We start from the raw sequence: 1,153,433 nt of genomic DNA on the forward strand, positions 1-1,153,433 counted from the left end.
TTCATGCTTTGGAGAAGAAAATGGCAACCCACTCCAATGTTCTTGCCTGGAGAATCCCAGGGACCAAGGAGCCTGGTGGGCTGCCAGCTATGGGGTCACACAGAGTCGGACACGACTGAAGTGACTTAGCAGCAGCAGCAATACATCCATGAATCACTGACTCAATGAATGTTAATATTGATTAACTATAGATTGGTTTCTATGTAGTCAGCCTCTGTGTAATGTGACTACATGCTCTCTCATTTGCTTTTCCATTCTAGTCACCGTCTGTCCTGTTACTGGATTTCCTCTAGGAGTACTATATATAAGCCAGAATCAGGAGAAGAATATAGTATCAGAAGATAATTTAAATAATTTAAAATTTAAAGAACACGTATTTTGTAAAGAGTTGCCTTTGCAATAAGAGAAAACACCTGATGGTCATGGGGGCTCATCACCTCTTTTCTGGAGCAGTCAACATGAGCTGGTTTTGCTAGACTACCAGGTCACAGAAAACAGAAGAGGGAGAGAGGGTTTCTTCAATAACATGACTAAAATTTCTATGAAATACACCTGGTTGAGCAACGAAGCTTCTGCAGTGTTGCTTCCTGGGCTAAGAACTCCCTTTAGTTATTTAGAAAACCTGGTGCTCATATACTCAGATGATAAATACATGGTCGTGTGGGGATGAATTTCCCTCTGCTAGGGTAAGAGTACTCCAGGCTGTATGTTCAGACTTGAAGCCAAAGGAATAACTATGGAGGCCTAAGAAAAGCTGTGCTTTTAGACATATCTTTGCTTATACATTGTTTTAATAAATTTATCTTATATCTTAATGCATCTTGTTCCATGTGCATTGCACAGCATTGTACTTGAATGATGATCATATTTTATAAAAATCTGTTTTAATGAACAGTTTTCAGACATACTCTGAGAGAAATTTTTGTATTCTTAAAAAAAAAAACTATAAATAAACTGTATGAAATTCGCTTATAACTGAAATACTTTGCATTTCAGATTATCTTTCCTGAACAAATGTAACTGGAAAATGCCTACAAACTGATGCTAGACTTTACATCACTGGCTCTCAAACCAATTATTGTAAGTACCACCTTGACTATTAAAGCAAATTCATTTCCTCTTATTTAGTTGTGTTATTTTTGCATCTGGGACAGTGCTGTTCAGTTCAGGAAGGAAAGTCACTCAATTGAATTAAATTTGAATTAAAACTGAATTAAATTCAATTGAATTAAATTTGAAATGAAAATAATACACAATGTCATTTTCTGAAATATTTACCGTGTCTTCTGACATTTAATGAATAATATATGCTAACAAAATATTTAACTATTTGGGAATCCCTGAAAGACTTGGTTGTGAAATATCAAGCCTGGCTCTGAAATTTGATATGCCGCTTTTTATCTATATGATTTTTGGCAGCTCACGTAGTAACTTTCAGAGCTTACAGTGTTTTGTTTTGTTTTTTTTTCATTCGGTTAAATGTGTGTAGGTAAACCCACCCCATGGGTGGTTCTAAGAGGTGTATGAAATTATATGTGATTTACAAGTATCATGATGGGGCTTCCCAGGTGGTGCTAGTGTTAAAGAATCCATCTGTCAAAGCAGGTTAGATGTTAGAGACTTGACTTCGATTCCTGAGTTTAGAAGATCCCCTGGAGGAGAGCATGGCAACCCACTCCAGTATTCTTACCTGGAGAGTGCAAGGACAGAAGAGCCTGGTGGGCTACAGTCCACGAGGTTGCAAAGAGTTAGATATAACTGGCAATCTGTAAATGCTCAAAGTTAATTTTTAAATTATCATGGATAACTGCTAGAACAAAATATGATAATGTTTGTGGTCTCAAAAACTGTCTATACAGAAGATACAAACAGTTGTATTTGATGTAAAAAGAATAGCTGGCTAGTCACTAATGAGTCTTCAGCTTTCTCTTTTAACCATCTTGATGCTGGCATGTGGGAGGTACCCCACTTTACTGTATAACTCTGCATAACTTAAAAGATCAGTTAAGACTGGCACTCATTCACTTTGCTGATAGGCTAATGAGAGGGAAAAAAAAAAGAAGTCAAAGAACTTCATATGATGCAATTAAACATAATCTTTTTGGCATTCTTCTAACCAAAGCTGTCAGGAAAGAAGCCTTAAAAATAATAGAAGTCACTTGAGATAAATACTTCATAATGCTTGTGAAATCCCACATGAAGGAAACATCCCCAAGATGTAAAATTATCAAAACTTAAATGTCCTTTCACTTTTTAAAACTTTTTCAGATTGTAATTTTTTTGGTACTATTTAACCAGTGACTTATTAAAACATAAATAGAGACTCCCTTGGTGGTCCAGTGATGGGGAATCCACCTGCCAGTGCAGAGGACATGGGTTCAATCCCTGGTCTGGAAAGATCCCACATGCTGTGGGGCACCTAAACCTGCACACCATAATTACCGAGCCCATGCTCTAGAGCCTGTGGCAAGCCACAACTACTAAAAGAAAAATTTAATGTGATATTTGAACCACAGTAAAAATCAACCCGGAGAAGGCAATGGCACCCCACTCCAGTACTCTTGCCTGGAAAATCCCATGGATGGAGGAGCCTGGTGGGCTGCAGTTCACGGGGTTGCTAAGAGTTGGACACAACTGAGCGACTTCACTTTCACTTTTCACTTTCATGCATTGGAGAAGGAAATGGCAACCCGCTTCAGTGTTCTTACCTGGAGAATCCCAGGGATGGTGGAGCCTGATGGGCTGCCGTCTATGGGGTTGCACAGAGTCGGACACAACTGAAGCGACTTAGCAGCAGCAGCAAAAATCAAGCAAGCACAGGGAAGAAAAAGGCTTCTATAAAAGAAAGTCAAGTTGAGCGTAAACATTGAGAAGGTTTCAGAATTGTGCCAAACCCTTGTTTCTTCCCTTTCTCCATGTCAAATCAGTGTTGACTCTAGATTATTATTACATATGCACATGGTCTTGCCTGTCATGCTTCTGGGCATCATTATCTGAAATGATCATAGCCTGGGAAGAGGCAGGAGCTCTAACTAACACCCTATGAAGGTTAGCCTAAATTCACATCCTCCAAAATGACTGTTACTTAGATTAGCCTCCTTTTTACTTCAGTTGAAAGAAGAGTGAAAACAACAAAAATAATAAAAGATGTCATATTGTTACAGGGCCGCAATCTCTTATTTCAAATTGTTGGACAAAATGTGATTGAAGATCTAATAGTTTCAGATTTTAGAAAAAATATGATGCATAATACATTGTTGTTCTTCAGTCACTAAGTTGTGTCTGACTCTTTGCATCCTCTTGGACTGCAGAACACCAGGCTTCTCTGTCTTTCACTATCTTCTAGAGTTTGCTAAAATTCATGTCCATTGAGTCAGTGATGCTATCTAACCATTTTATAAATGTAATGTATAATACATTGCATGTATCACATAAGTATAGTATATAGCAAGTTTAATGCTGAAGCTAGGCCTGAACTCCATAACTAAACAAATATTTCCATAGAATGTGTAGGGATATTTACAAAATAAATATATGTATATATACATTTTTTTTCTCAGACACCACCCTACCTAAATGTGTATTTATATATGTGTGTATACATATACACATAAATGTATATGCATGAATATATATACATATATATGTATAAATGTATATACATGTATAAATATATATATCTGATTTTGATACTAAACATACCCTTCCAAACTATTAGTTTTCAAAAATTTCTGAATTTCGCATGTTGAAACAGATATTTTACTTTCACAATATAATTGTATTAGTATTATAATTATCATCGAATCTTTAAATAACTTAGTGAGTTAGTTATTATTATTCCCCTTTTATAGATGTGGGGATAAACCTGAGAGTTTATAAAACTTGCTTGTGGTCTATTGCTAATAAATTTTGTGGGAGAAAAACTAAAAATGAGTCAGAAATCATACCAATGTAAGTCAAATCTAAACATCAGCATGAAAGTAGCTATTGGCTAAACACATCATTCTGTTATAGGGACATTTCTGAAACCATTTATTGCCTTGACTGGATGGTTTCAGAACCACTAAGTTTCCACACTTGTTGGATTCCAACACCTTCCTTTTTTGTAAAGGTTGTATTAACTTTTCTAAGATTCACTGCTTATAAATATTATCCTTGAACAACTGCAAGATCCTTCTACCTTAAAGAAACAATGATCTTCACAGTATGTGCACTGCTCAAACCTGAGTAGATCAACAAATATCATTAAAGTACAACAGTATCTCCATTTTCTGTCTTCATATTATAGTCTTATCCTACTTGAACCATTAAACAAAACCTAACTTAACTCCCTCTCATATCACCCTCTTCAAATTGTGATGATCATCCAGGGTTCAGTATTTCAGTAAATGGTACGGCCATTCTTCCTATTTCTCAGTCTAAAAACTCAGGCATCAATCTTTAAAAGGTCATCTTCTAGTGATTTTGTTTAAGACAGTAAGAAATTTGAAGTTTACATTGTGATTTAAATGGGCCATTGGAGAGTTTTGAAAAAGAAGGTGTTATTACTTCTCTTTTAAACAAAATATCTTAGTGACTTAAAAAAGAGCGGCTAAAAAACATATATATATATATAATATTTAAAACATACGGTGGTGGTTTATATATATATATATATGCTGCTGCTGCTAAGTCGCTTCAGTTGTGTCCAACTCTGTGCGACCCTACAGATGGCAGCCTACCAGGCTCCCCCGTCCCTGGGATTCTCCAGGCAAGAACACTGGAGTGGGTTGCCATTTCCTTCTCCAATGCATGAAAGTGAAAAGTGAAAGTGAAGTCACTCAGTCGTGTCCAACCCTCAGCGACCCCATGGACCGCAGCTTTCCAGGCTCCTCCATCCATGGGATTTTCCAGGCAAGAGTACTGGAGTGGGGTGCCACTTCCTTCTCCATATATTACATATAGTGATGGTTTATATATATATATAATATATAATTAATATATAGTTAGTAGTTTATATTTTACATATATATGGTGGTTGTTTAGTCTCTAAGTCATGTCCAACTCTTGCGGCCCCATGAACTGTAGCCCGCCAGGCTTCTCTGTCCAGTAAATTTTCCAGGCAAGAATACTGGAGTGGATTGCCATTTCCTTCTCCTGGGGATCTTCCCAACCCAAGGATCGAACCCGGGTCTCCTGCACTGCAGGAGGATTCCTGACTGACTGATGTGCCAGGGAAGCCCAGGTTCTAGTGCTTGATTGTGTCTCAGATTAATAGCATATGGTGATGTTCTGAGACTTAGAAGTTTAAGTCCTGTGATGCCTAGAAGATTCTGATGAGTTTCTTTCGATGGTCCTTCTTTGAACCAAACTTCCATATTGGGAGAAAAGACCATGAAATAGGTTATTGGAGGCCACAGTTGGTGGCCAGCCTTAATTGACAGCCATGTGGCTGAACTATCACAGAAGTCTAGCCCAGCCAATTGTACAGATGACTTTAGCTACAGTAAAAAATCTGACAGTAATTACGCTTGGGACCCAAGCAAGATCTACCAAGTTAAATTCAGTTAACCCAGAGAATGAGGGGAGATAATAATAAAGTTCTGTTTTTAAATTGTTTAGTGTTTTGTCAAACAACAATAGATAATAAGAAAAATGTCCTTCACAGAGATTGAAATTGCTAGGTATTTTTCTTTCTTCATATTTATCTAGATAGTGTCATTGAATAATTCTTTGTATATTTTTCCTTGTGTGCAGACTTTTATAAATTCCATTAGTCACATTGCAAGGAGGGGTGCAGTGTTCTACTGTGCAAATATATGCTTCTTTTGAAATACCCAGGCTTGCCCTCAACCTTAGTTTTCTTGAACCATGGACCACCTACCAAGAGAAATTCCATGAGTCAAAGTTAGAGATGACAGGACACAGCATGGCTTGAATCTGAAGATCCTCAAAGACTCTTGCTAAATATGTGGGCTTTTTCAATGTGAAAACACACTTGTTACAAGTTTTATATAACTTTATGTTAAGGTTAAGAAATATGGTCCTAGAGACTGGACCTGAGATGGATTTCATGTCAGTAAAGTTAGAAAAAGCTAAAATATAAAAGCAATTTTCAGAGACTTGAGCCTAAAAGCCATATTGGGACATCAGCAGAAATGGAGGATCAAGAATTTCCAAAATGATGCTGCTGCCTAAAAACAACGAGAACACTGGGGTGGGGGTGGGGGAAGTGTTCGAAATCAGATTTTAAAATACTCAGGAAATAACCAAAAGCTTGTAACAATCAGAGACATCCTTGTTCAAGGGGAAAAAAACAAAAACAAACAAACAAACAAACAAAAAAAAAAACCTCAATCTTGGTAAAAACATTATATTTCCATTCTCTCATCCCACCTCTGAAATAACCTTAAAAGCCAACAAACAGCTCCTCTATCAGGGTGAAAAATGGCAGCCTAGCAGCTACTGGAAATAACAAACAAGTCTGGAGATCCCTAAAAGGCATCATTTTCAGAGAATTGTCATTATTTGGCTTGTCTGGCATTCACTTGAAAATCTTCCTCATGATGGGCTGCTGTCCAAGTGGTTGCAGAGTCAGACACAACTGAAGAGACTTAGCATGCATTGGAGAAGGAAATGGCAACCCACTCCAGTATTCTTGCCTGGAGAATCCCAGGGATGGAGGAGCCTGGTGGGCTGCCATCTATGGGGTTGCACATAGTTGGACATGACTGAAGCAACTTAGCAGCAGCAGCAGCAACAGCGCATATTTACCTGAAAATCTTCTTCATAAGCCTTGTCTGTATTTGACCTAATTGAGAAATTAGTTACTGCATGCATCTTTGAGTGTATTTGTCTTAAAAAAAAAAAAAGAGAGAGAGAGAGAGAGAAGCAGCAATCTCTTAATATTGCAACTGTCTGTAGCAAAGATAAGGATTGGAGCTAACAAAAAAACGCCAAAAGATAAAAAGGAAAACTCTGGGATTCAGATGTCCATTGAGAGTTTTGAAAAGCTCTAGTACATTCCAGCGAATCTAGAAGGCCACACACATGGATAAGATTGCGCCTGTGTCCAAAGTTGTTTATATTCCCAAGAAAGAAGACATTTCAACCTTTCACTTCTGGTTGACCTTGAGGCTCTATACACGCAGAAAGTGGTGACTGAAACAGAGTTGTAAACTACCTGTCTGAACATTGTACATGTGCCAAAACACATGCCCAGCCCCACAGCAAAGAATGGGGGATTTATTGATGTCAGTTATTTAGGGCAAAAGCCTAGGAATTGGACTTTGTCAGGATTCAAATTTTCTGCTGTTAGGAGTCTGGAAAATAAGTCACAGGTTAGGAGAAAATATTTGCAAATCACATATATGAGAAAGAATTTGCATCTAGAATATATAAGGAAAATTCAAAACTCAATAAGGAAAAAAAAAAAAAACAGACAAAAATTTTGAATGCTTTACCAAAGAAGATATGTGGATGGCAAGTAAGCGACTGGTGAATAAACAAACATTTGTACATTCAAGTAGTGACATACATCTAAGCAAAAAAAGAAATGAATTATCATTGTTACATGCTACAACAGGAGTAAAGCTCAAACATATTGCGCTGTGATGTAGAGTCAGAGTTTATGTATTGTAGAATTACATTTATAGGATGTTCTTGCAAAGGCAAAAAAATAAAATAAAATAAAACAATGTAACAACAGAAAACAGGTTGAGTGGTTGCTGCCGAGGATTGGACATAGAGGGAAATTGATTATAGTCCATGAAGGAGTTTTGAAGGGTGCTGCAACCATTCTGTTTTTTGTTATGCATTTGTCAAAACTCTCTGACCTATAAAATAAAATGGTGTATTTTTACTGTGTTTAAATTATGCCATAATAAAAAATGGGGGAAGAAAATCCACTGTCATCTGCATTTGAATAATTTTTATATAACATCTTTGGTATAGTGGAAGGCAGATGGAATATTATTGAATTCAGTGTTTATTCCATAATATTGAAAGATATTATTATAGTATAGTATATAAATTCAAGAAATTCTTGAATTCTGTTCACTTTTGAACAGTGGGTGCATCCCACAGACATAGATAACTTTTAATAGGTGGTTTCGTGCATTCCATGATGAAACATTTATTTTTCTGAAAGGCAGTACTTTGCAAAGCCAGTCAAATTAAATAGAATATTACACATTTGAGTTATTATCAGCAGTGAATGAGAATAGCTAACCATGTTTTCCACAGCAGAGACAATGGTTGTTTATTAGATAATTTTGAAATTTGTCTCTTCTGCTACTTTTTGGCACACTATATAATGATTTTTTAAGTAGTTCTATATTTTCCTAAGTGCTCAGAGCTTAGTGTTTAATGATATTTCAACCCACATAGATCATTCTTCAAGTTCAAGAGTCATAGACATGGATATGAATAATTTTTACACTTGAACTATTTAGTTCAATGTAAAAACTGTTTCTACTCCTCTTATACTGGAATTACTGAAATGGAAGCCCTTTCATCTCATGATCTTAGCACTAAGGAAAGTTCTGTCCTTCAACTAGAAAGCTATACACTGACTGCTGCTTGTCATTTGCCTGGAAATAAGACAGTATTGTTTTATGGTGCCTTTTCTTCTGTTTCACTTATCTATTCCTATTCTCCCCCAGTTTAGCTATTTAATTTGTGGCTTAATAATAGCACTAGATTCCTGGATTAGGGCGTGGCAACCTACTCCAGTATTCTCACCTGGAGAATCCCATGGACAGAGGAGCCTGGCAGGCTACAGTCTGTGGGGTTGCAACGAGTCGGACGCGGCTGAAGCAGCTGGGCGTGCACACAATAGCGCTAGATTAAGAGATCACTTGTCTTCCCAGGTGGCGCTAGTGGTAAAGACCATGCCTGCCAATGCAGGAGATGCAAGAAATGCAGGCTTAATCCCTGGGTGAGGAAGGTCCCCTGGAGAAGGGCATGGCAAACCACTCCAATATTCTTACCTGGAGAATCCCATGGACTAAGGAACGTAGCAGCTACATCCATAAGGTCACAAAGAGTCGGACACAACTGAAGCGACTTAGCACATGCACCAGGGAGCACTTGATTGTGTTTGTGTGTGCCACTACTTGACAGTGTGGTCCAGGTCTATAAGTTTCTTTTGTCTACCCACGGGGTCACGTAAACAAACAAACAAAAAAATCACCTATTTATAGGATTATTTTACTTAATTCTCACAAAACTTCCTTGAAAATGTACTTTTATTGTCCACAATTTAATGATATGGAAAATGAAACAGATATTGAGGACTGTCCAAATTCAGGCAGGTTGCAAATGATTACAGAGGCAAGCTCTACATTTTACTTAATTTAAAAGAAATGTAAACACAAAATTATATTACTTTCTCTTTAATCAATGAAAATTGGAAATGTCAAGTGAATCTCATATTAAGCATTCTTATCATACAGGCACATATGCAAGCAAATACACATGGCAGGGGCAGAAGGAGCTTTTGGGTGGGATATAGGCTTCCCTGATGGCTCAGATGGTAAGGAATCCTGCAATCCAGGAGACCCAGATTTGATCCCTGGGTCTGGAAGATCGCCTGGAGAAGGGAATGGCAACCCACTCCAGTATTCTTACCTGGGAAATCCCATAGACAGAGGAATGTGGCAGGCTACAGTCCATGAGGTTACAAAAGAGTACAACATGACTTGGACTAAGCAACAGCAACAACATACTGACATTGTACACAGGCTGATTTCCACTCTCTGTGTCCCCTGTGTTTAACGTATGGCATTTATGAAAGAGTTGTTCCATTTTGGGGGCTTCAACTTTTCTAAGCTCGTTTAACTATTTTTTTTTAAAAATCAGGTATTCTTGAACTTAATAAAAATAGAGTAAAACCATAGGGTTTTCAACTTGGTTGAAAATGTCCATAGTGAATTCACGTGATTCAGTGCCATGTAAACATGAAGTGCAACTTGGACTGTCAAATTAAAGTAATATTTTTATATTTCAAATTCTGCTTTGCAAAACTACTTACAAGTCATCTGAAATTATTGTATCATGAGGTAAAGAAATTCTTTTAATTTCCCCAGAGGTAATTGTGAATTTGTTCCTCCATGTCCATTCGTTGAACATCTGGAGATTCAACCAATCCCAGGTTACAAACATTTAGAATAAAATTCTAGAAATTTCCAAAAAAGCAAAACTTGAATTTTGCACTTACGTTTTGCATTTAAATGGATCTGGCATTACAAACATATACACAAAAAAGTTTTTCAGATAGATAATTGAACTCATTTTTCTCAAAAAATTTAGAATTTATATTACAGAGAATGCATGCATTTTAAGTTATTACTGTTCATTAAATTAGTTGATATTTTTAAATAAAGAGATAGCATTTTTTCAATTATTGAGGGAAGGACTTAATCATTTCAAATGTTTTTTTTTTATCTTTGTTAGTTCTTTATAACTAGGGGAATAAATATTTAAGGCATGGATTAGCCATTAGAAAACTGGCCATTGGAACACTGGCATAGTATTCAGATATGTCATTATAATATTTTATAAAATGTGTAACAGATTTAATGCAATTTAACTAAATTCTCATTAACTTTTTACTAATAGTTTAATGCTGAGCACTAATACAATAGAAAAACTTATGACAAATATACTAATTAAACTGTCATTTTCAAGAGTAGGTAATTTTTTATTCCACTTAATTTTTTATGCCAGATTTACTTTTTAGCTCCCAACAGTGAAGAAACCAAAGGCATAATGGTCAATATCATTGTGTTCATAATCTATTTTTTACCCACATTCCCAAGCTTAATTACTTTTGTCTCAGAATCACATTACCAAAGTACGCAGGTTATGAGAGGAAGCTCTTGGTCCTTGCATCTCAACTCTGAATCTTCCTGCCATATAAAATTTTTTAATGAAGTGAGCTTGTGGTAAGTTCTTGTATAGGAAAACAATGAAAATATCCCCTAATACTCTGAATTCTAACAAGCCAATTCGCTAACAATTATGTTGTGCCTCTAATATTTAAGCAACCAAAAAATTGGTTGCTTATACCTTAAAAATGGCATACATCTATATTCACTATACAAAGCACATGGCATATTTTCAGGTACGTTTATGTTATAATTCTTCTGTTACTATTTAACTCATAAAAGTCTGGTTGTATGTTGCCACTGTTGACTGCATTTCCATTCGCCTACCCAATCAGCCCCGCAAGGACATTTTGAATTTTAAATTGCTCAAACACAGGTGGGAAATCAGTTTAAAAGAAGAGATGATATTCTGTTCCAGAAAATCCTGTTAAGCAAATGAATCTGCAGCTGGGATCTTTTTGATTTTCACATCTAAAGCCAACTGTGTGTTTTAAGCCAGTCTTTTAAAATAAGTATACTCTCTCTGCTAATTAATAACCCATTAATGTTAACTACATTTGCCAGGTTAATTTTCACTTAGAACTGAATTGCAGGAAAAGTTCAAATGTGATAAATATTCTGTCATTTGAAGAGTCACTTGTAAAACAAAGAGAGAACTATAAGAATTTTGCGATGTTAATAACTTTTTCCAAGGCTTGGAGTCAACCTTGAGAATCTGACACTTCCTCGAGAAAATTGCTTGCACAGGATTTGGTTCCAGCCTGCTCAATTTATCTTTTCTTTAAAAGGAGTGATTTTATTTATCTGATCTCTACTCCATAAATACAATTATTGGAGTTTAATCGATGTTTTAATATTTAAATTGTACAATTTGCTAAATTTTTATGTACACATGTAAAACTTTTGTAATAATCAGTATAGCTATCACACCCAAATTTTGCTCCTTTACAGTCTCTGCCTTTCACACTACCATGCTTCATTCCATCCCCGAATACTTATAGGTTTCATTGTGTTGTTAAAAATTAGGTACTCTTTGGTCTTTTTATTCTCTTAGCATAATCATTTTGAGAACCATAGATATTATGCTGTGTATCAATATTTTATTCTTTGTATTTCTAAGTAGTATTCCATTGTATAAATATAATAATTAATTCATCTATTCACCTGATAGTGAATATTCAAGTTGTTTTTTGGTTTTGGCTATTATAGATACAATTATTATGAATACTGGTGTGAAGACTTTTATGTACACGTGCTTTCAGATATCTGGGTAAACACTTAGAAGTGAAATGGCTGAAACATATGGTAAGTGTATGTTAATTTTTTCAGACAAATGCAAAACTTTCACCCAAAGTGTTTGTGTCATTTTGCATTCCCACGAGAACTTGATGACAGTTTCGGTTGCTCCACATCCCGATTAATACCATGTGAGGTAAAACTTAGCCTTTTTCAAATGTGTGGGTAATATGCATTTGTGGTTTTAATATACACTTCTCTTAAGACTAGTGGTGTCAAGCATCTTGTCGTGGGCTTATTTGTCATCATTATCTCTTCATTGCTAAAGCGTGCTGCTTTTGTGAATATTTTCAAATTTCTATATCTGGTTGTTTGTTGCTATTATATACAAATAAAATTAGTTTCATAAGTTAATATAATATCCCACAGCCTTGCTAAACTAATTAATTCAAGTAGGTGTTTTTTTTTTTTAATTCTCTCCAAAACATTATATTAAGGGAACATACTTTGAACATGATTTATTACTGTTGATATTGTCTTCATTAATCTAGCTGAAGAAGTGTTTGTCAGATTTTTTTTTTCTTTTTCCTGTAAAGTGATCTTTCTATCCCTATTTCCACTATGTACATTTTTGCTAGTGGTAAAGAGCCTGCCTGCTGATGCAGGAGACATAAGAGACATGGTTCAATCCCTGGGTGGGAAAGATCCCCTGGAGGAAGGCATGGCAACCCACTCCAGTATTCTTGCCTGGAAAATCCCATGAACAGAGAAGCCTGGCGGGCTACAGTCCATAGCACTGCAAAGAGTCAGACATGACTGAAATGACTTACCACCTGTGCCTGTACCCTTGAAAAGAAGTCACAGGCACATCTTACCCTTAAGAAATGGGGATTATGAGCAAGATGACAGAAGTTTTCCATCTCTGTCTCCCCATGCGTGCATGCTAAGTCACTTCAATCATGTTTGGCTCTTTGCGGCCTTATGGACCATAGCCTGCCAGGCTCCTCTGTCCATGGGATTCTCTAGGCAAAAATACTGCAGTGGGTTGCCATGCCCTCCTCTAGGGGATTTTCCCAACCCAGGAATCCAACCACATCTCTTCTGTATCCTGCATTGGCAGGTGGGTTCTTGACCACTAGTGCCACTTGGGAAGTCCCTCATCTCCACACAGTAACATCAGTTTTGACAAACACCCACAGACTAGAACACCTTTGTGGGAGTATAGAAGTATAGCAGAGAGGTTCCAGCAAACCACCAGAGAAAAAATAATGTACATGACCTTCAAGAAGGTAAGAACAATTTCACTAGAGTGAAGAGTACTCTCCACTACTCATGGAGAGTAACGGCAGAGGCAACGCTTGGACAAAGAGCTTCTGGCCTGTGCGCCAGGGCTTCCTCTTGGACATTCCCAAGTGTCATTATATCTAAACAAGTACAACTGAATTTTCAGTCATTTTCAATTTCTTGAACTGCTTATTTCAATGTAGCAAAGGTTTAAATAATCAGAAAATTATATATAGTTGACCTGATGATTATATATAGTTGTACTTACCTTACATGATTAACTTTAATGAAGACTTGTGGTAGAAGAAGGTGTTCTTATTTAGATTGGGCAGTTAACTACTCCCTACTAGTAGTTATTATAACAACAAAGTCAACAACAACTAGCATTATGTTGTTTTTATCTGCACATGCTTCATTTCTTCTGACAAGAGCACCTCTATTTTGCTTTGAGAATCCATCCTTCTGGCCTTACATGCCTTGGCTTGTGAAAATACATAATTGAAACCCATCACTAGGAACATTAACTAATACAGTTTGTATGGTAAATAGTACTATCATTTTCTTTCTGTTTTGCTGAAGGAAGTTGATAGAGAGTTGAAACACCTTGCCCTGATATCTTGCCGCTAGTAAGTGGTGAAGCAGATGTGAAACATGGGGAGTCGGAATAAAAATTGTCCCAGACAAATAAACAGGCAAGGGAGACTTGTTCAAAACCATTCCAAAATGAGAGAGAGACTGAACTGAACTTCACTGAAGCAAAAAGCAGGAGGGTTTTAAGCACTGAGTGAGCTAGTGGAAAAGTACTGAAGATGTTGGGAAGACTGGGAAGGGATTGATTATAGGGATGTACTGAGCACATTGTGAGTTTGCAAACTAGGCCATCTGTGCTTGTTAATTGTTACTTATTGATGTTAGGCTCCTACCCTTTATGGAAACTGGAAGATAGGAGTGTTTTCTCCTTCAGTGCTGACATTTCAAAGAAACAACTCCTCACGTTCTTGAGAAAGACATTTCCTAGGTTGTAAAACTGAAGAAAAACTGGGAGAACATTTATATATATTCCAAAGAATCTGAGAAAGAATTTACAACTGCAAGCTTTCTAAAGTATTAATGAATGCCCTGTAAAAAGGGATGTTAGGGGTCTATTTAGTCCAAAAAAAAAAAAAAAAAACTTGTGTCTAAAGTGTAGGCACATTGACGAGAATATTAAGGAATGCAGGTCAAGGTTTACTGCACACTGAAACCCATTTTGTTAACCATATCACGTTTGGGGTTTTGTTTTGTTTTGTTTTGTTTTTACCATTTTCAATGGTCCTCTGTTTGTGTTAGGAAAACAAATCTCTGCTCTGTTTGAAAGTAAGTTAGAAGAAGCTGTGTCCTCAGGACATGTGTAAAGCTGAGTCAGGTAGATTGCTTCTCAAAGGTATGGAAATCTTTTTGCTTCAGATTCAGAGGAGGTGACCTCTTTTAACTGCCTTTTATAGAAGAAAGACTTGTTCACATTTATTTTTAAGTAATAAATCAGCCTATCTTTAAAAAATATTAAAAGTTTTGTGTAATTTTAAGTATAAGTTATAAAAATATTTTTTTAAGAAACCAGAATAAAAATGAAATAAAAACCCTTGGAGACAGCATTGAGATCTGTTCTAAAGGATTGTTAATTGAGGGAATCCTCATACTCTTAGAGGACTAGTTTTCAAATTTGGCTGCACAGTGGACTCACTGGGGAACTTTAAAAACTACCAATGCCTTCGTGCCATATGCAGAGATTGTTATTTAGTTGATTTAGTGTGAAGCCTGGGAATGGAATTTTAAAATCTCTCTATGTGTTTCTAATGGGCAGCCAAAGTTGAGAACCATAGTCTGAGAGGGATAATCTCTAGAATCCAAGAAAAATTGTATCTGGAGCATTTTCTCTTGCATAAAAACATTTGGCAAAGCCAATTTACCCCTGAAAAGTATTGTGAATTGTACTTTTTTCCTATTCCTCTGTGGTCCCAGCACTCATCTAATGAAGTGATTTAGCCAACCAGCAAGCAGTGTGTTTGGCCCAACCTTATAATAATTCAAGTGGGGCTCGTATGACCTAGTTTTAGTTATTACATAACTTTTTATAACTCACATGTAGTTGGACATTTTTCTACCATTTCATCCATGATGATTATTAAAATAAAAATATTTATTTTTCTCTATATAAACAACTGATCTATTATAGACAGAAATAAAATACCATCTGATAATTCAGAAAATTAGGTTGTAACTTTATATCTACTTTTCACGAAATAAAACTTTAGAAGATGATATTTCCCCATCTTAAATTTCTTAGAACCATAGCAAAATTAATATTCTCAAAGACCACTCTGTACTATATTACATTTTGAGAACAAACTAATTTTCAGCTAGTTCATGGTTAATTAATATCATTTAATTGGAGACTTTTAAGGCATGCAAATACAGAGGAGTAGATTTCATGACATTAACTTAAGGCATTTTCCCCAAGGACTCAATTAAATATCAGCCAATGAAAAAAAGTTAATCGTATTTCATGTTTCTTTTTGTGATTGTATTTTTATACTTAATATTTCAAAATCAATCAACTTTTCTTTTGAAGGAGGCTAGATTTGCATTTTAAATGAGAGTCAAACCAGTTTCCCCAGCGGATTGTCCTGTTTTTCAGAACACTTTGTTCAGGGCTCAGCAGAAATCAAACGGGTGAAAAACTCTCATTACCAGCTCATCATCAACCTGCAAGTGCTCTTGTTGTTTGCCTCGCCTTTTCAAACGGGATTATAAACTTCAGTTTCTGGATGATGTCTTGATAATTTTATTAACTACACTGCACATAGAAGTAGGCACAGAAAAAAACATTAAAAAAAATCTTCTTTGATGAATTTTGTATATCTCCTTTACCAGACTAATAAATCTCCTTCTTATATCATCCTGCATTAAACATTCAGGGTCTAATTCTCACCCATCCTCCCCTTCAGAGTATTATCATTCAAAAAAACTGAAAAGGCATAGGATACATAGTTGCTCAAATCTCAACATAGGTTTTTTTTTTTTTTTTTCCTGAAAAAGAACTGACAAGTAGAACATGGCTTAGGCTTGGGGCCAAATTAAATTTTTATTTCTTCTGAACTTGATGGGAGAGCAACTTGTACAAAAACTGCCTTGACTGCTTCCTTTTAGGCAGAGAAGCTGAGAGGGAGTTAGGAAAGCAGGAAGAGTAAGAGAGAGAGAAAGAGAGGGAGAGGGAGGCAGAGAAAAATGCCGGAAATCTAGTTGCTGACAAGAACCAGAGGAGAATCTGATCAAAGACCAAGGCACATTTTCTGCCACTGAGGTGTGATATCCGAGAGGACCAGTAAAGTAAGCAGTAACAGATGGGCAGAATGTTACCAATCTAATTTGCTTTTCTTTTTTCCTCGTGCTTAAGAAGAAAACTAGAAGTGTTCAATCATCTGCTCTCATCCAAAGGACATATGGTGCATGCCCAGTCGTATTTGACTCTTTGGACTATAGCTCACCAGGTTCCTCTGACCATGCAATTTTCCCAGCAAGAGTACTGAGTGGGCTGCCACATCCCACTGCAGGGGATCTTCGAGACCCAGGGATCAAACTGGCGTCTCCTGTGTCTCCGACATTAGCAACTGGATTATTCTACCACTGAGCTACCTGGGAAGCCCTGAGAGGGCATACAGAGGCCCATTAAATAAACCATATTTATCCCTTTGGAATTATTATATGATAAGAAAAATACAGAAGTTTCCAAAGAACCAGTTTGTTAATTGCTTAGGAAAAAGACACATTAAAATAATTATTTGAAATACAAATAACAAATGCTTATATGTCGAGCTTACAAGGGTAAGATTATACTCAAATATTATGTAGATTGATTGAATTTTCTACAGTTAAATTTTCTACATAGTAAAAGCAAGAAGGTTATTATAAATTAGAAAATGGAAAAATGGAGAAGACTTTATAAACAAACTGATGTAGGGAAATTAAGGTTATTTTTTAAAACTTCAGATCACACTCTAAAGTGACAGTCTGTTCTCAGTATAATCCTTGAAATAAAATGCTACAAGTTACCAAGAAAGTAATTAAGCCAAAGAAAAAAAATAAAGAATTAGGGAAACATCATCTCACCAAGACTTCAATATGCCAAGTCTTAAATCTGACAGTGATCTTTCTTAAACCCCCAAGAATTTTAATTCAATACAATTAAATGCCCAGGTTAATTGTCTTATCTCTGAATATATTAAAAGTTAATAATAAGACATTTATCTTATCATGCCGGTGGTTTTCTAAAAATATTAATTTCATTGGAAGTTTTACCTCTCAGTTTAGAGACCAAACCTTTTGTGAAATAGTCCTTGAACCACCACCTGTTTCGTTTCTCTTCCTATGCTTCCAATCTTAGTTACTTGATTGAATGCTCCACATTACTAGGCTTCTTCAGGAGTGCCATGCTTATCATTGCATTCTTAGTAGCTAGCATAATACCTGCTACAAAATATGTTTTAATCACTAAAATATAAATGGATTGCTCCACATGATAAAGCACAACAGTTGTCATGCTATACCTCACATTTCTTTACCTACAAGTAAATAAACAACTCTAAAAACAATGTATTAATCAATATCAAGTTGGATAAAGAAGAAAGTAGGGCCTTTCCTTGTGGCTCAGGGGTTAAGATTCAGTGCAGATGGTGTAGGTTCAGTCCCTGATTAAGGAACTAAGATCCCATATGCCACCACAGTGCAGCCAAAAGAAAAATAAAGCTCTGTTTCTTGATGGAACTGAAAAAAATTAAAATTTAAAAAGAAATTAGTGAGTAAACATTTAATTAAAGATATAAAACTTTTGTTAACTTGAGTTTCCTAGAACAACTTCTGTCTGAACTAAACTAGATGTATTAATAATAACCTTTTAATTATTGTTTTATTTTTAATAATAATAGCAATTATTATCTCCAGGGACAAAATTAAGCTAGACTAAAAAAACTTCATTATTTAAAAGGTCAGTGTACATGCATTAAAAAAAAAAAAACTATTTTCAAAATTTAAGCTTATTTTAATATAAAAACATTCTTAAGACAATTGTAATTCATTTCATAAACCAGAGGAAAAGATAATGCTTAGCCTAGGTGTTCCTGAGAAAAAATCAAAGACAAAAGTTTATTCTTGAGAAATTATTAACAATTTGGGAATTTGAGGCTAAGAAGCAAGAGTGAAATTAGGGCAGTGAAATAGCCAATATAAGACTGTGTTTCTAAGTTACCCATAGTGATAGTTAACTTGTTGCTTGATCACCAAGACCTTCCTAAATGGCTTACAAAATGCACCTCTGAAATAGTTGTTCAAGGAAGAAAGGACATAGGTCTATCAACTGATTCCTTTTCTCCACTGGACAAATGTTGTCCTAGGGGCATTAACTGTCTAACAATTCCAGCTTGTTGATGAGTGAAGGCTAAGCACATTTCCAGGATTCAGACTGGCTAGAACATCATAAAAGCCTCTGGTCAAGAAGCAGCTGTACCTGCTCCAGACTAGCCAAGCCTAGTGAGCTAGTTGCCATAGCTACGAGTGGAATAAGAGGTAAAACCACAGGGATTTAAAGTGACACAAAAGGAATAATCAATGCTAGTAGCTAGCTTCTTTTTATTTTATTTTTTATTTTTTCAATGCTAGTAGCTAGCTTCTAATTCAAGTCTTATTTTTTACTTTCTTTTTTTTATTTCTCTACTGAATTTTCTGAACTCTGAAAACGATTTTCATTTTCTTTTATATTTCTTGCTTGCCCCTACATCAAGCTATCTTTCCTATCTTGCTTCTTCTGTGACTTTTTATATTTTGCTTTATTATTGTCACAGCTATGATTGTATCATTTCCCATTCACAACCCTCTTTCCATATATATATACACACACACACACACATAGATAGATAGATAGTTGGTTAAAAACCTCTTGAAAGTCTTTGTCGTTTAGTTGCTAAGTCACATCTGACTCTTTTGAGAGTCCGTGGACTTGGACTACAGCCTGCCAGGCCCCTCCGTCCATGGAATTTCCCCAGCAATAAAACTGTATTGGGTTGTCATTTCCTTCTCCAAGGGATCTTCTGCATCCAGGGATCAAACCTGCATCTCCTGCATTCCTGGCTTTATTTTATCACCAAGACCCTTGGGAAGCCTTTGAAAGACCCTTGAAAGTTGCCTTTGTGCAATTAGAAATATATGTATACTAGCAGAGTTAAAGACATACATGCAAACCAAGACAACAAAATGGAATATAATGTGATCACTTCAAGAGTGTGTCCAAACAAACATGACACGATTTGGAAAGTGCTTTTATGCTAATGTATAGATCATAAATAATTCTAGCCCATTGATGGAAATGATTATTCATCCTATGACCTTCAGTGGAAGAGGATTTTTTTCCTAATCTTTTTGAACGGAAATATTGAAAGGAAATTACTTGAATGTGGTATATCTGTTATTTTAGTATTACCCACTTAATTGTAGTGCATTTAATATCAGCCCTCAAAAAGACATGTCCAAGTCCCACCCTCAGTACCTGCGAATGTAACCTCATATGGAAAGAGAGTTTTCAGGTATAATCAAGTTAAGGATCTCAAGAAGAGCTCATTGTGGATTAGTCAGGTGAGTCCTGAATTCAATGTGTCCCTATAAGCAAAGGGGAAGACATATATAGAAGGGGAGAACTACGGGGAAAGAGTATGTGAAGCTGGAGGCAGAGACTGACGTTATGCAACTATAAGCCACGGAGCATCACAGACTGCAGGCTGTCGCCAGAGGCTAGGATGGTAGAGTAGAGTATGGAGTATTGAGTAACATGGAGTATGGAGTAGGAGTATGGAGTATACACCTCAGAGCCTCTAGGAGGAATGACCTTACTGACACAGTGATTTCAGACTGCCAGTCTCCACAACTGGATGATAATAAATTTCTGTTGTTTTAAGCCACTCAGATTGTAGGGATTTGTCACAGGAATTCGATAGATTAATGGAGAGAAAATGGGTCACAATTGTTCCAAAAATAATTGCAATTTGCTATGAAATACATTAATAAATCCCCTTTAAAGTGAATTACTCTAGGTGTATCTTCAAAATAAAATTTGATTTGGCTAGTATAGAAATTTATATGGACTTTAATACAGTTTGATCAATGGCAAAATTGACACCTGAAATGGTAAAGGGACTACTCATTTATAATGAAATTATTTCAAATTGCAAATGTAATCATCAGCATGTAATTAATAGACTTAACTGTTTTATACTTGTGTACTTATGAGAATGTGTAGGTTATGTGAGAGTTGAATGCAAGACTGAGTTTGTAGAGTCACTTTATTACCATTTCTTTATCAATGGTAATATCTTTATCTTTCTTTATCAAAGTCTTTGTTGTTTAGTTGCTAAGTCACATCTGACTCTTTTGAGAGTCCGTGGACTTGGACTGCAGCCTGCCAGGCTCCTCCGTCCATGGAATTTCCCCAGCAATAAAACTGTATTGGGTTGTCATTTCCTTCTCCAAGGGATCTTCTGCATCCAGGGATCAAACCTGCATCTCCTGCATTCCTGGCTGATATTTTATCACCAAGACCCTTGGGAAGCCTTTGAAAGACCCTTGAAAGTTGCCTTTGTGCAATTAGAAATATATGTATACTAGCAGAGTTAAAGACATACATGCAAACCAAGACAACAAAATGGAATATAATGTGATCATTTCAAGAGTGTGTCCAAACAAACATGACACGATTTGGAAAATGCTTTTATGCTAATGTATAGATCATAAATAATTCTAGCCCATTGATGGAAATGATTATTCATCCTATAACCTTTGGTTTGGCCTTTGGTTTTTCCAGGATTTGAAAAAGTAACAGAATGTCTTCATAACTTGCGTGTGCGCATGTGTGCTTGGTCAGTTGCTCAGTCGTGGCTGACTCTTTACGACCTCATGGACTGTAGCCCGCCAGGTTTCTCTATACATGGAATTTCCCAGGCAAGAACACTGGAGCGGGTTGCCATTTCCTACTCCAAGGGATCTTCCTGATCTAGGGATCGAAGGCACATCTCCTACATTGACAAGTGGTTTTTATACCACTGTGCCACCTGAAAACCCACATAGAAAATTGTACTTTTCAAGATAATAGTATTATTTTACCCACCTCTCTCATTGATTCTTATTGAATGGCAATCAATAAGACTTCTAAAGTCTTCTAAAGAATGAAGATATAATATATAGAACATGGGTGACTTATGTGCACCGAGTATGCTTAGTTCCTCAGTCATATCTGACTCTTTGTGACTCCATGGACTCTTGCCCTCCAAGCTCCTCTGTCGATGGAATTTTCCAGGCAAGAGCACTGGAGCTGGTTGCCATTTCTGACTCCTGGGAATCGTCCCAATCCAGGGGATTGAACTTGTGTCTCTTGCAGCTCCTGCATTGACAAGCAGATTCTTTATCACCATGCTACCTGGGAAGCCCCACTGGTCTAGAAATATGAGTATTAGTTGCTTCAAAGGCAACCAACCAATGTGAGGTGCAGTGCTTTTGGCAAAAGACAGTTCATTTAAGTTTCAATTAACATTTCTAGTTGTTATTGAAAGTCCTCAGAGCTCATGTATTCATTAAACCCATAGAATAGTTGTACAAATCTCTTATCCTAAAATGCATTAACTCGTGAAGCTGAATGATTCATACAGAGAAATTACCCATGGTCAATGTACTTTGAACAATCATATATCACAAGTTAACTTATTTTTTCCTTGGTGTTAGCATTAGTAAAGAGAGCCAGTATTTGATTTAAAACTTAGCACTTATATCAGCTTTATGTAGTTAGCACCTTACATTCAAGAGATCAAAATTATTTCCATGTCCTCAAATTATCAGCAATTATCTTCCATATTTGGTAGTAGATTCATACAGAGCTTATTTATCTTCATCTTGTGTATGTGTGCCTACATTTCTTTTATATGTTTTATTCTGAGAGCTTCTCTACTGTGGCTTGTTTTCCTAAAGGAACCCATAAGCAGACCCTCCTGTTATAAGCTCTGCTAGTTAGGCTCTGGGTGTGCAAGGATGAGATTGAATTCCACCCTCACTCCAGGATCCATTCTACCCACAAGCAACCACACTGAGAACTCAATTTGTCTCTTGATGACTTGATACCCTCTCTGAAGAAAATGTCTGTAGTCCAGTATAGAGTAATCTAAATACAAGTTCGGGGTATTATTTAACTCAGAAATGCCAAATTTTAACTTTGAAGCTGCTGCATCTTTTCAGTGCCTTATTAAGTTATTAAAGATTTTTACAGAAGTTTGGCAAGAAGGGAGATAAATAATATTCTACCTTACTGAATATATAAATTATTTTATTATAATAAATATATTTAGCTCTATTACTTTTGGTGATTAATATGTCTGAGATGAAAATGTGATATTCATCAACAGAAAAGATTTTGGTGTAGTTCTCAAAGTTCGACTTTGGAATCAGGAGTCCAGATTCAAATCTTCTCTTTACTGTTTATCACCCATGTAAGCTTGGAGGAAATTGCCTGAGTTCTTCATCCTCAGAAGGTAGACCCACTCCCTATGTCACAAGGTATGTCGTAAGGATGAATTAGATAAACAGTATGCTTATGCTAAAGCCAAATGCGTGACACATGCTGAATAAATAGTCAGGATGGAACTGTGGCTTTGGACTTTCTTTTTAGGTACTAGGGAACCAGAAGTAGGAAAAAAGATTATCGTTATTTTATTCAGAAAAAATGGTTCAGTTCAATTCAGTCAATTCAGTCACTCAACTGTGTCTGAGCAACCCCATTGGACTGCAGCACACCAGGTTTCCCTGCCCATCACCAACTCACGGAGCTTACTCAAACTCATGTCCATCAGGTCGGTGATGCCATCTAACCATCTCATCCTCTGTCATCCCCTTCTCCTCCTGCCTTCAATCTTTCTCAGCATCAGGGTCTTTTCAAACGAGTCAGTTCTTTGTATCAGGTGGCCAAAGTATTGGAGTTTCAGCTTCAGCATCAGTCCTTCCAATGAACACCCAGGACTGATTTCCTTTAGGACGGACTGGTAGGATCTCCTTGCAGTCCAGGGGACTCTCAAGAATCTTCTCCAACACTACATTTCAAAACCATCAATTCTTCGGTGCTCAGCTTTCTTTATAGTCCAACTCTCACATCAATACATGACTACTGGAAAAATCATAGCTTTGACTAGACGGACCTTAGTCGGCAAAGTAATGTCTCTGCTTTTTAATATGCTGTATAGGTTGGACTAGAAAAAGAAAAAGAAAATTAATGTAAAAGAAAAAGAGTAAAATCAGATCATGCATTCCATCTCATTGTGGTTATGATCTGTATTTCTCTAGTGAATTTGAGCATCTTTTCAGGTGCTTATTGGTCATTTTTATACCTTCTTTAAATGTCTTTAAATGTCTACTCAAGTCCTTTGCTCATTTTGTTTTGTTTTTGCTGCTGTGGAGTTACATCCACAGATGATTCTGATGGAAGGCAAAGTGGATTGAGAAGATGAGCCCTTCATGGAGTGTTAAGGGCCCTCTGTGAGGTGGCCTTGACCACCTTCTGTCTCAATATCTGCTTTTCCCAGCAAGAATAGTCTAGCTATGTGTTTCCAGGTTCTGGCCTTTGTTTCTACCATTCAAACAACTTGGACAGTTGAAGCAGAAATAATTTTTCATGTGTTCATAAGAACCACTCTCCTCTGTATCCTAAAGAGAGAATTCTGGTGTTTCTGTAAATCAGAGTGTACCTTCCATTTCTGGCCACACTGGTGGCACGTGACTGATCTTAGTGCTCTTATCACTTTGGAATCAGGGTTGGCTCATGTGATGGACATAGAATCCAAGCCATTCTGCATGCTCTTAAAGAAGTACCTCTTTCTGTTTGGCTTGCCTGGCTTCTTTCTTGACAGTGTAGACCATTTGAAGGAAGAAAAAAAAAAAAAAAGGTCAACACATAAATATAAGACAGGTTAAGACAAGGAAAGTAAAGAGAGAATGCTAGGAACATAGAGGATGATATTATTGTTTGGGTCTCGGAATCCAGCCACACTTGACACTCAATTCCCCCACTGGATATTCCAGATACTTAAGCCGAAAGACTCTCTTTTGCCAAAACTGGCCAGAATTCCATTTTTATCACAGGAAACAGAGAAATTTCTCACTAATGCAAACTGCCCTTCGCAGTTCTTGTATCTGCCCCTCCATGCATCAGCCCACTCACACTTAAGCCTTTCATCCCATCCAACACAGAAACAACCTCTTTTCTTTCATGCCTGGCCCAAAGGACTCTTTCCTCTAGGGATCTCCAGTAGTCAGGGAGCAAGGAGATGGCTTGCCAAGTGTTTTGATGCCCAACCCGCTGTTTGCCCTGCCCCTTAAGACTGTTTTACACTCCTTGTCTGTACCTTGTGTCACAGCATGAGTTTCTATGAGAAAATAATCCTTGTGGTGGCTGGTGTGGGCTTGACAGGGAAACACCCAGCATCTGCACCTCCCCTCCAATACCTTGGGGCAGTGTCCAGGCAGAAACTCAGCCCCAGCTAAGGAACACCAGGCCTGCAGAGACTTACAGAGGCAGGGAGTAAAAAGGTGAAGAATGGCAGAAAATATGACCTGGGGGCTCCTTGTTGTAGGTGTTGAGAGTGTGGCTTTTTCCTTTTGGAGCTGTCCTCTCCATAGAGCATTTCCTAGACCCACCCCAGGACATGGAAGCTGCCCACACCTCCCCACTAACCCGTGCAGTGTTGGAAAGAGCCAGGCTATTCCCATAAGGGAGCCACTGGCCTTTGTGTTTCCATCCTGCCTGGTGCCTGGTGCTGGGCTTGTATCTCAAGACGTGCTCAGGTATGACCTGCTCATGGACAATTTTTCTTTAGAAATTTTTATTTGAAAAATAAAGTATTTCTTTACCCTAGGCACAAGCTTTTATGTGCTACAAATTAATATATCCGTCAATCATGTGTACCTTGCTTTGCTTCTGCTGCTGCCGTTTGGAAGACTTGTTATGCACTTGCACTGTTGATTCAGGGAAGTTCAGGTCCATTTCTCCGGTAGTGCCTCTACAGTCCTGCTTCCACCTCTTGAAGTACTCTCAGCATCCAGAGTACAGCCTGTGAGAAACCCTCGAAAGGCGTGAAACTGATGATAATGGCTAACATTTACAGAGGGCCTATAGTATGAATCGGGTACTGGTTTAGGTAATTTACAAGTGTTATTTCATTAAGAGTTGATATTGAGACAGAACCCAATTTTGTCAGCTACAGACATGTGTGGACTGTAATCTGCTCACCTAATGCTCAGCATTCCCTCAGAAAGTAGTGAGCTGCCTCTAGGAGCCTGTGGGTCTATTCACAATATTGTTTATGCCAGTTTCACTTGTTATAATAAGGCTGCAATCTAATCAACTATGATACAAGCTGATGGGATATGAAGGAAATAAGAATGATTCATTGTTTCTACAATATGTGAATTGAATGCTTTAGAAACAGTTGATATAGGTGATGGGGGCTTCCCAGTTGGCACTAGCAGTAAAGATTTCGCCTGTCAATGCACGAGACATTAGAGAGGCAGGTTCTATCCCTGGGTCAGGAAGACCCCCTGGAGGAGGGCATGGCAACCCACTCAGTACTCTTGCCCGGGAAGCTCCATGGACAGAGAAGCCTGGTGCGCTACAGTCCACGGGGTCACAAAGAGTCAGAGACGACTGAAGTGACAGCACACACAGTGAAGGCGAGCCATTTTAATAAACCCGGCTGCAGCTTGGTGGCATAGTGTGAAGTCAGCGAACTCGATTCCTTCAGCTCCATTTTCTCTTTCTCAAGATCCCTGTGGCTGTATGGGGTCTTTGGTGTTTCCATATAAATTGTACAATTTTTTGTTCTAACTCTGTGAAAAATGTCATTGGTAACTTGATAGGGATTACATTGAATCTAAAAGACGCTTACTCCTTGGAAGAAAAGCTATGACCAACCTAGATAGCATATTCAAAAGCAGAGATATTACTTTGCCGACTAAGGTCTATCTAGTCAAGGCTATGGTTTTTCCTGTGGTCATGGATGGATGTGAGAGTTGGACTGTGAAGAAGGCTGAGCACCGAACAATTGATGTTTGATCTGTGGTGTTGGAGAAGACTCTTGAGGGTCCCTTGGACTGCAAGGAGATCCAACCAGTCCATTCTGAAGGAGATCAACCCTGGGATTTCTTTGGAAGGACTGATGCTAAAGCTGAAACTCCAGTACTTTGGCCACCTCATGCGAAGAGTTGACTCATTGGAAAAGACTGATGCTGGGAGGAATTGGGGGCAGGAGGAGAAGGGGACGACAGAGGATGAAATGGCTGGATGGCATCACGGACACGGTGGACGTGAATCTGAGTGAACTCTGGGAGATGGTGATGGACAGGGAGGGCTGGCGGGCTGCAATTCATGGGGTCACAAAGAGTCGGACACGACTGAGCGACTGAACTGAACTGAATAGATTGCTTTGGGTAGTGTAGTCATTTTTACAATATTGATTAATCTAATCCAAGAACATGGTATATCTCTCCATTTATGTTGTCTTTGATCTCTTTCATAAGTATTTTAGAGTTTTCTGAGTACAGATCTTTTGCCTCTTTAGGTAGGTTTATTCCTAGGTTTTTTATCCTTTTTGTTGCAATGGTAAATGGGATGGTTTTCCTAATCTTTCTTTCTAATCTTTAAACATTGCTTTCAAATTAGATGTGGAGAAAGCAGCTATCAAGGTTAAGAAAAACTTTTCGTGGGATTTTGCTGAAAATGTGAGGACAATTTAGCCCTTGAAATTGGCTTCTGGAGTGTTGGCTCTGTTTTGAATTCATTTTTGATTGTCTGCTGCCGCGAAGTCACTTCAGTCGTGTCCAACTCTGTGCGACCCCATAGATGGCAGCCCATCAGGCTCCCCTGTCCCTGGGATTCTCCAGGCAAGAATACTGAAATGGGTTGCCATTTCCTTCTCCAATGCATGAAAGTGAAAAGTGAAAATGAATTCACTCAGTCTTGTCCAACTCTTAGCAACCCCATGGACTGCAGCCCACCAGGCTCCTCTGTCCCTGGGATTCTCCAGGCAAGAACACTGGAGTGGGTTGCCATTTCCTTCTCCAATGAATGAAAGTGAAAAGTGAAATTGAAGTCGCTCAGTCATGTCTAACTGTTAGCAACCCCATGGATAATTCTTGATGCCAAAGGTCATTTGCAACCCCTCTGGCTTGTGGATATTAAATATGTAGAGGAGATGGTTTTAAAGCCGTCGTTATGAGAAATGGCCACCAGACAGCAGCATTTCTTCATGCCCCACTCTGGTAACTCCCAGAACTACAGCTTTAGAGAAAACTGTGTTTGGGGGTTGTAAATTAGAGTGGAAAATGGCCTGAACAAACACCCAAGTGCTTGTATCTCATTCCCTCTTCCCCCTTACCCTGCACCCCCACCCCTAGAGATCCCAAATCCTACAAAAGTGGACACTAAATTCAAGATGTGCCACCACCCTAAATCACAGAGGCCTGGATGCAATAGAACAGCTATTCCTTTCTTTCTTTCCTTTTTAATGTAATTTTTCTAATATAATGTAGTTCGTATACATTGCTGTGTTTGTTTTCATACAGTAGCAACTTGATTCACTCATACATATACCTGTACTTGTTTCTTTCTTCAGATTCTATTCCCACATAGTTACAGACATGCAGTAGAGTTCTCTGTGCTGATCCAGTAGGTTCTCTTTGTCTGTTCAATGAAATTTGTGGTTCTGTGTTAATCCCAACCTTCTAATTTCTTCTCTTCCCATCCTCAACTTTCTATTTTGGGAGCTAATTTATTTTTGAAGTCTGTGAGTCTGTTTTTGTTTGGCAATTAGTTCATTTGTATGAGTTTTCGAGTCCATGTGTGAGTGATAACACATGACATTTGTCTTTCTCTCTGTCACTACTTGAATTTAGTGTGGTGTCCACCCATGTTGCTGCAAATGACATCATTTTCTTCTGATTTCTGGCTAAGTCATCGTCCACTGAATATATGTAGCACATCTTTTATCTCTGCTCATCTGTGGGTGGACATTTCAGTTGTCCCCATGCTTTGGCTATTATACACACAGCCCCAGCGACTACTGGGATACAAGTGTCTTTCTGAAGGATAGTTTTCTGCAGATATATACCCAGCCAGAAGTGAGATTGCTAGATCTTGATGTGGGTCTCTTTTTCCTTTTTGAAGGAACTTCCCTACTATTGTCCATAGTGGATGTTAGCATTCCCACCAGGGTATAGTAGGGTTCTTTTTCCTTCAAGCTCTCTTTATTATTTATTGTATGCACAGTTTTTGATAACTGGTGCCAGGGGATACTTGGTCGTCATTGTCATGTCCTTTTAATTTGCATTTCTCTAATCATTGGGCTTCCCTTGTGGTTCAGTGGTAAAGAATCCACCTGCCAATGCAGAAAATATGGGTTCAATCACTGGTCCAGGAACATCCCCTGGAAATGGAAATGGCAACCCACTCCAGTATTCTTGCCTGGGAAATCTGATGGACAGAGGATCCTGGCAGACTACAGTCCATGGGGTGGCCAAGAGTTGGACTTGACTGAGTGACTAAACAACAATAAGGCAGCTATGAAAATCAAGAAAACCCAGTTGTGGGTTTTCTTGTGGGTACCCTACCCTTAATTTGCTTGTTTTCCAGGGCCTCCTGGTTTTAGCTTCACTCTAAGGGAAACCAAGCTGAAAATCAATGATGTGCATTATGAATATGATCTATGCGAAATGTTGATACAGAATTTCACCCAGTGGCTCATTCTCAAATGATGACCTGAAACCTACATCAAAGTGTGTTTACTAAGGGTGCTTTCAGTTAGAAGCTCTAGGGGATTCCCTGGTGGTCCACTGGTTAGGACTCTGTGCTTCCATTGCAAGGGGCATGGGTTTGATCCATAGTTAGGCAGTAAGATCCTACAAGCTGTGAGGCACAGCCAAAAGAAAATATAAGAAGCTATAAATTGTAAGACTTCACTGTTCCCCACATTAACTGCCTCTTTCAATTAAGCTACCCATAACTGGCCAGAGGGTTTCAGCCATAGATTTGTGTCCGGCAGCCTGTCACTTGCAGGCTTAGGTCACAGGAGAATCCCCCATCCACCTCCATCCTGTCTGCAGATGACTCCAGCTGGCCCTTGCCACTCCCTTCCAACTCAGAGCCTCTGCCCACACCCATCTACCCTGCAGGCACTTATTCGAATCTCTATGCCCTACTCTTGCACCTTATCTGAGACCTTTGTCAACCTAGAGGAGGGAGGGCTCCCAGGAAATGTGAGAAGGGAGAAAGTTCACAGAAAACACTTAGATTAAAAGCCAGGATTTGGGTGGGTGGACAAACAAATGTGGTCTATGCATTGTGAATACTGGCAGTGTGTGACTTGTGTTCATCTCTTTATTGTGAATTGATAACTGTTCATAATGCAATATGGTCTGATGAATTAGTGTTTCCTTTCTGGTTAATGTTTATTTTATTTGTTTCCTGCTTGAGAAGCCTTCCTCTACTGAGGTCTCAATCCCCCATAGACAGTGGTTCAGATACTTAGGTAAATTGGTGTCTGGTTTCCAACCCAGTCCTATCCATCCAATCCTAAAGAAAGGCAATTCCAACCACACAACTGCACTCATCTCACACACTAGGAAAGTAATGCTCAAAATTCTCCAAGCCAGGCTTCAGGAATATGTGAACCGTGAACTTCCAGATGTTCAAGCTGGTTTTAGAAAAGGTAGAGGAACCAGAGACCAAATGGCCACCATCTGCTGGATCATTGAAAAGGCAAGAGAGTTCCACAAAAACATCTACTTCTGCTTTATTTACTATGCCAAAGGAGAAGGAAATGGCAACCCACTCCAATGTTCTTGCCTGGAGAATCCCAGGGATGGGGGAGCCTGTTGGGCTGCCGTCTATGGGGTCGCAGAGAGTCGGACACGACTGGAGCGACTTAGCAGCAGTAGCAGTAGCAGCAAAGCCTTTGACTGTGTGGATCACAATAAACTGTGGAAAATTCTTCAAGAGATGGAGACCACCTGACCTGGCTCTTGAGAAACCTATATACAGGTTAGCAAGCAACAGTTAGAACTGGGCATGGAACAACAGACTGGTTCCAAATACGAAAAGGAGTACGTCAAGGCTGTATACTGTCACCCTGCTTATTTAACTTCTATGAAGAGTACATCATGAGAAATGCTGGGCTGGAAGAAGCACAAGCTGGAATCAAGATTGCTGGGAGAAATATCAATAACCTCAGATATGCAGATGACACCACCCTTATGGCAGAAAGTAAAGAGGAACTAAAAAGCCTCTTGATGAAAGTGAAAGTGGAGAGTGAAAAAGTTGGCTTAAAGCTGAAAATTGAGAAAATGAAGATCATGGCATCTGGTCCCATCACTTCATTGGAAATAGATAGGAAAACAGTGGAAACAGTATCAGACTTTATTTTTGAGGGCTCCAAAAATCACTGCAGATGGTGATTGCAGCCATGAAATTAAAAGACACTTACTCCTTGGAAGGAAAGTTATGACCAACCTAGATAGCATATTCAAAAGCAGAGACATTACTGTACCAACAAAGGTCCGCCTAAGTCAAGGCTATAGTTTTTCCAGCGGTCATGTATGGATGTGAGAGTTGGACTGTGAAGAAAGCTGAGTGCCAAAGAACTGATGCTTTTGAACTGTGGTGTTGGAGAAGACTCTTGAGAGTGACTTGGACGTCAAGGAGATCCAACCAGTCCATTCTGAAGGAGATCAGCTCTGGGATTTCTTTGGAAGGAATGATGCTAAAGCTGAAACTCCAGTACTTTGGCCACACCGTGTGAAGAATTGACTCATTGGAAAAGACTCTGATGCTGAGAGAGATTAGGGGCAGGAGGAGAAGGGGACAACAGAGGATGAGATGCCTGGATGGCATCACTGACTCGATGGACATGAGTCTGAGTGAACTCTGGGAGTTGGTGATGGACAGGGAGGCCTGGCGTGCTGCGATTCACGGGGTCGCAAAGAGTCGGACACAACTGAGCGACTGAACTGAACTGAACTGATGCTCCTCCTGATGCTTTTTTGTTTGTTTGCTTTGGCTGTGCTGCCTGTGGGTTCCTTTTAAAGACATCTTTTAAAAATTTTTCATCATTTATTTTGATCTGTACTGGGTTTTTGTTGCTGCACAGGCTTTCTCTAGGTACAGCGAGTGGAGGGCTACATTCTAGTCATGGTTCAGGCTTCTCATTGCAGTGATTTCTCTTGTTGTGGAACATGGGCTCTAGAGTGCTCAGTAGTTGTGGCAATGAGTCCTCAGCAGTGGTGGCTCCTGGGCTCTAGAGCACAGGTTCAATAGTTGTAGCTTAAGAGCCTAGTTTTTCCAGTTCATGTGCGATCTTCTCAGAAGAGGGATGGAACCTGTGTCTTTCGCATCAGCAGTCAGAGTCTTTACCTCTGAGATACCAGGGAAGTCCCCACCAGAGGATTTGTCTACATAAGGCAGGCCTCTCAGGGCTAGAGTGAGCCCAGGCAATGTCGGCCCCTTCCCAATCCAGCCAGGAACAGGCTGGGCTCTGATGGTCCCCTATATCCCCCGGGCTCTGATTGTTGTGGTTATTCTATAACTAAGTCATGTCTGATTCTTTGTAGTCCCATCAGCTGCATCACACTCGGCTTCTCTGTCCTTTACTATCTCCTGGAGTTTGCTCAAACTCATGTCCATTGAGTCAGTGATGCCATCCAACCATCTCATCTTCTTTTGTCCCTTTCTCCCTGCCCTCAGTTTTTCCCAGCATCAGGGTTTTTTATTTTATTTTTTTTTCCAATGAGTCAGTTCTTCCAATCAGGTGGGCTTCAGCTTCAGCATCATTCCTTCCAATGAATATTCAGAGTTGATTTCCTATAGGATTGACTGGTTTGATCTCCTTGCAGTCCAAGGGACTCTCAAGAGTCTTCTCCAGCACCATGGTTCAAAAGCATCAATTCTTTGGCACTCAGCCTTCTTTAATGTCCAGCTCTCACATCTGACCACTGGAAAAACCGTAGCTTAGACTATACAGATCTTTGTTGGCAAGTGATGTCTGCATTTTAACATGCTGTTCCGTGGTGGCTCAGAGGTTAAAGCGTCTGCCTGGAATGCAGGAGACCTGGGGTTCAATCCCTGGGTCAGGAAGATCGCCTGGAGAAGGAAATGGCAACCTACTCCAGTACTCTTGCCTGGAGAATCCCATGGAGGGAGGAGCCTGGTAGGCCACAGTCCATGGGGTCACAAAGAGTCGGACATGACTGAGCGACTTCACTTTCTTTCACTTTCGCTAGGTTTGTCAGAACTTTTCTTCCAAGGAGCAGTACCTTTTAATTTCATACCTGCAGTCATCATCTGCAGTGATTCTGGAGCCCCTAAAAATGAAGTCTGTCACTCTTTCCACTTTATACGCATCTATTAGCCATGAAACGATGGGACTGGATGCCATGATCTTAGTTTTCTGAATGTTTAGCTTTAAGCCAGCTTTTTCAGTCTCCTCTTTAACCCTTATCAAGAGGCTCTTCAATTCCTCTTCCCTTTCTGCCATTAATGTGGTATCATCTGTATAGCTGAGATTGTTAATATCTCTCATGGCAATTTTGATTCCAGCTTGTGCTTCATCTTGCCTGGCATTTCACATGATGTACTATGCATATAAGTTAAATAAACAGGGTGACAATACTTGACATACTCCTTTCCCAATTTTGAATCACTGTGTTGTTCCATGTCCAGTTCTAACTATTGCTTCTTGACCTATGTACAGGTTTCTCAGGAAGCAGGTGAGGGAGTCTGGTATTCCCATCCCTTGAAGAATTTTCTACAGTTCATTGTGATCCACAGAGTTCAAAGACTTTAGCATAGTCAATGAAGCAGACATAGACGTTTTCGGGGGGGATTCCCTTGCTTTCTCTATGATCCAGTGGGGGTTGGCAATTTGATCTGCAGTTCTGCTTCCTCTAAATCCAGTTTGTACATCTGGAAGTTCTCGGTTCACATACTATTGAAGCCTAGCTCAGAGAATTTTGAGCATGACCTTGTTAGTGCGTGGAATGAGTGCAATTGTACGGTAGTTTGAACACCCTTTGTCATTGCCCTTCTTTGAGATTGAAATGCAAACTGACTTTTCCAGTCCCGTGGTCAATGCTGAATTTTTCAAATGTGCTGGCATATAGAGTACAACACTTTAAGAGCATCATCTTTAGGATTAGAAATAGCTCAATTAGAGTTCCATCACCTCCACTAGCTCTATTTGTAGGGATGCTTCCTAAGGTTCACTTGGCTTCACACTCTAAGATGTCTGGCTCTAGTATAGTTCTTCTGCGTCTTCTTGCCACCTCTTCTTAATCTCTTCTGCTTCTTTTAGGTCCTTGCCATTTCTGTCCTTCACTGTGCCCATCTTTGCATGATATAGTACCTTACCATCCCTAATTTTCTTGAAGATATTTCTATTCTTTCCCATTTAATATTTTCCTTTGTCTTTGCATTGTTCACTTAAGAAGGCTTTCTTATTTCTCCTTGCTATTCTCTGGAATTCTCCATTCTTTTGAGTATATCTTTCTCTCTCTCATTTGCCTTTGGATTCTCTTCTTTTCTCAGCTATTTGTAAGACCTCCTCAGACAATCACGTTGCCTTCTTGCATTTCTTTTTCTTGGGGATGGTTGATAACAACCCTCAAATACAGTCATCAGTGCCTTCTTTGGCCTTGGATTTTTATTTTTCTGCCTAACATGATTCCTCATAATAAGACTGGCTGGTCTGACTTGTGCTCTGGACATTAAGTCTCCAGGACACATCTGTGACATGATTGTTTTGTGGCACCTTCTTGGGCAGATCTTTCTGAAGCTGCAGTTGCTGGTCAGGGTCTTCTGGAAAATGTGGATTCATCAGAGAGGATATTTAGCATGACTCTAGCTTTGATGACAATGACAATGGTGATGATGACGCTATTTAATCGCTGTTTGGATTCCACTTGGATTGAAAAGAAGAGCAAAATATGGGTACAATGGGGAAAAATAAGCAGTTGGAGGGCACTTCCTCCTCTTTCCTGAGGTCTCTCTTTCCTGCCTCTTGAGGACAGAGAGTAAACCCAATGGCTTTGGTTAAAGGACTTGGTTTCTATCCCTGGTTCAGGAAGATCCCCTGGAGAAGGGAATGGCTACCCAGTCCAATATTCTTGCCTGGAGAATTCCATGGACAGAGGAGCCCAGTGGGTAGCAAAAAAGTCAGATATGACTTAGTGACTAAACAACAATAAAAACACTCAAAATGTGCAAGCCCAAGTGATATTGGCCATGCCAAAGTGTGCCCTGACATAGTGCTAGGGTGGCCTGGCCCTGAGGGATGGACCCCAGGGAAACAATAGGAGGGTTACATACGGAGGCACCTCCGCCCCCAGATATAGCTTTTTCCCCTGGTGGCTGGGCCCTCCCATTGGCAGACACAGACCCATGCCTCAGGGATGAAGGGAACATGTCCCCACAGTGGATGTACCATAGACTCACAGATGACTTCCAACAGAGATGGCTGGCATTTTCACAGGTACCAGTGGCTGAGTCCAGGCCTGTTCTTCTGGTTTCCTCTGAGGGATATCAAGGTCTCAGCAGGGACTTGCCCTGGATGTGACCGTGGGCAGGTTTACTTGCCCTGGGGAGCTAGCTGGGAGGCTCTGTAGGGACAGAGCTTGAGAGGACCTGGACCTGAACACACAGAACAAACCTCAGACAAAACCAAAACCACTTTTTGCAGCGGGAGCAGTGCTGGGGACGAAGGAGTCCTGCTTTCCACCTTTGTGCTTGTCTCCTCTGAGGTAGACTTGTGGGGCTTCAAAGGTTGCCTTCTCCCTTACTACGTCAGCCATGCAGCTTCCATAGTCTCTCCCACCCGCTCTGGCATCATCACCATCAACAACAACAATGAACATAACAAAAGGGCTTCTCATGCGCCAGTCACTGTTCTAAGCGCTCCTCTCATTTCTAGAAACTAAATGTGGAAACTCAAGCATAGAGAGGTTAAGAAACTTGTCCTAGGTCACACACCAGCAAGCAGTGGAATTGGGGATCAGACTGAGGCTGCCTGGCTCACCACACTGTTCCGCTCTTCAGTACTATACATGACAAACCCTCACACACCTGCTCTCCTAAAGAAGCTCACAAGTACCAGCAGCTGGATCTGGGGGCAGAGCTGTGGCTCCAAACATTGACCTGGGATTGGATCCCAGTACCAGGGCTTTCCAGTCAAGCAACTCTGGCTAATGACTCATTTCTCTTAGCCTCAGTTACTTTATCTGTAAAATAGGGGTATAATCCCTACTGCACAGGTGCTTGTGAAGATTAAAGGAGATCTCATCCATGAACATGCACAGCACTATAGACCTCTGGCTATGGTGGACACCTAGGAAATATGGGCTCCTGGCCCTGGTCCTCTTCCTTTTTGTGTGTCCTCTAACTATCCTGGGTGCAGGGCCAGAATCTAGAAACCAGACATGAGTCTATGCATCCTGCCATGCGAGGCTCTTAGGATGCATACAGTGTCTAAGACACTATTGCTCAAGGCTGGCACTTCACGGATAGCCTCTAAAAGCTGTGAGACTATAGGGAAAAACCATGCTTCCCTAACACTTTCCTGACCACTGGAGCCACCTTTGGTTTAGCTGCCTGATGCCCTGCTCTCAATTTCATTGTTCCATCAGATGGCCCTTGGGGACTAGCCTGTCTGTAAGCCCAGGGCACATGTCCCCATTCAGTCATTTAATTCGCCTTCCAGGTTCACCTCTGAATCCCAAAAAGGCTCATCTGGGGACTTACTTATCTTCTTGACCTCCCTATTCAATGGGAAAGTCAGCCAACTGGCCAAAGCAAGAGGGAAATATTTATTAATACTGTAAAAATTTAATGCTGATTTAGATTTCATTTTTATTTTTTGACACCACTTAAATAGATTGGGAGTTGGGAGAAATACAAGCGCATAGCTCATTGCACTGTGAATATCACTGATGGCGCTGCTCCTGCTCCAGATAATGGATGGTATTAGGAAATGCTTGGCAAGGCCATTTGCTTCACTGGCTGCCCTCTCCCTTCCCCTTGTCTTCCGTTCTTCTATCTTCCCCTAGTGCTGTGTGCTCCTCGTCTCGCACTCCTTGCCTTGATTCCTTGAGAGTGGCTCACGGCTGACTTTCTTGCCCAGCTTCTTCTCCCACCCATCACCATTTCACATTTCTCCTTTCTCTCCTAGCCTTCAACATCTCTCTGGCCCCCTCACACTAGTAAATGACATCTCTTTACACCACATAGGCACAAGGTGGTTGCTGCATCTCCAGTATCACATCTCCTTTTCAGGCAAAAAGAGGAGGAAGGAGGGAGAGGCAAAGGAACACAGGCGGGCTCTCTTTGGCAAAGCTTTGACCTTTTGTTTAGAAAGGGTACCTCACTCCATAACTTTTTTTTTTTTTTATCAATTCAGGTCCTTGGACTCTTTAATCCCTAGAAATTGCTAAAAGACCAAACAAGGAATTCAGGCAAGTTTTTCTTGGGACATGTGCTGTAGCACCAGGGAACAAAAGCAAGCTCTCTTGTTGTTTGATTAGGGGCGAGTGCAAACTGGTTCATTAAATCCTATGAGTGTGGGGTATATCAGTGGGTTGGGCCAGAGGGGTGGCCTAAGTGGTCTGCTCACTGCCTTGGTGGTGCAATATGTAGGGATCATGAGAGGGACCCTACTTTTGCTCTCAGCACCTCAGAAATGATAGTTGGTTTGTGGCCTATTTGTTTCTTGCTTATAATTGCTCCAGCTGCACATGTGTGGAGCTATTTTTAGTCTCTTACAACGTCTTTGTATTTTGTTGTGGGAGTAAAGCCTCCCAAGTTCCAGCCTGTCTCATTTTTGCTTACATTTCATTGGCCAGACCTGGGTCATGTGTCTGAGAAGATGAGCATTTTGGAAGGGCACACATATACCCACTTCCAAACCAGGTCACCTAGACCTGACCTACCTGGAAACCACTCCCATTCCAAAGAGCCTGAGCTGGGTATTTGGGAGTTCACTCCCCACTCTGCCACAGCTGCCTGTGGGAACTGTTGAATCCCCAACCACTCTCTGCTGTCAGATCATTCTTCTGCACAATGAAATGTGCGACCTCTTGACAATACAGTGAGCACACTAGGAGCTAGATTCTGGGTTCTAAATCTTGTTCCCACACAGAGGACTGGAGGCTCTTTGGGAAACAGGTTGGTCCTAGGTCTAGGGCAGCGTCAGCATGGGGTGGGTCTGTGACATCTTGTGCCAGAAAGATGGATGTGCTCAAAGATTTCTTGAGCAATCGAAACATCAAAAAGCATAATGACTGTAATAGAGCACTGCTGTTGCTGCTGCTAAGTTGCTTCAGTTGTGTGCAACTCTGTGCGACCCTATAGATGGCAGCCCATCAGGCTCCCCCATCCCTGGGATTCTCCAGGCAAGAACACTGGAGTGGGTTGCCATTTCCTTCTCCAATGCATGAACGTGAAAAGTGAAAGTGAAGTCACTCAGTCGTGTCCGACTCTGTGCGACCCCATAGATGGCAGCCCACCAGGCTTCTCTGTCCATGGGATTTTCCAGGCAAGAGTACTGGAGTGGGGTGCCATTGCCTTCTCTGGTAATAGAGCACAAAAAACGGTATATGTGGCCCATTTTGATTACCAAAAAAAGAAAATAGAAAGACAAGGAATGAAAGAAAGGAAGGAAGGAAGGAAGAAAATAGATGGAAAGAAAAAAAGAAACAGAGAGAGAAGAACACTTCCCACCATCTGAGGCAAGCATGACACCTTATAGATGTATTTGTTCATTCCAGGGGCTTCCCAGGTGGCACTAGTGGTAAAGAAACAGCCTGCCAATGCAGGAGACTTGAGAGATGCGGTTCAGTCTCTGGGTTGGGAAGATCCCCTGGAAGAGGGCATGGCCACCCACTCCAGTATTTTCGCCTGGAAAATTCCATGGACAAGGAGCCTGATGATCTACCATTCATGTGGTCACAAAGATTTGGACATGACTGATGTATTCATCCCAGGGGGTAAGGGAAGCTCTTTCTCAGAGACGAATAGCAGAGCAGAAAGAAGGCGAGAACTGGAAGGTTGATGACCTGCACTGGTCAGTTATTGATTCAGGCTAGGATCATTGGTGGAGGCTAACACCATTCAATGGGAGGCTTATGGGACAGGGAAGCATCACCCTGCAGATAACATGACAGCTGAAAAAGCACAAAAGCCCTTCAGGGAGAGACCTAGTTCTCTTTGCACCCCAGTCTTCCATACCCCTCCCTTGGTCCTCAGGAATGGAGGACAGTGAGTCTAGTCACTCACCATGCCCGAGGGGCAGGATCAGTCCATGCTGGTCGAGACTGAATCTCTGAGAAATGCCTTCTGACAGAGGTGTTTCCTTCGAGAGCTGCGGGCAGCACCCTAGGTGTCTGTCTCTGCATCTGAAGGGGGACCTTGGCTCAGTCTGGACCTCTTGGTCTCCTCTCCTGGAAAAACATCCCTGTCAACTCTGAACAGCATATGCATGGTTTCCCAGCCCTTCTTTTTCTTGAGTGAGGTCTGAGATAATCCAAACACTGCTCAGCTGCTGATGGTTCTGGGAAATTGGGCACTGCCCACAGAAGGTTTTCTGATGGCTGTTGGGAAAAAGAATGCCCACGTCTTGGTGCTAAGTGACAAAAACAAATTGCCTCAATACATGTACTAAAGAAATATTCACACACACAAGTGTGTGCGCGCGCGCACACACACACACACACCACTTGGATGCTAAAGCATATGTGTATCAAGCATAGAAGAATAGGAAGGATCTAGCCCACTCTGCTACCACTCCTGGGGAGGTGGCAGGGGCAGGTGATGGTGATATTATCTTTGTGTGCCTGGCTTGGTCTGTCCTCCTATGTGACTTGTCCAGTTAGAAACATAAAAAGGGAAGTCTGGCCTTCTGGTGTGTGTGTTGGGAGGGGAGGCACGTGGAGAGGCCAGGGTGTCTGATGTCTCTGTCCTGATCAGGCCCTATCTCAGGAAGCTGTGCAGGTGTATGGGTGCCATTTCTTCCCTCCCACACCAACCACGGCAAATGTAGTGACCTGGTTTACACAACACATCCTGCCCTTGGGTTCTTTGATGCCCAGCAATCCTTGGTAGCAGTTGGGCTTGTGATTGTTAGCCCATTTTACAGAGGAGAAAACAGACTTTCAGTATTAGGTGCTGGCAAGGACGTGGAGGAACTGGAACTCCCATAGATTAGTGGAAGTATAAAACAGTAAACCATTTTAGAGAAGCTTGACCATTTCTTACCCACACTGCCTGGTGTCAGCCACGTCATCTCTCTCTGCCGGGGTCCAGCACCGGTGGATCCAGGGTAATTCGAAGTGGGGACAGAGTCAGCGTCTTAGGAATTAATTGCTTAATTAAAGGTATGGAGGGAGATTAGAAAGGAATAGTGTAGTAGGAAAATTAGTGGAGAAAAAGAGGCTGAATAACTTGGTTTATATGGGATACCAATAAATCTTCGAGACAAGAAGCTTGCACCACCTACGTAGGCCATGGGCACCCACTTAAATGGCGGAGAGTGCCCCTCCTTGGCCTCCCTCTCACGTGGATTTTAAAAGCCAGGGCAAAATTAGCAGGCTTGGCGAGCACCCACACTCCAGATTGGAATTCAGCCAGAAAAACGGAGAACAAGAAAGAATGACACAGAGGAATCAGTCTTTCCAGAAACTGATCCTTTTTCTTTATTTTCAGGTTTGCTTATATACCTTTTGTTACACATAGAGACAAATGGAAATTTTAAAGTCACACGGGGGTCAGCAGTCCTGACCTTTATCAAAATCAGGTGCTTCATATAAATATATACAGAAAGGTCTTAGGGATTTTACATCATCTTCTGGCTATGAGGCCTGCTGACATTTTATGATCCTTTCTTTTCTGATAACGGTCAGTCAATCAGAAACTTATTTTCTAAGGGTGATTTTTCTTAAACCAGGCTCTGAAGGTACCAGATAAAGTTGCATTCCTATAGGGTGAGGGTGTAGTGGGTTACAATTAAAAAAGGAATTTACTTAGCCTAAGGTTTAACATGATTAATCTTAAAGGTTAATACTTATTTCTCCTATATGCTAGTTATATATTCATTAACATGTATAAGGGCAGGGGATTTAGCAGTAAACATTGGCCCAATAAATGAAAAACCCTTCACCAACATGATTTTTATCCCTAGAAAAACCCAATGCTAACTAAGACTTTCAAAATACTCCAAACTCTCTGTGCTGTTTATGGTTGAGAGGTTGTAAACAATCATGTACATAGTAGCAAGAGTGTGGATAATCCTGTCACACAAGCTAGTCTGCCAGCAGAGAGGTTTGACTTGAGACACCCTTGTCACGCCCAGGAATTTTTAACTGGAGCTGTAGGTTAACTCCTTCTCCAAGAGAGGTGGTGAGGGACGGCCCCCCATAAAGTTAGAGGTGTAGGTGAGAGCATAAAGCAGTAAAGTAGGCAGACTCTGGTTTTGGGGGTAGATGCTCGGGAACAGGGGGTTTCCTGAGACTCGATCCCTCCTTTGAGTATGCCGAAGCCTCCTTCCTCATGACCTTTGCCACGGGCAGAGTTCCTCACGCTGGCTCCTGGCATCTCTCTAAATGCCCAGGCTTTGGTCTTCGTCCCTACAATCATTGCCCACAGGTAATGTTTGGGAGACCACGGCCCTGGGGCTCAGAAGAATGAGTGACAGTGACCTCCTCCTGAAAGATGCAGTTGGTAGTGATGAGCTGTTTCTAGTTAAGGGACCAGGTCTGCATGCTCTGTGAGCATGTGTGATGCAGGGCTGTTTGGGGCCATTGGAAGAGAAAGGGCAGGTGACAGCGTGGAAACCCTCAGAATCCTGCCAGGGCAGTGGGGACAGTGTCCCGTCGACAGTGGGAATGAGCTGAATTCCATTTGGCAACCTGGGTGAGGGGGATTGTCTGTGAAACCCAGAAGACCTCATTCCAACCTCATGTTTATCTCTAACAATGGGGGCCTAGACATCAGGTTCCAGACTGAAAAGCATTTTTATCAAATTCTGAAAGACTAGATGATAAGATGGAGAAGGAAATGGCAACCCACTGCAGTGTTCTTGCCTGGAGAATCCCAGGAAAGGTGGAGCCTGGTAGGCTGCCATGTATGGGGTCACACAGAGTCGGACAAGACTGAAGTGACTTAATAGCAGCAGCAGCAGACTATAGGAAAGATAATAGTTGACACTGATTTAAAAAAACACATTTATTTATTTATTTTATTTGGCTGTGTTGGGTCTCAGTTGTGGCGCACAGAGTTGTGGTTGCGTTCTGTGGGATCTTTTGTTTTGACACACAGACTCTCTGGTTGCAACACAGAGGCTCCAAAATGCACAGCTAAGCAGTTGTGGCACATGAGCCCAGTTACTTCATGACATATTGGATCTTAGTTCCCTGACCAGGGTTCAAACTCATGTCTCCTACACTGCAAGGTGGATTCTCAAGCACTGGACTACCAGGGAACTCCCTAATACTTAATACTTAATGAGCACTTGCTGTTTGCTTGGCATTGACTGAAAGGTTTACCTGTATTTCCCAATTCATCTTTACTATTTTACCTGTTCAGAGAATTCTGAATTTTTCCCTTTCTAGGCCCCCGTGTGGTTGCCCACCAGAAAGGCAGGTTAGGGGTCATGTCTGGGCTGCAGTCCAAGGCAACCTTTATAGATTTGTTTGACCACTTTTAACCCAAATGGCAGCATAGTATATGTCACGATTTGTACTTTCCTTTATTTTTTTCACTTAACATGTTAATACCATGGAGATTATTTCTTGTGCAGATAGAGCTGCCTCTTAAATTTTCATGGTAACATTGCATTTAACTGTAGCAGTCAGCATTTCTGTTGGACAGTTCCAGGAAGTACCTTCCAGGAAGTACCACAGTATCCCATGTGGCTCTGGATAGACACTCAATAATTTATTTAATCAGTTCAATATTGATGGACGTTTATCTTGGGTAGTCAGCTCAGGCTGCCATAACAAAATGCCAGATATGGGATGTCTTAAATAACAGGCACGTACATTCTCACAGTTCTGGATGCTAGAAGTTCAAGATCAAGGTGCCCTTGGGTTGGTTTCTTGTGAGAGCTCTCTCTTGATTGCAGACACCTGCCTTCTGGCCAGATTAGTCAAAATTGGGTTTTGGCATTCCAACAACTCTTTTGTTACTGATCAGGAGTTCTAGAGCTCCTTAATCAATAGAAATTTATAAGAGGCCAGACGGAAAGTTCAGGCAAGGCTTTATTGGAACGCATGCTGCAGTGTGAAAAAGCAAAAGCAAGTAAGTTTCCCTGGCTTGTTCTCTAAAGGGATGATAAATGGCTCCTTGCATAGGGTGAGGGTAAGGGCAGGTTCAGGGATCAGGCTGGAGGGATGGCTTAGGTGGTCTGCCCACCCCCTTAGTGGTGCTTTGTGGAGGGTGCGTGCATAGCACCCTGCTTTTGCTCCTGACTCTTCAGAAGTGGAAGTTGGGTTTTTAGTCTTTTTGTATCTTGTTTGATTTGCCCCAGCTGCCTGGGCATGTGCAGAACTATTTTTAGTCCCTTACAGTTTCTTTGTATTTTGTTGCAGAGGGTCTCAAGTCCCAGGTTCCAGCCTGTCTCACTTTCTTTATCTGTTCTTCCATTTGAGGGTGCATTTTCTCACTTTACCTGGAGGAGAGCATGGCAATCCACTCCAATATTTTTGCCTGAAGAGTCCCATGGGCAGAAGAGCCTGGTGGACTACAGTCTATAGGGTTGCAAAGAATGGGACATGGCTGAATTGACTTAGCATACACACACACAGACACACACACACACACACACACACACATACACACGACATTCTCTCTTTAACTCAAGCAACCATCACTTATGTGCTCAAGCCAATGTGTTTTCACACTTAGTATTTGATCTTCTATTACCCTTATCCGAATTCCTACCATACTGTTGGGCATCAGAAGGAAACCAGTTTGATTAAAAAATGAGTAGTGAGTTACTGAAAGCTCTACCTTAATGTACTGATGTGCGATTCTAACATGAATAACAGATTACCCAAATGGGATTATATGGCCATACCTGTGAAGATCTTCAGGCATAGAAAATATTTTGAAAACTATAATGACATTTATTTCTTCAGATCTTAAATCTTGACTGACTATAAGACTTGCTCCCTATTCCAGCTCTTTTCATGCTATTTGTCTCTGAGAACCTCTAGCTCTTCTTCCTGTGCTGAACCCTCTCCAATCCTTTTAGATGGATGGTGGGAAAAAACATGGATTGCTAAAGTGGACCACAAGGAAAGCATACAGAAAAAGGTAACTTTCATTTCTCTGCTTCATATTGTTAAGTGAGTGTTCATTACCTTTTCTTGTGACATCTGAGCAGCACTTAATATTGGAGGACAGGCTTTTAGTCCCATCGTACATTTAATAACTCTGCTTAGAGAGGCTTTTTCTTTAAGAATCAAAATGCAGAAATCTTATAAAAATTATTTTAGGTGAAATATATTTTAAAACAAATAGATGGGATAATAGTTAACCACAAAATCACATCTTGAAATAAAGGAGTCTATTTCACCTGTAAAATGATAAAGCTACTTTGTAAACTCATCTCAAGTGAATGAAAATGTTATCCGAAAATTACAAAAGTCCCTGTCAAAACATTTTCCTAAATTTTGCAGAAAATTTCTCATTAGTTCAGTCATTCTTTCTGCAAAACATTTTCAGGTGTTACTCTGTATACAACGTGAATATGACATAGTTCATTCCCTAAAAGAGCTTTCAGTCTGATAGCGGAAAACAGTACATAAAAGAATAATTATAAAATAAGAGTATGTAGGGTCTGAAAGGCTCCTTTTAATTTTTATTCTATGTATTTATGTAGCTGGGGCTGCACTGAGTCTTCACTGCTGGGTGCGGACTTTCTCTGGTTGTGGTAAATAGGGGCTTCTCTCTAGTTGGGTGCACGGGCTTCTCGTTGTGGCAGCTTCTCTTGCTGCAGACCTCAGGCTCTAGAGTGTGGGCTCAGAGGTTGTGGTACATGGGCCCAGTTGCCCATGGCATGTGGAGTCTTCTCAGACCAGGGATTGAGCTTGTGTCCCCTGCCTTGGCAGATGAATTCTTAATCTCTGGACCACCAGGGAAGTCCTAAAAGACTCTAAAGGGAGTACAAGTCTGTTTCTCTCAGAAAGCTTTCTATTAGACGTGATGCTGTGAAGAACCAGTAGAAAGTAGCTAAAAAGGACATTTTCGTATATGGTAGAAACAGAAGCAAGCACACTCATCGAACTTCCCACACAATACAATACATTACTGAGATGATGAGACCTGTAGAAAAATGCCAGTAAGGAGAGCATGGTAGGAATGAGGCTTGCATCAACACTTGAAACTAGTGAATATAAGAACCTTACAGAAATTTTGTCTAACGTCTTCAAGACTGAATGAGGAAATGTCTCAGGATGGCTGCCTACAGAGAGGTAGCTACATAGAAACAACTGTAAACAACAAAAGCATGCTATATAGATGCCTACCAGAGCACAAATGATAAGTCTGTGTTTCCTAAATTCTTCTCTCTACACCAGGGGTTAGCGAAAGACTTTCTTGAAAGAGGGTTAAGGAGGGAACTATAATAATTGTATTGAAGAAAAACTTCTCTTTATATATTGAAAATACCTACATATATTAGAACAATAAATATTTACTGTGAGCCATCTAATTTGCTGATGATTTTAGCCTCACTATCCAATTTGAAACCAAAAAGATTCAAATCAGCTTGTTGTTCAATCCCCAGGAGATACATAAGCTCTAAGCTTGTCAGAGGGTCAGTAACTGTTTCCTTGCCTAAGTTTTGTTCCTGCCAGTTCATGTGTGAATGCATAATCTAACACTGTGAATCCCAGCTGTCACAGAACAATTTGTGAAACTGTTACATTGAAGATTTGTACGTTGGTTTCCTTAATCCTTCCTGACAGTGTGTGAAAAGATACATCTAGCAAATCTCATAATGGGATATAAATGTCTAAATGCAAAAAAGTTAACAGGCAAAAACAGTGCTTATTTACATTTCATGGGGTCAGCCTGAGCATACTTAGCCTCTTTAAAGTAGGCTTCCTTTTCACAGCCAGTCCAGGTGGAATCAGGGAAATCTTAGGCTTCCCTGGTGGCTCAGATGGTAAACTGTCTGCCTACAATGCAGGAGACCCAGGTTCAATTCCTGGGTCGGGAAGATCCTCTGGAAAGGCAATGGCAACCCACTCCAGTACTCTTGCCTGGAAAATCCCATAGACGGAGGAGCCTGGTAGGCTACAGTCTATGGACTCGCAAAAAGTCGGACACGACTGAGTGACTTCACTTAACTTTCGCTTGACCAGGATATCCATGAGTAAGTAGAGGTACTCTGGCTGACACACATGTTGATTAAATTGCACTGGTGTTACAAAGAGTAAGCTCTTATGAGATTTTAATTCCTATAACTATGACAGTGAAAAACATATTAAAGATAATATAAGGATGACGATACACCAGTCCAAACTGGTATTCATCTAAATGTTCAATACATTGACTAATATTATTTTTATACATTATATTAAATTGTAATGACAATCTAAAATATTTTAGTCTCAAGTGATGAATCAATTAATAGAATCACATGAAGTTTTGAAGTGGGTACCATAAAAATTCTCTTTCATGTAGATTATTTTTATGTGTATTCTGAATAAATCAAAAGTAGAATTTGGTATATATCAGCACACACGTCTGATGACCACAGTACTTGGACTGGTTCTGTGTGATATGTGATCTGGATCCCTAGCTGAAAGCCCATTTCCAGGCTGAAGCTGCATTGGTAATACAGAGTCCCTGAAATACAGCTTCCCCTATGAATTAACGTCACACCCTTATAATTTCCATTCCAAGATCTCCCTTCCCCATATCAGCCCAGGTTAGTTTTCTCTGCTGGTAAATTGGTTAAACCTCAGATTTTGGAATCAGACCACTTGCTTCCAAATGCTTGCGTCACCACTCAGTAGATGTGCACGACTGAGTAAAGATGTAACCTCTGATTCCTCTTTTGACTTTCCTTTGTAAAATAGAAATAATAAAGATAGACTTTCCATAGAGTTGAAGGAAAAATTATGTATTTTAATGTGCAGTAACTGGGAGTTCATTTTATGTCCAATAAATGATAAATATTGTTATTGGTGGTGTTTTGGTTTGCTGAACAATGACCACAACAATTCATGGAACCTAGGGGTCAGACAAAGAGAGAGGCGGGACCTGGGAAGTTCAATGAAGAGTGACAAAAAGGATCGATGAAGGGAAGTACTAATTTAGCATGCCCTGAAAGCTAGGACAGTCTGTGAATATACTTATCATAATGGAGGCAAAGTATTTCTGAGTGGAGAGGAAATGTCCATCTGATGGAGAAGTCCATCAGAAGAGGGGAATCACGGAATAAAGAAAGTACTATGAATTTGTTGGTAGGTAAATGATTTATCAAAAGAAATGGGATAATGCGTTTGCAAATGAGCTGTGATACTTCAGAAATTTCCTGGAATCTTTGCCCTTGGATTCTTTTTAAAGGGTATGGTATCAAGGAAGTCACCTGAAGAGCCACCTCAGCATCGTAAGTGAGGCAGATACAAGTGCCAATTTCAGAGGCCACCTTTTCTCCACCAAATACTATGGGGAATATTTTCAAGGAAATCTGAAGGTTTTAAAGCTATTCTATTTGCTATTACAAGTGAGCTTATCGCCAGCTACGGATTTATGCTTGCCCTGACAATAAAATGTATGGCTCAGAGGTTAGTGTGATTCTCTAAGAGACAGATCATTCAAAAGTCAATTGCTCACTTTTAATAAAAGATATATTCAATTGAATAGTTCTGAGCCAAGAAAGTCTGGTACTTCATCAAGCAGCCAGCATATTTTTGCCACTTTACCTATAAATCTATCTATCTGCACCACCTAAGTGATGGATCCCAGTTGATAAATAAGCACATTATGCTAGTTGAGTGGATTTTGGAATAAGATTGGGAAGGTGAAAAATACTCTGATTTGTATATATATACATATATCAAAAGGAATATAAATAGAATTAGTTCCTGAAAATGAAACAATTGGATAGAGAAAAAAAACAGGACAGAATGTGTTCCCTGTAAAATAAAAAATGTGATTTTTTTAATTTTACAGGAAAAGCTCTTAGTCACACCAAATCAATATTAAAAAGTTCACATTTTTTAAAGTATAAATTGTAGGTTTTTTTTTTTTTTTGTGGCAAGGCAATTACTGTGGTTATAGGAATATATACCTAAGAATTTTAATTGGAGGAAGTGAGTTCAGGGAGTGACTAGTTATGGGAGATGAAATAATTTATTTGGAAACAGAGAGGGATGTAAAAACAAAGATACACAGCAAATCTCAGGCAGATGACCATATCAGAAGACTTCTCAAAGTTAAGCAGAAGCCTTCCTTTGAATATCAAAGTCAAGTTAGAAAAACCTCTTAACATCATCTTTCCTTTCACCTCACTTCAGTGACCATTTTCAGAAACCCTCTAAGGTGTATAAAGCAAATTCATTTTGTGAAATCATAAGCATCACCAACATTTTCTAGTGCAGATTATTCCATTTAGTCCTTTGTAATTCCCTTCTGAGTCCCTATCACAAAGTCACATGTGCCTGATTGCTCTCTAACTGGCAGCATTTTCAGATTTACTGGATCTCTAGCTATCTTGCGGCACCAGCCAGCACATCCAACTGAAAGAAGCTTTCTTCTGAAGAGCAAACCCATAAATGTTTCTTCCTACCACACCGGAAATTATGCCCTAAACCCTAACCATGAACTATGTATAACACTTCACTGTTACAACGTTCAGTTCGATTCAATTCAGTCACTCAGTCATGTGCAAGCTTTGCGACCCCATGGACTGCTGCATGCCAGGCTTCCCTGTCCATCACCAACTTCCGGAACTTGCTCAAACTCATGTCCATCGAATCGGTGATGCCATCCAAATATTTCATCCTGTTGTCCTCTTCTCCTCCCACCTTCAATCTTTCCCAGCATCAGGGTCTTTTCTAATGAGTTAGTTCTTTGCATCAGGTGGCCAAAGTATTGGAGCTTCAGCTTCAGCATCAGTCCTTCCAAAGAATATTCAGGATTTATTTCATTTAGGATAGATAGATTTGATCTCCTTGCAGTTCAAGGGATTCTAAAAAGTCTTCTCTAACACCACAGTTCAAAAGCATCAATTCTTCGGTCCTCAGCTTTCTTTATAGTCCAACTCTCACATCTATACATGACTACTGGAAAAAACAAAGCTTTGACTAGACGGACGTCTGTTGGCAAAGTAATGTCTCTGCTTTTTAATATGCTGTCTAGCTTGCTCATAGCTTTTCTTCCAAGGAGCATGTGTCTTTTCATTTCATGGTTACTGTCATCATCTGCAGTGATTCTGGAGCCCAAGAAAATAAAGTCGGTCACTGTTTCCATTGTTTCCTCATCAATTTGCCATGAAGTGATGGGACCGAATGCCATGATCTTTGTTTTCTAAATGTTGAGTTTTAAGCCCGTTTTTTTCATTCTTCTCTTTCATTTTCATCAAGAGGCTCTTTAGTTCCTCTTCACTTTCTGCCATTAATGGTGGTGTCATCTGTGTATCTGAGATTATTGATATTTTTCCTGGCAATCTTGATCCCAGCTTGTGCATCATCCAGCCTAGTGTTTCTCATGATGTACCCTGCATACAAGTTAAATAAGCAGGGTGACAATATACAGCCTGGCATATTCCTTTCCCAATTTGGAACCAGTCCGTTGTTCCATGTCCAGTTCTAACTTTTGCTTTTTGACCTGCATACAGGTTTCTCAAGAGTCAGATAAGATGGTCTGGCATTTTCATCTCTTTAAGAATTTTCCACAGTTCGTGTTGTGATCCACACAGTCGAAGGCTTTACATAGTCAACAAAGCAGAAGTAGATATTTTTATGCAATTCTCTTCCTTTTAATATGATCCAACAAATGTTGACAATTTGAGCTCTGGTTCTTTTGTCTTTTCTAAATCCAGCTTGAACATATGGAAGGTCTTGGTTTACATACTATTGAAGCCTAGGTTGGAGAATTTGGAGCTTTATTTTGCCAGCGAGTGAGATGAGTGCAATTGTGTGGTAGTTTCAGCCATACTTGCTTGTTAAACTTTTAAGAATTTGCCAAGCTGGCAATTAAGCTGGAGATGACTGTGGTAGGAGCATTTACATCACAGAAATCTGAGAACACAACAAATCATTTTGGTTTGCGTTTTTTTTTTTTTTTTTTCCTAGAGAGCTGGTTTACCAGGACATCACTGAAAACGACATTAACTATGCTCATCTCATGCGAAGAGCTAACTCATTGGAAAAGGCTGATGCTGGGAGGGATTGGGGGCAGGAGGAGAAGGGGAACACAGAGGATGAGATGGCTGGATGGCATCACCAACTCGATGGACATGAGTTTGGGTGAACTCCGGGAGCTGTGATGGACAGGGAGGCCTGGCGTGCTGCGGTTCATGGGGTCGCAAAGAGTCGAACATGACTGAACTGAACTGATGCTCATCCTTGTCCAAATATATAAGTATGAAATGCTAATATGCAGGATAATTAGGCTAAATTAGCCAAGCAATTAAGGTGATAGTATGTTCTTCATATTTTTACCTCCCCTAATACAGCTGGATTCGTGTTCTAAAACAATGTTCCCTAAATTCAGGCTTAAACTCCAAGGGGCATAAAACCTATATTCTGAAGAAATAAAGAAATAGGTCTGCGTTTACATATGCCATCATCAGTGAGCAGCACAGCCATAGAGCTGTGAAAACCGCAGATCTTTACAACCACGCTTTTGAGTAATGATTTAATTAAAGTGGGATTAATATACAGCTGTTTGCAAGAAAGAATGCTAGCGAAAGTAGAAAATATTCTGGCAGTTTACTCTTCCAGACTTCAACATAGCAGTCGTTGATAACCCGGTGACAGTCAGTGAACTAAACACTTAAAGATCTCTTAGAAGGAAGGCTGATGTTTGCAAGCTTTGTAAGAGCAAATTGAGAAGCAAAAAAATAAAATATCTTTGGCTACATCTAGGCCAATATATAATATAGTGTACTTTTTCTGAGGACCTTTAGGAAAATTTTGTCTCTGGTCTTGGTAACAGGCAAAGCTGACTTCTCCTTGATAACCGGTTTTTTAACTATATGTGTGCTATGAATCCTGTAACTACTTTCCTTTTTGATCTGACAGCTGGTGAAGATTAGGACTAACTTTGTGGCTGAAATAATTAATGTACAGAACCAAGGCATGCATAAGCCTGAGTGCTAATCTAAGCATTATATTTATTCCCTCCTTATCTTGATCTTCCTTTGTCTCATTCTTTCAACTTTATTTCACCTCTTCTATGCATTTTTGTAAATCATCACGAGATCTTTTGTTCTGAAATGAGGTATAAGTAAATAACATAGGCAGGAGATGGGCGCAGCAGCTGATTCTGTAAAGTACAGCTTACAGATTGTATGGCTTGCTTCTTTCAAACTAATATTTTGCTGGTTATTTCAGCTTCTACTCAAAACGGCCCTAGGAATCCTATATCCAAATTCATTTTGTAGTTATGGAAACTGAACCAGAGAGTTCTGGATGTGACCAGTGTAATATAGTAACAAAAAAATGACTGCAGACAAAATGTATTTATCAAGCTCCCCCCAGGGACAAGCATTGGGAAATGACTACATAATGACATGTTGGTAGCTTAGGGCCCAAATTATTTCAGCCCTAAGGTCTTTGGATAAATTTGCCTCTCAGTAGAAAGAGCTTGATATAACTTAAAAATGCTATTTAGGTACTTATTTCAAGCCTATATTTAAATACTTATCAAGCAAGTTATGGGATGCTATCTCCATTTTATGTTAAATAAACCTTTAAAGCTTAATTTTAAAAGGTGTACAGTATAAATGTCTCCCTTTCCGAAGGCATACATTTGTTGCATGAGGAATACACGTCCCGAGTTTCCACCTCTCCGCCGCTTATATGTCCCAGGTGGCTCAGTGGTAAAGAATCTCCCTGCCAGTGCAGCGGACAGGGCTTTGATCCTGGGTAGAGAAGATCTCCTGGAGAAGGGAATGGTAGCCCACTCCAGTATTCTTGCTTGGAAAATCCCGAGAACAGAGAAGCTTGGTGGACTACAGACCATGTATTCTTACTTGGAAAATCCCAAGAACAGAGAAGCTTGGTGGACTACAGACCACGTATTCTTGCTTGGAAAATCCCAAGAACAGAGAAGCTTGGTGGACTACAGACCACGTATTCTTGCTTGGAAAATCCCAAGAACAGAGAAGCTTGGTGGACTACAGACCATGTATTCTTGCTTGGAAAATCCCAAGAACAGAGAAGCTTGGTGGACTACAGACCATGTATTCTTGCTTGGAAAATCCCAAGAACAGAGAAGCTTGGTGGACTACAGACCACGTATTCTTGCTTGGAAAATCCCAAGAACAGAGAAGCTTGGTGGACTACAGACCACGTATTCTTGCTTGGAAAATCCCAAGAACAGAGAAGCTTGGTGGACTACAGACCACGTATTCTTGCTTGGAAAATCCCAAGAACAGAGAAGCTTGGTGGACTACAGACCACGTATTCTTGCTTGGAAAATCCCAAGAACAGAGAAGCTTGGTGGACTACAGACCACGTATTCTTGCTTGGAAAATCCCAAGAACAGAGAAGCTTGGTGGACTACAGACCATGTATTCTTGCTTGGAAAATCCCAAGAACAGAGAAGCTTGGTGGACTACAGACCATGGGGTGGCAAAAGAGCTGGACATAACTTAGTGCCTAAACAATAGTCACTCTTACCTCCTCCCTGCCAAAAAATGTTTTATTTTTTGAATAGTACTTGTATCTCTGGAAAAAAAAAAAAAACATTTAATGATTGATACTGATGGTAAATTCAGTAGCATAAATAAAGTTATATGACAAAAATCTATAAAAGCAATATTTTGATATGACTTTATATGAATTAAATGTCTATGTAACTAAAGTAAAAATTTAAATATGTGAATATTGGTTCATACCAATTGAATCAATGCCAATTGGTTCATTGGTATTCAAGCTGGCTAAAATTTCATTTTCTTTCTTCATTGTACAAAGATCAATATTTTTGTAGAGTTAGATAATTCAGTATTCTTTGTAGAAAATGGGAAAGTTAAAGAAATCTACTGAGGAATAGATAGTAAAGAGAGTAAGAACACTGAGTCACAGATACTACATTTCCAAACTATCTTCGGTCAGTACTCTCATTTATGTAATCATGCTGTTAAGATTAAGAAAAAGCCTAAATTTCCTAAGCTAACTTAAGGCTAGGTGTTGATCAACATCTCTTTCACAAGAAATTCAGAAGAGCTGTTACTAATTTAGTGTTTACCATACATGAAATGTATATTTAGCGGAAGTATTTAGAGTAAAACGGGACATATTACAGATGAAATTTCTCACTTCTATGCACACTCCTGAAGCGTCTCAACAGTCCTCTTGCAGCTCAGGCTTTGCATAATATTCATTAGCAATGCTTATTTATTTTCACTTTTTTTTGGTTATTATACAAAAGCCCAAGTCATAGGGGAAACATTCTATAGATTTCTTTTATTTCTTTTTAAAAATACAAGTATTTTTCACTACTGCAGAGGAAAGATGTATTTTCTAATAACTTAGAATATCTACTAAGTGTAATAGGTCAACAAAATTTACACTGGTATTTAGCAAATAAAATATAATCTAGATATATTGTGAAGAATTAAAAAAATCTTTCTAATCTGCTATCCTCTTTTCCATCTCTGTATTTTATTATAGAGATAGAAAACTATGTTCAGATCAAATATCTGATATTATCTTTTAATTGAGGTGGACATTATTATTGCCATTTCCTAACGGGGTAAATTGTCAAACGACATACACAAGGTCACAGAGTGACAGAGGTAGAATTAACTCATTCTATTTAATGTGATATTTTTCTGGTGTGAGCATCAGAAACACAGAGATAAATAAAATTCTGTTCCATGTTATGAAGAGCAGAAGGGCAAACGGCCAAGAATTAACTCTATGTTCAAGATAGTATTTTTAGAAAACTTATTCTTCCCAATCCTGATTGTGTGAGATAAAGACAGTTAAAGTTATTACATCATCAGCTGCATTATGAGTTAAAGTAAGCTGCATGTATATAGGGAAATATGAGCATAGCTAGATAGGTGGGTGAATAGCTAGCTAGCTAGAAATAAAAATGTATAAATTATGAATCTGAAACCTCCAACTCAATCATGTTAAAGAGACATAATGTAACTTCATGTTGACTATACTTCTTGATATATTTATGTCATTTAGCATTTGTATGAACATGTTGACTGATTACATAAAAATATTAAAATCTAAGTGTTTATATGATTATACAAATTTAAAAATGAATGGATAGGTGGAATGTTAGGAAACACATTCACTCTTCTTGGAACTTGATAAACACATATACATGGTTGAAATGCATAAGAAAGGATGATCGTTTAAAACACACATCATTTCTCTCCACTGTTCAAAGAGTTTGCAGAGCAGGACTTTGTATGTATTATCAAACTAAAATGCTAGCCACGTAAACAGGAAAATTGTTACTGATGTTTAGCCCCACCTGACAGAATAATGAGAGGTCATTTCTTTTCAAATGGAAAAATTTATTTTTGAAACATTGTGTAGTAGGTAACAATGCATTTTTAACTTAAATTTTCTAATTCATATTCTTCATACAGTAACATAATATTTGTTAAGGAAAAAAAGTAGGCATTTGGATAAAAGAAATTGGGAAAGTAGTGAATGTGCTGATAATTTTCCAAACTATAGACAGTATTCAAATCTTCCATGTTATATCCTTAATTTACCATAAATATAAATTAGTCTGCAATGAAAAAATACCAATCTAAAAAGTAAAGATTGTTATTATAAAGATCAAGGTCAATGAATGCAAAAATAAGAGAGGAAAAAATATAGAATAAAGGAATCCATGTTATCATTTGAGAAGAGAAAGCAACTATCAATAAAAAATAGAGGTTCTCAGTATTATTTGAACTTATCTCTCAGCCTTATCGCTGTGTTATTTGCAGGCACCAGTGGGCATCTGCCCTGAGAACTGATTATTAGAAATTTCTGCCTATTTTCTATTTTACTAATTAACTGAAGTGGTATATAAGTTCCACTCGTGGCTGAAAGTGAAGCAGAGCAAGAGAAAAGGCAAGGCTTATGAAGTAAAAGAAAATAAATGTCTTCCCTCAAGAATTTGATATTCAATTTTTTTCTGGCTCTATAATACATAACTCAATTAATAATATTTTAATAGTGGCTACCATATCCGATTTGGAAGAACCACTTAGCACATATAACATGGTTTAGCATTCCTGTTAACAACATGTTTTAATAACACGAACAACATATCACACACAAAATTCAAGGCAAACATTTTTTCTGTATTTAAAAAGATGCTTTTGGCCAGCCTACAGTTATCATTCAGTGACAACTCTCACAGTTTGTAATTAAGGAAAAAGAGAAGTTGAGAGAGAGAGAGAGAGATTAGCATCTGTGATTTGATGATATTTGAGTCACAAATGTCCTGTGACTGTAACTCATTTTTCATTCTTTTCATTTTTTCATTCTTCCTCACCTTGCCCTTCATGCCCGCAAGACCTTCTCATGAAATCAACAGGTTTACCATACAGTCACATTAGTCTGTTCTCATCTTAATCAGCCGTTTCTTCTGCCTGATTGAAAGCTGGTACTGATTAAGAAAAACCACAGTAAATTGCTATGTCCATCAAAGAAAAATAACTACCACTTTCTTTATAAACATTTGTATAGAAACATCACTTTCATGAAATATTCTTAAGTTTAAATATGCTTGGGTATCTCCCCTGGTTTCCGCAATTTTAATCCTGAGTTTTAAAGTCCTATCAAAGTTTCTATTCAATCAGTCCAGATTTATGCTGTTAGTTGGTAACGCTTTTGATGCAATACATACTTTACCTCAATATATACTGACCAAATATTTGATTTGGTTGCTCTATGTAAATACTGCTTATTTTTATATATGTCCACTAATCTAGGGACATATTAACTTCATGATTGATTTTACTGAAATGGTCAACTTGAAATGGCTGAAATATGTCTGTTAAGCAGCTTGATTTCCTTGTAAAATCTGAACATTAAACTATAGTGATATCTCATATATCAGAGTATTAGTCTTCTGCCAATTTTAGATTTCAAGAACAATGCTCAGATCCCAACAGTGACCTTGAAAAGCTTCCTGGAATCACAAGACTTTTGCTTGAATTCACATACATTATCCCTATCTTAGGTTAAATGATTTTTTTTTTTAAATGACAAGCAAAACAAAGAAAGACACAAACTTTCTCACCAGGAGATTTAAAGTAAGATGGAACATGAATTCTGGAGAGAGGAACAGTGACAAAATTGGTTAAATGTCACAGCCTGAGATTGGAGAAAGAAAAAAAGTATGTATCTATAAGGTATATGCAGAGAGAAAATCAGGATGCTAGTTGTGATGACTCTGGAACATCAGAAAATTATTAACTAATTTAGTGACTTCTGATTGAGAAAGCTGGAAAATATGGTATGCTTAATATATCTTCTATCTGAAATATTTTATACTAAAAAGAGTCACTTTGGTGTTTTTAAAGAGTAAGCCCTAGAGTTCAGTGGTAGGTACTTACTTCTAAAATTTAATATGCATATAAGCCACCTTGCGATCTTGTGAGAACATGGATTCTTGTTTAGCAGACCTAGGGTTGTGAGCAAGATTCTATATTTTTAATAAACTCTGAGATGATGGTGATATGAGATGTTACTATATTTGATCTCAAAAGCTTTTTGAAATTAAACCATACTACTCATGTAAGTTGGTAAGTTTATGTTACATACAATTTGCTCCCTTTGGAAATAAGGAAATTGTATTGCAATAAACAAGTTTTAAAATATGAAACATACAGGAGGGAACTAGATAGTAATGCATTATTCAATCTTTCAACCATATAATAAGCATGCATGAGAAACTTTTATTGAAATCTGAACTTGGTCAATACTGTATAAAATTTGAAGTGAACTACATCTATAAAACACTAAATCATACTCAATAAAATTCTGAATTTTCTTATATCGTTTCATCTTTTTTACATCTAGAAAGAAGGCAGCACCCAAGGCAAGTTTTGGGGGCTTTTTCTGAAAGGATATTTTGTTTTCATTTATGTTAATGGTGAAACACTGTGCTTTGTTCAATGGTGAAAAATCAAGACTGTGTTCTTTGATTAAAAAAAAGGACCCAGGTGGTCATTTTCTGGTCTGTAATTTATGCACATAAGTATGTGCATTAAAATATTTTTAAAATAGACTGGAGCTGGGAAAAGTGAAATACTATAATACATGTGAAGCTATGGATTTATAGCTTTTATTGACATTTCACGTATTATATAAATTCAAGGCCCTGCCAAATTCCTTTACACTGAATTGATAAAACCTTCATGTTCAGTAACATTAAGGCAAGACTTCTTTGTTCTTACTACAGCTTCCATACTGAAATTGTGGTTCTAAATGTATAATTGCCTGTTTGACTCTTTCTAACCTCAAGGAATTTTGCTCTGATGCTCCAAATAATTATTTAATATCTCAAAGGCCTACACTAACTTGCCTGTTATGTTTGGTGTGGCTAAATGGTTTATAGAGAGTATGTGTGCTAACCATGGAAAATTATAAATGCTATTTATAAGAAAGATATGACTTCAGGTGTTATTTAAAAGGTCAACATATACATATGTAAAAATTTGAAAACCTTTCCATTGGACAATAAGGAAAATAGATTCATGATTCTATATAATTTATAGACGATTCCCATTAAATATCACTTTGCAATTCAATCTTTCATTTAAAAAGTCAGGATGATATAGACAGCAACTGTATAAACCTGTTACCTGTAAAATCCTCTAATATAAATTTTTCCCATTTTTTATGAAAAGTACAATTCCATGTACCAAAACAAGTTCCATGAAGCTAGAGATGAAAAATGATCTATGTTAATCAACAAAATATAAATGATTATTTAGTAAATTATTTATTGTTTATTAAAATGAGGAAAAAAAAGACCCAACAAAACAGCAAAATGTTTAAACGATGTTATACAGTGAATTGAGAATTTATCCAAAAAGATTTTTCTGGGAAGAATAATTAATTGATACAAATGTGAGTGCAAATCTGTCTCTTTTTAAGCTTCAAAGCCTATTGTTCAAAGTTGTAGCTTGTGTGCATGATATAAACCCCATATGGTATTTGTCAGTGACAATAAAAAGTGCAGTTTATTAAAAACTGAAGAAAAATTAAAATAACTTTTAAAAAAATCAGTCACAGTTTTGTCATTGGTATATGGAGATTGTTCCAGGGACCCATCCAAAGCTCCTCTTCATCTGACTGCGTGTGGTCACTATGGAATTCCAGAGCCTCCTTGATGTTCTTACTATCAACCATGGACTCCTGTTCAACTGTGCTTTTTAGCCTATTCCCCAAAGACTTCACTGCCGTACTGTCAGTTCCCATGTGGCAAGGAGCAAATGTAACCAGAGTTGGCCTTGTGTTCATTTTCTCAGTAGAAAGTGGCCCCTTTGATAATGTGTTCAGGGGGACGTTCTCCTCATGTGTCACTGCCAACTTGTCTAGTTTCTTAAAGTGTCTCCCCAGTCGAACAGGAGAAGTAACTTTTAAATTATCAGTGAGGCAGGCTCGGCGGGTTCTCACCACAGAACCATTCTGTGCGATGTATATATTGCCATTGACATTACTGTGGATATTAGGATTCTGAAGACGTGTTCTCTGACATTCAGGAGCACTGTCTTCTCCAGTTGAGCTAGTTTCATACTCTCGATCAACAACTAACTTGATCATTCTTTTTCTTGCCCACTGTCAAAAAACAAAAAAAATGAATCATTATCAAAGGAATTAAAAGGGTAAAGATTACAATGCCTGAAAAATTCACAACCTTTGACAGAAAGGTATCAAAGGTAATAACTCAAGAGGTAAAGGGGAGAATCTTATTATCAATTACTTTTCCACAAATTCTTCATTGGTTTGAGAGCTTAATAATTTCTGAAGAAAATTGCTAGATTAGAAAGCAGACATTTCAGGAAGTACTTTTATCTTTTTAAGTAAAATTACTGATCTATCATTAAAAATGTATATTGGTTATATTTAAGTATCTGATCCATTGTTTTACAGTTGCTATACTTTTCAAGAAAGTTAAGTTGAAAGCAATACCCCTCTTTATTAGTATATTCTGTTCATATTCATTCTTGCATTCCTAAAATTTGAAATATATTTTTAAACTTACAATATTCTAATTCCTAATTAATTCTCCATTATTAGCCAAGAATTTTTATAATTTAATGCATTTAATCACTTGCGTCTTGGTTTTCTGCTTTATCCCATTTAAATATATATTAAAATATCTTCCCATCCTGTACAATTTATCTTGTAATACACAAAATAGAAAATTAATGATCCTAAATTTGCCTTTAGTAAGCAGCTGGAACACAATGGAAATTTTCACAATTTTATTTTAACAATCCACATTAGATATTACAAGGTGCAAAGGTTAAAAAGTACTTGGTTATTCTTGAAATAGTATTGCACTTTGGGGATATGTGAACTACCAACATGTTGCACTGAGGAAGCCATAATTTTGGATTTCCAGATTTATATTTCAAAATTATTATGTTATCTACCCCCAAAAAATGTATAACTGTTAAAATTCATTTTTTTTCTAAATCCACTTTAATTCCTATCCACCAGAGAAAGGAAATATTAATAACTTTTGTTTTTAATTTATTTCATTTAAAATCTAATATTTGAAAATGCAAGCTACAAATCTAATTGAACATGTTTATGATGTTTTTGATAATATGTTTGCCAGTTGAAATGTACATACACGCAAAAGTAGACTTGCAGAGATCTCATTTATTGTAACTTGTCCTAAGGATTTACGTTACAAAGATGGTATAAAGACCACTGCATATATTCATAAATTCATTCCAATAGCCAGAGCATCACTGGCAGTACCTAATTCCAAATTGCATTAACAGAAATCACATTATGAAATATTAAATGCTGAGTAACTGATTGTATGTCTTTTGAATTACTAATAGAGAAAAGATCAACCAGATTTACCCTAATATATTATAATATGCAAATCTATTTGGATAGCATATATAGCTGCTTCTCTGGCATGCTTCTAATCTTAAGTCGGATAAAAATCATAATCAATTTCCTCCCTTCAAATGTCATTTCAGAAAATGCACAGAAGGCACTGCACACAAGAGCACTCATCACTGCAAAACTTCCACCTACTGTGATCTCGTTTACAGTGCTGTGTTGTAACCTTCTGAGTTTGCTCCTGGAGACTTCTTGCTTGCATACTTGCTTGGGTCATACTCTGGCACCTGAAAGCCCCAAGGACCTCCAGACTGACTTTCGCTACTACTGCTAATGCTACTTGATTCTGACTCTTCCTCACTTTCAACACCTCCTTCCACTGAAGCTGATTCTGCACTGCCCTCCTCAGTGACGTCGCAAGATTGGAGGTCTGTTGGTTCTTCCACAGGGGCCAGCTCACTTTTCTGTTCTTCTGCTGGGTGTTCCTCCTCTTCTTCCACCTTCAGTTCTTCTGGCTCTTCAGCTGGCTCCTTTTTTCTACCTTTGACTTCCTTGACATCTTCAACAACAGGCCTTCTTCTTGCAATGAAAATATTTTTCCTTGCCTTTTCCCCTTCTGACTCGGTGGATTCTGACTCTTCTGATTCAGGGGTAGAACTTTCTTCCTCCTCAGAGGGTGTCTCTGACTCAGACTCCTCTTCCGTAGTCTCAGACTCACTGAACTCGGATTCCTCTTCACTGTATTCAGTATAGTCACTTGAGGATTCCTCCTCTGATTCTACCGTGCTTTCTGTAGCTTCATCTTGGTCCAGAGTTAGTTTCAAATAATCTTTATCTTCTTCCTCAAGGCGTCGCTGCCACTCTTCCTCCTCAAGGTCAATGATGCCTCTTCTATCAGCCAGTCCTCTAACTTTCTTAAAAATCATGGGGAATATCCTGGCTCTCTTCCATGTTGTGTATGTTGGTTCAGCTGGGGGTGGCTTTTCAATAGTGACAACTACTTCTTCCTCCTCACTAGGCTCTCTAATTTCAACTTTTGGTTTGACTTTCTTTGCCTTTTCCTGAAAATCATGAAAATGCAATTGAAGTGTCAGCTGGGGAAAGGTTATGCTATGACCTTGTCCTACATAAGTTAAAGAGGAGTGAATCTACAGGGCAGTAGCTTCATGCAAATTATAAAACTGCTCTTAGAGAACAATCGTACCATTCCCTACTGTTTACCTGACTGCATATAGATAGAAGACGGTCAAGGACATAACCACTGTAGCTTATACATTATACTACCAAAATTTAAGGTTTTCTTACTTTTTCTTATTCAAAATTTATTTCTCACCTTAGATCAAAAGAGAAAGAAATAAATTAATCATTTCCTATTCTCTCTCCCATTCTTAGACTTTGAATAAATAGTGTTATGCATTTGCTTTAACAAAATTTTAACCCATCTGGAAATTATGATAGCTTATCTGAATAGCTAATGAAATATTTGACCATTTTTAAAATGTTGACCAGAGTAAAACTACAGTGACATTAATTTTTTTGTTGTTTTGTTTTAAATATCTGAATCAGTATTCCAAATGAGGGCTTCCCAGGTGGCAGTAGTGGTAAAGAATCTGCCTGTCAATGCAGGAGATGCAAGCAACTCTGGTTTGATCCCTGGGTTGGGAAGATCTCTTGGAGTAGGAAGTAGTAACCTGTTTCAGTATTCTTGTCTGGAAAATTTCATGGACAGAGGAGCTTAGCAGGCTACAGTGCATGGGACTGCAAAGAGTCACACACCACTGAGTGAGCACAACACATTCCAAGTGAATATTTCAGGCAAAGTATATGGATTTGATATAAATGAATTTGTGGTAATTTAGACTTAAATGACATAATTCCATTAAGAATACTGGTGATACTTTATTTTTCTCTTATAATTAAAAGATGGAGATTGTACTTTTAATGATTTTTAGGTTTGCTAGACTATGTGGGAGCATTTTATTTTGCAAAATATTTTTTAACCTATATGATTATAATATTACCATAATGGAATAACATTTAGAATTTTTTATTTTGGTTTTATTTCAAATTAATATTTATATAATAAATTAATTTTATATATAAATTGATGTCCTTCTATAGACAAGACAATGGAATGGCTGGTGTTATTAAATTTCTATGGAAAACAGGTACTAAATGAATAAGATTTTTGATATCTGAAACATTTTGTAGGCTGCTATTCAAATAGGGCTAAAAATATTCTTCTTGGAAGGTTAAGGTAAAGTCACTCAGTCTTGTCTGACTCTTTGTGACCCCATGGACTGTTGCCTACCAGGCTCCTCAGTCCATGGGATTGTCCAGGCAAGAATACTGGAGTGGGTTGCCATTTCCTTGGAATGTTAACATTACATAAAATAGTATAGCAGTTACCTCTTCCTCCTCATATTCCTCTTCCGCTTCACCAACCACCTCACCATATTCCTCTGGTCCAGCCGGTGGCAACAAACGACGACGGCTTCCATATTGAGGCATTTCATACCTGCAACAGAAACTTACAACTTTAAACATTTCTTCGTGTGATCTGTACAACTATGATTGATCTCTGTGTCCTTCTTTTTCTTCACCAATAAATCACCAGATATTTATACAGCACTTATTTGGCTTCTGGGACACTAGTTACAAAACCATAGGGAAAGAACTACAACCTGAGGACCAGTGACTTTTGCCATAAGGTACCCTGGAATAACAAGACAAGGAAATTAATCTTAAAATTTCAGTTTGTTGTAGGAGAGATAAGCGTGAAGAGAAAGGAATATTTTTCTTAAACTGAACAATTTAAGGCACCAAACAGGTTCTTTCTGAAAGGTAGCTTATTCAGAATACAAACTCTAAGTTTAAATTTCTGCTTCAAATATGATATTGGATCATATTTATTTTGCTCTACTGTAGAAAACGGCTAACTTATGTCTGTAGAAATGACTTTTGAAATGCTCATTTCTGGATTCTAAACTGTGTTTTCTTATGAATTTCTCTTGGGCAAATCTTGAGGCTGACTGGTTAGATAAAATGTTAAATATCTCATATGAAATAAATGGTGAATTCAGGAATTGAGCAAATATGTTTGACTTCTATTCCTCATTGAAATAATTTGAACAATTTTATTGCATTTTTCAAATTGTAGTCAATATCAATATAAACATCAAAACAGAATTCAATATAGAAAAAATGGTTAAACTTGATTGAAGCTAAAACTAGATACATAACTCATTTTCAAACATGAAATGGATGAAATGACACTCATAAAATGCTAATAATAATAATCCCTTAATAACAGCTTATTATTCATATAATATTAAGATACTGGATAAAAAATCTGAAGATGTACCCATGCTCATAACTGTAATAATCTTGTCCATATTCCTGGCCAGGATCAATTCCAGACTCCATGGATAACTCCTATTATTCAAAGAGAGAAATCACATTTGAAAATAAATTCTTATCACATTTCAGCTCAAAGTTTGTTTTCCCAACCTAGTGTTCGATGACTCTCAAAATGCTGCTGCCAAAATAACTTTAGTTACAAATGTTAGTTAAACATACTCAAACATATATATATATAGTCTGTAGCTATTTTACACAAAATTAATTTATGTTATTAGAACTGCAGAGGGGGAAAGTAAAGCTTTTCGAATGGTAAATCTTTCAAAGATCACAGAGAAGCATATATCATTCATTTTTAGATATTTTTTAAAACTATCAATAGACAGTTAATAGTTCAACCTATTTAACATATTAGTAGACTTTAGCCATGAAGAAAATTATAACATTATCTGTTTCATCACTGTTTCATCATCCTAATAACATTTTTCTACTATCAAGAGCTCTTCGGTTCATCAAAAGCTATTCTTAAGAAAGAATTTGAAAATAATCATTTATATATTAATAAAAATGTGCTAATATGTGACATATCTTCAAGGATGATAATTATGAATTTAATTATTTTTCCTAAAAAAAAAAAAAAAAGAAAAGAAAGAAATTTGTCAGACCACAGGCCTTTTCAAGGTTTCCAGTTCTAAATTCCAGACTCTACTGATTTTTGTCATTCTACACTTAATGGAAAGATATTTTTTCCTGAGTCATACATATAAAATTAGCTTTAAATAACTATTAAATTCAGTTTCAGTAAATTTCTCTTTTCATTTCTATGTTAACATTTGAATAAGTTGAACTGTCAAGGTTTTACCAAATTAATTGTCAATGAAGTAAGAAAAAGGAAGAAGAGTTTAGGTATCCACAGGAAAACCAGTGGAATATTATTTCTAATATCATATACTATTTACAAGAACTAATTTTGTTGATCCACGTATAATACGTCAGGAAAACAAGTCCTCTGGGGATGCTAATGTGTTACTTAAAAGTGTGGCTATTCACAGCCTGCATGATTGAAAGGGAGATAGCCTTCATTTGTGCTTTGTTTGGCAAACATCATTTTTAAAAAGTGATTAGTTACCCAATTTATAATCAGAAAATGCTGTTAAAAATCTGGATTTTTGACTTCTTTCCAAAAATATAAAGATAGCAACAGTGGGCTCATATTTTTATATGTCATGAATTTAGTTGGTGGTATTTTCCCCTACAGCAATCATGTTCTTTCCTGGTCACTGCTGTGTTCTCAACCAGACTATTTCACAACTACACTCACAGTCACAATAGGATGCCCCATTACTCTCTCTTTTACATTGAATAAACTCTATTTACTTACATTACCTCCCTAGATTTTTATGAGCTTGCAGCCCCTCTACTAAATGTACTATCTGTTGACTTTGCAGTTAAAATACTTTGTGAATTAATTGCAAAGGAATCCAGTTTTGATGTTAAAATGGATTCAGTTTACTCATAAGACAAGTTAAAAGTAATATGTGTGTGTGTGTGTGTGTGTGTGTGTGTGTGTATCAGCAATACCATGTTGGGTAAGGGACATGGCACAACTGGAACTCTCATATTCTGGAGATTATGAATTAGCAAAACCATTTGGGAAAGGTTTGGGAATAATACCGAAGTAAAATATACATGCTTTTTCACAGAAATTCAATTTAACTTAGTCTATGTTCCCAATATAAATATGTAAAATTGTGCATGAAAATACATAATTTATAACAGCTCCAAACTGGAACTGATACCTAAGGCCATGAGATAAACACACGGCTACATCACAGAATAGAGATGAATCTTCCTTACAGAATGATGAGCAAAAGAAGTCAGGTACAAAATGAAACATATGATTCGATATTATCTTATTTCTATAAACTTCAAAAACAGACAAACCAATTTGGGTGTTGCCACTTAGGTGGAAATTTTTCTATTAGCAATAATCACACTTTGGATAAACCTCATTTGGCTACTGACAAATGGCTATATTTAGAAAAAGAACTCCTGCCATTTGTGATGACAACATGAAATGGATCTTGAAGGCATTATACTCAGTGAAACAAGTCAGGCATACAAAACTATATGGTATTACTTATATTTGGAATCTGAAAGCAATAGAAAACAAATTAAAAACTAAATTCACAGGAACAGTAGGAAAATGATTACTGAGTAGATGAAATGATGAAAGGTTTGTGAAAGTGCACAACTTTTAGCTATAAGGTGTATAAGGTCAAGCATCAAACGTAAAACATGGTGACCACAGTTATAATGCTATACTGTATGATTGACATTTGCTGAGGGGGTACAACTTAAATGATCTCACAAAAAAGTAATGAGTAAAAATATAAGAAATACGTGAGGACAGATATGTTAGTCCTTTTAGAGCGTATGCATGCATGTGTGTGTGCTCAGTCATGCCCTACTCTTTGAGACCCCATGGGCTATAGCCTGCCAGGCTCTTCTGTCCATTGGATTTTTCAGGCAAGAATACTGGAGTGGGTTACCATTTCCTCCTTCAGGGGATCTTCCCAACCCAGGGATCCAACACGCATCTCTTGCAACTCCTGCATTGGCAAGCGGATTGTCTACCACTGAGCCACCTGGGAAGCCCTTTCACAGTGTATACATATATCAAAACACTAGATGTACACTTGAAATATTTTACAATTTAATTTGTCACTTCTACCTTGATAAAGCCAAAATTATCTATACGTATTGAATCCTCCTGCCAATGCAGCAGATGCGGGTTTGGTTTCTGGGTTGCAAAGATCCCCTGGAGAAGAAAATGACATCCAATTCTAGTATTCTTGCCTGGGAAATCCTATGGACAAAGGAGCCTGGTGGGCTATGGTTCATGGGGTCACAAAGAGTTGGGCACAATTTGGTGACTAAACAACAAAAACAGCTAAACTTGGAAACAAAAGCTAGGTGAGTGTGAGTGAAAGGAGAAACAATATCTAAATGTTAATGTGGAGGGCTTCTGGAGAGCTGCTACAGCATGAGTCCTCTGTAAAAGTTTATTTCGCAGCACAATATAATTTTATGTCTGTGTTTTTATTTCAAAAATGTGTATTACAGGAAAAAGTTGTGAAATGAAGTCAATTCTGATATCTGGCATCAAATGACTTAAAAATAACAGAAGGATGGAAGCAACTGGGGAGGAACCCACATACTCAATCGTCAATTTAATCAATCGCTCTATAGTCTATAGGGAGAGATGGGAGCTGGTGGAAGGGAATGCTCTGAAAGGTCCCACCTGGATACTTATATCACCTATTAAAGCATCATCTCTTCAGAAAAAGAGAAAATGGAGGAAGAACTCCACCATTAAGCCTGCCAGTCTCCTCCATTCAAGGGGATTCTCCAGGCAAGAATACTAGACTGGATTGTCATGCCTTTCTCAAGGGGATCTTCCCAACCTAGGGACTGAACCCAGGTCTCCCACATTACAGGCAGATTCTTTACCAACTGAGCCACCAGGGAAGCCCTAAGATCCTGAATCAGACTGAAAAGAAAAGTGGAATGTTGGTCTTTTTTGCAGTTCCATACAGTCCTTGTTGCCATTCCCGTAGCAGGTGAATTATGCCAAGTATCTTACTAAAAGGTGCTTTTATGAGCAGATAAACTGCTTAATGTTATTTTCAAATTTCATTTTTTCTGACCACACAGAGAAGACATATAATCAATCTAGTATCTTACTGACCAAATTGTAAATGTTTGTAATGATGCAGGAAAGTGACAGTGAGAGTCATTCAGTTGTGTTTGACTCTTTGAGACCCGACAGATATATGTTCCATGTAATTCTCCAGGCCAGAATACTGGAGCAGGTAGCCTTTCTCTTCTCTAAGGGATCTTCCCAACACAGGGATCAAACCAAGGTCTCCCACATTACAGGCAGATTTATAACCAGCTGAGCCACCAGGGGAGCCTGCATGGGCACAGGAGGGCCGAGAGAAGCGACTCCACATTCAAGGTCAGGAGGGGTAGCTGCGCTTTGCTCGAGCAGCCATGAAGAGATACCCCATGTCCAGGGTAAGAGAAACCCAAGGAAGATGGTAGGTGTTGTGAGAGGGCATCAGAGGGCAGACACACTGAAACCATGATCACAGAAAACTAGCCAATCTGATCACATGGACCACAGTCTTGTCTAACTCACTGAAACTAAGCCATGCCATGTGGGGCCACCCAGGACTGGTGGGTCATGGTGGAGAGGTCTGACAGAATGTGGCCCACTTGAGAAGGGAATAGCAAACCACTTCAGTTTTCTTGCCTTGAGAACCCCAGGAACAGTATGAAAAGGCAAAATGATAGGATCCTGAAAGAGGAACTCCCCAGGTCTGTAGGTGCCCAATATGCTACTGGAGATCAGTGGAGAAATAATTCCAGAAAGAATGAAGGGATGGAGCCAAAGCAAAAACAATACCCAGCTGTGGATGTGACTGGTGATAGAAGCAAGATCCAGTGCTATAAACAGCAATATTGCATAGGAACCTGGAATGTCAGGTCCATGAATCAAGGCAAATTGGAAGTGGTCAAGTAGGAGATGGCAAGATTGAATGGAAACATTCTAGGAATCAGGGAACTAAAATGGACTGGAATCGGTGAATTTAACTCAGATGACCATTATATCTACTACTGTGGGCAGGAATTCCTTAGAAGAAATGGAGTAGCATTCATGGTCAACAAAAAAGTCTGAAATGCAGTACTTGGATGCAATCTCAAAAATGACAGAATGATTTCTGTTCATTTCCAAGGCAAATCATTAAATATCATGGTAATCCAAGCCTATGCCCCAACCAGTAATGCTGAAGAAGCTGAAGTTGAATGGTTCTATGAAGACCTACAAGACCTTTTAGAACTAACACACAAAAAAGATGTCCCATTCATTATAAGAGACTGGAATGCAAAAGTAATAAGTCAAGAAACACCTGGAGTAACAGGCAAATTTGGCCTTGGAGTACGGAATGAAGCAGGGCAAAAGCTAATAGAGAGATACACACACTTTGCCAAGAGAACGCACTGGTCATAACACCCTTTTCCAACAACACAAAAGAAGACTCTACACATGGACATCACCAGATGGTCAATACTGAAATCAGATTGATTATATTCTTTGCAGCCAAAAATGGAGAAGCTCTATACAGTCAGCAAAAACAAGACTGAGAGCTGACTGTGGCTCAGATCATGAAGTCCTTATTGACAAATTCAGACTTAAATTGAAGAAAGAAGGGAAAACCAATAGACCATTCAGGCATGACCTAAATCAAATCCCTTATGATTATACAGTGGAAGTGAGAAATAGATTTAAGGGACTAGATCTGATAGACAGAGTGCCTGATGAACTATGGAAGGAGGTTCATGACATTGTACAGGCGACAAGGATCAAGACCATCCCCATGGAAAAGAAATGCAAAAAAGCAAAATGGCTGTCTGGGGAGGCCTTACAAATAGCTGTGAAAAGAAGAGAAGCAAAAAGCAAGGGAGAAAAGGAAAGATCTAAGCATCTGAATGCAGAGTTCCAAAGAATAGCAAGGAGAGATAAGAAAGAATTCCTCCGTGATAAATGCAAAGAAATAGAGGAAAACAACATAATGGGAAAGACTAGAGATCTCTTCAAGAAAATTAGAGATACCAAGGGAACATTTCATGCAAAGATGGGCTTGATAAAGGACAGAAATGGTATGGACCTAACAGAAGTAGAAGATATTAATTGATATCTAATTGATATCTATAGGACATTTCACCCCAAAACAATGAATTTCACCCTTTTCTCAAGTGCACATGGACCTTCTCCAGGATAGATCACATCCTGGGCCATAAATCTAGCTTTGGCAAATTCAAAAAAATTTAAATCATTCCAAGCATCTTTTCTGACCAAAATGCAGTAAGATTAGATGTGAATTATAGGAGAAAAAGTATTAAAATTTCCAACATATGGAGGCTGAACAACACGCTGCTGAATAACCAACAAATCACAGAAGAAATCAAAAAGGAAATCAAAATATGCATAGAAACAGATGAAAATGAAAACACAACAACCACAATCCTGTGGGACACTGCAAAAGCAGTGCTAAGGGGAAGGTTTATAGCAACACAGGCTCACCTCAAGAAACAAGAAAGAAGTCAAATAAAAAGCCTAACTCTACACCTAGAGCAACTAGAAAGGGAAGAAATGAAGAACCCCAGGGTTAGTAGAAGGAAGGAAATCTTTAAAACTTGGGCAGAAATAAATGCAAAAGAAACAAAAGATATCATAGCAAAAATCAACAAAGCCAAAAGCTGGTTCTTTGAAAGGATAAATAAAATTGACAAACCATTAGCCAGATTCACCAAGAAACAAAGGGAGAAAAATCAAACCAATAAAATTAGAAATGAAAATGGATTGATCACAACAGACAACACAGAAATACAAAGGATCATAAGAGACTGATATCAGCAATTATATGCCAATAAAATGGACAACTTGGAAGAAATGGACAAATTCTTAGAAAAGTACAACTTTCCAAAACTGAACCAGGAAGAAATAGAAAATCTTAAGACTTATCACAAGCATGGAAATTGAAACTATAATCAGAAAGCTTCCAGCAAACAAAAGCCCAGGTCCAGACGGCTTCACAACTGAAATCTACCAAAAATGTAGTGAAGAGCTAACACCTATCCTACTCAAACTTTTCCAGAAAATTGCAGAGGAAGGTAAATTTCCAAACTCATTCTAGAAGGTCACCATCAGCCTAATATCAAAACCTGGCAAAGATGCCACAAAAAAAGAAAACTACAGACCAAGATAACTGATGAACATGGATGCAAAAATCCTTAACAAAATTCTAGCAAAGAGAATCCAACTACACATTAAAAAGATCATACACCATGACCAAGTGGGCTTTATGCCAAGGATGCAAGGATTCTTCAATATCCACAAATCAATCAATGTAAAACACCACATTAACAAATTGAAAAATAAAAGCCATATGATTATCTCAATAAATGCAGAGAAAGCCTTTGACAAAATTCAACATCCATTTATGATAAAAACTCTCCAGAAAGCAGGAATAGAAGGAACATACCTCAACATAATAAAAGCTATATATGACAAACCCACAGCAAACATTATCCTCAATGGTGAAAAGTTGAAAGCATTTCCCCTAAAGTCAGGAAGAAGACAAGGGCGCCCACTTTCACCACTACTATTCAACATAGTTTTGGAAGTTTTGGCCACAGCAATCAGAGCAGAAAAAGAAAAACAAAAAGGAATCACTTTGGAAAAGAAGAAGTAAAATGCTCACGGTTTGCAGATGACATGATCCTCTACATAGAAAACCCTAAAGACTCCACCAGAAAATTACTAGAACTAATCAATGAATATAGTAGGCTTGCAGGATATAAAATCAACATACAGAAATCCCTTGCATTCCTATGCACTAACAATGAGAAAATAGAGAAATTAAGGAAACAATTCCATTCACCATTGCAATGAAAAGAATAAAATACATAGGAATATATCTACCTAAAGAAACTAAAGACATATATATAGAAAACTATAAAACACTGGTGAAGAAATCAAAGAGGACACTAATAGATGGAGAAATATACTCTGTTCATGGAAAGGAAGAATCAATATATTGAAAAGTAGTATACTACCCAAAGTAATCTATAGATTCAGTGCAATCCCTATCAAACTACCAACAGTATTTTTCACAGAGCTAGAACAAATACTTTCATAATTTGTGTGGAAATACAAAAAAACCTTGAATAGCCAAAGCAATCTTAAGAAAGAAGAATGGAACTAGAGGAATCAACCTGCCTGACTTCAGGCTCTAGTACAAATCCATAGTCATCAAGACAGTATGGTACTGGCACAAAATATAGATCAATGGAACAAAATAGAAAGCTCAGAGATAAATCCATACGCCTATGGACATTTTATCTTTGACAAAGGAGACAAGAATATACAATGGAGAAAAGACAATCTCTTTAACAAGTGGTGCTCGGAAAACTGGTTAACCACTTGTAAAAGACTGAAACTAGATCACTTTCTAACACCACACAAAAAAATAAACTCAAAGTGGATTAAAGATCTAAATGTAAGACCAGAAACTATAAAGCCCCTAGAGGAGAACATAGGCAAAACATTCTCCAACATAAACCACAGCAGGATCCTTTATGACCCACTTCCCAGAATATCGGAAATAAAAGCAAAAATAAACAAATGGGACCAAATTAAAATTAAAAGCTTCTGCACAACAAAGGAAACTATAAGCAATGTGAAAAGACAGTCTTCAGAATGGGAAAAAAATGATAGCAAATGAAGCAACTGACAAATAACTAATCTCAAAAATATACAAGCAACTCCTGCAGCTCAATTCAAGAAAAAAAAAAAAAGACTCAATCAAAAAGTAGGCCAAAGAACTAAACAGACATTTCTCCAAGAAGACATACAGATGGCTAACAAACACATGAAAAAATGTTCATCACTCATCATCAGAGAAATGCAAATCAAAACCACAATGAGGTACCATTTCACACCAGTCAGAATGACTGCTATCCAAAAGTCTACAAGCAATAAATGCTGGAGAGGGTATGGAGAAAAGGGAACTCTCTTACATTGTTGGTGGGAATGCAAACTAGTACAGTCATTATGGAGAACAGTGTGGAGATTCCTTAAAAAACTGGAAATAAAACTGCCTTATGCAGCCATGAAATTAAAAGATGCCTACTCCTTGGAAGGAAAGTTATGACCAACCTAGACAGCATAATCAAAAGCAGAGACATTACTTTACCAACAAAGGTCCGTCTAGTCAAGGCTATGGTTTTTCTGGTGGTCATGTATAGACGTGAGAGTTGGACTGTGAAGAAGGCTGAGCGCCAAAGAATTGATGCTTTTGAACTGTAGTGTTGGAGAAGACTCTTGAAAGTCCTTTGGACTACAGGGAGATCCAACCAGTCCATTCTAAAGGAGATCGGTCCTGGGTGTTCTTTGGAAGGACTGATGCTAAAGCTGAAACTCCAGTATTTTGGCCACCTCATGCGAAGAGTTGACTCTTTGGAAAAGACCCTGATGCTCCGAGGGATTGGGGGCAGGAGGAGAAGGGGATGACAGAGGATGAGATGGCTGGATGGCATCACCGACTCAATGGATGTGAGTTTGAGTGAACTCCAGGAGTTGTTGATGGACAGGGAGGCCAGGCGTGCTGCGATTCATGGGGTTGCAAAGAGTTGGACATGACTGAGCGACTGAACTGAGGACCCAGCAATCCCACTGCTGGGATACACAACCAGGAAACCAGAATTGAAAGAGACACGTGTACCCCAATGTTCATCGCAGTGCTGTTTATAATAGCCAGGACATGAAACCAACCTAGATATCCATCAGCAGACGAATGGATAAGAAATCTGTGGTACATATATACAATGGAGTATTATTCAGCCATTAAAAAGAAGACATTTGAATCCATTTTAATGAGGTGGATGAAACTGGAGCCGATTATATAGAGTGAAGTAAGCCAGAAAGAAAAGCACCAATACAGTATAGTAACACACATATATGGAAAATAGAAAGATGGTAACTATAACCCTGTATGTGAGATAGCAAAAGAGACACAGATGCATAGAACAGTCTTTTGGACTCTGTGGGAGAGGGAGAGCATGGGATGATTTGGGAGAATGTTATTGAAACCTGTATAATATATTATATGAAATGAATCGCCAGTCCAGATTTGATACATGTTACAGGATGCTTGGGACTGGTGCAATGGGATGGCCCAGAGGGATGGTACGGGGAGAGAGTTGGAGGGGGATCAGGATGTGGAACATGTGTATACCCGTGGCAGATTCATGTTGATGTATGGCAAAACCAATACAATATTGTAAAGTAATTTACCTCCAATTAAATAAATTTATATTAAAAAAAGAGTTGACAAGAATACACAGGATAACTGTACAAGAAAGAACTTGACCTAGATAATCATGATGGTGTGATCACTCACCTAGAGCCAGACATCCTGGAATGTGAGGTCAAGTGGGCCTTAAAAAGCAGCACTATGAACAAAGCTAGTGGAGGTGATGGAATTCCAGTTGAGCTATTTCAAATCCTGAAGGATGATGCTGTGAAAGTATTGCGCTCAATATGCCAGGAAATTTGGAAAATGCAGCCGTGGCCACAGGACTGGAAAAGTCAGTTTCATTCCAACCCGAAAGAAAGGCAATGCCAAAGAATGCTCAAACTACAGCACAATTGCACTCATCTCACACGCTAGTAAAATAATGCTCAAAATTCTCTGAGCCAGCCTTCAGCAATATGTGAACTGTGAACTTCCAGATGTTCAAGCTGGTTTTAGAAAAAGCAGAGGAACCAGAGATTAAATTGTCAACATCCGCTGGATCATGGAAAAAGCAAGAGAATTCCAGAAAAACATCTATTTCTGCTTTATTGACTATGCCAAAGTCTTTGGCTGTGTGGATCACAATAAACCGTGGAAAATTCTGAATGAGATGGGAATACCAGACCACCTGACCTGCTTCTTGAGAAGTCTGTATGCAGGTCAGGAAGCAACAGTTAGAACTGGACATGGAACAACAGACTGGTTCAAAATAGGAAAAGGAGTACGCCAAGGCTGTATATTGTCACCCTGCTTATTTAACTTTTATGCAGAGTACATCATGAGACACGCTGGACTGGAAGAAACAGAAGCTGGGAATCAAGATTGCCAGGAGAAATATCAAGAACCTCAGATATGCAGATGACACCACCCTTATAGCAGAAAGTGAAGAGTAACTCAAAAGCCTCTTGATGAAAGTAAAAGAGGAGAGTGAAAAAGTTGGTGTAAAGCTCAACATTCAGAAAATGAAGATCATGGCATCTGGTCCCAACACTTCATGGGAAATAGGTGGGGAAACAGTGGAAACAGTGTCAGACTTTATTTTTTGGGGCTCCAAATTCATTGCAGATGGTGACTGCAGCCATGAAATTAAAAGACACTTACTTTTTGAAAGGAAATTTATGACCAACCTAGACAGTATATTAAAAAGCAGAGACATTCCATTTCCTACAAAAATTTATGTAGTCAAAGTTATGGTTTTTCAGTGGTCATGTATGGATGTAGAGTTGGAATATAAAGAAAGCTGAGCACTGAAGATTTAATGCTTTTGAACTGTGGTGTTGGAGAAGACTCTTTAGAGTCCCTTCAACTGCAAGAAGATCCAACCAGTCTATCCTAAAGGAGACCAGTCCTGGGTGTTCATTGGAAGGAATGATGCCGAAGCTGAAACTCCAATACTTTGGCCACCTCACACGACGAGTTGACTCATTGGAAAAGACCCTGATGCTGGGAGGGATTGAGGGCAGGAAGAGAAGGGGACGACAGAGGATGAGATGGCTAGATGGCATCACTGATTCGATGGACATTAGTCTGAGTGAATTCCGGGAGTCGGTGATGGAAAGGGAGGCCTGTCGTGCTGCGATTCATGGGTTCGCAAAGTGTTCGACACGATTGAGTGACTGAACTCTAATGATGCAAAAAAAACAAAACACAAAAACTACCATTACTGAATTTCTTCCCACTATGCCCCAGTTGCTGAGCTAGAAGTTTATATATTTTATATAACTGCCAACACCCCATAAAAGATGAAATTAATGAGCATAAGGAGGATGTGTAATTTTACTAAAGCTTTATATACAATAACTGGCATTTGGATTTCAACTCTGAGGTATCTGATTCAACAATCTATGGAGAAGTATTTATAGAAATTTTTAATGTATTACTTTTTCAATTTTATGGCATGTGGGATTTTAGTTCCTCGCCCAGTGATTTAACCCAAGTCCCTTGCATTGGAAGGTAGATTCTTAACCCCTGGACCACCACAGAAGTTCTTCCATGGAATTTTTTAAATAAAATTTATAACATTTGAATATTTCTGCCACCAACCTCTAAATTTGGGGAGTGAATTCTAACCACAAAATGCCTGTCTTTAGCTCAGTTAAGATTCTGTTGTTGAGAAGTAACAATAAACGGAGTACTTTTTTAAAGTGGCTATTATAAAATTTTACATTTTCCAAAGGAAGAAGGTATTCAAAATTTGGATTACCTTATTTCTTTCAATTTAGGAAGTATATAAAATAATAAATAAATAAAAATGACACACATTTATTATATAACTCCAAATATATTTTCTCATTGCAGGAGAAAATGTCATAAGGCATTTTAAAGTAGACTGCCTAAAGACAGTCTGCTGAATCACAGTTCAAAGATTAAAGTCTGTTTATCACAACCAAGGTTCTACCTTCGTTATTTCAGCATGGATGTCACCATTATTTCTTCAGATTTTCCCTGGCCTAAATCTGATCTCAAGAACAGTTCTGATGAACCCAGATTCACTAACACACGCAACAGATCAGGTTCATGACTTGTCTCATTTAATGCTTGTTTGCTTTTAATATAAACAAAGGTCTTATTTACCTGATTTCCAGAGAGTGAAGCTAAAAATTTGGAACTTCAGTCACCAGAAAGCAGAAGGGAGGTGAGTTGCTTGCTTATTTGCTTATTTGATCTAATTTAAAACCACCTTTTCTCTGCCTTGTAAAATTATGTCATGCTTGTAGCCACACACTCTGCCCACATGTGAAATAGGCCTCAAAGTCACATTAAGTATGTTGAAGACTCAGTGAAGGTAGAAAAGAAAAAGAAAATTGATACCTCTGGTTTAAGAAGAGAAGGCCTCAGCAGTTGTTGTTGCTGCCAAAGGAAATTAAAATGGAAAAAGGTTTAGGAAATAATTCAGGTGGAAAAAGCAGATTATGATTGAAAAGAGAGAAAAAAAGGTCACAGCTTAAAACTGGTTACCTTGAGATACTATTTATTAGTCATGTGATAGCTATTAACCTTGATGTAACATAGCACCATAAAGCCCTTACCTCTGATACATAGCATTGTGATATTTTGACTATTTATGTTGAAACATAATTAATGTGCTTTAATTTCATCATTTCAATTAACATCAAACTTAATAATCTTAATAAATAAAAATCTATAAATATTTTTTTGGTTTAAGCTACATAGCAAAAGAGTCATTTATGGTTCTGAAGAACTTTAAGCATTACACAATTCATTTTAACAAATTTAACCTTGTTTTAAATTGTCCCTCTTTTTCTCCCCAGTCACATTTATATATAATCAGGTTCATTAGGAAGAAGTGTTGGGCACACAAAAAAATAATATGGTTCTAATGAATTTATCATTATATTCAAGACATGCTCTCATTTTTCATTTTTACAAAACTTGGATTGCTTGAAGTCAAGATTTAAGCATGTTTTCAGAAATTCTTCTGTGATTAAGGAAATTGTTCTTCTTTAGTTTTTGGAGACCACTTCTCACTCCCTCCCCATTTTACCCATATTTTTTTAAATACACTTTCTACTGATCTGTTTCATAATAATCTGTACTATAACTAGATGAAAACATACACAGATTCAAATTTTGGCTTCTCAATTCTTGAAGGGAATGGTTATACAACTTAAGTCCTAAAGTAAGCATTGGGAATGTAGGCAGAGAGGTTCTAGGAAATAACCCTACCGGTGAGCCAACTGCTTAAAATGGCCAACAGAACAACTGTTTGACAGAAGCGATAGATGTGCCACAGTACAGATGTTGGTGTGACAGTACAGTTAAGGTATTCACTTAAAGGGGTAGGAAGTTGAAGTTAGAGATATTCTGATTCAATCTGTTAGCTGTGATAATTATCCCTGAAAATCATTCTTTCTTAAATGCATGCATTTTGATTTCTAAATAATCTAGGACTTATGCATTTTAAACCATTAGCCAATTAGGGCATATGCTTATTTCATTCTGTTTACTGAAGAGCTATATGCTAATTCATACTAAATTTTCAGTAACTCATTGATAGTACCACTTACAGTGTAGTTCACCAAATACTACTGGTCAGAATATCCAGTATCTTCTCTGCAGACCAAGAGTCAAATTAACACAAAAAGCTGTACAATAGTCTGACTTGTTTTTAATTCTAAAAGCGCAAAAGTTGTAGGAGTGAGGCTTGGACTGATTTTTTAAAAGTTTATAAATTAGAAACAGTATTCTAGGTTAGATTTATAGCCTTACAAAAAGGAATTTGGGGGGATGTCACAATATGGAGTGATAATAACTCTAGAAAACAGAAATTTATCTTTGAAAAGTTAATCACAGTTGATCTGTGTTCACTCATTGACTTAAAACGTAGAACAAAGAAGCAACGAACACACAAGAAAATAAATAGCAAAGCATACTTAAAAGTTTAGTTAAAATAAGGGGAAATATCCTAGTCTTGAAAGAATGCAAATCAGTCCTGCCTGTAACATAAATATTTTTCCAGTAACCTTGATGTAACATAGCACCATAAAGCCCTTACCTCTGATGTATAACCTCTCCTGCAAGGCAGAAATGAAGAAATCAGTATTAAACATCCTGAATTTACAGATAAAATAGAATTATAGATGAAGGTAATTTAAGAAAATCATAGAAAAATTGAGAAGGTGATTTTTTCTAAAAAATTGTCTCAGGAGAAATATATTTTATGGCAGTATCAAAATAGGAAGATCAAGATTTTATGCCTGCATTATTAGAAACAATAAACACTCCAGACCCTCATGCCATGTGAAAACTAAACAATGCACAATTTGTTTTATCTCAATGGTGCATAATAACACACATTGACTCTGTTATGATCAGTTAGATTAAAAATATGCTACATCATATCTGTCCTAGACAAGTCTTGATATGTGTGATACTCATTTGGGGAAAAGATATGCTTGATACATGAAAAACATATTGTTACAGGACAAAAAAATATTACCTCCGTGACTAGAACATATTCTTCCAAATGTTTGTAAAGTTTTCTGCTTTGTCAAATTATTCTAAAAATAATAAATGCAAAATATTGACTAGTCTTTAAATATAAATTACATTACTAGACATGATATGAAAAAGTTTCAGAAATATAACAGCCAAGCATTCAACATTACATAGAGATTTATATAGTTAAATGGACTATAAGTTGCTGAAACATTTGACTGTACTTGACAAGGAAAAAAGTATGGAATGTTTTCAATGTCATTAATTATGAAGATTTTTTATTTATTACTCATTAAACACTTGACCTAAAGTATTATACGAATGCTGTTGACCATGCTATATGAAATTAATAAACAATTGCAATGAAAATTTACTATGAACACTCTAAATCCAGCAAAAGAATCTGTATAAAATTTATTTAAAATATTCCAAGGACTTTACAAGATAAATCTGCTTATTTGAATGCATCTTAAGTGATTATAAGGCATTGTTGATTGAATAATGGTAATCTGGTTGGTAATAATGGTAGTCAAATGCTTATACACATATACTGCTGTCAGCAATTTATTGCAATAGTCCTGTCTTATCTGTGGTTATCTATCTGTGGCTTCAGTTACCTGTGGTCAACCATGGTCCAAAAACATTAAATGGAAAATTCTAGAAAAAAAAATTGTATGTTTTAGATTGCATTCTGAGTAGCATTATGAAGTCTCACTCCATTCTTCTGCATCCCTCCCAGAACATGAGTGGTCTCTTGGTCCAGTATTTGAGATTTCAGGCAGCTATTATGGGTCTTGCAGGATGCTTATGTTGTATGGTTAAATAGGGGGATGATAATCTTAAAGCATTTAAAAGTTGAGACATTTTCAACTTTTACTCAATTTGTATCTTTTAGAGATATATAAAGTTGAGAGCTCATACTTAGGTTTTAATAATGACGAGTTGTATCCAATAAAACCTATATTTCATTTTCTAGGATATTTAAATTGCCTCTTTTCATTGTCATTACATTCCATAAGTATAGGAAATAAAATATCCATAGATGAACTATACTATTTCCATTAACCTTTTTGTTGCCTTTTATTTGGTTATTGGCATTGTTTTTTATCTCAAAGGCAAAACATAACTCAGAAAAAGTAAATAACAGAATCAATATGTATAGTTATCTTGTGTTTTCAATTAGCATGACTTTCTATTAATCCCTATAAAACCATTCATATGACACGTGTGCATCTTTTTATGTAGTTTATATCTAATATGTATTACTTTTTCATTTTATACTATTTGTATGTATTATTGTTTATTTTTAACAATAAGGAAAATGTTAACAAGTTATAACTTTTAATAAGGCACCTAATAATTTCTTCTGTACTATTTGAATCATAATAAATGCAGAAGAAAAAATGATGTTCTGTTTTTGGAGGTTTGCTGTCAGGTTGTGTGAGCTTAAGGGTTGTGGAGAGAAATAATATTTTGAGTGTATACCAGAATATTTTTATATCTCAAGTAGAAGATGCTTTAATTGACTTTATGATGAAGGAAACTTCTAAATATAATGTGTTAATGAAAGACTAGATTAAATATAAAACACGGGAATAGATGTTTCATTTGCAAAGTATGAAATAGTAATAATTTAAAATTATAAAAAGGTTATGTAAAAGGACAAAGTAACAATTTAATAAGGCTATATACCTACATAAAATTGTTATTTGGACTTCTTATATTTTTTGGCAATTATTTAGAGATTTAATTATCAAATAATTCTAAGGAATTAACAAGAAATTGCTTTTACATTTCTAAGAGGCTGATACAAAATAGCATGAAGACACACACACTCACATTAAAGGTTTATGCAATTGCGAATAATACCTTGTCAGAGTCCGCCAAATAGCACAAGTTCTCATGCATATGATCAGCTGCCAACAAAAACTCCAACTGAAGTTTTTCAGTGAAAGAGAGAAAAAAATCATGTTCAAGAACCCCAGGTAAAAAATTGCTGTTGATTTGGATGAAAAGAATCTGAAGCAGAGGATCTAATGAAAATAGTTAACTAGATAGTCTTTTATTTGATATTGTTAACTGGGGTGCTAGATCAAATTCTTGAAGAAATGTCACATGATATGAGTTAAATAAAACCTATGAAACGATGCATACATTGTAGGGCTCTGGATATGAATTAATATACTTAAAATGGCAATTATCAAGAGGACTTTGCCTATATTTTGGAGTTGTGTTTTCTCTGTGCAGACGTATCTCCTAAAATATTAAAACTGGAGCATATAATAAACAATTACACTTGTATTCAAAGTGAGGATTTCCAGTAAGTAAAATTTATTCCCTGTGTGAGATGGAAAAAACAAAGTAATTATTTGATGATTGAGGATAGCTCTCATTAGGATAGAAAGATGGTACTTAGCTTAGTTGATGCCTTTAAGAATTTAGCAAGTTGAGCTCTAAAATATAAAAACAACTACTGAAATTTTTTAGAGTATAAATTATTTTATTGCCTAAAATAAAGAGGAAAGACATATATAAAACTGGTGGCAGTTCACCAGATATATTTCTTCTTGATTTCTATTTAAAATTTTTATATTTCATTCATGTTTACAGGCTAAATTTGGATGATTTATCCATAGTAATTAAAAGTAATTAGGAGGGGAATATATGTTTATCTACAGCTGATTCACACTGTTGTACAGCAGAAACTAACACAACACTAAAACAACTATATCTTAATAAAAACTAATTAAAAAAAAAGTACCTAGGAATAAAACCAATTATGAACTTTAAAAACTTTTAGTAGACAATCATGTTTTACATTATTGATAGACAATGAAAAATATAATTTTTAATGATGAAATAGTAACTAAATTCACACTAGATGAACTCTGTAGGTATTCACCTAACTTTCTTTTGATGAAACTGATTGGAATTTATTAAACTAGAGATACAGATTATTTTTGAAGGAGACTCATGATAAAATTATAATCAAGGAATGATATAACAATGTGAACAAGCAAAGCTAAAGAGCAATTTATAAACATTTGTGGAAACAATGAAATGTCTTACAAAAGTCAACAATTCAAGATTTATTTCCATAATAAAGAAAGGAAGAGAAAACACAATGAGAAATAAATAGAATAAGACAGCAATTGAAAAAAGTAAAAGATTTATCAAATGTATAAGCATACTAGTAAGATAAAAGCAAGCCAGAGTAAAGGATGTTCTTATAAGAAAACAGATGTCTACATCTATAGCACCTGAGATTTATTTTGGAATACCATAATGTCTGTCATCTCCTACATTTTTAGATACATAACATTTTATTTTGGTAGTATTTCTTCTTACCAAATACATAGGCTTCAAGGACATAGCAGAACATATGATATCATTTTTTAGCTCATTTGTAACAGCCTGCTGTCTTCCTGGAACACTCATATAAACTATGATCAGAAGTAAATGTAAAACTTGACATGATAAACAAATCACTGGTTTAAACTGGATATCTAACTTTCATGCCCATATATACCAACTGAAAAATAGATTGAAATTACTTACTTTGTAAATAAATGTAGACAAATAATGCTACTTCGTAGTTAAGAAAGTTAAGGGAATTCTATAATATGAGTTAGTAATGATGAGATTAATAATCTTTTAAATTAAAAAAGAGGAAAAACAAGCATTGCATTGAATTTAGGGTAAAAGAATAGTATCTTCTTTAATGTCCAAATTTGCCTCCACTGGAAGGTTATGGTCAAGAAAAGAGTTGTCCATGTAAAACTGAAAAAGAAACATTACAGTGAAGTAGAATGACTGTGAGACTGGTTTTCAATTCCTTCAACAACATTGTGCAGATTCTCCTGGTTTTGTTCAGATGTCATTTCCGTATTTGTTGTCTCTGAAGGACAACTCATTTGAAGTTTTGAGAGTTGTGCTGGTGGATGATTTTTTTCTATTTGGCTGTACATGTTAGCTACTGACTTTTCCAGTTCTGCTAAGTTTTTTATATGCTTGAGAATGCCTTTTGGTTCCCTTTGAGGATTTGTATTACACAGTGTTGCTGATGTTGACGACTGTATCATAGTGGATTTCACTTCCTGGGCTGGTATCACATTGACAGTACGTTCAATAGCTGGTGTAAGCACACACTTGGTGGATGGAACTGACACTGAAGGAGGCAATAAAGAAGGAAGAGGAGGAGATGCTGGAGGAAGAGAGGGAACTGAAGGTAGAAGAGGCGGAGGAGACGTAGAGGAAGGAGGAGAGGGAAGAAAAAGTAGAAGACGTGGAGAAAGAGGAAGAGGAGGTGGATTCGAAGGAGGAGAAGGAGGAAGACTGGACACAGAAAAGGGAGTAAGGATATGAGGCGTAAGAGGAGGAGAAGGAAGAGGAGGAGGAGGAGGGGGAGGACAAGCAGGAGGAGGGGGAGGACAAGGAGGAGGAGGGGGAGGAGAGGTTTTTGGTGGACGGGGAAGATTTTCAAAACTGTCCTTTTTGGTTTCAAAAGTCATCAAACAAGTAGGTGTCTCTCTGCTAAGGAACTCAGAATTTAAAATGCAAGTCATTGAAGGAGAAAGTTCCAAGGAACAGTCAGCAGGAGAAACAACAACATTAGGTTCTGATTTGAGCTCCACAGTTCTTGAAACAGTTGGCAAAGTGGAGAAAGAGCAGTGAGACCAAGGAGAGGAAAGCAAAGAGTCTGAAGATAGAGACTGCAACTGCTCTGTTCCTTTTATAGTCAGTGATCCACTTTCCCTTGTTTCCTCTTTTTCTGTTACATTTGCATCTTCCACTGTAAGCAAGGGATTATTGTTACCTCTTTTGTTTGGATTGGTTCCAGTGCTTTCATTTTCAGCTTTTTGCCTGTTGCTTTGCCACTGCTTTAGAGCTATGGTTTCTGATCTATCAGGAAGTTCCCACATTGGTCTCCTAGGTAAGCAAGTTGGGCGTTTCCACATCCTCTGAATCTTTTCTCTTGGGCCCCTCAGAAACTCATTCTTGGCTTGTGTTTTGGGTAAAAATGACTTACCAAAATCTGTTCTTAGTAAAAAGTCTGAATTTGTTGATCTTTGATCTGTGTATTCCTTGTAAATGGTACTATGGGCATTTAAGTCATCCTCATCAGACATCAGTGTGAATTCTCTTGCAGACTTGGGCCAGCTGTTCTTAAGAGATCCATCTATGTGAGTCTGCTTGTGAGAATCAACAGTGTTGGAAGAAAAGTGCTGATGTTTCCTGTCTTCTGAGACTGATTTATTTTCCCTGCTTTGTTGGAAATGGTAGAGAAGGAAAAGACTTGAAAGAAAAGAAGATAATGAAATGTAAGGAAACAGGTTGTGAAATAGCTTTCATGAGAAAGATGTTTTTATGGTTCTCATTACTACTTCAAATATATAAAAGGCCAAATAACACTAATCTACTGAAGCAAGCCATTACTTTGATGTTTCTGTTCTCAAAAAGGCAGGCCAGGAAAAGCTAGAGAGCTGGGAGTAGCATGAAAAATTTCATTCAAAAAAATGTGTCAATCCATACACTGATTTTCTTTCTCTTTCTTTTTTTTAGCTGGTTTGATACAGAGAAGTTTCCATGACCACACATAAGAGTTCTCTCAAGTATAAATCACATTTCCAAGTTACAGAGCAACATGTTGGGCAGTGGTTTTATATCCTTTGCCTTGGTTAAGGATGATCAGAGTTGACTGTTTTAAGGAAAGGATCCTTAGCTGTATCTGATTCAGTACCTGCCCATTATCTCTCATCTTAGTAATTCTGTCCTGGAGTTAAAAGTACTCTCCTATGTGAGATAAAGCTTGCAAGAGAATACAGAAAGATTTTCTGCTCTCTAGATTAACAGAATTAGTCTCTGAGGACAGATGGGACAGTTTCTCTCATAGAGTTCTAAATCACAATTGAAAAATTTTATTTAAGAATCTTGACAGAGATTATTTTCTTCCATTTTAATTTTATGCTTAATGATTCAAAAAGCACTATAAATATTACAAATAAGAAGGGAGACTTTTGGATTTCTTTTAAACATGATACAGATCAAATTTTAGGCCACACTTTAATGAAAATATATACTATTACAGTGATAGTTCTGATATCACTGAAAGACTTGCTCAGACAAGGTCCCTGAATTACAGTGACTGTGAGGCCTAAATAAAATGGAATAAGTCAAAGAGTACAAATAAATGCCTCCAATGAAAGCACTGGGACCCTTCTCCCAGAAAGACAGGGAGATTTGGGTTTTTAAATAGTCTTTCATTTGACTTTGCTTCTCAAGCTCATGAGTAGCAGCTTCATTTTTATTATCATTTAATATTTATGCACATAGTATAGATGAAATAAAAGGAATTTTTAATTAAAATTTAAAAGCTTCACTGAAAAATCAGGTTTAAAGGTGAGACAATATAATGATATATAATTATTGTGTCATTTGGCAAAAATGCAAACTGAAAGAGAGAATTCTCACAGGTGGTCAGGATCTCCTGAATAATTCAGAAAGTGGAGACAACTTGGATTAAACAAACAGCAACTGCTTTGCAAAATCACAAAACATAGTCTTTAAAAATCTGGTTGACATATAGCAGTTGTTTCTGTGTAAATACATTCTTGGATTTATTTTTCTTGGAAAGAACTATCTATTCAATGATACCACATCATTTTTGATGGAAAGATATCCATAAATATTTTTAACAAAAACAAAGAGAATGTTTAAACTTTTCTTCATAAGCAGACATACTGTCACTGAGAATATATTTAAACTCATGCAATTTCAAGCTATAAAGAAGGAATACAGTACAGAAAACATAACTTTCTTTTTAAAAGTAAATGTACAGTAAAAGATGAAGATTACTGTATATAGAGCAAAACAGCACTTAGTCTATTCTATTGCATCTTTTTTTTTTCTAATGCCCTTGTATTAGAATGATATTATTTACTTACTTATGCCTATGTATCCACAGGTGAGAAAGAGAAAACATGTGATAGAAAAAAAAAGTTTTAACTATAGTTAAATTGAGATGGTTATGAAAATATTAACAAGAATATGCTTTAAATACTTAATACTCATATCAAAAGAGAAAATGTATGTGTCGTATTTTTAATTATTTCTATGAATGATTTTAATAATGCTTTAGATAAATCATATGACATTTATTTGGTTGTCTTATGACATAAAATTACATCTAGCTATCTACATGGTTGGTTGAAAAGTTCATTTGTTTTTTTCCATAACATCCTATAGAAAAATCCAAATGGATTTTTTGCCCAACCCAATATCTCCTATATATAGTTAAATTCACCTCCATTAAATATGGGTGACTTCAACTCTAACACGGAATTTTAAAAATGAGATTCTAAGAATTGCTTCTATGTCCTAAGTGAACAATTAGTCCACATTGATTTATAAAGAAGACTTAAGTCTCATTTAGAAGGAATATGACTTTTACAGAGTTAATATTGAGTCTACATTAAGTTGTTAATTGAAACTTTTGTTTTCAAAGTACCCTCTATCTTTTTAAAAAATAGTTGATTATTATTCATTTGAAGATAGCTTATTTTATAGTAATTTTTGACTAGAATTTTTGCAAAAAGTTTTTGAATAGATAATTTAAACATTTGTCAAAGATCATTAAACATGTAAAACAAAAACTTCATCAAATACAAATAGGAATTGCAAAATCCTCTACTATCTATTACAATTTTTCAAATAAAAATAGTGCCTAAGCATTGCTATTGAAAATTATCACCATCAAACTATACTGATACTGGGTGATGTTATAGTATTCCTGATTTTGTTAAATAAAAATTAGTATATAACCGTCACTAATTTCAAATAAAGCACATTCAACTTTACACATAAATCTTTTTTAGTTTTGAACGTGTTTAGAATCAAATCTTATTGGCTCAATTCCAACATTCACCAATAACTGAAAAAGAAACCATCATTCCAACTTTTACAAAAGGAAAACAAATATTTAAAACATTAATCCTATGTTATTACTCCAGAAGTAACATGTGAGGCAAATAGTATTAATGCAGTTAATAATATTGATACATCGGTTTGAATACAATTTTCCCATTAAAAGATAAATTTCATAATTTTTGAGACTTGCTTTATTCCTACTAGTAAATGCTACAAATGTAACACAGTAGAATGTGTTTTAGTCCCTCAATTCCACCAAATTTCAGTTAATAATAGTTTTCCTGGATTTAATTTAGTCATATTCAAAATTTTATAATATCCTTGGTTGTTTTACATTTCATGTTGATATATCTTGAATTTTATTTTTTAATATGGACAAATTGCTGCTGCTGCTGCTGCTGCTGCTGCTAAGTAGCTTCAGTCATATGCAACTGTGTGTGACTCTATGGACAGCAGCCCTTTAGGCTCCACTGTTCACAGGATTCTCCAGGCAAAAATATTGGAGTAGGTGCCATTTCCTTCTCCCAATATAGACAAGTTAAATATCTTCAAAAGGAATCAGGTTTGAGGTAGCATCATTAAAGACACTATAAAGCCATAAAATCTTTTGGGAATAATTTAAACTCTTTTTCAAAATGATGATTTAATATTGATTAGCGATTCAAAATAGTCTAGGAGAAATACTGTTAAAACAGCATTCTCATTTGAGAGAAATATAATGAAAAGAATATTCCTAAGTGATTATATATGTGATATTAATTCTATATTTTCATTCAGATTTTAGTTCTATTTTATAACATCTTAAAATGGTATCTTAGAAAAGTCTATTATTTTAGACCATACCAAACCAAGAATTACTATTTTATGACTGTGCTTTATTTTCCTCATTTTTTATGAGAAAAATATTTTCAGAATTTTTAATTTGGGGGAAAATCCTTGATTCTGAAGATTTAGAAATTAAACATAATACTCAAGCTACTCATCTGCAAATGTCTCCTCAAACTGAAAACTTATTTCCTGTTACTCAGTTATTATTATTATTATTAATGTTCCTTTGTTAGTTTTTTGGTTATTACTCTCCAATTGAACTTTCTTAGGTCTTCATCTTAACAGTTTTATGTTTAAAAAAGGTAATAATCAAAATAGGCTGTGAGCAGTATTTCCACATCAAGTTGAAATTTAATACTCACCACACAGCATCCATCAAAACCCATTTATTTCTAAAAGGCCCTGAAAGGTCTACTTACATCGTGCTGTCCCCGAGTTCTTCATAGAGATGAGCACCGGGAGGTGGCGGGGGTGGCGGGGGCATGGCCACTGGTGTCGGGGCAGGCGCTGCTGGTTTAGCTGCAGGTAGGGCGGACTGGATTCTAGCTGTCTTGGTGCACTCAGCTTGGCGTCTTTGGTAAAGTAAGGAGGTTTTGTAAAACTTATTTTAGAAATCATATACTTATCAATAAGCTACCTTTCAATAATAAAGTCCAGTTATCAGAGGAACTCAAAATTTTTTACACAAATATTTGAACTTACTAACTAATAAAATTACAAAAGCATTCCCACAGAGTATCATTTACTTAAAACCCCTTCTCCTTAGTTCTTTAAAATGTTTAGTCCTTGAAAAACGGTAAATTCAGTAGAACAATTTGCAAATTAAATTAAATGGTAATATTAAATGGAGAAGGAAAAATATTTATAACATGTTATTTATAATTGGTGGTTGTTTAATGGATCTCTTTCATAATAAGGCATATAAAAGACACGTATGCGTGCCAAGTTACTTCAATCGTGTCCAACTCTTTGCGACCCTGTGGACAGTAGCCCACCTGGTTCCTCTGTCCACGGGATTCTCCAGGCAAGAGTACTGGAGTGGGTTGCCATGCTCTTCTCTAGGGGATTTTCCTGACCAGAGAGTGAACCCAGGTTTCTTATGTCTCCTTCATTGGCAGGTGGGTTCTTTACCACTAGCTCTACTTGGGAGCCCATAGAAGATACACAATTGGCTTTTATTATTGGTCTTCCATCTATTTAAAGAAAAGTTATTTTGTTTAAAAATGATTTTAAACCCATCTTAGATACTACAGGCACTGTGTAGAGGTGCATGTTTAGGAGATATTTAGTTAGCTTTTATTTTCTTTGGATTCCAAGGAATGCCTATGATTCTTGCATTGGAGCAAGGCTGCTCTTTTTGACTTTCCTGGATATTGATTGTTAATTCTTGCCTCAAAACCGAAATCCCAAAGGGTGGCGGATATCAGGGCAAACTGTCTTTTTCACATTTCTTCCTCTTGTATCCATTTGTCTAAAACTAGTTTAATTCTATATACATAAACCATAAAGTCTTCTCTGGTGGCTCAGACAGTAAAGAATCTGCCTAAATGTGGGAAACCTGGGTTCTACCCCTGGGTTGGGAAGATCCGCTGGAGGAGAGCATGGCAACCAACTCCAGTATTCTTGCCTGGAGAACTCCCATGGACTGAGGAACTTGGCAGGTTATAGTCCATAGGGTCACAGAGAGTCAGACACGACTGAGCAACTAAACACACACACACACACACACACACACACCCCAAAGGATGTGCAACTAAAAACTAGTTCAAATGCAAAATACAAATATAAAGTAGAGAAATAATACCTGGTTCTGGGCAGGCTGACTACTTTATTAGCATTATCTGTTTTTTTTTTCTTTTCATATCACATAAAATCATATGCAACATATTAGTAATTATACTTACACTTTAAACCTGTTTGGGAAAGCAAATGAATAGGAACAAATGAATAAGAAAAAAAGAGAAAGCTACATGAGAAATACCGCATTCATAATATTTTAACATCTGAATTAATCTACATTATGAATAATTTATGGGTTAAACTCATAATAACACAGACTTAATGACATTGTAGGAGAATTAAGTCTTTCAATTCAGGAAGTAAAAATGGTAAGCACTTTATTATTACTGTCACCGTCCTACAAGCTGTTAAAACATTTATTGCAAGAAAGCAAAGAAATTAACTAGTTAGAATAGGAAACACTGGATTAAAACATGCATATGTGAGTTTTTCCTCTGATAGAGAAATGGAATATTAAAGATGCTCTGATCTTTATAACTGGCATTTTGGTTTACTGTGCTTGAAGACTATTAAAGAAATGGAATCAGGCAGCAAGCCCCAGTTATACTCATCCTCACTTTGAAGCTGAAGCTAGAATTAGAAGGTAACAATCTTGAATACTAAATTTATGACACTTTCACATTTGCCTCATAGTTTTCCATGCACAGCAAATTTCAAAGAAACATCTTAAAATGAAAGAATAATCATTCATTCCAATCTATTTATAAGCAGAAAATGAAGGTATAAAAAATTAGATTTTAAAATAATAGAATTTTACTTTATAACACATCTACTTTTGTTAATCTACAAAAAGGGAATAACCAAAATTTACTCTTAGATTGTCAAGCTGATTACTGAATTAAAAAACAATAAAATATCTTTAAAATATTTAAATATTAAGGATTTTAATATTTTGTTAAAATTCAGACTATTTAGCATAACATCCAAGATGCTTCAGTTTTGATCACTGCCTTCTATGCCAAGTAAAAGAAGTTTTATCACTTATATTAATGCTAGCAGGATATAATAAATCTCCTTTCAAAAATAGTTGGATGAAAAAATAACTGTGATACAGACATATTTAACATGAAAATTAATATTGGATTGATAGCTTAGTAATCTAAAAATGTGTCCATTATTGTTTGTGTATAGCTGTAGATTTGGCGTATCAACTGATTTAAGCACACACTGAACTCCAATATGTCAACCTAAATGTTATATTTGCAGCTTCTCATTGCTTTTGTGACAGAAAATATTCCTATAGTATGTTTACGCACAGCACATTCTTCAACTTTCAAGTTGGAATTACCTTACCTTATTTAATTCAATAGAAAATCCTCATTATTAGAGAACAAAGATAACAGTTTGAGATTATGTAAGGACTTTTTTAGTCCTTTCCCTGTAGGTATTTTAAATGATGAGTAGCCATTCTACCATTATTTGTTATGTCAAGTAATTTATATGATTTATGATTCCTGTCTGTTAATTATTTTCATTTTGTGGCACCCTCAGGGCTACCTCTCTTCTAAACTTATTCCACAGTTTTTTTTTGTTGTTGTTATTGTTTGTTTTTTAGCACTTATCATCAATAGGGACATACTTAAAAAGCACAACCCTCTATCACAAAGTTCCCCATATCTAGTATCAAATAAAAAAATTGCTTGCTAGACTATTTTAAATATAGATCTTTAAATTAGCTAAAATTTACTTGACTACTATAAAGACCCTAAACAAGAAAAATGAAAAATACAGATATTTTAAATGAATGTATTTGCCTATAGGGACTAGAAAAATGTAAGACTTGTACAGTTACAATATAATGTTAGATGTTACAATATAGACTCTATCAAGGCTACCCAAGAAAGAGGAAATCATACGGGAAACTATATATGGTGTGCTATGATTTTTAAATGATTTTTTCAAACTGTAATATCTGCATAGGGGTAAGTTTGACAGTATGGATAAAGACCTAGCATGGCAGTGCATTGATATTTAGGATATAGAACTTCCTTTGCAACTGTGGTATCTGTATATGACATTCCAGTATTTTTCTTCCCAAAGCTCTTAACCTGATGAAGAGCATAAATGAAATTATAGGAGGTAAGCTCATATTCCTGGCAGATAAGAATATTTTAGCACAGGAACACTGAGAAATCTGTGAAAAATGTATTGAAAGTTTGTAGTTTCCCCTTAAAGGAAGGTTATTTGGCAAAAGAAAAATACCACACTCCCAGAATGTTTGCACCATGAATATTTTACAACTCCAGTGCTATTTTACCAGAAGCAAGTTTTTGATATGCCTTCTCGAGGAGCCGCCGTATTTCGGCAGGTAGCAATACTTACTGTCTGTAGCTGACCAAAACCACCAAGATGGCAGGAATACAGCAGAGGATGATGATGAAAGCCAAAGCCAGCAGGGCCCCTTCGGTATAGCCGAGACTTTCTCCTCGCTTTTTAATGCTGGTCACTGCCTCTGGCGTCCGGATCTCCAAAATGCGTCCTCCTTCCCCATAATATGGCTGAAAGTCTTTATTGATATCAAGCAGTTTGCCATCTAAAAATCTTTATTGTTAGATAAACAGTAAAATCAATATTAACAGAGAAGGCCTTTGAGTAAACAAAATATTTTTGGTAATCTCTTTTAATATTTTGTTTAATTATAAGCTGAGTCAGAAATCTTATTATAAATATGACAAGCGTATATAGAAAGCAAGAGCAATAGAGTAACAGTTCTATGTGAACATATCAAACATACTAATAACAATGACCCTTACTATGCTTATAGACTTGGCAAAAGTAAATAACAATGTTATTGAAATTTATATCACTATGTTGAGATTATTTATAGTAAGTTACTCAGGTGGGATAAAATATAAATTCTGAATTATATAGTATAATTTAAGAACATATTCCTGCATTTCATTTCTGTGGTTCTCAAAATAATTCTGTAAAATAGAGCCTTAATACTGATTTACTATAGACCACAAAGTTACAAAGTTATGGAAACAAATCTGAGATACCAATCCAAGTCTTCATAGTATTTAATTAGGTTTCACCAGACCACCCTAAACGTCGACACTCTCAAATCTCAAACCAAAATATTTTTATGGGAAAGAATGAACAAATTAAAAGGTTTTCTTCTTCCTAGGAACGGAATACTAAATAAATGATGCAGGCAGTGAATCAGTACATTCAGGACGATAAGAATTGGTGGTTGATTTATCTAGTGCATGCCTGCAAAGTCCTTTCAGTCAAGTCTGACTCTGCGACCCAGGCTCTTCCACCTGTGGGATTCTCCAGGCCGGAATACTGGAGTGGGTTGCCATGCCCTCCTCCAGGGGATCTTCCTGACCCAAGGATAGAACCCTCACCTCTATGTCTGCTACACTGGCAGGCAGGTTCTTTACCCACTAGCGCCACCTGGGAAGCCCGATTTATCTAGTAGTTCTTGTAAACCATTTCTCTAAATAATGCATTTCCAACTATGAGTATTGTGTTGGGGAGAAGAATTAAGGAATAATTGTTACTTAATTTAATTAAACTGAACAATTTTGTCACCTATTTTATGCTGTAATTAGCAGACGTTTTTTTTAAAGATTCCTCAGGAACATTTAAATGATCTTTTACATATCCTAAAATATTGATATAACAATTAGGTTCTTAAAACCACAGAACCACAAATGTCTTAAGTTATTTGTATTTTAATTTCTTAAGACTTCTATCCATAAAAAGTGAAATGTCCTACTGTAGAAAATAGAAAAGCAAAATAGTTCAGAAAGCAAAATTACTCAAATGCCCATAACGCAAAGATAACAGCTGCTAATATTTTGGTGCACTAATCTTTTTTTTGCTATTAATAAGCAGTTTTATATATTTGTAATTACATAGCACATACAAAGTGAAAATATCATTTTAGAAACATGTTTTAATATAAAATACCGATGTGAAAAATACAAAGAAATGTGAAAGAAAGATTTAAATGGCTCAAAATTTCACCATCAAATAGTAACTGAAGATTGCTATCCCTGTGCATTTTATAGGCCATTTCTTCTCTTTTGATACTTTTTACTCTAATTTTCCAAGTGACTGTGCTGACTTTAAATCTAGTTAAACATGCTGTTCATAGCTTCTTTACAGAAAAAAAAAAAATAGATGCCTGATATCAGATAGGAATCCTTAAATAGTTTATTAATCTTTCAATTTAGGAAACCTAATGGTTCAGATAACTCGTTTCAGTTTTAAAGCTACACAGGGTCAGGGGGGTTCATGTTTGGGACTGCATGTACACCCGTGGTGGTTTCATGTCAATGTATGGCAAAACCAATACAGTATTGTAAAGTAAAATAAAGTAAAAATAAAAATTAAAAAATTAAAAAAATTAAAAATAATAAATAAAGCTACACAGCTTTTTATTCAAGTTAGCATACTATAATACAAGGCAGTTAGGATGTGTGTTTGTTTTTATTTTTTACAAATATGCTTTTGTAGATGAAAAATACACTTTTCATATCAGTTTTTCCTAGGTCATTTTCAGATATGTTTGGGAATACAATAAAGGTTTTTCCATTTTTCCAAGCACTAACTTGGAATGGAATTGCACAACACTTTGATTGAATGTTTATCAGATAAAATAAGAAATTCCAAATGAAGTACAGATTAAGAGTTACATCACAAGAACTGTATCATTAGACACTGGGAAGGATCAGAAGTAGACAATGAGCATAAACTGCAGGGAAAAATTATTCCTATCATAAGGACAACAGATCACTATTCTATTGGATTTTTACTGGATTCTCACTGATATCCAAATCACATAAAGGGAGATTTATTAGTCTTTTTACACTACAATAATTCCATTATTTAGATATTTATTTTGGTTTGTTTCTCAGTTTAAAAAATCATAAGTATTTTTTTTTTTTTTTACTAGAAGAGAGCATCACATTTGAATCCAAAACTGATTTAGAACAGTTTTTTGCTCTATATATGAGAAAAAATTATCTAGGCAAAAATCCTTGAGGCATAAAATTTTCCTTAAAATATTATGAATTCGATTCCATTGACTTTTGGCATTTTATCATACAGATGGAATTTAAGGCATCAATTTTTGTTCCTTTATGATTAAGTCATCTTTATTTTTGTTTCAATGGTTTAAAAACATACTCAGTTGCTTTTAAAGGACATCTGACTACATTTTCATTGATTCTGCCTGTGATGTAATGAAATCTTTAAATTATACTTTCAGGTTTTGTTTCTGTGATAACTACTACAATTTTTACCTCAGTTCAGTTCAGTTCAGTCGCTCAGTTGTGTCCAACTCTTTGTGACCCTATTGACTGTAGCACTTCAGGTTTCCCAGTCCATCACCAACTTCCAGAGCTTGCTCAAACTCATGTCCATCAAGCTGGTGATGCCATCCAACCATCTCATCCCCTATCATCCCCTTCTCCTGCCTTCAATCTTTCCCAGCATCAGGGGTTTTTTTCAATGAGTCAATACTTCACATCAGGTGGCCAAAGGATTGGAGTTTCAGCTTCAGCATCAGTCCTTCCAATGAATATTCAGAACTGATTTCCTTTAGGGTTGACTGGTTTGATCTCCTTGCAGTCCAAGGGACTCTCAAGAGTCTTCTCCAACACTACAGTTCAAAAGCATAAATTCTTCAGTGCTCAGCTTTCTTTATAGTCCAACTCTCATATCCTTACATGAGTAGTGGAAAAACCATAACTTTGACTAGACAGACCTTTGTTGGCAAAGTAATGTCTCTGCTTTTTAATATGTTGTCTAGGCTGGCCATAACTTTTCTTCCAAGGAGCAAGCATCTTTTAATTTCATGGCTGCAGTCACCATCTGCGGTGATATTGGAGCCCCTCAAAATAGTCTCACACTGTTTCCAGAGATATATGCAATTATCAGGTTGTATCTTGATTGTCCTCTAAGTTTGTTTTTACATCTTTTATCATTTTTTTCTTTCCCTTAATATGCTGTGAGCTTCTTATTTCATTTTGCCAATTTGTTTTTCATATGCCTTTTCATTACAGGCAAGTCCAAATTTGGATAGTCAATGGATTTTAGGAGATTTTCTCTCTAAAGATGGAAAAATGTACCCCAAAGAAAATTCAGGGCTTTTTTTTTTTCATATTTTTTTCTGACTTCAGGACTAAGAGCTCTATTGTCTCCCAAGAGCCATGTCAATCCTTGAAGGTGAAATCTAACTGACTTTATCTGGAATGTACACTAATCCACATGTAGTCAATATGAGAAGAGGAAAGGCATACTCCAAATGGCCTGACGGTTCCAGCCTGCTACCATGTAGAAGAAGGTTGACCACACTATTCTTTTGTGGAACATTTTTTACCAGAAAGAGGTAAAGATTCAGGACATGTAAAACACATATACCATTTGTCTTATGTGGTCTTGTTTTCTGTTGGGAACATTAAACTGTTTTCCAGTGGTTTCTATAAGAGAATTATTTCCAGAGATATATTCTCCTCTGAGTCATCAGAATGTTATTTCATTTATTTTGTTTTTCAGCATTTATTACTGACACTGTTTTTCTCCTTGCTTACTTCTTTTAGGAAGGAAATAAAGCTGTCAGATTCAAGATCAATAAAGATGTGATATTTGTTCTTTATTCTCATCCATAGTCTACTTAGCTGCTTGTCAAAATCCTTTTAACATCTAAGGGTGAAGTGAACAGATCCCTTCTTAGCATTTCAGTTCAATTCAGTCACTTAGTTGTACCCGATTCTTTGTGACCCCATGGACTGTAGCATGCCAGGCTTCCTTTTCCATCACCAACTCCTGGAACTTGCTCAAACTCATATCCATTAAGTCGATGATGCCACCCAAGCATCTCATTCGCTATCATCCCCTTCTCTTCCTGCCTTCAGTCTTTCCCAATGAGTTAGTATTTCACATTAGGTGGCCAAAGTATTGGAGTTTCAGCCTCAGCATCAGTCCTTCCAATGAATATTCAGGACTGATTTCCTCTAGGGTTGACTGGGTTGATCTCCTTGGAATTGAAGGGACTCTCAAGTGTCTTCTCCAACAACACAGTTCAAAAGTATCAATTCTTCGGTGCTCAAGAATTGATATTCTTTATAATTTATATTCTTGATATTTCTTTATAATCCAACTCTCACACCCATATATGATTACTACAAAAACCATACCTTTGACTAGATGGACTTTTGTTGGCAAAGTAATGTCTCTGCTTTCAAGTATGCTATCTAGGTTGCTTATAGCTTTCCTTCCAAAGAGCAAACTCCTTTTAATTTCATGGCTGCAGTTAACCATATGCAGTGATTTTGGAGCCCCAAAATATAAAGTCTGTCACTGTTTCCCCTGTTTCCCCATCTATTTGCCATGAAATGATGGGACCAGATGCCATGGCCTTAGTTTTCTGAATGTTAAGTTTTAAGCCAGATTTTTCATTGTTTTCTTTCACTTTCATCAAGAGGCTCTTTAGTTCTTCTTCACTTTCTGCCATAAGGGTGGTGTCATCTGAACATCTGAGGTTATTGATATTTCTCCCGGCAATCTTGATTCCAGCTTGTGCTGGAATACATATATGTATTCTGCCCTACATATATGTTAAATAAGCACGGTGACAGTATACAACCTTTATGTACTCCTTTCCCTATTTGGAACCAGTCTGTTGTTCCAAGTCCAGTTCTAACTGTTGCTTCTTGACCTGAATACAGATTTCTCAGGAGGCAGGTAAGGTGGTCTTGTATTCCCTTCTCTTTAAGAATTTTCCGCAGTTTGTTGTGATCCACACAATCAAAGGCTTTGGCATAGTCAGTAAAGCAGAAGAAGGTGTTTTTCTGGAACTCTCTTGCTTTTCAAAGATCCAAAGGATATTGGCAATTTTATCTCTGGTTCCTCTGCCTTTTGTAAATCCAGCTTGAACATCGGGAAGTTCACGGTTCAGGTACTGTTGAAGCCTGGCTTGGAGAATTTTGAGCGTTACTTTGCTAGCATGTGAGTGTAATTGTCCTAGCATTTAGTTAAAGTTAAGTCGCTCAGTCATGTCCGACTCTTTGTGACCCTGTGGGCTGTAGCCCACCAGGCTCCTCCATCCATGGGATTCTCCAGGCAAGAATACTGGAGTGTATTGCCATTTCCTTCTCCAGGGGATCTCTCTGACCCAGGGATCCAACCCAGGTCTCCTGCATTGCCAGCAGACGCTTTAACCTCTGATCCACCGGGAAGCCCATATACATTATCATGTGTAAAAGAGATAACTAGCAGGAATCTACTGTCTAGCACAGGGAGCTAAGCTAGGCTCTCTGTGATGACCTAGAGGAGAAAGGGGATTGGGAGGGATGCTTAAGAGGTAGGGGGTATACGTATACATATGGCTGATTCACAATGTTGTAAAGCAAAAAATAACATAACATTGCAAAGTAATTATATTCCAATATTAAAAAAAAAAGAATAATGAATAACTCAGAAAAAAGTACAATATGTAACCATAGACCATCCTTCATTTTACCTTGATGATTCAGTGTCGCAGTGTACATACCAATGTAGAAAAGAGGAGGGTGATCAGGAAAATGTATTTTGTACTTCAAAAGCCCACACCTAAATGGTGGAGGAACGACTGCTTGTTTCCGTGATCAGTAAGCACTGTCGGTCTCTGAAATAGTTTCACGGAGTGGGCAATGGTTCACATATCTGCCCACATCCTTAGCACTTGGATCGGCTTAACTAGTCCACAATTCTTTTAACTAGGTTCTAGTATTTAGTTTTCCGATTATTTGAATTTTCAGTATTTTAACTCTTTTTCCTGGATTTAGGAAGTTGAAAGAAGTTTTGTCAGACCTTGGTAGTTAGATTCATTTAAAAATATGTATTTTTAACCATTGCAATTCTAAATGCAGTTTCTAAAATATACCAGCTTTTTCTACTTTCTTTATCTTTTATTTACTATCTGAACAGGCTAATGTTAAGTAGCCTAGGCATATAAAAAATATGTACAAGCTAAAATTGTATTTGCTTATTTTCAAATTTAATTAAGTTTTGTTTTAAAATAGAATTGTCTGTTTCTGCTCAGGAGGTAGAATGCCACAGGAGAATGTGGCACCCACCCTAATGACTGGAAAGTCTATAAAATTGAAATTATAAATTTTGCAAGCATAAAGAAAAAAACTGAATTGCAAAGGGTAACAGTTAGAAAAAGTAACCCACAAATACACATGGGGTTTGCACTTATTTGCAAACTTTTCCCTATTGACCACCATAAAGATAGATTGGGTGCAAGTCAGGGAAACAGAGAAAATCCTCTATATAGTGAAGGGATATAGGAAGTAATCAGCTAAGGCTGGGGTGCTCTGCTCTCTGCAATTCCCTGGACCTGTATCTCATACAAAGCAAGAGCTACATAGAGAGAGAGGAAAGAAAGCTTAAGTGAAGGTCCACTGCTTCTGGAAAAGAGTTATGAGCAAAATTCACCCCATCTGGGAGAGAAGAAGGAGATTTCTGTAGCCAAAGACCCTGCAAAGTAGAGGTCTACTACCTGTTGGGGAGGGGCAGGGACTCTCTTACACACAAGAACCTCCACAATTATGAAGTAGATTATGGATACCACAAGAAGGAGCAAAAGAAAAGATGAGAAAGCCCTGTCCTGAGTCCTAAGCACACGGACTAGACAATGAAAATAGAACCTCCCAAACCCATCATCACCGCATCCCCACCTTAAGAGTAGAACCATGCAGCAAGCAAGGGCCATTTGCTACATCAGGGGAGTAAGAGAATGGAGAGAAAGCCCTCATCATAGACATTCAGGGACTGCTGAAAGACACAGAAAGCAGGAGAACTAGACAGAGAATTCAGGTATGGGAACCGTCACATAGGGACTCTAACACAACTCTGGTTAATATTTTATGAGATCTAGCGTAAGGTGGAAAACATGCCTGAAATGAGAAATTCAGTAAGGTGGTAGAAACTGAAAAGGAAATAGAAGAGGTAGAAATAGAAAAGGAAAAAACATTTTTTTGAAAGACATAAAAATAAAGAATTCCTTTAATGTGCTTAATGAAAGGCTAACACAGATGAGTCAGAGAACTTGAAAAAAGGGCAACAGAAATTATCCAAACAAAAATATAAAGAGACAAGAATGTTGGGGGAAAGGAGAACAAGAATAAAACACTCAAAAGTTAGGAGGACAAAACAACTTTTAATGGGAGTCTCAGCAAAGGAATAAAGACAGAATAGGGTATAAGATATATTTGAAGATATTTTGTCCAAGAATATTTCAGAAATGAAAACAATAAGAACAAAAACTCCCCAGACAAAAATGCAGATTAAAGATACTCAAAGAACATCAAGAATAAAAGCAAGATAAAAATGATATGCATAAATTGTAAAAAAATCTAAGCAATTCAGATAACTCATATTGAGAAAAATCAAAATACTCATAACCTCATAAAATAAAATATGTAATTAAAGAGTATCAATGTCATTCTAGTTTTCTACACATTTATATGCTTATTTGGATTTTTTGATATAGTTAAATCAGTTTTCAAAAGTTGAAGTGAACACCTTAGCTGAAGTACTTTTTTTGTTTTTTTTTCTAATGTTTTTCCAGCAAATTTTAACATTGTTAGCTTTTAGGATAAGGGAAAATTGAGAGGATAATCCTATTTCCATTGGTCTGGACACTAGGCAACAATCCTAAGTGAAGTTGCTCAGTCATGTCTGACTCTTTGCGACCCCATGGACTGTAGACTACCAGGCTTCTCTATCCATGGAATTTTCCAGGCAAGAACACTGGCGTGGGTTGCCATTTCCTTCTCCAGGAGATCTTCCAAACCCAGGGATTGAATCTGGGTCTCCCACATTGTAGGCAGACACTTTACCATCTGAGCCAACAATCCTAATGTCCTAGTGTATTCGTTCAGTGTTAAAAGTAAATATACAAAACGTTTTATAACTTTAGAATAGATAATAATGTCTGATAATATCTTTGCATTATCAGCCTTGCATTATGTAATATACCTATGTAATTTCATTACAAAACATTTCAAGAAACAATTCTAGGGTTTAAATTAGACCAGTGTTTCACAGCTATTAGTTCAAGGTGAAGACTACTAAGAAAAAATTTTTAGTACTTCACAGATATTCTGTCCTCTCCTCAGTATAATTTTTTTAAGTTTATAGTTACTATATATTTTTTGCTTTCTTCTTGGCTATAATAGTTATTGAACTGAATTTAGAGTTCTATTCTTCACAATATAATATAGGTTTGGGAAAAGTTGTTTAGAATGAAGAACGTGTACCTTATATACTTCATATTGTCAGTTGAAATCTAATTGGCTTCAATTTCCAAATCTTTTATCTCTAAAATATTTGTAAGTACAATTCAAATTATAATCAACATTATTTTACTCTCTAGAGATAGGGTGTCATCCTAAAGAACAGAGATACTTTTAAATTTAAGAAAACAATTTAAATTCAATCTATCATTATATTTTGAAATAAAACCAATATGTATATAAACGAATCCAGATGAATTTAAATAATTGTTAATAATGACAATTAATAGAAAGAACATATATAAATTACTTTTAAAATCATGCAAAGAGTTGACTCATTGGAAAAGACTTTGATGCTGGGAGGGATTGGGGGCAGGAGGAGAAGGGGACGACAGAGGATGAGATGGTTAGATGGCATCACGGACTCGATGGACATGAATGTGAGTGAACTCCGGGAGTTGGTGATGGACAGGGAGGCCTGGCGTGCTGCAATTCATGGGGTCACAAGGAGTCGGACATGACTGAGTGACTGAACTGAACTGAACTGAAAGAACTTTTAAACTAATAAAGTAAGCAAACATTGACTTAGTAGACATGAATGCAGCTTCATTTGGATGATGATTCTAAAGCCCGAGAGGAAGCAATTGCTTCAGTCATTTGTGTTTCCTCACAGTGATTAGTATATTATCTTGCAAATGGCCCAAATATCTATTATATATAAATTTATTTTATCTCAAATATTAATACTTGACAACTATGTCTTTTAAAAAATTAAGTTGATATTAAATCGTATTTTATTATTGTTAAAATAAGAATAGTTGAATGTTGATGAACAGATATAAAGTAAAATTAAATTCAGGATTCATGAGTTTTAATAAATAAATGGATAAACATATGCTTACTAAATAAAAATGTGCACCCATACATGGACATACATGTAAATTTATATATGCATATATTTATTTTTGTGCTGTTTATTATATATAGAGATTAAAAAAACTAAATTCTGAAATAATGTGTTTGGGAGATATATATATATATAGCTTATACATATACACACACATCTCTGAATATTTGGAATATACACATTTTATTATATAATAATATGTATTTTTACTATATGTTTTACTTTGGATAAGAATCACATGCCAAGAATATTTTGAACACTAGGTGTCTCTAAAGTAAAGGAGAAATTAACAACAACAAAAGCTATTCTAGAATAACTTCCAAAGGAGATTCTATAACAGCATTTTGTTTATGATTCTGATAGTTTCCTTATTTTTAGGATTTATAACTCATATACTAAAATTCACACCAGGATGAAATGTCACATGGACTTAGGTGGAAGTGACTATATCCTCTGCTCTCCACCAGCAAGTCAGGGGAAAAATCAGATACTAATTTTTGCCTATACTGGAAGAGCTTGAAGAAATTAGGCTTATTCTTAAAATTCAAGCCTATTAACATCATTGCAGGCAAACTGCCACTTTAAGAATGAATCTGTGCTTTCCCCTCTAAGAGCCAGGTTTGTGGAGTAAGAGTGGAAGAAGATACAAGGTGATCTCATTGAACTGCCCCTTCCTCTTAAGCGTAATGGATCTTCTGACATCTCAAGAGAAAGATCCTCAGAGTCCACTTATCTTACACTCAGACATGAAAATTCTAGGCTTGAGTACCCTAGGCGTAGGTTCTTAGATTATTATTATTATTATTATTTTTGCTCACACTTCACTTTGAAGAACAATTTGGTAGGTTTTAAACTTTTAAGTGGGGATTCCCTTGTAGCTCAGTTGGCAAAGAATCTGCTGGCAATGCAGGAGACCATTCGATTCCTAGGACGGGAAGATCCCCTGGAGAAAGAAAGAAACAGCAACCCACTCCAGTATTTTTGCCTGGAGAATCCCATGGACTGAGGAAACTGGCGAGCTACATGCCATGGGGTCAAAAGAGTAGAAAGCGACTTAGTGACTAACCATCAATCACCACCAAAATTTAAGTACTTAGCCTCACTGTGGTTTTGATTTGCATTTCTCTGATAATGAGTGATGTTGAGCATCTTTTCATGTTGTTGTTAGCCATCTGTATGTCTTCTGTGGATAAATGTCTGTTTAGTTATTAGGCCCATTTTTTGATTGGGTCATTTATTTTTCTGGAATTGAGCTGCAGGAGTTGCTTGTATATTTTTTAGATTAATTCTTTGTCAGTTGCTTCCTTTGCTATTATTTTCTCCCATTCTGAAGGCTGTCTTTTTATTTTGCTTAAAGTTTCCTTTGCTGTGCTGAAGCCTTTAATTTTAATTAGGTCCCATTTGTTTATTTTTGCTTTCATTTCTAATATTCTGGGAGGTGGGTCATAGAGGATCCTGCTGTGATTTATGTCAGAGAGTGTTTTGCCTATGTTCTCCTCTAGGAGTTTTATAGTTCCTGGTCTTACGTTTCGACCTTTAATCCATTTTGAGTTTATTTTTGTGTATGGTGTTAGAAAGTGTTCTAGTTTCATTCTTTTACAAGTGGTTGACCAGTTTTCCCAGCACCACCTATTAAAGAGATTGTCTCACCAGTCAGAATGGCTACTATCCAAAAGTCTACAAACAATAACTGCTGGAGAGGGTGTGGAGAAAAGAGAACCCTCTTACACTGTTGGTGGGAATCCAAACTAGTTCAGCCATTATGGAGAACAGTGTGGAGATTACTTAAAAAACTGGAAATACAACTGCCATATGACCCAGCAATCCCACTGCTGGGCATACACAACAAGGAAACCAGAGTTGAAAGAGATATGTGTACCCAATGTTCATCACAGCACTGTTTATAATAGCCAAAACATGGAAGCAACCTAGATGTCCATCAGCAGACGAATGGATAAGAAAGCTGTGGTACATATACACAATGGAGTATTCGGTTCAGTTCAGTTCAATTGCTCAGTTCACAGCAGGATCCTCTATGATCCACACCCCCCCCTCCCCGGAATTCTGGAAATAAAAGCAAAAATAAACAAATGGGATCTAATTAAAATTAAAAGCTTCTGCACAACAAAGGAAACTATAAGCAAGGTGAAAAGACAGCCTTCGGAATGGGAGAAAATAATAGCAACTGAAGCAACTGACAAACAACTAATCTCAAAAATATACAAGCAACTTAGGCAGCTCAATTCCACAAAAATAAACGACCCAATCAAAAAATGGGCCTAAGAACTAAACAGACATTTCTCCAAAGAAGACATACAGATGGCTAACAAACACATGAAAAGATGCTCAACATCACTCATTATCAGAGAAATGCAAATCAAAACCACAGTGAGGTACCACTTCACACCAGTCAGAATGTCTGCGATCCAAAAGTCTGCAAGCAATAAATGCTGGAGAGGGTGTGGAGAAAAGGGAACCCTCCTACACTGTTGGTGGGAATGCAAACTAGTACAGCCACTATGGAGAACAGTGTGGAGATTCCTTAAAAAATTGCAAATAGAACTGCCTTATGACCCAGCAAACCCACTGCTGGGCATATACACTGAGGAAACTAGAAATGAAAGAGACACATGTACCCCAATGTTCATCACAGCACTGTTTATAATAGCCAGGACATGGAAACAACCTAGATATCCATCAGCAGATGAATGGATAAGAAAGCTGTGGTACATATACACAATGGAGTATTACTCAGCCATTAAAAAGAATACATTTGAATCAGTTCTAATGAGATGGATGAAACTTGAGCCGATTATACAGAGTGACGTAAGCCAGAAAGAAAAATACCAATACAGTATACTAACACATATATATGGAACTTAGAAAGATGGCAATGATGACCCTGTATGCGAGACAGCAAAAGAGACACGGGTGTGTAGAGCGTACTTTTGGACTCAGAGGGAGAGGGAGAGGTGGGATGATTTGGGAGAATGGCATTGAAACATGTATACTATCATGTAAGAAACGAATAGCCAGTCTATGTCCAATGCAGGATACAGCATGCTTGGGGCTGGTGCACAGGGATGACACAGAGAGATATTATAGGGAGGGAGGTGGGAGGTGGGTTCATGTTTGGGAGCGCATGTATACCCGTGGTGGATTCATGTCAAAGTATGGCAAAACCAATACAGTTTTGTAAAGTAAAATAAAATTAAAATTAAAATTAAAAAAAAATAAAGAAAAAAGAAAATGTAAATAAATAAATAAATACTTATAGCATTAAATTAGGATTATCTATGGGGATAGGCAATGGCACCCCATTCCAGTACTCTTGCCTGAAAAATCCATGGATGGAGGAGCCTGGTGGGCTGCAGTCCATGGGGTCGCTAAGAGTCAGACAGGACTGAGTGGCTTCACTTTCACTTTTCACTTTCATGCATTTTCATGGAGAAGGAAATGGCAACCCACTCCAGTGTTCTTGCCTGGAGAATCCCAGGGACGGAGGAGTCTGGTGGGCTGCCGTCTGTAGGGTCCACAGAGTCCGACATGACTAAAGCGGCTTAGTAGCAGCAGCAGCATGGGGTATATTGCAACCATAGTGCTGTTACAAACAATAAAAGTACTCACTTAAAAAGCTCATTTCTGTCGATGGCTCTGTTGGTTTGGGGATCGATTGCATAGACAGTCAAGTCACACTTCGTATAATCTTCTAGAGAAAAGGCATCACCATGCCGGCGAGCACCAATGGACTCCACCACAACCTTTGCACCAGGAATTTGCTCCTGAACATAGCGATCCAAAATCCTATAAATCAAACAAAGCACAAACATGACATTCGGAAAGATTAACAGGGGGAAAAAATCACCCTCATCTTGAAATGCCATTTAGTAAATGAAAAATGATGACAGCCTGGTGTTTGCTAATGCTTAGTGAATACTATGGAGAAGGCGATGGCAACCCACTCCAGTACTCTTGCCTGGAGAATCCCATGGACGGAGGAGCCTGGTAGGCTTCAGTCCATGGGGTCGCGAAGAACTGGACACAACTGAGCGACTTCATTTTCACTTTCATGCATTGGAGAAGGAAATGGCAACCCACTCCAGTGTTCTTGCCTGGAGAATCCCAGGGATGGGGGAACCTGGTAGCCTTCCATCTATGGGGTCACACAGAGTTGGACATAACTGAAGCAACTTAGCAGCAGCAGCAGCAGCAGCAGCAGTGAAAACTAACTCTAAAAAAAAATTCACCATGTATTTAGAACATTTAACTCCCAATGATGCTAGAAGCCGAATAAGGTAGAAAGAGGTCATCAACCATGTCCTCTTTAAGTCTAGACTTAAAATTTATGATACCAATTGAACTTCTACATGGCTCATGAGAAATGCCAACTATGTTGTACAAATAAAGCTGTCTGTGCTTTATAGGAGCCATGGGGTCTTAGAACTCTTGAGTTCATATGGTTGGTGTTATAAATTACACCTTTCACCATATTTTGTGATACATACCATATAGCTATATACCAAGGTGCAAGAGTCAGATACTTGTTTCCCTCAGCGTATAAAGACCCTTAGAAAACTATAGCAGTGGAAGAATGTACATATTTTGCTTTGCCTGATTGATCAGATTATGACAAAATCCTCAGAGGCTATTTAGGGAACACAAATAACTAAAGTGAAAGTGAAATTTTTAGTTACCAAGTCCTGTCCCATTCTGTGTGACTCCATGGACTGTAGCCCACCAGGCTCCTCTGTCCATGGAATTCTCCAGGCAAGAATACTGGAGTGGGTTGCCATTTCCTTCTCCAGGGCATCTTCCCCACCCAGGGATCGAACCTGGGTCTCCTGCATTGCAAGCAGACTACCAGCTGAGCCACCAAATAACTAAAAGATATATCATTTAGTACAGAATTAGTAATATTCAATAGAAAGGAAATAAACAACAGTAATGCATAGGTAATTTTCTGTAAAGTATAATTTTTTTCTAATTAGAAAATGATTTTAATTGAAAGTATAACTTATAGCCAAATAAAGGCAATTTCCTTAATATTCTTTTTCTTATTAAAAACTTCATATTATTAATCCTTGAAGATTAGCTCTAGAATGCAGATTATTAAATATAGACATTTATATGTAAATTAATTAGTTTTAATAACTAAACATGACAAATAGAGTCCAAGCTGTGAAGCATTTGGGGGGGAATGAGGAATAATATATTCTAAAGAATTTTGGTGCACCAGGAAATATCTTTTACTTCAGATGCCAAAATTGACCTGCTTTCTCCTCTATTAAAAAAATATATTGCCTTCAGGGTCTGGTATGTGCTTGGTTTCCCTGTTGAAAGAGAAGCAGGATATGAAACTTTGGAGGAAATGGCTGTACCACTGAGCACAAGTCTACGGTGTCCACACCAGAGGGCATCGCCAGTGTAAATGAAGTGTCTCCTTGTTTACTTTTAAACTGGTGTAGAAGAGCATAGTTGACGTTTCTCTTATTGAAGTACTCCTCATTCTTTTCCTTTTCTCTCATCATCAAGACTTTTTTCCTTAAACATTTAGAGGTATTTTGGGATAAAGTTAAATAAGGTCAGATCTGAAGTCTTTTTTTGAAACTTTTTCTGATAAATATATTAAAACTAAATTTAAGTATTTTAAATATGAACATATTTTCAAAAAATCAATCTTTCTGTTTATCATCTAGGTCCATATACCTAAGCATTTCTATAATATCTGCCTATGATATATATATATATATATAAAACATTAAACATATACATATATAAATATATAGGTGTGATATTCATAATAATGAATTTTTAGACCTTGATCTTCATATGTACATAGATAAAGCGTTGCTTCCAATTTTTTAACCTCATTTTTTTAAATATAACTAACTACTTACTTTGAATTGGCAAATATAAATTAAAGCTATTGTTTACATTGCCCTTATTTATATCACTCCACTTTATTCATTTATTAAGCCAGTTCACACACACATTTTGAAATAAAATTTCATGTGGATTTACAGTTCGTATTTTCATTAAGTAATTCTACCAGTATAAGTATCTGCATGCCCTAGGTCACTGTCAATTTATGATATTATGACTTTGAAGGCTTTAATTATTAGACTTATGCTTAAAGTGAATGTGGAGTGAAAGTGAAAGTCGTTCAGTTGTGTCCAACTCTTTGCCACCCCATCTGGAGTGGGTAGCCTTTCGCTTTTCCAGAGGATCTTCCCAAACTAGGGATCACACCCAAGTCTCCCGCATTGCAGGTGGATTCTTTACCAGCTGAGCCACAAGGGGAGTCCAAGAATACTGGGCAGCCTATCCCTTCTCCAGGGGATCTTCCCAACCCAGGAATTGAACTGAGGTCCCCTTCATTGTCAGAGAAGGCAATGGCACCCCGCTCCAGTACTGTTGCCTGGAAAATCCCATGGACGGAGGAGCCAGGTAGGCTGCAGTCCATGGGGTCACTAGGTGTCAGACACGACTGAGCGACTTCGCTTTCACTTTTCACTTTCATGCATTGGAGAAGGAAATGGCAACCCACTCCAGTGTTCTTGTCTGGAGAAACCTAGGGACAAGGGAGCCTGGTGGGCTGCCATCTATGGGGTTACATAGAGTTGAACCCTATTGAAGTGATTTAGCAGCAGCCTCTTCATTATAGGCAGATTCTTTACCAACTGAGCTATCAGGGAAATCTAACTTTAATAAAGTAAGTTATATAATATATATATATATATATATACACATATATGTATGCATATGCACATACAGGGAGAGAGAGAGGAGGATCTATAATACGCTTTATCAATCTGTAACATCTGTGTCATACACAAACACTGTATCAAGGGAGATGCCTGTGATGATGCTTACATAATGTTAATTGTGCCCTGAATCTAAATTCTTGGAAGCAATACATCAGTTGAAAATATAAGTAGTATAATTGAACATTTGGCAGTATGGTATTTAATTATGGCAACATTTTTCAAAACAACAAACTGTCTGATATGTGAAGAATTAAATACAGTGTGAATGAATTGGTATAATAATTATAATACTTAAAAAATTAAATTTACATTTAGGGTTTATTGTTCTACTTCAGTTTAAAAGATCAGTAGCCTACTCACAATATTTAGTAATAGGTTATTATGTGATCTTTAGACAAAGTTTCAAAGTTTCTATAAAGAAATATGTTAATAAAGTTATATGCATTATATGTTCACATATGTTTATATCTAAATATATGTATCAGCCAGTTCAGTTCAGTTCAGTTCAGTTGCTCAGTCGCGTCCGACTCTTTGCGACCCCATGAATCGCAGCACGCCAGGCCTCCCTGTCCATCACCAGCTCCCAAAGTTCACTCAAACTCATGTTGATCGAGTCAGTGATGCCATCCAGCCATCTCATCCTCTGTTGTCCCCTTCTCCTCCTGCCCCCAATCCCTCCCAGCATCAGGGTCTTTTTCAATGAGTCAACACTTCGCATGAGGTGGACAAAGTACTAGGGTTTCAGCTTCAACATCATTCCTTCCAATGAGCACCCAGGACTAGTCTCCTTTAGGATGGACTGGTTGGATCTCCTTGTAGTCCAAGGGACTAACATTTTACTGTGCTACCACATGACAGCTAATTATTTAAAATTTAAACTAGTTTGTGATTTAAATTAAGAATTGCAATCTATATAGCCTTCTTATAATAAATGTTGAAAGAAAAACTTTTTTTTTATGTGAAACACCTTTTTTTAAATCACAGAGCAAGAGAACTAATAAACTGGCTCAGTTAACTGATTTATTATCAAAGGTAGTTAGTTTTGGTTGATTTCCCTAAATTTTCATTTACAGCAGCACTTGTCCAATTTCTTATATGTGCCTTTCACCAGAAATTGTGTTATAAAAAAATAAGTGTAGCAGCTTTATGGAAATTGTTTTATAACTAAAACAAATATTTACTTACAGCTAGCTTTTCTTTTTTTACACTAAAACTGTTACACCAATCATCTTTTCAGTTACCCATTTGTGTGAATGAGCCACAGTAAAATTGCCATTTGATAGGTTTTTCTGGGCATGTGTTAGAGCAGCTCACTCCTCCTCCACACACACAGCCCCCAAAATAGGTTGGGTTTCTAATTAGGTCTGCCTTCTAAGAAGCATTGTGCAGGAGGAGTGGTTAGGAACCCAACCTGCTGCTAGCTCATAGATGTAGATTCTAATTAAATTTCCACCACTGGCATCTGTATGTTTGTGAAAATTACTGAGCCTCTCAAAATTTTAGGAAACTCTTCTCTGCAAAGGTGAAAATAATAATTTCTACCTCAAAGGCCTCTATGAGGCATTATTTAGATAACATCCAATTAGGCGCACAAAGCCCAGCAAATAAAAAACATGCCACAAATGTTAGCTATTTGTTGTGGTGGTTGTAAAAACTCTTCAGATTTCATGATTGCAAACCCTAGTTAGCCTTTTGTTGAAGTAAATATGTTTTATATTTAACTAGCAACATAGGGAGCTCCACTCCAGGTACCTGTCAATATTTTTTCAAAAGCCTGGCTAAAAGAATCAATAGGCACTGCAGATGGCCAGAGGGATACGCAGCATAGCACAGGCTTTCCTAATATTCTTAACTAATTTTCTCTCATACAACAAACTTGTAGAGACTTCACCCAGACCATATCCTCAGCAATATTCCAGGTTCTATAGAACATCTTGTTAATGACATTAGGAGATATCTTCTCTAAGATGTCCCGCAGGATAAAATCATTCCTCCAATCCTGCATTTCACTCCGAAATAGTTCTGCATTTCCGATGGAAGTGATTTGTTGTTTGTTTGTTAGTCTTTTCTTAATTTTGTAACTGATTTATATTTTTTTCCTTTTTTTGTGTGTGCTTCTTTCAACTTTGGCCTTAAAATGATGAAAACCAAGTTTGTTTCCTACTTTGTAGTGTCTCTGCAGGAGGTTTTAGCCTCTTTATTATCAGTCTCATTTTCATTCTTTCCACAATGTCTTTCTATTCTGTTTGCCATATTCAGTTTCTGACTTATGTTAAATGTTTTTTACCTTGTTTCACTGTATGAACCATTATAAACTGTCTTAATTCTCCTTGTATAAAGTTAAACATTAAAAAAAAAACTAAATGTAACCTCTATTACTTAGATATAAGTGCAATTATAAATAAAATAGTTTGTGTTGCTGCTGATACCAATGGAATTTTCTTATATAAACATGTGGTTGAATTTATTCCACAAGCTAATAAAACAGCAGCACCGAAAGGTAAATTGTATAGAAGTTGGAAAAAGTTAAGAGAAGAGCTACAAAAATGATTAAGGGAATAAAGGCACCAATCATTGCTGATCAGGCATCTGAAATGAGTGGCTGCACAAGAGCACAATATGTTTACCTTGTACCATGGCCTGGAAATAATTACGAGATAATAAGCTGATCTATTTGGCAAAACTTCTGGATCATAAAACGAAAGAATATGAGAGATATAAGTATTTTGAAAGAAAAAAAAATGCCCAGTATGTATCATGGAAATCTTTATAAAGCAGCTGTGATTCATGTTTTTAATGGAATCATAATATCGTGATATCATTTTCATCTTGCAACTGCTTTCTAGTTATGTTCTATTTGGTGCAAGCAAAAACTCTGGAAAATAAACTGAATGATATGATATTTGGGAAAAGTAAATAGAGATTATAACACTTTACTTTTTTTCCCCTCTATTGTTTGCTTTAAAATATTTATTCAAATTCTTCTAAAATATATAGCACAAATAATAAGTTAAATAAAAATATTATAGTCAATATTATGGTACCTTCATTAAAATTGTCTTTTATGAATTAAATTTATTTTTATTTCCTACAATGTAGCTCTGCATATTCTTTACGCTTGCTCTTTTCTTAAGCAGAATATTTGCTCCAGCACTGCTTTATCTTTTAATGTTTATATTCCCCCTACAGGGAAAACAAAAACAATGTAAAACCATCTCTATCAGCCCTAAAACTAAAAAACAGGGGTTTTAAAATGAATATTTTAATTCATTTTCAGTTAAAAAGATTCTACTTATCTCTTTTTGCAAACAATAGCAGTTGCTCAAATATATCAAACATTATTTTTAAATAAAAATGAAATTAAAATGTCCTCAGTGGAATTCTAAAAAAGCACCATGTTTATTTATTTATTTATTTATTCTTTGTTCTCATTGTTTCAGGGGGAAGAAAGCAAAACAATACATAGGAGCAAATGTATTGAATCTGACGAAATATGCAATCTAGATGTAGCAGCTAAGCACCACTCTTTTATATGTGTATATGTGTCTGTTGCTAAGAAAAATGGAAGAGGGACACAATTATGTATTTACATTTTTCTATATCATATATATCAGATGGCAAATATAAATTTAGAACATTCATTTATTATCCTTCAATACTCTTTTCTTTCTCCCAAGAGAAACTGGTAGTTTCGACTATAAGCATTCAGAAATGTGTTGATCAATCAATGGTGAGTATGGACATTAAAATATGAATAAACCTATTGAAAGGAAACACATCAACATGCATGACTCTACTGAATCAATATACAGTAGAATCTAAAGAAAAAGTAAAATCTAGTTGAAAAGACTCTTTGTCAACTATAGCCCACCAGGCTCCTCTGTCCGTGTAATTCTCCCGGCAAGAATATTAGAGTGGGTTGCCATTCCCTTTTCCAGGGAATCTTCCCCACCCAGAGACTGAACCCTGTCTCCCACATTACAGGCAGATTCTTTACCATCTGAGCTACCAGAGAAGTCCTAAAAGTAATTTGCTTTGGTTATTTCTTCAAAGCACATAAGTAACAGCATCACACACTGTTTTGTACAAGTCAAATTATATTCTGGGCTATCTTAATTTTGTAAAATAGTATGAGTTCTTGTAACATAATGAGTTGAAAAATGAGTATTTCTGCTAGGAAAGACAGGAAGTTACTTCTTTCTCTGTGAAAATAAAACCCCAAGCTAGGTATTTTAGAAAAATAGTAGTTGAATCCCTTTTCTCTCATAACAATGAATCACCTAGACTGAATAAAACCAAATTACATTTATCATTTTTTAAAGGAATCATGACATATACTTTGAATATTAAAAAAATTTGGATTTCATTTTATATTGAGCTTATGTTTTATTTTTATGGTTGGCTTCAATTTATTTTACAGCTATTAGCTGCTTATTACAAAAAACATTATTTTCAAAAGTTGTGCTATTGAAATATCTATGCTTAATAATCTGATAAAATTAGATCATTTATAGTCATACTCTGTTGATAACCTCTTCAACTTCATGTTTGTGTTAAGAATACTTGAACAAAATTGGTATGTGATTGGAGATATTTATAGCAATTCAAGGAGATATTTGTAGCAATTCAATTTAGAACATAGTAGATAAGAAAAAACTATACAACTATAAACTTTCAAAACAATAAAATATTTCATGCATCCCAGCTGGGCCTATGTTTTTTTAAACATATTTTCATTGGTTTCATTGGATAGTACCAAACCTAATATCTATAATGTACTCAGTTCGCATGGAATAAATGAGATAAATTAAAAAAAATCTTAATGTAGAGCTAAAAATGTGACTGTAAGGAACAGATAATAGAGCTTTAACCCATTACTAAGTTGGGAAATTAGTATCATGATGGCGAGAGCGGACTGACATCCAGGGCCTTTATTGATATGAATCAAGTATTGTCATATAAAGTCAATCCTTTCCAAGAACACGGCACCATTACTTTTGCATGTATAATTTTTATCAAATTTTTCAGTGTTCAAGTACAGCAAATATTATTTGGCTTCGATTGCTCAGACCCAACACCTAGGAGTCATTACTGTTTCTTACTTTTCCTCATATGTCCAATTTATAACAAATTCTGTACGTTGTATCTTCAAAAATTATATCCTTTACTCCTCCCTGTGTCCATACCTACTATCAGTTCCAAACCACATTGATCCCTCTCTTGGGCTATTGCTCTAGACTCTTAACTGCTCTCCTGATTTCCCACTCAATAACCTTTTAAAACTTAAAGTTACAATGTTATTTCTCTGTGCAAAATATTTAAAGCAAACTGCCCAAAAAAACACAATGCAAGTTATACACATAAATTCAAATTTCCTGTAGCCACATTAAAAATTAAAGATAAAAATGGTGAGGTGAATTCAATATATTTATTTAGCTGTGTATATCCAAAATGGTCATTTCATATGTAATCCATACAAAAACATTAAGGAGCTATTTTACTTATTTTGGTATTAAGTCTTTGAAATCTGGTGTGTATTTTATCCTTGCAGCACCTCTCATTTGGACTTGTCGCTTTTCATGTCCTTGATAACCACATGTAATTAGTAGCTACTATGCATGTGCGTATGCTAAGTTCGCTTCAGCTATGTCTGACTCTTGGTGACCTTATGAACCATAGCCCATTGGGTTCCTCTGTCCATAGGATTCTCCAGGCAAGAATACTGGAATGGGTTGCCATCTCCTTCTCCAGGGAATCTTCCAGACCCAGGGATCAAACTCAAATTTCTTACCTCTCCTGAATTGGCAGGCAGGTTCTTTACCACTAGCTCCATCTGGGAAGCTCAGGACTTTCTATTTTACACAAAGTAAAATGTTAAAATCATTCAGGTAGCCTATGAGATCCTTCATAACTCATTTCCTACATTGACATCTATATCTTGATATGACAAATATATTCCTAACTACGGATTTTCATATATGCAGTGTCCTCTCTCTGGGATAACTTTCTCTATCCTGACTCTATAGTTATTACTGCTTGACATCAAATTATGTATTATTTATTATTCTTATCCTATTTGCTGTTTTTCCCTTACAGAATGTAAGTTTCATGGGAACAAGGACTTTGCTTAAGTTCACTGTTAAATCTTCAGTGCTTACAAGTAAGAACTACTCTTTATTTAATAACTAAACTGCCAGCTTCAGGACATGGATGCATACTCAGTCACTAACTCATGTCGGACACTTTTGCAACCACATGGACTGTAGCCCTCCAGGCTCCTCTGTCCATGGAATTTCCCAGGCAAGAATACTGAAGTGGGTTGCCATTTTCTTCTCCACAGGATCTTCCCAACACAGGGACTGAACCAGCATCTCCTACTTTGGCAGGCAGATTCTCTACCACTGGGTCACCAGGGAAGCCCCAAGATATGGATACTAGGAATCAAAAAGTTTAATTTCCTGGTCCAAGACTTCCTAACCACTAGTGGACCAGGGCTTAAGCGTAGATCCTGTGAATTCAAAAGGAAAAGCCTTCCTAGGAAAAACTGCTAATTTATCAGTTGGAAATTTCACACAAGATTTTCTTCTTATAGGAGTTAGAATAGAAAAAACAAGCATTGTAATTTTTCTCTTTACAAAATATAATGCTCCAAATTAGGATTCACTAATTTAGAGCTCATTAGCAAAATCAGCCTTACCTGCTCTTGAAAATAAAGTTTTATTTACAAAAGGATTTTGCTATGATGATTACTAATTATTTTTAACATTTAAATATTTTAATAACAAAATTAATTTAATGAAACAGCAAAATTTAAATAATATCACTAAAAGTACAAATATTATTTTTAATTTATTATTAGTAAGCTGTTAATATATCCCTTTATAGAAAATTCCCTGAGCTTCCCAACTCTAGAGCAAAATGCAGATAAAAATGATCAACGATAATGTGTTTATTGATTTGCTTTTCAACTCCACCTTACCTCTCAACACTAAGTCTTATGCAGATTTAAGACAATATAAGTGCTGGCTTTTATTTTTTTATTGTTTCCTAGATTTTCTTCTGGAGTGATTTTATAATTCTTACCCCAGAAATACACATTTTGGCTAGATTTCTAAAGTATGTTTTGTAAGCTCTGTTCCAGGAGCTATAATTAATTACACAGACTCATTTCAGATGTTTTGTAAATTTTTTATGGAACTATTAGGCTCCTCCACACCAAAGCAATAACTACATCAATAAAGCCAATAAAGTCCTAATTTCACTGAATTTTCATATTGTATTTAGAAAATAAGAAGCATTTGACCAACTCTGAGACCTAAGTTACCAATTCTGATTTATATTATAACACAATATTTCTAAATTATTTTATCTATATTTTTGAAAATGCCATTTCCACAGATTCTTACCATTTAAATTTTAGAATCCCAAGCATCTTTTATTTATATGAGCTTCATGGTGAAGTGAAAAGAGCAAGGAGGAAGACACAAAATACAAACAATTTTTAGCTTCTTTAGACACTATTGCCAATCATTTGTATGTTATAATAAGATCTCCTTAACCTTACCCTCACAGCTATTTCTCCTATGCCTTAATCTCAAGAATTTGTAACAGAAAACAATGCTCATAAAGAGATAAATACTAAGATGCTTCAAAACACAAACGTGAGGCCACTCGTAAGGGGCAGAGATTCCCAGTATGGGAGAATTTGCTGAATATTTTAATATAATTTAAAAGATATGTGTTTCATAGCAAAAGATCATTTGGTTACTTCTATAAGCATTAGAAAGCAAAGTAAAAAAAAAAAAAAAAAAAAGAGCTACTTAAGCCAGTTCCAAGAAAGTGGGAAGTAATTATTATCATTCCTATAGCAGCTAACATTTACTCTTTGAGCATTCTATTTTCCAGGCATCATGCTCTTAGTTATCAAAGGGCATTGATACCTTATGAAAAATCTTCCCAATTGTGAATGGATTTATTAGATCATTACATTCTTCTTTAATCTACTCTCCCATTTTGTGCTGATTTTGTGCTTTTCAGGAACGCTTTGGATTATGGTCTGGCCACTTCCCTAGTGGTTCAGCAGAAAAGAATCGGCCTGCAATGCAGCAGATGCAGGAGAGGTGAGTTTGATCCCTGGGTCAGTAAGAGCCTCGGAGGAGGAAATGGCAACCCTCCCACATTCTCGCCTGGAAAATCCCATGGAGAGGAGGAGCCTGACAGGCTAACGTCTGGGGTCTCAAGAGTCAGACACAGCTGAGCGACTGCTCAGAGGAGAAAAATAAAAGTGATGATCATATGGAGTTTGTTTTCCCATCTTAAGATAGAGATGTCTCAGGAAATACAGAAGATGCCTTTAAGGTGAGGCGACTTATCTAAGAATACCTACAGGAAACATATATATTGGTTAGTCTGATCATTGAAATAATAAAGTCCTAATTTTAAGTACCTCATTGGCACCCCTCCTGTCTACTTCGTCTAGGTGTATGCTTTCATTATGCCCTCCATTCTTTCACCCCCAGCCCTGGGACATTGGAGCATTTGGGGCCTCATGGTGCTGAATCAGATCTAACATTCTTGATCGCTACTTCCATCTTCTATCTACTAAAGTTGATTTTGAGAGGAATCATAATGACTACAAACTACATGATTCCAAGGATATGATCTTCTGGAAAAGATATAACTATGGAGACAGTAAAATGATCCCTGACTTCTGGGGGTTCGTGGGAAAGGTTTGAATAGTTGGAGCATGGAGGATTTTTTAGAGGAGTGAATCTATTCTGTATGATATTACAATGATAGATACAGTAGTCCAAACCACAGAATATACAACCAAGAGTGAACACTATGTAGACTATGGATTTGAGATGATTATGATATGTCAACATAGCTTTATTTACTGTAACAAATGTACTATGGTGCAAGATATGGATAGTGAGGGAAGCTATGTGGGGGGTGGGGTGGAAGAAGAAGTATATGGGCATTCTCTGTATCTTCTGCTCTATTTTACAATGACATAAAACTTCATGGACAAAGTCTCTTTTTAAAAAGGGATCCAAAATGTTTGTCCTTAAAAATCTCTAAATTAACACATATTATAGAAAACAAACAAGAAAAGACATCTTGTAAAAGGGAATCTGGCATGCACCTGCTATGCTTACTGCACTGGTAAATTTAGGTTTACTTATGTGCTTAGTCACTCAGTCATGCCTGACTCTTTGCGACCCTTTGGACTGTAGCCTGACAGGCTCCTGTGTCCACGGGAGTTTTCAAGCAAGAATTCTGGAGCAGGGTTGCCATTTTCCTCCTCCAGGGTATCTTCCCAGTCCAGGGATCAAAGAGTCTGAGTCATTGTGTCTCCTGCATTGCAGGTGGGTTCTTTACCCACTGAGCCATAAGGGGAGTCCCACAAATTTATGTTTAATTCCATCTAAAGGAACACAAGATCGACACCACACTAGTTTGCTTGAATCCATAATCCATAATCTGACCTCCATTAGTAAATTATATTCTTTGAATAGAACATGCCAAAACTCTGAGATCCCTCTGCCTTACCCTATTGACTTTGGGTCACTAACTTCATTTGCATAGAATATCTATTGTTCATTGAATGTTCACAATTTTCATAGTCCTAGAAGAGTCCTAGATGGCTTATATTATTTAGTTCTCACAATATTCTATGAAAGGAGTTTTATTTTGTCAACAAATGGTGAAATTGAGTCTGGGGAAGATTAAACTATTTGCCCAAGCTTTTGTTTCAAAGACAATATTATATTAAGTCAAAACTTCTTTCAAAGATGCCTGATTTTTCTTTTTAAAATCTTCATATCTATGTAAGAGGAATAAATCATATAATTGCTATGAAATTATACTTTTACATTGCCATTTTCATTTTTTATAAATTTTGTCTCAGAACATCATGATTTTGCTTGCACAAAACTTTCATTCAGGAAAATGCATCAGATGCTTACTATATAACTGGAATTATAGTAGTGAAAAGTAGATTTCCTATCTTTATAAAGCATTTGTTAAGTTGACATATAATATAAATATTAAATATGCTTTGAACAAAAGCAGGTGTTGAAAAGAGTGTCATCTCTTTTGGATGGTGTAATCAGAAAAAGCCTGTTCCAATAGAAGACATTAAAACAGCTAAGAAACAAGCACAATTCTAACTTTTTTCAGGTGTAATCAGCTACTATTTAATAAAAGTTAAGCATATATAAACCACTTTTACAGAAGTAAACAAGATACTCTCTGATCGCTATTTCATGCTTAAATGTTGATAATCACCTCTTTCATAGGATGTTTTATGTGGCAAAGAAAGGATAAATTTTGTGAAGCACCAGGAAGTAATTCTTGCAAAGCACATATGCCTTTATTACAGGAGAGTCACTCATGTGTTAATCCAGTGCCTATTGTATTTTATTTGGCACATAGTTAGTAGCAGGTTATCTGACCATCTACAGTTTCTTCTGGCAACACAGAAATATAAAGATGTTTTACTTGAAAGAGGCAAATTGACAGTAATTGACATCAGTCAAGTTGAATTCAACAGAAGACAAGGAATAACTAATAAGTATCACTATAAAATTATTAAATGATACAAGCTAGGTTAGGGTAGTTAAGGGTGAAATAGTAAAGACATGTTAATATTCCTTGATACTATTTAGAATATTAGGAAATTGTGAATTAATAATCACAGTTTTGAGACAACACTAACATATTCAGCCATGTAGAGTATACACTGGGGATGACCCACAGAGATGTTATGGGGAGGGAGGTGGGAGGGGGGTTCATGTTTGGGAACGCATGTAAGAATTAAAGATTTTAAAATTAAAAAAAATAAAAAACTTAAAAAAAAAAGAAAGAAAAAAAAGGTAGAGGGATGTGACATGTATTTTAGAATGAAAATATGAAAGAATTAACATTCTGTAAAAATTATAAAAGAGTAAGTTTTAGCCATTTAGACACATCGCTCTGAGAAACAGCATTTCCTGGACTAGCTGGATTGCTGAGATAATGAGCTTTTTGAAGACTCTGGAGCCACAAAATAAAGATATGTACTTTCATAGTTATGCTTATTTCTTATGTACAGTATTTTGAGTTTATTTTGACCCATCAGTCAAAACATTCTGAATAATAAGATCTCACATCTAATTTTCATTCTTATTTGAGGAATCTTAGATCATCACAAACTTCAAATGAAGTTACATGTTTCAATAAAAGAATGACCTAAATTTAATTTTGAGATGGTATTTTTAAAAAAATGTGCCTTTAGTCTGAACATTGTAATAATCAAAATGACCTACTTCAGTAAAAAACTGTAGCCATATGAAAACAAATATGGAAGCAAAGAAAAACTCTTACTCTGTAAGGACTTCTATCTTTTTTTCCACTAGAGTAGGGGGCACATTAGAAACAATGACTTGCATATCCAGCTGATTGACCACAGAGACCTGAAAGACAAAAATATAATTCATTTGGCTTTTACTCATTAACATTTCTATAATCAAATTAACATTTTTCTTTCCTACTATGCAAAGACATAGCGGTTTCCAATTTAAGCATAAATGGTATTTCTAACTACATCATATCTGTTCTATATGTTGGAACAGGTTGGGAATGGCAAAATAGTTGCTTACTTAGATGTTATAGAAGCCTGAGTGACTTCGACTATTGTTGGTTTTGCATTTGTTTTCTTGACTTTTAAAAAAGCATAAAACAAACGTGGTTTTGTACATTTTTTAAAACACTTGGTTATTTAAGAACTCTCAGGAAAATGGAAAACTAAGCTTTTAGATTTTATAAACCCTAAGAGATCCTTTATTCACTGTGATTAAGAATCTGGGACATGGAGAGTTAGAATAATTCATTCCATGAGAATCAAATAGAGAATCATGTCTGCATTAGCCAACTTGCTGTAGATAAAGAGGTATATACACATACAAACTCGAGCTTCCCTGGTGGCTCACTGGTAAAGGATACACCTGCCAATGCAGGAGACACAGATCTAATCTCTGGGTCTTGAAGATCCTCTGGAGGAGGAAATGGCAACCCACTCCAGTATTTTTGTCTGGGAAATCCCACAGACAGAGAACCCTGGTGGACTATAGTTCACTAGATCACAAACACTAGATCACACGACTTAGTGACTAAAACAATGACAATATATATAAAAACTTCAGATGGGGCTGAAATAAGCTAATTTAACACTGTTTATGAATCCATTCTTTCATGTGATATTTAGAGTCCCTTCTATGTTCTTATTTAGAAAAATGGAAGAAAAATAATAGCATTTATTCTCTGCTTACAATACATGTTTTACTGTTTCGCTTAAAAGTACAGGAATCAATGGGCTTCCCAGGTAAAGAACCTGCCTGCCAACACAGGAGACTGAAGAGACCTGGGTTCGTTCCCTGGGTCAGGAAGATTCCCCTGGAGCAGGGCTTGGCAACTCACTCTAGTACTTTTGCCAGGAGAATCCCATGGACAGAGGAGCCCAGTGGGCTACAGTCCATAGGGTTGCAAAGAGTTGGACAGAACTGAAAGTACTTAACATAGGCATACACACAGGAATTGACACTGATTTAATTCTATAAATCATTGTATCAGGTAGTCACAGTATCATTCCATTTTTTAAATATGAAAAAATTTTAAATATCCAGTTTTAAAATATGTCTCTAATAAAACAAAGAGACATTAATATATTGGTCCCAATTAAACACAGGCTCCAGAACATGTGCCCTTTTATTACTCAGACATTAAAAAAATGTACCGTCCTGCATGTATATTACACACAAGTGCTGTTGGTCAGTTACCCAGTTGTGTCTGACTCTTTGTGACCCCATGGACTGCAGCAGGCCAGGCCTACCTGTCCCTCACCATCTCCCAGAGCTTGCCCAAGTTCATGTTCATTGCATTGGTGATGCTGTTCAGCCATCTCATCCTCTGATGCCCTCTTCTCCCCTTCTGCCCTCGATCTTTCCAAGCATCAGGGTCTTTCCCAATGAGTTGCCAGTTTGCACCACATGACCAAAATACTGGAGCTTCAGCTTCAGCATCAGTCCTTGCCAGTGAATATTCAGGGTTGATCTTCCTTAAGATTGACTAATTTGATCTCCTTGCTGTCCCAGGGACTTTCAGGAGTCTTCTCCAGCACCGCAGTTCAAAGACATCAATTATTTGGCATTCTGCCTTCTTTACAGTCCAATTCACAAAACCATGCAGGACCACTGGGAAGACCATAGCCTTGACTATATAAAACTTTATCAGTAGAGTAATGTCTTTGCTTTTCAACCTGCTGTCTAGGTTTGTCATTGTTTTCGTGCCAAGAAGCAATTGTCTTCTGATTTCTTGGCTGCAGTCACGGTCCGCAGTGATTTGGAACCCAAGAAGAGGAAATTTGTCACTACGTCCATCTTTACTCCTTCTATTTGCCATGCAGCAATGGCAGTTTGCAATATTAAATTTTAAAATTAAAAATATTTATCTAATATTATACACAATTAACATTTTGTAAATGCATATACACCAGGACTGTTAATTTAATACTCTGGATTAGGCATATTTAGCACTATATATCTGAATATAATTTTGCTAGGGAATAACCATGTCTTGGGCTTCTCTGATAGCTCAGTTGGTAAAGAATCCACCCTCAATGCAGGAGACCCTGTTTGATTCCTGGGTTGGGAGATCCATGGAGAAGGGATAGGCTACTCCAGTATTCATGGGCTTCCCTGGTGGCTCAGTTGGTAAAGAATCTACTTGCAATGAGGGAGACCTGGGTTTGATCCCGGGGTTGGGAAGATCCCCTGGAGCAGGGAAAGGCTACCCACTCCAGTATTCTGGCCTGGAGAATGCCATAGACTATAGAGTCAGTGGGGTCACAAAGAGTCAGACACCACTGAGCGACTTTCACTTTCAACCTCATGTTTACATATATTTTTTATATAAGCTCCAAGTTCCCTGCATATAGTTGCCCATAGATGGCCTATCAGAAGTCATAAGCTCAAACTTCTTCAGGGACAAGGCAGATAACCTAAATGAGGAAAGCTGTCAAAAGTATGAAATAATAGGGAGAATTGGCAGTCTCTCAAATCAGAGAGCATATTACTCTGAAGAACACAGCTACTGCTCATCTCTACTGAATATTGTGATGTGGATAAATAGGTCCAGATCTGCTGGAGTTTTCCATCTTTCAAGGAAAGAGATAAGATGTGAAATATTTACAACTAATTTGAAATCTTTCAAACCATAATGTGGGCCTAATAATTCATGTGTGCAGATAGACTATATTGAGCCAGGAGTCTATCTTATTATCACCTATCAATCAGCGAGTTGCTAACACTGTCAGTTCCAACCTGTATCTCTAACTCACTATAGGTATCTGGGATCAAATGTTTAAATTTTCCTTAAACATATACATGAATCTTGACTGTGTCCTCACACACACACACACAAATCTAAGTTCATTAGGAAAAGGGGATTATCACATTTTTTTTGTAACTCTATTTTATCTTTTTGCATCACTCCTGAATAAAAAGGACTAACATTACATATTACATAGAACATTTTTCTGATATTTGTTTTGCTTTCTGTTTTAGTTTCGAGTAGTAAAAACGGATGATAAAAATCTCTAGAAAAATCTATGAGTTTTGTGAAACTGTGTTTCTTTATTCCTTCCTTCCCTCTCTTTCTTCCTTCGTCTCTTCCTCCCTTCCTTTTTCCTCTTCCAATATTGGGTGAGAGAATGTTAAAAAAAAAAAAAATGATCCAAAACAAAAAGCCTGAAACAAATAGTAATCGTGGACTCTTTTCTAAATAAGATCAGATTTCTCAGCTTCTTTTGGAGTTTGATGGAACCATATGATGATGAAGTTCTGACCAGTGGAAGTCAGTGCAAAAGAAGAAACAAATACTCTTTAATCTATCCCATGTGTCAACCTTCCCTTTCTTTGGCGATATCTGTTTGAATAAAGAAGCCATAAAGCAGGACACAGACACATGATGGAAGGGAACTGAGCCACTGAATCTCAATTTGCAAGAGCTGTCAAGAACATCAGCCGACCACATATGCTCTCATTGTTGGGTCATGCAAAAACAAACCTTGTTAGTTTAAACCACTGAAATTTTGGAGTTTTCTGTTACACAATCAGCCTATCAAAACAAACACCCAGGGATTAATTACACATGGATGAGTGATTTCCACTAATTGTAGATCAATGAAACACTAGAATGTGTTATTCAGTATGGGGTAAAGGTAAAATTTCCCTTTGCATAAATAAGTTCTAAGTTTTGAAGGTTGTTTTACAAGTAAAGTGTTGGAATGCAGTCAATTCATGTGCTGGGTACTCTATTTAGAAGCAATATTTGGCCTTGAAGTTATAAATAACTCTATCATTTATGTTTAGAAGACTGTCAGTACTTTCTCTTTATTCAGAAGGATAAATTACTTCAAAGAGAATTTTTAATTTGTTAAACAAACTGAATCAAGATTTAAAGTCCTCTGGAACATATACATATTAAACTTATAATTTCTCAAAAAGATTTTTTGAAAATGATTGGAAAACATAATGTTGTACACTTAAAATAAAAAAGTAATGCATTTTGAATTCTGAAAAAATAAAAAGTCAGACTGCATTTAACTCTAGAAGTAACTATCTCAGACATATCTACAAACAGATTTAAAAATTAAAATCTCTGTAAATGTATTGACATATACATATTATTTATGTAGAACATATAGACTTTGTGCATATGAAGACAACAAGCTATTATAGTTTAAATTTTGATCTTCCAAAAATTTCCATGTCCTTGAATCATTGGTTTCTTCTATCATCTATAGCAAAGATATTTATGTTTAAGATTATTAGATTTTGTTTATATTACTTTTTCAGTAATGCCTATATGCAAATATTCTTAAAAATGCATTTCAGTTTATTATAGTAAAATTTTTTAAATTCTGCTTTAAAATTGCTTCATTTAATTATTTGTGCCTTAATTACTAATGACACTTTTTCTAAACATCTCTTTTTTTTTTGTGGGGGGGTGATTTTTGTAATGGATTAAAATTACTAGGTACAATCAAGAGAAAAAAAAAGAAAAAGCTAATATTTGTGCAACACATAATTCTAAAAACAAAGATTCTGAATCTTTTAAATTATTTCTCATAAACTTTTGATAATTCTTTTTTTTTCTATTCACTTTTTTTTTCATTTTTTCTTCTGAGCTTTTATTTTTTAATTTTACTTTATTTTACAATACTGTATTGGTTTTGCCATACATCAGCATGAATCCACCACAGATGTACATGAGTTCCCAATTCTGAACCCTTCTCCCACCTCCCTCCCCATACCATCTCTCTGGGTCATCCCAGTACACCAGCCCCAAGCATCCTGTATCCTGCATCAAACCTAGACTGGTGATTCATTTCTTATAATACATTATACATGTTTCAATGACATTCTCCCAAATCATCCTACCTTCTCCCTCTCCCACAGAGTCCAAAAGACTGTTCTATACATCTGTGTCTCTGTTGCTGTCTCGCATACAGGGTTATCGTTATCATCTTTCTAAATTCCTTATATATGTGTTAGTATAAGGTATTGGTGTTTTTCTTTCTGGCTTACTTCACTCTGTATAATAGGCTCCAGTTTCAATACAGTCCAATATAAACATAACGTGAGACCAAAAAAAAAAAAAAAAGCCAGATATGTATAATTTTCAATTTTCTGGTAATCGTAATAGAAAGAGAAAAAATAATAAAATTAATTCAATAATACACTTAACCTAATATAATCATTAGTTTGTCTAGAAAAAGTGAAAATATTAGTGGGTCATTCCTGACTGACTCTTGTGACCTCATTGACTGTAGCCTGCCAGGCTCCTTTGTCCATGGAATTTTTCAGGCCAGAATACTGGATTTGGTTGCCATTCCCTTTTCCATGTGATCTGTCTGACTCAGGGATCGAACCCATGTCTCCTGTATGGCAGGTAGATTCTTTACCATCTGAGCCACCAGGGAAGCTAAAAAACTTATTAAGGAGAGTTTTTATATGTTTTTCATACTAAGTCTTTGAAGTCCAGTGTGTATTCTACACAGTATGTCTAAACGCAACCTAACCACATTTCAAGTGCTCAGAAGCCACATGTAGCAAAGAGTTAGCACCATGGACAGCAAAATTCTAGAGGTTCACATAGTTTCTTGCTTGGTCTGGTCACTGTTTCTTCCTAACTGGTTTCTGGTGCAATCTTACTTTTCTTGAAAAAGAAGAGGTATCTTAAGTACTTTTTCCTTTTTTTTTTTTTTTTTTTTTGCTTTCAAATGATTGTGTATGTTGTTTGCAAACTCGAAACTCAAGTGGTAGTTTCCTCAAGATTAGTTTCAGTGTAAAATCTAAAATCATGTTCAGTTACACTAAAATAACCTTATCTGTCTTGCATTTTGAATGGACCTTTTGCCTATGAATTTTTAAAAACATCTTGCTTTGGTCATTTGGAAAGTATTGGTTCACTGATTATTGCCAGTTTTTCAAATATTGACACATTACATTACACAATACCAAGAAAAAAATCACATTCTTTAACATTACGACTGATCTCATCAGAAAAATCTCTCAGTAAGTAATGGCAAGCTGTCAAACTCACAGTGGTGAACACATGCTTCCCAGTATACTAATTTGTACTTGAAAGCTTGAATGTCATCATTAACAACAAATACTGTCAGTTGTTTTCCCTGAATTGGCAGTCTCACCTCATTTAATTTTTTGTAAATGCCCATCAAAAATTCATATCTGAATAACCATAGTTTATCTCTAAGTTATTTTTTAATAAAAAGCTATTCCTTGAATAAAGCAGCTAATTCAACTTGCATAGAGTTTTTCTCTGAGACAACATGAAACTTTCATACACATCAGAAGTGCTTTATACCTACTTCTTTTTTTATTATAGAAATTTTTTTTAAAAATCTTTAATTCTTACATGCGTTCCCAAACATGAACCCCCCTCCCACCTCCTTCCCCACAACATCTCTCTGGGTCATCCCCATGCACCAGCCCCAAGCAAGCTGCACCCTACGTCAGACATGGACTGGCGATTCAATTCTTACATGACAGTATACATGTTAGAATTCCCATTCTCCCAAATCATCCCACCCTCTCCCTCTCCCTCTGAGTCCAAAAGTCCGTTATACACATCTGTGTCTTTTTTCCTGTCTTGCATACAGGGTCGTCGTTGCCATCTTCCTAAATTCCATATATATGTGTTAGTATACTGTATTGGTGTTTTTCTTTCTGGCTCACTTCACTCTGTATAATTGGCTCCAGTTTCAAAAATGTTTTAGTCAAGAGTTGATATTTATTAAAAGTAACAAGTTTTACAGCCTAAATAAGGGTATTCTTACTTGAAACAGGCTTCCTTTTTTTCCCCCCCTGTTTATGTATGGCTATGAAGCCATAGCCATTTTTGCGGCAGGGCAAATGCAACATGGTAAAAAGGCAAATCATGTCCTAGTATCTTCATGAAAGGAGCTTTGATCTCATGGGCCCTGAAATGATTTGGGGTTTCTCTGGTTCTCATGGTGGAGAAGTAAATGGCAACCCACTCCAGTATCCTTGCCTGGAGAATCCCAAGGACAGAGGAGCCTGGCAGACTACAGTCCATAGGACTGCAAAGAGTCAGACATGACTGAAGTGATTTAGCATGACATACAGGTTTTCATAGACTACCTGTGAGAACTGCTAACTTACACTGCAAGAGATGGGCCATTCATTCACTGAATACATAGGAATTTAGCACTCAATCTATGACAGGAATTATTCTAGGTGCTTGAGATATATTAGGGATTAAATTAAATTAATTTCTTAAAATGTCCTTATAGAGCTTTTCTGAGGAAAAAAAACACTAATATGATAAGCCCTTTATGAAAAAAAAAAACAGCTAAGTATACAGAGATGCAGTATGTTACAGTATTAACTAGGATGATGAGAGTATGCTTCATTGTGAAGTACATTGTTACAAATATTTAGAAGAGATAAGGGAGCTAGTCCTGAACAGTGCAAGGGAAGGATATTGTAGGTAGTGAAAGTGAAAGTCACTCAGTTGTGTCTGACTCTTTGTGACCCTATGGACTATACAGTCCATAGAATTCTCTAGATCAGAATACTGGAGTGGGTAGCTTTTGCGTTCTCCAGGGGATCTTCCCAACCCAGGGATCGAACCCAGATCTCCAGCATTGCAGGTAGATTCTTTACCAGCTGAGCCACCAGGGAAGCACATTATAAAATTCTCTAAATTGAGAGCATTTTTGACTATTGGAGAAATAGCAAACTAGCCATTATCAGGTTTGAAGGAGTTACAGGGAGAAGAGTAGAAAATGGATCATTGGAGGTCAGATTACCAAGGGCCTCATGGTCTTCTATAATCTAAGAATTTCTCTGAAAGAATCAGCTGATATTAGAAAGTTCTAAGCAGATAGATAACAGAACCTGAATTACATTTTAAGATATCACTTTACTTGCTATATTAAAGCCAGACTTTAGCAGGGCAAGAAAGAAAGCATACGAGCAAGTTAGTGAGTTTGTGCAATGATGCAAGTGGGTCATGATGCTTAATCAAACAAACTGCAACAGCAGAAGTATTGAAAAATGTGAAGATAACACACATATGAAGTATGTGTGTGTTACAGTGTATATATACATATATACAACAATATTTACTCAGGAATTAAATGAGTGGTTAAGTAGAGAAAGGAATTAAGAGACTAAGGAAAATACATGGACAGAGGAGCCTGGCGTGATACAGGTCCATGGGGTCACAAAGACTTGGACACGACCAAGCACATTCACACACACACACACACACACACACACACACACACACAAGTTCATTTGGTCATAGAGCAAAAATTGTGAAGACGATTGTGTCCTCTAACACAGGAATGCGGGCGATTGCGATGGCGCACAGAGTGCGGCCAAGAGGAGATACCCCACGTCTGAGGTCAGGGGCAGCGGCCGAGAGTGCCAGGCTGCGACGGTGCAGGAACAGCCAAGAGGATTTACCCCACATCTGAAGTCAGGGGCAACAGCCTGGAGGAGTACCCCCGGGTCAAGGAGCAGTGGCTGCTCAGGCACAGGAGGGCCTAGAGGGGCTATTCCACTTTCAAGGTCAGGAGGGGCACAGTGAGGAGATACTCCTCATCCGAGGTAAGGAGCAGTGGCTGCGCTGTGCTGGAGCAGCCGTGAAGAGACACCCAACGTCCAAGGTAAGAGAAACCCAAGTAAGATGGTAGATGTTGCTAGAGGACATCAGAGGGCAGACACACTGAAACCATAATCACAGAAAACTAGTCAATCTAATCACACTAGGACCACAGCCTTTTCTAACTTGATGAAACTAAGTTATGCCCACGGGGCAACCCAAGATGGGTGGGTCATGGTGGAGAGGTCTGACAGAATGTGGTCCACTGGAGAAGGGAATGGCAAACCACTCTAGTATTTTTGCCTTGAGAACCCCATGAACATTATGAAAAGGCAAACTGATAGGATCCTGAAAGAGGAAGTCCCCAGGTCAGTAGGTGCCCAATATGCTACTGGAGATCAGCGGAGAAATAACTCCAGAAAGAATGAAGGGATGGAGCCAAAACGAAACCAATACCCAGTTGTGGATGTGACTGGTGATAGAAGCAAGGTCCGATGCTGTAAAGAGCAATATTGCATAGGAACCTGGAATGTCAGATCCATGAATCAAGGCAAATTGGAAGTGGTCAAGCAGGAGATGCCAAGAGAGAATATCAACATTCTAGGAAATAGCGAACTAAAATGGACTGGAATGGGTGAATTTAACTCAGATGACCATTATAAGTACTACTGTGGACAGGAATCCCTCAGAAGAAATGGAGTAGCCATCATGGTCAACAAAAGAGTCCAAAATGCAGTACTTGGATGCAATCGCAAAAACGACGGAATGATCTCTGTTCGTTTCCAAGGCAAACCATTCAATATCACCATAATCCAAGTCTATGCCCCAACCAGTAACGCTGAAGAAGCTGAAGTTGAATGGTTCTATGAAGACCTACAAGACATTTAGAACTAACACCCCAAAAAAGATATCCTTTTCATTATAGGGGACTGGAATGCAAAAGTAAGAAGTCAAGAAACACCTGGAGTAACAGGCAAATTTGGCCTTGGAATGCAGAATGGGGCAAAGGCTAATAGAGTTTTGCCAAGAAAATGCACTGGTCATAGCAAACAACCTCTTCCAACAACTCAAGAGAAGACTCTACACATGGACATCACCAGATGGTCAACACCGAAATCAGATTGATTATATTCTTTGCAGCCAAGATGGAGAAGCTCTATACAGTCAACTAAAACAAGACCAGGAGCTGACTGTGGCTCAGATCATGAACTCCTTATTGCCAAATTCAGACTTAAATTGAAGAAAATAGGGAAAACCACTAGACCATTCAGGTATGACCTACATCAAATCCCTTATGATTATATAGTGGAAGTGAGAAATAGATTTAAGGTACTAGATCTGACAGACAGAGTGCCTGATGAACTACAGAATGAGGTTCATGACATTGTACAGGAGACAGAGATCAAGACCATCCCCATGGAAAAGAAATGCAAAAAAGCAAAATGGCTGTCTGAGGAGGTCTTACAAATAGCTGTGAAAAAGAGGAGAAACAAAAAGCAAAGGTGAAAATGAAAGATATAAGCTTCTGAATGCAGAGTTCCAAAGAAGAGCAAGAAGCGTTAAGAAAGCCTTCCTCAGCAATAAATGCAAAGAAATAGAGGGAAAAAAAACAGAATGGGAAAGACTAGAGATCTTGTCAAGAAAATTAGAGCTATCAAGGGAACATTTCATGCAAAGATGGGCTCGATAAAGGAGAGAAATGGTATGGATGTAACAGAAGCAGAAGATATTAAGAAGAGGTGGCAAGAATACACAGAAGCACTACACAAAAAATATCTTCACGACCAAGATAGTCACGATGGTGTGCTCACTCACCTAAAGCCAGACATCCTGGAACATGAAGTCAAGTGGGCCTTAGAAAGCATCACCATGAACAAAGCTGGTGGAGGTGATGGAATTCCAGTTGAGTAATATCTAATCCTGGAAGATGATGCTGTGAAAGTGCTGCACTCAATATGCCAGCAAATTTGGAAAACTCAGCAGTGGCCACAGGACTGGAAAAGGTCAGTTTTCATTCCAATCCCAAAGAAAGGCAATACCAAAGAATGCTCAAACTACTGCACAATTGCACTCATCTCACATGCTAGTAAAGTAATGCTCAAAATTCTCCTAGCCAGGCTTCAGCAATACGTGAACCATGAACTTCAAGATGTTCAAGCTGGTTTTAGAAAAGGCAGAGGAACCAGAGATCAAATTGCCAACATCCACTGGATCATTGAAAAAGCAAGAGAGTTCCAGAAAAAAAAACATCTATTTCTGCTTTATTGACTATGCCAAAGCCTTTGACTTGTGGATCACAATAAACTGTGGAAAATTCTGAAAGAGATGGGAATACCAGACCACCTGACCTGCCTCTTGAGAAACCTTTATGCAGGTCAGGAAGCAACAGTTAGAAAGGGACATGGAACAACAGACTGTTTCCAAATAGGAAAAGGAGTATGTCAAGGCTGTATATTGTCACCCTGCTTATTTAACTTCTATGCAAAGTACATCATGAGAAGCGCTGAATTGGAAGAAACACAAGCTGGAATCGAGACTGCCGGGAGAAATATCAATAACCTCAGATATGCAGATGACACCACCCTTATGGCATAAAATGAAGAGGAACTAAGAAGCCTCTTATTGAAAGTGAAAGAGGAGAGTGAAAAAGTTGGCTTAAAGCTCAACATTCAGAAAACGAAGATCATGGCATCTGGTTCCAATACTTCATGGAAAATAGATGTGGAAACAGTGGAAACAGTGTAAGACTTTATTTTGGGGGGCTCCAAAATCACTGCAGTTGGCGATTGCAGCCATGAACTTAAAAGACGCTTACTCCATGGAAGAAAAGTTATGACCAACCTCAATAGCATATTCAAAGCAGAGACATTACTTTGCCAACAAAGGTCCATCTAGTCGAGGCTATGGTTTTTCCAGTAGTCATGTATGGATGTGAGAGTTGGACTGTGAAGAAAGCTGAGCACCGAAGAATTAAAGCTTTTTAACTGAGGTGTTGGAGAAGACTCTTGAGAGTCCCTTGGACTGCAAGGAGATCCAACCAGTCCATTCTGAAGGAGATCAGTCCTGGTTGTTCTTTGGAAGGAATGATGCTAAAGCTGAAACTCCAGTACTTTGGCCACCTCATGTGAAGAGTTGACTCATTGGAAAAGACTCTGATGCTGGGAAGGATTGGAGGCAGGAGTAGAAGGGGACGACAGAGGATGAAATGGCTGGATGGCATCACTGACTCAATGGATGTGAGTCTGTGTGAACTCTGTGAGTTGATGATGGACAGGGTGGCCTAACATGCTGCGATTCATTGTGTTGCAAAGAGTTGGACACGACTGAGTGACTGAACTGAACTCAACTGATAGGCAGAAGAGATGTGATGAGGAAGAGAAGATTAGCAAACATCAATCAGGTCTTTGGTAGACATTCAAGTATAATTCTGCATGTACATTTTGATACATGAATTTTTTATTCAAGAATGAGCTTCAGAGTGAAGATATAAATTTGATTTTTTAAATATATATAGATAATCTTTTAATGTTGTGGGACTAAATGAGTTTATGAGTCATAGGGTGAAGAGAGAAAAGAGAATTAATATCTGAGCCCTAAGAAACATTGACTAAAAGATCAGGAGAAGAAAATGACATCAAAAAATGACTGAGAAAGACTGAGCAGTGAAGGAAGAAATAAAGAAAATTGAATGGTGACCGGGAAGCCTAGTTAAGGTAATATCAACCAAAGGTAGTTAATTCAAATAAGATGGAGATTCAGATTACCAGTGCTTTTAATAAGTGAAAGTCATTGATGATGTTGGCATAAGCAGTTTTGGATGAGTGTTGGGAGAGAATTTTTGATTTTAAAGGTGTTTAAGAGAGGGCTTCCCTGATGGCTCAGCAGTAAAGAATCTCCTACAATGCAGGAGATTATAGATTTGATCCCTGGGTTGGGAAGATTCCCTGGAGAAGGAAATGATGGTCAAAGAGTGGGTGGTTTGGAATGGAGGCTATAAAAGGAGTGTCATAAGTGGCAATGGCAAAAAATAACTCAGGTTTTAAGCGGTTGCAACAGGATGAAAAGTAAAGCCATTGGAGGAAAGGCATTCAAGCAATTGCGAGTTCAGGATATTGGAAGAATCCTCTTCGTATATAATGAAATTATCAAAATGTAGGAGGATTGTTGGAGAAAGTAATAGTAACTCGGGAGCCAAACTCTTTGAGATATATTTGGGATTGACCAAGGCTTCGGAGTCCCAGGAATGAAGTAAGGCAGTTAGTGACAGCCAGATGATGAAAATCAAGGCTGATTCTGAGGAAGGAAGGAGGGCCTAGAGCAGTGGTGTTGCACACTGAGGATCCTATTCTGCCAGCAGGTAGTATGAAGACTGAAAAAAACAGAAAAAAATACAAACAAAAGCTTCTGCTTGAGGAGGCAGTACCAGAAGTAGTGTCCTCAGGGGAGAATCAGATTTGCACTAAACAAGAAAGTTTTATCAAAGTTAAAAACTGTATCTTCATTCACTCTTACTGAATTTTTTCAATGATTTCCCATAAATTTTAGGGGAAAAGTTCCACTATTTTCAATATGTTCTACACCTTATATACTTCCATCTCCAGCCCTGTCTCATTCACTTTCCCTCCCTCACTGCCAAGCTGAGTAAATATCTGTCAGTTGTTGAGAACTGTCATGATTTCCCTTCCTTCTTGGTTCTAGCACTTGTTGTTTTCTTTGCATAAGTCATTTCTCTCCATGTCTTCCTTCTCTTTTCTGAAAGGATTTCAAATTTTATCATAAATGCATTGTGACCTGATATGAAGAGCTGACTCATTGGAAAACACTCCTGATGCTGGGAAAGACTAAGAGAAGGGAGAGACAGAGGATGAGATAGTTAGATGGCATCATTCGCTCAATGGGCATGAATCTGAGCAAACTCTGGGAGATGGTGAAGCACAGGGAAGCCTGGTTCGCTGCAGTCCATGGGGTCATAAAGAGTCAGACATGACTTAGTGACTGAACAACAACATATTTTGCTAGGAAGATTTCCTTGTATAAATATTGTGATTTACAAATATATCACATTATGATTATTTTGAATTGAATCTTTCTAAATATATTTTGGATAATTTTAGAGGTATATCTTAAATTTCCATACTATAGTGTATACAGTCCAATAAGAAACCCACAAACTTAACATTGCTTATGTACGTATCATATAGATAACTTATATAGTTATATTTTATTTATGTTTTTACAATATTGTAGTAGCCTTATTATTCAGCCTTAATAGGAAGAGAAATGACAATATGACTTTATATAAGGTTTACAGGTCTTATTTTGATTTTAAAGAAATCTATGCCAACCTTTAATACTTTGCATATCAAAAGCTTTTTCATTTACATTGGCCTTTGTTATAAATGAGAATGTTCTGGCCTTCATATCCATCATAATCATGGTGGTTGGTCTTCACCATTATCTAAGAAGAAAAATATTTGATTTATGTTGCATCTGAGTGAGAGAAAGTTGCCCAGTTGTGTCTAACTCTTTGCGACCCCATGGACGGTAGTCCATGGAATTCACCAGACTAGAATACTGGAGTGGATAACCTTTCCTTTCTCCAGGGGATCTTCCCAACCCAGGAGTGGAACCACAGTCTCCGGCATTGTAGGTGGATTCTTTACCAACTGAGCTATTGCATCTATTTGATGTTTAATCTTGTCCTGATAACTAAATGAGAACAGTGGAAATTGAAGATTTAATAAAGTATAAATAGCAAAAGAAAAATTATACTTTATGTGACAAATATTTCCAGTAACAATGATATTTATAACTTTTACTGGTTTTATCAGAAAAAAAAAGTCTAAATAATCTACCCTTCTAAAGTAGCAATTTCATAGGATAGATGCTTTGGTGTTGAGTATTTTGAATAAATGTCAATAGCAGACTGCCTTTGTTAATAACCTACCACTGAGCTTATGTACAGCCCAAGAAACAATAGAGAAGTGATTATTGACTGAAGCCAAATATATTGATAATTTAGTTAAGGGTCGCCAATGTCATTAATGAGGAGTTTGGTAAAAGAAGATCACGTCTGCTGGAACATAAATTTGCTCTAATACATTTTTTGTTTCCTTAATTACAAAAGGCCTAAAAGTAATTTAAATAGTAATGAAAGTTTCATACATTTTAATTTCTACAGCAAAACTCTGTGAAGCATTTTAAAATTGTAAGTAGCTCCAGCCAACTTTATATTAAAAATGAGATCTTCAGACCAAACAGAAAACCAGTGCTTAAGACAATGCTGTCACAGTCATATTCAAAAACATGATTAATTTCTGAAATGTCAAAAAAATAAACCACCATAAAGCTCTAATTTTTTAATATTCTAAACTATATGTAGTAACAACCTGGATGAAAGTTAATCACATTGATGTTTTAGAAAACCTATTTCCAATATTTACAAGTCCTAGGTGTTGAAACATTAACCCCTGGCTAGTACTGCACATACCCCCTTTATCTGAAGTTTTATCTACTCACCAGAACATCTGCTTTGCCACTTAGTCCCTTCCCATAGTTGTCAGTTGCGATGACTTGAAACTTAAAGTAAGAGCGTCTCATGTTATGGAAGAGCATAGCCGTTTTGATAAGCCCTGTGTATGTTTCCACCACGAATCCTTCCTTTCCTTCTTTAATTGGTGGTATTATGAGTCTGTATGCCATGGCGCTATAATTGCCAGTATCTTTATCAGTCGCCTAGGAGGGAAAAAGCACAGGTTATGAATAAGCTGGGAAGAAAGAACCTTTGTGAAAGAGCTTATTTCTGGTTGCAAGACGACTGTTTCTTAGGTAACAATAACACAATAAAGTCCTCCTAAAGTTATATTTTTCTAGGTACCATTATATAGATGTATAGACTTTGTATACACAGGGTTGAACAACTGTTATGAGAAGGATAATGACTACTGAACTGTGAATACAAGGGACAGACACTAACTCAGTCCCACTGATGAACCAAGTGTTTTGATTGGCATGTTTAATGGGATCAGCACTGGGCTGAGATCCAAATTGTTTTAAGGATGGGACTGTTTACCTAACCATTGTCTTGTGTAGTAGGCATAGCATGTAATGGTGTTTTTGATCTATTTCCTAAAAGGAAAAAAAAAAAAAATTAAAGTTATGCACTAAAATATTTCAGATGACACCAGGACAGTATTTAGAGCTTTTATAAGTCTAGAATTATATAAAGAGATCCTGATTAGTAAATGCCATATCATAAGAGAGTATTAAAATACTAATTCAGCTTCTTTTTTCATCAGCTTGTATCCTGATTAACCAGATTTGTCCCTGGTTGTAAGTACTTATGATCTACATGTTAAGGTTTCTTCACACTTAGAAATTAAAAAGAAATAGTTGCTTAAAATAAAGTTGGGAGCATAGTAATATTAGCCTGGTTCTTTTGTTTCTACTTCAGGGAAATTTTTCAGACTGCCAATTTGTCACAGTGAAACATCTGAAAGAGGAATGGTGGATATGATAGTTTTAGTGAATTTATACAAGGCTATATAACTTTATTTGTGATATTAGATATGTAACATTTAAATTTTAATTATATTATTGTTATCTGATTATTCTTATTTTTAAATATTATTATTAAATATCAGATATCAAGCATTTATGATTCATCTTTACAATGCTAAGAATTCCATAAAAATAATTTTGTTTAACAAAAGTAAAACTCTCCAAGGAATATATTATTCTAGTACTTATATTAGTGTTGTCCAACAGAACTTTGGACAATAATGGAAATGCTCTAAATGTCCTCTGTCCAATGCAGTAGTCACAAGCCACTGAACGTCTGAGATGAGGCTAATGTGACTACGGAAATGAAATGTGAATTTTGTATTAAATGTAAAAAGCCAAAGGCTACAAAGTAAGTGGCAAAGTTTGGCTACAAATAATTACAATAATAGTAAATAATAGAAAATGTGTGTTGAGATTCAGAACAAAATTCAAAAGTTTGAATCTCTAACTTTAAATTCTATATATGCGCTTAACAATTTAAAACATGTCAGGATAACTCTGCTAGACAAGGTAACCTGAAATAAAAAAATCCAGATAGTTTCCTTTGGGACAAAATATTTCTTGCAATTTGAAAGTTAAAAATCTCAGTTTTAGAATAGGACAAGGTCTAACTATCAATTCATCTTTTTAAATGTCCTGTATGTTTTACATAATGGCAGAGCTTCATTTCTGTATTAGGGGAATAGGAATTAGATTCCAACATAGGTCACATTATCACTATACAAAGAAGAAAAAGAAAGAAAAAATAGTTATCAAAGTGTTTATTTTAAAGCTTTAAACCCAAGTTTTTATTCATTTAACAAAGTATAGAGTAAGGGAAAAAAAAGAACATTCCCAATTAAAATTAAAATGAGTTTGGATTAAGTAATCAAAGACATTTCTTTCATATACTAGGAGCAAATTTAAGACATACTGAATCACTCAAAAATATGGTTGAATATTATTCTTTCACTTATGATTAACATGAGTATTTTCTTTGAAATAAACTTTTTACCATTAATGAAACTTTACTGAAGTACAAGAAACCTGCACAAAACATGTACAAATCATAAATATACAGTTCAATAAAAAATTTCAGACTATACACATCCAATGAGCCAGCACATACATCAAAAAATAAAACATTACCAGGATCCCAGAATGTTCATCGTATCCTTCCAGCCATACTCTGTTCCCCAGAGAAACCACTACCCTGATTATCAACACCATTGATCAGTTATGCTTATTTTTAAATATTATATTAATGGGATCATAATTTATGGTCTATTTTTTGTCTAACTTCTACATAGCTTTTTATTATAAGATTCCAAACCTTAATATTTTAAAACAAACTCTGTAACACCGTAGAAAAGAATAGAAAAGGCAGTTACGGCAAAATCATTTTGATTGTTTTGATTGCTTTGTATATTAAGCTTCTTTGCACTGTTCTTACTGATTACTTCCAATTTCAATAAACATGTAATTTTGGTTTGCTGTATTGCTAATTTACTAAATTACTATAGTGGCATATTTTGCCTTAACAGATTAAGATGTTTTTAAACATAACTTTCCTGAAACAAATAATCATTTAATGCAAAAGTTTGGGTAACTCAGAAGTATCTTTTAAGCATAACTTTCCCTCATACATTAGCGGCAAATTAACGAAAGTGAGATACAGAATTTTTAAAAAAAATCATGTTTACTGGACTACTTTTTTTAATTGAATGAAAGATTTCTTAAATTCTACAAAAGTTTCACACAGATTATTTTCCATAATCCCATCAGTTCATTTCATTTCAGTTCAGTTGCTCAGTAATATCTGACTCTTTGTGACACCATGGACTACAACACACCAGGCTTCCCTGTTCATCATCAACTTCCAGAGCTTGTTCAAACTCATGTCTGTTGAGTCAGTGATGCTATCCAACCATGTCATCCTCTGTTGTCCCCTTCTCCTTCTGCCTTCAGTCTCTCCCAGCATCAGGGTCTTTTCCAATGAGTCAGTTCTTCACATCAGGTGGCCAAAGTATTGGAGTTTCAGCTTTAGCATCGGTTCTTCCAATGAATATTCAGGACTAATTTACTTTAGGGTTGACTGGTTTGATCTCCTTGCAGTCCAAGGGATTCTCAAGAGTCTTCTCCAACACCACAGTTTAAAATCATCAATTCTTCAGTGCTCAGCTTTCTTTATAGTCCAACTCTCACATCCATACATGACTACTGGAAAAACCTTGACTAGATGGACCTTTGTTGGCAAAGTAATGTCTCTGCTTTTTAATATGCTGTCTAATCAAACTGATCATAAGGACCACAGCCTTATCTAACTCAGTGAAACTATGAGCCATGCCATATAGGGCTACCAAGATGGATAGGTCATGGTGGAGAGTTCTGACAAAACATGGTCCACTGGAGAAGGAAATGGCAAACTACTTCAATATTTTTGCCTTGAGAAGCTCATGAACAGTATGAAAAGGCAAAAAAAAAAAAAAAAAAAAAGAGAGAGAGAGAGAGATAATTCCATAATGATATATTTTTTTCCCTTATACTCCTACATTGGCCTTCTCTCCTTCCCCCTCCCCACTGGTAACCACTGGATTCTTCTCTATATCTGTGAGTCTGCTTCTTTGGTGATTTTTAGTTTCTTTTTTTCAACTATATAAAATCACTGTCATATGTATGCTATTTGTAATGGCTCTGCTTAAAATTTCTGATTCTTTTAATAGATTTGCTCCTCTTTGGAATCTGAAAAGATCTCATTTCAGAATACAGTTATGAGGATAGTTGCCAGGATCATTCGCATTCTTTCAAGTCTCTCACCTCTCTCTCCCATTCAGTTGAAACTAGCAAGTTAAAATGTGAATGATAAAAATTCCAGAAGTACACTACTTGTGACCATTATAAAGAATTTTCCATTTTAACTTTGTCTCTTTAATTTTCAACAAACACATGGTTTTAGACCAAAACTTATATACAGTTGACCCTTGCACAACATGGACTTGAACTACAGAGGGTTCACTTAATGCCAGTGACTGAGGCTGGGTCAGACTGAAAATTAGCAACCAGTAAAGTGGCTGACTTAACTTTTATGGGCTCCAAAATCACTGCAGATGGTGACTGCAGCCATGAAATCAAAACACACTTACTCCTTGGAAGGAAAGTTATGACCAACCTAGACAGCATAAAAAGCAGAGATATTACTTTGTCAACAAAGGTCCATCTAGTCAAGGGTATGGTTTTTCCAGTGGTGGTGTATGGATGTGAGAGTTGGACTATAAAGAAAGCTGAGCACCAAAGTATTGATGCTTTTGAACTGTGGTGTTGGAGAAGACTCTTGAGAGTCACTTGGACTGCAAGGAGATCCAACCAGTCCATCCTAAAGGAGATCAGTCCTGGGTGTTCATTGAAGGGACTGATGTTGAAGCTGAAATTCTAATACTTTGGCCACCTGATGCAAAGAGCTGACTCATTTGAAAACACCTGATGCTGGGAAAGATTGAGGGCAGGAGGAGAAGGAGATAACAGAGGATGAGATGATTGGATGGCATCACCGACTCAATGAACATGGGTTGGATGGACTCCGGGAGTTGGTGATGGACAGGGAGGCCACAAAGAGTTGGACACAACAGAGTGACTGAACTGAACTGATCTGAAAATGCTCTTTAAAACACAAGGTCTATTTATCTTACTTATATAATGTCATGTTATTGCTGCTTTGGTGAGCTAACATTTATTGACCAATTATAGTTGTTCAGGGGCTGTATAAATACATTTCATTCATAACTTCATGTCATCTTTTCTACTGAGCAAGTTTTATTGCTATTAATTCATAGGTGCAGAGATGGAGGCTCAGAGAGATCAGTGATTGGCTCACAATCATAAAGATGTGTGTTAGTTGCTCAGTCGTCTCCAACTCTTTGAGATCCCATGGACTGTAGCCCACCAGGCTCCTCCACCCATGGGATTTTCCAGGTAAAAATACCAGAGTGTGTTTCCATTTCTTTCTCCAGGGGATCTTCCTGACCCAGAGATAGAACCCAGATATCTCACATTGCAGGCAGAATCTACTGTCTGAGCCACCAGGGAAGCCCTCACATCATAAAGATAGTTGATAGCAAAGTTGGGTATATATTACACTAAAGCCTATATTATAATCACTGCATTCAATATGTCAGACTAAGTATCAGAACTAAAATTCCAGTGAAAACAACACTGAAAGCTAGATAATAAGGAAAGGAGTACGTTAAGGCTATATATTGTCACCCTGCTTATTTAACTTATATTCAGAGTACATCATGAGGAACGCTGGGCTGGATGAAGCACAGGCTGAAATCAAGATTGCTGGGAGAAATATCAATAACCTCAGATATGCAGGTGACACCACCCTTATAGCAGAAAGCGAAGAAGAACTAAAGAGCCTCTTGAAAGTGAAAGAGGAGAGTGAAAAAGTTGGCTTAAAACTCAACATTCAGAAAACTAAGATTATGGCATCTGGTCCCATCACTTCATGGCAAATAAATGAGGAAAGAGTAGAAATAGTAACAGACTATTTTTTTGTGCTCCAAAATCACTGCAGCCATGAAATTAAAAGACATTTGAAAGTAAAGTTATGACCAACTTTGACAGCATATTAAAAGGCAGAGAGATTACTTTGCCAACAAAGGTCCATCTAGTCAAGGTTTTTCCAGTAGTCATGTATGGATGTGAGAGCTGGAATATAAAGAAAGTTGAGCACCAAATAATTGATGCCTTTGAACTGTGGTGTTGGAGAAGACTCTTGAGAATCCCTTGGACTGCAAGGAGATCAAACCATGCAACCCTAAAGGAAATCAGTCCTGAATATTCATTGGAAGGACTGATGTTGAAGCTGAAACTCCAATACTTTGGCCACCTGATGTGAAGAACTGCCTCATGGGAAAAGACCCTGATGCTGGGAAAGACTGCAGGCAGAAGGAGAAGGGGACAACAGAGGATGAGATGGCTGGATGGCATCATTGACTCAATTAACATGAGTTTGCATAAACTCTGGGAGTTGGTGATGGACAGGGAGGCCTGGTGTGCTGCGGTCCATGGGGTTGTGAAGAGTCGAACACGACTGAAATACTGAACTGACTGACTGAACTGAAAGGATCTTAATAATTTTTCCTAAACATATCAAGAAGATAAGAAGAAAATAAGTATGAAGGTCAAAAACTAAATGAAAACAAGGATCTAGACAGTTTAGTACTGACAGTAAGTTCACTTATAGGGTTTCTGTTGATCCAAGTGAACTTAAAATTTAATTTATGAGGTCTTGAGTGGCTCAGAGAATAGGAGGCAAGATCAAGGCCCACTCATAGATGTAAGTCTAATAAGACTCCAATCTGAAGAATGCTAAAGGTGGATGAGGTGGCTGGATGGCATCATTAACTCGATGAACATGAGTCTGCATAATCTCTGGGAGTTGGTGATGGACAGGAAGGCTTGGCATGCTGCAGTCCATGGGGTTGTGAATTTTAAAGGTGAATGAGAATTTATTTCCCCTTTCCAGCCACCACTGCCCTGCCACCCAAAAGTAAAAAGAAAACTGCCTTGTTAAACCTTGATGTTGAATGCAGTGGAGAAAAAACAGAAAGCAAAGAAACCCAAACTTTATTGAGACTCAATCTATAACCAACACAAGCCTTCATCAGCATTTGCAACCTTTATTCACACATCACTGATTTCTTCAGCTCAAGGATAAATCATAATGTTATCAATTTGTAAATTCAGTAGTCCTGAATTCTACCTGAATAAACAGAAGAACCGCAACTGTGAATTTGATTTTTAACGATAACAGTCTAACTTTCTCACAGGAGCAAACACTTTTTCAAAAAAGTTATCTACAATCTATGCCTCAAGTAATTCTAACAAATAAACTCCAAGAAAGATGAAAAGTTAAAGTCAGATAGTTCTCAAAATGAACAGGAAACCAAGTATCATGAAAAGAGGGTCCATTGAGATAGAAAATCAAAGTCATGCCCACAAAGGCTTTAGATATCTGAATTAGGAAAACAGTATAATGTAAATGTTCAATATGTTTCATTAAATAATAGATATTTTAAAAATATAAATAAAATGAGATTAGTAGAACATAAGTAAAATGTATCTTCTAGAAGTAAAAAAAATAATAACAAATAAAAAAACCTCATAGATGAAGTTGTTAGAGGCTTATGCATATGGCACAAGAGTATTAGTGTACTGAATGACAGAGAGAAAATTAGGTTTCACATATTCTGGAGGAATAAGAACCAGACTGGAAGGAAATACTTTGCCTAAGATATTGTTAGTGAACTCAAGTATAAATAGAGTAAAACAGCCAAGAGGTATTTTTTTAATAAATAAATTATTAGGAATATAATCTGCATTGTATCCATAAAAACTGGAAAACATTCATAGAAATAGCCTATGAAAGGGAAAAAAACAAAAATTATAAATCTACTCCATCATTTTTTTTACATTGTAGTAAGGGGGCATATAACAAATTTGGCTAATGTCTAAAAGTTAAATCTGATCTATTGTGAAAATTCTAAACGAGTCAAATTTACTAAATAATCAATGCCATGTTATTTATTCCATCAGCTCCTTTATAATAAAAAGTTTATATTGGATTCCTGACAGAGCCATTATTATCTGGAAGAGGTGATACTGGAAGATTTGATTCACTGACTTTCGTGAGTTTCTCTTTATGAGCAAAATCAAGAAAGCAATGTCTACAGCTGTTTTTAAAAATGAAAGTCAGAAATGAATATTATAATTATACTTACTGTAATTATATTTTTAAATGAAAACTAGGACACAGAAAACCACTTAGACATTTCTAAGACCTCATCTGGAAAGTTTAATGCACACAGGTGGCCAACATTAAGAGAAAATCACCAAATAATTGCTTCTATCATACAGGGGAGTAGGTGAGCACATTAATTTTCTCAAAGCCTAAATAACCGTTCTCCTCTGTTGACTAAATGAATACTATAGATGCAGAAATATTAGTAGAATAATTAGTGATGTCCAGAGAACTTCCAAAGCCCATTAAAGTCCAATGATGCTAACTTTAATTTTTGCTTCTCAATTAGACCCCATTTTAACATTTAACATTGAAGGCTTACTCTCCCTGAAATTAGAGTGTAAATATTTTAGATTGTTGGGGTAAAAATACTCAAATCTCACATTACCACCAATGAATGTCAGCATGTCAAGCTGTGTTTGCAAGGGACAAAAAGAACAGAGCTTTGATTTAGATTAGTTGAACTTGGCTTTTGTATTTTTAGGAACTATAAAGAAACCTTCACTTTAAAGCCCTTAAAGGCTATATGCCCAACATATACGAAATATAAACAAGGAAAGTGTCAGATAGATCGATCTATTTAGAAGGTTATTTAAAACTTCTGTAAAAACAACAGCGAAAAAGAGACGAAAAAATTTTTAAGATTTTCTTTTTTTTTTATTTTTTTGTATATTTTTAAAATTTTAAAATCTTTAATTCTTACATGCGTTCCCAAACATGAACCCCCCTCCCACCTCCCTCCCCATAACATCTCTCTGGGTAAGAAAGCTTAGTATTTGATTTTTTATAAGAATGTGAAAAAAAGGACCACCGTCCAATAGAAATAATTCTTAATTTCAATAAGGACATTGCTCCTTTAAGTATAATGTAATTCAGAGACAGTATAATGAGTAAATCACAACTCAGTGTAGAAACAACTGTCTAAAAATGGTTTGCCATATCATGCAACACAGTATTACAGAATTTTCAGGGTTTATTATTATTTTATTATATCAAGAAATTGCCAAAATTTTCACCTAAGTTAAAGAGTGGTGCCAAATAACACACAATAATATCTATTTTGAAAAATTAAATAAAGAAACTGAAGATTAGCAAACTATTCCTTTTATATTTTTTAAAGTTATACACTGAAACATTCTGTATTACAGGAAGCATGAGAGCACAAAATAAAAATGTCTTACATTAACATAATAATTGAAGCATTTTTTTTCATTTTTAGTTCTATTGCCTTGTAAAATATTTTGGAAAATAAATATTATCTCAAAAATAATTTGTTCTTTTCCTCATCATTACTAATATAATGTGATCATATATTCTTCAATGGTGCTTTGAAATGAACTCTGAAATCATTTTTTCTAACTTCTCATTCATGTGGAAAAGAAAGAAATTGCAGTCTACTCCATAGACATAGTATCAAAAGAAAATACATGCACAATTTGAGTCCTCTATTTAAGAGAGGAAACTAACTTCTCAAGTTGATTTTGAACAAAAAAAAACTGTGGATTTTTTTTTTTTGTGCTAATAGTAGCTTATATTTTATTCTATTTTTAATTTAAAAATGTTACTGAAGTATGGTTGATTTATAATCTTTTGTTAGTTTCAGGTATACAGCAAAGTGATTCAGTTATATATTATACATACACATATATACCATATAGATTATTACAAAATATCAGGCATAGTTCCCTGTGCTATATAGTAAGTCCTTGTTGTTTATCTATTTTATATATAGTAGTGTGTATATGTAGTAGCTTATATTTTTTTTTTGTTTTTTTTTTTTGTTTTTTTTTTCTTTTTTTTTTCTTTTTTTTTTTCTTTTTTAAATTTTAAAATCTTTAATTCTTACATGCGTTCCCAAACATGAACCCCCCTCCCACCTCCCTCCCCACAACATCTCTCTGGGTCATCCCCATGTACCAGCCCCAAGCATGCTGCACCCTACGTCAGACATGGACTGGCGATTCAATTCTTACATGACAGTATACATGTTAGAATTCCCATTCTCCCAAATCATCCCACCCTCTCCCTCTCCCTCTGAGTCCAAAAGTCCGTTATACATAACACATATATATGGAATATACAATGACGACCCTGTAGGCAAGACAGGAAAAAAAAAAAAAAACTGTGGATTTTTATAGAAAACTAACATATTAAAGTTTTAAGAAATTTGTACTTTTGTAAGAATTCTATATTTGCAAATCCTAAATCCTTCAGTATTCAAAGGAAATTTAATGACATAACTATTACCTCAAGCTTTCTGGTTCTTCCTTAGTTACACTACATTCAATCAATTCAAACCAAATTTAGTATCTTCTCAGCTCTCACCCTCTAGTCCTTCCTCTGGCTACCATACTTGTTCCTCCTCTGTCTTCTCTTTGCATGGTAAGGGCATTAGCTCATATGGATTGACTGAGCTAAAAATCTCAGTAGGGTCTTCAGCTGTCTCATCTAATCCCTTTCCTTTCTACTCCCAGTCCATCAGCAAGCCCAGTGAGTTCTACTCTGAAATATTTCTCACTTCAGTGACTATCCATCAAGCTGACATCGCCCAATTTCAGGCTCTCCTGTTTCATTTTTAAATTCAACAATAGCTTAAAAATGAATGAGAGCTCCCACCGCCTAGAAGATGAAATTTAAGACAAGTCCATGAAATATTCCCAGTCTAATCCCAGTTTAACATTCCATTTTCTTGCTCTATATTTACTCTGCTTATATTTCTCCAAAACCAACCACATTACCTAGTTTGTTTGTTTGTTTGTTTTCCTTCTGAACAATTTATGTTTTTTCATGTTTCCAGTCGTTTGCACACATAGCTTCTTATCACTGAAAATGTCTCATGTCTGCTGAGCCATATTCACTCCTGAACTACACTATTGCACATGTGTGTGGGCATGTACATACACACACATATTGAATATATGCAACGTTGAATAAGGTACTAAAACAGCTTAAAAGACTGCTTTTCTGCAGGCTATCCCCTAGGGAGTGCTGCATGTTTTCAGTAGTATATTTTACATATTTTTAGTACACTTTTTACCTTGGCATATTCTAATATTTAATTATGTCTTCATTACACATGAAATTTGTCTCCATTTATATCTTTTATTTTGGAATAATGTCCAATAATTGGTCTAATAATATTTGGCTGAAATATCAGTAGATTATCAGAGATTAATATTTAGAAGTGATGAATATGCTTGAGTCTACCACTTAATGGCCGTATGAACCTGGGCAAACAACTCTCTAGAGCTTAGTTCCTCATTATAAATGAGTAAAATAGGACATGCTGAATAGGGTGGCTGTGAGTATTCACTGAGGTATAAAATGCAGTGCCTGGTATAAACAATCGAGTTTAGTTCATTCTTGCCATCTTTGCTATGAATACTCTGGAGCTTTCCAGCTTATCTCTTCTGTTTCTTATTACCTTTTGTACATTGAAAAACACATTACTCTCTATCTTTTGTACTTGGCTATATATTCATTGGGAGCAGGGCTATTTTCTCATTCATCTTTGTATTTCATAATCCCCATTGGCCAATGCCACTACTTTAAAAATTTAAATTTAAAGTATATCTTTGCTCAATCCCTTTGAACATAATTTTTAAAGGTGTTTTTGTTCTCATCATTAGATGATTTAACACAGTATATCCTTAATTTGTGAATTAATTTGGACGACTTGTTCCACAAAAAGATTTGAGTATCTGTTTGTTTAAACTTCATGACATATATTTTTACAATATTAAGGCAGAATTAATGTTAAAAGTTACATAACAGCACTTTTCATTAATGCAAAAAGGTTTAGTATATGAATAATGTACAAGAAGCCTACTTGTCCTTCAATTACTAACTCTAATATAAAGTTAGGGAATAGCCAAGCATTTGAAAATTAAATCAGAATGTTTAACTCTATTCATTCTATTTGGCAATGTTTTATTGCCTATCTAATAAGAAATTAACAAGCACAAACTAAAAGCTTTACTACGAAAAGAAAAATCTTTATTGTCACCTTACAGGAAAAAACGTATGTCAAGGGAAGATAAAATTCAATTTATAAACCTTTTACCTTGGAAAATGAATTGAGAACTTTCAAAAATATATTGATTTAAGGTGCTGTAATAAACTAATGGACACCAAAAGAAAAGCTTTGAATTGTTAAAGTAACACTAAAATAAAGAAGAGTGTATTTCCAGATTGCAATGGTGCTATTTGCAAATGGCACAACAATAAAACGTGTCTCCTTGAATATATATGTGAAATATTTCAACATGAGAAGCTCATTCAACAAAAGAAGTTGGTCTCTGAAATGTTCTCCATTTAATGTTCTTGGTAGTGTTTTGGAACTCTTTCTCTCCACACACACACATATATACACAGGTACATATATATGTATATTTTTGTATTTTATAAAATGATGAATTTTATGTCCATATCTCCCATTTAACAAGTTTGCTAAGGAAATAAACAAAAACAAAAACAAAAACAGCTGTAACACCAAACTAAAATTCCTATAAAATAGTCTTTGTTGAACGAAATTCTGAAGTGAATTGGCTCCAAATCAATATGTTATAAAACATAGCAGTCAACATTAAAATTTCTTCTAGAGATTATACAGCAAAAGGTTAGTATTTCCAAAGCTTGTTTCTGTAACAGCTTTATTCTTTGAGAAACATGGATAGGATGGTGTAAATTTATCAACCTAATTTTATAAAATTATTAAAGTATCTTTATTTTCACTTCTATTTTCCTTCATTTAATTATGATTTGCAATGACCATTTCCCATGTCTAGAATGTCTTTTGCAATCTTACCAATAATGGTTACAACAAAATACCCTTTAAGATCATTTGACCATTGTTTGACATTAAGAATCACTGGAGTTTGAACAGTCACTTTGCTGTACAGAAGAAATTAACTTAGCATTGTAAATCAAATATACCCCAATAAAAATTATTTTAAAGTAAAAAATAAAATAAAATAAAATAAAAATTCCTAAGTCATTTCTGTCTAATTATTCTTACTCTGTGTTATTTGTAAATGTAAAAAGTAATAAATGGCCAATAATAATTTATAATGTGCCTAATATATAAAATATTTTATTACTTCTTGCTTATTAGAGAAATACCAGAAATGCAAATTAATAAAGGCATATTACAAACTACAATGTCATTATTTATTGTTATTATTAATATCTTTGTATATGTCCTTTTGGGCTTTGCTGGTGTCTCAAAAGATAAAGAATCTGCCTGCCATGTGGGAGACCTGTGTTCAATCCCTGAGTTGGGAAGATCTCCTTGGAGCAGGCAACCCACTCCAGTGTTCTTGCCTGGAGAATCCCCAGGGACAGAGAAGTCTAGTGGGCTTCTAGACACAAGACAAGAAGTCTAGTCTTGTGTCCATGGGGTCACAAAGAGTCAGATGTGACTAAGCACAGCACATATGTCTATATATTTACAATGTATATACAAAGTATGTATATATTTATACACACACATACATACATATACAGAATATATATACACCCACATATATACACTTTCTGTAACCAAGGGCATGCCATCTTTGTGACTTTATATCCTAGTATTCTCAGTCATTAACCAGGCATTCAGAATTTTCTTTATTTCAAACAAAAGAGAGTATATCCAGATAAGCATAACATTAAGAGTAGGATAAAAGTTATGATAATCAAGTAAAATTATTAACAAACTAAAAAGAATCTATGAATTGTTTTAAAACCACCTCAGAGAGCATCAAAGTTAAAGTTTGGAAGACATTGAAAGTGAAAGTGTTATTCCCTAAGTCAAGTTTAACTCTTTGTGAGCCCATGGACAGTAGCCCACAAGGCTCCTCTGTTCATGGAATTCTCCAGGCAGCAATACTGGAATGCATAACCATTTCCTTCTCCAGAGGATCTTCCCTCTGGGATTGAATTCAGGTCTCCTGCATTGCAGGCAGATTCTTTACTGACTGAGCCACCAACAAAAATTAGATAGCATTTATTCGTAATAAAATTGCTAGCCTTGTTTGTGTGGTCCTATGTTTGTTTTAGCAAAAAAATAGCACTGGCCAACCTGTCTTTAACCTAATTGCCTTTGACTAGCTTGCTCTAATCTAAATAGTTCTTTAGCCAATGAAGAACTGGCACTGGCAATGATTGAAGTCATTAAATGTAGGTTGACTGTCAGCACTGAAAAAGAGTAATGAATAGAAGATTATACTCAAGAAAAATCTAGGAAAACATGAAAAATAATCTGAAGGTTGCAACCAGTGTCCTTCTTTGGGCTCAGCACTTTATGAATAGAGTATCATTTAATTTTCTTAACTCTGCAAAAGAAAGAAAGAAATTCATTCTGTAAACGGCATTCCAAACTGTGGAGGACCCAGTTGTTGCTGTTTGGTCACACAGTCCTGTTCCACTCTTTGTGACCCCACAATCTATAGCCCTCCAGGCTCCACTGTCCATGGGATTTCCCAGGCAAGAAAAGTGGAGTGAGTTGCCGTTTCCTTCTCCAAGGAATATCCCTCACCCAGGGATTGAACCCATGTCTCCTGCATTGGCAGATGGATTCTTTACCACTGAGCCATCAGGAAAGCCAGAGGACCTGCTAAACGACCTCAGATCAAACAGATGATGAGCAAAACCTTTCATCTTTGACTCTGTCTCATGTAGGATTTGCCTTCAGACTTGTACCTAAAGAAGTATGTGCTGAAGATTATTCCTAGCTGCTTGCTTCAGAGACAGATAGCCCCTGTACTAAACCAATAAATTTCATTAAAAATTACACTTAACAGTCTTCATTTTTTTTCCCTTGTGTGAAGATACTATCAAGGTTCAGTAGGAATTAAATTAAGACAAGTAGCTTCATCTCTACACCTCTCTTTCAGAACAAGCAGAACACAAACACTGGCAGGGAATGGAGTTGTTTATGCCCTTATCCTGGTCTTGCTGCTCCATTAAATGACAGGTTGAAAGAGAATTCAATATTTTAATTGCATTTGGTGTTAATCAGACCCTTATAAATGTAGGTGAGATTACACATTTTCATTGTGTTCTTTTCCTTTTCTCATTAGTTATCCCTAATTTCCATGATTATTAACATAACATTGATATATTCAGGAGGTGCCAGAAAAGATTATGTGTCATGCTGTAATTCATTAAAGCCAGAGAAATGACTGCTTCATTTTTCAACTTTTTAACAGATAGTTCATTTTATAATATTGAAAGATAAATTTTTGCAGTTCAGACTTTTCTATTAATAGTTTTTCTTTGAAAAATCTTTTTTTTTTTTTAACCACATCTATCTCTAAGGGGGAATTTAAGGGATTTCTTTAAGACTCTGAAATTGCTAGTCTTTCCGAATTTGGGTGTTTTTTTGTTTTTAATTATTTTTAAGGTGACTTTAGTACCCTCTTACAGAAAAAACCTATTTTAAAAATTTTACATGTGTAGAGCCTTCTCTTGTGTTGTTGGAAGAAGGTGTTTGCTATGACCAGTGCATTTTCTTGGCAAACCTCTATCAATCTTTGCCCTGCTTCATTCCATATTCCAAGGCCAAATTTGCCTGTTACTCCAGGTGTTTCTTGACTTCCTACTTTTGCATTCCAGTCCCCTATAATGAAAAGGACGTCTTTTTTGGGTGTTAGTTATAAAAGGTCTTGTAGGTCTTCATAGAACGGTTCAACACCAACTTCTGCAGTGTTACTAGTTGGGGCATAGACTTGGATTACTCTGAGTTTTGCCAAGAAAATGCACTGGTCATAGCAAATACCCTCTTCCAACAACAAAAGAGAAGACTCCACACATGGACATCACCAGATGGTCAACACCGAAATCAGATTGATTCTATTCTTTGCAGCCAAAGATGGAGAAGCTCTATACAGTCAGCAAAAACAAGACCAGGAGCTGACTGTGGCTCAGATCATGAACTCCTTATTGCCAAATTCAGACTTAAATTGAAGAAAGTAGGGAAAAACACTAGACCTTTCAGGTATGACCTACATCAAATCCCTTATGATTATACAGTAGAAGTGAGAAATAGATTTAAGGGCCTAGATCTGATAGAGTACCTGATGAACAATGGACAAAGGTTCGTGACATTGTACAGGAGACAGGGATCAAGACCATCCCCATGGAAAAGAAATGCAAATAAGCAAAATGGCTGTCTGGGGAGGCCTTACAAATAGCTATGAAAAGAAGAGAAGTGAAAAGCAAAGGAGAAAAGGAAAGATATAAGCATCTGAATGCAGAGTTCCAAAGAATAGCAAGAAGAGAGAAGAAAGCCTTCCTCAGTGATCAATGCAAAGAAATAGAGGAACTGCTTTTAACTAAGAGCAATTGTCCCTAAGAGTGGGGCTAAGAAGACCCAGCAGATGCACCTTGCAGATCGGTAAAGCCAGAGGTTCCAGGACCCCAGAGAGACTTTTGGAAGGAAATGGCATTGCCACCTGGAGCTGAGGACTGTCACTGGGAGCCATAAAAATATGTCATTGGAAGGATGCAGACTGTTGTCATGTTATGATGATTACTCCTCTACATCCCAACACATATCTCTCCACTGCCCTCCTGCTATCATACAGCTTCACATATATGCACAAACACATGCATACACACAGAAGTGAACTCTGTGGGAGCAGGGTCTTTGTTGGTCTTGGTCAACGTTATCCCTAAGACTCAAAAACTGTGTCTACACAGAGGAAAAGGAGATGGTGGGACAAGTTGAGAGAGTAGGACTGACATACATACGCTGCTGCTGCTGCTGCTAAGTCGCTTCAGTCTGCCCGACTCTGTGTGACCCCATAGACGGCAGCCCACCAGGCTCCCCTGTCCCTGGGATTCTCCAGGCAAGAACACTGGAGTGGGTTGCCATTTCCTTCTCCAATGCATGAAAATGAAATGTGAAAGTGAAGTCGCTCAGTCATGTTCAACTCTTAGCGACCCCATGGACTGCAGCCCCCCAGGCTCCTCCATCAATGGGATTTTCCAGGCAAGAGTACTGGAGTGGGGTGCCATTGCCTTCTCCGATACATACACTACCTACCACATGTAAAATAGATAACTAGTGGGAAGCTGCTATGTAGCACAGAGAGCTCAGCTCAGTGCACTGCAATGAACTAGAGGGGTGGGATGGGCAGCGGAGGGAAGCCCAAGTGGAAAGAATACGCTGATTCACTTCCTTGTACAGCAGAAACTGACACAACATTGTAAAGTAATTGTGCTCCTATTAAAAAATTAATAAAAAACTGCATCTAGAGCAAAAAAAAAATTTTTATACAGATTTCTTGATTATGCTTCTATTTTTTTCTATGAGAACTTCAAGACTTTTTTCCATTTCTCAGACATATGTTAATTGCTGAAGATAAGCTCACCCAATTTTGTGGTTTGCTATCATACGGTATGATAAGGACAAGAACACAAAACAAAAAATAAATATGCCCTTTTAAAAAATGTACTTTTTTAAAGGATAATCTAGAATGTATTGAAGTTATTATATTATAACAAAGTCAGATCACTCATTAATTTAAATAAAAATACATGACCCCCATCCTACAAAGTGATCATTCTAACTTGAAGGTGAATCTCAGCAACTAAACAGCAGTAGCAACAGCAGTCAATAAGTATCTACTTGGAAACTATATACCTAATATCATATTATACCAAAGGTAAGGTTGTTGACCTCGCAGAATATATGAGTCATTAGTAATCAATCAATAGCCTAGTGATTGTCATAAAATATTGAGGAATACTGGAGAACTAACAAATTTCTGTGCACATTGATTATCTTGCCCTTCTGAGAGACTTGGAGAACTAGATGAGATTAGTTGGGAAAAGAGGTCTCATTTTGCCCAGAAAATCTTCGGAATCCAACATAGTTCTGGGCTAATCAGAGGCTAAAGAAACTGTATAAGAAGTAGGTTTGGAAGTCAAGCAGTCTTATTTTAAATTAGCATATTTTAGTAAAAAGTATGGAATTCATGATTAGCAGTCAGTTAGGAATTCCTGTAATGTCCTCTGATGCCAAATGACCACTAACATCCTATTTATTACTATGATTATTCCTTAAAAAGAGGTAGAAGGCATATAGATTTTTGACAGCTATATTATAAATTGTAATCCAATGCCTATGATCTCTAAAAGTAAATCTATTTTTCTTAAATATAAGAACTCACTGAACCAAATGAAGGCTAATTAAAACCAATGTGGTATACATAAAACTGAGGTAAGGTACCTCTTACAAGGGCTCCCCTTGTGCCCCAGCTGGTAAAGAACCCACCTGCAGTGCAGAAGACCCCAGTTTGATTCCTGGGTTGGGAAGATCCCCTGGAGAAGGAAATGGCAACTCACTCCAGTATTCTTGCCTGAGAAATCCCATGGGCAGAGGAGCCTGGCAGGCGATAGTCCATGGGTTTGCAAGAGTTGGACAAATGTGTTGCTCTTTTTCTCTCTGCGAGACACATGCCAGACTTGTGTCCTAAGGATGCAGATTTGGGTGTGAAATCTTCAGTTGCCTCCTGTTCTCTTACTTTGCCCCTGTATCAGGGGCTCCCAACTGAATAGGCTGAGAATCAGGGCACCCTTTCAGGAGGGGTTGCCTCAGTCTCGGCAAAAATTCGAACAGTACCAATTGCAGTCGATACTATCGAGAGGATCCAAAAAGTACATAGAAGCCTTTATGGGACTAACTTTACCTTATGAGCTTTCTTGGAGAAATATAATGTATGTCTTGGGACAGACACTGATTCCTGACTCAAAAACTTGAGTTTTTTGTGGAAGGCTACTACCTTCAGAGATGAATGGTTTGAGCGGGAGTCAGGGGAAAGAGGGAACATGAAATAGCCCTTCTTCCTGCTGGGAGCCAAACGGTTCCCATAACAGAGCCACTTTGCCGGATGTATTCTTGTAGGACTCAAGTGAGCACGTGCTAAGAATTTATGTTAAGTTGGCTGGCATAGAACAGGGAGAGAAGGAAATGCCTGATAAAATCCTAGTATAGACTACAGGAGGCTCTCCACAAGTTTACTGACATTGATCTCAAAATTACAGAGTGAGAAATGATCTTAAAAGATAGGTTTCTCTCTTAGTCAACTCCAGATATCTGCTGTAAGTTACAAAAACGGATGTATGGACCAAATCAGTCTTTAGATAATCTGTTGCAACTGGCTCAGATGGTATATTATGGTAGAGAATATGAGGAGGAAAATAAAAAGAAAAAAGAACCAGATAAAAGACTGAAGCCCCCAAAATGGCTGTTAGACCTGCTCTGAAACAGCTTGAGAAAAATGCCCAGAGGAACCCAGGTGAAAAGGGATGGACTTGTTATTACTGTGGAAAGGAGGGGTGTCTCAAGCGGGATTGCCCTCAGGCATCTAAGCCACCTCCAGCTCCAGGTCCAGTCTGCAAAGGATCTTACTGGAGAAGAGACTGTCCTCTGAGGTGTAAGCCCCAGGGGTCAGACTCTCAAGACAATCAGGACTGAAGGTGCCCAGGGGTCCCCACACAAGCTCCTGTCCTAATTACACCTGAGGAACCCCAGGTATTAATAACTGTGGAGGGCTAATCAGTCTATTTCTTTTGGACACTGGGGCAAATTTCTCCCTGTTCGCTAAAGCCCCTGGTCTGCTTTCCTCCCAGTCCACTACCATAATGGGACTGTCTGGATGAGCCAAAGATTATTATGTCAGCCATCGTTTAAGCTGCAACTGGGATTCTGTGCTGTTTTCTCAGGAGTTTCTAGTCGTGCCAGAGTCTCCCTCACCCCTTCTGGGGAGGGATATACTGAACAATGTCCAGGCCTCTATTTTCACGAATATGGAACCCACTTTTTCATGGAACAAACTGTAAATCCTAGAATGTGGACTGATGGAAAAACTTTGGGTCAAGCACAAAATGCTGTTCTTATCTTTATCAAGCTCAATGACCCTCACCTATTTTCACGTCAAAAGCAGTATCCACTAAAGCCGGAGATTAATGAATGGGCAAAATCTTATTGTACTGACTTCTCATGATGTAAGTGAGATCTTAAACTCTATAAAGTTCAGAGCAACAATGTTCCACATTTAAAGCTGCTGTACCTCAAGGGGTGTCAAAAGCTCTAGGAATAGAATATCATTTACACTGTTTCTGGAGATCCCAATCTTCAGGAAAAGTTATTAAAAGGCACCTGCTTAAGCTAATTCAGGAAACACAAGATAGTTTGTTTACATTCTACCCATAGCTTTAATGAGGGCTCAAACTGCCCCTAAGAAGAAGGGACTGTCAGACTGTTTTTGTGCACAGATATTGTCATAGATCCTGAAGCATTAAAATTAAGAATGTAACTCAGCTTTTCACTTTTCAGCAGACGTTACCAGGAGATTAACTCCTGACCCAGCCTTTGAGTCAAACAAGCTGGTGTTTGAGCCAGGAGCTGAGATGGGCCTGAGAATCTATGTAGGCTTGCTTCTGCTGACTCCAAAAGTCCTGAGTCTGCCATTTGACCCTCAAGACAATGCCTTCCTGTTCTGGGCTTATTCCTATGCTTCATTCTACAATTGGTCTAATTGCTGGGTCTGAGGAGCACTCCCCTCCTCATCAATTGAAGACTTCCCATGGTGGGTTTCCCCACTTTAAGGAAAGGACGTTCTTCAACTCTATGATGACATCTAAGAATCCTAAGATGGATTGATGTAACTATGGACATAATGTGACTTTCAGTTTTGATTTTAACTTGGTTTAATGACTGTTTCGCCTTATATCTGTAACTGTTTAATGGGGTTTGTTCTAACCTTCTGAAAGCTTTAAGTTACAAATGGTTGTCCAGGCTCCTACGAGTGCCACAACCTCCTCTAACTATTACTTGGATCAAAGACCCTCTGAGGGTTAAGAGAATATGTTTCCTTAACAATTTAGGGACCACACCCCTCAACAACAGGAAGTAGTTATGGAGCGAAATCGACGCCCCTTTCCCTTGGCAACACAATTCTCCTAAAAGAAAAGGAAGAAATGAGAGAGTCAATTCCTAGGCAGGTTCATAAGAAGTCCGGTATCCCCGAGGAGGAGATATGGATCTGGGGCTCTCAAAGCCGAGATATGGGTCTGGAATTCTCAAGGAGGAGGAAAGGACAAACATCTCTTTTTTCTCTACATTCCTTAGTCTTAGTCACATAAAACGTTTTTTTCTTTAAGCCTCGAAATGATGATTACACAATGAACAACTCAGTCTAAACTCTGTACTAGGGATTATATAATAATAATGTATTCTGCTTGAGGATAGTTTCTCCTTCCTGAAAGTGAAGTCACTCAGTCGTGGCTGACTCTTTGCAACACCATGGGCTGTAGCCTACCAGGCTCCTCCATCCATGGAATTTTCCAGGCGAGAATACTAGAATGGGTTGCCATTTTCTTCTCCAGGGGAATCTTACCGACCCAGGGATTGGACCCAGGGATTGAACCCAGGTCTCCTGCATTGCAGGCAGATGCTTTACCTTCTGAACCAGCAGGGAAGCTTAGTGAAAACCTTCTGGCTATCCTGTTATCTTAAAATGTAAACTATGGGAGTGGGTCTAGCAAGATCTTTACTACCTTGAGATATTCTTTTGATTTATTGTAATAACTAATTAAAGTATATAACTTCCTTGCTAACACTAGCAAGGGGGGCATTCTCCATCCCCTTCTGATGTCTATATCAGAAGTTTTCTCTGTCCCATTTCTTACTTTAATAAAACTCTGCTACACATAAGCTCTTGAGTGATCAAGCCTGGTCCCTGGTCTCAAAGCTAAATCTTCTTCAGAGATCACGAATCCAACATAGTTCACCATAAGCTATCATCAGCAAGGCTTTTGCCTGTGTTCATGTGTCTTGCAAGGGCCCAGAGTTGGCTGTAATTCCTCTTGTTCTTTTGTGATTATTATCTATTTTATTGAACTTGTTCCTTACCTGTCTGCAGTGAAAAATATTAGACTGTAGAAAATTAAAATTTAAAAAAATTCAGCATGTGTGTTCTATCATTGGTTGATCTAGAACTAAAAGTAAACACTAAGTTGCTAAAATACACATGCCACAGATAATAATCTTTGAAATGAAAATAATCACTTTTGGATCTTATAGGCTTTAAGCCATTGACACTGCTCACCTTGGCTCACATATGGGACAATATAGCAGATATTTATTTTTGTTTACTACAATGTCATGTAGAAGTACTTTTTTATTTAGGTAGGAACTCACTCCACTAAATTTGCACAGAAAATATTGGTCTTTTGATTATAAAAATTTGTCCAAAGGATTTAAAAAATTTTTAAATGCATACAGTAACTAGTATAGCTCTAGTTAACAAAGGCAAACATATAGGACTATACATTTTATGTCTAAGGAGACAGAATTTTCATTGAATAAAACATAAAATTTTGAATTTATGATAAGAATATTAGTCTATTCCATAGCTGAACATAGAATTATTTGGGCTGAACAGATACAAACTAAAAGAGGCCATTTAATGACTGAGCATAAATATAAATATAAATATAAATATAAATCTCTTCACAATAGCAAGAGCTGGCTGACCTTTGTGGACACATTAAAAATCATAATAAGCAAGGATTATTAAAAAAAAAATCATAAGTCCCAAAGACACAGGTCAGATTCTGGAAGAGTCAAGTCATTGTCATTCCCTTAACCCTCCAAAGTTCAGTGTTCAGCAAAAGAAGGAAATGAAAATATATACAATGAAACGCGTATTTTATAGGAAATCTACTTTCATATATTTTAAATGCTATATTTGTTTCTGGCCTATAAATATGATTCACAATTTTAAGGTCCAAATTTTATCTCTCTGTCGTACAATTTTGAATTTTGAAACCAAGAACCGGATAATCTCACATTATTTTTTAAACCAACGTGCATTGTCTTCACCAATCCCATCTGTGAGACCCAACATACCATGTTTGATTACTGGCATTCCTCAAAGCCACCAGTAACATGGTGTCCCATCTTCCCAAAATAAGCTTTCCTGCTAAAAATCAAAGAAAAGTACATGGCTTTGTTTCACTAAGAATTAAAGTTAGGTAATTCCTTATTATTACCTATAACCACAGAGAAAAATATGAGCTCCTCCACTTTGGCCAGAATTATTTTGTATCTTACAAGAAAAATAGCTTGAATTACCAGAAAGATGAATAACTTTCTCCTTTTTATGAATTTAGAACTTTTAAAACATTTAAAACTTTATTTTTCAAATTATATCTCTAGATAGAATCAGCATTGAGATCAAGAAATAGAGCATTATCAGCCCCGCATCCCCCTACCTCCTACCCCCCTGCCAAGAATAGTAACTGTTCTGATTAGTTTTTCCTATTTTTGGAGGTTATATAAATGGACTTAAAGAAATTGTGTTTGATTTTTTTGTGTGTGTAGGAATTCATTTGCTCACATGTATTAATGTATATACTGTTACTGGACATAGAAATTGTTTGCTGATTTTTGATATTGTAAATAATTAACATATCTATAAATAGTGGATTTTTTTAAAAACATATCTCTTATGAACATCTGTATGCAGTTTTACTGGGCAAAACCTTAGGAGTAGAAATAATGAATAGAGGATATATTTATGTTCACACTTAGGGAAGTGAAGTTAAAGTCACTCAGTCTTGTCTCACTCTGTTACGCCATGGACTGTAACGTCAGGCTCTTCTATCCATGGAATTCTCCAGGCAAGAATACTGGAGTGGGTTGCCATTTACCTTTCCAGGTGGTCATCCCAACCCAGGGTTCGAACCTGTGTCTCTTGTGGCTCCTGTATTGCCAGTGAATTCTTTACCATCCGAGCCACCAGGGTAGATGATGTCAAACCATTTCCCCAAATACTGTATTAAATTATATATCATCAGCAATATTTGATAATTCTAGATGTTTTGAAATTTGGTTTTGTCTTTTTTATTTTAGCTATCCTGATGAGCAAGTGTGATTTCATACTGTTTATTCTATAATTCCCTAGTAGTTAACAAAATCGGATGCCTCTTTATACAATTTTTGCCGATTTTTGTGTCGTAATGCAGTGTCTGCTCCAGTCTGATTCCTATCTTTTTGTCTTGAGCTCTTTGCTTTGCTTTCACTCATCCATTTGAAATTGACCTGTAGCATTTCTAGCTTCCTTTGTGTTTCAGCGGTAAAGCATCTGCCTACAATGCAGGAGACCCGGGTTTTGATCCCTGGGTTGGGAAGTTCCCCTGGAGAAGGAAATGGAAACCTCCTCCAATATTCTTGCCTGGAAAATCCCATGGACATGGACGGAGGAACCTGGTAGGCTACATTCCATGGGGTCCCAAAGAGTTGGAGACGACTGAGCCACTTCACCTCATTTGTATCATATTTTAGGGACTATTGGCTTCTGGTGATAATATAGTCTTTCAAATTATTTTGAATCACATTGATTGGATTACTGGGATTTTAAGAGGCCATGACTGCCAGGGGATGGGGCCAGGGGGGCAGAATACAGGGAAGGAATAAAATGAGGCCACATAAAAAAGAGATATAAACTCAAAAAAATTAATGTAGTAACCACATAGATTTTCAGGGTCTATTTGATGAGAATATCTAGAGTTATATTATTCCTATTTATTAGAATATGTTTTTGTTAAGTCAAACATTTTTGTATCTATTTTTGAAAAACAATTTTTGAAAGTCTCTCTGTAATTCTCAGATATACAGTGATTTATATACTAACCAGTGTAAACTATATTCTCTTTTATGCACGTAGTCTTGCTCCAGGCCTGCCAGTTTTCATTAATGTCAATCCATCAGAATTCTTAGGGAGAGTCATTCATTCTTTGTAACTTATTTGAAAATAAATTTTCTTCATAATACATTTTATGGGGATCTAGTACTTTATCACTACAAACAAAGCTAGTGAAGGTGATGGAATTCCAGTTGAGCTGTTTCAAATCCTGAAAGATGATGCTGTGAAAGTGCTGCACTCAATATGCCAGCAAATTTGGAAAACTCAGCAGTGGCCACAGGACTGGAAAAGGTCAGTTTTCATTTCAATCCCAAAGAAAGGCAATGCCAAAGAATGCTCAGACTACCACTCAATTGCACTCATCTCACACACTAGAAAAGTGATGCTCAAAATTCTCCAAGCCAGGCTTCAGCAATATGTGAACCCTGAACTTCCTGATATTCAAGCTGGTTTTAGAAAAGGCACAGGAACCAGAGATCAAATTGTCAACATCCGCTGGATCATGGAAAAAGCAAGAGAGTTCCAGAAAAACATCTATTTCTGCTTTATTGACTATGCCAAAGCCTTTGACTATGGATCACAATAAACTGTGGGAAATTCTGAAAGAGATGGGAATACCAGACCACCTGACCTGCCTCTTGAGAAAACTGTATGTAGGTCAGAAAGCAACAGTTAAAACTGGACATGGAACAATGGACAGGTTCCAAATAGAAAAAAGGCGTATGTCAAGGCTGTATATTGTCACCCTGCTTATTTAACTTCTATGCAGAGTACATCATGAGAAACGCTGGACTGGAAGAAACATAAGCTGGAATCAAGATTGCTGGGAGAAATATCAATAAACTCAGATATGCAGATGACACCACCCTTATGGCAGAAAGTGAAGAGGAACTAAAAAGCCTCTTGATGAACGTGAAAGAGGAGAGCTAAAAAGTTGGTTTAAAGCTCAACATTTTGAAAACGAAGATCATGGCATCCAGTCCCATCACTTCATGGGAAATAGATGGGGAAACAGTGGAAATAGTGTCAGACTTTATTTTTTTGGGCTCCAAAATCACTGCAGATGGTGATTGCAGCCATGAAATTACAAGATGCTTACTCCTTGGAAGAAAAGTTATGACAAACCTAGATACCATATTCAAAAGCAGAGAAATTACTTTGCTGACTAAGGTCCAACTAGTCAAGGCTATGGTTTTTCCAGTAGTCATGTAAGGATGTGAGAGTTGGACTATGAAGAAGGCTGAGCACTGAAGAATTGATGCTTTTGAAGTGTGGTGTTGGAGAAGACTCTTGAGAGTCCCTTGGACTGCAAGGAGATCCAACCAGTCTGTTCTAAAGGAGATCATCCCTGGGGTTTCTTTGGAAGGAATGATGGAGCTGAAGCTCCAGTACTTTGGCCACCTTATGTGAAGAGTTGACTCATTGGAAAAGACTCTGATGCTGGGAGGGATTGGGGGCAGGAGGAGAAGGGGATGACATAGGATGAAATGGCTGGATGGCATCATGGACTCAGTGGACGTGAGTCTGAGTAAACTCTGGGAGTTGGTGATGGACAGGGAGGCCTGGCGTGCTGCGGTTCATGGGGTCGCAAAGAGTTGGACATGATTGAGCAATTCAACTGAACTGAACTGAGTACTTTACCCTTCCTATTGGCAGTGCTGCTGCTAAGTCACTTCAATCGTGTCCGACTCTGTGCAACCGCATAGATGGAAGCCCACCAGGCGCCCCTGTCCCTGGGATTCTCCAGGCAAGCACACTGGAATGGGTTGCCATTTCCTTCTCCACTTATTGGTAGTACTACTAGGTAATTCAAAATTGAAGTGTATTTAGAGAGGTATGAATAAAAACATTTTTTAAAGCTCACTTTTATCTATTTTTGCTAAGATTGGTGTTACAGGTCAGCTGTATCAGGTCAGTACAACACAAAATCAAATGGAGGTTTAAAAAATTTCAGGACAATATGACAAAAGTAACACTTACATGTCTGAATTATCACTGAAATTATATTTTCAATGCATTCCTCACTTTCAGGAGAGTTCTGATTGAATGTCAGTATTCCTACCACGTGGTGGAAGATATGGTCCTTGAAACATAATATAGGAATGTATATATAACCATCACTGCTCAACAACATATATAATTTCCTATGAAAAATTGCAAGCTTGATTCAAAAGATAATATTTCGCACCCATATTTTGAATTGTTAGACATTTAGTCATCTGAAATATATTTCTAATCTCACTAAAGTGTGATCAGACTTTGAAATAGATGGGCCATCAACTAATTTAGGAAAGGCAAATGGCCTAGCAATTCACCAAATACACTATTTTTCTTCATATACATGCCTTTTACAACACATAAAAAGACCTCAAACATTTTATTTTAAGGAAATTTCCAATTATGAGTGCTATTTTATTTTACTTTAAGGACTCAAACTTTTCTCATTCTTAAAACATTTATAACCTGATAAAAATGGTCCCATTCCTATTTTAAGCAATAAAAAGTAAATTCTTAATTAAGCTAAATTTAAACCAACAAGTGTAAATTGAGTTATTATTATGTGAATAAGATGATTTTAGATCTTTCTTCTGGACAATAAAAAGACTGATTTTTTTTAATAGACAGGAAAGAGGAAAATAGTAAAATTTATATATAATTTTTAATACCGAATTATTTTATCTGGATAATCCATTTCTGGCTACAAAGATCAATGTGGCCTTGTTCAGTTATATTACTAGCAGCAACACTATAATTTTGTACTTGTTCAGACCAAAGGGCACAAATGTTATACATCAGAAACTGGTGATAATATTTTATTCATATCTTTCAACTGTACAGGGGGAAAAAGCAGGTTTCCAATGTACAGACCCTTAGAAACAGAGTAGTTAGTTCACATGTACCCCACAGAATCCCAATATAGACATAAGATCTTTCCTAATTATACATAGATACAATAATATAAAAACAGTTAAAGGGAGAAATGACCAGAAATAAGAGTGAAATCGGAGAAGGCTATGGCAAATAGCTCAAGAAAATCACAGAAAACATTAGCATGCCACATATGTATTATATTTATCTTCTAAAATTGCTAATGATGAACCCAACATTTGACTTTGAGACTGATAAATCAACAGGAAAACATTATTAACTGCAGTGTAATCCATTACCATATAACAAAAATACACCAGTTAGGAAAACATAGAAAAAAATAATTGTCTTGATATTTGGTTTCTCCAGAGCAGTTAAATCAATGAAAGACTATGACAGACACATAATGTTGATACAGATATGGCTAAGGCTAAGCTCCAATTGTGGCAAGAAGGGGAATTACCAGAGAAAAGGTGTGTTATATCACTCTCAGGACTGTCATCAAGCCCAAGAGAGTTTGCTTTAAAGTACATTTTTCCTATCTGAAAATTAATAATGCATTCAAGTGTTACACAGAAAGCCTTGACTAAACATGTTAAAAAGCATATATACATGTAAAAATAAATACAATTTCAAACAACAATTTAAGATGTTAAGCACAATGTTCCTATAATGTCATTAAGTTTGTGAGAAAGCATGATACCTGGTTAGATAAAATTTGAATTCTAGGAGAGAAAACAAGCACATAGATATAGGATAACAATATAATGTCTAAATTATATAAATATATAATTATGTATATTAATATACATAGAGAAATTCAGCTATAGGGTTATATACCGAGAAGGCAATGAGTTTTCAGGAATGTATGTGCATTTACTTTGTTCAAGGGTTAAATCATAGAAGGTTAGATAGAAGGTATGGTAATCATGAAAGAAACCAGTGGTTAGTAAGATCTCCTGAGAAATACCACTCTCTCGAAATAATGAATAGTGTTTGCATATTGCAGGGTTTCCCAGTGCTGACAAACGGGAATCCAAATGCTATTTCATGGGACCTTAATTTGGACTGGTACTTGTTTACATCTCTATTATAGAGAGCAACTAGGGATAAAATTGTCATAAAATATTCAATCAGCTTCATAAGATATAAATGTTTCTTTGGATTTCAGAATTAAGTAATCTAGACTATTTGACATTTAAAATATAGTTCTCAAATATGACAATTATCTTAAGGTACTTGGCTATATTTTTTTCCCTGTGCCATTATTTTCCTAAGGTAAATAACATACAAAGCATCGAAAGCAGTTAAACACGTTTAAGGGCACCAAGCCTGGTAGGCTGCAGTCCATGGGGTCGCTCATGCAATGGAGAAGGAAATGGCAACCCACTCCAGTGTTCTTGCCTGGAGAATCCCACAGACAGGGAAGCCTGGTGGGCTGCTGTCTCTGGGGTCGCACAGAGTCAGACACGACTGAAGCGACTTAGCAGCAGCAGCAGCAGCAGTACTAAAGCAGAATTTGCATAAGAGAAGACAACTAAATAAATTTATATTTAAAAGATAAATGAATTAAATTTAATTAAAAGAGAGAGAGCGAGAGAGAGAGAGAGAGAGAGAGAAGACAACCATGGCCCGAAGTGATAAAGTGCGATGTTCCATAGAGTTAAAGGCAGACCTGGGACTGAATCCAAGTGATTTGAGTCCAGTCCAAGTACTTCTACCCAGAAAGTGGCAAAGTACTGTCTCTAGGCCACACTGGCTTCACCAGCTGCACATGTTGGGCAGGCTACATATTATGTCTGTGGCTCCGTAGTCTTATCTGCGAATTGAAAAGAATAATAGTAGCTACCTCATGAGCTTTCTGAGGGGAATACCTGAGTTAATTTCTGACAAGTGTCTAGAGTGCTTAGCATAGGGTAGGCATGGGGTAATGGTTTATTGTTAGTACCATTTTTGATGTAAGCCAGTAAAATATGCTACACTGGTAATACCCATGAAACCCTCATGGGGGTGCTGGAATTGTTTTCTGTCATATCCCTATAAGCAAGCAGAGGCCTAGGGACCAGGATCCCTCAGAGACCCTTATCTTTGTCTAGAAGCAAATTATATTGCTCTCTGCATTGCAGATCTTACATATGTCTATACTTTTAACCGTTAAGGAAATCTGCATTCTCTAACCATGGCTGTGGGCTTCCCTGGTGGCTCAGTGGTAAAGAATCTGCCTACCAATGCAGAAGAGACAGGGGTTCAACCCCTGGGTTGTGAAGATCCCCTGGAGAAGGAACCGGTGGATCGGAATTTTCTGGGGCCTTTTTAAACATATAAGATAAAGTAGATTCTGACATGCTCTCTTTGAAGACTGAGAAGTAATGGTATAGACCCACAGTGAGCATCCTGCCAAACAGTTGTAGCTGATACTGATGATCACTGATGATATGTGGGGAATAAAATATTTTTAAAAACCACAGTTTATAGTCAACAAAAATGAATATACTAACACATCTTTTTTTTTCTAAATCTATATTTGAGATTTACATTTAGATCAACATAACAGGAATGGATATCAATGAAGGGTAGTAGTTTCAAAAATATTTTTTCATATTCTATTAATATTGGTGATGCACCCTGCCTCAGCTTTAAGACTTTCTTTTACTGTGATAAAATATACATTACATAAAATTTATGATTTTAAGCATTTTTTAGTGTTTAGTTCAGTTCAGTTGCTCAGTCGTGTCTGACTCTTTGCGACCCCATGAATCGCAGCACGCCAGGCCTCCCTGTCCATCACCAACTCCGAGTTCACTCAGACTCACATCCGAGTCAGTGATGTCATCCAGCCATCTCATCCACTGTCGTCCCCTTCTCCTCCTGCCCCCAACCCTCTGAGCATCAGAGTCTTTTCCAATAAGTCAACTCTTCACATGAGGTGGCCAAAGTACTGGAGCTTCAGCTTTAGCATCATTCCTTCCAAAGAAATCCCAGGGCAGATCTCCTTCAGAATGGACTGGTTGGATCTCCTTGCAGTCCAAGGGACTCTCAAGAGTCTTCTCCAACACCACACTTCAAAAGCATCAATTCTTCAGCGCTCAGCCTTCTTCACAGTCCAACTCTCACATCCATACATGACTACAGGAAAAACCATAACCTTGAATAGATGGACCTTAGTCGGCAAAGCAATGTCTCTGCTTTTGAATGTACTATCTAGGTTGGTCATAACTTCTCTTCCAAGAAGTAAGCGTCTTTTAATTTCATGGCTGCAATCACCATCTGCAGTGATTTTGGAGCCCCCCAAAATAAAGTCTGACACTGTTTCTACTGTTTCCGCATCTATTTCCCATGAAGTGATGGGACCAGATGCCATTATCTTCGTTTTCTGAATGTTGAGCTTTAAGCCAACATTTTTGCTCCCCTCTTTCACGTTCATCAAGAGGCTTTTTAGTTCCTCTTCACTTTCTGCCATAAGGGTGGTGTCATCTGCATATCTGAGTTTATTGATATTTCTCCCAGCAATCTTGATTCCAGCTTGTGTTTCTTCCAGTCCAGCGTTTCTCATGATGTACTCTGCATAAAAGTTAAATAAGCAGGGTGACAATATACAGCCTTGATGTACTCCTTTTCCTATTTGGAACCAATCTGTTGTTCCATGTCCAGTTCTAACTGTTGTTTCCTGACCTGCATACAGATTTCTCAAGAGGCAGGTCAGGTGGTCTTATATTGCCATCTTTTTCAGAATATCCCATGGTTTATTGTGATCCACACAGTCAAAGGCTTTGGCATAGTCAATAAGGCAGAAATAGATGTTTTTCTGGAACTCGCTTGTTTTTGCCATGATCCAGCGGATGTTGGCAATTTGATCTCTGGTTCCTGTGCCTTTTCTAAAACCAGCTTGAATATCAGGAAGTTCAGGGTTCACATATTGCTGAAGCCTGGCTTGGAGAATTTTGAGCATTAGTTTACATATGTGTGAGATGAGTGTAATTGTGTGGTAGTCTGAGCATTCTTTGGCATTGCCTTTCTTTGGAATTGGAATGAAAACTGACCTTTTCCAGTCCTGTGGCCACTGCTGAGTTTTCCAAATTTGCTGGCATATTGAGTGCAGCACTTTCACAGCATCATCTTTCAGGATTTGAAACAGCTCAACTGGAATTCCATCACCTCCACTAGCTTTGTTCATAGTGATGCTTTCTAAGGTGCACTTGACTTCACATTCCAAGATGTGTCTGGCTCTAGATTAGTGATCACATCATCATGACTATCTGGGTCGTGAAGATCTTTTTTGTACAGTTCTTCTGTGTATTCTTGCCACCTCTTCTTAATATCTTCTGCTTCTGTTAGGTCTAGACCATTTCTGTCCTTTATCGAGCCCATCTTTGCATGAAATGTTCCCTTGGTATCTCTAATTTTCTTGAAGAGATCTCTAGTCTTTCCCATTCTGTTGTTTTCCTCTATTTCTTTGCATTGATCACTGAAGAAGGCTTTCTTATCTCTTCTTGCTATTCTTTGGAACTCTGCATTCAGATGCTTAGATCTTTCCTTTTCTCCTTTGCTTTTCACCTCTCTTCTTTTCACAGCTATTTGTAAGGCCTCCCCAGACAGCCATTTTGCTTTTTTGCATTTCTTTTCCATGGGGATGGTCTTGATCCCTGTCTCTTGTACAGTGTCATGAACCTCAGTCCATAGTTCATCAGGCACTCTATCTATCAGATCTAGGCCCTTAAATCTATTTCTCACTTCCACTATATAATCATAAGGGATTTGGTCAATAACATTAAGTACTTTTACATTGTTCTGCTACCATCACCACTACTTATATCTAGAACTTTTACATCACCCTGAACTGAAACTCTGTAATAAGTAAACAATAAGTCTCTAGTATTCCCTTCTCATAAATTCTGGCAACCACCACTCTATTTTCCTTTTTTATGAACTCCAGGACCCTGATGCTCCTGCTGCTAAGTCACTTCAGTTGTGTCCGACTCTGTGCGACCCCATAGACGGCAGCCCACCAGGCTCCCCCGTCCCTGGGATTCTCCAGGCAAGAACACTGGAGTGGGTTGCCATTTCCTTCTCCAATGCATGAAACTGAAAAGGGAAAGTGAAGTTGCTCAGTAGGGTCTGACTCCTAGCGACCCCATGGACTGAAGCCTACCAGGCTCCTCCATCCATGGGATTTGCCAGGCAAGAGTACTGGAGTGGGTTGCCATTGCCTTCTCCTCCAGGAGCCTAATACAAGTGAAATTATATAGTATCTTTTCTTCTGTGTTGGCCTTACTTAACATCTTGAAGGTGTAGCACATATTATAATTTCCTTCTTTTTTAAGCCAGATAATTTTCCAACATAGCACATTTTGTTTATCCACTTAACCATTAGTGGGTATATAGATTGTTTCCACCTTTAAGCTATTGTGAATAATGCTGCTACCAACACTGATGTACAAATTCCTGTTTGAGTTCCTGCTTTCAATTCTCTTGGGCATATGGGGTGATACATTTAATGCACATTAATTCTTATATTAAGGACTGAAGAGAAAAAATACCGTTTGATTTCCTTCTCCTTCTCTGTCTCTTTGCAATTAAAATTGGTGTGATCAATGAAAATCAATTCAGTAGAATCAGCTGTGATAGAGATACCATCATTCAGTTCAGTTCAGTTCAGTTCAGTTCAGTTCATTTGCTCAGTCATGTCCAACTCTTTGCGACCTCATGAATCGCAGCATGCCAGGCCTCCCTGTCCATCACCAACTCCCATCATTAAACTATAGTAAATGTAGCAGATAGTCCATAATTGATTCTTTTGCTGTTTCCTTTGACATAACCCAAGAGTTACTTTAACATGCTGTGAACATTTGAATTATTGAGCCAGAATCCAAATGTCTACATGCATCCATAAATAAAAGCCTTAATAATTACTTGCTTTTTTGGTCTGGTTTATTAGAATGTTAACTTTATAAGGGCAGAGAGACAGTGTGTTTTTCTTGCCTCTGTATTTCCAGCACACACCAGGTACATGATGTATATTTTCTAAAAAGAACTTTAAATAATTTGTCTGTAAGCAAATAAGATATGCCATTTCAGAACACACATATATCTACATATACAACTTTCTTTCTTATATCACTTATATTTCATAATTAACTTCAATAATGTTCTCACTGCGTTGCCTTTCTCTTAATATATTTTTAGTAATGCTTTTAATCCTTTGTCCATATATGAAATTAGTAAGCATAGTTTTAGACTTGATATTTCAGTCATATTTTTTAGTCAGTCCATAACATGGTTCCTCTTTCTCTCCCTGTACATAATACAATTTTTAAAATTTATTATTTATCTTTATGCATTTCATTAGCAACTACAACAAATGAAGTTGCATGTATGGTACATAAATCTAACATTACCAAATATTATACAATAAGTGGTAAAAAGTATTTTTCACAATCATAGGCTACTTCCCTATATTTTTAAATCATCTTTCTGCCAAGATCAGGGCTTGGCTGGCCCTGATCCAGGGTTATTTCTAATAACATTTTTCTGCTGCTCTAAGTATGAATTGAGAACTGCTCAACTTACTTTCATTCCGATTAAATTCGGAAAGGAGAAACTCCCAGTGTTCAAGGCTAAAGGCAGCATCTGTAAATGGTCACCACTGAAGATTTATTACCCTCATCACTTCCTAAGGTCCCGTCCTCCTATCACTGTTCCGCTCACACACTCTGCACTTCGCTTCTTCTGGGTTGGGCTTTGAGTTTCTTCAGCTTAGACTATCCTACTCATTTGTTGCACTTTGAGAAAGTCCAATTACTCTGTATTTTGTGTGTGTTTAGTCGTGTCCAACTCTGTGGGACCCCATGGACTGTAGCCCACCGGGCTTCTCTGTCAATGGGGTTTTCCAGGCAAGAATACTGGAATGATTCCTAATTTCCTTCTCTAAAATGTACCCTTGTCCCTAGCCTGAATAATCCACTGATCAATTGAAGAAAGGAATGTCCTTACCAGAATTCTTGGTAGTCCTAAAGAAACAATCAATCACATCCCTGCTTACATCATCAAAAGATGTCCATGAGTTCTCTCTATTGCTTCTCTCACCACCCAGATATTTATTCCTATGTAACTCTTCACACAGCCTAATGTGACTCAGTTTCTCATTTCACCTTTTCCACCACCAACATTTTACCAGGATTCCATGGAATTGATTGTCCATCATCATCAATATTCTCTAAATATTCAACTTCCTTCTCCATATTACTATTACTTTTTGATTCCTCCCACCCTGTCCATCTCCTCTACATAAGATACTGTTTTCCAAGACTGTCTCAAAAAGTGACTCCCGTTCTGGACATAACACAATGCCTGGAGGTAGCTAAGTGGCAGGTAGACTTCTGTCTCTGAATCATTGCTTTTAGAACTTTATTTCATCTCCTTTGCCATCTTCCGACTCTTCTGAAGTAAATGCCATCATCAGATAATATCACCCACTTGATTATCTTATTGCTGACATCTACAGGTTCCTTGAATAATCCCCTTTATCAATGGACTCTAAGCATTTAGCTAATTTTTACTCCACTACTATGTACTTCCATTAGCATAAGTGGTCATGTAAAAATCCACAGGGGCATGCTATTCATAGCAGCTCTTGATAGTTGATCACTCCCTCTTTCATCAGCCAGTTCTCATGAGGCTCAGGGACTCTACATTTTCCTTCTATTCCTGCTACCTCACAGCAGCAATTTCTCAGCATCAGTTGCTGAATCCTCTTCCGGATCTCTAAGTGTTGACTTCCCAAGGTTTAGCCTTTGGACTTTTTTCCACCTACACCCATTTTCTTGATATCATGATTTCAATCTGGTCTATGATTTCTTTCCTTACTCTAAATCAATATCTGTAACTGTCCTGCAAGAATCATACTTGCATATAGAAGAAGCCTCAGAAACATACTATTTCCAAAAATGAACTCTTGATTTCTACACCACAATACCTGAGGGAGTAATGGGGACCTGTGTAATGGGGACCTGTTCAGAACAAAATCCTCTGAGTCATCCTTGATTTTCCCGAATGCACCACATATTAATATAATACATCAGCAAATCCTTTTGGCTTTCTTTTCATTTTCTTCTTATCATCTTCATATTCTACCACCATGGTTTAAGCCACTACTAACTCTTGCCTGGACTAGTGATGCATTGGGCTGTTTCTACTCTTATCTAAAAGACTTTGTACCTTTTCCCACTCCTCACCCTGCACAGCATTCAAAATAATCCCTTTGTATTGGATTATGTCACACTTCTAGACAGAACCTTTCAAAACCATTTTGTATTTCATTCAAAATACATCAAGGATAAAAACCATATCCTAGTCCTGGGCTGCATTTCCAGTCTCATCCCCAGCCAGGCTTTTTAGTCACATTGAATTCCTCCATCTTTAGAGACTTTGTATCAGAATGCCCAGAATGCATCTTTCCTAGAAATACACAAGCCTTGCTCTTGACATGACATTGGATCTACAATGTGTTTCTGCTACTAGTTTGTTTGCATGGAGGGTGAGGAATTTGGGGGTCTTTTTTTGTTTGATTATTTTTCAATTGCTCTATGTCCAGCTTCTAGAACAATGCAGACTATAAACATTTTAAAATTATTTACCAACTAAATGGATGGACTGAATCAATCCTTTATAAGACTAAAGTGTAAAATAATATAAACATCATCAACAAAGGACTGTTATTTGTTAATCATAATACAAGTTGGATATAATGTGTTGGCTTAAATCTGTAGACCAATTTTAGTTATAACTGGCGATTCAAATCAAGAGTCAGAATCGGCACTGTGAAAGAGATATTTTGCAAGTACACACACATGCTTTATTTGCGTGATTTTTCTTTCTTATTTAAGAATGTTTGTAAGATGATAAAAATCACATGTAAGAAGAACTCAATCATGATGATCCTGATAACAGGGAAAGAAAGGCAATTATCTACTCATGTGCCAAACTAGAAGCAATCAACAGCTGGATTTTCTTAGAGATATTTTCTTAGCTACACTAATAGCTATTTTAAAATTTGATCATTAGTTTCAGAAAAATAACTCTAATAAAGTCTTATAGCCTATAAATTTCCCTTAGTGTAATGAAATATTTGCAAATTTATTTCTTAGTTATAAAACACTTCACATTTATGTACTGCTAACTATTGAACACATATTTGGTAATTAAATAAATAAAAATTTTAAATCAGCAACTTTAATCTTAGATGTTATATTTTTAAACTACCACAAAATGAGCAAAATATTTTTGACCTATTAAGGTTTTTAAAAATCTGTACTAAAGTACTGATGTTAGTAGCTTATTTTCACATTGATTTAACTAACGTTTTGAATTTTTAAAAATAATTGATAAAAAAATACAAAATTTATCTCATTACTTCTTCAATTAGAAAAGAGCAATTTTATATTTGCTATAAGACTCCATTCTGGGAATCTTGGGAATTATTTTAAATCAAATCTTAATATAAAAGGCATACAAATCTATTAGGAAAACATACATCTTAATATTCTATTCTATGTAAAACATTATAAGAAATTTGTTTCTATTTTTATAGTGAAAATGAAGCACAAAAGTTACTCAGCATTCACCTCATAATTAATATGTATTTAGTTTGACTAATTAAACTCATATATCTGTAAGCTTCAGATTTTCATTTAAACAATACAAGTATGCATTCAATTAATATAAATAATATGGCTATAGTTTATTTGCAAAATGTGAGCTATTTGTTTTCACTTTTAATTCTGTATCTTAACAAATGTTCTCATACCTTAACTCTTAGCACAGAAGCAAACATCCTTGCATCTTCAGACACACCTCCAATGTAGAATTTTTTCTGAAACACTGGGGGATGATCATTTTCATCTTGAATCTCAATATACACTTTAGCTGTATTGCCTGGAAGATAACAAATAATATATATTTTATTTATGGTTACTCTTTGGAAAAAGATGGAGTGGAGTAGACACTTATACTTTTATTTTTTTTATTTTGAACAATGTAAATAACTTAATTCAGATAGTCATTCCTATTTGGCATACTTAATATCCTATACCCACAGAGGACACTGATAATGATGTTTCTGGAATCATAATGTTAACTTGCTGCTATTTCTTTAATTATAATGTCTTCTTAATTTATTTTACTGGATTTAATAGGCAGTAAAGTAGTATGTTTTATTAATTTTAACAAAACAACTCAACCATTCATACTCGCAATTACTTCACACACATTATCGAAATGCATCAAAATGACACAATATATTAACTTATGAAATAATAAAGTCTGCTATAAATTAAAAAAAAATATTCTTCAGCATGTAACTAGCAATGATATTTTCTTAGCTTAAAATACAGCATATAAGGCAGTTCTATTTGCAATTTTTTAAGGAATCTCCACACTGTTCTCCATAGTGGCTGTACTAGTTTGCATTCCCACTAACAGTGTAGGAGGGTTCCCTTTTCTCCACACCCTCTCCAGCATTTATTGCTTGCAGATTTTTGGATCGCAGCCATTCTAACTGGTGTGAAGTGGTACCTCATTGTGGTCTTGATTTGCATTTCTCTAATAATGAGTGATGTTGAGCATCTTTTCATGTGTTTGTTAGCCATCCGTATGTCTTCTTTGGAGAAATGTCTATTCAGTTCTTTGGCCCATTTTTTGATTGGGTCGTTTATTTTTCTGGAATTGAGCTGCAGGAGCTGCTTGTATATTTTTGAGATTAATTCCTTGTCAGTTGCTTCATTTGCTATTATTTTCTCCCATTCCGAAGGCTGTCTTTTCACCTTGCTTATAGTTTCCTTTGTTGTGCAGAAGCTTTTAATTTTAATTAGATCCCATTTGTTTATTTTTGCTTTTATTTCCAGTATTCTGGGAGGTGGATCATAGAGGATCCTGCTGTGGGTTATGTCGGAGAGTGTTTTGCCTATGTTCTCCTCTAGGAGTTTTATAGTTTTTGGTCTTACGTTTAGATCTTTAATCCACTTTGAGTTTATTTTTGTGTGTGGTGTTAGAAAGTGATCTAGTTTTATTCTTTTACAAGTGGTTGACCAGTTTTCCCAGCACCACTTGTTAAAGAGATTGTCTTTACTCCATTGTATATTCTTGCCTCCTTTGTCAAAGATAAGGTGGCCATATGTGTGTGGATTTATCTCTGGGCTTTCTATTTTGTTTCATTGATCTATATTTCTGTCTTTGTGCCAGTACTATAATGACCCAGCAATCCCTCTGCTGGGCATACACACTGAGGAAATCAGAATAAAAAGAGACACATGTACCCCACTGTTCATCATAGCACTGTTTATAATAGCCAGGACATGGAAACAACCTAGATGTCCATCAGCAGATGAATGGATAAGAAAGCTGTGGTACATATACACAATGGAGTATTACTCAGCCATTAAAAAGAATACATTTGAATCAGTTCTAATGAGATGGATGAAACTGGAGCCGATTATACAGAGTGAAGTAAGCCAGAAAGAAAAACACCAATACAGGATACTAACACATATATATGGAATTTAGAAAGATGGTAATGATGACCCTGTATGCAAGACAGCAAAAGAGACACAGATGTGTAGAGTAGACTTTTGGACTCAGAGGGAGAGGGAGAGGGTGGGATGATTTGGGAGAATGGCATTGAAACATGTATAGTATCATATAAGAAACGAATTGCCAGTCTATGTTGGATGCAGGATACAGGATGCTTGGGGCTGGTGCATGGGGATGATCCGGAGGGATGATGTGGGGTGGGAGGTGGGAGGGGGGTTCATGTTTGGGAGCTCATGTACACCCGTGGTGGATTTATGTCAATGTATGTCAAAACCAATACAGTACTGTAAAGTAAAACAAAAGAAAAAGAAAAAAAATGCAGCATATATATGTAGTATGTGTGTGCCTGCTCAGCCATATCCCACTCTGCTACCCTATGAACTATAGCCCACCAGCTCCTCTGCCCATGGGATTCTCCAGGTAAGAATGCTGGAGTAGGTTGCCATGCCCTTCTCTGGGGGATCTTCCTGACCCAGGGATCAAACCCATGTCTCCTGTGTCTCCTGCATTGCAGGGTGGATTCCTTACTGCTGAGCCACCCAGGAAGTCTGTATATAGTATCTGTACATATATATATATATATATATATATATATATATATATAATGTGTATATCTATTTATCTATCTATATAGTATAAAATGGTTAGGTTAGGGACTTATTCCCACCAAGGGAAAACAAGTTTTACTGTGTATCAGAGACTATGCTGCATTTATTGAAAAAGGTATAAGTGGAGAGATGAGTATTATATGACTTATAAATACTGGGTTTATAATTTAAACCACATCAAACATACAGTAAGGGATACATTTCTTCATCACACGTTTAATCTCACTTCTTCAATCATCACACCTTTAAGGAAAAAACTTTTTATTAGTCCACAAATGACCATTTAACAAAAAATCTGATAAAAATAACTTAAAAATTAGTAAAATGAGGACTATGTGGTAAACATTTTGTAAAATGCAGATTTAAATTATAAAAAAAAAATTCTGATGTACCTAAGCAAACTTTTCTTGTGCATTTCATGTAGGATCAAATATAGGGCAAATGACCTACAAACTGTTAGGCACACCTGGCTTTTATTACTTTATTGTATCCTCAACCATAACAAATTAACATGAAGCTACTGGCACAGTGGGTAGATCATACGTGTATAATATTTCTGTGTCAACTGAGTAAATGAATGAATAATCTTTATTATCCTTATAAGAATTTAGAAATGGGCACCTTTTTGCTTGGCTTGGGAAAGATCAGTGAGACAAGAGAATTAATTCCAGAATTTTACCACTGCCTTGCTGCTACTCATTTAGTTTCTCTCTTATTTGTCTCTTTCCCACCATTCCTAAACTGGACAAGCTAGAATCAAAGAGAAAAATGTGCTAGACCAACAGAGAAGGGTACCAGCAAGGAAGTAAGGATGGCAGACTGTGCTTTTCTATCCTGCAGCGCCAGGGCTCTGAATTGCACCCTGGTCAGCCACCAACAGAGTTCATCCAAAATGACACCCATTTTCATCTTAGTAGCAAACAATTTTTAATCTCTAGAATCAAACCTAAGAGTTCTACATTTGATAATTAGAAAAAAAAAATAGTGAATCTTAAACTATAAGTGAAGATCTAATGGTCAACATGGTGATGATACTTAATGATACTATACCATGTACTCATATCTACTAAGAGAGTAGATTTAACATGTTGTTACCACACACACCCACAGAGAGAGAGAGAGAGAGAGAGAGAGAGAGAGAGAGAGAGAACACAAACACTGACTTTGTGAGTTAATGGATGTAATAACTAATTTGTGGTATGCATTTCACAGTATATATGTGGTTCAGTGGTAAATAATCCACCTGCCAATGAAGGAGGCTCTGGCTCAATTCCTGGACTGGGAAGATCCCCTGGAAAAGGAGTGACAAACCACTCCAGTATTCTTGCCAGGAAATCCCATGGACAGAGGAGCCTGGTGAGGTCACAAAGAATTGGACATAATTTGATGACAAAGCAATAGCATTGTATATCAAAACACCACATTTTACAACTTAAATATACACAGTTAAACTTGTCCATTATATCTGAAGAAAGAAGGGGGGTGGAAATTATGATATATCTAATCAAAGAATATAAGATAATTGGTGACAAGTCCAAAAATAACGAAATGCACCCCTACAATTTAATCACTAGGATAGTATTCACTTAGATTTCCTGATTAACTAGCATGCAATATACATGACATGGTAAATTTCCGAAGCTCGCACACTTTGACTGAGTGTGAGAACTAAGGACTGTATCATTATCTTTCATCTAATTTGGTTTTTGATTTATTACTACGGCAGAAATTTGGAAGCAACTCTAATTTAAATTCATTTAAGTCTACTATTTACCTCTATGAGTATTTCCAGAATCTTTTATTTTCTCCATATTATATATTTTATTTAAGGTAGTTATGAAGCACATAACAAAAAAGAAAGATGCAGAAAGGAGTGCAGATGAAGACAGTAAAGTGGTATTGATAAAATGTATAAGAGAATATTGTGAGAACAACACAGATGCATGATGACCTGATACCCTCCTATAGTCTCCCTTCTGGTTGGGTAAGACAATGAGAAACTCCCAATGAGAACTACAGAGGATGAAAAATTATAAGCTGGATGAACGATTTACTTGGCAAGAGATTTGGTTAAAAGACATTGTGGCCCTCGATGTATTTTGGTGCCCAGTGCCTCATTTCCCCTCTTTCACTTACATTCTTTTTCTCCAGTTGTATGAGAGACTATTTTCTTTAGGCATTACCTTTGGGTTCAGCAAGTCAAGAAGTTCCAGACATGATCCTTTATGCAAGGAAACATGAGCTACCTTCATGGGACTTATTAGTTTAAAGAAAGAGAAAACAGAGCTACTAAGAAATAAAGCTAAGAAAAAGAAGTATGAGTCAGAATAGAAAACTCCTTGAACAGATCTTCTGTTCTATTTTAGACATCCTAAATAAGCTGAAACAGGTTCAGAAGAGTAACTGATAGTAAAAATATCACTAATGCTGGGCCTCCCTTGTGGTCCAGTGGTGCAATTCAGAAGACACCCCTTCAATCCCTGGTTCAGGAAAATTCCATATGCCTGAGGGCAACTAAGCCTAAGAGCCACAGGTGCTGAGCCCACACACTATAATTATGAAGCCTCTGTGCCTACAGCCTGTGCTCTGCAACAAGAGAAAGCACTGAAACCAGAAGCCTGTGCACCACAATGAAGAGCAGTCCCCGCTTGCCACAACTAGACTATGTTTTTCAAGACCAAATTTGGTTTGGATTTGCCCCTTTCCTTTGCAATAATTAATTTTGTGCTATTAGCTTTCTCTTGTTGTTATTTAAGTGCTAAGTTGTATCAGACTCTTTTGTGGTCCCATGGGCTGCAACCCACCAGGCTCCTCTGTTTATGGGATTCTCCAGACAAGAACACAGAGTGGGTTGTTATGTCCTCCTCTTCAGAATTTTCCCGACTCAGCGACTGAACCAGAGTGTCCTGCATCTCCTTCACTGGCCAGTTTTTTTTTTTTTTTTTTTTTTTTTTTTTTAACCATTAGTGCCATCTAGGAAGCCCTTCTATCCACATGACAACCTATTGCCTATGTTGCACTGGGTTCTCATAAAATACTTTCTAAATAATGATTTAACGAGTAAAAGCAATGGTTCTTAATTATGATTAATTTTGCCCATCCAGAGATGTTTTTGGTAGTGATATCTGCAGAGGGTGAGGCAGTGGGGAGAGTGATACTAGAATTTAGTTGATAATGGCCAAAGATGCTGAGAAATACCCTGTGATGAATAGGACATGCCTCTATGACAGAAAATTATCTAGCCCAAAATGTGAATAATGATGAGATTGTAAAAAACCTTAATTAAAATGAGAGAGTGAAAGAGATTAGAGGAATGAAAATAAAACGAAAAGTTTTTGCAAATATATAACAAAATCCTCTCCTGAGGCCATGTACATGCACATGTCTTCAATAAAGGACTCAGTTAAAATGGGTAAAATGAGCTGCAATTATTTGATAAAACATTGTTTATCACCATCTTCACTGAGTTCTTTAAAGTCAGAGATTCAATCTTGTTCATCTCCACTCCTATCATTGCTTATTGGTAGTGGCACCTGCTCCTGATATTCTCTCAGTGTGAATGCTCTAGACTTCAACCAAACATCTAATTATTTCTAGCATATATACATCAAAGAGGTATTGATTATCATACTTGGGAATTAAAGAGTTTAGTTTGAAAGAAAACGCACTAGACTAGACTGAATCCAAAGATGGCACTTTTCTTATTGTTAAATATTCTACACGATGTAACACATTAAACTGACTTTTTGAATTGTATCATAATGTAATTCTATTGCAGAGAACTTTAAACAATGGTTGGACTACCATACTTATGTATTTTGTACTTTGTTGGTGCCAAAAGGTCAAAGTTAAATCCTTCTTAAATTGCACACACACACACACACACACACACACTAACTTTTATGCTATTTTTCCTGTAATGCTATTATTGTACTTTATTTACTGTCAAATAAAATTTTAGAAGCACATAATAGGTGTTTAATAAATGTGGAATTAACTAAAATTGTTACCAAATCCCTACCTGGTATTTACTTAAATAAAATTAATCACTATATTTCATCCCCATAAATGAGATGATATATATTTAAGCCCTGAGAAATAATAGTGCCAAACAATTGCATATTGTTTTAAGAATGAGTATCTCTCTTAAAGATTACAGTTGTTTTAGGTTTAATATTAGGAAAATGCTAAATCTAAAGTTGTTGATTCGATTAAGCCATCTCATTCTCTGTCGCCCCTTTATTCTTCGAACCTCAATTTTTCCCAGCATCAGGGTATTTTCCAATAAATCAACTCTTTGCATCAGGTTGCCAAAGTATTGGAGCTTCAGCATTAGTCCTTCCAAAGAATATTCAGGACTGATTTCCTTTGGGATTGACTGGTTGGATCACCCTGCAGTCCAAGACTGCAGTCCAAGACTGCAGTCCAAGGCTCTCAAGAGTCTTCTCCAACACCACAGTTCAAAAGTGTCAATTCTTCAGCGCTCAGCTTTCTTTATCATCCAGCTCTCACATCCATACATGACTACTGGAAAAACCATAGCTTTGACTATATGGATCTTTGTCAGCAAAGTGATGTCTTTGCTTTTAATATGCTGTCTAGGAAGCACTATTACCAAAAAAGCTGCTGGAACGGTGATAGAATTCCAGCTGAGCTATTTCAAATATTAGAAAATTATGTTGTTAAAGGGAAGCACTCAATATGTTAGCAAATTTGGAAAACTGAGTAGTGACCACAGGACTGGAAAAAGTCAGTTTTTGTTTCAATCCCGAAGAAAGGCAATGCCAAGGAATGTTTGAACTACAGCACATTTCAGCTCATTTCACATGCTAGCAAGGTAATGTTCAAAATCCTTCAAGGTAGGCTTTCGCAGTACATGAACCAAAAGCCTTCAGATATATAAGCTGGGCTTTGAAAAGGCAGAGGAACAAGAGGTTAAATTGCCACTCTACATTGGATCATTAAAAAAAAAGGCAAGAGAATTCCAGAGAAACACCTTCTTTTGCTTCATTGACTATGCTAAACTTCTGGCAGTGTGGATCACAACAAACTATGGAAAATTCTTAGAGACAGAACCATCAGACCACTTTACCTGTCTTCTAAGAAACCTGTATACAGGTCAAGAAGCAACAGTTAGAATCAGCCATGGAAAAGCAGACTGGTTCCAAACTGGAAAGAGGTAGAAGGCTGTATATTATCACCCTGCTTATTAGACTTCTATGGAGCAACACCACATCCAAGGAGCAGTGGCTACAAGGGCACAGGAGGGCCTAGAGGGGCTATTCCACTTTCAAGGTCAGGAGAGGCAGCTGTGAGGAGATACCCCTCATACAAGGTACTGAGCAGGGGCTGCACTTTGCTGGAGCAGACGTGAAGAGATACCCCACCCCCAAGGTAAGAGAAACCCAAGTAAGATGGTAGGTGCTGCAAGAGGACATCAGAGGGCAGACAGACTAAAATCATACTCACAGAAAACTAGTCAATCTAATCACACTAGAACCACAGCCTTGTCTAACTCAATGAAACTAAGCCATGCCCGTGGGGCAACCCAAGATGGGCGGGTCATTGTGGAGAGGTCTGACAGAATGTGGTCCACTGGAGAAGGGAATGGTAAACCACTTCAGTATTCCTGCCATGAACAGTATGAAAAGGCAAAATGATAGGATACTGAAAGAGGAACTCCCCAGGTCAGTAGGTGCCCAACACGTTACTGGAGATCAGTGGAGAAATAACTCTAGAAAGAATGAAGGTATGGAGCCAAAGCAAAAACAATACCCAGTTGTGGATGTGACTGGTGATAGAAGTAAGGTCTGATGCTGTAAAGAGCAATGTTGCACAGGAACCTGGAATGTCAAGTCCATGAATCAAGACAAATTGGAAGTGGTCAAACAAGAGATGGGAAGAATGAACGTCAATATTCTAGGAATCAGTGAACTAAAATGGACAGGAAAGGGTGAATTTAACTCAGAGGACCATTATATCTACTACTGCGGGCAGGAATCCCTCAGAAGAAATGGAGTAGCCATCATGGTCAACAAAAGAGTCTGAAATGCAGTACTTGGCTGCAATCTCAAAAATGACAGAATGATCTCTGTTTGTTTCCAATGGAAACCATTCAATATCACAGTTATCCACGGTTATGGCCCAAACAATAATGCTGAAGAAGCTGAAGTTGAACAGTTCTATGAAGACCTACAAGACCTTTTGGAACTAACACCGCAAAAAGATGTCCTTTTCATTATAGGGGACTAGAATGAAAAGTAGGAAGTCAAGAAACACCTGGAGTAACAGGCAAAGTTGGCCTTGGAGTACGGAGTGAAGCAGGGCAAAGGCTAATAGAGTTTGACCAAGAGAACGCACTGGTCATAGCAAACACCTTCTTCCAACAACACAAGAGAAGACTCTACACATGGACATCACCAGATGGTCAATACCGAAATCGGATTGATTCTATTCTTTGCAGCCAAAGATGGAGAAGCTCTATACAGTCAACAAAAACAAGACCAGGAGCTGACTGTGGCTCAGATCATGAACTACTTATTCCAAAATTCAGACTGAAATTGAAGAAAGTAGGGAAAACCACCAGATCATTAGAGTATGACCTAAATCAAATCCCTTATGATTATACAGTGGAAGTTAGAAATAGATTTAAAGGATTAAATCTGATAGAGTGCCTGATGAACTATGGAATGAGGTTCATGACATCGTATAGGAGACAGGGATCAAGACCATCCCCATGGAAAAGAAATGCAAAAAAGCAAAATGGCTGTCTGAGAAGGCCTTAAAAACAGATGCGAAAGAAGAGAAGAGAAGTGAAAAGAAAAGGAGAAAAGGAAAGATATAAGCATCTGAATGCAGAGTGCCAAACAATAGCAAGAAGAGATAAGAAAGCCTTCCTAGGTGATCAATGGAAAGAAATAGATGAAAATAACAGAATGGGAAAGACTAGAGATATCTTCAAGAAAATTAGAGATACCAAGAGAACATTTCATGCAAAGATGGGCTCCATAAAGGACAGAAATCGTATGGACCTAACAGAAGCAGAAGATATTAAGAAGAGGTGGCAAGAATACACAGAAGAACTGTACAAAAAAGATCTTCACGACCAAGATAATTATGATGGTGTGATCACTAACCTAGAGCCAGACATCCTGGAATGTGAAGTCAAGTGGGCCTTAGAAAGCATCACTATGAACAAAGCTAGTGGAGGTGATGAAATTCCAATTGAGCTGTTTCAAATCCTGGAAGATGATGCTGTGAAAGTTCTGCACTCAATATGCCAGAAAATTTGGAAAACTCAGCAGAGGCCACAGGACTGGAAAAGATCATTTTCATTCCAATCCCAAAGAAAGGCAATGCCAAGAATGCTCAAACTACTGCACAATTGCACTCATCTCACACGCTAGTAAAGTAATGCTCAAAATTCTCCAAGCCAGGCTTCAGCAAGATGTGAACCGTGAACTTCCAGATGTTCAAGTGGGTGGATCATGGCAAAAACAAGAGAGTTCCAGAAAAACATCTATTTCAGCTTTATTGATTATGCCAAAGCCTTTGACTGTGTGGATCACAATAAGCTGTGGAAAATTCTAAAAGAGATGGGAATACCAGACCACCTGACCTGCCTCTTGAGAAGCCTATATGCAGCTCAGGAAGGAACAGTTAGAACTGGACATGGAACAACAGACTGGTTCCAAATAGGAAAAGGAGTATGTCAAGGCTATATACGGTCACCCTGCTTATTTAACTTCTATACAGAATACATCATGAGAAATGCTGGACTGGAAGAAACACAAGCTGGAATCAAGATTGCCAGGAGAAATATCAATAACCTCAGATATGCAGATGACGGCACCCTTATGGCAGAAGATGAAGAGGAGCTAAAAAGCCTCTATGAAAGTGAAAGAGGAGAGTGAAAGAGTTGGCTTGAAGCTCAATATTCAGAAAATGAACATCATGGCATCTGGTCCCATCACCTCCTAGGAAGTAGATGGGGAAACAGTGGAAACAGTGTCAGACTTTTTTTCTTTTGTGCTCCCAAATCACTTTAGATGGTGACTGCAGCCATGAAATTAAAAGACACTTACTCCTTGGAAGAAAAGTTATGACCAACCTAGATAGCATATTGAAAAGCACAGACATTACTTTGCCAACAAAGTTCATCTAGTCAAGACTATGGTTTTTCCTGTGGTCATGTATGGATGTGAGAGTTGAACTGTGAAGAAACTGAGTGCCAAAGAATTGCTACTGTTAAACTGTGGTGTTGGAGAAGCCTCTTGAGAGTCTCTTGTACTGCAAGGAGATCCAACCAGTCCATTCTGAAGGAGATCAGCCCTGGGATTTCATTGGAAGGAATGATGCTAAGGCTGAATCTCCAGTACTTTAGCCACCTAGTGCTAAGAGTTGACTCATTGGAAAAGATTCTGATGCTGGGAGGGATTGGGGGCAGGAGGAGTGGTGACAACAGAGGATGAGATGGCTGGATGGCATCACTGACTCGATGGACGTGAGTCTGAGTGAACTCCAGGAGATGGTGGTGGACAGGGAGGCCTGGCGTGCTGCAATTCATGGGGTCACAAGAGTCAGACACGATTGAGTGACTGACTGAACTGAACTGATGCAGAGTACATCATGGGAAATGCTGGGTTGGATGACTCACAAGCTAGAATCAAGATTGATGGGAGAAATATCAATAACCTCAGGTATGCAGATGAATACCACTCTAATGGCAGAAAGCGAAGAGGAACTAAAGAAAGTCTTGATGAATGTAATAGAGGAGAGTGAACAAGGTGGCTGAAAACTCAACGTTCAAGAAAACTAAGATCATGGCATCTGGTTCCACTATTTCATGGCAAATAGAAGGGGATAATATGGAAGCAGTGACAGAATTTTTTCTTGGGCTCCAAAAATCACTTCAGATGTGACTGCAGCCATGAAATTGAAAGACACTTACTCCTTGGATATTCATTGGAAGGACTGATGCTGAAGCTGAAACTCCAATACTTTGGTGACCAGATGGGAAGAACTGACTCATTGGAAAAGACCCTTCTGCTGGGAAAGATTGAAGGCAGGAGGAGAGAGGGATGACAGAGGATGAGATGGTTAGATGGCATCACTGACTCAAAGAACATGAGTTTGAGCAAGCTCTGGGAGTTGGTGATGGACAGGGAAGCCTGGAGTGCTGCAGTCCATGGGGTCGCAAAGTGTCAGACATGACTGAGTGACTGAACTGAACTGAACTCCTTGGAGGGAAAGCTATGATAAAGCTAGACAGCAAGTTAAAAAAACATCACTTTGCCGAGAAAGGTCTGTGTAGTCAAAGCTCTGTTTTTTTTTTTTTTTTTCCCAGTGGTCTGTACACATGTAAGATTTGGAGCATAAAGAAGGCTGAGTGCTTAAGAGTTGATCCTTTTGAATTGTGGTGCTGGAGAACATTCTTAAGAGACCCTTTGACCGCAAGGATATCATACCAATCAACCCTAAAGGAAATCAAATCTGAATATTCATTGGAAGTTCTGATGCTGAAACTTAAGCTCCAAAACTTTGGCCATCTGATGGGAACAGGCGACTCATTGGAAAAAAAAAAAAAAAAAACCTTGATGCTGGGGAAGATTGAAGGCAGGAAGAAAAGAAGGCAACAGAGGGTAAGATGGATGGATGGCATCACTGACTCAATGGGCATGAGTTTGAAAAAAGTCAGGGAGATAGTGAAGGGTAACAAAGTCTGGCATGCTATAGTCCATGGGGTCACAAAGAGTCGGACACTACTTAGCAACTGAACAACGAACAAGTCTAAAATCATTCAGAATTCCATGAACTATAGTAACTTCCTTTTTGTTCCTCTGCCCTAATTTATATTTCAGATAAATGATTGTTTCTAGAGATAAAGTAAGATATAAGAACAAAAGGATCATCTAAGGTCAGCATTTAATCTAACCCTACTAAGGGGTTTATAGTTATTCACTAGGATAATAGAGTTTGAATAAAAAGTATATAGGAAATATGATATAGTTTGTCTATTATATGGAATTAGGAGGAATATAATATATTTATATGATTTTTTGAAAAATAAATTATTAAGTATGTTAGAATGAGAAAAGTCCCTATTTCTTATTTCTCAGCTTTTTTCTCTGCAGGAATTATTCTTAGTTATACTTATATACACTGTTTATTTTAAATAGCTAGGCAGCAAGAGAAACTGAATATTTTAAGATTCATTTGAATAATATTTTAATTTAGCTTGATGTTAATTCACTTTTGCATGATTTTAATTGCTTGTATCTAAAACATACCTTTTTGTGTATGTGTTTGTGAAAGGTTAATAGCTGAACTAAAGTAGTAACAGTATGTAACTACTGGCTTCAAAACCTTGTGCTTGGATTTAACATACACTTGATTTTTAGCTACGTCTTTTAGTGAAGAAAATGATGACATTGATAATTTCACCATAGTGATAAGATAACAGGAGAGTAATATTCTAAATATTAATTACAGTTTGGCTTTGTGTCCATATTAACATAGTTTTCTCATTAGGAAAATTTAATAAACTTATTTTCCCTATAAACTGTAACCATCAACATAGAAGCTAAGAATGCAATATTATTTCTTTTCACTGGTTTTGCTTACAATTTTGTGATAATCTCTGAAAGCAAACTGATGCATTTTAAAGCATTTGCAAGGGAATGATGATGACTTTTAGTTCAGTGTTTTTCCATTCAAAATAAAAAGGCACTATTTTAATTTATTTTTATCTATTAAATTCCAGCTCTCTCCACAAAAGCAGCTTAATAGAGAAGCCATAAGGACCAATAAAACTTCTGTAGTGGTGAACTGGGAAATAAACACATTTAAGCACACGTTGTGGAGCCAGAGCTTGGGTGAGATGCCAGTAATACTCCATGTATACAGTGTGACCTTACATGTGTTATTTACCCTTTATGAGCTAAGTTTCTCAACAATAACAAGGTAGTATATAAAGGCTTCCCTGGTGGCTCAGATGGTAAAGAATCTGCCTGCAATGCAAGAGACCTGAGTTTGGGTCAGGAAGATGCTCTGGAGAAGGGAATGGCAATCAACTCTAGTATTCTTGCCTGGAAAATTCCATGGATGGAGGAAAATTCTATGGATGGAGGAGCCCCAAGGGCTTTACCGTGCACGGGGCGTAAAGAGGCAGACACAACTGAGTGACTTTCACATGCACACATACAATTATATTTAAGTAACTGAATTAAGTAAACAAATATATGTAAAGCATTAAGTACATCAAGGTCTCACTGTATCAAATATGTCTGAGTTTCCTGACTTTCAAGATAGGAGAGAGAAGGTATTATTGTTGTCGTTATTTTCTGAATGAGGAAGAATACCAATTTCATGAAATTGAAAAATAATTCCTAGCATTGAATTACAAAATAAAATTGTTTCATGTGGCATATTATGTAAGAAATATAAAATAATGTAGTGGAAAAATACATATACTTTTACTGCAAATAGAAGTTAAATAGTATAAAAACTCTTGGGAGACAGTAAAAGTGCTATATTAATTATGCATAGTCTTGTTTATATGGCAAGACTATAGATTTGTGAAAAATTCATTTAAAAATGTCAAGTCTTTGAGAAAGACATACATTACAATATTTGATGTAAAAATACTCTGTGGACATACAAACTTAAAAAGGATTACTTTACCCTGAAATGCAAAGTCATAGCTCAGAAAAAAAATAATTATGTTTGAATAGGCCATTAAATGATATTTGTATTTTAGACACGTAGTCAAAAGTATGGGTTTAAGCCCAAAGTTATTTCACTTAAATAGAAGCAACATTTGATGAATTTGGTAAATTATATAAATAAACACTTAATAGATAAGTAAACATTCTTATATAAATAATATATAAATAAACATTCTTAGATGAGCAATGAAAAGAAATAGAGGAAAACAATAGAATGGGAAAGACTAGAGGTCTCTTGAAGAAAACTGGAGATACCAAGGAAACATTTCATGCAAGGATGGCATTATAAAGATAGAAACTGAAGGACCTAATAGAAGCAGAAGAGATTAAGAAGTGACAAGAATATACAGACAAACTATTAAAAAAAAAGTCTTAATGATCCAGGTAACCATAATGATGTGTTCATTCACCTAGAGCCAGATATCCTGGAAAATGAAGTTATGTGGGCCTTAGGAAACATTACTATGAACAAAGCTAATGGAGGTGATAGAATTTCCAGCTGAGTTATTTCAAATCCTAAAAGATGATGCTGTTAAAGTCCTGCATTCAATATGTCAACAAATTTGGAAAACTCAGCAGAGGTCACAGGACTGGAAGTCAGTTTTCATTCCAGTCCCAAAGATGAACAATGACAAAGAATGTTCAAATTACCACACAATTGCACTCATTTCACATGCTAACAAGGTAATGCTCAAAATCCTTCAAGTTAGGCTTCAGTACTACATGAACCAAGAATTCCAGATGTACAAGCTGGGTTTAGAAAAGGCAGAAAAACCAGAGATCAAACTGCCAATATCCGCTAGATTATAGAAAAAGCAAGGGAATTCCAGAAGAAAAAAAAAAAAGTATTTACTTCTGCTTCATTGACTACTCTAGAGACTTTGACTATGTGGATCACAAAATAACTGGAAAATTCTTAAGGAGCTGGGAATACCAGACCACCTTACCTGTCTTATGAGAAACCTGTATGCAAATCAAGAAGCAACAGCTAGAACCAGGCATGGAACACCTGACTGGTTCTAAATTTTGAAAACATTATGATAAGGCTGTATATTGTCACCCTGCTTATTTAACTTATAAGCAGAGTACATCATGAAAAATGTACTACAAATGAGTTAATGTATTAAGTCATAAAATGGACTTAATGAATCTATAAGCTAGGATCAAGATTGCCAGGAGAAATATCAGCAATATTCAGATGTATACCACCCTAAAGGCAAAGAGGAACTAAACAGCCTCTTAATGAAGGTGAAAAAGGAGAGTGAAAAAGCTGACTTGAGACTCAACATGAAAAAAATAAGATCATGGCATCCAGTACCTTCATGGCAAATAGAAGAGGAAAAAGTAGAAGCAGCGACATATTTTGAATCACTTTATGATAACTATAGCCGTGAAATAAAGACACTTGCTCCTTAGCGATGGCACAGCCTGGTGGGCTGCCGTCTATGGGTTAGCACAGAGTCGGACATGACTGAGGCAACTTAGCAGCAGCAGCAGCAGCAGCAGCTTCTTGAGAGGAAAGCGTATTAAAAAACAGTGACATCACTTTTCAAAAAATATTCACATAGTCAAAGCTATGGTTTTTCCAGTAGTCATGTATGGATGTAGAGTTGGACCATAAAGAAGAGTGAATGCTGAAAAACTGATGCTTTTGAATTGTGGTGCTGGAGAAGACACTTGATAGTCCTTTGGACAGCAAGGAGATCAAACCAGTCAATCCTAAGGAAATAAACCCTGAAAATTCACTGGAAAGTTTGCTGCTGAGGCTGAATCTCCAATATTTTGGCCACCTGATTTGAACATCCAAATCTTTGGAAAAGACCCTGATTCCAGGAAAGATTGAAGGTGAAAGGAGCAGCAGGAGATGAGAGGTTCAGATAGTGTCACTGACAAAATGGTCATGAATTTGAGCCAACTCTGGGAGATAGGGGAGGACAGAGGAGACTGACATGTTGCAATCCATGGATTGGCAAAGAGTCAGACACAACTTAAAAATTGAACAGCAACAAAAACAAATGAAACAAGCCAACAAACAAAAAGATTGTATCTTGAAAGTGCAATGTACTAAACACTTGAAAAAGTACATTGACTGTAATGACTAATGTTAAATAGGTGGTCTTGGATCATCGTACAGGTCCCTAAATACACTCGATAGCCCCTTCCCATACCCACAAACACTCAACAGAAAGCAACATTACATTATTTTTTTCTTGAGACTTTACAGGAGTTTTGTCTAAAAACATAGCATAAAATTCATCAAGAAGAAATTAAAAAGTCAACTCTGGCTTACCATATTTTGACAGAAGGAAAGAGAAATGCACTTTTCTTTTTTGAATATTCTCTCTGTATTAGTCCATGTACTGGCTCTTTTGTTTACATGATCTCTTTAAAACCTTTTAAATCATCCATGAAGTAGATTATCATTTCTGCTTTTCAAATAAATTAAAAGTTAATGAAATTAAGTTCTTGTAATAAGGAAGAGCCAGACTTCATACCCAGACTTGGCTAAAATTCATACTCCAGTCTCTTTCCATAACAAAAATAAGACTTTTCATAAAAACAAGACAACTGTCCATTAGAGACCAGAGATCATTTCCCACCAGTTTCCAGAATACAGGCAAGCAGATAGTAGAAACCAAATAAAATGTTTCTGAATAAACAGATAATTCTATTTCAAAGAGCAGGCTATCACAGTCAACCCTTCTATGTCAGTCTGAGTAATGAGTAATGATTTGAAGGATTTATAAATGTCTACAGCGCTGCTGAAGAAAAAGGAAAAAAATAACATTTTGAATAATGTTAAAGCAGCACAGGGAGAAACTTCTTTTTGATGCAAAGAAAGTATGAGCAGCACATTAGTTTCCTATTTCTTCTATAAATTAGTGGCTTAAAACAATCTAAATGTATTATCTTAGAGTTCTACAGGCCAGAGTGATATCATTGGGCTAAAGTTAATATGTGAGCAGGTCTACACTGATTTCTGGAGGCTCCAGGAGTATATCTGTTTTGTTGCCTTTTCTAGCTTCTTAAATCTGCCTGACTGCATGCCTTCGTTCCTGGTCTCTTTCCATCTTCAAAGCTAGTGATGGCTAATTGAGTCCTTCTCATGCTGCATCACTCTGACCCTGACTGTCCTATTTATGTCAGTTATAAGGACTTTTGTATCACATTGGAGTCACCTAGATAACCCAAGATAACTTTACCATCTCAAATCTTTAATCACGCCTAGGAAGTCGTTTGGCCTTTAAAGGTATATGATATATGACATATGACATATGGCTGAAAGTGAAGAGGAACTAAAAAGCCTCTTGATGAGAGTGAAAGAGAAGAGTGAAAAAGCTGGCTTAAAGCTCAACATTCAGAAAACGAAGATCATGGCATCTGGTCAACCACTTCATTGGAAATAGATGGGGAAACAGTGGAAACAGTGTCAGACTTTACTTTTTGGGCTCCAAAATCACTGATGATGGTGACTGCAGCCATGAAATTAAAAGTTGCTTACTCCCTGGAAGAAAAGTTATGACTAACCTAGATAGCATATTGAAAAGCATAGACATTACCTTGCCAACAAATGTCCATCTAGTCAAGGCTATGGTTTTTCCAGTGGTCATGTATGGATGTTAGAGTTGGACTGTGAAGAAAGCTGAGCACTGGAGCATTGATGCTTTTGAACTGTGGTGTTCGAGAAGACTCTTGAGAGTCCCTTGGACTGCAAGGAGATCCAACGAGTCCATTCCGAAGGAGATCAACCCTGGGATTTCTTTGGAAGGAATGATGCTAAAGCTGAAACTCCAGTACTTTGGTCACCTCATGCGAAGAGTTGACTCATTGGAAAAGACTTTGATGCTGGGAGGGATTGGGGGCAGGAGGAGAAGGGGACGACAGAGGATGAGATGGCTGGATGGCATCACTGACTCGATGGACATGAGTCTGAGTGAACCCAGGGAGTTGGTGATGGACAGGGAGGCCTGGTGTGCTGCGATTCATGGGGTCGCAAAGAGTGGGACATGACTGAGCGACTGAACTGAATTGAATGGAACTGATTCAATTAATTCCAAGGATTAAGATATGGTCATGAAGAAGGGAATGTTTTTTCTCTCTACACCAGTCATATTATTGCTTTTGTTAAAAAATATAAAATTCAGAGACTATATTTATGAAACAGAAAATTTTTCGGATGCTTAGAGATGACAAATTTAGGGAAAGCAAAATTCTGTGATATGGCAAACATGAGAGTTGTTTATAATTTTCTTTTATGCACAAACAACATTACTGACTCTGGTAACTAATGGTAGTTATGGACCAAATTGTGTCTTCCCCACATTCCTATGTGGGGACTTAGCTCCTAATATGATTTTGAGACAGGACCATTATGGAAGTAATTCAGGTTAAATGAGGTTGTAAGTGTGGAGCTCTGATCCAAAAGGACTAGTGTCCTTTTAAGAGGAAACACCAGAAAGCTAGTGCTCTTTCTTGCTGCCTTCCTCTCTCTCTCTATCCCTGTCTTTGTCTCTCTATCTCTATTCAACTCTCCCTGTGAGGACACAGAGAGAAGATGGTCATCCACCATCCAGGAAGAGAGGTGACACCAGAAACCAACCCTGGTACACCTTGATCTTGAACTTCCAGCCTCCAGAAATGCGAGGGAAACATTTCCTTTGCTTAAGCCATATAGTCTATGGTATCTCCTTATGGCATTCCAAGCAGACTAGCACAATGATAATAGTAGTTACTTAATAATTGAGAAGTTCCCAAGCTAAAAGTTTTCAGTGCATCATTCCACCTTATACCCATAATGCTCAGTCATTTCAATTGTGTCCAGCTCTTTTCAATCCCATGGGTTGTAGCCTGCCAGGCTCCTCTGTCCATGGGATTTTCCCTCCAATAATACTGGAGTGGGCTGTCATGCCCTCCTCCGGGGGATCTTCCTAGTGCAGCAATCAAAGCCACATCATCTGCATCTTTTGCATTGGAGGAGGATTCTTTACTGTTGAGCCACTGGGGAAGCCCTTATCCCCATAATAATCCAGTGTTATTGATTATCCACATTTTATTGGTGAAGAAACAGGGGTTGGAAGGATTAAATGATATGTCTAAGATTATACAACTAGGAAAAGGCAGAAGACTCTCATCCAAAACTTGTCTTCTTACCAGAGACAATACATATTCTTAACTATTTCACTTTGGGGCCTTCCTTCAGTTTGGCAAAAACATAAAAATATTGTAATTTTCCTCCAATTAAAATAAATAAATTAATTAAAAATAATTAATTGAAAAATTATGCTAAGCATCTAAAAAATCAGGAGAGAAGCCATTTGAAAAAAAAAAAAAATCCAACATAATCCTGTGCTGTGCTTTGCTATGCTGTCACTCAGTCATGTCCAACTCTTTGTGACCTCAACTGTAGCCCATCAGGCTCCTCTGCCCATCAGGATTCTCCAGGCAAGAATATTAGAGTGGGTTGCTATGCCTTCCTCCAGGGGATCTTCCCAACCCAGGAATCAAACCCAGATAACATAATCCTAAGCCTCTCTAAAGTTTGTGATTTGTGGGGAGTGGGTCAGGACAGTTTATGTCAATTAGCATAAAATTTTTCTTTAGGTATTAGGTTTTTAGAAAATTCTATGTGTAAGAACAATGAGAAACTAACATTTTACTAGGAAATTTCTACATTTTAATAAATTCCCTGGAGGCTGAGAATATAGAGTGATAAATGGGAACGGGGTAATCAATCCTACTTTTTAACTACATCAGGAAATTGTTGACAGGCTGTGTAGATAATCTGGCTTAGATTAAAACTGCTCAATAAAGTGCTTCTATATATATATCCCTCCTGAAAATATCCTATCTCCTTACTTCCTAAGAGCTTGAGGCAAAGTAGAAACACCATGGAATTAAAAGGAGAATTTTTTTTCCCCTATACTTTTGTACTTTTGGACTGATTTTGAACAGGGACAAAGACCTGCCTCCTTATCTATAATCTATAAAAATATGATTATTTTGGTGATTAAATGTTATAGTGAATAGATTATATGCTTATCATCACCATAAAAATGTAAAGCATTAGAGTTGTAAAAATTAAAAAGTGATTTGGCATTCACGCTATTTTCAAAATATTTTCATGATGAGCAAACTATGTCAAAGTATACACAATAGTACCCATGTATACACTATATGTACATGTCAGGATAAGTATATGTGAGATAATAAGAAAATATAGATATATAGATCAATACCTGTGCCTGGTTCTTGATGCAGAGCTCCTAAAACTCCTGTAAGTACAGATACTAGGAGAATCATTTGTTCTAACATTCAGTGTTTGATTTTGGTACATGACATACAGCTCCTAAGACCCCTGTAATTTTCTGAGTGATAAGAATCTCTGACACTGAATTCCTAAATCCCTTGGAATTTTCTAGAGGATAAGTGATAGGAATCTGCACTGGTTCTAATGAAGTGACCTTGGTGGTCTCCTGGAAGGACACTGGTCATCAGATAGACCAAGCCACAATTAGAAGCTTGGAACCTAAACCATAATGTACACAAAAATTTAAAAAAAAAATTGAAATGAACTTCATTGGTTCCTTTCATCTCTTGTAGCTAAAATGTCTGGAGAGATACCAAGTGAATCTTCTTTTTCTGCATTAACAAGGCCTGGATGATGCTTATTAAGTCTATACTTTTCCCCCTAAAATCAAATGAGTTTGCTTACTTGTTTGCTTGTTTATCTATGTATTTCTCTAGGTACTATGTGATTTAGTTATGAAGACTTAACCAAAAAGGAATGATCAAAAAGAAAAGTGAACTTGCAAAAGCAGAATCTAATTATTCTTAATCTGTATATCTTTGCTTAGTTTATTGGCCATTTGGTACACAATATATTTAATCACTAGATTTTTTTCAGAAATTGTAGATGAAACAATTTAGCTACAACTACTTAGTGCAATGAACAAGCTAAATTTAGCCCTTAGAAAGTATCTGATAAATATGTGTCAAACAGAGGGTCATAGTTCTTGCAATATGTCACTAAATTCAAGAATTATATTATTCTCCAAAACATCTGATAAGAAAAGGTAATTTTTGCTGCCATATACATTCGTGAACTTTCAAAGTTCAAGTAATCAAACACTTAAATTTTTAAGCAATGTTCATAGTAAAAAGTGAAAATAAATTTTTGTTATGACAGAATATGAAATCTAGCTCTATAAATTACAAATAATGTGCTACTCCTCTATACCTGTCCTCACACTGCCTACCTTAGCATTTCATTTAACCACATTTGGGCCCAAATTGATTTTTGAAAAGCTTAGTAGAATATTCTTGATTTGTCTGCCTAACAGTCCTTCCTCCATTATTTTGGACGTTGAACTCCATCTTTTTCTCCTTGGATGACTGTACCTCCATTTTCTATCTGCTCTTACTGGAACTGTCAACTACAGTGCTCTGCACCCTAGTCTTGCCCTAGTCTCAACTCAGGCTAGTTAGATTCTCCCCTGTAGACACTCAATCTTTGAGCTTCAAAGTCCATGACCCCAGCTATCTTGATCAGTTCAGTTCAGTTCAGTCTCTCAGTCGTGTCTGACTCTTTGCGACCCCATGCATTGCAGCACACCAGGCCTCCCTGTCCATCACCAACTCCCGGAGTTCACTCAGACTCACATCCATGGAGTCCGTGATGCCATCCAGCCATCTCATGCTCGGTCGTCCCCTTCTCCTCCTGCCCCCAGTCCCTCCCATCATCAGAGCTTTTTCCAATGAGTCAACTCTTCGCATGAGGTGGCCAAAGTACTGGAGTTTCAGCTTTAGCATCATTCCTTCCAAAGAAATCCCAGGGCTGATCTTCTTCAGAATGGACTCGTTGGATCTCCTTGCAGCCCAAGGGACTCTCAAGAGTCTTCTCCAACACCAAAGTTCAAAAGCATCAATTCTTCGGTGCTCAGCTTTCTTCACAGTCCAACTCTCACATCCATACATGACCACTGGAAAAACCATAGCCTTGACTAGACGGACCTTAGTCGACAAAGTAATGTCTTTGCTTTTGAATATACTATCTAGGTTGGTCATAAGTTTTCTTCCAAAGAGTAAGTGTCTTTTAATTTCATGGCTGCAATCACCATGTGCAATGATTTTGGGGCCCCCAAAAATAAAGTCTGACACTGTTTCCACTATTTTCCCATCGATTTCCCATGAAGTGATGGGACCGGATGCCATGATCTTCGTTTTCTGAATGTTGAGCTTTAAGCCAACTTTTTCACTCTCCTCTTTCACTTTCATCAAGAGACTTTTTAGCTCCTCTTCACTTTCTGCCATAAGGGTGATGTCGTCTGCATATCTGAGGTTATTGATATTTCTCCCGGCAATCTTGATTCCAGCTTCTGTTTCTTCCAGTCCAGCGTTTCTCATGATGTATTTTGCATAGAAGTTAAATAAGCAGGGTGACAATATACAGCCTTGACGTACTCCTTTTCCTACTTGGAACCAGTCTGTCGTTCCATGTCCAGTTCTAGCTGTTGCTTCCTGACCTGCATACAGATTTCTCAAGAGGCAGGTCAGGTGGTCTGGTGTTCCCATCTCTCTCAGAATTTTCCACAGTTTATTGTGATCCACACAGTCAAAGGCTTTGGCATAGTCAATAAAGCAGAAATAGATCTTTTTCTGGAACTCTCTTGCTTTTTCCATGACCCAGCGGATGTTGGCAATTTGATTTCTGGTTCCTCTGCATTTTCATTTTTTTTTTTCATTTTTGTTTTGTTTTGTTTTATTTATTTTATTTTTATTTTTAATTTTACTTTATTTTACTTTACAATACTGTATTGGTTTTGCCATATATTGACTTGAATCCACCACGGGTGTACATGCGTTCCCAAACATGAACCACCCTCCCATCTCCCTCCCCATAACATCTCTCTGGGTCATCACCGTGCACCAGCCCCAAGCATGTTGTGTTGATTCTTGATCTTAAGCAGCTTCCAGGAATATGCTTTGTTAAAAAGGGTCGTAGCTCCCGACACTCTTGAAATTCTGAGAGAATCTTCATTTGATTATTCTGAATAAATTCTACTTTGATAATAAATGCAGCATTAACTTTTCTTTTTTTTTTTTTTTTTGATGGTGCTTTCTTTGATGACATTTATTTATTTATTTATTCTTTTTACTTTATTTTACTTTACAATACTGTATTGGTTTTGCCATACATTGACATGAATCCACCACGGGTGTACATGCGTTCCCAAACATGAACCCCCCTCCCACCTCCCTCCCCACAACATCCCTCTGGTTCATCCCCGTGCACCAGCCCCAAGCCTGCTGTATCCTGCATCGGACATAGACTGGTGATTTGATTCTTACATGATAGTATACATGTTTCAATGCCATTCTGCCAAACCATCCCACCCTCTCCCTCTCCCACAGAGTCCAAAAGTCTATTCTAAACATCTGTGTCTCTTTTGCTGTCTCGCATACAGGGTTATCATTACCATTCTAAATTCCATATATATGTGTTAGAATACTGTATTGGTGTTTTCCTTTCTGGCTTACTTCACTCTGTATAATCGGCTCCAGTTTCATCCATCTCATCAGAACTGATTCAAATGTATTCTTTTTAATGGCTGAGAAATACTCCATTGTGTATATGTACCACAGCTTTCTTATTTTCTAAAACCAGCTTGAACATCAGGAAGTTCACGGTTCACATATTGCTGAAGTCTGGCTTGGAGAATTTTGAGCATTACTTTACTAGTGTGTGCGATGAGTGCAATTGTTTGGTAGTTTGAGCATTCTTTGGCATTGCCTTTCTTCAGGATTGGAGTGAAAACTGACCTTTTCCAGTCCTGTGGCCACTGCTGAGTTTTCCAAATTTGCTGGCATATAGAGTGCAGCACTTTGACAACATCATCTTTCAGGATTTGAAACAGCTCAACTGGAATTTCATCACCTCCACTAGCTTTGTTCATAGTGATGCTTCCTAAGGCCCACTGGACTTCGCATTCCAGGATGTCTGGCTCTCGATGAGTGATCACACCATCGTGATTATCTGCATCATGAAGATCTTTTTTGTACAGTTCTTCTGTGTATTCTTGCCACCTCTTCTTAATATCTTCTGCTTCTGTTAGGTCCATACCATTTCTGTCCTTTATCGAGCCCATCTTTGCATGAAATGTTCCCTTGGTATCTCTAATTTTCTTGAAGAGGTCTCTAGTCTTTCCCATTCTGTTGTTTTCCTCTATTTCTTTGCATTGATCACTGAAGATCGCTGTCTTGATGATACTGCTCAAAATGCAGTGTTTTGAGTTGCTAAGACTGCTGAAGCTTTTTTTGGTCCTTTCTTAGATCTCATTCAGCTTTTACTTTGATCAGCACAAGCCATCAAGTATTCTAATGAGAAGCCCTTTTTAGTATAAGTCAGTAAGAGGTTTTTCTGTTGTTTCTAACCAAGTAACCATTCCAAGTAAAAGTGGAAAGACCAATTTAGTCCATATCAGGGGATGGAGACCATACTTCCCTACCTAGAGAAAAAATTTGGATTTTCTATCCCAAGGAACCAAAACACATTATAAACTGTAAATTTTCCTTGCTACCTACAGAAACACTGTCAATCAAATTAATGGTACTCAAATCTGGAGTCCAAAATAAGTCATGACTGTAATCCTAACAGTCAGGACTACAACCATTGTTTATACAAAGAGTGTAGAAACATATGAACTCTGTGTATACAATAATCTATAGGAGGAAATGAAAGTACTTTTAGTATGTGATTCCTGTATTTTTAAGTGTCACTCAAATATCAGAGCTACTAACAATAAAATAATAATTATATATTTTTCATTAGGTGTTCCTAGTGTTCTCATAAGGTAAGTACTTTGCAGACATCATTTTGCTTAAAATTCTCAAAGAACCTAAGAGACAGAGACATATTTATCTTCATATAATGTTGAAGATTCTAAAGCTTAGAAAAGTTAGTAAACATCAAAAATATGTCTGGAACCCAGGCCTGTCTTATACCAAAGTCAGGAATCTTAAGCAATTTATTGTATTAGATTTCTCAGCATCTGCCTTTTTTTCTGCTGTTCTACTAAGGTTATTTTGAGATGTTTAATTGGTAAATATCTGATTTCTAATGTTTTTCTTAATAAATATTTTTTACAGAATTTCCATTTACCTCTTGTCTTTTAACTTCATGTACATCTTACAGTTATGGAGTATCACCTAATAGGAATCTTCCATAAATGAAACTGAGCTGCTGGACTGGTTAGAGTCTCTGTCTTTTGCATTTTAACAGAATATAAACATAGCGATCTCTATCAGGAAATCTTGATGGCAAGCATACAATATAAATTAATAGTTGGCAACAGACTTTCAAAATTGAAAGTGACAGCACTTAAAATACTGATTTCCTTTAAATTGTTTGTCTGTAATTATTTTTAAGATGTTACATAAGGGAAAAATTAGGTACAATATACCAAGAGGGAGAAAAAACAGGAACCAAGATAGATTAATTGAACTTATAAACATTCCTGGGGATAAAAAATAAATTAGCTTCAGGAGAAGAATTGACTACTAAACTTGTGTTTTGAACAATGATTAAAAAGAATGATAGGCTAAATTTATATTTCTTACATCTGAAACAAAATTCTCAGTTTCTGCTTTTAAATTTATATTCCACGTAAATTAAACTGAAATGTATACTGCATAAAATATAAATATGAATAAAATTAGGAATATTTAAGAATTCACTAAATTTTAAAATTATGTTTACTGTGTAGATTTTACTAATAAATCCTTGATTTATTATAGTTTCATTTCATCCACATACAGGTCTCCTCTCTATATTTGACATTAGCTATAGTCACTGTGTATCCCAAGTGAGTGTCATCCAATATATTTTTATTAGTCATAAACTTCCTTCAATATCTGTAACATTCACAGCTTTTGCCACTATTTACTTTTCCTGAAATGCCTTTCACTTGAACAACCATCATTATATACATTTTACTCCCTTTTCTACAACCTCTCCAAAGGCTCTTCCTTTGTCTCACTCACTAAATGAATGACCTCCTTGAAATTCAGTCTTTTGGTCTTTTCTCTTGCCAGTGTCTCAGAGAGACAAGGACAGATGGCCCTGGAGTACGATTAACTTTCCTTTTTTTGCCAGATTAAAAAACGATGAGGTCACTGGATCTGGATTAACTTGACCTAGGACAAACCAAGCAGGATTGAGAATCCCACAGAACTAAAGACACTGAAAACATCAGATAGTTCAATCTATTTACAATCTTCCTATGTGATACTCTCCTGCATATTATTTTGTATTATCTAAACATAATGCTAAAATTTACTTTTGTCCAGAAATAACTCCAGAAAAAATGAAGGGATGGAGCCAAAACAAAAACAACACCCAGCTGTGAATGGGACTGGTGATAGAAGCAATGTCCAGTGGGAACCTGGAATGTCAGGTCCATGAATCAAGGCAGATTGGAAGTGATCAGACAGGAGATGGCGTGAACGTCGACCTTCTAGGAATCAGTGAACTAAGATGGACTGGAATGGGTGAATTTAACTCAGATGGCCATCATATCTGCTACTGTGGGCAAGAATCCCTTAGAAGAAATGGAGTAGCCATCATAGTCAACAAAAGAGTCCAAAATACAGTACTTGGATGTAATCTCAAAAACGACAAAATGATCTCTGTTCGTTTCCAAGGCACACCGTTCAGTATCACAGTAATCCAAGTCTATGCCCCAACCAGTAAAGTTGAAGAAGCTGAAGTTGAACAGATCTATGAAAACCTACAAGACCTTTTAGAACTAACATCTCCAAAATAGATGTCCTTTTCCTTATAGGGTAAAGTGAAGTGAAGTCACTCAGTCATGTCTGACTCTTTGTGACCCCATGGACTGTAGCCTACCGGCTCCTCCGTCCATAGGATTTTCTGGGCAAAGGTACTGGAGTGGGTTGCCATTTCCTTCTCCAGAGGATATTCCTGACCCAGGGATCAAACCCAGGTCTACCTGCATTGCAGGCAAACACTTTACCCTCTGAGCCACTAGGAACATTTTAGGGAACATTATAGAGTACTACAATGCAAAAGTAGGAAGTCAAGAAACACCTGGAGTAACAGGCAAATTTGGCCTTAGGTTACAGGAGGGAACCAGACAAAGGCTAATAGAATTTTGCTAAGAGAACTCAGAGGTCATAGCAAACACCCTCTTCCAACAACACAAGAGAACACTCTACACATGGACATCACCAGATGGCCAACACTGAAATCAGATTGATGATATTCTTTGCAGTCAAAGATGGAGAAACTGTATACAATCCGCAAAAACAAGACTGGGAGCAGACTGTGGCTCAGATCATGAACACCTTATTGCCCAATTCAGACTTAATTTGAAGAGAGTGGGGAAAACCACTAGACCATTCAGGTATGACTTAAATCAAATCCCTTATGATTATACAGTGGAAGTGAGAAATAGATTTAAGGGACTAGATCTGATAGACAGAGTGCCTGATGAACTATGGACGGAGGTTCATGACATCGTACAGGAGACAGGGATCAAGACCATACCCAAGAAAAAGAAATGCAAAAAAGCAAAATGGCCATCTTATGCCTCACAAATATCTGTGAAAAGAAGAGAAACAAAAAGCAAAGGAGAGAAGGAAAGATATATCCATTTGAATACTGAGTTCCAAAGAATAGTAAGGAGAGATAAGAAAGCCTTCCTCAGCAATCAGTGGAAAGAAATAGAGAAAAATAATAGAATGGGAAATACTAGAGATCTCTTCAATATGGCATGAGATGGCATTCAAGAGATGGGAAGAATACACAGAAGAACTGTACAAAAAAAGATCCTCATGACCCAGATAATCACGATAGTGTGATACCTCACCTAGAGTCAGACATCCTGGAATGTAAAGTCAAGTGGGCCATAGGAAGCATCACTATGAATAAAGCTAGTGGAGGTGGTGGAATTCCAGTTGAGCTATTTCAAATTCTAAAATTTGATGCTGTGAAAGTGCTGCACTCAATATGCCAGCAAATTTGGAAAACTCAGTAGTGGCCACAGGACTGGAAAAGGTCAGTTTTCATTCCAACCCCAAAGAAAGGCAATGCCAAAGAATGTTCAAACTACTGCACAATAGCACTCATCTCACAAGAAATCTCATCTCACACTAGTCAGTAATGCTCAAATTTCTCCAAACCAGGCTTTGATAATATGTGAACCGTAAACTTCCAGATGTTCAAGCTGGTTTTAGAAAAGGCAGAGGAACCAGAGAACAAACTGCCAACATCCACTGGATCACCAAAAAAGCAACAGCGTTCCAGAAAAACAAACAAACAAACAAACATCTATTTTTGCTGCATTGACTATGCCAAAGCCTTTGACTGTGTAATCACAATAAACTGTGGAAAATTCTGAAAGAGATGGGAATACCAGACCACCTGAGCTGCCTCTTGAGAAATCTGTATGCAGTTCAGAAAGCAACAGTTAGAACTGGACATGGAACAAAAGAATGGTTTCAAATAGGAAAAGGAGTACGTCAAGGCTGTGTATTGTCACCCTGCTTATTTAACTTATATGCAGAGTACATCATCAGAAGTGCTGGGCTGGAGGAAGCAGAAGGTGGAATCAAGATTGCCAGGAGAATTATCAATAACCTCATATATGCAGATGGCACCACCCTTATGGCAGAAAGTGAAGAGGAACTAAAGAGCCTCTTGATGAAAGTGAAAGAGGAGAGTGAAAATGTTGGCTTAAAGTTCAATATTAGGAAAACTAAGATCATGGCATCCAGTCCCATCACTTCAAGGGAAATACATGGGGAAACAGGGGAAACAGTGGCTGACTTTATTTGGGGGGGGGGGCGCTCCAAAATCACTACAGACTGTAGTCATAAAATTAAAGATGCTTACTCCTTGGAAGAAAAGTTATGACCAACCTAGATAGCATATTAAAAAGCAGAGACATTACCTTGCCAACAAAGGTCCATCTAGTCAAGGCTATGATTTTTCCAGTAGTCATGTATGGATGTGAGTGTTGGACTGTGAAGAAAGCTGAGCGCTGGAGCATTGGTGCTTTTGAACGGTGGTGTTGGAGAAGACTCTTGAGAGTCCCTTGGACAGCGAGGAGTTCCAACCAGCCCATCCTTAAGGAGATCAGTCCTGAGTGTTCATTGGAAGGACTAATGTTGAAGCTAAAACTCCAATACCTTGGCCACCTGATGTGAAGAGCTGACTCACTTGAAAAGACCCTGTTGCTGGGAAAGATTGAGAGCAGGAGGAGAAGGGGACGACAGAGGATGAAAAGGTTGGATGGCATCACTGGCTCAATGGACATGAGTTTGGGTAAACTCCAGGAGTTGGTGATGGACAGGGAAACCTGGTGTGCTGTGGTCCATAGGGCCGCAAAAAGTCAGACACGACTAAGTGACTGAACTGAACTGAACTGAAGGATGGACCAAGAAGTATTGAGAATCCCACAGAACTTGAGACACTGAAAACTTCTGATAGTTCAATCTATTTACAATCTTCCTATGTGATACTCTCCTCCCTATTTCTTTCTATTATTTAAACATAATGCTGAAATTTACTTTTGTCTAGTTAATGGATGGGAAGTTTTACTTTTTCCTCTTCAAGGTAGTCAACCAATAAGTTTGTTTTTTGTTAAAGCTGCCAAAGTAGAACATGTCACGAAGAGAAAAGAATATTTACATTTTTTATGAGCTAGAAATAAGTAAAATCAATATAACAGCTAATTAAATCTTTAGCAAAATATTAAAAAGACTGTGCTGACTTAACCTATAGAGAAGACCTGAGCTTAACTATATAACAACAGAATGTCAAGGGCCAATAACTGCACTCCTAAACAAAATGAAGGCAATGTGTTTAGCCGCAAATTCTGACATTTTCCCACATTTTAAATTTTTATTAAAGTATGGTGTATTTATAATGCTGTGTTATATCCCATATTTTAAATGACTAAATTGGCCTTCATACTTATGTTATACAGGCAGTGGCTTAAGTTTCCAATTCTGAAAACATTGATATTTCTATGATATATACACATTACTTGAGAGATTTTGCTTCTGTATGTAGTTTCATTTGTATTTTTAAGGCTTAGATTGCCTCTGTTAAAACGTGGGGTGTTTTGAAGCAAAAGGCATCGAGTTCCTGTTGCATAGTTTTGGAGCTTCCTTATTAATCAAATGAGAGCTGCTCCATGAAATATAATATAAAGTTGTAAAAGTATTTGTGTATGATCTCTCACTTTAAATGCAGATCAATCCCAATTAAAATTCAGACTCAAAAGCAAAAAAAAAAAAAAGGAAGAACTAGATTAATTAAACAGACATTCTCATGAGGAAAGGAAATTATATCTCCTGTCTTTAAATTCTGGTACTCAATCATAGATGTAAGTTAAGAAGAAAGATTTTTATGCACTCTCAGACTATTAAATTAATAATAAAAGCATTATAAAATGTTTTCCACATGAAACATGACTTTTTATGCATAACACATGTGAATAAATGCATGTAATCTACATTTTAATTTAGAAAGCTTGACCGTCTATCTTTGGTATCATTTCAACGTCTCTTTTGGGATCAGTGGAAGAACGTTGCCCCAGTGCACTTAGCTTCAGAAATGTATTAAAATTCTATAACCATCTTAAAATCACATTTCAAAGCAAAGCTATTTTGACAATTCAATATTTTCTTGAATAGTTAAATTTTTGTTTCTTTAAAAATATAGTTGTTTCAACTGTGTATTTATATAAAATGCTTGCAGTGTTTGAGACAAAATAACATAGAGGATTTATGGGATTAATTTTCATATAGTAGTCTCTAAATTTGAAGTAAGAAAGCATGAATACAGCTTCAAAACTCTGGTAATATATTTATAGTACAGATATAAGGCTTTGAACATACCTGGGATTTTAGGACTGAAAAAATAGCATGTGACATACTTCAGTGTTGTTACCTAAGTTATATGAGGATTGCTTTTGCAAGTCAGTCAATCATGGTAAAGAGTCATTAGCATTATTTGTCCTAGACCTTCTGTTTGGAACCAGAAAATCTAGGGAAATGAAACATATTACAAGCTTGCACCCTAAAGAAAAATCATAAAATGAAATCAAGAGCATTTGAGTTGTTTTAATATTAGTTTAAGGTTTATCTTAATTGTCCTGTCATTTATTCCTGATTAAAAGGCTAGCTATTGCATCAAAAGACAATGATATATTTATACAAAGCTACAGTATTTCGTTCACATTTAAGGATAATTACAATTTTACTATAAAAGAAAAATTGCATTTCAATTGTGGCATTCCATATATCAAACTCAGTTATAATAAAATTGCATTTTATGTATTATTGCTTTCAGTTCAGTTCAGTCTCTCAGATATGTCAGAATATTTGTGACCCCATGAATCGCAGCACGCCAGGCCTCCCTGTCCATCATTAACTCCCGGAGTTCACTCAGACTCACGACCATCGAGTCAGTGATGCCATCCAGCAATCTCATCCTCTGTCGTCCCCTTCTCCTCCTGCCCCCAATTCCTCCCAGCATCAGAGTCTTTTCCAATGAGTCAACTCTTCACATGAGGTGGCCAAAGTACTGGAGTTTCAGCCTTAGCATCCTTCCTTCCAAAGAAATCCCAGGGCTGATCTCCTTCAGAATGGACTGGCTGGATCTCCTTGCAGTCCAAGGGACTCTCCAGAGTCTTCTCCAACATCACAGTTCAAAAGCATCAATTTTTCAGCGCTCAGCCCTCTTCACAGTCCAACTCTCACATTCATACGTGACCACAGGAAAAACCATAGCCTTGACTAGACGGAACTTAGTCGGCAAAGTAATGTCTCTGCTTTTGAATATGCTATCTAGGTTGGTCATAACTTTTCTTCCAAGGTATAAGCATCATTTAATTTCATGGCTGCAGTCACCATCTGCAATGATTTTGGAGCCCCTCAAAAATAAAATCTGACACTGTTTCCACTGTTTCCCCATTTATTTCCCATGAAGTGATGGGACCAGATGCCATGATCTTCATTTTCTGAATGTTGAGCTTTAAGCCAACTTTTTCACTCTCCTCTTTCACTTTCATCAAGAGGCTTTTTAGCTCCTCTTCACTTTCTGCCATAAGCGTGGCGTCATCTGCATATCTGAGGTTATTGATATTTCTCCCGGCAATCTTGATTCCAGCTTCTGTTTCTTCCAGTCCAGCGTTTCTCATGATGTACTCTGCATAGAAGTTAAATAAGCAGGGTGACAATATACAGCCTTGACGTACTCCTTTTCCTATTTGGAACCAGTCTGTTGTTCCATGTCCAGTTCGAACTGTTGCTTCCTGACCTGCATATACATTACACAAAAGGCAGGTCAGGTGGTCTGGCATTCCCATCTCTTTCAGAATTTTCCACAGTTTATTGTGATCCACACAGTCAAAGACTTTGGCATAGTCAATAAAGCAGAAATAGATGTTTTTCTGGAACTCTCTTGCTTTTTCCATGATCTAGTGGATGTTGGCAATTTGATTTCTGGTTCCTCTGTCTTTTCTAAAACCAGCTTGAACATCAGGAATTTCACGGTTCACGTATTGCTGAAGCCTGGCTTGGAGAATTTTGAGCATTACTTTACTACCATGTGAGATGAGTGCAATTGTTTGGTAGTTTCTGCATTCTTTGGCATTGCCTTTCTTTGGGATTGAAATGAAAATATACCTTTTCCAGTCCTGTGGCCACTGCTGAGTTTTCCAAATCTGCTGTCATGTTGAGTGCAGCACTTTCACAGCATCATCTTACAGGATTTGAAATAGCTCAACTGGAATTCCATCATCTCACTTGCTTTGTTCATAGTGATGCTTTCTAAGGCCCACTTGACTTCACATTCCAGGATGTCTGGCTCTAGATGGGTGATCACACCATCGTGATTATCTGGGTCATGAAGATCTTTTTGTACAGTTCTGTATATTCTTGCCACCTCTTCTTAACATCTTCTGCTTCTGTTAGGTCCATACCATTTCTGTCCTTTATTGAGCCCATCTTTGCATGAAATATTCTCTTGGTATCTCTAATTTTCTTGAGGGGATCTCTAGTCTTTCCCATTCTGTTCTTTTCATCTATTTCTTTGCATTGATTGCTGAAGAAGACTTTTTTTTTTAATCTCTTCTTGCGCTTCTTTGGAATTCTGCATTCAGATCCTTATATCTTTCCTTTTCTCCTTTGCTTTTCACCTCTCTTCTTTTCACAGCTATTTGTAAGGCCTCCCCAGACAGCCATTTTGCTTTTTTGCATTTCTTTTCCATGGGGATGGTCTTGATCCCTGGCTCCTGTACAATGTCAGGAACATCATTCCATAGCTCATCAGGCACTCTATCTATCAGATCTAGGCCTTTAAATCTATTTCTCACTTCTACTGTATAATCATAAGGGATTTTATTTAGGTCATACCTGAATGGTTACTGGTTTTCCCTCCTTTCTTCAATTTAAGTCTGAATTTGGCAACAAGGAGTTCATGATCTGAACCATAGTCAGCTCCTGTTCTTGTTTTTGTTGCCTGTATAGAGCTTCTCCATCTTTGGCTGCAAAGAATAGAATCAATCTCATTTCGGTGTTGACCATCTGGTGATGTCCATGTGTAGAGTCTTCTCTTGTGTTGTTGGAAGAGTGTGTTTGCTATGACCAGTGCATTTTCTTGGCAAAGCTCTTTGCCCTGCTTCAGTGCATTCCAAGGCCAAATTTGCCTGTTACTCCAGGTGTTTCTTGACTTCCTCCTTTTGCATTACAGTCCCCTATAATGAAAAGGATATCTTTTTTGGGTGTTAGTTCTAAAAGGTCTTGTAGGTCTTCATAGAACCATTGAACTTCAGCTTCTTCAGCATTACGGTTGGGGCATAGACTTGGAATATTGTGATAGTGAATGGTTTGCCTTGGAAATGAACAGAGATCATTCTGTCATTTTTGAGATTGCCTCCAAGTACTGCATTTCGGACTCTTTTGTTGACCATGATGGCTACTCCATTTCTTCTGAGGGATTCCTGCCCACAGTAGTAGATATAAAGGTCATCTGAGTTAAATTCAAGCATTCCAGTCCATTATAGCTCACTGATTGCTAGAATGTCGACGTTCACTCTTGCCATCTCTTGTTTGACCACTTACAATTTGCCTTGATTAATGGACCTGACATTCCAGGTTCCTATGCAATATTGCTCCTCTTTACAGCATCGGACCTTGCTTCTATCACCAGTCACATCCACAGCTGGATATTGTTTTTGCTTTGGCTCCATCCCTTCATTCTTTCTGGAGTTATTTCTCCATTGATCTCCTGTAGCGTGTTGGGCACCTAATGACCTGGGGAGTTCCTCCTTCAGTATCCTATCATTTTGCCTTTTCATACCATTCATGGGGTTCTCAAGGCAAGAATACTGAAGTGGTTTGCCATTCCCTTCTCCAGTGGACCACATTCTGTCAGACCTCTCCACCATGACCTGCCCATCTTGGGTTGCCCCGCAGGCATGGCTTAGTTTCCTTGAGTTAGACAAGGCTGTGGTCCTAATGTGATTAGATTGAATAGTTTTCTGTGAGTATGGTTTCAGTGCTTTTTTTTTTTTTTTTACATAAGGATAAAAATGGCAATCACTTTGTAGTAGAAATATTGACATAACATTCTGTTGAAGTTTTCTTGGACATAGGCTCCTGGAAATCTTTATGGAACCAATAACTTTCATCCTGAAGACCCAGGAGAGATTGAGTTGGTCAAGGGAGATAGAGAATTTATATAGTGCTATGTGTCATTACGGGCTTCTCACATGGCACTAGTGGCAAAGATAATGCCTGGCTATGCAGGAGATGCAAGAGATGCAAGTTTGATTCCTGGCTTGGGAAGACCCCTTGTAGTAGGAAATGGTACCCTACTCTCATATTCTTGCCTGGAAAATTCCGTGGACAGAGAAGCCTGGCGGGCTACAGTCCATGGGGCCACAAAGAGTCAGACATGACTGAGCGACTGAGCACATGTCAATTATATCTCAATAAATGTAGAAGAAAAGCATTTCTTCAGCTACATTATGCTCTCCAAACTTACCTAAATGGTGAGTTTAACAGGGACATATAGAATTTAGTTATAAAACCCAATTTTTTTCTTTTTTGCTCTCCCTTTCATCCTGCTGACTTGAGGTGGTCTTTTTCCTGCTGTTATAAAACCTCAAGAGAGCATAATTTAAAAAAAAAAGACACAAAGTACTATTATCACATTAAGTTTTTTTTAAAAAAAAGATTCTCTATTTTAACATATTAATCAACACTTCAAATGTCCTTTAAAGGTAAAACTTTTTCTTCCTTTCTAGCTAAGATGAGCTCCTAGAAAGTGTCCTGCCTTTGGAGAAGAGATTAATATTTTAATTACCTCTTCACCTATTCTTTTATCCAGGGGATCTTCACAAATCAGGGATTGAACTCAGGTCTCCTGCATTGCAAGCAGATTCTTTACTATCAGAGGTACCAGGGAAACCCCACCTATTTACTAGCAGTTGTTGTTTTTTTCAACACTATGAAACATATTGGAATAAATAATCCAAATTAACAGAAAACATTTGTTAAGGAGCAAATTCAACCAAATCTAGACTGTATAGTACTGGAGATTGAGGTGGAAAGATTGGTAAGGTAGGCAGGAAATTTTTTACTTAATTATTATTGAAAAATGGTTTAAACACTTTTGAGTCAGTCCTGTGTTTAAAACAGATTTTGTCAATGGGGCACTTTCAGCATTGGTGTGGTCTCCTGCTGTAACTTTAGTTTAAGAAGTACTTTTCAATTACAGTTGACCTTTGAACAACATGGGCCAGAACTGCATGTGTCCACTTATTTTTCCATAGATATTTTGTAATCGGAAATACGACAGTACTATACAACCTAGAGTTGGTCGAATTTGCTCCTTAACAAATGCTTTCTGTTAATTTGGATTACTTATTCATCTTGTATTCATTCATTTGATCATATATTTATTATATTGCCCACTGCTTTTAGAGAAGATTAATGAAATGTAAAAGATAAAATTTGGTATGTAAGAGATAGGGGAAAATGTATCTAGAAGCCCTGGATGAAAAATCTGAAATATTTGAGTGAAAATTTAGTCCTAAACTTGGTAACAGTTATCACAGTGCAAATACCTGAAAGGGCTGCATCGTACCAATTCTCTTACATTAATTGACTGTGAAAATGATTCCCCAGAGTCAACAAATATTTCAAATATCCTTGGATTAAGATAAGCATTTATGGATTTGAGGAAGATGATTAAGGTGACAATGTAATATTTAATTATTCCTGCATCCTACTCATTAATAAAAGACAGAGATTTGCAGAGCCAAATACTGGGAGAAAGTATCCCATGAAATTGGCAATTTTAAAAAGTGACATAATGTCTTGCAGGAATGTCTCCCTTTTGAGAAAGACTTGCTGTCACTTGTTTATAAAAGTGTCAGGCCTTCTAAGCAAAGTTCCCTCCTATAATCCACTCATGTGCAGGTTTTACCTGGCCCTACACTGTATAACCTTAAGGCTTGAAATTTAGGGAGCTGCATTGCTTTACTGATTGCCATGCTGTTGTTTTTGTTGTTGTTGAGTTACTAAGTCACGTTCAACTATTTGGGACCTCATGAACTTCAGCATGTCAGGATCCTCTGCCCTTCACTATGTCGTAGAGTTTGCTGAAATTCATGTCCATGGAGTTGATGATGCTATCTAACCATCTCTCCCCTGCTGCCCCCTTCTCCTTCTGCCTTCCTTCTTTCCAAGCATCAGGGTCTTTTACAATGAGTTGGGTCTTTTATAGTGAGTTGGCTCTTCACATCAGGTGGCCAAAGTATTGGAGCTTCAGCTTCAGCATCAGTCCTTTTAGTGCACATTCAGGAAGATTTTGATTGACTGGCTTGATCTCCTTGCAATCCAAGGGACTCTAAAGAGTCTTCTCCAGCATCATAATTTGAAGGTATCAATTTTTCAGCACTCAGTCTTTTTTGTGATCCAAATCTTACAACCGTACATGACTGTTGAAAATATCATAGCTTTGACTTTACAGACTTCTATTGGCAAAGTGATGTCTCTGCTTTTGAATACACTGTCTAGGTTTGTCATAGCTTTTCTGGCAAGGAGCAAGCCTCTTTAATTTCATGGCTGCAGTGGTTTTGGAAACCAAGAATATTAAAATCTGTCACTGCTTGCACTTCTTCCCTTTATATTTGCCTGCACTGATACTCCTGCTAATACTTTTGTTGAAGGTAACAGGGTCCTTGCCTCTGACCCAGAAGTTTGTTTATTATCTTTTATAAACATCCATAGAACTATGAAAGTGAAAGTCGCTCAGTCATATCTGACTCTTTGCAACTCCATGGACTATACAGCCCATGGAATCCTCTAGGCCAGAATACTGGAGTAGGTAGCCTTTCTCTTCTCCAGGATATCTTACCAATGAAGAGGTCAAACCCAGGTCTCTCACATTGCAGGTGTATTCTTTACCAGCTGAGCACAAAGGAAGCCCAAGAATATTGGAGTGGGTATCCTCTCTTCTTCAGGGGATCTTCCCAACCCATGAATGGAACTGGGGTCTCCTGCATTACAGGTGGATTCTTTACCAACTGAGCTATCAGGCAAACCTAATAGAACTACAATGGGCAGAATTATTAACTCCTGTAGTTATTTTTATGAGTATTCTTCTGCTTTAATATCTCCTCTCCATTACCAAGCTTAAGTAGGGTAATAGAACAGCAAATCCAAAGTCCATAGGTAATATCTACAACTAAATAAGACAACAAGCTAGCCCTCAGATCACAGAATATGAGCCACTAGGAAAACAACTGACAGGAACTAAATCTCTGTACTGAGTGTGTGATAAGTGTGCACATTAAGTGTGCAAGTGTGGTAAAAACTATTTTTAAGGGAGTTCAAAGAAGATTAAGGATTTCTGTTGGCCCTGAGCGCTGTTGAAACTCAAAGTTACCAGTATGCACTAAGTGGAGAAGTTAATAAGTTCTATGAACACAGTAGCAGTACAAAACTTCACACTAAGGAGAAAGGGGCAAATTGGTGAAAGCAGAATAAAAATTGAACAGAACAGGCACTATAGGGGACAAGAAAAGGAAATGCCTTCAAGTTCAATGGGAGTGCAGAAGAAAGCAAACTAACTTCCAAAACTGAAGGATAATTTTTCACATTTATGAAAATGACTGAAACAGATATTTTAGATCTGGAAATTAGGAAAGCTATCCAGAAATTATTCCAAAAGATGAAAAAGATAAAAGACAGAAAGGCATAAAATTCAAAAATTAGAAAAAGATCATGGTAACAAAAAAATAAATAAATATATACAGAAGAATAAGCAAATTAATGTCTTAAAAGATAAAGGCATTTTTTCAGTTCAGTTCAATCTCACAGTCATGTCCAATCCTTTGCAATTCCAGGGACTGAAGATTCCCAGGCCTCCCTGTCCATCACCAACTCCCAGAGTTTACCCAAACTCAGTCCATTGAGTCAGTGATGTCATCCAACCATCTCATCCTCTGTCGTCCCCTTCTCCACCCACCTTCAATCTTTCCCAGCACGAGGGTCTTATCAAGAGTCAGTTCTTTTCATCAGGTGACAAAAGTAGTGGAGTTTCAGCTTCAGCATCAGCCCTTCTAGTGAATATTCAGGACTGATTTCCTTTTGAATGGACTGGTTGGATCTCCTTGCAGTCCAAGGGACTCTCAAGAGTCTTCTCCAATGCCACAGTTCAAAAGCATCAATTCTTTGGCACACAGCTTCCTTTGGAATCCAATTCTCACATACATACATGACGACTGGAAAAGCCATAGCTATGACTAGATGGACCCTTGTTGGCAAAGTAATGTCTATGCTTTTTAACATGCTGTCCAGGTTTTTAATAACTTTTCTTCCAAGGAGTAAGCATCTTTTAATTTCCTGGCTGCAGTCACCATCTGCAGTGATTTTGGAGCCAAAAAACTAAAGTTTGTTACTGTTTCCACTGTTTCCCCATCTACCTGCCATGAAATGATAGGATCAGATGCCATGACCTTAGTTTTTCGAATGTTTAGTTTTAAGCCAACTTTTTCACTCTCCTCTTTCCTTTTCATCAGGATGCTCTTTAGTTCCTTTTCACTTTCTGCCATAAGGGTGGTGTCATCTGCATATCTGAAGTTATTGATATTTCTCCTGGCAATCGTGATTCCAGTTTGTGCTTCTTCCAGGCCAGCATTTCTCCTGATGTACTCTATATAAGTTACATAAACAGAGTGACAATATACAGCCTTAACATACTCCTTTTCTGATTGGAAACCAGTCTGTTTTTCATGTACAGTTCTAACTGTTGCTTCTTGACATGCATACAGATTTCTCAGGAGGGAGGTGAGGTTGTCTGGTATTCTCATCTCTTTAAGAATTTTGCACAGTTTGTTGTGATCCACCCAGCCAAAGGCTTTGGCATAATCAATAAAGCAGAGATAGATGTATTTCTCGGTCTCGCTTTTTCAATGAATCAACAGATGTTGGCAATTGGATCTCTGGTTCCTCTGCCTTTTTTAAATCCAGCTTGAACATCTGGAAGTTCATGGTTCATGTATCATTGAAGTATGGTTTGGAGAATTTTGAGTATTACTTTGCTAGCATGTGAGATGAGTGCAATTGTACGGTAGTTTGAGCATTCTTTGGCATTGCCTTTCTTTGTGATTGGAATGAAAACTGAACTTTACCAGTCCTGCGGCCACTGCCGAGATTTTCAAATTTGCTGGCATATTGAGTGCAGCACTTTCACAGCATCATCTTCCAGGATTTGAAATAGCTCAACTGGAATTTCATGACCTCCAGTAGCTTTGTTTGTAGCAATACTTCCTAAGGCCCACTTGACTTCACATTCCAGGATGTCTGGCTCTAGGTAACTGATTATCATGATTAGTTGGGTCATGAAGATCTTTTTAATATAGTTCTTCTGTGTATTGTTGCCACCTCCTCTTAATGCCTTCTGCTTCTGTTAAGTCCATACCATTTCTGTCCTTTACTGTGCTCATCTTTGTATGAAATATTCCCTTAGTATCTCTAATTTTCTTGAAGAGAACTCTAGTCTTACCCATTCTATTGTTTTCCCCTATTTCTTTGCATTGATCACTAAGGAACTGATCAATCCTTGCTTATCTTGTCTCTCCTTGCTAGTCTTTGGAACTCTGCACTCAAATGTGTATATCTTTCCTTTTCTACTTTTCCTTTGGCGTGTCTTCTTTTCATAGCTATCTGTAAGGCCTCCTCAGTCAATCATTTTGTCTTTTTGCATTTCTTTTTCTTGGTGACGGTCTTGATCACTGCCTCCTGTACAATATCAGGAACCTCCATCCATAGTTCCTCAGGAACTCTGTCATCATATCTAATCCGTTGAATTTATTTGTCATTTCCAATGTATACTAGTAAGGGATTTGATTTAAGTCATATCTGAATGGTCTAGTGGTTTTCCCTACTTTCTTCAATTTACGTCTGAATTTGGCAATAAGGAGTTCATGATCTGAACCACAGTCAGCTCCTGGTGTTTTTTTTTTTTTTTTTTTTTTTTTTCTTTTGCTAACTGTATAGAGTTTCTCCATCTTTGGCTTCAAAGAATATAATCAGTCTGATATCATTATTGATCATCTGGTGGTGTCCATGTGGAGAGTCTTCTCTTATGTTTTTGGAAGAGGGTGTTTGCTATGACCAGTGTATTCTCTTGGCAAAACTCTATTAGCTTTTGCCCTGCTTCAATCCATACTCCAAGGCCAAATTTGCCTGTTACTCCAGTTATCTCTGCAGAAGGCACTAGTAACCCACTCTAGTACTCTTGCCTAGAAAATCCCATGGACAAGGAGCCTGGTAGGCTGCAGTCCATGGGGTCGCTGGGAGTCAGATACGACTGAGCGACTTTACTTTCACTTTTCACTTTCATGCATTGGAGAAGGAAATGGCAACCCATTCCAGTGTCTTGCCTAGAGAATTCCAGAGATGGAGGAGGCTGGTGGGCTGCTGTCTATGGGGTCACACAGAGTTGGACACGACTGATGCGACTTAGAAGCAGCAGTGGCAGCCAGGTATCTCTTGACTTACTATTTTTGCATTCCAGTCCCCTAGAAAGAAAAGGAAATCTATTTTGGGTGTTAGTTATAGAAGGTCTTGTGGGACTTCATAGAACTGTTAAACTTCAGCTCTTTTAGCTTTATTGGTGGGGGCATAGACTTGGATTACCATGATACTGAACGGTGTGCCTTGGAAACAAATAGAGATCATTCTGTCTTTTTTAATATCACATCCAAGTACCATGTTTTAGACTCTTTTATTGGCTATGATGGCTACTCCTTTTCATCTAAGGGATTCTTGCCCACAGCACTAGATATAATGTTCATCTGAGATAAATTCACCCATTCCAGTCCATTTTAGTTCGCCAATTCCTGAAATGTTAATGCTCACTCTTGCCGTCTCCTGTTTGACCACTTCCTGTCTGCCTTGATTCATGAACCTAACATTCCAGGTTCCTATGCAATATTGCTCTTTATAGCATCGGACTTTACATCCATCACCAGTCACACCCACAACTGGGTGTTGTTTTTACTTTGCCTATGTCTGTTCATTCTTTCAGGAGTTATTTCTCCACTGATCTCCAGTGGCATATTGGGCACCTACCAACCTGGATAATTCATCTTTCAATGTCCTAACTCTTTGCCTTTTCTTTCTGTTCATGGGGTTCTCAAGGCAAGAATACTGAAGGGGTTTGCCATTCCCGTCTCCAGCGGACCATGTTTTGTTAGAACTCTCCACCATGACCCTTCCATCTTGGATGGCTCTATACAGCATGGTTCATACTTTCATTGGTAAAGGCATTTTTTTAAAAGATGCAAAAATAGTTCATAAACAAAAAGAGGAGCTATGAATGTAAAACATATCCAACAGCTCATAAATTAGAGTGTTTTCTTTAAAAAGTCTAAACAAAAAAAAAATAAAAAAATAAAAAAAAAAATAAAAAGTCTAAACAAAATGAAGATATTTAGATTAGAGAGAAGGGAATATGGAAGTTTTTCACTTTTATAATAAGCAACTCCATATTGAAAAATAAATTATTAAAACAGAAAAAAATAATAAAATAAAGAATTCAAAAAAACTTTCCTGAAGACTTGAATGGATATACTACATATATGCAGAAATAAAGTAGAATTGTCAGTATGGAATCTATTCTAATAACACAACTGGACATTAAAAAATAATAAATTATTTGGAAATTCAGAAGTAAGACCAACACCCATTGGAAAAGGACGAGATTTTCATTATACTTTTTGACATTAGTGCTTCATGTAAGAAGAAAATGCATTGAAATATTTAAGTCAAAGAAAGAAACTGAGTCAAGGGTTTTATATCTAGCTATATTTAGATTCAATTATTAGGGTCTGTTCTTCCCTGGCAGCTCAGACAGTAAAGAATCTGCCTACAATGCAGGAGACCTGGGTTCAATTCCCAGGTAGGTAAGATTCCCTGGAGAAGGGAATGATTACCCATTCCAGTATTCTTGCCTGCAGAATTCCATTGACAGAGGAGCCTGACAGGTTACAGTCCATGGGTTTGCAAAGAGTCAGACATGACTGAGCCACTCAAACTTTTTTTATTTAGGCCTCAGACAAACTTTGATTAATGCACAAGAACACAGGAAATGGTGTTCCTGTGAGCCTACTCTGGGGAGTCTGCTAGAGAACAAGCTATAGATAACAAAATGACTGATTATCTTATTGGTTTTAATAGGGGTAAAGCACCATTACTTCAAATTAGATGTGTGGGAAAAGGAAATAAATAAAACAAGCATCATAGTAAAAAATTATAAAAAAAAGTAGTATTTTTTTTAAAGGAAACTAAGTATATTATGTTAAGTAGAAGTAAGCATTAGAACAAGACTTGGCTATCTCTTGATACTGAGGAATTTCTTTTTTTCTTTTTCAATTTGGGGAGAGTAATAAGGGTATTCCGATTAAGTTTTAAGAGTTTTTACCTTAAAGAGATACATATTGAAATATTTACAGAGGAACTATTATGTCTCTGTCCTGTTTCAAAATAATGATGTGAGACAATAAATGAAAGGTTTCCTAAGACTCAGTGAAGTTGGTTATTTGGTATGTTGAAGTTTATTATAAAAGTTTGCAATTTTATTTATGTTTGCAAGTTTCCTACTGAAAAATTAAAATGTTTTAAGAACTACTATCAAACTTTGTAAATGTATTTTAAAAATGTTTGTACTTTATTAATTTGCATTTAAATATTATATTCTTTTATAGCATAGTTGTAAAGCTTACTTTTTTGAGTGTTAGTTCTAAAAGGTCTTGTAGGTCTTCATAGAACCATTCAACTTCAGCTTCTTCAGCGTTACTGGTTGGGGCATAGACTTGGATTACTGTGATACTGAATGGTTTGCCTTGGAAAAAAAGTTAGCTTAAAGCTCAATATTCAGAAAACGAAGATCATGGCATCTGGTCTCATCACTCCATGGGAAATAGATGGGGAAACAGTGGAAACACTGTCCGACTTTATTTTGGGGGGCTCCAAAATCACTGCAGATGGTGATTGCTGCCATGAAATTAAAAGACGCTTGCTCCTTGGAAGAAAAGTTATGACCAACCTAGATAGCATATTCAAAAGCAGAGACACTACTTTGCCGACTAAGGTCTGTCTAGTCAAGGCTATGGTTTTTCCAGTAGTCATTTTATGGATGTGAAAGCTGGACTGTGAAGAAGGCTGAACGCCGAAGAATTGATGCTTTTGAAGTGTGGTGTTGGAGAAGACTCCTGAGAGCCCCTTGGACTGCAAGGAGATCCAACCGGTCCATTCTGAAGGAGATCAACCGTGGGATTTCTTTGGAAGGAATGATGCTAAAGCTGAAGCTCCAGTACTTTGGCCACCTCATGCGAAGAGTTGACTCATTGGAAAAGACTCTGATGCTGGGAGCGATTGGGGGCAGGAGGAGAAGGGGACGACCGAGGACGAGATGGCTGGATGGCATCACTGACTCGATGGACGCGAGTCTGAGTGAACTCCGGGAGTTGGTGATGGGCAGGGAGGCCTGGTGTGCTGTGATTCATGGGGTCGCAAAGAGTCGGACACAACTGAGCGACTGAACTGAACTGAACTGAAAGCTTGCTTTGAAAAGTATTTCATTAATAAATTCTTAGTAAAGAAATTACAATAAAATACTTCTTTTGAAATTTAATACTTCAAAATTAAATTTATTCTGTTTATTACCTTTATTCATAGTAGAGCTAAAGATAACAGAGTAGCTGATTCTAAAGAAGAGATGAACCTTTAAATGATGAATTAATTAACCTCAATTAACATAATGCTATTATTATTTCCATAGTTAATGAGCAGAGTTTTATTATAGGTCATTAACAGTTATTAATAAGTGAAACTGTGTTAGAAATACTACTTGGGTTTATATTTCAGACTCAAGAAACAAAGTCATGAAATGTTAATGACAATATTCAAAGCATTAGGCATTAAAGTAACATTTAGCTTTCAGGCTTCACACATTTCTGAGAGGATAATTCATGAATTTGATAATTGGTCTCACTCTGCATGAATATAGAGCACATATATGTATACATGAGTATATAAGCTAAACTTTTATTAGTCTCAGATTTCCATTTAAATTACAGTAATGAGAACTAGTTTATTATCCTCATATATAAGATATCAATATGTTTTTATTCCTAGAAATCAGACCTATTTTTTTAAATTTATTTTATTTTACTTTACAATACTGTATTGGTTTTTCCATACATCAATACGAATCCGCCACGGTGTACACGTGTTCCCAATCCTGAACACCCCCCCTCCCACCTCCCTCCCCATAACATCTCTCTGGGTCATCCCAGTGCACCAGCCCCAAGAATCCTATATCCTGCATCAAACGTTGCAAAATGCTAGATTCTACAACTTAAATTCTTTCAAAGAAAGATGATAGATGATATTCAATTAATTTTACATTTATTTTTATTTGCAATAGGCAGCTTATATTATGTAATTTAGAACTATTCTAACCTTTCAACTCTTGATTTAGTCAATTCAATTACAATTTGAGGCATTCTCTATATTTTCTAAAAATGCAATTGCCTCCAGTTAAAGATTTTAAAAACTCAAATAACTGGACTGCTATCTTTAAACAACTTAGTTATCTAGAGATGAATAATCACTGAAAACCATTTAATGCCTTTAACTTCAAAGACATACTATATATAATCTGATGTTTTCAGTGATTTGATGGTACTCTTACAAGCAACTGTGCAGCCCTCAACATTCGACCAGTGAGTGAGATTTGAGATAAAAAAAGATACATGAATTATTTTATGATCATCTGTTCAATTACAAACTGATACAGAACATTCTCTAGCACATCTTTTGCTCTTACTCCCACTGTGTTCACTTTTCTCTTACACTGCTGGGGTGCTCTCTCTCTCTCTATCTGGCATTCATATGAGTACCCTTGCCCTGTCTCAGAGTCTCTTCCTCTTTTAAGATGCTGACTGATGGAATGTTGTGAGAAGATGTCCACAAGTGGGCTCAGAGTAAGATGTGAATATTTTATTACCTGTTTTGTACTTTACACCTTCTCTGGGCATGTATCTGCTAGTGGTTAAATTAAATATGGTTTTCTTGGCTTTTCTGGGGTCTAAAAAATTTTCCCATTCTTTATAATAGTTGACATATAACAATGTTAAATGACAAAAAGATGGATTGTTTAACTTGCAAAGATGTATAATCTCAATCAATGTAAAAGAACAGTGTTTATCCCATTATCCGGCTTCCCTGGTGGTCCGTATGGTAATTGCCTGCAATGCAGGAGACGGGGATTTGATCCCTGGGTATGGAAGATCCCCTGGAGAAGGAAATGGCAACCCATGCCAGTATTCTTGCCTGGAGAATTCCATGGACAGAGGAGCCTGGCAGGCTACAGCCCAGGGGTTCAGAAAGAGTTGGGTATGACTGAGTAACTAACACTCCTTACTTACAGCTCTGGGCACATAGTGAGCACTTAACAAAGGAGTTGTTGCTATAAATAAGTTTAAAATTTGAGAAAAAAGTCCTTTGTCAAGCCATGTGTCTTGATTACAGTAATTATAGCACTTCATGTATTCTCTCGTCACCATCCTATTATATTATCAGTAACATCTCTCAGAATCTATGCTGGTCCTCTTCATAAATTGGTTTTTATTCAGTTTTCTGTATACATAAACTACATTACACTGAAATGCTGAAGAAAGATTTTGGAGTCAAAAGATAGCTTAAATCTCCCACTTTTCATTTACTGACAGTGACATTTTTTAAAAAATCACTTAACCTTTTCTTGTCTTTGTAGAATGGGAATAATCAATCTCATTTCCTAGAAATGGATGTGAATTAAATATAATGCTATGTATAAATTATAATAAATGTTAGTCATTCTTTTTGAGATGCATTTCCCTCAGCTCTCAGAAAATACAAAGTACCAGAAGCCACACAATTCAGGGAATGTAATAGTAATCCTGTGCCCATTAAAAATATACACTCCAAGGGGTTAGCCTTCACAGTGTGATTAAGAATAAGTTTCTTTTTTTTTTCTTTTAATGAAACATATACTGGCAATGATAGCATTTCAATAAAATTGTACAAAAATTTTGAAAATATTGTGTTATTACCTTGACATTTAAGGATTATGAAATCATTCTCTGCATTGCCATACTGTTGTTTTTTAGTGGCTAAGTCATATTTGACCCTTCAAAATCCCATAGACTATAGCCCACCACACTCCTCTATCCATGGGATTTTTCCAGGCAAGAATACTGAAGTGGGTTGCCATTTCCTTCTCCAGGGGATCTCCCCAACCCAGTGATCAAACCTGTCTGTGTTCGCTGCATCAGCAGGTGGATGCTTTACTTCTGAACCAGTGGGGAAGCCTGAATGGCCATGTGTCAATTCTTAAAATGAATGAGTAATCATCTTCAAGTGTTAATGAACAGCCTGCAATCTCCACTGAGGATTTTATTTTAGATATTTGTATTTCGTTGGAAAATAAGTAAAAACACCATAAAACTCTTGCAAAATTCTTAAATAACACAACTTACTTTTTGAAGGAACTCGGAGATTGGCGAGGACCACTTCCAGGGAATCAGCTTGAACGCGAAGTACATAGCTTGTCCTTGTTTCATAATCGAGAGGGGCATTCACGTAGATTACTCCTGTGACGTTATTGATTCCAAACTTATCTAGAATCAAAATAAAATTCCTTTGTCACTCTCTTCATACCATAAGGGAAAATAATTCTCTTTAAAAATCACTGTGATTTTAAAAACACGTATAATAAGAGTAACACATCTAAGTGACAAAATTAAGGCTTTGGGAAACTCTGTTTCAGCTCTAGAAATTATCAACGTCAGTGTTTCCCTAAATGCATGATTTGAAATTCTAGGGGTTTTTTTTGCGATTGTCCTGGAAACTGATGTTTCTCTGGTCAATTAAGTCTGTGAAACAATGTATACTGAATTTTTCACCATAGATACACATTATCTTCTACCATAGCAAATGCTTCTAGAAGTCTTGTTTCCCAGTGTTCATCACAGCATTGTTTATAATAGCCAGGACACGGAAGCAACCTAGATGTCCATCAGCAGATGAATGGATAAGAAAGCTGTGGTACATATACACAATGAAGTATTACTCAGCCATTAAAAACAATATATTTGAATCAGTTCTAATGAGGTGGATGAAACTGGAGCCAATGATACAGAGTGAAGTAAGCCAGAAAGAAAAACACCAATACAGTATACTAACACATATATATGGAATTTAGAAAGATGGTAACAATAACCCTGTATGCGAGTCAGCAAAAGAGACACAGATGTATAGAACAGTCTTTTGAACTCTGTGGGAGAGGGAGAAGGTGGGATGATTTGGGAGACTGGCATTGAAACATGTATAATATCATGTAAGAAATAATCGCCAGTCTAGATTAGATGCAGGATATAGGATGCTTGGGGCTGGTGCACTGGATGACCCAGAGAGATGGTATAGGGAGGGAGGTGGGAGGGCGGGTTCAGGATTGGGAACATGTGTACACCCGTGGTGGATTCATGTTGATGTATGACAAAACCAATACTGTATTGTAAAGTAAAAAAAAGAAAGAAAGAAAGAAATCCACTTATTTTTGTTTAAATACATATTTTATGATGCTGTTGGATTATCATACTTTTCATGATTTAATATATCTTATTATCCTGTGGATTTAGTGTTCTTCTAAGAACATGAGGGAACTGGCACCCTACTCCAGTAATCTTGCCTGGAAAATCCCATGGACAGAGGAGCCTGGTGGACTGCAGTCCATGGGGTCGCTAAGAGTTGGACATGACTGAACGGCTTCACTTTCACTTTTCACTTTCATGCATTGGAAAAGGAAATGGCAACCCATTCCAGTGTTCTTGCCTGGAGAATCCCAGGGACAGGGGAGCCTGGTGGGCTGCGGTCTCTGGGGACACACAGAGTCGGACACCACTGAAGCAACTTAGCAGCAGTAGCAGCAGCAATACAAATATAGTTTAATGTATTAGTTATTTTAAAATATTACTTATTATTTTGAATAGCTTAAAATATTTGGCCCTGAAGTTTACTTTTTAGAATAAATTTGATCATACAGATTTGAGTGATGAGCAGAGCACATTGGCAAACTTTATAATATCCTACCTCTTTCACTCTGTCTTTTCCTCACTTTGGTTTTCTCTACAGCATTTCTAACTGCCTAAATACTATATATTCATTAGCTTGATCGTTGTTCTTGTCCAGCACCTCTTATTGGATTGTTAAAGTCTACAATGATGATGATGATGTGTGTCCTCAGTTGTGTCCAACTCTGCAACCCCATGGACTGCAGCTCACCAGGCTCTTCTGTCCTTGGAATTTTCCAGGCAAGAGTACTGGAGTGGGTTGCCATTTTCTTCTCCAGGGGATTTTCCCAACTCAGGGATCAAAACTGTGGCTCCTGCTGCATCTCCTGCATTGCAGACCGATTCTTTACCGCTGAGACACTATTTTGTTCACTTCTTTCTCCTTAATTGCTGGAAGGTACTGAGTACATGATAAATGCTCAATATAATTAGTAGACTAAATTGACAAGCAAATGAATAGAATGTAAAAATAATCATTGTGGTGGAGTGAGGGTCATAATTAGAACCACCTGTCTATATTTAAGGAAGAGAACAAATTGAATCACAGAGAAAACTCATAAGAACAAATTGAGAAAACCATAAGCTTCAGTCAGATGTAAGTTTAAGGCAAAAGGAAAGTCAGTAATATTTAGGGAGGAGGCATAATAGCAAAGGTAAAACAAAGTAAGTCAATAAGAAAAGTACAATATTTAGCACTTGCTTTAGGAGCAATAACTTTTAGTAATGATTGAAATACTTTTATTTATAAAAGTTGAAAACAACTTTCATAATTCCTTGCAAACTGCTTTACAATATTAACATCTCCTAATTTAATATTGAAATTCATGTGTTTATGAAACATATATTAGCTTTTTCTTAACCGCCTACAACATTCCAGTCCATTTTACTCATAAAAGGGAAAGCCAGAGGACAACTAACTGTGGGTAATAGGGAAAAAAAGAATCAATATGCTAATATAAAACTGAGTCACAAACTTATTCCCATAGGCTAGCAAGCCAATCTGTTCTCTGTGAAAAGTGACTGGTAGATAAAATGAAACTATTTATTTACTTACAACTGTTGATTATATGTTTGCTTTACTGAGGAATCACACAAAATGCACATGACTTTTATCATGCATGTGGCTCTCTGGTCATCCACAGTTATTTTTGTTCCTAAAATATCTTCCAGATTAGCTATGACATCGGTTACATATGGCACAGAACAATGGTAAAAGACTACTGTAGGAAATGATTATGACCAAAAGCTGAAAGTACATATGCATTAATTTTGAATAAATGTCATTAAATATCTCTAAATCAGGGGGAGGTGAAGGCTTTCAGAACTGCATATTGAGTATTCCCTAGTGGAAATTAATAGCCTTTATAAATATAACTGGATTTTTAATCAGATTTAATGCATAATTATATTTAAGTTAGACACATCTTACTAGAAAGATAAACAGTAATGAAATCTGAGAGATGGTATGGGGACGGAGGTGGGAGGGGGGTTCAGGATTGGGAACACATGTACACCCGTGGCGGATTCATGTCGATGTATGGCAAAACGAATACAGTATTGTAAAGTAAAATAAACTAAAATTTAAAAAATGAAATTTATTCCAAATCTAAGTTTATTGTTTTATGATGAAAAGTGTTAGTCACTCAGTTGTGTCCAACTCTGTGCAACCCCATGAAGTGTAGCTTACCAGTCTTCTTTGTCCATGGAATTCTCTAGGCAAGAATGCTGGAATGGGTTGCCGTTTGACTAAACATATACTCACCCTCTTCATTTCCTGCAACAATGGAGTATACAATGCTCTGATTGATGGCCGCAGCAGAAATTACACCCACCATAGTCCCTCTGGTTGCAAGTTCACTTACTGGAGGAGGTCTGCAGGGTGTAAGAGAACATAATTTATTTTTATTGTCCATTTCCTCATGATGGAGCTTTGTATTTAATAATAGAATATGTTAATTTGTGTTTGTTATTATTTGAATAGTACTATTTTTGAACTTTTCAACAAAATACCGCATTCAGACCCTAGGTCTTACAAACTGTGTTCAAAATTATGCAAATGTTCTTCATTAAGAATGTCTTGTCATCTGTACATTACTGCTCCAGCATCTCCAAAAAGCTGTACAAAATTTATTTTGCTTGTCTCCGAAAAAACTTCTGAATAGAATGCAATAGGTAGGTACAACTTGCTATCTCAAGTTGCTGAAGAAAAATATTGCTTTTATGTTGGTAATATTAGCATATTTAAGCAAACGGCCTTCAGATTCTTTCTAGTCTAGTCCTTATCCTTGCTCTACTATAAAACTTTTACTGTCCTAAAAGTATTTGAATGGATGAAATCATAAAATTAATATTTCTGACTTCACTTATTTTACTTAGCTTTAACCATATTATACCCCCCCATACAGTGATACTTAATTTTATTTATTTAAAACATTTTATTAAACTATAGTTGATTTACAATGTTATGTTAACTTCTGCTACATGTAAAAGTAACTCATTATACATATATAGTCTTTTTCATGTTTTTTTCCCATTAGAATTTATTAAAGGATATGGAATATTGTTCTCTGTGTTATATAGTAGGACCTGTTCTTTATTCATTCTGTAGTTAGTAATTTTCATGATACTTAATTTTAAAAATATATTTTCAACAACATACTATATCATATTCTAAAATTCCATTTTATTTTACAATATTGGTCACTGTAAATAGGCTATTAGAACTTTATTTTCATAAACCAATGAAAATAATCTCACTTATAATTCACATACTTATATCATCCAGCTTCAACATATTTAGAAAATTTTTAAACATAAAGTTCTGAATCTTGTTATAGTCCAATCAATCTATCTAAGCCATCTGATTTCTATAAGATTTAGCCTCTTTTCTCAAACTGATAAGATAAATCCTACTGTCACTCTTTTATGCGGCCTTTTATCTTTCACTACTTACTCTTTCAATATTACCCTTCATTTTTATCACCATCTTCTGAGTTTTTCTAATCTAATCTAGATTATATTGCACAATTATATATTGTACTTAATGAAGCCTTTTATAACAAATTCTGAGCTACCAATATAGTATGAAAAATTAATTACGTACAATCCTTCATAAACATCTTGTCCAAAATATTATGTTCTTTGCCACTCTACTCCATATACTTGACAGACTAAAATTACCTAAATGTAAAATGGCCTCTCTTACAGATAACTGCTATAGCACCTAATGATGGCCCACATCTCCACTGTATCGTCAATAACTATTTCTTGATACAGTGTAAGAACTAATCTTAATGATTTTAATACAATTAAATTTATCCATTTATTTACTTGTTCAGTTTTGCTTCTCTGCATATTTTCTGTCTTCTTTTTTAATAGCATCCAGGTATAGTTTTGGATAACCATACTCTTTTATTATTAGTCTAACTGTTTTGGGTAGAACTGACTGACTCGATGGACATGAATTTGAGAAAGCTCTGGGAGCTGGTGATGGACAGGGAAGCCTGGCATCCTACAGTCCATGAGGTCGCAAAGAGTTGGACAGGACTGAGTGACTGAACTGAACTGACCAAATCCCCAGTAGATATGCATAGACACATTACCCAGCTCTGGCTAATGAGGGCATTTTACGTTTATTGCTCATGTTCATGTGTGACAGATGTCTCATGCAAACCCAATGAAAGTCTTGACCAAGAATGCTACTGTAACCAATAAAACACACGCAAAAAAAAGTTTTGTTGTTGTTGGCTAGAATTTTAATGTTTGTGCCTATAAGAAGTTTCTTGGTAATAATACCAACACAAATGGAATAATTAAAGGTTGAAAATATACCCACTACACTTTGATTAGTATTCTAAATGCTGTTATACTTGAAGCTGGGTAAACTCATCATTTCAGTTACTATTAGTAAAACAAAATTCTCCTGCATTTCTCCTTATATCTAGTATTTCAGTCCCTTGAAATCAAGAGTTCCAATTTTTAAAAAATGTTTTTTTTTCACATTTTATTTATTTATTTATTTATTTATTTTTATTTATTTATTTTTTAATTTTTTAAATTTTAAAATCTTTAATTCTTACATGCGTTCCCAAACATGAACCCCCCTCCCACCTCCCTCCCCACAACATCTCTCTGGGTCATCCCCATGCACCAGCCCCAAGCATGCTGCACCCTACATCAGACATGGACTGGCGATTCAATTCTTACATGACAGTATACATGTTAGAATTCCCATTCTACCAAATCATCCCACCCTCTCTAGATTGAAAAAAATGTTTAGTTAACAAAAGGATACATTCACCCAAGTAGGCACTTTTAAAGAAAGTTATCTGAGATAACACAATTTTATTTTATAAGCAATTCATCTTGACATTGTCACAGTGTCACTTCAGTGAAATAGGGGTGACTTTTGTAACCTTGAACTAAAATGACAGTTGTCTACCACAAAAAAGTAAGGCACTTAGAAAAGTGGCACTAAGATTATTTTGATGGACTAATTTGATTATGAATAGAAATCTTTTGTGCGATATTTTAGATTATAAGCAAACATTGAGACTAATTGCTATTTGCCACATTGGCTTGTGTGACCTCAGTGATTGTGAACTCATTAAACCTGGAAAGGATTAAATTTAGAGAGCTATGGAAACACAGTATGAGCCTCCGTAATCTTCCACCTTGGTAGCCCTACCCTTGTGTATCCCTTTCTCTTTGTTGGAGGGTCAGACTGTGACTTTTCTCTAATGAACAGAATACAGCAAACAAGATAGGGTGTCACTTCAGTGATTATGTTACATAAGATTATGACTTTTCATTCTTGCTAGTAGACTCTGATTACCTCCCTTGCTGGATTTAATGAAGTGAGTGGCCATGTGAGATGGTGCTGCTGCTGCTAAGTCACTTCAGTCATGTCCAACTGTGTGTGACCCCATAGACGGCAGCCCACCAGGCTCCCCCATCCCTGGGATCCTCCAGGCAAGAACACTGGAGTGGGTTGCCATTTCCTTCTCCAACGCATGAAAGGGAAAACTGAAAGTAAAGTCGCTCAGTCATGTCCAACCCTCAGCGACCCCATGGACTGCAGCCTTCCAGGCTCCTCCATCCATGGGATTTTCCAGGCAAGAGTAATGGAGTGGGGTGCCATTGCCTTCTCCGTGTGAGATGGTGAGTTCTGACCAACAATCAGCAAGCAACTGAGACCCTCACTCTAACATCCATGTGGAACTGAACCCAAGCAACAAAAGCATGAGCTTGGAGGTAGACTGTTCTCTTGTTAAGCCTCAGTGAGATTCTAGCCCCAGACAACATTCTGACTAAAACCTGTGTGAGAATGTGAAACAGAGGACACAGATAACACCTTCCTAACCTACAGAAACTTAAAGATGCTAAGTTTGTTGTTTTAATTCATTACTTTTTTTTGAGAATTGAAAATCTTTTTTTATGTATAACAAAAGCTCCAAATGATACCAACAGTCCACTTTATGGACACACCAGATTAAGAGGAACTCCCCCGTATGTGCCCAAGAAGTAAAGATAAAAATATTTGTGCAAAATTCTGCTAGCAAAACATTATATAAATATTTAATATCCATCACAAGAAAAATCAATACATTGTGGCATACTCTCACAGTAGAACTTATAGAGCAGTAGAAATTAAAATGAAGCTATCTACATTAACATGAATAAAGCAAAACAAAAAACTGTGTTGAGTATAAAAAATAAAAGTTCCAGTAGGTTATATACAGTATGGTAACATTTATATAAAAGTTAAAACATGCTAGTAATATTATATATTGCTTAAGGATTTATACATATATTGTAGAAGCATAAAACTGTGATTGAGATTATGAATACCAAATCTAGTGCAGTAATTTTAAAAGGACTAACAGATCACAATAGCAAAATGTTAACAGTCTGCATGGTAGGTAATTACATGGATATTTTTATATTATAAATTTCAGAATAGAAAAATGTTATTCAACTTAGTGATCTAAAATACATGTGTGTTAAAATGAAGTCACACCTGCAAAAGCTCTGGATGAAAGTAAAAAGTGCCCTGAAATTAAGTTTTCATGATCAGGGGCATGACGGAAAACTATTTTCTTGATCTACTTGATTCTCTTTGGGATGGAGGCAGGGCCAATTTGAAACTCAGTGCATCAGGGTACAGACATTCTGGATCAACATGATCAATGTCTATCCTTTACTCAACTTCAAAGGTCAGAGAGAAGGAACACAGGAGGATGTATAGAAGGGAGCATGTTCATGATGAAGTCAGGAAAGTAGAGTGAAGGGAGGGGCATCTTGAGTCATCTCTAGCCCTTATAGCTTCTTTCACTTGAGCCCCTTGCACAAGGAGGGAGGCAGCGTATCACAGGGTATATAGGACCTGTTACAGTTTCCACTACCTGTGGAAGTAAGTGACTATGAAACTGATCACCTATACCACTTTGAAGCCCAGGAGGAAAGCCACAAAGATATAGGCAGGCATCTCTGGATCTGTGCTCCCAGTGGGTTTGTATATGTCCTGCATTGCTGTGGACAATATGAGGCTGGCCTGGATGGGAGGCTGGGTCTCATGCTGCACCTTACAGGTAAATACACATTCAGACTCCTGCACTGAGACATTCAACAAATTCAAGCTTTCCAAGGTGTAGGTCCCCTCACTGTTCTGCTTGGACAGGGGTTACACAGCTCCCTTGAACATAAGGCAGTTCTCCAACCAGCTGAGATGCACATTCTGTGGATAGAATCTCTGCACATGGCAGGTAACTGCTACCCCATCCAAGAAATGTGAAGACAGACACAGTCACTGTAGAGGGGACTGTCACAGCCCAGAGAAAGCAGAAAATTACCATTGGAAGTTCACCATGGGAACCAGCAAGCTCCCTAAAGATAGGGGTCCTCTGCCTAGCGCCTGCCACAGAGGACTTAGGTATTGGTTAACAAATACATGCATAAGTAAGCGCATGAGTGAATGCGTGCTTGGATGGAAGCAAGGAATGATGAAGCCATCTTAATCTTTCCTTCCTTTTCTACTGTGGACATTCAATAGAAAAAGATGAACATGAATTTCATGTAAGAACCTTTGAATCAGCTGACTTACTCTATAACTTGATGAAGATTCCTCATCTCTAATCTTTTTCTTTTAATTTTTTTAAATTACAAGATAATTTCTTTACAGAATTTTGTTATTTTCTGTCAAATCTCAACATGAATCAGCCATAGTTACCCTCCCTTTTGAACCTCCTTCCCATCTCACTCCCCATCAACCCCTCTAGGTTGATACAGAGCCCCTGTTAGAGTTTCCTGAGCCATATAGAAAATTCCCATTGGCTAACTTTACATATGGTAATGTTAGTTTCCATGTTACTCTTTTCATACATCTCACCCTCTCCTCCCCCCTCCCCATGTTCATAAGTCTATTTTCTATGTTTGTTTCTCCACTGATGCCCTGTGAATAAGTTATTTAGTACCAATTTTCTAGATTCCATATATGTGGTAAAATATGATATTTATCTTTCTCTTTCTGACTCATTTCACTCTGTATCATAGGTTCTAGGTTCAGCCACCTCATTAGAACTGACTCAAATGCATTACTTTTTATGGCTGAATTATACTCCATTGTGTATATGTACCAATGGAGTTGTATGAGCATATGCACAATGAGTTGTATGAACTGCTTGTATATTTTGGAAATTAATCCTTTGTCATTGGAGAAGGCGATGGCACCCCACTCCAGCACTCTTGCCTGGAAAATCCCATGGACGGGGGAGCCTGCTGGGCTGCAGTCCATGGGGTCGCTAAGAGTCAGACACGACTCAGCGACTTCACTTTCACTTTTCACTTTCGTGCATTGGAGAAGGAAATGGCAACCCACTCCAGTGTTCTTGCCTGGAGAATCCCAGGGACGGGGGAGCATGGTGGGCTGCCGTCTATGGGGTCGCACAGAGTTGGACACGACTGAAGCGACTTAGCAGCAGTAGCAGCAGCACTTATTTCATACACTATTTTCTCCCATTCTGAGGGTTTTCTTTTCACCTTGCTTATAGTTTCCTTTGCTGTGAAAAAGCTTTTAAGTTTAACCAGGTCCCACTTGTTTACCTTTGTTTTTATTTCCTTTACTCTAGGAGGTGGGTCATAGAGGATCTTGCTTTGATTTATGTCATCAAGTGTTCTGCCTATGATTTCCTCTAAGAATTTTATAGTTTCTGGTTTTACATTTAGTTCTTTAATCCATTTTGAGTTTATCTTTGTGTGTGGTGTTAGGAAGTGTTCTAATTTCATTTTTTTACTTGTAGCTGTCCAGTTTTCCCAGCACCATTTATTGAAGAGGCTGCCTTTGTCCCATTGTATATTCTTGCCTTCTTTGTCAACAATAAGTTACCCATAGGTATATGGGTTTATTTCAGGCCTTTCTATCTTGTTCCATTGGTCTATATTTCTGTTTTTGTGCCAGTACCATACTGTCTTGATGACTGTAGCTTTGTACTATAATCTGAAGCCAGGAAGGTTGATACTTCCAGTTCCATTCTTCTTTCTCAAGACTGCTTCGGCTATTCAGGGTATTTGTGTTTCCCTATGATTTATGATTTTTTTTTGTTCTAGTTCAGTGGAAAATGCCATTAGTAATTTAATAGAGATCACATTGAATCTGTAGATTGCATTTGGTAGTATAGTAATTTTCACAATATTGATTCTTCCTACTCAGGAACATGGAATATCTCTCCATCTGTCTTAGTTGTCTTTGATTTATTTCATTAGTGTCTTCTAATTTTCTGTGTACAGTTCTTTTGTCTTCTTAGGTAAGTTTATTCCTAGATATTTAATTCTCTTTGTTGTAATGGTGCATGGGATTGATTCCTTAATTTCTCTTTCTGATCTTTCACTGTTCATATATAAAAATATAAGTGATTTATGTGTACTGATTTTGTATCCTGCAACTTTGCTAAATTCACTGATTATCTCTAGCAATTTTCTGATGCTATCTTTAGGGTTTTCTATGTACAGTATAATGTCATCTAAAAACAGTGAGTGATTAATTTCTTCTTTTCTGATGTGGATTCCTTTTATTTCTTTATTTTTTTCTCTGACTGCTATAGCTAGGACATCTAGAATTATCTTGAATAATAGTGGTCAAAGCGGACGCCTTTGCCTTGTTCCTGATCTTAGGGGTAATGCTTTCAGTTTTTCACCATTGAGAGTAATATTTGCTGTAGGTTTATCATATATGGCCTTTACTATGTTGAGGTAGGTTCCTTCTATGCCCATTTTTTGAAGAGTTTCAATCATAAATGGGTGTTGAATTTTGTCAAAGGCTTTTTCTGCATCTGTTGAGATTATCATATGGTTTTATCTTTCAGTGTGTTAATATGATGTATCACATGGATTGATTTGAATATATTGAAGGGTCCTTGCATTCCTGGAATAAATCCAACTTAATCATGGTGTATGAGCTTTTTGATGGGTTGCTGAATTCTGTTTGCTAAAATTTTTTGAGGATTTTTGCATCTATGTTCTTCAGTGATATTGGCTTGTAGGTTTCTTTCTTTGTATTGTCTTTGTCTAGTTTTGGTATTAGGGTGGTGGTGGCCTGGTAGAATAAGTTTGAAAGTGTTCCTTCCTCTGCAATTTTTGGAAAAGAATTTTATAAGGATAGGCATTAGATCTTCTCTCAATGTTTAATAGAATTCTCCTGCGAAGCCACCTGGTCCTGGGGTTTTGTTTTTTTTGGGAGATTTTTGATCATAGCTTCAATTTCAGTGCTTATAATTGGGTTGTTCATAATTTCTATTTCTTTCTGCTTCAATTTTGGAAGATTGAACTTTTCTAAGAATCTGTCCATTTCTTCCGGGTTATCCATTTTATTGCCATATTGTTCATAATAGTGTCTTACAATCCTTTATATTTCTGCATTGTCTGTTGTAACCTCTCCTTTTTCATTTCTAATTTTGTTGATTTGATTCTACTCTCTCTTTTTCTTGATGTGTCTGGCTAAAGGTTTCTCAATTTTGTTTATTTTCTCTAAGAACCAGCTTTTAGTTTTATGAATTTTTACTATTTGTTCTTTCATTTCTTTTTCATTTATTTCTGCTTGGATCTTTATGACTTCTTTCCTTCTACTAATTTTGGGGATTTTGTTTTGTTTGTTTGTTCTTCTTTTTCCAGTTGCTTTAGGTGTAAAGTTATTTTGTCTATTCAATGTTTTTCTTGTTTCTTGAGGTAGGATTGTATTGCTATAAACTTCCCTCTTAGAACTCCTTTTGCTGCATCCCATAGGTTTTGAATTGTTATGCTTTCATTGTCATTTATTTCTAGAATTTTTTTTGATTTCTTCAGTAACCTATTGGTTATTTAGAAATGTGTTGTTTAATCTCCAAATGTTTTTGTTTCTTACAATTTTTTTTTTAATTCTTGTAATTGATATCTGGTCTCATAGCATTGTGGTTGGAAAAGATGCTTGAAATAATTTCCATTTTCTTAAATTTACTGAGGTTTGATTTGTGACCCAAGATGTGCTCTATCCTGGCGAATGTTCCATGTGCACTTGAGGAGTTCTGCATTTGGATGGACTGTCCTGAAGACATTGAGATCCATCTCATCTAATGTGTCATTTAGACTTGTGTTTCCATATGAATTTTCTGTTTTGATGATCTGTCCATTGGTGTGAGTGGGGTGTTAAGGTCTCCTACTATCATCGTGTTGCTGTCAATTTCTCCTTTTATGTCTATTAATGTTTGTCTTATGTATCAAGGTGCTCCTATGTTGGGTGCATAGACATTTACAACTGTTATGTCTTCCTCTTGGATTGATCCCTTGACCATTATGTAGTGTCCTTCCTTATCTCTTGTAATCTTCTTCATTTTAAGGTCTATTTTGTCTAATATGAGGATGGCTACTCCAGCTTTCTTTTGTTTCCCATTTGCACAGAATGTATTTTTCCGTCTTCTCACTTTCAGCCTATATGTGTCTTTAGGTCTGAGTGGGTTTCTTGTAGACAGCATATAAATGGGTCTTGTTTTGCATCCATTCAGCCAGTCTGTGTCTTTTGGTTGGCACATTTAATGTGTTTACATTTAAATTAATTATTGATCTATATGCTCCTGTTGCCATTTTCTTAATTGTTTGGGGTTGATTTTGTATATCTTTTTTCTTCTCTTGTATTTCTTGACTATATAAGTCTGTTTAACATTTGTTGTAAAGCTGGTTTGGTGGTACTGAATTCTTTTAACTTTTGCTTGTCTGAAAAGATTTTTTATTTCTCTATCAATTTTGAATCCTTACTGGGTATAGTAATCTTGGTTGTAGATTTTTCCCTTTCAGTACTTTAAATATATCCTGCCATTCCCTTCTGGCCTGCAGAGTTTCTGCTGAAAGATCAACTGTTAAGTGTATGTGGTTTCCCTGTATGTTACTTTTTGCTTCTCTGTTGCTGCTTTTAATATTCTTTCTTCGTGTTTAGTCTTTGTTAGTTTGATCAGTATGTGTCTTGTTGTATTTTCCTCCTTGGGTTTATTCTGTATGGTACTCTTTGTACTTCTTGGACTTGATTATTTCCTTTTCCATGTTGGGGAAATTTTCAATCATAATCTCTTCAAAATTTTTCTCATACCCTTTCTTTTTCTCTTCTTCATCTGGTATCCATATAATTTGAATGTTGATGTGTTTTATATTGTCCCAGAGGTCTCTGAGGCTATCCTCAGCTGTTTTCATCCTTTTTGCTTTATTCTACACTCAGAAGTTATTTCCACCATTTTATCTTCCAGCTCATTGATTCATTCTTCTGCTTCAGATATTCTGCTATTGATTCCTTCTAGAGTATTTTTAATTTCAGTAGTTATGTTATTTGTCTCTGTATGTTTTTTCTTTAATTTTTCTAGGTCTTTGTTAATTGATTCTTGTATTTTCTCCATTTTGTTTTCAAGGTTTTTGATCATCTTTACTATCATTATTCTGAGTTCTTTTTCAGGTAGTTTGCCTATTTCTTCTTCATTTATTTGGACTTTGTTTCTTGTTTGTTTCTTCATTTGTGTAGTATTTTGCTGACTTTTCATTATTTATTTATTTATTTTAGCTTACTGTGTTTGAGGTCTCCTTTTCCCAGGCTTCAAGGTTGAATTCTTTCTTTCTTTTGGTTTCTGCCCTCCTAAGGTTGGTCCAGCGGTTTTTGTAAACTTCTTGTAGGGTGGGATTTGTGCTGAATTCTTTTTTGTGGAAATAGACACAGTTTACTTATCTATCTTGTTACTACATGCTGCTAACTCACTTCAGTCATGTCTGACTGTGCGACTCCACAGTGGCAGCCCACCATGCTCCCCCGTCCCTGGGAGTCTTCAGGCAAGAACACTGGAGTGGGTTGCCATTTCCTTCTCCAATGCATGAAAGTGAAAAGTGAAAGCGAAGTTGCTCAGTCGTGTCCGACTCCTAGCGACCCCATGGACTGCAGCCTTCCAGGCTCCTCTGTCCATGGGATTTTCCAGGTAAGAGTACTGGAGCTGGGTGCCATTGCCTTCGCCATGTTATTACATGAGGTAAGAACTAAATCTTATACTTTCCATAATTAGTTTATAAATTGATCCTTATAAAGTACAGAAATGTAACAAGTCTACAGTTAATTTTCTCTTAGCATTCAGTTCAGTTCAGTCGCTCAGTCGTGTCCAACTCTTGGTGACCCCATGAATCACATCATGCCAGGCCTCCCTGTCCATCACCAACTCCCAGAGTTCACTCAGAGTTGTGTCCATCGAGTAAGTGATGCCATGCAGCCATCTCATCCTCGGCCGTCCCCTTCTCCTCCTGCCCCAAATCCCTCCCAGCATCAAAGTCTTCTCCAATGAGTCAACTCTTCACATGAGGTGGCCAAAGTACTGGAGGTTCAGCTTTAGCATCATCTCTTAGCATTAATATTATTAAAAAAATACCACTTCTCATTACAAACTCTAAAAATAAATTATTTTATGGATATTTTTGTACAATCAGAATGAAAATAATTAATACTAGGAAAAAGATATTGGCATAGTTTCAGAAGGAATTTAAATCTTATGTCCACCACTAAAAACTTTTAAATTTCTATTTGTTAGTAAATGTTTAAAACAGATTTACTTCTAGATAAAATATCTCATTAACCTTTGTCTTAATTGTGTCAACACACTTCTTTCTATCAGAATCAAAACATACTAATAAAATGCAGTTTTCTCCTGGCTAGGATTAAAAGAACCTTTATAATAATGACTGTTAGATCACAAAATTTCAACTCTTCTATTTATTGCCAGACAGAGGCCATTTGTTGTTGTTGCTGTTGTTGTTTTATGCCCTAGAAAGTACCAGTTACATGACGGGGCAAATTATATGTTCCCTTTGGAGTCACATATAACCTGAACATAAAATGTAGTATGTGTGCATGCTTAGTCTTTCAGTCCTGTCTGAACTTTTGCGACCTTGTGGACTGTACCCCTCCAAGCTAATATGAAATGTATAAGTTGGTGTAGATCAGGATGCATAAAATCAGATGTCAGAAAGGATAAGAAAATAACAATATTGAATGAAATGGACATAAATTAAGGGGAGAAAGATGGGAACCTGAAATTCAAAAATTCTACTTCTTAAAACTAGATTTACTGCCAACATAATTGAGACAAAGCCTTCTAACTATAAAAGACACTTGCAACAGCTAGGGCTCAAAAGTGAAAATATGCAGTTTTACTGATGAAGCCTAAGAGTCAAAACAGCAACTGGATTCCTGTTCCTCAGAAAATGGTTGCTGAGAGGATGGTAAAGGAAATGGTTAATCTTAGCCAGGCATACAAGTCGACCCCGGAGAGATGAATGGTTTTACATTTTTGAAATGTCTTAAGGAAGGGCCTTCAGTAAGTTTTTTTGTTTGTTTGCTTTTTCTTTTTTTTTTTTTTTTTTTACCAAGCTTGAGCTAAATCAGGCTTCATATCCACATGTCCTGACATTTTCCTGTTGAGAACACTGGTTACTATTTTTCCCTCAAGTACAACACTTTGGCCATAGTTTACATCAGGTTTCTTTTATTTCTTTCTTTCTTTTTTTTTTTCTTTTTGCCACTCTATACAACATGTGGTATCTTAGTTGCCAGACCAGAGACTGAATCCCTGCCAACCGTAGTGGAAGCACAGAGTCTTAACCACTGGACCAGACCACCAGGGAAGGGTTTCATTCTTTATGTTGTACAGTTCTGTGGTTTGGACAGAGGTAAAAAGTCATATATCCACCATTATATTTTCATACAGAATAGTTTCAATGACTGAAAATCTGTTCCTCATTGTTGATGCTGATCCCCTTGTTGATGCTGTTCAGTCTCTAAGTCATGTCCTACTCTTTGCAATCCCATGGACTGCAGCACATCCGGCTTCCCTGTCCTCTAATATTTCCTGAAGTTTGTTCAAATTCAGTCCATTGAATCAGTGATTCTATCTAACCATCTTATCCTCTGTCACCCTCTTATCTTTTTGCCTTCAATCTTTCCCGGCATCAAGATCTTTTCCAATGAGTCAGTTCTTTGCATCAGGTAGCCTAAGTATTGGAGCTTCAGTATTGGAACTTCAGGTTTATTTGAGACACAGTGTTTCCAATGAATATTCAGGGTTGATTTCCTTTAGATTTGATGGTTTGATCTTCTGGCAGTTCCAGGGACTCTCACGAGTCTTCTCCAGCACCATAATTCAAAAGCATCAATTCTTAGGCACTAAGTCTTCTTTATGGTCCAACTCTCACATCTGTATAAGACTACTGGAAAAATCATAGTTTTGACTATGTGCACCTTTGTCAGAAAAGTGATTTCTCTGTTTTTTAACGCACTGTCTTATTTCCTTCCAAGGAGCAAGCATCTTTTAATTTCATGGCTGCAGCCACCATTTGCAGTGATTTTGGAGCCCAAGAAAATAAAATATGCCACTGTTTCCACTTTTTCCACTTCTACTTGCAGTGAAATAATGGGACTGGAAGACATGATCTTATTTTTTTTAATGTTGAGTTTTAAGCCAGTTTTTTCACTCTCCTCCTTCATCCTCATAAAGAGGCTCTTTAGTTCCGCTTCAATTTCTGTCGTTACTGTGGTATCATCTGTACATCTGAGGTTGTTGATATTTCTCCCATCAGTCTTCATTCCAGCTAGTGATTCATCCAGCCCAGTCTTTTACATGATGTACTCTGCAAATAAGTTAAATAAATGGTAACAATACACATCCTTGACGGACTCCTTTCCCAATTTTAAACTGGTCCATTGTTTCATGCCCAGTTCTAACTGTTGCTTTTTGGTCCACATACAGATTTCTAAGGAGACAGGTAAGGTGGTCTGGTATTCTCATCTCTTTAAGAAATTTTCCACACTTAGTTTTGATCTACACAGTCAGAGGCTTTAGTGTAGTCAATGAAGCAGAGTAGATGTTTTTTTGGAACCCCCTTGTTTTTTCCAGAATTCAACAAATGTTGGCTATTTGATCTCTGTTTCCTCTGACTCTTCAAAAACCAGCTTATACATCTGGAAAATCTTGGCTCACAGATTCCTGAAGACTCGCTTGAAAGATTTTGAGCATTACCCTGCTAGCATATGAAATGAGTGCAATCATATGGTAGTTTGAACAGTCTTTGGCCTTGCCCTTCTTTGGGATTAGAATGAAAACTGATATTTTCCAGTCCTGAGACCAATGCTATGTATTCCAAACTTGCTCATAGTTTGATTGTAGCACTTTAGTAACATCATCTTTTAAGATTTGAAATAGCTCAGCTGGAATTCCATCACCTCTACTAGCTTTGTTCATAGTAATGCTTCCTAAGGCACACTAGACTTCACACTCCAGAATGCCTGGCTCTAGATGAGTAACTGAACCAGGCGGGCTATTGTTCATGGGGCCTTAGAGTCAGACAAAACTGAGCACACACACATCCCTTAAGATAACTGCACCAGAAACTGGCTTAATTTGGAAAATATAGATTATAGTAAATCTCTCAATTAAACATATTAAAAATCTGAATAACGACAATACTAAAATAACAGAATGTATACTTTCCAACAGTTAGTTCCAAATTTTACAGTAAAAATATAGATAAAACAATTATTCTACAATTTAAAATTTACTTTTATTGTTAGTTTCAAGAAGTGACAATAAAAGTAAATGTTATATGTGTTACATAAAGCTCCTAATTATTTTAAATGCTGTGCAGCTTAGGATATAAAAGTGTTTGTAAATAGATGCTATAAAATTTCACTGGGATTCAATCTGGCTCTATTGCTTTCTTTCTACTGAGAGACAAATTAATTTATTTTGACATGTTTGAATTCAATATATTTGCAAATCAGTACCAATTAAGGAACTGTTTTTATATCTTCTATAAGGGAATTTAATGAAAATGGGAAGAAAAAAAAATACCCACCAGAACTCCTATTATTTGTAACCTTGGAATAATTGTATCAGGGTAATCTAATTTTACGTATTTAACCAAGAAAAACAGTTTACAAAAGACATGAATCAAGAAAGAGATGCCAGCTTTCCCAGAGTTCTTAGGATGGACTGTAGACAAGAAAATGGGTGAAAGACCAATGGTTAGAAGTTGTTTTTTAAATCTTTTCTGAAAGGTGCTTTCTATTGTTAGAAGTTTTGCTTCTATTCAGACCCACAAAGTGTTCCCATTTGGAAGACAAGAAAACTGAGGTCCTGAATAGTAAATACTTTCATTTATAAAAGGCCCCTAGATGGGATTCAGATAAGAATGGCTTGAATATCATGTCTTTGGGGGGAAAGGGGACTTTGTCCCTTTGACTTTCCTCTTTCTTTTTCTTCCCAAACTCTACTCACCAGGCTTCAGTCTTAGTTCTATAGCAATGAATGTCATTTCATGGACTAGAATTAAGCTGAGAAAACTCTCCTTTGATTCTAATAACTCTGAGTTTATATTCTGACTCTCATATTTACTAGTTACATGACCCTGGAAAAATTCTTAGTTTCTCTAATCTTAGTTTTTATCTATGAAATGGGAAATTAATTAGATCAGAAGATTATTGAGTTTCCTAAAGGATATAATATGTACAAAAAGTTTTCCTTACCCTTTGCATATAATAGGTACTCCATAAATTATAGACATTGTTAGTACATTATTTTATAAGCTATGCTTCTGAAAGTTTACTTTCAATATTGTAATGATATATAGCTTTGTCTTATAGACAGTAGAAACAATAAAAATAAAAATAAAACTAGAATATGCATAGTTATTAAATCTATCTTGGCTAATATTGTTCACTTCAGTTCAGTCACTCAGTCTTGTTCGACTTTTTGTGAGCCCATGAACCTCAGCACACCAGGCCTCCCTGTTCGTCCCGAACTGCCAGAGTTCACCCAAACCCATGTTCACAGAGTTGGTGATGCCATACAGCCATCTCATCCTCAGTCGTACCCTTCTCCTCCTGCCCTCAATCTTTCCCAGCATCAGGCTCTTTTCAAATGAGTCAGCTCTTCACATCAGGGGGCCAAAGTATTGGAGTTTCAGCTTTAACATCGGTCCCTCCAATGAACACCCAGGACTGATCTCCTTTAGGATGGACTGGTTGGATCTCCTTGCAGTCCAAGGGACTCTCAAGAGTCTTCTCCAACACCACAGTTCAAAAGCATCAATTCTTTGGCGCTCAGCCTTCTTTATAGTCCAACTCTCACATCCATACATGACCACTGGAAAAACCATAATCACGACTAGACGGACCTTTGTTGGCAAAGTAATGTCTCTGCTTTTTAATATGCTGTCAAGGTTGGTCAAAACTTTCCTTCCAAGGAGCAAGAGTCTTTTAATTTCATGACTGCAGTCACCATCTGCAGTGATTTTGGAGCCCAGAAAAATAAAGTCAGCCACTATTTCCACTGTTTCCCCATCTATTTCCCATGAAGTGATGGGACTGAATGCCATGATCTTAGTTTTCTGAATGTTGAGCTTTAAGCCAACTTTTTCACTCTCCTCTTTCATGTTCATCAAGAGACTCTTTAGTTCTTCTTCACTTTCTGCTATAAGGGTGGTGTCATCTGCATATCTGAGGTTATTGATATTTCTCCTGGCAATCTTGATTCCAGCTTGTGCTTCCTCTAGCTCAGTTTCTCATGATGTACTCTGCATATAAGTTAAATAAGTTTAATTACCCCTGGAGGTCCAGGCCTGGGTCCAGAGCTACCACCCTGAGAGCGACGAGGAGGCAGTGGCCCTGATGGAGCATTGGCACCGTAAGGCCCAGGCCATGGGGCAGCAGGTGAGGCAAAGAGCCTGTTCTCCATGGACCAGGCCTGGGAGGTAGTGGGGCTGCTACCAGGTGGATAATTGCTAAAACCACAGTAGTAATATTATCATTTGTCTAACTCAATGAAACTAATCCATGCTGTGAGGAGCCACCCAAGACGGATGGGTCATGGTGGAGAGGTCTGATAGAATGTGGTCCACTGGAGAAGGGAATGGAAACCACTTCAGTATTCTTGCCTTGAGGACCCCATTAACAGTATGAAAAGGCAAAATGCTGGGACACTGAAAGATGAACTCCCCAGGTCAGTAGGTGCCCAATATGCTACTGGAGATCAGTGGAGAAATAACTCCAGAAAGAATGAAGAGATGGAGCCAAAGCAAAAACAACACCCAGCTGTGAATGGGACTGGTGATGGAAGCAGGGTTTGATGCTGTAAAGAGCAATATTGCAAAGGAACCTGGAACGTTTGGTCCATGAATCAAGGCAAATTGGAAGTGGTCAAACAGGAGATGACAAGATTGAATATTGATGTTCTAGGGATCAGCGAACTAAGATGGACTGGAATGGGTGAATTTAACTCAGATGACCATTACATCTACTACTGTAAGCAGGAATCCCTCAGAAGAAATGGAGCAGCCATCATAGTCAACAAGAGAGTCTGAAATGCAGTAGTACTTGGATCAATCTCAAAAATGACAGAATGATCTCTGTTCGTTTCCAAGGCAAACCACTTGATATCATGGTAATTCAAGTCTATGCCCTGACCAGTAATGCTGCAGATGTTGAAGTTGAACAGTTCTATGAAGACCTACAAGGCATTCTAGAACTAACACCCAAAAAAGATGTCCTTTTCATTATAGGGGACTGGAATGCAAAAGTAGGAAGTCAAGAAACACCTGGAGTAACAGGCAAATTTGGCCTTGGAGTACGGAATGAAGCAGGGCAAAGGCTAATAGAGTTGTGCCAAGAGAACACACTGGTCATAGCAAACACCCTCTTCCAACAACACAAGAGAAGACTCTACACATGGACATCACCAGATGGTCAACACTGAAATGAGATTGATTCTATTCTTTGCAGTCAAAGACGGAGAAGCTCTATATAGTCAGCAAAAACAAGACTGGGAGCTGACTATGGCTCAGATCATGAACTCCTTATTGCCAAATTCAGACTGAAATTGAAAAAAAGTGGAGAAAACCACTAGACCATTCAGGTATGACTTAAATCAAATCCCTTATGACTATACAGTGGATGTGAGAAATAGATTTAAGGGCTAATATTGTAGATGATGTTTTATGCCTTCTGATTTTCCCTTTTAAGTTCTCAGTCACACATCAATTTTACATCTAAAATGGGATAATATTTTTCTTTTTACTATTTTTAGAGCTTTAAATTCATAGACATTTTGGAGTCATTCAAAACCAAGAGGGAGAGGGTGGGATGATTTGGGAGAATGGCATCGAAACATGTGTACTATCGTGTAGAAATGAAGCATCAGTCTATGTTCGATACAGGATAAAGGATGCTTGGGGCTGGTACACGGGATGACCCAGAGAGATGATATGGGGTGGGAGGTTGGAGGGGGATTCAGGATTGGGAGCTCGTATATACCCCGTGGCAGATCCATGTCAATGTATGGCAAAACCAATACAGTACTGTAAAGTAAAATAAAGTAAAAATAAAATTAAAAAAAAAAAACAACCAAGTAGTATAGGGTGGGATTGGTATAGACTGCCTATGAAGCTTAAAAACAATGACAACAAAATCAGTTAACATGTAATGATTGTATGCACAGACGTTTATTCATTCATTCAGTAAGTATTTATTGAACATGTACTATGTGCCTGACACTCACTAGGCAATAGAAGCACAAAGGCAGGTTAGAGGAGGTGAATTGTGCAGTCACTGAGCTTATAGCTTCACAAACAGACAATTGTTTAAACAGTTATAGCTAAATGTAGTAGACACATTCATATCAGATACCTAGTTAGAAATTTAGGAGAATGCAATGGCACCCCACTCCAGTACTCTTGCCTGGAAAATCCCATGGACGGAGGAGCCTGGTGGGCTGTGGTCCATGGGGTCGCTAAGAGTCGGACACGACTGAGCGACTTCACTTTCACTTTTCACTTCAATGCATTGGAGAAGGAAATGACAACCCACTCCAGTGTTCTTGCCTGGAGAATCCCAAGGATGGGGGAGCCTGGTGGGCTGCCGTCCATTGGGTCGCACAGAGTTGGACACGACTGAAGCGACTTAGCAGCAGCAGCAGTTAGAAATTTAGTGGAAAACAAACATGCACCACTTATATTTTATATTCCTCACATTCCTACAAAGTTACTATAAGTAGAAACAGGGGTCTGTGTGGTTTGATGAAATGGCTAGACCAGGAATATTCATTTCAGGCTGGTTGATTTACTTACTAAAAATAGGTCATAATGTATTTATATACTTAGTAATGACCTCTGAGAAAACAGTTTTTCATTTTGGCTTATTTACCTCCAAAAGAATGTTTCCTTTCCCCTTTACAGAGGAAATTATACATTTGGATTTTCATAAGAGTGTGATAGTATAGTTTGAAATTTTACAAGGGCATGACAGTAAACTTTTGAAGCATTCTCTAATGTTTTTATTTTCTATTGATTCCACTAGACTCTATGCCATTAGGTATATATGAAATTGTCATATAAAGATGAGAAATCACCATAGAATCTTGCAATATATTAGTGTAGTCATGCACATAACATCAAAAAAGAGGAAACGTTACTTTTGTCGAATATTTAATATTTCAATTCAAATTCTTCATTTAACAGCCTGCAATGCAGAAGACCCCAACTTGATTCCTGGGTCGGAAAGCTCCTCTGGAGAAGGGATATGCTACCCTCTCCAGCACCCTTGGGCTTCCCTAGTGGCTCAACAAGAAGCCACCTGCAGTATGAGAGACCTGGGTTTGGTTCCTGGATTGAAAAAATCCCCTGGAGATGGGAAAGGCTACCCGCTCTAGTATTCTGGCCTGGAGAATTCCATGGGCTATATAATCCATGGGGTCCCAAATAGACACGACTGAGTGACTTACTTTTACTTCATTTTCTACGTTTAACAGTTGAGTGAATGTACTATCTCAAAAGTAACAGTAAAAGTAGACATTCAAATTCTGCTAGAATCTCTAAGAAAGAAAGAGATAATAAGTCATTTTTCATTGTGTCAATCATACCCTAGAAAGATAGTAAACGTTTATAATCATGCCATCTAGGTAGGAAGATATATAGTCAGTATTCAGTGCCATAAGATACATAAATTCATTGTTATTTTAGGAAACCAGGATATTTCATTTCCATTTAAAACTTTTGCCAAAGAAGTTGCAATTAATGCATTAATTCTACATTTAGTTTTTAACATGATGCATTTTTATATATGTAAATATGTGTAATATTATTCAGTCATAAGAAAAAGAAGAGAATCTTGCCATTGTGACAACATGAACAGACCATAAGGGCCTATGTTAACTGAAATAGGTCAGTGAAGGCAAATACTGTATGATCTCACTAATATGTGAAATCTAAATAAAAATGGAAACTCAGAGAAACAGAGAACAAGCTTATGGCTGCCGGAAATAGGAGGAGGGGGGTAGGCGGTGAGGAAACCAGGTAAAGGCAGTCAAAAGGTACAAGCTTCTAGTTATAAGACAAGCAAGTTCTGAGAAAGAATGTACAGTATGCCAACTATAGTTAAAAATACTATATTGTATGCTTGGTTGCTAAAAGAGTAGATATTAAAAGTCCTCATCATGAGAACAAAATTAACTATATGAGGTGATGAATGTTAACTAAATTTATCTTAGTAATTATTTTATAATACATAAATTTTCAAATTATTGCCTTGCACAGTTTTAAATGAATACAATGTTGCATGTCAATTATATCTCAATAAAGCTGGAAAAATAGTTATAGTTACACATCTCCTAGGAGAAGGCAATGGCACCCCACTCCAGCACTCTTGCCTGGAAAATCCCATGGATGGAGGAGTCTGGTGGGCCGCAGTCCACGGGGTCGCTAGAGTCTGATAGGACTGAGCGACTTCACTTTCACTTTTCACTTTCATGCATTGGAGAAGGAAATGGCAACCCACTCCAGTGTTCTTGCCTGGAGAATCCCAGGGACAGGGGAGCCTCATGAGCTGCCGTCTGTGGGGTCACACAGAGTCGGACACGACTGAAGTGACTTAGCAGCAGCAGCAGCGAATATCTCCTACCCAGCTTTTTAAAACCTATATGGTATCCCTAGTTATTAAATTTTGAAAGAAGTTTAAAAAGGCTGACAGGTTGCTCTGACAAACCAGAATTAGCATCAACATTTCCCCTTAAATAGGGTAATTTATTATTTAGAATCCATTAGATAAAGATTTCGGAGAAGGCAATGTCACCCCACTCCAGTACTCTTGCCTGGATCCAGTCCATGGGGTCGCTAAGAGTCAGACACGACTGAGCGACTTCCCTTTCACTTTTCACTTTCACGCACTGGAGAAGGAAATGGCAACCCACTCCAGTGTTCTTGCCTGGAGGATCCCAGGGACGGGGGAGCCTGGTGGGCTGCCGTCTATGGGGTCGCACAGAGTCAGACATGACTGAAGCGACTCGGCACCAGCAGATAAAGATTTAAATGTCCATTTTCTAGAAACTGATTCACCAGGCTTACTATGTCTGATTGGCAATTTTATTTTCCTCTCTTTTTTGTATAATGCCATACATTGAGAAATGAAATTATAGAAATAAAATAATCATGTAAACACCTCTTACACCTGGAATATATATATATATATATATATATATTTAGTTTGAGATGTAAATGTTATAAAATTAGAAATAATGCACAATAGCATTTTTGAAGACATTTTTTAAATGCTAATTTTTTTAACTTTATTTTGATGTGGACAACTTTTAAAGTCTTTACTGACTTTGCTTCCGTTTTTTATGTTTTGTTTTCTTTGGGATTCAAAGTTCAGCATACACCGTAGAAATTACATGCTTACCAGGTTTTCAATGTCTTCCCAATACTCATAGGACAAAACTCAAATCTTTAATGTGCCCCAAATTTCTGCCTCATCTTACAGTAGCTTATTTTCATTCTTTCTTCCTCAGCCATACAGACCTTCTTTAAATCTTGGAATGTGTTTTCTTCCTTTTCAATTTAGAATTTTTAGAGAATAAATTTCTTTTTAATTCCTGAACCCACTATATTCCTTTACCTACAAGTTTAATTATTACTTATTTATATCTCAACTCATTTTTATTTTTTAATTTGCTCTGATATCCCCCATTGCTGCATTGTATAACTTGTTTTAGGTGCTCATAAAACTATGTTCCTTTCTTCAATGTTACTTAGAAATTTGTATTTATAATCTGTTTTTTATGATCATTTCATTAATTTTTGTCTACTACTCATAAAATCTCTGAGGATATGAATCATGTAGAATTTGTTCAGTGTTACTATTTCTACTGCAGTTATGTGTTCAGTCAATATCCACTGATAGAATGAGAAAAGAAAGTAATGCAACTTGAATACGGCAGTCATTTTACATCATTTTAAACATTTTCAATGGTTGTGTTTTCCTATGAATTATACACTTTAGAGAGAGCATGAGTTCCCTACTAACTGTTCTGTTTTATACTCTGTGTATAGCATTGTGCTAACATTTTAAAATATCATTAAATTAGTGGACAACTATACTGGATGAACTAACAAAATTTAAAGTAAATGAGTTTTGATTTTTCTGCTTCATCTTTTTCACCCTACTCTGAACTGAAATTCATAGCTCAAAGAGCATTCTGAGAACTTCTGTAAAAAGACAAGTAAAATATACCATCAGTGAGGCAGAAATAGGCTTCACAAACAATTCTGTAAGGGACCTGGACATCTTAAACTTGACTCTAAACTGTGGGAATATATCTCTATATGACAATTGTTGAAGGAATTATTTCATTTATAAAGATGATTAGAAGATGATAGCAAGAATAACAACTACTTTCTTAAGCATGTTTTCTGAACCTAGTAATGTATAAAGCTCTTTATCTCATATATAAAGTAATTATTGGATCTTCAGGGAGCTTAAGTAACTTGCCCAAATTCAACGAACAGATGATGAGTGTTGCAGCCAGGATTTAAACCTTAGGACCCCATTAATTATGTTATTTTTCTTCTAAAAAATTTACATTTACTATGAACAAAATAAAAGTAGAGTACCACATTATATGTTGTACTTGAACCAAAATTTCTCACAGGCAGAAATGCAATGAAAGAAGAGAATATATAACTCTTTTTATAGAAGAGCTTGCTTTAAATTCTAAACAGTGTATTTAAAATGAACTGTTAGAACTTGAGTCCTTTATTGTTGGAAGACTTGCTTCACTCTGCTCTATGAGCAAATGTCAAACTATACATAACCTTGAAAATGTGAAGGAGAAATTGAATTCCATGTGGATACAGAGAAAGCCTGTGAAACCTGAAATGAAGGATTGTCAGAGTTATTCTTTTGATAGTTAAAGAGGCAAAATATATTATCTTTGAGGCAAGATATTAGTAGTGCCATAAAAAGACAGGAAAGGTTATCTTCAAGTAAAGTCAGCTCTTATATCGAATGATAAATCTAAATTAAAAGAGAAAACAACATTAGTAATTAAGTAATGCTCTCTGAATGTCAGTTTACTTTATATTTTTAGTTTTCATGTAGCTTTCTTTTTCATTCTTTGAAGTCAAAACCAATAGTTTTCTCTAAACTACTGTATTTATTGATTAAAATCTTTTTTCAAAATTCCCAAGTCCAAATTTATATGGTTTATATAAGAATAATGGCAATGTTCCTCAATATATGGTAACTTTAATTTTCTTGAATAATAAAATAACTAAAACTGCTCACTCACCATTTCCTTGACCATTATGATAGCATTGTTTTCATTTTTCATAGTATATAAATATGGATTTCTGGAGTTTAAATTATGCTTTTTCTCTATTTTTGTATATCAGGAAGTAGACTTATTTTTTAGAGTTCTTTGTAAAATCTACTCTCTTTATTCAGTATAAAACCATTTGAGGAACTTATATTGGATAAAAATAGTGCAAAATGTTTTGTATTTTATTTTTTATAAGATTAATTCACATTAATCTGCAAAGTATCAATTTTTACTTTAATAGGAAAACTAATACGATTATGTTCTTCTTTCAAGGGTATTTTAAATTTTTTTAAAAAGATAGGATATTTATATGTATGTTATTCTTATTTTGGATTTGATATATTACATTTGGATAATACTAAAAATTGAAAATGATTTATGATATTTTTTAAGAGTTAGCAAAATAACAACTTGTTCAAGAGGTTAATAAAAAGACTTTGGGAATATTCGCCCCTTCTGTTTTCTATATATACAAATATAAATTTTGAGTTTCTATTTTGTGGAAATTACATTTTAAAATACATAAATCCCTAAAAATTAATATAATAAATATGACATTAAATCATGCAAAGTTTAATAGTCAATGTTGATACACTTCCATTTTAAATAAATATCAAAATATATCCATATGGGTAACATATTTTTTCAGAAAATCTGTAAACAATTGTCTTTGGTAAAATCGTGATAAGTTGTATAGGATACTGCATTTCCCATTCAAAATCAATATTCACATTTAGACTGTATGATCTATTCCAGACATGTTGACCTTTCCATGATATTTACCTCTAAAACTCACGACAAGTGAATCCCAGTGTGCTTAAGTCTTAGTTCATCATCTTGAGAAGGCCAAATGTCATTCTGCTAAATGCTAACTCACTTGACCTACAGGAGTCAATCTAGTCTCAAGTAACGCTATATGTCTGAACTACTATTGGGATTTTGATGTTTCTGTTTGGATTAAATGAAAGATGTATAAAATGTGTTTTCTGCCTATGACAGTAAAAGTGTTTTCCAGAAGATCCAAGTAATAATTGGCTGAAAACCTCTTATCAGTTATGGACACATGTGGTAGCAATGAGGGTGCCTCATAGAGCTCTGACTATAGGAAGCACACTTCACCAAGGTTCTAGTCGCTGTGCTCTGCTGTATTTGTTGCTGTTCAGTCATTTAGTCATGTCTGACTCTTTGAGACCCCATGGACTGCAGCCCATCAGGCTGCCCTGTCCTTCACTATCACCGGAGTAGCTCAAATTCATGACCACTGAGTCGAAGATGCCCTCCAACCATCTCATCCTCTGTTCTCCCCTTCTCCTCTTGCCCTCAACCTTTCCCAGCATCAGGGTCTTGTCTAATGAGTCAGGTCTTCGCATCAGATGGCCAAAGTATGGAACTTCAGCAATACTCCTTCCAATTAATATTCAGAGTTGATTTCCTTTGGGATTGACTGGTTTGATCTTTTTCTTGCCCAAGGGACTCTCAAGAGTATTCTCCAGCACTACAATTGAAAGCATCAATTCTTCAGTGCTCAGAATTTTTTTTATTGGCTAACTTTCACATCTGTTAATGTTGATGGGAAAAACCAGAGCTTTGACTATGTGGACCTTTGTCAGCAAAGGGATATCTTTGCTTTTTAAATATGCAGCCTATGTTTGTAATATTTTTTCTGTTTATAAAAAGATCATTTTCCTAAGATCTGCTTATAGATAATGATAAAGAAAAGCAGATGTTAAGGCAATTCCCTTCCTGGGAAACATAAGATATCTCTGCTATGGTTTGACTCCCCAGATATCATGCAGAATCTTGCTAAAATAATACATTAGTCACTCAAATGACACAGTAGGCTAGGATGTTATTTATGAGCTTTTCTCCCTGTTCTTCACTTGAGGTCAGAATGCATGTGCTTTCTATGTTCTTCTAGCTTTATAGTTCCTTCTTATTTCTCTCCCACAGATTTTTCCTCTAATAAAATACTTGCTTGCTAAATCTCATCATGATATCTGCTTATTAGAAGACAAACCTGAACTAACACATGACCTTAAGGGGATCAAAATTCCAAGGGAGTATTAGTATCTTGAAATATATAAATTAAATTCAAAATATTCATGAACATATACAGAAAAAGTTTTAGAAACAAAGATGAAAAATTTTAAAGGATATTAATATATAATTTAATATACACATTAAAGTATTCATATATTGACATATTAAAATGACGATGAATACATTGAATGCTTAATATATGTTAATTTATGTGGGAACAAAAAAGAAAGCCCTGACTGTGATAGTTAACCATTATTAAAAATAACAATGTAGAAGAGCTTGTCATATGAATTTATTTAACTAGAATGAGAAACTGGAATTTATATTTCTTTCAGTGCAGCAACTACATGGTTACTATCATTTTTTTTCTTCCATATTAATGGCAGGCATTACCATCTATGCAGAGTTCTCTTTCCCAATAAGTACAACCCTAATCAAAATACCCACTCATAATTAAGAGGAGAGTATTATTTGTCACACCTCCCCTTAAGGAAGAAATTTAGCTCAGTTTCATTTCAACTGTAGCAAAACATGCCACCCCAAAATAGACTGCTTTGGTATATTGATTGTTTTAGGCAGTAGGTACTTAAAAAATGGCAAATGCAGTGAGAAGCTTTTTTTGAGTTCCCTTATCTATCTAAAGACAGATCTTCCAAAAGGAATTCAATCATCATGAATTCTTTTCAAGGAGTTTCACTGAGCAGGAAAGATTGAATCTTTTCACAGGAGAGGAGACTAGAATTGGATAGCACATCCAGGCAAACTCTGCCTGAACTATCACACATTCCATCTGTTCTAAGGGTCCCATTCACATTTCCTAAAATTATTTACTACCTCCCAAGAGGCCTGCACCTCCCTCCCCATTTCCTATTAAGATTGTATTTAATCCAGAATTCTAAAGCCACCTGTTTGAATTATCCATCTTCCTGTGTATATCTCATGTATGCATGAGATACATGTGTTTATAAACTTGTTCACTTTTCTCTTGTTAATTTGTCTTTTATGACAAGAATCTCAGTTAATAAATCTGAAGGATACAAGAAAAGATATTTTTCTTTCCCTACATAGTCACATTATTTGAAATGACTAAACTATAGAATTGATGAAAGTTTGGAAAAAAATGCATACAAATAATTTAAAGGAGTAAATATGCTGATAATAACCTCAGCATGAAGAATAACTTCCCAATATTCATAACTATACAAAGATTGAAGAGGCAAATTTCTCACAACTGTCAGTTTCTTAGAGGAACCCAGTCAAGTTTGTGGCAAGGATATTGGAGGAATCAAAAATTAAATTATTAGCCTGAATAAATGGTCTTTATGGCCTATTTCATTCATTTCATGGTATGACTTTTAGAATAGAATTTTTATGAGTAAGATTAACCTATTTTTCTGTCTTCTAATGAAAATCAAATGGTGAAAAATGGTTTAAATTATATAAGACTGAATATGTTTTAGAGAAACTTAACTGTCTGAATGTTAATAACTCAAAATTTATGATTATTTGTGTAAAGTTATGACCAACCTAGATAGCATATTGAAAAGCAGAGACATTACTTTGCCAACAAAGATCTGTCTAGCCAAGGCTATGATTTTTCCAGTGGTCATGTGTGGATGTGAGAGTTGGACTGTGAAGAAAGCTGAGCACTGAAGAATTGATGCTTGTTTTTTTAAAAAATGATTATTATTATTATTTTTTTACTTTACAACATTGTATTGGTTTTGCCACATATCAACATGAATCTGCCATGGGTATACACATGTTCCCAATCCTGAACCCCACTCCCACCTCCCTGCCCCACACCATCGCAGCACTGTTTATAATAGCCAGGACACGGAAGCAACCTAGATGTCCATCAGCAGATGAATGGATAAGAAAGTTGTGGTACATATACACAATGGAGTATTACTCAGCCATTAAAAAGAATACATTTGAATCAGTTCTAATGAGGTGGATAAAACTGGAGCTGATTATAAAGAGTGAAGCAAGCCAGAAGGAAAAACACCAATACAATATACTAATGAATTGATGCTTTTGAACTGTGGTGTTGGAGAAGACTCTTGAGAGTCCCTTGGACTGCAAGGACATCCAACCAGTCCATTCTGAAGGAGATCAACCCTGGGATTTCTTTGGAAGGAATGATGCTAAAGCTGAAACTCCAGTACTTTGGCCATCTCATGTGAAGAGTTGACTCATTGGAAAAGACTCTGATGCTGAGAGGGATTGGGGGCAGGAGGAGAAGGGGACGACAGTGGATGGGATGGCTGGATGGCATCACTGACTCGATGAACCTGAGTCTGAGTGAACTCCGGGAGTTGGTGATGGACAGGGAGGCCTGGCGTGCTGCGATTCATGGGGTTGCAAAGAGTCAGACACAACTGAGCAACTGAACTGAATTGAACTGAGCAGCTAATAATCAGACTTATTGGGGGAAAAAAAATGAAGCCAGCTGCATTATTTTGAGAAGGGAGGGTTGCTTCAACAACCAAAGATAAAGAAATGTCATTAACTATAAGAAATTTATTTCAAGGGAAGGAAAGAAAGGGAGAATAAAGTGGGATGATTTGAAAATCAAATATGATCCAATAAAAAATAAAAACATATACAGGAAAAATGTAGGATGAACAAAGATAGGCAACTGTGGAAAAGTAATTAAACAATGTGATGAGGCTAAAAAGGAGATACACATTATTTTATCAAAGTCTGTTTTTATACAATTATATTAGACTTCATTTGCTATTATTTTTTTCCCCCTAGTACAGGGAAGGAAACTCTCACACTCAGTGTTTTTAATTGCCCGTTTTCAGGGGGAAAAGGTGAGATTAGAATGCCCTTCTTGCATCTACTTTTTTTTTTTTTAAAGTGCTTTCACCTCCAAATAAACCTATGTCAAGTAGCATATTCTGCCATTCTTTAACTCTAACAAAAAGGATAATTAAGGATTAATTACATTGCTTAGCATCTCTGGAATTTTTGTGCATTCCGCTGAGACAGTAATTGAACCTGAAAAAAAAAAAATAACAGAGGGAAGGGGACATATGAAGTTAATACATTTCTGCCTTTATTGCTTTCTGGTTCCCTTCATTTCTCATTCATTTCTCTTTTTCTTTGTTTCCCTCTCACTCTCTTCCCCTCTCCCTTCCTCTCCCCCTCTTTTTCTTTCATGAAGTGAAACTGTGTCAGTCTTCATAGCAATTTGAAATATTGTAGGCATTTTAACAAAGATTCTGGTTGACCATATAAAAAGAATATACCATAAACAAATAAAACACTTTCTCATAAATAGTAGTTTTAAGATGACAAACTGGAAAATATTGTAACATATAATTTTTAAAAAGCTTCTAAAATGATTAATATATTATGGGATTAGTCATAACTAGCTAATATGACAACAAATCTAAATTTATTGCTCACATAACAGTTCATTGAGGGCTTCCTAAGAAAGCAGCTCTTCTCTAAGCAGAGATTCAGAGACCTAGGTCCCTTTTATCTTGTATTTCTACAACTGTCAACATATGGATCCCAAAGTTCCTCAGGTATTGTTTCCATTTCACTCACCCAAGGGAAAAAGGTTAATTGAGGCCAAGAAATGGTGTAGACAATATTGTTCCACATTTTATTGGCCAGAACTCAGTCACAGGGATCCACTAGCAAGTGAGACTAGGAAAAGTGCTCTAGCTGTATAGCCAGGAGGGAGAGGAAAGGATTTAGGAAGGATCCAGGCATTTCTGCTATTCACTATTCAAAAAATCTTTAAAAAAATGGAGAGATAATTGATGAAGAAAATAGTTTTCACCCTTAGGTTTCTTTTTAAAAATAGTTCACATTTTACATCAAATTTAAGCCTATGTAAATATTTAAGTACAAAGGAGAAGGGGACCACAGAGGATGAGATGTTTGGATGGCATCATCGACTCAATGGACATGAGTCTGAGCAAACACCAGGATATAGTGAAGGACAGGAAAGCCTGGCATACTGCAGCCCATGGGTTTGCAGAGGGTCAGACATGACTGAGGGACTGAACAACAACAACAACTTTACATTTATTCGTAATGCAGCATTTTCTATCAGTATTTGACATGACTTTTGTATTATCCAGGTTTTCTGGCTGAATGACAGAAAAAAAAAAAAATCCTGTTTAGTATCTAAACACTATTAAGTCCATTATGGCAATTATACTGATTCTTGTATAGAATTTTCTTTGTAAACTGTAAGATGCAACAAGATTATGTAAATGCCTTTATGTGCCAGAATAATAAATGAACTTGATAGTCAAGGACACTATTTGCAATTGTTAGAAATGTTCTTCTGGAAGGTCAAAGAATTCTTCCACATATTCTAATGTGACTATTTTAATTTTAGCACCAAATAATTGGCTAGCTTTTCTTCTCAGGTAACAGCTTTATTAATGAAATCTACCTGCAGTTAGTAGTTTTATGCAGAGACGATAAGAAATGGTAAATTATTCATTGAACAAAACATCCGTATTTTTAAAAGTGACATTAAGCAAAGACACTTAAAAAAAAGAAATTGTTCGAGCAATGCCCTAATGCAATACATGATCTTGGCCTTAATGTGCAATATTTTAGCTAAAAGAGTTAATGAGCACTATAATGGAGAGATCTGGAGGGAAATATCTATTACTAAGGAAGTGGTTCCAAGGAAAGCACAGGAAAAAAAAAAAGAAAAAAAGGATATCAATTACTGAGTTTATTTAAAGGGAAGGTGTTACACAGGACACTTTTTTCTTCTTTGGGGACTTTCAAAGAAAGACTAGATTTGAGGTGAGAAGCTTTAGAGAACAAGAGTGGGAATTATGTTGAGTTGAAGCTGAGGGGTATCTGAACTGACCTAAAATACTAGGTACAAGTTTTGTAACAATCTGATCTAGGTAAGTGGAGAAATAACTCCAGAAAATATGAAAGGATGGAGACAAAGCAAAAACAACACCCAGTTGTGGATATGACTGGTGATAGAAGAAAGGTCCAATGCTGTAAAGAGCAATATTGCATAGGAACCTGGAATGTCAGGTCCATGAATCAAGGCAAATTGGAAGTGGTCAAACAGGAGATGCTAACAGTAAACTTTAACATTCTAGGAATCAGCAAACTAAAATGGACTGGAATGGGTGAATTTATCTCAGATGACCATTATATCTACTACTGTAAGCAGGAATCCCTTAGAAGAAATGGAGTAGCCATCATAGTCAACAAAAGTCTGAAATGTAGTACTTGGATGCAATCTCAAAAATGACAGAATGATCTCTGTTCATTTCCAAGGCAAACCATTTAGTATCACAGTAATCCAAGTCTATGCCCTGACCAGTAATGCTGAAGAAGCTGAAGTTGAACAGTTTTATGAAGATCTTCAAGACATTCTAGCACTAACACCCAAAAAAGATGTCCTTTTCATTATATGGGGCTGGAATGCAAAAGTAGGAAGTCAAGAAACATCTGGAGTAACAGGCAAACTTGGCCTTGGAGTACAGAATGAAGCAGGTCAAAGGCTAACAGAGTTGTGCCAAGAGAACACACTGGTCATAGCAAACACCCTCTTCCAACAACACAAGAGAAGATTCTACACATGGACATCACAAGATGGTTGACACTGACATCAGATTGATTATATTCTTTGCAGTCAAAGATGAAGAAACTCTATACAGTCAGCAAAAACAAGACCTGGAGCTGACTGTGGCTCAGATCATGAACTCCTTATTGCCAAATTCAGATTGAAATTGAAGAAAGTGGAGAAAACTACTAGACCATTCAGATATGACCTAAATCAAATCACTTATGACTGGGATTTTGATATACAAGTGGAAGCAGGAAACAGATTTAAAGTACTAGGTCTGACAGACAGAGTGCCTGAAGAACTATCTATGGACAGAGGTTTGTGACCTTGTATAGGAAACAGGAATCAAGATCATTTCCAAGAAAAAGAAACGCAAAAGTCAAAATAGTTGTCTGAGGAGGCCATACAAATAGCTGTGAAAAGAAGAGAAACTAAAGGAAAGGAGAACAGGAAAGATATACCCATTTGAATGCAGAGTTCCAAAGAATAGCAAGAAGAGGTAACAAAGCCTTCCTCAGCAATCAATGCAAAGAAATAAAGGAAAACAATAGAATGGGAAACACTAGAGATCTCTTCAAGTAAATAAGAGATAAAAGGGAATATTTCATGCAAAGATGGGCTCAATAAAGGACAGAAATGGTAGGTACCTAACAGAAGCAGAAGATGTTAAGAAGAGGTAGCAAGAATACACAGAAGAACTGTACAAAAAAATGTTCACAACCCAGATAATCACGATGGTGTGATCACTCACCTCAGTTCAGTTCAGTTCAGTTCAGTTCATTCGCTCAGTCGTGTCTGACTCTTTGCAACCCCATGAATCGCAGCATGCCAGGCCTCCTTGTCCATCACCAACTCCCGGAGTTCACTCAGACTCAGGTTCATCGAGTCAGTGAGGCCATCCAGCCATCTCATCCTCTGCTGTCCCCTTCTCGTCCTGCCCCCAATCCCTCTCAGCCTCAGAGTCTTTTCCAATGAGTCAACTCTTTGCATGAGGTGGCCAGAGAACTGGAGTTTCAGCTTTAGCATCATTCCTTCCAAAGAAATCCCAGGGCTGATCTTCAGAATGGACTAGTTGGATGTCCTTGCAGTCCAAGGGACTCTCAAGAGTCTTCTCCAACACCACACTTCAAAAGCATTAATTCTTCAGTGCTCAGCCTTCTTCACAGTCCAACTCTCACATCCATACATGACCACAGGAAAAACCATAGCCTTGACTAGACAGACCTTAGTCGGCAAAGTAATGTCTCTGCTTTTGAATATGCTATCTAGGTTGGTCATAACTTTTCTTCTGAGGAGTAAGTGTCTTTTAATTTCATGGCTGCAATCACCATCTGCAGTGATTTTGGAGCCCCAAAAATAAATCATGACACTGTTTCCACTGTTTCCCCATCTATTTCCCATGAAGTGATGGGACCGGATGCCATGATCTTCGTTTTCTGAATGTTGAGCTTTAAGTCAACTTTTTCACTCTCTTCTTTCACTTTCATCAGGAGGCTTTTTAGTTCCTTTTCACTTTCTGCCATAAGGATGGTGTCATCTGCATGTCTGAGGTTATTGATATTTCTCCCAGCTATCTTGATTCCAGCTTGTGTTTCTTCCAGTCCAGCGTTTCTCATGATGTACTCTGCATAGAAGTTAAATAAGCAGGGTGCCAATATACAGCCTTGACACGCCCCTTTTCCTATTTGGAACCAGTCTGTTGTTCCATGTCTAGTTCTAACTGTTGCTTCCCTACCTGCATACAGATTTCTCAAGAGGCAGGTCAGGTGGTCGGGTATTCCCATTTCTCTCAGAATTTTCCACTGTTTATTGTGACCCACACAGGCAAAGGCTTTGGCATAGTTAATAAAACAGAAATAGATGTTTTCCTGGAACTCTCTTGCTTTTTCCATGGTCCGATCACTCACCTAGAGCCAGACATTCTGGAACATGAAGTCAAGTGGTCCTTAGGAAGCATCACTATGAACAAAGCTAGTGGAGGTGATGGAATTCCAGTTAAGCTATTTCAAATCCTAAAAGATAATGCTGTGAAAGTGCTGTACTCAATTTGTCAGCAAATTTGGAATACTCAGCAGTGGCCACAGGACTGGAAAAGGTCAGTTTTCATTCCAATATCAAAGAAAGGCAGTGACAAAGAATCCTCATACTACTGCACAATTGCACTGATCTCACCCGCTAGTATAGTAATGCTTAAAATTCTCCAAGCCAGGCTTCAGCAATACATGAACAGTGAACTTCAAGATGTTCATGCTGGTTTTAGAAAAGGCAGAGGAACCAGAAATCAAATTGCCAACATCCACTGGATCATCCAAAAAGCTAGAGAGTTCCAGAAAACATCTATTTCTGCTTTATTAACAATTCAAAGCCTTTGACTGTGTGGATCACAATAAACTGTGGAAAATTCTGAAAGACATGGGAATATCCGACCACCTGCCCTGCCTGTTGAGAAACCTGTATACAGGTCTGGAAGCAACATTTACAATTGGACATGGAACAACTGACTGGTTCCAAGTAGGAAAAGTGGCACGTCAAGGCTGTATATTGTCACCCTGCTTATTTAACTTCTATGCAGAGTACCTCATGAGAAAAGCTGGGCTGGAGGAAGCGCAAGGTGGAATCAAGATTGCCAGGAGAATTATCAATAACATCAGATATGCAGATGACACCACCCTTATGGCAGAAAGTGAAGAAGAACTAAAGAGCCTCTTGATGAAAGTGAAAGAGGAGAGTGAATAACTTGGCTTAAAAAGCTCAACTTTCAGAAAACTAAGATCATGGCATCCGGTCCCATCACTTCATGGCAAATAAATGGGGAAACGTCGGAAACAGTGTCAGACTTTATTTTTCTGGGCTCTGATATCACTGCTGATGGTGATTGCAGCCATGAAATTAAAAGATGCTTACTCCTTGGAAAGTGAAAGTGAAGTCGTTCAGTCGTGTCCAACTCTTTGTGCCACCGTGGACTATAGACCACCAGGCTCCTCTGTCCATGGGATTCTCCGGGCAAGAACACTGGAGTGGGTTGCCATTTCCTTCTCCACTCCTTGGAAGGAAAGTTATAACCAACCTAGACAGCATATTGAAAAGCAGAGACATTACTTTGCCAACAAAGTGAAAAGTGAAAGTGAAGTCGCTCAGTCGTGTCCGACTTTTGCGACCCCGTGGACCGTAGCCCACCAGGCTCCTCTTTCCATGGGATTCTCCAGGCAAGAATATTGGAGTGGGTTGCCATTTCCCTCTCCAGGGGATCTTCCTGACCCAGGGATCGAACCCAGGTCTCCTGCATTGAGGCAGATGCTTTAACCTCTGAGCCACCAGGGAAGCCCCTAAGGTCCGTCTAATCAAGGCTATGGATTTTCCAGTGGTCATGTTTGAATGTGAGAGTTGGACTGTGAAGAAAGCTGAGCACCGAAGAATTGATGTTTTTGACCTGTGGTTTTGGAGAAGACTCTTGAGAGTCCCTTGGACTGCAAGAAGATCTAACCAATCCATCCTAAAAGAGATCAGGCCTGGGTGTTCATTGGAAGGACTGATGTTGAAGCTGAAACTCCAATACTTTGTCGACCTGATGCAAAGAACTGACTCATTGGAAAAGACCCTGATGCTGGAAAAGATTGAAGGTGGGAGAAGAAAGGGATGGCAGAGGATGAGATAGATGGTTGGATGGCATCACTGACTCAATGGACATGAGTGGGGTTGCAAAGAGTTGGACACAACTGAGCTACTGAACTGAACTCTTCAGTAGACTCTGAAAGTCTACTCTTTCTTCAAGAAGCAGCTCAAAACTATGGTGATCATATTCAGACACCATTAAGTGTGTCTCTAACATGCTTCCTTAGTATTTTGACCTTCTATTATTGTGTTTTTACAGTGTATTATGCTTTTCATATAGTCCTTTGCTTCCAACTCATAGTTGTGAGCCTCTGGAGTGTAACGACTTTTGTCTGTGTCCAGAAAGAGTAAATAGAGAAATACAGTATATAGTGAGTCTCCATTCAATGTTTTTGAGAAAACTGTCTCCAACGGGTCCTAACACACTAATAAAAGTACATTAATATTTTAACTTAATTGAATTTTGAAAAATCATGAAAGAAATTATGCTGTATTTGCAGGTGAGCTTTACACAATATCCTTTCATTTACATCCAATCATGAAACAACCATGAACATATAGTGATTTTAGTGTCATTATTTTTTCAATAAATTCTCTTTCTAATACACACAGTGAACTGAACTGTGTTCCCCTGAAATTCATATTTGACATCCTATCCTTCAGTGGGATGTTATTTGGAGATGGGGTCTTGGGAGGTATCTAGGTTTAGATGAGATCATGAAGCGGGGACACTTATCTTGAGGTTAGTGCCTTTGTAGGAAAAGATACCAGAGACATGCTTTCTTTCACTTTCCTCTATGTCAGGTTACAGCAACAACGCAACAGTCTGCAAGCCAGGAAGAGACCTTTCACCAGAACCCAATCACGCTAAATCCCTAATCTTGAACTTCCAGCCTCCAGAGCTGTGTGAAAATAATATCTGTTGTTTAAGACACAGAATCCTTGAAATTTGTTACGATAGCCTCACCTGACTAAGAATATATATACTGATTCTATAGCTGTAATATATATTATACGTATAAATGTAAACAGACACACATTCTCTCACTCACTGATTGTATAGGTAATATCGTTTCAGATATAACTCAGAATTAAATGATGTAACTAGCAGCCACAAGAAAGTAAATATCTACTTTTTACCACTGAGATAATTAATCAGTTGCAAATTAAACCCCTAAATATAATATTGCAGTTTTCAAAGCTAACTTTAACTATTTTAAAGAATCCATTATTCATCAAACATTTCTAAAACTGACATTTATACTAGATTATCATTTAAGTATATTAACTTTTAAAATAAATATTATGTTAATTTAGAAAATAAACTAAAATTAGGTCTGCTTCACTGATAAATTCACTTTACATCAATTTTGAGAGTTAAAAGAAAAGAAAACAAAACAGAATAAAAACAGTTGTATATTACAAAACCTGAGAGTAATCAATACCTGTATTCCTCTTGTGTAAAGCGTGGGATTTCTCCTGGATGTAAGACAAGAATCTTCACAGTGGCACTGCTGGACATCACAGGCTCACCATCATCAAAAGCAACAATGACCAACTAAAAAAGTAATAAAAACTCAAGTTAAAGATGATTTAAAAGAAGAAGACAAAAGCATAATTTTTCCATGAATGTTTTAAATTATTGAACTGCCTGGTTCCAAAAGGGGGAGCCATAAACATTTTCTCATTGCCTACCAAGTAGAAGAGACATGCTAGGATATGCACAACAGTCCCACCAGGTAGATGTTATTATTTCCATTTGCCTGGTGAGAAAACTCAAAGAATTTCAGTTAATAGCTTTATGATATAATGAAACAGGGCACTCAAAGATGGTGCACTGGGACAACCCTGAGGGATGGTATGGGAAAGGAGTTGGGAGGGGGGTTCAGGATAGGGGAACACATGTACACCCATGGCTGATTCATGTCAATATATGGCAAAAAACACTACAATATTGTAAAGTAATTAGCCTCCAAGTAAAATAAATAAATTTATATTTTTTAAAAAGCGAGCAGTAAAACAGGTATAAGTTACTACATCTCTCAAAACCTCTTCTCTCTTTCACAATTCCACTGGTGCCTACAGTAAAAACATGAAACTTTTATAAGTTTGAACACATTTTAAAAGTATTAAGTTCAGTTGCATCGATAGCAAAAAGCTAATTAGCTTGCTTATAAAAAGAAATTAATTTTTCCAGTGAATCAATTGTCTGCAAAATTATACAGAAGAAATTCTTCACTTTGGAGGATAAAATTGGAAATCTTCATAGTTTAACACACTTTGATATGCACTCTCTTAAAAACAATTAATTATATAAAACCAAGTTCATACTTCAGAATAAAGAATGTTCAAATGATGTGAACTAAATAAAAAGTTTTAGTCTTAAGATTAATATTATCTATTATTACAATAGCTTTTATAATCATCATTTTTTGACTTACTATATTATGTCGAGAACTTAAGTTTATTTTAAGAAATATTAAAGTTCAAAACTATGTATTTTTCTAGAATGTGTATACTTTTGGATGCTGCAGGTGACTAATCTAAACTAAATCAAATTGGATCATCAAACCACAATCAAAGGTCATCCTGAGAGTCACAATTTACCTTCAGGTTAATACTTACAAACAGAACAATTATTTCCAATGGAGATAAAATTATGTGAGACAGTGCTCATTGATATTCACAAGGTTAACTGGTCAAAGTATCACCCCAATGTATGGTCAAAGGCTTTATTCTCAGAGACAAAATTTTTCTAGTAACTACAGAGAATGGAAACAGTCAATGTTTAATATAATAGATTATTTATGATAGTAATGAAGGGCAATATTATTTCAAATTTTCTAAAATTATAATGTATCAAGAAGACATAAACTTGAACCAGCAATTGCCTCTAGGTACTGATTTGAGGAAAAGAAATATCAAGTGGCAAATTATATCTGAACAAGGAGTTTTGCAACAGTAAATATTGTTGTAACAAAAATTGGAAACAGACTAATTATCCAACAACAAGTTATTGGACAAAAAAAAAAGCAATACTATATTAATACAATAGAACATTGTACAACCATTTAAATATCATTAACAGTATTTTTAAATATAAATTTATTTATTTTAATTGGAGGTTAATTACTTTATAATATTGTGTTGGTTTTGCCATACTTAAATTTTAAAAAGTATTATGAATAATACAATCATACAGTCATGCTATTTTAAAAAGTTTTATATGCTTTCATTTGCAGGGAATTTTATCACAAAGATAGAGATAAAATGGTAAATTTTAACCTCAAGATGAGAAATATCAAGCATTTTTTTCTTTTTTACTTAACTGTAGTTTTTAAGTGCCTATGCAGTAAAAATGTACTGTTTTGTAGCTTTAAAATATTAAAAAGGAGAAAAATGGGAAAGTGTAAGGTTATTTGTTAAACCAAACTCTAAAATAAAAGTTAAATATCAAATAGACACTATAAAGAAAACACTGAACTGACCTTAAAAATTGTTGTAGGTTCTTCATTAAGATTAACTCGAGTTATTATTCTTCCAGAATCTTCTTCTACATCAAAAATACTTGCAGGATAAGGAAATTGGACATCATCTACCCTATACCTCACACGGCTTGCAGGTAATCCCTAAAATAAAATTATATGTTATTTCACAAAATGAAAGCAAAATGTAGTGGTAATGCAAAATTGATTTGTAAAATAAATAGCCATTTAGAAATGAAAAATGATATTTTAACTTTTCATATTTTCAGGTTTAAAATGTAGCAGAACTTTTATTTCTTTAGAATAACAATCTGAATCACAGAAGTGTCTTTATTACATGTTATTTAAAAGTATTTATGTAAAAGAATAAATCAAAGTTTTCCTTGGATGTCTTCCCTCCATATTTCTTTAACTATATGAATTTCACGTTCTTCTTTGAACATTTTTTCTCTTTAATATTTTATCATCTGAGATCATTATAAGTTATTTTCCCTATTAGAACTCTGTGATGCTCAGAGAAGATAAAGTGTGAAGGATTAAGGTAAACTGGAGGAGTGGGTATGAAAGTAAAAGAAACATTACTTTCCATCTGTTCTATGCTGTTTACTAGGCAAACTTATTTTCATAAGCCAATTTTTACAACAATCCTTTAGGATAATATTACTACTAATGATGACAGTAATAATAGTAAAATAATGATAGTTAATATGTTGGAAGCTTATTATGTGTGAGAATCATACTAAAATGTTTATATATATAGTCTACGACACATTTTTTAAATGAACTTGAAGCTTATATGGCATTTAAAAATGTCGAAATACCCCAGGCATATATTAAGATGAGTTGGAATAGCAAACAAAAAAATTATTTCTAAAGAAAAGCTAACATTTGATAATTTTGAAAAACAGTCTGTAACTATAACAGTCAAAAATACATTGAATGCCATCAGTTATATTAGAGTTAAGCCTGGCTGTACTTTTAATTATAATGGGATGGTCACTCTACTTTTTTTAAGTGCTTACAGACAGTAAATCTCATCAGTCCTAGAGGTAAGATAAACACCTCGGACTCAGAGCTAATATGTGGTCAAGTTTGATTTCAAACCTTAACAAACACTATGTTATATCACAAAACTCTTTAGAGAAGAACACCTTCTATTCAGCATTATCCTGATGTGGTATAAGGGTGTAACACCACTGTTACCTCATATGCTCACTTGATTAACGAGGCTTTGTGGGATGATGGCTCTGAGAACATTATTCTCGATATTGTTGAGCTTCTTCATGACTATCTTTGAATAGAATGTGTTGCTCATGTTTATTCCTGAGTCATATTGGGGTTACAGGACAAATATGTCAGCCTACAGAACTTGTATAATCCCCTAATTACTAGCTGTAAATCCAATCCTTTCATTCATGCCATCTTGGTTTATCGCTACCTCCTTGAACACTTGATGCAACTCTGTTCACTCTGTTTTTCCTTCTTTCTATCTGGTGACTGCATCTCAGATTCTGCTTGTTCCCACTCTTCTTAGAGTGTCCCAATGCTCTGTGACAGGCAGTTTTATCTTCTCTACCTCTGCTCAAGTCCTGTAGAATTTCTTCTAGTCCATGATTTACCTACCTCCTATTTGTTAATAATCCTAAATTTAAATTTTTAGCACTTTTGTTACTAGAGAAAAATTACAGCAAAAACCATTTCAAAAACAAATTTTCAGTTTCTACTAGCATCAATATCCATTCAGTCTATAGTATTGCAATTCTTAGGACTATCATGACTCAGTTATCAAGAAATGTACAATATGTCAGTTATATTTAGCATTTGTCTAATAACACCAAGATATTAGTGATACATTTGGAATTTATAGTTTAATTGATAAAACAAATCAAAACCAAACAACTTTTAGTGTTACAGAGTGTTATCCTGAAGATGCCTAAAATACTTTGCTATCCAGAATATCTTACAATCTTCCTAGAGGATAGCTACAGAGAAGGTTGTATGTAGAAGAACATATATGTTATATATTAGCCATATCAGTAGCTTTTGAATTCTGATTTGTCACAAATTACTATCACATAAAGAAAATGTGGCCCTAAGATGACATTTTAAGCCCATAAAAGACATTTTCATTGTTTCTTCAATCACCCTGTTATCAAGGCACATTTCATTTCATAAAACATAATACATCTAAATACCTAAAATGATTTAGATGTTCTTTGAATATATTCAAAAGTTTTTTTTTCTCTTTCTTTCATTTTCTCCTTCCCTCTCTGCTCACAACCTTCTTCTCTTCTTCATTCTATTTTCTCTTTCCTTTCCTTTTCCTCTCTGTTTCCTTCCCTCTCTTCCTAATTTTCCTTCTAAAATACATATATTTTTAAATAATAGCCTTTTTTCAATTTGTTAATGTGGTATATCACATAGATTTTTGTGAATACTGAAAACTCCTTGCATCCCTGGTATAAAGCCCACTTGGTCATGATGTATGATCTTTTCAATATACTGTTGAATTCTGTAAAAAGCATACGGTTATCTAAATAGATGCAGAGAAAGCCTTTGACAAAATTTACCATCCATTTATGATAAAAACTTTCCAGAAAGCAGGCATAGAAGGAACATACCTCAACATAATAAAAGCCATATATAATAAACCCACAGCAAACATTATCCTCAATTGTGAAAAATTGAAAGCATTTCCCCTAAAGTCAAGAAGGAGACAAGGGTGCCCACTCTCACCACTACTATTCAACATAGTTTTGGAAGTTTTAGGCACAGCAATTAGAGAAGAAAAAGAAATAAAAAGATTCCAGATTGGAAAAGAAGAAATAAAACTCTCACTGTTTGCAGATGACATGGTCCTCTACATAGAAAACACTAAAGACACCACCAGAAAATTATGAGTTAATCAGGGAATATAGTAAAGTTGCAGGATATAAAATTAACACAGAGAAATCAGTTGCATTCCTATACACTAACAAGAAAAAGGAAAGAAAAATTAAGGAAACAATCACATTCACTGTTGCAATGAAAAGAATAAAATACTTAGGAATAAAGCTACGTAAAGAATCAAAAGACTTATATAGAAAACTATAAAACACTGGTGAAAGAAATCAAAGATGACACTAATAGATGGAGAAATATACCATGTTCATGGATTGGAAGAATCAATAGAGTGAAAATGAGTATACTACCCAAAGCAATCTATAGATACAATGCAATCCCTATCAAACTACCAATGGTATTTTTCACAGAGCTAGAACAAATAATTTCACAATTTGTACGGAAATACAAAAACCTCGAAAAGGCAAAGCAATCTTGAGAAAGAAAAATGGAACTGGAGGAATCAACCTGCCTGACTTCAGGCTCTACTACAAAGCCACAGTCATCAAGACAGTATGGTACTGGCACAAAGACAGAAATATAGATCAATGGAACAAAATAGAAAGCCCAGAGATAAATCCACACACCTATGGACACCTTATCTTTGACAAAGGAGGCAAGAATATACAATGGAGTAAAGACAATCTCTTTAACAAGTGGTGCTGGGAAAACGGGTCAACCACTTGTAAAAGAATGAAACTAGAACACTTTCTAACACCATACACAAAAATAAACTCAAAATGGATTAAAGATCTAAATGTAAAACCAGAAATGACAAAACTCCTAGAGGAAAACATAGGCAAAGCATTCTTTGACATAAATCACTGCAGGATCCTCTACCATCCACCTCCCAGTGTAATGAAAATAATAGCAAAAATAAACAAATGGGACCTAATTAAACTTAAAAGCTTTTGCACAATAAAGGAAACTATAATCAAGGTGAAAAGTCAGCCCTCAGAATGGGAGAAAATAATAGCAAATGAAACACTGACAAACAACTAATCTCAAAAACATACAAGCAGCTCCTGCAGCTCAATTCCAGAAAAATAAATGACCCAATCAAAAAATGGGCCAAAGAACTAAATAGACATTTCTCCAAAGAATACATACAGATTGCTAACAAACACATGAAAAGATGCTTAACTATGACTCATTATCAGTTCAGTTCAGTTCAGTCGTTCAGTCGTGTTTGACTCTGCAACCCCATGAATCACAGCACGCCAGGCCTCCCTGTCCATCACCAACTCCCGGAATTCACTCAGGCTCAGGTCCATAGAGTCAGTAATGCCATCCAGTCATCTCATCCTCTGTCGTCCCCTTCTCCTCCTGCCCCTAATCACTCCCAGCATCAGAGTATTTTCCAATGAGTCAACTCTTCGCATGAGGTGGCCAAAGTACTGGGGTTTCAGCTTTAGCATCATTCCTTCCAAACTAATCCCAGGGCTGATCTCCTTTAGAATGGACTGGTTGGATCTTCTTGCAGTCCAAGGGACTCCCAAGAGTCTTCTCCAACACCACAATTCAAAAGCATCAATTCTTTAGCGGTCAGCCTTCTTCACAGTCCAACTCTCACATCCATACATGACCACAGGTAAAACCTTAGCCTTGAGTAGACAGACCTTTGTTGGCAAAGTAATGTCTCTGCTTTCGAATACGCTATCTAGGTTGGTCATAACTTTTCTTCCAAGGAGTAAGCGTCTTTTAATTTCATGGCTGCAGTCACCATCTGCAGTGATTTTGGACCTCCCCCAAAAATAAAGTCTGACACTGTTTCCACTGTTTCCCCATCTATTTCCCATGAAGTGATGGGACCAGATGCCATGATCTTCGTTTTCTGAATGTTGAGAGAAATGCAAACCAAAACCACAATGAGGTACCATCTAACATTGGTCTGAATTACTGCTATCAAAAATCTACTAACAATAAATGCTGGAGAGGGTCCGGAGAAAAGGGAACCCTCTCACACTCCTTTAAAAACTGGAAAGAGAGCTGCCTTATGACCCAGCAATCCCTCTTCTGGGCATACACACTGAGGAAACCAGAATTGAGAGAGACACATGTACCACAATATTCATCACAGCACTGTTTATAATAGCCAGGACATGGAAGCAACCTAGATGTCTATCCGCAGAATAATGGATAAGAAAGCTGTGGTATATGTACACAATGGAATATTACTTAGCTATTACAAAGAATGCATTTGAATCAGTTCTAATGAGGTGGATGAAACTGGAGCCAAATATACAGAGTGAAGTAAGTCAGAAAAATACCAATACAGTATATTAATGCATATATATGGAATTTAGAAAGATGATAATGATGACCCTATATGTGAGACACTAAAGAGACACAGAGATAAAGAACAGACTTCTGGACTTTGTGGGAGAAGACAAGGGTGAATTGAGAGAATATCATTGAAACCTGTATAGTACCATATGTAAAACAGATCACCAATCCAGGTTCGATGCATGAGACAGGGTGCTCAGGGCCAGTGCATTGGAATGACCCTGATGGATGGGATGGGGAGGGAGGTGGGATGGGATTTCAGGATGGAGGACACATGTACACCCATGGCTGACTCATGTTAATGTATGGCAAAACCCACCACAAACTTGCAAAGTGATTACTCTCCTATTAAAATTAACTAATTAATTTTAAAAAAAATTAGACAAGAAGGGAGATAAGACAAAAGATATTCAATCTACCCTTTTAAGGCTAAGTTTTCAATTCCAGTAATTATTAAAAGGTGTTAGAGAATTTTTTCTATTCAGTGAAGCTTTTCCCTGAACTCATCACAGAAAGGAAGGTCTTGCTGATACAGGCCAGTATTTCCTTTTGTGAATATATAACATGATTATATGGTCTTGGTGTCATATTTTTAAACTACTTATAGAATAAATCTTCACAAGTAGTTTGGTTGCAACAAACTATAATTATGAGCTAGAACTATTTCCACACAAACTTTTTAAGCAAATGAATAGCTCTCTTCTATATTTAAGAATAAAATTGAGATGAAATGTTAAAATTAAAAAAAAGCCTTGCTTTTATAGTTAAATAATTAAATTTTGTAATAGGTCAATGTAATTGGCTTGGGGAACAGCTTCAACTAACTTGTCTAGCATTGCTCCAGGAGTATTTACAACATGAATCCGGTCAAATGCATGTTTTTTAGAAATTAATAAAAATTGAAACTATTATGGCTTTAATCGGGGATTTCCTGGTACCTCAGCTGTTAAAAAAACCTACCTGCAATACAGGAGTCCCTGTTTCGATTGCTGGGTTGGGAAGATCCCCTGGAGGATGGCATGGCAACTTACTCCAGTATTCTTGCCTGGAGAATCCCCATAGACAGAGGAGCCCGGTGGATTACAGTTGATGGAGTCACAAAGAATCAGATGTGACTGACTAAGCACAGCACATGGCATTAGTCTTAATAATGTGCAATTCAGAATTACAGAACAACTAAAAAGAGATCATTATACACTTTATCACTAAAACTTTATCACCTGGTTCAGTTCAATTCAGTCACTCAGTCGTATCCAATAATTTACGACCCCATGGGCTGCAGCACTTCCAGGCTTCCCTGTCCATCACCAACTCTTGGAGCTTGCTCAAACTCAAGTCCATTGAGTCGGTGATGCCATCCAACTATCTCATCCTCTGTTGTCCCCTTCTCCTTCTGCCTTCAATCTTTCTCACCATCAGGATCTTTTCCAATAAGTCAGTTCTTCACAACAGGTGGTCAAAATACTGAAACTTCAGCATTGTCCTTTCAGTGAGTATTCAGGACTGATTTCCTCTAGGATTGACTGGTTTGATCTCCTTGCAGTCCAAGGGACTCTCAAGAGTCTTCACCAACACCACAGTTCAAAAGCATCACTTCTTTGGCACTTGTTTTTTAATGGTCCAACTGTCACATCCAAACGTAACTACTGGAAAAACCATAGCTCTGACTATATGGAACTTCTTGGCAAAATAATGTCTCTGATTTTTAATATTTATCATTACAATTATTAAATATTATTTAATACCTGATCATATTAAAATTTAATACATATCACAATATTATGTGGTACAAAATTCACTAATTACATTTTTAAAAATAGTCCATTGAGCTTAGGAGTTACATATTTTTATAACTATGAGATAATGAGATATAAATATTCAAATTACCATTTATGTAATAAAAATTTACCAAATATTTGTTCCTTTATCTTAAATTGCACTAGAAATAGAGTGATCTTTCTTTACTCTTACACATTTTCAATAAGTTGATAATTCTTTCTGAATACATTAGTTAATCATATTTATTATTTTTAAAGTAAATGAATCTATTAAAACATACTTGAATTGAAATAAATATACTTTATCATTGTTTTCTATTTTGATTTATGGTAACATAGTATATAAATTATACTTTATCTTTACATATATATATTTATAACTGTAAGAGATATTTTTGGACCATCAATATTGAAGAAAGAGTTATCTTTTCACAAAAGAAACTTTAACTTTAAAATTTTTAATGCTATGCTTTTCACCTGTTTAGGAAATGTATCCAAATTGTGGGTTCAAGAGTATAAGATGAATTATCTTATTGTTTTAGGTCACCATCAAGGGAAAAAAAAAAATCTTAGATAGTCACTTGAAAGTGAAAGTCGCTCAGTCGTGTCTGACTCTTTGCTACCCCGTGGGCTATACAGCCCATGGAATTCTCCAGGCCAGAATACTGGAATGGGTAGCCTTTCCCTTCTCCAGGGGATCTTCCCAACCCAGATATCAAACCCAAGTCTCCCACATTGTGAGCAGATTCTTTACCAGCTGAGCCACAAGGAAAGCCCAAGAATATTGGAGTGGGTAGCGTATCCCTTCTCCAGTGGATCTTCCCGACCCAGGAATAGAAACCGGGTCTCCTGCATTGCAGGCGGGTGTTTTTTTTTTGTTTTTTGTTTTTTTTTTTTTACCAACTGAGCTATGAGGGAAGGCCTCATAAGATATTCACTTAGTGGAATCTATTTAATTGTATTCATTAATTCAATAGCTATATTTTTATGTATCATCCTTAGAGTATAGATAGTTTAATCTCGTGCAGTGAAATATATTTTGCTGTTTCGAGATGTGTTTTGTCTTTTACCAAGAGACTATAAAATGGACTTTGAAAGTGTTAGTCTTTCTGTCATGTCCAACTCTTTGCAACACCATGGACTGTAACTCACAAGGCTCTTCTATCCATGGAATTCTCCAAGCAAGCATACTGGAGTGGGTAGTCATTCCTTTCTCCTGGGGATCTTCCCAACTCTGGGATCGAACTCAGATCCTCCCCCATTGAAACCAGAATTTTTTACCACCTGAGCCACTAGGGAAACTCTAAGAATACTAGAGTGGGCAGCCATTTGATTCTCTAGGGAATCTTCCCAATCCAGGGATTGAACCCAGGTCTCTCACACTGTGGGCAAATTCTTTACCATCTGAGTCACTAAGATACAACACAATCTATGAAACATTAGTACATAATCTCATAATATATGTAATAGTACATAGAAAATGAGACTATTTAAGCAATTTTGGAATTTTTCCCTATTTATCCAGCCATTTTGAAAAGATATTAAAAAGGCAAGAAATTCAGACAGAACTAACCAAGACATAAACATTAATTTAACAGTAAAGTGATGAGATTGTTAAGATTCTCAGCAGGCAGTGGTAACAAAGATACAGTTTCCTATCGTTATGCCTGTTGGAGTACTCTGAAGTGTAAATACAGTGAGTTTCTTTAAAAAATAACGGAAACTGAGGACATGTAAGAAACATAGGAGAACACCTTCTTTTAAACCTTTTCATTTAGCTTGGCAGCTATTTCTATAAATCCAGCAGACCTCATTATCTGAGCAAGGATTACTTCAGATAACCATAATTTTAAAAGACTAATAAGGTGCCTCTTGAGAAACCTGTATGCAGGTAGGGAAGCAACAGTTAGAACTGGACATAGAACAACAGACTGGTTCCAAATAGGAAAAGGAGTATGTCAAGGCTGTATATTGTCACCCTGCTTATTTAACTTATATGCAGAGTACATCATGAGGAATGCTGGGCTGGATGAAACACAAGCTGGAATCAAGATTGCCAGGAGAAATATCAATAACCTCAGATATGCAGATGACACCACCATTATGGTAGAAAGTGAAGAGGAAATAAAAAGCCTCTTCATGAAACTGAAAGAGGAGAGTGAAAAAGTTGGCTTAAAGCTCAACATTCAGAAAACGAAGATCATGGCATCTGGTCACATCACTTCATGGGAAATCGATGGAGAAACAGTGGAAATAGTGTCAGATTTTATATTTTGGGCTTCAACGTCACTGCAGATGTTGATTGCAGCCATGAAATTAAAAGATGCTTACTCCTTGGAAGAAAAGTTATGACCAACCTAGATACCATATTAAAAAGCAGAGATATTACTTTGCCAACAAATATTTGTCTAGTCAAGGCTATGGTTTTTCCAGTGGTCATGTACGGATGTGAGAGTTGGACTGTGAAGAAATCTGAGCACGGAAGAATTAATGCTTTTGAACTGCGGTGTTGGAGAAGACTCTTGAGAGTCCCTTGGACTGTAAGGAGGTCCATCCAGTCCATTCTAAAGGAGATCAGTCCTGGGTATTCATTGGAAGGACTGATGCCAAAGCTGAAACTCCAATACTTTGGCCACCTCATGAGAAGAGTTGACTCATTGGAAATGACCCTGATGCTGGAAGGGATTAGGGGCAGGAGAAGAAGGGAATGATAGAGGATGAGATGGCTGGATGGCATCATCGACTCGTTGGACATGAGTTTGAGTGAACTCTGGGAGTTGGTGATGGACAGGGAGGCCTGGTGTGCTGTGATTCATGGGGTCATAAAGAGTCGGACAAGACTGAGCAACTGAGCAGAACTGAACTGATCTCTCTAAACGTGAGTTTCATGCATTTGAAAATTCAATAGAAGCATCAAAGGATATTTTGGTGAATGGAAGTTGGGATTAAGAAGGATTTCTCTGCTAGCACATCATTCAGTTCAGTTCAGAAGCAGGTCAGGTGGTCTGGTATTCCCATCTTTAGAGAGATACATTTCCATAAATAAAACGTTCAAAATAAGGATCATGATATGACTGAGAACTTAATCATTCAAATGCTGAAAACCTTAGCTTGGTGTCAGGTAGATGACTGAAATCAATTGCAGTTTAGAACAAATCCCAGAGGACTTTTTATTTGCCCATAGATATAAAAACATTTAACACAATAAAGGCCAGAAATGGCAAAGACCTAACAGAAGCAGGAGAGATTAAGAAGAAGTGGCAATAATACACAGAAGAATTATACAAAAGGATCTTAATAACCTGTATAAACACGAAAGTGTGGTCATTCACCTAGAGCTAGGTATTCTGGAGAGGGAAGTCAAGTGTGGCTTAGGAAGAATTACTATGAACAAAGTTAGAGGAGGTGATAGAATTCCAGCTGAGTTATTTCAAATCCTAAAAGATGATTCTATTAAAATATTGCATATGCCACTAAATTTGGGAAACTCAGCAGTGGCCACATGACTGGAAAAGATTGAGTGTTCATTCCAATTCCAAAGAAAGGAAATGCCAAAGAATGCTCAAACTATTGCATGATTGCACTCATTTCACATGCTAGCAAGGTAATGCTCAGAATCCATCAAGCTAAACCTTAGCAGTACATGAATCAAGAAATTCCAGATGTACAAGCTGGATTTAGAAAAGGCAGAGGAACCAGAGATAAAATTTCAGATATCTGTTGTATCGTAGAGAAAGCAAGGGAATTCCAGAAAAACAAACAAACAAACAAAAACAACAGCTATTTCTGCCTCTTTGACTATGCTGAAGCCTTTGACTGTGTGGATCATAGCAAACTGTGGAAAATTCTTAAAGAGATGGAAATACCAGACCATCTTACCTGTCTCCTGAGAAACCTGTATGCAGGTCAAGAAGCAACAGTTAGAACCACACATGCAAAAATGGACTGGTTTAAAATTGGGAAACAAGTACATCAAGACTGCATACTGTCACCCTTATTATTTAACTTCTATTCAGACTACATCATGCAAAATGCCATGCTGGATGACTCACAAGCAGGAATCAAGACTAAAATATCAACAGATGATACCACTCTAATGACAGAAATTGAAGAGGAACTGAAGAGCCTCTTATGATGGTGAAAGAAGACAGTGAAAAAGCTGGCTTAAAATCAGCATTCAAAAAACCAAGGTCTTGGCATCTGGCCCATCACTTCATTGTAAATAGATGGAGAGAAAGTGGAAACAATGGCAGATTTTATTTTCTTGGGCTCCAGAATCACTGTGGATGGTTGATTACAGTCATGAAATTAGCATACACTTGCTCCTTGGAAGAAAATCTATGAAAAACCTAGCAGGGTATTAAAAATCAGAGCTATCACTTTGCGAACAAATGTCCATATAGTCAAAACTATATTTTTTCTAGGTATTTTGTATGGATGCGAGAGTTGGACCATAAAGAAGGCTGAGCACCAAAGAACTGATGCTTTCAAGTTGTGGTGCAGGCAAAGACTCTTGAGAGTCTCTTGGACAGCGAGGAGATCAAACCTGTCAATCCTAAAGAAAATCAACTCTGAATATTCATTGGAAGAACTGATGCTAAAGCTGAAGCTCCAATTCTTTGACCTAATGCAAAGAGCCAATTCATTGGAAAAGACTCTGATGCTGGGAAAGATTGAGATCAGGAGGAGCGGGTGACAGAGGATGAGATGGTTGGATGACATCACCAACTCAGTGGACATTAATTTGAGCATACTCTGGGAGATAGTGATGGAGAGGGAAGCCTGATATGCTACAGTCCATGGGGTCACAAAAAGTCGGAGATGATTTAGTTACTGAACCAAGAACTTCCAGATATACAAGCTGGATTTAGACAAGAGAGAGGAACTAGAGCTTAAATTGCCACCGTACATTCAGTTCCGTTCAGTTCAGTTGCTCAGTCGTGTCCGACTATTTGCGACCACATGAATCGCAGCACACCAGGCCTCCCTGTCCATCACCAACTTCTGGAGTTCACTCAGACTTGCGTCCATCGTGTCAGTGATGTCATCCAGCCATCTCATCCTCTATCATTCCCTTCTTCTCCTGCCCCTAATCCAGCATCAGGGTCATTTCCAATGAGTCAACTCTTTGCATGAGGTGGCCAAAGTACTGGAGCTTCAGCTTTAGCATCATTCCTTCCAAAGAAATCCCAAGGTTGATCTCCTTCAGAATGGACTGGTTGGATCTCCTTGCAGTCCAAGGGACTCTCAAGAGTCTTCTCCAACACCACAGTTCAAAAGCATCAATTCTTCGGTGCTCAGCCTTCTTCACAGTCCAACTCTCACATCCATACATGACTACTGGAAAAACCATAGCCTTGATCATAGAAAAAAAGCAAGAAAATTCCAGAAAAACATCAACCTTACTTCTCAGCCTCTGTCCTATTCTATGTTACTTCCTTTAATTATATCTAATATAGTCTGTTGTTATGTCAATTCTTTAAAATAAAGACACAATCCTCTGGATTTTTCTAATAAATTAATCCTCATGTGATCTATATTAATACACCAGCTACACTAAACAATGTGCTAAATCAGAGTTACACACTCAAACTAATGTTGAACAAGATTGAAATTTCTGAGTATACTATGGGTAATTGCAAGAATCATAGCTACATGGGTAATTTTCTATGTGGTTTAGAGGACCTCTAAGAATTTACTTGCCTCGGCATGTGGCTAAATTGTCAGCAATTTTTTAGTTTAAAACCCACCAGTATGTGTTCATAGATACTTATCCATAACTACTCACATCCATCTCTCATGATCATAGACCAATAATGAGAGAGACAGACAGGCTTTTGTATTTACAGGACTTATGATCAGTAAGATGGGGGAGACAAAAGGTATGTAGATAGATATAATGTATCTACTAACATTTCTGATAAGAGCTACAAAAGAGAAATATAAGCATTACCAACTGAACGTTCTAGAACTGGAGCACAGACCTTTAGATTTATAGTCATGTGGATTTTATACTTCACTGTGTAGGTTCCTGATGTGCCTTAAAATATATTTTGATTTATAAACTGGCAGTGATTGTGTTATATGTGGAATCCAATCTGTCATGTAATTGAGTATTAAAATGACAAACTAAAGTTTATGTGTCAAGATTTTGGACATTTTATCTTAAACTCCAAAAGATAAAAGTAGGAATGTCTTGTTCTGAAGTGATCTAAATTAATGATGCCTATTTAAGCAAAATACCTTGCTAATTTGGGATAAGAAACTTCTTAAAATATGTACACATTTTTTGAGGGGATTGTAAAGACCCTATTAGCATGATGTTTTATGACAATTTTATGCTCAAATTTTACAGTGTCATTAGTGACACCATAATTACTTCATGAGTCCAGATACTGACATCTAAAAGTTTACACATGATGAGTATATAAGCATTGTACCAAGTCAGAGACAAAGTTAGGCATATCTGCCATCACCTTGAAAGCAAGGATGAGGAGGAAGAAAGATAAACTAACATCTATGTGCCTAGCATTGGCTAAGTATTTTCATTCTTCATTAAATCTGGGTACAAATCAAGTGAAATGGTTTTATTACTCTTATATGAAAATAAGGTTTAAAGAAGAAGTTTCAGTATAATGTAATTTTTCCTAGTTACACAGAGATGCCACCTCTAGCGACAGTATTCGATAGCTTCGAGGGAACTCTATGGATGTCTGCCACCCCTAACTGTCCTCAGGAAGGACTTGATTTATGACATCTATGAATGAATGAATGAATGGATTTGTTTGCTCATGTATTAGGTTTCTTTCCAAATATGATTTGAGATATTATATGACTTATTTAAATGTTGTATGACTTTCTAAATATGAAAGGTATGATTTCAACTTTGTAATGCTATTTTATCTGGTAAATTTGACACGTGTAAAAGTCAATAAATATTAATATGGGACTATACTACTGAAATAGTCCTTTTATTCAGTACATACATAGTTATATCGGAGAAGGCGATGGCACCCCACTCCAACACTCTTGCCTGGAAAATCCCATGGATGGAGGAGCCCGGTAGGCTGCAGCCCATGCGGTTGCTAAGAGTTGAGCATGACCGAGCGACTTCACTTTCACTTTTCACTTTCATGCATTGGAGAAGGAAATGGCAACCCACTCCAGAATTCTTGCCTGGAGAACCCCAGGGAAGGCAGAGCCTGGAAAGCTGCCGTCTATGGGGTTGCACAGAGTCAGACACGACTAAAACGACTTAGCAGCAGCAGCAGCAGTATACTACAGAAATAGTCACTTTATTCAGTACATACATAGTTATATGGTGCCACAGTGATATTCTGATGTGGCAAATTTTCTAGATGATGAGAATATGACAGACAAAAATCCTGCTGTGATCATGCTTATATTATAATTTTTAAATTAAAAAGTAATGTATGTATACAGATTGACAAAATTAATATATAAAATAAATATAAATTTATGTAAATTAAACCTTAAGATCTAAATTATTTTTATCACTCAATACATTTTTATATTTTTATTTTTATTCTTTCAGTGAGTGCTAAACATAATGTCTTGACTTTATGATGGTAAGAAGGTAATTAATTATTACAGAAGGTAATTGCAGATCTGTACAAAAAATGTTCTAAACTTGAAAACATAAAGAATTTTAATGAGACTATAATGGACCAAACTAATTAAGTCCTTAATATCAGGGGATATCTTGAATTAGTCATTTTTCTTAAATATATAATTATCAAGCAATTACTTACTCAGATCCACATAATTTTCTCATAATAATGGCAATCACATTATGTCAGGGAATACTAAACCTGTTACTATCATTACACACAAATATTAAGTAATTTGTTTTCAAGTACATAAAGATTTTCCTCCCTGATGTGATTTCCAAAATTCTTTTTGCCAGTGTCTTTGAAAGCAACTAATCTGATTTATTTTGTTAAGAGTTCAATTCACAAAATCTCCCAAGTATGATTTACCATAAGGAATTATTGTAAAATGATTTATATTGGTTTTTCAGCCATAAAATGTTAAGCTTTTGTTGTTGTTGTTGTTAAGTGAATCTTAACTGCCTGCTAATGTAGTTAGATCTTTAAAAGAGACCAACAAAAACTACAGGTCAAACTCTCCATGTAATCACTGAAAAGATCATGTCCTTTTCTTTTTCCCTCTCCCCTTCCCTGATTTTTAACACCTGGAGTGATTACTATGTTTTGACAACATAGTGAGTCAACAATCTTTTAGGCAAATTCCTTATGCCAGATGTCACTGATTTAATGTAAATGTCTATGCATAATTCAGTTCTTGTGGATATGGTATTTAACAGAGCCATTAAAGATCCCAAGAAATGTTTGCTACCAGATTATTTACCACTAACTCTTTAAGGAAACATGTTTTTCAAAGGTAAACAGAATTAAATCCCTAAAGACATCAAATAACAAATAATAACAAAAATCTTTGTAAAATTTCTTTATATAGGTAAGTCTTTATAATTTTTTAAAAATAGTGGGCACACATTTAACCTTCCTTGTAAAAATCAACTCACAAAACCAAAGGAACATAAAAACTGGGGTAAACTCAAGATAGAGTTAGTAATTTGTGGTCCTGTTTCCTCTACTTTGAAACTGTCTCATTTTTCTAATCATGATGCAAGAAATCTTGGAACTGTTTTCATGCCTTCAGACACCATAGGATCTGACTCAGATTTACCTCTCCACCTTCCTGACAAAATTGCTCTTTTAGTTTTTGAAACCTATTTTTTGTTTTTCTGCTTTAGGGCATAAATTTTCTTTCATGCTTCTTTGCTTTAGAAACACTTCATTATCTTTCAGACCTCAAGTCTGAACCATTTCTTCCAGAACTTTCCTTGATGATTTAGGTTTTATAGCACCCTAAAGATTTATTTCTTAGAACTTTTTTCAGTTTGTCATTTCTATTTACTTGATTGATTTTTGATTAATTGCTGTCTCTTTAAGTTTGAAATTCTAAGGCTAAACAACGTTACAATTTTAATCCTTAATATCTAATGTGACAGCCTTAAATAATATTGGATATACACACATATTGAAGAATATGACTTTTGTTTGGACTACAGGGATAAAGATTTAAGTTTGACATAATGCATAGTTTATGGAACATTTTTATCAATGGCTCTGCTAGTAATATTTACATCTCATTTCTTTATCTCATTTCATATTCACATTTATATTTTACCTCCTTTTTCTGTCAAAATCAACCAGTGTAAGTGTCTTAGCTAGACTGCTGTGGTATCATTGCTCAGTAATATGCACTATTTTCTGCTCCACTGACTTTAGGCTTGGCATGTGACTTGCATTGGTCAGTGGAATGTGAGCTACTGTGATACATAACAAGAAGCTTTACATGTGACCAGGAGCTTTGGTAAGTTCTCTTGTGGTCCTGTCCCTCACTGTGTGAAGAGCAGACATGCTTAGTCATGGATCCCTGAAGAAGGAGGTATGTCATGTTGAATTGACATGAGTCCAGCACAATCATCAGCCTAAAGTCAAGGCCAGACAGCCAATCCCTAAGTGTATCAAAACCCATGAATAAAATCCTAATTTTTAATGGTGAACTAGTGATATTTTAGTATTGTTAACTGTGTATATTTTGATAGGAAAACCTAACTGATGCTACTGTGTGCATTTTTGTCTTCTTCTTTTTTTTTTTTTTTAAAACTGTATCACCGGCAGTGCAGGAGACACAGGAGATGAAGTTTTGATTCCTAGGTTGTAAAGATCATCTGTTAGAGGAGGGAAGGGCAACTCACTCCAATATTCTTCAATATTCCTGCCTCAAAAATCCCATGAACGGAGGAGCTTGGTGGGCTACAGTCCATGGGGTTGCAAAGAGTAGGCCATGACTAATAGTATCAGCATCAGCACTATTTTCTTTGAGTATTAGGCTTTTACATTCCAATCTTGTTATATGTTCATAAAATCCTGCCATGCTAGAAGTTCACAGGATAATTCCCACTGTTATGTACAAATCTAAAAACAATTGAAATCAGAATCTTGAAAAGATATTTCCACTATCATGTTCATTGCAGCATTATTCTCCATACCCAAGAAAAGAAAATAACTTAACTGTCCATCAGTGGATGAGTGGATAAAGAAAAAGTGGCACACACATTAATGGAACATGAGTCAGCCTTAAAAAAGAATAAAGCTCTGCAATTTGTGACAACATGGGTGAACCCTCACAATATTCCTCTAAGATAAATAAACCAGTCACAGAATGATCAATACTCCATGATTCCACATAGATGAGATATTCAAAATAGTTAAGCTGGGAAAAGCAAAAAACAGCATTATGGTTACTTGGGGGAAGGGAGGCGTGAAGAGTTGCTGTTCAAAGTTACTGTTCAAAGTCTCAGCTACATTATTTTTTTCTCATTTTATAAATGTGAAAACTAGGAGACAGAGTGACTAAGCAAATTGTTCAGGGCCATAAGAACAGCTTCAGAAGTTGAAACCAACCGGAGGGTACTTCCTGCAGAATCCTTAATATGGAAGCCATGTAAATCTTTCTTGGACTATGTAGATAAGTTTTCATATTGAAAATAGCTATCATATATCAGAAGCAATCAATACAGAGAAAGGAATATCTAAATATATACTAATAAAACATTTAAGCTCTGGAATCGAGTCTCATAAACAGAAACAAAAATCCTTTAAAATATTTAAAAATTTAATATAGCCACACACTGCTAAAATGTTAGAAACCAGAAAATATTAGAAAAGACTACGTATGTTTTTTGTTGCTTCTCAGTCACTCAGTTGTGTCCAACTCTTTGTGACCCCATGGACTGCAGCATGCCAGGCTTCCTGGTCCTTCCACGATTCCCAGAGCTTGCGTAATCTCATGTCCATTGAGTTGGTGATGCAATCTAACCATCTTGTCCTCTGTCATCCCCTTCTTCTCCTGCTTTCAATCTTTCCCAGCATCAGGGTCTTTTCCAAAGAGTCAGTTCTTTGCACCATGTGGCCAAAGCATTGGAGCTTTGGCTTCAGCATCAGTCCTTCCAATGAATATTCAGGGTTGATTTCCTTTATGATTGACAGGTTTGATCTCCTTGCAGTTCAAGGGACTCTCAAGAGTATTCTCCAACACTACAGTTGTAAAGCATTGATTTTTTGATGTGAAGACTTCTTTATGGTCCAACTCTCACATCTATGGGGTCACAGAGTTGGACATGGCTGAGTGACTTTCACTCACTCCCTCACTCATATCCATACATGACTACAGAAAAAAAAAACATAACTTTGACTATACAGAACTTTGTTGGCAAAGTAATGACTCTTCTTTTTAATATGCTTCCTAGGTTTATCATAGCGTTTCTTCTAAGGAGCTAGTGTCTTTTAATTTTGAGCCCCAAATTCTAATAATTTGTTAAGTTGTATGTTCTTTGAGGCACTAAGCACAGGCGGCTGCGACCGGTGCACTAAGCATGGCCAAGAGGAGCTACCCCACGTCCAAGGTCAGGGGCAGAGGCCGGGAGGACCCCATGCCCAAAGGGCAGTGGCCAAGAGGAATTACCCAATATCCAAGGTGAGGGGTAGTGGCCAAGAGTGCCTGGCTGCGACGGCTTAGGAATGGCAGAGAGCAAATACCCAAGTCCGAGGTCAGGGGCGGCGGCCGACAGGAGCCACCCCATGCCCGAGGCCAGGGGCAGGCGCCAGGAGGAGCCACCCTGCGCCCAAAGCAAGGGGCGGTGGCCAGAAGGAACAACCCCAGGTCCAAGGAGCCGTGGCTGAGTGGGTGCAAGAGGGCCTAGAGGAGCTATCCCATGTTGAAGGTCAGGGAGGGCGGTGGTGAGGAGATACCCCTCGTCCAAGGTAAGGAGCAATGGCTGTGCTTTGCTGGAGCAGCCGTGAAGAGATACACAACGCCCAAGGTAAGAGAAACCCAAGTAAGATGGTAAGTGTTGCAAGATGGCATCAGAGGGCAGACACACTGAAACCATACTCACAGAAAACTCGTCAGTCTAATCACACTATAACCACAGCCTTGTCTAACTCAATGAAACTAAGCCATGCCCACGGGGCAACCCAAGACGGGCGGGTCATGGTGGAGAGGTCTGACAGAATGTGGTCCACTGGAGAAGGGAATGGTAAACCACTCTAGTATTCTTGCCTTGAGAACCCCATGAACAGTATGAAAAGGCAAACTGATAGGATACTGACAGAGGAACACCCCAGGTGAGTAGGTGCCCAACACGCTACTGGAATTAGTGGAGAAATAACTCCAGAAAGAATGAAGGGATGGAGCCAAAGCAAAAACAATACCCAGCTGTGGATGTGACTGGTGATAGAAGCAAGGTCCGATGCTGTAAAGAGCAATATTGCATAGGAACCTGGAAGGTCAGGTCCATGAATCAAGGCAAATTGAAAGTAGTCAAACAAGAGATGGCAAGAGTGAACGTCGACATTCTAGGAATCAGCGAACTAAAATGGACTGGAATGGGTGAATTTAACTCTGATGACCATTATATCTACTACTGAGGGCAGGAATCCCTTAGAAGTAATGGAGTATCCATCATGGTCAACAAAAGAGTCTGAAATGCAGTACTTGGATGCACTCTCAAAAATGACAAAATGATCTCTGTTCATTTCCAAGGCAAACCATTCAATATCACAGTAATTCAAGTCTATGGCCCAAACAGTAACACTGAAGAAGCTGAAGTTGAATGATTTTATGAAGACCTACAAGACCTTTTGGAACTAACACCCAAAAAAAGATTTCCTTTTCATTATATGGGACTGGAATGCAAAAGTAGGAAGTCAAGAAACACCTGGTGTAACAGGCAAATTTGGCCTTGGAACACAGAATGAAGCAGGGCAAAGGCTAATAGAGTTTTGCCAAGAAAATGCACTGGTCATAGCAAACACCCTCTTCCAACAACACAAGAGAAGACTACACATGGACATCACCAGATAGTCAACACCGAAACCGGATTGATTCTATTCTTTGGAGCCAAAGATGGAAAAGCTCTATACTGTCAACAAAAACAAGACCAGAAGCAGACTGTGGCTCAGATCATGAACCCCTTATTACCAAATTTAGACTCAAATTGAAGAAAGTAGGGAAAACCGCTAGACCATTCAGGTATGACCTAAATCAAATCCCTTATTATTATATAGTGGAAGTGAGAGAGAGATTTAAGGGGCTGTCTCGGATAGATAGAGTGCCTGATGAACTATGGAATGAGGTTTCTGACATTGTACAGGAGCCAGGGATGAAGACCATCCCCATGGAAAAGAAAGGCAAAAAAGCAAAATGGGTGTCTGGGAAGGCTTTACAAATAGCTGTGAAAAGAAGAGAGGTGAAAAGCAAAGGAGGAAAGGAAATATATAAGCATCTGAATGCAGACTTCCAAAGAATAGCAAGACGGGATAAAAAAGCCTTCTTCAGCAATTAATGCAAAGAAATAGAGGAAAACAACAGAATGGGAAAGACTAGAGATCTCTTCAAGAAAATTAGAGATACCAAGGGAATATTTCATGCAAAGATGGGCTTGATAAAGGACAGAAATGGTATGAACCTAACAGAAGCAGAAGATGTTAAGAAGAGGTGGCAAGAATACACAGAAGAACTGTACAAAAAACATCTTCATGACCCAGATAATCACGATGGTGTGATCACTCATCTAGAGCCAGACATCCTGGAATGTGAACTCAAGTGGGCCTTAGAAAGCATCACTATGAACAAAGCTATTGGAGGTGATGGAATTCCAGTTGAGCTGTTTCAAATCCTGAAAGATGATGCTGTGAAAGTGCTACATTCAATATGGCAGCAAATTTGGAAAACTCAGCAGTGGCCACAGGACTGGAAAAGGTCCGTTTTCATTCCAATCCCACAGAAAGGCATTGCCAAAGAATGCTCAAACTACTGCACAATTGCACTCATCTCACATGCTAGTAAAGTAATGCTCAAAATTCTCCAAGCCAGGCTTCAGTAATACCTGAACTGTGAACTTCCAGATGTTCAAGCTGGTTTTAGAAAAGGCAGATGAACCAGAGATCAAATTGCCAACATCCACTGGATCATGGAAAAAGCTAGAGAGTTCTTTAAAAACATCTATTTCTGCTTTATTGACTATGCCAAAGTCTTTGACTATGTGGATCACAATAAACTGTGGAAAATTCTGAAAGAGATGGGCATACCAGACCACTTGACCTGCCTCTTGAGAAATCTGTATGTAGGTCAAGAAGCAACAGTTCGAACTGGACATGGAACAAGAGACTGGTTCCAAATAGGAAAAGGAGTACATCAAGGCTGTATATTGTCACCCTGCTTATTTAACTTATATGCAGAGTGCATCATGAGAAACGCTGGACTGGAAGAAACACAAGCTGGAATCAAGATTGCTGGGAGAAATATCAATAACCTCAGATATGCAGATGACACCACCCTTGTGGCAGAAAGTGAAGAGGAGCTAAAAAGCCTCTTGATGAAAGTGAAAGAGGAGAGTGAAAAAGTTGGCTTAAAGCTCAACATTCTTAAAACGAAGATCATGGCATCCGGTCCCATCACTTCATGGGAAATAGATGGGGAAACAGTGGAAACAGTGTCAGACTTTTCTTTTTTGGGCTCCAAAATCAGTGCAGATGGTAACTGCAGCCATGAAATTAAAATACACTTACTCCTTGGAAGAAAAGTTATGACCAACCTAGATAGCATATTCAAAAGCAGAGACATTACTTTGCTGACTAAGGTCCGTCCAGTCAAGGCTATGGTTTTCCCAGTGGTCATGTTTGGATGTGAGAGTTGGACTGTGAAGAAGGCTGAGCACCGAAGAATTGATGGTTTTGAACCATGATGTTGGAGAAGACTCTTGAGAGTCCCTTGGACTGCAAGGAGATCCAACCTGTACATTCTGAAGGAGATCAGCCCTGGGATTTCTTTGGAAGGAATGATGCTAAGTCTGAAACTCCAGTACTTTAGCCATCTCATGAGAAGAGTTGACTCATTGGAAAAGACTCTGATGCTGGGAGGGGTTGGGGGCAGGAAGAGAAGGGGACAACCGAGGATGAGATGGCTGGATGGCATCACTGACTCGATGGATGTGAGTCTGTGAACTCGGGGAGTGGGGATGGACAGGGAGGCCTGGAGTGCTGTGATTCATGGGGTCGCAAAGTTGGACATGACTGAGCAACTGAACTGAACTGATGTACTTTAAATTATCAAAATAATTTTATATCTAGAAAAACTCACATAACATATATCTTTCTAAAAAGCTAAAGATATATATGAGTAAACCAAGAGATGCAACAAAATGAAGAACTTAAAATGGGTAAGTTGAATAAAAAAATTAGGATATATCATATATAGGGTTAAATACATAAATATGTATAAATATTTATAAGTATGTCCAATAACCATACCATAAATTCCATAGATTATTTCTATGGAGCGTGCACATAAGTAATTCAAAGAAAAATATAAAATAAACTATAAAACTATAAAACTATATAACTATAAAAATATTAGAAATAAACTATAAAAATAAACTTTTGATAGTCTCAGAAACAAATGGATTAAACTGATCTCTATATAAATGTCACACTCCAAAGTAACTCAAGCACATGAAAACTAAAATGTGAGCAAGTTGTAGGAGAGAGAGGCCAATTTACCATGAAGGTTACTCATTTGTTTCTAATCAAAAGAACTATGGTCCTTCACTTAGCTTGACTGCATTTTCTTTGCCCTGTCTGAAAAATAAAAACAAACAAACAAACAAACAAAAAAAAAAAACAAAAAAACCTCTTTACCATTTAATTTCCTTTTCTGCATTGTAAATTTCTTCTTTTCATTGGCACTACATCACCGACAGATTTCTCTTTTACCCTCTTATTTTTTATGTTTTTTCCCCCCCTCTGACTCTTTCCACACTTCAGCTCCTAACCCATCCTCAAAAGGGTAGGAATAAAATCTGATGATTTATTTCCAAGTTTCTCTTTCATGGGATTAAGCTTTGTCTCTTGAAACATCTTATTTACTCTCACAGTAGATAAATAAATAAATTCCGCTTCTATTTAGGTGTCTCGTCTTCCATAATTTTTTCCTTGTGCTTGTACTTCCTTGTTTTCTATCTGTTCCATCCTGGCATCACATCAAAGCAGCTATAGCAACCCAGCATCTGCCTCAGGACTCTTCATGGTTTTGTTCACCTGTGCAAAGAATTCTTGGCCCTGTCCTGCATCTACCTCCAGCCTCTTCTTAGCACTAGATGCTGTGCTTTCCTTAGCTTGATGAACCTATAATTCTGGAAAAGTGATGAGCCTCCTGTTAGCCCTGGCACTGTGCTTCTTGCATGAGTAATAGTACCCACTGCACCACTACTGGTGAGTAGGACTCCTTCACTAGCCATGTCCTGACTTAGTCCTTTCAGCTTCCTTGCTCAAGAAAGGAAATCAGACAATTTCTATCTGTAGATGACTGGATTTAGATAGCTTGAAATTATTTCAACTCACTTTAATCTGTCCTAGTTTGATCTCATTGGTTTGCACCTTAAATAGCTTTCTTTTCTATCTGCCTCATTTATATGGACTAACATAATGAATATCTTTATCACTCAGCTAAAAACTCTTGATTCACTTTTCATTGTGTTTTTATTCTGTCTGTGATCTTCAACCTCCTGCCCAATCGCCATTAATTCTTTCATTTCAATGACTTTTAATTATTTCTATTTTATCAATTTCCATTGTCCACCTTGTTCTTTTTAATAATAAAATGAAAGAAATAGTTGCTAATTTATCTCCTGGCTTTCATTTATTATCTTATCTAATGAATACTACGTAACACAGGGAATAAATTGTTTTAATATGTAGCTTTGCTTTCTCATTACCCTGTTTGTAAGTCTTCTTAGTAAGTTTCCATTTTCTACATAACAAAATGAGTTTTGTAAAACCAAATCTGTTATATTTCCCATCTACAAGTGAGTCTCCAAGATGGCCCTGAAATGTTACTTTAAATAACTAATATTTATTGAATCAGACATAGTTCAAATCATGTTACACAAATTCATGAACACATGAAAAATATTTTTAACTCTAATTTGTGGATCCATTTCCTCTGCCAGTTTCTACTACCGTCACTTAAATGAATTTCCTACATATTTAAAAAGTTGAGTTCCAGTTCAAAGCAGGCTCAGACCAAACCGGGTCACATTCACCTTCCTGTTTCTGGCATTTATTTTACATACTGTTGTTTGGGGAAGCACACTGACTGAAACCGCCCATCCTGGCCAGGCACCATTGTAACAGATCATTTGCATGAGCTGTTTTATGACAGGTGGTCCTGGTAAGGAACATGGAACTAATAAGCCACGACCAACAGGAAGAGTTCAGGAAAAGTCAAAAGGAGACACCACATGTCCTACCACCTCCCAGAATCATTGCTGGCATCCATCTAGGCTGAACAAGGTGTGCGTCACCTGGAAGGACTCAGAGTCAGGATGATTGGTTAAAGACAACCCAGAAACTAACCCCATCACCGTAAAACCAGAGACTGCGAGCCACATGGCAAAGCTGTTCTCCTGGGCTCCCTTACCCTACTGCTCTCCACCTCGGGTGCCCTTTCCCAGTGAATATCTTGCTTTGTCAGTACATGTGTCTCCTCGGACAATTCATTTCTGAGTGTTAGACAAGAGCTCTTGTCATATTCTTATTTGTTAAGTCAACCATAAACGTTCTCTCATTGATCAGAGGATTCAGCAGCACTGTGAAGTACCTGTCTAGTGCCAGGCGCATGTTTGACTGCACGTCTACTGTTCATACACTCAAGGATATGGAGGAATTGTAAAGTAGGTAATGAAGGGAAATTAAAAGCAGAATGGCTTTAAGAGTATTAAAGACAAAAATCCAGATTATAAGAAGTCAAGGTACTCTTTCACAGCATCTCTCCTCATTTCCTCTGGCAAGTACTTCAAAGTAAAACACATTATTTAAGTTATAAGGGAGACCTATGTGAGCCCCAGAGAACTTGTTGTGTGTGTGTGTGTGTGTGTGTGTGTGTGTGTGCGCGCGCGCGCGCGTGCACGCGTGCGCACACATGCACACACACGCTTAGTCATTTCCAACTTTGTGAACCCATAGACTGTAGCCTGCCAGACTTCTCTGTCCATGGAATTTTCCAAGCAAGAATACTGTAATGGGTTGCCATTTCCTACTCCAGGAGATCATGAGAGCTTGATATACTTCACTCAATTCCCTTGGCAACCTCCTTTGTTGCAGTGTATTGGGATCCTAATCCCGAGGTTTATTCTCACCAAAAAAAAAAAAAAAAAAAAAGAAAGGAAAAAAAAGATGACACTTTTGTACAGGCTAAAAAACCCTTAATTTTACAGATATTACTACTTATAACAAAACAAAAATGTCCTGTTAGCCCTGGTATGCATGGCAGTTTCTTAATTAGAAGAAAACTATTTGTAATCAAAGCAGTTAAATCTAATATTGACCTCAAGTAAAGTTAAGAATATAATTGTTCTTGAAACTAAAACGCACAAGGCAGGAGAAAATGACAGTCTTAACACACTTAGATAAGTCTTTTCTAGACGTTAATGGATATGCAGATGATACCACTCTATTGAGAAATCAAGGAGGAACTAAAGAGCCTTTTGATGAGGGTGAAAGAGGAAAATGAAAATGCTGGATTAAAACACAACATTAAAAAAATAAGATCATGGCAACCCATCCCATCACTTCATGACAAATAGATGGGGGGAAAAATGGAAACAGTGGCACATTTTATTTTCTTGGGCTCCAAAATCACTGTGGATGGTGACTACAGCCACAAAATTAAAAGATGCTTGCTCCTTGAAAGAAAAGCTATAATAGTATTAAACCTAGACAGTATTAAAAAACAGAGACATCATTTTGCTAAGTCTATGTAGTCAAAGCTATGGTTATTCCTGTAGTCTTGTACTGATGTGAGAGTTGGACCATAAAGAAGGCTGAGTGCTGAAGAATTGATGTTTTTGGACTGTGGTGCTGGAGAAGACTCTTGAGAGTCCCTTGGAGTGCAAAGGGATCAAATCAATCAATCCTAAAGGAAATCAACCCTGAATAGGCATTGGAAGGACTGATGCTGAAGCTCTGATAGTTTGGTCACCTGATGCAAAGAGCCAGCTCATTGAAAAAGACTCTGATGCTGGAAAATATTGAAGGCAGGAGGAGAAGGGGGCAACAGAGGACGAGATGGTTGGATGACATCATTGACTCAATGGACAGGAGTGTGAGTAAGCTCCAAGAGATAGTGAAGGACAGGGAAGCCTGGCATGCTGCAGTCTATGTGGTCACAAAGCATCAGACAAAACAGTGACTGAAGAACAGCAGCAAGACTTTAATCATTTATAAACGGTCTCATAAACCTTTGCCTTTGTATTCATTTACAGCTTAAAATCTAATTATAACCCATTGTCATTCTAAAGATCAAGTCCCAACTGTTTCATTGTATGAGTTTTTTTCTAATTAAGTATGTGAGACAAAAGGGACTCAGGCTAGGCTACCTCATCTCAGTTTTCACAAGCTGACATGCATTGTGAAAATAGTTCTTGATTATGTCCCTTACAGCTTTGCTGTGAGGGAAAAAATCCCACTGAGCTGTGTACTTTCCCCTGACATGCTCCAGGGTCAGCAAGTGTGGTTAGTAAGCACTGATCTTTAAAACCAGAGTTTCCACTACATTGCTAGCAATAATCTAAATCAACAGAGCAAAACAACACAAACCAGTATGTGGTGAGTGATGACAAACAGATCTGTAGAGATATAAATGGAAAATGATATAGAATAGCCATATTATCTGGTGATAAAAATACAATCTTATAACACTCCTAACCTTGAATAGTTTTAACTATTGCACACAAAACCAGCAAGCAGCAAATCATGGATAAAGACAGTTGCTGTTTTCATTTTACTGTTTGCTCTCTGCTAATAGATTGCACAGAATGATTATATGGAGGGTTAAGCATTTGGAGAAGATCACCATAATTACCTGGCATTATTTGGTGACATGATGACATTCTAAGTCACACATCATAGAAAAGAAAAACTGACCTGACCATCTTTTTTACTCTCTAAAGATCAACAAAAGTGTCCACAAATGATTGAAAAGGATGTTAAAGTCATCTGTGAAATCACTTTAAAAATAATTTCTCAGGTAGTTTGTCTGAACTCTGAAAGGATAATATAGCTCTCAAAATCTTCAGCAGAAGGGAAAAATTTGCCTCACAGATGCAATTATTATCCCTTTATAAAAATACCTTCTGGAAAAAAAAAAAATGAAGTGAAAACACTCACTGATTAAAGCCGGTTACTATCAAGAACTACCAGATTGCTTTTCATGAATCATATTAACTTTATAAATTGATGTCAAAACCTAAAAAAGAAGTCTTCAATATATAAATATTTTTCACATGACTATATGCAAATAAGAAAGTTTCTCAAAATTGCTACTATTAAACATGATCCAAAATACTGATTTACTTTAAACAAGAATGCTATAAATTCCTCAGATGTATTAAAAGGAAAGAATTAACACAACAATGAGAAGATGCTCCTCATGGGTTCCTCATAACTTCTTGGAAATGAACAAAATGCATTTATTCATATTTTTCTGTGTCCACCTGCTAATGAAGGACACTATACTGTGAGACATTTACCCTGCCCACAAAGAGAACTCCTGTATCGTGTGGTTTGGTCCACAGCTTCGGAAAGGATAAAATTATGCAAATGGAAACTACACTTGGAGTTTTGTCTTGTGACAGTTCAGAATGAGAAGTCTCTGGTGAGCAGAAAGAAAAGGTTAGCAATTTTTAATATCCAAAATGATCAGTTATTCACCATACACGTCTCGGGTGAACTACATACTGTCAATGCTGCCACAAAAGCAAGACAGAAAATAAAAGTCCTAACAATTTTAATTCAAGGGAAAAAAAAATCCTAGAAGACTTTTCCTCTCCAGTCACTTTAGGCTTGCACAACATGCATTTTATAATTCTTAATTTATATTCAACAGCAATGCTCTGTCTGGCTTTAAGATATTACCCATTTCTCCATCTGATACTTCAAAAGGTTTTACAGTTGCTATTTTCTAGTTTAAAATGGGTGATGCTCATTTTACTCACAAGAAACATGATGCCTTGCCAACCTCTAGAGATGCAAATTATCATTGCAGAATTGTAACAATATCTACTTATATGAGAGGGCAGAAGCAGCACTAAGCATTATATTTGCCTTTCTTCACTTAATTCTCACAGATCTCAAATGGCCATACTTGGGCCTGGAGACAATAAGAAATTTGTCCAAGTTCACAAATAACTAAATTTCTGAAGATCTGGCACATTTTGTCAATTCTGAATAGCATAGAAATAACTGATTATTTATTCAACAAATGTTTCTACTAAGTACCAAACATGGTTAACTGCGGGAAAAAAACAAATTGGATTAAGTTTTGATTCTTGCCCTCAAGGACCTTACCTTCTTATTTGGAAGAGAGATCATTAAATAAACATAGTGTTACCTATAGGTACTCACAGCCCTAAGTAGTGAAACTGACTTAAGAGCCCAGATAGATATGAAACTGAAACTATCTTCTTTTAACGAATAAATATTTATAACACTAACAGAATAGAAATGCTTGGCAAGCCCATCCAAAAAATACTTATTCTGTATTTATGGCACTGATAAATAATAAAAGTGAAAATCAATCATAGCATCTTGAAAGTTCTATAATTTATATTGATACTTTCTAAAAAATTTCATGGAATTAGCTTTTATTTCAGATTGTTGTAGGTACAGCCAAATTGTAACTATGCTAATTTAAGGGACACCATTTGTAGCAATGATGGAAAATTCAATGCTGAATACTAGTTATGCCAATAGCTGAAAGTGTTTCAAGGATCAAAACTCAATCTCATAATATATTTGCTAACTGAAAGACACATGCTCAGTATTCCAGTTGGACGACTGGCATCCATCTTTCATCTACTGAAAAGATTGCATTAGATATTAAAAGTTAAAAAAAATACTATTGGGAATACAAGCCTGTGAGCTTCTTTAATATGGCAATTGAGTCTGGTAAATTTCCATAAACAGGTTTTAGGAGGTAAAAAGGAGAACTTTTCTCTATGTAAATACTTTATATAAGTAATATGACTTATTTAGAAAACAGACAACAGAACAAGACAGCTTCTTTCACATCACCACAGTGACTGAAAGTCACTGCAAGGTCACAAGTGACAAAAGTGAAATAGGGATTTTGCCACCCACAATAAGACTGTCCCACATAGGTGAGCATCAGGCCTACTATTAGAATTTCATCATTAATGTCATGAAACTAACACTATCTTAAATTCTGTGCTAATGAACATTTCTTAGAAATATGAGTATTTTAAGATGCTGTATTTGCTTATGAGAGGGTTCAGGGCACTTTGCCCAAAATATGTCACTTGGGCATGTTGATTATTTTGAATTAAAGTTACTTAAGAGATAGTCAGTGTAAGAAGGACATGTCTACTGTTTTGTCTCCCGGAAAGTAGAACATAAATCTTCCGTGTGAAAGGTATCCTCTCTATACCAAGAGAATGCGAAAACCTTACTGCCAGATACAGGGAATTCAAGGACGACAAGGCCATGTAGGCAAATCTCATTACTTCCTTACTAAATGACTACATCAAGCCCAAGCCCATCATTTTGTCAGTTCTTCACAGATGTATTAGTACTTGTTCTAAAAAATGAAAGCTGTCTGCTCTAGTCACTTCTTCAAGCATTATATTTTTATGAGCTCCTAAATGTACAAATTTAAATTTGTTTTCCTCTTGCAAATCTGTCTTATGCCAGTTTAATTATTAGATCAGCCAGAAAACTTAGAAGGGAAGTAAGGAAAATTCTTCCTCCCCTATATTTACATAGTGCTTTATAGTTTCTATGTGCAGTTCGGTTTTCCCTATGAGATTGTCAGTTTCTGGACAGCAAAACCTGGTTAGCACAGTGATCACTATGGAGCTGGTGCTCAAAACACATATCTTGAATGGAATTGAACTGTATTCCTAATTTTAAAATATTTTGTACCTCTGACAGTTTACTTAGACAAACCACAATTTCACATTCACCATCTCTATTGTTGTGTTCAAGGCTCTGAAGTTTTGCCTATCATATTTCCCAAGATTCAATAAATCAATTTCAAGGACATTTTAATACATTTGAGAAAAGGAACTTCTGAGTGAAAGGTCATTGCTTTCATGTTAACATTATTATTTCTTAAGACCTCACAGTTACAAAAGACTATATAGCTTGTCATAACTGAAGCTGAAAAATGTTATGACTGCTATTCATATTTTATTAAATAAATAGCATTACATAAATACTGCTTATATTAGCAACACAAAACAGAAATTTTAAGACACTTATAAAATTGAGGTCTTTTTCTATTTTCTTACTTTTCTAAACTGGTTTTATTTTAATACTTTTAACATTTTTCTAGAATTTATCAGCTACTGACTTATACTACAAGTTTACCCAAGATAAAAAATTCAAATCTTCATCATCCAACTATTATGAGAATAAATAATTAATATGTAAAATACTCTCAAGTTATTTCTAGAAAGTATTCTTATACAAGTACTATTAGTTTTATATGTTCTCTTCAATACATTAAGAAATGATATTAAGCAAAATTTACCTCACTTCTGCTATTATTTAATTAGAAACCCTCTATCTTGAAAGGCAATTTAGGACATCTATGAGAATCTATGAAATATGTTCTAAAAGCAAAACAATTTTAGCTTACCAAAATTAGCACATTCAATGTAATATTGTTATATGTTGATTTAGTGTTTGCTAATGAAATGTAAATAAGATGGAAAACACTTAAGGATAAAACTTATCTAGGCTAAACTAAATCTATGAAGTTCCAAATAAAGAAACTGAATTATACTTATTGCAAATGTAGATAATTCTTTATATGTTACATATTTATCATTAGTATTAGATAAACTGACAAATACTAAATATTGATTCACAGTAAAACAAAAACCATAGCCTTAATTATCTAAGTTGGATAATAATCACTTGAAATATGGTCTATACCTGTGTGTACAACAGGCAAGAGTGCATCAAGTGTGAGAGAGTGGATAGAGTGGAACACACAGACTCATTGTGCTGTCTTGGGAACTGGGTCATTTATAAGTGTTAAATTTTTCTCCCTTTAGTTCAGAGTATTAATCAACGTCTTCAACTTACAGGTGGGTCTGCATCTTCGGCATAAACAGTCGTTATAGGTGTCCCCTTGACAGCATCGGGAGCCACCATTCCTTTGTAGATTCGTTTACTAAATACCGGAGGGTGATCATTCATATCCTGTAAGACACAATGAAGAGTTTAGTGCTCTGTTTAAACCAGGTTACCTCTTCATATCACACAACCCATTTGCCACTGTCAGCCTTCCATCTTCTCAATTCCATTACCCTCACTTCAGAATGGCACCCCAGAGGAAACTACTAGAGACCCTATGCAATATTAAGGAGTATGAAACCTACCCCATTCTATTGAAGCCCATTCCACTCGAGTAAACAGCCTGTCTCACTACCCATGTGCCTCCAGAAAAAGCTTTCAGATATTGTATGATGCTTGAAATTTTCTCTAAAGATGCTTCTAATGGTATGATGTAGTTCTGAACTTTTAAGAGTAGGAACACATTTCATTAAAAATATCCTTCTTTGAGACAGGTGTAGAAGATGGCACACACACACACACACACACACACACACACATATATGTATATATATTGTTTTGTTTTTGCTTTTAAAGAAAGCTCTTTAATATTTCCATTGCAATTGTAAATTCTTTATATATTTAGCATAATAGGGTAATTAGAGCATTTCAAATGCAAATTGTGAGATATCCTTTGATGCCATTTTGCATTTTTACAAACATAAAATGATTAAAAGATGTTTTCCCTATAGCACACTACAATAATGACACATAGGATTAGATGTTCTTAGTCAGAAATCATGTTAATTTATTTAAAGATTTTTTTCAAAGTGATTTATGTGTATCTTTTTAATTTTCACAATTCAGTGATATGAGTTATTCATGTTTATTCACTAGATGATATTTATGAGTTTCCCCCCTTTTTGTGACCCAGTGCTAGGCACTGGAGATACTGAAGTAACTCAAAAAAATAAAATAAAATAAAGTTCTTGAATTTGTCATTTAACTACCATTTGGCAGGTAAAGTTACTGATTCTGAAGATAGCATAGTGACATCTGCCAAACTAATCTACTGGTTTGGCAAAGCCACAAATTAATCTGGTCTCTTGAGAGCCAGGTGATTTTTTTTCCCCAAAATTTAATATTTTATGGAGAATTGCAAATCCTTTTTTCTTAAAAATAATGATTATTAACCTGGAGGATTGATCTTTCTCAGATTTACTTAAAAAAAAATGATTATACCCCGCATTGTTTTGGATACTCTGACTCAAACATGATTGAGCTCAAAACTAAATGTGTTAGTTATTTTATTCCCCAGGCCATCCTTTTCTCACTTGATTATTCTACACAGTCTTTGGCATTTGTTCTGACACAAATTTTTTTTTTGCATCATGTAAGCTGGAAATATACAAATTAGCTGATTATAAACACCTTTTTTGGCACAGAGGTCGGGACAACTGGATCATAAACAATTGCAATCAAATTGAGCTTGCTTTTCACAGTAGAGCTAACATCTGAGTTGTATATCTGAAAAACCCTGCAGACTCTCGTAAAAGTTGGAGATGTTGAACTGTAAGCAAAACTGAGAAATTCTCAAAAAGTACATCGTTTCCCTGTTTTGACATGCAGTATTCACAGCCTCTACAATGAAGAAGACTTCCTTTATATATGATGAGCTTTAGAATCTGAACAAGTAAATAAACCTAGGAAGCACCTGTTCTCCATAATGACAGCAGAAGGTACTGATCTGCAGGTTCCAGGCACAGGGCAAATAAAACATTTGCATGCACATTTCCTCCTGCTCTTTCCAAGAGTGCTAACTGTTTTAATGAGTGAATATTGTAACCAAAGGGGTGGAACTCCTCTTGTGCCCCCCTAAATCATAGTTTCTGAAGGTTAGAAAAGGAATCCAACTTTGTGATTTTTCTATACATGAGTTTCCCAAATCACATAAAGTCAATACATTCCTATGAATTGTCTTCTCCTTTATTCTCCAAGGGGATATTAAAAATCTTAATGTTACAGGCATGTTTTGGATTAATTCGACTATTACAGGGGAAAAATATGCTTTTTCTTAATTATGTCAATACAGCTGCTAACAGTGCTGAATACCGTAACATCTTTTTCTTTTTTGTTGTCTTGGAAAATAGCCCCCAGGTCACTCACCTCGTAACTGAACACACAGGGGACATTTCTATAATCTGGCTTCATAAACTGATTATGCAGAAACCTAAGTTTGGAAATTGGTATCCCTCCTTTAGTCTGCTTGTCATTGACAGAATGGAGAATAAATCAATGCTGTCACCGTAGCTGTATATCTTTTTTCTGGCACACTGTACATATTTTGAGGTTACAATCCTTCACCATAGCTAAATTGTGTAGCCAGTGCACACAGTTCTTGCACAATCCATTATTTCAGATGAGAGAATTTATTGGAATGCACAATACCAAATAGAATAATCAATAGTTTATTATATTTATGCTCCAGGGATGTTTGAAGAAAAAGGTATATAAATCTGCCATTGTGCAAATGCTCTGCTTCTGCTGTTGCTAAGTCGCTTCAGTCGTGTCCGACTCTGTGCGACCCCATAGAAGGCAGCCCACCAGGCTCCCCTGTCCCTGGGATTCTCCGGGCAAGAACACTGAAGTGGGTTGCCATTTCCTTCTCCAACGCATGAAAGTGAAAAGTGAAAGTGAAGTCTCTCAGTCGTGTCTGACAAATGCTCTACTATGCAGCAAACTAAGGATAAGCTCCGCTCTCCAAAAGCAAGCTCTTTTCTGTTGTCAATCGTTCCACTAGAGGGCATGATTGACAAAAAGAAAATTTCCTTTTCTGTCCTCGTTAGCAATTTTATCAAGGCCTATAACAGTTTGCTTTCTGTGATTATAATTTTTGTTGTTCTGAACAAAAAATTTCTTTTCATGTTTTTAAAGAGCATTCTGAATGTTACCATGGTTCTCAGGTGGAACGAAGCCTTGATCTTCTTAGGAAAAAAAAAAAAAAAATAGTCGTGTGAGTTAGCATAATTAGCTCCCATATATCAAGCAACTGAAACTGCATCTGAATGTACAGCTATCTAAGAGGAAGAAAATATGTTTATTTATTTTCCAAATTCAAGTTAAAATAATCACAGAAGCCATTTCTGCTTTGGCAGACCACAGAGTACATTTTAAGCAGTCTTTTCTAATGAGTATAACAGGAACATGGGAAATTGCTGGTGAACTTACAAATTAATGGCAGGTTCTCTTTTTAAAGACAAGCGAGATGATATAATTTTTGATGTCTGGAATCATGGGTTAAAAATTATTCTAGATAAGAGGCTTTGCCTTGATGGGAGAGTACTAACCAGTGATACTTCCATCATCTGTGTTAAATGGTGATAATATAGAGAATGCCAGTCCTTATCTCAAACTCTTATGCACGCTCTGTACCGAGATCAGGTGGTGAGGTGGTGTGTGCCAGTGGGTGGAATGACGTCTGTTAAACTCCTCCATTACTGTCTAGCATTAGCACTAGAACCATCGGCTACCTGCCTCTGAAATCCTTTAAGGCTTATGGACCTGATGCCTCCTCTTCCTTGGCAGAGGACACAGTTGATTTTTTTCCTCTGTCTGTTACTAGTTCTCTTTCCCAGCACCAGACACACTCTCTTTGTTGTTCCTATTGCTGTTTCTTATGTTATATGCCTTCTGCATTTTCTGCCGCCTTGGTTTCTTTGTTTCTTTCTGACCTCTCTCCCTTCTCCTTTGATTCTGTCACATAAGGTCTAAAAGGCCCCATCTCCAACCAAACACATCTTTCTTTTTCTGTTTTGCATGGAGTTCTCTTAAACACAAATCACAAACTTATCTCAACCATTTTTGGCGAGGTTGGGAGGGTGGGGATAAAAACCTGTACTGGAAGTTTCTTTGTTAGCTGCCTAAAATGTTTTGCTTTACTTTTCTTTTTAATTTTGACACTTTTCTAGAATCTTGGTTGATAGTATTATTTCCAATATAAGGTAATCATGGTACACTTGCCACAAGAAGCAAAGTGTACACTATAGTTCTCAGTATCACAAATATTGATGGAACTCCCCTGTATGGCAACCCACTCTAGCACTCTTGCCTGGACAATTCTACGGATGGAGGAGCCTGGTAGGCTACAGTCCATGGGGCCGCAAAGAGTCAGACACGACTGAGAGACTTCACTTTCACTTTCCTCTGTATTAGGTAGTACATTAGATTCTGGAGATATGGTTACCACCAAGAAAGATAAAGTGGCTGCTGGTACTGAGCTTACAATTTAGTGTGGAAAGCAAATAAATAAATATTATCAAGTGTGATGAATGCTATGAAGCAGGAAGTATAAGGATGTGATGGGAAAACATATGAAGGAGTGTAAGTTTCACATAGGATATATCTCTGGTATCTGAGCAACTGCTTCATACTTACGCACGTTGGCAGGTGAAACAGTCTTTCAACATTGATGGTTAAATTAGAAGAGACTGACACTGTGCAATATTGACAAGCCACTAATTTAATGTAAAATTCCACTCCCATCTAAATTCTCTGAACTGGAATGATAATGTAAGGGGAGGCAGTTGATAAGTTTCTTGAATTTTTTCCAAGTCATGACACTGTGGTCAATTGGGAGCTGTTGTTCAGTCGCTAAGTTGTGTCTGACTCTTTGCGACCCCATGGACTACAGCATGCCAGGCTTCCCTGTTTTTCACTATCATCTCCCAGAGTTAGTTCAAACTCATGTCCACTGAGTCAATGCCATCCAACCATCTCATCCTCTGTTGTCCCCTTCTCCTCCTGCCCTCAATCTTTCCCAGCATCAGGGTCTTTTCCATCCAAGGTCTCTTTGCATATAGTGGCCAAAGTATAAGCATGTATATTCAGTATTCTTGCCTTGAGAACCCCAATAACAGCATGAAAAGGCAAAAAGATATAACACTAAGAGATGAATTTCCTAGGTCAGTAGGTGTCCAATATGCCACTGGGGAGGACTGGAGAAATAGCTTCAGAAGGAATGAAGAGGCTGAGCCAAAGCAGAAACAGCACCCAGTTGTGGTTGTGTCTGGTGGTGAAAGTAAAGTTCGATGCTGTAAAGAACAATATTGCGTTGGAACCTGGAATGTTAGGTCCATGAATCAAGGTAAATTGGATGTGATCAAACAGGAGACAGTAAGAGTGAACATTGACATTTTAGGAATCAGTGAACTAAAATGGATGGGAATGGGTGAATTTGATTCAGATGACCATTATGTCTACTACTGTGGGCAAGGATTCCTTAGAAGAAGTGGAGTAGCCCTCATGGTCAACAAAAAACTCCAAAATGCAGTACTTGGGTACAATCTCAAAAATGACAGAATGATCTCAGTTCAGTTCCAAGGCAAACCAATTGGGAGAATATGTGTCTATTCTGAGCTTGAATCTATGAGAAGATTCTAATCATACCACCCTATCTCAGACTTTCTAAAAACTGCATCATAATTGTATATGTGTATGTGTGTATATCAGATATTAGGCTAAGTGTGTTAAATTTACCATTTCAATTATTAGTCTAAAATATATATTAGCTATTATTATTATTGTTTCTAATTTATAATAAGAAGCTGAAGCTTAGAGAAATTAAGTTGTTCATAATTATCCAGCTAATAAAAGATAGACCTAATATTTAATTCTGGGATGCTAGATCCTGAGCTTTCCTGGTGGTTCAGATGGTAAAGAATTTGCCTGCAATGCAAGAGACCCAGGTTTGATCCCCTGGGCTGGGAAGATCCCTTGGAGGAGGGGATAGCAACCCACTCCAATATTCTTGCCTGGGAAATCCCATGGACAGAGGAGAACAAAGAGTCAGACACGACTGAGCGACTAACACTTCTTCACATTTTTCTTCTCACATCAGATTCTAAAGGCATCATTCTGATACTTAGAGGTGAGAAAAAGGGGAACTGGCAAAGTCATCGGAAAAGTATATATAAAATAACTTGAGTAGGATTTTCATTAAAATTCCACACATAAAATTTTAAACATCTCTTTCCAAAAATATTTTACAGTTTTAAGAACTCTTCTAATTAGTTACTATACTTTTATCTTGGCAATCTGGCAAGCTTCTAAACATTGCATAATTTGAATCTATCTCCCTGAAGATTATTTTAAAAATTATTTATAGAACCTTTTTTTTTAAAAAAAATACGGTTGTAGCAGTTTTATTTGTATATTTTAAATAACAACTTTGTCAGTATTTAACCGCACAAATAGTTGTTTTCACTAAAATCTAATAAAGTTTTTCCTAAATTGCACTGTTTGGAAAATTACTTCTATCAGAAACTTTACAAATTAAAAGAAATGCCGTGATAGATTGTGGGAAATTACATTTTATTTTCTTGATATTCACAACATACACTAATATATTAATATTCAAGGCTCCTATACAAAGCCCTGCAGTACAGAAATCTTTATTTTTATACATACTGGGGTTTCCCAAACTAATTTGTCCATGTTAATCTTTGTATATGAGACACCCAGACACTCCTCAAGACACCATCTTGAGGGGCTAGTGCTGTATAAAATAGATCATGCAAGACAGTGAAGACATCAATATATTGAAGGCACAGATTATTAGTGTTTGGAGTACTATATGACTTTGGTGAATTTAAATTTTGAGTATTAATATGTATTGAGGATTTCGCATATCAAGAGTGTCCTTGCCCCCAGTATGTACCAGCCAATTCATCAGGATAGAGATAGCAGCTGATAGTCATGATAGAATTGGAAAATGGTGACATTGTTTAGCAGTAACTAGTATAGACAAGGCTTATCAGCATCTCTTACCCACATTGACACATGGCAATAGCAAGCCTGGTCTCATTTGCCTTGGCAGCCAGGGAAGAATGTGATAAGCACTGAAGGGTAAAATTACTCAATTGTGTATATAAGTAAAGCATTTTCTCAGGAGTTCCAGAAATCAGTGGGTCACTTTTGGGAAGCCATGAGAGTCATAGATATATGAATTATTACTATTTAAGATACTATCTTTGTCTCTAGGCTTGTATAATTTTTGTTTCCTCTGGTTTTGTTTTTTTTAGTACAAATATATTATATCATAGTTTTAGATGTGTACAATAGCAGAATAGGCAGACAGGTTTGGAAATTATCTGATTCAGCCCCATGACACACCCTCTTTGGTGTGTTCATATTCTTTAAACATGGAGGTGCATATATATTAGAAAGAATATACTGTTAAGAATCTGATAGTACAGAATAGAACAGAGGGTAACATTTGAAGGTCATGGTCCTTAAAAGGGTATTTTATCCAGGCTAACCAATCTCAAGAGGAACAGTACAAGGTCATAAAAAATAATGACCAATCAGGAGGCAGGAAGAAGGATAAATTAGAAGCATGGAATTAACAGATAAACACCACTGTACATAAAACAGATAAACAACAAGGGTTCACTGTATAGCATAGGGACTATATTTGGTATCATAATAATCTATAATGAATTTAGAAATTATAATTTAGAAAAATTATATATATATATATATATATATATATATAATATCAACCCCAAATTAACAATACTGCAAATTAACTATGTGCTGTGCTGTGCTTAGCTGTGTCTGATTCTCACACCCTGGACTGTAGCCTGCCAGGCTTCTCTGTCCATGGAATTTTCCAGACAAGAATACTGGAGTAGGTTGCATTTCCTACTCCAGGGTAGGAAGTAAGGATTGCCCTAAGCCAGCATCTCTTGCATCTCCTTCATTGGCAGGCAGGTTCCTTGCCCTTGAGCCACCTGTCAGTCGGTTTGGATGCTCATTCGTATCCTACTCTTTGCAACCCCATGGACTGCAGCATGCCAGGCTTCCTTGTCCACCACCATCTCCTGGAGCTTGCTCGAACTCATGTCCATTGAGTCAGTGATGCCATCCAACCACCTCATCCTCTATCGTCCCCTTCTCCTCCTGCCTTCAATCTTTCCCAGCATCAGGGTCTTTTTCAATTAGTCAGTTCTTCGCATCAGGTAGCTTCAGCTTCAGTGTCAGTCCTTCCAATGAATATTCAGGACTGATTTCCTTTAGGGTTGACTGGTTTGATCTCCTGAAGTCCAAAGGACTCTCAAGAGTCTTCTTCAATACTACAGTTCAACGCTACAGTTCAATTCTTCAGTGCTCAGTTTTCTTTATAGTCCAATTCACACATCCATACATAACTACTGGAAAAACCATAGCTTTGACTAGACAGACCTTTGTTGGAAAAGAAATTTCTCTGCTTTTTAATATGCTGTCATAGCTTTTCTTCCAAGGAGCAAATATCTTTTAATTTCATGGCTGAAGTCACTGTCTGCAGTGATTTTGGAGCCCAAGAAATCAAAGTCTGTCACTGTTTCCATTGTTTCTACATTTATTTGCCATGAAGTGATGGGACCAGATATCATGATGTTAGTTTTTCAAATGTTGAGTTTTAAGCCAGCTTTTTCACTCTGCTCTTTCACTTTCATCAGGAGGCTTTTCAGTTTTCTTCACTTGCTGCCATGAGGGTGGTGTCATCTGCATATCTGAGGTTATTGATATTTCTCCTGGCAATCTTGATTTCAGACTGTGCTTCATGCAACCTGGCATTTCACATGATGAACTCTACATGTAAATTAAATAAGCAGAGTGATATATACAACCTTGATGTACACCTTTCCCAGTTTTGAACCACTCTGTTGTTCCATGTATGGTTCTAAATATTGCTTCTTAACAAGCATACAGATTTCTCAGGAGGCAGGTAAGGTGGTCTGGTATTCCTGTCTCCTTAAGAATTTTCAACAATTTGTTTTGATCCACACAGTCAAAGGCTTTAGTATAGTCAATGAAGCAGAAGTAGATGTTTTCCTGGAATTCTCTTGTTTTCTCTATGATCCATGGATGTTGGCAATTTGATTTCTGGTTCCTCTGCTTTTTCTAAATCCAACTTGAACATCTGGAATTTCTCAGTTCACATACTGTTGAAGCCTAGCTTGGAGGATTTTGAGCATTACTTTGCTAGTATGTGAAATGAGTGCAGTTGTGTGGTGGTTTGAACATTCTTTGGCATTGCCTTTCTTTGGGATTGGATTGAAAACTTACCTTTTCCAGTCCTGAGACCACTGCTGATTTTCCAAATTTGCTGGCATATGGAGTGCCTAACTTTCACAGCATCAAATCTTAGGATTTGAAATAGCTCAGCTGGGTTTCCATCTCCTCTACTAGAATCACTATGAACAAAGTTTTGGAGCCATCTGAAGATCAATCTATTAGACCACGCTGGTCCATTGAAGTTATTTTTTACTCAATCTCCTCACTCCAGAGCAACAGAAAGAAAGAAGTTGTAAACACTGAAATGTTCAGAGTTTCTGATTTGTTTGAATCCTGAACTACCTCCTGGTCCCTCATGTCACAGCTCTTTCGACCAAGTTAAAACAAGGACTCTATTAATACTGTCACCATAGACTATCAGTGGAAATTCATTGCCTGTCAGGTGTCCATCTTTTAGCAAATGCCACATTTGTACTGGGCATTGAGTTTCTATCTATCCTCTTTCCTATATTATTTTGGGATAAGAACATTTCTTTCCTTCTCAGAGGAAGAAATCACTCTGAAACATGAACATGCTAGCTTTCTATTCCAAGACTCACTGAATTTCCTCATAACTTCAGCCCTTGTAGATGGTCATTCATTTCTGGTCCTACCATCTCTCCCTGCCTACTCCCATACCTGTAACCTCTTTTATAGGTAAACACACCAGGGGTGAATACAGTCTCTTCCTTTCATAGAAGAATCTCCTTCAATCTCTCTTCTACTTGTGTGCAAGACATTCTATTTAAAACTACAAACAGAAAATGACTTAAGACATCTGTTTATCCTGGACAATTTCCTTAAATTCCTTTTAAGGTTATCCAGAATTGTATATACATTTAAGTATTTCAACCTTTTTGGCTTGCATTCAGCTTTTTGCTTACTATAGAAAACAGATCTTTTATTTCCATGTATTTTCTATATTATATTATTATAACTCAGTTTGTAAAGGCATGTTTTTCTCTGGATTTTATGTTTAAAACTATTTAGAATTTTATTCCCATTTTTCAGAGATTTACCCATATCCCATAATTCACTATGGTCACAGATTAAATTCTTATTCAATATATATACAACCAAAGATCTTGTTTCAGCAGTATTCTGCAAAGGCTTTGTAACAAATATACATATTGTTCAAATGATCATGATTAGTTTTGTTTTTGATCCTTGAAATTTGACACTATGAATGCTCTTTGCAGGTGACTGTGGTAAAATTCAATTTTCCTTCTATTGTGAAGATATATTTCCTTTGAAATAAATATTTTTTTTCATTATCATTCCAATCTTAAATAAATTTGATGGATTAGATATTAAATACTGAATCTTTTTTTCCCCTTTTCTTTACAAAAGAAATTATGTCTTTGCTAATTTTCAGAGATGACTTCAAGATGGTTTCCCCATGGTAACTATTTTGTGTAGAAACATCTCTTGGCAAATACCATGCAATTATGTTATCAGCTAAATAGCTTGTCAGTATTGCAAGCAAACAGACAGATAGCAGAAAATTTGCAAGCTTGGGAAAGATTTACATTTGTAGAGAAATGAGAAATATACTTCACTCTTCCCTTCAAAACAAACAAGTATGATACTTTAATGGGTCCCAATAGTATACAATACAGGTTTAAAATTCTCTTTGCGATAATCTTATCCTGAGTGATTAGGTGAAAGGAAAGCACATGTCAGTCTGAATTTGGAGAAATGTTCAACAAACTTGATCATGCATAAATAACCTTGGAGCCTATTATACAGAGTGAGGTAAGCCAGAAAGAAAAAACACCAATACAGTATACTAATGCATATATATGGAATTTAGAAAGATGGTAACAATAACCCTGTATGCGAGATAGCAAAAGAGACACAGATGTATAGAACAGTCTTTTGGACTCTGTGGGAGAGGGTGAGGGTGGGATGATTTGGGAGAATGGCATTGAAACGTGTAATATCATATATGAAACGAATACTGGATGCTTGGGACTGGTGCACTGGGACAACCCAGAGGGATGGTATGGGGAGGGAGGAGGGTTCAGGATGGGGAACAATGTATATCTGTGGTGGATTCATGTTGATGTATGGCAAAACCAATACAATATTGGAAAGTAATGAACCTCCAATTAAAATAAATAAATTTATATTAAAAATAAATAAATAACCTGAATAAGAAAGCAAAGTGTCACTGAAAAATGTCTAGAATTAAATATTGTTTTGTTTTCAATGTACAATTATCCAGAAGTAACTCTGTATAAGTAAGGAAGTCTTGACCAATGAAATTGTTTGACTTCTCTAAATAAAGAGAGCAACTGAGGCAATAAAAATTAGATCAATACTCTTCTGTTTCTGAAGAAAGAAGAGCCCATCAATGAGCAACAATTCCCACCTTCTGATTTTGACTCCTTGAGTGAATCCCATGTATTAAAATAAAGGAATGGTCAGAGAATGTGGAAGACATTTTAAGAGACGTGAGTCCCAAATAGAGAATGAGGCTTATTGAGTGCACATCCTACTTGTTCAGATGATAGTTTTGGACTCATTTTGATACCAAAGACTTCTATAAAAAAAAAAAAGAAAATCCAAGCAAATATATCTAAACTGAAATTACGTTGAATCTATAGATTGCTTTGGGTAGTATACTCATTTTCACTATATTGATTCTTCTGAATCAATAGTGTCAGTTGCTCAGTCGTGTCCTACTCTTTGCGACCCCATGGACTGCAGCCCACCAGGCTTCTCTGTCCATGAGATTTTCCAGGCAAGGATACTGGAGTGGGTTGCCATTTCCTTCTCCAGAGGATCTTCCCAACCCAGGGATCAAACCTGGGTCTCCTGTACTGCAGGCAGATTCTTTACTGACTGAGCTACAAGGGAAGACCCATTTTGATACCAAAGACTTCTATCAAAAAAAAAAAAATACAAGCAAATATATCTAAACTGAAATTACATTGAATCTATAGATTGCTTTGGGTAATATACTCTTTTTCACTCTATTGATTCTTCCGATCCATGAACACGGTATATTTCTCCATCTATTAGTGTCCTCTTTGATTTCTTTCACCAGTGTTTTATAGTTTTCTATATATAGGTATTTAGTTTCTTTAGGTGGATATATTCCTAAGTATTTTATTCTTTTCGTTGCAATGGTGAACGGAATTGTTTCCTTAATTTCTCTATTTTCACATTGTTAGTGTATAGGAATGCAAGGGATTTATGTGTGTTGATTTTATATCCTGCAACTTTACTATATTCATTGATTAGTGCTAGTAATTTTCTGGTGGAGTCTTTAAGGTTTTCTATGTAGAGGATCATGTCATCTGCAAACAGTGAGAGTTTTACTTCTTCTTTTCCAATTTGGATTCCTTTTATTTCTTTTTCTGCTCTGATTGCTATGGCCAAAACTTCCCAAACTATGCTAAATAGTAGTGGTGAAAGTGGGCACCCTTGTCTTCTTCCTGACTTTAGGGGAAATGCTTTCAACTTTTCACCATTGAGGATAATGTTTGCTGTGGGTTTGTCATATATAGCTTTTATTATGTTGAGGTATGTTCCTTGTATTCCTGCTTTCTGGAGAGTTTTGATCATAAACGGATGTTTAATTTTGTCAATGGCTTTCTCTGCATCTATTGAGATAATCATATGGCTTTTATTTTTCAATTTGTTAATATGGTGTGTTACATTGATGGATTTGCAGATATTGAAGAATCCTTGCATCCCTGGGATAAAGCCCACTTGGTCATGGTGTATGATCTTTTTAATGTATTGTTGGACTCTGATTGCTAGAATTTTGTTAAGGATTTTTGCATCTATGTTCATCAGTGATATTGGCCTGTAGTTTTCTTTTTTTGTGGCATTTTTGTCAGGTTTTGGTATTAAGGTGATGGTGGCCTCATAGAATGAGTTTGGAAGTTTACCTTCCTCTGCAATTATCTGGAACAGTTTGAGGAGGATAGGTGTTAGCTCTTCTCTAAATTTTTGGTAGAATTCAGCTGTGAAGTCGTCTGGACCTGAGCTTTTGTTTGCTGGAAGATTTCTGATTACAGTTTCAATTTCTGTGTTTCTGATGGGTCTGTTAAGATTTTCTGTTTCCTCCTGGTTCAGTTTTGGAAAGTTGTACTTTTCTAAGAATTTGTCCATTTCTTCCATGTTGTCCATTTTATTGGCATATAACTGCTGATAATAGTCTCTTATGATCCTTTGTATTTCTGTGTTGTCTGTTGTGATCTCTCTATTTTCATCTATAATTTTATTGATTTGATTTTTCCCACTTTGTTTCTTGATGAGTCTAGCTAATGGTTTGTCAATTTTATTTATCCTTTCAAAGAACCAGCTTTTGGCTTTTTTAATTTTTGCTATAGTCTCTTTTGTTTCTTTTGCATTTATTTCTGCCCTAATTTTTTTTTTTTAGTTTCCTATTTTTTAAATTTTAAAATCTTTAATTCTTACATGCGTTCCCAAACATGAACCCCCCTCCCACCTCCCTCCCCATAACATCTCTCTGGGTCATCCCCATGCACCAGCCCCAAGCATGCTGTATCCTGAGTCAGACATAGACTGGCGATTCAATTCTTACATGATAGTATACATGTTAGAACGCCATTCTCCCAAATCATCCCACCCTCTCCCTCTCCCTCTGAGTCCAAAAGTCCATTATACACATCTGTGTCTTTTTTCCTGTCTTGCATACAGGGTCGTCCTTGCCATCTTCCTATATTCCATATGTATGTGTTAGTATACTGTATTGGTATTTTTCTTTCTGGCTTGCTTCACTCTGTATAATCGGCTCCAGTTTCATCCATCTCATCAGAACTGATTCAAATGAATTCTTTTTAACTGCTGAGTAATACTCCATTGTGTATATGTACCACAGCTTTCTTATCCATTCATCTGCTGATGGACATCTAGGTTGTTTCCATGTCCTGGCTATTATAAACAGTGCTGAGATGAACATTGGGGTACATGTGTCTCTTTCAAGTCTGGTTTCCTCGGTGTGTATGCCCAGCAGTGGGATTGCTGGGTCATAAGGTAGTTCTATTTCAATTTTTTAAGGAATCTCCACACTGTTCTCCATAGTGGCTGTACTAGTTTGCATTCCGACCAACAGTGTAGGAGGGTTCCCTTTTCTCCACACCCTCTCCAGCATTTATTGCTTGCAGATTTTTGGATCGCAGCCATTCTGACTGGTGTGAAATGGTACCTCATTGTGGTTTTGATTTGCATTTCTCTAATAATGAGTGATGTTGAGCATCTTTTCATGTGTTTGTTAGCCATCCGTATGTCTTCTTTGGAGAAATGTCTATTTAGTTCTTTGGCCCATTTTTTGATTGGGTCATTTATTTTTCTGGAATTGAGCTGCATAAGTTGCTTGTATATTTTTGAGATTAGTTGTTTTTTCCCCTGAAGTCAGGAACAAGACAAGAGTGTCCACTTTCACCGCTACTATTCAACATAGTTCTGGAAGTTTTGGCCACAGAAATCAGAGCAGAAAAAGAAATAAAAGGAATCCAAATTGGAAAAGAAGAAGTAAAACTCTCACTGTTTGCAGATGACATGATCCTCTACATGGAAAACCCTAAAGACTCCACCAGAAAATTACTAGAGCTAATCAATGAATATAGTAAAGTTGCAGGATATAAAATCAACACACAGAAATCCCTTGCATTCCTATACACGAATAATGAGAAAGTAGAAAAAGAAATTAAGGAAACAATTCCATTCACCATTGCAATGAAAAGAATAAAATACTTAGGAATATATCTACCTAAAGAAAAAGACCTATATATAGAAAACTATAAAACACTGATGAAAGAAATCCAAGAGGGCACTAATAGATGGAGAAATATAGCATGTTCATGGATCGGAAGAATCAATATAGTGAAAATGAGTATACTACCCAAAGCAATTTACAAATTCAATGCAATCCCTGTCAAGCTACCAGCCACATTTTTCACAGAACTAGAACAAATAATTTCAAGATTTGTATGGAAATACAAAAAACCTCGAATAGCCAAAGCAATCTTGAGAAAGAAGAATGGAACTGGAGGAATCAATTTGCCTGACTTCAGGCTCTACTACAAAGCCACAGTCATCAAGACAGTATGGTACTGGCACAAAGACAGACATACAGATCAATGGAACAAAATAGAAAGCCCAGAGATAAATCCACACACATATGGACACCTTATCTTTGACAAAGGAGGCAAGAATATATAATGGAGTAAAGACAATCTCTTTAACAAGTGGTGCTGGGAAAACTGGTCAACCACTTGTAAAAGAATGAAACTAGATCACTTTTTAACACCACACACAAAAATAAACTCAAAATGGATTAAAGATCTAAATGTAAGACCAGAAACTATAAAACTCCTAGAGGAGAACATAGGCAAAACACTCTCAGACATAAATCACAGCAGGATCCCCTATGATCCACATCCCAGAATTCTGGAAATAAAAGAAAAAATAAACAAATGGGATCTAATTAAAATTAAAAGCTTCTGCACAACAAAGGAAAATATAAGCAAGGTGAAAAGACAGCCTTCTGAATGGGAGAAAATAATAGCAAATGAAGAAACTGCCCTAATTTTTAAAATTTCTTTCCTTCTATTAACCCTGGGGTTCTTAATTTCTTCCTTTTCTAGTTGCTTTAGGTGTAGACTTAGGTTATTTATTTGACTTTTATCTTGTTTCTTGAGGTATGCCTGTATTGCTATGAACTTTTCCCTTAGAACTGCTTTTATAGTGTCTCACAGGTTTTGGGTTGTTGTGTTTTCATTTTCATTCATTTCTATGCATATTTTGATTTCTGTTTTGATTTATTCTGTAATTTGTTGGTTATTCAGCAGCGTGTTGTTCAGCCTCCATATGTTGGAATTTTTAATAGTTTTTCTTCTGTAATTGAGATCTAATCTTACTGCATTGTGGTCATAAAAGATGCTTGGAATGATTTCATTTTTTAAAAAATTTACCAAGGCTAGATTTATGGCCCAGGATGTGACCTATCCTGGAAAAAGTTCTGTGTGTGCTTGAGAAAAAGGTGAAATTCATTATTTTGGAGTGAAATGTTCTATAGATATCAATTAGGTCTAACTGTTCTATTGTATCATTTAAAGTTTATGTTTCCTTGTCAATTTTCTGTTTAGTTGATCTATCCATAGGTGTTAGTTAGATATTAAAGTCTCCCACTATTATTGAGTTATTGTTGATTTCCCCTTTCATACTTGTTAGCATTTGTCTTACATATTGCGGTGCTCCTATATTGGGTGCATATATATTTATAATTGTTATATCTTCTTCTTGGATTGATCCTTTGATCATTATGTTGTGTCCTTCTTTGTCTCTTTTCTCAGTTTTTGTCTTAAAGTCTATTTTATCTGATATGAGTATTGCCACTCCTGCTTTCTTTTGGTCTCTATTTGCATGATATATGTTTTTCCAGCCCTTCACTTTCAGTCTGTATGTGTCCCTTGTTTTGAGGTGGGTTTCTTGTAGACAACATATATAGGGGTCTTGTTTTTGTATCCATTCATCTGGTATTTGTCTTTTGTTTCGGGCATTCAACCCACTTATGTTTAAGGTAATTATTGATAAGTATGATCCTGTTGCCATTTACTTTATTGTTTGGGTTCAAGTTTATACACCTTCTTTGTGTTTCCTGTCTAGAGAATATCCTTTAGCATTTGATGGAGAGCTGGTTTGGTGGTGCTGAATTCTCTCAGCTTTTGCTTGTCTGTAAAGCTTTTGATTTCTCCTTTGTATTTGAATGAGATCCTTGCTGGGTACAGTAATCTGGGCTGTAGGTTATTTTCTTTCAACACAATCTCTATCAAGCTACCAATGGTATTTTTCACAGAGCTAGAACAAATAATTTCACAGTGTGTATGGAAATGCAAAAAACCTCGAACAGCCAAAGCAATCTTGAGAAAGAAGAATGGAACTGGAGGAATCAACCTGCCTGACTTCAGGGTCTACTACAAAGCCACAGTCATCAAGACAGTATGGTACTGGCACAAAGACAGAAATATAGATCAATGGAACAAAATACAAAGCCCAGAGATGATTTCACGCACCTATGGACACCTTATCTTTGACAAAGGAGGCAATATGCAATGGATTAATGACAATCTCTTTAACAAGTGGTGCTGGGAAAATGGGTCAACCACTTGTAAAAGAATGAAACTAGAACACTTTCTAACACCATACACGAAAATAAACTCAAAGTGGATTAAAGATCTAAATGTAAGATCAGAAACTATAAAACTGCTAGAGGAGAACATAGGCAAAACACTCTGACATAAATCACAGCAGGATCCTCTATGACCCACCTCCCAGAATATTGGAAATAAAAGCAAAAATAAACAAATGGGGCCTAATTAAAATGTAAAGCTTCTGCACAACAAAGGAAACTATAAGCAAGGTGAAAAGACAGCCTTCAGAATGGAAGTAAATAATAGAAAATGAAGCAACTGACAAACAACTAATCTCAAAAATATACAAGCAACTCCAGCAGCTCAATTCCAAAAAAATAAATGACCCAATCAAAAAAATGGGTGGAAGAACTAAACAGATATTTCTCCAAAGAAGACATACGGATGGCTAACAAACACATGAAAAGATGCTCAACATCACTCATTATCAGAGAAATGCAAATCAAAACCACAATGAGGTACCATTTCACACCAGTCAGAATGGCTGCAATCCAAAAGTCTACAAGCAATAAATGCTGGAGAGGGTGTGGAGAAAAGAGAACCCTCGTACACTGTTGGTGGGAATGCAAACTAGTACAGCCACTATGGAGAACAGTCTGGAGATTCCTTTAAAAACTGGAAATAGAACTGCCTTATGACCCAGCAATTCCACTGCTAGGCATACACACTAGAAAACCAGAATTGAAAGAGACACGTGTACCCCAATGTTCATCTCAGCACTGTTTATAATAGCCAGGACATGGAAGCAACCTAGATGTCCAACAGCAGATGAATGAATAAGAAAGCTGTGATACATATACACAATGGAGTATTACTCAGCCATTAAAAAGAATACATTTCAATCAGTTCCAATGAGATGGATGAAACTGGAGCCTATTATACAGAGTGAAGTAAGCCAGAAAGAAAAAACACCAATACAGTATACTAACGCATATATATGGATTTTAGAAAGACAGTAACGATAATCCTGTATGCGAGACAGCAAAAGAAACTACAGTTATATAGAACAGTCTTTTGGACTCTGTGGGAGAAGGCGAGGGTGGGATGATTTGGGAGAATGGCATTGAAACATGTATAATATCATATATGAAATGAATCGCCAGTCCAGGTTCTATGCATGATACTGGATGCTTGGGGCTGGTGCACTGAGACGACCCAGAGGGATGGTACAAGGAGGGAGGAGAGAAGGGGGTTCAGGATGGGGAACACATGTATACCTGTGGTGGATTCATGTTGATGTATGGCAAAACCAATACAATATTATAAAGTGATTAACCTCCAAATAAAATATATAAATTTATATTTTAAAAAATAAAAAAGAAATAAACAATGAAAAATAAATAAATAAACTGAAATTATATCAACCAAGCTAGAGTTTATGATGGATTATAACTCTCCATTCTCAACCACATCTAACTTGAGAGAGAAGGTACCAGAGAAAATAGGTGCAGATCATAGTTTCAAATTTGTACATTCTTCCCCTGACCAAAAAAAGATACATAATATGTTTGTAAAAGCCCTTTTTTATGTAATCAAAGATATAAAGGTAATTTGAAGCCATTTTTAAATACTAGCACCGTTAGTAAAGCAATTTAAGGATCATTTGTGTGTATATTTGTAACTGAAGTACATTTTTCAACATCTGATACTCACACAACCTGTGTAAGAATCATCTATGTACATTTCAAATATACTGATGCCTCAGATGCTCTGCTGGGAAAGGAGTTTTCTGGGATGGAGCAGAGGGACATGACAGTTTACTATTTAGTTCATGTGACCGTTATATACACTAATATTTGAGAAATAATAAATCTTTCCTCATGTCTTATTTTAAACCCATACTTTAAAAATCACAAGAAACCCTAAATGTTGAGGATGATGCACCCTTCCAGGCAATCAGTTGGTACAGGGTATTTGATTAAATTCGATGGTAAACCTAGAGAGTCTAAGAGAGTTCCCAAGGTCATAGAACTTGAAAAGGGTTGAGCCATAAATTACCCCCAGTTCCATCTGAATCCAAAGCTAATTTTACTGAAGAATATTGGGTTCCAAACTAAGCTAAACAAACTAGCTCTGAGAGCCTTAGAACTCTTACTCTTTTTATTTATTATTTTAAATTGAAGGGTTTAGATGAATTTATTATCTCTGCTGCTATGGAATTTGGACTATTGTGTAATCTAGAGAAATTATGACTTGATTGAAATCACAGGGCTAACGGCAGACCAAGGGAGCAACAGTATTTGAACTCTTATTTAGTGGTCCTTTCAAATTTATCTTTTATAAATAGTTAAATAATTCAGTTATTTCTCAAGTCTTTGTTAATGCTTTAATTTTAAAATTTATATTCTGGCTTTGGTACCATTTATAATTATGGATTGATGCCCCCAAACATTATACTACAGTATAGATTAAAAAAATACAAAACGAAACAGAAACTGCAGGTAGAGAAAACAAAGTAGGCAGCCAGAAGTCATCCACATTCCTTACCTTTACTATTACTGTGACAGTAGCAATACCAGGTGGCATCGTCCCATAAATATCAAAGGCCTCCACTAGAAAAGTGATACTTGCTTCCTGGTCTGGAAATGACTCATAGTCCAAACTCCTTAAAAGGGAGAGTAATCCTGTAAATGGATGTAGTGCAAAAAAGTGCTTCACTTCTGGACTTCTTATCCGATAAGACACATTTGCTCCGAGGTCAACATCTTTGGCCTGTAACACATTAAGAAAAAGAATGGTTATATCACTGCTATTGTCAAAATAAAGAAATGCAGGACTGATGGAGGTCTTGTGTCAGTACCTAGAACAACATGAAATGAATGATGATCAAAAGTTATGTTTCAGAGATAAGTATTTTTTAAAGTAATTTATCAGATAGAGGGAGAGAGAGAGAAAGAAAGAGACTGAGTCAAATACCGAGACTCAAGAGATTTTGTCATTGTTGATCTTGTTACTATATCTATTTTATCTGAAATATCACTGATGAATGGAATCATACCACAGTAAAGAAATATTGCCATCCCTTATATGTGAAATCTAAAAATAAATGATACAAATGAACTTACGAAACAGAAAGAGACTCACAAACTTAGAAAGTGAACTTATGGTTGCCATGGGGAAGGGGTAGTTAGGGACTTTGGGAAGGTCAAGTACACACTGCTGTATTTAATAACCAACGAAGACCTTTGCATAGCACATGGAACTCTGCTCAAAGTTATGTGCCCAGCCTTGATGGGAGGGGCTTTAGGGGAGGGTGGATACATGTATATTTATGGCTGAGTCCTTTTGCTGTTCACCTGAAACTACCACAACATTGTTAATCAGCTATATCCCTGTACAAAATAAAAAGTTTAAAGTTAAAAAAAATTAAAATAAAAAAGCAAAAAGTAAATATTGTTGTAAATGATTGTTTATTATTTTCTGTTAACTGTATAACAATGAAAAATAATATCCTAAATATTCACAAGATGAATAAAGAAAAAATACCTACCCTCCAGATAGGAGGTTCTCAAAGAAAATGCCAAAATAAAAGAGAAATGTGTATGGACCTAGAGATTGTCATGCAGAGTGAAGTGAGTTAGAGAAAGACAAATATCATATACTTCTTACATGTGGAATTTTTTAAAGAATGGTACAAATGAACTTGTTTACAAAACAGAAATAGAATCATGGATATAGCAAACAAACTTATAGTTGTTACCAGTTGGCAAAGGATGGGAAGGGGTAAATTGGGAGATTGGGGTTGACATATATACACCATTATATATAAAATAAATAACTAATAAAGACCTATTGTATAGCACTGAGAATTCTTCTCAGTATCTATAATCACCTACATGGGAAAAGAATCAGAGAAGGAGTTGGATATATGTATGTGTATAACTGATTCACTTTACTGTATAGCAGAAACTAACACAACATTGTAAATCAACTATATTCCAATTTTTTTTAATTCTCATTTCCAAAAAAAGAATCTCCCAGTCATTAAAAGAAAACACACACACACACACACACACACAGAAAGAACAAACAAACAAAAACAACTGAAAAAGCAGGTTTCAATGGAAACTTTATAGATGATTATTTCACTCAGGAGTAGAGATTAGAAATTCCTACTCTGGTAGGAAATGGAATGGAGCAAAGATAGAGTGGGGAAGGTCAGGTTTTGCTAGAATGTATATGCAGTACAGCAAACACCTAAGTGAACTTCGGTCTTGGCCCCCTCTAAACAATTATCAACATCACAATAGGAAAGATATTGTTAAAGCAAAGATTTTATGATGTCACCTTCCTACCTAAAAACTCTTCTTTTCCATTTCATTTTGGATTAGCTCCAATCTTCTTAACATGGTGCGGACACATATATTTTCTAGCCCTTACTCTTTCTTTTCCTCCAGGATTTTGAGCAGGTTTTTCCACTGCCTTGAATATTCTTTTTCCCCCTTGAACAACTCTTATTTGTTCCTCAGTTCACAGTTTAGAAATAAGCTTTCCCAAGAAAACATTCTCGGAGAAGGCAATGGCAACCCACTCCAGTACTCTTGCCTGGAAAATCCCATGGATGGAGGAGCCTGGAAGGCTGCAGTCCATGGGATCACTAAAAGTCGGGCACAACTGAGCGACTTCACTTTCACTTTTCACTTTCATGCACTGGAGAAGGAAATGGCAACCCACTGCAGTATTCTTGCCTGGAGAATCCCAGGGGCAGGGGAGCCTGGTGGGTTGCTGTCTACGGGGTTGCACAAAGTCGGACACAACTGAAGCAACTTAGCAGCAGCAGCAGTATGCTTGCTGCACGAGACTGAAAATTTGATGAAGGCAAGAAATCTTATTGATGTTTGAATCTTTGGCCTCTAGCAGAGGACTTGGCATTCAGTAAGCTTGTTGAATGAATGAATAGAGGAATAAATGGAGAAATAACAGCCTTCTCCCTGGTCAGCATCTGCCTTTTGTAGATTTAGTAATGTTTCTTCCCAGATGACACTAGTAGAGAACCCATCTGCCAATGTGGGAGACATAAGAAACATGGGTTCAGTCCCTGGGTCAGCAAGATTTTCTCTGGAGGAGGCAATGGCAACCCACTCCAGTGTTCTTGCCTGGAGAATCCCATGGACTGCAGAGCCTGGCAGGCTACAGTCCATGGTGTCGCAAAGAGTCAGACACGACTGAGACTGAGCTAAACTGAACTAAGTAGACATATATCTGGCTGAATCATGGAAAAACACAAGCTCTTGAAATTCATTCTAACACAATTCAAATTGTAGATTGCAGGTTGAGAAAGAGTTATATATATATTTTTCTTCCAAAATATACTTCGTAGAACACCTATGTCAGAATTAAAGGGTTGGTGCTAAACTGGAGATTTCTAGGTCAATCTAACTTACTGAATCTGAATATCCAGAGTTTCTGGTAATAATTTGAGAACTAAAAGACAGAAGCTTAGATATAATGACACTAATGAAAAGGAGAAACAGATTTCTGGAAGTATGCCAGTTATGTATAGAAAGTGAACAAATATTACAAAATAGTCAGTATAGCAATCTATTTCTGTAAGATACAGGGTCATTCTATACATTTGTATCTGTGTATGCATGTATATGGGCTTCCCAGGTGGCTCAGTGGTAAAGAATATATCTGTCAATGAAGAGATAAGGGTTCAATCTCTGGGTTGGGAGGAATTCCTGGAGAAGGAAATAGCAACATACTCCAATATTCTTGTGTGAGAAATCTCATGAATAGAGGAGCCTGGCAGGCTATAGTCCATGGGGTCACAAAAAGTCAGACATGACTTAGTGACTAAACAGCAACAATACATGTGTATATATGTACATACCTGGATACATGTATATTTAGACTGTGTAAATAGTTATTTGACATTTGTGTGAGCAGAAACACAAATGTAACATAATACACATAAAAATTTAATACTGAGTAACTTTGGAGGTACAAGGTGAGGGATTATTAAGGTTTTTAAAATAGTCTAGTGTATTGTCAGTTGTTATAATAAATACTTGACATTCATTACTTTTGTGAATTGATAATAAGTTTATTAAGAAGTGTTATTCAGTTTCTTACAATGGCAAGTTTTCTGCCTTCTCTCTCTAAAACAGGCTTGTTAGAGAAAACAGAGTATGTAATATTTGAGGAATACATATATTAAAATTTAGTTATCATTCATTTGAAATTTAACTGCATGTGTGTGTGTCTATGTGTGCATTTTACTAAAGTCTGGCAGACCCATCCAAATACCAAATTTTATACAGAATTCATGAAACGACTGCTTCATCCACACACCTCTATTTGAAGGAAAGTGGTCCCAGCTGGCAGGTTCTCTTCAACAACGACAGTATATGTTGAATTGGTGAACACAGGACTATTATCATCAATATCCAAAACCTTGATGGCCAGAGTAAGAGTTGAATGACGAGGATGTACTGCTCCATCAGTTGCCACAACAACAAGTTCATAGTAGTCCCTGACTTCTCTGTTAAGCTTCACGGCTGTGTAAATACTTCCATTGGATGTGATGCGAAAAAGATTGTTGAAGTTACCCAAACTGTAGTGCACCTGGCCATTTATTCCAGCATCAGGATCTGCTGCCTAAACAAAATTAAAAACAGAGGAATTCACATAGTACTCTCTGTTATAATTTTTTAGAAGGGACAGTTAAAGAACTATGGCGTATTTCTAACTAAATATTGTTTTTTCTTTAGATAGAAAAGGAAAAAGATAATGATAAAATAGTACAAAAGTCTAGAACATAAAAAGAAATTTATAATAGTTTAATGATAACTTAATTCTAAATGAGTATAAAATTACTTTGTATCAGTAAAAATAACAATATTACATTACAACAGAAAATTCACATTATATAAATACTGAGTTTTCTTGTATTATCATTTATTTAATAGATTTTTAACTCTAAAATTTAAAAAAGTTTTAATTAAACATAATTGAGTGATAGCTTATATTGTATATTTTTAAATTCAAGCTATATATTGTATATCTATAATACATATAGAAGCACCATGTATAGATAGATACAGATTACTGCATTTAATTCTAATGTTCTTATAAATAAAGAACATTGGTTCCATTCTACAAATGAGAAAACCTTGGCTTATGGATTATAATTTGCTTAGAGTTATGAAAGAAATAAAAATCTGTGCCTCAATTCTTAGTATAATACCTACATAAAATTACTTAATAAATATTTGAGGGATTAATTCATATTAGAAGAGATTAATGCAAGCAACTGAGGTTTAAAACTAAGCATACTCCAAACAGAAGTGAAAGTTTAGTAACTGTAAAGCAACTGCAAAGGGCTCTTCAATATTAGAATACAATCTCTAAATGATAATAGAATTGTTGATGCAATAATAAGCCTTTTGTAATTGTAAATTTTAAGTCATATTAAATAACTTTACATTAAATAGAATGAGTAAATTTTGAGTGGCTATTCTTCAAAGGAGTGTTATGAGAATTAATATAATCTAAAACAATTAATTGAAATAGAAATTATGACATCTCATTATCAAATACTGTGCATTTTGTACTACATAGCTCTATCTCATTGTTCTTCACACAAATTGGAATAAATCTTAGAAACCATAAAATGTTACATAACTATGCACTAAATGGCTGATAAGGAAAGGAAGGAAAACAAGAGACTTGGCTGCATTATGAGCAAGAGACACAAAAGTCAACTAATATTCACAAAGCCTGAGATGGAATATGATGTATTTTGAACAGCATATAAGCAGAGGTACATTCACCTTTACAAACACTGGAGAAGCAAGTGGGGTGGGTTTGCTGAACACTTTTGCCTTGTTTGAAATGATAAAGCCCAGGATGTGAAAGTCAAATTTATAACTGTGCACCCTATGAATGCCAGACTTTCCAGCAGGATTTGTCCCTCTGATTCATCAAAACACAAATGTCCCTGGGAGGGTATTACTTCTGAAATTTGAAGCCTGAGAAAAGATGAGGAACTGCAGGAATGTCTGAAGAGGACAAAAATACTGTAAAATAGTTAAAGAACTTACATACATATATTTTCTTCTATTTTTATATCTTTCCTAGAATTTGTCTTACAAATTACTGACAAATTAGTCAAGCTGGTCATCTTAATGAAAACAAATAAACAATATTGTCAACTCCCTCACAAAAAAACAACCCAACAAAAAATACTCTTTTTTGTCTTAAATCACTGCTTAATTAAATAGAAAAATAAAATCTTGTAACATCAGGAGGTCTTAGTTCATTAAATCAACAGTATTAAACATTTCAGTGACTTTTCTTCTGTGGGGGTTTTTATGTAATTTAAATGATTCTCACTCAAGGTGTGTTTTTATCTATCCCAATATTTAGAAGATTTTTATGATAGAATGATTCAATTTTCTTAATGTGGCTGTGTATGTATATGTGTGGAGGGACAGGGGATGTTAAGTATGTATTGTTCCATATATGTCCAGCTACTGAACTGATATCTCTGCTAGGACTTACACAAGTTTATTATTTTATAGCTCTATAAAACAGAAGTTCAATAAGTGTCTCATCTGGCTAAAATCAAGGTATGCATAAGGTTGTGTTCCTTTCTGGAGGTTGTAGGCAAAGATCCATTTCTTTGCTCATTCAAGTTATTGACAGAATACAGTTCCTTGAGGTTGTAGGACTGAAATCCCCTCTTCCTTTTTACTTGTCATGCAAGGACTATTCCCAGTTTCTAAGACCACCCACAAACCTTGGTTCTTGGCTCATGGTACACTTTTTCCATCTTCAAAGCTAGCAACAGTGGGTTAAGTTCCCCTCACGCTTTCTGAATTTCTCCTTCTATTTTATATCTCTGATCCACTCTGCTACCATCTTTGTTCACTGTTCAATAGTTTTGATGACTACAGTGGGCCCACCTGGACATCTAGGATAATCCTTTCATCTCAAGTTCCTAAACCTTATTACATCTGCAAAATTTCTTTTGCTGTGTAAGGTAACATATTCACACATGGGATGTGTTGGGAATCATAATTCTGTCTGCTCTACAATCAAAAATTTAATATGTCCTTAATTAAACCCTTGATTATATTTGTCCAAACCTTTTTCATCTCCAATTCCCTTATTTCAGTAAATGATTCTTCCATTGATCCAATAGATTACATAAAAACAAAGAAGATTATTCCTGAGATCCCCTTCTATCTTCTGTGATTCATTTATTCAATAATTTCAGAAAAGCATATTTAATATGATGTAGGAGACTCAGCTTCAAGTTACAATGGTGTATTAGGTAACAAGTCCAAGATATCATGGAATTTACAGAGAAAATTACTATTCTATTTGTAATATGCTGTTTACACCTTTATACAGTATCTCAATCCTAACTTCTTTGGCCCAAATTATCAACTGTGGCTTAGATTACTAGAGAGTGAGAGAGTGAGAGTGAATTCGCTCAGTTGTGCCCAACAATTTGCAACCCCATGGACTGTAGTAGCCTACCAGGCTCCTCCATCCGTGGGATTTTCCAGGCAAGAACACTGGAGTGGGTTGCCATTTCCTTCTCCAGAAGATCTTCCCAACCCAGGGATTGAAACCAGGTCTCCCGGATTGTAAGCAGACGCTTTACCGTCTGAGCCACCAGGGAAGTTACTTGTTAATTATTTTCTTTTTCTGTTATTTCATTTCAGAGAGGTCTTCTATAAAAGATAAATGACATTATTTCTCTTAATATCCTTTAATGATTTCAACTGTGTTCAGCAACATTCAAACAGTTAACATCATCAAAATATCGTCTACTGAATGCTACTTTCACTATCTTCTGGAATAATGTAAATCTCTCCAACCTCCAAATTTCTCTAAAGCCTCTGCATAGTGGGAGCTTCTGCTATTATTTGCCAGGCTAATGCCTGCTCATCTTTCGAAAGTCAATTTAAACATCACTTTCTCAAAGCAGTCTTCTCTGAATCATGAAATATAAACGAGACCCTTCTGTTATACATGCCAATAGCTCTATGTAACTGTACCTTATATCATATCTTGGCTTCCCTGGTGGCTCAGAGGTTAAAGCGTCTGCCTCCAATGTGGGAGACCTGGGTTCGATTCCTGGGTCGGGAAGATCCCCTGGAGAAGGAAATGGCAACCCACTCCAGTATTCTTGCCTGGAGAATCCCATGGACAGAGGAGCCTGGTGGGCTACAGTCCACAGGGTTGCAAAGAGTCGGACACGAGTGAGCGACTTCACCTATGTCATATTTAATACTTTTAAATTATATATTTATTTCTAGGATACACAAATGAATTGCATTTATTAAATATATAAATAAAGATATTACTGTTATTGTTCATTGTTCAGTCTGTCAGTCATGTCTGATTCTTTGCAACCCCATGGACTGCAGCACACCAGGTTTCCCTATCCTTCACTATCTCCCAGAGTTTGCTCAAAATCATGTCCATTGAGTCAATGATACCATCCAGCCATCTCTGTTGCTCCCTTCTCCTCCTGTCTTCAGTCTTTCCTAGTATCACAGTCTTTGCCAATGAGTTGGCTCTTCACATCAAGTGGCCAAAGTATTGGCCACTTCAGCTTCAGCATCAGTCCTTCCAATGAATATTCATGATTGATTTCCTTTAGGATTGACTGGTTTTATCTCCTTGCTGTCTGAGAGATTCTCAAGAATTTTCTCCAATATCACAGTTCAAAAGCATCTATTCTTTGACTCAATCTTCTTTATGGTCCAACTCTCACATCCACTCATGACTACTGGAAAAACCATAGCTTTGACTATACAGACTTTTTTCAGAAAAGTGATTTCTCTAATTTTTAATACACTGTCTAGGTTTGTGATAGCTTTTCTTCCAAGGAGCAAGTGTTTTTTTTAATTTCCTAGCTGCAGTCAACAACTGCAGTGATTTTTGAGCCCAAGAAAAAGAAGTCTGTCACTGTTTCCATTTTTTCCCCATCTATTTGCCATGAAGTGACAGGACTAGGTGCCATGATCTTCAGTTTTTGAATGTTGAGTTTTAAGTCAGCTTAATGAAGATGTTACTCCTGCTGCTTATTAATACATAGCTATATAATTCTTAAAATATTTATTTAATCATTATGCATCTGCTGTTTGGTTCTATTTTGATTTATATCTCTTCCATTATCAGCCTCTGTTCTTTTAATTAATAATCCCAAAACAAACACTGTAGAATTATCAGAATTTCATCTGGGACTCTGATTACCTTCATAGAACTACTGAATCCAGGTCTAAACTAGAAAATATCATTTTAAAAAATTAAAAAGTAGTATTTGTTATGACTTAAATGAGTATGATGATAAGTAAATGGCTTTGTATTTTTAATATTTTGTAGAATGACAAAGAGGGCCTATGTAGTTTAAGACGGAGAATGACCTTGATATATAAAATGATTGCTACATGGTAGAAGTGTTGATTAGTTTCAATATTTCCACTATATGTATTTTTGATATCATTAACTTTGGTGTGTTCCCTCTAAGTATCAGATAATACCTATAAAACTATAAAATAAAAGATGTGAAATCAAATAGCAATTTTTTCCTACCATTATACATGTCAGAGATGAAATTCACAAATGTGGCACAGATCAATTATAATATGAATAAAATAGATAATAGTTATTGCATAATTCTCTGTAACTAGTTGCAAAGCCATTGGTCTGTTCCACTGAATAAAATATATAAAAATTTAAGTGAGTTGTCATTGCCATAGATAATATAAGCCAATAATAACTAGTATTAGAATAATGCAAATGTGTACCTACATTGGTAACAAATGACTTGGAAAAGACCTCACATTTGATTATTCAACTCATGTTTGAAAACCACTGGGCTAGGGGATTGTTAAAGGAAACTTGCTCTAACAAGAGACTGAGATTAAAAAAAAAAAAAGTTAATTTCAGAATGAACCACTTACAGTGCTTGCATCATGTTGGTATTTCCCAAGCCAGTACATTAATCATATTTTCCCTTGTGAATTTTCCAATGTTCAGAGGACTGTTGCATTGAAAGATCCTTTTTTATTAAGGATCAGGGAATGGTAACTTACTTTCTCCAGGCTTCAACTTGCCAAGAGGAAAGACATTTTAGCAAGAAAATCATCTTTTCTCTGCTCCCTTATTCACTCATGAGTGGTGAATTTGATAGAAAGAATTGGGTAAACACACTGACTTCTTTTAACATGACATCTGATGTTTATAAGGATGTCATATGAGTTGCTTGTTTTGCTACATGAGCTCTTTCCCTAAGAATAAGACCTACAATTTCAGTTCTGTCTGAGGCTGTGTAGTTAAATTTAATTGTAGGGGTAGCATTTACTAACCCATTTGGCTCTCATTACTAAAACTGCAGCCATGAAATTAAAAGATGCTTACTCCTTGGAAGAAAAGTGATGACCAACCTAGATAGCATATTCAAAAGCAGAGACATTACTTTGCCAACAAAGGTCCGTCTAGTCAAGGCTATGGTTTTTCCAGTGGTCATGTATGGAGGTGAGAGTTGGACTGTGAAGAAAGCTGAGTGCCGAAGAATTGATGCTTTTGAACTGTGGTGTTGGAGAAGACTCTTGAGAGTCCCTTGGACTGCAGGGAGATCCAACCAGTCTATTCTAAAGGAAATCAGCCCTGGCTGTTCTTTGGAAGGAATGATGCTAAAGCTGAAACTCCAGTACTTTGGCCACCTCATGCGAGGAGTTGACTCATTAGAAAAGACTCTGATGCTGGGAGGGATTGGGGGCAGGAGGAGAAGGGGATGACAGAGGATGAGATGGCTGGATGGCATCACTGACTCAATGGACGCGAGTCTGAGTGAACTCTTGGTGTTGGTGATGGACAGGGAGGCCTGGCGTGCTGCGATTTATGGGGTCGCAAAGAGTTGGACACGACTGAGCGACTGAACTGAACTAAACCTCTTCCCCCTCAATATCAGAATTCTATTTTCCAGAATTTCATGTCTCTCTCTGAATTTTTTTGAACCTGGGGAAGGTATAGGATGTTATCTATTGATACTTCTAAATCCCAGGAAATATCAACATCACGATTTCCAGACAATTTTAATCATAGATTTTTTTTCATTGTTATTTGCTTAGAAAAATATTTACTAATATCTTGAGAGACATATAGTTTATTAAATACTGTTGTAATTCACTGAGTAACACTGGGAATAAGACCTCTTTTTAATAATCTGTCCATGATAGTTTTACATAATATTTCCACTTTATATTGTTAGTTCCCCATGATTGATCACTTGAAAATAACCATCTTAAATTTATAGAATTAGTGGTTCCCACTTTCTACCATGTTGGGGTCCTTAACAGAGTCCATAGTAAAACAATAAATGGCAAATAAAAGATAATAAAAAATATGCTTTCAAGAGGTTCAATGAGAGATTTTTTAATGGCTTAAATTGATAGAAAAGGCCATGGAGGGAGAAGCAAATATTGACTTTTTGTTATGGCTTTGGTAAACTAACTCTAGGTGCTACATTTCATGGAATGTTAGTTTGGTGCCAGGATTTTTCTAAAGGAAAAAGTGAGGAGAGATGGAGAGAGCAAGGGAGGTCTTTGTTGAAATAAATAAATTTGGGAAATTGGGATTAAAGATAAAATTTAAAGTTTTCATTACTTCTGAACTTTTCATGTGCCATTAATGTTTGAATGAGGAAGGCAAAGTTCTCAAGGGAGTAATGTATGCACCAGATTTAAAAATCCCAAGTAACAGAAATCTTTTCAATATGTTGACTGATCTACAGAAAGAAGTCCAGACTCCTATGCACGAGTTAATTTCAACCTACATGTTCAGTCTTCTCTTATTATTTACTGTCCTGTAAAACTTTTTGCTCGTCTAATCAATTTTCTACATTTCCTTAAGACTCAGAATACACTTTTTGACATTTCCTTCAAGACTTGCCATGATGATTCTTTATTCACTTCTGAAATTCCAATTCTTAATCCAGTCTTCAAATCCCAACCCCAGTTCAATCTCTCCTACGAAAATGTCTAGTATTTAGAGAAAGATCATGTTATACATCAGAATTCTAGGCTTAACACTTAATACTTCTTCACATTACTTGTTATTTACACCTTTTCCACACAACTGTAAGTCCTTTTTGAGAAGAGAAGCACATCTCATAACCTTTTATTGATTTTTTCAAATTTGCAGAAATCCTTATCTTACACTGGGATAATTTGTTAAGAGAAAATATCTAAACACATGTTCAATAGGGATACTAAAAATAAATATTAAATGAAGCATTTTTATTAATAGGGTTTTATAATTTCATCAGCTTATGTATAAAATGTTAATAATAACATTCAAAGTCAAGCACATACATACACACACAGTCTGATCCATATTTACTACAACTTAATTCACTGAAGAACTAGTTTCCATAAAAAAGAAGTATATTTTATGCTTATGGAATAAAAGATCAACGATCAATAAGAAAATACTGTAAAAAATTTAAAGTAACTGAGTAACACAACTAATAGAGATAAAGAACTAGAACACTTATAAAATGCAGGATTATTTGCTTCCTTTTCTGACTCCTAATTAATTGAGAAGCATAAATAAGGTCATGGAAGTTAAATAGTATGGGATGGCTAAGCTAAGTAGTTTCATTTATTTACTATTATAGATGAGTATGTAGATGTTAGAAAAGGTAACTAAATATAAAATTCCCTATTATCAGCAATATTGTCAAGAAGTCTGCATTAATGTTTAATATCTAACCAAGGAACTCAGTGTGTGATGCTGTAATGAAACCATTCATCTTCCTAGAAATCAATTAAAAGTTAATTAAAATTGTTAACAAGAAATATCACACATCTCTTTTCATCTTGTACTACATCAAAGCAATAAACAGCAATAGCTGCAACTTTATAATCATTTCTCCATGGCTAACACATTTTGTAATATACACTTTACTATGGGGCCTGATTTGCAGCTACTTATTTGTGAATGCATATTGCTGGGACATCGGCTGATAGTCTGTAGTCAAATAAAGATTTCACTCTACAAAACTTTGAATATATGCTAGGAAAACTTTGGAATAGCCTTAATCACTGAAGTCAAAGTTAAGAGTCAGCCAGTTAACATTGCAGTCAGCCAAATAATTACTTAATAAGGACAACACATCATGCCCAAGGGCTTTTATTGACTATACCATTTTATAGAACATCATTTAAAAAGGAAGCTGGAAAATATATTTCTTACACATTATATCTATGCCTTTTGCTGCCTAATTATATTTTAGAGAAGTCTATTATATAGGCTTTCTCATCGATAAAGGTGGAAACCCATCACTGGGATACCTACACTGGAAATTACAAATTCCATAGAGATGTAAAAGCATGTCTTTATGCGTAGAATATACTGCGACAAGACCTTGAAGGAGAGCATGAGACCTGCCCTCCTTCCATTGAAAACGCCCTGCATAGATTACGTATGCATTTTCAATGATTCATTCTTATTTAAAATGTTTTATATTCATACCTATTTGGATTATTTAGATAAATGATTTCTGTTTATTTTCATAAAATATTTTCATAAAATTCAGGTCTATATAAAGAACTTTGAGGGCAAACAGAAAATATAGCTATGAGAAAGGTGTGAACTCCCATGTAGCACCTAATCAGCCCAGTGCAAAACTGAGAAGGAGCTTAGCTCTAGCTTTTGCTTGTCCTTCACAGCAATTTTTGAGTCTGTGCACTCCTCTCTCACCTTGAAGCGGGAGCCATAAAAGTTGTTGAGCAGGGAGGTCAGAAGAAGTTGGGCAGTGCATCCTTAATGACATTACTAATGGAAGCACATTTTTAAAATTATCTGTCAACTTCAAAAAGACATAAAACAGTTGTTATCTTTATTTCTTTAAAGAAGATGAGTTATTTTAAGAGATGTGATTATCAGTGTAAAAGGGGAAAAGCAATTTACTGACTCATGATACTGGCAAATGTTTCCTCTCTCCATACCTATTCATTATTGAACAATGGCAAATGGACTTACTGGCTATAAAGTAACAAGTATACTTGAGCTCAAATCACTAAAAATATAATGAGAGTAAATAGTGTTTTTTTTTTTTTAATACTGAAACTGTCACATATTTAATCCTTAGGAGTCTAGAAAACCCATATGTAAACTAGAGATTCCTTAAAGGCTTAAGCACTAGGTTAAAAGCCAGCTCTTTCCCATACTAATTCTATGTCCTTGGATGAGTCAACCACTCTAAGTTTCCATACTTCATTTGTAAAAGAATGATGATAGTATTTATCTCACTACCTATGAGGATTGAACAAATTTAATAGCATACTTAGATCATATTAAGTAATCAATTAAAAATTAGGTATGTTTATTGAGGTTTTCAACATCTAATTAGAAGCTATTAAAAAGCTAATTTTTGTATAAAATTCTTAAAATTAAAAAAATTAGAATAAATTAGTAAAATAACTTAATAATTTTATTTGGTTTATATATACACTTCATTTTACTTAAGATCACATTTAACCTATTACAGTAAGTCTATTGGGCTCTTTTGTGGCTCTACAGTAAAAAATTTGCCTACAATGTGTAGTGCAGGAGACCTGGGTTCGATCCCTGGGTTGGAAAGATCCCCTGGAGAAGGAAATGGCAACCTACTCCAGTATTTTTGCCTGGAGAATCCCATGGACGAAGAATCCCACGGACAGAGAAGCCTGGTTGGTTACAGTCCATAGGGTCACACAGAATCGGACACGACTGAAACGACTAAGCTTCAGCAGCAGCAGGAGCAGTGTGTCTATTAAGTTCCATTGCTTTGTTTTTGTCAAGATCTGAGAATTTGGGTGCCTGTATTAATTATAGATATAATATGTGAAAAATCCTAAAACCTGTCCATGTTGTTTTTAGTGTAACAAATAAAATTATGAGGAAAACTTGTATGATGAAACGATATGCAACAAAAAGGAAACAGCACTTTAGTTATTACAAGAAACAATAATGAAGATTTAAGACATTTGGGGCATAAATTCAGGTAGTATTAGACATATGATAGAGAAATTTCTATGAAAAATTACACCTGATCATTTTATGGATATTGTCACACTGAGAAATGTTTGCTACATCTGGACTGAGAAAAATATTGAATTCTTGAAAAATCAAACATGTATAACATTTGAAAGCAGAAGAGAAGGTAACAACTTCCACTTGCATTTTAAAGTAATCTCATCATAGGTTGGGAAACAAATGTATGTCAACAGGTGAGTGGTCAGGAACTGATCATAAATTGTGAGGCTCTTAAAATCATTATAGTGAGAGCTGAAAGGGATATAAGAATTATTTCACACTAAACATTTCTTAACTTGTCATAAGTACTTCAGACCATCTTTCCAAATCTGAAAGATAAATTCCACCCAGAGAACTCAGTAAACAGTATTTCCCCACATAAAAGTTTGACAGCTGCCCGTATTTTTCTCCAAAGCTATGTCTTTTTTTAGTGATCTTAAATTCTTTCTATTCTACCAAGGAGCAAACCTCTACTAAACTGTCTTTCAATGCTTGAACATTTTTCTAGGATGCCTTTCCTGGTTTCCCCTAATCAAGACATTGTCCTTCCACTGACACTCTTTGCCATTTTGTTTTCATTCAGTTCAACAATATAATGTAGCTGCTTGCTCACCTGCTTCTCTTCTACACTATACTTCCTGAAAATTGAGGACATGAAAAATGCATTCCTCATAGTTTAACTTCTAATGCGTTTTCTGTATTAAGGTTCAGTGAATATTTGCTGAATAAATACTTCATTGAGGACAGCTTCTTATGAAGCAATAAGTGCCTTAAATGAAAATTTTGCTGAATTCACTAATAAATGCCAAAACAATCATTTCTAGTTTACATAATAAATTACATTTTATTATAACATTGAAGGTTCTATGTGATCTTTTTCTAACCTGTACTTATACACTAACATCTCACAACTAACTCTCTGACATAAACTCTATGTTTTAATCAAGAGTTAATTTATTATGTCAGACAGCTTTTAAATAACTCCAAAATCTCAGCGGTTTGCTCTCACTGATGTTTATTTCTCATTTGTGCAGTACCTTCATGGATTCCATGTAGCTCTGTTTTTTTTACTCCAGGAAGGAGTCTGAAGGAGCAGGCTTTGTTAGAACATGTCATTCATGTGACTGGGCTTCCCAGGTTGCAGCGGTAAAGAATCTGCCTGCCAACGCAGGAGATGCAGGTTTGATCCCTGGGTTAGAAAGATCCCCTAAAGAAGTAAATGGCAACCCACTCCAGCATTCCTGACTGGAAATTTCCATGGACAGGGGAGCCTGATGGGCTATAGACCATGGGGTTGCAAGAGTCAGACACGACTGAGCATGCACACATACATATGTACATTCATGTGACCAAGGGGGGAAAACAGAGACGATAAAGCCACAGCTCTTAATGGTTCTGCTTTGATGTGGAACGTAGCACCTACAAATCTTACATCATCATGGCTGATGTCATAAGATGGGGAAGTAACATCATTTTGGAGTGTGGGGCAGCAAAACCCTGGAAACAATAATAGAGTCTAGTAGTCCAGTGGTTAGAAAACTACCTTTCAGTGTAGGAGACACAGGTTCAATTCCTGGTTGGGGAGCTAAGATCCCATGTGCTGTGGGGCAACTAGGCCCACGTGTTGCAAATAGAGAGCCCATGCACCGCAAGCAGAGAGCCCATATGCTCTAGAGTCCGTGCTCCACAAGAGAACCCTGTGTGCTCTAGTTTCTCAAGCCATTCCCTCAAGCCACTAAAGAAAGCCCATGAGCCACAACAAAAAGATCCAGCAGAGCCAAAAAAAGAGAACAAACAGAGTACCTGCCTTGTCCTTCAAGCACACAATGCTCCCTCTTACTTTCACTACTAGGCGTTCGTTTTTAAATTCTAGCTAATTCTTCAAAACTTAGCTCGTTTCACTCAGCTTCTTTCTGGGAAACCTCTTCTTTCCATCCAGCCTTGTGACCCCTTTTGCACTCAGCACAAACTACTTTCTATATCTCTCAGTTCAGTTCAGTTCAGTTCAGTTCAGTTTAGTCACTCAGTCGTGTCCGACTCTTTGCGACCTCATGAATTGCAGCACGCCAGGCCTCCCTGTCCATCACCAATTCCCAGAGTTCACGCAAACTCATGTTCATCGAGTTGGTGATGCCATCCAGCCATCTCATCCTCGGTCGTCCCCTTCTCCTCCTGCCCCCAATCCCTCCCATCTTCAGACTCTTTTCCAATGAGTTAACTCTTCGCATGAGGTGGCCAAAGTACTGGAGTTTCAGCTTTAGCATCAGTCCTTCCAAAGAACAGCCAGAGATGATCTCCTTTAGAATGGACTGGTTGGATCTCCCTGCAGTCCAAGGGACTCTCAAGAGTCTTCTCCAACACCACAGTTCAAAAGCATCAATTCTTTGGCGCTCAGCCTTCTTCACAGTCCAAATCTCACATCCATATATGACCACTGGAAAAACCATACCCTTGACTAGACGGACCTTTGTTGGCAAAGTAATGTCTCTGCTTTTGAATATGCTATCTAGGTTGGTCATAACTTTCCTTCCAAGGAGTAAGCGTCTCTTAATTTCATGGCTGCAGTCACCATCTGCAGTCTATGTTGTGCAATTAAATATTAGGCCTAAAAGTCATGCTCATCCATTTTTACATAATAAGAGGCATTAATAGAGAAAAAAAAAAAACTGTGAAATATTTGGCAACAGAAATTGCAACAATGTATGAGAAGTGGGCGGAGAAGGCAATGGCAACCCACTCCAGTGCTCTTGCTTGGAAAATCCCATGGACAGAGGGGCCTGGTAGGCTTCAGTCCATGGGGTCACTAAAAGTCAGACATGACTGAGTGTCTTCACTTTCACTTTTCACTTTCATGCATTGGAGAAGGAAATGGCAACCCACTCCAGTGTTCTTGCCTGGAGAATCCCAGGGACAGGGGAACCTGGGGGGCTGCTGTCTATTGGGGTCACACAGAGTTGGACACGACTGAAGCGACTTAGCAGCAGCAGCAGCATAAGAAGTGGGAAGTTGGTGCAAGGATAGGAATAAGGAAGGGAAGCAAAAGTTCTAGACAGCAAGTACATGCAAATAACATGCCTTCTTTGATTGCAGTTATACTTAATGAAATAAATTAAGTGTCAAATTAAGCAAACTAGTTTAAGCGCTTATAACATAGTCTAAAGTTCTCTTAATGTTTGAATGTAAATTAACTCCAAGTGGTTTATTAAGTATTAGGAAAAAGACATGTAGCTCTGTACTATAAGTTTTTACATGCTCATTCATCATATATATAATTTATATTTATTAATTTTAGATAAATATTCTATTATATATATTATTATATATACCCTGATATATATCCTTTATTATACTAGAAGATATATATACTTTTGTATATATTATTTATAGATAATAAATATATTATTTATTTTATATATAATATATATTCTATATCCCTTATTATAGTAGAAGGGCATGGAAAAATTTGGGATGACTCATTCAATGATATTTATATTTTCCTAGCCTATTTATTTGCAACTGATAAATTTGTATCGTGGGTTTGGTGTTCAGTTCAGTTCAGTTCAATCGCTCAGTTGTGTCCGACTCTTTGCAGCCCCATGAATCAGCACGCCAGGCCACCCTGTCAATCACCAACTCCCGGAGTTCACTCAAACTCACGTCCATCGAGTCGGTGATACCATCCAGCCACCTCATCCTCTGTCGTCCTTTCTCCTTCTGCCCTCAATCCCTCCCAGCATCAGAGTCTTTTCCAATGAGTCAACTCCTTGCATGAGGTGGCCAAAGTACTGGAGTTTCAGCTTTAGCATCAGTCCTTCCAAAGAACATCCAGGACTGATCTCCTCTAGACTGGTTGGATGTCCTTGCAGTCCAATATAACATCATTTCATTGATGGTGCAAGGTCACATAAAATTAAAATTGTATTTTGTGTTTACTCAGCTCTTCTTAATTTACTTCTCCAACATCTTCAGTCCCATATCTTTTCTATGGACAAACATGTTCTAAACCCTAAATCTAAGTGTATTCTGCCAAACTAACTATGCTGTCTCTTCCCTGCTTCCTCTAGCTTGAATTCCTCCCCCTGCTTCATAAACTGGTTATTCTTCAGCCCACCTGTCACTATGCTGGAAAACATCTAAGTCAAAAGCCTTATCACTATGCACCTATAGCTAACTGCTCCTTTACTGAAGGCATTATTACTTTTTTTTTATAGTCCTCATGAAATTAAGAGTTTCTTCAGAGCAGGCTAGCTTGTTCATATATGAGCCATGCATGTTCTTTGCATTGACAGGCAGTAGATAAACATTTCTGCAAGTATTTCATCTGAAGTTATTTCCATGATGCCGCTGTTATGTATCATTCCTACCCTAAGCACTAAATCACATGAACAAAATAAAATTTCATGTAGTATGTTTAGTCTTTTTTTAAAAGAGGAAAACACAAGTATTCCTTTTGATACGTGATTAAGTGAGTAATCACGTCAATAATTGTTTATTCCAGAATTTTGTCCTTATGCTTTTGTTCTACTGCTTTCTTTCACTTCAAGTCAGCTAGAATCCCGCAAGAAAATCTGTTTTTAGTTCAGTTTAAAAGTGTTGTAAGTATACCTTCAATCTTTTGTGGACTTAAATACAGTAGTTTTATTTTCTAATACTCTGTTCCATTGTTGCTTAAACTTTTTTCACTGTAACCCACTTAAAGAGGACTTTCAGATATTTTTTTCTTCATAGTTGTACCTCAATGAAATTTTATTACCACAGATTTATTATAGATCTGTTTATGTATATGTTTATCTGTGTTTTATATATAAATAATATATTTTTGCCTCTCAAAAACGGATTTTTTTTTCCATTTAGGGGGTAATATGTCCCAGCTAATATTGAAGAGTCAAAAGAAAGTCTTCTCTAACTTCCTAATATAGCATAAATGAACACTATAGTGTAAACATTATTCCTCAACACTCATTATAATGGCATTCCTTTCTAAAACATTTGTCCAAACTCTCACACAGGATAACTCTTTCAGGGCATCTCTAGAGCAGTAGTCAACAGTCATCAGTATTCAAGTATGAAGGAAGAGAAAACTATCATTGTCATAGATTGCATTTTATATAGTTAGCTTGACTCAGGCATTCCTCATATAGTTGTGCTCACCTTGTTTGTCAAGTTCTGACACTATTGTTTTCTTTTTTGTGACTTTTAAACAGTTCTCTTTATGTTTATTAAAGATGTGATAATTGTTTATCAGATCATCCTCCCTGCTAATCCCAAATCTTAATTTTATTTTCACACAATATTTTTTATATTAAACAGAAGCATTCATATATAGAAGTATTCACATATATTTCTCTAAAGAGCTAAGAATAATCTATGCCCAAAGTATTGTCCATCTATCACAGAACATTTGCTGTTATAGGTCTCACAAATGATATGCTTATATCAATGGCAGAAGAAAACTGTAACTGAAAAGTGGGAAAAAAGTGTGACAGCCAGGTTGAATTTTCTGTGAAATTCTCCATTATTGCATTTTATGGAGAATATTCAAATATTAGATTACCAGATGCATATCTAAGACAAAAGAAATGAACAAGGCCTTTGGCCAATATGATATCCATTTAATAAGAGAAAGTGTTAGTTGCACAGTCATGTCTGACTCTTTGTGATCCCATGGCCTCTAGCCTGCTAGACTCTTCTGTTCATGGAATTATCCAGGCAAGAATACTGGCTTGGATTGCCATTCCCTTCTCCAGAATAAGAGAAAAGTATCTCTTAGAGCTCAAATACTGTGAATAATACTTTGGGTTTGATATAAGCACATACTGCTTCCCAAATGACAACCATAAAATTAAAAGGGCTTTCTCCATTTTAAACATATTATTGCAATCTTACCATAGTCACCGACCCTGATAAAGTCACTGAGGAAGAGCAAGATACAGATTTTGAACTTTTGGTTTTATCCTATCAGCCCTCATCCCAGAGGTGAGCTTAAAATGTAACAGTTTTTAGTTACATTCCATTCCCCCAATCTGAGATGTCATCAAATTGGTTGACCTGGCAATACATGTTTTATGTTCATTCCTGTGTCAACAATGCACTGAAGTAACAGAAGATTACATTTCCTGTTCTGTCTAACATATTCCTTTAAAATAGTGAAATAAAATTAATTGGAAGAAGTAACTTATCTTTCCTTATTTACTCCAGAGGTCTGATTCATGGGCCTGGGAAAAGAACTGAGATGTACAAAATGTAGAATTTTCTTTCAAATCAGAAATTTTGGATTTATATTCTGCTTGCTCTTCCTTTTTTAGTTGATTTCCTTCCAATTCACTTTCAGCATACATCCCTACGTGTGTCACTGACTGTGTAAACAGGTGATCACTATTTTAGAATGATCATCACATGGCAGGCATTCTGCAAGGTGCTTTTTGTTTGTTTCCTTAAATTCTGGTGCAAAATGGCACTGCTGTTCACCTTAATGTTAGGAATATGCAAATGAAGCAACTGACAAACAACTAATCTCAAAAATATACAAGCAACTCCTGCAGCTCAAGTCCAGAAAAATAAACAACCCAACCGAAAAATGGGCCAAAGAACTAAATAGGCATTTCTCCAAAGAAGACATACAGATGGCTAACAAACACATGAAAAGATCCTCAACATCACTCATTATCAGAGAAATGCAAATCAAAACCACAATGAGGTACCATTTCACTCCAGTCAGAATGGCTGCGATCCAAAAGTCTACAAGCAATAAATGCTGGAGAGGGTGTGGAGAAAAGAGAACCCTCTTACACTGTTGGTGGGAATGCAAACTAGTACAGCCACTATGGAGAACAGTGCGGAGATTCCTTTAGAAACTGGAAATAGAACTGCCTTATGACCCAGCAATCCCACGGCTGGACATACACACTGAGGAAACCAAAATTGAAAGAGACACATGTACCCCAATGTTAATCCGAGCACTGTTTATAATAGCCAGGACATGGAAACAACCTAGATGTCCATCAGCAGATGAATGGATAAGAAAGCTGTGATACATATACACAATGGCTTTTTACTCAGCCATTAAAAAGAATACATTTCAATCAGTTCTAATGAGATGGATGAAACTGGAGCCAATTATACAGAGTGAAGTAAGCCAGAAAGAAAAACACCAATACGGTATACTAACAAACACATATATATGGAATTTAGAAAGATGGTAACAATAACCCTCTATGTGAGACAGCAAAAGAGACATAGATGTATAGAACAGTGTTTTGGACTCTGTGGGAGAGGGCAAGGGTGGAATGATTCGGGAGAATGGCATTGAAACATGTATAATATCACATATGAAATGAATCGCCAGTCCAGGTTCAATGCATGACACTGGATGCTTGGGGCTGGTGCACTGAGATGACCCAGAGGGATGGTACAGGGAGGGAGGAGGGAGAGGGGTTCAGGATGCGGAACACGTGTATACCTGTGGCGGATTCATGTTGATGTATGGCAAAACCAATACAATATTTTAAAGTAATTAATCTCCAATTAAAATAAATAAATTTATATTTTAAAAAAACAGAGCAAAAAAGAAATATGCATAGATTTTTTAAAGTTATAGATTTATAAAAGATCCAGATATTTTATCAACATTTTTTAAGTTTTTCTGGTTAAATGAGACAAAATAAGCCCAACGGGAAATAAAAAATACATAGTGGGGAAAAAACTTCCCTTCAGTTCAGTTCAGTCACTCAGCTGTGTCCGACTCTTTGTGACCCCATAGTCTGCAGCATGCCAGGCTTCCCTGTCCAACACCAACTCGCAGAGCATACTCAAAACTTATTTTAGACATAGATTTTTTTATTGTTAGCACATCCTCAAAAATAAGATTTTCATATTGTCCCATGTAGCATAAAATTTCTCTTAATACAATAGCATTTATTCTATTGAATTCTGTTGATGGTCAGAAGCGGTCTAGTCAATAAAAGAAGTGGAGTCTGATATTAAAAATATATCTATAAATCAGGAGTTAAAATGAAGCATATTATTCTGAGAAATCGAAACTCTATACCTACCAAGAATCTTTGCAGATAATAAAGAAGAGAGTTATTGACTTATTTCACACTTAAAATCTAAAGACTTGGAGACTGAAACTACCCTCCAACATGACAGGTGCGAACACTTTGATTGGTTTGCCCAGAGGAAGCATTACTCTTGCTACTTTCATAAAGACTGATTGATTTCGACAGAAGTCTGTCTGTGCAGACTTGGATAAGTATGATACCAAAGAGTCATAAAACCATTAGAGAAGACTGTAGGCTCAGAAGAACTCTCCATAAAAATGTTGAGGTAAAAGGAATATGACAGTGAAAAAGAGATTATATTTGCTGTATATCCACATCATGAGTTATGATACCTATAGGGGATATTTCAAGCCCTGGGTTTCAGAATCCCAATGAACTAATCCTTCTGAGATATCATGAACTGAATGGGGAGAAAGCAAGCCAAAGAAATATTGCCTGCCTTTATTTATTTAATTTATAGACTAAATCTAGATTACAAATTACCAAAAAAAAAAAAAAAAGCCTCCTATCTTTGATTCCTGCGTGGCTTGAGGGAAAATATTGTGTTATATAAGGGCTTTTGCTTGCAAACTGGGCTTCCTGTGAAGGAGACAGTGAGACAGGAATCAGATCAGATCCATACACGTGAAAAGCAGAGACAGAAGCAGGATTGTATTAAGACAAAAACCTAACTGCACAGAGTCAACAACAGTTTTGGCCAATTCCAGAAGGAGCTCTGGAATAAGAGCTGCATGTTAGTTATTCCAGATTGGGTCAGAATGAGGTCTTTGCACCTGGCCATCAGTCAGTGGACTACAGTGAGAAAAGTGTGACCCTTCTCTCTGCAAACTGAAATATTCTGGGAAGTTTCTGGCAGCTGAAGGACATCTTCATACATCACTCTCAGAAGTCAGAATGTCTTGTCTTGAATGGGAACCTGAGTAGTACACCTCAGTCTCCTTCACAAGCCAATATCTGTACTGTCTTCATTAGATTAAAAACCACTTGTTTAACAGAATAGAAAAAAGCATATGTGTGTGTTAGTCACTCAGTCATGTCTGACTCTTTGCAACCCCACAAACTGTAGCCTGCCAGGCTCCCCTGTCCTTAGAATTCTCCGGGCAAGAGTACTGGAGTGGGTAGCCATTCTCTTCTGCAGGGGATCTTCCCAACCCAGGGACTGAACCAATTGCAGGGAGACTGTTTGCTATCTGAGCCACCAGATATATATATATATATATATATACCCTTAGAATCATTCCAAAGTAAATTGTTCATTGCCTTCAAATAAAATAATTAATCAGTTCCAGAGCTATGATTGTCCTGATCCAAGCTAATAATAATCTATTTCTATCCTTATACTCAGAGATGCAGTTCATATTTTCATTTTATGTTTAATTCTCCTTTAAGAGAATTCTCCTGGATATGGTTAGCTTTACATTTTTTTTCTTTTAGTTCTTACAAACACCCAACAAGATAGTTATTATTGTCCTTATTTTACAGGTGAGAATACTGCATAAAAGCTATGAAACTTTTCCAGGTTCTTATACTTGGCATATGAGAGAATATGGATTTGAGTTTAGGACATTAATATATTATCTGCTTGTGATCTTTGTTCAGGGAAGGAGGCTGTTATAATTGGTGCAGCATCATAAATTATTTTAATGGTATGATAGATTGGAGTCCAGAGATAAACAGTAAGATGACTTGGAAACATTTTAAAATTCACTCTGAAACAGTTTACTTATTTTAATTATGGAAATTAAGAGCCATATCACAGAAATCCATGCCTTGAAGATTATTATTACATAGTAGCTCTGAATTTAAACACATCCAATGAGAGAATAAAAGACTAGGTTATAGAAAATTGTCAGCAGTTCCCCTCACATTATTCCTTGCTCTGCCTCAATCTAATCTGGAGTGATACCAGAGGGGGGGAAAATTTTCATGAAAGCAATGGAATTTGCATGAACTCCTGGAAAATACAATATTCAATGTACCCATGGCTATGAATTTCACTGATTATTTTGAGACATGGAGGTAACCATTTCAAAATAAATCTATAAACCTCCCAACATCTATCCCTGTCTTTTCCATTCTCCTGGTACTAAAACTGAGGAGAATTTCCATCAAAGTATTCAATAGCCTCCTACATTCCCAGGGGCTATGCACTTGGAACTGTGTTGTTTCCTTTTTCAGCATCTTCCACATTCTTCTTATTGAGGCTATTTCCTTCAGGCTCTCTTTCATCACTACCAAAAAAAAACGTGAATGAAGAAGTAAAAAATAATCACGTCCTGCTGTATCTGTTCTCTTGCTACAATTCCTGCACATCCCAATCTTCTAGGGGAGAAAAGGTCAGTATACATTATCTCCATTGCTACCCTCATTTCTTAGTGAGTTATTTACTTAGCTAGCTATTCAGTTAAGGCAAGCTAATTTTTTTCCATTTTAGATTTTGCATTTTCTTTTACTTAGAGAGTCTTCCACAGTAGCTTACTTATCTTTCAGTTCCCAGTTAACATAGCTTTCCCTCACAGGAAACTTTCCAGAGCCTCCCAGTACACAGGAAGATACACTCAGAGTACTCACTCTCCCCCTCACAGTGGGCATGACAATTTTTTACTTTCTTATCTAACGGTGTGTTTATGGATTTAATGGCTGCCTCTTCACTGTGCTGTGAGATTCATGACAATGAGGATCTGTCTGTTTCTACCAGAACTGTGAGTCCAGTGCTCTGTGCCTAATAGACACTTTATAAATATTCATTCAAGGATTGGATGAATGAAAGATAAAAGCGATCATAGCCATTCAACTAAATCTGGAAGTATATCAAGGCAGCATATAATTAAGTAGAAAAACATATTGATAGATTTTCCTCCTTTTCAATGTGAGAGAGAATCTTAACTCTTCAAGAAGAGACAGAAGTTATTATTTACTCTACCATTAGAAACATTTGTAAATGTTGTCTTTGTGTTATTTGAGAAACAGTATTCTGATCATAACATTCTTACAAGCTTTAAATTTTTATCTTAGTATAGTACGGTTGAAAGAATATTAAACTTGTGGGACTTCTCTACTAGTCCAGTGGCTACGACTTCTTTCCAATGCAGGGGATATAGGTTCTCTTCCTGGTCAAGAAGCTAAGATTCCACATGCTTCAGGGCCAAAACCCCAAATCATAAAACAGAACAAATATTGCAACAAATTCAATAAAGACTTCAAAATGGTCCATATGAAATTCTTAAAGAAAAAGAATATTAAACTTTTAGTCTAAAAAATTCCCTTTTGTATTCTGTTATTTTATTCATGAGCTATGTTACATTCATCAGCTATGTACTCATTTGCTTCTGAGATGCTATGCCAGTGAAGTGGGAAAGTAATTTAGTCTTTAAAGTACTCTATAAACAATTAGCTGCTACAAATCTTTGTTGGCAATTAAACTGCAAATTTAGAAAGAGCAACCCTTAACCTAATTGATGGGGACTGAAAGTTGCTATCTGCTCTTTGTTCTTAAAATCAGAACTGCTGCTTTAACTATTCACCTAACCAGCATGTAATAAAATATGTAATATTCTCCAGGTGCTATGCTTGGTTCTAGATACACCCAAGCATTAGATATGTTCCCTAGTACCAGTTACTTAATTGCTCTTAAAAATGAAACAATTAAATAAAAAATAAAACACAATTTTAAAAATAAATTTAAAACACAATTTTAAAAATTAAAAAAAATCATCTTTTCTACATTCAGTTAGTAAATGAATAAAACTGGAATAAATTTGGAGGTTGAGTGCAGTTGCTAACAAAGTACTTCATGTCACTTAGATATAATCATTTATATGCATGTATATATACATAGAAACTGATAGTTGTTTAGTACTTTCTAGTTTGAATGCTGTTTTATGTACGTTATCTCTCTTTATCATCACAATAAAACTGTAAATAAGTTATTCTAGCAGAATCCCCTGGCTGTCCAGTGGTTAGGGTACTATGCTTCTACTGTAGGGGGCACAGAATTAATCTCTGCTTGGGGAACAAGGATCCCTCAAGCTGAACGATGTGGCCAAAAAATAAAAAAGTAAAAAAAGTTATAATCACTTTCATTTTACCGATGAGAGAACTGATATTATATAAGCCTAAACAAACTGACCAACTTGTACAGCTAGTGTGCAGCAGAATTAAAATTCCAACCCAGAATTCTACTATACATCTTTTGCTTTTCCTACTATATCAACTTTCTTCCCCCTCATTTTCTCTTTGTTCTCTCTATTCATTGCTTTAATATATGCAAATCTACATGATAATTAATGCACTAAGAAATGTAGATTACTGCATACTATATTTATACATGCCTCAAATCTTACATTTCATGTCAATCTACTTGCACTATCTAAATTTAACTTCATTAAAAAGTGATATAATCATCAAAATAATTATAAACTTTGCTCATTTATAAAGTAATGAGTATTGCGTGCGTTTTGGGCTTAGTTGCATCCGATTCTCTACAGCCCAATGGACTGTAGCCCACCAAGCTCCTCTGTCCATGGAATTTTCCAAGCAAGAATACTGAAGCAGAATACTGTTATTTCCTACTCCAGAGGATCTTCCCAACCCAGAGATCAAACCCACGTCTCTTCATCTCCTGCATTGGAAGGAGGATTTTTTTTTACCAGTAGTGCCAAATATCAAACATAAAGTAAAATTAATATTCATCTGTCTTCAAAATAACGTGATTGCATCTAAAACAAAACAAGGTAATCTTATCTTTTTTGTCATAATTGGTTTTATGTATATAGCACACAAAGCATGGTCTATCAGGCTGTACCACAGGGTTAAGAGAGATGATGGAAAAATATACCACTAGACAAGCAAATCTGGATTTTGAATTCTATATAAAATTGTTAACGATCCATACACAGCATGTAGGTTTGTCCAGTTATAATGTCAGACTTCATAAATGCTAAGTGGGTCAACACAGGAAGATTTGGATGCAAGCCCTGAAACTTAAGCAAGGTTATGTTGTTGCAGGTTAATTTTTAACTACACCTTCTGGGATTTCATACAAATTGAAAAAGGCAGGAAATCTATTTAAAGAAGGCTTGAAGCAAAAGCTTACACTTAATACTAAACTATGCTTGAGTATATAGAGAGGAGAAATAAACACTGAAGGGATAAAACTCAAGAAATCCTTTTTTCCCTTGTAGGAAATCATGTTGGAACCAAAGAATATTTTCTCAGTGGAGCATTCTTCAAAAACATGACTCTGTAGACATAGAACCAGCGTTACTTTTATCAAATAAAACCAAATGAACATAGATAAATAAAAATGCATATTTATATAATCATTTAAATGCTGAAAGCTAAATTAGTCCCCATTTTTTGATCCCAAAGCGCTTTATCCATGCCTGTGTCAGCACTTTTCGTATTGCATTGTATATAATTATTTGCATTTATACCTCTGCCATCTAATGTACATTCTAAAAGAGACAATGTGTTTTGTCCACGTTAATGCTTTAGTGTAGAATTGTGGTTTATTCTCAATATATGTTAACTGAATTATTTTTGAATCATGTAGTTTTTCTTACTCTTGTATTAGAAAACATAGCAACCAATACAATATTGTCATTAACCTCCAATTAAAATAAATAAATTTATATTAAAAAAAGAAAATATAGCAATTAATAAAAATACAAACTACTTATTTTAAGTTTGGTTTGAAATCAGTCATACATGTTTTCATGCATTTATTTATTCATCTATCAGTCAGTCAGTTCAGTCGCTCAGTCATGTCCCAACTCTTTGCGATCCCATGAACTGCAGCACGCCAGGCCTTCCTGTTCATCACCAACTCCCGGAGTTCACCCAAACTCATGTCCATCGAGTTGGTAATGCCATCCAGTCATCTCATCCTCTGTCGTCCCCTTTTCCTCCTGCCCCCAATCCCTCCCAGCATCAGGGTCATTTCCAATGAGTCAACTCTTCACATGAGATGGCCAAAGTACTGGAGTTTCAGCTTTAGCGTTAGTCCTTCCAATGAACACCCAGGACTGATCTCCTTTAGGATGAGTTGGTTGGATCTCCTCGCAGTCCAAGGGACTCTCAAGAGTCTTCTCCAGCACCACAATTGAAAAGCATCAATTCTTTGGCGCTCAGCTTTCTTCACAGTCCAATGCTCACAACCATATATGACCGCTTGAAAAACCATAGCCTTGACTAGATGGACCTTTGTTGGCAAAGTAATGTCTCTGCTTTTGAATATGCTATCTAGGTTGGTCATAACTTTCCTTCCAAGGAGTAAGTGTCATTTAATTTCATGGCTGCTGTCACCATCTGCAGTGATTTTGGAGCTTAAAAAAAAAAAAAAAAAAAAAAAAAAACTCTGACACTGTTTCCACTGCTTCCCCATCTATTTCCCATGAAGTGATGGGACCAGATGCCATGATCTTTGTTTTTTGAATGTTGAGCTTTAAGCCAACTTTTTCACTCTCCTCTTTCACTTTCATCAGGAGGCTTTTTAGTTCCTCTTTACTTTCTGCCATAAGAGTGGTATCATCTGCATATCTGAGATTATTGATATTTCTCCCAGCAATCTTGATTCCAGCTTATGCTTCCTCCAGCCCAGTGTTCCTCATGATGTACTCTGCATATAAATTAAATAAGCAGGGTGACAATATACAGCCTTGAAGTACTCCTTTCCTATTTGGAACCAGTCTGTTGTTCCATGTTCAGTTCTAACTGTTGCTTCCTGACCTGCATATAGGTTTCTCTAGAGGCAGGTCAGGTGGTCTGATATTCCTATCTCTTTCAGAATTTTCCACAGTTTATTGTGATCCACACAGTCAAAGGCTTTGGCATAGTCAATAAATCAGAAATAGATGTTTTTCTGGAATTATCTTGCTTTTTCGATGATGCAGCGGATGTTGGCAATTTGCTCTCTGGTTCCTCTGCCTTTTCTAAAACCAGCTATTCATGTATATTTACTTTCAAATTTGTGCTGAACAGCATTTTAGGGGCTGGGCCTGTAAATAAGGATAAGAGCAAAGTGCTCTTTGATGTTATATCACTTGAACTATACTGAAAAAAGTAGATGTTAAACAACAATTGCCTTTAAAAATCACTAGAGCAATAACCTCCAGTAATAAAGATACACAGCACAATCGTACCATCTAGGAGAGCTTCTAGCCTGCCCTTCTGGAATTGACATTCTAATAGGAAACATACAGGTTTAAAAAAGAGACACAATGAAAAATTTTCAAATTACTGAGTATTGTAGAAAAAAAAATTATAGAGTATGAAAGCATATATATGGAGGTGCTTAATCCAATCTTGTGAGGCCAAGAAAGCAAATGACATTCAGTTCTCATCCGTAACTCCTAAACTGTAGGTCTAATAAGGCCAGAAATCCTCATGCTGACTTTCACTTGTACTAAGTACAAGTCATGACAAAATCATTGCGTTTTTCCCCTTAAGAAAAATGGTAATAGATATAGTATATCTTTATTTTAGTAAACTTCTTCAGATTTCTTTTCATTCCATTTTAGTTGTTAAAATTGGGGGAGAAATGCTTCCCAGATGATGACATAATGATTTAGATTTGGAACTGACTGAAGAATCATCCCCAAGTTGGACTTCAAGCTTGACAAGATTCTGATGGCAGCCTGCAAGCTTCTAAGTAATTAATATCGGTTCCACATTGTCGGCCATTTTTTTTGAAGGCATAAAAGACATTGAAATGTATTCATGGTTAGGAAGTTTAGCAAAATGGGTTATACCATAGACCCATTTGTTGAATTAAAATTAAAGTATATCTAAGTCTCAAAATTCAAGAGTATAAAATGTTACAGCTGCTGCCACTACTGTTACATTAGTTGTCAAAATTCTTTTTATGCTTGGACAATTGTGTCTTCTCTCCTCAAACCTTAAGGAAGTCTATAAACTAGACTTATTCTCTCCATTTTGTAGACAAGGACATTGAGTTTCAAGTAGACTAGATAATTTGCCAAAGTCACAGAGTTGCTAAGTTATAAAACTAGAATTCAAGAGACTGTCTAATGTCAAGACTAGTGTTGTTAACCAGAGTTTTAGGCTGTTTCCAATGAAAGTAATTATAGGTTCTTTAGGGTTTTACAGTTTGATGCAACTGATTCTGCCACTTGCCACACAGTCCTGGCAAAGTAATTCACCTTCTAGAGTCTGCAGGTGTAGAGAAAATACTAGTAAAGGGAAGTGAATGGAAAGTTTCTTAGTCATGTCCAGCTCTTTGTGATCCCATGCACTGTAGCCTGCCAGGCTTCCCTGTCCTCGGAATTCTCTAGGCTAGAATACTAGAATGGGTAGCTGTTCCCTTCTCCAGGGGATCTGCCCAACCCAGGGGTCAAACCAAGGTCTCCAGCATTACAGGAGTCTTCTTTATCATCTGAGCCACCAGGGAAACCCAAGAATACTGGAGTGGGTAGCCTATCCATTCTCCAGTGGATCTTCCTGACCCAGGAATCGAACTGGGGTCTCCTGCCTTGCAGGCAGATTCTTTACCAGCTGAGCTAACATGGAAGCCTACTATATTAGATTTTGTGGCAATTGAAAGAGCTAATACACAGAAAGCACTTGGAACTGTATCTAGCATGTAGCAAACAATCAATATGTTAGTTAATAACACTACTATTTCTTTACTTTTATAATAAATATCTTCCTAGATTTATAACCATGGCTAAATGCCTACAGATCTGAATGGAATTGAGATAATCTCTCAAAAATTTATCTAGCACTTATTCATTGCCATTTGCTTAATTTTCAATAAATTTTCACAAGGCCCCAGACAGTCTTCTCATCTACTCTTGTTTCAAAAGCCAATAGTAAGCCAAATATATTTAAAAAAAAAATAAGATAGTAAGCAATACGTGGTACTACTGTCTTAGAATATTTTCTCTGATGATTTTTATCTGTACCATCTGTTTTGAAAATTTTATTTCTGTATGTCCTTGTGGTTACTTATTTTAAATAAGGAGTGTGTACATGTCAACGAGAACTGACATGCCTCATCTCTTTAAATTTAAAATTTAAAATATTAAGTGATCCACATTGAGTCTGTGGAAGATGTTATGCATTTGTGAATTACTTTAGCTCATGGGATTTGTGATTTCCAGTTGAGTGACAATCAAACAGAAAAACCATAAAGGCAAACTTACTTACAAAAGTCAAAAATAATTACATAACTGATGAAAATTTGTTGAGCTGTGTTAATTCATTAGATCTTCCTGTGAATGACATAATTTCAATGCACTAATATTGACATTTAGCCTCTTCAGGACCAAGACTACCTGCAATTTTTAGTGATACCAAAAGTTGAATACAAACTTTTTTAGGCATAATTATTTCTACTGAAATGTATGTCCCATTAATCAAAGGAAAGTATGTTAATAACCCAGAGTTTCAAGGTGGGAGGAGATAGCCTTTATTAATTTTTTTGAATTAATAAAAAAATCCTTATTTGAAGGGACAAAGTAGAATCTGCTCACTGACATTTTCTTACCTCTCTCTATTTCTATTTTACCTTGACTTCTCTACCACTACCTCCTCTGTTTCTCCTATCAGCATTAAAGTTTTCACTGCTCAAAAAATACCAAAGTACTGTATCTAGAAATTGTTTTGTACCATAGAGTTTAATAAAGAGCTTAATTAAAAAGTGAAGCAATTCATAAATAACCAATTTTGTAGTAATTTTATTTTACTGGCCTATGCTTACTTTTTATTTACAATGAATGGTAAGAAGTATCTAGATTTGATACTTTCACATTTTCAATAAAGTTTACAATTATCCTCATATAGAAACTCAGACACATTCTCTGTATACCAGGAGAAATCATATTAAAAAAAAAATCACAGCAGGATTGATTATATTAGCCTTAAACTAGAAAACACTCAAACATTCATCAGTAGTAGAATGTGAAAATGAATGAGGCGCAGACACATATAGAAAATGAAGTATATGAATAAACAGGCAGAAATGTAGTTGAATTTCTTCAAAAGGACAAAGGTGAATGGAATAAGGTAGATACTATAACATGCATTCTGTTTATACACTTTAAAAATAGACAAAAGTAAACTATATTACTTGGATGCTTATTTAGTTGCTAAATCTACAATAGAAAGTAAGAAACTGTCAGAGTGGTTCATTGCAGGTGGAGGAAAGTGATTAAGGCTAGGAAGAAGCACACAGGGGGCTTTCCTAATGATGCATTATATGCTGGGGATATATTTACATTTATTCTATAATAATTTATAAAATTTTGCACTCATGTTTAATCGCTGTCTATATATTACAGATTTTTTTCTTAAAGTTTAAAGGACATAATTTGGTCTTAATAAAAGGCTTCAGAAACATTTGCAACCATTCTTGTGAAACCAAAAGCTGATTGCCAAGCTTCTTCCTCAGTGAAGCAGTAAAGTCAGTGCAAGTAATTGTAGTGAGCTATAACGTTTGTAGAGAAGGATAACTAAATCCAACTAAAGTGAATAGGCCATGAATTTTCATCAGTCTATAAAACATAAGTGCAATTTGTATAAAGTTGGATCTCATAATAAGTAATGCAGCATTAAAAGGCAAAGCAAGATGAATAGAGCAAGGTTTTGTGAAGCAAAAAATAGTTGGTATTTCTTCATAGGCAAATATTAAATAATTTAGATAGGTATATATTTTAAATGGGTGAGTGAAAAACACAACTCCAAATATATGACCCAACAAGCTGGATATGTGTCTGTTACAATTTTCCTCCTTGTAATCATATACCTGGAAATGTCCCTCGTTATCATTTCCTGGTCTCACAGGTGATAAATACTTTGTCCTTTTCTAAATACAAGTTTCCTTACCTTGGAAGTTGGACGGGAGGTAGCTCCCCTTGGCCGCCGCCCCTGACCTTGGAGATGGGGTAACTCCTCTCAGCCGCCACCATGTCCAAGGTAAGGAGCAGTGGCTGCGCCTTGCTAGAGCAGCCATGAAGAGATACCCCATGTCAAGGCAACGGAAACCCAAGTAAGATAGTAGGTGCTGAGAGAGGGCATCAGAGGGCAGGCAGACTGAAACCACAATCACAGACAACCAGCTAGTCTGATCGCACGGACCACAGCTTGTCTAACTCGAAGAAACTAAGCCATGATGTGTGGGGCCACCCAAGACAGATGGGTCATGGTGGAGAGGTCTGACAGAATGTGGTCCACTGGAGAAGGGAATGGCAAACCACTTCAGTAGTCTTGGCTTGAGAACCCCATGAACAGTATGAAAAGGCCAAAAGATAGGACACTGAAAGAGGAACTCCCCAGGTCGGTAGGTGCCTAATATGCTACTGGAGATCAGTGGAAAAATAATTCCAGAAAGAACGAAGGAATGGAGCCAAAGCAAAAACAATATGCAGTTGTGGATGCGATGGGTGACAGAGGCAAGGTCTGATGCTGTAAAGAGCAATATTTCATAGGAACCTGGAATGTCAGGTCCGTGAATCAAGGCAAATTGGAAGTGGTCAAACAGAAGATGGCAAGAGTGAACAACAACATTCTAGGAATCAGTGAACTAAAATGGACAGGAATGGGTGAATTTAATTCAGATGACCATAACATAGACTACTGTGGGCAGGAATTCCTTAGAAGAAGTCGAGTAGCCATCATGGTCACCAAAAGAGTTCAAAATACAGTACTTGGATGCAATTCAAAAACAACAGAATGATCTCTGTTTGTTCCCAAGGCAAACCATTCAACATCATGGTAATCCAAGTCTATGCCCTGACCAGTAATGCTAAAGAAGCTGAAGTTGAACAATGCTATGAAGACCTACAAGACATTCTAGAACTAACACACAAAAAAGATGTCCTTTCCATTATAGGGGACTGGAATGCAAAAGTAGGAAGTCAAGAAACACCTGGAATGATAGGCAAATTTGGCCTCGGAGTACAGAATGAAGCAGTTTGAAGGCTAACAGAGTTTTGCCAAGAGAACAAATTGGTCATAGCAAACACCCATTTCCAACAACACAAGAGAAGATGCTACACATGGACATCACCAGATGGTCAACACCGAAAACAGATTGATTATATTCTTTGCAGTCAAAGATGGAGAAGCTGTATACAGTCAGCAAAAACAAGACCAGGAGCTGACTGTGGCTCAGATAGTGAACACCTTATTGCCAAATTCAGACTGAAATTGAAGAAAGTGGAGAAAACCACTAGACCATTCAGATATGACCTAAATCAAATCTCTTATGATTATGCTGTGGAAGTGAGAAATAGATTTAAGGAGCTAGATCTGATAGACAGAGTGCCTGATGAACTATAGACAGAGGTTCGTTACATTGTACAAGAGACAGGGATCAAGATCATCCCCATGGAAAAGAAATGCAAAAAAGCGAAATTGCTGCCTGAGGAGGCCTTACAAATAGCTATGAAAATAGGAATAGCAAAAAGCAAAGGAGAAAGGAATGATATATCCATTTGAATGAAGAGTTTCAAAGAAAATCAAGGAGAGATAAGAAAGCCTCCCTCGGTGATCAGTGCAAAGAAATAGAGGAAATCAATAGAACGGGAAAGACTAGAGATCTCTTCAAGTAAATTAGAGATACCAAGGGAATATTTCATGCAAAGATGGGCTCGATAAAGGACAGAAATGGTATGGACATAACAGAAGCAGAAGATATTAAGAAGAGGTGGCAAAAATACACAGAACTATACAATAAAGATCTTCATGACCCAGATAATCATGATGGTGTGATCACTCACCTAGAGACAGAAATCCTGGAATATGAAGGCAAGGGGGGCCTTTGGAAGCATCACTACAAACAAAGCTAGTGGAGGTGATGGAATTCCAGCTGAGCTATTTCAAATCCTGAAAGATGATGCTGTGAAAGTGTTGCACTCAATTTGTCAGCAAATTTGGAAAACTCAGCAGTGGCCACAGGACTGGAAAAGGTCAGTTTTCATTCCAATCACAAAGAAAGGCAATGCCAAAGAATGCTCAAACTACTGCACAATTGCACTCATCTGACATGCTAGTACGCTCAATTTCTCCAAGCCAGGCTTCAGCAATACATGAACCATGAAATTCCAGATGTTCAAGCTGGATTTAGAAAAGGCAGAGGAACCAGACAGCAAATTGCCAACATCCACTGGATGATTGAAAAAACAAGAGAGTTTCAGAAAAAAAAACATCTATTTCTGCTTTATTGACTATGCCAAAGCCTTTGACTGTGTGGATCACAATAAACTGTGGAAAATTCTGAAAGAGATGGGAATACCAGACCACCTGATCTGCCTCTTGAGAAACCTGTATGCAGGTCAGGAAGTAACAGTTAGAACTGGACATGGAACAACAGACTGGTTCCAAATAGGAAAAAGAGTATGTCAAGGCTGTGTATTGTCACTCTGCTTATTTGACTTACATGCAGAGTACATCATGAGAAATGCTGGGCTAGAGGAAGCACAAGATGGAATCAGGTTTACCAGGAGAAATATCAATAACCTCAGATATGCAGATGACACCACCTTTATGGCAGAAAGTGAAGAGGAACTAAAAAGCCTCTTGATGAAAGTGAAAGAGGAGAGTGAAAAAGTTGGCTTAAAGCTCAACATTCAGAAAACTAAGATCATGGTATCCAGTTCCATCACTTCATGGCAAATAGATGGGGAAATAGTGGAAACAATGTCTGACTTTTTTTTTTTTTTTAAGCTCCAAAATCACTGCAATGGTGATTGTAGCCATGAAATTAAAAGACACTTACTCCTTGGAAGAAAAGTTATGACCAACATAGACAGCTTATTAAAAAGCAGAGACATTACTTTGTCAACAAATGTCAAGCTATTCAAGGCTATGGTTTTTCCAGTAGTCATGTATGAATGTGCGAGTTGGACACTAAAGAAAGCTAAGTGCAGAAGAATTGATGCTTTTGAACTGTGGTGTTGGAGAAGACACTTCAGAGTCCCTTGGACTGCAAGGAGATCCAATCAGTCCAACCTAAAGGAGGTCAGTCCTGAGTGTTCATTGGAAAGACTGATGTTGAAGCTGAAACTCCAATACTTTGGCCACCTGATGCAAAGAGCTGACTCATTGGAAAATACCCTGATGCTGGGAAAGATTGAGGGCAGCAGCAGAAGGGGACGATAGAGGATGAGATGGTTGGATGGCATCACTGACTTAATGGACATGAGTTTGGGTAGGCTCCAGGAGTTGGTGATGGACAGGGAGGCCTGGAGTGCTGTGGTTCATGGGATTGCAAATTGTTGGATGTGACTGAATGACTGAACTGACTGAGTAAATATAAGTTTCAATTGTTCTTTGCATTAATATTGCTTTTTAAATCAGCCCTATACAAATTATTTTACTTATTGAAATTCTAAAAGTAGACATTTCCAGGATCAATGCTTTCTCTCTATTTATCAGTATAACTTATTTAGTTGCAACCATGTGTGTGAGGTTAACCAAATAGGTATTTTAGATTGTGACCTATATCATACTTCTCTTTCTATAATATTCATGAATCCTCAGTGGAAAAATGTAATTTCAGCTCAGATTATTCCATTAGGTCTAGTTTAATGTAGCACCTTCTAAGAGCCAAATATTGAGCTGGGTAGTGTGATTTCTAAGATCAATATAACACAGTCTCTGCTTTTAAGAAATTTGAATAAGGGGAAAAATTCAATATACTTTAGTAAGCACCACCAAAAAGTTATGCACCAAATAAGATGGACCATGAATATGAGACATTTAGGACATAGAAAATTTAGAAAAAGCTTTTTCTGGAGGAGATTATTGTTGGCTAGAATTTTCAAGGATGAACTATCTAAATCAAGAATGAAGAAAGAAAAAGCCAGGGCAAGGGGCATGAGCAGAGGCAAACAGACATGGGGGATTTCTGAGAACATACATCATTCATCACATGGAGGACAGTATTCTTAGAGGTCAAGCTCTGTGAGCAGTAATGGGAAGTGTGCCTTCTTTGCTGCCTCGATGGACAGTCACCATTGAACTATGCTTGTTACACTGAACTGAATCCTTGTTAAGAGACATCTCAGCACTTACGTTGAGGATAACTATGAGGGGTTTTAAGATTACTGTTAGGATAACATACTAAGAGGTTGTAGCAATAGATCAGATGACAAATAATGAGAGCCTGACTGTGATTGTTTTGGAGAGAGGGGAAATTTTGAGAACTGCTTGAAGCATGCAAAGTTATCAAGATTGGGGATTGACTGCATATGGACAGAGAGGAAGAAAGAGAAGTCTGAGATGTCTCTCCAGTTTGGCCTGGGAATAATGAACTGAAACACAGAATTCAGGAGAAGAAAACCTTACTGAGGAAGGTAAAAATAAGGTTTCAATCTTAAACATGTTGAATTTGACGTACCCGCAGGTCAGTCTGTGGGTTTGTTTTACAGGCAAATGCCTATTTGAGGTGGTAGGCTGAAGGTGTAGGATTCAAACAAATGAGTAGACACCTCCAGTACCAAAAGTTTCTTTTGAAGGTGATGGTTATGTTTATTACCTTGATTGTGGTGATGGTAACACAAAAGTACATGTTTATTTCCCAACTCAAACTCACCAAATTGTATACATTAATTATCTGTCCCTTTTTGTATACCTATTATACCTCAATAGAGATATGGGGGGGATGACTAATACAATATTTATTTTGAAAAGGTTTATGAAGAAACAGATAAAGAAAGGCAAAAAGAACCAGATATGTTTAACCATGAAAACTGGAAGCAAACAGGTAGCAGAAATCTCATGAAGGAGATTGTGAGATCCATCTCAAATGCAACAGTGAAGTTATTCAGATAAAAATGACATTTAGCTATAAGGAGGTCATTAGTTACTGTGGGGTTGAGGATGGATATCATTCATTATGCATCTGGTATTATACAACTGTGAATATTTATATGCACACACATGTATGCATGCATAAAAGTATCTATTATAATAACTGACAATAAGACTAAAAACTGGTGAAACGATAGATTCCAAGTAAATATTGTAAAAATATATGCATGACATTTTCTAATCTATTTATGAACTGCTAATTGAAAACCTGAAAAATCACCAAGCTTCAAAAATACCCACAAGCAGTAGGTAAATCTTTACCTCAAATATTTTAGGTAGCAGCATTAAAATGGACATCAAGTGTTCAAATTGTGTGGGCTTCTTTTCTTTACTTGACTGAGTATAGTGTTTGCATTATATAGTTTGACTTGACAAGAGAACCCATAAAAATCCCCACTTGTGGCCCACTTAGAAAAGAAGTATTATAGTTTTAGGCACTGCTGAACATCATGCTGAGCTACAGAAAATAAATAAAACACCACAAAGCTCCCCACCTTCATTTCACTTTTAGATTACCACATAGAGATACAACAAATACATTAATCAAAGGCAGACCACTGAGATTCAGATATATTTTGTTAAATATTAAATTGCATAGTTGAAGGAAAGATCAATTTCTTTTTAAAAATGACACTATTGCCACCCTTCTAAACACTGCAGTTTACAATGATTTTAAAACTGCTTTAAGGGTTTAAAACTGAATCATCTCACTTCATCCCAGCTGAGATTTAGAATGCAAATCTCACAATAGTAATACATTTACGTTTCAGGTTAAATAAATTCAGCCTCTTTTATTTTAGAACTGGAAGAACATTTTGTTGACTCAGACCTCTATTTCTGTTACTTAGAGCTAAAAGAAGTCAGTTCAGCATAAGAATTTCTACAAGGCATTAATTGGAAATTCTCTGGGAAGAGGCACACTCTGTATTGTATACAATGCTGAGAAGTTTTTAACCTTAACAGGCAATGTTGTTCGCAAGTAAGCCTTTTTTGCTGCCTCTGTGCAAGCATGCATGCCCAGGGCTACTGTGAAAATGGACATGAAGAACTGAAAAATAATTCTAGCCCCTAAGAACTCACTGAGATGCTATCATGGAGGCCAGACATCTTTAATATGCGCTCCAAAATTTCTTTCAGGTGCCATCCCCTCAGTCTCCAATGACACAAAATATGCACGCAGAGTGATGTGTTGAAGTACCGACAGCAGTCAAGTATTTCTAAGTGAAAATACCCTCTGATTTCCCCTTGATAAGCTAAAGTTTGTTAGAAGGTATAAGTATCATGATCCCCTACTTCCTAAGACTCAGGGTTCGTAATGGAACCAAGCTCATCTGCCTCATTCTTACATGTTAGATACTTCCATTATAAGAAAAAAATAGGATTTGGTCAATAACCCCCAAGCAGTTTACCAAACTTGTTTAAAATGACATAATCCCAACCACAGATCCAGCTTTACTCTCAAGTATTTACCCTATTTGGGCTTCCCTGGTGGCTCAGAGGGTAAAGAATCCACCTGCAATGTGGGAGACCCGTGTTTGATCCCTGTGTTGGGAAGGTCCCCTGGAGGAGGGCATGGCAACCCACTCCAGTACTCTTGCCTGGAGAATCCCCATGGATAGAGGAGACTGGTGGGCTACAGTCCACAGGGTCACAAAGAGTTGGACATGGCTGAGAGACTAAGAACACACACATTTACACAATTTAACAATAAGTAAATACATGCATACACACATGTGTGTTCAGTCGCTAAGCTGTTTGCCTCTTTGAAACCCTATGGACTGAGGCCTGTTAGGCTCCTCTGGCCATGGGATTTCCCAGGCAAGAACATTGGAGTGGATTGCCATATCTTTCTCCAAAATACATACAAACATATTTTTAATGTTTCTTCTCTGTTTCATAATCTCTCTCTCTCTCTCTTATCTTCTGCTGGCTATCTGTCCAGCCAAGGATTTGAAATCAACTGAGAATTCTTAAGGAGCTGGTGTGAGGCCTCTTCCCCACTCTGAGAACGACTTGCTGGCATGCTTGTGGTCCAGATTCAGATCATACCTACAGATTTAGATTCTATCTCCACTGAAATATTGCAAAGGGTACTAAGCAAAACATTGCACTGACAAGTAAAGTCTTTTTATCAGTGGCTGTTTAATTAGGATTCCCTGATTTTCCTCACCTGGTCTCAACATGTGCTAACCGATTTTCTAAAATTCCTCAAAGTAAATCTTCTGTTATTGACAGATGATTGACTTATTCTCAAATTGCCTCCTCAGCTCAATTCTGTCTTATATCACATCTACATGGTATCTTCGTTTCCTTTTTAGAATCTTACTAATTTGTTAAATTACTGCAGATGATACATGAATGCAGATGAATCCTGACAGAATCCCCTAAGTGCTTTGTGGTGTTTTTCATTTCTTTGAATATATAATCTGTATGGCACGTTTGACATTTCACGTAGAGACACATAGTCTAATCTTACTGTGCAGCTTAGATAGTAAAGAATCTGCCTGCAATGTAGGAGACCCAGGTTTGACCCCTGGGTTGAGAAGATTCTCCTTGAGAAGGGAATGGCTACCCACTCCAGTATTCTTGTCTGGAGAATTCCATGGACAGAGGAGCCTGGTAGGCTACAGTTCATGTGGCCACAAAGAATCAAACATGATTGAGTGACTAACACTTTTACTTTAGTCTATATACATTTTGACACATCTTTACTGCTATCATATGCATTTGAGAATATGGAAAAAATTCTCAAATTTAAGCATGGTGAACTCCATCTGTGTATAGTAAGTTCTACATTAAAAAAATAATAATCTTAGCCAGATGCCAGACTATTACTAGTCATATAAAATAGTGAAATAATGCATTTGAAGCAACATGGAAGGACCTAGAGTTCATCACACTAAGTGAAGTAAGGCAGACACAGAAAGACAAATATGGTATCACTTATATGTGGAAAAAAAATGATACAAATGCACTTATTTACCAAAAAGAAATAAAAATATGGTTTTCAAAGAGGAAAGGTAAGAGGATAAATTAGGAGTATGGGATTAACATGCACATATTACTATATATAAGTTAGATAACCAATAAGGAACCCTGACCTCTGACCACCTCATAGAGACAGACAACATCTAAGCTGTACCAATTTTTGAAACTTGAATGGACTGACATCGGTTGAAGCTGCTACCTTAGTGGAAGTGTCCAGAATCTCCAGTTGCTGAGGCCTCCATGGACTGTGACCCATGGAGACCATTGTCAACATTAGGTCACAGAGGTGGGGATGGGAGAGAGGTCCACTGCTGCTTCAAGGCCAGAATCTGGCCAGTGGATGGCCATGGCTAGGGCTCTGGAGTTCTGCAGGACACAGCCCTCAGTCTGGTCTCATACTCCCAGCTCACCTGACAGCCCCGTGGCCAGAGGACCCCAGGGAGAAAGCTATGACTTGCTTTTCACCAGTCTCTCTGCCCCAGGAACACTGCCAGGCTGACAGAGCTGAGCAGGACCTTTAATTTGCACTAAAGATTCCATGCTAAGCATCACATGCTGATAGTCATGGACTAATGGCTGAGAACACATTCTGCCCATTACAAACATGATCTGGAAAAAAAAATGTGTATATATGTGTAACTGAATCACTTGGCTACGCAATTGAAACTAGCACAACATTGTAAATCAACTATACTTCAATTTTTAAGTTTATTTTTAATACTCTGATGAAACTTTTGCTCTGTGTAAACCATAAATATTGCTTCAGAAGTATTACCAATTGTTTGACATTATAATACTACCTTAATAAATTAAAAGTTCTTTCATTGAATTATTCATACATACTAAAACATTAGGGCTTCTCTGATGGCACAGATGGTAAAGAATCTGTCTACATTGCAGGGTTAGATCCTTGGGTCAGGAAGATCCCCTGGAGAAGGGAATGACTAACCAATCTAGTATGCTTGCCTGTTGAATTCCATGGAAAGAGGAGCCGGCTAGCTACAATTCATGGAGTCAAAAAGAATAGAATTCAACTGAGCAACTCACAAAATATTAGAAGAAAAACTCAAAGTTGGTAACTCAAATTGAACATAACAAAGCATACCTATTTTGGGTCTTCAGTTCAGTTCAGCTCAGTTCATTTCAGTCGCTCAGTCGTGTCTGACTCTTTGCAACACCATGAATTGCAGCATACCAGGCCTCCCTGTCCATCACCATCTCCCAGAGTTCACTCAGACTCTCATCCATTGAGTCAGTGATGCCATCCAGCTATCTCATCCTCTGCCGGCCACTTGTCCTCCTGCCCCCAATCCCTCCCAGCATCAGAGTCTTTTCCAATGAGTCAACTCTTCGCATGACGTGGCCAAAGTACTGGAGCTTCAGCTTTAGCATCATTCCTTCCAAAGAAATCCCAGGGCTGATCTCGTTCAGAATGGACTGGTTGTATCTCCTTTAGAATGGACTCGTTGGATCTCCTTGCAGTCCAAGGGACTCTCAAGAGTCTTCTCCAACACTAAAGTTCAAGAGCATCAATTCTTTGGCACTCAGCCTTCTTCACAGTCCAACTCTCACATCCATACATGACCACAGGAAAAACCATAGCCTTGACTAGATGGACCTTAGTCAGCAAAGTAATGTCTCTGCTTTTGAATATGCTATCTAGGTTGGTCATAACTTTTCTTCCAAGGAGTAAGCATCTTTTAATTTCATGGCTGCAGTCACCATCTGCAGTGATTTGGGAGCCCCCCAAAATAAAGCCTGACAGTTTCCACTGTTTCCCCATCTATTTCCCATGAAGTGATGGGACCGGATGCCATGATCTTCGTTTTCTGAATGTTGAGCTTTAAGCCAACTTTTTCACTCTCCTCTTTCACTTTCATCAAGAGGCTTTTTAGTTCCTCTTCACTTTCTGCCATAAGGGTGGTGTCATCTGCCTATCTGAGGTAATTGATATTTTTCCCAGCAATCTTGATTCCAGCTTGTGTTTCTTCCAGTCCAGCGTTTTTCACAATGTACTCTGCATATAAGTTAAATAAGCAGGGTGGCTATATACAGCCTTGACGTAAGTGTGTCTTAATAATTCTGAATAGCAGTTAAAATTAAAATTTATACAAGAGGGATTAGATCTGAAAGAGTGCCTGAAGAACTATGGGTGTAGGTTCATGATATTGTATAGGAAGCGGTGGGCGATCTCCAAGAAAAAGAAATGAAAAAAAGGCAAAATGGTTGTCTGAAAAAATCTTACAAGTAGCTGAGAAAAGGAGAGAAGCAAAAGGCAAAGGAGAAAAGAAAAGATATACTCATCTGAATGCAAAACTCCAAAGAATAGCAAGGAGAGATAAGAAAGGTTTCCTAAACGAACAATGCAAAGAAATTTTCCCATTCTATGAAAAACTAGAGATAAGAAAGACTAGAGATCTCTTCAAGAAAATTAGATACCAAGGGAATACTTCATGCAAAGATGGGCACAATAAAGGACAGAAATAGTATGGACCTAACCAGAAATGGAAGGTATCAAGAAGAGGTGGCAAGAATACACAGAACTACACAGAAAAGATGTTAATGACCCAGATAACCACATGGGGGCTTCTCTTGCAACTCATTTGGTAAATATTCTGCTTGCAACAGAGGACACCAGGTTCTATTCCTGGGTCAGGACGATCCCCTAGAGAAGGAAATGGAAACCCACAACATTATTCTTGCCTGGAGAATCTCATGGACTGAGGAGCCTGGCAGGCTAACGTCCATTGGGGTTGCAAGAGTCAGACGTGAATTAGAGAGTAAACCAACACTATCAACCACGATGGTGGGACTCACTTAGAGCCAGACATCTGGAATTATGAAATCAAGTGGGCCTTTGGAAGCATCACTACCAACAAAGCTAATGGAGGTGATGGAATTTCAGCTGAGTTATTTCAAATCCAAAAAGATGATGCTGTGAAAGTGCTGCATGCAATATGCCAGGAAATTTGGAAAACTCGGCAGTGACCACAAGACTGGAAAAGGTGAGTTTTCATTCCAATCCCAAAACAGGGCAATGCCAAAGAATGATCAAACTATAGAAGAACTGAACTCAGTTCACATGTTAGCAAAATAATACTCAAAATTTTCCCAGCCAGGCTTCAACATATATGAACTGAGAAATTCTAGATGTTCAAGCTGGATTTAGAAAAGGCAGAGGAATCAGAGATCAAATTTCCAGCATCTGTTGGATCATAGAAAAAGCAAGAGGATTCCAGAAAAACATCTACTTCTGCTTCTTCTATGAATCACAACAAACTGTGGAAAATTCTTAAAGAGATAGGCATACCAGACCCCTTTACCTGCATCCTTGAAACCTGTATGCAAGTCAAGAAGCAACAGTTAGAACCCGACATGTAACAATAGACAGGTTCAAAATTGTGAAAGGAGTATTACAAGGCTGTATATTGTTAACCTGCTTATTTAAATTATATGCAGAGTATATCATGCAAAATGCTGGGCTGGTTGAAGCATAAGCTGGAAACAAGATTGCCAGAAGAAACATCAATAACCTCAGATATGCAGATAACACCACTTTTATGACAGAAAGTGAAGAGGAACTAAAGAGCCTCTATAGGAAAGTGAAAAAGGAGAGTGAAAAAGCTGGCTTAAAACTCAACACTTAAAAAACAAAGACCATGGCAATTGGTCCCATCACTTCACGTCAAATAGATGGGGAAACAATGCAAACAGTGACAGAGTTTATTTTCTTGGGCTCCAAAATCACAGCACATGGTGACTGCAGCCATGGAATTAAAAGACACTTACTCCTTGAAAGAAATGCTATGACAAACCCAGACAGCATATTAAAAAGCAGAGACTACCTTGCCAACAAAGGTCCATCTAGTCAAAGTTATGGTTTTTCTAATAGTCATGTATAGATGTGAGAGTTAAGCCATAAAGAAGTCTGAACACCAAAGAATTGATGCTTTTGAGCTCTGATGTTGGAGAAGACTCTGGAGAGACCCTTGGACTACAAGGAGATCAAACCAGTCAATTCTAAAGGAAATCATCCTAAATATTCATTAGAAGGACTGATGATAAAGCTGAGGCTTCAGTACTTTGATCACCTAATGCAAAGAGCTGACTCATTAGAAATGACCCTGATGCTGTGAAGACTGAAGGCTGGAGAAGGAGGGGATGACAGAGGATGAGATGTTTGCATGGCATCACTGAATCAATGGACATGAATTTGAGCAAGTTTCAGGAGTTGGTGAAGAACAGGGGAGCCTGGCATGCTACAGTCGATGGGGATGCAAAGAGTTAAACATGCCAGAGCGACTGAACAACAACAAAAATAACAACTTAAGCCATTGAATGAAATTACTGTATTATATAATTATCATTAGGTAACAACAGGAGACCATTCAGTTCAGTTCAGTTCAGTCGCTCAGTCGTGTCCGACTCTTTGCGACCCCATGAATCGCAGCACGCCAGGCCTCCCTGTCCATCACCAGCTCCCAGAGTTCACTCAGACTCACTTCCATCAAGTCAGTGATGCCATCCAGCCATCTCATCCTCTGTCATCCCCTTCTCTTACTGCTCCCAATCCCTCTCAGCATCAGAGTCTTTCCCAATGACTCAACTCTTTGCATGAGGTGATCAAAGTACTGGAGTTTCAGCTTTAGCATCATTCCTTCCAAAGAAATCCCAGGGCTGATCTCCTTCAGAATGGACTGGTTGGGTCTCCTTGCAGTCCAAGGGACTCTCAAGAGTCTTCTCCAACACCACAGTTCAAACCCATCAATTCTTTGGCACTCAGCCTTCTTCACAGTCCAACTCTCACATCCATACATGACTACTGGAAAAACCATAGCCTTGACTAGACGGAACTTAGTCGGCAAAGTAATGTCTTTGCTTTTGAATATGCTATCTAGGTTAGTAAAAAATTTTCCTCCAAGGAGTAAGCATCTTTTAATTTCATGGCTGCAATCAGCATCTGCCGTGATTTTGAAGCCCAAAAATTAAAGTCTGACACTGTTTTCACTGTTTGCCCATCTATTTCCCATGAAGTGATGGGACCAGATGCCATGATCTCCGTTTGCTGAATGCTGAGCTTTAAGCCAATTTTTCACTCTCCTCTTTCACTTTTATCAAGAGGGTTTTTAGTTCCTCTTCACTTTCTGCCATAAGATTGGTGTCATCTGTATAGCTGAGGTCATTGATATTTATCCTGGCAATCTTGATTCCAGCTTGTGTTTCTTCCAGTCCAGCATTTCTCATGATGTACTCTGCATATAAGTTAAATAAACAGGGTGACAATATACAGCCTTGACGTACTCCTTTTCCTATTTGGAACCAGTCTGTTTTTCCATGTCCAGTTCTAACTGTTGCTTCCTGACCTGCATACAGATTTCTCAAGAGGCAGGTCAGGTGGTCTGGTATTCCTATCTCTTTCAGAATTTTCCACAGTTTATTGTGATCCACACAGTCAAAGGTTTAGGCATAGTAAATAAAGCAGAAATAGTTGTTTTCCTGGAACTCTCTTGCTTTTTCCATGATCCAGCAGATGTTGGCAATTTGATCTCTGGTTCTTCTGCCTTTTCTAAAACTAGCTTGAACATCAGGAAGTTCAAGGTTCACGTATTGCTGAAACCTGGCTTGGAGAATTTTGAGCATCAGTTTACTAGCGTGTGAGATGAGTGCAATTTTGCGGCAGTTTAAGCATTCTTTGACATTGCCTTTCTTTGGGATTGGAATGAAAACTGAACTTTTCCAGTCCTGTGGCCACTGCTGAGTTTTCCAAATTTGCTGGCATACTGAGTGCAACACTTTCACAGCATCATCTTTCAGGATTTGAAATAGCTCACCTGAAATTCTATCACCTCCACTAGCTTTGTTCGTAGTGATGCTTTCTAAGGCCCGCTTGACTTCACATTCCAGCATGTCTGGCTCTACATTAGAGATCACACATTCGTGATTATCCGGGTCAAGAAGATCTTTTTTGTACAGTTCTTCTGTGTATTCTTGCCACCTCTTCTTAATATCTTCTGCTTCGGTTAGTTCCATAACATTTCTGTCCTTTATTGAGCCCATCTTTGCATGAAATGTTCCCTTGGTATCTCTTATTTTCTTGAAGAGATCTCTAGTCTTTCCCATTCTGTTCTTTTCCATTTCTTTGCATTGATCGCGGAAGAAAGCTTTTTTTTATCACTTCTTGCTATTCTTTGGAACTCTGCATTCAGATGCTTATATCTTTCTTTTTCTCCTTTGGTTTTCACCTCTCTTCTTTTCACAGCTATTTGTAAGGCCTCCCCAGACAGCCGTTTTGCTTTTTTGCATTTCTTTTCCATGGGGATGGTCTTGATCCCTGTCTCCTGTACAATGTCACAAACCCCATTCCATAGTTCATCAGGCACTCTATCTATCAGATCTAGGCCCTTAAATCTATTTCTCACTTCCACTGTATAATCATACGGAGACCATTACAAGGCATCAAAATTCCATTTTTTGAACATTACAACTTCTCTGGAACTGTGCTGAATCAGTTGGATGTACTTTCCTTGGTTGTTTTCCTTTTCCTTTGTACTTTCAAACTCATTTTAATCTTTATGAAAACATGCTATTGCCTAAAAATCAGGACAATTATTGCTTTATCTAAGTCTATTGAGTGCTGAAGTCTATATTTCAATTTTTAATGCTGAAAAGTTATAGAGATCATTTCGTATCAAATTTAGGAACTAAAAAATAAAAAAGAAAAATTAATGCTATTATTCTTTTAAGATAAAGAATCCCTAGGAAAAGTGGCAAGAAAAGTTAGAAGAAAGAAAAAAATTAAATTAAAAATCAATCAGCATGCTAATGTCTATGTATGTGTTATGAGGTGTGGGCTTATATGTGTTATTCCCTACACGCTTTACTTAATTCTCCAATGCTAATTAAATTAAAAGAAATGGAAAAATAATTTTCCTAAATTTCCAATATCTGTTTATTTCATCTGAATACTTGCTAGATATTATCAAAAATCTTTTCCATTGTCTTCAAAGTGGCATCCTAGAGTGACAACTGTATTTTAATTTTCATTATGATTATACTATTATATTAGTTCAAGCTTCAATGTCTGGATTATTATATTTGCCTTCCAATTCAGCTTTCTGGATTTATAATCTCCTATTACAATCTACTCATGAGTAATCATTATAAAATAATAATCTAGTGGTGCCCCATCTCAGACCCTCTAGAGGTACCCTCAGCACCATCTGCAATATGGCATAGAGAAACATTTATGATATGCATAATTTACTTAATATAATTATGACATTATTCATTCTGTTACCTTTCTTTTGAAAGGAAACTCCTATCCCCTCCAATTTCTTTCTCACCAGTATGCATCCTTCATGAGTCAACTTCAACATGACCTTCTTTCTCTGTTTTCAGCACATGCCCCTCATTGATTGAGTCACTTTGTTTGATTGGTGTAACCAAAGCTGTCAATGGCCTACGCATGTTCCTCAGAGTAAGTATTCACTCTGGTCAACTACCCTCTGCTAGTAACTGCAGTCTCACTGAACGGCCTTATATCAGATTTGCAGAGAAGTGGCTGCTTGAAACAGGAAGTGCAGAAAATATGCCCTCATTCACAGCATCGCTGACCAAGAACTCTCAGGTTTTAATGTGTGAAATTACCAGTCTCATAACTCTCAGGATTAGTAATTCTGGGGAATGTGTTTTGTGTCATTTCCCAGAATTTTCCCTCTGGATTAAGTTCTAGTTCTCTTAATTGTAGCTGGTTAACTGTCTAGTCAAGGCTATGGTTTTTCCAGTGGTCATGTATGGATGTGAGAGTTGGACTGTGAAGAAAGCTGAGTGCAGAAGAATTGATGCTTTTGAACTGTGGTGTTGGAGAAGACTCTTGAGAGTCCCTTGGACTTCAAGGAGATCCAACCAGCCCATCCTAAAGGAGATTATTCCTGGATGTTCATTGGAAGGACTGATGCTAAAGCTGAAACTCCAATACTTTGTCCACCTCAAACAAAGAGTTGACTCATTGGAAAAGACTCTGATGCTGGGAGGGATTGAGGGCAGTAGGAGAAGGGGACGACAGAGGATGAGATGGCTGGATGGCATCACTGACTCGATGGACATGAGTTTGGGTGAACTCTGGAAGTTGGTGATGGACAGGGAGGTCCGGCTTGCTGCAGTTCATGGGGTTGCAGAGAGTCAAACATGACTGAGCAACTGAACTGAACTGAACTGAACTGAACTGGGATTCCTTTATTGGCTTCCTTCTCTTCTCTGCATCACTTCCAGTTCCTCACTTCCCTACTAGTATTACTTTAAGGTCTCAGAAAGAAACTATTTATACCTGAAACTTTGTCTCTAGGTTTTTTTTTTTTTTTTTTTTTTTCTTTTCCTTGTAGAATCCACAGTAAAACTTTTCATACCGAAAGTATCGTGTGGGATTCTGGAATTGAATGGCTTGTTGGCCACATGACATAAAGACCACCTGGCATGTTGTAACAAAAAAAATTACAAGACTCTCTCTTGCAGTGAAGTAGAAAGGTGTAAGGGGATACATGCCTCTCATCAGTTTCTCCAGGATTTGAGAAATATAGTGACACTGATAATGACAATGACTATTGAGTTGACGGTTCTTGCAAGTATTGTCAGTGCTCTCAGAAAAAACAAAAAACAAAAAACAAAAAAAGCTGATGAGCCCAAGCCTAAATAAGAAGTTCTCCATGACAGTATTTAAAGACACTCTCCTTTTTTAAAGTTAGAGAGGAGATTGGACTGAAAAATGGGGCTTTTGTTTGACTGTAATTGTAGTTAAATTATAGATATTTACTGCAAAACACTAGCAAATCTCTTTTTTATGACTCTAGGGTCTGAGAGGAAAGAGGTAGGACCCTAAAACCTGAACTTGGGAAAGAAGGTGTATTCTTTCTTTGTGCAGAGACCACATAGATGCCTTATCTGAGATCAACACTCCAAAATGCATGTATGTTCCTTCAAAATTTTCCTTCATCTTATGGTTTCTAGACCACTATGTTCAAGACCAGGCATGCCCTAACTGAAAAAAGCATTGTCTCTGATTTAAGAAAAACAAGATTATTCATCAAAAGTGTAACAAAAACTGGCTAATATTTCCAGTTAAAACTTAAGAGAACATGTCTAGGAGTAAGTGTTGAGTACACTGGACAGGAATGGTCTGAAATATAAGGTACACTAAGTCACTAAGTCGTGTCTGACTCTTTTGCAACCCTATGGACTGTAGCCCGCCAGGCATCTCTGCCCATGAGATTTTCCAGACAATAATACTTGAGTGGGTTGCCATTTCCTTCTCCAGATTATCTTCAAGGAGGAAGGATAAAACCTGAATCTCCTGCATTGGCAGGTGGATTCTTTACCACTGAGCTACTAGGGAAACCCATAAGGTACACAAGAGATGCTAAAAATATGTTTATACAAGCAAATGACTTTACATTTAAACATTTGTGTTTTGGGTATACAATTCCAAATTTATACTTAATGGTACTACTAGTGCCTTCTAGGAAGCCTGTGATAATTACATACTTCTCTAAAAATTCTTGCAATGTCAGGAAATAAAAATATATATTAAGTAAGAAAATAATACTCTCAAATAAATCAATGTTTAAATTACACAATGGTCATAAAATATAAATCAACAAGCTTAAAAACTTAAATGGTAATGCACACAATATGATTAATAAAAAAAAATCTTGAAAGTTATCCAGCACAGTGATCAAAGATGAATGCACTTTATTACCATCTTGCCTTATACCCAAGTGATTTTGCTGATTGCTTTCAAATAATTCTGATGTCCCTCATTTAACACATGGCATTAGTTGAATCTCTTTTCAAATTAAAGTGCAAAAAGTTTAGTAACTTATAAATAATACATTTAAGATACATACACACACTCCACTTACCCTTACTTGACCCACAAAGGCATTGGCTTCCTCTTCCACCACTGACAGATTTCTGGGCAGATAGGGATCAAAGGCTGGTGCGTTGTCATTGACATCTGTCACCACCACGTTTACTGTGGCAGTTGAGGTCTTAAAGAAAAAAAAAAAAGTGATTAAATGTGAGAGGAGTTATTTTTATTTTGATGTCAGTTAATTGGTTATCTGGGCATTTGTCTATCTGAAAAGCATTTCATTACCATTCCTATTCCTTAGCTTTCCAAAAAAAGACAAGGAAAAAAAGGAAGCTCGCAATCTTCAAACACCTCACAAATAAATAAATAAATAAAAGTCAGGTGGGGAAAACAAATGATGACATTAAAGGGCAAGCATCTTCTTGAAAATGTCAAGTATTTCCTGGAGGCTTCCTTTCAGAAAGTGCTTTTACCTTTATCTTGTTCACATTTTCTGGATGGTAAGCTTTTGTTTATATATACACGCACCTCTTTTTCTCTGAAATGTAACATTTCTGCAGTTTTTTACCATGTACATATAGCACTGTTCAAAAATATAACTAGTACGTTATAAGATAACATGGTATATCAAATGGGTATTTTCAGGTAAGAAAATATTACATTAGTAATTTTCTATATACACATCTAAACCAAAAGTTTGAGTATCATACACTACTAAATAAAAATAATAATAATAATAATAAACCTTATTGTTATACCGCCTAAGGAAATGGTAAGTGGGCAACCTTACTAGTGGTATGTGCTTCCTGGTTAAAAGGTGAAATCCCTGGCCTGACACAACCTGAGAATATAATTTGGGTCAATGACTTTTGCATAATCAAGGAACATCTTCATACATGATGCAAATTGGAAACTGTGCTTTCTAATAAAAGCCTGAGTATAGTTTATGAGCTACACCATCTCTGTCACATGGTGGGGAAGATCACAGAAGGCTGAGACCAGAATTAGAGAAAGCAAGGGTGCTAGTCTGGAAAATGAAAAACCCATTATGCTATAATGTTAAATATTTAATAACATGCAAATAAAAAGTAGGAGGAAAAAGAAGGATGAAACTATTATGGATGAATTATTTACATTTGTTTTTATATAACAAAATTATCCTAATCTGTTTAAGTGAGGTGGGGTGAAAGACTAGAGAGCTGAACATAAAGAAATGACTTAAAGGAAGTGAATCTGAAGAAATTTTGCAGTGGTCATGGGACTATGGATGTCAAAAAACTGGATTTCCTACTTAATAAGACCCAGATAATGACTATGGTGTGATAACTCACCTAAAACCAGATATCTTGGAATGCGATATCAAGTGGGCCTTGGGAAGCATCCCTACAAACCAAGTTAGTGGAAGTAATGGAATTCAAGCTGAGCAATGTCAAATCCTAAAAGATGATGCTGTTAAAGTGCTGCATTCAATATGCCAGCAAATTTGGAAAACTCAGCAGTGGCCACAAGCTAGAAAAAGTCAGTTTTCATTCAAATTTCAAAGAAAGGCAATGCCAAAATATGTGCCAACTACCTCACAATTGCACTCATTTCACACCCTAACAAAGAAATACCCAAAACTCTCCAAGATAGACTTCAACAGTTTGTAAACTGAGAACTTCCAGATGTTCAACCTGGATTTAGAAAAGGCAGAGGAACCAGAGATCAAATTGCCAACATCCGTTGGATCATAGAAAAAGCAAGAGAATTCCAAAACATCTACTTCTGCTTCATTGACTATGCTAAAGCCTGTGACTGTGTGTATCACAACAAACTGTGGAAAAGTCTTAAAGAGATGGGATTACCAGACCACGTCCCATGAAACCTATATGCAGGTCAGGAAGCAACAGTTAGAACTGTCATGGAACAATGGGCTGGCTCAAAATTGGGAAAGGAGTACGTCAAGGCTGTATATTACTACCTTGCTTATTTAACTTATATGCATAGGACATCATGTGAAAAGCTGGACTGGATGAAGCACAAGCTGGAATCAAGATTGCTGGGAGAAATATCAACAAATTTAGATATGCAGATGACATCACTAATTGCAGAAAGTGAAGAGGAACCAAAGAGCCTCTTGATGAATAGATGAGAGTGAAAAAACTGGCTTAAAACTCTATATTCAAACACGAAGATTATGGCATTCGGTCCCATTATTTCACACTAAAGCGATGGAGAAAAAAATGAAACAGTGACAGACCTCATTTTGAGGAGCCCCAAAAGCACTGCAGGTGGTGACTGCAACCATGAAATTAAAAGACACTTGCTCCTTGGAAGTAAAGCTATGACAAACCTAGACAGCATATTAAAAACCAGAGACATTGTTTAGCTGACAAAGGTCTGTCTAGTCAAAGCTATGTTTTCCAGCAGTCTTGTATGGATGTGAAATTAGGACTGTAAAGAAGGCTGAGTGTCAAAGGATTGGTGTTTTGAGCTCTGTTGTTGGAGAATACTCTTGAGAGTCCCTTGGACTGCAAGGAGATCCAAGCAGTCAATTCTGAAGGAAATCAAATGAATATTCATTGGAAGGACTTATGCTAAAGCTGAATACTTTGGCCACCTGATGCAAAGAGCCAATTCATTAGAAAGCACCCTGATGCTTGAAAAAATTGATAGCAGTAAGAGAAGGGGAAAATAGAGGATGAGATGGTTGGATGGCATCACTGACTCAATGGATATGAATTTGAGCAGGCTCCGGGAGATGGTGAAGAACAGGGAAGCCTGGTGTGCTACAATCTTTAGGTCCAGAAAGAACTGGGCATGACTGAGTGACTGAGCAACAACAAAGGAGGAAAGCTCCTGGTAAATACCCCATCCTTCCTTTTGGGATAACTGAATTTCTGTCCTCTATGAATAAACAATCAGCCTCGTGTCTGAGATGGTAAAGAATTTGCCTACATGCAGGAGACCCAGGTTCGATTGCTGGGTCTGGAAGATCCCTTTAAACGAATGGCAACCCACTCCAGTATTCTTGCCTAGAGAATTCCATGGACAGAGAAGCCTGGTGATGGAGTCACAAAGAGTTGGATATGACTGGTGAGTAATACTGCGTAAGTTCTAGACCAGGCCTTACTCAGATCAAAATCCAATAGTCAAATTTTGTTTGGATTTATCTGATCTGTCCTCATTTTAAGAGATATATAGTAAATCTTCTTTTGAACAATATAATTTTATTCTCTCTTTAAATTTTCATATATTATGTCCAGCAGTCATTAAAAATTTACCATTCATAGGAAGGAATTCTTGGGTATTAATAATAGTTTACTTGTGTAAACTAGCTACATTGATAGGTTTATTTTGTGAAAATTTATACAGTTATTCAGTATGCTTTTAATACATTTCTATATTTAAAACTCCAATAAAAATCTTCCTTAAAGAAATGTCAGAGACAAGGATAGGGCTTAGGGGAATGAAGAAGGGACTGGGGGGATGAGAAGCCAGCAAGCAAGGACGTGGATGGAAGACTGACGGAGTATCATCTCATCCAGTGCCTGGGTAGAACAGGAGCACCAATAATAAAAATGTCTTTAAATAAGAAAAAAAATGAAATATCAAAGACAAGCATAACAGTATTGTAGAGCCAAAAGCCAGGAAGCAAACTAAACACCCACCAACCGTTGTATAATATATTGTGTTTTTTTGCTAAAATTAAATGATAAATCATTGTAAGAATGTATAAACTACTATTATAAGTAGTCACATCAACAAATTTCATAAACATAAGATTGAGTATATGAGATCAGACACAATACATACTACATGATTCCAAGTATATAGATTTCAAAGATTGGCAAAAATTATCCAATGTGATAGAAGTCAGGATAGGGATCATTTTTTGTGAAGAAGATAGAGTAGGGATAGTATGACTGTAAGGCTGGGCTCCTGGGGTGTTAACTTCTGTTTTTCTCTCTGAATGGTGACTATACAAGTGTTTTCACTATGTTAAAATTCATTAAGTTGCACAATTATGATCTGTTCACTCTCCATGAAATCATTTAATTTAAAGGATGCGTGCACACCAACTTATACTGGTGTGTAGATATATATGGATATGTATAAATTCAGATGTTATATGATTAGGTGAAATACAAATTATTTTCTCCTTTTGACTTTTACCAATTTATTAATATATTCTCCAAATTTTCTCTGAGAGCTACATTGCTTTAAAAAAATAAAAAATAAAAATAAACAATATTAATAATGCCAAATAAAAAACAAAAAACAAAAAACAATTTAGCAAATATTATACTTTGTTTAAAAGTTGTGCTACTGTTAAAGCAAGTAAAAAGGTGTGTCTTTATGGTAGCAGTAGCTCCCAATTTTCCTGAGAGTGAATGAGACATTAAAATGGACAGTCTGGACCTGGAATCCAAGAGTTGCCACATTATAGTTTGCTGATCTTCTTTCTAACTGCTTGCATAAAGTGCCAAACTCTCTGTATTTCCCTGTCAATCTACTGTACTGATGTCCATCTTATTCTTTAAACTTCTGATTATTAACACTATGGAGTGGTATGATTTTAGATTATACTGGGTCTTGAAAGGCTGTGGTCTGTAACTGAGAGATATAGATGAGAAATGATCACTAGGTGAGCTAAGATATTAAATAACAAGTCTACCATTTCTGTGCTGATTTGGGCTGCAGTTTATGGACCACATAGATCTATTTACCCATATCTTAGAGACTGTATATGAAATAAAAAATAGCCATTTATCTGGCAGAAATGTAATCAACACATATAGAATAACTTCCAGCTTATGCATTTCTGGAAAGTGCTTTGAAGATTACTTGAATCATCATTAAAAATACAAATTTCTGGGCTACCACCTGACTCTATTCTGCAATATTCAAATTATATCTTTGCAATTTATCTTACATACATTGCTGTTGATTCTGACTTAAGAAAACTCCATTTACCAGGGTTCTGTGCTCATTAAGTATCTTTCTTAAGAACAATCATTATTAAAGTTAAAATATTAATTGTACTATAAGTCTACAAAGGACATGCATTTAAATGCTTAAATAAGAAAAGTGCTCTCAAAAATAAGACTATTATATTTTGTAATTATTTTATTCTTCAACCACCCACTATATGTGCACATGTATAAGTCAGTCTCTAAAGTTATATAAATGATGAAGCTAACTGAATAAGCTTTTGTTCAAAATTTAAACGTTTCTTTCTCTACTAATACAAACTTCTATAAATAAAACAAATTTGTTTAAAAAAATCAGAATTTTAAAACATATTCATTCTTATAGAAAGAAAAATTGGGGGAATTAGAAATGCTCAACATCCTGGCCAAGGAGAATTAAAATTTACAAGCAAATAACTGAAAAAATAAGAAAAATGTTCTAGAAAGAACTAAACCACTAAAGTTAGCCAGAACTTATTTTCAGTTTTTGATGTGGGCAAAGTCATAATTAGTAGACTGATATGATGACAGATAGCTTAATCAGTTCAGTTCAGTTACTCAGTCGTGTCTGACTCTTTGCAACTCCATGAATCATAGCACGCCAGGCCTTCCTGTCCATCACCAACTCCCCGAGTTCACTCAAACTCATGTCCATCAAGCTGATGATGCCATCCAGCCATCTCATCCTCTGTCATCCCCTTCTCCTCCTGCCCCCAATCCCTCCCAGCAGCAGAGTCTTTTCCAATGAGTCAACTCTTCGCATAAGGTGGCCAAAGTATTGGAGTTTCAGCTTTAGCATCAGTCCTTCCAAAGAACATCCAGGACTGATCTCCTTTAGGTTGGGCTGGTTGGATCTCCTTGCAGTCCAAGGGACTCTCAAGAGTCTTCTCCAACACCACAGTTCAAAAGCATCATTTCTTTTCCATCTTTATTCTTGTCTAGGAAATCTTCCCATTAAAGCCAGTGGTAGAAGATCTTAGTGTTAATGGTATTATTTCCATTAATTTATGATTCATAAATGGTTGAGCTAAAACCTTCTTATTATGTTTACTTCACTTTAACTATACCCCTTAATCTATGCTGAATAATTCCTCCCTTTCCATAGACTTTTCCCCCTCAGTCATTTCCCAGCCAATTTACCCATCAATCTTTCATTATTAAGTCAAGTTTTCAATCATTTTCTTCTTAAGACTCTCACTGACTTCTTTACATATGTCTTACACAGACACACTGTATTAATTAAGGGGATTGAATACATAAACAATAATCTTAGACTTTATTTCTACTCACTTGTCTAATCTCTAAGTGCTTACACTTGGGTTTACTATTTACTAAAAGTATTTTGCGTATTTTACATTTCACATAGAACTGTTTTCTAATGTTTGAAAAATAGCTTATTATGGGCAGACTGCAATTACCAAATTTAAATAATTTTCATTATCTATTTTTGTTATTTTTAATTAAGATGATTAAATTGCCTAGTATCAATTTGTATGTTCTGACCATGATAAACTTTTCACAGTGATTCTCTACAAATAACCGTGAGGAGAGTATTATATGCTCCCTCAGTCTATTTTTTGATCAAAGAATTTATGTCAAGTAAACTGGAAATATGCTGCTATTTGAGTTGGGTGAGTATTGCCTAGACATTTACACTGAATTTGAAATTATTTCCAGAGAACAGTGCTGAGCGGACCCATAAGTGAAAGTAAAAGTCACTTGGATGTGTCTCTTTGCAATTCCATGGGCTGTACCCTGACAGGCTCCTCTGTCCATGGAATTCTCCAGGCCAAAATACTGGAGTAGGTAACTGTTCCCTTCTCCAAGGGATCTTCCCAACCCAGGGATCAAACCCAGGTCTCCCACATTGCAGGTAGATTCTTTACCATGTGAGCCACCAGGGAAGCCCATAAACACTTGACTAAAGAAGCAAACCAGTTTGTAACATCAAAATGGTGGGAAAAAATACTAAAAAATCATTGCCAACAAATGCATTATCGTATTACTTAAAAATCAGAATGGTGGTAGTTGTGGATAGGTGGATTGAATGCAACCAAATGATTTTGAAATACTCTTGCATAAGTAAACAATTTTTTTTTTATTTTTAATATTGATTTTCAGATGCAAAGGAAATGAAATTTATCTTCTGTAGAATTATGGACCCTTTTAAACCACTTCAGTCATCAGGGATTAGTCAATATTCTGCTGCTTACAAATAACTTGTGGAAACAGTCAACTTGGTTTCCTAAGTGCTTCACCATATTTATACACAAATTACTTTCCACACACTGTCCCCTGCCTGCAAAAAACTGACACCACGGAATTTGATTCCTACCTGGTAAAACTGCCAGACCTGCCAGGCTGAGCTGGCGGATGGATGCAATGAAATACGTCTTACACTAAGTTAGACTTCATTTTCCTCATAAATTGGGTAAGAAAGCTAATCCCAGGTGTCTATTATTCTCTCAAGTCAAAAGTTTCAGCTCCATAACAAGTTCAGAGTATAGTTTCATCAATTAAAAGAGTTCATTCAAGAAGAAAAACACTTTGAGTAGTTTTAAGTAGCTTTTCCAAGTGAAAAAAAAGATTAATTCACGAATTAATGGTTGTAACAAATCATTTCAGAGGGTAGAACTATAAGATTTTCTCAGTTTCTTTAGTACTATTTTTAAAACCCTTTTCCCAAGAGAGTACTCACCCCATCTGGCCTGCCATCAGAAGCAGTGATGATCAGAATGTAGCGGTCAGTGCTTTCCCTGTCCAGGGCTTTCCCTAAGGTTAGAATCCCAGTACTAGTGACAGAGAAAACAAACAAACAGATGAGGCACAAAAAGATATTACATCACTGGGAGTCTTCCTACTATTGTGAACTACTCTTGATAGTTTCTTTTTTCCCCCTTCCACAAACATAGCTTGAGTATTTAAGATGTTTGTTTCTAGGATTCATGCTGAAAATTGAAAAAGGCTTTTAAAGATGTTGAGCTTCTTAGCAATAATGAAAAATTGCCAAACTAAATAAGGTATCTGGAAAAGAGACACAGATGTATAGAAAGGACTTTTGGACTCTGAGGGAGAGGGAGAGGGTGAGATGACTTGGGAGAATGGCACTGAAACATGTATACTATCATGTAAGAACGAAGTGCCAGTCTATGTTCGATACAGGATATAGGATGCTTGGGGCTGGTGCATGGGGATGATCCAGAGAGATGATACGGGGTGGGAGGTGGGAGGGGGATTCAGGATTGGGAGCTTGTATACACCCATGGTGGATTTATGTCAACGTATGGCAAAACCAATACAGTATTATAAAGTAAGATAAAGTAAAATAAAAAAATTAAAAAATAAATAATTAAATAAGGTAGCTAGGTTGATTCTATAGCCTCCAAGGATTGGGGGCAGGGTGGGGGGTGGTGGGGTGGTGGATATTGCCTAATTCATCCCAGGAAGAAAGATATATATCTTGTTTGTGATTATTTCCAAGGTAAAAGAGTCCATTAATCTTTAGCAGTTCCAAAATCCTATGAGTAAAGAAGTGGTTTCTTTAATCTAGCAATGTATCACCACTCCCATTCATCGTCACATATGTGACCACTATGGAAATGCAAACATCTACATTTCATCTTTGATAAAACTTAGAGATTAAAATTGCTTTTTCTTTTTTTTTTTTTTTTTACAAATTTCAATATGACTGAGGCTTATTGTAGAAAATTGGAAAATACACAGTGGAATTATCAAAGATTTCACAGATATTGTGGGTTATTTTTCAGTATTTCTTTTTTATTTTCTATTATAACCATATTTAAATACATTTTAATTACTTGCAAAAGAGCACTTAAGCTTCATATTAACATTCTATTCAAGATAATATAATTTTATGAGCACTCATCCTCTCATTTTATATTTTATAAAAACAAATGCTTTTGTTGATATACTAACAATTTAACCATTTTGTTATTCTCTTGAGATTTAGACATTTCTTAAGCATTATGTATAATGAAAGATGATCAGCCTTTGTGAAAATTCTCATACTTAGAGTACTTTTAAATCAACCTTTTCACTGTTTAGAATATATACTTTGAAATATTTAAGATTTTATCCTCCCAAGTAATTAGTTTTATAACAGCTTGTCACTTCTAATGTTCTTTAAACAAATTTTGCATTTATGTCTTAGATATTCCAGTCTAATATTGTGTATGACATTTTAATTAAGGCCCAATAAGCATCTACTTTGAGGAGAGGTTACATTGATTTAACAAAACATTAAAATATCCAAGTATAAAAGCATATTGTTTCTGATAGATAAAAAGCTTTTATTTTAATGCAAGTGGTTTTGTCCCTACAGTGGAATTGAAACAATTCACACCACATATGCTAGTTGAGTACAGAGAGTCAACGCCAAGGAATCAAGATCAGAGTTGCAGTTATTCTATTTGTTTTATTGTTGTTATTGATATGGACTAAAAAAAGTTTTAAACATATGGTGTGACTATAAAAAATTGACTTTGTTTCTGGTGCATTTTAAAATGTTTTGTTAAATAACTGAAAACCAATTCCCAGAGGAGTTCAGAAGAATCAGGTTTGGATCCACTTCTCATGCTGTAAATGGTTTGAATAATCTCATTCCAAAATGACATTCAAAGAGAAAAGTAAGGCATTTATTACTTCTGAGACTTATTCACAAGTTAATTTAAGAAATAGAAAACCTGAAAACTTATCCACAGTACAATGAAAGGAAGAAAAAGAATTGAGTTATTGTTTTCCATTTTCCTCCTCAGCTTAAAGTCCAAGACTATATCCTTCCTTGTATATTAAATTAGAAAATCACTAGAAATTTATATTTTATGAGTTTAGAGCCATATTATACCTAAATAGCCTATTTTTTATGGCCTCATGACAGGAAATAGTCCTTTGCTTAAGATAATATGTGCCTTGTGTTCCAGTGTAGTAGAGACAGGATACTTGTGAGTTGGAAAAACAGAGAAAGAATAGGTAATTGTCTTGGTATTTATAGCTGAAAGACTAACTTATGAGTCCACATAAGTATCCTTTCATGAAATTCCGGAAATAACTGGAAAGGAGGATTCTGCTGTCTGCAGGATGGAAGCTATAGGGCACAATACATTAGGCTGCATTTAGGAATGCAGCAAATCCTATCAGTAATATACTAAAAATATGTAAGACTTCCACCTGGTAAAACATCAGTAATAGTGCTAATTGAATTTTACATAATTGAAAATCTATTGCACAGGACAAAATCAGTAAAAATGGTGACCAAGACAGCTTGAAGAGATGATCTCTCTAAAGAAGTGTCAAAAAATGAAGCATCTTTGATAGGATTCTGGAAAATAGTCAAACGTTGACAGCACCCAAATGGAGGAAGAAAAAAAAAAAAAAAGAAAGAAAGAAAAAGGGAACTTTAAAATTCACTTGTCCTTGCCCCATCTCTTCCTGACTTAGAGTGGTCTTAAAAATGGTGATCAACATCCCCAGTGTGATACTCTAGTCCTTGTGTCTGAGGCAGCAAAACTACCCTTATTCACAAAGTATTGGGTTTGTCTATTCCAACTGGTCTTAAAGGCTTCCTGAAGGAATAACATAGCTTTAGTCTTTGTTTTGCCTAAAAACCAGAATTTACTCAAGGCGATAAAACAGTGGGTAGTCCTGAAAACAGTGTAAGTCAGGGAGCAATCTGCATCACCTAAGGCAATAGATTGTATTTGAAGCATAAAGTGGAAAATCAAAGGCCTGGAAGGGAAAACTGACTACAGACTTTCTTGGAAATTTAGGGCATTTAAAAATGCCTAAGTATACTGGTGAATAGAATTGAGAGTCCATAGATGAACCTATATGTCTGTGACCAACTGATTTTCAAAAGAATGCCAAGATCATTCAATAGTGAAAGAAAAATCTCTTCAACAAATGATTGCTGGGGCAACAGATCTACATGCAAAAAAATGTATTAAAAAAACCATACTAAAAAAACTCAAAATGGATCAACAATCTATATGTAAGTACTGAAACCATAAAACTCTTAGACAAAAACAGAGATAAATCATGATTTGGAGCTTGACAATGGAATCTTAAATACGATAACAAAGGCATGAACAGCAAAAGGAAAATATATATATATTGGGCTTCCTCGAAGTTAATTTTTTGTGTATGAAACTGCAATATCAACACAGTGAAAAAATCCTACAAAATGGAAGAAAATATTTATAAATCATATATCTGATAAGAGTCGGTTCTCCAAATACATAAAGGACTTGGTACAACTCAAAAACAAAAGAAACAAACAATTCAATTAAAAAATAGGTAATGGATTTGAATAGATATTTCTCCAAAGAAGATACACAAATGGCAGATAAGCACATGAAAACATGCTCAACATCATTAGTCATCAGGGAAATAACAAAACAAAATTACAATGAAATACTATTTCATACTCACTAGGATGGCTACAATTAACAAAAGAGGTGGGAAAAATAACGTGTTGATGAAAACATGGAGGCATCAAAACCCCTCTACATTGCTGGTGGGAATGTAAAAAGTTCAGTCAATATGGAAAACAGCTTGACAGTTCCTCAAAAAGTAAATAATTACAATATTATGACCCAGTAGTTACAATTCTGGGTATATATTCAAAAGAATGAAAAAAGGTACTTAGTATTGCAAAGTACACACACACACACACACACACACACACACACATACAGTATCAACAATAGCCAAAACAGAAAAGCAGTCCAATTTCCATCAATGTATGAATGGATAAACAAATTGCTGTGTATACATGCAACAGAATATTATGCACTGGTAAAAAGAAATGAAGCACAGAGATACGGTTCAACATGGAAGACCTCTGAAATCTTTAGGCCTAGTGAAAAGAGTAAGACACAAAATGTCACCTATTGTGTCATTCTGTTTATAGGAAATATCCAAAATAAATAAATCCACAGAAGTTGCACATAATTAGGTGATTGCCAGTGGCTGAGGAGAAGGGCAAGTAGGGAGTAACTGCTCAATGGGTTTGTGTTTCCTTTTGGGATGATGACCATGTTATGGAATTAGATAGAACTGATAGATGTAGAACATTGTGAGTCTACTAAATGCCACTGAATTTTTGACTTTAAAATAGTTAATTTTATACTATGTGAATTTAACCTTAATTATATTAACTATATTGCACAGAATTCCCTCACCAAACACTAAGGCTATAGTCCTAAAATGTACTGTGTTTGAGAAAACCAAGCTCTTTTAGACAATGAATTGGTTTGCCAAACCATAAAAACAGTGTTCAAATGTTGTTTGTACAGTGTAGATTAAAAATAGTAGAGAGTGTCTACTGCTAAAGGGTATCTACTGCCAAACCAACCAACCCTCTATTTAAGCGTTCATTTTCTCCAAATGCATAATTTATTAGGAACTACTGCACCAGCATAATTATGCATTGAAAGAGATTATCTCACAGGTTTCATGCTTTGTGTTCTATTCTTCCTTTAATTTTTTTCAATACATTCTACTAGTTGTGATTAACATTATTTACACTTACAAGTGTCTGTCTTTCACAGACTTATGCTGATACAGCCATCATTTTTTCAGGCCCTAAAATGATAGAGAGGTTAGAGTGTACTTCAAAATGCGTGATTGTTTCTAGTTTGATCTGGCATTCCATGCTAAGCAGTAATTAGTGATTAAGAAACACAGAGCAGCAGAAAGAGTTAGATACTGGTAGTAGTTTAGGGAGAAGATGATGGAGACATGAACTAGGAGTGTGAAAAGGATGACTGAGTATGTATTTTGAGAGTAGAGCTGACAGAAAAAAAAATGCCTATCATTTTTCTCATAGATTAATCTTCAGTATAGTTTAAACTACACATTATGAAAAATATAATCAAGATTTAAATTTAGTGTCAAAATTAATTAGTCACAAAGAAAGAAATAAAAATGCCAGTGAAGATGTAAAATCTTCAAAGGAAATTCTAACAAGGGGCAGAAATTACTCTGGCTTCTTCTATTTATTTAGCACTTAGCATGCATTACATCACATGCCTTGTGCTACAATGATGATAATCAATAAGAATTCCTCAGTCTCCTGCAATAAATAACTTACATATTGGTCATAATAGTTACAGAGGAAGTTTCTCTACATCTTGCTTAAATGTTTAAGCAATGTTTAATGAATGTTTGCTGAACAAATATTTGATGAATAATATAGAACTATTAGAACAGACATAAAGTTATTAATGCATTATGCTACAGAACCATAAAGATCTAATCATTTAATACATGGCGCTAAATGATCTGCATAATGGATGATTGTTCTCTTTAAGGAACAAGCATGTTTCTGTAAAGAAGATTTTCCCTGGCCAAATGACTAATCCACTAATCTAATTAAAATGCATATAACAATTCAACACTTAGTCAATCCATACTAGCATTGAAATGTTTATTCATTAGTACTATGAGGTGTCTAATTATTGGTCAGGGGAAAAGTTGAGCACAATGGAGAGTAGAAAATGTATGGTCCCTACATCAGGTGTTTGATAACCAAACAAGGAATAAAAGGCATAATATTTGACATTAAACATAAATTGGTTTTTGGAGGATGACTCATATTTTATTTTCTTTGAAAAAGATGAGAAAGACAAAGGAATTTTACAGAAAAAAGTACACAAAGGCATGAAATCATAAGACAGATTTCAGAAGACCAAATATTTCACTGTGTCTATGCACTCATCTCACATGCTAGTAAAGCAATGCTCAAAATTCTCCAAGCCAGGTTTCAGTGATACGTGAACCATGAACTTCCAGATGTTCAAGCTGGTTTCAGAAAAGGCAGAAGAACCAGAGATCAAATTGCCAACATCCACTGGATCGTTGAAAAAGTAAGTGAGTTCCAGAAAAACATCTATTCTGCTTTATTGACTACGCCAGTCTTTGACTCTGTGGATCACAATAAACCATGGAAAATTCTGAAAGAGATGGGAATACCAGACTACCTGACCTGCCTCTTGAGAAAGCTGTATTCAGCTCAGGAAGCAAAAGTTAGAACTGGACATGGAACAACAGACTGGTTCCAAATAGGAAAAGGAGTACGTCAAGGCTGTATATTGTCACCCTGCTTATTTAACTTCTATGCAGAGTACATCATGAGAAACGCGGGGCTAGAGAAAGCACAAGCTGGAATCAAGATTCCCGGGAGAAATATCAATAACCTCAGATATGCAGATGACACCATATTTATGGCAGAAAGTGTAGAAGAACTAAAGAGCCTCTTGATGAAAGTGAAAGAGGAGAGTGAAAAAGTTGGCCTAAATTTCAACATTCAGAAAACAAAGATCATGGCATCTGGTCCCATCACTTCATGGGAAATAGATGGGGAAACAGTGGAAAGAGTGGCTGACTTTATTTTTGGGGCTCCAAAATCACTGCATACGGTTATTGCAGCCATGAAATTATAAGACGGTTACTCTTTGGAAGGAAAGTTATGACCAACCTAGACAGCATATTAAAAAGCAGAGACATTACTTTGCCAACAAAAGTCAAGGCTATGGTTTTTCCAGTGGTCATGTATGGATGTGAGAGTTGAACGGTGAAGAAAGCTGAGTGCCAAAGAATTCATGCTCTTGAACTGTGGTGCTAGAGAAGACTAGAGTCGCTTGGACTGCAAGAAGATCCAACCAGTCCATCCTAAAGGAGATCAGTCCTGGGTATTCATTGGAAGGACTGATGCTGAAGCTGAAACTCCAATACTTTGGCCACCTGATGTGAAGAGCTGACTCATTTGGAAAGACCCTGATGCTGGGAAAGATTGAGAGCAGGAGGAAGAGGGGACAACAGAGGATGAGATAGTTGCATGGCATCACCGACTCAATGGACATGAGTTTGGGTAAACTCCAGGAGTTGCTGATGGACAGAGAGGCCTGCAATGCTGCAGTTCATGGGGTCACAAAGAATTGGACATGACTGAACAACTGAACTGAACTGAACTGAACTGAACATTTTAAAAAAATTATAAAAATGTTTTGGTATATTTTTATTTCAGTGGAGAAAAGGTAAATTAATGGTATCATAATGATGATTATTGCTAACAATGACATTATAGAATAAAATAATATAATGTTTAATATAAACAATAAGCATGTACTTTTTTTTTTTTGTCTTAAGAAGGAAAATGTAACCAAGATCACTACTTAGATGAATTGAAGCATCTAATAACAGAGGACATAAACTGTTTTCTATTATTTTTGGAAAGAGCACCCGAATTACTCAAATCCTTAAACCTTACACAGAAGTGGTGATGCAAATTTGCACAAGTATCCCAGAGTTATTGAAGGAAGCAGGAAATAAAGTACCAATTTTCTTCCATTTCAAATGTGTTGAAATATATTGCTAAGGGTCTAGACCAGCCTATACATATCAATGGGAATAAGAGCAATGTGTTGGCTGAAATAAAATCACCATAAGATAAAAGGAAATGAGCTCAGTGTACAGACCCTGAATCAAGAATGATCACTGAAAGAGGCCATGCAATCATCACAGAGACCTGACCTATTCTCTCTGTCTGGAAGCAGTTTGCATTCAAGGATATTTCTGTCTGATTAGCTCAATTCAGACAAAGAGGACGCTGCATTCATATCTTTCACACCTTAAAGAACCTCTGATTCCCAGTTAGGTTTTTGTCTGTTTGGCTTCAAAATCATTAATGAGAAAGTAGAAGAGAACCACTTGCTAGGGTAGCAGCATGAGTGATAAAACTGGTAGCTCATTAGATTTCACATCCAGCAGTTGTAAAATCCTTCATCATCAAGAGAAAAACAGATAAACACAGGAATGGAAATCCTTAACAGAGAACAGTGGTGAAAGTTTCATTATTTTCTTATTTTTATCTCCTTTATTAACATATAATTCACATATCATTGAATTCACCCATTTAAAGTGTAAATTCAGTAAATTTAGTAGTTTAAGTATCACCAGAATCAATTTTAAAATATTTTGACCACTGTATCCATTAGTATCCACTGCCATCTCCCAGCCTCAGGAAATGTGTAGTCCACTTTTTGTCTCTATAGATTTGCCTATTTTGGACATTTAATACAAATGGAATCATACAAAATGTGTTCTTTTGTGGTATCTATCATTTAGTATCTTATTTTCAAGGTTCATGCATGTTTCAGTACTTAAGTCTCTTTCCTGATGAATAATATTCCACCACATGAATACACATTTTGTTAGTTTATTTCATCTATAGACAAACATTTGGGTTGTTTTCCACATTTTCCCATTTTAAATAATTCTGTTATAAACATTTTTGTACAACTTTTTAAGTGGACATGTGCTTTTATTCGTCTTGAATAGACACAAGTGGGATTGCTGAGTTATATGGTAACTCTATGTTTAACTTTTAGAGAAAATGAGAAATAGTTTTACAGAATTTTTATATTTTTACATCCTCACCCCTATACGCTATTTCCTTTGTTTTTCATTATAGCCATTCTGAGTGGATGTGAAGTGGTGTTTCATGATTCTAATTTGCCTTTCCCTAGTGACTGGTGATTATGAGCATATTTCATGTGCTTATTGACCATATACATATCTTTGGAGAAATGTCTATTTAAATTCTTATTCGTTTTTATTTAGATTATTAATCTGTTCATTTTCAAGATATAGTTCTTTATATATTCCATATATGTCCCTTGTCATATATATCATCTAAAATATTTTCTTTCATTCTGAGAGGCTGTCTTTCAAATTCATGATCATGACATTTGAATTATTTTTTTTTCAAATTTTGATGAAGTGCAACTTATTGTTCTTCTTATTAATCACTTTTGCTTTTTGTATCATGTCTAAGAAAGCATTGCCTAAATTATAATTTACATCTGTATTTCTTTTACATTACATAGTTTAACCTTTTATATTTAGGTACATGACTCACTTTTAGTTAATTTCTACAAATAGTATGAGGTAAGGTCCAACTTCATTCCTTCATGTGCTGACCCAGCTTTATTTATTGAAAAGATTATTCTTTTCTAATTGGATTGTCTTGGCCCTTTCTTTTGAAAATCAATGGACTGTAAATATTAGGGATTATTTTTGGACACTTAAGTTTATCCTTGTTATCCAGACATATTCTTATGCCAGTACCATGCAGTCTCAATTACTGTTAAAATGTCTTTTTTACAAAGTTTTCCTTCTTTAAGGATGATTGCAAATTATAACTAATTTATGATTTGTATGTACTTATCAGGGAAAATTCAAAGTATCTGTCTTTCCATTTTCTAAATGGTAGCTTATTCATCTGTGAAGTCTAAAACTCTGGGAAATACTGTTTCCAGGCATACAAATTCATGGCTGTACCATCCTTGTCAATGCAAAATCTCAGGTGTTTCTTAAAAAAGATCAAGTGACCATCCACAGTTCTCTTGATACATCATTGCGCACCACGTGCTCCAGAGACTGAAGCAGAGTTTGACTAAGTTGCCAAAATTTTCACTTTATACTCATCAGCTGCATTTAGATTTCCATCCTTTCAGGGAGTAAAACCACTCAGGACCACAGAGAAAACATCAGAGAGATAACAAGAACATCTCTTTGATAAGCAGCCACATGTGACCGCAGAACGGCCACTTTGCTATTGCAGAAGAGAAACAAAGCAAACTTCAATGCCTTCTTTAATGCCTGCTGTCAGTTTTCTCAATGGTTATGACTGAAATTACCTCTGATATGTTCAGAGAGGTGGGTAGAATGACATGAACACAGACATAAAAGAGGCTTAGAATGGACATGAAATATTTTTATCTTAGCTTTTCTAGAATATACCTGTTACTCAAAAATTGAAGGATAGACTTTGGTGACACCTTAAATGCATTTGAATTATACTTTGTCTTACAAAATTCCCTTTGAATGAACAATTTAGTGCCAAGTTACTTTTTGTAGAAATACTTTTGTTATGAATAGCTGACAACTTTAAAGGAATCTAATTAATCCCAGGTTATAACTGCAAATGAAATGTTTCCACCTCAGTGGATTTTACCTAGTAAAAATATTTAAAATAAATAAATAGTCTCTTGGGTATGATTTCTGAATTCAGAATTATCCACTCCCCACCCCTAGCTCTCACTAAATATGTAGGAAAAAAAAGTAAAATAAAACTACAAACAGCTGAAAGTCTCTGATTAAAAGTCTGTTCTCTTGCTACCAGTATATTGTTTAACACTTTAAAAATTAAAAAGTAAATATTTAGAAATTATTAACTTACGTTTCTGAAAGATTGAAAACTCGCTGTGGATCTCCATTCTCAATGGCATATGTTATTGAGTCTCCCTCTCGATCTGTTGCCTTCAGAGAGAAAGCATAAATTTAATTATCAAGTAACTGATACGGCTTCTCTTCAGTACAGTATAATGTAGATACTAGAAACTTGAAACTAATAGCACAAAAGATCCATGATACCTTATAGAATAAAGATTAAAATATGTGCCAATGATTACATGTAAATACCAGATCCCAGCATTTCTACCATTCTTTTTTCATCTGAAACCTGCAACAGTGAATAAGAATAACATCTCCTGAATATATATATAATCTTATCAGGTGGGGAAATATAGTAATGATTTCCATAGAGTATATTTAATTTTATATGAATAATTCAAACAAATATGTTAGATTCTACATAAATGTTTGCATTGTCAAAACAACTTAATACACTTTCATTTTTCTCTTTTTCTGCTCAAAATATATTGTCTATAAAACTTTATGGTTAAGAGTTCTGAAACTGGAGTCAGAGAGCTTGAAATTAAAAACTGGGCTCCAGTTGCTAATTGTGTGATCATTTCTCAATTTCTTCATTTGTAAAATGAAAACTATAATAATACAAAAGTTAATAGATGTTGAGAGGGTTAAGTGAAATAATCTGTGTTAAAACACATAGACTAACATCTGGCACATTGTTTCAGTAAATATTAACCTTTTTTTCCCTTCTTAAGTCATAGAAAACAAAATCTACAGCTTCTGCTTTTGAGTTCTTAGTTTCTCTTACCCAAAATAAAGATATATATTCTATATTGTGGCACTGGAATCTGGGATTTTGCCACCTAAAATATCCAATAATTTCCTTTTCAATGATCCATTATATCCCCTTATAGAAGAGGGGTGAATAAAGAAATTGGGATGATATAAGAGGAATATAAGAGGGATCTGCCTAAGTATGACCTCAAGAGGAGAGGAACTACTATTTATTTATGTTAGTTGATTGGCAGATTCCAATCTCTCTGACAGGTAGGCACTGCTCTAGAATTTGCAGGACCTAGAAAGTGGGGTTGTATGGGGTCCTTTCAAAGACCAGACACCAACTATCCCAGCCATGAGAGGCTGAGTATGAAATCCCATTTCTGGACCAACAGGGAGCACTGTTTCTACAGGTAGATCAGATGGCTTAGACAGATTTCAGGGTCCTGGTCATCAGACAGACCTATCAGCTATCACAACAGATGGATGGCCAGAAACCTCTGGGACCACACAAATTCCAGAGTTCAAGGGCAACTGAATAATAATCTGTGAATGTGTGTGTGTGTCAGTAGCTCAGTTGTGTTGAACTCTTTGTGACTCCATAGACTGTAGCCTGCCAGGCTCCTCTGGTTCATTGGATTTTCCAGGCAAGAATATTGGAATGGTTTGTCATTTCCTCCTCCAGGGGATCTTCCTGACCCAGGGATAGAACCATTTCTCTAGTATTTACCGAGTGCAGGGCTTTGTGGACAAAGCTTTGTAGAAAGAAAGAAAGTGAAGCTGCTCAGTCATGTCTGACTCTTTGTGACCCCATGGCTCCTCCATAGAGCCCCATGGCTCGTCCATGGGATTTTCCAGGCAAGAGTACTGGAGTGGGCTGCCGTTTCCTTCTCCAGGGGATCTTTTCATCCCAGGGATCAAACCCAGGTCTCCCACAATGCAGACAGCCACCATCTGGTGGCTCAGATGGTGGCTCAGAGCTTTGTAGAATTAGTTAAAAATATCACCTTGGTAAAACACTTCCTTTGCATGACTTTCATAACGCCATATCCTCCTGCTTTTAATTCTACCTTATCAGTTACTACCTATTTTCTTTCACTGGTTTTTCCTCATCTATAAGACATAATTACATTGGATGCTCCACAGGTTTATTCTTGGACCTCACTTACATTGTCACTTCATCCAACTGTTGAGCTTTAAAATTATCTCTATGCAGAAGACTCACATATCTATAAACCATCCCTGTCTTCTGAATTTTAGACCTATTTCCAGTTGCCTGTTTGGATCCCAATAGATCAACTATAAGCTAAGTTCAGTCCAGTTGCTCAGTTGTGTCTGACTCTTTGCAACCCCATGGACTGCAGCACACCAGGCCTCCCTGTCCATAGCCAACCCCCAGAGTTTACTCTACCTCATGTCCATTGAGTCAGTGATGCCATCCAACCATCTCATCCTCTACCGCCCCCTTCTCCTCCCACCTTCAATCTTTCCCAGCACCAGGTTCTTTTCAAATGAGTCAGTTCTTTGCATCAGGTAGCCAAAGTATTTGAGTTTCAGCTTCAGCATCAGTCCTTCCAATGAATATTCTGGACTGATTTCCTTTAGGATTGACTGGTTGGATCTCCTTGCAGTCCAAGGGACTCTCAAGAGTTTTCTCCAACATCACAGTCCAAAGGCATCAATTATTCAGTGCTCAGCTTTTTTAGAATCCAACTCCCACATCCATATATGACTACTCGAAAAACCATAGGTTTAACTAGATGGACCTTTGTTGGCAAAGGTAATGTCTCTGTTTTTTAATATGCTGTCTATGTTGGTCATAACTTTGCTTCCAAGGAGCAAGCATCTTTTAATTTCAGGCTGTAGTCACTATCTGCAGTGATTTTGGAGTCCCCCAAAATAAAGTCTGTCACTATTTCCACTGTTTCCCCATCTATTTGCCATGATGTGGTGGGACCAGATGCCATAATCTTTCTTTTCTGAGTGTTGAGCTTTAAGTCAACTTTTTACTCTCCTCTTTCACTTTCATCAAGAGGCTCTTTAGTTTCTCTTTGCTTTCTGCCATAAGGGTGGTGTCATCTGCATATCAGAGGTTATTGATACCTTCTCCCAGCAATATTGATTCCATCCTGTGCTTCATCTAGTCCAGCATTTCTCATGATGTACTCTGCATATAAGTTAAATAAGCAGGATGACAATATACAGCCTTGACGTACTCCTTTCCCAATTTGGAACCAGGCTGTTGCTCCGTGTCCAGTTCTAACTGTTGCTTCCTGACCTGCATACAGATTTCTCAAGAGGTACGTCAGGTGTTCTGGTATTCCCATCTCTTGAAGAATTTTCCTGTTTGTTGTGATCCACACAGTCAAAGAGTTTAGCATAGTCAATAAAGCAGAAGTAGACGGTAGGTGCTGAAGTGGCACTGGAAGGACTGTGAAGCGATAACCCATGTCCAGGGGCAAAGGAGAAGCCCCAGCAAGATGGTATGAGGGGCAAAATCACATTTAGAATCAAACCCGACACCCACCAGAGACATTCACAGAAACCTTGTGCACACCAGCCCCCACAGACCCTGCAGAAACTGAGACAGAACTATGTTTGAGTATCTCCTGAGGACGTACGGGTCAGCAGTGGATTGGCACAGGGGTAGGGGCTCTGACTGCAGTAGACCTGGGTATGGCATAAGCCCTCTTGGAGGAGGTCGCCATTAACCCCACCATAGAGCTGCCAGAACTTACACAGGACTGGGGAAATAAACTCTTAGAGGGCACACAGACTCTTGGAACTTTGTGCACACCAGGACCCAGGAGAAACGAGCCATGATTCCACAAGAGACTGACCCAGACTTGCCTGTGAGTGTCTAGGAATCTCTAGCAGGGGCATGGGTTGGCAGTGGCCTGCTGCAGGGTTCAGGACACTAAGTATAGCAGTGTGTTGCTGGGACCTTTTGAAGGAGGTCAACATTATCTTCATTACCTCCACCATAGTTTGCTCTCAGGTCAAATAACAGAAGGGGAACACAGCCCTCCCCATCAACAGAAAATTGTATTAAAGATTTACTGAGCATGGCCCCGCCCATCAGAATAAGACCCAGTTTCTCCCTCAGTCAGTCTCTCCCATCAGGAAGCTTCCATAAGCCTCTTATCCTTCTTCATTAGAGGACAGACTGAAAACCACAATCACAGAAAACTAACCAATCTGATCACACAGACCACAGCTTTGTTTAACTCAATGAAACTATGAGCCAAGCCTCTTAGGGCCACCCAACATGGACAGGTTATGGTGGAGAGTTCTGACAAAATGTGGTCCATCGGAGAAGGGAATGGCAAACCACTTCAGTATTCTTGCCTGGAGAACCCACTGGACATGAACTATAGACACACCCAATTTAAAATGTTAAAATCCCCAACCCTGATCTCTCTGCTACTCTCCCACTGCTGCTTTCAATCTTCATTATCTCAATAAATAGCAGTAACTACAACTTTCTACCACTTGACCTGAATTGAACATTCTTAATCCCTAATGTAACGCATCGGCAAATCCCACTGGGTCTGTATTTAAAATATCTGCAGTATCTGGCTGTCTCTGAACTTCAAATACCATCTCCCTAACGGATTTAAGTAATAATCATCTGACTGGTGCTCCTGCCTTCTCCCTTGTACCTTCATCATATCTCATTTTAATTAAGCAGACAATGTGACCATTTTTCCCAGGTCAAGATTCTATTTTATTTTTGATAATGTTATTGAATTATTATGCATTATTACAGACACACACTCACAGACACACCGAAAATGGAATACAGTAAAATAGCAAAATACAATGAAACAACAAGCTACTTATAGTATCTTTGAAATACTCCAGTTAAATTTAAATCTAAAATTTTAAAATTCATTAAATTAATTATAATGCAAGTGTAAGTATAGAGACTAAGAAAGAAAACAAACATATACACGCAGTCAGTGGGATTGATAGCATATGATTGATATTTCCCCTTTGTTTTTGGTTCTTTCCCAGATATATACTAGTGAGAAAGATAAAATGGAATTACAAATGACACTTAACTTCCTCAAGAAACACAGAATTAAGCTGTATCTGGAGATATATTTTACCACTAAAAAGTTCACACTAAATGTTTTCTGTTGTTTTCCTCTTTCAGTCAGTCATTTTTACCTATCATATTGTTACAGATTTATTAATGTCTCTTTGTTTTTGTTATATGGTTGTTATAGTTTTTGAAAGACAATTTATTATACTGTGTTTTCATAAAAGCCAGAATAAACAGATTCTGAAGTAAGATAACTTTGTGCAAACAATTTTAAGTCCAAATTAATGTTAAACTTTGCTTCTAATGTATCAGACTGTGAATGTTGTGTTACTTTGTTTATATAAATCATTATTTTGTTAAGTTAGTCAAGTAACAGAGGAATTCCTACAGAACTCTCAGTGTTTTTTTTTCAGCCAAATTAATGACTTTCAATCCCTGAGGTACTGTGGAATATTTCTTCAGTTATGTTTGACTATGAGCCAGTTATTTGCCTATTTCATTCATATGTGAGGCTGTGCCTTTATTGGAAACTTTGAAAACCCAGGATTTAGAAGAAGATCCTTATTTGATTGTTTTCTTCTTCTTACCCTCTTAGTCAATCCTTTGCTATTGTTTCAGGATCTGTGGCAAACAGAATAGTAATTATGGAGGATTCATAAATTCTTAGTCAGCTAAACAAGGGGGAGTGGTGCTATCTGGATCTGAATTGTGAAATATATCCATTACTTCTGTTAGCATTTTTTAAAATACTATGTAGTTTACCATGTTAAACTACCATGATGTTGGCATCTATGTACCAACATCAAAGTGGAGAAATAATGAATAATAATTCAAAAATCAGCAGAAACAATTATTCTGGGAGGATTAAGATTTGATAATGTACATATATGTGGTCTAACATATATTTCTAAAAACATTTAAAAATGTATAAGTCTAACCAACCTTCTCTAGACTTCCCTAGAGCTCAGATAGTAAAGAACTTGCCTCCAATGCAGGAGACCCAAGTCCCATCTCTGGGTCAAGAAGACCCCCTGGAGAAGGGAATGGCTACCCACTTCAACATTCTTGCCTGGAGAATTCCGTGGACAGAGGAGTCTAGCGGGCTACAGTCCACAGGGTCATAATGAGTCAGACACGAGTAAATGACTAATGCACATCACATCACACAGCCGGCCTTCTCTACATGATGAACAAAAATTTATATATGATATGGAATAGTGAATCCTGACATTAGAAGTTGCTGACTATTTACTATAATATCAGAAATTATATTTGCATGCCTTTTTTCATTTAAGCCATGCAATAATCTTATAGGCAAATGGAAAATGCCAAAGATTTCAATTATATTACTCTTTCTCTCATCATTCCAATTAGGGTTCTTTATAATTAATCAGAAGATATTTTTTATTTATTTAGAGATAATAGTGACTATTTCATCTTTAAAAAGGAGATTCTCCTATTAGTTAATATTTTCCATAATATAACAGATAGGAATTAGCCTTAGCACAAAACATTTCCTATGCCTTTGTTTTTGATCAATCAATTCCAAAACGAGTCCTTCATTCAAGATCTAAGAGGAGTATGATAGCAGTCATCTTCCCTGGGTTTATCATAGAGTTTTGGGTGGGCTCTGGAGCCAGGAACCTGGGTTTCAGCACTCACTGTACTATTGTCTCTTAGGCAAGACACCTAACTTCAAAACAAAGCTAATGATAACATTAACAATACATGCTTGCTAACTTGTTTCAGTTTTGTCTGACTCTTTGTGATCCCCTGACTGTAAGCCCACTAGGCTTCTGTGTCCATGGGAGTCTCCAGGCAAGACTACTGGAGTGGGTTGCCATGCCCTCCTCCAGGGAATTGTTCTGACCCAGGGATCTAACACATGTCTCTTATATCTCCTGCACTGCCAGGTGGGTTCTTTACCATTAGCACCACCTGGTAAGCCCCAACACTAACAATATTCACAATGTTCAGAAAATATTTATTGAACATCTACACTGTATTCAGCACTGGAACTTCAACAAGAACCACACAAAAATGCTTCCTTTATGCAGTTTACAAATAGTGAGGGAGACAGAGAAAAAAGAAAAAAAAATCAATGTACAGGTATTTATATACAATATATTATATAATTACATATTTATATATGCAATATATCAGATTGTAACATATAATTTATATATATAATTAACATATATGTATATAATATAGTTTTCAAATCCATGTGAGTGCTATAAAAATATAAAATCATTCAGGAAGGACATATGGGAATGCAGAGTGAAATGTACACTTACATTGAGGTTTTCGGGAAAGCCATTAGAAAAAAATGTGAAAATTTGGCAACACTTGTAAAAGGTGAGAGAGCTATTCATGCGGGGAAGGTCCCTCCAAGAATAGAGTAGAGCAATTTAGAAGACCTCAGGTGGATACATGCCTAATGAGTTTGTGAAAGAGCAAGCAAGTGGAAGGCTTACTCCTGTTTTGTTGACCTCAGGTAAGCAACCCGAGTTATTTAACCTGGATAGCTAGCAAGTAACGGAGTTCAGTTAGAGGTTTGCTGATATGCGTTTAACAGCATGTGAACTAAAATAAAGCTAACTTTTCTTTATTTTTCCTTGACAAAGAATATCTTTAAAGTTGAAGCAATTTTTCTTTCTAGTCTTCTCAGTAGATTACTCACTGCATATAAATTCAAGTCACCCATTTTTCAGAAGCACCAACAGAAACCCAACAAGATTTATCTCAATAAGCAGTGTGCTTAGACACAGGAAGACAGGAATTTTGAAAAAGAAAGCATATCTCTAAACTTCTGTTCATATTAAGATGAACACAGCCCTTAGTACCATTTGATAGAGTACACTTTATGCTCACAAAATGATTTTACACATTTCACAGGACATTAAGGCAAAGCACCTGCCCTTAGGGTTTTTAAAATAAATAAAATCAACAGACTTAGATGGTCTTTTCTTTTCATGTTTAGGCAAACAAGTCCTGATTTATGTTATTAAATTGCTTGAGAGCAGGAACTGAAGCTTTCAGTTCAGGACAGCCGTGTTTCCAAAAATGTATGTGCAAATCTTGGGATTAAATTGTTGGTCCTTTAACAAAGTAAAGTAACATTGTTTATGAACATATTTCAATATGACTTACACTTCACATTTTTATGTCAAGTTTTGTCATTTATGATCTTGATAAAAATTTGGTTTATGAGATAAGTTCAGTTATGTAAGAGAGTCAGTTTATTTGATTTAAAATTAAATAATATGAATTATATGCAATACAGCATATCTGAAACTTTAAAATGCAGCTAATCTAGAATGACACTGTGAGCATGGTCATACCTTAAGAGTGTTCACCCTGCCCACCTACTGTACTTTATTTAGCTACTTCAATCACTGTCCCTCTTTCCTACATGACTATTAACACTTTCTCCTCAGGTCTCCAACTTATCCTACCACATCTTTATTTTCTTCTGATTACCCTAATTATAGTTTCACTGAGAAAATTGAAGCAATTTTCTGCAAATTCTTCTAATTGCATATATGCACATTATATATATATATATATGTATATATATTTCATACATATCATCCTGTAACCACATGCTATATCATTCCTCCTATTACTGAAAATGTTCTATCTGATCAGGTTTCCCCGGTGGCTCAGTGGTAAAGAATCTGCCTGCCAATGCAGGAGATGCTGGATCAATCCCTGGCTTGAGACGATCCCCTAGAGAAGGAAATGGCAACCCAATCCAGCATTATTGCCCAACAACAGAAGAATCCAGCATGCTACAGTCCATGGGGTCACAAAGAGTCTGATAAGTCTTAGTGATTGAGCATCCATAGTCTGATCTCCCTCTTAGGGAAAAATTTTGGGAGTTTTGCTTTCTACTTTTTCTAAATTGTTCTCATCCTCTCTAAAACAGGGGCTTCCCTGGGCTCAGATGGTAAAGAATCTGCCTGCAATGTGGGAGACCCAGGTTCAATCCCTGGGTCGGAAATATCCCCTGGAGAAGGGAATAGCAACCCACTCCAATATTCTTGCCTGGAGAGTTCCATGGACAGAGGAACCTGGCAGGCTACAGTCCATGGGGTCACAAAGATTTGGACATGATTGAGCGATTAACTCTTTCACACATGTTCCCTAAAACCTCTTCAATTATACCTTTAACCCTCCCTTAATTACTGCACTGAAACTGCTCTTTTCAACATCATCAAATAAATTCATTACTAGCAAATTCACTGATCAATTCACAATCCTTGATTTGCTTGTTTCTTAGTTTTGTTTACTTAATTTTCATTTAATCTGACAGTAGCATTAGACACAACTGATTTCTCACTTCTTGATACACTTTTTTCCCTTAATTCCCAGACATATGTTTTTCTGGATCTCTATTCTTGGTCCTCTTATCCTCAGAAACTTAAAATCAATCTTTGAATGTCTTATACATTCACTCCCTTAAGAACCTCATGCAATCTCAAAGTTTTACATGGTATTTAAAAAGCTCAAGACTTCAAATGTATATTTGTAGTCCATACCTTTTCTCTAAAATCACACTCAACTGCTTACTTAATAGCTTTAATTAGATGCCAAAAGACATTTCAAATTTAACATGACCAAATTTCTTGGACATTCTTTTGATTCTGGTTAACGGAAAATTAACCCTTCTATTAATACTTCCTCATGCTATATATTAACATCCATTGTTAAGTCTTCTTTCTACATCCAGTCACCAATGAATCCTGTAGTTTCTACCAGGCAAAATATAACAATGTCGAAAGCTCATTTCATTATTTCCAAAAATAACACACATATGTGTATCATGGCTGTAGTTTATGTGTGAATATATAAACATATACATACACACATTTGTGCTTCAATTATATATGACCATGATATGACTTCCCTGGTGGCTCAGACGGTAAAGCATCTGCCTACAATGCAGGAGACTCAAGTTCAATCCCTGGGTCTAGAAGATTTCCTGGAGAAGGAAGTGACAACCCACTCCAGTATTCTTGCCTGGAAAATACCATGGACAGTGGAATCTGGTAGGCTACAGTCCAGGGGGTCGCAAAGAGTCAGACATGACTGAGCGACTTCACTTTCACTTTCTCTTTTCAGGATATGATGGAAAAAAATATCAAGACACAGATCAGTTAAAATGAGCTATATGATCTGGAAGTGCCAAAGAGCTAATTGGGGTAAAGAAAACAGAGAATGAGAAATAAAGCCAAAATAGAAAAAAATTTTTATAAGCTGCATAAAAAGAAACTAATGTAATGTGTAGATATGATTGCACTTATGAATATACACATATTAATTATACAAATCAATCAAAACAAAGAAAAAGGAAGCATAAATATCTGGGGCTTTTCCACTTGCTGTTTTTATCACCTATTTTTACTCACAAAGGTGACCTCTGATTTAAAATCACCCAGCACATACAGTTTAAGTTAGGGGAATTATAGTGGCAATCAAATTTTACTGGTCTGTCTATTTTGTTATCAAAATTAAAACTGAACTACTTTTATGTTGGGATAGGTGGTAGGAAATAAAGCTGTTTCAAAGCTAATTTTTATTGTTAAATAATTCTGCCTCTATGTTTGAAAGATGTTTCTTTTTTAATTATTTTTTGACTGTGCTGGGTCTTTGTTTCTGGGTCTTTGTGCTGGGTCTTTGTTTCTGCATAGACTTTTCTCTAGTTGCAGCAAGCAAGGGCTCCTCTCTGCTGCAGTGTGTGGGTTTCTCATTGTGGTGGCTTCTCTTGCTGCGGAGCTCAGGCTCTCGGGCTTGCACTTCAGTGGTTGTGGCATTCAGGCTCAACAGTTGCAGTGGACAGTCTTCGATGCTCTGTGGCACGTGGGATCTTCCCGGATCAGGGATCAAATCTGGGCATTGGTAGGTGGATTCTTTACCACTGAGTCACCAGGGAAGCCCTAAAACATCTCTTAACGTGAAATTTTTTAAACTATTTTTTTTTCTTCTTTTGTTTGTGTGAGGCAGGTGTGTGAGTTGAGAACATAGAAACATGTAAACTGTTTTTCTTTACTTTTTTTAAAACTGTTATGGGCTTTTGTGAATCCATGGGAAATAGAAAGTATTCAAAACTAGAACAAGAGATATTGCATTCTTCAGTTTTCTTAAGTAACTATTCTAATGCAAATGTTCTTTTTTTTTAACCTAAAATAATTATTTTTTAGCTCTAAATCAACCAGTTCCTGGTAGTTAGGCATAGAATCATCATCAACACTTCTCAACATAAATTGGGTCTTCTGTTGTTTCTTCTAGAAAATTGACACCTATAAGCTGTTTATTGAGTATACCTTAGTAACACTGTTTTTGTTCCTATTTATCAAAACTTCAGGAAAACAATAGCATTTATAAACTTAAGCTTTAATCAACAATAGTTACCAGTATGTGAAGCAACAGCTTCAAGACATGCAATAAACTCTGAGGTTTATTTAAGAAACAGCACAGTGACTCATTTATCGCCAAGCTACTAAAGGTAGTGCTGATTACTGCTATTAAAATACCAGTGGCTTTCAAATATTTGCCCAAACCAGTATTCCACATTCATTTCCGGATTTCAAAGTAGACTTTTTAAATTTAACTTTTAGGAAGAGCAAATTGGTTACTTCTGGTTAATTAAAAGGAAAAATAAGAAGCCAACAAACAAACAGACAAACAAAACCCTGCTTTATCAAGCAGATTTAGAAATTGCAAACTTTTCTTTGGATCATACAATAGTCTCCTGGAATGAAGTAAATGAAAATCACTTTCTACTATAGTCTTAAACTATTGTTAAAAAATTGTCTACAAAAACAAGTTGATGAATATAGGTCGTCACCTTTTCCACAAATTCAATTAAAAGAGGCCAACTGACTGTTATCTAGATAGTCCTCCATGGCTTTAAGAAGAGACATGATAGAAATAAGTGTAAAGATTAGAAATACAGTTGTAAATAGGGACTAAATGTCAACTTGAAATGTCTCTTGATCAGACCTGGCTTTATAACTACACACAACGCTTTTACGGTTGTCCATAAAATTCCATTAAAGATAAAGATCTCATATTCTGCCTTATTGCTTTGGTGAACATATTCCTCTAAGTCAGTGTTTTCCAGTCTCAACACTACTAAGATCGTAGGCTGGTTAATTCTGCATTACTCTACCACTGACATCTTAGTTTAGAAAACCACAGCAGTAAACCATTTGTAAAGGCATAAAATTATTGGAACCACCCCCACAAAAAAAAAAAAAATCTCTAGAGGAAATGTTAAAATGAATCTTCTTGAAATTTGTCTAAATATATACAAGCAGTTTCAAAAAAAGTTTTAATATTTTGGGAATTTCTAGGGGATCTGTATGTACTACATTTCATCACATCACCCTCTTTTCTTTCAGAAGACTCTCCATTCATTTACTTCCCTTTAATTCATCTTAAGACTGTATTATCCCAAGTCTTCATTTCAGATTTAATCAAGAATAAAATGATTGTTTTGTCACCTCTCTGTCCTAATAACAGGCTGTCTGAAAATAAAGTCTATACAGAGCTAACCAACAGAAAGATGGGCAAAAATACTGATGACCTTTTTCTGAAACCTTGGTTCAGGCCTTCCTTGAAATCAGATCCACCTGGCACTCAACAGATGTTTATGGATAGCATAGTATATATTCCAAGCACTGTTCTAGCTACTGAGGATACAGTAGTGAATAAAATAGAGTCTGTCACTGTGAACCTAATGCAACATTTGGCACAGTAACAAAATACATAAGAGGGCACCTAGGGCAAAAGCAAGGAGGGTAAAGTTGGTATGAAGCACAGTAAGATAGTTATTTTTATTTTCTATAATTAGGTCCAGGAAGACCATTTTGCTAAGGAAGAAGCAGACAGAAACATACAGGAAGGGAAAAAAATATGCATGTCTGGGAAAAGAGAACTTCAGACAATAGAAATATTAAGCGAATGGACCCTGAGGCAGGAGTCAGGCAGTGTGCAAGGAGGTCGATGAGGCCAGATTAGAATTGCTGAGATGATGAGAAGTAGGGGATCAGATCAGGTAGGTGTCATAGGGACATTGTCTTTAATTCTAGGTGACTTGGGTATCCACTGGAGGATGTTCACAAAGAAGTGAACCTATTTTATGTAGTTTTTCAAATAATTACTCTGACTTTTGCATGAGTAATAGACCAAAGAGGAGTGAGATTAAAATCCAGTAGAAATCTGTTGCAATAATCTGGGCAAAATTTGTTGGTGACTAGTATTAGGAAGGCAATGGCACCCCACTCCATTACTCTTGCCTGGAAAATCCCATAGACAGAGGAGCCTGGTAGGCTGCAGTCCATGGGGTCTCTAAGAGTCGGGCATGGCTGAGCGACTTCCCTTTCACTTTTCACTTTCATGCACTGGAGAAGGCAATGGAAACCCACTCCAGTGTCCTTGCCTGGAGAATCCCAGGGATGGGGGAGCCTGGTGGGCTGCCGTCTATGGGGTCGCACAGAGTCAGACACGACTGAAGCGACTTAGCAGCAGCAGCAGCAGCAGTATCAGAAACAAAGCAGTAAGAGCGGTAAGAAATAGCGAAATGAGATATTTTAGTATTGACTGGATAGAAGAGATGGATATGGAGAAAGAGAAAAATCAGAGATGATTTGAAGGGTTTTGGCCTGAGGTCTTGGACATCTGAGGTTTCAATTTACTAAGAAGGGAAAAAATGAAAGAGGATCAATTATTTGCTTGGAATTAGGGGGAGTAAGTACAAGGTGTTGAGTACAGAATGCATTAATTTTGAGATGCTGTGATAGCAGTGTGATATGCCTCCCAATTTCCCATTCAAAGAAATAATATTCCACTATATGTTGGAAATGTTGCCTACAGAGAGGCCTTCTATTCAGAGAAGGCCTTTTTTTACTTTTTTTTTAATAAAGTGAAAATGATTTACAATGCTGTGTTAATTTCTGCCGACAGCAAAATGATTGTTACACACATGCATACACACAAGAAAAACATATAAATCCATACATATATCTGTATATATATGCATGACTTCCCTTGAGGTTCAGTGGAAAGAAATCTTCCAGCTAATATAGGAGATGTGGGCTCGATCCCTGGGTCAGGAAGGTCCCCTGGAGAAGGGAATAGCTACCCACTCCCAGTACTTTTGCCTGGGAAATTCTATGGACAAAGAAGCCTGGTGGGCTACAGTCCATGGGGTCACAAAAGAGTTGAACACAACATAGTAACTAAACAATAACAATGAAAATGTGTATGTGCCTATAAGTGTGTCTTTTATTATCTTATTTTCCAAGAATGCCTTTTCTGAAGAGAGCTTCCTTGCCAAGGTCAAGTTGCTTTCTGAGGCAAACTGCATCTGACTTACTCAAGCACGTTTATAAAAGACCTACCTTAATGTAAAGGACTATCTTGGTTCTAGAGCTTTGTAGGGAGTCAGTTATTGTGACTGCATTGAAGTTCAAAATCTCCCTAAATTTAAGTCTTCTTTCTTTCTCCCCTTTCCAAAGGAGTTGATTACAAAACAATTACTAATAAATATCTTACAAGGGAAACGTTATCTCTAAGTCTGCTTCTCTGGAAACTCAGCCTAAGACAGATGCTTGTTTAATATCCTATATATATATATAGGATATTAAATATATATATAAGATATCATATATATGCATATATAGACCTCACAGTTGGACATGGGTCTAGAGTTTTAGAGCAGTGAGCTAAACTAGAGCTATGAATTATAATTTATGAGCATATAACAATTTAAACCCACTAGAACACATGAGATCATCTTAGATATCTGTACATAGAAAAAGAAGAGATGAAAACTTGAGCCTTGACACATGCCGTATTTTAAGAGTCAGGGAAATGAAAAGGAACCATCAAAATAGACTGGGATACAGCAGTCAGGAGAATTGGGGGAAAATCCCAGGAGACTATTTTACTGGAAATCAAAATAAGTTTTTACATAATAATGGAAATATTAATTCTATCACATTTTATTGATGGATAGAGTAAGATGAGGAATTATTTGTGAAAATGAGCACTGAGACTACAAAAAGAGCCATTATCTTTGGATTGGTGTGATTAAAATTGTGATTAAAATGAGGTCAAGAGAGAATAGAAAGGAAATGACCAAGACTTTCTCCAGGCAAATACGGATAACATGTTTGAGAATTTTTTGCAGGGAAGGGAAACACAGAAATAGATAAGGGGCTAGAGTAGTCTATGGAGTCAAAGGCATTTTGTTGTTCTTGCTTTGTCTTTAATTTGGTTATATAGTAACATATTTTTATGCTGGTGGAAATGATCAGATAGAGTTAAGAGATTCTTATGATGCAGCAAGTTAAAAATATGATTCCTGAACAGTGTCCTTGAGCAGGCCAGTGTGGACATGATCTAGCAGAGTGCTTTCAGGATCAACACAGAGGGCGGCACTTAAGAGGTATTGCGGTTTTATTTTGCACTGGGCCTTGCAAACTGTAGCCCATCCTGAGTGATATTCAAATCATGTTCCGTTGAACTGTGCCATTCTTTAAAGTAGTTATTGTGGATCGTGACAATACAAGAAATGTCGAATGAATTTCTCCACCATAAAATTTAGAGTAGTTTAGTAAAATGTAAAGTGTTGTGCCAGGGTGATTTACTATGTGTTGAATCTAATAGTTCTTTTTTAAAAAGGCTGCATTCTTTGCTGTTTTACTTTTTTTTTTTTCTAATAATTTATTTAAATGCATCCTTCATTACAGAGGCTTTAGAAGCACTGATACAGTATTCAAGTTAAGGAAATGGTTGAGATAGGAAGGAGTGTTACATTTTAATTGCAAGATTAAAAACAGAACATAGGAATAAGGTGAAAAGATTGGTAGATGGTGTGATTAGAGGTTGTAAAAGTCTTCATCCAAGTGTTTGATGAAAATATGGAGTAAGAGAGTTACCAAAATAAAGCTGTTCTCCTGGCCAGTGACTCTGTCTCCAGGCTGAATAAAAACCACAGATCATCTGTCCCACCTGTCCCACCAGCCACAGCACCTTTGCTTAATGGTCAGTGGTATCAGAAAAAGACTATTTCATCTGATTCATTTATGTTACGTCATGAACTGCTTTCAAAAGAACTTGATAATATGGCCTTATTTCTTATACTGTATCAAGTTTTATAAGACACCAGTCCTCTTTGGGAGGAAAATTAGGTAATTTTTACTCATTTCCTATGTACATTACTTTCTGTTAGAGACTGTTTAAGTCAGAAAAAAAGTAAAGTCTAACTCTATCGAAAATATAAGTTCAAGTCATAACCTACATTATATTCTGCAGAAAATCTTATATATTTTTTATCATGTTTATTTATTTCTTAAACTAGGAAGGCACAAAGAAAAATGATAGAAAATAACTGTTTAAATATATAAGACCTGGAGTTCTCCTTTCCCTTACCTCCTGACACTTCTCTGGCTTTACGCCTGTGAGCATATTATCGTCTATGGAAGATTTACAGGAAGCTAAGTGATTCTTTGGGAAGAGGAAGATACATATGTGAATGCAGAATACATTAAAAAATACATTTTCCTCACTTTTGGCAACTTCGCATGCCTAGAGATGAAAAATCATCCCTAGATAATACACATACCATAGTTTCAAGGACAGCAAACGTTTTTTTGAAACTTAGACATATCAGAACATCTGCTTTAAAGGAGAAAAATTTGCACTACAAATCATATTTAATTTTTGTAAAAGCTGATTGCTTGGCATTGAGACATCTCTTTCTCTCTAAAATATGTATCTTACAATCTCCTATCTATCTATGTATCTTCAGTATAAACTATAAATTATACTTGAAATTGGGTAATCAATATCAGTGTTCAATGTATTTAAGCTTCTGTGACACTTTTCTTTTGAGATAATGTTAATGGTGAAAGAGTTATCTGAAATCTATTAATATTAGGAGGAAAGATGAAACAATGTATTTCCCACTATATGAAGTAAAAAATACAGAGGAAAATGAATGATTTTATTCCTCACACTTGGCAAAATCAGAGCAACCTACTAAATAGAATGTCTTTCAATACAATCTGCAATGTCAATCTATACACTGACATGTTAATGTTTAAAAAAAGAGCTTCTTTGATGACAGAAAAGCAAATCTCCAGATGACATATCCAAAATGATCCCCATAATATAAATGAAATTGTATAGGGTCTATGATTCACACACATTTGGCTGTAAAACATTCATGAATCATAAATTCCTACATCATCTTCAGGGGAAAATATATCCTATTTTATAAGAAATATTCGTCAATAAAAGGAAAAAAAACTCTTGAAACTTCTAGAACAGTTCAAAGATATCAGAAAAACAAATAACTATCTCTCATATGATGGATTAATTAATATGAATAACAATATGAAAATTAATATGAAAAATAATATTAATATGGTGTATTAATGTAGTCATTGTGGTGTTTAGTTGCTAAATCGTGTCTGATTATTTGTGACCCCATGGACTGTAGTCCACCAGGCTCCTCTGTCCATGGAATTTCCCAGGCAAGAATACTGGAGTGGGTTTCCGTTTCCTTCTCCAGGGTGTCTTCCTGACCCAGGGACTGAACTCCGTCTCTCCTGCACTTGCAGGCCGATTCTTTACCACTGAGCCACCAGGGAAGCCCTGCTGTATGATGGCTTGCATTTCACTCATTTTTTCTAGAAATGGATTAATTCTGCAGTGACATTAAGGCAGCGGGAATTTTCCTTCAGGAAGAAAAATATACTAATTCTTTGAGGCACAGAGTTTAAGTTCTACAGCTTTCTGAAACTATTTTTAAAATGAGTAAATAAAAAAAAAAAAGATGGCAAGTAAATAAATGCATGCTGCAAGCTGAACAAACACCATCTTTTGCTTAACCAAGCAATTTCATTAGTAAAATGTATATATATATTTTTCCTCAGATGATCAGAGATGGCAGTATCTTGCTTTCTCATGTACTTCACACCACTTTCTAGGTTTTTTCCTGCTAAGTATGTCTGAGCTGTTTTACCTGCTTTTCAGACTTCAGGAAGGAGAAGCCGGGGCGGAGTGGGGCGGGGTGCTGCAGGAAATGGCTCAACATGCCAGAGGCCATCAGAGATCACTGATAAGTGGAGCCAGAAGTTTAAAGCAGTGGCTAAATTAAGTTTCTCCAGTGTCAACAGACATTACATATTTTCCTTCACTTTTGTAAAGAATCAAGAAGTAACTGCAAGAAAGTAAAATTAAGGCTGATCAAGCAACCTTAGCACAGAAAGAGTGATTAGCCTTGTGGGTAGATTTACTCTGCTCTTAAGGGGATTGTTTTCAAGTCTGGGTACAACTGAGAGAAATAAATGAACTTCAGTCTCTAGGAAAGGCAGAATAGAATAATGAATAATAGCACACAGCTTCTAGATCAGAAGAGATGGAATGCCCACTCTGCAACAGGGCTGTGTTCAACATTGGAAAAGTCATTGCTTTGCTGAGACTATAAAAGATGAGGAAGCTTTTAAGTGATTGGTGTAGTTTCTGCCTGATAATTGCATTCAATTAGAATTAATGTTGATGCTATTACTATTAATGTTGACCTCTTAACCACATATCTCTTGGGCTTTCTAAGTGTCACTGTGTTCTCTAAAACACAAATGATCATTCTTTCTCAATGGAAGAACAAACAAAATAATAAAGTAATTGAATATATTCCTTGGATTACATCTGTTGCCAAGGCTGTTTCCCTACAACCCCCTTGAATGGAAATCAATTTCTCTTATCTAAGTTTCAGGAGGAAGCTGCAAAGAGAAAAGTCAGAACTGTTCAGAGTCAGTTAGCCCTGAAATGCAGGAAGGCTCACTTTCAGTAGACTTTGAGTCTCATTATATGCTCACTGTAATACATTAGTGTGGTAATTGACACACCCATTAGTGCCAGGACAGTTTTCAATTGCCATGACAAGTGGAAAAGCCACACAAGGACTAAAAAGGATTATTGCCTCAGTTCCAGATCCAAACTACACTCCTATTCTTGGATAAATTGGGAATATTCCTCCCACTCTTTCCAGTCCCCTCCCTTTTACCTTGACCCTTCAATATATAAGGTGGCTCTGCTCAAATTGGCTTGAGAAGTTGATTTAAAAACTGATTTCCCCTTCTCCATTCTTTGGTCATTGAAAAGCTTGTGATGTTCCAATCTCAGCTTTGTTTTCTTTATTGGTTATGCCAATTCAATTGAAAAAATAATCTCCTTGGCCAAGACAAGGGGTCTAAGCTGGACTAAGACCCCAGCATGGGTCCAGAAGACAAGTTTGGTAATATATACATTACTGTATAGTTGATAGTTCACTGTTCTATCCATTATTCCAAGTGCCCAGTACCATCTTGTTCACCTTTAAAGTCTTAAATCTAGTTAACTGAAAAAGAAAAAAACAAACAAAAAAAAGGCAGTGTTTGTTCTTCTGGAGATTAGGAATAAAAATAAAAAGAACTACTTTTTTTTTTTTTTTTTGCATTTTAGGCACTGATCTATGCAATCAACATGCTTACATGCTGTCTCATTTAATCTCCGCTTTGCTATCCAAAAGACAACACTTCCCTCCTGTTTCCCAAGCTCTTAAAATTCTGTCTTTTGATTATATCAAAGAATAAGTTAATCCTTAGTTCATGTTGTCTTTGAACTGTGGTGCTGGAGAAGACTCCTGAGAATCCCTTGGACGGCAAGGAGATCAAACCAGTCAATCTTAAGGGAAATCAACCCTGAATACTCATTGGAAAGACTGGATGCTGAAACTGAAACTCCAGTATTTTGGTCATCTGATATAAAGAGTTCACTCAACAGAAAAGTCCCTGATGCTGGGAAAGGTTGAGGGTAGAATGAGAAGAGGGCATCAGAGGATGAGACGGTTGGACAGCATCACCAATACAATGAAGGTGAACTTGGGCAAACTCTGGGAGATGGTGAGGGACAGGGAGGCCTGGAGTGCTGCCATCCATGGGGTCGCAAAGAGTTGGACATGACTGGGTGACTGAACAACAACAGCAATGTATTGACTTAATACACACACACATATATGTATGAACTATACCTTAATAACTAATATCGCTCCTGTTTTCAACTAGTTAATGTGAGACTCAGAACAGATAACAGAGAATTTTGACATAGCTTAATTAAATGACTCCTATTTTAATTTAATATACTTCATTTTAAGAGTGCAAAATATTTTTTACTTTTTTTATTTTTTAGATATTCACATTTATTTAAACATAATGGACTTTTTGTTAATTTGCTCTCCTGTTTCATTTGTTTTTATTATTTTTTATTTTTTAATACAAATTTATTTATTTTATTTGGAGGTTAATTACTTTACAATATTGTATTGATTTTGCTATACATCAACATGAATCCACCACAGGTATACACGTGCTCCCTGTCCATGGTACTCAATTGTATATTATAAGGGTCAGAATCCTTTTCCCCTCCTTAAAAAGTTATTAAAATATTTATAAGGCTACATGTGACTTCTCTGTATATATTTTTTTGTTTTCTAATTTCATTTTTGTTTATATTTTATGAAAAAAACTTTTAAAATATAAAAACCATCTCAGTTTACCAGCCATATAGGCTACTTTGCCCAGAGGCTGTTTTGTCAGTCTGTGCTCCACTATATCTGTTCTTTATTTTTGAAAAAAAATCAGCACTGGAAAAGTACTGAAAAAATCAGTATCACTTCAAGTCACTTATTTTTCTACCACCATTCATTTTCAGAAGTAAGTCCATGTGTAAATAAGAGAATTAGTAGCAAAAAAAAAAAAAAAAAAAGACAGGGATAAAGATATTTTAATCAATGAACAATTGCCAGCACTTATTTTCCTCTAATTTCAAAACTTCACCCTTACAGCAACATATTGTGTGCAAAGAGGGATATATCTTTACTCTGTTTCCCATATATGTTTGCAAAGGGTAGTTGAACTTTCCTGAAGGACTTCCTTACCGACAATAGGTAAATGGATCATTTGATTCAAAACTTGTTCATAACTAACATCTGTTCTCTACAGGCAGGTGTAATCTTACTGCTGAAAATGGATATTTTGATTATTGTAGAAGCATGGAAGGAACTGGGTTTTCCCTCTTGAATAACCACATGTTAGAAACAATGTCAAGGCCTTGAGAATAATATACTTCATCACTTTACTCACCTAGTAATGCAGGAGAGCATGATAACTAGAAATCCAGGAGTAAAAGGAGGCAGATTCAGAGTTGATGGCTTTAAATGCCAAATGCTACAGGTCTGCACCTCCATGGTATCTACTAAATATTTTCTTCTCCTGTACTTTCATTGTAGGTACAATAATTAAGACTTCATTTTTCTTTATATTCAGAATAAGGAATCTTAATTCTTGGGTGGTAAATTAACTGGTTTTATTTCTTACAGGCTGCTGTCAGGCTACTGCACTGATCACTTCCATTTCTGGCATGTAGCTGACTTCATCAATAATGTCTCAATTAAATATATAACTCTTACTTAGAAAAACTGCCTCATTTTTATTGTATGATGCATTTTTCTTCATTTTAAAACAAATTTTGGTTCTGGGGACTTAGAATGAGGTGAATGGGATCTCTTATTCATTTATCTTCCTTTCAAATTTCCTCTAATGTGGGAATAGAAAGGATAGAGAAGCAGCTCAGTATCTCAATATTAGAAAAACAAACAACTCAGTCAGCAAATGGGCAGAAGACCTAAACAGACATTCCTCCAAAGAAAACATACACATGGCCAACAAGTACAGGAAAAGATGCTCATCGCTCATCACTGCTGCTGCTGAGTCGCTTCAGTCGTGTCCGACTCTGTGTGACCCCATAGACGGCAGCCCACCAGGCTCCCCCGTCCCTGGGATCCTCCAGGCAAGAACACTGGAGTGGGTTGCCGTTGCCTTCTCCAATGCATGAAAGTGAGAAATGAAAGGGAAGTCGCTCAGTCGTGTCCGACTCTTAGTGACCCCATGGGATTTTCCAGGCAAGAGTACTGGAGTGGGGTGCCATTGCCTTCTCCAATCATTCATTACTAGAGAAATGCAAATCAAAACTACAATGAAGCAATCAAAACTGACCTAATTGGCCAGACCACAGTCAGAATGGATATAATCAAAAAAATCTACAAACAATAAATGCTGTAGAGGCTGTGGAGAAAAGGGAGCCCTCCTGCACAGTTGTGGTAATGTAAATTGATATAGCCACTATGGAGAACAATATGGAGATTCCTTTGAAAAAATAGGGGAAAAAAAAACAAACCCAAAAATACTGTATGACCCAGCAATCCCACTCCTGGACAAATACCCTGAGAAAACCAATATTCAAAAGACACATGAACCCCAATGTTCATTGCAGCACTATATACAATAGCCCGGACATGGGAACAACCTATATGTCCATCAAAAGATGAATGGACAAAGAAAGCAGTACATATATATGATGGAATATTATTCAGCCACAAAAAGGAACAAATCTGAGTCAGTTGAACTGAGGGAAAAGAACTAGAGTCTGTTGCACACAGTGAAACAAGTCAGAAAGAGAAAAATAAATACTTTATATTAAACATATATATGGAATCTATAAAATAGTACTGATGAACCTGTCTGCATGGCAAGAATAGAGATACAGACATAGAGAATGTGCTTATGGACACAACAGGGGAAGGACTGGGGGTCAAATTGAGAGAGTAACTTTGAAACCTATATATTACTATATGTGAAACAGATAGTGGTAAGTTGCTGTATAACACGGGGAGTTCAATCCAGTGCTCTACGACAACCTAGAGGGGTGATGGGGGAGCAGGGTGGGAGGGTGACTAAAGAGGGAAAGAATACTTATGGTTGATTCACAATTATGTACAGCAGAAACCAACACAACATTGTAAAGCAATTATCCTCCAACTAAAAATAAATATTTTTTTAAAAAAGAAAACATGGAGAGGGAAAATATACGGGGAGGGAAGTGGGAGGGGAGTTCAGGATGGGGAAAATGTGTACACCCATGGTGGATTCACGTTGATGTATGGCAAAACCAATACAATATTGTAAAGTAATTAGCCTCCAATTAAAATAAATAAATTTAAATTTAAAAAATTACCTGTATTGAGATTGCAACAAATTAGTGTGGAAGGAATTTTAGGAATCAGTGAACTAAAATGGAGAGGAATGGGTGAATTTAATTCAAATGACCATTATACCTACTACTGTGGGCAAGAAATGGAGTAGCCATCATAGTCAACAAAAGAGTCCAAAACGCAGTACTTGGACGCAATCTCAAAAACAACAGAATGATTCCTGTTCGTTTCAAAGGCAAGCCATTCAATATCGCAGTAATCCAAATCTGTTCCAACCACTAATGCTGAAGAAGCTGAAGTCGAACATTTCTATGAACATCTAAAAGACCTTCTAGGACCAACACCAAAAAAAAGATCCTTTAGATCATAGGGGACTGAAATGCAGAGGTAGGAAGTCAAGAGATACTTGGAGGAACAGGTAAGTTTGACCTTGGAGTACAAAATGAAGCAGGGTAAAGGCTAACAGATTTTTGCCAAGAGAATGCATTAGTCATAGCAAACACCCTCTTCCAACAACACAAGAGAAGACTCTACACATGGATATCATCATATGGTCAATCCTGAAATCAGACTGATTATATTGTTTGCAGCCAAAGATGGAGAAGCTGTATATAGTCAGCAAAAAAAAAAAAATCAGGAGCTGACTGTGGCTTAGATCATGAACTCCTTATTGCAAAATTCAGACTTAAGTTGAAGAAAGTAGGGAAAATCACTAGATCATTCAGATATGACCTAAATCAAATACCTTACGATTATATAGTAGAAGTGACAAATAGATTCAAGGGATTAGATTTGATAGACAGAGTGACTGAAGAATTATGGACGGAGGTTCATTACACTGTATAGGAGGTGGTGATCAAAACCATCCTCAAGAAAAAGAAATGAAGAAAGGGAAAGTGGTTGCTTGAGGAGGTTTTACAAATAGCTGAGAAAAGAAGAGAAGCAAAAAGCAAAGGAGAAAAGGAAAGATATATCCATCTAAATGCAGAGTTCCAAAGAATAGCAAGAAGAGATAAGAAGGCCTTCCTAAGTGACCAATGCAAAGAAATAGAGGAAATTAATAGAATGGGAAAGACTAAAAATCTCTTCAAGAGAATTAGAGATACCAAGGGAACATTTCATGTAAAGATGGGCATAACAAAGGATAGAAACAGTATGGACCTAACAGAAACAGAAATATTCAGAAGAGTTGGCAAGAATACATAAAAGAATTATAAAAAAAAAAAAAAAAAACCTTAATGACCCAGATAACCATGATGGTGTGATCACTCACCTAGAGCCAGGCATGCTGGGATGCAAAGTGAAGTGGGCCTTAGGAAGCATCACTATGAACAAAGCTAATGGAGGTGCTGGAATTCCAGTTGAGCTATTTCAAATCCTAAGATGATGCTGTGAAAGTGCTGCACTCAATATGCCAGCAAATTTGGAAAACTCAGCAGTGGCCACACAACTGAAAAAGGTTAGTTTTCCTTCCAATCCCAAAGAAGGGCAATGCCAAAGAATGCTTAAACTATTGCACAATTGCATTTATTTCACAAGCTAGCAAAGTAATGTTCAAAATTCTCTAAGCCAGGGTTCAACTGAGAACTTTCACATGTTCAAGCTGAGTTTAGAAAAGACAGAGGAAACAGAGATCAAATTGTCAACATCTGCTTGATCATAGAAAAAGCTGGAAAATTTCATAAAAAATCTACATATGCTTCATTGACTGTGCTAAAGCCTTTGATTGTGTGGACCACCTCATACTTGGAAAAATCTTAAAGAGACCAGACCACCTACCAGACCACCTTACCTGCCTCCTGAGAAATCTATATGCAGGTCAAGAAGCAACAGTAAGATCTAGACATTAAACAGTGGACTGATTCCAATTTGGGAAAGGAATATACCAAAGCTGTATATTGTCACCCTGCTTATTTAATTTATATGCAGATTGAGTGTGTGTTAGTCACTCAGTGGTGTTTGACTCTTTCTGACCGCATGATTGCCTCCCACCAGGCTCCTCTGTCCATGGCATTCTCCAGGCAAGAATACTGGAGCAGGTTGTCATTTCTTTCTCCAGGGGATCTTCCCATCCCAAGGATTAAATAGATATTATGTGCATCATTCCTTTGTGGTGGTGGTTGTTCAGTTGCTCAGTTGTGTTCTCCTCTTTGATGGGAAATAGCAAATAACTAGGTTTTGCTTTTTGCTGTGTTGGGTTTTGTTGTATTTTCCACTGCAAATATTGCCTTCAGTCAAGAGATCAATAAAATTCTAGACAGAGGCATGAGTTTCAGAATGAAGACTGAATATAGCAGTCACTACCAACCAGAGATTGGCATAAAATGTGAAATTTGGCAACAAAACCCTAGACATTTTAACTAATTCACAATTTAGTGCTTAAAATTGGATTGTACCATAATAAACACTCCCCAAAATAATAAATAGCAGTGACATCAAGATAAGGGTGGTAAGGAAAGTGTTATTGCATGTTGCAAGGATGGGAAATTATGTTAGGCAGTTATGAATCATTTAGCAAAGCTGCTGTGTGCAGTGACTTGGAAAGCAAAGGCTGTACCAAAAGAAGTCATGGCTCTTGACATCAGACATAGCCATGTAATTAGTGTCTGCCTCTAGGTAAAGTGCCTGCCTGCAATGCGGGAGACCTGGGTTCAATGCCTGGCTCAGGAAGATCCCCTGGAGAAGGAAATGGCAACCCACTCCAGTACTCTTGCCTGGAAAATTCCATGGACTTAGATGCCTGGTAGGTTACAGTCCATTGGGTCACAAAGAGTTGGACACGACTGAGCGACTTCACTTTCTAGTGGTAGGATTATACATCCTTGCCATAATTGAATCACCAGCAGAATTGTGACCTGGTTTGGTGAAGGAAATGTGGGTAGAAGGGTCCTGTGTTACTTCCAGAAGAAGCATTATGTGACAGCATATGGTTTATTGCGACTCTTTTTCAGTCTGTCGGAGGAAAAACACTGTGCCAGGTAGAGGCTGTTCCACCATTCTGAAATAGAGTGAAAATCATGAAGAATAGGGGTAGAATTTTTTTTTCAGAGCTAGAATTGATTCATGATGGACACACAGTGTGAGTAGGAAATAAAACTTTATATTACAAATTGTTGAAATTTTGAGTGTGAGTGCATAATATAAACCTGGCTGTCCTTACTGAGACAATTAAGAACTTAAATGGTGCTTGCCTCATTGTTGTTACTGTTGTTCAGTCGTTCAGTCGTGTCCAACTCTTTGTAACCCATGGACTGCAGCACACCAGGCTTCCCTGTCCTTCATCATCTCCCAGAGTTTGCTCAAACTCACATCCATTGAGTCAGTGATGCCATCCAGTCATCTCAGCCTCTGTCATCCCCTTTCCCTCCTGCCTGCAATCTTTCCCAGCATCAGGGTCTTTTCCAATAAGTCAGCTCTTCTCATCAGCTGGCCAAAGTACTGGAGCTTCAGCTTCAACATCCAACAAATGTTCAGGGTTGATTTCCTTTAGGATTGACTAGTTTGATCTCCTTGCAGTGCAAGGGACTTTCAAGAATCTTCTCTAGCACCACAATTTAAAGGTATCAATTCTTCAGTGATCAGAATTGTTTATAGTCCAACTCCCACATCTGTGCATGATTATTGGAAGTAGTCACGCCTCACTAAGTTCCACATAAGTGTCATTATATAGCTATTATTATATGAGTATGATGATGATGGTGACGGTACAAGGAGAATCCATGTGTAAGAAAGGATTATACTAGTGGTAACAGGGATGTGTCAAGCAGTTGATGAGAATGTGAGCCATAAATTATAAGGGTAATATGAAAGTAAAAAAATGTTTTTATATGGATAAAAAAACCTGAGACCTGTTGTATTTGAGTATAATATAGAGTCACATTTGGAAGCATGGCTCTCATCTTTAAAGTGATGGAAGTAGATCAAAATTTCAGAGGGACAAAGATGCAGAAAGCTGCTAGAATCAACACATTTTAGTGATCTGAATCTTGAGAAATTTGCTCCAAATCCAATGGTGTGTAAACAAAAGTTTAACAACTGATCTGGACTGGAGGGTACCGATTCATTGCACTTGCTAGTTCTGACGGCATAAAAACACCCACCATGGGCCATTTCAAGCTAGCAATGTGACATAACCAAATACAAAATTGGGGAGAAAGGCGCACAGCCTGCTTTCTGGATCCCAGTGTATGCTCTGGCATCAGCACACCAGTCTCACAGGCTTCCCTGGTAGTTCAGAATTACAAAGGAGGAACATGCTTTAGAGCAAGATCTGACCAATTCTGGAAGAAAAAGTCCCACCTAATACTAACGCTGATCAGCACAACTAGTTTGAAAAAATAAAAGCTCCTGGTGACATTTTCCTCCATGAAATGCCATCAAAAAAGCAGCTAGGCAAAATATCTTTAATAGGCTATTTTGAGGAAAATCACAGCCTCCTAAACAACTTTTGGAAAGAATGAAAGGAAAATACTTACAAGAGGAAAGGAAAAGGGCTGGGGCGGGAAACAAAGATTGTTGTCTGAAAAGAAACCACTTTGACCTCAGTCAAAACAGATCATTTTGAAGTCAGTATTCTGTTATCTTTGAAAATATATTTCTCCATAAATCCTGTCTTTCTAAATTGAGCTGTGAGTCAGCAGCGGGCAGTGCTGTATGTGAAAATGACGAGAATGTGTCCAGAAGTACCTCTAATACATTCTGTTATTAGAAGTCTTTGTGAGAGTAATTTGACAGAGCTTTTCAACTTTTAGGTCACTAGTTTAAATTCAATCTCAGTTGATCATGAGCAAAAGTATATGGTTGGCGGCTTATAAAAAATGCCTTGATGGTGTCACCCTAGTTCTTTCTAATAGAGACTGCCACTGCAATTGGCATCTTTTCTTTCACTTGTACCAGAAGCACAAAGGGTGAATAGAAATGTCACTTCAAGTATTTTCTCAGCTTTTGTACTAGAGAAATTTGAGATATGAAAAGGGCCAACTCCTTTTCATCTTTAACTCACAGAATTATTCTCCTGTACTGTGGTTCCCAGATATTTCTGGGATTTGAAATAAAACCAGAGCCATTGTAGAAGTAAAATTATATCTGACTTACAGAAAGTTAAATTATACAAAGGCACATTCTCAAGAAATATTTAAATGTTAAACATGTACAATTTCTTGGCCTGAACTTACAAATCTAAGATTTATTTTTCTTTACTTTTTGTTTAAACAAAATAAATTCCCATCACAGGTAAACAAAAATTTTCATTATTCTATAAATGCAACTATTTAATATTTGGTTTTCCATATTTTATCATGTACATGACTCAACTAAATGTTTTATTTCTCCTAAAGAAACTACAGGATTTTTTTTTTTCTTTTGTCCATTGTTCTTCAGTCACTTAGTCACTTCCGACTGCTTGCAATCCCATAGACTAAACAGCACACCAGGCTACCTTGTCCTTCACCATCTCCCAGAGTGTGCTCAAACTCATGTCCATTGAGTCAGGGATGTCATACAACTATCTCATCCTCTGCTGTCAGCTTCTCCTCCTGCCCTCAATCTTTCCCAGCATCAGGGTCTTTTTCAGGGACTTGGCTCTTTGTATCAGGTGGCCAAAGTATTGTAGCTTCAGCTTCACCATTAGTCCTTCCAATGAATATTCAGAGTTGATTTCCTTTAGGTTTGACTGGTTTGATCTCCTTGCAGTCCAAAGGACTCAGGCAAGAATATTGGAATGGAGAGACTTTTCATTCTCCAGGGGATCTTCTAGGACCAGGGATCGAATCTGGGTCTCCTGCATTGCAGGCAGATTCTCTATTGTTTGAGCCATCAAGGAAGCCTATTTTATCTACTAAAACCCCCCAAATTTCCTTATTACTACTATATCTACTTTTATATAATTTTATTTCCCTATGTCTTTATAGTAAATGAACAACAAAAGTAAATTCTCTCTAGTTACCTAGAGAAAAAGCAACAACATAGAGACAAGAGCAGAGGTAACAAGAAGTATCTGGTAATGCCAGCCAAAATTTTAGCAGCCTCAGAAAATGTGTGTGCTATAACAGAATGAGCTTTGTTTTGGAAATGTTGATAATTTCATCAACTGATTTAGGCCCCATTTACTTTCTGTAAGATTCATTTCCCAGCTTTAGAAAACGAGGTTGATATGTTTCATTATTTTAAGCATTTCTTCTAGTGTGAACATTCTATGGAATCTTTAATTTTATATCATCAGGGTTTGAGAGACAGGGTGTCTGTATTCAAATAAGATTGCAAGATGCCTCATGTCATCTCATTTGATGACAAAGATCAATGCTGGGATTTTCCTAACTCATCACATTTGAAGAAAAAAACAAAAAACAAAAAACCTCTTCTAATCTTCAAGGCCAGCTTCCTGAATTCTCATGTCAGCAACTCCTGCTATTCCCATATAACACCAGGAGATGATAAATTCTCTGTCCTCTGAATATCTGTACATAAAGCAATGTCTTGTACTCATGATTTTTATGGCAAGTGACAGTGATCATCACAATACAAGTAGCCCAACTTGAAACTGTAGGTTCAGTTGAAAATATAGCATTTTCTGGCCAAATATGCTTTAGCCAGGAATATATAAATTGTGAAAATCAAGCTATCATTCTGCAAGTAACTCATATGCCCAAGTATCAAGAACTGTGAATGAAAATATCACCTAAATCTACCCCCTTAATCTAAACAAGTAAACTGAAGCACAGCAATTAGAAGGTTTTCCCATGGCCAAAAAATAAAATTGCCTGCCTCTGAATTAGAATGCCTACCATCAGTTGGTGAATCTAAAGTCATTTTCTATACTGAACACTGCAGCAAAAATAAATCCTTCCGGGGCAAAGGAATCCAAGGCAGAACACAAGAGTCAGCTGCAAGCTCTTTGGATGCAAAGTACAAGATATTCAAGTGCATGCTTCCAATCCTTTCATTCTCTCTTGTAATGACTGCAGCTAATCCCTGCCAGCTAACGTTAGTGCTTCAATAGTGGTAATCAATAGAATAGATTTGCTGTGGAAACCCTCCATCCATATTATCCCTACTTTCCTTTCCAGATGGAATTGTCATTCATCAGAGTGTAAGTGACATGTGAGGTTTTCTCCCTTCTTGCACAGATATTAACCCATTAGCCTTCAAGGTTGCTGCTGGAATTTAATATGTAAACTAAGGGGCATACCTGTAGATTTAATAAAACAGCACCGATCCTCATGGCCTCGCTGATTTCAAGGCTATACATTAGCTGTGGGAAGCGAGGAGGGCTTTGATTATTTGGAGGAAGCACTTCAATGTACACAGTGCAGATGGAATGCCTGCAGAGAAAGAGAAGCAAACAAGATGGGTAAAAATCTACATCACATTTATTGACAGACTGCATTTGATATTCTGTTGTTTGGTTTACAGGAGAGAGAAATTCTGAATTTTTATGGGAAATAATAAAACAATTCAGAATAAAAAGGTGGAAAAACAAAAGCTACCACCAGACGATGATGTTTTTATGAAATTATCTTAGCAAAATGAAAAAAAAAATGCCTCAGGTATGGATTTTTCCTACTTAGATTAATAGTGTGGATTAAAAAGAAATAGCTGTGCAAATAGAGGTAATGCATTAAATTGCCTTGACTTTTGACTTAATTTTGTAAGGCTTCTCTAATAGCAAAAAAATACTCTGTAAATATTTGGTAATAAGAGATGTCCTTGGGGATTTCTTCCATTAAAACAGCAGAGGGAGTATTGATTAAAATAACACAGAAAACAAAATATGGGCTGTGTTTTATTAAATTTTTTGCTGACATCAATGGCTTAATAAAATGCATGTCAAGAGTCAGGATCATAAAGTAATAGTTGTGTAAATAGTTGCAAACAATATGAAATCTGTTTTTAAGCCTTCTTTAAAGAGTATAATATAAAATTTTGGAAGTTAGATTTAACTGAAGGCTTAGATCGATGGACATTTGTTTTTGAGGGACAAAAGTTATTCTGCTATCGGAAGGACAAAACCATTAGCATTGATATAATCACCTTTATTAATATATCTAAACTCTGAAATTTCCTTAAGTAGCAAAAGCTGCAGAAGCAACATATTCAAGATTGGTACAGAAGAAACGTTGGCTGGACTATATTAATGAGACCTGGGGTTTACAAAGTTGGTATTCATTCGTAAAGAACATACCACCACTGCCTGAGTTGTGTGCTTTAATTTATTTTAACAAAATCATGCCTTTTTATTCAAAACACATTTCTTACGATTTCTATTTGGGGGCAAAATTTTTCTTAAAGTAGCCCAAAGTTCTTTACATTAAGTGTATCAGTTAAAGACATGTTACTGAAAACATTTTTCTGAGATTATTATTCTATATTTGTTTACTTTGAAAAGCTCTTAAGGGAAATACAGATCATCAGTTCAGTTCAGTCACTCAGTCGTGTCCGACTCTGCCACCCCATGAATTGCAGCATGCCAGGCCTCCCTGTCCATCACCAACTCCTGGAGTTCACTCAGACTCACACCCATCGAGTCAGTGATGCCATCCAACCATCTCATCATCCCCTTCTCCTCCTGCCCCGATCCCTCCCAGCATCAGAAACCCAATGAGTCAACTCTTCGCATGAGGTGGCCAAAGTACTGGAGTTTCATAGCATCATTCCTTTCAAAGAACACCTAGAACTGAGCTCTTTTAGAATGGACTGGTTGGATCTCCTTGCAGTCCAAGGGACTCTCAAGAGTCTTCTCCAACACCACAGTTCAAAAGCATCCATTCTTCGGCGCTCAGCTTTCTTCACAGTCCAACTCTCACATCCATACATAACTACTGGAAAAACCATAGCTTTGACTAGATGGACCTTTGTTGGCAAAGTAATGTCTCTGCTTTTGAATATGCTATCTAGGTTGGTCATAACTTTTCTTCCAAGGAGTAAGCGTCTTTTAATTTCATGGCTGCAATCATCATCTGCAGTGATTTTGGAGCCCCCAAAAATAAAGTCTGACAGTTTCCACTGTTTCCCCATCTATTTGTTATGAAGTGATGGGGCCAGATGCCATGATCTTCGTTTTCTGAATGTTGAGCTTTAGGCCAACTTTTTCACTCTCCTCTTTCAGTTTCATCAAGAGGCTCTTTAGTTCCTCTTCACTTTCTGCCATAAGGGTGGTGTCATCTGAATATCTGAAGTTATTGATATTTCTCCCAGCAATCTTGATTCCAGCTTCTGCTTCTTCCAGCCCAGGATTTTTCATGATGTACTCTTCACAGAAGTTAAATAAGCAGGGTGACAATATACAGCCTTGACATATTCCTTTTCCTATCTGGAACCAGTCTGTTGTTCCTTGTCCAGTTCTAACTGTTGCTTTCTGACCTGCATATAGGTTTCTCAAGAGGCAGGATAGGTGGTCTGGTATTCCCATCTCTTTCAGAATTTTCCACAGTTTATTGGCACTGAATTTTTTTTTTTAGCTTGTCACCTTATAATATGTCTAAGTTCAAATTATTTCTGAACATATTCTCAGTAGAATAGATACCTATAGAATACTAAGCACCTCTAAAAATTTGCAGTGACTTAAAAAAAAATACTTAAATTTACCACAATATTGTTCCAAAGCAATCTCAATCTAAATTAAAATCTTTTAGACTTTATAATTAGTTAATACATCTGCATTACTTCTTGCTCTGATATTATCATTATTAAAATTCACCAATATAATTGCTTTTCTTTTCAATTTTTTTGACAGCTCATGTTTTAAGGGTAAGATGTTTAAAGTAGGTTAAAATGGATGATGAAATGTTGCTTATAAACTTAGATGTATCAAGTTTACCCTTATCTGTACTAAAACGGCAGGCTTGCCTGGTGGCTCAGTGGTATAGAACCCACCCGCCATGCAGGAAACCCAAACTCGATCCCTGAGTCAGGAAGATCCCCTAGAGAAGGAAATGGTAATCCATGTCAGTATTCTTGCCTGGGCAATTCCATGGAGAGAGGAGCCTGGCAGGTTATACACAGTCCATGGGATCGCAAAAGAGTCAGACATGACTTAGTGACTAAGCAACAAATATGATGGATAGATTAAAGAGAGAAATATCAAGAAGTTAAAAAGTGTGCAAAGAGCCCTACTTTTCATATTGTGGGAATAAAGTAATTGTCAGTATGAGTGGGCATATTATTCTCCCAGGTGGTGATCTCATTCCAACAACCATCCCAAGATAAACATTACTGCTAATATCGCCCGTCATCATTCTGAGTTATTTTCTTAGTGTTTGTTACATATAAAGTGATTCACACATTGTACTATTTTGTCCTTTTTGCTGCCAGCACATCCTCTGTTCATAATAAGCCCAATAACATTTACCCTACACCATACTGATAATAATCCTAGCTGAGCAAAGTTGAGCACTGGATTATAACCACACATTCCTGGGTTAAAATTTTGATGCTACCAGATGTGATCCTAGGCAGCTGACTTCTTTCAGTTTCACTCTCTTCATCTGACAACTAAATATAATAATAAACATTAAGATTAGCATACGGATTAAATATGTGTGCGTATGTGCACATGTGTATGTATGTATATATACATATATGAAGTCAAGTGAAAGTGTTAGTTGCTCAGGTGTGTCTGACTCTGAGACCTCATGGACTGTAGCCCATCAGGCTCTTCTGTCCATGGAATTCTCCAGGCAAGAACACTGTAGTGGGTAGCCAATCCTTTTTCCATGGGACCTCCATGACCAAGGGATCAAACCCAGGTCTCCAGAATCACAGGCAGATTCTTTACCATCTGAGCCACCAGGGAAGTACATACTGAAAAACATACATATATCAGTTATTATTGATAACTATTCAAAATAAGGTTTATTATTCTATTCTTTGAAATGGAATTAATAAGCTTGCATTTATCTTGCTCACATCTCTTTAAATATTTTACATTTAATTGCATTTTTTTCACTTTTCTAAGCTAAAATCTACAGGCACAGTATCCTCTCTCCCTCCCGAGTGGATTGTGGTGGTGTTAGGGTTTAGACATACTGGATCCTAATCTTTTGGTGTGGGACTGAAAATCTACATTTTCCATGAATATACAAGGTTTTTCTCACAAAAATTTGATTTAGAAGACCAGGGTCCCAGAAGTTCATGGGGAGTAAAACATGCAGATTCCCCTGCTTTTTAAGTTAGGTGTCCAGGGGATTCCTCTACAAGCTGAGCGAAAACTCTCCTTAATAATCCTGGAGGCAAGATAGTCCCTCACTTTTTTGACCTTAAAAATACCTGTACCCTAAATTCAAAGTTTCCTTTCAAAAATCTAGAACCCTTCTGTTTTTGATATTCTTTAGAGCTTCAACTTACTGGTGTGGAATACTTTATAAAAGTTTTATCTGAACATGGGTCCCTTTCTGCTCTTAAAAGTATAATTCATGCTAAACTTATTGTACTTTGCAGATTTCCTTATTCTTCCCCCTTTGACTAAACTGTTTACATCCACAACAGTACAGTAATGACTTCTAACTCATAAGATGCCTGTGTATTTGGCAGAGAGAAGAAAAATATTAAATGCAAAACAAAAAAAAGACTCTATTTCCCACGGCAGAAGACAGTGAACACCAAGGTCCAACATGACCGTTTCTTCATCTGCACTTACTCCTTTTCTTCCTTTGCTCCTTTCCAGTAGTTCAAATGCTAGAATCACCAATCATTCCCAACCCTTTCCCCTCACACACACACTTGGATTTTAGAGTTATTTGAGTACGATCATATTTCAAGCTCTTAAGTTTTTCATCTTTAACATCCTGGCACTTTGCTACAATAAGTTGAAATAAGCACCAACCTTCTTGATGGTTATGGCCTTCTAAAACTCTATCCCTTTTTTAGCCCTGAAGTTAATATAATGTCAGAGTTAGCTTTCTAAAATTGAATCCCGATAGTATTAACAATAAAATAATATCATTAATGCTGTATAAAGATTAGTAATTCAATATCATTAATTAAGCACATAACAAAACAAGACAGTCACAAGATAAATAATAATATTCCATGTGAACACCTTGTACTACATTTTATAGCTAGTCTTAAATGCATAAAACTGAGAATCTATATGATATAAATTTTATTTTTATACTATAGTCAGATTTATAGTAGATAAATCTATAAACACAAAAATCATAAAGTTTTTATTTCTCATTTGGTAATGAGTTCAAAGTAGAACAAGAAAGGTGATGTAACTTCTCAGATAATCATATGATTTTAAAAGACCCTAGAAACCATCTAGTTTAACTCTCATTTATGAAAGGATATTAGAAAATCAGAAAGATTAAGTAATAAATTCAAGGTTGTGAAGATAATTAGTAACAGAAGACAAACTCAAAGGCAAAACTTACAAATTTAAAATCTGCCTGCTTTTCTCCCCACATTCTACAAGAACAAAACTGGGAAGTAAGCAAGACTTTTTAATTATCTGATGCGTGTGTATGCTTCTGTGTGAGAGCATAAAACATCTGTGGTTTGCAAGGAAGGATGTTATCTCACAGAAAATCACAAATTTCAAGTATTTGGATCAGACTATAATATCACAATCAATGTTAATTGTTTATATTATGAATAAAACTTCACCCATAGCACTTTGTTTTTAAGAACAAAATAAAATATGAATAAAAAGAGGTTGTGAAGAGAGGCCTAAGAAGCTTTAACTTCAGAAATGGTACAATTTTTAAGAAGATAAAAAGTCAAATTTTTTGGATATGACAGTGCTACTCAGTGGTACTGAGATAATGTTCTTGACATTTAGAAGATTGCACAGTCTGTATAGTAATTTTGTTTTAAATGTGTCAACACATGCTACGAGGTATCTATTTGCAACTCTATATTTCTACCTTGTTTCTAAGAGGATCATCAAAATAAAAAAGCTCAACTTTTTTTTTTTCCTTGTCTTCACAAATATCACAATAAAAAAAGCTGTATTTACATCTTAGTGTTCATAGGTTCTGTTTTATTATTTTGGAAATACATACAGGGATCCATAGGAGCAACACTCCCAGATTTAAAACTAACATAAGACTTCAGAGAAATTTCTCAGGGAAAGTTACAGGGATAAGATGCACATAAGTATAAAAACCACAGGGCATTACAGAGAAAAACGAGTGCAAATCCAGAGACCAATAAATAAAAAAAAACAATACCTTTTGTACAACTAAAGAAAAAGGTATAATTAGGGCAATGGTAGGGATTAAGACTAGAGAGAAGAGCAAGAGTCACAGACTTCAGGTACTCATGTGCTCTACTTACGGATTTAAATTTCAGCTTAATAACAATGGGGATTGGTTGATAGATTTTAGCAGTTCCCACAGCAGACAATACTTTGCTGTGTCTCTGTATCGTTGCTTTTATTGTTTTTTTTCTGCTAGGATACCCAAGTTAAACTGCACTTGTAATTATATTATGCTATATCCAGATTTATCTGTGCCTCTGTACGAATGCTGTGAGGGCAAAAAGCTCATCTTGTCTTATATTTCTAGTGCTTCCCAAGAGGAAACTCAGTAAAATTTTGCTAAAATAAATACTTGCATAAAGTTTTTATTATTAATGTGAAATATATCATGTGAAGTTATTTTAAAATATATATATTCACAATTGAAAAATAATTTTATTTGAGAATGGGTGATTTAATATTGTATTAGTTAGATATAACCTTGAATTCCATGAAAATAGATTGAGTATCAAAAGAGTATTCCTTGCCAGGCATCAGTTGTTTTATCATGGTTTGTTTTATATTTGGGAGAAGGGACTGAATTTTATCTTTACATTTTGATAAATACTTAAAAGTAGGACTCTAACTCATACTAAGATTAAATATACACTTAATTTAATGCAGATACATACAAGACGACTTACAGACAAAAAGTAAATACTATCTAATACATCTTACTACTTAAAAAAAAATCTTTTGTTTTGTCCTCTTCTGTTTATCAATAACCAAAAAAAAAAAAAAAAAAATTCCCCCAAACAAAACCAGTATAGACTATGGTTCCTCTTACTCTCTAATTCTTTGGCTGGTTTAATCAATTAGAATAAGAAGTACATAAACAGTTAATTCTTCTGCTAGTTAATTCATAAATGCTCATTTTGAGAGTCAGTGTTATTGACATTTAGAATTGAGGTTGTTTATTAGAAAAGAATAAGACAGAAAATCATCATCGCTTTTAGTGTTATCATTTAATTAGGTTTACATGTCACCGTTGTCATCTGGATCAGCTTGTAAAATATGTCACAATCTATATTTTTATGTTCATAATTTTCTAAGAGCATCTTTTTCGAAAAGAAATACTGAAAGCAAAGCCTCATAACCCTTCAGTTCAAGCATCAACTCAATCTGAAGACTAATTTCCCTCCAGAAAATAGCAAGTGTCATTACTCTAGGGAAACATAACATTATTGTGGCAGGTAGGATGGAGGTATATGGATTTTACTCTCTGCAGGTCTCACTTGATATTTAATCAACCATCATAAGGTGGTCTTCTAGTGCCCAAACCGTCGTCTATAAAGGAAACAGTGAGACTAAATCAAATAAATGCCTCATATCACTGAAAAGACCTATATATTCAAATTTTGAAAATGCCACTTTGTTTCCAGGAGTAGAATACAATTTGATTTAAGTAAAAACCACTTAGACTACGAATTACTGTAAACAAAGGCTTATCAAGGCAAATCAGTGATATGACTTGCAAACCAGAACTTCAAAGCAAATTTAAAATCTCACTCATTAAATAATAAAGTTGTCTAAAGATATCAATCATAATATGCATACATATATAGATTAGACATCTGTTTAGCACAGCACTATCTTCAATGAAAATTTTGCAAAATGAATAGATGACTATTGTCAGGTTTTAATAACAGTTTAAATAATAAAGATAAGATATATTTATGTTTATAATTAGCATTAATATTATTACTATCTTATCATTTTTTCTCCAGAATAATAACCAAGAGTTTTGGATATGGAACAGAATGAAGGGGAAGATTTTAGAATCTAAGAGTCCTGAGTTCAAGTTATGTTTCTACCTCTTATTTACTATGGTTATCAATACTTTTTTATGAAAGTGGGCAAGGGGTCATGTACCCAAGTAAGTTATCCTTTTCAGTTTTTATTTTTGGTTTATAAAAATAAATAGAGCTATGTAAGAGTTACAATTTTGTTGTTAAGATTAAAAATTATATATAAAGGTCACTAGCATAATGTCTAGCCCTGGCACATTAATTAAATAGTATCAGTCATCTTCAACTTCCCTTCAGAATAACCCAGCATGAATGACACTATTATTTTAAATTCATTCAAACTTAGACTCTCATTTTGGATTCTGTAACTATTCACTGTATAAATGAATTCTATTTTTTTCTACACAAAATATAGCCCTCGAATGTCTTCTCACATTCAGGCATGTATATCCATTTTCTTTTTGAATATGTTAATATATTTATTCCAAGTAAATACAAGTAAATGTGTATGAAATTGAGCTCTTCCCTTTCACTCAAATATGTGTGCCTTATTGACATTGCTACCAATCGGTCAGCTTAGATAAAAACCTGGGAGAGTCTTTCAATTTTTAATAATTCCTTCTCTCCATTTTTCCTTACTCATGGCCAAGTTCAAACCATCAGCAATGTTTTTTTAGCAGAGGTGTTCTGCCTCATTTCTCTACCTATAGCTTTTGCTGTTTGTTGTTGTTCAGTTGCTAAGTCATAGCTGACTCTTTGTGACCCCATGGACTATATAGCCCACCAAGCTCCTCTTTCCATGGAATTCTCCAGGCAAGAATACTGGAGTGGGTTGCCATTCCCTTTTCCAGGGGACCTTTATGACCCAAGGAAACCCAAGGCTCCTACATTGGCAGGCAGATTCTTTACCATTGAGCCATTGAGGAAACCTACCTACAGCTTCATCTTCCCTCAAATCTATCTTCTGTAGGGGCACCAGAGTGATTTTCCTGAAACCAAACTATCTCAGATGAATTTCTGTTTTAAAGTCCTTCCATTGCTTCCATTGACTAGATAACTCCAAGCTTCTTAAGAAAACAAATTAAATTTTCCATGATATGACCCTTAACTCTGCTGACCCTCTTTGAATCATAGTTAATATACTGATTTGCTGACTGACTTGCAATTATCCAAAATACCAAGTTATTTCACACTTCTCTAGCTGTATAAATAATGTGATGGGCTTTATTGTTGTTATTGTTATTTTAATGTGGTCAACCTCTGTTCATTCTCCTAAACTCATCTTGTTTAGTAGATCTTCTAAAAACTCCCCTGTTATGACAAGTGTCCTCATCAATGTCCCAGAAAGGTGAGAATTTACCTCAATCTCAACTTCACCATGGTAAATTGATTTATGCATAGTTCTACTTTCTACAATTTACTGTAATTTTTCTTTTGGCCTGCAAATGACAATTACTATGCTTATCTTTGTATTCCCATAAATGGTAGTTATGCAATAAATGGTTTGTTGGACTGGGTAGAAAATCTTACTGTCACAGACACCAATATATATTTTTTAATTTAATAGGGACTAGGAGAGAATTGGTGTATACTTTCTGGGAAGGCAGAATTTCAAATCTAACTCTTTGTTTGGGAAACTCTAAAAAAAACTGAGTTTTGTATCATATCATCTCTTATTCCATTTCATCTATTTAAAAACCCAAAATGACATTTGTTAAAAATCTAGGAAAAGAAACAAAAAAGATGCTTGTTTTGAACTTAGGGCATTCAGAAATTGTTTTGACTTCTGGGAAAAAGAGAAAACTGAACCACAATGATTCTTATCCTTTTGAACTAGCTCTCTGGTGGAGAAGAAGCAAGGCAGACAATGAAATTCATTCTCTAAACAAAAATGCGTATGGTACATTTCACAGTAGTACTTTCAGTGCATCAAGTAATACCAGGAAAGGGCTATAAAAGCATTAAGAGCTCGTTGTAATTGCAAACAGGTTGTTAGAAAAGGATTCACAGACGAAGTGATGATTGAATAATGACCTTGAAGGAATAAGGCCACGAAGAAATCTGAGGGTAAAACCACTGCAAGCTGAAAGGAGATGAAAGTCAAGTTCAAAGGTTTTTAAGTGGCTGCAAGCCTCAGAGACAGAGAGGAGACCAGTGTGATAACTGGGGTGGACTAAGAGAAACATCACAGAGTAGAAGGCCAGGCAAATGTGAAGAGGTGACATGAGGAAGTATTTTGTGGCTGCTACCAGGACAAACTGGGCTGGGCTCCACTGGCCCTTTTAATGATGTTGTCTTTTACACAGAGTGAGATGTGAAGACTCTAGAAATCTATGCAAAAGGGAGAGATGCGTTCTATGTTATCAGAATCACTCAGGCTATTGTATTGAGAGGAGACTCTGAAGCGGGCTCAGGCAGAAGTCTAATTAGACTTCTCATTAGAAGTGGTTTTCAGCACTATAGACTAGAGAGGACAATGGCTTAGACTGTGATGTTATTAATAAAAGTAGTGGGATTTTTGTTTTCTGAATGTTTTCAGGTTAGAGCTTAGATTTGTTGCTCAAGATTATATTTGGAGTTTGAAAAATAAGCATTGAGGAAGGCTCCAGCGATCCTGGCCAAAACAACTACAAGTTTGGAGATGCTTTCTACCACACTGGACAATGAAGTCACCAAGCATTTTGACAAACATACTGTGGAGGTGAATGCCAAGCAGACAAGAACTAAACTCTTCTGGAGCGACTTACAGGCCTGTAAATAGCAGTGGGAGAAAATGGAGGGGGATCTGTCATCCGCAGGTGAGAGCAGCAAGGAGTACTGGATAGTACATCCATTCTTATGCAATGAGATTAAAAGATGAAATATTGAAAAACAAGAGAAAGAACAGTCTAGACATATCAATGAGGAAATACAGGGTCCTATGAAATATCTATGATTAATGATTAGAGGGATGTGAAGAGAAAAGTCTCTCATGTGGTTATGCTTTAGGGAAAATAATGTCCTATTCTCTGCTCTGGAGGGGTTTTAATGGTCAGTGGTTTTGTTACAGTTCTATCAAGCTTCCTTGCTTTGCTATAGCTAGGGGTAGTATTTTCCTCTACAGAATTGATCTCTTAAGAATTCTTAATCTTTGCAATTGATTTTGGTGAATTATAACTTCTTGAAAAATTATCCATTTTATCCATGTTTTCAAGTTTTTGCATCTATTTAAAGCAAAGTGGTCTCTTAATGATTCTTCCAATTTCTTCTGTTTCTATGTCATTTCCCTCTCAGAATTTATTAGGCAAAGTTCCACTTTCACCCACTTTTTGACTGGGCTAGCTGATAGTTATTAATTTATCTGTTTTTATTATTTTTCTGAGAACTGAATTTGGATTTATTGACTTTAGAGATACAACTAATTCATATTGTTGTTGGACTTATTAATTCATTTTTGTGTTCCTTTGTATTTTTGTTTATTTCATCTATGTAGTATCAGAAAAACTATATAAAGCCTTCACAAAAGTTTCTCAAAAAGAGAAGCATGGATGGATTTCACTAAGTAAGATAGCAACAAACATAATCCAGAAGTTTATTTCAAGATTAAAACACCAAAGCCTAGCGGGATTTATATCAGGAATGAAAAATAGATATATTTTAGAACCATATTAAGATCAGTCATCCTAGCATTTGCTCAAAAAGAAAAGTCATTACTGCTTTCATAGTTGATGGATGATTTATTTGACTTGAATAAATGACCATTCTTATTTTTTTAAAGTCAATAAAATAAAAATAGATGAATGCTTTATTAACATAGTAAAATAATTTTTAACCATAAACCAATATAATAGGGAAACATGGGAGGCCTTCCTACTTAAAATCAAGACAAATATTTTTATTGGAAGTACTATCAAATGAAATTAAAGGGAACAAAATAAACAAAAAGAAGGACATTAAAGTATCACTACTTATAAAATATATTATAGATAATATAAAAACATGAACTGGAAAAGCATAAAAATATAAGAGAATTAAGAAAGTGTCTTAAAATTAATATAGGTTAATAACTTTTGTATGTGTAAATGTCAGCCAACTAGAAGAACAAGAAAGGAGTCCATTTATAATAACAAAAAATGAGAAACATCCTAACCAAAAAATGTATAGGACAGTTATAAAAAAAAATTTTGAAAATAAAATCTACTAAAGGATACAAAAGAAAACATGGGCAAATGAAGAGACATAAAGTTCCTAGAAAGATTCAATCATGTATTAATATTAAATTTATATTTTCTTAAAATGCATCCTGAAATCTGGAACAAACAGGAAATAAAAGGAATATCTCAGGTGGGGGAACAAATAAATGTAGTTGTAATAATTGAAAGTCTTTTCACTTTGCTTTCTCTTAATGTTTTTCTTATATATATATGTATACATATATAGAGATTATATTATATATAGATAATGATTTTCTAGATGAAATCTATATATATATAATTTAAAAATAATTATGCAGATACTGGGGCATGGCTTCAAATCCCTGAGGCATCATGGGTTGCATGCTATATGAGCTCTCAGTAGCAACCTTACTTTTCACTAATATATTGGACACAGGCTTCTGATGTTCCCTAGTTCCCACTCCCCCTCCCAACAGAAACTTGCATCCTTCACATCTTGGAATCATAGTTAATTATTTTGTGGTTTAATCTTGACTTTATCATACTTTTTCCTCAATTTGACAAAAGAATATGCAGTCCCTGAGAAACTAGTCTCTCTGAGTTTCTGATCTAATTTAGACGTTTATAAGATAAAAGAAAGCTCGCTGTGCTTCTTTTATTTAATTATGGGGTTGAACTGGAGCGATGAAAAGATTGCATTGGCTCTTCTCTCTATAAATTACCTTCTCTCTGCTGGAGGAGCATTATCCGCTGCTTGGACAGTGAGCGCGTAAGTCCGTCCAACCATCAATTCCACCCCCGGAGCGATGGTGATAAGCCCTGTTGTTTTATTGATGATGAAGTCTCCCTGAGCCCCAACCAGGATTTCATATGTGATCTCCCCGTTTGACCCTTCATCTGCGTCGACTGCAGTGAGCTGGAATTGAAAATCACAACATAAATCCTCTGGGGACTCAACTTTTCACCATCACGTCATTTTTTTTTTCCCCAACAAAAGAAGCTTGTTTTCAAACACACACACAGTAAGTAAAGAAACTTCTCTCATCATATACACTCTTTTTTTCTTGAATTTAGGCTACTGTATTCAAATACTGAAGCAATCACATCAGAAAAGATTTTGTTGTTGTTGTTCTTGTGAGAGTGATAAAAGGCTTTGAATCTTGAAAGCTATCTTTATTTTAACTTACTAAACCAAAAAAGAAAGAAAACCCTAATAGCAAATCTAATGTCCGTATAGGATTTTTTTTTTCCTATCTCATCTCCTGCTTTTAACACATAAATGCCCATTACTAAGGACTGCTGCTGCTGCAAGTCACTTCAGTCGTGTCCGACTGACTCTCTGCGACCCCATAAATGGCAGCCCACCAGGCTCCTGTGTCCCTGAGATTCTCTAGGCAAGAATATTGTAACTTCCCTGGTGGCTCAGAGGGTAAAAGCATCTGCCTACAATGCAGGAGACCCGGGTTCAATCCCTGGGTCGGGAAGATCCCCTGGAGAAGGCAATGGCACCCCACTCCAGTACTCTTGCCTGGAAAATCCCATGGACGGAGGAGCCTGGTGGGCTGCAGTCCATAGGGTCAAAGAGTCGGACACGACTGAGTGACTTCGCTTCACTTTGCCATCTCCTTCTCCAATGCATGCACTCATTCTAAGCCGCTTCAGTCGTATGGGACTCTGTGCGACCCTATGGACAGCAGCCCACCAGGCTCCTCTGTCCACGGGATTTCTAGGCAAGAATACTGCAGTGGGTTGCCATTTCCTTCTCCTCACTAAGGACAGAGGCCTGGAAAAAAATGAAATGGCTGAAGTTTGCCTTTATTGCTACCATCCTTCTTTTTGCTCTGATTTTTTTTCCTGTTACATTGTTTTCCTTCCCATCTTCCAGAAAGTCTCTTGTCCTGGAATCCTTTTTATTTACACATGACTCTAAGAAAGATTCTTATGAGCTTCTTCACATTGACTTATAAAAGACTGATAAGATTTGGAGTATTACCTTTTGGAAAGCAAACAAACACATCTCCAATTGCAGAATATCTAATTAGAAAATAAGAATATCAAACTCAATATTTTTTTTTCTTTTTTGAGAAAAAGGACTCAATTCAGAGTCCCTGAAATAATACCACATGAACATTTGTAAGGCTAATTTGGATGTATTCATAATCATTTTGGAACAAATGACATCCAGTAGTTAAAGACTACTTTGAATCATTATATATGAAAAGAGAAAACCATTATTAACTTTACAAAGCAAAATTAATGTAATTGTGATTTAATATGTTAAATAAGGCTCCTTGACTTCCTGATAAGTGTAAATTTACTTAAGGGAACCAAATGTAAGATTCTACTGGGAAATCTTATACGTTTTACAGTCACAGAATTTATTGTTTTCATCCTTTGACAGATGAAGAAAGAAAAACTGGCCTTAGTTTACACCTAAGAGGAAAACATATGTTTCCTATTAATAAAGAAAACACACAGGGTTGTAATAAATATGTTGTAGAAAAAAAAAATCCTTATTTACTGACATTTTCTTATGTATCTCTAATCCATGAGTTTCATGTCTTTAAAGTAGCAGTTCTTTGTCATCCACAGACTCCTTTCTGTGGCTACTGGACATTCTGGTGCACTTTCATAGATAAAATGTGAGTATACACATTTACCTTGAAATAAATGCAATTTCAGGAATGCTGTGTTAATGAATGGCCATTTCAAAGAATCATGTTAACCATTCTAATGAAATGTAAACAAAATTCTTTACCCACCACATCATGCTTAAAAGGGTATACTGGGCATAGTCTACTTCTATTTTTATTATCCTTCCACTACATTTAGAATGATTATATGCATGGAAATAGCAGCAACAAAAATAATTGAGAAGAAAAAAAAGAAATTTGAAACAGAGGTATAAATTCAGCTAAGTCTCAGACTGGGTATTTGGGAGTGAACAGATGTTGTTGCCAGAAGGAAAGGCACTCCATGAAATGATGCTGGGACTTATGTGAGAATGACAGACATAGTCCTAAAGGCAAAGAGAAGGAAACAATTTGTAGAAACAGTCAAAATGAATGATATATATTTATGGAGAATTATTCATGCCAGACAAGCTCATTTTCTTTTGTGTGTGGAAAAAATCAGAAAATTAGAGGACAGGGGTAGCAGAAGAGATATCAATTTTGATTATAGTAAATCACTTAACACAATGTCTCAGGAAATCTTAATTAAAATTTAGCTCAAATTGGATTCAATATTAACATTCTTCCTGGGACTTAAATTGGCTGAAGGAATTTAATGATAAATGGCAATGAATCAAGTTAAGAAGTGTGTTGAGGAATGTGCTTTAGGGATACAGGTATTATGGTTGCTCTTATTTAACATTTTCATGAATAATATTGGAAGACAGGGTAAGTGCAAAGATAATTAAATTGCAAAAGGCAGACATCTGGGAGGTGCTGTAAATACCAAACAGTACTGCAAAGCACAGGTGATACAAACAATCCTCAAACTGCATAGCCAACCAATCACAGAGGAGATAATATATTCAGGGACTACAACTAGCACCACAGAAACCATTAACAAGTAGAAAGTTTAATAAATAAGCTAAAAATGAATTCAACATTTGTTATCTAAGTAACTTAATACAAATTTTCAGTCTTTCAGCAGTAAGTAATAAAATAGTTGGTCAAGAATTTACATACTGTGTCCTTAAACATGCAAACAAACATATTTTAAAGGAATTATTAGTGGTTCAAGATTAGAAAAGATAGCTGAGACACTGACTCTGAAAACCCTGAAAAAGATAGCATCTCGTAAAAGAAAACCCCTGAAACTAAATTGTGGTGGAGATTTAATTCAATAACAAATCAATGATCTTGTGATCAGTGGTCTAGGACAGTGGTTTCCAAACTTTTTGACACCAGGGACTAGTTTCATGAAAGACAATTCTTCCAGGAACCAGGAGGAGAGAAGGGATGGTTTCAAAATGATTCAAGTGCATTTCCATTCATTGTGTACTTTATTTATATTACTATTACATCAGCTCCACCTCAGATCATCAGGCAGTAGATCTTAGAGGTTGGGGACTCCTGGTCTTGGATATTAAAGGTATATGAAGCCTGTTCCTAATTTAGTGGGAAAATCTGCCTCTTAAACAAAAATGGGTTAATTTACATGGGGAGAGCAAAGTGTCACTCACATGTTATTAGGTGAAAGTAAACTAAAACATGTGACTTTTAATTGTTTTACAAAAATGTAATGATATCTAAATGGTAAGGAACAATATTTCTTTTCTCTAATGTATTACAGTCCTCTTCAGGAAGTTTAACCCTACCCTGACAAAATTCCTTCCTCTCAGTATTCCAATATGTACATATTACAAATATCCTTGTCCTCAGACACCTTGACATCCCACAAAAAAAAAAAAAAAAGGATTTGCCTATTTTAGGTGAAGTTAAGGACACTGAGATTAAGAAAATAAATAGCGCTCTCACAGAGGCCAACCATGATGAACTAGAGAGAGGCTAACACATGATGAAAAAGGTAAATAGAAGCAAGATGATGAAGGTTTTGTGTGACTGAAGTAAATAATGAAAAGATTAATATATACCTGATATTGAATATGTAGAGTAGTTCCTGAACTCTTTTTTCCCTTTTTTTTTTTTTCCTTTGTTTCGAGGGCACAAAAAACCAGGGAGAATGATGCAGTTTTAGATAAGAAGGTTTTAAGGGAATGGCATTAAATTATCTTAATGGCTCCCATTTATAATAAAAATTATAATAGAACTGTGATGGACTCTAAAACATGGACAGAAACATTCCACACCTGATTCAGAAAACAAAATAATTTTTTAATGTTTTTACTAAGAGCGTAAACAACAATCAAATAATTTGGTACATGTAGGCTACATTTATGCCATAGTCTTCTGCTATTATAAAACGGGATTTTCTAATTTACACAGACATAAATTTGGCATTATTAATAATAAAAAGTGCTCTGGAAACCTCACCAGAGGTTTTGTTCAATTTTTGTTTTGTTTTGTTTTTTGTTTGTTTGTTTTCCTATTGCTAAGGGAAATATTGTATTAGTAAGGACTTCCTCTGTATTATAACTTTATAGTTAAAACTTTCAAGTTTCACTTAGAGAATATAAAGTGTGAGAAATAGTGCTGTAGTGAGGATTTTTTTAAGAAATATTCACTGAAGAGAGTTTCCAGAATCTCAGTTAGTATCTGAGGCTAGGTTTATTTTGATTTTTGGCTAAAGTAGAAAAAAGATTTCCCTCTTTCTAGACATTCACTTCTATTTTCTAGTGTATCATCCTCATTCCTTTTATTTTGTATTTTGCATTTAATAAGCTAGATTTGTTCCATTTCTTTCTTGGTCTGTTTGTGACAATATAAGAAGCACACATTTCTCATTGTTCAGTTGCTAAGTTGTATATGACTCTTGGCGACCCCATGGACTACAGCATGCCAGGCTTCCCTGCCATTCACTGTTTCCCAGAGTTCACTCAAGTCCTATCCATTGGGTAGGTGATGCCATTTAACCATCTTATCCTTTCTTGTCCCGTTCTCTTCCAGCCCTCAATCTTTCCGAGCATCAGGGTCTTTTTCAATGAGCCTCTTCTTCACATCAGAGATCTAAGTATCGGAGATTAGGCTTTAGCGTCAGTCCTTTCAGTGAATATTCAGGGTTGATTTCCTTTAGGATTGACTGGTTTGATCTTCTTGTAGTTCAAGGGACTCTCAAGAGTCTTCTCCAGTAACACAGTTCAAAAGAATGAATTCCTCAGAGCTCAGCTTTCTTTATGATCTCAGTCTCACATCCATACATGACTCCTGGAAAAACCATAGCTTTGCCTAGACAAGACATTTGTTGTCAAGGTAATGTCTGCTTTTTACTATTCAGTTTATATTGGTATTAGCTTTTCTTCCAAGGAGCAAGGGTCTCTTAATTTCATGGCTGGGGTCACTATCTGCAATGATTTTGGAGCCCAAGAAAATAAAGTCTCTCACTGTTTCCATGTTTCCCCATCTCTTTGCCATGAAGTGATGGGCCTAGGTGCCATGATCTTAACTTTTTGAATGTTGAGTTTTAAGCCAGCTTTTTTGCTCTCCTTTTTCACTTTTATCAAGAGGCCCTTTAGTTCCTCTTCATCATAAGGATGGTGTCCTCTGCATACCTGAGGTTACTGATATTTCTCCATGAAATCTTGACTCCAACTTGTGCTTCATCCAACTTGTAATTTCACATGTTGCACTCTGCATACAAGTTACATAAGCTGGGTGACAATACACAGTTTTGACATACTCCTTTTTCAATTTGGAACCAGTCCGTTGGTCCATGTCTGGTTCTAACTGTTGCATCTTGACCTGAATATAGGTTTCTCAGGAGGCAGGTAAGGTGGTCTAGGGTTCCCATCTCTTTAAGAATTTTCCAAGTTTGAGGTGGTCCATATAGTCAAAGGCCTTAGCATAGTCAAAGAAGCAGAAGTAGATGTTTTCTGGAATTCTCTAGCTTTTTTTTTTTTTTTTTTTTTTTGGATCCAGTGGATGTTGGCAATTTGATCTCTGGTTCCTCTGCCTTTTCTAAATCCAGCTTGAACATCTGGAAGTTCTTGGTTCACATGTGTTGAAGCCTAGCTTGGAGAATTTTAAGCATTACTTTTTTAGCTTGTGAAACGTGTGTAATTGTGCAGTAGTTTGAAAGTTCTTTCATATTGCCTTTCTTTGGGATTGGAAGGAAAACTGAATCTCTTCCAGTTCTGTGGCCACTGCTGAGTTTTGCAAATCTGCTAGCATATTGAATGCAGCCCACTTAACTTCAGCTTCCAGGACATCTGGCTCTAGGTGAGTGATCACTCATCATGATTATCTGGATCATTAAGATCTTTTTTGTATAGTTCTGTGTATTCTTGCCACCTCTTCTTAGTATCCTCTGCTTCTGTCAGGTCCATACCAATTCTGTCCTTTATTGTATCTATCTTTGCATGAAATGTTCCCTTGGTATCTCTGATTTTCTTGAAGAGATCTTTCCCATCCTATATTGTTTTCCTCTATTTCTTTGCATTGATCACTTAGGAAACTTTTTTTTTAATCTCTCCTTGCTATTCTTTGAAACTCTGCATTCAGATGGATATATCTTTCCTTTTCTTCTTGGCCTTTTGCTTTTCTTCTTTTCTCAGCTATTTGTAAGACCTCCTCAGGCAAACATTTTCCCTTTTTGCATTTCTTTTTCTTGGGGATGGTTTTGATCACCACCTCCTGTACGGTGTTAGGAACCTCTGTCCAAAGATTTTTAGGAACTCTGTCTATCAGATCTAGTCCCTTTAATCTACTTGTCACTCAAACTGCATAATCGCAAGGGATTTCATTTATCTGGTCTCATCATTACTATCTGATTGAAATTGCTTTATTAAAATGGCATATAGTTGGAGCTAGGAGGCAGGATTTCTGGTTCCAACAATGTAAGTAAATCAGATAGTTTGTTTTCCCCAAAAGGTAAGTAAATATCTAAGCAAAAATGTAAAAAAAACCATTTAGGGCTCTAAAGTTTCACTAAAGCAGACAAATTGGGAATAATATTTAAGAAGAATTGCTGTGACTTTAAGTAGGTAAAGCAGGAGCTAATGACCTTGTTATTTCAGTGGCACCTTATCCCCCTTACCACTCTTAACCCCAGGTATAGCGGGCATATGGGTTTTATAAGGATGGGACTGGCCATGAAAAGCAGCAAATGTTCTTCAAGAGATGCCATAGTTAATTTGATGTAGAGTTAATAAAAGAATCAATTATAGTAAGAATTTAATGAGAAACAGCCTCAAGTCTGTGAGTGCAAGTTGTGATCCCAGTTGGTAAGCTGAGAACAAGCCATAAATTCAGAAGAAATAAACAGAAAATGAGAGTCCAATAGAAAGGCTGGATAAGCTTTCCACACATCTCTGACACTGCACATGTGCATAGCGAAGGCCTCGAGAAATGCAAACGCCAAAGAAAATCCTGAGAACTACATGAACTTTCAATGTTCTCCCCAACAACCTAGACTCAGATCAACTGGCAAGGGTGAAAGCTTTACAGGACTGTTGAGAAAGGGTAACGGGAGATAACACTTTGTGTGTGGCGGAGAGAATTCTTAGGCCAAACAGAGTGTATCTCTAGAATGAGACTTTTTCTAAATATTGAGAGCAAATTAATTGAGGGGATAAATTCAATGAATATTTGGTAAGCCTGTTCAGTGTGGAAGTCTTTGTGCCAATCACAGGTGGTTACAGATCACTAAAAGAAATTTATGGTTCAGTAGAATAGAAAGAGATGTAAAAGCTAACTTTAATGCAAGGTACAATAAAATGCATTGGAGCTACACTGGACATGTGGAAGTATGATGGAAAGAACAATGAATTTTGACTTGCTATGAAAATAAAGACTTTATCTAAAAAATAACATTTGAATTATGTGTACAAAAGTATAGAAAGGGTATAATTTGGATTAAATTTTAAAACTTGAGAGAGATGTCAAAAAGCATAGACTGGGAAGGGTATCCTATGCTGGAGTTAAACAAAACAAAACCTCTATATATAGTATTAAAGTTGGTTACAGGGAGAGATGAAGCATGTGGTGAAACAAAAGAACCTGAAGTATTTCACAGCTGTTCTTGACTGCATGTGTGGAGATTAGGCTCTTCCTTTGGTAGAATAAGCACCTGTTCTGATTCATGTCTGTGTTTTAGAATAATCATTGTATCAGTGTTGTGGGGAATCTGCAGAAATAGGGTTGTCAGTCAGAGTCTACTGTAGCAACCTAATTTATGGCAATGTACAGGCATGGAAAAGGAAATGGTGACAGATGTATACATTTTGAAATAGCAGTTTTAGAAACCAGAGAATCATCTGTATGTCTGCCGGTGAAACAGGAAGAAGAAAACGTGACTGCAGTTGCTGATCTGAAGCCTGTGTAATCCAAGATTAATTGGGCTCTGCAAAGTATAATTGCCTCCAAAGATGACAGGTTATGTATATTTGACATTTCTTACTGTAGGCATACAGGCATGAAACTAAAAGACACTTGCTCTTTGGAAGAAAAGCTATTAAACTATGGACAGCATATTAAAACGCAGAGACATTACTTTGCTGACAAAGATCCATATTATTTGAATGACAAGTCCATATAGTCAAAGCTATGGCTTTTCCACAAATCATCTATGGGTGTGAAAGTTGGACCATAAAGAAGGTTGAGGCCAGAAGAACTGATGCTTTTGAACTGTGGTGCTGGAGAATATTCTTGAGAGTCCCTTGGGATTCAGGGAGAGCAAAACAATCAATCCTAAAGGAAAGCAACCCTGAATATTCATTGGAAGGACTGATGCTGAAGCTGAAGCTCCACTACTTTGGCCAACCAATGCCAAGAACTGACTCATTGGAAGAGACCTTGATACTAGAAAAAGATTGAGGGCAGGAAGAGAAGGGAGTGACAGAGGATGAGATAGTTGGATGGCATCACTGACTGAATGGAAATGAGTTTGAGCAAACTCAGGGAGATAGTGATGGACAAGAAACCCCGGCATGCTGCAGTTCATCAGGTTGCAAAGAACTGTACATGACTTGAACGAAAGTAAAAGTGAAAGTCTCTCAGCCATGTCCAACTCTTTGCAACCCCAGGACCTATATACAGTCCATGGAATTCTCTAGGCCAGAAAACTACTGTGACCTTTCCCTTCTCCAGGGGATTGTCCCATCCCTGGGACTGAACCCAGGTCTCCCACATTGCAGGTGGATTCTTTGCCACCTGAGCCCCAGTGGAAACCCAAAAAATTATGGAGTGGGTAGCCTATCCTTTCTCCAGTAGATATTCCTGACTTAGGAATCAAACCGGGATTTCCTGCCTTGCAGGTGGATTCTTTACCAACTGAGCTATCAGGGAAGCCCATACATGACTTAGTGGCTGAATAATAGCAACATGTATATTTGAGTCTGTATGTGTGTCCATGTTTCTGTATTGGAAGAAGGATAATATATTGTCAGTTTATCTTGGAATATGTTAAATTTCTGCTGCCTGTCAAAAGTCTACTTTGCTTTGTCCAAGAATTTGGGTAATTTGAGTACCTGGGCTTCTCATAGAAATAATGACTGAAAACTTGGGAATAGGTAAAAGAGAGGAAAGCTGTATATTGATTTTTGCAAATGTTAATACTGAAAGAGTGAGGATTGAATATGAAGCTGGCAAGGAAATCCCTCAGTTACCAGAGAACTAGGATGAGAATCAAATTTTCTATAAAGGAGTAAAGAGTTTTACATAGTTAAGTACTGAGTAATACATACTATTTTATTTATATACTATTAGAAATACATATTATTAGAGATAGATGAATTAGATTTATGATTTTGTGTGATTTTGATAGTAGGATGTGAGTGAAGATCAGATTTGTAACTGGGCATTAATTATTCATAAATAAATAATAAATATCTAAATTGATCAATTAATCCCAATGTCTAAACACATTAGAGCTGGAAATTCAGAGTTTTATAGTAGGCTTCTCTGGTGGCTCAGTGGTAAAGAACTAGCCTGTCAGTGTAGGAGATACAAGTTTGATCCCTGGATCAGAAAGAATCTTGGAGAAGAAAACAGCAACTCACTCCTATGTTCTTGCCTAGAGAATTCCAAGGACAGAGGAGCCTGGCGGTCTACAGTCCAAGGGGCCACAAAGAGTCAGACAGAACTAAGTGCCGAAACAACAAAAATAGTAGAATGAAGTCTTATCTGGGAAAACTGTTTATAGACTGGGGCATGGGAGGATTATAGCCCAAAGGTAAAAATCAGTAGAGAGGAAGAGATTATTGTAGTAAAATAGAATAGAAAGAAATGGAATAATTAGCTGAGCACGGTATAGGCGAGAGGAAAGGATGGGCTTTTAAGCAGTGAAGAGTAAGAAATATGACAGAAGCAAGTAAGAACTGAAGAAAAAGAAAATAAGTGGGTTGAGAATCAAAGGACTCAGCTACATACAGGATTCCATTTAAGTAAATTTAGATTCCATTTTTCAGAGGGTATAAAATATTGTTAAGTTCTGAGGCAGTTTTTGTCAGATTGCCTGCATATTACAGCTGCTTTAGTTTATTAGATGAGATCTCTCTGAGTGACTCTGCTATGTGTTGTAATATCATTCAGATAAAAATATCTCAGGGTGTAGTCCAGGCATCAGTATTTTTAAAAGTTTCTCAGGTAAACTTCTAATAAATACTCAGATAGGATTAAAAACCATTGATTGAAGAGAACTGTAAAAGTCTAGGAATAACATCTTTGAAATACAGACTGGATAGCTAACTACAGAAATTAAAATCTATATCTTATATATCCACATCTGTATCTCTAATACAGAGTAATTGGCTTTTCAAAAAAACTAGCAGTGTGTGAAATGAGACTTTAAGACAAGAGAGTGTGATATCCATTAGCATCAACCTGGAAGATTTCATTGATGGTTGACAAAATTGTTTTTTATCGACATAAAATATACTCCCTGACCTAAAGAAAGAATCATACTCCCTCATGCTGGTAATTTCTCTCCAAACATAAGATGTGCTCATAATCTGATTACACTGCCGGTTGTGAAAGATGCAGCTGCTGTTTTGTGGTAGTGCTCCTGTAAGCATATTTCATGAACCATACATGTCAGAATCACCCTGTTCCTTTTTACAGTAATCAAGCATAATAGATATAAAGTCAGAAAACTAGTTTATAATTGAGAACTTGAAATAAGAACATGGTTAATACATTTTTATGACTGATCCATGCATGTAGACAAGGATAGCTACCTTATAAGAAGACAGTGGACTCAAATAATTACGTATTTATATCAGGCCAAGACAGTCTCATGTCTACGCTGAAAATGATCTGATTATAATACTTAAAATCTGTTATCCAAGGCCATCTTTGCTGGACACTGCTCATTGTGTCTTTTATTTCCAATATTTTCCCTCTTTTGGACAACAGATTACTAACCAAGTGAACTGAAAGTTGCTCAATCATGTCTGACTCTTTGCGACCCCATGGACTATATAGTCCATGGAATTATCTAGGCCAGAATACTGGAGTGGGTAGCCTTTCCCTTCTCCAAGGGATCTTTCCAACCCAGGGATCAAACCAGGTCTCCCACATTGCAGGCAGATTCTTTACCAGTTGAGCCACAAGAGAAGCCCAAGAATACTAGAGTGGGTAGCCTATCCCTTTTTTAGCAAATCTTCCCGACCCAGGAATCAAACCGGGATCTCCTGCATTGCAGGTGGATTACCAAAGAGGAAACTAATCAATCTTCTGTTGAGTTACTTAGGAATGGGAGGGTTATGGAAGGGTGAATGGAGTAAAAAAAAAAAAAAAAAAAAAAAAAAAATGACCCTTAAAAGGTGGTTCCAAATCACAGTTCTGAATTATTTTACTCTGCTTTAAAACTTTTCTCTCAATGGGAAATCTATTTTATTTCTAGACCCTTGGAGGATGTATTATAGCCACACCACTCTTTTTACTACACCTTGAGATATTTTTATTTAAATAATATGGCAATACACAGTAGAGTCACCCAGAAAGATCTTATTTAATAAAACAAAGCAGCTCTAATATGCATGCCAGGAATAACATTAAAAATACTAATTAAAAAGCTTCATTTTTTGGCATTTAAACAAATTAAAAATTAAAAGCATGTAAATATAAATAACAGTCTATGTTCAAATAGATTTTCAAAGGGAAATATATAAAATATGAATTTTAAAGGCAGGGCAAATGTGTTTTTCAAAGAGATACATAAGGGAAATTAACTTTTGTAGTCTGCAAATGCCAGAAGTAAGCTTTTGATCCCCCAGGGCAAACAATTTTGAGATACGGTTCTATCACATAATTGCTATCGTTTTCTTAGTTACACTTTCCAGTTCCCTGCGGGCTGTTTTTCTATATAAACTTACTTTTATTTCCAATTATGTTATTATAGAGATGAGAATCAGATCTAATTAAATAAGAACATGACAGTAATTGTCATTCCTTTATCTCTACAAACCATAATTTTACTCCCTATGAAAGAATGCCTCAGTAAAGATAAATGTAGATCTCTAGGTCCATCAGCTGACTAGAAATAAAGGCCAATATCCTCATTCTTCTCCATCCATTCAGATCTACTTGTTTACAGATTTTCCTTTCTTTCATCCTCAAATAAACATTTATTATGCATCCATTAGTTTAGGCATCTAGTACATGGATACAGAGTTTGTGGATATAGAAATAGACAAATTTCAGTTATGCCCTCAAGAAAAATGGGTTAAAAAGACAGATTTCATCAATATGACAAGTGTCATTCCAAGATATAAATAAAATATACTGTGGCTACTTGAAACCTTTTCCCCACTACCGTATACGCAGAAGAAGACATTCACATAGCATGCATTTTCAGTGCTCAGTGTATACTGTTACCCTTTTCTGTATCACTGAAGAAAGCATATCTTAACCCAATAAACACAGCAGAGATGGCATTGCATTATTTCTAAATTATGTTAACAATTAGTTCATGGTAAAGAATCTGCCTGCAATGAGGGAGACCTGGATTTGATCCCTGGGTTGGGAAGATCCCCTGGAGAAGAGAAAGGCTACCCACTCCAGGTATTCTAGCCTAGAGAATTCCATGGACTGTATAGTTCATGGGGTTGCAAAGAGTCGGACACGACTGAGAGACTTTCACTTTCACTTTAGTTCATGTAAAATAGATAATAATTTATCCTTTGAATAAATATTTACTGCAAGGCTAGGTATGTGCTGGTGTCAGAGTGGCAAACAAGACAGATGGTCACTAATAGGGTTTTTAGTGTGGAGTGGGGACAAGAAGAAAAGATAATTTTAGGTGGCCATAGTGGCTCTAAAAGTAATTAGAGAAAGCAAGTTATAGAATAAGAACTGTGATGTGGGGTGTATGTGTATAGTATATATTGGAAGGCTATCGACACTAAGCTATTAGGAAAGCTTTCTCTGAGGAGGTGATATTTTGAGCTGGGTCCTGTATGACGAGAGTGAGTTAGCCTTATAAAAGATCAGATAAGACGTGTTCTTGGTTAATAGAAAATAGTGTACGAAAGCCAGGAGACATACAGTTAACTATTTCTTCCCAGACATTTCACACTAATGAAGACACGCTGTTGTAATCATAGTATGTCGGCTGCAAACTGGTTATGTTTCTGGTGGGCTGCAAGAACGGGAACTATTAATGGAGAAAAAGTCAATTAGGGTGCTTTGGGCTGAGAAAAAATAATAAACTCAAAATGGCTTCACTAAATATCTCACCACATGAGAAATATTGAGATAGCTCCTGTTAAGGTTGTTTAGTTCAGAACTCATCAAAACCATTAAAAGCCCAGGTTCCTTCCTTCTTTCAACTAATATATTGGCTGTGGCTTTAAATCTAGTCCCTTCAAAGTGACAAGAGGGCTGTAGCAGCTCCATGCGTTATATCTGCACACAGAACAGCTCAAAGACAAGAAGAATGTCTCTTCCTTTTATCCCTTTGCAAAAACAGAGAAAAACTTTTCCAGAACCTATTAATAGATATTCCTTCAAGTCTAATGACTAACAATTATGTTATACGATTATTATTCCTAAACCAACAGTCAAAGGGAATGGAATTAACATGATTAGCTTAAGGTAATCAAGAGTCATTCAGTTCATCTTGAAGTATGTTGCCCCCAAATGCCGAATTTAAATCTCAGTTTTGCTAGTTAGCAAGGGATTAAAAAAAAGAAATGTTATCAGGTAGTGACCATATAGTGTTTTCCACGAGAATTTAGCATATGAGAGGCAGTATTATTTTGGTATTACATTATTGGGGTTTTCTTTGAAGTCAAAATTTAAGCTATGTGTGTCTTGCCTCACTTCATCTTCTTTATTACATTATCCTGTTTAATTCCTTCCATTAAATTGATCAATTTCTGAAATCAACATTTTTGTATACTTATTATTTGTATGTTTTCTATCTCATTTCACTGTAAAAGGGTCTTGTTCTTGCTCACCACTATGTCCCAATGATTAAAAGAGTGCCTGCAATAAACATTTATTGATGAAAAAAGAATTACTAGGAATTCTTTTTTCATCAATAAATGTTTATTGCAGGCACAGAAAACTACTAAGGAATGCTTCTTCAGAAAGCAAAAAAGTCTAAAGAACAAAGAAAGTAATCAAGCTATAAATAGAAGGGAAGGAGATCAAGGTAAAGGGGAAAATTGGACAAAATGGGAATGAGCAAGACACATTCAGGTAACTGGAAGTGGTGGTTGAGTAGGACTGAAACATACATATATGAATAGAAGGCCAAGGATGAAGCTTGAAGGAAAGCATTCAGACCATGAAGACTTAGGAACATTGTTAAGGCATTTGGACTGCTTTTTTTTTACTCCTCTGAAATATATAATACTAAAATATATAGATACATAAATTCATTTGTTAGTATTCTTTATATACTATACTATTATGTAATAGATTATATTATATATAAATATATTATGTATCATATTGTTATATAACATATTGTATATAGATTTTAGTAATAATTTAGAGCCACTATAATACTCTAAAAAATATATAGAATCATGACCTTGCTGGCTTGAGAGCAATTTCAAATTATTAAATCTGAGTCTCAGGTGTAGAGGAAAGTAAAGATTAGTAGTCTTTACATTACTGGGCAACTGAAATCTATTGGGTTTTCTTTTTTTTTTTTAATTGATTACCTAAGTATTACATATGGAGCTTCAGATCCATGAAAGCTAGAGTGAATCTTGCTCATCTGTATTTCTCACCTAGATGATTCTGATGTGAAATGGCAACACACTCCAGTATTCTTGCCTGGAGAATCCCATGGACAAAGGAGCCTGGTGGGCTACAGTCCATGGAGTCTCAAAGAGTCGGATATGACTGAGCAACTAACACACACACACAGTCACTTTGGAAAGTACTAGAATTAACTATTCTCCAGAGTTCTAAAAATCTCAAGGAAGAATATTACTACTTCTTTATAATTTATACACAGAATATTTAAAAACAAATTTGAGATAACCTGCAATTCACTAAAATGTAATAAGTACAGCTAATGGGTACAGCTAACGATAAAAATGAAACAAATCAAGGATAAAGATATTGCCAGATTTCTGTGTTTTCAGGATACCATTTATTATAGAATCTTAATATTTCCTGTTGTAGTTATTCCATTTTAGGTCCAAGTAATCAATGTCTAAGAGTACTGTCCAATAATATAGTTATTTGTATTTACCACTAACGGAAATCTGGGCTTCCCTGGTAGCTCAGCTGGTAGACCTCAGTTGGATTCTTGTGTTGGAAAGATCCCCTGGAGAAGGGATAGGCTACCCTCTGCTGTATTCATGGACTTCCCTGGTGGCTCAAATGGTAAAGAATCCGCCTGCAATGCGGGCGACATGGATTCAATCCCTGGGCTGGGAAGATCCCCTGGATGAGGGCATGGCAACCCACTCCAGTGGTCTTGCCTGGACAATCCCCATGGACAGAGGAGCTTGGCAGGCTGCAGTCCATGGGGTCACAAAGATTTAACCCATTTTTACAGTAGTTTAAAATAATTTGAAGTTTTATACTACATGTTTAATGCTTGAAACTCCAGTATATTACTGTATTCACTTTATTATGTTCAACATAGAATGTTAAAATTTAAAAATCAATCTATAAATAGGTCAAATTGCTATTTATGTATCTAATTAATTCTACTTGAAAGTGCATACAGGTGCACTTTCATTGAAAAAGCAAACATAAATGTAAATCTTTTTAAGCTAAATTATGCCATAGGATAACCCTGAAATTCACTTTTATTTCTTAAGCAATTTTTTAACCAATGCATTGTAAAATACCTAAGGAAATAATTGTTTCAAATATATCCTCATATTATATGGGTAATTACCTGTATGACACTGTCCCCAGGATTCATATCTGTATAAACATAGACATCATAGGATATTTCAGGGAAGGTTGGAGTGTTGTCATTTGCATCCATCACCCGAATAGTGACAATAACTGGCTCACTCTCTTGAACACCATCAAATGCTGTTATCTTTGGGGGTAGAAATATAAATTTAACACAGAAGTCATGCAAACATAAGCAGTACAGAATTCACTCCTACAATTTGAAAAGTTTCTCATATTTTTTACAGTTTCAAAAGGATGCTAAAATGTTTGCTGATAAAAGGAAGTAATGAAACTATAATAGTACATAAAATCAAAGTGCTTTAATGTGCTAGGAAGCAACTATGGAGGATTCTGCTTGATTTTTATATATTAAATTCCAATCAGACTTTCAATAACCTGATATATAAAATGTTCTAGAGGCTTGAAATGGGCCAACATTGCTAATTCTTAGGAATTAACTATTTAACCCTAAAAAGTGAATAGGGAAATGCTCTTACATATTTTGTATACAATGCAATAGTTGCTTTTACAGCAACATGCTTATATAATCAAGAAAGTAGGTGCCCTAAACTAGTAATATTATTGTCTAATAATTCACAAAAATCACAAATTTTAAAGGACCCATTGGCATTCATTAAGAGTGATATTTTAACTATATTGTTAACTTTTAAAGAAAGTCTCACAAAAAGTCAGTGCTCTAATAATACCATTGTGGTCCTGAATGACTTCTTAAAACTACTCTGTATCTAAGTTTTAACTGTAGATTTTAGGTCTTCTGGAAGCTCTGAGTCTGCTGTTTAAGTTTCTCCAGAAAAAACAAATAAACAAAATTCTTACATAAATTTCATTTCCTATATTTTTCTATCACTCATTTTTTCCTATATTTGAATAAAATCTAGCTCAGAAATTTGGATGATAAATAGAACTCCCTTTTAACCTCTATTCAGCTGTCAATCTTTCTCTGTCTGTTTCTTTCTCTTTCTCCTCTAGGTTAATCTAACCTAAGAATTCTTCTGGTGGGGGGCTGTCCTGTGTATTATGCCTCTCAGTATTGTCAGTGTCTACCCCAGATGCCAGTAGCACCTTTTCGAAAGAGTAACCAAAAATGTCTCCAGAAATTGCAAAATGGTTCTGGGTAGGGTGGTGGGAGCAGGGATCATCTCTAGTGAGAACCACTGGCCTAACTCTAAGACAAACCTAAAAATGCAATAACAATAAATATGTAAACAAATGTTAGAAAATAATTTTTACTTTGTTGATTCTACTTTATAATACCTCAATTTAAGTCAATCGTGAGTGGATGGTAAAGAGTGAGACTCCCATTTTTTTTTAATCTCAAAATTTATCTTTCTTCCATTGGAAGGGATAGTGATAAAGCTATATAAACTGAGAAAAAAGAAATACTATTGAGGAAAATTTTATTATTCATATTCTCTATTATTAATTGAAAACACTGCATTTTTCTTTTCCGATTATTGGCCTTTTCAGTTTTAAACAAGCATCTCTTTCTCTTGCATACATATACATTTATGTGTATATATATATATGTATCTCTCTCTCTATATATATATTTATATATACATATATATGAAATCTCTTTACCGAGAAGGTGTAAGTCTGCTGCTCTTCCCTGTCCACCGGTTGAAGTAAGGTGAGGTAGCGAGTGATTCCAGTCTGTGTGACAGTGAAGACTGAAGTGTAATCATTCAAAAAAAGGTGAAGCTCTGGGTCTTTCGTCTTAAACAGAAAAAAAAGACATTATTTAAAATGTTGATGATCAACATAGTTGTTAGTTCATTACCTGGAAATTCATTTTTCAAATTTATTACAAGTATAACTGCATTAAGAATTTTCTAAAGAAAAGAGAGCTTCAACTAGAAATTGTTGAGTTGAGTAAAACTACCCAAAGATAATTACTCCTTTGTGGAAAATACTTAAATAAGTACTGGCATAATTAATGTGAATGAAAGCAAAAATAATAAGACATAAAACACTCTAATTGAATACATTCTTACTGATTATTTAATATCAATGTTTTCCAGAACTTCATTGGACTTGAGAAATAAGAAATAAACGCAAGAAAAGGAAGCTGAAGCCCAGAATTTTAGCTGTAGAATTTTACAATTACTTCATTTGTAGAAATAAACTGCACACATGCATATTATTGTTCTGTTCTCATGTTTAATGTAAATTAGAAATAAAATTGGTTATGTATATTTCATTATAAATATTATGCTTGTTCTTTCTTATTTTAATGTAAATATTCTCCAGAGGGAAACATAATATTTATTTTGATTAAAATATTTCTGATGATTAAATTCAAGTATTTGAATTGACACATGTCTGATAAAAAGGTTTAGTAAAAAATGCTATATACATAAAATGAAAGTGATTGCAAAAGTTCAAAACAGGTAATTAACTAGGCATTGGAAATCCTTCTCAATCTTACTGCCATCTCTGAAAGATAACGTATTAATATCTGCAATTCAGAGGAAGAACAAAGACATAAAATGGGAAGGCTTGGATTGGTATCCGCACAGTGGAAAAGAAAGGAAGGTGCAGTGAACAAAAGGGGGTTATTGAGAGAACGTGGACTATCAGGAAGGCTATAAAAATAAGAACAAGCAAGGAGGTAATGTGTTTCACAAATTATGGCAGCTTTAAAAATATTATGGGGTTAACGGTGGTTTAAAATCACAGGTTACTTTTCTATCAGATAACATCAAAGGCTGAGGGCAGAGTAGACAGTCCGCAATTGTTAAACATTCTTGATTAAAAAAAATTAGAAACTCCCATTAAAAAATCTCTATGTAGAAGTGAGAAAGTTGAAATGCATGCTGCTATATTAAAAGGTGTGCATAACTTGACCCACAGACACTTTATATCTACCTAAAGTTTCAATATGTGTATATTTCAAGTAACCTTGGAGTGAATAGTTTCATTTGAACCTGACATGTTATGTGTTTATAGTACCTCATTAGGAGATATTACTTAGCCATATCATGGCAGCTTTCTTGTCCACAATTTTGACATGAGGTCAGTGTGCTATATTTATCTTGGAATATTAAAACAATGCTATAGAAAATAATTTTCCATTAATCCATTTATTATAAAATAATCAAAGTTGTTACCAGTTGGAAAAAGAGGCATTGCACTGACATTATATTCTAGGGGACACTTCAGTTGTTTTCATTTCAGTGTCATAATCTCAGCAGCTCAGCATGGATAGGAAGCATGGCTGGAGTATTTGGTTAAATCAAATATGTTATTTAAAATTATTTTATTTCCAGAGTTCTGGGAGGTGGATCATAGAGGATCCTGCTGTGATTTATGTCGGAGAGTGTTTTGCCTATGGAGAGGGAGAGGGTGGGATGATTTGGGAGAATGGCATTGAAACATGTATACTATCATGTAAGAATTGAATCACCAGTCTATGTCCGATGCAGGATACAGCATGCTTGGGGCTGGTGCATGGGGATGAACCAGAGGGATGTTGTGGGGAGGGAGGTGGGAGGGGGGTTCATGTTTGGGATCGCATGTACACCCATGGTGGATTCATGTCAATGTATGGCAAACCAATACAGTATTGTAAAGTAAAATAAAGTAAAAATAAAAATTAAAAAAAATTATTTTAAAAGGTAATTTGTAAAATGCATATTAAACATACTTTAAACCACATTTTGGGGATTCTTATTATATTTTAGAGCCAATTGTAATAAATTCAATTATTTTTAAATGATCACAAATGTTAGTTAGCATGCATTTTCAGTGAAAGGAAAACTCAATAAATACAAATAACTGCTCTTTTTTAGTGTTTACCTCTCAAGGTAAAATCACTAGACTTTTAAATTCGCACAGTTTTTTTCTGTTCTCTGACTGTACCAACAATGACGCCTACAAATATAGCTTCTTTAACTCATATATTTACACTATGAATAATCTAAGTAGGGCAAGGTTTGCAACATGATTTGCTCGCCAAATGTTTACTTCTTTTTGTTCATTCAAACCCGCCAGTCATTCTCCATTCCCTTTATAACTAACCCTCTCTCACTGTCTCTTCCTTTCAACTGTGACCTCTGTTAGTAAATTTGTTAGATACATTCATTCACATACTCACCACATTTTAAGCAATTTTTACGTCAGGTGCTGTGATCATGCAATGCTGTAATGAGTGCTGGGTTGCAAACTAGTGCATGTATGTGTGACTGTGGTATGATTGTGTCACAAACCACAGTATTTCGTGTATTTGTGAAAGCAACAAGATTTTCATCATCAAGTGCTTCCCATTTGAAGATACCATACACACCAGGACTTCATAAACAGGCTCTCTCATATTTGATAACAAGAAAGACTAAAGAATTTTTGATAATTTAATTGTCTCTATTTCAAGTGCTTTTATAATAACTAGCTAGAATACTAAAATATCATTTCCCAGAACTACAGTTTTATGTAAAAATATGCATATAACATAATGCATAATGTTAACATTGTACATGGCATGTTACAGCTTATTCCAATCTGCCTTGCACAGTGAATTTTTGTTTGAAATGTAACTTTTGAAGCTAATTAATATTCAAAATAGTAACCTTTTAAAATCTAAATATGTATGAAGCATGCATAGATGCTATGGGTAAATGAGCCCTTAGCTGACAATCATCCAGTTGTCTCTCAAAGTTTAACACCTTAGATTCATTTGTAATGATAACCCTAGTTTCAGGTGTGGTATACAATGAATGTAAATGGAAGAGAATACTCTGGTTTATTATTCCGATAGGGACAGTGTAGGTTTTATGTAGTCCTTATCTTGATTAATTTATTTAAAGTAAATATTAGTTTTCTAGATCATAATAGTCACATAAGGCTGGTTATTACAACAACTTTTTCCCAGTGAACAGTAATATTATTTTACTCTAAAGTATACATTCCGTAGATACCAAAAGCACAATATATTAGTTTGTTGATTTGTGTATTATTTTCTGGGAGGACAAAATAAACTCCAATATTTATTCACAGCACAAATAGAATTAATGCAAAAGTAAGCACATACACAAACACAAAGGTAAACTAACACATAAATGTAAAATTTAAAAATCCTACCACAAGGAGAAATATATTCAAATATGAGAGCCTATTGGATTTAAAACCAATTTTCGGTTTCCAATGAGACTCAAAATATGATATAACAAATTCATGCACACACAAGATAATATGCATCCTCATATATATGCACACACAACACAGAGATATATATTTACATATATATATAAATATATATACATATATATAACTGCATACTTATGTGCATACATAATAATTATAAAGCATAGCAAGAAAATGACAAAAAAATTAATCTCATCTGTCAACTTGAATAGGTTGACAGTAGTTTTCAGAAGTACCTTGTTTAAAGGGTTCAACCCTCACATTAGGATCTTTGAAAGAATATGAGGAATTATTAATGGTTCATGAATTAAAAAAAATTACATAATCTTTGAGTTTACATACAGTTTGAATTCTACACAATTTCATACTACTATTACCAATAATATGTAAATAAGTTTAGATTGCATATATATCTTAATAATTTTAATAAATGATAAGTAATTCTTTAGTTTTATTTTAGTAGAACAAAAAAGAACAAGGAAGTGAATCACGGCAATTAACAACAACAAAAAAAACCCCACAAAATTAACAACTAGTACCTACAGGAACACCACCCGGCAGAACCTATATGCAAATTAAACATTAAATGAAAAACTGTAAATGTAAATGACCACAGATATATATATGACAAACAAGTATAACTAGTAAAAAGCCAACAAACCTCCAAACAAACAAACAAAAACCATTTTCCAGTTCATTTAAACTAAAAACTTTTTTGAAGGTGTATTTTTCCCTAATGTTTTGATACATTATAACATATGTATGATAGTATAGCAATATTTATAAACTATATATGTACATTATACCATTGAAAGTATAATGCATTAAATTTCAAGGATACCTTTATTTTGAAACAGTAGCACTATATAGGGATGAAAATTGATTTGGAATTATAAATGGATCACTGCTTTTCTGAAAGCTAAAGCATAACCTCTATTGATTATTATTCTTTTTTTTAATACCTAGAATTCAATAAGCAATTTTAGTGGTTCTGTCAAAGAAAACCTGGTGGTTCCAGACATGCCTCTTGTGCAGTACTTGCTTTATGTATATTCTGGACTCTTATAAAACTATGAGGTAAGAATGGTTAAAAACTCATAAATGTAACTCATATGTATATTACATACATACACAGATTTCATACATATATGTATATGTTGATATCTATATATCTATAGGAAGGAACATTAGCACAAATATTGTTGTCTACATGTTTTACACTTTTCATGTGACTTGAAATTCCTTCGGAGAAGGCAATGGCACCCCACTCCAGTACTCTTGCCTGGAAAATCCCATGGATGGAGACTGGTGGGCCACAGTCCATGGGGTCGCTAAGAGTCGGACACGACTGAGCGACTTCACTTTCACATTTCATGTTCTTGCATTGGAGAAGGAAATGGCAACCCACTTCAGTATTCTTGCCTGGAGAATCCCAGGGACAGGGGAGCCTGGTGAGCTGCCGTCTATGGGGTCGCACAGAGTCGGACAGGACTGAAGCGACTTAGCAGCAGCAGCAAGATTCCTTCTGACTCAACATCTACATGCTAATAACACTACAAATCACAAATCTCTGCTACTAGTTCCTAAAATTTTGTCTTATTTTCTACTGAATTGAACAGATAAAACAACTTAATTTTTGGACAAACAGACCTAAGTCTGTTTCCTTCTTGGCATCTGCCCTGTGGCATAGCTGTGCTCAAGAAAACCAACTCCTGCAGTGACCACTTCTCTTCATGCCTGATGCTTTATCTCCTTTCTTTTTGGTAATACCTGTATGAGGTGATGTGTCTTTGTTTTTATTCTTAAATCCTTTATCCCTATGCTGATTAAATTCACTAATATTGACATTCAAAAACTGCTAGAATTTATCATGTAGTAAAATTCTTGCCTACAAACTAAAAAGGCCTTTAAGTTTTCTTTTGTTAATATAGATCTTAAAATAGTCTAACAATAAATGTATTTTACTTTTGAGAAACAAAGAACGCTTGGCTTGAGTGAAAACTCTGATTCAGAAGCACATAAATTCATCTTCAAACATATCAATGACTAGTCTATAGATTTATACTGTGTATTGACAAATGGAAGATATAAAGAATAATGGCTTAGTTACAAGAATGCTGGTTTCAACTTAATGTGATAAAGAGCTTTCTAGGAATTAGTTGTCTAACCATGGAATGGGCCATGCTCTGAAACAGTTGATTCAACATCAGTAGAATTGTTAATACATATATCAAGATATTCTCATTCCTTTACTCATGCCTGGACTTACTAGTTCACTAAACAATTGCTAGAACATACTAAGTTCTGGGAAAAGTGTAAGATCTTTAGGATACAAAAGTTATTAAGATTTAGGATCTATCTTCAACAGATTTAAATTCAATGATGGAAAAAGACACATGCAATGATGTAAATAGAACTTCAGAGAAATTCACCAAAAAGAGACATGCAACTCAACAGAGAATCATAATCTAGAAAAGATTCTTAAGTGAGAGGATGTGTGCATGCTAAGTTGCTTCAGTCATGTCTGACTCTTGGTGACCCTATGGACTGTAGCCCACCAGGCTTTTTTCTGTCCATGGGACTCTCCAGGCAAGGATACTGGAGAGGATTGCAATGCCCTCCTCCAGGGAATCTTCCCAACCTAGGGGGCAAACCCACATCTCTTAAGTTTCCTGAACTGGCAGGCAGGGTCTTTACCGCTAGTGCTACCTCGGAAGTCCCGAATGAGACAATGTCTGAGCTAAATTCCAAACACTGGGCATAAGTTATCCAAACTAAGTTGTGTAATGGAAGATGAAAGATTTCAAAAAAGAAAAAGTGACAAACAAAAGGTAATTAGATACACAGCTGCTGCTGCTGCTAAGTCGCTTCAGTCGTGTCCGACTCTGTGCGACCCCATAGACGGCAGCCCACCAGGCTCCCCTGTCCCTGGGATTCTCCAGGCAAGAACACTGGAGTGGGTTGCCATTTCCTTCTCCAGTGCATGAAAGTGAAAGGGAAGTCGCTCAGTCGTGTCCGACTCTTCGCGACCCCATGGACTGCAGCCCACCAGGCTCCTCCGCCCATGGGATTTTCCAGGCAAGAGTACTGGAGTGGGGTGCCATTGCCTTCTCCGTAGATACACAGCAGTTTGGTATAACTCAAGAAACTACAAGCAGTACTTCCCCGGTGGTCCAGTGGTTAAGAATCCACCTGCTAATGCAGAGGACACAGGTTTGATCCCTAGTGCAGCAAGATCCCACATGTGAGGAGCCACTACTAATGATCATGCCCTTCTGCCTAAATTTCTGAGCCTGCGTGTTGCAACTACTGAAGCCCACATGCCTAAGAGCCTGTGCCCCACAGCAAGATAACCCACCTTAATGAGAAGGGTTTCATGTACCACAACTAAAGACTAGCCCTTGCTCGCTGCAACTAGAGAAAGCCCACGGGCAATAAGTAAGACCCAGTGCAGCCAAAAATAAATGAAAATTTTGAAAATAAATAAGTAAAAGAAACGATAAATATTTGCTAAATGTAAATAGAAGGAAGCAGGACGTTTTAGAAAATGTTCAGATATCAAGTAACAGAAAGCCATGCACATGAGCTTGAAATTTCTTCTGCAAAGAATTTCATGAAGCAAAGTCATGAAAGCATACTACACAGAGGTCTGATATAGTCAGATTTGAACTTTGAATAAATAACTGAAGTAGCTGAGTGAAAGATGGATCTGAGTAAGAATAAAAAAATTAGAAGATGAGGAGGCAATTTTAATAAAAGACAAATAGGCTGTAAGAGTGGAGAGAAAAGAGAGTCAGGAAATATTCAGAGGATGAAACAGGAAGATTTTAAAGATTTCTTAATTGTCTCAAAGTGAAAGTAAAAGTCGCTCAGTCGTGTCTGACTCTCCATGGAATTTTCCAGGCCAGAATACTGGAAGGGTAATTGTTCCCTTCTCCAGGGGATCTTCCCAACCTAGGGATCAAACCCCGGTCTCCTGCATTGCAGGCAGATTCTTTACCATCGGAACCACCTAGGAAGCCTAGGAATACTGAAGTGGGTAGCCTATCCCTTCTCTAGCAGATCTTCCTGACCCAGGAATCGAACCAGGGTCCTCTGCATTGCAGGCGGACTTTTCACCAGATGAGTTACCAGGGAAGCCCATAAGCTGATATATTTGCAGCTAACAAGTAAAGGAATTCACTCTAGAAGTAAAATCTTTTCATCTAATATTTTATTCATTTAGTATTTTGTCTCAAGTAAATAGAAACCAAATACAGCTCCTATGTTTCAAGCTGGAGTGGCACAATGAAGTGGAAAATCATTCCTGAAGAAGGGACTTTAACAGAACATTTCACATAGTATAGGAAGTGGGATTAAACTACGTTTAATATTCTGTGGACTGAAGAGGATGGACCTAAATGAGAAATATGGCCAGAATTCCCAACGACTTACTTCATTCTCTGGTCTTAGAAGCCTGTTTATCATCCTCCAATTCCAGAATACTCCTTGTTTCAATTTTTCCTTTTCTCCCAACTATACACTGCTCTTCTGGAAAATTTTAGCCCACACTTATCTGTCCTACCATCTTGTTGGTTTCCAGGAGGGCAGGAAATGGAAAAGCAATTTGTGCCCAAGTAGTCCAGGCAACGGCACTCCACTCCAGTACTCTTGCCTGGAAAACCCCATGGATGAAGGAGCCTGGTAGGCTGCAGTCTATGGGGTTGCTAAGAGTCGGAAAGACTTGAGCGACTTCACTTTCACTTTTCACTTTCATCCATTGGAGAAGGAAATGGCAACCCACTCCAGTATTCTTGCCTGGACCCCAGGGACGGAGGAGCCTAGTGGGCTGCTGTCTATGGGATCGCACAGAGTCGGACACGACTGAAGCGACTTAGCAGTAGCAGACATTGTTTAAGTATTTGACATTTCTATGAAACTTATTATTTATGTTTTTCTTCATGTACATGGCTTCATCTCAGGGAAATTTTCTCTTCCTCTCCATCATCGCCAGCTCCAAGTGAAGGAGCTGGCCAAAGCAGTAGTGATTGCTATCTTTTTGGGTCATTGGTGTTTGAACAAAAGGCAGCAACTAGTGAATATAAGGCTCACAGTATTATACAGCTATCACATGGAGGAACTATGAGTCAAGCCTAAGTTTATCTAACTCCAAAGCACAGACTCTAAAGAACTACAATGTGCTGTCCCACCCCTTGGAAATGTCCGAGAGTATTCAGCAGGCTAACTGAATTGTAAGTCTCCAGAGCAGAATTCTAAGTAGTGTTTTCCAAAGGTTTCAGACCCAGGAGCCCTCTCTACCCTAACTCAGTAATAACTTGAAGTCCCACTATGCTTTTCAAAGTCCCTTTAACTCAATTTTAACATTTTCAATTTTAAAGTGAATGACAATCCAGGAAAGAATGTTTGCAAGCAAGCATAGGGCTTAGTACCCAACCACTAGATAATATAAACGCACCAAGAAACTACAAGTACATAAATTTTGCTATTTAGGGAAAAACTAAAGCTACAATTTTTTCAGGATTTAACTTGTGTTCTTGTGTTCAAGTGCAAACACAAGTGCGACTTAAACTATTATGTTTCTAAACTGACTAGTCACTGCTTAAAATGATTATGCATTCAAAATAAAAAGAAAACAAGAAAAAAAATGCATACCAAAAGCTGTGGGGCATCACCAAGCCTAAACATATATATTAGCTTAGCCTGGATAACACTTCTTAAGTTGGCTCTGTGAATTTTCTAGTGAGTGTTCACTAAATGACGTGAGACTCATGAAACATATTAAACTTTAGGAGAGCCCTAAACCCTCTCTGAACTGCGAGGTGAAACTGTGTATGTGTAAGCACTTTGACAGGAAGAGTTGAAAGCATTGACAGCTGTTAACACAGTCAGACTACAGTCAGAATGTATAAAACTGAAAAGTCCATTGATTTTAATCAATAACTTCCTTTCCCATAGACCTTGGCTCAAGGTCTAACTCCACCATTTGCTAACTCTGTGATCAGAGTAAAGGCATTATTTAAAATTGTTTTAATTTCCCCTTCTGCAATATGTAAAATTGCACTATTATGTTTGCCATGAGATTTAAGGGAATTAATGCAAAATAAAGCATTTATTATATTTTCTGGCAGGTATTGCCCTTTCATGAGGTGAGGAACTAAAGAGCCTTTTGATGAGGGTGAAAGAAAAGAATGAAAAATCTGGCTTAAAATTCAGCACTTAAAAAACTAAGATCATGGCATCTGGTCACATCACTTCATGGTAAATAGAAGGGGAAAAGGTGGAAGCAGTGACAGATTTTCTCTTCTTAGGCTCTAAAATCACTGCAGATGGTGATGGCAGGCATGAAATTAGAAGACAAGTGCTCTTGGAAGGAAAGTTATGACGAACCTAGACTATCTATTAAAAAACAAAGACATCACTTTGCAGACAGAGATCCATATAGTTAAAGCTATGGTCTTTCCAGTAGTCATGTACAGATGTGAGAGCTGAACCATAAAAAAAGGCAGAGCACAGAAGAATTGAGGATTTTGAACTGTGATATTGGAAAAGAGTCAAGAGTCCCTTGGACTGCAAGAAGAGCACATCAGTCAATCCTAAAGGAAATCAACCCTGAATATTCATTGAAAGGGCTGATGCTGAAGCTCCAATACTTTGGCCACCTGATGAGAACAGCTGACACTGGAAAGGATCCTGATGCTGGGAACTATCAAAGGCAGAAGGAGAAGAGGGAGACAGAGGAGGAGATGATTGGATGACATCACTGATTCAATGGACATGAATTTGGGCAAACTCCAGATGGTGAAAGATCAGGAGCCCTGGCGTGCTGCAGTTCATGGGGTGGCAAAGAGTTGTGTATGACTTAGCACCTGAGCAACAACAACTGGCAGGTATTAAGAACTCAATGTGAGTTAGCTATTGTTAAAACACAAATGAGGGAGATTGAGAAGGACAAGAAAGCTAGGATGAGAATAAAGAAAGCAGAGAAAGATATAAAGAGTAAAATAAAACACTTACTGAGAAGTGGAGTGCACACAAGAGATGTCACAGACTTTGCTAAGGGTTACAGTTTTTTTTTTTTGTTTGTTTTGTTTTGTTTTTTTTTCCAGAAAGAGAAAAGAAATCTGGAAGTGCTCTTGTAATTTACTAAACTGTTGACAAAGTTCCATGTTATGAGATTTTAGGGACATTCTAGACCTATGCTGTCCAATTAGCAACATGTGGTTATTCACATTTAAATAATTCAAATTAAACAAAATGCTAAAATTACATTTCAGTCTAGTTACATTTCCAGAGCTCCATAGCAACACAGGGTTAGTGGCTACTGTGGTGGGCAGCATAGCTACAAAATATTTCCAGCATCACACAGTTTTATTAGATGCTATTGATGGGAGAAATTGCTAAGTTGGAATTTTTTAAGTTGCAAGTGACAGAAATGTATGTTAAAAAAAGATATGTTGGGTAATAATGTGGTAGGTTAGAGAATAAATGGAAAATCTTTAAGAATTAGCATAAATCTGGGGACGTTGTAACCTAAAAAATGGGGACTCAGGAAGAACTCCTCTCTGTGTGTCTCTGTCAGACTTCATTCTCTCCCACTGACAATGAGATTTCTCCATGATGTCAGCAAACTGGGCTACAAAGAGTACAGATTCCCACTTTAATACACGATGCCACAGCCTTCCAATTCCTTTTTTTTTTTTTTTTCCTTTCTACCTCTGGTTGGACTTAGATTGGACTGGTAAAGATTTTCTGTCCATTCTTTGTAGCAGTCACTGTAGCGAAGGAGGTAAAATACTCTGATCTGTTCAGTTTGGACAATTTCCCACGGCTTTAGCAAGTGTCAGTACCAGAAAAACAGCGGACAATCATGCAGGGAGTGGAAGAGTGTTAGCATCACAACAATCACTGGCAGAAGTGTGAGGCAGTCAGCTGCCCCAACATGTGTTTTCTTTAGTAGCATAAATCTCAGAAAAGTCTCCCAAATTGCATCCCAGAGCTGCTTTCATGATTTTTTTATTCTTATTGTATAATGTCATTATTTTTTCCCTATCAGTAATAATGTAGTTTTCAACACATGTTAATTGAAAAGATTGTTCTGGTACTTTAGCAAACAGCAAGTGAAACATTAATTTCCTTCTTTCTATTGAATATCTGTAAACTGAAAAAGAACAGTTGCTGAGTCAAACAGTATTTTCTTTTATCATAACCTTGATAGGGAATTGAGTTAAAACACTAAGATTTTCATTTATGCTGACTTTTTTATCTATTCTATAACTCATGCAATTATATCTTTATTATACATCATACTGGCATACATATACCAAGAGATACCTTAACAAAATAAGAGCAAAAATCATATTTAACTTACATCTTCTATATCCTTGTCCAGAGCTACAATTCTTAGAGGGGTGGTCAAATTCAGACTGTCAGAAATAGTTGCTCCCACTGGAGCAGATTCCAGAATATAGCCTTGATAACTAGGCATTGTGAAATATGGGCTCTGATTGTTTTCATCCAGTATTTCAATATGTAGACTGGCAAAAGCGGGAAGAGGATGACCATTGTCCTGTTCAGCCTAAAACAAAGTAAAAAAAAAGAAAAAAGATTAAAACATTGAATGTTATGGAATCCTTTTAGAGTGCCACTTTTCATACTATATATATAAGGATTATGTTTTCAACTGGTATCATTACAGAAAGAACCACTTTACAGTTAAAGAACCATTGGAAAACACAAGGAGATGGAAGTCCAGAGAGGCTTCATCAGTTTTTGCATTCCTGTCCTCCAACCCAGTGTATATTTCAAAAAAAGAAAAAAAGAAATGACTGCAATGAACTTTCATTATCTGTGATTGCACGTTACTAGGAGAAATAACAGTGCTTAAATAGTTAGAAGATCCAATCAGTCCATGCTAAAGGAGATCAGTCCTGGGTGTTCATTGGAAGGACTGATGTTGAAGCTGAAATCCAATACTTTGACCACCTCATGCAAAGAGTTGACTCATTGGGAAAAAACCCTAATGCTGGGAAGGATTGGGGGCAGGAGGAAAAAGTGACAAAAGAGGATGAGATGGCTGGATGGCATCACCAACTCAATGGACATGGGTTTGGGTAGACTCCGGGAGTTGGTGATGGACAGGGAGGCCTGGCGTGCTGTGATTCATGGGGTAGCAAAGAGTCGGACACAACTGAGCGACTGAACTGAACTGAACTGAAATAGTTAGAAAATCACGAAGTGAACACATTTGACTGAATTGCTGATGAAATATTTAAGTAAAAGACAGAGAAAAAGATTCATAACTCAGAAAACCTGTTGTTTTTATTTTTGTGTTTTTATTTATGTTTGTCTTTTTCATGTCTTATTCCTCACTAATAATTAAATCCTCAAATAATTCAAAATTCTACATAAATTTAACAGATTAAGTCTACATTTGTTGCCCATGGAAAGTCTTCAAAAAACCCTTATACAGGACATAGACAATTTAAATGCAGTATTTATTTTTAGTAGCAGTAGAAATTTAAATATTAGTTAACCATAAATATGCTATTCAGGTAAAATAAATGTTCCTGCATTGGGAACTTTTTTTTTTTTTTTTTTTTACTTTTTCAGCTACTAAGAAATTGATGACAATTTGTTTCCAATAAATTTTACTAGGTAATCTCCACACGCATGTTATAAATGGGTGGACACCAACCTTTAACATCAGCTCTTGACATCCTGTTCTTTTGTTTGTTTGTTTTTAAGCATCTTACTATATGTCTATCCACATATTTTATAAGGGAAGATTTTATCACAACTGACTTCTATAAAATCTTTTCAAAACTTTAGAAGTAATCATTGACATAATTTAGTTGCATACATATACCAAGAGATGTGTTATATATATATTTCAAAATAGATTCAAATTCTGTTATAATTTTTATTGATATGTTTCCTCCATTTTTGCAGTAGTTGTATCTTGAAACCATGTAAGAGTTGAAGATAAATCTTTTCTTTTAAATCCTATAGTGCTTTCCTATGGAATACAGTGGCATTTGGCCATGAACATTTATCAGCATTTTGATACATATCTCTATTTAATATCAGGTCTCATTTTGTCTTTGTTCAGTCGCTCAGTCATGTCCTCTTTGCAACTCCATGGACTTCCGCATGCCAGGCTTCCCTGTCCTCAACATCTCCCTTATCTTCACCACTGAGCCTCTAGAAGTTAATTTTCTCTTTTTTCTCTTGTAATTTACAATTGTATTCATTGGAGGGCAGGTGACAAATCACAGAGATGCTTGGTAGTATCAGTAAGTTTGCACCAGGAAAAGTCACTTCACATAATCATTAGATATTTTAAATACATTTATGCTAATTATAACAATGAAATTATGATAATTAATAAACCCATTGTTAATCTTATATAAAGAATAGATTTAGAAGAAAAACTACTTTTTTTTGTTACCATTTTCATAACTATTTCAATGTTAGATTTCCTTTATAATGTTATGCAATTTATTTTCTGTATTTAAATTTTCATCTGAGAGCAGATTGCCAGAATGTTTCTGGGCATAAAATGTTTATAAGCCCCTGCTCTGCATTAAAGACAATAGTACTGGAAATAATGTGCAACCTTTTATGTAACATTGTATCCTTCTCTCATAACCATATGTGTTCCTGACACCACCAGCCTAGATAAGTTCTTTCTGTATCCAGCTATTGTGATTAATTTGTGCTGAGACTTGGATATTCTAGAAATTCCCCCTGTGACTTAGAGCAGGCTTTCTGGACACAGCTGACCGGGGTAAAAGGTACAGTCCCTGACTAGAAAATATCACCTTTCACTGTAGGAAACTAATTGGTCCATATGGGGTTCCAACTCAATGACCTTTATCTGATTGAAGAAGCAGGAACAGTTCATACGCACAAGTCATTTGGAACAAGAGGTTTTCTCTCTCCTTTTATTGTGTTTCTAATTGTTCTGAAAGTCATTATGTTATCTTGGACACACTAGTAATGCTATGAAAAGTAACACATTTATAATTTGCCCCCTTCCTCTAATACACATACACAATTTATGGATGGTGAGGGGAAAACAAAAAGCAAACTATATAATAACGAAAGATTTTATTTTATATTCAACTCATATGCTGCTAATTTTTACTGCCAGCTGTGAAGGCAGGAAAACATCTATTATTTGCATAATGGAAGCAAAATGATCCAACAAAAAGAGGAAAATAACTAAATTAGATCTATGGAGACAATTGATTTCCCCATATCTTTAAAAACAACGTGTAAAGGCTCTTTCTGTTATTTCTCTGTTTCATTTGCTGTTAACATGACTACTATTTTTGGATTTCTACTATATATTTTGCCCTCTTTGGGGTATTTCAGATGTGCCAACTAGGTTTCTGTCTCCAAAGTCCACATTCTTAATCTCTATATTATTTTGCCCCTCTAAATGTGAAAATATATACTTTCATGTTGGTGAAAAAACCAAAAGGTTAGTTTTATGTTAAAGGCCACACCACATCTAAGTCCCATACAGAGTAGGGCCCAGACTCAGGTCTCCTGATTCATGAGAGGCTATAAAAGATGCTTACTCCTTGGAAGGAAAGTTATGACCAACCTAGATAGAATATTCAAAAGCAGAGACATTACTTTGCCGACTAAGGTCAAGGCTATGGTTTTTCCAGTAGTCATGTATGGATATGAGAGTTGGATTGTGAAGAAAGCTGAGCACTGAAGAACTGATGCTTTTGAACTGTGGTGTTGGAGAAGACTGTTGAGAGTCCTTTGGACTTCAAGGAGATCCAACCAGTCCATTCTAAAGGAGTTCAGTCCTGGGTGTTCTTTGGAAGGAATGATAAAGCTGAAATCCAGTACTTTGGCCACCTCATGTGAAGTGTTGACTCGTTGGAAAAGACTCTGATGCTGGGAGGGATTGTGGGCAGGAGGGGAAGGGGACGACAGAGGATGAGATGGCTGGATGGCATCACCGACTCGATGGACGTGAGACTGACTGAACTCCGGGAGTTGGTGATGGACAAGGAGGCCTGGCGTGCTGCGATTCATGGGGTCGCAAAGAGTCAGACACGAGTGAGCGACTGAACTGATCTGAGCTGAACTGGTGCATGATTATCTTAATTTACAGTATGTAAATGAATATCCAAATGTAAGATTAATGGAAGGAGAGAAAGTTAATAGATACTCCAGATAGAATTACAGTTAAAATATGTACCTTAATTTAATACTATTATGCTTTTCTCTTTAGAGGGCTCATACATGAAACCTTTCATCCATTCATTTCTTCTTCTGTGTAATAAAAATAGGAATTCTAAAGAGTCTGACATAGTCTGCTCCTCTGTAGTTGCTAGTGAATGAGATGAGAAACATGAAAAAGCAGGTCACGGTAGTATTTAAAAAATCACCTAATCCCATAAGATAAACTTATTTATATCTACAAAGCCTATAGTTACAAGTTAAACAGTATGTTTAAAAGCTAGGTTTTACTTGGTGAATTTCTGGGCATGAGTCTCATTTTCAGGAATGAAACCAAAGTAAAACTAAAGCCAAAACAGAAGTATAAAAAATACACTATTTAGTTTCTTTCAAGGGCAAACCATTAAGACATACAAACTACCTAATTTTCATTATCAAAACAAGCAAACATTGATAACCTCCTAGCTCCCTGAACCAGAGGACTGAAAATGAAGATAGCTATTTTCCCTGCTGGTTGGTGGCAAGCAAGGTAAGATTCCATGATCTCTAGTATGCATGCATGCTAAGTTGCTTTGGTTGTGTCTGACTCTGCAACCCTATGGACTATAGTGTGCTGGCTTCTCTGTTTGTGGGATTCTCCAGGTAAGAATACTGGAGTATGTTGTCATGACCTCCTCCAGGGGACCTTCCTGACCTAAGAATTGAACCCATATCTCTTATGTCTCCTCATTGGTGGGGGGACTCTTTACCACTAGCACCACCTGAGAGGCCCTCAGATCAAAGATCATATTAATATTGCCAACTAATTAATAGTTAAAAACAAGTGTATGCTATTGCTTCTTGGCCTTTCTTATATAATTATATTGCTTTAAAACCTAAGAAATTATTTTATTTAGACTTCACTACTCTAAAAATTACAGAATTAAAATAAAGAATACTGTATTACATAAAAAGAGCCTATTTATAACAATTATTAAAAATATTTGAGTACTTAAAAAACCATGAAATATTTTATCAGATAAAACACACAGTGTTGTTTTGTATATTATATGACTGATTTGTTTCTAATGTCACAAATATAGTAAAGGAGTGCATTCTTGTCTGGAAATAAATACACTTCCTATTTGACAAAAAAGAAAAGATATTTACCAGGAAGACTGTGAGTAACACACTCCCGAGGGGTTTATAGTATAACAACAAAATCATATTCACACATTTTCCATCTAGAAAATATTTTTAAAGTGAAGTATATTTTATCTTCCTTTGATGTGAGAATTTGCCCACTGTGTTTATAATTTATCACAATGAAAACATGAATTCTTGGAGCTTCTGTATAATTCTCAGTAATAAAAATTTTTCTATTTGCTTAGATTTTGAGATATAAACTGACACTGGAATGACTAAAGCAATTTTGAATGATTTAAAGAAGAAAATCCAGTTGCTCTTGGGAAGATCACAGATTCAGAAAACTCCCACTTATCACAAATATACCAGACTATTTGGCTGATAGTTGAACATGAGAATCATCTTGGCCATAAATAGCAAGGCCAGGCAGTGACAAAATTATGATCATCATTGTGTAGTAACATTTTTCTGGAGTGCTTCTAACTCATGCTATCTTCCCCTTATTTTTCCCTGTATTACACTTCCCCATTCAGTGAAAGTCTAGGCTGGATTCTGATTTCATTTCCACAGACTATTCTTTCCACTTGGAGATACCTCTCCTAAGGCGTTTCTGTGATGTGGCTGACTGGAATAGACCATCTGGAAAATTTGAATTTAAAAAAATCATCAATATCAAAAAAGAATTCATTTGAATCAGTTCTGATGAGATGGATGATACTGGAGCCGATTATACAGAGTGAAGTAAGCCAGAAAGAAAAACACCAATACAGTATACTGACACATATATATGGAATTTAGAAAGATGGCAATGACGACCCTGTATGCAAGACAGCAAAAAAGACACAGATGTGTATAACGGACTTTTGGACTCAGGGAGAGGGAGAGGCTGGGATGATTTGGGAGAATGGCATTCTAACATGTATACTATCATGTAAGAATCGAATCGCCAGTCTACGTCTGACGCAGGATACAGGATGCTTGGGGCTGGTGCATAAGGATGACCCAGAGAGATGTTATGGGGAGGGAGGTGGGAGGGGGGTTCATGTTTGGGAACGCATGTAAGAATCAAAGATTTTAAAATTAAAAACATAAATTAATTAATTAAAAAAATCTATATCTGTGTGGGTTATTTCTCAGAATCTAGAAAGTAATGTGTGAGAGTTTCTTCTATGAACTAGTCCATTCTTTAGGGGAAAAAACAAAGACAAAAAAAAACTAGTGAGAAAAATTGTTTAGCTTTCAAGCTTTTAGATATAACTTTTTAGTTTCATTTCCTATACAGCAACCAAAAACTATGAAAAAAGTTACTTGTGGATTACCATGTAGGAGGGTTAAGGCAGTTTCTGTGTGTGAAGGGCTGTGTCGTGGGGAGATATGGCAAGGACTTCTCAGAAAGAGGCTTTCATGTGAACATTTTTACAATATTTAGACTTGCTGTTGTATTCAGTGACCTTTGCAGACAAGAAGGCCTTGCCAAATTCAAGGGACTGTGAAGAGAATGGATAAATTGCTTTTCTTTTTCCGAAGAGTTGCAGGTCACCTTCTGAAGAAGAAAAAAGGCCAAGTAAAATATAACCTCTGTGTGTCTTTTCTCAGCTTGCACATTTGGACAGCCACTATCTTCAGATGCAATATTCTGTATCTGTTCTAACTAACCCAGCTGGATGAATAACAACATGAAAAAGAGGACATCATATATTCTTTCCTTGTATTGATTTTCATAACTGATATAATAATTGATTTAGCTTAGTACTTAGAATTTTTAAAAATATGAACAATCAGTAGTAAATAAAAGGATATAGTGTTCTTTAGTAGGAAACAAAAATGATGTTATGTGATAATTACTAGATTGGAAAAAGTAGAATATAAAATTTAAAGATCAGTGTCTGGCAAATTTATTAAATATGTCAGTGGATTTCTGAAAGTGTATTATTCCTAGAGACGTCCATGGAGGACGTCTCTAGGAGTTATTTTATTACTGATAAGGAATAATACCTGAAATTTCTGTGGGATATGTTTCCTAAAATGTATCTAGGACTTTCACTCTTAATGTCCTTAAACTTCCTTACCTTATAGATTTTGCTATTGAGCAGATAAAGAGAGCTTACTTTTCACTTAACTGCTAAACTAAGATGGAGGATATGTGTGTAATTTATTCATTCAAAAGGAATCTGTAAGAATAGGGAGTGCCATATATAGCTAGAATATTTCCAGAATTATGAAAGTATGTTATTCATAGAATTTGTCTTTCTTCCTATGGCTACACAACATCAGCTCTGATTTATTTATTTTTCCTTGTCTTAATGCTGGCTCATTGAAAGTCCTTATTCAATCTTTCCCAAAAAGAGCATCTAAGGTTTTCTTCTCTCTTCTTAATTTCTCTCTTTCTTTTGATAAGCTGACAATACATACACCATAGTAGAAAGATAGCAACTTATACTTCACAATCTCTATGACAGATTTTATGAATTTTGATAGGTCTCTCATGTTCATGGGAGATGTCATCCTTTTTTATTTTGAGAAGTGATGACTAATGATCTGTGACTTCCTGTCTGCCTCTAATACCTGATCTTTAAAATCAGCAAAGTTTTTCTGTTGGAAATTCACGTAGAAGGCAATGTTTTGATTGGCTTGAAGGCAATATGGCGCAGCCTGGGCTAATTTTTACTTTAGCAATACCTATTGCAATATGGGGAGATAGGCGGGACACATGAAAGAGAGGCTAAAACCTTAGAGATCACGTGTGTGAGACTATGGGCCATGAGGATGAAACGTAGAGAACTGCAGGGGGCATGGAAAGTTGGGGAGACAGTTAAGAGAAATTCTGGATAGGACTTGAAAAGTGACTGGGTAGGTCCATATGGGATCTGGTGTCTCAGAAGTACTGGGAACGCCTAGCTTGTGTGACAGGTTGATTGTCATTTTATTAATCGAAAGAGAGAAGACGAGGTTTCAAAAGGATAGGCAGTCTACTACATTCTTAATTTGATTCAACTACAAAACACTAGGGGCAGTTGTCCAGCCAGTAATCGGACATATGGATGTAGAAATCAGAAGGGATATTCATCTAAAAGCGTAATTTTCATACTTGTGACTTCCTTGAGGCAGCACTTTCATACATTTCTGTCTCCTCAACACCAAGCAAAATGTCAGGCCCCTAATGAGCACTCAGAAAGGATTTAGCAAACTGAAAAACTAGCAAATGTCATATGGCTTAAAGACAGTGAACCCTAGTTTCCCACTGAACTCCTGCGAAGTATAATCAATATTATTATTCAAATAGAGGCCAAATATTTTCTAGAGTTGTACTATTAGACATTCACGAGCAGGATCAAGAGTTGTAGTGGCTGTTGTTTTAGACCTCAGTCATCTCTTGTATGCTATTTCCCTTGACTCTCAAATTACTAAAGCAATATAACTCACCAGGAGAACTGGCACATTAACTCCACTATTTAAGCTTATCAGTTTCAATTCTGTGGCTCATTTTGTGTGTAATACATACATACATATATATATATATATATATATATATATATATATATATGCATGTATGCTGCTGCTACTGGTGCTAAGTCGCTTCAGTCGTGTCCTACTCTGTGCGACCCCAGAGACGGCAGCCCACTAGGCTCCCCCGTCCCTAGGATTCTCCAGGCAAGAACACTGGAGTGGGTTGCCATTTCCTTCTCCAATGCGTGAAAGGGAAAGTGAAGTCGCTCAGTCATGTCCGACCCTCAGCGACCCCATGGACTGCAGCTTTCCAGCCTCCTCTGTCCATGGGATTTTCCAGGCAAGAGTACTGGAGTGGGGTGCCATTGCCTTCTTGGTATGCATAAAATGTATATATTCGTGTTATATATATATATATGTATAATATTTTTAGAAGGAGGATTGTTTGCTTATTTGGGTACATATACACAATGGAGTATTACTCGGCCATTAAAAAGAATTCATTTGAATCAGTTCTGATGAGATGGATGAAACTGGAGCCGATTATACAGAGTGAAGTAAGCCAGAAAGAAAAACACCAATACAGTATACTAACACATATATATGGAATTTAGGAAGATGGCAATGACGACCCTGTATGTAAGACAGGGAAAGAGACACAGATGTGTATAATGGACTTTTGGACTCAGAGGGAGAGGGAGAGGGTGGGATGATTTGGGAGAATGACATTCTAACATGTATACTATCATGTAAGAATTGAATCGCCAGTCTATGTCTGATGCAGGATACAGCATGCTTGGAGCTGGTGCATGGGGATGACCCAGAGAGATGTTATGGGGAGGGAGGTGGGAGGGGGGTTCATGTTTGGGAACGCATGTAAGAATTAAAGATTTAAAAAAAAAAAATAAAGGAGCATAAACAGCAAATAAATAAATAAATAAATAAATAAAAATAAATACAGTCATAAATAGCTTTTAAGTGTTAGTCACTCAGTCATGTCTGACTCTGCAAACCCATGGAGTGTAGCCTGCCAGACTCCTCTGTGCATGAGATTCTCCAGGCAAGAATACTAGAGTGGGTAGCCATGCCCTTTTCCAGGGGATCTTCCCAACCCAGGGATCAAACCCAAGTATCCCACATTTCAAGCAGATTCTTTGCCATCTGAGCCACCAAACTGTCTTAATACAGATATAGCTTCCCCCTGCCACCAGGGATTTAATTTATTGGAGAAGTTCATTGAATTTCTATTCTGGACAGATAAAGAATAAAATCTGTCCAATACATACACTCTCAAATGTATGTATTTAAATGCAATGAAGATGCAGTACCATATCCAGCAGCCTTAAATTATTTATGTGCCAGGGAGAAAACCATTATAAGAAATATTTATTGAGCAGTTTCTATATGCCATACATGGACAGGGGTATGGCCTTGGGCCACAATGTTGAAGAAATATATTATTTAATACAATCTGCCTGCCCTCCTATAAAGATCAAGGAAAAATAAACAGGCAAATCCTGTAGACTGATCAAAGCAACCACATGGAAGGACTTCCAATCAGAGGCCAAGCTTTTCTAGAGGAACTGACTGTCTTAGCATCTGAAGCATCAGTGAGTTATCAATGTGAATTAGACTGTTGATTTTTAAAGAGAAAGAGAAATGACTTAGGAAGAAAAGCTAATTCCTGGAAGTTAGAAAGAACATGCTGAATTTAGGACAGTGCAAGTGGCTTAGTATGGTTGGCACAGAAAGTATGCATGGTGACTGATGAAAGCTTAGTGTTAACTATGTCCATTATGTGGAGAGAAAGGAAGTTAAAGGTTAGCCTGCTATGCAATATAAGTTGGTCAATGAACAACAATATGAAAATCAGAAGGGCCATGATACAATGATATTTGTGATAGCATCATGACCCTTGTTATTAGTTGTTAATTAAAGAGATTTAAATTAAAAAAATCATGTTTCAAAAATGGAGAGACAGTGAATTATTAATAATTAATTCACTTGATCCTCAGATGCCCAGAGTATAAATATATGAAGTATAAAAATATAAATATATTTCATATTTTTTTAAAAACCACTGTACTTATAATAATGAAAGTGAATGCTCTGGATTTTGCTAAGACACTCCGTGCAAGAATTAATTCATTTTCATCTAGAATCTAAAATGTGCTTTCATGTTTCTATTGCATAGTTGTTTTTTTGCTGTATAACAATGGTGATCACATAACCTTTCATCCAAACTGGGACACTTTTAAAGATGAAAGAAGTGTTATGAATAATTATACAAGAACAATAGGCATAAATGTGAACTGTCCTGGGCAAACCCAGGACTGGCTATGATTCTTGTTCAAAATGTGTATTTCATTTTAAAGTATACTTAAATTATTGGAGTTATGTAAAATTTGAAATAGGATGTTCATTTTGAAAAGAAACATCTTTGTCTCTTTGAATTAGATGTATTTTAATCTTTTAATATTCTATAGTTGGTGAACTACTCCATCTTTTTTTCCTAGCTTCACCTTTCATTTTTTATTTACCACTATACTGAATAAATCACTGGCAGAAATAGATAAAATGAAGATGACAAGTCTCTTATTTGTGACAGTTACTGGCTGTTAAATGTGCATACAGCTTTTTAAAGTAGAATTCTTCTTCAAAGTCTAGAAAAGGATATTTCATTTTATTTTTCTTTAGCCTCAAAAACAGAAATTGGGATCAAGTCCAATAAAAAAAAATTATGACCAATGGAAAATGAAGCATTATTAAAATAAGAAAAAGGGAAGAAATGGAAAGACTTACTACAGAGGAGAACTACCAAATTGTAGCATTTCAATGGATCCTTATACAAAGACACAATACTCAGCTATTATTCAAGCAGGTGGCATATTATTATTCTCACAGATTGATACCTTTTCTTATTATCCCCTTGGACGCATACAGAACAATAATTTGAATCTAATAATGTCTGTAGAAATTTCCATTAATAATATAAAGTGTTATTAAAACATTAAAAAAATGATGTGTGGTCTGTTCCAATTGATTTTGTTTCTATAATTGATGGACTGAGTTTCACTATACCTGGGTACACCAGGACAACTGACTTTGATAATAAAAAAATAATTGATTTCAGGTTTCAAATGAGGCAGTTTGAAAACAGTGCTTTGTCATTTCTTAACTCCCACAGAGTACAGCACCACAGGGCTCCAGGTAGATCCAGAGGAGACAATGGATACACATTTTGTAGTTTTATATAGTCCAATGATAATTAAAATAAAATCATACAAGGTGAATCTCATCCATCACTATTTCGCACAAACGGTAAAAGAAGTCTTTCTTTGTTGAATGACTCCCAAACTCCTACTGAATGAAATTTAAGGAAATTGCAATTGAACATAAGGTTCTCTCCATGGTTTTGCTCTCTACCTCACTTCTCTGTGAACTACTTGTAGCCTGATATGTCATGCCTCCAAGATTTCACTTCTGTTCTTCCTTATGTTCAAACACATTTCCCAGTTTTATTCATTAGCCAAATCTGTCCAATACAGCAAAATTTAGCTTGGGGTAATCTCCAGAAAATCTTCCCTGAGTCCCCAGATTAATTTAAATGTCCTTAATCTGTGCTTTGTTAGTGAGTTTTACATTTCCTTTCTGTTAGCAGTTGATGTATTTGATTTATCAGCTTATATGATTTATCCCCCTTCAAGATACACGTTCTTCACAGACAAAGAAACACTAAACAAATACAGAATCTGAGTGTGTAATATAATTGGGCTAACAAAATATATCCTAATTGGAGCTAAAATCAAATGTATCTCTGTATTACTGTTTGCAGTTGCACTGACATACTTAAACCCAGACAACCATTTCTAAGCAGCTGCATCTTAGTGAAGTAAAATCAGTATGGCTTTAGCTTAGATAAACTTAAATTTGAATTTCAATCCTGCTGCTTATTAATGATGTAATTCTGATTCAGTCACTTGCCATCTGAACTTTAGTTTTCATATTTCTACCAATGAGCAAAGTACTAAGATTGTGACTGCAACTCAATGAAAAATATACATAAAACGTATAAGACACACATGCTCAGTAAGCTTCCTTCCCTTACTTTCCTTTAATACTTTAAAAGCATTTTTAATGTCACAGGGCTGCGTATCTATTTTTTGTATGTGCAGCCATGAAAAACTCAGACAACACACACTAGACTCACTGTGTATCCTTGCTTATATTTGTTCTTTTACTTAGAATGCTCTTCTCCCAGCCCCTATCTCTACTTGGTAAATTCATATTCTTTCTTTGTTAGGCAGCTCAAATCTTACCTTCTCAGTAAAGTCTTTAAGAAATAACTAACACATCATGTGGGTTTCCAAAGTACCTTTTTAACGATTTTGTTACAATATGGTAGATATTAAACCAAAACTGTAAGCCAAATAGATTCCCTTAGCTTTGAAAATTTTTGTGGTCTAAGATCCTCTTTCAGATTAAAGAAATAATGAGACATATATTAAAATAATTTCTGGACAAACAAGATAAAGCATAACACATTGCTGCTCAGTTGTGTCTGACTGTTTGCCATCACATAGACTGTACTGTAACAAGCTCCTCTGTTCATGGAATTCTCCAGGCAAGACTACTGGAGTGGGTTGCCATTCCCTTCTCTAGGGGATCTTCCCAACCTAGGGACTGAACCCGGGTCTCCTGTATTGAAGCCTGATTCTTTACCATCTGACTTGACAGGGAAGACCCCATTAAAATTTAAAAAAAAATGTATATATAAATCCAGGTACTTTTAAAATATATTAATTGGTTAAGCTTTTGTGGTCAAAAGCTAAATCCACTTGGTGAAACAAACAGATAAAAACCAAAAACCAAAACCTAAACTAAATGTTAGAAGATGTGACACATAATAGTATGTAAATCATACAACTTTGATCAGGGTATTTAATACATACAAAAATATTCAGTATTTGAATAGCAGTTTAATATATAAAGTTATGTTAAAGAAAAGCAGCACCATGTAGTCTCAACTGTTGCACTTCACCATTTTAAAGAAAATTTGACTAATTGCAGTTCAAATTAATTTTCATTTTATAGTATAAAAGCTCCTACAGTAGTCTCTACAGAATTTGTTGATAAACACAAGAACATTAGAACATTAGTTATATTTATGAACACAAGAACATTAAGCAATTAGTTAAATTTACCTTAATAACCAAATCAAACTTCTGATGAAAGTCTCTATTTACAGGCTCCAGGAGACTAAGTTCCGCAGTCCTAGGATGCATATGAAAAAATCGTGGGTAATCCTCAGGAGTCCCTGAAAGACATCGACATTTAAGCACATAATAGAGAACAATCAGTAATATGTGTATCTGCTTTATCTATTTCTTTTCATTAACTGAGGAACAAATTCACAAATTCATTAGTAAATTAAGTTTCAAAACTATGCAGTCTAAGGAAGCAATGAAAATGTGGTTTATCTCTAATTAGTCTATGAATAAGAAGATGGCATTACTTCTTCTTTGGATGTTTTTCCAAATATCATTTATTAATTGAAATCTTTAATTGATTTGAAGCTTCATTACATAAAAGAGATACTAAGTTCACTGATATCAAATTTTGAATTATAAAATTGTATTTTAATGGTACATACATCTTAATTATAACCTGCATGGTCTTTCAACATACAGCAAAATATGACTAGTAATTTGTACCAAATATCAAGTTGCTTGAATATTAAAATGAGAATATTCTGTTATAGCTGGACATTTTTCATAAATTAAGTATTTGTATTATTATATCAATCACTTTAAATAAAAAGCATTAAAATATAAAATAACATATTTTGATTTACTTTAGTGTCTAAGGAAGTTATTTCTAAAATTCAGCCATTTTAATGAACTGAATTTTTCTCAAATTGTACCATTTCCTTTGTATAGTACAATATCCCTTTTCTCAAAATGAAGACAAAGTGTAAGTCAAATCATATAACTGTGGAATACATGCATTTGGCTCAACTATAATGATAATAAAATATAACATGACTGCCAATTATTAATGGCACCCCACTCCAGTACTCTTGCCTGGAAAATCCCATGGACGGAGGAGCCTGGTAGGCTGCACTCCGTGGGGTTGCTAGGAGTCGGACACAACTGAGCGACTTCACTTTCACTTTTCATTTTCATACATTGGAGAAGGAAATGGCAACCCACTCCAGTATTCTTGCCTGGAGAATCCCAGGGACAGGGGAGCCTGGTGGGCTGCCGTCTCTGGGGTCGCACAGAGTCGGACACGACTGCAGCAACTTAGCAGCGGCAGTAGCCAATTATTAAATCCTACATTCTGCCAAGAAATAGAGGAAAACAACAGAATGGGAAAGACTAGAGATCTCTTCAACAAACTTAGAGATACCAAGGGAACATTTCATGCAAAGATGGGCTTGATAAAGGACAGAAATAGTAGGGACCTAACAGAAGCAGAAGATATCAAGAAGAGGTGGCAAGAATACACAGAAGAACTGTACAAAAAAGATCTTCACGACCCGGATAATCACGATGGTATGATCACTCATCTAGAGCCAGACATCCTGGAATGTGAAGTCAAGTGGGCCTTAGAAAGCATCACTACAAACAAAGCTAGTGGAGGTGATGGGATTTCAGGTGAGCTATTTTAAATCCTGGAAGATGATACTGTGAAAGTGCTGCACTCCATATGTCAACAAGTTTGGAAAACTCAGCAGTGGCCAAAGGACTGGAAAAGGTCAGTTTTCATTCCAATCCCAAAGAAAGGCAATGCCAAAGAATGCTCAAACTACCGCACAATTGCACTCATCTCACACGCTAGTAAAGTAATGCTCAAAATTCTCCAAGCCAGGCTTCAGCAATACGTGAACCGTGAACTTCCTGATGTTCAAGCTGGCTTTAGAAAAGGCAGAGGAACCACAGATCAAATTGCCAACATCCGGTGGATCATTGAAAAAGCAAGAGAGTTCCAGAAAAACATCTATTTCTGCTTTACTGACTATGTCAAAGCCTTTGACTGTGTGGATCACAATAAACTGTGGAAAATTCTGAAAGAGAAGGGAAAACCAGACCACCCGATCTGCCTCTTGAGAAACCTATATGTAGGTCAGGAAGGAACAGTTAGAACTGGACATGGAACAATAGACTGGTTCCAAATAGGAAAAGTGGTATTTCAAGGCTGTATATTGTCACCCTGCTTATTTAACTTATATGCAGAGTACATCATGAGAAACGCTGGACGGGAAGAAGCACAAGCGGGAATCAAGATTGCCAGGAGAAATATCAATAACCTCAGATATGCAAAAGACACCACCCTTACAGCAGAAAGTGAAGAGGAACTAAGAAGCTTCTTGATGAAAGTGAAAGAGGAGAGTGAAAAAGTTGGCTTAAAGCTCAACATTCAGAAAACGAAGATCATGGCATCTGGTCCCATCCCTTCATGGGAAATAGATGGGGAAACAGTGGAAACAATGTCAGACTTTATTTTTTGGGACTCCAAAATCACTGCAGATGGTGATTGCAGCCATGAAATTAAAAGACACTTACTCCTTGGAAGGAAAGTTATGACCAGCCTAGACAGCATATTCAAAAGCAGACACATTACTTTGCCAACAAAGGTCCGTCTAGTCAAGGCTATGGTTTTTCCAGTGGTCATGTATGGATGTGAAAGTTGGACTGTGAAGAAAGCTGAACACCAAAGAGTTGATGCTTTTGAACTGTGGTGTTGGAGAAGACTCTTGAGAGTCTCTTGGACTGCAAGGAGATCCAACCAGTCCATTCTAAAGAAGATCAGTCTTGTGTGTTCTTTGGAAGGACTGACTCTAAAGCTGAAACTTCAATATTTTGGGCATCTCATGCGAAGAGTTGACTCATCGGAAAAGACTGATGCTGGGAGTAATTGGGGGCAAGAGGAGAAGTGGGGTACAGAGGATGAGATGGCTTGATGGCATCACCTGCTCGATGGACATGAATTTGAGTGAACTCTGGGAGCTGGTGATGGACAGGGAGGCCTGGCGTGCTGCAGTTCATGAGGTCGCAAAGAGTTACCCACGACTGAGCAACTAAACTGAACTGAACATTGTGCTAAGTGCTTTATGTGTGTTTGTTAGTTGCTCAGTCGTGTTCCTCTTTGCAGCCCCATGGACCATAGCCCAGCAGGTTCCTCTGTCCATGGAATTTCCCAGGCAAGAATACTGGAGTGGGTAGGCATTTCCTTCTCCAAGGGATCTTCCCAAGCCAGGGATCAAACCTAGGTTTCCTGCATTACAAGCCGATTCTTTACCATCTAACCCACCAGGGAAGCCCTTAAATGCTTTATATATAAAATCATCGATACCACTGTAAATTATTCTCATTGTACCCGGGAAGACTTAGGAGATTTGCAATATTAAGTAATTTGTCCAATGTCAAACAGACAATGTCAGACAGAGCTTGTATTCAAATCCAGGTTTAAAGATGTAAATTATATTCAAAAATGTGTTAATTGCTATAGTCCTCTGCTTCAACAAGAAAGAAAAATTTCCCTGGGCTTATGTAAGGGGAGAAAAATGATGCCAGTTAAATAAGCTTAAAAGTTCAGAAATAGTCAAAATTGCACATGAAAATTAAGTGTATGATAAAGGAATCATCTTCAAAATTAGGGGGAAATGGATTTTTGGTTAGGAGCATTTACCAAATAGGAGAGTCATACAGAAAATTATAAAAATTTATCCATTTTTCATACAGTATGCTAAAGTAAACCACAAATGGAGAAGGTATTTATTTACAATAAGCAATAAAGCAATGGAAGTGCTAGATGAAAATGTGGATGGATTCTTGTAATGTGAGAGTGGGCATATCTTTTCTACCTGTGGCTCATAATAAAGTATCAGTAAGAGAACAGGAAAATGCTTTTGAACTGTGGTGTTGGAGAAGACTATTCAGAGTCCCTTGGACTGCAAGGAGATCCAACCGGTCCATTCTAAAGGAGATCAATCCTGGGTGTTCATTGGAAGGACTGATGCTAAAGCCTAAACTCCAATAGTTTGGCCACCTCATGCGAAGAGTTGACTCATTGGAAAAGACTCTGATGCTGGGAGAGATTGGGGGCAGGAGGAGAAGGGGACGACAGAGGATGAGATGGCTCGATGGCATCACCGACTTGGTGGACATGAGTTTGAGTGAATTCTGGGAGTTGGTGATGGACAGGGAGGCCTGGCATGCTGCGATTCATGGGGTTGCAAAGAGTTGGAAGTGACTGAGTGACTGAACTGAACTGAAGGGAAAACAGCTATAAGTTTAATGGCCTTACAAAACTTCATGGCAAGACGCAATAAACAAAGTAATGAAATTTATAATTATCTTTAAATTTAATACTTTGGACTTTCACTTGCTGCATTATCCAAATCATTTTTATCTCATTTTATACTTGAAAACTATAGTTTTTCTGCTAAAATAACAGTTTCTAAGAAATTTCATAGATATCTTTAGTTCTTTCCTCCCATGAGATCACATATGTTGTTCATACTTTATTTGTAGTATTTAAAACCATACTTTTTTTAAATCATGTATTTTAATGTACCTTTTGACATTTCTATCCATAGACTGTATTCCTGCCCAACCTAGACCATTTCTCCCTCATGTTCATATCTACATCATCTAGTATAGTAATTGCCATACTATCAAGTCCTTAGTTAATGAAATTAAAAAAAAAAAAGCCTATTTCCTTTTATGTGTGTCAACCTGAAAGTGAAAGAGTCAGTCACTCAGTCGTGTCCAACTCTGAGATACCAGGGATTGTAGCCCACCAGGCTCCTCTGTCCATGGATTCTCCAGGCAACAATTTTGGAGTGGACTGCCATTTCCTTCTCCAGGGATTCTTCCCCCCCACCCCACCCCAAGGGACTGAACTTGGGTCTCCTGCACTACAGGTAAAGTTGGCTCTTTACCAACTGAGCCACCATGTCAACCCCCTAAAGACTTAAAACAGACTTATGCTTGTGTTCATAAGCACTTTTTAAAAAAAATTAATAGTCTAATCTCTACAACTTACTTATAATACATGTGTAGTTCTAGACATCAAAGACTTGAAACAGAATTACTTGAATTTTCTCTATGGACAGTATTTCTAAGTATGCTATAACATTATATCTTGAAATCTGTGTGGCATCTCTACTACTGCTGCTAAGTTGCTTCAGTCGTGTCTGACTCTGTGCAACTCCATAGACGGCAGCCCATTAGGCTCCCCCGTCCCTGGGATTGTCCAGGCAAGAACACTGGAGTGGGTTGCCATTTCCTTCTCCAATGCAAGAAAGTGAAAAGTGAAAGTGAAGTCGCTCAGTCGTGTCCGACTCTGTGCGACCCCATGGACTAGGTGATTAAAATATCCATCTGTGAGGTGGAAAGGGGTTGAGGATAAAGTTAAATTCCATTCAACAGTTACTTTGAAGCATGCTTCAAAAGTGTCTCTTCTTCATTATGAGATGTATTGTTTGTTTTAGATGTATGTATCTCTCTAGATACTATAAATCATGCAAAACAGCTACATCCATATTTTAGCAAAAGCAGTTTAAGAAAAGTGACATGAGATCCTTATCAGTTTTGCTTTTTGTATGACTAACAGATATGCCATCCCATGCTGAAGGTCAGGAAGGGCAGTGGCAAGAAGATACCCCTCATTCAAGGTAAGGAGCAGCGGCTGTGCTTTGCTAGCACAGCCGTGAAGAGATACCCCTCGCCCAAGGTAAGAGAAACCCAAGTAAGATGGTAGGTGTTTCAAGAGGGCATCAGAGGGCAGACACACTGAAACCATACTCACAGAAAACTAGTCAATCTAATCACACTAGGACCACAGCCTTGTCTAACTCAATGAAACCAAGCCATGCCCACAGGGCAATCCAAGACAGGCGGGTCATGGTGGAGGGTCTGATAGAATGTGGTCCACTGGAGAAGGGAATGGCAAACCACTTCAGTATTCTTGCCTTGAGAACCCCATGAACAGTATGAAAAGGCAAAATGATAGGATACTGAAGGAGGAACTCCCCAGGTCAGTAGGTGCCCAATATGCTACTGGAGATCAATGGAGAAATAACTCCAGAAAGAATGAAGGGATGGAGCCAAAGCAAAAACAATACCCAGCTGTGGATGTGACTGGTGATAGAAGCAAGGTCAGATGCTGTAAAGAGCAATATGGCATAGGAATCTGGAATGTCAGGTCCATGAATCAAGGCAAATTGGAAGTGGCCAAACAAGAGATGACAAGAGTGAACGTCTACATTCTAGGAATCAGTGAACTAAAATGGACTGGAATGGGTGAATTGAACTCAGTTGACCATTATATCTACTACTATGGGCAGGAATCCCTCAGAAGAAATGGAGTATCCATCATGGTCAACAAAAGAGTCCGAAATGTGGTACTTGGATGAAATCTCAAAAATGACAGAATGATCTCTGTTCTTCTCCAAGGCAAACCATTCAATATCACAGTTATCCAAGTCTATGCCCCAACCAGTAACACTGAAGAAACTGAAGTTGAACGATTTTATGAAGACCTACAAGACCTTTTAGAACACCGAAAAAAGATGTCCTTTTCATGATAGGGGACTGGAATGCAAAAGTAGGAAGTCAAGAAACACCTGGAGTAACAGGCAAATTTGGCCTTGGAATGTAGAATGAAGCAGGGCAAAGAATAATAGAGTTTTGACAAGAAAATGCACTGGTCATAGCAAATGCCCTCTTCCAACAACACAAGAGAAGACTCTACACATGGACATCCCCAGATGGTCAACACTGAAAGCAGATTAATTATATTCGTTGCAGCCAAAGATGGAGAAGCTCTAGACAGTCAACAAAAACAAGACCAGGAGCTGACTGTGGCTCAGATCATGAACTCCTTATTACCAAATTCAGACTCAAATTGAAGAAAGTAGAGGAAACTGCTAGACCATTCAGGTATGACCTAAATTAAATCCCTTATGATTATACAGTGGAAGTGAGAAATAGATTGAAGGGCCTAGATCTGACAGGTAGAGTGCCTGATGAACTATGGAATGAGGTTCACGACATTGTACAGGAGACAGGGATCAAGACCATCCCCATGGAAAAGAAATGCAAAAAAGCAAAACAGCTGTCTGGGCAGGCCTTACAAATAGCTGTGAAAAGAAGAGAGGCAAAAAGCAAAGGAGAAAAGGACAGATATAAGCATCTGAATGCAGAGTTCCAAAGAATAGCAAGAAGAGATAAGAAAGCCTTCTTCAGTGATCAATGCAAAGAAATAGAGGAAAAGAACCGAATGGGAAAGACTAGAGATTTTTTCAAGAAAATTAGAGATACCAAGGGAACATTTCATGCAAAGATGGGCTCACTAAAGGACAGAAATGGTATGGACCTAAAGAAGCAGAGGATATTAAGAAGAGGTGACAAAAATACACGGAAGAACTGTACAAAAAAGAACTTCACGACCCAGATAATCATGATGGTGTGATCACTCATCTAGAGCCAGACACCCTGGAATGTGAAGTCAAGTGGGCCTTAGAAAGCATCACTACAAACAAAGCTAGTGGAGGTGATGGAATTCCAGTTGAGCTATTTCAAATCCTGAAAGATGATGCTGTGAAAGAGCTGCACTCCATATGCCAGCAAATTTGGAAAACGCAGCAGTGGCCACAGGACTGGAAAAGGTCAGTTTTCATTCCAATCCCAAAGAAAGGCAATGCCAAAGAATGCTCAAACTACTGCACAATTGCACTCATCTCACACGCTAGTAAAGTAATGCTCAAAATTCTCCAAGCCAGGCCTCAGCAGTACGTGAACTGTAAACCTCCAGATGTTCAAGCTGGTTTTAGAAAAGGCAGAGGAACCACAGATCAAATTGCCAACATCCGGTGGATCATGGAAAAAGCAAGAGAGTTCCAGAAATACATCTATTTCTGCTTTACTGACTATGCCAAAGCCTTTGACTGTGTGGGTCACAATAAACTGTGGAAAATTCTGAAAGTGATGGGCATACCAGACGACCTGATCTGCCTCTTGAGAAATCTGTAAGCAGGTCAGGAAGCAACAGTTAGAACTGGGCATGGAACAACAGACTGATTCCAAATAGGAAAAGGAGTACATCAAGGCTGTATATTGTTACCCTGCTTATTTAACTTATATGCAGTGTACATTATGAGAAACGCTGGACTGGAAGAAGCACAAGCTGGAATCAAGATTGCCAGGAGAAATATCAATAACCTCAGATATGCAGATGACACCACCCTTACAGCAGAAAGTGAAGAGGAACTAAAAAGCCTCTTGATGAAAGTGAAAGTGGAGAGTGAAAAAGTTGGCTTAAAGCTCAACACTCAGAAAATGAAGATCATGGCATCTGGTCCCATCCCTTCATGGGAAATAGATTGGGAAACAGTGGAAACAGTGTCAGACTTTATTTTTTTTTGGGGGGGGGGGCTCCAAGATCACTGCAGATGGTGACTGCAGCCATGAAATTAAAAGACTCTTACTCCTTGGAAGAAAAGTTGTGACCAACCTAGATAGCATATTCAAAAGCAGACACATTTCTTTGCCAACAAAGGTCTGTTTAGTCAAGGCTATGGTTTTTCCTGTGGTCATATATGGATGTGAGAGTTGGACTGTGAAGAAGGCTGAGTGCCAAAGAATTGATGCTTTTGAACTGTGGTGTTGGAGAAGACTCTTGAGAGTCCCTTGGACTGAAAGAGATCCAACCAGTCCATTCTGAAGGAGTTCAGGCCTGGGATTTCTTTGGAAGGAATGATGCTAAAGCTGAAACTCCAGTACTTTGACCACCTCATGCGAAGAACTGACTCATTGGAAAATTCTCTGATGCTGGGAGGGATTGGGGCAGGAGGAGAAGGGGACGACAGATGCTGGATGGCATCACCTGCTCAATGGACGTGAATCTGAGTGAACTTCGGGAGTTGACGATGGACAGGGAGGCCTGGCGTGCTGGGATTCACGGGGTCTCAAAGAGTCAGACACGACTGAGCGACTGAACTGAACTGAACAGATATGCACAAGAATGGATTAAAATGACTTCTCTGAAATTCTTCAAAGAAAATTTAGCCAATGTGTATAATGTGTTATGTTTCCTCTGGGTAATCATAATCTTTCTTCTTGTTGGCTCCAATAGCTCTTATTTAATTGTCTCATACTTTTCAGAACTATGTAATGGAATCACTGTTTTTAGAATTATATGACGGTAATGGTACCCAACCAATGATACAATACCAGTTGATCATATAGTGTAAGCTTCTAAAGTGATTTTTCAATTTTTTTTTTTTAGAGAATTCTTTGAGCTAATACAGAGAAAACTTCCAACAGCAGACTACATACTATTTTGAAGTTGGTTTGCCTCCTCAATAAAAGTGTTTCTACTTATTGTTCACATTTCACTGAGGTTGGTTTTAAGGGAAAAAATATTTTTAAATGGTTATTTTACTATTTATATGTAAAAATAATTTCAATAAAATTTCTAGAAATAAAATCTTTGTTATAAAAATTTGAAACATATTTTTCCTACTCAATTTTAGAGCTAAAGCTGAGAATGTTAGATGATACACACCAACAAGGATGGAATAGAGAATGCCTGGCCTATCAGATGGTGGCTGGATATTCCGGTCCTGATCAATGGCTTGAATGGGTGGCGTAACAATGATGGGGTTCAGTTCTTCCTGGAAAAAAAAGAATCAGAGAGTTTAGTTCAGTTTTATTACCTCAGAGAGAATTGACATTCAGATATTGTTGTCTGGACAGCTCGATAACACCTGAACGAGTAAAGTCAGATTTCAAAATGTGTAATTTAACACCACAAATTAGTTAATTTTGAATCTGAAAGGGGAGCAAGATGCTCTCAAAGTCAAATTAAAAGACTTAGTAACTTTGTACATATGGCTTTATATCACAAATTTGTCCTATAAGTAGAGCAAGGAAAAAGTATATTAATAAATTTTAAATCTTTCACAAATAATTTAATCAAATATATAAGATTATCAAGTATAGTATTTGTTTTTGGCTTTAGACAAGATTTGTAAATGTATTTATATTCTTTCTTCCCTAAATGATGACTTAAAGTTTCACATAAATTACATTAAAATAAATGTTTTAAAATTTGATGTTTAAGTCAATAGAAATCAATTGTATGTTTCATATAGTTAAACTTAATTATATATCATGTAGGTATATACATGTAACTTATATACATATAATATATAATATACATATTATACACAACTATATATATATTATATATTATTCTTATCTACAAGAATGTTCTGTTTAAAGATATAATGCATTTCTGATGTCCAGTGGCATCAAGTTTTGCTAACCGGACCAGATAATAAATATGCTTAGGCTTTGCTGGCCATGCAGTCTCTGTTATAGCTAATCAAGTCTGCCATTGTAACACAAAAGCAACCAGTAGATATGACTGTGTTGCAATAATACTTTATTTACAAAAACAGATGGCAAATGGGATGTAGTTTGCTAACCTTGTGCTAGATTATAATAGGTATGCTGGAAAGACAAACATTTACTTTGCAGAGATAAGTTTGGGAAACACCATATTAAATAACATTTTTAAAATGTTCATTCATTCTACTACAGGTTGTTTCAGAGATTTAAGTGTATTAATTTGCCTAACAACTGCCTAAGAAAGGGGCGTTGTTTGTACATTTCCTAGAATCACTTATTAACATCTTCTTGAACTAACACCCTTAGAACCCAGTTTAGAAAATACTCCTTTAAGTTTGTGGAACTCTCAGGCCAAATATATAAGTGGTAATTCTGAATGGAAATAGAGTGTGTCTCAGTATCTCATACACATTCTAAGGAATCACTGCAAGGTTCTTATATATTATTCCTTCTCAACTAACATAACCTTGAAACATATCATGCACTCTTCTACAAAATCTGTAGTTTCTAATCTCAGCAGAAATATATAGTTGTGGCATTCTAAATGAAACCAAAAAAGCAATTATATTAATTGTTATTCATGAAACTTAATGTTATGTTATTAAGTTACATTACATTTACAGGTGTTTTAATAATTGAAGGTAACCATTGACCAATAATTTAGAGCTCACATACATCTTAGGGGCTCTGTCCAAATCATTTTCTCTAATGGGTTCTCACTGGTCTAAATGCTATCAATATTTTCCTAAAAATAAAGAGCTCTTTGTGGGCATAACTTGTGTGTGTGTGTGTGTGTGTGTGCGTGTACATGCCCAGTCATGTCTGACTCTCTGTTATTGCATGGACTGTAGCCCACCAGGCTCCTCTGTCCATGGGATTCTCCAGGCAAAAATACTGGAGTGGGTTGCCATTTTTTTTTTTTCTCCAGGGAATCTTCCTGACCCAAAGATCAAACCTCTCTTAAATCTCCTACATAACCAGGTGGATTCTTTATCACTGTGCCTCCTGGGAAACCAGGGATAACTTACACTCTATCCATGTCTTCAAATGTGGATTTAGAACCATGAAAATGTTAATATTAAAATTACTACATTAAATCCATTTGACCACTGTTGTTCTCACCCAATGAGCCGTGTGTCGTGCTGTGCTTAATTGTTCAGTCGTGTCTGACTCTTTGAGACCCCATAAACTGCAACTTAACAGGCTCCTTTGTCCTTGGAGAGTCTCCAGGAAAGAATACTGGAGTGGGTTCCCATTGCCCTGCTCCAGGGTATCTACCCAACCCAGGGATTGAATCCAAGTCTCCTGCATTGCAGGCAGATTCTTTACAACCTGAGCCACCAGGAAAGCCTCACAATTTTTCTTTCACTCTCTACTTAGTAAAATCTTGAGATTTGAGATGCAAATAACAGACCCTGTTTAAAATTTAAATATCCTTCAACTCAGCATTTGAGTGATATATTCACATGAGTAACATACATATAGTATTATACTGAAACAGCTTAAGTGTTTTACATTAAATCAAGACATTGTAATATTCTCTGAGAATGATCTATATAAAGTTTTCCCTGGTATGGTAGAAAAAATAAAAACAAAATTATTCAGAGACAACGTTGGAAAGGTAAACTGAGCTCATAGAATGACTAGTATCTCTGGCTTATTATCTTTAATTATTATAATTCTTAATTTTGACTGATTCTAACATTCACCCTCCTATGTATATGATAGTGGACTCATGACTGCTTAGATTTCTGGTCTGTATTTTAACTGAATAATTTTACAGCATTTAGAAAAAGAATCAGTTCAGTTCAGTTCAGTCACTCAGTCGTGTCTGACTCTTTGCGACCCCATGAATCGCAGTACTCCAGGCCTCCCTGTCCATCATCAACTTCCAGAGTTCACTCAGACTCACGTCCATCGAATCAGTGATGCTATCCAGCCATCTCATCCTCTGTCGTCCCCTTCTCCTCCTGCCCTCAATCCCTCCCAGCATCACAGTCTTTTCCAATGAGTCAACTCTTCGTATGAGGTGGCCAAAGCACTGGAGTTTCAGCTTTAGCATCATTCCTTCCAAAGAAATCCCAGGGTTGATCTCCTTCCGAATGGACTGGTTGGACCTCATTGCAGTCCAAGGGACTCTCAAGAGTCTTCTCCAACACCACATTTCAAACACATCAATTCTTTTGCGCTCAGCCTTCTCACAGTCCAACTTTCACATCCATACATGACCACTGGAAAAACCATAGCCTTGACTAAATGGACCTTAGTCGGCAAAGTAATGTCTCTGCTTTTGAATATGCTATCTAGGTTGGAGTTTGAGTGAACTCCGGGAGTTAGTGATGGACAGGGAGGCCTCAGTTCAGTTCAGTCACTCGGTCGTGTCTGACTCTTTGTGACCCCATGAATCGTAGCACGCCAGGCCTCCCTGTTTGCTCCCTGTTTGCCTCCCCAATGTCTCTGCTTTTGAATATGCTATCCAGGTTGATCATAACTTTTCTTCCAAGGAGTAAGCGTCTTTTAATTTCATGGCTGCAGTCACCATCTGCAGTGATTTTGGACCCAAAAAAATAAAGTCAGGCACTGTTTCCACTGTTTCCCCATCTATTTCCCATGAAGGGATGGGACCAGATGCCATGATCTTCGTTTTCTGAGTGTTGAGCTTTAAGCCAACTTTTTCACTCTCCACTTTCACTTTCATCAAGAGGCTGTTTACTTCCTCCTTATGTTCTGCCATAAGGGCGGTGTCATTTGCATATCTGAGATTATTGATATTTCTGCCAGCCATTTTGATTCCAGCTTGTGTTTCTTTCAGCCCAGCATTTCTCATGATGTACTCTGCATATAAGTTAAATAAGCAGGGTAACAATATACAGCCTTGACGTACTCCTTTTTACTATTTGAAACCAGTGCGCTAGACCATTCAGGTATGACCTAAATTAAACCCCTTATGATTATACAGTGGAAGTGAGAAATAGATTTAAGGGCCTAGATCGGACAGATAGAGTGCCTGATGAACTATGGAATGAGGTTCACGACATTGTACAGGAGACAGGGATCAAGACCATCCCCATGGAAAAGAAATGCAAAAAAGCAAAATGGCTGTCTGGGGAGGCCTTACAAATAGCTGTGAAAAGAAGAGAGGTGAAAAGCAAAGGAGAAAAGGAAAGATATAAGCATCTGAATGCAGAGTTCCAAAGAATAGCAAGAAGAGATAAGAAAGCCTTCTTCAGCGATCAATGCAAAGAAATAGAGGAAAAGAACAGAATGGGAAGGACTAGAGGTCTCTTCAAGAAAATTAGAGATACCAAGGGAACATTTCATGCAAAGATGGGCTCGATGAAGGACAGAAATGGTATGGACCTAACAGAAGCAGAAGATATTAAAAAGAGGTGGCAAGAATACACAGAAGAACTGTACAAAAAAGATCTTCACGACCAAGATAATCTCGATGGTGTGATCACTCACCTAGAGCCAGACATCCTGGAATGTGAAGTCAAGTGGGCCTTAGAAAGCATCACTACAAACAAAGCTAGTGGAGGTGATGGAATTCCAGCTGAGCTATTTCAAATCCTGAAAGATGATGTTGTGAAAGTGCTTCACTCCATATGCCAGCAAATTTGGAAAACTGAGCAGTGGCCAAAGGACTGGGAAAGATTAGTTTTCATTTCAATCCCAAAGACAGGCAATGCCAAAGAACACTCAAACACCCACACAACTGCACTCATCTCTCATGCTAGTAAAGTAGTGCTCAAAATTCTCCAAGCCAGGCTTTAGCAATACATGAACCGTGAACTTCCTGATGTTCAAGCTGGTTTTAGAAAAGGCAGAAGAACCACAGATCAAATTGCCAACATCTGGTGGATCATGGAAAAAGCAAGAGAGTTCCGGAAAAACATCTATTTCTGCTTTATTGACTATGCCAAAGCCTTTGACTTTGTAGATCACAATAAACCGTGGAAAATTCAGAAAGAGATGGGAATACCAGACCACCTGATCTGCCTCTTGAGAAATCTGTATGCAGATCAGGAAGCAACAGTTAGAAATGGACATAGAACAACAGGGAGCCCTGGTGTGCTGCAATTCATGGGGTCACAAAGAGTTGGACATGACTGAGCAACTGAAATAAACTGAACGGAGGGTCCTAATGCTTTATAAAGTTTTATTTTTTGGTAGATAGCTTGGTGGGCTTATGTCTGCCTCACTAAATAGTACATGACACTTGGCAATGCATGCATAGCAACAGCCTAGATCATGGTTTCCCATGCATTCTTAACCAACTCATACAGGTAGTGCCTGATTCTCAAATAAAATGGGAGCTTCTCCACAAACTAAACCATTAGTGACATTTAAACCCACAGCATAGGAAGGACTCTGGAAGAATTTAGCTCTATTTGTGGAAGCATGAACTGAGACATTTAGTTTTAATGCTTGAAAAAGTATGACCCGGCCTGTTTTCAGACATCTATTTTGTCCCTGCAGACTACTACTTTAAACCACAACAGGGGAGCTGTTGATAACTCTGGATGTGGATGCCTGCAGGGCACTGATAGATGCTTCATATATCTTTTCCAAATGGTATTCTTGATATTTGCCCACAGAGTCTCTGGAAGCATTCACAAAACTTTTCAATTTTTCTTCAGAAGTTCAACATAATAGTTTTTTCTCTCTTATTCCTGCTTTAGTAGCAAGTATGTCTTCTATATAGAATGTACTTATTTTCCACAATTTTCAAAGTGTGGATACCATAACACTTGCACAAGAAGTATTTGATTAAAAAAAAAATAAAACAGTTGTGGTTGTTGGGTCTGATCTCAGAAAACAAATATAATCATGATATGTGTGAGAACAGTTTTAGGTAATCTTCATTTTGAAAAAAAAAAAACCCTCAGAAATCATACACACACACACACACACACACACACATATACACAATAAAGATTTATGCAAAAAAAATAATAACACTCTTCTAACCCTCTCTGGCAATTTACCCCCCTTCCTGACCTGTATTTCTTTCTCCATATTTTAAAAAAGAGAGATGGGCAATGTCTCAATGGATGTAGCAATCTCATATTACTTGCTTTGTAAGTTTACTAAGACAACTCTTTGTATTGCATTTGAACCTACATTGCACTGGCCAATTCTCATGAAATAGGGCATTCTTAGATGTTCTTTTGATTATTATTGTTGAAAACTATGATTGTACTTTTGTGACAAAATATTTCCATATATCATCTAATAGAGAATAAGGAAATAAATAATTAAGTACTTTTTTTAAGAAATGGGGAATCCGATGGTCAGCTGTTTATTTAGAAAATATTTGAACTGGTTATCTTAATCAATTAATTCACAGGTACTTACTGAAAGGAAAAAAAAAAGAAATGGGAAATAGAATAATGCTCATTGATATTCTACTTGTCCCTATTCTATATATTTAATTTTCAGAACACCACTTCTATAAAATTCTGGGGACATTCCCAGTGTTCTAGAGGCTAAGACTTTGTGTTGTCAGTGCAGGGGGCCTGGGTTCAGTCCCTGGATGGGCAACTAGGTCCTGCATGCCTCAACTAACACCTGGCACAGCCAAATAGATAAATATTCAGCTACCTCAGGTGGTGCAGTGGTAAAGAATCCTTTTGCCAATGCAGGAGATATGGGTTCCTGGGTTGAGAAGATCCCCTGGAGTAGAAAATGACAACCCACTCCAGTTTCTTACCTGGAAAATTCCATGGACAGAGGAGCTTGGAGCCCAGTGGGTTACAGTCCAAGGGGTTGCAAAGAGTCAGACATGGCTGAGCATTTCCACTTCCAACTATTATAAAATCTGTCAAAAACCTTGAGAAGCAAGTGGTACAGATTGAACAAAATCTGACTCTAACTCCTTGCCTTTGGAGTTCTTTGATTTTATATCATTATGTGGATGAGTAAGACCGCTTTTCCTCACTTACTTGTCTGACTGTTCCTTCCACCACTATTTTTCTCGTTCCCTGAACTCTAGAACACCTGACTTTATTCTTCTGATTTTTTTTTACATTTTTTATTGACAAAATTCAGTATATAATAATGAGTACTTTTTGGTAATATGATTCTAACGAGAAGAATGGAATGCTTTTTAGGGAGAATATAAGATTTTACTTAACTGGGGCTCAAAATGAGTGTTCTTTATCATCAAATAGATTGCAAATGTTTATCTGTTAAATATATATATACATATATGTATATATATATATATACATATATGTATATATATTCTCATGAACCTAACAAAAGCAAACATAAGTCCAGATTTGATCTGTGGGTCGTGGCTTGCAACCCATGGCTTGATTCTGAAGCTTGGAAGGCAAAGGTTTTTCAAGATTTGGCTACAGTTTACTGTCTTTCCCTCCTGTTTCCCAATACTTCCATTATATACTGCTCTAGCCAAACTAAAATGTTTACCATTCACTGCAAACCACCTATATCTCCCCAGATCTAGCCCTTTTCCATGCTGTTCCCATCATGAGCTCTCAATATCAAAATAGTTCAAGGTTCTGCTCAAATGTCACCTCCTATTTTAAGTTTATTCCTGAATCTCCAGCTGGAATTGACCCTTTATTCCTTTGAAAAGCCACAGGACAGGTATTCCTATTTCAAACCACTTGTACATGTTTTATGACTCAGATTCTAGAGCATTAGTGCTATAGTTCATTCATTTTGGTGTTTCTCTCAGCACATAGCATGAACAGATGTTCAACAGATAATTGTAGAATTCAAGATTGAACACAGAGGGAGAATTATTCATGTTAGAAGCTTCCTGCTGTTTTCTCCATTCTGAGTTGCATCCCCTTCCCTTGTTTCACTTCCAATCCATTTGTGACTAGCTCCCTATATTAAATTCCTGTAATTTAACCACAACATGAGCTCTGTTTCTCTGGTTGGACCCTGACAGATATAATTAACATGAAAGTGAAAGTGAAGTCACTCAGTCATGTCCGGCTCTTTGCCACCCCATGGACTGTAGCCTACCAGGCTCCTCTGTTCATGGGATTTTCCAGGCAATAGTACTGGAGTGTATTGCCATTTCCTTCTCCAGGGGATCTTCCCAACCCAGGGCTCGAACCTGGGTCTCTCACATTGTAGACAGACACTTTACCATCTGAGCCACCAGGGAAGTCCAATAATTAACATAAGTGCATAAAATAAACAATCTATCTATTTATATATATGCACCATGTGAATTGGGCTACTCTGGCATTTCATTCAGTAAAGAATCTACCTGCAATGCAGGAGATCTAGGTTTTATCCCTGAGTCAGAAATGTCCCTGGAGAAGGAAATAGCAATCCACTCCAGTATTCTTGCCTGGGAAATCTCCTGGATAGAGGAACCTGGTGGGCTACAGTCCATGGGCCTGCAAAGAGTTGGACATGTCTTAGGGACTAAACCACCACCAAACTGTAAGAATTAATGCCAAAGATCCATCAAAGTACAAGGAAGGAGAATACCGAAACTAAAATGTCCCTAGAGCAATAAGTTAAATAGAGGTTTTCCATAGTGTTTCTCTTATAAAAATGTGCCAAACTTTTCTGTTTTCAGCTTTTTTATATTTGCCATTTCTCTAGCCTTCCATTTCATTACTCAGGTCTCAACTTAAATGACCTTCTTCAAAGAAGCCTTTCTTTGACTACTGTAGCCAACAAACCGCTTCATTCAATTGCACTCATAGTTCTCATCTGTATGCTGTGTTCAGCATGTATATATCAGTGCCTGAAATTATCTTATTTATGGAAATTTTAATTTTCTGTCTCTCTACACTAAAATGTATGTTCCTGGAAAATATATGATCCCAATGTCTATATTCTTAGTACCCAAAACATTGTTGTAAAAATCTCCCCTTCAATCTTTGTTTATTTCTCTCTCTCTCATTTTGATGACAGATAGATAGACAGAATGTACTTATCTATAATTAACTAACTGAATCTTTTTGGTGATAAAAAAAAATAAGACAAGATTTTCCTTATTAAGGAGCCTAAAACGCACTTGCAAGAAAAGATGAGTTACTATATGTCTCAACTATTAATTAAAAGCAGTGCATACTTTGTTGAGCTTTCCACTAAACTATTTGCAGAAAGCACAGGTTGGATGATATCTATAAACCTGAGGAATTTTAATATTACTTCTTGTTTTTTGCAGACTATTACTGACTCTGTGGATCACAATAAACTATGGAAAATTCTGAAAGAGATGGGAATACCAGGACCACCTGACCTGCCTCTAGAGAAACCTGTATACAGGTCAGGAAGCAACAGTTAGAACCGGACATGGAACAACAGACTGGTTCCAAATAGGAAAAGGAGTATATGAAAGGTGTATATTGTCACCCTCTGCATTTATATGCAGAGTATATCATGAGAAACACTGGGCTGGGGGAAGCACAAGCTGGAATCAAGATCGCCGGGAGAAACATCAATAACCTCAGATACGCAGATGACACCACCCTTAAGGCAGAAAGTGAAGAATTAAAGCGCCTTTTGATGAAAGTAAAAGAGGAGAGTGAAAAAAGTTGGCTTAAAGCTTAACATTTAGAAAATTAAGATCATGGCATCTGAAGATCATTTCCCATCACCTCATGGGAAATAGATGGGGAAACAGTGGAACCAGTGACTATTTTGGGGGACTCTAAAATCACTGCAGATGGTGATTTCAGTCTTGAAATTAAAAGACGCTTACTTCTTGGAAGAAAAGTTATGACCAACCCAGACGGCATATTAAAAATAGAGACATTATTTTGCCAACAAAGGTCTGTCTAGTCAAGGCTATGGTTTTTCCAGTGGTCATGTATGGATGTGAGATTTGGACTATAAAGAAAGCTGAGTGCTGAAGTATTGATGCTTTTAAACTGGTGTTGGAGAAGACTCCTGAGACTGTAAGGAGATCCAACCAGTCCATCCCAAAGGAAATCAGTCCTGGGTGTTCTTTGGAAGGATTGATGCTGAAGCTGAAACTCCAATACTTTCCCACCTGATGCGAAGAGGTGACTCATTTGAAAAGACCCTGATGCTGGGAGGGATTGGAGGCAGGAGGAGAAGGGGATGAGAGGATGAGATGGTTAGATGGCATCACCGACTCAATGGACATGGGTTTGGGTGGACTCCGGGAGTTGGTGAAGGAGGCCTGGCGTGCTGTGGTTCATGGGGCCACAAATAGTTGGACACGACTAAGCAGCTGAACTGAACTGACACTTTATCATATATTTTATTTTATTTAAGTTATACAGGAGCAGTGTGATGTATAGCAAATTATCCAAGTTTTTTTTTTTTTTGCAAAGACATTAAAGGATATTAAAAGTACAAATTCAGTGGTAAAATAAGTCTCCCTAAAGATGATAGAAGGTCTTGTAGTTCATCATGTGTGTGTGTGAAGTCGCTCAGTTGTGTCCAACTCTTTGTGACCCCATGGACTGTAGCCTACCAGGCTTCTCCATCCATGGGATTCTCCAGGCAAGAATACTGGAGTGGGTTACCATTTCTTTCTCCAGGCGATCTTCCCAACCCAGGGATCGAACCTGGGTCTCCTGCATTGGAGGCAGATGTTTAACCTCTGAGCCACATAGAACCATTCAACTTCAACTTCTTCAGCATCACTTTTTTGGGCATAGACTTGGATTACTGTGATATTGAATGGTGTGCCTTGGAAACGAACAGAGATCATTCTGTCATTTTTGAGACTGTATCCAAGCACTGCATTTTGGACTCTTTTGGACTATGATGGCTACTGCATTTCTTCTAAGGGATTCTTGCCCATAGTAGTAGATATAATAGTCATCTGAGTTAAATACACCCACCTCAGTCCATTTTAGTTCACTGATTCCTAAAATGTCAATGTTCACACTTGCCATATCCTGTTTGACTTGTATGCAGGTCAAGAAGCAACAGTTAGAACTGGACATGGAACTACAGACTGGTTTCAAATCAGGAAAGGAGTACATCAAGGCTACATATTGCTACCCTGTTTATTTAACTTATGTGCAGAGTACATCTCGTACAATGCCAGGCTGGATGAAGCCCAAGCTGGAATCAAGATTGCTGGGAGAAATATCAATAACCTCAGATATGTAGATGATACCACCCTTAGAGCAGAGAGCAAAGAAGAACTAAAGAGCCTCTTGATGAAAGTGAAAGAGGAGGGTGAAAACGTTGGCTTAAAGCTCAACATCAGAAAACTAAGATCATGGCAGTCGGTCCCATCATTTTCTGGCAAATTGATGGGGAAAATGGGAACAGTGACAAACTTTATTTTCTTGGGCTCCAAAATCACTGCAAAGGTGACTGCAGCCATGAAGTTAAAATACACTTGCTCCTTGGAAGAAAAGTTATGACAAACTTAGACAGCATGTTAAAATATAGAGACATTACTTTGCCAACAAAGGTCCATCTAGTCAAATATATGGTTTTTCCAATGGTCATGTATGGATGTGAGTTGGACTATAAAGAAAGCTGAGTGCCAAAGAATGGATGCTTTTGAACTATGGTGTTGGAAAAGACTCTTGAGTGTCCCTTGGACAGCAAGAGGATCCAGCCAGTCCATCCTAGAGGAAATCAGTCCTGAATATTCATTGGAAGGATTGATGCTGAAGCTGAAACTCCAATACAATGGCCCACTAGATGCAAAGAAGTGACTCATTTGACAAGACTTTGATGCTGGGAAAGATTGAAGGCAAGAGGAGAAGGGGATGACAGAGCATGAGATGGTTGGATGGCATCACTGGCTTGATGGACATGAGTTTGAGCAGGCTCTGAGTGTTGGTGATGGACAGGGAAGACTGGTGTGCTTCAGTCCTTGGGGTTGCAAAGAATTGGACACGACTGAGTGACTGAACTGAACTTAAAGAAGGTAGAACTTGTGGAAAATGATACTTTCTTTTGTTCATTTTTCAGAAATATAGAACTACTCTTAATTGGAGAAAGTAAGTCAAATGAGTTAAAATAAAATACCTGTTACTATTAGAACATGTATGAAATTTTTTATATATAGTTTGCTGAAAATAATATAGCTTTATTTCCTAAAACAATAAATCTATAGATTTATATTATAGGGGTTTATAGGCATATACTCTCAGTACATTCCAGTAAATCAATGGAATTAGAATAAGATGTCATACAAACATATTTAGCCACTGGTTTCAAATAACATCATACGGTGTAAACATTTCTTTTTAAGTAATATACTTGTGAAACTGACATTAAATGAAAGGCATTCACTTTTGCTCCTTTTATATGTAAAGATAATAAGTTAAAAGGTGTTGAAGAACAAACAGCTTCTGTTAATATATGCATTGTTCTGTGCATGAGACCTGGCCCAGAACTGAATTATCAGATGACATCTGTTCAGTATCAAAAGAGCCTAGGTATAAAAAGAATCTCAGATATTTCACATGTAAATGATATTTGGTAAATTGGTAAATTCACAAACTCTCATTTATTCTTTTCCTTTTTGGGGGACATCCTCCTGTGGTCTGATTTTTACCCAATATTCCAGAGCCATCTCTGCCAGTGATGAAAAACTAGAGATGGGTTGCTTAGATACAGTAAACCCTGCATAGCCAAGGGGAATTTGAAGGTCAAAGTGTGGATTAGATTGATATCTTGTTCTTGTTTGAAAAATGGAATTTATTTCTTTTGCTGACAAAGTAGGAAAATATGGACTGTAAAGAAAATATGGACTGTATTTTTCTGTGGAATTAAATTCACCAAAAAATAATAGATATCAGGAAAAGACATAGTGAATATCATTGTAGTAACAATCCACTTAGAATTGAGAGGCTATAAGCCAAAACTTTCACTGTTTCTTCTGCCAAAATGGGTCGAGTGATAGTTTCAACTGAGGAAAAATCCCACACTAACAGTAAACATAAATAACTGCTAAAAGGAAAACAGAATGACAACCTAACACTGGCTTAGGGGCAAAGCTAGACATGCAATGGAGCTAAACCCTGAGTTTAATAAAAACATAAAAACAACACTGGTATAAAAATGTCTCCTTAAATCTAGTTTTGAAACACCTGTTTGTGTACTTCTTTTTTTTTAACAAAATAAAATAAGTTGATAGTATGTGGGGAGGGAGGTGGAAGGGGGGTTCATGTTTGGGAACGCATGTAAGAATTAAAGATTTTAAAATTTAAAAAATAAAAATTAAAAAAAATTAAAAAAATAAAAAAATTAAAAAATATATAATACAATAATAACCAATCTGAATAAATTCTCATATGGAAAATATTTTTCAATGACTCTGACAGCCTTACTTCTTCAAAATCTTGTCTAGAAAATACCACTATAAAGCATTTATTATAACTATAAGTCACTATACAAAATCTTGATATATAACTAAAACTTTTTAAAATTTTCTATTTAGCATTTGTCTTGTTGTTTTGTTTTTAAATTTTCACTTGAAAGAAGAAATGTGGGAAGCCTAACAGGAGCAAATTAAAATGACACTTTTTCTTTTGCCATGCATTCTGTAAAACTTTCTTATTCACTCTCAATCTTATAAAAGTATGTCTTATAGAAAAGATTCTTGAAAAAATTATACAACTCCAGCATTTGAGGAGACAGTGACCTAGAACTACTTTAAAAGTAATCTTCACCATAATGGAATGCTGCAGGAGGGCTGAAAGTTTCACTTTTAGATAATAACAAATTGCATGGCATTTAATAGGCCTTGACTAAATAGGCCACAGCCTTGGAAAGAAAATCACTTTCCGCATTGGCCTTCTTGCCAATGTATTGAATTCTTCTATAATACTTGCCCCTGTCAGAGGTTGCCTAAGGTTTAGCTGGAGCTGTGTCCTGAGGGCCTGGAATGGGTTCAGAATCATAATGTCCCTTGTTTTTGGTGGCAGCATAAGGAAATGAGAAGAAATATCATGAATGGTATAGGAGAGTCAAATCAAACTAAGGGTATAGTGAACGTAAGCAATTTGAACTAGGCTAGTTTGGAGAATAGTAGTCAATGTCAGATGAGATAGAGACAGAGAGGAGATGAGAAGGGACGTAGGAAAAAGAAAGCAGAGTAGAAAAAAGTAGAAAGTTGCATAGTAGAAAGCTGCATAGCAGAAAGCAGCAATGTGGAGTAATCCCTGAGTAAATTTCAGGAATGTTTAATTGTAATTCTTATAACTTTCTATTACTGGGGTGGGCTATTTAAATAAGCCAAAGTGAACTGGACAAGGACATTGCTGAAGATTGTTTCTTCTTTGGGTGTTTCTTGAACCCTAGATAAATCTGTAGGAAATAGACTCAATTTAGTCCTGGAAACTCACTCTGTATGTTGTATTCTTAAAATCCCTGGACCACAGGGCAATGAACATAAACACACACATACAAAAAGCCTCAGCCATTCCAAAGGGAAAATAAGAAAATGGAAATGATGATTATTTTGAAATAAAATATGACTTCAATCTAGATTAAAGTTAAAAAAAACTTTCATAAGAATGGATTAAGGTAGATTTTTTATGATAATATCAGGAACATGGCTGCTCATTTCATGCACTAGAAGCAAGGAAAATCATAAGAAAGAAAGAAATTATGAACTTGAATACATTTTGAAGAATCATTACTATGTAGCAACAGTAATGATATTTTTAAGTAACATAAAATCACAATATGCTTTTAAACAAATACTGATGATTATCAGATTATCATATATCATATTAACTTTGTTAAAATTAATTATAGTTCTGTGATTATTATGCTTTATATACATCTCCCTTCCTAGGAGAGACAGTTGCTGTTTAGTTGCTAAGTAATGTTCAGCTCTTTTTGTGACCCCATAGACTATAGCCTGCCAGGCTCCTCTCTCCATGGGACTTCCCAGGAAAAATGTTAGAGTGGGTTGTCATTTCCTTCTCCAGCGGATCTTCCCAATTCAGGAATCAAACCCACATCTCCTGCATTGACAGGCAGATTCTTTACCACTGAGCCACCAGGGAAGCCTGGGAGAGTACAAAGCATATTAATTTTTTATTATTTAATTGTTATGCAGTGAAGGGTTATGAAAATAAAGTCAATACACTCATTAATTTGGGAGTTTTTTTTAATTTAATATAATCTTTTGGATATTCAAATATAACACCATAGCAACGGTGACATTTGTCTCTCTATCCTTACTGTTTAGAAAAATTATTTTGATTTTTTTATCTTAGAAAATTCATAGGAGCTTCTGAAACACTCTTAACAGTTTTTTTAATGGACATCTTTGTGCTGATTATCATGTTCTTGCCTTTTCAAATGATCTCAGGTTTTATTGTTTACAAAGATTTCTACTATGGGTTTTGACAGATAATTCTTAATAATATTTAAATTACTATTTTACTTATAAGCATTCTTTCTACCTAAATGTTGACTGCTAATATAGTCTTAAGCTTTTAGCGACAAAATGGCTACAAAATATTTCTGAGCAATTTAGAAAAATGCAAATTTATAAGGGAATGTAGATCACTATATGTAGACTATAAAATCTATGAGTCCTTACTTATATTAGGATAACCATTAGCTATCACAAAAGTAGAGAGATTTTTAATTATATAACATTTTAAGCACCTGAATAAAAAGTATATCATTAATACAATCAGTGAATAATTTATAGATCATGGAACTATATTGCCATCTGTCAAAATAAATTCTGATAACATCAAATAATACTAATATAATCTTAATAATAATGCTATTTCTTCAAATATATAAGAAAAAGAAAAGATTCAAGTGGAAAAATTATCAAAATTAGTAATTGACAAATCACAGGTGGGTTAATCATATGATCTAAAACATTTGAAAATTTTTTTCAGATTCATTGGATTTTGGGATAATGAATGAAAATATTTTTAAAATTGCTTTTGACTTGCACCTGAGGATCTTTAAATATTTCCATCAAGTATTTTTTAAATGAAAAAGCAAAGTACCTAAAAATGTGTATACAGTATTTGTATTCTGAAGAAACACATACATACACATAATAAACTTCCTATTATATGAAAGAAAGTGAATTATATGAGGGTATTGAGAACTGAATGTTAGAGTACATATCAGTCAATGTTGGATGAAGACAAGAAAAAAGGAGGAAAGAAAGCAAAGAGTGAAAATAAGCACCATGAAAGATTTCCACAAATTAAACAGCAGGTGTGAGTATGTGAGAAATCATCTAACTCTATATGCATAAATAAATTTAAAAACAGCTATCGCTGTGTGATATGATGTGAAGAAATTTTCATTTCCTTCCTTATAACTGAATAAGTTGCTTTACAGTAAGTATGATTAATAATAACAAATACAATATTGAAATAGTTTCCAACCAGAAGAAGGATAAATTCATGGTTCTTCTAATTTAAGCTAATTTCTCAAATAAATCAGAGTTATTTACCCACTGTCTTCTTCATGGATCTTAAGAACCCATATGCCAATGATGGTAAAGCATGTCACCCTCTTCTCATTACCCTGCGCTTTATCTAGCATTGTTAGGTTGGGGTTGGGGGGAGGGGAGTTGAACAGGTGATTCTTCTCTTATGGACAAGATAGGGCGATAAGCACTTTGCATAGTCTGGGTCTTAGAAACAGACTGAGATCTTTCACAATGTTTACTGTTGTATTTAGTATGGTATTCAACTGATCAGAATGTTAATACTGACTAGAGAACAGTTCCTCCATTTATCCTGTCAGGTTGTTAGGTGTTGAGAATAAACCCCACTCAACTGAAGTATAAGCCAGGGAGTCCACTAACTTACATTTTTCAATGCTATTAAGCTAGTGAAAATCAAAGAAGGTGGATGTGACTTGGGAAAGTAGTGTCATTGATATTTTTTTTTCTTTTTTCTTTTCTATCAATCTAATGAATATCCCTTATTGGTTAAGTTTATGTTCACTGCTATAAAAGATTAATATCCAAATTCCTGTGGTCCAGAAAAGATAATTTCTTACTCAGAGAAAGTGTAAGTTCTCATTCACTGACTCAGGCAGATAGAGGCGCTCTCATTTTCTATTCGTGGTTTCCCAGATTATGCTAGGGAGAGAGTGGAATATTTTATAGGAGATTGTACACAAGAGGAGAGAATTTAGTTCCTAACACTGAGTTTCTGATTCACTCACTGAACAAACATTTTATTGGAATCCAACATACTAATTACTGACCTGGATGTTAGGCTACAAGAAAAATCTTTAACGTATGTCCCAACTGCTCATCACTCAGTTTTATTGATGAAAGAGTTAGGAACACACTGATTTTGTCTTGTGGTCAAGGAAATCTTAACTGATTAAGCTACTGTTTGATCAATAGGATTTTCCAAAAACTAGCAGGGGTTTCTGTGGTGGCGCAAACAGTAAAAAATCCTCCTTCAATGAAGCAGATCTGTGTTCAGTCCTTGGGTTGCGTTGGAAAGGCTACCCACTCCAGTATTCTTGCCTGGAGACTTCCCTGGACAGAGGAGCCTGGCAGGCATGGGGTCCCAAAGAGTTGGACACAACTGAGCAACTGATGTTTTCACTTTCAGAAGGGGAAGAACATTTATACTTATTTTTTAAGAGTATTCCCCTACTTCTTTGGATGCAATACTTAACACTTTTTCTATTCTCAAGATCCTTAGAACATATCCTGCACTAAATTAGAGTACCTTTCAGGAATTTTTCTTGTTCTAGCAAGTTTAGCTGCATTCCCTTAATACCATAATGATGAAAAGGTGAGCAACTTTTGGAGTATATGTAAGAAGCATTCAATTAGTTCAAGTTATTGTTGCGCAGCATATGTTAAGCTTTCAGTGAAGGTGAACAAATGAAGATAAATGAGAAACTGAAAGAAAACAATTCAATATGTGTTCTTAAGAAACAGTATTATTAAAGAGCATGTGTTTTCTCATGAACAAAAGCAACCAATCTTTTTCTCAAATTGATAGTTACTGAAGTGTACCAAAACAACTTTGTAAAGAACAATGAATACAGTTTAATGATTCCGAGTGAAGAGGGAATAACATACTTTATTCTAGCAATGACATTCTAAGCACTGAAAGTTGTTTAAAAAAGATGAAAAGAATTGCATATGTACCTGATCATGGTGGTTGTTAAATTGCTTTCTCTATATATGTCAAGCTTTACAGAATTATCTCCAACAGAATAACTTTGGTGAAAGCCATATGAGATGAATTATGAAATATTATTCTTTACTTTGTATTCAAATATAATCTCATGTGCAATTCCAGCAAAAGTGAAAGTTCCATTTGTTACAATTTGATGATTGTGATTAAAGAACCATACAAATTTTCTCTTTGACATTCCATGTTTCCTTCATAAAAGCAGACAATTGCAATTTATATAATTTTCTTTCCTCTTAACTATGGGGTTACCTATCAATTATATTTTCCTTAGGAATAAGAAACCTGCCGTCAACTATTTCTGGAGAAACACTTAATCTTATCAACAGGATCCAGCAATATATTAAAAATTCAATATGTTCTATAGAGATTTTTAAATTACATATATGTATATATATACAAAATTTGGGAATGATCATTATTATGATTATGAATATAATTATAAAATACTTACCTAAATTGAATTATTGAACATTTTGTATTAGAAGTATTCATTCTGTATTTGAATTCTTTTAACACATTGTATTGTGAGATTATAAAATTACCTGGCCTATTGGATGGTCATGTACCTTTGGTCTTTTATTTACTTACAAGACTATTATTCTATTGAGAGAGGGAGGGCTTTCTCTCTATTACTGTATTCACCCAATCAGCACATTGCCCAGAGCATAATAGGTGTTTGGTTATTGTGTACTGAATAAATGAACAGATTCAAAATTTTGACAGTCATCACTCTTGGTATCCTTTTTCAAAAAGCACTTCTTGAGCATGCCAGTTATTTCAGAGTAGCCCCAGGAATTCATTGGAAGAAGGTGAGGATTAATGAGGGTCTGAAGCTATAAAGGCACTGTTTTCTCACTCAAAACTTTAGAATACTTTCATTGTTGTTTGTTTTTAAAGGAGCCATAGCTATAGTATAATAAGAAATATATTAGTTTGATTTTCCACAATGATTCTAACTTATGTAATGCATAAAAATAATAATAGATTTCATTCTATTACAGTGTAAGTAAAGCAGACACTGTAAAGGATATGACTTTGTTTTCTCCTTTCCTGCTAATAATTATCACTTAATAAAGAATTACCTGGTGACTACTTAGTGTCAGGAAATGTCTCAGGTACTTGGGCTATACTAGTGAACAAAGTTGGCCCTGCACTAATAAAGAGGTCATTTCAATGAATTTTATAGGTAAAGTTAGAAAATAGCAAATAAACAAACAAACAAAATAAACATATTATGCAATGTTAACGAGTGCTGTAGAAAACAAAAAAAGAAGAAGAAGTGGTGAAGGGCATCCTGGAGAGTAAAGGATTATTATTTTATATAGGTTGGTCATAAGAAGACTTTTCATAAAGTTAACATTTGAGAAAGTTCTGAAGAAAGTGAGAGAACCAGCCATGGGTATATCCTGGGAAAGAGAGTACCAAATATCAGGCAAAGGACCTGGAAGAAAGAAAACATACATGTTATGCTGTGAGAACAGCAAGGAGTGTGGCTTAAGTAGGAAGAACAACAGGAGAATCATAGGAGATGAGGTCAGAAGTGGCGAGCCAGGGGCAAACTCATGGAGGATCTGAGTTTAAGAACAGACAGCAAGCCTTCTTGTGTAGAAACAATGATATTTCCTGGTCAAGCAGAATTACACTCACTCTAGAAATGGTGTATGAATATAGTCTCCAACTGGTGGGCTCTTGAGTGACTCTTGTCTCCATGTAGATGGGCTAATACTTAAAACCTGAATATATATACCAAGCATTAGCTAGCTAATGTTTTGACAAAAAACACAACAGCATCAACTACTTCCACAGTGTAATCACTATGTATTGACATTTACATACATCATGATATTTAATTCTCATCTAAAACCTATATGGGGATTTTCTGATTACTCTGATGGTAAAGAATCCACCTGCAATGCAGGAGATGCGGGTTCAGTCCCTGGGTTAGGAAGATCCCCTGGAGAAGGGAATAGCAACCCACTCCACTATTCTTGCCTGGAAAAAATCTATGGACATAGAGGTCTGGCAGGTTCACTGATGGTATTATCTTAACAATACAGATGATAAATCAGTGAATTAGAATGGTTTTTAAAATTGCCTAAATTTACAGCTAAAAAGTAGAATAAGGATACAAATTAAGTCTGTCTGGAAAGTGAGAGAGAGAGAGAGAGAGAGATGAAGAGAGGAAGGAGATATTATGGACATATCATTTACTGATGACATCCTATATATCAGGTACCATGCTAGAATTTTATACATACTATCTCACCCACCTAGGCTTTAATCTTTGAGGACTGAGTTGTTCAGTTACTCAGTCATGTCCAACTCTTTGTGACTCCATTGACTGCAGGATGCCAGAATTCCCTGTCCATCATCATTTTGTGGGGTCTGCTCAAACTCATGTCCATTGAGTTGGTGATGCCATACAATCATCTTGTCCTCTGGTGTCCCCTTCTCTTCCTCCCTTCAATCTTTCCCAGAATCAGGGTCTTTTCTAATGAGTTGGCTCCTCACATCAGGTAGCCAAAGTATTGGAGCTTCATTTTAAGCATCAGAGATTCCAGTGAATATTCAGGATTGATTTCCTATAGGATTGATTGGTCTGATCTCCTTGCAGTCCAAGGGACTCTCAAGAGTCTTCTTCAACACAGTTCAAAAGTATCAGTTCTTCAGCATTCAGCCTTCTATATGGTTCAACTTTCACATCCATACATGACTACTGGAAAAACCATAGCTTTGACTAAACAGATCTTTGTGGGCAAAGTAATGTCTCTGCTTTTTCATATGCTGTCTAGGTTTGTCATAGCTTTTCTTCCAAGGAGCAAGAGTGTTTTAATTGCATGGTAGCAGTCACCATCTACAGTGATTTTGGAACCCAAGAAAATAAACTTTCTCACTGTGTCCATTGTTTCTGCAACTGTTTGTCATGAAGTGATGGGAACCAGATGCCACGATCTTTATTTTTTGAATGTTGAGTTTTAAGCCAGTTTTTTCACTGTCCTCTTTCACCTTCATCAAGAGGCTCTTTAGTATCTTTTCACTTTCTGCCATAAGGGTGGTGTCATCAGCATATCTGAGGTTATACATATTTTTCCCAGCAATCTTGATTCCAGTTTGTGCTTCATCCAGTCCAACATTTCACATGATGTACTCTGTATATAAGTTAAATAAGCAGAGTGACAATATACAACCTTGACATGCTGCTTTCCCAATTTGGAACCAATCTGTTTTCCATGCCCAGTTCTAACTGTTGCTTCTTGACATGCATAAAGATTGCTTAGAAGGCAGGTAAGATGGTCTGGTATTCCCATCTCTTTAAGAATTTTCCACATTTTTTTGTGATCCACACAGTCAATACCTTTAGCAAAGTCAATGAAGTTGAAGTAGATGTTCTTCCATAATTCTCTAGCTTTTTCTATGATCCAACCCATGTTGGCAATTTGATCTCTGGTTCCTCTGTCTTTTTTAAATTCAGCTTGAACATCTGGAACTTCTCGGTTCACATACTGCTGAAGCTGAGCTTAGAGAATTTTAAGCTAGAGTGTGAAATGAATGCCATTGTGCAGTAGTTTGAACATTCTTTGGCATTGCCCTACTTTGGGATTGAGGACTGAGAGTGTTAGTCTAAAGAACTGATCAGAAACTACACACTGAATTTCCTATTAGCTCCCAGCCACCTAAGATTAATGGCCTACAACAGTGGTTTTCTAACTGTTCTCTAAGAAGTAATAAGATCTTTTCCAGTAGCCATAATGGTTGGGAAGAGGGGTACTTTTTAACATAGGCGGCTTCTGCTACATCAGCAGTAGTTTCATTTGATTCTGCTTTACATCTAGGGGTGCTTCAAAAGATTTAATTAACAATATTTTAATATATCTGGGTTATAGATCTTTCAAGATCTAATAGAGTATCATGTATACCTGTATGACTAAGTTTTCTCTCTTGCGATGTACCTGGATGGAGTCCTCAATGCAAAAACTCCACTCAAAGATGTGCATTTTGTCAGCACAGGCTGCCATATACAAACACCATAGACTGAGTGGTTTAAAATACAGATATTGATTTTTCACAATTTGAGAGGTCGGAAAGCCCAACCAAGATCAAGGTGCCAGACTTGGTTCCTGGTGTAGGCCTTTGTTCTGGCTTGTAGATGTCCACCTTCTCACTGTGTCCTCACATAGCAGAAGAGAAAAAGACCTTTTGTCTCTCTTTTTCCCCATATAAAAACTCTTAGTGCAACATACAGCCCCTACCCTCATGACCACATTCAAACCCAAGTACCTCTCAAAGGCCCCGTCTCCAAATGCCATCACCTTGGGGGTTAGGATTTTGTGGGTGGACATGATTTGGTTCATAGTACATTTAAGCTGAGTGTATGCCCTTTAAGATTATTAACAACTTCCGTGCAAATTTCTTTTTTCTAACATTTCCATTGAATAAATAAATTTTCAATTTTCTTTTTTAGCATTTTATTTCATAGTCTGCAATCTTTTTGGTTCATTTGAATATTCAAGTTGAATATAAATTTATTTTCAGTGATCCTTAAAAGTTAATAGATGATACTAAAAGGAACACCATTTAGATGTAGTACTTTTTTTTTTTTTTAATAAAACTACAGGCATGCTAAGTTCCTTTAGTGGTATCCAACTTTTTGCAGCCCCAAGAACTGTAGCCTGCCAGGTTCCTCTGTTCATGGGATTCTCCAGGCAAGAATACTGGAGTGGAGTGCTATGCCCTCCTCCATGGGATCTTCCTGACCAAGGGATTGAACCCTTGACTCTTATGTCTCATGCATTGACAATGGGTTCTTTACCAATATCACCACCAGGGACACCCAAATAGAAGTATAATTTGATATAATTTCTTTTATACTGATATTTTATTGATAATGCTAGTACATATTTTTGGTTTTAATTACACTGACAATGAATATATAAATCTGTTGACATCTGTATATTTGGTTCTAGATCATTATATATGATTACAATGCCCTCTATATTATGGAAAGAAATAAGAGTTTATGATATTTATCATTTAAGTCTATGAAAATAGCTAAGTTTTTCCAAAAAGTGACATTTTGAGCAAAGAATAGTCAGACAATGGATTTTAATTTGACTTCTCTTAAAACTAGCTATTTATTTATATAGAAATTTTAATTGTTTATATTTCATTCAAATTAATATGTGATGTTTTTATATACAAATATAAAATATTGATCGGATTCGCTTCTCCTCCATCAGCATGTATATTTTTCCATGGGTACAAGTCTTTATTTTTCGTCAAGTATTAGACTTAGCAAGCATTACTTAGCAGTTCCTTGTCATTATCTACTTAACCAATAGAGGAAGTTGATCAGATATAAATAAATCAAATGTAATGCTTCTCACACTCTTTATTCTCACATCTCAAATTACATGCATCATGCATCTTTATTGTAGAGTATTGTATATTTTAGGGGCACACGCCAACAGAAATAAAAATCCTTACCTCTGACAGATGCCCACCACACAATCTATCATTCTTAGGGCCAGATTGTTGGAGAAGGCAATGGCACCCCACTCCAGTACTCTTGCCTGGAAAATCCCATGGACAGAGGAGCCTTGGTGGGCTGCAGTCCTTGGGATCACTAAGAGTCGGACATGACTGAGAGACTTCACTTCACTTTTCACTTTCATGCATTGGAGAAGGAAATGGCAACCCATTCCAGTGTTCTTGCCTGGAGAATCCGAGGGATGGGGGAGCCTGGTGGGCTGCCATCTGTGGGGTCTCACAGAGTCAGACACAACTGAAGCAACTTAGCAGCAGCAGGGCCAGATTGTACCATTCTTACTCCAACATAAGAAAGAAAACCTGCTACCATACTTCCTACCCAATAGGAAAGAAATGTGAATCATCATTTAAAATCATGCTTGGTGGTCATCATAGCATTTAAAGTCCATGGAGCACTGAGAATATAATTTTAAATTTGTTTATACCTGTAGATATATTTTCTATTTATAGTTCACTCAGATTCAATTAGGTGATCTATTATTTGATTAATTATATAGCTATCAAATCACTCAGGGCTCTCACTGTTTCAAAACAGTGGGGAAGTGTCTTCTTTCATCACTTATATACACTACTGTTTGTGGTCTAATTTAATATTCTTGCAATTGATATTAAACTCATTGTATCAGATATGATAATTTGATGATAGTAATACATTTTTAAGTAAAATCAATAGATAATTGCTACTGTAAAAATGTTTTAAATTATAATCCTTTAACTCTAAAAATATTATTTATGGATGAAAGTAGGGAGTAGGATTTTGTTGAATATTTTAAGACAACTTCCCATTTCCATGCAATTGGATTACCAATGGTTACAGAAATCAACTAAAGACATACAATATCTTTCTTGGAAGTTATTCTGGGGTATATTTCTTGGAAAATATTTTGGGGCATGAGCAATGAACCTGGTATGATTTCAAGTAACTTTCATCGACAGTGACAAAGGTATGAGAGCGGAATATTTTGAGGAAAAGGAGACAGTGTTTTTTGTTAACTTAATGATTATTCAATGATGTTATCAAGTACACACAACGTAGACCTCTACAGGAGATAGAATCTAAAATTAAGTAATGCGGTAATGTAATACTGTAATAAAGTAATGCAGTACTATAAATTATATCAGTTTAGTATTAAGGACATTAACCATATAAGAAATGAGACATACAGATCGGAAAGAAAATATAAAACATCATTATTTATAGGCAATAATGTTGTCGACATAGACATTACAAAGAAATTACGAAGTATTGCAGTCAAGAAGAGACATCAGCAAGTTTAGTGAAAACAAAATAGATGTGAAAATTGTCAGCATTTCTGACTCTGTCATAACCATCAAAAATTAACATTGATGCAGACACAAAGAGAAGACTTGGACACAGTAGGGGAAGGAGAAGGTGGGACAACTTGAGAAAACAGCATGGAAACATACACATCACCATATGTAAAATAGATAGCAAGTGGGAAATTGCTGTGTGACACAGGAAGCTCAATGCATTGCTCTGTGACAACCTAGAGGGGTGGGATAGGGTAGGAGGTGGGAGGGAGGTTCAAGAGGGAGGTTGTATATAGATATGGTTGATTCATGTTGATGTATGACAGAAACCAGTACAATACTGTAAAGTAATTATCCTCTAATAAAATATTTTTAAAAAATAAAATTGATAACTAATAAGAACTTACTGTATAGAACAGGGAACTCTATCCAATACTCTGTAATGAACAACATGGGGAAAGTATCTAAAAAGGAGTGGATATATGGATATGTATAACTGATTCACTTTGCTGTACAGTAGAAAGTAATGCAACAGTGTAAATCAACTATACTCCAATAAAAATTTTAAAAAGGAAAAAAAATTAACATTGAGAAAAACTTTTTTTTTTTGATTGAAAACACACAAGGTAAGATCAATAGGGTAAGCAGAGCAGGAGATACTAGCCCTCATCTCCCCCACAAACCTTAATAGCCATCCACAAGTGAAGACTGCTCTGGTAGAACTCACGAGAACAGTTTAGAGCCTACGGCAACGCAGTGGTGCAAAACATCAAGAATGACCCGTGGAAATACGGCAGGGGAAAATGGCATGGCTGAGATGTCAGTAACAGCAAGGACGAGTGAAGAATAGTGGGAGCTGTGACAGTCAGCCATGCAGCGGTGCCATCTCAGTCTCCAGTGGCCTATTCTGTGGAGGATCCTGGTAGCCTTTGCTGTTGAGGACTTCAACAGCTTCCATAACAGTTATGGATATTTAACACTCAATATATAAAGGCAGCTTCCACAGAGAAGAACTCCCTAGCATTTATCCATAATATTCATCAGCATAGACCTCTGGGTGTGCTCTCCAAAAGACACCAATAGCTTTGCCACTGAAGTAACCAAAGGCCAATGCTGCTGAAGCCCCCTGGGAAGGAGACATTGCTGCATCTCCCACAAAGAGAGCTGCTGTTGTGGTGCTTCACAGGACCCAGCATAATTTTCATTGCTGCTGAAGCAAGAAAGACAGGGCTGCCCTCAAGAACCACCACCTCAGGTACAGGCATTAGGCAGAAGGCAAAACTGCCTCCTTGCTCTGCATTTAATGAGACCATGACACATGGAAGAACTGTACCTAAAATAGAAACTTTGTCTATGGTCATACCACCACCCTGAACCACACCGTGATCTCACCTAAAACAAATTTTGTAGCATCTGAACAAGTAACTGATCATGAAAACTGTGGACGATGCACAATAAAAACAGACACAGAGACCAGTGGAACAGAATGAGAGCCTAGATACAAACCCACACACACATGTCCAATCTTTGCAAGGGAGTTAAAAATACTCATTGAGGAAATGATAGAATCTTCAATGAATGGTGTTAGGAAACCTGAATGGCCACACTCAAATGAATGAAACTGGACCCATATCTCACATCACTCACAAAAATTAACTCAAAATGCATATAAAAACTTAAATATAAGACCTGAAACTGTAAAACTCCTAAAATAAAACCCAGAAGAAGAGAACATAAGACACTCCTTCACATTGGACTTCATAGTGATTTTTTAAATATTTTTTTAGTATAAATTTATTTATTTTAATTAGAGGCTAATTACTTTATTGTGTTGGTTTTGCCATACGTTGACCTGATTGAATATGACACTAAAGCATAGATAACAAAAGCAAAAATAGATAAGTGAGGCATCAAACTAAAGTGCTTCTACAAATTAAAGGAAACAATCCACAACATGGAAAGACAGCCTATAGAATGGGAGAACATACTTGCAAACCATATACCTTATAAGGGGTTAATATCTAAGATGGACTCCTAGAACTTAAGAGCAAAAAATTATAACCAAAAAAAAAAAAAATGGGTGAAAGATCTGAATAGACATTTTTTTTTCAATAAGATCTACAAATGAACATCAGCTACATTAAAAGTTGTTCATGTGAGAATACGAGCAAAAGTGAACCCTTGTGCACTGTTGGTAGGAATGTAAGTTGGTACCGTTGCTATGGAAAATACTTGGAATATATAGGAAATGCTATGCAAGGAGATCCAACCAGTCCATTCTGGTGGAGATCAGCCCTGGGATTTCTTTGGAAGGAATGATAATAAAGCTGAAACTCCAGTACTTTGGCCATCTCGTGAGAAGAGTTGACTCATTGGAAAAGACTCTGATGCTGGGAGGGATTGAGGACAGGAGGAGAAGGGGACGACAGAGGATGAGATGGCTGGATTGCGCACTGACCTGATGGACTTGAGTCTGAGTGAACTCCGGGAGTTGGTGATGGACAGGGAGGCCTGGCATGCTGCGATTCATGGGGTCGCAAAGTGTCGGACACAACTGAGCGACTAAACTGAACTGAACTGAACTGATGCCATACTTGAAGGTTCCTCAAATTTAAAAGTAAAACTAATGATCCAGTAACCCCACTTCTGGGATTACATCCAAAGTTAAGTGAAATCAGAAACTAGAAGGGATCTGTGCATTCCCATGATGCCATGCTCAGTCCCTCAGTCACGTGCAACTATTTGCCACCTTGTGGACTGTAGCCTGCAAAGCTCTTCTCTCCATGGGGTTTTCCTAGCAAGAATACTAGAGTGGGTTGTTATTTCCTCCTCCAGGGGATCTTCCTAACTCAACGATCGAAACTGCCTTTCTTACCTCTCTTGCACTGCAGATTCTTTACTGCTGAGCCACCAAAGATACAAACAATAAGTGCTTATTAACAGTTAGCTATTATTACTGTTATTCCCAATGGAAACTATGATCACTATTATAATTTTATAATACTACAACTACTCTGATTAGGAGGGATTATACTCCCATTGCTTAGTTGCTCAGCCACGTTTGACTCTGTGCTCCTGTGAACTATAGCCCACCAGGCTTCTTGCTCCATGGGATTTTTCAGGTGAGATAACTGCAATGTGTTGTCATTTTCTCCTCCAGGGGATCTTTCTCACCTAGGCATCAAACCTGGTCTCCTGCCTCTCCTGCATTTCAGGGAGATTCTTTACCCACTGAGCCACTGGGGAAGCCCCACTCTCGTATTATTACAGCATTATTTACATTAATCATGTTATGTAAGCACCCTGTTACATCTGCTGATGGTTGCTTAGATTACAAATTTTAACTCTAATTATTTATATAGTCTATTGTATGTAATAGGATCACGTTGACGGCTGCTTGAAAATAAAGAAGTTTCTGAATTTACAAAACTATGGAAATAACACAGATGAGGATGGTGGCTTAGCTCTAGGTTACTTTTCTGATATTATTCTATTTGGTTAGAATGCTACATGATCTTTTTTCTACTTCAAAAATTTTGCACTAAATTCTTTGTAGTTTGAGACTCATTTCAACATATCTCATTTATAGTTCTCTGCATTTACCTATTATATCTCAAGGATTGTATTACAGTAAGACACGACTTTGAATTTACTTCTAAGTTGTTCTGTTTAAATATGACCCTAGACTTTCTCTGCTAATGAAAGTTAGTAAATGGCAAAATAAATGCAAATAACAAATTAACATTAACATAAAATATTGATTAGACACTAGGTTCACAATAAATATATTAGCATAAATAGTACAAAATAAATGCATGTTAAAAATAGCCAGGCACCCTAACTTGGACATCTTTTTCTGGACAAACTATAAAGATCTCAACTTTAAATTCCATAACACATAGATGGTGGAGGAATAGGACGGCGAGACCACTTTCTCCCCCACAAATTCATCAAAAGAACATTTAAACGCTGAGTAAATTCCACAAAACAACTTCTGAATTCTGGCAGAGCACATCAGGCACCCAGAAAAGCAGCACATTGTCTTTGAAAGGAGATGTTTTATCAACAGTGTGTATAGAAGGAGAAATCTTGAGACTACTGAAAAAATAAGAAAGACTGAAAACCAGAAGCAGGAGGCTTAAGTCCAAACCCTGAGAACACCAGAGAACTCCTGACTCCAGGGAATATTAATTGACAGGAGCTCATCAAACACCTCCATACCTACACTGAAACCAAGCACCACCCAAAGGCCAACAAGTTCCAGAGCAAGACATACCACGCAAATTCTCCAGCAACACAGGAACACACCCCTGAGCTCCAATATACAGCCTGCCCAAAGTTACTCCAAATCCATTGACATCTCATAACTCATTACTGGAAACTTCATTGCACTCCAGAGAGAGGAAATCCAGCTTCACCCACCAGAACACAGACACAAGCTTCCCTAACCAAGAAACCTTGACAAGCCACCGTACAACCCCACTCACAGTGAGGAAACTCCACAATAAAAACTCCACAAACTGCCAGAATACAGAGAGGACACCCCAAACTCAGCAATATAAACAAGATGAAGAGACAGAGGAATACCCAGCAGGTAAAGGAACAGGAGAAATGCCCACCAAACCAAACAAAAGAGGAAGAGATAGGGAATCTACCTGATAAAGAATTCCAAATAATGATAGTGAAAATGATCCAAAATCTTGAAATCAAAATGGAATCACACATAAATAGCCTGGAGACAAGGATTGGGAAGATGCAAGAAAGGTTTAACAAGGGCCTAGAAGAAATAAAAAAGAGTCAATATATAATGAATAATGCAATAAATGAGACCAAAAACACTCTGGAGGCAGCAAACAGTAGAATAACAGAGGCAGAAGATAGGATTAGTGAATTAGAAGATAGAATGGTAGAAATAAATGAATCAGAGAGGAAACAAGAAAAACGAATTAAATGAAATGAGGACAATCTTAGAGACCTCCAGGACAGTGTTAAACGCCCCAACATTCAAATCATAGGAGTCCCAGAAGAAGAAGACAAAAAGAAAGACCATGAGAAAATCCTTGAGGAGATAATAGTTGAAAGCTTCCCTAAAGTGGGGAAGGAAATAATCATCCAAGTCCAAGAAATCCAGAGAGTCCCAAACAGGATAAACCCAAGGTAAAACACCCCAAGACACATATTAATCAAATTAACAAAGATGAAACACAAAAAGCAAATATTAAAAAAGCAAGGGAAAAACAACAAATAACACACAAGGGGATTTCCATAAGGATAACAGCTGATCTTTCAATAGAAACTATTTAAGGCAGGAAAGAATGGCAAGACATACTTAAAGTGATGAAAAAAAAATAATAATCTACAGCCCAGATTACTGTACCCAGCAAGGATCTCATTCAAATATGAAGGAGAAATAAAAAGCTTTACAGACAAGCAAAAGCTGAGAGAATTCAGCACCACCAAACCAGCTCTTAAACAAATGCCAACGGATATTCTCTAGACAGGAAACACAAAAAGGGTGTATAAACTCAAACCCAAAACAATAAAGTAAATGGCAATGGGATCATACTTATCAATAATTACCCTAAACGTAAATGGGTTGAATACCCCAACCAAAAGACAAAGATTGGCTGAATGGATACAAAAGCAAGACCCCTATATATGTTGTCTACAAGCGACACACCTCAAAACAGGGGACATAGTACAGACTGAAAGTGAAGGGCTGGAAAAAGATATTCCACACAAATAGAGACCAAAAGAAAGCAGGAATAGCAATACTCATATCAGATAAAATAGACTTTAAAACAAAGGCTGTGAAAAGAGACAAAGAAGGACACTACATAATGATCAAAGGATCAATCCAAGAAGATATAACAATTATAAATATATATGCACCCAACATAGGAGCACCAGAATATGTAAGACAAATGCTAACAAGTATGAAAGGAGGAATTAACAATAACACAATAATAGTGGGAGACTTTAATTCCTCACTCATACCTATGGATAGATCAGCTAAACAGAAAACTAACAAGGAAACACAAACTTTAAATGATACAATAAACCAGTTAGACCTAATTGATATCTATGGGACATTTCACTCCAAAAGAATGAATTTCACCTTTTTCTCAAGCGCACATGGAACCTTCTCCAGGATAGATCACATCCTGGGCCATAAATCTAGCCTCAGTAAGTTCAAAAGAATTGAAATCATTCCAAGCATCTTTTCTGACCACAATGCAGTAAGATTAGATCTCAGTTACAGGAGGAAAACTATTAAAAATTTCATCATATGGAGGCTGAACAACACACTTTTGTGTGTGTGTGTGTGTGTGTTTAAATTTTTATTTTTACTTTATTTTACTTTACAATACTGTATTGGTTTTGCCATACATTGACATGAATCCACCACGGGTGTACATGCGATCCCAAACATGAACCCCCCTCCCACCTCCCTCCACACAACATCCCTCTGGGTCATCCCCGTGCACCAGCCCCAAGCATGCTGTATTCTGCATCGGACATAGACTGGCGATTCGATTCTTACATGATAGTATACATGTTTCAATGCCATTCTCCCAAATCATCCCACCCTCTCCCTCTCCCTCTGAGTCCAAAAGTCTGCTATACACATCTGTGTCTTTTTTGCTGTCTTGCATACAGGGTCATCATTGCCATCTTTCTAAATTCCATATATATGTGTTAGTATACTGTATTGGTGTTTTTCTTTCTCGCTTACTTCATTCTGTATAATTGGCTCCAGTTTCATCCATCTCATCAGAACTGATTCAAATGTATTCTTTTTAATGGCTGAATAATACTCCATTGTGTATATGTACCACAGCTTTCTTATCCATTCATCTGCTGATGGACATCTAGGTTGTTTCCAGGTCCTGGCTACTACAAACAGTGCTGCGATGAACATTGGGGTACACGTGTCTCTTTCAATTCTGATTTCCTCGATGTGTATGCCCAGCAGTGGGATTGCTGGGTCATATGGCAGTTCTATTTGCAATTTTTAAAGGAATCTCCACATTGTTCTCCAAAGTGGTTGTACTAGTTTGCATTCCCACCAACAGTGTAGGAGGGTTCCCTTTTCTCCACACCCTCTCCAGCATTTATTGCTTGCAGATTTTTGGATTGCAGACATTCTGACTGGTGTGAAGTGGTACCTCATTGTGGTTTTGATTTGCATTTCTCTAATAATGAATGATGTTGAGCATCTTTTCATGTGTTTGTTAGCCATCCGTATGTCTTCTTTGGAGAGATGTCTACTGAGTTCTTTGGCCCATTTTTTGATTGGGTCATTTATTTTTCTGGAATTGAGTTGCATAAGTTGCTTGTATATTGAATAACTTCAAGATTTGTATGGAAATACAAAAAACCTCGAATAGCCAAAGCAATCTTGAGAAAGAAGAATGGAACTAGAAGAATCAACCTGCCTGACTTCAGGCTCTACTACAAAGCCACAGTCATCAAGACAGTATGGTACTGGCACAAAAACAGAAATATAGATCAATGGAACAAAATAGAAAGCCCAGAGATAAATCCACACACATATGGACACCTTATCTTTGACAAAGGAGGCAAGAATATACAATGGAGTAAAGACAATCTCTTTAACAAGTGGTGCTGGGAAAACTGGTCAACCACTTGTAAAAGAATGAAACTAGATCACTTTCTAACACTGCACACAAAAATAAACTCAAAATGGATTAAAGATCTAAATGTAAGACCAGAAACTATAAAACTCCTAGAGGAGAACATAGGCAAAACACTCTCAGACATAAATCACAGCAGGATCCTCTATGATCCACCTCCCAGAATTCTGGAAATAAAAGCAAAAATAAACAAATGGGATCTAATTAAAATTAAAAGCTTCTGCACAACAAAGGAAAATATAAGCAAGGTGAAAAAACAGCCTTCAGAATGGGAGAAGATAATAGCAAATGAAACAACTGACAAACAACTAATCTCAAAAATGAACAACACACTTTTGAATAACCGACAAGTCATAGAAGAAATCAAAAAAGAAATCAAAATATGCATAGAAGCAAATGAAAACAAAACAACCCAAAACCTGTGAGACACTGTAAAAGCAGTGCTAAGGGAAACTTCATAGCAATACAGGCATACCTCAAAAAACAAGAAAAAAAGTCAAATAAATAACTTAACTCTACACCTAAAGCAACTAGAAAAGGAAGAAATGAAGAACCCCAGGGTTAGTAGAAGGAAAGAAATCTTACAAATTGGGGCAGAAATAAATGCAAAAGAAATAAAAGAGACCATAGCAAAAATCAACAAAGCCAAAAGCTGATTCTTTGAAAGGATAAATAAAATTGACAAACCATTAGCCAGACACATCAAGAAATGAAGGGAGAAAAATCAAATCAACAAAATGAGAAATGAAAATGGAGAGATCACAACAGACAACACAGAAATAAAAAAGGATCATAAGAGACTACTATCAGCAATTATATGCCAATAAAATGGACAACGTGGAAGAAATTGACAAATTCTTAGAAAAGTACAACTTTCCAAAACTGAACCAGGAGGAAACAGAAAATCTTAACAGACCCATCAGAAGCACAGAAATTGAAACTGTAATCAGAAATCTTCCAGGAAACAAAAGCACAGGTCCAGACAGCTTTACAGATGAATTCTACCAAAAATTTAGAGAAGAGCTAACACCTATCCTCCTCAAACTCTTCCAGATAATTGCAGAGGAAGGTAAACTTCCAAACTCAATCTATGAGGCCAACATCACCCTAATACCAAAACCTGACAAAGATGCCACACACAAAAAAGGAAACTACAAGCCAATATCACTGATGAACATAGATACAAAAATCCTCAACAAAATTCTAGCAATCAGAATCCAACAACACGTTAAAAAGATCATACACTATGACTAAGCGGGCTTTATCCCAGGGATGCAAGTATTCTTCAATATCTGCAAATCAATCAATGTAATACATCACATTAACAAATTGAAAAATAAAAGCCATATGATTATCTCAATAGATGCAGAGAAAGCCTTTGACAAAATTCAACATCCATTTATGATCAAAACTCTCCAGAAAGCAGGAATAGAAGGAACATACCTCAACATAATAAAAGCTATATGTAACAAACCCACAGCAAACATTATCCTAAATGGTCAAAAATTGAAAGCATTTCACCTTCATGGAACAAGGAACAAGACAAGGGTGCCCACATTCACCATTACTATTCAACATAGTTTTGGAAGTTTTGGCCACAGCAATCAGAGCAGAAAAAGAAATAAAAGGAATCCAAACTAGAAAAGAAGAAATAAAACTCTCACTGTTTGCAGATAACATGACCCTCTACATAGAAAACCCTAAAGACTCCACCAGAAAATTGCTAGAGCTAATCAATGAATATAGTAAAGTTGCAGGATATAAAATCAACACACAGAAATCCCTTGCATTCGTATACACTAATAATGAGAAAATAGAAAGAGAAATCAAGGAAACAATTCCATTCACCATTGTAACAAAAAGAATAAAATACTTAGAAATATATCCGCCTAAAGAAACTAAAGACGTATACATAGAAAACTATAAAACACTGATGAAAGAAATCAAAGAAGACACTAATAGATGGAGAAATACACCATGTTCAAGAATCGGAAGAATCAATATAGTGAAAATGAGTATACTACCCAAAGCAATCTATAGATTCAATATAATCTCAGTTTAGATATATTTGCTTGGATTTGTTTTTTTTTAGTAGAAGTCTTTGGAATCAAAATGGGTCTTCCCTTGTAGCTCAGTCAGTAAAGAATCTGCCTGCAGTGCAGGAGACCCGGGTTTGATCCCTGGGTTGGGAAGATTCCCTGGAGAAGGAAACCCACTCCAGTATCCTTGCCTGGAAAATCTCATGGACAGAAGAGCCTGATGGGCTGCAGTCCATGGGGTCGCACAGAGTCGGGCACGACTGAGGGACTAACGCTATTGATTCGGAAGAATCAATATAGTGAAAATGCGTATACTACCCAAATCAATCTATAGATTCAATGTAATTTCAGTTTAGATATATCTGCTTGGATTATTATTTTTTTTTCTGATAGAAGTCTTGGTATCAAAATGAGTCCAAAACTATCATCTGAACAAGCAGGATGTATACTGAATAAGCCTCATTCTCTATTTGGGACTCACATCTCTTAAAATGTCTTCCACATTCTCTGACCACTCCTTTATTTTAATACATGGGATTCACTCAAGGAGTCAAAATCAGAAGGTGGGAATTGTTGCTCATTGATGGGCTCTTCTTTCTTCAGAAACAGAAGAGTATATATCTAATTTTTATTGCCTCAGTTGCTCTCTTTATTTAGAGAAGTCAAACAATTTCATTGGTCAAGACTTCCTTACTTATACAGAGTTACTTCTGGATAATTTTACATTGAAAACAAAACAATATTTAATTCTAGACATTTTTCAGTGACACTTTGTTTTCTTATTCAAGTTTATTTATTAATATAAATTTATTTATTTTAATTGGAGGTTAATTACTTTATAATATTGTATTGGTTTTGCCATACATCAACATAAATCTGCCACAGGTATACACGTGTTCCCCATCCTGAACCCACCTTCCTCCTCCCTCCCTGCACCATCCCTCTGGGTCGTCCCAGTGTACCAGCCCCAAGCATCCAGTATCATGCATCAAACCTGGACTGGCGATTTGTTTCATATATGATATTACATATGTTTCAATGCCATTCTCCCAAATCATCTCACCCTCTCCCTCTCCCACAGAGTCCAAAAGACTGTTCTGTACATCTGTGTCTCTTCTGCTGTCTCACATGCATGGTTATCATTACCATATTTCTAAATTTCATATATATGTGTTAGTGTACTGTATTGATGTTTTTCTTTCTAGTTTACTTCACTCTGTATAATAGGCTTCAAGGTTATTCAAGCATGACCAAGTTTCTTGAACATTTCTCCAAATTCAGACTGACATGTGCTTTCCTTTCACCTAATCACTCAGGATAAGATTATCACAAAGAGAATTTTAAACCTGTATTGTAACTATTGGGACCTATAAAAGTATCATACTTGTTTGTTTTGAAGGGAAGAGTGAAGTATATTTCTCATTTCTCTACAAATGTAAATCTTTCCCAAGCTTTCAAATTTTCTGTTATCGGTCTGTTTGCTTGCAGTACTGACAAGCTATTTAGCTGATAACATAATTGCATGGTATTTGCCAAGAGATATTTCTACACAAAATAGTTACCATGGGGAAACCATCTTGAAGTCATCTCTGAAAATGAGCAAAAACATAATTTCTTTTGTAAAGAAAAGGGGAAAAATGAAATATTCAATATTTAATATCTAATCCATCAAATTTATTTAAGATTGGCATGATAATGGAAAAAATAAATATTTATTTTATTTTCAAAGGAAAAATATTTTCACAATAGAAGGAAAATTGAATTTTACCACAGTCACCTGCAAAGAGCTTTCGTAGTGTCAAATTTCAAGGACCCAAAACAAAACTAATCACGATCATTTGAACAATATGTATATTTGTTACAAAGACTTTGAAGAATATTGCTGAAACAAGGTCTTTTGGTTGTATATATAACTGAGTAAGAATTGAATCTGTGACCATAGTGAATTACAGGATATGGGTAAATCTCTGAAAAATAGGAATAAAATTCTAAATAGTTTTAAACATAAAATTCAAAGCAAAACATGCCCTTATAAACTGAGTTATAATAATATAATATAGAAAATACATGGAAATAAAAGATCTGCTTTCTATAGAAAGCAAAAAGCTGAATACAAACCAGAAAGGTTGAAATACTTTACATATACATACATCCAGAATATATATACAATTCTGGATAACATTAAAATTAAAAATTTCACAATTTGTATGGAAATACAAAAATCCTCGAATAGCCAAAGCAATCTTGAGAAAGAAGAATGGAACTGGAGGAATCAACCTGGCTGACCTCAGGCTCTACTACAAAGCCATAGTCATCAAGACAGTATGGTACTGGCACAAAGACAGAAATATAGATCAATGGAACAAAATACAAAGCCGAGAGATGATTCCATGCACATATGGACACCTTATCTTTGGCAAAGGAGGCAAGAATATACAATGGATTAAAGGCAATCTCTTTAACAAGTGGTGCTGGGAAAACTGGTCAACCACTTGTAAAAGAATGAAACTAGATCACTTTCTAACACCATGCACAAAAATAAACTCAAAATGGATTAAAGATCTAAATGTAAGACCAGAAACTATAAAACTCCTAGAGGAGAACATAGGCAAAACACTCTCCGACATAAATCATAGCAGGATCCTCTATGATCCACATCCCAGAATTCTGGAAATAAAAGCAAAAATAAACAAATGGGATCTAATTAAACTTAAAAGCTTCTGAATAACAAAGGAAACTATAAGTAAGGTGAAAAGACAGCCTTCAGAATGGGAGAAAATAATAGCAAATGAAGCAACTGACAAACAACTAATCTCGAAAATATACAAGCAACTCCTTCAGCTCAATTCCAGAAAAATAAACAACCCAATCAAAAATGGGCCAAAGAACTAAATAGACATTTCTCCAAAGAAGACATGCAGATGGCTATCAAACACATGAAAAGATGCTCAACATCACTCATTATCAGAGGAATGCAAATCAAAACCACAATGAGGTACCATTTCACACCAGTCAGAATGACTGCGATCTAAAAGTCTAAAAGCAATAAATGCTGGAGAGGGTGTGGAGAAAAGGGAACTTCTTACACTGTTGGTGGGAATGCAAACTAGTACAGCCACTATGGAGAACAGTGTGGAGATTCCTTAAAAAACTGGAAATAGAACTGCCTTATGACCCAGCAATCCCACTGCTGGGCATACACATTGAGGAAACCAGAATTGAAAGAGACATGTGTACCCCAATGTTAATCGCAGCACTGTTTATAATAGCCAGGACATGGAAACAACCTAGATGTCCATCAGCAGATGAATGGATAAGAAAGCTGTGGTACAAATACACAATTACTCAGCCATTAAAAAGAATACATTTGAATCAGTTCTAACGAGGTGGATGAAACTGGAGCTTATTATACAGAGTGAAGTAAGCCAGAAAGAAAAACACCAAAAAGTATACTAACACATATATATGGAATTTAGAAAGATGGTAAGGATAGACCTGTATGCGAGACAGCAAAAGAGACACAGATGTATAGAACAGTCTTACAGACTGTGTGGGAGAGGGAGAGGGTGGGATGATTTGGGAGAATGGCATTGAAACATGTATAATATCATATGTGAAATGAATCGCCAGTCCAGGTTCTATGCATGATACTGGATGCTTGGGGCTGGTGCACTGAGATGACCCAGAGGGATGGTGTGGGGAAGGAGGAAGAAGGGGGGTTCAGGATTGGGAACACGTGTATAACTGTGGCAGATTCATGTTGATGTATGGCAAAACCAATACAATATTATAAAGTAATTAACCTCCAATTAAAATAAATAAATTTATATTAAGAAAATAAATTCCATAACACAGAAGCAGGTTCAATTGGTAAAACCATTCCTTTCGTTTGCATGACAAAATTAAGTATATTGGGAATAAGATGATTCTAACTTTTAAATATGTTTTTAAAGTATTTACTTTAAATTACTTCATCTCTGCCAATATAGTTATGTAGTTTTATGCTACATTAAATAACTTTGTAAACTTACAACTTCAAAAAAAGGTTATAGTTGTGAGAAAATTCTGTAGTGGAGAAGGGTATTGAATACTATTAGTTTTAAATAATAAGAAAATTATTTTACTATTTTAAATCAATATTCTACTTATTTGCTATCCCTATATGGTACAGCATGAAAAGCAACTTTCATTTCTATTTCCAGATAAAGGACATATTTTTCAAAGAGGATGTGGTACTGTCTGCCTTCTCAAATCTCACTTAATTTCCCATTGTAATTACCAGTTGTTTCTTTTAATTATCACTGCCCTTCTTAGAACAGTCTCAGATATATAAAAATTAATTACCTGGAACTCACATCTTTATAATTTTAACCTTTTTATGCTTCACTTGTTTACAGTGACATTTATTTAAAACAGTTATCAGCAACTGCATGTAGTAGACATGTGATTTATCAAAAAAGGAAGGGAGAGAAAAAAGAAATATAGAACATTAAGCTTTCAATGTTATTTTGAGATTTTTCTAGAAATTATTAGTTCATCAAAACTTATTTTGACATGACTGAAAGACATATGTCATTACAATGACATTAATGCAAGATCACTGTTTCATTAAGCCATCACATCACTTATCACACATTTACATTGAAAATATGTTTAAAATTCTCATTCCCCTACCTTTTAATTATGATAAGGAACTTTGTAGATTATAGCCATTTTAAATTCAAAATAATAAAATCAAGGTCATCTACCTGGTCACAGGATTTGATATAGTCCTCAATTTGACTTCCTTCTAAATAGTTTTACAAAATGAATTAAGATTGTCTATTTATGTGTATTCTATATTTTTGTTAGAAATTAATTAGCATGCTCTTATTTTTTTTTTAACTTCTACAATAGCTTAGTGAAATAGAAGACCTTTTTTAACCTCTGCTTTTAACTATAACTAGCCATCTTAAAAGACAGTTGTCGGGTCTCTATTCCACAGATCCTTCTCTCCTTTATTTCTACTGTCGTTACTAAGTCCTTATTTCTGACCCATAATCTCGACCCTTGACTCTTGATTTTCAAATTTCTTTCTTTTACTGCTAAATGTTGGGATGAGTGGTCTAATACAATGCTGTTATCATTTCCACCTCTTGCTGTTTAGCATCAAACCTATCTTTGCTTCGAAGCCATACATTACCATCATATGTATGATATTTTTCTTCTTTTCTTACACTCCTTTTCAACTTCTATAGTCATATTTTATATAGTATTCAACTCTATTGGTCATTCCCTAATCCTCAAGAAAGTGTCATTGTCTGTTTTTATAGATGCTCCTGCAGGATAGGGGTCTTGTACATCAGCATCTTAAGCTAAGTAATTGTCCTGTTTCTCAATTTTTGCTGGTCTATAGACATAACAAATATAAAGTAATCATGGGATGTATAGTACATAGTCTGTGTATAAAAGCATAGTGTTTGCCTAACTGAATCTTAATATGACCCTCAAAGTTAAGCAAAGTATTAAAAAGTTTTAAAAATGCCTTTGCTTAAAACAAGAGTGGATGGTTTTCTAACTTTTAAAATATATGTTTACAAATTATTGAATGCTTCATGTAGATTTTTACCTTGCTGTCAGGTTTTCCAAAACTTAATTTACAGTTAATTACATGTAGGAACACAAACTTGTCTATAATTGGGTAGAGAAATCTCACCCTACTTAAATGAATTGCTTTCAGTTTGTGAAGTAAGGCTAAATTTCTTATATTAACAACAGGTTTGTAACCTTCTTTACAAAATTTGCTATAACATCAACTTTAATATACAACAGCATGAAAAGTAAGACAACAAAAATTCCAGAAACACCCACAGTTAAAAAACACCACCTGGAATCATGACTAAAAATATATAAAATAAATGGTTTATGAGTAAGGCAGTGATTCAGTTTCCCAAACAATTTATACTCTTCATTTTAGCAAAACTTAACTCAATGAAAAAATAAAAATTGATTCCATGAATATCCTTTCTGGAACATTTAACATACTATTTTACAGTAGAATTATTATCTCTGAAATATTCTCTAGGAATGAACTCCATATTGTCGATAACAACACTAATTCATGACTAAATGCGTTTAGGGTGGAAAATGGGAGTGGAATCTGCCTCTAGGAGAAGCTGACGTTCTGTTTTACAATTTATTTTATAATATTCTTCAATTCAGTTCAGCTCATATCAGTCACTCAGTCGTGTCCGACTCTTTGAGACCCCATGAATGGCAGCGTGCCAGGCCTCCCTGTCCATCACCAGCTCCCAGAGTTCACCCAGACTCATGACCATCGAGTCAGTGATGCCATCCAGCCATCTCATCCTCTGTCGTCCCCTTCTCCTCCTGCCCCCAATCCCTCCCAGCATCAGAGTCTTTTCCAATGAGTCAGCTCTTCGCATGAGGTGGCCAAAGTACTGGAGTTTCAGCTTCAGCATCATTCCCTCCAAAGAAATCCCAGGGCTGATCTCCTTCAGAATGGATTGGTTGGATCTCCTTGCAGTCCAAGGGACTCTCAAGAGTCTTCTCCAACACCACACTTCAAAAGCATCAATTCTTCGGCACTCAGCCTTCTTCACAGTCCAACTCTCACATCCTTACCTGACCACTGGAAAAATCATAGCCTTGACTAGACTATTCTTCAGTGTAGTATTTTAATATTCTTCAGTGTAGTATTTTAAAATTGTACTTAGCTATAATAAGTGCCAAGATAACTGTATACTGGGAAGGATAATTTTAGCACTATCATCTATAAAAGAGACAAATAAATCTGGAAGGATGTTGCTCTGTAATTTAACTCTTGCCAGTGCCAACACACAACTATTATGTAATTGCAGGTAACTCTCCGTTCCTTAATCAAAAGTAATATTTCACGTGTTAAAGAAATAAATTTCATAGCAAACACTAGAAATATTCTCTTATCAAGGTAATAAAAATAATAGCATATTCTCATGTCAGTCAAAACAGAGTATAATTCAGTTTTCAAAGGTGTTAAATTCACATTGTCTTAACCAGAAATAAATAAGCCTATGTATTTATGGCCAATTGATCTACAACAAAGGAGGCAGGGATATACAGTGGGGAAAACACAGTCTCTTCAATAAGTGGTGCTGAGAAAACTAGAAAGTTACAATCTAAAAGTGTGAATTTAGAACATTCTCTAACACCATATTCAAAAATAAACTCAAAATTGGTTAAAGAACTAAATGTAACACCAGACACTATAAAGCTCCTAGAAGAAAACATAGGCAGAACACTCTTTGATGTAAATTGCAGAAATATTTGGGGGAATCTATCTCCTAAAGCAAAGGAAATAAAAGACAAAATAAACAAATGGGACTGAATTAAACTTAAAATCTTTTGCACAGTGAAGGAAATTGTTGACAAAACGGAGGCAACCTATAGATGGGAGAAAATATTTACAAATGATGTGATTGATAAGGAATTAATATCCATATATATAAACAGCTCATATTACTCAATATAAAAGAAATGTACAGAAGAACTGAATAGACATTTTTCCAAAGAGGAAATGCATATGTGTAAAAGGCACATGAAAATATGCTCACTAATCTTTAGGGAAACGCAAATCAAAACCACACTGAGACATCATCTCACACCAGTCAGAATGACTATTATCAAGAAGGAAACAAACAAATACCAGCAAGGATGTGGAGAAAAGGCAACTCTTACATACTCTTGGTGGGAATGTAAATCCATGCAGCCACTAACAATATGGAGGTTTCTCAAAAAACTATAAATGAAACTACTATACAAGCCAGCAATTTCACTCCTGGGTCTATATCTGAAAGAAGCAAAAATACTAATTTGAAAAATATATGTATCCTGTTGTTCATTAGCAGCATTATTTACAATTGCCAAGATATGGAAGCAAGTTAAGTGTCCATCAGTAGATGAATGGATAAAGATGTGGTATATTAATACAATGGAATAATGCTCAGTGATAAAAAAAAAAAGAATGTAATATTTCCATTTGTAGCAACATCGGTGGACTTAGAGGGTATTATGCTAAATGAAATAAGTCAGACAAAAAAAGCCAAATGCTATATGACATCACTTATATTTAGAATCAACGAAATAGTGAACAGAAAAAAAAGCAGATTCAAAGATATAGAGAACAAACTAGGGGTTACAGGGGTAGGGGGAAATACAGAGATAGGGTAGTGAATGCTATAAATTACTGGGTTTAGATTAGACTCAGGGTTGTAGTGCACAAAACAGGGGACATAGACAATATTTTGTAATGACTGTAAATGGAAAATAATCCTCCAAATGGCATAATTTTTTTAAATACCCAATTTTAATTTCTTTTATAGTATCATTATATTACCTATCATTTCAAGATACACATATTAACATATTTAGATAAAATGATGTAATATCGGAGATGCACTTCAGATAATGTGAACAAACATGAGAGGAAATACAGTTAAACCAAGCATGCTCATGAATGTATAACTGAGGAATGAGTTCATGGGCATTCATGATACTCTTCTACCTTTTTTATATATTTTTAAAATTCCTATATTAAACAAAATAAAGGCAAATCGTTAGGCCTCATCCTGGACATATGAATCAAAAACCCCTAGGGTTGAAACTTCAAGTCCCCAGTTCTCATTCAAAGTATATGGGATCAGAATTGTAGGGGCTGGAAATGCATATTAACAATCTCATTACATGAGTCATAATCTGAAAGTCTTATCACACATGCTTTATAAGAAAGATATTTTGCAGTATACACAACAAAACACAATTTATAAGGACCTAATGTGAGTTGTCAATCTGATATACACACTTTAAACACTCTGCAATGTAAAATTGTTTCTGAACACAAAAATATTTATAAATTTAGTGCATAATCCATGATGCTTCTTCTTTCTGACACATCAGATCAAAGCAAACAGACTGAGAAATAAGCATTCTGATTAGAAACCAATGTTTAAAATAATTATTGAACACGACACATACATGCCATGCTGATAAATACAAACTCTTTTATATGATCCTCAGAACACATTAAAGAGACAATTCATGTCAGAGACATACTTAAATCATTCTGTATTTCCTCCTTTTTCTCTCATGTGAAATGTCACCTTAAGAGTAACTTTTTTAGGAGTGTTTTTTTCATCCTATACACCTTCAGATAAGTTGACAGCCAAAATTTTTACTGATTGGGGACTGTTATTTGGATGTTTACTACAACTCCTGGACAATATAATATAAATGTTTCAAATACCTGTAATAATTTTTTTATTAACTAAATATCAATAGTTTTTTCCATTTCATTAAAATGAGAAGTTATTTTGTGTATTATTTACTAACCTACATTATCACCTCATCTTAAATCATCAACATTGCCATAAATTAGCTGTAAGCCCTAAGGAAATATCACTGAAAATATAACAGAGCTATTATCAATTTTATTTGTCTTTCTATAGCAACTGAAAACAAATAAAATCCATCTATTAATCTATATGAATTTCTCATTGTTGTTTTTTGAAGATCAACCTTAGGAAGGGTTGTCAGAAAAAGTCTCTTTGAGGTCATGCTATTTTTGATGAAATTTGTATTTGGTTGATAAAAACGTGCCAGACATTTGAAGAACTGAGACTAGTGTTTATAACTGAGAAACCAGCAAAAACTTAGACTTGAGAAGAAACTCAGAAGTTCCAAAGAACAAGATCAAAGTCCTGACAATATAGGAGCAAACAGGTAGGAAGAATTAAATCATGAGTGTGGCCTTGTAAGCTATATTCTGCTATTGGGTTTTATTCTCACCATAATCAGAAGCCACTGGAGTATTTTAAGAAAGAAGCTAATTTGAACCGATTTATGCTTTTAAAAGATTATTCTGACTACTGCATGAAGAATGGACTGTAGGAAGGGGAAGCAGAAGCAGGGGCAGGATTTGACCTTGGCATTTATAAGATTTTCTTCAAAGGTCTTGAAGGTATCTTGAACTGACATCATCTGGAAAGTAATAAATCAGCTCTTTTGTCCATGGTCTATTTCTTTCTGTACTTTGTGTATCCTTGCAAATGATACTAATAAACAAAATAAAAGTCACAGAGATTGTAACAGACCTTCTACAAATCAAATAGGTATAAAGTTATTGTAGTAGAGAAATAATATGCTTTTAGAAGTTTCACCAAAAAGCCAACTCCACAGACTTATAGTTTCTAAAGAATAAAGCTGATGTGAATAATCTTACAAGCTGTATTGATCACTTTTCCTACTATTATTAACTCAGCCATCAGTATTTTTGTGGTGGCCTCACTGAGTTGTACTACCCATTTTATTATTATCTTTAGGCTACACAGAAGTCTCAATGTGTTTAAAACTTTAAAATGTGTTGTTATATACTTAATTATTCATTTCAGTCAAGAGAAACAAAACTAAGAAATATATGATATAAAGTTGATTTTGCTAATAAAACATATCAGAAGAAAATATATTTCTTACAGAAAAATAAATTTGATGTAGTTCTTTTTTTAAACATAAAAACACTTTTCAAGTAATACTTTATACAGTATTCCCAGATATAAAGTAGATTAAAAAATTAAGTACTTTTATACAAAGACATACTATGCAGCTAATATTTCTAGGCAGCTATTTATAAAGTAAGATACATAATCATAAAAAGAAAAATTTCAAATTATTTTAAATAAGTAAATATTTACTGGGAATCCTACCTTTGAGGAACTGTTCAAGGAGTTTGAGGTAAGAAAGGAAAAAAGAGAGGCAAGGTTCCTATTCATATGGTATCTACATTTCTGAGGACAGATATTAGACAGATATCAATCAATTAAACAAACCTAAATTTTTAGGTAGCAAACCTGCCTGCAGGAAATAAAACAAGGTCATTTATTACGAAATTCATGAGGAAAACAGGCTATATTCTAACTGACTGTGTGATCAGGGAAGGCCTCTCTTAAAAGGTAACACTTGAACTGAAACCAAATGACTAGAATAGCTAGTCAGGAAACTACCAGAAGAGAACATTGCCAAAAGAAGCAGATGAGGCATACAGTCTTGGCTGAAAGAAAGTGAAGTCACGGAGCTGAGTCCGACTCTTTGCGACCCCATGGACCGTAGCCTACCAGGATCTTCTGTCCGTGGGATTTTCCAGGCAAGAGTACTGGAGTGGGGTGTCATTTCCTTCTCCAGGGGATCTTTCCAACCCAGGGATTGAACCCAGGTCTCTCTCATTGTAGGCAGATGCTATACTGTCTGAGCCACCAGGGAAGTCCATGCCCTTGGCTGAAAGGGCATGTCATATGAAAGACAGGAAAGCTTATAGATAGCAGAAATTCATTTCTTACAGTTCTGGAGGCTGGAACATTGAAGAACAAGGTACTGGTCAAATTATTGTCTAGTGAGAGACTACTTCCTCATTCATAGGTGCCTCTTCCCACTGTGTTCTCACTTGTAGAATGGAGGATGGGTCTCTCTGTGGTCTTTTTTTAAGTGCATTAATCCCATTCAGGTGCCTCTTCTCTCATGACCTAATCACCTCCCAAAGGCTCCACACTTCCACATACCATCACACTGGGGATTAGGTTTCCTCATATGAATAGGGGGTAGGGGAGTGTGGAACAAGCATTCAGTCTATAGCAGTGGTAAAGAAAGAAGCATGTAAAAATGGATAAGGCATTATAGGAAGACACTTAAAATCGTTAAATGAGGTGCTATCAGAGCATTGAAGCAGAGAAACTGGATGATCTGGTATCTTCGTTTCAACACTATTTTGACTCAGTTTCAGGTAGACCTGATAGACAGCAATAGTAGGTCTCTAGATAAGAATTAGTGATGGACTGATTATATATTTGCCTTACATATTTGGGTTTTCATTTGCCCAGAATACATTTCCCATTTTTAACAATATGCCTGCTTTCTTAGAAAAATTACTTTTGCCAGTTAAACACAATTTCATTAGGGGCTGTGTATTAGGGTTGTCCTAAAAAAACAAAACCAATATGATATGTGTGTATATTACCACTCATACTGAGAGTAAGAGAAAGACAGAGATTGGGGGATTATATAGGTTTGTTTATCTACCTATCTATTTATCTCTCTCTCCATCTATAGTGTCACGCAAAAATTGAGAGAGAGATTTATTTTAAGGAATTGACTCAGGCTGCGATAGTGGAGGCTGGCAAATCCAAAATCCGCTGGTCAAGTCATCAAACTGGAGACCCAGGGAAGAAATGATGTTAGAGTTTGAATCCAAAGGCCGTCTGCTGGCAGGATTTCTTCTTTTTGAGGTGAAATCAGTCTTTTTTTTCCCCATTGCAGTACTCCTGCCTGAAAAATCCCATGGACGGAGGGGCCTGGTAGGCTGCAGTCCATGGGGTCGCTGAGGGTCGGACACAACTGAGTGACTTCATTTTCACTTTCATGCATTGGAGAAGGAAATGGCAACCCACTCCAGTGTTCTTGCTTGGAGAATTCCAGGAACGGGGGAGCCTGGTGGGCTACCGTCTATGAGGTTACAGAGAGTCAGACACGACTGAAGTGACTTAGCAGCAGCAGCAGCAGTCTTTTTTCTTAAGACTTTCAATTGATAGAATGCGGACACCTCCTCCCATGCTACGGAGAGTAATCTGTTTTGCTCATAGTCTAATTAAAATGTATGTGTGCTCAGTCATGTCCAACTCTTTGTGACCCTGTGGACTGTAGCCCACCAGGCTCCTCTGCCCATGGAACTTTCCAGGCAAAAATACTGAAGTGAGTTGCCATTTCCTACTCCAGGGGATCTTCCCGACCCAGGGATCAAAGCTGTAAAGAATGCCTGCAAATTCAAGAGAGCCAGAGATATGGGTTCAATCCCTGGGTACCATGGCCTAGACAAGGAGCCGCATAAAATTAACCACCACAGGTTCTATTCAACTTAGTTAAAGAGTAAGCATGTGACTCAAGAATACATCCTATCCCTATAATCACTTCCAAACCACATTATCTGCACCTACAACGACAACATGTAGTGATTCGTGTTTCCCAATTGTGGATCCCTTTAAACAAGTCGCCAGTAGATTCTGTGAGGCCCAGTGAATAAGTAATGCTTCAGCTTTACATAGGACAGAGTAAATTGGTTTGTTTTCAATTAAAAAAAAAATAATGCAATTGCCTCAAACAAGATCCAGATATTTGGAAAAGCATGCATCAAATTAATAATGGTTTTCTTTCGGGATTTCCCTGGTGGTCCAGAGGTTAAGAATTCACCTTCCAATGCATGGGATCCAGGTTCCATCCCTGGTCCAAAAAGCAAGATCCCACATGATTCAGATCAACTAAACCCACACACTGCAACAACTGAGTCCCCAACAAGCAACTAAGACCCAATGCAGTCAAATAAATATTTTAAAAATAATTAATAACTGTTTTCCTGGAAATGGGGCTTCAAAGATTGAAGGTTTCCAATTTTAAGTGTGCATAATTAAACTTTAATTCTCTGTATAATTTACGATTAGCAGCTAATCCCTTTTTTAAAATCAGAGTAAATAACAATTTTTTTTCTAAATTAGTAAGTGGGAAAAAAGTGCATTTTAAATATTATACAAAGCAGAAGTCCTATCTTTAACTGTAGAAGAAGTCCAAGAGATGCCTCTGTAGAACTACAGGTTTTATGGCACAATTTGAAAAACTTTATTGAAATCATTGTGTTTTGTTTACATTAATTAATTTTAATTGGGGCTAATTACTTTACAATGTTGTAATGGTTTTTGCCATACATTAACATGAATCAGCCATGGGTGTACATGTGTCCCCCATCCTAAACACCCCCTCCCACCTCCCACCCCATCCCATCCCTCAGGGTCATTCCAGTGTACCTGCCCTGACCACCCTGTCTCATGCATCAAAACTGGACTAGCAATCTTTTTCATATATGGTACTATACATGTTTCAATGCTATTCTCTCAAATCATCCCACCCTCACCTTCTCCCACAGAGTCCAAAAGTCTGTTCTTTACAGAATTTTTTTTTTTTTATCATAAATGGATGTTGAATTTTGTTAAAGGCTTTCTCTGTATTGATTGAGATAATCATATGTTTTTTTATCTTTCAATTTGTTACTGTGGTGTAGCACATGGATTTATTTGTGAATATTGAAGAATCCTTGCATCCCTGGGATAAAGCCCACTTGGTCATGATGTATGATCTTTTTAATATGTTGTTAGATTCTGTTTGATAGAATTTTGTTAAGCATTTTTGCATGTATGTTCATCAGTGATGTTGACCTATAGTTTTCTTTTCTTTGTTTTTGTGTGGAATCTTTCTCAGGTTTTGGTATTAGGGTGATGGTGGCCTCATAGAATGAGTTTGGCAGTCCACCTTCCTCTGCATTTTTCTGAAAGAGTTTGAGTAGGATAGGTTTTCTCTAAATTTTTGGTGGAATTCACCTGTGTAGTCATCTGGTCCTGGGCTTTTGTTTTTTGGAAGATTTTTTTTTACAGTTTCCATTTCCGTTCTTCTGATACATCTGTTAATATTTTCTATTTCTTCCTGGTTCAGTTTTGGAAGGTTATATCTTTAAGAATTTATCAATTTGTCCATTTTATTGGCATATAGTTGCTGATAGTAGTCTCTTATGGTCCTTTGTATTTCTGTGTTGTCATCATTTCTCCATTTTCATTCCTAGTTTTGTTGATTTGATTCTTCTCCTTTTTTTGCTTGATGAGTCTGGCTATTGGTCTGTGTATTTCATTTATCTTCTCAAAGAACCAGCTTTTAGCTTTGTTGATGTTTGCTATGGTCTCCTTTGTTCCTTTTGTCTTTATTTCTGCCCTAATTTTTTATGATTTCTTTTCTTCTATTAACCCCAGAGTTCTTCATTTCTTCTTTTTCTAGTTGCTTTGGGTGTAAAATTAGGTTATTTATTTTTCTCTTGTTTCTTGAGGTAAGCTTGTATTGCTATGAACCTTCCCCTTAGCACTGCTCTTACTGAATCCCATCGGTTTTGGGGTATTATGTTTTCATTTTCATTGATTTTATGCATATTTTGGGGGGCTTCCCTGGTAGCTGAGATGGTAAAAGCATCAGCCTACAATGCGGGAGACCAGGGTTCAATCCTTGGGTCGGGAAGATCCCCTGGAGAAGGAAATGGAAACCCACTCTAGTACTCTTGCCTAGAAAATCCCATGGACCTAGGAGCCTGGTAGGCTACAGTCCATGGGGTCGCAAAGAGTCAGACACGACTAAGTGACTTCACTTCCCTTATGCATATTTTGATTACTTTTTTTAATTTCTCCTGTAATTTGTTGGTTATTCAGAAGCGTGTTGTTTAGCCTCCGTATGCTTGCATTTTTAACAGTTTTTGTCCTGTGGTTGACGTCTAATCTTACTATATCGCGATCAGAAAAGATGCTTGAAATGATTTCAATTTTTTTGAATTTGCCAAGGCTAGATTTATGGTCCAGGATGTGATCTATCTTGGAGAATGTTCCGTGTGTACTTTAGAAAAAGGTGAAATTCATTGTTTTGGGATGAAATGTCCAATAGATATCAATTAGGTCTAACTGGTCCATTGCATTATTTAAAGTTTGTGTTTCCTTGCTAATTTTCTGTTTAGTTGACCTATCCATAGGTATGAGTGGGTATTAAAGTCTCCCACTGTTATTGCGTTACTGTTAATTTCCCCTTTCATACTTGTTAGCATTTGCCTTACATACTGCGGTGCTCCTATGTTGGGTGCATATATATTTATAATTGTTATATCTTCTTCTTGGATTGATCCTTTGATCATTATGTAGTGTCCTTCTTTGTCTCTTTTCATGGGCTTTATTTCAGAGTCTATCTTATCTGATATGAGTATTGCTACTCCTGCTTTCTTTTGGTCTCTATTTGCATGAAATATCTTTTTCCAGCCCTTCATTTTCAGTCTGTATGTGTCCCTGTTTTGAGGTGGGTCTCTTGTAGACAGCATATATAGGGATCTTATTTTCGTATCCATTCTTCATCTTTGTCTTTTGGTTGGGGCATTCAACCCATTTACATTTAAGGTAATTACTGATAAGTATGATCCCATTGCCATTTACTTTGTTGTTTGGGGTTCAAGTTTATAAACCTTTTCTGTGTTTCCTGTCTAGAGAAGATCCTTTAGCATTTGTTGAAGAGCTGGTTTGGTGGTGCTGAATTCTCTCAGCTTTTGCTTGTCTGTAAAGCTTTTGATTTCTCCTTCATATTTGAATGAGATCCTTGCTGGGTACAGTAATCTGGGTTGTAGGTTTTTCTCTTTCATCACTTTAAATATGTCCTGCCAATCCCTTCTGGCCTGAAGAGTTTCTACTGAAAGATCAGCTGTTATCCTAATGGGAATCCCCTTGTGTGTTCTTTGTTGTTTTCCCCTTGCTGTTTTAATATTTGCTCTTTGTGTTTCGTCTTTGTTAATTTGATTAATATGTGTCTTGGGGTGTTTTACCTTGGGTTTATCCTGTTTGGGACTCTCTGGGTTTCTTGGACATGGGTGGCTATTTCTTTCCCCATTTTAGGGAAGTTTTCAACTATTATCTCCTCAAGTATTTTCTCATGGCCTTTCTTTTTGTCTTGTTCCAGGACTCTTATGATTAGAATGTTGGAGCATTTGACATTGTCCCAGAGGTCTCTGAGGTCGTCCTCATTTTTTTTTTTTAATTCTTTTTTCTTTCTTCCTCTCTGCTTCATTTATTTCCACCATTCTATCTTCCTCCTCACTTATTCTATCTTCTGCTTCAGTTATTCTACGGTTGGTTCTCCCCAGAGTGCTTTTGATCTCAGTTATTGCATTATTCATTACTGAATGACTGTTTTTTATTTCTTCTAAGTCCTTGTTAAAACTTTCTTGCATATTCTCAATCCTTGTCTCTATTTATCTATAACTCCATTTCGTTTTCAAGATTTTGGATCATCTTTACTATCATTATTTTGAATTCTTTTTCAGGTAAACTCCTTATCTCCTCCTCTTTTTTTGGTTTGGTGGGAATTTATCATGTTCCTTTACCTGCTGAATATTTCTCTGTCTTTTCATTTTGTTTTGATTTCTCTGTTTGGGGTATCGTTTCTGTATGCTGGAAGTTTATGGTTCCTCTTTATTGTGGAGATTCCACCCCGTAGGTGGGGTTGGATGAGTGGATGGTCAAGGTTTCCTGGTTATGGAAGCTTGTGTCAGTGTTCTGGTGGGTGGAGCTGGATCTCTTCTCTCTGGAGTGCAATGAAGTGTCCAGTGGTGAGTTTTGAGGTGTCTATGGCTTTGGTGTGACTTTGAGCAGCCTGTATTTTAATGCTCAGGGCTATGTTCCTGCCTTGCTGGAGAATTAGTGTGGTATGTCTTGCACTGTAATTGTTGGCTCTTGAATGGAGCTTGGTTTCAGTATATGGATGTATGGAGGCTTTTGGATGAGCTCTTGTTGATTAATATTCCCTGAAGTCAAGAGTTCTCTGTTGTTCTCAAGTTTTGGATTTAAGCCTCCTGCCTTTGGCTTTCAGTCTTATTCTTACAGTAGCCTCAAGACTTCTCCATCCATACAGCACAGATGATGAGACATTTAGGTTAACAGTAAAAAGATTCTCCACAGTGAGGGGCACCCAGAAAGGTTCACAGAGTTACATGGAGAAGAGAAGAGAGAGACAGGAGATAGAGGTGACCAGGTGGAGAAGAGGGGAAATCTAAAGGGGAGAGAGCAATATAGCCAGTAACCAAATTCCCTATGTGGTCTCCGCAGTCTGTAACACCCAGAGAGGTTCACAGAGTTACAAAGAGAAGAGAAGAGGGAGAAGGGAGATGGAGGTGACCAGGAGGAGATGAGGTGTAGTCAAAAGGGGAGAGACCAATCTAGCCAATAACCAGTTTCCTAAGTGTTCTCCACAGCCAGTAACACACAGAGAGATTCACAGAGTTAAGCAGAGAAGAGAAGGGGGAGGGAGGCAGTGGAGGTGACCTGAGGGAGAAGAGGAAGAGTCAAAAGGGGAGAGAGCAATCAAGCTAGTAATCACACCCCTAAGTAAATTGGGTACTGAAGATTAGATTCTTAAAGGTACAAAATTGAAAACAAATACCAAAAAATAATCTAGAGTAGAGGTTAGACTCAAAAATACAATATTAAAAATACAAAACAAAATCAATCACAAAATTATTTAAAAATATACATGTGAAATTTGCTTTAAAAATAGGGTCTCTTTCTTTGCAAAGTAATAGTAGGTTATAAAAATGAAAATTAAAGGAATAATAATGAATTTAAAAATAAAAAATAAAAATTAAAAAATGAGAGTAGTAAAAATATATCTAGGAATTTCTCTGACGATGTTGAGGGTAGTGTGAGGTCAGTTCAGTTTCAGAGAGTTCCTTGTTCCAGCTTATACTTCTTCTCAAGGTTTATAGGCCCCTTCCAATGCTTAGTCGATGCTAACTACAGAGTTTAATCTGTTGCACCTGCCACTTCTAAAGCGATTCCCTCTTTGTCTATTTTGGCTTCCTCTGTTTGCAAGTCTCTTCAGTGTCTGATTTCTGCCCTGACACGAGGGAGGAAAGGTGGTCACTTATTTAGACTCACTTCTTTAGTAGTGTTGTGGGAAGGGAAGAACACTGTAAACAAATATCACTGGCATGGGTGGGGAGCGCTCACAGTGTATGAACCACAGCGGGTTTGCCCCAGGTCACAGCATGTGTGCTTTCCCAGTCTACAGCGCCCAGGCACCAGGTTGCTCTGAGCGGGAACTGTCCAAATCGGGCCCCGGGTTGCGTGCATTTCCCAGGTCTAAGCTGCTCAGGTTCAGGTTGTCAGGTATGCCACACAGGCACAGACTCAGTTAGGCCTGAGCTTTGTGCCCCTCCCAGGTCTGAGGAGCTCAGGCGACCTGGTGCTTGGTGCGCGCACTGTCCCAGGCGAGCCGCGTGCTTTAATCACCCCCCTGCTCCCAGCTGCTCAGTTTCCTGGGTGTGCCATGTGTCCCCTGGGGAGCTGACCTCAGGCTGTGACCTCCCTGGCCGATGTCAACTGTCCAGGATCTCAGGAAGACTTTGTCAGCAACTGAAAGCACTCTCTCAGTTTGGTGGAGGATGCCATCTCTGGGGCTGAGATTGCCTTTCCTCTTCCAGCTCTCGCTGTTGCCTGCCTGCCTCTCTGTCTCTGGTGGGGGAATGGGCCAGTCCACAGCCAGCTGGCTCCCCTTTGGTATTCACTCAGCCCTTTGTTCTGTGAGCTGGCCAGGCTGTGCTTTATGTTAGAGCTTTTGCAGGAAAGTTCTCTCTCTCTCTCTTTTTTTTTTTTTTTCCTCTCTCTCTCTCTTTTTTTTTTTTTTTTTTTTCTCTCTCTCTGGCTATCCCACAGTTTGGGTTGCTATCTCATGTTAGCTCCTTCAGGTTGTCCTTAGGAAATTCAGGCCTTATCCTTACCCTAACCATGCAACCCGCACCTCCCTGTTTAGCCCCTACTTACTGGTGGCAGATGCAAGCACCTGGGCTATTTCTCCACTGGGAGTTAAGGTTAAGGTGCATGTTCTGTGGGGTTTTGTTTTTGTTTTTTTCCTCCTGGTTATGTTGCCCTCTGAGATTCCAAAACTCCCGCAGACCCGCTGGTGAGAGGGTTTCCTGGTGTTTGGAAACTGCTTCACAACTCCCTCCCCGGGACGGTCTCCATCCCTAACTCTTCTGTCTCTCTTTTCATCTTCTATATTTTGTTCTACCTCCTTTCGAAGAGAATGGGCTGCCTTTCTGGGTGCCTGGTGTCCTCTGCCAGTATTCAGAATTTGTTTTGTGGAAGTTGCTCAGCATTCAAATGATATTTTGATGAATTTGTGAGGGAGAAAGTGGTCTCCCCATCCTATTCCTCTGCCATCTTAGGACCAACCCAGAAATCATTGTTTTCATATTTATAAAAAGAAAAAATGAAAGAGAGAGGGAAAGGGAGCAGGACAGTTACCTCCCCAGCAGACATTTAAAATTTGATGTATTGATATAGTCTTGGCTCATTGTATTAGTTGTGGCATTTTACATCAGCTGCTGCTTCTTCCCAAAGCAATAATATATTGCATAATTAACTCAACATAAGAAGCAAGTGTGCCAAATGTGTGTGTGTGTGTGTGTGTGTTTTAATGATTCTATGTTTCTTCTTGGTAAAGGTATGACATATTTTTATTTTGTTTTCTCAGCAGTGCCACACAGCTTGTGGGATCTTAGTTCCCAACCAGAGATTGAAGCCAGCACCACAGCAGTGAAAGTTGCTGTTGTTTAGTTACTCAGTTGTGTCCAACTCTTTATGACCCCATGAACTGAAGCATGTCAGTGCTTCCTTGTCCTTGACTATCTCTTGGAGTTTGCTCAAACTCATGTCCATTCAGTAAGTGATGGCATCCAACTATCTCATCCTCTGTCATCCCTTCTCCTGCCTTCACTCTTTCCCACCATCAGGGTCTTCTCCAATGAGTCAGCTCTTTGCATTAGGTGGTCAAATTATTTGAAGTTCAGCTTCAGCACCAGTCCTTCCAATGAATATTCAGGATTGATTTCCTTTAGGATTGGCTGTTTTGATCTTCTTGTAGTCCAAGGGACTCTCAGGAGTCTTCTTCAGCTCCATAGTTCAAAAGTGTCAATTCTTCAGCACTCAGCCTTCTTTTTGCTCCAACTCTCACATCCATACATGACTGCTGGAAAAAGCATAGCTTTGACTAGATGGACATCTATCAGCAAAGTGATGTTTCTACTTTTAAATACACTGTCTAGGTTTGTCACAGTTTTTCTTCCAAGGAACTAGCATCTTTTAATTTCATGCCTGAAATCACCACCTGCAGTGATTTTAAAGCCTAAGGAAATAAATTCTGTTGCTGTTGCCATTTTTTCCCCATCTATTTGCCAGGAAGTGATGGGACTGGATGCCAAGATCTTAGTTTTTTTAACTAAGCCAGCTTTTTCACTCTCCTTTTTCACCTTCATTAAGAAGCTCTTTTGTTCCTCTTCACTTTCTGCCATAAGGATGGTGTCATCTGCATAACTGAGGTTATTGATATTTCTCTTGGCAATCTTGATTTCCGCTTATGCTGCATCCAGCCCAGCATTTTACAGGATGTACTCTGTATATACGTTAAATTATCAGAGTGACAAATTATAACCTTGATGTACTCCTTTCCCAACTTGGAACCAGTCCATAGTGTTGCTTCATGCCCTGCATACAGGTTTCTCAGAAGGTAGGTAATGTGGTTTGGTATTCCCATCTCTTTAAGAATTTTCCTCAGTTAGTTGTGATCTGCACAGTCAAAGGCTTTGTGCTTAGTTCTAACCAGTGGACCACCAAGGAATTCCAGGTATTACATTTTTTTAAAGAACCAAAATCATGCTGAATTAATTAGGAGTAGCGCAATCAAAATAAATTAGGACTATCAATGTATATAAGTTTTTCAAGCTGGAATTTCAGTTAAAAAGTAATTCAATTAAAAAAAATTGAAACAGCCACTTCCTCCCATGACTTTCTGAGTAAATACTCAGCCAGATGATGAAGTTCCACAGGAAATGACAATAATAATAAAAATAGCTAAATATTATTAAATCCTTAGTATTTGCTTGGAACAATTTAAGTGTGCTTCAGAAATCTTCTTTAGTAGTGTTCACAAAAATCCCATATATTAGATAGCATGATCCCCACTTTTTAGATGAGAAACCTAAACTGTTTTGAGACAGTAAGCAACATTCTCATCACACAGTCTTTAACCTGTACTTTGTGTTCTTACAAATTTCCTTATTTTGCTATAAGAAACAAATTTGCAAAGTGTTTCTACATAATTTAGTAAGCCATCAGATAGTTCAAAATAAATGCTTATGGAGTTATCAACATCAAGTCCAAGTCAAATGACTTTGTGTTTTTTTCTCTTTTTCTGTGTTTCATAGGAAAACATATCTCCTATGCTAATTTGAAATAATATTTTAAACAAATTCTTCAACAAGAAAAGTTAGACTTTGGTCTTATTACTGGAAAGAATCATGACTTTGTCCCTTTAATTTAATAAACTCAATTCCTCTGATTATTTCTTACTTGTTAATTGCTCCACAATTAAACATATTTTCACATTGTCTGTAAATGGAGTTATATATAGCTGAGTCTATTCACACATGAAATTTGACTAAGGAATAAAAAAGTAAACGATTCCTTTTCTCTCTTATAATTGCACATAACCTTTCGGAATTCAGTTCAGTTCAGTCATTCAGTCGTGTCCGACTCTTTCCGACCCCATGAATCGTTGCACGCCAGGCCTCCCTGTCCATCAGCAACTCCCAGAGTTCACTCAGACACACGTTCATTGAATCAGTGATGCCATCCAGGCATCTCATCCTGTCGTCCCCTTCTCCTCCTGCCCCAATCCCTCCCAGCATCAGAGTCTTTTCCAGTGAGTCAACACTTTGCCTGAAGAGGCCAAAGTACTAGAGTTTCAGTTTTAGCATCATTCCTTCCAAAGAAATCCCAGGGCTGATCTCCTTCAGAATGGACTGGTTGGATCTCCTGCACTCCAAGGGACCCTCAAGAGTCTTCTCCAACACCACAGTTCAAAAGCATCAATTCTTCGGTGCTCAGCCTTCTTCACAGTTCAGCTCTCACATCCATACATGACCACAGGAAAAACCATAGCCTTGACTAGACGGACCTTTGCTGGCAAAGTAATGTCTCTGCTTTTTAATATGCCATCTAGGTTGATCATAACTTTCCTTCCAAGGAGTAAGCGTCTTTTAATTTCATGGCTGCAGTCACCATCTGCAGTGATTTTGGAGCCCCCCAAAATTAAAAGTCTGACACTGTTTCCACTGTTTCCCCTTCTATTTCCTATGAAATGATGGGACCAGATGCCATAATCTTCGTTTTCTGAATATTGAGCTTTAAGCCAACTTTTTCACTCTCCTCTTTCATCTAGAGGCTTTTTAATTCCTCTTCATGTTCTGCCATAAGGGTGGTGTCATCTGCATATCTGAGGTTATTGATATTTCTTCCGGCAATCTTGATTTCAGCTTGTGCTTCTTCCAGTCCAGCGTTTCTTATGATGTACTCTGCATAGAAGTCAAATAAGCAGGGTGACAATATACAGCCCTGACGTACTCCTTTTCCTATTTGGAACCAGTGTGTTGTTCCATGTCCAGTTCTAACTGTTGCTTCCTGACCTGCATATAGGTTTCTTAAGAGGCAGGTCAGGTGATCTGGTATTCCCATCTCTTTCAGAATTTTCCACAATTTATTGTGATCCACACAGTCAAAGGCTTTGGCATAGTCAATAAAGCAGAAATAGATCATTTTCCTGAACTCTCTTGCTTTTTCCATGATCCAGCAGATGCTGGGAATTTGATCTCTGGTTCCTCTGCCTTTTCTAAAACCAGCTTGAACATCAGGGAGTTCACGGTTCACATATTACTGAAGCCTGGCTTGGAGAATTTTGAGCATTACTTTACTAGCGTGTGAGATGAGTGCAATTGTGCAGTAGTCTGAGCATTCTTTGGCATTGCCTTTCTTTGAAATTGGAATGAAAACTGACCTTTTCCACTCCTGTGGAAATTCTTCAGAAATGCCATAATATAATAATCCACTTCCACACTCTAGGATTCCAGTTTTTTGTTGTTTGGTGTTTAGCTATTGTTTCCCCAACTTAATTCTTAAGTTTCTTTGATAATTTCCTACTAGTGGCCTATAGGTGTGACTGTTGATGGGAGGAAATAAATTGGCAGAAAATGCAATGTTCTGACCAAGATATATTATTTATCATTTTCCCCTTCAATCTACTTTGACAGTCTTCTCATTAAAAGATTATAGGTAGTTTGAGAATTGACAATTGTTTCCTTCTTTTTTCATCACTTTGCTGGCACTAAAAGTGCTCTGTAGGACTCAGTTTGAGAATAATTGGCCTAAAGGCCAAGAAGGATATAATTTAATATTTGAAACATTACATAAATGAGAAGGAAGCATTGCAAACAATGTGCTGGGACAACAAGTGTAAACAACTGTACTACCTCTCTATGGTAACTGGGACATATGCTTACTTTATCCAGACCACCTATTAGACTCCTTCTTGACTAGATAATGGTTAAATATGATATGCTTGCAATTCTAATTGGAAAGCATTAAAAGTGTATCAAAAGGTTATATATATATATATATACACATACATACACATATACACACACACACATATATATACACCATGGTTAATAAGCTAATATTTGGAAAAATGTATTTATATTAAATAATTATATATTCTTTACATATGCATGCTTATTATAAACTCTCGTTGTGAGTGAGAAGGCAGAAGCCATACTTATTCCTATTTATATCCAGTGTCTTCTTAGTGTACAATATGTGTTTCTTGAAAATTTAATTAAATTCAATAATTTCTGAACATTTATTATATGAAAAGAACGAGTTATGCTTAAGATATAATAATAAGTAGGAAACTGAAAAACTAGTACACTAGTGAAAGACAAGAGGGTGAATGGCTGCAGCACAATGGGGAGCTCAGTGCTTATGGCAGAAACACATGCGGATAACAAAGAAGAACTTAATTTTAAGGACCTATTTATTATTGCATATTATTGATGAAGCCTGAATAAAAGCTATAGGCTTAATATATGAAACAAAGTGGAGAAAAGAGAGGTTAATTCTCAGAGAAATCCAGGTTATATGCAGAACTCTGTTTCTGGAGAAATTGCTTTATGCGATTTAGAAGAGAGTGAAAATGGTCAGATGTAAAGTTACTTTAAAGACTATACTCAAAGTTTTGAAACTCATTTGGCATATGATGGAAAATATTGAGACTTTGTTTAAAGAGTGAAAGAACATATCAGAATGGTATTCTAATTTTATAGGTCCTGAGTTGAGGGTATGACTTTAAGGGGTATTTTGGCAGTAAGCAGCAGTGGAGCAGTGTTCGTTGCTCAGTCGTGTCTGACTCTTTGTGATCCTATGAACTGTAGCCAGCCAGGCTCCTCTGTCCATTGAATTCTACAGGCAAGAATACTGGAGTGGATTGTCATTCCCTTCTCCAGAGGATCTTCCTGACCCAGGAACTGAACCCAGGTCTCCTGCATTGCAGGCAGATTCTTTACCATCTGAGCTCCAGGGAAGATCCTTTTGGCAGTAAACGAGGCATCAAACATAATGAAGTAACATTTCATAGAAAATGCAGAGAATGTCTTTGGAGATTGAGCTTGAGATGCAGGGGTCATTTAGGTCTAGGTCCAAATCAACCAAGACCCCACAAGTAACATGAGAGTAGGTGTGGATGCATCAGAATGTACTAGAGAGGATAATGAGGCATCTGTCGGGTGTACAGGAAAACTATGCAGAAAAACTGAGAAATGTAAGCTTGGAAGTCAGGAGAGATTTCAGGTAAGAAAACACGTCTACAATATACAGATCAGAGAAAAAAGAACATTCTTTGCTCAGAGAGTAAAGAGCACAGTGGTGTAGGCTTAATGAATCTAGGTGAAAACAACAGTAAAAAAGGGGTGGGGGAGCTTCAAAAGATAGAAATCTGGAATAGTCTAAAGATTTAAGAATAAATAAATAAATCCAAGCACAGAGATACCTTTTAGGAAAAAAAAAAAAAAATCCAAAGATTTAAGAGGAGAAATCGATGGCCATCAAGAGGAGAAGAACCAGTAGTTTCATAAAGACAAGAGAGGAGAAACTTCATAGATTATAACACATTTAATGAGTATGAGCCAACAGGAAATTATAAATGTCATACATCACTGGAAATCATGACCACTCTTGTAATAACTGAGAAAGCTTCCCTGGAAGGGGAGAGCAGCATAAATAAAGTAGCAGAGCTCTCTTCGATGGTTACATGAAAAGCAGAGTTCTTTATGACAAGGTATAGTGGAAGCATTTGTGGTAAGATAGTCTTGGGACATAACCCAAGACTTTAAACAAGGATGGGGAAGAATTCATTAAAGTGCGGATTCTAGCTACTAGATGACTAAATATGATAGGGACCTAATGCCAAAATGCTGAACTCTGCATGACACAATATGTAAAAGAAAATATACATGTTAAAAATAAAGTTAATATGTCAATATTATCACATTAATATTATGGCATTTCTAAACCATATGGTATTTCTAACCATTTCTGATAAAGCGTGGGCCACTAGGGAAGGAAAAGGCAAACCACTTCAGTATTCTTGCCTTGAGAACCCCATGAACAGTATGAAAAGGCAAAAAGATGGGACACTGAAAGATGAACTCTGGTCAGTAGGTGCCCAATATGCTACCAGAAATAAGTGGAGTAATAACTCCAGAAAGAATGAAGAGACAGAGCCAAAGCAAAAACAACACACAGTTGTGGATGTGACTGGTGATGGAAGCAGGGTTCAATGCTGTAAAGAGCAATATTGCACAGGAACCTGGAAAGTTAGGTCTATGAATCATGGCAAATTGGAAGTGGTCAAAAAGGAGATGGCAAGCGTGAACATCAACACTTTAGGGATCAGCGAACTAAAATGGACTGGAATGGGTGAATTTAACTCAGATGACCATTACGTCTATTGCAGCAGGCAAGAATCCCTTAGAAGAAATGGAGTAGCCATTACGGTCAACAAGAGTCCAAAATGCAGTAGTTGGATGCAGTTTCAAAAAGGACAGAATGATCACTGTTTCCAAGGCAAATCATTCAGTATCACAGTAATTCAAGTCTATGCCCCAACCAGCAATGCTGAACAAGCTAAAGTTGAACAGTTCTGTGAAGATCTACGAGACCTACTAGAACTAACACTCAAAAACAGATGTCCTTTTCATGATAGGGGACTGAAATGCAAAAGTAGGAAGTTAAGAAACACCTGGACTAATAGGAAAATTTGGCCTTGGAGTACAGAATGAAGCAGGGCAAAGACTAATAGAGTTTTGCCAAAAGAACACACTGGTCACAGCAAACACCCTAATCCAACAGCACAAGAGAAGACTCTACACATGGACATCACCAGATGGTCAATACTGAAATCAGATTGATTCTATTTTTTGCAGCCAAAGCTGGAGAATGTCTATACAGTCAGCAAAAGCAAGACCAGAATAGAACTGTGGCTCAGATCATGAACTCCTTATTGCAAAATTCAGACGTAAATTGAAGAAAGTAGGGAAAACCACTAGACCATTCAGGTATGACCTAAATCCAATCCCTTATGATTATACAGTAGAAGTGACTAATAGATTCAATGGATTTTATCTGATAGAGTGCCTGAAGAACTATGGATGGAGATTCATGACATTTCACAGGATGCAGGGATCAAGACAATCCCCAAGAAAAAGAAATGCAAAAAGGCAAAATGACTCTCTGAGGAGGCCTTGTAAATAGCTATTAAAAGAAGAGAAGTGAAAAGGAAAGGAGAAAAGGAAAAATATACCCATTTGAATGCAGAGTTCCAAAGAATAGCAAGGAGAGATAAGAAAGCATTTCTCAGTGATCAATGCAAAGAAATAAGGGGAAACAATAGAATGGGAAAGACTAGAGATCTCTTCCAGAAAATCAGAGATACCAAGGGAACAGTTTATGCAAAGATGGGCACAATGAAGGACAGAAATGGTATGGACCTAACAGAGGCAGAAGATATTAAGAAGAGGTGGGAAGAATACAAAGAAGAATGATGCAAAAAATATCTTCATAACCCAGATAATCATGATAGTGTGATCACTCACCTAGAGCCAGACAACCAGGAATGAGAAGTCAAGTGGACCTTAGGAAGCATCACTACAAATTAGTGGAGGTGATAGAATTCTAGTTGACCTATTTCAAATCCTAAAAGATGATACTGTGAAATAGCTGCATTCAATATGCCAGGAAATTTGGAAAACTCAGCAGTGGCTACAGGACTGGAAAAGGTCAATTTTCATTCCAATCCCAAAGAAAGGGAATGCAAAAGAATGCTCAGCTACTGCACAGTTGCACCCATCTCACACGCTAGCAAAGCAATGCTCAAAATTCTTCAAGGAAGGCTTCAACAGTACATGAACCATGAACTTCCATATGTTCAAGATGGATTTAGAAAAGGCAGAGGAACAAGAGATCAAATTGCCAACATCCATTGGATCATCGAAAAAACAAGGGAGTTCCAGAAAAACATCTACTTCTGCTATTGACTACACCAAAACCTTTGATAGTGTGGATCACAAAAAAACTGCTGTAAATTCTGAAATAGATGGGAATACCAGATTACCTGACAGGCCTCCTGAGAAATCTGCATGCAGGTCAGAAAGCAACAGTTAGAACTGAACATGGAACAACAGACTTGTTCCAAATCGGGAAAGGAGTATGTCAAGACTGTACATTGTCACTCTGCTTATTTAACTTATATGCACAGTAGAGAAATGCTGGAATGGATTAAGCACAAGCTGGAATCAAGATTGCTGGGAGAAATATCAATAACCTCAGATATGGAGATGACACTTATGGCATAAAGCAAATAGTAACTAAAGAGATTCCTGATGAAAGTGAAAGAGGAGAGTGAAAAAGTTGGCTTAAAACTCAACATTTAGAAAACTAAGATCATCGCATCTGGTCCTACCCCTTCATGGCAAGTAGATGGTGGAACACTGGAAGCAGTGACAGATTTTACTTCATACTGCAAAATTACTGCAGATGGTGACTACAGCCATGAAATTAAAAGATGCTTGCTCCTTGGAAGAAACGTTATGACCAACCTAGACAGCATATTTGGAGAAGGAAATGGCAACCCACTCCAGTGTTCTTGCCTGGAGAATCCCAGGGATGGGGGAGCCTGGTGGATGGGGGAGCCTGGTGGGCTGCCATCTATAGGGTCGCACAGAGTCAGATACTACTGAAGCGACTTAGCAGCAGAGACAGCATATTAAAAAGTAGAGACATTACTTTGCCAACAAAGGTCCGTCTAGTCAAAGCTATGGTTTTTCCAGTAACCATGTGTGGATGTGAGAGTTGGAGTATAAAGAAAGGTGAGTGCTGAAAAAATAATGCTTCTGAACTGCGGTATTGAAGAAGACTCTTGAGAGTCCGTTGGACTGCAAGGAGATCCAACCAGTCCATCCTAAAGGAAATCAGTCCTGAATATTCATTGGAAGGACTGATGCTGAAACTGAAACTGCAATACTTTGACCACCTGATGTGAAGAACTGACTCATTTGAAAAGCCCCTGATGCTGGGGAAGATTGAAGGTGGGAGAAGAAGAGGACAACAGAGAATGAGATGGTTGGATGGCATCACCGAGTCAATAGCCATGAGTTTAATTAAACTCCAGGAATTGGTGATGGGTAGAGAGGCCTGGCATGCTGTAGTCCATGGGGTTGCAAAGAGTCAGACACGACCGAGCGACCGAACTGAATGAATTTAACTGAACCAGGGACAATTTACTCAACAATAAATCCAACTAATCAAAATGTATGCAACTGTTCAACATTGAAAAGAATTATGTAAGGATTTACTGTCTTTGTCTTTAACAGAAAATCAAGACAATTGAACCATGTTCCTACACTCTCCAAATTCTGCAGGTTTCCATAATACTAGAAATCTTCAACCACGTAGGCATAACAACTTTAAGAGAGTCAGGAAGTAAGAATAAATTTACACTATCAGAAGAATTTTATCTCATCCAAGTTTATGTCGTCTTTATTAAAATAAAGTTTAGCATAGACTAGGTCACCATCGTAAAGAATCTGCCTGCCAGTGTAGGCAACATGGGTTCAATCCCTGGGTCAGGAAGATCCTCTGGAGAAGGAAATGAAAACTCACTCTAGTATTCTTACCTGGGAAGTCCCATAGACTGAGGAGCCTGGCAGGCTACAGTCCATGGAGTACCAAAAGAGTTGGGTACAACTTGGTGACTAAACAGAACAAGATTCAGTTGGCTATTTACCTAATTAATAAATACATGATAACTAACTCAGGGCTACAAATTGCTTTAGTGCCTGAGACACCAAATTCATATTATTTTTTATTATATCTTTGTTCATGGGCTAAACACTGTACTAGACTACCTTTTAAATTTTTTCTGAGCTGATGAAATATGCATGCATGGTGGTAGAACTAAGGATGGTTTCTCAAATTAGGAATACCACTGAGGCGATTAGAAAATGTCACTCAACCCAGAAGGAGAGCAGGTGTCAAAGCTTTCAAAATCTGAAGAATTAGTTCAGGAAAGGAACAGCAAGCATGTAATTAGAGTCATAATGTACTGTTTAGCTGACATAAATAGTTAGTTCTCTTGCTCTGTATACAAGATCTTATTTATTGAAATTCCAGAAATTTTAGCACAGCATGGAAATAGCAAAGGAAAATAGAAAAAAGAAAAAGAAGAAGAAAGAAAAAAATACAGACATAAACTCAGCAATTTGAATGTGAAACTTAAAAACTAGCTACATTTCTTAATGTAGATCCAAAGGTTTCGGCACTCACCTTTCTTTATATTCCAACTCTCACATCCACACTTGACTACTGGAAAAACCATAGCTTTGAATAGACGGACCTTTGTTGGCAAAGTAATGTCTCTGCTTTTTAATATGCTTGGGATCCAAAGTGGATCGAAAATGGCATATAAAAGAGCACATGAAAACCTGATGCCACTGCTATAGCTGATTTTGTTTTCCTACGATGGTGACAAGAAAATGTCCTTTCCCTTATGCTCTCTGTACAGGATGACTTCCACACTCTTCCCATTAGAACACAGCATATACTTCTACTACCGGAATCTGACAGAGCTTTGGCTACAGCAGAAGCGACTCTGCAAATTATAAGTCTAGTTCATAAACATTCTGTCTAATTCTTTCGGGAAGCTTCTTCTTAGAAGCCAGCACCTTGATGTGAGGAAGCTCAAATAGCCCAGGAAAAACCTACATGGAGTGGAAATGAAGCCTTCAGCTCACAGCCCTCATCACTGAGCTGGAGCCCATAGCCAGAATCAACTTGCCAAGTTTACTATTTGGAAAGTGGTTCCCAGCCCTTGGGCTTCCGAGATGGTGCTAGCAGTGAAAAACCCGACTACCAGTGTAGGAGACGTAAGAGATGTGGGTTCAGTCCCAGATTCAGGAAGATCCCCTGGAGGAAGACTTGATAACCCACTTCAGCAAACTTGCCTGGAGAATCCCATGGGCAGATGAGCCTGGTGGCCTACAGTCCATGGTGTCGCAAAGAATCAGACACAACTAAAATAATAGAACACACACACATAGAGCCCTTAGCCGAAGTGTCCTAGCTGATACTGTGTAGAGCAGGAAAGAGGTGTTCCCTCAGGTACGCCAGAATTGTGGCTTTATGAACAAATTTAAAGACTGCAATTTGAAGCCACTAAATTGTGGTGCTTTGTTATGCATTGATTGATAACCAGAATAAGTGCCTAATTTTGCAAGTAAACATATCTAATTTTTTCTACATGCCAATAAAAATATAATGTTCAATGAATAAATATTTGCTGTAAGTATTTAACTCTGTAAAATTAAAATTCTTGTTTCACAGAATGTTCAAGAATGGATTGATCTGTTAAAAATGATGATGAAGAATAAACTTTGGTCATACTGTGATTTATAGAATATCCTTTAATTCAAGATATATGATTTCAAAAGAAAATACTGTTAATTTATTAACTATATAAGGCTAAGTCACTTAAATTCTGTATTCCAGAGATCTCATTTATAAAATGACCATTATAGTGGTAACTATCTGAAAGGATTTAAGTTAATATGTTTGTAGAATTTAGCACAGTTCATGACAAACTGAGCAATCTAAATAGTCATTAGTCATTATTATCATTTACCACAAATCTGGAACATGGCTTTATCTCTAGCATGAAATGGCATAGGAATTAGAGATGCTTAATCTATAAGCTGGGGCAAAGAGGAAATTATGCTCAAAGATCCTTATAAAGTCAATATATTTTGCTTCTCAAGCAGTAACCTCTGTCTTTACTTCTCTCATTACATCAAGTACTGTTAAACATTCATCACACTGGTTTATTGATTTTAGTCTTATTAGGTTGGTATTCCCCTTCTCTTGGGATCTCATTGATATACCAGCTACTTAAATTAGCTCAGAAAAATAGATTGAAACTAAAAATATATTTGTCATGATTTCAATTAAGCCTTCCAAAGAAAAGTTCAATGTTCACATCATTAAGTCTTCTCACTAATATTCAACAAAATAATATCATGACCTACAACTTTAGGTAACCTATAAATATTTGTCTAGACAAACTCTCCATTAGCCTTTCTGTCTGCAAAATTACTCCATTTAGCTTAAAAATATTATTATTTTCTTCACTCAGTACACATCACAACATTTATCCATTTTTTAGGTTTTTTTTTTTTTATGCAAACCAACTAGACCAGTAATCATTTATTCCAGCAAACACAAAAGTGATTTTCAACCATTTAAGAGCTATTGCTAGTAAAGCAACTGGGTAAAATATTGGATAAAGTAATTGGTAAAATATTCGGTAAGAACTCTTGAAAGTGAGTGGAATGCAATCTAATTTACATTTAGAAGTAATCTGTGTTCTATTCTTTAAAAAAAAAGAAAAAAAATGTTCAAATACAGAGAGGATCCTCCAAACTACATTTCTTAAATGTCAGAAATAAAATCAAATATCTCGCAACGAATTCTGACATCACTAGCCATATTACTAACCCAGAAGCCTAAATGCTTTTCATAGGAACAGCAAAAACTAAGCAAATAGTTGACTCCTAGGAATTTGACTCGGAGAAGGCAATGGCACCCCACTCCAGTACTCTTGCCTGGAAAATACCATGGACGGAGGAGCCTGGTAGGCTGCAGTCCATGGAGTTGCTAAGAGTCGGACACGACAGAGCGGGTTTCACTTTCACTTTTCACTTTCATGCATTGGAGAAGGAAATGGGAACCCACTCGTGTTCCTGCCTGGAGAATCCCAAGGACGGAGGAGCCTGGGGGGCTGCCATCTATCAGGTCGCACAGAGTCAGACACGACTGAAGAGACTTAGCGGCAGCAGCAGCAGCAGCAATAAATTGACTGCTCTAAAAGATATATATATATATTTTTACATTTAAGGAAGAAACTAATATTTTAGCCTAATATTTTATCTCTATTGGGCTTACCAGGTGGCACAGTGGTAAAAAATCTGCCTGCCAAGACAGGAGACACAAGAGACAAATGTTCAATCCCTGGGTTGGGAAGATCCTATGGAGTAGGAAATGGCAACCCACTTCAGTATTCCTGACTAGAGAATTCTATGGACAGAGGAGCCTGGCAGGCTACAGTTCGTGGGGTCACAAAGAGTGGAACATGACTGAGCACACACGTGTGCATGCACAGAGTATCCATTAGCCTTATAACTTTTATTCTTAGATATGTATATTTATCACCCAGGCAGGTCTATGGTGTGAATTTTAGGCTGACACCAATGTATGGATTTATTTGAATTTTTTTTAATGAAGAATTGAATATAGAAAATATGTACACAACTTAATTTTTGTTTCTTTAAAATATATCTTTAATGAATAAATGTTTATATTCAGGATTCATTAACTCCCCCTCCAAACAGCTAAGCATAATCTCCAATAATATATCAAGATTCTAAAAGAGAAAAGGGCATCCTGTTAATATATGTGTCCTCTGAGTTAGGGCTGAATGTTGACAAGTGAATTTAGGAAAATGCTGGGGTTATTTCTTGGAGTTTCCAAGTATATGATGTCAACTGATCTTTGTTAAGCTTTATACATGGGGAAAAAAAAAAAAATCAGAGTCAAATGGGCTGCTACTTCAGGTTGTTGCTCACTCACTCAGTTGTGTCTGGCTATTTGTGACACCATGGACCACTAGGCTTCCGTGTCCTTCCCTATTTCCTGAAGTTTGCACAAATTCATGTCCATTAAGTTGGTGATGCTATCTAATCATTTCATCATCTGCTATGTTACTTCATGACATTCCTTCAATGATATAGTTAGACATTATGAATAAAAATTTACCCATACTGTCTCAAAATGGTGTTGGACATAAGCTATTTTCCAATATCCATTTAGAAAAGCATACTATTTTCATCACATATGTGTTCAAAATATTTGAACAGGATCTCATTGGGGGTCACAGAGGTGGAAGTGAAGAGGAAAAGATGAGAGTATGCTTACTGGAGTCCTCAGCTCAGGTATGGCAGCTTGATAGGTGAGTGGGCGACAGTCACGAGTGTTTGGCACGAGGACACATGGAAGAAACATTGGACCCAGGTCATCTCCATCCAGAACATCCACTGTGAGGGTGGTGGTGGTGGTTCGCCGTTCATTTAGGTTTTGGGCACGGTCCTGTGAGAGAGGGAGAAAAGAAAAAGAACATAAGATGGACTCAATGTTCCTTCCAGCTTGATTACACCGTAGACACATTTCTTCCTGACTGTAGGCATCTGACCTCCCTTTTCTTAGAGCATTTACTTTAAAAAACTTGCATTTGTAAATATTTTCTCTGCCCCTTTGAGGTGTCAACCTTCTAGCTCAAACTTTTACCAGTTTTATACCCAGGACTCTTTCTCCAGGATCTAAGAATTATCCCTTTGAAATGTAATAATTAAGGAAAATAGAACTCCTATTAATATCTCCCAGTCCCTGTAGGCGGGTAGGAGCCTAACTTCCATGAAGGTTTTCTCCAAGTTGTGACACCATCTCCCATCATGAAGGTACATAACTGTTTACTTTTCCTTTGAGGAGACAGTTAACAAACAAGTTAACAATCAAGATGACTCTTGATTCCTTCATTCCTGGCCCCACCCCAGTATTTTACTTTATTTATGATGCTTCAAGAAATTTAAGTTTATGAAATAAATGTTGCTCATTTTAAAAAAGTGGGGGGGGGGAGAGAAGAAGAAGAAGAAAAATTAAATGAAGAGGTGAATAAAAGGAAGGAAAGAAGACCTACCAGATCTGCTATACTCTCTTTGGAAAAATGTATTTGTATGTTTCACATACGATTGCCTGTCACAAATTATAATATTTTGAGAGCCTTCCTTCTCTCCATTTAGCCTTCTGGCATCACTAAAATAACTTGTTTCCAAGTTTATAAATGACAATTGTTTCATTTCTTCATTCTTTGAGACTCTAAAATCTACAATTTCTTTTTTTTTTTTCTTTTGAATTGAACAGATATTTTTTTTTCTTTTTTCTTTTTTACCTTACAATATTGTATTGGTTTTGCCATACATCAGTGTGTACACCTGTGGCAGATTCATGTTGATGTATGGTAAAATCTACAATTTCTGAGAAGAGTATCCTTGTATCAGTAATGGGAATTACATTTCCATTTTTTCTCTTTTCCATTAACCACAATATTGCCAGAGAACATGGATTTTATTTTATTTTATTGTCTGTTTTGTTTTTCCCATTTTTATGGGTTGCAAAGTGTTCTTTGGTAAGATCTACGGAAGCAGAAGCTCTACTGATGCAATTTTGCAAGGGCAAGCTTTCTGGAATGCAATAACTTTATGACTCTGAAACCAAGTAGGACCTTGTGGGGCCCTACCAGGTACAAATCCTGTTCGTGTTCCCCATTTCTTATTTGCAGGAAATAGATTTCATTCAGCTTCTTTGACCTTCCCTGAGTTCCAAAGGGAGATTCAAACAATTGCTAATTAGAAGAGTGAGGGAATGCAGAAATAAAGGAAGAGCAACCAAGAAATAATAGTGCAGTGATAAAGTGAAACCTGGTTCCTCCTCAAGTAGTATATATATAACAATATCTTTGAGTTCTTCTGCAGGAAACAAGGACCCAGCAGGTGGAGAATTGTAACTTCAGGTGAGCACAAGATTCCTAGAATACTATCCTGTTACCTCAACACCAATCAATCAGAAAGAAGACTGCACAGAATGGACAATAACAAAGACTCTGATCCCCACCTCAAATGATTATCTGTGATAAGCTTCCCTTTCTCCCTTTAAAAACTTTCACAACAGAGCGGAATCTTTAGTACTGGTTCCTGGACACAATTTTGTCTTCTTCCAGCTTTCCTGACTCCTGAATAAAGCAACCTTTCTTTTCCTACCAACAACTGTCTTTTGAGTATCATCTTTCAACTGATAAGCAGCAGAACATGAGTTTGGTAAAAAAAAAAAAAAAAAAAAAACTCTTGTATTCTTTGATGTTTAATTTATCAAATTATTATTTACAAATTATTTTAAATTAGATTGGAGACATTAGAGATTGATCATACACAGAAAGAGGCCTTTTCAGAGTTTCCCTTAACGTATTAAAAGCAGAAACATTTGCAAGTGAAGCTGCCATAAACATGTTCTCTGGGGGAGTTTTATAGCCATGAGAAAAGAAACAAAGAGAAGATAAACACTAGAATCTACATAAACAAACATCATCACAAGCTTTCTTTACCTCCTGCTTATTTCCTAGAAACCTACTCATTCTTTAGCTGCTTAGGAAGCAACTTCACTTACTTGCTTTCTTACACATATAACAATACTTTATTCTTTTCACTTGTTAATCTGTTTGGTTTTTTTTTTTCAATATGTATATTTATGGCTGTGATGGGTCTTCCTTGCAGATCGGGGGCTTTCTCTAGTTGTGGAGAGTGGGAGCTCCTCTCTAGTTCTAGTGTGTGGCCTTCTCGCTGTGGTGGCTGCTCTAGTTGTGGAGCATGGGCTCTAGGGCACTCAGGCTTCAGTCGTTGCTGCATGTGGTCTCAGTTGTTGTGGCTCCCAGGCTCTAGAGCACAGACTCAATTATTGTGGTGAGGTAGATGTCTAATAGTTTGGCCACCTGATGCGAAAGACTGACTCACTGGAAAAGACCCTGATGCTGGGAAAGATTGAAGGAAGGAGAAGGGCATGATAGAGGATGAGGTGGTTGGATGGCGTCATCAACTCAATGGACGTGAGTCTGAGCAAGTTCCAGGAGTTGGTGATAGACAGGGAAGCCTGGTGTGCTCCCATCCATAGGGTCGAAAAGAGTCAAACATGACTGAGCCACTGAAATAACTCTCTGAAAATTGCAAGGCTGTCATTGTAGGGATAAGACTCCAGTTCTTTTTTAATTCCAACTCTTACTCTCATACAAACATCTCACTCCATTAACCTAAAGCTATACCCTTTGTTCCAATTTCCTGACTTTTAGAGGAATATGTCCTTGGTCTGGCAGGTCATAAAACATCCAGATGCAAGACAAGACATTCAGTAATTGTTGACCAACTTGTCAAGACGGAAAACACAAGGTGGACCATTAACTTTTAGCTCATACATCTGGTCCCTATTTGGTCTTTAAAAGATGGCCTGCAGTCATGAGAAAGGGTCGTGGAATGATAACTCAATGTCTATGAAAACCCAAGGACAGGGGGATAAACAACAACAACAAAAAAGCTATAAATTAGCAGATTGGAAGTAGGGACTTTCAAACTAATTGGTCAGAAATTACATACATCAGGAACGTGAGCCAATCAAAAATGAATAGATCAGTACTGGTAAAGATATAAACTGCTATAGTTCAGTTCAGTTCAGTCACTCAGTCATGTCTGACTCATTGCGACCCCGTGGACTGCAGCATGCCAGGCTTCCTAGAGCTTGCTTATACTCATGTCCATTGAGTCAGTGATGCCATCCAACCATCTCATCCTGTTCCCCTTCTCTTCTTGCCTTCAATCTTTGCAAGCATCAGAGTCTTGTCTAATGAGTTAACCCTTCACATCAGGTAGCCAAAGTATTGGAGCTTCTGCTTCAGCATCAGTCCTTCCAATGAACATTCAGAGTTGATTTCCTTTAGACTGACTGGTTTGATCTCCTTGCAGTCAAAGGGACTCTCAAGTGTCCTCTTCAACAACCACAGTTCAAAAGCATCAATTCTTCGGTACTAAGCTTTCTTTATGGTCCAACTCTCACATTCATACATGACTACTGGGAAAGCCATAGCTTTGAATATATGGACCTTTGCTGGCAAAGCAATATCTTTGCTTTTTAATATGCTCTCTAAGTTTTGAGGTTGAAATTACTAGGCAGTCAGTATAGAACTCTGAGACCTCAGTCTTCTTTTCAGTAAACATCCTGGTCCATTGTCCTAAATTCCTGGAATATGTGTTTAGTCTGATAGATTATTAGCACTCAGATCCAGGAAAGGACAGTAATTAAATTACATTCCATATGCTTGGAAGAAAAACAACTGGTGATCATTAATCTTAAGCCAATCAGTTCAATTCAGTTCAGTCATGGCAAAGTAATATCTCTGCTTTTTAACATGCTGTCTAGGTTGGTCATAGCTTTTGTTCCAAGCAGCAGACATATTTTAATTTCATAGCTGCAGTGATTTTGGAGCCCAGGAAAGTTAAGTCTGTAACTGTTTCCATTGTTTCCCATCTATTTGCCATGAAGTGATGGGACTGTATACTATGATCTTAGTTTTCTGAATGTTAAGTTTTAAGTCAACTTTTTCACTCTCCTCTTTCACTTTCATCAAGAGGCTCTTTAGTTCTTCTTCACTTTCTGCCATAAGGTGGTGTTATCTGTATATCTGAGGTTATTGATATTTCTCCCAGCAATCTTGATTCCAGCCTGTGCTTTATCCAACCTGGCATTTCACATGATGTACTCTGCACACAAGCTAAATAAGCAAGGTGACAATATACAGTCTTGACATACTCCTTTCCCTATTTGTAACCAGTCTGTTGTTCCATGTCCAGTTCTAACTGTTGCTTCTTGACCTGCAGATTTCTTGACCATACAGATTTGTCAGGAGACAGGTCTTAAATTCTTTAAGAATTTTCCACAGTTTATTTCAATCCACACAGTCAAAGTCTTTGATGTAGTCAATAAAGCAGAAGTAGCTGTTTTTCTGGAACTCTCTTGCTTTTTCAATGATCCAATCAGTTCAGTTCAATTCAGTTGCTCAGTCATGTCTGACTCTTTGCAACCCCATAGACTGCAGCTCTCCAAGCTTCCCAGAGTTTACTCAAACTCATGTCCATTGAGTGGTGATTCCATCCAACCATCTCATCCTCTGTCCTCCCCTTCTCCTGCCTTCAATCTTTTCCAACATCAGGATCTTTTCAAATGAGTCAGCTCTTCACATCCAGTGGCCAGAATATTGGAGTTTCAGCTTTAGCCTGAGTCCTTCCAATGAACATTCAGGACTGATTTCCTTTAGAATGGACTGGTTGGATCTTCTTGCAGTCCAATGGTCTCTCAAGAGTCTTTTCCAACACCACAGTTCAGAAGCATCAATTCATTGGCACTCAGCTTTCTTTATAGTCCAACTCTCACATTCATATATGACTACTGGAAAAGCCATTAGATGATCCAATGGATTTTGGCAATTTGATCTCTGGTTCATAAGCCCATACATCTGGTCTATTGTAAAATGGCCAGAGGATATGAAAAAGGGTGGAGACTTAATCCAAGGATCAAGAGAGGGCAGAAAGATGTTAAGTATCTTGATCTTTAAATTAATTGGTTAGAAATACTATGATTTAAGGAAGGATATAAAAACTGCTGTAAGTCCTACCTTGGGGGGGACTCTATTACCCCTCTCAGCATCTATACTGAGAGCTTTGTACTTTCCTCTGCTTTAATAAATCCTATTTGCTTGCTACTGTGAATGTTGCCTGTTTATGGATTCCACTCTTCAGACAAGAACTCAGATTCTCATCTTAGTTTATCATGGCTTTTCTTCCAAGGAGCAAGGGACTTATAATTTCATGGCTGCAGTCACCATCTGCAGTTATTTTGGAGCCCAAGAAAATAAAGTCTGTTGCTATTTCCATTGTTCCCCCATCTATTTGCTCTGAAGTGATGGGACCGTATGCCATATTTTTTTCTGAATGTTGAGTTTTAAGCCACCTTTTTGGGGTCATTGCACCTCTTGTCAGTGTCTGTACTGGGAGTTTTATACTTCTCTCTCCTTTAATATAAACTCTACTTGGGTGAGGGTTTGCATGTTCGTGAAGTTCTCCATGAACAAGAACTTGGATTCTGTTTCAGTGGTGCACAGGGTTAGTTGCTCTGAACTATATGAGATCTTCCTGGACCAGGGATTGAACCTGTGCCCCCAGCACTGCAAGGCAGTTTTTTAGCCACTGGACCACCAGGAAAGCCCTTGGGTTTTGTTTTATTTTGGTTTTGGTCAGTCTAATACAAAAGTCTCTGATTAGTAAATCTAAGAGGACTGAGAAAAACATTTTTCTTTCTCAAGAACAGAATAAACATATTTAGATTGTACTGACAATCATGATTGGTTAAATTTTTATTTACTTTTAAAAATGTATTATTAACTTTTGTCCTCACTGCATGTCTTGTGGGATCTTAGTTCCCTAACTAGAGGTTGATCCCAGACCCTTGGCAGTAAGGGAGCAGATTCCTAACCACTGGCTTGCCAGGGAATTCTCCTGATTTGTTAAATATATAAGTATATAACTTTATATAATTTTTAAGTCCTCCATTAACTGTTTTAAATTTTCCATATCTGTTTATTATATCTAGTACAGCTGAACATATATTAGGGGTAACGAATGACATGTGAGATAATTTTGGTCTCCAAATAAGAATTTTAAATTATACTTTAAATCTATGAACTGAGTATAAATAGAAAAGTCTTAATTTAACTTCTTCTTTTTTTTTTTTTTTTTTAGAAAACACATCAAACCTACTATTTTAAATTATGATTATAATATAGGGGAGTAGAATTTGCCACCCCCAAATATGTCTCTTTGGCATAAAGATTATTTTAGGCTGATTATTTTTAAGAAACTGAAGGCACAAAGGAAGCTTTGAAAATTGAGAAATAGCCTTTTGTAAGGGATATTTACATATACAAGGGAAATCTTTTGTAAAGGGGTCCCCTTGGCTATACCTGGAAGAGGAAGCTGATCTTATCACTAGCAACTTAAATATGCATATCGACTTTTGTTGTTGTTTACTCACTAAGTTCTGTCTGATTCTTTTGCAACCCTATGGAATTAGGCCTCCAGGATCCATGAAATTTTATAGGCAAGAATGGAGTGTGTTGCCATTTCCTTCTCTGGGGGATACACCCAGGGATCAAACCGATGTCTCCTGCAATGGTAGGCAGATTCTTTACCACTCTGCCACCTGACTTCCTTTAACTAAACTTCTACCTCAATATCTTCTGTGTTTAGCTAAAGATGATACTTAAGGTAAGGGCTTCTGCCATACTGGGTGTTAGGAACAAACAGGCGCCATGACAGGCTTCAGGGGCCAAGGTAGGCCTACGTCTCCTTTACAGAGGGGCTGAGTTATTGCCAAGGAGGAGCTGAGATCATCTTCTACCAGTGCCAGGACTCGACCAATCAGTATACTCCCTGTAGCCTGGTTCAAGACTATCAGGACAAGGATGAAAATCCCCTAAGAAAGCCCGCACATGCGAAAATCTAGCCAATTAGTAGGTGCTAAGGAACCCTTGCAACCAATCCGCCCCTGCCAACTCCCTGTCTTTGTCCTAAACCTATAAATACTGCTGTAATTCAGGGCTCAGGGCCCTTGCTCCACTCCACTGTGCTGGATGTGACTTGGGTCCTAGCTCGAGTTAGAAATAAAGCCCCTTTTTGCTTTTGCATTGCCATGGATGTCTTGTTTTCTCAGCTGTGGGGACTCGGACTGCAGGCATAACACTGGGAAGTAGTTACCCTGTTTTCCTGAGTCTTCCCGATGTATACAAAAGGTATGTGTATGTGTTAGTTGCATCTGACTCTTTGAGGCCCCATGGACTGAAAAGCCCCCCTCCTCTGTCCATGGAATTCTCTAGGCAAGAATACTGGAATGGGCAGCCATTCCCTTCTCCAAGGTATCTTCCTAACCCAGGGATTGAAACCAGGTCTTCTGCATTATAGATTCTTTACCATCCAGGCCACTGGGAAGTCATATATGTGATACAACTTTGTCTTTTTTCCATTAATCTGTTTTATGGCAATGTGATTATTAGACCAACCAAAGAACCTAGAAGTGTAGAATGGAAAAATTTCCCACATCTACAGCTGTGTAGAATGTAGTTTTCAAAAAAAGATGGTGTCAATTAAAATTTAAGAAAGATATTTAATTAATACCATTTTATGTAATATTGCCACATTCCAATGATTTCCTTGGTTCTTACCTTTCTCAAGGGTAAGAATTCACTCTAGAGGCATGGTGTTGTTCAGTTGTTAAGTCATGTCCATGTTTGCAATACATGGAATGTAACAGGCCAGGCTTTCCTGACCTTCACTATCTCTTGAGTTTTCTCAAATTCATGTCCACTAAGTCAGTGATCCTATCTTATCATCTTGTTGAAGGCAGTCAGTGTAGTACTCTGAGACCTTGTTTTCAATAAATATCTCCCTCCATTAACCTAAAGTTATACCCTTTTTTCCAAATTCCTGGAACATATCCTTGGTCTGATAAACTATTAGCACTCAGATCCCAGGGAGGGCAGTAATTAACTTCTGTTCCATATGCCTGAGGGAAAAACAACTGTTGATCATTAATTTTTTAGCCCATACATCAGGTCCATTGCAAAATGGCCAGGAGGTATGAAAAAGAGTGATGACTTAATCCGAGGATCAAGAGAAGACTTTAAGCTAAACATTTTGACCTTTAAAATGATAGGTTAGAAATTATGTATTTTAAGGACAGGAGCCAATCAAAACTGTACAGATTAATACTGGCAAGGATATAACCGTTGTAAGTCCCACTTTGGGGGGACTCTTTATCCCCTCTCAATGTCTATGCTGAGAGCTTTGTACATTCCTTCCCTTTAATAAATCGTATTCACTTGCCACTGTGGGTGTTCTTTCTTTACTGTGAAGTTCTTTCTTAGGCTCTGTTAACCAAACTTCTGATTCCCATTTCATCATCCTCACCCTCTTTTTCTTTCACCTTCATTCTTTCCAAACATCAGGGCCTTTTCCAAGGAGTCAGCTCTTTGCGTCAGGTTGCCAAGTATTGGAGTTTCAGCATCAGTCCTTCCAATGAATGTTCAGAGTTAATTTCTTTTAGGAATGACTGGTTTTGAAACTGTTTACCTCAGTTTGGGACTTGAACCCATAAGCCAAGACTCAAACCTAACCAAAACCCAGTTTGGTACTCAAACTCCCGTGGCTTGGACTTCGACTCAGACAAAACCCACAGTCTTCCAACTGAGATCACAGACCTGGTTTCAGGACCTAGTGAAGCTTAGGTTCTTGATGTTTCATCATGGAAATAGAAACAAAGGGATAGGTAAGAAGCGGATTTATTCAGAGAGAAGCACACTCCATAGACAGACTGTGGGCCATCACATGGGGTGAGTGCAGCTGCTTTGAGTTATGGCATAGTTAGTTTTTATGAGCCTGGTAATTTCATAGGCTAATGAGTGGGAAGATTATTCCAACTATTTGGGGGAAAGGGTAGAGAAAATTGGGCCATCACCCACATTTTGGTCTTTTGGTACCTTGACCTGTCATGGCTCCTCTGGATATGTCATTTAGCTTGCTGATTGAAGATCAAGGTCTAGTTGAAGGTGACTTGTATGCCATCTTGGACTCAGTTGATTCTAATAGATTTATGGTTTGTCTTGGGGTATGAAATTCTTTCAAATGTTGTACCCTGTCCCGTTCCCTCCTGTTTTAGTTTCAACTCTTTGCAGTCCATGGGACTCTTGAGAGTTTTCTCCAGAACAGTTCAAAAACATCAATGTTTCAGCACTCAGCCTCTTTTATGGTCCACCTTTTACATCCATACATAACTATGGAAAAACTATAGCTTTGATTAAATGGATCTTCGTCAGCAAAATGATGTCTCTGTTCTTAATACACTATCAAGATTTACTATATCTGTCAAGTCAAGGAGCAAGCATCTTTCAATTTCATGGCTGCAGTCACAATTCCCAGTGATTTTGGAAACTGAGAAAATAAAATATGTCACTGCTTATACTATTTCCCCTTCTATTTGCCATGAAGTTATGGAACTGGATGCCATGATCTTACTTTTTTGAATGTTGAGTTTAAAGTCAGGTTTTTCACTCTCATCTTTCACTTTCAAGAAACTCTTTAGTTCCTCTTCATTTTCTGCCATTAGAGTGGTATCATCTGCCTATCTGAGGTTTTTGATATTTTTCCTGGCAATCTTGATTCCAGCTTTTGATTCATCCAGCCTGGTATTTCACATAATGTACACTACTTGTAAGTTAAATGAGCAGGGTGACAATATACAGCCTTGATATACTGCTCCCAATTTTGAATCTGTCCATTTTTCCATGTCCAGTTATCACTGTTGCTTCTTGTCAGGAGGCAGGCAAGGTGATCTGGTATTCCCATCTCTTTAAAAATTTTCTACAGTTTGTTGTAATCTACACAGTAAAAGGCTTTAGTGTAGTCGATGAAGAATAAGTAGATATTCTTCTGGAATTTCTTTGCTTTCTTTATGATCCAGTGAATGTTGGCAATTGGATCTCTGGTTCCTCTTCTTTTTCTAAATCCAGCTTGAACATCTGGAAGTTCTCTGTTCAGGTTAGGTTGAAGCCTAGCTTGAAGCATTAGCCTGCTAGCTTGTGAAATGAGTGCAACTGTATGGTAGTTTGAACATTCTTTGGCATTGCCCTTCTTTGGGATTGGAATGAAAACTGACCTTTTCCAGTCCTGTGGTCACTGGTGAGTTTCCCAAATTTGCTGGCATATTGGGTGCAGCACTTTCATAGCATCATCTTTTAGGATTTTAAATAGCTTAGCTGGAATTCCATTACCTCCACTAGCTTTATTCAGAAAGATGCTTCATAAGGTCCGCTTGACTTCATACTCCAGGATGTCTGGCTCTAGGTGAGTGACCACACCATTATGATTATCCTGGGCATTAGTACCTTTTTTGTACAGTTCTGTGTATTCTTGCATCTGTTTTTAATCTCTTCTGTTTTTGTTAGATCCTTGCCGTTTATGTCCTTTATTGTGTCTAAATTTTCATGAAATGTTCCCTTGGTATCTTTAATTTTCTTGAAGAGATCTCTAGTCTTTTCAATTTTATTGTTTTCCTCTATTCTTTGCATTTTTCATTGAAAAAGGCCTTCCATATCTCTCCTTGCTATTCTTCGGAACTCTGCATTCATATGGGTGTATCTTTCTTTTTCTCCTTTGCCTTTTGCTTCCCTTCTTTTCTCAACTTTTTGTAAGGCCCCCTCAGACAACTACTTTGCCTTCTTGAATTTCCTTTTCTTTGGCATACTTTTGGTCACTACCTCTTGTACAATGTTATGAATCTGTGTCCATAGTTCTTCAGGTACTTTGTCTATCAGATCTAATCCTTTGAATCTATTTGTCACTTCCAAATAATCATAAGAGATTTGATTTATCTCATACTCGAATGGCCCAGTGGTTCCCCTACTTTCTTCAATTTAAGTCTGAATTTTACAATAAAGAGTTCATGATCTGAGCCACAGTCAGCTCCTGGTCTTATTTTTGCTGACTGTATAGAGCTTCTTCATCTTTGGCTGCAAAGAATATAATCAGTCTGATGTTGGTATTAACCATCTGATGATGTCTATGTATAGAGTTGTCCCTTGTGTTTTTGGAAGAGGGTATTTGCTATGACCAGTGTGTTCTCTTTCAAAACTATGTTAGCCTTTGACCTGCTTCATCCTGTACCCCAAGGGCAATTTTGCGTGTCATTCCAGGTACTGCTTGATTTCCTAGTTTTCAATTCCCCTATGATGAAAAGGACATCTTTTTCTAGTGTAAGCTCTAGAAATTTTGAGAGGTTGTCACAAACTGTTTGACTTCAGCTTCTTAGACATTAGTGGTTGGCACATAGACTTGGATTACTCTGATGTTAAAAGGTTTGCCTTGGAAAGGAATTGAGACATTTCTGAAGTTTTTTCAAGATAGCACACATATATTGCATTTCAGACTCTTCTGTGTGTTTGTTATACAGATTTAAATGCAAGCCTTGTCCACTGATAAGTTTCTAGAGATTTAGAAACATCCTTGCCTTCTTGGTACAGATAGAAAGATACCCTTTACAATTGGAGTTTTTACTTGTAAATGAAAATTCTTCTATTAGTTTTTAGAGCTTCTTTTCTGCCTGCTGTGTTTTTTGTTTATTACTCAGCCCAAAATACTTCTTATGCTTGCTGAAAGAAAATTAATAATTTAGGAAATGAGAAAATTTCTTCCCCTTTAGTGAGTACTGTACATATTACATATTCTTTCTAATTTCATCAAGGATCACAACTCCTTAGGAGATAACCCTCCTTCTTAATCATGTAAGGAGTCATGAGGATCAATGGCCAGTTACTCTTTGTACATGTAGGTTGTGTAAATTGTCTATAATACATCATTTAATATATAGCCCTTTGTCCCAGAAACTTATATGTAACTGCGCTTTGACCTCTGATGGGCAGAATAGCTCTTCATGCTCTCTGAGAGACTGTCCCTGGGTTATAATCTTCATTTTGGTAAATAAAATTTTCCATAACTTTCTTAGATTGACTGATTAATATTTTGTACACATGCTAAAGAGATACACTTTGGGCTGACACATTCTGCTCCTTTTCACTACTTCATGTGAAACACACTAAGAAAAACTACCAAAACTACCAACTTGATTAATATATACATAGAGATTTTCCAGAATTTGTCTCGAATAAATACAACATAAATAGAGAGATGAAAATAGGCCTTGTGCACATTCCTAACTTGCAAGTCTCTGGAAGGTGATTTTAATCCATAATTCTCTTTTCACAGTTCAGAACCAAATTTGATCTTAAAATATTGCCTAAAACAAAGCCCCTAACAGTTCTAATAAAAGCTAAAATGAAAGAAATATTTTGCTCTTCTAGTAAAATGCTTGCTTTTTGTGACTCTTCTGAATAAAGGAAATAACATTGTAAATTGGGGGTGGTATAAATAAAGCATAATTGTTTCTATAAATATTTTATGTGATTTTATTAAGTTTATATTTTCATTCATTGCTATGTGTAAATCCAATACATATTAAAAACTACCCCCCTCAAATCCTTCCTTCTATTCTATTTTCCTTCCTTATTTCTTTCTATCATTTTAAAAATAATACTTTAAAAGTTTAAACATGTAAAAATATCACTGGTTAAGGAGACTGTGACTATGTCTGGCAAGCAAGGACGCATCTTCTTTAAGAGTTAATCAAGTTTGACTGCCTAACTTGTATTTTCTCAGTGTGCATTATTTACATATCACTTATAAAGTTGCTAACATTCAACATTTAATTATATGAAACTGTTACCAGATTCAAGCTCGATCTGCTCACTACACTACAGGCCAGTGAATCTGAGAGACGAGGTGCTGAGGCAAGGAAGAGGCTTTAATCAGAGAGCCAGCAGACTGAGAAGATGGCAGGCTAGTGCCTAAAAATAACCACCTTATTGGGGTCTGGATGCCAGGTTCTTTTATAGATTAGAGATGAGGAGAGGTGAGGAAGTAAAGTAAAAAGGACCTTAATCTTTCAAAACATCTCCTAGAATGACTGTGGCACAGACCATGAACTCCTTATTGCCAAATTCAGACTTAAATTGAAGAAAGTAGGGAAAACCACTAGACCATTCAGGTATGACCTAAATCAAATCCCTTACAATTATACAGTGGACGTGACTAATAGATTCAAGGGATTAGATCTGACAGACAGAGTGCCTGAAGAACCGTGTACGGAGGTTTGTGACTTTGTCCAGGAGACAGGGATCAAGACCATGCCCCCAAAAAAGAAATGCAAAAAGGCAAAATGGTTATCTGAGGAGGTCTTACAAATAGCTGTGAAAGGAACAGAAGCAAAAGGCAAAGGAGAAAAGGAAAAACATACGCATCTGAATGCAGAGTTCCAAAGAATAGCAAGGCAAGATAAAGAAAGCCTTCCTCAGTGATCAGTGCAAAGAAATAGGGGAAAACAATAGAATGGGAGAGATTAGAGATCTGTTCAAGAAAATTAGAGATACCAAGGGAACATTTCATGCAAAGATGAGCACAATAAAAGACAGAAATTGTATGGACCTAACAGAAGCAGAAGATATTAAGAGGTGGCAAGAATACACAGAACTATACAAAAAAGATCTTCATGACCCACATAACGATGATGGTGTGATCACTCATCTAGAGCCAGACATCCTGGAATGTGAAGTCAAGTGGGCCTTAGAAAGCATCACTACGAATAAAGCTAGTGGAGGTGATGGAATTCCAGTTAAGCTATATACAATCCTAAAAGATGATTCTGTGAAAGTGCTACACTCAATATGCCAGCAAATTTGGAAAACTCAGCAGTGGCCACAGGACTGGAAAAGGTTAGTTTTCATTCCAATCCCAAAGAAAGGCAGTGCCAACGAATGCTGAGACTACTTACTGCACAATTGCTCTCATCTCACACGCTAGTAAAGTAATGCTCAAAATTCTCCAAGCCAGGCTTCAACAGTATGTGAACGATGAACTTCCAGATGTCCAAGCTGGATTTAGAAAAGTTAGTGGAACCAGAGACCAAATTGCCAACATCCGTTGGATCATTGAAAAAGCAAGAGAGCTCCAGAAAAGTATCTACTTCTGCCTTATTGACTATGCCAAATGACTGTGGGGAGCATAACAAACTGTGGAAAATTCTTAAAGAGATAGGAATACCAGACCACCTGACCTGCTTCCTGAGAAATCTGTATGGTCAAGAAATCTGCAGGTCAAGAAGCAACAGTTAGAACTGAATGTGGAACAACAGACTAGTTCCAAATACGGAAAGACTGTATTTTGTCACGCTGCTTATTTAACTTATATGCAGAGTACATCCAAAAAAAATTAGAGTTAGGGTTAGGGCTGGATGAAGCACAAACTGGAATCAAGATTGCTGGGAGATGACACCACCTTTATGGCAGAAAGTGAAGAAGAACCACGGAACCTCTTGATGAAACTGAAAGAGGAGAGTGAAAAAGTTGGCTTAAAGCTCAACATTCAGAAAACGAAGATCATGGCATCTGGTCCCATCACTTCATGGCAACTAGATGGGGAAACAGTGGAAACAGTGTCAGACTTTATTTTTGGGGGGCTCCAAAATCACTGCAGATGGTGACTTCAGCCATGAAATTAAAAGATGCTTGCTCCTTGGAAGAAAAGTTATGACCAACCTAGACAGTATATTAAAAAGCAGAGACATTGCTTTGCCAACAAAGATTTGTCTAGTCAAAGCTATGGTTTTTCCAGTAGTAATGTATCGATGTGAGAGTCGTACTGCAGAGGAAGGTGAGCGCCGAAGAATTGATGCTTTTGAACTGTGGTGTTGGAGAAGACTCTTGAGAATCCCTTGGACTACAAAGAGGTTCAACCAGTCCATCCTAGAGGAAATCAGTCCTGAATATTCATTGGAAGGACTGATGCTGAAATGAAACTCCAATACTTTGGCATACTGATGCAAAGAACTGACTCATTGGAAAAGACCCTGATGCTGGGAAACATTGAAGGCAGGAGGAGAAGGGGATGGCAAGAGGATGAGATGACGGGATGGCATCACCAACTCAATGAGCATGAGTTTGAGCAAGCTCTGGGAGTTAGCGATGGACAGGGAGACCTGGTGTGCTGCAGTCCATGGGGTCGCCAGGAGTCGGACATGACTGAGTGACTGAACTGAACTGAACTGAACTATAATGACAAGCCTCAGTCAGGGTATGTGTTAATTTCTTCCTTTCTGTCATCCACATGTGGACAGAGTTCTGAAGAAACATATTTTAACCGTCAGGCAGAGGGGCATGATTCTGTGAGGCAGTCTGTTCTATATGATTATAATAACAAAAGCAATTAAAGGCAAGTCAAAGAATCAGTTCCTACTTGGAGTCTGATTTGGCTTCCTCCCTACAACAAAACCTTTAGTTAGCTTCCACAACTTTTGTAAGTGCAGTTATGCAAGGAATTGCGGGGGATACAAAGAATAATCCAACACAAAAACTGACATGGAGGAATTTAACAGCGTACAGACAACTACAACATAGAATCGAGAGACCCACAAGTAATATTCATCAGAGTGTGATGAATACTGACCTAGCTGCAACTTTCTGTCAGTGCCTCATAGGGAAGGTGTATTGACCTTGTCACTGAATACTTAGTGACAATCTTTGCTCAAAGCCTCCAGTCCTCTGCTCCCACATGATCATAACAAAATTTATTGTATCCTGATACCTGATATATCAAAGCCCCTCATTGTTTTTAATTAATTATTTATTAAATAAGTAGAAAATTTCGTCAATGTAATGCAAGCAAGAACTGGTTTTTGTGTTTGTTTGACTCAAAAATAAGACATACATGCCTAGTAGAACTTCAAAATAAATTTTATATTATAAATAGCTCACAGACAACTAACTCAGTCATAATCCATTCTTTTTCACAAAACACAATTTAATAAAACTGCAAATAGTTCAACTATGAAAATATCTAGGCAATAAACACCTCTAACCATCAAATAATAAGTAAGACTTCAATTCCTTCAACTCAATTGAAAGGCTTTCCTGCTATGAAATAGTTTAATTGCTCACTATTCTTTGATCAAACTAGAGATAAATGCTAATTTCTAATTCATTCAGTATCTGCTCTGTATTTAGAACTGTATAAAGTTAAATACTGGTTGTGTGAAGTGGAGCCAGGAAAAATGTGAACTCTAACAAATACTGTGAAATCATATGAAACCTGTTTTATTAAGAATATGAGACAAAAAAGCTGATGTTCAAGACAGAGGAGAAATATTGTACGACATCCCCTATATGTGAACTCAAAAAAAAAAAAAAAAAAGATACAAATGGACTTATTTACATTACAAAACAGAAAGAGAGTCACAGACTTAGAAAACAAACATGTTGCCAGAGGGAAGGGATAGTTGGGGAGCTTGAGGTGGTCATGTACACACTAATGTGTTTAAAATGGATAGCCAACAAGGAGCTATTTTATAGTACAATATTATGTTGTAGCCTGGATGGGGGAAGAATTCAGTGGAGAATGAGGGAAGAGCTGAGTCCCTCTGCTGTTCACCTGAAACTATCACATTTAATCGGCTATGCCCCAATACAGAATAAAAAGTTCAAAAGAAAAAATGATGCTGATATTTAGATTTATTTTTGGCAATATCATAGGAGCCTTGGAATAAAGAGACTTTTAACACTTACATATTTAGTATTCAAGTAGTTTGAAGTTAACAAAAGGACTAGAGGCATCCACCAGACTCACTCATAGATATATATATTACATACTCTTTCATTACTTTATCAGGTATTTGCAGTAGAGAAAGAAAATTTAAAAAAAATAATAATAATAATTAGAGTTGTCCTGAGTCTTTTGACCCTAACTCAGTTATCTAAGACCTTGGAGGGGTCTGTCTTGCTTTCCTTCACTAATGAAAGGTGGACTATCACCAACCGGAATTGTGAAACATATCCTAGTAACTTGACTCCTTGGATTTATTCAACAATGAAAATAGTAGCAACAAGTTTGCCTTGGTCTAAATCACTTTAGAAGTGTGTTCTTTCTTTTCTTCTTTGAAACTGTCTTTTTTTTTTCTTTTTTTGAGACACTTACCTAAGTTTTCTTAAATTTTATGTGTACTAATAAACAGAAATAGTATCATTACATGCCTTCATTACTTGAAAATTTTGTAAATAGTTCTTAAACCTCTATCTTCCTCCACTTCAGTCCTGCTCTCCAGAATATGCCCAAGAAACTGGCAGAAATAAAAACAATGGTTGTAAAATTAGTATTTATTCCACATATCAGTGTGAGGTAGACATAAGGAAAGGTCAGGATAAGGGTTATTCTGAAAAGTAATTTTTATATCCAAATCTGTATAATTGAAATGTTTTGAAGAAGAGAAGGATATGTCTCCTTGTAATATGTCACATTGGCATACTGAGTATTTTATGTTAAAGTTTCTTAAGAAATAGCAGTGCAAGGAGGACATTCTGACAATATTTGTCCCCCTGAAAGCAAAGCAGGACGTGAATCTTCCGTGTGAAAAGGACTCTCCCTGGTCCAGGAGGATAGAAAGCATCATTATCACCAGAAATAGAGACTTCAGGGGCCAAGAGGCTGTGTAAAACTACCACATTATTTACTCAGTAATTTGATATTCTCAGCCCATGCCCCCTTGCTTTGCAAATTCTTCACAGATTTGTAGTTTTCTTGTCTAAATGACAGCTCTCTTTGGTCATTTCTTTCAGTCTCTTTTTTTTTTAATAAGACTGCTTCACATACATTATTAAATTTGTTTTTTTCTCCTGTTAATCTGTGTTGTGTTCATTTAATTTTTAGGTCAGCCAAAGAACTGCAAAAAATTCACCTCAATTAAATAGTGAGGAGACCAGAAGGGGGAGTTCTCACAGTCTGCAAGCACAGCATAGCTTATCACCTCTTCTATTCTGGCAACAACTCAGCCAATGAAAAGCCATGGTCTCTTTATTTACTATAACTCTCTCAACTTCTTTTTTTCCCCTTCTCTCTTCCTTCCCTTGCTTTGTGGGGACTTGCATATGACTCATCATGGGTTGTAGACCCCAAACTTCTTATCCCAATTAAACTTATTTTTATTTGGTAGTCTATTCATTTTAATTCAACAAATATGTATAATATATTATCTTGTTACAAAAGATAGCTAATGTCCCTTCTCAAGATTTTTTGATGTCAAAATGTGGACTAGCACTGATATTGATAGAATAATTCAAACAGTATTCTTGCTATGAGTCTTAATTAAATTTAAACCTTTTCTTTCTGACAATAATTTATGGGCTCCTGAATTTAAAAAAAAAAAAAAAAAGAGAGAAAAAGAGTTCGCTTAAAACTATCTATGTATAGAAATGAGTCTGATTTTTTTGTTTGTTTGTTTTAGGGTAACATCAAAATTCTAATACAGAGTGTATCAGAAGTTTCAACAAAAGGAAACCCCTGATTTTTGTACTTCTCTGAACTTTCTGTCCTAGATTTTTTTTCTCCTTTTCTCTAGAATTTATCATTGCCTCATTTTCTATTTATATTTAAAATAAATGGTGTGGGTACTAATGTTGCAAAATTTCTAAATAAAATAAGTGGTAAGCTTTTTTGTAATGTGGGTCTCCCAAAACTCTTCCAATTTATTTAAGAATAATAGCATGTTCATATGCATAAAAAGAAACCTCACAACTACATGAAATTTGAATGATTCCTTTTGCAAATCAATCAAATCTTTGTACTTTAAGCAAAGCAAAGCCAATGCTGAGTAATGTTTAGTAATTTATTATTAGACTTCTAGCCTCTTAGAAACCATCTACTTTGAAGTCCAAATTGATTGCTCATATTTCAACTTTCCTTATGACTTTTAGAGAATATATAGGGTTTTAATGGACACAGTTTACACTGTACATTAGTTAACATCAATACAATAATAAAAAAGACTATAAAAGAATAATTTTAAATATATAAATATCATTATTCTACATAAATATAAGAATATAAATTGTATACATACAGATAGATAGATCTATGATGTTGTTTTTGTTTTAGTAGCAAAGTCATTTCCAACTCTGACTCTTTTGCAACCCCATGGACTATAGCCCACCAGGCCCCTCTGTCCATGGTATTACCCAAGCAAGAATACTGGAGTGGGTTGCCATTTCCTTCTCCAGGGGATCTTCCCAACCCAGGGATCAAATCTATGTCTCCTGCATTGGCAGGCAGATTCCTTGTCATTGAATCACTAGGAAAGCAAATATATATATATATATATATATATATATATATATATATATATATATATATATATATACACACACACACACATTTTATATATTTGGCAATAAATGCTTAACAACCAGCTGAAACAAGAAGCCCTGACTGAGGCAGGAGATAGATGGACTCCAGGTTATACACTTACAAGTAGCCTCTTGTTTATACTTTGAGATAGAAATGACAACAGGAACAGGATGAAAAGCCATACTTTGTCTCCTGTAGATACTGTAAGGTATTAGTAATGTCAGGGTCGAAGAGGGGCTAAGCCTTGGTTGGGTAAAAGATAAGGAAGTCACATATTTCTCATCCTTGGGGTCAGGGAGATGTCCCAAATTACACCTGCACAGAAAGTTTCCTTAGGAGAGGAGAGGGCTAGGCAATTATCAGTTTTGCTAACTTCGCAGAGCCCCTCACACTGAGATCCATCTTGACTAAAAGCATGCTTGCATACACCGGATGAGCCTGGCGACAAATCAGATATGGGGTCAAAGCAAGATGACTGGCCAGAGGCAAACAAAGACCTGGAAGACTGCCCCCCTATAAATGATTTAAATTTCGCCTGGATACGAATGGCTGAGCCTACCCACCGTGTATCCACACATATTTCTCTTAACAAACACGTTATCTGTTTCACTGTTTTCCATCTCTTTGTTGAAATTCCTTTCCAGAGGGGATGAGAACCAGGGTAGTGCTGCAATCCAGGTTCCATCCCTGGTTGAGTAACTGAGATCCTGCTCCAAGCGAGCACAGCCACGGTCACCCCACAGGGCACCAGAGAACATGACTTGAATCGTTTGTCACTTTCAGTACTGTAAATATCTCCCACCATGGCCACAAATGAGGTCACTGAACTCGGAGTTGGAAAGAGAAGCTCAAAACTGACCCTCAGGTAAACATGAAACATCTTTCCAGCCCCAATAATCCACTGTTTTAAATACGTTATACATCTAAAATGTAGAGGAAATGAGCATTCTTCTTTATAACTTGTGGGAGTGTGATGTGTTGCAACAGTTTGGAAGACAATATGACATTATTTACTAAGATGAAAAGTATACTTGCATATATATTAATATATGTATATATGGGCTTCCATGGTGGCTCAGAAAGTAAAGAATCTGCCATATGTATATGCATACATACAATTTTTATCATAGTAATTTTATCTCTTAATTATCTATTCATACACAACCAAGTACTGGTACTAAAGAAGTTTATGTAACACTGTAATGATATCAGAATATATTCCAAGTATTAGTTTCAGCACATTTTTGTTTGCCAACTTGCTTATCCTCACAAGAAACCTATGTGGTATGTTTCATTAATATCACCCTTTTACTGCTTAGGAAACTGACATACAGAGTATACACAGATTCACACAGCTAGGCAAGGGCAGAATTAGGATTTTATTGAACAATGTGGTTCTGAAGTTTATAGTTTTACTACTATACTACACTCCTTGCCTCTCATGAGAATCCTGAAATTAGCTATCAATTTTATGGCAAAAAACAAACAAAAAAACTTAAGTACAGTTGAATAAATCATAACATACCTAAATTTTGATATATTATATATTTTTGAAAGGATATAATCTGAAAACATAAAAAATCATATAATTACCTGTATTTAGTATTCACATTTTATATTGCAGAATTTAAATTTATATAAACTTTGCTATTGCAGACAAAAGGCTTCCCTGGTGGCTCAGATGGTAAAGAATTTGCCTGCAATGTGGGAGACCTGGGTTCCATCCTTGGGTCAGAGAGATCCTCTGGAGGAGGAAATGGCAACTCACTCCAGTATTCTTGCCTGGAGAATTCATATGGACAGAGGAGCCTGGCAGGCTACAGTCCATATGGTTACACTGACAAGACTAAGTGACTAACACTTTCACTTTCATTACAGATAAAATCAAATTGTCATTCAACTTTTTACCAGTTCCATTCCTTCCTTTCAAAGCTCCATGTATATCCTGTTATTTCATAAGTTTATCCTTGAAATGCCAAAAATTTCTGTCTTTCCCAGTTACGAGTAGTCTAGCAAATTGGATTCAAATTGTCCCAGATGTCTTCATAAATAGTTTAAAGTAGACAACAGGTCAGACGATTTATTTTATTTTATATTTCTTTTTAAAAACTCATTTTAAATAACACAATAGCAATTAGTTTTCAAATACATTTCTTAGCAATCTGACTTTTCTTTAAATTTTAGTAAAGATTTTGAGTCAGAAAGGAAAATCGTATCTTTTCTTCACATTTTCCTTTACATAGGAAACAAAAAAATGTTTCAGTGTTTTTGAAGAATTCTGAAGGGTCCTCTTTAATAGATTTTACTTTTTCCTATATCTGCAGTTTCTACTCTGTTCTCTGCTACTGAGCCCTAAGACAAACAGCACTGAATTGGAAAACAAAGCAAACCAAAACAAATTATTTTGAATGAAAGTCTAGCAAACTGTCATCAAGAACTAGTTCTCTAACTATAACTACCACCACAAGTATACTACGCACACACAGACACACACGCACGCACACACACACACACACACGCACACACACACATTTATGTTCTTTCTACTGAAATATCTCCAAAAATGAGAAAATATGGCCACTTAGGGACACTTGGTTGCATATAAGCTTGTTAAGGACAACTGGTGGAGGATACTTTTTCTTTCTCTTCTAAAACATTGGAAAAACAACCAAGTTTCAAGAAGGATAGATTTTAAGGACAGAAGGAATCTGAGTCTTTGGTGATATACTTGAACTGTCAAATCAACCCTTGAATGACATAAATTTAACAATTCTATTAAAATAATGATGATAATAATGATAATAACATTATACAAGCAACCGCTCTTCTGGTTTTGTTATTGCTGCCCACATATAAAGATCATGTTCATAGTAACTTATATGTCTTGAGCAACTAGTAATAAAAGATAAATGATTCAGTAAGTGATTCAATAAATGATTCAACAGTTCTCTACCTTTAGTGTACTTTGAAGTTCCCTGGGGAGCTAATACAATTGCAAGTTTTCCACTTCTACCTTCTGAAATTTGTATTCAGAGGGTCTGAGGTTGGGTCTAGGAATCTGCAGTTTTAACGCACTCCCAAGGTGATTCTGGAGAAGGAAGCGGCAACCCACACCATTATTTTTGCCTGGAGAATTCCATGGATGGAGGGCCTTGGTGGCTAAAGTCCACAGGGCCACAAAAAAGAGCCGGACACAACTAAGTGACTAACACTAAAGGTGATTCTGCTGCAGTTGTTCAGTCAATCATGCTTTGAGAAATACTTCAGTATGAGCTAAAAACAAATCATTCAAGTGTTTGAGTGAGTCCAAGTCTGGAGAATACAGTGAGTGGGAATAATCTTCCCATTCTATTCCAACCCATCCCTCATCCAGAAGAATATAATATACAAATTACACTGAGGGCAGGGCTACCTTGTTGAGGCTGTAAACTTGTAGCGAGCACAGGCATTCCCGGAGAGTTCTGTATTTCATAGATTCAGAGGACAGAAATAAGAGAAACTGATAACTCACATTAGCTTGGATGATGACAAAGTAGCGAGTCTTATCTTCATAGTTGAGCCTCTTCCTTAACACTACATTTCCAGTCAACATGAGGGGAATTTCAAAAGTGTCATTGGAAGCCTGCAAATAAGATACACATCTGGGATCAGTGGAACAGAAGATAAATTAGAGAATCTGATATTTCAGCTTAGTCCCCTTGAAAGTTATAGACAACATGTTCATCATCTAAAAACAGAATGTGAATGTCAGCTTCAGCTTTAATGTTCTTATTTCCGAAAATTTGTCATTCTAATCAGTAGGTCTTACTTTGATGATGATATCTAGGAAATTTACTTCTTGCGATAGTTTTTCACATATTATTAGAGCTGTACATAAACATCCCGGAAATATATCTAAATCTAAGCCCAGACGTCTGAAGATCTTCCCTATTACCATATTATCTTTTCACAATTATTTTAATCACCAAAGAGTTCAATTATTACCATTTATAATTTATCATAATATTCCTTTATGACATTGGAGTCTATTCTATATTCTCATATTTTCAAGTACTGTATTAAAGATATATAACTATTAACTTGAAACTGTGTTTTTGTGAAAAAGAATGTGGTATAGGTTGTTTTTGTTTGTTTTTCCAAGCCTCAGATCTGCTGCCCTTACCCTAACAGAGACTGTGTTTCTTCTTGGTAACATGCAATTCATAAGGGCAACCTCCAAAATGCCACCCACCAGTGCTCCTCCGGTGTTAGCAACTGTCAGTGTAAGACAATACAGTCATTCCTCAAGAAGATGTAATTTATAAGATCTGTCTCTCATCCTTAAAAAGATTTTACATCACTTTTCTGTTTTAGTGCCATTTTGAAGACTGATAACATAGTCTATCACTTATGGCAACCAATCAGTTTTACTTCTAGCCCTGGGACTTTTTTGGTTGGCTGTTTTGTGTAGTGGTAGGTGGGTGTGTGACTGTGGATACCACATGAAATGCTCAGATACATATTTCAGAGAAAGGAGTGGTGGGAGGAGGCAAGACAAAGCGGGAGGAAGAAGGTACAAGAAAGGAAGGAAGAAAAGAGAAAGAAAGAAAGCATATGCACGTGTGTGGGGGGAGGGAGATGTTGGGGTGTCTGTGAGTCTTTATGTCCTCAGCTGACACAAGGGGAGTTGCTTAGGAACTGAAATTTAATGTGAGAACAGTTGACTCCAATCTAATCTCCCATCTCAAGTTCATTCAGGGGAATGTAGGCAAATTAACCTTCAATATCTAGAATCATGCTCCCGCCCTCTCCATCTTTACCTCCCTCCCACCCTGACTCCCTCTCTTTCTGGTACATACACACATTCGGCACACAATTGATACATATTTTTAAATGATTTACTCTTGTGCTCATACAATTGACTTTACAAGTCTTCTTGCATACAGTCATTTAAAGAAGTAACATTTTAAAATACAAATTTAAAAAAAAAGTGTACCAAGTGAGATGTCTACAACTAAAAACAGACATTTGACTTTTTCCCTACATTTTTGCCTATTTAAACATTGTGTGTCTTTGCTTAGTTGTGTCTGACTTTTGCCACCCCTTGACTGTAGACACCAGGCTCCTCTGTAGATGGAATTTTCTAGGCAAGAATATTGGAGTGGGGAGTCATTTCCTGCTCCAGAGGATCTTCCCAACCCAGGAATCAAACCCACATCTCTTGCATCTCCTGTATTGGCAGGAGGATCCTTTACCATTGTGCCACCTGGGGAGCCCTGTAGGTCTCTAAACTAAGCCAGGGAGTGTAAAAATGGTTTAATCTAAATATCTAAGTTAGTTATAGGGGACACTTCAGTAAATAATTGCCATATACACTAGAAAACACAACTCATTGTGTTGTTACAGGGTTATTAACTGTCTAACACAATTACTACAGAGCCATATATCAATTTTTAGTATAGTTATGAAATATATGGTGGATTTCTTACCCCAAAGTCACCTCATTCTTGGTGTCAGAACTCCGTGAGTTCAGGTAACTGGTAGCTTTGTGCTTTAGGGGAGGCTATGCCTCTAAGCAGGGATTCCCAGGTGGTTCAGTGGTAGAGAATTCATCTGTCAATGCAGGAGACACAGGTGGGATCCCTGGGTCAGGAAGATTGCCTGGAGAAGGAAACGGCAATCCACTCCAGTATTCTTGCCTGGGAAATCTCATGGACAGAGGTGCCTGGTGGGCTACAGTCCATGGGGTTGCAAAGAGTTGGACAGGACTGAGTGACTGAACAGGGACACATATGCCCCTAAGTAGAGTGAGTTTTGGCAAATCGACTCCAACCATGGACATTCCACACCTTACCAGTGATTGTTGGAAATGTACATGGGATCTAATTCTAGATAATCTGAAGAACTTTTCTTAATTGTAAAGAGAGAGAGACACACAGGGGAATATATTTTTCCCCCTTTTCTTCTTATAGATGCTTCTATAAGGATATAAAACTTGGAAATGTCAGCAGTCATTTTGGAACTACTGGTACAGTTAATCTAGAAGTAAACAAAATGCTGAAAATGGAAGAGCAGAAAATAGAAAAAGGTCATTTCTGTGATATCTCTGAGTTGCTTAACAAATCCTGATACCACCCCTTCCCTGAACAACCTGTTATGAGAGATAATCCATGACTTTGTTGGCAAAGTCACTTTAAATTATTTTCTATTATTTGCAGCTGAAAGCACTTTGATACATGATTTTCTCCTGTCTATGTGTCCTCATCTTGTAGTCCCCTCTCTTTTCCATTTATGCCATGACTCTTTACAGGTGACATTTGCTTTTAATTTTCTCCTGCCTAAAGGTCCTATCCCTCATTTCTCTGAGTTATAAATTCTATAAATCCTACTCAGTAAAATCTTCTTTGTCATCCAATTTAGGATTACATCTTTGATCTTATGATATATTGTTTTTTCCAAACAATATTTGTTATTTGTGTATTTTCTGTTTTCCCTTACAGATTTCTCAAGGATCTCAGTCTATGAGCTGGAGATACTTACCTTGATGTTTCTAGTCAAGTAACGTAATGCATGTTTGTGATTCTGTTTTAGTTGACAGTCGTTATTAGTAGAATTATTATTAACATTACAGTTATTAATTAGGGATTTTATTGCTAATTAAGGATTGTCATTGTTCTTAAGAGCACTTTTTGGATGGAACATCCATCTTCACTGCAGCATGCAAAATTTTTTTAGTTGTGACACATGAACCCTAGTTCTCTGATCAGGGATCAAACTTGGGCCCCCTCCATTGGGAGTGTGAGTCTTAGTCATTGGGCCACCAGGGAAGTTCTTAAGCTCCTATAACACATTTTTGATTAAACCTGATTTTTATTTTCTAAATCACTCTTTTATAGATATCTGAGATTTTCCGTGTGCTAGAAGTTCGATCAATATTTATGTTCCAAGAAACATAAGGAGACTATCAGCTTTAAGATCAATGCTGTTTATAAATTATTGTATATGAAAAGCCTTTGTGTTAAAATTAGCTAAGTCATTAATAAGCAGTTATTTATGAAGTGTGCATTCTGTCTTGAAAAAATAGAATAATAATCATGAGAAAAAGCAGAAGCAAAATGTAGGTAAATGCTTGGGATGCTCTTTATTTTTCCTCTAACAAATAGAATATTGGGGGGAAAAAAAGACAAATATTGGATTAGATCAACTCAAATAAATGCCCTGCTCTAATGACATTTCTAGAGTTCTACCTCAGGAGGAAAAAAAGAGCAAAATTTAGTAAGAAAATATTTATTTTTAATTGCTATATGATAAGGCAATGTGACAATGTTTATCAAAGTTTAGAGTATATAAGGATCATAGAAATGTATTACTTATATTCAGATTCCGAGTATCTATTCCTCCAAATTCCAGAATTCTCAAACATTCTGTATTTCTAACAAAACTCTTGGGTAATTCTCAAGTAGAAGGTTTAGATTTTACTTTGAGAAAAAATAAACTAGAAGATAGAAAGGATCAAGCTAAGTATATAAGAGTTTTGTCATTTAATTGTGAACTCAACTCAATAGTGAGCTCCTGAAACACATTTTAAAAATATTCATGTATTTGACCACACCAAGTCTTCACTGAGGTATGTAGAACCTTTTTAGTTGTAGCACATGGGCTCCAGTTCTCTGATCAGGAATCAAACTCAGGCCCCTTGCATTGGGAGCATGAGTCTTAGGCACTGAACCACCAGGGAAGTCCCTAAGCTCCTGTAACACATTTTTAAGATGGACAATTCTTTCATTTTTCTTTATATTTAACATTAGGATGGACTTTTAAATATAATAATAATAAATATTAATATTTATTATTGCTTAAAGTCTTTCTTTGTGTTAAACTTTGAACCCAGGTCTTTTCACTGAGTCTGTGACATTGTAAATTTATAACATATATGTACTTTTGAAGTCAAACAGAAACTTCTAAATACAATTTCAGAGGAAATTGGTTGGAACAAGGTGTCACAAACTACATCATAATTTTTCCTGTGTCCCTAAATATGCATACGCATATTTGTGTGTGTTTCTGTAGCAGGTAGGAATGAGTTTGTAGGAAACAGAAACAGTGATCAGAGTGCTGGAATTTCACTAGGAGCAAATTAGTGCTGCTATATTTCCCGACGAAACATATCTGCGCCTTGTTCCTGTCATTAGATCACCAGGAAATAAGATCCTATAACTTGTCAGTTCTCTGATACAGGTAAATGTGTGTGTGATCACGCATATCGACAGTATCTCAGTCTTAGACTTTGTCAAAGAACTGTTTGAGTTGGGAGGGGAAGAAAAGTCTATGCCTTCCTTCCCTCTGCCATTCATTTTCCTCTCCTTTTACCCTTAGTGATCTGTTTCATCAGCAAAGGAGAGGCGTATAGGAGCAGTGTTACAGCTGCCGAGTCGCTGCAGTCGTGCCCGACTCTGTGCGGCCCCACAGACGGCAGCCCACCAGCCTCCCCCGTCCCTGGGATCCTCCAGGCAAGAACACTGGAGTGGTTGCCATTGCCTTCTCCAATGCATGACAGTGAAGAGTGAAAGTGAAGTCTCTTAGTCGTGTCCGACTCCTAGAGACCCCATGGACTGCAGCTTTCCAGGCTCCTCCATCCGTGGGATTTTCCAGGCAAGAGTACTGGAGTGGGTCGCCAGTGCCTTCTCCAGTGTAGGAGCACAGTCATATCCTTTTCCTTAAGCCACCTACATTTTTTGGAAGTAAGTCCCTGACCCACTTTCTGTTAATTTTGGACACTACTCTTTAAAGCACAAATTAGCACAGGTTTCCTTGGGTGATGAGAATTTAAATGCTGACCTCTACCTGCCTAGTGCTATTAAATAGGTATTCCAATGATGACTAAGCCTCTTAATAGCCACAGGCCCCAAGCATCTGGTCTCCATTAGGAAAGGTCCACTCACAACTTCCTGGCAGTTTAGTATCTCAGTAACTAAAGTGGCAAATCTCCATTGAGTAAATGGGCATATATGGCAGTTTTAATTATTTTATCACTGCTGGAAGTATGAGAAAAAGTGTAGGAGGCATATATAATGCCCACCCTCAACACACATACTCACACTGACTTAAGCAAAGAAGGAGACAGAATGTTGACTATCAATTCCATGTTTCTCTAGAGCACACTCATTCCCCTATGACCCTCTTTATTAACCTGTGCGAAGCTGAATAAGTACCAATAGAGATAAAATAACACCTCTCCCCTAGCCATTTAAGGAGGTGTTGAGCTCCAGAGATGTAGATGATCTGGAAACAGAGAATGACATACTTTGAATTATCTGTTCTCAGCTGAGAACTCTGGTCATCCATCATTTTTTAATAATCAGGAAAGATTCTGTTTGGCTTCTCATATTCATGCTACATTCATAAATATTTTTTTTTATATATTCTCCATTCAACTGTAAGGACTAGAAATTCACTCAAAAACAGAGAGATTTGGTTTTGAGACCTGCACACACAGAGACACACACAAACACGTACATATATATTTCCTGGTCCTAATGACAGGACCAAGGCACAAATAAGTTTCACTGGGAAGTACAGCAACACCAATTTGCTCCTAGTAAAATTCCAGCACTCTGATGACTGTTTCTCTGTTTCCTACAAACTCATTCCTCCCTGCTACAGAAACACACATAAATATACATATGCGTATTTAGTAATACAGGAAATAATACAATATACTTTATTTCCTTGTCTTAGGAAATTGTATTTAGAAGTTTCTGTTTAACTTCAAAAGCACATGTATATTGTAAATTTAAAATGTCACAGACTCACAGTGAAAAGACCTGGGTTCAAAATTTAACACAAAGACTTTAAGCAATAACCTAATGGTTATTGCAGCCATGAAATTAAAAGACGCTTACTCCTTGGAAGGAAAGTTATGACCAACCTAGATATTAAAAAGCAGAGATATTACTTTGCCAACAAAGGTCCATCTAGTCAAGGCTATGGTTTTTCCAGTGGTCATGTATGGATGTGAGAGTTGGACTGTAAAGAAAGCTGAGTGCCAAAGAATTGATGCTTTTGAGCTGTGGTGTTGGAGAAGACACTTGAGGGTCCCTTGGACTGCAAGGAGGTCCAACCAGACCATCCTAAAGAAGATCAGTCCTGGGTGTTCATTGGAAGGACTGATGCTAAAGCTGAAATTCCAATACTTTGGCCACCTCATACTAAGAGTTGACTCATTGGAAAAGACCCTGATGCTGGGAGGGATTGAGGGCAGGAGAAGGGGACGACAGAGGATAGATGGCTGAATGGCATCACCGACTTGATGGACATGAGTTTGAGTGAACTCTGGGAACTGGTGATGGACAGGGAGGGCTGGCATGCTGCGATTCATGAGGTCTCAAGAGTTGGACACGACTGAGCAACTGAATTGAACTGAACTGAATTAAACATGAATGTTCATTATTTTAAAAAATAATAATATGACTATGGTGCCATGTGACTATCCCATATAATACATTCTGTAAAAAAAAAAGTATCAAAGTATAAGGTAATATTTTTAGTAAACTATCTAAAAGTAAGCAATGTTGTTTTTGCTTAGCCCAGGTATTTTAGTAATATCTGAAATTTGGACTTTGACCTATATGCAAAACTACTTTGAGATAATGATTTGTTAAACATCTTTTGCATCTAAAATGTGATTTTATCTTCCTGATTCATGAAATTCAAAAGAATTACACCCCTTTACATTACAGAATAAATGATGGCTCTCTCTCTCTCTCTCTCTCTTTTTTTTTTTTCTATTCAGTTCCTTCAAAATTTAAAGAGGATCAAGCACATTAGAAGAGAAGGACAGTCTACTGAGGAGGAGGTGATGAAAGACCACTCTACTACCTCCAAGAAAGAAGTAGCCCAAGCATTTTACTTAAATGTCCTAAGTGCTTTTCTGAGTGGCAGTGGGTTTTATTAAAAATGCTGTGCTGCTTTCAGTGCACTGGACACTGCTATAAGGGATATGTCATCAGATCTCTTCTTACTACTTTTGGGAAAAGCACTTGAAATGCAGAATAAAGGTCACCTAAGTCTGGCATAAAATAATAAAAGATCAAGATAAGAAAACTGATATGATATAATCTATTGTATGAACAGGCTTATCAATCTGTTAATAATAAGATTTATCAATAAACTATCAGAATGATACCTAACAGAACTGCATTTTTCTGAGTAAGATAAGCTCTCTAAAATTAAAAATTCCATAGAACATTTGAAGACAAATTCTTCTCTTTTTTTTTCTGAATTTTTCTTTTCACTTTTAAAAATACAGTTAGTTCAGTAAGGTATCACTTCACATCACTCAGAATAGTCATCATCAAAAAATCTACAAACAGTAAGTGTTGGAGAGAGTATGGGGAAAAAAAAGGAACCTACCTACACTGTTGGTGGGAATGTAAATTGGTACAGGCGCTATGGAGAACAGTATGGAGGTTCCTTAAAAAACTAAAATAAATATGATCCAGCAATCCCAGTCCTGGGCATATATATGGAGAAAACCATACTTTGAAAAGATACATGCACCCCAATGTTCATTGAAGCACAATTTACAACAGCCAGGACATGGAAGCAACCTAAATGTCCATCAACAGAGGAATGGATAAAGAAGATATGGTACTTAGATACAGTGGAATATTATTCAGCTACTAAAAGGAACCAAGCTGTGTCATTTGCACAGACATGGATCAACCTACAGACTGTTATACAGAGTGAAGCAAGTCATAAAGAGAAAAGCAAATATTGTATATTAATGCATATACTTAGAATCTATAAAAATGGTATGTGCTGTGCTTAGTCATGTCTGACTCTGTGCAACCCATAGACTGTAGCTTGCCCAGCTCCTATGTCCATGGAGATTCTCCAGGCAAGAATAATGAAGTGGATTGCCATGCCCTCCTCCAGGGATCTTCCCAACCTAGGGATCAAGCCCAGAGATCGAACCCAGGTCTCCCACGTTGCAGGCAGATTGTTTACCATCCCTGCTACCATGGAAGCCCAAGAATACTGGAGTGGGAAGCGTATCCCTTCTCCAGAGAATCTTCCCCACCCAGCTGAGCTACCAGGGAAGCCCAGAAAATGGTATAGATGATCCTATTTACAAAACAGAAATAGAAATATAGATGGAGAGAGCAAACACATGGATACCAAGGGGAGGGGAATGAATGAAGAGACTGGGATTGACATAAATACACTACTATGTATAAAATGCATAACTAATGTGGAACCTATTGTACAGCAAACTGAACTCCACTTGATGCTCTGTGGTGACCTAACTGGGAAGGAAATCCAAAAGAGAGGGGATGTATGTATACATCTGGCTGGTCACTTTGCTCTATAGCACAAACTGACATAGCAGTGTAAAGCAACTATACGCCAATAAAAATGCAAAAAAAAAATACTTTGCATTACAGTAGAGCAGAAGTTACATTTGTAAATTTCTACAAGGATTACTTGGATAATGTAAATGAGTGACACGACGGAGGTGAAGTGGATATACATATATTGTCTGTATGATAGAAGTTTGATTATGGGAAAACAATTCAACTCTAGCTGATTGTTGGCTTATTGGAAATCAGGACCAGGGTTGTCATTTTTTTTTTTTTATTAAGAGAGAAGAGAAAACTAAATTTGAATGTGAAATTGGGCTTCCCTGGTGTCTCAGACAGTAAAGAATATGCCTGCAATGTAGGAGACCCAGGTTCGATCCCTGCATAGGGAAGATCCCCTGGAGAAGGGAATGGCAACCCACTCCAATAGTCTTGCCTAGAGAATCCCATGGACAGAGGAGCCTGGTGAGCTACAGTCCATGGGGTCACAAAGAGTCGGACACACTGAGCAACTAACATCTTCAATTTTAAATAAACTAATTTTAATTATATAAAATTTATTTTAAAAAATTATATTGTGTTTGCAAAAGCCAGAAGTGTCCGCATTTTGAGGTTACATATTTTCCCAGGTGGAACTAGTGTTAAAGAATATGCCTCCAATGCAGGGGACATAAGAGATGTGGGTTCGATCCCTGGATTGGTAAGATCCCCTGGAGAAGAGCGCGGCAACCCATTCCCATTCTTGCCAGGAGAATCCCTTGGACAGAGGAGCCTGGTGGACCACAGTCCATTGACTTGCAGAGTCTGACATGACCAAAGGGGCTTAGCATGCACACATTTGTAATACATACAAGTTTGGTTTGACACTAAGAAATAAGCTAGATAATATAATTATGCTATTAATTATAAGCAGAATTTCTAGAGATTTTATAATTTAATAATATGAATATCATAAGATAGTGTCCAAGAGATTTTACATGAGAAGAAACTGGTGTTGATCATTAAGTCTCTATGATGATTAAAGTTGGATTCACTCTATAAGAATGTGGTTTGGTTAATGCTTTCTCTTTCAACACACACACTCAGTTAAGTGCTGTCATGACGTCTTAATCTTTTGCCTCACCAATTAGCCATGACCAAATAATTTCTTTCTTTATTCTATAGTAGTGCTAGCTTGCTAAAGTACTCTTTTTTTTTTCTTTTTGCAATTTGGAAACTGCATGTGACTGACTTATTCTATCTGTAGGTAGTAAAAGTATATGATATTATATTTCATGCTGAGCCCACAAATCCTTGAAAAGAAGAAGCATTCAGAAGGAATTATTGCATAGCTAACAAGGTATTTCAGCCTCACAAAAATTCTAAGAGATATCTTCCAAGTAATACACTTTTTTTTCTCATAATATATCAAATCTTGGATAAGTTTCTTTCTTTTATGCAACATAATAAATATTTCCTTAAAATACATGACCTGACCATCCTCTACTTTGTGGGAGTTTCATTTTTACAAACTGAGGAGTAAAGATTAGAAAATGACCCTCATAAAATATAAGCTAAAAACATGCACATGCATACAATTGATTATTCTAAAAATCTAAATAGTAAGAAAATAAATGGTTTAGAAATATTCTGTATAGTCAGCTTCATGTTTCTATCTTTTAAAAAATGTTTCTCTTGCCCTCTTCTCTTCTGTTTCTTTTATCTTTTCCACTCTACTTCTTTGTAACACCTTACATCATTACTGTCCTTTTCTATCACATTCTCATTATCTTTCCATCTCTTGGCTTCATTGTGTCTGCCTATAAACATGTGGAGGCATAGTTTTTAGGGGAAAAACAAAACCAAAATCTCCCCAGATCTTAAACCCTGCTATACTCACGGGCTTTTGGTGTTTTGCTTTTGCTCTCCATTTTTTTTTTTTTTTTTGAAAATTTTAACACAAGTGCTGCAACTATTTTATTAGAGCACAACAGAGGAAGAGTGGAGCACACACTACTCAGAAAGCAAGTCCTGACTCTTCAGCTTAGAAATAGCTGTGTGTTAGATGGCATCACTGATTCACTGGGCATGAACCTGGGCAGATTTCAGGAGATAGTGAGGGACAAGGGGGCCTGGGGTGCTGCAATCCATGAGGTTACAAAGAGATGGACATGCCTTAATGACTGAACAACAGCAATAACAACCAGGCAAGTCATGTCACCTGTGAACATGTGTTCTCTCCTATACAATAGAAATCCTGTTACTAACTGATTTGTGGCGATAAAATGAGAAACTGCATTTATAATTGACAATCGATTTGTGAGGCAGATCTTACTAAGAGTCTTAGTATCTGTAAGTTCAACAGATTTTTTGTTTAGAGCTTTTATAAGAGATATATAATTTAAAAACAAAGACATGTTAATGTCACCACTTTTTATATTCCTAATATTAAATTTATATTTAATGTTAGGAGAAACATTAATTAAACATCACTTAAGTGATTGTAAAACTGCTTTGAGGAGCCCTTTGTGTTCTGAGAAGCTGCCTTGGGGAAAAGAGGAAGAGAAAGATAACAGGCAGGAATTTCAGGTCTAGTTTCCAGAAAACAATTCTTCTTTTTTTTGTATTATATATCCTATATCTTAGAAAGAACTTAGCCTACAGCACAGAATAGAAGCCCCATTGTCTGAAGCAAAACACACACACACACACACAACAAAACAAAAAACACACAAAAAAGCTATCAAGAGGCTTTGCCCTCTTTTCTATCTCAGGTTTCACTGGTGGAGAAGGGGTAGTGGTGGTATTAATTTGCAAGTTCCATAAAACATATGTGTTACATTGGTAATAACACATGAAGTGATTTATTTAGAATGCTTAGGAGTCAACTAACATAACAGAGATTTAATAGAAATGACTTATTATACCTATGAAGATATTTAAAAACTTTTATCAACAAAACCAATCCAAAATTAGCCTATAAATGTAGCAAAAATATATCATAAAATGTAATTTGGGATAGTTATTAATAATAGTACAATTACTAACATGGTTCTAGGAACTGAACAATAGAAGAATATAATAAATGTCAGCTTAAATAAATATTAATTTTACTCCTTATAGTGAAGTTACATTGCAAGTAGATATTTACATACTGGATCATCTGGATTATACTGAATCACATATTCTATCTGTCCATTTGGGCCATCATCTATGTCTGTAGCTCCATTGTCTCCTGAAAATCCTGTGAAGATTGTGGTGCCAACTGGAGTGAGCTGCAAAGAATACAAGAGAGAAACTGTCAATTCTCATTTGATCGACGGCATACCGGAAATGTTCCAGCACAGAAACCACAATTGTTAATCACACAAAGGAAAAAAGTAGGCAGCAGCCCACAAACACAGACTCGAAGTGTTTCAAAAGAACACTTGGAAACCTTATGCAGGAGTTCCTACAAAGTCTGGAAATTTCCAACATCAGAGTCCTCGCTTTGCATAAAGAAACTGAAGCCCCGATTCAGTGTGAAGTACATTTGGACCAGTTTATAAACATTAGCGTCTTAAACTTGTGGAGAAAATGCATCTGTTGTTCCTACTTAAAAACACTTCGATGGATCAGATTATCTATAAGCTAGGATTTATATTGTATGAAGGAATTATCAACAATCACTTTATTTTAAAATTTTTAAAAAAAAATCAAAGAGATCAATGAAATCCAGGGTGGTAATTATATGCAGGTTGCGAATTTGAGGAAGAAAGTTAGAGACTATGGATTCCTTATCTATCAAAGGAGAGAGAAAGCTGGGATTTTCTTTAGTGATTGTAGTACTGGTTGAGTAGAAAGCCATTGTCTGATAGAATTGGAGAGATAGTAATATCTTTTCATTTTGAATTGAGCCAACAATAAAACATAATGTGTCATATAAGACCATGATTTCACAGTTGGCCTGAATGTCTAGCTTTACCTCTTATTAATCTCCATCAGAGAATCACCACTGTTTTCTCTTACTTTTAAGTCTTTTCACAATGTAGTCCTACATCCAGAGTCTCCAGTTCTCAAGTTTTAGATGGAATCCTCAATAGTTATTTTTCAACTTAATTAGGTGTCATCTTCTTCTAAACCCTTCCTGACATAGCATTTCCCTACTCCGTGTCAGTACACGGCATCTTTTCCATTACTCTTACATTTTACACTTCACTTTCTTAATTATTGCACTGTCTCAATGAATAAATGAACTTAGTCAATAAACACAAGACCTGTGCCTCTAAAGAAAATGGACTTTTACATTTTGTTCTGAGATATGTTTTGTTAGCTTTAAAATAGGATTCTTTCATGGAGAAATAGCTTCTCAGAGGGAGAGAAAAGAAGAGTCATCTCATTTACTTCCATTTTCAGGGATGACAAACCTAGATATCTATAGGGATCCATCAGGCAATGTAAAGGAGTGAAGCACATCTCATGGGAACGTGGCGACTAAAGAACACATCCTTCTCTAAAAGGATATCTGCTGCTCAGCCTCAGGAAACTCTCATAATGGAATATGGAGACAATGCTATTGGGTTGGTCAAAAAGTTCATTCAGATTTTTCCAGTGATGTCATGGATGTTGTGGAAAAGATGTTGTAGAAAAACCCTATTGAATTTTTTGGCCAACCCAATACTACGTCTTTTAATATTCCAGTTTCATAAGAAATCTCTTGGTTCTAAAGTCGACAATAGCTTTTAAAGAATTATATTATGAATTTAATACCCCCCACACCCCAGTATATCCACTGGCACAGCAACCACAGTATTTTGCCATCTCTGATTTAGAAAAAGGATACAATTGCAATTAAAAGTGATTTTAAAACTATACTTTGGGGAGCCCATGGTTGGGGAACTGTAAGTACAAAGTAGTGTATTTATAAAATCAGTCCTCCTGGCAAGTAGCTTTTAAAGGTAAGCTTTGACTCTCTGCAGCTCAAAGAGAACTGAGGATAAAGTGAGAGGAGATGGTTTAAATGACACGTATATAAACATGGACACACCATTGGAAATAGTTAACTAAAAGGCTTTCAAGCCAACATTTTAATATTTTTAATGTAGTCCCTGTCCCCAAATATGTCACTCTTTTGTAAAAATTCACCCACTCTAATGTAGTTGTGCCTTGATTTATCTTACAAAAATTCACTCACTCTTGATATATTTAATTATGAAAATTTAAAATTGAATGGCAAAATTTTGCTTCTTGATATTTAATAAAACTGAATAATTAAAGATCCTTTGTTGCCAAAGTAGATAACTGTGCCACAGAGTTGAATTACAAAATTAACCCCCGCTCCCCAAAAAAACACACATAAAAGGAAAAAGCCAGAAATCTTGAACAGTAGGTGTCAGAAATTTTTGAAAATAGACTGTGATTCCCTGGTGGCTCAGACGGTAGAGAGTCTGCCTGCAATGCGGGAGACCCAGGTTCAATCCCTGGCTTGGGAAGATCCTCTGGAGAAGGAAATGGCAACCTACTCCAGTGCTCTTGCCTAGAAAAGTCCATGGATGGAGGAGTCTGGTGGGCTACAGTCCGTGGGGTCACGAAGCGTTGGACACGACTGAGCGACTTCACGACTTCACGAGGCTTGTGACCCAACTTTGAAAATGTGATGTTTAGTTGTTGACAGCAAATGGCAAGAAGTATGTCGAATTATTAGTTCAACATTTGCATAGACTAGTGAGTTTTACTTCCTTCCATAGTTGCACATTTAGACCAAACATATTAGCATAGATTGTTCATTTTCACTACTGGAATAAGTAAACATCCACACACAGACATATACATGTAAAATGTAATGTTAAAATGTATCAGTAATTGAACTACACACATTTATTCATGATCTACCACTCAGATATGGACCTGTTTAGATATAAGCTAGGGTTTGGAATGTTTAAAGCTAATATAGGAGAAACAGCTAGTTAAAAAAGAGGATAAACATTTTGTTTTAATATGGAAGGTCAGGCAAAAGTCAAAGGGCTCCAATGAAATGGCCTGTACAAATACAAACAAGCAAAAGAGAATTAGAACATGCAATATGCTTTTAAATAAATATACATATATATGCATATAGAAAATGAATAAGTATATTATAGAATACATTAATATACATATCCAACAAAAATATGTACATATCTATGTGCACACACATATTCACATTATATAAATAAGACATATTTCTAAATATTATGTGGGGAGTGAAAATCTTCATATGATAAGTTGTTTGTTAAAATGTGTTTCCCTATACATCATTAAACAGAATTTTCAGGGTACATATGCCATACAGATGGTCGTGTTCCATGTCCTTTAACATTTCAACAAGTCTCAGAAATATAAATTTGGTTTTCTGAAGGGCATTCTATCTGTGGGCTGATTATCACCTTGGGCAGCTGCCTGAGGGTGTTACTTGTTTATTTAGTTTGTGTCTTTTTCCACAAATGATTTTACACAACTATTAGGAAAATATAGAAAATGCACAAATGCACATGTAATAATTAAAGAAAATAAAGCAAGAAAATGCAATATTTCATGAAATTGTGTAACAGAAACTTGAATGTAAAATGTGAGTAGCTAGCTGTTCAATTATCTTGTGAGCCATTGCTGTTGAGCCAACCTAAAAATCAGGAACAATGCTTCAAAAGGGAAAATTCCCTTACTAATTTTTCTTGCAATATTCCTCACTGAAGCATTGTATCCACATTTTATATAAATATAGTTGATTTTTATCACCCATGGTGGTTCTATACTATAAAGTCACCATGAACACTGAATTAACAAGGACTGAACCATTGCTCTTAGGGGAAATGCAGGGTTATTACATTGCTGAGGGGAATACAGGATTAAGTTTTGCAAGCCTCTGGTTACAACATTTTTCATCAACAAATCAATACATAACCTTGTTTTATGTGTGTTTCTATTTAAAAACACTTTATTTAATATGTTTGGTCTATTCTAGAGTAGACACTTTGTATTGCACTTTCCATTTTATTCATTGAATTTTCAGCTCCGGAATTTGTTTGGTTTTTACAATGTCTCTGTTAAATGTCTCATTTTACTCATTTTTCTGATTTCAGAATTGTGTTTCTGTGTTTTCTTGTAGTTCATTTACTTTTTTCAAAACTGTTATTTTCAATTCTTTATCAGGTAAATTACCAAATTCCACGCTTTGGGGTTTGATTACTGTGGGATAATTGTTTACACGTTGTTTGACTCCACATTTCTTGAAGTTTCGCATTGGCTGCTTTTGCATTTAACGTGGCAGGGCGTGCATGTGTGCTAAACCACTTCAGTCATGTCTCTGATTCTCTGTAACCTTATGGACTTTAGCCCGCCAGGCTCCACTGTCCATAGGATTCCCCAGGTGAGAATACTGGAGTGGGTTGCCATGCCCTACTCCAGGGGATCTTCCCAACCCAGGGACTGAACCCACATCGCTTGTATGAATATACTTGCTCCACACTTGTTGCTCTCTGGTAGTTTAGTCACTAAGTCGTGTCCAACTCTTGGGACCCCATGGACTGTAGCCTGCCAGGCTTTTCTGTCCAGGAGGTTCTCCAGGCAAGAACACTGGAGTGGGTTCCTTCTCCAGGGAATCTTCCCAACCCAGGAATCAAACCCAGGCCTCCTGTACTGCAGGCAGATTCTTTACTGACTGAGCTATGATGGAAGCCCCTGGTGTGGCTGAATTCTTAAGGCTGTCTTTTTTTTTTTTTTTTTCCTGGTTTTAAGAACACACTGGGTTGGCTGCTGGGAACTTCTTTTGTTTTCCAAAAGGTGGCACTGTAGTTAAATTTGTGGTGTCTCCTTTGCCCACAGTCCCTGGTCTGATTTTCTGAGCACATTCTCTATTTATCCAAGTTCATTCTCAGCATCTCACTTGGAGATGCTGGAGAATGTCCATACAGTAGGGAATTTTACAGGTTTAGCATTTGGAGTGTTGGGGATGACAACAGGCCAAATGAAGAGATCCTTGTTTGAGGTTATCCAAGTAGCCTGTGGGCTGACTTCTCACTGATGTTCTGAGCAAAGTTAGGAGGAACCTCATTCTTTTAATCTTTTGATATTCTTACCTGTATCCTTTCCAATCTCCTCCCTCCCCAGAGTCAGGGAGGTCCTGCCTCAATAACTGGGCTGCCACTGTGTCTGACCCAGCTAAGGTTGTCAGGCAGTGACCAATTGCTCTCTCTCCCTTTCTTGAACCAGGAGAGGTTCCACCAGGATAGTTTAGCCTCACATTGTGTTACCTTAGAGGGAGGGGTAACACTGGAAAGGCATTTTCCAGTGCCTTCTGGAAAAGGCACTTCTCCCCTTTCTAATTCAATCAAACATATTACTTTTTGCTCCAAGATAGGGCTGGAATGTCTCCTTGAGAGGACTGGACTTTCACAAAATCTCTCTCATCCATGGTTATCTGCTTAAATCAGCATTACCCAAGTTTCCCCCAGGCTATGGCCCTGAGAAGTTAGGGTCAGTTCCTTGCTCAGCAGGTCCAGTGGGTTCAGCTAACTTGAATTCCACACCAAGGTCTATATACCTACTACCTAATGCACAGGCCTCTACTTCCAGGTCTCTTTGCATACGGTGTTGGATCCCACAACTAATACAGAGGTATTTTTGTTCATAACTGGCTGCTAGTTTTCATTTGTTCAAAGTGAGGACTTAAAGAAGGGACATCTTATGATATCATAATTTGTTGATATCACTATAGGCCAAATTTATACTTAGCGAAGAAATATCTTGCTCATTTTGAAGTACGTATTGACAAGGATGAATCTTGGAAAGCACCTCACAAATCATAATATCGTGCTAAATGTACACAGTTAGTGTTAGAATAATGCCTCTGGCGCCAATGTCCTTGTACTGATAGGTAACAATAATCTCCTGATATTTTTGTTGTTATAGTAGCTAAGTTGTATCTGACTCTATTGCGACCCCCATAGACTATAAACTGCCAAGCTCCTCTGTCCATAGAATTCTCAGGTGAGATACTGGAGTGGGTTGCTATTTCCCTCACCAGGGGATCTTCCCAACCCAGGGACTGAACCTGTGTCTGCTGAATTGGCAGGTGAATTCTTTACCACTGAGCCACCAGGGAAGACCTCTGACGTTAATACCTACTGAATATTTCTTGAAGTCTCATGTAATATATTTACATGAAAATAGACAATTTGGTAGAAATAAAATGCTAAAATAAACAATTGGTGAATATTGAATATCTAAAAATTTTATACATATTTTATAACAATACCTTATGATAGACTTTAATGGCTTTAATGATTAAAGAGACAATGTATATGGACACAGAAGAATATAGCATTTTTATAATAAGCGCAATTAAAATAATACCACTTGAACTGGGAAATAATTCATATAAATGATGATATTATCAAGTTGGAAATATTCTCAAAAAAGTCATCAAAAAGGAATGATTTAAAATGCAATTGATGAGATATTACTTTCTTATACACTTCATCAGGAATCCAAGTGTTTAGTTTTCCCCCTGCTCTCTAAAAAAAGGATGAAATATCAGAAGCGTCATGTATATTAGATTAGCTGAACTAGAATTCTCTAGACAATGATTTACATATAATAATGATTTAATGACAGAACATTAACAATGGTAGTAGGTGCTATATTTCTCCTCAAAGACATTATCAAAACAGAAACATTTTCAGTGGAGTAAGATTATGCATTAGTCTACATTGGACAAATGCACATTTTTTCAGTTACAAATATTGTAATCTGATTTACTGTGCACTAGACATCCAATCCAGTTCAGTTCAGTCACTGAGACGTGTCTGACTCTTTGCAACCCCATGGACTGCAGCATGCCAGACCTCCCTGTCCATCACCAACTCCTGGAGTTCACTCAAACTCATCTCCATTGAGTCGGTGATACCATCTAACCATCTCATCCTCTGTCATCCTCTTCTCCTGCCTTCAATCTCTCCCAGCATCAGGGTCTTTTCAAATGAGTCAGTTCTTCACACCTGGTGTCCAAAGTGTTGGCATTTCAGCTTCAGTATCAATCCTTCCAATGAATATTCAGGACTGATTTCCTTTAGAATGGACTGCTTGGATCTCCTTGCAGTCCAAGGGACTCTGAACACCCTAACATCATGGTTCAGAGGCATCAATTCTTTGGTGCTCAGCTTTCTTTATAGTCTAACTTGCAAATCCATACATGACTACTGGAAAAACCATAGCTTTGACTAGTCAGACCTTTGTTGGCAAAGTAATGTCTCTGCTTTTTAATATGCTATCTAGGTTGGTCATAACTTTCCTTCCAAGGAGTAAGCGTCTTTTAATTTCATGGCTGCAATCACCATCTGCAGTGATTTTGGAGCCCCCAAAATAAAGTCTGACACTGTTTCCACTGTTTGCCCATCTATTTCCCATGAAGTGATGGGACCGGATGCCATGATCTTCGTTTTCTGAATGTTGAGCTTTAAGCCAACTTTTTCACTCTCCTCTTTCACTCTCATCAAGAGGTTTTTTAGCTCCTCTTCACTTTCTGCCATAAGAGTGTTGTCATCTGCATATCTAGATTATTGGTATTTCTCCCAGCAATCCTGATTCCAACTTGTGCTTCATCCAGTCCAGGATTTCTCACGATGTACTGTGCATATAAGTTAAATAAGCAGGGTGACAATATACAGCCTTGAGGTACTCTTTTCCTTATTTGGAACCAATCTGTTGTTCCATGTTGAGTTCTGACTGTCGCTTCCTGACCTGCATACAGATTTCTCAGGAGACAGGTCACGTTGTCTGATATTCCCATCTCTTTAAGAATTTTCCACAGTTTGTTGAGAACTAGACTTCACACGAAATTTCTCTTAAGAACAAATGCCCAGCAGAAAGTGACATCCTGTACAAATTATCGCTATTAGTGAAACTGGAGCCTCCACCTCCGTATTTAATTAACAGTAAGATATCAATTTCATGACTTTCTCTTATATTTTAATGGCATAAAATTAGCAGTCACAGGGAGGTTGCAGTCATATGTCAGCTTGACTGAGCCATGAAGTACCCAGATATTTGGTTAAACTTTATTCTAGTTGAGTCTGTAAGGGTGTTTCTGAATGAGATTAACATTTGAATTGGTAGACCTAATAAAACAGAAAGTTCCATCCCCTAAATGTGGGTGAAAGTGAAAGTCACTCAGTCCTGTCTGACACTTTGCAACCTCATGGACTATACAGTTCATGGAATTCTCTAGGTTAGAATACTGGAGTTGGTATCCTTTTGCTTCTCCAGGGGATCTTCCCAAACCAAGGATCGAATCCAGGTCTCCCACATTGCAGGCAGCTTCTTTACCAGCTGAGCCACCAGGAATTTCCCTAAACATGGGCAGGCCTCATCTAATCTATTGAAGACCTGAATAGGACAGAAAGCTCAGTGAGGAAGAATTCACTCTCTGTGCCTGACTGTCTTCAAGTTAGGACATCTGTCTTCTCTTTCCTCCAGACTTGGATTCAACTTGGAATTTACACAATCAATTTTCTTGGTTCTCAAACTTTGGTCTTTGACTAGAATTACATCGGCTGGGTTTCTAACTTGACAACTCAAATCCTAGAACATCTTAGCCTCCATAATCGTGTGAGCCAATTCCTTTTAATAAATCTCCCTTGCTCAGTCTATTTACCTATCTATCATGTATCCCTCAGTTCTGTTTGACTAATATGTCCCTGATGAAGTTTCTCAGTAATGAAAAAGTAAAGCTGAGTATTTGATTTTGCAGACGTAAAAATTGGTCTCACATGTTCTAAGTCACAAGGTCTGTATGGCTACTATGTGAAACTCTATGGAACAATTGCTGATTTAACTGCAACAGGGGCCAGGCAATCTTTTGGTATTTTAATTACACTCCATGATCCTTTGAGGGTTTTCCCAGCTGGTGCAGTGGCGAATAATCTGCCTGCCAATGCAGGAGACACAAGAGAGTTGGGTTCAATCCTTGGGTCAGGAAGATCCTCTAGAGGAGAAAATGGCAACCCACTTCAGTATTCTTGCCTGAAAAACACCATGGATAGAGAAGCCTGGTGGGCTACAGTTCATGGGGTAACAGAGTCGGACATGACTGAGTGACTGAGCATACACATATGATCCTTTGAAGACTGTCTGCAGTGCTTCCATAGTCATCTATGTGAAATATTGTAAACTTCTAATATTGCAGTTCTAGAAAACAGACCCAGTTTAAAATGATTAATTACTGTCTTCTTCCCTCTTTCCTTGTTTTCAGGGTCTTTTTGATTGCACTGTATAGTCCAAAGATCATTTGCCATAAAAATAATTTTTCCAACCTGCAAGTCATTCATGCTTTGGCTATAATTCAGTCTTTAACCTCCTCCTCTGATAAAGTAATTTTATAAATCTCTCTTGCAAATCATCCCTACCTTACATATATGCCTCAGAAATAATGATATGTTTAAAAACCATTGCAGTCTCCACAAATGAAATGGAGTTATACATTTGTAAGGAGGTGGGCATTAGTGAGAACTTCAGCTTTTCTCACTATGATAACATTACATTATCTCCAAATCTGTGATTATTTATTGAAGCTTATTATGTGCCAAAACACTGTTTCTATGACCATTACATTGGTTTTATATTAACTTATTGATATATCATTTGTTTTGCTAAGACATTCATTCAAATTAAATGTTTATTTGAGGTTTGTCTTAAAACTTTTAGAAATGTTAACAAATGGTACACATTCTTGAATTCACATTCAGCAGATGTTATCTTGCTGTGATTTATTGAAATCAAAAAGAAAAATATAAAAAAGGAATTCCATATGTTCTGCAAGTTCCCTTTAACATAATATAGCTTTTGTACCTGTGCATAAAATCTTTACTCCATTCTTTATCATGAAAGCTAGATAATTAATATTGAAAATAATTTCCTCTCAATATATGATTAAAAGCTAATTCATGTAGAAAAGTATTTTCAAAACAATAAAAAGGATTATTATTATAGAATGTAATAAGTAGCCTAGTACTTTTTGCTAAAATTAGCAAAAATATATACATGAAAGATCTTATTGAAAGTTGTTGAATAGTAGCATACTTGAATATTTTAAAACAGGTGGAAGATTGATTTCCATTTATAGGCTTAAATTAGAAAATGTATTTTTATGTGCTTCTTTTCTTTCCCTTAATATCATTTTTTTTCTCTCTTACCTATCTCTTGTTTCCCAAAATATACTTAATTCCTTGGAGGAGGGAAATAGACAAGAAAAAGGAATGAGGGCTTAGTCTTATTTCATTTTTCAGAAGCTTTTGTGTGCTGTAGATTAAATGTTAGTACTCTCTATCCAAAGAAACTCTGTGAAAGGAAGTGGCTGTATAAGTAGTGATTTTTATTCCTTGATTAAATACATCAAGTTTTCAATACCATGGACCATATTCTTTTTCTTTCTTTCTTTTATAAAATAATTAATTTATTTGATTGTGCTCGGTCTTAGTTGTGGCACTTAGGATCTTCAATTTTTGTTGTGGCATGTTAACACTTAGTTGCAAATGTGGTATCTAATTCCCTGTCCAAGGATTGAACCCAAGCGCCCTGCATTGGCACCACACACTCTTAATCACTGGACCATCAGGGATGTCCCACCATAGAACATATTTCTAAAAAAAAAAAGAAAAGGACTTATTTACCTGTATAAAAAAAATCACATTATACGGGAAATTTTTTAAAAATTAAAAATAAATGTCCAAACCAAACAAAGACAAACACATAGATATAATAGAGTCATGATAACTAAAGGAAAAAGGGGCTAGAGAGAGAAAAATTGGTAAAGGAGGTCAATGGTATGGTGATGGGTAGAAACTAAACTTTAGATGGTGAGCACACTGTAGTAATTACAAAAATGAAAATATCGTACACATAGAATATATAATGTTATAAACTAAAAAAAATAAAAAAAGGATTGTAAACTACTAACATACTCAACTCCTTGAGGGCAAGGACAATGTCTTCACAGAATATGAATTTAATAAATGTTTATAATTAAGACATTATCTGGATAATTGATGGAGCTGGAATGGCGACTATGGACTAGAAGTAGTAGTGTATCAGTGTTCATTTTCTGATTTTTGATGGCTGTATTGTTATGTGGAGAATATTCTTATCTTTCAGAAATACACATTAAAGTATTGATATTTGGGGATAAGAAGGATTCTTTTTAGTAACACCACAAATGGTTTAGAGAAAAAGCTCATATAATTTTTATATTTTTGTGTTTGAAATTATTTCTGTGTCAAAATAAACCTTCCCTGGTTAAAAAAAAAATACCTAAGAAACTGTAAAAAAAAAAAAACCAAATGTGCAGAAAATATTCTTAACTATATATGGAATCTCTCTTGTTATGCTTAATCATGGAGACCATCTGTGCCTTTAGATCTACCAAAATGATTCTGAGAAAAACAGATGTTCAAAAATGCATGTATTAAATGGAAAGAGATGATATAGTCACAATGAAATGTGAAAGAATAGCACAGAGCTAAAAATTAAATCAGGAAAGCAAAAACTAAAATTGGATAGATTCAGATATTTCCCCATTGTGAGAAAAAATTTTCAACGTGTTATCATTCCGTCATGTTCGACTCTTAGGACTCCATGGACTGTAGCCCGTCAGGCTCCTGTGTCCCTGGAATTTCCCAGGCAAAAAAGTCTCATTAATTCCCACTTGTTTACTAATTTATTTTGCATTTTATTTTTTTAAGATCTCCTTCATTTTTAAAAAATAGTTATAGAATTATAATCATTTTTAAAAAACATATATTCAGGGCAGAATTGACCTGCAAGAAAAGATGGCCAGAACCTGTACTACATATTTTAAAAGCATTATCTCTTATAATTCTCAACACAACTTTCTAACATTATTATTTTGTCTTATATTTACTTTATAGGCTTTATAATAGGCTAAGAGAAGACCAGGGATCCAACCCAGGTCTCTTGCATTGCAGGTGGATTCTTTACCAGCTAAGCCACAAGGGAAGCCCTAAAATACTGGGGTGGGTAGCCTATCCCTTCTCCAATGGATCTTCTGGACCCAGGAATTGAACCAGGGTCTCCTGCATTGCAGGTGGATTTTTTTACCAAATGAGCTATGAGGGAAGCCCAATGAAAGAGGAAGTAAATATAATTTGGCACATAACAGAGCCAAAATATACATTAAACTGAAATGATACAATTTGGATGATTCATTCCATCAAATATAGTTTATGTTTAGCCCAAAGAAAAGATAATTTTGAGATATTTTACATAACGACAAAAAAATCAATTTAGTTCATGCCTGCATTTTAGAAAATTTGTTCTCAGCAAGCAAGCAAATTATTCAATAAGTTGCTAAATTTCCCATTTCAGCATCCTAACATTTTCATTAGCAATCCAATGTGTATTACTCATGCATCGGAGAAGGAAATGGCAGCCCACTCCAGTGTTCTTGTCTGGAGAATCTCAGGGACGGGGCAGCCTGGTGGACTGCTGTCTATGGGGTTGCAGAGAGTCGGACACGACTGAAGCGACTTAGCAGCAGCAGCAGCAGTGGGTTCCATAATGTCTTAAAAAAGCATGTCAGTACATGCTCAAGGGGCAAAGAGAAGAAGGAAGAAAATATACCCAATCATTGAAATTTGTATTTTCATCAATTTTTTTTAAACAAATCAGTGTTTTATAAATCACTAATAAAAATGCTGAGTCCAGGTTTGATAAGGAATAGGATATTCATGGGGTTGTGAAGAGTCGTACACAGCTGAGCAGCTTCACTTCAACTTTTCCCTTTCATGCACTAGAGAAGGAAATGGCAGCCCACTCCAAGGTTCTTGCCTGGAGAATCCCAGGGATGGGGGAGCCTGGTGGGCTGCCATCTATGGGGTCACACAGAGTCGGACACGACTGAAGTGACTTAGCAGCAGATAAAATATGGATTTGAGTTAACAGTAATGCTTCACTGTTGGCTCACAAGTTGTTAAAATATGTACCATACCAATGAAACACATTAAGGATAGAGGAAAATGGATGTGGGTTTATATGGAACTTCACTACTTCTATAAAAATGTTACTTAGGTCTTAATATTTCTTATGTTGCTTACATAAATGATAGAAAATATGAACATAAACAGACCATTTCCATAATCATTTGTATTTAACTAAGTCCAAGACTTAAACATATCATTTATTATAAAAATATTTTAAAGATAAAATTTTATATTACATTTAGTTCTTATAAATATTTGACATACATTTGAACCAACTGTTAACCAAAATATAAGATAGAAAAAGAGTAAGGAAAGAGAGAAAGAACAAAAGAGAGAGAGAGGTTCCCACTCTTTTCTATGATTTAATTTGGCTGAAGTTCAGCTTTTAGCTCCTGCTGATGGGTTTGATCACTAAAATGTTTTTAACCATACACAAAAACCTTAAGGCAAAAAATCATTTCAGAGTCTATTTTCAAAAAAAAGTTAGTGATTTCATTAACCTAATGGGTATTGTTGAAAGGCACAATAATGCTGTGTTAGAAAGAGATATAACAGCATTTAAAGTAAAATTTCTACCAGCTACCATGAAGTACTCTTCACATGATATGTCTACTAATCTACAAGTAGTTGGTATGTGCTCATCACTACATTATTTTTTATAATTCATCATGAATGTATAAGTGTTCTATAAAAGCTATATATATATTCCTCTTTTGACTGTTCAAATCTGATACCTCAACACCATCCTATAATCTGTCTTATATTCTATAGTTACTATGTCACAAATAAGATATTTTATAGTACCCATCATGGTGCATTAAAGGGGGTTTTCAAGATTACTAATCTCACAAAGTTTGGAGAAAATATAAGAGAGAATCTTTGGTGATGTGAAGCTGAAAAAATATACCTTAAGGAAAGTGCCCATCAGGGAACAGAATGAAGTTTAGAACTATATTTGTTAGTCTCAGTATTTCATGGGATTCAGTCCTATTCATAATTTTTAATTTTTCTGCTACACTATTTTTTCCTTAGTTTAAAAAATATTGAGTACTAGCAATATAGTTAGAATGAATATGAGATGTATAATTATTATCTCAAACAGATCACAAAAACAAAAATAAAATTTTACAAAATATTCCAACCAAAAAACATTGCATAATGAAAATATTCAAGTGTATTTTACCTTGAGAATTAAATTGTGGGAAGCATGAATGGATAAAAGCAGAGATTGCTGGATATAATTAGAAAGTTCACTGCCATTGCCATTCTTACCATTCAATGAGTGCCTAGAACACACCTAGAACCATTGGTTTCACTTAACATCTTTGTGTCCTTTCATCTTCAATAAGTGAATCAATAAATGAAATTAATATTATGTTTTTCCATTGAGGAAGCTAAGTGTATTAGAAATTAATCAATTTTCTGTGATTGTGCAGAGAGGAAGTGGTCACACTATTTCAGAACCTAGGTTATAGTGAATCCAACGGCTTTGTGCCTTTCTCTTAGAACCCTACCTAGGACTTCCCTGATGGTCCAGCATTTAATAATCTGTCTGACAGTGTGGGGGGCACAGGTTCAATTCTCATCTGGGAAGATTCCACATACTGCAGGTCAGCTAGCCCCTGTGTCACAACTATGAACCTGCGTGCCCTGGGATCCATGCTCTGAAACAAGAGAAGCACCTTCAATGAGAAGTCTAAACACCACAACTAGAGAACAGCCCTAGCTTGTGGCAACTACACAAAGCCTGTGCACAGTGGTGAAGATCCAGGGCAGCAAAAAATAAAAATAAATAATAAATTAGTAATAATACTATTCAGTTTAATGGTTGTATTTATCCCCTATTCTTTCTTCATGTCTCTGAGTACTATCATTCTTTTGCCTGATGTATTTGCAAAATATAGTGGCCAAACACTCAGTTTTGGAATGAAGCTGCCTCTGTTTCTCACTTAAATCTGCCACTTATTAGCAGTGAAATCTTAGGCAAATTAATAAATGCTTCTCTGTGCCAGTATTTCCTCATTTTATTGTGCAAAATGAAAAAAATAAAATAATTTGAGTTTGTGGGTAGGTTTAAGTAAGTTTTAAACAAGATGTTTCATGGAAAAACTTAGCACTCATAAATGATAATTGTTAGAGTGAATCTATCATTATCATTATAATCTGACCTAATTCCAGTCAACATCAGGATATATGAGGCCACTAAACTAGCAAGAAGGTCTATGCAGAAGCCTGTGAACAAATTTTAGATAAGAACACATTTTAATGTGTCAAGTTACTTACTAATGAGTAATAGCTAAAATTTAGAGAAGAAAAATAAATACTAAAATTACTCAAAACTTAAAGCTTATAGACATTTAAACTGTTAACCAGGACATAACTTTGTGATATAATTGTAATGTTAATAGTTATGAAACAACTTGATTGTTCCTGAAAAACAAGATTATTTCCACTCCTAACCTTTACTTTCCTAAATTATAAATGGCATTTTAAATTTAGATTTATGAAATATCCTTTAAAGTTTCCTGTTCTTAAGAACTTAGAGAGCTTGACCAAACACAATTTATTAAATTGACTGGGATTCTCTTAGGACCCTTGACATTTGAACTTCATAACTCTGTGCAGAAAAAACTTATTGAGGAAAATGAAGACATTTGGTTAAAGGGGAGTCATATTAATATTATTTAATATAACTTAGCGTTGCTGGGACACAAAAACTAAGGTAAATGTTAAGTAGTATCACAGTCATATACAAATTAAAACATAATTTCTCCCTAGAGTTACGAAAAAAGGGACTATAATTCACATAAATACATAACTTCCCCCTAGGGCTATGTAAAATGTACTGTAATTCACATAGCTCATATTTTCCAAGTTTTTTTTGTTTTGGTTTTTGTTTTTAAATCTGGGCTTCTTTTTCTGTCATCACCACTTTGTTAGCCTATATAATTAATCATAATAATCTGGAAAACTTTTACTCCTTCCTTAAAACACTTTATCATGTATAAGCTTCTTCTCAAATTTAACTCAAAACACACACACACACACACACACACACACATACACACATACACATATGAATGTCTTGGTGACTCAGTCAGTAAAGAATCCACCTCACAATGAAGGAGATGCAGGTTTGGTCCCTGATCAAAAAGATCCCCTGGAGAAGAAAATGGCAATCCACTCTAGTATTCTTGCCTAGAAAATCCCATGGACAGAGGAGCCTGGAAGGCTAAAGTCCGTGGGGTTGCAAAGAGTCAGACACAGCTTAGAGACTAAACCACCACCACCACACATAAATATGTGCACTTTAAATCTTTGTATCACTTATTTAAGCCTGGTATTAAACACACACATAAACACATGTAAATATAATATCGGGTTTAAATAAGTGACATAAAGATAACTCATTTTAGATTGTATTTTAAAATTATTTACAAAATAGACAAGTAACAGCATGGAGAAGGAAATGGCAACCCACTTCAGTATTGCGCTATATATAGTCCACAGGGTCGCAAAGTGTCAGACATGACTTAGTGACTAAACAACAACATACAAGTAACATGTTGTACACTAAAATCTGTGGGCTTTTTTTTTTTCTTTTCTACTTTAAGATTTATTGCAATATTCATTAAACCACATGAGGTAGGTGTCCTAATATTTTCATTTCTAGTTTTCACATGAGGAAACTGAAACACAGAGAAATTTTTATTTTTTCAAGATAAATGCAATTAAAAATGGTAAGCCGGCTCTAACATAGTTGGACAGTTGAGTTGTCTCAGATTTTGACTATTATGGAAATATTGTCAGTGAATATTCTTGTACATGTTACTTGGTGAACATACATACCAGAAGAGCAGAATTGCTTAGTCATAAGATATCTTTTTATTTATCTTTTGTAGAAACTACAAACACATCTCCAAAGTAATTGTCCAAATTTACTCCTTTACCAACAATGTATAGAAGTTGTGTTTACTCTGTATCTTTACCAAGATGTGGAATTGTACTTCTTTTCAATTAAAAGTTTAATTTAATTTAGAGTAAACTGATATAATTGAAGGTGCTATGATCAGAGAATGACTTGTTACAATTTGCTTCTTGTTTGTTACAATTTGCTTCTTTGTTATAGTTTTATTAAAAAATTAATATTGACTTTGCCCTCAAATTTGCTAAGCTCATTTATTAATTATGATAATCTACATGTAAATACTATTGGGTTTCTACATATGCAATAATATTAGTTAGGAATAATGCGAGTTTTATATGTCATTTTCAGAATAAGTGTGAAGTTTCTAATTTAATTCTGTGTTTTTATTGATTATAAGCTCAATTGTGTTGTGATTAGAAAACATACTCTGTGTAATTTCAGTCATTTGGAATATGTTGACACTTCCTTTCTAGCTTAACATTTGGTAAATTCTTGCAAACACTTCATGTAACTTTAAAGAATTAATTCTGCAGTTGTTAGGTATAGTGTTCCTTCCATAAGAACTTACCAGGTCAGTGGTGCTAATACCATAGCTCAAGTATATTTTCTTACTGCTATTTTTCCCTTATCTATTTTGTGAATCACTGGGAGTGGTTTTACATTAAGTATCTATTGCTACCAAAATAAATTAATGCAAATTTAGTAGCTTAAATTAGTATTCATTTGTTATTTCACAGCTAAGTTAGAAGTTGAAGGCAGGTTTCACCAAGTTAAAATCAAAGTATTGGTAGGGCTGGATTCTTTTCTGGAGACTCTGGAAATAAGTTCAGTTCTCAGCTCTTTCTTATGGAGGGCTTCATTAATCATTAAAAGCAGCAAAGGTGGCTTAATTTCTTCTTACTCTTTGATTCTCTTTGATCTCAACTCTCCTTTCTGTTTCATATTTTTCACTACATCCTCTTCCTTTGACACTCCAGTCACAGAAATTTCTCTCCTTTGAAGAGCTTGTGTGATTAGATTAGGCCCACCAGGATAATCCGGCATAATCTACTGATTAGCATCCATAACCTTAACCATATCTGTAAAGTTCTTCTGCCTGAGATTAGGATAAGGACATCTTTGAGTGACTAATGTTCTACCTACCACAGGTTTTAAATGTGTTTTCAAATTATCTCTATGATAATAGATTTTTCTTTTCTCCTTTAATTCTTTCAGTATCCGCTTGGTAATTGCTGAGGCCATGTTATGAAGTGAAATTGTATTAACAGTTGCTACAAGTGTCTGGTAGATTGAACCCTCATCATTGTGAAAATTCCTTTTATTCTCTATATATTCAAATTTTTATTTTTTATCTTGTTAGTTCTTCAATGTCTTTTTGTAGATATATTTATTTATTTAATGATTTATTTTCCTCTTATTTATTAATTTGTCTCTTTTATTGTTTATTTATATCTCCTTGCCTCTTCTAGTTATCTTCAAGAGAATAATTAGTCCCATATACCTAATCTCCCTCAATCAGAAACAGAGGATTTATATTTTGCATGACTGGAAATAATAGAGATTATGTGAATCCAAACCTCCTCAAACAGCCATGTAGTACTGCCTCTGTATATAGGGCGACAAGAGTCCAAAAGCAATATTATAGAAACATATTGAAGAATGTTAAGAAAGAAAAGAGAGAAGATGTGCAATTTCCTTATACATTTTATGTGTTATCTTTTAATTACATATAATAATGTATGTTTAAATATCTTATAAGGAGGAAAATTTTATTTTTGTTAACTCATGGTCAATAATTCTCACAAATTAGCTATCCACATCATGTTTTTTTTTTCTTTTTCATCAGAGAACTGAATAAGCAGGATGGTGCCTTTCAGGATCTGACCTGAAGTGTGTTTTTCAGTTTCATGTCCTTCCTTAATTCTGTCCTTTCTTAATTTAAGCTTATTGTGCAGAACTCCATATAGTTAATTTAGTGGCAATCCAGAAATAAGGACTACTAATTTAAGCAAAAACTGATAGAAACAGTTCACTAAATAAATTCAAAACACCATCAAGAGACAATAGTACTGATAACAGACATGAAGTGTGCATTTTTGACTAGTAAAAGACCACAATATAAACACTGCAATAATACAGCAGCATGGATTTTTACTTAAAACAGTTTTTTTTTTTTTATAGAATATGAATTGCCATTTTTCTAGGTCAAAAATAGTTGAACACTGGCAAATTCCTTGAGTCCAACCTTTCAATTATATCTGAACTGTATTTCTCTGAGCTCCTAGACACTTAAAGAAATACAGTTCAGAAGCTTTATATATACAGTTAATCCATGAACAACATGGGTTTCAATTGTATGGGTCCACTTTTATGCAGATTTTTTTCAACAGTAAATACTAGAGTACTACAAAATACATGCTTCTTTTCTTCCTTTCTCCTTTCCTTTCTCTTTCTTTCTTTCTTAACTGTATACCACCTACCTGTCAAGCAAAATGCAAGAAAACATTCTTCCAGAAAGTACCAACAAATTATCTGCAATAAATCACAGCATGTCACAGATGCAAAGTACATTTAGGGTGATAGTCAAGGTGATAAAAAGAACAAATTAATATTGACTAAAAATATTGCCCTATCTGTAAAGAGATCATTAAAGACCAGGACAAATATAACCTTTCTATTACCCTGAGATTAATTTTTCACAAGCATAAAAAAACATGTTTGCCTTGATTTGTCCTTGTTTACTTTTATTATGTCAAAAGGAATGTTTATAAATGGGATGCATGTGTTATCAAAGACGTCACTGCCAGAAAATATTTATCTTCCAGAAATTACTTAAGAATGATCAGCAACAATTAGACTATATAACTTGTTCTTCAAACCAGCCAGACTAATTATTTAATGACACAATTGTCCAAAATTAATTAAGAGTCTCCAATTACCCAGAGAGAGAGAGAGAAAAAAAAAAAAAAACTTTCAATATCTTATGTCTCACAAAAAAAGAATTTAAAACCTTGGTAGGCAATTCATGTGCTGTTCCAGGTCTCAATTTTCTCACAGTGAATAAGGAGAGTGACTAATCAGGACCTTAAGACACTTTTATAAATCTGTGATGATGACTTTATAACTGTCATTTGGACTTTAATGAAGTGTAAAATATTTTGACACCAACAGTCTCTTAAACCTCAAATGGCTTTATTTTTATTTTTAGAAAAACATTTAGATCATTCTAATCATAATTAACTTAATTGTATGTTTTGTACTGAAAGAAGAAACAGCATGGAAAATATCTTGCAATCTTTCATACAGTAAAATCAGTTCAGTTCAGTTCAGTTCAGTGGCTCAGTCGTGCCCGACTCTTTGTCACCCCATGAATCGCAGCATGCCAGGCCTCCCTGTCCATCACCAACTCCCGGAGTTCACTCAGACTCACGTCCATCGACTCAGTGATGCCATCCAGCCATTTCATCCTCTGTTGTCCCCTTCTCCTCCTGCCCCCAATCCCTCCCAGCATCAGAGTCTTTTCCAATGAGTCAATTCTTCACATGAGGTGGCCAAAGTACTGGAGTTTCAGCTTTAGCATCATTCCTTCCAAAGAAATCCCAGCATTGATCTCCTTCAGAATGGACTGGTTGGATCTCCTTGCAGTCCAAGGGACTCTCAAGAGTCTTCCCCAACACCGCAGTTCAAAAGCATCAATTCTTTGGTGCTCAGCCTTCTTCACAGTCCAATTCTCACATCCATACATGATTACTGGAAAAACCGTACCCTTGACTAGACGGACCTTAGTCGGCAAAGTAGTATCTCTGCTTTTGAATATACTATCTATGTTGCTCATAACTTTTCTTCCAAGGAGTAAGCATCTTTTGATTTCATGGCTGCAGTCACCATCTGCAGTGATTTTGGAGCCCAAGAAAATAAAGTCTGACACTGTTTCCCCATCTATTTGCCATGAAGTGATGGGAAAGGATTCCATGATCTTCATTTACTGAATGTTGAGCTTTAAGCCAACTTTTTCACTCTCTTCTTTCACTTTCATCAAGAGGCTTTTAGTTCCTCTTCAATTTCTGCCATAAGGGTGGTGTCATCTCCATATCTGAGGTTATTGATATTTCTCCTGCCAATCTTGATTCCAGCTTGTGTTTCTTCCAGTCCAGTGTTTCTCATGATGTACTCTGCATATAAGTTAAATAAGTAGGGTGACAATATACAGCCTTGACGTACTCCTTTTCCTATTTGGAACCAGTCTGTTGTTCCATGTCCAGTTCTAACTGTTGCTTTCTGGCCTGCATAAAGATTTCTCAAGAGGCAGGTCAAGTGGTCTGGTATTCCCATCACTTTCAGAATTTTCCACAGTTTATTGTGATCCACACAGTCAAAGGCTTTGGCATAGTCAATAAAGCAGAAATAGATGTTTTTCTGGAACTCTCTTGCTTTTCCCATGATCCACCGGATGTTGGCAATTTGATCTGTGGTTCCTCTGCCTTTTCTAAAACCAGCTTGAACATCAGGAGTTCACGGTTCAAGTATTGCTGAAGCCTGGCTTGGAGAATTTTGAGCATTACTTTACTAGCATGTGAGATGAGTGCAATTGTGCAGTAGTTTGAGCATTCTTTGGCATTGCTTTCTTTGGGATTGGAATGAAAACTGACTTTTCCAGTCCTGTGGCCACTGCTAAGTTTTCCAAATTTGTTGGCATATTGAGTGCAGCACTTTCACAGCATCATCTTTCAGGATTTGACCCAGAGAGATGTTAGGGGGAGGGAGGTGGGAGGGGGGTTCATGTTTGGGAACCCATGTAAGAATTAAAGATTTTAAAATTTAAAAAAATAAAAATTAAAAAAAAAAAAAAGGGAAAACAGAAAAAAAAAAAAAAAAAGAAACAGCTCAACTGGAATTCCATCACCTCCACTAGTTTGTTCATAGTGATACTTTCTAAGGCCCACTTGACTTCACATTCCAGGATGTCTGGCTCTCAATGAGTGATCACACCACCGTGATTATCTGGATCGTGAATATCTTTTTTGTACAGTTCTTCTGTGTATTTTTGCCATCATTTCTTAATATCTTCTGCTTCTGTTAGGTCCAGACCATTTCTGTCCTTTATCGAGCCCATCTTTGCATGAAATATTCCCTTGGTATCTAATTTTCTTGAAGAGATCTCTAGTCTTTCCCATTCTGTTCTTTTCCTCTATTTCTTTGCATTGATCGCTGAAGAAGGCTTATCTCTTCTTGCTGTTCTTTGGAACTCTGCATTCAGATGCTTATATCTTTCCATTTCTCCTTGGTTTTTCACTTCTGTTCTTTTCACAGCTATTTGTAAGGCCTCCCCCAGACAGCCATTTTGTTTTTTTGCATTTCTTTTCCATGGGGATGGTCTTGATCCCTGTCTCCTGTACAATGTCACGAACCTCTCCAAAATACATTTTATTTAATTTTATTTTACAGGTAGCACTGTAGTTGCAGTATATATATATATATATATATATATGCATACGTATACACACATACATATAAATATATATTGGTATATATAAAATTGCAATATATTTGCCCGATGAAGAGTAAATATATAGATAAAGATACATAGATAAACTCATTCAAGACAATTAAACTAAAAATTATTCAAAAATAAGATGAGAAAAATAGCTAAATTTCATTTTTTTTATAATTATGTTTTGGTGTTTAAATAAACTCTATATTCTTTACAAGAAAATTGATATGAGAGAGTACAAACAAAATCAGTGACGGAAAATGTCAATTCCACATGTTCCACAGAAACAAACCATAGAAAATCTGACCATAGTATCAGTGTGATAGGATTGTCTCAATTGGTTTTGGGAAACATATTGAGAGAAAAACATAATTAGGCTGTTTTGTATAGAAATCTTACCTCTCCAAATAAGATTTAAGATAAAATGTTTAATGTTTCTACAAATTGTATCATTCTAATTGCATTAAACCAGACGACATAGGAGTTTAGACTTTGGAGAAACTGAAGATCAATGACTGTGTATAGCTTGGGATGAGTATAGAAATCGGAAATGGAAATTGGTCATGAGTTAAACTTCAAAAAATGAATAAAACTTGGAGACTTGCAATGTATGGAGGATTACCTTCTAAGTAATTTGAACAGTGTGGGTAAAGCCAAAGAAATGAGTATATTTGTAAGATATGATGAAGTTATCTGTGTATTATCAGAGAGGAACTGAACTTAAGAATACATTGACAAAAGATCACATAATAGAAGGCTTCGAAAGTCAGCTGGTGGAGACAGATGATCTTTATCTTGATAAAATGAGAAATCATACAATTTTTGAATAGGAGAATGATACAATTAAAATAGTATTGGAAAAGTTAGTTTTTAGCAAGGTGCCAAAAAATAATTGGAATTGGGGTAGAAGTAGTCAAATTATATAGAATACTTTGAATGCAAATTGAACTTTATAAATTTTGTTTTAGAAAATAAAGACATGTATCCAAGAACAGTTAAACATGGTACAAGACTGGATTTTAAAATCAGGCCTGTTGCCTAAGATAATTTATCTTTCAGTTTATATTCAAATAAAACTAGCAGTCAAACAAAGTAAAAGCTCATTCAAAAAATATAGTTTAGATGCTAAAATAAAATGCTAAATAATTATTATGCAACATGATTAGTTACATTAATTAGCATTTGTCTGTTTTAGCAGAAATCTGTTAAGTAAAAGGTAGCTCAAAAAGGTTGAGCATTGACTGACAGGTAGCTTTGCCTGTTAAACTTTTAAAAGCTTATTTTTTAATGTAATAAAATCTAGAAATTCTCAGATTATGAAAAATATCATTTATTTAAATTGTAGGGAAGAGAAGCACCTTGATGTAAACAAGACACGTTTTAAATAATTTCAAAAATAATATAGAAGTTAATGGCACAATGCTGTTTTAATGCTCAAAGTGTACTGATTTCCTCTTATAAAGTAGATATGTATTTTTAAGATTTAAAAAAAAGACATCATGGAATATGATTTGCTAAAGTAGAGGCTATTAAAAATGTAGTTCATTTTTTGTGTCTAAATTACATATAATAGATATTAGAGATACTTTAGAAACATTTTATAATTTAATGGAATCGCCCAAAATTAATATAATAGTCACCATTCAAAAAAACAAGATTAAAAGGATTGTTGGCTTATGGATTTTGGCTCAAAAGGAAAACAAAAGTAAACAACAAACAACAAAAAAAGAATGTTCTAGTGGTAAAGAACCTGCTTGCCAATGAAGGAGACATAAGAGATGTGGATCCGAGCCCAGAGTTGGGAAGATACCTGGCGAAGGGCACAGCAACCCACTCCAGTATTCTTGCCTGGAGAATCCCATGGACTTAGGAGGCTGCTGGGCTACAGTATATAGGGTTGCAAAGAGTCAGACACGACTGAGATGACTTAGCACAGCACAATAAAATCAGTAATACTACTTTTTAAATATTTTTTAGGTAATTTGATGAGCATTTTTATAATAACTAAGTTTTTAATTATATTTATTTTTATTATTTTTAAATTTTACTTTATTTTACTTTACAATACTGTATGTCTAGGTTCGATGCAGGATATATTTAATTATTTTTAATGTGCCAAAACTTGATTTTAAAATTGAGGAAATGACTTTAAATTAATAAAATCTTAAATATGTATTTTCTTCTAATACTTAATTACAGCTACCACCTCAGAGATACAAAAGAAAAAAGTTAGTCTGTCTCATTTTACAATAAGAATGCTGCTGCTGCTGCTGCTAAGTTGCTTTAGTCGTATCCGACTCTGTGTGACCCCATAGATGGCAGCCCACCAGGCTCCCCAGTCCCTGGGATTCTCCAGGCAAGAACACCGGAGTGGGTTGCCATTTCCTCCTCCAATGCATGAAAGCGAAAAGTGAAAGTGAAGTCACTCAGTCATGTCTGACAATAAGAATAGCTGCTGATAAACCTTAGCAACCATGTATGTATATAGATTCAGACATTAAATAGTCCAAGATGATACAAATATCAATATTTTGGTCATTATTATAAATAATTATTTTTTTCTGTATCAAAGTGAATTCCTAAAACCATATTATAAGTCATTTAGACCTTATTCTTCTAAAGTACTATTTTTGAAATGTTTTCTTGGTATTTCTAAACAGTTTATTATTTTATTATTACAGAGGGTTGATTTCAAAATATTCATAATATGCAGTCAGTTACATATATTGATGAAAAGGAAACAGAGAAAAGTGGAAAGAAACTGACCTCATTTACTGTGGCATAGTAGCTTTCATGCTTGAATGTGGGTGAGTTGTCATTTCTGTCTCTCACCACAATTCGAACTTCATGGTAGATAACAGTGCCCACTTTTTTGTTGATGCACTGAACTTGCACCACGATAGAGTGTATATTCATTGGAGGCTGCAACACAGAAATTGCATCTTTTTAAAAAAACAATTGAAACTGAAGTCTCTCATTATTGTCAAAGTACTTATTTAATAAAATTTTCTATACTTTACTTTTAAATTATAGTAATCTATAAAAATTGATCCATTTCATACTGTTTTATGGATGAGAAGACAATCATGATTACTTTATTGTTCAATTAAAAAAAATAGGATCTCAGGTAGCATTCTGTTCACAATTAGAGGACTAGCAATGAACACAATCACAAACGTAATGGCTGAGATTTGCTGGGATGCCACAAATTTGGGCCTTTAAAAAGTCAAAGAAGCAATGACATAAGCTTCTAATTTATAAAAGTAATGTGTAAATGATAATATACATAGAGTAGAGAGATTATAAAATTTGCATTTATATTTTTCTAAAATATTAAATTCATATCTGATATAAGTTCATATCTGATATAAACCAAAATTAGATAACCAAAAGAAGAGAATCCATTCACAACCCAAATTTATTAAATCTATACAGTTAAAGTTTATTTTTAATCTTTTCTTCTCTCCAAAAATAATTTGTCTTATATGCACACACACATATGAGATGATCATCCCATGTTCATGCTTGCAAATATAGATTTACTATAGCAGTTGGATGTATACTACTATGAATCTATAGTATGTGTTCCATTATAAATCTATAGCTCACTTGGTCTAAGTAAAAACTTAAAATGATATGTTTACCGTTGTTAGTTTTTGTCATTTTAAGCATTTCAATAAACATTTTAAACATAAATTTTAATCATAAAACATTTTAAACATAAACATTTCAAACATAAACATTTTAAACATAAACATAGGTGCTAAGTTGTCTAATTATCTTATGATGCAATTCTACAAAGAGAGAATTTTCATCAAGGAGGCACTTATTACTCAGGTGCTGACCAAGCGCTTGCAGGAGTATGATACACACCTGCATCTCTGACTCCAGATATACAAAGTAATGACACAAAATATTTCTTTGTCATTTTTAAAATCTTTTTTGAGTTTATAAAATTATCTTTGCATATAATTTTATTAGTGTGATCTATTCTGACCACCTTGTTTAGGATGCCATGCCTCCAATCTGCTCTTTCCTCTCAACTTCCCCTCTATTTATTTACTCTTTTTACTGCTTTCTTCATGCACCACATGGCATATTATACATTTTATATATTTGTTGTAGTTTGTCTCTCTTTACTGCATTGGAAGTTTCATAAAGCTGGGGATGCTGTTTTGGTCATGACTTAACCTCTCTACACAGTAACTAGCACTGTGCCTAGAACGCATGGCTGAGTACTGTCGGGGCTGTACCACTTTGCTTGCAGTTGTAGTCCCATAACCTATGAATCATGCGATCTAGATGCAAAGTCTCTCTGTGCTCAGTCTGTTCATCTCTAAAAATGAAAATAACAATAAATGCTGATATGATAGAATTATCATAATAATTATCAATAAGTATTATACGAACTTATCCTGTGCTAGGAACATAGTAACACATAAAATGCAAACTAGCTTTTACTTACACTAAATTTCCAAAAATGTAAAAAAACAAAAGAATCTCTTTAACAAGTGGTGCTGGGAAAACTGGTCAACCAATTGTAAAAGAATGAAACTAGATCACTTTCTAAAACCGCACACAAAAATAAACTCAAAATGGATTAAAGATCTAAATGTAAGACCAGAAACTATAAAACTTCTAGAGAAGAACATAGGCAAAACACTCTCCGACATAATTCACAGCAGGATCCTCTATGATCCACCTCCCAGAATTCTGGAAATAAAAGCGAAAATAAACAAATGGGATCTAATTGAAGTTAAAAGCTTCTGAACAACAAAGGAAACTATAAGCAAGGTGAAAAGACAGCCTTCTGAATGGGAGAAAATAATAGCAAATGAAGCAACTGACAAACAACTAATCTCAAAAATATACAAGCAACTTATGCAGCTCAATTCCAGAAAAATAAACGACCCAATCAAAAAATGGGCCAAAGAACTAAATAGACATTTCTCCAAAGAAGACATACGGATGGCTAACAAACACATGAAAAGATGCTCAACATCACTCATGATTAGAGAAATGCAAATCAAAACCACAATGAGGTACCACTTCACACCAGTCAGAATATCTGCGATCTAAAAATCTGCAAGCAATAAATGCTGGAGAGGGTGTGGAGAAAAGGGAACCCTCCTACACTGTTGGTGGGAATGCAAACTAGTACAGCCACTATGGAGAACAGGGTGGAGATTCCTTAAAAAATTGCAAATAGAACTGCATTATGACCCAGCAATCCCACTTCTGGGCATACACACTGAGGAAACCAGAATTGAAAGAGACACATGTACCCCAATGTTCATCGCAACACTGTTTATAATAGCCAGGACATGGAAACAACCTAGATATCCATCAGCAGATGAATGGATAAGAAAGCTGTGGTACATATACACAATGGAGTATTACTCAGCCGTGAAAAATAATTCATTTGAATCAGTTCTGATGAGATGGATGAAACTGGAGCCGATTATACAGAGTGAAGTAAGCCAGAAAGAAAAACGCCAATACAGTATACTAACACATATATATGAAATTTAGAAAGATGGCAATGACGACCCTGTATGCAAGACAGCAAAAAAGACACAGATGTGTATAACGGACTTTTGGACTGACAGGGAGAGGGAGAGGTGGGATGATTCGGGAGAATGGCATTCTAACATGTATACTATCGTGTAAGAATCGAATCACCAGTCTATGTCTGACGCAGGATACAGCATGCTTGGGGCTGGTGCGTGGGGATGACCCAGAGAGATGTTATGGGGAGGGAGGTGGGAGGGGGGTTCATGTTTGGGAACGCATGTAAGAATTAAAGATTTTAAAATTAAAAAAAAAAAAAAGTCTAGAAAAAAAAAAAGAATCTATAAAATACAAACAGATCATCCTGGATTATAAAACAATATATTAAATATTTGGATTAAAACCAATTTAAAGATATAGCAGGCTTCCTAGGTGGCACTAGTGGTAAAGAACCATCTGCCAATGCAGGAGACTTAGAGATGCGAGTTCGACCCTGGGTCGGGAACATCCCCTAGAAAATGGCATGGCAACCCATTCCAGTATTTTTTCCAAGAGAACAATGGAGAGAGGAGCCTGGTGGGCTACAGTCCATAGGATCGCAAAGAGCTGGAATGACTGAATCAACTTAGCATGCATTCACAGAAAGATACAGCAATAATTACCAGAAGCTAGAATTGGTTCATTAAAAATGTCACATTTATAAGGAGAAGAACATTGTAGAAACTATACCAAACCTGAAAAAAAACATTGTTTAATATCAAGATATTTTTATGGCCAATAAAGAGAAAGGCAGTCAAATTGTATTGTACCTCATTGAATAATTGCATCTAGAAAAAGTAACTAGAAGCATCATTATCATATGGAGTAAGGTCTCTAATGAAGTGCCACACAGCTTTGAGTTCTAATCTAATGTCTTCTCTAATTCACTTTTTAAAAAAATATTTTGGCTGTACCACACATCATATGGGATATGAATTTCCCAACCAGAGATGGAATATATCCCCCTGCAGTGGAAGTGCAGAGCCTAACCTCTGACCACCAGGGAAGTCCCTCCAATTCACTTTGAACCACTAACATATATAAAGGTATTAAAGTCATGTGCATAAAAAGCTGTGAATACCATGAATACCACAAGCCCAGAAGGATACATAACACATTTAATGATACAAAACAAAGTTCAAAATCATTTTAATGAGTCAATAATAAGTTTCAAAATGCTAAATTTTTATAATTAATTAAAATCACCTTATTTGTATTAGAAAAAAACTTAATTGCCCAAATATAATAAAAATGGCTACAAACATTAATATGAAAATATAATTATAAAATTTGGATGAGTAAAAGAAGAGTTTACATGCCAACACTAAATAATACAATGCTGAATAATAATACAAATTACTTCATATGCATTAATAATTGATGAAGGAATAGGTGGATTACAATAAGCACCATTTTAAGGTGCTTATATAGGTGCCTAAAATAGGATATGAAGTCTAGTTACTCTGAGAATGTGTGATAAAACTCAAAATGTCTAAACTAAAAATCACAAGATTAATCAGACATCTGAATGGTTGTTATGAAAAGATCAATTAGTTTATTCATTGTAGTCTCAGTGGGCAGAAATAAGAATAGTAAATTAAAACTATCACAAAGCATATGTTTTCAGTGTAAGCAGAGATTTTCTAATAATCTAAAGCGGGACAGAAAAGAATGAACTATCCAAAAAGTCAAGCCACATCACTGAAAATCAGCACACTAGAGGTTAAAACATAACTTGAAAGACTAGATCTGAGAAATTTTCTGGAAAGAATTTGAATTAGATGATCTCCATCTTTACAGGGGATTATAGTTTTACAGTATTTATCTTCATAGACTTTTTAAGAAAAATCCTGTCTAATTCAATTGTAAAGTAAATAACAGAATAAATAGTTGTACTATTAGCCTCTCTGACAAACCTCTGGAAGACAATCAGGTGACAATTTATGTTCTAAAGTTATTTATCTTGTAAACATTGCAAATGAGACCTATAAAACCATTCCATATCAGAAAGGTCATAATCTTTGCAAGAGGAGAATCAAATGCAGTGTGCTGAGCCCCCAGTTAGTCCTGCTAAGTGCCCATAAATTAGAAATAATCAGGTCACCTGGAAATCTTGTCACTAACAACTTTAGTTCCCTATGCAACTGTTAGTAGCATAGATAGAACTTGGCTTGCAATAAATTCCAACCATAATGGATCATGATGAAGTCAAGAATTCCCTGTGGCTAATATATAACACTCATTGTGATCTCACATTGGAATAGATTCTATTCTGCTATATAAGATGGTCATAAAAATTCCAAGTACAGTTCCACCAAGCCTATTAGGAGAGTCAAGGGGCTCCAACAAACTTAGGAATGTTAGGGAAATTCTGGTTTACTTCTTCTTTTTTTTTTTTTTTTTAATTTATTTTATTTTTTTTTTTAGTTTTTAAATTTTAAAATCTTTAATTCTTACATGCGTTCCCAAACATGAAACCCCCTCCTGCCTCCCTCCCCATAACATCCCTCTGAGTTTACTTCTAATAACTGGTGGCAAAAATAAATCATGGCAATTCTATCTCCTCTGATTCTCTTAATTTGCTTCATTCATGAAACAAATCAGAAAAAATAATGTATATAAATTGTTTGAGGGTAATTATTTAGAGTGATTACCATCATATTTCCCTAGACATGCAAACTATTTTCTGAATTTAAAAACAATTGTTTAGTATGGTGTGAAAGTGAAAGGCACTCAGTCACGTACAACTCTTTGTGAACCGATGGATTACATAGTTCATGGAATTCTCCAAGCCAGAATACTGGAGTGGATAGTCATTCCCTTCTCCAGGGGAACTTTCCGACCCAGGGATCGAACCCACTTTAAATGTATACTTGCATATCCATATTTTAGTATACATGTGTGAATATATTTTGACATACACAAAGTTCAGGAATGATATGTACACCAGTTGATGAAAATGATCTTTGCAAAGTAAGGTTGAGAGTAAAATGTAAAGGAAGAATTTTTCAAATAAATATGTAAGATTTTTTTCAATTTGAAAAAAAGTGTTATACAGACAGTTGCAAAATGCCAAGTGAAGCATTAATAAATAATGTATTGATGTGAACAGTGTTGATTATAGCATACATATTCAGTATTTTGGCCACCTCATGTGAAGAGTTGACTCACTGGAAAAGACTCTGATACTGGGACAGATTGGGGGCAGGAGGAGAAGGGGTCGACAGAAGATGAGATGGCTGGATGGCATCACTGACTCGATGGACGTGAGTCTGAGTGAACTCTGGGAGTTGGTGATGGACAGGGAGGCCTGGCGTGCTGCAATTCGTGGGGTCGCAAAAAGTCAGATATGACTGAGCAACTATACTGAACTGAACTGATGCAGTCTACGGAAAAATGAGATTTTTATACAAACAACAATATTTGGATTATTTAATAATTTAAATGGAAAATAAATATTTAGCCAACTTGAATAAGAATAGATTTAATTTTTCACAAAGCAAAGGCAAATGTTATTCACTCCTCATCATAATGAAAGGATTTTACCATGATTTTTCTTCCTACGTATATACTATTATTACAAATTTTAAAAAAATCATTACATCAAAAATTAAACTGGAAGATAGTGAAAAGAAAAGAGATGTAATGTGCTATAGAAATGTTTTTTAAATGATGAAGCAAAACTTAACATAAATGGCTGGCCAGAGGTAAAAGTGTACTTTACAAATTTAACTTTCATAATTAACGGCATATTCAAAGAAGTTACCTAAAATAAAAAGTACCCATTTGAAAATGTTATTCAGTTCAGTTGAGTTACTCAGTCGTGTCCGACTCTCTGGGACCCCATGAATTGCAGCACGCCAGGCCTCCCTGTCCATCACCATCTCCCGGAGTTCACTCAGACTCATGTCCATCGAGTCAGTGATGCCATCCAGCCATCTCATCTTCTGTCGTCCCTTTCTCCTCTTGCCCCTAATCCCTCCCAGCATCAGAGTCTTTTCCAGTGAGTCACTCTTCGCACAAAGTGGCCAAAGTACTGGAGTTTCAGCTTTAGCATCATTCCTTCCGAAGATATCCCAGGGCCGATCTCCTTCAGAATGGACTCGTTGGATCTTCTTGCAGTCCAAGGGACTCTCAAGAGTCTTCTCCAACACCACAGTTCAAAAGCATCAACTCTTCGGCGCTCAGCCTTCTTCACAGTCCAACTCTCACATCCATACATGACCACAGGAAAAACCATAGCCTTGACTAGACGGACCTTTGTTGGCAAAGTAATATCTCTGCTTTTTAATATGCTATCTAGGTTGGTCATAACTTTCTTTCCAAGGAGTAAGCGTCTTTTAATTTCATGGCTGCAATCACCATCTGCAGTGATTTTGGAGTCCCCCAAAATAAAGTCTGACACTGTTTCCATTGTTTCCCCATCTATTTGCCATGAAGTGATGGGACCGTTTTCTGAATGTTGAGCTTTAAGCCAACTTTTTCACTCTCCTCTTTCACTTTCATCAAGAGGCTTTTTAGTTCCTCTTCACATTCTACCATAAGGGTGGTGTCATCTGCATATCTGAGGTTATTGATATTTCTGCTGCCAATCTTGATTCCAGCTTGTGTTTCTTCCAGTCCAGCGTTTCTCATGATGTACTGTGCATATAAGTTAAATTATCAGGCTGACAATATACAGCCTTGATGTACTCCTTTTTCTGTTTGGAACCAGTCTGTTGTTCCATGTCCAGTTCTAACTATTGGTTCCTGATCTGCATACAGATTTCTCAAGAAGCAGGTCAGGTGGTTCGGTATTCCCATCTCTCTCAGAATTTTCCACAGTTTATTGTGATCCACACAGTCAAAGGCTTTGGCATAGTCAATAAAGCAGAAATAGATGTTTTTCTGGAACTCTCTTGCTTTTTCCATGATCCAGCAGATGTTGGCAATTTGATCTCTGTTTCCCCTGCCTTTTCTAAAACCAGCTTGAACATCAGGAAGTTCACAGTTCACAGTTCACGTATTGCTGAAGCCTGGCTTGGAGAATTTTGAGCATTACTTTACTAGCATGTGAGATGAGTGCCACTGTGCGTTAGATGGAGCATTCCTTGGCATTGCCTTTCTTTGGGATTGGAATGAAAACTGACCTTTTCCAGTCCTGTGGCCATTGCTGAGTTTTCCAAATTTGCTGGCATATTGAATGCAGCACTTTCACAGCATTATCTTTCAGGATTTGAAACAGCTCAACTGGAATTCCATCCCCTCCACTAGCTTTGTTTGTAGTGATGCTTTTGCCTGCTTGACTTCACATTCCAGGATGTCTGGCTCTAGATGAGTGATCACACCGTCATGATTATCTGGGTCGTGAAGATCTTTTTTGTACAGTTTTTCTGTGTATTCTTGCCGCCTCTTCTTAATATCTTCTGCTTCTGCTAGGTCCATGCCATTTTTGACCTTTATAGAGCCCATTTTTGCATGAAAATTTCCCTTGGTATCTCTAATTTTCTTGAAGCGATCTCTAGTCTTTCCCATTCTGTTCTTTTCCTCTATTTCTTTGCATTGATCACTGAAGAAGCCTTTCTTATCTCTTCTGCTATTCTTTGGAACTCTGCATTCAGATGTTTATATTTTTCCTTTTCCCCTTTGTTTTTCACGTCTCTTCTTTTCACAGCTATTTGTAAGGCCTCCCCAGACAGCCATTTTGCTTTTTTGCATTTCTTTTCCACGACATTGGTCAACAAAAATAAGACCAGGAGCTGACTGTGGCTCAGATCATGAACTCCTTATTGCCAAATTCAGACTTAAATTGAAGAATGTAGGGAAAACTGCTAGACCATTCAGGTATGACCTAAGTCAAATCCCTTATGATTATACACTGGAAGTGAGAAACAGATTTAAGGGCCTAGATTTGATAGATAGAGTGCCTGATGAACTATGGAATGAGGTTCATCACATTGTACAGGAGACAGGGACCAAGACCATCCCCATGGAAAAGAAAATGTTATTATGCATATGTAATATATAGAAACTTGTAGGTTTTTCACAATCAACTATTAAGAATATTACATTTATTTAATTATACTTATTTATTCAAAGTTCAACATGCGTTAAGATTAATATGACATAGTCCTTGTACATTAAGCAAATTCTATAAAACTGATATGAGATAAATATAGATAACTATAATGTGAGTTTAAAAAGAATTATGAAGGAGTTCCATGACAGTCCAGTGGTTAGGACTCAGTGCTTTTACTGCTGTGGTCCAAGTTCAATCCCTGGCCAGGGAACTAAAATCCTGAGAGCCACATTGTGTGCAAAAAAAAAAAAAGGAAAGAAAAAGAGAGAGAGAAAGTTTCAAAGGCTCTGGAGTTTACAATAAGAAATTATATATCAGTGTTACCCTAGGAAATACTTTTATGTAGCGAGTAGCATTTTGAGACATGTCTTGGTAGTAGGTAACATTCAACTCATGGTAATAGATAAAGGTCATTTCAAAGCATAGGCTCAAAAAGAGTATCAGGGAAGGCATGATAAAAAATTAGATTATGTTGAAAGTGAAAAAATGAAAGTTTTTCAGTCATGTCCGACTATTTGTGACCCCATAGACACTACAGTCTATGGAATTTTCCAGGCCAGAATACTGGAGTGGGTAGCCTTTCCCTTCTCCAGGGGATTTTCCCAACCCCGGGGTCCAACTCAGGTCTCCCTCATTGCAGACAGATTCTTTACCAGCTGAGCCACAAGACCAACATTATTGGAGTGGGTAACCTATCCCTTCTCCAGTGGATCTTTCTGACTCAGGAAGATTATGCTGAGATAACAGTTGTTAGTTTATTTTTCCCGGATTTGAGGATATATGTTTCTAAATAAAAGCATAGATTGATAAAATTGAGGAAATCTCAAGGGCCAAATAAACCAGTTTGCAATGAAAATTCATCTACTGAAAAGGCCAGAACTCTGCTTTGAGACACTAAAACTGGAACAATTTGAATTGTGAAATATAATAAGGAGAACTACTAGGATATGGTTCCAAAGTCAAATGAGAATTAAGAGGGTTTGTACTGGAGTTATGCTGTTGGCAAATGCAGAACATACTATGGAAATAAAAGTACAAAACTTGGTAGTTAAATGCATATTGGCTGGGGATAGAAGTCAAAGCTCTTTGTGTACCTACCAACTTTAAGTCTAAAAGAAGAGATGTTAAGATATTTGGATTGTTTCATGCTCTTAGATTTTAAGAATTAATATAGTTAAAATGACGATAATACCTAAAGCCATCTATAGATTTAATGTGAGCTCTATGAAATTACCCAAGACATTTTTCACAAAATAAATAATCCTAAAATTAATATGAAACCACTGAAAGACCCAAAGCAATTCATAGAAAAAGGAACAAAGCAGGAGTCATAACCCTCACAGACTTAGACGATACTAAAAAGCTATAGTAATCAAAAAAGCATGATATTGGCACAAAAACAGACATACGGATCAATGGAACAGAATAGAGAGAGCAGAAACAAACCCACACACCTATGGATAATTATCTTCGGAAAAGAAGGGAAGAATATACAATGAGGAAAGGCAGTCTCTTCAGCAAGTAATGTTAGGAAAGTTGAACAGGCACATATAAATCAATGAAATTAGAATACATGCTTACACCATACACAAAGATAAACTCAAAACGGCTTAGACTTAAATATTCTTAAGACACAACACTATAAAGCTCCTAGAATAGAACACAGGCAAAACATTCTCTGACATAAATCTTACCAATTTTTCTTTTTTTAGGTCAGTCTCCCAAGGCAATAGAAATAAAAGCAAAAACAAATAAATGGGACCTAGTTAAACTTGCAAGCTTCTTTACAGCAAGAAAAACCATAAACAAAAGGGAAAAGTCTAAAGACTGGGAGAAAATATTTGTGAATGACATGAGTAATAAAAATTTAATTTCTAAAATATACAAATAGTTCATAAAACTCAACAACAAAATACAAGCAGCTCAACCAGAAAATGGACAGATGACCTACACAGACATTTCTCCAAAAAGACATCCAGATGGCCAATAGATGACATAAAAAGATGTTTATCATCACTAACTATTAGAGAAAGGCAACTCAAAACTACAGTGAGGTACCACCTCACACTGGTCAGAAAGGGCATCATTAAAAGGTCTACAAACAACAAACAAAGTGATTCCAAAGAGAAAGCAATTTACCAGTAAACAAGCCAAATATGAGGAGAAGGCAATGGCAACCCACTCCAGTGTTCTTGCCTGGAGAATCCCAGAGATGGGGGAGCCTGGTGAGCTGCCATCTATGGGGTCACACAGAGTCGGACACAACTGAAGTGACTTAGCAGCAGTAGCAGAAGCAAGCCAAATATGATAATCATAGGTGATTTTAAAAAAGGGAACAAAATACAAAATGACATTGACTTAAATTAGATAAATATATTCCATAATTCTACAAACATGCTACATTATAAAATTCATATGACTTGGATATGAGTATTCCTAATTTAAGCCAGTAAAAGATGCATTGTGGGAATGGGCAAACTAAGTAGAGAGAGTCAATTGTATGGTGATGGATAACAATTAGACTTGTGGTGGTGACCACCCTGTGGCGTAAACAGATGCTGAACTCCAATGCTATACACCTGAAACCAGATATAATATAAAGAAAAAGGGTGTCTGTAAGTAACAGCTTGGGGAGACTCTTGCAGCTTGCCAATTTGTGCCATTATTCAAATTGTTTTCATAAAAGAAAGACTGACTATATACAAGGTAAGATAAATTCTAAGATAACAGCTCTCCTTATTCTGTTTTAGACAGTTTTAGCAACCCAGGCAAAACTCTGATTTGTGGGGTGCAAAGAATGTTGCTATGATTAAAGGACATAATGAGTGAGGGCAATGGTAGAAATGAGAACAGCATCAGAGATGACTTTTCCCCTCTAGGTTGAACACAACAGATCTATTCCTATTCTCCCCTTGTCACCTCCTTTCACATCTGCCCCAACTGCTCAGTCACTGAATTATGGGCCTCTCCCACTGTACAAGGGCAGCCCATTCTGGTGGGAGAGCTTTATTACTGCCCACCTCACCACAAAGTTCTTAAAAATTTGAATTTAGATGTGAAATAGATTAGGGAGTCATATACTCCACACCATATTTGAAGTGGATCATAAATCCCAAACATTGTAGGGAGATGATTCAGGTTCATTAGGTTGAGTATCTGACATTTGAATTTTATAGAATGGAAATTTGGGAGTAGGCAATGTGATGTACTTCTTGAGCTTTCACAAGGTCCTATACAATTACTGCTTATGACACCCCCGTATGCACATATTCACACATGCTTTTCTCTGCACTCAAGACTAGAATGCAAATAAGTGAAAATAAAGTTGCATTAGAAAGCTACTCAAGTCTACTCCAGTTTTTCAACTTTTTCAGAAAGAAGACACTTAACTTTGGTTATGTAGGTATTCTTAATATCTAAATACTTAGGTCATGCCTGAGAATGACTGGGCTGGGACATTGCCAGGAAACTTCTCAGCTTCTTTTAATTTTTATCAGCTTTGTAAGCACATTGTCACTCGTCTCTCAACCAACACTTACTGCTTGTAAGAGTAGCCTCTTGTTAACAATCCAAGTAAACTTTCTGACCTCAAGCCAACACCTAGTTGTACTCTCAAACTTTGCCATGAATTAGGTGGTGCTTATCCTACTTTTTCAAGGTTACCACCCATTCATTCTGAGCACTATGTTCTCTCCTTATTTAGATATTTGATTAACTTCCAGGATTTCAGAAGAGACCAGCAATGGTTCTCTCACACACAGATGGTCCTTCTTCCTTTCTTATTCTTGTTTCAAGGATTTTTTTAAAAAAATGTTTTTGTTGACAAACACTGAAAATAAACTCAAATTATACAATGAAAATTTGATATTTAACAAACACATGCAGATACTTAAATTATAATAGAGTTGTAATAGAGGGGCAAAGATAATTAAAAAAAAAAAAAAATGTACTAACGTCTCTATCCAAAACTCTGCCTGTGCTGTTCAGGAAAAGCATTTGTTTGACAGGATCCAACAATACCCAGTAATCCACGTTGTCCTTTAAAGAGAGTTCTATGGTTGGGTCTGGTCCTCCAGCAGTCCCTTTGATCAGCATGTTATCCACCAGAATTGTACCTGCAAACCAAAGAAAGTTATTTGAAAATACATTCTACATGTATGCATTCTTCAACAAGGTTCATAAACTCACACACTGGCTGACTTGCAAATCTGTTTCAAAGCAAAAGATATTCAATTTTTTTTCTGGCATGATATAGAAAATGCTCTGTTTCAAAAAGGCCAAAAAAATATCTTTGTGATGCTATTTGTAAATGATATTTTGAAAAGATGAGGTGCAAGGCAGAGATTCAAACTCTTGGTGAGTTTCACCATCTATCTCTTGTTTCCTTTTAAGAGCATCAGTGTGTTCCTCTCCCTGTCCATCACTTCTCACAGGAGTTATCACTGAATTTTATCCTGAACAAAAGAAAACTCCTATAATAACAGATGCTGATACTTCAGTTCACTCAGTAAGACTTCTGATATGAAAAATGATATCCTGAAAGTAAGAGAAAGGAAGAAAAAGGAAAAGATAAAGAAGTAGCAGAGATTCCCATGGTGAGAACTACTTCTTTTCTCTTTTATCTTACAGCAAATCCATGAAACATAAATCTTAATGTGAAAGACAAAACTAATGCGCAGATACACAAGAGAAGCTGTTCTTCTTTAAGGCATGTCTGGGGTACTCAACTAGAACAACATACTATTTTAATGTCACATTTCAATGCTTGCTTTCTTATTATTCTTCCAGTGGGCTGAATTTTAGACATTGGGTGAATAAGAGAGTAGATTTCTAGTCTCTCCTACTCTTGTTAAAGAGTCCATATATTTTATAAGTTGAACACAAACAGCACTGATGCAATTCAAACCCCCCCCCTTTTTCCCTCATACTGCAATGATTCCTTCAACAAACAATAATGCACTATAACTTACAGCAATCATTTTCAGCTGATCCATTTCATTAAACTTAACAGCATAAAGAAGAGTTGTGACTATGCAAATAAAAATGTACTCTCTTAAGGACATTTGAATAAATGGGCTTTATTTAGAGAATTCACTGCTTTAGGATAGTATACAAGAATCCACAGATAATCTATAAATTTTAATCTAGCTTGAATAATAATACAAAATGCATTTGCTGCATTTCCTTAAGGCACAAAATTGGCCTGAATATTATATCATTGCATAATTATAAACAAAAGGGAGAGTCTCTTGAAGATTTTTCTTAGAATGTTAATACTAGTAATAATAATAATCTATAATGTTTATCATATTATTATCAATGAGCTTTATTTCACTATAGAATGCTGAAAGGTACCATTCTTCTTTTGCAGTGATATATCTAAGTAATATTTTAATACTTCAATACTTTGGCCACCTGATGAGAAGAGCTAACTCATTGGAAAAGATCCTGATGCTGGGAAAGACTGAAGGTGGGAGGAGAAAGGGATGACAGAGAATGAGATGGTTGGATGGCATCACCAATGCACCTGACATGAGTTTCAGTAGGCTCTAGGAGTTGGTGATGGACAGGGAAGCCTGGCGTGCTGAAGTCCATGGGGTTGCAGAGTCGGACACCACTGAGTGACTGAACTGAACTCAATTGAACTGAATATTTAAATACACACACACACTTTTCTAAATGCCATACTATTTACTTTTACTTTTGCACATATTAGTGCACATACGTTTAAATATGAGTGAAACTGATCCTTTTTTTAAAACTGAACTGGCAAATATGTTATCTACAGATAGTCAAAAGCACAGATCAGACAATGGTGGCATTTTCTTGTTTACAAATATGTTCTGTGTCTGAGTATATACTCTTTTACAAATGCTTCACATAGCTAACCTTTAAAAAAAATAAAAATAAAAAATAAAAACCGGGAGAACTGGAAAAAAAAAAAGAAAAATTATTCAGTCTGTGTTTTCAATATGTAATTAACAAATTAAATCATTCTATTTTCTGACTAGAAAAATAAATGTATAATAAGTACATCAACTAACAATTAACATTTATGCCTTGATTCAATAACGCATAATAGAACATTAGCAGTTCTTTCTCTAGTATACATATATACTATGAGGGACACAAAGAGAGGGCATAATAAAGCATGGTTAAAATCATAAAAAAGGAATCAACTTAGTTTTACACTCATATCATAGAGGTGAAGAAAGCAGACCTTGGAACTGACAGAGATAAAATCCAGTCTTGGACTCACATTTACTAGCCATGTGAAGGTGGATAGATTACTTAACCCCACTCACCTTCAGTTTCCCTCCTCTACAAAACCAAAATGGGTAAAATAAAAGAGGTAATTTTTTATTATGACACCACATGCATGTACTTGGGAAAAAAAAAAAAAAATGTGTTCTTATAGTGAAAGCACTAACAAAAGCTAAAACAACCCCAGTAAAAATACAAGCATGGTTAAATATTTAATGGTATTTTCTCCAAGCATCATAGTCAATCTTTTAGCCTTAAATAGTGGGATTTATGCTTCTTCCTTCAAGAAGCAGTTATTGACAGTCATTTGCTTCTAAATAGACTTCTTGGTGGCTTGGTGATAAGAGAATCTGTCTGCCAATGCAGGAGACAGGGGTTTGATCCCTGGGTCAGGAAGATTCCCTGGAGAAGGAATTAACAACCCACTCCAGTATTCTTGCCTGGGAAATCCTGTGGACAGAAAACCCTGGTAAGCTGCAGTCCACGGGGTCGCAAGAGAGTCAGACACATTTTAGTGACTAAACAACAACCAAATGCTTCAAATACAGACTTTTTTCAACAAAATTGAAAAATCTGATCGAGCACTTAAGCTTTCTTCATTAATCTGTTGTTTTAAACTTGGAAAAAACAATTTCACAGCTTCTTCATCTGTACCCATAGCTTCTTCCATATTAGCATAGTATCAATCATAGCCACTAATGTAAACTCTAGTTGTATTAAATAAAGGTGCTGCAGTAGATTTTCAGCTTTTGTATTTAGATTCTCTTACATAGCTATTTATTTTTAACTATGATAAAATTGTGCTCAGAATATATCAAAACAGAAATATACTGTAAAATAACTAATGAATCAATAAAACTGCCTCCTTATACCAGGCCCATTCCCCTACTTACAAGGTGTATAAGGTAATTTGCATCAAAGAAGAGCCTGTTAGGTTGGTCTGGGGACTAAGTGAGATAACGCATGTGAGGTACTGATTGCAGCCCTTGGTACAGAAAAAAAAAAAAAAAAAAAAAACCCTGAAAAATATGAATTACGGTTATTGCTCTTAATGTTATTAACTCCATCTTGCAAGAGAAAGCATTTGAAACTAAAGCAAAATGATTTATTTTATGTCCTAGAAGTTTTTATAAACCAAATCTACATTTCATGCTACAAAGCTAAGATAGGTGTGGCAAGCTGTCTGGAGAATTTACATGGGCTCAAAAGATTTGAACGCAAAATATCCACTCTGCGAAGTTAGAAGGAAGGCAGAGAATGCTCACTCTAGAAGAAATTATAAAGATAACTTCTTGTCTCTGGTGAATGACAGTCCATCCAGGGATTGATAGGTGAGCCATCCAGGCCTGCTCACTCGGGAGTGACTCGCTTTTTCCACTTAGTAACATTAGACAGTTTTGATTTTTCTCAAAGAAGCTAAATTTAGATTTCATGGCAAGAAAAGGGTCTTATTCAACAAATTCATACTCATAGTGATCTTTAGATTGAATATGTTTTACTCATCCCCAGCATATGTTTGGTTCTATTAGGGACTAAACACACATATACACATACAGATTATATATTAGAGGAACTAAAGTCATAATTGATTATTTAATATTTTCTTGAAAATTGTATTTGCTTCTTTAACTAGACAGTTATAAAACAAGTAGGTTAGTCTCTAAAAATGCTGTGGAGGTGGCAGTGGCAAGAGGGTTTGTTGCCTTTCTAATTAACCAAATTCAAAGATGCTGAAAGAGTAAGTTCTACACGGAGAGAAAGTAATTGACTGTTTGGGCTCATTCCAAACATTAAAATAAGACAATCACTCTGTGCACAGAATACAGTACTTGCCATAAAACAATTAATTATGCAAAGGTGTATAATAATATGAACTGCAAAAAATCTCTCACAACAATCTTCCTCCAGTTAAAGTCAACTGGAAAGAAGTTCAGCTGCAATATACAGTCAGGAGCATTGGATGCTTTTTCTTGCATTTACCCCTTGTAAATGAAACCATAAACAAAGTTCCCAAATGTGCATTATTTAATTAAAACAATTTTTTAAAAAGCTGAAATTGTAGCTAGTACACAGTTTTTCAGTGAGATTAAACATTAAGCATGGCCACTGTGTAGTTGTTTGAGTAAAATCTAGATTCCAAGATTACCCAGCTAAACAAAACTCTTCTCATGCTCAAATCCTCATCTTTGCCAAAAATTTCCTGGACTTTCGTAGACTATTCTCCTACTCTGATTTTTCATACTTCTTAATTTACAATTATGTAAATTATAAACAGATTTATAATATATAAACACATTTTAGTTAAGCATATGTTCATATCATATCTGGATAACTAATTGATAAAGGGAAGGAAATATATGTGGACCCACCAACTTCGTAAAGAAACTATCAACACTGATTGGACTGTGTTTCAATGTTAGGAATATATTAATTACACACAATGTTTGCTAAAAATGGAAAATGATATCAATTAAACCAACAGTGATTAAAACAGAGAAAAACATACTGCTTTGCAAAACTATGTTGGTTTTTAAAAATTATTTTATTTACTTCAAAAGAACAAACCATTACAAATGGAAAGCTCTGTTCAAGAGTACTTCATTCATATTACTTAAGTAATAATACCTTTACTTATATTTTATTTCATGATACATGATGGGTGATATATCAAGTATGACATAGGCATACAACTATAACTCTTTAAGAATAAAGGGATTGTTTCCCTCCTATTCTTTATTTTTCTCTTAGAAATTGATATAAATATCTTGACATTTAGACAATTTCTAGTATTTCTATTCTGTTGTAAATAAAGTAGTAAGCAAATGCATACATGTTATGCGCTTTTATGTAGAATGCATGCTTATTTATTTAACTAAAAATAGGATCATAGAATTTGAGAACTTGAAGAGAACCTACCATCTCATATATAAATGTATATTATATATTTATGATATATATGATGCATATGTTCACACACACACTTATACATGAAAAATGAAGCAAATCATGTGGTATCTCCAAATTTCCCCAAGCACTAAAATAACCTGACCAATGTGGTGTAGATAATAAATACATTGTTGTTGTTCAGTCACTAATTTGTGTGCAACTCTTTGAGACCCCATAGACTCCAGCACACCAGGCTTCCCTGTCCTTCACTGTCTCCCAAAGTTTGCTTAAACTCATGTCCACTGAGTCAGTGATGCCATCCAACCATCTCATTCTCTATCAGCCCCTTCTCCTCCTACCCTCAATCTTTCCTTGCATCAGGGTCTTTTCCAATGATCTGGCTCTTCACATCAGGTGATGGAAATATTGAAGTATATCTAAGACCAAATTCCAGGTTACTAATTCATAGTTTATATCTCCTTTCCCTATATCTTGCTATCATCTTGGAAATACACAAATGTTTTAACTTAAATGTGAAAGTATAAAAACTTTCTTAGCTTTGTTGTGAGTTCATAGGAAACACAGGCAAAAGTCAGTTGAGTTATAACCTCATTATTTGGAGTTTTGTGCCCTATAATTTGTTGAAAGTATTTAAAGGGGAAAAGTGGAAACAACTTTAAAGTAAGAGAATAGTATAACTTATACTATAAATAGCATAAAGTATAAGGAGAATTGTACAATATAATTATAAACTACCCGACCTTAGAACTAATTTTCCCCAAATTATATCTGTAAGGATAGATGAGCCTGGCAGGCTTCAGTCCATGGAGTTGCAAAGAGTTGGACACAACTGAGCAACTAACACTTTCACTTTCCTAGATATAGGTATAGTCTCTGACCTTATAACTAATAACTCATAAAAGAGAATAGATGGTTGACGTTAAGGATAATTCAATAAAACTTCAGGTCAGACTTGGAGTGCCAGTTTAAGAAATGAACATACTAACCTAGCATCCCTTGGGACAGGGACTATTATTGTACCTCTCCTTTCCACGGTGGCAGAGGAAGCATTCTGAACAGACAGACAAGCTGGATTCTGAGTTTAGAGAAGCTAAAATGGCTCCATGGTGGACAGACTCTTAAGGTACCCCCATGATGCTTGCCTCCTGGTGAAATGGAGAAGGACCCTATGATCCTTCCCTTCATGTCCTCTGCCTGCCTTTTGTCTGTGGAAAAACTTTAGCCAAAGAATAAGCTTAATCAGAGAAATAAGAGCACACAGAAACAAAGGAAAACAGTCAAAGGAGAGCAAGTATTACTAATGTAGTTATTAAGCATAGTCAAGGACCTCTGGCTCCTTCTCACAGGCTGTGGATGATGTTTTGAGCCATATCCTGTGAGCTGTCTTCTAGATACTGAGACCCCCAGCAGGTGGAAGAAGTTAACTACATGCTGACCAGACTGTAGCCATGACATAGGTTGCCACAATTTCAAGAACTGGCATCAAGAAATGGAAACAAAATGACCCTGAAACTATACCTACAACAATCAAGATGATGCTGGCCAGACCACTGAGACCAGTTTTCAAGATGACTGTCAGAGCTGACTCTGCTGTTTCTGCTTGTAGCCCCTTCCCTTCATCCACAGAAACCTTTGCCCACTTATTGTCAGTGGAGAGAGTCGGCCTTTGGACAGGCATCCACTCTCCCCTACACCACACTCCCCACCCCCAGCATCTAAAATAAAGCAAACTTTCCTCCTTTCCATCAACCTGGCCTCTTTTTTTTTTTTTTTTTTTTGGCTTTGCAGTAGTGAGCAGACAGATCCTACCCTCATTAACACTGAATTTATGTGATTCCCTTCTCCTGAGTGTGGGTGGGACCTGTGACTTGCTTCTAACTGAAAGAATATGGTAAAAGTTATGGGAAGTCCTATTTACATGTATAATATGTGGCTATGTTACATGAGATTCTAGTGACTATCTTGTTGAGCCTTTCTCTCTTTCCCTTGGTGTCCTTGATATAGTTACCCATGTTGGGAAGCCCACATGGTAAGGAGCTATGACAGCCTTTAGGAGCTATGGGTAGTCAGCTGACAGGCAGGCAGACAGAAGACTTCAGTCTTACAACCACAGGAAGGCGATTTTGTCAAGCCTGAATTATCTTGGAAGCAAACACTTCCCTAGCTAATCAAGCATTAGTTGAGACTACAGCCTTGGCAAAACTTGGTTACAGTCTTGTGAGGCCATGAGTAGAGGACTGAACTATGCTATGCCTGGACTCCAGGCCTAAAGAAACTGTGAAATGATAGATGTATGCTGTTGTAAAACTCTGTTTCAATACAGCTAACATAGCCCTAAAGGCAAAAGATCTATGTTCAAAATCTTGGGCTCACTACTTACTACATCTATGAACTTAGGTAAGTCCCTCAGATTCTTGTAATCAGTAATATACATTGCTAAGAAAAATAAAGTAATGAATGTAAGTAAAGGCACATAGTTACTCAACAAATAATACTTTTCATCTTACTCTCACTAGGATGGGTGTTTGTATAGATTGAATTACATAAAGTTATTATTCATCTTCAGTTCAGTTCAATCTCTCAGTCATGTCCGACTCTTTGCGACCCCATGAATCGCAGCACGCCAGGCCTCCCTGTCCATCACCAACTCCCGAAGTTCACCCAAACTCATCAAGTCGGTGATGCCATCCAGCCATCTCATCCTCTGTCATCTCCTTCTCCTCCTGCCCCCAATCCCTCCCAGCATGAGGGTCTTTTCTAATGAGTCAACTCTTCACATGAGGAGGCCAAATATTGGAATTTCAGCCTCAGCATCAGTCCTTCCAATAAACACCCAGGACTGGTCTCCTTTAGGATAGACTGGTTGGATCTCCTTCCTGTCCAAGGGACTCTCAGGAGTCTTCTCCAACACCACATTTCAAAAGCATCAATTCTTCAGTGCTCAGCTTTCTTCACAGTACAATTCTCACATCCATACATGACCACTGGAAAAATCATAGCCTTGACTAGACGGACCTTTGTTGGCAAAGTAATATCTCTGCTTTTTAATATGCTATCTAGGTTGGTCATAACTTTCCTTCCAAGGAGTAAGCGTCTTTTAATTTCATGGCTGCAATCACCATCTGCAGTGATTTTGGAGCCCAGAAAAATAAAGTCTGACACTGTTTCCACTGTTTCCCCATCTATTTCCCATGAAGTGATGGGACCAGATGCCATGATCTTAGTTTTCTGAATGTTTAACTTTTTCATCTTATTTCATTACATTTGAAATACTAGCCACATATTTTATTTAATTTCACTTTTTAAAAACTGAGATAGAAGAAGCAGATAACATACACAAAAGCCAACAGAAAAATAAGAGAATACTGTGCATATGCAAAACAGAAAATAAAAGGGGAACAAAAGTTTATTCACACTGTCACTGAGAATGTATCATAAATCAAAAGCTATTTTTTCCTGGTGTAAATAAGAGTGAAAGAGATACCACACAAGGGAGTCCACATTACTGACGTCAAAGTGTTTATCAATATGTGTTTACTCTATCAGCTGAGCTAACAGATAAAATATAAAATCTTAGTGAATTATACTATATCCAATTCACAGGCATATGAAAATAATGAAGGTTATTACTCTCAAAATACAGCAAGATTCTATTTTCAAACAATCAAAATGATACAGTTGAAATAAAGAAATAGGTCATATTGTATATATGTATATACATTAAATATGATTATAAAAAAGCAGATTAAAAAAAAGTGAACTAGACCATATATATGTCTCCACCACTGGAAAGACTATAGACTCTAAAAGGGAAGTTGCTGTTCTCTCCACTTTAAGAGATCTTTCTCTCAGGTTTAAACCAATCCCCACACACCTTTATTGAGTGACCCCATAAAGGTTCCCTGCTCTCAAAGCTGATTAAAAATGACATTTATCTAATAAAAGCACATTCAAGACAGAATGTCTGTTATATAATATGGTTGTGTCAGTAAATGAAAAATACATGCTTCACAGAAAAATTCTCAAAAGAGTAGCTCATAATCCTTTTGCCATACCTCACCTTACATATTTTTGAAAAATATTACTCAATAGTAAATTTATCCTATTGCTCAATTCTACATTCCAATCAGAAAAAGCTTTCTGTGCATATAAATATGCGAGTGAGTATGTGCACAATCATTTTCCTCAAACCTCAGAGATATATTGATTTTCCTCCATGTTTGGCTCTCTTTGTTTTACACACACACACATATACACGGATGCCCTCTGATATGCATGAGCAAGAATTGCTCCTCCATCTGAAACCTAAGAATAAAACTATTGAGTGAAAGAAAGAGATGATAAAATTTAGTAACTCTTTCTGGTACACAGGGAGCCCACAGTGGGAGGATATTTCTAACAGAGACTCTTGGGTAGATACAAAGTGCTTCTTGCTATACTAATTCTTAGAGTAGGTCTACTCTACTCATTCATGCTTGTTTCTAGAACTTTAATCTTTGCATAACCTTTTTTTTTTTTTTGGTGGTCTCATCCAGTCCCATCTAGTCCTACCTAAACTCTTGACTTATGACTCCCAAATTTAAATCTCCAGTCCCAGAAAGACACAAGACCTGCTCTTTTATCAGCTTCTGCTCTGTACTCTAATATCACTTTTTCAATGAAGGCGTCTTCAACCACTCTATTTAATGATCTAACATACCATATACAGTCATATAATTTATATTTTTCCACTCCATCCAGTACATATTACCCCCCCTCCAGATTAATTCCTGTGTAATCCGTTAGGAATTGTACTTCTCATAAGTAATGCATTTATTTTAAGCTGATAGACATTTGGAATGTGCTTGGTGTTTATTGCAGAAATAGTTTGTAGGCTAGTGACTAAAAAGTCAAAGCAGGCATTTTAGGGTAATATGTTTTTTATTTTCAGGGAGATTGGGAGCCACAAGAAAGTTTTAAGCTGACATATTTTAGAAGAGTAACTTTAGCCATTGTGTTGAATATGAACTGAGGCAAAGGAAGGTCTGAAACAGGAAGATTAGCTGTAATTTTATTGAAGTATTCTGTTCAAGAGATAATGGTGACATAGGGAGATCCAACCAGTCCATTCTAAAGGAGATCAGCTCTGGGTGTTCTTTGGAAGGAATGATGTTAAAGCTGAAACCCCAGTACTTTGGTCACCTCATGCGAAGAGTTGACTCATTGGAAAAGACTCTGATGCTGGGAGGGATTGGGGGCAGGAGGAAAAGGGGACAACAGAGGATGAGATGGCTGGATGGCATCACATGACTTGATGGAGGTGAGTTTGGGTGAACTCCTGGAGTTCGTGATGGACAGGTAGGCCTGGTGTGCTGTGATTCATGGGGTCGCAAAGAGTCGGACACAACTGAGCAACTGAACTGAACTGAACTGAGAAGAAGTTGATAACAGTAAAGGTAGTAAAGCACAAAGGTCTAATGTGGGCATGTGTGTAAGTGTGTGAAGTCGCTCAGTCCTGTCTGACTCTTTGTGACCCCATGGACTGCAGCCTACCAGGCTCCTCTGTCCATGGGATTTTCCAGGCAAGAATACTGGAGTGGATTGCCATTTCCTTCTCCAGGGGATCTACCCAACCCAGGGATCGAACCCAGGTCTCCCACATTGTAGACAGACGCTTTACCGTCTAAGCCACCAGGGAAGTATATATGTGGGTATATTCAATATGTAATAGTATTTCCTCATAAACTGGATATTGAACATGAGAGACAGTGAGTCAACAATGACTAATAAAAATTTGTCCTGGAAAAATTGTGAAGATGGAGTTTCCTTTATCTTATGTGAGAAAGATACCATGAGGAACAGGCACAGAAGTGTGTGGGAAGATCCAGATCTCATTTTGATCAGATCTGTTTCATTTGCTTGTTAGATATATGAGTGAAAATGTGGAAGAGGCAGTTACGATGTATGTTTTTGGTCCAGAAAAGAAGGGAAAAAGATCTGGACTAAAGATTTAAATATGAGAGTCATGAGTCAAGAGTTTAGATGGGACTGGGTGAGACAAAAAAAAATATATATATGAAAAGTTAAACGAAGATTAATATTTCTCCCCTATGTCTTCATAGTTGTACAGGAGCAGCTGTTTTACGTAGTCTAGTCCAATATTCATGGGCTCATCTGGGCATCTACCATAGAGTTAGCAATCAGAGACATCTATCCTAGACTTTCCATCCTAAAGGAAATCAATTCTGAATATTCATTGGAAGGATTGAGGCTGAAGCTGAAACTCCAATACTTTGGCCACCTGATGCGAAGAACTGACTCATTTGAAAAGACCCTGATGCTGGGAAAGATTGAAGGTGGGAGGAGAAGGGGACAGCAGAGGATGAGATGTTTGGATGGCATCACTGACTCAGTGAACATGAGTTTGAGTCAGCTCTGGGAGTTGGTCATGGACAGGGAAGCCTGATGTGTTGCAGTCCATGGGGTTGCAAAGAGTCAGACATGACTGAGTGACTGAACTGAACTGAACTGTCCCTGACTTTTGAATTTTAGTCCTAGAAAGAAAGGTCTGTTCCTTTTAATGTAGTTGCAGCATAAATATAAACCTAAGGTTTCCTCCTTTCAAAAAACAAACAAACTTGTATTTTAAGGAAAGGAAACAAAAACTGATATGCACAAGAGAGTATGATGGTAAATATTTAATAGTACTAAGGGGTGCTGATGAGAAAGAAGGGCCTAAGAGTGTTTGAGACTATAGTTTATATTATTCCTTCCAGTGCTAGGTTGTTTCATGGATACTTCTGTATCTTTCCACCAGACTTATTATAACTTAGGCATGTGTGTGCTTATATTGGGCTTCTCTGATAGCTCAGTTCGGAGAAGGCAATGGCACCCAACTCCAGTACTTTTGCCTGGGAAATCCCATGGACGGAGGAGCCTGGTGGGCTGCAGTCCATGGGGTTGCTAAGAGTTGGACACGACTGAGCGACCTCACTTTCACTTTTCACTTTCATGCATTGGAGAAGGCAATGGCAACCCACTCCAGTGTTCTTGCCTGGAGAATCCCAGGGACGGGGGAGCTTGGTGGGCTGCCGTCTATGGGGTCGCATAGAGTTGGACACGACTGAAGCGACTTAGTAGTTGTAATAGTAGATAGCTCAGTTGGTAAAGAATCCCCTTGCAATGCAGGAGGCCCCAGTTTGATTCCTGGGTCAGGAAGATGCCCTGGAGAAGGGATAAGCTACCATGATCCCTGGATTGGGAAGATCCCCTGGAGAAGGGAAAGGCTACACACTTCAGTATTCTGGCCTGAAGAATTCCATGGACTGTATAGTCCATGGGGTCCCAAGATTGTATAGTCCATGGGGTTCCAAAGAGTTAGACATGACTGAGTGACTTTAAATGTAAATGTAATGTGCTTATATACTCCTGAGGAAATATTTTAAGATTTATGAAATAATTCTTAAAATACTTTTGTTGTACACTAAGCTGGAGGCTGTCTCTATGATTATTTAAGTAATTTTATTTGAAAATTCATTTAGATAGTGCTTTATGTAGGGGGTGGTCCCAAAGGGTTGGACACGACTGAGTGTGCACACACACACACAACACACAGATACACACATAAGCCCATTACTAGTTTGGTGAGGAAAATATCAGTAAAATGAATGAAAAAAAGTACATACTGAGTCACCCTGGCATTTGTTAGCTTTATTAACAGGAGGAACACACAGGAATCAAGAATAGCAAGTAAAAAACGCTACTAAACACTATTCACATTATACATAATATATGTTTCTTACCCTTAGGCTAAGCATTGTTTGCTTGAACAATAATTCCAATAAAGCAAAAAACTAGAAGTCCATTAACAGATGTTAGGAAATAATTCTGCATGGTAAGTGGGTCTCTCTCATTTGCTTTGCAGATATTCAGTGATAATCAGTCCTCTACTGCTCTTAAATTTCTCACATTTTCCTCATCTCCTGTCTCTGCTTAACATCTGAGGTATGGATGAACGTCATTGCTATCATTATAGTTAAAAAGTCCATCACTAGAACTCTGGACCCGGTGGCTTCCATTCCATTTTAAAACCCCTTCTCTTTTAGCTTCAAGCTAAATAACTCATCCAGTAATGAAAAACTAATAATAACAGTATAAAATTCCCTCTATCTAAGCCTTAAATCTATACCTGAACATGAAATGTTTTAAGTATACCAGATTATGAGGATACATGTGTCACAGCTGATATACATACAAACATACAAATGCATATGGACAGAGAGAGAGAGTGAGAGAGAGAATGCTGACAAAGAAAGCTAAACTTCTTTTCATTAAAAAGAAAATGTTGTGAATGCCAACACGGATGGCAATGTGCCTAAGCATGAAAAGACATGAATGGAATTCTCACTTCCTCAACATAACAGTGAAGACTCAGGGCATGTTTCTAATCTTGCTGTTATCTTAAAAGTTTTGACTAAGCCGAAATGGTATCTTACTGTGTGAAGGAGGAAACATCAGGTGGAAATTAAGATATCTTTTCTATTTCCTATATGAACTTAACAACTTTATAAAAATATCAGTCTTCTGTAGTTCTGTAATCTCACATGTTCTCCCAACTGACTTTTTTAAAATATAAAAATAATGACAGCATACTAAGTTTTTCTTCTTGTCCCAGTGTCTTTATAAAATGTAATGAGATATCTATAAAAAAATTTGTACTTTTGCAAAATGAAAAAGATTCTGAACCTGGCCAGAGTACAGCTAAGACAAGTATATCATAACTTTTTATCATCAATATATGATTGAAATTCTTAACATAAGTTTTGAGTTCTGAGAGTAATTTCAGTAATAATTTAAGAAATATTATTCTTAAACACAAAAAAGTGCTAGACTTATTTCCTTTTCAATGTAGATCCAGGCACTCTGAAAGCCTGATTTATCCTGTATATTTAAAATCTATATAGTATCAGCCTCACTGCATGCAAATTGGGAGTCAACTCTCTTCTCTAATTACTAGAACAATGAAGTGAGAATGAGTGAGTAAGTACTAGCTAAAAGTAGGCAACTTATACAACTATTGGATGGGGTAATAGAGCAGTCTCCTTAATTATGACGCTGAAAGATTGAAATGCGTATCTTATGAATAACTGTTAAGTGATTAAATTTTCTTTCTCAGGAATATTTCTAATAAAATACAGATAATATCACTAGGACATACTGTCAAGTTCTTAACATTTAACATATTATTTGCAGAATGAGAGGCTCAGAAAACTGAATGAAAAGTAGTGAAACAGTAGGAACTGAACAAAATGGAGCACAGAAAAATAACATCAGATTCAGAGGTGAATTATAGGAGACAGGGATATAGGAGACGCTATCACTCAGAACATGCACTATCAACCTATTTTTCAAGTTTTGTTTCTTTCACACAAATTCTATAAACTCTATAAAATCTTAGGTTCTTCCTTTTGTTTTAAAATATAAGGTGTATTTTCTTCTTTCAAGACGTTAGAACAATAGCCATCATTTGTGATCCACACATGTTCCTTTCTCCATCAAGCTTAGCATCATACTCTCAGTATAAAGAGCTCTCTCGCTTTGGAGACACAAGGAACCCATAAAAGCAGTTCTTAATACTATATTAATTGTTAATATATACAATAATACACCTATCAATATGCATGAGATTTCAGTTTCTAGGTTGCACAATTTTGATGGGAAGAGCTATTATAAAACACGTTGCACTCCTCTAGTATTACGCTTGCACAGTATGGCTTAATGCATGTTCTAGAATGGGAGAAGAGTAAAGAAAAAGGAAGAAAAGAAGGATGGAAAGAAGTAGGTGGAAGAAAGAAACAGGGATTTTTAGAAATAAAATAAAAATATGGGGAAGCAAGTCTAGAGCCTGGATATTCTATCAGTACAAGTCAGCAATAGAAAACAGTTGCAGCAAAAAAGGATAACAAATGAACAGATTATAAAGAAAAAAATTTAAAAAAAATATGATAATTTTTCCTTAATCTTAGCCTGTGTAGAAACTAAAGTCTGGTGTTAATACACAGAATTACTCCAATAAATTACATTCATCTTTACATGATTATTTCAATATATGATATTATAATATATATCACATTATATGAAATACATAATTCTTAGTAGATACACATAAATAGCAGAAAAAATATTGCTTTTAAATATTTTGTGACTATCACACACGGATATTCTTGAGAATCAGTCCAGTTCAGTCGCTCAGTCGTGTCCGACTATTTGCAGCCCCATGGACTGCAGCACGCCAGGCTTCCCTATCCATCACCAACTCCTGGAACTTGCTCGAACTCATGCCCATCAAGTCAGTGAGGCCATCCAACCATTTGATCCTGTCGTCCCCTTTCCTCCTGCATTTAATCTTTCCCAGCATTAGGGTCTTTTCCAAGGAGTCAGTTCTTAGCTTCAGGTGGTCGAAGTATTAGAGTTTCAGCTTCAGCATCAGTCCTTCCAATGAATATTCAGGCCTGATTGCCTTTAGGATGGACTGGTTGGATCTCCTTGCAGTCCAAGGGATTCTTAAGATTTTTCTCCAACACCACAGTTCAAAAGCATCAGTTCTTTGGCGCTCACCTTTCTTTACAATCCAACTCTCACACACGTGCATGACTACTAGAAAAACCGTAGCTTTGACTAGATGTTCTGCTTTTTAATATGCTGTCTAGGTTGGTCACAGCTTTTCTTCCAAGAAGCAAGTGTCTGAATTTCATGGCTGCAGTCACCATCTGCAGTGACTTTGGAGCCCCACCCCCAACCCCAAATAAAGTCTATGTTTTTATTGTTTCCTCATCTACTTTTGCCATGAAGTGATGGGACCAGATGCCATGATCTTAGTTGTTTGAATGTGTGTGTGTGCGTATGTGTTTTAATATTTATTTATTTATTTTTATTTTACTTTACAATACTGTATTGGTTTCGCCATACATTGACATGAATCCGCCACGGGTGTACATGAGTTCCCAATCCTGAATCCCCCTCCCACCTCTCTTCCCATATCATCTCTCTGGGTCATCCCAGTGCACCATCCCCAAGCATCCTGTATCCTGTATCAAACCTAGACTGCCGGTTCGTTTCTTACATGATAGTATATATGTTTCAATGCCATTCTCCGAAATCCTCCCACCCTCTCCCTCTCCCACAGAGTCCAAAAGTCTGTTCTATACATCTGTGTCTCTTTTGCTGTCTCGCATACAGGGTTCTCATTACCATCTTTCTAAATGCCATATATATGTGTTAGTATACTGTATTGGTGTTTTTCTTTCTGGCTTACTGCACTCTGTTTAATCGGCTCCAGTTTCATCCACCTCATTAGAACTGATTCAAATGTATTCTTTTTAATGGCTGAGTGCCAGGAGCCAGCGTGAGGAATCCCACCCATGACAAGGTCATGCGGAGAGGCCGATGGGCAAGGCGAATCAGGCCTCAGGGTTTCCCCCTGGTATTTCCTGAGCATGTACCCCCAAAATAAGAATCTGCCTGCCTTATTGTATTGTACTTTTCCACTCTTCTGACATACTCTGGAAAAAGTTAACTCAGGGCTTTAGTCTTCTGCATTTGAAAGGGATGTTTCCGTTCAGACCCCCTCTGATAACTCTCTAGCTTGCCTAACAGGTTCCCCGGGACCTTTTACAGCTTGTGAATTGCTTACAGCCCCCAACCGTGAGAGGCACAAAGCTTAAAGCATCTTAAAGACACAGAGCCTTTTCTAAAGAGCTAAAGATCATATTGGTGATGGATTTCACTGTTGATTCAATGATTGCTGCCAGGCCTCCATATTCTTTATCTTTTAGGCACCTGGGAGGATGTTAATCAATGTAAATGGGATATGGAAAAAGATATACACTAGTTTTGATATTAGCAACACTAGACTTTTGAGTTAATTACTTTTCTTTTGTTACAAATCACTGTACTCCTTTTACTTGTTATAAATTGCTGTATCTTTGCTGTGTAAAAATGTAATTTTATTTAGCGTTTTCTGAAAGTGGCACCAGACTTTGGGAAGATCAACACAGATAAGTCTTCTGGCTGACAAACCCTTATCAGAAAAAAGGCTGTAAAATGTTAATTAGCCCTTTTGGCCGGAAGATGATGTAAATCACCTAAGACCTGTGTATACAGCTAGTATGTAGAGAGAAAAGCCTGGTTTTGATAAGAGTCTGGGCTGCTAATGCTGCATAATTTTGTATTATCCATTGATCTCTATGTACAATCTAGAAGATATAAAAGGCCTTTCTAGATAGTAGGGGCCAGGCCAGTCATGGGAAGGACTGGTTTCCCCCGTGTCTCTTCCTTACTCTATTTTCTGGCTGAATTCCCATCTGGGGCTTGGAGGTGCGCCATGTATACTTACTTGCCCCAGCTTCTAAGATCCACACGAGAGGGAGCCCAAGGTGGGGCACCCCCCGCTATTCAAGAGGACACCAGTGGCCTAACGTAGATGGTGCAAGCTCCTTGCCTGGAACTTTATTGGCTTTCCACGTAAACCAAGTTATTCAGCCTCTTTTCTCCACTTAATTTTCCTACTACACTATTTCTTCCTAATCTAATCTTATATTAATAAATAAATAAGTTTTTTCCTCTCCTACTCCGTCTCCCCTTCGAATCATCCTGGATCCACTGGGGCTGGACCCTGGCAGCTGAGTAATACTCCATTGTGTATATGTACCACAGCTTTCTTATCCATTTGTCTGCTGATAGACATCTAGGTTGCTTCCATGTCCTGGCTATTATAAACAGTGCTGCGTTGAACATTGGGTTAGGGTTAGGGTGTTAAGTTTTAAGTCAGCTTTTTCACTCTCCTCTCTTACCTTCAAGAGGCTCTTTAATTCTTCTTCACTTTCTGCCATAAGGGTGGTGTCATCTGCATATCTGAGGTCACTGATATTTCTCCTAGCAATCTTGATTTCAGCTTGTGCTCAATACTTGTTAATATGGTTATATACAATCTACTGTCTTATATTTTCTGTCTTTTAATGATACATGAATATCCTACTTTACATCCATGTAATTATGCTTACGATGATTTATTAAGCCCTTTAAAGACAGATCATATGTTTTAGCACACAAATGTTCAACACATGAGTGTAGATGGATATGACATTGGGTGTGTGTTTGTATAGAGAGGAGTCATTTTTAAAATGGTTCTCACAGAACCAATGTATATATTTAGTATTTTCCTGCTGAAAGAGCAATGTTATTTACATAGACTTTACAGTTCATTCTCTTTTTAGCAATGTTCTTTTGGTGCATTTGATTATCATTCTTAAAATAAGTTTCCCTATTAGAATTTGACATGAAATATATGGAGAAAGTCACTTTTTAAATTCTTGTAATTAATGCACAAATACAAAGTGGGACAAAGGAGGATTATACCTTGAAATATTTTTTATGAAAACACAGATTTATTCTAAAAAAAAAAATTAGGAATCCTTAGACTGATAAATGTGATGTTCAGGGTTCAAAGTACAGTTTTAATTAAAAGACAATCTAAATCTAAGTACGGTTCTGTGAAGCCTCTTTTCCAACATGTTCTTTTCAGATATGCCTATAGTGGAAGAGGTTCCCACATATAAAAGAGGAAGGAGAAGAATTTATGCACTAGTTTTTTTTTTTAACCTCATATTTTTCTTAAGTATTTTTATATAATTTTATTCTGCACTATGGGCTTCCCTGGTGGCTCAGACAGTAAAAACATCTGCCTGCAATGTGGGAAACCTGGGTTTGATCCTCGGGTTGGGAAGATCCCCTGGAGGAAAGCAGGGCAAACCACTCCAGTATTCTTGCCTGGAGAATCCCAGTGGACAGAGGAGCCTGGTGGGCTATAGTCCAAGGGGTCACAAAGAATCAGACACAACTGAGGGACTAAGCACATTCTGCAATATTATGTGTTTCTTTGCATTACTCAATAATTGCTTCTGAAATTCAAACAAAAGTCAAACTGACCAATATAACTTTCATATTCTCATTTCCCTCAGGTTGAGTAAACCATAGACAGGTTTCTTCCTAATTGCACACCCCTAGATCTCTTTTTTTAACATTTACTTCAGACAATATTCCTTCATAAATTCTTTCTCTGTCACTTTGCAAGGTAAATTTTATCTCAGAAACTCTTGACAGTTTTCTAAAACAGAAAATTATTTCTCAAGGACCTAGTAGCCATTTTTGTCTTGTGGGAAAGGAGGAACCTAACCGCCAAAGTCAAGAATTATCTAACACAGTGATCTAATCACATGGAACACCGTCCACCTTTCTCCATCATTTTCCCATTAATTTAATTTCAGAATGTAAAAACAAAAACAACAACTCTTGTCTTTTGCTTCAAAACAATTGAATTATATGCAACTATATAAACATAATTTTATTTTTAAGAAAAGTTTTTCACTTATACATGTATATTCACTATGGGAAAATATTTCACTATTTTCACTATGTGATATGTATCAAAAAAAGATGACTTTATAAGTGATCCTTGGTTCGAGTCAAAATTTTGATCATTACAACAGTTAGGTTATGGTTATGCATCAGACATTAATATCTGGTAAAATTTATTCTTCCAGCTCCCTCCATAAGGCTACAGTGAGTATCTAGTATAATTTCTTATTCTTACAGAGTAAAATATAATGATTTATTCATCATCAAAATATTGTTCCCATGACAAAGTGCAGGAAAACAAACAAATAAAATTGAATTTGAGTCCACGTTTTTTCTAGGTATCTGCCAGCAAAAATCACCAAAATAAAATGAGAGTATGAGAGAGAGAGAATACATTCCATACAACTAAAAGTGAGTTAAATTCCTCCATCTATTCTTAACAGAGATCATGCATTTATTTAGCATGGTTTGTAGAAAATGGGTATACATAGTGACCTCTTGCTAATGATAATTTGGTCTTAAAAGTATTCAGTTATTTTCAGTGCAAGACATGTATATCTGAAACAATGGATAATTGAGTAGTCACCTGCTTATTTAACTTATATGCAGAGTACATCATGAGAAACGCTGGACTGGAAGAAATACAAGCTGGAATCAAGATTGCCAGGAGAAATATCAATAACCTCAGATATGCAGATGACACCACCCTTATGGCAGAAAGTGAAGAGGAACTAAAAAGCCTCTTGATGAAAGTGAAAGAGGAGAGTGAAAAAGTTGGCTTAAAGCTCAACATTCAGAAAACGAAGATCATGGCATCTGGTCCCATCACTTCATGGGAAATAGATGGGGAAACAGTGGAAACAGTGTCAGAATTTTATTTTTTGCTCCAAGATCGCTGCAGATGGTGATTGCAGCCATGAAATTAAAAGACGCTTGGAAGAAAAGTTACGACCAACCTAGATAGCATATTCAAAAGCAGAGACATTATTTTGCCGACTAAGGTCCGTCTAGTCAAGGCTATGGTTTTCCCTGTGGTCATGTATGGATGTGAGAGTTGGACTGTGAAGAAGGCTGAGCGCCAAATAATTGATTCTTTTGAACTGTGGTGTTGGAGAAGACTCTTGAGAGTCCCTTGGACTGCAAGGAGATCCAACCAGTCCATTCTGAAGGAGATTAGCCCTGGGTGTTTTTGGAGGGAATGATGCTAAAGCTAAAGCTCCAGTACTTTGGCCACCTCATGCGAAGACTTGACTCATTGGAAAAGACCCTGATGCTGGGAGGGATTGGGGGCAGGAGAAGAAGGGGACGACCAAGGATGAGATGGCTGGATGGCATCACAGACTTGATGGACGTGAGTCTGAGTGAACTCGGGGAGATGGTGATGGACAGGGAGGCCTGGCGTGCAGCGATTCATGGGGTCGCAAAGAGTCGGACACAACTGAGCGACTGAACTGAACTGAACAACATTTAGTCATCATTGTAAAAAATAAAGTGTCTTTAGTTCTCAGAGATATTTTCTCGTTTTTATAGATTCTTTCCATCTCTGCTCTATGCTAAAGCTTTAGTTAGTTAGTTCAGTCGCTCAGTCGTATCGGACTCTTTGCGACCCCATGAATCGCAGCACGCCAGGCCTCCCTGTACATCACCAACTCCCAGAGTTCACTCAGACTCACTCCATCAAGTCAGTGATGCCATCCAGCCATCTCATCCTCTGTCGTTCCCTTCTCCTCCTGCCCCCAATCCCTCCCAGCACCAAAGTCTTTTCCAATAAGTCAACTCTTCGCATGAGGTGTCCAAAGTACTGGAGTTTCAGCTTCAGCATCATTCCCTCCAAAGAAATCCCAGGGCTGATCTTCAGAATGGACTGGTTGGATCTCCTTGCAGTCCAGTGCTTTACTTTGTATAATAATTTGAATTCTAGATGGTTATTCTCCTTGAAGGCTTTTTTGTATCAATGGCATAGAATTACAGAATAACGGCTTAAATATCATCTTGCAAGAAAATTTTGATATGACCTTTGGGGGGAAAAAATGAGAGATTTGAGTCAAGAAAAATGAGAAAACTGTAAATTTGGGGAAAAAAGTCATTTTAGGCTAATAGCATTTTCAATATTTCAATAAGAATTATAAAATCATAAATATGAGTATTAAGCACCTCGTAAAAAAACTGTTTATTCTAACAGCAAAAAGAAAAACTAAATGTTAACACTGATACTACTCAAAATAGCTTCAAAAAATATTAACCTAGGATTAACTTCTTAAAATGTGTTTAATGCCTCCAAATAAAATACAAATAGTAATCAATAAAATGTGTACAGGAGAAATTAAAGAAATTTAAAAATTGGAGGGATATATAATATTAATGTGTTGCAAAACTGAATGTTTTAAGATGTTAAAATTGACTCAAGTTAGTTAGTTATATATTAGTATATTTGGTACGGTACTAATGAATATATTAGTGATTTTAAAGAAACTGAAGTTTTCATCCTAAAATTTTTATAAAACTTTAAAATGCCAAACAGATCTAAGATGTACTTAGATGAAAGTAAAAGCTTGAAGAAAACAAACTCCTTTGGAGGGCTACGCTATTAGATATCAGTATTTATTCTAAAGCTACAGTAATCAAGGCAACAGGGTATTGATGCAATCCTGACAAATAGTTGAGGGGAACAAAGTGTAGTCTAGATAAAGAGATTCAATCATAAAAAATTCATGATGCTGAGAGAGCTGAATATGGATATTTAAGACAGGTGAAATTTGACTGCTACCTCACAAAAGCACAAAGCACTGTTAGATTTTAGGCAAATAAAATAATGACACTTCTAGGTGATAATTTAAGAGAATATTTTCAACATCTTGGAAGAGGTAAGAGTTTGCTAAGCAGAAAAGGCACTAAATATAAAGTAAAGATAGGTAAATTACACTCCATTAAAATAAAGTATTTTTGAAAAATAATAATGGTATCAAAGTTAGCACTATAAAAATTAAAAATAAATCAAGCTACAGTTTATGGGATGATACATATATCTGACAAAAGCCTTATGTCCAGAGCATAGAGAGAATTAAATTCAATCAGAAAAATAAAGTAAACTAAACCCCTGGCATTTTTAAAAGTGTCATTTTAATAGATACTTGTGAAAGAGAATATCTACATTGTCTATAAAAATATACAAGGAGGTTTGGCCTGTTTTTCACAGAAATGAAAATTAAATTCACAATAATATACTTACAGACACCTATCAGAATAGCTAGCCTTAAAAAGACTGATTATAGCAAGTAGGGATAAGAATGGTCTGTTTATATTAAAAAGAGGAGACATTACTTTGCCAACAAAAGTCCATCTAGTCAGGGCTATGGTTTTTCCAGTGGTCATGTATGGATGTGAGAGTTGGATAATAAAGAAAGCTGAGCACCCAAGAATTGATGCTTTGGAACTGTGGTGTTGGAGAAGACTCTTGAGAGTCCCTTGGACTGCAAGGAGATCCAACCAGTCCATCCTAAAGGAAATCAGTCCTGGGTGTTCATTGGAAGGACTGATGTTGAAGCTGAAACTCCAATACTTTGGCCACCTGATGCAAAGAGCTGACTCATCTGAGAAGACCCTGATGCTGGGAAAGATTGAGGGCAGGAGGAGAAGGGGACGACAGAGGATAAGATGGTTGGATGGCATCACCGACTCCATGGACACAGGTTTGGGTGGACTCCGGGAGTTGGTGATGGACAGGGAGGACTGGCGTGCTACGGTTTGTGGGGTTGCAAAGAGTTGGACATGACTGAGCGGCTGAACTGAAGTGAACAGAACTGAATGAGAGGGTAAATTTGGAAAACTATTCTGAGAAACAGTTTGGCTTTAAATACTGCATTTGTGCACAGAGAAATCCAGTGATACATGTGTGTCACTGTCAGGCATACACCGAACTGAAATAGGTGGCATGTGCCACAGGTCACACAGAACTGGATATAGCTGAACAGCTGAGCGTGTGCGCGTGCACACACAGGTCATATACGGTGCTCATTGCATGATTACTTATATTTATTCTAAACTGGGAACAACTTTAACACCAGTAGCAGAAAGAATATTTTCATTTTGAAAATCATATAGTGGGGATTTTATACAACAAAGAAATGAATGCAGTTATATACATTATCATATATAAATCTCATGACATAATTTTGAGTAAACGAAGCCAGACATAGAGAATGTATGACTCCATTTAAGTAATATAACTGATTAGAAATCAGGACGGTTATTATTGCTGAGGCAGAAAGAGTGAACATTTTGGAAAGAACAGGAGCAGGGCTTTTATCTACTTGCTGATATGAATGAGGGTATGTACAGTTTCTAAAAATTCATTGATTTTTTGCATTTGTTCACATATAAGCTACAATTCAGTATGTTTTAAAAAATAAAACAAGGTTTAGAAAAGATGAAAAATGCAACATTTTGTATTTGTTATAGCCAAGTTGCAATAAGTTTTGTGATTTAATTCAATAAATGAATATACGGTGATATTTGAAATAACAATGACCTGAATAACAAGTCGCAGATTTTAAAAATCATAATTATAGGACATAAAAGCAAATTACATGGGTATACTGGTTAAAAAGCTAAGAATGGATTTGTATATGCATTGGAGAAGAAATAAGGGGAAAATGAGTAAAATACATAGGATAAAGCAAATTTATTTTATATCACTCAAGTTTTGTATGATAGACTATTGCCAACAATCATGTAACTATGCATTAATTTATTTCCTAATTACACCCTCTCAAAAAATCTTGCACAGGATAGGTGTTCAATAAATATTTGCTGAATGAATCTTCTAAGCAACATATTTCAATTCAAACTAATTCCTTTCTTACAAATAACATCTGGAGGTTGAGAATATCTAAATATCTCACCTATGTCTAACCCTTGCCTATTTGGCATATGCATAGAATATAAGCAGTCTAGAGAGTTGAAAAGACAAGGTCAAAGAATGTTCAAAGCACCTTACACCTGCATCCATTCCACATGCTAGAAAGATTATGCTCAGAATCCTTTAAGCTAAGCTTCAGCAATACCTGCACCAAGAACTTCCAGATGTGCAAGCTGGATTTAGCAAAAGCAGGTGAACCAGAGATCAAATTTCCAACATCTGTTGGATCAGAGAAAAAGCAAGGGAATTCCAAAAAAACATCTAATTCTGCTTTATTGACTACTCTAAATCCTTTGACTGGGGGGGTCACAACAAACTGTGGAAAATTCTTAAAGAGATGGGAATACCAGACCACCTTACTTGTCTCCTGAGAAACCTGTATGCAGCACAAGAAGCATCAGAACATGGAACAATGAACTGGTTCCAAATTGGAAAAGGAGTATGTTAAGGCTGTCACCCTGCTTATTTAACTTATATACAGAGTACATCATGTGAAATGCCAGGCTAGATGACTCACAAGCTGGAATCAAGATTGGTGGGAGAAATATCAATAACCTCAGATATACAGATGATATCACTTTAATGACAGAAAGTGAAGAGGAATTAAAGAGCCTTTTGATGAGGGTGAAACAGCTGGCTTAAAACATAACATTCCATGGCGGATTCATGTTGATGTATGGCAAAACCAATACAGTATTGTAAAGTAAAATAAAAATAAATAAATAAATAAAAATAACATTCAAAAAACTAAGATGGGCTTTGGGTCCCATTACTTCATGGCAAGTAGATGGGAAAAAAAGAGGAAACAGTAACAGATTTTATCTTCTTGGGCTCCAAAATCACTGTGAATCATGAATGCATCCATATAATTAAAAGATGTTTGCTCCTTGAAAGAAAAGCTATGACAAACCTAGTTGTTGTTCAGTTGCTCAGTCATGTCTGATTCTGTGATCCTATGGACTGCAGCACGCCAGGCTTCATGTCTTTCACTATTTCCTGGAGTTTGCTCAGATTCATGTCCATTGAGTCGATGATGCCATCCAACCATCTCTAAAGCAGAGATATCACTCTGCTGACAAAGTCCATATAGTCAAACCTATGGTTTTTCTAGTAGTCATGTATGGAAGTGAGAGTTGGACCATAGAGAAAGCTGAGCTCCAAAGAATTGATGCCTTTGGACTGTGATGCTGGAGAAGACTCTTGAGAGCCCCTGGCACAGAAAGGAGATCCAATTAATCAATTCTAAAGGAAATAAACATTGAATATTCATTGGAAGGACTGATGCTGAAGCTTCAATACTTTGGCCAGCAGATGTAAGGAGCTTACTCATTGGAAAAGACTCTGATGCTAGGAAAGACTGAGGGCAAAAGGAGAAGGAGGTGACAGAGGATTGAGATGGTTGGATGGCATCACTGACCCAATGGACATGAGTTTGAGCAAACTCAGGGAGATAATGAAGGACAGGGAAGCCTGGTGTGCTGCAGTTCATGGGGTTACAAAGAGTCAGACACGACTTAGAGACTGAACAGCAACAAAGACATTGGTATATGTAAGCTGTCTTTAAAGTGAAAATTGACACTCCAGAGTTACATGTCTGAAGCATGTAACCTTACTGAATTGCATGTTTCCTGTATATTCACAAGTACCAGCCTGGGATTTTCAACTACAAGAGCCTACTTACAAGGCAAGAGGAGGTTTAAGAAATCCACTGCAGGGAGTGACAGGATGGGGAGGAGAGAGGGGCTTCTCAAGACCATAGGAGAAGTTCAATCTTAAGTAGAAGATGAAAGTCATTGAGAAACAAAGAACAGCCAAGTGGTCCCTATTTTCCGTCTTGAGTTTATTGGTCAAAGTAAAGCCTCTGATATAATCCTACTACCAAAATGAGATGTTTTGTAGTGCTTCTTAGAGAGCAATGAACACTCAAGATCAACCTTAATAGCAGGGCTCTAATATTTTAATTTATTTCAGCTCAAAGTCTTAGAAACCAGTTCTTTCCATTCATATGCAAAGTCATTTCTCAGTGCACAAGCATGCCTATGAGTATTGATCTACAACGATCTAAATGCTGGTATAATGAGTGCTCAGCAATACTTTTATCTAAGAACAGAAATCAATGTAATATAAAATAAACAATCATGACAAAAAAACACAAAATTTTATCAGTTAAAATAATATTGATAAACCACTAGTAAGACAGATAAAAAATAAAAAATTCAAAGTACTTATATCAGGAATGAAAAAGACATTACTAGAGCTCCTATAAACATTAAAAGATGAACAAGTGACTGATGCAAAAAATTTTCTACCAATATATCTGAGTCAGACAACAAAATTTACTGAAAAAGACAAATCAAAACAGGAGATCTGAATAACTCTATATCTTTCAAGGAAATTGAATTCTTTATCTGAAATTATTCCACAAAGAAAACTCCAGCCTGGATGACTTTATTAGTTGATTATATCAAACATAAGAATATAATTCTTGACTAAGAAAAAAACAAACTCTTTCTAAAAATGAAGGGAAATGAAACATATCCTTTCTTGCTTTATGATACCAACCTGATAAAGATACGTCAAGAAATGATAAATATAGAGTAGCATCTTCATTACCTAGGGACAACTCTACTTAATAATAAAATTATTACAAAAACATTAGCAAATCACACCCAGCTATATATAAAATGGATAGTACCTCTTGATGAAGTTGGTTTTATATCAGAAGTACAAGATTAGTTTAAAATTACAATAAACTAAATCTTATTAATGGAATAAAGGAGGAAAAAAAAGAACTCAAGAAACATAGAAAATATGTTTATTAAAATCAGATGCTGATTCAATATTTAAAAAACCAACAAACCAGAAATAAAAGTTAACTCCCTAATCTGATAAGTAACATCTAAAACGACAACTACAACTAACACCTACAAAATGGCAAGAGTATCCAATTTTATCATTTCTGTTCAGCATGGTGGCTAGAAATCCCAGCTAGTGCAACATGAGAATAGATAAAAAACATAAGATTAAAAAATAAGAAACAAACTATTCCTCTTTATAGACACATGGTTATTTATATACAACACCTTAAATCATCATCAGAATAACTACAGACAGGTTGGGCAGAAGAAAGATATGGATTTAAAAGCACAGACTTTCGGTTGCAAAAGGAATGAGTCACAGGTTTGAAATATACAGCATAGGAAATATATTCTATAATTACACAATATCCTTATATAGTGATAGATGGGAATAAGACTTACCATGGTATTCAATTCGAAAAGTATAGAAATATCAAATCACTATGTTGTGTAACAGAAACTAACATTGTATTGTAAAACAATCGTACACCCAAACCAAACACACTCATAGAAAAAGAGATTAGATCTGTGGTTACCAGATGCATGGGATTGGGAGATGGAAAATGGATGAAAGCAGTTAAAAGATACACACTTCCAGTTATAAAATAAATAAATACTAGGGATAAAATATACACATGAAAAGTATAATTAACACTGCTGTATTTTACATATGAAAGCTGTTTGAGAGTAAATACCAGGAGTTCACTAAGCAAGGAAAAAATTTTTTTTCTATTTCTTTAAACTTTGTATCTACATGAAATGATGGATGTTCACTAAGCTGATGTCATGATTATTTCATGGTGTATGTAAGTCATATAAGTATACTGTGCATTTTAAATTTATATATGTCAAGTATATTTCAATAACACTAGGAGAAAAAAATAAAATTAAAAGAAAATAATTAGAGATATACCTTGTTCTACTGTGCTTTACTTTATTGAACTTCAGAGACACTATGTTTTAACAGAAGGAAGCTTCTGGCAACCCTGCATTGAACAAGTCTGTTGGTGCCATTTTGACATTTTTGAGAACTTTTACAATATTTCAAAGCCTCTACCAGCAAAGCAAGTTATAACATTTTTCAAAGGAAAGCTCAGAAAACTGTTAGTATTTTTTAGCAATAAAATATTTTTAAGCAACACAATGCTATTGATACTTAAAAGACTACCGTATAATGTAAACATAACTTTTAAAGGTACTGGGAAACCAAAAGATGTGAGTGACTGGCTTTATTGGGATATTCACTTTATTGTGATGGTCTGGAACCAAACCCACATGATCTCTGGAGTATGTCTATACTAGAATTTATAAATAATTTTATCATGGTTTCAGGACACAAGGCAAATACTGAAATGTGAATGATAAGGAAAGGTTAAAAATAAAATGAAATGAAAATTAAAGTATAAAATATTTCATTTATAGTGGTACTAAGATCACTTAATACTTAGAAATACATTTAATTTCAATATTGAAAATTATAAAATATTGTTGAAATAAACTAAAGATCTATATAAATAGGGAGATGTGCCAAGTTCATGGAATATTTAATATTGTTAAAATAGCAATTTATTCCATGTATTTAGAGATTCAATGAAATGTTAATTGCAATCTCAGCAATATTTTATAGAAATTAGTAAACTGACTCAAAAATTTATATGGATATGCAAATAACCTAGAATAGATAAAACAATCTTGAAAAGGAAGATTAAAGCTATAGGCTTTATGCTGTCTGACTTTAATATGTACCAAAAAGGAATAGAAATAGAGATAGGCAAAGGAGTAAATGTAAATCAGTGGGATAGACCACATCAAGGATTGGCCAAATTAGTCTTTAAAGGAACCAACAGTAAATATTAGGCTTTGTGGAGCACATGTGGGATATCTGTTGCTGCTTTTTTTTCATTTGACAATATTTAAAATATGCATTAACCATTATCCGTCTCTGGGTCATTCATACATAAATATGACTGAGTCCTAGTGTGGCAACTGCTGGAATAGAGACAAGGAATAGATCCAGAGTTGCTTTATGACAAACACTTTAAAAGAATCCAATAGAGCAAGGAAAATCTTTTAAGCCAATGGTATTGGAACAACTGGGTATCCATAGGAAAAACAAAATTTAACCTCAACCAGTGCCTCTTCCAAACACAAGAATTAATTTGAGAAGGGCCAAGGTAAAAATACAAAACATTATGAAGAAAACAGAGGAGAGTATCTTTTCATCCTGAGACAACAATTTTTAGGCAGGACATAATAGCAACAACAATAAAAGAAAACATTGATAAATTTAGACTTCCATCAACATTTAAAACTTACATTTTTTAAAAGACTTCTCTATATAAACCATACACTACTAGGTAAGATTTGTAAAACATATCTAACAAAGAACTTATACAATAATATGAAACTCAACTCAGTCATGTCCAGCTCTTTGCAATCCCATGGATGAAGCCCAGAAGGCTCCTCTGTCTACGGAGTTCTCCAGGCAAGAAAACTGGAGTGGGTAGCCATTTCCTTCACCAGGGGATCTTCCTGACCTAAATCGAACTTGAGTCTCCCTAGTTGCAAGCAGATTCTTTACTATCTGAGCCATCAGGGAAGCTCATTAAACTCAACTCAATAGTACAAAAACTTTTTAAATGGAGTAAAGAGTTGATAGAATTTCATGAATAGAGAGGTATGAATGGCTAATAACCACATGCATTGCTCAATATCCATTAATATGAAATTCTTAAAGAAGCAAAGCTAATCTATAGTAAAAGCCAATCAGTGGTTCCTTGGGGAAGAATGTGGGAAGAAATGGCTGCAAAGGGGTACATGGGAATTCTTCATAGTAATTTAAATGTTTTGTGTCTTGATTGGGATGGTAGTTATAGATGCATATATTTGTCAAAATTGCATTAGTAATGTTTCTACATTTCAATGGAATATTTAACATCAAATTACCACAACAATAATCACATGATGAAGTTGAAAAAATAGCAGAATACTGATCATTGTTGAAGCCAGATACTGGATAGTTGAGGGTTCATTATGACATTCAATTTACATTATTTATATTTGAAGTTTTAAGACTCTGCAATTGAGAAGTATTGGTTACATAGTTTTGCTGGAATACTAGACCCTTCTGGATTTTTACTCAAGGAAAACCCCACAAAGGTGATATATCTTTCATCCAGAAAATGGTACTACAATTATCCACTTATATCAGTAAGGAAAACAAACGATCCAAGATTACTTTTTTTTCTTCCCTGAATATGAAATTAACTTCCAATTTATTTTACTAATGAAGACAACGAGCCAAAGAGCAAAGAAAACAGAAAACTTACTTTCTGGAAGATAACACTAAGTAGTGCCCTTCACTGTTTAGGAACATAATTGCTGCTGCTGCTAAGCTGCTCAGTCGTGTCTGACTCTGTGCGACCCCAGAGACGGCAGCCCACCAGGCTCCCCCGTTCCTGGGATTCTCCAGGCAAGAACACTGGAGTGGGTTGCCATTTCCTTCTCCAATGCATGAAAGTGAAAAGTGAAAGTGAAGTCACTCAGTCGTGTCCGACTCTTAGCGACCCCATGGTCTGCAGCCTACCAGGCTCCTCCGTCCATGGGATTTTCCAGGCAAGAGTCTGGAATGGGGTGCCATTGCCTTCTCCTAGGAGCATAACTAGCTGTGTTTAAAGCTAACTCATACATGCTTATTCTCTTTGTGTATGGAGATACATGATATAGAAGTTTCAATGATGTTTACAACATGATAATATTTACCCACAATAGTATAATTTCCTCTTTTAAAATTGCTGTCATAAAGATGAGCATCACATAATGTCTAAATATATAGTGACAAACATATAATCTCATTACACATCATAAAAATGATTATCTCATTTCTGTAAAATATGCACCAGCATGATTTTGTGTGAAAACAGATTGTACATTTAATATTAATAAATTATCTAATATTTTTCACAATCCAAAATGATTTTGAAAAGGAAATCTGTAATTTCCATGAGTGCTAACATATTGTTTCATGTTATTTGGACTCCACTTATATCACCATGTATGAGACAGATGACAATATACCAGCCTGTGACAGACTTGGCTAATGCACATAGCCACATCTCACAATATTTATTTTTGACCACCTTCTTTGTACATGTTTCTAAAATGCGTAATCTGGGAAGCTAAAAACTACACTTAAAATATTCAATTGCAGATAGAAATCTATGTGTTATTGGATTACTCCAACATGATATATTTTGGATCAGACATTGTTTGGAATAAATAATATAGGGAAAAGTAGATGTTAGACATTTGTTTTTGTAGGTATGGACTAAGCAGAGTGAGTTAGTAACTGTGGCAGCAGCTTTCTGACTCTACTTTTCTGGATCATAGCAAAGAGAATTTTCCATAATGGTCCAGTTTTGTTATAGTTTTGCAACTTATTCCTAAAAGGCCAAAACAGATTCTACCTTTCCTGTCTTTTCAATGATCATATGAGAGCTATTTCCAGTATTGAAGAAATTCCTTCTGCTTAAAGAAACTAGAGTGCATTCTATTTTTGCTTTTCTGTTTTTTTTTTTTTTTTGGTAACAAAGGTCCCTGACCAGTATTATAGACTTCACACAAAACTATTTCATTGAAGATTAAGCAGAGGTAGAAGATTATTTCCCTAGGAACATGTGATACGAAACAAAGCCAACAATCTTGGCAAAGTACTGTAGGGGTGCTAGGAGTAGTTGGCCCCTGCTATATATATCAGTTCAGTCGCTCAGTCGTGTCCGACTCTTTGCGACCCCATGAGTCGCAGCACGCCAGGCCTGCTTGTCCATCACCAACTCCCCGAGTTCACTCAGACTCGCGTCCATCGAGTCAGTGATGCCATCCAGCCATCTCATCCTCTGTCATCCCCTTCTCCTCCTGCTCCCAATCCCTCCCAGCATCAAAGTCTTTTCCAATGAATCAACTCTTCACTTCAGGTGGCCTCATACTCAAAATTCTGTAGTACAATTTACTGCTACCACCACTTGTAATGGGGCTTCCCTGGTGGCTCAGAGATTAAAGCATCTGCCTCCAAGGAAGGAGACCTGGGTTCGATCCCTGGGTCGGGAAGATCCCCTGGAGAATGGCAATCCACTGCAGTATTCTTGCCTGGAGAATCCCATGGACAGAGAAGCCTAGTAGGGTGCAGTCCACGGGGTCGCAAAGAGTCGGACACAACTGAGCGACTTCACCTTACCTCACCTCACCACTTGTAATATGTTCAACTAATTTTTCAGTCATAGTGAAACCACCTTCCATTTCCTATCTCATACTCAGTTTTGTTCACACTTTGTGGGAATCCCACAACTATAATTCTCCTATGCAAAGAATTACAATAGAATTTAGACAAAATTTCAGCTATTAAACAGGAGAACAGACCTGGGTTAATAATGAGGCCATAATTTCTGCTACTCTGAGAATGTGAAAAAGAATGAGTTTGAAGAAGAGTTTTCTGCATGAATATCTAGTTCATGCTAATATGCACACAAACCTGATGGACAGAAACTGGGCATACCTTTCCTGTTTGATTGCTTAAAATTACATCACAGTTCTCCAACTTACATTTCTTAACAAAACAAGTCAGGATGCAGAATGATCATGGCTTTGAATTTGGCCATAACGTTTCATTTATTTTTTTTTAGACTTTCCTTGACTGCGAAGCTCTGGCAGCTAGAGTTCAAAGGCAATTATGTGTTCAAAGAAATTACTTAGCTGGGAATATTCAAATAGAACTCAATGGGTTTAATAATTCTTGTAGATATTATAAAAGCTTTGAAATGCTAGCATTTATGTAAATAATTGCACAGAAACATGCTTCTTTTGCAATAAATTATTCAGAGTCCTGTTTTTATCTATTTCCAAATAGTCTTGTTCAGTTTTTGATGAAACTCACAATATACAAATTTTCTAAGGAAAATGGAAACAGGAAGCTTTCTGAAGATACAATAATATGATTACCTTTACTTCCAAACCCTGAAGGTAGGCTCCTGCAAGTTAGGCTAGAATGTAAATTTTAGTGTGGATTCTATTTCAAATGCAAAGGCAACAGCCACTTTCAAAATGACAGACCCACAGTGAGTAAAAGAAGATAATGAGTCTGGCTGAGCTGGCATTGTTGAAACAGGGCTCTGATTTGCTGCTCAACAGTTGTCTCTGCAGGCTTCAATTATTGGAATAGTTGGTGTAGTGTCGCTTTACAATATAACTAGTATAACTTGAAAAGAAATTATATATAGAGTGTAAGTGTGTGTATTTCTATGTGTGCAGACATGGGCATGCATGCACTATGAAAAACTTTGAAAGTTATTCAAAGGAAAAGTTCCTGGCCTCATCATGAAGTGGATGATCCAGGTTGAACAAAGCTGATTGCACAGGTTGTGGGTCATTAATAATAGACTATTTAACCATAAACATGCTTGCATTCCAGTTACATATAGGGCCTACTATGCTTTGGAATTGATGTACTGGAGTCTCTCTTTTGGGCAGATTTTAGACACCAGTTTCTGTTATATATTCAGATCACATTTAGTCAGAAAATCAAAATTGAAAGAAATATAAATGACTACCATAGCCTCATTCATTTTTTAAGATAAAAATAGACTAATGAAACTATAGAGCATGGTTGAGAAAATATTTAAGTCTATAAGATCTAGATTCAAACTGCTGGGTTTGAATCTCAACCCTATTAATCACTAGCAATGTGATCCTTGGTAGGTTACTTAATCTCTGTACCCATGGTGTCTATATTTGCGAACTGAAAATCATAACTTCATGCATAGAGATCCTTCTCTTGGCACTGTATCTGGAACAGTACTTAATAAATGTTGGCTATTATTATAATAATAAAATATCAGTGTATTTCTGGATAACTACCAAAAGTTTTCACACAAGACTAGACTGTAAGTTTCTCAATTATACGAACTGCTGTGATTTTTTTTTTTTTTTTTCACTTCTGGATCCTCAGTAACCAAGAAAATGTCTCTTATAGCAGTCACATAAAAAGCTTAGCTGAATTGATATGACTCATTAGAGAAACCGATACTGAGTCTGCCATGGCCATAGCTTCAGTTTACTTTGATTAGACCATTTATTTTATTCTCTTTTACTGTCTTTTGCTTCTACTTTAGCTAATGGTATCCAGAGAGTGAGCCACATTGACCTTCCTCCTCCTTGGAGCTCAATCTGTGGTTTATTTTCTGCTTCTGCTTAAGTTAGTGATAGTAGAGTTATTCTCCTGAATTGACCATTTGGTTCTTTGGGGCTAAAGCTTTCATTTATTCATTTCTAATGGTGGCCAAGGGACATGACTGAAACGGTCAAACAAAAAAAGCTCTAAGGCAGTAAGCAGAAAAGTGTTTGCTGGTGATAGAAGGCATGTGATTGGAAAAAAAAAAAAGACTGAGAAACTCAGAAGAGATAAAGGTTAGTAACTGAAGAACAAAAGTAAGTGAAAGTATTTGATAAAATTCAAAATAAATCTCATATATATATGTATGTATGTATATATATATATATTACATGGGTGCTTCCCTGGTGGCTCCGCAGTAAAGAATCTGCCTGCAATTCAGGAGACTGGGGTTTGATCCCTGGGTCAGGAAGATACCTTGGAGAAGGAAATGGCAACCCACTCCAGTATTCTTGCTTAGGAAGTCTGATGGATAGCGAAGTCTTGTGGACTACAGTCCGTGGGGTTACAAAGAATTAGACATGACTGAGAAGCTGAGCACAAACAAAACATACATAGGATGTATGCATCTCTTTAGTGAAATAGGAGTTACTAACCAACTTTGGAGCTTCTCTGGTAGCTCAGCTGGTAAAGAATCTGCCTGTAATTCAGGACATCCTGGTTTCATTCCTGGGTTGGGAAGATACCCTGGAGAAGGGCATGGTATTCTTGCCTGGAGAATCCCCATGGACAGAAGAACCTGGCAAGCTACAGTCCATAGGGTCACAAAGAGCTTGGACATGACTAAGTGATCAAGCACAAATGAACTTCCGCCCTTGTGGGTCTGCTTTAAAGTCATATCTTTAAAATGATCTTCACCAGAGTTGTTTCACAGAAAAATTGACCTGTGCTCTTAGAGATTTCTATAAAATTCCCAAAGATTCAGCAAAGTATTCCAGACAAATTCAACCTGGGGGAGTTGGGTTAGCAAGACACCTCAGTTCTCCCCAGCTCCTCAGGGGACATATACTAAAGTCAGTTGTAATAAACGGTGCTCTGACTGTCCAGGATGAGTTCCTTTTAGTTCTCAGATTACCTATCTTCTGACACCCTTGAATGTCAATCTGTAAAACTACTATTAGTGCCTGTTACTTGGAAAACTGCCTTTATCAAGCCACTTCACCTACCTCATCCAGGTTCCAGCTACAAACCTTATTGTGTTACATTGTTTGGATGAAGCACAAGCTGGAATCAGGATTGCCAGGAGAAATAATAATCTCAGATATGCAGATGACACCACACTTATGACAGAAAGTGAAGAAGAACTAAGAAGCCTCTTTATGAAAGTGAAAGAGGAGAGTGAAAAAGTTGGCTTAAAGCTCAACATTCAGAAAACTAAGATCATGGCATCTGGTCCCATAATGTCATAGGAGATAGATGGGGAAGCAATGGAAACAGTGAGATATTTTATTTATCTGGGCTCCAAAATCACTGCAGATGGTGATTGCAGCCATGAAATTAAAAGACGCTCATTCTTTGGAAGAAAAGTTATGATCAAACTAGACAGCATATTATAAAGCAGAGACATTACTTTGCCAACAAAGACCTGACTAGTCACAGCTATGGTTTTTCTAGTAGTCATGTATGGATGTGAATGTTGGACTATAAAGAAAGCTGAGTGCTGCAGAATTGATGTTTTTGCACTGTGGTGTTGGAAAAGACTCTTGAGAGTCCCTTGGACTGCAAGGAAATCCAACCAGTCCATCCTGAAGGAAATCAGTCCTGACTATTCATTAGAAGGACTGATGCTGCAGCTGAAACTCCAGTACTTTGACCACCTGATGCGAAGAACTGACTCATTTGAAAAAACCCTGGTGCTGAGAAAGATTGAAAATAGGATGAGAAGGGGACAACAAAGGATGAGATGGTTGGATGGCATCACCGACACAAGGGACATGAGTTTGAGTAAACTCCGGGAGTTGGTGATGGACAGGGAAGCCTGGCATGCTGCAGTCCGTGGGGTCACAAAGAGTCAGACATGACTGAGTAGCTGAAATGAACTGTACTGTCCACAGCTTATTAAGACATTATAAAGATTAGATCATACTTATGTGCCAGCATATTACGTACCCATAAGAATGCACAACCCATTGATATGTACCATATGTGCCAGGCCAAGGAAGAAATAAATTCAGACATGGTCATGACCTTAATACTTGCGTACTGACTGTGAGTTCCATGAGAGCAGGAACTTTCAGCATAAAATCACTAGCAACCTTGACGCTTAACACACTGCCTGAAATACAAAATGTATTTTGATTACTTGCTGGATGAATGGTTTTAATATAATACAGCATAGCTTTCTAAGCCAAAAGCAAACAGCATTGTTAGTAGGGGAAGGAAAAAAAAAAAAGCCACCTAGGGGGACTTCCAATTCAAATGAGAAATAATACATAATGGCTAACTATTGATACTCTATATATCTATTTTTCTGCAAATTTGAGGCCAGTGTTTCTCTAAGTGAAGCCCAAGAACAGTTTGGACAAAGGCTACCCGGGTTACTACTTAAAATTTTCAGATTTCTGAGACTCTGTGCACCCCTGACTTCTAGAACACACATACATATCAGTTCAGTTTAGTTGCTCAGTCGTGTCTGACTCTTTGCAACCCCATGAACTGCAGCACGCCAGGCCTCCTTATAAATCACCAACTGCTGGAGTCTACCCAAACCCATGTCCATTGAGTCGGTGATGCCATCCAACCATCTCATCCTCTGTCGTCCCCTTCTCCTCCTGCCCTCAATCTTTCCCAACATCAGGGTCTTCTCAAATGAGTCAGCTCTTCACATCAGGTGGCCAAAGTATTGGAGTTTCAGCTTCAACATCAGTCCTTCCAATGAACACCCAGGACTGATCACCTTTAGGATGGACTGGTTGGATCTCCTTGCAGTCCAAGGGATTCTCAAGAGTCTTCTCCAACACTACAGTTAAAAACCATCAATTCTTCGGTGCTTAGCTTTCTTTATAGTCCAACTCTCACATCCATACATAGTTTTACATCCTGGAAAAACTATAGCCTTGACTAGACAGACCTTAGCTGACAAAGTATTGTCTCTGCTTTTTAATATGCTCTCTAGGTTGGTCATAATTTTCCTTCCAAGGAGTAAGTGTCTTTTAATTTCATGATTGGAATCACCATCTGCAGTAATTTTGGAGACCCACAAAATAAAATCAGCCACTGTTTCCACTGTTTCCCCATCTATTTCCCATGAAGTGATGGGACCGGATGGCATGATCTTCGTTTTCTGAATGTTGAGCTTTAAGCCAACTTTTTCACTCTCCTCTTTCACTTCATCAAGAGACTTTTTAGTTCTTCTTCACTCTCTGCTATAAGGGTGGTGTCATCTGCATATCTGAGGTTATTGATATTTCTCCCATACACATACATATGCATAGATATGCATAGAATATATACATATACACACATTAACAACTCACCTCCAACCCAAATCCTTTCAGAAGTCATACTGTATGCAATACACATATTTCTCTCAGAATTTCTTGACTTTTCTCCAATATTGAGTCAACACTTGTGCATATAGCTGTACCTTTCAGTCCTTTACTTGTACTCGTTTTTGCTTTTGAACATTTAAATGGAGTAAGTAGGATTTGATGCTTTAACTGTCTTGACCAGACTCATTGTTTTACTTGTTTAAACTTTGTTTACTTTGCTCAATTCAATATTGTTTCAAAAATTAAAATGTAAATTTCTGTTCCATAATATGAAAGTGTTTCCCAAAACCTTAGTAAATTCCTGACTCATGATATTCTACTTAGTAATGAGTTTCTCTGCTTTAATACGATTGATTGGTATTCTGATAAACACTATCAACACTGCAATTATTTCTCCCCAACCATCAATTTCCTTTAAGCAGAATTTTACTAAAAACAGCTTTATCCTGCTGGGGATAATCAGAAAAAGTGGTGATAGGGGAATGAATAAAGAAAAGAATAGTAAAAGCAGATGGCAGAGCAAGAGTACAGATTTTTACCCTACATCCTCAGAAGAGAAAAAGGCATTTGAGGTACAGCCAGTATGGACAGGACTTCCTGTGGCTGTAAGGAGGAGAAGAGTAGAGGTGTGTCCATGGTGTTTAAAGAGTGTCTCTCTTTGCAGCTATTTCTCTAGGACCCTATGGGAATAACAGGTGTAAATCAACCACTGTGAGATATAAAATTAAAGGTGTGAACAGAATCTGACCAGGAGGAGTAAACTCAATATGCATGTTGTTTACATGGAAATTTTGAGAAGCTTCTAGCAAATGATAAGTGATAGTTACACAGAAAATAATTACAGGAAAGGTGTAAAATTAAAACATGTATAGTTTTCTTTTCATGTATTAATCACCTAATATTTTGTCCAAAATGCTTTATTTCAGAAAATATCAATCTTAAAAAGAAAGTTTCTACTTTCTGAGAGCTATCAAGAAGATTTCATTTAAGCTCAAACATCAGGGAGAGTTAGCCAAAAGATTTGGGAAAACAATGTTTCTGGCGCAGGATAAAGCTAGTTCAATATCCTAAAGCAAGACTGAACTCAAGATGTTTGAGGAAGAATAAAAAAAGACCACTTTGCTGGAGAAAAGTAAATCAGGAGCAGAGATTGAGTGATGGTATCTGAAAAGGGTTCCTGGGGCAGATCACAATAGGGAGTTTGAGTGATAGTCTAAGTAAATGAGTAGCTTGAAATAGTTTTAAGCCGAGAGCTGGTATGATGTGACTTCTGGCTCAGCAGTAAAGAATCTGCTTGTGATGCAGGAGACAGGGGTTTGATCCCTGGGTGGGGAAGATCCCCTGGAGGAGGGCATGGCAACCCACTCCAGGCAACTTAGAATTTTTGCTGGAGAATCCCATGGACAGAGGAGCCTAGTGAGCTTTGGTCCATGGCGTCGCCAACAGTCAGACATGACTAAAGAGACTAAGCACAACAGAACAAATGTTCTTAATAGCTGTTTTTGCTCCATGGAGAACAGAGTACAGAGGAGCAGCAATGGAAGCTAAGAGAGATAGTAAGAGACTCTCACTCATTTATAAGCAAGAAACAATGGTGGCCTGGATTTCCATGATAATAGCACATGGAGGTAGGAGGCCGTGCTGGGAAGAGTTGACTGGATTTGCTAAGGTTATCAGTATAAGTGGAAAAGCAGCAGTTTTTCCTCCTAATAAACGTTACCTATATAAATATTTTAAAACAGCACTGTTCATATACCCTCAGTGCGACACTAATGTACTTCAGGAAGGCTGCCAATATAAAGCTGTATGAATAGGGAATACTAAACACTTGAATCTTGAAATAGCACAGAAAAAGGAAAAGCACATTGTTTCTCATGCTACATTATTATTGTAGCCTTCCCAGTTACTTGATTTTATGTTTTGCCTCACTAATTGCTACTGCTGCTGCTGCTAAGTCGCTTCAGTCGTGTCCGACTATGTGCAACTCCATAGACAGCAGCCCACCAGGCTCCCCTGTCCCTGGGATTCTCCAGGCAAGAACCCTGGAGTGGGTTGCCATTTCCTTCTTCAAAGCAGAAAAATGCAAAGTGAAAGTGAAGTTGCTCAGTCATGTCTGACCCTTAGCGACCCCATGGACTGTAGCCTACCAGGCTCCACTGTCCATGGGATTTTCCAGGCAAGAGTACTGGTGTGGGATGCCCTTGCCTTCTCCAGCCTCACTAATTATGTATTGTCAATTGTGAAATAGTATCTGTACTAATTATTACTGAAGCTATGAACACCAATATGCCATGTAAAAGGAGGCAAAATTCTTTTTTTTTTCCATTAAAAAAGTGAGATTCTTGCTAACAAAAAAAGTAAAATGACTTAAATTGAATGAAACTATAAGTAAAGTATTTAGAAGTAATTTCTGGCTGACTATAGTTTTTAAGTACCATGACATATGAAATTATTATTTAGATGCTGGCCAGAATATGCACCTAAAAATTGCAAAACAAAATAGATTAATATCATTTAGGCGTGCATTTAAATCAAAACTTTAGACTATAAAAACAAATTCTATTGTTACTATTTAATTTTCATATACAAATATTATAAAGCAAATATAGTAGCAAATGCTACAATAAAATTGAAAAGAAGTAAATATTAGATTATTAGTTTAAAATGTCCACCATACACATCCTTACATTTTTGACCTGTGAAACTTAAATTGCATGAGCTAGGGGTTATATTTTCTTTTTAATCATCTTATTCAAAATCTGAATTAATTTGGATTTAGGAACCAGGAAATGAATCAGTTATCCTTCAATTTAAAAAAAAATAACTTCAGAAAAAGTTTAAGGCAACTATGGTGGAACACAGCATACTGCATAAAACTCTTGTTCTGAGCCCTGGAATTAGGCATTGTTTTGTGGCTTGAGATTTACAAAGGTCTTCTTCAAGCTGCAAGAGCATGGAAAGAAGTAAAGGGACATACGAAGCGGAATGTGATGCCTTTTACTACAGTAGCTAAGAGTAGGATTCCGCCTCGTTTGAATCCCAGGTCTATCACTTACTATCTACGAAATTGTCATCAAGTTACATCTTTTGTATCTGTTTTCTCATCTGTAAAATGGGGATTATAGCATGCCTTATTTTATAATGAAGAGAGGATAAACTGAGTTAACACATGTAAAGTATTTAGAATGAGATAAATGCTCAGTATTGTTTACTATTAGTTATGTGACAGACACTTCACACATAATATTGATTGAATAATGAAGTAAGACTCTTTAGAAAATTTCTCAAAACTGGCACTAGTAACATTTGGGGGCCAGATAATTCTTTACAGCAGGGGTTGTCCAATGAATTACAGGATGTTTAGCAGCACTTTTGACCTACTAGATGTGAGTGTTGTCCCCCTGAAATGTGTGACAATCACAAATGCCTCTAAACATTGACAAATATCCCCTGGCAATATCTCCCGTATTAAGAACTACTGAATTTAAAGTAACCATTCAGAGATCACATCCAACATTTGAGTGACTTTGCCTAGCATTATTGATAAGCAGAAGCAGAAGATTTTAGAGTTGGTTCTGCTGCTTCCAGTTAGGGAAGAATAGATTTCCAGTTTGGCAAAACCTGCACATATGTGAATAACCTACAGCGTTACCAAAACACTGATATTTTGCATTCACTATCTTTAAAAAAGAGGAAAAAATAGTTGAAATTATTGGTAGTATCCTATTCACTTTGTGGTATTTGTAAATTTAGGGTCTGACTCAGGCCAGATGCAGCCCGGCCACCAGATTACTGAGACATTACATACATTTCCCTTGGTGATTAAATTAGCCAAATATTCTCAGCTAAAAACAGAGGAAAAGGACAGCATAGTAAATACTGAACTATATTGTGCTTGTCCTTTACTATTATCCTGTTTTGAATGAATTAGGCATCTGACATTAATATAACTTGCTAAAGTAAGTAGGTAAAAGGAGACAGGGCAAAAGGAAAAGAAGTAAGGAACTTTGAGAGGAAGATGGGAAAAGGCTTGGGGCTTCCCAGGTTGTGCTAGCAGTAAAGAACTCATCTGCCAGTGCAGGAGACATAAGAGATGTGAGTTTGATCCTTGGGTTGGGAAGATTCCCTAGAGGAGGGCACGGCAACCCACTCCAGTATTTTTGCCTGGAGAATATCTTGGACAGAGGAGCCTGGCAGGCTATGGTCTATAGGATCACAAAGAGCTGGACACAACTGAAACACACAGCACACTTAGGAAAAGGCCTACAGGAAAGGAAGTGAGAAGATGAATCATTCCCAAGGACTTTGTCTCTAGTGAGGTGGTCACAGCGAGTCTGAGCTTCTCAGAACCTCAGCCAAAGCACAACGAATGAATCAGTTTGTACTCTGATCTCTGCCTAAGAAAGCAAACCCTCCTAACCCCTGGGGAAGGAAATAGCTACAGATCTTTGATACCAGAGGGATGATCTTTTTTGTTGTTGTTGGAACCCACCAGAAAAAGATACCTCACATCCAAGCACAAAGGAGAAGATGGTAGGAGGCAAAAAGATGGTAGGATGGGAACAATCACTTTAAAAATCAATCCTCATACCTACCAGAGAATCTGGGAGGCACAGTGTGTGGCATAAGTCCTGTTGGAGGAGGTTGCCAGTAGCCCCACCACAGAACTCCCAGGTTAGTGACCCATCAACTGGAGAACAATTATACAATAAAAGTTCTCGCACTGCTGCAAAATTTCTTGGCTCCACAACAGACCTCCCAGACTGGGGATCCGGCAAAGGGACTGGGAATCCCCAGAGATCCGACTTTGCAGGTCAGTGGGATTTGATCACAAAACTTTCACAGGGATGGGGAAACACAGATTCTTGGAGGGTACAGATAAACCTTGTGTGCACTAGGATCCAGGGGAAAAGAGCAATGATCCCACAAGAGAATGAGCTAGACTTACCTGTGTGTGCTTAGGAGTCTCTGGTGGAGGCATGGTCAATAGTGGCCTGCCACGGGGTCAGGGGCACTGGCCGGCAGTACTGGGAGGCTCAGTGTGCTGGCATAAGTCCTCCTGGAGGAGGTTGCCGTTACCCCTACCATAGAGTCTATAATCCTGCTATAGAGATCGCAGACTTCAGGGCTAGGCTGCCTCAGACCAAACTACAGGGAAGGAGCACAGCTGCACCCATCAGTAGAAAATCAGATTAAAGATTTATGCAGCATGGCCCTGCTCATCAGAACAAGAGCCAGTTTTCCCCACAGCCATTCTCATCAGAAAGCTCTCACAAGCCTTTTATCCTCATCCATCATAGGGCAGACAGAATGATAATGGCAATCACAGAAAACTAAACAAATTGATCACACGGATCACAGCCTTGTCTAATTCAATGAAATTATGAGCCATGCCAGGTAGGGCCGCCAGAGATGGATGCGTCATGGTAGAGAGTTCTGACAAAACATGATCCACTGGAGAAGGGAATGGCAAACCACTTAGGCATTCTTGCCTTGAGAAGCCATGAACAGTACGAAAAGGCAAAAATATATGACACTGAAAGATGAACTCCCCACATTGGTAGGTGTCCAATATGCTACTGGAGAAGAGCAGAGAAATAGATCCAGAAGGCGTGAAGAGGCTGAGCCGAAGCAGAAATGATGCCCGGTTGTCTATGTGTCTAGTGGTAAAAGTAAATCCAATGCTGTAAAAAACAACACTGCATATGAACCTAGAATATTAGGCGAATCAAGGTAAATTGTAAGCAGTCAAATAGGAGATGGGCAGAGACTCCTCTGTCCATGGAATTCTCCAGGCAAGCATACTGGTGTAGGTAGCCATTCCCTTTTCCATTGTATCTTCCTGACCCAGGAATAAAACCTAGATCTCCTGCACTGCAGGCAGATTCTTTATCATCTGAGCCACCAGAATTAGAAGTGACTGAGAAACTAATATTTTCACTTTTTTCAACAGCATAAGCTATTCTACAAATACTGATGCTCCAAGTTTAACTCATAAAATATTATTTACATTTTCTTAAAAATGGATTAGATTAATAAAGACCATGCTGAATTTGGTTGTACACAGACATGCATAAATCTACGTCTAATGCGTGTGTATCAAACCATCTGATTTATCCAAGATCAGCCTTCTGACAAACTTACCCTCTAGAACAAAGTTCTGAAGTTATCGATATGCAAAAATGATCTATTCACATAAACATTCTATCACAGTTCCCTTTCATGTTTTACTCTTTTAGGTCAAATACAGAAAATATATGTCTTCTTGTTAACTATTAAAGTCAATTCATATTACTTACAATGCTATGTGCAGGATACCTGAGAACATACCAATTTTTAGTAGAAAGAAATCTATGCAAACAATTAAAAACATCTGCAATAGGAGTATTGCATTTAGAAAAGGGGTTTAGGAAGAGATAATACATTTATTTATTCACAGCCCCTATGCTTTTTAAAATGTATAGGCTATTCTTTCTCTTTTTAAAACTCTAAAATTTCTCAGTGATTTTAAGATTAAATGTAAATCCTTTCCACAGACTAAAAACTGAGTAACTTATAAAATTTCTCTCCTTTCTTACCTCTCCAGCTCCATCTCATATCATACATCTCTTAGCCTTCTATGTTCAGTCATACTAGCCTTCTTAGAGGTTTTCTAATGTATCACGAAGTCTTTAACCATGATTCAGTCTGAGACTTTGATCTCCGTATTGTTCTTCAGGTCAGAATTGATGCTTTTGAACTGTGGTATTGGAGAAGACTCTTGAGAGTCCCTTGGACTGCAAGGAGATCCAACCAGTCCATCCTAAAGGTGATCAGTCCTGGGTGTTCATTGGAAGGACTGATGTTGAAGCTAAAACTCCAATACTTTGGCCACCTCATGCAAAGAGTTGACTCACTCGAAAAGACTCTGATGCTAGGAGGGATTAGGGGCAGGAGGAGAAGGGGACAACAGAGGATGAGATGGCTGGATAGCATCACTGACTCAATGGACATGAGTTTTGGTGAACTCCAGGAGTTGGTGATGGACAGGGAAGCCTGGTGTGCTGTGATTCATGGGGTCGCAAAGAGTTGGACACGATTGAGCGACTGAACTCAACTGAGTTAGAATTAGGAACAGCAATGAAATGTATTTCATTTCTGATGAGAAGAACTGATTATTGGATAAGACCCTGATGCTGGGAAACATTGAAACCAGGAGGAGAAGGGGATGAAGGAGGATGAGATGGTTGGATGGCATCACTGACTCAATGGACATGAGTTTGGGTGAACTCCAGGAGTTGGTGATGGACAGGGAAGCCTGTTGTGCTGCAGTCCATGGGGTCACAAAGAGCTGGACACGACTGAGCGACTAAACTGAATGAAATATAAAGTCAATCAAAAATGATTTGGAAATCAAACTCAAAAAGAACACAAATCCTAATTTAATAAGTATTTTGTAGTTGTTGAAGCTTTTTTGTAACTGAAGAAAGTAATCCTGATTTACAATAAAGTTAGATATTAAAATAAAGGACAAGGCAATCACCTTTATATACAATATGCTTTACTTTAGTAGTCAGATAAAACATTTTCTTAAAGAACAAAATAAAAATCTATTTAAAAAAAGAGAGAGAATGTGTAGGAAATACCTAGTAAAGCTTAACAGCATGGTTCTCTGAAATATTAATAAGTTAAGACATATATACCAATAAGAAATGTTTAGAGACACTTTAGTCCAAGGGCCATTATGGCTCCATAAATTCTTAAAGGATTCATTAAAATGTCAAGCACACAAAGCAGTTCATTTAATTGATTTTTTTTAACCATTTATGCTGGTTCTAACTTTTCTTAACCTATACACCAAATAGGCTACAATGAAAAAGGAAAAAAAAAATATATATCTATATATATGTCTTCTTAATATAAAGGAAATAAATATCTTAAGACCCAAAAACCATTTTTGGTACTTACCACATCTGTCTTTATTAATAAATAGATAACCTTTATGAATAATATATTATAAACTCATAATTCAAAATCTCTTATTTGTGGAACAAAGTATGCTAGTCTAAAAATTTAAGATATTTAACAGTGCATACCTCTGTCTCTGCTGCAACTACCCCCAACCCTGGTTTGTACTAGGAGATCTGGATTACCCCTAATTAACAGGGAATAGTTATTCAAAGTGGATCAGAGAATAATGATTCAAAAACCCAGGAAGTCTTGATTTAAAACATTAGAAATTTGTAAAAGATGTCTTTTCTCCTTCCTGTCTAGATAATGGGTTCTAAACTGAGGATGGAAGCCTGAAACAGAATTTTGTTGGTTTTGTAAAAATTCAAGGCCTTTGTCAGCAATCACAAATATGTATAATCTTCACTTGGAACAAGATTCGTTCCCTTTTACTACGAGACTAAGTGCAGTTTCTACAAATATCCTGCAGAGTTGATAGGTAACCAAAGCAAAGGATACTGCTGCTGCTGCTACTAAGTCGCTTCAGTCGTGTCCGACCCTGTGCAACCCATAGACGGCAGCCCACCAGGCTCCCCCATCCCTGGGATTCTCAAGGCAAGAACACTGGAGTGGGTTGCCATTTCCTTCTCCAGTGCATGAAAGTGAAAAGTCAAAGTGAAGTCGCTCAGTCGTGTCCTACTCTTAGCGACCCCATGGACTGCAGTCAACTAGACTCCTCTGTCCATGGGATTTTCCAGGCAAGAGTACTGGAGTGGGGTGCCATTGCCTTCTCCAATAGGAATTGCTAGCTAGGAGAATAACACAAATCATTAAACATCAAACCAAGAATATTCAGCTAAGAAGACAAACAAAATCATCTGTAGGTTATGTCATGAATGCACATATTATTTCTCAGGCCAGACTAACCACTGTTTTAATGTATAATATCCTAATCCAGTCATCCTAATACATCTCACTTTTGCTTTCAGCAAATTCCTCACTGGTCCATAAAATAAGCTTACTGTCTTTTGCCTTGAACAAAAAACAATTTTCAAAATGCATGACATTGAAGACAAAAATAACAACAACAACAAAACCTCAGGCACACGCACATGCGCGCACACACACACACACACACACACAAACCCTCTAAAGTTGGACAATATCTCTGCTTTAACATGCCTTTTTAGTTATAATTTGCTTCTTGTTCAAGTTTCTCTGCATACCAGCTACATGGCTATGCTCTCAAAAGACATATTGAAAAGTGTCTGAAGTAATGACCATGAAATAAGGGACTTGACAGAGTAAGGTTGTGGTGTGAGTAAAAAGTACATGGAAAAATGAATATATTTGTATAACAATTTTTAATTTGCAAAATCCTATACACATATGCCAATTAAATGTTCTAGGAACTTTGCCAGCCTGGTAAGTAATATCTTCTCACTGAATAGTTAAAGAACTACAGGCATGTCTAATTCCCAGGTGGCACTAGGGGTAAAGAACATGCCTCTCTGTGCAGTAGACTTAAGAAGTCACAGAGCCAGATACTGAAACAATTAGCATGGACTCACAGGTGGTGCTAGTGGCAAAAAAAATAAAAAATAAAAATAAAAATAAATAAATCTGCCTTCCAATGCAGGAGAACATGAAAGACACCAGTTTGAGACCTGGGTCAGGAAGATCCCCTGGAGGGGGAAATGATACGCTACTCCAGAATCCTTGCTGGGAGAACCCTACAGATAGAAGTGCCTGGTGGGTCCTCTGCCCATGGGGGTCTCAAAGTAGTCAGACACAACTGAGCATCTGAGTGCAATAGGTTAAATGAATGTAACTTGGGTAAATTTATTTTCAGGTTTTGCAAGGTCTGGTTGAATGTGCATCAAAAAACTGTACTCTTACAACCAAATCAAAAACCCTCCTTACTCTTCTCCCTATAGCTCAGGACTGATATGCAGTAGGAAGAGAAGTGGTCAATTCTGCCACGTTTCCTTGCTTATCCAGCACTTTTTCTTGTTATTTATGGATTCCTCAGGATTATAGCAGGAATAACGGGAAGATTAGAGCAGAAAGAACGAAAAGTTGGAAGGCTTGTGAAGTAACATGATCTTTGCTTTCTTAAGAGGCAGACTCCCAGTGCTGCTTTTGTCAGAGCACATTTATGCATTCTTTGGAACTCAGTGCTTATTCATTGTATAACCTAGACAATTTGTTCTCTAGCTGACTTCTTACAACCGTTTGCCACAGGATACAAGCAGAGGAAACGAGCTTCTTACATCTACAGCCTCTACGTGACCTACACAATGTTCACTCATCCAAAATGCACAAGAGCTATCTGACAGCTTTTATCTTTCCTGGCCCTGCCATCACAAACTATTTCAATAGCCTTCAGAATTTTGAAAGCAAGAATAATTTAACAGGACTGATCTGAGAAATGAGGAACACATTTTGCATATCTCCTATGAAAATTATAAATTATAGATAGAAATAAGCAGATCAATTATAAAAGGAGTTAATATCAATCTTCAGATGACATTAAATTATTGGGAATGATAGGCCATAGAATAAATATATATAAAAATTCAACATAATCTCAGTTTAAAACAAGAGCCTAAACAAACTCGAGGAAGTTTCACAATGATATGGGAAAGACTCAAGTGGAAAACTAGGAACAAAGGTATACATGTGTTATTAAGTTACAAATATTAATACAACTGGGGTCAACAGTTTGAAGTAACTGCTTAAAAAAAGTTTTCATATTGTGACTTTCTACTAGTATAAGGAAATAAATAGTGAGAACAATCTTATTATATCTTATAGTTGCATCCAGTCTGGTGAAACATTTTAATGAAGTACTGCTATGGATTTCATTACAAAAAGTTTTGCTGATCCCTGCTCTAGTGAATTCTCTTGTAGCCACCTTGAAAGATAATTCCATAGCTCTGTGGCTAGTAACTATTTATAGGCAACTGCTTTGAAGGTTTAAGGTAGGGCAGTTTGGAAGCAGTGGGGGAAAAGGCTAATACTGGGCTTTGAATTTTATGGATGTTATATTCTTTATTTTTAAATTAAATTTACTTTTTAAATGCCATATTTTTAGCTGCTGTGTTTAAACAGCCTTCTCATCCTTTTTGTCTAGTGGAAAGCCATTAAGATTTTACTCAGGTTGTTCTTAGATTCTTCATAAAATTGATAACTTTACAGTGAGTGTCTCAAAAAGAAATAGAATTTACTTTTAGATGCAAATGTTAGTTCTAATACTGTAGACATATTCTGCCTGTAGTAACTATTTTACTTTTTATGGGTAATAGGACATTGGAAAGATTTAATATATGAACTACAAATAGACTTGTTCTTACATTATCTTAAAAAAGAAAAAAAAATGTTTTCCACTCTGCACCATAAAACCTGAACTGTTTTAAATTCTTGGTTGTTCTCAAAGATGAGATGCAATTATAGTAAAGGGTAATTTAGGGAGAAAAACAACTCTGAATTTTTAAAGAATGGATGCTGGCAATTGAATATCTACTGTTTATTCAAAGCTTATATATCAGCAGCCAGATGTGGCAGAAAGTTGGCTGATTCTTCTTCATTTACAACAAAAACGATACTGTAGTTCATGAACAGAGGTTTGTTATACCAGTAATAAGTAAAAGGAAGATGAACGTCTTTGCATTTTATCCTCATGCAAATAAGCTATTTGCAGGTGGCTTTCAGACAGGAGGTAAAATATCAGTAAAAAAAACTAGGTCAAGTTTTTCTATGCTTAAAAATTAACAGTCAGGAAAATCTCCTTAAAGTTTATTATGCTATTTACCAAGTAAATTGAACATCAAGTCACTTACCCTTGAAGACTTCAGTTGCTATGAAAATTCTTCCCTTCTTGATTTGATCAATATTTTAGGAGATTTTAGGTGATTCTAGATATATTTCTCTAATGTGTCAAATTGCATCCACTTTCTTTAATTTAGAGAATCAGATTCTTAAAATGGCATTGAGCTTTTAATTTGAAATACCCTTCTTGAACCATACCTTGTCCCACCTATGTTCCCATTATATGGGTTATCCATTTTTTTAAAATTCCATGTTTATAAATGTTTATAAACACTGCTTATCATTTTGGCCCATGTATTTGTTTATTAATCTATTCAATGAACAGAAATAGCATATTTTGAAAAATAAATACCTAGTCATAACATTGTTCTAAACCAGGAAAGAATAAATTAAGGGAAGTTTATGTTGAAAGAAAACAGAAACACACATACAGGGACCAGCATCAGAAGAGCTTTGCCAAATATCCAGCTGTGACATCTACTCTCCTTGTGGCCTTAGGTATATCTCCCCTCAGTTTTTTAACCTCTCTATCATTACTTGTAAAAAGAATTTGCTAAGAGGCATTCTAGCTCTAAGCACTCTCACTAAAAAAATTACACATGCAACTTATGAAATGTGTTTTAATTTTATTTGAAACATTGTTTTGAAATATCAGTTAATCATTTAACAATACACAATTGTCTAATCATATTCTGAGGCAATGTTGCATTCTAAATCTCTTTTCACTTCCCTGTCTTCCCCACGGCTCGCATAAGCACGGAGGCTGTCAAAAGATATCAGTGTGTATTAATTCGAATTTTCTCGTTCATGAATCACTTCAGCAGGGAAAAGGACATTCAAGATATTTTTTATTGCATTGCTTCTTCCACTATACCCTGATTAACAATAAATTCAACTAAATCACGACAGCGCTGCTATTTTTAAGAAACTAGACATAAAACTACTATTAAACTCAGTGTGTGTTTTATCTCCAATGAAAATGATCATGAGTCACCTCCCCCAACCCTCTGGCCAGCCTTCCACAGGCGTAGATTTTTCAACCTTTTAACTGAGTTCTAGCATGATACATGAAAAATAGCTGTGGATGAGTTATTGGAGCATTCTTTAACTATTGGCATTGCAATGAACAATTCAGCAAGTTACTAACACAGATTTCTGACCACAGAATTCAGTGAGATAAATTAAGTAAAAAAGGATGCGTATCAATAAACATTTGCTAAATTGAAATTTGTAATTTTATAATTCTATGTCTTTACAAATTTGAGAATCCTTTTCTACTCAGCATGTATTTATTGAGTTTGCAGGATATTTTCATAATGCCAAGATAAGAAATAATAAGCAACAGTGATTGACAGACAGGGAACACTAAGACACAGAAGCAGGAGCAGATTTACTGATTGAAGAAATAAGATTGAGGTGCAAGGTGATTAAAGCTTAAAAGAGAGCAGAGAGGGGGATTCAAGAAAAGGAAATATATATTTCCATCCAACTGTTTTCACCAGCAAGGGAATTAATAGCATATTCAATGATAAACATATTAATCTATCATTGAAAATGTATTAAAATGATGACTTCTCAGGTTGCAACAAAAATATCTAAAATAAAAAACAAGAGGGGCTGCCCTAAAATGTGGTATTAAATTTCCTGCAGGTTTGTCTGTCTCAACACTACATCAGATTTCATGGCAATGTATTTAGGTAAATTAATCTTCTAGCAGAAACTTCTGGGGTGTGGTATTTGGTGGAGTGTGGAACTCAAAGCGTCGGGTAAGGAGGACAACCAGGTTCTTTGATTTTAAGTTTAGACTACATTGGACTTGGGATCTTCGAAATTTTGGGAAGATTATTCACACTTATAGATTATTCAACACTTCAAATAAAAGTCTTGGTTATACAAAATGTAGAAGCTGCAACTCACTTTTGAAGGGATGATATTCTTTTTAAATAGTACTTTATAGATCATTTGTTTATGAAAAGGAATAGCAAAATAACAATTCTGGGCTAGGGAATTTCTTCATAATTATGTATATGGTTGTGTGCCTTCAGAATGGAGCTGCATCTCTGCAGATTGTTTCATTTTTAGACAAACAAGATCTTGGTTTTTTGTTGTTGTTGTTGTTCTATGAAGTGTTGGAGACCTAAACAATAGTGAAACATGTACAGTTTGTCTCTGTCCTTATAGAGTTTCAATGTATAGTAAGAGATTTGGACATTAAGCAAAGAATTGCACAATTAAGTATTTAACTGTTTCTAGGGTAAATAGCAAGAGAGAAAAGCCAGTTTATTAGCTTTTGTTTTGATTTTACTTTTTAATCCAAATTTGTAGTAGGGAAATATTATTCATTTCAGTTCAGTTCAGTCGCTCAGTCATGTCTGACTCTGTGACCCCACGAACCGCAGCACTCCAGGCCTCCCTATCCATCACCAACTCCCGTTATCCAACTTTTATTGTACACCAGGTTGCCTGTTACCCACTCATCTCTTCTACCATTTAAAGTATTCTTGAACTGTAAGGGAGAAACTTAGCCACTCCATCTTCCTGAATTTCTTGGCAATAGTTCCAGGAGAAATGATGCTAATGAGGAGCTCTCATCTGAGATGAGTAAGGCATAGATAAGAAGGTTAAGGCATTTTTCTAGTAATTTCCTGTTTCCTGACAGGCACCTGAAATCATTGGTAGTAACTTCCCTTCAGTTCTTGCATATCTGGTTTTATGAAATAACATTTTTTTTCCCTTTCTTCACTCACACAGATCTTCCATTCATTAGTTAAGATTCCAAGTCCCTACATTAAACACTGTATTTACTCGAAATATTTACATTGGGATATTTTTCTAATGTAACCTTGCCTATCTGATATATACACTTAGCTGTAAATGATTTCAAACTCCTATCTAAAGTACCTTGGAAAAATGAGATTTTTTAAAGTGAAAGTGAAGTCGCTTAGTTGTGTCCAACTTTTAGCGACCTCATGGACTGCAGCCTACCAGGCTCCTTCATCCATGGAATTTTCCAGGCACGAGTACTGGAGTGGGCTGCCATTGCCGGAGAAGATTTTTTTTTCTAGATTCAAATAGAGAAAATAGAGCACTATCATTTAAAGAACATCTATGTGCCAGGATGAGCGTCCCAGGTGGTACAGTGTAAAGAACCTACCTGCTAATGCAGGAGATGTAAGAGACTTGGGTTCGATTCCTGGGTCGGGAAGATCCCCTGGAGGAGAGCATGGCAACCTACTCCAGGATTCTTGCCCGGAGAATGCCATGGACAGAGGAACCTGGCAGGCTATAGTCCATAGGGTTGCATAGAATCCGACATGACTGAAATGACTTAGCAGGCATGCGTGCACATGCCAGGATATTTACATATGCTATTCATGTAACTCACACAGATGCACTAGCAACACAGCAATAAAGCCTACATTAAATAATTATCATTAAACTGAGGTTCAGAAAGGAAGCTAAACTAAGTTTACCAATAGAGAACTCAAGAATTAAACTTCCATCTGTTCAACCACAAAACTCTTTTTCTTTTCCATAAGAGGCTCTTTTCTCTCCTGCTTCTAATTTTCATATCAAAATTTGTCTATTTTGTTATAGGTAGTGACTTCTTAACTTCTATTTAGTAATCCCCTGGATTACAGTTTCATTTATTTCTGTTCAAGTGTTTGTTGACAGTCCACATTTTACTGGCTAAGCTGATTTTGTTTCCGTTTACCACTCTCTCTTGCCCCAGCTTGAGATTTCCTTTTATGGAGCTCTAAGCTGTGTTACACCTTTACTATGTGCCTCTTATCTTATCAGACACAAGTGGCTCATGTCTGCCAAGCATACATGCCCACCTTAAAAATCCTCTCATTCAACCTATACACAAAGTCCTCATGTGTCTTCCTCCTTGAAATAATAGCATTCTGGGAATAAAATCTTTATATGTTCTAACAACTGTTTCAGCCTGTTTAGGTAACTGATTAACACTTTGCAACAAGGATAAAGTAGGAAAATATTTGCCTGGTAATTCTCTCAAAATCATCTTCACTTATAAAAGTTTACATGAATGAAAGCATATACTATAAAAGATGCAATGAAAAAGGCTGTCCTCACATCTTAATCATTACCCATTGCACCTCCAAAAAGGCAGGTTATACACTGCATAACTCTAAGGAACACCAGTCCCATAGACTAAGATATGAATAGCACAAGCAAAAATTGTGCATTCTGGCATCATATCTGCCTTGCCCTCTTTGTAGTTGTACATAGAGTTGGTCCCTGCTCCCTTCAGTTCAGTTCAGTTCAGTTCAGCTGCTCAGTCATGTCCGACTCTTTGTGATCCCATGAAACACAGCATGCCAGGCCTCCCTGTCCATCAACTCCCGGAGTTCACTCAAACTCATGTCCATTGAGTCAGTGATGCCATCCAGCCATCTCATCCTCTGTCGTCCCCTTCTCCTCCTGCCCCCAATCCCTCCCAGCATCAGGGTCTTTTCCAATGAGTCAACCCTTCACATGAGGTAGCCAAACTATTGGAGTTTCAGCTTCAACATCAGTCCTTCCAATGAACACCCAGGACTGATGTCCGTGAGGATGGACTGGTTGAATCTCCTTGCAGTCCAAGGGACTCTCAAGAGTCTTATCCAACACCACAGTTCAAAAGCATCAATTCTTCGGTGCTCAGCTTTCTTCACAGTCCAACTCTCACACCCATACATGACCGTTGGAAAAGCCACAGCCTTGACTAGATGGACCTTTGTTGGCAAAGTAATATCTCTGCTTTTCAATAAGCTATCTAGGTTGGTCATAACTTTCCTTCCAAGGAGTAAGCCCAGTAACCAAATAAAAAGTAGACTATTAATTTAATATTTTTCTTTACAGCCTTATTTTCTAGGCATTTCCATTTTATCTTCCTTCAGATAGAAGGATTTTATTCTATAGTATCACACTATATGCATTTCTCTGAAATTTGATTAATTTCATACAATTTCAATTTTGGGAAGCACCTGACAAACTGACCTAAATTTATCTCCATAAGCTTAAAGAGACTCTAAAATTAGGCACAGAAGCTTGTTATATCACTAAAATGTTAACCATTTATCTGTTATATATTCACCCCCTCCTAAAATGTTATGCATCTTTTATTTATTTATGATGAGTGTGAGCTTAACTTGTGCCAGTGACAGCTTGAGGGCCTTGATTTAGTGTAGTTATTGGCATTTAATAGAATCATTTGATTTCCTCTCCTAAATTTAGGAAGCAAGTTTGGCATATTTTTGATTAGCACAATTTTCCATGTTTAGCCATTTGCAAGGACCATTCTTTTTTATATTGCATTATATGTCTTCACATGGCTACAGGAATCTATATTTAAGGTGTCAGTATGTATATAGCTTTCTTTTTCTTAGGTCAAGGAAAGACTCCTTCTCTGCTGTTTCCTTGGAGATTTTTCTCATCTGGCAATTGTCTACTCTGTGACCTGGATTCCATCTTTTCATATCTCATGGGGATTTTCACTTCAGTATTCATTTTCTCTGAGTCAAGGACCTTGATCTTTCACTTGCCAATTGTCTTTTGTGTTGTGTGTGTGTGTGGTGTTCTGTTTTGTTTGTTTTTATTGTCCTTTTTTTTTTTAATTTTTATTTTTACTTTATTTTACTTTACAATACTGTATTGGTTTTGCCATACATTGACATAAATCCACCAGGGGTGTACATGAGTTCCCAAACCTTATACATTTACAACAGTACAACTAAAAATTTACTCGTCTTTTATCTTTTATTTGCTCTTCATATGCCAAGGGCTTCCCTGATAGCTCAGTTGGTAAAGAATCTACCTGCTATGCGGGAGACCGGGTTCGGTCTCTGGGTTATGAAGATCCCCTGGAGAAGGGAAAGGGTACCCACTCCAGTATTCTGGCCTAGAAAATTGACTATATAGTCCATGGTGTTGCAAAGAGTTGGACATGACTGACCAACTTTCAGTTTCACTTCACTTTCATACACCAAATCACGCAGGAACTGAATATAAGCAGATTTCCATTTGTAGGTGGTAGGACTAAAATTCTATTTAGATTTCTCTTTGTAGGCAGTAGTCCTAAAATTTTGTTAACAGTAAGAAACAGGAAATCTATGCATGAGCCTCATAGCATTACTTACTCCTGAATGCCCAAAGTCTTGGGGGTAAACTATATGTTTCTACTTAATGAACTTGCACGTATATACAACTAGACATTTTTTTTAAGGCAATTTAAGAGATAGTGGTAGATGAAATACTTTAAACTAGATTACTTTCCAAAAAGTATCATTATTATTTCTGTTATAAAATAGCTCTTTTGTAATCCATTGTACCATAATTATTAAAGTTGAATAAAGCTAAAGCTTCTCTTTATTTTCTGATTTTCCTTATGAACATATTCCTAACACATATCTAATACATTTCCTATGAAATTAAACCAAGAAATATTGCTGCATGTCTGTATGCTTCTTACTTTTACAGAATATTAATCCTGATTACTTCCCTACACTTTTCCTTCACCTAAGTCTTGAAACCCATGTACTTTGTGTCACTTCCAGGATGGTTTTATCTAACCTTACTTTCTTAGCCTTTCCTTAAAATCCTTTCATGCGTTTCTTCGCTCCATCTAACAAAAGTAAATGTCATATCTCTTCATGTGCCTACTTTCATTATCAAGAAGTTGAATTCCAGCTTCTTTAGTGGTTTTTACAAAATTTTCTTACTACTTTAAACTTTCATACCACATACAGTCTGAAAACCATACATCTTCCCTGTTTTGCAAATCTGTTTCCTTGTGACCCATAATAAAGAAAGCATTTTCTTACCTGGATTAAATGAGGAGCCTTTCTTTGTTTTTCTCTTAATTTTTCTTAGACTCTTCCTCTACTTCTTTTTAGTTTATTTATTTCCATAAATAAAGTAGAGGAAGAGTTTATTTCCATAAATAAACCAGGGCACAAAGCACTAGGTATAATGGTACAAATATCAGTTTTCAGCTCTTTTCTAGCTATATTTTTCTAGAAAAATTGCCTGTTGTAAACGGTTTGACTGTAATATGGCAGGATGTGTGTGCGGCCACTGGACTGAGACTGTTAGTGCGCAACCCAGGTTTGCGCTGGATCATTATCATGAGACCATTAGCCACCTGGGTTAGAGGTTCCTCTGTCAATACTTGGGCTCGCAGTGGTCCTCATGGCAGAGAGTGTGGTGAAATGTAGATCACAGGTTCTCTTTAGGGTCTTCTAGGCCCTACACATGCCGGCTGCCCAAGTGAGCTGGGGGCTCTGGGACAGACTGAGGACTATGTCCTGAAGAGCTTCAGAGGCCTCCCCACAGCTGCCCTGTTGGCCAGTGATTGAACCCATGTGTCTCTCATCTCCTGCTTGGGCAGGCAGGCTCTTTACCACTGTACCACCTGTGGGTTAACTGTGCATCTATATACCAAATTAATTATAAGATGTGATATCTGAGAGGGAGGAAATAGAAGAGGGCAGAGAAGAAGCCGGATTCTGGAGTGTCCATTAGTCATGACTTAATGGTTAATCACTCTGTTACTTTATAAGCAACTTGTAGTGCATTTTTCTCAAAAAGTCTAGCAACTTTCTTATATGTAATGATCATACTGTCAGTTAACTAAATTAACTCAGTTTCTTTCTTCCTTTTTTTTTCCCCCAAAAGGAATCATTTTACTTTTGTTTAAGAGATATGAAGAATAAAAGGTATATGCATATGTTTGGGTCAAGCCCTGGTTTGATGAAAGGAAGTTGTCTGTAAAGCAAAGGGATAAGAGCATCACCAGGACAAAGATAATCAACACAGAAAGGTCCACCACACCTCAACAGAAAATCCAAGCCTAGGCCAGTTATTTGGCAAACTCAATTTTTGCACCTCTTTAACTGATCATTTAATGGATGTTTAGTTTCTCTGAAACAATGCAAAATTCTTCAGCATCTAGAGACATATGTCTTATTAATATTTTTCCTCTCAGGGCTTTACTCACTCTGTGAAAAGATGCTTAGTCATTTGTGAATTTGACTGATAACAACTTTGAAACTCCCCCCTCACCCTTTCCTCTCTGCTCATATATCACTCAGTTCAGTTCAGTGACTCAGTTGTGTCCCACTTTTTGCAAACCCATGGACTACAGCACACCAGGCTTTTCCTATCCATCACCAACTCTCAGAGCTTGCTCAAACTCATGTCTATTGAGTTGGTGATGCCATCGCACCATCTGATCCTCTGCCATCCTCTTCTTCTCCTGCCTTCTATCTTTCCCATCATCAGAGTGAGTCAGTGAGTCAGTTCTTCGCATGAGGTGACCAAAGTATTGGAGCTTCAGCTTTATCATGAGTATTTTCAATGAAAATTCAGGACTGATTTCCTTTAGGACTGACTAGTTGGATCTCTTTGCAGTCCAAACGACTCTCAAGAATCTTCTACAACACCAAAATTCAAAAGCATCAGTTCTTCAGCAGTAAGCTTTCCTTATGGTCCAGCTCTCATATCCATACACAACTACTGGAAAAACCATAGCTTTAACAAGACAGACCTTAGCTGGCAAAATGACGTCTCTGCTTTTTAATATTCTGTTTAGGTTAGTCATAGTTTTTCTTCCAAGGAGCAAGTGTCTTTTAATTTCATGGCTTCACTCACCATCTGCAGTGATTTTGGAGCCCCCCAAAATAAATTCTGTCACTGTTTCCATTGTTCCCCATCTTTTTGCCATGAAGTGATAGGCCCAGATGCCATGATATTAGCTTTTTGAAATTTGAGTTTTAAGCCAAATTTTTCGCTCTCTTCTTTCACTTTCATCAAGAGGCTCTTTAGTTCCTTTTCTCTTTCTACCTAAGGATTCTCATCTGTTTATCTGATGTTACTGATATTCTTCCTGGCAATCTTGATTCCAGCTCGTGCTTCATCCAGCCCAACATTTCACATGAAATACTCTACATATAAGTTAAATAAGCAGGGTGACAATATACATCCTTGATGTATTCCTTTCCCACTTTGGAACCAGTCCATTGTTCCATGTTCCGTTCTAACTATTGCTTCTTGATCTGCATACAGATTTCTCAAGGGGAAGGTACGATGGTCTGTTATTTCCATCTCTTGAAGAATTTTCCACAGTTTGTTGTGATGTCCACAATTAGTCAATAAAGCAGAAATAGATATTTTTTCTGGAACTCTCTTGCTTTTTCTATGATCCAACAGATGTTGGCAATTTGATCTCTGGTTCCTCTGCCTTTTCTAAATCCAGCTTAGAAGTTCTGGAAGTTCTCAGTTCGCATGCTGTTGAAGCCTCTCTTGGAAAGTTTTGAGCATTACTTTGCTAGTGTGTGAGATGAGTGCAATTGTGTGGTAGTTTGAATGTTCTTTGAAATTGTCTTTCTTTGGGATCGGAATGAAAACTGACCTTTCCAGTCCTGTGGCCACTGCTGAGTTTTCCAAATTTGCTGGCATTTGAGTGCAGCACTTACACAGTATCATCTTTTAGGACTTGAAATAGCTCACTAGCTTTGTTCATAGTGATGCTTTTTAAGGCCCATTTGACTTCAGACTCCAGGATGTCTGGCTCTAGGTGACTGATCGTACCATTGTGGTTATCTGGGTCATGAAGATCCTTTTGTATAGTTCTTCTGTGTGTTCTTGTCACCTCTTCTTAATATCTTCTGCTTCTGTTAGGTCCATACCATTTCTGTCCTTTATTGTGCCCATCTTTGCATGACATATTTCCCTTGGTATCTCCAATTTTCTTGAAGAGATCTCTAGTCTTTCCCCATCTATTGTTTTCCTCTATTTCTTTGCACTAATCACTTAGGAAGGCTTTCTTAATTCTCCTTGCTATTCTTTGGAACTCTGCATTCAGATGGGTATATCTTTCCTTTTCTCCTTTGCCTTTTGCTTCTCTTCTTCTCTTAGCTATTTTAAGGCCTCCTCAGAAAACCATTTTGCTGGTTTGCATTTCTTTTTCTTGGGCATGATCTTGATCACTGCATCCTGATCACTGCCTCCTTTTTACTGTAAGAAAACCCAATATTTCCCTGTCTTGGCTGTTATAGGAACGCTCAGGTCATGCAAACCCAGCTCACTGTGGGGGAACGGTATAGGCAGAGGGAGTAACTCTGTCCATCCTTAGCTACATGAAACACCAGAACAATACAACCTGCTTTGTTTCACTCTTTGTAGGACCTGAGCCCTTTTTCATTGAAAAATCCTTTTGCTGTTTACTGTGTAGTACAACATAAATAATACATTCATTTCAGATCCATTGTTTCCTTTGAGTTATTTAGTTTAACATTCATAAATTCTAAGGCGTAGTGAGGAGGGTGGAGGTGCCCAACATCCAGCAAATAAAATAAATGAAACACTTAAGCACCCATACACCACAGAGAAACCTAGGGAAATATTTCCATATGGTCACACAAACAGCTCTTGCTTTTAGGGAGGAGGGACAATAATGTGTAGAGTTCACAAAATTTTATTACTTATTTGATCTATTGTCTAATAGATGTATTGTTTAATACACGTGATTAATGAAAGTGAAAGTGTTAGTCACTCAGTCATGCCCGATTCTTTGTTACCCCATGGACTGTAGACCACCAGGCACCCCTGTCCTTGGAATTTTATAAGCAAGAATACTGGAGTGGGTTACCATTTCTCTCTTCAGGGGATCCTCCCAATCCAGGGATCAAACCCACATCCCTTATATTTCCTGCATTGGCAAGTGGGTTCTTTACCACCAGCACCACCTTGAAAGCCAATATGTAGACTTCACAAAATTGTAAGGTGAATAGTCAGCTTTTGATTAGATATAATGTGATGAGGAAATTCCTACTGGTCTATTGTTAATTTAAGGAAGGTGAAGTTCTATTGCCTCCATATTCAGAGTCTTAAAATGCCTAGATTCTCCCAAGATTTGAAGAGGTGCTGGAGAAAACAAGATGCAAAGAGATCAATTGGAGAAAAGAGAAGAAACCTTCTAGGGACAAATATTCTCATGTTATTGAAGTTAATTTATGTAATTTAGGTCATGTGCAGAATGTGGGATCTAAATTTCCCAACCAAGGATCAAACTCATGCCCCCTGCACTGAACCACCAAGGAAGCCCTCAAATATTCTCATTTTAGAAGCAAGTTTGAAATAACAGATGACTGCTCCTTTCTCTACTGAAAAAGTTTCCTTGACATCCTGTCAAGGTAATGTATCATTGCAGGGAAGTACTATGAAATGTGTTACTTTAAAATTTATTTTTGGTTTGTTGTTTTTTTTTCTGTTTTGTTTTAACGTATATAAACTATATACTAAAGAAGGACACAGCTGAGCGACTTAACACAAAGAAAGTTAGTCATTCAGATAACTAGACACTTGTAGGTAACCTTAGGGAAAGGGAAGTCGCTCAGTCATGTCCAACTCTTAGCAACCCCAAGGACTGCAGCCTACCAGGTTCCTCCATCCATGGGACTCTCCAGGCAAGAGCACTGGAGTGGGGTGCCATTGCCTTCTCCAAGGTAACCATAACCAACTTACAAAGTTATGAATAAAGTTAGGGAATAACTTTGTTCAGATCTATAGAGATATCCCTAACAAATAGATGTTGTTGTTGCTGCTATGGTTATTGTTTAGCCATTAAGTTGTCTCCAATTCTTTTTGACCTCATGGACTTTAGCCCAGCATGCTCCTCTATCCAAAGGATCTCCCAGGCAAGAATACTGGAGTGGATTTTCATTTGCTTCTCCAGAGGATCTTCCCAACCCAGGGGTTGAAGCCACTTCTCCTGCATTGGCAGGTGGATGTTTTACCACTGAGTCACCAGGAAAGCCCAACAAACAGGTCTCACTAATTTCAATAAAAGAACAGATCCTGTGGAGTCTATATTTGCTTCCATCTTCTCCACATTCAAAGGAAAATAAACTCGATTATTGATATATTCAAACACATTTTATTTTTCTGATTCTCTGTAAACAAAATACCTTTGGGATCTTTTCAGTACAATTTAACAATCACAATACATGTCCTACAAAATGTGCATGCCAAAGTTCTCAGTTGGATTGACTGACTAATGAAGAAACCTGAGCAATCCAATGTGATGTTTTCCTTGAATAAATATACAAAATCTTGTCAATAAGCTTACAATTACGCAAAAGATATCTAAATTTACCTAATACCTCAAAAACCTAGAATTTTTATACTCATGCACAATGCTCACATATACACAAATATAATTTAAATATTACTTCCAACAATGTAGAATTTATTCCTATTCATCTTTTCCATTGCCAAGATCCCACTGGCTCTGTAGAAGTGTAAAAGAAAAACAGCATTATTTCAACTGTGATAAAATCACCTTTTTCTATTTATCTTCACTATTGCCATTTATTGGCACTTAGGAACTATTTATAGCCTCATACTCTTACTGCTAACATCAATTATTATGTAAATAGTTGAAAATTTTACTGACTTTATAAATAATGCATGAAAGAATAGAATTCAACAACTAGTATGTATTATCATTTGTGGTTTATAAATACAGAATACAGAATAAGGTTTAGCTTGGAAGAGTGTGAACAACAGATGTTTCGGTTTTACGAATTCTGGTCAAATGATTTGGAAAAAAATTTACTTATACAATTAAAACTTGTGTTTTACAAAGTTAAACCAGAAATTATGATATATGTATATATATGTGTGTATACATACATATGTATATATATATATGTGTGTGTATATATGCATATATCATTATTTGTCCTCAAAATCTCACAGTTTGGTTTTTGGCCCCCAAATTTGAGACATATTCTAACTTGGCAGGAGCAGTCAAGTTTAACACTTCCTCTCACATTGGGAGGGGACACATGGGCATACATTGCTGGCTCTTGTTTATCTTTCAGCCAAATAAAATATTTATTAATAGGTACTTTTCAGAGATGCCCCTGTAAAATGATTCTTCTTCACACTCTATTTGAATTATCCAAATTTTGAGTTTATATGAAGAATTTCACATTTATCTTTTACCTCTTGTTAGGTTCAGCATTTTTCCCATTGAGAACTTGGTGTTCTTTCTTTCTTTTTGCTATGATTAATAGAATTTAGCTCAAATTTTATCATAATAAATGATTTAACTGGTTATATTTTAGAGAATTTATATATCCTCCTAAGTCCACATCATCAATAAACTCCTAGGAACTATGGTGGTTGCCTCAAATTCCTTTACTTCCTATTTTTCTTTTTTTATCTCCCCCTCTAGGGTTGAGGCATAGAAATTCTTTGACAGTTGAATAGATTTTTTGGGAGTCTTCCCAAAAGCTCTTGTTTATAGAAGCACTGAAGATATGAAAGGCCCAGTGCCGGGAGCCAGTGTGAGGAATCCCGCCCGTGACAAGGTCATGAGGAAGGAAGCTGACATATGCAAGGCGTGCTCAGACTTCAGGGACCCCTCTGGAAATTCCTAAGCATGTACCCCAACAAAAATCTGCCGGCTTTTGTGCTCTGCTTTTCCACTCTTCTGACATTTTCTGGAAAAAGTCAATTCAGGGCTTTAGTCTTCTGCATTTGAAAGAGTGTTTCAATCCAAAACACCCTCCGATGGCTTTCTAGCCTGCCTGCAGGACTCGTACAGCTGCGCGTGTGATTGTTTGAGGCCTCCTGACCGCAGGAGGCACAGAAAGCTTAAAACATCCTAGGAATGTAGGGGCTTCCAAAGAGTCAAAATCTTTAGAATAGGACTGATTAAAAGTTTCATTTGTTGAGTCAATGCTTGCTGCCAAATTTTCATATCCTTTATTTTTAGATATAGTTGGTATATAGAAAAACAAGTAGTAGACCTGGTATTAGCAACATTAGATCTTTGAGTTAAGTACCTTCTTTGTTATAACCCACTGCACCTTTGTTCTATAGAGATGTAACTTTAATGCTTTAGGGAGATGCAGATTAAAGAAAAACACTTCAGGGGAAACAAAATTAACATTCATTAAAGAAGAGAGCCAAAAAGTGTTAACAAGCCTCTTGGCCAGAAGATAATGTAAATCACCTGAGACCTTTTGTATACAAAATGATGTATAGAAAGAGTCTGGGCTGCGAACGCTACATAATTCTGTGTTACCCATTGATCTCCATATTTTATCAAAAGCATAAAAGGCCTTCTGAACAATAAAGGATGGGGGCCAGTTTCTCGGACCAGTTTCTCGAACTAGTCTCTCGGCCTGGTTTCTTGGGAATCTGGCTTCCCCCGTGTCTCTCTCTCTCTCTGTGTCTCTCTCTTCTCTCACTTTTCCTCCCTCTGCTCTTTACTTTAACTTCAGGCTGAATCTCCACCTGGGGCGCGGAGGCTCGCCAGGTCTACTTACTTGCCCAGGCTGTTAAGACCCGCACGAAAGGGAGCCTAAGGCGAGGCACCCTTAGATATTCAAGCGGGCGCCGGTGGCCCAACGTAGATGGTGCAAATTCCTTGTCTGGAATTTTATTGGCCTTCCGCGTAAACCAAGCTATTCAGCCCTCTTCCTCCACTTAATCTTCTTACTACACTATAGTTTCCTAATCTAATCTTATATTAATAAATAAACAAGTCTTTCCACGCCAACGCCGTCCACCCTTCAAATTCCCTGGATCCACCGGGGCTGGACCCCGGCAGCCCAGGAATTTTCAAGGGTTCAATTCTTTTCTAGATACCCAAAGTAGAAATAAGCAGACTAGAATGAGACTGGGAGTAGATCTTTGAGTCATGAGTACATAATAACATATACCACATGTACACAGATAGATGGTGTACCTGGTTGAATTTTGCTCCACCTCCCACCCCCTCTCAAACTCCTGTCTGTGCAGAACCTCAGAATGTGACATTGTTTGGAAACAGGAAATTGCAGATGCAGTTGGCTAAGAGGGGATTATGTTTAGCTAGTGCTGTGCTTAGTGGCTCAGTCATGTCCGACTCTTTGCAACCCCACGAACTGAACTGTAGTCTGCCAGGCTCCTCTGTCCATGGATAGTTTCCAAGCAAGAATACTGGAGTGGATTGCTATGCCCTCCTCCAGGGGATTTTCCCAACCCAGGGATTGAACCAGATCTCCCACATTGCAGGCAGATTCTTTACCATCTGAGCCACCAAGGAAGCCTATATTTAACTGGGGTGGGTTGTAAATCCAATGACAGGTGTTTTCATAAGAGAAAGGAGAAAGAAACTCAGATATGGAGACACAGAGTTCTCCAATTCTGAAGCATAAGTTGTAAAGGAGAAAATAGCACCCTGTAACATTTAAAAATATAATGGTGATGAACCACATTTAAAATGACATATTTAGATTTAATTCCACCTAGATTTAAGGAATATTTTTGCATACAGTATTTCTTTGAGGTATTTTTTAAAATGTCCATGTATATATAGACATGAATGTACATATGTGGTTCAGTAAGGAGCTTTATTCTTAGCCTATCATTGCAAGGTAAAAAGAGAATATATTTGTGTTAAAATGAAATCCTTTTGCTTTCTGAAAAGAAAACCAAGCAAACACAATTCTAGGTGCAAAGAGAACTATAATAACATGTTTATACTCTTTTGTTGTCTGACTATTTCAAATAATACCTTGTAAGAATATATTGGCTACATTTCAGTAGTTTTAAAATATTTGTATGTTTTACTAAATATTTGTATGTTTTACTAAAATATTTTAAAACTACTGAAATGTAGCCAATATATTCTTACAAGGTATTATTTGCAAAACCAATACAGCATTGTAAAGTAAAATAAAGTAAAAGAAAATAAAATATTTTAGTATGTTTTGACAATTTTTTTCCTTATCTTTCTCAGCTTTTTTTTCTGAGGAATGGAAACCAAGTCAAGGTAAAAATAATGAAGCATAAATCACTCTTGCAAAGACTTAAATAAATCTTGAATTCAGCAGTTAATTCAGTCCACAGAATTATGCGTGGTTCAAAACAATCTATTGCAGATGACTGATTTTAACACCAACTGTCAAAGTGACAAGAAAACGAGCTACCCAAGTGACCCGAATGCATGCACTATTTTATTGGCAAAGAGAAACAACCAAACAATGAGCAATATTAGGAAGATCGAAACCCGTTATATAATGCAATTGGTGACAGTTAGGATTTACATCTTCTCTTTAGGTTACCTCTGGATACTTTATTCTTCAGCTAACTTGTCTGTCTTCTTTTGTTTTCAAAAGGAGATGAACTTGTGTTGAACCACTAAGCTCTCCTTAGCCTTCATACCCCATTCCTATATTGCACCATTTCAGTATTTCCTATCTTACAGTTGGAATGCTATCAGATGATTCCCCAGTGTGCAGACCACCTGCTGTTGCTCTCGGCTCATGTTTTGCGAAAACTGGTTTATCTAAAATTTTATTTTTTTCTTCTGGTAACTAAAAGCTAATTTGCAATATGTTTCAGTGGAAAAATTCTAAGCATAAAAATTATACAACCACATCTAAAATTGATAAACATTTTTAAAATACTTAAAGTTTAATGATAAATTATAGTTTTAAGCATATAAAATGAAATAGTATCAAAATGATAATTATGAACACAAAAGTGTGTGCTACAGGGAAAAATGTAGTATAAAAGTTCTCAAACATTCTACAAAGTCTATAAAATCTATGTATATAAATCTACTATGTATTCAGCACAGTTTTATGCATGAGCATAATGCAATATTCCTGCCTCAAAGTGAGTAGTTTGGGTGTATATGGGATAGTGTTTCCACATATCAATGGCCACAGAATAAAACTGAAACTCACATTCTGTTTTTATGAAGGCATGCTTGTAACAGGTACTGCCAATTGAGACTTTAGTTTGACAACAGTATGTGCTTCTTATGTGTGTTTTATGTATTTCTATTATTTAAAAGAGGTGTCTTCCCATAAGCTTGTCTCTTATTATAAATTCTGTTCTCCTTTACTTTTGGACAACCACATTTTATTTTAACCGTGTAGACTTTATCTGTTTCTTACCAGCCAGTGTTGGACATTAAGGTAGGTCTAACAATAGCCCTTAATCCATGGAAAATTGTTTACTTCCACACTACCATAAAAGTTATTGTCTTGAAAAATCCCAAATATGTGAGTATAGCGGTTAGAAAACTTTAAGAGTTCCAGACTATTAGAAGTCTCTCACATTAAGATTAAATATCTGGTCTGATAAACAAAGCCCTTCTCAGTCTATGCAAACACAAATTTTCTTCTTCCTATACTATTAACTCAACCTCAAAATGTATATTTCAATGCAAGCTATTATAGGTATGTATAATTGAATTACCTTCTACACCAGAAACTAACACATTAATGTGAATCAACTATTCTTCAATAAAATAAACAAGCAAAAAAACTCCTAATATTTCATAGCCTTTAATGGCTTCTTGATTTCTCAAGACTTTTACTCTGTCAGGGATTTTCTAACTTGAATTTAGTATTTGATAATTGGTTCAAATGTCATCTCTTTGATAACAATCTGATGCTTTCAGAGTGAATCTTCTCTCCTTATTAACTAGTACTTTACCATATTTTACTTTATATAATATATACTTTTCATATTTTACCATGAATTATTTATTTATGCACATTCAGGACTTGCTCTTGATGTCAGGCATCCACCATTCATGCCTCTCTTCAAGACATACCTTAGTCCTGAACTCAACAGAGAGTGTTGCCTAGTGGTTAGAACAACACATTCTCAAGTCAGTGGAATTGGCTTTTTCAGGTTATTATGAAGAATAAATGACTTAATATATGTAACGATATTAGAACTGAGACTGACAGGTAGTCACTGTTTCATGAGGATTATTCCTGAGAACAAGGAGTGAGGGGCAGAATAGAAATAAGGGAAAGAACTGCAATAAACATTATTTCTATGAGAACATAATTTGTACATAATTACAGAAATATAATATTAGAGATATTTCATGCAAAATCTTTTTTCAATTCATTGATAAAGAAACTTAAGCACTAATATGTCCCACAAGAAGTTTAGAAGCTGATTTAGGACTAAGTCCCTATTTCAGTGGTCTCTTTACCCAGACTTGACTAAAGTTAAGGAGTAATATCCTTGATTAAAATATGAAATACATCTTACTTATGGAAAATTTTACTATCAATATGTTTGGCATTTTATGACCTTCCTTGGCTTTGTGGCTTAGCTATCTCCACTCAGCCCTTATTTTACTTATATATTACAAGCCCACATTGAAATCTTCCAAAATAAAAACATTGAAGAACAGCTCCTTTTCCATAGTTGGCTTGGGAAATAACGGAGGTAAAATAATATAATTGAATCTAAATACTGAGGGAGATATTGATTGAACTAAAACAGAGGAACAAAATGGGGTATGAGGCAGCCTAATAAGACATTGAGTCCATACTGAACTGTCTGGATATTGTGACTAGTTTTGTTCTTACATTTGTTTAATAAATTTTTACTGAACACTTGGATATGCCCAGCCCTGCTATTTATTAAAACATGGTGCTTGAATCCTGGTTGTGGAAGAAGATAGAGAAAGCATTGAACAATACATAGTTGGAATAATAGACAAGATGCCCCAAAGCATTTAATGTGGAAGATGGGAGAACAGCTGGTATCAGGAATGACTTTCATCTTTCTGGCTCGAGGAACTAGATGGTGACAGCATTCATGAAATAGGGAAACTGAAGGGAATTCTCTTTTGTGTGCATGTTTCAGGGTGGGATGTTAAAGAATTATGTGACTTTTGAACAAATGAGTTTGAAGTGAACTGGAGAAATCTGAGAAGGTTGTTAAGGAGTTTTATACACACATCTAACCAAATGCAACAGCAAAGGCAATGGCACCCCATTACAGTACTCTTGCCTAGAAAACCCCATGGACAGAAGAGCCTGGTAGGCTGCAGTCCATGGGGTCACTGAGAGTTGAACACGACTGAGTGACTTCACTTTCACTTTTCACTTTCATGCACTGGAGAAGGAGATGGCAACCCACTCCAGTGTTCTTGCCTGGAGAATCCCAGGGATGGGGGAGCCTGGTGGGCTGCCATCTATGGGGTCGCACAGAGTCGGACATGACTGAAGTGACTTAGCAGCAGCAGCAATCAAATGTAATCAGCAACATCTACTGAAAAACATATTTCTATGAAAATGTATGAAGTTAAATCACAGAAAGAACATATTTTGAATCGATAAAAGGTATACTAGTGCCTGGTAAACAAATGCAAAGTGCCTAAATGATTCCTTTCTATAAATTAATTCATGAGTTAAATGATATCACAATGTAGAATTGTTACTTAATGTTACCTATTATAAGAATGACAAAATAATTGTCACTGGCATTTATGCTCAACTATGCATTCCAGAAGCAACACTGAAAAAAATTTTTCATTGTATTCATAAACTTTCCTAAATGACTAAATAAAAAATAAAATGTAATGCCTGGCAGTGTTTCGAGCAATTATTCTTCTACAAAGAATGAGTACACATTTGGATTATTTTAGCATGAGATGCAACATAATTAAACTCAGAAAAGTATTTATGTGCAATAGCTTGTGTTTCATGTATAGCAAATCACATCTATTTTCTTTACCTTTTGCAGACTATTCACACTTATAAGTATTTATTTATTTATTTATTTATTAGCACTGGTGCTAATTACAGTAATGTGAGTTTCTCCATGTATAGCTTAACTGTCAGGTCCTGCTGCTGCTGCTGCTGCTGCTGCTGCTGCTAAGTCACTTCAGTCGTGTCCGACTCTGTGTGACCCCATAGATGGCAGCCCACCAGGCTCCCCCATCCCTGGGATTCTCCAGGCAAGAACACTGGAGTGGGTTGCCATTTCCTTCTCCAATGCATGAAAGTGAGAAGTGAAAGTGAGGTCGCTCAGTCGTGTCTGACTTTTAGCGACCCTATGGACTGCAGCCCACCATGTTCCTCCATCCATGGGATTTTCCAGGCAAGAGTACTGGAGTGGGGTGCCATTGTCTTCTCTGTGTCAGGTCCTAATAGCTTGAAATTAGATAATCTCGTGAGTATATAACTCTATGCCTATAATATTCAAACTATCGGAGATTTCTATTAGTATATATGGGAAGGTATGTTAACAACAACTCTTTGCATGTCACATAGGTGTGGACTTCTAGAACTAGATTAACATTGGGTGAATGTTAAATACTGATCAAGGTCTTGGATAAGTTTTTTCAGTTGTCTGTGCATCTGTTTCCTGCTGTGTAAATGAAATAGGTTCTCTATTTTTCATAGTCTCTCAAAGCAAATATAGCTAGCAGTTAATCTTCAGAATCTGAGAAATCTTCTCCAAATCTGTTATAATTGTTATCAATGTTGGCAAGCTTTAGGACTTTCTGTGAAGTTGGTTTAAATGAGCTTAGCTACTATATTTAACAGTTATATTTTAAATTTCTGGAAAAAATATTATGAGGCCACATTTTATCCAAACTGAAACTACACATCGGATGTATATTTGGTCTGTGTTTATTTTGCCTTGCTAATGCCACTTCTTTTCACCTAAATAATCTGTCACAAAGCTCCTCATTCCTAGGTTCTTCTTTTCCCATTTGTAAACCTTGATGTTACATTTCCGATGTTTGTGTTGACACATTTTTCACATCCTGATCCTTCATCTTGTGTTGATTTTTTAAATAAAACATCAAAACTTTTTAGTGCACTTTAAAACTCGTATTAAATATAATAACAATGTTCTAGATAGCTTAATGGTAGTTTCCACACAAACTTGATATCAGAAGAAAGCAAGTTTGGATCTTCCAATGCAGTGGATACTTGCATTGTTTGAGCCCTCATTCACGAAGATTCCACATGCTGCTGAGCAACCAAGCCCGTGTGCCACAACTGCGGAGCCCAGGCGCCTGCTCACAACACCGCAGCTGCTGGGGCCCGCGCACCTCTGCTCCGTAACAGTGGAAGCCACCACGATGAGAAGCCTGCACCCCATGAAGGAGAGCAGCTTCTGCTTGCCGCAACTAGAGGAAGCTCATGGAAAGCAACGATGACCCAGTGCAGCCAAACATAAATCAATCAATAAAAAATGTTTAAAAAGAAAACAAATTTCTTAAAAGATCATCTGGTCATATCAGAAATCTGAAAGTAATGAGAATCAAGCCCAACTCTTCTCATGCATTAAAGAAGCTCATACATAAAATATATTCCAAGCGTAGGAAGCTTTTTTTTAATAAATGAAAACTTGTAAGCTAAATATAAATAAATCAGTAAATTTTAATGTAGAAATTTTTAAAAATGTTACTTTGATCTATCATTCCTTTTACATGTTGAGTGAATTCAGTTTGTTCATAGGGTAAATTTTAAAATATATAATCTAACATTAAATTTTAAAATCTGAACCTAACAATTAGTAATTATTTTTTATAAAATATAATAATAAGAAGAAAAAGAATAGTTACTGTTTATCAGTGATAATACTGAAACCTAGTGAGTGTGATTAGCCAAGTCCACACAGTTAAATAAGCAGAGAGCCAGGAGTCGGACTCAGGTAGTCTGACTTTAAGATCTTTGCTCTACATGTCTAGAAACTATTTTCTAACAACGTGCCAAATCCTTCAAGGAAAAAATCACTATCTTATTTCTAGCGGAATGCCAAGTAACCATAGGCTTTTAAAACTGTCTTAAGCATTGTAAGAGAGAAATAAACTCTCCAAGCAGGCAACAACCTTTTCAACATACTATAAAATTCTCAAGGGCAGGGATTATGTTTTATTTGACTTTTTATTCCCAGAGCCTCCAACAGTGCCCACCCCACAGAGGACCTCATTAAAGGTGTGTTGTTGTTTTATGGCAAAGTACTAACAAAGAATTGGTGGAGTTAGAGAAAGAAGGCTTTATATACGAAGTGACATTTGAACTCTGTCTTGAAATATAAATGCAGGTATTCCAGGAACAGATTCAGGGGCAAAGGACATTTGAGACGGTGAAAATATGTGTGGCCAGAGGCTTGAGAATGAAAAAACATTTGATAAATCTAGGGAATGAGTGTATGGATCTGGGACAAGTCCGAGAGTGTGGAAAATGATTCTGGACCAGGAGTCCTGCTTGTTTAGGAAGGAGAGCCTTATGCCAGAAGCAGGGTTCCATCGGCAGAGCCACATACAGAACTGGTCCATTCAGATTACTAGAGGGAACAGGTCAAGCTTCAGGAAGCTCTTCAAGAACTGGGTCCAACTCAGAGTCAGTCTTATTTGTGCCTCGGTGTTGTTGAAATTTAGTCTCTCCACAGACAAACACTACAAGCTAGCTATAAAATGTAGCAAGGTGCTAATGTGGGAGGTTAAGAATGACTACATAAGAAGGAAAGACTGTAATATCAAAGAGTAGCTAATTAAGTTCAAAACAGAGTGCTAATAAATATGCATATATAATGAATGAATGAATATGTCAACAATTTACTAATTTATTAATGTTGGAACTTGTAAGATGATAAATCTGGTTATCAGAATTTAAGAGCATTCAGAACTGGGTATTTTTATTCCTTTTGAGGAAAAACACATTTGAATAAGATTTCTGTCTGAAATAAAAAATTGTAGCAGCTTATACAGAGTAAAATAATAAACTTTTAGGGAGAAGGCAGTGGCAACCCACTCCAGTACTCTTGCCTGGGAAATCCCACAGACAGAGGAGCCTGGTGGGCTGCAGTCCACGGGGTCGCGAAGAGTTGAACATGACTGAGCGACTTCCCTTTCACTTTTCACTTGCATGCATTGGAGAAGGAAATGGCAACCCACTCCAGTGTTCTTGCCTGGAGAATCCCAGGGACGGGGGAGCCTGGTGGGCTGCTGTCTATGAGGTCACACAGGGTCGGACACGACTGAAGCGACTTAGCAGCAGCAGCAGCAGCAGCAGCAGCAGCAGCAGCAGCAGCAGGGTTATTGCCTCTACTGAACAGAAATCTACAGATAAACACACACTTTTACACTTTCTGGACTTATGTGTGCTTAGTTACTCAGTTGTGTCTGACTCTGTGACGCCATGGATTGTAGCTTGCAAGACTCCTCTATCCATGGAATTTTCCAGGCAAGAACATTGGAGAGGGAGGCCATTTCCTCCTCCAGGGGATCTTGCTGACCCAGGGATTGAACTCAAGCCTCCTGCATCTCCTGCACTGGCGAGCTGATTCCTGACCACTAGCCCCACCTGGGAAAACACTACACGGAAAAATAAAGCACGAGTACATTTTATGTTTCAATAGTCCTCCCACAGTCTTCTTAAAAGTATTCCAGTATGATATGAAAAGACCATGCCATCTCTCCCCATGCGGCCTTTGTTTTTTTAAGGTTGACTATCTATTCCAGAAGTGGCTGAACTCAGTTTTTTTAAGGTAAAACAGAGAGAGTGAAGAGTTAAATAGATTCTTCACTAAACTAAGTGAGGAATGAGGTCTAAGTTTAGCTTTAGGGATCAAATTATCATGCAAGGTCTGAAGACTAATATGTCCTGACTTCTACCATGAGTTCTAGTCTTATGTTTTATTTTGCTTTCTTGCTCTGACCTCTCGGATGCCAATCACGCTGCTGCTTTTCTCTGCAATATTCCTCTCTTATCTTTTTACTCATCAGTCATATATTCCATACCTCCTAAAAACAATTTGCAGGCTTTCCAATTTTGATTTACTCTTTCTTTCAAGTGAGTGAGTGAAAGTCACTCAGTCATGTCTGACTCTTTGCAACCCCATAGACCATACAGTCCACCGAATTCTCCAGACCAGAATACTGGAGTGGGTAGTCTTTTCCTTCTCCAGGGGATCTTCCCAACCCAGGAATCAAACTCAGGTCTCCTGCATTGCAGGCGGATTCTTTATCAGCTGAGCCAAAAGGGTAGCCCAAGAATACTGGAGTGGGTAGCCTATCCCTTCTCCAGCGGATCTTCCCAACCCAGGAATCGAATCAGGGTCTCCTGCATTGCAGCAGATTCTTTACCAACTGAGCTATCAGGGAAGCCCTTCTTTCTTTTATCAGTCACAATTATTGTCGACACAGTTATTTTGTAGTTACTCACAAGAGATCTTATAACAGTTTCTTGTTTTATGTGAGTAGCTTCTAATCTGCTGTTATTTAATTTTCTAAAATTATTTGATGGAAAATTTTGATACATAATAAGCATTTGACAAATGGCTGATTTATTGAAACAAGAGTAGAAACTGAAGATTTAAAATTAAATTTTTTAGAACTGGATTTTTTTCCTATATAGAATATGATTTCTCACATCTTGATGAGAAACATGACGTATAAAAATAGAGGGCTATGTTCATAAGTAATCTTTGAAATAGTGAAGCGTAGTCCAATATTCCTTTAAATCAGAAATTTAAAAGATTTAATTTTATACATGTCAAAGATATATTTTGATAGATATTATGTTATTTTGTTTTAAATTAGTAGTGTTATTTATTTTTAAACATTTCCTTTTGCTATGATGTTGCTTGATAAATGATACTTATCCATGGCACAGAAAACAAGCATGATTTTTAATACGACTCTCTGATTCATGACAGAGCAAATGGCTTTTCAGTATTAAGCCAGTGAAGTTATGCTGGTCACAAATATAAAGACAATGACATAAAGGTTAAAAACTTGATAGGGTCTAAAAATATGTGGCCTTATATTCATTTTACAAAAATATTAAATATTTTAAAAATGATTTTACAAATATGAAATGGATTTTCATATATTTTACATGTCCCATTGCTGCAAAATATTTCACTTATTTTCTAATGTGTTAAATTCTGAAAAGTATAAACATACTTTCCCTAAACAATAACTTCTAACAACAGAAAAATAGTATTTGGTTGCACAAATATGAAAAATACCATTTTGATGGGAAAACCAGTCAAATTAGGTTTACTAAGAGTGTTCATCTCATCTTTGTCATCTTTAATAGCCACAGTTTTAGTAAGTGTAAAGAAATTTACCAAGGTGTCATGAATCATATGTTTTTTGAATTCATAAGCTCTAGCCAAAAAGCCACTGTGTTATCAAATACATACAATGACTTGTATATGAGATACAAAAACTTTAAGGAATATTATCATCACAAATGATGTGTTAGTCAATATTCTAGGCCTCAGAATTCAAAAACCCTTCACAATCTAGAGAGATGATAAGATTGAAACAAAATCAGAAAAATAATATTTTTTAAAAATGTACAGTTCAAGAACAGCAATAGGAACAGCAGATTGTTGTCATGAAGGACAGACAATCAAGAGAAGCTTCCAGGAGGAGGTGATGACTGACCAGGATTGGAGGAAGAGGAGGAAAGTGAAAAGGAATGGACAGGCTTTCTTGCAAAGGAGAACAGAGACAGAGACCTGAAGAGGGAACCATGACCGGCTGAGGAAATGTATCATATACCACATTTATATAAGATTCTGCAACTTCCCTGTACTCTTTAGAAGAGAAATTTTTTCAAGATAAACTCCTACATAACTACCCATCACCACACTTAGGGGGAAGAAAATTATTGACAAAGATATATGGGAAATCCAGACCACTGTGTCATTGTGTCCTGTAGTTTATTGGAATGCAGAGGACAGGTAAATCTGAATAAGATAACTTTATGTTATACAAACATTTTATGGATTAAGTAATGGCCAAAGGAATGCTTAAGAGCAGAAAATGTTAAGAAATACCATTTAAACTAAATGAAAGAAAAACGTATGCAAATACTGATCAGGATTTGACCAGAAAAATGTCAATGAAATTTTTTGAGGGTGGGCGGTTCTAAGAAAGTAAAATCATAGTAAGCAAAGGTTTTTTTTTTTTTTTTTGTAGAGGTTCTTTAGAATCATAGTTAGTAGAAGATTGTTATCTAAAACATACAAAAGCTATGTTCTTGAGAAGAGAGATACTTTAAAAACTTGTTTTAAAATGTATTATAGAAACAGTTTAAGCGATTAAAAAAAAACAGGGTGAAAAGTTATAATGGTCATTCCATTTAAGATAAGAATAAATCCCTAACTATTTTTTTTTTTTTTATTTTGAGCATAATATTACCTGGATGCAAGTTTTACTTCTATTTCATTTTTAACCTTCAGTTCTCACTCAGATATTTGGAAAAATAGATGCTTTAATTATTTGCCTGCTTATTCAATATTCAAACAGCCTGCTCTTCTCCAGTTGGAACACTTAGAATTATCAAGATGCTTAGAAAGTAACGTAACAATCCATTGAAAGGGCATTTTTCAATACCTTGTAATTACTGTGTTGTTTTATCACCTCCAAGTAAATAAGGCACTCATATATAAACCTTTGAAACATATTAAACTCTGCCTCTAAATTTATAGGAAATTTGTAAACACAGAATTCTAATTAATCATGTTTCTGTATAATGGGTATGATTATTTGAAATCTTGTTTGATTTTCTGAGGTATTGCACATTTAGTTAAGTCTCCAGGTTGGTGATAAATGTACGGTACAGTGGTCACAGTTAATAATTATTCAGTTGCTATGTTGTGTCCGGCTTTCTGTGACCCCATGGACTGTAGCCCAGCAGATTACAATGCCAATGGAATTTCCAGGCAAGAACACTGGAGTGGGTTATGTATTTGAAAATTGCTAAGACAGTCAATCTTAAAAGTTCTCATCACAAGAAAAAAAAAAAATTGTAACTATGTAGTGATGGATGTTATCTAGACCAGGGGTCCCCAACCTCCAGGATCTAATGCCTAATGATCTGAGGTTGAGCTGATATAATAATGATAGAAATACAGTGCACAATAAATGTAATGCAATTGAATCATTCAGACAGTTCATGGAAAAATTGCCTTCTGCAAAATTGGTCCCTGTTGCCAAAAAGGTTGGAGACCACTGATCTAGACTTAGAGTAATCCTTTCACGATATATACACTTATCAAATCATTAGATTGTACTCCTGAAACTAACATAATGTTACATGTCAATTATCCCTCAATGATAAAAGTCTTTATAAACATAATTGTAAAGCTGACTTGATCAAATAGTCACAATAATTTGCAAGCCAGTAAGACAATACATTAAATATGTGTTTCAAATTATTAAAACCTCAAAAAAGATTCTTGCCAAAGTAAATATACTGTAAGCAGAAATACAAAGAAATGAAGCTTTCATTTCTATGTTCAAACTGTAAGGAACTTGGCAAAAGCATATAAATTATTTGTATTGCTTATGAAATATGCACAGAAAACATCTGCTGACCATCTCTCTCACAGTGGTATCCTGATTTTTCAAACAGAAGAAATCTTGGGAATAAAATTAAAGTTTAGAGAGAAATCAAAACTTAGATTCTTACAAGTGAATAGAAAAAGTAGTCTCAAATCAATGTTTCACAGATGAGGAAAAATTGGATTAAAAAGACTAAGTAATTTGCCCAAGGGTGCCTAGGAGCTAATTTCAGGATCAGAACAAGATATAGAGTTTCTTGTCTCAAAACCTGTACTAAAGCCCTAGAGTAAGCTTTACCCAGGTCACTGAGTCATGTATATGAAAATATTTACCTTAATTTTCGATACAATCACCACACCTGTTAAATCAAACAAACCTTTCAAGATAGTCCCCTTTTAAGGGCAGGGCTGAACATACAACAGCTTCTCAGGACAGGCTGCTGATGAATAGACCGAGAGTTAAATGCAGGCAAGAAGGAAGAACATTTTAAGATTGAGTGATCTAATGAATCACATATTGTCCACAGGTATTTCTTCTGGAAATAAATCATTTATTGACAAAAACACAAAACAAAACATAAACATCTCTCAGGCTACAAATCATAGATAACTGAAATTCTGACAAACTTTATAAAATAGACTGCAGAATAGTTAACACTGATTTTTATAGTGTCCTCAGTTTTTCCATCAGTGAAATAAATTATTTCAAGTGCAATAATGAATTTAATTTCTTTTTTCAGGTCTGCCAAATCTCCTTGCATGGAAGACATTATAAAATTAATCATTCTGGTATTTTTTCATAACTTTTAATAACTGCTAGAATGCTTTCAGTTCAGTTCAGTTGCTCAGTCGTGTCCGACTCTTTGCGACCTCATGAATTGCCGCACGCCAGGCCTCCCTGTCCATCACCAACTCCCGGAGTTCACTCAGACTCATGTCCATTGAGTCAGTGATGCCCTCCAGCCATCTCATCCTCTGTCGTCCCCTTCTCCTGCTCCCAATCCCTCCCAGCATCAGAGTCTTTTCCAATGAGTCAGTTCTTCGTATGAGGTGGCCAAAGTATTGGACTTTCAGCTTTAGCATCAGTCCTTTCAATGAACACCCAGGACTGATCTCCTTTAGAATGGACTGGTTGGATCTTCTTGCAGTTGAAGGGACTCTCAAGAGTCTTCTCCAACACCACAGTTGAAAAGCATCAATTCTTTGGTGCTCAGGTTTCTTCACAGTCCAACTCTCACATCCATACATGACCACTGGAAAAACCATAGCCTTGACTAGATAGACCTTTGTTGGCAAAGTAATGACTCTGCTTTTTAATATGCTATCTAGGTTGGTCATAACTTTTCTTCCAAGGAATAAGCGTCTTTTAATTTCATGGCTGAAATCACCATCTGCAGTGATTTTAGAGCCCCCAAAAATAAAGCCTGACACTGTTTCCACTGTTTCCCCATCTAGAATAGTTTAAATATGTCATATTTACATTTTGAACTAAAATCAAATGCAGAACACAATGTTTTGTTATATTTTATTTTTCAAATATTTGGTATATATATTATTTAGTTTCATCATGTAGACATAATTTATATTTTAGCAATTAAGTTAGTTTGGAACCATTGATACTATTTAGTATTTTGATAACCATTAAGCCAATGACTGAATGGAAGTTATAAAAAATAAGTTATTGTAATATGCATCTTTTCTTTTCACTGAAACCTAAACTTTATCTAGAGATGTGACCAGCTATCTAAATTTACCTTCTAATTCTATAATTATTTTTTTCATATATTTAGACAATTTAATATCATTAAATAATAATATTTTTATCTTTACAATTCTGAGAAGAATTCCTATTTGCAGCATTCTTACATCTATTACAGATAATAAATGTAAACTACTTACTATGGTATTTGGTACATAATAGATACCCAGTAAATGTTAACTCACTTGCATTTTAAATCATCATAGCAATTGCCTAATTTTTTCCTGAAATGTGTATATAAAATGGGTTTCCCTGGTGGCTCAGCTGGTAAAGAATTCATGTGGAATGCAGGAGACCTGAGTTTGATCCCTGGGTTGCGAAGATACCCTGGAGAATGGAAAGGCTACCCACTCCAGTATTCTGGCCTGGAAAATTCCATGGACTATACAGTGCATGGGGTTGCAAAGAGTCAGATACTACTGAGCAACTTTTTCACTTTCACTTCATACATAAAATCCATTACTTAGATAAGCAAAAGTAAATAAATTAGCAAAAACCATGGCAATTTATAACCATTCAGCCTTGGTTCAAAGAAGAAACTACTAATAGACAACTGGTGTCTAAAATTTAGTTGCATAGTTGCAAGTAAAGTTGATTGTTATTGTCAAGGACTATCATGGGAATTATTTCAAAAGTGGTAATGAACTTTCATTGATCCATCTGTGTGTACACTTTCAACAAGTTCCCTTAAGGCCAAGCTTTAACACATTGGTATACAAAAGCGATAAAATTTTTAAGGCACTTCCAAGGCCTGTGCTAATCTCTTTAACACTTTCTCTCATAATGTGTTATATGCTCTTTTTGTGATATTCTGACGGAATTATTGTCCCTACTTAGAAAATAAAGTGGTTAAATAATTGATCCAAGAGGAGTAGCGGAACGATTTCATAAGTAGGCAGTCTGACTCCATGGTAGATGCGCAACAAACCGTATTGGACTGTCCCTAGTTCTTTTACGTTTGTATTCTGAAGCCAACAGATTGACTAAGGGATCAAGAGGCAAATTTTCCTTTCTTGTTGTTATAGACTCAATGTTTTTCAACAATTCAGGTTCTTTCCAAGGTCATCTCTTTTTACCAATTGGTCTGCGGCCATCTATGAATGAACAAGCCCACAGGAACATTGTGGTGCTGAGCCTGTGATCTTGCCTCCATCATCACTCTTTTCCCTCATTTGTGCTGTGCTTAGTTGCTCAGTCATGTCGTGGCAGCCCACCAGTCTCCTCCATCCATGGGGATTTTCTAGGCAAGAATACTGAAGTGGGTTGCCAGGCCTTCCTCCAAGGGATCTTCCCAACCCAGGGACTGAACCCAGGTCTCGTGTACTGAAGGCTGGTTCTTTACTCTCTGATCTGCCAGGGAAGTCCTTTCTACTATCTTTGGTCTATCAATTCCAAAATATATGTTAAATTTGCACATTGTTATTGTTGTTCAGTCACTCAGTTGTGTCCAACTCTGCAACCCCATGGATTGCACCATGGCAGGCTTTCCCAGTCCTCACCGCCTCCTGTGGCTTGCTCAAACTCTTGTCTGTTGAGTTGGTGATCTTATCCAAACATCTTGTCTTCTGTCATCCCCTTCTCCTCTTGCCTTCAATTTTTCCCAGCATCAGGGTCTTTTCTAATGTGTTGCCTTTTCATATCAGGTGGCCAAAGCACTTCTTTTTATCTTCATACTGTCATTTATTTCAGACACTATTCCTCTTTCCCTAGTTTCCATAATAATATCTGACTTTTTGCTTGCCTATAGTCTGTCTCATTTAATCTGTTCTCCTTAGTGCTATTTGGGGCTTCCCTGGTGACTCAGACAGCAGAGAAACTATCTGCATTGCAGGAGACCCGGGGTTAGATCCCTGGGTTGGTTAGACCCCTGAAGAGAATGGCTACCCACTCCAGTATTCCTGCCTGGAGAATCCCATGGGCAGAGAAACCTTGTGGGGTACAGCCCATGGGGTAGCAAAGAGTCTGACATGACTGAGCAACTAAGCACCTTAGTGCTATTTGAGCCTTCAAATCCACAAATAGGGTCATGCTAAACCTTTTGCCTAGTTACTTTCATAATAAAGTGGGCCCTTTCATAACTCAATTTTAATTTATTACTCTATTAATAATTACTCTGATTACTCTAATAATTCTAACTCATTACCCTATTAATGTTCTTATCTTCACAGATAATACTGCATTACAGTCCACAATTTTCTCAAAGCATGTTGTTTCATTTTTATGAAACCCTTCCTCCTTTGCCCTTTCCTCACATATCCCCTTCTTTGGCAAACTCCTATATGACTTGCAATTCTCCGGTGACAATTCATTTCTCTCAGGAAGCTTTCCAAGTCTGGGTCAGTTGCTTCTGTTAAGTGTCCCTTTTATTTTTATTATTACTATTCTTGTAATAGCACTTATTGCAATGTGCTATAATTGACTCTTAATACATGTGTCTATCATTAAACATAGATTTTTAAGAAGAGTGGTATAAGTTTTGCTCATAGAGTGTAGCCTAGAGCCAGCTGCATGCTAGATGCTTATAAAGTACTTGCACTGAATGAATGAACAAATAAAATACAGGGAAAAAATAAATGTTCACTTAGCAAAGATCACTGATTTTATACAGTCATATCTTCCTAAAAAACTAAGACCATTTTTGGATACAGTTCATTACCATAGATTTTTGTATTTTTATTTCTATAAGGGACCTTAGGTCCTTACAGGTCAGATTCAAAAGGCCTAAATATCTATTCACCATAAAAATATATCCAGCAGGAATTTCCTCTTAGTCCAGTGGTTAAGACACCATGCTTTCACTGCTGAGGGCCAAGGTTCAATCCTTGGTGAGGGTACTAAGATTCTCTCTCTGTATACATATAGTTAAAAAATATTTCCAGAATTTTATAAAATTCTAAGGATATTGACCATTTATTTATCAACGACTCCTTGCTTACCCAAAGCTACACAGGATCTTCCCAACCTAGGGATCAAACCAGGTTTCCTGTATTGCAGGCAGATTCTTTACCATCTGAGCCACTAGGGAAGTGAAGATATTGATCATTTATTTACCAACCACTCCCCACCGCTCACCCGAAGCTACACAGACCAATAAAAATATCCAGCTTCTTTGCTTTGGTGATACTACTGATTGTCTCATTTTGACAAATTCTGATTGACAGGCATATGTAAAATTTTAGAAGTTTCAAAAAATAACATAAAACATTTTATAGTAATGTTAGATCTGCAGAAAGAAAGCAAAATATGTCCTAAGGAGAAAAACATGGAAACTAGTAAGCTAGTAAATTCCAAAAGTTAAATGCCCCAAAGTTTTAAGTAATAAAAGCTACTAGCACTAAAATCATCTGCTATTTACATTTATTATTCTACAAAGGAAAAATATGTATGTATTGTCAAGTTTGAAATATAGAGTGCTAACTCATTCCTTTTAGCCAAATTGTCAGAAGAAAAAGAATTTCACCTTCAAAAGGAAGTGACACTGTTGTGGAATCCAGAGTCACAAAACACACCTCGGAGGACACTCAAGACAATGGAGTACAGTTTATTACACCAGCGGGCCCAAGGGGAATCAGTTCCCAACAAGGTCCTTGATGTTTCTGGAAGGCCCAAGTTTTATAGCCTGCCCCACCCTCCGTGACTGGTTACATGTTACCAACCTCTTTGTTGTATGTGATTGAGTTTTACAAGTAGGTGCTAGGAGAATAAACAATTAAGTTTAAAGGAGAGGGGGTGGGGGTGGGGACACAATGATTATACATCAAGAGGTATGTCTCCATGGTTAATCTAACAGGGGCAGCCTGACCTCAACTACAATCTCTGTCATCTATAGGGAGGGAAGTCTCCAGGAGACCTGGTTTTTACTAATAATGGTTTCCTCACTTTTGGGCAGGGTCCAGGCCTGGTTCACATCCTACCTTTAAAGTGGATGGACAGGCTTTAAGATGGAGTCTCTCTTGCTTTTCTCACACTCGCCTCAACAACACAAAGCCCATATTTAACAGAAAAATAAACATTAGTTAAATTTCAGGATTACATTAAGTGATTATTGTAAGTGATGTGCCACTCCACCGTCTTTCCATCATTTCATCTGTTTCTATCTAAAAGCAAACCTAATGAGCACTTTTTAAATAATTGAAAAATTAAATCCTCATTGGTGTGTCATTTTCATTTTTATGCCTGCCTCCAGACTTATTCTAGCAGCTCCATTAATATAGCTGTTGCAAAAAAAAAAAAAAAAAAAAAAGGAAAAAGTTGTGCAAATGGCTTATTGTAAAATTAAATAGTAACATATTGTGTTGTTTGGGATCATAGTCTAGAGGCCAAATTGAAATAACAGATGTAATATAAATTCAGAGTTATCATCTGTGTCACATTGAAAACCAGCCTCAAAAAATCTGCACAATATGTTCCACCTGAATAAAAAAAACAGAGAGAGAAAAGGAAAATTGTGCCAGCAATGTAAATGGAGAAACAGCAACATTTTAATCTTGATTTGGTAATAAATTTTGAAAAGACATTGTATACTTATTGATTTTTTATTAAAATTACAATCATAGAAAACTTTCTTTTATATATATACGGGCATATAGAATTTTTTTTTGGTTGCTGTTGACTGTGAGATTTTTTAATGATCCATTTTAATGTAATGAATTTACTAATTTGAATGGACCTAGTTAAATTCTACCCTAAAGATATTCATAGATGAACTTCCCTACCTTATTAGTGCATTAGTATTTTTGCTGGTCTGGATTGTGGAGCAACCTAAGCCAAATGTATTATATTTGTGGTTTAAAATTACATCTGTACATATAATTTACTAAATTAATAATTCAGTGTAATTTCTCTAGTAATATACTTTATTAATCACCTAATTTGTATATGATTAATATATAATTACATAACTCACTAAACTCCTGAGTTTGTTTGGGGTCATAATCTCCAGAAGAAATTTTCTCTATAATAACTCATTTTTCACATGAAAGAGTAAAAGATTCACCTCTCCATATTAAAAAAAAAAAAGAAGAAGAAGAAGTGAAAAAAATACATTTAAACTATATTTTTTGGTGAAATTACTGACTATTCCTTCTCTTCTACTCATGCCTTTTGGCATGCAACTTTGCATTCTTTCACTAAAATTTCCAACTTCATGAACAAAAACAAAAAAACCTCACCTTATCAGAAAAAAGAATTTGAAAAAAAGCAAAAACAGCAACAGCATAAAAATCTCCTAGCTTATTTAAACACATAGTAGCAAGTATCTTCTTCCAACTATGGATATAAACAATATCACAGTATACTTTCTAACCACAATTTACTATCTCATCCACTGTAACTTACAGAATCAGTATCAGTCTCCAAAAAATCTTTGAATCTCCTTCAGTGAGTTGGTTTAGGTAAACACTGTGGACTAATTATTTGCATTCCTCCAACATTTATATGTTTAGGTACCCAGTCTCCAGTATAATGATATTTGGAAGTTTTGTATTTGAGAGGTTATTAATTTAAGGTGAAGCCCTCACTATATGCCTATTATAAGGAATGGGATCAGTGCCATTATAAGAAGAGACATGGAGGCTTCCCTCATAGCTCAGTCGGTAAAAAATCTGCAGGAGACCCAGGTTTGATCCCTGGGCCAGGAAGATCCCCTGGAGAAGGAAATGGCAACCCACTTCAGTATTTTGGCCAGGAGAATCTCATGGAAAGAGGATCCTAGCAGGCTACAGCCCTTGGGTTGAAAGAGTTGGACACAACTTAGTGAATAAGCCACCAAGAAGAGACTGGGTTTCCCAGGTGATTCAGTGGTAAAGAATCTGCCTGCCAATGCAGGAGATATAGGAGATGAGAGTTTGATCCCTGGATTGGGAAGAACCCCCGGAAAAGGAAATGTCAACCCACTCCAGTTTTCTTTCCTGGAAAATTCAGAGCAACAGAAAACAGAAAAACCTGGCAGGCTACAGTACATGGGGCCACAAAGGGTCTAACACAACTGAGCAGCTGAGCCTGCACCAATGCAAGAAGAAGCATAAAAGAAATAGTCTCTCTCAGCCACGTGAGGACACTGAAAGAAGGTGGCTGTCTGTAAGCCAGGGGCCACTCTTTGTTACAATGTGTGGCCTTCTCTTTGGAGTGCCTTCTCTTGTTACAGAGCCAGGCTCTAGGGAACATGAGCTTCAGTAGTTGTGGCACACAGGATCAATAGCTGTGATTCTTGGGTGCTAGAGTGGGTGGACTCAGTAATTGTGGCCCATGGGCTTAGTTGCTCCATGGCACGGGAAATCTTCCAGACCAGGGATCAAACTCATGTCCCCTGCACTGACAGGCTGATTCTTATCCATCAGGGAAGTCCAATAGTTGATAATTTTTCCAAAGCTTTGTGAACTGAGTAATGGCACTTCCAAAGAATTCTAAAGATATAAATGTACAAAATGAGTTAGTCTATATTACAGATATAAAAAATTTCATCAACTGGAATTTAGTGCAGAGGCAAATAATAAGGAAAGAAAATGAAACATCTTATTTAGGACCAGAGTCCAAATCTCATATGGTATCTCCAATCTCATATGGAAAGATCACCACTGTAGTGCAGAAACAAATAGCAAAATAGCTATTTTCCAGAGTAAGGCTCATTGAGAATAAATCTATTTTTGGCAACATGATGGACACACATTTGAATTTTTAAAAATATGGCTATCAATTGAACTTCTAATACTTGTTAAACAAAAGTAATGCTATTTAAACTTTTTTGGAAATTTTAGTTATAAATCTAACATTATGCTTTTTTAAGGTTATGTTATTCAGAAGTCATTCCCAGAAGAGTGTCACAAAGTTGGAATTCTCTCTTCAGTAATAAAAGAATATAGAAAGAGGGGAGAATTGCAATGCTGAAAACGTCCTAAGAACAGATGTTATATCCTAAACATATAAATGCAATTTTAAAAGATAAAGATTGATATCCCAATTAAATTATAAGATTGTCCTGAAAATTAGCATAATTTCCAATAAGAAAGGATATTTCCCCAAGCTTATTATAAGTAGATAAGCAGAGAGTATATTTATTCAGATGCATCCCACTGGTGTCCCTGTAGCTGTTCATGCCAATTAATATTCTCTATGACTCCAAAATTATAATAAGAATACAAACCACACATCAAGAAAAAAATTCAACATTACACAATTTTAATAACCAGTGTTGAGACTATTTTTCTGGAACACAAAGCAAATTTCAGTTTGGTAGAAATGTACACAGTGTACTTTACCTTTCATCCTCACAGTTTTCTTTGTTTATATAAGAGCAACAACAAAAAATTAACACAATTATGATAACTGTTTTCTCCAAAAAAGTACAAGGAGATAATAAAAATAATCAAAAAACTGTAGCAAAACACTTTCTATTAAATTCCCAAAGCAATGACATGTTTTCAGTAGGTACGTGTTATGCTATGTAATTAATATTTGATAAATTAAACATGGATCAAGGTTCTGAAAATACAGCATCTATATTAGGGAATTCCCTGGCAGTCCAGTGCTTTTGATGCTTTCACTGCTATGGCTAGGGTTCAATCCCTGGTTGGGTAACTAAGACACTGCAAGCCACACATCAAAAAAAGTGTACTTAATAATAAAAACACAGAATGCAAATTTTATGATAGATTCAGTCACAAAATGTTGAAAGGGTTATCTCCTTGGAGTTCCAGATAACATAAAATATAGATGTGAACTTAACAGAATTCCTTCCAGATGCTCTATCTAAAGAAATATGAAGATCTAACTCACAACACAAAAGGACCAGAAAAGAGATATTTAATATTAGAAATATTGGGAGATAAAAAAGTTTAAATGATTTGCAGAGCTGAAAGAACTGAAACCAAAGTAAAAACTTAGACTCAACAAGAAGAAATGCTACTTGCATCTCAATTTATCAGAATAATCTCAAGAACAGAAGGCATTAAGTACTTCAGCAGGCACTGTAGATGAGGTTGGGATTAACAACAACAAAAAGGTTAACTGAAACACTTGCAAGAAGCTTTATAACTAAATTGTCTTCCCTAAACTCAGATTTCCTCCTGTATGTATATCCTCTATCACACAAAAATTAGAAGCCAATCCCAAAGAAAGGCAATGCCAAAGAATGCTCAAACTACCGAACAATTGCACACATCTCACGCTAGTAAAGTAATGCTCAAAATTCTCCAAGCCAGGCTTCAACAGTATGTGAATAGTGAATTTCCTGATGTTCAAGCTGGTTTTAGAAAAGGCAGAGGAACCAGAGATCAAATTGCCAACATCTGCTGGATCATGGAAAAAGCAAGAGAGTTCCAGAAAAACATCTATTTCTGCTTTATTGACTATACCAAAGCCTTTGACTGTGTGGATCACAATAAACTGTGGAAAATTCTGAAACTGATGGGAATACCAGAACACCTAATCTGCCTCTTGAGAAATCTGTATGCAGGCCAGGAAGCAACAGTTAGAACTGGACATGAAACAACAGACTGGTTCCAAATAGGAAAAGGAGTATGTCAAGGCTGTATATTGTCACCCTTCTTATTTAACTTATATGCAGAGTACATCATGAGAAACGTTGGACTGGAAGAAACACAAGCTGGAATCAAGATTTCTGGGAGAAATATCAATAGCCTCAGATATGCAGATGACACCTTCCTTATGGCAGAAAATGAAGAGGAAATCAAAAGCCTCTTGATGAAAGTGAAAGTGAAGAGTGAAAATGTTGGCTTAAAGCTCAACATTCAGAAAACAAAGATCATGGCGTCCGGTCCCATCACTTCATGGGAAACAGATGGGAAAACAGTGGAAACAGTGCCAGACTTGTTTTGGGCTCCAAAATCACTGCAGATGGTGACTGCAGCCATCAAATTAAAAGACGCTTACTCCCTGGAAGAAAAGTTATGACCAACCTAGATAGCATACTCAAAAGCAGAGGCATTACTTTGCCTACTAAGGTCCATCTAGTTAAGGCTGTGGTTTTTCCAGTGGTCATGTATGGATGTGAGAGTTGGACTGTGAAGAAGGCTGAGCGCCGAAGAATTGATGCTTTTGAACTGTAGTGTTGGAGAAGACTCTTGAGAGTCCCTTGGACTGCAAGGAGATCCAGCCAGTCCATTCTGAAGGTGATCAGCCTTGGGATTTCTTTGGAAGGAATGATTCTAAAGCTGAAACTCCAGTACTTTGGCCACCTCATGCGAAGAGTTGACTCATTGGAAAAGACTCTGATGCTGGGAGGGATTGGGGGCAGGAGGAGAAGGGGACGACAGAGGATGAGATGGCTGGATGGCATCACTGACTCGATGGACATGAGTTTGAGTGAACTCTGGGAGTTGGTGATGGACAGTGAGGCCTGGCATGCTGCAATTCATGGGGTCGCAAAGAGTCAGACAAGACTGAGCGACTGAACTGAACTGATGTAAGATGGAGGGAAGAGAAATAAAATGTAGAAGTAATGAGGGGAAGGTAGTTAAGTGTGGCAAAAGATGTCAGCTCTAGACGCTTAAAAATCAGCAAAGGAAGGCAGAGGCTTTCTCTGAACTCCCCTCATCTGCCTGAAGGAACTCTGAAAGGAGTTATCTCTCCTTATGGTTTCCAAAGGAAACTCAATTGTCATGGGTCACTTCCCAGGGAATTTCTTCTACCAGGGAAGATTGACTCATCATGTGAGAGGAGACTACAAGTCCAAACTGCACCCAGACAAAATTTATCACAAACTGCCGCATCTCCCATGTATTCTTCTAGGGCCCCAGTCATCTTCCCTAAAACCATCTACTCTCCCAAAGAAGGGCAATGACAAACTACCATACAATTGCTCTAATTTCACATGCTAGCAAGGTAATGCTCAAAATCTTACAAACTAGGCTTCAACAGTACATGAACCTAGAACTTCCAGTTATACAATTCAGTTAGAACCAGACTTGGAAAAACAGACTGATTCAAAATTAAAAGGAATATGTCAAGGCTGTGTGTTCTCACCCTGCCTATTTAACTTATATGCAGAGTACATCATGCAAAATGCCAGACTGGATGAATAACAAGCTGAATCAAGACTGCTGCGAGAAATATCAACAACCTCAAATATGCAGATGATACCACCCTAATAGCAGAAAGCAAAAAGGAATTAAAGAGTCTTCATGAAAGTGAAAAAGGAGAGTGAAAAAGTTGGCTTAAAACTCAACATTCAAAAAACTAAGATCACGGCATCCAGTCTCATCACTGCATGGCAAAGAGCTGTGGAAAAATGGAAATAGTGACAGAACTGATTTCCTTGGGCTCCAAAATCACTGTGAAATGTGACTGCAGCCATGAAATTAAAAGATGCTTCTCCTTGAAAGAAAAGCTATGACACACCTAGATAACATATTAAAAAGCAGAGACATCGCTTTGCCAACAAAGGTCCAACTAATCAAAATTATGGTTTTTCTAGTAGTCATGTATGGGTGTGAGTGCTGGATTATAAAGAAGGCTGAGCGCTGAAGATTTGGTGCTTTAGCACTGCAGTGCTGGAGAAAACTTGCGTGAGTCCCCTAGACTGCAAGGAGTTCCAACCAGTCAGTCCTAAAGGAAATCAATCCTGAATAATCATTAGAAGGACTGAGGCTGAAGCTGAAGCTCCAATACTTTGGCCACCTGATGCAAAAAGCCTACTCACTGGAAAAGACCCTGATGCTGGGAAGTTTGAAGGCAAGAGGAGAAGGGGATGACAGAGGATGATATGGTTGGACAGCATCACTGATTCAATGGACATGAGTTTGAGCAAACTCCAGGAGATGGTGAAGGACAGAAAAGCCTGGCATGCTGCAGTCCACGGGGCCACAAAGAGTTGGACGTGGACATGACTTAGCAACTGAACAACAACAAAGAGAAGCTCATTAACATTAGGGGACTGCCTGAGATGAGATTAAACGGGTTCAGATTTTGCCACATGCTAATCTTATCAGCAAACCTACTCTTTAACCTTTAGTATTAACTTCCTCAAATCCTCCCAGGTATGCTACATAGTTCTTAAGAAGCATGAACCTGCTGTGTCCTCCTCTGCCTGGCAAAGCAATGAAGCTACTGTTTTCAACTTCACCCAAAACTCTGTCTCTAAGATTTCATTTCGCATCAGTGAACAGAGACTGAGATTTCAGCATCACTATGAGGTTATAACAAGAAGCTTGTATGGTTACTTATGATTCATGGATGAGAAAACAAAAGCTCAGGAAGTTTTAAAAAAACAAACCAACCAAAAAACTTACTTGAGATTACCTAGTTTGTCAGAAACCCAGACTGTTTCTTTTTCAAAATCACATTGTTTTCTGCTCTGCTATGTCTTTCATGCACATGGCACATATTTGGATAAAGCAGAAACAAAACGGTGGAGTTCATCAAGGCACTTAGAATATATGAACACAATGACTATCTGGAAGTAGAAAGTCTGGGCTCATTGGAACAGCAAGCGTTTGTGATAGAACTTCACATTGATTCACCTGGTTCTCCTAACATTTGTGGTCCGGAGTCAGAAATGTATGAAATGGACCAGAGAAAAAGTTTGGTTACTGGCTGACATGGGTAGTGCCCCAAATAATAAAATATGACTTGCTAGTCAGGTTCCAGTATCAAAACAATTATAAGCTGCTGCATATTTACTAGCTCTCAGAAACATGCATGGCAGAGATTCAAGGTGGCAAGGCAGGTGAATTAATAAAAGTATCAGCAGTCAAATACCATAAAGAGACCCCAATAATAAGAAATGGTCCTATGTCTCCCAGAATCATTTTTCAGATCCCCACCTGTGGAAGAAAGTCTGAATAAAAAGTAATATAAAAATTATAATATGTGATTTTTGGGGAGGGAGATCAAACCATTTTAGTGAGGGGTTTTGGAAAGGTTTGAAAGGCTAGGAGGACAGATAGATTTGATATCCTTCTCCTGGCTGTCTTCCCTGCTTCTCAGCTGCTGAACGCTACATGATTCTTGATTTTATAAAATAATCTATAGGAACACAGAGGTATAAGAAAGAGCAAGCTTTCTGGCTTACTTCACTCTGTATAATAGGCTCCAGTTTCATCCACCTCATTAGAACTGATTCAAATGTACTCTTTTTAATGGCTGAGTAATACTCCATTGTGTATATGTACCACAGCTTTCTTATCCATTCATCTGCTGATGGACATCTAGGTTGTTTCCATGTCCTGGCTATTATAAACAGTGCTGCGATGAACATTGGGGTACATGTGTCTCAGTTCTGGTTTCCTCAGTGTGTATGCCCAGCAGTGGGACTGCTGGGTCATAAGGAGGTAATTAACCTCCAATTAAAATAAATAAATTAATATTTAAAAAAAAAAGAAATAAAGAGCAAGCTTAGAGAATGTTATCCATAGAATCTGTTTGGGGTCAGATAAATTTTTAATTGAAATGTGGAGAGTCAAATGCCTGGAGATTATGTTTGATAGACAAAGAAAAAGTTACACTGATATAAGATTTACAGCAACACTTTTCTGAAGAGAAAGGACTTAATATTAAATTTTGGCTCAATATTCCCATTTGTAGGAAGTTATGAGTTTTACTTTTTAGGTGCTTCAGCCAGGTTTTGCCAGCTTAGAATTCCTTCCTTCCTTTTGTGACTTTGTTTCTTAACTAAATTTCAATATGGCGTTGCAATTGGGAGGCCCACTAGGGTTGGACTGTAGTGAAGAAGGAACAGCTCCATAAGCAAACTGATATCTACCAGAAGATGATGACAGGACTACAGGAAAGATGATACAAACAAACTAAACAAAAGGTTGCAACAATGTGGTTCTCTTGTTGTTTTTCAGTTGCCTAGTTGTGTCTGACTCTTTGTGACCCCTTGGACTGCAGTATGACAGGCATCGCTTTGCCTCAACATCTCCTGAAGTTTGCCCAAGTTCATGTCCATTGCATCGGTGATGTCATCCAACCATCTCATCCTCTGATGCCCTCTTCTCCTTCTGCCCTCAATCTTTCCCTTCATCAGGGACTTTTCCAATGAATCAGTTGTTTGCATTAGACGACCAACTTGTTCTCTACAGTTTTTCTATTTTTTTTCCACACTTTTCCTCTTGAAAGGTACCCTTCTAATTCCAAAAAAGTGGGGAAGAGAATAAACTATTATTTTAGTTTTTGTTTTATGCTAGGAACTTAAAAACATTTTAAATTTGATCCTAACATACCCACTATCAAATAAATTTTATGAATCTGTTTTGACAGAAAAGGAAATTACCATTCAATTGTTCAGTGATGTAGCTAGTAGGTAGCAGAGCTAGTATACAAACTTAAAGTCTGACTCATTTGTAAAACGATGCTCTTTCTGCTGTACTATGTTAGACTTTAGATAGTTCTCCTTACTATCCAAAACTTTTTTATTTTTACTTTTTATGTTATCCACAGTCTTTAGAAATGTTCCCTCACCCCTTTAAAGGAGAGAAATAGCTTAGACAATCCAATATTGCAACTTTGTTGTTGCAAGTGATTCTAGCCCTTAGAATTGAACAGAAAGGCAGTGATGACTTTTTTTTCTTTATTGGAGAGAGGGAAAAAAAACAAACAAGCAACAACAACAACAACTAAAATCCACAAAAACTCACACCTCTAGCAGGTGAACAGAGCATAATAAGGGACAGTTTTGCAAATTGGCTGTTTGACAGTATCTGTGTAGAGAGGCACGGAAGTATCCTTTTTTGAGAAGGAAGCAAGAAGTTTGCTTTTCCTTCTCACTCTCAGGAGTCTCACTACAAGATCTAATAGCGCTTTTCAACCTTTAATAGATTCCTAATGGAATTTCCCAGTCAGAGTGTTTCCACTTGCCTGGTTAGAAGCTTTAGCAGCAGCTTCTACAAATAGATTTTTTTTTTTTAATACTCTTCACATGAATTGGAAGAATCTTTAAAGAAAATCTGGAGTATCTTGAATGAAAAATTCACAAGTACTAGCAGTCAAGAAGGCACTGAGCAGAAGAGTTAACAGCCATAAATCTGAAAAAAGTCACATTAATAAACTGAGATAAGATGTGTGAGATAAAATCAATTTCAGCTCCTCAGGAGAAAGAGAGGGTTTCTTTGAATTTTGGGATAAATTTAAAATCTATAAAAGCAGATAGATTCATGACCAGAAATTATATGACACTGTAGGGAATTAGAAAAACAAAGATAAAATCAAAGAGAAAAATATATATCTCTATACTGCAACAGTCTCTAAGTTCCAACAAGTATTCACTGATGGTTCTAACTGATGATCAACACTTTAGTAAAGCTTTTACCAACATCCTGTAGAGCACTGGACTTGTATACGGCCCCTCAAACAGTATTTGATGATAGTAAAAACGGAAGTGTATAAATAGTGATTCTCAGGCCAAACTTCTTAGATATAAAAACCAAGACCTCAGGAAAAGCAAGACTCCAACTATGAAGAGACCCTAAACTGTAATAATTATCAGCTGAAGTTAAATCAGGGCTGGAGTTGTGAGATTCCACAAGAGGAGACCTTTAATTCTTTAATATATTTTGCTCAGAATAGCCATTTTTGGAGGGAGGAGAAGTAATTTCTGCCAAGAATGCTCATGACAGAATTTTGCAATAATAAAATTGTACATTTCTGTATGCCAGAATCTTTCATTTTCCTTGTTACCTTAGAAAGCTAAAGGACCCCATTAACTGAAAATGTGTCCCTGGAAAGGGTTTACAAAATTACTACATGGGAATCCAGTTCCTCAGTCAAGCAACTGAACCTCTTTACATTTTAAAAGCACCATATTGCAATAAGGTCAAAATTGAATATTGAAAACAGTGATGGAGTCTATATCTAATATTTAGGGGGGGAAGTAAAATTTCATACCTCTTGCTATACTTCATTTTTATCTTTTTCTAGAAAAGAGAAAGTTTGTTCCCTGAAAAATAGAAATGACAAGCCATTTGCTTCTATTTCTTATGAAGTTAGATGTTAGCCAGTTGCTAGACTTCAGCTGTGATATATTCATGAGAAGAAATAAGCTGGAGACTTTTAGCCTGAAGTAAAAAACAGATGGAGTTGCTTTTTTACCTTTTTACAGAACATAAGTTTTTAGCCATTTATTTTTCAAAAGTCCAGTTCTCAGCAGGGAGCATCCATATGTGTGACTACAATTTACACTCACTTCTGAAACAAGAATGTGTCTTCATAAATTTGGCAAAACATGTTCTTGAAGTATGCCCTAGCATCCAAGAGTTTGAAATAACTCTTAAAACTCTCTTTAGTTCAATGACATTGAAGGTTGGAACAAAGACAAAGCTATGAGAGAAACAAATCTTTATAGATTCTATGAGAAAGTATTTAAATATCTTATCAGTCATACCAATTGTAAAGTTTAGTCATTGATTAGCACATTGGGTGGAATTAGCTGACTTTCAACTTTCATGAGTGTCCGACCAATCAGGTAGTTAGTAATTTGAATCTAAGCAACACAGAATATGACGCCACAATAACACTGGAACTATAAATAGTGCACAGTGAATCCCACTGGTGTGGGACAAGAATCTGGTCAGCAATCTGCTCAGGTTCTTGTCTGTTATTAAGATTCCATCAAGCGAGAAGACAACAGCAAACACAGCCTTGAGAGATCATTGAAAACACATGACACAAAAAGGGTCCCTTAATGAGCATGTGTTCTTTATTATAGAAAGATGTAGGGCCATGCTTGTGGATATTGAAGAGAACTATATTAGAGTATTAATGAAACAGGAGGGAAGAATGCAGGGCACAACCTTTGAAAGAATGACATAGCCCAAGGACACAACATAAATTGATTAGAATCAAATGGGCCCAAGGCGGCAGACCAGTCAACTGCCATGAACCTTGATCTTCAGTATACATTCATTGTAACGCATCAGCAAGCTAAATGACACACCCAGAGTCACCACGGTAGTTCCAAGGCCTACCATCACAAGTGGGAGGTGACCCAATTCCTGGAAATCTCTTCCCCCAAATGACTGGAATACTCCTCCTACCCATTAATTTGTAATTTACCACTCCATAAAAGCTTGGACTTCCCAGGTGGTGCTAGTGACAAAGAACCTGCCTGCCAATACAGGAGACGTAAGAGACATGTGTTCCACCTCTGGGTTGGGAATGTCCTTTGGAGGAGGATATGGCAACCCACTTCAGTATTCTTGTTTGGAGAATCCTATGGACACAACAGCCTACAGTCCATAGCGTTGCACAGAGTCTGACACAACTGAAGTAACTTAGAACAATCACATAAAAGCTAGCCATACTACATTTCAAGGCCACACTTGCCCTCAGTGACGGCCCCCACTGGGCCTGTGGAATGTGTTTCTCTATGGATAACCCACTTACTACCTATTGCTTTTTCTCTCACTGATTCTTTCTTAGATGAAACACAAGAACCTGAACTTCATTAGGTCCTGAAACCTGGTCTGTGATCTCAGTTGAAAGACTGTGGGTCTTGGCTGGTTTCAAATACGAGGCATATGATTTCAAGTCCTAAGCAGGATTTTGGCTGGGTTTGAGTTCTAACCACATGAGCTCAAGAACCAATCAGAGGTAAATAGTTTCATTAATATTTGGAATCTATTAATACTTTCTACTTTATGTTCGTATCACTACAAACAAAGCTAGTGGAGGTGATGGAATTCCAGTTGAGTTATTTCAAATCCTGAAAGATGATGCTGTGAAAATGCTGCACTCAATATGCCAGCAAATTTGGAAAACTCAGCAGTGGCCACAGGACTGGAAAAGGTCAGTTTTCATTCCAATCCCAAAGAAAGGCAATGCCAAAGAATGCTCAAACTACCGCACATTTGCACTCATCTCACATGCTAGTAAAGTAATGCTTCAAAATTCTCCAAGCCAGGCTTCAGAAATATGTGAACCATGAACTCCCTGATGTTCAAGCTGGTTTTAGAAAAGGCAGAGGAACCAGAGATCAAATTGCCAACATCCGCTGGATCATGGAAAAAGTAAGAGAGTTCCAGAAAAACATCTATTTCTGCTTTATTGACTATGCCAAAGCCTTTGACTGTGTGGATCACAATAAACTGTGGAAAATTTTGAAAGAGATGGGAATACCAGACCACCTAACCTGCCTCTTGAGAAATCTATATGCAGGTCAGGAAGAAACAGTTAGAACTGGACATGGAACAACAGACTGGTTCCAAATAGGAAAAGGAGTACGTCAAGGCTGTATATTGTCACCCTGCTTATTTAACTTCTATGCAGAGTACATCATGAGAAACGCTGGACTGGAAGAAACACAAGCTGGAATCAAGATTGCTGGGAGAAATATCAATAACCTCAGATATGCAGATGACACCACCCTTGCGGCAGAAAGTGAAGAGGAACTAAAAAGCCTCTTGATGAAAGTGAAAGAGGAGAGTGAAAAAGTTGGCTTAAAGCTCAACATACAGAAAACGAAGATCATTGCATCTGGTCCCATCACTTCATGGGAAATAGACGGGGAAACAGTGGAAACAGTATCAGACTTTATTTTTTTTGGGCTCCAAAATCACCGCAGATGGTAAGTGCAGCCGTGAAATTAAAACACGCTTACTCCTTGGAAGAAAAGTTATGACCAACCTAGATAGCATATTCAAAAGCAGAGACATTACTCTGCCGACTAAGGTCCGTCTTGTCAAGGCTATGGTTTTTCCTGTGGTCATGTACAGATGTGAGAGTTGGACTGTGAAGAAGGCTGAGCGCCGAAGAATTGATGCATTTGAACTGTGGTGTTGGAGTAGACTCTTGAGAGTCCCTTGGACTGCAAGGAGATCCAATCAGTCCATTCTGAAGGAGATCAACCCTGGGATTTCTTTGGAGGGAATCATGCTGAAGCTGAAACTCCAGTACTTTGGCCACCTCATGCAAAGAGTTGACTCATTGGAAAAGACTCTGATGCTGGGAGGGATTTGGGGCAGTAGGAGAAGGGGACGACAGAGGATGAGATGGCTGGATGGCATCACGGACTCGATGGACATGAGTCTGAGTGAACTCCGGGAGATGGTGATGGACAGGGAGGCCTGGCGTGCTGCGATTCATGGGGTCACGAAGAGTTGGACACGACTGAGCAGCTGAACTGAACTGAACTTTATGTTCTAAAATTAAGAAAATTTGGCCTTTTAGAGTAACATTTCTAATTTGTAATTTTTTTTATGTATAATAAAGTAACTGGCTTACATTCATGGTATTAAACTTAGATTTAGCATAGATAATTTCATGTGTTAGAGGTCACTCTTTACCACCAAATGACCATTACTCCCTTTATCTTTAGCTGTAAAACCTCTTGGCTCTATACATCCAAAGACCATATAACCCTCCAGTCCCCATTCTGTTATTGGTGACCTTGGGGCCAAGTTTTAAGTATTTAGATGTGAGTGTTGTAGTATATAAAGTTTGCAGAAAGTGTTTTTGGAGACACGGGGGTTTTTTCATTTTTCTTCTTTCCTGCATTCTCTTTCCTGGAACTTAGGTGTGGTAACAGGTTCAAGCAGCCACTGAAGATCAGAAGAATAAGGGCCAGATGTTAGCAGTGGAGGAGTGGTAAACTGGAATGAGCCTGAGTTAGTGAGGGGCTCAGAGAACTTTAGGATTACTTGCTTGCTTACCAAATCCAGATTTCCTTTATAGGAAGCAAACTGCCATACTTACTTATTATTTGGGGATTTTCTATTCCACAAAGATAAGCTATATGATAATTGGCTTATATTATAAGTCAAAGCATTTCAACGGTCTCAAGAAATCACTCAACATTTAGAAAACTAAGATCATGGCATCTGGTCCCATCACTTCATGGGGAAACAATGGAAACAGTGAGAGACTTTATTTTGGGGGGCTCCAAAATCACTGCAGATGGTGACTGCAGCCATGAAATTAAAAGATGCTTGCTCCTTGGAAGAAAGGTTATGACCAACCTAGATAGCGTATTAAAAAGCAGAAATATTACTTTGCCAACAGAGGTCCATCTAGTCATAACTATGACTTTTCCAGTAGTCATGTATGGATGTGAGAGTTGGACTAGAAAGAAAGCTGAGTGCTGAAGTATTGATGCTTTTAAATTGTGGTGTTGGAGAAGACTCTTGAGTTTCCCTTGGACTACAAGGAGATCCAACCAGTCCATCCTAAAGGAAATCAGTCCTGAATATTCACTGGGAGGACTGACGCTGAAGCTGAAACTCCAGTACTTTGGCCACCTGATGCAAAGAACCGACTCATTGGAAAAGATCTTGATGCTGAGAAAGACTGAGGGCTGGAAGAGAAGGGGACAACAGAGGACGAGATGGTTGGAATGCATCACCGACACAATGGACATGAGTCTGAGTAAACTCCTGGAATTTGAGATGGACAGGGAGGCCTGGCGTGCTGCAGCCCATGGGGTTACAAAGAGTCGGACATAACTGAGCAACTGAACTGAGCTGAAGAAATCACTATAGTGACAACTTTTACTTTATTAGCCTTCTAAGGGTTATTTAAATACATATGAAATAGTGTCTTTTAGTAAAAATAATTACAAAAGAAAGTATTTGTGTTATTATTAAAGGTAACTGACTAGTCAAATTTGTTAAAGGATCCACATGTTAATTCAAAGTCTCCATCTCTTCTTAAAATCATGGTCAAAATTTGCTAGAAGGTGTTAGGTATATAAATATATAACATGGTTTTAGAGACTGAATCCAGAAAATAAAGAAACTGAACTTCTTAACCTGTTACCCTTTTGGGGAAAGAAACAACAATTAAAATGTATATACATACACACAAAAAAAACTTTTCTTACTGAAAATTTTAGCTGATAGGAATTTTCTAAAATAAACCAAGGTCTTGTTATTAAAGTGAATCCTTAGACAAACCAGGCTATTTTGATAATTTAGGTTTTTATGCAGCTATTTTGCCTGATTTTAAAGAGTACAACATAATATTGCATATTTTATTATTAAATAAAATCTGTACTTTTATCCCTAAAATATTAGTTAATATAAAATTCTTACACTTTTTATACTGTTTCCTAATAAATTAGGCTAACATTACTTCCACAGAGAATTTTTAAAAAGTGAAAGTTTGTGTTCAATTACATAAAATTTCATTTCTAAAAACCATTTCTATATTAATAGAATATAATTTTGAACTAATATTAAGTTAATTATGTTGGTTAGTTGGAGGAGGAAATGGCAACCCTTGCCTGGAGAAGTCCATGGAGAGAGGAGCCTGGTGGACTATAGTCCATGGGGCTGCAGAGGTGGACACGACTGAGTGACTAACGCACACATCTTAGCTAATTGGATTATTTTTAACTAAGGTAGGTACTAAAATATATTTATCAAACATAGCTTTAATGTGTATTCCTTTGATTCTTACTTCTGTTAACAGAGTAACTAGCTATTTCTTTGGGCCATGTTCTCAAATGTCTTCATTTTAGTCTTGAAGTTGTAAAAACAGTGTGTATGGCCATTAGGTATAGTATTATTAACTTTGCTGGTGTGTCAGGATTAAATCCCATTTCACTCTGTAAAGTAGAAGTTAGTTACCAAAACTCATGTTCATATGGCTAATTTCAAATGCATTCAAATCAGTATTGACAGAAAAGAAAAATTTTATATGCAAAGAAAAAGCATGTAGTTTTTTTTTTTAAGAGTAAAAGAGAATCATTTTATCCTAAAGTGTCTGTTGTGATCAAAACATAAAATTGAGTCATAAAATGATGAAATAGAAAGTTGTAGGTTTGTAAAAAGAAGGTTTAACTACCTAAAATTATAATCCCATCAAAAAAAGAATCCAGGAAAAAATAAAAAACAGAAAAATTGTTAAAATGTTGCTGAGATTGGGTCAGTTTTGGTGGTTGGTCTGTTAAGATCAAAAATATTAAAGAAGCTTGTGTCTTTCACTGCCAAATACTAACCATACAAAACTAGATTTGTTTGTTTGTTTGTTTTTCCATTAAAACAATCAGTTATGCTTGGGCTCATCTTAACAAGAAATAAGAGTTTATTCTTCACTTTCTATGTCATCTACTCAAATAACAGAGATTCTACAGCTTACCAGAATAATTGTTATGTGTTGCACTGACTTTCTCATCCCCTGGATTATTCCTTTGCTTCTGAAAGAGCTAGGATACTTTAAACTGCATTCCTATTTTCTATGCTTCTTTATCATGTCATTGTCTCTTGATCAACAGGTTGTCAAGCTACAATCTTTCATTGTTCTCAGATAATGACATTCTTATGTTAATCAAGTGAATAAATCTTCAAATAACCCTTTTGACATTGTCTTCCCAAGATTAGGTCCTAACATTTAGAAAACACAATTTTCAGTGTGTCTTTTACACCTAATACTATTTTTATGATATCTTAGATGGCCACAGAAATATCACAAATGTTTGCTCTTTTACTCTATAAAAAAGTACTGCTAAAAATTATTATCCTTGTTTGCAATGCTCCATTTTTCTTACACAATTCAACACTATTCTGACAGAGGTCTGCCTGCAATGTGGGAGACCTGAGTTTGATCCCTGGGTTGGGAAGATCCCCTGGAGAAGGAAATGGCAACCCACCCCAGTATTCTTGCCTGGAGAATCCCATGGAGGGAGGAACCTGGTAGGCTACAGTCCACAGGGTCGCAAAGAGTTGGACATGACTGAGCTGATGATTTATCAAAGAAGCCTTTCATTATATAATTTTTTTTCAAATAAAATGTACATGTATAAATTCCTAGAGTATATAATTTTGATATGTATATAGTACACATACATATACACATAGTAGGGATAAATAAATGTATAGAAATATGCATATTTCAGAGACTGTATACTATGGAAATTTACAAGTACCACTACTGTATGCTTCTACCTCGGAGAAACTTTACTACAAGTTCTTATGAATAGATACAAGTTAAACTGTATTAGAAGATTTTATTCTACATCATTCTGATATGTTTTGTCCTCTAAATAAATGTACCACAGCTGTTTAATTCTGTCCCCAACAGGTAAGTTTAACTTTCTTTTCATGATTGTCTAAAAGTTCTATTATAAGTAATAGGCTAGAAATTGGACCTTCAATAAAGGAGTTTGAGGACCTTGGTGGAGAGAATAGAAAAGCAGCATGCTGGAGATTAGGCAGAACAGAGAGCCAAAAGTTAGATTTGGTTTTCACTTGACCCCTGAAGAGGATGACAAGTTCAGAAGAGGGAGATCAAGATTTGCAGTTGGCTGGAATCAGACTGATCCTCTTTTTATGCACCTTGTTAACAAACATGAATTTGGACATTCTGTCGACAGTTTTCAACTAACCCCACTAGGATCACTTTCCTTAGGTATCAGATAAGGACAGTTAACATCCCAGGTCGTCTATGCCAAATGTTAAGTTTGATAGCTGACATGTGCGCAGAATTAATTATAAATCTTACCCTAAAAAGGAAATTCAAAATGGGAGAGCATTAGGATGATATCTCAGCTACTCTGACACATTTAATACTATTTACATTTAATTATGGAGAAACATTGAATGGTCAAGAGCCAAGGAACAGACCTGAGCTAGTATAAAGTATTAATATTTGGACGTCTGTGTAGCTGTGTATCTCTGCTTTCTAGTTCCTTTAAGAAGTCAGCATATGTCTTCAGTTTCATGTTGAAGATGTAATAACAAGGGCTTTTAAATTCTGATGAATATCAAAATCAGTCATGGGATTTTAAAAGCAGATATAAGCCATACCATCTTAGATCAGGTGAATCAGAATATCTGAAGAAGGGTAGTTTTAGAACTATCCACCACAGAATTGAAAGGGCAGTAAAAGCCGAAAGGCTGTTCACATATACTGAAGATTTTATAGAAAGAGTCTTTTTCAACTTTTTCTGGCATTACTAAACAACTGAGTTTGTGAACACGTAAAATCAGGAGAAAATATTTTACCCAGATGCTCCACAGAGCATCTTTCTCAAAGACAAAAAGTGAAATAAAGGCTCCAGAATTCAAAAATTGCTTGAGATTCCAGATGGTTCACCCAGCAACATTGGGTGGTGGTTTCATTTTTAGCCCATCCCAGCCAGGATATATTTCCTTGGTGACAACAGTCTGGTCTTCATCAAAGTGGGAGCTTTAGGAAATACACATACACATAAAAGAAAACAGCTTGCAGCAGCCTCTTCTTTGGAGGTTCATATAGAAAATTCAGTTAGCCACAATCAAATTCCAAAGTGGAACACAGATGCAGAGATCAGACTTACATTACCAAGGCAGGGGGGTGGTAGAAGGAGAGGGATAGACTGGGGTTTTGAAGTTGGTAGATGCAAACTATTACATTTAGAATGGATAAACAAGTTTCTACAGTATAGCACAGGGAAATATATCTATTTTCCTGGGATAAAACATAATGGAAAATAATAAATATATATATATATTTTTAAAAAGTATATATATATATATATATACACACACACACATAACTGAATCACTTTGCTGTACAGCAGAGATTGGGACAACATTGTAAATGAACTACATTTGAATTAAAAGTAAATAAAATAAAATTCCAAAGGGGTAGCAGAGATCACTTCAAAGTTTTTTTTTTTTTTTTCTTTTTTTCAAATGAGGAACATTGTAGGATAAGTTCAAAACTTAAGATGGAATTTTAATAGTTACCAAATAACTATTAGGCTACCATGCCAGGTACTTTGTATATTTTAAAATTCTTAAAGTCCACATGGTATCTTAGAAATAAAATGAAACAAAGCAAGAATAAACAGAAATAACCTAAAAAAATTAGGCAAGTTCACAAATCAACTGGTAAATTCAAGATATAAACTTACTCTTTTTCAGGTTTTGAGCCATTTCTTCAACAATATACATAGTTTTTTTTTTTTTTTAAAGTCTAAACTATCATCTAGTAATCCTGCCCATACATTATGGTTATAGAATAGGTGCTTACCAAGTAAAATGCTCTTAAAAAGTTAAGTAAAGAAAGTTATCACATTTCTATAATATTGTGAGGGGAACATTATGGGAAGTATTGGTGACAGTTACCTATAATTAGGATCAGGTATAACTTTCTTATTTTTACCTTTTACTACCAAGAGAAATGCAGAAAAGTTTCAACAAGTACAATTTTATTAGTGACTAGTTTTTGGTACTTTAGAACTCACCTTGATAAAACATAAACATTGGAAAATAAATAAATAAAAAGACCCTTTCTTAAACATCCCAAGTCTCCAAATGCTTCAAAATCCAGTTCAGTGAATTTGATTTTCACCTGTAAAAATCAAAGTGACCCTGGCATAATGTTTTCTGAAAAGGCAGAATACTGGGTTTTGCTTTCACTTTTAGGGATCTGTTTTTAAAGTGTACCCTTTCACTCATTACTAATTTCTCTGCAAAATGGGAATGAAAAATTTCACTGAGAATTCTCTTGTGAACACACTTGAGAATCTAATTTTACATGTTTGAAAAACATTAGTTATGAAAGTACATAATATAAGCCATTCTTATATTATACATGCCTGATTGATGATATATCATTTATTATTCTCATATATAGTGTTATAGCTCTTTAAGAATAACTGTTTCTGTTTCCCATTAGGCATAGGGTAGCTACAATAACAGCAAGCTATATGTCTTAAGTGTAATATAAGACTTCAGACTGAACCCTATTTCATGGACTAGTTTAAAGTGTCAGGATCACACAGGGCCCTTTTGAATAATGGAAGAGGCAAGCTGAGGCAACATGAACAGACATTCATCTTCGTGCACACTGAAATGAGAGACACAAAGACCTCTACCACTTGCAATGGAGAGATGTGTGGAGGCATTCAAATATCAAAGATACTTAGCTGTTGAGGCAGATACTATATGTCTTCTGGTTTCAGTAAATCATTTCCCAGTTGTACATGATTCAAAGTAAAATTTACAAAATAATCATAAAGAAACAAACTATCATGGACTTTAGTAGCTGTTGTCTTTGGTTTCCCAGAATAATTTATTATCCTACCATCTCTAATAACTGTGTTTTCTTCCCTCGAGGAAAATGAATCCTAGAACAGATAAAGGATGAATTACGATACCTCCTACTTCTACCCAACCACTTCTACCCAAATGCTGTGGAATAACATTTTACATCATAGCTTCTTATCATCACTGAGTACAGATATTGGCATTTGGCATCTTGGATCCCTGCCTAGAATTTTCCAAATTAGAAAAGAATGCTATATCTCTTTTGCTCTTTGAAGCTAACTTTAAAAGTGTGCGCCTGGGGAGAACAGCTACAAAGAGAAAACTTGTCTGGAATAGGGGACAACATTGAACTTTACCTAAGCACTGTGTTTAGAAGGTTAAGAAACCTATTCATCCCATTTGTGTTCCCAGGGAATGACACACTGCAATGAACCACCCTTCTGCATGACTTAGGAATCCTGAGCAACCCCTTGCTTTCCTATGCCAAGGCCGGCCCTCCATATTCATATTCTCTGCCTCTCGCATAAATTAGCTGAGCTGTTTTATCCCCACTGCTCATCTGAAGCAAAGTGCTTGATAACAAAAATTTGGCTAAATTTCTCTCCTTCATCCAGACCCCTCAACTCTGACCCATCTTCAGCCTGTTCCAACACACAAACCCTCCTGCAAAGAGTCAGGACTCAGGGCAAAACTTCCTCTAATCCGCTGTCCAATCATGCCACTCTTTCAATCCACTTCCAACACAGTTTAGGTAGAAGTCCGTTTTATTTAGTGAAACTTGCAGGTCTTATGGTCAGAGCATTCTCCTTATTGCAATAGTTCCATTTTTTTCTTTGCAAACTCGTTCTGAATAAAGTTTCTCCTTATGAAGTCCTGATTTCTCCTTTATTTGCCAGACAGAATGAAGGACACTGAGAAGCAAAGGCAAGATATGATGAGAAGTAAAAGAAGGGTATGTCTTGACTGTCCTAAATTCAAGATTTGATTCCTGAAGTTAATTATATAATCCACAACCTTTGACCTAAGCAATGGGTTCTACGTCAAATAGCTTTTACCTCCACCAAACACTCTCTCCTTTTCTCAACTCTCTGCTTTCTCCTAAAGTACTGATCATATTTTTTTTTAATTTGAGGTTTGAAACATTCCATAATTTTAATGTCATGGATTGAAATTCCTTTTGTTCTTGTACAGAGAGCATAAGAGTGGAGAGTGAGGGTTTAGGAGGGTGGGTTAGTAGGGTAAGTGAAGATAGTAGTCAAAGCTCCCTAGAAAGGGATTTCTCTTCCAATATACTTTTCACATCCATATTAAAATTTAGAGATGCTTCTATGTTTAAAAGCTCATCTATAAAAAATGCAAATACATGTGGATATGAATGATAATGTATGTGAGGCAGTATAAAAGAGAAAGGACATGTCCTTTGCAGCAATGCAAATTTGAGTTTCAATCCCAGCTGTGTGATCTTTACTAAGATACCTTCTGCATCTATAAGAAGAAAATACACATTTTTTCTTATTAGAGTGTTCTGATGATTAAATGAGATAATGTTGCAGTGGTTTGCAAGGAACTTGGCCCATAATAATCCTGAATAAATAATATTTATTATCACAAAAATCTTTTGTAAATTGAAGAATAACCTTCAGAAATAGGAGAGTATGCTATTGTTTCCTTGAGAAGAATGCTCATTATAATCTGTTCCTTTCTCAGAGATAACAGAAGTTATAGAGGAGAAAAATGGGGAGCTATCTTTTACCTGTTCCTAGCATATTAAACCTAGGCATCACCTTTGATTCTCTCTTTAATTGCCTGATCTCCATCCACTCAATATTTATTAGATCTAGTGAATCTCTATCCAAAAGTTTTCTTTAACTTTCCACTTTTTTGGTTAAGTCTCACATTATCTGTCTCTCATCAGGATTTTTCAATATTGTGCTAGTTGGTTTTTAACCGATTAGATTTTTCTTCCATGCAATTCTCTGAATGCACGCTCCTTTAAGTAACCTGTGAGCATTCCCTGTTATCTTAACTAAATTATTGCAGAAATCTTAAAACTGGATTTTGTTTCAGATAAAGGTAAAAGTCTGGACTTTCAGTTCAGTTCAGTCGCTCAGTCGTGTCCGACTCTTTGCGACCCCATGAATTGCAGCATGCCAGGCCTCCCTGTCCATCACCAACTCCCAGAGTTCACTCAAACCCACATCCATCAAGTTGGTGATGCCATCCAGCCATATCGTCCTCTGTCGTCCCCTTCTCCTCCTGTCCCCAATCCCTCCCAGCATCAGAGTCTTTCCCAATGAGTCAACTCTTCATATGAGGTGGCCAAAGTACTGTAGTTTCAGCTTTAGCATTATTCCTTCCAAAGAACACCCAGGGCTGATCTCCTTTAGAATGGACTGGTTGGATCTCCTTGCAGTCCAAGGAACTCTCAAGAGTCTTCTCCAACACCACAGTTCAAAAGCATCAATTCTTTGGCGTTCAGCTTTGGTGAGATACAAAAACAAGATTCAAGTTCAGGCTCTTGTCTCTCATAAGAGAGGTAAGAAGAGGGAGTTATGTTGTAAGTTTGGGAAGAAGTTTGCTTAAGGATGTTGTACAGCCAGAGAGGTAGACTCTGGCAGGCATTATCCCCTGCCCACCCAGTGTACATTCTCTTTAACCTCCCCACTGATATTCCTTTGGTTTAGGATGGACAGGAGTGTTTCCAGCTTAAAATTAAATTCCTTATGTTCCCTTGCAGTTTTTATATGACAAAATTCTGTAAAATGGAATGGAAATTTACCAGGGAGAGTTTTATTTTTCATATGTGGGCAATATTCTTCTTTTTGTTATCTTCTTCTTCCTCCTCTTGGGGTTCCCAGGTGGCACAGTGGGAATCCACCTGCCAATGTAGGAGGTGCAAGAGACAGAGGTTCAATCCCTAGGTTGAGAAAATCCCTTGGAGTAGGAAATAGCAACCTACTCCAGTATTCCTAAAAAATGCCATGGACAGAGGAGCCTGGCAGGCTACAGTCCATGGGTTTGCAAAGTGTTGGACATAACTGAACGCGCACGCGCGCGCACACACACACACACACACACATTTTTCATCTTAATGCCTGAAATGTGGTGCTTTGAGATATAGGAACTGACCAGAAGACAACAGACACCCATTAAGCACCGCAGAGCAGAAACAGGGAAGGAGACTAAGGCACTGTGGTGTCATGGGGCCACTGCATCGGCCTTCACCTGCCCCTTTCCAGACTTTTTTCACCAGCTAAAAGATATTCCCTTTTTTGGTTCAGTCATTACTTCTGGAAGTTTCCTGTTCATTTAGTTTATCAGAATACCAAGGCACACTCTGATAATTCTTTTCAGTTTTTCTCCAACATTTCTAGTAAGCTCTGCCCTGAACACCATGATAATGGAAGCTTTAAATTTTTAAGGTTTTTATTTCAGTCTTTTAATACTCAGTCTCTTTCTCTTTCTACAAAATATTGAACATATACAAAAGCAGCAAATACTGTAATGTGCTCCCTTTTATCCATTGGCTAGCTTCAAGATGATCAACTCATTTCCATTTTATCCATAACTTCACCTACTCTGTTTCCACTCTCACGACTAGCTTTATTTTCTAAGCAAATATAAAATGGTTTATTTTAAAAGTACAAAATGGAATATAGTATCATTTTACTTAGAGAAATGTATGTATTAGCAATAAACACATTAGCAAATAAATCAATTAGCCCAAAAGTCCATTACTGTCACTGAGGAGAGGACTGAGTCTAAGATAAGATGATGCCCCTTCCCACCCTTCTGCACCCAGAGAAACTTCCATATGGTACATGCAAAAATCAAAGCAAAGAGAGATATAATGGAAGAAATACACATTGGTTATCCAAGGACTTAGGGACAACCAAGAATGAAGAGCAGTGGGAAATAATGAAATAAATGATGCTCAGAATGGATTAAAAATATCTCCCTAAATTTCCTTCAGGAATCTGCAAATTAACAGTGCTTTGTTAACAATTACTACAACTAATAAAGTAAATGTCACACTATTCCATCTAAAATGATAATTACTTTGCACAATGTTTAACCTACAACCTTGAAAAGAGTCATCATCCAGTCTGATGCCAAAATCCTTATGCTTTTATTTTTAGATTTACCATATATTTTATAAACATACCCACAGACAGATGAAAAGAAAGGTTACTTGTACTTACAGTCTCTCTTCCACTTTTTCATTTTTCTATTTTTAGTTTCTTTATCAGTATGGTGTATTTTACTGCCTTCGTCAAAGATATCCAATGTTATTAAATTTAATGTATACATATCTCCATGATTATATCTTTTCATGTATAAAATATATAAAAGCACAACTCTATATGTGATATCTGTTTTTAACTAAAAAAATCATTCTATACATATTTGTCTATGACTTACCTCTTTGTTTCTTTAAGTACTTTTTATTTTTATTTTTTTTACTTTACAATATTGTATTGGTTTTGCCATACATCAAATGAATCTGCCAAGGTTGTACACTTACACTTACTTTTTAAAAATATGTTATGGTCATCTCAAGTAAGTGAGTGTTTACATTTTCTAATTCTGTGTACCTACATGTCTTCAAATAATTCTGTATGAATTAGAGTATTTGATACATGCTATATCATCTTTTAACTGTTTTTTTTTTCCCCTCTCGTCTCTTCCTTCTCCTCCTCTATATCCTCTTTCCCTTCCTTCTCTCTCCTCCTTCTTGTTTTCTTCACCTTAATTTTCTAAAATTGGGCTACTCCTTCCTCAAGTTAACATCAAGTTTGGAACCAAAATTTTTGAATTGCAATCTTGAGTCCACCAGATTCGGAGGCAGTGTAGATGTCATGTCTTTACTTGTAAAATAAGAGTAATACTAATCTCAATACTTTGGAGAAGGAAATGGCAACCCACTCCAGTACTTGTGCCTGGAAAATCCATGGACGGAAGAGCCTGTTGGGCTACAGTGTATGGTGTCTCGAAGAGTCCAACAGGACTGAGTCACTTAACTTTCACTTTCCACTTTCATGCACTGGAGAAGGAAATGGCAACCGACTCCAGTGTTCTTGCCTGGAGAATCCCAGGGACGGGGGAGCCTGGTGGGCTGCCATCTATGGGGTCGCACAGAGTCGGACACTACTGAAGCGACTTAGCAGCAGCAGCAGCAGCAGCAATCTCAATATTTTAAGGTTATTATCTTAAGAGCATTCATATACAAAAGGTGCTTGATACATTATCTGGTAAAAAGAAAATTTAAGCAACATGAGCTAATGCTAACTGCTCATCTTTCCCAATTTTCTTCACATTTCTCACCTGGGTCACAGCATTCCAGCCACATGGGGTTTCTCTCTGTGCCTTCAACAGGCTAAGATTTTTCTTCTTAGGGTCTTAGCACTGGTGGTCTCACTCTTTGGAATTTTACCATCAATTTACTTACACATCTTTTTTTCCCCTTCACCTCGCCCACTAAAGTATAAACTCTAAGAAAGTGGAAATCTGAATTTCTTTTTCTAATGTCTATCCCCTAACACCATGTATGAAACAGAGTCTCCTGTTTAACATGTACTTGTTAAATGAATGAATTATTTCATTTTATATTCAGTCACAGAGTGACCTATAAAAAAGGATCCTCTATGACTGACCTCCCAAAATATAGGAAATAAAAGCAAAAATAAACAAATGGAATCTAATTAAAATTAAAAGCTTCTGCACAACAAAGGAAACTATAAGCAAGGTGAAAAGACAGCCTTCAGATAGGGAGAAAATAACAGCAAATGAAACAACTGACAAACAACTAAACTCAAAAATATACAAGCAACTCCTGCAGCTCAATTCCAGAAAAATAAACGACCCAATCAAAAAGTGGACCAAAGAACTAAACAGACATTTCTCCAAAGAAGACATATGGATGGCTAACAAACACATGAAAAGATGCTCAACATCTCTCATTATCAAAGGAATGCCAATTAAAACCACAATGAGGTACCATCTCATGCCAGTCAGAATGGCTGTGATCCAAAAGTCTACAAATAATACATTGTGGAGAGGGTGTGGAGAAAAGGGAACTCTCTTACACTGTTGGTGGGAATGCAAACTAGTACAGCCACTATGGAGAACACTGTGGAGATTCCTTAAAAAATTGGAAATAGAACTGCCTTATGACCCAGCAACCCCACTGCTGGGCATACACACCAGGGAAACCAGAACTGAAAGAGACATGTGTACCCCAATGTTCATCACAGCACTGTTTATAATAGCCAGGACATGGAAGCAACCTAGATGTCCACCAGCAGACGAATGGATAAGAAAGCCGTGGTACATATACACAATGGAGTATTACTCAGCCATTAAAAAGAATACATTTGAATCAGTTCTAATGAGGTGGATGAAACTGGAGCCGATTATACAGAGTGAAGTAAGCCAGAAAGAAAAAGACCAATACAGTATACTAAAGCATATATGTGGAATTTAGAAAGATGGTAACGATAACCCTGTATGCAAGACAGCAAAAGAGACACAGATGTATAGAACAGACTTTTGGACTCTGCGGGAGAGGGCGAGGGTGGGATGATATGGGAGAACAGCATTGAAAGATGTAAATTATCACATGTGAAACGAATTGCCAGTCCAGGTTTGATGCATGATACACGGTGTTTGGGCCTGGTGGACTGGGATAACACAGAGGGATAGGTTGGGGAGGGTTGTGGGAGGGAGGTTCAGGATGGGGAACACATGTACATCCGTGGCGGATTCATGTCAGTGTATGGCAAAACCAATACGATATTGTAAAGTTAAAAAAATTAATTAATTAATTAAAAAAAATAAAATGCTACACCCTCATCAAAAAAATGGAGAAGGCAATGGCACCCCACTCCAGTACTCTTGCCTGGAAAATCCAATGGATGGAGGACCTTTGTAGGCTGCAGTCCATGGGGTCTCTAAGAGTCAGGCACGACTGAGCGACTTCACTTTCACTTTTCAGTTTCATGCATTGGAGAAGGAAGTGGCACCTCACTCCAGTGTTCTTGCCTGGAGAATCCCATGGGAGGAGAAGCCTGTTGGGCTGCAGCCCATTGGGTCGCTAAGAGTTGGACATGACTGAGTGACTTTACTTTCACCTTTCACTTTCCATACATAGGAGAAGGAAATGGCAACCCACTCCAGTGTTCCTGCCTGGAGAATCCCAGGGACAGAGGAGCCTAGTGGACTGCCACCTCTGGGGTCCACACAGTCAGACACCACTGAAGTGACTTAGCATAGCATCAAAAAAAAAAAAAAAAAAAAGGTATTACTTTCTCCACTCTGAGATGACCCAGAGGGATGGTACGGGGAGGGAGGAGGAAGGGGGGTTCAGGATGGGGAACATGTGTACACCCGTGGCGGATTCATGTTGATGTATGGCAAAACCAATACAATATTGTAAAGTAATTAACCTCCAATTAAAATAAATAAACATATTTAAAAAAGAATAATAAAAATGAGGCTGAATTCTTTCTTAAAGGGTATAGAATTGTTGAATTGGGCTTGAATCCAATTTTCTTTGTTTTGTCTAGTGTTCTTACCTCTGTTTCTCAAATGTTACTTTTTTCTTCTTTTTATTATGCACACATTCAGCCTCTTCAATACAGTTGTAAATCTCTTCAAATCATGCATTTTACTGTCTTTAGTTTATGTAACAACACTTAGCTCACAATAAATACAAAATAAGCATTTGCTGTTAGCAATGATTCTCCTTCATGTGTTTTTGCTTTTACCTCCAGTATGATATACATAAAAATGACTCTCTCTAAGCTTACTAAAATATTGTTTGTGTAGGTGCTCCTAGTTAAAGTTCATTTGCAACATGTGTGCAAAGACCGTCGATGGCACCCCTAGGAGACATTGATGATTCCTGAATCTCAATCTGCACAGCAGATCAGGCAAGGAAATGAGAGCCAGAAGACAAGGGGAAGAGGGTTCAGGTAATCCTATGTCAGTTTAGAGGAAGGAGACAGTTGTAGTTTGTAAAGAAAGGTAAACTATGGCAAGTGGTGTGCTGGGCCTATGATGACCAAAGAAACCTAAATGGGATATTGCAGACAGAAATAGACGCTGATAGAAGGAGTAAAGCAATTTTTGAAAAATCTAGAAAGTTAGTGCTTATAATGAGCTTGACTCTCCCAAGACATAAAAGAGTGTTCCTAGCATGGACTCTTAGATGATCAGGCTGACAAAATTATGTGTTGTATAATATATGACATGGAATGATAACTCTTTCTTATATTTAAAGCTGGAGAGAAATGGAGTGATGTATAATGTTTTGCAACACTCTTCAATCATTTATTTTAATACCTAAAAATCTGACATGTCTACCCTCTTGTCTCCATTCCTACAGCAGTGGACATAGTTCAAATCCTCATCTTGTATCTCCTGGATCAAAACAGACTCCTCCTGACTCCAGAGGCCAAGCCACAGTCTCTGGAAGGATCCTCTGAATTGCAAGCTGACCATACACTCCACTGCTAAGTAGCACTGCAGGCTCCTGGTCAGAGTGGTGAGTTCTTCAACTTTCATTACATTTATCCTGGGCCACTCATAAGCTGAGAACAAAAGAATTGATGTTTTTGAACTGTGGTGTTGGAGAAGACTCTTGAGAGTCCCTTGGACTGCAAGGAGATCCAACCAGTCCATCCTAAAGGAAATCAATCCTGGGTATTCATTGAAAGGACTGATGTTGAAGCTGCAACTCCAATATTTTGGCCACCTGATGTTAGGAAAGATTGAAGGCAGGAGAAGGGGACGACAGAGGATGAGATGGTTGGATGGCATCACTGACTCAATGGACATGAGTTTGGGTAAAGTCTGGGGGTTGGTGATGGACAGGGAGGCCTGGCGTGCTGCGGTTCATGGGGTCGCAAAGAGTCGGACATGACTGAGCAACTGGACTGAACTGAACTCGTGTGTTCATAGTTGTCCTCCAGCCTCCAAATACGTAGTACCACTCAGGAAGCCTGCAAAATGTATATCCTTGGGCCTCAAAGATTTGAATTATATTTTGTTGTATAGTCATTCAGTCGTGCCCAACTTTGTGTGACTCCATGGACTACAGCATGCCAGGCATCCCTGCCCTTCACTATTTCCTAGAGTTTATTTAAACTCATATCCATTGAGTCGATGATACCATCCAACCAGCTCATCCTCTGTCATCAATCTCTTCTCCTCCAGCCCTCAATCTTTCCAGAAACAGCATTTTTTTTTCCAATGAGTTAGTGACATTAGGAAGAAAATATTACATTTGGCATCTCAAATTCAAAATTTTAGATGAGCTGTTCTTTGAGGTACCAAAAAGAAATCGAATTAGGTCCATGTTCTATGAAAATGTTGTGAGAGTGTATTGGTGTTTAAGTTAAAAAAATTGAACCATACAACACAAAATGTAAAGAATGCTATCCTTATACATAATATGTAATTTTTAACATAGAGCTGTAATCCTGTAATAAATGACCATTTGCCTGCCCTAAAATTTAAAGTTTAAAGGCTGGAGGTTAATACCTTTGAGTTTAGTAGAATAACAAAGTAGAAACACTCATTTTTCAAACTATTATATTAAAATGTGAGTTGATACTAATTTATCTACCAAAACTGGACTATAAATACATTTTTTGCAAGTGAATAAAATGGATGTAAAATTTATATCCAATAATTCAGTCAGCAGTGTTCTGCAACAATTGCTCAGCCATGAAAAAGAAATCATGCCATTTGCAGCAACATGGATGAACCTGAAGACTGTTATGCTGAGTGAAGTCAGTCAGTCAGAGAAAGAGAAATATCATATGATATCCCTTACATGCAGAATTTAAAAAGAAAGTACAAATGAACGTATTTGCAAAATAGAAACGGACTCACAGGCTTAGAGAATGAACTTATGGTTACCAGGGAGGAAGGAAGAGAGAAAGAGCTAGTTAGGGAATTTGAGATTAACATGTATACACAACTATATTTAAAATGGATAAACAACAAGGACCTATTGCATAGTACAGGGAACTCTGCTCAGTGTTATGTGGCAGCCTGGATGGGAGAGAAGTCTGGGGGAGAATGAGCACGTATATGTTTGGCTGAGTCCTTTTGGTGTTCAACTGAAACTATCATAATATTGTTAATTGGCTATATTCCAATGTAAACTAAAAAAGCTTAAAAACCACATTTTTTTGCATTTCAGTAAAGTGAATATAAAATTATATCCAATTATTAAATCATCAGTATTCTTCAGCAATACTTTCCAATGGTGGGAAGAAATCTTTTTAAATGAATAAAGTACATAAAAGTTCCCATTCTTTATTCTAATGATTATGTATAGGCAATAGGACGCCACAACATTTGGAAATTAATAAATATATGGACCATTTCAGTAGACAAATTTTTAAAGTCCAAGCTATATTTTTATTAACTGACCTAAAGAGAAATAAACAGGTTATTTCTGAACAAACTGCAGGCTTTTTCTTAACAAGGACCTAATTACATATATGCCTTTAGGATACCTTTATAATTACATGGCTAACAAACTATTGTATATTCTGAGGTGTATATATATATATATATATATACACACACACTAAGTTGTTCCTATGAGAACATTTCAGGGTATTATGGGATGGTTTTTTTTTTTTTTTTTTGCATTTTACACTTAAAAAGTACTTTAATAATCTTAAAGTCCTGGGAATCCCAATGTGTTTTTTAGCTAAGTTTCTTGCTTTTTCATTTTCAGTTCACTTCAGTTACTCAGTTGTGTCCGACTCTTTGAGTGAGTGAGTGAAGTCGCTCAGTTGTGTCTGACTCTTTGTCACCCCATGGACTGGAGCCTACCAGGCTCCTCCATCCATGGGATTCTCCCGGCAAGAGTACTGGAGTGGGGTGCCATTTCCTTCTCCTGGAGATCTTCCCAACCCAGGGATCGAACCCGGGTCTCCTGCATTGCGGGCAGATGCTTTACCATCTGAGCCACCAGGGAAGACTTGAGACCCCATGAATTGCAGCACACCAGGCCTCCCTGTCCATCACCAACTCCCAGAGTTCACTCAGACTCACGTCCATCGAGTCCGTGATGCCATCCAGACATCTCATCCTCTGTCATCCCCTTCTCTTCCTGCCCCCAATCCCTCCCAGCATCAGAGTCTTTTCCAATCAGTCAACTCTTCACATGAGGTGGCCAAAGTACTGGAGTTTCAGCTTTAGCATCATTCCTTCCAAAGAACACCCAGGACCAATCTCCTTTAGAATGGACTGGTTGGATCTCCTTGCAGTCCAAGGGACTCTCAAGAGTCTTCTCCGACACCACAGTTCAAAAGCATCAATTCTTTGGCGCTCAGCCTTCTTCACAGTCCAACTCTCACATCCGTACATGACTACTGGTAAAACCATAGACTTGACTAGACGGACCTTTGTTGGCAAAGTAATGTCTCTGCTTTTGAATATGCTATCTAGGTTGGTCATAACTTTCCTTCCAAGGAGTAAATATCTTTTAATTTCATGGCTGCAATCACCTTCTGCAGTGATTTTGGAGCCCCCAAAAATAAAGTCTGACGCTGTTTCCGCTGTTTCCCCATCTATTTCCCATGAAATGATGGGACCAGACGCCATGATCTTCGTTTTCTGAATGTTGAGCTTTAAGCCAAATTTTTCACTCTCCTCTTTCACTTTCATCAAGAGGCTTTTTAGTTCCTCTTCACTTTTTGCCATATGGGTGGTGTCATCTGCATATCTGAGGTTATTGATATTTCTCCCAGCAATCTTGATTCCAGCTTGTGCTTCTTCCAGCCCAGTGTTCCTCACACTTTTTCATTTTACAGAGTTGCATTTAAGTAAGGATTAAAAAATCATTTTCTTTTTTTTGTATTTAATAATTTTATATGTATTCTTATTAGAATTTTATTTTATAATCTGCTTTGTCAAAGGTACACAGAATGAAAAAATGAGAAGCTGATAATAATGATAGCTAATATTTGTTATGTTTCATAATATATAAAATGGGCTTCCCAGGTGACACTAGTGATTAAAAAAAAACTTGCCTACTCCAGTATTCTTTCCTGGAGAATTCTATGGACAGAGGAGCTTGACAGGCTACATTTCATGGCATCACAAAGTGTTAGACATGATTGCAGTGGCTTAGCACACATGCACACATAAAGTATATAATAAATTTGCCTTCATTTACTCATTTGATCCCTGACATCAACTCTTTCAGGTGGGTATATATATATTTTCCCATTTTACAGATAAGGATATTGAGGCACAAAAAAATAGAGAAAGTTTCCCAGGAAGGTAATCAAGTAAAAGAGCCAAGATTTGAACTGTGTCAATATGCTTCCAGTGTCTGGTTGTTTAAACAATGGATTAACTCCCTATTGTGCTTGTTTGGCAATTAATTATCATTTTCACCTGCTAAAGTCACTGAGCTTCAGGTTCCTCATAAGAACAATTAGATAGGAGTGCTGCAATTTTTGGCACACAACACAAACATTCTATTACATCCTTGTATAGTCAGGCCACTCAAGATGGCCATTCTCTTACTATTTGTATATCCCCTGCTCAACCAGTGCCCTGCTTCATCTAAACCCCGTTCACATGAACATGCCTGCTCCAGAACTTTAGGTCAGAACGGCTCTACCTGCTGAGCTATTGAAAAGAAACACCTTCCCTCCTGATGGACCTGAGAGGCTGAGGGCAACGTGCCCCACAGGTGGGTTTCCCTGGGAGCTGATGAGCCAAGCTGATATCAATTCTCCCTCTAAACTAGACCTCCCTTCTCCCCTGAACTCAGAGACTTCTGCCACATCCTTCTCACTGTCCATCACACTGAGTGGGATGTCATCCCAGGGCCTTGCTTCAGATGTAAGATGCCCCGTATTGAACCACTGATGTTTCTGCCACTGTCTCTGGGGTCTTCTGTCTTGAGGGTCAGGCATCTACAAGGTTTGCAGGCTGTGGGGTGCAGTGCAACACCTCTTGAGCCAGTCAGGAGGCTGAGGAAATGCCTGTGAGTGCTGAGATATGAGCAAGTAAGGATGAGAAGAGAGAGCTGTGGCATAATCCCGAGGTGGCCATCCTCCAGCCTGTGGGGATTTATGGAAGCTGTCTACTATGAGAGATGTATTTCTCTTTCCATGACAATGAGAATATCCTGTTAACCTCAGAGCCTCTTTAGTTTAAAAGTAGCAGTCCTGTGCTCATGGCTCATCTGATTGCATGGGAGTGGCTGGTGAATACAGACAAAATTCAAGGACCTGGATTATCTACAAAATACAAATATACCCCAGACCCAGCACCCCTAAGTGATTGTAGATGTACACTTTTGAGATATTAACTCTGGGGCAGGCTTGTGAATTGGATATGGTCAGTTACCCAGAAGAATTTGGTTGGAGACCATGGCAATAGCAAAATTTTGAAAGAGTATCCTGGGGCTGCTGTTCCAGCTTTGGAAGGACACAAAGCAACAACTGCATTGTTTAGTGCAATGAAACAACTATCTTCAGTCTATGATGCATTACAACAGTGAAGACGTTATAAAAGACCTACCCAAGGATTTGAGCAGTGCAAACCACCACCACACAGGATCTAGAAGATTGGAGAAGGAAATGGCAACCCACTCCAGTGTTCTTGCCTGGAGAATCCCAGGGACAGGGGAGCCTGATGGGCTCACGTCTATGGGTCGCACAGAGTCGGACACGACTGAAGCGACTTAGCAGCAGCAGCAGGATCTAGAACAGCTGTGTGTGACATACAGGACCCCCATGGACATTGATAGTGACCAAAGAATCCACTTGATGGGCCATGAAGTTCAGAAATGGACTGGTGAAAGAGACATGCTGCCATCCCCACTTGCCTTACAATGTCACTGCTGCTTGGCTATTTAAATGGCAACTGAGATGGGAAAGCTGTCCTCTCAAAATATGGACAGAGCCCAGAAGCAACTGACCCGGTGCTTATGTCATCTTAACCCAGAGGCCACTAGTGAACATCATCTGAGTTCAACTGCTGACCATCAAAGGACTATTGCCCTTGCCACAGGATTCACCCCCAGGAGAAGACAGGAAAATGGGCCTGGAACTGGCAGGTAAGTCCCGTTTGGTTTGAGTTTGTGGGGAATGGGATTAGAAGGGGCCTTATAGATTTCACCTATGTTCTACTAGAGTCACCTCCAATTAAGTCCTCCTGGTCCCCACACTAGAGAAAGGCACCATTATACTAACTTTGTGGTTTGTTGCTACACTGCTGTTCCAGTATTTGTCACCTGCCATTGCAGCTGAAGGTGGATCTGCAGTATGGTACTGCAGGCAGGACAAACCTACTGGCAGGAGTAGTGTCTGCGACCCATGAGTCGCAGCTCGCCAGGCCTCCGTCCGTCACCAACCCCCAGAGCTCACTCAGACTCACGCCCATCGAGTCCGCGATGCCACCCAGCCATCTCATCCTCAGTCGTCCCCTTCTCCGCCTGCCCCCGATCCCTCCCAGCATCAGAGTCTTTCCCAATGAGTCAATCCTTCGCATGAAGTGGCCAAAGTACTGGAGTTTCAGCCTTAGCATCATTCCTTCCAAAGAAATCCCAGGGCTGATCTCCTTCAGAATGGACTGGTTGGATCTCCTTGCAGTCCAAGGGACTCTCAAGAGTCTTCTCCAACACCACAGTTCAAAAGCATCAATTCTTCGGTGCTCAGCCTTCTTTATAGTCCAAATCTCACATCCATACATGACCACATATTGACCTAAAAATTGCCGGGCTCTAAAGTTTGCCTACTTCTTAGATTCTCAGTGTTCATTAACTGCTGTCATCTGTATTGCATTTGTGGTGCTTGGTTGTAGTCTATCTCGAGATACCTGACCTTAGGGATATCAAGGAAAGAGGGAAGACTAAGATGTAAGTTTTGATCAGAGTATGTTGGGTGGAGTGTTTGGTTAGGTCCCTCAAAATGTCTGTTCTCTTGCTCTTTGTATATCCCTTACTTGACCATTCCATGCTTTGCCTACATCCTGCTCACATGAATGTACTTGCCCTTTGCTGCTTATGTCAGAATGGCTTCACCTGCTAGTTTATGAAAAGAAAACATCTAAAAAAAAAAATCTACCCCACTGATGGTCATTAAACTTAGAGGCCATGAGCAACATAGCCCATAAGCTGGTTTCTCAGGTAGCTGATGGGCCAAGCTGACGTCAGTTCTCCTGCTAAACCAGAGCCCACTTCTGCCCTGATCAGGGAAGACTGATGCTGTGTCCTGCTCATTGTCTACTGAACACAGTGCAGAGTAGCTCCAGGACCGGTTCACAGGTAACACACCCCATCTATTGAACCACTGACGTCTGTCATTGTCATTGAGCTCTTTCTTCAGTCTCAAGGTTGGTTCACTGCTAGGCTTTTAGGCCTGCCAACAACTCTTGTCAGCCAGGAGGCTGAGAAAATGCCTGTGAGTGCCAGGATGTGGGCAAATAAGGATGGGAACAGAAAGCTGCAGGGGTAATCCCAAGGTGGCTTTCCTCCAGACTGTGGGGACTTGTGGCAACTGTCTATTGTCAGAGATGTCTTTCTCTTTCCATGGCATTGAGGATATCCTGCTAACCTCGGAGCCTCTTTCCAATTTAAAAGTAGCGATCCTGTGCTTATGGTTCATCTGATTGCAAGAGGTGGGGAATACAGACAAAATGCAAGGAGCTGGATTATCCACAAAATACACACCCCAGACTCATCACCCCTAAGCAATTATAGATGCAGGCTTTAGGGATATTAACGCACTGAGAGGCTTGTGAATTGGCCAACACCGTTTACCTAGAAGGGTTTGCTCAGGGACTCTGACAACAGCAAAAAAAAACAAAGAATATATTGGGGCTGCTGGCCCCAGCCATGGAAGGAGGCAGGGTAATGATATATTGTGATGGAACAGCAGCTATTTGCCGTATACAATGCACTGCAACAGTGGAAGACATAAACGAGCTGCCTAAGGCCTTGAGCCACGTAAAAAACCTCTATGCAGGATCTAGAACAGCTGTGTGTGTCATATAGGACCCCTTTGGACATTGATAGCTACCAAGGAATCCACTTTATTGGCCACAAAGTTCTGGAATGAATCAATAAAAATGACAAATGACCAAATACTGCTTCTGTTTATGGCTGAGTAATATTCCCCTGTGTATATGGAACACATCTTTATCCCTTCGCCTGTTGATGGACATTTAGGCTGTTTCCATGTCCTGGCTAGTGTGAAAAGTACTGCAGTGAACATTTTGGTGCATGTGTCTTTTTGAAATATGGTTTGTTTTCGTGGTATATGCCCATTAGTAGGATTGCTGGGTCATATGGTAGTTCTATTGTTAGTTTTTAAGGAACCTGAATACTATTTTCCGTAGTGGCTATACCAATTTACGTTTCACCAATAGTGCAAAAGCATTCCCTGTTCTCCATACCCTCTCCAGCATTTATTGTTTATAGATTTTTTCTTTTTGATGATGGCCATTCTGACTGGTGTGAGGTGATACCTCATTGTGGTTTTGATGTGCATTTCTTTAACAATTAGTGATGTTGAACATCTTTTCATGTGTTTCTTGACCATCTGCATGTAGACAGAGAAGTCAGTCATACAAAGTGAAATTAGAAAAAAAAATTGTATATTAATGCATATGTGTGGAATCTAAAAAGATGGTACAGATGAACTGATTTGCAAGCCAGGAATAGAGATGCAGACATAAAGAATGACATGTGGACACAGAGAATGGGGGATGAATTGGGAGACTGGAATTGATGTATATGCACTGCCATGTGTAAAACGGAGAGCTAGTGGGAATCCGATGCAGGGAGCTCAGCTGGGTGCTCTGTGATGACCTAGATGCGTTGGAGGTGGGCATAGGAGGGAGATTCAAGAGGGAAGTGATATATGTATATATATAGCTAATTTACTTTGCAGGACAGCAGAAAATTGCACAACATTGTAAGGCAACTATAATAATAATAAAAAAAAAAGTGGCATACTTTGCCATTTCCACCTACCTTATAATCCACTGCTGCCAGGATACTTCGACAAAAATTGAGATGGGAAACCTGTTCTCTCAAAATACGGACTCATCCTTGGAGAAATAGTCCTAGTGCATGGCAACTCGTCAACACAATCCAAGTTCCACTGGGGAAGGACCATTGCCAACTGTAGGTCAGAACAACAACTTGAGCCCTTGCCACGGGATCTACCCCCACAGGCAAATAGTAGCAAATGGCCCTGAAACTGGCAGTTGAGTCTCCAGGTGGTTTGAGTTTGCTGTCTTGTGGGGAATAGGATTAGAAAGGGCCACACAGATTTCTCCTGTCGTCTACCAAATCCACTTAAAATTAATTCCTCCAGGTCTCCATGCTAGAGAAAGGCACCAGTATATTAACTTTGTGGTTTGTTGTTTACACTGCGCTCCAGTATTTGTCACTGGTCATGGGGACTGAGGGTGAACCGGCAGTGTGCTCCTGTAGGCCAGGACCCAAACCACTGGCAGAGCTGCTGTTGCTGCTTGTATTTTGCTTACTGGTCATAATTTTCCCCACATTATTTCTGATAAGCAGCTCACATTTCCTCTCTGGTCTCAGCAGAAGGAATATATTCATGGACCAAGCAACAACAGTAGACTCACTGTGAAATGAGTTGGATTGCTGGGTCTACAGTGAAATGCCTTTGTCATCCTCTTCTGAATTTCCATTAAAAATAACCCCACCGTGGGCTCAACTTTTGTTCTTGATCTTCTTTACCCATTGTTGTTTGTGTTGCATTTGTGATATTTGGTTGCAGTCCACCTCTACACACCTGACCCCCTCCATGGAAGAAGGGAAAAACACAATTATAAGGGTTGTGCAGGGTACGTTGCGGTGAGTGTTAGGTCAGGTCTCTCAAAATGGCTCTTCTCTTGCTCCGTATGTCCCCTGCTCAACCAGTCCCTGCTTCACCTACACCATGCTCACATGAATGTGCTTGCCCCCTAGCCCTTAAGTCAGAATGGCTCCACCTCCTGAATTACTAAAAGGAAACACCTTACCTAGTGATGGTCATTAACTTGAGGGGCTGGGAATGTGTCCTGGGAGCTGCTTTCCTTGGTAGCTGATGAGCCAAGCTAATACCAATTCCTTCAAAAAATCATAGCCTCCTTTAATAGTGAAGACAGCTATGTCCTGCTTGCTGCCTGCCAGGCATACTGGAGCATAGCTCCAGGACTTGCTCCTGATGTATAAGATCCCCCATCTACTAAACCATGGATGTTTGTCACTGTCCCTGAGCTGTTCTTTTGTCTTGAGGCTGGGCAGCCATAAAACCTGCTGGGTTCAGCCAAACAGTAGTGGTCTCAGCAGTGAGGGTAGTGGTGGTAATAGGTTTCCATTTACTGATCTCCTACTGTGATCAGAAAGACTGCGAACACTGCAGGTATATTTTGTTTTATTGCACTATACTTGATTATGCAAATAGATGGGGGAAACAGTGGAAACAGTGTCAGACTTTATTTTTCTCGGCTCCAAAACCACTGCAGATGGTGATTGTGGCCATGAAATTAAAAGACACTTACTCCTTGGAAGGAAAGTTATGTCCAACCTAGACAGCATATTGAAAAGCAGAGACATTACTTTTCAACAAAGGTCCATCTAGTCAAGGCTATGGTTTTTCCAGTGGTCATGTATGGATGTGAGATTTGGACTATAAAGAAAGCTGAGCGCCTAAGAGTTTATGCTTTTGAACTGTGGTGTTGGAGAAGACTCTTGAGAGTCCCTTGGACTGCAAGGAGATCCAACCAGTCCATCCTAAAGGAGATCAGTTCTGGGCATTCATTGAAAGGACTGATGTTGAAGCTGAAAGTCCAATACTTTGGCCACCTGATGCAAAGGGCTGACTCATTTGAAAAGACGCTGATGCTGGGAAAGATTGAAGGCGGAAGGAGAAGGGGACAACAGAGGATGAGACGGTTAGATGGCATCACCAACTCGATGGACATGGGTTTGTGTGAACTCCGGGAGTTGGTGATGGACAGGGAGGCCTGGCGTGCTGCAGTTCATGGGGTCGCAAAGAGCCAGACACGACCGAGTGACTGAACTGAACTTGATTGTGCTTCACAGAGAGTGCATTTTTACAAATGTAATACTTTTCTACCCTGCATGGTCAGATTGTTAGCATTTTAGCAATAATTAACCTAAAATGAATTTAATTTTGATACGTATGCTTTCTTTAGACAAAATGCTATTGCACACTTTAATAGACTATAGTATAATGTAAACAGAGTTTTCATATGCACTGAGGAATCAAAAATTGTGTGACTCACTTTATTACAATATTAAGTTTGTGGCAGTGGTCTAGAACCAACCCTTATCTCTGAGGTATATCTATAGTTCCTCTAATCTCATAATAATTCTCCAAGGCAAATATCATATTTAATTACTCAGTTGGGAAAACTGAGTATCAGAAAGATGAAGTAACTTTCCTGAAATCAAACAGCTAGGAAACAGGACATTTGGGATTAAAATCCTATTGTTGATAGAACCATTTCATTCATAATCACTGTATTATATATTAGGTCTGAAGGACTTATTTACCTGCAAGTTATATGATATATCCTTAAATATTTTTTCCCTATTCCCATTCTCCCACCCCCAGCTCCTAGTAACCACCATTCCACTTTTTTGGGCTGAGTTTTTGTTTATTTGTTTGTTTTTTAGATTCTACATATGAAATACGTTATAGTATTTGTCTTCTCTGTTGGATTTATCTCACTTATCATATCATATTATCAATGTCCTTAGGGTCCACCCATGTTATGGCAAATAGTATGTTGTCCTTTATTGTTATGGATGACTAGTGTTCATTAGTGTATACAGAGCATGTTTTTATCCCCTTACATACTGATAGACAATTAGGCTGTTTCCACGTCTAACTATTGTGAATAATGCTGCAATAAACATAGGAATATACATGTATCTTGATATATTTTATTTTCCTTAGGGTACATATATTTAGAAGTAAGATTGCTGGGTAGTATAGTAGTCCTGTTTTTTGTTGTTGCTGCTTTCAATTTTTTTGAGTAACCTTCTTACTGTTCTCCCTAGTGGCTAAACCAGTTTACAGTCCCACCAAGAGTGTACAAAGATACCCTTTTCTCACATCCTTGCCTAACTTTTTATCTCTTGCCTTTCTGTTAGCAATTACTAAAAGTTTGAGATAATTGATATTTGTGTTTCCTTGATTAGTGATATTGAGTAACTTTTTACATACCTGTTGGCTGTTTAGATGTCTTTTTTGGAAAATGTCCAGTTCCTTTGCCCACTTTTTAATTTATTTTTTAAATTAAGTTGTATGAGTTCTTCAAAAATTTTGTAAATTACCTTATCTGATATATTGTTTGCAGCTGTCTTCTCCCATTTAGAAGGATGCCTTTTCATTTTCTTGATTGCTTCTTGTGGTTTCTGTAGGTTTGGGAATTTCTCAGCTAAATGGCACCCCACTCCAGTACTCTTGCCTGGAAAATCCCATGGACAGAAGAGCCTGGAAGGCTGCAGTTCATGGAATCGCTGAGGGTTGGACACGACTGAGTGACTTCACTTTCACTTTCAGCTATTTCTTTAAGTAAACTGCCCCACCCTTTTTGCTTTTAACACATCAATTCAACGCTTGTTTCTTCTGGTGGATTTCAATAGCTCTCATGGGCTTTATTAGTTCTTTTAAAGTCTTAATTTCCTTTTACCTTCTGTGTTCAGAATTCCTATCCTCCAAATCATTTATCCTTTCTTCCACCTTGTCTGTTCTACTGAAATCTTATTGCATTCTTGACCATATTGACTTAATTTTTCAGCTTCAGAATTTGTTTGCTTCTTTAAAATTTTTTTTTAAGATTTAACATTATCATCAATATTTTTTTATTTTTTATTTTTTAATTTTTTTTAATTTTAAAATCTTTAATTCTTACATGCGTTCCCAAACATGAAGCCCCCTCCCACCTCCCTCCCCATAACATCTCTCTGGGTTATCCCCATGCACCAGCCCCAAGCGTACTGTATCCTGCGTCAGACATAGACTGGCGATTCGATTCTTACATGATAGTATACATGTTAGAATGCCATTCTCCCAAATCATCCCACCCTCTCCCTCTCCCTCTGAGTCCAAAAGTCCGTTATACACATCTGTGTCTTTTTTGCTGTCTTGCATACAGGGTCGTCATTGCCATCTTTCTAAATTCCGTATATATCTCTGTGGTAAAGAACTCAGTTTGTTCAGTATAGTTTTGGCGCTTATTTCATACGTAGTAATTTTTGCCTCAATCTCATATTCTGACCTCCCCTCTCCCCCTCTTCCCTCTCCTCATTGGTTAGTAACCACTAGTTTTTTTCTCTACAACTATGAGTCTGTTTGTGTTATATGCATTCATGTTTTATTTATTTACTTACTTTTAGATTCCACATATAAGTGATAGTGTACCTTTCTCTCTGTCAGACATTTCACTGAACACAACATTCTGTTCATCCGCACTGTTGCAAATGGAAAACTTATTCTTTATGGCTGAGTAAAATTCCATTGTACATATATCACATCTTTATTCATTCATCTGTTGATCAGTTAGGCTGTTTCCATATCTTGGCTAATATAAATAAAATATGAACATTAAGGTGAATGTATATTGGGGTGCATGTATCTTTTCATTTAGTGTGTTTGGATATATACCCAGGAGTGGAAGTGATGGATCCTATGGTAGCTTTATTTTTAGTTTTTGTCAGGAAATCCCATACTATTTTCTATGGTGGTTATACTAAATCTTTGCTGTGATTTGCTCTGGTTTTCATATCAAAGTAATAATGGGCCTTATAGGATAAATTTGAGAGTGTTCTATCTTCTTCAATTTTTTAGATTGGTATAAAAAGGATAGGTGTCAGCTTTTTACACTTTTGGTAGAATTCTCTTGTGAAGTCATGTGGTCTCGAATTTTTGTTGAGGGTTTTAATTATAAAATCAATTCCACTGCTATTGATCAGTCTATTCAGATAGTCCATTTTCTTCCTGATCCAGTTTTGTAAGGTTATATGTTTTTAGAAATTTGTCCATTTTCTTCTAGGTATTCCAATTTTTCGCATGTAACTGTTCACAGAATTCTCTTATGGATTTTTTTTTCCCTGTATCTTTGAGTTATCAGTGGTGGTTTCTCCCCTTTAATTTCCTATTCTGTTTATTTGGGTCCTCTCTCTTCTTGATGAACTTGACTAAAAATTTATCAATTCTATTTATCTTTTAAAAATATCTTGGTTTTATCTATATTTATTTTGGGGTATATCTATCTCTAGTCTTTATTTCCCTTATTTGTTGACTTTTGGTTTCTTGCTATTTCCTTTAGTTGGACCATTAGGATACTTTGAGATTTTTCTTGTTTCTTGAAGTAGGTCTGTGTTGCTATAAGCTCTCCTCTTGGTACTGTTTTTGCTATATTACAGTCTGCTTCCATTTTTTCTCCAGGTGTTTTCTGATTTCTTCCTTGATTTCTTCATTTTATCCATTACTTGTTTGTTTCTAATTTTATTTGAGTATAGTTGATTCACAACGTTGTGTCACTTTCTGCTGTACAGCAGAGTGAATCAGTTTTACATATACACATATCCACTCTCTCTCTTTTATTTTATTTTTTTAAAATTCTCTCCCCTGGAAGTCATTAGAGTATTGAGTAGAGTTTCCTGTGCTATACACAGCACAGGTCCCTATTAGTTATCTATTTTATATATAATAGTGTTTATATGTCAATCCCAATTTCCCAATTTATCCCTCTCCTTCTTCTTCCCTTGTGCAGAAAGTGAGAAGAACTAAAGAGCCTTTTGATGAAAGTGAAAGAGAAGAGTGAAAAAGTTGGCTTAAACCTCAATATTCAGAAAACTAAGATCATGGTATACGGTCCCATCACTTCATGGCAAATAGATGGGGAAACAGTGGAAACAGTGAGAGACTTTATTTGAGGGGCTCCCAAATCACTTCAGATGGTGACTGCAGCCATGAGCTTAAAAGACGCTTGCTCCTTGGAAGAAACCAACCTAGACAGCATATTAAAAAGCAGAGACATTACTTTACCAACAACAGGGCTATCTAGTCAAAGCCATGGTTTTTCCAGCAGTCATGTATGGATGTGAGAATTGGACTATAAAGAAAGCTGAGCACCAAAGAATTGATGCTTTTGAACTGTGGTGTTGGAGAAGACTCTTGAGAGTCCCTTGGACTGGAAGGAGATCCAACCTGTCAATCCTCAAGGAAATCAGCCCTGGATATTCACTGGAAGGACTGAAGCTGAAACTCCAATACTTCAGCCACCTGATGGGAAGAACCTACTTATTGGAAAAGACCCTGATGCTAGGAACGATTGAAAGTGGGAGGAGAAGGGGACGATAGAGGAAGAGATGGTTGGATGGCATCACTGACGCAATGGACATGAATTTGAGTAAGTTCCAGGAGTTGGTGATAGATAGTGAAGCCTGGTATGCTGAAGTCAATGGGGTCTCAAAGAGTCAGACATGACTGAACAACTGAACTGAACTTCTTACCTTGTATTTTTGTTTTATAACTAAGTTCATTTGTACCATTTTTTTTTAGATTACAGATACATGTGATAGCATATAATATTTGTCCTCTGTCTGATTTACTTCACTCTGTATGACAGCCTTTAGATCTATCCATGTTTTTTTCAAATCGCATTATTTCATTCTGTTAATAGCTGAGTAATAATTCATTATATATATGCACCAGAATTTCTTTATCCAACATTCTGTCAATGGACATTAAAGTTGCTTTCATGTTAGGCTATTGTAAATAGTGCTGCAATGAACATTGGAGTACATATATATTTTTGAATTATGGTTTTCTCTTGATATATGTCCAGGAATGGAATTGCTAGATCATATGATAGCTCTACTTTCATTTTTTTAAGGAGCCTCCACACTGTTCTCTATAGTGGCTGCACCAATTTACATTCCCTCCAACAGAATAGAAAGGTTCCCTTTTATCCACATCTTCTCTAACAGTTATTGTTTATAGCTTTTTTTTTTTTTTTTTGGTGGCCATTCTGATCAATGTGAAGTGATACTTCATTGTAATTTTGATTTACATTTCTCTGATAATTACTGATGTTGAGAAGCTTTTCATGCATTTTTTAGCCATCTTTAGCCAGCCATCTAGACATTTTCAATCCACTCCTTTTTGTCCTGCCTCAAAAGCAAGCAAGCATTAGTGTTCCTTATGAGCAGAGTCCAGCCTTTCCATGGCCTTATTATTCCTACTGCCTCTCCAACTAGCTAAAGGCAGAGGGATCATCTTCCCTTTGTCAAACTCTGAGATGAGGTTTGACAATACAATACCCTATGTGCATCTTGGACCACTCACCCCCCAGGGAAGATCTCCACCCATGTAATCTCCCTTTTTCTCTGAGTCCCTTCCTGGGGTCACAGGTTCATACCGGACCACTTTTACTATTTGCTTCCTACTTGATTCCATGTGGATTTTTGTTACAACTTGGTGGTAGATGAGTCTTTCTATACATCTCTAGTTAGTTTTCAGTGAGAATTGTTCCACAGATAGATGTATTTCTAATAGCTTTTGGTGAGAGGTGAGCTTTGTGTCCTTTTCCTTCCTCATTCCAACTGGAATCTCTCATTCTCTATCCTGCCCCTCTTTTTTTTTTTTTTTTTTTTTTGGCTGTACTGTATAGCTTGTAGGATCCTAGTTCCCTGACCAGGGATTGAACCCAGGCTACCTCAGTGAAAGTACTGAGGCTTAATCACTGGACAACCAGGGAGTTCCCCAGAGTCTCATTCTCAGTTTCATAGAATCATCTTTCTGAGTTGTAACTCACGGAGTTTCTTTATAACAATTATTTAGAAAACTTCCTTTCTGTGATGCCATACTACCTCATTAATTCTTTTCCCATTGCCTTCAGCAGATAAAATGTTATAGTCCATACAGTTATAAATTATCTGAGGCCTCTTTTTAAAAAACACATCTCCTCATTTATTGAACAGTCCATATCCATTCTCCACTTTTTTTTTTTTTTTTTAGTCTTGTAAAAGTGCAAAAGTTTATCTGTCCCAACCTTCTTGTTATCTCTTGTGGGTGAACGTATTAGCTTTTATATTTACAGTTTTCAACTGGCTGGCTATTGAAATCTTTTATTTTGTTTTCCAGAGGTGGAGCTGTAGCTAAAGTTTTCGTTTATCACTTGCCTACCCAGGAACCCCACAGAGATTGAGACAAAACTGTGTTTGAGCATTTCCTGTGGAGGTATGGGTCAGCAATGAACTGCAACAGGGACAAGGGCTCTGGGTGCAGCAGACTTGGGTATGGCATAAGCCCTCTTGGAGGAGGGCACCATTAACTCCACCATAGAGCTGCCAGAAATTACACAGGACTGGGAAATAGACTCTTAGAGGGCACAAACAGAATCCTGTGCATCAGGGCCCAGGAGAAGGTACACTGACCCCACAGAAACTGACCCAGACTTGCCTGCGAGTGTCCAGGAGTCTCCAGTACGGGTGTGGGTTGGAGGTGGCCTGCTGCAGGGTTGGGGGCACTGAGTGTAGCAGTGCATGCTTGGGATCTTGAAGGAGGTCACCTTTATCTTCATTACCTCCACCATAGTTTGAAAGTGAAAGTGAGGTCGCTCAGTCGTGTCCAACTCTTTGCGACCCCATGGACTGTAGCCTACCAGGCTCCTCCCTTCCATGGGATTCTCCAGGCAAGAATACTGGAGTGGGTTGCCACTTCCTTCTCCAGGGGATCCTCCCGGCCCAGGGATTGAACTCAGGTCTCCAGCATTCCAGGCAGATGCTTTAACCTCTGAGTCATGACTCCAGGTAAATAGCACGGAGGGAACACAGCTCCATCCATCAACAGAAAGTTGGATTAAAGATTAATGAGCATGGCTTGACCCATCAGAACAAGTTGATGTATGGCAAAGCCAATACAATACTGTAAAGTAACTAGCATCCAATTAAAATAAATAAATTTATATTTTTTAAAAAAAGACTGAATTTCCCTCTCAACCAGTCTCTCATATCAGGAAGCTTCCATAAGCCTCTTACTCTTCTCCATCAGAGGGCAGACAGACTGAAAACCACAATCACAGAAAACCAGCCAATCTAACTACATGGGCCACAGCCTTGTCTAACTCAAACTATGAGCCATGCCATGGAGGGTGACCCAAGGTGGAGTGGCCCTGGACAGGTCATGATGGAGAGTCCTGAAAAAGTGTGGTCCACTGGAGAAGGGAATGGCAAACCACTTCAGTATTCTTGCCTTGAGAACCCCATGAACAGTATGAAAAGGCAAAATATAGGACACTGAAAGATGAACTCCCCCGGTCAGTAGGTGCCCAAAATGCTACGGGAGATCAGTGGAGTAATGACTCCAGAAATAACGAAGAGACAGAGCCAAAGCAAAAACAACACCCAGTAGTGGATGTGACTGGTGATGGAAGAAAGGTCCGATGCTGTAAAGAGCAATATTGCATAGGAACCTGGAATATTAGGTCCATGAATCAAGGCGAATTGAAAGTGGTCAAACGAGATGGCAAAAGTGAATGTGGACATTTTAGGAATCAGTGAACTAAAATGGACTGGAATGGGTGAATATAACTCAGATGACCATTATATCTACTACTGTGGGCAAGAATCCCTTAGAAGAAATGGAGTTGCCATCATTGTAAACAAGAGAGTCTGAAATGCAGTACTTGGAGGCAATCTCAAAAATGACAGAATGATCTCTGTTCATTTCCAAGGCAAAGCATTCAGTACCATGGTAATCCAAGTCTATGACCCAACCGGTAACGCTGAAGAACCTGAAGTTGAATGGTTCTATGACAAACTACAAGATCTTCTAGAACTAGCATGCCCCCAAAATGTCCTTTTCATTATAGGGGACTGGAATGAAAAAGTAGGAAGTCAATAAACACCTGGAATAATAGACAAATTTGGCCTTGGAGTACAGAATGAAGCAGGGCCAAGACTAATAGAGTTTTGCTAAGAGGATGCACTGGTCATTGGAAAGCCCACTTGCAACAAAACAAGAGAAGACTCTACACATGGACATCACCAGATGGTCAAAATTGAAGTCAGATTGATTATATTCTTTGCAGCCAAAGATGAAGAAACTCTATACAGTAAGCAAAAACAAGACTAGGATCTGACTCTAGCTGAGATCATGAACTCCTTCTTGCCAAATCAGAGTTAAATTGAAGAAAGTATGGAAAACCACTAGACCGTTCAGGTATAAACTAAATCAAATCACTTACATGTATACAGTGGAAGTGAGAAATAGATTTAAGGGACTAGATCTGGTAGAATGCCTGATGAACTATGGACGAAAGTTCGTGACATTGTACAGAAGACGGGAATCAAGACCATCCCCAAGAAAACAAATGCAAAAAAGCAAAATGTCTGTCTGAGGAGGCTTTACAAATGGCTGTGAAAAGCAGAGATGTGAAAAGCAAAGCAGAAAAGGAAAGATACCAAGCAAAGCAGAAAATGAGAGATACCAAGGGAACATTTCATGCAAAGATGGGCTCAATAAAGGACAATAATGGTATGGACCAAATAGAAGCAGAAGATATTAAGAAGAGGTGGCAAGAATACACAGAAGAACTGTACAAAAGAAATCTTCATGACCCAGATAATCACGATGGTGTGATCTGTCACCTAGAGCCAGACATTTGGGAATGTGAAGTCAGGTGAGCCTTAGGAATTATCACTATGAAAAAAGCTAGTGGAGGTGATGGAATTCCAATTGAGCTTTCTCAAATCCTAAAGATGATGCTGTGAAAGCACTGCTCTCAGTATGCCAGCAAATTTAGAAAACTCAGCAGTGGCCACAGGAATGGAAAATTTCAGTTTTTATTCCAGTCCCCCAAAAAAGGCAATGCCAAAGAATGTTCAAACTACCACACACTTGCACTCATCTCACACACTAGTACAGTAATGCTCAAAATTCTGCAAGCCAGTCTTCAACAATACATGAACTGGGAACTTCCAGATGTTCAAGCTGGTTTTAGAAAAGGCAGAGGAATCAGAGACCAAATTTCTAACATCCACTGGATCATCAAAAAAGCAAGAGAGTTCCAGAAAAACATCTATTTCTGCTTTATTGACTCTGCCAAAGCCTTTGACTGTGTGGATCATAATAAACTGGAAAATTGTGAAAGAGATGGGAATACCAGACCACCTGACCTGCCTCTTGAGAAACCTGTATGAAGCAACAATTAGAACTGGACGTGGAACAACAGGCTGGTTCCAAATAGGAAAAGGAGTATGTTAAGGCTGTATATTATCACCTTGCTTATTTAACTTATATGCAGAGTACATCATGAGAAACGCTGGGCTGGAAGAAACACAAGCTGGAATTAACATGGCCAGGAGAAATATCAATAACCTCAGATATGCTGATGACAACACCCTTACGGCAGAAAGTGAAGAACTTAAGAGCCTCTTGATGAAAGTGAAAAAAGAGTGAAAAAGTTGGCTTAAAGCTCAACATTCAGAAAACAGAGATCATGGCATCTGGAATGGAAAATAGATGGGGAAAGAGTGGCAGACTTTTTCTTTTTGGGGGCTCCAAAATCATTGCAGATGGTGACTGCAGCCATGAAATTAAAAGCCACTTACTCCTTGGAAGGATAGTTATGATCAACTTAGCCAGCATATTAAAAAGCTGAGACTTTACTTTGCCAACATAGGTCTGTCTAGTCAAGACTATGGTTTTCCCAGTGGTCATGTATGGATGTGAGAGCTGCACTATAGAGAAAGCTGAGCACTGAAAAATTGATGCTTTTGAACTGTCATGTTGGAGAAGACTCTTTAGAGTCCCTTGAACTGCAAGGAGATCCAACCAGTCCATGCTGAAGGAAATCAGCCCTGTATATTCATTAAAAGCACTGATGTTGAAGCTGAAACTCCAATACTTTGGCCACCTAATGCAAAGAGCTGACTCATTTGAAAAGACCCTGATGCTGGGAAAGATTGAAGGTGAGAGGAGAAGGGGTTGACAGAGGATGAGATGGTTGGATGGCATCACTGACTCAATGGACATGAGTTTGAGTAAGCTCTGGTAGTTGGTGATGGACAGGGTGGCTTGGTGTGCTGCGGTCCATGGCGTTGCAAAGAGTCAGACACGATTGAGCAACTGAACTGAACCGAACTGAACACCAGCTATGACCTGTCTAGTTAGCACTTCGGGCTTCCACAGGTGGTACCAGGGCTAAAGAACCTGCCTGCCAATGCAAGAGACACAAGAGATAGGAGTTCAATCCCTGGGTCTAGAAGAATCCCTGGAGGAGGGTGTGGCAACCCACTTTGGTACTCTTGCCTGGAGAATCCCATAAACAGAGTAGCCTGATGCTCTACAGTCCATGGTGTTGCAAAGGGCCAGATACGACTAGGCTAAAGCAACTTAGCATTCACTCACTTAGGTGTCAATGGGTGGAGGTGGGGTGGAGCACGGCATGGGGGTACTGAGTAGGTAGGTATAGGTTTAGTACTCGGTGCATTGTGGTTCCATGGACCAGAAGGGAGATCTCTGGGTATGTTTTCCACACAGGCATGTGGGTGGACTTCTCTGCTGAGCTAGCCTCTCTAATATTTGAAATTTCTCATCTGTCTGATTCCCAATATCTCTCTCCCTCCAGATATAGAGCTCCCACCTTAATACTATGGGTGTTGCTGGGGAAAACTTGATTTCTCCAATCCTCACATCCAACTGGGGGAGCTGGATTATCACTCACTACTTCCTTTTCCTTCAGCTGACTCTGCTGGATAAATCATTTCCATTCAGTGCTTCCTCAAGGGAAGGACAGTGCTGGGAATGTTTCTCTTAGTGCCTCTGTTGTGACCAATTTCACTTTTCTTTTCTTTAAATGGTGTATTGGAGTCTTCCTTTGGGAAGGCTGGATTTCTGCAGCTTCTCACTCATGGAAGTGTGCCTGCAAGGGACAGCACTGCCCAAGTTTTGCCTGAGAGTGGCAAGAGGAGTCTAGGAGTAACACTGGCTCCACCCTTTCTGCAGCTCTTACAGACACTTGTTTGTATCCTATTGGCTGCACAAAGGTAGTGAGATTCTTCTTTGGTTTCTTGGTAAAGACCTAAGATTAAAAATATCCACAAGGTGCCTTTGTTTATATATGGATATCTAATTCATTGATTAAAAAGCAAGATAGAAAGGAAGACCATCTTAAATCACCATGTTGCTGACAGCATTCCAGCCTTCATATTTCAGATAGCAATAGGCACCCCAGTGGGTCTCTCCTGGAAGTCTCGAATAACTGGTGATGTCTTCCAAGTGTTTACAGGCAGATTTTTTTTTTAATTCTTTTTGTTTCCATAATGCTTTGCCCATATCTGCTATTTTTAATGCCACATTGTAAATTGCTCTCTGATTCTTCTCTCCATCTGAGGGAACCATTTCTTAAATGATTTTGTTCATTGTTCCTAATATAGTACTTGAGTCAAACAGACTAAATATTTATTGAAGAATTAATAAAGAATTCTAAGAGACATTAGGAACATCCTATGACGTATGCTAGAGGTTCAAGCGTCTGCCTGCAACGTGGGAGACCTGGGTTCAACCCCTGGGTTGGGAAGATCCCCTGGAGAAGGAAATGGCAACCCACTCCAGTATTCTTGCCTGGAGAATCCCATGGACGGAGGAGCTTGGTGGGCTACAGTCCACGGATCGCAAAGAGTTGGACACAACTGAGCGACCTCACTTTCACTTTCATGGAAATACACATTACATTTCAAGGAAGAAAAACTATCTGTGACTAAAGATATCCATAGACGACCAGAACTCAACCAAAAGTGTTCAAGTATGTTTTTGAGGAGTATTGCTCTTCTAAGGACCCAGGATATTACACTCATCAGAGAACAGAGGGGAATATATTTTTCAAATTTGTCTGTGACAATTAAATGAGTGAAACTTTTCTTAGGAGAGAACAAAAATTAACAATAAGGCACGGTATAGGGGGATAATTTTCCAAATGGGCTTCTCAGGTAGCACTATGGATGAAGAACCTGACTGCCAGTGCAGCAGATGTAAGAGATGTGGGTTTGATCCCTGGGTCAGGAAGATCCCCTGGAGGATGACATGGCAATCCACTCCAGTATTCTTGCCTGGAGAATCCCATGGAGAGAGGAGCCTGGTGAGCTACAGTGCATAGGGTTGCACAGAGCTGGACACAGTTGAAGTGACTTAGCATGCACTCAACTTAATAGCCTCTAAAATGAGTAGGATTATTCAGCCACCCAGATTGAAAACAGATTAGTACTTAAACTGTTGGTTTGCAAATTTGTAAGTATAACTGCAGGTGGAAACTTAAACACAGCTACCCTATACATATAGTGCAGGTGAATTGCTAGTTTTTAGATTACTTTTTGTTCACTGTTATTGCCTTTCTATAAGTGAAAGTGAAGTTGCTCTGTCATGTCCAACTCTTTGCGGCCCCGTGGACTGTAGCCCGCCAGGCTCCTCTGTCCATGGGATTTTTCCAGCCAAGAATACTGGAGTGGGTTGCCATTTTCTTGCCTTTCTATAGATCCCTCATAACCATAAAATCTATAGAAATATATATTATGTACTTTACTATAACTTTCAATTAATTTTACAAAATATAGTTATGAGTGTTGGAAAATTATATTACCGGATGGATGCTAAAGGAAGAGTGATATCATCAGATAGGCAAGATGATCATGTCTGGGGATACGAGTCAACCCATTTCCCTAGCTACTCTTTGCCGGAATAGTAGGACATCCCTGGGCGGGGGGGTCCTCTTAGTACTCTCTTATCCTGTGATCAAAACTGATAGAAAGCTACAACTATCTACATATGGGCAGAATTTCTAACAGCCCCAATTCTTCAGGAATGAAGTTTTGGGTTATTCTACCAGGTAAGGAACCGTGACCAACTATGCTTCTTGTTGCAAGGGAAGGAGACAATAATAGGGGGAGAATAATGAGGAAGCTATAAATCAGCTATGACCATGTGACTGGCTGTAGAAACAAGGTTTGTAATAGCTATGAGTATTTCTTCTTTATTTTGATATGAATATATTTGAAAAAGATTACTTTAAATTTTTTATTTTCCCATTTCTCTACTGACATGGGATGTGTTAACAGTAATTAAACTTTATGTCTCTGTAATTAAGTTACATGATACTTAAGGGGCTAGGAATGTCTCAGAAGAGGAATGAACACGTCTCAAAGGTAAATAAAGTGACCTAGGTGAGTTTGTCTACTCTGGAGAAAGGGTTCATGTATTTTGCTAGAGATAAATATGTGTTGTTACACTTTTATTTGGGATATAAACATAAAAAGGAATGTACTGATGTCAATTTGAAGGGTATACTGTACTTGATCTGAATGTCAAAAGAATAGTGTTCATATTAAGGTTGGCATTAAGAAAAACTTGGAAGCTAAAAATGAAACAGCAGCTAGCCGACCTGAATGTTGGTGTAGGCTACCGTTCCTGCTGCCCCTTCTGTGTGCTGTTAACAATATGCTGACTTCCCTTGGTAGGTTGAGGGAGTTGTCACACATGCAGGCCCTCTGCTGCTGCTGCTGCTAAGTCTCTTCAGTCGTGTCCGACTCTGTGTGACCCCACAGACGACAGCACACCAGGCTCCTCTGTCACTGAGATTCTCCAGGCAAGAATACTGGAGTGGGTTGCCATTTCCTTCTCCATGCAGTCCCCCTAGGTCCCACTGTATCTCACATTCTTTCAGCTTGAGTCCTGAGCCAAATGTATGTGGAACACTGTGGCAAAGCACATCAGTTTCTTCTATAGGTCAATTCAGTTGTTAACTGTTGTGACGGCTTGGGTTTCCACTTTTGTTCTCATTGAATTTCACTTATCCACCAGTTTCTCCAAGCTCTCCTCTGCTTCATCCCAGTTATTTATCTTTTTCACATGGTGAATCTAGATACTTGCAGATTCTTCATGCCTAACAGTAGATGCAGAGGCAACATACTTTCACAGATTTCCACATCAGATCCTACAATTTTATTGTGTATTTCCTGTAAGAAATCTTATTCCATATTGACTATTATGGTTTGGCTTCCCATATCGAACTCCAATTGATGCTTTCAGTTTTTATATTAAAGTCATTTAATATATAATCTGTGTCAGGGGACCACAAGAAATTAGAAAAGGACTTTATACTCCTTGGTTTGTGGCTAAGAGTTAAATATCCAAGTACGTGTTTTGCCTCACTTTTTGAGATATGATTGAAACAAATGTATTATCTCATGTGCAAATTATTATTTTTTTTTTACATTTTCATCAAAGTGATTTACTTTCTAGGAAAAAGAATACTTATAAATAATTTGCATCAGATACCTTTTTTAAAAAAATGAACTGAACAATGCAGGGTAGCTAGAACTATCCTCTGTGCTGGGACTTAGGGATCTGGGAGTACCTTTCACGATCTTAGTACCCAGCATTGATGCAGTTAATCCCTTTAACTGAGTTGTGCTTCTCTTCCTCCCTCACCACACTACTGAACCATAGGTATGAACATCAGTAATTTTTTATAGTATAATTTATTTTTGAAAAATTGCCAGAAATCATAATTATTTTTAATTATTTAATCAATAATTGTTATTATTAATACCAGACCATGAACTAGGTGCTAGAATCTCCATGGCTTGTCATCACTACATTGAACAAGTAAGGTCAGACGCCCATCTTGCTATTCCATTACTCTCCACAAAACAGATAATGTGGAGAATTCTGCTTAAAAAGCCTTCTTTTTCGAAAGGAATTCCTGATTAAAGAATATGCATGAAATACATGAGACTATTGACCTTAACAAAAAGATCTATGTTGACAGGCTACCTCTAAGCAGCTAAGCTTAATGGTCTCTGTCTACAAAGTCCTGTAATAAAGCTTTCATTTTCATATCTATATAAGCTGTGCAGTTTAAAATCTGCTAAGAATGCTCAGACTACCACACAATTGCACTCATCTCACATGCTAGTAAAGTAATGCTCAAAATTCTCCAAGCCAAGCTTCAGCAATACATGAACTGTGAACTTCCGGATGTTCAAGCTGCTTTTAGAAAAGGCAGAGGGACCAGACAGCAAATTGCCAACATCCGCTGGATCATCGAAAAAGCAAGGGAGTTCCAGAAAAACATCTACTTCTGCTTTATTGACTATGCCAAAGCCTTTGACTGTGTGGGTCACAATAACTGTGGAAATTCTGAAAGAGATGGGAATACCAAACCACCTGACCTGCCTCTTGAGAAACCTGTATGCAGGTCAGGAAGCAACAGTTAGAACTGGGCATGGAACAACAGACTGGTCCTAAATAGGAAAAGGAGTATGTCAAGGCTGTATATTGTCACCCTGCTCATTTAATTTTTATGCAGAGTACATCATGAGAAACGCTGGGCTGGAAGAGGCACAAGCTGGAATCAAGATTCCTGGGAGAAATATCAATAACCTCAGATATGCAGATGACACCACCCTTATGGCAGAAAGTGAAGAGGAGCTAAAAAGCCTCTTGATGAAAGTGAAAGAGGAGAGTGAAAAAGTTGGCTTAAAGCTCAACATTCAGAAAACAAAGATCATGGCATCTGGTCCCATCACTTCATGGGGAATAGATGGGGAAACAGTGGAAACAGTGTCAGACTTTATTTTCTGGGGCTCCAAAATCACTGCAGATGGTGATTGCAGCCATGAAATTAAAAGACACTTACTCCTTGGAAGGAAAGTTATGACCAACCAAGATAGCATATTGAAAAGCAGAGACATTACTTTGCCAACAAAGGTATGTTTGGCAAGACTATGGTTTTTCCTGTGGTCATGTATGGATGTGAGATTTGGACTGTGAAGAAAGCTGAGCGCCGAAGAATTGATGCTTTTGAACTGTGGTGTTGGAGAAGACTCTTGAGAGTCCTTTGGATTGCAAGGAGATCCAACCAGTCCATTCTAAAGGAGATCAGCCCTGGGATTTCTTTGGAAGGAATGATGCTAAAGCTGAAACTCCAATACTTTGGCCACCTCATGGGAAGAGTTGACTCATTGGAAAAGACTCTGATGCTGGGAGGGATTGGGGGCAGGAGGAGAAGGGGATGCCAGGGGATGAGATGGCTGGATGGCATCACTGACTCGATGGACATGAGTCTGAGTGAACTCCAGGTATTGGTGATGGACAGGCAACCTGGCGTGTTGCAATTCATGGGGTCACGAAGAGTCGGACATGACTGAGTGACTGAACTGAACTGAAAGTATCCTAACTATCATTAGTTGTTTTTTGGATACATTTAGCAATATTTTAATTTATTTTTTAAGTTAATTTATTAGAGTATAAGTTGCTTTTCAATATTATGTTAGTTTCTACTGTACAGCAAAGTGAATAAGCTATACACACATAAATCCCTTCTTTTTTGGATTTCCTTCCCATTTAGGTTACCACAGAGCACTGAACTCCCTGAGCAATACAGTAGGTTCTCATTAGTTACTTATTTTACACATAGTAGTGTATATATGTCATTCCCAACCTCCCAGTTCATCCCACACACCCCTCCCTACCCTGGTGTCTACATTTTATTCTATACATCTGTCTCTATTTCTGCTTTGCAAATAAGATCTATACCATTTTTCTAAATTCCACATATATGCATTAATGTATGATATTTGTTTTTCTCTTTCTGACTTATTTCACTTTGTAGACACATGGATGGACCTAGAGACTTTCAAACAAATGACCTAATACTGTTTCCTTTCATTGCTGAGTAATATTCTATTGTATATATGTACCATAACTTTTTAAATCATTCCTCTGTTGATAGTTAAGTTGCTTGCATGTCCTGGCTATTATGAATAGGGCTGCAATGAATATTCCAGTACATGTGTCTTTTTAAATTATGTTTTTCTTTGGGTATATGCCCAGGAGTGGGATTGCTGGGTCATATGGTAGTTCTATTTTCAGTTTTCTAAGAAACCTCCATAATGGTGTGTGTGCTTAGTCACTCAGTCATGTCTGACTTTGTGACCCCATGGAGTGTAGCTCACCAAGCACTGCTGTCCATGGGGATTCTCCAGGCAAGAATATTGGAGGGGGTTGCCATGCCCTCCTCCAGGGGATCTTCCCAACCCAGGGATCAAATTCAGGTCCCCTGCATCGGAGGCAGATTCTCTACACTCTGAGCCACCAAGGACGCCCAAGCATACTAGAGTGGGTAGCCTGTCCCTTCTCCAGGGTATCTTCCTGACCCAGGAATGAAACCTGCATTTTAAGTAGATTCTTTACCAGCTGAGCTACCTGGGAAGCCCATTGGTCTCCACAATGATTGTATTAATTTACAATCTTACAAACATTGGAGGAGGGTTCTCTTTCTCCAAGCCCTCTCTAGCATTTATTGTTTGTAGATTTTTATAACAGTGGCCATTCTCATGTGTGTGAGGTGATACCTCATTGTAGTTTTGATTTGCATTTCTTTAGTAATTAATGATGTCGAAGACCTTTTTATGTATTTGTTGGCCATCTATATGTCTTCTTTGGAGAAATGTCTATTTAGGTCTTCCACCCATTTTTTTTTTTTTTTTTTAGATTGAGCTCCATAAGATGATTGTATATTTTGAGGATAAATCATTCATCACTTACTTTGTTTGCAAATACTTCCTCTCATTCTGAGGGTTGTCTTTACATCTTATATATGTTCTCCTTCACTATGTAAAAAGTTTCAAGTTTAATTCATTTTAATGTGTTAATTTTCTCACAAATGATCTTTTTAATATCAATATTTAATACAAGCATATATATTTATTTACTATGATCCCAAATATTATGAAATTATGAAGCATGGGAAGGTTTTACTTTTTTCCTTTTGGAGAATGTTACTAAATGGATTTCTTGAAGATAGCTGATGTACAATATTACATTATAGGAACACAATATAGTGATAAATTTTAAAGATTATATTCCATGTATAATTACTATAAAATACTGGCTATATTCCTTGTGCTGTACAGCATATCATTGTAGCTTATTTTATACCAAATAATTTGTACTTCTTAATCTCTTAAACTTATAATGGTCCCTCCTTCCTTCTTCCTACTGGTAACTACTACTTCTCTACATGTGAGACTGCTTCTTCATCATGTTTATTATTTTGTTGTATTTTTGTCAGATTTCACATATAAATGATATTATAGAGTATTTGTCTTTCTCTGACTTATTTCACTTAGCATAATACCCTCTAAGTACATTCATATTGCTGAAAATGGGAAAATATTTTTTTATGACTTAGTGTATCATTGTGTATATGTATGCACATCTTTATTATCCATTTGTCTGTTGATGGACACTCAGGTTGCTTCCATATCTTGGCAATTGTAAGCAACGTTGAGATGAACATCAGTGTGCATGTACCTGTTTGAACTAGTATATCTGTTTAGGGTTTATTCCCAGGAATGAAATTTATGGGTCATATAGTAGTTCTATTTTTAGCTTTTTGAGAACCTCCATACTGTTTTCCACAGTGACAACACCAATTTACATTCCCATCAACAGTGCAAGAGGATTCCCTCTTCCTCACATTCCCACCAACACTTGTTATATGTATTTTTTGGTGATGACCATTCTGATAAGTATGATGTACTTGTCTCATTGTGGTTTTGATTTTCATTTCCCTCTTGATTGGTGATGTTTAGCATCTTTTTGTGTGCCTGTTGACAATCTGTGCAGCTTCTTTAGAGAAAAGTCAGTTCAGGTCTTCTGGCCATTTTTAATTTTTTTGATGAATTATATGAACTGTTTATATACTTTTGGTAATAACTCTTTATTGGTCATATAATTTGCATATATTTTCTTATTCAGTAGGTTGTCTTTGTGTTGATACTTTTCCCTCGCTATGCAAAAGATATAAGTATAATTATGTCCCATTTGTTTACTATTGCTTTTGCTTCCTTTGTTCTAGGAAAAGTTTCCCCAAAAATTGTCCTGTGATTTATGAGAAAGATTGTGCTGCCTTGTCTTCCTCTAGGAGTTTTATAATATCTGGTCTGGTCTGGCATTTAGGTCTTTAATCCATTTGGAGTTTATTTTTGTATGTGATGTTAGAGACTGTTCTAATTTCATTATGTGTAGCTGTCCAGCTTTCCCAGCACCACTTAGTGAAGAGACTATTTTGCTTCTATTTTACCTTCTTGATTCCTTTGTCATAGGTAACTTGACTGAAAGTGTGCAGGTGTATTTCTGGGGAGTCTACTGTTTTATTGTTTTATGTGTCTCTGTGCCAGTATCATACTGTTTTGATTACTGTAGCTTTATAGTATATTCTGAAGTCACAGTGTGATTCCTGCAGCTCTGTCCTTTCTCAAGATTGTTTTGGATATTGGAAATCTTTCAGTTTACCTATAAGTCTTAAAATTATTCTAGTTCTGTGAAAAATGTCATTGGTATTTAGATAGGGATTGCTTTGAATCTGTAGTCTTGGGTTGTTGGCTTGGGTCACACAATGATTTTTTTCCCTCTACCAAAAAGTCTTTATTCATTGTATTTTCCCAGGGAAAACCAGGGAGAGGAAAAAGTGTCAGTATGTGTGTTACAAAATGATACTAAATGGGAAAGGATGCACCTTGGTACAGTAAAACCAACCATCAAATTAACTTTCCCCCTGAAGGGGTTGCCAAGCCAAAGGGTGCTCAGTCTCCAGCAGTTCAGGAATGAAGGTAAGAAATAAGGGAAAGAAAAAATAGATACAATCTTGCTTATCTTCTCTCTCATCACATAAATTCAAAATTTCACACAAAGCTTTGGTTCCTAGCAGTAAACACAGAGTTATATTTTTTCAGTCTCCTGTTTAAACAGTCTTGTGGCCACTTTGACATGTTTCTTGCACACCCATTAAAGTTCTTGAGTGACTTGGATACACATTCATCCTTCCTTGATTGGTCTCCCAACCCTACTTTTCTACATGGAAGGCCCCTCATTGCTTAAAGTAGGTTTTAATCTATCCAAAGACAAAAGTCTGTCTGACATGAATCATATCAAGAAAAGGTCTTGACTCAGGAGATTGGGAACAAGAAGTGGAGAGTTTATAGTTTTTCAGGACTTTGATGCAAATCATTTTAAGTATTGCGGACAACTTGCAAATTAAATGTATAAGTATATGGGCCATATTTTAGGACTGTAGAGAAGGGGGAACTAGAAGAGGGAATAGGAATCTAGTTTTTAAGATGGAAGATCTTGTTCAAAATTAGAAATAAAACAAGGGGAGTAAAACAGAAAGTGTGGTTCAAGACTCCTCATTTCAAGAAGAGTGGCCCCCATGCTTGTCTTTCAGATCTCTTTGCCTGGAGCAGAAACTTTTGTCAAAGATGCTTTGGCTACTTTTATCAACATAAAAAAAGTTTATTAAAAAAAAAAACCCTAAAGAATATGGAGAAGAGAAACACATTTTATTTACACAAACTAGGCTACCTACCCAGGAATTACCAGATCAATTACTTGTGAAATCCTACAAAGCCCAGATAAATACAGTAACTGGAGGCAGGTAGAAATGGGAGACAAGAACCTAAGATCAGACACACATCACCCAATGGATGTGTTCTATTGCATTTGCCCCATTAAAACACAGTGAGGTAGGTTTGCAGTGACCTCACAGCATGTTAAAACAAACCAACAAAACTACACTTTTCTCCTTTAGCCACCAAGACACTAATGACTGCTGTAACAGGGCAGGACACTAGCTCTGGAAACCACAAAGAAGCCACCACTAATGGACTCTCTGAAAGCCAAGGAGGCAAAGCCCATAATTGGTAAAGGTTAACTATTTTGTTCTTAATTCATATATCCATCCTTGGATAGCTCAAGATAGGTACAGAGGCATCATTCTTAAAACCTATACTTACCAACACACTTTTTTTAAAAATAAAAACACACATACACATTGTTGTATATGGCAGGCCTAGCCCAATCCGGTGAAGGACTGATCTGGTATATAAAATGAATCCTATCCCCTGGAATTGGAGGTCTGGTACAGGAATACGCTATCACACATACAGGTGACCTTTGCCTAATCTTGGCTTCACCTCTCTGCACATTTTACCTGGTCCAGCCTCTCCTAACCTCTTTACACCTCCTTTACCTGTTAAGACCAATTTCCAGTCTTTCAGTAGGAGACGAAGTCATGGGGAAACCCAGTTAAATTCTAGTCTCTCATAAAACATTGAATATGAAGCGGTTTCAAGAGGACACTATGACAGGAAAGCCAACTCTTATTGACAAAAATGAGGTAGCTCAACTCCAAATAGTTGTTCTCTCTGGTGATAGAGTAATAGATAAAGAGAATTCCTACTATGTAACCTGAACCTGCTGCTGATTTATACATATACATATAATTGTTTAGTGTTCCTTTGCTGCTGATTGTGGATATATATTTTAGTTTATTCTTTTAACCTTCCTACTAGCTTTGTGCATGGATGGCTTCTTATCTTTATGTTTACCTCTATCGGTGAGCTTTTGCATTTCATAATACTTACTTGCATTATGCATTTGGATTGTATAATACTTACTAGCTTTTTCTCTTTTGCCTAGATAAGTTCCTTTAAAATTTGTTGTAAAGCTGGTTTCAGTCAGTTCAGTCACTCAGTTGTGTTCAACTATTTGCGACCCCATGGACTGCAGCAGGCCAGGCTTCCCTGTCCATCACCAACTCCCAGAGTTTGCTCAAACCTCAATGAGTGAAACTTCAGAGGCCTATGTCATTATTCTAATTACAGGTGGACCTCTGATATTGTTTTTAAGTCTTCAAATGTTTTATTTGTATTTATTTATTTAGTTAGTTTTTTAAATGAGAAATTTCTTTTTAGTCTTTTTGCTCTCTTAATTTCTCTTCACCAGTAAGGCAGAGTTTCCATAATAAGCTTTTAAGGAAGATTGCTAATACTTTAAGTGATCTGTTAGAATTTAGGGTACTTTTCTTTCACTGGTAGATATGCAGGGATTCTGGAGCCTTGTTGTTGTGTTTAGTTGCTAAGTCATGTCCAACTCTTTGCAACCCCATGGATTGCAGCACACCAGGCTTCCCTATCCTTCACTATCTCCTGGAGTTTGCTCAAATTCATGTCCATTGTGTCAGTGATGCCATTCAACCGTTCTCCTGCCCTCAATCTTCCCAGCATCAGGTTTTTTCCAATGAGTTGACTCTTCACATCAGGTGGCCAAAGTACTGGAGCTTCAGTATCAGTCCTTTGAATGAATATTCAGAGTTGATTTCCTTTAGGATTGACTGGTTTGATCTTGCTGTTCAAGGGACTCAAGAGTTTTCTCCAGCACCACAGTTTGAAAGCATCAGTTCTTCAATGCTCAGCCTTCTTTATGGTCCAAGTTATATCCATACATGACTACTGGAAAAACAATAGTTTTGACAATATGGACCTTTGTCAGCAAAGTGATGTCTCCCCTTGTATACACTGCTTTTAATACACTGTTTAACACCCTCTTCCAACAACACAAGAGAAGACTCTACACATGGACATCACCAGATGGTTAACACTGAAATCAGATTGATTATATTCTTTGCAGCCAAAGATGGAGAAGCTCTATACAGTCAACAAAAACAAGACCAGGAGCTCACTGTGGCTCAGATCATGAACTCCTTATTGCCAAATTCAGACTTAAATTGAAGAAAGTAGGGAAAACCACTAGACCATTCAGGGATGACCTAAATCAAATCCTTTATGATTATACAATGAAAGTGAGAAATAGATTTAAGGGTCTAGATCTCATAGATAGAGTGCCTGATGAACTATGGAATGAAATTCGTGACATTGTAGAGGAGACAGGGATCAAGACAATCCCCATGGAAAAGAAATGTAAAAACGCAAAATGGCTGTCTGGGGAGGCCTTACAAATAGCTGTGAAAAGAAGAGAGGCAAAAAGCAAAGGAGAAAAGGAAAGATGTAAGCATCTGAATGCAGAGTTCCAAAGAATAGCAAGAAGAGATAAGAAAGCCTTCTTCAGTGATCAATGCAAAGAAATAGAGGAAAACAACAGCATGGGAAAGACTAGAGATCTCTTCAAGAAAATTAGAGATACCAAGGGAACATTTCATGCAACGATGGGCTCCATAAAGGACAGGAATAGTCTGGACCTAACAGAAGCAGAAGATATTAAGAAGAGGGGGCAAGAATACACGGAAGGACTGCACAAAAAAGATCTTCATGACCCAGATAATCATGATGATGTGATCACTAATCTAGAGCCAGACATCTTGAAATGTGAAGTCAAGTGGGCCTTAGAAAGCATCACTATGAACAAAGCTAGTGGAGGTGATGGAATTCCAGTTGAGCTGTTTCAAATCCTGAAAGATGATGCTGTGAAAGTGCTGCACTCAATATGTCAGCAAGTTTGGAAAACTCAGCAGTGGCCACAGGACTGGAAAAGGTCAGTTTTCATTTCAATTCCAAAGAAAGGCAATGCAAAAGAATGCTCAAACTACCACACAACTGCACTCATCTCACATACTAGTAAAGTAATGCTCAAAATTCTCCAAGCCAGACTTCAGCAATACGTGAACTGTGAACTTCCTCATGTTCAAGCTGGTTTTAGAAAAGGCAGAGGAACCAGAGATCAAATTGCCAACATCTGCTGGATCATCGAAAAAGCAAGAGAGTTCTAGAAAAATATCTATTTCTGTTTTATTGACTATGCCAAAGCCTTTGACTGTGTGGATCACAATAAACTGTGGAAAATTCTGAAACTGATGGGAATACCAGACCACCTAATCTGCCTCTTGAGAAATCTGTATGCAGGTCAGGAAGCAAGAGTTAGAACTGGACATGGAACAACAGACTGGTTCCAAATAGGAAAAGGAGTATGTCAAAGCTGTATATTGTCACCCTGCTTATTTAACTTACATGCAGAGTACATCATGAGAAATGCTGGACAGGAAGAAACACAAGCTGGAATCAAGATTGCTGGGAGAAATATCAATAACCTCAGATATGCAGATGACACCACCCTTGTGGCAGAAAGCGAAGAGGAACTAAAAAGCCTCTTGATGAAAGTGAAAGAGGAGAATGAAAAAGTTGGCTTAAAACTCAACATTTAGAAAACGAAGATCATGGCATCTGGTCCCATCACTTCATGGGAAATAGATGGGGAAACAGTAGAAACAGTGTCAGACTTTATTTTGGGGGGCTCCAAATCACTGAAGATAGTGACTGCAGCCATGAAATTAAAACACGCTTACTCCTTGGAAGAAAAGTTATGACCAACCTAGATAGTATATTCAAAAGCAGAGACGTTACTTTGCCGACTAAGGTCCGTCTAGTCAAGGCTATGGTTTTTCCTGTGGTCATGTATGGATGTGAGAGTTGGACTGTGAAGAAGGCTGAGGGCCGAAGAATTGATGTGTTTGAACTGTGGTGTTGGAGAAGACTCTTGAGGGTCCCTGGACTGCAAGGAGATCCAAACTGTCCATTCTGAAGGAGATCAACCCTGGGATTTCTTTGGAAGGAATGAAGCTAAAGCTGAAGCTCCAGTACTTTGGCCACCTCATGCGAAGAGTTGACTCATTGGAAAAGACTCTGATGCTGGGAGGGATTGGGGGCAGGAGGAGAAGGGGACGACCGAGGATGAGATGGCTGGATGGCGTCACTGACTCGATGGACGTGAGTCTGAGTGAACTCCGGGAGTTGGTGATTGACAGGGAGGCCTGGCGTGGTGTGATTCATGGGGTCGCAAAGAGTCTGACACGACTTAGCAACTGAACTGAACTGAACTGAACTGAACTTAGGTTTGTCATAGTTTTTCCTCCAAAGAGCAAACGTCTTTTAATTTCATGGTTGCAATCACCATCTGCAGTGATTTCAGAACCCAAGAAAATAAAGTCTGTCACTGTTTTCATTTTGTCCCTATCTATTTGCCATGAAGTAATTGAACTGGATAGCATGATCTTAGTTTCTTGAATGTTGAGTTTTAAACCAGCTTTTTCTCTCTCCTCTTTCAACTTCATGAAGAGGTTCTATATTTTCTCTTTGCTTTCTGTCATAAGGGTGATGCTCTGCATGCCTGAGGTCATTGATATTTCTCCCAACAGTCTTGATTCCAGCTTAAGCTTCATCCAGTCCAGCATTTCACGTGAGGTACTCTGCATGTAAGTTAAATAAGCAAGTATAATAATATAGAGCCTTGATGTATTCCTTTCTCAATTTTGAACCAGTTTGTTGTTCCATGACTGGTTCTGCTATTTCTTGACCTGCATGCATATACTTCTTGACTTGTTTCACATGAGGCAGGTAAGGAGGTTTGGTATTTCCATCTCATTAAGAATTTTCCACAGTGTGTTGTGGTCCACACAGTCAAAGGCTTTAGCATAGTCAATGAAGCTGAAGTAGATGTTTTTCTGGAATTCCCATGCTCTTTCTGTGATCTAGCAGATGTTGCTGATTTGATCTCTTGTTCCTCTGCCTTTTCTAAATCTAGCATGTACATCTGGAAATTCTGAATTTATGTATTTTTGAAGCCTAGCTTGAAGGATTTTGAGCATTTCACTTGGCTAGCATGTGAAACAAGTGCAATTGTGTGGTAGTTTTACATTATTTGGCATTGACCTTCTTTGAGATTGAAATGACAACTGACCTTTTCCAGTCCTGTAGCTACTGCAGGAGTTTCCTAAATTTGCTGCCATATTGAGTGCAACACTTTAATAGCATCCTCTTTAAGATTTGAAATAACTCAGCTGGAATTCCATCACTTCCACTAGTTTTGTTCATAGTAATGCTTCGTAAGGCCCACTTGACTTCACATTCCAGGATGCCTGTCTCTAGGTGAGTGATCACACCATTGTGGTTATCTGGTCATTAAGACATATTTTGTACAGTTCTGTGTATTCTTGCCACCTTTTCTTAATATCTTCTGTTTCTGTTCGGTCCATACTTTTTCTGTCCTTTATTGAGCCTATCTTTGAATGAAATATTCCCTTCATAACTCTAATTTTCTTGAAGAGCTCTTACCTCTTACTTCTGGGTTCTGAATACATGAAATGTATTTCTACTTTAAGATGCCATTATATGGCCTTTTAAAATGTTTAAAATTATATTTATTTTTCTTATATTTAAAGTAATAACATGGTTATATTTATGGCACATGTATTAAGTCCCTATTTTAATATTATCATAAATATACCATTTTAAAAAGTCTTCTAGAACAAAAATTACCCGATCATTGCAGACAATGTCATGCAGGCAGAAAACATTTGAAATCTATAAATTATTCTATGTGCACAGTAAATGTAGTCTAAAGGTTCATTATATTGAAAAATATTAATAATCCCACTTCAAACTATTTTAAACAGACAAGTATGTGCCATTTAACTCCGATTTTAGATGTGTTTGTGGAATTTGTCTTTATTATTTACTTGAATCAACCATCAACCAGGTTTTTTGAATGTGTACAATGCACATGGTATTTCACTCCCTTCTGGGATTACAGCAATGACTTGAAGCCGATAGCCTTTGCTCTTATGAACCTTGCAACTTAATATAATAATTCCACTTTGAGAAAAAAGGTACCATCAGTTGTTGGCAGAAAAAATACGAGCCCACAGACTTACATGTTTGCCTTCCATCTTTCCTTTTCCCTAAAGCATGTGTCTATATTTATAGGCCAACTGAACTCTGTATATTTACAATGAATTCTCCTATTCTCAACTACTATTAATATAAATACAGCTATATGTCTCAGACATGTAATATGACTTACAGAAGATATTTGTCATATATCAGGAATATTTGTGCCATTTCTAAATAACTGTGTCATAGAATAAAGGTCCATCTTCCTAAAGCCTTAATTTTAACTAATAGTCAAAGTTTAAAAATTTACAGTTGGAGAAGCATATTGAATTCACAGTGATATTTAAAATATACTTCAAATATATAAATTTAAGTAACATGCTTTTATAAAACCAAAGCACAAAAGATAATCCTCTGAAGCTTTCTAAAATATAAAATTATAGTGTTTATGTAGTGTCCTATCAATGTTTACAATGATAAAAGTGCTTATATACAAAATAGGAATTTCCAACAAAATATTCACAATGTTAGACTTTTAATCAGGATTATATGAGAAGATCGTTTATTCAATTCCAATTATTATTAGTCTACTCAAAGTTAAATGTCAGTTTTTAGTTACTTTGTTTCAGCTGAATGAATTAAGCAAGATATAGCCTATGGTGGAGAATGAGAAAGTAAAGAGAAATATTTTGTGAGACTTAGCTGACATTTTGAAACAAACTAAAATTTATTTAACTTATATGCAGAGTACCTCATGAGAAACGCTGGACTGGAAGAAACACAAGCTGGAATCAAGATTGCCCGGAGGAATATCAATAACCTCAGATATGCAGATGACACCACCCTTATGGCAGAAAGTGAAGAGGAACTAAAAAGCTTCTTGATGAAAGTGAAAAAGGAGAGTGAAAAATTTGGCTTAAAGCTCAACATTCAGAAAACGAAGATCATGGCATCTGGTCCCATCACTTCATGAGAAATAGATGGGGGAACAGTGGAAACAGTGTCAGACTTTATTTTGGGGGCTCCAGAATCACTGCAGATGGTGATTGCAGCCATGAAATTAAAAGACGCTTACTCCTTGGAAGAAAAGTTATGACCAACCTAGATAGCATATTCAAAAGCAGGGACATTACTTTGCCGACAAAGGTCCGTCTAGTCAAGGCTCTGGTTTTTCCTGTGGTCATGTATGGATGTGAGAGTTGGACTGTGAAGAAGGCTGAAGAATTGTTGCTTTTGAATTGTGGTATTGGAGAAGACTCTTAAAAGTCCCTTGGACTGCAAGGAGATCCAACCAGTCCATTCTGAAGGTGATCAGCCCTGGGATTTCTTTGGAAGGAATTATGCTAAAGCTGAAGCTCCAGTACTTTGGCCACCTCATGCGAAGAGTTGACTCATTGGAAAAGACTCTGATGCTGGGAGGGATTGGGTGCAGGAGGAGAAGGGGACGGCCGAGGATGAGATGGCTGGATGGCATCACTGACTCAATGGACGTGAGTCTGAGTGAACTCTGGGAGTTGGTGATGGACAGGGAGGACTGGTGTGCTGCAATTCATGGGGTCGCAAAGAGTCAGACATGATCGAAGCGATGTAGCAGTAATAGGTTTGCAAAAAGCAAACAGTATTAACTGACAAAAATCTATTTATTGTCGAACATTTGAGAGATTTCAAGATTTAGAGCGTTGAAGGAATATGCAAATAATATAAATAAAATGTCCACTTTCATACTTGCTAGTTATTGTGTGATGAAAATGTGGAGATACAAATTGGTCATTAGTGATGCAAAATTAGAAGGAAAAGCTTTGCTTTGAACAATGTTCTCAAAGGTTATTCATTACAAAGGGATATTAAACACTTGGGACAAATTTTCTTGGGACTTGGGACAAATTTCCAAATTATTAACTCTGTTAATTTATTCCCTCTGTTAATACATGTATAATCTTTTCTGACTCTTTGTCAAGTCCTTACATCACCTCCCCGCAAAAAAAAAAAAAAAAAAAAAACAAAAACAAACAAAAAAAAAACTTCTAAAAATAGTAAATTAACCCTGTATTGATTGATGGGATGCTAGTCCCTTACTAACAATGTTCATATCCTGCTTGTCCTAAATTATTAAGATAAAGTACAGTTAATCAACATTTTCACTAAAGCATGCTTCTATAAAGATGATCATGTTATCAAGTGAAGTGAAACATTTACAAATATTACAAGTTACAAATATTTTTTTCTGAAATGTGGACTAGCACTGAATTTTCCCTTTTTTAAAAAAAAATTAATGGTGATTTGAAAACAGTGTAATACAACAAAGATCATTGGTTATAATTTTGATGGTGTCACACTATTAAACTTTCAGATTTTCAGTATTTGCAGCAACTATCATGTTCACACTGACCTTTGGAATGGTTGCAGTAATCCTTTACTATGTGTTATGTGAGGCAGTGATACCACCAAGCCAAACTGAGTGAATGAATATGTTTTCTAGTATTTTAACAGATCTTTTAAAGGGTAATGTTTTCTGAAATTGTACATGTATACAGATACAATTGCCTATTTAAATTATGAAATGTGCAAAATAGAATATTGAGTGAGATACAGGAAGAAGAATTATCCTTAGTGGTTTCAGCTAGCCACCTCTATTTCACAATCAAGTGGTTTTGATTGAAGAGTGTCCCTATATCAATCAGCATCCATTGCCTCTACTTCAACCACATTTGTTATCATTTTCTCCAGGCATTTTTTAATTTTTAACCCTCCCTTAAACTGACCAGACCATTTCCATCTGGAGAAGGAAATGGCAACCCACTCCAGTATTCTTGCCTGGAGAATTCCATGGACACACCATGGGGTTTCAAAGAGTTAGAAGAATTGATGCTTTTGAACTGTGGTGTTGGAGTAGACTCCTGAGAGTCCCTTGGATTGCAAGAAGATCTAACCACTCCATTCTGAAGGAGATCAGCCCTGGGTGTTCTTTTGAGGGAATGATGCTAAAGCTGAAGCTCCAGTACTTTGGCCACCTCATGTGAAGAGTTGACTCATTGGAAAAGACTCTGATTCTGGGAGGGATTGGGGGCAGGAGGAGAAGGGAATAACAGAGGATGAGATGGCTGGATGGCATCACTGACTCAATGGATGTGAGTTTGCATGAACTCCAGGAGTTGGTGATGGACAGGGAGGCCTGGCGTGCTGTGATTCATGGGGTCTCAAAGAGTCAGACACGACTGAGAGACTGAGCTGAACTGACTGAAGTGACAAATATATAAACTGACCAGCAATATTCATCCTCGTAGTCTTTGGATTTGAATTTTCCATCTGAAATGTAAATTTCCTAGCTAAGTGCATGGCTCACATCTTTAGTCAATTTTGTTCAGGGATCTTTGCTCAAATGTGATCTCTTTAAATAAACACCTGCAATAACAACACTGCCTCTCCACTTGAGTAACACTCTTTGTTGTCTTGCTCTGCTCTGCATTTTTTGTTGTTATTTTTTCCCCCTAGAGGTCTTGCCTCTGCCACCTGAAGGGGATTGGTTTTGCTTGTTTTCTAGTTTTCTAGTGTACCCAGATAAGTAGCTATTTCTTTTCTACGCAAAGCCATTTTAAGAAGAAACCTCAATCAAACACAGCTCTGACAATTCAAATTCCAACTTTGTAGACTTGTAAATTTTCAGAAGCAAGCAAGCAAGCAAGGAGAAAAATACCAGCAGAAGTAAGAATAGGCAAAAGGAGATTGTTTAATGTTCTTATAATGGAAAGAAAAACTTTGTTTCTGAGGTACCCTGAGTGAATAGAGAGTTCTGTGCTAAACAGCCAGTACTTGAGACTTGAACTGACAGTTACTGTCAAACAAAACTCAGAATCTAGAAAACAAAAATGAGGAATGATTTAAAAAACAAAACAAAACAAAAAACACCTTGCCTTTGGTAACCGGTGGCAAGTGGTTTGGATAGGCTAAAAGGAATGCTTTAATATACTAAATGTCCACATTTTATTTAAGTAAACCCATTTGTATTTTAACCAAGCTGAATTTACTTCAATGGTGCATAGCTTTGATTCCCCAAGCCTTTAATTACTGAGTACAATTAGGAGATTAATTTTTATTCTAAAGAATAAGTATTAATATATATCAATATATTGTATTAATATATTAATAAGTATTAACATATTGTATTAATATATATATATACTGTATTATTTGCTTAAATTGTACCATCTGATATGAATATAGAATCTAGCTTTAGTGCATCCTTCAGTTTCATGAAATAGCAATAGATGAAAAGATACTAAATACTTTTATATTCATTAATCCACATGGTACTCTTAAGCATAGTTAATTGAATTTTATTACATTTCTGGGTGTAAATATGTGGTGTTTGAACATTTGTTTTGAAAATTGCTGTAGGAGGTATTTTAACTCCAAGGATGTTTCAAATCATCTAGGAGTGACTGTTCTCATCCAGCAATTGCTAAGAACCTTTATATTGTTGATTACTATAGTCAAAAGTAACAGAACTGATCCTTTTCATATTTCCAGTGTCCTAACAGAAGAGTCATACCCCATTGACCCACATCAAAGATAAATAATCTAGTGGCCAACATTTGATCACGAGAAACAGAAGTGAAAGAACCATGCATGACAAAGAGGAATTTGAAAAATTCTTTGGGAGCAGGGTAATGGTCGAATCTGGAAGCCTGCATGAGGAAGAGCAGTTGTAGACAGAACCTCTGGGAGCTTGATGCTAAAACCAGTAACTGAACCTAGGTGCTTCTCCCATCCCCAAGTTCCTAAATCTCCATCAGAGCCTCACTCCCCAGCTAAATTCAAATCACACAAACTAAGTGCTAACAGTGCTAGTTACGCAAAGAAAGCTCACAACCAAGTCCCTTCACTCCCTTCCAAAGAAAAAAAATGTCATCTCATTGATGTCCCTTCCCCCATGCACCTCTGTCATCTTTGTTGCCTAATTTAGGAATCAAAATACTGGTGGCTTACAGGTGATATGAACCACACAGCTGTGCTTTCTTTGGCTAATAAAAAATAAAAATTTAAATTAGAATGACTTATCTTTAATACACATGACTCCTATTCTGAAAAAACTGAAGGGTTTTCTACAATATATTAATACATATTAATATATTAATTTTTATTCCTTAGAATAAAAATTAATCTCCTAATTGTACTCAGTAATAAAATGTTTGGGGAATCAAAGCTATGCACCATTAAAGTAAATTCAGCTTGGTTAAAATACAAATGGGTTTACTTAAATAGAATGTGGAGATATAATATATTAAAGCATTCCTTTTAGCCTATCCAAACCACTTGCCACTGGTTACCAAAGGCAAGGTTTGTTTTTTTTTTTTTTTAATCATTCCTCATTTTTGTTTTCTAGATTCTGAGTTTTGTTTGACAGTAATTGTTAGTTCAAGTCTCAAGTACTGGCTGCTTAGCACAGAACTCTCTATTCACTCAGGGTACCTCAGAAACAAAGTTATTCTTTTCATTATAAGAACATTAAACAATCTCCTTTTGCCTATTCTTACTTCTGCTGGTATTTTTCTCCTTGTACCACACAGTCCCATTCTTGTTGCCACCAAGACCCATGGCCCATCTTCCAACAGTCTAAGCAAATGAAATATATGCTAGCTTCAATTGTTTGCCCTAGTGACTTAGGATTTAGAATTCTCTCTATAGAAAAGTGGCCCATTATAACAGCATCATTTGGGACTGTGTATGTATGATGTAATTTAATTCTATATAATTCAAATTTATTTCTGTTAGACATGAGATTAAAATAAAGGATTCAAAGAAAATGCAAAATATTAGAATGCTTTTTTTCTAAAATGTTTACCTTAGAAACCAAGGGTTACCTCACATAACTTAATCTTTTCATCATCATTTCATTAGCATTCTGAAACTTAAACATACATGAGGGTCACTAACTTGAATAGAATTGTTTTCCTTGTATAAAACACCCTAGCTTGCCAGCCTTTTTGGCTTCTGTCTTTTTTGTGTCCTTCCCATGTCCCTTGTTTTGGTATCATTTCACTCGGTCCAGCAATAGCATTGTATATTGGGTGCTATAGAGTCAACAAATGCGAAAAGACATATCATAAAAGAAATATGATTAAATGCTAATGTGTGTTAGGTTTTTACTTATCTCAAGTTATCTATTTCCTTAATGCTTAGAAAGGTTTCAATTTATTTCACAGTTATATATTCAGAAGTCTGCAGCTGCTGACCTTTTAGAAAATAATACTTTAGCACAAATGAACAAAAGCAGAATGCACTGTCGTATGTGTAGCTCCAGCAGGAATGAGCAGAGCCAAACTGTTTTCTACTAGAACAACTGTCTTAGTCACTAAAACATGAGGATTAAAATAAGTGAGGAATTGGACATGATTTTTTACATCATTTTTCTCTAATAGTTACAAATGTGTTTAGGATAGTTTCATTTAACTCCTTCATAATTTACAAAAAATTCACTTCCTCATCATTGTGTATTCATTTCACTAGAAAGAACTCAGAATGACTTGATGATGACTGGGAGAAATAAATAATAGAATAACAAAGAAATTTGTAATCATGATTTTGAGGTTATACAAGATCCACAGCAATCTAGCTAGAAGAACATTAATATCTTATAAAAACACTTAATATTTTGGCAGTTGAGGGTCAAGTTTCAATGTTATAGGATTACAGAACAATAGGAAAATATTTTTCTCCATTTTTCCAGAAAAACAAAGCTGTCATGTTGTGCTAAAGATCATTCGCCTGATGTCAACACTGATGATCCTGTATAATCCCATATACAATATTAGTCTTAATACTTCAAAAGTTTTTACAGTCACCTATTAATTTACCTTCATATAGTGTATATAATTTCTATTGTTAGAGTTGCTATGTTTCATAAAAATTTATGAAGCAGAACACGTACTTATTTTTAACTTTTCCATACTTCAAACAGAATTCTAGGAAACCATCAAGGAGACTAATGCTGTTTACTGTAGCCATAAGGCAACAACACAGAATAGAAGCAGGGTGAAGGGGATTCGATCTGACAGATAGAGTGCATGATGAACTATGGATGGAGGTTCCTGACACTGTTCAGGAGATACGGATCAAGACCATCCCCATGGAAAAGAAATGCAAAAAAAGCAAAATGGCTGCCTGGGGAGGCCTTACAAATAGCTGTGAAAAAAAGAGAACTGAAAAGCAAAGGAGAAAAGGAAAGATATAAGCATCGGAATGTATTCCAAAGAATAGCAAAGAAAGATAAGAAAGACTTCCTCAGTGATCAATGCAAAGAAATAGAGGAAAACAACAGAATGGGAAGGACTAGAGATCTCTTCAAGAAAATTAGAGATACCAAGGGAACATTTCATGCAAAGATGGGCTTAATAAAGGACAGAAATGGTATGGACCCAACAGAAGCAGAAGATATTAAGAAGAGGTGACAGGAACACACAGAAGAACTGTACAAAAAAGATCTTCACCACCCAGATAATCATAATGGTGTGATCACTCACACTCACCTAGAGCCAGACATCCTGGAATGTGAAGTCAAGTGGGCCTTAGAAAGCATCACTACGAACAAAGCTAGTGGAGGTGATGGAATTCCAGTTGAGCTGTTTAAAATTCTGAAAGATGATGTTGTAAAAGTGTGCACTCAATATGCCAGCAAGTTCGGAAAACTCAGCAGTGGCCACAGGACTGGAAAAAGTCAGTTCCAATCTCAAAGAAAGGCAATGCCAAAGAATGCTCAAACTACCGCACAATTGCACTCATCTCACACGCTAGTAAAAAAATTGCTCAAAATTCCTCAAGCCAGTCTTCAGCAATAAATGAACTGTGAACTTCCAGATGTTCAATCTAGTTTTAGAAAAGGCAGAGGAACCAAAGATTAAATTGCCAACATCCTCTGGATCATGGAAAAAGCAAGAAAGTTCCAGAAAAACATCTATTTCTGCTTTATTGACTATGCCAAAGCCCTTGACTGTGTGGATCACAATAAACTGTGGAAAATTCTGAAAGAGATGGGAATACCAGACCACCTGACCTGCCTCTTGAGAAATCTGTATGCAGGTCAGGAAGCAACAGTTAGAACTGGACATGGAACAACAGACTGGTTCCATTAGGAAAAGGAGTACGTCAAGGCTGTATATCGTCACCCTGCTTATTTAACTTCTATGCAAAGTACATCATGAGAAACACTGGGCTGGAAGAAGCACAAGCTGGAATCAAGATTGCCAGGAGAAATATCAATAACCTCAGATATGCAGATGACACCACCCTGATGGCAGAAAGGAACTAAAAAGCCTCTTGATGAAAATGAAAGTGGAGAGTTGAAATAGTTGGCCTAAAGCTCAACATTCAGAAAACGAAGATCATGGCATCTGGTCCCATCACTTCATGGAAAATAGATGGGGAAACAGTGGAAACAGTGTCAGAATTTATTTTTGGGGGCTCCAAAATCACTGCAGATGGTGACTGCAGCCATGAAATTAAAACACGCTCACTGCTTGGAAGGAAAGTTATGACCAACCTTGATAGAATATTCAAAAGCAGAGATATTACTTTGCCAACAAAGGTGCATCCTGTCAAGGTTATGGTTTTTCCAGTGGTCATGTATGGATGTGAAAGTTGGATTGTGAAGAAAGCTGAGTGCTGAAGAATTGATGCTTTTGAACTGTGGTGTTGGAGAAGACTGTTGAGAGTCCTTGGACTGCAAGGAGATCCAACCAGTCCATCCTAAAGGAGATCAGTCCTGGGTGTTCTTTGGAAGGACTGATGCTAAAGCTGAAACTCCAATACTTGGCCACCTCATGTGAAGAGTTGACTCATTGGAAAAGATTCTGATGCTGGGAGGGATTGGGGGCAGGAGGAGAAGGGGATGATAGAGGATGAGATGGCTGAATGGCATCACCGACTCGATGGGCATGAGTTTGAGTGAACTCTTATTAGAGTTAGTGATGGACAGGGAGGCCTGGTGTGTTGCAATTCATGGGGTCGCAAATAGTCAGACACAACTGAGCGACTGAACTGAACTGAAAGCTGTCTTTACAAGCTAACTGTTTAAAATCAAACCCTAGAAGAATTACTCCCATAGAACATATATACTAGATTCCTCTCTCCCTTTTATTTTCATGAGTAAAATGCTATACAATTTTTGAAAAGCTTAATATATAAGAAATTATCCTATACTTCAGGTTTTATTTAATATATAAATTATGTTGGCAACTCTTCGTTATATTTCTTATTTAAAATAACTAAAATAGTTATAGAGCAGAGAGGAAATTAAATCCAGAAACATCTTCAGTTGTATCCTTGTCTCAACACATTGAAAGAAACATGAACTAAGGACAGACCCAGATAAGTATTTCCATCTTAGCAATGATTCTCCAAAACATTTCTGCGAGCCAAGGATTCTGTCTATGGCAAATATATTGAAACATTTTTTTCACTGACTATATAATTTCTAGCACCGTTAACCTCTTGGTGGCATCTTCAGCCTCTTTCACTTTATCCCAGTTGAACACTGTCATCCAGATTGCCTGATAACTTGCTATGTTGGTTCCTTAGTTTCCTCTCTTCCCAATATCTTTTGCCATCTCTCATCTGGGGTTCTCATTATTTTCTACTCTGAGTTACTTCATACAGTTTAGTATTTTCCACTCTAGTTGTTGTTGCGAATTTTTTTATGCCAGTTTAGACCTTGCTCTCTTTAGAGAGTAAAGGAGAAGAGTGAACATAACATTGGCAAAAAGAGAAGGTTCTGAGCACAAACACACACACATGCACACACACACACACACACACACACACACACACACACACACACACACACATATATATAAATGACATCACACTTTGTTTAAACCATGGGAATATTCATTTAAAAAAAAATTGGTTCTTTAAGACTTATCTTTCCATGGGTGCAAGATCTATTTTACTAGGAATATGTGAAACTCTACTTGCAACCCTTTGGCGGTACGTAAGACAGAGTATAGCATACTCCTTTGCTATAACTCTAAGATATGAAATTGGTAACTATCAGGAAGAAAGAACATCGGCATAAGCATTTAATCTTCTGCTTTTCCAAGCTTAGTGATTTTTGACAATGGAAAGAAAAGGATGACAACCAAACAACCTGCAAATGCCCCTCAATAACATGATTGTTTCTAATGAAGAACCAATCTCCTTTCCCTCCCCAAGCTACATGCTTGGGCCAGAGAATCTCCACAGAAGGAGTGAGCAACTGAATTCATAGTTCCTTTTTATAACCTCCCCTACCTCCCTAGAAGCAAAGGAGGGTCTGTAATACTCAACCCAGCTCATACTTGGTTCTGAAACATACCCTGACAAGGACCAGGAAACACTCTCATTAAACCAGCGGTGGCATCCTCTGTTGATGGCTCCTTTCGTAATATGAAGACACTCCATTATCTTTCATTTCCCAAATTAGCTGTGAGTCCACAATATCTTAACTGCAAATCCACAAAGGACACTTATGGATTTGCTTCCTAAATCTCTCACTTACCTAGTGGCATTCTTTTGCTTCTGAACCTGTCTACTTTTGTACAGTCATAGTGTTATACTCAAACTATGGCTTCAAATCGTTTTCTTATCCCCTTGATTCAGCACTGCTTATGTATATTTATCCAGTTTCTGAGAGTTAGCCTGAGCCATTTGTTCCAAAGTCTGTTTGAATGTCATTCCATAGTTGGTGTAAAGCAGCTAAGACTGACTCAGCTGGCACCCAGAGGCAAGTTTAAATTGTTCTAGTGTAACTGTTCCTGGCCTTTCTCCTTCCAGTAAGGACTCAATACCATTAGGCAACTCAAAGTCCAGTGAACCTAAGAATGTATTTCTAGAAATATTTTTTAACAGTTTCTTTTTTAGAGCAGTGTTTTAAGTTCACAATGGAAAGTACAGGGAGGGAGTGTTTTTCCATATACCCTTTACCCTGCACATGTGTAGCATTCTGCTTTATCAACATCACTCACTAGAATGGTACAATTTTTTTTTAACCAAGGATGAACCTATATTAGCACATCATAATCACCCAAAGTCCACAGTTTACCTTTGATTTCCTTTTAATGTTGTGTGTTCTATTGGTTTGAAAAAATATATAGACATATATCCACCATTAAAATATAATGCAGTGTTTTCACTGCCTTAAAATTCCTCTTTGCTCTGCCTATCTTTCTCCTACTTACTCTTAGAAAGTACTAATCTTTTTATTTTCCTCATTTTTAATTTTTTTTACCTTTTCCAAAATGCCATAGTTGAGATCATGCAACCTCTGCATTTTTTTTTTTTTTTTTTGGATTGGCTTCTTTCCGTTAGTAATATGCAGTTAATACTCTTCCATGGCTTTTCATAGCTTGATAGCTCATTTTGTTTTAGTCTGAATTTGTCTGGATGCACCACAGTTTATTTGCTAGGACATCATGCTTGCTTCTAAGTTTGGGCAATTATGAATTAAAATTCTGTACATGTCCATGTGCAGGTTTTTCTGTATACATAAGCTTTTCTGGAAAAATATTTTTTAGATATTTTCAAATAATATATTCTAAGTCTGTTTCTCACTATACATTCTCCCTTCTAAATGCAATTACTCCTAAATATATCCTATATACTAGTTCTAGAGGTTTCTGGGGGTGATCATGGGCCAATGTGATTTTCTTAATGGGCTGACTTTGGGTCCTTATCACATAAGCTTGATTTTCTGGTAGCTGTGATGAAAATAAACTTTTCAGATTGAGGGTGATATAATGAATCTGTTATCAATATACAGATGAGGACAAGGACCAAGGAAGGGAATAATCTAACAGGTTCCAGAGTGAGAAAGAGGTTTATGAATCTCTATCTATTAAAATTTTAATTATTTCAAACATATACACATGCAAACAAATTTAGCATACCTATTCATAAAAGAAGAAATATTTCCATTCCACAGAAAATAAAAATTTTGAAATATGCAGATGTATGTAACAAATAATGGATATTCTTTAAATGTATCTTAGTGACTTCTATCAGTGAAGGCAATGGCAACCCATTCCAGTACTCTTGCCTGTAAAATCCCATGGATGGAGGAGACTGGTAGGCTGCAGTCCATAGGGTTGGACAGGACTGAGCGACTTCATTTTCACTTTTCACTTTCATGCATTGGAGAAGGAAATAGCAACCCATCCCAGTGTTCTTGCCTGGAGAATCCCAGGGATGGGGGAGTCTGGTCGGCTGCCGTCTATAGGGTCGCACAAAGTTGGAGATGACTAAAACGACTTAGCAGCAGTGGCAGTGACTTATATAAGAAAATTAAGTATATATTTTTAAAGGCCTGAGTTGCTTAAAAGCTATACTCAAGGATGTATTTAACAATGGAGATTGTTTAGCAGTAGACATCAATAAAGTAAGCCAAAAAAAAAAACAAATTGACACACATACTTACTAGTTTGGCTTAATAAAGGATTTGCTATGCATTACTTTTAAGAGGCCCAGAACCTTTAAAAATAGGTGCTTATTACACTAGTAAAATAGGATTCCTGCATGTTTTGTTACTGCCAATTAAAATGTTTCATGAAAAAAAGAAAAAACTAAGGGTTTAAAAGCAGGACTAGAATTAACTGTCCTTTGGGAAATTTCTCAGAATTGTCTAAAGAAAAATATAAAAACACTTTAATGCATTGTTTCCTTTAGACTTTAAAGCAAGTATGATTACATATTACATTATAATATCTGGCAGAGTTTCATTTGATTACCATATTTTTAGAAGTTTAATGTGAAAGAAAAATGTAAAACATTTGATCTCTAGATTGGTACTTATACTCCTTGTGATGACACTCAAAAAACTTTGGAAGCACTCTGAGTAGTTGGCAGGTTCTACAAAATATGCCAATTAAAGAGCAAAACATTACTCCACTACATCATGTCACATTCTTCCAAAATATAAATATTGAACTTTCACCACATGCCACCATGCAGCACTGCTATGACAGCATCTTTGCAGAGTTTCTAAGCTCCTTCAAAGAGTGGCATCTCATCAGAACAAGGAGAAGTAAAATATTACTGTGGCTATAATTATCTAGTTGGCAAAATAAGCTCTGTGTAGAATTATGTTGAAACAGCCATTTAGTGAAATTAATGCTTTAGTTCAGCTCAGCTTATATGTTTAAGGGAACTGGTGACAATGAGAATATATAGATTAGTTTTCTATCATGTTAATTTTTTGTCTCTGTTTGAAAAGCAAACTTTTTTTTCTTAGTATAGTACATTTAGAAAGCAGATTTGTTCACAGAAAAACAGTTAAGGATAAACCATAATTCTACGTGTGAAATGTACATTTTCTGGTATAGTAATAATATATATATACATTTTCTTTTCTGAGGACACATATAGAACTTATTCCTAATTTATTTAAATGTATCTTAGTAATACATTAACTTCACATGTTTTCAAGGTCAATAAGTATTGAATTAAAAAAATAAACTATCAAACCTGTGTAATTTTAAAAGCATTTCTATAATTTAGAATAAACACTTAAATTTGTTTAAACAGAGGCCAGGAGTATTGTGGACATTTTTTGGCTGATTGCAAAGGGTGTGAAAGATGTTTAAGAATTTAAGAAGTTTATACAGATTCTTCTAAGAAAGAAAAATATTTCTAATACAGAATAATAAATCTATGGTTAAATATACCAATACAGGTATTATGCATACTATAGAAATTTTCAAGATACATATAGGTTGAATTGCAGTGAAAAGTCATTTTTTAATAAGCCACTTGGCATTGTTTTTTTAAAAAGACATCAATCTGATAAAATAAGAGTACAAACTAAACCCAGTGGAAGATCTGTTGCAGAATCAATAGACAAAATGAGCTACAGAACATTCTCATATTTAGAAGAGCTTGCAATAGAAACCAAGACTCAAGAGATTACCATTCTACTTTTACTTAATAGAGGAGTGAGGTGAAGTGAAGTGAAGTTGCTCAGTCGTGCCTGACTCTTTGTGACCCCATGGACAGTAGCCTGCACCAAGCTCCTCCGTCCATGGGATTTTCTAGGCAAGAGTACTGGAGTGGGTTGCCGTTTCCTTCTCCAATAGAGGGGTAGCATCTTTAAATATTCATAAAGTTTAGAGAGACTAAGAGAGTGTTGGGGAACAAAAGTGCTAATTTTTTGTTTTGATAAAGAAAATTATATTGCTGAAGGGCTTAATATAAATTAAGAATTAGATGTTACTTATGGCAGACAGCAGAGAAGGCAATGGCACCCCACTCCAGTACTCTTGCCTGGAAAATCCCATGGATGGAGGAGCCTTGTAGGCTGCAGTCCATGGGGTCGCCAAGAGTTGGACACAACTGAAGTGACTTAGCAGCAGCATGGCAGACAGACTAAGTGAAAAGTCAGACTTTCTCCTCTGTTCTACACCTTTTGTTGGGGGGTTCTCGGTCATCAAGAACTTTTTCAGTTTTCCCAGTAACTTCTTAAATCACCATGCCTAATGATAGGCTATGGATCTTAATCCTAACAAGATTGTAGCATATTGAAATTAACAGTGCAGAGTTTACCCTGTGGTTCACTTCTTTTGAAGGAATACACTAGGTAACAGTATATGTAATAGTTGAATCTACCTACTGACAAAGAAAAGCTCTATCCAGTATCTAGATGTATTCTTGGACTGATCCTGAATCAAGTGGCTTTTCTGCAATCAAAACTAAACATTTCATGTTGATGTATGGCAAAACCAATACAATATTATAAAGTAATTAACCTCCAATTAAAATAAATAAGTTTATATTTTAAAAAAACAAGCAAAAAAAATAAACATTTCTATTCACTGAGTCTCTCATAATATAATCCAAGTATTTCCAGGGAATGGTATAAAGTCATACAGTGAAGAAATTAAAAGAGAACTGTTACTGAATTTGCTTTGAGGCTTTCATTTAGTACTTCCACATATATAAAAACTAGGTTTGAAATGAGAAATCCCTGTTAGATTAGGTCACTTTTAAAAGAGAAATCTCACTCACCATTTCTACTCTCTTCATCAATGGCGACTATGGTGGCTGGTGGTCCTCCCCTAGCTAGTTTGCAATCTAAAGGGAAAACAAGACAAATTAAGAAGTAGCTATTGCAGGGACATTCACCCTGAGATTAAATTCACACTATGTATTAACATTTAAAAAGAAATATCCTATAATCAAATTAATATGCATCATTTAACCATTTTTTATTTTTAAAAAAGTGTTCACACAGATTCCTTACCACATTGCAACAAAGACACTTTATACACCATGAAATGGTTCAAATCATACTGAGAAAACATAAGCAGAGACCACTGGAGAGTAGAAGTCCTTCAGGACAGAGATAATGTGATGGTAATTTAACCCAAAGAAATAACATAAAGGGATGATTAACAAGGATAAATTGTAATTAAAGCTTCACAACAGAAACAAACATAATTGGACTTTAATTGTGATAAAGGGTCTAATTAAAAAGAGTGAGTAGAATTTCAATAATATTCTAAAGAGAATGAAACAGAGACAGACAAGCAATGTTTGTGGGTTTTGAGATTGTATTTTTGTCATCTTACCCTCATATTGCCAGTCTGGAGACAAAGGAATAGAGTCATCAATGGAAGCAGATCAGAAAAATAAAAGAAAGAAAGGGAGAAAGAATATATGTGTATATTTAGTGAGGACTGAAAGATATAAATAGCATTGTACAATAACAGATATATCACACCTAATGATTTCTGGAAATGAAATATATAAAATCCTTATTTTTATAATTCAAATACAGTATGAACAAGTTAACTTTATAATGTATGTCACACATCTTAAAAATTACAGATCAATTTGAATATACCATATAATACACCTATGTGTCCTATAAAAAGGTAAATAAAATTACATATCAATTGTCTAATATCTCTGTGTTGAATGAACCTTAAGAATACTGCCTGTCAATCAGTAGTGATTAATTTTTTATCTCAAGAACTGCTAATGTGTGGATAATGAACATATAAATAGTATTATGAACTATAATATCCATGATAATTAAAATGTGAAGGCTTTGCCTGCGAGATGTCAAAAGTATACTTCTGAGACATAAAGTGCTCTCTCGGGAGATACTTGGCCAGCCTGATAGGGTTGTCTCATGCAGTTAAATGCACATGGCATGTTCCTGTGGCTGAAACATACATTGGCTTAAGCCATCCAAGTAGGTGTGCTATTTGAAAGATGATTTCAAGGTTTGCTATTTATCTATTCAAATTCTGCCATTATGTACATGGGCATGAATAATAAGGGCTTTGGCAAGCACTGTTGTATATTGTAAGATGTGTGTTCTGTCATGTAAAGCTTAAAATATCTGAAATCTCCAGTTTTTCTCTCTTTGTCCTTGTCAATATTCAAGAGTTTCAGGTCACAGCAGTTTTAGGTCTAAAATATCTCATTACACTCCATCCTTTCCTTCCCATACCCCTGACATAGCACAGCTCCTCACTATTTGCAGCCTCTACTCTTGCAGTGGCTTCCTCATTAATTTCCTGGAAGCTGTTCTCATCCTGCATTCATTTATTCATTTCATGAGAGTAATTTTTGTGCACCCCAATCAAAGGGAAATTAATGGCACTTCTCTGTACAAAAACACTTATGTTTCTTTTGGAGTGAAGAAAAATGTTTTAGGATATCATTCAGAGGGTGTCACAGTCTCAACATTGTTTACTTATTAAGCACTATGCCCTTTAGTCACCTTAGAGACCTTACTCTTGCTGGATTACATCTTGTATTATTAAGGCAGCTTTGTTACCTAAAGTCATTTCTGCCTCTACTGCCTGGCAGGTCTGTTATTCTTAATAAAGTTAGATTTCACCTATTCCACCAAAACTTTCTTATACCCCAGTGAAAATTTAAATTTTCTTCCTGAGTTCTCATATCTGTTCATCTAGCTTTTTATTCATCTGTGCATACAAACATTATTCAGTCAAATTGGTAGATAGCTTACTATGTGCTGAAGATAGGGATTAAAAATCAACAACTCCTTTCTTCACAGATCTCAGGTTGGGGAGATAAGCGGTCAGATAAAGGAAAGACTCATAAACAACCACAAAAGTATGGCACAATGTGGTCTATGTGAGTCAGTTGTTTAATATGATCATCAATGACACAAATGATTAAAATAGCGACATTGCCTGCTGTGAGTAGAAACGGGATACACAAGAAGGCAGAGGCAATTTGTGGAAATAATAAATGAAACATGACCAGTTCTTACAAGAAGCGATTGTTGGATTATGAAGCATGCCTTCCATTTGTATTTCAAAGAGTAGCTACTTTTCAATACTCTTTTATTTCTTCCCACTCTCCTTTTTTCCCTCTCTCTTTCTCCCTCTCCCTCCCTCCCTCCCTTACACACACATACACACACACACACACACACACACACACACAAACACCACATGGTAGATCAGTGGTAAAGAATCTGCCTGCCAATGTAGGAGACACAGGTTCAATCCTTAGGGCAGGAAGACCCGTGGAGAAGAAAATGGCAACCCACTCCAGTATTCTTGCCTGGAGAATCCTATGGATGGAGGAGCATGGTGAGCCCAGTGTCACAAAAGAGTTGGATATGACTTAGCAACTAAACAGCAATCTAAATGAACATATAATATTTATATATAGGGTTACTGCCTCAGTTAAAATCCTCACAGCTGCAAAGTAGAGAAAAAGTGTGGTGAATTTTCACATAAGTATTAGTAGGGGAATAGATATTTAATCAACAACTTTATAGGTAGGCAGGATAAAGGGAAATGAATGATGGAGAAACTTGAGTATACATATAAAACAACTGCTCATCATTTGGTTACTATTATATTTATGAATAGACTTTTTCTGCTCAACTAAGTCAAGTATGATTCTCCATATTCCAGCTCTACCTACCTCCCTTACCCTTTCCCTCTTCTTGGTTCATTTGGTAGCCATAGCAAGCCAAATTTATGTTTGCTGTGACATCTGCTGAAATTCCCTTCCTCCTCTTCTTTCCCTGGTTAAATTTTATTTCTCTTCCAAGAACCTGGCAAGGCATCACCTCTTCTAGAAAATCTTCCTTGTTAGTCTAGACTAAATGCCTATTCTCTGCATTCCTTCAATATACACTGTGTAAGGATGCCAAGTCATGCCAAGTGGTGTGTGACTCTTTGTGAACCCATGGACTGTAGCCCTCCAAGCTTCTCTGTCCATGGGATTCTCTAGGTAAGAATACTGGAGTAGGTCGCCATGCCCTCCTCCAGGTGATCTTCCCAAACCAGGGGTCGAACCCACATATCTTACATCTCTCCCGTTAGCAGGTGGGTTCTTTACCACTAATGCTACCTGGGAAGCCCCCAGTATGCACTGTGCTGTGCTTAGTTACTCAGTTGTGTTCAACTCTTCATGACCCCATGGACTATAGCCCACTAGGCTCCTCTGTCCATGGGGATTCTCCAGGCAAGAATACTGGAATGGGCACCCATGCCCTCCTCCAAGGGATCTTCCCAACACAGGGGTAAAATCCAGGTCTCCCACATTGCAGGCAGATTCTTTACTGTTTGAACCACCAGGGATGCTCAAGAATACTGGAGTGAGTAGCTTATCCCTTCTCCAGGGGATCCTCCCAACTGAGGAATCGAACTGGGGTCTCCTGCACTGCAGGTAGATTCTTTACTAGCTGAGCTACCAATATACACTGTAGTCCATTGGAAAAATTGCTCCAAAACATATATTAATGATTTTTTTTTTCCTAATGAGAGCTCCTTCAGATGAAGGCTGTGTCATATTTATCTTAGTAACCTCAAAATTCAACCAGAGTGGATCCTGAAAGAATGTTTGTTGAATTTTTCTGAAGTACAATCAGCCCAGCTACAATCTCTCATTGACCATCTCTCCAGGAGTGCACTCAGAAGTCTCTGTTCTCATTATGTCCTTAGCAACAGAAACAGCCCAGGAGTAAAGCTGTGGGTACAATTCCTCCCAGCGAGACCTCTTTATAGGATGACTTTCACTCAGCTTTATTGTTTTAGCAAGTTCCAAAACCCCACAATAAGATATTTTCATGCCTAAATAAATAAATTGTATTTATTCTGAATCAAAACAAAAGTGCTTAAAAAAATTTAGACCCACAACACTAATGTAAAGAGGTTAGTCAGATACATAAAAATAATTTATTAATAACATTATTCACAATAGCATTTGCTTTGAAATGATGTGCTCATGAAACTATAGTTAGTTTTAAAATGCACAAAATATTTTTAATTGTAAGTATATACAGAAAAAAAAGTAAATTTGGATGAAACAGCCAGGATGTATTAGGTATGCAAATATCCACGTGGAGATCAAAGTGAAAACTAGAAAGCAATTTGGGGGCTAGGTGATCCTGTTCTCTACGGTCTGTGGATAATCTGTCTGCCACAGGAAAGACAGGTTAGCTGATGATGACTATACCTTGGAAATGCACTTCTATAATCTATTTAATTTCACCCTTGACTGTCCAGGTTAAATCACAAATTCATTGTTTTTCGTGCCTCAAATTTCTAACCTCTTGGGCCCCTACCTGATTCCCATACCCAATTTGTTGTAAAATGCAGGATATGAATAGAAATACCTGAATGCCCAGTGTGATTTATTTCTGCAAATTTTTCATCAAGCTAAAAATAAGCCATATTTTTTTCCATATGTTTTTAAATAATTTTATGCAACAGGTAGGATTTCAAACTTAAAAATATGTAATGATATACATATTACAAACCAGATATGTAATGACTGGTTTCAAAGGCAGCAAACCTGTGATATGCTATTCTTACTGCATCCAGAAGCTTAAGAGCATGTTACTCTGCAAAGAGAATATCCAGAATTGTCCAAAGAAATTCATTTATTATTAGAAAGTGTGACTAGCCAGGAATACCCTATTTCCATCTTAGCCTATTCTCAAAACATCTATTTAAGGTCAAACAATGCCTTTCAAAAAATTGCAGTATAATTGCTTTACAATGTTGTGTTAGATTCTACTGTACAACAAAGGGAATCAGCTATATTTATACATATATCCCCTCCATCTTGGACCTCCCTTCCTCACCCTAATCCCACCCATCCAGGTCATCACAGAGCCCTGAGTTGAGTTCTGTGTTGTACGGAAGTTTCCCACTCTCTGTCTATTTTACACATAGCGGTGAACATATATCAATCCTAATCTCTAATTCATCCCATCCTTCCTTTCCCCCACTGCATCCACATGACCATTCTCTATGTTCGTGCTTCTGATTCCTGCCCTGCAAATAGGCTCTTCAGTACCTCATTTTTAGATTCCACATATATGCGTTAATATACAATGTTTTTCTCTTTCTGACTCAGTTCACTCTGAATGGCAGTGTCTAGGTCCATCCACGTCTCTACAGATGATCCAGTTTCGTTCCTTTTACTGGCTGTGTAATACTCCACTGCATACATGTGCCACGTCATCTCTATTCTCCTTTGAAGTATATTTAGGTTGCTTACATATCCTGCCTATTGTAAACAGTGTTTCAGTGAACATTGGGGTACATGTGTCTTTTTGAGTTATGGTTTCCTTAGGGTATATATATACCCAATAGTCGAATTGACGAGTCGATTATAGTTCTATTTTTTAAGAAAACTCCATACTGTTTTCCATAGTGGCTGTATCAATTTACTTTCCCATAAACAGTGGAAGAGGGTTCCCATTTCTCCACGCCATCTCCAGTATTTATTGTTTTTTTGATGATGGCTACTCTGGCCAGTGTGAAATGATACCTCATTTATTTTGATTTGTATTTCTCTAATAGATAGTGATGTTGAGCAGTTTTTCGTTATATGGGACTGGAATGCAAAAGTAGGAAGTTAAGAGATACCTGGAGTAACAGGCAAATTTGGCCTTGGACTACAAAACGAAGCAAGGCAAAGGCTAACAGAGTATTGCCAAGAGAATGCACTGATCATAGCAAACTATCTCTTCCAACAACAAGAGAAGACTCTACACATGGACATCACCAGATGGTCAATACCAATATCAGACTGATTATATTCTTTGCAGCTGAAGATGGAGAAGCTCTATACACTCAGCAAAACAAAGATTAGGAGCTGACTGTGGCTCAGATCATGAACTCCTATTGACAAATTCCAATTTAAATTGAAGAAAGTAGGGAAAACCACTAGAAAATTCACGTATGACCTAAATCAAATCCCTTACAGTGGAAAAGTGAAGTGAAAATAAAGTCTCTCAGTCGTGTCTGACTCTTTGTGACCCCATAGGCTGTAGTCTACCAGGCTCCTCCATCCATGGAATTTTCCAGACAAAAGTACTGGAGTGGGTTGCCATTACCTTGTCTAGGGGATCTTCCCGGCCTGGGGATGGAACCTGGATCTCTCGCATTGCAAGCAGGTGTTTTACCATCTGAGCCCCCATGACAAAAAAAAAAAAATTCAAGGGATTAGATCTGATAGACAGAGTGCCTGAACAACTATGGACAGAGGTCTGTGACACTGTACAGGAGGCAAGGATCAAGACTATCCCCAAGAAAAAGAAATGCAAAAAGGCAAAATGGTTGTCTGAGGAGGCCTTAAAAATAGCTAAGAAAAGAAGAGAAGTGTAAGGCAAATTAGAAATGGAAAGATATAACCATTTGAATCCAGAGTTCCAAAAAATAGCAAGGAGAGATAAGAAAGCCTTTCTCAGTGATCAATACAAACAAATAGAGAAAAACAATAGAATGGGAAAGATGAGATTTCTTCAAGAAAATTAGTGATACCAAGGGAACATTTCATGCAAAGATGGGCACAATAAAAGACAGAAATGGTATGGACCTAACACAAACAGAAGATATTAAGAAGAGGTGGCAAGAATGCACCGAAGAATTATACAAAAAATATCTTCATGACCCAGATAACCATGATGGTGTGATCCCTCACCTAGAGCCAGACATCTTGGAATGTGAAGTCAAGTGGGCCTTAGAAAACATCACTATGAACAAAGCTAGTGCAGGTGATGGAATTCCAGTTGAGTTATTTTAAATCCTAAAAGATGATGCTGTGAAAGTGCTGTACTCAATATGCCAGCAAATTTGGAAAACTCAGCAGTGGCCACAGGACAGAAAAAAGGTCAGTTTTCATTCCAGTCCGCAAAATAGGAAATGCCAACGAATGCTCAAACTACCACACAGTTGCACTCATCTCATAAGCTGGCATAGTAATGCTCAAAATTCTCCAAGCCAGGCTTCAACAGTATGTGAACCATGACCTTCCAGATGTCCAAACTGTATTTAGAAAAGGCAGAGGAACCAGAGATCAAATTGCCAATGTCTGTTGGCAAAAAGCAAAAATTCAAGAAAAACATCTACTTCTGCTGTATTGACTATGCCAAATACTTTGACTGTGTGGATCACAATAAACTGTGGAAAATTCTTTAAAAAATGGGAATACCAGACCACCTGACCTGTCGCCTGAAAAATCTGTTTTTGCATAAAGAAACAACAGTTAGACAGGACATGGAAGAGCAGACTGTTTCCAAATCAGGAAAGAAGTATGTCAAGACAGCATATTGTCACTGCTTATTTAAATTATATGCAGAGTACATTGTGAGAAATGCTGGACTGGATGAAGCCCAAGCTGGAATCATGATTGCCAGAAGAAATATCAATAACATCATATATGCAGATGACACCACATTTACGGCAGAAAGAGAAGAACTAAAGAGCCTCTTGATAAAAATGAAAGAGGAGAGTGAAAATGTTGGCTTAAAGCTCAACATTCGGAAAACTAAGATCATGGCATCCGGTCCCATCACTTCATGGCAAGCAGATGGGCAAACAGTGGAAACAGTGGCAGACTTTATTTTTTTGGCTCCAAAATCACTGCAGATAGTAACTGCAGCCATGAAATTAAAAGACACTTGTTCCTTGGAAGGAAACTTATGACCAACCTTGACAATATATTAAAAAACAGAGAAATTACTTTACCAACAAAAGTCTGTCTAGTCAAGGCTATGTTTTTTACAGTAGTCATGTATTGATGTGAGAGTTGGACTATAAAGAAAACTGATCACCAAAGAACTGATGCTTTGAACTGTGGTGTTGGAGAAGACTCTTGAGAGTCTTGGACTGCAGGAGATCCAACCAGTCCATCCTAAAGGAGACCAGTCCTGAATATTCATTGGAAGGACTGACATTGAAGGTGAAACTCCAGTACTTTGGCCACCGAATGCAAAGAACTAACTCATTGGAAAAAAAACCCTGATGCTGGGAAAGATTGAAGGCGGGAGGAGAAGCGAAGGACAGAGGATGAGATGGTTGGATGGCATCACCGACTCAATGGCCACGAGTTTGAGTAAACTCAGGGAGTTGGTGATGGACAGGGAGTCCTGGCATTCTGCAGCCCATTGGGTTTCAAAGACTCGGACATGACTGAGCGACTGAACCAAACAGTTTTGATATTGAGCTGAGGTTTGTATTTTCAGCTTGTTTACAGTTTCCTTTTCTCTGTAGACACTTTTAAGTTGTATTAGTCCCCACTTGTTTATTTTTATTTTCATTGCTGTAGGAGGTAGGTCAGAAAACATTTTGTTGTGATTTATATCAAAAAGTGTTTTTCCTATGTTTTCCTCTAAGAATTTAACAGTGTCCATGCTTACATTTTGTCTTTAATCCATTTTGAGTTTATTTTTGTTTATGGTGTTATGTAGTCTTCCAAATTCCTTCTTTTACAGGTAGCTGTCCAGTTTTCCCAGCACCACTTATTGGGAGAAATATTTGAAAATGAGAAACAATGTCCTTTTAATATAATTTCAAATATATTGGCTATTGTCATATATTAACACGTCAGTTGCCATCAATATGTCCAATGGCTAGTATATTGTATTTCCTGCCCAGATCTCTCTCCTGAGTCTGTGTCCTACTGCTCAGACAATATCTGTACTTACAATTTCAAAAGTGTCCTAAATATAACATTCCAAAGTGGAATTCTAGCCCATACTTGGCCTTTTCCAGTATGTATAATTCCAGTGAATAGCATAATTTTGCATCAAGTTTCATAACACAGAAACTAGGGCTCACCTTAGAGCCTGCCCATCTTCCTTGCCTTTCCTTGTTGAATCTGTCAAAAAATCTTGAATTTAATTCCTACAGAAAACTTCTCATATCCACCTAAATTTTTCAATCTCTGATGTCAATGTGCTATTGCAGTCTCCTACCTAATGTAATAGGTTTCCTAAGGTTCACCCTACAGGCAATCTTGGCTCACTGTTTAATTTTCTATCTTTAACCACAGTGATCTTTTAACAGATTAAAATGTGCTTACCTGTTAATAATGTGCCATTGCTTTTATGTTACAACAAAATTTTCATGGCCTACAACCCCCTGTATGGTATGATTTTATATTAAAAACCAAAATATATGGCCTAAAAGATCCTGCATGATACAGCCTTCTCCTTCCTCTCCAATCTCATCTACTTCCATGTTTTTGCATGCTCTCTACATTCCAGACAGAATTTTATTTTCTTTAATCATCCAATGGTTTATCTTGAGCTACCTCAAGACCTTTCCAGATTACATTATTTCTTATTTCTAATCTTCACACTTAACCCATCCTTCACTTATATTTTCTTTAGATCTTAACTTAATGCTTTACTTTTCAAAGAAATAATTTCTAATGCCCATGTTCCCTGATATATACTGAGTTAACTCTGCCTTCTAATATCAATTTATCAATATTATCTGAGTTAACACTCAGTTAATTCTGCCTTCTAATATCTACTGGCTCCTCACTGACAAAAGACTCAGTAATACCTAGATCTTGATTCTGTTTCTGAGTTAGTGTTCCCAGGGCAAAGTTCTTGCCACATAATTGACTCTAAGCAACTATTTCTTGAATGCACAAATGAAGAGTTTTGGCCAAATTTGCAACAGAAGTTTTTATTTTATTTTTTTATTTTTTTTTAAATTTTTTAAATTTTAAAATCTTTAATTCTAAAAAGCCTCCTATAAGTTAATACTTTTACTTTTTAATATTTGAAATGTCATTCTCATATAAAAATAATTGGGAAAGAATGAGTAACAAATTAGTTATTAAAAAACAGGACTGTTGATAATACCTCAGCAGAAATGTGAAGATTGCAGTATGTGTCACCTGAAAATATGCCACTTTGGCATGTGGAACTGAGGGCAATGAAGACCCAGTAAACTCAGGAAAAGCTTTTTTTTTTTTTTAACTTTTCCATTAAGAGCTTAAAAGGGGTGCGTGTACAAGGAAGAGAGCTGTTACCAGAGATAAATTTTTCATCTCAGAGAGGTATGTACATGGCAGGACAAGCATTTGTTAACCAAATTTTTTTTTTTTTCTCATCTTTCTGTGAGCTCCCTTCTTTCCCTTTGAAGCATCAGACCCTTGTCCTTTTCTGAGCTCAAGATGATATGTAAGACTTAACTGCCTGGTTTTGTTTGAGTCTCATACTTGTGTATACGTGTGTATATAATAAAATTTGTTTTACTCCTGTTAATTGTTCTATTATGGGGAGTTCTCATCCAAGAACCTAGAAATCCCTCTAATTTTTACTAAGATGATTCCTTACCAGTTCCCTATGATTATCAGTGAATTATTCTAGCACCTAGCATAGTATTTGACATAATCATTCAATACATTTTTTGAATTATAGATTATCTTCTTCCAAGGTAAATGAATAAAACAAATAACTAAATCGTTACTATTCATCATTTCAAATATTTTGGGGAGTGTTTAAATTGTTAAAGGAATTGATTCCTGGTTTAATATAGAGGTTAAGAACTCTTGAGAGTCCCTTAGGCAGAAAGGAGATCAAACCAGTCAATCCTAAAGGAAATCAGTCCTGAATATTCATTGGAAGGACAGATGCTGAAGCTCCAAAACTTTGGCCAGCTGATGAGAAGAACTGACTGATTGGAAAAGACCTTGATGCTGGGGAAGATTGGAGGCAAATGAAGAAGGGGATGACAGAGGATGAAATGGTTGGATGGCATTCCTGCCTCAATGGACATGAGTTTGAGCCAGCTCTGGGAGTTAGTGATGGACAGGGAAGCCTGGAGTGCTGCAGTCCATGGAGTCACAAAGAGGTGGACATGACTAAGTGACTGAACTGACTGATTACAAGTATAAATGGGATTTTCCAGGCAATAGTACTGGAGTGGATTGCCATTTCCTTCTCCAGGGGATCTTTCCAACCCAGGGATCGAACCTAGGTCTCCTGCATTGTAGACAGACTCTTTACCGTCTGAGCCACCAGGGAAGTCCCATAAACGAGATAATCTATGATAATTTTATTTTGTCTGGCAAGATGTACGGGCAAAATAAAAGCACCTAATTTTTACAGTACTTACTGGGGAATGTATTTGGAGAGTCATTGCTACTGGTCCCTTTAATCAAAAGATAGCAGAGAATCCCTTGGATATCTCCGAATTTTCAGTGAGAGCTGGTATTGTTACATTTGTGGTTGTAAAGTGCATTCTCATTAAGAATAAAAGCACTCACATGACTTGCCATTGAATGTCTGTTGGAATGTTGAAACTCTTATTCCAGATGCCAATCTAAATACACTATACTGAACTGAATTTACTAGAGGCAAATAGATTCCTTGAACTCTAGATTTAAGAAAATAAAGTACTTAGAGTCACAATAGTCTCAGGGTTTCACAATAGTCCGGAAATGCACTAGTGTAAAAGTGATCAAGCAGAAAAATCAAGAAAGAGTTTCAGATTTTCTGAAACTTCTACTCTTCTCTATATTCCTGTGAATATCACTTTGCCTATTCAAAGTCACCTGGTCTTTCTTATTTAGAAGCTTTTGTTTTTATGCACACGCGCGCGTGCCCCCCCCCCCACCACACACACACACTTTCTCTCTCTCTGAATCAGTTCCTTATTTCAAAGCAATTTGACCTCTCAATCAAAGGAGCACTGTGCTCTCTTGAAATTTCATGCTGTACAAACATTTTACTTTCAATTTGCTTGTCACAAGCAGCAGAAGAGGGACTATTCTAATTTTTTTATGTTGATCCTCAGAATATTCATTTTCAGGAAAACACACATAGTGAAACTTTAACACAAAAACTTCTTCTTTTACATTTTGACTCTCATCCGAAAGAAAAAGAATTGGACCATGACATTTGTAATATCAGTGGAACCATGCACTAATTTGTATTGTCTAAAATTGTAGTCACTAAAGACATGAAGTTAGACCATGACTGAAAAAGCAAAATGAATTTAGTAAACCACAAGACATTGCAAGTGAGTAAGTCTGATTCAAGAATGAGACATTAGCATTAATATATTTCAGATATTATCATAAAGGGAGGAAGGTATATTTTATGATCCCTTAGTGCCATCATTAATTGGATTATATAATTTATCATGTTCTAACAATATGGTCTAGTAAAGCTCACTAAAGCTCACTCATTAATAACTATTGCTCTGCATCACTTGCTTTCATTAACACGATTTATCACATAAGCCATGGCACCCTCAGTCTCTACATTATTTTTCAATTATTACTATTTATTTCATATTATTCTATTTGATAAATCAACAACAGGAGATTTGTACATGACATTTCATGAGAGAAACCCATCTCCATTCTTAAGAAGTTAATAGATCTAAGCAATAAAAGGAAAGATTAATCAAGAACTGCAGGAAGAAGGCAGAACAGGAACTGAATTGCTAGTCAAAGTCTGATCAGAAAACCAAGAAATATTTTAATATTTTCATTACTGGGAATATTACTATAATTCATTATTTTATAATTTCATGTAAATTCAAGGTCAAATATGTTAGTATTTGTACCCAGATGTAATTTTCTTACTTAATTCACAATGCATGAGTTAGAAGCATTTTGAGTTTCTTTTTTGTTTCCGTTGATAGTGATAGTTTTCTCTTACTTGTCTAAACTTCCATCTCAGGATTATAACTACAGTTGAGGAATTTGAGATGGATAAAATAGTTCTTGGTCCAAGTTAAACTGACAAACTCTCCGTAGCTCAGTTGCATTAGCTGTAAAACTGAAATTATTGTATGAAATAATAATTGGCATATGGAAGTGCCTTATAAGTTATTGTTAGGTAAATTGTATTCTAACCAAATGAGCTAATCACATATAAAGCTTGTATACCTCTACATTTTAAATTCAGTGACTTTTACATATTTTAATTAATTAAATAGTAGTTTCTTACCTTTTACAACATTCAAAGGAAAGCAATATTTATTAGCAGATCAAAATAGGCTTCAGATATGTTACTGTTTTGGGAAGGCATTTAATATACTGAAATAATGACAGTTCATTTCATTATATGACCACAGATTGGTAAGGTTACATAGTTATAACTGAATCATGCAAAAGATCTCATTTCTAAAATTTTCAGAGGAATGCCTATAACTAAAATAAAAAGGGAATTATAACATGTATACTGTCATGTAAGAATTGAATCGCCAGTCCATGTCTGACGTAGGGTGCAGCTTGCTTGGGGCTGGTGCATGGGGATGACCCAGAGAGATGTTGTGGGGAGGGAGGTGGGAGGGGGGTTCATGTTTGGGAACGCATGTAAGAATTAAAGATTTTAAAATTAAAAAAAAAATAAAAAATTAAAAAAAAAAAAAAGAAAATATAAAGTAGATTGTGTCCCTCTTCTAAAAGCTGTTTGCAAGACCTTGCTTTCTATTACTTTAAAATCTTCCTAAAAGGCTTTTTCCATTGGTTAGCTTGTTTTACCATATTATCCCATTTGTCCTTATGATTTGTAATTAGCATACAAAGAAGAAAGGGAGAGATAAGGGTTTGTGTCAGTAAGAACAGCTAAATTATACAAAAAAACTTTATGAAAAGCAGTTAAAGAATTTAAATTCATATTTCTGAAAGCTAATTTATTTTCTAATTACTCTTAATGGGGTTACTCAGAGGAAATTCTCAATCACAATTTTTATTAAGAAGCTCAATGAGGTCAAAAGCTAAAAGCTGCAGAATTATCACTGTTTAAAACTACATTCTTCAGAGTTTTTAAATAATTCTTTGCATACAGTCTGCTTTGCCTATTTAAACAAATTATTTGCTGTAATCCAAATATGAGTATCTAAGCTGTCAGTTTTAAAAAAGCAAACTATATGGATTAAATCATAAGGAAAAATGTTAAGCATTTTGTTACTCATAATCTTAAAAACCATATCTGTGTAAACATCACATCTGTTTTATTAAATCTTTTTCCAATTCTTCTAAGATTTTATTAATATATGTGTAAGTTTAAGGCATGCAATGTAAATACTTTATACACACACACACACACACACACACACACAGACACATATAAGTAATTACCACCATAAGGTTAGTTAACACTGCCATACTCTTGTATAATTACTTTCTTGTGTATGGTGATAACATTTAAGATCTACTCTTTAAGCAATTTTCAAGTATATAACAAAATGTTTATTATAGTCACTGTTCATGTCACCCAGTCCTATCTGACTCTCAAAGACCCCATGGACTACAGCACTCCAGGCTTCTCTGTATCTCACCAACTCCTGAAATCCAAGTTCATGTCCATTGCATCAGTAAAACTAAAATAAAAAATAAATCAGAAGTCTCATCATCTGATGCCCTCTTTTCCATCTGCCCTCAATCTTTTTGGGTATCAAGGGTATCCAATGAGTCAGCTGTTCACATCAGACGACCAAAATACTGGAGTTTCAGCTTTAGCATCAGTCCTTCCAATGAGTATTCAGGGTTGATTTCTCTTAAGATTGATTAGTTTGATTTTGCTATCCAAGGGACTCTCAGGAGTCTTCTCCAGCACCAGTTTGAAGGCATCAGTTCTTTGGTGATCTGCTTTCTTTATGGTCTAGTTCCCACTACCATATGTAACCACTGGGAAGACCATAGCGGTGATTATACAGACCTTTCTTTGTTGGCAGAGTAATGTCTCTGCTTTTCAACACACTGTCTAGGTTTGTCATAGCTTTCCTGCCAAGAAGCAATTGTCTTCTGATTTTATGGCTGCAGTCACAATCCTCGATGACTTTAGAGCCCAAGAAGAGGAAATTTGTCACTACTTCAACTTTTTCCCCCTCTATCTGCTATGAAGTAATGGGGCCAGGTGGCATGATCTTAGGTTTTTTTAATATTTAGTTTTAAGGTGTCTCTTTCATTCTTCTCCTTCAACTTCATCAAGAAGCTTTTTAGTTCCTCTTCACTTTTTGCCATTAAAGTGGTATCATTTGCATGTCTGAGGTTGCTGATGTTTCTCCCACCTGTGTTGATTCCAGCTTGTAACTTATCTAGCCCAGAATTTCTCATGATGTGCTCAGCACATAGATTAAACAAACAGGGTGAGAGCAGACAGCCCTTTGTACTACTTTCTCAATCTTGAGCCAATCAGTCGTTCCATACACAGTTCTAACAGTTGCTTCTTCATGTATAGCTGTTTCTCAGAAGATAGGTAAGATGGTCTGGTATTCCCATCTCATTAAGAGCTTTCCATAGTTCATTATGATCCACACAGTCATAGACTTTAGTATAGTCAATGAAACAGAGGTAGATGTTTTTCTGGATCTCCCTAGCTTTCGATATGATCCAGAGAATGTTGGCAATTTGATCTCTGGTTCCTCTTCCATTTCTAAGCCCAGCTTGAACATCCAGAAGTTCTTGATTCTTATAATGCTGAAGCCTAGCATGCACGATTTTAAGCATGATCTTACTAGCATGGAAAATAAGCGCAATTGTCCAGTGGTAAGCACATTCTTTAGTACTACCCTTCTTGGGAAGTGGGATGAGGATTGACCATTTCCAGTCCCCTGGCCACTGCTGGGTCTTCCAGATCTGCTGATATATTGAATGCAACACCTTGATGGTGTTATCCTTTAGGGTTTGGAACAGTTCTACTGGAATTCCATTACATCTACTGGCTTTATTAACAGCAGTGCTTCCTAAGACCCACATGACTTCACTCTCCAGAAAGCCTGGCTCTGGGTAGCTGACTGCACCATCACAGTAATCTGGTTCAATCGGATGTTTTTTTGTACAGTCACTGTGATGTACCCTAAATCCTTAGAATTTACTTATCTTAGAGGTGGAATATTGTACCCTTTGGCCAACATCTTTCCATTTTCCCCATCATCTAGCCACTGTCAACCACAAATTTCTATAAGTTCAGCATTTTTTTTTTTTAGAGAAGTGTATGACAATTCACTCCAGTATTCTTGCATGGAGTATCCCTTGGACACAGGAACCTGGTGGCTACAGTCCCTGGGATCGCAAAGAGTCAGACACGACTGAATGACTAACACTCTCACTTTCAGATTTTTTAGATTCCACCTTTAAGTAAAAACATACAGTATTTAATTCAGATTTGTTTCACTTATCATAAGGCTCTCAAAAACTAAAATGTTGCAAAAAGCAAGATTTCCTTCATTTTCATATTTTCTTGGGCTCCAAAATCATTGCATATGCTGACCGCAGCCACGGAATTAAAAGATGTTTACTCCTTGGAAGAAAAGCTATGAGAGACATAGAGAGCATATTAAAAAGCAGAGACATTATTTTACCAACAAAGGTCCAGATAGTCAAAGCTATGGATTTTCCAGTGGCCATGAATGAATGTGAGAGTTAGACCGTGAAGAAGGCTAAACGCCGAAGAATTGATGCTTTTAAACTGTGGTGTTGGAGAAGACTCTTGAGAGTCCCTTGGACTGCAAGGAGATCAAACCAGTCAATCTTAAAGGAAATCAATCATGAATATTCATTAGAAGGACTGACGCTGAAGCTCCAGTACTTTGGCCACCTGATGTGGACAGCCAACTCATTAGAAAAGATCCTGGTGCTGGGAAGGATTGAAGACAGGAGGAGAAAGTGATGACAAAGGACAAAATGATGGGATGATATCACTGACTCATTGGACACGAGTTTGAGCAAGCTCTGAGAGATGGTGAAGGACAGGGAAGCCTGGCATTCTGAAATCTATGGGGTCACAAAGAGTTGGACACAACTGAACAGCAATAATATTCCATAGTGTACAGATACTACATTGTCTTCATTTATCTCTCATTGGACACATAGGTCATCTCCATGTCTTAAGTATTATGAATAATGCTGCAGTGACCTTGGGGGTGCATATATCTCTTCAACATTGATATAATTCCTTCAAGAAATATATACCCAGAAGTGGGATGGCTTAATCATATAGTAGTTGATTTTTAATATCTTTGAAACTTTATGCTGTTTCCCATTCTCACCAATGAGATATGTGTTCACTTTCTTCACATCCTCACCAATACTTATCACTTGTCTTTTTGATAAATCACTCTACCAACTGTGAGGTGATATCTCATTGCGGTTTTGATCTGCATTTCCCTGATGTTTGATGATGTTGAACATCTTTCCATGTACTTATTGGTCATTTGTATGTTGTATGTCCTTTGAAAGCTGAGCACCGAAGAATTGATGCTTTTGAACTGTGGTGTTGGAGAAGACTCTTGAGAGTCCCTTGGACTGCAAGGAGCTCCAACTAGTCCATTCTGAAGGAGATCAGTCCTGAGTGTTCATTGGAAGGACTGATGCTAAAGCTGAAACTCCAATACTTTGGCCTTCTCATGCGAAAAGTTGACTCATTGGAAAAGACTCTGATGCTGGGAGGGATTGGGGGCAGGAGGAGAAGGGGACGACAGAGGATGAGACGGCTGGATGGCATCACTGACTCGATGGACATGAGTTTGAGTGAACTCCGGGAGTTGGTGATGGACAAGAAGGCCTGGTGTGCTGCTATTCATGGGTCGCAAAGAGTTGGACACGACTGAGCAACTGAATTGAACTGAACTGAACTGTCCTTTGAAAAAATGTCCTTTGCCCTTTTAGAACATGTTTATTTCATGTTCATGAAATAGCTCGTTTATTAATCCTTTCATGGGGGAATCAATATCTACTCTTAAAATTTTTTTCTTTATACAATTTTTAAGTTAATTTCCACTTAAAGTTTGTATAAAATATTGGCTATATTCCCTATGCTGTACATCCTTGAACATATCTTACACCCAGTGGATTGTATCCCCCATGCCCCTGTTCATATATTATCCCTCCCTTCTCAACCCCACACTGGTAACCACTAGTTTGTCTTCTGTCTGTAAGTTTGCTCACAGATATAGTCTCTTTTTTCTCTTATTTTTTCAGATTCCACATCATAAAGTATTTGTCTTTCATATATAATAATATCATATAGTGTTTGTCTTTCTCTCTCTGGCTTATTTCACTTAGCTTAATTATAAGTCCATCCATTTTGTTGCAAATGGCAAATTTTTGTTCTTTTTGCTTCTGAGTATTATGTCATGGTGTATATCACATCTTCATTATCCATTTATTTGCTGATGGGCACTTGGGTTGCTTCCATACCTTAGCAACTGTAAATAATACTGCTATGAACATTGGGATGCAGTATTTTTTTGTATTAGTGTTTTTGTTGTTTGGTTCTATGTCTAGGAGTAGAATTACTAGATCATACGGTAGGTCAGGGGCCTTCCCTGATGGTTCTGCCTACAATGTAGGAGACTTAGAAAATGCAGTTTTTATCTCTTAGGTTCGGAAGATCCCCTGGAAGAGGAAATGGAAACCCACTGCAGTATTCTTACCTGAAAAACCCCATGGAGAGAGGAACCTTTGCATCCAAAGGATCACAAAGAGTTTGGACATGACTGAGAGACTAAGCACAGCACAGAGCATATGGTAGTTCCATTTTTAGTTTTTTTGAGAAACGGTATAACCATACTGTTTTCCACAGATGTTGCACAAATTTACATTCCCATCAACAGCTGTATAAAGGTTCCCTTTTCCCCACATCTTCACCAACATGTGCCATTTGTGTTTTTTATTTATTTATTTTTAGATGATAGCCATGAGAGGTGTGAGGTAACGGTTCATTGTGGTTTTGATTTGCATTTCCCTTATTATTAGCTATGTTAAGCATCATTTCATGTTCTTATGGGCTATCTACATTTCCTCTTGGGAAAAATATTTATTCAGTTCTTCTGCTCATTTTAATTTTTTTGGATATTAAGATGTATGAGCTGTTTCTCTATGTTAGGTTTCAGTCCCTTATCAGTCATATAATATGTTAATGCATTTTTCCATTCAGTACACTGTCTTTTCATTTTGTCAGTGTCTTTATTTAGGACTTTCATATAAAAAATGAGTAAATGTCTTACTCCTGATCTTAGAGAAAAATGCTTTAAGTTTTTCACCATTGAGTATGATGTTAGTTGTGGGCTTATTGTATATGGATTTTTTTTTTTTTTTACTATGTTAGGATACATTCCTTCTATGCTCATTTTATTGAGATTTTGGGGCATGGATGAATGCTGATTTCTAATACATGCTTTTTCTGCATCTTTTGAGATGACTTATTTTTATCTTTTCATTAATGTTGCATGTCACATTTTAATTTGTATTAATGTTGAACCGTGCTGCATCCCAGGAATAAATGCCACTTGATGATGGTGCATGATCTTTTTAATTTGCTGCTGCTTTTAATTTGCTAGTATTTTCTTGAGAAGTTTTGCATCTATATTCATCAGGGATATTGGTCTGTAACTTTCTCCTATGTTGTGTCCTGTTTGGAGAAGGCAATGGCACCCCACTCCAGTACTCTTGCCTGGAAAATCCCATGGACAGAGGAGCCTGCAAGGCTGCAGTCCATGGGGTCGCAAAGAGTCAGACACAACTGAATGACTTCACTTTCACTTTTTACTTTCATGCATTGGAGAAGGAAATGGCAACCCACTCCAGTGTTCTTGCCTAGAGAATCCCAGGGACGGGGGAGTCCGGTACGCTGCCGTCTATGAGATCGCAGAGTTGGACACGACTGAAGTGACTTAGCAGCAGCAGCAGCATTATCCTGTTCTGACTTTGGTAACAGAATAATGATGCCCTCACATAATGAATTGGGAATATTCCTCCTCTTCAACTTTTTTGGACAAGCTTGAGAAGGGCTGACATTAATTCTTCTTCAATATTTGATAGAATTCAGTGAAACTATCTGGTTGGTGCTGGGCTTTTCTTTATTAGGACGGTGTGGTGACTGATTTAGTTACCTTACTCATTATTGATATGTTCACATTTCCTATTTCTTCTTGATTCAGTCTTAGTAGACTGTATCACTAGGATGTATTTACTTCTTCCAGGTTATCCACTTTCTCGGTGTATAATTGTTCAGAGTGATCTCCTGTGCTCTTTTTTACCTCTATGGTGGCAGCAATAATGTGTCCCCTTTCATTTGTGATTTAATTTATTTGAAATTGTCTCTCTTCCTTCTTAGTCTAGTAAAATGTGTTTCAATTTTATTTATCTTGAAAAAATAGCTGTTAGTTGCATTGATCCTTTCTACCATTTTTCCTGTTCTCTGTATCATCTATTTATTTTTTAAATTTTAGTCATATATTTATTATTTTCATTTTTGGCTATATTGGGTCTTTGTTGCTTCATGTGTGCTTTCTCTAGTTGCAGTGAGCAGGGCTACTGTTCTAGCTGTCTCACAGACATCTCACTGTGATGGCTTCTCTTGGTGCAGAGTACCAGCGCTAGGGAACGCAGGCTCAGTAGTTGTGGCTCATGGGCTCTAGAGCACCGTCTCAATAGTTATGGAGCTCAGGCTTAGTTTCCATGCCGCATGTGGGATTTTCCAGGACCAGAAATTGAACTTGTGTCTCCTGTATCAGTAGGTGAAATTTTCACCACTGGACCAAGAGTGAGGTCCATGTATTTATGCTCTGCTCTTTGTTGTTTCCTTCCTTCTGCTAACTTTGGGCTTCATTTTGTCCTTTGAAATGTACCATTATGTTGTATATTTGTGATTTATAACCTTTCTTTTTATTAATGTAATCTTTTTTTTTTTTTTTTTTGCTATTGCCTTGTTCCCTGTTGCACTGTTATACTGCATCCCATAAGCTCTGGTATATTGTGTTCCCATTTATTTCAAAATACTTTAAAAAATATCTTCTTTGACTTGTTCTTTGAGCCACTGATATTCTGGCAATTAATTTCCACACATCTGTGATTTTTCCAGCTTATTCCTGTTACTGATTTCTTATAACACTGTAGTCAGGAAAGAGACTTGGTATGATTATGCTTCTTACACTTGTTAACATTTGTTTTGTAATTTAACGAATAAGCTACCCTGGGGAATGTTCTGTGTGCACTTGAAAAAATGTATGTTCTGCTTCTGTTAAGTGGAATGTACTGTATGTATATTAGGACCATTTTGTGTAAGGTATATTCAAATTCAGTGTTACCTTATTAATATTTTGGTTGGATAAGATATCTGTTGTTGCAAGTAGAATACTGGAATCCCTACTATTATTGTGCTTTATCTATTTCTCCCTTCCAGACCTGGCACTATTTTCTTAATATATTTACTGCTCTAATGTTGGGTGCACACACACACATACGTACACACACACACACATACATATATATATTTAGAATTGTTATATCTTCTTGGTGAATCCCCCCATTTTAATTATGTAGTCATCTCTTTTGTCCCTTGTTAAAGTTTTCTACTTCAATTTAATTTTGTTTAACATAAGTATCGCCACACATGCTCTCAAGCTGCTTGTGCTACCCATGCTCCTTTTTGGTTCCCATTTAGATGGAAACCCCTTATTTCTGAGCTTCTATATGTCCTCAAGGCTGAAGTGAGTCTGTTGTAGAGAACATATAGTTGGGTCTTGTTTTCTAAATCATTTAGCTACTCTATGCTTTATGATTTGATAATTTAGTTCATTTAGATGTACAGTAACTATTGATGGGTGTGGACTTGCTTATTCTATCTTATTGTTTTTGGCTCCTCTGTAGTTCTCTTGCTCCCTTTTTAAACCTCTCTGTTGCCTTTCTTATGAATTGTTGATTTTCTGTAATGATGACTTTGGTTCCCTTCTCTTTGCCTTTTGTTTGCCTACTGAAAGTTTTTACTTTTCAGTTATCACGGGGCTTACAGAAAGCAATTTATAGATAAAGCAGTCTATTTTAAGCTGATAAAAATTTATCTTCAACTGCATACAAACACTCTATATGCTTACTCTCCCACTCTCCCAATTTTACATTTTTGTGTCAGAATTTACCTCATTTTCATCGTGTACCTATTAACTAACATTGTGTACCTATTTTATCTATAGTTATGTTTAATACTTTTGTCCTTTAACATTTATACTAGAGGTAAGTGATTGTGATACCGCCATATTACAACATTAAAATAATCTGAATTAGACTATATATTTACCTTTACCAGGGTGTTTTAAAATAATTGTTTTATTATTATTAAATATCATCCTTTTAGTTCAGTTCAAATAATTCCTTTTATTATTTCTTGTAAAGTAGGTATAGTAGTTACTCCTTCATTACTGAAAGATAGCTTGCTATGTCAAGTATTCTTGGTTGGCACATTTTTTCTTCAAGCACTTTGAAGATATCATCCCACTCCCTCCTGCTCTATAAATTTTCTGCTGAGGAAACTATAGTTTTCTATAGTCTTAAGGGATTTCCCTTATATGTAAGAATTGTGGGTTTTTTTTTTTTTTTTTTTTTTTTTGCTTCTTTAAAAAAAAATCTCTTGGTCTTTGATTTTAGATAGTTGTATTATTATAATGTGTCTTTTGCAGATTGTTTTGGGTTGAAATTTTGGGAGTGATCTATTAAATTCTTGAATACCAATATAGAAATCTCCCCCCAGGTTTGGAATATTCTTAGCCCTTATTTCTTAAAATAGCTGTGTGCCACATCCTCCTTCTTCTGGGGACTCCAATAATGTATAGATTTTTTAAAAATGGTATTCCATAATTCATTTAGCTTCTCCTCACTCTATTTGCTTCCCTGGTAGCTCAGAGGTTAAAGCATCTGCCTGCAATGCGGGAGACCCGGGTTCGATCCCTGGGTTGAAAAGATTCCCCTGGAGAAGGAAATGGCAACCCACTCCAGTATTCTTGCCTGGAGAATCCCATGGACAGAGGAGCCTGGTGGGCTACAGTCCACGGGGTCACAAAGAGTCGGACTCGACTGAGCGACTTCACTTTCACTTGATTCACTTTCACTCGACTTCACTTTCACTCTATTTAATACTTTTTTTGTTTTTGCTTTTGTTTTTATTGTTGTTGTTCTCCTCTGACTGAATAACTTCAAATAATCTATCTTCCAGTTCACAAATTCTCTCACCTGCTTGGCTGAGTATACTTTTCAAGATCTCTACTGAACGTTTTCCATTCAATCATTACATTCTTCAACTCCAAGAGTTCTTCTTCTTTTTTAAAATGACATATCTCTTAAATTTCTCATTTTTCTAATTTACTTCTCTCTGTGTGTCTCCTTATAGTTCATTGAATTTATTTAAGAGAGTTATTCCAAATTCTTTGTCAGACAATTCATAGACTTCCATTTATTTAGGGTCAGCCAAAAGCTCAACATTCAGAAAACTAAGATCATAACAACTGGTCCCATCACTTCATGGCAAATACATGGGAAAACAATGGAAACAGTGTCAGACTTTTATTTTGGGGGGCTTCAAAATCACTGCAGATGGCGACTGCAGCCATGAAACCAAAAGATGCATACTCCTTGGAAGAATAGTTATGACCAACCTAGATAGCATATTGAAAAGCAGAGACCTTACTTTGCCTACAAAGGTCCGTCTAGTCAAGACTATGGTTTCTCCATTGGTCATGTACGGATGTGAGAGTTGGACTGTGAAGAAGGCTAAACGCCAAAGAATTGATGGTTTTGAACTGTGGTGTTGGAGAAGACTCTTGAGAGTCCCTTGGACTGCAAAGAGATCCAACCAGTCCATTCTAGAAGAGATCAGCCCTGGGTGTTCACTGGAAGGACTGATGCTAAAGCTGAAAATCCAGTACTTTGGCCACCTCATGCAAAGAGTTGCCTCATTGGAAAAGACTCTGATGCTGGGAGGTATTGGGGGCAGGAAGAGAAGGGGACGACAGAGGATGAGATGGCTGGATGGCATCACTGACTCGATGGATGTGAGTTTGAGTGAACTCTGGGAGTTGGTGATGGACAGGGAAGCCTGGCATGCTGCAATTCATGGGGTTGCAAAGAGTCAGACATGACTGAGTGACTGAACTGAACTGAACTGAAATAAATAGGGTTTTATTACTTTCTTTTGGTAGGGTCATGTTTTATTGATATTCATGATCCCAGTGACCTTAGTTTGGTGTCTGTGCATTTGGGAAGTAAGCACTTCTTCTATTTGTTGCATATTGGCTTTGGCAGACAAAGCCCTGTGCTAATCAGCCCATCCAGAGATTCTGACTGGTGTATCTTGGTGGTGTCTATAAGAAAAGTTAGTGTTAGAATCCCTAAAAAGGCAGGACTGGTACCTGGGTCAGTAGGTGGGAAGGCCTGGCATTTGGGTTCATTGAGACCAGTCTGGTGCTTCTTCCTGTGGGAGCAATCTGGAGCTTAGGTCTGCTGGGTTGGGCCTGACACCTGAGTCTTCAATAATAGCCTGGGACTTGGGTCTATGTGGGTGGACTTGGGTCTATGTGGGTGGCCCTGGATTCTGGGTCCACAGGGGTCTCATGTGCTAGTTATCACTGGTGTGGACACATTATTTGAATTAACAGGGTCTGGTGCCTCAGAGGTTAAAGCATCTGCCTGGAATGCGGGAGACCCAGGTTCTATCCCTGGGTTGGAAAGATCCCCTGGAGAAGGAAATGGCAACCCAATCCAGTACTCTTGCCTGGAGAATCCCATGGAGAGAGAAGCCTGGTAGGCTACAGTCCATGGGATCGCAAAGAGTCAGACAAGACTTCACTTTCACTTTCAGTTCTGTATTGGGACGGGCTAGAAACCTAGTTTTATGGGAGCTAACCTAGAGGCTGAAGCAGTGGGAGATCAGTGTTAGGGTGGGCTAGGAGCCTGGGTTTGCTGAATTTGATCTGTATTCTAGATCCTTGGAGGCTGATCTGGCACTGGGCTGAAACAAATATATGGATCTGTAATAGTTGGCCTGGTGCTGAGCCTGAGCAGGAGCCATGGTTTGTGGGTTACCACCCAGTGTCCAGGTTTGTAGAAGCTAGGATTGAAGTTGTGACCATGTCCATACAAAAAACAAAACAAAACAAAACAAAACAATTATTGAAAACCTGATTTTTTTTTTTTAAATCGTTGTTCCAGAAGTTTTCTTAGTATTCTTGAAAATGGAAAATAATATAGTACTGAAGCCAAGTGTTTTACCACCCTTGGCATTTAGAGATGATGTTTTTGACAGCTTGCTATCCATATGTATAACATAGGATAATGAAAGCTTTATGCCTGCAGAGTTAACTCCACATAGGTTCATTTTTAGATAATCCTCTATAAGATGTCTGCAATTTCGAAGATCTGCTGTCATTGAAAAGAACTCCTCAAGGGTAGGATTCTATATTTTATTTATTTGTGTTTGCTCATATTACACAGTTTGCCAACAGTGAGTCCAAAGAATACTTTATTGTTATAAGTTCTTTGCTTGTTACTTTCCAAGCTACATGGTTCCTTATTTTACAATTATTCTTGCATTATCAGTGCCTAATGGTACACACAGAACAGTTTTCTATATGATATTCAAAAAAAGGGGTGATGCTACAAATAGTAGAAAGCAATCTTCTTAGAATTTCTGTTACATTAAGAGCATCTTATTATACTTTTCCTCAATATGATAATGAATATGATAATACACTTCTTAATTCTGCTGTTAGATTTTTACTCCCATAAACTTTGGTAATATTCCTATTATCATGAGATCATTTTTAAAAATTCCAGTTATCATAGTCAAGAACCAGAGAAAGAGATAAGCATAGTCCATTATATCCTAAACTGTCTATATACTAATGCTTATAAACTTGACACTTACAGAAAGCTCTAGATAGTCACTCAGAATCAAAACTACCTTGCTTTTCTACACTATTATTATAAAATTTGTTTTCCTTTCTGCTAATCCAAAATGGATTATAAAATATTAATAAAGTAGAGAATGTATAGGGGAAAAGAGACATGTCTAAAGAAATGCACAAGTTCAGTTGGAGAGGAAGAGCAGTGTGAGTAAAAATTACTGAAAGTAAGTTCAAGAGCCTACAAAACATAGTTGTTTAGAGCAAATGATGTCCTTCTTTACCAAAATAGCTCCATCATGGCTTTTATAAAACATTGTGCTAATTAATAATGTTAATAACCTTAACATCATACTATCTTATTTATGCAAAATATTTAAATAATAGAAAAAAACATAAAATATATAATTTGGAAAGATTTGCTTCCATGTGACTTATCATAAAAACAAACACTGATTAAAATGAGATATTTTTGTTCTGTCAAATTGTTAAGAATTTTATTAAATGGATAATAACAGGATTCAGTTAGAAAGTCAGAAAACATAAATTAATAGGTGATTTTGGTGGGGCTATAAATTGTGTGTGTGTGTGTGTTTAGGAAAGGAAAAAATGAAAGGCAATTTGGCAAGAATTATAAGAAAGTTCCTTTTGACAGAAATATTTTACTTTGGGGATACACTAATACAGAAATAATCAGACAAGTACACATTGCTACTAAAAGTGCATATACCACTAAGACATTATGTAATTTTGTTAAACTATTATTACTTGAGCATACTCCACAAATGTGGCAGGTATTGTAGACTGGTCCACCCACTCCAAGTCCTTTTTTAGCATTTTTTTTTTTTTAATGCCACGGAGGCTGTGAAGCTTAAAACTGCCTCCCCAGACTCATTTGCAGAATGGCTTTTCTCATAACCTGCTAAACAGTGCACATTCTTATGACATTTGAAAAAAAGAAAGGACTGAGAGAGTCAAAGGGAACAAGGGACTGAGTGAGCCAAAGCACAGTACAAGAAGTTTATAATCCTTTGGGGTCAATTGTGGTACATAAATCAGTGGCAGGCTCAGGTTATCCTAGGTGCTATATGGGTAGTGTGCCACTGAGGTTTCACTAGAAAGTTCAGTAATAGTTGAGTGTTTCTCTTGCTTTCTTGATCTTGCATTCGAGCATAGGTCTCTGATCATTCTAAGTGACTTGATTATTGCTGTTCAGTCAGTAAGTTGTGTCCAACTCTTTGTGACACTATGGACTATAGCCCGCCAGGCTCTCCTGTCCTCCACTATCTCCTGGAGTTTGCTGAAATTCATGTCTATTGGGTCAGTGATTCAATCAAACCATCTCATCCTCTACTGCCCTCTTCTCCTATTGCCTTTGGTCTTTCCCAGTATCACGGTCTTTTCCAATGAGCTGGCTCTTTGCATCAGGTTCCCAGAATACTGGAGCTTCAACACCAGTCTTTCCAATAAAATCCATGGTTGATTTCCTTTAGGATTGACTGATTTGATATCCTTGCAATCTGGAGGATTTTCAAAAGTCTTCTTCAGCACCACAATTCAGAAGCAACAATTTGTCAGTGCTCAGCTTTCATTATGATCCAACTCTCACATCTATAAATGATTGCTGGAAAAACCATCACTTTGACTTTTGTCCAAGCAAAGTAATGTGTATCTTTCTCAGTAAAGTAATGTCTCTGCTTTTTAATATACTGTCTAGGTTTGTCATAGCTTTCCTTTCAAGGAGCAAGCATCTTTTAATTTTATGATTACAGTCATCATCTGCAGTGGTTTTGGAGTCCAGGAAAATAAAATTTGCAACTGCTTTCACATTTTATCCTTCTATTTGCCATGAATTGATAGGACTAGATTACCCTGCTTATTTAACTCATATGCAGAGTACATCATGCAAAATGCTGGGTTGGATGAAGCACAAGCTGGAATTAAGATTGCCGGGAGAAAGATCAATAATCTCAGATATGCAGATGACACCATCCTTATGGCAGAAAGTGAAGAAGAACTAAAAAGCCTCTTGATAAGAGTGAAAGAAGAGAGGGAAAAAGCTGATTTAAAACTCAACATTCAAAAAACTAAGATCATGGCATCCAGTCCCAACATTCCATGGCAAACAGATGGAGAAACAATGGAAACAGTGACATACTTTATTTTCTTGGGCTCCAAAACCACTGCAGATGGTGACTGCAGCCATGAAGTTAAAAGCTGCTTGCTCCTTGGAAGAAGAGCTATGAACAACCTAGACAGTATATTAAAAAGCAGAGACTCCCTAGGTCAATAGGAGCACAATATGCTACTAGAGGAAAGCAGAGAAATAGCTCCAGAAAGAGTGAAGAGGCTGAGCCAAAGTAGAAACAACACCCAGTTTTGAGTGTGTCTGGTGGTGAAAGTAAGGTTTGATGCTATAAAGAACAATATTTCATAGGAACCTGGAATGCCAGGTCCATGAATCAAGGTAAATTGGAAGTGGTCAAACAGGAGATGGCAAGAGCGAACATCAACATTTTAGGAATCAGTGAAATCAAATGGACTGGAATGGGTGAATTTAATTCAGATGACCATTATATCTACTACTGCAGGCAAGAATCCCTTAGAAGAAAAGCCTTAATGGTCAACAAAAGAGTCTGAAATGCAGCACTTGGGTGCAATCTTAAAGATGACAGAAAGATCTCTGTTCATTTCCAAGGCAAACCATTAATGAGTATATCATGCGAAATGCCAAAGTACCAGGTTGGATGAAGCACAACCTGAAATCAAGATTGCCAGGAGAAATAACAATAACCTCAGATATGCAGATGACACCACTCTTATGGCAGAAAGCAAAGAGGAACTATAGAGCTTCTTGATGAAGGTAAAAGAGGAGAATGAAAAGGCTAGCTTAAAACATTCAAAAAACTAAGATTATGGCATCCAGTCCCATCACTCCATGGCAAATAGATGGAGAAACAATGGAAACAGTGACAGACTTTATTTTCTTGGGCTCCAAAATCACTGCAGATGCTGACTGCAGCCATGAAATTAAAAGACGCTTGCTCCTAGAAAGAAAAGCTATGACCAACCTAGGAGCATATCAACAAGCAGAGACATTATTTTGCCAACAATGGCCCATCTAGTCAAAGCTATGGTTTTTCCAGTAGTTATGTATGGATGTGAGCCTTGGATCATAAACAAGGCTGAGCACAGAAGAACAGATGTCATGTTGGAGAAGACTCTTGAGAGTCCCTTATACTGCCAGGAAATCAAACCAATCAATCCTAAAGGAAATCAATCATTAATTTTCACTGGAAGGGTTGATGCTGAAGCTTCAATACTTTGGCCAGCTGATGCGTAGAGCTGATTCATTAGAAAAGACCCTGATGCTGGGAAAGATTGAAGGCAGGTAGAGAAGGGAATCGCAGAGTACAAGATGGTTGGATGGCATAACTTACTCAATGGACATGAATTTGAGCAAGCTCCAGGAGACGGTGAAGAATAGGGAAGCCTGTCCTGCTGCAGTCCATGGGGTCGCAAAGAGTTGGACATGACTGAGTAACTGAATAACAACTCTGCATAGAAGTTAAATAAGCAGGGTGACAGTATACAGGCTTGCTGTACTCCTCTCTTAATTTTGAACATGCCAATTGTTTCATATAAAGTCCTATCTATTGCTTCTTGTCCTGCAAACAGGTTTCTCAGGAGACAGATAAGATCTCTTTAAGAATTTTCCACAATTTGTTGTGATCTACACAGTTAAAGGCTTTACTGTAGTCAATGGAGCAGAAGTAGATGTTTTTCTGGAATTTCCTTGCCTTCTGCATAATCCACTGAATGGCAATTGGTTTCTGATTACTGTGCCTCTTCAAAGCCCAGCTTGTACGTCTGGAAGTTCTCGTTTCACATATTGTTGAAATCACTTAATACATGTCAGCAAATCAAGTCCAGATGAAAGTGGCTGTGTAGATTCTACCAATAAAATCTATCAATTTGAAATTAGCCATCAAATATATATATACACACACACACACATATTGTTTGATATCCTGAGCAATGATCATAAGAAGTTAAAATAAAAAAACAGGTTTTAGAACTGTATGTAATTTTTTGAGTGTGTATAATCAATATGATAAGCTAATATATGACCCTTTTAATTATTGTTAATAGTGCTTTCTCATCCTTAAAATTTCTAAATGTGTTCACGTGTTGCTTTTCTCATAAGAAAACATTCATAAATACAATTTGGAAAGTAAGATAAGGAACTTCACTTATCTAGAAAAACAGACTATATCACAAAAATTCTAAATAGAATAAATAATTTAATAAACATTATAAAATGAAGAATAGTTTAATGTGGTAAAATCTGTTATATTAGAACAAATTTAAATTTAAAATTGATTAAGGCATAAAAGATGCCTTCTTGTCACTTTGCCACTCTGAAGTACTCTGGAAGCTGCCATTTCACCTCCTACAAGAGAGTGATAGTCTTTCGTTAATGCTTCCTTTAACTCAGAATCATCTTCATCAGTTCAAGTTTTGAAATTTGGCACATGGCATTGATGGCAACATGACAGATAGTATCTCAAAGAGTCAACAATTTGCAATCAGTTAGGGAACCAAGCTAGTATCCCCCACTCCAAGAAGGTTGTCATGATGTAGTAAGAATGTTGCTTAAGTAAGGGCTTCCCAGATGGCGCTCTGGTAAAGAATTTGCCTGCCAATGCAGGAAAACACTGGTTCAATCCCTGGGTAGGAAGGTCCCTTGGAATAGGAAATGGCAACCCACTCCAGTATTCTGGCCTGGGAAGTTCCATGGACAAAGTAGCCCAACAGGCTACAGTACCTGGGGTCACAAAGAGTTAAACACGACTGAGAACACACCCAGACACAACAAGACGTCCATAGGCAGGAGATTTATATTCACATCAAGGCAAGTACAAGGCAGGGAAGAGCCATCCATTCAGTGCATGCTGGTATCCACTCTGTTCAAAACAATTCCACCCTCCTTCCTTTGCACCTACTCTATTTCCTTCTATTTATTGTATAGCGAGATGCGCACATTGTGAACAGTGAGCTAGTAATATTTTAGAAAGAGAAAATAAAATTGTTGAGCATGCAGTTTAACATGACATTTAACACGACCTAATGTTTCTCAAGCAAAATGTTTTATTTACACAGGAAACGATCCATCCATCTTCTGTCTCTATTCTTTTTGTTTACTATTTGGGTTTTCCTTTTTAAAAGATGTATCATAAACCAGACACACAATAAAGGGTATGTAATATATTTTTTGGAAATTAAAAATCAATAGTATTATAATAAAATGAATATTTATGTCCCCACCACCTACAATAAGAAATAAAACATTACTCAGTTCAGTTCAGTTCAGTTCAGTCGCTCAGTCATGTGTGACTCTTTGTGATCCCATGAATGGCAGCATTCCAGGCCACCCTGTCCATCACCAACTCCCGGAGTTCACTCAAACTCATGTCCATCGAGTTGGTGATGCCATCCAGCCATCTCATCCTCTGTCATCCCTCTCCTCCTGCCCCCAGTCCCTCCCAGCACAAGTCTTTTCCAGTGAGTCAACTCTTCGCATGAAGTCGCAAAAGTATTGGAGTTGCAGCTTTAGCATCAAATCTTCCAGTGAACACCCAGGACTGATATCTGCTAGGATGGATTGGTTGGAACTCCTTGCAGTCCAAGAGTCTTCTCTAACACCACAGTTCAAAAGCATCAATTCTTCGGCACTCAGCTTTCTTTACAGTCTAACTCTCACATCCATACATGACCACTGGAAAAACCATAGCCTTGACTACACGGACTTTCGTTGACAAAGTAATATCTCTGCTTTTGAATATGCTATCTAGGTTGGTCATAACTTTCCTTCCAAGGAGGAAGCATCTTTTAATTTCATGGCTGCAATCGCCATCTGCCGTGATTTTGGAGCCCCCAAAATAAAGTCTGACACTGTTTCCACTGTTTCCCCATCTATTTCCCATGAAGTGATGGGACCAGATGCTATGATCTTAGTTTTCTGAATGTTGAGCTTTAAGCCAACTTTTTCACTCTCCTCTTTCACTTTCACCAAGAGGCTTTTTAGTTCCCCTTCACTTTCTGCCATAAGGGTGGTGTCATCTGCATAGCTGAGGTTATGGATATTTATCCTGGCAGTCTTGATTTCAGCTTGTGCTTCTTCCAGCCCAGCGTTTCTCATGATGTACTCTGCATAGAAGTTAAATAAGCAGGGTGACAATATACAGCCTTGACTACTCCTTTTCCTATTTGGATCCAGTCTGTTGTTCCATGTCTAGTTCTAACTGTTGCCTCCTGACCTGCATATAGGTTTCTCAAGAGGCAGGTCAGGTGGTCTAGTATTCCCATCTCTTTCAGAATTTTCCACCGTTTATTGTGATTCACAAAGTCAAAAGCTTTAGCATAGTCAATAAAGCAGAAATAGATGTTTTCTGGAACTCTCTTGATCTTTTAATGATCCAATGGATGTTGGCAATTTGACCTCTGGTTCCTCTGCCATTTCTAAAACCAGCTTGAATGTCTGGAAGTTCACAGTAATTTAATATTGCATTCCTTACCTTGCTTTTTTAATTTGTGTATTCCAGTAACTTGTTAATTAATAGTTACCTGTATTGAAAATATCTTTTATTCACTATGTAATATAATACCATACTCTTTTGTGTCTTTTGACAAGGAGGACTCTTTAATTTTCTTTATTTTTAAATTTCATATTTATATTTAAATTGGAGTATACTTGATTTACGATGCTGTTAGTTTCAGGTGTACAGGAAAGTGATTCAGTTCTCTATACACATATATAATAGCTATTATTTTTTCCAATTATTTTCCCATTTAGGTTACTATAGAATGTGAGTAGAGCTCCTTGTCCTATATAGTAGGTCATTGTTGATTATCTGTTTTATAAAGAGTAGTGTGTATGTATTAATCCCAAACTTCTAATTTATCCCCCTGACTTGTCCTCTTGGTAAACATAAGTTTGTTTTCTAATGCTGTGAGTCTGCTTCTGTTTTATAAATAAGTTCATTGTATCGTCTTTTTTTAAAAATGATTCCACATATAAATGGCATTTTATGATATTTGTCTTTCTCTGTTTGACTTAATTCACTTAGTATGATAATCACCAAATCCATCCATGCTGCTGAAAATGGCATCATTTCATTCTTTTTTATGGCTGAGTAATATTCCACTGGATACATATACCACATCTTTATCCATTCATCTGTCATTGGACACGTAGGTTGCTTCCAAGTCTTGGCTATTGTTAATGGTGCTGAAATGAACACTGGGGTGCATGTATCTTTCCAAAGGGTTTTCTCTGGACATACGCCCAGGAGTGGGATTGCTGATACATATGACAGCTCTATTTTCAGTTTTTTTAAGGAAACTCCATATGTTCTCTATAGTGGCTATATCAATTTGCACTCCCCTCAACAGTGTAAAAGGGTTCCCTTTTCGCCAAACCCTCTCCAGCTTTTATTGTTTGTATGTTTTCGATGATGGACGTTCTGACTGGTGAGAGGTGATACCTCACTGGAGTTTCCATTTGCATTTCTCTAATAATTAGCAATGTTGAGCATCTTTTCACATATTTGTTGGCCATCTGTATCTCTCTATGGAGAAATGTCTGCTTAGATCTGTCAGTTTTTTGAGGGGTCATTTGTTTTCTTGTTATTGAGCTGCATGACCTGCTTGCATATTTTAGAGATTAATCTTTTGTCAGTCATTTCATTTGCAAATATCTTCTCCCTTTCTCTGTGTTGTCTTTTCATTTTGTTTAAGATTTCCTTTGCTACGCAAAACTTTTGAGTTTGCTTAAGTTCTTTTTAAATTTATTTTATTTTATTTATTTTCATGACTCTAGGAGGCGGATGGATCAAATAAGATATAGCTGCAATTTATGTCAGAGAGTGTTCTGCCTCTCTTTTCCTCTAAGGGATTTATAGTATCCCATTTTACATGTAGGTACGTAATCCATTTAGAATTAATTTTTGTATGTAGTTTTAGAGAATGTTATAATTTCATTATTTTACATATAGCTGTCCACTTTTCCCAGCACCATTGTTTGAAAAGATTGTCTATTTTCATTATATATTCTTTCCTCATTTGTCATGGATTAATTGACAATAGGTGTATGGGTTTATTTTGGGGCTTTCTATCCTGTCCCATTGATCTAGATTTCTGTTTCTGTGCTTATACCATACTGTTTTGATTACTGTAGCTTTCTGGTACGCTCCAAAGTCAGGGCACCTGATTCCTCCAGCTCCATTTTTCTTTCAAGATTGCTTTGACTATTTGGGGTCTTTTGGGTTTCCATACAAACTAAACTTTTTTTTTTTTCTTTACTAGTTTTTTTAAAAATGCCATTGGTAATTTGATAGGTAATATATTGAATCTGTAGATTCATTTGTGTAGTATATTCTCATTAAAATAATATCAATTCTTCTAATCTAAGAATATGGTATATCTTTCCATATGCCATATGTCAACTTTGGTTTCTTTCATCAAATATTATAGCTTTCTGAGTACAGCTCTTTTGCTTCATTTAAGGAAGATTATACCTATGCATTTTATTTTTTGATGTAATGGTAAATGGAATTTTTTTTCTTCACTTCTCTTTCAGATTTTTAGTTAGTGTATAGAAATGCAAGAATACACAGGATGCAAGAATACACAGAACTGTACAAAAAAGATCTTCATGACCAGATAATTATGATGGTATGATCACTCACCTAGAGCCAGATATCCTGGAATGTGAAGTTAAGTGGGCCTTAGGAAGCATTACTAGAAACAAAGCTAGTGGAGGTGATGGAATTCCGGTTAAGCTATTTCAAATCTTAAAAGATGATGCTGTGAAAGTGCTGCATTCATATGCCAGCAAACTTGGAAAACTCTGCAGTGGCCGCAGGACTGGAAAAGGTCAGTTTTCATTCCAACTCTAAAGAAAGTCAATGCCAAAGGTTGCTCAAACTACTGCACAATTGCACTCATCTCACACACTAGCAAAGTAATGCTCAAAATTCTCCAAGTCAAACTTTAAGAGTATGTGAACCATGAACTTCCAGATGTTAAAGATGGAATTAGAAAAGGCAGAGCAACCAGATATCAAATTACCAACATCTGTTGGATCATCAAAAAAGGAAGAGAGTTCCAGAACATCAACTGCTATTTTACTGACTATGCCAAAGCCTTTGACTGTTGGATCGCAACAAACTGTGGAAAATTCTGAAAGAGATGGGAATACCAGACCACGTAACCTGCCTCCTGAGAAATCTGTATACTGTTGAAGAAGCAACAGTTAGAACTGGACATGGAACAACAGACTGGTTACAAATTGGGAAAGGAATACTTCAAGGCTGTATATTGTCACCATGCTTATTTAACTTATATGCAGAGCACATTGTGAGAAATGCTGGACTGGATGAAGCACAGGATGGAATCAAGATTGCCAAGAGAAATATCAATAACCTCAGGTATGCAGATGGCACCACCCTTATGGCAGAAAGCAAAGAAGAATTAAAGAGTCTCTTGATAAAAGTGAAAGGGGAGAGTGAAAAAGTTGGCTTAAAGCTCAACATTCAGAAAACAAAGATCATGGCATCTGGTCCCATCACTTCATGGCAAATAGATGGGGAAACAGTGGAAACAGTTTCAGACTTTATTTTTGGGGACTCCAAAATCACTGTAGATGGTGACTCCAGCCATCAAATTACAAGACGCTTACTCCTTGGAAGGAAAATTATGACCAACCTAGATAGCATATTGAAAGGCAGAGATATTACTTTGCCAACAAAGGTCCATCTAGTCAAGGCTATGGTTTTTCCAGTGGTCATGTATGGATGTGAGAGTTGGACTGTGAAGAAAGCTGGGCACCAAAGAACTGATGCATTTGAACTGTGGTGTTGGAGAAGACTCTTGAGAGTCCCTTAGGCAGCAGAGAGACCCAACCAGTCCATCCTAAATGAAATCTGTCCGAATATTCATTGTAAGGACTGACGCTGAAGCTGAAGCTCCAATGCTTTGGCCACCTGACTGAAAGTACTGACTCATTTGGAAAGACCCTGATGCTGGGAAAGATTGAAGATGGAAGGAGAAGGGGACAACAGAGGATGAGATTTTTGGAATGCATCACTGACACAATGGACATGAGTTTTAGTATACTCTGGGATGGTGATGCACAGGGAAGCCTGGGGTGCTTCAGTCCATGGGGTCACAAAGAGTCGGACACAACTGAGCAACTGAACTGAACTGAGAAATGCAATGCCTTTCTGTTTGTTAATTTTGTATCCTGCAATTTTACTGAATTCATTAGTAAGCTCTAATAGTTTTCTGGTAGCATGTTTAGGATTTTTCATGTATGCTTTCTGTCACTTGCAGTGACAACTTTACTCCTTCCTCTCTGATTTGAATTCCTTTTACTTCTTTTTGATCTCTGATTGCTGTAGCTAAGACTTCCAAAACTATATTGAGTACAAGTGGTGAGAGTGCTTTTTCTTGTTCCTGATCTTAGATGAAATGCTTTAAGCTTTTCACTGTTGAATATCATGTTAGCTATGAGTTTGTCATATATGGCCTTTATTATGTAACAGTAAGTTCCCTTTGTGACTACTTTCTGGGGAACTTGTGTTTATTTATTTTTTAAATCATAAATGGGTGTTGAATTTTGATGCGTCTAAAAAAGGTATTTTTGTGTCTATTAAAATGATCACATGCCTTTTACTCTCATTTATAATTTATCATGTCATACTTATACACTTTTCCTTTATGTAGCTAAGAAAACCTGCCTGATCATAAGAAGACAATTGTATTTTTCTTAAAATTTTTGACTGTTTTAAATGTTTATCTTTCACATATAAATAGCTGATATATTTGGAAAACTGTCTGCTATTATTGCTTAGCAAAAGTTGAGCAATTTTCATTTTCCCTGTGAGAAATCAATTAATAGGAACAATTTAGGAAAGAGTCAATTACATCCCCATTGATATGCAAATACTACCTCTATTTATGCATTCATTTATTCATGGTGTATGTGTGATTTAGTTTTTACACTTTTCATTTGGTTTCCTTGATCTGTTTTGTCTTAGCCTGCACTAAGATCACATTGATTTACTACAGCGTTAAAAATAAATCTCCATGAATAGTAAGTAAAATGTACCCATCTTATTCTTCTTCCTTAGGAATTTCTTGATGGACCTTGATTGCTTTCCCCCTCTATCCAATATATTTAAGAATCAGATTGTCTAGTTCCAGAGAGAATAGCAAATGGAATTTCAATTGTAATTTATTTATAGTTTAGTTTCAACACTGATAGCTATTGATTTTTGTTAAACAGTGTATATGATGTTTGTCTCTTCATTCTAGGTCTAAGTCCTCCTTAATGTCTTTCAGTGAATGCAATAAATTTCCAAATAATGATGTTGCTTATATATTTCTTAGATTATACTTTGGTAAGTCATACCAAAATACCTCGGTATTGTAAGTTAAATCCTTATTATTACATTTTATGTTAGTTGCTGTTGCAAAAAGAAACACACATGATTGAATGTATCATATTGATTTCCCAAGCAACCTTGCTTCACACCCTTGTTAATTTTTATAGTGTATAAATTACTGATGTTTGTTTTTTAATTATAGAGATTGATACCTGCAAAGGTCAGTAGCTACTCTTCCTTTCTAAACCAAATTATTATATTTATCTTGCTTTAATGTTTTAGCTTAGCTGGTAATAAAATGTTGAATGAAAGCAGTGAGTTGCCATTGTAGTCATCCTGATTTTGAAGAAAATTCTTATGTTGATTTAGATTATTTTGTTATTAATTTAAGGAAGTTCCTTTCTTAAGAGTTTTTGTTTGTTTGTTTGTCTCCTTTTTTTTTTTTTTCTACTGTGTTTTTGAATAGTGGTTAAATTATTTCAAGTACATTCACTATAGCTTTTGACCAAGTCAGGCACATTCAGGGTGGTATATCCATAGATGACACTATAGATTTTGAGATCTTATAAATAGTGCAAGTATGAACATCAGTGTGCATGCATCTTTTTAGTTGTAGTTTTCTCCAAATATACACCCAGAGATGGGATTGCTGGATCATATGGTATTTTTATTTTTAGTTTTCTTTGCTTTTGTTTTAAAGGAACTCCTATACTGTTTTCCATATTAGCTCTACCAATTTACATTCCCACCAACAGTGCAAGAAGTTTCTCTTTTCTCCACACTTCCTCAGGCATTCACTATTTGTAGACTGTTCAATGATACTATCTGTCTTGCCTGGTGTGAGGTGATACCTAATTGTGGTTTTGATTTGCATTTCTCTAATGATTAGTGATGTTGAGTGCGCTTTTCATGTGCTTGTTTGCCATCCATATATCTTCTTTGGAGAGATGTCTATTTAAGTCTTATTGAGTTGTATGAGCTCTTTGTATATTTCGACTATTAACCCCCTGTTGGTTGCATAGTTGGCAAATACTTTCCCCTATTCCATAAGTTGACTTTGGTCAGTGATTCCCTTTGTTATGTCAAGACTTAAGTTTGATTAGGTCCCACTTGTTTATTTTTCCTTTTGTTTCTTTTGCCTTGGGAGACTGATCTGAGAAAATATTACTACAATTTATGTCAGTGAATATTTTGCTTATACTCCCTTTTAAGACTTTTATAATGTCTTGTCTTATATTTAGGCCTGTAAACCATTTTGAGTTTATTTTTGTATATAGTATATGGAAGAATTCTAATTTCAGTGATTTTCATGAAGTTGTCCAGCTTTCCCATACCACTTGATGAAGAGATTGTCTCTTGTTCATTGTATTTTCTTGCCTCCTTTGTCAAAGATTAATTGACTGTAGGTATGTGGGCTTATTTTTGAGCTCTCTATTCTGTTCCACTAATCTGCATATCTGTTTTTGGGCCAATGTCATGCAATTTTGATTACCATAGCTCTGTAATATTTTCTGAAGTCTGAAAGAGAGATGCCTCCTGGTTTGTTCTTTTTCCTCAGGAATGACTTGGTGATTCTAGACTTTTTGTGGTTCCATTTAAATTTTAGGACTCTGTTCTAGTACCGTGAAAAATGTCATGGATATCTTGACAGGGATTGTGTTAAATCTGTAGGTTGCTTTGAGTAGTATGGCTATTTTAACAATAGTATTCCCACCCAAAAGCATGGGATATCTTTTTACTTCTTTGAATAATCTTTAGTTTCCTTTATGAATGTTTTATAGCTCTATGTGGATAAGTATTTCACCACCTAGGTTAAGTTTATTCCTAAGTATTAATATTTTATATTAGGGGTTGCAATTTTAAAAAGACTTTTTGTTGATTTTTAAATGCCCTTTCTCTTATTTCACAGTTAGTGTATAAGAAATGCAACACATTTCTGTATAGTAATCTTATATCTGGCTACCTTGTTGAATTCATTTATTCGAATGGTTTTTGTATGGAGACTTTAGGGCTCTCTACAGAGAGTATTATGCCATCTGCATATTTCAGATTCTGAAAGCTGATGCTGTGAAAGTGCTGCACTCAATATGCCAACAAATTTGGAAAACTCAGCAGGGGGCACAGGACTGGAAAAGGTCAGTTTTCATTACAATCCCAAAGAAAAGCAATGATAAAGAATGCTCAAACTACCACACCATTGCACTCATGTCATACGCTAGTAAAGTAATGCTCAAAATTCTTCAAGCCATGCTTCAGCAATATATGAACTGTGAACTTCCAGATGTTCAAGCTGGTTTTAGAAAAGGCAGAGGAACCAGAGATCAAATTGCCACCATCCACTGGATCATGGAAAAAGCAAGAGAGTTCCAGAGAAACATCTATTTCTGCTTTAGTGACTATGCCAAAGCCTTTGACTGTGTGGATCACAATAACCTGTGGAAAATTCTGAAAGAGATGGGAATACCAGACCACCTGACCTGCCTCTTGAGAAACCTATAGGCAGGTCAGGAAGAAACAGTTAGAAGTGCACATTGAACAACAAACTGGTTCCAAATAGAAAAAGGAGTACGTCAAGGCTGTATATTGTCACCCTGCTTATTTAACTTCTATGCAGAGTACATCATGAGAACCGCTGGGCTGGAAGAAGCACAAGTTGGAATCAAGATTGCTGGGAGAAATATCAATAACCTCAGCTATGCAGATGACACCACCCTTATGGCAGAAAGTGAAGAAGAACTAAAAAGCCTCTTGATGAAAGTGAAAGAGGAGAGTGAAAAAGGTGGCTTAAAGCTCAACATTCAGAAAATGAAGATCATGGCATCTGGTCCTATCACTTCATGGGAAATAGATGGGGAAACAGTGGAAACAGTGTCAGGCTTTATTTTGGGGGGCTCCAAAATCACTGCAGATGGTGATTGCAGCTATGAAATTTAAAGACGCTTACTCCTTGGAAGAAAGTTATGACCAACCTAGATAGCATATTCGAAAGCAGAGACATTACTTTGCCAACAAAAGCCCGTCTAGTCAAGGCTGTTTTCCTAGTAGTCATGTATGGATGTGAGAGTTGGACTGTGAAGAAAGCTGAGTGCCAAAGAATTGATGCTTTTGAACTGTGGTGTTGGAGAAGGCTCTTGAGAGTCCCTTGGACTGCAATGAGATCCAACCAGTCCATTCTGAAGGAGATCAGTCCTGGATGTTCTTTGGAAGGAATGATGCTAAAGCTGAAACTCCAGTACTTTGACCACCTCATGTGAAGAGTTGACTCATTGGAAAAGACTCTGATGCTGGGAGGGATTGGGGGCAGGAGGAGAAGGGGACGACAGAGGATGAGATGGCTGGATGGCATCACTGACTATATGGACGTGAGTCTGAGTGAACTCCCGGAGTTGGTGATGGACAGCGAGGCCGGGGTGCTGTGATTCATGGGTTGCAAAGAGTTGGACAGGACTGAGCCACTGAACTGACTGATAGTTGACTTACAGTGTTTCAGGTACACGAAAAGGTGACTCAGTTATACATATACACACATATGTATTTTGAAATTATTTTCTATTATAGGTTATTACAAGATATTTACTGTATTTCCCTGTGCTATACAGTAAACCTGTTGCTTGCTGCATATCTTTTTTTAAATATAAATTTATTTTAATTGCAGGTTAATTACTTTGCAATATTGTTATGGTTTTGCCATACATCAGCATGAATCTGCCACAGGTATACATGTGTTCCCCATCCTGAACCCCCCTCCCTCCTCCCTCCCCGCACCAACCCTCCAGGTCGTCCCAGTACACCAGCCCCAAGGATCCAGTATCATGCATCGAACCTGGACTGGCGATTCATTTCATATATGATATTATACATGTTTCAATGCCATTCTCCCAAATCATCCAACCCTCTCCCTCTCCCACAGAGTCCAAAAGACTGTTCTATACATCTGTGTCTCTTTTGCTGTCTTGCATACAGGGTTATCATTACCATCTTTCTATATTCCATTTATATGCGTTAGTATACTGTATTGGTGTTGTTGTTTTTTTTTTTTTCCAGGCTTACTTCACTCTGCATAATAGGCTCCAGTTTCATCCACCTCATTAGAACTGACTCAAATGTATTCCTTTTAATAGCTGCGTAATACTACATTGTGTATATGTACCACAGCTTTCTTATCCATTCTTCTGCTGATAATGGGAGAAAATAATAGCAAATGAAGCAACTGAAAAACAACTGATCTCAAAAATATACAAGCAGCTCCTGCAGCTCAATTCCAGAAAAATAAATGACCCAATCAAAAAATGGGCCAGAGAACTAAATAGACATTTCTCCAAAGAAGACATGCACATGGCTAACAAACTCATGAAAAGACGCTCAACATCACTCATTACCAGAGAAATGCAAATCAAAACCACAATGAGGTACCATTTCACGCCAGTCAGAATGGCTGCGATCCAAATGTCTACAAGCAATAAATGCTGGAGAGGGTGTGGAGAAAAGGGAACTCTCTTACACTGTTTGTGGGAGTGTAAACTAATACAGCCACTATGGAGAACAGTGTGGAGATTCCTTAAAAAACTGGAAATAGAACTGCATATCTTTTTTAAAACAATTAGTAATCTAGCATTATATTCATACTAAGTCAAACAAGTGGAATCAAAATGTCAATTTTTTTAGTTCAGTAAAAGTTCATAAATTATCTAAAATACATATATTATACATATATTTATATTTGTATAAAAAAACTTTTCTACTATGCTTGATAAAGGCATGAGAAAGAGAATTTTTTAAAAAAGAAGAGATGGAGAAATTGGAAAACATGAACTAAATGAAATGAAATGGGAGGAATGAAAATAAAATAGAAAAAGAGAAATAAACTAGATAAAAGTAAAAGATCATCATATACTCCAGTTCTTTTTAAAACATGGCTGCTCTTTAGAAACATATCGAGCTCTGGAGAAAAAAAAGCAATAGCTGGGCAAATGTAATTTTCAAAAGAATTCCAAGGTAATTCTGAAATTCTGATATTATTCAGGATTTTAAAAAATGATTACAGGTTTTCCTATTAAATGATAATTTTGATGACATAGAATTCTATTATTTTTTTGTTGACCAATCATGATACAATGGTATTAAGTGAGGAATAGGTACATAATAATACTAGTAAAATATATTTACCAGTTTTCACAATCAATAGCCAGACCCCCCCAAGAAAAATTTACATTTACAAGCTACAAAGAGAACATAGTTAATATAACAATATAAAATAAGAAAATTTGGGGGGTCAAGCAGAGTGATGTGGTAAGTGGATACAAGCATGCATTTTCATCAGATCAGACAGTCTCTTTTGATTGGTGCATTTAATCCATTTATATTTAAGGCAGTTATTGATATGTGTAATCCTATTTGTTGCTGTTCAGTTGCTCAATTGTGTCTGCCTCTGCAACCCCATGGACTGCACCATGCCAGGCTTCCCTGTCCTTCACCATCTCCTGGAGTTTGCTCAAACAGATGTCCATTGAGTGATGATGCCATCCAACCATCTCATCCTCTCTCAAACGCTTCTCCTGCCCTCAGTCTACCCAGCATCAAGATCTTTTCCATTGAGTTGGCACTTTGCATCAGGTGGCCAAAGTATTGGAGCTTCAGCTTCAGCATCAGTTCTTCCAAAGGATATTCAGGGTTGATTTCCCTTAGGGTTGACTGGTTTGATCTCCTTGCTGTCCAAGACTCCCAAGAGTCTTCTCCAGCACCACAGTTTGGAGTCATCAAATCTTCATTGCTCAGCCTTCTTTATGGTCCAACTTTCACATCTGTACATGACTACTGTACATGACTTTTGGAAAAACCACAGCTTTGACTATATGGACCTTTGTTGGCAAAGTGATGTCTCTACTTTTTAATACACTGTCAGCTTTTCATCCAAGGAGTAAGCATCTTTTAATTTCATGGCTGCAGCCACCATCTGCAGTGATTTTGGAGTCCAAAAAAATAAAATCTGTCACCGTTTCCATTTTCCCCCAAATATTTTTCATGAGGTGATGGAACAAGATGCCATGATCTTAAGTTTTTTGAATGTTAAGTTTTAAGCCAGCTTTTTCACTCTCCTTTTTCACCTTCATCAAGAGGCTCGTTAGTTCCTCTTCATTTTGTGCCATTAGGGTGGTTATCACCTGCATTTCTGAAGTTATTGATTTTTCTCCCAGCACTCTCGATTCCAGCTTGAGTTTCATCCAGTCTAGCATTTCACATGATCTCCTCTGCATATGCTAATAAGCAAGGTGAGAGTATACATACAGCCTTGACACACTCCTTTCCCAATTTTGAACCAGTTCATTGTTCAATGTAAGATACTATTGACTCCTGACCCGCATACAGGTCTTTCAGAATGCAAGTAACGTGGCCTGGTATTCTAATGTCTTTAAGAATCTATCCGACTCTTTGTAACCCAATGGATGGCAGCACACCAGGCTTCCCTGTCCATCACTAAATCCCGGGGTCTGCTCAAACTCATGTCCTTTAGTTGGTGATGCCATCCACTGTTGCCTCTCCTCCTGCCTTCAGTCTTTCCCAGCATCAGGGTTCTTTCCAATGACTGATTTCTTCACATCAGGTGGCCAAAATATTGGAGTTTCAGCTTCAGCATCAGTCCTTCCAATGAATCAGTTCATTGATTTCCTTCAGGGATTGACTGATTGGATCTCCTGGCAATCCAAGGGACTCTTAAGAGTCTTCTCCAGCACCATAGTTCAAAGGCATCAATTCTTCAGTGCTCAGCCTTCTTTATGGTCCAACTCTCACATACATTACATGACTATTGGAAAAACCATAGCTTTGACTAGATGGACCTTTGTTGGCAAAGTAATGTCTCTACTTTTTAATATGCTATCTAGGTTGATCATAGCTCTTCTTCCAAGGAACAAGTGTCTTTTAATTTCATGACCTCAGTTACCATCTGCAGTGATTTTGGAGCCCAAGAAAATAAAGTCTGTCATTTTTTCCATTGTATCTCCATCTGTTTGCCATGAAGTGATAGGACCAGATGCCATGATCTTATTTTTTTTTTGAATATTGAGTTTTAAGCCAGCTTTTTCACTCTCCCCTTTCACTTCCATCAAAAGGCTCCCCAGTTCCTCTTTGCTTTATGCCATAAAGGTGGTGTCATCTACATATCTTAGGTTATTTGCATGTCTCTTGGCAATCTTAATTCCAGCATGTGCTTCATCCATCCTAGCATTTTGCATGATGTATTCTGCATATAAATTAAATAAGCAGGGTAAAAATATGCAGCCTTGACATACTCCTTTCCCAATTTGGAACCAGTCTATTGTTCTATGTCTAATTTTAATTGTTGCTTTTTGACCTGCATACAGTTTTTTCAGGATCCAGGTCAGACAGTCTGTTATTCCCAACTATTGAAGAATTTTCCACAGTTTGTTGTGATCTACATAATGAAAAGCTTTGACATAGTCAATAATGCAGAAGTAGATGTTTTCTGGAACACCCTTGTTTTTTCTATGATCCAATGTATGTTGGCAATTTGGTCTCTGGTTCCTCTCTCTTTTCTAAATCAAGCATAAACATCTGGAAGTTCTCGGTTCACATACTATTGAAGCTTCGCTTGGAGAAATTTGAGCATTACTTTGCTAAAGTGTTAGATGATGGTAATTGTGGGGTAGTTTGAGCATCCTTTGGCATTCCCTTTCTTTGAGATTGGAATGAAAACTGACCTTTTCCAGTTCTGTGACCACTGCTGAGTTTTCCAAATTTGCTGCCATATTGAGTGCAGCACTTTCACAGCATCATCTTTTAGGACTTGAAATAGCTCAGCTGGAATTCCATCACCTCCACTTACTTTGCTTGTAGTGCTATGTTCTAAGGCCCACTTGACTTCGGACTCCAGGATACCTGGCTCTAGGTGAGTGATCACACCACTGTGGCTATCTGGGTCATCAAGACCTTTTTTATATAGTTCTTCTGTGTATTCTTGCCACCTCTTCTTAATCTCTTCTGCTTCTGTTAGGTTCATAACATTTCTGTCCTTTATTGTGCCCATCTTGGCATGAAATATTCCCTTGGTATCTCTAAGTTTCTTGAAGAGATCTCTGGTCTTTCCCATTCTGTTCTTTTCCTCTATTTCTTTGCATTGATCACTGAGGAAGGCTTTCTTATCTCTCCTTGCTATCCTTTGCATCTCTTGATTCAGATGGGTATGTCTTTCCATTTCTCTTTTTCCTTTAGTTTCTCTCCTTTTCTCAGATATTTGTAAGACCTCCTCAGACAACTATTTTGCCTTCTTGCCTTTATTTTTCTTGAAGATGGTTTTGATAACCATTGCCTGTACAATGTTACAAACCTCTGTTCATAGTTCTTCAGGCACTCTGTTTATCAGATCTAATGCCTTGAATCTATTTGTCACTTCCACTGTACAATCATAAGGGACTTGATTTAGGTCATATCTGAATGGCCTGGTGGTTTTCCCTACTTAATTAAATTTAAGTCTGAATTTTACAATAAGGAGTTAGTGATCCGAACCACAGTCAGCTCCTGGTCTTGTTTTTGCTCACTGCATAGAGCTTCTCTATTTGGACTGCAAAAAATATAATCAATCTGATTTTGGTATTCACCACCCTGTGATGTCCATGTGTAGAGTTGTCTCTTGTGTTTTTGGAAGAAGGTATTTGCTATAACCAGTGCATTCTCTTGGCAAAAGTCTGTTAGCCTTGTGCTCTGCTTCTTTTGTACTACATGGTCAAACCTGCCTGTTATTCCAGGTATCTCTTGACTTCCTACTTTTGGATTCCAGTCTCCTAAGATAAAAATGATATTTTCTTGATAATTATATTACCATTTTCTTTATTATTTTAGGTTCAGGAGGAGAAGGGGACGACAGAGGATGAGATGGTTGGATGCCTTCACTGACTTGATGGATATGAATCTGAGCAAGCTCCAGGAATTTGAGATAGACAAGGAATCCTGGCATGCTGAAGTCCACGGAGTTGCAAAGAGACACCTGTGAGTGAACTGAACTATTTCCTGTAGGCCTTTTCCTTCTTTTGTGTTCTTTGCATAGAAAAGTTCCTTGGCATTTGTAAAGCTGGTTGGGTGGTGCTGAATTCTCTTTACTTTTGCTTGTCTGGAAAGTTTTTGATTTCTTCATCAAATCTGAATGAGTCTTGCTGGGTAGAGTATTCTTGGTTGTAGGTCTGTCCCTTTCATCACTTTAAATATATTGTGCCATTCCCTTCTTGCTTGTAAGATTTCTGTTGAGAAACCAGCTAATAGCCTGATGGGAGTTCACGTGTATGTTGTCATTTTCCCTGTTGATTTTAATATTTTATATTTGTCTTTAATTTTGTCACTTTGACTACTCTGCATCTTGGTGTATTTCTTCTTGGGTTCATCCTACATGGAACTATCTGTGCTTCCTGGACTTGGCTGACTATTTCCTTTCCCATGGTAAGGAAGTTTTCAGCTATTATTTCTTCAAATATTTTCTCAGGTCCTTTCTCTCTTTTCTCTTTCTGGGACACAATAATGCAAATGTTGGTGCATTTAATATTGTCCCTGAGGTCTCTTGGCTGTCTTCATTTTTTCTTTTTTTCATTCTTTTGTCTATATTCTGTTGTATGGCCATGATTTCCACCATTCTGACCTCCAAGTCATTTATTCATTATTCTGCCTCATTTATTCTGCTGTTGATTCCTTCTAGTGTATTATTCATCTGTTTGTTCTTTAGTTCTTATAGGTCTTTGGTACACATTTCTGGCATCTTCTCCATTGTTTTCCTGAAATCCTGGATCATCTTCAGTATCATTATTCTGAATTCTTTTTCTGGAAGGTTGCCTACTTCCGCTTCATTTAGTTGCTTTTCTGGGGTTTTATCTTGTCCCTTCATCTAGGACATAACTTTCTGTAATGTGGTTTTTGTTTTAGCCATTGATGTACTGTGCTTTTTCTCGCTGCTTCTCTCTTTCCTCTGATGGAGGAGGCTAAGAGGCTTGTGTAAGGTTGCTGATGGGAGGGACTGGTGGTGAGAAAAACTGGGTCTTGCTCTGGTGGGCAGGGCCTTGCTCAGTAAAGCTTTAATCCAATTGTCTGCTGATGACTGGGTTCCCTCCCTAGTAGTTGTTTGACCTGAAGTAATCCAGCCCTAGGGCCTAAGGGCTCTATGGTACCGTTAATGGTGAATTCCAAGAGAGCTTATGTCAATGGGGTTCTTTCTGGATTGCTTCTTCCAGTGCCATTTTGGTTGTGCCCTCCAAGACTGAAGTCTCTGTTTTTCCCAGTTCTGTGAAAGTCCTGTAATTAAATCCCATGGGCCTTCAAGATCAGATTCATTTGGGATTCCTAGTCCCTTTGTTGGATTCCCAGGCTGGGAAGCCTAACAATGGGGCTCAGAATGTTCACAATAGTGGGAGAACTTCTTTGGTATTTTTCAGTTTGTGTGTCACTCTCCCGCAGGATTTGGGAGTTGATTTTATCTTGATTCTACCCCTCATACCATCTTGTTGCAGCTTCTTCTTCTTTTTTTGGATGTGGAGTATCTTCTTTGGGGGAATTCCAGCATCCACTTGTCAATGGTTGTGCAACATCTAGTTGTGATTTTGGTGCTCTTGTATGAGAATGAGTGTGCACCCTTCTACTCCACCATCCTGAAGTAGAAGCTCTAGGACTTCTAATACTGTATTAAATATAAGTTTTGAGAGTAAACATCTTGTTCCTCTTCCTGAATTTATTGGGAAGGGATGTCCTGACTCTTGTGAATAGTGCTACAATGAATTTGGGTTGCATATATCTTCTGTAATTATGTTTTTCTCCAGGTGTATGCTCCAGAGTGGGATTGCTGGGTCATGTAGTAATTTTAGTCTTTTAAGAAATCTCTATACTGTTCTCTGTAATGCATGTATCAATTTACATTCCCACCAACAGCGTAAAAGGGTTCTGTTTTCTCCACAGCCTCTCCAGTATTTATTGTTCATAGATTTTTTTGTGATGACCATTCTGACCATGTGACATGATACCTCATTGTAGTTTTGATTTGCATTTCTCCAATAATTAGTGATGCTGAGCACATGTTCACATGTCGCTTGATCATTCACATGTATTCTTTGGAGAAATGTCCTTTTACATTTTCTGCCCATTTTTTAAATTGGGTTATTTGCTTGTTTAATATTGAGCTTCACGAGCTGCTTGTATAATTTGGAGATTAATACTTTGTCTGCTTTGTTTGCGAATGTTTTCTTCCATTTGAGGGTTGTCTTTTCATCTTTTTCATTGTTTCCTTTGCTGTGAAAAAGCTTTTAAGTTTAATTAGTCCCCATTTGTTATTTTTTTTTTAATTTTCATTACTATAGGAGGTGGATCAAAGAAGATCTTGCTGCAATTTATGTCAGATAGTGTTCTGCCTATATTTTCCACTAAGTTTTATAGCATCCAGCCTTGCATTTAGGTATTTAATCTATTTTGAGTTTATTTTTGTGTATGTTATAAGGGAGTGTTCTAAGGCTGTGTAAGGATTCAGCAAGAGGTAAATCATCTGCAACCCAAGAAACACCACTTCTGGGAGAGTTGGTGGTTTAAACAAGTGAATTTAATCTTTCAAACTGCTGGAGACTGTAAGCACAAGATCAAGGTGCCTGCAGGGTCAGTGTTTGATGAGTGCTCTTCTTAGGTTGCAGATGACTCCTTCTTGCTGCATCCTCACGTAGATTGTCCTCTGTGATCTCACAGTGAGAGTGAGGGAGGGAAATGAAACAAACTTTTTAGTGTTTATTATAAGACATGCTAATCCTATCACTGGGGACTGACTCTTCTCTGTGGCCCGACTGACCTCATGGGAACATATTACCTCCCAAAGACCCTGTTTCCAAATACCATCATGTCAAGAGTGATAGCCTCAGCATATGAATGTAGACATAACAAAATTCAGTTCGTGGATCATAATAACTGAAATTTGCATTTATAGGAACTGTGTGAAGGAAGGACTACCTATAGTTAGGAGGTGATGCTAGAGTTGAATATGGTTCAAATGTTTAGCATTTATCACTTATAAGACATTAGAAAGGAACTTAGTCTTTGCAAGCCTTAGTTTACACAACTGTAGCATATGAAAAAATGATCTTTATTATAAGACCATTGGAAGATTATATAAAGTGTTGCATGTAGGGCAAGCTCTTAAAAGGCACAGAATAAATATCTAACATATGTCAATTCTTTAGTCTATTATATACTCATTATCTAGCGCAAGGCTTAAAACATACTTGGTAATCAATAAAGCTATTTAAATGAATAAAACTTAGTTTCTTCACTCTTGGAACAATACTATCAATAAATGAAATTATGTGACACTTTCTTTTCTCATCATGTCAAAATTTATTTTGGGGAAAATTTCAAAACATATTGCAGTTTCTTTCTTCCTCCATATTCAATATGTAATGGAACAGCAGTAAGTATTCTTTTTAAAATGAAAATTATATGGCATGTGTGAGCATAATAAATACCAGAAAACTAGGTCAATTTTCCTGAAAATTAGCTTGAAAGGAAAAACTGAGAGTAACTTTGTTTATGACTGAATTTAGCAGTTTTATTAATCCTGTTCTCCCTTCTTGGTACAGGGCTATCTTTGCACAAATCTACTGGTCTTTTCCAGATACCATAGATTAACTCATTTGTGCCTTAGAGGCAGAGAGAAAGTAACAATTTTTCATATCTCAAGTGTTCTATCTTACAGGAAAGAAATATTATTTTTCATTTAATGAACATTAGCACATGAACAATTAAGACATAATTGAATGAAGCTAGTCAGCAAAAGACAAGACCTTGCCTCTGAGAAGCTGCTGAAGCTGACTGTGCTCATATCTGTGGTATTATCTATTAAGCTGCAGTACCAAAGGGCAGACATGTACTGACAGTAATTGTACAGGTTTGGTATCCTCACGTTTTAAAATTGCTTTCTAATAGTAAGCATTGTTAGGAGAAATGATGGTGCTGATGATAAGAGAATGAAACTACTGATTGACCTATAGCTGTCAAATTACTATTAAAAAAGGCAAGTTAAAAATCTTTATCTGGTTATTAACAACTGCTCTGAGGGTTAGCTTTAATTACTGTAAGAAGACTTTACTTATTCTAAGGTAGGGGTAAGTCATTTAATATAGGTTGATTAGAACTTTTATTAAAAACATTAAATAAAGGCTGAGTTTTAAAACACCTAGCTCCCTAAAGTGAAGGTGAAAGTGTTAGTCACTCAGTCATGTTCAACTCTTTTGTCTCTGTGACCCCATGGATTATAGCCTACCAGAATCTTCTGTCCATGGAATTCTCCAGGCAAGAATACTAGAGTGGGTAGCCATTCCCTTCTCCAGGGGGTCTTCCTGACCTGGGGATTGAACCAGGTCTCCTGCATTGCAGGTGGATTCTTTACCATCTGAGCCACCAGGGAAGCCCTTAGCTCCCTAAACAAACTAAGAATTTCTATGAAGTACATGGTATTTATATATAATTGCTATATTGGGAATACAAAAATAAAAAACTGAGAAACCTTACAGGATATGTTGAGCTCCCAGTTGGGGTGTACACTGGGAGGTTTATGTAAAGGAAATCTTTACGGCAGCCAATTTCTTTGGGTCATTTATATTCTTTAAGAGACTTAGAGAAAGTATATATTTAGAGCTGCTGAAAATTGTCTTTCTTCAGCCAGATCTTAGATTAAAATATGTACATGTTCTTTTTGAGATATTTTTTTCAGTTTGCTATATTCTGATGCTATAAAAAATGCTCATTAGATTTTCATATAAAGGAGGCAAAACTGCTACTTTATCAATTCATTCTTCCATTTGTAACTGCTCCTGACATTTCCCTTTTGGTATTCTTTTCTTTTTGTTTTGCTTTGTTCTTTGAAAATAAAATGGTGAATTGATAAAAGAGATAAAAGGTTACAAAATTATATTATTGAGATTATATATATATATACATATCATGATAATAGTTTAGGGATAATTTTATCAATATGGTAGAATTTTTAATACTTGTTCTACATATCCCAATTTGAGAAAACACTATTAAGGTGTTTGCAACCTTTTTAACAGGAACACTTCTGTTTTTAAAGTCATTTCTAATGTTATAACAATAAGGTGATACGTTATACAATTAAAAGTAGAAGCCTTTTTTCTATTCTAAAAGTTGTGCATCTTTGTGTCTATTAGTCTATCTTTACATCCCAAATTAAAGCACATGTCATACACACACACACATACACACACACACACAGACACAAACATCTTAAGATCAAATAGGTTCCTATTGACAGTTTAGTTGTCTTAATTTAAAATAATAAAATTGGTACTTATTTTTAGGTAATATTTTTTGTCTTCCATTTTAATTTCAAGTAAATAGTTGTAGTTAAATAGATCTACCTTTGAATGGTTATTGTGCAGGTGCTGAATATACTTTGAGTATCTGTTTTTACACATCCATTATGGTATCAGAAATAAAATAAATTTATTTTTCTTCCAGGCTTGGATATGAGGTTTGCAATACAAATAATAGATATGTTTAATTAGCATACAGAATTATTTCTTTAGATAGTATTTAAGGGTTGACAATCTGTCCTAACATACATGTTGAAATTTCTGTTTGGATACTATTACATCTATAGTTTTGCAGTCCCTTTCTCATTTAGAGGTCAGATGATTAAAGCATTTACCAACTGTAATAACCCTTGTTAGTAAAACTCTTCCTGTGTTCATTCTAGTGTTACCTACATTCTCACACCCCCACTGTAACTGTGAAATATCTTTAATTTTGATCTGACTGTGAAAAGGTAACCTAAAACAGTATTCTAATTAATAAAGTAAAATGGAGGAAAATATCAACTAGCCACATAACATAGTAATAATAAAAATTCTAGAAAATATTTTAGTTATTCAATTGTTTGATGTAACATCTTCCATATCAACCATTGGGTCAAGTTCGTTAATCGGGAAGATTAGATATTTCATATTAGAGTGTTTGGTCTGCTCAGGCTACCAGAACCATGATTCATTTTATGTAAAGTCCAAAAAAGCAAAAGCACACATAGTGTTTGGGGATGTATGCCTTATAGTATGTCTGCTGCTGCTGCTAAGTCGCTTCAGTCGCGTCCAACTCTGTGCGGCCCCATAGACGGCAGCCCACCAGGCTCCCCCATCCCTGGCATCCTCCAGGCAAGAACACTAGAGTGGGTTGCCATTTCCTTCTGATATAATCTAAGTAACAAGTTTGTTAATATTGTTACATATTTTAGTGGTTTGTAGTTCATCAAATACTTTGCATGTGTTTACATTATTAACGCTGAGATAAATATAGTTTACTTTGTATAGACAAATCTTTTAATTCCCATTGCACAGATTACAAAACTGAGGTAGACACCCTGAAATACGTTGAAGGTAAATGGCATAATGTGAATGTAAAAAGGAATTTCTGACTTCAAATATGTCAGTCTTTAGAATACAATGATAAAATATAATTATCAAGTCATCTTTGAGTAACAGAATAAATGTTTACTAGACTTATCTCCTTATATCTAAAATGAAGATGCCATACTTTAAAAGAATATAGAAATAAAATTTGAAATTGCATGTTTTCATCTCACAAACCAAATCCCATTTATTTAATTTCACCTATCCCAAAACACAGACACTTAGATTTCATAATGTTATCTTAGATCCCAGTTGTTGTTGTTATTTATAATTGGATTACAATTGTGTTATAATGTTTTGTTAGTTTCTGTTGTGTAACAAAGTGAATAAGCTATTTGTATACATATATCCCCTCCCTCTAGAGCCTCCCTTCCACTCCAACCCCTCTAGGTCATCACAGAGCACCAAACTTAACTCCCCGTGTTATACAGAATCTCCCCACTTACTATTTTATTTTATACATGATAGTGTATTCACATCAATGCTACCTTCTCAATTCATCCAATCCTCTGCTTTCCCTCTCCCATGTCCACAAACCCATTCTCTGCCTCTAATTCGCTATGTCTGCCTTGCAAATAGGTTCACCAGTATATTTTTCTATATTCCATGCATTAATATACAATATTTGTTTTTCTCTTTCTAACTTTGCTCTGTATGACAGACTCTAGATTCTTCCACATTACTCAATAAATACTCAATTTCCTCCCTTTTATGGCTGAGCAATATTCCTTTGTATAGATGTACCACATCTTCTTTATCAGTTCATCTATCGATGAACACTTAAGTTGCCTCTGTGTCCTGGCTTGTAAAGAGTGCTACCAAGAACATTGGAGTACATGTGTCCTTTTGAATTATAGTTTTCTCAGAGTATATGCTGGGCCATAGGTCAGTCTAGTCAAGGCTAAGGTTTTTCCAGTAGTCATGTATGGATGTGAGAGTTGGACTGTGAAGAAAGCTGAGCACTGAAGAATTGATGCTTTTGAACTGTGGTGTTGGAGAAGACTCTTGAGGGTCCCTTGGACTGCAAGGAGATCCAACCAGTCCATTCTGAAGGAGATCAGCCCTGGGATTTCTTTGGAAGGAATGATGCTAAAGCTGAAACTCCAATACTTTGGCCATCTCATGTGAAGAGTTGACTCACTGGAAAAGATTCTGATGCTGGGAGGGATTGGGGGTGGGAGGAAAAGGGGATGACAGAGGATGAGATGGCTGCATGGCATCACCAACTCGATGGATGTGAGTCTGAGTGAACTCCAGGAGTTGGTGATGGAAAGGGAGGCCTGGCGTGCTGCAATTCATGGGATTACAAAGAGTCAGACACGACTGAGGGACTTAACTGAACTGAACTGATAATAGTTCTATTTTTATTTTTTTAAGGAACCTCTATACTCTTCTTCATATTGGCTGTATCAATTTACATTCCTACCAACAGTGCAAGAGGGCTCTCTTTTCTCCACACTCTCACCAGCATTTACTTTTGTAGTTTTTTGTTTTTGGTGTGTGTGTTTGTGTGTGTGTGTGTGTATGTGATGATGGCCATTCTGTCTGATATGAGGGGATATCTCAATGCAGTTTTAATTTGCTTTTCTCTAAGTGAAAGTGAAGTCGGTCAGTCGTGTCCGACTGTTTGTGACCCGTGGACTCTCGCCCACCAAGCTCCTCCGTCCATGGGATTCTCCAGGCAAGAATACTGGAGTGGGTCACCATTTCCATCCCTAGGGGATCTTCCTGATCCAGGGATTGAACCCACATCTCCCACATTGCAGGCAGACGCTTTAACTGCTGTACCACCAGGGAAGCCCAATAATTAGTGACGTTGTGCATCTTTTCATGTATCTCTTGGCCTTCTTTATAACATCTTTGGAGAAATGTCTATTTACATCTTCTGCCCACATTTTGATTGGGTTGTTAATTTTGATGTTGAGCTGTATGAGTTGCTTGTATATTTTGGAGATTATTCTTTTGCCAGTTGTTTCACTTGCAAACATATTCTCCCATTCTGAGTGTTGTCTTTTTGCCATTCTGAGAGTTGCCTTTTGTCTTTTTATGGTTTCCTTTGCTGTGCAAAAGCTTTTAAGTTTAATCAGGGTCCTATTTGTGCATTTCTGTTTTTGTTATCATTAGTCTAGGAAGTGGGTCAAAAAAAGACCTTGCGCAATTTATGTCAAAGAGTGTTCTACCTATGTTTTCCTGTAAGACTTTTATAGTGTCTGGCCTTACTTTTAAGTCTTTAATCCATTTTGAGCTTATTTTTGTGTATGGTGTTATGAAGTGTTCTAATTTCATTCTTTTACATGTAGCTGTCCAGTTTTCCCAGCATCATTTATTGAGAGGGTTTCTTCTCTCCATTGAGTATTCTTTAATATTTTGTCAAAGATAAGTTGACTATAGGTGTGTGATTTTATCTCTGGGCTTTCTATCCTATTCCATTGGTCTGAATTTTTGGTTTTGTTCCAGTACCATCCTGTCTTGATAATTATAGCTTTGTATTATAATCTAAAGTCAGGGAGCTGCTACCTCCAGCTCTGATTTCTTTCTCAAAGTTGTTTTGGCTCTTCAGGGTCTTTTTGTTTCCATATAAATTATAAAATTTTTGTTTTAGTTCTGTGAAAAATTCCATTGATAATCTGATAAAGATTACATTGAATCTGTAGATTGCTTTGGGTAGTATAGTCATTTTATTACTCAAAGCAATCTATAAATTCCAGTTGTTATAAAGATACATATTTTCCCTTGTAAACCCCTTGACTTTCATAGATGTAAATTGACCTTGCTATGTTTTTTGGAGATATTTCCATTATGGTTTCAGTCATGGTTGTTTTATTCTGACAACTTTAGATAGAAAACTTTTTGATACTGAATTATGGGTCTTTTGTTACCACCTTTTCAAAGATTAATTTATTCCTTTCTGAGATGATTTATGTGCACAGCCTAAGGATATTGTGGTCTTTTGGAGTTTGCTTTAGTTACTTGTTCATTTTATTAATTCATTTTCAAAACTATGGATAGAATGGGAAAATATAAAAAGATTAAATTGTGGCAATAGAGATGACTTCTAAACGGTTTCAGTCTCAAGATAAAGCAAGATGTCAATTCTGTAAAGGCAAGGATTATTCCTTCACCAACTTTACCCATAAGGGCTAGAATAGCAGGCATGCAATAAAGGGGTACTGATGAATGGATGAATGTAAATTAAATAATTTCTGAAAATACAGTTAACTTTTAGGATTTCAAGAATTCATAAAAATTGATGAATTCATAAAGGCATCTTGTTTAAAAGGGTGATTTTTTTTTGTACTCATTCACTGAGGTTAGACATGAAAAAAATGAATTAAAGTTGTACAGAAAGACAAGGCCTGTTGAGAACAAGAACTTGGGAATTGGAAGAAACCGGTTTATCTCTCACATTTCACAATGTATCTTCAATTATTAGACCTATGTTTTGTTTTTTTTTTTTTTTTTGTCTTCAAAGACCCAAACAAAACAGAGAGACATCTACTCAGTTTCTTCTAAATAGAAAGTTCAGAAATTGCTTTTCAGCAACTCTCTTTGTGAGAAGACAGTAACTAAAAATAATATAATATTGCATCTGTTTTTCAAATATGTTGTTTTCTGTATCATAACCAGTGTTCTATAAATGCCACTTTCCTCAAGTTTTTTTCCATTTTAGTTCTTCACAATTCACTTAGAAGAAAGAATAGCAAGATATATCTGTGCATTGTTCACAACTGAGATCTTGGGTTATTACACTTTGGCATTGTTTAAAAAATAAGTATAGAGTAGCTAAGAAAACTCTAAGTGCATTTTCCTCCATAAATATTACTTAGCATTTTCATACTAACAAAACAAGCTTGTGGAAAAGTGTGAGTATGATACAGGCTGAAAGGTCCTGAGTACTTATGCTAAAATGGGTTGAATAGGCACTTAGGGATTTTTGCTTCTGTCCTATAATTTTCAAGTAGATCAGCAATCTTACCCTTATGTTTTTATGAGTATCCTATCAGAGTAGTCAACATTTATTAAAGCTGTAGAATAGCAGTCAGTTCCTTCGTAAAATTCAATGAAGCAGCGGCAGGGCTAGCCTTAGCAGTAGACAGAGGCAATATGATGAAATGTGATGGTACATGAGCAGCCTCCCAGCTTCTGAATTCTCTCTTTGGTGTGTTGTCTATTGCTCAATATTATCCTTTTATTTCTTAAGATCTCATTGTTTCTGCAGAGTTCCCTAATGATATTCAGATTTCCCTGTAGCTTGTTGCTGAATGTTTAAATTGAGTTTACTTTGTCATTCAGCCATTCCTTAATTTGTTCATCAATCCGTTCATATTTGAAGAGTATTGATCCACTAATAAGTGGTATATATGATCCATAATCAAGTCTTAGTTGAGTCATCTCTTATGAAACCTTCTACAGCTACCGCTTTCATGCTCAATGCCTCTTGAATAGTCATTACCGTTATTATTTACAATGAGTGAGTTTATATTCAAAATTTCCTACTATTCACACTGTATTATTTAGTTACTTGTCTCTCTCCTTCAATAAAATTTAAGCTTTTCAAGGATTATGCTAGTGTCTGCCTAGGTCATCTATAATCTAACCAATGTAGTGTCTAACACACAGTGTCATTTGTTAAATGTGTGTGAGTTTTCTATTTGAGTGTGTTTATTTTTAAATTTTAGGTTTATTTTTAGGTTTATTTTTAAATTTTATTTATATATTTTGTGGCATGTGGGTATTTTTTTCCCCCTGACCAGGGATAAAACTCATGCTCCCTGCATTGGAAGTGCAGAGTCTTAACCACTGGACCATCAGAAAAGTCCTTTGTTAAATGTTTGCTGATTGACAAAATTAATGTATGAACAATTAATAAATATTAGTGATGAGGTATCTGCTTTAAAGGCACTGCTTTCAAGACAAAGTCTTATTTCATCTTTGATTAGGACTCTGGTCAACAGAAGGGGACTCACAGTATCAGAAATATTTTCCAAAATAGGAATGGAATTTACTACAATAATGGATTTATTATCCATTATTATCCAACTTTTAATCAGCACTTACATTTCTCACTTTGGTATCTTCAAGCCAATTATGCCATTCAATCTTCTATATGGGAGGGAAGAATAAATAGAATTTTTTAATGGTTTAGGTGAAGTTATGGAAGAATTTAACTGCTTCTCATTAATATTCAACAGTTGAAGAAGCTACATAATCCTATTATATTCATATTTCTTACCACAAAACCAAAACCAACTAACTGGTTTGGAAGAACAAAATAAAATTGTGCCTTGGTTTATTATTAATATTTTTAACCATGCAAGTTATCTCTCAAAACTCAGGTGACTATCCAATTTTTCAAATATCAGACAGTCATAAAGAACTGTGTTTTTGTTTTTTACTAATCAAGAGTTTGATATTCACATTTATGATTGACGGCACCATGTTAATCAAAGTAAAGAGTGAGCTGTATGCCCATTGCTAGTGGCTCTCAGTCTTTGGTGGGAAGATAAAAACTGCCTGTAGAGATTTTTTATGAAACAATGCTCAAATTTACTTCAAAGATTCAGAAATTATACAAAATATAGGAATCAGTAGTTTAAAAGTTTCCTCAGATACTTCTAATAGGCACTACAGTTGAGAATCATTGAGACCAAGTATAACACTTTTTAAAGTGTCTATAAATCTGCTAAGGTAATAGATGAATCATTTTTATACAGTTTTAGTTTCCATTTAATTTGGTAAATTTAGTTTAATTATGAGATGCTCTTCATAAGAACTCATTAGGATTATGGGTAAACTAGAGCATTCTTGAAAGAGGAATTGTTCTTAAACCAGAGCTAAAGAATCGTTTTACCCAGTGGAACTGTTCTGAGTGAGAAGCAGTACCTAAAGTAGAGGGCTTTATGCAAAAACTATGTCAGGATGCTTACAGGTTATGTAATCTAATCTGCTCATTGGTTCTGATAAGGTTATAACCAATACTTGATTATGATTAGAAATCATTACAGGAATGACTTGCCTTGAACTTCATCTCTATTGAAAGTATTATTATTCCATTACATACAGAATAATGATTGAGCTCTTGCCTTTCATGGAATGATGATATATGATGGATTAATATTGACATTATTTCTGTATTCTCTCCAGCATAGCATATTATGATAAGAAGATATCTCAAAGCACTTTTTGAGCACTGAGTTTTAAACAAGAGAACTCTTGACATTGCATATTACCTTAAGTTCAGTTCACTCACTCAGTAGTGTCTGACTCTTTGTGACCCCATGGACTGCAGCAGGCCAGGCTTCCCTTTTTATCACCAACTTGGGAAGCTTACTCAAACTCATGTCCGTCAAGACCGGGATGCCATCAGCCATCTGATCCTCTGTTGTCCCCTTCTTGCTGCTGCTGCTGCTAAGTCGCTTCAGTCGTTTCTGACTCTGCAACCCCATGGACTACAGCCTACCAGGCTCCTCCGTTCATGGCATTTTCCAGGCAAGAGTACTGGATCTTTCCTAGCATCAGGGTCTTTTCCAATGAGTTAGTTCTTCACATCAGGTGGCAATGTATTGGAGTTTCAGCTTCAGCATCAGACCTTCCAATGAATATTCAAGACTGATTTCCTTTAGGATGGACTGATTCGATCTTGCAGTCCAAGGGACTCTCAAGAGTCTTCCTCAACACCGCAGTGCAAAAGCATCAGTTCTTCGGTGCTCAGTTTTCTTGATGGTCCAACCCCCCTATCCATACATGACTACTGGAAAAACCACAGCTTTGACTAGATGGACCTTTGTTGGCAAAGTAATATTTCTTCTTTTTAATATGCTGTCTAGGTTGGTCATAAATTTTCCTCCAAGCAGCAGTGTCTTTGTTTTTCATGGCTGCAGTCACCAGCTGCAGTGATTTTGGAGCCCAAGAAAATAAAGTCTGTCACTCTTTCCATTGTTTCCCCATCTATTTACCATGAAATGATGGGATCAGGTGCCATGATCTTAGTTTTCTGAATGTTGAGTTTTAAGCCAACTTTTTCACTCTCCTCTTTTACTTTAATCAGTTCAGTTCAGTCGCTCAGTCGTGTCAGACTCTTTGCGACCCCGTGAATCGCAGCACGCCAGGCCTCCCTGTCCATCACCGACTCTCGGAGTTCACTCAGACTCACGTCCATAGACTCAGTGATGTCATCCAGCCATCTCATTCTCGGTCGTCCCCTTCTCCTCCTGCCCCCAATCCCTCCCAGCATCAGAGTCTTTTCCACTGAGTCAACTCTTCGCATGAGGTGGCCAAAGTACTGGAGCTTCAGCTTTAGTATCATTGCTTCCAAAGAAATCCCAGGGCTGATCTCCTTCAGAATGGACTGGTTGGATCTCCTTGCAGTCCAAGGGACTCTCAGGAGCCTTATCCAACACCACAGTTCAAAAGCATCAATTTTTCGGCACTCAGCCTTCTTCACAGTCCAACTCTCACATCCATACATGTCCACAGGAAAAACCATAGCCTTGACTAGACGGAACTTAGTCGGCAAAGTAATGTCTCTGCTTTTGAATATGCTGTTTAGGTTGGTCATAACTTTTCTTCCAAGGAGTAAGCATCTTTTAATTTCATGGCTGCAGTCACCAGCTGCAGTGATTTTGGAGCCCCAAAAAATAAAGTCTGACATTGTTTCTACTGTTTCCCCATCTATTCCCCATGAAGTGATGGGACCAGATGCCATGATCTTTGTTTTCTGAATGTTGAGCTTTAAACCAACTTTCTCACTCTCCTCTTTCATCAAGAGGCTTTTTAGCTCCTCTTCACTTTCTACCATAAGGGTGGTGTCATCTGTAAATCTGAGGTAATTGATATTTCTCCCGGCAATCTTGATTCCAACTTGTGTTTCTTCCAGTCCAGCGTTTCTCATGATGTACTCTGCATATAAGTTAAATAAGCAGGGTGACAATATACAGCCTTGACATACTCCTTTTCCTATTTGGAACCAGTCTGTTGTCCCTTATCCAGTTCTAGCTGTTGCTTCCTGACCTGCATACAGATTTCTGAAGAGGCAGGTCAGGTGGTCTGGTATTCCCATCTCTTTCAAAATTTTCCACAGTTTATTGTGATCCACACAGTCAAAGGCTTTGGCATAGTCAATAGAGTAGAAATAGATGTTTTTTTTCTGGAACTCTCTTGCTTTTTCAATGATCCAGCTGATGTTGGCAATTTGATCTCTGGTTCCTTTGCCTTTTCTAAAACCAGCTTGAACATCAGGGAGTTCATGTTCACGTATTGCTGCAGCCTGGCTTGGAGAATTTTGAGCATCACTTTTCTAGCGTGTGACATGAGTGCAGTTGAGCGTTCTTTGGCATTGTCTTTCTTTGGAATTGGAATGAAAACACCTTTTCCAGTCCTGTGGCCACTGCTGCGTTTTCCAAATTTGCTGGCATATTGAGTGCAGCACTTTCACAGTATCATCTTTCAGGATTTGAAACAGCTTAACTGGAATTCCATCACCTCCACTAGCTTTGTTCATAGTGATGCTTTCTGAGGCCCACTTGACTACACATTCCAAGATGTCTGGTTCTAGATTAGTGATCACATCATCATGATTATCTGGGTCATGAAGATCTTTTTTATACAGTTCTTCTGTGTATTCTTGCTACCTCTTTTTAATATCTTCTGCTTCTGTTAGGTCCATACCATTTCTGTTCTTTATCGAGCCCATCTTTGCATGAAATGTTCCCTTGGTATCTCTAATTTTCTTGAAGAGATCTCTAGTTTTCCCATTCTGTTGTTTTCCTCTATTTCTTTGCATTGATCACTGAAGAAGGCTTTCTTATCTCTTCTTGCTATTCTTTGGAAATCTGCATTCAGATGCTTATATCTTTCCTTTTCTCCTTTGCTTTTCACCCCTCTTCTTTACTTTAATCAAGGGGTTCTTTAGTTCTTCTTCACTTTTTGACATAAGGGTGGTGTCTTCTGCATATCTGAGATTATTGTTATTTCTCCTGGCAATCTTGATTCCAGCTTATGCTTCATCAACCCCAGCATTTAGCATGATGTACTCTGCATATAAGTCAAATAAGCATGGTGACAATATACAGCCTTGGTATAGTCCTTTCTCAATTTGGAACCAGTCTATTGTTCTAAGTCCAGTTCTAACTGTTGCTTCTTGACTTGCATACAGATTTCTCAGGAGGCAGGGAAGGTGGTCTGGTATTCCCATCTCTTTAAGAATGTTCCACAGTTTGTTGTGATCTACATAGTCTAAGGTTGTGGCATAGTCAATAAAGCAGAAATAGCTGTTTTTCTGGAACTCTCTTGCTTTTTGTATGACTCAATGGATGTTGGAAACATGACCTCTTGTACCTCTCCCTTTTATAAATCCAGCGTCACTATCTGGAAGTTCTTGGTTCATATACTTCTGAAGCCTCACTTGCAGAATTTTGAGCATTACATTGCTAGTATGTGAAATGAGTGCAATTTTGTGGTAGTTTGAACATTCTTTGGCATTACCTTTATTTGGGACTGAAATGAAAACTGACAATTTGCCATTCTGTGGCCACTTGAGTTTTCCAAATTTGCTGGCATGTTGAGTGCAGCACTTTAACATCATCATCTTTTAGGACTTGAAATAGCACAGCTGGAATTCCATTACCTTCGCAAGCTTTGTTTATAGTATGCTTCTTAAGGCCCACTTGACTTCCCATTCCAGGATGTCTGGCTCTAGATTCATATTGCCATACTTGCTCTAGAAACATATCACCTTACTTACACATTTCTTGAAATAATTTAGACCAAGGAACAAGGGTGAGGAAAATTAAAATTAGTCTTCAGATCTTCTAGGTTTTCTTTCTTTGTTCCCCCTGTCTTAGCTGCATCTCAGTCTCCCAGGTTTTTAAGCATCTGTCCAGGTAAAATGTTTGCTTGCAACCTGGAAATTAGCCTTTGACCTGGAAAATGAATTGACTCTTTCGCTCCTCTTTTGTCCAGGAGAAATTCTGTTTGACTTTGAATACCACTAAAATACCACTAAAATCAATGCTATATAAATCTGTCATAGAAACATGAGTCATTGCTCCAGGGCCAAACTCATGCTAAAATAAGCAAGTCTCATTTTGATGTGTCTGAGAATTACTTTAGAATTCTCATTATAAGCAAGAAGCTGATATCTTTTGCACTATATTTCTTTTTTTTTTCTTTTTCTCCTACTTAGAGATTATCAATAGACCTAAAGACATTTGGGAATAAATACAACAAAGCAAAGTATTTAAAGTGAACCTTCAAGGATTAGAGGAAATGGAAGCATCACGACATTGTTCAGAAATAGATGAAAAACATATCACTATCCAAGATACATTACTAAATCCCATCACCACAAGCATGTATATAATACAGTTTCTTTACATTTCATATTTTGAAATTATGGCCAAATATTGAAGCTAATATTTTTGGCTATAATATTTATTTTCAAAAACATAAATTAACTTGTTTAATATATAGCAATTTGTTATAATGAGATTTGATGTAGGCTATTATATCGGACAAAAATTTAACAAAAGATATGAAATAAAGGACAAATTGTCCAGCATATTTAAAGGAGGATTATTTACCTATTTATCTATAAGTAATGCTCATAAATTCTCCAAGCCAGGCTTCAGCAATACGTGAATCATGAAATTCCAGATGTTCAAGCTGGTTTTAGAAAAGGCAGAGGAACCAGAGATCATATTGCCAACGTCTGCTGGATCATGGAAAAAGCAGGAGAGTTCCAGAAAAAAACATCTATTTCTGCTTTATTGACTATGCCAAAGCCTTTGACTGTGTGGATCATAATAAACTGCGGACGATTCTGAAGGAGATGGGAATACCAGACCACCTGACCTGCCTCTTGAGAAATCTGGATGCAGGTCAGGAAACAACAGTTAGAACTGGACATGGAACAACAGACTGGTTCCAACAGGAAAAGGAGTACATCAAGGCTGTATATTGTCACCCTGCTTATTTAACTTATATGCAGAGTACATCATGAGAAACGCTGGACTGGAGGAAGCACAAGTTGGAATCAAGTTTGCCAGGAGAAATCTCAATAACCTCAGATATGCAGATGACAGCACCCTTTTGGCAGAAAGTGAAGAGGAACTGAAAAGCCTCTTGATGAAAGTAAAAGAGGAGAGTGAGAAAGTTGGTTTAAAGCTCAACATTCAGAAAATGAAGATCATGGCATCTAGTCCTATAACTTCATGGGAAATAGATGGGGAAACAGTGGAAACAGTGTCAGACTTTAGTTTTGGGGGCTCCAAAATCACTGCAGATGGTGATTGCAGCCATTAAAATAAAAGATACTTACTCCTTGGAAGGAAAGTTATACCAACCTAAACAGTATATTAAAAAGCAGAGGCATTATTTGCCAACAAAGGTCCAGCTAGTAAAGGCTATAGTTTTTCCAGTTGTTATGTATGGATGTGAGAGCTGGACTGTGAATTAAGCTGAGCGCCGAAGAATTGATGCTTTTGAACTGTAGTGTTGGATAAGACTCCTGAGAGTCCCTTGGACTGCAAGGAGATCCAACCAGTCCATTCTAAAGGAGATCAGTCCTGGGTGTTCTTTGGAAGGAATGATGCTAAAGCTGAAACTCCAATACTTTGGCCACCTCATGCAAAGAGTTGACTCATTGGAAAATACTCTGATGCTGAGAGGGAATAGGAGCAGGAGGAGAAGGGACGACAGAGGATGAGATGGCTGGATGGCATCACCGACTCGATGGACATGAATTTGGGTGAACTCTGGGAGTTGGTGATGGACAGGGAGGCCTGGCGTGATGCAATTCACAGGGTTACAAAGAGTTGGACATGACTGAATGACTGAAGTGAACTGAACTGAAGGATATATTTATAGGTAAGTATAGACTTTAGGGACCACTACAATGGATGATTCCATGAGTACCTGAGCCTACTGTTAGCAGGACACATCTCCCATCCTCTATTCCCAGATTGCGGTACAGGAGGTAGCAAAAATTGTACTTAACCAGAATCCAGAATCAGAGAAATCTACCTAATAGCTGCTTTGACAGCAATATTGACCTTCATGTTAGTGAAAGCTGTGGTCAGTGTTTTCACGTGACTTTGTGTGTGTGTGTGTGTGTGTGTGTGTGTGTGTGTGTAGCAGAGTTTTATTGAAGTATTAAAAGGGGCAGAGAAAGCTTCTGACATAGATATCAAAAGGGGGACAGAGAGTGCCCCACTTGCTAGCCTTCAGCAAGGGAATTATATACTTTTAAAATTAGTTATTACAATAAATCTAAAGAATATCCCAAGGTTGTAAAAAGATTACCAGATTTGCTCCCACAATTTACATTTTAGGATAACAGTGTTAGGACTCAACAATAGAAAGATCCTACCAGACCCACTTCCATAATATACATTCTAGGATATCAGGATTAGTCAGAAGGTTTTCAGGACGGAGAAACTCTCCTCAGGCAGGATACATTGTTGTTCTATAATCCATAGTAGGGAGTTTTAACTGAGTTGTTTGTTGTGCAATCATCAGTTCCCAGATTAAAGAAAAAAGTATTTTATGTGACTAAGACTAAGGAATGTAGAAAGAGAGCAAAGAAAAAAAATAAAAGATGTTTGTCCTTTCTTCCTCCTTGAGCACTCCAGACCCCTATAAACGCCTCAAGAACCCCTGATTCCTCTCTCCTCCTCAGGGACCCCAGACATCTTAGCAACCTACCTAGGAATTGACTCTCTCATTCCCCCCTCTTGTTTTAAGAAAATAATGTTGCCAAGGGAAAGAGATGTCGTTTCCATTCCATAACTACTTCCTGCTGTTGAAGGGCATCATCCCTAAATTGTTGAGGCAACATATTCTTCTAACCCTCATACTGAGGGTCTCTGACCCAGGGGCCCCAAGTAGTTGTTGGAGGAGTTGTTGGGCATTCTTAGGAGCCTGGAAAACCATTTGTAACTTAAAAGCTTTCAAACAGTTAGAAATAAATCCAGTTACACAGTTACAGATGCAGGGAGATTTTTAATGCCTTTTTAATTTAGAGAAATTTACTGTAAGGCAGAGAAGTAGGAACTATCTTTGAGCAAAAGGTTCAAAAATCAGAATTCACCTTCAGGAAAAATGAGCCAATGGAAATTTTCCATATTATATCCTTTGTTAGATATAGAAAACGTTAATACTAAATATTGCTTCTTTGTGGGCACCAAGTTGATATTACTTAACCTAAGTTTGTCTGTTTTTTGATGGTAGAGGAAAGAGAGAAGAAAAATAGTTTATTATATACCCAGCTTCAGCACTTATATGATTTTTATTAAAATTTATGAAAAAGTCTAGAAAAATAAAGGATGTATATTTACATATGTATGCATATATTTGTCTCCTAGAAAAATAAAGGAGTCCGTGGGGTTGCAAAGAATCCAACATAACTTAGTGACTATATATGTGACAAATATACATATATGGAATTTATTTATTTATTTTTAATAAACTAGGTCAGGGGCGGTGGCCAAGAGGAGCAACCCCACGTCCAAGGAGCAGTGGCTGTGCGGGCACAGGAGGGCCAAGAGGAGCTACTCCACGTTCAAGGTCAGAAGGGGTGACTGTGAGGAGATACTCCTCATTCAAGGTAAGGAGCAGTTGCTGCACTTTGCTGGAGCAGCCATGAAGAGATACAACACGTCCAAGGTAAGAGAAACCCAGGTAAGACAGTATGTGTTGTGAGAGGCATCAGAGGGCAGATACACAAACTATAATCATAGAAAACTAGTCAATCTAATCACATAGACCACAGCCTTGTCTAGCTCAATGAAACTAAGCTATTGCTGTGTGGGCCCACACAAGACGGGCAGGTCATGGTGGAGAGGTCTGACAGAATGTGGTCCACTGGAGAAGGGAATGGCAAACCACTTCAGTATTCTTGCCTTGAGAACCCCATGAACAGTATGAAAAGGCAAAATGATAGGATACTGAAAGAGGAACTCCCCAGGTCAGTAGGTGCCCAACATGCTACTGGAGATCAGTGGAGAAGCAACTCCAGAAAGAATGAAGGGATGGAGCCAACACAAAAACAGTACCCAGCTGTGGATGGGACTGGTGATAGAAGCAAGGTCTGATGCTGTAAAGAGTTTGAACAGTGATGTTGGAGAAGACTCCCTTGGACTGCAAGGAGATCCAACCAGTCCATTTTAAAGGAGATCAATCCTGGGTGTACTTTGGAAGGACTGATGCTAAAGCTGAAACTCCAATATTTTGGCCACCTCATGTGAAGAGTTGACTCATTGGAAAAGACCCTGATGCTGGGAGGGATTAGGAGCAGGAGGAGAAGGGACGACAGAGGATGAGATGGCTGGATGTCATCACCAACTCAATGGACATGAGTTTGGGTGAACTCTGGGAGTTGGTGATGGATAGGGAGGCCTGGCGTGCTGAGATTCATGGGGTCACAAAGAGTCGGACACAACTGAGTGACTGAACTGAACTTAATGCTACAATTTCTTAAATTTGGACTTTCTGGGGAAGTACTTCCTTAGGGAGTAAGATTTAGCAAGAATATGGATCAGGTTCTTCATTTATCCTCTCTTCCTAAAATCGTGGGAAAATTATGTATCTCTTGATATGTAAATATAAAATTATAACCTACACACATACATGTGTGTATACAAATATATAAATAATTCCAGCAGAATCAAAGCATGGTGTAATTTGAAGAAAATTTGAATAACTAAAATATTGATACATAAATATCAATATACATAAATATAGTCAAGTAGAATGTAAGATTGTAATTACAGTTTTTTTATTTTTAGACAAATAATATAAATGAAGAAGAAAACTTGAAAGTGTGTGTAATTTCCTCAAGGATACAAAATTAGTATGTGTTTAGCCTTTATTTGCTTTTCTAACTTTGTTGGGTTTAATCCCATGTGCAGGAAACACAGAAAGTAGACAGGCAATAAAGCTTATTAAATTATTAAATAGTAAAGGAACTAGAACTCATTATAATGATATTTGAATCAGTAGTATAATGGATTCCATTATGAAGTGTCTACTAGGATCACTGTCATTACCATCAAAGCATATTTAATATGCTTCCTTAGGCAGTGTTGACCTCCATGAGCCTACCTCTACTCATATTTAAAGAGAACTTGACAAGATTTATTAAATATTTGCACAGGAAAGGACCTGTCTTTTTGCTTCCCTCTTTTTCTTCCCTTTCATATGAGTTGTCAAACATAGCAATTCTCTCAACTGAGAATGAGAAGAGTAAAAGAGTAGATTTTAAAATATTATTGATGAGTTTTTTTTTTTTTCATGATAGTCAAAAAGTAAGATCATAATATATCCTGGCTTTGGTATAAGTTAAATGTTTAAACTTAAAAATAATATTGTATTCTACTTTCAATTTTTCACTAGTTTTTCAACTATTTTAATGTTTTAAAGCAACATTAAAAATACTTATGGCACTTGTATTATAATACTTATAGAAAACATATATAAGGGAGCACTTTTCTTCTTCCTCTGGCTGTGATATGTTTGTAAATGGTACCACCAATTACCAGGTTTAGTTGCTCCATCATGTCTATGGATTTCTATCTACTGGAAATCCATTGCCCACTCATGAGATAGTGAGATACATATAAACACAAGAAGCCCTGTTGGATGGCAAAGAGATTCTATTGTCTATGAAAGAGTAGCTAAGCCTCAGCCTTCATCTTCATGTAGTAGTTTGAAATAGTATTCTTGAATTCTAGATCTGATCAAAAAACTCTTATGTCAGAATCAACATAATTTCCAACTCCTAGTATGTATTGAGGTCAAAATCTACAAGAAATATTATAAGAATATTTTATGTGTCTTCTTGGGCAAAAAAATCTGAAAGAACCTTTTGTGTGACAAAGTATTCCATGGCATAACTCTCATTTCCTCTGATGGGTTCTTTATTTCAGTGTTTCCAGCATATTAGAGTTCCCAGAAAGTGGAAATTATTCCAATCTGAACTACTGCCCACACTTTTGGCTTCTAACATGGTCTGGAAATCCCCAAAATCTAACTCTGAGCTAGAACGTGTACTCTATTTCCTTTAAAGAAAACTTCATGAAGACTTTATTTGGCACAATTATCTATCTCATTTTTAACTTTCTCAACGTCTGCTTACTGGAATGGAACACTTTTTAAAGTTTATTCATTTATTAAATTTTTAATTGTTTATTGGGATATTGCTTCACAATGTTGTGGTAGTTTCTCCTGTATAATGAACTGAATCAGCTATATGCATACATTTATCCCCTCCCTCCAACCTCCCTCCCATCTCACACCTCCCCATCCCACCCATTTGGTCATCACAGAGCACCTTCCTGTGCTTCACAGCAGGCTCCCACTAGCTATCTATCTTACACATGATAGCTTATATATGTTAGTCTAGTCTCACAATTCATCTCATTCTCCCCTTTCTCCTGTGTCCACATGACCATTCTCTATATCTGTGTCTCCCTTCCAGTCCTGCAAATGGGTTCATCTGTACCATTTTTATAGATTCCACGTATATGCATTAATGAAGGGTATTTTTTTTTCTCTTCCAACTTACTTCATTTTATATAGCAGACTCTAGGCATATCTATGTTTCTACAAAAGACTGTATATTGTTCTTTTAGTGGCTGAGTAATAGTCCCTTGTATATATGTACCACATCCTTTTTATCCATTTATCTGTCAGACATTTAGGCTGCTTTCAGGTCCTGGTTGTCATAGATAGTGCTCCAATGAACACTGGGGTACAAATCTCCTTTTGAATTATGTTTTTCTAAGGGCATATGACCAGTAGTGGAACTGCTGGGTCATATGGTAGTTCTGTGTAGACCTACAAGACCTTTTAGAACTAATGACAAAAAAAGATGTCTTTTTCATTATAGGGGACTGGAATGCAAAAGTAGGAAGTCAAGAAACACCTGGAGTAGCAGGCAAATTTGGCCTTGGAATACGGAGTGAAGCAGGGCAGAGGCTAGTAGAGTTTTGCCAAGAGAACGCACTGGTCATAGCAAACACCCTCTACCAACAACAGAAGAGAAGACTCTACACATGGACATCACCAGACGGTCAACACCGAAATCAGATTGATTATATTCTTTGCAGCCAAAGGTGGAGAAGCTCTATACAGTCAGCAAAGAAAGACCAGAAGCTGACTGTGGCTCAGATCATGAGCTCCTTATTGCCAAATTTAGACTTAAACTGAAAAAAGTAGGGAAAACCACTAGAACATTCAGGTATGACTTAAATCAATTCCCTTATGATTGTACAGTGTAAATGAGGAATAGATTTAAGGGACTAGAACTGATAGAGTGTCTGACGAACTATGGAATGAGGTTTGTGACATTGTACAGGAGACAGGGAGCAAGACCATCCCCATGGAAAAGAAATGCAACAAAGCAAAATGGCTGTCTGAGGAGGCCTTACAAATAGCTGTGAAAAGAAGAGAAGTGAAAAGCCAAAAAGAAAAGGAAAGATATAAGCATCTGAATGCAGAATTCCAAAGAAAGGCAAGGAGAGAAAAGAAAGACTTCCTCAGCAATCAATGCAAAGAAATAGAGGAAAACAACAGAATGGGAAGGACTAGAGATCTCTTCAAGAAAATTAGCGATACCAAGGGAACATTTCATGCAAAGATGCGCACAATAAAGGACAGAAATGGTATGGACCTAACAGAAGCAGAAGATATTAAGAAGAGGTGGAAAAAATACACAGAAGAACTGTACAAAAAAAAAGAAAAAGAGCTTCATGACCCAGATAATCACGATGGTGTGATCACTCATCTAGAGCCAGACATCCTAGAATGTGAAGTCAAGTGGGCCTTAGGAAGTATCACTAGGAACAAAGCTAGTGGAGGTGAAGGAATTCCAGTTGAGCTATTTCAAATCCTGAAAAATGATGCTGTGAAAGTGCTGCACTCAATATGCCAGCAAATTTGGAAAACTCAGCAGTGACCACAGGACTGGAAATGGTCAGTTTTCATTCCAATCCCAAAGAAAGGCAATGCCAAAGAATGCTTAAACTACTGCACAATTGCACTCATCTCACACACTAGTAAAGTAATGCTCAAAATTCTCCAGGCCAGACTTCAGCAATACGTGAACTGTGAACTTCCAGATGTTCAAGCTGATATTAGAAGAGGCAGAGGAACCAGAAATCAAATTGCCAACATCCGCTGGATCACTGGAAAAGCAAGAGAGTTTCAGAAAAAGAACATCTATTTCTTCTTTATTGACTATGCAAAAGCTTTTGACTGTGTGGATCACAATAAACTATGGAAGATTCTGAAAGAAATGGGAATACCAGACCACCTGACCTGCCTCTTGAGAAACCTGTATGCAGGTCAGGAAGCAACAGTTAGAACTGGACATGGAACAACGACTGGTTCCAAATAGGAAAAGGAGTACGTCAAGGCTGTATATTGTCACCCTGCTTATTTAACTTATATGCAGAGTACATCATGAGAAACCCTGGGCTGAAAGAAGCACAAACTGGAATCAAGATTGCCGGGTTAAAATTTCAGTAACCTCAGATATGCAGATGACACCACTCTTATGGTGGAAAGTGAAGAGGCACTAAAAAGCCTATTGTTGAAAGTGAAAGAGGAGAGTGAAAACGTTGGCTTAAAGCTCAACATTCAGAAAATGAAGATCATGGCATCTGGTCTCATCACTTCATGGGAAATAGATGGGGAAGCAGTGGAAACAGTAGCTGACTTTATTTTGGGGGGCTCCAAAATCACTACAAATGGTGATTGCAGCCATAAAATTAAAAGACGCTTACTGCTTGGAAGGAAAGTTATGACCAACCTAGATAGCATATTGAAAAGCAGAGGCATTACTTTGCCAACAAAGGTCTGTTTGGTCAAGGCTATGATTTTTCCTGTGGTCATGTATGGATGTGAGAGTTGGACTGTGAAGAAAGCTGAGCACTGAAACTCTAATACTTTGGCCACTTGATGCGAAGAGTTGACTCATTGGAAAAGACCCCGATGCTGGGAGGGATTGGGGGCTGGCAGAGGATGAGATGGCTGGATGGCATCATCGACTCATTGCACATGAGTTTGAGTCAACTCGGGGAGTTGGTGATGGACCAGGAGGCCTGACGTGCTGCAGTTCATGGTGTTGCAAATAGTGGACACTACTGAGTGGCTGAACTGAACTGATGGTAGTTCTATTTTTAGTCTTTTAAGGAACTCTGTTGTTCTCTACAGTGGTTGTATTAATTTACATTTCCATCAACAGTGCAAGAGAGTTCCCTTTTCTTCACACCCTCTTCAGCATTTATTGTTTATACACATTTTGATAATGGTTATTCTAATAGGTATGAGGTGATAACTCATTGAAGTTTTGATTTGCATTTCTCTAATAATCAGTGTCGTTGTACATCTTTTCATGTGCCTCTTGGCCATCCATGTGTCTTCTGTGGAGAGATGTCTATTTAGGTCTTCCGCCCTTTTTTGATTGGATTGTTTTTTATTTTATGATATTCAGCTGCATGAGCTGCTTGTATATTTCAATGATTAATCCTTTGTCAGTTGCTTTATTTGCAAATATTTTCTCCCATTCTGAGGCTGTCTTTTTGTCTTGTATAAATTTGCTTCGCTGTGCAAAAGCATTTATGTTTAATTAGTTTTTGTTTATAATTTGTTTATTTTTGCCTTTATTTTCATTACTTCAGGAGGTGAATCAAATAAGGTCCTGCTGTGATTTATGTCAAAGAGCATTTTTCCTATGTTTTCTTTTACTAGTTTTAGAGTGTCTGGCCTTATATTTTGGTCTTTAATTCATTTTGAGTTTGTTTTTTTTTTTTTTTTTTTTTGTATATATTTTAGGTGGTATTCTAATTTCATTTTTTTCTTTTTTCTAATATTTGTTTGGCTGTATAAGGTCTTAGTTGCTGCACATGAGCTCTCTAGTTGTGCTCTGAAGGCTTAATTGCTCTGCAGCATGTAGGGCTTAATTCACCCTCCGAGAATTGAACCCATGTTCCCTGCCTTGCAAGGCATATTCTTAACCACTGAGCAACCAAAGAAGTCCCCTAATTTCATTATTTTACATGCAGCTGTCCTGTTTCCTTCCCCAGAATCATTTATTGAAGAGGCTGTCTTTTCTCCATAGTATATTCTTGCTTCCTATGTCACAGATTAGATGACTAGAAGCCTGTGGCTTTATCTCTGGGCTTTCTATTCTGTACCATGGGTCTATATTTCTTTTTCTTATTTTTTACTTTTTTTTTTTTTGTACATGTACCAAACTGTGTTAATTACTGTGTCTTTGTAGCATAGTTTGAAGTCAGTGAGTCTGATTGCTTCAGGTGTTTTTCTTTTCAAGATTGCCTTGGCTATTCGAAGTCTTTTGTGTTTCCATACAAATTGTAAATATTTTTGTTCTAATTCTGTAAAGAATGCCATTGGTAATTTGATAGAAATTTCATTGAATCTGTAAATTGTTTTGCATAATATATTCATTTTCATAATATTTTTCCAATCCAAGAACATGGTGTATTTCTCCATCTGTTTGTGTAATCTTTGATTTCCTTCATCAGTGTTTCATAGTTTTCTGAGTATAGAGATTTTGCTTCCTTAGGTAGCTTTATTCCTAGGTACTTTATTCTTTTAATAATAAGCATTCTTGTGGGCTCTCAGTATTAATGTCTTAAAACAATAAATCTTTTTTTTCTTAACAAATATGCAAGAAATGCAGATTTTAGGGAGTTTTGTGCCACAAAATTTTCCTATGAATTATATAGATGAGAATTTCTATGACAATCAAGATCAAATAAAACTGATATTATAAATCACAAATAATTGAATGGATTATTGTGCATGAATATAACTGGCTGGGGGAGTGAAGGTTTTCAGGGTCCATAGGCTTCCCTTGTCTGCATTCTTTGGCCTGTGATAGCATGAGGTCTTAGGGGAGAGCAGATCAAGGCAACCCAGGGGCAGAGGGGCCCTGAAACAGACTAAGGACAGCAGGCCCCTCTAACATGCCACCTTTCCACAGTGGAAGCCTCCAGGGGAATTTATATCAAGTCAGATCCAGTTAGGAGGTAATAAGAATGCAATTGTGACTGAGAGGAGAGTTAACTATCTTTCCTCAGTATATATATATATAGATTTTTTTTCACAATGCAATTCTTAGTGTGTTACTTGTATTACAAATTGTGCACTGGTTTGAGCATTCTTTGGCATTGCCTTTCTTTGGGATTGAAATGAAAACTGACCTTTTTCAGTCGTGTGGCCACTGCTGAGTTTTCCAAATTTGCTGGCATATTGAATGTAACACTTTCAGAGTGTCATCTTTCAGGATTTAAAATAGCTCAACTTGTACTCCATCACCTCCACTAGCTTTGTTCATAGTGATGCTTCCTAAGGCCCACTTGACTTCACATTCCAGGATGTCTGGGTCTAGGTGAGTGATCACACCATAGTGATTGTCTGCGTCCTGAAGATCTTTGTTGTACAGTTCTTCTGTGTGTTCTTACCACCTCTTCTTAATATCTTCTGCTTCAGTTAGGTCCATACCATTTCTGTCCTTCATTGAGCCCATATTTGAATGAAATATTCCCTTAGTATGTCTAATTTTCTTGAAGAGATCTCTAGTCTTTCCCATTCTATTGTTTTCCTCTATTTCTTTGCATTGATCTCTGAGGAAGGCTTTCTTATCTCTCCTTGCTATTCTTTGGAAATCTGCATTAAAATGGGTTTATCTTTCCTTTTCTCCCTTGCTTTTTGCTTCCCTTGTTTTCACAGCTATTTGTAAGGTCTCCTCAGACAGCCATTTTGTGTTTTCGCATTTCTTTTTCTTGGGGATGCTCTTGATTCCTGTCTCCTGGAAGAAAGTTCCAGAAAAATATCTATTTCTGCTTTATTGACTATGCCAAAGCCTTTGACTGTGTGGATCTCAATAAACCATGAGATCACGACTGAGTGCTTGAACTGAATTGAACTGAACTGAACTGGTATTACACAAATGCACACATAAATTGAATGTAATTTTTCCAATAGTATACCAAATTATTCAACTCTACCTCAGCACGTATAGTTTTTTCCTGTTTTTTAATTTTAGGATAAAAGATGCTAAAATTCCATATTTTTAAAGAAACATCATGATTGTTCCAGTACAAAAATCAATTTAGAACTATTATAGGGCAAAATGTTTACAGAGATCATTCTTTGAAACCTAAGGGGAGGGAGGTGGGAGGGGGGTTCATGTTTGGGAACGCATGTAAGAATTAAAGATTTTAAAATTTAAAAAAAAAATGAAAAATAAAAAAATAAAAAAAGAATCTGAGCCCTGTATGAGCCCTGTATATATATATATATGCACTGAGAAATATAAAATTTCTACAGACACATTTTAAATGATTTATTAAGTTTATGAAAATTTTAACTTGCATTTGATGGCTGAGTTCCATAGGTTAATATAATATGATGCCTTTAAAACATTCTATTTGCCTTTTAGATCGCTTTTATTAAAGTAGAAAATAGTATTAAAATAGAAAATAGAGGATATACATGTAGCAGAAACAGAATACACTGAGCAAACTGTAAAATTCCATTTACTTGAAGATATACATAGACAAAAATATGCCACAGTGGAACAAATCAGACTAATTGTATGATTCTATGGGTAGAGAGGATATTGACTGGGGAGGAGCAAGAGTGACACTTTTGGGATGAGGGATGTGCTCTGTGTCATCCTAGTGGAGTGAGTTACTCAGCTGTACTCATTTGTCAAAACTGCTGAACTGTAATGTTTAAAATCAGTACACTTTATTGTCTATTATCTAATGTACAATGAAAAGTAAGTAAATAAGACAAACTCTTAATTGAAGACTTTTACTGATAATTTTAGGTCTAAAAGTCCAAATTTGCCTAAACAAACTAACAGAAAATTCAGGAAGTTATATATAGTATTAAAACAGGAGGAGGATATACCCTGAAAGAATGGGTAATGGGCTATTTTAGACAGGATGGCAAAACAGGCTTCTTTGAGAAAATGACACTTAAGCAGAGACAGGAAGTAAATGAGGCCCTGAGGCAGGCAAGCACCTGGAAGAAAAGCATTTCAGGCAAAGATCATACTTAAAAGATAGCAAAATAGCTGACGCCAGGGGAGGGAGAGGGAAAAAAATAAATAAATAAGAGCTAAATTTTGAAAATATGTTTTTAAATGTAAATAGTATCTTATGAACCAAGCTCTACAGATTAGCTATTAGATTTAAGTTAGCTTTCTAAATGGACAAAAGACTCCATTTCTTATAAGTATGGTTATGTATTCAGCTACATAACTGTTAACTCTGTAACAGTGATAGCGTTAATAACAGAATCACTGCAAGTAGCTGTAACAATGCTAGAAACTGCAGGATGAATGTTTCTCTCTCTCTTTCTCTCTCTTTTTTTTTTACAACTTTCATTTATTTTTGTTATTTCTTTCTTTCTTTTTTAATTGTCGGATAATCGCTTTGCAGAATTTTGTTGTTTTCGGTCAAACTTCAACATGAATCAGCCATAGGTATAAACATATCCTCTCCCTTTTGAACCTCCTTCCCATCTCCCTTCCCATCCCACCCCTTTAAGTTGATACAGAGCCCCTGTTTGAGTTTCCTAAGCCATACAGCAAATTCCCCTTGGCTATCTATTTTACATATAGTAATGTAAGTTTCCATGTTATTGTTTCCATACATCTCACCCTCTCCTCCCCTCTCCCCATGTCCATAAGTCTCTTCTCTATGTCTATTTCTCCATTGTTACCCTATAAATAAATTCATCAGTACCATTTTTCTAGATTATGTATATGTGTATTAGAATAAAGTATATCTCTTTCTCTTTCTGACTTACTTCATACTGTATAGTAGGTTCTAACCAAGATAATCATGATGGTATGATCAATCACCTAGAGCCAGACATCCTGGAATGTGAAGTCAAGTGGGCCTTAGAAAGCATCACTACAAACAAAGCTAGTGGAGGTGATGGAATTCCAGTTGAGTTATTTCAAATCCTGAAAGATGATGTTGTGAAAGTGCTGCACTCAATATGTCAGCACATTTGAAATACTCAGCAGTGGCTGCAGGACTGGAAAATGTCAGTTTTCATTCCAATCCCAAAGAAAGGCAATGCCAAAGAATGCTCAAACTACCACACAATTGCACTCATCTCACACGCTAGGAAAGTAATGCTCAAAATTCTCCAAGCCAGGCTTCAGCAGTACATGAATCATGAACTTCCAGATGTTCAAGCTGGTTTTAGAAAAGGCAGAGGAACCAGAGATCAAATTGCCAACATCCACTGGATCATCGAAAAAGCAAGAGAGTTCCAGAAAAAACATCTATTTCTGCTTTATTGATTTTGCCAAAGCCTTTGACTGTGTGGATCACAATAAATTGTGGAAAATTCTGAAAGAAATGGGAATACCAGATCACCTGACCTGCCTCTTGAGAAACCTGTATGCAGGTCAGGAAACAACAGTTAGAACTGGCCATGGAACAATAGAATGGTTCCAAATAGGAACGTCAAGGAGTATGTCAAGGCTGTATATTGTCACCCTGCTTATTTAACTTATATGCAGAGTACATCATGAGAGATGCTGGGCTGGAAGAAGCACAAGATGGAATCAAGATTTCCAGGAGAAATATCAATAACCTCAGATATGCAGATGACACCACCCTTATGGCAGAAAGTGAAGAGGAGCTAAAAAGCCTCTTGATGAAAGTGAAAGAGGAGAGCGAAAAAGTTGACTTAAAGCTCAACATTCAGAAAATGAAGATCATGGCATCTGGTCCCATCACTTCATGGGAAATAGATGGGGAAACAGTGGAAACAGTGGCTGACTTTATTTTGGAGGGGGGGGCTTCAAAATCACTGCAGATGGTGACTACAGCCATGAAATTAAAAGACACTTACTCCTTGGAAGGAAAGTTATGACCAACCTAGACAGCATATTAAAAAGCAGAGATGTGATTTTATCAACAAAAGTCTGTCTAGTCAAGGCTATGGTTTTTCCAGTGGTCATGTATGGATATGAGGGTTGAACTATAAAGAAAGCTGAGCATCGAAGAATTGATGCTTTTGAACTGTGGCGTTGGAGAAGACTCTTGAGAGTCCCTTGGACTGCAAGGAAATCCAATCAGTCCATCCTGAAGGAGATCAGTCCTGGGTGTTCATTGAAAGGACTGATGTTGAAGCTGAAACTCCAATATTTTGGCACCTGATGTGAAGAGCTGACTCATTGGAAAAGACCCTGATCCTGGGAAAGATTGAGAGCAGGAGAAGAAGGGGATGACAGAAGAAGAGATGGTTGGATGGCATCGCCGACTTGATGGACATGGGTTTGTGTGAACTCTGGGAGTTGGTGATGGACAGGGAGGCCTGGCGTGCTGTGGTTCATGGGGTCGCGAAGAGTCAGACATGACTGAGTGCTTGAACTGAACTGAACTGAACTGTACTGAGGTTCATCCACCTCGTCGGAACTGACTCAAATGCATTTCTCTGTATGGCTGAGTAGTATTCCATGGTGTATATGTACCACAACTTCTTTATGCATTCATCTGTCGATGGACATCTAGGTTGCTTCCGTGTTCTAAATATTGTAAATAGTGCTGCAATGAACAATAGGATACATGTGTTTTTTCAATTTTGTTTTCCTCAGGGTATATGCCTACAAGTGGGATCACAGGATCATATGGTGATTTTATTCCTAGTTTATTAAGGAATCTCCATGCCATCTTCCATAGTGGCTCTATCAACTTACATTCCCACCAATAGTGCAAGAATGTTCTCTTTTCTCCGCACCCTCTCCAGCATTTATTGTTTGCAGACTTTTTGACGATGGCCATTCTGACTGGCATAACGTGATATCTCATTGTTGTTTTGATTTGCATTTCTCTAATAATGAGTGATGTTGAACATCTTTTCATATGTTAGCCATCTGTGTATCTTCTTTGTAGAAATGTCTGTTTAGGTCTTTTTCCCATTTTTTGATTGTGTTTGTTTTTCTGGCATTGAGTTGTATGAGCTGCTTGTATGTTTTTGGAAATTAATCCTTTGTCAGTTGTTTCATTTGGTATTATTTTCTCTTCTGATTGCACAATAGCATAGCCGGACTAGCTTTCATGATGTAACCACAACTTCACCTTATATGGGTTGTCTCTTGATGTCTTATTAAAATTACTTCTATATCTTTTTCTAAGTTATCTTCCTTATCATTGCCTTTAGAAATATATATAAGTAAACTATAAAAAATCTTATTGGAATAATTAGAAAATTCTGTAGACAATAAAATAGCAGTTTCGATGTGACAATGTTTAATTATAGTGTACAAAGTCCTTGAACCAGTAAAATAGATACAAAAGGTTAGGCTACTTCATTGTAGGATTTTTTTTTAAGGCTTGCCATTTGAAGATGTCATCATTTGATTTTATTAAAAAATAGACATATGACCACTTCAAAATGATTTGTAAGAATTAAAAGCATTGACAGAAAATGAGAAATTATATAGTACATTTAATTAATTTCTCTGTCAAAACTTATTTTTATTAAAGATAATTATGCAAAAAATTGCATAGTCTTTACCCTAGATCATCACAAACCATTTTAGTTATGCATGAGAAATACTTTAGATTTCTCTGCTGAATGAAGCTATTGAAAGTGAAAGTGAAAGTGAAGTCGCTCAGTCGTGCCCGACTCTTCATGACCCCATGGATAGTAGCCTGCACCAAGCTCCTCCGTCCATGGGATTTTCAAAGCAAGAGTACTGGAGTGGGTTGCCATTTCCTTCTCCAGGGAATCTTCCCAACCCATGGATCGAACCCAGGTCCCTCACATTGTAGACAGATGCTTTATGGTCTGTGCCACCAGGGCAGTCCTCAGAAACTATTAAGGTATAATTTAAATAAAATGTAAGATTTTTTTAATGTGTTTTGATAGCTGCATACACCTGTGTAAATACTATGCCAAAGAAGGATTAAATATTTTCACATTCCAGAAAGTAGCATCATGCCTCTGCCCAACGAATTTTCACTTCTACTGTTATCATTACTATCCCGATAATCCTAATCATTGAGAAATCTGTTACACAGCCATACTGATATTCAGTTTCTGTTTCAGAAACTTTTCAAATTATAGACATAGAGTTGCAATCAGAAAGACTGGCCACAGATGCTCTCCCAAGAGGCTAGATGACTGTTCAGGCCAGATCATAATGAATGGAGGCCCCTAGATGGGGAAATTAAGAGGTGAACCACATATCTAGAAATACAATTTTGGTCTGTATACATAGTCATGTTTGTACTCAGAGGAAAGGATCACGTTAGCCAAAACCATTCCAGACTTATCCATGTGATAAACTGACAATTCGTTGATGACAATGAGATATAACTGATAGAGACTTTCTTGGTGATCCACTGGAAAAGACTGTGCATTTCCAATGCCAGGGGTATGAGTTTGATCCCTGGTCGGGGAAGTAAGATCCCACATGCTGCACAGCATGAGCAAAAAAAAAATAATAATAATAATTTTAAAAATAAAGATATCACTGACAAAGGGGATGGGATATTTGAATCTATTAGATAGTACACTTTCTCCCTGTAGAAATTTAGAAATGGGAGGCACAATTTCAACCCCCAAAGCTATTAGAATAAGAGTAACTGATATGAGTTTAATGCTGATGATGGTTTGGTTTCATCAAAATTTGCTAACTCAATGAATGTATCGATTTCTGTGATAAAGAAAGTTGTCATTCACAAAAACATGATTATAAAAAGATCAAATAACCTAGAAGTAAATGGAGTAAATAATATAAAGCCCGATTCATGGGGTTGCAAAGAGTCAGACATGACTGAGTGACTGAACCGAACTGAACTTCCAATCCTAGTGCCTTGGGCAAGGAAACCATCAACAGTTTGATATGCATTATTACAAACATTTTTCTAGGCACGTACAGAAACACATATGCCATATATATGTAAACAGGTTCCTAACTATATGTATGTAAACAGTCAGTCTGTCAGTTCTGTCGCTCAGTCGTGTCTGACTCTTTGCGACCCCGTGAATCGCAGCACACCAGGCCTCCCTGTCCATCACCAACTCCCGGAGTTCACTCAGACTCACGTCCATCGAGTCAGTGATGCCATCCAGCCATCTCATCCTCTGTCATCCCCTTCTCCTCCTGCCCCTGACCCCTCCCAGCATTAGAGTCTTTTCCAATGAGTCAACCCTTCACATGAGGTGGCCAAAGTACTGGAGTTTCAGCTTCAGCATCATTCCCTCCAAAGAAATCCCAGGGTGTTACATCATTATAATTTTTTTTTAAATACATGTCATTTCCATTAATATAAATAACCACATTTTAAAAATGTATAGTAATGACAATTTGTATAATATATAAACCTTGATGTGCAGCATGTGTTTTTTTCTTGTACTTGGATCTAAAAACTTTCCCTACACTGTTTTAACTTAGTGTTCATAACAACCCAAAGAGATAGAAATATATTCCCATGTGATGCACAAGGTAACTAATGCAGTATTTGCCATTCTTGTCCTGAGACAATAAATATTCAGTTTTCTAGGTTTTATTGTCATCTAACTTTAATGCTAAAAGATAAAAATGTAAATATTAGCTCTGTAAATCCGTATTGGGAGTCAAAACCTCAATATGCAAGTGAGACTGGGAAATACAGTTGGCGAGCTGGACAATAGCTTCTATAAAAAATATTATAAAGTTTGCTATTACTTTAGAACATTTTTTTAAAAACAGACTATTATACTGAAGGTAAATTTGGAAACAGCTTTCAAAGATCATCTTCTGCTCTTTTTAACATGGCATAATTTTAATACAATTGTGTTAATATAAAGATTATGCCAAGTGTAGCTTCATTCTTATTTAGCCATTCTCTTGTGTCCTCCTGAGGGGATGTAAAAACCCCATCCTACAATTATGTTAGAGAACATTTGTCTGAGATTTTTATCTATACTTATTCAGTTAATCAGTTACTCTGGCCAACTGAGCAGAAAATTTGGAATCTAGCAGGCATTCTGGTATCTCATTGACCCAAGTATTATCTTTTGCTGAAAAAGTAGTACTGTGTTTTGAGTAGATTTTCATTTGAATTTGTTGTCACTGACACTTGGCAACTTCGGATCTTAATAAAATTACAAAAAGAAATCCATGGTTTTATTCTATTGCAAGCAGAAACACATCAGAACAAATTGCTACATAGCTAAAATTATGCCAGGCCAAAGAATTGGAGGTCTGTGGCCTTATGTTCACAGTAGGCCCAGGCTTAAGCTGGTGACACTAATGGTGCCTAGGCTTACTTTAAATATGGGCAACAACATGTGTTAAAAAATAATTTTTAAAGGAAATGTACAGATGATAGGAAAGGGGTAACAATGGTGACCAATATGTAAGCTGTTATAAAATCCATTTTAGTAGCACTTTTTTGGGGTTCATATCATTTGTCAGTTTTAATAGATACCTTTAAGCTCAAAAGTGAGCTTCTAAACCCACTGAGACCTAACTCATTAATCCTTTCTCTTGGACAAGGGTTTCCCTGGTGGCTCAGATGGTAAAGAATCCACCCGCATGCAGGAGACCTGGATTTGCTCTCTGGGTTGGGAAGATCCCCTTTAGAAGGAACAGCTACCAGCTCCAGTATTCTGGCCTGGAGAATTCCACGGACTGTACAGTCCATGGGATCACAAAGAGTTGGACACGACTGAGTGACTTTCACTCACTTGGACACAGGAGTAAATAACACTTATTAAGAGAGACGCTGGTCAATATTGCATGACCTTGCACACCATGAGAAGCTTCTTGTAAAAGTAATCATTGTCTTCAATGCATGGTATTGCATTTTTCTTTCTCATTTTTTGACATAAAATAAAGAATCCCTGGGTTCCATTCTAATGTATCTCATTGAATATTTACAAATTTACAAGATTAGATGAGAAGATACAATCTTTATATGATTCAATAAAAATTTTTCATTACTATCAAATAGATTTTTTTTAATCAAAGTATTTATTTGGAAAATAGATCAATGACTAAAAATTGACAAATACTTGATAAAAAATACCAAACAATTTATTCATGTATTTGTTTTACTATATAAAATGAGAATAACATTTTAATTTAATATGTCTTTATAGAGATGACAAAACTTAGGTAGTGAAATAATACTCATTTTGAGAAACTTTTCTTCCACCCATTCTTTTTAGCAAAGTTATCACCACAACCACTGTTTATTGGTGCATATATCTGGGAATATAAAGGAAAACAACAACAACAACAAAACACTATTAGATTCCCATGGATCTGATTTAATCTGACCATTTTTAGGCCAGATGTCTTTGCTTAACTAAAGTAGTCTTTCCCACCAGATCATTTTGTTTCATTGATAAAAATTACATATTCTGTTTGTTTCAGGCCTTAATTGTTTTTTTTTTTTTTTGGTCTTTATTTGATTGCATTTCTACAATTAACATTTTATAATATATAAATATTTTCAAGTTGCAAGCCCTCATATGGAAAATCTTTTTTTTTTTTTAATGATGGCATGAAAATTGCATTAGTAATTAGGACAGTAAACTTCCTGGTGACTTGATGTTATGAGTGACCTCACTGATTATTCTCTGGATTGTTCCTGTAATGACACATTTATGCATGTGTGCTCAGTTGCTCAAGCATGTCCAACTCTTTGAGACCCCATGGACTATAGCCCACCAGGCTCCTCTGTCCATGGAATTCTCCAGGCAAGAATACTGGAGTGAGTTGCCATTTCCCTCTCCAGGGGATCTTCCCAATCCAGGGATTGAACCTAAGTCTCTTGTGTCTCCTGCATTGGCAGGTGGTTTATTTACCACTGCATCACCTGGGAAGCCCCCATAAAGAAACATGATGAGCAGCTAAAATAGGACTGTTGGAATTTATTTAAGGTTTTCGAACATCTTTTAATTTTCTTCACAAAACTTGGCCTGTTAGTTTATTTTCATCAGTTCAGTTCAGTCACTCAGTCATGTCCGACTTTTTGTGACACCATGGAATGCAGCATGCCAGGCCTCCCTGTTCATCACCCACTCCCAGAGTTTACTTAAACTTATGTCCATTGAGTCAGTGATGCCATCCAACCATCTCATCCTCTATTGTCCCCTTCTCCCCCAGCATGCAATCTTGCCCAGCATCAGGGTCTTTTCAAATGAGTCAGCTCTTTGCATCAGGTGGCCAAGGTTGTTTAATATGTTTATCTTACATTTTACTATTTATCTAGTTTCTATTACTGGCTCACATTGTTAGTTTCTAAATCAGTGAGGGAGAAAATGATTCCAATGGCAGCTTATTCAAAAGCATTTTGTGGAAGGTAATGGGTTTAAAAATTTCTAATACATTTAGTAGTTGGCAGGGACAGATAGCAAGCTATCCAATGTCTAATGCACACTCATGTGAATCAGTTTTAAAAGTACAACATCCCTTACTAATTTGGGAAATAAAAAAAAGAGGAGTGATTTTTTACAAGTATCCTAACATTTAAACTTTAATCTAATATTCAAGGCATATTCTTTCTAGCAATGTTAATTTTTTTTTATAGCATGAATGAGTGAAAACTATTTCAAAAAGACTGAAAACAAGTGACTTTTCATTTAAATGGTTATAAAAATATAGGTAGCTCTTTCATACATGTTTTGTGAAAAATTAAATATGTCCATCATTTAGGGAGGGCAATTTGGAAGATTTTAATAGCTTCAATTCTAGGAGTCTTTGAGAGAGTCAGTTCCTAGGCAGGTTGATAAGAAGTCCAGGGGTTCCCAAGGAGAGAGGAGTCTGGAATTCTCAAGGAGGAGGAAAGGACAAACTTTTTTTTCCCCCTTTCATTCCTTAGTCTTAGTCACATAAAACATTTTTATCTTTAAGCCTAAAACTGATGCTTACATAACAAACTCAGTTTAAACTGTGTACTAAGGATTATATAATAACAATGTTATTATAATGTTATAACATTATAACATGTCCTGTTTGAGGACAATTTCTCCTTCCTGAAAACATACTGACTAATCCTGTTATTTTAAAATGTAATTTATGGACTTCTACTCCAGTTTGCCATGTTGAATTACAAATATGGTCAAGAGACAGTGGGAAACTCTCATGATTTCTAGTTTTCCTCTATTTGACTTGCTTTGATATGAGTGGAAACATCTACTGTGTTCTCCACTTACTTTGAGGCTTTGGAATATCATATCTCCAGTTTATACTGATGGCTTGGCTTTTGTATAGTGGAGGAATTGGGTGGGGAGGCCACTTTCTCCCCCACAAATTCATCAAAAGAACATTTGAACTCTGAGTAAATCCCACAAAGCAACTTCAAAATGCTGGCAGAGGACATCAGGCACCCAGAAAAGCAGCCCATTGTCTTAGAAAGGAGCGTTCCTCCCTCCCCAAAACATGACTGAACAAGTGAGCCTAAAAAAGTGTCCACCACTGCCCCCTTGTGTCAGGGCGGAAATTAGACACTGAAGAGACCAGCAAACAGAAGCTAAAGCCTTGGAAGTCAAAGGTGAAATAGATTAAAACCCTGTAGTCAGTACCGACTACATAGGAAGGGGCCTATACATTTTAAGAAACATAAGCCAGATCAAGGAATTATCTGAAAATGAACTGACCCCATACTGTCCACAACAACACCAGAGATAGTCCTAGATATATTTTTATTATAATCATTTTTTTATCTCTTTATTATTTTATTTTATTTTTATTTTAAACCCTCTATTATTCCTTTAATTTTCATTATTATAACCTACAATTACTTCACAAAAAAACCTTATTTTAAAAATCATCTTCATATATATATATGTATTATAATTTTTGTGACTTTTGTTTCTTTAATGTTGTATTTTTGAAAATCCAACCTCTACTCTAGATTTTTAATCTTTGCTTTTTGGTATTTGTATCAATTTTGTACCTTTAAGAACGCAATCTTCAGCGCCCAATCATCAGGGAGCAAGATTACTGGCTTGACTGCTCTCTCCCCCTTTGGACTCTCCTTTTTCTCCACCAGGTCGCCTCTATCTCCTCCCTCCCCCTTCTCTTCTCTACCCAACTCTGTGAATCTCTTTGTGTGTTCCAAACTGTGGAGGACACTTAGGGAACTGATTACTGGCTGGATCTGTCTCACTTCTTTTGATTTCCCCCTTTATCCTCCTGGCCACTTCTGTCTCCTTCCTCCCTCTTCTCTTCTCTGTATAACTACGTGAACATCTCTGGGTGGTCCAGACTGTGGAGCGCACATAAGGAAGTGATTACTGGCCAGCTTGCTCTCTCCTCTTTTGATTCCACCTCATCTCCTCCTGGTCACCTCTATCTCCCTCCTCCCTCTTCTCTTCTCCATGTAACTCTGTGAACCTCTCTGGGTGTCCCTCACTGTAGAGAAACTTTTCATCTTTAACCTAGATGTTTTATCATTGGTGCTGTATAGATGGAGAAGTCTTGAGGCTACTGTAAGAAAAAGACTGAAAACCAGGAACAGGAGGCTTAAGTCCAAATCCTGAGAACACCAGTGAATTCTTGACTCCAGGGAACATTAATCAATAGGAGCTCATCAAATGCCTCTGTACCTACACTGAAACCAAGCACCACCCAAGGGCCAACAAGTTCCAGAGCAAGACATACCATGCAAATTCTCCAGCTACACAGGAACATAGCCCTGAGTTTCAATATACAGGCTGCCCAAAGTCACTCCAAACCCACTGACATCTCATAACTCCTTACTGGACCCTTCATTGCACTCCAGAGAGAAGAAATCCAGCTCCACCCACCAGAACATTTACACAAGCTTCTGTAACAAGGAAACCTTGATTAGCCACCTGTTCAACCCCATGCACAGCGAGGAAACTCCACGATAAAGAGAACCCCATAAACCGCCAGAATACAGAAAGGTCACCCCAAACACAGCAATAAAAGAAAGATGAAGGGGCAGAAGAATACCCAGCAGGTAAAGGAACAGGATAAATGCCCACCAAACCAAACAAAAGAGGAAGTGATAGGGAATCTACCTGATATAGAATTCCAAATAATGATAGTGAAAATGATCCAAAATCTTGAAAACAAAGTGGAGTTACAGATAAATAGCCTGGAGACAAGGACTGAGAAGATGCAGGAAAGGTTTAACAAGGACCTAGAAGAAATAAAAAAGAGTCGATATATAACGAATAATGCAATACCGTTTCTGCTGCTAAGTCACTTCACTCGTGTCTGACTCTGTGCAACCTCATAGATGGCAGCCCACCAGGCTCTCCCGTCCCTGGGATTCTCCAGGTAAGAACACTGCATTGGGTTGCCATTTCCTTCTCCAATGCATGAAAGTGAAAAGTGAAAGTGAAGTCACTCAGGGGTGTCCGACCCTCAGCAACCCCATGGACTGCAGCTCACCAGGCTCCTCCATCCATGGGATTTACCAGGCAAGAGTACTGGAGTGGGGTGCCATTGCCTTTTCAGGAATAATGCAATAAATGAGATCAAAAACACTCTGGAGGGAACTGACAGTAGAATAACGGAAGCAGAGGATAGGATAAGTAAGGTAGAAGATAGAATGGTAGAAATAAATGAAACAGAGAGGAAAAAAGAAAAATGAGTTAAAAGAAATGAAGACAATCTCAGAGACATCTGGGACAATGTTAAACACCCCAACATTCAAATCATAGGAGTCCCAGAAGAAGACAAAAAGAAAGACCATGAGAAAATACTTGAGGAGATAATAGTTGAAAACTTCCCTAAAATGGGGAAGGAAATAATCACCCAAGTCCAAGAAACCCAGAGAGTCCCAAACAGAATAAACCCAAGGTAAAACACGCCAAGACACATATTAATCAAATTAACAAAGATCAAACACAAAGAACAAATATTAAAAGCAGCAAGGGAAAAACAACAAATAACACACAAGGGGATTCCTATACAGATAACAGCTGATCTTTCAATAGAAACTTTCATTCCAAGAGGGAATGGCAGGACATACTTAAAGTGACGATAGAAAATAACCTAGAGCCCACATTACTGTACCCAGCAAGGATCTCATTCAAATATAAAGGAGAAATCAAAAACTTTACAGGCAAGCAAAAGCTGAGAGAATTCAGCACCACCAAACCAGCTCTCCAAACAAATGCTAAAGGATCTTCTCTAGACAGGAAACACAGAAAGGGTGTATAAACTTGAACCCAAAACAATAAAGTAAATGGCAATGGGATCATACTTACCAATAATTACCTTAAATGTAAATAGGTTGAATGCCCCAAACAAGAGACAAAGACTGGCTGAATGGATACAGAAACAAGACCCCTATATATGTTGTCTACAAGACACCCACCTTGAAACAAGGGACGCATACAGACTGAAAGTGAAGGGCTGGAAAAAGATATTCCATGGAAATAGAGACCAAAAGAAAGCAGGAATAGCAACACTCATATCAGATAAAATAGACTTTAAAACAAGGCTGTGAAAAGAGACAAAGATGGACACAACATAATGATCAAAGGATCAATCCAACAAGAAGATATAACAATTGTAAATATATACACACCCAACATAGGAGCACTGCAATATGTAAGACAAATACTAACAAGTATGAAAGGGGAAATTAACAATAACACAATAATAGTGGGAGACTTTAATACCCCACTCACACCTATGGACAGACCAACAAAACAGAAAATTAACAAAGAAACACAAACTTTAAATCATACAATAGACCAGTTAGACCTAATTGGTATCTATAGGACATTTCACCACAAAACAATGAATTTCACCATTTTCTCAAGCACACATGAAACCTTCTCCAGGATAGACCACATTCTAAGCCATAAATCTAGACTTTGTAAATTCAAAAAAAATTGAAATCATTCCAAGCATCTTTTCTGACCACAATGCAGTAAGATTAGACCTCAATTACAGGAGAAAAACTATTAAAAATTCCAACACATGGAGGCTGAAAAACACGCTGCTGAATAACCAACAAATCACAGAAGAAATCAAAATATGCATAGAAACGAACAAAAATGATAACACAACAACCCAAAACCTGTGGGACACTGTAAAAGCAGTGCTAAGGGGAAGGTTCATAGCAATACAGCCATACCTCAATAAACAAGAAATTAGTCAAATAAATAACCTAACTCTTCACCTAAAGCAACTAGAAAGGGAAGAAACGAAGAACCCCAGGGTTAGTAGAGGAAGGAAATCTTAAAAATTAGAGCAGAAATAAATGCAAAAGAAACAAAGAGACCACAGCAAAAATCAAGAAAGCCAAAAGCTCGTTCATTGAGAGGATAAATAAAATTGACAAACCATTAGCCAGACTCATCAAGAAATAAAGGGAGAAAAATCAAATCAATAAAATAAGAAATGAAAATGGAGAGATCGCAACAGACCACACAGAAATACAAAGGATCGTAAGAGACTACTATCAGCAATTATATGCCAACAAAATGGACAACTTGGAAGAAATGGACAACTTGGAAGAAATGGACAAATTCTTAGAAAAGTACAACTTTCCAAAACTGAACCAGGAATTTCTGTGCTTGTGAAGAATCTTAGCAGACTCATCACAAGCCTAGAAATTGAAACTGTAATTAGAAATCTTCCAGCAAACAAAAGCCCAGGTCCAGACGGCTTCACAACTGAATTCTACCAAAAGTTTAGAGAAGAGCTAACACCTACCTACTCAAACTCTTCCAGAAAATTGCAGAGGAAGGTAAACTTCCAAACTAATTCTATGAGGCCACCATCCCCCTAATACCAAAACCTGACAAAGATGCCACAAAAAAAGAAAACTACAGGCCAATATCACTGATGAACATAGATGCAAAAATCCTTAACAAAATTCTAGCAATGAGAATCCAACAACACATTAAAAAGATCATACTTCATGACCAAGTGGGCTTTATCCCAGGGATGAAAGGATTCTTCAATATTCACAAATCAATAAATGTAATACACCACATTAACAAATTGAAAAAGAAAAGCCATATGATTATCTCAATAGATGCAGATAAAGCCTTTGACAAAATTCAACATCCATTTATGATAAAAACCCTCCAGAAAGCAGGAATAGACGAAACATACCTCAACATAATAAAAACTATATATGACAAACCCACAGCAAACATTATCCTCAATGGTGAAAAATTGAAAGCACTTTCCCTAAAATCAGGAACAAGACAAGGGTGCCCACTCTCACCACTACTATTCAACATAGTTTGGGAAGTTTTGGCCACAGCAATCAGAGCAGAAAAAGAAAGAAAGGGAATCTAAATTGGAAAAGAAGATGTAAAACTCTCACTGTTTGCAGATGACATGATCCTCTACATAGAAATCCCTAAAGACTCCACCAGAAAATTACTAGAGCTAATCAATGAATATAATAAAGTTGCAGGATATAAAGTCAACAGACAGAAATCCCTTGCATTCTTATACACTAATAATGAGAAAATAGAAAGAGAAATTAAGGAAGCAATTCCATTCACCATTGCAATGAAATGAATAAAATACTTAGGAATATATATACCTAAAGAAACAAAAGACCTATACATATATATATATGTATATATATATATATGTGTATAAAACTATAAAAAACTGATGAAGGAAATCAAAGAGGACACTAATGGAGAAATATACCGTGTTCATGGACTGGAAGAATGAATATAGTGAAAATGAGTATACTACCCAAAGCAATCTATAGATTCAATGCAATCCCTATCAAGCTACCAATGGTATTTTTACAGAGCTGGAACAAATAATTTCACCATTTGTATGGAAATACGAAAAACCTTGAATAGCCAAAGCAATCTTGAGAAAGAAGAATGGAACTGGAGGAATCAACTTGCCTGACTTCAGGCTCTAATACAAAGTCACAGTCATCAAGACAGTATGGTACTGGCAAAAAGACAGAAATATAGATCAATGAAACAAAATAGAAAGCCCAGAGATAAATCCACACACCTATGGCCACCTTATCTTCGACAAAGGAGGCAAGAATATGCAATGGAGAAAAGACAATCTCTTTAACAAGTGGTGCTGGAAAAACTGGTCAACCACTTGTAAAAGAATGAAACTAGAACACTTTCTAACATCATACACAAAAATAAACTCAAGATGGATTAAAGATCTAAACGTAAGACCAGAAACTATAAAACTCCTAGAGGAGAACATAGGCAAAACACTCTCTGACATAAATCACAGCAGGATCCTCTAAGACCCACCTCCTAGAATATTGGAAATAAAAGCAAAAATAAACAAATGAGACCAAATTAAAATTAAAGCTTCTTCACAACAAAGGAAACTATAAGCAAGGTGAACAGACAATCTTCAGAATGGGAGAAAATAATAGCAAATGAAGCAACTGACAAACAACTAATCTCAAAAATATACAAGCAACTCCTGCAGCTCAATTCCAGAAAAATAAATGACCCTATCAAAAAATGGGCCAGAGAACTAAACAGACATTTCTCCAAAGAAGACATACAGATAGCTAACAAACACATGAAAAGATGCTCAACATCACTCATTATCAGAGCAATGCAACCAAAACCACAGTGAGGTACCATTTCACACCAGTCAGAATGGCTGCGATCCAAAAGTCTACATGCAAGCAATAAATGCTGGAGAGGGTGTGGAGAAAAGGGAACCCTCTTACACTGTTGGTGGGAATGTAAACTAGTGCAGCCACTATGGAGAACAGTGTGGAGATTCCTTAAAAAATTGAAAATAGGACAGCCATACAACCCAGCAATCCCACTGCTGGGCATACACACCAAGGAAGCCAGAATTGAAAGAGATACATGTACCCCAATGTTTATTGCATCACTGTTTATAATAGCCAGGACATGGAAGCAACCTAGATGTTCATCAGCAGATGAATGGATAAGAAAACTGTGGTACATATACACAATGGAGTATTACTCAGCCATTAAAAAGAATACATTTGAATCAGTTCTAATGAGGTGCATGAAACTGGAGCCTATTATACAGAGTGAAGAAAGCTAGAAAGAAAAACACCAGTACAGTATACTAATGCATATATATGGAATTTAGAAAGATGGTAATGATAATCCTGTATGCGAGACAGCAAAAGAGACACAGATGTATAGAACAGTCTTTTGGACTCTGTGGGAGAGGGTGAGTGTGGGATGATTTGGGAGAATGTCATTGAAACAAGTATATTGTCATATGTGAAATGAATCACCAGTCTAGGTTCGATGCATGATACAGGATGCTTGGGGCTGGTGCACTGTGATGACCAAGAAGGATGTTATGGAGAGGGAGGTGGAAGGGGGGCTCAGGATGGGGAACATGTGTACACCTGTGGCGGATTCATGTTTATATATGGTAAAACCAGTACAATAATATAAAGTAATTAGCCTCCTATTAAAATAAATAAATTTATATTAAAAAATAAATAAACTGTAAATTATGAGAGTGGGTTTAGTAAGATCTTTACAACCTCCAGACATTGTTTTGATTCACTGTAGCAACTAATTAAAAAGTATATAACTCCCTTGCTAACACTAGTGAGGATGCATTCTTTCTGCCCCTTTCTGATATCTATGTCAGAAGCTTTCTCTATTTCTTTTATACTTTAATAACTATTACACAAAAGCTCTGAGTGATTAAGCCTCGTCTCTGGCCCTGGATTGAATTCTTCTCCTCCGGAGGCCAAGAATTTCAGCATCTTTCATGGTTCACCTTTATTATAGAAAGGTTTTCATATGATCATAAAGTATTATACACAATAGATACTCCTTACAACATTGCATTAGTGAATAATTGGAAATAAATATCTATCAGTAGGAAACTAGTTCAACATTATGCAATGATTTTATAGAGCTAGGTTTATACCTATGTACTTTTCAAAGTATCATCCTGAACACTCAGGAACACTCACTTTTAGAAATCTGCATCTAAGCCAAGAAATGGAAGTAACATCAATTAGACTTCAGACTTTGGAGAGAAAATTGTGATAGCAACTGTTTTCTTATGTAGATTAATCCTCAGGTCATCTTGTGCAAAAAATACTTCATAAGCAGAAATCAAGACTATTTGCAGAGAAACTAGAGAAGAAGCTCAAAGAAGATCACAGTAAGTTACATGGTAGTGAAGTGAAGTCGCTCAGTCATGTCTGACTCTTTACGACCACATGAGGTGTACCCTATCAGGCTCCTCCGTCCATGGGATTTTCCAGCCAAGAGTGCTGGAGTGGATTGCCATTTCCTTCTCCAGGGAACCTTCCTGACCCAGGAATTGAACACAGGTCTCCTGCATTGCAGGCAGATGCTTTACCGTCTGAGCCACCAGAGAAGCCCATAAGTTACATGATAAGTCAGCCCAAATTCTAAAAGCTCAAAGTCACCAATTTCTAGCTTGAATGCCATAATACGCTCAATTAAAAGTGACAAATTATGTCATCTAAGTAGGTTTCTTCAATGGACATTATGCTATAAATAATAACTTATATGCCATATTGTGTAAAGGGACAAAACATTATTTATGGAACTAATTTAACTTGCCTTAACACCATGGTATGTTATACTCTAAGACCAAAAAAAAAAAAAAAGTTGACTAATTATTATAGCAGGGACATAATCGTCATTTAAGCTGCTGCTGCTGCTGCTAAGTCACTTCAGTCGTGTCTAACTCTGTGAGACCCCATAGACGGCAGCCCACCGGGCTCCCCCGGCCCTGGGATTCTCCAGGCAAGAACACTGGAGTGGGTGGCCATTTCCTTCTCCAATGCATGAAAGTGAAAAGTGAAAGTGAAGTCTCTCAGTCGTGTCCGACCCTCAGCGACCCCATGGACTGCAGCCTTCCAGGCTCCTCCATCCATGGGATTTTCCAGGCAGGAGTACTGGAGTGGGGTGCCATTGCCTTCTCTGCATTTAAGTTGATCAGCTCTAATTCTGTCATTTGGCATTAGGACACACATTCTTTTTATATTATTTTCCTTAATAGTTTAACAAGCATTTTTCATACTTATTTTCAGGAAGAGATCATTGTTAAAGTATGCAGTATAAAGTGGTACTTCTCTTAGCTGGTCCTGAAGGACATTCACTGTTGGGCCAAATCCACATTATTTTAGTCACTGAGGGCTTTTGGTGGAAAAGAAGAATTTTCCAACCTTATATTTCATTCTCTGAAAGGGATTCAGGAAATACAAGCACTATAATTTATCTTCAGAGTAATAATCAGAGCACATATACAAACACATAAGCAATTCCTTTCACTTGGCATTTTAAGAGCTAGGACTTGTTCTTACTGAAGATGCATAATTTAATTAATGTGAAATGTTTTAAATTCTGACCTCTGTAGGTGGTTTTATTTATGTAGAGATTGTTTATCCACATGGGTTCATAGGTGTATTGATATCAATAACAAGATAAATAGCTATGTTTAAGAGAATACCTATTAGGAGCTGTAAGTACATTATTCTTTGGCATTAGAGGAGTATTATGAAGTATCATGAAAAGGAAATAGCAACCCACTCCAGTTTTCTTGCTTGACCTATCCCATGGAAGTAGGAGCCTGATGTCCATGAGATTGCATAGACGTGGGCATGACTTAAAACAATACCAATGAAATAATGAAGATTTTTCTTAAGCTCATAAGATGTATCAGGTCCTGTGTTAAACTCTATCCCTGTAACATTTTACATTTCACATATAATCTGTAACCTGCTAAGTCACTTCAGCCATGTCCAACTCTGTGCAACCCCATAGACAGCAACCCATCAGCCACCCCCGTCCCTGGGATTCCCCAGGCAAGAACACTGGAGTGGGTTGCCATTTCCTTCTCTGATGCATGAAAGGGAAAAGTGAAAGTGAAGTCACTCAGTCGTGTCCAACCCTCAGCGACCCTGCGGACTGCAGCCTTCCAGGCTCCTCTGTCCATGGGATTTTCCAGGCAGGAGTACTGGAGTGGGGTGCCACTGCCTTCTCCAATAATCTGTATAGTAGATAGTAAAAATTTAAAGAACAAGTGGACTAAATAGGCAGGTAAAAAAATATATATCTAAAATATCATATAAAAATATAACCAAATAGGAAATTTAAAAATACAATAAGTCTTTAGACGTGTATGTAAATGAGACAAACACTAGGTTTAGTGAATGAGTTTCTTTTTTTTTTTCCACATTTTTCCAAAATAGTAAATTATGGAGAAATATCCTAGTGCTAGCAATAAAAATAATAGAAATAATAACAACTATCTGTGTTTAGTCTGAGACAGATACTATGCTAAGAAAATCTAAATTTATTGGAACTTTGTAAACACTACAAAAACTTACCAATGTCTTAGAAATTCAGAAGTGAGATACTTCTGAGCTTTGAGGCTTGGGCTAAAGTCAGTCAATTGAGTCAGGGAGCTAATTGGGATTGGACTAAATTCATGATGTAATACTGTAAGATTTATGGGTATTTGATGGATAAGCTAAGTATTTATATTTGCAGACTGTTGTTTACAGTGAAAGAATCTCTGAGAATATCTTAAAGCAAATAATAAAGCAAAAAGCAACATAATAGCAAAGTAGACTAGACTCTTATCTTTCTGTGGAATAGTATTTTGATGAATGAAAACAGTTAATATAGATGATCTCTTGTTATTCAGACTTTTACTGTGGTCCTGTCTAAGCTGAAAGATAAATAATTTATCATCTAAACAATCCATCAAGATCCACACTACTGTTTGAAGGATTATGATTGCATATCAGGTTTTGGACAGGGAATATTTCAACTTTGATATACGTCTGATATTTCTGTTGTTTTGTTTGATGATCATTTGCTGGAACATATATGGCTGTGGTAACACAGGAACATTAACACCATGACACACGTGAATGCTGAATTATATTCAGGTCAGTTCAGTTCAGTTTAGTTCAGTCGCTCAGTCATGTCCGACTCTTCGTGATCCCATGAATCGCAGCACGCCAGGCCTCCCAGTCCATCACCAACACCCGGAGTTTACTCAAGCTCATGTCCATCGAGTCCGTGGTGCCATCCAGCCATCTCATCTTTTATCGTCCCCTTCTCCTCCTGCCCCCAATCCCTCCCAGCATCAGGGTCTTTTCCAATGAGTCAACTCTTCGCATGAGGTGGCCAGAGTATTGGAGGTTCAGCTTTAGCATCAGTCCTTCCAATGAACACCCAGGACTGATCTCCTTTAGGATGGACTGGTTGGACCTCCTTGCAGTCCAAGGGAATCTCAAGAGTCTTCTCCAACACCACAGTTCAAAAGCATCAATTCTTCAGAGATCAGCTTTCTTTACAGCCCAACTCTCATCCATACATGACGACTGGAAAAACCATAGCCTTGACTAGATGGACCTTTGTTAGCAGAGTAATGTCTCTGCTTTTGAATATGCTATCTAGATTGGTCATAACTTTCCTTCCGAGGAGTAAGTGTCTTTTAATTTCATGGCTGAAATCATCATTTGCAGTGATTTTGGAGCCCCCCAAAATAAAATCTGAGACTGTTTCCATTGTTTCCCCTTCTATTTCCCATGAAGTGATGGGACCAGATGCCATGATCTTAGTTTTCTGAATGTTGAGCTTTAAGCCAACTTTTTCACTGTCCTCTTTCACTTTCATCAAGAGGCTTTTTAGCTCCTCTTCACTTTCTGCCATAAGAGTGGTGTCATCTGCATATCTGAGGTTATTGATATTTCTCCCAGCAACCTTGATTCCAGCTTGCGCTTCTTCCAGCCCAGCGTTTCTCATGATGTACTCTGCATAGAAGTTAAATAAGCAGGGTGTACTCCTTTTCCTATTTGGAATCAGTCTGTTGTTCTATGTCCAGTTCTAACTGTTGCTTCCTGACCTGCATATAAGTTTCTCAAGAGGCAGGTCAGGCGGTCTGGTATTCCCATCTCTTTCAGAATTTTCCAGTTTATTGTGATCCACACTGTCAAGGCTTTGGCATAGTCAGTAAAGCAGAAACAGATGTTTTTCTAGAACTTTCTTCCTTTTCCCATGATCCAGTGTATGTTGGCAATTTGATCTCTGGTTCCTCTGCCTTTTCTAAAACCAGCTTGAACATCTCAAAGTTCATGGTTCATGTTTTGCTGAAGCCTGGCTTGAAGAATTTTGAGCATTACTTTACCAGAGTGTGAGATGAGTGCAATTGTGTGCTAGTTTGAGCATTCTTTATAGATATCAACAGAAGGGTTTTCAACAGAGTGTTTTATACTTCTTAACCTAGAGTGTTCAACTTAAAATAAGAGATATGGGGATACTAGGCAAATTATCTAATTGTATTGTTTCACTTTTTTGTTGTAGTTGATTTATAATGTGTTTACATACACATATTCTTTTTTGTGTTCTTTTTTATTATGGTTTATCACACAATATTGAATATGGTTCCCTGTGCTATACAGTAGGACCCTGTTGCTTATTTCACTTTTTATTCCTCATATGTTAGTAACATAAAAAATGACAGAAAGATGTTTGTCATATGAGTACAATATTGTTCCCTGAAATGCCTCACATTTCATACTGACAGGCTGATGTTTCTGAGACTGCTCTGCTTTGAAGCATCACCTGCCCAAAATTATGAAATTCTTACATTACATGTTCTATATCCTTAATAATATTGTCCAGTGCCTCTGAAAAAAATATGAGCCATAACACGATTTAAAGACAGAAGGAAAGTATTCAGAATTACATATGAACTTTTAAATGAATTTCTACCTTTATGATACTCATCTTAAGATATTTATTAAGTTGTTGTTTACTTTTAGTTTTTCTGTTAAAGTCAAAAGCTTGGCTTTTTCCATAGCATTTCAATATCATGGACTATTCCAAAATAACACTGTATACTCTCTTAGCGGTTGCTAATTGACAAGCTCAGGTTAGTAGAATAAGTGGTACACCCGACGTGATTTTTTTGTTTGTTTATTTGTTTCTAATTATTTAAGGCAAAGTTAGCTTTTAGACAGATGCAGACAACCATGGAATTCCCCTTCTTAAAAGTGAAGAGAGGAAGTATCAGGATGCTCAATATAAGTGATGACTAGAAAAATTCCTAAAAGTTCATAGATAGTAAACCTGCATGGTGAAAATTTACAGTTGCAGAAAAAAGAAAAAAAAGAAAAGAATTGCAGAGAAAGAGAAATCAGGTCAGTGGATGTTTCTGGTGGATGGTTGCCAGTACTGCTACTCTTAAACAAGGTGAGCAGATTTTTGCCACTTAGTTTAGGGAAGTGAATGTGAAGTCACTCAGTCGTGTCCGACTCTTTGTGACCCCATGGACTGTAGCCTACCAATCTCCTCTGTCCATGGGATTCTCCAGGCAAGAATACTGGAGTGGGTTGCCATTTCCTTCTCCAGGGGATCTCCCCGACCCAGGGATCAAACCCGGGTTTCCTGCATTGGAGGCAGACGCTTTAATCTCTGAGCCACCAGGGAAGCCCTAGTTTAGGGAAAGGCTGTGGTAAATAATTGGTCTTTAAAGATCCTAATAAGATTAAATCAGAATAACAACAGCTTGTCCAGAGAGCCCAAGTACAAACTGGTTTAAAAAAAAAGAAAGAAAGAAAGAAAATCAAGGTAATTAGGAAGGCCAAAGAGCTCATTTTAAATTTGATTTACACATATGTGCACATGCACAGATGCATAGATTATGTGAGAAATCTAGGGAAGAAAGTTGCCAAAGACTAAGTTAAATTTTATAGGTGTGGCAATCTAAAAATGTTGAGAATTTATTGCATGAAACCTATGAGATTAAAAAACAAAAACAAAAAAAACCTCTTAGAAAATAGTTTCTTAATAGTCCTAGGGATAAATTATTTCTTACGCATTCCATTTTCTTCTGAAAAAATGTACTTTGGAAACTTTATATGTTTTCTGGGCTATATAAAGTGGTTGGAATTGGCCTCAAAACTCAAGTCATCCTTAGAACACAGCAAAAGTTTACCTGCATATAACATAAGAGTAGAATTATAGACAGAGTCAGGGTCCTTTAGATTTTGGCTGAGGACTTGTGAAAAATAGAATTGTGCCCCAGTATATCCCCAGACAAAAACTGTCCAGGTATATTATTTATTTTCTCAGGAAAAGACAAATTACATAACATCAGGAGGCATGGAAATCAAAATAAGAATAGTGATTTGTTGTCAACAGAGAAATAGGAACAAATATTTTATTCATAATCCCAAGGTCCTAAATGAATGGGTTCCCCAGTCCATTAGGTTTCTTGAATGGGAAAAGAGAGCTGCTACAAAGTATGCTTAATTCTTTCTCTATTAGATTTTTAATTGCTGCGTTTTGTCTTCCTTTTGCTTTTCATTTTAGGGAGCAAATGTATATGAATGGGTCATTTAGGATGTGATGGGTTTTTCCTCAATTATTCTCCCAATGTGAGTAGATTTTTCTTTGCCCACAAACAATTGAAACCTCCTGGAAAAATTCAGTTTGGGCTTGATTTACATACAAGGCTACTGGTAAGCCATTGTTGAAATTAGGTATGTTCTATGACTAGGTGATTATCTGGGTTCTAAAGAACAAAGTCTCCTGAAAAGCATTCAAATTGATAATTCTGTTTAAATAGTGCATTCCTACATATTAAAAACTAGCTGTGCTGCCTAAGAGGAGGAAATAGTGTTAAAGGAATGAGCGTAAAGGCTATAGGTTGACAAGCGGAAGTGGTTGTGGATATTTGGAGATGCCTTTCTATGCAATTTACTGACTAAGGGAGAGATTGGGAGACTGTAGCAGTTTGTAGATCCTGTTTCTGAGCCTAAATTGGTCGAGAATCTAAAGAAATTTGTCCTTTTGACTAAGAACAAGATGGGAAATCAGGCACATGATTTCCCCTCACATCAGCATCGATTTCCTTGAAAACAACTTTTTTGTTCGTTTTATTTTCATAGTTAGTACAAAATAACTTTTTTTTACAATGTTCTTCCTGCATACACGATTTACAAATATCTTTATTCAAGAGGCTTCCCCCTCTGGTGCTTGATGAATTGGGTGGAAATGTCTAGTTGTTTTATCTGTAAGAGTATTAATTTATTCTGCGTCAAATTCTACTTTTGTTCCAATGCATTTTCAAAACATCATTGAGGAACTGGAGTTCTGTCATGGGGACCACTTCCCATTCCAGTTTTTCTTATTACATATCCTAATTTCAGCTTAGGTCTCTACAAGATTTAAGGAGAGAAATGAGTTGTCATCTCTTTCAAGACACATTCCTATTTTCTAGTGATATGAAAGAAAGAACCTATTCCTAAAATTTCAAATGGACTTGTCCTTTCTTTCTTAGGACTAAATTAGAATGCAATCTATTTTTCACAGGAAGTCTTAGAAAAGAAAACATTTTGGAGTTTTCCTCCATTTACACAAGTCCTGCATACTCCTAGTTTTTCTATAAAATTTAGGGACTTTTATCACCTTGGGATCATTCTAACTCCATTTTTTTCATCCAATATTTTTAACATCTAATTTTCTTACTAGCATAGTAAACATTTATATGGAACAGGGAGTTGTAGAGTATATCTTGTTAGAACTATTCTAAATTCCTTTGTAGATTTTTATGAATCTTGTCTACTCTTTTACAATGATTCTTAGTTAAGACTGACATGAAAGCTAAAAATAAATCATCATAGGTTTGCTCATTTCTGAAGATGATTCAACTTTCAGACACAATTAATATTTATGAACTTCAGCCTGACCAGAATGTAAGGGAGTGGGTTAGAAAAGAGGGTAAAGGCAGAGGATGAGGAGGAACAAAAAATAGAAAAGATAGGTAGCTCAGAAGGAAAAGAATCTGCCTGCAATGCAGGAGACTTGGGTTTGATCCCTAGGTCGGGAATATCCCCTGGAGAAGGGAATGACAACTAATTCCAGTATTCTTGCCTGGAAAATATCATGGGCAGAGGAGCCTGGTGGGCTACAGTCCACAGCGTCACAAAGAGTTGGACTCTACTGAGCAGCTAGCACACACACAAAGACCACTGAGTTCAAGTTGTGATCAGAATTTTCACTCCTGTCGCTTTTAAGACAACTCTCAAATGAACAGTCTTGTTATATCAGTTTGCAGAGTGACCTATAATTTCAAACTGTCCTTGGTGAAATTATGCCTTTTAAAATATAGTTTTGGGAGACTTCCCTGGAAGTCCATGCTTCCACTTCAGGGGGTGCATGTTTGATCATTGGTCATATGATCATTGGTCATATGCTATGTGGTGCAGTAAAAGTCTTGGAGATTAGATTTGCTATATGAATAATACAAGAAGGGTCCAGCCTGAAGTAGGCAAAGTGTTTAGATTTAGAAAGAGACAAAGCCATGAGAAGTTGGCAACCATTTTTTTTTCTCATTAACCTTTTATTTTTAACTTAGTTTTACAGTAGAGAAACAGAAAAGTATTATCATTAAAAAAATACCATAGCTGTCAATCTTAAATGTTAAATGAGATTCTTGTTAAAGCAGTAACACTACGTCCTGTAATTACATCTTTACTTGTATATACAAGAACAGTGTGCAAAGTGCTTTTCAAACTATAAAATAAGACTTTGGAATAGGATACAAATGGTTATCCCTAGGAGCTAGTTACCTCCAACTGCTTGTCATGAATCACAACTGCTTACATTCTTACTCTGCCTCTTATTTCCTTATATACTAAGAGAAAAGCCACCATTTTCTGATACCAGATAGAGGGCTAATTTTTTAGAATAATTCCAGATCCACAGGTTTAAATTTTATTGTTACATATAATTCAGTTACTGGCTTCATTTTTTTCCTCTAAATAAATAGAGGACAGCTTTTTAAAAGCAAATAATTGGTAGATCCATTTAGACAGACACATTTTAATCAAGATGGGATTCAAAAAAAAAAAAACACCAAGTTACATGTAAGAAAAATTCAAGGGAAAAAACAGTCTTCAGAAAAGCAAATCATATTCTTTCTTCAGGTAAACAAAGAACCACCCTCTATACTAGGGACAGATTACTTTCTCTCTTATCAAAAACACTCTAAACACATGATGCTAAAGCCAACATCACACATACCAAGAATATTTAAAAATCATTTGATACTAAGCCTTTGAATCAGAGAAATCTTGGAAGTATAAGTAAGGTACATCTACATGAGCAGGGAGTTTCAAAAGGTATACAAGAAGGATAATTCCAAAGAAAGTCTTCAAGAATCTAAATTACAGTCTTCTTCTTAGTCTATAGGTGGGGGGTGGGGGAAAGACTTAAATTTACATTAGTTGGGTGTGTCTCATTCAAATGGAAGCATATGGCCTGCTAGCTTTCAAATCCCTCCAACACCCCTTGAGAAATAGGTACGTCTCCAATATTATACCCCGAAGAAAAACTGAGGCACTAAGAGGTTAAGAGTCCAGTTTATACCAGTTGCAGAAAAGTGATTTTTCATGTGTTTCCTTTTGACCTTTGTAAAAACAGTATAAATAAGTTTTCATTTTATATTTCAAAGCACCCTATGAAGCAGAAACAAGATATTCTCAGTTAAAGGAAAATGATTACAAAGGAATCCACGTATATAACTGAATACAAATCTTATTAATGATCTGCAGACTCAGAACACACTGACAAACTTACTTTAAGCCCACTCTTCATCATTTCCATTAGTCGGTAAGGTCTATTCTGTGAATCATTTGTAAAAACAAAGCCTAGTACACAGGGCTCTGCTTTGTCATGATGCCTGAAGCTGAAGTCAGAGCTGTGCATGCCCAAGTGGGATCTTGAGCAGCCCACAGAGTGGGTGTGGAAAAGATTCTTCCGGTCTTTCTCCAGTAAATTGCATGGTGGTTCAGTGACTTAAAAAGACGGTTGATTTATCAGTTGAAATTCACTCCTGGTTTGCATACTTTCTCATATTTAATTTAGAAAGTTAAAAATACCCAGTTATAAATCTGTTCTCATCATCACAACTATACCTGGGAAAAGCAGCTTATCATTCTCTATGGGAGATAATCAGGTAAACATGTTACCAAACAGTAATTAATAATTTAATGTCCTTCAAAGTCAAGGGTAGGGGAAATCTATGCTACTTATCACCTAGTTGAGATTGATTATTCAAGTATCAGCAATATTAGTCCTTAAAATGTTTATCATTTGTGTAGTGCAAAATATATACATGTATATATGTACACAAGTCTATTTTGCACATTATTTCAAAGATGCCCAAGTTAATGGGTGATTTTTTAAAAATCCCAGACCCAATGATTTGAATTCTTGATGAACAGAAACTTTTTACAAGAGATTTCACATAGAACAAGACTCTCATGGAGTAAATGAGATTTAGGAATGTTCACATAGGTTTTGAAAAGTGACCTCAGGCAAAGTGTGTCCAAAAGATATCAGTCTAAGAAAGAATCTTTTGAATTTTCCTGCTGTGGGGATAGCTCTAGAAATCAATTTATCAGGGTAAATGTCTAGTTGAAACTTCCTCTTTTAAAAGTGATGAAGACAGAAAACAATGAGTAATGTTGGTAATAAGGCAGATTTTCATCAAGCATGAACATTTTTAAACCTGAGCAGATTAGATGAAATGTCTTAAAATAGATACTATTTTCTAACAGCCAAAATAAATTTATCATTAAGAAACTTGATGAAAACAAATCAAAGTTCAGACTTAATATTAGCATTTATACTCCACTGTCACAATTGAAGAGACTTCTCCAAGGATTCCCCAGGTCAGGGGGCACAATAAAGGGGAGATCTCAACTAGATCACAGTCTCACAGCCATGCATCCAGGTTATTGATTTCAAAACATCAGCAGATAATCTGTTTGTTGGTAAAGGCAAATATAAATTTATTATAATTTAGAGTAATTAGAGAGAATATCACCTTGAAGGAATCTTAGCAATGTCTCAGAAGGGTATCACATAAGAGAATATTAATAGAAGCTTTGGGGTAAGGGCTGAAATGATTTAACCAAAGTCTTTCAAGGTAAGGAGCTCCAATTGCTATTGCAAAAAGTGGATATAATAGTCTAAGATTATTTATTTGGTTGGCCAATAAATTTATTGGGTTGGCCAAGTTCATTTGGGTTTTTCTGTACAATATTATGGAAAAACTTGAATGAACTTTTGGGCCAACCCAATACAATAAACTGATCTGTTGGAAAAGTCATGGAAAAATAACCAATGAAGTTATTTATTGGTTTATAATAAGTTTGTGGAAAATGATTTCCTAACTACAACTAAATCACTGTCACCCACACCTAAGTAATGTTGACATAACTGATCAGATGACCTCAATCTTTATAGTCTAAAAAATAGATATGAATACTTAATCTTTAGGCTTCCCAGGTAGCTCATTGATCAAGAATCTGCCTGCCAAGCAGCAGATGCAGGCTTGATCCCTGGGTTGGGAAAATCCCCTAGAGAAGGAAATGGCAATCTACTCTAGTATTCTTGCTTGGAAAATTCCATGGACAGAGGAGCCTGGCAGGCTGCAGTCCATTGGGCCGCAAAGAATCAGACATGACTTAGTGAGTAAATGGCAGCAGCAGTTAATCTTAAATGGCAATTACTTTGTACCAGCTATAATTCTTCTGCTTCACAGTTACATGCTTAACACTTGAAGCAATGTTATGAGGTACTTACATTTTTTTTTTAAATTGGAGTATAGTTGATTTACAATGCTGTGTTAATTTCTGCTGTTCAACAAAGTGATTCAGTTATATATGTATATACATTATTTTTTTAATATTCTTTTCCATTACAGTTTATCACAGAATTTAAATATAGTTCACTGTGCTATGTATAGAAAGACTTTTTATTTTATGTATGATATCTTACCTCTGCTAACCCCAATGTCACTTTCCATCACTCCTTCTGATCCTTGGCAACCAGAGGTCTTTTCTTTATGTTCATGAGCCTGATTCTGTATTGCAGAGAGCTTCATTTCTTCATATTTCATATTCCACAGATAAGTGGTATCAAATAGTATTTGTCTTTCTCTTTCTGACTTATTTCACTTAGTATGATAATCTCTAATTCATCAGTGTCGCTACAAATGGCATTATTTCACTCTTTCTTATGACTGAGTAATATTCCACTCTCTCTCTCTCTCTCTCTCTCTCTCTCTCTCTATATATATATATATATATATATATATATATAATTTTCCTAGTGGCTTAGACAATAAAGAATCTACCTGCAATGCAGGAGACCTGGGTTGGGAAGATCCACTGGAGAAAGAAATGGCAACCCACTTCAGTATTCTTGCCTGGAAAAGTCCATAGACAGAGGAACCTGGTGGGCTACAGTCAATAGGGTTGCAAAGAGTCAGACATGACTGAGTGACTAACACATTCATTTTCATATATATATATTACATACCCCATCTTGTTAATCCATTCATCTCCTGATGGACAATTAGGTCGTTACCAAGTCTTCAGTTCAGTTCAGTTCAGTTCATTTGCTCAGTTGTGTCCGACTTTGAGACCCCATGAACCGCAGCACACCAGGCCTCCCTGTCCATCACCAACTTCCAGAGTTTACCCAAACTCATGTCCATTGAGTTGGTGATGCCATCCAATCATCTCATCCTCTGTTGTCCCCTTATCCTCCTGCCCTCAATCTTTTCCAGCATCAAGGTCTTTAAAATATGTCAGCTCTTCACATCAGGTGGCCAAAGTATTTGAGTTTCATCTTCAACATCAGTCCTTCCAATAAACACCCAGAACAGATCTCTTTTAGGATGGACTGGTTAGATCTCCTTTAGTATGGACTGGTTGGATCTCCTTGCAATCCAAGGAACTCTCAAGAGTCTTCTCCAACACCACAGTTCAAAAGCATCAATTCTTCAGCACTCAGCTTTCTTTCTACTGCAACTCTCACATCCATACATGACTACTGGAAAAACCATAGCCTTGACTAGGCAAACCTTTGTTGACAAAGTAAGTCTTGGTTATTGTAAATAGTGCTACTATAAACAAATGGTTGCATGTATTTTTTAAATTATAGTTTTGTCCACATATATGTCCTGGAGTGCTGGATCACATGGTAATTCTATTTTTAGATTTTTAAAGCACTTCTATACTGTTTTCCATAGTGGTTGCACCAACCTACATTCCTGCCAAGAGTGTAGGATGGTTCTTTTTTCTCCACACCCTTTCCACCATTCGTTTTTGTGTACTTTTTAATTATGACTATTCATACTACCTCATTATATCAATAGTTTGATTTGCATTTCTCTAATAATTAGCAATATTGAGATAGTCTGTGAACTTAGGAGAGACAACAATCCTCTGTGGTCTTGGAAGGCTATTTATTTGTGGGAGTATCCCTGTGTAGTTTATGTGAGGGATGTCTGCAGTATGAGTACCCACTGCAGCAATCCTTAGCATGTGTTCATTATTCCCTTGATGAGGCTAGTGCAGATACACCCTCTCTGGTGCTCGCTCTCAGCGATGGCAGCTTACGACTGTTCCCAGAGCTTGCATAGGTGGTGGTGTGTCCCCTGAAAATGCATACAGCTAAAGAGATTGCTACCATGGGTCCCAACCCTCCTCATGTGTTATCTCCAATGATATCACTCCACCTTTCAGACAGGCCTGGGATTCATCCACAGAAACCATCAGTTGTGGTCATGCAATACTCCAGCCCCTTAGGCTGTATCCCTATAGCCAACCCCTAGATCTGATCTCCAAAGTCTGAGCTTCAGCCATCAGCCCTGGCCCACACTGACAGATACATGTCTCAGGCTGGGGAGCTACCATGTGTGCAGGTCTCTCTCCATTCTGTCTGCTGCAAACCTGTTGTATTCTCTTCTGTGGCTCCACATCACCACCTGTCCCAGCTGATCTCCTCAAGGGCAAGGGAACTTCCCCGGGTGCAGGAACTTTTCTTTGTTTTAGAGGTCCTTCACCAGGGTAGGTCCCCAGTCCCAATTTCTTTCTTTCTTTTTTTCTTTTATCCTACCTAGTTACATGGATATTTACTTGCTCTTTCAGAAACCTGAGGTCTTCTTCCAGCATTCAGTATGTATTCCGTGAGAATCATTCCAAATGTTAACATATTTTTGATGTATTTGTGGGAGGAGGCTCCACATCCTACTACTCTGCTATCTTGATTGCTCCCCTTGAGGTAGATACTCATCTTATCCCCTTTTTAAAATATGGAGGCTGAGACCCATACTACATAACCATCTTGCCCAAAGCAAAGCAAGGAGTAAGTCATCAGCTGGACCTTAAGTCCAAGCAAAATAATACAGATCCTGCATTCTTTATTAATATGTTTAATGCCTCTAATATATTACTAATTACAGAAAAGTTTTAGAAATAGAAAATTGATGATGTCATTAAAGGGTTTCCTGTAAGAGAGAACATAGACATATGTCAGATAGAGGCTTGACTTCTCATTCCGTCATGTATAATTGCTGTAGCAATGGAAAACTTGCTTCTTGAGTATGAGTTGTCTTTTCTTGAACTATAAGTTAATTATGACACTGTTTACTTTTCTTCAATTGTGCAAAGATTTCAGATGGAGCTAGAGCATGAGGAACAGGTAAAGTGTAGTCTTATAGAGAATAGAAAACATTCTAGAAGGAGAGAGTTTAATCAAATGCCAAGAACCGTATACAAGGTACGATCTTCAGAAGATTCTAAAATATATATAACTTGAATAAAATATTTGTTCTGGGGAATATGGGAGAATAGTGGTTAGTGTCAAGCTAGTCAAGTTACATGAGTCTGGAAATGTTTTACTGGAAGCTCTAATTGATGTGGCGGAAAGGGAAAGTACAAATGACATTTCGTAACATTTTCTTCTTTCAAATCATATTATCATACTCTATCTTTTCTTTAATAATATACTGTGCAGGATTTGACAGATATTTACAAGCATGAAAATAAGTGAGTTTCTAATTTCTGTTTGTGGGTGGTAGGTCAGCTCAGACTATTCTGAGGTACAAAATACATTTGTATTATGTTCTTCTAGGAAACATACCATTTTTGAAGTGCCTGTGAGGAAAATTGAAAGAAAAGATTTTCCTAACAATAGGGATGAAATATTGTTAAAAATCTGACTGATGTACACACAGTAGTGAAAATGGTAGCCCGCTGTGCTTCAAAGTCAATCAGCGTGTGCACATTCTCTAAGCAAGAGAAATGGATTTCTGTTACTCAAGATGCTGCAGCATTACAGTAATCCAAAATACGAATTCAGGCTTCTGAGGTGGTGCTAGCAGTGAACAACCCATTTACTAATGCAGGAGACATAAGAGATGCAGATTTGATCCCTGGGTTGGGAAGATCCCCTGGAGGAGGACATAGCAACCCACTCCAGTATTCTTGCCTGGAGAATCCCACGGACAGAGGAGCCTCGTGGGATACAGTCCATAAGGTCACAAAGAATCAGATATGACTAAAGCAACTTAGTATACATATAAAGTAAAAATTGAATTTTGGTGACAAGATTTTCTAATATCTAGGCTTTTATTTTGCCCCCAATTATTCTTTTAAATCATTCTCTAATTGTTATAATTAATTTTTATGTGCTTCTTTATGATTATAATTCATAAACATCAGCTTTCTGTAATCATGTACAAAGCATCAATATATTAAAAGTAGCTGTTATGATATTCTATTTCTAGAATAATGTCCTATTTGTTTGATTTAATACATCTTTTTTTCTCTTGCAAAATGCAAATCTCTTGATTTAACATGGATTCAAATGTATTCCTGCACTTCCTGCTTATATTTTTGTGTGCATATGGTTGCTTTTTTTTTCTTTATTATTTAGAGCCTTTTGATGTTTACAATCTCTGTGATACTAGGAACATTTTTGAGGACTAATATTAACTTGTTCTAAACAGAGAAACTGAATTTTCTCTTAAAATGTGAGTTTAGTTGCACCATCCAACACAAATTAGAAGTCTCGCGTTTGCGTTGTATTTAAAGAGCATTAATAGCATTACACTTATTAAAAAAATCATATACTTGGGAAATGCTATTTTTTCCTCCTTAAACTTTTCATGGATAACTCAGTTATTCTGTATTTTTAGATGCAATCATTAGAAAATTGATGTACTGAGCAATCTTTGCATTGTAACATTAATTTCAAGTTTACAGCTCAACAGAATACAGCACTGAGTACTGGCACCCCTCTACACACACAAGTTAGGCTGAGATGGGGCCAAGAGCAGTGCCAACTGCTCTTGGTACAACAGTGTACTTTAGGAGCCCACAAAATGGGTATAAGGTGACACAGCAGAGCACATACACAGGTGAACAGCTCCAGTGGAGAAGTACTTGGTGGCTCCTCTCCTAATGAGAGTGCTCCAACCCCAGCGACCTCACAACCCCAGGACATACACATAGTTCAGAAGTGGAGCAGGGGGTGGCTTCTACTCCAACAGCTAAGGAGCAGACCCTGCCCTGGAGGGGCACAGTGACAACCATAGAGCAAAGAGGGGGCCCTACTCAATATCCAGTGCAGGCTTTGGGCACCACATCAGTCATACCTCCTGTCAAGGGGATAATAGCCAGCATATACAGAGAAAAGAGGTGCTAGAGTAAATGTAAATTTTTTCTAGAATGTGTTTGTGCCTCTATGACTACCAGTCCAAAGCAAGTAGACATAGGAAGGGGTTAACATACTTGAAAAATAAGGCAACTACAAACCAAAAACATACAATAGTTTCACAGAAATCAAAAAGAAGAAGATATACGCATAATATAATTGAAAATCATCATGCCACAAAAAAGAAAAACAAAGATGAAAGATAAGCACAAAGAAAAACGTATGCACCCCAATGTTCATTACAGCAACCTGAATGTCCACTGACTAGAATAGACGACGAAGATGTGGCGCCAGTGTCTTACAGCTTTTCTGCATAAAGGTCCTTTGTATTCTTAGGCAGGTTTATCCCTAGGTATTTTATTCTTTTTGCAGTAGTGAATGAGATTGTTTCCTTAATAACTCGGTCTGATTTTTAGTGTATAGAATATAAGAGATTTATTTCTTTGTATTAATTTTGTATCCTACAACTTTACTAAATTCATTGATTAGCTCTAGTTTTCTGCTGGTGTCTTTAAGATTATCTATGTATAGTATCATGCTATCTGGAAACAGTGACAGCTTTACTTATTTTCCAACTTGGGTTCCTTTTATTTCTCTTTCTTCTCTAAGTGTCATGGCTAGGACTTCCAAAACTATGTTGAAAAACAGTGGTGAGAGTGGGCAGCATTGTCTGATTCCTGACCTTAGAGGCAATGCTTTCTGTTTTCTACCATTGAGAATAAAGTTGTTGTGGTTTTGTCACATGCTACCTTTATTATGTGGAGGTAGGTTATATATATATATATATATATATATAACTGAACCAATTAGCTGTATAATAGGAATTAATAACACTGTAAATCAACTTTACTTCAATGAAAATAAAAACAAATATATCAAATTAAAAAAAGAAAACAGAACGAAGTAGAAAAATCAAAGAAAATAATAAGCAAAGAAACTTTTACTTAAAAGCATAATAGATAAAAGTAAAAAAAAGTAAGTTGGTATATATCTATACACACAACTATATACCAATTAATTTAAAGATTTACATGAACTGGAAAATATCCTAGAGAAACAATTTATCAAAAAAAGAAAGAAAATGTAAGTTTAAAAAAATGTGTCACATATATACAATAGGATATTGCTCATCCATAAAGGGCTTAAATTTTGCCATTTGCAGAGACATGGATGGACCTACAGACTGTCATACAGAGTGAAGCAAGTCATAAAGAGAAATATAAATATTGCATATTAATGTACATAAAGTCTCGAAAATGGTACAGATGAACCTATTTGCAAAGCAGAAATAGAGACACAGATATAGAGAACAAATATATGGACACCAAGGAGGGAAAAGGGCTGGGGAAGAATTGGGGGATTTGGATTGACACATATACACTACTATAAACCCAGGTCTCCCACACTGCAGGAGGATTCTTTACCAGCTGAGCCACAAGAGAAGCCCTAGAATACTGGAGTGGGTAGCCTATCTCTTCTCCAGCGGATCTTCCCAACCCAGAAATCAAACTGGGGTCTCCTGCATTGCAGGTGGATTCTTTACTGACTGAGCTATGAGGGAAGCCCATTATATATAAAAAATAAATAACTAAAGAGAACTTACTGTATATAGCACAGGGAACTTGACCTGATGCTTTGGGGTGACAAAGAGGGGATATATGTACACATGTGACTGATTCACTTCGCTATATAATAAACTAACATTGTAAAGCAACTAAACTCCATATACAAAAAAATAAACCACCAAATTTATGATATTCTGATAAGGCAGCTCAGGCTGAATAATGCGTTATGATTTGGTGTGATTACGCTAGTTCTCCAGGAGCAAAGTTCAATTTCAGTTATGACAGTATATTAACTGTGATTTATTACAGAAAGTGCAGTGTTTGCTCTTTGGTCTTCAGCCCAAACTCACCATGAAAACAAGAGAAGTGCCTCACTATCAGTGACTAATCGTGTCATTTCTTTCAAAATCAGACTGTGATTGATCATTGTACATTTATTATTCAGTTCATGAACATGTTGAAAAATGTGCAGTTATGTTGTCTTATTGTCTTCCACTGATAAACCAAATTAACACTGTTCAAAAATTAATAAGTAAGACAGTTAGCTAGAGATGATGAAAGTACATCAAAAACAAAAAATGATAATGTAGCAGGTAGAAGGTGAGTAAATGAACACAGAATTATAGGAGAATAGGTTGACATGGACATGCTGACACTGCTGCCAATCTAGAAACCCTAGATTTGCAGGAGGAGAAACTTAGTGAAGACAAACTTATTAGCATAAATGAAAAATGAGGTAGTGATAAAAGGATGATGATATACCAGACAACGAATGCCAGTTAGCAAAAAATAAATAAATAGATAAAGACAAAATAAATAAAGACAAAATAAATATATAAAGACAAAAACCAAACAAAAATCAATAACTTTACATGAAATCACAGAGATACTTCATAACACTGAAAGAACAAAAGATAAGCTTAGAAAGCTGATCCAAGCTCATTTTTGTGGTCTTGAACTACTACCCAAAATGAAAACTGACAAAATTAATTTCTATCTATTTACAGTGAAAGACACACTGTTTAGTATCAATATGAAAATATTACTTAAGACTAATAATTCAAAATTAATTTTAAGATTTTTTGATGTTTTTCTATCATTTTGCTATAAATATTCACAGGCATCTCAGCAGGTGGTACAATTACTGTCAATAAAATTAATGACTCAGTGTAATTATTTGTAGATTTAAATGATACTAACATGTGTTAGATAGGGCTACATTGTTACATGAGTAAATTAATCTTACCAGTGTTTTTGTTGTAATCATGCTCTAAGATATATATTTCATATTAATTTGTACATTATGTAAGATTTTCTATAACATAGAAATTTAAAATTGTACAGGAACTTTGAAGGCCATATGTGACTAGGTCTTTAAGAATCAGCAATTTCTTAAAACTGTGAAGGCTGCTTGCTTATGGGAGAAAATGGTGATATTTAAACCTGGGACTATTTTCAGATGCATTTCAGAGTTTGAGAAAATAGTAGAATCTTGATCTGTTTTGTTCACTGGTTTATGTGCTTAATATATACTTTTGAACCAACAATTTGAAGGAAACTGGGATATGATATATCCCATTTATCTCAAAAGACCCTACTTCTGATTTCTCTCTGATCTCATCTCCTAGCGGTATACCTTTCACTCCCTCCGCTTTAGTCATCTTTATTTCTTTGCTCTTCATCAAACACATCAAACACTGTAAAACCTTTACATTGCTGTTCCCTCTCCCTGGAACAACTTTACTCAAGAAATCAAATTGGTTAATTTCTCCAGTTCTTCCAAACCAATACTTAAACATCTCATTCTCAAAGGTTATCTAATAATTCTTACTTAAAGCTCCAGTTTGTCCTACCCCCTCTCAATTCCTATTGTTCATCCCTTTTTGTTTCATCTATAGCATTTATCACCTCTTATTCTTTGGAAGGAATGATGCTAAAGCTGAAACTCCAGTACTTTGGCCACCTCATGTGAAGAATTGACTCATTGGAAAAGACTCTGATGCTGCGAGGGACTGGGGGCAGGAGGAGAAGGGGACGACCGAGGATGAGATGGCTGGATGGCGTCACTGACTCTATGGACGTGAGTCTGAGTGAACTCTGGGAGATGGTGATGGACAGGGAGGCCTGGCGTGCTGCGATTCATGGGGTTGCAAGGGGTCAGACACAACTGAGCGGCTGAACTGAACTGATCATAACATATAAGCTTTTTGTTTTTTATTATCTCACCTATTATCCTTACTGTTTATAATTGAGATTTCTTAATAGAATGCAGACTCTAAGATGACAGATTATTTCTGTGTTTCACATGGACATTCCAAGATTACAGAAAAGTGTCCCACAAATAGCAAATAGTCAGTAGTATAGATAAAGGAATAAAGGAGAATGCCTTTGAGGTGAAATTCTGCATATTAGAATAAGATACATATCAAGGCAATGACCATTTTTTTTAATATCAGTTGCCAGCAGGTATAGATTCTTAGATAATGAGAAGAGTCCTAAAACAGCAATGACTGCTTTTCACTTTCCATATTTGGTTTGATTATTATTCATTTTTAGATTAAAAACATCGTTAAGTATCGACTTCCCTATTGGCTCAGATGGTAAAGAATCCGCCTGCAATACAGGAGATGCTGGTTGGATCGCTGGGTCAGGAAGATCCCCTGGCGCAGGGAAAGGCTATTCACTCCAGTAATCCTGCTTAGAGAATTCCATGGCCTGAGGAGCCCGTCAGGCTACAGTTCATTGGGCTGCAAAGAGTCAGACATGACTGAGTGCCTAACACTCTTTTTTTTTTTTTTCCCCACCCCAAGCTATATGTAAATGATTTTTGCTATTTAGGGTACACTTTTTAAATAATTTTCTTTATTTCTTTCTAACTGTACCGAATCTTTGTTTCTGCACAAGGCTTTCTCTAGTTGTGGCACAAGAGCAACCAAGTGTGGAGCAGGGGCTCTAGGGCATGTAGATTTCGATAGTTGCAGCTCCCAGGCTCTTGAGCACAGGCTCAATAATTGTGACACATTGGCTTAGCTACTCCGTGGCATGTAGCATCTTCCTGGATCAGGGATTAAACCCGTGTCTCTTGCATTGACAGGCAGATTCTTCACCACTAAGCCACCAGGAAAGCCCAAGGATATATTTTCTTAAATCAAATGTCTTTACTTATGATATTTTGTATACTTCAGTTCAGTCGATCCGTCATGTCTGACTCTTTGCATCGACTGAACCATGCCAGCCTCCTTGTCAATCACCAACTCCCAGAACCTACTCAAACTCATGTTCATCACATCACGTGATGCCATCCAACCATCTCATCCTCTGTGATCCCCTTCTCTGCTTTCAATCTTTCCCAGCATCAGCCTTTTCAAATGATTCAGTTCTTCGCATCAGGTGGCCAAAGTATTAGAGTTTCAGGTCCAGCATCAGCCTTTCCAATGAATATTCAGGACTGATTTCCTTTAGGATGACCTGGTTGGATCTCCTTGTAGTCCAAGGGACTCTCAAGAGTCTTCTCCAACACCACAGTTCAAAAGCATCAATTCTTTGGTGCTCAGCTTTCTTTATAGTCTAACTCTCACATCCATACATGACTACTGGAAAAACCACAGCTTTGCATAGATGTATCTTTGTTGGCAAAGTAATGTCTCTGCTTTTTAATATGCTGTCTAGGTTGGTCATAACTTTTCTTCCAAAGAGCAAGCATCTTTTCCTGGCTACAGTCACTATCTGCAGTGATTTTGGAGCCCCCACCCCAAAAAAAGTCTCTCACTGTTTCCCCATCTATTTGCCATAAAGTGATGGGATCAGATGCCATCATCTTAGTTTTCTGAATGTTGACTTTTAAGCCAACTTTTCTCTTCTCCTTCACTTTCAATAAGAGGCTCTTTAGTTCTTCTTCACTTTCTGCCCATAACGGTGGTGTCATCTGCATTTATGAGGTTATTGATATTTTTCCAAGCAATTTTGATTCCAGCTTGTTCTTCATCCAGCCCAGTGTTTCTCATGATGTACTCTGCATATAAGTTAAATACACAGGGGGACAATATATAGCTTTGACATATTTCTTTCCTGATTTGGAACCAGTCTGTTGCTCCATGTCCCGTTCTAACTGTTGCTTCCTGACCTGCATACAGATTTCTCAGGAGGCAGGTCAGGTGGTCTGGTATTCCCAATCTCTTTCAGAATTTTCCACATTTTGGTGTGATCTACATAGTCAAAGGTTTTGATGTAGTCAATAAAGCAGAAGTAGTTGTTTTTGTACCCTTAACCAAGTATTATAATTTCCTACTTATTAATAAGAAATTCTGTTAGAATATAGCTGACTTAGACAAATTCACATAAGTAAGAAGTTATAGAATCACAGTAGAAATACATATGTCTGACTCAAATTTGGACTGATTTCAATGTCTCAATATCAGTTAAATCTGCTACATTGATCCAAAAGTTACCTTCTGCTTAAATTAAGTATTTTGTGTGACTTTGGTAATTTTCTATCTTCCATCATTATTAGCTTTGATGCACAAAGGATTACTTATAGAGACAAGTATTCAGAGTGAACGTTATAAAAATGACTTAAATATTTCTGGTGGCCAAATACCTATGGAAAATTGTCTTTCCAAGGAAACTATTTAGATATGTTATAATGATAACAGTGAAAAGTCCCAGAACATTAGATGCTATGTGACTCTAAGTTATATTTCCCAATCTGTTGCAGATCCATTGAGGATCTTGATTGGATAAAGACAGAGAGAGGAACACAAAATTGTAAATTTAATTTGCCTACCCAAGGTCTCACTGTAAGAATATGATGGATTGATTTATATGAAAGCACTTTGCATACTGTACAACCATATATTTCCATGTGGCTACACAGTGTGTGCATGCTCAGTTGCTTCAGTTGTGTTCGACTCTTTGCAACCCCATGGACTGTAGCCCACCAGGTTCCTCTGTCCATAGGATTCTCCACCAAGAATACTATGGTGGGGTGCCGTTTCCTTCTCTAAGGGATCCTCCAGATCCAGGGACTGAACTGCCTTCTCTTACATCTCCTGCATTGGCCAGCAGGTCCTTTACCACCAGTCACCTGGGAAGCCCCTACAATGCTTTGGAAGATAGGTAACAACTCAGAAATAATAATATTTATAAACATACACAGTTGGTAAATATTCAATGGCATAACCAATGGATATTTTAAAATCTCACTATATATATGTTTATACATACATGTTTACAAATTATATTTGTCTCTATTTCAGCCCTTGGAGCCAGCCACTAGGTAGTAGCCTAAATGCTCAGGACTCCATAGGTCTAATGTGGTAGGCAGAATAATAGTCTTCAGGTGTCTATGCCTTAATCCCTGGAACCTATGAATATTTTACCTTATATGGAGAAAGGGGGGCTGGGCCAAGAAATGTGGGAAGCATCCTGAAGCTGGAAAAGCCAAAAATACAAATTACTTTTAGAGGCTCCAGAAAGGAATGCATCCTAGCTAACACCTGGATGTTAGCCCCCTGAAACCTGTCAGGGACAGACCTAACAGAGATTTGTGAATTTCAAATCACTAAATTTGTGATAATTTATCAAAGCAACAATAGGTAATTAAACTAGGGAATAATTTTAAAATAAATTTTAAAAAGCACACAACATGCTGAATATGATGTATTTAAACAAAAAAAATTTAAAAATGAATTTTAGATTTTTCCTATTAAATATTTGGGAAATTTGAATTATTTTTAAAATGCAGTGAAGATAATATTATACCCAAATGTGAAGAAATAAACAGCTTGTCAAGTCATCATTCACCTGAAAGTAACATTTTAAACCTATCATTGTATTCTTATAAAAAGTAATATCAGTATGTCTCAGTTCCAGCTATGTTCAACAGAACCCAGGCTCATCAGAACCCAGTTTAAACCTAACAACATATGCTTCACAGAATGCATGAAGACAATTTATGTTCAAATGAGAGATATAATCTGAACTTATGCCTACAGTAAAGAGAATAAAACCCTCAAGCCAGCATCTTAATATTTGTAAATATAATAGGAAATATATAACATATAATATCATGCATAGAATGCAGATATTATCTGCTATTGTTGATAAGATGGAATGATGAAATATCAAAAATTATATTTAAGATGGTAGTTAAATACATAAAAGCATTGAAAAAAGTATATACATTTCATTTTACAGATCTTGTTTCTTTGAGGATTTATTCTCAAGTGGTTCTTGTTATTCAGTTGCTAAGTCATGTTCAACTCCTTAGACCCCATAAACTGTAGCAAGCTAGGCTTCTCTGTCCTTCACTATCTCCAGAGTTTGCTCAAGTTCTTGCCCATTGAGTTAGTGAGGCCATCCAACCATCTCATCCTCTGCCACCTCCTTCTCCTCTTGCCCTCAGTCTTTCCCAACCTCAGGGTCTTTTCATATGAGTCGGCTTTTCACCTTTTCCAGTCCTGTGGCCACTCTTGAGTTTTGCAAATTCACTGGCATATTGAGTGCAGCACTTTCACAGCATCATCTTTCAGGATTTGAAATAGCTCAACGGGAATTCCATGACCTGCACTAGCTTTGTTCATAGTGATGTTTCCTAAGGCCCACTTGACTTCACATTTCAGGATGTCTGGCTCTAGGTGAGTGATCACACCATCATGGTTATCTGTGGTCTAGTATTTGTGTTTTCCACAAACTATGGAAAATTCTGAAAGAGATAGGAATACCAGACCACCTGACCTGCCTTCTGAGAGATCTGTATCCAGGTCAGGAAGCAACAGTTAGAACTAAACATTTATTTTTAATTTAAATTTACTTATTTTAATTAAAGGCTAATTATTTTAATATTGTATTGGTTTTGCCATACATCAACATGAATCCACCACGTGTGTACATGTGTTCCCAATCCTGAACACCCCTCCCACATCCCTCCCCATACCATCCCTTTGGGTCATTCCAGTGCACCAGCCCCAACAACAGACTGGTTCCAAATCGGGAAAGGAGTATGTCAAAGCTGTATATTGTCCACCTGCTTATTTAATTTATATGCAGAGTACATCACGAGAAACACTGGGCTGGATGAAGCACAAGATGGAATCAAGATTGCTGGGAGAAATATCAATAACCTCAGATATGCAGATGATACCACCCTTATGGCAGAAAGTGAAGAACTAAAGAAACTCTTGATGAAAGTGAAGGAGAAAAGAAAAAGTTGGCTTAAAACTCAACATTCAGAAAACTAAGATGATGGCATCCGGTCCCATCACTTCATAGCAAATACATGAAAACAGTGAGAGATTTTATTTTTTGGGGGGGGAGGTGAGCTCCAAAATCACTACAAATGGTGACTTCAGCCATGAAATTAAAAGATGCTTGCTCCTTGGAAGAAAACTTATGATCAACCTAGACAGCATATTAAAAAGCGGAAACATTACTTTGCCAACAAAGGTCCATCTACACAAAGCTGTCATTTTTCTGGCAGTCATGTATGGATGTGAGAGTTAGACTATAAAGAAAGCTGAGCACCAAAGAACTGATGCTTTTGAACTGTGGTGCTGGAGAAGACTCTTGAGAGTCCCTTGGACGGCAAGGAGATCCAAACAGTCCATCCTAAAGGAAATCAGTTCTGAATAATCATTGGAAAGACTGATGCTGAAGCTGAAACTCCAATACTTTGGCCACCTGATGTGAAGAACTGAAACATTTGAAAAGATCCTAATGCTGGGAAAGATTGAAGGCAGAGGAGAAGGGGATGACAGAGGATGAGATGTTTGGATGGCATCACCTGATGTGATGAACATGAGTTTCATTAGGTTCCAGGAGTTGGTGATGGACAGGGACCCTGGCGTGCTGCAGTTCATGGGGTTGCAAAGAATCAGACATGACTGAATGAATGAACTGAACTGAACTGATGGAACCAGATAACATGATCTTTGTTTTTTGAACACTGAGTTTTAAGCCAGCTTTTTTAAGGTACACCAGCTTATTTGTACAGGGGCTGATCATATCTGTGATTTTTTAAAATTCCTGATAGACAGAAACTGCTGGCAGAGAATAGATGCTGCGGATTGAGCAGTAAAGATAAATAGAACTCTAGAAGCCACTATAAGAAAACCTTCACAGAGGACAGGAATCATCTTCAATTTTGAGATGCGTGAGAATATGTAATTAGAGAATATGAGTAATTACAGCTCTCTTGGACAACATTCATATACTGCCTGGAGATGCTTCTTTAGTTGGTGTTGATATCAGGAAAACCCAAGAAACTGAAGAAACAAAAAAAAAAAAAGAAGAAAGAAAGAAAGAAAGAAATTTCACTACACCTGTATGCTGCTTTAAACATACAAGCAATGTGTTAGGATCAAGATTATGAGTAGACCAGATTCAGACCTCAGAGGGAAAATCAGAAAGGACCTCAAGGAGAATCAGCAACTAAGAGCCTAATATGAGGAAAAATGATCCAAAATCAAGCAAATAGAGAAGTCAGGTTAGACTTCCTCCTGCTCAGAAAGTATGGAGTGGGGAATAAAAATAGATTGGGAAAGGATGTTTAAAATTCAAGGAAAAATAAGATCACAGTTGTATAAAAAACAAGAGTACAGAAGGAATCTTAAGGAAAGGATGAGAGAGGAACAGCAGTATGTCAGAAAAGTCTTTAAAAGTTCTGTCTTCTGTTACAGTCTACTAGTCTAAAACTTTTAATTCACAGTTCTCAGGGGTCATCATACCAAGGCCAAATGGTAAGTAGTTGCAAATCTATAAAAAAAAAAACAGTATATTAAAATAGAGAGAGATGATACCAATCATCTCTGTTAGGAGTGAGTTGATATTAATAAGTTTTTCTATCTGTTAGAATGGCTATTGTCAAAAAGAACAAACACTGGAGAGGATGTGGAGAAAAGGGAACACTTCTACACTGTTGGTGGGAATATAAATTGTTATAGCCACTATGGAGAACAGTTTGAAGGGTCCTTAAAAAACTAGAGTTACCATGATCCAGCCATCCCACTCTTGGGTAATATCCAAAAGAAGCCAATACCCAAAAGATGCAAAAAGACTAATTTGAAAAGATACATGCACTCCAATATTCACAGTAGCATTACTGACAATTGCTAAGATATGGAAGCAATCTAAATTGCCCATCAACAGATGAATGGATAAAGAAGACACAGTGTGTATGTATATAGATAGATAGATAGCATAATATGTATGTGTATATATATAATATATATGCAACAGAGCACCACTCAGCCATAAAATAAAAGCAGAATTTTGCTATTTGCCACAACATGTGTTGACTTGGTATTATACTAAGTGAAATGAATCAGAGAATGTCAAATACTTTTTGATATCACTTGTACGTGGAATCTGAAAAGATGCAACAAACTAGTGAATAATAAAAAAAAAAATGCAGCAGAGTCTGAGAGAGAACAAACTAGGGGTTACCAGGTGGGAGAAGGAAGAGTAGAAGGGGTGATGTAAGAGTGAAGGGAGGGACATAGGGTAGGGGATTAAGATGTATAAACTGTTAGGTATAAAATAAGCTCCCTTATAAAATAAGGGATATATTGTGCAGCACAGAGAATACTGACAATACTTTATAAGCATAAATGGAGTATAACCTTTAAAAATTGTGATTCATTATATTGTATGCCTATAATTTATATAATGTTATAGGTCAAATATATGACAAAAAGAGAAAAATCAATAATCTTATATTTCATCTGTGGGGCTATTTATATTTTTAAGATTCAGTACAATTTTTAAAAAAGAAAATGTTGCTGAAAATATTTGTGAAAATGTTATGTGTATGACATATGATATACTAATGATAAGGGGATATAACTATATAATTTATCCAAACTTATTAATGTTTTTTAATTGAGGATCCATGGGCAAATTTTCTGATCCTCCCTGCCCCACACCTAATATGTAATAGTGTGTGGAATTATTAAATATGGAAAATGTGTGGGAACATGGCACAAGTGACAGGGGGAGAAAAAAAAAAAAAACTGGAAAACATAGATAAAATGCAGGCTCCCATCTCCATCGACCTCTCAATTCCTAGCATATGCTTATTTTTTGTGCGTCTTGCCGATTTGTCTGTGTTCCTAATTTATTCTACTTTCAGGCTTAGAATAAAGACAAGACAAAACAAAACTCTGATCCTTAGCATTAGAACTACTTTAGCATATAAACACTTCATTTAGTAAGGAAATGCAATAGACTAGACGGTAATGGAGATCACCCTCTCCATTACAGTTTTAACATAAATATTTTCAATGTTTTATTAATATATACTAGAATTAAAAGTGATTATGTCAATAAATCAATAGTTACCTTAAAAATCTTTTCCCATCTAGGGTTAAGAATCCTTTCAGATACTTAGGAGTGATGGTGGGAAAAAAAATGCATTGCCATAGGAACTAAGTGAGGCAAGACACTGTTAACCATATTACTTTGGCATTCCATATATCTGTTTGGAAAGGTTTTGCTTATATTCTATTTGTTTTCTGTGAGGAGACTGCAAAAACATTGCCATTTTCAAAATAATATCATTAAATTGAAATATTTTTCTTTGACAAATAGCGCAAAAATGATGGGGTGAAAACGAGGAATAAGCACAGCTCCACTCTATGAGGAACTCTATGCAAAATGTCATTCAAAATAAAAGGGGGAAGTCATCAAGCAAAATGTCATCTAGTCAAGTGACATGCTTTAGAAGCCAGGCATTCAAATTCTCTTAAAAACCAAACTGCTACGTTGAATAATTTAGTGTAGTTCAGTCAAATACAACTATTTTTTTCTACAGGTATTGTTTCAATAAAGAAAAAAAAAAAACAACTACAACAACAAATGAACAAAAGCACACTAAATCCCCAGATAGAGGTTTCTTGGCAAATAAAAATATATTCTAAAGTAGCATAATCATATCGAAACTTTTAGACTCTGCACTCCATCCATAAGACTTATGTGAGCAAAATATTATTAGAACCAAGATGAACAATAATCGTGTATTACAAGTATGTGAATAATGCCACCCTCAAAGGTACAATAAACAGTCATTCTCTGTGAAACAAAACATTTTGACAATTATTAAAACTCTTACCACTGCACTCAATATATCTGGTATTATTAAAACATTGGGGAAATATAAATGGGCACTTCTGTTTTTGTTCATTTTTAAAAAATGAAAATTGTTAGTAATGTCTGACCTGAAGGCAGATATTCATTATAATAGTCAAACATCATAAAATAAACTTCAAATGTTATGTATTCTACATAAATTACTCTGGAGCAACAACAAGTAGCCTCATAAACTTGCACACAAGCAGATAAATATTTCTTAAGGAAAAATTGTATATTTCAGACATTCCACACTAACATCTCAGGAAAAGGCATTTTTAGCATAGTGCTCCATTACCTATGCTTCATACAGAATGCAGCTATCTAATTTAATTTAGCAGTAAACAAATTTCTCAGCAGTGTAATTTGTATTTTGAGAACATCTCTTAAGAATCATAGCTTGCAATATATGGTGGTTCAATGAAGAATAATCTGTAAACAATATCTCCATTTATCAACAAAGGCCATTAAAGACCATAAAATAACCCATCCTTGACTGATTAATGCTGCCACTGAAAGGAATTTCAAGCTATTAACATCCAGAAAATATACTGCCACTGTGCTTGTGTTTATTATATAAATCACATAGTTATATGTGCTTGTATAAAGCAGTGTGTTTTCTTAACCACCTCTCCCTCACCCTCACGTAATTAATTTAACATTTTTATAAGAAAGACACTTTGAAGAACCCTGAATATCTATAGAATGTAAATAACTCTCTCTGCTCCCTAGGGAAAATGTGTGTTAAGGAGAATCTATTTTATATTAGATGGCTAAATATTGGTTTAAATCTTATATAGTTTGATAATTTTCATAAACATGTCATTAAAATAATTTCATTAAATATTGCTTTACAAACTTTATTTTCATTTGTATTTATTGGTAGCTTCATCAGTGAAACTAATGGCCTGTTGTGGATAAAGCTGCCACAGGAAATGGTTAATTACCATCTTCATGTTTATCTTATTCTATCAATTTTGTTATCAACATAACCATCACTGTCACTGCTCCTCCTTCCAGAGAATGTACACGTAACCTGGTGAGATCATAGCCTAGAAGCTGACAGGGCTGTGTCCTCTAGGACAGATCCTAGTTCTTCCAAAGCATCTCTTTAGAAATGCTATGCAGTAGTCTTTATGCCTTAAAAACTATGGGCTTGGTGTTTTGCAAAGGCTTTAATTTTTCAGCTTTCTTTTTAAAACCTTGGTATCTCAAAAAATTTTCTCATGCTAAGTGTTTCATACAAGGCACTGTCAACATTTTACTCACATGGTCTCCTTCCGTCTCCATACCAACCCCATGAAATAGGTACATTTTAGTCATTTTGCAATTTTAAAGAATTGGATGCCAGAGATTAATCTCCAAGTTGAATAGCTAGTATGTTGCAAGGTATGATTCAAATTCAGGTCTGTGATGATTAAGAAATTTATATTATCACCTATATACTTGTCTTACTTCTTTAGCCAAGAACACCCCCAGGTTTTCCTCCCCCTCTTTCTGTAAATATTCTTAGCTTAGCCTCCTTAATCTTTCCATTTTTTGCCCTTTAACTAGAGTTATGCTTTGTTACACTGGTTCTTTTGGCTTTTGTAATAATATATATATGATATGAAAAGGAGAGTACAAGAAAAATGAGCGTCAGTTAAGATTTGGGATCTAGGAGACTTTCTGAAAGTAAATTGGATTGAAGAAAATGGGTTAAAAGAGCAGCCAGTAAATGAAAAATAAATGAAAAAAGCATATTCTAGGACCAGGTATCCTACTGATAATAATACATGCAAAATACATAATATTATTTGATTTTTGTTTTGTTTCTGCTTTTTAATGATAGCTGTATGCTTCACCCATGCAACATGGGTGCATGACTTCTGTAGATCTTTGCTAATATTTTAATAAAATGTCTAAATGGGTTAAACAACCACAGATATAAGACACAGATGATGACCATAGTTAAGGACAGTGCACAAAATTTAAAGGAAAACAAACACAATATAGCATTCTTTGCTGACAGTTAAGGGGTGAAAACTTGATTTTGAATATTTGTGATTCTCACTTTAAATGTTTTGTAATTCTCTGCGCTATTCTCATTTTATCCTCAAGTCACATGTCTTTAGACAGTAGGGGGGACCATTTGCAAATATTAAGAAGGAAGTTGTGGTGTTACAGGAATATTGATGTTTTCATGTTTTTTTTTTTTTTTCTAATGTTCTAGATAATTTAAGTGGAAGAAATGAGAGTGATTGAAATAGGAACAAAGGATGTGCATGCTTGCTCAGTCACGTCCAACTCTTTGTGACCACATGGACTGTAGACTGCTAGGCTCCTTTGTCCCTGGAATTTCCCAGGCAAGAATACTGGAGTGGGCTGCCATTTCCTCCTCCAGGAGGAACAAAGGATACAGCAGTACTTATCCTCAACATTATATTCTCTGATTCCTTTAGAATTCTGTTAGCATGTACTTTAAAGTCTTCTTTAAAATAAACACTCCCATTATACATTTAAGCTTATTCATAGCTTGGGACAATTATTTTGCCCAATAATTAGGTTAACAGTTGACTCCGTAAGCTGAGATGATGGTTTGCTAGCTAATGAAGAAGGTGTATGTTAATGAGAAGAGAGTTTAAGGGGTCTAGACTTTTTGTGCAGTAATAGAGTACATGAGGAGCTACATATCTGAATCTGAAGAGACTGTAGGAGAGCAACCATATAGCTTTAATTACTCTTCATTTAATCCAAGCACTTCAGCAGCAATCCAGACTATGCTCAAAGCAGATTTGTGAATAGTCTACAGCATGTTAGCCTTGCATGTTTTCCATCAGTCCCCCTAAGGAGCCACATTCCTACTCCTCTTGTGCTTAAACTTTCTGCAACTAGAAAGAAGAGGATCAGAAGAAAAATGACAAAAAAGGTACAATATGAATAGTAATCCTTAATGTCTTTTTAATGTCCCTCTTCTACGGTATTTTACTCTTTTTAAAGGGATAAACAACCACAAAGACTAAAATAAAAATAAACTCCTTTTTCCTTTATCAAATTTATTTTCTTAATGTATTCAGGTCTTAAAATCCTTTGGCTGTTTCTATTCAGTAGCTTTCATAGCTTAGTCAGTAAAGAATCTGCCTGCAATAAACGAGACTCAGGTTCTATTCCTGGGTCAGAAAGATCCCCTGGAGAAGGAAATGGCAACCCACTCCAGGGTTATTGCCCAGAGAATCCCATGGACAGAGGAGCCTGGCAGACTAGAGTCCATGGGGTCGCAAGAGTCGGACATGACTTAACGACTAAAGAGACAGAGAGAGAGAGATGCAATGACTCACTACTAGTGGTTTTAGAAGAGTAGGAACCTCATCTTGTTTTAAAACAATCACTTTTTAAACAGAGATGAAGAACTACATGATCCCTAAAGCAGAAGAGACCAAAGAATGCAATAAAATGAACAAATGAAATACAGTAAAAAATTCTCAGTGTAACAACAAAAAGTCTATATTGTGAAGGCCTTTTGTGTATAATAAAATGAGATAAATTTCTAAAGCTCCATTAAAATACATTGATTGAAAAAGTATTACAGAGAGTAGCATGGGAAAATGAAGTACTTAAACTCAGCTATTCACTAACAAAACAAATGCAACTCTTCTCTTTGCATTGTTAAGCTTCTTCCTTCAAATAAAATAATTAATTTTATTTACCTAGAATGATTTTAGAACAAGTTGGGTTGGGAGGATATATGATACTCTCTGATAGCAACCTGCAGAGAAAATAATGATATAAAATTTTGGAAAGCAAACAGCAGGATATATACTTATGGGTTTTTTTAATGTTCTAAACTATTAGTTTTTTTTTGCCTTTGACCTAAACTCTGTGAAGTAAATAAAACTGGTTTTAGAAAAACACTTTAATGTTGTGTATGTCTGACCTAACCGTTGGGCAAAAGTCATACTGAGATGAACTATAAAGTATTAATTTATACAGCATAAAAACCTATTATGAACTCCAAGCAAGCTTCTTATCAATTTGCAATGTCCATCTTGATATGTGTGTTTCAATATTTCTATTTAGCAAAAATATCCTGTTCCTCAAAGTCAGTTACATGAATGGACCAACACATTATAGAATAATAAATGAAACTTTCTTTCTTTGCTCCCAAAAGGGAGATTTTGTCAGATTTTATCCCTAAAACCTAGACAATACTAGTCACACAAATTAATGTCAATGAGAAAAAGTATATTTATTTATTCTTTAACTAGAGTATCCATTCTATGCAAAATGATCAGATTTCAACATTAAGGATTTAATCCCCTCTGAATATAATATGCATTTACTTACTCTTAGTTGCTTTCTTTAAAATGGCAAAAAAAAACCCTTAAAATAAAATTAATTGTTTAAATATGTTTTAGCTTCTTATATGTTTCTAAGTTGCATAAAAATACCACTTTCAGACAAAATGTGTATGTTTTCATTTAATTACATTTTTAACATATAAGAGGTGTGGTATTACTTTACATTTTCATTTGAAGCAGTCAAAAATATTTGGAATAGCAAAAGAAATACAGATGATCAGACAAAAATACTGATTTAAGGCTAGAAATGATACTTATATTCTGTATTGCTTATTTTAGGTAAACATGGAATTGCTATGCACTTAAAGCACATTCAGTTCGAGAAGAAGAAACTTTACCACCTCCTAAAGATAAGGTTTAAAATCTGTCAATTGTGTGAACAAGAAAACAGAAAGACTGTTTTTGGAAGAGTCAGGTTTTTGTGGTATAACGATTTCAAGCGAATGCGTTTCACTCTATGGCATGCACCATCACCCCATGCACCATCACAGCTCCAAGAGGGATATGGCGTTCTAGTCCGCCTCTCTCTGTGTGTCTCCTAGTCTGTGTCTCTCCTGCACACACGGATAAGGTGACAGGCTGGAAGAAATGGGTCACGCTATAGTTGGGGATCTCTGTATGATGCTTTCTGGAGAAATCTGAGAAAATGTCTAATTAGGCAAAGTTGCGATGATTTTAAAATAGATTTCTGCTGATTAACAGTTAAACTAGGATTAAAAGGAAAGAAGACACACAGAGGAGTTTTAGTCTGATCATGCATCCTTCCCACCCGCCCCCCCAAAAAAAAAAAAAATAACAGGAGAGGAAACTGGTTTGATTGATTACTGGGAACTGTTCTGCAGAAATATGTCAACAATCCAGATCAACAAGTGCGTTTGTAAGTCTCTCAACCTCGGATGATTTCCATGAATATTGCATAAATTAGTCCTGCTTTGGGGAAGATAAGTAATTCCAAGACCACTCCCAACTTTAAAGTTATATGACTTTTCAACAGAGTTATCAGGTTATTATTGTTTTTTTTAATAAGTACAACTTTTTGTTGATAAAGATAACTACTCTACTGATATAGAAGACAAAGTGAATAATAAGTTATGGGCATGAGAATTAGTAAGTAATATATAGCAACATATTTGCACATATGTACACATACATATAACAACTATATGTATATTTTTAAAATTCTATGTTAGTATAACAGAAAACAATTCTTTAAGTATTTCAAATGTCACACAAATAAGAAATAATGAGCCATTATTAGCCTGTGGGGCTGAAGATTTTGAGTTTTACCATCTGTTGGGTCATTCAAGCATTTCACAACTACCTGCCAGTAGCAAATCTATGCTACTTTGCTGCTTTTCAGAATTTTTAAAATATATGTAAAGGCTGTTGAAGATATAGAAAGTTTTGTTCATCTTTAAGGAATTTTTATTAAGGCACAGTGGCGCTTTTAAGAAACTTTAATAGCTTAAATTTAAAGGCTTTTCAAAGTCAAAATTTTATATTTTTGGAAATTTTAAGCAATTTAAACTACAATACGTTTCATAAACAACCACAAAACAGTGATTTTACATTATGATTTTACTTGTTGTACCTGATCTAAGTCTCAAAACTTTAAACAGAATGACCACTGATGAAGTGCTTTTTCTACAAATGAATATCCTCTTAAGGGCTTTTCTCATCCCTCCATTTTCTCCTGGTGTTTCCTAACCTCCTCCATACTTCCCTACAGACATTGCCACCAGGAGGCCAAGTCACAATGCAGAGCAATGTGGCTTGAACAACTGTTCAGGATCTAAGAGTCTGCTATTCCATTCTGGACTCTGACAGTCATTATCTCTTCCTTGAGTCTGCTTCTTTTTTTTATTTTTTATTTTTTAATCCTCAGTAAAGGAGAAAAAAAAAAACATGTCAAGAGTTGAAGTGAGGATCAAATAAAATGAAGATCAAATATTTTGCATAACAATTCTCATGCCTAACATATAATAAGTACTCAGAAAATGGTGATCATTTTTCTATTGCTCATTTGGGCTTGGATTTTAATAAATTTATTTTTATTGGGTGCTGGAAATGTATTTATCCACAATATTTTCTAAATGCTTACTATGCTTGCTAAGGTATGGATAAAAGTACATGGGAAGGTGGTCATTACTTAAAAATATAGACCATGCACTCAGTGAGTCATTAGATGATATGAATGAAGTTAAAATGAATGTGCTAAAATAGGTTAGAATGTGTTAAAATGTGTTAAAATAGTTAAAAATAGGTAAGTGGTAAAAGAGATCAAATTGCCAACATCTATCTGCTGGATTTTCAAAAAAGCAAGAGAGTTCCAGAAAAACACCTATTTCTGCTTTATTGACTATGCCAAAGCCCTTTGACTGTGTGGATCACAATAAACTGTGGAAAATTCTGAAAGAGATGGGAATGCCAGACCACCTGACCTGCCTCTTGAGAAACCTGTATGCAGGTCAGGAAGCAACAGTTAGAACTAGACATGGAACAACAGGCTGGTTCCAAATAGGAAAAGAAGTACGTCAAGGCTGTATAGTGTCACCCTGCTTATTTAACTTCTATGCAGAGTACATCATGAGAAACGCTGGGCTGGAAGGAGCACAAGCTGGAATCAAGATTGCCGGGAGAAATCTCAATAACCTCAGATATGCAGATGACACCACCCTGATGGCAGAAAGTGAAGAGGAACTAAAAAGCCTCTTGATGAAAGTGAAAGAGGACAGTGAAAAAGTTGACTTAAAGCTCAACATTCATGGGAAATAGATGGGAAAACAGTGGAAACAGTGTCAGACTTTATAGTTTTGGGCTCCAAAATCACTGCAGATGGTGACTGGAGCCATGAAATTAAAAGACAGTTAGTCCTTGGAAGGAAAGCTATGACCAGCCTAGATAGCATATTCAAAAGCAGAGATATTACTTTGCCAACAAAAGCCCATCTAGTCAAAGCTATGGTTTTTCCAGTAGTCATGTATGGATGTGAGAGTTGGACTGTGAAGAAAGCTGATCGCTGAAGAATTGATGCTTTTGAACTGTATTGTTGCAGAAGACTCTTGAGAGTCCCTTGGACTGCAAAGAGATCCAACCAGTCCATTCTAAAGGAAATCAGTCCTGGGTGTTCTTTGGAAGGAATGATTCTAAAGCTGAAACTCCAGTACTTTGGCCACCTCATGTGAAGAGTTGACTCATTGGAAAAGACTCTGATGCTGGGAGGGATTGGGGGCAGGAGGTGAAGGGGACGACAGAGGATAAGATGGCTGGATGGCATCACTGACTTGATGGACGTGAGTTTGAGTGAACTCTGGGAGTTGGTGATGGACAGGGAGGCCTGGCGTGCTGCGATTCATGGGGTCTCAAAGAGTCAGACATGATTGAGGGACTAAAGTGAACCTAACTGAACTGAAGTGGTAAAATACTTTGGATTGAGTACATAATTTTAAAAATGGGAGGAAGGTGATTTCTATTTGTGGCCATAAGGCTAACATATGTGAAACATGAGAAAAATTACCAGGAGTGGTAGAGATCACAGTAAACTAGATATATCACACTGTTTTAAAAGCTGGTGAGTTCTACTCGCAAATTATTACCATATATAACCCTCAGGCTCAACATTATCAAATTATCTCAAATTAATTTTTAACAAGGAAAATCAAACTAGAATTCTTGTGTATATGCACAGGTTTTAATGGTTGGTTCAATTTAAACACAAACACTGAAATGACAGACAGTTTGAAAATAAAATTTTTAAATTTCCAAAATTATGTCTATGGGTGGAATTAACTTTGAGGCTTCCCGTATTTATTTGATCCTGAGTTAAAGGAATTATAATATAAAAGGGAAATGTGAAAGAGAGCTCTTCAGAAACTAGAGAAAATTTGAAAGGACAGACAGAACACTAAGAAAGAGTAACTCTCCTTAAATGTTCTATGCTAAATTAGATCAGTAACAAAAGAAATATTCGTAGATAGACAAGTAACTTTTAAATACGTGAAATCACAGATGCTTCTTCTTAGAGAGGCTTTTAATTTTACTCTGTTTGAGGTTATTTGAGTAAAGTCTGAATGGGAAGCTTGGCCCCTATGCAAAGCATTATGAAGACCTGATGGTTACAGAAATTATGAAAATACACATAGTTTAGGGAAAAGGAATATCTCTCTATCCTTCTTTCTCTTAGCACTGATGTGCCTGTGTACTAAGTCACTTCAGTCATGTCTGACTCTGACCCCATGGACTGTAGCCTGCCAGGTTTCTCTGTCCATGGGATTCTTCAGGCAGGAATACTGAAGTGGGTTGCCATTTCCTTCTCGGTGGGATCTTCTGATCAGGGATCAAACCCTAGTCTTTTATGTCTACTGCATTGGCAGATTGGTTCTTTACCACTAATGCCACCTGGGAAGCCCTTAATTTTACTCTGTTTAAGGTTATTTGAGTAAAGTCTGTCCAAGTGTGTCCTGATGAATAAACCAGGTTTCCAGAGTATGTCTATGTATTCCCAATACTGGAATTTCCTGGTGCATTTGTTAAAATGTATGTTCCTATATACCATTCCAGCTTTACAGAATTGAATCATTTTGCTTGGGCACAGAAATATGGATTTTTAAAAAATTACTGTGAATTATCTCTAAAACAGAATAAGAGTTTGGAATTACACAGCTGGACTTAGCCTTTTCAACACTGATCTACAGACTGGCCACCGAAGACACTTGTTCAATCACAGATTCCAAGTCCCATGCAAACTCACTGGAACCTCCAAGGGACTGAGACCTAAGAGATTTATATTTATGGCAAGCTTAACTAGATGACCTTGCTCTGTGTTCAGATACATGAAGACTACATTTTATTGCATTATAGTCACTATTCTCATTTTTAATGTTTCTTGGATTCTCTTTTCATGAATAAAGTTTGTAATTTGAAAGTATATAACCTATATGTAAAATTACAGTCTAGACCTACAGTTTGTTTAAATTCAGTATGAAAAGAAAACCTAATTCTTAAGAATGCTGCATTATTCCAAGTTCAATTTCACTGTAACTTTAAAATCATGACAGTGACAGTGAAAGTTGCTCAGCTGTATCTGACTCTTGGTGACCCCATGAATTATACAGCCCATGGAATTCTCCAGGCAAGAATACTGGAATGGGTAGCCATGCCATTCTCCAGGGGATCTTCCCAGCCCAAGGACTGAACCCAGATCTCCCACATTGCAGGCGGATTTTTTTACCTGTTGAGCCACCAGGGAAGCCCAAGAATACTGGAGTGGGTAGCCTATCCCTTCTCCAGCAAACATGAACACTTGATAAAAGTTATGAATGGTCTAAGAGTATTACCAAGACTATTTCTAGTGGCATAAGTAGCCACTGAGCATATCATAGACAAAAGTTTTTATCCTCAAAGTGTCATATTTAGCAGTTTCTTTTTTATTTATTTATTTATTTATTTATTTTTTATTTTTTTTTTTTTAAATTTTAAAATCTTTAATTCTTACATGCGTTCCCAAACATGAACCCCCCTCCCACCTCCCTCCCCACAACATCTCTCTGGGTCATCCCCATGCACCTGCCCCAAGCAAGCTGCACCCTACGTCAGACATGGACTGGCGATTCAATTCTTACAACTTGTGAACCTATTTTTGAATAATGGTGAATTTGTGTTTTAGTCAATCTTACTCAGAAACTAATCAAATTAATATAAGATTTTAAAAAATCTACTCGACTATATACATGGAAAATAACTACATTATGGGTTCATATGGCTAAAATTTTGTGATCCAGTATCTGGGCTTTCACTGGTACATTTCCAAGAGCAAAACAGGATTATAAACCTATACCATTGATAAGAAATACACTATACAGTGTATCTTACATTATTATTTATAATAAAGCAAAATGGAAGTAAAGGAGAAGAAAAAGAAGATGAAAAAGAAAAGAAAAGGGGCTAAAATAAAAGGTTATAGACCATCTAAAAAAGCATCTGAAATGAGAGTTTTCACTGCCAACTCTTTCAGTTTTCAGGACATACTGAGAGATGAAGAGTTCATCTATATAAGCTATTTCCCAGTATAAATATATTCTAAAGTCCTGTCATTTTAGTATAATATGAGGAGAAGTAATATACACCTTGATATCTCTGATTTAGCTGTAGGCAGATGATGTATATTAGCAAAATACATGAGTCTTTGAGGTTGAAATATTTATCAAAATAAGAGTATTTGTTTGGCTGGGGCAATGAACATACCCACCCATCATAAAGTGATATTTAGGCTATAAAAAATAGCCTACTGAGTTCAGTTTATTCTTCATTTAGTACATTTTCCATATGCAGATATTCATGGCTAACTAGGCACATGCTAGAATATATATTGTGAGGCAGAAGCAGGGAGATATTTCAGGTAAAGTCATTCTTAATTGCAATGATAGTGATTATGAAATTATGTTTCATCATCAAGATTATTGGGAGTTTCAAAGAAGAAAATGCAAATAGGACGCATAATATAATGTCTGGCACAGAGAAAGAATCCAACAAACATATTACTATAATTGTGATTATTATTGTTATTACTATTTCACTGGCTATCCCTCTTTGTAAATAAACATATACATTCTAATAACAAATTATCCACTTGAGCATAAGTGTGTACATACACACGGATGTGGGCAGGGCAAAATTGTGTGTTGCTGAATGTTATCTATTTCTACATTTACAATACATAGTTATGCTGAATTATTGTTATGAAAGTATGTGTCTTAACAAAATTTAAAAAATATCCTAAGCTACTACATGCAAGAAAAACCTCATTATAAAGGAATTGTACGTGAAGATACACCAAGGTGCTTTATATAGAGATAACAATAGCATCTTAGTCTGTATGAAAAAAATAAAATCTGTAGGAAAAAAGGCACTCCAGGAATATATCTGAGTATCAAATGGATATGTTCATTAAAATGATATATTTCATATGAAATTTTAAAAGTTTATTTTTTGTCTATGCTATTAATTATTACTATTTTTAAAAAATTTATTACTGAATTATTTATTCTTATTATTACTTTGCCCATGCCATGTGGATTGTGGGATCTTAGTTCTCTGACCAGGGATTGAACCCCAGGCCTTTGGCAGTGAATGCCCAAAGTCCTAACCACTAGACTGCCAGGAGATTCCTTATTACTACTATTTTTAAAGAAATGTTCCCTTTTGCATAGCAAAAATAAATCCAAGCACTGATAGTCAATAGTTAAGAGGCTGAAAAAATTTTACATTTCATCTTACAGGTTTAATTCAATTAAAAAATAAAATGATTCAATAACAGAATGAAAAGTGACACCCTCTCCTGGAGAAACTAGAAAGGATATTAGAAGGGTCCTATCTCCTCAGAACCTATAGCTTCAAAGAGATTTAAAATAAGAAATCCTCAACTCTCTTGCATGTCAGACTACCAATGAGCATCTGTTAATAAGGATTAAAAACTTTTATTAAATATTTAAAGGAAGGAGGGTTGATAATTTATGGATTGGGTTAAAAGAAGAAAGAGAAACAGAGATGATCTCATGTTGGCACTAAAATTAACATGATTATTACACATAATGAAACTGATGAAAAATACAGTTTTTCCCTTAGTTTTTGTTATGTACTCTTGTAACAGATGGATCATGTTTAAGTAACTACTTGGAGTTGGGAATGACGGGGGCCAAGGCTGGTGAGGAAGAGGGACTGGCTCCCACCAAAGACACCTTAAACAAACGTAGGATGTAAATAAATAAGAATGCTTATTTTGTAAAAGTGGCTCAAAAAAAAAAAAAAGTAACTAGCTGCAATAATTACCATTATACTCCATTTTTAAGTAGATTCCTATTTTTAATTTTCTATACTACCACAATTAAGGCTCTCCCTTTCATGGAAATTCTAGAATCATTGCTGTGTGGAACAAGATTACAGTATTCTCCAATTTCATCTTTGTATTCTTTTACATTTCTAAATCTCTATCCTTCTAATCTTGTGACTATACTTCTAAGAGTAGGTTTGCCAATCGTGCCATCTATGACAGGAGTGAACAACCTGATACCCAGTGGACAAATCTAGATTACTACCTGATATTTGCAAAAACAATAGGGTAAGAATGATTTTTACAATTTTAAAATGGGAAAAAGTCAAAGAATAGTATTTATTGACATGTAAAAACTATACAAACTTCAAATTTCAATGTTCATAGTCTTGCCCATTTCTTTACATGTTGGTGATGTTTTTCATGTTACCATAGCGAGTGGAGTAGTTGCAACAGAGACAACCTAAGCCACAAAACAAATTATTTATTCTCTGGTGTTTATGGAAAATGTTTTCTGACACTTGATCTAGGACATTATTTTAGATATGCATAGATTTGTAAATATTGAGGGGAAAGTCATATTGTGAACCTAGTATAAGGTAAGACCAGAAACTATAAAACTCCTAGAGGAGAAAATAGGCAAAACACTCTCCAACATAAATCACAGCAGGATCCTCTATGACCCAGCTCCCAGAATATTGGAAATAAAAGCAAAAATAAACAAAAGGGCCTAATTAAAATTAAAAGCTTCTGCACAACAAAGGAAACTCTAAGTAAGGTGAAAAGACAGCCTTTGGAATGGGAGAAAATAATAGCAAATGAAGCAACTGACGGAACTAATCTCAAAAATATACAAGTAACTCCTGCAGCTCAATTCCAGAAAAATAAATGACCCTATCAAAAAATGGGCTGCCGGGGTCCAGCCCCGGTGGATCCAGGGAACTCGAAGGGTGGACGGCGTTGGCGTGGAAAGACTTGTTTGTTTATTAATGTAAGATTAGATTAAGAAACTATAGTGTAGTAAGAAGGTTAAGTGGAGGAAGAGGGCTGAATAGCTTGGTTTACACAGAAGGCCAATAAAATTCCAGACAAGGAATTTGCACCATCTACGTTGGGCCACCGGCGCCCGCTTGAATATCTAAGGGTGCCTCGCCTTAAGCTCCCTTTCGTGCTGGTCTTAACAGCCGGGGCAAGTAAGTAGACCTGGCGAGCCTCCGCGCCCCAGATGGAGATTCAGCCTGAAGTTAAAGTAAAGAGCAGAGAGAGGGAAGGGGAGAGAAGAAGAGAGAGAGAGAGACATGGGGGGAGCCAGAGTCCCAAGAAACCAGGCCGAGAGACTAGTTCGAAAAACTGGTCCGAGAAACTGGCCCCCATCCTTTATTGTTCAGAAGGCCTTTTATACTTTTGATAAAACATGGAGATCAATGGGTAACACAGAATTATGTAGCGTTCGCAGCCCAGACTCTTTCTATACATCATTTTGTATACAAAAGGTCTCAGGTGATTTACATTATCTTCTGGCCAAGAGGCTTGTTAACACTTTTTAGCTCTCTTCCTTAATGAATGTTAATTTTGTTTCCCCTGAAGTGTTTTTCTTTAATCTGCATCTCCTTAAAGCATTAAAGTTACATCTCTATAAAACAAAGGTGCAGTGGGTTATAACAAAGAAGGTACTTAACTCAAAGATCTAATGTTGCTAATACCAGGTCTACTACTTGTTTTTCTATATACCAACTATATCTAAAAATAAAGGATATGAAAATTTGGCAGCAAGCATTGACCCAAAAAATGAAACCTTTAATCAGTCCTATTCTAAAGATTTTGACTCCTCGGAAGCTCCTACATTCCTAGGATGTTTTAAGCTTCCTGTGCCTCCTGCGGTCAGGAGGCCTCAAACAATCACATGCGCAGCTGTACGAGCCCTGCAGGCAGGCTAGAAAGCCATCAGAGGGTTTTTGGATTGAAACACTCTTTCAAATGCAGAAGACTAAAGCCCTGAATTGACTTTTTCCAGAAAATGTCAGAAGAGTGGAAAAGCAGAGCACAAAAGCCGGCAGATTTTTGTTGGGGTACATGCTTAGGAATTTCCAGAGGGGTCCCTGAAGTCTGAGCACGCCTTGCGTATGTCAGCTTCCTTCCTCATGACCTTGTCACGGGCGGGATTCCTCACACTGGCTCCCGGCAATGGGCCAAAGAACTAAACAGACATTTCTCCAAAGAAGACATACAGATGGCTAACAAACACATGAAAACATGCTCAACATCACTCATTATCAGAGAAATGCAAATCAAAACCACAGTGAGGTACCATTTCACGCCAATCAGAATGGCTGCGATCCAAAAGTCTACAAGCAATAAATGCTGGAGAGGGTGTGGAGAAAAGGGAACCCTCTTACACTGTTCGTGGGAATGTAAATTAGTGTGGCCACTATAGAGAACAGTGTGGAGATTCCTTAAAAAACTGGAAATATAACTGCCTTATGACCCAGCAATCCCATGGCTGGGCATACACACTGAGGAAACCAGAATTGAAAGAGACACATGTACCCCAATATTCATTGCATCACTGTTTATAATAGCCAGGACATGGAAGTAACCTAGATGTCCATCAGCAGATGAATGGATAAGAAAGCTGTGGTACATATACACAATGGAGTATTACTCAGCCATTAAAAAGAATACATTTGAATCAGTTCTTTTTTTTTTTTTAGTTTTTTATTTTTTAAATTTTAAAATCTTTAATTCTTACATGCGTTCCCAAACATGAACCCCCCTCCCACCTCCCTCCCCACAACATCTCTCTGGGTCATCCCCATGCACCAGCCCCAAGCATGCTGCACCCTGCGTCAGACATAGACTGGCGATTCAATTCTTACACGATAGTATACATGTTAGAATTCCCATGAGGTGGATGAAACTGGAGCCTATTATACAGAGTGAAGTAAGCCAGAAAGAAAAACACCAATACAGTATACTAACGCATATATATGGAATTTAGAAAGATGGTAACGATAACTCTGTATGAGAGACAGCCAAAGAAACACAGATGTATAGAACAGTCTTTTGGACTCTGTGGGAGAGGGAGAGGGTGGGATGATTTGGGAGAATGGCATTGAAACATGTATAATATCATATATGAAATGAATCACCAGTCCAGGTTCTACATATGATACAGGATGCTTGGGGCTGGTGCACGGGGATGACCCAGAGGGATGGTACAGGAGGAAGGTGGGAGGGGATTCAGGATGGGGAACACGTGTATACCCGTGGTGGATTCATGTTAATGTATGGCAAAACCAATACAATATTGTAAAGTAATTAGCCTGCAATTAAAATAAATAAATTTATATCTAAAGAAAAAGAATAATAGAAAAGTTATAGAGGAGAGATAGACTTCCCTGATGGCTCAGATGGTAAAGTGTCTGCCGCAATATGGGAGACTCAGGTTTGATCCCTGGGTTGGGAAGATTTCCTGGAGAAGGAAATGGCAACCCACTCCAGTATTCTTGCCTGGAGAATCCCAGGGACAGAGGATCCTGGTAGGCTACAGTCCATGGGGTTGCAGAGTCGGACACGACTGAGCGACTTCACTTCATAGAGGAGAAGGTTGATCAAATATCCATCTTGTTACATTACAATGGCATATCATGTAGGAAAAATCTGATATAATGAATTTATTCTATTAGATGGGAATTAGTAATAAAAAGAATTCTGATATTTCTAGTCTTATTTATTTATTGATTTACTTTACAATACTTATAAATGAAACTGAACCAAAATAAAGCTTTTGAAGAAAATGATAATGTAATACAAATAATAGTGGCCCCAGGTGGTGCTAGTGGTATGGAATCTTCTTGCCAATGCAGGCGACTCAAGAGATGAGGGTTTGATCCCTGGGTCGGGAAGATCACCTGGAGAAGGAATGGCAACCCACTCCAGTATTCTTGCCTGGAAAGTCCCATGGGCAGAGGAGCCTGATGGGCTACATACAAGTAATACAAATAATATGGGCTGCATTCTAAAATTGATTCTTTAGCTCATCTGTGAAAATCAAGGACAATGAATATGTAAAAAATTTTTAAAAAAGCTTCATAAAGAGGCCTGCATCACTACATTTAAATCCCTGAATGTCATCACTGTCTGCTTTCTTGGGAAAGCTGAAAACCACATTTCATGATAGATACAACTGAGAAATTAAAGCAGAAACCGATCTTAATGCAGAATTAGATTAACCATAAAAGAGTAGCTTTCATTATAAAATTATATGTATAATTGTATATTATAATTTCAATTTTACACAAATCCATATGTACATATTGGATTTAGAAAAGGCAAAGAAATCATAGATCAAATTGCAAACATCCATTGGATCATAGAAAAAGCAAGATAATTCCAGAAAAAAAAAAAAATCTACTTTTAGTTGATTAACTATGCCAAAGCATTTGACTGTGTGGATCACACAAACTGGAAAATTCTTAAAGAGATGGGAATACCAGACCACCTTACCTGCCTCCTGAGAACCCTGCATGCAGGTCAATAAACAACAGACATGTTGTTCCATGAACCAGACATGGAACAATGAACTGATTCAAAAATGGGAAAGGAATATGTCAAGGCTGGATATTACCACCCTGCTTATTTAACTTGTATGTAGAGTATGTCATGTGAAATGCTAGACTGGATGAAGCACAAGCTGGAATCAAGATTGCCAGGAGAAATATCAACAACCTCAGAGATGCAGATGATACCACCCTTACAGCAGAAAACAAAGAGGAACTAAACAGCCTCTTGATGAAGGTGAAGAGGAGAGTGAAAAAGCTGGCTTAAAACTCAACATTCAAAAAATTAAGATCATGGCATCCAGTCCCATCACTTCATGGCAAATAGATGGGAAAACAATGGAAATAATGAGAAACTTTATTTTCTTGGGCTCCAGAATCACTGGAGCCATGAAATTAAAAGATGCTTGATCCTTGGAAGAAAAGCTATGGCAAACTGAGACAGTGTATTTAAAACCAGAAACATTACTTTGCCAACAAAGTTCTGTTTGGTCAAAACTATGGTTTTCCCAGTAGTCATATATGGATGTGAGAACTGAACCATAAAGAAGGCTTAGCACCAAAGAATTGATTTTTTTGAACTGTGGTGCTGGAGAAGACTCTTGAGAGTCCCTTGGACTGCAAGAAGATCCAACTAGTCAATCCTAAAGGAAATAAATGAACAGAACTGATTCATTGGAAGGACTGATGCTGAAGCTGAAGTGACAATACTTTGTCTACTTGATGAGAAGAGCTGGCTCACTGGAAAATACCCTGATGATGGGAAAGATTGAAGGCAAGACAAGGGGACAACAGAGGATGAGATGGTTGGATGGCATCACTGACTCAATGGACATGAGTTTGAACAAGCTCTCAGAGATGATGTAGGACAGGGAAGCCTGATGTCCTGCTGGGGGTCACAGAGAGTTGGACGAGACTGAGCAACTGAACAACCTATAAAATTTATAAATGTATATGTTTACATAATCTGTGGAATTGCCTGTATTTAAAATAAAATTATGTTTGCAAAAGAAGAAACAGCAGTCTACACTAATAACTAGCATTGCCATTCCAAGGGAAATACTATCCATATGATGCTTCTATTATTCCCTGCTATTGGAAGACTGTTCATAAAATACACTACTATAATTTCCTTAAAAAATACAATAATATAAAAGATCTAATACTAATTTTTTTGAACATGTAAGAAAAAAAATCCAATATTTTAAATTTTAATAGAAAATACATTCCTCTTGGGGAACAACATGATGGCAGATTTAAGCATAACCTATTCCCTGTGTACTGTGTAGCTAGAGAAAACTATTATTTAAGTAGTAGAATTGCTGTTCATTTTAAATAAACCTTGTGGACATAAATCTGATTCACTCATAAAAGCTAAATTTAGCTGTAATTATTTTTGTAACAAGAGCAACATTCATCTTAAAATGGATTAAGTCTAGGATTCTTTTATTTCAAGTAAATGAACATCTATTGATTAGAGGACTTTGAAATCTGTACTAGCAGTAATAATTACTATTATTAATAAAATATTCTCTTGAGCACATATTAAATGTTTCAATTTATTAAATATGCTGAGCTCTGCATCTCTAAGATAACTTTATAAGGAAAATTTACTTTGTATGAGAATATTAATATAATATATACAAGCAATGTTTACTTGAACTTTACAAAATATGAGGTTCATAGAAGCTCATTTCTTTGATTACTTCATCTACCTAAAGTCAGAATTTTAACTGGATAAACCCATCTACTTTTTTCATAAATGAAAAAAAAAATCACTATTTTCTATTTTTCACTGCCTGTGAAAACTCAGTCCCCATTTTTCTTATTTTAACCTAAGAAGAAACTTATTTTTCTTTCTTTTTAAGAAAGAATTTTCAGCATTGTTTTTATTTAAAACTCCTTATCTTTTCTCCTCAAATTCTGATCTTCTCTGAGCAATCTCATCCTTACTTATCTGGAATCACCTACCCTACAAAAAGACTGGTCTCTCAATAAATAAAGAGACATGTAGAAAACTTAATGAAAGCTAAAATGTAGGTGGAAGAAGAAGAAGGGAAGGGATATTCTTCAGGAAAGGAAAGAGAGGGTATTTAACATGGGTGCAACCAAGAAGAAGTGAAACTGAAGAAAGGGATTGCTTGATGGCATCAAATGCTGTAAGAGAAAGAGAAAGGAGGTGGAGTTTTTCATTTGCTTAAGGGGAATCCATTTTAATAACTCTGAAAGTTAGATTTATTAGCAAGGAATGAGGATTTAAATTTTCTATGTTAGCATTTGTTTACGAATCACCAGTCCTTCCTATAAGGTAGATGATTTGGATTAAGTAAGGATAAGATTTTGTGCAGAGGCATGTGCAACATATATAGATGAAAAAGGAGAATATAATGAAACAAACTTGCTGTTGAAGAGTGACAGATTATTCTTTATGTTTGTAAGGGTGTATATGGGGGTAAGGGTCAATGCTGTGTATTTCTACTAAAGGAAGTACATTGTGTTCTGTGATTAGTCTCTTGGCTGTGCCCTGCAACCCCATGGACTGTAGCCCACCAATCTTCTCTGTCCATGGGGACTATCCAGGCAAGAATACTGGAGCAGGTTGCCATGCCCTCCTCCAGGGGGTCTTCCCAAAACAGGGATTGAACCCACGTATCTCACATTGTAGGCTGATTCTTTACTGTTTGAGTCACCAGGGAAGCCCAAGAATACTGGAGTAGGTAGCCTATCCCTTCTCTAGGGGAAATTCTCTACCCAAAATTGAACTGGGGTCTTATGCATTGCAGGTGGATTCTTTACCAGATGAGCTACCAGGGAAGCCCAAATGAAGTATATATGTTTATAAGCACATGTGTGTCTGTGTGTGTATGTGAGTATACGGTCAAGTGTGTGTAGCAGGCAAGTTAGGCAAAAGATGTCCCTGGCTTTCCCTGTCTCTGAAGAGAGGCATTGTAGCTCCAGGGAAAGTGAGTGTTAGAATTTGTTAATACATTAACACTGAAAACTACAATAATCAATGACAAGACTTTAATCCTCATATTCTATAGGTCCTAAATAATGAGACACTCTGGCTACTTTGGTATCATCTGTTCTAACGCTTTAACCTAGTCTGAAAAACTGCTTTAAATGTTTCCTTACATTATTATAAATCCTATTGCTAAACATCACTGTAATCTTTATTTATTTATTTTTTGAAAATCCATGTGTTAACCCAGTGGCTACATCCTCTATGTCTCACATGTCTGTAATTTCTTTCCATTCCTTTCCCATCAGTGTTTTCCATAATCTCTTTCATTGTAGTTTTTTTCAAAGTAGCTTGTTTATGTTAAGTCTCCAAAGACCGGATGAACCTTATTACTTTCAGATACAATTTTCTTCAAACATCACATTTCTCTTTTGGTTAGTTTTTTGATTCAATGCCTATTTGATTGCCATTCAGTTCAGTTCACTTCAGTTCAGTCGCTCAGTCGTGTCTGACTCTTTGTGACCCCATGGATCGCAGCACGCCAGGCCTCCCTGTCCATCACCAACTCCTGGAGTTCACTCAGACTCATGTCCATCGAGTCAGTGATGCCATCCAGCCATCTCATCCTCTGTTTTCCCCTTCTCCTCCTGCCCCCAATCCCTCCCAGCATCAGAGTCTTTTCCAATGAGTCAACTCTTCGCATGAGGTGGCCAAAGTACTGAAGTTTCAGCTTTAGCATCATTCCCTCCAAAGAAATCCCAGGGCTGATCTCCTTCAAATAGACTGGTTGGATCTCCTTGCAGTCCAAGGGACTCTCAAGAGTCTTCTCCAACACCACAATTCAACAGCATCAATTCTTCGGCACTCAGCTTTCCTCACAACACAATTCTCACATGCATACATGACCACAGGAAAAACCATAGCCTTGACTACACTGACCTTTGTAGGCAAAGTAATGCCTCTGCTTTTCAATATGCTATCTAGGTTGGTCATAACTTCTTCCAAGGAGTAAGCATCTTTTAATTTCATGGCTGCAGTCAACATCTGCAGTGATTTTGAAGCCCCCCAAAAGTAAGGTCTGACACTGTTTCCACTGTTTCCCCATCTATTTCCCATGAAGTGATGGGACCAGATGTCATGATCTTCGTTCTCTGAATGTTGAGCTTTAGGTCAACTTTTTCACTCTCCTCTTTCACTTTCATCAAGAGGCTTTTTAGTTCCTCTTCACTTTCTGCCATAAGGGTGGTGTCATCTGCATATCTGAGGTTATTGAGATTTCTCCTGGCAATCTTGATTCCAGCTTGTGGTTCTTCCAGCCCAGCGTTTCTCATGATGTACTCTGCATAGAAGTTAAATAAGCAGGGTGACAATATACAGCCTTGATGTACTCATTTTCCTATTTGGAACCAGTCTACCTCAAAACAAAATGCAATCTTACCAGTCTAATTATTCACAGTTTGGTTTAACTGATTTTATTTCCCCTGCTTGCCGTTGCTTGAATCTATTCTAAGTGTACTAGTTTCCACTTTGTGTTGACTTCTTTCCTAGTTGTTATTTCCAGTCTTATCCATTTAAGCAAATAACACCAACTACTAAAGTGAAACATGGAACACAGCCTTGTCTAACTCAATGAAACTATGAGCTATGTTACATAGGGCCACCAAAGATAGTTGGGTCATGGAGGCGAGCTCTGACAAAAAGTGACGCACTGGAGAAGGGAATGACAGACCAATTTTTATTCTTGCCTTGAGAACCCCATGAACAGTATGAAAAGGCAAAAAGATATACATTAAAACAGGAACTTCCCAGGTTGTTAGGTGCCCAATATGATACTAGAGAAAAGGAGGGAAATAGCTCCAGAAAGAATGAAGAGGCTGAGCCAAAGTGGAAACTACACCCAGCTGTGGATATGTCTGTTAGTGAAAGTAAAGTCTGATGCTGTAAAGAACAATACTGCATAGGAAACTGGAATGTTAGGTCTGTGAATCAAGGTTAATAAGTGGTCAAACAGGAGATGGTGAGTGAACATCCACATTTTATGAATCAGTCAACTAAAATGAACTCGAATGGGTGAATTTAATTCAGATGACCACTATATCTATGACTATGGGCAAGAATCTCTTACAAGAAATGGAGTAGCCCTCATAGTCAACAAAAGATGGAGAAGAATATACAGTCAGCAAAAAGAGGACCGGGAGATGACTGAGGCTCAGATCATGACCTACGTATTGCAAAATTCATAGTTATATTGAGAAAATAGAGAAAACCTCTAGGCTATTCAGAGGTGACCTAAATCAAATCCCTTACAATTATACAATGTAAGTGACAAATAGATTCAAGAGATTAGATCTGATAGAAAAAGTACCTGAAGAACTATAGACAGAGGTACATAACATTGTACAAGAGTTGGTGATCAAAACCATCCCCAAGAAAAAGAAATTCAAAAAGTCAAAATGGTTGCCTGAAGAGGCCTTACAAATGGCTGAAAAAAAAAAAAAAAAAAAAGAAGTGAAAGGCAAAGGAGAAAAGGAAAGATATACCCATCTGAATGTAGAGTTCCAAAGATTAGCAAGGAGAGATAGAAAGCCTTCCTAAGTGAACAATGCAAAGAAATAGAGAAAAAAATAATATAATGGGAAATACTAGAGATATCTTCAAGAAAATTAGAGATACTAAGGGGACATTTCCAGAGAAGGCAATGGCACCCCACTCCAGTACTTTTGCCTGGAAAATCCCATGGACGGAGGAGCCTGGTGGGCTGCAGTCCATGGGGTCGCTAGAGTCGGACACACAAGACTGAGTTACTTCACTTTCACTTTTCACTTTCATGCATTGGAGAAGGAAATGGCAACCCACTCCAATGTTCTTGCCTAGAGAATTCCAGGGATGGGAAAGCCTGGTGGGCTGCCGTCTATGGGGTCGCACAGAGTTGGACACGACTGAAGCAACTTAACAGCAACAACAACAGCAATGGGGAATTTCATGCAAAGATGGGCACAATAAAGGACAGAAATGGTATGAACCTAACAGAAGCAGAGATATTAAAAAGAGGTATCAAGAATAAACAGAAGAGCTATACAAATAAGATCTTCATGACCCAGATAACCATGATGGTGTGATCACTCACCTAGAGCCAGATATCCTAGAATGCAAAGTCAAGAGGGCCTTAGGAAGCCTCACTACAAACAAAGCTAGTGGAAGTGATGAAATTCCAGCTGAGCTATTTCAAGTCCTAAAAGATGATGCTATGAAAGTGCTGCACTCAATATGCCAGCAAATTTGAAAAACTCAGCAGTGGCCATAGGACTAGAAAAGGTCAGTTATCATTCTCACCTCAAAGAAAGGCAATGCCAAAGAATGTTCAAACTACCGCACAATTGCACTCATTTCACATCATAGCAAAGTGATTCTCAAAATTCTCCAAGCTAGGCTTCAACAGTACATTTACTGAGAACTTCCAGATGTTCTCTGGATTTAGAAAAGTCAGAAGAACCAGAGATCAAATTGTGAATATCCACTGGATCATTGTAAAAGAAAGAGAGTTCCAGAAAATATCTACTTCTGCTTCATTGACTTTGCTAAAGCCTTTGACTCTGTGGATCACACAAACTGTGGAAAATTCTTAAAGAGAATGGAATACTGGACCACTTTACCTTTCTTCTGAGAAATCTGTATGCAGGTCAAGAAACAACAGTTAGAACTGGACATGGAACAACTATCTGGTTCAAAATTTGGAAAAGACGACGTCAAGGCTATATACTGTTACCCCAGTTATTTAGCTTATATTCAGAGTACATCATGTGAAATGCCGGGCTAGATGAAGCACAAGCTGGAGTCAAGATTGCTGGGAGAAATATAAATAACCTCAGATATGCAGATGATACCACCCTAACAGTAAAAAGTAAAGAGGAACTAAGGAGTCTCTTGATGAAGATGAAAGAGGAGAGTGAAAAAGCTGGCTTAAAACTCAACATCCAAAAAACTAAGATCATGGCATCCAGTTTCATCACTTAAATGCAAATAGATGGGGAAACAACAGAAACAGTAATAGACTTTATTTTCTTGGGCTCCAAAATCAATGCAGATGGTGATTGCAGCCATGAAATTAAAAGACACTTGGAACCGGAGGAATCAACCTGCCTGACTTCAGGCTCTAATACAAAGCCACAGTCATCAAGACAATATGATACTGGTGCAAAGACAGAAATATAGATCAATGGAACAAAATGAAAAGCCCAGAGATAAATCCATGCACCTATGGATACCTTATCTTTGACAAAGGAGGCAAGAATATACAATGGAGAAAAGACAATCTCTTTAACAAGTGGTGCTGGGAAAACTGGTCAATCACTTGTAAAAGAATGAAACTAGAACACGTTCTAACACCATACACAAAAATAAACTCAAAATGGACTAAAGATCTAAACGTAAGACCAGAAACTATAAAACTCCTAGAGGAGAACATAGGCAAAACACTCTCTAACATAAATCACAGCAGGATCCTCTATGACCCACCTCCCAGAATATTGGAAAGAAAAGCAAAAATAAACAAACGGGGCCTAATTAAAATTAAAAGCTTCTGCACAACAAAGGAAACTCTAAGTAAGGTGAAAAGACAGTCTTTAGAATGGGAGAAAATAATAGCAAATGAAGCAACTGACAAACAACTAATCTCAAAAATATACAAGCAACTCCTGTAGCTTAATTCCACAAAAATAAATGACCCAATCAAAAAATGGGCCAAAGAACTAAACAGACATTTCTCCAAAGAAGACATACAGATGACTAACAAACACATGAAAACATGCTCAACATCACTCATTATCAGAGAAATGCACGTCAAAACAACAATGAGGTACCATTTCACACCAATCAGAATGGCTGCAATCCAAAAGTCAACAAGCAATAAATGCTGGAGAGGGTGTGGAGAAAAGGAAACTCTCTTACACTGTTGGTGGGAATGCAAACTAGTACAGCCACTATAGAGAATAGTGTGGAGATTCCTTAAAAAACTGGAAATAGATCTGCCATATGACCCAGCAATCCCACTGCTGGGCATACACACCGAGGAAACCAGAATTGAAAGACACGTGTACTCCAGTGTTCATTGCAGCACTGTTTATAATAGCCAGGACTTGGAAGTAACCTAGATGTCTATCAGCAGATGAATGGATAAGAAAACTGTGGTACATATACACAATGGAGTATTACTCAGCCATTAAAAAGAATGCATTTAAATCAGTTCTAATGAGGTGGATGAAACTGGAGCCTATCATACAGAGTGAAGTAAGGCAGAAAAAAAAAAAATACAGTATACTGACGCATATTAGCCACACAAGCACGGGAGGCTGCGACAGCTCGCAAGTGTGGCTGAGAGGAGCTACCCTATGCCTGAGGTCAGGGGCAGAAGCCGGGAGGACCCCATGCCCGAGGGGCAGTGGCCAAGAGGAACTACCCCATGTCAGAGTCAGGGGTGGTGGCCAGGAAGAGCTTCCCCATGCCTGAGGTCAGGGGTGGTGGCCAAGGAGTGGTGGCCACCAAGGAGTGGTGGCTGTGTGGGCACAGGAAGGCCTAGAGGAGCTACTCCACATTCAAGGTCAGGAGGGGCAGCGATGAGGAGATATCCCTCATCCAAGGTAAGGAGCAGCAGATGTGCTTTGCTGGAGCAGCTGTGAAGAGATAACCCACATCCAAGGTAAGAGAAACCCAAGTAAGATGGTAGGTGTTGCAAGAGGGAATCAGAGGGCAGACACACTGAAACCATAATAACAGAAAATTAGTCAGTCTAATCAAACTAGAACCACAGCCTTCTCTAACTCAGTGAAACTAAGCCATGCCCTGTGGGGCTACCCAAGACGGGCGGGTCATGGTGGAGAGGTCTGACAGAATGTGGTCCACTGGAGAAGGGAATGGCAAACCACTTCAGTATTCTTGCCTTGAGAACCCCATGAACAGTATGAAAAGGCAAAATGATAGGATACTGAAAGAGGAACTCCCCAGGTAGGTAGGTGCCCAATATGCTACTGGGTATCAGTGGAAAAATAACTCCAGAAAGAATGAAAGGATGGAGCCAAAGTAAAAACAAATACCCAGTTGTGGATGTGGCTGGTGTTAGAAGCAAAGTCTGATGCTGTAAAGAACTATATTGCATAGGAACCTGGAATATTAGGGCCATGAATCAAGGCAAATTGGAAGAAGTCAAACAGGAGATGGCAAGAGTGAGCATTGACATTCTAGGAATCAGTGAACTAAAATGGGCTGGAATGGGTGAATTTAACTCAGATGAACATTACATCTACTACTGTGGGCAGAAATCCCATAGAAGAAATGGAGTAGCCATCATGGTCAACAAAAGAGTCCAAAATGCAGTACTTGGATGCAATCTCAAAAATGACAGAATGATTTCTGTTCTTTTCCAAGGCCAACCATTCCATATCACAGTAATCCAAGTCTATGCTCCAACCAGTAATGCTGAAGAAGCTGAAGCTGAACAGTTCTATGAAGACTTACAAGACCTTTTAGAACTAACACCAAAAAAAGATGTCCTTTTCATTATAGGAGACTGGAATGCAAAAGCAGGAATTCAAGAAACACCTGGAGTAACAGGCAAATTTGGCCTTAGAATACGGAATGAAGCAGGGCAAAGGCTAATAGAGTTTTGCCAAGAGAACGCACTGGTCATAGCAAACACCTTCTACCAACAACAGAAAAGAAGACTACACACGGACATCACCAGACGGTCAACACCGAAATCAGATTGATTATATTCTTTGCAGCCAAAGGTGGAGAAGCTCTATACAGTCAGCAAAGAAAGACCAGAAGCTGACTAGATCATGAACTCCTTATTGCCAAATTTAGACTTAAACTGAAAAAAGTAGGGAAAACCACTAGAACATTCAGGTATGATTTAAATCAATTCCCTTATGATTATACAGTGTAAATGAGGAATAGATTTAATGGACTAGAACTGATACAGTGTCTGACGAACTATGGAATGAGGTTTGTGACATTGTACAGGAGACAGGGATCAAGACCATCTCCATGGAAAAGAAATGCATAAAGCAAAATGGCTGTCTGAAGAGGCCTTACAAATAGCTGTGAAAAGAAGAGAAGTGAAAAGCCAAAAAGAAAAGGAAAGATATAAGCATCTGAATGCAGAGTTCCAAAGAATAGCAAGGAGAGATAAGAAAGCCTTCCTCAGTGATCAATGCAAAGAAGTAGAGGAAAACAACAGAATGGGAAAGACTAGAGATCTCTTCAAGAAAATTAGAGATACCAAGGGAACATTTCATGTAAAGATGGGCTTGATAAAGAACAGAAATGGTATGGACCTAACAGAAGCAGAGATATTAAGAAGAGGTGGAAAGAATACACAGAAGAACTGTACAAAAAAGATCTTCATGACCAAGATAATCATGATGGTGTGATCACTCACCTAGAGCCAGACATCCTGGAATGTGAAGTCAAGTGGGCCTTAGAAAGCATCACTATGAACAAAGCTAATGCAGATCATGGGATTCCAGTTGAACTATTTCAAATCCTAAAAGATGATGCTGTATAAGTGCTGCACTCAATATGCCAGCAAATTTGGAAAACTCAGCAGTGGCCACAGGACTGGAAAACGTCAGTTTTCATTCCAATCCCAAAGAAGGGCAATGCTAAAGAATGCTCAAACTACCGCACAATTGCACTCATCTCACACACTAGTAAAGTAATGCTCAAAATTCTCCTAGCCAGGCTTCAGCAATACGTGAACCATGAAATTCCAGATGTTCAAGCTGATTTTAGAAAAGGCAGAGGAACCAGAGATCAAACTGCCAACATCCGCTGGATCATGGCAAAAGCAAGAGAGTTCCAGAAAAACATCTATTTCTGCTTTATTGACTATGCCAAAGCCTTTGACTGTGTGGATCACAATAAACTGTGGAAAATTCTGAAAGAGATGGGAATACCAGACCACCTGATCTGCCTCTTGAGAAACCTATATGCAGGTCAGGAAGCAACAGTTTGAACTAGACATGGAACAATAGAATGGGTCCAAATAGGAAAAGGAGTATGTCAAGGCTGTATATTGTCACCCTGCTTACTTAACTTCTATGCAGAGTACATCATGAGAAACGCTGGGCTGGAAGAAGCACAAGCTGGAATCAAGATTGCTGGGAGAAATATCAATAACTTCAGATATGCAGATGACACCACCCTTATGGCAGAAAGTGAAGAGGAATTAAAAAGCCTCTTGATGAAAGTGAAAGAGGAGAGTAAAAAAGTTGGCTTAAAGCTCAACATTCAGAAAACGAAGATCATGGCTTCTGGTCCCATCACTTCATGGGAAATAGATGGGGAAACAGTGGAAACAGTGTCAGAATTTATTTTGGGGGGGTCCAAAATTACTGCAGATAGTGACTGCAGCCATGAAATTAAAAGACGCTTACTCCTTGGAAGAAAAGTTATGCACCCTCGATAGCATATTAAAAAGCAGAGATATTACTTTGCCAGCCAACGTCCCTCTAGCCAGGGCTATTGTTTTTCTAGTGGTCATGTGTGAATGTGAGAGTTGGTCTGTGAAGAAAGCTGAGTGCCAAAGGACTGTTGTTTTTGAACTGTGGTGTTGGAAAAGACCCTTGAGGGTCCCTTGGACTGCAAGGAGTTCTAATCAGTCCATGCTAAAGGAGATCAACCCTGGGTATTCTTTGGAAGGAATGATGCTAAAGCTGAAACTTCAGTACTTTGGCCACATGCGAAGAGTTGACTCATTGGAAAAGACTCTGATGCTGGGAGGGATTGGGGGCAGGAGGAGAAGGGGACGACAGAGGATGAGATGGCTGGATGGCGTCACTGACTCGATGGGCATGAGTTTGAACTCCAGGAGTTGCTGATGGACAGGGAGGCCTGGCGTGCTGCAATTCATGGGGTCGCACATGGGGACCCACAACTGAGCAACTGAACTGAACTGAACTGAATGCATATATATGGAATTTAGAAAGAGGTAACGATAACCCTGTATGTGAGTCAGCAAAAGAGACATAGATGTATAGAACAGTCTTTAGACTCTGTGGGAGAGGGCGAGGGTGGAATAATTTGGAGAATGGCATTGAAACCTGTATAATTTCATATGTGAAACACGTCGCCAGACCAGGCTCGAGGCATGATGCAGGATGCTTGGGGCTGGTGCACTGTGATGACCCAGAGGGTGGTATGGGGAGGGAGGTGGGAGAGGGGTTCAGGATGGGGAACAGATGTACACCCGTGGCAGATCCATGTTGATGTATGGGAAAACCAATACAATATTGTAAAGTAATTAGCCTCCAATTAAAATAAATTTATATTAAAAATTGATAAATAAATAAAAGACACTTGCTCTTTGGAAGAAAAGCTATAACCAACCTAGACAGCATATTAAAAAGCAGAAGCATTACTTTGCCAACAAAGGTTCATCTAGTCAAGGCTATGGTTTTTCCAGTCGTCATGTATGAATGTGAGAGTTGGACCACAGAACACTGAAGAATTGATGCTTTTGAACTGTGGTATTGGAGAAGACTCTTGAGAGTCTCTTGGGTTGCCATTAGATCAAACTAGTCAATCCTGAAGGAAATCAATCCTGAATACACATTGGAAGGACTGATGCTAAAGCTGAAGCTCCAAAACTTTAGCCACTTGATGCAAAAAGCTGACTCATTGGAAAAGAGCCTGATGCTGGGAAAGATAGAAGACAGAAGGAGAAGGGTATGACAGAGGAAGAGGTGGTTGGATGGAATCACTAACTCATCGGATATGAGTTTAAGCATACTCCAGGACATGGTTAAGGATAGGGAAGCCTTGGTGCCTCAGTAATGGGGTAGCAAAGAGTTGGACATGACTGAATAAACAAGCAACAATAGCAGCAACAACTAAAGTGAAACTCAAGTTGTAAGTTGTCCATTGTATTTGACCCTTCAGGTGTGTTTGAGACAGAAACTCTGTATACTTCCATCATGCCTCTGGTTTCATATGTTGTCTCATATATAATTTTTGGTAGTATTTGTATGTTTATTTTTAAACTATATATTGTATTATCTTCAGAGATGATTTACTTCACTTATATTTTAGTGGGAAGCAACTGAAATCTAAATTAGCACAATGAAAATTGTCCCTTTAATTGAATATTATTGAATATATTTATGAATGCAGAGAAAAATCTGAATATTTGAAAATTTGTTACAAACTGAAAAAAAAATATTTTACTGAAAAAAGATATTTAGAAATCATAATAAAATGTTAAAAATAAAACATTGAAAATTCAATATTTAATTTTAGTTGTAAAACTCAAATAGACTCCAAATTATAATTCAATAGATATACAAGATATTTTTTTAGAGTTAAAATAGAAATTTAATCTATTCTGACCAATCTATTACATTGGTCAGAATGGCCATCATCAAATGTCTACAAATGTCTACAATTGTCTACAAATGTCTACAAATAATAAATGCTGGAAATGATATAGAGAAAAAAGAACCCTCGTGTTGGTGTGAATGTAAATTGGTACAGACACAATGTAGAACAGGTAGAATATTCCTTAAATAACTAAAAATAGAACTACCATATAAGCCATCATATACACTCCTGGGTATATATAGGGAAAAGACAAAAACTCTAATTTTAAAATAGGCATGCATCTCAATGTTCATAGCAGCACTATTTGCAATAGCCAAGGCATGAAAGCTACCTAAATGATATAATGATCATATTTGGAAAGCAGAATTAAGGACACAGATGTAGAAACAAATTTATAGACACCAAGAGGGGAAAAGGCAGGGGTAGGATGAATTGGGAAATTGGGATTGCCATATATATACTACAGATACTATGTATAATCCCTGGAGAAGGAAAAGGCAACCCACTCTAGTATTCTTGCCTGGAGAATCCCATGGACAGAGCAGCCGGGTGGGCTACAGTTCATGGGGTTGCAAAGAGTTAGACACAACTGAGCAACTTCGCTTTCACTTTCACTATGTATAAAATGGTTAACTAATGAGAACCTAAGGTATAGCTCAGGGAACTCTACTCAGTGCTCTTTGGTGACCTAAATAGGAAGGAAATCCAAAAAGGAGAGGATATATGTTTACATATAGCTGATTCACTTTCTGTACAGTAGGAACTAACACAACATTGTAATTATACTCCAAATAAATTAACTTAAAAAAACAGAAGGAATAAAGAGTTGAATGGAAATATAAAAAAAAACCAAAGAGTTGTTTAAAAGTCAACAGAGATTTTTTAGGGAAAACCTGTCAGAACTTGGCGAATAAGCTAACTGATATAAAGATCAAAACATGTGATAGGAAACTTTCTCACATATCTTTTGTTTTATTATTTTATTTATTTCAGTGGCTTATAGAAACACATTTTTATGAGAACATTTGCTATTCCATTTTCCTTAGAGATAACGTTTCAGGCAACTAAAATCAACTTTGATTAATTATTATTGCTTGTTATCTGTACTTGATGTTTGAATGTCATAAGACATGTCTAAAAAATAGAACCAGGGATTTGATATCTGTGAAGTTTTCTCCTCAAGGAATGAGTGAAAATGTAAATGCAGTGTTTACATAATTTGTACTTTTTGTCTTTCATGTATTGGAATAGGAAGAGTTTTTAAATGATGAAAAATAACATTTTTTTTCTAGAATTAAGGAAAATATCAGGTAATAAGATATTTTTATTTATTTTACTTTTTTCTTTATTTTTTTTTTAGTTTTTTGTTTTTGTTTAATTTTAAAATCTTTAATTCTTAATGCACGTGGTTTCCTCTAACCATTTATGTAACACATATTTACTCATATACCTATGGATGTACCATGTATTCACCTAGTGATGTGATGGAACAGAAACTTTATTTTATTTAGGAGCAAAAGTGAATGTAGGTGGCCATATTGGCAAGAATCAACACTGGAAGACTCAAGAAAAAGGGACTGTCTAAATAGCCATGTTCAAGAGGGCATACCAGGACCAAGAGCTGAATTCAAGTTGAAGGATCTGATATAGAGGAAGGTACAAAACGTAAGCCATTCATGATTCCAATCATGGAGATATTGGGTGAAATAGATGAAAGGAATCTTTAATTGAGGGCCAACAGCTAAGTCCACATGCAAAATAAAGTAATCCTTAAAAGCAATCTACCACTTGGAAGGTAAATTTCATCTAAAATATCCATATCAGTGTGTTAGTCACTCAGTCATGTCCGACTCTTTGTGACTCCACAGACTGTTGCTCCCTAGACTTCTCTATCTATGGGATTCTCCAGGCAAGAATACTGGAGTGGATTGCCACTCCTTTCTCCAGAGGATCTTCCCAATCCAGGGATCGAACCCTGGTCTCCTGCATTGCAGGCAGATTCATTACTGTTTGAACTACTGGGAAGTCATACATAAAGATAAATATTACCAAGTTATTACCTTTAAGATTTTGATAATCTTGTTGGGAAGAAAGTGAAAGTGAAGTCGCTCAGTCATGTCCGACTCTGTGCAACCCCATGGACTGTAGCCTACCAGGCTCTTTGCTGCTGCTAAGTCACTTCAGTTGTGTCTGACTCTGTGCGACCCCAGAGATGGCAGCCCACCAGGCTCCCCCTGTCCCTGGGATTCTCCAGGCAAGAACACTAGAGTGGGTTGCCATTTCCTTCTCCAATGCATGAAAGTGAAAAGTGAAAAGTGAAAGTGAAATCGCTCAGTCGTGTCTGACTCTTAGCGACCCCATGGACTGCAGCCTATTAGGCTCCTCCATCCATGGGATTTTCCAGGCAAGAGTACTGGAGTGGGTTGCCATTTCCTTCTCCAGGGGATCTTCCCCACCCAGCGATCAAACCCGAGTCTCCCACATTGCAGGCAGACACTCTACCGTCTGAGCCACCAGTGTTATGCTGTGTTCAAGACCTGTTGACCTCCAAGCTGTACTCAGACAATAAGGGCTCTTTATCCCCTCCTCTGTCCTTGGAATGCATGTTCTGCCACCAGTCTCCTAGTGGGAGCTGTTCCAAGTGAATAATCTCTAGAGAGTAAGGTTGTTCAGACCATCTGGACAGTATACTTGATTGAACTGTGTTAAGGTTGTACCTAAACATTAAGATTTTTATGGACAGATGTGGAGATCTACTTATCTTACAGCCACCCAAGACAGGCATCATATATAAACTCCCTTGTTTATTAAACCTATCACCTACCAATCTGGAGTGGCCTCTCACTTTCTCTGGTCTCTCTCTGTCCTGCATTTATGGAGGCCAGTTTGTGAACTAGAAGCACATATAGCAGAGTGTGAATGACTCTACAAGGGATGAAGTTGGAAAGAAGCTTATAGAGAAAAATGTCCCAGCTTGTTCTTCAAGGAAAAGAAGCAGCTTTCCAGGTAAGATGTTGAACAAACTTTGTGAAAGATATTGAGGCATAAGATGTATGATTTGCTTGAGCAAATCTAAGATAAGAGTTGAGTAGATGAGCTTGAATAGGAATGCATGATGAATTATAGGGCATTTTGTAGACTGGGATAAAAGATAATCCTTTTAAAATTAGAACATTTGCTAAAACCATACACAAAAATAAACTCAAATGGATTAGAAAGCTAAATGCAAGGTCAGATACTATAAAACTCTTAGAGGCAGAACACTCTGATGTAAATCATAGCAACATCTTTTTTGATTTACCTCATAGAGTAATGAAAACAAAAACAAAAATGAATAAATGGGACTTAATTAAACTTAAAAGCTTTTGCACAGTAAAGGAAAACACAAAACAGACTATTCACAAAAGGAGAAAATATATGCAAATGAAGTGAATGACAGGGATTAACCTCAAAATTTTATAAACACCTCATGCAACTCAATATAAACAACCCATCAAAAATGAGCAGAAAATCTAAATAGATATTTCTGCAAAGAAGACATACAGGTGACAAAGAAGCACATGAAAGATGCTCAACATCACTAATCATTCATTTCAATTCAGTTCAGTTCAGTCACTCAGTCATGTCCGAGTCTTTGTGACCCCATGAATCACAGCACACCAGGCTACCCTATCTATCACCAACTCCCGGAGTTTATTCAAACTCATGTACATCGAGTCGGTGATGCCATTCAGCCATCTCATCCTCTTTCATGCCCTTTTCCTCCTGCCCCCAATCCCTCACAGCATCAGAGTCTTTTCCAATGAGTCAACTTTTCGCATGAGGTGGCCAAAGTATTGGAGTTTCACCTTCATCATCAGTCCTTCCAATAAACACCCAGGACTGATCTCCTTTAGGATTGGTTGGACCTCCTTGCAGTCCAAGGAACTCTCAAGAGTCTTCTTCAACACCACAGTTCAAAAGCATCAATTCTTCGGCACTTAGGTTTCTTCACAGTCCAACTCTCACATCCATACATGACCACTGGAAAAACCACAGCCTTGACTAGATGGACCTTTGCTGGCAAAGTAAATGCTCTGCTTTTCAATATGCTTTCTAGGTTGATCATAACTTTCCTTCCATGGAGTAAGCATCTTTTAATTTCATGGCTGCAGTCACCATCTGCAGTGATTTTGGACACCCAAAAAACTAAGTCTGACAGTGTTCCCACTGTTTTCCCATCTATTTGCCATGAAGTGATGGGACCAGAAGCCATGATCTTCGTTTTCTGAATGTTGACCTTTAAGCCAACCTTTTCACTCTCTTCTTTCACTTTCATCAAGAGGTTTTTAGTTCCTCTTCAATTTCTGCCATATGGGTTGTATCATCTGCATATCTGAGGTTATTGGGATTTCTCCCAGCAATCTTGATTCCAGCTTGTGCTTCTTCCAGCCCAGCGTTTCTCATGATGTACTCTGCATATAAGTTAAATAAGCAGGGTGACAATATACAGCCTTGATATACCCCTTTCCCTATTTGGACCCAGTCTATTGTTCCATGTCCAGTTCTAGCTGTTGCTTCCTGACCTGCATATAGGTTTCTCAAGAGGCAGATCAGGTGGTCTGGTATTCCCATCTCTTTCAGAATTTTCCACAGTTTATTGTGATCCACACAGTCAAAGGCTTTGGCATAGTCAATAAAGCAGAAATAGATGTTTTTCTGGAACTCTCTTGCTTTTGCCATGATCCAGCGGATGTTGGCAGTTTGATCTCTGGTTCCTCTGCCTTTTCTAAAACCGGCTTGAACATCTGGAAGTTCACAGTTCACATGTTGCTGAAGCCTGGCTAGGAGAATTTTGAGCATTACTTTACTAGTGTGTGAGATGAGTGCAATTGTGCGGTAGTTTGAGCATTCTTTAGCATTGCCCTTCTTTGGGATTGGAATGAAAACTGACGTTTTCCAGTCCTGTGGCCACTGCTGAGTTTTCCAAATTTGCTGGCATATTGAGTGCAGCACTTTCACAGCATCATCTTTCAGGATTTGAAATAGCTCAATGGGAATTCCATCACCTCCACTAGCTTTGTTTGTAGTGATGCTTTGAAAAATGCAAATCAAAACTGCAATGAGGTATCATCTCACACTGGTCAGAAAAGCCATTATCAAAAAATCTATTAAACAATAAATGCTGGGGCAGTTGTGGAGAAAAGGGAACCCTCCTATGCTATTGATGGAAATGTAAATTGGTACAGCCACTATTGAGAACAGTATGGAGGTTCCTTGCATGGGCACTCAGTCACTTCAGTCATGTCCAACTCTTTGCAACCCTATGGACTGTAGCCCACCAGGCTCCTCTCTTCATTCTCCAGGCAAGAATACTGGAGTGGGTGGCCATGGCCTCCTGCAGGGGATCTTCCCAACCCAGGGTTTAAACCCAGATCTTTTCTGTCTCCTGCATTGGCAGGTGGGTTCTTTAAAACTAGCACCACGTGGGAAGCCCACAGAGGTTCCTTATAAAACTAAAAATAGAACTGCTACATGATATGATCCAGCAATCCCACTCTTGGGCATATATCCAGAGAAAGCCATGATTCAAAAAGATACATGTACTCCATTGTTCATTTCAGCACTATTTACAATAGCCAGGACATGGAAACAACCTAAATGTCCATCAACAGAAGAATGTTAAAGACAGTGTGGTATATGTATACAATGGAATACTACTCAGCCATAAAAAGAAGTGTAGTTGGGTCATTTGTAGTGATGCAGATGGACCTAGAGACTGTCTTACACAGTGAAGTAAGCCAGATACAGAAAATTATACCACCTCATATGGCTTCCTTGGTGGCTCAGTGGTAAATAATCCTACCAAAACAGGAGACCTGGGTTTGATCCCTGGGTTGGGAAGATCCTCTGGAGAAGGAAATGGCAACCCACTTCAGTATTCTTGCCTGGGAAATCCCATGGACAGAGAAGCCTACAGTTCATAGGGTCACAAGAGTTGGATATGACTAAACAACAACAACATATTTTATATGTGGAATCTAAAAAAAAAAAGGCACAAGTGAACCTATTTACAAAACAGAAATAGAGTAACAGATATAAAAAACAAACATAGTAGGGGAGAAAGGGGTAAGGGATAAATTGTGAGATTGGGATCGACACATAGACACTACTTATATAAAATAGTTAAACTAAAAAGAATCTATTTTATAGCACAGGGACCTCTACTCAGTAATATATAAATACCTGTATGCATTTAAAAAACAGTAGGTGTGTGTATAGGTATAACTGATTCATTTTGCTGTTCAGTGGAAACTAAACAATATGAAAATTAACTTGAGAAGGCTTTTGACAAAATTCAACATCCATTTATGATAAAAACTCTCCAGAAAGCAGGAATAGAAGGAACATACCTTAACATAATAAAAGTATATAACAAGCCCACAGCAAACATTATCCTCAATGGTGAAAAATTGAAAGCATTTCCCCTAAAGTCAGGAGCAACACAAGGGTGCCCACTTTCACCGCTACTATTCAACATAGTTCTGGAAGTTTTGGCCACAGCAATCAGAGCAGAGAAAGAAATAAAAGGAATCTAAATTGGAAAAGAAGAAGTAAAATTCTCACTGTTTGCAGATAACATGATCCTCTACATAGAAATCCCTAAAGACTCCGCAAGAAAATTACTAGAGCTAATCAATGAATATAGTAAAGTTGCAAGATAATCAACACACAGAAATCCCTTGCATTCCTATACACTGATAATGAGAAAGTACAAAAAGAAATTAAGGAAGCAATTTCATTCACCATTGCAACAAAAAGAATAAAATACTTAGGAATATATCTACCTAAAGAAACTAAAGACCTATATATAGAAAGCTATAAAACACTGATGAAAGAAATCAAAGAGGACACCAATAGATGGAGAAATATACCATGTTCATGGATTAGAAGAATCAATATAGTGAAAATGAGTATACTACCCAAAGCAATCTACAGATTCAATGCAATCCCTATCAAGCTACCGGAGATATTTTTCACAGAACTAGAACAAATAATTTCAAGATTTGTATGGAAATACAAAAAACTTGAATAGCCAAAGCAATCTTGAGAAAGAAGAATGGAACTGGAGGAATCAACTTGCCTGACTTCAGGCTCTACTACAAAGCCACAGTCATCAAGACAGTATGGTACTGGCACAAAGACAGAAATATAAATCAATGGAACAAAATAGAAAGCCCAAAGATAAATCCACACACCTATGGCCCCCTTATCTTCGACAAAGGAGGCAAGAATATACAATGGACAAAAGACAATCTCTTTAACAAGTGGTGCTGGGAAAACTGGTCAACCACTTGTAAAAGAATGAAACTAGATCACTTTCTAACACCACCACACAAAAATAAACTCAAAATGGATTAAAGATCTAAATGTAAGACCAGAAACTATAAAACTCCTAGAGGAGAACATAGGCAAAACACTCTCTGATATAAATCACAGCATGATCCTCTATGATCCACCCCCCAGAATTCTGGAAATAAAAGCAAAATAAACAAATGGGATCTAATTAAAATTAAAAGCTTCTGCACAACAAAGGAAAATATAAGCAAGGTGAAAAGACAGCCTTCGGAATGGGAGAAAATAATAGCAAATGAAGCAACTGACAAACAGCTAATCTCAAAAATATACAAGCAACTTATGCAGCTCAATTCCAGAAAAATAAACGACCCAATCAAAAAATGGGCCAAAGAACTAAATAGACATTTCTCCAAAGAAGACATACGGATGGCTAACAAACACATGAAAAGTTGCTCAACATCACTCATTATTAGAGAAATGCAAATCAAAACCACAGTGAGGTACCACTTCACACCAGTCAGAATGTCTGCAATCCAAAAGTCTGCAAGCAATAAATGCTGGAGAGGGTGTGGAGAAAAGGGAACCCTCCTCACTGTTGGTGGGAATGCAAACTAGTACAGCCACTATGGAGAACAGTGTGGAGATTCCTTAAAAAACTGGAAATATAACTGCCTTATGACCCAGCAATCCCACTGCTGGGCATACCCACTGAGGAAACCAGAATTGAAAGAGACACATGTACCCCAATGTTCATCGCAGCACTGTTTATAATAGCCAGGACATGGAAACAACCTAGATGTCCATCAGCAGATGAATGGATAAGAAAGCTGTGGTACATATACACAATGGAGTATTACTCAGCCATTAAAAAGAATTCATTTGAATCAATTCTAATGAGGTCGATGAAACTGGAGCTGATTATACAGAGTGAAGTAAGCCAGAAAGAAAAACACCAATACAGTATACTAACACATATATATGGAATTTAGAAAGATGGTAATGATGACCCTGTATGCAAGACAGCAAAAGAGACACAGATGTGTATAGCGGACTTTTGGACTCTGAGGGAGAGGGAGAGGCTGGGATGATTTGGGAGAATGGCATTCTAACATATATACTATCATGTAAGAAACGAATCGCCAGTCTATGTTTGATGCAGGATACAGCATGCTTTGGGCTGGTGCACAGGGATGATCCAGAGGGATTATATGGGGTGGAAGGTAGGAGGGGGGTTCATGTTTAAGAACTCATGTACACCCGTGGTGGATTCATGTCAATGTATGGCAAAACAAATGCAGTATTGTAAAGTAAAATAAAGTAAAAATAAAAATTTTTAAAAAAGAAATGAAATTATTCTTGTAGGGTTTCCTTGTTTTTCATAAATAATTCTCTAAGAAAAAAGATAGAATTTTAGCGAGGCAGTGAGATCATTTAGGGGACCACTGTAAGGCTGAAACTTGGACAACATGTGTTTAAACTACATGGATCAACTTCTATGCTGATTTTTTTCAATAAATACTTTTAGTGATACATTATCCAAGGTTGATTGAATCCTTGGGTGTGGAACTGTGAAGGGTCAAATATTGGTCTTGAGTAACTGTGGATTTTAGTATATGTGGGGGCTCCTTCAACCAATTTCCTCATGGATACTGAGAGACTATTGTAGTTGTCATATTAATAGAAAACAAGAATATTGACTGATACAATATCAAGGGGTATAGAGAAAGGAATTAATGAGTAGACTCAATAGAACTAATATTCAAAATGGGTATAAATATATGAGAGTTAGTAAAGAAAGGAAATGTAGGCAGCTTATCAAAATTTGCCTTGAAAAATTAGATATAAGGTGGATAGATAAGGGCATTTGGGGAATATTGATTATTTAATTCTATAGATTAGATTGAAAATCATAGGATAAACAATTTCAAATGGTAAAAAATAAGCATAAATAATTTTACATTAAAAATGTCTAATCCACTCAACTCACAAAACTTTTCAATGGATTATCTATTAATATTGGTTGTAATCTTCAATTTTCACTATATTTCTTCAATTTTCTGTCATATTCTATAATTTACATCAACTTCAGTTTTCATTATAATCCCAAAGAAAGGCAATGCCAAAGAATGTGCAAACTACAACACAACTTCACTCATCTCACACGCTAGGAAAGCAATGCTCAAAATTCTTCAAGCCAGGCTTCAGTAACACGTGAACCGTGAACTTCCAGATGTTCAAGCTGGTTTTAGAAAAAGCAGGGGAAGCAAAGATCAAATTGCCAACATCCACTGGATCATGGAAAAAGCAAGAGAGTTCCAGAAAAACATCCATTTCTGCTTTACTGACTATGCCAAAGCCCTTGACTGTGTGGATCTCAATAAACTTTGGAAGGTCATGAAAGAGATGGGAATACTAGACCACCTGACCTGCCTCTTGAGAAACCTATATGCAGGTCAGGAAGCAATAGTTAGAACTGGACATGGAACAACAGACTGGTTCCAAATAGGAAAAGGAGTACTCAAGGCTGTATATTGTCACCCTGCTTATTTAACTTCTATGCAGAGTACATCATGAGAAATGTGGGGCTGGAAGAAGCACAAGCTGGAATCAAGATTGCTGGGAGAAATCTAAATAACCTCAGATATGCAAATGATACCACCCTTATGGCAGGAAGTGTAGAAGAATTAAAGAGCCTCTTAACGAAAGTGACAGAGGAGAGTGAAAAAGTTGGCCTAAAGCTCAACATTCAGAAAACTAAGATCATGGCATCTGGTCCAAACACTCATGGCAAATTTTTTTGGCTCCAAAATCACTGCAGATGGTGATTGCAGCCATGATATTAAAAGACAGTTACTTCTTGAAAAGAAAGTTATGACCAACCTAGATAGCATATTAAAAAGCAGAGACATTACTTTGTCAAAAAAAGGTCCATCTAGTCAAGGCTATGGTGTTTCCAGTGGTCATGTATGGATGTGAGAGTTGGACTATAAAGAAAGCTAAGTGCCAAAGAATGGATGCTTTTGAACTGTGGTGTTGGAGAAGACTCTTCCTTGGACTGCAAGGGAATCCAACCAGTCCATTCTAAAGGAGATCAGTCCTGGGTGTTTGTTGAAAGGTCTGATGTTGAGCCTGAAACTCCAATACTTTGGCCACCTATGCGATGAGCTGACTTATTGGAAAGACCCTGATGCTGGGAAAGATTGAGGTCAGGAGGAGAAGGGGACTACTGACGATGAGATGGTTGGACACGAGTTTGGGCAGGCTCTGGGAGTTGGTGTAGGACAGGGAGGCCTGGTGTGCTGCAGTTCATGGGGTCGCAAAGAGTTGGACACAGCTGAGCAACTGACCTGAACTGAACTAAAGGACTTGGCTTCTCATATGGCTCAGTGATGTAGAATCTACTTACCAATGCAGGAGACACAAGAGATGCAGCTTTGATCCCTGAGTAAGGAGGATCCTCTGGAGGAGGAAAAGACAGCCCACTCTAGTATTCTTGCCTGGAAAATCCCACTGACAGAGGAGCAAGACAAGCTGTAATTTATGGGGTTGCAGAGTCAAATATGACTTAGCGACTGAGCAGGCACTCCAGGGAACGAAACTATCACTAGAGTGGACATGTACTGCCAAATTACCAGTTCTAAGAAAACAACTAAAAATATAACATTTCATATTACTTTATCAGTTGTTTATGTGTGCATTCAAACAAATACAAATTATATGGTCAGTCAACAGTTATTCACACAACATTCAGTATAACTAAATTTTAACAACTTTAAATAATTAGAAAAGGTGCACCTGTGATATTACTGTAGGAAATTCAAGCTAAAATAGCCATGAAATTATATAATTTTTTGCTAATGGCTGTCATACAATTATTACTGGGTTGTCCCATCTATCACAGTGTTATGTATGAGCTATGAACAATAGGGAAAGAATACTGCTGAACTCAATAACAGCACCAGCACACCAACCTTTAAAAGTCAGGCTTTAAATCTGTATTTTTATAAGTGATAAAGAGGAAATACTAAGTGGAAGTTCCTTTTGAGGATTCACATGTATTTTCTTCTTACACACCTATAAATTCATGACATGAATTCTTCCATTATTCATTTCTTCAATTATTAATTTATTATCTACCTAAAAGAAGCAGGTTAAAAGTAAAATCAAAATTTTACTGTGCATTAATTGAGACTATATCTAATTGGGTATGCAATACAGTCTTAGATAATAGTGTATAATTTATTATATTTAAATTTTGTTTAACACCAGTCTTAATGTTGACTCACCTATTTTTTATTTAGAAACAAACTGTGCCACACGTTGTGCTTTTAAAACTAAACTTCTATTCTCTAAAACACTAAAATGCAAGAGTTGACCCTCATTAGTTAAAATATGAACTACATTAAAAATCCATTTTCTTAATCAGGAGGCAGCTGATTTTAGATTCTAAAGCATTAAAATTATCATGAACAATTTTCTGTGAAAGCATTTATTGTTGGTATAGTTTATTCATAATTATACATTAGGCTCCACTAGCCACCCATTCTGATATTCGCTGTCATAAACACAAGAAAATTTAGAAATGATCATTCCTTTATACACTAATTGTACAAAGTAGCATCTTGTGAAATTAAGTAATTTTTTAAATAATTTGCTAGAATCTATTACACTGATTGCAAAGCCAAAAAGGTGAGTGCATGTTTAGGACATTTTAAAATTTTTGTTAAAGCTTAATTAAAAAGAAAATATTTAGTATATACAGAACCATAAAGTAATAAAGCTTTTCTTTTTCCTTTGCTGGAAATGTTAGTTTTATAATACTATGTCTCTGCGAAGATATTTGTATAGATGTTTGGCCACATCAAACAGGGAAGATTAATTATAATTCTCTAAAAGTAATTTGGCATAAGCAAACTTGCAGTTTACTGTGGAAGAAAAGAAGAGAAGAGAAATATGGTCAAAAGATTTAGAAAAATCATCTAGAGTTTACTTGATATTTTAAAATTTGAAGTATTAAAAATATCACAAAATGTAAAACAGCTGGAAATCTTGAGTTTGTTGTTCAAAGACACCTTGCAGACATTAAGCTGTTAAAGGAAACAAAGCTGGATAGGTTAAAAAGCAACAGACAAATTTTATTCAGACTACTGCAATATGGGAGAAAGACTTCAGAAACTGAACTCAACTCTGATGAAGGAAGTACTGAATTTCGGACTCTTTGTTGACCATGAGGGCTACTCCATTTCTTCTAAGTGTTTCCTGCCCATAGTAGTAGATATAATGGTCATCTGAGTTAAATTCACCCATTCCAGTCCATCTTAGTTCGCTGATTCCTAGAATGTCGACGTTCACTCTTGCCATCTCCTGTTTGACCACTTCCAATTTGCCTTGATTCATGGACCTAACATTCCATGTTCCTATACATCATGGCTATTTAAAGCATTGGACCTTGCTTCTATCACCAGGCACATCCACAACTGGGTATTGTTTTTGCTTTGGCTCCATCCCTTCATTATTTCTGGAGTTATTTCTCCACTGATCTCCAGTAGCATACTGGGCACCTACTGACCTGGGGAGTTCCTCTTTCAGTATCCTATCGTTTTGCCTTTTCATACTGTTAATGGGGTTCTCAAGGCAAGAATAACCGTTCTATGAAGACCTACAAGAACTTACTAACACACACACAAAAATATCCTTTTCATTATAGGGGACTGGAATACAAAAGTAGGAAGTCAAGAAACATCTGGAGTAACAGGCAAATTTGGCCTTGGAGTATGGAAGGAAGCAGGGCAAAGGCTAACAGAGTTTTGCCAAGAGAACACACTGCTCATAGCAAACATCCTCTACCAACAACACAAGAGAAGACTCTACACATGGACATTAGCAGGTGGTCAACACTAAAATCAGATTGATTATATTCTTTTCAGCCAAAGATGGAGAAGCTCTATATAGTCAGCAAAGAAAGACCAGGTGATGACTGTGGCTCAGAACATGAACTCCTTATTGTCAAATTTAGACTTAATTTGAACAAGGTAGGGAAAACCATTAGACCATTCAGGTATAACCTAAGTCAAATCCCTTATGATTATACAGTGGAAGTGAGGAATAGATTTAAGGGACTAGATCTTATAGATAGAGTGCCTGACGAACTATGGATGGAGGTTCGTGACATTGTACAGGAGACAGAGATCAAGACCCTCCCCATGGGAAAAAAAAATGCAAAAAAGCAAAATGGCTGTCTGAGGAGGTCTTACAAAAAGCTGTGAAAAGAAGAGAAGTGAAAAGCAGAGGAGAGAAGGAAAGATATAAGCATCTGAATGCAGAGTTTCAAAGAATAGCAAGGAGAGATAAGAAAGCCTTCCTCAGCGATCAGTGCAAAGAAATAGAAGAAAACAACAGAATGGGAAAGACTAGAGATCTCTTCAAGAAAATTAGAGATACCAAGGGAACATTTCATGCAAAGATGGGCTCAATAAAGGACAGAAATGGTATGGACCTAAAAGAAACAGAAAATATTAAGAAGAGGGAGCAAGAATACACAGAAGAACTGTACAAAAAGATCTTCAAGACCCAGATAATCACGATGGTGTGATCACTCAACTAGAGCCAGACATCATGGAACATGAAGTGAAGTGGGCCATAGAAAGCATCACTAGAAACAAAAGTAATGGAGGTGATGGAATTCTAGAGGAGTTATTTCAAATCCTGAAAGATGATGCTGTGAAAGTGCTGCACTCAATAAGCCAACAAATTTGGAAAACTCAGCAGTGACCACAGGACTGGAAAAGGTCAGTTTTCATTCCAATCCCAAGGAAAGGCAATGCCAAAGAATGCTCAAACTACTCCACAAGTGCACTCATCCAACACGCTGGTAAAGTAATGCTCAAAATTCTCCAAGCCAGGCTTCAACAGTACATGAACCATGAACTTTGAGATGCTCAAGCTGGTTTTAGAAAAGGCAGAGGAACCAGAGATCAAATTGCCAGCATCCACTGGTTCATTGAAAAAGCAAGAGAATTCCAGAAAAAAAACATCTATTTCTGCTTTATTGACTGTGCCAAAGCCTTTGACTGTGTGGATCTCAATAAACTGTGGAAGATCCTGAAAGAAATGGGAATACCAAATCATCTGACCTCCTCTTGAGAAACCTGTATGCAGGTCAGGAAGCTACACTTAGAATTGGACATGGAATAACAGACTGGTTCCAAATAGGAAAAGGAGTACGTCAAGGCTGTATATTGTCACCCTGCTTATTTAACTTCCATGCAGAGTACATCATGAGAAATGCTGGGCTGGAAGAAGCACAAACTGAAATCAAGACTGCCAGGTGAAATCTCAATAACCTCAAATATGCAGATGACACCACCCTTATGGCAGAAAGTGAAGAGGAACTAAAAAGCTTCTTGATGAAAGTGAAAGAGGAGAGTGAAAAAGTTGGCTTAAAGCTCTGGTTCCATCACTTCATGGGAAATAGATGGGGAAACAGTGGAAACAGTGTCGGATTTTTTTTTTTTTTTTTTTTTTGCTCCAAAATCACTGCAGATGGTGACTGCAGCCATGAAATTAAAAGACACTTACTCCTTGGAAGAAAAGTTATGACCAACCTAGATAGCATATTGAAAAGTAGAGACATTATTTTGCCAACAAAGGTCCGTCTAGTCAAGGCTATGGTTTTTCCAGTGGTCATGTATGGATGTGAGTTGGACTGTGAAGAAAGCTGAGCACTGAAGAATTGATGCTTTTGAACTGTGGTGTTGGAGAAGACTCTTGAGATTCCCTTGGACTGCAAGGAGGTCCAACCAGTCCATCCTAAAGGAGATCAGTCCTGGGTGTTCTTTGGAAGGACTGATGCTAAAGCTGAACCTCCTATACTCTGGCCACCTCATGCGAAGAGTTGACTCATTGGAAAAGACTCTGATGCTGGGAGAGATTGGGGGCAGGTGGAGAAGGGGACGACAGAGTTTGAGATGGCTGGATGGCATCACTGACTCAAGGAGCATGAGTTTGATGGGAGTTAGTGATGAACATGGAAGCCTGACATGCTTCAGTCCATGGGGTCGCAAAGAGTGGGACATGACTGATCGAATGAACTGAACTGAACTGAAAATGAAATGAAACTCTCTGAATTACATGCAACATTAAGTAACATATCCAGAGAATAATGATATTTTTACCTTATTACTATTATTATCAGAAAATCAGAGCAAAACATCGATTCCTTAATATCATTGTTGCAAAAATTTCACATCATTCTGAACAAACTACTTACTATTTCAAACTCAATCTGTCTACATCTAAATTCATGTTCTCCCCTAAAATTGTGCTCTTTTCTATCTCAGCTAGGCTCTAAGGTCTTACTCTGTAACCATTTAGCTCCAGCTTTCCCTACTTTTACTGCATTCCCTGCTGATTTCCCAATAAATCATGCATTATACATATTGAAGGAGGAAACAGACAGAGCTGGACTCCATCTTAGGCCTGTTCATGCTGATCATGCCCAGCCCCCTCTCCAGTGTACTTGAACTCTGTGCTTAATGCCTATGAAATTACAATAGAAGGATGAGACCCCCTCTGGACAGGGGAATCTTGAAGATCACATCCAGGTTACTCATCGCCTAAGAAAAAATATACTCTAATCACCCCTGCCTCCGGACAGGTCATAAATTCTTTCTGTATCTATCGGAATGTAACCGCAGGCTTATTGATTATTAACTGTTTGAACACATAACACACGAATGATGGGGTTATTGTGATTGTATTTACCCTTCCTTTGTTTTATGTAAGTCTCAAGGAAATTGGGGTGGTGGGTTCCGACACATACACATGGGGTATAAAAGATTTTCACAAAAGCTGGTTGGGGTCCTTGGCTAAGAAGAGACTCTGCCTTCGGCCCGCTGGTGTAATAAACTGCACTCCATTATTTGCATTGTCCTTCTGAGTGAGTTTGTTTTCCGGAACGTGTGGCTATAACAATATATGTACGTGTACATGTGGGTTACCTAGATGGCGCTAGTGGCAAAAAACCCACCTGCCAATGCAAAAGAGACAAAAGACATGAGTTCAACCTCTGGGTTGGGAAGATCCCCTGGAGGAGGAAATGTGTATATGTACATAAAATTTTCTTTAAAAAAAAAATCTTTCCACTAGTCTCTAGATCCAATTTCTTTTTCTAACCACCCCTCACTCAAAGTACCATTGTACTATGCCTTAGGTATTTATCTTGTCTATAATGTTATCTTTCTCCATCAGTCCTTACACAAATCCATTCTCCTCACTAAAGCTAATATCTGTTCTGGAATAGACGGGATTGTATCATCACAACTTTCTCCTTCTCTTGTGTCTACTTTTAGAACTCCAATGGATTCACTTATAATTATGAGTAAAATTATTATCCATTCCAGTAAACCTTGTTCCCTACACACCTTCTCAGTTTCATTAGCATTTGATTTACACTGGCCTTCATGCAGACTCTTGGTCATGTTTGATATATACTTCTCATCATGGAGACTTCATCTGCTCCCTCCATTTGGAATAATCCCCTTGCCTCAACATTGCTCATAGTCCTTGGCTTACAGTAGAGACCCTATAAAAGTGTATTGAGTAAATAAATGGATGAATGAATAATGATTCAAGCAATTAGTAACTCAGACATATTACATATGCATTACAGATATCCATTATAGAATTATAGAAAAATTAATTCATTAGCAGAGGTACAGTAATTTATAGAAGAATCAGTGTCTCTGACTGATTAAAGCAATTACAATTAAATTATAAAACAGAATAACCATAATGGGTTAGTTTAGAGGTGGCAGTTCATTTTACATTGCTCTTATTGCCTTACATTTTACAGCAAAATCCAAAGAAAATAAATGTCCATAATGCATTTTATATAAAAATATTAGTCTTTACTGGTGCTTCTCCCATGGCTCATCACATAAAGAATTTGCCTGAAATACAGGAAACACAAGAGACACAAGTTTGATCCCTGAGTCAGGAAGATTGCCTGTAGAAAGAAACGGCAACCCACTCCAGCATCCTTGCTTGACAAAATCCTGTGGATAGAGGAGCCTGGTGGACTCCGGTCCAAAGGGTTACAAAAAGTTGGACATGACTGAGAGACTGAGCACACATTAGTCTTTACTAAAGTGACTTTGACCCTAGTTTTTTTTTATTTTTCTTTTTAAATAAGTGTCTGTTGTAAATTTCCAATGTGGAGAATAAGAATGAGGTGATAAAATTTGATAAACCTATTCTGACATACAATTTTTCATTTATTTTAGAAGCATCTCTTCAAATAACTCTTTATATTAAACCTGTTCCAAGTGATTTTGAATCTCAAATCTGAAAGAATGTTCACAAAATACTTAAGAAATGCATTTTAGAAGTCCCAGTGAGGATATTTTATTTTTCCTAGTGCAGTTTTATAATATAATTCAATGGATTAATATACTTAGTATAATTAATTGATTAGTATAATGCATTCAAGTACATGCGCTGCCAAATTTAGCATCCATAAGTGTTATGAGAAGAGAGTCTATTCTGAGATTCTCTGAGGTTAGAATATCATTTTGCCTTTGTACATACTTTTGAAATCTACTTGCTGTTATACATCTTTAAAGAAAGTGTATCACACTTTTTAAAATACATACTTCTGTTCTTTGCTAGAGCAATATATATTTGCAATTTAGTATAGATCCAAAAAAGAAATCCCATTTGAAATATGGGTATAATAATCATAAAACCATATAATTCTGAAAGAGATTATATTCTAAGTCATTGATTTAAAAAATATCTATTATTTGTTTACTCTAGAAAGACACATCAGCAATCTTAAATTGCAGCATTTCATATCACAATGTGCTTGTTCAGGGTCAAGAAGGAGTACTACTAGCTGACATATCTCTGGGGGAATGTGATTGAATCTTATCTGTTTTCAAAGGGCTTTCTCATAGGTTTCTAGTTATTCATTATTAGCAATTCCATTATTGAGCAGTTGTTACTATAATTAATCTTCTCCAGTAATGAGAAAGGGTTAGTAGAAAATCTAAAATTACAGAGTTCCTTTGTAAGGATATTGGCATAATCTAACTTTTAACTTGAGCATGGGCATTGCATTGAATTTTTTTCCCTAATAAATAGAAGCTGATTTTCTTATTGTTTTTAGAATGTATTGGGTTGCCCAAAAAGTTCATTCAGATTTCTTTAAGATGTTACAAAAAACCCAAACGTACTTTTTGGCCAACCCAATAAATTAGCCTCTGTAATTTTGGTTCATGCTATGGAATGAAGCAGTTAGTTTTATGTATCAAAGGAAGACTCCTGAAAGCCCCTTGGACAGCAAGGAGATCAAACATAGCAATCTTAAAGGAAATCAATCCTGAATAGTCACTGGACAGACTGATGCTGAAACTCCAGTGTTTTGGTCATCTGATTCAAACAGATGACTTATTGGAAAAGTCCCTGCTGCTGGGAAAGATCGAGGACAGAAGGAGAAGAGGGTGTCAGAGGATGAGATGGATGGACAGTGTCACTGATGCAATGAACATAAACTTGGGCAAACTGGGAGATGCTGAAGGACAGGGAAGCCTGACGTGCTGCAGTCCATGGGGTTGCAAAGAGCCGAACACAACTGAGTGGCTGAACAACAAAAAACTAGAACACATTACAAAGGCTTTCAAATGTCACACTTTTGGGGACCTGCTTTCAAAAAACACATTGAAATGGGCTGGATAAAAGGACTATTGGGTTTAATGGATCCAGGGAGCTCTCAGTGATAAACACACATTGCTTACACTGGCTTGGGTCGAGTGTCAGTAATTCATTGGACAATATTCCCTCTAGTTTTCCTTTTCTGGGAATATATCTCACTTTGTATCATCAAATGAATGCCCATGAAATTAATATTTAATAAATTATATTTGACAAAGATCTTAGTTTGAATTTAAATCTTGGAAAGTTAGAGCATAAATTGAATTTTTTCCCAAGTTCAGTATCACAGGGAAGGAAATTGGATGGCATCTCCTTTAAAGTGTTCCTCATCTGATAATAGACAGAAGTTTTAGAGGTTTTAAATATGTGTGTGCATTCTGGTAATTTTTTATTATGAGAATGAAAATACATGCTGGAATTTTTTTTTCCTTTGGTCTAAAATACTATCCACCACGGGTGTACATGTGATCCCAAACATGAACCCCTCTCCCACCTCCCTCCCCACTATGGCAAAACCAATACAGTATTGTAAAGTAAAATAAAGTAAAAATAAAAATTAAAATAAAATAAAATACTATCCAATTCTTTATATAACCAAAGAGGCTAAAAGTCCAGTTAAGATTATTTTCTAAAAGTAGACCTAGCAGCTAGAAATATGAAGCACCTATAGCCAAGGAAATGCTTACTGTGCTTCCTAGAACTTAAATTAGCTAAAGAGAGGCAGAAAGATAACAAAATTTGAGGCAGAGAGAATACTAGACAAAGAAACAGGAGAGAGGTGAAATTAGAATGCAAGACAGAGTTGAGTGAAACATATTTTAAAAATGAGAAGAATAAAGTAATTGAGAAGTATTCAAATATGAGTGAAGAAAGATAAATAAGAAGGAGCTAAAGGAAGCTTCTTTTCCAAAAAATGAAACTAATAAAAATTAAGAAAAATCTGAAGGAGGTAAATAAAAGATAGAAAAAAAAAAAAAAAAGGAAAAGGTGAGGCTTCCCCAGCTACTCAGTGGTAAAGAATCCACCTGCCAATGCAGAGTCATGCATTAGGATCCCTGATCCTGAAGATTCCACATGCTGTGAAGCAACTAAGCCCATGTACTGAGGCTGTGCTCTAGATCCCAGGAGCCACAGCTACTGAGCCCACGAGCTGCAGTTACTGAAACCTCACCCCCCAGAGCCCTTCTCTACAACAGGAGAGGCCACTTCAATGAGAATCCTGTGCACTTCAATGAAGATTAGTCCTTGCCCACAACTAGAGAAAGCCCTTGTGCAGCAACAAAGACCCAGCAAGCCAAAAATAAATGAATAAATAAATAAAATTATTAAAAAACTGAAATGGTATAAATTCTATGCCTGTCACTTTAATAAATGCAGCTGAAAAGTTCACAGGATAGATGGGCTGAAAATCATTCAAAGAATTGTAGTATGCAGAAATATGTGTGTAGAAAGCATTGTGATTGTTCTAAGAAATTGTCGATTTAATATAGTGTGTGATTATATGTGTGGCCTGTGTGTTTGTGTAAATGTTTTCAGATAAAAGAAACCAAAGGAAATATTGGTTAATGACAATGTAACATTGTTTATCTTGTCTATTTAATTTGAAAATAGTAGTACTTATTATAATATACCCCAAATATATTTTAATCATTTCCTATATGCTAGAAAGCATGCTAAACAATTTATATACATGCCATCAGTTAATCCTAACTGCCGGAAGCCAGTGTGAGGAATCCCGCCCGTGACAAGGTCATGAGGAAGGAAGCTGACATACGCAAGGCGTGCTCAGACTTCAGGGACCCCTCTGGAAATTCCTAAGCATGTACCCCAACAAAAATCTGCCGGCTTTTGTGCTCTGCTTTTCCACTCTTCTGACATTTTCTGGAAAAAGTCAATTCAGGGCTTTAGTCTTCTGCATTTGAAAGAGTGTTTCAATCCAAAAACCCCTCCGATGGCTTTCTAGCCTGCCTGCAGGACTCTGCGAGTGTGATTGTTTGAGGCCTCCTGACCGCAGGAGGCACAGGAAGCTTAAAACATCCTAGGAATGTAGGGGCTTCCGAAGAGCCAAAATCTTTAGAATAGGACTGATTAAAAGTTTCATTTGTTGAGTCAATGCTTGCTGCCAAATTTTCATATCCTTTATTTTTAGATATAGTTGGTATATAGAAAAACAAGTAGTAGACCTGGTATTAGCAACATTAGATCTTTGAGTTAAGTACCTTCTTTGTTATATCCCACTGCACCTTTGTTCTATAGAGATGTAACTTTAATGCTTTAAGGAGATGCAGATTAAAGAAAAACACTTCAGGGGAAACAAAATCAACATTCATTAAGGAAGAGAGCTAAAAAGTGTTAACAAGCTTCTTGGCCAGAAGATAATGTAAATCACCTGAGACCTTTTGTATACAAAATGATGTATAGAAAGAGTCTGGGCTGCGAACGCTACATAATTCTGTGTTACCCGTTGATCTCCATGTTTTATCAAAAGTATAAAAGGCCTTCTGAACAATAAAGGATCGGACCAGTTTCTCGAACTAGTCTCTCGGCCTGGTTTCTTGGGACTCTGGCTTCCCCCATGTCTCTCTCTCTCTCTTCTTCTCTCCCCTTCCCTCTCTCTGCTCTTTACTTTAACTTCAGGCTGAATCTCCATCTGGGGCGCGGAGGCTCGCCAGGTCTACTTACTTGCCCCGGCTGTTAAGACCCGCACGAAAGGGAGCTTAAGGCGAGGCACCCTTAGATATTCAAGTGGGCGCCGGTGGCCCAACGTAGATGGTGCAAATTCCTTGTCTGGAATTTTATTGGCCTTCCGCGTAAACCAAGCTATTCAGCCCTCTTCCTCCACTTAACCTTCTTGCTACACTATAGTTTCTTAATCTAATCTTACATTAATAAACAAACAAGTCTTTCCACGCCAACGCCGTCCACCCTTCGAGTTCCCTGGATCCACCGGGGCTGGACCCCGGCACCTAACAGCAATCAAATCAGAGTTGCTGTATCCTGTTTAATAGATGGAAATCTAAATCAGAGAGATCATATAATTTATCAAAAATCACATATTGATCTTGCCAGGATTTGAACAGTCTATTTGATTCCAAAGCTCAAGCTTTAACTACTGTGCCAGAGATGATCTTTCATATCCCACATACCAACCCTTCATCATTAATCCTCTCATGGTTCCCTTTGCTTTGACTGCACATAGGAATTTATATGCATCAGATTTAAATCTAAAGTCACTCCTTATCCTTTTTCCATGTCGCTCTAAAGTGTCTCATCCTATGTCTTTCTTCCACTAACTACATCTGATACAGACTGTAGCACACCTCTAGGAAGGCAGCATAAATGTCATCTTTTTAACTTCAGCCTCTCACAATCTATATACAATATATACGTGTAATCCCTTTTGCTGATGTTTCATATAATGTAGGCATTAACATACATGAGGTCAAGAAATATATCTCATTCATATTTCAACCCCAAATGTAGCACAGAACTGGTATATGCTAATAAATATATGTAAAATAAAAGAACATATAGTAGAAATTGATAATAATTTCCATCATTCTCTTAAGGTTCCATGGATTGATGTTCATATTATTATACTTTCATGACTACTGTAGCACTTTATACTCAGGCTGTAAAAGCCAGGCTGCCTAAGCTAGGATTATGACTCTTAGATGTAGGAGCTCTATGACTTTAAGTGAGATAGCTTTCTATCTTTAAAGCTTCAGTTTCCTCAACTGGAAAATGGGAACAACAATAGAATTTATCTTATGGTGTTTTACTGAACATGAGATAGATTAAATAATATATATTTTACTGAGCATTCCTTTCTTCTTGCTCTACTAGAAATCTGGCTATTCCCAGAAGATGCTACTTTTCTGTAGCTCTCTCAGTGCCTCACCGGGATGGCAGTTGCTTTATTATATCCTTACATTACTAGGACTTAAGGTGGGGTGTGTATTCTTAAGCTTACTCTTCTTTACCTATTAGTACTGCCACCATATTAAAAAGAAAAGAAAGATTTAAAAAAAGAAAGGAAAAAATTTTTTAAAAACCTTTTTATATCTTCAAATACCCTGCATTTCCTCTTCCTCCACTCTCGAAACTTCTGCAAATTTTCAATCTCAACATTACCTCAAATCATCCCTATCAATGCCGCAAGTGAATGCCATGTTGTTAATTCAATACTCCGTTCTCACATGTCATCTTACTTGATTAGACTGGACACAGCTGATCACTTTCTCCTTTAGATGTCTTCTTCCTATGACTTTTAGTAAACCACTCTCATCTAGTTTTCCTTACATTAATTATCTTCACATATTAATGTTCTTTTTTATTCTTTCTTATCTTCCTAGACTATATGATCACTGTGTTTATGGTTCATTTCTAGCCACATTTGTTCCTTTGATGATCGTTGACCACGTTGATCATTCAGACTCTCCTGATGCTTAAAACAAATATACTAGTATCAAATATACTTAAATGCTATATTTTTTGTTTTCTCTGTATCCAACACACCAGCAAACTCTATTGATGTACCTCAAAAATGCATTGACAGCCAACCATATTTACCACCTCTGTCATTAAAACCTCGTCTAAGCTATCTTTATTTTCTGCCTGGAATATCGTTAATACATTTCTCACTGGTCACCTTGATCTTAACTGATGATTCTCAATACAAGCGTCAAGGCAATTTTTTAAAAACTTGTGTGAAATCATTTCACTCCTCTGCTTGAAACATTCCAGTAGCTTTCCGTCTCACTGAGAGAAAAAGACAATGTCCTCCACCGCCTGCAAGGCCTGGGCAATTTGCCTTCACCCATGTCAACTCTCTGATCTTATCTCTTTCCCCTTTACCTCACTCTGCCCCACATTTCATCCACCACAGTTTGCTTGCAATTGTGTTTTACAAACAGAATAGGCATGTCTCCATCAATTCCCTTTTACTCACTGTGATCACTGTCTTCAATGCTCTTCTAGGAATCTCCATAATTTTCCCATAATCCTCTCTGAAATTTACACCAAGTGTACTTCTTAGTAAGTTCTTCCCATACTTTCCTATTTAAAATTATGTTCCCCAAAATATCCCTTTCCCTGCTTATCTTTTTTGACACAACCTCTTTCATATACTAATATACTACATAATTTTCTTAGTGGTTGGATTATTCTCTGTCTCCTTCAAATATCAAGCAAACCTCAGAAAAATAAGGATTTTTTTTTTTTTTTGGTCTATTTTGCTGTTTGCTATATCAGGACTTCCTTAGAGGCTCAATGGTAAAGAATTTCCTGCAAAGCAGGAGCCACAGGAGATGGAGGTTTGATCCTTGGGATGGGAAGATCCCTTTAAGGAGGTCATGACAACCCACTCCAGTATTCTTGCTCGGAAAATCCCACAGGCAGAGGAGCCTGACAGGCTCCAGTTCATGGGGTCACAAAGAGTTGGACATCTAAACCACTAAGCACGCACATATCTGCAGTTTGTAGAACAAGGCTTGACATCTACTAGCCATTTAAAAGCATTTGTATAAAACTATATAAGCTTCTATAACTGGAATGTAATGATATAGGATGTGTGTTACTCATGAACATAAATCATATGTATCAAATACAAGTATATCAATACAACGTGAGTAGAGTGTGTATTATGTGTAAGCTGTCACATAGAAATCATCCAATAAATATTAGCTATAATTGTTAGAAAGTTTATATGTGCACAGTAGACATTACATATGCTTGCTATACCTGAAGAATGAATGAATTAAAAATTAGCATAATGTATTATTCATGTTACATTAAAATGCTGTAGGTTTTCCTCTATGAGGATACCAGCAGAATTGCATTCTGTGCATTCAACAGACCAACTGTGGCCAAATTCTAGATATAACCGTACAAATTATTGATGATTGAGTTAGTATTGTCCTTTTCATACATGATCTAAGAAGCCTGAACAACCGTCATCAGTATTCCAACTATTCAATAAAGCTGCTTAATAAACTCAGAGTGGCTGAACAGTCATCACTGAGCAGTCTGATTGAGCAGCCCTGAGGGGCAGTATAGTATCTTATAAGAGCAGGTTAAGATTGGTATCTGGAACTAAGAGGCTGATGTCAGAAACAACTGGTGCAGTGTGATCCACCAACATTATGAACAAAATGCCTAGAACCACTGCTAATAATCAGAAAAAGAAAATAGACTGAAGAAAGGATAGATTCACTTTGAATTTTATACAAAGACTTTTCTAAATGATGCACCCTCAAGGGATAAAAATCGAGTCTCTAAAAAAATTATATAATTTACCTAAACTCTGTTTTCCTATCGAATCCTAAAAAGGATGCTATGTGCAATATCTCCATAGCAGAGATAATTATTGACTGCTTTGGTTCCTACGTCAATATTGAGCAGTGTCATAGAAATCAAACCCTCATTAAATGTGTCTTTGAATTACTGTTTGAACTCCAAGTACTATCATAAAGGTTACCTACTTGCTCCTATATTATTAAATGACACTTTATCTCTCAGTTCTATTTTTCTTTATGGAAGGCATACTCATTTAAATAATCACTAACTGGGTCATTCTGCCAGGTACTGAGGGAAACAAAAAGTAAATTATATTTTCTGTGTTCAGAAATTTATAATCTAAACATAGAAACAAACATTATTTGACTTAATGTAAAGGGGAAGATGGACATTTATTATACCAGTTCCCTTGAGGTGTAATTGACAAACATAATTGTATATTTTTAAAGTGCACAATATATGACTTGGCACCGATAGACTGTAAAATGAATGATTACCAGAACCAAGTTAATTAACATAACCTAACACAACCATCACCTCAATAGTTCTCTTTTTTTTGTTTTTTTTAGTGTGGTAAGAATACTTAAAATCTATTCTATTAGCAAGTTTCCAGCATACAATACTACAGTATTATTAACTATAGTCACCATGTTGTACATTAGATTTACCAAACTTATCCATCTTATAATTAAATGTTTGCACCCTTTAACCAACCTTTCCTCACTTAACATAATCAGTAACAATATCAAGGAGTAATGAGCAACTTGGTTTCAAGGTATAATTAGAATTGAGCAAAATCTTCTCTGAACAGGTCATAAAACAGCATATATAATCCTCAATTCTAAGATATATACATCTTAAACTAGAGCACCAGTATTCAGGTTTTCCAAAATTTCCAGTTCTTTACCTTGAAAAATAAAAATTTATCCTGCAAAAATTTTCTGACTACTTCACTCCAAAATCTTCAGCAGATTTTGCATTTGTATTCTCCCAAAACACACACACTATATATGCACCTATGATTATATAAATCATCGTATTGACTATGTACCTCATTATTATACTTGAATGAAATAACTGCCTCATTTTTGTTTCCCTAATATTTTTCATGGAGTTGGTATTCACTAAAATGCAAACTAAATAAATGTTCTATAGAGAAGTGAAAATGTGGTCTAGGGAAAAAGAATATGTACAGTAGACATGTAATAATTTGAAAGTACTGTGAAAGGGAAGCCAGAGAAAGCAGAACATGACCAAGGAGAGGACCTTTATAATTACTCAAACTGGCTCATTATAAAATATGACTCTTTATGGAAATACAAACAAAAGTGGGGCAATTTCAAAATCACGAACCAGAGAAAGGTAGAATATTCACCAGGAAGATCATGTCTGATATATAGACAATCAGGAAAGTCAGTTCTAAGAATCACTGAGGAAAAGAAAGTTGCAAGAAAAGTAGATCAATAATGTTGTTTGCTGAAATGCTACAAAATTACAGGATTTGTCCAAGAAAGTAGTCACTGGAGACTTTAGAGAGTGCACTTTCAGTAGAGATGTGAGAAAACCCAAATTGCAGAGCTTAAGGGATATGGCGCAGAAGTCATGGTAACAAGTACGGAGATTTGATGGGAAAAGACCCAACTAAGAAAAGCCACTCTATTGTGAGTTGTATCAGAGCCAAGCAAGATTATAATTACACTTTTGCTCAATTTTGATTTTTATTAAGAACAGTTAAAACGGATTCTACCTTCTCACACAATTTGGATGTGAGTATTTTATGTTTCAATGGGTTCATTTTTTCAAGGTTGTTAGAACCAAAGAGGGAACCATCTACCCTACTGGTGATCGTTAATTGTATTGTATTACTTATATAGTGAATTAGACCTACTTCTTTCCCTTTCTCAATAGGACAAATGAAAGTATCTGAAATATCAGTACTTAGCTATTCTATGGAGAAGGCAATGGCACCTCACTCCAGTCCTCTTGCCTGGAAAATCCCATGGACAGAGGAGCCTGGTAGGTTGCAGCCCATGGGGTCGCGCAGATTTGGACACGACTGAAGTGACTTAGCAGCAGCAACAGGTATTCTAAGTTACCTAGGAAATAACATTTTGGGGATGTGGGTGTGTGTATGTATTAGCACAGAGAAAAAAGTGCACTAATTGTTCTTATGTTTCTCAGAGTTTATTTATGTATTTACTTTTTGCACTCTTTGTCTCTCTGGCTCCCAGGATGTACAGATGGCCTTTAATTGAGCCTATTACTAGTGTTCGGAGAAACTACTGAAGCAATCCTTCTAGGCAAAGGGTCAGAGTAGAGAGAAGCTGCAAAGTTAACATTTTTGAACTTGCTTACTGAGAAATCGTTGCTGAAACAAGAAAAGATATGCCTTCTCAAACCTCTGCCCTAAAACAAAATCCAATTTGGAGGTACAGGATCTACAAGATTGCTCACCTTCAAAAAAGAGGAAATAAGAGGAAATAAGGTTGTACCCAAGTGTGGGTACAAACTAAAGCAGAAGACACAGCCAAGCTTTTATCTGGAAATGAAATTTAGACATTTAGAAATGGAATTTAGAAAATTTTACTGGAGTAAGTACAGGTGTGAGAGTCGTACCGTAAAGAAGGCTGAGTGTCGAAGAACAGATGCTTTTGAACTGTGGTGTTGGAGAAGACTCTTCAGAATCCTTGGACTGCAAGGAGATCAAACCAGTCAATTCTAAAGGAAATCAGTCCTGCATATTCATTGGAAAGACTGATGCTGAAGCTCCAATACTTTGGCCAATTGATGCGAAGAGGCGACTCATTGGAAAAGACCTTGATGTTGGGAAAGATTGAAGGCAGGAGGAGAAGGGAATGACAGAGGATGAAATGGTTGCATGGCATCACTGACTCGATGAACATGAGTTTGAACAGGTTCCAGGAGATGGTGAAGGACAAGGAAGCCTGGTGCACTGCAGTCCATAGGGTCAAAAAGAGTCGGAGATGACTCAGTGGCTGAACAACAACAGCAAAGCACTGAAAGTGCTGTTTCTTGGCATATTAATCTAAATATCCCATAATAACATAATCTAGATGGCATATATATATATATATCTCCAAAAGTTTATAGAGCTTCAAGAAAAAATGACAAACAGAATTTAAAAACTCAGCCTGTAGAAAAAACAACAAAATTACTCTGAAAACTTGAATTTAACATCTCTGAATAAAAATACACTCTGTAAGATGGAAAAAGTGAAAGGGGTAGATAAGAAAATATGCCTTTATTATATAGAGATTAAAATTTGCATAAAATATATGCTATGTGTGGTTTCAGAATGTGTTATCTATTATGTATGAGTGTGTGCATATATATTGTTCAATTTCTCTTGATGTGTGTGCTGCCTTAAGAAATAGTATTTAAATGAAAAATGTTTCAGAGACAATCAAGTTCATTGAAAATTACTTAGATAGGGTTTCCAATAATCATCTTTAATAATAATTGAAACAGACTCAAAAGAAACTATTGCACTGTACAATATTCAGAGAAATAAAATCAGTCCTTGGAAGCGGAAACTCAACACTTTGGCCGCCTGATGCAAAGAGCCACCTCATTGGAAAAGACCCTGCTGCTGGGAAAGACTGAAGGTGAGAGGACAAGAGGATGAGACAGGATGAGATGGTTGGATGGCATCACTGATGTGAAAGACATGAGTTTGAGTAGGCTCTGGGAGCTGGTGATGGACAGGGAAGCCTGGAGTGCTGCAGTCCATGGGGTTACAGAGTCAGACATGACTGAGTGACTAACTGAACTGATGTTCAGAGAAATATAATGTTAACAAGAGGAAGATGACCTGAACTAAACTTCGAAATAGCAAACTGAAAAAAAAGAAAGTCTGCAAACATTTCCAGAATAATACTATGGGGACCATATGTATCCCACAAATAGACCAGTACAGTCCATGAGCAAGGATATTGCTTTAACAGTGCCCTATGTGATGGTCTGTAATAATGTGGAAACAGGAACAATTAATATTTTTTAATTCTTCTTGCAGAAGAGTTAAGTTTATGTAGCCAATTCTTCTTAAGGTATCTAACGAGGGGAAACATCATTCTAAGAAACATAAATGTTTCAGCTCTTTGGGTATTTTTATTTTCCTTATAATGCTATTATTAGTATTGTAATTTGTATGTCATTCTCTTTTAAGTTTATTAGTATAAACCATTGTCACTCTACTTTCTGACCTCTAGACATACTTGATAAAAATGAAGTTTCCAGGCTTAAATGTCAGATCTTAGAAAATTTTAGTCTCAAACACTAAAACATGGCTATACCTTTAATCAGAGAATGCAATGGCACCCCACTCCAGTACTCTTGCCTGGAGAATCCCATGGACAGAGGAGCCTAGTGGGCTGAAGTCCATGGGGTCGCTAAGAGTCGGACACAACTGAGCGACTTCACTTTCACTTTCCATTTTCATGCACTGGAGAAGGAAATGGCCACCCACTCCAGTGTTCTTGCCCGGAGATTCCCAGGGACGGGGGAGCCTGGTGGGCTGCTGTCTATGGGGTCACATAGAATAGGACACTACTGAAGTGATTTGGCGGCAGTAGCAGCAGTATACCTTTAATGATGACATATCTATCTCATCACTGACTTTCTATGGATTAATGGATTATCTAACAAGCCTAACAATACACCTGGAAATGATCCTCAATTTTCATTTCAGGGTTCATTTGAATTAGTAGGCCCTTCAAAGAAAAAATACAGTCGTTAATACTTTGAAAAATAAAATGGGGACTTTCTAGTTGGTCCAGTGGTTAAGGATCCACCTTTCAATGCAGGTAAAATGAGTTTTATGCCTGGTTAGAAATCTAAGATCCCACATACCATGGGGCAACTAAACCCGTGTGCTGCAGCTACTGAGCCTGCATGCTCTAGAGTCAGTGCTGTGCAACCAGAATGAGTCCATGAGCCACAGTGAAGAGTGCTCATGCCACAGTGAAGACCCAATACAGCCAAAATAATAACAACAAAATAAAATGCAATTTAACAAAGTTAAGTCTTCAAAGAAGTGAAAGTGTTAGTTGCTCAATCATGACCAACTCTTTAAAACTCCATGGGCTATAGCCTGCCAGGCTCCTCTGTCCATGGAATTTTCCAGGCAAGAATTCTGGAGTGAGTTGCCATTCCCTTTGCCAGGGGATCTTTCCAACCCAGGGATTGAACTCGTGTCTCCTGCATTGCAGGCAGGTTCTTCACCATCTGAGCCACCAAGGGAGTCTTCAAGGTGTTCAGTAAATATGAGCAGATATAAGGAAAGTATATATAAATTGTGCACAGGAGCACAAAATACTCATTTAAATAAATATATATATATAAACATATAAAAAGAAACAATTATTTATACATAATTAGAAGTAAGAATAGAAATAAATGTAAAAAATATTTTAGTGAACACTGGTGATATGTCAGATAGTGTATTAAACTACATGAAAGTGAGTTTCAGAGAGTTATTCTTAATAAGGAAATAGCCTTAGGAAGTATTAATATATGACTTTTTGAGATTGTAAACAGCATCTCTTCAGACAGTTGCTCTGGTTGTGCAGTATATAAGGATTTCATTCACCTCATAGATATATGCTAAGTTACATAATAGTTCAAGGGCAGGATGGAAGATTTTTGGCTTCTAGGCTGAAAGCCTGAGCAGTCAGGGAGAACCCTTTCCTTACAAACAACAATAACAACAAAAGAAAACCTTATGTTGACTTTCATGGTCTGCACACACTTAGGTAATCTCTTTCTAACTCTCTCTCTCTCACACACACACTCACACACACACTCACACACTCATTGGCATATATATTCTTTTAAAGCTCCTCTAACACTCTCTTTGATTCAAAGTTAGCTATAATGTTATGATATATGGTTGTTTTTAAAGAAATACTTTTCCTATCTGATCATGGTAGTATTATCTAGTCAATATGGACAATCTGAAAATGCAAAGAAAGTAATAAAAAGTGAAAATAAAACTTACCCCTTATATACCATTTTCCTTCCTTCCTTCCCTTCTTTCCCTCCCTTTCATAATTCATTAATTTATTCAAAATCAAAACAAAGTAAAAAACACAAACTCCATGGACAACTTGGTTTTTTACCTCACTGTGAATAATATGGTAGAATAAGAAAAATGGTCTTAAAATCTTTTATCCCACATAATACATAATTTAACAGATAGCCCTGCCTCCTCTGCTTCCAGTGGCATCTCCTGTGCAGGCTCCCCACATTCGATCTGGGATCACAGCACTTGTTCCCATTTCAATAAAACTGGCAAGACTGATAATGAATTAAACTGTATGCTAAAATAGTAATCCTAATACTTTCATATTGGGCTAGAGTGGCTACTAAAACTATAAATCAATCATGTTTTCCAATATTCTACTGGCTAGCTAAATTCTGACTTTTAAAATTTAATTTAATACTATCAATCTCAATTATATATTTATTCTTTCTTAAATCTGCAGTTATTAAACAAATGGAATCTTCATTACAAATAGGTCATCTGCAAATTTTATTATTGAATCCAAAAACTTACCCTAACAATTTAAGAAATATTGAAAGACTCAACATTTTGCCCAATTTCTTAAGTAAAAAAATTTGAAAACAACTATTAGGCGGTAAACTTTTCTTAGAAGCTGATTCACACATTTCACACATGTGGATAATACTAGAATATTCCATTTAATGATAAAATATTTCTCAAATAAACACTATTTTTTTATTTTTAACAGTATTTTTCCTTCCAACTTCCATATGCCTAAGTAAGGAAATACACAGAATAAACACAGGAAACCTTTCATTTGAAAGTCCAGGAGAATTCTATTCTTTAACATAAGAAAAATATAAACTGCTTTACTATTATAGCCTTAGAGTATTTAAAATTCTTCCACCTTCATATTTCTCTATCTTAGATCCTAACTATGTATAGAAGTAAGGTGTCAACTATCAGACAGGCTACTCCAACCAGTAAATCCAACCAGTAAACCTCTTAAACATTTTTTCACACATTTCTGTCATGATTAGGATTATCACTACATTCTCCTTTAGTCTAACCCACACCTGCATTCTCAAGCATTTGGATAGGAAAAATTGGCTCAGGAAACCCACATCACATATTTCAGTTGTGTTATTTTCTGTGTTAGCCATGCTTCCTTTACTCCCAATTTCATTCCTGCAAAATATGGTCTCAAACTTTAATGGGGATCTTAAAAAACAGTAGCTGTGAAAACCATTTTCATGAACAATAAAATAAGAGTGATGTCAGAGTCCCTTACTGAGGGAGACCAGAGAGAAGTAGGTGACCTACAGGGATGTGTTATTACTTGTAGAGGGGCATCAGAGGATGCAAGCATAGAAGGAATGTTGAAAAGCACATAAAGATGAGAAACCTCTATAAAAAATTTATACAAAATTTTTGTTTCTTTGCCACAGTTCTGATCCTTTCAGTCTTCCTAGATGTTGAGCAACTTACCTCCAGGAGGAAAGAACTAAAAAGGCTTTCTAACTGTGGCTGGAAGGCTTTCCATGAGTGCAGTGAGGGGACAGCCTTACTGTGAAATCTAACTTGGCAGATAAAGCTATACTTTTCTTCAGAAAGTTACTTCATGGTCAGTGGTGACCTGACGATCTTATTTTGGAGGCTATCAATACAAGCACATTTAGAGAGACCAAGAGCTGAAATGAACTTATTAAAGAAGCTAATTTATAGCATTACAGGTTAAACCAGGGATGATTTCCTCCGATAACCTAAATTACATTGCTAAAAAGTACAGGGTTTGTGAAAGTCTAATATGAGCCATCACAGTCCTTCCATCTCAGGGTAAACACTATGAATAAAAATAGAATGCCTTATGGCATGAAGAAATATTAACACACTGATTTGCCATCTATTCTTGAGGCATAAATTAAAATGTATTATTTTATTTTAAAGTCATGCATTTTTTAGTTCCATTGATTTTTATTTTTGCTTTAAAGTAGCAATTACATTATTTATTTCTTACTACACTTTTACTTTGTTGTTAAACTGGAGACTCACAATCCTCATAAATGGCAATGACAGGGACATTAAATTCAGATGTACTTGGAGTAAACACTGTGCTAATTAGCTGAACTTTCCAAGGGATTAGGCTGTTGACTTTATGAAAATAGTTGATATTGTGAATTATTCTGCAAATCCCTAACGAGGCATGATTTTCTAACTATGGAGGACAGAGAATGCTTTAATATGTATACAATTTGAACACAGAATGGGGGATAAAATTCATCCATCATCAGATTATTTAATTTAGCCAAGCAAAGATCACAAAAAAAAAAAACATACAAAATTCACAATCTTTGATGTCTCTAGGAGCAAATAGGTAACATGACAACAACAAATGACTAGTAAAAGTAATAAGCAGAATAATAATAATAGAACAAAATAGTATTCTTCAATAGCAAGCTTCTAGAATGGGAAAATTTATCCATTTTTCTTCTGTTAGATAGATAGATCCACATTCCCATTAAGTGGTATTCAAAGACAGATGCCATCAATATTGAAATATCTAAGATAGGTACCTTTGGGTCATTGCAGATATTACATGTTAAATGGTTCCATAGAGCTTGATGGCTAATGTATCTTTATCAAATGACTGAGTTATTATTAAGGAATGACTCAAAGTCTAATGCCAAGTCTTTTACAGTTTTCACTCTTTCCAAATAAAATAGTGAGGGCATTAAGCCCCCCAATTTAAGTGCAAAAATCACTTATGACATCCACCTTTGATCCCTGCCAATATCTCTTCTCATAGGGAATTTTTATATTTTTCATATTCCTAATTTTATCCAAGGCTACTGTTTGTGTTTATCTAATGGTTAGCAAAAAGAATTTCATGTTGTTTATAACAGTTAGGTATTATTTTAGTGAGAACATGTAAGTGTTCAAACAGAGGCTGAACACTGGATTTTCTACCATATTGCAATCCTTATTAAGAAACAAAGTGCATCAGATGTTACTTTTGTAAGATTTTAATTAAAGTAAATTATTGCAAGGAGTGGCCAACTTTTAAAAATGAACTACAAATTAGCATCATTCATTTCTATGATGTGCTGCATTTTCCATAGAAATCCTGGCTAACGCTAAAGGTCAGAGTAAAAACACACTTACCGTCATCATATTGGCCTACGCAGACTGTGAAGAGACAACCAAGGATAATCCCTGAAGCGAACCATTTCCAGAGAGAAAAATGTTGGAACATCTTCTGTCGAATTCCACTCAAGGTTGATCTGAAATAGAAAGAGGCAAAAAGAAATATTTGACAAGTTCATTAATCTGTTATAGGTAAACACACCTGTAACAGCACAGAAAAGCCTTAATGACTTCATAGTTAATTACCTGTGCCACACTATCTATTATCAAAGTAGCATAATTGTTTAATGTACCAGAACTCATCCACATGAGTTTGCAGATGAGCAATCTCTAAGAAAAGACATCCATTCTGTTACTTACTTTGTAAGCAAGTAAGTTGAGATGTTAACATACTGATGATATTAGAACACCTTTAAAATTGGGACCCAGTGAGTGAATCAAATGCCAATCAGTTAAAGTCACAGAATTTATCTTCGGTATCAGTTCAGTTCAGTTCATTCGCTCAGTCGTGTCCGACTGTTTGCAACCCCATGAATCGCAGCACACCAGGTCTCCCTGTCCATCACCAACTCCCGGAGTTCACTCAGACTTGCGTCCATCGAGTCAGTGATGCCATCCAGCCATCTCATCCTCTGTCGTCCCCTTCTCCTTCTGCCCCCAGTCCCTCCCAGCATCAAAGTCTTTTCCAATGAGTCAACCCATCACATGAGGTGGCCAAAGTACTGGAGTTTCAGCTTTAGCATCATTCCTTCCAAAGAAATCCCAGGGCTGATCTCCTTCAGAATGCACTGGTTGGATCTCCTTGCAGTCCAAGGGACTCTCAAGAGTCTTCTCCAACACCACACTTCAAAAGCATCAATTCTTTGGTGCTCAGCTTTCTTCACAGTCCAACTTTCACATCCATACATGACCACTGGAAAAACCATAGCCTTGACTATATGAAACTTTGTTGGCAAAGTAATATCTCTGCTTTTCAATATGCTATCTAGGTTGGTCATAACTTTTTTTCCAAGGCGTAAGCATCTTTTAATTTCATGGCTGCAATCACCATCTGCAGTGATTTTGGAGCCCCCCAAAATAAAGTCTGACACTGTTTCCACTGTTTCCCCATCTATTTCCCATGAAGTGATGGGACCAGATGCCATGATCTTCGTTTTCTGAATGTTGAGCTTTAAGCCGACTTTTTCACTCTCTACTTTCACTTTCATCAAGAGGCTTTGTAGTTCCTCTTCACTTTCTGCCATAAGGGTGGTATCATCTGCATATCTGAGGTTATTGATATTTCTCCCAGCAATCTTGATTTCAGCTTGTGCTTCTTCCAGCCCAGCGTTTCTCATGATGTACTCTGCATATAAGTTAAATAAGCAGGGTGACAATATACAGCCTTGATGTACTCCTTTTCCTATTTGGAACCAGTCTATTGTTCCGTGTCCAGTTCTAACCGTTGCTTCCTGACCTGCATATAGGTTTCTCAAGAGACAGGTCAGGTGATCTGGTATTCCCATATCTTTCAGAATTTTCCACAGTTTATTGTGATCCACACAGTCAAAAGCTTTGGCATAGTCAATAAAGCAGAAATAGATGTTTTTCAGGAATTCTCTTGCTTTTTCGATGATCCAGCAGATGTTGGCAATTTGATCTCTGGTTCCTCTGCCTTTTCTAAAACCAGTTTGAACATCTGGAAGTTCATGGTTCACGTATTGCTGAAATCTGACTTGGAGAATTTTGAGCAATACTTTACTAGCATGTGAGATGAGTGCAGTTGTGGAGTAGTTTGAGCATTCTTTGGCATTGCCTTTCTTTGGGATTGGAATGAAAACTGACCTTTTCCAGTCCTGTGGCCACTGCTGAGGTATATTTAAGGTATAGAACAGTTCAACTACTCATATAAGCTTTCGCAACTATTTAAGATGTTAAGCTGTTGGTGTCCTACATAAAATTTCAATAGCCATTTGTCTTATGGAATTAAGTAGAAAAACCCAACATCAAAACAGAAATTCATTTTTAGTAGAGTGACAAGAGAGTGACTTAACTATGCCATAAAGACTAAGAATAAGCCATCAGTTTATACCACATTTGTCTTTGGAAGCATTTGCATTAATTTCATTTAAATCCTTTGTTTTTCTTTGCAATCTGCCAGTAAATAAATAAATTGAATGAGGTGTTAGTGGACTGTGAGCAGATGGGCCAGTTTTCTATCTCCATCAGAAAAGAAAAAATGAATTAGCCTAAAGGGGCAAGAGAGGCCATGAAGGCTGTGATAAATTGAAAAGTGCAGGGTGTTTCTGGAGAAACTTGAGATTGTAAACCAGCATTACTGAGTCTTCTGATTTTCCAGAACATGATAAATTTCTGTTTTCCATGGTAAGTTTCAAATTTCCACATGAGGCTGCTGAGTGTTTAGATGGTTGCCCAAAACTTTGTAATGACTAAAAGCGTCTGGCAGGTCATACTGTCTTCTAAGGTCCTTCAGTTTACAACTCCTGACAGGGATTCTCTCTACTAAATTACTCATGGGTAAGGTCCTTCAGAATGCACAAAGGAAATAATTTGAAGTTTACTTTTGCATATATTTTGCTAAATTTGTATTTCTGGTTTATTTTTGTGCATTTTGTAAGGTTTATTTGCACAATAGCCTGCAAAATATGTAATTTATTTAAAGTTATATTAAAATTATAAGCTCAAACAATTTTTATTCATGGAATGAAAGTGAAAGTGAAGTTGCTTAGTCATGTCTGACTCTTTGTAACCCCATAGACTGTAGCCTGCCAGGCTCCTGCCTCCATGGGATTCTCCAGGCAAGAGTACTGGAGTGGGTTGCAATTTCCTTCCCCAGGGGATCTTCCCAACTCAGGGACCAAACCCGGGTCTCCCACATTGTGGACTGATGCTTTACCATCTGAGCCACCAGAGAGGCCCATAATCATGGAATCCGTGGTCCATAAATTTAAAGTCACAGAACTAGACCTTCTAAAATGGAATCTATTCTTCTTGTGTTTCTTTATCTTAATAAAAAGAGTGTTCTTTTTATATAACCCTCACATATTTTCCCCCTCTAACTGGTAAAGAACTCAGCTTCTACTTTTATAACTTCTAGGCAAAGATAGAGCCCATCATTAAATATCAAGCAACTATAATGATACATGTTTATTGCAGGAAAAGAAAAAAATAAAATTGACAAATGCTAGTCATTTTAAGAGCAGTTTATTAGAGTGGGGCTTCTTTTTAAATTCAAGTTCTTCAACTTCCCAGTTATGATGGAGCAAATGAAATAGCATCTCTGTCTCACTTACCTCATTATTAACATGGAGATACAATAGTGCCTACCTCAAATTTATTTGGAGGATTAGGTAAATGACTATAAATACATGCTTAGAAGAATACCTCAGAGTGAGCACTCCACAAAGCTTAACATGAGTGTTTTTGATTCAGCATGTATGAAGTCTTCAAAGTGGTTAAACATACATTTTCTCAACTCACCTTGAGTGAAACCTCTAAGGTAGGTATTATTGTCTCTACTCTGTGGAGGAAAGGATATCCTCACAGGCTCAAGGTTAAAAACTCATGAGTGACTGAAGTGGTGTGAAGTTTGTACGCTTGAAATTTCTGCTCATTCCATTACAATAAAGGACAAAAAAATTTCAAGAGAGCACATGCTTCTAGTTTCAAACTCCATGGAGGCCCAGAATAGCTTGCTGCATTTTTTCCTGTATACTAAGGAGAAATATTGCATGCTTCTTCCCAAACCTGAAGTATATATAAGATTTGTGCAAATAATGGCTTCAATTCCTCTTTCTTTTTCTAAAGAAATGTTACAACATTAAGAAACAGAAAATAGTATTTAAATTTTAAAAATAAAGGGAAAACACTTAAATGATATTAGAAAAAAAACTTTTAAAAAAAAAGCAGTATCCATTTTCTTTACTAGTTATACACTCTCTAGAATTGCAGGCAAAGTTCTTACAGGTGCCTTCAAACAACACTCTAACATGGTATTGTACTTTTATTATAAATTCCATATTGAACACTGCCTTGTTCCTTGAGTGGAAAATTTCCCTCAGATCTCCTTGGTCAGTAATACTATGCTCTATAAACCTAGACCATGCTTGATTCTAAAAAGAAATGTAGCTGACCTATAAATAATGTCATTGTACTTGTTTTTTTGGAGATGATTGACTACCATATTCAACACTGTTATAGTTAATAAAGACATGGTTTTGCAATAGTGATTTGAAAACACAGTTGATCCTTGAACAATTCAGGGGTTAGGAGTACCAATTATCCCCCTTTTCCAACCAAAAATCCAAATATCTCTGCATCAAATGACTTATCCAAAAGCAGGAAGCTAAAACAGTTTGGATAGAATCAAGACTCGAGGTTGCTCTCAGTCCATGTATTGTGATTCCTGGGCTTCCCAGCTGGTGCTGGTGGTAAAGAACCTGCTTGCCAACGCAGGAGACATAGAAGACCTGGGTTCAATCCCTGGATTGGGAAGATACCCTTGAGGAGGGCATGGCAAAGCACTCTAGTATTCTTGCCTAGAGAATCCCATAGACAGAAGAGCCTGGTGGGCTAGAGTCCACAGGATCACAGTCAGACACGAGTGAAGCAACTTAGCACACATACGCAGTGTGATTCCCTAATCAAACACAAATTTTTCCCCACACTTAAAGATTTGTAAAATAAGATTATAGATGCTAATTCTACTGAAAAACAAAACAAAACACACACATAAAAGTGAACTTATGCTGTACAAACCCATGTTGTTCAAGGGTTATCTGTAGTATTCTACTGTCAATAATATTGGGGGGAAAAGCATGTTTTCCAATTATGTTGCAATCTTACGCATAAATGGTTTCAGTTTCATGATATTTACTATATATTTTCTGTAGTCTTTGGAATATTTTACTATTATTACTAAAGATACAATATATTGATTTTAAGTTTCAATCATTTGTATGATAAAGCTACCAGATACAATTCATATTTATTTCCCTGGCATTGAATATTCTCAGAAATTCAGTTATTCAACAAGCATTTATGGAGGGTCTGTGAGGTACCGCTCACTCTTATAGACAGATGGAACTTATCAGTTTTGAAGAATGCATATCCCTGCTTCTATGAGTCTTACGTTCAGAAAATGGAGTAAGGTTATATGAAACAAATAATTGCATTCCATTAACACACCTGCAGAAAACTTGACAAGGAAAACGTAACTATTTCAATAATCCTTGATGAAAGCACCCTTGATGGTATCTAGTACCTTGAGGGTAGATTGCTGTTCATCTCTTGGAGGGAGGCTACATAAAAGGCCTTTCACTTTAAAGTATAAATGCAAAGCCTGTCGGTACACAGTGCTCTAATGTTTACCTGCTGATCCCTGCCTTCTGGAGTCTGGGTTGGTTGTGGTGACACACGGCTAATGCAGCCAAGGTTAACAGCAGTTTTCCCTCTGGTACATTTTTGAAAATGCTAACTCCTTTTTTTAAGGCTCTGCCCTGACTGCTACATGAAAAACCACTAATTTCTTTGATGTATCAAAGTGTGGATACCAATACCATGATGAGAAATCCCATATCAGCATTTTGTCAGGAAGCAAGCTGGAATCTCCCTGGGAGCTGAGAGAGGAACATGAGCATTTTGCCCTTCAACAGTCTGTTCCGTCAGACTCTGGTACTTTGCTATCACTGACATCTAGATAGAGTTATAATAACAAAACTTGTCACTTTTATACTGCTTATAGGAAATTTATACTATTACTTCCTAGAATATGCAAATACTCTTTCAAAGCAGCCTTAACTATGAAATTTAAAATACAAGCCTTTCAAAGTCACCACATCTCACCACAACATATATGAATTTCCTTAACTAATTGGTGGAAAATCTTTCTTCTACTTTACTGTTATGAGAATAAACAAGAAGGTTTTCATCGCTAGAGAAAACAGTTATCGCTCATAAGCATGACCTGATGAATCAACCTTTATCTTTTTTCTTTGTAATATGCATTTTCAAAAAATAAAATTTCAGAGCCTTTATGATCTATTCTCTTTTTCTATTTATCTCTTCCTATAATTGTAACATATTTTATTAAATATATGTTGATATGTTTATGTTTAGGACTACCCTGGTGGCTCAGACAGTAAAGAATCTGCCTGCAATGCAAGAGACATGGGTTTAATCTCTGAGTTGGGAAGATCCCCTGAGAAAGGGAATGTCTAACTACTCTTGCATTTTTGCCTGGAGAATCCAAAGGACAGAGGAGTCTGGTGCACTATATAGTCCATGGGGTATCGAAGAGTCAGACACAACTGAGCAACTAAGCACGCACATAGGGATGTCACATTTATAAAATATACTATCCTTATAAAAGTATATATGCAAAGCAGAAAATATATTTTATTTTTTGAAGAATAAAACATATTGAAGTATTTATATTCATATTACACCTTTGTTCATAAAAACTATGCAAATAAATATTTATTTTATTTAACTTTATACTATATTTATATGTGTACTATATATAGATAAATATTGATCCTATATATATATCTTGTTATTCATTAGCTTAATTCTGTTGCAAGGACAGAAATGGCCAGATTGCCCCTGACAGCAAGGTTACCTGTGTTTTCATCAGGCACTGTGAGAGTTAACATACACTGTGAGGCTCTGGGAGACCTAGGCACCTCTCCAACCTGGCCCAAACTAACCAGACTTACTTAATCTTTGATGGAGCTTACAGTCTGATGTGCCATAGTGTCTGAATTTACCTTTATTGCTCTTCACTTTAAAATGTATATTTGTTTATGTTCACTCTCTATGTGTGCATTCATAGTATATAAATATATATGTGCATATATCTATATATATGTGGATTCATAATACATGTGTGTGTGCACGCGTGAGCATGTGCACATATGCTATCACTTCAGTCTGACTCTTTGTGACTCCATGGACTGTAGCCCATCAGGCTCCTCTGTCTGTGGGATTTTCCATGCAAAAATACTGGAGTGGGTTGCCATTTCCTACTCCAGGGGATCTTCCTGACCCAGGGATCATATCTGCATCTCCTTTGTCTCCTGCATTGCATTGGGGTTCTTTTTTCTATTTTTTATATATATATATATATATATATATAAAATATATATAAACGCTATCTTCCTGTTTTCACTTTTAAATGTATATTTGTGTGTGCTCTTTCTGTGTGCATTCATAATATAGATATATGTGCATTGATTTCATATATATATATATATATTCCTTCCCTACCTCCCTTCCTCCCCTCCTCACCCCATCTGACACAATTCAATATGCATACATACACTCTCAATCTAATGGAATCAAAGTTGATAAAAAATAGTTTAAAAAGTGAGGAGACATAATCCATAAGAACTTATTTCACTAACAGTGTAACTGTTCACAGGACACGTGTTGCATTAGAGTTTTAACATTTTACATATAACTCAACATTTGTAAATATTAAATGAGAATAGTTTCACTCAAAATACATTTCCTAGAACCATATGATACAAGCAAGAAAAATCTAAGTTTAGATAATCTTCTTCTACAAACTTTGATGGATCTTAACAATAAAGAGGGCTTCTCCCATAGCTCAGCTGGTAAAGAATGGGCCTGAAGTGCAGGAGACCTGAGTTGTTCTTGGGTTGGGAAAATGACATGGAGTAAGGACCTAAATCAAATCCCTTATAATTACACAGTGGAAGTGATAGATCTAGAAAATCGGTCTGATAGACAGAGTGCCTGAAGGACTATGGACAAATATTTACAACATTGTATAGGAGGTGGTGATCTAAATCTTCCCCCCAAAAAAGAAATTCAAAAAGGCAAAATGGTTGTCTGAGGAGGCCTTACAAATAGCAGAGAAAAAAAGAAAAGTGAAAGGCATAGGAAGAAAGGAAAAATACACCCATCTGAATGCAAGATTCCAAAGACCTCCAAGGAGAGATAAGAAAGGCTTCCTCAGTGATCAGTGCAAAGAAATAGAGGAAGATAATAGAATGGGAAAGACTCAAGATCTCTTCAAGAAAATTAGAGATACCAGAGAATATTTCATACAAATATGGGCACAATAAAGGACAGAAATGTATGGACCTAACAGATGCAGAAGATATTAATAAGAGGTGGCAAGAATACACAGAAGAGATATACAAATAAGCTCTTCATGACCCAGATAAACACAATGGTGTGATCACTCACCTAGAGCCAGACATTTTAGAGTATGAAGTCAAGTGGGCCTTAGGAAGCATCCCTATAAAAAAAGCTAGTGGAGGTGATGGAATTTCAGCTGAGCTATTTTAAATCCTAAAAGATGATGCTGTGAAAGTGCTGCACTCAATATGCCAGCAAATTTGGAAAACTCAGCAATGGTCACAGGACTGGAAAAGGTCAGTTTTCATTCCAATCCCCAAAAAGGCGACACCAAAGAATATTCAAACTACCACACAATTGCACTCATTTCACATGCTTAGCAAAGTAATGCTCACAATTCTCCAAGTGAGGCTTCAACAGTATGTGAACCCTGAACTTCCAGATGTTCACGCTGGATTTAGAAAAGGCAGAGAAACCAGAGATTAAATTGCCAGCATCCATTGTATCATAGAAAAAACAAGAAATTCCAGAAAACAACATATACTTCTGCTTCATTGACTACACTAAAGCCTTTGATGTGTGAATCAAAACAAACTGCGGAAAATTCTGAAAGAGATGGGAATTCCAAACCACCTGACCTGCCTCCTGAGAAATCTGGTTGCTGGTCAAGAAGTAACAGTTAGAACCGGACATGGAACAATGGACTGGTTCCAAATTGGGAAAAGAGTAAGTCAATGTTATATATTATCACCCTGATTATTTAACATATATGCAGAGTACATCATGTGAAGTGCACTTGTATATGACCCCCCAGCTCACCTCATTGAGCGCAGATGAAGTCTGTGACTTTGCTTTTAGCTCATAGAATATTGCAAAGATAATGTAAAACTATCCCCTTGTTTCAGTTAAGTTATATAATACTCACAATTAATACAGTGGAGAGAGAATTTTCCAGCTGAGATTTAAGAAGCAACTATTAACATTGTCAGCTGCCTATGAAGAGGAACATACGCCAGGGATCTTGTACCTGAGGGTGGCCTCCATACAGCAGACTTGTTATACAACCAAAAGGAAAATAATTCTGCCAATAAACTAAATGAGTCTAGGATCCTTTCCTAATCAGTCCTATTGATGAAAATGCAGTTAGCAGGCAATTGACTGAAGCCTTGTAAGACACTGAGCAGAGGACCCAGCTAACTGGTAACTTCCCTGCCCCAGGGAAACTGTGAGATAATCATTGTGGATTGTCTTAGGCCATCAAGTTTGTGGTAATTTGTATGTAACAGTAGAAAGTTAATGCATAGGAGGATCTGAGGTAAACATGATATGTGTAAAACATTGATCAGTTTAGTTTTGTTCTGAATTTTAGATAAGAGCTGCTTATGGGATTGAGGATGGAATTGTACATATTAAACAAAACTGAAGGGGGAAACACACATTCAACAAAGAAGAGAGTTGTCTTGCACAAACTAATGGCTATAGTTTCAGTGAAATGAAGTGTATGGGGAGCACAATTTTCAGTGTTGTGGTGCAACACTTGAACATTTCTATAAGAGTTGCCTGCCTTTTATTCATGGAAGACTTCTGTACAAACATTTTCCTGGAGTTGCATACTATATTAGTGCATATACAAAAACTAAACACAGACTACTTTGTATTGTCTTTGCAGGAATTTTCGAATAAAGTACTTAACAAACTGAACTAAAAATATGTCATCTTTTATAATTAAAAAAAATAGAATATCTTGTTAAGGACTAAATCTGTAAGTTTAATGTTAATGAAAATGTTGGTAAAGATAATTATTATTTTTTCTTTAGTTTTTTTATTTTTTTAATTTTAAAATCTTTAATTCTTACATGTGTTCCCAAACATGAACCCCCCCTCCCACCTCCCTCCCCATAACATCTCTCTGGGTCAACCCCATGCACCAGCCCCAAGCATGCTGTATCCTGCGTCGGACATAGACTGGCGATTCAATTCTTACATGATAGTATACATGTTAGAATGCCATTCTCCCAAATCATCCCACCCTCTCCCTCTCCCACAGAGTCCAAAAGTCCATTATACACAGCTGTGTCTTTTTTCCTGTCCTGCATACAGGGTCGTCATTGCCATCTTTCTAAATTCCATATATATGTGTTAGTATACTGTATTGGTGTTTTACTTTCTGGCTTACTTCACTCTGTGTAATCGGCTCCAGTTTCATCCATCTCATCAGAACTGATTCAAATGAATTCTTTTTAATGGCTGAGTAATACTCCATTGTGTATATGTACCACAGCTTTCTTATCCATTCATCTGCTGATGGACATCTAGGTTGTTTCCATGTCCTGGCTATTATAAACAGTGCTGCGATGAACATTGGGGTACATGTGTCTCTTTCAATTCTGGTTTCCTCAGTGTGTATGCCCAGAAGTGGGATTGCTGGGTCATAAGGCAGCTCTATTTGCAATTTTTTAAGGAATCTCCACACTGTTCTCCATAGTGGCTGTACTAGTTTGCATTCCCACCAACAGTGTAGGAGGGTTCCCTTTTCTCCACACCCTCTCCAGCATTTATTGCTTGCAGACTTTTGGATCGCAGCCATTCTGACTGGTGTAAAGTGGTACCTCATTGTGGTTTTGATTTGCATTTCTCTGATAATGAGTGATGTTGAGCATCTTTTCATGTGTTTGTTAGCCATCCGTATGTCTTCTTTGGAGAAATGTCTATTTAGTTCTTTGGCCCATTTTTTGATTGGGTCATTTATTTTTCTGGAATTGAGCTGCAGAAGTTGCTTGTATATTTTTGAGATTAGTTGTTTGTCAGTTGCTTCATTTGCTATTATTTTCTCCCATTCCGAAGGCTGTCTTTTCACCTTGCTTATATTTTCCTTTGTTGTGCAGAAGCTTTTAATTTTAATTAGATCCCATTTGTTTATTTTCACTTTTATTTCCAGAATTCTGGGAGGTGGATCATTATTTTGAGTATGTTAGGTATTACTGCTATTAAAATATTATACTAATCTAGGTAAATATAGGTAAACAAATAATAGACTGTTCTGTTTAATTTCACTTTGTGCTTTTCTTATTTGTCCTAAAAAAGTATAAGCAAAATTTGTAGTTTGGGGTATTTTCAGAAATATCATCTCAAATATAATAAGTCAATTAATTGTTTAAATAGAAGAAATACAGCTAAGAAAGTATTTTTTAAATATCTCTGTTTTGATATAATTATTTTAAGCTTTTACTATTTATGTTATAAATTTATATGATTAAAGAAGTGCTTGATGTTCTCAACTGGCATAAGTACCAAGATGAATGATTTGACTTAGAAAATTAACTGAATATACAAGAGTCATGTAAGCCCTTTATTTATGCTACAGATTCATCAAGGTCAATATGACCTTTCCTAAAGAGACAATATTTCAGTGTAATGAAATCTGAATTTCAAATTGAATTTTATTTGATCCTACAGAACCTCTGGCAAATAGCAATTTCTCTAGAGACTAGAAAAGTAGTCATGTTACAATTTTATATCAAAATATAGTGAAATTCTATTCAGCTGAAATGATTGAAAAAGATACAAGATTTAAAATAGTTTGCACATTTGGATGCTTGGAAATCACAGATTTGAATTGAGATTATTAAGTTTTGAATATTTAACTATTTTGTTGAAAAAAAGCATAAAATTGTTATGGGTATGAAAAGACTTTGCAAAGAGGAAATACTATTGTATTTCCAATCAATCAATACATTGTAAAATCTAATGCTCATTAAGGCACTGTAGCATTATTAGTTTTTTTAATGATGGTCATTTAATACTGACTAGGTTGGAGAATAAAGTATATACAAGACAAAACATAAAGAATAGTATGTAGCAGAGAAGAGGAGTAAAGATGGTTGTTCAACAGGAGTATGGGTGGAAATGTCAGAGCTAAATTGTCAAATACTATTTCATGAATATAATGGAATGTTCATAGGGAGCTGAAGTCTGAATAAGAACTTGATGAGAAAAAGGAAGAGGAAAAAAATCACTCAGGTAGGAGAAATAAGATTCAAAATTAGAGGAAAAAATAAGATTAAAATTAGAGGATTAAATGTAAATATTAACTAAAGATAAAATCTACATATGGAGGTGATATATTCAGGTGATATATTCAAAGTTCAGCTCAGTTCAGTTCAGTCGCTCAGTCGTGTCCGACTCTTTGCGACTGCATAAATCGCAACACGCCAGGCCTCCCTGTTCATCACTGTCTCCCGGAGGTCACTCAGACTAATGTCCATCGAGTCCATGATGCCATCCAGCCATCTCATCCTCTGTCGTCCCCTTCTCCTACTGCCCCCAATCCCTCCCAGCATCAGAGTCTTTTCCAATGAGTCAACTCTTCGCATGAGGTGGCCAAAGTACCAAATCACATGATACTGAAAACCTAGCTAACATTTTTTTTTGTTTGTCTTTTAATAGTACTAGTGATGTACTGATATGTTTCAAAAGAAGGTGCATGAAGAGGATAAGTAGATTCACCTGGTAGAAGTATGTAGCATGGATTTGAGGGGGATAATGAATGACAGATTAAGTGCTTTTGAATACTTTACCTCAGTCTTATTCTGTTTAAATATACCTAGCAAGTTGCTCAATATTTGCAGGACAGCTAAAATAAGAACAAGGTTAGCTGGTTTTAGAGTATTTTTTATAAAAGATAGTATTATAATTGTAAAATTCTGTCCTATTTACCAAAGGCAACTCAATACAGTTATTATTCTTTATGTTTGAGAGGAAAACACAATTTAAATAATTTTATTTTACTCATAGAGATTGTACTTTATGAGTAATGAAATGTCAATATACCCGATGTATATGATATGAGCAAAGCATTCAATAACCTATCACAATGTCTATTTTTAATGAGTTTTCATAGAAAAGTCTCTAAAAGGATGTGAACGTAAGCCATATAACACTATTTCTTTTGAAATGGCAAAAGCAATGAAAAGTGATAAAGATTCCTTTAAGAGGAATTTTCAGAAAATAAAAACAAAGAACAAAGCATGCATAAACTATAGTTTTTTTCTACTTAATTAGCATTCTTGTCCAATTAAACAATAATCATAAAGTAACATTTTTTGCCTTTAGAATTATTGCTGAAGTTCAAAGTTTCAAGTTTTTAATTGCTACTCATAAAGGATGCAGTGTAACTTTCAAAACTATGAAAAGTTTCTTATCTTACATGATTCAGCAAGATGTTTCTCTTAGAAAAGATATCATTAAAGAGCACTGATTTTTATGTAAATTAATGGCTAAAACCTTTTTTTGTTTCTATTTTCCAGTTTCAGACCTGGGTGAATAAATCAGAATCAGGCATCTTTTGTGGATAAAGGGAAGTAGAAATCTTAAGATTAGAAACTTATTAGAGTGATGCCAATGGGCAAAGATGAAATGAGATATTATAGATGATATTGGAGCTGCAATTTTAATAATGATAAGGGTAGAGTGAAAGGAATAGCTGAAGAAGAAACAAATTTCATCCCTCTGTCCAAACCCATTAATCTGTCAGCATGTCAAAAGTATAATTTACTAATAGTTCATAATAGTGGGTACATGAAGACTAAAAGATAATCAGATATAACAGTGGTGGGATGAAAATTAGTGTTAAGTTGTAGAAAAGAGAAGTTGGAGAGAGATGATGTGTCTAGTGAGCTTTAGGCTGCACACATTAAGTGTAAGTAGCCACAGTTCTTTAGAGAAAAGATTGCAAATGAGTAAGATTCAGCAGTACAGTTCAGTTCAGTTCAGTCGCTCTGTTGTGTCCGACTCTGCGACCCCATGGACTGCAGCATGATAAGCCTCCCTGTCCATCACCAATAAATAAGCAGGATGACAATATACAGCCTTGATGTAATCCTTTCCCGATTTGGAATCAGTCTGTTGCTCCATGTCCAGTTCTAACTCTTGCTTCCTGACCTGCATACAGATTTCTAAGGAGGCAGGTCAGGTGATCTGGTATTTCCATCTCTTGAAGAATTTTCCACAGGTTTCTGTGATCCACACATCAAAGGCTTTGACGTAGTCAGTAAAGTAGAAGTAGATGATTTTCTGGAGCTCTCTTGCTTTTTTAATGATCCAGCAGATGTTGGCAATTTGATCTCTGGTTCCTCTGCCTGTTTTAAATCCAGATTGAATATCTGGAAATTCAAGGTTCACATACTGTTGAAGCCTGTCTTGGAGAAGGTTGAGCATCATTTTGCCAGCATCTGAGATGAGTGCAATTGTGTGGTAGCTAAAGGATTCTTTGGCATTGTCTTTCTTTGGGATTGGAGTGATAACTGACCTTTTCCTGTCCTGTGGCCACTGCTAAATTTCCCAAATTTGCTGGCATATTGAGTGCAGCACTTTTGTAGCATCATCTGTTAGGACTTAAAATAGCTCAGCTGGAATTCTATCACCTCCACTAGCTTTGTTCGCAGTGATGATTCCTAAAGCCCACTTGACTTCACAATCCAAGATGTATGGCTCTATGTGAGTGATCACACCAGCATGATTATCTGGGTCATGAAGACCTTTTTTATATAGTTCTTCTGTGTATTCTTGCCACTTCTTTTTAATATCTTCTGCTTCTGTTAGTTCCATACCCTTTCTTGTCCTTTATTGTGCCCATCTTATTCAGGTATGACCTAAATCAAATCCCTTATGATTATTCAGTGGAAGTGAGAAATAGATTCAAGGGGTTAGATCTGATAGAGTGCCTGAAGAACTATGGATGGAGGTTCATGAGATTGTACAGAAGGCAGTGATCAAGACCACCCCCAAGAAAAAGAAATGCAAAAAGGCAAAATAGTTATCTGAGGAGGCCTTACAGATAGATGTGAAAAGGAGAGAAGTGAAAGGCAAAGGAGAAAAGGAAAGATAAGCCTACTGAATGAAGAGTTACAAAGAATAGCAAGGGGAGATAAGACAGCCTTCCTCAGTGATCAATGCAAAGAAATAGAGGAAAACAATAGAGTGGGAAATGCTAGAGATCTCTTCAAGAAAATTAGAGATAACAAGGGAATATTTCCTGCAAAGATGGGCACCACAAAGGAGAGAAATTGTATGGATTTGGAGATTATTTGTTAACATTTCCCTTAGCTCAGGTATGCGTATGTGTGCAATATATATATATACACACACACAAGAACACACATTATATATATGTTACATTATTATATATATCTAGATATAGTGGATGAATATATATGTATATGTATGAGAAAATTGAGAAAAATACACAATAATATCAGAAGATATCTTTTTTCAGGAATCAGATTGCCACAGACAAAATTGGGTAATTTATGTTGGAGGAATTGTAAAGAAACAAGGACTTTCTCAAACATTTCTGTGAATATAAGTGCTACAAAGTCTATTGGAAATAATTTGGAAATTATTTCTTGGAATTTATTATTTGGAAACTATCATATAATAAAATATATATGATTGATAGTAATTCTATATTAAAAATTATTCTACAGATATATCCACATATATTTCCAGATAACTTTGTCTGAGGTATATGGATATTTACTGAAGTACCATTTATAATACTAAGAGACTGGGAATAATTCAAATGCACAATGATAATAGGTAGATAAATAGGTAAATAAATGAAATTCTATAGTATGGATCAAGATTATGCTACATACCTATTTTTTACAAGAATCATCTTTATACTCCAAATTAGAATGATTTTAATACACATATTGTTAGAGAGATAAAGAGTTTGCTTGGCTTAATAAAGCCTGGATGTTTATATTGAATTGACCAAGTTTTACCCTTTCTTAATAGAAAGTCTAATAACAGTCATATGTTCCACTTGACAAAATATATATAAATATGTCTGTTCATAATTATTTTATATAAGCTCATGAGATATTCTACTTAAAATCACAAAATAATGTATTTTTTCTTACTGGCATTGATTAGTTAAAACAAAAATGCTTTTATACTCCACTGGCTAAAATATGTATATTCTCAGAAGAGAAGCCATTTAATATCTCAACATAAAGGAAATTAGTTTTATTTCTTCCTTTAATCTGTGCAACATAGAATACATAAGAAGAAAAAGTAGCTTCTGAACATTTCAAACTTTTTAAAATGAATTTGTAATAAAGATGCTTCAAGTTTCATTTTCTACACTTAAATACTCAGGAGGTAAGGAAATTATTTAGGTCAATAGCACCTGGATATTGAAATTAAATTTTCAAACTTTGCATTTTCTTATAAATCTAATAGTATGCACCTTATCCTCAAGTCAAATATTTATCACACTGCACTCCCTCAGAGAACAGAAGTTTGTATGGGGCTTCCTAGATGGCGCTAGTTGTCAAGAAACCGCTTGCCAGCGCAGGAGACCTAAGGGACAAGAGTTTGATCCTTGGATCTGGAAGATTCCCTGGAAGAGAGCATGGCAACCCATCGCAGCATTCTTGCCTGGAGAATCCCATGGACTGAGAAGCCTGGTGGATTACAGTCCATAGAGTCACAAAGAGTTGGACAAGACTGAAGCAACTTTGTAGGAGCATGAGCATGAGAATAATATCTCGATACGTTTACAGAGAAATAGAAAAAAAAAAAGTATCTCTATAAGAAGTAGCAGCATAAATAATTCAGCAATTCCCTTATTGTGTTCTTATGCTTAAAATCATATAGCACTTTTTAATTGAAAAATGTTTATGTTAATTGTGCAACTTGAAACAATAGAACTGACAGGAAAATTAATTAAATTTCTGTTATTCAAAATGTGATTGCATTGATACAGTGCCAGGATATAAATCCATGTCTCACTATTTGGTGCTCTTTTCTCCCTATTTCCTTTCATCCATCTTTCCATCTTTTCACTCTATTAACGTAATCCTGTGGTTTCTACATCAGAAGTATATCTTGGCCTCTTCTATTTCAATCTTCTTTACTCCATTTCCAAACAAGTCACCATGAATAAGTGTGTGTATATGTGTACATATATTTCATATACAAAAGCTATATTGTCCCTCCTTATTAGATTCTTGTATGAAAATCCAAATCTGAGAGGTGTAACCTGATCTTAATAATACCCAGATTGATGTATTTTAGAAAATTAAAATTATCTACTACTATTAGTAATTGGACTATTATATAACATTTTTTATTGTTGTTATAACCTCTGCCTCTATGTTGGGCTTCTGCAGTTCTGTGGAGTTTTCCATTTTTGTTGTTGTTCTCTTTTCTTAATTTTAATTTTTAATTTTCTAAACTGATTATTATTTTTTCTACATGTATTCTTTGCTTATCCTACTGTTCTTTTCCCCTTGCACTTAATCTTTAATATATATGGATCTTCTTTATCTGCCTCTATTTAATTTTGCATGTCTATTGTTTCTTTCTTTTCTTTCACTTCTTTCCTCTCAACATATTTGTTAGTTTTATTTTCATTGCTTTATTACCCAATTGGCATTTTGCTTTAGTTTTGTTGTCCTGTTTGTGCTTTAGTTAGTTCTGTTCTTAACTGGTAGATATAATTTTGGTTTCCTTTGTTCACCTGGTCAATCTATTGTACTTTATTTTCCTTGGACTGTTTTCATTTTGCTTATAGGTGTATACGTATATGTGTATATTCATTCACACTTTTTATTGTTCTAAACCTCTGCCTCTATGTTGGGCTTTTGCAGTTCTGTGGAGTTTTCCTTTTTTCTTTCTCTGTCCACGTTTTCTTCTTTTTTTTTTTTCATTTCTCTATTTTATAATTTTAATTTTTAAACCTATTATATCTTTTCTACACTTTTTCCTCGGTTTGACCCTTGCTTCTCTGCAGAAAAGCTATGACAAACCTAGACAGTATATTAAAAATCAAAGTCTTCACTTTGCTGACAAAGGTCCATATAGTTAAGGCTATGGTCTCTCCAGTATTTACATATGGTTGTGAGAGTTGAACTATCAAGAAGGCTGGCTGCCAAAGAATTGATGCCTTCAACCTGGGGTGCTGGAGAAGACCTTTGAGAGTCCCTTGTACAGCAAAGAAGATCAAACCAATCAATCCTAAAGGAAATCAACCTTGAATATTCATTGGAAGGACTGTTGCTAAAGTTGAAGCTCCAATACTTCGGTCACCTGATGCGAACAGCTGACTCATTGGAAAAGACCTGGATCCTGGGAAAGATTGTAGGTGGGAGGACAAGGGAATGACAGAGGATGAGATGGTTGGATGGCATCACTGACTTAATGGACATGAGTTTGAGTAAACTGTGGGAGTTGGTGATGGACAGGGAGGCCTGGCGTGCTGTCGTTCATGGGGACTTGAAGAGCCAGACACCACAAGGCAACTAAACAGCAACAACAATCAAATCTCTATGATGTGCACATGAGATAAAAATGATACTGTATGTCAATTATATTTCAATAAGATAACACTTTATAACAGGCTTTTTGAATGAATATTTTAATGTAATATTTTGCTTTAGATTGTTATTTGTAAAAATAATAGGGACTGGATTACTGAGTTACTTTGAAACTTTTTTTTTTTAGCAAAAAACTCTTCATGAATTAAAAATAACTAATTTGAACTATTTCTGAGGTGTCTAATTAAACCAAAAAAGAAAATTGTCAGTGCAGTGAAAACCTAGCTTAAAAAATAAGGATAAGTGTGGAAGAGTGAAATAATGGAAGTGTTAGAACTTAAAATTATAAAACATATATTTGAGGATCACAACTGCATTTTTCACTTAGGTAGCCTTTCCCTTCTCCAGGGGATCTTCCCAACCCAGGGATCAAACCCAGGTCTTCTGCATTGCAGGCAGATTCTTTACCAGGCGAACATAAGGGAAGCCCTTCACTTCAGTTCAGTTCAGTCGCTGAGTCGTGTCCGACTCTTTGTGACCCCATGAATCGCAGCACGCCAGGCCTCCCTGTCCATCACCAACTCCTGGAGTTCACTCAGACTCACATCCATCGAGTCAGTGATGCCATCCAGCCATCTCATCCTCTGTCGTCCCCTTCTCCTCCTGCCCCCAACCCCTCCCAGCATCAGAGTCTTTTCCAATGAGTCAACTCTTCACATCAGGTGGCCAAAGTACTGGAGTTTCAGCTTTAGCGTCATTCCTTCCAAAGAAATCCCAGGGCTGATCTTCAGAATGGACTGGTTGGATCTCCTTGCAGTCCAAGGGACTCTCAAGAGTCTTCTCCAACACCACAATTCAAAAGCATCAATTCTTCTGCCCTCAGCCTTCTTCACAGTCCAACTCTTGCATCCATACATGACCACTGGAAAGACCATAGCCTTGACTAGACGGACCTTAGTCGGCAAAGTAATGTCTCTGCTTTTGAATATGCTATCTAGGTTGCTCATAATTTTTCTTCCAAGGAGTAAGCATCTTTTAATTTCATGGCTACAGTCACCATCTGCAGTGATTTTGGGGCCCCCAAAAATAAAGTCTGACACTGTTTCCACTGTTTCCCTATCTATTTCCCATGAAGTGATGGGACCAGATGCCATGATCTTTGCTTTCTGAATGTTGAGCTTTAAGCCAACTTTTTCACTCTCCTCTTTTACTTTCATCAAGAGGCATTTGAGTTCCTCTTCACTTTTTGCCATAAGGGTGGTGTCGTCTGCATATCTGAGGTTATTGAAATTTCCCCCTGCAATTTTGATTCCAGCTTGTGCTTCTTCCAGTCCAGCGTTTCTCATGATGTACTCTGCATAGAAGTTAAATAAGCAGGGTGACAATATACAGCCTTGATGCACTCCTTTTCCTATTTGGAACCTGTCTATTGTTCCATGTCTAGTTCTAACTGTTGCTTCCGGGCCTGCATACCAATTTCTCAAGAGACAGGTCAGGTGGTCTGGTATTCCCATCTCTCTCAGAATTTTCCACAGTTTCTTGTGATCCACACAGTCAAAGACTTTGGCATAGTCAATAAAGCAGAAATAGATGTTTTTCTGTAACTCTCTTGCTTTTTTCATGATCCAGCGGATGTTGGCAATTTGATCTCTGGTTCCTCTGCCTTTTCTAAAACTAGCTTGAACATCAGGAAGTTCACGGTTCACATATTGTTGAAGCTTGGCTTGGAGAATTTTGAGCATTACTTTACTAGCATGTGAGATGAGTGCAATTGTTCAGTAGTTTGAGCATTCTTTGGCATTGCTTTCTTTGGGATTGGAATGAAAACTGACCTTTTCCAGTCCTGTGGCCACTGCTGAGTTTTCCAAATTTGCTGGCATATTGAGTGCAGCACTTTCACAGCATCATCTTTTAGGATTTGAAATAGTTCCACTGGAACTATTTCATCAACTATTCCATCAACTCCACTAGCTTTGTTCGTAGTGATGCTTTCTAAGGCCCACTTGACTTCACATTCCTGGATGTCTGGCTCTAGATGAGTGATCACACCTTTGTGATTATCCAGGTCATGAAGATCTTTTTTGTACAGTTCTTCTGTGTATTCTTGCCACCTCTTCTTAATATCTTCTGCTTCTGTTAGGTCCTTCAGTTAGGTAGGATTAAATAAACTGCTTACTCCTTTAAGCCTCAATTTTATTCCTTCCGAGTTGGACTAATTATATTAAACCAAGGGGACTGTGACTATGTTAAATCATAGTTACTAACAAGTAGCAGTTCAAAGTAATTCTGGCTAAATATTGAATAAATATTTAATACAATTTCATCATTTTCACACAAGTGAAATTATACCACAAACTTAACATTCCAGAATCCAAAGCTTGATAAATCCAGATGTTAAAGATATAATATTGTAAGAAGAATATATGCTTATGAAAAGCACACAGAGATCCCATTAAATGTGTCAGAATGTCCTTAGATAAACATACTTACATTGTTTTCTCCTTCTTTCTTAATTTTGAAAAGCTAGCTAAGCCTGTGAAATTAGAGTTGCTATTTAGTAATAATGCAGAGATAAACTAACTCTTATTAAAATTAAAATGCTCAAGAACTTCACAGAAGTTAACTTCAAAAGCAATATCTGTAAGTCAACTATGAAAAGCAATTACTTTTTTGATAAGAAAAATTCATGAGAAAATTTCAACAAAGCAGTAGCAAGTTGTCTTTCTATAGAAAAAAGAACCAAGACTTGCATTTATATTTAGCCATTGTGAATGAGAAAATATACACCAATTTTTTCAGTACTTATACAAAGAATATTTCTAAAGTCACAGTAAAGTTAATGATTTTTTAAAAGTTTAGATGATTTGATAAAGAGATCTTAGACTGCCTAAAAATTCCACTGCTCAAAAAGTAATTTAATATTTTTTTTATATTTACTATCTTGAGTTCCTTCTTTCTCAAATAATATTTTCAAAATATTTTTCTAAAAACATTTAATATTTTTAAATACAACTGTGTAGTCAGTTACCAAAACCTTAATACAAGAATTCCTGCTAAGATTAGTGTTTGTATTCCTTTACTTACATAAATAACAGATTTGCATAGGTATGAAATAGGTCACGTTTAAGTAGGAGCAAAATGATGGTAATAGAAGCATTTCTACAAATACATATGGGAAATGCATTATTCATTTAAAACATTCAAATACAAAACACTCTCTTTGGAAATTGTAATCACAAAATTCTCAGAAGCAAGGGGTTTATGTATTATGTAATATGTTCATAGAAATTGTTGGTCTCCCAACCAATAATTCATCATCAATTCATGAGTATTCATATACAATAGGAAAAAAATTCTATTCAAACTTACATGTTGCTGTTAACCCCTTTCCCTGTTAACTTATCAGATATAGAAAATACTTTACATAGGCTAGCAATTAGGGAATGAAGAGTGCATTGGGGAAAAAAATATATTTGTGATATCTTTGATATTTTCATCATCATTCACCCATTCACCCATTCACTAAATAATGATGTCTATCCTAAAAAGCAAATATCATGTACTAGTTGCATGACTATGGTAGGTACAAAGCAGAGAGAGTGAAGATATATTTCTGGCTTTAAGCTGTTCTTCACTTCTATAGAGACAAACAAACACATGAATAGTAATATATAGATGGACCTTAAACAACATGGGTTTGAATGGCACAAGTTCACTTACATGTAGATTTTTTTGAATAAATATGGCATACCTATATTTTCATTTTACAGATCTTTAAGTGTGGTGAACAGTTTGTGTTTGTTAAAAATCACAATATGTGGAATGAAAAGAACTGGAATCTGAACCTGATTCTATCTATCCAAACTATTTCAGCTTCTTACCTTTAGGTTTGTTAATCATCAATTCCTTTCTTTTTTGAGGTACAGACAGCAGTATGCAGATTTTAACTGCATGCAGGTAGGAACCTTAAACCCCATAATGTTCAAGGGTCAACTGTGATGCAGTGTCTATAACAATACAAACAAAATCTCTTGGGTACTACTACTAAAAAAAAAAAAAGTAAACAATTATTCTGGATGGGGGAAGGCAGTAGGTGATATTGGAGCATATTTTTGAAGGGTGATTGAGAGGTTATCATATAAAGAACATTCCTAGCACAGGTCGAAGTCATGCAGAAACACAGAAATATGAACACAGTATGATCACAAAATAATAAGTTTCAATGGACTTCAGTATATTTGGGTGTGACAAGGTTGGAGGAACAGGTTGAGGCAAGATCATAATATGTGGAAATGAGAATATAGTTACTGAGAAATTTCTCAAAACACAAAATTCACTTTTAAAACTATGTTCTAGCCAGCTGCCATGTCACAGGCAGCCTTGTGGAAAGGCCCACATAGCAATGAACTAAGGCATTCCATAAACTCATGAAGATGTCCAGAAGCAGATTTCTGAGGCAGGCCAACTGTCAGCTGAGTGAACTTGGAAGCAAATTTTATCCCAATGAGACAACTGAGATTGATTGCAACATTATCAGAAACCTTGAGCCAGAACTAGCTAGTTAGGCCACTTCCAGAATTCCTGCCCATGGCATATTTGAGGGAATATGGGTTTGCTTTTTAGGCTGCTATTTTGGTGTAACTTACAATAGCCAATATACAGTTAAAGTGAAATGAACTGTTAAAACCAGTCATACAAGAGCTTGTTCATCCAAGGCACAGAAAGCTCTGTGCGTTTGTGTTTATGTGTATGTGCATGGCTGGAGCTGTGGGGGCATAATTTGGGGAGATAGTGGTAGAGTCTAATATCCAGGGTCAAGTCCTAAGCCAGAGTATCAGAATTTTGTATTTTAAGCTATGAGAAGCTTCTAAACCACTAATAATAATAATAGAATAATACTTACAATGATAGAAAAACTGCAATTCTTCAGGTCTGTTAACATCATTCACTAACTTTTAAAATCACTATTATGTTTGAAACTCTGCTCAATACCTCAATTTCCCTAGAAAAGCAAACTCTATAATAGGTATATAAGGTATTACTCTTTATAGAATCTTCTAATAGCTTTAAGAGATGAAGGTCAGTGAGAAAATGGCATGGTTTGACTTCACGATCCTATCCTGAGACAAAGTTCTACTAAGGTGGAGTGGAGTTTCTACTCATGGCTTTCAATGGTACCAAGAGAAATGGTATATGGAATGGTGAAAATGAAAGAAAAAAATAATTCATGGCTATGTCCAACAGAGTCAAAAAAGTGCATAGAAGAGAAGGAAATCTGTTTTTCTAATCATTTTTACTAACAACATAATCCTAGTAGAAATTTCAGACATAAGAATGCACAAAGAAATTACCTCTTTGTTGAAAAGGCAGTCACTTCAGGGTTTAGATTTTTAGATATGTCTCTGAAAACACTAAATTTCATGTTTTTATGTTTCATTTTACCTGTATTTAGGAGCATCCTACAGGAGATTTGGAGAAGGAAATGGCAACCCACTCCAGTATTCTTGCCTGGAGAATCCCATGGACGGAGGAGCCTGGTGGGCTACAGTCCACGGGGTCGCAAAGAGTTGGACACAACTGAACGACTTCACTTTCTTTCACTTACAGGAAATTATGTTCACTAAAAACAGTTACTTAAAATAGTTACCTGAGTGGTGCTCTACTATACAATCCCTTGCAGTATGATGTTTTAGATGGTGTTGGTTTAGCCACAGGCACTAGAACCTTTCAGACCACGAAATTCTCCTGGTGTAACTTTTTCCACCATAACTTCCCTTAACTAGGAACCCATTGTGTTCCTACAATTCTCTTCAGTACACAGCCTCAGTTTAAATTATTATGAACTCCATGACTGACAAATGTTGAGAATGATCTTTTGAAACAGTCTCTTGATTGTGATAGCTCTTTGTTGCAGGAGCTGGGAAAGTACTCTTTTGGGCTCGGTGGTGACAAGCACTGAAATAACAACACTAATGACAACACAAAGCTTTTCAACCACACTGTCATGTAAATTTTAGTATTTTGCAACCACAGTAGCTATAATAGTCATTTTTCAAGGAAACTAGATTCCTGAATAAGAACTGTCTTTACACCTTGTCTGTGATTCTTACATATGACTTAGAGAAATACTTTGACAGCTTTGGAGAGAACATCTTATGCCTTCTAAGAGGAAGTTTTTCTACTTCCTCTACTTTCCTACTTAGGTTTTCTACTTAAGTCATACAGAATTTAGCCGTGACTTTATAATCTCTATCTCTCCCTTTTTTTTTTGGGGGGGGGGCGGGGGTTGGAAGGTGTGGAGAGAGGGTGGGGAACAAAGATACCACCAAATTTTAGAAATAGACATCACAGGTTCTTTCACATAATTAGAGCACAATAGCAATGCTTCAGCCATTTTACAGAAAAATAGAGGGATCTATTTTAAAATTCTTGACAGTCAAGGCAATATTTAATTATAAGTATATTTCAGATCTGATCATTTAAAATGTATCCAATAATTTTCATTTGTTCTCAAATTATGTGCTTCTGTGAGAAAAATAATATATATTTTAAAACATGGTTCATAGTATGATTTAGGTTTATTTGTTATATTTATTTGCTTACACTGGACAGAACTTACAGAATACTTTTTTCATTTAGATAAAGCTCACACAATATGCCACTTTTAAATAGATATATTTTCAGTTCTTACCTGTACATCCTCTTATAAAGCTAAATACATTCACTTTATATTTACCATTCAAACATTTCAAAGGCAAGATAATGTCTATGCTGATATCTTCTCTGTGTCTATATAGTCATATCACATAGTATTATATATGGTAAAAAGTAATAATACATTCAATCAATCTATAGAACTTGTAAATGCTTTTTAACTCTTAAACTAGCATTTATTTGATACCAGCAGGGTTTTAATTCAGAGATTTCAATGATCTCTTATTGTTTAAACTCTCAAAACAAAATAATTTCTCATTCACTTACATTTTTATTTCCTCTCAAGTCAGATGCTTTGTAGATGAAATTTAATTGGGTTAAACACTCTTATTCTCTGATTTAGCCTCCCCTAAACCAGCCCATACATAGAAAATGGCCCATAAATGTTAAAAAATGTTTAAAGCTTTTCATTTCAGATATGTAAGATTTAGAAGTGTTAATTTCAAAGTTTTCTGAACTAATTCATATGCTCTTAAACCTAAAACAAAATAATTCCAAACATCTCTGATGAAGAACTCAGAATCATAAGCTTATCAGTCAGCTGAGAACTCCAAGCTTCAGGTACTGCACCACCAAAAAGAAAATGGTTATGGTAGAGATGACATGAGATAATTGAGCCACATTCTCACCATAAATACAGGCATGGACTAAGTAACCAGATAAATGACAGTCACTTTAATCATGACATTTCTTCTTATCTTTGCACTAGGGAGAATGATAATGAGAGGTTTTTTTAATATACTTTTTCCTTACAGGTAGCAAGCAAACAGTCAGACACGACCAAGTAACTTTACACACGAACACAGTTGCAGTTTACTTTGTATAAGTAAATGATCTTTTCATACGAAGCATGCAATTAAAATTCTAAAAGATTACTGGTATGTAATACCACTGTATGTTAGTTAATTCTATTTTAAGAAGCAATGATCACATCCTAAATTGGCAGCATTTTCTGAGATCTGGATTTCTTAATCTTTTGAGTAAAACAAATAAATCCTTTTTTCCTGCCCCTATCATAATAAAAGAGTGGTGCAGACTTCAGAGCTGTTTTGGGTTGCAAGCTTGTGTGGGTACTCAGTCGTGCCATACTCTTTGCGACCTCTGGCCATGCAATTTTCCTGGCAAGCATATTGAAGTGTGCTGCCATTTCCTTCTCCAGGGACCTTCCCAACTCAGGGACTGAGCCCGCAGTTCCAGAGACTCCCGCCTGGCAGATGGGTCTTTACCGCTGCCCTAGCTGGGGAGCCCCTACGCTGGGTTGCTAGGTCTCTAGTTTGATTTCTGAAGGAAAAGTTGATTCCAAAAGTGGATTGCTTTCCCAGTAACTTAACTCTTGGTGAAATACATGATTTCATATCACTCACCTTTTCCTAAAGAAGTATTTTCAAATGGATAGAGAAAGACTGTGCACATTTTAAATCTAGAATTGACCAGACTAGAGAGTCTTGGATTGAAGAGGGGCCATGTTCATGAGAACAGAAGTTAATGCTAAAATAATTACAAGGGGTGAAGATCTAGCACTTCAATGATTATCAGTCAGCTTATACCATTTATGTAATGAAATATCTATGATTATCAGAGATTGACAAGAGAGACAAGAAGAAAAAGAGTTTTTTTTTTTTTTTCTTCCTTCCTTCTTCAAGAAACAAGTTTAAGAGCTTCAGGCTAGGACTTTCCATTGTGAATAACGTAATCACTCCTATTCTTAGCTGTTTCACCTATAAAATCATGAATAATTCTAATAATTAAAAGATTTAAACAAAATGATGCACATAAATCCTTTAGCACATAAGTTCCCAATAAGTGTTAACTTTTGTGTTATTGTCATTATTATGATAGGCTTTAAGACTGCAACTAAAAATGATTTGAATAGAAATAAATATAGTGTGGTCGATTTTGGAAGGAATTAGTCTGTTTCGAATAAGGTATAGACACAGTCAAATGTCAAGATGCTTTATAAGGATGTCAAATAATAACTTCAAATTATAAAATGTAACGATTAATGTCAAGAGTGAATGGGACAAGATAGTACTCAACATTTCACTCAAGTTCTAAAAACAATTCTTTCATTTATAAAATCTGAGATATCAACAAGCCAACACTTTAAATCAATTGTCAAAATAAATTAGTATTCTGTTGTGTTATATGTGGTAAACATTAAAAGATGACATGATTTCTGTCCCAAAGTGAGGAAAATGAGCTAAAGAGAAATGTGTCAAAATCTAGCTAACTAAAAATGAGTGAATAAAACAGTTCAAAATAATAAACCATCAGTAAGAAAACCATGTTAATATTAACAAATACTATAAATTATTTTTAAGATTAAGTTACAGGAACAAATTATTTTTATTAATTAGCTGCAAAATATTCCATATTTGCAATAATTTTATTTTAAATCTGGTATGGGTGTCATGGGAAAAAAAAAAGAGAGAGCAAAATAACATTGGCAGCTGAAAGCTAAAACCTTCCCATTACTCATTTATAACATATTATTTCTCATAAATAACTACTAAGGTATTTTAATTTCAACAGTAAATTTCTACTTATTTTTAAATATAAATTTATTTATTTTAATTGGAGGTTAATTACTTTACAATATTGTATTGGTTTTGCCATATATCAACATGAATCTGCCACAAGTATACACATGTTCCCCATTCTGAACCCCCCTCCCACCTCCCTCCTCCCTCCCTGTACCATCCCTCTATTTCAGCACAATCACTCCTTTTATTTTTATTTTGTTTGATTTTTCCTTCTATAACTATTCCATAATTGCAATTTTCAACCCTTTTATAAATGTTTCTGTTTAACTTTGTTCATTCCTTTTCTAACCTTCAAGATATATCAAAAAAAGGAAAGACGGGAGGCAGAGAGAGAGAAAAGTTTTTTACATAAAATTCTCTTTAACTTATTGGTGATTTTTCACTCTGTAAGACATTGAGATATAATTTAGTCACTTGCCCATTTCTCTATTGAGTGGCACTCTGCACCTCTCATTACAATTGGCAGAGAAACTCTTAAATCAATACTTACCTGGAGAGAAAGCCTTAATATATGGGATGGGTAATGCTTATAAGTGGTGAAGCAATCAGGAGGACAAACAGGTCCATGTTTATATGAAACAATCATCCTATAATTCAACCTAGTCACAGTCATCTAGAGAAAGGGTAAGTCATCCAAACAGAAATGTAAGAAAACCAAGTTTGCATTCTTTTGGCTAGAAATCACTCCCAGATAGATTGACTTCATGGGCTAGAAGAAAATTTAACAAATTTGGAAACTAGGAAGGGATAGGAAAAATAATATGTAAATGAGTTTCTTGAAACAGTTACAAGATCACTCATAGATACAGTAACATGGGGCCACCCAAGGAAAATCAGAAAAGACTACTTGGTACATTTTTAACAGAATGTTTCCTTTGGCTTTATTTTGGTGTCAAATCTCCTCAATAGGTAAGTGCTAAATAGATTCTGTGTTTAGCAGGATTTTAAGGGTGTTCATTGTTGAGAAGAAATAAAAGCTATGAATCAGTTGCTACATCTGCCAGGGAAAAGTGAGGGAAATGAGATATTTCTCATCCAAGCCATTTTTGTCATCCAAAGGTCCTCAACTGTGATGCCTTCCAGAATCTGGTTCAAATGCCTCTAAGCCATTTAAACATAGCAGACACCCTCTGCTCATAACAAACACCTTCTTCCAACACCACAAGAGAATACTCTACACAAGGACATGACTATATGGTCAATACTGAAATCAGCTTGATTATATTCTTTGTATAGGGGGAGAAGCTCTATACAGTCAGCAAAACAAGACTGGGAGCTGACTGTGGCTCAGATGATGAACTCCTTATTGCCAAATTCAGACTCAAATTGAAGAAAGTAGGGAAAACCACTAGACCATTCAGGTATGACCTAAAACAAATCACTTATGATTATACAGTGGAAGTGAGAAATAGATTTAAGGGACTAGATCTGATAGACAGAGTGCCTGATGAACTATGGCCAGAGGTTCATGACATTGTGCAGGAGACAGGGATCAAGACCATCCCCAAGAGAAAGAAAAGCAAAAAACCAAAATGGCTGTCTGAAGAGGCCTTACGAATAGCTGTGAAAGAAGAGAAGCAAAAAGGAAAGGAGAAAAGGAAAAATATGTGCTCATTTGAATATAGGGTTCCAAAGAAAACAAGGAGAGACAAGAAAGCCTTCCTCAGTGATCAGTACAAAGAAATAGAGGAAAGCAGTAAAATGGGAAAGACTAGAGATCTCTTCAGAAAATTAGAGATGCTAAGGGAACATTTCATGCAAAGATGGGCTCAATAGAGGACACAAGTGGTGTGGACCCAACAGAAGCAGAAGATACTAAGAAGAGGTGGCAAGAATATACAGAAGAACTGTACAAAAGAGATCTTCACAACCCAGGTAATCATGATGATGTGATCACTCACCTAGAGCCAGATACACTGGAATGTGAAGTCCAGTGGGCCTTAGAAAGCATCACTACGAACAAAGCTAGTGGGGGTGAATGAATTCCGGTTGAGCTATTTCAAATCGTAAAAGATGATGCTGTAAAAGTGCTGCACTCAATATGCCACCAAATTTGTAACATGCAGCAGTCCCAAAGAAAGACAATGCCAAAAAATGTTCAAACTACCACACAATTGCATTCATCTCACACGCTAGTAAAGTAATGTTAAAAATTCTCCAAGCCAGGCTTCAACAATACGTGAATAGTGAATTTCCATATGTTCAAGATGGCTTTAGAAAAGGCAGAGGAACCAAAGATCAAATTGCCCACATCAATGGATTATCAAAAAACCAAGAGAGTTCCAGAAAAATATCTATTTCTGGTTTATTGACTATGCCAAAGCCTTGACTGTGTGGATCACCACTAACTGTGGAAAATTCTGAAATAGATGGGAATACCAGACCACCTGACCTGCCTCTTGAGAAATCTGTATGCAGGTCAGGAAGCAACAGTTAGAACTGGACATGGAAAAACAAACGTTTTCCAAATAGGGAAAGCAGTATGTCAAGGCTGTATACTGTCACCTTGCTTATTTAGCTTATATGCAGAGTACATCATGATAAATGCTGGACCAGTGAAGCATAAGCTGTTATCAAGATTACTGGGAGAATTATCAATAACCTCAGATATGCAGATGACACTACCCTTATGGCAGAAAGCAAAGAACTAAAGAGCCTCTTGATGAAAGTGAAAGAAAAGAGTGAAAACGTTGGCTTAAAGCTCAACATTCAGAAAACTAACATCATGGCATCTGGTCCCATCATTTCATGGCAAATAAATGGGAAACAGTGGAAACAGACAGATTTTATTTTCTTTTGCTACAAAATCACTGCAGATGGTGACTGCAGCCATGAAATTAAAAGACACTTGCTCCTTGGAAGAAAAGTTATGACCAGCCTAGACAGCATATTAAAAAGCAGAGACATTACTTTGCCAACAAAGGTCTGTATAGTTAAGGATATGATTTTTCCAATAGTCATGTATGGATGTGAGAGTTGGACTATAAAGAAAGCTGAGCACTGAAGAATTGATGCTTTTGAACTGTGGTGTCGGAGAAGACTCTTGAGAGTCCCTTGGACTGCAAGGAGATCCAACCAGTACATCCTAAAGATCAGTCCTGAGTGTCCATTGGAAGGACTGATGTTGAAGCTAAAACTCCAATACTTTGGCCACCTGATACAAAGAACTCAATAATTTGAAAAGACCCTGATGCTGGGAAAAATTGAATGCGGGAGGAGAAAGGAATGACAGAGGTAGAGATGGTTGGATGGCATCACTGACTCAATGAGCATGAGGTTGAGTAGACTCTGGGAGTTGGTGATGGACTGGAAGGCCAGTCATGATGCAGTCCATGGGGTCACAAAGAATCAGACACAGCTGATCAAGTGAACTGACCGACTGAAGTCATTTATAAGTTTTATAACTCTGTGATCAATTACCTAACCTCTGTAATTCTTTACTTTCAATTTTATCACTTGAAAAATGAAGATAAAATAACTTCTCTGATTAGATACAGTGAATTCAGAACTCACAGATAAACAAATATGCTAACATGATGCCTGACACATCACGGCCAACATTTACGGAGTATCTTCTCTTATTTTTTCCACAACATTTGAGCCATCTTATCTTTTGTTTACAGAGAGCAGTCATTTCTTAGCTGTTGCTACTGTCATTTATGTACAGGTTTTTTATTGAAGCCACCTTTGGTAATTATGGTGATTTGTCCATATTCTCAAGAAAAGACTATTGAATGTTCCTTGACTAAAGAACTAAACAGAAAAATCCCTCTCCTTCTTTCATATTTTAAAGGGAAATTCAATGTTAATCAAGTGAGTATGTTTATGAAAGTCATATCTTCCTCCTCAGAAAGGAAAAAAAAAAAAAAAAAAAAGCCTAAGCTTGCCCAACATTGGTTTCTCTTCAGAGGATAAAGATCTGATACCTGAAGTGGTAACTGCATCTTGACAAATGATTTACAAAATATGTTTCAGACAATATATAACATGGATATGATATTTCAAAGTCTTTATCCATGATGCTGCCATCTTTAAAAGGTAAGGGTTTTGTAACAGATTTGAAAATTCTGAAGTATAAAATATACATGTAAAAGAAAAATTAGTACAATGTATCTCCATCAAATTATGTCACCAAAGAAAACATTTGTCTTGTTTTGAAATAAAAATCGGTATGTTGTAAACATAATGACACGTAAACATCTTTATTAAGGCCCTATCTTAAGTGAATATAGATAGCAGTAACAAAGAGTTTTGAGGAAAAAGATTTCTACATGATTTCCATGTCGTTAGCAAAAAATTTTACTGAGTTATGATGATAATGAAACTTTGCAATCCTATCTCACCTTTGAAGTTACAAGCCCAGAGTTCTCTGCAACCTCTAAAGCATAACCAACAGCAAGAATGTTAGTCTTACAAATAAAAGCAGTAGGCTTTAATTCTCAGTATACCATAATTTTATCTGGCATTTCATGTATTGAAAATTAGGGGGAAATACATATATATGTATATTTTAATACAGTCTAATAATATACTTGGAATATTACACAATTTAACATCTTCATGGAGATAAATGTGCCTTAATTTATTTTTTTTCAATATATCATAAAAGTATTTTACTGGTAAATTAGTCATATAGCTAAAAACAAATGGATATCATAAATGTATAAAAATCCTCTCTGCCTTAATAATTATTTTGTATATACTTTTACTTTTAAGGTACTTTTACAAACATTCTCTCAACTGATGCTCAGTAAATGCCTTAAATAATTAAATGTTCATCTTGTTTTGCAGATGAAAATAAGACTTTGAATCATTTTCTAAGAAGAAATGTTCATCTTTAATATTTTAATGGTTATATAATACTTTAAACACACTATACTTGGAAATTCAGATGTGTTCAATAGTCATTATAATCTTTCCCCTTTATTACACTGGTATTATTCTCTTCTCATGGAGCCTCTGTTCTCTTGCAGAAATAGAAAATAAAAATCTATATAGCAATAATTCCTATACAAGAAATAAGGACATTATGATTAAGAGTGTCTAGAAGATTATTTTATATTGTTGCCCCTCCTTTTGCTCAAAGGAATATATGCAGAAAAGTGATATAAACTAATGAATCGTTTTGAAGACCATTCTTTTGAAGAATAGATGTTAAGTTGAGTGGAAGCAGAGAAGTTTGATTAAGAGACTGGAGTAGCGAACTAGTAGTTGTAGTAGGACAATAAAAAATGATTAACTCTTAGATTGAATCAAATATGAGATTAATAGGAGGAAGGAGGTATAGAAAAAGTCATATAGAGAGAGCTTGAATGGTTTCCCAGGTAAAGTTAGTAGCAAAGAAAGCCTTCCAACATAAGAGATGGAGGGGAGCCAGGTTCAATCCCAGGGTCAGAAAGATCCCCTGGAGGAGGAAATGACAATCCACTCCAGTGTTCTTTGCCTAAAACATCCTATGGACAGAGGAAACTAGTAAGTTACAATCCATGAGATTGTAAAGAGTTAGACATGACTGAATGACTGAACATAAGCTCATAGAGCTTGAAATTCAGGTGGACAATGGTGTCATTTTAAAGATGGGAATGATGAACAATTACTGCTGTGATGTACATTCTTAGTCATTAATTAGTGTAGCCATAATCATTTACTTAGAACTAGAATTCATTTACTATTTAGATACTTACTATACATAGTTTCCTTTCATAAATATTTGTACCAATCTAAATTCATAATAACTACATGTATTAATATTGGTTTTACTAGACCCTAACATATTTGAAATATATATTTGAAGTATGGTACATACAATGGTTAATTTTATGTTAACTTGAATAGAGTAAAGGATGCTCATAAAGTTAGTTGGTAAAACATTTTTCCTGGGTATGTCTGTGAGAGTGTTTCTAGAAGAGATTAGTATTTGAGTCAGTAGACTAAGTAAAGTCTGTGATGGAAATGTAGTGACTATCATCCAACCATTTGAAGGCCCAAATAAAAGAAAACGAAGGAGTAAGGGCCAGTCATCTCATTTCACATGCTAGCAAAGTAATGCTCAAAATTCTCCAAGCCAGGCTTCAATAGTACCTGAACCTTGAATTTCCAGGTGTTCAAGATGGATTTAGAAAAGGCAGAGGAACCAGAGATCAAGTTGCCAACATCCACTGGTTCATCAAAAAAGCAAGAGAATGCCAGAAAAGCACCTACTTCTGCTTTATTGACCACACCAAAGCCTTTGACTGCATAGGTCACAACAAACTGTGGAAAATTCTCTAAGAGACTGGAATACCAGACCACCTTACCTGCCTCCTAAGGAATCTGTACGCAGAAGAAGCAACAGTTACGACTCGATATTTAACAACTGGTCCCAAGTTGGGAAAGGAGTATGTCAAGGCTGTATATTATCACCCTGCTTATTTAACTTATATGCAGAGTACATTATAAGAAACGCTGGGCTGGATGGAGCACAAGCTGGAATCAAGACTGCTGGGAGAAATAATAATAACCTCAGATATGCAGATGACACCACCCTTATGGTAGAAAGTGAAGAAGAATTAAAGAGACTCTTGATGAAAGTGAAAGAAGAGAGTGAAAAAGCTGGCTTAAAGCTCAACATTCAGAAAACTGAATAAGATCATAGCATACAGTCCCATCACTTCATGGCAAATAGATGAGGAAAAGGTGGAAACAATGTCAGACTTTATTTTTTTTTATTTTTTTATTATTATTTTATTATGATTATTTTTACTTTACAATATTGTATTGGTTTTGCCATACATCAACGTGAATCCGCCATGGGTGTACACGTGTTCCCTGGGCTCCAAAATCACTGCAGATGGTGACTGCAGCCACGAAATCAAAAGAAGCTTGCTCCCTGGAAGAAAAACTATGACCAATCTAGAAAGCATATTAAAAGTCAGGGAGACACTACTTTGCTAACAACGGTCTGTCTCGTCAAAACTATGGTTTTTGCATTAGTCACATATGGATGTGAGATTTGGACTATAAAAAAAGCTGAGTGCAGAAGAATTGATGCTTGTCCACTGTGGTGTTGGAAAACTCTTGAGAGTCCCTTGGACTGTAAGGAGATCCAATGAGTCCATTCTACAGGAGATCAGTCATGAATGTTCAGTGGAAGGACTGATGTTGAAGCTGAAACTCCAATACTTTGGCCACCTGATGCGAAGAACTGACTCATTAGAAAAGACCCTGATGCTGGGAAAGATTGAAGGTGGGAGGAGAAGGGGACAACAGAAAATGAGATTGTTGAATGGCATCACTGACTGCAGGGACATGAGTTTGAGTATGCTCCAGGAGTTGGTGATGGACCAGGAAGTTGGTGATGGACTGGTGTGTTGCAGTCCATGGGATCACAAAGAGTCAGACACGGCTGAGCAACTGAACTGAACTGAAGGGCCAGTTTACTTTTTGCTTGGACTAGGACACCCAACTTCTCCTGCCTTTGGTCACTGTCACTCCCGGTTCTTGGGCCTTTAGATTCAGACTGGAACTTATACCTTTGGCTCATCAATTCTTAGATCTTTTGATACTTACTGAATTATACCACTGACTTTCCTGTTCGCCAGTTTGCAGACAGCAGATTATTGGATTTCTTGACCTCCATATCCTTAAGAGTAAATCCCTATAACACATCTCTTATATCATTACAGAGAGAGAAAATTTTTATTAAATCTAAAAATCAGATTGATTTGTGTGTGTGTGTAAAGTGTGAGGAAGCCACTGAAGTCAAGAAATACTCTATACTGGTATGTGACAAAATTCTGATTCTGTTTAGTTAAAAATGTTGACTATTTCATTTCAATGGGCTTTCCTAGTGGCTCAAACAGTAGGAAATCTGCCTTCAATGCAGAAGACTCGGATTCAACCCCTAGGTCTGGAAAATTCACTGGAGAAGGGAATGGCAACCCACTCTAGTATTCTTGCCTGGAGATTTCCATGGACACAGGAGCCTGATGTGCTACAGTCCATGGAGTCACAAAGTTGGACAGGACTTTTCACTTTCACTTTTCATTTCAGTAACTGTGCTGTACCCCCAAGTCTGCCAGAAACAATGCTCAGTAACGAGCATGCAAAGATGAAAAACACTGTGCTCTTCCATCAGGGAATTTACTATCTCATTGAATAAAGAAACACATAAACAAATAATTTTGAGAAAAGCAAGGACTAACAGTGGAGAAGGAAATGGCAACCCACTCCAGTATTCTTGCCTGGAGAATCCCATGGACAGAGAAGCCTGGGGGGCTCCAGTCCAGGGAGTTGTAAAGAGTCAGAAATGACTGAGGAACAAAACACACACACCAAGCACTAATGAGACACAAGCTCAGAGCAAGGGCACTTATCCTAGTCCAGCTGACCAAGAATATCTTTATGGAGAACACACTGTCTAATATAAATCTTAAATGTAGGTAATGAGTTAGGTAAATATTAGGAGCTATCATGTTTTAGGCAAGAGAAAAATATGAGCAAATGTAGGTAATTGTAAAAGACATAGGTGTGTTTGAGGAACCAATGACATATCTATAGTACTGTAACTTGAATATCAAATTCGAACAGGCTGGATTATAAGGCCAGGGAAGCAAGCCAGGACTGTGATTTAAGTGACAGGTTGCATGCCATGTAGATGATCACAACACAGCCACAGCCATGCTAAAATAGAAAGGTCAGTTTCATGTTGTAGATAAATCACTATGGCAGCAATGCAGACTGGATTTTAGGGACGCAAGTCAAGGGACATGGCTTTCCTTTGCATCCAATAAAGGAAATAAGCCCAGGTTAAAATGTGACGAACATGCTGAATCTTATATAGTTGAATAGCTTTCATTGAGATGCTACGATATATAACCTATTACATGTCATAAATACCTATATAAATATATACAAAGGCAGAAACATTTCAGATGTGATGGTATAAAAAAACTTGCAAGGAGTTTACACAGAAAAAAAGGATTGCTGAAATCATGACTGTTTTCAACCAAATTTCTAGTTGTCTCTTTTCCACTTAATTTCTTAGGCTAGAGGACGTGTGTGTGTGTTTCTTTGATGTGTTACCTTCATTCTCAGAGCAGAATTTCCCTGGACAAGGAAAGAATTTTGTATGCATCTAGGAGAAGTACTAAACACCTAAAAATTTCAGCGAGAATTAATCAAACCTGTAAAAATTAACTTTTCTCTGCAAGTAAATTAAAGCATGATAAACCAAGGTAATAAGATATGAATGTAGAAATGTCAGGAGCTTTGGAATAAAGTAGTTTGGTAATATTTCTGAGAAATGACTGTCTACTTAATTAATTTTATTAGTATAATAAAGTAATGGTGATCATATATCGTTTTCATTTAACTAGATTTGGGGGCATCCGCATTTAAAACATTCAGATGTAAAATATTTTGAAGGAGGTTTCAGATGTAAAACTAAGTTTCCTTCTCACAGTTAACCCATTTGCTGCTGTCTCTTACTGCCTCTGCTCCCTGACATTCTGCCAAGCCTGTGAATTTTGCTGCAATTGATCTAGTCTTCTTTTTCTTGTTTCATCATCAATATTTTACTACAGTATCTAGATTGTTTCTCAGCTCTAATTTTGCTAATTGCTACAGTTTTGGCTTCCTCTTGGATTCTAAGCTGGACTACTTCAAATATTTAACCCCTGATTACATCCCTTTTCAAGATAGCCAGGATCACCCGTATAGAGGCAAGAATAAGGCATTAGTATGAGAGTTTGTGTTTGTGTGTGAGTGTGTGTGAAGTTACCATCATTCTTAGAGTGCTTGAATGGAAATTCATAAGTGTTCTCTCAGATACGAACTATAATAACTCAAAAGATCACTGAAAAAATAACAAAATCTCTGAAATAAACACCTGCTTTTACAATTTTCTGAGTTTTAAAATTTCCCCTCTTGAGCTAGACATCCTGGTGTGAAGTGCCCTAGTTTTGGGGAAAAATAACTTAGCATTGACTGTGGAGACATGCTGTAGATTTTTGTCTTAAATCTTCACAGTCACTGAGTATTCTTTTTTTTACTCCAGAGAAGAAAGACAGACAATTCACTAAGTGGAAGTTATCTTTTTCTCCAGTTAGAAACCAATGCTTAACCAGTGAAACAAAAGCTTTGCAAATATACTCCTCATAGTGCTAGAAATTTAATAACATACTATAGAAACAGCTTATTTTTTATTTATAGTAAGTAACGTTATGTTTTATTCTAATATTTTGTGCTTATTTTGAATGGATTGAGGAGAGCTAGAAATAAGCCTACTCCACACACTATTATTAACTAGGAAATAAATATTTATTTCCTTTAAAAGGTTAATCTCTTTCAGTCTCAATTTTATTTTCTATAAAATGTATATAGGGATAATTATAATAATTATGATAAAAATAATAGTATCTACCTTCTACTGTTGGAGAAGGAAATACGGAGGAGCCTGGTAGGCTACAGCCCATGGGGTCTCAAAGAGTTGGACACGACTGAGCGACTTCACTTCACTTCACTTCACTTCTATTGTTATGAAGAATAGGCAAGAAAGAACTGTTAGTGATATGTTTTTCATAAGGAAATATTTAAGACGTTTTAGCAGTTACTAACTGGAGAAGGCAATGGCACCCCACTCCAGTGCTCTTGCCTGGAAAATCCCATGGATGGGGGAGCCTGGTGGCCTGCAGTCCATGGGGTCACTAAGAGTTGGACATGACTGGGCGACTTCACTTTCACTTTTCACTTTCATACATTGGACAAGGAAATGGCAGCCCACTCCAGTGTTCTTGCCTGGAGAATCCCAGGGACGGGTGAGCCTCGTGGGCTACTGTCTATGTGGTCGCACAGAATCGGACACGACTGAAGCGACTTAGCAGCAGCAGCAACAACCTTAATTGAATACTACATCTTGCGGAGGGAAGGGGGGTTCAGGATGGGGAACACATGTATACCTGTGGCGGATTCATGTTGATGTATGGCAAAACCAATACAATATTATAAAGTAATTAACCTCCAATTAAAATAAATAAATTTATATTTTAAAAAAGATAGCAGTTCACATTGACATTAATGTGATCCCACCAGCAAAAGTCTGAGTAATCCTTCTTCCTCTGACTGCACTAATTTCAATCAATGTTGTCAGTTCCTCCTCTGGAGAAGGATCAAGAGATGATTCTTTCTAAAACCAGTAAGCCAAACATCAGTTATCTAGTGACAGGAGCTTGCTTCTGAGGGTTACAAACACTGAGAAATCAATAAATAGCACTGGAAAAGTATTGTGATGGATACTGCTAGTTTCAAAATTAATCATGTTTAATGTTATTTAATAACACTGGTGATTTGATTCTCACTGTGTGTTAAATTTCTGAGTGAAACATTCCTCTCGCAAGACTATGTTACCTACCATTCAAAGATTTGAAATAGCAATATACTATGTTATTATTAAAATCTTCCTTGGTGGCTCAGATGGTAAAGCGTCTGCCTACAATATGGGAGACTAGGGTTCGATACCTGGGTTGGGAAGATCTCTTGAAGAAGAAAATGGCAACTCACTCCAGTATTCTTGCCTGGAGAATCAGATGGACAGAGGAGCATGGTAGGCTATAGTCCAAGGGGTCAGAAAGAGTTGGACTCAACTGAGTGACTTCAGTTCAGTTCAGTTCAGTTCAGTCGCTCAGTCGTGTCCAACTCTTTGCAACCCCATGAACTGCAGCACACCAGGCCTCCTTGTCCATCACCCACTCCTGGAGTCCACCCAAACCTATATCCATTGAGTCGGTGATGCCATCTTATCCTCTGTCATCCCCTTCTCCTCCTGCCCTCAATCTTTCCCAGTATCAGGGTCTTTTCAAATGAGTCAGCTCTTCGCATCAGGTGGCCAAAGTATTGGAGTTTCAGCTACAACATCAGTCCTTCCAATGAACACCCAGGACTGATCTCCTTTAGGAAGGACTGGTTGGATCTCCTTGCAGTCCAAGGACTCTCAAGAGTCTTCTCCAACACCACAGTTCAAAAACATCAATTCTTTGGCACTCACCTTTCTTTATAGTCCAACTCTCACATTCATACACTACCACTGGAAAAACCATAGCCTTGACTAGACGGACTTTGTGACAAAGTAATGTCTCTGCTTTTTAATATGCTGTCTAGGTTGGTCATGGAGTAAGCATTTTTTAATTTCATGGCTGTAATCACCATCTGCAGTGATTTTGGAGCCCAGAAAAATAAAGTCAGCCACTGTTTCCACTGTTTCCCCACCTATTTGCCATGAAGTGATGGGACCAAAATGCCATGATCTTGGTTTTCTGAATGTTGAGCTTTAAGCCAACTTTTTCACTCTCCTCTTTAACTTTCATCAGGAGTCTCTAGTTCTTCTTCACTTTCTCCCATAATGGTGATGCCATCTGCATATCTAAGGTTATTGATATTTCTCCCAGAAATCTTGATTTCAGCTTGTGCTTCCTCCAGCCCATCGATTCTCATGATGTACTCTGCATGTTATTATTAGCCTATTCATTATCTATTGGCTGCTATAGAAAATAACAACCTCCATAATGGTCACAGACTAAGTTCAGCATGTTTGTGTCAAAAGAGTCTTGAATTACACCTCACCTCTAGCTTTTGTTCCCACCCTGTCATAAATTGCTGCCACAGAGTGGAAGAAGCAGAGAAGTATTTTTTCTAACTGGTGTTGAAAGATATACTTAGTCTAGAACAAAATGAAATTTTGATAATGTGAGCTTAAAAAAAAAAGCAATAAAAAACACAAAGCAAAAAAGTTTCAATCTTTTTTCTTTCACTTCTTTACTTAATGAGCTGATTTTTCATTTTTCTTTTCATCAACCACCTAATTATTTTCATTTCAGATTTTATGATTAGTAGGAGGAGGAAAGTGGAAGTATTAGCGTAGTCATGTCCTACTTTTGCCAACTCTGTGACCCCATGGACTGTAGCCCGTCAGGCTCCTCTGTCCATAGAATTCTCCAGGCAGAAATACTGGAGTTGGTAGCCATTTCCTTTTCCAGGGGATCTTCCTCACTCAGGGACTGAACCCAGGTCTTCTGCATTGCAAGCAGATTTTTTACTGCCTGAGCCACCAGAACTGTTCAATTTTGTTTTTTCCAAATGAGAATACTTTTGAGAGTGAAATGAGGTGCTGTCAATAAGTGTAGAACAGGTATAACTATGCCTGATATGGGGAAACCAGGACATTGGACCATCTGTCCCTAAGGAGCTATATTCCAGTGTTTGACATTGTGCACCTACTATATTCAGAAGAGCCTTTGGATTATTTTGAAGTCCACTTTCTTGACTCATCTACTTATTATATCTGTTAAACAGGTAAGAGTCTGCCTGTTATTACAACTCAGGCTGAAACTGAAAAACTAGTCAAGAAGTGTTAAGTATCATTGATTAACCTACTCATTACTCAAAGGAAAAAAAGCACTTTTCCTTTGATAATTCATTGCAATATATTATCATAGCAACATTAAGAGCAACCTACTACCATTTCTTTCCAATAATGACAGTAAGACTAGATCTTTCAGACATTTAATCTGATAATTATATACCTTTAAAACTTGAAAATAAGTTACATTCATTACTGAAATAGAATAAACTATCACTATGAATTACTTGAACTCATGTAGCCTTCTACAAGCCAAAGATACCTATTTCCAGGGCAATACAATAAAGAAAACACAGAACCAACACTTCTCAGCTATTATATGTATGAAAACTAAAGGACCAAATAATGGTGGGTAGGTATAAACCTAAACATCTATTATACAGTCAACATTACAATAAAGAAAAAAATCACCTCTACAATATCAATGATTTCTAGCAATCTTTACTTACAAATGTCCATAAATATTAGATCATTTCTACAAAAACCCCAATTAGAATATACACATTTATTAATTACACGGTTTAATCTTCATTTCTGTTCAGTTCAGTTCAGTCACTCAGTCGTACTCAACTCTTTGCAACCCCATGGAATGCAGCACTCCAGGCCTCCCTGTCTATCACCAACTCACACTGATGTCCATTAAGTCAGTGACACCATCCAACCATCTCATCCTCTGTCATCCCCTTCTGCTCCCGAGGTCAATCTTTCCTAGCATCAGAGTCTTTTCAAATGACTCAGTTCTTTGCATCAGGTGGCCAAATTATTGGAGTTTCAGCTTCAGAATCAGTCCTTCAAATGAATATTCAGGACTTATTTCCCTTAGGATGGACTGGTTGGAACTCCTTGCAGTCCAAGGGATTCTCAAGAGTCTTCTCCAACAACACAGTTCAAAACCATCAATACTTCTCTGCTCAGCTTTCTTTATAGTCCAAATTTCACATCCATACATGACTACTAGAAAAACCATATCCTTGACTAGATGGACCTTTGTTGGCAAAATAATGTCTCTGCTTTTTAATATGCTGTCTAGATTGGTCATAACGTTCCTACCAAGGAGTAACAATCTTTTAATTTCAGGGCTATATCACCATCTGCAGTGATTTTGGAGTCCCCCAAAATAAAGCCTGTCACTGTTTCCAATATTTCTCCATCTATTTGCCATGAAGTAATGGGACCAGATGCCATGATCTTTGTTTTTTGAATGTTGAGCTTTAAGCCAACTTTTTCACTCTCCTCTTTCACTTTCATCAAGAGGCTTTTTAGTTCCTCTTCACTTTCTGCCATAAGGGTGGTGTCATCTGCATATGTGAGGTTATTGATATTTCTCCCGGCAATCTTGATTTCAGCTTGTGTTTCTTCCAGTCCAGCGTTTCTCATAATGTACTCTGCATATAAGTTAAATAAGCAGGGTGACAATATACAGTCTTGATGTACTCTTTTCCCTATTTGGAACTAGTCTTTTGTTCCATGTCCAGTTCTAACTGTTGCTTCTTGACCTGCATGCAGATTTCACAAGAGGCAGGTCAGGGGGTCTGGTTTTCCCATCTCTTTCAGAATTTTCCACAGTTTGTAGTGATCCACACAGTCAAAGGGTTTGGCATAGTCAATAAAGCAGAAATAGATGTTTTTCTGGAACTCTTTTGCTTTTTTGATAATCCAAATGACAGTGGCAATTTGATCTCTCGTTCCTCTGCCTTTTCTAAAACCATCTTGAATATCTGGAATTTCATGGTTCACGTACTGTTAAAGCCTGGCTTGGAGAATTTTGAGCATCACTTACTGGCATGTGAGATGAGTGCAGTTGTGTGGTAGTTTGTGCATTCTTTAGCATTACCTTTCTTTGGGATTGGAATGAAAACTGACCTTTCCCAGTCATGCGGCAACTGCTGAGTTTTCCAAATTTGCTGGCATATTGAGGGCAGCACTTATACAGCATCATCTTTTAGGATTTGAACTAGCTCAACTGTAATTGCATCGGCTCCACTAGCTTTTTTCCTAGTGATGCTTTCTAAGGCCCACTTGACTTCACATCCCAGGAAGTCTGGCTTAGGTGAGTGATCACACCATCGTGATTATCTGGGTCATGAAAATCTTTTTTGCATAGTTCTTCTGTGTATTTTTGCCACCTCATCCTAATATCTTCTGGTTTTGTTAGGTCCATACTATTTCTGTCCTTTATTGAGCCCATCTTTGCATGAAATGTTCCCTTAGTATCTCTAATTTTCTTGAAGAGATCTCTAGTCTTTCAGATTCTATTGTTTTCCTCTACTTCTTTGCATTGATCACTGAAGAAGGCTTTCTTTTCTCTCCTTGCTATTCTTCGGAACTCTGCATCCATTGTATATATCTTTCCTTTTCTCCTTTGCTTGTTCTTTCTCTTCTTTTCACAGCTATTTGTAAGGCCTCCTCGGACAGTTATTTTGATTTTTACATTTCTTTTTCTTGGGGATCGTCTTAATCCCTGTCTCCTGTACAATGTCACAAACCTCCATCCATAGTTCATCAGGCACTCTATCAGATCTAGCCCCTTAAATCTATTTCTCACTTCCACTGTATAGTCATAAGGGATTTGATTTAGGTCATACCTTAATGGTCTAGTGGTTTTCTCCACTTTCTTCAATTTGAGTCTGAATTTGGCAATAAGTTGTTCATGATCTGAGCCACAGTCAGCTCCCGGTCTTGTTTTTGCTGACTGTATAGAGCTTCCCCATCTTTGGCTGCAGAGAATAGAATCAATCTGACTTCAGCGTTGACCATCTTGCGGTTTCTGTGTGTGGAGGCTTCTGCAGTGTTATAATAAGAGGGAGCTTTCCATGACCAGTGTGTCCTCTTTGCAAGACTCCATTAGCCTTTGCCCTGCTTCATTCTGTACTCCAAGGCCAAATTTTCTGTTACTTCTGGTATTTCTTGACTTCCTACTTTTGCATTCCTGTCCCCTATAATGAAAAAGACATCTTTTTGGGGTATTAGTTCTAGAAGGTCTTATACGTCTTCATAGAACCGTTCAACTTCAGCTTTTTCAGCATTACTGGTCAGGGCATAGATTTGGATTACCATGATATTGAATGGTTTGCTTTGGAAATGAATAGAGATCATACTGTCATTTTTGAGATTGCATCCAAGTACTGTGTTTTTGACTCTTGTTGACTATGATGGCTACTCCATTTTTTCTAAGGGATTCTTGCCCACAGTAGTAGATATAATGGTCATCTGTATAAAATTCACCCATTCCAGTCCATTTTAGTTCACTGATTCCTAAAATTTTGATGTTCAGTCTTGCCATCTCCTGTTTGAGCACTTCCAATTTGCCTTGATTCATGGACCTAACATTCCAGGTTCCTGTGCAATATTGCTCTTTACAGCATCAGACTTTGCTTCTTTCTCCTGTCACATCCACAACTGGGTGTTGTTTTTGCTTTGGCTCTGTCTCTTTGTTCTTTCTGGAGTTATTTCTCCACTGATCTCCAATATCATATTGGGCACATACTGACCTGGGATTCATCTTTCAGTATCCTATCTTTTTGTAGCTATGTTCACCTGGAGCAGTGGCTGTGTGGTGCTGGAGTGGCTGGGAGGACATATCCCACGTCCAAGGTCAGAGAAACCCCAGCAATACAGTAGATGCTGGAGCAGCGGCTGCATGGCACTGGAGTGGCTGTAAGGTGATACGCCATGCCCAAGGGCAAAGAAGGAGCCCCAGCAAGATGGTAGCAGGGGCAAATTTGAGTTTAGAATGAAATCCCATTCCCACCAGAGACGCTCAGACGCTCAAACAAACCTTGTGTGCACCAGGACCCAGGGACCCTACAGAGACTCAGACAGAACTGTTTTAGTATCTCCTATCGAGGTACTGGTCAGCAGTGGACTGCCACAGGGACAGGGGCTTTGGGTTCAGCAGACTTGGGTATGGCATAAGCAGTCCTGGAGGAGGTCATCATTAACCCCACCATAGAGTCAGAACTTACACAGAACTTGGAAATACACTCTTGGAGGGCACAAACAAAACGTTGTGTGCACCAGAGCCCAGGAGAAAGGAGCAGTAACTCCACAAGAGACTGAACCAGACTTGCCCAGGAGTCTCCAGCAGAGGTGTGGGTCAGTGGTGGCCTGCTGCTGGGTTGGGGGCAGTGAGTGTAGCAGTTCTTTCATGAGATCTTTTGAAGGACTTCACCATTATCTTCATTACCTACACCATAGTTTGAAAGAGAAAGAAAGTGAAAGTGAAGTTGCTCAGTGGTTTCCGACTATTTACGACCCCATGGACTGTAGCCTACCAGGATCCTCAGTCCATGGGATATTCCAGGCAAGAATACTGGATTGGGTTGCCATTTCCTTCTCCAGGGGATCTTCCCGACCCAGGGATTGAACCTGTGTCTCCTGCATCATAGGCAGACGCTTTACCATCTGAGCCACCAGGGAGGCCCTCCACCATAGTTTGGCCCCAGGTAAGTAGCAGGGAGAGAACACAGCTCCACCCATCAACAGAAAATTGGATTAAAGATTTACTGAACATAGCCCAGCCCATCAGAACAAGACCCAGTTTCCCCCTCAGTCAGTCTCCCCCATCAGGAAGCTTCCATAGGCCTCTTATCCTTTTCCATTAGAGGGCAGACAGACTGAAAACCAGGATCACAGAAAACTAACCAATCTGATCACATGGATCACAGCCTTGTCTAACTCAATGAAACTATGAGCCATGCCATGTAGGGCCACCCAAGACGGACGGGTCATGGTGGAGAGTTCTGACAAAATGTGGTCCACTGGGGAAGGGAATGGCAAACCACTTCAGTATGCTTGCCTTGAGAACCCCATGAACAGAATGAAAAGTTTAACGTTATTGAAACCCAAATATATGCTGCTGTTTTTTTTTTTTTTTCAACATCAGTGTTACCAGTTCTGTAGTTATTTTTTAAAAGTCAATTTAAAAAAGTAACCTTCAAGAATTGGAAACAAATAAATTTTCAATAAAGTATCTTTTTTATGTACAATATCCTTTTTCTATAATTGTTTTGCATAGTTTAATTTCCAGATCTTTTATCATTAATGCTATTTAGATTTGTATGATGTTTAATTGGTTCCAGTTTTTCTGCCCTTGCTATGAAAGAAGGTGTCAAACATTGTTTAATTTTGAAATTCCTGCTGAAATATCCTTTATGTACTGTCGGGATAATTAGGTCTTCTGAGGCATTCCTAAATTTGAGTGCTGAGAGAATAGAAATTAGGTGTTTTTCTTTATATGATATTATGAAATCTTCTGATATATTTTTCACTCATTCTTCAATTTGTTACACAGGTTTTACAAGAGATAAGGAAAATAAGAAAATATTGTGTCTGCATAATTCAGAACCTACCAGTAAGGAAAAGGGAAAAAGAGCTGAAATTTTTGTCAAACATTCAGGCTTAGAGAGAGAAAAATCTGTCCTCCAGGTTCAAACAAAATATATTCAAATTATTATTCTAACCAGCAATTCAGGACTGTTAAAGAAAATTATAATAAAAATTGTAACAACTGAGACACAACAGACAGTGGAGGAATTGAGAATGGCATATATACACTGCTATGTATAAAATCCTGGAGTACGAAATGGCAACCCTCTCCAATATTCTTGTCTGGAAAATTCTAGGAACAGAAGAACCTGGCGGGCTACAGTCCATGGGGTTGCAAAGAGTCAGACACAATTGAGCAGGCACACATGTTTAAAACAGGTAACTAATAAGCACCTACTGCATACACAGGCAACTCTACTAAATACTGTGTAGTGGCCTATATGGAAAATAAGTCTAACAAAGAGTGGATATATGTGTAACTGATTCATTTTGCTGGATAGCAGAAACTAACACAAGGATGTAAATCAACTGTACTCCAATATTTTTTTTTTAATAAAAGAAATATTATACTGATGGAAAAGACACTGACGGGGAAAAGATGCATTTTAAGAAGGCTTGCAATAAAAAAGCAGGGATGTTTTGAAAAACTTCAAGTGATATAGAACAATCACATGGAGTTTGTTTAAATTCATGTCCATTGAGTCAGTGATGCTATCTAACTATTTCATCCAGACTCTTGGAGATAGTGAAGGACAGGGAATCCTGATATGCTGCAGTCCATGGGATCACAAAGAGTCAGAAACAACTTAGCCACTGAACAACAACTATAGACAGTATCCCCCAAAATACCTCATATTTATAATAGAGGAGAGAAGAACTTCGTTATGTCAGTGCAAATAAGAAAGAACAAGACTGATATGCGGCACCTGTTCTGTAACCGGGATAGCTTTCACCGGGTGTACAAAACCGAGGGAGCAGTGATTTAATAAATAAATTAGTAAGTTATTTCTCATCAATAAAACGGTGACAATAGAGATAGCTAACCAAGTGGGCTGGGGATAAATATAGGTCTAAACTGAAACACTACACAGTATTAATCATTTTCTGAGTCATACTGTACCATAATACACATCTTTAAATTTACTTATTATGATAATTATAAATGAGAAATTTAAATGAACTTGAACTTCGCTATAGTAAAACAGATTTTAGCATTCTGTGCTTAAAATATATAATGGGTGTATGACAGAAGAAGTTAACCTGGATAAGCTGTATAAAGATAATTTTCAGTCCCTATCTCTTTAAGTCCCTAAGTTAGTAGGTAATATAAACCATTGGCAGTAAAACAAATATGTTTGAACATTCCCTCAATGCACTGAAGTACCTTTAGAACATTTGTTTGTTTAGATTTTGTTTTATGAATTTATTCAATCTGACATGTGTGCTTAGACATAGACATTTGTGACTGAATAAAGTTTCAAAACAACAAAGGGAATAAAGTTGCTTGCATTTAATAGTCCACATCAAACAAAACATTTCAACATGGTTAAATTTTAAAATTAGTCACACATGTCATTCTGCAGCTTAACATTATGAGCAGAAGCAGAAGACTAGGTAAATAAGACTGGAATTGGGTGGAAAACTCTTTCTTTTTCTATACCAGCACGTTAAATATTGCTCAAATTCCTACTGTATACTAATTCTTTCTATCTGCTTTATTGTGGTCTTCCTAAAATTGAGGAAGCCACAGTTTAAATAAATATACTCTGGATTGATTAACTGCAGAATTCCACTGACAAGGGAGATTTAAAAACCCAGTATATATTTTAGTTCATGAATACAATCAGTCTCTGTGCAAAGTATCAACATGACTAAAGACTATATTGTGAAACACTGATAAAGCTCTAAGAACATTTGACTTTATCTGGGCATATATCTATTAAGTTGTATTCTATTCTATAATCGTCTTCTTTATTTAGATTAAGAAATTAACTTAAAAATTGTCAAATAAATTTATCTCCCTAGACTCAGAGAAGCAAAACTAAATACATCAAAAATATTAAATTCATCTCCAATCAACTCTAATTTGACTTTTGATATGATGAACATTGGAACAATATTTTGTGCTTCGGTTCCCCAGAAGACCCAAGCAGTTCTTTTAATTCTGTGTCTGATTCTTATTAAGAAATTAACATAGTGTGGGGAACAGAATAGAGGCTATGGCTGAAGTTACTTAATCCCTCTGAGTTTCAATGTTTGACCACTTAGCAGTCCTCTTATTCTTTGCTTATACTTCTTTTGCAACTTCACAGCCATATACTGTTTAGCAAGAATAATGTCAGACAGTAAAGTGGGACACAGCATCGTAATCAGAGAAGAAGATCTCTTTTTGAGAAAGGTGTTAGGTATCCTGTGAGGTGAACTGTCTATCGCAAACATCACCAGTGTCTGTAAGTAGCTTCTGCAGTCACAACCAAAAGGCAGTCTTTTTCAGTAGTGGAGAGGCAAGCAGAGAGATAGGTACAGGAAATAACAAAATTTTATAGAGTACACTCAGACTGTGTTTGCATTCAACGTGCTATGTATAGGTTCAGCTGTGTATACACTATGCATCCTGTAAAATAGTAAACTTTGTCCTCAGTAAGACTCAACAAATTATTTCTTAAGAGCCTTCATTACTGAACTTAATAACATCATGTTTTAACTTCAGTATAGAAACCATAACTTTTAAAAAAGTGAATTTGACTGAGAAGATTTTTTCCCAAGCATAAAAGATCTTGGGGGTTTTTTCAAATGACAAGAAACTCATCATTACATTTCATGCCTAGGCTTAACTAACGAGGCAGGATTTGGGAAGTTTAATTTTTTTAAGTCCATGTCAAAGAGGGTTAATTTTCAAGGCAATCATTTGACACCCCGTCAAACTTCTTAGGAATCCTCCTATCATTTGCAAACCATAAGCTTTCTAGGGCACACACATAACTTTTTATGCATGTTCATATTTTTTGTGCACTTAATGTTTCATTTTTGTAACTGCGATATTTGTGATGTCAACAAACACACTCAAGTCTAAAAAATGTTAAAATCAATTGTGTAGTGCATTATTTTCTATTCAATTTTTAAGGAGAAGACATTTTCTTAAATGTTAAAACCCCAATATTTTCATGATTAAGTTAATAGAAATTATTAAGCACATTTTTATAAATGTTGAAATTAGTAACTCCCGTCATTTTTTTCTAAGTCTGTCCCCAAACTAAAAATATATAGGGAAACTATAATGAATCTTTCAAGATTAGGGCATGCATATATTTTAATTCACTACTTTATCATCAGTACAGTATTTGATTTGAATCCTAATTAAAATAATTATCTTTTCAAATGGTGACTATATAAATTACTTGAATAGATTTGACTTTTGACTTTTCTGTACATTAATAAATTATTATTGGCTGTAGATAGTGGTATACCTTCACTGAAAGATAATAGGTAAAATTTAAATGACCTAAATTATAAAAGAAAAAAAAAAAGGAAGAATGGAGATGGAGAAAAAAAAAGTCTCTCCCTCTGTCTCTCTCCCCCTAGTAACCGTAAACACAAAAATAAATTTTGTATGTATTGACTGTCAAAATAAGACACATCACATGAACTGAAGAACATTCCAACTCTCAGGCTTCATTTTGAAAACTAGATTATAACAATAATGGATATTACTACTTTGATTGTTACTAATAAAATTCTCTGTAAATGAGAACTACTTATTTACAAAAATGTTTACAGAAGTGCAAAAAGGTACTTCTAAGATGAAAAATGTTGAAGAGAATATGTATGTTCTGAGATAATGAGTAAAAGTTTAAACCATAAAGTGACAAGCTAGATGAGCTATGACAAAGCAATGACTGAGGTTTGATAGATTCAAAGTTATAATTTAGCAGCTTATTTCTGTGATATAAGTAGAAATGTAATTAAGGCAATGCAGCAGTATTGTTCATAAAGAAACAGTCTAAGGTCTGTACTTTAAGTCAGTTAAGGTATTTACAAACTTGAAAATTATATTTTGCATAGCTTTTACCTTTTGTAAGCCCAAAAGAGCAGCCTTAACATAAAGCTGAGAAAAGTAAGAGAAAATAGCATCCATGTGAGAGGCTGAGATTAATAATAATTTGCAGTAAATACAAACACAAAGGGCTTGGCCTAGAATACTACTAAAATACAGGGGGCTACTGTTTTCAATGGAGGATTCACATGTCAGAATTCACTTTTGGTAATAAATACTGTTAATATGCACTGACTTGGTTGTCACAGGTCAGCATGTGAACTAAAGAACTAACTAGAAAGATTTCTGAACTCATGTAGGCAGCAGTAACAAATACAATCATTCAAACCTCATGACATCACTATAACTTTTTTAAAGCACTTGCCCAAGATCAGGCTACAGAGTAAGAGCTTTCTAACCTCTCAGTCTTTGAACTCTTTTTTTATTCTTTTGCAAGGGCAGAGGTGAATGGCAATATTAAAAGTCTTTTACATCTTTTTTTTTTAAGAGAGAAAAAAATGGACAATAAAGCTCAGAAACATATAATAGGAAAGTAAATTCCACAAAACAACTTAGCTTAATCTCCGAAGAAAATAAGTACTCTTAGAGACAAGCAGTTATTAATAAAGATAAGCATATGACATGTTTATAAAATAATGAAGTTGATTCTACAGACCATGCCTCAAAATCAGTCTCATTATTGCTATACTATTATTACCATGTAGATAATAATACACAGGTGTGTTTGAAAACAATGAACAGCTATAAAAAAATTGATGTAAAAATAGATAAGAGAAAATGCTAGAGAAAGAACATGGGTTTCAGAATTTATATTTAAATTAAAGCAAATGACATTTAAAGGGGCAGCACAGTATACTATCCAGCACAGCATGGATTAAGAAGCAGACAAACCTAAGTTCAAATTCCTATCAGCTGAAATCTATATAAATGGTCTGGGACCTTAAACAAAAATGATTAACCTCCAGGTAGACTGATGAGAGAGAGAGGGAGAGAAAGAAAGAAGTGAATATCATGATGAAAGGGGGGGTGTAGTGAATGAACCAACAACTATATAAAGCATGATAAGGAAATACTAAAAAAATCTTTATCTTTATAAATTCACCAAACATATAGACTAATTTCTTGAAAAGCACTAAAGCACTCAAGAAGGAAATAGATAGCTTAAAACATATCCTACATTCAGTCATCAAATTAAATTTATATTGAAAACATCTTCCAACAAATCAGTTTTAGGCTGGATGGATTCACTGGGGAATTCTGCCAAATATTTAAAAAAGAAATGACAATTCTATACAACTTCTTACAGAAAATCAAAGAGGAAGAAATACCTCCTATTTGATTTTTTACAATGAACATTTGTTGAAGTATAGTTGCTTTACATTGTTGTGTTAGTTTCTGCTGTGCAGCAAAATGAATCAGTTATCAGCTCAGTTCAGTGGCTCAGTCATTCCCCACTCTTTGTGACCCCATGGACTGCTACATGCCAGGCTTCCCTGTCCATCACCAACTCCTGGAGCCTACTCAAACTCATGTTCATTGTGTCAGTGATACCATCCAACAATCTCATCCTCTGTGGTCCCCTTCTCCTCCCAACTTCAATCTTACAGCATCAGGGTCTTTTCCAAGGATTCAGTTCTTCACATCAGGCAGCCAAAGTATTGGAGCTTCAGCTTCAGCGTCAGTCCTTCTAATGAATATTCAGGACTGATTCCCCTTAGGATTGCTTGGTTGGATCCCCTTGCAGCTGTGCATATACATATTTTGTCTTTCCTTCCCATTTGGTCATCATAGAATACTGAGAAGACTTCCCTGTGCTACAGAGCAGGTTCTCACTAGTTACCTATTTTATATATAATAGTATGTGTATATATATATATATACATATACATATACATATATATACATATACATATATATATATATATATATGTCAAGGTCAACCTCAATCTTTCACTTGATTTTATAAGGCCAGTGTTATCCTTATACCAAAGTCCGACAAATACTCTGGAAAGAAAGAAAATATCTAATCAAAACTCCTTGTGTACATAGATGCAAAATTTCTTACCAAAATATTACCCAATTGAGCTCAGCAACATATATAAAGCTTGCTAAATCACAGCCAGGTGAAGTTCATTCCAGCAATGTGAGCTTGCTCTCACATTAGAAATTCAGTCTACCTAAATATTGATATTATCAGAATAAGAACAATCAATAGATCTACGCAAACACATTGGATAAAATTCAACATTAATTTACAAGGAAAACTTTCAGCAAAAAATGGTTACTTCCTTAACCTGATAAAAAGTCATCTATTAAAAACCCAGAGCTAAATCATAATGGTATTCATAAAGACTGAAAAGCTATGAATGTATTTGCTTACCAATACTATCTAACTTTGTATTGGAAGTCCTAACAAGTAAAATAAGGCAAGAGAAGTCAATGAAATACCCTCAGGTCAGAAAGAAATAAATCTCTACTCAACAAGTACACAGCTGTCCATAAAGAAAACCACATGGAATCTACAAAAATACATTAGAAAACCTAGAATAATAAAAAAGTATACTAAGCCACAGGGTATAAGAAGAATATATAAAATTCAATTGCAAACTTCCAATGAATTCTATAAATTAAAAATTTTAGATGATTTCATGTAGAATAACAAAATGAATTATTTAAATTTAAATCTAACAAAATATGTACATGGTAAGTATGCTGGAAAGAAACACACACAAAAAAGAAAAGAATTCCTAAGTAATGGGTATATATATTGTGTTCCTGATCTGCAAGACTCCCATTTATTAACATCAGTTCTTTCTAAATTAATCTATACATTCTACACATTCTTAATTGAATCCATAGAAATGAAAAAAGAATAACCAATGTGTTTAGAAATTGTTATATTTCAAGGCCTCATGATATTTGACTTTAAGTCAGTATCAGTTTAGTTCAGTCACTCAGTCGCGTCTGACTCTTTGCAACCCCATGAATGGCAGCACGTCAGGCCTCCCTGTCCATCACCATCTCCCGGAGTTCACTCAGACTCATGTCCATCGAGTCAGTGATGCCATCCAGCCATCTCATCCTCTGTCGTCCCCTTCTCCTCCTGCCCCCAATCCCTCCCAGCATCAGAGTCTTTTCCAATGAGTCAACTCTTCACATCAGGTGGCCAAAGTACTGGAGTTTCAGCTTTAGCATCATTCCTTCCAAAGAAATCCCAGGGCTGATCTCCTTCAGAATGGACTGGTTGGATCTCGTTGCAGTCCAAGGGACTCTCAAGAGTCTTCTCCAACACTACAGTTCAAAAGCATCAATTCTTCAGCACTCAGCCTTCTTCACAGTCCAACTCTCACATCCATACATGACCACAGGAAAAACCAGAGCCTTGGCTAGATGGACCTTAGTCAGCAAAGTAATGTCTCTGCTTTTGAATATGCTATCCAGGGTGGTCATAACTTTTCTTCCAAGCAGTAAGCGTCTTTTAATTTTAAGTCAGTATAAAGTTATAATAATCAGAAAAATGTTTTGTTGCTAAAGGATAGGTACCCAAAAGATTAGATAGCTCAGAAACAGACTGACAGAAAGAGTTTATCTTTAAAGATAATTTAAAGGGAGTTGATAGCAAAATAATTGATTTTCAATAAATGATGCCAGAAATATTGAACATCCTTATGGAAAAAAAAAAAAATCCTTGATCTATTCTTCTCATTTATACAAAGTTTAACTTTAAATGAGTGCTAGGCCTAAATATAAAATATAAAATTATACAGCATTTAGAAGAAATAATCAAACAAAACCTTTTTTATGAATGAGAAAAGATTTCATAGATATACACTAAAAGAAAAATAAAATATACTTAATGTTAAAAATGTCATCAACATTTTCCTATCCACAGTCTTATGGAATCATTGATAGGCTGAGAAAAAAATTAAATAATTTGATTGATTTAAATCCCAGGAATATGAATATATATGTTGGGTGGATTTGAAACAATGGATAGAAGGTAGAGGTTTTGGATAAATAAAATAAACTAATAATATGCTATTATTGTTATCTTTTTCACAAAGCTATAAAGTGAAATGGAATTTGCCCATAACAACATGCAAGAAGCCTATAAAGTTAATGCTTTCTCATCCATCAACAGTTCTCTAATCTTAATACTCCCAATTAGTAGAGAGAGACCTTGGCAAGGAGAATGTTAAGAGGGGCATGTTGTAAGAAATGTAATTTAAAAATCCCAGATCTGATTTTGAAAAAAATGTATGAACTTCTAGATATTTTTAAGCATAGTTAATAGATATATGTAACTAATTTAAGCATTTTAAAACCTTACTTTGGGCAACCATTCTTATTCTTATCTGTTTTTATTGGAATATTCAAATAGATTAAATAACATGGATTGAAATTTCTCCTGCAATTTTTACCCACAAATTATTCATTCTTCCAATTTAGATTCAAACTTTAAAATTCAAGGTGAAATTTTAGAAAGTCTGTGAGGCAATATTCATTTAAATAAAAATGTGACACAGTCACTTTAACATTAAATAAAGTAAGACATTGAGGAGACAAAATATAAAATTAGAAAGTAGTCAATTTGCAGTGATCTACAAAAACAATGTAAATCAGAAGTGAGAATCAAGACAGAAATGTAGTTGTCTCTTAAGAAAATACCTATAGTTTCTACCAAGTGTATTTAATTGAGAAAATCTACTTCCATCTCTAAGCATAGTGATTCATTCATCAGACCACAGAGTCATTAAAATCTATTTGGCTTTGTCGACTACTAAAAAATATGAGACTGGCAATCAGCCCAGTTTGATTGGAGTTCATTAAAGGGCTTTTCTAACTCATTAGCTGTGGTTTGCTTATTTTTGCTTTTCTTTTTAAACAATTCTACTTGAAGTACTGAATATACAATTGAATATTATAACAGAAATAAATGGAACCATGCTTTCTGAATGTCAGGATCTTGACTGTCCAAGTGAAGCTTCAATTTAAGATTATCTCCTTTGAGTCTATAGAATTCACAAACACTGCTGGATATTGACACCCTGATGACTGCTTTTAGCTCTGTAGTGTGTAAACGTACGCAGTGGAATTACTGAATTATTTCTCTGAAGTGTGGCCACTTGTCTTCTTGATAAAAGTTGTAATGCTTAATTTAGTAGAGGATAAAATGCACATTTCAAGAGTCAGGTTTGTAACTTTGTATTATCAGTATAAAATTTCAAATGATTGATATTCATTAGAATTTTCTCTAGATAGCAGATTTTGAAAGATGATTTCAACATATTTCACACATGCATATACATCCAACGTATTTCACACATGCACACATATACATACATACATGCTCACAGAAACACACCTTTCTGTATTTAGAAATGTAATCAGAATTAACTCCTTTTAACCTGTGCACTCACATCTCACATGCTGGATATGCTATGACCATCACCAGCATTATATATTGTGTTACACTCATCATTCTCTTTCTAGCAAAAGTAGTTTATAGTTTAATACCTAATGGATTTTACTTTATTAACAAACATCCTCTATATGAAAAAAGAGCTCCCATTTATCTGAACTTGCATACTCTTTAATGTGTTTAGTAAGATATATCAGGAATGGTGATGGTCAGTTTTTATTCCAATACCAAAGAAATGCAATGCCAAAGAATGTTCAAATCACCGTACAATTGCAGTCATTTCAGATGCCAGCAAGATTATGCTTAAAATCCTTCAAGATGAGTTTCAACAGTACATGAATTGAAAACTTCCAGATGTACAAGCTGAATTTAGAAAAGGCAGAGGAACCAGGGATCAAATTGCCAACATAGGTCTGGTCATAGAAAAAGCAAGGAAATTCCAAAAAGGCATCTACTGCTTTCTTGACTATGCTAAAGCCTTCGACTGTGTGGATCACAATGAATTGTGGAATATTCTTAAAAAGATAGGAATGCCAGACCACACCACCTGCCTTCTGAGAAACCTTTATGAAGGAAAAGAAGCAACAGTTAGAACTGGACAAGGAGCAATGGACTAACTTAAAATTGGGAAAGGAGTACGTTAAGGCTGTATATTATTACCCTGCTTATTTAACTGATATGCACAGTGCATCATGTGAAATGCCAGGCTGGATGAATCACAAGCTGGAATCAAGATTTCCAGGAGAAATATCAACAACCTCAAATGAAGATGATATCAGTTTAATGGCAGAAAGTGAAGAACTATAGAGCCTTTTGATTAAGTTGAAAGAGGAGAGCGACAAATCTGTCTTAAAGCTCAGCATTCAAAAAACTAAGATCATGGCATCTTGTCCCATTACTTTATGTCAAATTGATTGGGATCATGTGGAAACAGTGTTAGCTTTCATTTTCTTGGGCTCCAAAATCAATGTGGATGATGACTGCCCCTGGGAAATTAGAAGATGCTTGCTCCTTGGAAGAAAAGCTATGACAAAGTGAGATAGCATATTAAAAAGCAGAGACATGGCTTTGCTGACAAATATCCATATAGTCAAAGCTATGCTTTTCCCAGTAGTCATGTATGGATGGTTTTACCAGTAGTCAAGTCAGTCCATTGTTCCATGTATCATGTGACAGTTGGACGATAAAGAAGGCTGAGCATGAAAGAACTGATACTTTCAAACTGTGGTGTTGGAGAAGACTCTTGAGAGCCCCTTGGACAGCAAGGAAATCAAACCATTCCATCCCAAAGGAAATCAACCCTGAATATTATCAGAAGGGCTGGTGCTGAAGCTGAAGCTCCAACATTTGAGCCATCTGATACAAACAGCTGACTCATTGGAAAAGACCCTGATAATGGGAAAGACTGAAGGCAAGAGGAGAATGGGGTGACAGAAGATGAGATGGTTGGATGATATCACTGATTCAATGGACTTGGACTTTGAACAAACTCTGGCAGATAATGAAGGACAGGGAAGCCTGGTGTGCTGTAGCTCATGGGGTCTCGAAGAGTTGGACACAACTGAGTGACTGAACAACAGCAATAACAACAACTACAAAGATATATCACATGGTCCTTTATAGTAGTGATGTAGGTCTGAATATACCTTCTCTTTCTAGGTTACAGGATCCTTAAAGGTAGTGTCTGAGCCTTTCCCAAACAGAGAAGCCTGAAGTGAATTATGCCACAGTTTTGTTAGGAGCGCAGCCCCAGAGAGTCAGGAGTGAGGGAAAAGCGGAGGGAAGCAAAGAAGAACAGAGCCAATATTACAGCCTGTTACTGAGCTAATCACTGCTGGTAACACAGGTGATGTAACACTGAAAAACTGTCCTCCAGGAGGTCAAAAAACTTTCTAGGAGGACAAAAATCACAGGCTAGCTACTGTTTCCTGCTGATCAAATGTTTATCCCATGGAGCATCTATACCCTATGCAAATAAGCTGGATACATATAGGTACTAAGAGGATCCCCAAGCATCACATGCTTCAGTGGTAACACTGAAGCCCTTTAAGGGGAGGTGAGGAAAGCACAGCAAGGACACGAGGTGTCCTTTTGGAGATTGTACCCAAGCACTGCAGTTCAGACTCTTTTGTTGACTATGATGACTACTCCATTTCTTCTAAGGGATTCTTGGCCACAGTAGTAGATATAATGGTCATCTGAATTAAATTCACCCATTCTGGTCCATTTAGTTTACTGATTGCTAAAATGTGAATGTTCACGCTTGCCATCTCCTGTTTCACTACTTCCAATTTACCTTGATTCATGGACCTGACATTCCAGGTTCCTATACAATATTGTCCTTTACAGCATCAGACTTTATTTCCATCACCAGTCATATCCACAACTGAATGTTGTTTTGCTTTTGGCCCAGCCTCTTCATTCTTTCCTGAGTTATTTCTATACTCTTCTCCAGTAGTATATTGGGCACCTGCCGACCTGGGGAGTTCATTTTTCAGTGTAATGACTTTTTGCCTTTTCATATTGTTCTTGGGGTTCTCGAGGCAAGAATACCAAAGTGGTCTGCCATTCCCTTCTCCAGTGGGCCATGTTTCGTCAGAACTCTCCACCATGACCCATCCATCTTGGGTGGCCCTAAATGGCATGGCTCATAGTTTCACTGAGTTAGACAAGCTGTGATCCATGTGATCAGTTTGCTTAGTTTTCTGTGATTTTCGTTTTTCATCCTGTCTTCCCTCTGATAGATAAGAGGCTTGTGGAAGATTCCTGATGGGAAGGACTGGCTGTGGAGGAATCTGGGTCTTGTTCTGATAGGCAGGGCCATGCTCAGTAAATCTTAACCCAGTTGCCTATTGATGGGTGGGGCTGTGTTCCCTCCTAGTAGTTTGGCCTGAGGCCAAACTATGGTAGAGGTAATGGTGGTAATTAGCCCTTCAAAAGGTCTTATGCCAGCACCATCTCTCTCAGGACTGTTGCACCTGCCCCTGACCCCGCAGCAGGTGTCTATCTACCCACACCTCCACCAGAGACTCCTGGACACTTACAGGCAAGTCTGGCTCAGTCTCTTGTGGGGTCACTGTTCCTTTCTCCTCACTCCTGTTGTGCACAAGGTTTTGTTTGTGCCCTCTAAGACTCTGTTCCCCAGTCCTGTGGGAGTTCTATAGTGAAATCCCACTGGCCTTCAAAGTCAAATCCTTGGGGCTTCCTACTCCCTTTGCCAGATCCCCAGGCTGGGGAATCTGTTGTGGGCCATAGAACTTTTGCAACAGTGCAAGAACTTCTTTAATATAATTGTTCTCCAATTTGTGGGTCATCTGCTTGGTGGCTCTATGGTGGGGCTAATGGCAACCTCCTCCAAGAAGATTTATGCCACATCCATCAACTCCAAGGTCTGTTGGAGCCAGAGTCCCTGTTCCCATAGCAGCCACTGCTGATCTATGCCTCCACAGGAGACACTTAAAAATACTTACTGAATAAATAATATTGTTAACAAAGTGTATTGAAAGATAAGAGTGAATGTCATATTTGAAGTGAATACTTCCATTAAGAATAAAATAAAATACATTGAACACAATAGGTTGGTCTTTTCTAAATGTTTAAGATTGGAAGGAGTTATAGGTTGCTACTATAAGTACAAAGTTATGTAAATGACTTGTACTCAGTTTTGTCAAGTAGTTAAGAAAATCAGGGCAGCTTTCTAATTCTATTTTTGGTGAAAATAGCTGTGTGATCTCTCTGGGCTCATTTACTCCATCTGAGAAGTCGAATGAATGAATTTTATGACATCTAAGTTTTTTTTTTTTTTTTTTTCAAAACTTTGCCGTTGATATGCTCAAGATCTTGAATCTATGGCAAATAATAATTAAAAGTTAATTTAATAAAGACTACTAAGCATGAGATAGGCATCTTTCTTATTGCTAACAAGACACAGTAATGAAAAAAACAATTCTAACTGCCACACTAGTGTTTAAATGCTAGTGTAAGGGATCACAAAGAGAAATAAATAAGTGCATAGTATGATAGAAGATAATCAGTTACAGAGAAAAAGAAATGACAGTGTCTAATGAGGCCAGAGCATTGGGTTAAAATATTAAATAGGGTATCCAGAGTAGGCCCCTCTGAAAAGATGAGGTGAGAGATCCACCCACATGGATAATGAAAGAGGGGCATCCAAGATAGAAAGAACAGTGCAAGTGTCCTGAGAAGGGAGAGCTAATAACAGGCTCTGTGACCTGAGCCAGGTGATGGAAGTAGAGACAATTATGGGGATATCAGGCACGTAGCACCTGTAGAACATTTAAGGATTTTGGCTTTTATTCAGAATGAGATGGACTCATTGAGGATGTTTGAACAGAGAAATGATGTGGCCTTTAAAAGGATCACTTTGGCTGCTGTGTTAGAATAGATTATCACTGGGCAAGGAGATAAACAGGAATATGGAAATAAGAGTTTCTAAAAGATACATCTGAAAATAATATCTATAAAATTAATAACCTGGCTGAAATGAATGGTAATGATACCACATATTTTAATTTAGGTTTTTCTTTATTTTTTTTTAATGCTGTGACTATCAGACTGAGTGAAAAACTTCTACCCACCTCACGTAGACTAGACTCCTGTACCACTTTGTGCAGAGGTCCAGAATTAAAATGCCACTTACCATAGACAAGTGACATTTTCCTCTAAGTAATATGATGGGGAAAAAAAAAAAAAAAATGAGAGAGATGAACAGGTCTACATGTATTTTTGTATTATTTACTAAAAAGTTTTCTCCAAATATTTTACATTCTTCACAATGTCATGAGATCATTCATGTTTCCATTAACAGAGGAGTCACCTCATCAAAGTAGTATAGAAATTGAAAGTGGAGACTTACATACTGGAGGAGGTATAACCATTGGTAGCAGGGGAATTTGAAGGATAGTATATGAGTTGCCTGTTGCTACTGCTCTAATAAGTTGCAACAAAACCAAGCATGTAAAACAGCACACATTGCAAGGAGATCCAGCCAGTCCATCCTAAAGGAGATCAGTCCTGGGTGTTCATTGGGAGGACTGATGCTGAGGATGAAACTCCAATACTTTGGCCACCTCATGCGAAGAGTTGACTCATTGGAAAAGACTCTGATGCTGGGAGGGATTGGGGGCAGGAGGAGAAGGGGACGACAGAGGATGAGATGGCTGGATGGCATCACCAACTCGATGGACATGAGTTTGAGTGAACTCCGGGAGTTGGTGATGGACAGGCAGGCCTGGCGTGTTGCAGTTCATGGGGCTGCAAAGAGTCAGACACGACTGAGCGACTGAACTGAAGAAATAAAAAACATTAATATGTTTCTCTGAGCTAAAATAAAAATGGCAGAGCTGTGTTCCTTCTGTAGACACAAAGGGAGAAACTATTCCCTTTTTTTTTTTTTTTACCTTATAGAAGCTGGCAATCTTCCTTGGCTTTTGGTGCCTCTGTATTGTGAAAACCAGCAGTAACCAGTTTCGTCTTGTTCAGTATGTGCTTCTCTGGCACTGACTTCTGCCTCTTTTTTCCGCTTTTAAAGGACACTTGTGATTGCATTGGGCCTGCCTTGACAATCCAGGATAATTTCCCCATTTCAGAGTCATCTTATTAACAACCTCAATTTCCAGTCATCATATACCTTAACATATTCACAGACTTGGGTGATTAGGATATTAACATCTTTGGGGGCCCATTAATGTGTCTAACACAGAGGGTGAGATAGATTTAAAGTGACGTATTCTAAATAAATCTTTCCTTTTCATCATAACTTGTAAGAATAAATCTGAATGTGTATATCAGGATATCTGTGACCATTTAAAATTATTGCAAATGATCATTTTAAGTTTTTAAAATTATGTTTTGTAAAGTCATTGTGTCTTTGCAGAAAACAATTAAGATTCTAACAGTTTACCTTTATCACTATATTTCTGTTTATGATCATGAAAGAAGTTGCCTATGCAGGAGACTTTCCAAATGATGAACCTAGAATATTGAGTACTTGTTTAATATTGCTTATCCTTAGATTATGTGATTGTGTGAATGTGTGTGTTACTTTTCAGAAGGTGACTGTGTTCTTGAAATCAAGAACATAAAGATAGGATGCATGCAAGCCTAGTTGTTGCCACTCATTAGATGATAAACTGGAAGTGTCTATTTAAATGGAATGATGGTGTTACTCATGATAGACTTGAAAAATATTCTAATATACTAAGCATTAGATGTTGAAGACCTTGCCATGTTAAGGGACGCAGATACAGGATATTCACCCATGGTCCTGGAATAAGGTTTTCGGTTTTCCTCCTGAAGAGTTTATAAATGTCTGTTGTATATTTCTCTATTAGGCTATGGAGGCTGGCCTTATGCTCAGGTGATGTCTAAACACTTTCTTTCCTCAAAGACCTGTATTTAAGGCCTGCTTTCAATATAGGGGATAAATGTCCGAGGGCATTTTCAAAGTAGAGTGTTACACTAGTTCCTGTTTTAGGGTGGCAGCCTGGGCTTAGGTAAGAAGTTTACCGCTTTCACAGGTTATACATTACCTAGTTTAAAAAGAAAAAAAAACTATAGAAATTATGGATTTATACTCTTTTGACAACCGCCATATTACATACCAAATTTTAAATGTGTTTTTGTCATAAATTTCATCGCTATCATATATCTTCAGCATCATTTTGTTAAAAGGTAAAAACTCACCTTACCTCTCACTATTTTTGCAGAAAGGATGGATAGGTGTCTACAACTCAGTTAAGTATTTAGAAAAGAGCTACTTGGATGTGACAAAACCCATAAATGGGTAACTTGCAGAAAAGTGGTTAGATGTTCTGATCTGGAACCAGATGGTAAATAGAAGAGGAAAGTTAGAGCAAGAAAAGATTTTGGAATAGATACATGTCCCTGGAAATCTCTAGACACTTGGTAAATGGCTAAATTCCTACATAAAATGAAGTAGTATTGGGATCAGGCTATTTATTCAGGCATTGGAGGAAAATATGATTTCAGATACTAAAATCTGAGACATATATACTGGATATATGAGGAAAAGGTATACTACCTTCTAAAGACTTAAATCTATTTAGGCCTTTTCTTGCAATCAAACCCTCTTCCCTACATGCTGCCATATGACTTTTTTAATACTGGCAAGCTACTATTGATTTGTATTTTATCCAAAAGATTCTATTTCAAAAGCCACATTTGGTTCACACAAATACAAAATGATAACACAATAGGGGAAAAAAAAAGTTTAAAGATTATGAAAATACACACAAGACCACTTAGTCATACTTTAATAAGCTTATACAAATACCCCAAAGAATAATCCTTAATGTGGCTTCTAAGTATCCTTTAATTTAATCATTATAAATCACTAGCACTTCAGAGAAAAAGGAGAGAGAGATGAATATATTCTTTCTAAGATAATATATGGGCAAAAAGAGCACATTTAACATAATAAACTTTATTCTGTACTCCTAAATATTGCTCCTAAATATTACAAGTGACAAAGTATATAGTAAAATTTGTCTTTATTCTCATGTGTTGGGTTCTAAAATATTTGGTGTATAGGAGAAGTAAATAAAGTAAACTCAAATTGCTTTAAGAGAAGAAATTTTCATTTCCTAAAACACACATACATTGTCATAGGCAGTCTCTGAAATCCCCTTCAATGACCTCTTCCTCCTAATTTCATGTCCTATCTGTCGCCTTGACAGTTGCTTTGAGATTAATCATACTGGAGATTAATAGCTTCCCTTAGGAAGCATTACTATGAACAAAGCTAGTGGAGGTGATGCAATTCCAGCTGAGCTATTTCTAATCCTCAAAGATGATGCTGTTCAAAATCCTTCAAGCTAGGCTGGTTCAAAATTTGGAAAGGAATATGTAAGGGCTATATATTGTGACCCTGCTTATTTACTTTTATGCAGGGTACATCATGCAAAATGCTGGGCTGGATGAAGCACAAGCTGGACTCAAGATTTCTGGGAGAAATATCAATAATCTCAGATATGCAGATGACACCACCCTTATGGCAGAAAGCAAAGAGGAACTAAAGAGCCTCTTGATGAAAGTGAAACAAGAGAGTGAAAAAGCTGGCTTCAAACTCAATATTCAAGAAACTAAGATCATGGCATCTGGTCCCATCACTTCATGGCAAAGAGCTGGGGAAACAATGGAAACAGTGACAGACTTTATTTTCTTGGGCTCCAAAATCACTGTGGATGGTGACTGCAGCCATAAAATTAAAAGACACATGTTCCCGGGAAGAAAAGCTATGACAAACCTAGACAATGTATTAAAAAGAAGAGACATCAGTTTGCTGACAAAGGTCCATATAGTTAAAGTGATTTTTTTTTTTTCAATAGTAAAGTACAGATGTGAGTGTTGGACTGTCAAGATGGCCGAGTGCCAACTAATTGACACTTTTGAACTGTTGTGTTGGAACAGACTCTTGAGAGTCCTTTGGACAGCAAGGAGATCAAACCAGTCAATCCTAAAGGAGACAACCCTGAATATTCATTGGAAGGACTGAATATTCATTGGAAGGACTGATATTGAGGCTCCAATATTTGGTTATCTGATGCAAACAGCCTTCTCATTGGATATGACTCTGATGCTAGGTAAGATTGAGGGCAAGAGGAGAAGAGGGGTACTAACGATGAGATGGTTGGATGGCATCACTGACTCAAAGGACATGAGTCCGAATTTTAGCAAACTCTGGCAGATATTGAAGGACAGGGAAGCCTGGCCTGTTGCAGTCCATGAGATTGCATAGAGTCAGACAGGACTGAAGGACTGAACAACAGCAAAGATTAGATGATAAAAGACTATGACTTTTTTCTTGCTCATCTTTTCTTTCTCTCTTACTTGTTTCCTCTGTTGAAGCCAATTTTCATGCTGTAGTCTACTAAATAAAGAAGATTCATGTGACAGGATAGTGGGGGAAGATTCTGGCCAAATAGCCCTTAAGGAATTGAGCTCCTCCTTCCAATAGGCTTGGATGAACTGAATTGTGCCAAGAATTACTTGAGTGACTGTGGAAGGGATCAACTCACTCTGTCATGGACCCTTGGGATGACTAAAGCCTCAATGAGACCCTGAGAGCAGCTTCGTGAGATATTTACAGCCAGAGGTCTTAGTTTAAGCATTTCCTGGATTTCTCATCTACAGAAACTATGAAATAATAAATGGTTGTTGTTTAGTAACTAGGATTTGGGATAATGTGTTAAACAGAAATACATAACTAGTGCACAAGAACATATACATAAGAAAAAACACAATTTCTGAGGGAAAAACCTAGATGCAGTGAACATAAACTATTAAAGTTCAACAAATTATAGGATTATAGTGTGCAAAAATCATAAATTATTTGTTAAACACTTAAATAGGAAACTAGAATGTTCCAGAAATCTGTATATTATGAGATTTAAAAAAAGAAAAAGAAAAAGATAATAGGTGATGAAAGGTAATTATAAAAATTTAAATTTTTTTTTAAATTTAAAGTCAGACTTTATGTCTTAAATAAAATATAAACAATTCCAAAAATATCTACCTCCTATCTCGGTAATCATTGTTCTAATGATACGTTATAACAAATAAAGTTCTGGGCCCCAAACTGGTGGCAAGTAAGCAACACTTGAGATAAACAGACACCTATTTTTAATGAGGGACAGGAAATGAATAATCCCATACTTCAGTAAAAACATTTGTGTTTGCTTACAAATGTTTGTTCTGTGAATATTTCCAACAAATTGCAAAGATCTCTATTCCTAACAAAGTTGTTTTTAATTTGATCACTAACTTCTATAAGTAAAATTTCCTTTGTGACATGAAATTATGTTAATTTTTGAATACATTTTTGTTTTCATTTTGTTAATAGATACTTCAGGAGAAGGGGGGAAATCAAAAGTCTTTCAAAAGCAATCATGTCTCAATGATTTAATCAACTCACCGGGCTTATGAGTGTGGCAAATAATAAAAAGTTAAATTGTCCTTTCAAAAATAAGTTGATTACTAGTTAGTACCTGCCTGTGTTCTTCTAAGATTTTATAAATTGCATGTGATTGGAGCTTAGATGAAACTTAGATTGCTGATTGCCTTAAACCATAGGAAATTCTATTCAAACAGTGGTGAAACAAAAACCAGATTCTTTTATATATGCATTGTGAAAAAAGCATAAAAAAGAAAGTGATCTGATCAGAAGCATTGCACAAAGTAAACAAAAAGAATCAACAAGTATGTAATATACCTCATAAGGGTAAACAAGTTCTCTAAGTAGAAGTGTCTATCAACACAAGCTGGATGAATGCTTTGCTTTCACAACTGAGAGAATCTGGTATTCAACTTGAAATCAGGAAGATTCACAAGACGTTTCTGGCTGGATTCTACATGGTACTATTACTTCATGGGATTTCCATGCTCTTGGCAGGTTTAGAAACTTATTTTTTTATCAGTTAATACAGGACTGTTTGTGTGTGTGTGTGTGTGTGTGTGTGTGTGTGTGTGTTAATGGGAGTTGTGAGCAGAACTCACTGATTTAAAAACTAGCTAATATATAAAACAAAATATAAAAATAGAATGTAAAATTAATCAGGGAAGCTCCAAGTGGTTTCAAATATGGGCCAGCACTTTTTTAACAGTTTCCATATGTCTGGAGGTCTTCTCAGGTGACTCAGTGGTTAAAGAATATGCCTGCAATTCAGGAGACTCGGGTCCAATTTTTTGGTGAAAAGTGTGAAAAGAAATACTCTATACTGGTTTGTGACAAAATTCTGATTCTGTTTTCTTGAAAAATATCGGCTACTTCACTTCACTGGACTTCCCTGCTGGCTCAAATGGTAGGAAATATGCCTGCAAATGCAGGAGACCCGGATTCAACCCCTAGGTCTGGAAGATCCCATGGAGGAAGTGTGGCAACTCACTCTAGTGTTCTTGCCTTGAGAATCCCATGGACAGACAAGCCTGGTGGGCTATTGTCCATAGAGTAGCAAAGAGCTGGACATGACTGAAGTGACTGAGCATGTACACAAGCACCACATGTCTGGAGAGCATAATCACTGGTTACAATACTGTTGAGTGAACCAGACATTATAGACAAGAAGTTACTTTTATGGAATGTTTTCTTGAAGTTGTGGTAGTCTATCAAGGGATTTTTTTTTTTTTTAAGGTAAAAGGAATATAACTGATTGAAATAGTTGTCAGAATATCCTTTCCTCTGAACAGTGAGGTAAAACAGCTCCACATATGCTAAATCCTCCTCTTTAAACCCTTCTATTAAGTCACTAACCATTTTCAAAACAGGTCCCAGCTATCAATTTTCATATTCTTTTACATTTTGGGCTCCAAACTGGCCTTTCAGCACTTTAACCTCATCCCTTGAACTAGTTAACATTATATAACATGAAAGAAAACAATTTAGGCATATTTCATGAAGTCCTCAGTTTCCAGCTGTGGAAACGACTGCACTGCTTTTAACCTCTGAAAACAGTGATTCAGGAAACAAGTGTCTCCATCCTATTTTTGACTACTTAAACACATCACTTATTCTACGTGAGGAATCTACCTATCAGAGTGACTGGGGTAACCACACATTTCCGTCTTTGTCAGCTACTGTTGTTTAGTTGCTAAGTTCTTTTTTTTTTTTTTTTAAATTAATTAATTAATTTATTTTTTTAAATTTTAAACTCTTTAATTCTTACATGCGTTCCCAAACATGAACCCCCCTCCCACCTCCCTCCCCACAACATCTCTCTGGGTCATCCCCATGCACCAGCCCCAAGCATGCTCTATCCTGCATCAGACATAGACTGGCGATCGATTCTTACACGATAGTATACATGTTAGAATGCCATTCTCCCAAATCATCCCACCCTCTCCCTCTCCCTCTCCCTCAGAGTCCAAAAGTCCGTTATACACATCTGTGCCTTTTTTGCTGTCTTGCATACAGGGTCGTCATTGCCATCTTTCTAAATTCCATATATAAGTGTTAGTATACTGTATTGGTGTTTTTCTTTCTGGCTTACTTTACTCTGTATAATCAGCTCCAGTTTCATCCATCTCATCAGAACTGATTCAAATGAATTCTTTTTAACGGCTGAGTAATACTCCATTGTGTATATGTACCACTGCTTTCTTATCCATTCATCTGCTGATGGACATCTAGGTTGTTTCCATCTCCTGGCTATTATAAACAGTGCTGCGATGAACATTGGGGTACATGTGTCTCTTTCAATTCTGGTTTCCTCGGTGTGTATGCCCAGCAGTGGGATTGCTGGGTCATAAGGTAGTTCTATTTGCAATTTTTTAAGGAATCTCCACACTGTTCTCCATAGTGGCTGTACTAGTTTGCATTCCCACCAACAGTGCAGGAGGGTTCCCTTTTCTCCACACCCTCTCCAGCATTTATTGCTTGCAGATGTTTGGATCGCAGACATTCTGACTGGTGTGAAGTGGTACCTCATTGTGGTTTTGATTTGCATTTCTCTAATAATGAGTGATGTTGAGTATCTTTTCATGTGTTTGTTAGCCATCCGTATGTCTTCTTTGGAGAAATGTCTATTTAGTTCTTTGGCCCATTTTTTGATTGGGTCGTTTATTTTTCTGGAATTGAGCTGCATAAGCTGCTTATATATTTTTGAGATTATTTGTTTGTCAGTTGCTTCATTTGCTATTATTTTCTCCCATTCTGAAGGCTGTCTTTTCACCTTGCTTATATTTTCCTTTGTTGTGCAGAAGCTTTTAATTTTAATTAGATCCCATTTGTTTATTTTTGCTTTTATTTCCAGAATTCTGGGAGGTGGATCATAGAGGATCCTGCTGTGATTTATGTCTGAGAGTGTTTTGCCTATGTTCTCCTCTAGGAGTTTTATAGTTTCTGGTCTTACATTTAGATCTTTAATCCATTTTGAGTTTATTTTTGTGTGCAGTGTTAGAAAGTGATCTAGTTTCATTTTTTTACAAGTGGTTAACCAGTTTTCCCAGCACCACTTGTTAAAGAGATTGTCTTTACTCCATTGTATATTCTTGCCTCCTTTGTCAAAGATAAGGTGTTCATATGTGTGTGGATTTATCTCTGGGCTTTCTATTTTGTTCCATTGATCTATATGTCTGTCTTTGTGCCAGTACCATACTGTTTTGATGACTGTGGCTTTGTAGTAGAGCCTGAAGTCAGGCAAATTGATTCCTCCAGTTCCATTCTTCTTTCTCAAGATTGCTTTGGCAATTCGAGGTTTTTTGTATTTCCACACAAATCTTGAAATTATTTGTTCTAGTTCTGTGAAAAATATGGCTGGTAGCTTGATAGGGATTGCATTGAATTTGTAAATTGCTTTGGGTAGTGTACTCATTTTCACCATATTGATTCTTCCGATCCATGAACATGGTATATTCCTCTAAGTTCTATTAGATTCTTTCGCAAACCCATGGACTGTAACCCACCAGGTTCCTCTGTCTATATGATTACCCAAGGTAGAATACTAAAATGGGTTGTCATTTCCTTCTCCAGGGGATCTTCCCAACCCAGGAATCAAACCTATATTGTCTGCACTGGCAGGCGGACTATCACTGAACCACCAGGCAAGGCCTGTCAGCTACTGTTACCCTCACGTCATGGTATACTACGTCCTCACCTCCCATGTGTCCACAAAGATTTTGGTCTAACTCAGTTTGCCAAGAGTGTTGGATATATTGTATACTTTCCTTCATTCCAATTCATCATTTGGGAGGAAAAAGTCATCACAAGAACAACAGCTAAATAGAAAATGAAGCACTTCCTTTTAGCTCCCATCATGCCCTCATAATTGCACCAGTTTCCAAATTAAAATTCAAAATATAATGAACATTCAAAAAAGTCAGACAAGTTACTTCAAGTCACACAATCAGTAAGTTGGATCATTGGAATTTGACTTCAGATCCATCTGATTCCAAAATGCCTACTTCATTGTGAACTAGCACCAAATGTACATAACGTTGCTCTCCCATGCCTTGGATGGATCCCATGGTTAATTGGGTACAATTTCATTTTGCTCATAGGGTGGAGATATGTAATTACCTGAATGCTCATATATATTATATATGAACAGTTAATTGAGAATAAACATGGCTGACCTTTGGCTTCCTATTCCCTATTTACTTATGATTTGCCTGTCATCTGTCTATTTAGCTTAACAATGAAGATCAAGTTCTTAACTGAACTGGAAGTACCGAAAGTCTTCTCTTACTTTCTTGTTTCTCTAAACTAACCAAATTGATATACTGAGAATAATCTCAGTTTGTGGGCACACGTGAAGTTTAAATGACTCTATTTATTCATTTATTTTACCCAAAGGGCTGCCGTTATCACTTGTATTGTTATTCCTACAGAATGTAAGATATATTTTAAGAAAGAGCAATATAAAGTAATCTTTTTATTGCCCATTTCATGTTAATACTAGGAGTATAATTTATAGAACCACTCCCAGAATCCCAGCAGAGATAATAGATATCTGAATTTCTCTGTTCCAAATCCATTTCCTGGTAGTAATAATAGAATATATGCATAATATTTACATATTATACATTTAAAGTAGTGGAGTTGTACACATCTTGCAAGAAAGGAATTCTGATGCTTTTCTTATTGAAAACAATATTCGGTATTACAATCTGTTCATTCAATACTGGGGATGATGTAGATATACAAATATGGGAGTCTTAAAGTTTCCATGAGTTCCATAAGCATTCTAAAGAGTTTACTCTTAGTAGCAACTTCAATTCAGATTAAATCATTTCTCCTTTGGAATATTCTGCCTTAATATTTAGTTTCTACATTCTTTGTTTTGATATTATATTTCATTTAATATAATCTTTTATCCTTGTATAGGATTTCTTAAGCATAGAACTGTTGACCTTTGGGGCCAGATAATTCACTATAGTGTGGGATGTTGTATGCATTATAGAATATTCAACAGCACCCCTGACCTCTCTCTACCCACTGGATGACTCCTCTTGCCCTGTGACAGACAAAACTATCTCTGGACATTACTAGACAGTCCCCTTTGGGCACCACTGGTTGAAAACCACTGATCTAATAGTCTTTCATGTACAAATTATCTCATATACAAACAAGATGATAGTCTTAGATCCCAATGTGTATACACACACACACACACACACACACACACACACGTGTGTGTGTGTGTCTATTCCTCTCCCTGAGTAGAGTCAGGGGTCCCCAAAATTACTCAGGTTTAATGATTCACTAGAAGTACTCACAGAGCTCAGCATATAGACATATGCACAGCTATGATTTATTACAGTAGAAGGATACAAAACAAATCAGCAAAGAAGAAAAGTCACATGGGACAAAGTCCAAAGGAAACTAGGTGCCAGCTTCCAGAAGCCCTTTCCCATTAGAATCACAAAGATACAAGCAATTCCTCCAGCAATGAGGTGTGACAACAGGTATAAAGTGTTGTGCATCAGATAAGCTCCTTAGAAACTTAATGCCTAGCATGTGTGAAAATCCCAGACTCTGAGAAAGGAAGCAAGTACTTAGCCAAATTCATGGTTTTTGTACAAATAATTTATGTAGCAGGAGCCATACACAGTAACGATAGAAAACCTTGGAAAATTCACGTTTCCAAATGTCAGCCAGAGGTCAACCTTGAAAGGAGGCATTTCCAAGGAGAGTTGTTTCAGACCTACAAGGCTAACATTTTCTGGATACTTGCCTATACAAGGTTTTGGGAAGGGTCAATCACATATTAGGCACCTAAAGAATTATAGAATGAATAACTGTGTGAAGTAAGCAATCAATCTTGTTTTCCATAAGAATTGATTAAACAGTCCTATTTAGATTATTGTTCCTAGGGGTTCTTAGCCCTAAGCAGACCGAAATGTTTCTGGCAATGAAGCATAATCACAAGTTTTAAAATTAAAAGATTTTAGTTAATTATGTCAGACTTGAGATGCTTTTCCAGAAAGTCTTCAAGCAATTCAATATGGCACAGAGCCCACTGACAGTCAAAAGGAAATGGCATATGGTAATATTCCGGTCATACAATTTCCAAATGCAAACACTAAGAGAATGAGGAATTTACATTGACTCTAAGACTATAGGATCAACTGTTTTCTACTAAGAAACCTATGCTATTTTTAAAAATAAAATTCCTCAATGGTTAAACTCTTTTGGAAATAATTGAATTGTCTACTGTTCTTCCATTCTAGATTAATAGGACAGCTTAAGAAATTACCTTTATCTAATTAAGAAAATAGGATACACTGTTCTTTTCATGAATTATCATTAGAATGGCAAAACACTTCCTACCATCATATAACTCTTGTCCAAATGGTTAGCTTTTATTTTTGGATTATTGTCTGCTTATCACCCTCCTCCACTGTGAATGCAATATTTAGTAAGAGCAAGGTTCTTTTGTTGCTGTTGTTTTCCCTCAGTGTCTTCCCAACACTTTGCACATGTGGCAAATAGTGTTTAACAGATACTTAATGAAAGAAAATTTAAAAATAAAAATACATAAGGATCATGATCCAAAGTCCATGTGTTCCTAGGGTGTTTTTGGTATTTAGCTTCAAGGCAAACATAAAATACAATGGCAAAGCAAAATGTATAGTAAAGACAAAACAGAATAATTTGTTTCCTTGATTATAAGATGTGCTATTAATGGGTTTCGGGTGGACCTTGATACCATTCAGAAGATGCTAAACAGGACTTAGTAAGGCCTTGAAACATTCTATAACACACATCTGGCATAAACAAGCACAAACATTTTTCACCATGTGCTATAAAATTACTATAATTTTCTATGTTTTTAAATTTTTGAGAACAGAGATGAAACACATTAATTACATGGAGTATTTTGCTTATATCTGGAAGAGTATCTGAGATCTGGAGTTAACATAATATACTTGACAGTGCTCCATGAAGCAAGGACTAGTTAGTTGTGCCAATAAAAACCAACCTTCTAATTACCAAAGCTTTTCTTCTATATTCAAATGTGCTTCATTAACAATGTTTTATACAAGACATTTAAAAGTATTACATTTGTGGCAATATAAACATATTTTTAATAATGATGACAATTTTTAGAAACTGTTACTTTCAGAATTAAGAAATAATACATTATAAAGTAGTTGGTTTTAAATAAACTGTTTTATAGATCCCAAATGATGATAAGCATTCAGCCCATTAGCACTGAGGAACATACTAGAGGAATCCAAAATTCTAGCTAATCTTTGGCCTGATTACAAGTAGATAATTTATATTTGAAATACTTTAATATTACAGCATTTCAGTTCCTTTTATAAAATCTAAAGGTCCATTTACTCACTTTTATGGTGCATTTTATTGGAAGCTCTTCAAATTAACTTCATACATTCTTGTTAGATATAAACAGAAATCAGCCAGTTACTTCCTTCCAAGTACTTTTGCTCATTATTCAATTTTATTGTATCTTTAAGCAAAGGTCACAAAGGTCAATGTAATTGAAAAGTCAGATGTTTGGTAGCAGAGTTTGAAGTCAAAATGTAGACACTCACTTGGGTTTTTGTTTTTCTTGAGTAAATGACAACTACCCAGCTTGCACTGTACAGTTGAGAACATGGCTTTGGGATAACAGGTCTGGATTTATCACTATTGTTACATAAGACTAATGACTTTGAACATCTTTTGAAAATTTCAGTTCTTTTAAAAGATCTCAGTTTCCTCATACATTAGAGAGAGCATGTGTGTGTGTGTGTGTGTTGGGAAACAGGAAATGTTAGCTGCTATCAGTAACAAATATCAATATTATTACCTCAATGTCAAGGATTCTATTACCCAGATAGATGCAATGACCTCCATACATCCCTTTATACCTTCTTCCTTTTCTCGATCTTCTTTATTTGAGAGCAATTTAAAATAGAGTTGGAAAAATTAAGGTTACTATTTCCCCAGTAAATTTAATCATATTTCTTTTCACAATTATTCATTTTCACATTTTAAAAAATGATTTTATTCAATATGAGTTTTGAGCAAACTGGGAGACACTGCTAAATGTGGTAAATATTGAGAGATGGGTCAATTAGTGAATTTGAGAGAGATAGTTTATATTGTTAATGTGAAATTCTTAACTCATCCAGAGGATTTAAAAAAAAAAAGTGAAAGGTAGGGTAAATAAATAATCACCATAGCTATAGTTTTTTTCTTCTTTAAACATTTTAGTAAAGGAATAAAAGGAAACAGTCTCCTCAGTTAATACATGTCAATTAGGGAAAGATTTAGTAGTAAGAGTGCTAACAGTCAATTTCTACTGTGATGAACCAAATAAAAATTTACTTCACTGTGTCATGTAATCCACTTTCAAATTTTTAATGTTTTTATATTATAATTTAAATTTCTTTGAAAATACTTTTATCAGACAAGCAAACAATATTTTATATGCATTATCATATTTCTAATGATATTTTATGGTATGATCACTCACCTAGAGCCAGATTCACCTATGGTGAGTCACCTATGGTGATAAAACTCAACTTTGGTGTTATTAAAGGTGGGGTCACTCAACTAGAGCCACACATCCTAGAGTGTAAAGACAAGTTGGCCTTAGGAAGCATCACTATGAACAAAACTAGTGGAGGTAATGGAATTCCAGCTGAGCTATTTCAAATCCTAAAAGATGATGCTGTTAAATTGCTGCATTCAATAGACCAGCAAATTTGGAAAAATCAGCAGTGGCCACAGGACTGAAAAATATCAGTTTTCATTCCAATTCCAAAGCAGGCAATGCCAAAAAATATTCAACTGCTGCACAATTGCATGCATTTCATATGCTAGCAAAGTAATGTACAAAATTCATCAAGCTAGGCTTCAATAGTACATGAACTGAGAACTTCCAAATGTACAAGCTGGGTTTAAAAAAGGCAGAGGAACCAGAAGTCAAATTGCTAACATACATTGGATCATAGAAAAAGCAAGAGAATTCCAGAAAAACATCTATTTCAATGATTATGCTAAAGCCTTTGACTGTGTAAATCACAACAAACTGTGGAAAACTTTTAAAGAGATGGGAATATCAGACCACCTTATCTGCCTCCTGCAAAACCCATACACAGGTTAAGAAGCAACAGAAATGGACATGAAACTATGGACCAGTTTCAAATTGAGAAAGGAGTGTGTCAAGGCTGTATATTATCACCCTGTATATTATCATATGAACAGTACATCAAGTGAAGTGCCCGGCTAGATCAAAACAAGTTGGAATCAAAATTGCTCAGAGAATTATCAATAAGCTCAGATATGCAGATGACACCACATTAATGGCAAAAAGCCAAGGGGAATTAAAGAGCCTCTTGATGAAGGTGAAAGAGGAGAGTGAAAAAGCTGGCTTAAAACTCAACATTCAAAAAACGAAGATCATGTCATCTGGTTCCATCAGTTCAGTTCAGTTCAGTTCAGTCGCTCAGTCATGTCTGACTCTTTGCGACACCATGAATCTCAGCATGCCAGGCCTCCCTGTCCATCATCAACTCCCGGAGTTCACTCAGACTCACGTCCGTTGAGTCAATGATGCCATCCAGCCATCTCATCCTCTGTCGTCCCCTTCTCCTCCTGCCCCCAATCCCTCCCAGCATCAGAGTCTTTTCCAATGAGTCAACTCTTTGCATGAGGTGGCCAAAGTACTGGAATTTCAGCTTTAGCATCATTCCTTCCATCACTTCAAGGCAAATAGACAGGGAAACAATGAAAACAGGGACATATATTATTTTCAAGGGCTCCAAAATCACTGAAAATGGTGACTAAAGCCATGAAATTAAAAGATGCCTGCTCCTTGGAAGAAAAGCTATGGCAAATCTAAATAGTGTATTGAAAAGCAGAGACATTACTTTGTTGACTAAGGTCCATCTAGTCAAAGCTTTGGTTTTTCCAATAGTCATGTATGGATGTGAGAGCTGGACAATAAAAAAGGCTGAGGGCCAAATAATTGATGCATTTGAACCATGTTGTTGGAAAAGACTCTAGAGAGTCCCTTAGACACCAAGGAGATCAAACCAGTCGATCTTAAAGGAAGTCAACCCTAAATATTCATTGGAAGGACTAATGTTGAAGCTGAAGCTCCAATATTTTGGCTATCTGACGTTATGAGCAGACTCATTGAAAAAGACCCTGTTGCTGTGAAAGACTGAAGTCAGGAGGAGAAGGGGATGGCAGAGGATGAGATGGTTGGATGGAATCACCAACTCAATGGACATGAGCTTGATCAAAGTCTGGGAAAGGTGAAGCACAGGGAAACCTGGCATTCTGCAGTCCATGGGGTTGCAAATAGTCAGACATTACTAAGAGACTGAACAACTATATTATTTTAAAAAATGATACACATTTTTCTACACTTACTGTGGATTGCATATTTTTGTACTCAGAATAAGGTGCAAATAGACAATGCAATTTTTCAGTAAAAACCTTCAGAGATATTTGTTTCACAGATAAAAATGTATATGTAAATTTTGTCACTTTACGGAACAAAAGACTTTTTAAGAATTGCCAGCTGCAAATTAATGATACCTAAAATTCTAAATGTTCTTAACTCCAACATCATCACCAGCAATAAAATTTTAGTAATTACTCAATTTTATTGATTGTAGTTATATCTAGCTCATATCTGTTAAGTAATACCAGTTATACACATGATGAGAATAGTGGAAAAAATGTGTCTCCATAATAAAAAAATATGAGTTTAAAACACATTGAAGAGAAAGGTCAAGGGAGTTAATAAGATTTAGTGGACACACATTCTCTATACACTAAAAACTTTTGAAAGTCATATATATATAATAATATATTAAAGTACATTAAATTTATTTTTTAATATTTTTATTTGGAGGTTAATTACTTTACAATATTGTATTTGTTTTGCCATACATCCACATGAATCCACCACATGTATGCATGTGTTCCCCATCCTGAATCCCCCTCCGTCTTCCCTCCCTGTACCATCCCTCTGGGTCGTCTCAGTGCACCAGTCCCAATCACCCAGTATCATGCATCGAACCTGGACTGGTGATTCATTTCATATGTGATAATATACATGTTTCAATGCCATTCTCCCAAATCATCCCACCCTCTCCCTCTCCCACAGAGTCCAAAAGATTGATTTATACATCTGTCTCTTTTGCTGTCTCGGATACAGGGTTATCGTTACCATCTTTCTAAATTCCATATATGTGCTTTAGTATACTGTATTGGTGTTTTTCTTTCTGGCTTACTTCACTCTGTATAATAGGCTCCAGTTTCATCCACCTCATTAGAACTGATTCAAATGTATTCTTTTTAATGGTTGAGTAATACTCCATTGTGTATATGTACCACAGGTTTCTTATCCATTCATCTGCTGATGGACATCTAGGTTGCTTCCATGTCCTGGCTATTATAAACAGTGCTGCAATGAACATTGGGGTACACGTGTCTCTTTCAATTCTGGTTTCCTCAGTGCATATGCCTAGTAGTGGGATTGCTTGGTCATAGGCAGTTCTATTTCCAGTTTGTTAAGGAATCTCCACACTATTCTCCATAGTGGCTGTACTAGTTTGCATTCCCACCAATACTGTAAATTTACATTGATATATGGTTTTCAAGGCTATGTATTTTCATCCTGCTTATTTAACTTATATGCAGAGTACATCATGAGAAATGCTGGACTGGAAGAAGCACAAGCTGGAATAAAGATTGCCGGGAGAAATACCAATAACCTCAGATATGGAGATGACACCACCCTTATGGCAGAAAATGAAGGGGAACAGAAAAGCCTCTTGATGACAGTGAAACAGGAGAGTGAAAAAGTTGGCTTAAAGCTCAACATTCAGAAAACGAAGATCATGGCATCTGGTTCCATCACTTCACCAGAAATAGATGGGGAAACAGTGGAAACAGTGTCAGACTTTATTTTTTGGGCTCCAAAATCACTGCAGATGGTGACTGAAGCCATGAAATTAAAAGATGCTTACTCCTTGGAAGAAAACTTATGACCAACCTAGATAGCATATTCAAAAGCAGAGACATTACTTTGCCGACTAAGGTCCGTCTAGTCAAGGCTATCGTTTTTCCAGTAGTCATGTATGGATATGAGAGTTGGAATGTGAAGAAGGCTGAGCCCCGAAGAATTGATGCTTTTGAACTGTGGTGTTGAAGACTCTTGAGAGTCCCTTGGACTGCAAGGAGATCCAACCAGTCCATTCTGAAGGAGATCAGCCCTGGGATTTCTCTGGAAGAAATGATCCTAAAGCTGGAACTCCAGTACTTTGGCCACCTCATGCGAAGGGTTGACTCATTGGAAAGGACTCTGATGCTGGGAGAGGTTGGGGGCAGGAGGAGAAGGGGACAACAGAGGATGGGATGGCTGGATGGCATCACTTGCTTGATGGACGTGAGTCTGAGTGAACTCCGGGAGTCGGTGATGGACAGGGAGGCCTGGGGTGCTGCAATGCATGGTGTCGCAGAGTTGGACATGACTGAGCAACTGAACTGAACTGAACTGTAGGTTTTCAAAGTATCATTTAGAATTAATAGCAAGTATTACAGGTATAAGCACTAAATACAGTAGCTCATTAATTCTTTACAACTTTGCCAGATGAGAATTATTATTTCCACCATGCTGAAGAATGAAAACAGGCTAAAGGTTCTTAAAATCTGCCTCATCTATTCAACTACTTGGTAGGAGGGCCAGGATTCATAATTAGGTTTGTATTATTCTAAGTCCATGATTTTTCCAGCATATCTTGCTGTTGTTCAAACAGGTGTGCTTTTAAAATTGCTTATAAAATGTGCAGAAACAGATGGCATCTGCTAAACATATAACTGACAATAATATCCTAGTATTTTCAAATACTCAAGGGTATCCAGAACAAAGAGCCTCGAAATTTGTAACATAATATATCACTTCTAGTGTGAAACTTAAAAATAAGTCTAGTCCAACATTCTATGTTATAAAAAAACTTGGGCAAAATGTGTTAAATGATTTAGGCCAGTTGCTATCCAGAAATTTTCAAAGTCTAAACTGGACTCATAAATTTGTTTCTAAGGTTTATCCCAAGAAGGTAGTTTTAGTTACAACGTTTACATTTTTTTCCCAATCTAAAAGTTCAAAGAGGCTAATTCTCAATTAAAAAAAAATAAATATTCAAAATTATTCAAAACCATTCAGTTCAGTTCAGTTCAGTCACTCAGTCGTGTCCGACTCTTTGCAAACCCATGAACTGCAGCACGCCATCCCTCACTGTCCATCACCAACTCACACAGTTCACTGAAACTCATGTCCATTGAGTCGGTGATGCCATCCAGCCATCTCATCCTCTGTCGTCCCCTTCTCCTCCTGCCCCAGTCCCTCCCAGTATCAAAGTCTTTTCCAATGAGTCAACTCTTCACATGAGGTAGCCAAAGTACTGGAGTTTCAGCTTTAGCACCAGTCCTTCCAAAGAACAGCCAGGACTGATCTCCATTAGAATGGACTGCTTGGATCTCCTTGCAGTCTATGGGACTCTCAAGAGTCTTCTCCAACATGACAGTTCAAAAGCATCAATACCATTACCTCACCTCATTTTAAGTAAAGCTTTTAAAAAGTGGTAACATTCAGTTATATACAAAACTTTTTGGTTAAAAGTCTTTCCCAATGTTTTACAAAGGATATCATGTTTATAGTTAGTACTACTTTAAAAAAAATCTAGTATCAGTGATTCTCAGGAGCCTCATTCAATCTGTAATTAATAAAATGGCCAGAAAAGGCTTGTTTTATATTGAAACTATTATTCAAAATATTTTATCCAGTTTAGTTCAGTTCAGTCACTCAGTCGTATCTGACTCTTTGCGACCCCATGAATCTCAGTACACCAGGCCTCCCTGTCCATCATCAGCTCCGGGAGTTTGCCCTAACTCATGTTCATCGAATCAGTGCTGCCATCCAGCCATCTCATCCTCTGTTGTCCCCTTCTACTGCCCCTTATCCCTCCCAACAGCAGGGTCTTATCCAATGAGTCAACTCTTCACATGAGGTGACCAAAATATTGGAGTTTCAACTTCGACATCAGTCCTTCCAATGAACACCCAGGACTGATCTCTGTTAGGATGGGCTGGTTGAATCTCTTTGCAGTCCAAGGGACTCTCAAGAGTCTTCTCCAACACCACAGTTCAAAAGCATCAATTCTTCTGTGCTCAGCTTTCTGCACTCCAACTCTCACATCCATACATGACCACAGGAAAAACCATAGCCTTGACTAGACGGACCTTTGTTGGCAAAGTAATGTCTCTGTTTTTGAATATGCTATCTAGGTTGGTCATAACTTTCCTTCCAAGGAGTAAGTGTCTTTTAATTTCATGGCTGCAGTCACCATCTGCAGTGATTTTGGAGCCCAGAAAAATAAAGTCTGACACTGTTTCCACTGTTTCCCCATCTATTTGTCATGAAGTGATGGGACCAGATGTCATGATCTTCATTTTCTGAATGTTGAGCTTTAAGCCAACTTTTTCACTTTCCTCTTTCAATTTCATCAAGGTGGAAATTAAAGAACTTTTCTCTTATTTCTAACTTGCTTTGCAAGCTACATCTGTATTGCCAGGAGTATGTAAAAGCACTAGCAAAAATTGCAGAAGCTGAATATAGCTAAGGCCATTTTAAATACTTCGAAGAATAAAAGTCTTTTTTACGTGTCATGCAAATTCGTTTTGCATTTCTTTATGGGGTATATAAATCCCTGAATGAATACATGGAACTGGCCAATTCTACTAAAAAGAATAACCTAATTCTTTAACCTAAAAATAATATAGTAGAAGTGTTTTCTATGCTTCTAAAAATTAATGCCAATGTATCTTTAGGATTTGTAAACAATGAAATGTTATGTAGCTAACTGACAGAAAAGTGTGGTCCTGCTTACCTATCAGCAGGCAGGAGGGACTTGCATTCATTCAGATTCTCCTGCCTATCATCCCTTGTAATCAATGGTGTACACAGTTGAAACACATAAAGGCGGGTGCATAGTCTGAACATAGGGAACAGTGTGAAACTCAGTGGTTTATATTAAAATAAGCCCACCATTTGTATTCAAATAAATTAGCAACAGAGATACCTGAATAGGGAAAAAAAGAGGTATCTTTAAAAATCCATCATATAAATACACTTATAATTCCTTGTTTTTAATTCAACAGTCATATTCTGACTAATATTAACAGTAGAGATCCTGATACTAAGGGGTTGGTGACTCACATATAAATATTGTATCCATGTCTATTAAATATACAGATTACACATTACACAGATACATCTAATGCCAGAGGATGTTTGTTGGTGTAAATTTAAAAAACGGAGGCATGTATTCAAATATTACTTGAGTTGCATTATTATTCTAGCTACTTATTTGATTTTAGCAAGTCATTTAATCTCTGTGCCTTCAGATTACTTTTTTAACCACGATTTAAGAACAATGTTTGTCTTTCTTTCCTACTGAGCTATTTTAAGGATTAAATGTTGTAAAGTATGTAAAAGCTCTCTGAAAAGCAAGAAACAATAAACTAATACTCTACAGACTCAAGATAAAATACTCTCTTTTTCGCTAAGCATAGAAAGGTGACCTCGGCACTAAGGAGTATTGGCTCACTTTCCTCAATTGTTGTACTTGAACTTTATTATGTGGATCTTCACAGACAATCAAAGTGGCAGATAGAGTAATTTATAGTGGTTTTAGACAAGACTGGTCATCAAACTTCATTAAGATAGACTCTTTGGATTAAATTCTTTAGGTTAAAGTTATCATAAATTGCTAGTTCTTTATAAACTTTTAAAAATCTGGTTTAAGGGTGATATTCTAGTGAACTGAGATAGTACAATCAACAAACGATGAGCCAAGGATGTATTATTGTAATTCTTAGTAAATATTGTTTGGCAAATAATGGATGTATTTTATTCTCATGGCTTACAGTTTAAATTAAATATATATAATATCACATCAAACTAAATATTATCTGAGCCAAGGATGCTCAAAATTAATTCAGTCTTAAATGCTAGTTAATGATTTAATCAAATTTAAGTTATTATTAAATATTGATAAACTAAAATAATATTCCCCATTAATATGATAAACATCAAATTATTAAAATTTAGGATAGCTGTATTTTAATTTTTGCTTGATAATGCAGAGATAGATATACACTAGAAAAAATCAAAATAAGAAATCTTGATATTTATATATAGTATATTATTTAATTATTATCAACTTATCAAGTTTTAAGCCGTTGTATTTAGCAGATTTGATTAATTTAGATTTCAATTCAAAGATAGTAATCCATATGGATATTTCAGACCTTTTCAAAATTCTTTAAAGAAACAAAAACATTGATGAAATTAACCAATTATGGTGTGCTGTTTGTGTGTGTGTGTGTGTATGTTTGTATGTGTGTCTGTGTTAGTTGCTCAGTCATGTCTGACTCTTTGTGACCCCATGGATTGTAGCTTGACAGGGTCCTCTGTCCATAGGATTCTCTAGACAAGAATATTGGAATGGGTTGACATTCCCTTTCTCCAGGGAATCTTTCTGACGCACGGATCGAACCTAAGTCTCCCACATTGCAGGCAGATTCTTTACCATCTGAGCCACCAGGGAAGTCAATGATTGGATTATAAATATGCCAGGAAAAAAAAAATCACTGTCAGTTCATATATGTATGTTCTTTCCAAATTAAAGCTAGTCTTCAATATTTTAAGTTGATTAAGGTAAAATTATTTGTCATGTTCATGCTTCTAGTTTCCCTTATGTAGAAAGTAATGTCAATGCTGATTGAATTTCCTCATGAGGTACCACGTACAGAAAGTGATTAGCAGAATTTTTTGATAAGAACACAATATTATATGCATTTTTCTAAAGAGTGAAATAAATCAAGTTATTCAAACAAAAATATATATAAATTTACTTCAGTTAATATATTTCACTCTTAAAATGCTTAAGGCTCCATCTAGCTCCAGTTATATCCATTAATTTGTTATGCTGTTGTTGTTGTTGTTTGTGTGTCTGACTCTTTTGCAACCTCATGGACTGTACCTGCCAGGCTTTTCTGTCCATGGCATTTCCCAGGCAGGAATACTGGAGTGGGTTGCCATTCCCTTCTCCAAGGGATCTTTCCAACCCAGGAATTGAACCCAAGTCTCCTGCATTAGCAGGTGGATTCTTTACCACTAAGCCATCAGGGAAGACCCTTAGTTACTCATACCTCAGTGAAAAGTATAATAATTGGTGGGTAAAATTATTTAAAACTTCAGACATGTTTCAGAAAATGAAATATGGATTTAGAAAAAAAACAGAAGAGGAAGATACATGGTCTTAAGATACAAATACAGTAAGATATTAGAGGCCTGACTGACACCATATTAAACACATACATGATTTATGATTCAGTACAAACATAGTCCTGTATATAAAGATCCAGCTGTGTATTTTTTTTTTTTTTAATTTTAAGCCAGTTAAGTTAGTAATATAACCTACTGCACAAGATTAGGAAGAATGAAGTAAATATGTCTATTGGTTCATCAGGATAATGCAGTGCTTTCTTTATTGAGTTATCATGGATACTATTCACAGTAACAAATGTATTTAAAGTGTTCACTTAGTATAGAAAATAGTGGATGCTAAATTAATGTTACTTGCTCTCTCCTGTTTTGTGAACTCCATGAGTGTAAGAACAAAACCTGCCTTGTTCCTTATAAGGACCTATCCCTTACATCCTTACATAGTGTTGAGTACATAATAGGAGACAAGCAATAGTCATTTTCAAATATGTAGATACAGAGAAAGGCCTTGATTGCAGCACTGATTTTTGTGTTTGTCTGGCTCTGTAATCCAATATTCCTTTAGTGCCATAAGCTGAGAAAAAGCTATGGGTATTAAAAAAGAAAGAAAGAAAAACTACATCATAAAGGGATACTTGAACTCACACAGATCTTGGGGGCGGGGGGTGGGGGTGGGAAAGACACAATTTAAAGGACCTGGTGGGAGAGTAAAATTATACAGAGCTCCAATACAACACACTCGATTTACAAAACCAATGATTTGCAAAACAAAACACTCACATTTGCATGTGTGAAACTTTTTTGGATTTTTGTCTTTATAAATCCCAGTTTTTCCTTTGATGGGTCAAAAGACTTCACAGTCAGTTTTCCTATGCATATAAAAGAACATATTCAGCATTTTAACTAATTGTCTGCATTGTAAAATTTAAGTTACCAAAAAACAAAATCTATAAACAGGAGGAAGGGGTTTTCAATGTATTGAGTATTTGGACTTTTTTTAATTTTGTGTAAAGACAGAGAATGCTTTGGCAAGTATTGGCTTTATCTTTTCTTTATCTTTTTTCTTTTTTCTTTATCTTTTCTTTTTTCTTTTACAGATAATTGATGAATAAACATGATGTGTGTAAAAGGAGAGAAGGTTGAACATATTAAGAAGAGAAGATTTAAGGCAGGAGAAGGAGATGTTATGGGGAGGGAGGTGGGAGGGGGGTTCATATTTGGGAACGCATGTAAGAATTAAAGATTTTAAAATTAAAAAAAAATTAAAAAAAAAAAAGAAAGCTTGCTAACAGTTGAAATGCTTTTCTAAGTGGAGTTTCAGAACCCAGAAGTAAGGAGGTAAGAACTCTTCAAGAAAATTGGAGATATGAAGGATGCATTTCATGCAAAGATGGTCACAATAAAGTACAGAAATGACAAGCACATAACAGAAGAGGAGATTCAGAAGAGGTGGCAAGAATACACAGAACTGTACAAAGAAGGTCTTAATGGTCCAGATAACCATCAATAACTTAATGACACCATCAGTAATGATGGCGTGGTCACTCACCTGAGCCAGACATCCTAGAGTATGAAGTCAAGTAGGCGTTAGGAAGCAAATCCTAAAAGATGATGCTATGAAATTGCTGCACTCAATATGTCAGCAGATTTGAAAAATTTAGCAGTGACCACAGGATTGGAAAGGGTCAGTTTTCATTCCAATGCCAAAGAAAGGCAATACCAAAAATGTTCAACTTACCACACAATTGTACTTATTTCATATGCTAGTATGGCAATGCTCAAAATCCTTCAAGCTAGGCTTCAGAACAGAACGGGAACTGAGAACTTTCAGATGTACAAGCTGCATTTAGAAAAGACGGGAATTAGAGATCAAACTGCTAACATCTGTTGGATCATAGAAAAAGCAGGGGAATTCCAAAAAACACACAGACTTCTGCTTCATTGAATACACTAAAGCCTTTTACTGTGTGGATCACAACAAATTGGAAAATTCTTAAAGAGATGGCAGTATCAAGTCAGCCTTAATAGTCTGCTGAGAAACCTGTTGAAGTTTATCTGAGAAACCGGTATGCAGGTCAAGAAGCAACAGTTAGAACCAGACAAGGAACAATGCACTGATTCAAAACTGGGAAAGGAGTACCTCTAACCTGCATATTGTCACACTGACTAACTTATATGCAGAGTACAACATGTGAAATGCTGGACTTGATAAATCATAAATTGAAATCAAGATTGTTGGGAGAATTATCAACAACCTCAGATATGCAGATGACATTTCTCTAATGGTAGAAAATGAAGAGAAACTAAAGAGCCTCTTGATGAATGTGTAAGAGGAGAGTGAAAAATCTGGCTTAAAACTCAACATTCCAAAAACTAAGATCACGGTATCTGATCTCATAACTTCGTGGCAAATAGATGGGGAATAGTCCCTTGGACTGCAAGGAGATCCAACCAGTCCATCCTAAAGGAGATCAGTCCTGAGTGGACATTGGAAGGACTGATGCTGAAACTGAAACTCCAATACTTTGGCCACCTCATGTGAAGAGTTGACTCATTGGAAAAGACCCTGACGCTGGGAAAGATTGAAGGCAGAAAGAGAAGGGGAAACAGGATGAGATGGTTGGATGGCATCATGGACTCAATGGACATGAGTTTGAGTAAACTCCAGAAGTTGGTGATGGACAGGCAGGCCTGGTGTGCTGCAGTCCATTGGGCCGCAAAGAGTCGGACACAACTGAGTGACTGAACTGAACTGAAGTGGAAACAGTGGCAGATTTTATTTTCTTGGTCTCCAAAATCACTGTGGACAGTGACTGCAGCCATGAAATTAAAAGATGCCTGTTCCTTGGAAGAAAAGCTATGACAAATCTAGACAGTGTATTAAAAAGCAGAGACATGACTTGGTGACAATGGTCAGTGTAGTCAAAGATATGGTTTTTCCAGTATTCATGTACGGATGTGAGATTGGACCATAAAGAAGGATGAGCACCAAAGAATTAGTTTTTTTGAACTGCAGTACTAGAGAAGACTCTTGAAAATCCTTGGACTTTGTAGTAGAGCCTGAAGTCAGGCAAGTTCATTCCTCCAGTTCCATTCTTCTTTCTCAAGATTGCTTTGGCTATTCGAGGTTTTTTGTATTTCCATACAAATCTTGAAATTATTTGTTCTAGTTCTGTGAAAAATGTTGCTGGTAGCTTGATAGGGATTGCATTGAATTTGTAAATTGCTTTGGGTAGTATACTCATTTTCACTCTATTGATTCTTCCGATCCATGAACATGGTATATTTCTCCATCTATTAGTGTCCTCTTTGATTTCTTTCATCAGTGTTTTATAGTTTTCTATATATAGGTCTTTAGTTTCTTTAGGTAGATATATTCCTAAGTATTTTATTCTTTTTGTTGCAATGGTGAATGGAATTGTTTCCTTAATTTCTTTTTCTACTTTCTCATTATTCGTGTATAGGAATGCAAGGGATTTCTGTGTGTTGATTTTATATCCTGAAACTTTACTATATTCATTGATTAGCTCTAGTAATTTTCTGGTGGAGTCTTTAGGGTTTTCCATGTAGAGGATCATGTCATCTGCAAACAGTGAGAGTTTTACTTCTTCTTTTCCAATTTGGATTCCTTTTATTTCTTTTTCTGCTCTAATTGCTGTGGCCAAAACTTCCAGAACTATGTTGAATAGTAGCGGTGAAAGTGGACACCCTTGTCTTGTTCCTGAATTTAGCGGAAATGCACAGTCATCAAGACAGTATGGTACTGGCACAAAGACAGACATATAGATCAATGGAACAAAATAGAAAGCCCAGAGATAAATCCACACACATATGGACACCTTATCTTTGACAAAGGAGGCAAGAATATACAATGGAGTAAAGACAATCTCTTTAACAAGTGGTGCTGGGAAAACTGGTCAACCACTTGTAAAAGAATGAAACTAGATCACTTTCTAACACCGCACACAAAAATAAACTCAAAATGGATTAAAGATCTAAATGTAAGACCAGAAACTATAAAACTCCTAGAGGAGAACATAGGCAAAACACTCTCAGACATAAATCACAGCAGGATCCTCTATGATCCACCTCCCAGAATTCTGGAAATAAAAGCAAAAATAAACAAATGGGATCTAATTAAAATTAAAAGCTTCTGCACAACAAAGGAAAATATAAGCAAGGTGAAAAGACAGCCTTCTGAATGGGAGAAAATAATAGCAAATGAAGCAACTGACAAACAAATAATCTCAAAAATATACAAACAACTTCTGCAGCTCAATTCCAGAAAAATAAATGACCCAATCAAAAAATGGGCCAAAGAACTAAATAGACATTTCTCCAAAGAAGACATACGGATGGCTAACAAACACATGAAAAGATGCTCAACGTCACTCATTATTAGAGAAATGCAAATCAAAACCACAATGAGGTACCACTTCACACCAGTCAGAATGGCTGCGATCCAAAAATCTGCAAGCAATAAATGCTGGAGAGGGTGTGGAGAAAAGGGAACCCTCCTACACTGTTGGTGGGAATGCAAACTAGTACAGCCACTATGGAGAACAGTGTGGAGATTCCTTAAAAAATTGCAAATAGAACTACCTTATGACCCAGCAATCCCACTGCTGGGCATACACACCGAGGAAACCAGAATTGAAAGAGACACATGTACCCCAATGTTCATCGCAGCACTGTTTATAATAGCTAGGACATGGAAACAACCTAGATGTCCATCAGCAGATGAATGGATAAGAAAGCAGTGGTACATATACACAATGGAGTATTACTCAGCCATAAAAATGAATTCATTTGAATCAGTTCTGATGAGATGGATGAAACTGGAGCCGATTATACAGAGTGAAGTAAGCCAGAAAGAAAAACACCAATACAGTATACTAACACATATATATGGAATTTAGGAAGATGGCAATGACGACCCTGTATGCAAGACAGGGAAAGAGACACAGATGTGTATAATGGACTTTTGGACTCAGAGGGAGGGAGAGGGTGGGATGATTTGGGAGAATGGCATTCTAACATGTATACTATCACGTAAGAATTGAATCGCCAGTCTATGTCTGATGCAGGATACAGCATGCTTGGAGCTGGTGCATGGGGATGATCCAGAGAGATGTTATGGGGAGGGAGGTGGGAGGGGGGTTCATGTTTGGGAACGCATGTAAGAATTAAAGATTTTAAAATTGAAAAAAAAAAAAGAAAAAGAAAAAGAAAATCCTTGGACTGCAAGGAGATCCAACCAGTCAATCCTAAAAGAAATCAATGAACTGAACTGATTTATTGGAAAGACTGATGCTGAAGCTGAATTGTTAATACTTTGGCCACGTAATGGGAAGAGACAACTCATTGGAAAAGACTCTGATAATGGGAAAGATTGAGCACAGGAAGAGAAGGGGACGACAGAGGATGAGATGGTTGGATGGTTCCACTAACTCAATGAACATGAGTTTGAACAAACTCTGGGAGATAGTGAAGGACAGGGAAGCCTAGCATGCACCGGGTCATGGAGTTGCAAAGAGTCAGACACAACTTAGTGACTGAACAACAAGACATCAATCTTTCCTCATTTCTCTTCTGCTTCTTCATACCTTTCATTCAATAGGATGACTTTAATTCTCAAGCAACATAATGGCAAATATCTTTTAGGTAACATGAGAGAGAAATGAGAAGTATAAACCACAAATTTGAATGTTCCCCTCCTGGCAAAGATAATTTTAGTCATAGCTGGGAGAATTTTATTATATTAGGTCTGGGTGGGGCGGAAGCAATTTGAAATTGTGTCTGTTAGAATTGAGAGAGTAGTACTGAAATACACTCAGTTCAGTTGCTCAGTCCTGTCCGACTGCAGCATACCAGGCTTCCGTCCATCACCAACTCCCAGAGCCTACTCAAACTCATGTCCATTGCGTTGGTGATGCCACACAACCATCTCATCCTGTCATCCCCTTCTCCTCCTGCCTTCAATCTTTATATACATATAGATACACATCTATATATAGATAGATAGATAGATACACTACAATGTGTAAAATATATAACTAATGGTAAGCTTCTCTCTAACACGGGGAGCTCAGCTCTGTGCTTTGTGATTACCTAGTGGGCTGGAATGGGGAGAAGAGAAGGCTCTAGAGGGATGTGGTATTTGTATAGCTGATTCATATTGTTGTACAACAGAAAGTAACACAACATTGTAAAGCAACTATCTTCCAATTAAAAATAAATTATATATATATATGTAGCTAGGCTGTCAAGAATTCAGATATATGTATTATCTGTTGTTTTTTCCTTGTCTTGCATCTATTCTTAGTTGATTTTTGGGGGGCAGCCACTTCCTTGTCTCCTTTGTGGCAGTCACTACCATGCCTATTACCAATGACAACAAAAGACCTGAACAGGATGAATTAGAATACGCCCTGAAGTTTTATTTATGCATGAGTCATGAGACACCTGAAAAAATACATCAAAGAAAGAATCTATTTGAGTACCTAGAGGAAGCCATGGATGAAGAGCTCCTTCCTTATTGCTTAAGCTTATTTGAGCTGGTTTTCATTCTCTTAACAATCAAAGGAGCTCTAATGAACATTAGTTGAATAGAATATTGGTGAGGATATATGAAAAATAAAAACATGAATATGCTTTTGATATAAATGTACTGAATTGAAATATTTAAATTATAACTTATATAATAATATAAAGTCCACTGAATGTAATTAATAGTTCCTCACAAATTTCTTAGTGTATATCAAATTGTTCAATTTTGAATATCTGCATATAAATATGCAAACATTTCTTTTATACTTAATTGCGGGTGTTTTATCCTTTATAAAGGAAACAGAATCAGTAGATTCAAACTGTAGTGAATCTTGGATAATATCATTACAAAGGAAATTCAAATAAAACCCTAACTTTTGGATTGAGTTTTGAACTTTTCTTTTCAATAAAGTAATGCATTTGTGTGTGTCTATATGTATATATACATATGTGTATAAGTATATATTTTAATCTGGTAAATATTAGATTATATTCTTTAAGTCTTTTCTTCAGCTGAGGCTTTCCTAGTTATATCATTTCTCTGTGTGATTTTATTCTCCCAAGTTTCCTGACTTGTGCCTGAATTTTCTTTCATCCTTGCCTCCTCTAGGTCTGGCATCCTCTGCCCTCTCACTTTCAAATCTCCCACTGACTCTCCTCTTCTCTCATCTCAATGGCTGTGCCCTCAGGCATGTCCTTCACTGCCTATCATTTTCCTTTTACTTGTGTTCCTCATCCATCTTTCCCTCTCCCTTCATCTATCTTGCTTCTTATCAGTACTTTTAGATAAATAGGGGGAAAAAAATCACTTGATATCTTAAATTAGATTTTAAGTAGGCATTTGAAAGCTATTACAATTATTTTCTTTACAGTGATGAATATAATACAGGATATTCAAAGCAAATTATTTCTAAAAGTGTTCAGTTCCACTCAAATCCTATTAAGTGAATATCTGGATTTTCCTGTGTGCAGATTGCAGAAAGAGAGTTTTTATAATTTGCTGTTAATTTAGCAATAAAACAGAACACAATTTTCAAAATAAGAATACTTTAATAGGAACTAATATGAATTGGTTTAATAAAATTGATATATTAAATAAATATCCAAAGAATAAATAAATAAATAAATATCCAGTCCTTTCATAATATATATGAATCCTTGAAAAAATTTCTATTTCCAAACTTCCTTTTGAGATTTCTGTTTTCTAAGTATAGAGACAATTTGCATGTGTGCATTTAAAGCCCTTAACCATATATAACCTCATTTTCTCTGTCTTAACATAGAAAACACTAAGGTCATGCCCATGACTAGGGACATAATTAGGACATCATATGTCTCCTGGCAGTGTATTTTTTTTTAATGTTACAAATGAAGAAATAGACTACATTCTAACATGTGTGCTCACCTTCAAGCAATAATGTAAACAACTATGACATAAAACCGCCCCCAACTTTTTGAAAAACCCTGACAAATCCAGAGAAGAGATTTATGCTTTGTTTTTCTTTATCTCTCCTTCTCTTATCTCATTTTGGATTTGAATATGGTTGGAATATGGATGCCTCCGTGTATCTGTGTCCCAGAATGATTTCACACTATGCTCCAAGCAAAGATATCCTTGGATTATAGGAATAAATAAATGTCTTCTCTTCAACTTCCACTTTGAAAAGATATCTTCCTTGTTTCATGACCTCCTCATGTGTGCAGGGCAAGAAAGGGTAGTCAGTTCACACTGAGCACAGGAGTGAGCAGGACAAATAGATACTTCGCTTTCAGAGCATAATTTATATTTACTAAAAAAAAAAAAAAAGATAAAAAATCCAGTGAAATTTGCCTGCATTTACTTTCAGGAGATGTCATGAGTACATACTCAGAAATTTTTGAAAACCTTGATCATAATTTGTGAAGTGGTACATTCTAATATAAGAGTGTATCAAGGAAACAATATCTTGATCTGTTTTCCCAGAATATCCTTTAAAAATTAAGAGTAGATAACTAACCACATTTCTCTGTGAGTTTACCTTGCTAGTTTTTTGAAGTTCTATTTATCACTATCTCTTTGAAAAACTCTTTTAAAAACAAGTCAGATGAACATAGGAATAATTTTTATAAGCATACATATATATTTATTATCAATCAATAACCTCGTTGATGTGAGGAACATCTCTTCTCACACATACCACTTCCTGCTTCATCTAATGTGTTAACACTTTACTGCATAATGAGAAGAGCAGAAGTGAAGAGCAGAAGTGACTACTAAATATCTTATTCAAATTAACACAGATTGGCATGTAAATGTGGAAGCATCCATGCAATTCACAAACCACTGCCTGAGCCTGTGTTTTTGATATCAGTCTTTGATGATACTGGCACTTTTGATCATTTTCTTTGTTTTTTTTTTTTTTTTTTTTAATTTTTTATTTATTTATTTTTTTTTTAAATTTTAAAATCTTTTTCTTTGAAGTTACCAAATTCAGTGATCCATCCTTTGTGTTTAGTTATTAGGACTGTGAACATCATAAACATTTTAAGATGTTTAGTATTAAATGTTACATTTAGGTGGCAGAAAAATGCAAAGTTACATAAGATTGCTAAGCATAATTCTCATGTGTCTATTCTCTCTTTGTTACTAGAAGCTCTCTTTCCCAGGCAAAATGGAAGTGGTAGGGGAAGGCGGGAAACTAAGTTCAAATTTATGAATGCCAAGATACACCAAGTATGTCTTTTTTGTGTGTAGGAATCCAAAATCAAAACAGTTCATAAAATGCAGTGAAGTTATAGACTTAAATAACTGGCAGTTCAAAATGAGAGAAATTAAAATATGAGCTTCAAACAGCATTAGAAACGTCAGACATTTGGGCTTCTTCCATGATCGCTTCATTTCCAGCTCAGCTTTCCCAGTAATGGTGACAAAGACAATCGTCATAAAGTGACATCTTTTACCTCCTGTCCTCCTTCGCATAGCTTTTTAAATAAGTAGTTTCTAAGCATTTCCAGTAAAAATCTTAAGATTGATTCCTTTTTCCTGACCTGGGTCATGTTGATGATAACAACTAGTCACAGTTTTCAGAGAATGAACTAATATATCCAACTCTGGAACTAGGGAGTAAGGTTCTGAAACCACTGGACTAAGAACAGGTGATAGATAATTCTCCAAAGGAAAGTTAGTGTTCTTATACAAAAACAATGTAGGAAGAGTTCTGGTTAGTCAGAATCAACTGATTTCTATAATCAAAAAGCAAGCATTACAGAGAAATCGTTAACACAGAACTGAGGCGTTCTTCATGAGCCATTGGAGCACCCCAGGAACTAGATAGCAGTACATGTCCAAGAAAGCTAGGCAGTGATGAAAAATCGTATATTCTAACTCTGATCCAAACAATGTTCACATCACTGACAGCAGGCCTTGACCATGTTTAGGAGACCAATTTTTAATAGCTCATTGTTTTTTAGCTTGCTCTAATGTGGAGAAGGCGATGGCACCCCACTCCAGTACTCTTGCCTGGAAAGTCCCATGGACAGAGGAGCCTGGGTCCATGGGGTCACGAAGAGTTGGACACTACTGAGCGACTTCCCTTTCACTTTTCACTTTCATGCATTGGAGAAGGAAATGCAAACCCACTCCAGTGTTCTTGCCTGGAGAATCCCAGGGACTGGGGAGCCTGGTGGGCTGCCGTCTATGCGGTCACACAGAGTCGGACACGACTGAAGTGACTTAGCAGCAGCAATGCTAACTGGAGTGAAATATATGTTGAAAATGTATTTATATGTCAACTAACTTTAAGAAAAAACACTGCTGGTAATATTAGCAGAACATGATACACTCTTAGCCTCTCCCCCAGAGGAGAGGTGAAACAGTGAAAGAATTTGGTCCAGGCTCAGGTGGCAACCCACTCCAGTATTCTTGCCTGGAGAATCCCAGGGATGGAAGAGCCTGGTGGGCTGCCATCTATGGGGTCACACAGAGTCGGACACGACTGAAGTGACTTAGCAGCAGCAGCAGCAGGTTAATATGATTATGGGTTCGGGAGACTTTTGAAAGAAAAGTCAAGTTATAGCCCCTTGATAGTGGTTATCTGGTGGTAGTGAAGACATTAAAATGTCGTTACAGATGGGGACATTATAACCCAAAATATAGTTACTTGGCATATTGAATATTTCTAGCTGAAAGAATAGGGATAAATAGCAAAAACAATAAGATCACTCTATTCTCCCCCCACTGCTATTCTCTCCTGAAACTGGTAATAAAACCCTAATAGGAATAGAAGGGGGAAAAAAAAAACAAGCCTAATATTAAGAGATACTTTTACATACCCAGAGTCCTTATCTCTGAGGAAAAAAACGCTAAGAAGAATCCTAACAGGCTGTGCTAATTTCTCCGTTTACTATGTTTACCTCCATACTCCTTGACCTACGTCATATTTCTTCAACACTATCTGTTTTCATCAAATCTGTCATTAAAATATTCAGTCTCTTTCTTCGAGTCTTCATTTCCTCGTGAAGACTCCCATGTCACATAAGGCATATTAAACATGCTTGCATGCCTTTCTCCTATTAATCTGTATTTGTCAGTTTAATTTTCAGATCCAGCCAGGAACCCCAGGAGGGTAAAGGAAAACTTTTGCCTTGCTTATAACACAAATTCAGCAGTTGGTATTTCTATTTATTTTGGCACAGTTGATGGATCATTCATTAAAACAAAAATAAAAACTTTCATGACTCTCTCAAAACAAACACTATACTACTGAGATCTTAGCTATGTTTATCTGTTTTTTTTAAAAAAGTCCTTTGAAAACTATTTATTTACCATTTATGGGCTCAGAGGTTAAAGCATCTGCCTGCAATGAGGAAGACCTGGGTTCGATCCCTGGATCAGGAAGATCCCCTGGAGAAGGAAATGGCAACCTACTCCAGTATTCTTGCCTGGAGAATCCCATGGACGGAGGAGCTTGGTGGGCTACAGTCCATGGAGTCGCAAAGAGTTGGACACGACTGAGTGACTTCAATTTCACTTTCACCTATCTTAAACCATCCTAATAATTAATATGTCCCTCATAGAGTAAGCATTTATGAAAGCCTTAAGCATTGCAACTAGCATTTTTAAAAGTACAATCCTGCAAACTAATGTTTTATAATGGAACAGGAATATTTTTCAATTGCAGTTCACATATTTGAGTTGTTTAGACATGTTGCAATGAAATGAAATGCAATTGCCAAAACACATTTTAAATAGAATATAGTTGCCAACATTGTTGTCATCTTGAAATAATCTCTCTTTTTTCTAAGGCTTTTAGAGTATAGATGTGTGTCACAATTTAAGTTAATGCTAGCAAACCTGCCATTAATCCTTGACTACTTGTCACGCTTAGATACTCAACTGAGGTATATACCGCAGACCATCTGTGAGAGGGCATTATTTCATCTGTCTCTCAGGGAATAGGGAGACTCATTTTGAAGAAAGGCCCACCCTGACTATCTGTGAAAGCTGGAGAGTGACAGGTGGTTGGTACAGATAAACACAAAGAATGATACTGGAGGAAAAAAATAAAAAGAACTATGACTCTGCCAGCAGACCTTTGCAGTATTGCTGTGCACTATGACAGGTGGCAACCACTGAGATCCCTATGTCATGTATGTGTACAAAGCCAGAATATGATTCACATCTTGTAGCTCAGATTCCATGAGGCACTCAAAACACAGATGTTAGGAAGTTTCAAAGTTTAATAAAGACAGAATCTAATACCACCATGAAATATTTCCTTTCTACAAGTGCCTGTACTTATATTGATAACTGCAGGAAAGAGCTCTTGGCAGTAATTAAGTGAATGGATGGTATTTTAATTTAAATGTTAATACAGAAGATTCAGCATTTTTGTAAGTTTCAAGAGGAACTGTAGATTTCCTTGGGAAAATGGAGGGTGGCCTATTGACTTTTAAAGTGAAAGTTGGGATTTTTTAATCAACTTGAAGAAAGAGAACCTCTGTCAGTATTTCCATGCCCTACCCAAAACGTCAAGGCTATTTATTGTCACCCAGCTTATTTAACTTATATGCAAAATACCGAGCTGGATGAAGAACAAGCTGGAATCAAGATTGCCGGGAGAAATATCAATAACCTCAGATCCGCAGATGACACCACCCTCATGTCAGAAACAATTAAGAAATAAAGAACCTCTTGATAAAAGTTTAAAAGGACAGTGAAAAAGTTGGTTTAAAACTTAATATTCAGAAAACTGAATATTGGGATCCAGTCCCGTCACTTCCAGGCAAATGCATGGGGAAAAAATGGAAACAGTGACAGATTCTATATTTTCAGGGGGAGCCTCCAAAATCACTGCAGATGTTTACCGCAGCCATGAAATTAAAAGATGCTTGCTCCTTGGAAGAAGAGATATGACCAACCTAGACAGCATATTAAAAAGCAGAGACATTACTTTGCCAGCAAAAGTCCATCTAGTCAAACTATGGTTTTTCCAGTGGTCATGTATGGATGTGAGAGTCAGAGTATAAAGAATGCTGAGAGCTGAAGAATTGATGCTTTTGAACTCTAGTGTTGGAGAAGACTCTTGAGAGTCCCTTGGACTTCAGGGAGATCAAACCAGTCAATCCTAAAGGAAATCAGCCCTGAATTTTCATTGGAAGGACTGATGCTGAAGCGCCAATACTTTGGCCACCTGATGAGAAGAACTGACTCATTGGAAAAGACCCTGATGTTGGGAAAGATTGAAGGCAAGAGGGGAAGAGGATGACAGAGGATGAGATGGTTATATGGCATCACCAACTCGATGGACATCAGTTTGAGCAAGCTCCCAGAGTTGGTGATGGACAGGGAAGCGTGGCATGCTGCAGTCCATGGGGTCGTAAAGAGTCAGACAAGACTGCCTGACTGAACAGACTGACTTCTCAACATAGAATTATTAAAGCAAACGGAACTGGAAAATAACGCAAAGGAAAATAAATATTATTGTTTTCAAACCATTTCATGAACTTTGTTCCAGGTGCAGACAGGAAAAAAAAAAAAAAAAAAGATTCACTGAGCTTGCCATGACAAATAAAGAACTACTGAGATTTGCTAATGCAAACGAGAATAAAGAGAAGACTGCAATAAGCGGTAAGGGAAGATGCAACTATATTCAACCCACTGGCAAGCTTTGTTGTTGTTGTTGTTGTTGTTGTTTTTTCATCTACTTTCCTTCAGAATTTGCTACATGCCCCTAATAATGATGTCTATGAACCACTGTGAATTCTGTTTAGCACACAAGAACTTAAAAGATTAAATATTGAAAGAATAAGAGATAATCATGAATAGAATAGAAACAAGGGCAAATTCAAAATGATATAAAGAAAAAAAACTGGAATATATGCTCCATGAAAGCAGAAATTATTTTTTAACTGCTGCATCCCTGCTACTAAAAGTTTGTTTGCATATACTTAAGTAGTCAATAGATGTATCCAATGACTGAACAATTGTTTGAAAGATTGAATATAACTTGTATTAGAGTGAATACATTATTTAACGACATTTTACTACCTACCTTTTCTGTGCAAAGTATTTTATACAGATTAGTTTGCATAATTACTATGAAAATGTCTGAGAAAGGTAGTTTTATGCTCATTTTTTAGAAGAGAAGTGGAATTTCAAATATATTAATTAATCCAAAATCATGCTGACTTCAAAGTACAGACCCTGTTAGAAAGTACAGACTCTTTGCATTATTCAGATAGTAATGACACCAAGAAAACAGTGTCAATGGAACTACACACTTTCACAGAAGACAGGAGAAGGCCACATTCTCATCAGGAAATTCTGATCTTCATTTTCAGGATTCAGAATTTTTTGCTCGGTACTTTATGTTCAGTTATCTAAATATTAATATAAAAATCATTCCTTTTTCTCTGCAATGATATTTGTTGTTGTGTGAAATATAGACTGTACATCTTGTAATATCTCCTAGTTGAAGGAAAATAATCATGCAATATACCTGAAATAAAAATTATATCAACATTAAAAAAATGGGGGAACGAAAATGAGCAGTATGTTAAAGTTTCCATTGCCAGAAAGAAATGTACAAAAGAGAGCAGGTAGAGTAAGAAAAAATAAGAGAAAAGAGTAAGGAAAGTAAAGAAGAGATATAATATGGTCAAAGAGGTATGTGTGGGAACATTATATATCCATTTATCTGTATATTTATTTCTGTACCTATCATATGCCTTTTGAGAGTCACCTCAGTGAAATGAAATAAAGAACTTCACTTTGAGAACACTGCATTCAATGAAATCATTTTATTTATTTATTTACTTTTATACTAAAGAGTTTAGGAGTATATGGAATTGAATTATTTTTTTACTTGATTTTGATTTTGATTTTAATGATTTTGAGACATCTACCTTTTGAAACATATGACTAGTTAATTTGTAAATTGTTGACAGTGCTAGGATCTTGTCAAACATAAAAGCTAAATATAAATTTCTATTACCCGGATCAATGTGATTAATGCAAGCTATGACATTGCTAATCAAGAAAAATATGTCTCTTTCTGAAAATGAATCACACAACCATAAAATCTTTTCACACATTATAAACAGACTTAGTCAAAACTTCTAAAAGTTATTTCACTATATATTTTGGAAAAAATCCAAATTAATCTTTTATTAAGAAATGCAAAAAGTTGGATTTACTCAAATTGAGAAAACTGAGATGAATCAAAATATTTGTTCATTACATTTACAGTGAACAAAAATTGGCAAGAAGTGATAAGGGATTTCCTGGTCTTTTAGTAATTTATATGAAGTTATTCTAAATGATCTGACAACTAACACCACTTTCACTTATTCCAAGATACTACTGCAGCAAATATTCCTCTCTCTCAGCATCATAATATGTCCCTTCTCTATTCTATTTGTTGACATCCAGTCTGTTTTATCTTTATTCCCACAAAAACCTCATAGAATTTATTTATAGCAACCTCTGCAACTTATCTATACTTTTTTCAAGAGCTCTCTATACTCTATTTCTCAACTCATTCACACTTGAGACCAGTCTAATCAGTCTCTTATCTCATCATACTCCTGAAGCTGCAGAATCAATGACCTGATTACTAAATCCAATGGTCATTTCTCCATACTCATCTTACTCAAAGTATCAGAACCAATTACTATAGTTGATTATCTTGTCTTCAGTGAAAAAATATTTTCATTGTGCCTCCAGGTCTCTACATTCTCCAGAATTTCCTTGTGCCTAACTTCTCAGCCTTTTCCCCTGCTGTTTTGTCTTGTTTCTGCTCTCTTAACATTGGGGTACAAATAGTTCAGTGCTTACATTTAGTCTTTCCTCTATTTATACTCACTGCCTCTTTTTATAATATCATCCTGTCCTATGACTTTACAGATTGCCAAAGTTACATTTCCAATCTGAATATCTGTGAATCAATACTCATGTGTACTCCCCATTTTCATTTGGATATCCAAAGAGATCTCAAGCATAATATCTGAAAGCAAGTTCCTCATCATCTCCTTCAAACCAGATCCTTCATCATCTTCTTCATTTTACTCAAAGGCAACACAATCTTTCACATTGCTAAGGCTAAAATTTATGGAGTCATCCTTGACTTCTCTCATTCTCTTATGCTATCCACAATGATATACTGTTGATTTTCCCCCTATTGAGATGAATCTCTATTTAACCACAATGAATTGACCATATCTCATCACTTCCATCACACCACCATGACTCTGGTTCCAGTCATATGACCTGTTCTGACCTCTTCTTTGGATTAGCCTTTTTCGAGGTATCCTACAACCTTGGCCATCCATAGACATTTTTTACTGTTGTTGTTGTTCGTTTTGTTTTTAGCTACATAGTATTCATAGTAATTTTGCCAAAACAAGTCAGATCACACTCTGATCCAACCACACATTCTTTTTGATATTACATCAAACATTTCATGTATATAGACTTCAGGACATTTCCACCCCCCTTTCCTTCCTAAAAAGTTCTTACAACAGATACTTCAGACATCAACATGGCTCAATCCCTTACCTTCGTCAAGTATCTGATAAAATGTCACCTCACTATTAAAGTCTTACCTGACTTCAGCATTTTAAATGATACCCTATTAACAAGCTATATTTATCTGCTTCGCTTTTCTCTGTACCACCTACTGCTATATGATCTGCTATACAATTTACTTTTTAATTTGATATCTACCACTTCATACCAGACCCAGAGTTGAATATAAAGTCTGTGTGGGCTTTTTTTGGCTTATTTCTTAATTTTCATGTGTTCAGACTTAATAAAAGTATGCAGAACAAAAAGAGGTTTCTGTATAAAATATGAATATTTGTCACAGAATGTACACAAAACTGGAAATATTATTGATTTTATCAATATTATTTAGAACAGGTTGCTTTATACCATTTAAATAAAACATTGGGTTTCACTTTTCTATCATTTTCAGTTTAGTTCAGTCGCTGAGTCGTGTCCGACTCTTTGCGACCCCATGAATCGCAGCACGCCAGGCCTCCCTGTCCATCACCATCTCCCGGATTTCACTCAGACTTACGTCCATCGAGTCGGTGATGCCATCCAGGCATCTCATCCTCTGTTGTCCCCTGCTCCTCCTGCCCTCAATCCCTCTCAGCATCAGAGTCTTTTCCAAAGGGTCAACACTTCGCATGAGGTGGCCAAAGTACTGGAGTTTCAGCTCTAGCATCATTCCTTCCAAAGAACAGCCAGGGCTGATCTTGTTCAGAATGGACTGGTTGGATCTCCTTGCAGTCCAAGGGACTCCCAAGAGTCTTCTCCAACACCACAGTTCAAAAGCATAAATTCTTCAGCACTCAGCCTTCTTCACAGTACAACTCTCACATCCATACATGACCACTGGAAAAACCACAGCCTTGACTAGATGGACCTTAGTCAGCAAAGTAATGTCTCTGCTTTTGAATATACTACCTAGGTTGGTCAAACTTTTCTTCCAAGAAGTAAACGTCTTTTAATTTCATGGCTACAATCACCATCTGCAGTGATTTTGGAGCCCCAAAAATAAAGTCTGACACTGTTTCCACTGTTTTCCCATCTATTTCCCATGAAGTGATGGGACTGGATGCCATTTTCTTTGTTTTCTGAATGTTGAGCTTTAGGCCAACTTTTTCACTCTCCACTTTCACTTTCATCAATAGGCTTTTTAGCTCCTCTTCACTTCTGCCCGAAGGGTGGTGTCATCTGCATATCTGAAGTTATTGTTGTTTCTCCCGGCAATCTTGATTCCAGCTTGTGTTTCTTCCAGTCCAGTGTTTCTCATGATGTACCCTGCATAGAAGTTAAATACGCAGGGTGACAATATACAGCCTTGACATACTCCTTTTCCTATTTGGAACCAGTCTGTTGTTCCATGTCCAGTTCTATCTGCTGCTTCCTGACCTGCATACAGGTTTCTCAAGAGTCAGGTTAGGTGGTTTGGTATTCCCGTCTCTTTCAGAACTTTCCACAGTTTATTGTGATCCACACAGTCAAAGGCTTTGGCATAGTCAATAAAGCAGAAATAGATGTTTATCTCGAACTCTCTTGCTCTTTCCATGATCCAGCGGATGTTGGCAATTTGATCCCTGGTTCCTGCCACTGCTGAGTTTTCCAAATTTGCTGTCATATTGAGTGCAGCACTTTGACAGCATCAACTTGCAGGATTTGAAACAGCTCAACTGGAATTCCATCACCTCCACTACCTTTCTTTGTAGCGATGCTTTCCAAGGCCCACTTGACTTCACATTCCTGGATGTCTGGCTCTAGATGAGTGATTACACCATCATGATTATCTGGGTCGTGAAGATCTTTTTTGTATAGTTCTTCTGTGTATTCTTGCCACCTCTTCTTAATATCTTCTGCTTCTGTTAGGTCCATACCATTTCTGTCCTTTTTTCGAGCCCATCTTTGCATGAAATATTCCCTTGGTATCTCTAATTATCTTGAAGAGATCTCTAGTCTTTCCCATTCTGTTCTTTTCCTCTATTTCTTTGCATTGATCACTGAAGAAGGCTTTCTTATCTCTTCTTGCTATTCTCTGGAACTCTGCATTCAGATGCCTATATTTTTCCTTTTCTCCTCTCTTCTTTCCTTAGTTATTTGTAAGGCCTCCCCAAACAGCCATTTTGCTTTTTTGCATTTCCTTTCCATGGGGATGGTCTTGATCCCTGTCTCCTGTACAGTGTCATGAACCTCATTCCATAGTTCATCAGGCACTCTATCTATCAGATCAAGGCCCTTAAATCTATTTCTCACTTCCACTGTATAATCATAAGGGGTTTGATTTAGGTCATACCTGAATGGTCTAGCGGTTTTTCCCTACTTTCTTCAATTTAAGTCTGAATTTGGTAATAAGGAGTTCATGATCTGAGGCACAGTCAGCTCCTGGTTTTGTTTTTGTTGACTGTATAGAGCTTCTCCATCTTTTGCTGCAGAGAATATAATCAATCTGATTTTAGTGTTGACCATCTGGTGATGTCCATGTGTAGAGTCTTCTCTTGTGTGGTTGGAAGAGGGTGTTTGCTATGACCAGTGCATTTTCTTGGCAAAACTCTATTAGTCTTTGCCCTGCTTCATTCCACATTCCAAGGCTAAAAATACCTGTTACTCCAGGTATTTCTTGACTTCCTACTTTTGCATTCCAGTCCCCCATAATGAAAAGGACAACTTTTTTGGGTGTTAGTTCTAAAAGGTCTTGTAGGTCTTCATAAAACCGTTCAACTTCAGTTTCTTCAGCGTTACTGTTTGGGCAATAGACTTGGATAACTGTGATATTGAATGGTTTGCCTTGGAGATGAACAGAGATCATTCTGTCATTTTTGAGATTGCATCCAAGTACTGCATTTCGGACTCTTTTGTTGACCATGATGGCTACTCCATTTCTTCTGAGGAATTCCTGCCTGCAGTAGTAGACATAATGGTCATCTGAGTTAAATTCACCCATTCCAGTGCATTTCAGTTCTCTGATTCCTAGAATGTCGACGTTCACTTTTGCCATCTCCTGTTTGACCACTTCCAATTTGCCTTGATTCATGGACCTGACATTCCAGGTTCCTATGCAATATTGCTCTTTACAGCATCGGGCCTTCCTTCTATCACCAGTCACATCCACAGCTGGTTAATGGTTTTGCTTTGGCTCCATCCCTTCATTCTTTCTGGAGTTATTTCTCCACTGATCTCCAGTAGCATGTTGGGCACCTACTGACCTGGGGAGTTCCTCTTTCAGTATCCTATCATTTTGCCTTTTCATAGTGTTCATGGGGTTCTCAAGGCAAGAATACTGATGTGGTTTGCCATTCCCTTCTCCAGTGGACCACATTCTGTCAGACCTCTCCACCATGACCCATTTCTATTATTTAGGATATTGAAAACTCACCAAGCTCCATGCCCAAACTGGCTGTTTAGTTTGATATAGTCCCACTTGTTAATTTTTGCCTTTGTTTCATTTGCTTTTGTTGCTAAATCCAACAAGTTATCACCAGAACTAACATCAAGGAGTTTATCAGCTGTATTTTATTCTAGTGGCTTTATGGTTTCAGGTTTACATCCAAATATTCAATCCATTCTGAGTTACTGTCTGTATGGTATAAGAAAGTTTTCTGTGTCATCGTTCTGCTAGTGGTTGTCCAGTTTCCCCAACATCATTTATCGAAAAGACTGTTGTTTCCTCATTCTATATTCTTGGCTCTTGGTCATAATCAATAGATTGGTCATAAATCAATAAATCTCTGTGTCTGTTTTATGTTGATGTTGGTATTGAGTCACTAAATCGTGTCTGACCCCATTGATTATGGCACACCAGACTCTTCTGTCCTCCACAACTCTTGTAGTTGCTCAAACTCATGTCCATTGAGTCAGTGATGCTATCTAACCATCTCATCCTCTGCCACTCCCTTCTCCTTTTGTCTTTAAACTTTGCCAGCATCAGGGCCTTTTCCAATAAATCAGCTCTTTGCATCACGTGACCATAATTTTGGAGTTTCAACTTCAGTAACAGTCCTTTCAATGAACATTCAGGGATGATTGTGCTGAAAATTGACAATATCATATTCATTTGATAACTATAGCTCTGTGATATAGTTTGAAATCAAGAAGTATAACACTCCCATCTTTGTTCATCTTTCTCAAGAGTTATTTGGATATGTAGGGTCATTTGTAGTTCTATGCAAATTGTAGTATTATATATTCTATTCTTTTAAGAATATCTCAGAATTTTGATGGTGATTGCATTGAATCTGTAGACTGCTTTGAGTAGTAAGTACAACTGACATGTACTTGAGTATGTAATTTGGATAGTATGGACAATACATAATGTAATTTTTATTTAGGAATTTTAAGTTTGAATTTTGAAAAAAATATATATTTTATTTGCACAATAACTCAAGTGTTCTTTTCTCTATCCCATATAAAAATGAAATAGTCCACAGTATATATTTATTTGGAATTACTTGAATGGAACATTTGAGAAGAGTAATAATCGCCTTACTGATTTAATAGAGATGAATAGATGTTACCTCCATTAAATCAGTTTGCTACCTTCTTTTCCACTGTTGCTCTAACAAATTACTAAGCACTTAGTGGCTTCAACACATTTTATATTATATCACAGTTCTGAAGGTCAAATGTTTGGGCTGGATTTGCCTGTTTTTCTTCTCTCGGTTTCACAAGGCTGCCACGATGGTGTTGCCCAGCAGGGCTCCTACCAGGAGGCACTGGGGAGAATCTGCTTTCAAGCTCATTCAGGTTGGCAGAATTCAGCTTCTTGTTGCAGATCTGAGGTCTCTGTTTTCAAGCTGGCTGACCCCAGGGACTGCCCTTAGTTTTAGAGGCTTCTTTTTGGTCCCTACATGTGTTCTGTATTTCTGAACAAGCATGGTGAATTCTCTTAATGCTCGGAATCTGTGACTTCTTTTTCTGCCACAGCTCTCTTGCTCCCAGCCAGAGAAATTCATCTGCTTTTAATGCATGTGATCAGCTTGAGGTAACCCAGATAATACAGAATTATCTCCCTAATTTGAGGTCTGTAATTTGAAATATGTCTGCAAAATTTATTTTCTCAGGTAAGCTAATATGTTCAAAATTTCTGAGATTTAACATGTGGATATCTTAGCGGGGTCTTGATTCCACATATCACATTGCTCTATCCAATCCTGGAAATTTCAAAATCTCCCTAATAGTGATAGATTTTATAACAATTTCAAAATATTAAAATAAAATTAATAATGAGCACTGACTGATTAATTCTATCATGAAACTATTAATCTTGTTGTTCTTTGTATGCTTATCAATCAAAAATATGTTACAAATAATTTTCCCTAAATGATTTCTGGCTAATGACTTTAGGGGTATACACATCTGTGTTGACACTTCTATTAAATTAAGAGTAAATCCAAGCACTAAAGATTGATTTTTGACATATATATTAATATTCTGGTATTGTTCACTTCATAGAATATAAATAACATTAAACAACTTTGAGAATCTTTGCCTGTAGAATCTGTTCTTTTCTCAATAATTATATATAATTCTCCATTGCTCTGAAGGGATTGTGTAATGCAAATCATGAAAATATGATTTTAAAAGAAGCAAAATGTGTTAAGCAGATGAGGAAATTATATGATAAATTTAAAATAATACTAGTTACTATAAATCATTATTTTACAAACATAAAATATAAACTAGCAGTATGATGCTTGAGTTAATTTTCCTTAAAGATAAAGATCATATAATTTATATATACCAATCTACCATAGTAGTTTTACTTTTCAGTTTTTACTAAACACACATTGTAGTTTGTTGTAATATATACAAGTAAGCAATGATTAGAAAAACATTCCCATTGAAGTGATAGCTCATCAAGTCTTTTGGAGAGCACATGCTTTCTAAAGTGTTAGTATTAGTCACTCAGTCGTGCCCGACTCTTTGCGATGCCATGGACTGCAGCCCACCAGGCTCCTCTGTCCATGAGATTTTTCCAGGCAAGGATACTGGAGTGGGTTGCCATTTCCCTCTCCAGGGGATCTTCCCAGCCCAGGGATCGAACCTGGGTCTCCTGCACTGCAAGCAGATTCTTTAACGAGTGAGCTACAAGGGAAGCCCACTTTCTAAAGTAACCTAAAATATTTCATTCATCTACTACTGTGAAACAGTGGAAACAGTGACAGATTTTATTTTCTTGGGCTCCAAAATCACTGTGGATAGTGACTGCAGCCATGAAATTAAAAAACATTTACTCCTTGGAAGAAAAGCTATGACAAACCTAGACAACATATTAAAAACATCACTTTGCCGACAAAGGTCTGTGTAGCCAAAGCTATGGTTTTTCCAGTATTCATATATGGTGTGAGAGATGGACCATAAATAAGGCTGAGCACCAAAGAATTAATGCTTTTGAATCATGGTTGGAGAAGACTCTTAGAGTCCCTTGGAGAGCAAGGAGATCAAACCAGTCAATCTTAAAGGAAATCAACCCTGGATATTTATTGGAAGGACTGATGCTGAAGCTGAAGCTCCAATGCTCTGGCCACCTGATGTGAAGAACTGACTCATTGGAAGGGACCCTGATTCTGGGAAAGATTGAGATCAGGAGAAAAAAGCGGCAACAGAGGATTACATGGTTGGATGACATTACCACCTCAAAGGACATGAGTTTTAGCAAACTCCAGGAGACTGTGAAGGACAGGAAAGCCTGGTGTGCTGCAGTTCATGAGGTTGCCAAGAGTCTAACAATACTTAGTGACTGAACAGCAACAAAAACTACTGTGAAATTCCACAATGTCCATAGAAAACAGGTAGTTTAAAATATCTTCTTTTAAAATCTTAATTTAAATATTTTATTACAGAAGATTTTATTGTATTTTTCTTTATGTTAAATTTCCCAGAGTTTCTTTGTCTTGCCAAGTAGCAAGTTTAAACTAGAAAAACAAGTCTTACCCAAGATTCCAACATCTGTTTATGATATTCTCATTTTAAACTTGGTCTCTGTATTTGAGTTCTTTGGATTTAACTTTGGTTCTAGACAATACATATGTTCAAATCTCAACCCTGACACTTAATAGCCATGAAATCTTAGACAAGGTGTTTGTCTTCTCTGAGTTTTAGCTTTCTCATTTTTCCCTCAGTTTAGAGTTCAGAAAGCTGAGAGAATTCATAGCCCACTCTGACAAACCAAACAAAATTCAAATATTCAAATCCACCATTATTTTGGAGTAATACATCTTATTTATCACAGTTGTTTGGAGCTGAGATAATGAGCATGAGGCAACCTTATCACACTGCTTTAAAAAAACAATAAAAATAAGCACCTGATAAAATAATTTATTACATATTAGCTCTTTTCATTAAGTTTTGACAATGGCTACTTATAACAAAACAATTGTAATCGTATCATATCTCCACTATTGAACTTAGACTATGAATCTGGCATGGCTGGCCTTCCCAGTTGAGTTTTGGCCCTTGCATTGCCATCTTTAGCTCTAGACAACTGTTCCAGTGCCCAGTGTAGTTCTGTGATATCCAGGTGAGAGAGCGAGCCTTGAGTGATGTTTGTATGAAGCAAAGAAATGTTTCTCATTTAATCGGAAAATTGGAAATTATTTTGGCTTTTGTGACAATAATCCCAACATTATATCACAAGTTTTAAAAGAAGGACTATAGAAATCAGGTACCCACACATTATTGAGATTAAACATTTTCCTTATACTTCAAACTAAAGTTAATCCCAGAATCACATGGGGGAAACCCCATAATGTCAGATCTCAAGGTAATTAGGATGGCATCACCTTGCTATTTTTTAAGGAATTTCACAAAGTACATAAACCTATATGTGATCTGCAGTGGTAGGTCCAAAAGTATGAATAATAACAGGTGTTGGTTTTATATCTAGATAGATGGAATTCCACTTAAGTTGATATGGTGAAATGCCTTACTTTATACATTGTTTAAAATATTGTGTATGCACATTTGTTAAATATATATGGGACTCAATCTTTGTATAATGTTCATTCTGTGTGTTATTTTGGTTAAAATGTATTTTAAAAAAGGTTTTTTAGAGTTTAAGACCATATGGATGTGATAAATTATCATGCTTTATTATCTGAAATAGTTAATTCTGTGAGATAGGAGCCCTACTCAGCTGTTATCTGGTCTGTGATACAAGATAAAATTATAAATTCCTTTGTACTCACTTGTTCTCTCAATTTATCCTGTGTTATCATTTATATACATGGTTGTAATTAAAGTTAAAAATTATGACACAGTATGATATCTCCTTGCAATTTTTTATTTTAATGAGAACTACAAAGATTAGATCCTCTTGTGTGTGTGAGAGAGTTTGAAGGATTAACGAAGAGTGCTTTAATTAAGGAAATGTTTTAAAATGGCAAAAGAACTGAGCTAAATAAGTTAGATTAAAAAAAAACAACAACTTGAAAAAACTATTATATAAGCACTTAGGGTACTCTTCAGTCAATTATCTTTTATATCTGACCTTCGATTTTGAACTATTAATATATTTGAAATACAGTATGCAATTGCATGTAGACCTGTTGATCCACTAATTCATTGATTAAACAAATATCAAATACCTAAGACAATCTGTGTTCTAGTTAAAAGGAAAAATAAAGTAACAGTACATTTCTTTTGCTGTTTAAAATCATTATCAGACATTTATATCATTTCATTTTCTTAATGTATTTTCTGTACCCAGCTTAGAGAAGTTTGAACATTTTTAGCAGGGATTTTGAATATCTTTATATTAAAGCATTTATCACACTTTAAAAATTTATTTATTTTAGATCTCTCTATACTTATACTTTTCAAGAGCAAGTATCATACTGAGCATTTAATGAGCATTTGCTCAATTAATAATATGGTTTAAATCGATACAAATCAGTTAACTTTAAAGTAATAAAAATATATTTAAAAGTTTATCTATTACACAACATTTCGTTCTTAATATAGACTTTCTGTTCAACACACAATCATATATACTGCTTTTGTGAAGATAAATGCTATTTTTTTTAGCATTTTAGATTTAATAGCATTGCTACTTAAGACACATGATGTTGACTTAATGTTCTCTTATCTGCAGACATTTCTTCATGCTTTTACAAAGATGTAATTAATTGGCTCAAAAGTTATTAAAAATGCCAAAATATTTTAAATATTAAATAATATTCATAAAGTTGAAAATAATCATTTTAGATATTAAAAAATACTAAGTGGGGAAGCCTAGGAGGAATTCCTTTAATTCTAATAATAAAATAAAAGAATTTATTAATATTGAATGATAATCCAAAGTATAAAATGAATCTCCTTTTTTTATACAAGCTCATATTGATATTTTTATATCTGTCTATACTGGTATAAGTCATTGAATATATAAATAGGGAGAAGAGACAAATTTCTGACTAAGAAGAATTCTAAACATTTATGCAGATGATCCATGCTAGAAGAGGGAAAGCATGACTTCCCTCCAGAGTACAGTAAGGAAAGAGGTAAAAATGAGAGACTTTCTAGTAGAGAACTCTTACAAACACCAGTCCAGTCAAATGATGAAAGTCTATATCAACCACTGTAAATCATGCTGACAGTACACAGCCTGATATGATGTAACTCTGAATATGAGCGCGGCTAACTCATCACAACATGGGGCATGTCACAACAGGACAAATGGAAAGACTACAAATACACAGTCTAGAGAACCTGACAGGCAGGCATTCACTTTTTGCTCTGCCACAAGCTGCTTGTGTACTTGTAGATAAGTCATTTAAACCCTCAGGCTGCCAGTGCTCTGAAATGAGTGAACCAAATTAACAGAGCTCTAGGATTCTGCTGAGCTACCATCCGTGGGGTCACAAAGAGTCAGACGTGACTTAGCACAAGCAAGCATAAGATCCACCTAGGCTCTATTATTCTATTAATGTATCTATAAAATGACATAACTACTAGAGAGATTATAACCCCCATGAAAGAAGGATACTTGTCGACACTGAAACAAAACAAAACAAATTTAGAATAGAGCTAAACTTTGAGGTCACATGTTGTGTGTTTATATTCTGTAGACTAGAAAAAATTACTTCATGAAAGAATTAAGAAGCGGGTGACCCTGAAGAACCACTTTGACATATTGATGGATATGGACGGAGTGAAGGGCACCCTTTATCCAAAATAATTGGAATCTGACTCACACATTAATTTCTCATTATACTTCAGAATTTCAGGTTTTGACAGAGATAAACCATTCCGTCAAATCCCTCAATGCTTTATTATCACCCATAGTACCAAATCAAAGTGCCTTGAATGATATAGCCAACCTTTCCAAACTCTGCCCTTGTCAGCAACACAAACCTATGTCATGTCACCAGGGGACTGATTTACATTAGTGCAACTGTGAGCTCCTTTAAGTATCCTGAATAAATATACAGTTAGATACCCCTGTCTTTTGGAAAATTCCTTCCTTTTAGAATGTCCTTCCATCAAGAGCACAGAATACCTTCATTTAGCCTCTCAAGGTGGTCAGGCACCACATCTATCATTGCTAATTGACTAACTTTCTTCTCCTCTTCAATGAAAGATGACTTATGATATTAATCTTTACATCTAAATCAAGACCTAGCAAAGGACAATGATGATGATAATAGTGAGGACAATGGTGAGGAAGACTGAGAATAACTTTTGTTTTGGATGCCTGCTGTTCTATCATGGACCACATTTGAGTCATGGATTACAACAAGGCAGTCCGGCCTTAAATTTATTTTATTATATTTTTCTGTTGAACACGTACATGTGCATAATACATAGTTGTTAGGGTTTAAATTAAGGAGTTTATCCTATAAAATTTAGTTTTCAAAAAAGTAATGGAGGTACAAAGGAGAAGTCACAATGACTAGGATATAATTGTTCAGTAGAGTGGAAGTCGCTCAGTCTTGTCCAACTCTTTGCAACCCCCCTGGAATTCTTCAGGCCAGGATACTGAAGTGGATAGCCTTTCTTTTTTCCAGGGGATCTTCCTAACACAGGAATCAAACCCAGGCCTTCTGCATTGCAGGCAGATTATTTGCTAGCTGAGCCACAAGGGAAGCCCAAGAATATTGGAGTGGGTAGCCTATCCATTCTCCAGCAGATCTTCCCAACCCAGGGATCAAATCAGGGTCTCCTGCACTGCAGGAGGATTTTTTTACCAACTGAGCTAGCAGGGAATTTCAACTTTTCAGTAGAACTAATGGATAAATACCCTAAATAAATAAGAAGATTCTCCCACTCCATCATACTGTGATATATTATTTTCTAAATCTTTCAAGTATCTACATTAAGTAGCCTTTCTGGTACTTCACCAAACAGAAATCAACAAATAACAGAGAGGTTAAATGAGCATCTCTTCTTTTTAATTCTCTTTTTGTCCCTCAAAGATTATACTTTCATCAACCTTTTATTTCCCATGACCTACAACCCAAATATAACGTTCTTTGGTTTATATCTCAAATTCCTTTTTAATGGTGTTATTTAGAGAATTAGTTGAAAGCAAAAACTTGTCCTTAAGTCAGCAAAACATTTTTTCTTTATGTACCACAGAAAGATAGAAATGCCACTGATAATATTTCCTGTATTGATTTTACAGAGACAACACTTAGTTTAATCCAGGGAGGAAAATATAGTATATTATTAGCGAAAAAAAACTAGAGGCTGAAAGGATGAAATGAGAGATTAGATTAAATTAGAATGATGGCTCCTTACTAGCTCTTTTTATTAATTGTACTTCCTCAAAATTTCTTTTAATTCCTCAAAAGCAATTTAGTTTTCGAAAACAAACTTTATCATAGCTATCTCACAAACATATAAGATGTGTGTTTCACAAAAAGTATTTTTTTTCTGATCAGATGATTATTAAATATATGTATATGATTATTAGACATATGTGCATACAATACTCCAGGACAAGCTATACTATTTACAGTACTGATTGTAATCTTTGGAATTTGCATGTCTTCACATCTGCACTGTGGCATTTTATTGTTTGTTTATGTGACAAACACAAAACCTTTTCAGCTAAAAATTCTTCAGGTTAGTACCAATAAGATCAGTTACCAGGTAAACATACTTTGAAAGATATCAACTTGGACTGTTGTTAGTGGAGTATTGAATAATTTGCACAAACCTATCTTCTGAGAATTATTTAAAAAGCTTGACAAAACATTTAAAAAGTCTGCTTGAAAAAATCATCAAGCTAATAATATAGAGAAGTTCTTTCCTAGAAAATGTGACCCAGGAAGTAGGACAGAAATCCGAGAGATGGACTGAGAATGAGGGAGAGCACTCCACTCCTGTGGATATCTCCTGATTCCCGGGGGGAAGGATGAAGTGAGAGATTTACAATTCTTGTGGACCTAGGGAGAGAAAATTACAGCCCATGGCCTGATAAATAGGAACTGATGAACTCTACTTCCAGCTGGGAATCTGAATGTTCCCATTCATGAAGTAGAGTGAATTGGACATAAAGAGCACTGCCCACTTTGGAGTTCAGCTATTAATTCTGTCAATTCCAGAAACTGGATTGATGGGATCTTGATTGCCGATGTCTCATTTTACTACAAGAAGCAAATGTAAATCCTCTCTGGAGGCAAATATCATCTTTCTAAGCCTCAAATTCTCTCTACAACACTTTCACAATCATTATGTCATACACACAACACAATACATCAGGCACATGAGCAGAAACAACAACATAACAAAAACAAAGAGAGTCAGATATAGACCAACAAGTATAAATATTGGTCCTGCAAGCACTTCTTAATACACATCCTCTAAGATAACCTCCATTATAGAGTCTTCTTTACCGGAACCCAAGTAAGCATTATTGAGGAACAAATGGTCTGGGAAAAGTGACCTGAAGATGAAATTCTGGACGTGGGTTACTTGCTGCCTGGCAAGTAGTGAGGACCCAATGCCTGGGGTGTGGTAGATTACAGAGAACCCATGAAACAAGGGAGTTAATGTTAGTAAAATTGTCATTGGTGGTAGTAAACTTTGATAAGCTACTATTGGAAGGACACGCTCTTGGAGGTGGTATGCATCAAACGTTTGAGAATCATGTCAGAGTAGCAATTATGTATGTGACAATGAAACGGGATGGTCCTTGCTGGGGGTAACTAGAGCTTTGAGAAATACAATGACAAGTTGAAGGTGATTATTTATTTAAGACTAAACACTATGTTTGGTAATCTCTTGGAAGCATATAGAGTTCATCTCCTGTAGCCAGAAAGCAGAGAAAGTTAACTACCAGTACTAGGATTTAATCTTAAAACTCCAAAGAAGGCAAAATTTGAATCCTAGATTGCCTGCTCTCCCAAGGCTAGAATTCTGGCTGGGAAAAGATGAAACTTTGAGACTTAGTACAGAAACATTTGTTAATTTTAATTCCCTAGATTACCGGTATCATTAGAACCTGGGGAAATTTAAAAAGTCATCATTTCTCTCAATATACCAAATGATTTAAAGACAGAGGAAATCTCTGTGAGTAGTTAAATCCTGTATAGGAGGTAAGTGGAATTTTTAAAATCTCTATTTTTAAACACTAGTCATAAACAAAGCTAGTAGAGGTGATGGAATTACAGTTGAGCTATTTCAAAACCTAAAAGATGATGCTGTGAAAGTGCTGCACTCAATATGTCAGCAAATTTGGAAAACTCAGCAGTGGCCACAGGACTGGCAAAGGTCAATTTTCATTCCAATCCCAAAGAAAGGCAATGCCAAAGAACATCCAAACTACTGCACAATTGCCTCATTTCACATGCTAGTAAGAAATGCTCAAAATCCTTCAAACTATACTTCAACAGTATGTGAACCGAGAACTTCTAGATGTACAAGCTGGATTTAGAAAAGGCAGAGGAACCAAAGATCAAATTTCCAACATCTATTATACCATAGAAAAAGAAGGGAATTCCAGAAAAACATCTATTTCTGTTTCACTGACTACTCTTAAAGCCTTTGACTGTGTGGATCAAAACAAGCTAGAAAATCCTTAAAGAAATGGGAAAGCCAGACCACCTTGCTTCTCTCACAGCTCAGTTGGCAAAGAATCCACCTGTAATGCAAGAGACCCTGGTTTGATTCCTGGGTTGAGAAGATCCCATGGAGCAGGGAAAGGCTACCCATTCTAGTATTCTGGCCTGGAGAATTCCATGGACTGTATAGACCATTGGGTCGCAAACAGTCAGTCACAACTGAGTGACTTTCACTTTCATCATTATTCCTTGCCACAGTGAGGTGTTATCTGTTCTTTTCTGTTCAGATCACCTTATCTGCCTCCTCAGCAACCTGTACACAGGGTAAGAAGCAACAGTTAGAACTTGACATGGAACATCACACTGTTTACAAATTGGGAAAGGAGTACATCAAAGCTGTATACTGTCACTCTCCTTATTTAACTTATATGCAGAATACATTATGTGAAATACTGGGTTGGATGACTCACAAGCTGAAATCAAAATTGCCATGAGAAATGTCAATTCCCACAGATATGGAGATGATACTGCTTTAATAGCAGAAAGAGAAGAGAAACTAAACAGCCTCTTGATGAAGATGAAAGAGGAGAGTGAAAAATCTGGCTTAAAACTCAACATTCAAAAAACTAAGATTATGGCATCAGTTCCCATCACATCATGACAAATAAATGGGGAGAATGTGGAAACAGTGGCATATTTTATTTTCTTGAGCTCCAAAATCATTGCTAATGATGACTGCAGCCATGAAATTAGAAGGCAATTGCTCCTTGGAAGAAAACGGTGACAAACCTAGACAGCATATTAAAAAGCAGAAACATCACTTTACTGATAAAGGTCCGTATGGTCAAAGCTACGTTTTTTCCAATAATCATGTATGGATGTGAGAGTTGGACCATAAAGAATGCTGGGCACCAAAAAAAAACATGCTTTTGAATTATGGTGCTGGAGAACACTCTTGTGAGTCCTGTGGACTGCAAGGAGATCCAACTAGTCAATCCCAAAGGAAATCAATCCTAAATATTTATTGGAAAGACTGATGTGAAAGCTGAAGGTCCAATACTTTGGCCACCTGATATGAAGAGCTGACTCACTGGAAAAGATCCTGAAGCTGGGAGAGACTGAAGGGCAAATGAAGAGGACGACAGAGGATTAGATGGCTGGATTGCCATCACCAACTCAATGGATATGAGCTTGAGTAAACTCCAGGAGATAGTTAAGGACAGGGAGTCTGGTATGCTGCAGTCCTTGGGGTCACAAAGAGTTGGACACAACTCAGCCACTGGTAAACAAGTCACAAACAAATTTGCAAGAGACCTTACATTGAGAACTATAGGAAACAGTGACAGGTAAAGATAACTGTGGATTTATACTGCCAGTCACTCCAGGGCATGGCATATACACTTTTGAATAGAACAACAGGCACATTTGACAACAAAATACGTTGTCTCACACACACACACACACATACACACACACACACATACATATATATATATATCCCTCTACTTTTTCTTTTTTTACCAGGCACATATAATTGAACTTTTTTTTTTTTTTTTTGTACATTAAAAGTTGCTTATAGCATGTGCAGGAATGTTTCTCAGAATATGGTGACTATATAATGAAAACTATAATGAAGTTTAACTCATTGTTATTCTTGTAAATATTAATGAGTTTGAGGAACCCAGCACCCTCTGTAAATGCATGTTATGAGTCTGTCTACCCTGAAGCAGAAGGTAGAAACTCAATTACCTAGATTTCCTTATCAGTGGCATGCTAGCATGCAACCTGGGATCCACAAATGTGGCATATTCAGAAGATAGCAATGCAAAATTGCATGAGAAAACATGTTCTGTACAGAATCCATTCTGGTGAAAGTAACTGTAGAAGCATGCCCTTTCCAAAGCAGTTGTGACAAAGTTTCTGGAATCCAATGTTCGAGTCAGCAGTTAAGCTATGGTATCTGTACCTCTCGGTAATTTTCCTGTATAATTTTAAAAAGTGAAAGTCTCTTAGTTGTGTCTGATTCTTTGCAACCCCATAGAATATAGAGTCCATGGAATTCTCCCAGCCAGAATACTGGAGTGGGTAGCTTATCCCTTCTCCAGGGGATCTTTCCAACCCAAGAATGGAACTGGAGCCTCCTGCACTGCAGGCAGATTCTTTACCAGCTGAGCTACCAGGGAAGAATGAAATCTATTGTGTGCAACTCAGAATACTGATACATATAGTCCTCTTATTCCCATAATATATTTCTTGAATTCCTTAGTAAACACATTCTTTTTTTGTTTTGTTTTGTTTTGTTTTCTCTACTTTTGGTTTGCTTGCCCAATGGAAGTAAATATTCAAAGTCTCTGCTGTCCAATACCATAGGCAATATAAATATGTAGCTATTTAAATAAACTAAAATTAGAGGAAATTAAAAAATTAATTTCTTCAGTAACATTAGTCACATTTTAAGAGCTTAATAACCATAAATCTCTAGCGGCTATCATATTTGACAACAAAGATATAGAAATAATCTTTCTATTGCTGAAGAAACTTCTATTGTCAGCACTGCTCTGAAGCATAGACAACTTGACTGGGACATACGTGACTGCATTCAAATTAGAGAAGACTTTGTTATGGGTTTGATTGATTTTGTTAACAATTTCAAGTTATGACCTTGATAACATGTGCTATTATATTCATCCTTCACTCCATTATTCTATTTGATTTTGCTAGCAAGGTTACAAGTGATCAAATTAGATACAGGGCTCACTTCATTTCAGAGTAACAAAATCAAATCTCATTAGCACTCATTACCAAACACTGAAGGCTTCCTCCTCAGGAATGATATTAAACTCTATTAGTAAAATTTAAAGGCTAACACTAACAGACTCATCCTTTTAGAAAAATATGTTAAGCTTTCATTTGAGTATTCATTTTGGTTCCATGAGGTGGTCATTTACTGTCTGTACTTGCCTTGAATACCCTTCGTTTTGCTAGTTACACTCCGTTTCTTATCCATCCCCTCCTTGGTTTTGCTACCTTTGTTCTTCTGTCAACCAAGGTGTTACCTACCTCTCCTGGCCTAGTCCTTGACTTCAGAATCAAGTTAACTGGCTGGAGTGTGCTGCAGGAATTTACTGCAAAGAGCAAAAGTAAGTGCAATTAGTTCATTACAACTGCAGCTACCAGAAACAAAACCTCATTTGTTCCTCTTTTTGAGCCCTATCCCTAGACCTGTTTTCACTTTGTCCTTCCTAAAATTTGACTCTTTAAACTTCTTTTTCAATGTATGTCTTCCTGTAAGTTTCTTTCTTTTTTTTAAAATTTTTCTTCTAAGATAGTCAATTGATGAATGAGAAAGTACTCAACGGCTAGTGGGAGCCCTAAACATGGATGAGCCCAGAGTGTTAGTCACTCAGTTCTGTCCAATACTTTGTGACCCCATAGACAGTAGCCTTTCAGGCTTCTCTGTCCATGGAATTTTCCAGGCAAGAATACTGGGGTGGGTAGGCATTCCCTTCTCCAAGGGATCTTCCTGACTCAGGTATCAAACCCAGGTTTGCAGGAAGATTCTTTACCATCTAAGCCACCAGATGAGCCCACACTGAAATTTATTTGGGCTTGATTTTGAAATGTCATTCCTGCTTCCTTTCCCTTTGCCATTATAATAAGCTTCACACACTGTTAACACCTACTATTGCCAGACAGGAACTTTGAATTCAGCTGTCCAGGAACGATTTAACCATCTGCCTGCTTCTGCCAGAACGTGGCTTTCATCTACCCAAAATTGTTAACTCTTTGAAGCTAAAGTCCATCTGTTTGTGCTATGAGTGATATTGGCAAGAAGAAAGGAGGGAAAGAAACTACTGTTTTAGATAGATTTAACTTCATCAAATCTGTTGGAGATTTTAAAGAAATCATGTTGTCAATGTGGTCAATTCGGAAGAAACATATATTTAAGTCTTATTTTCTGTATCAGCAAGCAATCCAATAACTTTGTTAGACATTTGATAATATATTTTCCTGAATTATCTTTTCAAGATTATGATAATAAAACATATAAATCACTCTAAAACCTTATGGTTTAAACTAATCAGGATTGACTGATGAAATTATAGGGCTTATTTTGTAAGTAAATTTTACAAATAGGCTTCATTTGGTTTACACATTATGAAAAATTTGGTATGCTAACAATAATCCCACAAACTCTAAAGGGCTTAGAGCTTAATAAAATTGTCAGTGTGAACTAACACCAAGCAAGTTGACATTTATTTTGATAGATACAAGTTAGGCATAATTGTAAATGATTGCTATACTGGCAGTTAAAACTGAGGATACAGAAGACAGGTTGAGGTTTGATTTAAATTCACATGTCCAGCCTATAAGGTTTACAAAAGGCATCTTCTCTTTGCTTACACACTTAGACTGATCTATGTCACCATTTGAACATAAGTTAATAAGTGAAAAACATTGGTACATGTAAATTTAGGCAAAGACATATCTAAAAATCTGCCTTATTACACCACTCTGCAAAAGAGAGGGGGTTTGAATTCTGTATATTAAGTATCTGGTGGAATACAGTGTCATAGTACAAAACATACTATGAACGTCAGCTCTTAAATGTACAGCATCTAACAGGAAAAGCCACCATTAGTCTAATCAAATAGTGTATTTTCCTCTTCATTGTTTTACATTAGAGCAATACTACAAAAAACAGAAATTTAAGAACTTGAAACAATGAGAAATACAGCATGTTTTTTATAGCTATACATTATATAAATTTAAGCAGTAATTTTTAATTTACCAGTTTTTCAGCTACATTCTACAACTTAAATTTATTTCAGAAGAGACATTAAATGCACATTTTCAAGCACAGTTTACTCTTTATAATGTCCCTGTTCCAGCCTATTTTCCAATAATTAAAATTTACTTTTTGAAATAAATAATTTAAAGATTTCTTATATTTATAACTACATTTGAAATTATAGCTTAGAATGAGCAAAATGGCTCATTTCTCCTGCAATTTTTTTTCTTCATAGATTAGAATGGTGCTAATCAACACTTGTAGGTCACCAAAAAATTATAAATGAAAGATCTTAACTTTCCATCTCCCCAACGCATGTACAGGTAAGCATCCATGTCCCGAACACCTGGCAGCTAGCACCTCAGTGGACTTTGTCTTTAATCACCCACATCTGTAGATGCAGTGTCAACCCTCAATGATTTTCAGTGTCACATCAGGATAAGAGCAATGTAATTAAATCTTTAAATTATGAGCATTTTGGGATAATTGTCATATTGTCACATGAAAATATGTTGCTTCTAGCGCCCTTCTTGATTCTTCTATAAATATGTTAGATAACTATTAATAGATCAACAACTTGCTCTTCTCACCTCTGGTTTGAAGTTATATTTTGCAAAGTTATTTGCTGATTCTTTTTAGCTGTTTATATTTTTATCACTTTCAAAAAATGCCAAGAATAAGTCAGGTAATTATGGCAAAAATGTCTATGCAGAAAAAAATATTCTAAGACTATTCATACAATAAGAATAAGCTGATTTCTTATGGAGTCAGATTTGTAACTGTGTAAGACCCTCTACTTATTTCTGGCAATCTGTTTCTTAACACCTGCTACTTAAGACTTCATAGAAACCAAGTCTAGATGGACTGGCATGCTTTAAAGTCTTATACATACAATACTGTCATTAAGGGTATTAAAGCAATCACTGTTTACTACAAACTGACAGATTGAAATCTAGAATGAATAAGTTTATCTGCTTTCATCATACCATGAAACTAAAAGCAAAGGATAAACAAGCATCAATATTTTAAATACACAGTTCTCTGATAATAGCACAACCGCCTGCCTTCACAGGCATATTTATATACACACACATATAAATTAATGTTAAATGAAACTTCTGCTTCACAGACCTTATATACCTAAATTCACCAGTACCTTACTATATTCCACACAGTATTATTTACAAGCCTCAGAGACCATTATTTTCATTTAAATTCCACTAGTAGGCAAAAATCTAAATGTCAAAACTTACCATGATGTTTATGAGTGGATCAATATTAGAAATCACAGCTCTTGAAATAAATCTTAGGTAAGTTATTATCAGAGGCTTACTACTTTCACTATCTAATATACTTTTATGTATTGGTTATATTTCTTACTAAATATCGTTCTGCTTTGAAGATAATCTATTAAGAAAAACATGATCTTTTTTTCCTTTGAGGTTTACTTAAACATAATATCACCTTTGTAATGATGACTTAATATATAATTCAGTTCAGTTCAGTTCAACCATTCAGTTGTGTCTGACTCTTTGTGACCCCATGAACCGCAACACACCAGGCCTCCCTGTCTATCACCAACTTTCGGAGTCCACCCAAACCCATGTCCATTGTGTCCGTAATGCCATCCAACCATCTCATCTTCTGTCGTCCACTTATCCTCCCGCACTCAATCTTTCCCAGTATCAGGGTCTTTTCAAATGAGTCAGCTCTTCACATCAGGTGGCCAAAATACTGGAGTTTCAGCTTCAACATCAGGCGCTCTAATGAACACCCAGGACTGATCTCCTTTAGAATGGACTGGGTGGATCTCCTTGCAGGCCAAGGGACTCGCAAGAGTCTTCTCCAACACCACAGTTCAAAGCCATCAATTCTTCAGCGGTCAGCTTTCTTCACAGTCCAACTCTCACATACATACATGACCACTGGAAAAACCATAGCCTTGACTAGACAGAACTTGTTGGCAAAGTAATATCTCTGCTTTTTAATTTTCTGTCTAAGTTGGTCATAACTTTCTTTCCAAGGAGTAAGAGTCTTTTAATTTCTTGGCCACAGTCACTATCTGCAGTGATTTTGGAGCCTAGAAAAATAAAGTCTGACACTGTTTCCACTGTTTCCCCATCTATTTGCCATGAAGTGATGGGACCGGTGCCATGATCTTAGTTTTCTGAATGCTGAGCTTTAAGCCAACTTTCTCACTCTCCTCTTTCACTTTCATCAATAGGCTTTTTAGTTCTTCACTTTCTGTCATAAGAGTGGTATCATCTGCATATCTGAGGTTATTGACATTTCTCCCAGCAATCTTGATTCCAGCTTGTACTTCTTCCAGCCAAGAATTTCTCATGATGTACTCTACATATAAATTAAATAAGCAGGGTGACAATATACAGCCTTGATATACTCCTTTCCCTATTTGGAACCAGTCTGTTGTTCCATGTCCAGTTCTAACTGTTGCTTCCTGACCTATATACAGGTTTCTCAAGAGGCAGGTCAAGTGGTCTGGTATGCCCATCTCTTTCAGAATTTTCCACAGTTTATTGTGATCCACACAGTCAAAGGCTTCGGCATAGTCAATAAAGCAGAAATAGATGTTTTTCTGGAACTCTCTTGCTTTTTCCATGACCCAGTGGATGTTGGCAATTTGATCCCTGGTTCCTCTGCCTCTTCTAAAATCAGCTTGAACATTTGGAATTTCATGGTTCACATATTGCTGAAGCCTGGCTTGGAGAATTTTGAGCATGACTTTACTAGCGTCTGAGATGAGTGCAACTGTGCTGAAGTTTGAACATTCTTTGGTATTACCTTTCTTCGGAATTGAAATGAAAACTGACCTTTTCCAGTCCTGTGGCCACTGCTGAGTTATCCAAACTTGCTGACATATTGAGTGCAGCACTTTCACAGCATCATCTTTTAGGATTTGAAATAGGTCAACTGGAATTCCATCACTTCCATTAGCTTTGTTCGTAGTGATGCTTCCTATGGCCCACCTGACTTCACATTCCAGGATGTCTGGCTCTAGGTGAGTGTGAGTGATCACACCATTGTGATTATCTGGGTTGTGAAGATCTTTTTTGTACAGTTCTTCGGTGTATTCTTGCCACCTCCTCTTAATATCTTCTGCTTCTGTTAGGTCCATACTATTTCTGTCCTTTATTGAGCCCATCTTTGCATGAAATGTTCCCTTGGTATCTCTAATTTTCTTGAAGAGATCTCTGTAAAGACAACTGGGCTGGATCATACATGTGGGAAAGATTGAAGGAAAAAGGAGAAGGGGGCAGCAGAAGATGAGATGGTTTGATAGCATTACCACCTCAATGGATGTGAATCTGAGCAAATCTGGGCGATAATGGAGGACAGAGGAGCTGGTGTGCTGCAGTCCACAGAGCTGCAAGACGTTTGACATTACTCAGCAACTGAACAATATAAACAATAAAATCTGAATGAAGTTTAACAGAACAAAAGTATAATTTAATTATGTGGAAAATATACAGATGTAGCTACTGTGTAGGGAAAAAAAAAAAAAAAAAGATACATCATTTAACCTATGAGAATCCAAAGGAAGGTGATGCCTCAAAGACGTGACAGTAAATAGCTGACAGAGTCTTGGGCAGAAAGGTAATCCTGGAAATAATTTAATTTACTCTGATTATTATACTTTTATCTTAACAAGATTAAGAACTTTATATTTTGAGGTCTTATTTGAATTTCAGTCTACAGGATATCAACACAATGAAATTATTTTATCAACTGAGATTTTACCTCAAGATGACTTGTCAAGCTGGTTGTTTAAATTGACTATTCCCAGCTTAAGTTATCTGGATGAAGAAGCATAGTTCATTTATATACTGTTGGATGAGACTATGATCATTCTATCTAAAAAGAAAGAAAGGCTCAGTCACTGCTCAAACCATCGACTTCAGCATTTGTTCATCCTAAGTTGCTTCAGTCATGTCCAACTCCTTTGAACCCCATGGGCTATAGCCTACCAGTCTCCGCTGTCCAGGCAAGAATACTGGAGTGGGTAGCCATTCCCTTCTACAGGAGATCTTCCCAACCCAGGGATCAAATTGGCATCTCTTAAATCTCCTGGATTAGCAGGTAGGTTTTTTTTGTTGTTGTTTGTTTGTTTTTTAACCATTAGCACCATCTGGTAAGACCCAGACTTCAGCATAGCCTCTAGTTAAATATCAGGACAGTGGTTTTCCACCAATATTTTATGAAGCATCTATACGGAGATAAATGCTGATGGGAGAGTACATGTGGGGAAGAAAAACAGACTCTAGTGCAGACAATTTATGAGAGAATACTTCATGAAAAGTTTCAGTTTTCAGTTCAGGCTAAACTGAATGCCAATAAAAAGGAAGGGAGTCCAAAATATCCCTACAAGCAGAATTTTCTCCTAAAAGAAGGCTTCACTTTATTTGATTTTAAGCTTCATTCACTAGGTTCAGTTGTTTCTTTTATGTCTTTTGCAGGTATGGGTGGGTAATGCTACACGAGACGTGGGGAGGAGCAGAAGATAGTCCCATTATAACAGGAGAGGGAGTTTTATATAGAAGTCAAAGAGGGGTCTATAGGGAGAAAGAAAAGAAGGAAATTGGAAGAAGAAATGTTTTAAAATAAAAATTTTCCTTTTAAAAAATTTATGCTGTATAATATAAATTGCCATCTCAATCTTCTTGGTTAACTTCATTAAAATATCATTTTCTATTTGATGCATTAGATTTGTTTTGGAAGATATTAAAAGGATGACTTAGGCTGATTACCTTTCAAGGAAACTTTAAGATAGCTATTTGACTGCAATCATTTCACAATTAATACTTAAGAGTTGTCTCAACTTGAGGCGACTGTTGCTGATGTTTATATAGCACCTTCTATTTAACCCCAACAGGACCATCAGAGCACTCTTTGAATCCCAGCTGCCCAGAAGGCATGGGTGTGGTCTTGGGCACAGTAGCTGTCATAATCTAAAAACAGTTTCTAGGCTAGGAGTAAGTTGAAAGCTGTTAGAACTCAACACTGCTGATGGTTTAGGAGATTGAAACAGCAATCTTGCTGATACTTTTTCTTTTGCTATGCAGAAGCTTTAAAGGTTGATATAGCTCCACTGGTTGACTTTTGCTTTTGTTGTTTGTGCTTCTATTGTCATATCCTAAATATCATTGCCAAGACCAATGCTAGAAAATTTTTTTCCTGTTTTCTTCTGGGAGGTTAATGGTATCAGGTCTTATATTTAAACCTTTGATTTGTTTTGGGTCAATCTTTGTAAGCGGTATAAGATAGGGATTGAATTTAATTTTTCTACATTTTATCATCCTGTTTTTTCAATACCAATCATTGAAGGCATTATCATTTCTCCAGTGGGTATTCTTGGCTACATTGTAAATATTAGTTGATCGTGTGTGTGTGAATGTATGTGTTTAGGGGCAGAGGCGGTGTTAATTCTGGGCTCTCTAGTCTGCTCCACTGGTCTGTGTGTCCATGAAAGAAACTTGTTTACCAATGGATAAGTGGATCAAAAAGAGGGAATATTATTCAGTCGTCAGAAGTAAGGCAATCCTGCCATCTTTGACAACATGGATGCACCTTGAGGACATTTTGCTAAGTGAGGTAAGTCAGACAAAGAAAGACAAACACTGTATGATATCACATCTATGTGGAATCTAAAAGAGCCAAACTCATGAAAACAGAGAGTAGAAAGGAGGTTACCAGGGGCAGGGATGTCAGGAATAGAAGAGATTTTGTTTAAGGCTATACATTTGCAACTAGTAGATAAATCCTGAAGATCTAATGCATGGTATAAACAACAATACTGTATTATTAACATCAAATTTGCTAAAAGACTAGATCTCAATTAACACTATAAAGAAATGATAAACTTGTGATGTGATACAGGTGTTAGTTAATACTGTGATGGCGATTATAGTGAAATATATCAATGTATCAAATCAGCATGTTGTACACCTTAAGCTTAGATCATGATATACATCAAATATATCTTTATTAACCAAATAGCAATCTTGGAGGTATTTGGGTTTCCCTGTTGGCTCAGTGGAAAGGAATCATCTGCCAATGAAGGAGACATGGGTTTAGTCCCTAGGTCCAGATGATCCCCTGGAGAAGGATATGGTAACCCACTCCAGTATTCTCGCCTGGGAAATCCCATAGATAGAGGAGACTGGCAAGCTACAGTCCATGGGATCACAAAAAACTCAAATATGACTTAGAGACTGAACATGCACCAAGGTACCCACTACAAAAGTTCAAGCATAACCTCAAGGTGGTGTTTCAAGAGCCAAGACTGTCTACAGGAAGGTTACCTCGTCTAAATTAGAGGAGACTTTCAAGGATAACGGACACCTTCTTCATGACAGAGCAGACATAGGGACGGTAACTGAACTATTTCAGGTTAAGCATTCATCCAATTTAAGTATATTTATCCTTTTGCACTTTCAAACTGCTTTGTTTCCTTTAACATTGCTCATTTCCACATAAGCTCTCATTCAGAATTTCTAATTTTAAATAACTTCTGGAACTTTTTTATACTTACTTGAAGAATAGTTGAAAAGGAAAATGAGAAAATTAAAACAGATTTATTTCTGCCAACATAAAATATAGATATTTATAGCAGAGCTGGAAATGAGGGTCTCTTAAGAGTTTTCCAAAGTGTGTCAGCTAGTAGCATGGGGTTTTAGCTCCTTTCTCTCCTGCAATCAGTCTTCCTGGAAATAAGGAGTCAGTTCAGGAGATCAGTAGAATTGGACTAGCGGAAGAACTGGAACCTTGAAAAGGGTTAGTAATGACGTGCGCACTGACAAGATCGGAAGATACTGATAAGTCACTGTGAAACAGGGGTGAACTCATTAGAAGCGCTTCAGTCACAATATGCAAGATCCCATTCCCTTCAATAGATTTTGGCAGTGATCTATTGACACCAGGCAAAACAGACAAAAGTGTAGCTAATACAAATGCTATGTATTTGCCTGGGTAAGTTCAAAATGGGGGTTTGATCTCAGGATGATACATTGATGAATTCCCTTGCTTTCACTAGAATAAATGTCTAGTGTAGAGAGACAGGTATTTTCTACAGATTCCCTATTTATACTACATTAGCCAAGTATTTTGAGGACATTATGCTTCTATTAAATGTCAGTCTCCAAATTCTTTAATAATTTCATGGAGATTTACCAGCTACTATTTCCCTGGATAAGTATCATTAAGAAGTTTCCACTATATGGAAGCATGAAGGAATAAAGATATCTCAAGGTATGTGAAAAGTTTGGGTTTTTTTACTTTTGTAAAATTTGTAAGGTCAGGTTTTATTTCCTTCATGCTTTTGGTTTTGATTGGTATTTTTACCCTAATTATGAAATAATACATAATCTTACTTAAAATTAGGATATGTATAAAGATGATAATTATTTCAAGTTTCCTTAAATATAATTGTAAAAGGATTTCTCTACTCTTGATTGGTTAGATTCAATTTCCTATTATACTGACATAAGATTAAAAGGTATTTAATAATTGCAGACCCAGTATACAGTCACAGTTAGCTCAGTTTTAAAGGGGTCAAAGATTCTAGCATTTCACTCGTGTTAAGTTGAGACATCACAATGAAAGACTGCGCGTAAAGGGTACTCTGCCAACGGCAGTGGTATGACCCGGAAGTAGATGGGCTTCATCTCCTTTTTGCCCCCAGTGCGCTGAATGGTTTTAAAGGTCTTATATGCTGTTAGTGTGGGGAGAAATGTCCCCTATTACTTACATATTCATAACTACTAATTCAGGAGATAGAGAAAACTCTAATGCTCTTTTAAGTGGCAGGACTATAAAAATAAAACAGACCTCATTTTAGTTTCCTCAAACCATGTTTAGAGCACAGAATGCCTGTGCTGCTCCAGAGCCAAAATACAAGTGAAGAAACAAGGAGCCTCGGCTGGTGAGTAGAACTCTATATCAAGGTTAAGGTTAAATACTTTATAATCTCAACTGTGCCAAGCTTGGTAGCAACGAGGAGCAGTCATAAGCATAGTTGCATTTTTTTGCTACCCCAGCATTTCTTCTGCTTACCACTGATAATAGCACCCTGACTCTCCTCTACTCTGTCATACTCTGACTACAAGATAAATCCAGAAGCCTGCCCTTACCAAGACAAAAATGAACACAGTAGAGAATTAGCAGAGCTTATGTAGATCCTATTCTTATTCCCAGTAATTTAAATTAGGAGGGCAACGACACAGGAACAGAAAAATGAATGGACTTCATTCATTGAATCAGTGATATTCTTTCACCATTGTCAATGTGTTTTTTTTTTTTTTTATTTAGAGCCTTGTGGGTTTATTGCAGCACTTTCACATAATAGTTTTAGTCTAAAGCATTCCTATCAATTCCGTGGGCTAATATCTTCCAAATAAGTTCCTTTTGTGATTAAACTGGCTAGTCTTAGTTTTGGTTAGTGCTGCCAAAAGTCATAATTAACAGAATAAACAGAGTTTGAGGAACATTTGCAATTATTCTTATATGTAACAGTGGGAAAAACTAAATTGTTTAGCCTTTTTTTGCATTTTGCTTCATTTCGATAATACATTTATGACATGTTTACCAAAGTAGGTCTCAAATATGCTGTGATCTCTGTGATAAGTAAGGAAGATCTTAGTTTCAGGTGCCACAAGCTAGTTCTAAAAAATACTTGATCATTTTATAACAAGATCAGCAAAAAAGCCCTTATTACAAAGTGAACACACTTAAGAGAGGAAATGTAAGTCAGTTGTTATAACCTGAATATAATGGAGAGTTATTAATCTGGTCTCCAATGTAAATACTGAAATATTTAAGATAGTTGAAATCTCACCATTAGTTGATTGTAGGCATACTATCTACTGCAAAATCTGTAACCCTGTGAACCAGGGGATGTGAAACTGAAGAAACATCTCCCTTGAGAATTGTGTGTTTGTGTGTGCACATTAATCCTTATACTATTTGCTAATAAACTCATGTCACACCATAATCATGCGATAATCATGACAAAAGTGATCTCTTCTTATATCATGTATTCTTGGAAATATTTTGAGGAAGAAAACCTATGAAAAACATGAAGATTTTAGTCAAGGAGAGGGACTTGAGGAACTAGAATTTTTATGTAAATAAAATCTGGTCTCTTCCATGTGTTTGCTATTGTTAATAATGCTGCAGTGAACATGGAAGTACAGATATCTCATGTCCATTAGTGAATGAATTAAGAAGATATTATATATATATAATATATAATATTTATACAGAATGAATAGTATTCAGCCATGGGAAAGAAGGAAATCCTGGTATTTACAACAACTTGGATGAATCTTGAAGTCATTTTGCTAAGTGAAATATAAATATTGCATCGGATAAGTGGTGATTACAGCTAATGACACTATATTATATACTTATAAGTTACTAAGAGAATAGATCTTACATGTTCTAATCACAAAAGAGAAATGGTAATCATGTGAAGGAATGAAGGAATTAGCTAATATCCCCTGTGGCTCAGATGGTAAAGAGTCAGGCTGCAATGTAGGAAAGTCAGGTTTGATCCCCGGGCTGCAAAGATCCCCTGGAGAAGGAAATGGCAACCCACTCCGGTAATTTTGCCTGGAAAATCCCATGGATGGAGGAGCCTTGCAGGTAGAGTCCATGGGGTTCCAAAGAGTCTGACACAACTGAGTGACTTCACTTTCATGGCAATAATCATTTTGAAACATATATTGTATGAAAATCAATACATTGTATAGCTTAAATTTAAACACAATGAGTAAAGAATCTGCCTTCAGTACAGGAGACCCAGATCTGAAGCCTGGATAAGGAAGATCCAAGGAGAGGGGAATGGCTATCTGCTCAACTATTCAAGCCTGGAGAATTCCATGGACAGAGGAGCCAGGTGGGCTACAGTCCAGGAGTGGCAAAGGGTTGGACAAGACTGAATGACTAACACTTTCACACTTTCAACATTATGTGTCAATTATATCTCAACACAGCTAGAAAGACAGTGATCTCATTTGTATTCGTGAGTTGATAGGCAACTGCAAAAAGACATTCTGAAGTGTCAGTTATCTTTTAACAAACAAGAATGAACTATTCGGAGAGATTTGGTAGCTAATTAATCAAAGCAGCACTGAAAGATAGAGCTGTTTGATAACAAAGGTCAAAGCCAGAGTAGAAACCCAAAATGCTGCAGCGAAATGGAACACTCCCTAGAAAAGCAGCGCTGCCGTAGAGTTCCAAACATCGAAATATACAAGGGGGGACTCAGCAGACCTCTCCATGGCAAAGGACGATGGCAGCTGCAATGTGGAAAAGTCACCTCAGATCTCAATTTGTTCCTCACTTCTAGGCCTCTCTTTTAAAGTGAGTGCCACCAGCAGTTTAGAACATAATACATTTGGGATCTAGGCCATACGGGAAATGCCAAATGTATTTTACATGACATGTGCGTCATGCACAAAACTTAACACATCTATGTAGATAGTTTTCAACTATAGGAAAAATCTAACCATAACTCTTTGAAAATAAAATGTGACCTTTTCACATTTTAATATGTTTGTAATAATGACATACTTATCATAGTACGTTTACATCGAATGTAAGTTTATCTTTCCCTGTAATGATAATGTATTTTACAACTAATGAAAAGTTATTCACTGAAATGAAGTAATCTTTATGGAGCAATCACACTAACATACTTTTCTAATAAATAAAGTATTGATCATACTTATAAACATATTTATAAATGTTTATATATATTATATATAATATATAAATGTTTTTTATATATTATATATAATATATATATAGGGAACATATTTATAAACAAAATTACTAGTTTTTTCAAATAAACTTTGTCTGTATTTGAACTACTGGATGTCAGTTTTCTAAATCTTTATACTTCCCACTGGATTTAAATATGATAACTCACTAAGCAATTTTACCATCTGCTTCCTCAAGACATATACTTTCTTCTAGAAGGAAGATAGTGTTTTGAAAGAATATTACCTGTACGAAGAAATGTTTCAAACACAAGGTTCATTCTTCCAATTACCTCAACAGCTGGTGTTGTGTGTTTACATTTATACAGAGGAAATCTTACAAAGATATACTGTGCAACTTCAAGTAATTTAGATTTGTCACAGTCCTGGGAAAACATAGTGGCAACTAATTCAAACAAGTTTGTAAGTCTCAGAGACAAGGGATTTTTAAAAACAAAATTCAGTCTTTAACCAGTGAAGTTATGGAACAAATTGATAAAACAGAATGGGCCAGCCTTTGGAAGCATTATGCATAGGACAGGTGATTTAGTCACCTGCTGTGAAAAGAACTGGATACTCAATCAATATTAGTGATTATACACTCACTTGAAGGGTCAGTTTTGAGGATGACATATGATTGCATAATCTAGTAGTATGACACTGTGAAAAACTATGAACTTTGCAGCCAGATAGATGAGTTATAATTCTGGCTCCACAATTTATGATCACTGTATTTCACTTCCTTAAGTGTGTGAGCCTCAGGCACTACATACTTAGTATTAGGCTAATAATGCCTAAGTAAGCATTTTGTGAAGTGCTACAAAATGCTCACCATCTTCCCCATCATCTAGCAAAGATCATTTTTAAAATAATCTAAGTCAAAGCAAGATGAAAGAGTACTAAACCATCAAATTGTAACAGGAAAGACTCAATTATGACTCTTCCAGGCTAGATCTGTTTCTTTGGCTGCTTTTGTGATTATAATCACACTTAACGGCCTGCCCCAGAGAATCCTGCCCCTCAGCCTGACTGTTAAGCTAAAGTGCCTTTTTTCAGAACCCTGTCCCCCAATAGAAGTCAGGAAGGAAGAAATTAACACTTCCTCCTGTCTAAGGCTTGCCATTCTAGGAGATACTTGCAAGATTAGATGGCCTTTTTCCTTTGTTTCTTCACCCCCTCTATCTCTGATCCATAAAAGAAGCTGCCATCCAGACCCCCAAAAGATGGTTAGTTTTAGATGCAGTCTGCCATTTATGTCAGCTGGCTTTCCATATAAAGTCATATTTCTCATCTCAACACCTCATCTCTCGGGTTCACTGGCCTTTCATACAGTGAGCAGAGTGAGCTTGGACTCAGTAATAATCTCTTCCATTTCCAAGTAGTTACAGAAGAATTTACCAACATTAGTAGCAAAGAGGTCTGGTGTCCCTCACTTAGTTTTCCCCTTCCTGTTGGATTTTCCCCCAGTCACTAGGAAGCTCAGGTAATGCAAAGGAGAATTTGTCTAACTCCCATACCCAAGCAGAACTCAGCCCCATGGTCTAATAAGATGATGCTGGCATATTCAAAGATGCTTCAGTTGCCCAATTTTCTGAAAGAAGCCCCAGTTTTCTCTGAAGGACAAAAGTCTATTTTCTTAATTCCATTTATTTGATTCTAAGAATATCACATGATAGATTCTACAATTACAATATTTAGTGCTTCTATTTCAGACCTATACTTACCCAACCTTAAGGACAAAGGCAGCCTCAGAAAATCTGGGATATATAGAGTTTTGTTGGGTAGTTTAGAATAGGAAAAAGGAGTCCAGAATGGCGGTGGCTAAAAGAAAAAGAAGGGAAAAGCCCACAGAAAACAGAACAAAGGAAGGTCCAAGGACCAGAATGAGGACCTCAGGTAAAACAAACAGCCCTCCTGGCTAGCCCAATTTACATAGGACAGGATCGGGGGAGGAGAAAATATCATATAAAAAGAGGGGCCAAAATTAAGCGGAGGCAGCAGTGGTGGTGGGGTGGATGGGCATCTCTTCCCTTCGTATCTTTTGAGTCGACCTGCCTTCACATCTGGAGGATGTATTCTCCTTTGCTTTCTAAATAAAACAGAGCTGGAACACTGGTCCATTTGTTGTTTCAAATGTTTACTGTGGTGAGACAGAACCGAGGAAATTACACACTCCCCCAACAGTTTCAGGTTTATGAAATAAGATCCATGTTGTCTTTAAGATTAGGCAAAGAAAAAAAGTAAACTTAATGGACGCGTATAGGAAACACATACTGAGGTTATAACACTGACCTTGGTTGCTCTGTATCTCACCAACAAATTTAACGGCTCTTTGGCACATTTTTAACTAACTCTAGAGAATACGCATGGAGATCCAACCAGTCCATTCTGAAGGAGATCAGTCCTGGGTGTTCTTTGGAAGAACTGATGCTAAAGCTGAAACTCCAGTACTTTGGCCACCTCATGCGAAGAGTTGACTCATTGGAAAAGACTCTGATGCTGGGAGGGACTGGGGGCAGGAGGACTACGGGACGACAGAGGATGAAATGGCTGGATGGCATCACTGACTCGATGGACATGAGTCTGAGTGAACTCCGGGAGATGGTGATGGACAGGGAGGCCTGGCGTGCTGCAATTAATGAGGTCACAAAGAGTCAGACGTGACTGAGCGACTGAACTGAACTGAGAGAATATACTCATTATTTATTTTTTAAACATGGTACATGCAGGTACATATGTGTATATATTCCAGTAAAAGTAGACACTTAGAGTGAAATTCCCAGGTGTGATATACATTGGCTCTGTTTACCCTGAATTAGGACATGTCCTATGCTGATCAATTACTGTGCTTCTGATTCATCATGCCTGCTCCTGTGTTCACATGGAAAAGTTGTAGGGTGGACATCACTAATCAAATTATGTGAATTATAATTAATCATGGGACAGGGGTATCTCCCAAGGAAAATTAGGGTGCTATTATCAGAAGGAAAAAAATGGATATGGGGCAAAAAGCAGTAGGAATGCATGTGTATAAACATGCACTAGAACATCATATTGCTTTTTGCTTTCCTTATATTCTTATACCAAACTGGTTCTGGTCTTGAATAATTAGAATCTGATAACAGGTGAATGAATGAATTTTTATAAGTTATTTTGTTTGTCTCTGACCTCTTCCAGTTCCTTCGCAGTCCCATGCTAATTCGCTAATGAATTAGCACCAGTCCCATGCTAATTCACTAATGAATTAGCACGCAGTCCCATGCAATTCACTAGTGAATTAGCACCAGTCCCATGCTGATTCACTAATGCATTAGCACCAGTCTCATCAGTTGTCAGTCCTTCTCTAAGCCCTGAAACAACTCTGATCTTCTTAAGACAAAAGTATGTGTGCATTTTAGAATAGAACAGCCTTCAGATACCCAAATGTGACCCAAAAAATCAGGTCGGAGAAAGACAGAGAGAAGGGAAAACAAGAAAAGAAGCAAAGATAACATAAAGCTATTTCCACTGTATAAAACTGTATTTTTCTCTTATTTATTCTCTCTGGCAAGTAATGGCTTACTCTGTAACCGTTCACACTAGTAAAAAGTAACTGTTTAACCTTTTCTGATCTACAGGAGGCTGCCTCAGTCTCTTCATTCTTATGTTCTACCTAACCCTATACCTCAGAATTAATATATGAATAAAAAGTGTTTTGCTTTTCTCCCCGACTCCCTTCCCCTTTCTTACCTTCATTTTCTAGTCCTTTAGTAAGTTCCCAGACATGGCAATGCCTATTAAGCATTCCTATACCCATCTTGAGAGGCTATTTAAGAAACAATTGACAGGGTTAATACCCTGCATACTTGCGATAAGTGAAACTGGATCCCCTGTTGGTCAGAACAAATGTTCCTAAGAAGTGCATTCTTTTATCCCTCAAGACAGAATCTCACCAGTTCCTTTGTGTAATCAGCTTGGGTGTCAACCAAAATGCAAATGGCTGCTTATCTTTCAAGTCTCTCTATTCCAGTCCTGTCTAAATTTAGGTGATGCAAGGAAAAAAAAAAAAAAAAGCACATTGTTCTCTGCAGAAATCTTCATTTTAATTTTTCCATTTCAATCTCAAGGGGAGACATTAGACATTTTCCTCCTATAATTAGAGACCTACAGCTGAAACGGAAACAACATGGGGACAAAACTTTGAAAAACTCTTACATGTCCCAGCTGTAAATTTAAATCTACCACACTCTGCTCCCAATTCTTCTTGTGAGTCAGAGAAAGGGTCCTATGTTATTCACCATTTTTCTAGACTAAAATCACCATGACACAAACCAACAGCCTTGGATCCCCTCTCCCCAGGGTTTTAGGTATCAAGTTTTCATTTCATTCCAGAATCTGGTGGCAGAGTCACAACTGACAAGATGGTAAATTTCCCTTCAATTTTTCTTGCTGAAATTTTATCTCATGGCACCAGCAGTGTGAGTGGCCTCTGGCAATCTACATCTTCCCCATGGTCTTCAGTGCCTGGTGGCCTACTCTGGACCACCAGAATGCTACTTTGCCCCTAATTTCTAATCTACTATCCAGTGACCACATAGTATATGCCAGTCTTCCTTTAGAACAAGATCCTGAACTTCATTAATTCCAATAATTTCAATTACTGTGGTCCTTCTACTCACAGATAAATTTCTCAGACATTTTATGCATCTGACTTCCAAGTGTGAACTGCTACTTGAATTTCCTGTTTCTTTGCTCCACAAATGAAAAAATGCCATATAAGCCCATAAAACAATTTTATAATATTTTTCTAATAGAAATACTTTGAGGTAACCAGAGCTATCAGTTTTGGTAAGACATAAACTGCCTGAAAGGCCCTTATTCTTCACCATTCTCAGTGCCCTCTCCTTTTGCTGTGTAACTTTGCAGTATCCTTCCAGTTCAACTCTACATTCAGCCATGAGACTTGCTTTAACTGATGAAAATGTTGAAGAGCACTCAAGTATTTGAACTTGCCCAATTTTTTGTATCTGCTTTTTTCTTTTGTCAACTACCCAATAACATTCCATCATAGCCTAGAGGATAAGACAGATGTGAAGCATAGCCATTAGCCCCAGTATTCTCAGATAAATCCAGTTTATATCAGTCAACACACTCAGATATGAGTGAGCCTAGTCTTGTTAACAGAGCTGCCATGTTGGCTATCTCACAAGCATAAGCAACAATAGATTATTCTTTTGTGACACTGAGGTTTTCAGGTCATCTGTTACATGGCATTATTTTAGCAACAGATGATTGATACATGATTTATACACTGATTTTTAATATCTGATCACCCATCCCACTTCAGTGTCCACATCCTTAAAAATGACAATTGATTACCATATTAAGTCAAAATTTCTAAAAACTTTTTGAAAATATAAAGAACCAATTACTGTGTACAATTATGCATTTAAATACATGAATATACTTAAAGAGGAAAACAGCAGTATAATGAAAAAAGATAAAAAGTCAGAAATAATTATAACTGAAACCATTACTTGTTAAGTTTGTGGGTATTAAGTCTATATGTTATTGAGGGTAAACAAATCAAGTTGGGGTATATTAATACAAAGTTTGCTATTTTACTCTGCAACATAGAGTCATATGATAATACTAATAACCAAAATGTTAATAGATATTTTAAAATGATGAGTCTTCAGCAAATATATTTACCTTCATTCATGTACAGATGAACATTATTCATACTTATTTTTTCATAACTATAAATTATTAATAGAATATACAGAGAAAATCTACTTTTATCTTTGAGAATTTTTACCAGCCAAGTCTGATCTGGGATTGGGTGAATTTTATCAGGTAAAGAGTAAAATATAGATAAATAGATCCTGTTATTCTCATTTAAATAGACTGCTCATGTTTTTGAAGGTTAGACAAGATTAGATTCATTCAGTTATCATTCACAGGAGACTCAGAAAAAAACGTATATATTTTTGGCAGAAAATGAAGAGGAACTAAAGAGCCTCTTGATGAAAGTGAAAGGGAAGAGTAAAAAACCTGGTTTAAAACTCAGCATTCAAAAACTGAGGTCATGGCATTTGGTCCCATCACTTCATGGCAAATAGATGGGGAAACAGTGGTGACAGACTTTATTTCTTTATTTTCTTAGGCTCAAAATCACTGCTATGATGACTGCAGCCATGAAATTAAAAGATGCTTTTCCTTAGAAGAAAAGCTATGACAAACTTAGCATATTAAAAAGCAGAGATCTTATTTGCCAACAAATGTCCATCTAGTTAAATCTGTGTTTTCTCCAGTAGTCATGTATGGATGTGAGAAGTGGACTATAAACAAAGCTGAGCACTGAAAAATTGATGCTTCTGAACTGTGGTGTTGGAGAAGACTCTTGAGAGTCCCTTGGACTGCAAGGTGATCAAATCAGTCAATCCTAAAGGAAATCAGTCCTGAATATTCATTGGAAGGACTGATGCTAAAGCTGAAACTCCAATACTTCAGCCACCTGATGCAAAGAACTGACTCATTGGAAAAGACCCTGATGCTGGGAGAGATTGAAGGGGATGACAGAGAATGATATGTTTGGATGATATCACCGACTTGATGGACATGAGTTTGAGCAAGCTCCGGGAGTTGGTGATGGACAGGGAAGCTTTGTTTGCTGTAGTCTATGGGATTGCAAAGATTTGGACATGGCTGAGTGACTGAACTGAACTAATAATTCTTGTTAATGAGGATCCTTGTTTAGCTACTACTACATAATAAGGACATCTTACCTTAGATGCTTACATCTATTCAATAGTTCTAAAGACATCAAAATAGCAAGTAAATTTTTCAAATTTTTGCAGGGATTTATACAGAATTCTTAAATATATACTTACATATAGTTTTGGTTCAGTAAGACAAAATATGATATTTTATTACTAAGAAATATTGGATATAAAAATACTAAGATTATATAATCTCCAACTTAAATTTAAGTAAACAAATAAATAATATTGAAATATATGTAAGAAGCAGATAATATATTTCTTTCCTCATCTATTTATTTTTTGGTTGTTGAATTGTTAGAGATATAGACTGAAGTGCTTATTGTAGATTCTACAGTTATCCGTATATTCACTCAATAAATGTCCTGAGTGGAATCCCTTATGACATAATATTCTCCTTCACTTCTCCAAGTACATTAACATGAAAAAAAAATGACTGATTTCTGGGATTACAGGAAGCAAAAGTCTCATCATCACCATCAGTCATCATTCTGAGATTTTAAAATGTATGAAGTGAAACTGGCAACTAAATGAGAACATGATTCTCATGAACTCATCAGTATATCACCGTTAGGAAATATTTTAAGAAGATCACATCATTGGGGAGTCCACCGTTAAACCCTCTAATGTAGCTTTGGAATGAATCACATATGACATGTATAATCACCAAGAATAGGCACTTGATTATGATATTGCTTCATTATCTGCTACCAATTAAAGTACGAGCTTTTAGAAAAATATCTTCCTAATGGAAGACTCTAATAAGACTCTTTCAAAGCCCAAATAAAAACATGGCAAAATATTGTCAGCAGTACTTTCTAAAAAATTCAGGCAAGTCGGATTTCAAATGTGTACAATATCGTTCTCATTTATAGAAATCAAAGACACGAAGTCCAAATGAGTCACAGGAAAAGGTTGTCTTGAAAAACAATTCTAATTAATTCATTTAACAAGCATTTGCTGGTACCATACAAGTCACTGATGTTGTGAATATAAATATGAAAAATATAATTAGAGTAGCAGAATTTCTAATTAGGAAGATGCTCTAAGAATATGATGCTATAAATTACTGAATCTATGTCAAAACAATTAAATGACAAACTGTAATTTCTTATCATTTATTCTTTACTAGGTGACTGGTATTTTCTTCCTCTTAGCATATATGTTACTAAAATAACAATTGTTTTAAAACAATGATGACATGTTCTGATACTACTGTATCACTACAACTGTGCTTTTATAGTCTGCACCCATTGAAATTATCTTTGTTAATTCCTTTCAAGGATAACTATGACAAGATATCAACATTGCTATGTAACATCACTGGGGTTGTTAGTTCTAGATTTTGCTTGTCTAGCTTAGAAGAGTAACATCAAAAACTGGTAGTCTTAAACTATCTGCCTGTGAAGATTTCACCTTCAGACAGAATGTCAGTTTTGATGTAAAAAAGTAATGCTTAATTTCCCTTTTACAAGTGAATCACACCATGCTGTGCTGTGCTGTGCTTAGTCTCGCAGTTGGGTCTAACTCTTTCCTGCCAGGCTCCTCTGTCCATGGGGATTCTCCAGGCAAAACAGAAAGCATGACAGTAGAGCCCTGTGAATCTAGTCAAGTGATTGTCAATGGGACAGAATTTAATAGAGGAAGGAAGTGTGTAATAGAGGAAGGGAATGTGTCTACAAATGTCCTTAAAGCAACTGGAAACCACGTGGGAAAATGAACATAGATACAAATGCTCTAACTCACACAATAATTCACTCAATAGTCCACAAACATAATTTTTAAAATACAAAATCATACTTATTTAAGAATAAAATCTATATAACCTTGAGTTTGGTATGAGGTTTTGTTTTTTTTTAAAGATACTAGAGTGGGTTGCCATATCTTCCTTCAGGGGATCTTTCCAACCCAGGGATTGAACACAAGTCTCCCGTATTGCAGGTAGATTCTTTACTGTCTGAGCCACCAGGGAAGTTCAAATCACATCATGTTAATTGTTTAATCAAGCTATTTCAAAAATGAGCAAAATTCTCTACAGAATTGATGACAAATACATGTTGGAAGTAGCTTATATCATATGTCAAAGTATACAATATTTTTTAAAAATATTCTACATAAAGATAAACACAGAAAATTCATTTCATAAGAATCTGAATGATCAAACATGACAGTCTATATGTATTAATGTATACCATTTGTGACTGTTATATACATACATACATGATATGTAGTACAGTCCTTTGCCTAAAAACTATATATAGTTTTAAATTTTTACCTTTGAAATTTTAGAGAACATATCTAAAGACTTACACAAATTATATGTTAGCCAATATAGTATTAAAAAACTAAATATTTTGGTTTAATGTAAGGAATGATTATAATGTTTACCAGTTCAATTATTTTCAAGTATTCTCTTTTGCAAACCAACTCATATTATGTCTATACTATCAAGAGCTGACCCTTTTTCAGAAACCAAGAGTGTAATCATGACTTAGAATGAGCCAGCCAATATTTTTCACCATCACCTCAGTGAGGTACATGAATCAATTCAGGTATGTCAGAACCAAGTAGATCCTATATAGAGATGTGGGGTTCAATTATCAGAGTATGAACTTTATTTTCTCTTGTACTACATGCTGAATCATATGAGCTCAAAGCTACTAATAGCCAAAATACGGAATTTGAAAACAGCTTCAACTAGCCAAAAAAGCAAATGAAAAGATATAACTCAGAGTCATTTGAGCTTAAATACTTATGGCATTTCACATCTACATATCTGGACTTTTAATTGCACAGAACAGTGCATTGCCTTTAATTTCTTTTGAAGAAAATTGATTAGTCAGAGAGAGGCAGAGAGAGAACCCAAGGGAGAGCATGGACAAATAGACTGAAAAAGCACTGAAATATATTTGCAAGGTAGTAATATCATGAGACTGGCAGTTTTCAGAGGAAAAAAAGAAGCCAAGAGAAGGAAGAAGAGTGACATAGGAAATGACATAGGAAATGGAGAAAGGGGAAACAGATGAGTTGGGCAGTATGTGAGAAATGATCAGGAATTTAAGAAAAGGATGGAAGGGAAGTTTGATTCTAAAGCTCCTAGGGAGGTAGACTTGACAGAACAATTTTGGCAGTTCATGAACAGGAGCAGAAAGGGAGAGGGAAAAGTCAAGGGCTGATAAGGTTTTAAACTGGTACAGTTTCATGTTGGTTGTCACTAGTCACTGAAATAAGAACGCGGGAAAGTAAAAGGAAAGGTTAGGAAGCAGAGGTGAACTAAGATCGTGAATTTAGTTTCACACTTAATGAATTTTAATTACTCATGGGATATCCAAATGGAAGTTCCAGCTCAGTTTTACAAATCTGCACTTTCGAATGAAATTTGGAGATGTTAGAGTTACATTTTAGCTGCCATCTGCAGACAGAAACTAGTTAAGAATTTAATCGTGGATGAAATAAATGATAAGAATCAATAATATGAAATAAGAGAAGAAAAAAAATGCAAGGAAATATGTCTGAGCACATTACCATCTGAGACCTTCATAGAAAAAGAATTGCCTGACAATGAACCTGGAATATGTCTTGAGAAATAAGATTTTTAAAAAATAAAGTAAAAACAACAATAAAACAAAAGTGTTGGGAAACAAAATGAGGAGAGAAAGTCAAAGATCAAGGAAGAGTCAGCAAAATTGAATAATGCAAATAAATGAATATAAGGCAACTGAAATCTTCCATTGAATTTAAGCAAATAGGAGGTCACTGCTGATATTGGTATTAGGCATTACAGCTGAGTAGGGGGAGTGGGAGCCTGATTGTAATGGGAATAGTGAAACTGCTTTAATAATTCACTTAATGGGTCAATGAATATGGAGTGGAATTCACACTTCCAGTTATAATTTTTTAAAGAATCAACGACCCCTGGGAACTCAGTCATTTCCTACATGAGAATCTCACACAAAACTATCACTTCCCCATAAGAAGAATCCTAACTACACAGGACAGAAGGCAATATTGACCGTTTCAGAGATTGTGGCTGTCTTTTCCTAAAGGACAAAACAAAGACTTCTAACATAGTATGTGGCTTCAAAAACATTTGTAACTTAAAATTGATTTGACAACCAAGACATTTTATAACAATTACAAGGATTTCTTTGCTTTGACCCCCAAAAAGTAAAACATAAAAAACCCACCCAAAGATGTACTTTTTTGGTGAAAGCTGTACTTTATCTAAAAACCTTGTTTCTTTTTTGTCCCTTGTTAAATTCCTACCCTGTCACTTGTTGAAAAGCTGCAGGAGACAGAATTTCCTGATGAGCTGTTGTAACAGCTTACTCCTTCCTCCTGCTATGTCACCAACATCCATGTTCAACATTAAATTACCACAGCAGAAAAAAGCATGATAGTAAGTCTGGCCCAGTGTGTGTGTCCATACATTCACACACATGCATACTTTAAGCAAAAGACAGAGACTTGAAGTGACTTAATAACTGCAAATATAATTTACTGGCAAGGAATTAACACATATTTAATAGGATTAAAATTGTTTAAATCTGCTAATGGAAGATGAGTAACTTATTTAGCTGAGGACAGAAAATTACATTGCAAATGGCAAAAGTGGAGAGATATGATAATAAAAACAGGCAAATGACTCTGCAGAATATATGAAAAGCTCAGTATATTGGAGTAATGTGGATAGCAGAGGAGAATATTGGTGTCAGCAGAGATATCTTGTACAAGGGTTCTGGTTAAACAATTAGGTTCTGAGCAATCTTCCCCAAATCTTCTCTTGTCCCATAGCTTAGAGATTAGAGAGTTTCCAGAAGGCATTGTCACAGAGCCCCACACTGTGAGTCATCAAGCACAAGGCCATCTCTTTGCTTCATGCACCACAGTAAAGCCTACCTGTTGACAAGCCCTGTGCGTGTCATACACAGAGGCTTATGAAAGAACATTTCTGTGCCATGTCATCAGTGACACAGACAACTATCTTTCAAAAAATCCTTTCCCCTCTGGATACACATCATGTTTTCCTGTCTCAATTTCTCTTGTAGTTAAAAGTGGTCATGTGACTGAGTTCTAGGTAAAGGAATATAAGAGGAAGTCCCATGAGCCTTGTTCAGTCCAATCTTGACCCATATTCCCCACCTTGCTGGCTGTCTGTTTTCCACAGAAGGTTGTCTGGATAGTAGAGCCTCAAAAGAGAATTTGAAAGCCATGTGTTGAATATCATTCCTCAGACTCTCTATATACTATTGACATAAAACCACCCACACAAAGTTACATAAACAAAAATATAAACGTGGAGCAATTACATGTGAGAGTACATTCATTTCCATGACATATATAACCTAATAAATTTTTAAATGTGAATAGGGAGGCATGAATAATCAATCAGTTTCTCTGAGGAAAACTTGGAATCTGAAAAATGAAGAACAAAGCAGTATACATAATGAAAGGTAGGGATGGGGAAAGAAAATATAACAAAGGGAGCCAAACAAAAGTTAAATAAACATAATGAATATTCTCACAGGGATAGGAGAATGCATTCCTAAAAAAGCAACTGAAGTAACAGAGAACAAGAAGGAGTTTGTTAATATGTGAAATATTAAAAACACAGAGGAAAAAATAGCAATAATAGTAACCAAAATACTTCCAGGCCAATTGTCTTTTAATCAAATACCATAGCATCTGGACTCCTTCTCATGATTACTAACAACTGGCACTTTCTGAAACCAATGTTTCTTTCTCAATTCTTATCTTCCTGGAACCAGCAATGACTTCCCAAGACTCTGGGGCACAATCCTCAGGTCTCTTTTCTTACATATTTATATGCAGGCCCAATCTTTCCTTTGAGCTTGCAGAGTCATCTAATCTGAATATTTTATAGTCATCTCAAATATGATGTGATGAAAAACCAAATGTTGATTTGCCTTTCTAATACCTTTCAGAATTCATCTTAGGGACAACTCCAAAAATCTGAGTCATCCAAGAAGTTCCCTTTCTTTTTTTCATACACCCCATTTAAGTCAGCAATACATTTATGTTGGTTCTATCTTTACACTATATCTAAATAAAACTATTTTTGTCCATTCATAATGCTAATACCTTAGTCTGAGCCACTCTTCCCTCTTGCCTGGGTTATGGCTTTGGCACTGTAACCATGCTTCTGCTCTTGCCTGCCTACGAACAATTTCCACTCAGCATCCTCAAGGCAAATAAACTGAATTATTTCAACAAGACAGTGAGCCCTCTGGATTTTCTTACTGTGTTCCACATATCTGGGAGACAGAAGCCTCCAACATGGAACTGCCAAGAGATAAAGACCCCAAAACTCCAAGAAAAGTCTCATCCTCCAGCTAAAGAACTGGGAAAAGGCTGGCTCTACCTACCCTATTCCAATCAAACACCAGGGGGGAAACTGCATCCCTTCTTTCCCCCCAGGTGTTTCAGTGGGATAAAGTAGGAAGTTGATTTCCTACCACCAGCAATTCTTTCCTCTCTCAGAGAATAAGGTAGCCACCATTCAATTTCCCAATTTTGTTAATTTCGTGTGTTAACCTGCTTGGGCACTGAAACATCCAGATATTTAGCCAAACATTATTCTGAGGGTATCTGTCAGGGTGCTTCCTGATGAGACTAGCATTCAAATTTGTAGTCTGGGTAAAGTAGATTGTCCTTGCTAATTTGGGTGAGCCTCATGCAACTCACTGAAGGTCTGAGGAACAACAACAAAAACTAGAGAATTTGCTTTTGCTGCCTTACTATCTTCCAACTGAGTATTGGTCTTATCTGCCTTTAAACTCATACTAGAACTAGAATATCATTGGGTCTCCTGGTCTCCAGCTTGTACACTGCAGATCTTGGGATTTCTCAGGCTTCAAAATTGTACTGGCTTCCCTAGTGGCTCAGCAGTAAGAAATGTACCCGCAATGCAGCAGATGTAGGTTCAAACCCTGGGTTGGGAAGATCCCTGGAGGAGGGTATGGTAACCCATTTCAGTATTCTTGCCTGAAAAATCCCATAAACAGAGGAGCCTGGCAGGCTACTGTTTACGGGCTCACAAAGAGTTGGACACCACTCAAGCAACTGAGTGTGATAATTGCATGAACTAATTCCTTTGTACATATATGTATATATGTATAAATATGTATGTGTATATATGTATTATCTTTCTTTCTAAATAGAAGATACATATAACTTTCCTTTGTTCTGCTTCTCTGGAGAATCTTAACTAATACAGTAGTGTTGGCCTGTATGGAGTGGGTACAGTCCTGGGGGAGTGGGGAGTTATTCTTCTCTTCCCCATTGGACAGAAGCTGGAGGTGCTCTGATTCCCCCAGTTTCACCCTGAGCATGCTGCCAGAGGGATCTTCCACCAGGTAATCCAGGTAAGCCTCCACTCTGACCCAGAACCAGGCAGATTTAATTAGGGAGGCAGGCTAGGCTGAGCTTGTATTCTGCGGACTTCACTCTCCCACCTCCCTGTCCAACCCAAGCAGGACTCAGTGGAAGTCAACTTCCATCCCAATCCTGCAGCAACAGCTCAGTAGAAGATAAACCCCCCACTCCCAATCTGAGTGGCTGTGGAATACCAGTGTAATCTCACACCCCACTCAGAGGCAAAGAGGCCATGCCAGTCTGTGTCAAAATACAACTGAAAGGAGGGCTGCCATTTTTGGGGGGGAAAAAAAAATGGAACCAAGGCATCAATCTTTTTGAGGACTTGGAAAGATTTATTGCCTGGAATAATCTGTATAATGTTGCACAAGATATAAAAGATATATATTTTAAATTTTAAAATCTTTAATTCTTACATGCGTTCCCAAACATGAACCCCCCTCCCACCAAAAGAAAAAAAGAAAGGAAAAAAAATAAATAAAATAAAAATAAAATAAAAATAAATAAAGAGTATGGATAAAAAAAAAAGATATATATTTTAAAAAGTAAGCACGAAAAAGCAATGTGTTTACAATAGAAAAACAAAAATTAGAAAATCAAATCACAGCCCATTGTTGTTATAGGATTAGCATATTAAAATAACTAGAATTTATAATACGCTTTTCTATTTGGAACTTGGGAGGGGATAAAAAGTGGTGATGGCATAAAGCAGCCAAATGTTTAAGTACTATCACAGGAGATAAATAATCAATGAAGAGAAAGAATCATAAGTATATTATGATGGAGAAATGTAGACAAAAATAAAGATACTACACTCCCAGTGTAGAGGATTGAACAAATAAGGAGACTTCACTTGAAAAGTAAAATTCATATTTAACTACATTCACAAGTGGATTTTTTTTTTAACAGTGCACACCTGCAACTTTTATTAAAATAAAATGGGCTCTAAGAAAGCACTTGATGTGCACATAAACATACACACAGATATGTAAAAAAGTGAGAAAGAAAAAGTAATCTATATCCAAATGGCAACTGTTTGCAAAATATGTATTATCCTCCATAAATACTAGAAATACGTTTTGCTTTAGCTTTTTCTTATTCACACAATATTTTCCACTGAAGTCACCATCATTTGAAAAAACTATTTGCAACAGCAATAAAGTGAAGCCTTATTATCTGAAGCTCTGTTAAATTTTATTCTATTCTTAAACCTCATTTATATTAAAGTATAAGAATTTATATAATATATACTAGTCAGAATTCAGTATATCCTGAGTGAAAGTTTCACAAAAAAACCTTACAAAGATGTCTTAAAGCCTTGCTGTCATTCTGTAAAATATGAGCACATTGATGTAGCTGAGGCTCCAAACAGAGCATTCTAGTTCATGCTCACATTATCAAAAAGCAGGTTGTTTAACAGACTGTGAAAGCTTTTTACGTGAAGGACTCATGCAGAGATATTAAAAAATAAAAGTAAACCGGGAGGGAACATTTGTACTATATCACCTACCTTGAAGAGGTTAAATGGATGACATAAGCACCAGGAATAGTTCCTGGAACACAGCAGGCACTCAATTAATATCCTCATGGAGATAAGAGAATATGTCCATAAAAAAGCAACTTAAGTAACAGAGAACAAGAAGGAACTCTTAAAAGTGTCAACTATTAAAACAATCAGGAAAGAATAATAAAACAATGACCAAAATACTTGCAGGCCAATTATCTTTTAATCAGTATCATAGCCCCTGGAGTGTTTGTCATAGTCAGTAATGACCTCTAATTTTTGAAACCAACATGCATTTCTTAGTTCTTAGCTTCTTGGCATCAGCAATGGCCTTTAATATATGAATCCTTCTTCAAAGCTTCCCAAGATCCCCTTCTCTTCTCCCTCATACATCTTTGCTCTTAATCTAAACATTCACTCCTTGTTTTCTAAATTCCTACCACTTTTCTACAAATAGGCTTTGTAGTAAATAAATAAATAAGTAGGACCAAAAGTCATTACCAGGATAAGACAAATGTTCATGGTCACAACTACTATTTCAGTTGTTCTTAAGACAGTAGAATGGACTCAGGGAGACCACTACTCTAGCAACTGTGCAAGCTAATACCACCATTCTCTGCAAAGCATAGAGGAAACTTTTTATTGCAGTGTTTCACACTGAAACTCCAAAACATCATTTCAGCTTTTCCTTACTCTGTAGAAACTAATATTTAGAGCAAATATGCATTCATTGATTAAATATTTATTACAGAATTCTGGACACTGAGCTAGTTAGTGGAACTGCTAAAATACATTGTGCAAAGCAAAGCCCCAGATGAAATATGCTCTCATTTAATTTGCAGAGCAAGACTATGAGGTAGAAAATAATATCAGAGTTTCACAGGTAAAGCAAGTATAGTTTAGTTTATCAATGTTAAACTATTTACCTGTAGAATAAGGGGTGAAGCAAGATTTGACCCGAGTTCTGACTCAAAAGTCTACTGTCCAAATTCTGCCTAAATGGTGATGATGATGATAGATATCAATCTCTGTTTACTAAGACATTCCTTGGTTTTATCTCCTATGCCAGGATGCTTTACGTCTGTGAATTATATCTTTGGCCATCATTTTAGATACAGAAGACAAGGTTGATAAGTCAGAAAACAAGCTCACCATTAGTAAAAAGATGAGAACAGATTTAAGCTCAGTTCCATCTGCTCTCCTCACCTTTAAGTTTGTCTCAATTTTCCATCTTTGCATTAAAAAGGCTCTTTGTTTTTCTTTTGTTTTTTCTTTTTTTTTTTTTTTGTCTTTCTGGTATGTTTCTTTTTCTCTGTCTGCCTGTCTCAATTTCCCTTTTTGCTTCTGCTTTTAGAATTTTTGTTTCTATTCCCCTTTCCTTATCTTTTTTTCTTTTTTAACCATTTATTTTTCAAACAATCTGTCTCTTTCTGTCCATTTCTTTCTGTCTCTCTGATTCTGTTTTGCTCCTTCACTGTTTCTACCTTTCTCTTCACTCTGTTCCTTTCTCACTGTGTATTTCAGTTTCTCTCTCAGCTCCCATTCTGTTCCATCTTTCATTCTGTGTCTCTAACTTAATTCTCTCTCTTCTCGTGAGTCTCTCTGTTTCTCTTCTTCATGGAGCTGCCTCTGTAACTCTCTTTGAGCATGTATCTCTGCAAGTATCCCTTTAGGACATCTCTAGTCTATGTCTCACAGTCAGTGACAAAGTTCTCAAGAAATAACCTCTCATCCAGTTTAATGGACCTTCTCTGGATTCTAGTGATGTGCTGCAAAGTTGACAAAATCAGTCCATTAAATGACAAAGCAAAAAGGAAAGGCACTGTCCTTGCATAAACAATTTGCATTTCCATAAGGATTCAGTGATGCAGAATCAGAAAAGGCTCATTCTGACACCTCCATGAAAACAACAGAGAGAGCATTCATTAGCTGGGCTCTGGACTGAATCATGCACTTCATCGCACACACCGCTGTCCTCCCCGATTCAGGAAACAGTGCTTAATTCTGTCTGAAACCCGCCTTTTCACTAAGCATTAGAATGAATGACTTTTCAAAGTAATAGGAATTACACATCTGCCAAGCCTGAGACTGCTTACATTCACAAAGCCATAAAGAAAGTTATACCTCCTGTCAATTTCTTATCCATCAAGAAGCACAATAAACAAGCTTGGAATTTTTCTGTTTACCAGTCAGAAGAAAAGAAATGCTTTAGTTTCTTGAAATAATGACTACTTTTGCCTTTTACCTTTATAGCTTCAATAGTCATGATCTGATTCTGAAGGTTGAGTGCAACTTTTAAACTACTCATGAGCTAGAAGGAAATCTGTCCATTACTTTGCTCAGCTAGAAACTTTTATTCTTGAGATTGGAAATTATGTCTCTGCTGTTATTACTTGTTGATAGATATACACACCAAGAGACACAATCATCTTGAGGAATTGGTAAACAATCATAATGATTAACTGTTAATTGATTACTAGTTAGCAACATACAGGTTTCTTATTCATTAACTTGGCTGAGCTTTACAAAAACTCTGGTAGGGTGTTTTAGAGATGTTTAGGGACTATGCCAAAGCTTAGAAGGAAAATTATTGCTGTCTTTATATCAGAATCTAAGATTTCTTTACTCCTTATATCAATTAATAAAGAGAAAGTGTGTATGTGTGTTTGTGTGTGTGTGTGTGTGTATCGTGCTTATTCAGTTCAGTTCAGTTCAGTCGCTCAGTCATGTCCGACTCTTTGCAGCCCCATGAATCGCATCACACTAGGCCTCCCTGTCCATCACCAACTCCCAGAGTTCACTCAGACTCAAGTCCTTTGAGTCAGTGATGCCATCTAGCCATCTCATCCTCAGTCGTCCCCTTCTCCTCCTGCCCCCAATCCCTCCCAGCATCAGAGTCTTTTCCAATGAGTCAACTCTTCACATGAGGTGGCCAAAGTACTGGAGCTTCAGCTTCAGCATCATTCCCTCCAAAGAAATCCCAGGGCTGATCTCCTTCAGAATGGACTGGTTGGATCTCCTTCCAGTCCAAGGGATTCTCGAGTCTTCTCCAACACCATAGTTCAAAAGCATCAATTCTTCAGTGCTCAGCCTTCTTCACAGTCCAGCTCTCACATCCATACATGACCACAGGAAAAACCATAGCTTTGACTAGATGGACCTTTGTTGGCAAAGTAATGTCTCTGCTTTTGAATATGCTATCTAGGTTGGTCATAACTTTTCTTCCAAGGAGGAAGCATCTTTTAATTTCTTGGCTGCAGTCACCATCTGCAGTGATTTTGGAGCCCCCCCAAATAAAGTCTGACACTGTTTCCACTGTTTCCCCATCTATTTCCCATGAAGTGATGGGACCGGATGCCATGATCTTAGTTTTCTGAATGTTGAGCTTTAAGCCAACTTTTTCACTCTCCACTTCACTTTCATCAAGAGGCTTTTAAGTTCCTCTTCACTTTCTGCCATAAAGGTGGTGTCATCTGCAGATCTGAAGTTATTGATATTTCTCCCAGCAATCTTGATTCCAGCTTGTGTTTCTTCCAGCCCAGTGTTTCTCATGATGTACTTTGCATAGAAGTTAAATAAGCAGGGTGACAATATTCAGCCTTGACGTACTCCTTTTCCTATTTGGAATCAGTCTGTTGTTCCATGTCCAGTTCTAAGTGTTGCTTCCTGACCTGCATCATCTTGCTCATTAGCGTCTCATTTATTTGCAGGCTGAGACAAAATAATATTCATTTAGTGACCCTTAGAATCTGGCACTACGGCTTATACATCACAGGTGGTGATTCTGCTTCAAGGCCATACTATTCATACTCACATTCAAAATTACCTCCTCATTCTGCCTCCCCTTATCCACTCACATGTTCAGGGAGGTAATGGCTACCTTTGGAATTTCCATATATATTTTCTGGTCCTGTCACCATTGCAATCTAAGTGGCTCTAGTATTCAATTTGAAAATAAGGCTGCATATTAATTCAGTTTCTGAGTGCTTTGAACTTTTGGAATTTATACAGAGATTCTACCAAGAGAACGTAATTTTGCCGTAAATTACTGACAGTAGCTCTTTTTTTCACTCAAGACTGACTTGAGCTCTAATGAATTCCCACAGTTCCTTCCAATATTTCCTCATGCAACCAGTGATATTTGAGCATGAAACTAATATAGAAAGCCCCATATGTCATCATTAGTTTGGAATTAATGGTCTGCCATATTATAAGCTGCTGCTGCTGCTAAATCACTTCAGTCATGTCCAACTCTATGTGACCCCATAGATGGCAGCCCACCAGGCTCCCCCGTCCCTGGGATTCTCCAGGCAAGAACACTGGAGTATTACAAGCTAATAACAAATAAATCCCAGTACAAGAGAAAATATATCTATATCCAAGCAAACTTTTAGTTAAAACAAAAATAGTAATAAAAATAAAAATTCACCCAGTTTGAGTAACACTATTTTTTCAATATTACATAATTCTATAGCCTCCTCCATGAACACATATGGAATCTACCGAGACAGAGAAAAACAAAATGGTTCACAGACACAAGCGATGACAAGAATAAGAATAACTCTTCAAAACGTGGAAAATAAAATGACTATAACCAACTCTTAGAATTCAAGTAAAATTAAACTTTTAATTGATAAACACATCCACTCCATCCAGAAATTATCCTGTCTTTGTTGAAATTATTTTTGCTGCCATCTTAAATTTATTCATAAGTTGGGATCCTGAGTAAAACTTAAAGCTGTATGTCCTCCTCAATGTTAAGGCTACAGTGAAATGTAAATGTATACCTGCTAGAAAAAAAATTGAGATAACAGCTGAGAGAAGTTTTGTATTATTTTACACTTGGAAGAAGGGATGAAAGTTCCTATTGTCTGATATTATATCTGTACATTTACAACAGAAAGAATATACTTATCTATTCTTACTAAATTCACATTTAGGGGATTACCTTATTGTATTTAAATTTTACTTTGTACTATTATTATACAAGGTCTCATTATTTATTCAGTATCAAAAGCCCACATGATCAAGTGATTATAGAAAAGATTAATTACTCAATACACATTTGCCTGACACACATTTTTTGATCAAAGAAAAATAATAATTACCTTTTGAGTTTAACTTCAAACTTGAGCTTTGAATCAAAATTCTGGGGAGTTTTCACAAAGGGCTTGTTTATGTTTGCCTTTAAAGTTGGACGGTGAAAAGACACAATCCAGATTATGCAAAATTTAAATGTGGAAAGACTAAGAAACAAGTCTGTAATGAATGTTTAACTTAAATTCTTTCTTCTTAGAATTATAATTATTACTGTTAATTTTTAAACTACTTTTATAGCTCAGTCACTCAGTGAGTTCAAATAATCTTATAAATGGATATATCATAATTTTAAAAATCTCTTAGAAAGCAAGAGTTCTTAAACCTCTTTCTAAAGAATACTCAAAACTTTACCCCGTAATATTCCATACAGGCAGCTAATATTAAGACAGCACACATGCTCATCTGTTCAAGTCCCTGAATAGTTAATGTTTAAGGGTCATTTTTGTGGCAAACTGATGGAAATCACATTCTCTGTTTCACATGCACACAATTGCACCGAGAGATGAGGGTGTCCCCGCTCAGTGAAACTGGGCACACATTAAATTGAACTTCTATTTCATAGGAGAATGAGTCCACAGTCAAGGGGATCGAGTTGCTGAAATTTGAAGACTTGCACATACAGATCAATGCACCGACTTACACTTAGCCACAACTAAAGAAAACTATAGGAACTAACAGAGGAGCCATTTGCAGTGAAAAATAGTTCCCCTGAGCATGCATGAAAAGTTTCAAACAAGGTGTGCAAACTACAGGAAGCATTCTATGTTTCAAATATGCCTCTTTCACAAAGTATTTGCTTCCCTGACTTTAAGCAACACAATAACCCTATGCTTTAAGTATTTGGTTACCAGATTTGACAATTAGCTCTACTTGTGAAAGCGAATGAGTGTGGACTTGCAGTTAACCTTACATGAGGCCTTACACGAGTATAACCTTACATTATACTCAAGTTAACAATGCGTTTCTGCATCCATGTTACAACTCCATCACACTGATGAACTTCTGTGCATGCTAGAGACACATTGCTGCTGCCGCCGCTAAGTCACTTCAGTCGTGTCCGACTCTGTGCGACCCCATAAATGGTAGCCTATTAGGCTCCCCTGTCCCTGGGATTCTCCAGGCAAGAACACTGGAGTGGATTGCCATTTCCTTCTCCAATGCATGAAAGTGAAAAGTGAAAGTGAAGTCGCTCAGTCGTGTCTGACTCTGTGCGACCCCATGGACTGCAGCCTACCAGGCTCCTCCGCCCGTGGGATTTTCCAGGCAAGAGTACTGGAGTGGGTTGCCATTACCTTCTCCGAGAGACACATTAGTATGTGTTTAATGTAAAGACCACACTACAAAGCAGGAAAGCAGTTAGTACTATCTAGTATTAATTTTTGTTTTACAAGGATAAAGTCCACCTGGATTCAAATTCTAAATGGTTAATGCTCCCAATATTTTTGTAAAGGAGCCGACACTGTAATACACTGAAAGATCTATATATAAATATCAGGATACTCTGGGTGACTACAAATCACAAAATATAATTCTGTTAATTGTGAAACAGAGTTAGCCACTGGAACTTGCCTGCTAACTCTAATCTCCTTCAACTATCACACACAAAACAAAACCTCATGCACGTGTACATGAACACACAAAAATCGAATATACCATGTCAATGCTGACATCGTTTTCCAGTATTTTGTCAGGGAGACAGAAACAAACAAACAAAAAAAGAAAAACAGTTGAGGATTACAATTATATTTTTTTTTAAATGGCAAACCACACAGTCATAATTCAAAAGCATGTGTCTTTCCAAATATTGCATTGACTTCTAAACAAAATTACAATACCACACAATAATCCAGAAGGTTGAGGGGACAAGGGGTTGTGCTCATTCTTCTAGCAGATAATTACCTGTACATCATTACAGCTCAAGTCTTTGAACAGGCATGACAGAAAGTGATCTCTTGACAGAGATCTATTATGCTAAAACAAAGTCTCAACTTTCTCCACACTTGACTCCTGCCTTAAATTTGAAAGAGCAAGAAAAGAGAGGGGGGAAAAAAACTTACTTGCCGGTTTAAAGTTTCATCTTTAGCCCCTGTAAGGTTATGCAGCAAGTTTTCTTGCAAAGGCTGTCTCTTGCACATTCCTTTCAAAACAACCAGTGTTCATAATCTAGGTCTAAGATGGTTTGTTCTCACGTCACACTTCTTGTTTCTGGGAGGCATTGTTATCCAGTTTCACATCATCAAGAAAAACGTAACTAGAGATTAAAAACAAACAAAAAAAAACCTCAACGTATTAATCCAGAAGGCATACCATCCTTCTCCGGGTTCTGAGATATATGCCAACTGCCTTAGTTATCACAAGCAACTAACTCTAAGCTGCTAGCAGGGATCTGTCTGCCCTCTATCTGTTGCTATTAGCTCAGCACGTTGATTCACTGGCACAGAAGCAACAGCAATTAGCTGTCCTGCTTCAGCCCTTGCAGGGGAGAGCTGAAGGCTCTAAACCACACAGCGACCAGGGAGCTCTTTGCACCAATTAGTAGCAGGGGCTACAACCTGATAGACAAATTGATGCCCCACTGATCATCAGTGTTGGCTGCTATATCGTACTGCGTTCTCTCAGCCTGTCTGGTGGTTCTCTCTGTTTTCTTTTGTGTGGTTGTTTTTACTGTTTTACTTTATCAGCATTAAGAAGTTTAGCCGCTTACATTCGGTGACAGTATTACTGACAAGTCAAAATAATCTCTTAATCTCCTTTCATCATTCTCTCTCACTCTCTCTCCCCTTTAAATCTACCCCTTCATATCAAGTCCTCCACATCTTCATATCTTTAGAGCATAGGAAACTTCACACATTCTGTAGAAGGTAAAATATATATTTTCTCGGTTCTTATAGGCACACATTACTCATTAACAGGTTATACAGAAACACTATAAAATAGTGTTTATTTCTTCAATATTGGGATATATGAGATGCTGACAACAATATTTTGAAAATGGATGTGAAAACTAGTGAAAAAGCATCGTTATTTTTAACTATGAAAAATATAGCTATTAAATCAGGTATACCATTTCTTGTCTAGGATTTATGCAAGTTCATATTAATTTTACCCACATGTTCATGTGAGGCTCTCAGAAGGAAGAAGCTAAAAATGAAGGCAATTTTGGAAGTGTGGTTGTGACAGAGCAAATATCTTGAAGTTGGTTAAAAGTGACAAGATGAAATGTACACAGACAAAATCCCCACAGCACATGTTTTCTTCATAGATAAGGCAGATTATTTATCATGATCATATACTCATCGTATTTAAGGAAAAAAAATGCACAGTGCCTCTAGAGTGTTGCCATGTTTATGCACATTCATTCTTAGAGAGTAACAGCTCATTTAATACAAAACTCTCTTTTCTTGCAAGTGCAGTTTTCCAGAGAGAGAAACATTTTGAAGAATGTGTAAATAATCCAGGGTCAGTCTAACGTGTCACAAATGCCAAGCAGTAAAATGCACACAGGTGAGTAACAGGTAACTAATAGGTGAACTCAGACTCTTAAGACAGTACCTGGTTGCCCTAATATACAACTCAAAGAAATGAATGCATTTGCCTCCTTCAAAACAAGGCTGGAGGGCAGTAGTGAGAATTTACAGGAGAAAGATTCATTTTATAGTTGTAAGAGCTGATGTTTCAAAAATTCAAACACTGATAATTTAATAAAGATTCTTTTATCTCTAAACATTTATGCAAAGTTGTGTATATTTAGCTTGAGGAGATTTTTTTCATTTTGGGAAATAGCACATATATGGAATAATCCATACACTGATATGGTTGGTTAGACATAGCAGCTGACATTATGAAAACTGTTCCGGTAACAATAGGAGTCATTAAATGTAATTTTTTTAAAGACAAAGTCAGCTTCATTTCTGGTGACATCCAATTATATGTAATTTTGATGACACACCAGAAAGATAGTTAGAATGCAGAAAATTTCATCTCTTCCTCATGCCCTATGAGAAATCAGATCATTAGCAATTGAACTCTTGTAGACAACAATAGCTGGGACGACAATCTTAATATAGAGATTTTTTTTTTAAGAAAAAAAACCTGATATTTTGGGAAAATATATGTTTAATAAAATGTAATATATATTGATATTTTGGGAAAGTGTATGTTTAATAAAATGCAATGTCCTAAAGGACAAGTATAGGTGAATTTTATGGGACCAATTAAAAAATATAATAAAAGAGAAAAAGTCACTAACAGATCTTGAGATAATTTCTGTTAAAAGATAAGGCATATAATATTATAGACTAGACTTCTTCAAGTCTCTCTCACCCATATACATTTTAAAGCCAAATTAAATTCTGCACTGTACACTGTATTTCAATTTCCTTTTTTCCTTTGACAAAATAACTGGGATGTTCTTTTAGTCAATACAACTATATTTAAATGATTGTTATTATGTTTTACCATATATCAATATATACAATTTATTTACCAAAATAGCTACATTTTGACATTTATGTTGTTTCTAATTTTAATATGTTTGTAGAAATGTCTTTTATTCTAATCTCATCAGCATAACTTTCTAGGAATTGAAATAATTGGTCTAAAGAAGTTGATCATTCATTATTGTCAAATAAACTCATGGATGACATTTGATGATTTTTGTGTTATCTTAGCATCCTTAGTAATAAGTTATTATATAAACAAGGGCATGGTCTAATTTATTTTAGGCTTCCCACATCGCTCAGTGGTAAAGAATATGCCTGGCAATGCAGGAGACACAGAAGACACAGTTTCAATCCCTGAACAGGTTTAATGCAAGAGACACAGATTCAATTCCTTCGTCAGGAAGTTCCCCTGGAGAAGGGAAGCCATTCTAGTATTTTTTCCCGGGAAACCCCATGGACAGAGAAGCTTGGCAGGCTACAGTCCATGGGGTTTCAAAGTGTCAACATCAGTGAACAACTGAACACACATACACCCATGCCTTACTACATCTAGCTAAGAGTCTCACACATGAAGTAAATGTTTAATGAAATGTTCTATTGATAATGTACATGCATACATCTCTAACACCTTGTTTGTCTAATATACACTTGAAACAAATGATTTTAAACACTATAAAATACTCCTTCCATAATACAGAATATGAAACTTCACCCTTCATTACAAATATTTAAAAGAATGGTCAAAAAGAAAAAATAAATAAAAGAATAGCAAAGTTCATGGTGGATAGAGATTGAGGGAAGCATATTTTAAAGGAGCAGAAACAATAATCCAGGATGGACCAGACAGAGATCTCAAATTAGGCTAAAGAGTCTGAAAATCAAGACTGAGTGAAAGATACACATGGAAACAAGAATCATTATGGACTAGGTACAAGAGACTGTTAGGAGAATCCAAAAAGAATAAAGAAAGTACTTATAATTCAGATAAACATACTCTTAGAGTTTAACTGTCATTTAGGATGAACTTCAGGGTTAGAACACGACCATGGAAACATGCAACTAATTCAAAAGAGTGGATTCCAGCAAAGTAGCCTGAGTGGCACCATGCTGTGCCAAGAGCCTAAATCTGAGAGGCTGGGGATTGTGGGTCTGATTTCTGACTCTGTGTGCTCTAGCTAGGCAAATAATCTGACTTATTTAAATCTCGGTCAGGTTTTTTATTTACACTGAGCAAAAAATTTAAGAGAATTATGTCACTAAAGAGCCTGCTATTCTTCTAAACACATTATGCTTTCTCATGCCTCTATAGCTATGTCTATGATTCAGGAGACATATAAGTACCCATGTTAAGAGTGCTAGAGCTTTCATGTAAGTGCCTGAGAGCTAATGGTTATATGATCTTGAGCTAATTCTTTAACCCCTACGAGAGTCTAATTCTTAATCTGGATATTAATATAGTAACAACCAACACAGTAAGATATTTAAATATGACATATTTTACAAATACTTAAAACAGTAAAGGAATATTGCATATATTTGGTATTTTTTAGGCATTAGTATTATCATGTTAACATAAAGTTTGCTGTGATTAGGTTACAGGTACAAGTAAGAAAGAGCTATTACTTGTAATGCAGTGTTTTAAAGTTTGATTTAGGGGAAGAGGGGTTTGGGGGAGAATGGATACATGTATTTGTATAGCTCAGTCCCTTTGCTGTCCCCCTGAAACTATCACAACACTGTTATTGGATATACTCCAATATAAAATAAAAGTTCACAAAATGTTTGATTTTTGTAATGTCACTATAGAATTTCAGGCAAAGGGGTCCTATAATCAGATACGTCATATATTCCTCGTTCTTATTTGCCTAAGGGTCATCAGGTTATTGTTAAAATAAATAATCCTGGGGACTCTAAATCAGAAGATCTGGAGTGGGCCTGCACGTGGACAAGTCAAGCTAAACTTATGTCCATTCCGTGTCACAGTAGCATATACAGCAGGAACCCTGGTTCACAGCCCCGGTCACAAGGTTCACAGTAATGAAACACAAGGCTGTGGTCAAGAACTTGTGCATTGGAACTGGCTATAGAAATTGAAACTCCATTCTGACATTTACCAGTCAGTTGATCTTCCCCAAGCTGCTCTTTCAGGTTCAATTTTCTGATGATGTTCAAGCTGGATTTAGAAAAGGCAGAGGAACCAGAGATCAAATTGCCAACATCTGTTGGATCACAGAAAAAGCAAGAGAATTCCAGAAAAACATCTATTTCTGCTTTATTGATTACACCAAAGCCTTTGACTGTGTGGATCACAACAAACTGTGGAGAATTATTAAAGAGATGGGAATACCAGATTACCTTTCCTGCCTCCTGAGACACATATATTCAGGTCAAGAAGCAACAGTTGGAACTGGACGTTGAATAATGGACTGGTTCAAAATTGGGAAAGGAGTATGTCAAGGCTGGATATTATCACCCTGCTTATTTAACTTGTATGCAGAGTACATCATGCAAAATATTGGGCTTGATGAGCACAAGCAGGAATCAAGATTGCCAGGAGAAATATCAATAACCTCAGATACACAGATAATACCACCCTTATGGCAGAAAGCAAAGTGGAACTAAATAGCTTCTTGATGAAGGTGAAAGAGGAGAGTGAAAAAGCTGGTTTAACATTCGACAGGCAAAAAACTAAGATCATGGCATTTGGTCACATCACTTCATGACAAATAGATGGGGAAACAATGGAACCAGTGGCAGACTTTATTTTCCTGGGCTCCAAAACCACTGCAGATGATGATGGCAGCCATGCAGTTAAAAGACACTTGCTCCTTGGAAGAAAAGCTATGACAAGCTTAGACAGTGGTTTAAAAAGCAGAGATATTACTTTGCTGACAAAGGTGAAAGTGAAAGTCACTCAACAATGTCTTATTCTTTGTGACCCCATGGACTATACAGTCCATGGAATTCTCCAGGCCAGAATACTGGAGTGGGTAGCCTATCCCTTCTCCAGCAGATCCTGACCCAGGCATTGAACCAGGGTCTCCTGCATTGCAGACAGATTCTTTACCAATTGAGCTATCAGGGAAGTCAGTATAGTCAATGCAATGGTTTTTCCAGTAGTCATGTTGGATGTGAGAGTTGGACCATAAGGAAGACTGAGTGCTGAAAAATAGATGCTTTTGTACTGTGGTGTTAGAGAAGACTCTTGAGAGTCCCTTGGATAGCAAGGAGATCAAATCAGTCAATCCTAAAGGAAATCAATCCTGAATATTCATTGGAAAGGCTGATGCTGAAGCTGAAGCTCTAATACTTTGGCTGCTTGATGTAAAGAGTGGACTCACTGGAAAAGACCCTGATGCTGGGAAAGATTGAAGGCAGGAGGAGATGGGGAAGATAGAGGATGAGATGGTTGGATGGCATCACCAACTCAATGGACATGAATTTGAGTAAACTCTGGGAATAGATGATGGACAGAGAGGCCTGGCATGCTGCAGTCAGTGGGGTCACAAAGAGTTGGACACAACTTAACGACTGAACTGAACTGAACAGTATATAAACTACATAGCACAAAGTTAACAAAAGTTTTGTATTATTTAAAGCACAGCAGTCAATGTGGAACTAGTTTACTTTGAAGAATAAATTGGCTACATTAGAAGCTTTAGAAAGATTTTAAACACTGAAAACATTTTAACATTCAATCATTAAAGCTCAGAATTTCACTTACTTTATGATAGGAAAAATGTTATATATGTTAAGAAATGAACCATTAAATATAAAAGTTCATAAAAAAATGAATCATTAAATGTAAAAAATGATAGCAAAGAGGATATGCATATTATATAAAATAACTTTAAGGATGGTTATTCAGGCATTACAGTACTAATCACAGAATTATTTTTTTAATGGAAAAATAAAAAGTCAAATATTTAAATTTGAAGAAAACTTTTGCTCATCCTTTTTTAAAAACTGTATTAAAATGTATACATAAACATACATACTAGCAACATCATGATCAACATAGACTTGGTGACTACCATGGGAGAGAGAGTGGTAGATTGCCCCCACCTCCAGATCTCTCTTAATGCATTTTTATTTATTATTTTTTTTAGCAGCTCTTATTCTCAAATCCCCCCACCTCCTTTCATAGAAAACCATTTGAATATGTTTAGCATGTGTTTTTGTTTTTCCTTGTAAAGAAATGTATATTTTGTGTTATTCTAAAAATTCATAAAGCCAGTTGTGTTAATATTTTGTGAGAACTTTTTGTAAAGATGAATTTTACAGAGAAATTGAATAGAAACACATAATGTTTCAGCTGTATGCCAAAAATCAGCTACATCCTACATACAGCTGTGAAGAGTACTATAAACTTTTGTATTCAAGCCAGTTCATCTGTGCACTGGTGTTTAATGAACAATAAAAGGCAAAGAGCTAGCCAAAATTACAAATTTCATTTTTGGTAGTTAATTTTTGAAATCTTGACTTGTTTTCATGATAGGTTTATATTAAACCTACCAACAGTTGGCTGATAATACAAAGCTACTTTTCCTGTTATCAAGAGACTTAAAATATTGGCTATTCCTTTCACTATCTCTGGAAAATTTATATGCTAACTAAACAGAATGTTTTTCTATGGGCTTTAGACTTCAGTCTGCTGGTAGGAAGAATTTCAGAGTATCTGATTTAAGTTAAGCAAACCAGTACTAACCCATACTTTACTCTCAAATATATCTCCTTGAGAAAGTGAGACACAAGAGGATTTTGTCTATCCTTTCAAAATGAGGACTGAGTCCTTGAGTCAATAGGAACTGCAAAGTAAAGAAGTAGAGAAGGCATTTTTTTTAAAACCCAGATTAAAGATTTAGCGAACAAAAGCTTTCTCGATATATCAAAATAGCTTTGCTCATTACAGACAGGGTCTCACCAAGTTGCCAGGAATCAAATCATTCTAGGCTTGTTATTGTCAGTGGTCAGTTAGAGTTGAAATTCAAAGCTGTTGGGAATAACTACACAATAAAATCTCAATCAGGGACCTGGGGCCGGACAGTTATCTATATTCACATCAGTAAATCTCTGTTGTGATTTCATGTCTTAATTTTTGATTCTGACAATTCTTTATTGTCAGGATTCAAGGCAGCTAATAGTTAAGATAGCTTTTTTTTTCTTTTTTCCAGATATATATATATGTATATGTGTGTATACATATATATATATATATATATATATATATATATATATATATATATATATATATATATATCCATCCCAGCACTTGCCTGTTTTATAGCAATAGCTTGAGGGATAAAGTGATAGTATAATCTTTATTTAATACTCGGCTGTGCTGAAGTATCAAACAGACAGGATATTACTTTAGAAGAATGGTTTAGGCGTATAATACAGTAGTTCAAGGGCAATGTGAAAGAACCAATTTCATAAACATATAGTTGGATATGTACATATACAGTGTGACTAAGTAAAATATGTGAAGATACTGAACCATTCACACTATTTTTTAAAGTTTAATTCTTAAAGAGTAGTGAATTTATAATGAGAAATATATCTGATGGATTTTGAAATATAGAAACTGTTTTTAAGCTTGGATGAGATTAAACACTAAAAAGTGAAATTACTTATCTCTTTCATGTAGTCTAAAATCTTTTGACCTAGGAAAACAAAACTAAGAAGTAATGCAAAAATAATTGCTATAAAATATGTTCTAAATGTCATGTTTAATCTTTAGCTATTTCATAGTTGCCTTAGAGATACTTTTTTCTCCCTAAAGTAAAACATTTATATGTTACAAAATAGTTCAATTAGTCTAAATTATATATATATATATATGTATATATATACATATAACTTATGCTACCTCTTCTCAATTCCAGTTCATATCTGCTGGATATATTACCTGCATTGAAAGTGAAAGTGATAGTTGCCCAGCCGTGTCCGACTCTGTGAGACTCAACTCCATGGACTGTAGCCTGCAAGGCTCCTCTATCCATGGAATTCTCCAGGCAAGAATACTGGAGTGGGTTGCCATTTCCTTCTCCAAGGAATTTTCCCAATCCAGGGATCAAATCCTGGTCTCCTGCATTGAGGCAGATTCTTTACTGTCTGAGCCACCAGGGAACCCCCTTAGCTTCATTATCGTACAACAAATTACCATGAATTTAGCAGCTTAAAATAACACACATTTATTATCTCATAGTTATTGTGGGTCATAGATTCAGGTCAGGACTCCACAAAACTTTAATCAAGGTTGTGACAACAGGGCTGAGTCTCCTTCAGGAGACTTGATGAAGAAAGGTTCCATTTACAAGCTGATTCAGGTGATCTGCATGTCTGCCTTCGGTTGTGAAGGTATGACTGAGGGCCCAGGCCCCGGCTTTACCTCTTACTAACCACTGGCTGGTGGCTGCCCTCAGGTGCTAGAGGCTGCTCATTGTTTCTTCTGCATCATGGCCTTCCTTTTAGTCAGTTTATAACATGGCTGTTTGCTTCTTCAAGGCCAGCAGAAGCAGCTTTCCATGTGCACTAGGGAAACAAAACCTTACATCTCTCTTGTGACATAATCACATCTCAGTATCCCAGAAGCTTTGCCTTATTCTATTGGTTATAAGTTACAGGTTCCTTCCATATTCAAGGGGAAAGGATAATGGAGGACCTCATACCAGGTGATGAGATTGGGGGTGGTTTTGGAAATCTGTCTACCACACTGGATAAACTCTTGATGTATTTAATATATTCAGTAAAATAGCAAATTTCTCTATGTATGCATAAGTAGGAATTCAATAAAATAAAGAATCTGAAATGTCTAAACAATAAAAGACTAGAGATCTCTTCAAGAAAATTAGACATACCAGGGAATATTTCATGTAAAGATGGCCTCAATGAAAGACAGAAATGGTAGGGACCTAACAGAAGCAGAAGAGGTTAAGAAGAAGTGGCAAGAATACACAGAAGAACTATATGAAAAAGATCTTCATGACCCAGATAATCATGATGATGTGATCACTCACCTAGTGCCAGACATCCTGGAATGTGAAGTCAAGTGGGCCTTAGGAAGCATCATTACAAACAAAGCTAGTGGAGGTGATGGAATTCCAGTGGAGCTATTTCAAATCCTGAAAGATGATGCTGTGAAAGTGCTGCACTCAATATGCCAGCAAATTTGGAAAACTCAGCAGTGGCCACAGGACTGGAAAAGGTCCGTTTTCATTCCAATCCCAAAGAAAGGCAATGCTAAAGAATGCTCAAACTACTGCACTCATCTCACACACTAGTAAAGTAATGATTAAAATTATCCAAGCCAGGCTTCAGCAATATGTGAACCATGAACATCCTGATGTTCAAGATGCTTTAGAAAAGGCAGAGGAACCAGAGATCAAATTGCCAACATCTGCTGGATCATGGAAAAAGGAAGAGAGTTCCAGGAAAACATCTATTTCTGCTTTATTGACTATGCCAAAGCCTTTGACTGTGTGGATCACAATAAACTGTGGAAAATTATGAAAGAGATGGGCATACCAGATCACCTGACCTGCCTCTTGAGAAACCGATATGCAGGTCAGGAAGCAACAGTTAGAACTGGATTTGGAACAACAGACTGGTTCCAAATAGGAAAAGGAGTACATCAAGGCTGCATATTGTCACCCTGTTTATTTAACTCATATGTGAAGCACATCATGAGAAACGCTGCTACTGCTATACTGGGCTGGAAGAAGCACAAGCTGGAATCAAGACTGCTGGGAGAAATATCAATAATCTCAGATATCCAGATGACACAACCTTTAGGGCAGAAAGTAAAGAAGAATTAAAGAGCCTCTTGATGAAGATGAAAGAGGAGACTGAAAAAGTTGACTTAAGGCTCAACATTCAGAAAACTAAGATCATGGCATCCGGTCCCATCACTTCATGGCAAACAGATTGGGAAACAGTGGAAACAGTGTCAGACTTTATTTTCTGGGGCTCCAAAATCACTGCAGATGCTGACTGCAGCCATGAAATTAAAAGATGCTTACTCCTTGGAAGGAAAGTTATGACCAACCAAGATAGCATATTCAAAAGCAGAGACATTACTTTGTCAACAAATGTCCATCTAGTCAAGGCTCTTGTTTTTCCCATAGTCATGTATGGATGTGAGAGTTGGACTATAAAGAAAGCTGAGACAGAAGAATTGATACTTTTGAACTGTGTCTTGGAGACGACTCTTGAGAGTACCCTGGACTGCAAGGAGATCCAACCAGTCCATCCTAAAGGAAATCAGTCTGGGATGTTTATTGGAATGACTGATGTTGAAGCTAAAACTCCAATAGTCTGGCCACCTGATGCAAAGAACTGACTCTTTTGAAAAGACCCTGATGCTGGGAAAGATTGAGATCAGGAGGAGCAGGGGACGACAGAGGATGAGATGACTGGATGGTATCACCAAGTCGATGGACATGGGTTTGGGTGGACTCCAGGAGCTGGTGATGGACAGGGAGGCCTAGTGTGCTGTGGTTCATAGGGTCATAAAGGATCGGACACGACTGAGTGACTGAACTGGAACTGGAAACAATAAAAGTTTGTTTTCAATATGTTTGAAAACTTTATAGAACTTTTTATATATAAATAAATTTATATGTATATAAATTACACATTGTTTTACCACATGAAAATAATGATATAATTCTAAGATACAAACAGATTAATAAGTTGATATAATTAAAAACAGAGCAGTTGAGGAAACTGTTTCCAAAAATACAGAAGGAAAGTAAAAATATATCTCAATATAACTTTAATCTACATCCACCAGAGGTATTTAGGGATCACATGTTGTAGGACAGTGTTTGCTATGAGCTGTTGATGTTTTTGAACTGTGGTGTTAGAGAAGATTCTTGAGAGTCCCTTGGACTGCAAGGAGATACAACTAGTCCATTCTAAAGGAGATCAGCCCCGGGTGTTCTTCAGAAGGAATGATACTAAAGCTGAAACCCCAGTACTTTGGCCACCTCATGCGAAGAGTTGACTCATTGGAAAAGACTCTGATGCTGGGAGGATTGGGGGCAGGAGGAGAAGGGGACGACAGAGGATGAAAAGGCTGGATGGCATCATGGACTCGATGGATGTGAGTTTGAGTGAACTCCGGGAGTTGGTGATGGACAGGGAGGCCTGGCGTGCTGCAATTTATGGGGTCGCAAAGAGTTGGACACGACTGAGTAAATGAACTGATAATTTATATAAATTTCTAAAGACTATGACAGTATTAGTGTGTAAAAAAAAAATTTGATTCAGCTTTGTTTTGTCTTCTGACTTTAATAATAAAATCTGAAGATAGATTACCAAGATAATATATTAGATTTCTTGAGTGTAAGACTTATTACTAAACACAGGTTTTAGATAAAACGCTTCCCTGGTAGCTCAGCTGGTAAAGAATCAGCCTACAAAGCAGGGAGCTAGGTTCGATTCCTCGGTCAGGAAGATCCCCTGCAGAAGGAAATGCCAACCCACTCCAGTGTTCTTGGTGGGAGAATCCTCATGGACAAAGAAGCCTGGTGGGCTATAGTCCATGTGGTAACAAAGAGTTGGACACAGCTGAGAGACTAGCTTTCATATGCGTGTGTGTGTGTGTGTGTGTGTGTGTGTGTGTATTATGTATATATATAGAAAGAGAGAGAAAAAGAGAAGGCTAAATATATATATATATATATATAAATGCACATATAAACACTCACAGATACTTAATAGGTAAATGTTGCAATTACTTTGGTCATTTAAAGCTTTCATCATTAGAATTTAGGTGATGGGCAAAAAAAAAATAAATAAATTATGAATCACCTTCACCACCCTGCTACACTGAAGACTTATGAAGAAATACTTAACATAGTATTTTGGTGGCTTTAAAATGGTCTCAGTTCAGTTCAGTCTCTCAGTCGTGTCCGACTCTTTGTGACCCCATGAATCGCAGCATGCCAGGCCTCCCTGACCATCACCAACTCCCGGAGTTCACTCAGACTCACATCCATCGAGTCCGTGATGCCATCCAGCCATCTCATCCTTAGTTGTCCCCTTCTGCTCCTGCCCCCAATCGCCCCCAGCATCAGAGTCTTTTCCAATAAGTCAACTCTTCACATGAGGTGGCCAAAGTACTGGAGATTCAGCTTTAGCATCATTCCTTCCAAAGGAATCCCAGGGCTGGTCTCCTTCAGAATGGACTGGTTGGATCTCCTTGCAGTCCAAGGGACTCCCAAGAGTCTTCTCCAACACCCCAGTTCAAAGGCATCAATTCTTTGGTGCTCAGCTTTCTTCACAGTCCAACTCTCACATCCATACATGACCACAGGAAAAACCATAGCCTTGACTAGCCGAACCTTCGTTGGCAAAGTAATGTCTCTGCTTTTGAATACGCTATCCAGGTTAGTCATACTTTTTCTTCCAAGGAGTAAGCGTCTTTTAATTTCATGGCTGCAATCACCATCTGCAGTGATTTTGGAGCCCCCCAAAATAAAGGCTGGCACTGTTTCCACTGTTTCCCCATCTATTTCCCATGAAGTGATGGGACCAGGTGCCATGATCTTTGTTTTCTAAATGTTGAGCATTAACCCAACTTTTTCACTCTCCACTTTCACCTTCATCAAGAGGTTTTTCAGTTCCTCTTCACTTTCTGCAATGATCTCAGTTATCTATAGTTCTAAAACCATCATTTTGAATTTTACACAAATTTTACAGTCCTCCTAGAGCCCTAGTTTCAGCAAATATTAGTTGGCACTTTGTATACCCCTCTAGATGCATTTACATGCATTTTATGTTCAGATGAAATAAGACAAAGCACCAATGTCTACTGTAAATGACTTATATTTCTGCAAATTTTTATTTATACTGTTTTTTTCTTGACTCAATAATCACAATTATAGTTCATTCCAAAGAGCAGAATGTTGGGAGAAAAGCTTGTCCCCCAAATTTGTAAATAAATGTATTCTGTCATTCTCTCCTTCTCTGCCTCTTCCATTCACCTCCAAAAGTATTCATGGAGTAGAGTGTTGAAGGAAACCTGCCATTAATTCAAAGCATAAAGTATATTTTCTAACCTTTTCCAAACAAAACACCACAGACAGAGAGAACATGGAGCGTGAGTTATTTTGGAGCTGAGCAGGTTTCTTCTTCATGTGTCAGAACAGACTGAAATGAAATGAAGCAACTGACAAGCAACTAATCTTAAAAATATACAAGCAACTCCTGCAGCTCAATTCCAGAAAAATAAATGACCCAACCAAAAAATGGGCCAAAGAACTAAATAGACATTTCTCCAAAGAAGACCTACAGAAGGCTAACAAACACATGAAAAGATGCTCAACATCACTTATTATCAGAGAAATGTAAATCAAAACCACAATGAGGTACCATTTCAGGCCAGTCAGAATGGCTGCAATCCAAAAGTCTACAAGCAATAAATGCTGGAGAGGGTGTGGAGAAAGGGGAAACCTCTTACACTGTTGGTGGGAATGCAAACTAGTACAGCCACTATGGAGAACAGTGTGGAGATTCCTTAAAAAACTGGAAATGGAACTGTCTTATGACCCAGCAATCACACTGCTGGGCATAGACACCAAGGAAACCAGAATTGAAACAGACACAAGTACTCCAATGTTCATTGCAGGACTGTTTATAATAGCTAGGACATGGAAGCAACCTAGATGTTCATCAGCAGATGAATGGATAAGAAACCTGTGGTACATATGAACAATGGAGTATTCAGTTCAGTTCAGTTCAGTCTCTCAGTCGTGTCCGACTCTTTGCAACCCCACGAATCGCAGCATGCCAGGCCTCCCTGTCCATTACTATCTCCCGGAGTTCACTCAAACTCATGTCCATTGAGTCCGTGATGCCATCCAGCCATCTCATCCTCTGTCGTCCCCTTCTCCTCCTACTCCCAATCCCTCCCAGCATCAGAGTCTTTTCCAATCAGTCAACTCTTCGTATGAGATGGCCAAAGTACTGGAGTTTCAGCTTTAGCATCATTCCTTCCAAAGAAATCCCAGGGCTGATCTCCTTCAGAATGAACTGGTTGAATCTCCTTGCAGTCCAAGGGACTCTCAAGAGTCTTCTCCAACACTTCAGTTCAAAAGCATCAATTCTTCAGCGCTCAGCCTTCTTCACAGTCCAACTCTCACATCCATACATGACCACAGGAAAAACCATAGCCTTGACTAGACGGACCTTAGTCGGCAAAGTAATGTCTCTGCTTTTGAATATACTATCTAGGTTGCTCATACTTTTCTTCCAAGGAGTAAGCGTCTTTTAATTTCATGGCATTGCCAACATCCACTGGATCATGGAAAAAGCAAGAGAGTTCCAGAAAAACATCTATTTCTGCTTTATTGACTATGCCAAAGCATTTGACTGTGTGGATCACAATAAACTGTGGAAAATTCTGAAAGAGATGGAAATACCAGACCACCTGACCTGCCTCTTGAGAAATCTGTATGCAGGTCAAGAAGCAACAGTTAGAACTGGACATGGAACAACAGACTGGTTCCAAATAGGAAAAGGAGTACGTCAAGGCTGTATATTGTCACCCTGCTTATTTAACTTATATGCAGAGTACATCATGAGAAATGCTGGGCTGGAAGAAACACAAGCTGGAATCAAGATTGACGGGAGAAATATCAATAACCTCAGATATGCAGATGACACCACCCTTATGGCAGAAAGTGAAGAGGAGCTAAAAAGCCTCTTGATGAAAGTGAAAGAGGGGAGTGAAAAAGTTGGCTTAAAGCTCAACATTCAGAAAATGAAGATCATGGCATCTGGTCCCATCACTTCATGGCAAATAGATGGTGAAACAGTGGAAACAGTGTCAGACTTTATTTTTTGGGGCTCCAAAATCACTGCAGATGGTAAATGCAGCCATGAAATTTAAAAATGGAGTAATACTCAGCCATTAAAAATAATACATTTGAATCAGTTCTAATGACATGGATGAAACTGGAGCCTATAATACAGAGTGAAGTAAGACAGAAAGAAAAACACCAATACAGTATACTAATGCATATATATGGAATTTAGAAAGATGGTAACGACAACCCTGTATGCGAGACAGCAAAAGAGACACAGATGTGTATAACAGTCTTTTGGACTCTGTGGGAGAGGGAGAGGGTGGGATGATTTGGGAGAATGGCATTGAAACATGTATAATATCATATATGAAACAAATAGCCAGTCCAGGTTTGATGCATGATACTGGATGCCTGGCATTAGCGCACTGAGACGACCCAGAGGGATGGTACGGGGAGGGAGGAGGGAGGGGGGTTCAGGATGGGGAACATGTGTATACCTGTGGCAGATTCATGTTGATGTATGGCAAAACCACTACAATTTTGTAAAGTAATTAATCTCCAATGAAAATAAATAAATTTATATTTAAAAAAATTTAAAAACGGTATGAAAGGGAGGCAGGCATTTTGTTCACTTGTACCTCATTAAGCAGGTCACTAACTGAGGCAGTCTCATCTTGTAGCTCCAACTGCCTCCTCTTGGGGCCACCAACAGCTCCTGGGTCTTAAAGGTTGATGGGCAGTTGATTTATTCCTTTGCAATTATTCAGATCTCTCCAAAATGTATGCTTTTCTTTCAAATCCATATCCTGCAGGACTGAAGGATTTTACACCTGCTTAATAGCTTCATGTAGAAGAGCTTCCCTAATTTCCATAGCAAGAGATTATCATGTCACATACTTTGGAACAAGGCCAAGTCCCACTCCAGACAAAAAGTGATATGACAGGATAACTCTGCAGTTAATGGAAACAGGGAGAAATATGGAAGCAGGGGTATTTTCCAAGATACATATGCCTTTAACATGCTCATGTCCATTTTTATATTGATTCATCTTTTAAGATAATTTAAGGAACTGGAAAACAAACAAATTGTTTAAAAAAAATATTAACACTGACAGCCTAAGAAACAACATTTTTCATCCTGATCTAGATTATAAAAACTGATACAAGTATGGCTATATTAAGAGAGCATAAATTACACTGAGAACCACTCTGTGCCTTAAGTGTTAAGGTGTGAATATTATTTGTAAGTTATTTGCCCACAAAGTCTCTTGCTCTAACATGTTCGGCAAGCTATTAGATTTTAGAACAGTCAGAGATTGCTGCAGTCTTAATTGAGTTTTTATCAACTCTCTCTGTTAGTTACATCTTCCTAGATTTCTCTCTATGTATACCGGTAGGTGAAAATAAAAGAAATATAAAATCTAATCTACTAATGTCATAGATTCCCTCTGTAATTCTAATACAATTCTGAATGAATTAATGAAAGATAGTTCTGGGGAAGTTTCTACTTTCAAGCAATGGAAATATGTATATTCTGCAATACTTAATGTTGAATTCATATGCAAAGTGAATAAATTAATCTTGCTCACTAATAACCACATTGATAGATCCTGATCACTGTCCCCTCCAATATCTAAGCTGCAACTCAGCTCATCCTCAATTACCCAACACTCCTGCTTATTTCAGGTCTGCACCGTCCCCTCTTTTCTCTCATAATCCTAGAGAACAAACGGTTCTCCCATTTTGTGCTATGATAAATGCTAGTGTAGTCAATAAGAAATTTTAAGCTCAACAAATGCACTTTAATGAAATCTTAGTGGGAATCCAGTCTTCTATATAAAGGTATGTTTTTTACACACTATAGTTACATATTATTTCATTTTCAAAACTCTCATCTCTTAATCCAGAGATGCTTTATCTGAAGAAGAAGTGTTGCAAATTTATTCGCTCAGTACAGAATGCCAACCATGTGTCAGGCAAAGCTACTGGCAACATGGTAGTAACTAAGATCGGCATACAAAAAACATAAATGAGCAGATAGTCCTAAAAATGTGTCTGAGTCACAGAGAGAGGAAAAGAAAGGAAAGGAAGATGGTAGACAAAGACATTGATGATAATGTTATTTTGCTCAAGTCAGAATTCTTCATGTGAATAGGTAGAACAACTTGGACAATTTTTCAGTCAGTCACTTCTGCTGTTAGAGAGAAATGTTAGTTTCAGTCATTTGTAGTTGTAACCTGAAAACACAGATCAAAGGAAACAACTCTTATATTCAAAGCAGATCTCTTAGTTTCAATCTGATCAAATTCTTAATATAAACTTTTTTCTACTGAAAAGTAATAATTTGTTGAATATTTTTTCTCAGTCTGTATACTTTTAAATAACCTACAAATGTCCATCCCCACAAAATGGGTACTTAGTAACCTCTCATCAATTTTCAAAAATTAATGATTAACATGCCAGGCTTGATGAAGCACAAGCTGGAATTATGGCAGAAAGCAAAGAAGAACTAAAGAGCCTCTTAAAGAAAGTGAAAGAAGAGAGTGAAAAATCTGGCTTAAAAGTCAACATTCAAAAAAACAAGATAATGGCATCCAGTCCCATCACTTCATGTCAAATAGATGGGGAAACAATAGAAACAGTGACAGACTATTTTCTTGGGCTCCAAAATCACTGCAATGGTGACCGAAGCCACAAAATTAAAAGATGCTTGCTCCTTGGATGAAAAGCAATGATCAACCTAGGCAGCAATTTAAAAAGCAGAGATATTACCTTGCCGACAAAGGTTTATCTAGTTAAAGCTATGGTTTTTCCAGCAGTCACGTTTGGTTGTGAGAGTTGGACCATAAAAAGGCTGAGCACTGAAGAACTGATGGTTTTGAACTGTGTTGTTGGAGAAGACTCCTGAGAGTCCCTTGAACTGCAAGGAGATCAAATCAGTCAATTCTAAAGAAAATCAATCCTGACTATTTATTGGAAGGACTGATGCTGAAGCTCCAACACTTTGGCCACCTGATGCGAAGAACTGACTCATTGGAAAAGACCCTGATGCTGGGAAAGATTGAAAGCAGGAGAAGAAGGGGAAGACAGAGGATGAGACGGTTGGATGGCATCACCGACTTGATGGACATAAGTATGAACAAGCTCTGGGAGTTGGTGATGGACAGAGAAGCCTGGTGTGCTGCAGTCCATGGGGTCACAAAGAGTCAGACATGACTGAGCAACTGAACTGAACTGAACAGATCTGAATTGCCTTCACTGTTACTTTGGGGACCACCTGTGACAAGAAGATCTGTTCACACTACTGAGGCAAAATAAGTCTCAAATCATCATTCTTCATCTCAGAAGCATTATTGGTACTTTTTTTCCTCACTTCACATACCTGAGAAAAATTTAATCTATTATCACAACTTAGGTGCATGATACAGAATCCAACTCCTGCATGAGTTAAAATATATATTCGATCAGCATTTGTTCATTATTAGAAGAGGCTTATTAATATGGAAATGTGGAAATGGCAACTCACTCCAGTATTCTTGCCTAGAAAATTCCATGGGTGGAGGAGCCTGACAGGCTACCGTTCATGGGGTAGCAAAGAATCAGACATGAAGGATCAAATACATAATATATCACATGATTCATATATTAAAATATGTCATAAAAATCACACAATTTTGTTAACTTTGTTGTTACCCAAATCTCTTGAATTGAGCCTAACAATTCCTACTCTAAATTTTACACCCAACCAAGTCAAACAACCTAAAGACAGATAATAAGTGTCAGCTCCAGAATGACAATGAATATATTTTGGGAACCTGTATTAAAAAGGGACTCTAATATGAGCATATATATGAGAGTTGCTTTTCTTTTTAAACTGTTAACAGAAATTCAGTTCAGTTCAGTTCAGCTGCTCAGTCATATCCGACTCTTTGCGACCCCATGAACCATGCACGCCAGGTCTCCCTGTCCATCACCAATTCCCGGAGTCCATCCAAACCCATGTCCATTGAGTAAGTAATGCCATCCAATCATCTCATCCTCTGTCGTCCCCTTCTCCTCCTGCCCTCAATCTTTCTCAGCATCAGGGTCTTTTCAAATGAGTCAGTTCTTCGCATCAGGTAGCCAAACTATTGGAGTTTCAGCTTTAACATCAGTCTTTCCAATAAACACCCAGGAATGATTTCCTTTAGGATGGACAGATTGGATCTCCTTGCAGTCCAGGGTACTCTCAAGAGTCTTCTCCAAGACACAGTTCAAAAGCATTAATTCTTCGGCACTCAGTTTTCTTTATAGTCCAACTCTCACATCCATACATGACTACTGGACAAACCATAGCCTTGACTAGACGGACTTTTGTTGACAAAGTAATGTCTCTACTTTTTAATAGCTGTAGATTTGTAATAATGTAAGTAGAATTTGAAATTTCAACCTATTTAAATCCTGAATCAAATGTATTATTTTTTCAAAATACAGGTCACTGTTTGAGAAAATAGATCTGATTAATGTAAATTGTGGTTGATTTTCTACCTTAATAATTCTTTTTAAATCCTAAGGAAAATATAAAAGTAGCCTGACCATTCTTAATAAGATTATAACTTTGTAGTGTAAGTCAATAAGGAATAGATTATCAAAAGGATCTGTAATAATAAGCAGGGCCACTCCACTATGCATCTATAATTGTCAGTTTGAAAGCTTTTATTTTTTCTATAATTTCCCTCATAGTTGCGCCATGTCTTTTTTATAAGTGGAATTTAGGAAATACACTGGAACTGTCAAACATGAAAATATATACAGAATAATGCAACATAATCTTGGCAACATAAATCTGAACATTTTCTACAGGGATTTGTTTCTAATAATATTTTCTTAATTTAATTTTGTTTTTAATTTGAGGATAATTACTTTACAATATTGTAATGGTTTCTCCCATATATTAACATGAAACAGCCATAGAAATACATATGCATCCTCCTTCTTAAACCTCCCCCCAACCTCTCTGCTCATCCCATCCCTCTAGGTCATCATAGTGTACCTGCTTTGGGTTCCCTACATCAAACAGCAAATTCCCACTAGCTACCTATTTTACATATGAAAATATATATTTTTCAATGCTATTCTCTCAAGTCATCCCACCCTCTCCTTCCCACACGGTGACCCTAAGTTTATTTTTTATGTCTGCATCTCCCTTGCTGCATTGTAAATAGGATCATCAGTACCATCTTTCTAGATTCCATCTATATCCATTAATATGTGGTATTTATCTTGTTGTGATTTACTCTCATAACATTTAACTTAATTAAATGAAATTATTAGTATTATTTTTTACCTGAGAAACACTTATGGGGAGAAAAAACATACATAGATTGTCCGAGAATCCAAACATTGATGGAGTGTTTGATTTAATTTATTTCATGGAATATTCCAATTCTGAGATTCTGTAACTGTGCCATTCTATTCTAACATTTGCTAGCTTGTCAATTTTTTTTTCTTTGAAACTGTGCATTCAGTAAGAATTCAGTGATAGCCACATGATTGAATTTCAAAAATTTATTTGTATTTTTAGAGTTTTCTCAGTAAAAAATAACTAATCTTGATAGTCCTATGAGTTGAAAGAGATGAACACAAGTTATTTTCAAAATGGCAGTCTCAGAAACCATGGTCTCTTCAGAACAGGATATTTTTTCAGTTTTAAAAATCTTCATCTCCAATGCTATCTGGCATTTATAAACATACTTTAGCAGACTCCAAATTGCTAAGGAAGCTTAACTATAAATCCTTTTCCAAGATTACGTACATCTCCACAACTCTTAATTCATTAAGGCTGTCAGGTAGGTAACTAATGGAAAAATGTTTTGAGAGTATCAGTTATAAAATGTTTTCATAACACAATCCCAAATACCAATAACTGAATTCAGTCAAGAAGAATATGTTTTCTCTCTCAGATCTATGTATTCTCTCCCAACACCAAAATACCCAAAACAAACACAAATATATGATCAAAACTTAAAATTACTGACTTTTTCAGCTATCGCTCTCCTTCCCCTCCTTAAAATTTTTCGAGAAGGTTAGCCTTTCTTCCCACTTACAGCTCAAATACTTGAATGTGGATTCTATAATCAATCAGAGATCTAACTGTCTCTCAGAAGGGCCATAGTCTTCAATCTCCCCTTCCCTGCCCTTTCAATACTTTTCAGAAACTTTCAAAATCTCTCTTACTAGACTCTCTTTGAATTGCTAGAAAAAAACCACTCTCTTGGTTTTTCTCCTCTACCTGTGACTATTACTTTTATGCCTCTTTTAGTGACTCTTCTTTCTCTAGTTTCTTTAAATTTTGAAAACATTTTGATTCTATTCTAGGCACTCCAGTCAATGCTCACCTCTTCTCACAGGCTTCTTCCATTCCAGTAAACACATTTACCAGTGAAGCAAATGAGCCCCAAGTTTTCATCTTTAGATCAGAAGACCATTCCCACATGCCAGCTGCTTGTTAGATATCAGGGTTCCCAGGTGGCACATTGGTTTGGGTTTGCCAAAAACTCAAAAGAGATGTGAAATTTCTCTTCCATTATACCTTACAATTTTCATTGTGGTCCAGTGTTCTTCCTTTCCACAGAGGATAATTCTATTTACACATTAATTGAGCTGAAAATCTGAGAGTCACTCTTGATTCTTAATACTCTCTCACCCCACTTCAGATCAAAAACACAAGAATTGTCAATTGTAACTGCTAGCTCACTTCAGTTCAGTCGCTCAGTCATGTCCGACTCTATGTGACCCCACGGACTGTAGTACGCCAGGCTTCCCTGTCCAATACCAACTCCTGGAGATTGTTCAACTAATGTCCATCAAGTCAGTAATGCCGTCCAACCATCTCATCCTCTGTTTTCCCCTTCTCTTCCCTCCCTCAATCTTTCCCAGCATTAGGGTCTTTTCCAATAAGTCAGTTCTTTGCATCAGGTGGCCAGAGCATTGGAGCTTCAGCTTCAGTATCAGTCCTTCCAATGGATATTCAGTACTGATTTTCCTTAGGATTGACTGATTTGGTCTCCTTGCAGTCCAACGGACTCTCAAGAGTCTTCTCCAACTCCACAGTTCAAAAGCATCAATTCTTCAGCATTGAGCTTTCTTTATAGTCTAACTTATATATCCATACACGACTACTGGAAAAACCCTAGCTTTGATTAGATGGACCTCTGTTGGCAAAGAAATGTCTCTGCTTTTTAATATGCTGTCTAGATTTGTCATAGCTTTTCTTCCAAGGAGCAAGTGTTTTTTTAATTTCATGGCTGCAGTCACCACGTGCAGTGATTTTGGAGCCCCACCCCCCCACCAAATAAAGTCTGTCTCTGTTTTTGTTGCTTTCCCATCTATTTGACATGAAGTGATGGGACAGGATGCCATGATCTTAGTATTCTGAATGTTGAGTTTTAAGCAAATATTCTCACTCTCCTCTTTCATCTTCATCAAGATGCTCTTTATTTCTTCTTTGCTTTTCTGCCATAAGGGTGGTGTCATCTGCATATCTGAGGTTATTGATATTTCTCCTGGCAATCTTAACTCCAGCTTGTGCTTCATCCAGCCCAGCATTTCTCATGATGATTTCTGCATATAAGTTAAATAAGCAGGGTGACAGTATGCAGCCTTGATAGTATTCCTTTCCCAATTTGGAACAAGTCTGCTCTTCCATGTCCAGTTCTAACTGCTGCTTTTTGACCTGCATATAGATTTCTCAGGAGGTAGGTCAGGTGCTCTGGTATCTCTTTAAAAATTTTCCACTTTTATTGTGATCCACACAGTCAAAGGCTTTATCTTACTTAATAAAGAAGAAGTAGATGTTTCTATGGAACTCTCTTGTTTTTTTGGTGATCCAGCAAATGTTGGTAATTTGATCTCTGGTTCCTCTGTCTTTCTAAATCCAGCTTGAACATCTGGAAGTTCACGGTTCACATATTGTTGAAGCCTGGCTTGGACAATTTTGAGCATTACTTTGCTGGCGTGTGCGATGAATACAATTGTGTGGTACTTTGAACACTCTTTGGCATTATCTTTCTTTGGGATTGGAATGAAAACTAACCTTTTCCAGTCCTGTGGCCACTGTTGAGTTTTCCAAATTTGCTGGCATATTGAGTGTAACACTTTCACAGCATCATCTTTAAATATTCGAAATAGCTCAACTGGAATTCCATCATCTCCACTAGCTTAATTCACAATGATGCTTCCTAAAGCCCACTTGACTTTGCATTTCAGGATGTCCAGCTCTAGGTGAGTGATCACACCACTGTGGTTATCTGGGTATGAAGATCTTTTTGTACAGGTCTTCTGTGTATTTTGCCACCTCTTCTTAACATCTGCTTCTATTAGGTCCATACCATTTCTGTCCTTTATTGTGCCCATCTTTGCATGAAATGTTCCATCAGTATCTCTAAGTTTTTGAAGAGATCTCTCATCTTTCCCATTCTATTGTTTTCCTCTATTTCTTTGCACTGATCACTGAGGAAGACTTTCTTATCTCTCATCGCTATTCTTGGAATTTTGCCTTCAAATGGGTATACCTTTCCTTTGCCTTTTTCCCTTTCACTTTTCTTCTTTTCTCAGCTATTTGTGTCTTCTCTGCTATGATACATACTGGGACAATTTCATGTTCCTCCTGTGGATCTTTGCAAATCGATGCTCAGTAATTTAGTCAGTCAGTTCAGTCACTCAGTCATGTCCGACTCTTTGCGACCCCATGAATCGCAGCACACTGGGCCTCCCAGTCCATCACCAACTCCTGGAGTTCACTCAAACTCACATCCATCTATTCGGTGATGCCATCCAGCCATTTCATCCTCTGTCGTCCCCTTCTCCTCCTGCCTCCAATCCCTCCCAGCATTAGAGTCTTTTCCAACGAGTCAACTCTTTGCATGAGGTGGCCAAAGTATTGGAGTTTCAGCTTAGCATCATTCCTTCGATGCTCACTTTTTAATCCTAATTCATAGCTCTGCGTAGTAAATGCTTACTTGTCTCTTCCATGAACTGCAAGCTCCTAGAGGTCAGAGACTACATGTTTTTCAGCATTATGTTCCTTGTCCTAAGGAAATGTGTAATAAATAGAAGATTATATATATATGCCAGAGTCCAACTCCAGTAGCCAGGGATTCAACCTGAAGAGGTGGACAGTGTCAGCGAATGAGACAGCCTCTCATTTTTCTATGGACTGCTTGTTTATTCCAAGTTTAAGATTCTCTTTTATACTTTTACAAAAACATTAGGCCAGAGGTTTGAGATTTTCAGTTCCCCCTCTCCAAGATTTATTATCTCCATAAATCATTGTTGCTCTTCAAACAGAGTTCCTGCTTCAGTGACTCTCTCGGAATCAGCCTTACCATCTATTATCTACCTCCTCTAATGTGTCCTACAGTTAACTTGTGATCACATTGTAACTCATGTTGCATTCCTCAGTTTGCTACTTATTTTCCTAAATCCTGTTTGCCCTAACATCCTGAGCTCACTATCTCTTAAAAAGGCTTCTAGCTATAGTGTCTCTAAAAATTCCTAACTTCTATAAGCTATAGTAAAATATGCTAACTTTACAACATTCCTTAAGTCTTTAACTTCTAACTGTTTTAATTATTTCTAAGCCCTAAATTCAGTAAACTCCTTTGCCATAAACATTCTCCTCACAAATAGGCTTCAGATATCATTTCCTCCCATGGCCTCAAGCTACGGCCTATGTGCTCATCCTGGAACACTCTTTTGTAGAAGTCCTTGAATAAATGTCAATGATTAACTTTATGAATTATTTTCTGAGCAATGCTGCAGAAGGCTTTGTGCCTTCTCACGCTCTTCTCAAGAGCAATAAGCACCTTAATATTCCTTTTCAGTCAACTCAGCCGAGGAGAGGAAAAGACAAGTCAGAATTACAAGGCCTAACTCCTTCATCCTGGGATCCATGGCTGCGGAATGAGGAGAGGGGGCTGGGGATCGTGCCTCGATTTTGTCAGTAATGCCTAACGCGGCTCCCGACATATATATATATATATATATACTTAAATAAATGGATATAGGAGCTAGTATTTAAATTTAGATCAGTCTCTTTCAAAGCTCATACCTGCTAAATGCGGAACAATTGGTAATGGTTATAACAAAAATCAAGTAGCTCATTTGAGTTTCTACACGATGCTGCATAAGGAAGAAAGATACAATTACTAGAAGAAGCATTTCAGAGAAGCATTTCAAGGCATGTTATTACTTGTTTAGAAAGCTACTAGTTACAGCATCAGAATGCTTATAGAAGCTTTGTGTCAAAACACCAGCCATGTTTATGGACATAACGTTTTTTCGAAGGGAAATGAGAAACTCTGGTATTTTTCTGCTCTTTATGTGATCAGGAAAAAAAAAAAGTTTTTGACTCAAAAACCTATTTGGTTACCCATAAGAAACTTTAAAAAACCAAAGTAATTCACTTTTATTAGTCCAATTTTAATGAAATGAAAAATAAAAATAAAATATGAAAATAATATAAATAAATTTGAATACCTTCCCACAGGGTAGACTTAAACAGATCTGCTTTAGGACGACTGCTGGAATAAAAAAATAGAAACAGAAATACACAGCAAATATCTAGAGATATTCATTATATTTTTACAGAAGGGATTCTTAAGTAATGATGTCCTTGCCTCTACATGGCTTTACTATAATTGAATGATAGAAAATGTAGCAATTTGGCAGTTCTGAGCTACCTTGACCTTATGGGTCCCTCCTCCTACTTCCTGAGGTTCAGTGTTTCTCAAAGGAAGATCATACATTTACTTTAACCTTAATATAAGTAAGTCAGTCCTTCTGTGTATTCTTCCAATTAACTTGTTACATCCTCTGTACTTAACTGAAGGGAAAGCAATCTAACCCTTGACTATCATTCAATGTTACCTTTCAACCAGCCTTTGTTGTTATCTACCTCATTAAAATGCTATTTTATATATTATGAAATTATATTAAAGTCTTGTTACTATTTGGAATATATTAAAAGGAAACTCCAGAAAGAAGTGATCTAAGAATAAGATGTAACACAACTTTGCTGTGTGAAAATAGTCATAGTATATTACATTTGAAGAGTAGTCTTAGAGCGATAATGATAATGACAGTTACCATGCATAGAATAATTACCACGAATCCTTTTAAGTAAATTGTCCTCACCATTCTAAGAATGAAGAAACTGAGACTTAACGATGCTAAGAAAGCTTCCTGGGATCAGATGGCCACTAAAAGGCAGCATAAGATAATAACTCTTGCCTCTCTCCCTAACCCACGTTCTTAAGCATCTCTGTCAACTGCCTCAATGTTAAAGAAATCCAAAGTGAGCACCCATTTGTCAAAAAGGGAAAGATAAATCCTGTGCTTTGCCACATCAACTTCGACACAGCTGTCTTGGATCTTTGCCAGGAGGATTCTGCCAGTGAAATTAAAAATGAAATAATACTAACAAGAGAGACTTTTGCATTTGCATTCAGTCCATCTTAGAATGAATTACACAGTATGCATTTGAGATTACTATGAGGCACATATATATTACTATCACAATGTATTTTAGTAAATATGTTTATCATCCCATTTTCATACATGAAATACTAAAGTTCCCAACTGCTAAAACATCAATACAGTGACACTAACAATTAAAAGGTCTTTTCATTTTACCAGTCTTATTTATATCTATTACTAATATTACAGTCCATTTTGCATTCATAAATATACATGTATGCATTAAAAGTATACAGTTCATCCTTTCTTGAATTATAATGATTTATGTTCCTCAGAGGATGATAAACTATATTAAGAAAAGAACCATGCTTCCTTCTTATTTGTATCATATTTCCTAGCATACAACTTAATATATAGTTGCTACTCCAAAGTGTGGCTTATCAAAATCTTTAATTCACATCCCATAGCTCTTTGTTCTCTTCTTCTTCATTTTTTTCATCCAGCCATCTATCCATGTGGTCTATATTATTTCTGTTTAATCTACATATCTATCATAATTAATTGATCAATATCTAGCTTAAAAGTTAATATGTCAAAGTCTTCATTTAGAATGAAACACTTTTAAAGGAATGGTTTTTATTAGATTAGAAAGAGAATACAATTGATTGATTATTAGGATACTCTCAGTAAAATGATTAATGATTACTAATTGTGGCCAATCAGTAATATCCACATCAGTATCTCACACCACATACGCTTCCCTTACAATACATCTCTGGAGCTCTTTCTACTAAGTGATAGAAAGAATGATCTTTCCCCTTGAATCTATGTTGGTTTGTTACTCTGACTCCAGTGGAAGGGATAGTCTGTGAGTTCTGAAACTGTTAGGAGAAGCACACTGACTGAAACCGCCCATGCTGGCCAGGCTCTCTTGGAACCATCTGCCTGAGTTGTTTTACAACCGGAGGTCCTGGTAAGGAACATGGAACTAATAAGCCACCGCCAACCAGAAGAGTTCGGGAAAGGTCAAAAGGAGACACCACGTGTCCATCCACCTCCCAGAATCCCTCTCGCTAGCATCCATCTTGGCTGAGCAATGCATGTGCCACCAGGGAGGACTCTGAGTCAGAATGATTGGCCAAAGACAACCTGGAAACTAATCCCATCAACATAAAACCCAAGACTGTGAGCCATGTGGCAGAGCAGTTCTCCTGGACTCCCTTACCCTGCTGCTCTCTGCCCGGGTGACCTCTTCCAATAAAGGCTCTTGCTTTGTCAGCACATGTCTCCTTGGACAATTCTTTTCCAAGTGTTATACAAGAGCCCACTCTTGGGGCCCTGGAGGGCCCCCCTTCCTACAACAACTGGTGACCACAAAGGGACCCCCATTTTTATTGTGGCTGACATCCAGACCACTAGAGGTACTCCAGGATGAGCTCACCTGCTGACGGACCTGACCCAGCAGCCACAACTGGGACCTGTTTGTCCCTGGTCTCCTCCTGACATGGACAACTGACCAGAGTACCCTGAACAGGTAAGGAACAAGATATTTGTTGACCCCATTTATCTCACCCTTCTTTTCAATCCCTTCTATCTTATCCTATTTTTTCCTTTCCCTCTGTCATGGACACAGGAATCTTGTTGAAGGGCCTCAGCCTGAGCTGAGGATTGGAGACTGATTACCTCCTCTTGGCAGAGAACTCAAATTTTGGTTCTGGTAGGGCTGGGTTCCAGTCCTCCCTTCTCTGGTGGCCCAGGGGAAAGTCCTGTAAAGCCTGGATACCTGCAGGTGGCAGGAGATGTCTGTAAGGACACCTCTTTTTTTTCCCTCTTTCTCTTCCCCACTCTTAGACCTCCTTTCTCTCCCCACTCATTCTCTCTCAACCTGGCCTCTTTTCTTCTCTTTGAAGACTTAAGCCATTTCCATTCACTCTGTCTCTCAGTTGGAGAAGAAAATGGCAACCCACTCCAGTACTCTTGCCCCAAAAATCCCATGGATGGGGAAACCTGGCAGGCTACAGTCGAAGGGGTCGCAAAGAATCGGACATGACTGAGCTACTTCACTTCACTTCACTGTCTGTCAATACTTGGACCTGAAGTTCTGGGTCCTTGTAAGAGATTTTTTGAGAGGCTATGCACTCTCCTCCTCAATAATTGTGTTTTCTGTTCTTGGAGAGATAATCAAGCATTAGAAGCCCTCCATCAGGTGCCCTGTTTCTATAAATTCAGCCATTTGATTAAGCATTTTGCTGAATGCTTCCACGTGGAAGAAACTGACGGTTCAGTATAGTTGCACCTGGTCTTGGGTAAAAACTAAGAACCTAGACATGTTTAGGGGTTAATTCACCTTTCAGGACGAGTCCTACAGCCACACTGATAGTGTTTACTATAGAGAATTTCCTCTGGTACATGTACAGTCTGGGAATTGGGGACCAGGAGAGAGCTTACATTCGCTCTAGAGTCAGATATAGGGGCACCCACCCCATTACTAGTCCCCTGGGAATGAGACATTAAACTCTACCACTGTTAAAATGGGAAATAAGCCTAGCTTCCCTTTAGACATCCCACCGGGCTGTCTTTTTGCCCACTGGGAGGGATACCAATTGGAAGGGCTAGAAAAGAAAAAAAATCTTTTCAAATACTGTACATGATACTGGCCTACTAACTCCCTGGGAGGTGGTGAAAAATGGCCCCAGTTGGGGTCACTTGGATTCAACAGCATTTTACAGCTCAGTCTATACTACAAACGAGAGGGTAAATACAAGTAGGTTCCCCATATCCAGGCCTTTATGGCCCTCTACCAGCATTCCAAAAAAAAGAGAGAAAATATAAGCTTGAAGACTTTGATAAATGTCCTTTCAAAGTTCTTTTGGCAAGGTCTGAAGCAGAAGATCCCCTTGACCTTCTCTTGAAGCCCTCAGCTCAGGCAGAGAGGTCACAGAGAAAGGAAGTTTAGACAAGCCCAGAAGACACAAGGCTAGGCCTGAAAGTCATGGGACCTGAACGGAAGTCTCTTACAGCTGCCTCAGCTCTGCCTTGATATGTCCTTTCCCCCAGGGGACTATCATCAGGAGGTAAGCTTTGCCCTTTACAGGAGGAAAGGTCATCCTTGGACAAAATCTTCCTCCTAAGAGAGGTAGCGGATGGGGAGAGGGGAACTATGCGTGTTCATGTTCTCTTTTCTACACAAGACATTACTTGTAGGGAGCAATTGGGTTCATATTCTGAGAACTCCCAAAAAATTAGGGACAAATTCGAGCATCTTAGTCTTAACTTCTCCCTCATCTGAAGGGATATAATGGTCATCCTCACCCAGTGTTATAATGAAGATGAAAAAGCTAGAATCTTAGATCAGGCTAGAAAAGTGGCTGATGAAAGACAGCAGGTGGATGTCAGTCTGGCCCCTGCAGAAGAGGCAATCCCCTCTACAGAGCCAGATTGGGATCTCAATACAGGCAGGAAAGGAATTCTTAAGACACCTCACTACTTGGCTATTACAGGCAATGACCTGGGATGTCCAAAAGGTCATTAATTATATTAAAATAAAAGAGGTTACACTGAGAGAGAATAAAACTCCAGCTGTTTGTGAAAACTCACAGAGGCTTTTACCTCTGGCCAGAGGTAAAACTACCCAGGCAGATTTTAAAAGTATGGAAGGAAGAGTCCTGTTGGCCCATTTCTTCATAACCCAGGCAGCCCCAGACATAAGGAGAAAATTGCAAAAACTAGGAAAAGGATCAGAGACCCCAATCTCCAATTTGGTGGAGGAGTCACATAGGGTGTTCTTGAATAGGGATAGGGAAGAGGAAGCCAAAACAAAAGGAAGTCTGAAAGGATAGGAGAATAGAGAGGCAGACCCAAGCCTTGGCCCGACAACAGACTAAAATCCTGGCCTTGATTCATCCTGCCACTATGCAAGAGTCACAAGGAAAGTAAGGAAGTAAAAAGGATCTTAGAAATCCATCACAGCTGAGACATACCCAGTATGCCTGCTGCAGAGAGAATGGACATTGCAAAGAGGAGTGTCCATATTTCCCTAAGGGAAGGCATATAGAGACCCTTGCATATATAGACACCTGCTCCCTCTGTGTTAGTCCTGGGCGACTGGGACTGATGATGCCCAGTGGCTCGAGAAACCCCAGCGAATAGCGAGATCCAGATCATTCCTCTCAATCCTTGGGTGACTCTACAAATAGAAGATAAGGATGTGAACTTTCTTTTGGACATGGGGGCTGCCTTCTCTGTTCTTCCTTTCCGATTAGGAATTTTAAGTCCCTGACTAAAATGGTGATGGAGGCAGATGGAAAACACCAAAGCAAAAAATTTATTAAGCCCTTCCATTGTAAGGTGGGCAATTGGCAAGGAACCCACCTCTTCTTATACATCCCTGGTTGCCCTACTCCCCTACAGGGGAGAGAACTTCTTTGCCAACCCCAGACCAGAATGACTTTGGGAAAGCTAGAAGTAGATAATTTCCTTTGCTTATTGTCTGAATATTTGCAGTCAGATGTAGAAAAGGAGGAGTTCTTCCCTTTCTTAGATGAGGTCAATCCCCAGGTGTGGGTTGTCTCCAGCCCTGGCCTAGCCATAAATGTTTCTCTGATGAAGATTCTTCTGAGGCCAAATGCTCCCTACCCTTGGAAAAGACAATATCCCTTAAAACCAGAAGTTCTTGAGGGTCTTAGACCATTAGTTAACAAATACCAAGATATTGGAATTCCAATCACCTGTGTGTCTCCCTGCAATACTCCAATCTTTCCTGTTAAAAAACCAGATGGATCTTATCAATTCATCCAGGATCTAAGAGTTGTAAATAAAGCTGTGGTTCCCATCCACTCCATAGTTCCAAACCTGTATACCCTCTTATCCCAAGTTCCAGGAAATGCTAAATACTTCTCAGTCTTGGACCTTAAGGATGCTTTATTTTGCATTCCTCTCCATCCTGAATCCCCAAAACTCTTTGCCTTTGAGTGGCGGGACCTGGGAACAAGGGAGGCCATACAAATTTGCTGGACTCTACTACCTCAAAGGTTTAGGGACAGCCCTCATATTTTCAGGACTTCCTTGGGGAGAGAACTAAGAGAATTAACCTTAACCAAATGTAATCTAATACAGTATGTGGATGACTCGCTCATAGCTAGTCCAGATTTTACCAGCTCTCAAATGGCTACTATTAAAACTTTAAAATTCCTGTATGAAATGGATTATCAAGTATCCCCCAGAAAAGCTCAGATTAGCTTAACCCAAGTAAAATACTTTGGATTTATAATTACAGAAGGAAAAATAATTCTTGACCCACAGAGGAAATCCCTCATCTAAAATAACCCACATGCTCAAACAATAAAACAGCTTAGGGGGTTTTTAGGAATGACTGGGTTTTGCAGGATCTGGATCCCTGGTTATGGAAATCTGGCCCAACAGGTATATGAAAAGTTAAGAGGGAAAGAGGAAAAGCAACTTGACTGCGATGAGACTTTCAAGGTTGCCTTTAATGCCATGAAAGAGTCTATCACTACAGACCCAGCTTTATGCCTCCTGAACCTGGAAAAGACTTTTAGCCTGTACGTTCTGAAAGGATAGGAACTGCTGTTGGGGTGTTAGGGCAAATGACGGGGCCTGTATTATAGCCCATGGCTTACCTCTCAAAACAATTAGAGGTGGCCAGAGGGTGGCCCACTTGCCTCCAGGAAGTAGAGGCCACCGCTCTTATGGTTAAAGAGGCATCTAAGCTGACCCTGAGTCAGCCTACCACTGTGCATATGCCTCACTAGGTGCAAGCAGTCTTGGAAACTAAAGGGGTAGATGGATGACAGGGGGAAGAATTACACTATACCAAGCTCTCTTCCTTGACAACTCCAGAAACAAAATTGAGGGTCTGTCAGACTTAAAATCCACCTTAATGCTAGATACCCTTACTTCCCTTTGGATCACCAACGCATGAAAATTATAGATGAGTTATACTCTTCTCAAATTCTGAAAGATGATGCTGTGAAAGTGCTGCACTCAATACGCCAGCAAATTTGGAAAACTCAGCAGTTGGCCACAGGACTGGAAAAGGTCAGTTTTCATTCCAATCCCCAATGCCAAAGAATGCTCAAAGTACCACACGATTGCAGTCATCTCACACGCTATTAAAGTAATGCTCAAAATTTTCCAAGCCAGGCTTCAGCAATACGTGAACCGTGAACTTCCAGATATTCAAGCTGGTTTTAGAAAAGGCAGAGGAACCAGA

The 1,153,433-nt window shown here is 36.9% G+C and overlaps 1 protein-coding gene across 10 annotated transcripts; it reads right to left on the bottom strand.

Annotated features, from left to right (window-relative positions):
* PCDH15 (protocadherin related 15) lies at positions 57,687 to 968,518 on the bottom strand. Of its 10 annotated transcripts, XM_005698156.2 has the most exons (36): positions 968,428 to 968,518; positions 782,412 to 782,426; positions 781,849 to 781,914; positions 617,565 to 617,725; positions 604,769 to 604,924; positions 579,732 to 579,851; positions 567,768 to 567,878; positions 544,695 to 544,865; positions 476,123 to 476,231; positions 466,750 to 466,862; positions 453,138 to 453,344; positions 445,313 to 445,333; positions 441,212 to 441,346; positions 439,605 to 439,754; positions 423,392 to 423,585; positions 410,720 to 410,852; positions 380,628 to 380,707; positions 370,065 to 370,158; positions 362,460 to 362,592; positions 314,916 to 315,217; positions 311,109 to 311,333; positions 291,364 to 291,480; positions 260,142 to 260,282; positions 258,099 to 258,211; positions 222,005 to 222,114; positions 218,650 to 218,790; positions 171,404 to 171,531; positions 134,203 to 134,418; positions 118,855 to 118,943; positions 104,348 to 104,524; positions 90,899 to 91,117; positions 88,681 to 88,689; positions 87,196 to 87,348; positions 84,967 to 84,972; positions 62,187 to 62,295; positions 59,984 to 60,838 (listed from the first exon to the last, which is right to left on the bottom strand). In XM_005698156.2, the coding sequence occupies exons 1-36, from the start codon at positions 968,516 to 968,518 to the stop codon at positions 59,984 to 59,986; spliced, it is 5,370 nt and encodes a 1,789-aa protein (XP_005698213.2). The 10 variants fall into 10 exon arrangements, with proteins under 10 accessions (XP_017897136.1, XP_017897137.1, XP_005698213.2 ...); XM_018041647.1 differs by lacking the exons at positions 59,984 to 60,838; positions 445,313 to 445,333 and adding an exon at positions 57,687 to 58,529; XM_018041649.1 differs by lacking the exons at positions 445,313 to 445,333; positions 782,412 to 782,426 and adding an exon at positions 63,142 to 63,212 and having other exon boundaries at positions 60,775 to 60,838.

Source organism: Capra hircus, chromosome 26 (genome assembly GCF_001704415.2).
Source record: "Capra hircus breed San Clemente chromosome 26, ASM170441v1, whole genome shotgun sequence".
Taxonomy (NCBI): Eukaryota; Metazoa; Chordata; class Mammalia; order Artiodactyla; family Bovidae; genus Capra; species Capra hircus.

Coding starts and splice junctions, on each gene's coding strand:
- PCDH15 (XM_005698150.2), bottom strand. CDS start 968,518: ATGTTCCAACATTTTTCTCTCTGGAAATGGTTCGCTTCAGGGATTATC. Junction 466,863..476,122: donor TCTCTATTCCATCCTTGTTG/GTGTGTATCATC, acceptor GATGTCTTTCAG/GGACTCCTGAGGATTACCCA. Junction 258,212..260,141: donor AACCTACAACAATTTTTAAG/GTCAGTTCAGTG, acceptor TTACTTTTTTAG/TTGGTCATTGTTGCTTTTGA.